At 35.6% G+C, this 1,153,433-nt stretch overlaps 18 protein-coding genes, 8 long non-coding RNA genes and 3 other non-coding genes across 54 annotated transcripts; 17 read left to right on the plus strand and 12 right to left on the minus strand.

Annotated features, from left to right (window-relative positions):
• The first annotated feature begins 2,260 nt into the window (after positions 1 to 2,260).
• On the plus strand, positions 2,261 to 12,097 carry LOC106051803 (uncharacterized). 2 transcript variants are annotated; one of them, XR_008776410.1, is made up of 4 exons: positions 2,261 to 2,278; positions 6,570 to 6,668; positions 7,642 to 7,796; positions 11,099 to 12,097. It is a non-coding gene; the product is annotated as an uncharacterized LOC106051803 (long non-coding RNA). The 2 variants fall into 2 exon arrangements; XR_001214925.2 differs by lacking the exon at positions 2,261 to 2,278 and having other exon boundaries at positions 6,551 to 6,668.
• A 2,211-nt stretch (positions 12,098 to 14,308) lies between these two features.
• On the plus strand, positions 14,309 to 27,443 carry LOC106069155 (uncharacterized). Its single transcript, XR_008776414.1, has 6 exons — positions 14,309 to 14,383; positions 17,156 to 17,203; positions 20,038 to 20,127; positions 21,070 to 21,159; positions 21,497 to 21,839; positions 23,730 to 27,443. It is a non-coding gene; the product is annotated as an uncharacterized LOC106069155 (long non-coding RNA).
• A 17,257-nt stretch (positions 27,444 to 44,700) lies between these two features.
• On the minus strand, positions 44,701 to 57,585 carry LOC106058357 (uncharacterized). The gene is made up of 2 exons (XM_056019082.1): positions 57,491 to 57,585; positions 44,701 to 48,234 (listed from the first exon to the last, which is right to left on the minus strand). The coding sequence occupies exon 2, from the start codon at positions 48,221 to 48,223 to the stop codon at positions 46,709 to 46,711; it is 1,515 nt and encodes a 504-aa protein (XP_055875057.1). The 5' UTR covers positions 48,224 to 48,234; positions 57,491 to 57,585; the 3' UTR covers positions 44,701 to 46,708.
• Positions 57,586 to 76,592: 19,007 nt separating this feature from the next.
• Positions 76,593 to 87,207, plus strand: LOC106060803 (uncharacterized). Its single transcript, XR_008776415.1, has 3 exons — positions 76,593 to 76,747; positions 80,409 to 80,695; positions 82,045 to 87,207. It is a non-coding gene; the product is annotated as an uncharacterized LOC106060803 (long non-coding RNA).
• A 3,465-nt stretch (positions 87,208 to 90,672) lies between these two features.
• On the plus strand, positions 90,673 to 96,661 carry LOC129924480 (uncharacterized). 2 transcript variants are annotated; one of them, XM_056019084.1, is made up of 4 exons: positions 90,673 to 90,862; positions 91,046 to 91,270; positions 93,578 to 93,742; positions 95,740 to 96,661. In XM_056019084.1, exons 2-4 carry the CDS (start codon positions 91,047 to 91,049, stop codon positions 95,915 to 95,917), a joined length of 567 nt encoding a protein of 188 aa, XP_055875059.1. In that variant the 5' UTR covers positions 90,673 to 90,862; position 91,046; the 3' UTR covers positions 95,918 to 96,661. The 2 variants fall into 2 exon arrangements, with proteins under 2 accessions (XP_055875059.1, XP_055875058.1); XM_056019083.1 differs by having other exon boundaries at positions 90,685 to 90,862; positions 93,578 to 93,787.
• A 4,595-nt stretch (positions 96,662 to 101,256) lies between these two features.
• LOC106051801 (uncharacterized) lies at positions 101,257 to 107,980 on the plus strand. Of its 2 annotated transcripts, none has more exons than XM_056019085.1 (5): positions 101,257 to 101,357; positions 102,648 to 102,860; positions 103,924 to 104,130; positions 105,913 to 106,128; positions 106,933 to 107,979. In XM_056019085.1, the coding sequence occupies exons 2-5, from the start codon at positions 102,649 to 102,651 to the stop codon at positions 107,051 to 107,053; spliced, it is 756 nt and encodes a 251-aa protein (XP_055875060.1). In that variant the 5' UTR covers positions 101,257 to 101,357; position 102,648; the 3' UTR covers positions 107,054 to 107,979. The 2 variants fall into 2 exon arrangements, with proteins under 2 accessions (XP_055875060.1, XP_055875061.1); XM_056019086.1 differs by lacking the exon at positions 101,257 to 101,357 and adding an exon at positions 101,449 to 101,548 and having other exon boundaries at positions 106,933 to 107,980.
• A 79,234-nt stretch (positions 107,981 to 187,214) lies between these two features.
• LOC106060204 (pro-neuregulin-2, membrane-bound isoform-like) lies at positions 187,215 to 240,110 on the plus strand. 5 transcript variants are annotated; one of them, XM_056019089.1, is made up of 8 exons: positions 187,215 to 188,632; positions 218,925 to 219,144; positions 221,061 to 221,182; positions 227,041 to 227,158; positions 228,059 to 228,123; positions 234,000 to 234,102; positions 235,010 to 235,115; positions 235,800 to 240,110. In XM_056019089.1, exons 1-8 carry the CDS (start codon positions 188,185 to 188,187, stop codon positions 236,895 to 236,897), a joined length of 2,280 nt encoding a protein of 759 aa, XP_055875064.1. In that variant the 5' UTR covers positions 187,215 to 188,184; the 3' UTR covers positions 236,898 to 240,110. The 5 variants fall into 5 exon arrangements, with proteins under 5 accessions (XP_055875064.1, XP_055875062.1, XP_055875065.1 ...); XM_056019087.1 differs by lacking the exon at positions 228,059 to 228,123 and adding an exon at positions 228,917 to 228,996; XM_056019090.1 differs by lacking the exon at positions 228,059 to 228,123 and adding an exon at positions 228,917 to 228,978.
• Positions 240,111 to 314,937: 74,827 nt separating this feature from the next.
• Positions 314,938 to 315,456, minus strand: LOC129924392 (uncharacterized). The gene has a single exon (XM_056018608.1). The coding sequence runs from the start codon at positions 315,454 to 315,456 to the stop codon at positions 314,938 to 314,940; it is 519 nt and encodes a 172-aa protein (XP_055874583.1).
• A 25,208-nt stretch (positions 315,457 to 340,664) lies between these two features.
• On the minus strand, positions 340,665 to 354,596 carry LOC106073288 (lipopolysaccharide-induced tumor necrosis factor-alpha factor homolog). Of its 14 annotated transcripts, none has more exons than XM_056019092.1 (7): positions 354,435 to 354,596; positions 351,132 to 351,265; positions 350,773 to 350,805; positions 350,437 to 350,466; positions 348,461 to 348,496; positions 347,041 to 347,278; positions 340,665 to 345,306 (listed from the first exon to the last, which is right to left on the minus strand). In XM_056019092.1, the coding sequence occupies exons 2-7, from the start codon at positions 351,259 to 351,261 to the stop codon at positions 345,198 to 345,200; spliced, it is 576 nt and encodes a 191-aa protein (XP_055875067.1). In that variant the 5' UTR covers positions 351,262 to 351,265; positions 354,435 to 354,596; the 3' UTR covers positions 340,665 to 345,197. The 14 variants fall into 14 exon arrangements, with proteins under 14 accessions (XP_055875067.1, XP_013089262.1, XP_013089261.1 ...); XM_013233808.2 differs by having other exon boundaries at positions 347,041 to 347,248; positions 350,773 to 350,817; XM_013233807.2 differs by having other exon boundaries at positions 350,773 to 350,817.
• A 322-nt stretch (positions 354,597 to 354,918) lies between these two features.
• On the plus strand, positions 354,919 to 364,816 carry LOC106073289 (cell death-inducing p53-target protein 1-like). The gene is made up of 5 exons (XM_056019098.1): positions 354,919 to 355,177; positions 357,398 to 357,458; positions 359,791 to 360,172; positions 361,430 to 361,547; positions 362,213 to 364,816. Exons 2-4 carry the CDS (start codon positions 357,407 to 357,409, stop codon positions 361,536 to 361,538), a joined length of 543 nt encoding a protein of 180 aa, XP_055875073.1. The 5' UTR covers positions 354,919 to 355,177; positions 357,398 to 357,406; the 3' UTR covers positions 361,539 to 361,547; positions 362,213 to 364,816.
• Positions 364,817 to 367,624: 2,808 nt separating this feature from the next.
• On the minus strand, positions 367,625 to 379,952 carry LOC106071168 (telomere length regulation protein TEL2 homolog). Its single transcript, XM_056019100.1, has 18 exons — positions 379,521 to 379,952; positions 378,214 to 378,414; positions 376,902 to 377,056; positions 376,460 to 376,607; positions 375,973 to 376,078; positions 375,342 to 375,410; positions 375,081 to 375,222; positions 374,021 to 374,240; positions 373,787 to 373,897; positions 372,395 to 372,483; positions 371,770 to 371,864; positions 371,074 to 371,190; positions 370,881 to 370,952; positions 370,069 to 370,121; positions 369,006 to 369,297; positions 368,715 to 368,779; positions 368,480 to 368,595; positions 367,625 to 367,874 (listed from the first exon to the last, which is right to left on the minus strand). The coding sequence occupies exons 1-18, from the start codon at positions 379,883 to 379,885 to the stop codon at positions 367,768 to 367,770; spliced, it is 2,523 nt and encodes an 840-aa protein (XP_055875075.1). The 5' UTR covers positions 379,886 to 379,952; the 3' UTR covers positions 367,625 to 367,767.
• A 2,522-nt stretch (positions 379,953 to 382,474) lies between these two features.
• Positions 382,475 to 440,874, plus strand: LOC106055634 (ras association domain-containing protein 2-like). Of its 3 annotated transcripts, none has more exons than XM_056019102.1 (12): positions 382,475 to 382,623; positions 403,375 to 403,580; positions 418,645 to 418,739; positions 419,899 to 420,194; positions 429,243 to 429,321; positions 429,532 to 429,711; positions 431,608 to 431,799; positions 432,085 to 432,186; positions 432,395 to 432,443; positions 435,889 to 436,067; positions 436,954 to 437,051; positions 437,767 to 440,874. In XM_056019102.1, exons 2-12 carry the CDS (start codon positions 403,538 to 403,540, stop codon positions 437,840 to 437,842), a joined length of 1,389 nt encoding a protein of 462 aa, XP_055875077.1. In that variant the 5' UTR covers positions 382,475 to 382,623; positions 403,375 to 403,537; the 3' UTR covers positions 437,843 to 440,874. The 3 variants fall into 3 exon arrangements, with proteins under 3 accessions (XP_055875077.1, XP_055875079.1, XP_055875078.1); XM_056019104.1 differs by lacking the exon at positions 382,475 to 382,623 and adding an exon at positions 396,166 to 396,571; XM_056019103.1 differs by lacking the exon at positions 382,475 to 382,623 and adding an exon at positions 400,417 to 400,553.
• Trnal-caa (transfer RNA leucine (anticodon CAA)) lies at positions 383,764 to 383,884 on the minus strand. The gene is made up of 2 exons: positions 383,847 to 383,884; positions 383,764 to 383,809 (listed from the first exon to the last, which is right to left on the minus strand). It is a non-coding gene; the product is annotated as a tRNA-Leu (tRNA).
• On the minus strand, positions 390,412 to 390,532 carry Trnal-caa (transfer RNA leucine (anticodon CAA)). The gene is made up of 2 exons: positions 390,495 to 390,532; positions 390,412 to 390,457 (listed from the first exon to the last, which is right to left on the minus strand). It is a non-coding gene; the product is annotated as a tRNA-Leu (tRNA).
• Positions 393,465 to 393,584, plus strand: Trnal-caa (transfer RNA leucine (anticodon CAA)). Its single transcript has 2 exons — positions 393,465 to 393,502; positions 393,539 to 393,584. It is a non-coding gene; the product is annotated as a tRNA-Leu (tRNA).
• LOC106055555 (tyrosine-protein phosphatase non-receptor type 13-like) lies at positions 439,687 to 475,394 on the minus strand. Its single transcript, XM_056019101.1, has 43 exons — positions 475,269 to 475,394; positions 471,916 to 472,074; positions 471,613 to 471,791; positions 471,397 to 471,462; positions 471,092 to 471,184; positions 469,022 to 469,117; positions 468,391 to 468,565; positions 467,772 to 467,926; positions 467,558 to 467,676; positions 466,979 to 467,097; positions 466,648 to 466,777; positions 465,366 to 465,570; positions 465,204 to 465,278; positions 464,050 to 464,218; positions 463,786 to 463,936; positions 463,379 to 463,670; positions 462,376 to 462,426; positions 461,730 to 461,950; positions 461,288 to 461,376; positions 460,617 to 460,738; positions 459,645 to 459,730; positions 459,224 to 459,369; positions 458,283 to 458,345; positions 456,693 to 457,580; positions 455,593 to 455,731; positions 455,253 to 455,334; positions 455,072 to 455,165; positions 453,721 to 453,884; positions 452,491 to 453,180; positions 451,469 to 451,621; positions 450,663 to 450,794; positions 450,123 to 450,404; positions 449,526 to 449,696; positions 448,946 to 449,037; positions 448,778 to 448,836; positions 448,549 to 448,674; positions 447,816 to 448,015; positions 446,454 to 446,544; positions 445,768 to 446,032; positions 445,485 to 445,650; positions 443,710 to 443,838; positions 442,517 to 442,579; positions 439,687 to 442,079 (listed from the first exon to the last, which is right to left on the minus strand). The coding sequence occupies exons 2-43, from the start codon at positions 472,046 to 472,048 to the stop codon at positions 441,990 to 441,992; spliced, it is 7,011 nt and encodes a 2,336-aa protein (XP_055875076.1). The 5' UTR covers positions 472,049 to 472,074; positions 475,269 to 475,394; the 3' UTR covers positions 439,687 to 441,989.
• A 4,802-nt stretch (positions 475,395 to 480,196) lies between these two features.
• LOC106061064 (uncharacterized) lies at positions 480,197 to 536,408 on the plus strand. Its single transcript, XM_056019105.1, has 53 exons — positions 480,197 to 480,362; positions 483,698 to 483,967; positions 490,886 to 490,913; positions 493,530 to 493,611; positions 494,898 to 494,992; positions 495,131 to 495,349; positions 495,577 to 495,672; positions 496,451 to 496,584; positions 496,694 to 496,898; positions 497,453 to 497,607; positions 497,818 to 498,022; positions 498,920 to 499,092; positions 500,401 to 500,566; positions 501,640 to 501,861; positions 502,303 to 502,476; positions 503,083 to 503,259; positions 503,886 to 504,071; positions 504,248 to 504,370; positions 504,856 to 505,047; positions 505,677 to 505,856; positions 506,081 to 506,284; positions 507,192 to 507,386; positions 508,344 to 508,529; positions 508,677 to 508,700; positions 508,871 to 508,978; positions 509,361 to 509,487; positions 510,322 to 510,464; positions 511,224 to 511,430; positions 512,331 to 512,573; positions 513,949 to 514,031; positions 514,385 to 514,559; positions 516,286 to 516,498; positions 517,024 to 517,157; positions 517,267 to 517,460; positions 518,372 to 518,493; positions 518,703 to 518,816; positions 518,917 to 519,057; positions 520,251 to 520,419; positions 520,553 to 520,786; positions 521,242 to 521,504; positions 521,796 to 521,918; positions 522,602 to 522,697; positions 524,009 to 524,212; positions 525,661 to 525,779; positions 526,281 to 526,399; positions 526,711 to 526,798; positions 527,793 to 527,889; positions 527,986 to 528,147; positions 531,368 to 531,538; positions 532,793 to 532,957; positions 533,059 to 533,208; positions 533,618 to 533,738; positions 534,510 to 536,408. The coding sequence occupies exons 2-53, from the start codon at positions 483,890 to 483,892 to the stop codon at positions 534,760 to 534,762; spliced, it is 8,037 nt and encodes a 2,678-aa protein (XP_055875080.1). The 5' UTR covers positions 480,197 to 480,362; positions 483,698 to 483,889; the 3' UTR covers positions 534,763 to 536,408.
• Positions 536,409 to 536,659: 251 nt separating this feature from the next.
• On the minus strand, positions 536,660 to 862,234 carry LOC106061065 (mucin-2-like). Of its 2 annotated transcripts, XM_056019106.1 has the most exons (3): positions 862,220 to 862,234; positions 541,690 to 541,716; positions 536,660 to 539,600 (listed from the first exon to the last, which is right to left on the minus strand). In XM_056019106.1, the coding sequence occupies exon 3, from the start codon at positions 539,576 to 539,578 to the stop codon at positions 537,284 to 537,286; it is 2,295 nt and encodes a 764-aa protein (XP_055875081.1). In that variant the 5' UTR covers positions 539,579 to 539,600; positions 541,690 to 541,716; positions 862,220 to 862,234; the 3' UTR covers positions 536,660 to 537,283. The 2 variants fall into 2 exon arrangements, with proteins under 2 accessions (XP_055875081.1, XP_013074581.2); XM_013219127.2 differs by lacking the exon at positions 862,220 to 862,234 and having other exon boundaries at positions 541,690 to 541,812.
• Positions 551,132 to 555,370, minus strand: LOC106071048 (putative adhesion G protein-coupled receptor E4P). The gene is made up of 4 exons (XM_056019107.1): positions 554,597 to 555,370; positions 552,182 to 552,474; positions 551,872 to 552,088; positions 551,132 to 551,301 (listed from the first exon to the last, which is right to left on the minus strand). Exons 1-4 carry the CDS (start codon positions 555,325 to 555,327, stop codon positions 551,193 to 551,195), a joined length of 1,350 nt encoding a protein of 449 aa, XP_055875082.1. The 5' UTR covers positions 555,328 to 555,370; the 3' UTR covers positions 551,132 to 551,192.
• LOC129924393 (uncharacterized) lies at positions 559,908 to 560,543 on the plus strand. The gene has a single exon (XM_056018609.1). The coding sequence runs from the start codon at positions 559,908 to 559,910 to the stop codon at positions 560,541 to 560,543; it is 636 nt and encodes a 211-aa protein (XP_055874584.1).
• On the minus strand, positions 630,749 to 636,458 carry LOC129924481 (adhesion G protein-coupled receptor L1-like). The gene is made up of 4 exons (XM_056019108.1): positions 636,041 to 636,458; positions 634,981 to 635,264; positions 631,980 to 632,199; positions 630,749 to 630,952 (listed from the first exon to the last, which is right to left on the minus strand). The coding sequence occupies exons 1-4, from the start codon at positions 636,430 to 636,432 to the stop codon at positions 630,808 to 630,810; spliced, it is 1,041 nt and encodes a 346-aa protein (XP_055875083.1). The 5' UTR covers positions 636,433 to 636,458; the 3' UTR covers positions 630,749 to 630,807.
• Positions 771,840 to 775,357, minus strand: LOC129924394 (uncharacterized). The gene is made up of 3 exons (XM_056018610.1): positions 775,099 to 775,357; positions 773,009 to 773,228; positions 771,840 to 772,129 (listed from the first exon to the last, which is right to left on the minus strand). The coding sequence occupies exons 1-3, from the start codon at positions 775,355 to 775,357 to the stop codon at positions 771,934 to 771,936; spliced, it is 675 nt and encodes a 224-aa protein (XP_055874585.1). The 3' UTR covers positions 771,840 to 771,933.
• A 7,354-nt stretch (positions 862,235 to 869,588) lies between the features above and the next one.
• On the plus strand, positions 869,589 to 872,802 carry LOC129924482 (uncharacterized). Its single transcript, XR_008776417.1, has 3 exons — positions 869,589 to 870,631; positions 871,109 to 871,218; positions 872,067 to 872,802. It is a non-coding gene; the product is annotated as an uncharacterized LOC129924482 (long non-coding RNA).
• Positions 872,502 to 874,849, minus strand: LOC129924483 (uncharacterized). 3 transcript variants are annotated; one of them, XR_008776418.1, is made up of 3 exons: positions 874,719 to 874,849; positions 873,313 to 873,380; positions 872,502 to 872,983 (listed from the first exon to the last, which is right to left on the minus strand). It is a non-coding gene; the product is annotated as an uncharacterized LOC129924483 (long non-coding RNA). The 3 variants fall into 3 exon arrangements; XR_008776419.1 differs by lacking the exon at positions 874,719 to 874,849 and adding an exon at positions 874,452 to 874,495; XR_008776420.1 differs by lacking the exon at positions 874,719 to 874,849 and adding an exon at positions 874,309 to 874,412.
• Positions 874,850 to 899,026: 24,177 nt separating this feature from the next.
• On the plus strand, positions 899,027 to 900,888 carry LOC129924484 (uncharacterized). Its single transcript, XR_008776421.1, has 3 exons — positions 899,027 to 899,165; positions 900,371 to 900,477; positions 900,826 to 900,888. It is a non-coding gene; the product is annotated as an uncharacterized LOC129924484 (long non-coding RNA).
• A 135,291-nt stretch (positions 900,889 to 1,036,179) lies between these two features.
• LOC129924485 (uncharacterized) lies at positions 1,036,180 to 1,039,051 on the plus strand. The gene is made up of 2 exons (XR_008776422.1): positions 1,036,180 to 1,038,579; positions 1,038,613 to 1,039,051. It is a non-coding gene; the product is annotated as an uncharacterized LOC129924485 (long non-coding RNA).
• A 3,357-nt stretch (positions 1,039,052 to 1,042,408) lies between these two features.
• On the plus strand, positions 1,042,409 to 1,045,372 carry LOC129924395 (uncharacterized). Its single transcript, XM_056018611.1, has one exon. The coding sequence runs from the start codon at positions 1,042,409 to 1,042,411 to the stop codon at positions 1,045,370 to 1,045,372; it is 2,964 nt and encodes a 987-aa protein (XP_055874586.1).
• A 6,591-nt stretch (positions 1,045,373 to 1,051,963) lies between these two features.
• On the plus strand, positions 1,051,964 to 1,079,608 carry LOC129924486 (uncharacterized). The gene is made up of 6 exons (XM_056019109.1): positions 1,051,964 to 1,052,096; positions 1,053,134 to 1,053,334; positions 1,068,166 to 1,068,956; positions 1,069,063 to 1,069,358; positions 1,078,790 to 1,079,006; positions 1,079,400 to 1,079,608. The coding sequence occupies exons 1-6, from the start codon at positions 1,051,971 to 1,051,973 to the stop codon at positions 1,079,506 to 1,079,508; spliced, it is 1,740 nt and encodes a 579-aa protein (XP_055875084.1). The 5' UTR covers positions 1,051,964 to 1,051,970; the 3' UTR covers positions 1,079,509 to 1,079,608.
• A 31,806-nt stretch (positions 1,079,609 to 1,111,414) lies between these two features.
• Positions 1,111,415 to 1,113,271, plus strand: LOC129924487 (uncharacterized). The gene is made up of 3 exons (XR_008776423.1): positions 1,111,415 to 1,111,645; positions 1,112,275 to 1,112,385; positions 1,112,500 to 1,113,271. It is a non-coding gene; the product is annotated as an uncharacterized LOC129924487 (long non-coding RNA).
• Positions 1,113,272 to 1,153,433: the final 40,162 nt, after the last annotated feature.

A 1,153,433-nucleotide genomic window follows, 5' to 3' on the forward strand; every position in this document is an offset into this window, starting at 1 on the left:
TGAGATTAATTTTTTGGGTCATATTATTACAGAAGCAGGAATAAAACCAGACCCGAACAAAGTATCTGCGATTTTGAGTTTGAATGCTCCAAAAGATATTTCATCAGTCCGAAGATTCTGTGGCATGGTTCAATATCTTGCAAGATTTGTTCCAGATTTGTCGACAGATTTACAGCCCATAACAGAGTTGATCAGAAAGAACACACCATTTGTTTGGTCTGATCAATGCACACGAGCTTTCAACAAGATAAAACAGAAAATATCGACTCATGGCACATTGATATATTTTGACCCTAACAAAGAGCTTACATTACAAGCAGATAGTAGCCAAAATGGGTTAGGAGCAGCGTTATTACAAGATGGCAGTCCAATAGCATATGCTTCTAGATCATTAACTGATACTCAGAAAAGATGGGCACAGATTGAAAAAGAATTGTTAGCAGTGGTTGTTGGTTTGGAACGTTTTGACCAGTATACGTATGGCAGGACAGTTATAGTTCAGAATGACCATAAACCACTGGAAAACATCCTTCAAAAACCACTCAGTTCTGCTCCGAGAAGGCTACAAAGTCTAATGATGCGTCTTTATCGTTACGATATCCAGTTTCAATATGTCAAAGGCAAAAATTTGTTCATAGCTGATACTTTGAGTAGAGACCCATCAGAGGAAAAGAGTGATATCCCTGATGTTTGTGTCAATACAGTCGGACTGGCAATACCAGATGCAGTGCTGGAGAAAGTCAGAATCGAGACAGAGAAAGATAGAACAATGCAAACACTTATTCAGTATATCCTAAATGGATGGCCAGACAAACATAATAGTTTACCTGAACTCAAACAATATTTTTCACTAAGAGACATGTTAACATACGAAGACGGACTCCTGTTGAAAGGAGAACAAATAATCATACCGATATCACTTCGCAAGGAAATAGAAGAAAAACTCCATGCAGCACATCTGGGAGTAGACTCAATGAAAAGAAGAGCAAAAGAAACAGTTTTCTGGCCTGGATTATCAGCTCGAATACAGGAAATAGCCAACTCATGCTACATTTGTCAGAAAAATAAACCAGCAAACCAGAGAGAAGAATTAATACATCACGAAATAGGTTCTAATCCGTGGGACAAGATTGGAATTGATTTATTTCAAATGTATGACCAACAAAATCTAGCCATAGTGGACTATTATTCAAATTTCATAGAGGTAGAAAACATGCAGTTGACAACAACACACGCAATTATAAAGAAACTGAAAGTTTTATTTGCAAGATATGGGGTGCCCAAAGTTTGTATATCTGATAGCGGACCTCAGTTCACATCGGAATATTTTTCCAAATTTATGATGGAATGGGGAGTGACTCATTTGAAATCTTCTCCAGGACACCATCAATCCAATGGAAAGGCTGAGTCAGCAGTTAAAATTTTGAAGAACATAATGAAGAAATCTAGAGAATCAAAGTCAGATGCTTATGAAGCTCTTCTGGAATTTAGAAATACTCCAAGGCAAGACACAAATCTAAGCCCAGTTCAGATGTTTTTTGGTCGGATGACTCGAACACTGATACCAAACAAAAGGAGTAACATTAAGATTTCTACATGTCAAGAGAACATTATGAGAAGGAAAGAAAAACGTCAGATGAGTGTAAAAACATCTTATGATAAGAGGTCAAGAAATTTAAGTCAGCTGAAAACTGGACAGATGGTCTATTTCCAATCTCCTAATGACCCTACATGGAGACGTGGAAGAATCCAGTCTCAAGTCAATCAGAGAGCTTACATTATTCGAGGTGACAATGGTGCAGTGTACCAAAGAAACAGAGTGTATATTAACCCGAACAGAGAAACAGAAGAAGATATATTTCCCGATACTGATAACAACATACAGGACAATAGAACTCAGGATCAACACGTTCGCCACTCATCAACTCATCATTCCCTGCGACCAAGGGATCAGTTGAAGAAACCGACAAGATTCAATGACTATGTGTCTTAATGAACTATTGAATGTTGATTTTTAAATGTGATATGTTTCATATTGATTGAAGCGTATACATGTATGTTACGTTTAGTTGTTTATGTTGTGTTTTTTTTAAATTTTTTTTTCTATGATACTCCCCGAAATGTTTTATTTTTTTTTATTTTTTTTTTAAAGAAAAGGGGATGTTGATATGGTGCGCAAAGGTGCACGCGTTCAATATAATAAAGTACCATTCTCCGCCATGACACTAATGGTTGTTGTTTGTTTATTGCTGACTGTGAACCTAGATCATAATTAACAGTATGTAGATTAAATAAGAGGTTATCTGTAGGTTAAATAAGAAGCTGTCTGTAGGTTAAATAAGAGGTTGTCTGTAGGTTAAATAAGAGGTTGTCTGTAGTTAAATAAGAGGTTGTCTGTAGGTTAATAAGAGGTTGTCTGTAGTTTAAATAAGAAGCTGTCTGTAGGTTAAATAAGAAGCTGTCTAGGTTATATAAATAGCTGTCTGTAGGTTAAATAAGAAGCTGTCTAGGTTATATAAATAGCTGTCTGTAGGTTAAATAAGAAGCTGTCTAGGTTATATAAATAGCTGTCTGTAGGTTAAATAAGAAGCTGTCTAGGTTATATAAATAGCTGTCTGTAGGTTAAATAAGAAGCTGTCTAGGTTATATAAATAGCTGTCTGTAGGTTAAATAAGAAGCTGTCTGTAGGTTAAATAAGAAGCTGTCTGTAGGTTAAATAAGAAGCTGTCTAGGTTATATAAATAGCTGTCTGTAGGTTATATAAGAGGTTGTCTGTAGGTTAAATAAGAGGTTGTCTGTAGTTTAAATAAGAGGTTGTCTGTAGTTAAATAAGAGGTTGTCTGTAGGTTAAATAAGAGGTTGTCTGTAGGTTAAATAAGAAGCTGTCTGTAGGTTAAATAAGAGGTTGTCTGTAGGTTAAATAAGAGGTTGTCTGTAGGTTAAATAAGAGGTTATCTGTAGGTTAAATAAGAAGCTGTCTGTAGGTTAAATAAGAGGTTGTCTGTAGGTTAAATAAGAGGTTGTCTGTAGTTAAATAAGAGGTTGTCTGTAGGTTAATAAGAGGTTGTCTGTGGGTTAAATAAGAGGTTGTCTGTAGGTTAAATAAGAGGTTGTCTGTAGGTTAAATAAGAAGATGTCTGTAGGTTAAATAAGAGGTTGTCAGTAGGTTAAATAAGAGGTTGTCTGTAGGTTAAATAAGAGGTTGTCTGTAGGTTAAATAAGAGGTTGTCTGTAGGTTAAATAAGATGTTGTCTGTAGGTTAAATAAGAGGTTGTCTGTAGGCTAAATAAGAAGCTGTCTGTAGGTTAAATAAGAAGTTGTCTGTAGGTTAAATAAGAAGTTGTCTGTAGTTTAAATAAGAGGTTGTCTGTAGGTTAAATAAGAGGTTGTCTGTAGGTTAAATAAGAAGCTGTCTGTAGGTTAAATAAGAGGTTGTCTGTAGATTAAATAAGAAGCTGTCTGTAGGTTAAATAAGAGGTTGTCTGTAGGTTAAATAAGAGGTTGTCTGTAGTTTAAATAAGAAGCTGTCTGTAGGTTAAATAAGAAGCTGTCTAGGTTATATAAATAGCTGTCTGTAGTTTAAATAAGAAGCTGTCTGTAGGTTAAATAAGAAGCTGTCTAGGTTATATAAATAGCTGTCTGTAGGTTAAATAAGAAGCTGTCTAGGTTATATAAATAGCTGTCTGTAGGTTAAATAAGAAGCTGTTTGTAGGTTAAATAAGAAGCTGTCTGTAGGTTAAATAAGAAGCTGTCTAGGTTATAAAATAGCTGTCTGTAGGTTATATAAGAGGTTGTCTGTAGGTTAAATAAGAGGTTGTCTGTAGTTTAAATAAGAGGTTGTCTGTAGTTTAAATAAGAAGCTGTCTGTAGGTTAAATAAGAAGCTGGCAGAAAGCCCTAATGTCAACAGATTCAGATATAAAATATCATATCAGATTTTCAATATCTCTTCTAGTTTTTGTGATCTAAAAGGGAAGGATGGACGGACAGACAGACAACAAAAAACTAATAACAGCCATTTTCTATTCGGGGGCCGCTAAAAAGGCACTCATAAGAATTTGTCCTAGCATATGGAACAAAACATTTTCCGCTAACTTTGTATTTATGAATATTTATCTTTTTTTTTTTTTGTTTTGTTTATTGTATGTTCTGACGAGTTTCTTAGTTCAATGTTTTTACCAAATGTCAGTGGCGTAGCTAGAGTGGGGGGGGGGGGGGATTTGAAAATTTTCCATGGGCCCCCACTTTTAAAATGCGAAAAGGTATCGACTTCATTTTATAACTATTTGCAAATGTTTCCGTAAACATCTCAGCTGTAGTTTCACATTTTTGATAGCGCATCACATTATATCGATATAGTGTTTGTGACAACTTACCCTTGTGACATTTCACCCCACCTTCCCCTAAGTGTTCGAAATCGTTATTTTTTACATTAAATATTAAATATTACGCAAAATGCAGGGCCCCCAAAGAGGTCAAGCCACCCCGGGCCCGCAAATGATGGAAAATTCTTGGTCAAACGTCAAATATATATATATATAATGTGGACATAAATGTGTTATAAACCTCCCACAGTGTATAAGATAATATCTTATTTTACTTCGTCTTCTGCTGCTCTGCAATACATTCTGGGTGCCCACCCTGTACTATAACGTACTGTTTCCTTTAACTCTTTCTCTCCTAATTGTCGATGTCAACGTTGATTGACTCCCATCAAACGAAATTGATTTATAAACTTATAAACTTTAATTTGTGTTGTGTAAAAAGAGCATGCATTCTCCCATAATTCAATACCAAATATAATATTTTCTGATGACAAACACAAAAGTTATTGAAGTTTAATTATAATAGGAAAGTGAAATATAAATGAGAAAAACGAATAATACTATCGGAAAAATAATCATGGAGAGAAAGAGTTAGTTAAACAAATCTTCATCCAGACAATGCCATAAAATAAATTTTAGTTCAATGTTAATAATGTTAATATTAATTATATTTTTTAGATTTTTTTTTACAATATAATACTTAACAAAACTTAACAAAACATAACAAAACATAACAATACATTACAACGATGCAAACGAAATGGGCCATCATCCACCAGGTTTACTCTAACAGTTCTAACTGATTGTTTATTCTGATCCGGCCCGCAACGTGGTCCAAACGGCCCGCTTACTTACTTGCTTACTTATTTACTTGCTTACTTGTTGGCCTCCTTCAGTCGTATAACGACTATGGTTCATCTCACATACTTTCTCATGTGGCTGTGGAGCCCTATTTTGGAGAGACACTCCCGTCCACAAATATAGCAGGTTAAGGAGGTTTTGCTTCGGTGGTAGAGGAGCTGGCCATTGTACGTTTTTCTTCCTGAGCTGAGACCCATGTTCTTTCACTGTCCATAGCTTTGTTGGTCACTGTCTCTCTCCATCTGGTGCGGTCTAGAGCTATGTCTTCCCAGTTGTCAGTATTGATGTTCACTGATTTGAGGTCCCGTTTTATTACATCTATGTAGTGGAGGTGGGGGCGACCAGTTTTTTACTTACTTGCTTACTTACTTACAGCCCGTCACTCCTAACGAAGTACGGGCCGCCAACAATAGATCTCCACAGTCCCCTGTACTGGGCCACTCTTTCCATCTTATTCCAGCTGTAATCAAACGTTAAAGTGTCTGCCTCTGGTTCCAGCCGCCCGGTGCTTCAAGGACTCCCTTTCTTTCTCCTGCCTTGTGATGCTAGTTGGTGCTTTGCGCAAAGTGTTCCCAATCCGGCTCCATCTTCTCTTTCTGCTTTCTTCTTGTTCTTCTGGAAATTAACTGGTTCTTTCTAGAATTATAATTAGGCATTGTTTTGTTTTTTTTGTGTAAATGATATTGGTGACATCAAAGTAGTTGTTTTGTGTTCTGATGCAATGTAGAATCAAATCTTTAAGTTCTTTCTGTTTGTAGCTTCTCTGAATTCTTATACGAAACAAAACCATCAGTTGATTTACATTTTGATTTTTATAGTTCGGTTGACATTTTTAAAGTAATAAAATACAGTCAAAGAGAAAAAGAAAAGAAGGAGATATGAAGAAATGTAGAAGTGATATAAAAAAACTATAAACAAAAAACTTGGAACAAGGAACGTAACGATAGATTTATACGTAAGCAAAGGTCAAGGTCGCTTCATTATGGAATCACTGTTGTCGATTAAATGATAACCATTGTGCTGTAAGCGAAGAGCTTGGACATTTCATTCCGTAATACTAAGTAGTACGCGAAAAAAGTAAATAATAATTATATGTCTGTGAGAGAAAGATTGTATGAGAGGGGGGGGGGAGAGGGAGAGAGAGTTATTGTTCAAGAGGGAGAGAGAGTATATGTGTGTGTGTAAGAGAGAGAGAGAGAGAGAGAGAGAGAGAGTAAGTGTTCGAAAGAGAGAGAGAGAGAAAGAGAGAGACACTCCACTCGACATTCATGAAACAATCTTCTGTTTGTAGATAAAGATCCTATAAGTGTGTGTAGTTTTTTAAACCTATAAATAGAAACTTGTACATTCGCACGTGATACCCGGAACGTCATATGATCCACAGTTGCCGTCACTGCTACATAATGAGACTCGGAGAATGTCATACCGTCACAACAATGACAACACACACCAAATTGACTTCCTAGTGAACGCGGTGATTACGGTAAGTCTTTGCAGTCATTACGTTTGTTGAAACCAGAAGTTATGAAAGGGTTAGATTCGATTGGTTGTTAAAGTAAACAGTAAAGTGAACCGCGGACATTTCCATGTTTTAAGCCAATGCCTGCTGGAGAGAGAACAAGTCTCTCTTTTGCCGAACGTCTGATAACCCTACATCAGGTAGCAGTTTAAATCTGCTATTTTCTATTCTTGTGTTTATTATCTAAATAGATGGACTTGTTTTCGTCCAAACTGACCGACCGACATTATTATGTAATAACGTTACGGGAACTTTCTTTTCTTGTAGGATGCTAAATGAGGATATTTTGTGCTATGTTACTAATGTTAGTGGAAATGCATATATTATGTTAGCCAACAATGTTCCGTCTGTCCGTCCAGTCACGATCGCTGAAACTAGAAAATATATTGAAAATTCAATAACATCCTTTTTTTAGTAGCATAAATCAAAAGGGATAAGAAATAATTCTGTTAACTGGATATTGCCAATATTCTTTAGTTTTTTATTTTTCCAAAGGTCTGTCTCTCTGTCTGTCTGGGTGGTTTCTTTTACAATTTTTTTTTCTCCCGCTTCCCATTCTCGAATCAAGTTGAAATTGTGCACAATTAATCACTGTCAAAGACATACGCGAATAATAGGCCTACAATTAAAAATTAACCAATTAGTTAATCAATTAGTGGTTATTAATTTTTTTTTAAAATATACAAGGGAGATAAATCTTGTAGTATTGCGGGAATATGGCAGTGATTGTGTTTTGGTTTTCCCATATTTAAGCTTTGTTGTTTGTTTAAAGTATTCTATGGTGTTTTTTTTTGTTTTATTAGATCCTAAGTTCCTAACCATCTTGGAATGTGTGCTGTCAATTTTTGGCTCAGTCCTGTAGATTCTATACTTTTAAACAAGTATATTAGAAGCATTCAAAACATTAAAAATATTGCAATTACATTTTGTTTTACAGTGATCAAACATCTATAGTAAACAAATGAGTAATCCACCTCCATATCAAGGTCCACCCGCTGGGGCTTACAACCCACAGGGATATGGTAGCGGTTATTCACAAGTGCCCAGCTACCAGGCAGCGGGCACATACTATCAGCAGCCGGTACAACAAGTGTAAGTATAATCAAGTGTAGCATACCGTTTTGTTTAGACATTGACGATTTCTTCATTGAAGACTTAGAAGTTGAAAAGATATTTATTGTGAAACATTCACATCAGTACATTAGATACATGTTTGCCTAAGGCAGTGTTTCCCAAGCTATTGCCTTAACGGAACACTTCGCAATTTTGAATATTTAGCGAAATGTTTTGCTTTATTTTTTATTAGAGAGGTTAATTCACATGGTGGCCTACTAGTTAATTATTCCAGTAGCTCGTGGAACAACTATTCACAGTTTGGGAAACACTGGCCCAGTGTAATCTAGTAGACCTATTAATCAAACACTGACCCAGTGTAATCTAGTAGACCTATTAATCAAACACTGACCAAGTGTAATCTAGTAGACCTATTAATCAAACACTGACCCAGAGTAATCTAGTAGACCTATTAATCAAACACTGACCCAGTGTAATCTAGTAGACCTATTAATCAAACACTGACCCAGTGTAATCTAGTAGACCTATTAATCAAACACTGACCCAGTGTAATCTAGTAGACCTATTAATCAAACACTGACCCAGAGTAATCTAGTAGACCTATTAATCAAACACTGACCCAGTGTAATCTAGTAGACCTATTAATCAAACACTGACCCAGTGTAATCTAGTAGACCTATTAATCAAACACTGACCCAGTGTAATCTAGTAGACCTATTAATCAAACACTGACCCAGAGTAATCTAGTAGACCTATTAATCAAACACTGACCCAGTGTAATCTAGTAGACCTATTAATCAAACACTGACCCAGTGTAATCTAGTAGACCTATTAATCAAACACTGACCCAGTGTAATCTAGTAGACCTATTAATCAAACACTGACCCAGTGTAATCTAGTAGACCTATTAATCAAACACTGACCCAGTGTAATCTAGTAGACCTATTAATCAAACACTGACCCAGAGTAATCTAGTAGACCTATTAATCAGACCCCGTGCATAAAACAGAGTAATAAATAGGATCACTTAGCCTTCACCTAGCCATCACTTAGCCATCCCAAGGAGGTAAGAGCCTCTAGTCTTTACGTTGCCTTTCTGTCGGTCACAATCATATTTCAAAAACTTAAGGCGTTATTGATGATCTGATTTCACCATCAAGACGTCTTAGGTTGAGAATCTCTGGAGAGTTGCAAAGCCTTAAAAGTGAGTGGCCGAAGGTCTGAAGGCGTTACCGATAAAAATACGCAATCTCAAACTTTTATCTCTTCAAAGTCACGTGATCAAATCTCTGGCCGTATGGTGTTCGTATCCAATTGTGTCACAAGTGTCCTTTCTCACAAAACCACTGTGCTCATGTAAGCATAGCTTCATTCGTTAGATTACGTACGTAAAAGTATAACAAAAGAAGATAGATTTTGTGATGAAATTAAAAGAACTTAACAGCCAAAACATTAAAAAATACTTTTTTTAAAAAAGCTTATTTATGGGGGAAAACAACACATTTATTGCTATATCTCTAAAAACTAAAGATTTATCTCCCATTTTCTATTTAAAACAAAACAATTTTATTCCCACTAATTATTTAACTAGCTGGCTAATTTTTGTTTATTAATTCATGTTCTGTCATCGACAATGAAATAATTGTGCGAAGATTCAACTTGATCCGGGAATGACAAGTGGGAGAAATAACGTGTAAAGGATTGGTAGCCTACTAGAAGACCGATGGAGTGAGTTGATAAAAGCTTTCTTAAGAAAAAAAAAAAAAGGGGGGGGGGGGTAGAAGTTGAAAGACAGAATCATAAGAGAGTGAAACCTGCAAAGCAAAATGTTTTTGACTGTTCGAAATGCAAATGACGTGATCACTACCACTGGCCGTTCTTACACACTGCAATGGAAGCCTGGGTCACGGTCAACTTTGGAAATACCAAACTTATCTTTTTTTTGAAGTTTTTTGTTTATCGCTTTGCTAATCATTGTAGAAACAATAACATGGTTATCAAACAGTAGGACTATCTTTCACGTGATTTACCCTTTTTTTTAAACTTATATATGAGTGAAACAAAAACAAAAAACAAAACAGCCAAAGTGTTTTTTTCTTCTGATTTAATTATAAGTTCTTATAAGAAATGATAGGATAAGATTATTTTATTAATCCAAACAGACGTTTCGTATCTTAAATGAAAACGTTTTTTTTTTTTTTTTGTTGTTGTTTTTTACCATGACGAAATAGTGAGTTAAGAGTAGGACTGAATGTTAATTCCTATCAATGTATTAGCCTAGGGCCCTAGCTGTTCATATCAATAATTAGACATTTGAACTCTAGAAAGTTACCGTCAACCCATTCCATTATTGGGGGTGTGGCGGTTGAGTGATAAAGAGCTTGGCGTTTAGTTCGAATCTCGGTGAAGACTGCATTTCGAAATTTTAGGGCGCGCTTCTCTGGGAAAAGTAAACGTCGTTAAATTGGTCGTATTTGTGGCTACATGACACTCTAGTTGACCGTGGACCACAAAAACATGATCATATCTGCCCCATAGATCGCAAGGTCCGAAAGGGGTACATTACTTTTTTTCCATAATGGGATGTTCTCCTGTATTGAAGTTTAGAGACTAGCATTTTAGCGTCTGCCGATTAGATTTTCTATTTACAAATAAAGCCAGTTCAATAATAGCCTATCTTATCTTATATAATACAGACGTTACTTCAAGAAAGAAGATGATTACGTCCTACGCGTCATGCATTCAGCCTATATAAAAAAATCGAATGGTCTTTAACAAAAATTGAACCAAAAAAAAAAAAAATACCCACCTATTTTGTATTTTTTTCCAGTTTCTTAATGTGGTCAGAGGTTGGGCATTTGTGCTACACCTTTTTTGTGAAGGCCTATAGGAGATTTTCATAAAATGGTGAAAAATACATAAATATCAATGTTGTTGTTGTTGTTATTTTTATGATATCCGGTGTATCGAAGACGGAAGTATGAAAAAACGGCCCAATAATTGAATGCACTTTGTTCTTTAATACCCATTCAGAATCCAATGAAAATTACTTCGCTTTGAATAACCTTTTGTGTGAAATTTTCCAAAATATCATAACGCGTTTATTCCAATCTAAAAATTCTAATGCTCCATATGGAAAATATCCTCACATATTCAACATTTTCATGACCTTTCTTGACCTGTTTACGAAATTTATGCATTTACCTTCCTTAAAGAAAACTAAGAATTGTACTAGTAACAATTTAAAAAACAAATTGCAGTCGATATCACTTTTTATCACGTGACATTATGCATTTCTTTTATTTTTATTCTTTCTACAGAGTATACGTAGAGGACAGAAGCAGACGAGATGAAGAAGACGCGGAATGTTTTTTGTTGGCTTGTTGCTGGGCAGTGCTCTGTTGTTGTTTCTTAAGCAATACATAAACAACTTTCATAATTGCAATAGTTCATTATCATCAAGAAACGCCATTCCATGTATAAAGACCGATAATAATTTATCATGACAACTGACCATTGTGTTACTGGCTAATGTGTATTTTATTTCAAATTTAGTATGTAAATAATACTAGTTGCAATACAAATATAAGAAGTTCGAAATTTTTTTGAAATTAGAGATTCGCACGATGAACTAAACAATGTCATGTACGCCAATTTAGACTTTACTGTTGCCAACTAAAACAAACAAAAAATGTTAACACGATTTCAATGCATGGCAATTGATCTAGGTATCAAATCTTTTATTACTACTAGTTTGGAGCTCATTTGATTTTTTAAAATAACTTTAAAAGTCATAGGGTGAAAGTCTAATATATTGAGATACTCTTGTGCTATAAACAAATAGCTTAGAAAATTTTATTTTGCAGTGAAGAAGTGTACAATAATGATCACAAGCTTTTTAAAAACATAAATTATCAACATTTACTTTCTTTTGAACACCGGATACACCAACAGTTTTTCAGTCACGTATGGAAATCTTTAATCTTGTCCTTCTAGATTTAGACAGTTAGAGTTAAAGAATTAAGTTATGCTTTTTGTCGTGGCTATTTTAGGAAACTCGGCTCTTTGCACTATAAAAAAAAATATGATGTATAACTACTTTGATTTTTACCCTTCTTTGTTATCTACTCTGTATGTGCGTTCGCGCGTGTGTGTATATGTGTACGTATATATGCATCTGTATTTTGCCAGAGACTGTGTTTTGTGACTGTGATTTGAAAGTATGAATTTTGGGATGTGACTAGAAATTCAAGGGACATAATTAAAAAAAAGAGAAGAGGAGTGAATTTGAAAAATAAAAATGGAAACATTGAATACGAGCATTGTGTTTCGTAACATTTTATTCTTTATGTTGAATTAAAAGACATAGATTTACATGTATGTAGTAAATTTTATCGTTAGTAAACTGTGTTATTAAAAATCGAACAGTAAAGTACTCCTTCTAGACCTCGCGATCTATGGGGCAGATGGTGTAAAGGTCATCTGTTTCTGTGGCCCACGATTTACGACAAACCGCCCTTACTACAGCTAATGTCAGCTAGGCTGGGTAGACTTAAAGGCGTCCTAAAGATCCTGAAATTAAAATTCCAATCTTCATGTGGATTTGAACAAATCTAACAAATCCCTAACCCTAACCCTTTTTTTTTTTTTTTAAAAAAAAAAAAGCTTATCTATGTGAAAGAACCGCACGAAAAACCACTGCCATACTACAGGTTAACTCCTTTTGTATTTATAAATCAAAGTTAATTAATTACCACCATTGATTAACTATGAGTTTATTTTTTATTGTACATTATTGTATCAATTCTGAATAATTGGGCAAAATTTCCACCCTATCAGAGAATGGGAAGTGGAAAAAAAAAGTGTACGTGATTTATACCAGACAGACAGGCAGATGTACGAGGTGACATTTATTATAAGACTTGTATCAATAGATATTTAAATGTTTGTCGTTTATTCTGGACATTAATGTAGAGAAATTGAATGGGAGGCGGAGGCCAGAATTAATCAATTATTCCAGAACTGTGATTAAGCTGAGACAATTCTACAAGACCTGCTGATATTAGTTAAAAGAGATTGATCTGTGGTCATTATGTCAATTAACAATCTCAATAAAAATATGGTGTTTAATTTTAGGTAAACGTAATATATATATCACCTGTCTGGCTTAAAAATGGGCTTCCTTTTTCGTTAACTATATTAATTAACATCCGTGTACTTCTTGATTTACATTAAGGCAATATGGAGATATGTTTACGTTTTTTAAAAATTTTAAGACAACTCAAGCTCCAGTGTGATTTTAAAAAATACAACAACAACATAAAACAAACTTTTGACTTCAATTCGAAAGAAATTTCTAAAGAAAGCTCAAAAATAGCAATGGGGAAGAAGAAGCATTAAATTTGTTCAAATTTGTCCTAGCATATGGAACGAGGAATGTGCCTTTATCTTTATGTCTTTCTGAATATTTTATTAGGTTTTGCTTTTGCATTTGAAGATTATGGTTCAGTGTTTTATGTATAATTGCTACTTTATTTTTAAGTCATCTAACCTGAAGGGTTTCTATCTAAGATATATAGATCTATAATCTATAATAAGGCTTGTCTTCGAGTCCGAAGATAAGTGAGGAATGCAGTATTTCCCATGGCTGCACAGCCCCAGCTATGAACTACATATTTAGCCATATCCATGGCAATCATAACCATTGTCCGCAGGTGGTCGATTTAGATTTTCTTTTCGCCGTCTGCGTTTGTCCTCGTCAGCGGATTTTCTTTTGGTCTCAAATGTGTTTCCCGCGGCCTTCGTGAATGACCTCCAGTTGTCTCGTTCTGAGGCCGCATGCAAACCAGGTGCTCTCTTTTTAATGTCAGCCTAGGAAAGTTAACGCCTAAGCTGGTCTTTGAAACGTTTCCGTCGGGCGCCTCTGTTATGTCGACCACCTTTAAGTTCACTAAAAAAAGACTGCCTTTGGCATAGGTTCGTCTTCCATACGAGATACGTGCCCTGCCCAGCGTTACTGTCGGACCATAAGAAGTACCTCTATACTGTCCATACCGGCGTTCGCAAGGACATCGCTGTTTGTAGTGCGATCTTGCCACCGTATGTCCATGATGGATCGCAAGCATCTTTGGTGGAAGTCTTAGTTGTTTTCTGTATAGAGTTCATGACTCAGAGCCATGTAGAAGGGTTGAGAGAACCACCGCCTGGTAGACATTGATTTTTGTAGGCAGGCGGAGCGATTAGTTCCACCAAACTCTCGCCTGAAGGCGTCCAAAAGCGCTACTGGCATTAGCCAGACGGTAATCAACTTCCTTTGAAAGTGAGGCGTCATTTGATCTATAATCTATAGTAGGCTAGAATCTACTCTAGGCACATATTTCACGGTGAAATTAGAACAAATGCTGCCAAAGTTTGGAAAAAATGATGTCACTAAAGCCTATATATTAAGATTTGGCCCGGTAGGTTATTATATAACCCGTTTATATGTGCCAAAAAAAAAAAATCCTTTAAAATAAAATACTCTAGGTTGACAACACCATGTTGATAGTAAATCGACAAAAAAAAATGGCGGCTCACTAAATACAGGCTTGCAGTAACTTCAGCAAGTGAATAACTCTTATCATACTCTATAATCTATATCTATACTAGAATAGATCTCTATAAGCTTTAATGATCTATCTGTAAATCTATAGTCTAAATCTAGACCTATATAATCTAGATAATCTAGATGTAGATCTATATATGACGTCCTTTTCGTAACACTGAGACACAGCACACATCACATTTCACACTCATCACACTGACACAGTGACAGTGTGACACAACACTCTTACACTACACTTACAGTCACTCACAGTGACACTGACAATCAAAGAAACATACGAAACATCAAATCAAAGGTTCTTTATAATCTTTATTATTTACTTGATCTAGATCTATTTATTATTTTATAGAATCTAGATCTAGTAATCTAGATCTAGAGTAGTTTATGCTATTCGGACACCTATAGTCTATAGGCCCAAATTTGAAAGTTTGACTTTGACAGCGCATTATTTTACAATGGTTTGACATAGAAAAGAAAATGACGTATCAAAATCTTCTTTAGTTAAAGGAGAATAAGGATGACTACTTATATTTGTTCCCCAAACCTATATTTGTTATTATATTTAAGGTCAAAGAGGCCGTATGTTTTCATTTAATTCGGACACATTTGACCCACATTATTTGATTCCGGAGACCATAATTTATTTCGGACAGTCTCTATATTTAGGCATCAATAAACTCAGATTTTAATTCTATATTAACATTAACTAAATTTTAAGATCCCCAGGCATAGCCCCTCAAATGAAATCATTACGATGTTTTCAAACTATGCATAAATACGAACACAAAAAATAAAATTATGAACACACTTATTCTACCAAAATTAGGTCACTGGAATAGTGATTTCTGCACCGACTTTTAGACTTATTTTATGTTTGTTTATTTTATGTGTGTTGAATGTTTGGGGTTTGCATGATTAGATGTGTGTTGAATGTTTGTGTTTTTTTTTTGTTTATTAATTTAATAAATTTCTAATACAGGATCTATGATCTTTTGTAGTATAGTAGGCCCCTACAGGTTACGATAGCCATTCTTGCCTAACTGAATCCTCTATATTCTCTCTATATAAATCTAGATCTATCTAGTAGGTCTAGATCTAAGCATTTAACTTCATTCAATGTACCAAGCTCACTCCAAACATTTGCCCATTTATTCTTTATTTAAAAAAAAACAACAACAAACGAACAAATATAATATAAGATCATTTTTATTGATGTCCAAAACTGGCTGTCCGAAATAAATTTTGGTAAGAAAATCGTAATTTAATTCGGACACAGTATTAATTTTTTTTTGGTATGGTATGGAAACTTGGCTTATGAATCAAATAAATTAGCTCCAAAAACAGAATAAATATTGCCGGGCTCATTAGTATAGACTTAGCCAATCAAAAAATATAGTCTTAACTCTAGGAAGAGGTAAAGTCGTCCGGGTAACATAGGAAAAAACAACAACCTGACTAACAAATTTGAAATTCGTTTTTCTTACATAAAAAGACAGCTAAATGGAAGGAAATTGGGTCACAATCATTGGAAAATGGACAAGCACATTATACAGCGTGCTAGTTTTATAATACATATTAAAATAATTATTTAATGACCAAAAAAAAACAGCGAATGTCCGAATTCATGTAATGTCCGAAATAAATAAACTACTATATGTATTATTTATGTAGAGTCTAGACTCTAGATCTAGACTACGACATAGGAGACATAGATCTAGTAGTCTATGTCAAGTATGTCACTATAGATCTACATACATTCTGCGTCTCTAGTAGAAGTCACGACTCACGTAATAGCGTAAACTAAAAAATACCTAGATTTACTATGACTATAAATTATAATATACTATAGACATAGACTAGTCATAGAGCTAGATTTTATAGATCTTATCTATGTCTATACGTCTATACCATATATATGACTATAGATCTAGATTCTAGTTTTAAAAAATAATCTCTGCATATCAACTAACTTAGTAACTAGACTTTCTTAATTAAAGCTAGGACCACTCGGTCCAGTGAGTACACCAAGTGACTATTTTAATTTAGAATAAATATATTTTTAAGTACCAGTAGATCTATATCACCCTTGCAATGCAAGCAGCAATGCAATACAGTTGGACCATGATAAACCCTACCTTATTATATAGTGTGTGTAACCTAAATTAATACATTCTCTATATTATATAATGTATATATATACAGAATCTAAATTACTGGTATTACCATTTTAACAAAGCAAATTATAAATATCTCTTTGAAAAGATGACTAAGGCCTTTATTTGCTTTTCCATATTTATAAACACCATACTATTTAACTAGATCTACAGGTTGTCTAGTTTCTCAGATAATGAAATGGAAATTAGTATAAAAAATAGTTTTAATACAAAAAATGTTGTTTTTTTCTTCTAGTCAACTTAAATTTGTTTCATCTCCATAAAAATTAAAGTAAAGATCTCTTTCAGACCTTGTGGTCTACAGGGCAGATGATGTAAAGGTCATCTGTTTCAGTGGTCTATGGTTAACAAGGGTGTCATGTGGCCAGCACAACGACAAACCGCCTTTACTTTCCCCAAACTTATGTCAGGTACCCATTAGAGCTAGTGGACTCAGAGACGCCCAAAGATTCCGAAATAAAAACCCAGTCTTCACCAGGATTTGAACCTGAGACCCTTGGATCGGAAGCCATAAACTTTACCGCTCAGCCACTGCACCTCCTTCATAAACAAAGTTTATTTCATTTAGTTGAAACGATTTCTGTTATCGTTTTCCTCAGGCATTGTGAAGATGTAGACCTTGTCCAAGCTGCAGTTTAACTTTGTTAGTAAGTTTCTTTCATTATTTACTAAAGAAATTAAGATAAAACTTTAAAAAAAAAATATTAATATATTTTCTAAATCCCAATCTTTTCTTAAGTAAGACTTTATTACTATCTAGACACATCACTAGATGAAAAGATATAGCTAGTTTAGTTTAGTTCCCTTAAATAATTGCTAACGCTATTTCTCCCTCACACATTCTCTGATCAATTGATTCTTTAAACAATTATTTATTGTACCTAGCAAAACATGAATCATAAACGAAAATACTCAATTAGTCAATTAATTATTGGTAATTAATTATTTTCATTAAAATCAAAAGGGAAATAACTTGTACATTATTTGTGGCAGTGGCGTAGCTAGCCATGTGCGGGTGGTGCGGGCCACACGGAGCATCAAGTGATGAGGGGGCATCAAACTAAGGACAATTTAAACTTTGTCAGTAAAAACTACACATATTACAAACACAGACTATTCTATCTGAAATGTAATTTAAACATTTATTTATTTATTAAGCTACTTTGTTAATATCCTCTATTCTTTCTAAACTTAAATATTAACTGAAGACTAGCCTGACTTGACTAGGTTTGTTTACATGTCTTAAGGAAACGCGTAAATTTAAATATTAACTTAAGACTAGCCTGACTTGACTAGGTTTGTTTACATTTCTTAAGGAAACGCGTAAACTTAAATATTAACTTAAGACTAGCCTGACTTGACTAGGTTTGTTTACATCTCTTAAGGAAACGCGTAAACTTAAATATTAACTTAAGACTAGCCTGACTTGACTAGGTTTGTTGACATCTCTTAAGGAAACGCGTAAATTTAAATATTAACTTAAGACTAGCCTGACTTGACTAGGTTTGTTGACATCTCTTAAGGAAACGCGTAAATTTAAATATTAACTTAAGACTAGCCTGACTTGACTAGGTTTGTTGACATCTCTTAAGGAAACACACTTTTACACGTCCACGTTACTTTCTTCTAAGGAAAATAGCAAACGGCAAAAAAGTTTTCAGAAAGTGTTACTAGCTCAATAAAACAAACAAAAATCCCTATTTTGCTTCCCTTGCATACTCTTTTGACAAAATGAAGTATTAGCTACATCAGCATTTAAAATCCAATAAAATTGATTAAACGATAGATGGAGGTTATCACCAATAACTGAAAAAAAAAGAGACCAGCAGAGCTAACAATTCAGCCGGCTGTGAGGAAATTTGTCTTCGTGTTAATATCGTTATTCACAGCGATGGTCGAGATTTATTGAAACAAGAACAAAAGTGGAAAGATTTCAAGAAGAGAGTCTTAAACATCATTTGTTTTCTCTCAGATCAGAATCTGGCATCGTGGGCATCATGAAAAAGTGAAAGAAGAATTTAAAGAACTAAAATGACGTCAGTTTTTTTAAATTATTGAAATTACTATTCTAGTGGAATCCAATCATGAAGGAATATTGGGTTTGAACCAAACTTACAAAAATACAAAAGAATTTATTGTAATTATGGGTGGTCATGAAGTAAAACAAGGCAACTATTTCTCGATTATTTTTGACTTTATACCTGGCATCTAAAAGTTGGATCTACCTTAAAGTATTTACAGTAATGGATACTGATGAGTACATGTTTGTGAGTCTTTCGTCGACTTCATTGACACTAAGGATAAGCATGCTTCTGGAATCACTGCAATTATTTTAGAGAAACTACGTATTGCTCACAAATAATGGACTGCGGAGGTCAAGGCTTTGATATTGCTGCTGTCATGAAAGTTCAACACTAGAGTGTCCAAAAGAGTATTGTATAAGAAAATCCTAAAGCAGAATTATTGCCTGCTCAAACCATTCTCTAAAACTGGCAGAGTTAGATGAAGTCGGATGTAGTTATATTTTCCGATATACTCTATCATTTCTGGAGGCATCACTGAAACCAGTATTACCTTTGTTGAAAGCATATGCTGAAACCTGGGGATTAGTGCGTAAGCTCTACGTATTTGACACAAGAAATAAATGAAGATTCTGTACTAACACACAAGAAGAAAGAACTACAGAGGGAAATTTATCTTTTGTTGTACCGGAGTGTTGAACAAATTATCACCAAATTTGAACACCTTAAGATGTGGCTGATAAATTTGAATTTATGTCACATCCCAATCTTTGGATCCTCAGATTGAAATAAATCTTTACATAGCTCCTAGCGAATAAGACAAAATCAAATATCGTCTGGAGCGAAAGAGGCTGCAACGATTTAACAAAAGTTTCTTCAGAAGTTCCAATTTAAAAAAAAAATAAAAACCAGGTGAGCATGAGTTTTAAAAAAAATATCGCCTTGCTAGCTCTGTCCCTAATAGCGTCATCTTGATTCGCATATATCTGATGTTTGTGTCTACATACACATAGAAGTTTTTTAAAAACTAAAGTTAATCAAGAATTATTTGCAACCATCGATGACTAAATTACGACTGACTAACTTGGAAATTTCATTTATTAAACAAGAATTGGTGGGGAAAAAATTTATTTCGCCAGCAAATAAAAAATGTAGAATTCATTGGAAGCTTTTTTTTTTTTTTTGTGTTAAATTGATGTTATTTTGAGAATTAGCAATACTTTAGCAATAACTGCACATTATCGGGGGGGGGGGGGGGAGACATCGTTTTGCTGTTATGTTTCATTTTTTTTTGGGGGGGGGGGGCATCACGAGGAACTCCCGCACAGGGCATCAAATACCCTAGCTATGCCACTGATTGGTGGATATAGTTTCAAGGACTTTAAAGGAGTCCTTCCCTTTTAGATAAGCTTTGTTTTTTTTTTTAAAGGATTTTTAATATTTTGCTTGTTCATCTCTAGAATTTTGTTTTCTACAATGAGTGGTCCCACAAAGTTGGTTTCAGATGCCAGTCCTAAGACGGTTACAGTCACCCAACCAGAACTAGTAGTGTAAGTAACTTTTATACCCAGGAAGCCTTTTTTGGCTTAAGAATCAATTACCATAATAATCTAAAACCATAGATTTTTTCTTTTCTATTTAATAAGTGTTAGTTACAGTGTTTTTATTTATTAGGATGCATATATTATAATAAAAAGTGACTTTAATCTTTAATTATTTTCTTTTTAGTTATACCAAAGCTATAAAATAAATCCTCAGCAATGGACTTTTGCCAAACTCAGGACAAACTTCTTCATTAGTATTAGTCAACACAGTTGTCTAATGGAAGTTTTTCAAGCTGTCAAAAAGAATAATAATAATTCTCTCTCTCTCTGTATAACCAAGCTAATGGAAACAGTATTTCTCAAATGTATTTTTCTCACCACTCTTTTGTAATGAAACAAACCAATCTCATAAACTTGTCTAGTTCCAATTCTAACTTATTACTGTATACTATCAACAGTGCTTAGTAGATAGTAATCTTGTGACCTAAGTGACATCATGCAGCACTTTCTTAACTTTTCATTAACAGGTCACATGACTTATCCTTCTTTACTTTATTTCTGACCAAGAGAATCTCACCTCAACCAAATTCATGCAAGGCTTTTACCACCCCTTTAGTTATTTGTTTTTCTATGCTTATTGAGAATTAATGCCCTATAGACTATCGACATGCATCTATGAACACAGACGCCTACAAGCATGAGTACCAGATAAAAAGATTACATTGCAAAACAAATTTCCTTAATTGAATATTTCATGGGTTATAATGTTATTCCTAAATTAATGATTGTTGGTAGTTGGTGTTTCAGAACGTAAAGTGTATTCAGGTTCTGCTGTGTAGGTCTGGTGACATTTATAAAAACTGTACCTTAAGTTGACCATCTGGCTGGAACTAAACATAAACATAAACCCAGGCAACGAGAATAATTTTCTCTTCTGTTTCTTTTTAGGATTAATTTGTCTGAAGACTGTATGGTAACAAAATCAGTGGACAATGTTGGTTCCAAGAAAGTTGTCTGCAAACAGCCTCATCTAAAAAAGTATTTTTATTTTTCTTTGTTTCCTTGTTTTGTTGGGGTTTTTTTTTTGCGTACGAAATTTTTTTAATTTTTTTTTTGTGAAGAATCTAATAAAGAACATTGTAATCTTTTATTCAATTTTTTCTCCAATTAGATTTTTTTTTTCATGAACAACTGACTTGATTGAATAACATTGGAACTACTCTTTTCATTTGACATTAATGATCATCTTCTTAGAGGCTCTTTGCCAAAATAAAATTAAAAAATTAAGTCACATGAGATCAAACTTCAATAACACTGACTTTCACATCACAAAGAAAGATTACCAGGAAGTTTTTATTTCAATTTGTTATTGCAGAAAGTCCTCTGGAACCAAATCCCAAGTTAGAACTGAATCTCCAGCTGGAGCCAAATCCCATGAAAAGTCAGAGATGAAAATGGCATGCTGTACCTGCCTTAATTGCTGTATTGATAGCACAGATGATTGTACCCTGCTGCTAGGGGTAGTTTGCTGCTGTTGTCTTTTGCATAACGAGTAGACTCAATCAACTGTTTGAACTTAGCCAGCAATATTATGTGATGGTTGTAACCTTTGATTGGGACAACAAATCTATTGAATGATCCCAAGACTGGCGTCTGCTAGAGTTGTGGTACTGCTGTTTGATAGAGAACATAAATGCTCAACTAGTGACTACAGTGTGGTAGGTCAAATCTCAAAATGCAAATGACTTTTAATTATCGCTTTTAAAAATGAATGGAAATTGGGGCTTGAAAATTCTGATAGTAAATATTCTCAGAGGTGAGGAGGCGGGGTTTCTTTTGAACACTCTATGAGTTGACATTCTTAGTATAGCTCAAGTGTATGTCCAGGATGCAGAGGTACTTTAGGGGAATAGAAGATCTATCTTTCTCTCTTTGCAAAAGGAGTAATACAGTAGAAAATAAATAATAGCATACTATTGATTAAACCTGGGAGTCTAATCTTATTTATTCAAAATTATTCTTTGTTGGTCTAATTTGTCTGTTAATAATTACTAAAACAATAGAAATTAATTGTTTAGCAGAAATATTTACTTTCATATGCATAGTGTTTGCAAACTATTTTAAATTAAGGATAAGTACTTTAAAGTCGACCCTATATTTAGAGTCTCTGAACCAGCATGTGTCTAGGCATATCATCTTCTAGGCTAACTTCCCTCATCTATCTGCTATGAACTGGACAGGTGTGAAGTTCATTTATATAGCCTGTTGGACAGCATCTGGTCAACAAAAAACACAAAAGTAAAACTGAACTAAACTAAAATCAGACCTGCCTACCGTTACGCAAAATGCGTATTCGTTACGCAAAATCTCCAAAAAATGACAGTCAGTACGCAAATACGCATTGAACCCGTCGCGTTACGCTTTTCGTATCCTTTTTTCCCCCCTCTCTTGACTAGCTTACGAGCGGTCACGGAGGTCACGCTAAGCCGTTTTGTTTTGTTGGCCGGGGGGGGGGGGAACAGAAAAGGTGGGGGAACACATTGTGTCCAGATCTATACGTTGATTGGTTCTTAAAAGCCATTAGATTTAGTCTAGAAATGAAGAACGCGAGAGTGAGGGAGTGGCGGGTTGGTACCGTCAGTTAGCTGATACACCAACGTGACTTTTTTTTTTTTGTAAGTTCATTAGTAGAAATTAATTATGTTGAATCCCTGATTCCCGTATTCATTTGTATAGAAAAAAATATCGAAGTGCTATCGATTCAAAACACATTGAGTGACATTGTAGATATCTAGTCTAGATCTAGATCTGGATTCTAGATCTAGAATCTAGATAACTTGTTATACAGGAATAGATCTAGCTAGACATTACGATTGATGATTACGTTATGTCATGAGTCTCTACATTACTCTACAATCTAGATCCAATTTAGTTGCAGTATGATTTAGATTGACTAGATCTAGATCGATAACATCTACTACTAGTACTACCATCTAGTCTAGATCTAGACTAGGTTAAATTCTTAGTCATAGTATAGAATAGATCAAGGATGAAGGTAGGCTTACGAAAGTTTGGAGTAGACTTACGTTTGTAGCGGATTCACGGCATCGGTAACACTCTTGAGCCCAGATCTAGAGTAGATTATATTCATTATATAGACATAGATCCAAATCTAGTCTAGATATCATCTCTATTGTCGTATTGATTTAGATTGTAGATCTAATCATGACATCTAGATCTAATATTATATATATATAATGAATATATATATATATATATATGACAAAATAGTGGTTCGCATAAGTGTTACACATTCTGGTGCCAAAATACGCATTTTGACCATCAGCGTTACGCATTTGGACTTTTTTTGGTAGGCAGGTCTGTAAAATGTAAATTTATTATTTGTCATTAATGTTGGTGAAAAAGGTTTTTTAGGCCTCCTTAATGGACTTGCAACATCTTGGGATGTCTAATCTTATGGGGAAATTAAATTTTTTAAAATTTAAAGCAGTTCCTATTGTAATCATTATGAAATAACAATTCGTTCATGTCATAAAAGAAAAAGAATCAGATAATTATTTTTTTTATATTTTTTTTTTTACTTACAGGATGAATGGCTTCACTAACATACTATTGATGAAACCTTCAAAAAAAGATTTTTATTCTGCACCAAATATAAAATGTTTTTTTGAAACTATAAAACATATAAGCAATAACTCCAGTGGCGGACAAATATATTAATCACTATTGAATTGTTTCCCTGGAAAGTGGGCTGCCTCCTTGTAAAAACAAATATTCTTGCCACTAGTAATATCATAGTCTATAGCTTTCTGAGTTTCGCAGATAGTGTAAAAATATTTTATCTGTGCTTTTTAGTTAAAGCATGATTCTCTTTGTCTATTGTGTATCTGACATTATATAAAAGGCGGTTAATTTTGATGCAACTCGTGATCTAGTTAAAATTTTTACATCTGTTGTTTTACACTTATTTATAAACTGTACCCTAAAGGCTATGTAATCAAGCTACTAGTTAATAAACTCCAAAGTTTGACCAGAAGAAAAGTGACAGCTTTTTGTTGAAACTGATTTTATTTTCTTTATGTTTTGAGTAAAAATGTATAAATATTTTACCGGTGTATAATTGATTTTCCCCCCTGTGTTTAATAAATAAAAAACAATGTGATAAAATAATTTATTAAAGAAGAAACTTTGCATGAACATGTTAGTTTTTCTGTTTTTGTTTTTTTAAAAATGATTCTCAAATATTGGTATATTGCACAATTTTAGCTAATTTTGACTTATTTTTTTGTTTACACTAGATGTCTACATTTAATAACATGTTTTTATTGACATGTATTTATTGACACTAGTTGCTTATATTTATGAGACATTTGTCATATAGTCAGCTCACTCTGCAAGCTTTGTACTTCTTTTACTACTTGTAGTCTCATTTTGCCATGTAATAAAGTTATTTGTAGAAACAAATGCATCTATTGATGTCCAATTCTACTTCCATCTCTTGTTAAAGTTATGCAACAAACATTTTTTTTTATGGCTTCCTTTATGCTGATAGACTGAGTTTTAAAAAATGTATAGTGAAAAAAAAAAAAGCTTTTATAATGAAATGTGTTATGAGGTACCGTACTAGATTGGTTTCAGAGGCTGTGAATTAAATGGCTTTAGAGGATACTGGTTGCAAACAGTTAAGTTTTCAAACAAAAATTGGAGGCAGGGAATAAAACAACAACTCAATATAGTGTTCCAGAACCACCCTTGGTAACCAATAATCTGTAATGTAGAAATAATATATTTATTTATGCATTTATACATTATATTAAGGCTTTATACCCGCTCCCCTCTTAGCTTTTATGCTGCATAAACCTAGGTAGGCTACTGTGCTGTACATACGTACAAAATATCATCACAGTGGTCTGGTCAGTAAATGTTAGCACAGCTAACAATTGTTCAGTAAATAAAAGAACAAACATATTGTAGATATTAACCATTTACTGTAATTCATATCTATTTTATTATTTATAACATTTCTTTATTGTTAGAATTAATATTAGTAATATATTTTTTTATACATGGGATTTTTTCATGTAAAAATACATAAAATATATTTATTTTCAACCATTTGAATTTTGCAGAAATCCGCCAAAAAAAAAAGCAAAGATCCCTGAATGATTTTTCCCTTTAATTAGTTTCTTATTAAAACTAAACAAAAAAAGTGAAACTGCAAAAGCTGAAGCAGGAAGTGACAAAGGATCACTGTGTCTTTTCCTGTATAACTTGATGTTGGCAGACCAGTGTTGCAATTGAGTTTCTAGTCATTGTTTTAAATACCCTGTCTAATGATGAGTTCCACATATCTATACTCTCATGATACTTGGGGTTATTTCTGTGTGAAAAAAAGATTTTTTTTTTTAAGCTCTGTACATCTTGAGTAACTATCATTCTAAGTATTTTACCCCTGATGATATAGAACTAGAATATTTTTTTTTATTAGTTCTTTTCATAATTGAAACCCTAAAAGATAAAGTTTTATGGTTGTTACCTTGACTAACTGATTTGATAACTATTTAGTCTTTATCTATATTTGAAATGTGCCTAGAGTTTTTTTCCAGGTGTCGTCACACTTTTCAACAAAGCTGAATTCACTGAAACCTTTTAAAACTGTGTCTTGGTTAAGGGCCGCCATTGAAAGTTTAAGCCTTTGACACGTTATACATATACCACACCTGGAACCATTCAATCTGTCCTTATAACTGTATAGCCCCATAACAGGAACCTGTTCAGTGATACCAGATAGTTTTGGTACTTATAGATTTGGTCTCAATGTATGTATGTATATATATATGCACATTATATACATGCACTGCATAAATTATCTCGTATAGAGTACAATCATAGTGTTTGAAACTTTTGTGTACACATCTACATACAAATACACATATATATATATATAAGTTTCAGACCTTTTTGTAGATTGGGTTTTGTTCACAGATCAACTTCTATTTTATGACTAGTTTGTATTAAGATTCATTGAATTTTTTGGTTGTATCTGTGGCTAGTCCATCCCAACCTTCATCCTCCCTCTGCCTTTCATTTTTCTGGGTTTTTTTCCATGTCAAGAATGTTGCTTACTTAATGCCTATCTACGCAAAGATTTTTGATCACTATAAGTAGTACTGAAAGATAACCTATGTTTGTGTGTTAACTTTCAGATGTATAAAATACCTTAAATCAGTATCTTTTGTAATTCGAGTATAAATGTCTTTATCTTTAAAAAAGTAGTGCCAGGTTATAGCAATAATATTGTAATATGGGGACTGCCCCAAATGTTAGCAAACACTAAACATGTTTTGGTTTTCATGCTTTATCTCATAATCAAAATGTTTAGTCTATGGCAGAAAAGACCACAAAAAAAAAAATCGATTTTCCAAAATACTTTGGAACAAATTTTATTAATTTTTTTTTCATTTTTTTTTTAAATACATAGATTCCATAATTTCAATGTGTATTTTGTCATTTCAATTGTTTAACATTTAGAGCTTGAATAATGTTACAAATGTATTTTTGTAATGTTCTGTTTTGAATTGATGTAGGTCTTACTTGTGATAAATATACAGATTGGCACGTTTTGTTGTACTGAATAATTCAATCTAAAGTTATAGATACTGTCCCATCTTTGTGTATTTTTTGGTGCTAGTGTCTATTTCACTGGTTCTGTTGAGAATATCTTTTTCATCGGTTTCTATCCTAATAACTTTCTATATCAAAAAACAATTTTTCTGTCTTGTGTTTGTACATTCTAGCAGACATTAACCTTTTCAATTTTTTAGACGTCAAAGAAAATGTGGTTATTGTAAACAGAATTACCAACAGAAAATACTAAATATTTTGTATAATAAGCCTGTCAACTCATATGTTTAATTTCCTTCTTTTATTGTCCCGTCCTTTTCCTTTTATCTACTTCTAGTAACCAAATGCCTTCATATAATCCCCATGGCTGCTTTAATATCTATTTATATAACTGACCTTTTTATATAGTTGTTTTTCATTTAATATATATATTTTTTAATTGGCATTTACTAATATACATGCCTTATTTGGGCACAATGAGAGTTATATGTTCTTTGACTCTACAAGTCTCTAGCAAAATTTGTATTGTTTTCTGAAAGGCTTGCATATTTTAATTTACAGAATTTGACAGATATTTTATTGATATATTTTATTGTGCACAATCTCAATAGTCATGTAGCTTAAAGTTATTTTCTGCACCTGTTGTATCATTCAAGGCAATAAAAGAGCCAACTGAACAGCACTTTCTTCCTCAGTGTTTATTACGTTTAGGCTATTGGGGGGCACAGTGATGTCAATGGATAGATTAAAGATGTAATCAAATATAGACTATGTCTGTACTGTGTCAAATTTATTGTGTTCCTTTATAAAATTGAATTTTTGTCCTGGACAGTATAAATGGAATTTGCCCCATTACTGTGCCTGGTCTACACAGTGGTTCTGAAGGTGAAGATTAATAACAGTAATATCCCATAATAGTAAGTCCCAGTGAACTGGGAGATTCAAATATTTAAAATTCTGTTTGTATAATATTTAAATGCTATAACCACTATTTAAACTAGTGAAGAAGCTTTGTTTCCTGGTCATCTTTTAGCCTTATCATAATTTAGCTTAGTTACAAAATAAGAGGTGGAGAAAGTCTACAATTAAGATGTATACACTGTTACAATAAAAATGTATTTCCTTATCCATAAATATTTTTTCAAGGATACTTCATCCTTTTATTAAATGATTATTAGAAAATACATTCATTCTTAGTACCCAACTGGCTAGTTTTGGAGTTGTCTGTCTACAGACATTTAGTACCCAACTGGCTAGTTTTGGAGTTGTCTGTCTACAGACATTTAGTACCCAACTGGCTAGTTTTGGAGTTGTCTGTCTACAGACATTTAGTACCCAACTGGCTAGTTTTGGAGTTGTCTGTCTACAGACATTTAGTACCCAACTGGCTAGTTTTGGAGTCTGTCTACAGACATTTAGTACCCAACTGGCTAGTTTTGGAGTTGTCTGTCTACAGACATTTAGTACCCAACTGGCTAGTTTTGGAGTCTGTCTACAGACATTTAGTACCCAACTGGCTAGTTTTGGAGTTGTCTGTCTACAGACATTTAGTACCCAACTGGCTAGTTTTGGAATTGTCTGTCTACAGACATTTAGTACCCAACTGGCTAGTTTTGGAGTTGTCTGTCTACAGACATTTAGTACCCAACTGGCTAGTTTTGGAGTTGTCTGTCTACAGACATTTATTTGTAAACAAAGAGCGGTCTTTTTCATTTGAAAAATCATTTGACCTTATTGTTACTTATTGATCATTTCTCACAACTCGCCTTCCACCTGGAAGTCGGAGGTAACTTGGGGTAACTTGTTGGGACGTCAATTCAGATGATCATGTCTTAGGGGAGAATCAGAAATCCCTCTAACATTGCATTAAGTTTGACAGACCATACGTCTAACGCAATCGTTACCTCTTGAGTAATATAAAAGCATTTCACTTGGGAAAATTCATTTCAGTATGAAATCCTTTAGTTAACTCCCCTGTTTCGTTAGGACATTTGCGACCAGACCTCTTTTTTTTTTCCCTGGAGGAAGAAGAAATATTCGAAATATATTGAAAAAAAATTCTACGTCAAAATATACTTCATTCAAAAATTATTGGAACAATTAAAATCCAAGACTGCTTTATTGATCCTTATTGAAAATGTTTTGTCATTACATAGGCTTTAAAAAAAAATTAAAAACTACATTCCACAAGAGAGAAAAGACACAACATAAATAAATGCCTTGAGAGACTACACACAGAAGCCTTGATCATTTTCACAGTCTTTAGTCAACTGATGATAGGCCTATACAACATAGTACTTTTAAATATATATTTTTCTCTTTTTGTACTAAAGTTTTAATAATGATATAGTACCTTCATTGTACTGCTCTATGGCTGACATCGTTCTAATCATAGCTAATGCACAGGCATTCATTTTTTATGAGGATCAATAGTCAATATATATATATATATATATATATATACAATTTGTAATGCAAATTTTATCAACCATGAAGCTTTTGCTGTGGCATTTTAGGATCTCCCAAAGACCAATCATAGATACACAGCAGTGTCCACAGGCACTGTAAATATCAGACGCTGTTACACTTTCACCATTCTCTTACTTCTGGTGTGTATGCCATCTGCAAATCAAAACCTTTCCTATATGCTTGCTCTCCACGTGGATCTATCCAGTGCCATGTTTTGCAAACCGTTCGTGTCGATTTCGAAAAGCTTCATGTCGCTTTCGCATACACCAGTGTACTTGAAAAGTCGTGCCATGTTGCCCATTGCCTTGGCTATCCAGTTGCTGATGTCTTTATCCAGTAGAACATCGTTGGAGATGAAGGAACCAAGATAATAAAAATGTTCAACAATTTCCAGTGATCGGCCATTAACGGTCTCTTGAGGTGCAGTGCTTGTGTTCTGAACTAGTATTTTGGTCTTGCTTTGACTAGTATTTAAGCCAAACTTCTGGCATGGAGCAGATTGTCAACCAATCTGGATACAATGAAGAGTTTTCCAGGGGCTCTTGTATGGAGAAATACGTTGATGTCGTTCTAAGCATATTGCAATAGGAAGGAAAAGAATAATCCAAACAGTGTAGGTCAGAGGTTCTCAACCGGTGGATCGCGACCCCCTTGGGTGTCGAATGACGATTTTCCAGGTGTCGCCTTAGACCATCGGAAAAAAAGATTTTTTGTCTTAAAAACTTGACATTGTACATTTTTTTTTTCAGTTTTTTTTTTGTTGTATAATTGTCATTTGAGAATAGATGTTGCAAACAACGGAATAAGAATCATTCCAAACTTTTATTTGTCGTAGCATAAGTATTTGTAACAGTTTAAATGACTTCATAAAACGGTGTGTCGAACACAACGTTACACCATTACTGAATCAGATTTTAGTTCCATGGGGAAATTTACTCATCCGATTATAATGAGTAGGCCTACTCGACCATAAAGTTCTAGACTATGATAGAAAAAGTAATAGTTTCGTTATGGAACTACCCGTGAAAGAAAATAAAATAGAATGACGATTTGGTTTTAGTTGTTAAGGCACGATTAGGGATTGGTTATTTGTTTCGGAACTAGGGGAAGTTTTGACTTAGAGACAATGACTTGACTGGTAAAAACAAGACTAGGTTTTAGGAGGAGATAGCGAAATATCAGCCAATGTAAACAGACTACTTTCGGGATGGCTTGGAGATAAGAAGCTTGTTATGAACGTAGAGAGTTAGCTGACATTCGACCGTTCCCTTCGTTACTATTAAATTTCTTGTTCGACATTCATTATCAGCGTCGACTACCTTCTATTGATTGTTCGGCCTTTCGCCGGTGTTATTTCGTTGAGTGTTACCTCTGTTAGGTTTATCCGATTTACATTAGACATCGCGGAAGTTTCTAACAACTTCAATGGTTATCAGAATCAATGAATCTGAACAATTTGAAAGTCATTTTGATATCAAACATCCGAGCATGGCCGACTACGACACACAGTATTGGAAACCAGACTTTACTGCTGGCAAATACAATTAAATAAACAAAGCAAACAGTCGTCAAGCGGTTGAAGCTTTTTATTTGGTGGCCTTCAGAATAGCTAGAACTATGGAACATCACATCAGAACTGAGGACTTTCTGTTGCCAGCAGCCACATACGTTGTTTGAGTAATGATTGGAGCCGAATTAGTTAGATCTACTCAATTTAGTTTAATCTAATGACAGAATAGCTGACATGTCTGGTGATTTATTGACCAGATACTCCTGGAAATGATATAACTCTGCCTTTGGTCCCGTCTGGGCGTCTCGGTTCTGGACACATCTCTCCAACTGTCCCACCATTTTTCCCTTTTGCTTAACATAGGCTTTCGAATAACGGCGCCATGTATATACTTTAAGTTCCAGGTGAAGGCTTGTCTTGTGATGTTGGACGCAGAAAAACTTATATATATATATATATATATATTTACAAAGCTAATATTCTGTCTGACTGGTAAAAAGTTTGTACACGTTATTTTTCCCATACCCAATCTCGGATCAAGCTGAAATATTTTGCACAATTATGTCTTTTACCTGTCAACACAAGAATCAATTTAAAGAAACCCAATTAGTTAATCAACTATTCGTAATTATGTTTTTTTTTTGGTATTGAACAAGGGAAAGAAATCTTACTTGACAAATGTGGGGGTATATCTTGCATTAGTCCCCATGAGATTGAGCTCTGAATGAACAAGTTTTTTTTTATTCATTTAAATGACATACCCCCTTCCCCATATTTCCCAACTGGTTGATACCAGTGCTAGGATCATAGCGCATTGAGACATCTAAAGAGCATTAAATAGCGCTAAAGAAAAAAAAATATTTCTAATCGCACAGATTTATTGTTGTTGGTCTAGATCTATTACAAATGTAATCCCATGACTGATCAAAACTAATTGATACGAGTAGACTTTTTAATTATTTTTTTTCTGCGTTATGGAATGTATGCGCGTGTTTAGGGTTTAACCACTAGGAAAGTTTTAGTTGTGTAGGCTATGATGAAATCACGACCAGGTCTGTCGTGGTTCAAGTGAAAGTTGATAGAAGACTAAACAAGAGACGAGAGGCAGAAAAGACGCGTATTTATAGTTTGTAGGCCTATTTCTAATTTCAGTTCTCATTTCAATTGTGTTGCTACATACAGCTACTTTCAAACTAAATCCGTTTATGTTTATAAATGATTGTTACATTCAGATATCAGTACATGAAATTTGTTTAAGTTCATGTTTAAGTTCATGTTTAAATTAATGTTTAAGTTCATGTTTAAGTTCATGTTTAAATTAATGTTTAAGTTCATGTTTAAAGTAATGTTTAAGTTCATGTTTAAGTTCATGTTTAAATTAATGTTTAAGTTCATGTTTAAGTTCATGTTTAAATTAATGTTTAAGTTCATGTTTAAAGTAATGTTTAAGTTCATGTTTAAGTTCATGTTTAAATTAATGTTTAAGTTCATGTTTAAGTTCATGTTTAAGTTCATGTTTAAGTTCATGTTTAAATTAATGTTTAAGTTCATGTTTAAGTTCATGTTTAAGTTCATGTTTAAGTTCATGTTTAAATTAATGTTTAAGTTCATGTTTAAGTTCATGTTTAAGTTCATGTTTAAGTTCATGTTTAAATTAATGTTTAAGTTCATGTTTAAGTTCATGTTTAAGTTCATGTTTAAGTTCATGTTTAAGTTCATGTTTAAGTTCATGTCAAGTTTATGTTTAAGTTCATGTCAAGTTTATGTTTAAGTTCATGTCAAGTTCATGTTTAAGTTCATGTCAAGTTTATGTTTAAGTTCATGTCAAGTTTATGTTTAAGTTCATGTTTAAGTTCATGTTTAAATTAATGTTTAAGTTCATGTTTAAGTTCATGTTTAAGTTCATGTTTAAGTTCATGTTTAAGTTCATGTCAAGTTTATGTTTATGTTCATGTCAAGTTTATGTTTAAGTTCATGTCAAGTTCATGTTTAAGTTCATGTCAAGTTTATGTTTAAGTTCATGTCAAGTTTATGTTTAAGATCATGTCATGTTCATGTTTAAGTTCATGTTTAAGTTCATGTCAAGTTTATGTTTATGTTCATGTCAAGTTCATGTTAAGGTTCATGTTTAAGTTCATGTCAAGTTCATGTTTAAGTTCATGTCAAGTTTATGTTTAAGTTCATGTTTAAGTTCATGTTTAAATTAATGTTTAAGTTCATGTTTAAGTTCATGTTTAAGTTCATGTCAAGTTCATGTTTACATTTATGTTTAAGTTTATGTTTAAGTTTATGTTTAAGTTCATGTCAAGTTTATGTTTAAGTTCATGTTTAAGTTCATGTCAAGTTCATGTTAAGGTTCATGTCAAGTTCATGTTAAGGTTCATGTCAAGTTCATGTTAAGGTTCATGTCAAGTTCATGTTTAAGTTCATGTTTAAGCTCATGTCTAGTTTATGTTTAATTTTATGTCAAGTTCATGTTTAAGTTCATGTTTAAGTTCATGTTTAAATTAATGTTTAAGTTCATGTTTAAGTTCATGTCAAGTTCATGTTTACATTTATGTTTAAGTTTATGTTTAAGTTTATGTTTAAGTTCATGTCAAGTTTATGTTTAAGTTCATGTTTAAGTTCATGTCAAGTTCATGTTAAGGTTCATGTCAAGTTCATGTTAAGGTTCATGTCAAGTTCATGTTAAGGTTCATGTCAAGTTCATGTTTAAGTTCATGTCAAGTTCATGTTAAAGTTCATGTCAAGTTTATGTTTAAGTTCATGTCAAGTTCATGTTTAAGTTCATGTCAAGTTCATGTTTAAGTTCATGTCAAGTTTATGTTTAAGTTCATGTCAAGTTCATGTTTAAGTTCATGTTTAAGTTCATGTTTAAGTTCATGTTTAAGTTCATGTTTAAGTTCATGTCAAGTTTATGTTTATGTTCATGTCAAGTTCATGTTAAGGTTCATGTTTAAGTTCATGTCAAGTTTATGTTTATGTTCATGTCAAGTTCATGTTAAGGTTCATGTCAAGTTCATGTTTAAGTTCATGTTTAAGTTCATGTCAAGTTCATGTTTAAATTCCACATTAAGAATTGAATACTACCTCATCGGTTTAATAGCATCTGTTAGGAGCTACATAGCAACATCTTAAAATTAACACACTGCTCAGCTGTATCATGTTTTAAATTTGTAGAACTATTTGAGGCTCCACTGCTGGCCTTTGCAGGCTATACAGTATCTGCCGGTGGCTCTTTGTCTTTTATGTTTCCTCCCATCGCTCGAGTACCAGCCAATAACCACTTATTTGTAACGTGACCACTAAAACAAATGAATATATTGCAGATCTATCTTTTCCATTCCAATATGCTTAAATTAGTCAATCTTCTTTACTGGTCTGTGTTTACTTGGGAATCATTTTACTTTCACGTTTTGTTGCGAACACCTATTCAGGCCCGGCTATTGTTTGGTAATTCTAGGATTGTGTTGTTTTTTTTTAAATACATTTCTTATATCGCAATTTTTAGAACACGTCATAAAAATTCATAACTTGTATATTAGTAAACGAAGGTCTATAAACCTATAATGAACTGCCTAAGTAGGCGGAGCCACCAGGCGTATTCAACAGACATCTACAAACTAGATCCTGTTTTATGACGATCTATTGTTTGCCTGTGGTGTGGAATTTAGGGGATTTTTATAGGTCCTTCTTATGAAGAAAAAAAAAGTGATTTTTTTTGTGAATGAACATTATTTCTTACTAGGCATCTAGTAAGCATTTCCTTGTTCCATAGTGTGCATTATATTATGTGAAATAAACCACTTTCCTATGTTCCTGCTTTGGTGTTCTCAACACAGGAATTCCCGATTTCCAACTCGCTGTATTCTTGGAAATGAATCCATGGGCTGACTTTTTTTTCTCTTCTAAATTAAGCCTAAAGAACTTTATCTTAGTTGAAGGTAAAAGGTTTTGGTACGCTTGGTACGGAAAGAGAACATTTTTAGACGCTGTCAAACAAATTGTCTTGCCCAGGGCAAAGAGTATAATCACGCATGCACAAGTATGCAATTCCTCTTTGTACTCACTGTCACTGACGAAGTAAAATTCATGTTTGTTTTTTTACCATAGATATGTTTTCCATAAAGTCTGGTTGTTACGGTGACGGCCGACTTCTTAAGTTCTTATCCTTCGAATCCTCTCGCAGTCATCGATCCCCGCCCTGCCGCAGTTGTGGGCTAGCATTATACTGAAATCTTCAATTCTGAAGGAACATTAAAACACACACACATAAACCTAATATACATATATATAGGCTACATAAAGAGATCGCTAATTTTGTTTTCAATATTATTTTTTATTCTAAGGTGCAGATTAAATAGAAATCCAACAAGTAATCTTCTGATAATAAGCCAGTTTCTTCTTTTAATGTGTTCCAACTTATCAATATCTAATATGGTTCATTCAAAATATTCTAAGCAGTGGCCTAACAGTCATGGCACGAAGATGTTCTGTGCGGTCCATGGCTAAAAGTGGCCCACAGAACTGAGTTCATTTACTTCTTGTAAGAAGTCTTGCTTGCTTGTCACAGAGGCTGTTGAACTGAATTCATTTACTTCTTGTAAGAAGTCTTGCTTGCTTGTCACAGAGGCTGTTGAACTGAGTTCATTTACTACTTGTAAGAAGTCTTGCTTGCTTGTCACAGAGGCTGTTGAACTGAATTCATTTACTTCTTGTAAGAAGTCTTGCTTGCTTGTCACAGAGGCTGTTGAACTGAATTCATTTACTTCTTGTAAGAAGTCTTGCTTGCTTGTCACAGAGGCTGTTGAACTGAGTTCATTTACTACTTGTAAGAAGTCTTGCTTGCTTGTCACAGAGGCTGTTGAACTGAGTTCATTTACTTCTTGTAAGAAGTCTTGCTTGCTTGTCACAGAGGCTGTTGAACTGAGTTCATTTACTACTTGTAAGAAGTCTTGCTTGCGTGTCACAGAGGCTGTTGAACTGAGTTCATTTACTACTTGTAAGAAGATTTGCTTGCGTGTCACAGAGGCTGTTGAACGGAGTTCATTTACTACTTGTAAGAAGACTTGCTTGCGTGTCATCATTCCAGACACAAAGAGAAGTATTTGTTACATGAAGCGTAAGGACACGGTTTCAAGCTCGTCTTCCTTGTGATTGCTCTGAGAGTAGAGTCGAAGACTCTTGAATCTGGGTCCATGGAATATCCCCTATATCGGTCTGTCTGAACAACTCTCTGTCTTGGAGTTGGAGGGATCCAAGTGTTATGGAGTGTGTGTGTGTGTGTGTGTGTTTCTATGGTGACGGTGGGAAGAAGTTAGCGATTGGTTCTGAATGACGCAAAATAAGCGGCATTGTGGTCTTAGATAGAACAGACGACTCCAGAACGTCAGACTGTAAAGAAGTGTTATTGTAGCGAGCTAGATTTTGTTAAAAAGACCATGTTACATTATTACCGAAGTCTATTACATTCATTTCATTTTATCTTAACTTGATTTTGTCTGTGTTATAATAGAAGTTAAATTTAGTATTCTTCACAAGCAAGTTATTTCAATTTTTATAAGTTAAGATATTACACGCCTACAGCGCTTTAGCTGTCTACCAGAAGTTTAGTACTACAGGTCAACGACCGTCCACAACACCAAGCAGATGCTAATGTGTTACATCCCTTTTACCGAAAATTCGTATCCCAGGACACAAAAGGCGAGGCCTGGAGGGCTCCATCTCTTCCCCCCCCCCCCATATTCCTTCTCTGTACCAGTAGTGCGGGTGTCTGCCCTATAACGGTTCCATGGGGAACACTGTGTGGATAGTGTTGGGGCTCCCATGCCCGCCATTGCAATAGGGTCGGTCCTCAAGCACCCCAACGGGGGTTCTATTTTTCAACACTGTTGGTTTGACCGTCTCTTCTAACGACCGTTTCCACCCGGGCGCCACGATGAGGCTGAGAGGCTTTGCCGGGGACACTAGTACTTGTGAAGGGCTGCTACATACATAGGAATGGCATTTTTGTTCATGTTCATAAAGGATGACCCCATTTGTTTCCTGAGGGTTGGTAACAACTAATCCGCTGTAGGCGTATACTATTTTAACTTATAAAATTGAAATAACTTCTTCTTTTTTTTTGTAAACAAAACTAAATAAAACTTTTATTATAATATAGACGAATTCGACTTGAAATGAAATAAACTGATATTTAAACAAATCTAGCTCACTATTAAAAACACGTCCTCGCACTCTGGCATCCTGGAGTCGTCTCTCTCGATCTCAACAGGGATTATGATAGAGACACTTATCTTACATCATTCTACAAACCTATGAATTAATGCTCCCTTTTTTTCATATCACCTCGTAAGCACACACACACACATGCTCCATAACAGAATGCATTATCATATTGTCCTATATTTCTTTGTTAATTCATATGACTAAGTCTAATTTTGATTATGTAGTTATGTGGTAACCTAACACTAGCTCTTAAGGTATAAATTCTATGAATCAAAAACACATATGTAGGTTATGAAAAGAAAAGCTGGGGAGTGGGGGGGGGGGGGGAAAGAGATGAAGTGAGATAGAAGAGATACAAAGACAACAATAATTACATTTCTAACTTTAACTAGATCGAGTTGCTTCGGAAGTAAAGAGACATAACTACTTCTCGTTCATTGCTTTGATTATCTCCCATGTATCAACACACTTTAAAACCATGTCACAAGATTAAGATTTAGATCTAGTTCTGAAAGAGGAAAAACTCTCAACATTTACATCTGGGAGGTGCACCTTTTTCAGAAGTAGCGCAGGACTAGAGACAATGAACACAAGAGAGAGAGAGAGAAAGAAAGAAAGAAAGAAAGAGAGAAGAGTGGAAAAGAGAGAGAGAGAGAGAGAGAAACAAATCAAAATTGAAAAGCAAGAAAGTAAAAAAAAAAGAAGATGAAAGGAAGGAGAAGAAGAAATCCCTAAGTTGACGGGCACGGTCTCATGAACTAAACTTGCATGCCAATGACGGATTTTAAAGCGAATGCCCAGATAAAACTAATAAAGAATCGAAAAGAAAATAAAACTGATGGGACATTTTAAAATTTATCTCTAAAACCATATCAGCGAGGTGTTCGGTGAATCCTAGTATCGATTTGTAGTTCACTTATAATTGTTGTTACTTCACCCGTCTAGTACTACCGCACCCCCAAAAGACTCCGACGAGTCGAGCTACTTATCACTGGGCTCTTCTATGTTCACCATAAGACCAAAACTTCGGCCCAGGGACGTGTCTAAACGTTGTCAACCGAACAGTTGAAATCATTTTTTAAAAGGTAGGTAAAAAAAAATATAAACAACGTACGAATCAATAAGCACACATCTCACTGTAAAGAACTTAATTATGTTATGTGATTATTGATTAGAATTATTCAATACCTTTGTTCAAACGTTCAATACAAAAGTTCAGCAGAGTTTATCACTACTTGTAATGTTACTTGTGTGTATTTAATTAAGTACATAATTGTCTTATTACAAAGGTTATATCAACTCACTCTGTCTGTCTGTCTGGTAAAAAGTTTCTGCGAGTTATTTCTCCCACACCCAATCTCGATTCAAGCTAAAATTTTGCACTATTATTTCATTTACCTGTCAAAGCGAGAACAATAGTAAAAATTAACCAATTTTCTAATTAACTATTGGTTTTTAAATATTTTGTTTGATCTAGAACAAGGGAAAGAAATTGTACTTGACAGATGTGGTGGTATACATTGTATTAGTCACCTTTATACTTTGTGTAAAGAATTATGTCACGGTAACATTCACAAGATACCCCTTTCTATTTCCAACTGGTCCAGACAAAGTGATCATAGCGCCTTGAAAAAGCTAAAAGCATGAAATTGCGCTAAACAAAAACAATTTGTAAAAATACTTCTAATCGCACAGATGTATTGTTGTTGGTCTAGATCTATTAAAATTTATTTATATGACTAATACAAACTAATTGATACAATTAAACCCAAAACAGTCTTTTCTTTTTTACAAAGTATTTTTTATAATTATTTTATTTGTGCTTAACTAATTTTAATGTATTTCAAATCTACGCACTGAACTATTTCTTGGCGCCCATGGACCCAAGCCGCAGTGATGGCATGGTGTCAGCTGAAGAAGATGGTAGAGATCGAGAATAAGTAAATGGTGAGCACTTGTGAAAAAAAAAAATGAATTCACTGATAACCAAGATAAAGAAATACACCCCAAAAAAAAAGGTAAAACATTCTAAGTTATAGACAGCTAGTTTTTTTTTAGCGGCCCCCGTAAGGGGAAAAAGCCGCTATTAGGTTTGTGCAAAATGTCCGTCTGTCCGTCTGTCCGTCTGTCCGTCTGTCACACTCAGATCTCGAAAACTAGAAGAGATATGAAAAATATTATTTCATCATTAAATCCGGCTTGAAAAGTTTAGGTGCAACGGCTACTTTTGGTTTTCTAAAAGCAAACCGTTTAATTTATAAAATTAATTATGCAAGCGATTTTTTCATAAAAATACACCAATTCTAAAACAATTACGTAAATGTAAGGGAGGCAATGTTACAATATGCTAACAAAGATGGACAATTTTTGTGTATTTTTAGTATCACTAAGTCAAATATATTTTAAAAATGTACAGGAAATGTTTACAACAAATATAAATAATAGTTAAAGACGTTTTTTCTGGTCAACTAGCTGCTAAAATTAAAAGAAAACATTTCTGTTTGTTTATAAAGGCTAATAATGCACTTTGTATGTAAATATCACGCACATTTTTTTAAATGGACTTTTTATGCAGCGATTTTCGTGCAGTAGCGTAACGTCGCAACATGATCAGGTGCTAAACCAATTCCTTAAACTTTTTTTAAAAATCAGATTTTATTTATTTTTTGTTTAGTGCCCCCATCCGAATAAAAGAAGCTTATTTTTGTGCGTTTTGTCTGTTGGTCGGTCTGTCCGTCACGATTAGATTTAAAAAACTAGAACTCTAAAAGCTATTGAAAATCTGATTTACCCTTTAATGTTCCTCCCATAACATCTCAATAGTTTTAAGTATCTAAAATTAATTGTTCCGGATTTTTTTGTGCAAAACTAATCAACGCCAACAAATGTTTGTTTGCTCTTCTAACTTATATTACATTCCATTTCCATGCTTAAACGTTGCAAAAACACATTATCAATAATATGTTGTTCCGTTTTTTATGTAAATAGCATATTAATGCTAAATCATAATCTCTATACTGACTTATATTTCATTAATTGTAAAAATGTTCCGGATATTGTTTTATAAAACATGAATTATGCCTAATGATTGTTTGAAATCGCATAAGGCTTTTAAAAAAAGTAATTTACTAGAATTGATTACTGAAAATTACTTTTTAGACATCTAATTTTCTTGTAAAACATAACATAGAAGTTTTGTAATCGATAAAGAAAGTTCCGGATTTTGTTTCTTACAAATCGTCGCCAGAAATTTCCGAATTTATTTAAAAATCTACTAACGCCAAATAATTGTTTGAACTCCCTCTTCTAATTAATAAACAAATAATCTTCTCATTTACGAAATAATGTTTTTACGGATTTTTATGAAAAATATTTTAACTCACTACTCTCTTACAGTACATTTAACTTTCTACCTAAAACATTAAAAAATCTAATTATCGTTAATATTATGTTCCGATTTTTAAGGAAAACAGAATCCAAACATCAAAGTTAGGTATGAAAATCTCTCCACGTGGCTGTAGTACATCTAATTTGTATACGAGACCATCCAAAAAATTTAATTAACGGTATTACATTTATCTGAAATTCTCTTTTTCTTTTACTATTTATACAAACATCCGGAACAATCTATTATATAAACTTTTCAATTGTGTTCATACCTAAAAATTATTGCGATGTTTTGAAACGTAAAATAAAGGTTAATCAATTTTTAATAACTTTTAGTTGTTTTTTTTATATAAAGATAACGGACAGACCGACTGACAGACAAAACGCAAAAACAATGTGGCTTTGATCCTTTTTAAATAATATCTATTAGAACTCAGTGCACCAATGTCTATGAACCCTCGTTAAATATCTCGTGTAAATAAAGACATTTTTTTTTATGGTACCGGTACTAGCCTATTGTGAGGTAATGGAATTTTTTTTCTTTGACGTCATATGAATGGACTCTTTAAATGTAATGTTAAAAGAACGCACTCGGTGCACCAATGTCTATTAACCCTCGAAAAAATTGCTTGTATTAATGAAAACATATTTTAGTCTAACTAAGCCGTGTGACGTAGTGTTTTTTTTTTCCTTTGACGTCACATGGAATGAATTCTTTAAATGAAATGCTAAAAGAACGCACTCGGTGCACCAATGTCTATGAACACTCGAGAAATGGCTCGTGTTGATAAAGGTGATTTTTAGTCTAGCTAGGCCTTGTGACGTAGTGTTTTTTTTTCCTTTGACGTCATATGGAATGAATTCTTTAAATGAAATGCTAAAAGAACGCACTCGGTGCACCAATGTCTATGAACACTCGATAAAAGGCTCGTAATGATGAAGGCGATTTTTATTCTAGCTAGGCCGTGTGACGTAGTGTTTTTTTTTCCTTTGACGTCATATGGAATGAATTCTTTAAATGAAATGCTTAAAGAACGCACTCGGTGCACCAAAGTCTATGAACACTCGATAAATGGGCCTAGTGATGGGAACTAAACTAAATGTTTTTAGTTAAACTAAAACTAAGTTTGAACTAAAAAAAAGTAATTAAACTTTTAGTTAAGCATAAATTGAAAAAATTAGTTAAACTAAACTAAGAAACTTTAGTTAAACTTTTACTAACTATTTTGACCTTTTTTAAGGACAAAACAGCCAAAAAATGAAAAATTTAAAGTACAACCAATCTCTTTAACAAAATGTAATAAACATTTATTTGTTCACATGAAAAAAAGATTTTTATTAAATGTCTTTATGGGATAGATGTAGAATTTAATAGAATCAATAGATAGATCACTATTATAGAAAGAAATTAGATGTCATTGTACAAGTTCTAATATAAGTTACCATTTTAGAAGTAATGATAAAACTGCATGTTGACTCTCTAACTAACTCTAGATTCTAGAATATTCTGGATCTAATATCTTCTACAAACGAAATGATCAGAACATTTTAAAATATACAGAGTACATCAACGAACTCCCTGAATGTTCAAATAATTATACGAATGTTTTCATAAAGGGCCAAGAACTGTTTAAGGATAGGTTTAAATTATCAATGATATTTCCTTTATAGTCATGACAAGCGTCAACACTTTGCTGATGATAGATCTACATTCACATACAGAACAAGATGTTTTTACAAACGTTCTTGTAAGATTAAAAAAAAAGCTTGGTATAAACTACACAAAACACACACACACACACACATATATATATATATATATATATATATATATATATTTATTTATTTATTTATAGGCCTATATATGGGATAATATGCATATTAGTTGAAACATTGTTATTTTCGTAAACTTCAGCTATTTTTAACGTTATGTATTTCATATTCCGCTAATTTGAAATACATTATGCACATCGATTACATTAAGAATTATTTTTTGTTTTGGATACATGATGTATTATTATGTTATTAAAAGTTCTATCATTTTTAAGAAATTCACAAAATGTTACATTAAAGTTTCAAAAATGCGTCGACGAAACAGATCTAGATCCATTTAATTACTTAGAAACCAAATTTAACAATGAAAGGGCGGGGTAAGACACATTTGACCTGTGTAACTGTAAGAGTAGATCTCGATTTATCCTTGACTATCAGATGTGTTATTTGTTCGCTAAACAACTAAAGCCTATTACGCACAAGGAAAACACATGGCAGTCTTTTTATCTTTTATAACAACTAGTCGACATATCGACTACACACTAGCCCTAGAGCTATCTGACCAATACACACTGGTCTGCTGTCCAACTTTTAGTGTTCTACTCAAGTTCAAGCTTGTTTACTTTTGGGCAGAGGAAAAGGGGGGGGGGGGGGATGAAAGTGTTTTTTTTTTTCTAGGATTGGTTACCCGAATGCTAAGAACTGTAAATGTAGTCATTCATTGTAGATCAAGAAATCTTGATCTCAGTATGGCAGATTATAGGCCAACGCTTCGGTATACCTTCTATCAAAGGTTTAACTATTTGATTTAGTTGAAACTATTAAAAAAAAATGTATCTCTAGATTCTCCTGTTATTAACAAATTATAGTTTAGCGCTAATGAGTAAATTGAAACCACTAAATATTGACTTAAAACGATTCAGATTCTCACTACAAACTAACTAAAACTAAGCACGGTGCGCGTTGTATACACACAACCACGTGACTCGGGGGGAATACGAAACTACCTCATTAATAGATCTAGATTCTAGATCTAGATTATTGACTTATAATTTTAAATTAACATCTAGATCTAAGACTAAGACTACTAAGAGTTAGACTCTACTTAAGACTAAAATAATTAAATATAGACTATTATGACTGTAGATCTAATAGTAGTACTAGACTAATACTAATTGACTAGACATCACTAGACTCTAACTCTACTAGACTCTAGATCTAGTAAAATGTTTTAAAATAAAAAGAGTCGACATTTCTTTTAGATCTATAGTAAAGCAAAATTCTTTGCCTGCAGCTATACAGGAACACACTGGTGTTTAATAAAAATGCAAATAAAAAGCAGCAAAATGTAGATCTATAGAAGCAAGGAATTATCAGGATTTATCAAGCAGCGAAACTTGCTAGAAATTTAATGAACACGTTTTTTTTTATTTTTCTCGCTTTTCAAATACCTTGAATTGGCGGGAATAGCGACCATTATAGGGTAAAGGTCAAAAGGCTTTCTAGTGACCTGTGCACCCTCTATTTTATTCTCCTCTCTATTATTCATTATATATATTCTCCTAATAACATAGATCTAAATATTTATTGGTATGTATGTTAAAAAAGTTTGTAAAATTTGTAATTAAACTTTTTAGTTTGTAACTAAAAAAAAATAATTAAACTAGGATTTTAACTAAACTTTTTTTTTTTAATTAAACTTTGGCCTTAACTAATTTTTTTTAGTTAAACTAAAAGTTAGCAACTTTTTAGTTAACTTTTGCCCATCACTATAAATGGCTCTTATAGATGAAGGCTATTTTTAGTCTAGCTAGGCCGTGTGACGTAGTGTTTTTTTTTCCCTCTGACGTTATATGGAATTAATTCTTCAAATGAAATGAAAAAAGAACTCGGTATAGTAATGTTTATTAAGCCTCGTTATGTGACTCGCGTTTAAAAAAGGAATGATATCTTGATTTAGATCTAATCTAGATTTTTTAAACTAGATCTAGATTTTTATTACAGTATATCTAGATCTGGATTTATATTCTAATTAAAATTATTTTAGAGTCTAGATCTAGAATTTCTAGATCTAGTTTAGACTAAAATAGACTAGATTAAGATGTAGAATTTCAATTTCTAAACTTAAAGTGTAAAAAAAAAGTGTAGATTTTCATTTCCAAACGTTTTGATCAATATTGTAATGTTTTAATATACTAAAACTAATCTACTATTTTTTTTATTAAATTTAAATTTAAATTTACGGCAAATGAATCTTTGAAACATTATTACTTTTGACCATCGGATGGCTGCCTGGTCGTGCGGTTTGCGCGCTGGACTGTCGTTCAGATTTATGGATGGCCCAGGGTTCAAACCCTGCCCGCTCCCATCCCCCGTCGTCCTGCGGGGGGTTTGGACTAGGAAGTAATTATCTTCAACTCTGAAGGAACATCTGAAACGTGTAAAACATTTTACATCAAAATTAAATCACCTCTTGAATATTATTTGCGAATATGCAGATCCGACAGGGATCCGACTTCGACGGGGGCCGCCTCTGAGTTTGTGTAACACAAACTCTCTTTGTAATCTTGTTTACTTTACATTTCTAAAATTTGAAGGGTTCTCACAGAAGTTTAAGTCACCAATTTTATGACAAAATGCATTGTAATTAGAATCATTTTAGAATCATAATACATTCTTTATTTTATGGTTGTAACATACAATGAATCAAACACATTCTAATGTACTAATAAGTTTTATTTAAAAACTTAAAACAACTACATAAACAATAAATATTTCTGAGACAAACGTAGACCTAAAAGCTTTATTAAAAAGTTACAAAAAGTCAATATACAGGTATATAGTGATTGGAGATACAGTGACTACATTGTTGGAATTGGGTTATAAAGCTGACACACTATACACACACACTTTTAAACTTTGGGATCAATCTATTTTGGGGTTGGGATATTAGTACTTCAGGCACCTAGTGCCTACAATCTTCGGAAGAGATATCTGACAACAGATTAGGAAAGTAAGGACCAATGACACACATTACCATGTCTTTTGATATCTCTATTTGATCATTTATTAGAAAGGTCTATTTTAAAAAATAAAAGTTTAAAAAATCTGAATCTAAGAGTTTTGATTTATTGACAATGGATTGGAAAATTAAAAAAACTGAATCCAAAATATTAAACTCTACAAATGAAGAGCATTCTATAAACACTTGATAAAGTAAACGTAACAAGTACTGTATATTCAATGTGTATCCAACTCTCTATGGGCGTATGTAATGTTACTTAAACATTCTTCTCAGTACTATGAAGAGACAAACGCTAGCGTGCTTGGACAAAAGATTATCTCAAGAGGGGTCTTTCAGAAAAGTTCTTGATACTAATACATTTTAGTGGTTATCTTGAGGCCCAAAAAAGGACCAAGAACATCTCGTTCAGCGCATGTTTACGGCACTCGCACAAAGCAAGTCAACAGTCTGATTAAAAATACTGAATTGATAGCCTTGCTGATCAAGCCGAGACCAATCGTCATAGAAGACCTAAACACTAACCTGCAACGTCGCAACTTGTGGGGCGGTGAAGACCAATACTTCGTTGCCGCGTCGCAAGTCTGTATGACGTGGCAACGTGCTATTGGTCTCACTGCCCACAGGTAGCGACGTCACAGGTCTTGTTGAAGCCTGCTATAACGATCAAGCCCAGTGATAGTTGTTTGTGAAGTCGAGATGTTATGTTTTTAGCATTATCTGGATTAAACAGTAGAGTATCATCACATTAGATAATGCTTTCATACTTTGAATTTTTAATGATATTTAATTTTTAGTGACTATTACGTCACTGTATCGTCATTTATTTATTTGAAATATGAGACAAGAGAACTACATTGAAACTTTAGGATGTATGCTTCTATAGTGGCCAGTTGTTGTTTTTTTTTGTGTCTGAAACAAATATATCTACAACTCATTTCATAAACAAAAATAATTTTTAAAACTTTTGCAACTCATTAAAACGATGCCTATTATAAGATATCTCGACATGACCAACGCATAATTTTTTCGCCTGAGATCAGGACACAACATAATGAGACAACATGAGTTCTGGAAGCTAAAATCGGGACTTGCCCCAGCGTCACCAGAGAACTATAACCATGTCCTACGAAGCTGCATGCTCTATCGAGAAGCCCGAACAGCACTCTGGCCTCGAAACCCTCCTATAGAAGAAAAACTATACTAAGAACTGCCTGATCAAGAAATCACTGCGCGGTTCATCTCAGATATAGGATTAATGATTCGAACCATTGAACATAATACAAAGAGAACAAAGAAGAAATTCAGACTTTTAAATTCTATGTTATTAATTATGTGTACAGCATAGAAATAGGTCTTACAAAAATTTAACAACTTTGCTGGAGAACTTTTTTTTAAAATACGGTCTCGAAGAGTTTCTTTTCGTTATAGACCCAAATACCTATCACTAAACTGTACACATAATAAATAATCTTTTTTAAAAAATACCCCACCCCCAATTCCAACCTCGATACAGCATTTAAAAATGTTTTGATTTATTTCAATTTGATACGTTACAAAGAGTTTGAGATCAGAGGTTTCGACGAATCTATTGACTTGACTTTAGCATTGCGAAAATTAACAGCCTGTTGGTGCTTGACCACAACATAGACGGGCACAACACGGAGGGGGCTTTCGTCGTTTTTCAGTATCTCGTATCCAAATGTTAAATAACAAAAGTCTTTGGGGACTGGTTGGCTTGGGTCATTCTGGTGGGCGATGAACTCGGAACGGAACTTTTCGTTGAAATCAAAGATTTTGATGCTGACGGCCGGGCGATTTTTTTTACTCCTGGGCAAGACAGTACTTTCAGACACTCCGTCCGAGACAAACACCCTGGTCAGGCACCTTCTCTCAGCGTAAATGTCCCCGTCGTGGTAGGTTAAGATGACCTCTCCTCCCTCAGTCTCAAACAGCGCCTTGTTAATCTTGTCCTTGATGTCATCGCCGATTCCATCCAGCTCTTGGAAATTGGGCATTTGTATCTCCGTCCGCTGTTCGATGTCCGCTTTGGCCCTGCTGTCCGGGGAGCCGAAAAACAGGCGACAGCGATTGGTTCTGACGGAGGAGCTGTTGACGACTCTGCCGGGGATGCCGTACAAGACCTGCACATGAAAGTAACACACGCCTTGTACGGCTTTGTCCAGTGACTTGAACAACTCGTCGTTAATGGAAGGAAGAATAGTTTCGTAATTGGTTGGAGTGCTATTGAAACTCAAAAGGTCACTTGAAGGTAAGGAGTTCAAATCCGAAGGTAATTGGTCTGGATCCTCTTTCTTCAAAGAACTGATCTGATTCGCAATGTCCATCTTTGTCTCAGATGGCTCACAGTTTACCGATAGATTAGATTTAATATATCCATCGTAAACAGCTAACTGCGCTATTCCATTCTGCGTGGCATCCACAGCGAAGGCAACGCTGTCTCTTTCAGAAGTATCCATCAAGTCAAAAGTCCGAGACTCAGGAGCTATCGCAGTGATGGGTATGCCTATGTAGCTCATGGGACTCATCGATTTCACCGCGCCCCCAGAGTAATGACATGGGATGCTGAAAGTCTTTGACTGCTCTGTCCCTTGTGGAAAGACAAAGAAATTCGTACTGTCGGCGACGACCGGAAGTGGAAGCAGTTCATCGTTCACGGTGGATGTCGGCGATGCACGTTCATGTTCTCTTCTGGGCCTCGCGGGCGAGGTGGGTTTGAAGCGGTACACTTTGTAAGGGTTGGCGGAGTCCCGTTGGTGAAGGCTGGGCACCTCCTCGATCTCCCGGTTCTTGTTAATGGCCGTCCTGATGCGGGTCTTCCAAGTGGGGAAGTCCATGGGGTCACCAGGCTTAAACCTGCCCGTGTGTTTGGCCCACTCGATGTAAATCTGGCAGTTTTCGGCTCGCCATTCCCGTGACTTCTGGTGTGGCCAGGGCAGACGAAACAGCTTCTCTTCTTTGTCCTCCCACTCCAGGCCTGGACACCGATGCTCCAGGACCATCGTCTCCAGCCAGCGTCTTAGATCTGGTCGTTTGTTCTCGCCCATGTCGAGATGACCTAAGAAGTAAAGAAAAAAAAAACAAGTTATAATGGACGTTGGTGCTAACTAACCCTTTCCAAAAGTGAACACTTTTTAAATGACACAGTGATAATACTGTCAATAAGCTTTTCTTGACAAGTGGTGGGGAAGAAGACGGGTCACTGTCTACCTAGCTGGTGTAAGCTCTGTCGACATTTCTCCTTCCTTCCCCCAACTACCATGTATTGATTTGAGTCTATAGGTAGCTGAAGTATCTTTTGAATCTCACACTCATTTATTGGCAAATATACGTGTTTTTATGAAGTTCAAATATGTTATCGGTTATTTCTAAAAGCTATTTCATTCACAGATGTAGTTCGTGAAGTAGACTTTAACAAAGTATAATCGTAACTGGTGTTACAAATAAATCAATTTATTTTTACCGGTATATGAAAAATTTCTTTAAAAGTGTTGTTTTTTTCGGAAAATCTATTCTTCCCCGTTCTCAAGTTCATCCATCGTGTTTTACAACTAATACATAGACATAGTTTTTGAATTATACATAGTTCCATACAATTTTAGACCTTCGAAAATGCGAGCAGGAGAAAAAGAAACAAGGGAAATTAGGACAAATTTTGATAAACGAAAACTTTCCTTTCCCGGCTGTAAAATATTTTTTTTTCCACCTCCGAAATTCAACTAGCCGTTTTCGTCCCTCTCTCAGTTTAAAAACAAAATAGAAGCTGACATGTGACTTTCTCTCTGTCATATACATGCATGTCTTTACTTAGAAACCTCTCCAGGACATATTCAGTAAGCTAAGTTTAGTTTCCGGTTCTACTTTTTTTTTTTATGTCTTCCTGGTCGCCGCGTGCCTCTGGGTACCTACAGTGGCGATGACTTACAAAGTAAAGAGAAGTGACTTTGAATTAATTACATGCTTAATAACTGACAGGCCAAGACATCAGAGAATTGTGAGAATCGATGGAGCAACGTTTTATGGGAACGATTCATCAGAAAGCGGGGAAACCATCAGCGACTCCAGATATCTGTTTCTTGTCCATTGACCTAGATGTATTTATTTTGTTTTAGATTTTATATATTAGATGTCGGTTGTAGGCTTTTCAGCCGATTATATTAACTTGTTGTTGACGTAGGCTGTAGGCGTATTGAATTTTAACTTGAATAACTTCATAGTGAACAATACTAAATATAGGTTTTTATTACAATATAGACAAATTTAACTTGAGATGACATGAAATGAATGTAGTAGATTTTGGTTATAATCTAAATCTGGCATTTTGAACAAAATCTAACTCACTACAAAAAAACACGTCTTTTCACTCTGGCATTCTGGAGTCGTCTGGCCAACCCAAGACAGCTTACAGCAATGCCGCTTATCTAGCACCATTCAGACTGCATAGCAACCAACCGATGTTTAGCTTCTTCTCACGTCACCATAGAAACATGCACTAACACTCTCTAACACATATAACGATTGGGCATAATTTAAGCAATTAAAAATGTGTCCTACATGGAGGCTGATCCATCAAATAGCAAGTTTATTAAGTGTATCCGGTGTTCAAACTACAGAAGTATTGATAAGGAAATAATTTAATAAACCATAAAATAATTGTTTTTTGTGCACGTATCAGCCCTATAGAAACAAATATCCGTCGTATGTAGCGAGTATGATTTGAGGATTAATTCACAAAAGTTCGAGACACTACAGGACAGAAAACTAAAAAAGTAAAATAAAATAAATAGATAGCTTTTCCTTTGGTGCATATAGCATGCTCAGAGCGCTATGGTTCAATCTCATTTGTGGACCGGTGTGTGTGTGTGTGGGGGGGGGGTATCTGGGAGAAGGTTTTCTGTGTTGCCTTTAGGCGCTCAGTAAACACAACTCTGCTTGAGTCGGGTGTCGAACCTCGAGCCCCCTTCAAAGGTAGTCAAGCCAAGCTCAAGCGTACTTATCCTCTCGACCACTTTTAGCAATAATAGCATTGAACCATAGCTTATTACAAGAAAACAACAACTTAATAAAATACTCAGAAAGACACAAAAGATAAAGTCACATTTCTAAATAGGTCGGTATGCTAAGACAAATTCCTATAAGTTCTTCTTCGTTCTTAGTGCTATTAGACCATAGAACCAGAATCAGCCAGGAAAACAAATAACTAAATATAGTTAAGTCTCTAATTAACATTCATGACTAGATTATTGAACACGTGGATACACCTAGGATGTAATTATGGTAATTATCTGAAAGAACGTGTATAATTTATAAAATAAGATATTTAGTGGACAAAAGTGACTCATACGGCATCCTAGACGTTTAGTTTCCTTGGATTCCATTATATCGCTGCCACATTGCTTCATATAACTTTGCATTTTTTTTTTCTTACCGAATTTTATTACTTGCAGAAAGCAAATCGGATCTTTAAAAAAAAAAACAGATTGTATTCAATGACAAGATTACTGTGATTAGTTTTGTGTGTGAAAATTAACTAATAAAAAAAATAATACTAAAATATTTCAGACAACACTGTCTTTCACCTTATTTTTGTTTATAGTTTGTTTTTCTCTCCTTACACTTTACAAAATAAGAAACTACTGAAAGTAACAAGGTTACAAAGACACAAGGGGGACAATACAATTTTAGTCTATTTGTCTTTGCTATCGGTGTCTTGTATCTCTTTAGTGATGGTAGAATCACAAAATCCTGAGCCGCAGACAAGAAGTTGTTAACCTACAATCTACTAACGACATAATGTTAAAATTGTTAATGATGTGTACTGATGAATGTAGACAATTTAAAAACAAAATCTTGGCTTGGCTTCCGAACCTCGGGTCCTGGGTTCGAATCTCGGCGAAGACTGAGATTTTGAATTTGGGTTTTTATTAGGGCGCTACTGAGTCTATCCAACTCTAATGAGTACATGACTTTGATAGTTAAGTAAAAGAGATTGGTCGTTGTGCTGGCCACATGACACCCTGCTCGTAAATCGTTGTTCATAGAAATAGATGACCTTAACATCATCTGCTCCATAGACTGCAAGGTCTGGAAGGTAAACTTTGCACTTTTGCACAAGTTAAAACTCCTTATATGAGTGGCTCAGCTAATGTACAAAAAGTTGCTCAAACTGGTGTCAGAAGTTTGTGACCTATCTCCGTGCCGCTTCAGCCCACGCTGTACATCAGGAAAAACAACATTCACGTGTTAGCGTATCAGCTTGGATTGCTCATTGGTTTTGTTTTCTTTTTATTGTGTTAAATGTACACGCCCGTTATGTGCTGTATGTTTGTTAGATGTACACGCCCGTTATGTGCTGTATGTTTGTTAGATGTACACGCCCGTTATGTGCTGTATGTTTGTTAGGGTTTTGAAACAACGTCTGAGCGGTAAGAAGAAGAAAAAAAAAGAAACATTTGTACAAAGCTTTTATTAGCTCAGTCTGTCTGTCTGTCTGGTCAAACGTTGGTACACGTGGTGTCTCCAACACCCAATCTTGGATCAGGCTGAAATTTCGCACACTTATACCTTTTAAACTGACAAAACAAGAATAAATTTTTAAAAATTATCAATCGTTTCATTATCTAATGGTAATTGATCATATTGTTTGGTATCGAACAAGGGAAAAAATTGTATTTGAGTTATGTGGTGGTATAAGTTAATTTAGTCCACTTTATAGTTTGCTTTAAAGTTTGAAACTAACAATACATAACTATAATACCTTCTATTTTCATAAGCAATTCTCTGGTACAGTGGTTAGTGTGTTAGCTTAAGGAGGCTAGAGCCCTGGAGTTCGAATCCAGGTCGTTCATTTTTTTTGTCTTATAAATGCATTTAAAAAGCTATCACGGTAACATTCACACAGATATCCCATGCTTCCCCAACTGGTCCAGCCAAGTGATAGGATCATAGCGTATTGAGAAAGTTAAAAGCATGAAAATGGGCTATACAAAAACAATTGCTTAAAAATATTTAGAATTGCAATGATTTGTTACAAATTTAATTACCATGACTGACCCAAACTTATCGATACAACTACGCTAAATATAAGCTTTTTTTTATACTTTACTTTGTTTAAGATCTATAATTTTTCAATGTATTTATTTCTTGTAATGCTTCACTACTGCAAGAAGTCTTTCCAGTGAGATTTGCACAATCTATTTCTTCTATTAACCTTTCTACATAACACGGTGTGTAAAAATGTACATATACTCGGTACGTCTAGTTTTTAATTGTATTTATTCAACGCTTTCCTAAATACAAACATTTGAGTCAAGTGCGGGGATTCCCGATGAAGCCGTGTTTAAAATGAAAAAATTAAAAGCGTAATTAAATTATATTTTGAAAAAATTATAACAGTCAAAACAAAATTCTCGCTGTGTCCAATAAGGTATTTATTTTTTTCCCCAAAAGACAAACATAAGCTGTCATATTTCTATCGTTAGAGCCGTTTTAGAAAAACACATCCAGTGTCCACTCACCTTGACCCCATATGGAGTTTGCAAGCTAAAACGAGATATTTTAAAAATAAATTTAAAAAATCAGTCTATAAGCTTAAAATAGGATTTAAAAAAAAAATATATAAACAAGGTTACAAAGACAGTTTGTGTGTAAACACTAACTCAAAATCGGTCCCCCGAGTTGGTCCACACAGGTAGATAAAAAGGCAGGTTTCAATATTTTCAGAAAGACTATCAGAAACTATGGACTACAACTACCACGCTTTCTCCATCGATACAAAAAAAAGAGACTTGCTGTTGTATTGTTAGTTCGACTAACGACTTGATACCACAGGATACGGAGATTTATTAATGTTATTATTATTACATTGGTTAATATTCATATGTATTGGATGAACTGATAGTTATAAAGATATTGTTAAATCCTAGGTGTCACAAAGACCGCATCACGAATGAAGAAATTAGAAACAAGATGAATACAGCTATTGGACCCCACGATGACCTGCAAACCATTGTCAAAAAAACGTAGACTCAAAGTCTATGGCCACATCACAAGGTCCTCAGGGCTCGCAAAGACCCTTCTACATGGAACAGTACCAGGAAAAAGATGAAGAGGAAGGCAGTGAAAGCGAATGGAAGACAGTGAATGAAATTTTATCAAAAGCAAAGGACAGAAAGAAAAGGAAAAAGAGGGTAGACAGATCTTGTGTGGTGCCCCAATGGGACATTGGACCAAGGGATAGGTGAAGGTGAAGCTAAATGTGAACCTGGCCTTACTGATGTTATTGAAGGATTATCTAATAAATCTAATTATTTTGTAAAGGGGGAAACTCTAAATTGAAACCTCATCAAATAAAATTTGAACCTGTTTCCCTTTCATTAAGTGTCAACAATGTCCATTTATGGTGGTCAAAGCATGTGTGTAATATAAATTGCTACTTATTAATTATTGTTTTAAATTACATTCCACTTGTATGCATATTAAATAGATTTTGCCTCATTAAAAATAAAAGTAAACATAGGTAGTTTGTAAGACTGAGATTTAATAATACATTTTTGAAAAAAAAAAATTGAAAAAATTTTTAAACCGTTGGCATAAATGTGTTAAAATATGGTATAATGTACTTTCCCTTTCTAAACAGTCTCCCGTGTTTGTTACTATTAATAGTGAATAGTTGGAAAAATGGTGTATGTTTTATGGAAAAAACTTTGCATAGTTGATTTTAAAAATCAAATTTTTCGATTTCAGAAAAGAAAAAGTAGCCGTTGCATCAGAACTCTAAATGGACTAAAATATCATGATGTCGGATTTTCAATATCTTTTCTAGTTTACGAGATCTGAACTGGACGGACGGATGGACGGACGAACAGACAGAGCAAACAAACTAATAACATCTATTCCCCTTTCGGCGACCGCTAAAATTCATTTAAAAAAAAACAACAGAACAAAGCTATCCTAAAAAGGGAAGAACTCCATCCTTACGACTATATCAATAATACAATGTTGTTTTCCTTAGTCGTCATTAATCCAAAATAATTAATTACCTTATTTATTGATTCATGTTTTCTTAGGTACAATAAATAATTGTTTAAAGTATCAACTTGATCGAAGAATGCGTGAGGAAGAAATAGCTTTACCACTTATTCAAGGGGACTAAACGCAACAAATTTAGCCAAATATGAGAAAACTGAATTATTAAACAAAATAATGAATTATCAGTAATGTTGATGAAACTATCAAAAAAATCAAACAAAGCTTTAGGGTTTATATTAAAAGAAATTTGTATAAATCAAATAAGAACATAAAAACTAAAATGTTATTTAATCTTGGTTAGGTCAATATTAGAAACCTCCATTTGGGACCCCTCAACTCAAGAAAACATTAAGAAACTGGAAAAGACACAAAATGGAGCAGTGAGATTTATAACAAACGAATATTCACATTTGACTTAGAGAACACCTTTAGTAAAATCCCTAAATTTAGAAAGCCTTCAGGATAGAAGACTCAAAAGTAAAGTAGTAATTATACATAAAACACTGAACCATAATCTTCAAATACAAAAACAAAATTTAATAAAATACTCTGAAAGACACAAAGATAAAGGCATAATTCTCGTTCCATATGCTAGGACAAATTTGTACAAATGCTCCTTCTTCTCTAGCTCTATTAAGAGTATGGAATGGGTTGCCTGTGCTAGCCTGGGAAACCAGTGACTTGGCAGAAATCAAGTCATTGATTAATATGTATGACTAAATGCATGACGCGTAGGAACGTAGGACGTAATCATCTTCTTTTTTTTGAAGTAACGTCTGTATTATATAAGATAATAGCTAGTTAATTTTATCAAATGTTTACTGTTCTCATGTTGTTGTTTTTTTTCAAAATAAAATGTGTCAAAGAAACTCACGTTCTCTAATGCTTCGTTTGGAAAGCTATACGAATGAATAAACAAAAAACTATTAGTGATAACTGCACTAGTTACTTTCATTGTTTCTGTTGAATTACGTTTTTAATATGAATGACTGCAGAGCAATGAAGTTGATGTCATCCCGGTACAGCACACTGGCTAGTGTTCTAAAAATAGACATGACGCTACATACACGTGAAATGAGGAAACTTAATGAATGCACATGACCTAAAATGGTTGTACGTGTGAGAAGTGGTGTAGCTTGGGATTAGGTCCCCCGGGGGTGGGGGGGGGGGCTTGACCTCTTTAGGAGCCCATGCATTTTGACCTTTGACATCATGACATGAGATAATGTCGTAATGTTTAATGTGAAACAATTTCGGAGTCATTTGGAGGCCCCCCTCAAGTGGGGGGGGGGGGCCGAGAGATTTTTCAAATTTGGACCACACCCCACACCCTAGCTACGCCACTGCGTGTGCGAAACAAGATGAGGATAGAATAAAAGATAATATAGAATCAGAGGCGGCGCTTTAAGAATTTTGAAAATTGAAAACATGATCACAGGCGGAAAGTTACAATGATAAAAGTGGACATTAGATCAGAGGTAGAACGTGACAAACAATGACAGTGTACACTTTGACCAGGCGGAGAGTTAGTAGCAAACTACACTATATTACTAATATTTAATTTGATATGAAATTGCTTACTTAATATACTCCTCTTGTCATGAAATTATAGGCCTCCATAAGGAATCAATGGGATTTAAAAAGTGCTCCCCCCCCCCACCCACTTAGTTGCGCTGTCATAGTTTTTACGTCGTGTTTCACCTTCTAAAACACAAGCCCACCATTCGTAAAGAAAAGCCCACAAACCAACCCATCTTCCAACCATTCCGGTGGCGCTACAGCACAAGGAGGCCCCATTCAGATCTTATCCTATGCTTCAGGTCTCCATGCCAAGGAAACAGACGCCATCTACCCTATAGATCTCAAGGTTCTGAAAGGGGAACTTTACTTCTGCTTCAGCTGTACCAAGGTCGTAGGTCATGGCCAGCGGATGCTATAACATACATGTCATGTTGTACCAATTTCGATGAAGACGACCCTATTTAGACCATGTCGTGCACTAAATATTATTTAAAAACGAACAACTCACTACTTAGAAACAAATAGTTGTACTTCTAAACAAAAAAAAAGTGCTTAACATTCGTAAAATCTCTAGACCAAAGCTTTGCCACATCTTTTCTTTCTTTTTACATTTGTTTTATTACTTCCATACATACGAATTTTTCTTTTTTTTTTTTCAAACTACATTGAAATTAGCATGGAATAAGTAACGAAAAAAAAAAGAACTTTGTTTTATATTATGAGTCCGTGTCACACATTGGGATAGCAGTCACAGCCAATGCATGGTTGAGGTTATTCTTCTTCTAATAAAAAGGAATGTGTAAGCTGTGTATGCCGCTATCTTAACGCTCGGGGGGAACGGTATATCTAAGATATCTTATATGCTGAACTTTCGGAGGGAGTCAGGCCCAAGGACCGCAAAAGACTAACCTTTAGAGATGTCTGCAAGCGGGACATGAGAGCAACAGGCATAAATGGAAGTATTTTGAAGGAAATAGCCCTATATAGGACAGCATTGGGACAGACTGTACGTGCTGGTACGAACTTCGAAGAGAGCAAAAGAAGCCGCCTTAGTCAAGAGAGAGAAAAAGAAAGCTGCCCTATCAGCTAGCCCTAAATCAGATGCATACACATGCATTAACTGTGGCTAACTCGGCCGGTCTAGAATTGGCTTAATTAGACACACCAGATAGATTCTGCCCTGTTTTAAGTCGAAACCAAAACCAGCGACCTATTTGGACGCATCCATTGTCTTCCGAGACAGAAGGGGCCAAATATATATTCAATTGTTATTTGCATAAAATAAGAATTTTATTTTCTTCCCTTTCGTCTGTTTTTTTTTTTAACATGGGATCTCCTAGACTTTAAATCTCCGTGACAAGAATAAGCATATTTGCCTAATAACATATATCTATCTCAAAAATACACAACATTAAATATTAAAAGGAAAGACATTGAAAAATTAAACTAAAACCTAAAGGGGCTACGGGATAAGACAACAATTATAAAATATCGGCACAATTGCAAATTGTTATAATATTAATGTTAATATAATTTGATAATATAGATCAAATTGATCAAATAGCCACATGAATTATTGTATAACAAATAATACTATGCATTGGTTTATCACCGAATATGCACTAGTTTATGAGACGTTAGTCCATTAAATCTAGAACCTATCCCATATATCTGCATACGAAACCTGCTTTTTTTCCAAGAATGCTGCCGGCTAACAAATATCTATGTCACTGAAAAATATGATATTATAATAGGTATTTTACTTGGTGTGTCCACAAAATTATGATAGCCTTGGGGAATTGATATAACCAGGTCTAAATTTGCAATGGACAGTACAAATTCTGTGAAATTCAGGAGGTCCTATTTTTGGACTTGGTATTAAAATAGAAAAGCCATATAAGCATAGGTTAGTTGATAATGTTGTGGGTATTCCACAACATAAGTAGCGTCCATATTTAGATCTAGATCTAGTCTGGGGTTAGATAGTTTTGTGATATTAAGGTTACATAAGCCCAAAGTGTTTTAAAATCTCTGCGTTTGACATGATAGCACATCAAGAAGTTTAGAGATATAAAACTAACAGGTCCTTACGAAGCGTAGATATCTATTTGACTTAATGACTTCAAACAAATCACAGTTGATTTAGATCTAGTATACTACTCCACATATTTATCTAACTTGAGCACAAAAATCTTAAAATTAAATTTTATTTAAAATATTTAGATCTAGATTTAGGTATAGACTACAGTATGGCACTATTGTGCTTATTAATCAACGCGTCACAAAATAACGAACTGGGTTATAATAAGGCCTACTGTTAGACTCGCTGCTCTATTATAGATTTCGATCTATCTACATCTTTAGATCTTGAGTCTGAGATCTAAGAAGTACATATTTAAAGAAAAAAAAAAGGGAAGAAAAAGTCAACATGTTAGACACAGTAGGCCTATTTATATCTAGAAAAGATCTAGATCTAGAATATAGAGTCTGTCGATATATATATATATATATATATATATATATATATATATATATATATATATATATATATATATATTTATTTATATATATATATATATATATGCTTTTTTGTGACGGTAGGCACCAGTACGGCGTACCTGCACGTTTTTGAATAAAATTATTACTTTTCTTGTATTTTAACGTATATTATTAATTTATTTTTAGTTGTTAAAAGTTAGGCAATCAACTACTGAGTACCGCACCTAATCACTGGCACCAAAGCACTATATATATATATATATATATAATCTAGATTATAATTCAATACACGTCTCCATGGGCGTCCACGCCAGTTTCTTGTAAAAGAAAATGAAAAAGATTTGCCATGCTATAATTTCGTATGGGGTATGTTTTAAATATCTATTATCTCAGACTCTAGATCAATAGGCCTACACTACAGATCTTTTTTTTTTAACTTACCGTTTAAAAAAAAAGTTTTTAATTTAAATAGATCTAGCGCTAAGATCTATAATCTAAGTCTTGGGTGAACACAATGCCGGCCTGAAAAAGAGACCATAACAAAAAATATTTAAATCCTTAGTTTCAAAATAAGCATGCGTTTTCTGGCCAGGCTTTTAAACTCGCATAGGACTCTTAACGATACCATAACCAAAGCCAAGCACGATACCATCGCATTGACTACACACAATGCAACTCTCTACAGCTCAAAACGAAACCGAAACCTTTGGCATTTGACCCAATTTCTGGTGTGTTCATTCGTTGCGTGGTTCTAAAATTAGATTTACTAGAAATATCCGTTTTGCGTGTCAACAATAATGATTGGTAATAAGGTTAACCAGTGATTTAAAATTTCTGCTTATTATTAGTGCAATTTGAGGAACATTGGAACAAATGTAGATTTATATTGACATAAATAGAGTCTAGATCTATATGTTTATAAATCTAGATCTAATGTATTATATGTGTTTGTTAATTTCCTACGCAATAGTGTAGTGTTATCCGACTGGACATATCTATCTATAAGGTTAAAGGTATATAAACACACATTCACCAGTCTAAGAGCAAGCTATTTAAAATAAACGGAAATATGTTTTCTAACTACGATTGTCGTATTCATACTAGACCTGGATCTGAGTCTATCCCGTTTGCATCAGCAACGAAATTACCAGATTTGAATTTAGAGTGCGCATTTCATTGGCACACCTTAAGTGACCTTTAACTTTTGAGTACAAACAAAATTATTCATGCTATTGCATTGTAACATTGCTATTCGAGAGAATGTTAGATATTTTCATCAAGAGAACATACTAAATAAATATATTTATAACAAGCTTTTATGAAGTGCATTCCAAAATGAAGATTTTTGTAACTTATTTGAACCAAGTTTAAAACTAAATTAAAAAACATTTAATAAGATGGGGTTAATTATCTATACACACGGTCGCATCCCGAAACATACTCATAAGTAAACACTCTTACGTCCTTTAACCTCCCCAATATTAATTTGGAACAATATTGGGGACTCCCTCCCATATGTGGCCGGAGGCCGATCCTACGGGGGCGGGAGCTCATCCGTTTTCCCATAATTCTTCGCCACCATCCGTTGGAGCACCTTCACCACCAGTAGGGCTTAGGCATGTCGGAATGGACAAGTTAGGGGGGCCTCCCTTACATCCTCCGCACATGCTATGCACCCTCGCTAGAGTGTACCTTGAGAGCCCACTGGAGGCAGTGATCCATCCCAGTTAGCGGAAGTTACCAAGGAGGCGCCATGATGATACTTAGAATATACCCCCCCCCCCCCCGCGATATTGTGAGCAGACGCTTCTAAACTTCTTTAAATATTTATGACATTTTTAAATGCGAGAACAAGACATAGGTATATTGTATTCTTTTTGTTTTTTTCTAAATAATTGTTTTAACATCTCAGCCTTTCAAATCCGTATCTCAAACAACTTTGGCCTAGATATTCTACTTATCAATCGATATATGAAATTAATCATTTCCTTCGTAGGCTTTCGTTTGTTCCGGAAAATTATTTTTTTTCAAGAAATCCTTCTTTTCGAAAAATGTTTAAATGCTATGAAAATAAAATCTAAAATCCAAAGTCCTGAGAAGATTTTAGCAAGATCAACAAAAAAACATAGCTCAAAATTAAACTCATCGGCAATGATTTAATTTAGATTTAACAAGAGATTTTAAACATGCATAAGGGGCCTACCAAGTGGAAATAAAGTCTTTGTAGTAGAATTAAGAGCCACTGGTTAATTTGTACTATGAGTCGCTTTTCGTGACGTAGATCCAGGACCGGAAATGCAGTTGTCAAGAGAGTTTATTGTTAGAATCCTCCCTCACACAAACAGCTGAATCCTGCCACTTTTGCTTGGACTACAGTGTTCCAGCGTTACTTGCTTTCTTTAACGCCAAATATTATTGTAAATAATTCATGCGGTATTTTCGCTTTTAGAAGAGCTCTACATGTAATGGTACACACTTCTGTGCATTCACCTCATCCTGAATTCCATAGTCACCACGTCGCCAGTACTGCACAGTCAGTGCACAGCCACTTTCTCTTTATTCCAGATGAAAGACGTTTCGTCAATGGGGACTTACTTACTTAGACTTAGATCCTCCCGCCCCCGTTCGCGCGTTGAGTGGCAAGCTGTCTCCACAAAGATCTGTCACTGGTAATGTCTGAAGCCTCTTCCCTTCTGCTTTGAGGTCCTATATGAAAGTGTGGCGCCAAAGTAAACCAGGACGTCCCTGTTTGCGCTTTCCTCGTATTAGCCTCCATGTCATCGCAACTCTTGGTGTGCGTAATTTATTTTGTCGGAGAAAATGTCCCGCAAACCTAATGCGACGCTCTGTCACAACCTCACTAAATCACGTATCTATATTTAAGTGATGAGCAAAAAAAACATTGACTTGGCAGAATTGAAGTTTTTGAAAGTTCTGTGATTATTTTTGTGCGCTTTTAGCGTCTAAGTAGCATTTTATATATATAAAAAAAAGAGTAAAGTACCCATTTCAGAGCTTGGGGCAGAACTGTTTCTGTAGCTCATATGAACAGCACATCGACCAATCGCATTTACGTTTCCACAACTAATGTCCGGTATCCATTAGAGTTGGGTGGACTCAGGGGCGCACTAAATGTCTCGAAATTCAAAAATCAAAGTGTTCACCGGTAAATCAATCTTCTTCATTCAAGAAACAAATAGGCATATACACTTTTTAAAAAATTGACAACTACGCCTCTGGATAAATTTTTCAATACAGCTTCAATAGACAACGATCTTTTCATTCTGAGAACCATATAAATATTTGTATATTTGTAGTTACGGAAACCAATGGCGTTGCTTTTTACATTTACTTGGGGAAAAAAAAAACAGTTGTACATTCATTTCCAATATACTATGCTGATCAATGTAAATGGATCTATCCTGAATCGTTCCTAACTCGTTTCATTAATCGATCTCAGGTTCAAAGCAGAAGACATGATTTCTTGGAAAACATGACATGTCAGTTTCAGTCAAGACACGTCATATGTTGTTATCTCATAAAGTGTTTCTCAACTCATGCTCCGTGGCCACCTCATAGCGTGATGGAATGGACACGTTTCGTATCCTACATTTGTACAAAGCTTCTATCAACTCACTCCGTCTGTCTGGTAACAAAAAGTGTGTACACATTATTTGTCCCACACCCAATCTCGGATCAGGTCGAAATTTTGTACTGTTATTTCTTTTGCCCGACAATACAAGAATCAATAACAAATAAATCAATGAGTTAATTAACTATTTGTAACTGATTCTTTTGTTATGTATCTCGAACAAGAGAAAGACACTGTATGTGATTGAAGTGGTGGTCAAAGCTGAGTTAGTCCCATTTATAGGTCGTCGTCTGAGGCTTAGTGAACACAAACATGAAATAGAAACAATAACTATACAATCTTCCATGTTCATAGACTCTTCGCTTGCAGAGTGGCTACCGCGTTGGACTGAGAAGCCAGAAAATTCTTCAGCCCACGAGTTCGAGTTCAGGTCGTTCCCTCCGTTTTTTTTTTAAATACATTTAAAAAGCGATCACCCAGATAACCCGTTCTTTCTCCTGCCCGTCCCTTTCCAACTGGTCCAGACCAGTGATAGGATCATAGCGTATTGAGAAAGCTGAAAGCATGAATTTGCGCTAAACAAAAACAATTGGTGAAAAAAAATATTTTTAATCGCACAGTGATTGATTAGGGTTAGGAGGTTAGGTTTTGGAGGTCATAGTTAGGAGGTTAGGTTTAGGAGGTCATAGTTAGGAGGTTAGGTTTATGAGGTTTGACATAATAGCTTTCTCCTTACTTTACCTGGATTTAGTTAGAAGAGGGAATGTGTTTATGGTAATTTTTGTTACTTAACTCTTTCATCTAGAGAAGGCCTGATCAGTACGCTGGGCACTGGGCTTGTGTCATATGAGGTGCGGTGCCCTGATCTTGTGTTATATGAGGTGCGGTGCCCTGATCTTGTGTGTTAGACACCTTATTTATAGTTTAGTTATTTAGCTACGCACCATAGAAGACGCATATTGAACGGGACTAGTGACGTTTGGGATATGTTGGGTTAGAGACCGGAAAATCAGTTAGCGATATAATATTCCAGGGTAACGACGTGTTTAGTGACAGAGACTTTTACTGTGGCCTTTTATTAGAATAAATATATGTGAAGTTGTTCATCAGCGTTGACTACATCTCTTCACTAGTTAAAACCGATGTGTTTGTTTTGTCTGGATTGTTGATCAACTACACGGAATACACCCGAACAATTACACCCAAACGCTTGCAGAGTAATTGGTTGAAATTCAACAGTCATCCATAGTTGACCTCAAGACAGCCTGAACAAGCAACATCACATGTGTCATATGAGGTGCGGTGCCCTGATCTTGTGTTATATGAGGTGCGGTGCCCTGATCTTGTGTTATATGAGGTGCGGTGCCCTGATCTTGTGTCATATGAGGTGCTGTGCCCTGATCTTGTGTCATATGAGGTGCGGTGCCCTGATCTTGTGTCATATGAGGTGCGGTGCCCTGATCTTGTGTTATATGCGTGTAACTGGGCTTGTATCATATGCTGGGCACTTAACTTGTGTCGATGCGTAAATATATATATATATATATGCGGGGCACTTAGCTAGTGTCATATGCAGGGCATAACGTCAGCTGTAATTCAAAAAATGCTTGCAGCTTTAATGGTATTTGATATAGATGCCTCAAAGTCCTCAGCCATATTGAGTACCGGCAGCAAGTCCTTGTTTAGGAAACGATGCACGAATAAACCCACCCCACTTCAGTCTAAAGTACATTTGTACACAGTACTTTCGAATGTGTGTCTCTTCTATATTTGTATGATGGGCTGATGGGGGCAAAGAATTGTCCATATCGTGGATCCCCTCTCTGGCGCGATGCCTTGAGAGGTCGCCCTCTGTTCGCCACCCCCCAAAATCGCCTGTTTCATCCCAGGTTACTGAATAGATAATTGATGTAAGTCTCTGTCGTTCTCTACCATTCCCTGTAAAGTGACCCAATAGTGGAAAATCGTCCTTAACACTGGAGAGCAACAAAAAAAAATATTTGATAACACAGTAGTTTCAATCATTGCGATGAGCCTTTTTATTGCAAAGCTTGTATTAACTCGGTCTGTTTAGAACAGTGATTCCCAAAGTGGTCCATATAGACCCCCAGGGGTCTACGAAGACCTCCAAGGGGTCTACGAAAGTAAAAAAATAAATTGGGGGTCTATGAGATGTCCACGGGGGTCTACGGTAATAGATTTCATTTAAGTAGGTCGTAACTTAATTTTCACATTCCATTAATGTAATTATTTCATACACTAATATATGATTTGTACCCGAGTTAATCCTTTCAATATTTATCCTGCTATTGAAACGAAACATTCTTGTATTAAATTTCAATACTTATTTAAATAGCTTAATTTTGTCTACATGTAACTAATATTAAAAAAAAAAAGAAATGTAGACTGTACAGCGTTAATTATTTAAAATTGGGATTCATTCCTTCCTTGTCAAACAACAGTTGCCTTAGTGACTTTTTTTATGACGATATGAAACCAGTTACGCTGACAAAAATTAAGATTTGAAAAACTTTCGAACACTCAAAGTTCAGAAGAGACCCACAAAATCTCTGTTCGACTTCATATAGAGAAGATGATGGTTTGTGAGCTTCTTACAAGATTTCTTTACTTATAGCAAAATACGGAAAAAAGCAAAGGTCAACAATTGTTATTACCTTTTTACACAAACCTACATCTGTTATTATTAAAAGAATTTCTTTAAGCGACAATACAGTTTAAGGTCGCTTCGGTGGCATGAGTTATAAAATTAAAACCTTCTTATGTAAATCTTTGCAAAAGATATAAATACAGTTTGGTCAGACAAAGTGTAGTGCTGTGTGCTACAAACTGTCTAATGGTCACCATCTTATCTCATCTCATCTCATCTATGTCTGTGGTCCTTTCTGGGCATAGACCACCAACCAGCTTTATCCAGGCATCTCGATTCTGGGCGAGACTCTCCAACTGTCTCCACGTCTTGCCCATCTGCTTGGCATCTGCTTCCAAATCGCGGTGCTATTGTAAAGCTCAAGCAGCCTTCCATTAAGTGAAGAACACCTGGGGGTCTAGGGAAATAAGCACCACCACCAAGATTAGGCTCTTTAACACCATTGTTAAGCCGATACTACTTTATGGAGAAGAGACCTGGAGAACCACCATCACCACCATGAAAAAAATCCAGGTATTCATCAATACCTGCCTGAGGAAGATTCTTATGATCCGCTGGCCTGACAAGATCTCAAATGAGGAACAGTGGCAAAGAACCAAGCAGCAGCCCGTTGAAGTAGATATCCTTCAGAGACGCTGGAGATGGATAGCCCTTCGCAAGCCTGCATCCAACATAACAAGGCAAGCCCTAGCCTGGAACCCCCAAGAAAAGAGGAAGAGGGGACGGCCCAGGGATACATGGCGGTAATGGTCACCGTCTCCTTATATTTCCTTAAGGTTGACCGACGAGACCTGGTTTAGGCTCCAGTTACTCGCCTTTGCCCCTCTCCTGTTAATAAAAACAGTTCCGCAGTTATATTAATATTTGAGCCACACGTGAAAGATCAAGAAATACACGAGAAACTGCTCTTTGCGAAACCTTTTACAATGATACTTAAAGCATATTAATTAATTAATTAATTAATATTTAATGTCAGAATGACTAATTAATAGAAAAACAGATTTGTGTATAAAACATTATATCCGTAGTTGTGTAGTTTTAAATTACTATTTCACTCTTCAACGCACTACAGTTAGAAATTTGTTTAAAAATAATGTTGATGAATTTGCAAAAATTTGCAAGTTGAGTAGGGGGTCTACCGAAAACAAGAAAACATGGCAGGGGGTCTACGAGACAAAAAAGTTTGGGAACCACTGGTTTAGAACAATTGGTACACGGTATTACAGTGCTTATATTAAGTTATATCAAATCACTCTGTCTGTATGGTAAAAATGTTGAAAACATTATTTATCCCACACCCATTCTCATATCAGAATGAAACTTTACAAAATTATTTCTTGTACCCTACAAAACACGAATCAATAAAAAAAAATAATCAATTAATTACTGGTAATTTTTTTTTTTTGGATATTGAACAACGGAAATAAATTATACATTATTGACATATATATTTGTAAATATAGATAAGCTCCCTTTTTTTAAAGCATATTTTATATTTTGTATGTTAAGGTCATAGAGATGTGTATGTCACAATGTTCCTGAGTTCTCTCCCATCCTGCTGACATCTCATGTCGTTCTGCGGGAGGGTTCTAAAACAAAACGTCCGAAATGTATTATGTGACACATTGAATCACTGCATCTCAATAAGAACTTACTTTTACATTTCCATCTCATAATATCATGGTAGAGGCACAACGTGACGCCAGAGTGTTAAATACCTTTTGATCTCAGCAAAAATCTTTGCAAATATCTCAGCAAATATCTCAGCAATTATCTCAGCAAATATCCCAGCAAATATCTCAGCGAATATCTTAGCGAATGTCTCAACAAATATCTAAGCAAATATCTCAGCAAATATCTCAGCAAATATCTCAACAAATATCCCAGCAAATATCTCAGCGAATATCTCAGCAAATATCTCAACAAATTTCTAAGCAAATATCTCAGCAAATATCTCAGCAAAAATATCTCAGCAAATATCTCAGCAAATATCCCAACAAATATCTCAGCAATTATCTCAGCAAATATCCCAGCAAATATCTCAACAAATATCCCAGCAAATATCTCAGCGAATATCTCAGCAAATATCTCAACAAATATCTAAGCAAATATCTCAGCAAATATCTCAGCAAAAATATCTCAGCTAATATCTCAGCTAATATCTCAGCTAATATGCCAGCAAATATCTCAGCAAATATCTCAGCAAATATCTCAGCAAATATCTCAGCAAATATCTCAGCAAATATCTCAGTCTATCGCAAATATCTCAGTCTATCTGCTTCTCAATGTCTCACATATGTTTTGTTTTACTCGCTTTCTATATTTAGGGATTTCCCCCAGCGGAAAACCACTTTGTCTGCATCCGTATGGCAAATTATGTAGGCCAAAGCCGGGTCTGCTTAAACACGTGAAATACTGAACTCATCCGTAATCTTTGGAATCGAATTCAATGCCTTAATGTTTTTCATTTAAGAGACATCAGCTTTAAGACATTATATGTCGCATGCCTATGTGTCATTAAATAAAAAGCTCAGTAGTTTACATAGAAACTAGACATTTTTACAGAAACTTCATCGAATTCATGAACCTTGAATTTATTTTAAAAAAAAATGAAGTTGTAACTTCACAACTTTTGGCTTTGTCAATGCTGAGCAACAATTTTAAGTCACCGAGAGCATAAGACACGAGGAGGGCTTAGTCAAGAGAAAGAAAAAAGAAAGCTGCCCCATCAGCTAGCCCTAAAGCAGACGTATACACATGCACACTGGCGGATCCAGGGGGGGGGGCGGTAGGGGCGATCGCCCCCCCCACTCGGCCGACCCCCCCCCCCCCCCCGAAGGGGGGGCGGACGAATTTTAGTATAGAATTCACACAATTGGTATACGAATTCATTACTTATGTTAATAATATATACTAATTATTTATATTTCAACCTATTTTTAGATTATTTCGCCCCCCCTCTAGTATGTTGGCCGATTTGGTGGGGTCGGGAGGGGGCGATGGTATCAATCCCGCCCCCCCCCCTAGTCTTTCGAGTGGGGGGGGGCGGTCCAATTTCTTTGTAGAAATCACAGCTTGCTAACAGAATCAATTAAATATCTATGTGATTAAAACTTGTTATTGATATTTTAACCGATCTTTGTATTATGTCGTTCCCTGTTTGCCAATTTATCTCTACTGCCCTTCCCATCTAAACCTTTTGAGGGGGGTGGCGGTCCTACTTTAATGGAGAAATCATAGTTTGTGAACAAAATTAGTTGAATTAATATATAGATTTATATTATGTCGCTCGCCTTCTTGTATCTTGGCCGTTTCGGTGATGTTGGGGGAAGGGGAAATTGCATGTACTGCCCTTCCCACTCTAGCCCTCTGAGTGGGGGGGGGCGGTCCTATTTTTATGGAGAAATCATAGTTTGTGAACAAAATTAGTTGAATTAATATATAGATTTATATTATGTCGCTCGCCTTCTTGTATCTTGGCCGTTTCGGTGATGTTGGGGGAAGGGGAAATTGCATGTACTGCCCTTCCCACTCTAGCCCTCTGAGTGGGGGGGGGGCGGTCCTATTTTTATGGAGAAATCATAGTTTGTGAACAAAATTAGTTGAATATCTATATAATATAAACTACTTATTGATATGTGGACTCATTGTATATTATGTCGTACCACACTCTAATCTCAAATTTTATCATTAGTAAAATTTAAATGAAAAAGGGTGGGAGGGGCGATTCATGCAATCGCCTTTCCCCCATCGGACAAACCAATACTTTTTCTTTTTGTATTACAGTTAGGAAATTACAAAACAAAAACATCTGTCACTAATTTAATTTATATATACTATAAATTAAATATTTATATCGAGTCGCCACACCCCTATTCTTTAATGCCAAATGCAATCTTTAGCAGAAATTATTAAAGGAGCGAGGATTAATCGTTTTCACTCTACCGCCCCTCCCATTTCCAGACAGAGTTTATGTAATTTCACATGAATTTATCATAACTATTTTAAGAAAGAATTTGCATTCAAAAAATTAGAATTCAAACGAAATTTTTCAGTATAAGAGTCACGATTGAGATGAGTTCTAAACCCAAATCATTTTTTCATAGTCGCCTTTTTCTAACCTTTACTCAATCTGATATTTTTCTAGTTAAATAAATTTGGGACTATAACTCACAATTTATACTTTAATTTTATTGAATATTATTTATCGAATAATTTTTTTTTCGGCGGAGATCCTCAAAGCCAAAATCTAAATATGTGGGGTATCTTATCTTTTCAAGGAACAAATCGGATTTTTTGCAATGTATTAAGGGCCTATAAATTCATATTAGAATATTTTTCAAGTACAACATTATTCAAAAGGTCCTTTTTTAATTGTATGAATAATGAGTTTTAGGTCAGGAGAATACGTTTCTTCTGTGAAGTATGCAAGAAAACTCTTTTGGCGGCGGGGCTTCGCAACGAACTCCATTGATGAATAATGAGCTGTACATGTCAGGTGAATGCGTTACTGCAATGAAGAATGCAAAAAAACGCTTTTGGCGAGAGGGGTTCGCCCCGAACTCCATTGATGAATGATGAGTTGTAGATGTCAGGAGAATGCGTTACTGCAATGAATAATGCAATAAAACACTTTTGGCGTCGGGGCTTCGCCCCGAACTCCATTGATAAATAATGAGTTGTAGATGTCAGGAGAATGCGTTTCTACAATGAAGAATGCAAGAAAACGCTTTTGGCGGGGGGGCTTCGCCCCGAACTCCATTGATGAATAATGAGCTGTAAATGTCAGGAGAATACTTTTCTGCAGTAAAAAGAGCAAGAAAACGCTTTTGTCGTCGGGGCTTCGCCCCGAACTCCATTGATGAATAATGAGCAGTAAATGTCAGGAGAATACTTTTCTGCAGTAAAAAGAGCAAGAAAACGCTTTTGTCGTCGGGGCTTCGCCCCGAACTCCATTGATGAATAATGAGCTGTAAATGTCAGGAGAATACTTTTCTGCAGTAAAAAGAGCAAGAAAACGCTTTTGTCGTCGGGGCTTCGCCCCGAACTCCATTGATGAATAATGAGCTGTAAATGTCAGGAGAATACTTTTCTGCAGTAAAAAGAGCAAGAAAACGCTTTTGTCGTCGGGGCTTCGCCCCGAACTCCATTGATGAATAATGAGCTGTAAATGTCAGGAGAATACTTTTCTGCAGTAAAAAGAGCAAGAAAACGCTTTTGTCGTCGGGGCTTCGCCCCGAACTCCATTGATGAATAATGAGCTGTAAATGTCAGGAGAATACTTTTCTGCAGTAAAAAAAGCAAGAAAACGCTTTTGTCGTCGGGGCTTCGCCTCGAACCCCACTTGAAAAGCTTATAGCGATGCCCCAGTTGTTTTGTTTTTCACCAAATGTTGAGAAATGCTGCTTTTTAAAAATTCCCATATATATATATATATATATATATATATATATATATATATATATATATATATATATATATATATATATATATATATATATATATATATATATATACGCACGTTTATGCATAGGGTTAGGGTTTACTGGGCATTAGGGTTAGGGTTTGGAAAAAAATCGCCCCCCCCACTCAAAAGTTCTGGATCCGCCAGTGCACATGCACGAACTGTGGCAAACTCTACCGCTCCAAATTTGGCTTGATTAGTCACACCAGATTCTGCCCCGTCTCAAGACTAAACCAAACCCAGTGACTCACCTAGGCGCTTCTATTGTCTTCTGAGACAGAAGGAGCCATAATATATATATTGTGTTTTTTTTTTTGTAAAGAAATAGGTGCGGTAGTCAGTGATAAATTGTCTAACCATTAACTACTAATAAATTAATAATAGACGTTAAAATACAAGAAAAGTCATATTTTTTCCGCACATTGAAAAAGGAGCCGGTACGCCGTACCGGTGCGTATGGTCACGAAAAAGCACTGTATATAAATCTATATATATATATATATATATATCATGAGCGTAGCCAAGGTCCCCCCCCCCGAGAAATGAACCCCCCCCCCCCGAGAAATGAAATCCCCCCCCCCCGGCCGCAGGGGGATGTCAGAATTTAGTGACTGATTTTTTGCTTTCATTTTGTTTATTTTAGGTGAGATTTTAATACTAAATCATCACTAGCCTCAGCACAGCCAAAGAAGTTTTAAGTTTAAAAACCCTTACCAGGGGTTTCGCCGTTAAATCCCCCTCTTCTATAAAACAAAAAAAAAATGCAAACAACAATGCCCAAATTCCAAGAACACAGCTAAGGAAGATTTTGACTTTAAAACCCCCTCTAAAATTTACGATAAACCAACTTTTCAATATAAAAAAAGCAAATTATAAATTCAAAATTCTATGAGCGTAGCCAAAGGGGTTTTGAGTTTAACCCCCCCCCCCTTTTCAGCGGGGTTTGAAGCTAAAAAATACCTCTTCAATAAAAAAAAACAAAACAAATTATACACTCAAAATTCTATGAGCGTAGCCAAGCAAATGGGGGGGGGGGGGGTAAGTTTAAAACCCCTCCTCCAGATGGCTTTTTTTTAAAGTTTAAAACCCATACAGATGGTTTTTGGTTAAAAATCCCCCTACAGGAGTTTTGATGTTGAAAACCTCTCTCTTCAATATTATTCTAAAGAAAACTACAGTAACCAAAGTCTATGACCGTAACTAAATGAGATTTTGAATTAAAAAAAGAACAACTCCACAGATTTTTTAGTTTAACCCCCCCCCCCCCCCCAACAGATGATTTTGACGATAAAACTTCCCCTTTCGATATAAAATCTAAAGCAAACTACAGTCACGTAATTCCAAGAGCGTAGTCAAGAGAGGTTACACATTTCTACCAGTGGCAGGGCTCCATAAATAAAGTGCAGTGAATAGTCATGTGCCGAAATTGAAAAACGCTAAGACAGATTTTAGGAGTCAGTTATAGAGATCGGGTCTAAATCAAGGAAATCATATGCCGAAATGGGAGTCGACCCCTTAGTAAGGTTGTGACAGAGCGTCGCATGAGGTTTGCGCGACATGTTCTCCGACAAAATGAATTGCGCATAATAAGAGTTGCGATGACATCCTAGTACAACTTGGCGCCACACTTTCGTGGTAAAAATTTTAATAGCAGGATAATGCACTGTAGATACCTCAGAATGTGCATTTTGTTGGCTTTCAATACAGGAAATAGTGCTTGGCTCCCCCAGGACCCTTGCTGGCAAGGGCTGGGAGTCTACATTTTTTCCACTAACTCCAGGAAAAACATATTCTAGGGGACAATAGACGTCTTCCGAAAGAATGAAGGGTCAGAATGTAATAAAGATTAATTATGTACACACACACACACACACACATACATTGTTTTTCGTCCATGATCTATATATATCTATATCTATATAAATATATATAGTTTACGAGAGTGTTATGTGGTCAGCGAAACGGCCAACCGCCTTTACTTTTTCCAACTAATGTCAGGTACCCATTAGAGGCTCAGACACCGCGCCTCCAAAGGCTCGTGTTTAAAAAACTCTTATTTCCAGGAACGAATCTTTACCACATCATTAGACAATCGGAGTATTACGGTTTCATAGCTATTCAAGTCATTTGACATGGACAATTTGTTTTAAAAGTGGCTTATTAATATTAAGACTTCTCTCTCTAAAGATGTAGTTCAAATAATTTAATTTCGATAATTAATATATGATGGTACAAACAAATCAAGAGCTGATCTAGATAATTTGTGGAAAATTTGAGGGTGGGAACAATTAGGAAATACAAAAACTATTTCTATAATATGCAATACAACATGTAAACAACAATTAAAAAAGCTGTGGTTGGTGGAGTACAAACGTCTAATTAGGAACCAACCCTAACCTTTCCATTAATGGATCTAAAAAAAAAAAGTCAATGAAATTTAACTAATAAATGGGGCTACAAAGCATAATTTCGAGTAAAGCTATCAACAGGTCGAATGCGTTTGTCATTACCTTTCAAAAAATACTCGCATGCCTATTATTGCTAGAGCATGTAAGGGACACAATAAATTTAAATATACTTATCATGATCTACGCTTAGCGAAAACTTATTAATGCCCTTGCCAAGGCAGTTTGTAAACTGCTGCTGACGTAAATATCTATATTAATTCTATATCAAGTAAAAAGCAGGCCTAATCTACAGCAGGGTCGGCCTTTGATAATTGGAGATGCTTGCGCTCCATCGTGGACATAAAAGTGGGCAAAACAACACTATAAAAAACAACAACATTGTTCTTGCGAATCACAATATGGTCAGTATTATAGAGAGACTGCTTATAGTTCGAAAGTTACACTGGGCAGGGCACGCATCCCTCATGCGGGACAAACGTAAGCTAGAAGCAGTCATTTTTTTTTTTTTTTTTGTAAGCTGAAAGGTGCAAGAAACACTTTAAAAACCAGCTGAGCCTAGGCACCAATTTGCTTTAACTGACATAGAGAAAAACATCTGGTTGCAGGCGGCGTCGGAACGAAACACCTGGAGATCACTTACAACGGCAGCGGGAAACACATTCGAAACCAAAAGAAAATCTACTGCCGAGGACAGACGCAGACGGCGAAGAGAGAATCTACATCGACCAGAGGCTGACAACGGTTTTGTCTGCGCTGAATGTGGCAAAATATGTAGGACGCAGCTGTAATCTTCAGACTCAAAAACAACCCATATTTAGTCTATATAACGTATTGAGCTTGGGTGTAGTTACTCATTATTCACTAATGAATCTTTAAAAACAACAGTTGGATTAGTCGAAAATGTTGATTTTTGTACACTTTTGTATTTACAAAGTTTTAATTATATTTTAACAATGATTTTTTGCACCGCTCTCACACCCCCCCCCCCTATCTTAAATCATGTTCCTCTTTTAGCTTTACACTCTTTTTTTTTAAATTATTATTATTCCAGTGAAACACCTTGCAGCTTTAATCGCACTATTAACACATATTCCACCTCTGCCGCTTATATAGAAAGAAAATCTATTTTACTAAGATAATGATATCATTGAACTTCAGTAGACTATAGATTTAGTCCAGATGTACTCCAAAATTATGCAGTGTAGTACTTTCATTTGATACTGAATTATTACACTATAAATCCAAACTTTAAAATAAATTTCACATTTAGATTTAGATTTTAATTCAACGACTTATATTTCTGAAAATGGATTTGGTGAAACCTTTATTTCGAACACAAAATTTTAAGCAATGATTTCCAAGTGGATCAGGGAAAAGTGTAACCTTTGGCTTTGTCACAAACACCATGCTTTAGTCTGTAACTTAGAGATTTAGCATCACTTGATATTACGTGAAGCTAAGAAGGTTTTCCAAAAAGTAATAATGAATAATGCTAAAACAAAATTGTGTTTCAATGTTCCTAGATTTCATGCTTTAATATATTACATGTCAGAACGTAACAATTTGAGACGTACTGCACAGACTTTCTTCCACGCAAATAATAGGCCAATCGTTTTACGCAAAAGATGCAATGGAAAACGACCCATCTTGAGCAAAGGTTTTTCTAGACTATAGGGGCACTTACATCTTTTAAATATTTAAATTACCTTGTACAATGACATTTAGAGCTAACAGAACATATAAGCCATTTATTTCGGTATTGAAGTGGTGTCCTCACACAAAGATAAAGGCCCATTTCTTGTTCCATATGCTAGGTCAAATTTGTACAAATACTCCTTCTTCCCTAGTGCTATTAGAGCATGAAATGGGTTGCCTGAGCCAGCCAGGAAAACCAATGACTTGGCAGAATTTAAGTCATTGGTATAACTTGCATGACTAGATGCATGACGCGTAGGACGTAATCATCTTCATTTTTGAACTAACGTGTGTGTTTTATAAGATTTCGTCATTACAAAATGTTTACAAAATGAGTACGGGTCTAGTCTATATTAACTTTCCTTGAAAAATCATTCAACCGAGCGAGGCTCGGTCACCATATAACAACACTATTTGCCTTCTAGAAATATGCAATCTATTTTTAGGATTATATTGATTTAGGATAGTGTGCTTTTTTTTTTTTTCTTCCTCGTCGTTTTCAGTGTCAATTCAAGTTAGTTCAGATGAGCAGACGTAGATCTGAGATGCGCATAAAAAAAAAGCAGTAAACGTTTGGAAACGTCTTCCGGTGCACTAATGTACATGTTGACTGGACACGTCTGCTGCTTGAAGAGGCGAGATTGCTGTGTGGCCGACATTGCCCCGACCATAGCTAATGCCCAGTTTTTTTTTTTTTTCATCTCATTATTTCTTCGTGGCTGAAGGAGTCCGTGAATTGGGGGGGGGGGGGGAGGTAATTCAAGCCATAAACAGTCAGAGAGAGAGAGAGAGAGAGACATGAATACTCTTCAACGTTTCCGCTCCAACTGTGTGATGTCTATATTTGCGCTACTCCTTCGATCAATGTTGACTTAACGTTAAGTCTCAGAATAACTTAAAGTATATTGGATATTTGTAAAGTAGCGATGCTAGGCCTAGGCAATCTTGTCCAGATCTAAAGATTCATGGGACAAATGATGTAAGGATTCATGTCTAAACTAGAGTCCTATTTTAATGGAAGTTCGTTCTTGATTCTATATAATATCTCCTTCCCCCTCCCCATCACAAACTGTGTACAAAATCTATTTAGCATGCTATGGTCATCTAGATTCCCCCAAGCTGCCACCTCCGATACCATAGCTTGACACTGAAATAGGTAGATTGACTTAAAGTAAGAAGACTTGACAACAAAGACAATTTCACTTGATGAGCCATATAAGCATTTGACAACTAGTAGGCCGAAGTGATGGGCTAACAAACGGAAATCTGGTTTCTACTAGTTTAAACCAGTTTAAGTTACGTTCCATTTCCAACACATTTGCACTTGTAATGAGACACATGGGATCCGAACGCTACGGACCGAACTGCCCATTCAGTAAATTGACCTTTAACCTTAATAGCACGTGGATTCAAAACGCCGAGGAAAAAAATAGGTGGGATGAGAGAGGAGGGAAAATGTAGATCGAGATTTGGTATTAAGTAGACTCTATAAGTAGTATTACAAAACAGGTGACATAATGTATTCTGGGCAGATTGACGTATTACTATTAGAAAGTTTTAGGATAAACTAAATAATGTCAAGGACGTTAATTTTAACGTAATTGCCAACTAAAAGAAAAAAAAAGAATTTGGCTATGATTTAGCAATATCTCAATGCGAGGCTGTGATCTTTGTTTCAGCTCTTTTCTTATTAAATTACAGCTCATTTGTTTTATAAGTAGGTCTATAAGTTTTAAGCTATAGAGTGCAAGCTTAATAGTTATAATACTTTGTAAATACTGAAACGAAAGAGCTTAAAAAAGTTGATTCTGCGCAGTGCTAAAAAGTACACAAAAATTATAATACCGAAGACACAGTACGGTATCTAAGTGCCCTTGCTGGTGTGCAGCGAAAGATCAACGATTATTCCTCTTAAATAAAGGTAGGCTACTACGTATGACGCTTTGTTCCTTTGTGTATTTTACTTGATCTTATGTTTACTTATTGCGCTAATTTAATTTCTTGATATTATTGGTGAAATAGACCGCTTATCATATTCCTCAATTAGTTATCCGAAACAGGCTCATATAATCTGGACTTTTTATAAGATATCTTAATTAGCATAAAGCCTTTTCATGCCTGAATACGGCACTGAATATATTGGAACACCGTAACATAATATGGCTTATCTTCCGAAGATTAATGAGGAATACAGCATTGCCCGTGGCAATACCGTAACATAGCCAACATAAAATAACCATTTTATTTATCGGAATGAACTTTCGCTGCCTCTATTTGTACGAAAAAAAATCTGAGCTAGCAGATGTGCCAGTTTGGATATTTAATTTTTTTTTTAAATTTATTTATTGCTGGTATTATTATTACTATTAGATCTAGGATCCTTATCCTGTTATAAAAAAAATTCTAGCATTACCCAAGCTATTGTTAATTTAAAAATATATATTTTAAAGCTTAATGTATGAACACAGATCTAGACAGTTTATGTATCCACTAGACAACCTTGGTGTCTTGTCAGCTGTTTATTTAACGTATCGTGCTATTTATAATTTTAACTTGACGTCAGCGGAAAAGTGGTCACATGACTAAGGGAATCCTTAGCAAAACAACACTGTTGGAAATACGGAGTTATCACTAGTGCGTGAACAAGATAAACACTACTAAACAACACACTAGAATTAGATCCAGAGTCAGACAGTAAGTCTACATATTACTTATATGTTATTATATAAGATAAGAAGATCTAGATAGTCCCAGACTACATTTCGATTAGATCTAGATTTAGAGTCTTGACGTGACTAGTCTAATACTAATTGAGTAAAATTAAAATTAAAGCTGTGTGAAGTGTGTGTCACTGCGTGGCTGCAGTTCAGTAGGTGTGACATTGAAGATTCATTATCATTCATTGATAATTGATTCATCATTTTTTCATGTCATTCATGATTGTCATACATGATCATCATGATGATACACTAGTAACACAGAAACAGTCTGATTTGGCAGAAGCAGACAGGGATGTAATAAATAGTAAATAGTTTTACAGAATCTGACATCATTGTCATCATTAAGCGCAAGCCAAAAAAAAAAAATCATTATTTTCGACCTGATAGACCCATTTACCTACTCATACTGTGCTATAGAGAATCTAGAATTAGATCTAAATCTATAATAATAATGACTATCTAGATCAGTGATTCCGAAAGTGGTCTATAGACTATAAGTAAGGCCCCCAGGCCAGGGGTCTACGTGAACTTCCAAGGCCAAGGGGTCTATGAAAGTGAAAAAAAAAGAATGACATGCAAATGTCAAATGGGGGTCCACGAGAGTGGATCTCATTAAAGAAGGTCTTGAGTTTAATATCAATCTTACATTAATGGAATTAACAATTATATCATACAAATATTCATTATTTATAGTCATATTGTAGGTAGGCCATTAAATTTTTATTCTATTATTGGAATGAAAAAAATATTTTAAATTTTAACACCTCATTTAAATAGCTTAATTTGGTCTTCAGATAACTAATATTTAACATGGCCGAATCTAAATATAAAAGTAGACAGTGGTGTTAATTTCTAAAATTTTTAACATTTTATATAATGACACTATGAAACCACCTAAGCTGGAGGATTGTTGGAGACAATATTGCCCTGATAAGATTTGAAAAACTAATGAACACTCCATGATGAAGAAGTTCAGAAAAGACCTACAATGAACAAAATATTTGCTTTCACATTTTAAGGAAAATATGATGGCTTGCAAGTGTCTTAAAATATCTTGCGAAATTATGAAAACATCAAACAATAGGTGAAAAGAGGAATGATTTAGCCAGCCACTGAAGTTTTTAAAAACTATTTTGTACACAAACCTACATCTGATATTATTAAACAATTCCTCTAAGCAACAAAAAGTTCAAAGGCCTATTGATGAACTGAGTTGTGACCACGAAAACGGACGAGTGCCTGTAATGAAGCATTTTTTATTGGCACATGTTCGTTTATTTATGGATAAAGAAATTCCAGAAAAATTTCTTTGTGTGAAAACCGATATAATTGACAATAAAGTCGAATGCACATATTTGATGTTTTGAAAGACTATTTCAAAGAAAAAGCAAACCCTGTAACTATTAAATCAGTAGCAACAATGGAGCACCTTTCATGGTTGAATCCTATTATGGATAGTGTATCAGGGTGTTACTAATACACTAAGTAACTAAAAAGTAGTAGATCTAGATTGCAGGAATATCTTCAATTTGTTATCAACGCAGTTATTAGAAGCTAAATACACAATTACTTGCTCAAATATGTAGAGAAAATGACAAGAACATTCATCAGTTGCTCCTTATCACACTGAAATACAATGGAAGTCAGAAGGTTTGACAAGATGTTTTTTTTTCTTTTTGACACTGTCTGAGTTATTGGATGTCGAAGATCTAAATTTGAAATGAAATTTAAGAAGAAAAAGAGACATTGCCTATTTTAAAGACTTTGTTTCATACATTCACTGCGGTTAACTTACATACAGCTTTTTGTTATTACTTTTTCAGTCTTCATTATGATTAGAAATAAAAAAAAAACATATAGAAGTTCATGAATCAGCAAAATTGCATTCGGGCAATATTAGCTAAGCAGGGGGTCTACCGAATACCGGAAAACATGTCAAGGGGTCTACGACCCAAAAAAGTTTGGGAACCACTGATCTAGATCTAGAACTATAATAACTATGTTAACTTTAATCTCATAATAAAAAGAACAACACAAATTCATGCATTTGTGTTGAAAATTTTATTCATATAAAATAAAGTTACAGCCTTTTCAAAAGAAAAAAAGTAATTTTTCTGTTGTTTTTTTTTTTTTTTTGGCATGTGGTTTTTGGTCATGAAGTGATGAACTGTAATAAAAAGTTTGTTTGGACTTCTAATTATGATTTATAAGTTAAATGAAATGCTAGGGGTGTTGGTTTGAATTTTGTGACTGATTTTTTGCTTTGATTTTGTTTATTTTAGGTGAGATTTAATGTTAAACCATCACTTGCCCCAGCGCAGCTTATGGGTTGTTTGACTTTAAAATCCCCCTTCAGGAGGTTTTGACGTTGAAACCCCCATCTATAAAACAAAAAATAATGCAAACGACAGTCACCAAATTCCATGAGCGTAGCCAAGGGGGTTTTGAGTTTAGAACCTCCTCTAAAAATTTTTATGATAAAACTCCCTTGTCAATATAAAGCTAAAACATACACCAGTCACCAGAATCTATGAGTGTAGCCAAGAGGGGTTTCGAGTTTAAAACCCCCCTTAAGCGGGGTTGGAACATATAAACCGCCTCTTCAATATAAAATTAAAGGAAACTACAGTCACCAAATTCTATTAGCATAGCAAAGGGGGTTTTGTGTTTACTTCCAGAGGGTTTTTAAGTTTAAAACAGAGAGTTTTGAGGTTTAAAAAACCTCTTTAACATTATTCTAAAGCAAACTACAATTCTATATTCTATTCCCAATTTTATAAGCGTAGCTAAGAGGGTTTTGAGTTTGTTTATAAAATGAACCTCCAGAGATTTTTTAGTTTAAAACCCTCCTACAGATGGTTTTGATGATAGAAAATCTAAAGCAAACTACAGTCATCTAATTCCATGAGCATAGCCAAGAGGGGTTAAAAATTTCTATCATTCGCTGAGCTCCATTATTAAAGCACAGTGAACTGCAGATTTGGTTTTTGAACTAAAATTTTGTAATAGAAGGATGATGCTCTGTAGATACCTCAGAATATGTATTTTTTTTTTTTTTTTTGCTTTAAATACCGGAAGTAGAGCTTGGCACCAGGGCTCCAGAGCCCACTGGGTGAGCTCACAGCGCCCACCCCCCACCCAAACAAAAATTCCTGATTACACCCATGACTAGATCTATAATCACATGTATTTTTTTAAATATTATATAGATCTGGAGTCTAGTTTAGATCTAGATAGATTATTCTAGATCTATTCTATTATATACATATATATATATATATATATATATATATATATATATATATATATATACATATATATATATATATATATATATATATATATATATATATATATATATAATTATAATTATATGGGTCTATATTCTTTGTTATTCTAGAAATGAATCTAGATCTAATCATGTCTAAGGTCTAGTGTCTACTTTCTTTTGTTAGAACTATTAACTTTTGAGTCTTTTGACTTATGAATCACTATAAGTTAGTATAAGAGACATCACTGCATACTGGCTTTTGGCCTGTTTGTCTACTAAGAATGTTAAATATATTGACTCATTATTATAAAACGCCTGCTTTTGAACTAAATATATTGACTCATTATTCAATGCCTCTGAACAGGAAATCATGAGCGCAGTACACCCAGCATCTGCCCCACCGCCATATGACAGTGCTTATCCACCACCTCAAGGGTATGGACAAAGTGCCCCTTACCCACCCCCAGGCTACGGTGCTCCTCCTCCAGCTGGGTATGGGCCGCCCCCACCAGCTGGATATGGACCGCCCCCACCGGCAGGGTTTGTACCACCTCCACAAGGCTATGGAGCTTACAACCAACAACCATTTGGATATGGACAGCCTGGTCAGTACCACCATCAGCATCCGCCAAACCATCCACCACAACAAGTGTAAGTCTAGCTGTTGTTTTTAATAATTTTTTTTTATTTTGTTAATTTAAAAAATTAATTAGTTGAATATTTTGTAAAATAGAGATATATTTCTGTGTGTGTATGCTTATCCCCTAAAAGCTGCGGTGAAACCTTCTCCCTGATATTCTATCTTCCCAAACTCCACAAAATCACAGAACACTGAGCATGCTTTTGATCATGAAAGATGAGTTGTATACAAAAGCAGTTATGATAATTTATATTCAATAATTGTTGACTTTATTTTTTCTCTGTACCTCTGTAGGCTCGTTATATCAGCATTTCTCAAACTGTGTGCTAGGGGTTTCAAAGACATTTCATTTATTTTTCAAGGGCCAAAAAAAAAAAGCATTTTATCATAGTTATAAATCTATTTTCGAATATTAATCAAATAAATGTTACTAATGTTTCAAAGATTAAAATATTATAAATATATCAACATCATTTGATCTTTTATTTTAAGTAGGACTGTCAAGTAATGTAAACATCAAGGCTATATGTTTAAAAATAAACTTGTTTTGTCTGTCACTGGTGTATTTTGAGAACATATATGGAACATAGAGTAATTGCATAGCTAGAAGATGTTAACTTGAGTTAAGTTAAAACTAAGATGACATTAGATTCTTCCATATGTGCCAAAAATAGCTTAAAGAGGTTAAGACGTAGATTGTAGAGACTATATATGGAGATGCTTTAATTATGACAGGGCCTCTGTGACAGTTTTAAATATGTTGAAATTCAATTGTAGTGTTTATTTATGTAGTACGTTCATCATTATAGTCATTCAAAGTTCTAGAATAAAAGTTTTGTATTCATTTCAAGAGTATTTCTGTTTGCGCTCATACTTTAAACTAGTATCTCCTGTATAGCAAAGACACAAACACTCTTTTGTTCCCCTGGCTGTCAAATCATTAAATAGAAACAATCTGATATAAACTTTTCACATGTAAGTTATGAGTGAGTCTTGTGTGAATGTACATTTTGGTTATACTGTTTTGTCTGGTGTAATGCACAAATTGCAAGACAAATTTTCTTACGGACAATAAAGAGTATTATTATTATTATTATTGCCATGGTGTTTGAATGACCAAACATTGTTCTGAAGGGTAAACATCACACAGAAACTCTTTATAACACAATCCCATGAAACATACATCTTGAGAGTTGACTTAAGAACATTTTTTAAAAATCTCACTGCATTTCCACCAACATGACTTTTTCAGCATAAGGAACAGGATTTTTTAAATTTATTAATCTATTTACCTTATTGCCATTATTTTATTTTTAAACCCACAGGGTCATTGTGCATTATTTTATTTTTAAATCCACAGGGTCTATGTGCATGAGGAAAGACGGAAGAGTCATGACAACTCTGCAGAGACTTGTTGCATTATAGCTTTATGCAGTGCCTTGTTGTGTTGCTGTTTCTTTGATTAGTTTGGACCTTCTTACAAACACAACGGAACATTCCACATTATTCTCAGTTAAACGAAATCAACATTGCTCATTTGCAGTATTTGTGTAACAAAATCTTTCTTTCTACGTGTTTGATTTAATGTAACTGTTTAATGGTATATTGATTTCAAATAATTTTGTACCTTGTATGTATTGATATTGAGTAATGAAAATTATGGACTGAGACTAGGAGAAATTTTAACAGAAACAAAATGGGCAAAATATGATAAAAAAATTTATTTTGTTAGTCTGTCATTTTAGTTTGTAATTGGAATTACTTGTAAATATTTGTTATCCAATTTTGTACATTTTTTTTGTTTCTATTCTATGTTTACAATTGATTGAATAGAGACTAGAAACAAATATTACTTTGGAATATTAATTAAAGAAAATGTGAGAAAATAAAAGTCTATGGTATTTCTACGTCTTAATTTATACAAATTTTGATTGAACTATAAATTTATGAAATATCAGTATCTACAGTAATTTTCTGTCCCGATGTTGGTTTATATTAAGTAAGAGAAAAATAAGAAATTGCAAGGCAATAAACATTTTTTTATGCATTTTAATTTATAAGATTATCAATTTGATAATTTAGTTTTGTTTTTAAATATTTTGGGGGTGCAGTGGCTGAGTGGTTAAGCGCTTGGGTTCCCAACCTTGGGTCCTGGGTTCAAATTTCTGTGAAGATTGGGATTTTGAATTTCGGGATTTTTAGGGCGCCCCTGAGTCCACCCAGCTCTAATGGGTACCTGACTTAAGTTGGGGAAAGTAAAGGCGGTTAACTGTTGGCCATAGAAACAGATGACCTTAACATCATCTGCCCCATAGATCGCAAGATCTGAAAGGGAAACTTTAATCTGAATCTAAAAACTCAGTAGTTTTGTTGATAACAACAGCACACTTATACCATTAATTAAAATAACAGACATTTTTTTATTTAATCAGAATAGTCAGAGCTATGGTTATACAGACACTCTCTCATTGGTCCATGGACTATTTTGTTTTCTTTCCTTTGGAAGCTTTCTTGGAATAATTTACTGTCATTTATTTGCTGTACATATGGAGGACTACAAAATCAGTGGTTCTAATGTTTTGTTGTTCCACTGTGAATTTATGCTATTAATATTGTTGTATGAAATGAATCCACCCTGCTTTAGTCAGGTAGCTAATAATAATAAGATGATGATTTTTCTATCCTGCAGAAAATTAGTTTTACAGCTCTGTTTTACGAAACAATACAGCACTACTTGTACAAAATGAATGTCTTCTTGTCAAAACAAATACTTGATAGACAGCTTACATTCATGTGTTAATCACTTTTAAGTGCAAACTTCAAAGGCCATTGAGCTGAGTTTAAGGATAACAAAATATACAAATAAATCTGAAAAAATATTTGTATATACCGGTACATGTACATTACTGATTACTCACAGCCCAGCGCTTGAGTGTCTCTGCACCAGTGCTTCGCAATCTTTATTCTAAGTACTGAAATAAATTTTTCATTTTAATGTAACTCTTAAGGTGCATTATATATATATATACATAGTGCTTTTTTTTGTTTTTTGTGACAGGTGCTTTTTTTGTGACAATGCAGTGTGTACCGGCACCTTTTTTCGTGTGGGGAAAATTACTTTTCTTAAATTTTAATGTTTATTATTAATGTATTAGAAGTTAAAAGTTGGGCAATTTATCACTGAGTACTGGCATCTATTTTTTTTTTTTTTTACAAAAAAGCACTGTATGTATATATATATGTGTGTGTGTGAGATATTTTACAGTATTAGTTTACATACTCAGATACCTGAACTGACTGACAAAGTTACACATAAAATAGTATCATCTCCCATGTCTATACTGCTGTCAGCCAATTTGTTTTCCTGTTTATTGAAATAAAAACTGAAGACTAGCCCTTAACCTAACTCCTACATTCTGCAAAAATTGTTAGCAAAGCAAATACTGGAAAAAGCCAATCAGTGGAGTTTCTCTAGTGCTGGTCCTTAAGTAGAAAGAAATGGTGTATTTCCAAGTGCAGTACATCGATTTATAAAATTTAATTTAAAAAAAAATCCAAAGCCATTTGTCTCTGGGTAAAACAAACTACATATTAGTAATCTACATATTTCAATATGAATTCTTACATTTATGTAGAAGTATGATTCTAGATATCTTTTCATGTAAACTGATACAGTATATACATAAAATTGTTATTGCTGCACTGACTTTAAAACAAGCCTACATGATGCAATGGAATATATCTATAGATCTGTATTGTTTATTGATTTGACCTATATTCAGCTGAATTAGGTCATATGTTACAACCATTTGTCTCACATTCTCATACATATATTAAGAATTCCTTAATGTAAATCTCATTATGTATATATATATATAGCAGCATTATCATTTTAATAATTGATATATATTTATTTCAACATTCCAATATTTAAAAGTCTTAAAAAAAAAAAGAATGTTATATTCAAGAAACATTTTACCTCTTGTTGCATGAATTACCTCCCTTTTACCATGTTCTCCTGTTTACATTTTTAATCTAAGTCATATTTCAGAACTAATTTTTTTTTTTAGAAGTGTAACTTAACCATTTTTTCCACAAGAGTTTGTAAATCCATATTGAATTTGTAATCAGTTTTTTTTTTCTTTTTGAATATCATCTGCTTTGGGTAAATTTAGACATAGTTTTTGTGTCTCTGTGGTATAAGAATTGCGTTAGTAAAGTCTCTGTATATTACAAGAAATCAATTTTTTAATATTTTTTTTTCCAAGGAAAAAAACTACATGTTTTTGTGTTTAGTTAACAGAAATGGCAAGTTTATAATAGCAGTCCCATATACCATGGGGTGGAAGGCTTGGCAGAGTTATTGACATACATGACGATTGACCTAGGGACACGCACGCATAGGAAATAAACATCATTTTTTTTTTATACAGGAAAGTCTATATCTTATAAGAAGAAGGCTGCTTGTGTTAGAATACTTTCAAGTGCATAAACAGGTTAGGTTAAATTGAATTTATTTTTATTTCTATCTAAGAGAAAATCTAGATTCACACATAAATCTTCATTATAAATATGTTTTACTTAAAAAAGACATTCCATAGAAAGAAAATAATACAACAAATATTACACCATTCCATTACAAAATAGCCACATAATTTCTGAATATCTATATCAAAGACAATTTGTGTTGTGCAATCTGTTTGTTGAATATCTTAGAATAGAAGTACTTCTAGTCCCAGTAAAAGCACTGTCCCAATGATCCCAGGTTCAAATCCTGACCGCATCCACTCTGGTGTTCTGAAGAAGGACTAGCTATCTTCATTTCAAAGGGAAACTTACACAAATATCAGTTCTGATTGTACAGAAAAATAAAAAAGTTTGTTGTCTATGTGGCTTCTTCTTCTTCTAGCCAGCTTTATTGCTGCTGAGCTGTGAGCTCTTTTGCAGACTGTGCCAAGGAAAAGAAGTGTGCTGTTTTCTTTAGTTGTTCAGCACTGCCGTACAGGGTGTTGGTTATGTTGGGCTGTAGTGGAAGTAGGGTCTGCCTAAGGTGGATTTGGGAGGGGCATTCAAAGAGGATATGGTTTACGGTTTCAAAGGGGTGGGTGCGGTGTCTGCAAATGGGGAGTTGTGTGGAGTTTATTTTGTTCAGATGGTAATTTGATAGTGGTGTGTGTCCTGTTCTTAGTTGGAAAATTGTAGATTGTTCTTTGCGGGGGAGGAAGCTAATACTGTCTTGTTTGTTAGGCGAAGTCATTTCTTTGTACATGGCTCTGCCTGTGTTTCCTGATGCCCATTGGTTGAACCACTCCTCTTTGTGATTGTTGACTAACATTGACCTTAGGGTGAGGTAGTTAACAGGTCTATCTGGTTGTTCCATAGATGAACCTGCCTTTGATAGCTTATCTGCCTTTTCATTTCCCATGATGCCAATGTGTCCAGGGATCCATTGTAGTGTGATATTGATATTTAATTTTGATATCATCTGTTGGATTATCACAATTAGTGTTGTCAACTCTCTTGGGCTGTTTGAGGTGCTGCTGTTAAGTGCTTGCAGAGTAGATTGGGAGTCTGTCTAAGTGGCTAAAAAACTAGGATGCCATAGTCATGTGGTATTTGGTCTGTTGTCCCAATGTTGTATCCTGCTCTCTGCCATCCCATGCAAGAGCTATGGGCAAGGATGTAATAATTTCATTACTAAATGGAATGTCTTGAAACATAAAATAAAACAAATGAAATAGTTTCTGTCCTGACAGCAACTGCAGCTAAATTGTAATGCAGAATAAAAGCTTTTCTTTTTTTCATTGCACCCAATGTTTTGTTTTCAGTGGGATGTCAAAAGGGCCTGTATTTATTATCATCTCTATAGCAATGCATATTTAAATCAAAATTTTACTAATTTCTTTAAATTATGATTGATATTCAGATATTTATATTAATTTATACTTTGATCTGGTAATTTAAAATATATTGATGTACACCACAGATTTGTTCTTTAAAATAATGGTTAAATGTCTTTCTTAAATATTTTTAGCACCACAGTAAGTCTGCACACATGTAAAAATATGATTATTGTTTTTTAATTGTTTTTGTTGGAACACATTTTTTTTCATAGGATTTGTTTATGTTGTTTGTAAACCACATTTATAACTTGAAATATAGATCTACTACAGTGTTAGAGGGGAACTAGAAAGACATTGCACTGTACTGTATTTCAAAAGAGGAGAAATCACAAGTACAACCTGGCAAGAGTTCCTATTGCTAGTGAACCTTGTTTACTCAATAAGCAGCTTATATTATTGTTACTTTTTTTTTTCACTGTACCAATGCCATATATTTTTTTTTATAACTAAAGGGGCCTTAAATTAATTTTTGTAAACATACTGGTTTTATTTGTATTGTTTCGAAACATTAACAAAATTTTTAAGCTAAATTCTTGAATTTGAGCCAGTTTAATTCCTTAAGTCATCAGCCTTGTAAAAGTATAGGACATTTCTGTAAATACAAGTTTTATTTTTTTCTACTCTTCAGTTATTATGTTGATTGTTTTTTAGCTTGTTGTAGTGTGTGTGTAGTTAAAAGTGTGTAATAAAGTGTGTTCAGTAGTGAGTTCAGTTGTGTGTTGTTAGAAGCATGCGCTCTTCACCTATCCCTTAATCTGTTGAACCGTTGGGGCTCCACACATGATCCGTGTCATGGAGTGTGTGTATGTTACCAAGATGATAAAGAAAGGGAGCATTCAATTTTTTGGTCTTTGAGAATGATGAAATCACAACAGGGTCTGTCATAATTGACTCATAATTGATGTTTAGAACGGCAGATGATCTGGAGACATAAAAAGAGTAAAGTTGTCTTTTTGTTGTTAGATTTGGACTGTCGTTAGGACTTCTCGATGGTCCAGGATTCATACCCTGCCCGCTGCCATCCCTCGTCGTCCTGCGTGAGGTTTGGACTAGGAAGGAAATAATCTTCATCTCTGAAGGAACATCCGAAACATGTCCAACATCTTACAAAAACATAACTACAACCTGTGCTTTATGTATAGACTACTGCCATTTTGGGGAAATACCTAAAAAATAAATATTAACGAGTGAGAGTTGCGTCGTGTTTTTACACGCATAAATAGTGAATCTTTCAAAAACATTTATTAATGAGTAATATAACACAGACTCACGTTTAGGTTTTACTGGAGTTTCTGCTTAGGCTAAAATTGCACCAACCTTTCTGTCAATAGTCTGGATCCGCCCTTGCAACAACGCGACCGACCTGGCTGCTCTTTCCTAGTGTCTGATCTCTCCATCACTCCAACCAATCTGACGCAGTTAACAACAGGACAGGTCTTTGAGGAGGGGCTTTACTTAATGTCTCTTTGGAGCATTGCGAAAACTAGGAGTATACAGTGTTGCGCTAAACAAGAAACAATTGCTACAAATATTAACAATCGCACAGATATATTATTGGTAGTTTAGATCTATTACTAATTAATTACATGATTGATTCAAAATAATTGATACTATTACACTTAATAGATTGTAAATATTTCACGTTACTGTATTTAGTATTATTATTATGGAAATGAATTAATTTTCATTCTCTGGCACTGCCAGGGTCGAGCTTCGTTAAATGGAAGCACAATTCATTGTAGCCCCTTTGCAGTGGCCCCCTGAGAAATTTTCTGATGATGTGGCAGGTCTGCAACAGTGCCGCCCTCTGACTGGCAACGAGAATCTTCTTAGGGATGTTAAGGGTCTTGAAGGTATCTGTGAGGTCAGTTTTGTAGGGCCTTGACTGTATATGTGATATAACAACAGGATATTATTATTGTTTTTTTAAATACTTTCTTAGTTTTAAAACTTTATTTAATTTGTTATTAAACAAGAACATATTTTTTTTGATGAATAATTACATTTGCGATATAAAAGTTTTCCAAAATGTGTTAGTGAAAGCCTAAGAGGGGGCGTAATTCTTACTGCAATTCTATAGCTCAATTTTAATTTTGCTACAATGATCGCCCAATTGGAAGAAAAGTCATCCACGGGTGTGCACTAATTAGTGGCTACATTGAACATGTAGAGGTAGTGAAGTACTTCCCACACGTATTTCTTTAACCTCACACAATCTGAATATTTAGCGGAACACTTTGCTTCCGTTTTTTCTTAGAGAGATTAATTCATCTTGTGGTGAACTTGTTGAATATTTAGCGGAACACTTTGCTTAGGTTTTTTTTTTTTTTTTTAGAGAGATTGATTCACCTTGTGAAAAACTTGTTGAATATTTAGCGGAACACTTTTCTTAGTTTTTTTTTAGAGAGATTAATTCACCTTGTGACGAACTTGTTGAATATTCCATTAGTTCGCGGACCACAGTTTGGGAAACAGTAAATCTAGTGAATTCTTTGATTGGTATCTTATAGTTTATTTCTTTTGTTTGTTTGACATGTTTCCGATGTTCCTACTGAATTGTAGATTGTTACATTTGTGCCCAAGCCCCCGCAGGGGGGCTAAGAATGGTGGCGGGCAGGGTTTGAACCAGGGATCATCAGAACCACACTATAAGGCATCCATTTTTTTTACAAAGCTCAACTCTGTCTGTCTGGCCAAAAGTTTGTACACGTTATTTCTCCCACACCCAATCTCTGATCAAGCTGAAATTTCTCACAATTATTTCTTTTACCTGACAACACAAGAATCAATTTAAAAAAAAAATCAATTATTTAATTAATTATCGGTAAAAAAAAATATTTTGTTTGCTATCTCAAACGAGGTAAAGAAATAGTACTTGATTGAAGTGGTGGTATAAGCTGAATTAGTTCCCTTTGCCTGAGAAGGCTTTAGCTCACAAGTTCGATTTCATGTCGTTCCTTTTATTTAAAAAACAAAATAACATTTAAAAAGCGATCACCCGGATACCCCGTTCTTTCTTCCCCTTTCGAAGAGGCCCAGACAAGTGATAGGATCATAGCGTATTAAGAACGTTAAAATCATAAAATTGCGCCAAACAAAAACAATTGGTAAAGAAAATATTTCTAATCAAACATATTTATTATTGTTAGTCTAGATTTATTACAAATTTAATTACAGGGCAGATCCAAACTAATTAATATTATACACATTAATATAAACTTTGTTGTTTGTTTTTAGCGGCCCCCGAAAGGGGAAAAGACTCTATTAGTTTTGTGCGAAATGTCTGTCCGTCCGTCCCGTTTAGATCTCGTAAACTAGAAAAGATATTGAAAATCCGACATCACAATATTTTAGACCATTCAAAGTTCTGATCTAACAGCTACTTTTTTTTTTTTTTCTGAAAGCGAAAAATCCAATTTTTAAAATCAGTTATGCAAGCAGTTTTTTAAAGAGAAAAAGATAAATTATAAGACCAGGAGAGGCGCAGTAGCTGAGCGGTGAAGCACTTGTTGGCTTCCGAACCGGGGTCCCCGGGCTCGAATCCTGGTGAAGACTGGGATTTTCAACTTCTGAATCCTTAGGCGACTCTGAGTCCACCCAGCTCCAATGGGTACCTGATATTAGTTGGGGAAAAAGTTGGTCGTTTTGCTGGCTACATGACACCCTCGTTAACCGTAGGCCACAAAAACAGATGAACTTTACATCATTACACCTTTGGGGCACTACACAAGATCTGTCAACCTTCTTTCTCCATTCTTATCTCTCATTTGTCTTTGATATAATTTCATTTGGATGTTCTTTCTGAAAATATTGAAGCCTGCCTGGGTGGACCACTTCGGGGGCCGATTTTGAGTTTGTGTTTCCACACAAACTGTCTTTGTAATCATGTTTTAAAATTATTTTTGTTTTTTTTTTTCTTTTTATCTTATGTAGTGTCCGTAAAGACTACACAAAAGCAACCCACGCTTGACCCAGTTGACATCACAACATCCGTGTACTGTTTCCGCGTAGACACTCAGCTAGCCAATCGCTAGTGTAGTTATGTCACGTGTGTGTGTCTATCTGGGGTGCGACCTCCGTGAACTACGTCACGGGTCGCTAGATATTTTTGTTGTCCGCTTCAGTATCAAGATCTTTCATTGGATAAAACAGATTGTGTCGGCGTGGAAATAACACCGCTCAAGTCTCAATCGGAACATAAAAAGGGTGTCATTGAGGATCTACGGATATCTGAACTCTGGGCTTCACTCATAACAACTATACAACCTTAAACAGGTTTAAGTTTTTTTTTTATTTGTACATTTTCTTTTCGTTATAATGTTTTCATTTATAAATAATTAGATTAGATCAATGAAATGTTCACGTGACATGTAATGCTAATGAAAAATAAAACAAGCAAAGTAAAAACATCTTCAAAACAAAAAGTTTACATTCTAGTTTTGTTTTGCTCACTTCTAGCATGAGCACCGCAAGTCTGACTGGCTCCCATTCTGAGACTAGACCAACTCAAGAGCAGGATGGGTCACTCTCTTTGGATCACAATTCTCATTCACAGTCGCGGTTCCAACATCCTCCAGAGACAAACTGTACGGGGCCTCCCCCCTCGTACAACGACAGCATCACCACTGAATCTTACTACAGTGTTCAAACGTACCAGCCACAACCACAGCCACAATCAAACGAGTAAGTCAACAAAATGTTTCGTCCGCACAGTCACCAGAAGTGGGCTTAAAGTTTCATCCCCTAATGACCAACTGTTTGGCTCCACTATGGACCAATTTCTAATTGGTTGCAAATCAGCACTTGTTTTTTTTTTTTCCTTACAGATATTGCTATGCTGTTACATTTCTAGGAAATTTATTACAGATGCTATTCATTGACTGTTATCCCTTGTAGGGTCTACTTATCTTATCTTTATTTAAAGTCTTCGTGTACTATTTAAAATTTGTGGTGAAACCTGACTTGAATAAACACGGATGTTATAGCCACACGAGTAGGTCAACTAAATGTAGACGCCTCTTTTCAGTCAGCAGTCACTACATCTCTCAACTTCATCAGGGAGTTCGGAAACAACAACACAAAACTGAATGTTTAAGACACTTGATGTATGGGTTGTCTCTCTTTTTCTCTATCTTTAGTATTTTTTATGGATACTATCGGTATCATACTTTTGCAACTGAAGAATAAATAGGCCAATCTCAGATACACATCTTCGGTTACAGATTAATAATAATAATAATAATCTTTATTGTCCGTATGGAAATTTGTCTTACAATTTGTGCATTACACCAAACAAAAAAAAACATTATAACTATAAGAAACCAAAGTGTACATTCACACCAGACTCACTCATAATTTACATGTGACAAAGTTTATACCAGATTGTTCTTATTTAATGATTTGATTGCTTGGGCGGCTGTAATCACCAGATTTCAGTCTTCTGTAATAGACACCATCTACGATCCATTACAGATGATTATTGATTACCGAAATTTCTTCCATTTATATGAATCGTTCCCTCTTTAACGTCTGCCCTTCACATTGATCGACCCATCCTTAACGTCTGCCCTTCACATTGATCGACCCATCCTTAACGTCTGACCTTCACATTGATCGACCCATCCTTAACGTCTGACCTTCACATTGATCGACCCATCCTTAACGTCTGACCTTCACATTGATCGACCCATCCTTAACGTCTGACCTTCACATTGATCGACCCATCCTTAACGTCTGACCTTCACATTGATCGACCCATCCTTAACGTCTAACCTTCACAATGATCGACCCATCCTTAACGCCTGACCTTCACATTGATCGACCCATCCTTAATGTCTGACCTTCACATGGAACGACCCATCCTTAATGCCTGACCTTCACATTAATCGAGCCATCCTTAATGCCTGACCTTCACATTGATCGACCCATCCTTAATGCCTGACCTTCACATGGGACGACCCATCCTTAATGCCTGACCTTCGCATGGGACGACCCATCCTTAATGCCTGACCTTCGCATGGATCGACCCATCCCTAATGCCTGACCTCCAATGTGGATCTATCCTGTGTTTTTTTCCAAAGGTTGTATTCTGGAAAGCTTCATGTTGCAGTCTACTTTGTCATGAAAGAAGTCAATAGAGTTGAGAGCTGATATCTTTATACAGTCGCTTATTCTACTTACCCTTGAAGGCCTATTACTTGTTGCAGAAACTTGGTTAAAGTTCGAAAATTGCATTTATTTTTTTAAACAAATTGAACATAACTTTTTTTAAAACAGATATATACAGCTTTTTAATTTCAGTGTAGAAGAAGTAAGAAAAATTGCATCGTTTTGTAGATAATGTAAAATAATTGAGACAATTGACTTCAACTCAATTTTAAAACTGCTGCTTTAACATACACTAATCAGACGTGGCTCTATCTTCTGTCTTCTCACCCTTTCACCGTTCACTTCTTTTTAATCCATTCATTCACTCGTCTGCATTTATTGTCCTAGAAGTTATACATCACACACTATACACACACTTATTTCATAAGCAAAAAATAGGAGATGTAGATAGAAAAAGAGATTTTTATTAAATCTATGTAAGAATTGCAACGTACATTTTGATAGGTTCTATGAATTAGCAGTTAGCAAACCTTTTTAGCCATTATTGTACTGCAAATACTCTCCCCCTCCCAATCCAGTCATAACCGTTTGTAATGCGAAACACACATACACACACGCGCGCACACACGCACTCACTCGTTTGTTATCTTTAAGGCCTTATTGAAATTATGACTTAAACAAATTTGCGTAAACACTGATTGTTACACGTTATTCTGGGACAAATTTGTACAAATGCTCCTTCTTCCCTGGCGCTATTAGAGCATGGAATGGGCTGCATGAGCCAGCCAGGAAAACCGATAACTTGGCAGAACTAAAGTCATTGATTAACATGTATTTATGTCTGTATTTTATAAGATAAAAAAAGGTTCTCTACACTTTCAGTACAAGATTTGATGGTTCTCACTCTGAAACTGAATACAGTCAAAATCGGGAAAAGTCAAACTATTTAGATAGCAATGTACACTCACAGTCAGGAGTCGAACTTTGTCCTGTGATAAGTTATAGCCAGGAACCACGGCAGGAACTTCATCTTGACTATGAGCCTAGGTACGACGGTGTGCACACGCAGCAACCACAACAACAACCACACGAGTAAGTCAATGAAATGCTGCCTCATCCTCACAGTCACCTGTGGTGGATTCAGATTGCCCCACCTTATGGCAGTGTCTCTCAAATTGCTACCACCTTTCCTACCCCATTAGATGAATCCATTTCCAGCCACTTCCCCTTTGAGCCAACTGAGGTCTGGAGAGAGATGTAGGCACCCACACTGGGTCCGGGGGGGAGGGGTGAAAAAAATGTTATGAAATACAATAGATTCCTAAAAAAAAACAACATACTGATGACTCTTAATATACTGACTGTTACGAGGATATTGATTACCGAAAAACGTCATATTTCTAAAGATTAGCTCATTAGATTTGGCTGGAGTCAAGGCGCACTAAAAATCCCGAAATTTAAAACCCCAGCCTTCACCAGGATTTGAACCCGGGAACAAGCGCTTTACCACTCAGCCACCGCGCCTCTGGATTTAGGCTACAACTATATTATGAAAATAATGTTTGTGTCCGTTATAAAAAAAAATAAGCTGACTACCCCCCCCCCCCCGCCCTTATTGTCACAACGCCCCCCCCCCCGGCCGTTATTGTCACAACGCCCCCCCCCCTTTGTCAAGACTACGCGCCTCTTCCCGCCCCCACAGTTTGAGAAATACCATCAAGCCACCGGCTTAGCCGCGCCCACTCTCATGGAAATTCTAGTTTCTCTATTTTCAAGAACAGGCCTAGATGACTATGAGACTTCAATTTATATAGGCAGGAAACTTGTTTTTTTTAATATTATTCAAGTAAGGCAATAGAAGTCGAACTTATTTCACCCATTGTTTTTTTTTTTAATTTGTCTTGTTATTTGTTTTATAACATATTTTCATTTTGATCACTAATCCTCATCTTGCTTTCAAGTTTACGTATTATACATACATCGATAAAATTTATAGAGGCTCCTCTGGGCCGGTTTTACGCACCTTAGGCTAAGTATTTTCCTGTGAATACAATCAATTTCAAGGTTGCGGTTCGAAATTTAAACATTCTTTACGAACAAAAGGATTAAAAGACTATGACAGAAGACTCTAAAGATGTCATAGCGCAAAGAAAACCCGCAAATTTGCGACAACCACAGAGAGGTATCGCTTCTCTTCATAGGCTATATGACTTACCACATCGCGCTAACGCTGTGGCTTTCAAACCTTTTTTTTTTTTAAAACAGTTGTAACTTATCTACTATGCATTTACGTACACTTAGGGGTCCGTGGGCATGTTCTGATTGTATAAACGGTCCCCGAGTAAAAAATATTTCTAAACCGCTGCGCTAACGGGCTCGTCCGCATAGGCATTCTATACAATGCCGGATTTCGCAGTTTGCCTGTATATGTATATATTGTTCCGCAAGGTTGTCATTGCCGGAAGTGGAAATGGATGTAAGCACTCCACTACCTATAAAATGCTTCCTAATGGCATGCGTCTCAAATAGCCTCTGACAACAAGTCCAACTCCTGGCCTTCACGTGTGGCTCAGATATTGAGTCTGGCGGAACTGTTCTCACTAATAGGAGAAGGGGTAAAGGCGTACCAGTAAGCTTCGGGCAGGAGGGGCTCGTTAGCCATGGCTGGCCACCCACTTAGAAGGAAAACTCTAAATTCAAACCTCTGTTGCCTTGCAGCTATACCCAATCATGGGAAAGGCTTAGGGAGTCAACCCTGAGGAATAATCAGGAGCTGGCGTCCGTAAAGCGACGCCGCTGACCCCAAACTGTATCGGCACTGCCGTTCCTTTGGAAAAACATCAGCTGCGTGAAGAGGTGGGAACTGATGTGAGGGCGGCATTGTTCCAACCACAGCTAATGCCCAGGCATTCATCTCATTGACTATGTATCATCTCATGGAAATGAATTGAATGCCTGGGCATTAGCTGTGGTTGGAATATACATTTATATATATGTAACTATGAAATAAAGATATGTTAGTAAAAGTGTTTACTGTCTTACAGACATCTCTCTAACAATGTTGACAAACCTCATGATCAGACATGCAAGGACCGTGCTGAAGATTGTCTTGATAGCTGTTCGGAATGCGACTGTGAGGATTGCTGTGAAAGCTTTTTGGCGTGCCTGGACATATGTGAGATCTGCGTTTCTTGTTTTCGCGTGTGTTCAGACGATGATTAGAACTCTTTGCTTTTAAAAGTTTAATAAACAACACATTTTGAAAAAAGTGCTAGAGATCTAATTGTGCCGCTGATCTGCTTACATGCCTACTTCACAAGGGAAGAAATCAGTGGGACAGCCTTTGAATTTATGATGATTTGTTTCAAGTTGATGCTTTAGTTTAGCAGGTGTCGTAGTTTTGTTCAATGACACATTCAAACAAACGACACATTGTGGTTGATCACTGTTACATTTGTACGGTATTAAACCATATTGTAAATATTCGGGTCCATATTTACGTAATTTTGCCCTTACGGAGGTCTCTGTTAGCGCGTAATGTTTTAGTTCATTGTCATTATTTCCATTACACTCTTGCTCTTCTTCGGGCGTAACCTTCCGCATTAAAATATTTATCCATAAACTAACGCTACGATGGGCGTTAGAAAAATTTAATAAATTCGTGTTACGACTGTTTAACTTTGTAATTAAGTCTAAGAAGTGCAATGTAACATTTATCATTATGTAAATACTAGATTCTAATTATTTGCAATGTATTTTACTTTTGTATTTATTACTGAGAAAAAAAAAGTGTTGTAGATAAATGTTAATGTAACTATTATTTAATAATTATTCAAGAAATTGGCAATATTGTGCAATGCAGATAATGTGGAGTATCTAATGAAATATAAAAGTTGATCTATTGTTTTCACCGACATATGTTTGAATAAAATCAAATAATAAAATTGAGTACTGAGAGAATAATGATTTATTTGTTGATTTTTTTTTTTCGAAATTCCACAATGGTTTTGTTTAGTTTGAGATGTTCACATAGTGAGTAATTGTAAGCTAGTTTGAGCTTCTTCAATAGTTGCATAATATTCTAAAATGTTATCAATTAACACCGAAAATATATGTGTCTTGTATTTCTTTGTATATATGTATATGTATATTTTGTGATATAATTAATAAAATGAATTCATCTCATCAGTTCCTTGACTTTCGTCGTCTGGGAGTTGTGTTTGCATAACTTATTCCCTCCACCTCTCTCGGTCACCAGCTGGTCTTCTTAGCAGGATATCAAGAGAGAGGCCGGTCCATTCCAATGTAATGCACAATTATTATTCTACGTATAATACATGTCAATGTCTAGATATGTACTATTAAGTTACACATTACTATTTACATTACACTGTTCAATCGTCTCTTTTCATTTATACTTTTACAAAATTTAACAAGAGAAAAGGGAGGATAAATGTTGTCAAGAAGTGTAAATTGAAATGAGTTATCTCTCTAGCGTAGAGGTGGGCAAGTTTTAAGTGTGGCCCGCGGACACCTACACATATTAGGTTTGCACACAGATTATATAAATTAAAATGCATATATATTAAAAATAAATATTTTTTAAAATAATTTGTAATATCTTTATAAATTAATGGTTCTTATGCTGAAGAGGTTCAAGAAACATTGTCTCTCTTTACCAAGAGGCCCAAATCACCCCGATAGAAAGAAAACTATATGGAGAGCTCCCTGATTTGGAAACCACTGCGCAGTTCATCTCATATATTGGTCAAGTCATCTGAACACTCCAACATAACAATGAGAACGAAGAAGAAGAAGAAGAAGAAACATTGTTTACACATGTGCAGAAGCTGATTCAGCTCCAGAGGACATACCTGCAAGCAAATTATGACCTGAAAGAAAAGTCAGTTCTTCCGTGGGATTTTATGGATCTTTGCCGCATGCTGCGTTTCCACACTTAAAATCATTGCTGCTAAACTTTCACATTATTTGGGTCCACATACATCTGTGAACAAACATTGTCTTGTTTGAAAATAAACAAGTGTAAATACAGACTGATTGTAATTTGAAAGTAATCTAGTTCCACATTTCCGGAGCACTATGCAGGAATGTAAAAGTTAAAAACTTTAAATACTTCAGATTAAGTACAAGTGTACATTTGTGGTGAAATGTGTTGACGTAACAGACAACAAAATTTAAAACACTTTAGTAAAATGAATACAGAAATAGCTAATTTCTCAATTAAAAGTGTAAAAAATATAATGTTAAATAAAATTAAATAAAAATATAATGTAGATAGTAAATATAATATAAATGTGAATTAAAGGACATTTTACAAAGTTAGAAATTGTATTTTTTTTAAAGTTTAAAGTACATACTAGTACATAGTACATCGTATATATGCAGCCCCTTCCCATCCACAAATTTAATGCGGCCTTCGACAAAAAAAGGTTGGCCACCCTAGTCTAACGAAAAATATAAATAATTAATGAGTATAGATATTCCTTGTCTTCACTCTGTAGCTTTCCTCTGAGCTTTCAAGTCAATTCTCTAATTCTAATTTACTGTTCATGCACTCTGTTCTGATATAGTTTTTTTGATATATTGTGTGAAAGTTTCTTTAATTTGGTAATAACCAACACATATTGATTTAGTTTGTTAGAATATTAAGCTAGTATTTAGATTCTAATTTTCCATATTGAGGGGTTTAAATGATATTGTTATTCTAGAGTTTATAAACTGGTTGGTCAATGTATCTTTCTATTACACATAATGTTCCAGTTGATCAGTCAGCCGATACGTCTAAACTGGTAGTAGACTCAAGCCTCCTCAACGGGACTAATTCTGTCCAGTACGAATTCTTTACATTGATATCAACAAAATAATTAATTACAAATAGTTAATTAACTAAGCTCTTTTTAATATTGATTCTTGTATTGTCAGGTACAAGAAGTAATAGAGCAAAATTTAATTTAACTTGATCCGAAATTGAGCGTGTGAGAAATAACTTGTACAAACCTATTACTAAGACAAACAGACAGAGTGGGTTGATATAAGCTTTGTAAAAATGTGGTAATAATTTCACTATGAAGAAAAGGCAGTATTTAACATTGGCATTAGTCTATACAACACTGTTCTGGCCAGGTATGTCTCACAGTGGCATTCAAATTGATGTCAGTAAAAAAACAAACATTTACTTCATAATGTAATTCGTAATTTAATTATTCATAATTTTAATCACAGTTGAATTTAAAATTTAATTCGTAATTTCACATTTTAGATTTTGAGAAATAAAGACATGCTAACCATTTATCTCTCTGCTATTAATTGCATAATATTTTCTTTTGAAACATTCTTTATACTTTTGATAATGAAAAAACAAATTCTATATTTCTGAAACCAAACTTCTTTCTCTTTCCCCTAGAGCTCAGTGTTTCAAAACATTTATTTAGGACACATTACATTCACTGTTTAAATCTACAAGTTTACATTAAAGAGTGATCTAGAGATCTGCATTTAATTATTTTACAACACAAAACGTAGTTTTCGGAATAACTACCTTGATCTAGGAAGTATAATTTTGAAATTTAAATTCAAATATTTCATTGAAAAGACAACAGCTCTGTCACTCATCATGACTCATTTGTATTTTTTTTTTTATATATCTTCATAAGAAAATGTTTTTCACTACTATCACATGATTTTCAGTTACTGAGATACTAGTGCTGTCTCTTGGTCTAATGTCAAGTCAAGTTTTGTAACAATCCTAGGTAGCTACAGAATTTTTCTCCAGGAGCATCATTTATGTATAAGTCATTAATTTTATACTGAACTTTGGATAATGACCTTTGGATAGTGTAACCAGGCGTCATGTACCTTTTTCGCGACCTCCATCCGGCAGCCATTGACCTAAAATGAGGAATTATCTGGTTTTCATTCCTTTTTTTTTTTTTGCTGCATTCCTTCGTGTCTTCTGAATCCTCGAACTTAGAGATAGAAGAAGAAATACAAGTTATTCTTACAACAGCCTAAACAAGGGAAATTTTAATCTTTAGTATTTGCAGTTATGGATAAATATGTTGGCTTTGTCCCCCAAGAAAATTGTGTCTTCCAAATCCATTCTCGGATCAAGCTGAAACTTTAAACTAGTGTTTCCCAAACTGTGTCCCACAGAACCCTAGTGTTTCGCGAGGCCTGACTAGCTGTTCCACGAACTACTGGGATAATTAATTAGTAGATCTACACGTGAATTAATTGTAAAGTAAATGCAGAAAATAAAAAGCAATTTGATTTTATTAGTTCTTCTCGGCAGACGACAAGTTTTATAGCAACATCTCTATGAACTTTGACCTGACCTAGATACAAAGATCAATCATTAAATGATCTCTGGTAGAGTTTGTCTGAAGGGTACCAGAATATTTTTTAACAAGCTCTCTTTATTGTAGTTCAGTTTCCTGACAGCCTAATTAAGCGCATCAAGATTTTCTTATAATAAATAATAAATAAATTAATTAATGTTGAAAATAAATAATAATGTAAAATAAATGTTAAATTTAGAATAAGTTTTAATTATAACTATTTTATTTAAACTAATAGGAAATAATCCAGCCTAAAGATTTCCAAGTGTTCGGCTAAATTCTCCAAAGGTAGAAAGTGTTCCGCTAAATTCTCCAAAGGTACAAAGTGTTCCACTAAATTCTCCAAAGGTACAAAGTGTTCCACTAAATTCTCCAAAGGTACAAAGTGTTCCACTAAATTCTCCAAAGGTACAAAGTGTTCCACTAAATTCTCCAAAGGTACAAAGTGTTCCACTAAATTCTCCAACGTTATGAAGGGTTTCGTTAAAGAAAACGTTTTGGAAACACTGGTTTAAACAAGTATTTATTGTACCCAACAAAACATGAATTAATTTTAAAAAAATAACCAATAGTCAATTAATTATTATTAATTATTGCTAATTAATCCTTTTGTTTGATTTCGAAAAAATGGAAATAACTACTACATTATTGAGAGATATAGTTGTAAGTGTGAAGTTCTTCCCCTTAGATAAGCCTTTTATAAATATTTGAATATTTTGCTTGTTTATCTTTCACTGGTTGTGTAGGTCACTTTTTCATTGGATGATGGTCAATCAACATAGACAGCAAGATGGGGTTCAAGAATCTTGACATAGAACATGAAGCTTAACATTGTATTCCTTGTATCCATACACCATTAACCAAAATAGTCACTTCAAAGTATATTTCAATAAATTTAATCCTACAATATTATATTGGTAAGATATGATACCAGGCAGCTGCTATTCAAACTCAACCAGTAATCTATTACAAGTTGAATTGTGTTTTGAGTGAGTCTGGCGTACATCGTGAACTCACATAGTTACAATGTTTTGTTTCGTGTAATGCACAAATTGTAAGACACATTTCCTTATGGACAATAAAGATTAGTATTATTGATATTCTTATTTTTGTGAGTTTATGCCTGAAGAAACTTTGGACTGAAAGATGTGAGTAGATCAATAAGGTGAAACGGAAGTGGGCAGGACCAGAATCACTTGAGAAGTTCAGACGACAGACCAGAAGTTTTCAAGTGAGATACATTTCTTAAGTCATTTGACTTCCTAAAAGTTTACTTGTGTTTTATATATTTCTTAACTGGGAGAGTAAGCCGAGTTTATTTATTAGTAAAATTAAAGTTCATTGCATTTGTTTATAGAAAAAAAAGGGTTTTCGAAATTCTTTCAACGTTTAAAATGTAAAGTATTAAAGGGTGTCTCAGGATCAAATATTGATCGGCATTCCTCTATAACGCTTTCTCTATTCTCTTTACAGTTGGAGCTACAATATTAATTAAGTAAACTGTGTTGTTTTTTTGTTCCATGTTGTAGAATTTTTAATGTAGCTTGAACATTTCTTTTTTTTTTTTTCTAATTTTCATTGTAACTCTTCCTCAAACAACAATACATATTAATTTAGAGATAGTCTCCCCTTCCAACTCACCAACTGAGTTTGTGCAACTTTATTTTAGCTAATGGTTAGGTCTTTACGTCATTATTATTCTCTTTATCTTATCTTATAAATTACCGACGTTCCTTAAAAAAAAAGATAATTACATCCTATATCCATGTGTTAATCAGGTCGTGTTTGTCAACCAGAGACTTAAATTCTACCAAGTCATTAGTTTTCTAAGCTGATTCAGGCAACCCGTGCTATACTCTGATGGCACTTGGAAGTAGTACTTATATGAATTTGTCTACTCTCCTTTGGGGGGGGGGGGCACTCGTAATACTAAAATTACTAGTTCTCATGCAAAATGTAGTATCTTTTGTTGTTTTTTCTGTTTTATATATTATGCAATCGTCTGCAATAACTTTTTGTTCCAGAACTGATGCAATCAGGTAGGTGACCTATATAAATTAGAAACCGTAGCAATACTAAGAGTGTTCTTTGAGATTATCTGTTATTGTTGGTTTGGAGCCATTAAAACATTCCTTTTTTTTTCCCTCTGCCTATTACTAATAGTATTAGGAAATTGTCCAAAGGTTAATCATCAACTACAATATTACATGATCACATTTTTATTTGCTTCACAGCTCACTAGGCCCACTATTACCCCCTGCCCCCTTTCTTCCTTCTGTGTAGCTCAGAGCTTATAATAGTAGGACTGGAGAAAAATATGGAACCGGCCTTTTTTTTAGCTAAGAGATGACACGTGACAGGACTCTGTCGAGACCGCTAGTTATAGCAGGCCTCAACACTGACCAGTGACGTCATAACTTGTGGGAAGTGTCACGTTTCACAGAACTGTGTCGATGTTCGGGGCCTTCTATGACGAAAGGTCTCGACCCTGGACAAAATTCGATGTCGGGTCCCTGTTGTGAAACAAAATAAATAAACACTTAATATTATGAGTTCAAATCGTACTTTAGTGTTGTTGTTTTTTCCCCATTCAGTATGAGCCTTGCGAGGTATGTAGATTCTCACCCTCGAGCGCCACGAAGAAAGAAAAAGAAAAGGTCTCGCCAGTCAGATGACAATGCACACCCAGAGTCAGGATTCGAACTTCGTCCTTCGACAAGATATGACCCGCATCCTTTGTACGATGTTCAACAAACCTATGAGTGTGGCTACAATGATGTGCACACACGACAACCACAACCACACGAGTAAGTCACCTAAATGTCTCATCTCAAGAGGTGGATTTAGACCAGTGATTCCCAAAGTGGCCTATATACACCCCCCCAGGGTGCACACCACTGCAAGACTGTTCACATTCACAACCTGGGAATATATATATACAAGGGGATATTACTCTGTCTCTACGAGACAAAAAACTGAGGCTTTTATCACCTAGTGACTAGTGGGTGTAACTCCGCCTACATGTCAGTCTTGTTAAGGATTTTCCTAAGCATTTTCGGATATAAATTTTGATGACCCAATCTCCCAGTTTATGTTGGACTTATGTTTAAGTATAGACATTATGTAGATGTACTTTGTGGCATAAACATTTAATTCCTCAAAAATAAATCATAACATTAGGAAACACACATTATTAACATACAATATGAAGGTTCGTCGTTTTGTTTCTGTCAAACCTACGTGAAACGCGCTTTACAAGTAGATGCTTGAAATCAAACATACACTTGTATTCTGTGGCGTAGCAAGCCACCCATGGGCCAGGGTTTAAGAATATCTCGGTGCCCCCCCCCCTCCCCACAATACGACAAATTGAGCGTGTGAAAAAAAATGAGTAATCTGAATGTATCGGTACATTTATCAAAAGATGTTCAACGCCAGTTCAAGGATCGTACCTTTTATTTTTGTAATTAATAATGTCATTTGGTTTGATTCAGTTATGACTCTCTACAAGTCTTAAAAGTCAATGTTTGTAGAGCTACTTAACAGAATCAAACGACTTTTAAAAAAATCAATTTTCACAAAAGTACATTTTTATTTTCACTTTATTGTCCCCTAATGCTCATGTGGGCCCCAACTGTTTATGAGTCGTAGGCTCAAGCGCAATGAAGCCTTTCACCCCATGGTGGACTTTTTTGGTGATTACGCCAAAAGCTGTGGGCCCCTAATGGTCATGTGCCCGGGATCATTGAACCCCTTCGCGCCATGGATGCTATGCCACTGCTTGTATTATATCTTTTAGGTCTTAGTGTAATATGATGAAAAGTGACTTCAGTAATCTACTTCTAGTGTTATTCTTTATTTTCCTTTCAGTGTGAGCACTACAAGCTTTGATAACTCTTACTGTGAATCTGAACCAACTGATGATCAGGAAAGGTCTTGCTATTTAGATTACAGCGCATACTCACATTCAGAGTTCGAACCCATGACAAGCTATGGCCCGCCTCCATCGTACGATCACCATCAAAACTATGAGTCTGACTACATTGATGTTTACACACACCAACCACAACCACACGAGTAAGTCAACAAGATGTCTCATCCTCACAGCCACAAGTGGTGTGTTAAAATTTCATCACCTAATAGCCACCTGGGCTGTTTAGCTCCAACGTCTTCCTTCATCATTATTTTTTGTTTAATTACAGTTTTTAAAAAACTCGATATAAACATATTTGTCTCTATATTTTAAAACTTGGTGGATTTACATTGTAACGAACATTGAATGTATATCACAGGATTACCAAAATATTGACTTTATATACTATTAGTGTTTCATTAATAGTTGACAAACGCTTAAAACAACTCACTCTGTCTGTCTGTCTGTCTAGTTTTGTTTGATATTTCCTCGATAAACTAAGCAATGTCGAGGACGCTAAATTGAACTTCAAACTTACCAACTACATCAAAATTACAAGCAGAAGAGCTTAAAAAATGTGATTCTGCTGAGCTAAAATGTTGAGAGCGGATGTTATGAAACCTAAAACAACAGCGTATCTACACTTCCTTTATTTGCACATCGGAAACACCGAAAAGCTTGCTATTTTTAGGTTTCCCACCAGGTATGAAAATCTCTGATACATACATATGTAAAATTTATAAACAAAAGAAAACAATTTCAGAAATACTTTGTGTAGCTGATGCATTTAAAGACACACGTTTAACATTTTGTTTAAAGTTTGGAAGTTTCTATTTAATATGATTTCAATATTTGACCTATTCCTGCGTATCACTGAGGAGCACAGGGCTGCAATCACCTCCCCATCGAACTCTGTTCTGAGCAGCTTTCTTCGACTGCTTCCATGTCCTTCCAGTATCTTCAGCTTCGCTGATGACTGAATTAGTCCATGTTTGTTTGGGTTTGACCAATTAAATCATTCCCTTTAGATCCCAATTGTTTTCGCTTGGTGTGTCCTATCCAGCGCCGTTTTTTTTTAAATTGGTGTTATGGACAATAGGTTTTTGCAAGGTTCTCTCAGTTAGCAGTAGATATTTTTTTTGGGCCGCGAAATTCCCAGGATACGGTATGTGAAACTGTTGGCGAAGATCTGGAGCTCTTTGATTTGCTCGTAAGCATATAGTAGGAGAAGGAGAGACTTAATCTTGTTCTATTAAAACAGTACTTCGGAACGCCAGATGGTTTGTAGAGTGGTCAAGTCAAACTTAGATTTAATAATGCGATTTTGTATAACGTCATTACTTCCGCCGTCTTAACTAACTCTACTTCCATAATAGATAAATGGTCCGTAACTAGGATGTTCTCGCCTGAGGTACAATACGCCTCTCTTGTTCATTATTGATCCACATAACTTCAGCTTTCTTTTGTTAATCAATAGTCCCGCTTTTTTTTTTTTTACTTCTTCTGAGAGTTTGATAAATTTGACCTGCGCGTTTTGCTGCGCAGAGGCAGATGTCATGGACGGAATGTAAGTCTTCCAGTTGTTCAGTTAAGGTGCAGATTTGTGTGTGTTTTCGAGGACTATTTTTCTTGACCCAATCAATAAGTTAACCCTAACCCTAAATTGCTAAAGCATGACTCTTTGTCTTAATCTTTTAAAAATATTTTTTACATTATATAAATATCTATATATCTATATCTATTTATCTATCTATCTATCTATCTATCTATCTATCTATCTATCTATCTATCTATCTATCTATCTATCTATCTATCTATCTAAAATAAAAGTTTATAACACGGCTACTGTTAGCATGGAAATTATAAATCTTGTTTAAAAATTGGTGTACATACATATAAAAAGTTAGCAGGCATTTATTTTCAGCACAATATTATATTGTTTTCAGTGTCAATATGGGCACTACAAGATTTGATGGTTCTCACTCTGAAACTGAACAAAGCCAAGAGCAGGAGAGGCCACGCTATTCAGATAATATTGCATACGCTCAGTCAGGGTTCGAATCTTATCCAGCGATTGCCAACGACCTGCATCTATTGTACAATGTTAGTCAAGCCTACGATTTTAACGATGATGTGCAAACACAGCAACCACAACCACACGAGTAAGTAGAAACAACAACCTGTCTCTTCCCCACAGTCACCAGTGGAGGATTTAGAATATCTTCACTTTATGACCACATACGTCAGCTTTCTCAGGGATTCTCAACAGAATTTACTTCGTTTATAGCAGTCGGTATACAGTTCAACATTTTGTAAAGCAGTTTTGATAGGGTTTCGCTACGTGATGGGTTGTAACTCTGTACTATTTAATGTGTTTTTAAATCAAGGTTTGTCTCCCATTAACCATTTTGACTTGACGACCCAAAGGACCGGACTAAACATTCACCTCACGGTGACATTGTGACTTGATGGATGCTTTGCCACTTATCAGTTTTCAGTCTTTGGGTGACCAGAAAGGAACAGAACACCTAGGTCTTAATTCATCTAGGATTTAAAACAGATGAAGTTTAGATGAAGTTTTGTATTTAGAACGCAGTCTTTCAGTCCTTTTTTGTTTGTTTGTTTGTTAATTTTGTGTAACAGATTCTTAGATGTAGCTAGACCTACTTGCCTTGTCAAAGAGGCTAAATGTAGATCTTAATAAACACTGTTGGGCCTTGGGATGTTTTTCTCTGCACAGAGCAGTGTTCAAATTTAAAATCGACACGAGTGGGTTCGAGTGAGATAGAAGGAGGGTGTAGAATATCATACTCTTGACAATCGACTTTCCTATAAATCGACCATCTTTTGCCTGATATATTGAAATAAAATAAGACATGTGTATTTACATTCTAACAGAAATCCTACAGACAATGTTGGCTTACTACCTATTTATTGATTTGATAAGTGTATGTATTGTCTTACAGAGGTTATACAGACACTGTTGGCTACTATCAAGATGAAGATTCCCAGTGTGAATGCTGTTGCGAGATCGATGAATGCTGCGACGATTGTGGTTTAGACTGCCCGGAGTGTACAATAGAGTAGACACATCTGTAGATACATCAGTAGATACTATATTAGAAACATCAGAAGTCATTTGTAGAGCACTAGGGTTGGATTGTTTAAACATCTTAAGCATTAAAATGGGTTTTGTATTATTTTATTTGCTGTTAAAATGTTCTTTTTCTCTTAAATAAATTAAAGCTTATTTTTTCAACAAAAAAAAAATGACTTCAGATGCGAATCGAAATGTTTATCTCGTCCTGGAAGGCTAGACGGCTGCCTTTCTATAATGCAAAATTTATTAAATAAGACTACTGATAACTAAACAGGTTAATTTATTTGTATTGATTCATGGGTTGTCTTCGACATTGAACAATTGTACAAATTTTCAACTTGATCCGAGAATAGGAAGTGAGAAAAATAACGTGTACAAGATTCCACCCAGACAGACAGAAGGAGTTGATAAAAGCTTAGTAAAAATGTGTAAACATATGATATGTAAATATTTGATTTTATAAATAAAACATTTTAATATATTTTTTGAATTTCTATTCCGTGTGCAAAAGGTCACAGATTTTTTTTAAATTTACAAACGACCATGTTCTTTTAATATTTTATTAATGACGACATTTCAGGGAAATAAAATAAAAGTTTTGCATTAATTTTGACTGACTATTGTAATCTTATGATATGTAATATCCGTTGTTGTTGGTGTTAATTGGCATCTATTTCAAATAAAGCAATAAATCGATTTCTAATTAAACATGAACACTAGAAGTAGTAGAACACCTTTACAGCGTTGTGCCCCTATTGGGAGACTTCATCGATGTGTACAGGTTTTATCACACTAATCACTTCATGCTACCTTGAATGTACCTTGGAGACATCCCTTCACACACTTTAACACAGAGCTTTTCTTTCGTTATGGTACATAGTCTCTATCAACGTTATTTACACCATTTATTTTCATTATCCTGAGCAATTTTAAAACAAAAATTAACACGAGAAAGGGGGATAAAACGATGTCGACGATGGTTCCATATGAATAGCGCAGTTATCTTTCTTAGACAACAAGATGAATCACAAAGTTGCACCAAGTTGATACTAACACAAGCTGTATCTTTTGGTCGTTATAATCTACTGCAATATCGTGCTATCTTAATTTCTTTTCAAAAATATCTTTTTACAAATGATTTGAGTTTTTGTTCGATTTATTCTACTTTAAATTTGCACTTAGAATACAGTATCAATATAAATCATTAAAATAAAAATATGCGAGGAACGAATCTATACTCTACCATCGCTTCTCATTTGACAAATATTCCAATATTTGAAAACTCTTGCTTTCAAAGAGTAGAAATATTAGTAATGAATGAAATAAACCTACATGTCGTCTGCTGACAAACCACTCGTACTACACATATGTCCTAGAAGACCAAACATGAGTGCCTCGGACTAAAAGCTTCTAAAGTTTAATTGATGCCAGTAGCTAGAGGTCCGGGTGGCTGGACCTTTTTTAGTGGCTCCTGCATTTTGACATTCGACATCATGATATGAGATAATAAACTTAATAAATATATGTCTAAATTCCAATTGGTACAGGATGTAAGTAAAATTTAAAAAAAAATAATTAAGACTCTTTTAAAGAATAATGTATTTGTTTATAGTCGAGGTAATGCACAAAGTGATACATCTCAATTCATATCGCTTCACGTCGTGCTTTCTGTGCAGCAAATTCACCTGTAACATCAGCTACATCAATGCTGTCTATAATTTTGTCTCCACGCGAATAGCAAGATTACATGGCAGTGGAGTAATATTCAATAGTTAATGTAAAAAAAATAAAATAGGACATTCATTTGGGGGACCCCTCATGTGGGGGCCCTGGGGGACTTTCGAATATGGAACCCACCTCAACCCAACATTATCTATCTATCTATTTATCTATGATATATATATATATATATATATATATATATATATATATATATATATATATATATATATCATAACTGCAAGAATAAACTCCCATTTTCTATATAAAAAAAATCTTATGTAATATGTAATTCTTGGATGTCCCTTCAGAGTTGAAAGCTATTGCATCCTATCCCAAACCTCCAGCAGGACGACATGGGATGGGGAAGGGCAGAGTTCGAACCGGGCACCATTGAGGAGACATTCCAGAGCACATACCAGACGACCAGGCATCATATGACTATTAAGTCATGTTACATGGCCTATATATAATATTTTCACCATATGTTTTCCCTTATTCATGTCACGTGATTCTCCCGCCATTCACTTCTCTAGACGTCTGCTTGGTTATTGCTTGCTCTCTTCTTATTCATCCGCGTGTTTACTCTGTTGATAATAGTAATAATAAAACTTAATATAAACCTGGCTCCCAGGGTCACGTTCTTGCCATATGTCTAACCAGGGAAACTAGAACAAATAAACAGGGGCGGCCTGGTGTCGTGGGTAGGGTTAGTGATGGGGTGTAGCAACCCGTCCCGAAACTAAAGATTAGGTTTCTGTCTGTGTTTGTTGTTTTGTTTAGTTTGTATCTTCTGTGTATATGTCTGTATTGTAGACGATCTGTTGGAACTAGGGGTCCGATTTAGAGTGAGTTCAGGTGCTTGACCCACAAATAGCTCTTTGAAATGTGTGATTGTTGTTGTTGACAGTCGTTGGCGTGTAGCACTAATCTGCTGGTAGACAGCTAAACCACTGTAGGAGTATTATATCGTAACTTATAAAACTTGAAATAAGTTGAATATCTTTTTTTTCTGAAGAGAACTAAATAATACTTTTATTATAATATAGACAAAAGCAAGTTGACACTAGAGGAAATCAATGTACTAGACTTTAGTTATATTTATTAACAAAATCTTAACTCACTAGAATAACACAACCTTTCAGTCTTACGTGCTGGAGTCGTCGGTCCTAACTAAGACCTATGACGACAATACCACATCTTGCATCATTCACAGCCAATCGTTAACTTCTTCTCACCGTCAGGATAGAACACACACACACACACACACGCCATAACAATACTACAACCGTTTGCTTAGGCTGTAGGACTTAGACATGGACGCTGTAAAGCAGGCATGTAAAATTGCACTAGCTTCTTTCCCCTCGTGCCCACTTTTGTAACACATTTATTGGCCAAAGTAGTGAGACTGTGTGGCGGTGTCATGAGCAGCCCCGAACGGAGAACCGGCACTAGACACTCCTTGGTGGTGTCTGGTGGAGAGCAGAAAAAGACTTGCAGATACAACTATTCTCCTGCAATCCATTTATATATCTTTATTTTAGCGTCGTTCCCATCAGGCCCGGTTCTTAAGTCGGTCGCCAGGCTCGAAACCTACCATTAGCATCACGAATCTTTAAAGAGAAAAATGGAGAGATAGAAAGAGATAGCGAGAGAGAGAGAGAGAGAGAGAGAGAGAGAGAGAGAGAACGGAGAATGAGTGTTCAAACTAATTCTGCGAGAGTCTCCAACAGATTCAGGTCAGGGTATATTTGCTTCTGCAAGTGCGAGTGACCTTATCTTGTAAGTGGTTTAAACCCTGTAGATGACGTCATGGTCTGTACGTCTCTACTCAAACAATTGAAGTTAATAACTTTCTGGCTCTGCACCTCACTTTTACTCCTACTATCTGTCTCTCTCTCTCTCTGTCTATCTCTTTGCCTCTACCTCACTCTATCTCTGTCTCTGAATCTGCCTGTTTCTTTCTTTGTCTCTCACTCACTCTTTCTCATTCTCACTGCCTCTCTCTCTCTCTTTCTCTATATCGCACTCTTTCTCTCTTTTTCTCTCCTTCTGTGTCTTGCTATTTATTTTTTTGTTTTCTCTTCAATTTCTCCCACAACCGATCCCTTCCCGCCCTCCAATGACCAAACGACCTTGACACGTTCATATTTCCGTTTAATTCAAAGCAGGATGCAAAGTTTTACGTCTGGGTTTTTTTTCCCCATTGTTTTATGTTTTCAAGTGCAAGTCAATGTGAAGCACCGGAGATAAACAAGGGAGCTAAGACACTTTTCGAAATGGCCATAAACAAAGATCTTAGTTTAAATTTAATCAAGCAAAATAATCAGAATTAGTAATAGCAATTAATATTTTACTGCATTAAATTGAGAACAAACAGATTTAACTGATAAGGGAGATGATTTTTGTTTTAACTAAGTACGTAATACAAAATTAAAATAAATTACCACCCTTTAAATTTGTAAACATCAATACCTAGATAAAATAATGTCTCGATTGACATTCCATTGGGATTCCACACCGTTATAACAGAGTATGTAGCTCTAGAAGCTCATTTGGACGCCATCAAAGGAAAGGCACACGATAAACACCCTTGTATGGACTGCCAGACACCCTCTCGGAGAGACGCTAGATGCACCCATCATATTGCCCAACCGCGTCCCAATCCACCCCTTACATCAAAAGATCATGGGCTGCTCATACATCTTATAAATTCTCGCGACATTGTACGCGTGGTAGAAAGCAATGCCGGGCATACATTTGACGCTAACATTCAGATACAGCAGCTATTGGGAATAAGTACATAATTGTTCGTACCATCGTTCTTGCTATTTCTGAAGAATCACTCCTACAGATCATCGGAGGGTTTGGACTAAAAAAATAACCATTCTCCAAGATCACCTCGTGGCCATGCTGGCAAGTTCCCCATGTATGAAGCCATCGGTTTTAGAGATATCAGCTGCCACCACCTGATCATTGCTGGACATAGAAGCTGAGCCACGCGTACACCCAGTTGTCATAGGCTACCTAGTACAATACTTCAAACTACCTAGTTTTTTTTAACTCGAAGACGATTTCAACTTAAGAATAAAACACTGCATTATCATCATCATCATCATCATCATTATCATCATCAGTCCTTTGTGCTCCTCGAGGAACGTAAGGCCTAAGTAAAAACACGCCACTCCACGGCCTCTTGCTAGTTTTTTAATGGCTTCCCAGCTCTTTCCTCCCAGATTGATCTAGTACTCTGCATCGCCACGTTATTTTTGGTCTTCTTCGGCGTCCTGTCTAGCTCTAGATTGTATCAACCAATTCATAATTCTATCAACCAGCTCTAGATTCTAACAACTAATTCCTAACTTTATCAACCAGCTCTAGATTGTATCAACCAATTCATAATTCTATCAACCAGCTCTAGATTCTAACAACTAATTCCTAACTTTATCAACCAGCTCTAGATTGTATCAACCAATTCATAATTCTATCAACCAGCTCTAGATTCTAACAACTAATTCCTAATTTTATCAACCAGCTCTAGATTGTATCAACCAATTCCTAATTCTATCAAAAAGCTCTAGATTCTATCAACCAATTCATAATTCTACCAACCAATTCATAATTCTATCAACCAATTCCTAATTCTACCAACCAATTCATAATTCTATCAACCAGCTCCAGATTCTATAAACTAATTCCTAATTCTATCAACAAACTCTCAATTCTATCAAGCAACTCTATCCTAATTCTATCAACAAACTCTCAATTCTATCAACCTACTCTATTCCAGAATGTACTTGTTAACCCAATACTTTAATTAGGTTAAATCCGTTAGGCATCTTGCCATGTACAACTCTGGGAATTCCCCGAACAGATCAACAAACACATCAATGAATGAAAAAAAAAAAAAGAAACCTCTTCATATTTTCTTAGAAACTAAATTTCGTTCTTTAAAGAGGAAAATATTAAATACATCTAATACAAGTTATAAATTGTTAAGTAATAGGGAAGTATAGGATGAATGTTAGCAGTTTAGAAAATGACACATTTAACGAGAAAAACATAAAAAAATATATTTTTTTTTAAAGACAATACCTCCATCATTAAACTTCAAATATTATAAAATATATTTTAAAAATAATTTAAAAAATATTTGATTCTATTTGGGTATCGAACCGTTAACAGATAGAACTTATGCATTTTATGATTCAGCCAGCGAGGATTATTTATTCTTATGTTTATTATATGGACACATGGGCGTAGCCAGGATTTTTTTTCGGGGGGGGGGGGGTTGGGGGGCTGAATTTTTTTCTCCCCCCCCCGCGAAAAAAAAATTATATGTATTTATGTGTGTGTGTGTGTACATAATCTTTATTACATTCTGACTCTTCATTCTTTCGGAAGACGTTTATTGTGCCCTAGAATAGATTCTTCCATGAGTTATTTCTGATATTGAAAACCAACAAAATGCATATTCTGAGGTATCTACAGTGCATTTTCCTGCTATTAAAAAGTTCTATTTCAAAAACCTAATGTGCTATTCTTACTGACTTAGACCCTCCCTCGTCGTTCGGCGCATTTGTCATCAAGCTGTTTCCATAAAATTGTGGACTCCCCGCCATTACTAGCAAGGGGGTCTGGGGGAGCGCCAGGAGCTCCCCAGTGCGGGGCGAAGCCCCGCCGTCAAGCACTATTTCTGATATTTTAAGCCAACAAAGTGCATATTCTGAGGTATCTACAGTCCATTTTCCTGCTATTAAAAAGTTTTATTTCAAAAACCTAATGTGCTATTCTTACTGACTTAGACCCTCCCATGCCGTTCGGAGCATTTGACGTCAAGCAGTTTCCATAAAAATCTGTCACTGGTAATGTCTGAAGCCTCTTCCCACCTACCATGTGGACCTCCATGAATGAGTGGCGTCAAGTTGTACTAGGATATCATTGCAACTCTTCTTATGCGTAATTCATTTTGTCGGAGAACATGTCCCTCAAACCTCCTGCGTCGTTCTCTCACAATCTTACTAAGGGGTCGACTCCCAGTTCGGCATAGGATTTCCTTGATTTAGATCCGATCTCTATAACTGACTCCTAAAATCTGTCTTAGCCATCTTTGTTGAGCTACATTTAGTGTTTTTCGATTTCGGTAGATGACTATTCACTGCAGTTTATTAATGGAGCCCTGCCACTGGTAAAAATGTGTAACCTCTCTTGAATACGCTCTTGGAATTAAGTGACTGTAGTTTTATCGTCAAAATCTTCTGTTGGGGGTTTTCCACCTCAAAATGCTCTGTAGGGGGATCTTAGACTCAAAACCATCTGGAGGGGTTTTAAACTTTAAAAAAAAAAGACATCTGTAGAAGAAACTCAAAACCCCCTATTGGCTTGGCTACGCTCAAATAATTTTAGTGTGTAATTTGCTTTTTTTTTTATATTGAAGATGTATTTTTAGCACCAAACCACTCTGAATGGGGGTTTAAACTCAAAACCCCTTTGACTACGCTCATAGATTTTAGAGTGAGTAATTTTCTTTTATTTATATTTATATTGAAGAGGTACTTTTTAGCTTCAAACTCCACTGGAGGGGAGTTTAAACTCAAAACCCCATAGACTACACTCATAACATTTTTAGTGTATAATTTGCTTTTTTTTTTATTATTAAAGAGGTATTTTTTACCTTCAAACCCCACTGAAGTGGGGTTTAAACTCAAAACTGAGTCAAAACCCATTTAGCTACGCTCATAACATTTTGAGTGCGTTATTTATTTTTTTTTTTTATATTAAAGAAGGGGTTTATCGTAAATTTTGGAGGGGGTTTTAAAATCAAAATCTTCCTTAACTGTGCTCTTGGAATTAGGGGATTTTCGTTTGCATTTTTTTTTGTTTTGTTTTACAGAAGAGGGGGAGTTAACTGCAAAAAACCCAGGTAGGGGGTTTAAAACTCAAAACCCCTGGTAGGGGGTTTTAAACTCAAAACCCCTAGTAGGGGTTTTTAAACTCGAACCGCTCTGGTAGGGGTTTTAAACTAGAACCCCCCTGGTAGGGGTTTCTAAATCGAACCCCCCTGGTAAGGGTTTTTAAACTCGAACCCCCCTGGTAGGGGTTTTTAAACTCGAACCCCCACTGGTAGGGTTTTTTAAAACTCGAACCGCTCTGGTAGGGGTTTTAAACTCGAACCCCCCTGGTAGGGTTTTTTAAACTCGAACCCCCCTGGTAGAGGTTTTTAAACTCGAACCCCCCTGGTAGGGGTTTTTAAACTCGAACCCCCACTGGTAGGGTTTTTTAAAACTCGAACCGCTCTGGTAGGGGTTTTAAACTCGAACCCCCCTGGTAGGGTTTTTTAAACTCGAACCCCCCTGGTAGAGGTTTTTAAACTCGAACCCCCCTGGTAGGGGTTTTTAAACTCGAATCCCCACTGGTAGGGTTTTTTAAAACTCGAACCGCTCTGGTAGGGGTTTTAAACTCGAACCCCCCTGGTAGGGGTTTTTAAACTCGAACCCCCCTGGTAGAGGTTTTTAAACTCGAACCGCCCTGGTAGGGGGTTTTAAACTCAAAAACCCTTTGGTTGTGCTGGGGCAAGTGATGGTTTAGTATTAAAATCTCACCTAAAATAAACAAAATCAAAACAAAAAATCAGTCATTAAATTCCGATTCCCGCCCCCCCAAGGGGGGGGGGGATTTCATTTCGGGGGGGGGGGGTTGAACCCCAAGAACCCCCCCCTGGCTACGCCCATGTATGGACATCTAGGTCTAACACTAGACCTAAAGTTTTGATTTAGAACTCTTAAGATCTAGTCTAGAACTACTCCTAGATCTAGAATCTAGATGAAATCTATTTTAGATTTTAAAAACTTTAAATTTTAAATTTACTCTATTATTGCATAATTACGAAACGACTACGCCATGGCTCTAGACCTAGATTTATTGTCTAGCCAAATTTACATTTATTTATTTTTACTTTGAAAAATTATAACGGTCTAACTAGAGTTTTCCCCGTGTGGCCAACGAGCTAGTAATTCTTTTCTCAGCGACATACATCAACTGTTAAATTTCTAGGAAAATTGTTGGAGACATTTTTTTTAGATCAGCTGCCCAGGTTCCTGTATCCAGGAACCCTAGATCCCCTCTCGCCTCCCATTTATTCTAACTCTGCCAAAAGAACGTTCGTGAGAGACTAGCCACAAGTAAGACACGGTCTGGTAGACTGAACTGAGTCAAAATGGCAGACTTTTCACTGGGCAGTGTGGGAAGACAAGGGAAACATTTCTCAGGTTGAATGAAAACCCAAGGTAGCCACTGTGGCCACAGGACAGGATTCGAACAGCTCGAGTGTTCTATACCTCAGCCATTCCAACTAAATAAACTGAGAATGGAGAGAGAGAGAGAGATAATACACGATATTATTTAATTTCAATCATAGATTCCCAAAAGTAGACTTAACATGAAGCTTGGGTGTTATTGACTTATTTTCTTCCCTTATATTTATACCCTCTTCTCCAATAAAAAGGAACGAACCAGAGTTTTTTTTTTTTTTTTTTTTTTGTAAAACTGCCTGATTATTTTAACCCCCTTGACTATTTTTTTAGCTCTATTTTACTGCTGTTTAGTGAAATGCAAACACATTTTTTTTTTGTTTAAAACAAACTTGACATTTTTTCTCTTGACATAAACGCATATTATTTTTTTTTTAAAGCAAATCTATTACACATACTAAGGAACGGTCAAAACATTGACCTGGTAACGTTGGGAGCAGGTGATTTCAATCCGTGATGAAGCTACCGAAATTCGTGTGTACAGTGTATCTTGTTATTAAATTATTTTGTGTTTAAATACATCTTATAGTAAATCAAAGAAACTTCTAATACTGATTTGAACGATACATCTTAATATACACCTAGATATGCTTCTTCATATACATGTTGGTATACATCTTGATATATACCTTAATATACATCCTGAGATATATATATATATACCTCAATATACATCTTGATATATACCTTAATATACATCTTGATATATACCTTAATATACATCTTGATATATACCTTAATATACATCTTAATATATACCTTAATATACATCTTGATATATACCTTAATATACACCTTGATATATACCTTAATATACATCTTGATATATAACTTAATATACATCTTGATATATACCTTAATATACATCTTGATATATACCTTAATATACATCTTGATATATACCTTAATATACATCTTGATATATACCTTAATATACATCTTGATATATACCTTAATATACATCTTGATATATACCTTAATATACATCTTGATATATAACTTAATATACATCTTGTTGTATTTCTTCCAGGGGCGGACTGGCTATATGGGCATTCGGGCGAATGCCCGGTGGGCCGGTACCCAAATGGGCCGGTAGTGTCACCTAAAGGTCCACATAAATGCCACTTTGGTACGTATTAAATTGTTAATGGCTTTATAACATTCTCTGAGCGTCGTGTTAAAAAAATCGTTTATAGACTACATTGTAGGTCCTAAATAGTTCTAATACTAATTTAATTTAAGACATTTTCCAAAATAATGTAATAGCCTACATCCGTAGAGAAGTGCAACTTGTAAGCTTCATCTTTAGGGCCTACACACTTAGCGATGAAAAAGCAACATTGGGCCTTTATGTCTTATAAAGATATAGAGTATGCGTACAGTTATAGATACATAATTAAACTTAACATAACGATTTTGAGAACAGGTAAGTCTAAAATTGGAGGCCCATTGTATGGTATACAATTTATGGGCCGGAGTGTAGAGACATGCCTGGGCCGATTTTGACACCCAGTCCACTCCTGACCTCTTCATACATCTTGATGTATTGCTATAAATATTACAAGCTTAAAAGTTATCTTCAAAGTTCTTAGTAGAGTTTTTAAAAGATTAGAGAGTTATGCCCTTTACTGCCTGTCTTATCTCTTAAGCTAGAAACGTTACTTCAAAAGAGATGATAATTAGGCCCTTGGCAGTGGCGTAGCATCCGTGGCGCGAAGGGGCTCAATGAACCCGGGCCAATGACCAATAGGGGCCCACAATGACACTAAAAGTCTATCAATTCTTATATCATTTTCTTATCTTTAATCTATAACTAACATAGAGATCTAGATATAGGGGATACAAGCAATAAAACAAAGGAATGTAAACGCGATAATTACCATTGAGAGTAATTGAGACCGATTTCTGCTTGACACTGACTTTTTCGCCAAACGGCGCGGGAGGACCTAAGTAAGCAAGGCTAAGAAGTGAATCGAATCTTAAAGGTGTTACCGACGAAAGAATGCCTTTTAAAACATAAAATGTACTGATGCATAGATATGTTTTTTTTTTGTTACTCCATGTACGGGAGGGGGGCCCACCACCATATTCTTGAACCCGGGCCCCCACATGTGCCCCGCTACGCCACTGGCCCTAGGTGTATGCATGTGCTAATAAAGTCATGCATGCTTAATAGTGACTTAAACTCTGCTAAGACAAGAATTGTCCTGGCTGATTCAAGCAACCCGTTCCATGCTCTATTGTCACTAAGGAAGAAGGAGCAACGCGAGCAAGTTTTGATAATTGCGCAAGAGTTAAAACAATCAATGTCCTACGTCAACAGATGAAAGAAATAAGACCTACATATAATCGCATCTATTTAGTTATCTATTAGTTGCTGGGTTTTTATTTAGGTGATTGCTAACGTCACAGGCTGTCAGTAAAAGTTGTAATCCTACATTTGTACTGAAGCTGCAAACATTTTACGCGTGAATATCTTTTGAAAACATTTTGTGCTCATCCGTCACGTAATTAAAAAAAAAATTGTGGAAGCTGTTTAATTTTTTATGTATCCACAATTAATGTGTAAATAATGTGTTCAATTTATCATTGGCGTTTTGAGCTTTCCCCACTGCCTCATGACAGAAGCGGCACAAGAATGTGGGTTTGAAATAGACTTGGATGGGAGAGGGAACATGGGTGAGAGGTCACGAAATTTTGATCAAGAGGAAGAGAAAAATAAATCATAGAGACATGGAAGCTAAAATAGGAGATTCTAGATCTAACCTGGTAAAGGGGCAACAGAGATTCAGAATAATACAGGAAACAACCAGGACCGGATTTAGAACTGATAAGGCCTTAAGCTATTTAGGAAATAGGGCCCTTTTGTGATATCAATTTTATTTTTGACATTTGTTAAAATGATTGAAAATATCCATTGAACAAGAATAGAAAGTTTAGCTTTGTAGTTTAAAGAGGAAAGGAATGCTTTGAATTAATAATTATATAATCAGTTTGGCGATCCACTGAATCTTTCTAAGACTCGTCTGACGTTCCTAGCAACATTGTTTATTAAGCTCTGGAGCGCGCCCACCTCTTCGCTCAAGCGATTCTAGAGAGTAGTCGTCTTTTTTTACACCAAAATCTTGAGCTTCATCCCATGAGATGTGACAATGTTCTGTTCATGTCTTAAGCGTCTGCCTAAAGGTCAATCACAAAACGTTATGCTTAGCACAATGATGATCTTGCGACGATCAAGCCCATTTCAAGGCAACAGATTCTATGCCTTTAAGGCAGGGGTTCTCAACCTGTGGGTCGCGACCCACTTGGGGGTCGATTGACGATTTGCCAGGGGTCGCCTAAGACGATCCAAAATATGGATTGTTATTGACTACTCATCTATTGCTGTATGTGTGTGTGCGGGGAGGGGGGGTCGCGGCAGAGTGGGGGATTGTAAAAGGGGTCGCCGAGCATAAAAGGTTGAGAACCGCTGCTTTAAGGTCTCTGAAACCTCAGCATAGGCACGTTCTCCCTTCATCAGTTTCCTCTCGCTACCTCCAACCTCTAATTTTATCTGTTAATAGGTTCTAGTGATTTAGTCTACTATTCTTCTACAATCTAATCCACTTATCAACACGCTAAGTTCTATATTGATTTCTAAAGTTGTTGATCGATCTTTATATTTCCGGAACAGCATGTAAGACTCCGTGATGGCACACGTCTGAAGTGAACATTCACCCGCAACAGGTGCTCGTCTTACTCAACTCACCCCGTCCTCGTCCCAGTTCACCTTACTTCACAGTGCTGTCCCCTCGCAAGTGACATCACTTCCTGTATAAAGAATGTATGCCAAATATTGGTGTCAGAAGTGTACATACAAGATTTCGTCTCGCGTGTTTTCTTTCTGGTGCTAATTATTGCATCTCAAAACTTCCCACTGAGGAACAAAAAAAAAAAGAATTTTGTATCTGCCCTAAAGTTGAGAACCAAATAAATTTAAATTCTTTTTTTTTAGTATACTTTTTTTTTTTTTTACCAAAGATCTAATGATAATATATATATATATATATATTTATAATTGTTAGATTATCAAGCCAGTCAGAAGATAAAGTTTTTTTTTGGTAGTATACACTGTTGCTATCAATTGCAACTGTTCATAGTGTTTACCCTAACAAATGTATAGCAGATTGTCACATATTATTCAATTAACACATTGTGTGTATTTATAGATCCAAATTATTAAAAATAATAAATAATATATAATGATAATTGAATAGAGCTATGGAGTGTCAAAACAATTTGTGAAAAACACGTTCGCATTTTTAAAAAATATTCAAATGTAATTTTAGAAAAAGCACACCTAGAAATTTGTAATTAGATTAGTGAAGGTTAGACAGGAAAGTTATCTCCCCTAGTTATTCTTCTCGAAGTTGATGTAAAATAGAGCAGAGGTGAAATTCTTTTGACATCAATTTACAAATGTAATACGAGAGAAAAAGCTGCAAAGGTTTGGGGAATGTTTTAAATAATATTTGGCATTGTAGGGGACCTCTAGACCAGAACGTCACGGATAGTTATAAACACTCACCCACTCAAACACACGCACACACACACACACACACATATGAACTCACTTTACTTTCACACGTGTCTGACCTCTGACCTGTGACCTCTGAACGAACTTTGCGTCTGAGAAAAAAATTCCACAATTCTAATAAGGCCAATTTACAACAAGATCTAGCCTACTGTCTGAATCAAGGCTTGGAATTTCCACGTACTTTAAAAATTAGCAAATTTAATATTTATAGACACTATAAACATTACCTCTGTGGGTTAGGAAGTTGTTTTTGCCCACAGGTTTTTTGTTTTAAATACAAGATTATTGAAATTTATTTTAACGGTAGAGATCTTTCAAAATGAAAAAAAAATTACTTTGAAACAATGAACTTTTCTTACAGTCGTAAAAATGTTTAGATAAAAAATTTTGTAACAAAAATTTTTTTATTTTTATAGCGTCTATATTAAGTCACTCTGTATGTTTCCTGGTCACAGCCACATTCTTATACGCTTGTGAATCTTGGACGCTGACAGCAGATCTCGAGAAGAGGATCCTAGCAATGAAACTAAGATGCTACAGAAAGATCCTAGCAATGGAACTAAGATGCTACAGAAAGATCCTAGCAATGGAACTAAGATGCTACAGAAAGATCCTAGCAATGGAACTAAGATGCTACAGAAAGATCCTAGCAATGGAACTAAGATGCTTCAGAAAGATCCTAGGTGTCACTTATAAAGACCGCATCACAAATGAAGAGATTAGAATTAATACAGCAATTGGATCTCCACGATGACCAGCTAACCACTGTCAAAAAGCGTAACCTCAAACTGTATGACCACATCGCAAGGTCTTCAGGTCTCGCAAAGACCTTCCTTCAGGGAACAGTATCAGGAAGAAGGAGAAGAGGAAGACAGAGAGAGCAATCGGAAAACAACATCAGAGAATGGCCAGGTCTGTCAGTGAATAAAATTCTATCCTAGGCAAAGGAGAGAGAAGAATGGAGAAATACAGTTGACAGATTTTGAGTGGTGCTATGTTTCTTGTACGCTTAGGTTTTTGCAATCCATTTTTCGACCATTTTTACTCCTTCAACCGTGATCAAATTTTGCATAATAATACTTGATGACAACACACGAATCAATCAAAAAAAGTTAACCAATGACTTAATCAATTAATTTATTAACTTTGTTTTCACATTAAAAATGTACTAAGCTAAAGGGAGATATACTACAGTTGGTATTGTAAGCAATAACACTACACACCATTGTTCATTGTTACTTTATTTGAGTAGCAATATTATTATTATTTATTTTCACCTTGTAAGTTTGACTAATTGCAATCGAATTTCCAACCTCTTCTGCTTTGAAAATGTTCATATGACATTTATACATTCATACATTATGTATATTAAATTTCTGAAAAATAAGGTTCGTTATTTCAGATGATTATAAGTAATAAAGAGCATACATTAATCCTTTTTTTAATTGCTTTATTGGAATAATATCAAAGCGTTAAGATATCTTACGAAGAGAAGACCCAAAATGTGTACATTTTCTGACCTGATCACTATGCAGTTGTATAATCAAATATTGAGATACTGCTTTAAGTAAAAAAAAAAAAAAATAATAAAATAACTAGGTCTCCAAAGAGACGCACTAAAAAGAATCAAATAATTTTTGACTGACATACTACACTACACATCAAGCCCAAAAATTTGGTAGTTTAAAAAAATCTAAGCGTTGGGTGTGTTTAATATGTGTGTAATATGTATTTAATATGTTTTTAATACGTGTTTAATATGTGTTTATTACATGTTTAATATGTGTTTAATATGTGTTTAATATGTGTTTAATATGTGTTTAATACGTGTTTAATATGTGTTTAATACGTGTTTAATATGTGTTTAATACGTGTTTAATATGTGTTCAATACGTGTTTAATATGTGTTTAATACATGTTTAATATGTGTTTAATATGTGTTTAATATGTGTTTAATATGTGTTTAATACGTGTTTAATACGTGTTTAATACGTGTTTAATACGTTTCTCTTCGTTAGTCATTGGTCAGTATCTCTAGGGCACCACAACCCATCTCTAATAAGTACCTGACATTAGCTGTGGAAAAGTAAAGGCAGTTGGTCTTTAGGCTGGCCACATGACACCCTTGATAACCGTTGGCCACAGAAACAATTTACCATTACATCATCAGCCCCACTCGGAAGTTCGGAAGTCAGTTGTCCATCATTCATCTTCGTTAGTTGTGGGTCAGTATTTACTGCTTTTAACTTTATATCTTATCTTATTTATATATTTGACAATAATTAAAAATTAACCTAATTATAAAATGTGTACAAGTGCTTTATGTTTTAAACAGTTGTACCCATCGCTGGATCACTTGTTTTATTGAATTGAGTTTGAAAGTATTAAATTTTCAACAAGTCTGTATATAAAATTACTCTCTAATAAGATTCTAAGGGAAATAACTGAGAAAATTTCAAAAATTGAGTTTCTTAGAAAACGGTTGTCGACCTTGACAACCTAACATATGGCAAGTAAAGAAAAAAAAAATAAGGAGAGAAAATAAGACTTTCTTCCACTGACTAGGTCGGGTTACCGATTTACAGCCAGGTAAGATAAACCCCAGGAACATTCTGGTTATGTCTGGTGTCCATTCGAGCGATACCTTTTGTTATTCACTCCTCACCCGCGGCGCGTGAGCAGCGACCCACGTGGGTTACAAGCAGATAGAGGCTTGAGTGTACTGTAACTAACTGGCACAATTAAGGCAGCCTAGACATAATCAAAACAAATGTTCTGGAAACTTCAGACTTTGGAACACTGAAGAGGTAGAGAAAAAGTAATATTGATAATTTTATGTAGAAAGTTGTGAATACTTTGAAGTGGCTAAGCCAGAAATGGAAAGACAAATCTTTGATGTGCTAGTCTTGTTCTATGTTGTGACCCTCAAAGAGGGTTTAGATTGAGGTACATAGAGAGAGTCAGGGCAAAGATAGAGAGGGAGAGAAAGAGAGAGAGAGCGAAAAGAGAGAGTGATAGCAAAGATAGAAGCAATCAAGAGAGAAAGAGAGCTAAGAGAGAGAGAGAAGAGAGAATGAGAGACCAAAAAGTGATTGAGAGACCAAAAAGTGATTGAGAGACTAAAAGAAAAAAGAGAGAAAAGAGGGACAGAGTAAGCTCAAAGAGAGAGAGAGAGAGAGAGAGAGAGAGAGAGAGAGAGAGAAGGAAGAGAAACAAAAAGAAAAAGTGAATGCAAAAAGAGAAAACGAGAACAGAGAGAGAGAGAGAGAGAGAAAGAAGAGAGAGAGAGAGAGAGAGAGAGAGAGAGAGAGAGAGCTGTGATTAAAGTTAGTCCATTTTTTCTTGGTTGCCAGAGATGTGTGCCGACTGCACACTAGGACTAGAGCTACTGAATATCTCGCAGAGAGAGGGGAAGGTAATTCAGTAATTGGGCATCACTCCCGTTTCACCATCTGTCCTCATCTACCACATTTAACTGGCTGGGTTCAATCCCCTGGTAATCACAACCCTTTCATTTCCCCCTGTTGTGCTTTGAAGGATTCTGTTGTTTTTTTTCAAGACACTTTATTATAACTTTTGAACATTCGAAGGTGTACAGAAATCTTCACTGCATCCTATTGAGTTCAACGTTAGTGAACTAAAGGTACTTAAGAAAGATTGGATGGTCGATTCTTTTAAGGGGCGTCTCTTTTCTTGAGACCTTCTTTCTATTCTCTTAAGGCATCCTTCTGCTAAGACTTGAAGTGCTAGAGGAGTGCATGACGTCATTTTGGTATGCGCTTGAGAATGTCGTCAAGATGGTCCCAAGTTCAAACTCTTGTTGATGTTGACGGCCGTTGACTTGTAGGACCAACCTGCTGGTGGACAACTAAACCGCTGTAGGCGTATTATATCTTTACTTAATAAAATTTGAAACAATTGGAATAACTTCTTTTCTGAACAAAAACTAAGTAGAACTTTTATCGCAATATAAACAAATTCAACTTGAGATAAAATGAAATCAAGTAGTAGACTTAAGTAAGGATATAAAATGGTATTCTAAACAAACTGACTACAATAACACGTCTGTCCCGTCTGACGTTCTGGAGTCGTCTGGCCTAACTAAGACCGCTGATGGCAATGATACTTATCTTGCATCATTCACAATTAATCGCTTACCCCTTACCACCGTCACCATAGAAACACATAAACCCCCACACACACACTCCTTAACACTCGTCCAGCTATCATTTCTTGTCCATTTGCAAGAGTACATACACACATACACATTTCACATTGAAACACGTTCTCCAGATTATTGCTACCGGTTTCGCAGCTACCGTTTAGAAATAGACGTAGGCTACCAGTCGAATGAAATGATTTACCTGGTCGTATGGTATGCGCTTCGGGCTGTCGTTTCGAGGGTTCCGAGTTCGAATCTGCTACCATTTCCCCGCCTTTTGGCAGGAAGATTGAACTTATGACGTAATCATCTTCATTTCTGAAGCCACGCATGAAACAAAACTCTCTAACAGTGATATTTTTGTATCTGTAAGTGCAGACCAATAGTTTGTATAATATTGTTTTCTTTATTTCTTTCACTTTAAGCTCTTTATAAAATAGAAAAAGAAATTTGATCAAGTTAATATAAATGTTAGAAATAAAAATTCTTTTAGTTTTAATCCAAGCCATAAATCTTCCCCAACAAAATATTTACACTTATTTCGAATCAATCAAAAGATGTGCCGCTGGCTTGAAAAAGGTTAACTAAAAGGACTCAACCTTTGCATTCTACACTTGAGTGCTTACAGTACAAATGTAATGCCACTGTACTCAGTGCGATGTACTTTTATCAAATGGATTGATAACAATTGATGTCGCTATGGAAACTTTGCATCAGGTAAATTTTGACATTCTCCTGAAATAAAACTCAAACCAACAATAAATCAAATTTATCACTGCCTTCAATGCCAGATTATTTTGAAACTCTATACTGAATGAGCCATATATACTGAGGTTCAGTGCTCTTTTTATTTCTATGGAGACCTTGGCGTGCCCCTTTCCATTCCCTAATAAAAAAAAGTCGTTTCTCCATTGTAAATGTTTCTTATTTTTTTTGTATGTCATAGACTATCTTATCACCGCGAACATATGGGCAATGTGGCAATTTTCAAGTATGGCTGTCCGAAAATATTCTGAAACCCATCACAGATATTGAAAACTTAATTTGCTAGACGTCTTTTAACAAAGGCATTCCAAAGTCTCCGGGTCTTAGTAATTCTAGGTAATAATAAAGCTTTTCTTCCTATCCGGAGATTATTGAGGAGTACAGATAAAAATGTAAAATTTTATATATCTTTATTTTGTGACTTATTATACTGAAAACTCATTCTTCCTATTGCATAGAATGATGATACATTGAGAACTGTCTTGGACCCAACACTTAGGACTATTACAAAAAAAAAAAACACTGAAAAATTTCCCTTCTGACAAAAAGGGCGTCATTCTCCTAACATGGTTTTTAGTTTTCTTCCAGCCCTCATCCAATACAATGTGTTTATTTATTACAATTCCTCTATTCAGCTTGCGAATTCATCTTTGTCAAAATCTGGAACCTGGATGGACACGGATCTCGAAAACGGCTCTAAAAATTTTAAATAGGAATTTTACAGTTTATATATATTACATATATTCGGTAAAAGAATGTCTTATTACCCACACTGGGAAAACTGTGGTTTGATATTTATAATTTTTCAAATTATAAACTTCTTTAAAATAAAAAAAAATGCATATTAAATAATTTTCAAAAAAATTTTCTTACTTACATTTAGGTCCTCCAGCGCCGTTCGGCGCATTTGGCGACAAGCTGTCTCTATAGAGATCTGTTATTGACAATGTCTGAAGCCTCCTCCCACCTGGTGTCCACAGTTCTGAGGTCCTCCATGAAGGTGTGGCGCCAATCTGCTGGTCCAAAACTCGGGTGAGAAAGGAGGAGGGTTTGGCGTGGGGCTAGCGACCCCACCCTGTAAAACCACAATAGCTACAGAAACTGCAAACTTCTAAATGGAAATTTAGATTAAATTCACAAGAACTCTATTTCTTTGTTATAAAATATAGCATGGTTTTAGATATAAGCATTTTCATTCATAAATGAATCTTTATTAAAGCTTTCCAAAGAGTGTAGGAGCTTCCACAAAAGTCCTGCCCGGGGCCTCCCCATGCTTCAATCCGGCCTTGCGTCTAATGTTATACCCTGCAAAAAGCAAATTAAGGCATTTGTGTCCACTTTCAGAAGGCTTGTACTTCAAGGGAAAGAATTGAATAAGATTGACTCGTTCTATTGAGTTTGAACGCTATAAGTGCGACACAGTTTGTCTTGCTCCAGTATACACGACAGTACGCTATATTTAAGTGTTCAGTATAATCTAAGATTTGAACTCTAGTCTCAAGATCTGTCAACAAGTCACTATCTAGTAGGCACTTTTTCGTTATGAATGACGCACTCAGGTGAAATTAATATTTCACATTTAATCATAAATAGCTTCCAAAATGAATAAAATAGCATGTTTTGGGGGGAGTACAGTGCATTTGAAAATGGTACCTAGCAGCCATTATGATAAATTTTTAGCATTTTTCAAGACATGTAATATTTCAGTTCTTTACAGCATTCATCATCATCATCATCGTCTCTGAGACTTGACTTGCTTTGTGAAGGGGCTGTAGTGGTGTACAAGCAAAGACATCTACACTTGTACCACTGGGCAACAAAATCAACAGGATTTCAAATGAAAACGCAATACTAGCTAATGTCCCGTCAAAAAAAAAGCAGAATGTATTCCCAGGACATAAATTTCGATAACGTCCGTCACAGGGTGCCAGATTGTGTCTCGATGTTTTGAAATATAAACTTGGTAGCTTAGAACTTTTCAACGAGTTTCTTGCTGTCGTGAATTTTTAAATGGAGTCCGTCTATCACAACGAGGCTGAAAGATGAAGAAACAGTTTTTCGAAAAGTAGGAGCACGGAACAAAACTTAGGGTTCTATTTTTTTAATGTCATGAACTTCACTTACTCACTACACCTTTTAATCCTAATAAATAAATAAAACAAATTAATAAAAATGGCAGGGGGTGGGGGAGGAAGTAATATTTTTCAGGTTTTCCTAGAGCGTGCTCTTCGTCGAAGTTATTTATGGATCCCAGATAAAAGAGAGGAAGTTTGGACTACTTCTTGTGATAAACAAAAAATACTAATCTAAGGCTACTAACACTTTTATCTACATTTGTTTTTAAATTATGAAGTACATAAAAACAACAGGGACGTATAATTTGTTGCAAATATTCATAAAATCCAGACCATTCATTGAAGTAGGCCTCAACACTGACCTGTGACGTCGTGACCTGTGGGCAGTGGAAACCAATATATCTGTTGCAGTGTTGTAGAGACATGTGACGTGGTCAGAACTGTTGGTCTCCACTGCCCAAAGGCTGCGACGTTGCAGGTCAGTGTTCGGGCCTTCTATAATACACTATCGTTACACAACATTACTAGCTATAGGTCTTTAATCCCTTCTACAAAGGTCTTGTGAAAAAATCGGTCAACTTTTCTTTTTGTTACATCTCACTCCTCCTCCCCTCTCTCTTGTATTGTTACAAACCAGCCTAAAACCTATGTTACTGTAACACTGTGCTCTATAGGTGCCAAAGTGAAACACTTGTAGCGACGTATAATTACTCTCAAAAGTATGTCACAGCATTCCCCAGCTGATTATATCATGTAACACATGAATGGGGACACAATTGTTGACAGACGACACCTGGGCAAGGGGAGAATGGGGGTCAGCGTGGCCAGGACACTATTTCAGACCTCACTATTAATACATCAACCTTCGTTCATTAGAAGGATGAAAAATGACTTTCGGTTCACCCACCAGGGGGAGACAAAAGCAAATATTTGTACTAACCTCTATGCGATACGCACATTACAATATGCGCTAGTTTGAATTGGGGGGGGGGGAGGGGCGGGAGAAAAAAAAACTATGAAAGTGTAACAGATTTAGCTGCGGGTCCACTTCCGCATTTCGATCTAGATCTGATTTTGGATCTTTTGCGGCACTAATTTGGGAGACCTAGACCTAACCGGAAGTCTCAATTTGCAGTTACAAAAAAAATTTAGACTCCATTAACTGTTAATAATTCAATAGACTACGTATGTTTGTCAGACCTTATCAAAGCTCCAACTAGATCTCTATCCAATTTGTTTTCCACTGGATGAGATAATGTATTCAAGATGTTTCCAGACTGCTGTAGATATGGGCTCTATGCATGGCTCACGTTTCTCATTATTGTAAGGGATAGCCATTATGCATCGCTCTCAGCAAGTGAGTATTTCTCTTCGATATCATATAAGATAAGATAAGATATCATGTTTTCTTTAGTTCTTAATACGTAGAAACAACGAATAACATTTCTATATAATTTCAAAAATTAATTTCCTTTTATGAATCTTATGGCATTCTATAAATTCTCATTGTAGGTCTATTTAATTTGCGTAATGCTTCAATATTGATGAAGCAGTCCTTCCACTCCGAGTTCGAACAAGTTCTGTTACTGTCCGGCTCATTTCTCCATAGATCTAAAACCCTGCGCAAAATATTCACGTGCGTCTTTTTATTGAATGCAAAGAAACATTGGAGTCGAATTCGGGAAAACCCACTGAAGCGTGTTCGAGTAAAAAGACTTAAACCAAATATCATTTTAAGATGATTATATTTACAGGCCTAGCCAGGTTTTTTTCACAGTGTGGCAAAATAGCAAGGCCAGTAAATGTTTCCCAAACAGGGGCGTACCGGTTATATTGGCATTGGGGCTAATGTCCTGTGGGCCGGCCAGCACAGAATGAGTCGGTGGTGGCGCCATCAAATGGGTCACTTTGAATGACAGCAAATCCGTAAATGAAGTTATTTTTTACCCTCTTCAAGTTGGTGATTCTTGATGACGACGATCTGTAAGAAATTAATTTGGACACAATCATGAACGATCTGTCGGCTACTAGTTGGTTGATGGATACGGTAGAGACTATGTTATGTCGCTTCTTTTTCAAATATAATGTTGTACTCTTTTAAGTAATTTCAAATAATTTCAAATCATGTCATCAAGTTTTCTATTCGGACTCATTAAGATTGCGATTGTGCTATACATTTCCTTTGAGACCTCGTGTAGCCTCTAAGTCTATCTTTATGTAGAAATACAATACGTTCCCTCAATCTAACTCTTGCAGATTTTGGTGTATTATCAAAACTTACATCTTATGGGGAGACGTATGATCAGATACCTATCCTATGACACGCAAGATATAGGCCGATAGTAAGTAATGCAAAGGCCGATTTTATGCTCCCCCCACTCCGCCCCTGTTCTTAAAGATAAATATCTACATAAACAAGAAAATCGATAGAGCCGTTATTGGAATCCTGTCCAGCGAATGTCATCAATGAAGAGTTCAGAAGGCCATCAGAGGAGTTGTAAAAAAGGGAAACATGTAGGCCTAACAATGTCTAGGAATAGAATACTAGAACACGAAGTGTCACGAGGCACCTAGACACTGGAGTCTACATCTAGAACTAAATTATATATACAACTAGATTTTGATTAGATTCAGCGAATGTCAGAAAGACACTAGCTCTGTGAATCACGTGATAGGGCATGACCCTATTTAATGTTATTGTCAATCACGTGATGGAGCACGACCTATTTGATGCTACTGTCAATCGCGTGATAGAGCACGACCTATTTAATGTTATTGTCAATCACGTGATGGAGCACGACCTATTTGATGCTACTGTCAATCACTTGATGGAGCACGACCTATTTGATGCTACTGTCAATCACGTGATGGAGCATGACCCTATTTAATGTTATTGTCAATCACGTGATGGAGCACGACCTATTTGATGCTACTGTCAATCACTTGATGGAGCACGACCTATTTGATGCTACTGTCAGTCACGTGATGGAGCATGACCCTATTTAATGTTATTGTCAATCACGTGATGGAGCACGACCTATTTGATGCTACTGTCAATCACTTGATGGAGCACGACCTATTTGATGCTACTGTCAATCACGTGATGGAGCATGACCCTATTTAATGTTATTGTCAATCACGTGATGGAGCACGACCTATTTGATGCTACTGTCAGTCACGTGATAGAGCACGACCTATTTAATGTTATTGTCAATCACTTGATGGAGCACGACCTATTTGATGCTACTGTCAATCACGTGATGGAGCATGACCCTATTTAATGTTATTGTCAATCACGTGATGGAGCACGACCTATTTGATGCTACTGTCAGTCACGTGATAGAGCACGACCTATTTAATGCTACTGTCAATCACGTGATGGAGCACGACCTATTTGATGCTACTGTCAATCACTTGATGGAGCACGACCTATTTGATGCTACTGTCAGTCACGTGATGGAGCATGACCCTATTTAATGTTATTGTCAATCACGTGATGGAGCACGACCTATTTGATGCTACTGTCAATCACGTGATGGAGCACGACCTATTTAATGTTATTGTCAATCACTTGATGGAGCACGACCTATTTGATGCTACTGTCAGTCACGTGATAGAGCTCGACCTATTTAATGCTATTGTCAATCACTTGATGGAGCACGACCTATTTGATGCTACTGTCAATCACGTGATAGAGCACGACCTATTTGATGCTACTGTCAGTCACGTGATGGAGCACGACCTATTTGATGCTACTGTCAATCACGTGATAGAGCACGACCTATTTGATGCTACTGTCAATCACGTGATAGAGCACGACCTATTTGATGCTACTGTCAGTCACGTGATGGAGCACGACCTATTTGATGCTACTGTCAGTCACGTGATGGAGCACGACCTATTTGATGCTATTGTCAATCACGTGATAGAGCACGACCTATTTGATGCTACTGTCAATCACGTGATGGAGCTCGACCTATTTGATGCTACTGTCAGTCACGTGATGGAGCACGACCTATTTTATGCCACTGTCAATCACGTGATAGAGCACGACCTATTTGATGCTATTGTCAATCACGTGATAGAGCACGACCTATTTGATGCTATTGTCAATCACGTGATAGAGCACGACCTATTTGATGCTACTGTCAATCACGTGATAGAGCACGACCTATTTGATGCTACTGTCAGTCACGCGATGGAGCACGACCTATTTTATGCCACTGTCAATCACTTGATGGAGCACGACCTATTTGATGCTACTGTCAATCACGTGATAGAGCACGACCTATTTGATGCTACTGTCAATCACGTGATGGAGCACGACCTATTTGATGCTACTGTCAGTCACGTGATGGAGCACGACCTATTTTATGCCACTGTCAATCACGTGATGGAGCACGACCTATTTGATGCTACTGTCAGTCACGTGATGGAGCACGACCTATTTGATGCTACTGTCAATCACTTGATGGAGCACGACCTATTTGATGCTACTGTCAATCACGTGATGGAGCACGACCTATTTGATGCTACTGTCAATCACGTGATGGAGCACGACCTATTTGATGCTACTGTCAATCACGTGATGGAGCACGACCTATTTGATGCTACTGTCAATCACGTGATGGAGCACGACCTATTTTATGCCACTGTCAATCACGTGATAGAGCACGACCTATTTGATGCTACTGTCAGTCACGTGATAAACTGCACCGAGATTCCTGTCCGTGACCCGGAGGCAAAAAGAAAAAAAATAAATCTCAAAGCTGCGCTCTTAAGTCAGAGATCTTGTAGATAGTCTAGATCTATCTGCTCTTTTTAAGGGCCATTCACTAAATTAGAGGCAACTTCGCTTGGTATGTTAAGTAAGGTAAAGAACCTTAATTACCTCCCTTCAATAGCTCGATCAAAGTGAGCTGGATTTATTTTTGTAACTGTTCTGATCTCGGGACACCGAGGATTGTACCTTACAATAAAATCTAGACCTAGAGCTGAATGTAAAGCTAATTTTTAAAGGAAGAGTATTTTTTACTCTCATTACGGAGAATGCAAATAACTTACAAATCTTGTAGTCTAGTCGAGTACGGAAATGTCAGAAATATTTGCGATAAATTCCCAGCATAAATATAGTTGTAGTCTTAGGTTTATAATCTGGCTGCTTCTTTTTGCATAAATCTAGAGAACATATATCTATTACTGCATGCACGCACACACACAAAATTGAAATAAAAATATTTCCAATGTTCACAATGTGTTTGTGGACAAGTAAAGATATGCAATAATTTAATTTTCGTTTACACAATGTAAAGAAGGTCTTTATGATAGATTACCATATTCCGACTTTAATATTATTGTTGAAGTCATATTCTAGAGCTGAAAGTTGTCCTATATTTATTTTCAATTCAGGCTCAGACTTTAAAGTGAAATTGGAAGTCTTCTTCTTACTATTACAGATAGATTTGGCCGCCGTTATGTCCCTCTCTTGTAACTGGGTGGGTCAGTTGGGGGGAGGGGCCTCAAGAGCTGTGTCCGAGCCATCAAGTGATTTCCTGCATTAAAATACATGATTGGAATCAAGCATAGGTAGCTTGTGTAGCGTAGAGGCATTGCAAGCTGATGTACATTTTTTTTTTGTGGTTAATCGAATTGACTTGATCTACTTGAATTAATATCTACCAACGAATCAAATATTTTGAATGAACCATGAACGAAAAGTCTACGGGATGATCCGGCTATTAAAACGCACTAGGTGTAATGTCATTGTATCTAAGTTGTAATCTCCTGCATCTGAACAATCAGTCTGGACAATGAGTCTGAACAATGAGTCTGGACAATGAGTCTGAACAATGAGTCTGGACAATGAGTCTGAACAATGAGTCTGAACAATGAGTCTGAACAATGAGTCTGAACAATCAGTCTGGACAATGAGTCTAAACAATGAGTCTGGACAATGTGTCTGAACAATGAGTCTGGACAATGTGTCTGAACAATGAGTCTGAACAATGAGTCTGGACAATGAGTCTGAACAATGAGTCTGAACAATGAGTCTGGACAATGAGTCTGAACAATGAGTCTGAACAATGAGTCTGAACAATGAGTCTGAACAATGAGTCTGAACAATGAGTCTGGACAATGAGTCTGAACAATGAGTCTGAACAATGAGTCTGGACAATGTGTCTGAACAATGTGTCTGAACAATGAGTCTGAACAATGAGTCTGGACAATGTGTCTGAACAATGAGTCTGAACAATGTGTCTGAACAATGAGTCTGAACAATGAGTCTGAACAATGAGTCTGAACAATGAGTCTGGACAATGTGTCTGAACAATGAGTCTGAACAATGAGTCTGGACAATGTGTCTGAACAATGTGTCTGAACAATGAGTCTGAACAATGAGTCTGGACAATGTGTCTGAACAATGAGTCTGAACAATGTGTCTGAACAATGAGTCTGAACAATGAGTCTGAACAATGAGTCTGAACAATGAGTCTGAACAATGAGTCTAAACAATGAGTCTGAACAATGAGTCTGAACAATGAGTCTAAACAATGAGTCTGAACAATGAGTCTGGACAATCAGTCTAGACAATGAGTCTAAACAATGAGTCTGAACAATGAGTCTGGACAATGAGTCTAAACAATGAGTCTGAACAATGAGTCTGGACAATGAGTCTAAACAATGAGTCTGAACAATCAGTCTGGACAATGAGTCTAAACAATGAGTCTGAACAATGAGTCTGAACAATGAGTCTGAACAATGAGTCTGGACAATGAGTCTGAACAATGAGTCTGGACAATGAGTCTGAACAATGAGTCTGAACAATCAGTCTGGACAATGAGTCTAAACAATGAGTCTGAACAATGAGTCTGGACAATGAGTCTAAACAATGAGTCTGAACAATGAGTCTGGACAATCAGTCTGGACAATGAGTCTAAACAATGAGTCTGAACAATGTGTCTGAACAATGAGTCTGAACAATGAGTCTGGACAATCAGTCTGAACAATCAGTCTGAACAATGTGTCTGAACAATGAGTCTGGACAATCAGTCTGGACAATCAGTCTGAACAATGAGTCTGGACAATGAGTCTAAACAATGAGTCTGAACAATGAGTCTGGACAATGAGTCTAAACAATGAGTCTGAACAATGAGTCTGGACAATCAGTCTGGACAATGAGTCTAAACAATGAGTCTGAACAATGAGTCTGGACAATGAGTCTAAACAATGAGTCTGAACAATGAGTCTGGACAATGAGTCTAAACAATGAGTCTAAACAATGAGTCTGAACAATGAGTCTGGACAATGTGTCTGAACAATGAGTCTGAACAATGAGTCTGGACAATGAGTCTGAACAATGAGTCTGGACAATGAGTCTGGACAATGAGTCTGAACAATGAGTCTGGACAATGTGTCTGAACAATGAGTCTGAACAATGAGTCTGAACAATGAGTCTGGACAATGAGTCTGAACAATGAGTCTGAACAATCAGTCTGGACAATGAGTCTGAACAATGAGTCTGAACAATGAGTCTGAACAATGAGTCTGGACAATGTGTCTGAACAATGAGTCTGAACAATGAGTCTGGACAATGTGTCTGAACAATGAGTCTGGACAATCAGTCTGAACAATGAGTCTGAACAATGAGTCTGGACAATGTGTCTGAACAATGAGTCTGGACAATGAGTCTGAACAATGAGTCTGAACAATGAGTCTGAACAATGAGTCTGAACAATGAGTCTGGACAATCAGTCTGAACAATGAGTCTGGACAATGAGTCTGAACAATGAGTCTGAACAATGAGTCTGGTCAATGTGTCTGAACAATCAGTCTGAACAATGAGTCTGAACAATGAGTCTGGACAATGAGTCTGGACAATCAGTCTGAACAATGAGTCTGAACAATGAGTCTGAAAAATGAGTCTGGACAATCAGTCTGAACAATGAGTCTGAACAATGTGTCTGAACAATGAGTCTGAACAATCAGTCTGAACAATGAGTCTGAACAATCAGTCTGAACAATGAGTAATGGTGTAACGATATACGTATGGTCCTGAGAAAGTAAAGTAAGAACTTGCGCTCTTTCAAGGCAACTGATATAAAGGTCATCTGTTTCTATGGCTGAAGGTTAACGAGGGTGTCATGTGGCCAGCACAAAGACCGACATTACTTCACCAAAGTATGTCAGGATTCTGGGTCAACCTAAAAAATCCTTATACACATGGGAACTCAAAATCCTGACCCTTCGGAAGCCAAGCATTTTATCACTCGGCCACCACGCCCTACGGTGTTTGGGGAGGGGGGGGGGGGCAATTAAAGTTGAATATTTAATTCGAGACGTGGCAAGAGTTGTCTTATCTTTCAAAAAAATTATACTTTTTGTTTGCACGTCTAGCGACCAAGTCACCTGCTGCTGACTCTCCGGAAGATCTCAACAGAACAGTTTCTGTCAATGGCAGCTACACTGAGGCTCAACATAACAACGGTGAGTTTAGGAACGTGACTGTCTAATTGTTGGTGTTTGTTTGTTTGTTTGTTTGTTTGTTAGTGTTACATGAATACATTTCGATAAGTTAATGTTTTTTTTTTGTTTTGTTTTTTTTAGATTCAACGGTTCAATAAATTCAATAAATGTATAGATATAAACATATATATGCTTTTTTTGTAAAAAAAAAAAGCACTGTGTACATGTATATATATATATCCTTAATCCTTAATCTACGTCATCAAAGACATAGACATATTCTGTCATATATACTTTTTTTTCATAATCTATCACGCTTTCTGTCTTCCATTCTCTATCTCTTTCACTCTTTAGTTCTTCTCTTGCCTTTTTCTCTTTCTCTCTCATTCTTTCTTTTTTTCTCTCTCTTTCTCGTTCTTTCGCTCACCCTCTCTTAGTCTTTCTCTTCTTTAACTCCTCCCCCCCCCCGCCTTCATTTTCAAACTCTCTTTCTTCCATTTTTTATTTCTCATTATCTTTTATTCTAGTTTCCATTCTTTGTCTCTCTTATTAGTTCTTTCTCCCAGTTCTCTGACTCTTTATCTCTCTTATTTGTTCTTTCTCTCAGTTATCTATCTTTCCTTTCTTTAATTATCATTCCCCCCCCCCTCTCTCTTCATCTTTTCAATATAAATTGTTTTGTTTTGTTTTTACTTCTGTTTTGTATCTGGGCTGACGCTAGGGGGGGGGGGGGGACTCCTCTTATGGCAATCCCTGAAGGAAAGGTTTAAAAGTCAAATTTATTTCCCGTTAGCAAAGCTTACAATTATTTATCACACATCCTAAAAAATCATTATTAGCGACTTTAATTAAACCTTGTATTCATGTCATAAAGAAATAGAAAAGCGTGACTTCCATTAAAGGCACGTGGGTGCCTCCATAATTGAACTTTGTCTTGTGCCACATGCTTTCGAATAGATTCTCATTTAGACTCATTAAGTGATCGAGTCAAACTGAGCTGGCTAGCCAAGGGAAGCAACAACGAGGACAACACATGTATAATTGATTGTCAATGTCGATAGTAGAACTAGCATTACTTGTCAACCTTGATGATAGTTTTATATTCACAATTTGTCCCACCTCTCATATATACTACAAATCTCAATGATCTAGGTCAACATGAACATATTTTTTTTGTTTTTGTCGGCCATAACATAATGACATAATATAGATATTATATACATTCACTAATACTGAATTTACTCGGGAGAATAATATAATTGTTATATCTGCTTAGATGGTTAGTTTTTATTAGCACTCCCAGTAGGGTAAGTCACTATTGCTTCGTGCAGTCTGTCTGTTCGCCCGACTGTTTAATGAGTTTCGATCTCGAAAAGTAAATGTGCACTTTGAAAAATCCTATTTTACTAAAGTCTTTTCGTACTCAAAAGAAGCGAAATGACGATTGATACGTCTTGTAAAAAAAAAAAAAACACCTTTTTTTAAAATTGAAAACGTGCCTACTGTTTCATATAGACAGGCACCCATTTTAAAACAAAAATATTAAATCTTATTTAGCAGTGCTATTGTGATACAATATATCACAGCGCACTACATATTATTGAATGCGTGTCAAGGCGACAATTAAGATTTTAAACGTCAGTAGTTACAAAACATACAATGGGAAAGCAAATGCGGTTGGTTATTGTGCTGGCCACATGACACTACCGATTACCGTCCGTCCTAGAAACAGATCTGCCCCCCCCCCCCCCCACCCCCTCAGATCGCCTAGTCTGATAGGGGCGATTCTAAAGTTTTTCACGTTTAATGTGTCCCAGATAAAATAGTAAAACCTTGATGTACTATGTGATATTTAATGTGAATTGGTTCATCTTAGAGCGTGACAACATGAAAATGGGAACAAAAGGTTAGGGAGGACCGGAAGTGTGATTGGAAGGGAGAACGAGATTTGAGCCAGAAATTAGAAGTTAGTGAAGCTAGAAGTCAGTCAGTCAAGTCAGTCAATTCAATCAGTCAAGTCAAATCAGTCAGTCAGTCAAATAAGTCATTCAGTCAAGTCAGTCAAATCAGTCAGTCAGTCCAGTCAAGTTAGTCAGTCAAGTCAGTCAGTCAGTTAAGTCAGTCAATCAAGTCATTAAGTCAAGTCAGTCAGTAGTCATTGATGAAGTCAAGATATAGTTGTAAAAATTAATGTGCAATATTAGATTGCGAAAAGTCATCATCTAATTAAACAAATCAGTACCAAATGATCTTATAACTGATATTTGAAATAAAATGTTGTTTTTTTTATTTTTTTGTGAAATGTTGTACGTGTTTCGGAAGCCGATTCGCAGGTGAAGATAATTTACATTCTAGTCCAAACACAGGACGACTGGGGATGGCATCGAACAGGGTATGGACCCGAGACCATTGGGACGACCGAACGGTAGTCCGGGGGTTATACTGCATAAAGAAATAGGTGAAGTTGTAATTCTATTTGACAGTGTGCCTAAATGAAGTGATTTCATTATGGAATTAATAGCAGGATACCTCTCTGTATATTTCATGTCATGAGTTGACCTCAGTGTTGACATGATATTTCTGCACTGAAAAGTAAGTGGATGATCTGATACACTCTACAATGTCAAGGACGATGACTTGTACTTTAATATTGCCAACTCAATACAAAAAAAAAAAGGTTATAAATAGAACATTATCCCAGAGCGTGGTGGTTGACCTTTGTAACAAGTTTCTTCCCCTTCTGCTAGTAAGCTGCCCATTTGTTTTCAAATAGGTTTAAAGTCGTAGTTGAAGTCTAATGCTACTTCCAGTTTGATATTATTTTGAGCTAAATAGTAAAAGATCCTAGACAATTCTATTTTGTAGAGCTAAAAAGTGCACAATAATTATCGTAAAAAGTGCACACTAATAATAATTATCTTAAAAAGTGCACAATAATTATCTTAAAAAGTGCACAATAATAATAATTATCTTAAAAAGTGCACAATAATAATAATTATCTTAAAAAGTGCACAATAATAATAATTATCTTAAAAAGTGCACAATAATTATCTTAAAAAGTGCACAATAATTATCTTAAAAAGTGCACAATAATTATATTATACCTTTAAAAAAAAATACCTAGCTTATCAACACGTGCTGTACTCTGTACACCGGATACACCCAAAAAAAATGTTCGCTATTTATACACGTAATTGTCCGCGCTGTCTTAATATTTCCGTATTGTACATAAACAACAGACAGCCATATATTAACACTACACAAAAATGTTTATACAATAACAGAGTTTATTGGGTTGTTTGCTTTTATTAGCATCTTCTTAATAAATAAATCGTAGCCCACTAGTTTCGTAGCCTTTCAACGACTTTCATAGTGTAGACCAGGGGTGGCAACCTTTTCCCATCGAGGGCCGCATTTAAACAATTTTAGGAATGGGGGGCCGCATATGTATATTTAGTATTGTTGTAACTCCGCTTTCAACACAAGCAGTAGAAGACACGTTGATACTAGGAACAAGGACTTGTAGATCCGGCTGGAGTGATCTGCAAGTTACTAGAGTCTGAGCTGTCTTGACTCAAGAGAACGTCGTTTGTGCTATCTGTGTTGAGGACCTGGGGGCGGCACTGGGAAGTGTGTCGGTGGTCTGTACTGGTATTCAGATAGAAAAGGACTGATGTCACTTAAGATACGACACTCTGGGACTTGATAGCTGAAGTCCATGTCTGTTTCAACAGTGTTTGTTTATACTAGCTGTAAATAAATACCTCGGCTATTATTACCTCCTGCCTTCCGTTAAGTGCTTGCCTTAGATTTACAACAATATATATTTACAACTTAGAAAAATACGCTAGATGTCTTTTAATTTACATGTATACTGTATTAAACATTAACATTTTTTTTACACTACCAATTGAGGAATTACAATAAGAGTTAGCAGTTTCAGAAAACTAATTTTACGAATATTTTACAATTTTGCTATTGTCTTTTTACATCACAAGAACTCAGTTGTACAGTTGTGCTTAATGTGAAGTATTGAACTGTTTACATTCGTTCATGTTCCGAAACTGTGGAACTAGCTTACTAGTTGGTATCTTTGTGACCGCTGTTAAATTGCAGTCAGGCAGCAATATAGTCAGCATCGACCTGTTCTTGTACTTATTTATTTTGAAACAAAAAAAATCCTGTTTACAGAGATAATTGGGTCAATAATAAGTTTGATATTAAATGCATCCTTGTACAATGTTGCCCGTATCGAGATTATGTTTGGGATATTGTTCTTTAATTTATTTTAAAAAAACAACAACAGTTTTTCTCAGTCAAATCACGGGCTCATTGAGTTGTTACATTTGCCATCTTGTTCCAATCCAACCCAACACTTTCAACGCAGTACTTCTTAGCATTCAATAAATACTGGCCTGAGTTGGTGTCTTTGAATGAAATATTGTCAATAAGAATAATCTTCGTTTACTGTAACCTTTTTAGAATGACATGTAGAGACAATGTTTCTTTAACCTCTTCATCATAAGTGATAAAAAGTTTCATTAATTTACATAGATATTTAAAATTATTTAATGTAATATATCTCTATTTTTATATGTTTAATCTGTGGGCAAAACTGATTTCTGTAGGTGTTTGCGGGCCGCATAAAACTCTCTGGCGGGCCGCATGTGGTCGTAATTTACCCACCCCTGGTGTAGACTATAAGTGTGTGTGTGTGTAACACTGAATTCTTTTGTTACTATTACTATCATTATTAATGTTTTTTTTAAATAATTTCTTCTATTTATTCAACGAGTGAATAAGTATGGTATAAACATAGACATAAATAAATATATAAGCAGTGAGCTACATATTTTGCCAAATGCAGGGCAAGCATAACCATTGTCTGCCGTTGGTCGATTAAGATATTCTTTTCGCCGTCTGCGTCTGTCCTCGGCAGCGGATTTTCTCTTAGTATCAAATGTGAATCCGCGGCCTTTGTGAGTGACCTTCAGCTGTCTCGCTCTGAGGCCGCATGCAACCAGGTGCACTCTGTCAACTATAAGGCAAGTTGGCGCCTAAGCTGGTCTTTAAAGCGTTTCCGTGGGGCACCTTTGTTACGTCGACCACCTTTTAGCTTACCAAAAAAAGCCCCTGCCCAGCGTAACTGTCGGATCATAAGAGGTCCCTCTATACTGTCAATTAACGCTATACTGAGACTAAGTGTCAATAGTTATTTCATTAATTGGTTTCTCTAGGATGCTAAACATGTCAAAACTATTTCAGCTAAAATCGAAAGTTAGTAATAAAAAAATAAAACAAGATTACAAAGACAGTTTGTGTGGAAACACAAACTCAAAATCGGCCCCCGAAGTGGTCCACCCAGGCAGGCTTCAATATTTTCAGAAAGAACTTCCAAATGAAATTATATCAAAGACAAATGAGAGATAAGAATGGAGAAAGAAGGTTGACAGATCTTGTGTAGTGCCCCAACGGTACAGCAGATCAAAGGATAGGTGCAAGTGAATGCAAAGTTAGATGTGAACCTTGCCTAACTAGTTCCCCTTTCAGACCTTGTGGTCTATAGGGCAGATGATGTAAAGTTCATCTGTTTTTGTGGCCTACGGTTAACGAGGGTGTCATGTAGCCAGCACAACGACCAACCGCCTTTACTTTTCCCCAACTAATATCAGGTACCCATTGGAGCTGGGTGGACTCAGAGGCACCTAAGGATTTCGAAGTTGAAAATCCCAGTCTTCACCAGAATTCGAACCCGGGGCCCCCTTTTCGGAAGCCAAGCGCTTTACCGCTCAGCTACCGCGCCTCTACTGGCCTAACTGAAGTCTTATAATATATGTAATTGTTTTGAAAAGGATCATCTCTTATTAGAATGCTCAAAAAAAAAAAAAGACGACATATTTCCGCACTAAAAAAAATTGTATACGAAAGTGACAATTACAAGATTACTATTCTTTTTAATTTAGGTCTAACTTATAATGCATACTAATTAGCTTTTTCTCTTTAAAAAACTGCTTGCATAACTGATTTTAAAAATTAGATTTTTTCGCTTTCAGAAAAAAAAAAAGTAGCCGTTACATCAGAACTTTGAATGGTCTAAAATATTGTGATGTCGGATTTTCAATATCTTTTCTAGTTTACGAGATCTAAACGGGACAGACAGACGGACAGACGGACAGACATTTCGCACAAAACTAATAGCGTCTTTTCCCCTTTCGGAGGCCGCTAAAAATATCTCAGAAATGTACACCAATGATCTTATTGTTTTTTTCTGCTGTTTATTTACATTTGAATCAAACGCGCTTTCGAATGCGATCTGAGATTAAATCCACTCAATCTGTTTTCATATAGAAATAACGATAAGCCAAGCTTTGTTATACATAATGAAACCTCCAACTCAGTTCTATTTGGTACACCTGTAATATCTGTCTTCAAACGTTTGGGCTTAACACGACTATAAGAAAAAACTCCCATCTGGTTTTGTATTAATTCAATTTCCACTTACTATAGACTATATTATACACTTAACCAAGCGTTGATTTTCATTCAATGTATGGGAAAAAAATGCATTCACTGTTCCTTGGGAGCCTTATAACAAATAGTTGAATATGTTCACAGCTGTTAGAAAAGTAAAATAAAAATATGTTCCTAGAAACTTTTGTGTTCTGTAATCACGTTCTCAAATTCTCAATAACATAATAAATTGCTGCACTTCTAATTGAAAACATAATTAGGCACACATGTTTTGGTTTAATTTAACGCTTTTTTTTCCCCCACAGAACTTCTGTAGAAAAATATAGCAAATACACTGAATGAGTATGAGGTAAAAGGGTGTTTTTGGATGTTTGTGCATATTTCTGATGTACCATGATGTTATTGGGTGTTTGTGGATATTTCTGATGTACCATGATGTTATTGGGTGTTTGTGGATATTTCTGATGTACCATGATGTTATTGGGTGTTTGTGGATATTTCTGATGTACCATGATGTTATTGGGTGTTTGTGGATATTTCTGATGTACCATGATGTTATTGGGTGTTTGTGGATATTTCTGATGTACCATGATGTTATTGGGTGTTTGTGGATATTTCTGATGTACCATGATGTTATTGGATGTTTGTGCATATTTCTGATGTGCCATGATGTTATTGGATGTTTGTGGATATTTCTGATGTACCATGATGTTATTGGGTGTTTGTGGATATTTCTGATGTACCATGATGTTATTGGCTGTTTGTGGATATTTCTGATGTACCATGATGTTATTGGGTGTCTGTGGATATTTCTGATGTACTATGATGTTATTGGATGTTTGTGCATATTTCTGATGTACCATGATGTTATTGGATGTTTGTGGATATTTCTGATGTACCATGATGTTATTGGGTGTTTGTGGATATTTCTGATGTACCATGATGTTATTGGATGTTTGTGGATATTTCTGATGTACCATGATGTTATTAGGTGTTTGTGGATATTTCTGATGTACCATGATGTTATTGGGTGTTTGTGGATATTTCTGATGTACCATGATGTTATTGGGTGTCTGTGGATATTTCTGATGTACTATGATGTTATTGGATGTTTGTGCATATTTCTGATGTACCATGATGTTATTGTGTGTCTGTGGATATTTTTGATGTACCATGATGTTATTGGGTGTTTGTGGATATTTCTGATGTACCATGATGTTATTGGGTGTTTGTGCATATTTCTGATGTACCATGATGTTATTGGGTGTTTGTGCATATTTCTGATGTACCATGATGTTATTGGGTGTCTGTGCATATTTCTGATGTACCATGATGTTATTGGGTGTTTGTGGATATTTCTGATGTACCATGATGTTATTGGGTGTTTGTGGATATTTTTGATGTACCATGATGTTATTGGGTGTCTGTGCATATTTCTGATGTACCATGATGTTATTGGGTGTTTGTGGATATTTCTGATGTACCATGATGTTATTGGATGTTTGTGCATATTTCTGATGTGCCATGATGTTATTGGGTGTTTGTGGATATGTATGATGTACCATGATGTAACTTCGAGGAGCTCTGTCGTAGTTCAAGTGAATAAACATGGATGTAGGATTACATTTCGAAGAGGTTGGAAGGGAGACAAGTAAGAGACTTGAGACAGACATGACCACAAGGTCTGAAAGGGGGAAAAACTATTTCTTCTGTTTACATCCAAATATCTAGTTGTAAAGGAATATGCAGTTTATCAAAGACACACGCAGACACATACACACCCGAGGCGTAGTGGGGTGGTAGGGGGGGGGCTTTAATTTTTTATCTTCGTGTTGAATTATTATTGACTAGGTAACCAGTCCAACTTAATTACAGCAGACGACACTCTTTAGTACCGAGAATAGAAATTGTTTACGTTCTCGGGGAAACCAATCTATGCATACCTGAGATTTGTTATTGGTGTTATTGTTTTTATTTTAAATAGCCTCCTTTATCTATCTGTATTGTAAACAGTTAGGGTGTAGGTCTTCTTGAATAAGTACGTAAAATAAATAATAGTTATGACAAACTATTGCACAAATGACAATGATATCTAGGGCATTAGACCTCTTTTTATCTTTTAGATTGCATTTTACTTCAAGGAATCTTGCATGATCATGGGTCTTCTATGCTGTATATTATGGATGTTCAATCAAAGATAATCACAAAGTATATAACAACATTATGTATGGAATGTGGTATTGCTAGTTACGATATTTCTTTAAAGCTATTTAACTATTTCTTAGAGTCAAAATTAAAATGAACAAATGTGCTGCTCCCCAGTACATACATTTAATGAAAATAATTTATGGAGTTACAAGGATATATGTATAAGTCTCGTCATCGTTGAAATGTGTTGCACATGAAGAGTCATACAATAACATCGAAATTATTCCCCTTTCTTTTAGTTATAAAATAGGTGAGTGTTTTTACTTGCTCCAGATCGGGAACTTCTTGATCTATGCAATGACCACGCCAGCTCCCAGAATCTGTGTCTGCTCGAGCCTGACAATTTCCATTGTAATATTTTCTGAATTGCATATGGCATGCTTATAATATGTTCGGTGAGCTACGGTCCAACTCTTTTGTGAATCTTTAGAGGGAGAAGAAACTGGGAGAAGTTTTCGTGATGCCTTTAAACGCAAACTCAACTCAGCTCCTGAAGGGTGTCAAACTCGAGCTAATGTGATGGGTGGCCAAGTGGTTTTACCTCTTAGCCAGTCATCCCTCCCCTCATCATTCACTATGATTCTAATGCACAAATCTTTTTTCCTCGATTCAAGTACTTTATGTAATTGTATCATTTGTTTCTCCTAAGAGTCTCAGCAGACGATAATTGGTGCAGACGTGAACCAAAAATGCTCTTTCGAAGCGCGGCAAGGCATTTGTTGTTTTTTTTTAAATTGAACAACTTTTTAGAGCAAGTTTCTCGAGATATTGTTAATTGCAGGTCGCTGCCCCAGGAAAGAAATTTGTCATGGCCTATGTATTTATAAATTTATTTTGTGGGGGTAAAAAGAATATTGTGGAAGACATTGATTGATAGCTCCTAGGTAGAGTACATTGGAAGCAATGTGAAACTTTTTTTTTATTTAACTTTCAATCAGTTTCAATTTCAAGCGAGTTTTATTTTATGTATGCATTTGTTTTGATGCACGGACCACAGGAAATATCAGACCCTGTTTTTGTTGTTTTTTTTTTTTTGTTTGTTTTTTGGTGCCTCGAAACTTCTGCCCACAGCCCAAAATGAAAAAGGATCGCTTTTATTGGATTGACAACTTTTTACGATGTGACGGCCCAAGACACTCAGACCTCTAGGCATAATACACCCAGGACGCAATAGGCCCAAGAAAGTCAGACCTCTAGGCCTAATACATTCAGGACTCAATAGGCCCAAGGAAGTCAGACCTCTAGGCCTAATACACTCAGGATTCAATAGGCCCAAGAAAGTCAGACCTCTAGGCCTAATACACTCAGGACTCAATAGGCCCAAGAAAGTCAGACCTCTAGGCCTAATACACTCAGGACTCAATAGGCCCAAGAAAGTCAAACCCTTAGGCATAATACACCCAGGATGCAATAGGCCCAAGAAAGTCAAACCCTTAGGCCTAATACACTCAGGACTCAATAGGCCCAAGAAAGTCAAACCTCTAGGCCTAATACACTCAGAACTCAATAGGCCCAAGAAAGTCAGAGCTCTAGGCCTAATTTACTCAGGACTCAATAGGCCCAAGAAAGTCAGACCCCTAGGCCCTATACACTCAGGACTCAATAGGCCCAAGAAAGTCAGACCCCTAGGCCCTATACACTCAGGATCCAAGACACTCTAACCCCAAGAAAAGTTAAGAACCACTAAATGGTTGATGAATAGGGCTGATGATGTAAAGGTCATCTGTTTCTAAGGCCGATGGCTAATGAGGATGCCATGTGACCTGCACAATGGGTGAACTAAAGTACCCATTTGTGTTGGGTGAACTAAAGTACCCATTAGTGTTTGGTGAACTAAAGTACCCATTAGTGTTTGGTGAACTAAAGTACCCATTAGTGTTGGGTGACCTAAAGTACCCATTAGTGTTGGGTGACCTAAAGTACCCATTTATGTTGGGTGAACTAAAGTACCGATTAGTGTTGGGTGGCCTAAAGTACCCATTAGTGTTGGGTGGACTAAAGTACCCATTAGTGTTGGGTGACCTAAAGTACCCATTAGTGTTGAGTGGACTAAAGTACCCATTAGTGTTGGGTGACCTAAAGTACCCATTAGTTTTGGGTGGACTAAAGTACCCATTAGTGTTGGGTGACCTAAAGTACCCATTAGTGTTGGGTGAACTAAAGTACCCATTAGTGTTGGGTGGACTAAAGTACCCATTAGTGTTGGTGACCTAAAGTACCCATTAGTGTTGGGTGGACTAAAGTACACATTAGTGTTGGGTGACCTAAAGTACCCATTAGTGTTGGGTGGACTAAAGTACCCATTAGTGTTGGGTGACCTAAAGTACATATTAGTGTTGGGTGACCTAAAGTACCCATTAGTGTTGGGTGGACTAAAGTACCCATTAGTGTTGGGTGACCTAAAGTACATATTAGTGTTGGGTGAACTAAAGTACCTATTAGTGTTGGGTGCACTAAAGTACCCATTAGTGTTGGGTGAACTAAAGTATCCATTAGTGTTGGGTGAACTAAAGTACCCATTAGTGTTGGGTGACCTAAAGTACCCATTAGTGTTGGGTGAACTAAAGTACCCATTAGTGTTTGGTGAACTAAAGTACCCATTAGTGTTGGGTGACCTAAAGTACCCATTAGTGTTGGGTGACCTAAAGTACCCATTTATGTTGGGTGAACTAAAGTACCCATTAGTGTTGGGTGACCTAAAGTACATATTAGTGTTGGGTGAACTAAAGTACCTATTAGTGTTGGGTGCACTAAAGTACCCATTAGTGTTGGGTGAACTAAAGTATCCATTAGTGTTGGGTGAACTAAAGTACCCATTAGTGTTGGGTGAACTAAAGTACCCATTAGTGTTTGGTGAACTAAAGTACCCATTAGTGTTTGGTGAACTAAAGTACCCATTAGTGTTGGGTGACCTAAAGTACCCATTAGTGTTGGGTGACCTAAAGTACCCATTTATGTTGGGTGAACTAAAGTACCGATTAGTGTTGGGTGGCCTAAAGTACCCATTAGTGTTGGGTGGACTAAAGTACCCATTAGTGTTGGGTGACCTAAAGTACCCATTAGTGTTGAGTGGACTAAAGTACCCATTAGTGTTGGGTGACCTAAAGTACCCATTAGTTTTGGGTGGACTAAAGTACCCATTAGTGTTGGGTGACCTAAAGTACCCATTAGTGTTGGGTGAACTAAAGTACCCATTAGTGTTGGGTGGACTAAAGTACCCATTAGTGTTGGTGACCTAAAGTACCCATTAGTGTTGGGTGGACTAAAGTACACATTAGTGTTGGGTGACCTAAAGTACCCATTAGTGTTGGGTGGACTAAAGTACCCATTAGTGTTGGGTGACCTAAAGTACATATTAGTGTTGGGTGACCTAAAGTACCCATTAGTGTTGGGTGGACTAAAGTACCCATTAGTGTTGGGTGACCTAAAGTACATATTAGTGTTGGGTGAACTAAAGTACCTATTAGTGTTGGGTGCACTAAAGTACCCATTAGTGTTGGGTGAACTAAAGTATCCATTAGTGTTGGGTGAACTAAAGTACCCATTAGTGTTGGGTGACCTAAAGTACCCATTAGTGTTGGGTGAACTAAAGTACCCATTAGTGTTGGGTGACCTAAAGTACCTATTAGTGTTGGGTGGACTAAAGTACCCATTAGTGTTGGGTGGACTAAGTGGCGCCCTAAACATCCGAAAACTCAAAATCCCAGTTTTCACCCAGATTCGAATTTAAAACCCTTCGATTCAGAAGCCAAGTGCTTTAGCACTCAGCCACCCTGAATAGTTGACTCCAATATCAAGTTGACTCCAAAATAAAGTTGACTTCAATATAAAGTTGACTCCAATATAAAGTTGACTCTAATATAAAGTTGACTCCAATATAAAGGTAAACAAAAATAAACGAAAAGTTTTCCAAAACTTTTTTCCCGCAGTCAAATTTTGTCTACTTGTAGTACTTGTAGCTTTTCAATTCATTGCACGAGTCTAATTTGACCACAAATATTAAACTCCATCAGTCCGACCAAATAGCAATTAAAAATTGGGGAGTCAATAAAAGTAGGCTAACGAACTTTTAGCGGTCACGCCTGGGTACACGCGTTTCAAATCGCTTTATCGTTGCGGTAATGATACTGAAGATGCTTCGCGTCTGCTCCCGACGAGTTTCAGCATTGAGACTTGGTGGGTGGTAGAGGAACGAGAAGAAACACCAGGCTGAAGAATTGCGTTGTTCCAGTGGTTGCACCGGGTTAGGGTTGAGCTTAACCAATTGAGAAAACACAATTTAAAGAAGGAAAAAAAAAAGAAATGCGCGACTTAAGTGCAATTTTGGATTTGTGTTTACAAAGTTCGGCGATCCTCCACATCTGTAGCCACAGCTCGGTGGAAGTAGTAAACATCCTAAAGTGAGGTCATTCACGAACGATATAATTAGAATTGAATTAGTTGGTGGTTTTTTAAACTACTATTATTTATTCTATTACCTAGAGACACATTTATTAATAATCAAAACAAAATTTTAGATGAGTGTATTATTTGTTTAATTTTAGGTATTCATATATACGTTACGATTATAATTAAGTCCTAGGCACAGCATGACAGAAGCATCGTAAGCACACAGTCGCACAATGTGCACATAACTCTGTGGATTATGGTTCGTGAAATATACAAATATATTTCATATTATATAAATATACAAGATAGTCATAAGTTAAATAATAATTATATGTACTTGTCATGTATATAAGTAATGAATATACAAGGAAGTCATGAATAAAATAATGAATATACAAGATGGTCTTGAGTTAAACAATGAATATGCAAGATTGTCATGAATACAAAACATGGATAAGATTCAAACAATCATTGCTATAATTGCTGCTATGAAGTCATATGACGGTGTAAGCTGCACATTTTTTTAAAGTTAAAATGATGTTACATTATGATGTTTATGTGAACATAAGTAAAAAAAATATGTATTTTACAAAAGCATTAAGTCTTTTAGTACAAAATAAGACGGTCTTGATTCTAGTAGTCGAAGTAAAGTCCAAAACTTGATAAGACAGAATTTCAGTTTGGGTCGATTCGTTCTTTTCTTTGTTCTTTCATCCGATGAAGAATTTGCAAGCTGAATAGAGGACTTGAAAAAAAAAAGAGAACAAAACTCTAACGTCTAAACTCTAAAGCTAAACTAGAAATATGAAGCAACTCAAAACACATTAAGAATTATTATTAATAATAATAAGGCCTGCCTTCGAGTTTGAAGATTAATGAGGAATACAGTTTTATAGAAATAGAAACTTTTTCCCTGTTTTGGTACCAGTCTTTTTATTTGATATGCATGAATGATCGGGAAGGTCATGTTTGTTTTTAACAGCTTCAACTTTTTGTATTAGAAACGATACAATTAAATCATATTTAATCTATTTATCCAGCTTCCATCTCAATCTCTCTCTCTCTCTCTCTAATTCACTACTAACTCTACTAGCTAAAATGCAAGACTCAAAATACATTAGCACATTTACTTGCAAGACCATGGCTTGAATATCCCTTGCCCATGAGGGCCACCTCTGAGTTTGTGGGATAACACGAACTCTTTTGTAATCTTGCTATATATTTAAAATATTTTTAAAATCCGTAAATACCCAATGAAGCCCAAACATGCTGTCCTCTGTCGTGAACGGATCAATCAACTATCTAGAACTTTGATTGAAAACATAACACACCATATCGCTTTTCTATCACGGTGTAGTCTTACAATTATTTAATACATACGTTTATTCATTTAAACATTGTTTTCGCATAATTAATTAGAATACATCTACACCTGGGTTCTATTTCGGTACAATTATAGTGGATATGCACTCGTAATAACTACGCGTCCAAATAGAAAATTGTAATTTCTTGTATAGACTTTGAAGTAAAGCGAATATTCGTATAGAAAATCTTTATAAAAAACAACAAAACATTTGAATGAGTATTCTATTCAAAGAGTTAGTTATAGATTGTATTTTTTAAAAAGTGAACACAAAGTTAACCATTAAAACAGTTCGATTCTAACCTAGATGCATTTTTTTAACCATTGCGCAAATCTGTCAATGAAGCCAGAGTTATCAATATCACGGGACTTACTTCTCCTGAGGCTTTTATTAAAAATTGTATTTTATCTTATCTTATAGATTAAAAACGTCAATTAAAAAAAATATTTACGTCCAACGCATTTCATGTGTCAATCGAATCAGTCATGCATTTTAATCAATGACTTAAACTCTGCTAAGTCGTTGGTTTTCCTGGCTGATCAGGGAACCTAAGATTAAGACTAAGACTAAGACTGCTTTATTGATCCTTACGGAAATTTGTTGTGATTACAAGGACTCGTTTCTCATATAAAGACAACACAACAGAAAAATACACATAAATACAACAGACAACATAAAGAGTTTATTCAGCGACTACATATAGGTATCTTGGTGCATTTCATGTTCCCTGATCAATGAGTGGCGGTGATAGAGTCTGACCGAGTGAGGTACGAACGAGTTTTTGTACCGCTCCGTTCTTGTTTTGATTGACAGCAGTCGCCCACTTCGCGACGACCTGGCGTAGTTCTGATGGAGCGGGTGGCCGTTGTCTTCCAAGTTTTTTTCGATTTTTCTTAGGTACGTTTGTTCAAAAAGTTCCTTTAAATGTGGTAATGTTGTGAGTGTAATTTTTGCTGCTTTTTTAATGATGTTTTCTAGACATCGCAACAGTTTAGATATTCCATTCTCTACTGGCATTAGGCAAGAAAGACCACTTGAACGATTTGTTTTTCTAGCGTATGGAATAAGAAATAAAATGAAATAACTTTTGATTAATTAATTTTCAAAACAAAAGTGTTAATTTTCAGAAGATGTACAGCAGGAGTTGCACCAGAACTTTGCTGGATCTAAAAAATTATTATTTTGGATATTGAATAACTTTTCTAGTTTTTTCGATCTAAACGTGACAGACAGACTACACAAAATTAATGGCGGCAGTTCCCCTATTGGGGACACCTAATAAAATTACCAATAAATAAGTAAAAAAAAATATGCTTCGATAAATATTTTTATTTATTTATTTTTTTTGTCTGCTATACAATTAAGTAATGACTGATTCAGTTAAAATGCAAAATTTATAGAAATGTACGTGTCAGGCTTTGCCTTTTGTGTACATGTATGCAGGGCCGACCTTAGGGCACTGCAACCTATGCGGCCGCAGTGGGCCCGGCACTTTCATAGGTCCCGCACTAACTCTAGTTGTAAATTATTAAATTAAACCATTTTAACTTTTAACAGTGTTTACGCGGTCTCCTGATTTTCCAGGAGCTCCTGGAAATCTTTGAAATTGCAAAGTGTACGAAAAAAAGTCATGAAAATCTCCTGGAATTATTAAAATATCCTAAAAACTAAAAAAAAATAGACAAAATTGTAATTCTGGGGTGTCATTCAATATGGAAAATGCCAATCCTACTCGCGATTAAAAAAACGGCATTGTCAGCTTTCATTTAATAAAAATAATAGGGCGAATTTTAAACAAAACAGTAAGTTCCAATACTTAATTTACTGTTATAGTCAATGGCGTTAAAATATGGATCTAAATCTATCTCGATCTCTTTAAAAAAATATCAAAAGCTATATTTTTCTAGTCGATAGAAAATCTAAAAGGCAGATCTGAAAGTTTATCGGGCTTATGTTGGAAATCATATCTTCTACTGTAGATGGCTCGTAAAGTTAATTAGATCGTGATTTTGCACTTAGTAAAGTACGAATTAAATGCAAAGATGAATTTATTTTCTAACCAAAAATCTTAATCTTCACTTATTATCCTTATCCCTACCAAGACTAGGCCCTGCGCAATCCGTTTCGCATAGTGCCCCGCAATCTGTCGGACCGGCCCTGCATGTGTGCGTAGTAGGATGTATGTGTGTGTGTGTGCTTTTGTGTATTTGGGAATACGTAGTGTATTTTTTGGGGAAAAAAAAGGTAAAATAATAATACTAGCTTATTGCTGACATTGGTAGCCTAAAGTTGTCGTCACAAGCCTATTGGAAGATTAGTTTGAACTATAAAAAATTTTCTTTTTCTTTGTGATGCTTCCTTGTATCCCCCCCCCCCCCCACTATATAGATCAAAGCATCAGCAAAAGATTTCGAAGCATGCAGATCAGTTAGAGCTGCTTTTAATGTAAACACGATTTTTGAAAAATAATGGCCGAAAAAAAAAGTTAAAACTGTTTATATAAAGCCCCCCCCCCACCCCACCTCACCCCACCTTCTGTTGTAGGCCGAGGCCAGGCGCCATTCTCCGGTTTCTGACCAAATTATGTATTCGATATTCCTTTCTGTTTTAAAATTCAAAATCCTATAAATGAATACATTTGTATATGTACATATATATATATAGTCGTGGTTATAATCGTATTTATAAGGTTAGGGTTACGGTTAGGATTAGGGTATTTATAAAAAAAAAAATATGGTTTTGAGTGGCCCCAATAGTGTTTTTTTTGTTGCTGTTTGTTTTTAAATTTCCTGTTGGCTTTGGTCGATCATCCATAGTCATTCATCGTCAGTCATAAGTCATTTCGCACATTGGCCGATCATTGTGAAGTGATACTGGCCAGTTCGCGAATGGGGCGTTTTAGGGCATGTGTATGTTATTTATTTATTGATCATTTTAATTTGAAACAAAAGGATTTCCCTTAAGAAGACTAGAAGCAGAAGTTGTGCCTGTTTTATTGTAGAACGCTACAGAATCTGCTAAAATCGAGTTTTCATTAGCGTTTTAATTTTGTAAATCCAAACATTCAAGCAGACGCACAGACAGACGGACGTTCAGACCGACTACATAAGACTAATAGCAGTTTTACCTTTTCAGAGGCCACCAGACAACACTTTTTATTTTCCTTAATAAAGTAATTAGGTAATTAACAGTGTGACTCATGCTCCTATATGAACCCTACTGGCTTGGTTCCAAAGGTAAGAACTCGGAAACACGCTTGGAATAAATATAAACCAATGATCCAGAAGGGGAGAGAAACACGCACGTTTTTTCAGCGATTTCAAGGGCAATAAATCTGTCAAAGAAAGACAACTAGATATAAGGATTTAGTCGGGATAGCCTAGGGATACATAAACATTTAAGCAGATAATTTGTTTATTTTCTTTTTTATTACGTAATTAAAATATTTTTTTTAAAGTCTACGTTAGTACGTTTTATTAAAAGAGTCATCCATTTGTTAGTCAAAGTAAGTTAATGGTTTAAATAGTCTTTATGCCATTACTCTCCATGTTCAAAATATGAAGATCTTCTGTTGTAAGCAACGGTCCCATATCTAAAACAGAGAATGACATCCTCTAAACCTCACTATAATCATACGTATTTGTAGATAAGGAGATAAGGTGCAATGGCTATCGATAATTATCATTGCTACTTTTAATATCTGTACAATGAACGGGCCTGCCACTGAGGGAGGTTCTATGTAAGTCTAAATAGAGAATAGAGAAAGACGGTGGACAAATCTTGCATGGTGCCCCAAAGCTCCAACAGACTAATGGATATGTAAAGGTAAAGGTGAAACAATTAATATCTTTATTTTTAAACGCTTGAACTTGTTCACTACTCAATTCACTAATACCTAGGTCAAGATGTGAGTCTTTGCCTCTTTCTTTTCTTTTTCTATATTTCTATACCGCTTTTTTTTTTTAATACTTTATTGTCTCTTTTTCATTTCTCTCTCCCCACCCACTCTCTCTTTTACTTCCATTTTTTTCTCCTTTTCGTTTCTTTTTTTTTTTTATCTGTCTTTTTTCTTTCTTTTTCATTCATTCTTTTTCTTTCTTACACTCTCGTTTAGTTTTGCATCTTTTTCTGTCTCTCCTTCGCTCTGTTCTCTTGTCTTTCACTCTCTTCTTCTCTTTCTCATAACGTTCTTCTTAACTTTTGTCACTCTTACACTCTCTTTGTCTCTCTCTTTGTCTCTTTGTCTCTCTCTCTCTCTCTCTTTTGCTGTCTATTGTTCAGTCTCTCCCCTATTCGCCTACAGACAATGATTTAGACTTTGATCCTCCCACTGACTCTTTAATACAGTGTTTCCCAAACTGTGTACCGCGGAGCCCCAGTGTTCGACGAAGCCTGAGTAGACGTTCCACAAATTACTGGGATAGTTATCTAGTAGGCCACCACGTGAATAAATCTCAAAAATAAAATAAGCGAAATGTTCCGCTAAATACACACAATACAAGATGTGTTCCGCTAAATACACAGACTACAAAAGTGTTCCGCTAAATACACAGAATACAAGAAGTGTTCCGCTAAATACACAGAATACAAGATGTGTTCCGCTAAACACACATAATACAAGAAATGTTCCGCTAAATACACAGAATACAAGAAGTGTTCCGTTAAATACACAGAATACAAAAAGTGTTCCGCTAAATAACACAGAATACAAGAAGTGTTCCCTTAAATACACAGAATACATGAAGTGTTTTGTTAAATACACAAAATACAAAAAGTGTTCCGTTAAATACACAGAATACATGAAGTGTTCCGTTAAATACACAGAATACATGAAGTGCTCCACTAAATAACACATAATACAAGATGTGTTCCGCTAAATACACAGAATACAAAAGTGTTCCGCTAAATACACAGAATACATGAAGTGTTCGGCTAAATACACAGAATACAAGAGGTGTTCCGCTAAATACACAGAATACAAGAGGTGTTCCGCTAAATACACAGAATACATGAAGTGTTCCGCTAAATACACAGAATACAAAAGTGTTCCGCTAAATACATAGAATACAAGATGTGTTCCGCTAAACACACATAATACAAGAAATGTTCCGCTAAATACACAGAATACAAGAAGTGTTCCGTTAAATACACAGAATACAAAAAGTGTTCCGCTAAATAACACAGAATACAAGAAGTGTTCCCTTAAATACACAGAATACATGAAGTGTTTTGTTAAATACACAAAATACAAAAAGTGTTCCGTTAAATACACAGAATACATGAAGTGTTCCGTTAAATACACAGAATACATGAAGTGCTCCACTAAATAACACATAATACAAGATGTGTTCCGCTAAATACACAGAATACAAAAGTGTTCCGCTAAATACACAGAATACATGAAGTGTTCGGCTAAATACACAGAATACAAGAGGTGTTCCGCTAAATACACAGAATACAAGAGGTGTTCCGCTAAATACACAGAATACATGAAGTGTTCCGCTAAATACACAGAATACAAAAGTGTTCCGCTAAATACATAGAATACAAGATGTGTTCCGCTAAACACACATAATACAAGAAATGTTCCGCTAAATACACAGAATACAAGAAGTGTTCCGCTAAATACACAGAATACAAAAAGTGTTCCGCTAAATAACACAGAATACATGAAGTGTTCCGTTAAATACACAGAATACATGAAGTGTTCCGTTAAATACACAAAATACAAAAAACGTTCCACTAAATACACAGAATACAAGAAGTGTTCCGTTAAATACACAAAATACAAAAAGTGTTCCGTTAAAAAAGTTTGCTAAACTGCTATATAACATAAAGTCCTATCATTACACATTATGTAGGAGGCGTGGCGGTTGAGTGACTTGGTCTCGAGTTCAATGCCCGGTGAAGAGTATGATTTCGAAACTTGGGGAAGTTAATGGCTACCTAACATACGTTGGGGAGTTAAATTCAGTGAACGTTGAACTAGCCACGTGACATCTTCTTTAAGCGTCGGTTCTAGACCAAATAAAAAAGCTTTACATCATGTGCTTCCCACCAGCCCCCATAAATCTCGAGGTCTGAAAGGGGTAACATTAACATATTAAGTAGTATCAAGAAGTAAATGAAAGATCACTTTTTATTTCTGCAAGTCGGGCTAGAGTTACCCCACGTAACTTTAGCGGCGAAAAACAAAGAGGTGAGGGGAGAACAAGTAATCTACTCTGTATTCCCCCGTCACTAAATAGCAGGGCCGGACTCAACCGTTGTGGGGATCTATGCGAAACGGATTTGGCGGGGCCAAGTCTGGGTATGGATACGGATAATAAGTGAAAATTTGTATTAGAAAATAAATTCGTCTTTGTATTTTATTCTTTACTACTTACAGAATTACTTTACGTGTAGCGAAATTATACAGTATATCATAAAAATTTCTTCACCAGCTTTTTTCACCAGATTCCACAATTACGAGTATTGCATAATGCCGGTTTTTTTTTTATCGCGCGTAGGATTGTCTTTTTCCATTTTGAAAGACACCCCAAAATAAATTTTTTTTGTCTATATATTTCAAGAGATTTTTTTGAGTTTTCAAAAGATTTTAATAATTTCCGGAGATTTCCATGACTTTTTCGTACATTTTGCAATATCAGGAGATTTCCAGGAGCTCCTGGTAAATCGAGAGGCTGCGAGAATTCTGCGGTCGCATAGGTTGCATTGGCCTAAGGCCGGCCCTGCAAAATAACGGCGTATGCTACGCCGTGGGTCGACTAGTCTTGAATAACAGAAAAAAAAAAAGCTAAGCCTCGAAAGGCAGAGGCGTAGGGAGAGAAAGGTGAGGTACTCTACTTGGCGTCCCCCCCCCACACCCATTTTCCATGAACATCACACAAAAAATATAGACTGCGCGTTGTACCCATCCCCCTCTAAGTGTGGCGCCGGGGGCATCGTGTCCCCCCTTGCCCTCCCTCTCTTTAATACGCCTCTGCTCGAAGGGTGAAACATAAATCAGTGCGTCAAAGTGGGTACAAGCTCTGCATTCTTTGGCTGCCGTGACTTCACTTTGAGATGCTCAGCATTTTAACGCACTAACAGACACGGCAACAACAGTTCGTCGCTTTCTTCCTATCTCATCAAACCATCGACAAGAGCGATAACCCAAAAATATCTTTTGGGTTTGTTTGTTTTTCGTCAATGAAAGAACAAAACAACTGTATGCCATATTTTTTGTTTTGTTTTGTTTTTTTGTTTTTTTTTGTATCTGTAAAATAAAAGAAAAACTATTTGAATAAAACATAAGGATTGCTATAAAGAGCTATGGAGCTGAATGGTAATTCACTTGATTTTCGAAGGAGGCGCGGTGGCTGAGCGATAAAGCGCTTGGCTTCCGAACCGGGGCCTCGGATTCGAATCCTGGTGAAGACTGTGATTTTTAAATATGGGATCTTTGAGCCCTCTGAGTCCACCCAACTTTAATGGGTACCTGACATTGGTTGGGAAAAAGTAAAGGTGGTTGGTCGTTGTGCTGGCCACATGACACCCTCGTTAACCGTACGTAACAGAAACAGATTTACTTTACATCATCTGCCCTAGAGATGGCAAGGTCTGCAAGGGGAACTTTACGTAGGCCTAATTTCGTGACCATTGAAAACCAGCGACAGTTCTAAAGTACTTCACTATTGTCATTGGGTTCGTTTTTGTTGGTTTGTTTACCAGGAGAACTACTTCCTGTACTAGCTGACCGTACTAGACTTAATTGACTAGACACGTTTTTCGTTCTATTCCACCCATCCTTACTATGGAGTTTCCTTTATCGCTCATTTTATCCTGTTTTCAGAACTTTCACCAGTCTGGATGTATCGCTTTAATTTATTATTTTTTTCTCCAATTTACAGTTTCTAAATCTTTTCTTCTGGGAACCCCTTGAAAAGTTATGCATTTTTCAAAAACCATTCAGAAGTTGTTTTTTTTATTTCTAAGAAACATGTGTTAGCTACTGTCGACAGATGGTCGCCACTGGATAATCCAGTTCAAAGCCAAGTGCACTATTGTGATATAACAATGGGCTTGCCTAGTGCGCCAATGGAGTCTTTCTTCTTTCTAATTTCAGAGTTCAGTCGAAGACTCATGAAACTATGGAACCTCCCTGCCATCGGTCTGTTTGAAGAACTCTTCTGTCTGGGAGGGATCCAAGCAGATTGAATTTGTTGCATTCCTATTAACAAGAAGGCGAGGCTGAAGGCCAAGCACACCGGTGAAACTCCTTCTCTCTCTCTCTCATCAGCTGTGCTGGTGTCTGACATAAAATTATAAAACAGACCCTTGTGTGGATAGTGACATGGTTGTTTGGGGCTCCCTTCCATCCCCGCCAGTGCTATGTATTCGGTTCTTAGGCACCCCAACGTGGGGTTGCTTTGATTCCCTATTGGCCTAATCGTCTGAAGACGCTTTTACACGAGGGCCACGTTAAGGGTGAGAAGCATTGCCCGGGCATCCTGGGATATGAGATTTTCACCACGAAAGACGCTTTTCTAGTTACGTACCTGCGTAATATTTCAAACTACCCCTGGCTCTAAAGTCGTCTATAGGTGTCAGTGCAATGAATGTTGTGTAGGGTGTGAGATGACACACATTCTTCAAACACATGCTGTATTATACAATCTTAAACATGCATTAGGACTTAACGCGAGGGGGGAGGGAATTCGGTCGGTATTAACGTCCAAAAGCCCTTCAGTGCGGGGTAGCATGGATTTACATTACTTGGCGTACAACACCAGATGATAACCCCCCCCTCCAACGCAGCAAGTAAGCGCCAAGCTTCACTATCAGCCGAGATCTGTGAACGTCCCTGGGACAAGCGTGTTACTTTTTGGATGTGTTGATTTAGTGTAGCCTTCGAGCTCACTCCGTAGCAATCACAATTAGGTTATGAGCAAGTACCTTATAAACAAGTACCTTATGAACAAGTACCTTCTGAACAAGTTTGTTATGAACAAGTACCTTCTGAACAAGTTTGTTATGAACAAGTACCTTCTGAACAAGTTTGTTATGAACAAGTACCTTCTGAACAAGTTTGTTATGAACAAGTACCTTATGAACAAGTACCTTATGAACAAGTACCTTATGAACATGTACGTTATAAACAAGTACGTTATAAACAAGTATCTTATGAACAAGTACCTTATGAACATGTACCTTATGAACAAGTACCTTATGAACATGTACGTTATAAACAAGTACGTTATAAACAAGTATCTTATGAACAAGTACCTTCTGAACAAGTTTGTTATGAACAAGTACCTTATGAACAAGTACCTTATGAACAAGTACCTTATGAACAAGTACCTTATGAACAAGTACCTTATGAACATGTACCTTATGAACAAGTACCTTATGAACAAGTACCTTATGAACAAGTACCTTATGAACATGTACGTTATAAACAAGTACCTTATAAAAAAGTACCTTATGAACAAGTACCTTATGAACAAGTTTGTTATGAACAAGTACGTTATGAACAAGTTCATCATGAACAAGTCGGACGTACTTCAAGTGAAAGTACATCACAAACAAGGTACTCATGAGTAAGCTCCTAATAAACAAGTTCTATATGAGCAAGGACCTAAGAAACAAGTAACCTAATGAACAGGTAGAACCTATCCAAACACGTGCCTCAAAAACAAGCTTCTCATGAACAAGTTCCTTATAGACAAGTACACTCCATGAACAAGTACTTTACAGGCAAGTAACCCACCAAGAACAAGTACCTTATAGACAAAAACCCGATGAACTAGTACCTTATATACAAGAACTCCATGAACAAGTACCTTATGGACAAGTACCCCCATGAACAAGTACCTTATGGACAAGTACCCCCATGAACAAGTACGTATCTAACGAGCAAGAGACTTCAATGAAAAAGTACTTTACAGACAAGTACCCCCATGAACAAGTACCTTATATACAAGAACCCCATGAACAAGTACCCCTATGAACAAGTACCTTATATACAAGAACCCCATGAACAAGTACCCCTATGAACAAGTACCTTATATACAAGAACCCCATGAACAAGTACCCCTATGAACAAGTACCTTATATACAAGAACCCCATGAACAAGTACCCCTATGAACAAGTACCTTATATACAAGAACCCCATGAACAAGTACCCCTATGAACAAGTACCTTATATACAAGAACCCCATGAACAAGTACGTGTCTAACGAGTAAGAGGTTTCTATGAACAAGAACATTTCTTTGTTGTTCATAATGATACTATGGATTTTAAAGTGGTCTCCAAGATATACCACTCTATGCACGACCTACTGCGGAAATATGTCACTTGTCATATTTTATTCAAACTTTGATTTATTTTTTTTATATGAAAGTTTAATGACTTAAGAAAAATGTATTTAAAAATTTTTGGTCAGGTTTAAAAGCTTCTTGTGAAATGCGTAGTTATTGCCCTTTCCATTTCATGTTCTCTTGACTTGACTCCCCTCTTCTACTAGATACTTAGAAAAAAAAAAACAAATTAGCTCCCTTCTTTTACTGTTACAAAAAGTGGTATGAGAAGTGAAAACATACAAAAATAAAAAACGTTTACACTTTTGTTGTATTTACAAAATACATTTATTAGCGGGCATTTCTTTGTCTAGCTTCATTCAAGATAGTTTAGCGAAAACAAAAAAATATGTCATTGAAACAGGGGAAGCAATTTCAGACATGTCTTTGAGTGTTATGGTCTGTGTAGGTTATCTTTATATTTCATCACTTAACTTGTCATGAGAGTCTTTAAAATACATTCTTAGAGTTTATTATTCATTTTGCTTTGATGAAATAATATCACAGTGACAACAGAAAAGATAGTTTAACCTTTTAAAGACATTTTCTTTGCTATCACTTTTGAGACTTCTGCTATTTATATATATAGTGTATAAACAATCCGTTTCTGGACGATGGAATAATACACACGGATACAAAACACTTGCATTCCACACTCTTTAGCATAGATCCCAATTATTATAGCATCTAAAACGTATTGTTATAGATCAAGGCTTATGCCATTTAGCAAAACAGATCTTAGTGGAGACATCCTGCAGCCCAATTCTAAGTAAGTAAGAAACCTCTGTCTTAAAACGATTACTGTATATATCACAATAATTTGAGACGCATAAAAGACTTTTTCTGTTGTTCAAATCTTCTCTCAAATCTGCATCACTCCGTCACTCATAAAAAGACCATTGACTTAGTCAGATCTGTTCAAACACCTTTACTATTCTAACACAACTGTGTACAGTGCCTTCTGGATGGTGAACTTTAAAAATATTTTTTTTATTATTAATATAGCTCGAGTTAGAATAGATCTTGTGATAAACGACTAACAGATTGATAGCATTCGTTCAGAAAAAAAAATCTGGGAAAGCGCTTTTGTGTGTGCGTGTATACATGTGTGTGCGTGTCTTTATCGCGAGAGATCCATTACAAATGCAGTGCTTGGCAGTATTATAAAGAAAACAGAGGAAACCGCGGAGTTAGGGAGTTATTAGCATTATTATTATTATTATCATTCGGAGTGTAGAATTTCTCTCCCGTAGTGTCATCGTCTTTGCATCAGCGCTGAAAAAAAAAAAACAAAAAAAAAACCTCCACATTTCGTTTACATAAATTTGGACATTATGAAGCTGGAATGTACAAAAACAAAAAAAGGGTTTTAGTGCTGCACCATTCCGTGAGTTCCCACGGTTGTTACCACATTAGTGGTGTGATTGGTTGCAGCATTTATTGGAGATACAAAAATGTTTTATTTTAACGTTTCTCCATAATCAAGAGATAATTCTACTGTAAGACTAACATTTTTTTTGAGTCATAACATTGGTTCATAGAAAAGAAGATATTCTTTATGAAATTTGGCTCCCCCTGGTTCCACTGAACTAAAGAAGACAAAACTTGTGTATATTGGTTTGTCTGCTGACTTGTGAGATGTGTGGCTGAGAGGGAAAAAAAAACGCTTGGTCACGTCTTGGCTACCTAACAAGGCGGCTCCAGTTCGAATCCCGAGTTGTGTTTGCTGAGTGCTGTAAAGGCAGCACGGGAGCCTTGTTCCAGACACCCCCCCCCCCCGAAAAAAAATGATGTAAAGGTCATCTGTTTCTGTGGCCTAAAGAAGGTCCACTAAAGAGATTTGTTATTAGCTATTCAAAAGCAATGGTACAAATTGAAAATATACTTTTACCTGACCTTGACAATCTATCGATCTCTAGCTTTTGATTTCTTTTACTTTTTGTTATCGTGCCCTACGTCACTGTCCCTACGTCATTGTGCTCTACGTCATCGGGGGGTCTACGTTATCGCGCTCTACGTCATTGTTTCAGAAAAAAAAAGACGGCCATAAACATCTTCTTCTACTAGCAGGTAGATGAGGCTTCAAAGTAGACTCTTTCACTACTTCAATGCGTTTAACTTCTGTTCTCGCGGAGACTGCGGAGAACAAGTCGGTCCAGGCTACTTATTTTTGACTTCCTCACTTCCTGTCTCCTGCCACTGTACCATGTAGGATTTTCATATTTTCAAGCGTTAATATTTAGTCTGAAATAAGTTGTTTTTTTAAATTATGCCAATTAAATTTCAAGTCTAAGTCAGATTTCAAAAAATTGTTGATTGAATGGCGTGTCGAAGGAAACTCAAAATTTTAAGTAAAAATTTACTTTCTAGACTTCATATATTTACAAATAATTTTTGTCTAGTTTCAGATGTAACTCCTAAGTTAAACATTATTATTTCAGTAGATTTTATTCTATGGTGGAAAAACAATAAATAACGAACACTTTGGTGTATCCGGTGTAAAGAAAAAAAAAAGGGGAGTGTTGATAAGTGGTCTCTTTTTTTTTTAGTTACATAATAATTTTTATGGCTGTTATTGGCACTGCTGAATTTAATATTCAGACTCTTCCGTTTAAATCTCTCTGTTGGTTTTAGTTGGAAACATTGAGGTTCAATTTTGCGTCCTTGACATTGATTAGCTTGTCGTGGAAATCCCCTATAGGGTGAGCCCCCCAGCCGTCTGTAGGGATTGTCTTATAATTAAAGAAATATTGGAAGCTGACTGTTCATTGAGTATCTCTCCGAGCCACTCTCATCCAGGTCACATGTGTTCATTCATACAAGCGTAACATTTCTCCTCGCTACACCCACATTAACCTGTCTTAATGTATCTATGAAGCTCAGTTAGTCTACGGAAGCTGTGGGGTGGGGGGGGGGGGATTACAGAGATATAAACATAGCCTACCCTGGGGATGAGTGTGTGAGCGAATGTCTTTGGAAAGATGAGAGCAGCAAAAAATGTTTTACTTGTGTTTTAGTGGTTTCTTAGTGTCGTAGGGTTCATCTTAGTAACTAGTGAAATGGTAGACGGTGCTATTTTTTTTTAAAGCACTAAAATTGTACACGTATGCACAGTAGGATGTTTCGCAGAGTGGCTTGGCTATACATCAAGAGGCTCGAACTCGAATCTCTAAAGGCAGCACGGAAACCTTGTCCCAGCTACCACCTACCCTTACAGAAGAGATAGGGCCTTAGTGAACTAAGCATTCAAATAACATGAACAAATGCGCTACACGTGTACAATAAATACAAGCAAAGTCAACAAAATAATTTTTTTTAAAGATTATATAAGGGAAAGAACCACACATTTACTGCAATATTTCTCTCCCTATTCTATGTAAAACAAAAAGTAATTAATTACCACTAATTTGTTGGTTAACTTTTTTTATTGATTCATGTATTGCCTTTGACACTGAATAATTGTGCAAAGTTTCAACTTGATCCGAGAATCGGAAGTGAGAAAGATAACGTGAACAAGATTTGTTCCAGACAGACTCACCCTGAGGGGATATAATCTTTGTAACAAAACAAAATTGGAAGCATTTATTTCATCACGGTCTTTAGGTGTAGCCGAGTGGCATCAACCGCTTGAAGCTGTTGATCAGGTTGTGCTGTAGTTGGAAGCCCGAGACGGCTATTCCATCTAGTCGATGTAGACCATGTGTGACTTTACTTTTAAGCCAAACCTGAATATATACTTTTAGACTTTTATTCACAAAAATGTAAAGCTTTAAATTTCAATGTACATCTATAGAGAACAACAGAATGAAATATCAAGATGTCCAATGATTCGGAAATATATTGAAATCGGCTTATCGCCAAGGCCGGTGCACCCTAGGGTCTAAAAATGTTTGAAATAGACGAGGTACAAAGCTAGGGATCTATTGAACTGTCATTCTCCCCACCTCTGAAACGTAGACGCATAAAAAAAACTGAACCTTGTCACAGAAAAATACTGAATGTTAAATGGCAAGAAAAAATGCCTGATACTGAAGTCCTGCGAAGAGAGGGCCTGCAAAGCATCCACAAAACCATGATGCAGTCCCAACTGCGATGGGCAGGCCACATCTGCAGAATGGAAGACTCACGCATCCCTAAACGACTTCTTTATGGCCAATTAAGGGGAAGGGAAGCGATCACAAGGTGCAGAAAAAGGAAACGCTTCAGAACACCCTCAAACCTTCTATGAAAGCCTTTACCATTGACCCCGGAAGCGCATGATAGAGCATCATCTGTGAAAACTGGCGCACAAATTGCTGAGGAAAATAGAACAGCGCTGTCAGAAGAAAAGCGCCAGAGAAGATAAGCAAGGCCAATGACACTAGCTCAAGCTGGAATAACCTGCCCACTGTGCAGCCAAACATTCCGGGCTCACATAGTCATTCCACCAGCCACATGAGGAAGCACAGAACCACAATGCAAAGCCCTGAGCCCCTGGATGACAAATTAGTTATTATTGAACAACGTTGGATATAGATCTATATACCATTTATTGTCATCAACAATGAAATATTGTGGAAAGTTTCACTTTGATTCTAGGTTGGGAAATGGGAGAAATAACGTGTAAAATATTTCTCCCAGACAGACAAACAAACATGTGTAAATGATGTGGTCATGTATGTTTTGTTATAACTCTAACATATTAAAACATAAAAATATATTCTTCCTTTTTTAAAATTGGTGTATTTTTATTAAAAAAAAACAAAAAAACTTTACTTATTTCATTTTAAAAACAAAACGATTCGCTTTCAGAAAGAAAAAAGTAGCCGTTGCACCAGAACTTTGCAAACTTCAAAATATAAAATCGGATTATCAAGATGTTTTCTAGTTTTTTTTTTTTTTTAGATCTAAGCGTAACCGACGAACGGACAGACAACACAAAACTAACAGTGGCTTTTATTTTTACCGTGGACGCTAATTAAATTAAATTAAATCTTGCGCTACAAAATATAGAGCGTAGTAAAAGAGCTTAGAATGGAAAGTTCTGAAAAGTTCACATAAATCCTTATATTGTTTCTTAAAATACTTTATCAAAAATTCCGTATTTCGTAGACCGGATATACGGAAATGCTTGCTTTTTTATGATTTTTTTGTCCACAAGTATAAACATCTCTTATAGAAATCTAGAGATTAATAATAATATAAAATAGATATCGAATTTATTTGTGCCTGGTCGGGTAGGGTAGGGTAGAAAGATATAGCTTTAAAAAATAAAATGATGTCACGGCAGAGGGCAGTCAGTACTTCGGACATCTTGACTTCTGTGGATTTATTTTTAACATTTTGTGTAACATTTATTTATTCCGAGATGTACTTGTAAGAAAAATTCTTGAACCGAAAATAGAACGTACACTAAAATAATAAATGAATATGAACTGTAAACTCTTATTTCGCACACGGAACTGCGGGGATAGTTTTATTGATGAAGAATCCTCAAGAGTACTACAAAGGGGAGACCGGAGACTTATCGCACCAGTTATGGTTGGCAACAGTGGTGGGGGGTATGCGATACTATTTGCCTCTAATGCGGTTGATAATGAAAGAGATCGATGCTGAATCATGGTATATCCTGTGTACGGAAGATGCGATGACATGTATGACGTGATATTTGCAGTGCGTATGATTAATTGCAGATGTAATGAAATATTCTTGAACTGCAATTATCAGATTTAAAACTGTTTTCGAACTAGTAATAAATATCTAAAATATTAATATTAAAACTCTCTCACATTTCACTCTTTCTCTCTCTCACGTTTCTTCCTTTTTTTCTCTTTCTTTTCTTTACTTTTCTCTCTATCTCTGTTTTGCCACTTTTACTATTTTTTATCTCTCTTTTCTTCACTTTTTCTCCTTTTTTTGTCTGTCTCTCTTCTTCACTTTATCTTTTTTTTTTGTCTATCTCTGTCTCTTCTCTTCACTTTTTCTTTTTTGCTCTCTCTGTCTCTTGTTTCCACTTTCTCTCTCTCTCTCTCATTTCTTCACTTTTTCTTTTTTCCTTTTTTTGTCTGTCTCTCTTCTTCACTTTATCTTTTTTTTTGTCTATCTCTGTCTCTTCTCTTCACTTTTTCTTTTTTGCTCTCTCTGTCTCTTGTTTCCACTTTCTCTCTCTCTCTCTCTCTCTCATTTCTTCACTTTTTCTTTTTTCTCTCTGTCTCACTTTTTACATATTGCACTCAATGACCTTCACTCTCTCCTTTTCTCCTTTTGTCTTTTTTTCTCTCTGACTCACTCTTTCTCTTGTTTTCTCTCTTCTCTTCTATTTTTCTCTGCTTCTCTCTCTTTCTCACCTTGTTTGTCTTCGAATCACTCAGTCTGTCAGAGTGGAATCTTGTCCACGTTCTGTTTGCCCAGTCTCGGATCAAGTTGAAACTCTCTACAATTAGTCAATGTTCCTAACAAATCATGAATTAACCAATTTATTATTCTATTATGGGGTAATTAAGGAGTTGTGTTTGATACAGTAAAAGGGAAGTAAATCTTACAGCATTGAGATATATGGTTATATATATATATATATATATATATATATATATATATATATATATATATATATATATATGGTTATAAATGTGAAGTTCTTCTCCTTATAAAAAAAATATTTTGCTAGTTATTTTAATATTCTTGTCTCGCATTAGCTATGAAGACCCCCCCCCACCCCCGAGCTTGATGTCCAGAGTTTGGTCATCACATAAACCGAAAAGGAAGAGAAGGAAAAAACAAAGAAAAAGGGCGCGAGGGAGGGAGGGGGGCGAGATGGGAATATGTACCCCGGACAATGGTATCCACCACCGAAGTGAATACCACTCTTACCAGGTTGGACCTAACAGTCTTGTTCTAAACTTGCTGTTGTTTTGGGTTCGTTTATGGTCGTGGGGGGGGGGGGGGAGGCATGGACGTTGGGCGTGAGGGGGCGGGGGGTTAAAACAGAAAATTGGCGATTGAAAAGCTTAAGATCAAAGTTATGTTTTTTTAATGAGTTATCTAGATAGAAGAGTGTCTAGTTGAGAATTAGGGAATCCAGGAATAGATCTGTGAGATCATAGCGTTTTGATGTAGCTAGGATCAAGACTTGAAACCTTGCGTTTGAAAAAACAAACTACCAACTTGTTCAATGAACAAACAAAAAATAAAAAAGTTATACTTTTTTTTTAATTAGAAAACAACAAAATGTTTACCTGCACACAGTTAAATAACCTTGAAATCAGTTGAGGGGATATCATGAGGGGGGGACATAGTGAGAAAAGGTCATTGTGAGGGGACATTGTGAGGGATGCTGTGAGGAGAGGACATGTGAAAACAAGGGCTTTGTGAGGGGGCATTGTGAGGAGAGGGCTTGTGAGCTGACTAATATAACTTTTTTATTTTTTGTTTGTTCATTGAACAAGTTGGTAGTTTGTTTTTTCAAACGCAAGGTTTCAAGTCTTGATCCTAGCTACATCAATGTTTTCATTTAATTTTAGCAGCTAGTTGACTAGAAAAACACAGTTAACTAATATACAACGGCAAATGAATCTTTGAAACATTATTACTTTTGACAATCAAGATAAAATCACGTCTTATATTCCTTGTGAATAGGCGGATCCGACAGACATCCGACGGGGACCGCCTCTTTGTAATCTTGTTTATTATTCAGTAGAAGATTACATTGCCAAAAACATTAGACAAAATCGTAAGCTCCATGTTTTCACAAAAATTAAGGTTAACATTGTTCAGAAATAGTTCTAACCTGACTATCATTAGGTTGTCTATTGTTCCCTGTTGTAGACACATCTACGTACACATGTGTCATACATGACAAACGAACGAAGTCTTTGAAATTGGAATTCTTTCTAAAGGAACTGTCTTTTGTTTCTAAGAAACCCAAAAATTCCAAGAAACATAATGCTAATTTTTTTGTTGGTGCGTTGACCAGCTGACAAGCATGAATTCCTATTGTAAATGTTCTTATGTCCAACAATATATACTTAAAACTGGGCTAATAAACGCAAAAATGTTCCTGTTAATCACTCATACAAAATTTTTTTCTAACAAAACAGATTATTGAGGTTTCAAAGCATTGCTGAGTAATCTTCTAAATGGTGATCAGATTTATGTAATAAACAAACTTTACTGTAAATTCGAATTCTATAATCTGTCTTTTTTTTTTTTATTTCTTTTTTTTTAAATGAATGAATGAAAAAATGTTATAACCTACCCATAACATCTATAGAAATTATGTTTATTTTATTGGTTAACACTGACATGCATACTATTAGTGTACAATCACTACCTAGACTTCGTATAGGTTAAATATAAGGAAGGCAAAATAAATGTTCTCATTATTCCTATGTACATAACTACATCGAGAGACAGCGACAATGTGATGATGTCATGGGCGTAGCCAGGATTTGTTTCGGCAGGGTTGTTTTTTTTATCCCTCCCCCCACCTGGCTACGCCCATGGATGATATAGTGCATGCAGGGCCGGTCCTACAGGTTGCGGGGCCCTATGCGAAAAGTATTGCGCGGGGCCTAATTTGGGTTGTGATAAGGATAATAAGTGAAAATTAAATTTTGTATTAGAAAATAAATTCGTCTTAGCATTTTTTTTCATACTTTACTAAGTACAAAATCACTGTCAAATTAACTTTACGAGCCATCTACAGTAGATAGTAGTTTTCCAACAGAAAGCCGATAAACATTGAGATCTGTCTTTTAGATTTGCTATCAACTAGCAAAATATTGCTTTTGTTTTTTTCTAAGAGGTCGAGATAGATTTAGATCTATATTTGTATGCCAGTGACTATTGAAGTAAATTAAGTATTTGAAGTTCTTGTTTTGGTTAAAATTCAGCTTATTGAATGAAAGCCATTTTTTTTAATCGCGAGTAGGATTAGCGTTTTCCATATTGAATGACACCCCGAAATGACAACTTTGTCTGTTGTAAGATTCGCATGAGTTTTCAGAAGATTTTAAATAATTTCAGGAGATTTTCATGACTTTTTCTTATATTTTATAATTTCAGGAGAATTCCAGGAGCCCTTTAATAATAAGTTAAAATAGTTAAATTTAATAATTTACACCTAGAATTCTTATCGCGCGGGGCCTATGAAAGTGCGGGGCCCACTGCGGTCGCCTAGGTTGCAGTGGCCTAAGACCGGCCCTGAGTGCATGTTTTCTAACTCTTTCTTTATCAAAGTACCAACTCACCAGCAAGTTGACGTCTGGTGACACTTTGCATTCATAGTTTCAGGCAATCCTTCAGAAATTAAGCTTATTACGTCATGATCCAAACGCGCGCGGATGAATACAATCAGGATAAGAGCTCGTGATCACATCCTTCATGAAACGTGCATGCTTCGCGGAGCCTTCTGTTTCCTGATAGTTGTAATGTATTCCATACTGCTGGAGGAAATTCGGTACTACTTGGGACCACTACTTAGGTTTTATGAATACAGAAGTCACGTGATGGTAACTACAACTAAGGCAGTTTAATGGGTACACTTTCTGCTCTGTGTTTTAATAACAAATAGGCCTAAATAGTCCATAGTTTAAAACGGTAAAGCCCAAACTACATTTGCGGGCTAAATACGGCTCGTCATTCGCTAATATCCAGCCCGAACGATACATTTGCCATAAAAAGACGATTCCATTGAATTCATAGACTTTTTGTAACCCATGACGAAACTGATAGGACCCCCAAACAGACGAAAAAAAGGTTGAGTACCACTGGGAATCTGGTGGCTAAGTGATAAAGCGCTGTTTCCGAATCGAGAGGTTCCGGGATCAAATCTCGTTGAAAACTGAGATTTCGAATTCCGGGATTTTTTAGGACGCCCCATGAGTCCACCCAACTCTAATAGGTCCCTGGCTTTAGGTAGTTAAAAATAAAGGCGGTTGATCGTTGTGCTGGTCACGTGACACCCTCATTCCAAGTTCGATTCATTGAACCACCATGTAAACATGGAAGCGACCACATCCATAAGTGTCTTATGTTTCCACCGCTTGAAGTCCTATGACCACTCTTATGTATTGACACAGTAACATCGCCCTGGCTTGACCGACTCCATCCCCCCGAGCAGACGTCTCTGCAGTTGCCCATTAATTTCTAGTGTTCCACAAGGTAAACACGCTAAAGACGTAGACTTTTTTTTTTTGGTTTTTTTTTTGTTTATCCCCAGAAAAAGAAAGGAAGAGAAGAAAAAAAAACCCAGATTGAACCATCTCCAACTCAGATTGAATGTTTATTTCATCACCGTGTTTCATAAAGCCCTCCCCCCCGGCCCCAGCCCCCCTTCTCCACCTCTCCACCTGGACTCGCCGCGCCGGTCTGTCGCCATCTCCCAAACTAAATCATCATTATGAGCAGGGTGGAAGGCGGGATAGTATTTTTTTTTCATCTTATTTTAGGTCAGGTAGTCTGGAAGAATTGTCGGCCTAATACCTCCTCCCCTTTTTCTAGGTTCTTCTTCCCCCCCCCCCCCCCCCCAATTTGTTAGTTGTTTTTTTTTACCCTTGAAAAAAAAATTGTAATTAACTTAATGAGTATTATCAGGTTCCTTCACATGTTAATCTGGATCTATCCAGCATATTAATATAGTTCTTCATCCATTAGCTAGATCCTAGTCACTTTTTTTTTATTAGTTTTCAATCTATATCAACTTAGCTCTGTTAAAAATTTGATCTCAGAATTGAAGTATGCAAAGCAATAACACATCACACAACTTGTGAATATAGTCAAACATTTAAAATTCAAATTTATAAGAAATAGATGGAAGTTGTAGGGGGGGGGAGGACCTGCTACCCGTTCACCTTATCCCGAGACGTTTTTTTTTTCTGTTAAAACGAACACTTGACGCTCACACCTGTTAAAGTAAAGTAGACACCGAGAAGCGAAGTTTCGTTTTCTAGCTCGTCTGCCCAGACTCTTTACTGCTTCTGTACCCACCAATAGGGAGAGAGCGCAGATAGATAGAAAGATAGATAGATAGATAGATAGATAGATAGATAGATAGATAGATAGATAGATAGATAGATAGGCAGACAGACAGATAGATAGATAGATAGATAGATAGATAGATAGATAGATAGATAGATAGATAGATAGATAGATAGATAGATAGTTAGATAGATAGATAGATAGATAGATAGGCAGACAGACAGATAGATAGATAGATAGATAGATAGATAGATAGATAGATAGATAGATAGATAGATAGATAGATAGATAGATAGATAGATAGATAGATAGATAGACAGACAGATAGATGCCCTTTGCTGTAGATCAAGTAGGCTAGAAAAACCTTGGACTGACAGAGATGACTTATGCTGTAGATCTAGTCAACTAGGAAAACCTTGGACCGATAGTGATGACGCATTACTTTCCGATTCTGAACTGGTTACCTTTTGAAAACTAGCCGAAACCAAACCACACGCGAACTACAAATTACCTTCGCCCTGCTCCATTAGATTTGGGGGTGAGCCGTTAGTCACGGCACCCTTAATACTCCCCCCCCCTCCTCATGACTCTCTCTCTCTCTTTCTTTTTACCTTCTTTGCAGAAGTCTATCTGCAATAGTGATCTAACACATCAGAGCGAGACATGGTTTGTTCACGGATCTATATATTCCTTCTCAGTAATTTCGCATTACATTGACTCACTATTTTAGCACATCGGCTACCACCTATCTTTAAATAAAACCAAATTATACACGCCTCTGACATCTTCTTGGCTCGTTTGATGTCAAAGTGTAAGCGAAGTCGGCGTTAGCGGTGGGCTTTATCTTTGGCCCAACCAGTGTTTCTGTTCACCGGGTTTAGATCACTTTGGTTTTTTTTTTTGGGAGACCCCTATCGCAATTGAAAGACGTTGCGATAAGACCCCCGGTAAAAAGGTCGGCCGGTGCAGGAGAAACCCTGCCCCTCGTGTTTATCGAGGCCTACGGTGTTAAGAGATGAATTTATACGCGATAAAAGCCACGGGTTTGTAATTACTTGCTTTTGGACTGGTTCGAATAATGGAATAGGAAACCAAATTACAGTTGCTGGGGTTTTTTTTGTTACCCCGTTGCTGAAAGTATCACATAGAAATAAACTTTGAGAAAATTCAGTTTAGCGTCGTGGTCAGTCAGCTTCGGTTCACAATAGACAACTTTTTGTCCTCTTGGAATAATACCCGTGTTCCAATAGTTTCTCTTCAGTTGTTAATTTGTTTTCATTTAGTAGTTAGGCTACTTATGTTCCAGAACTCATGACAGTTGTATTAAGACTCTGAGGCAATAGCGTTAATTTGTCAGAAGAATTAAAATATATTTCCCAGTCTTTATCTTTCTTTCTTCTTTCTTTCAAACTTATTCTCTTCTCTTTCCTTCCTTCTATCTCTTTAGCTCTTTTAATCTCTCTTTCTATCACCCTCTTTCTAACTCTAACTTTCTCTCTTTCTATTCTTTTCTCTCTTTCTCTTCTTTTCTCGCTCTCTCTCTTTTTCTATTTCTCTCTTTCTTTCTCGCTTTCTGTCTCTCTTTCTCTCTCTCTTATAATTGAAGTTATATTATAAAGTATGGCCCTAAAACTTACATTTCTATGTCTTCATTAGAATGTAGGCTATAGATATATATGTATGTGTATGTATGTATATTGTGTGTATGTGTGTGCGCGCGTGCATGCGCATCTTTTTTAGCTCTTAAATTTTAGCTAGGTGCTATTTTCTTGACTATGTTGTTATTGGTGTGCAATTTTCTTGGCCATGTTGTTATTGGTGTGCAATTTTCCTGACCATGTTGTTATTGGTGTGCAATTTTCCTGACCATGTTGTTATTGGTGTGCAATTTCCTTGGCTATGTTGTTATTGGTGTGCAATTTTCTTGGCCATGTTGTTATTGGTGTGCAATTTTCTCGGCTATGTTGTTATAGTTGTGCAATTTCCTTGGCCATGTTGTTATTGGTGTGCAATTTTCCTGACCATGTTGTTATTGGTGTGCAATTTTCCTGACCATGTTGTTATTGGTGTGCAATTTTCTTGGCCATGTTGTTATTGGTGTGCAATTTTCCTGACCATGTTGTTATTGGTGTGCAATTTTCCTGACCATGTTGTTATTGGTGTGCAATTTTCTTGGCTATGTTGTTATTGGTGTGCAATTTCCCTGACCATGTTGTTATTGGTGTGCAATTTTCCTGACCATGTTGTTATTGGTGTGCAATTTTCCTGACCATGTTGTTATTGGTGTGCAATTTTCCTGACCATGTTGTTATTGGTGTGCAATTTCCTTGGCTATGTTGTTATTGGTGTGCAATTTTCTTGGCCATGTTGTTATTGGTGTGCAATTTTCTCGGCTATGTTGTTATAGTTGTGCAATTTCCTTGGCCATGTTGTTATTGGTGTGCAATTTTCCTGACCATGTTGTTATTGGTGTGCAATTTTCCTGACCATGTTGTTATTGGTGTGCAATTTTCTTGGCCATGTTGTTATTGGTGTGCAATTTTCCTGACCATGTTGTTATTGGTGTGCAATTTTCCTGACCATGTTGTTATTGGTGTGCAATTTTCTTGACTATGTTGTTATTGGTGTGCAATTTTCTTGGCTATGTTGTTATTGGTGTGCAATTTCTCTTGGCTATGTTGTTATTGGTGTGCAATTTTCCTGACCATGTTGTTATTGGTGTGCAATTTCTCTTGGCTATGTTGTTATTGGTGTGCAATTTTCCTGACCATGTTGTTATTGGTGTGCAATTTTCCTGACCATGTTGTTATTGGTGTGCAATTTTCTTGGCTATGTTGTTATTGGTGTGCAATTTTCTTGGCTATGTTGTTATTGGTGTGCAATTTTCCTGACCATGTTGTTATTGGTGTGCAATTTTCCTGACCATGTTGTTATTGGTGTGCAATTTTCTTGGCTATGTTGTTATTGGTGTGCAATTTTCTTGGCTATGTTGTTATTGGTGTGCAATTTTCTTGGCTATGTTGTTATTGGTGTGCAATTTTCTTGACCATGTTGTTATTGGTGTGCAATTTCCTTGGCCATGTTGTTATTGGTGTGCAATTTTCTTGACCATGTTGTTATTGGTGTGCAATTTTCTTGACCATGTTGTTATTGGTGTGCAATTTTCTTGGCTATGTTGTTATTGGTGTGCAATTTTCTTGACCATGTTGTTATTGGTGTGCAATTTTCTTGACTAAGTTGTTATTGGTGTGCAATTTTCTTGACTATGTTGTTGTTGGTGAGCAATTTTCTTGGCCATGTTGTTATTGGTGTGCAATTTTCTTGACCATGTTGTTATTTGTGTGCAATTTTCTTGGCCATGTTGTTATTGGTGTGCAATTTTCTTGACCATGTTGTTATTGGTGTGCAATTTTCTTGGCTATGCTGTTATTGGTGTGCAATTTTCTTGGCCATGTTGTTATTGGTGTGCAATTTTCTTGGCCATGTTGTTGCTGCTGTTGTTAAAATGAAGACATTTTTTACCATCGTTACTCTCTTCCCCCGTCCCCTGCGTGGCGGGAATGCTCTCGGTCTGAAGCCATTCACATGTTACATCTACTGAAAGGCCAGTGCATCACTTGCAGTAAACCAACCCTTTTGTAATGGGGATCAGTAGAGCCAAGTGCGTACACCTTTCACACTACTGTGTACAGATTGTCCTGAAAGAATTATTTCTGTCAGTGATTGTACATTACATTATTGTATGTTATTGTGATGGTCGAGTGGTAAAGCGGTTGGCTTCCGTATCGAGTGGTCTTGAGTTTGAAACTCGGTAAAGACTGGGACTTTGAATGTTTGGACTCGCCTGAGTTCACCCAACTATAATGGGAGCCCTTAATATGCGTTGGGAAAGTAAATACTTGTGGTCGTTGTCCTCACCACATAACACTCTCATTCTCCTTAGGCCCTAGAAAGAAATGAGCTTTACATCATCTGCCCACATGGATTGACAGGTCTGAAAGGCGTACCTTTACCTTTGCTATAGAATGTGTGTGTGTGTTTCTTTGGTGACCATAGGAAGAGGTTGACGATTGGTTGTGAATGATTCAAGGTGAGCGGCATTGTCGTCAGAGTTCTTTGGTAGGACAGATGAACGCCAGTAGTGAGATTTTGTTCAGAATACCATTCAATATTATTACTTAAGTTTAATATATTTATTGCTTTTTTATTTCATAGTTTGTTTTAAAAATTACATTTTTCATTTTCAGAAAAGAAAAAGTAGCCGTTGCATCAGAATTTGTAATGGTCTAAAATATCATGATGTCGGATTTTCACTATCTTTTCTAGTTTACGAGAATTACGCGAATGTCTTTATAGTCAGCATCAAGGATAGAGCCCATAAGGGCCGTAGTTGTTTAGTTGGTACAGCGCTTGGCTTCGAACCGAGGGGTCTCGAATTCAAATCTCTGTAAAAACTGGGATTTGGGACCTCATTCACAAATCGTAAACAGACAACATTTAGCCACGTGGCTCTCTATCTCTTCTATACAACTTACGTAATACACACGGCCTGTCACGTGACAGTTTTTTTTCCATTGTTTTATCAATATTATCACGTGGCTAAATGTTGTTTGTTTACGATTGGTGAATGAGGTCCATTGGTAAATGACATACGCGCCCTGCTAACCACTTGACACCCTTTCCGTCGGCCATAAACAGGGCGTAGACACAGACGTTTTGCGTCATTTCCCCGTACAAATCGCATGGGTACTTTTACTAATATAGACACACATATAAGCATTAAATAATATGTGTACTCCAATAAACGTTATAGATTCAATATAAATAGAACGAACCTAAACAATAATTATCCTTTAGTATTTGAAGCGTTCGATTTGCGCCACGTGACAATGAACGCGAGTGCCTACTCTGGTGATTATTTTAAGATTGTGACTAGATCAAGCTACTCGAGACCAATGAAATCAAGGTTTAGATGTCAGCCATATTATTTCATTGTTTGATATTGTCATTAGAATTTGGTACAATATAGTTTCATAAGACTGAAGAGTTCACGGTTTCTTTTCACTATACATTCGTCCCCATTAGAATTTAGTACAATATAGTTTCTTAAGACTGAAGAGTTCACGTTTTCTTTTAGGTAAAAACAAAATTTACGTAATCCTTAACGGCCATTGGAGGGCGTGTTGGCTGAGGGCTAAAGCGCTTGGGATCTGGGTTCGAATCTCGGAAAAGACTGGGGGTTTTAATTTCCTGATTTTAAGGACGAGTCCACCAATTAGTAACGGGTACCTGACTTTAGTTGTGGAACTTAAAGTCGGTTGGTCTTCATGCTGGCCACATGAAACCTTGCTCGCTAACCGTTGGCCAAAGAAACAGATGACCTTTGCATCCTCTGCCCCATACATCGCAAGGACCTGAAAGGGGGAACTTTAACTTTTTTACTAACGAACATTGTGATCTTCATGACCATGATAGATAGCATATTAAAATAAACGAGTACAAAATAGTATCCTAGGCCAGTCTATATATGAGTGTCAGTGTTTTTCAAACTATGTTCCGCGGAACCCTAGTGTTCCGCGAGGCCTGAATAGATAATCCAGGAACTTCTGAAATAATTAACTAGTAGACTACCACGTGATATAATCTCTCTTTAAAAAAAAAAAGAAAACTGTTCCGCTAAATACTGTACGAAGTGTTCCCTTAATGAAAAAAGTTTGGAAAACACTGGTTTATGTTTTATGCAGTTAAAATAATTAAAAATTTGTTTTGAAATACTTTAAAAAAGGTGTAATTGTATCGATTATCGTAATTGAGTGTAATTGTATCGATTAGTTTGCACCAGTCATGTGATTTAAATTCATAATAGATCTAAACTAACAATAATAAAGTTGTGCGATTGGAAATATTTTTATTAATTGTTTTTGTTTAGCACAACTTGTATATTTACTGCTTGCTCACTGCGCTATGAAACAATCAATTTTGTAGGCCATTTTTTAAAAGAATGGGGAAGGGGGGGGGGAGTTACCTAAGAGAAGGTTTCCGTGCTGCCATATCAAAAACAATGTTTTAAGTTGTTGAGTCTGAATACAAAGTCGAGGTCTCGAGCATCCATGATAGACGCCGGCTAAGCTAAAATATACTGTTTTTTAGCGAACGACCTAATTCTCTACACAAGGATTATTTCCCCTAAGCTTAGTACATTTTCTATACACAAATACATTAATTTATTGCGACTAAATGATTAATTTGATAGCTCTTTTTTTTTTCATTGATTCATATATTGTTATCGACAAGGAATACCTGTACACAATTTCAATTTAGAAAGTGGAGAAAAAAAAGTTAAAGTTCCCCTTTCAGACCTTGTGGTCTATAGGGCAGATGGTGTAAAGGTCTTCTGTTTCTGTGGCCTACGGTTAACGAGGGTGTCATGTAGCCAGCACAACGACCAACCGCCTATACTTTTCCCCAATTAATGCCAGGTACCCATTAGAGCTGGGCGGACTCAGAGGCACTCGAAGATCCCAAGATCCCGGAATTAAAAATCCCAGTCTTCACCAGAATTCAAACCCCGGACCGCGGTAAAGTGGAGAAATGACGTGTAAAAGATTTCACCCCAGACTAGAAAGTGAGTTGATATAAGCTTTGTAGAAAAAAATAATTCCACGCTGTGTCTTCCTCCGAACCAGACATTTCTTGTCTATCTTAACATAATACATCTAATAGCCATGCATATGTCCCGTGGTCTAAGAACTCATGTCGGTTACTACAACAAAGTAAAACCTTGAGAGAGACAAAATATACAATGAGTCTAGTCCAAGTGAATACGTTTGCGATTCAACGTTCTTGACCTTGGCTAGCAGTAAGGAAACGCAGAGCGCGAGAGACCTTGGCTAAAGAAATATGAGTTCTATTATCGCATTACACACCAAATCATGAGAAGATAACAACGTACGTTTGTTTTTTTTTTTTTGGCTAAAGAATGGGGCAACCTTTTTTTTTTTTTGTTTTGTTCTTCTAAAGAATGGGGCAACTTTTAAAGAATGGTGCAACCTTAAAAAAAAAAAATGTAAAATATAAATATATATTACGGTGGGCAAAGACTAAAGTCAATCTAACTAGCATGCTTATATTTCGTGAATTCTTTAGCCTCGTTTTCATTCAAGCAGAAGGTTTCAGGTCTCAGCTGAATTTAATTAAGCCATAGGGATACTATCGTGGTTGCGAGAAGACAAAAAATGTGTATATCTACATTCCTAGCAGACATATATAATTTGGGGTATTCATTTAGACTCGACACGATACACGGTATATCTTTCAAATGTATTTTTGTCTTGGTAATAGGAATTACAGAAAATATATAATTTACTAGTCGACCGGCTGCGTACCATACGCCGCTATTTTGCAGGGCCGGCATAAAGTGACCGCAGTGGGCTCCGCATTTATGCGACCGCAGTGGGCCCCGCACTTTCATAGGACCCGCGCTATTTTAAGTGCATAAATTATTAAATTAAACCATTGTATAACTTATAACAGATTTACCAGGAGCTCCTGGAATTCTACTGAAATTGCAAAATATACGAAAAAGTCCTGGAAATATCTGGAAATTATTAAAATCTTTAAAAATTCATACGAATCTCCTTAAATATATAGATAAAATTGTCATTTTGGGAGTGTCATTTAATAAAAAAATGCCAATCCCACGCGCGACAAAAAAAAAAACCGCATTATCCCGTAATTTCGGAATCTGATGAAAGAAGCTTCTCGCGCCTCAAAATAATGAAGAATTACTTTAGTTCAACATTTCTCGTAGATAGATTGAAACATTTGTTAATTCTTGCTATTGAGCGTGATCTATGTAGGAAATAGAATTTTTATGATATAAAGTATGACTTCTTCACTACACGCAAGGCTCGTAAAGTAATTCTGTACGTAGTAAAGGATAAATACAATGCAAAGACGAATGTATTTTCTAATATAAACTCTTAAATTTCAGTTATAATCCGTATCCCTACCCAAACTGGGCCCCGCGAATTCCGTTTCGCATAGGGCCCCACAATGTTTTTGTCTGGCCCTGTTATTTAATGACGGGCGAATACAGAGCAGATTACTTGTTATATATACATAGTCAACCCACGGAGTAACATACGCCGCTATTTTGCAGGGCCGGCCAAAAGCCACAGCAACCTATTCAACTGCAAAGGACATCACATTTTCATAAGACCCGCGCTAATTCTATGTGTCAATTATTAAATTAAACCATTTTAAAACTTATAACAGATTTCTCGCGGCGCCTGATTTACCAGGAGTTTCTGGAAATCTCCTCAAATTGCAAAATATATTTTTTTAAAAGTCATGGAAATCTCCGGAAATTATTTAAAAATTTTTGAAAACTCATACAAATCTCATGAAATATATAGAAAAAAATTGACATGAAGGGGTGTCATTCAATATGGAAAACGCCAATCCTACGGGCGATAAATAAAAACGGCATTATGCATTAGCCGTAATTGTGTAATCTGGTGAAAGAAGCTTCTCGCGCCTCAAACTAATGAAGAATTACTTTAGTTCAACAATTCTCGTAGATAGATTGAAACATTAGGTAATTCTTGCTATTGAGGGTGATCTATGTAGAAAGAAAATTTTCATGATACTCTGTATGACTTCGCTACACGCAAGGCTCGTAAAGTAATTCTGTACGTAGTAAAGAATGAATAAAATGCATAGACGAATTTATTTTCTAATTCAAAGTCTTAAATTTCACTTATTGTCCGCTTCCCTACCAAAACTTGGCCCCGCGAAATCCTTTTCGAGTAGGGCCCCACAATGCTTAAGTCCGGCTCTGCTATTTAGTGTTTGTAAAATGTTTGTTTGTAAAATGTTTTACATGTTTCGGATGTTCCTTCAGAGTTGAAGATAGTTTACTTCTTAGTCCAAACCTCCCGCATGACGAAGGGGGATGGGAGCGGCCAGGGTTTGACAGTCCAGCGCGCAGCCATCCGTAGCGAGCTGTGAAAAAGTGTTCTCCCCCCCCCTTGTTTTTTTTTCGTGGGGAAATAGAAATAAGAGAGTGATCTTCCCATTTACTTCTCGTCTGACCTGATTAGGGAAAAAGAGAATTAAATATAAAGATACTGTATAACGTTATAACAGCTGAGGAGACCACTGCAATACATCCATTATCCAAGATGATATAAAGAAAAAAAAAAAGGGGGGGGGAAGGAATGTTAATGATTAATGTAGGGTTTGATCTCATATGCGTTTAAATGTATTCAATTTTAATGTCCATAATATGCATCTTTAGATATAGCCTTGGATTTCTAAAATTAGGGGCTAAATGTGTATTTTTAGTAATTGGTTCTTCGGCAAAATATTGCAAACACTAAGGTCGTTTGACTGTATGAATTATATTCCAATTTTTAAGTGCTTATCTGCTAGTTGTTCTAATTTTGGATCCTATTGATATTTTCTAAGGAACTTTATGACAAAGTTTTACAATTTCATATTGAGTCCCTATTTATATCTTTTACTATTCTTCCTTGTCGGTGAAATTACATTTATTGTATACTAGCCGGATGTGACCCGCGTCCTTCGGGCCTTAGCTTGGGTATTACTGTTATAGTGGAATGAATTTAGATCTATGTCAAACATTGAGAATGTTCCCTTCAAATTTTTTTAAAAAATTTTGCCACGAAAGTAAAAGTAGTGTGAAAATGGGGTTAACCCAATTTGTTAAAAAGTTTCGTTCTTTAATAGAGATAAATTTAGGTATTTTTTTTTAAAAAGCACCCCCCTCCAGGTTGTGGAAGGGACATTAAACATACCCCACGGTCTCCGCCATGATCTAAGGAACATTTATGCTAAGTTTTTTTAAACATTGATCAAAGGTTTTGATTTTTATTCGAGACATACTTAGATTCACCTTACTTTTTGCTTTATATTATAGATTACCAACATGAATATTTGACACATACAATTTGATACATTTGGAGATGTATAAAGCGAACCCAAAAAAGTGGCTATCTTCTCTCTCTTCTTCTAACCATATCTTTCACTTCTAGAGCTGTACATTCCGAAAATGACAAAAAGATTTAGAAAATGAAAGAATGTCAAATGTTCTTGATAGCTTAGAGATTTCCTATTCTCAATGATTTAAGTTAGATTATGTACAAGTCGTCCTGTGTGCTGTAAATTCAATCCCAGCTAATCATTCAATAAGAGAAATAACTCAAAATATAGTAAAGACATAGAGAATGTAAGTAGTGTGATAAATATAGACGACTTTTAAACTCATGATTATTGCCCTTTGTATAATTAATTTTCTATTTTGTTTATCTTAGTGCAACCGGAGCTAGACACGGCTTTAGAAATTTATAGAGATTACAATAATAGTGAAAATGATTGTGTGTAATTTCATATCATTTTCTGCATGGTTAACTTTTTTATTTATGAAAATTATATTTTCTTAAATAATAGTTAGAGTTTAGCATATATTAGATGGCATATGTGTGTGCGGTTCAAAAATTTGAAAAGGATCTCAAATGGTAGAACAACTTGTCTAGACGTCTAGATTATTAGTGCTGCTACAGGGATTGGACCTTGTCTATCATCGCGAGCCGTCGCGAACAAGTACGTCATAGCAGTTTTAAATACGCTGTCTGTAGGTACGTCAATCATTCATCCGGGCATCTTTTGATGTTCCATGGCGGGAAAGTAACAGCGCATAAGCCAGGAGGTGGAGCTTTTTTTTCTTGTTAGAACTAATTAGAAGAACGAACGTACCATCTTTTTTTTAAAATTTATACATTGTGTGTGTGTGTGTGTGTGTAAGTGTTGAGGAAGGGGGTAGGTGATGACGTACTGTTGAAGCTTTTAGTTGAACCCTAAGCTGGTAGTTGGACTCTTTACCAAAGAGCTGGGAGAAGGTTGGACTTCAACGGGATTACCCGAATCCCGAAGGAGTGACTTCTGCTTGTCGACATGCAGACGTCATGCTGGTTTTGGTGTTCAAATGGACTGAAGTGGAGAAATGAGATGATGTGTGTGTGTGTGGGGGGGGGGGGAATGAAACTCAAAAGTGGGCATTTTCGATGGCGGTGGTTGGGGCAACGATATTGGTGAGCACAAGAAAGTGGCTCTGAAAGGAGGACTTAGAGCACAGAGATATGAAAGTTGTATTTTTAAATCATGTGCCTCCAATCAGGTGTCGACACTTTGCGAGATGAGTCGTCTGCTAGAAACAATATATTCTCCTAAACAGCAGCAGAAGATTGTAAATCCTTTAAAGAAAAAAAAATCTAGTGAGTTGTTGAACTTGTAAAGACGCCAAGTAACAAGTCATAACTTTAAAAAGTTGTTTTTTTTTTAAAGTTAAAAACTCTTAGAATTGTATAGTGCTTAAGAAGAGTGCTTCACATTCAAGTGATAACTTTGTGCATCCTGGAACTTTGCTTCTCATATTGTAAGGCTGCGTAGACGTCATTTGTTGTACTTGTGTAATTTCATTCGCTTATAAATGTGGTAAACACATAAAAGAATAAAAGAGACAGAGTGATGTCACCAATGAGTCATCTAGGAGCAATACGGAGTCAAGGTTCAAGAATGAAATCTGGGTTTAAGCGTTTCCAACTACTAGGCCTTTACATCTGCTCTAGTATATTCATATATTCCCTAATTACATTCATATCTGTCCTTATTTAATCAAGTCTGCCCTACTTACATTCAAGTCTGCCCTACTTACAGCCAAGTCTGCCATATTAGATTCATGTCTCCCTTCTTATATCATTGTCTGACCAACGTACATTGTAGCCTGCCCTGGGGAATAATAGAGGGCGTGACGATGCCCCTCCCCCTTTTTACAAAGCGTATATCAACTCACTCTGTCAGGTAAAAAGTTGGAACATGCTTTTTCTTCTATTTCCCATATTCGGATCAAGTTAAAATTTTGCACAATTATTCATTAAACCTGACAAGATATGAATCGATTCGAAAAAATTAAACAATTAGTTAATTAATTGTTTGTGATTAATTATTTAAATGTTAAAATAAGGGTAATAAATGTTACTTAATGAGAGATGTATGTATATAAATATATATATATATATATGAATTTGTGTCCACTTACGCTTAGACACTCCCCCCCCCACCCCACTTCCCACTCTCGGATGAAATTGAAATTTTGTAAAATTATTCACAGGCGATAACAATACACGGATCAATCAAAAAATTAACCAATTGGTTAATCTTTTAGTACTAATTAATTAATTTTGTTTTATATAGCAGAAAGGGAGATAAACCGCGTAATGTTAAGATAAATGGCAGTACTTAGCGGTTCCTTCCCTTAGCTAAGCTTTGTTTTTTTAAAGTATTCTTTTTTTTTATCTATTGTTATTTTGTTTTTTCCTTTGGTTAAACTGCAAGAAAAACACTTTGTCTTGCTATTTGGACGTTCTGTGCAAGCAAGACTGAGACTCTACTTTTTTAATTAGGAACATTGTACTCTATATTTCAAGTTTCGGGGGGGAGGGGGAAGTGGAAGGATTTTAGATTTGGGGCCGAGGAACAAAATCATGTTGCACATTTTGTTAAGTAAGTCCTGCACTGAGACTCGACTCCTTTGTTACAACTATAAGAAAATAATTTTAAAAATGAAAAGTTTTGCTCTAATCGTTACAATGTTTATCATGTATATAATAAGTCAAGCCCCGAAATGCTCATTCTTTGCCATAAACACTGGCACACCGCTTATTCGCATTGTTTTGGTTAATAGAGCCTACACCACTGCTTTGCAATTAAACGGGTTCTCAATGACTATTACAGAACAGAATAGAAAGGGTGGAACAGATACAGCGGTAGGACATTCCTTTCGAAACGAAACTAATTAGTAACTTTCCTCGACAAAGGCAAATAAAGTACTTAATCATCTTTTTAAGTCTCTGCTGTAATTCAATCGAATCTAGTTATTAATTACACCAGCAGCTTATTCGGGTTGAATCCTTAATTACAGAATCTAATCTTATTTTACATTTGAAACCGGTTAATCGGACTGTCCGCTTATTAGAATTGTTCCGTATTTTCAACGTAAAACAATTTTTTCTTACATGATACAGACATTACTTCAAAAAAAAAAGATGATTTCGTCCTACGCGTCATGCATTTAGTCATGCATATTAACCAATGACTTAAATTCTGCCAAGTCACTGGTTTTCCTGGCTAACTCAGGCAACCCATTCCATGCTCTAATAGCGCAAGTGAAGAAAAAGCATTTGTACGAATTTGTCCTAGCATATGGAACGAAAAATGTATCATTATCTTTGTGTTTTTTTGAGTATTTTATTAAATTTTGTTTTTATATTTGATGATTTTGGTTCAGTGTTTTATGTATAATTGCTACATTACTTTAAAGTCTTCTGTCCTGAAGGCTTTCTAAATTTAGTGATTTTACTAAAGGTGTTACTGTAGTCAAATGTGAATATTCCTTTGTTATGAATCTCATTGCTCTATTTTGTGTATGTTCCAGTTTCTTAATGTTTTCTTAATGCTTATATATATATATATATATATATATATATATATATATATATATATATATATATATATATATATGATCCCTCGACAACTTGCTCGTTGGCCTAGTGATGAAGACATTTGTTAGTCTAACTAGGCCGTGTGACGTAGTGGATTTTTTCCCTTTGACGTCATATGGAATTATTCTTCAAATGAAATGCTAAAACAACTCGGTATAGTAATGTTTATTAAACCTCGTTATCTGACTCGTATTTTAAATAGACGTAATAGCTAGATTTAGATTTAATCTAGATTTTTTAAACTAGATTTAGATTTTGTTACAGTATATCTAGATTTTTAATACTGGATCTGGATTTATATTCTAATTAAAATAATTGTAGATTCTAAATCTAGAATTTCTAGGTCTAGTTTAGACTGATATAGACTAGATCAATATATACAATTTCAATTTCTAGACTTTAAATGTAGATTTTGATTTGTAAACGTCTAGATCAATATTGCAATGTTACAATATACTAAAACTAATTTACTTTTTTTTTAAATTTAATGTTGTATTTAGTGTATTGATAGGCTAGGCTTTTTTTTTTTCATAAATCTAATCTAAATTACATCTAAATTATTCCAAATATATATTTTAGATGTAGATCTAGTAGATATATATCTTTAGAGTGCGAAATCAGAAGTTTAGTTTAGGTAAATCTACATCTTTATTCTAGTTCCATTTGAATGAAAATGCCAATAGCTCTGTTGATAACTGTGCTGAGACATCGAAGTACAAGCACGATATCTGTTCTTTTCTTCTTTTTTTTTTTTTCAATTACACATCATGCTGAAAGATGATCTAAAATTGCTCGTCTGACATATTGTACATATCCGGTAGATGTCATGTCGTAATGTGTAATATATTTTTATTTCAATAATAGGCTATTAGTTTGTAATCAGTTTGTTATTAAGAGCAATGCCTAGTCGTCCGGTTAGCGTGCTGATGGGTTTATCTCAACGGTCTCGGGTTCATACCCTGCTCGCTGCCATCCTCCGTCGTCCAGGGAGAAGTTAATTATTTTTAACTTAGAAGGAACATCCGAAACATGTATAGCAGAAGGGAAAAAAAAACACTTTTTTTTTACAACGGCAAATGAAACTTTGAAACATTATTACTTATGACCATCAAAATTAAATCATGTCTTGAATATTCCTTGCAAATATGCGGATCCGATAGGGATCCGACACCGGTGGGGGCCGCCTCTGAGTTTGTGTGATAACATAAACTCTCTTTGTAATCTTGTTATTGTTACCTTAGGTGAATTTTTTATTTAAAATATTTTCTACACATTTTTAAAATTGTGACTTTTTTTATTTACGTTTTCTCTCTTCGGATTATTTCTATTTTATTTTTTTTTTATTTTTTTTAGATCTCATTTACATTTCCGTTATTGCTAACGAGGTCTTTCTTTACATCCGTTGACTGTCAACATCATTTTTATTTATGATACTGGTACCGCACGATTAGGAAGCCGCCTAAAAAAAATACTTAGCTAATTGATTCTCTATGCCTATGGTACATTCATTTTTTTTTTTAAATCAATTATCCATAGAGCATAAACGTCTCCTTCTCCCGTTGTGTTATCTTATCACTTCCTAAGTCAATGGGCTCTCCAAGTGTAACATCTCTAGCTCAATATATATATGCATAAAGTGTTATGCGTTAGGGACATTGTTACTCCCTAATGAGATAACACCGTCTCGGCGCCTCTAGTGTCATCAACAACCAGCATAGCTGATCCCAACAAAAAAAGTGAGAGCGTTCTTTCAAGTCACAGCAACCCCCGGTGACGATCTCCCGTGACTAGACGAAAGCAGAGGAAAAAAGTGTACTATTTGATTTGATCCCGAACGGGCAGGGCTGTGTGTGTGATCTGGTAAAGTAACTCTAGCGCCGCTAAGCGGCCTTACAGCACGCGTTACTGGCCCGCCACGTTACAACCTAACCGGTAGCTTCTTGGGTCGGCACTAGATCTTAAATAGTGTTCCGCATTGATCGAACCTTGACCAAGACTGCGGGTCTAGTAGTTTATTATGTTGTGTTGTTTTTTTATATTCATTTCTTCGTGACTACTTCGTCAGGAAGTTGGATTAACATTGAGTTGTCAATGAAATAGCGGGAACAAGGATAAAGTTGTTCCTAGTTGAGTCCGTTCGAAGTTTAACAAGTGTTAGGGGAAAAGCGTGCTTGACGACAATAGAAAAGAGTAGCGTATCCAAGTTGAAAGTTCAAGGACTTGTGTTATCCTAACTTGCCGTGGTTTACACTCTACAGACCTCACACCATATCTTAGGGTAGTATTCTAAAAGGTTAGAATCTACATAGGTCTTTACAAATAAAAAAAAATTAGCTAATACAATAGTTGTTCGAAGATCGCGATTCATTTGTTAGGATCAACAGGTGCATTTCTTCGTTCTGCGCTCTGGGGCCAATGTATGTTTCACTCTTATTTATTCACGTCTGCGAAGACGTTTCACTAATGACGTAAAGAAGGACGTGTTGTTCTAACAATGGGTCATCCACAGTTTGTAACTAGCAGAAGTCGTGTGTCAACAGTTTGTGGTTTCTGCAACCTTTTCTACAACCTCACTACTCCGGTAACTTAACCCGTTCAACACTCAGTTTTGTAACACCTCAAGCTGCGTTTGAAATTCTGTGGCTCGTGAATATCTACACACCCCCCGACTTCGCGGTGTTTCTGTTCACTTCAAGATTTTGGAGCTCGAGATTATCCCCCGCCAACAGTCCACGATGCGTTGGTTTCGGATTCGATTAGTGATTCTAGGCATCATTCTGTCCGTTGTCCATGTGGTAAACGGCAACTGCAAACAAAGTACAAAACAAGTGGCCCACCACACCAAAACATCGGACGTGGTCATTGAGGCCAAAGTGATGACCATGACCGAGGCCGGAGACGCCGGCCAGGATAAAGTAAATTACAACGTGTCTATTCAGTTAAAGAAAGATTTCTATAAAGGCGATGCCCTCTTCAAAAAGCACTGGAAAAAGAATAAGCTAAACTTAAGGATATTTTCCCCCAAATCCCAGACCAAGTGTTTGACCAGTGTCCAGATCAATAAAAGCTATATATTCTTCCTGTTGGATAACGGTGATAAAAGTGGATTACATTTTGAGCTAGGCGCCGCCCCTGTGAAAAAATCCAAGGGCGTTACCAAGGCGGTCACACAAAATTTATCAAGTAAGTTAATTTTGTTAGATTGTGTTACTATGTTGTGCGTGGTATTTATGTTTCAAGTTTTTTTTGTGTGTGGTTTTAAAGCCTTTTTAAAAATAGTTTTTAAACATGTGAACATATAGATCTGGTAGGCTTTGGATTTCATACTATGACCTACTTGTATGGCATTCAAACCTCTCGTGTGAGTTGATGAAACCTCCCATATATGAGTCGATCACCCCCCCCCCTCCCATTAAGGTGTTCAAACCCCCATGTGAGTTTGTAATCAAAGCTGAGCATAATTTCATTTTGTATCGAAATGCAGAAGAGCGCAGTTCCAATTTTGTTTTTATGTAGAAGAAAATGGCCCAAATCACATTCTCCATATACACGAAGATGATAATATTGTTCAGACCTTGCCTTGGTAAACGGATTACATTCGGGGCATGAGCTGGGGGTGGGCCCGGTTCGGCCACGTTTTACCAAGAGGTAACTTGTAAATATTGTAAATGTCAATATGAGACATCTTGGAATGTGTTCATTAAAGGCAGTTGAGGTGCTTTACAGTGAAGCGTTCCTTGTACATCTTTTTTACTCCAATGCAAATACGCTATGTACACATTTCACTAAGAAACATGCAGACATGTGTACATTTGTACAGAGACCCACACAGAACGTACAACGATAGTGGATGAGAAGTCACCCCCCGCGATGGTTTGAGCCCCACTGACTAGAACTAGATCGAGTCCTGGACATGGGAGACCAGATGGGGTTTATTTACATTCACGGCCGCACAACTTGTTTCCAAGCCAAACTTCACAACAATACCGTACGGTCCAAGTTGAGTGGTCTGCACTTGGTCCCCTCCCCCCCCCCCCACCCCGATACAGCTACCGAATCTGCTCTAAAGACCACTTAATAGTTAAAAACCAACCACTTTAAAAAGAGTTTCGCTTTTTGCACTCTCGTGACGTGCCACACATTTTTTTGTTGTTATCTGGAGTGAAATAGCAACACGTTACATAATCTTGTTCCATTGTGACCCGTACTTTTAACAACTGTACAGCTTAGCCATCAACCCCCTCCCTCCGCCCCCCCCCCTGTGGCTCCAAGCTATTGGGAGGGAAAGTGGACTTTGGAATACTGAATCTCTGTTAATTCCCCAAATGGAGGAAACAGATTTCTTTTATCGTTGTACTTATGTTTAGGTAAAGAACTTGCGAGACCCTTTTCAAACCCAGGGCCTGTGTTCAAGTACTGTTCACTAAGTTTTTCAGTACTGCCCACTAAGTATTCCACTAAGTATTTCAGTACTGCCCACTAAGCCGTTGAAACAAAACGTCACTGGACCACTTAGTCAATGCCTAGTAACTACAAGGTGAGCTTAGCTATAGCTGACTTTTAACTATTGTTCTTTTATCGTGGCATTGGGCACTTCGAGTACGTCTTTTATAGGATGGGTTTTAAAACCCAGTCTTTGGGCGTGTAAATGTTTCTCTGAATTCAAGCACGTTAGTTTGTAGACGATAAACCATAGACACCCATTTGTAGCAGGGCACTTGTATTGATTTCTAAAGCTGTTTACAATAGGAATCATCTGACCCTGACATTGGCTTTAATTTCTGATGTGTGCATATTACAGCTAGAGACTAGACTAGGAAGACTTTTGTTGTCAGAAGTAGGCCGTCATTAATAGCTACATAATGCACATTGTAGGTCGGTAACAATCTCTCAGCATATATAATAGAGATTTTAATCATAAAAAAAAAGAAAATCACTTGATAACGCACAAGTGAAAACACGAGGCTAAACCAGGCCCACATCAATACACGCATGTCTTTGAAATGGTTGGCTGCCTGGTCGTGTGGAATACGCTCTGGACTGTCGTTTCGACGACTCCGGGTTCGAACCCTGCCTGCAGCCATCCCCCGCCGTGATGCGGTGAGTTTGGGCTAGGGTGTAATAATATTTAATTCTGAAGAAACATCTGAAACATGTAAAACACAAAATGTTCTACTAAACATGCATGATACAAAGATAAACATGCATGATACAAAGATAAACATGCATCTTATAATTTTACTAACTGATAGCTACCGGCCTGTCAGAACTTGGTGGACCTTGCACCCAACTCGGAAAGGTAGAGGAAAAGGAAAGCTAGTTTCGGAATCTGAGGTCAAACATGTAAACATTAGTTGACCTCTCTTAAACAAAGGGCTGGAAGGATAAAACTTTGCTAGCCCCTTGAAACGATAAAGTCGACACCCACCTGGTTGTTTACCAGATACCTTTGACAAGTTCGCCTTCTCTGGTTGTGGCCACTGGAAACGGGGGTGGTGAGACAATTACGTCAGAGCGTTTGTCCTCAGACTGTAGTTATTTAACAGGATGGGGAGAGAGGAGGGTCTGACGATCGCGTATCCGCTGTCGTCACATTCTGGCCTGGCCGAGCCAATGACATGCCAAGTACACACTTCTCTACGGGATTGACACAACATGATATGTAGGAACACTGTCGAGTTTTATGACTTTGAGTTGACGTCTATTGACGTTTGATAGTAATGCGCCTCTCTTGGCGTTTAATCACTCCATTCTTCTGACCCACGATATGTAGGCTAATAAACTGTTAACTAATCATATTCAACATGTATATAAAGGTAACAATGAATTTTATATAATGTATAATATCCAGTCAGAGTGAAATAAAGATAAGCTGAGTATTTAGAAATATACTTGGTATTTATAAATATTTAGAGCGGGGTTGGGGGGGGGCATTCTCTCCGCCCCCTTAGAATCGACTCTGCACCTACCATAGAACGAACACAGAAGCCGGATAGACGTTCACAGCCCAAGTAACATGTAGGGACAATTGTTTGGAAATCAAAATGTTAAACTATACAACACATGTTGAATTTTGTTTGTTGTATATTTATGTTGTATATTGACAAATTCGAGGTGTATTTGTTTCAGAGTTGTATATTATAGGCTACTTTTGAGTTTAAATAGTTTTCCATTAAAGACATTTCTTCTTCCTCCACCCCCCCCCTATTTTTTTTATCCATTCTGTTATGGACATGCCCCCCCCACCACCTCGAGTCACCGACTCAATGGTATAACATTTCTTTTATTGTCTTGTTCTCCAATCACCCCATTATAATCTCTTTATATTGTAATAAGACTTGTGATATTTAGACACTATCTCCTCAAAAGATATTGTTACATTGTTACCCTGGAATGCTGTTTACCTTTTATTTACCGTAACTAGCTAATTAAATTTCCTCAAGTAATTCCACGTCTTCCCCTCCCCCCCTCCCCTACGACCTGACAGTGTGGCCGTTGGATCGTGTTCTTGTCAGACATGACGTACGCACCTTGCGTCTGTGTTGCAGTTATAAATCTTGGAAGTCACACGGGACGTAGGGGGGGGGGGACATAACACTGGGAAGAGGCGTAGCGTAACCCCATTCACAGGCAAGCCTTATCAATCAGATCACTAGGACAGAAAGTAGGCGGGGAGGGAGAGAGAGAGATGTGTACCTGGACTATCACACCACGACTTTCCATGGGTCATTCTCAAGTAGCTACCTAGGTAGTTGGAATCACAACGGGACCTATATATAAACTAATAACCACTTGCGTAGAAGGGGTTCAATGCTCCGGGGACTATGACTAACAGGGACATTTTGAAACGACAGTCATTTATGACTTTTAAGTACACCTACAAGTATTGAGTGTCATTACAATAGTACGATTGCTCCTTCTTTCCTAGTGTCTTTAGAGCATGGAACGGCTTGCCTGAATAAGCCAGGAAAACCAATGACTTAGCAGAGTTTTAAATCTCTAATTAACATGCTCTGATAGACTGAAACGTGAATACTCATATAGAAGGAACGTCTATAATCGATAAGATAAGATGTCAATGAAAAATTGTTTGTAAGAAGCCGTAACCAGAGTAGAATGACTTTATTAATTGTAAAAGGTGCACAGTTCTTTGAAATACTGATACAGATTTACCCAATATTTAAAAAAACAAATTACAGTAAAATGTATAGTTTCTTAAATGGGAGCACCTTATTCTTGAACCCTGACCTACTGGTGCATCGCCACTGCTAATAATTGTATGCCCTATGTGTTAAATCTGTTGGTTATCCCAGTGTATGTTCCCTCCCCCCTTTATGTACATTGAGTGTATGTTCCGCCCCTTGCATATTGAGCATGCTGTTGGTGCATTTAAGTGTGTGTGTGTGTATGTGTGTAAGTCGGTGTTGAGGGCTGCTACTAGCACGCTCTGGCACCCTTGGAGATTTATTTTTCTACTCGCCTGGACATGCATGTGGCGCCCTAACCCTGATTTCCACTTTGTTCCTTGCACTGTGTGGGCAGAGGTTGTGGTTAGTGCAGTCAGCAATGATATGTGTGTGTGTGGGGGGGAACTACACACCTGATTCTACACACCTACACCTCCTAAGTAGAGTCATTCTTTCTTCTACCGTTGCACCAGTGTCTAGCCCTGTGTAACGCCTGTATATAAGATCTAGTCTCTGTATGTGTTGACCTTCGTATGAAGCCCAGTACACTCTGCACATAAAAGGAAAAGAAATGGCACATTATTTTCTTTATGTGCTGTGTGACAGCACACTTCATTCTGAGTACACATATGCACTAGCTGTGTTCCGTGTAATGCGATCAAGGTCCATATCTCATAACTGTACAGAGAAGGTGGTGTAGTTATGATTTATTCATATTGTTGTCATCACAACTTATTCAATAGTATTCAATATTAAATATACTTATTTAAAAAAACGCACATAGTCCATTATAAGCTAGAGTTAACAGCATTTTTTTATTTTATGCCATAGTTGCCAGACTACAATACAGTGTTAACTTAATTTTTACTGCCAGTAAAAGTATGCCTATAATCCGAATAAAAAAAAATATGACGAAAGAGTAAAGTGTTAATCTTTTATTCCTTCTCTCTCTCTTTCTCTCTCTCTCTCTCTCTCGCTGCTGTGTGCTATTTCACTTGATCTCCCCCCCCCCCTATTAAAAAACAACAACAACAACTAAAAATAGTAGATAGCTGTTTGAATAAATCTATGCATTGAAATATGTTCTAATCTATTGTGGACACATTGTGTCTTGGCGACTAGCAAGGTGTGGGGTTACTTTGTCTTTATATATTATCATTTCTATTCCACGTGTCCCTAAGCTGCTTGTCACGTGATATATCTGTGTGGTGTACCGTTTCAAGTCAGTTTTGTTATTCACACGTGTAGACTCGATACTTCAAGTCTTAAGGTATATCTTCCACTGGTCTCCTCTTTCTATGAGCTTATACAAGTAAACAAGTCGACTCGAGGTCATTCGTTATAGATTGACTGAACACTTGACGTGCAAGGTTACAACCGAGGGCAGTTTAGACCAATAGCTCGTTGTTACGTCGTACAGACCTGTGAGGAGGCGACAAGCTATTGGTCTAAGCTGCCCACAGGTCGTGACGTTGCAGGTCAGTGTTCAGGCCATCTATAACTATTGGTCCACTCCCTATGTGTCTTAAACAAGACGAGTCTCACTTTACTCGATATGGGGGTCTTATGACGTGTCCCATTCTATTCTATTTATTAGCATGTACATGCCGTGCATTGACGCAGTGCTATCCTGCCATTGACGCAGTGCTATCCTGCCATTGACACAGTGCTATCCTGCCATTGACGCAGTGCTATCCTGCCATTGACGCACTGCTATACTGCTATTGACGCACTGCTATACTGCTATTGATGCAGTGCTAATACTGCTATTGACGCAGTGCTATCCTGCCATTGACGCAGTGCTGTCCTGTCATTGACGCTGTGCTATCCTGCCATTGGCCCTATGTTCCATGAGGAAGCCAAAGGAATGATGATGATGATGATCCTGCCATTGACACAGTGCTATCCTGCCATTGACCCAGTGCTACCTGCCATTGACACAGTGCTATACTGCAATTGGCGCAGTACTATCCTGCCATTGACACAGTGCTATCCTGCCATTGACACAGTGCTATACTGCAATTGGCGCAGTAATATCCTGCCATTGACGCAACGCTCTTCAAAACGTATGTTCAGAGTGTTAGATGAAGCTGGCGAAAGTTTCCATAGGCCTTTTTTTTCTTTCTCGGTAATGTGTCCTATCAAGGACCCCATTCCGAAAAAGACCTAATACCCCTGTGCAATAGCATTCCTACTTTGATCTTAAATGTTAGGACTATATTACCTCGTGATAAAAAGATATATAAACGGAATGTGCTTAAAGGTTTAAATACTTTTTTTGTTTACTAATCTTTTTTATGAGTTTTTAAACTCGTAACTACAAGCTTTTTTTTTTTAACTTAAACACTCCCAAATCTTTAAATCTAAAAATAACTGCAATCAAATCTCGACAGAACAAGGAAGAGAAGGGGGGGGGGGGTGAAGCTGTTTTTGCTGGATGTGGTTCCTGTCCGCCTAAAACTAGGATTTTCTCTTTCACCCCCACCCCCTATTTCTGCTTCTTTCCCCAGTACATCAAAAAGCGCAAGTCATTGATTTCTTCCTGAAGCAGACACCAGACGACAAAAGGTCGCTGACATTCTCCAACAGACTAAGCATCAAAAGATGGATTGTACTTCTAGATCTAGATCTAAATGAAACAAAAAAAAATTATCTCGGGTAATAGATTGTGCTGAAAATTCGATTTAAATATACACTCAATGCTTTTACACACACGCACATACACACTTTGATGCTTACTCGTAGACCTAGATATAATGAGACTTAATTCTGTTTGGTAGTGAATTGTGCAACTCTGGTGGATGTAGGCTATGTGTACGTATGCTTGATAATTGGTTAAATCTTGACTTCTTTTTGACGCCTCGTCTACACATTAACTTTAAGTTTTTGGATTTACTGATGGGATAATTACTTACTCTCTCTCTCTCTCTCTCTCTCTCTCTCTCTCTCTCTCACTCACACACACACACACACACACACACACGATTCATTTTATAATGTGTCTTGCGAAATAATATTTCCTATCCCATCAGTATTGAGGGAAGAAATGTAATGGCCAGCACCCATGCATATATTCTATCCTCCATGCTAAACCATCTTTTATTAAATTTTCTGTCTGTCTCTGTCTGTCTGCCTGTCTCTCTCTCTCTCCATTTCTTCGTTCTCCTCTGGATAAGGGATAGTGTAAACTAACTAACCCTAGATATCTGAGGTGAACTGTACAGTTTCCAAGATTGAGTTCTCTCTTATGTAATCTTAGCTTAAGTCCAGGGAACCAGTGTTCTGGGAACTTATGTCCAGGGAACCAGTGTTTCCATTATGCCTTCTTATAGAACAGACAGATCATAGAAGTCTGAAGATCTTTTCTCAAACATTTTAAATCTGAACACCATTTCTGCCTATTTATTGCGTTGCTTAGCTACCAAAGTATCACTTAGCCATGATCCACTCGTAAAAGTCTACCCATGCAACTTGTTTTGATGTCAGAAACACCAGAAATGAAAACAACTAGATCTCTAGTTCGACTATCTCTAGTTCGACTATCTCTAGTTCGACTATCTTTAGTTCGACTATCTTTAGTTCGACTATCTTTAGTTCGACTATCTTTAGTTCGACTATCTCTAGTTCGACTATCTCTAGTTCGACTATCTTTAGTTCGACTATCTCTAGTTCGACTATCTCTAGTTCGACTATCTTTAGTTCGACTATCTCTAGTTCGACTATCTTTAGTTCGACTATCTCTAGTTCGACTATCTCTAGTTCGACTATCTTTAGTTCGACTATCTTTAGTTCGACTATCTCTAGTTCGACTATCTTTAGTTCGACTATCTCTAGTTCGACTATCTTTAGTTCGACTATCTCTAGTTCGACTATCTTTAGTTCGACTATCTCTAGTTCGACTATCTTTAGTTCGACTATCTTTAGTTCGACTATCTCTAGTTCGACTATCTCTAGTTCGACTATCTCTAGTTCGACTATCTTTAGTTCGACTATCTTTAGTTCGACTATCTTTAGTTCGACTATCTTTAGTTCGACTATCTCTAGTTCGACTATCTTTAGTTCGACTATCTTTAGTTCGACTCTCTAGTTCGACTATCTTTAGTTCGACTATCTTTAGTTCGACTATCTTTAGTTCGACTATCTTTAGTTCGACTATCTTTAGTTCGACTATCTCTAGTTCGACTATCTCTAGTTCGACTATCTCTAGTTCGACTATCTCTAGTTCGACTATCTCTAGTTCGACTATCTCTAGTTCGACTATCTCTAGTTCGACTATCTCTCGTGTTTGTACTCACCATTCAACATGAATCGAAAGATTCTTCAGATACTCCGAGTGCACCGAGGCTTAGTAAGGCTTGATAGTTTGCTGAGTCCAAACTGTTCGCGAAGTCTTTTACTTGTCCTACATCGAGGCTGTAAATTTTTAGTCCTCCTTCAAGATTGTACTGTCTAGATCTGAGGAGTACATCTACTGAATATTTTGAAGTGATTTTTTTTTTAAAGCAATACAAATGCAAACTCTTCTTTAACATTTTAAGTATAGTCCATATATTTTAGTTAAACGTCTTAAACACATTTTTGTTTCGCTGTTTTTGCTGTTGTAAATATACCAATGAGTATCGACCTATTTTTAAAGTTGAGCATAACCCTAGGACATTCAAGTTATGAGATGCATAGGACTTAGGTCTAGCTCGTTTTTGAGTGACCTTCCATTAGTCGTAGAGTTTCTAAAATTACGCCAAGTACTGACAGTAAAAGTGCATCGAGCGCCTAATAGTCACAGTGCACTGAGTACTGAAGGGGACTATTCAAAGAGTTTTGATAGCGAAAGTGCACCGACTACTAGCGGTTAAAATACAAATAGTACTGACAGTGAAAGTTCACTGAGTACTGACAGTGAAAGTGCATCGAGTGCTTATAATCAAAGTGCACTGAGTACTGAAGGTGAATATTCAAAGAGTCCTGACAGTGAAAATTCAAAGTGTATTGATAATGAAATTGCACCGAGTACTGACGGTTAAAATACAATTAGTACTGGCAGTGAAAGTGCACTGAGTACTAACACTGAAAGCGCACTGAGTACTGGTGGTGAACATGCAAACAGTACAGACTATAAAAGTGCCGTGAGAGGGCCTAGTACTGACGGTGCAGGTGCAAAGAGTAATGACATTGAAAGTGCATCATTGAATTGCGAATACATTGTTTTTCGGTGAACCCACCAGAGAACAACATGCATTGATTTGGGGCCACACCGATTCTTTAACATTGTATTGGTAACTGTCCTCCTAGATTTGAAAAGTTGGCCAAGAATCATTATTTCTATTTCGGTTTGAAGGAACACAAAAATCTGGGTGAAGTTTACCGAGACTGGTATCGATTCTGCGTGACTGAAGTAGAGAACAGGAATTGACTGACGTGACTACAATTTTCTTGAAGACCTTGGGGGGTCTATAACACATATGGCACAGTAGAACTTGACCTACTCGTGTAATCAAACTTTGAGGTTGTCACGTGGTCCGGAGTCATGAGTACTTTGATTCGTTAGGAAATTCTCCAAGTGACTGGATCTTACCACACGATGATTAAGTGAATTCAAGAGAATCAACACATGGAAGGAACCATTCCAAACAGTTGTCATAAAATACGAATTAAAGACCTCCCCTCCCAAAGTTAACCTTCTTCCCCTATTTTGTTTTTTTTTTTAATATAAATGCGATTTTTCAAAAACAAAATAGTGACAATTTTGGTCTGAAATGTACTACAGATAGGAAATTCTGTAATGTATCTAAATATAGTTGGTAAATAAAAAAAAATTAATGTAGCTTTAAAAAAGAACATGTTAATCAAAAAAAGTATCATTATTAAACACATTTATCTTGAACATTTTAACATACAAACAGGGACATACAGTGTATACAATTTACAGTGAATAAAAAATTTAAAGTCTCCAGGACTTGTGACCGAAACATGTGATTGTTTTGAATTATTTGATACCAGCAAGTGAAAGTAATCCTTCATTATTCACAAATATTGCTAAATATGTTAGGTTTAGTCCCCCTTATATAATTGTACACGTTATTTCTCCCACATCCATTCTCGTATCAAGTTGAAACTAAAAACAGTTATCCAGTGTACCTAACAAAAACATTCCAAAAGATTAAACAATTAGTTAATTTATTCTTTTGTTCGATATCGAAGAGGGAAAATAACTTCTACATAATTGAGAAATATAGTTGTGTGTGCGGAGTTCATCCCCTTAGATAAGTTTTTTTTTTTTAACCCTTTAAACGCGTGTCGTAGATTAGCCTCTAAACATTAGAATTGTAATTCCATTTTGCATGCACTCATTGTAAAACAGCTCAGCACTTTAAGGGTTAAAGGATTATTTATATATATATATATATATATTTTTTTTTTTTTTTTTGACGTTTTAACATTTCTACTTGCCACTAAATATACCAAAAAAAAAAATGTAAAAAAAAATTAAACGAGCCACGGCCACCCGAGTCGGTTTCTTGATTTCACTGGCAGACCTGGCTGTAGGCTATGGCTTTTTGGTGTATATATATATTTTTCTTTTTATGAACCTTCGCCTTTTGCCAGCTCCCCGCTCTCTCCCCTCCGAGCTAGACGTGCGTAGCTGAACATAAAACCAGGTCGTCGGAACCAGAACTGGGTTATCCTCAATGAAATCCTGGTAATTAACGTAAGGTGTAATTACACCACCTTCCACAATTACACCACCTTCCACAAATGTGTCTGCTGAGATGTTGAGCACATCGGTGGGGGGGGGGGATGATGCCAGCACCGCACGTTCCACCTTCCTGTTGTGCAGTCTGTGATATTTTTGTTTGTTTGAAAGCTTATGATTAATGAATCCAATCCAGCACTAACAACGAATTGCAGAAAATAATATCAGTCTTAGAATTTCAAAGATTAACAGCGCTGTTCATTGATAATTGTATAAGATATTTGCTGTTCACTAATCATTGTATAAAAAAAAAAAACTTAAGGACACCAAAAATATATGAATGAAAATTAAATCTCATTATATATTTGGTAATGGAGGATGAGTGTTAAAGCTCTTGGTTTCTGAATCTGAGGGTCCCGGGTTTAAATCCCAGTGAAGACTTGGATTTTTAATTTTGGGATCTTAATGGCACCTCTGAGTCCCCCAAGTTTTAATGGGCACCTGACATTAGTTGAGGAAAAGTGCGCCGGACACATGACATCCTCGTTAACTGTGGGCCACAGAAACAGATGACCTTTACCCCTATAAACCGCAGAACTTATGGGGAACTTAACTTTATATATTTGATCTGATATTACAGCGCTTATATTTAGCCTACTTTCTGTGTCTTTCTTGTGTTTATCTTACATCATCGTCTAAACTTTTGCATACAAGCTCATGCTGAATGAGAACACACGAATCACTAATAAAAAATCAAACAAATACTTAGTCAATTCGTTGTAATTACTATTTCGTTTTTATATAGAAAATGTTCTATGCAAAAGGGGAGATGGGCGTTGTGTAGAAAATGATGCGATTGGAATTGATAGAAATCTAGATCAAACTAAGATAACTAAATGTTAAAGTAAAGCTTATATCCAAGACGGTCTGCACGAGATGCGGAAGAATATGCAACTGGGTTTGAGTAGTCACGCGAAACACCACACTCATCCATAATCTTCGGAATCGAAGACACGGCCATTATTATTAAATCAAAAAGCGTGTGTTTATTAACCAAAACCAATATTTATTATAAAGAATACTTAGTAATTGATTTGGTAATTAACAGAAATTACAAGTCCTGATTAATGTAGCCAGACACAATAAAAATACAAGTAAATCCCAAGTGTAACATCGCCTCATATTTAATGACAATGTCCACTTTACTCCCTTTCTGAAACTCACATCATCTCTACTGGTTATCTGGCTGTCTGGGAATGCCCACCACTGCTATACCCCTCACTTCGTCTGCTCTTTTCGTGTTACGCTCCTTAGAAAAGTGTTTCTCAAACTGTGGTCCCTAGGGGTCCACAAGACGACCGAATGGGGTCCGCAGAGCGATGTAAACTGTATACAATAAACAATACCTTAAAACTTTTTCCATTTACTGGTCCGTGAGCAAGCTTTGACTACCGGAGGGGTCCCCGGGTCAAAAAAAAGTTTGAGAACCTCTACATTAGAAGTTCATGGCACTTTAATTCGTGTTATTCTACTCTATATTCTTAGTATCTTAAACTCGGCATCTTTGGAATGCATTTTAAAAAGGCGTCAGAAATGGAAGAAAAGTTTGGTTTGGTTTTCTTAACAGCTATTGTGATAAAGTTTAGAATTTAAATTATAACATCATCAGATAGGCTTCTGTTTAATTCAACACTGTTTAATGTACAATGACTTTTTTTTTTTTTTTGTTTTTTTTTTTACCGGTTTTTGTTTTTCCATGTTTTTTGGTTTCTAAGTTGCTTTTTGTTGTTTTTTGTTTTGTTGTTATTTTTTTTTTTTTGTACTCTGCTCAACTCTTTGAGTTAAATTGTGACAACTGATATTAAAACTTGTCTTAAGCCTATTCAATAAAGTTAATTTCCACTGAAGTTTCCACTTCATTATTTCTTCGAGGCTGATGAACTGAATTGTCACCCCTCTCCCATAACCTGCTTAAATTCATTAAATGAACTCACAGCTGTATTGACCCAAACCCACAAATCTTGTTCTAAACAATACCAGAGGCTGAAGCGGTGTCAGCCAAAGGTGATCGCGGACTTCTACGACTGGCCATGAAATCTCCTTTCTCCACCCTGCCCTTAATGTTATTGTCTTATCACATTTCTCTTTCAGCGGCTAATCTATTTTCTGTTCCTTGGTTTATAAACAAGTAAGCAATGTTCCCCCTTCTTATCGAAGAATTAATTTAATTGTCTGCATCCAGCCTCGTGTCAATTACAGAGGCCAGTTCACTCTCTCAGGTCAGGTTCAGCTATTCTTTAAGAACTTTAGCCAAGAAACCAAAGTGCATACAACTGGAGCCGTTCTATTAATTGTACACAACCAGTGTAAGTACTCCGGCTCTCGTACAACGCTGCATACAACTGGAGCCGTTCTATTAGTTGTACCCAACCAGTGTAAGTTCCATGCTCAAATAGCTCTTGTTAATAAGAAGCATTTGTACAAATTTGTCCTAGCATATGGAACGACGAATGTGCTTTTATCTTTGTGTCTTTCTGAGTATTTTCATTAGGTTTTGTTTTTCTATTTGAAGCTTATGGTTCAGTGTTCTATGTATAATTGTTACGACTCCGAAGATTAATGTTCACAGAATTTCACGTGGCTACCCCTTCCCAGCTGCGACATACATATTTTGCCACACCCGGCGCAGATGTAACCGTTGCCTATCTGTGGTGGATTTAGGCTCTCTTTTTGACGTCTACGTCTGTCACAGAATTACTGTTCACACAACAAATATAAAAGTTACATATTGTTATCACGGTTGTACTATCACCATCTTTATATTAACTCATCTGATACTTTGAGATAAAAATATCCCCAAATCTGCCAAGTGAACCTATCGATTTCCCGTCTTATAATCCCGTCATAAGATTTCCGTCTCCCATCTGAATAGCCTCCCTTTAGTGTGAGTCCTTGTATTTATCATAAAAAAAAAAACTCTATATGAGCCTCTTTTTGAAAATGAAGTATTTTGATGTATGACGTATACGTCTATTATTAACTTTCCAACCTTGTCTCGTGTATCGAGTGACGATTTAATTACCTTACTTCGATTTTTATTGCTACTGAGTTTGTAAGGTAAAATACACATGTTTTTGAAGCTAGATTCATGTTTACACTACTCAGCAATATTTCGATAATCAAGTCTAGTTCTATCGTGGCTTTGTTTTGACTCGCTCTATCTGTTCTCTTTGTCAGACACAACAATGCTAGATCTAGTTTCACTTCTTGCTCTATAGTAAACTCTTGGTTTAGCGTCCTTGGGCTGGCAATCAATATCGCTGTATAAACACTCATTAGAGCCAACACAAATATCTCATTATATTAAAGCTAGTTCGAACTCTTATATTTTTTTTTTCATTTTTGAAGGTTGTTTAATGCACTCAGAGGCAGGTAGAGAAAGTAATATAGACTGGTCGTTGTGCTGACCGTATCGCACCCTCGTTAGTCCAGAAGTAGCATCAAGTTAGCCTAAAAAAGTTCCAGAGAAAGAATCGGACTGTACTTTATTTGAGTTGATATTTAGGATACGAGGAAAATTAAATTAAATTTTTGGCTTATTATCCATATCTCTTACACTATCTATCTATCTATCTATCTGTCTATCTATCTATCTATCTATCTATCTATCTATCTATCTATCTATCTATCTATCTATCTATCTATCTATCTGTCTGTCTGTCTGTCTGTCTGTCTGTCTGTCTGTCCGTCCGTCCGTCCGTCCGTCCATCCATCCATCCATCTGTCTGTCTGTATATCTATAGTGCACGTTTAAGACGTATCAGAGATGTTTATCTATGGCGGAAGAACTATAAATGGCAAGCTTTTTGGTGTATCCGGTGTACAGAATAAAATAAGAGTTAATTTTTAAAAAAATTATAGGATAATTTTTAAATTTCTTTTAGCACTGCAGAATCAGATTTTCTAAACTCTTTCGTTTGAAGCTTTTTTTTCAAGTTGGCAACAATGTAGCGTCCTTGACATTGTTGAGTTTCTCCAGAAAATGCCAGTTATGAATGATTTTAGAATTTATTAAAAAAAAGAAAACTTGAAATCCTAACTATTATGAAACGAAATAACAATGAAAACTGTAGTGAAGTGAACTCTGGCTGTGCCTACAAAAGGCGTAGCTAGATAGGGAGGAGGAGGGGGGGGGGTCAGATATCTTAATCTCTATTCAGCATCTCAACATGCTGATTTTTTTTTTCTCTTTAAGTTGCTTTAGCTCTAAGTACTCAAAAAAGGAGGCTTGGGCAGATGCATAGTCAAGTTTATATAGGCCCCTATATATAAAATAGTATTATTTTATATATATTTCTTATATTTCGGTATACTATTTCGGGTTACGAGATAACGAGAAAGTCATTAAAAAATGGACTCTTGATCTACCAAGTGCGAGCTTCCCCATGGCATTATTTTTTAGATGATTTTAGTTTCATTTTTTGTTGCTTCGCAGACGTTATTGCCCTTTACCACTGCCTACTAGGTTCTCTTATTTGTGTAATGTACGCTCTTTTTTTGATTCCGAACCGGAGACTGCGGAGAATCTCGGGTTCAAATCCTGGTGAAGATTTGGATTTTTAATTTTGGGATCTTCAACTTGAGCACCAATATACGAGCACTTTAAACGGCTGGGATTATATTGTCCTCGCATTTCGACAGAGTATTTGACTTTTCATCTTCGTTCTATTCTGTTTCGTCTGAGACCATTTATATGGTAATGAACTTCATGATTAATGTCTCATATCTCTCTACTGCTACTTTACTCTAAATCTATATTCACTAAAAAGTCGTCTACGGTAGAGGTTCAGTCTACTCTCAGAGGTCTAAACTGACCCATAACAATTTATTCCTATTTTTTCTTTCGTAAGTAACCCAGTAATTTATGAACCAGCACTAGACTTGATTATCTACGCATGCGTAATGTAACGCTTTCAGGATTCCCAGAAGAACCATTATATCGATTTTAAAGTGGAAGCTTGGCCTCTTTGTAAGAGGTAGAGCGATAGATCTAACTACCAGCCGTTAGGATATTTAGTCCAAAAAGATATATTACTGTCATCTTATAAGAGGTTAAACTCCCATCTTACCAAATGTATAACTCCCAGACAATAAGAGTTATAACTCACACACTATGGAACATATAACTCACACACTATGAAACATATAACTCACACACAATATGGCATAAAACTGTTATACAATAAAACATCTAACTCCCCCACACAATAAAGCATTATTGATATACACAAAAAGACCTATAACTCACACGCAATAATATAATTCACTCACAATATCTCACACAATATGACATATAACGCAAGCACGTGTAAGACATATAACTCTCACACAATAAAACATATAGCTCACACACAATTAGACATACAACTTCCTACTAATGAGACATATACCCCGCGCCTGTTAAGACACAGATCTACAACTCAACCATCTCTGTATTCCGCCGTTCCTTCAAAACTTCAGCTCAAAAAAAAAAAAAAAAGATTTCTTCGTACGTCTAACACTAGTGCCTGTAAAATCTACTTAGCGCGATTTCCAGATTTTTCGCTACGTGTAACGCCACAGGGTTACCTCACAGCGGGCGATCCTGGGAGGGCGAACCTGCGGATAGACAAAGGGGGCAGCCAGGAAGGTATACCCCCAGGTTGTGACCTGAAAATGAATCCAGAAACTAGGGCGACATAAGGCAGCGTTAAAAAAGATAAACTTAACTTGATGATGCCTGTGGGGTGCTCTCCCCGCTCCTTCCACCACCCATACCCCCCCCCCCCCTTGCGAAACTCCTCCCAGCCCGTCGCGTCTCAAATGTGTTCCTTAAGGCTTATTAGATTAGCTTAGCTATTTTTACGAGGTTACTACGTATGGTCGTAATATGAAATGAAATTAAACCTGCGTCTAATTTAGCACCAGATCGAGAAATGGGTTTCAATATAAACACGAGTCGACATTTAATTATAGTTGTTGTAATCATATTTAATATTTAAAACTTATCTGTCGTTGGGATAAATGCACAGAATTTACTTTTTTGATATATATTTTTTTTTGTTAATATATACATTCTAAAGTATGATTAAACCGTGTATACTCACCATCAAATCGACATGTTTTGTCTGGACGCCACAAAATTGAAACGTCATGCACAATTGCTTTAACCGCGAGCCTAGCAGACGTTTTAAAATGTAATGTATCAATCAGAAAGTAGTGTAGCGCTCTGGCTAAAGAAGTGGAAAAGAAACCAATAGCACTAATCATGGCCAGGGTTGGTCTTCGGCCACTGCAACCTATGCGGCCGCAGTGGGTCCCGCACTTTCATAGGCCCCGCGCGAATTCTAGGTGCAAATTATTAAATTAAACCATTTTAACTTATTATTAAAGGGTTCCTAGAATTCTCCTGAAATTACAAAATATACACACAAAAAAGTCATGAAAATCAGAAATTATTACAATCTCTTGAAAACTCATGCAAAACTCCTTAAAAACAGACAAAATTGTCATTTCTGGGTGTCATTCAATATGGAAAACGTCAATCCTACTTGCGATTAAGAAAAAAAAACAGCTTTGTCAGCTTCCATTTACTAAAAATTTTAACCAAAACAAGAAGTTCAAATACTTAATGTACTTTAATAGTCACTGGCATACAAATATAAATCTAAATATATCTCACATCTAAAAAAAAGCGATATTTTGCTAGTCGATGGTAAATCTAAAAGGCAGATCTGAATGTTTATCGGCTTTTTGTTGGAAAACTACTATCTACTGTAGATGGCTCGTAAAGTTAATGTGACAGTGATTTTCTACTTAGTAAAGTATGAATGAAATGCAAAGACGAATTTATTCTCTAATAGAAAATCTTAATTTTCACTAATTGTCCTTATCCCTACCTAGACAGGGCCCCGCGCAATCCGTTTCGCATGGGATTCCGCAATCTGTAGGACCGGCCCTGATCATGGTATATATTTGTTTATCTTTCTCACTGCCCGACTCCTGTTTTTTTTTTTTTTTTGTAGGAAATCTCAGCATTTGTGCTTTTCACTAACCTATTTCATCATGGGCATCCTTGGGCTCAATGCTTCTTTTCTTAGCCGCTTTTGTTGGCTTTCTGTCTCTCTCTGGCCTTTTTTTTTTAATTGAAAATTTTTCATATTTTACAAAAGTACATGTACTGCCCCCTTCCTCCGCTGTGTGCACATACTTTAGTGGCGTTATCTTCCCGGGATATAGATGTGTATTATAAAACTGGACTTGGTCTAATGGCTTATGAATGATTTACACACATCTGTGATTAATCACTACGTTAAATGGGAGACACAATAACATATGCTGGGGCGCCAACATCTCCAGCCCTTCTTTCCCGCCTTCTGTTCAGACGTGAATGATATTGTTTTCGCCGCTTGTTTCTGACTGTAAAATGTGTATCACACTATTTAAAAGTGGTTGGAGCGAGGTTGTCATGGCGACGTACTGGAACAAACCAACCCCTTATTGAAATAATGAAATCTGAAGTGGTCTCCCTTTCAATGTGCGTCTAATTATTGCATATCTTATCCTGATACTTTCCCTTCTTCTCGTTTGATCTACTCTTCTCGCGTTACACAGACTCTACAACATAGATGTAACACGACTCAAGAACAGCTTCTTTTAAATGAACATATAGTTCGTATGTGGGTTACATGTCCGATGAGATTCCCGCCAAAAAAATAAATAAATAAAAAATGGAATGCTTTTGAACTTTGTCGTTTTATTTATTTTTTTATATCTTCAAACCACTAAAATATAAGTAAACAATATTTATAGTCTCCTGACCTTTCGTCTTTAAGCATTTGTTATATATTCTTCAAAGTTGAAAAGAAACAGAAAAATGAGTTTCATTCGTTTTTCTTCGTATTTTACCCTTTTTTTGTGTACAATTAAAAAAAAACCGTAGACATGAAGATATGCCTAGAAAAATTATCTGTTATCCATTTATGTCTCCAGTAACCATAACCGTATCTCTTATAATGAATGCCTTTGTAAACCGGCCGTCTTATTCCCCTTCACTCTTATTTAATTACTTCTCAAAGATTTTGCGATAAGTTGAGATGACACAAATATGACTGCAGATATAGATTTAGAAATAAAAGTTCTCATCTCATGATGGATGCGTGCTGACTTGGGACCGGAGCTGAAATAATGCCAAATTATGTATTATTATTTTTGTAATGCTATTCCTAAAATAAATCATTGTTCTAAATGTTGTTTGACTCTAAAGTACATTCCAGTGGAGTGCTTTTTTTTTTTTTGGACTGGGTCAAAGCTCAGCAATACTTCTTTCTTTTTTTTAAATATATTTTAATTGTTCATTATAATATTGCGTGGCCAGCACAAAGACTTAAAAAATGTCAATCGAATGCCAAACTCTCATGAGATGTAGTTCTAGGATATATTTAAATAAAACAAAACAACAACATACATCTGCTGGGACTCGAAGTCTGCAGTTCATCAAACCGAGGGATTAGACACTCGTTGCGAGTCATTTCCATGTTGGTCTTGCGCAGACTTCAACGTATCTTTGTGATTGTTATTAATGATTGCGATTGGTATTAGTGATTGGGATCAGTGATTGGGATTTTGATCAGTGATTAGATCAGTGATTGTGATAAGTGATTGTGATCATTGATGGTGATCAGTGATTGCTGTTTGCATTGACGTGTTCAAGTACTAATTCAGCGGTAGGTGGTCCAGCTGGGGTCAGCATTTGTTGTTCCCTATGATAACATACCGTAGTTAAGGGAGTTTATGGTGACCTAAGTACACCCACTATGAACCAAGGATACCAGCTCTTCTGTAGAAAAGTTAAGTTTTTCAATCTCCTTTGGATCATCCAATATCATTACCTTGACCCCTACTGTTTTTCCAGTTCTGCTGCTTTTGTCACTGACAGAAGCGTACTAAATGCTCCTATCAACAATTTTATCAAACACAATGACAAATTATTGACCTAATTGATAATGAGCTGTTGGCTTGTACCTAGCGGTACCAGTACTGCAGTAGATCGATACTAGTGTAGTTATATTAGTAGATCTTAATAGTAAACACTTTTTTCTCCTTACATTGTACATAGTTTAGTCAAGCGCGTCTCTTTTGCTACTTTAGCATGCTCGGTGCGTTATGGTCCTAGGCCTAGATGTCTCTCTTTTTTTAAGGGTATTTGTGGAAGGCAGTAAAAGGGGGGGGTGCAGATCTATGCGCTACTTTTAGGCGGCTCTGCAAATTTAAAGCAGCTCTAGTTAATAATGACATTGATTTAAAAGTTTCCTAGTCTTGGGATTCGAACTGAACTCCTCCCCTTCGGTATTATCATTCTACCAGTGAACAAGCTGCTTAAAAATACTCAATGGCTTTTACCGTCTTTGTCCCCCTCCCCTTCTCGCTCTCTCTCTCTCTTTTTATCTTTCTTTCTCTCTCTCTCTTTTTCTCTCTCTCTGTTGCAAAAGGTTGTCTTTTTTGCGCACTCTTTATTTTTCTTCTACATCTTTTTCATCTCTTTTCTTTTTCTTTCTTCCTCTCTCTCTTCTTATTTCGTCTTTTTGCTTGTTTATTATTATTATTTATATATGGAAATGAATTAATTTGAATTCTCTGGCACTGCCAGGGTCGAGCTTCGTTAAAGGGAAACAAAGTTCATTGTAGTCGCCCTTTAACTGAGAAATGTCCTGATAATTTGGCAGCAGTGACAGATCTGTGACAGATAAAAGGGATCCTCTGAGGATCGCTTAGGGCTTTGAATGTGTTTGCGAGGTTAGTTGACATCGGTTGCTATAACATCATGGTGTATTGTTATGATAAATAGCTTCCATAGTTACGGAACCTCTACGCTTAGCTCTTCATATTCTATTCGTTTATTCAAGGCAACGAGCTATTGGTCTAAACTGCCCACAGGTAGTGACGTCGGGGCCTTCTATTACGATTGTTCCCGGTTAGATCAAGATATTGGTCAGTTGGATCAAAATATAGGTCAGTTAGATCAAGATATTGGTCAGTTAGATCAAGATAGAGGCGAGATCAAGATATTGGCCAGTTAGATCAAGATATCGATAAGTAAGATCAAGCTTTTTATGATCAATTTAACTTGTTGCCTGAACCCCATGTCACTGACCCTTCTATTACTGCACAATCACAGTACACGTGTCCTGACTGTTTCATTCCACAGTAGTATAATTTGAACCCCCCCCCCCTCTCCCCGATCCATTTCCCTTGACCATCTGTTCTGTTTTATTTCACACCAGGGGAACCCTGACCTATAAAACGGGTGGCCAGATTAGATACATCCATCTAACTTGTTCCTGCACCTACCTCCCCCCTTTTCCTCTTAAATCTATCACTTAGCTCTTTCTTTCTTTCTCTCCTCTCTCTCTCTCTCTCTCTTCTCTCTCTCTTCTCTCTTCCGCTTTCTTACTCTGTCTCTTCATCCTATCCCCCCCCCGACTCTTTTTTCCCTTTTCCCTTAAATATATATTTCACCTCTTTCTCTTATCTGTTTCTTCTCTTATTTGCCGTGTTCTCTTCTTTACCTCATTATCACTCATTCTTTCTCCTGTCGTTCTTTCTCTGTGTAACACCTTCTTTTATTCTCTCTATTACAGTCTTCCTATCTTTCTCTGAATCTATCACTTTCTCTCATTCATTTCTCCCTCTTTCTCTCTAACTCTTGCCTTTTTTTTCCCCTCTTTACCACTCTCTTTCTCTTTCACTCTTTTTCTAAGACTTGTTCATATTAAAGCAATCTCTCTTTTTTTGTTTCGAGCTTGTTCTCCTTTTCTCTTTTTTACTCTATGATAGCACGACTAGAATACTCTCTTTTCTCTTTTTTACTCTTTGACAGCACGACTAGGATAGTCTCTTTTCTCTTTTTTACTCTATGACAGCACGACTAGTATAGTCTCTTTTCTCTTTTTTACTCTTTGACAGCACGACTAGTATAGTCTCTTTTCTCTTTTTTACTCTTTGACAGCACCACTAGGATAGTCTCTCTTCTCTTTTTTACTCTTTGACAGCACGACTAGGATAGTCTCTTTTCTCTTTTTTACTCAATGACAGCACGACTAGTATAGTCTCTTTTCTCTTTTTTACTCTATGACAGCACCATTAGGATAGTCTCTCTTCTCTTTTTTACTCTTTGACAGCACGACTAGGATAGTCTCTTTTCTCTTTTTTACTCTATGACAGCACGACTAGTATAGTCTCTTTTCTCTTTTTTACTCTTTGACAGCACGACTAGTATAGTCTCTTTTCTCTTTTTTACTCTTTGACAGCACGACTAGTATAGTCTCTTTTCTCTTTTTTACTCTATGACAGCACGACTAGTATAGTCTCTTTTCTCTTTTTTACTCTTTGACAGCACGACTAGTATAGTCTCTTTTCTCTTTTTTACTCTTTGACAGCACGACTAGTATAGTCTCTTTTCTCTTTTTTACTCTTTGACAGCACGACTAGTATAGTCTCTTTTCTATTTTTTACTCTATGACAGCACCACTAGGATAGTCTCTCTTCTCTTTTTTCTCTCTTTCATTTTCGAATTTTCTTATTTTCACCAATATTTTTCCCTTGAATGTAACTCACTTTAATTAAAAGCGTTTCCCAAACATTCATTTCAATTTGATTTAAAAAAAAAACTGCCTTCACGAATCTGATATTGAAATGTACAAGCCAAAAAGTACGTAACTACATTTTTTTGTTGTTTCGTTTATTTTTTTATTTAGCCAGGAAGTCACAATTTTAAAAAAAATATAATGTGTGTTAAAATCGTTTGAAACCCCCAGTATACTACACTGGGAGAGGTAGCTTACACTATCGCAGGTAGCTCCATTAACGTAGATAGCTACGTTGGCACAGGTAGCTACTCTGGAAGATGCATGTATATAAACACATTTTTATTGAAGATTAAATGCTTAGTAAGCTATATTATACAGGTTTAAAAGAAAACCTCACATCTTTTATGAACTGTTTTAGAATAAGTTAATAAGAGACTATACTAAGCATTTTATTATTCAAATGCAATTTGGCAAATGTTTATTTCATTGTGTGGAACAGTCTATTGAACCGGAAATTCAAGTTTTAATAATTAGATACGATGGTTCGATTAACGCCATTCACAGTAAGATTCTTTATTTCTTGAATGGGAAGGGAGATAAGCCTATAGTTCTTGTCGGATCATGTCACCTAAAGGCAATACTATTTTCACCCACACACGTTGGCCCCACGCCTCCACGATTACTACCAAACAAAAAGTTAGGTCTAAATTCTACTGATGTCCTGATGGCGCTCCGTTCATTGATGAAGCATTTCACATTCCGTGATAAGACGGGACTAGAAGTCTAGTCTATATCTGGTGACGGGCTATTTTTATGTGTGTTGACATGGTGGGCTTTCCCGACAAGACGCCCCACAAGTCAAACACGTTAAAAAAAAGTAGGGGGGTGGTGGTAGAAATAGTTGGGAGGTGGGACATTTCATTCGGTAAGGTGTGCTTCAATACTAGGGCCCAATTACGGTTGGTGGCTGTGACCTGAAGGCTATGCATGTTTATTTAGGTCGTGCTTGAAGTGTTGTCACATTGCAAGGAATGTGTGTGTGTGTGTGTGCGTGCGAAGGGGTTCCTTCCAATGCGTGGGTTGGGATGTGTGGGGGAGTTTCGTGTCAACCGTTTCACGTCACAACATGTTTCTCTCAATTATCTTTTTTTTTTTTTAAAATTTATTCCTAAAGTGTTGGAGCATACAAACAATAACTTTGAACTCTGACCAGACACGTCAATGGGAGGTACACAAGAATCTTTGCTGTTTTCTAAAACAAGAATTCTGTCACGCCTCTACCATCAGTAAATTCCAATAGTAAATTTTTTTTAAAAAAAAGGTGACATTACACACCAGTGAACACCTACGCTCCAAAACTTCCAACACATTCCGCACAGTGTTCTTAATTTTACGTTGGGCTATATTGAAAATGTCAATCGAAAATTAAAGTTCGCTCGGCTGCAACTGCTATAGATTATATACATGTACAATTATTTTTAGAACCTGCAAATACCGGTGTCTGCCTCTGTCAGTTAGTGTCACTACCTATGTATACTCAACGTGCTAGCTGAAGAGATTTTTCCCCTATTAGTTATCCGGACCATTCAAGTAAAATGCTTCATGTGAATTCATGTAAAAAGATGTACATAATATTTACAAAGCTTATATCAACTCTCTCTCTCTCTCTCTCTCTCTCTCTGTCTTGTAAATTTTTTAAAATGTTATTTCTCCCACTTCCCGTTTTCGGATCAAGTTTAAACTTTGCACAATTATCCATTGTCGATGACAGCACAAGAATCGATTTAAAAAAAAAATTAGCCTATCAGTTGTGGGTATTAATAGTGGTAATTAATTAATTTTGTTTATACTGAAATTTTGCAATATTGAGATGATATATGGCAGTAATTGTGCGGTTATAAAATCTTGTTTTTTTTTAAAAAGTATTTTTAAATTTTTCTTGCTACAATTGTTTTGCCAATGATTTAGAACTGAAAACCTTGTCTGCACACTTGGACAGTTTTTTTTTGTTTAATTTACAGCCCAAATGACGTAAAAATCCAATTTAAAACACGTCACATTTGCCAGGCAGGCACAGCTGCTACCGATGGTTCTTTTTTTTTTTTTTTTTGTTGCTTTTTTTTTAAAACTTTGGTTTGAATTTGTCGACAAGCAGAAATGTAGACTCAATTAACAGCCTTCGTGCAGCAGTGTTAACACCGTATGGTCAGCCGCATTGTGTCGCTCGCACGAACTTTAAACTAGAGAATCAACCCCTAGGTTTCCAAATGTTGGTTGTTGTCTTTGGCAACATCTGGGATGGTGACTTCATCTTATGCCTCTATCTTATTGAGATACTAGGTCACTACTTATGCTTAATTTGACATTTATTGTTTGGAATGAAGAATTTTTTAATACAGCCTAATACTAAGATCACTCATGTTTATCGAGCTAGCCAAGAATTGAAAAGGCGGCTTGACCAAATTTTTATGTAAATGTTTCAAAAAACTGTGTAGATCTGCATACATTTTTTGGTGGGTATAAATATTTATTGCATAAATATGTTCTCCCTTTATCAGCGCTGACTTGAAGCACATCAGCTAATGGCGTCACGCGTGTCTGGCATAGTTTGATGTGACGTCAATTTACCAAACATTCTCCTCCCCTCCATGTCACAAAAATAGTTTTAATCCTCCCCCCCCCCCCCAACCATGTGCGTGACATACTTTGAGGAGGACCTCTTAAGAAACTCTTGTTACCAGACACTCCCAGTCAGAAGCTATCTAGTGGCATGCAATCTTCTAGGAGAAGGCCATTAGTGTATTATCAGGAGCAAACAAAAAATAAATATTTATGAAGAATTAAGTTCTTAGATGTTTCCATAAAAAAATCAATAGTATAATGCTTCTTTTTTTAAGGGGCGTTCAGACAATTTTTTCCCCACTTCATCAAAATGTTTCATTTTGTCATACATTATATTGGTTAAGTTCTTTGATCAAATTTTTGGCACCAGCAGTGGCGCTCGCTCGTTTTGCGCAAGTAGGACAAGTAAATTGTGCTTTGTGCTAACATTTCAAATGTGCTATTGGCACTTGATATATTATCTACTTGATATATTATCTACTTGATATATTATCTACTTGATATATTATCTACTTGATATATTATCTGATACACGAATGAGTAGCAAGACGAAAGATAAGATGCGAGACTTTTTTTGTTTGGGCCGGCTAATTATTGATGTGGATTGAAGTTATGAGAATCAGCAGTGGTGCCCCATTGTCGTTCTCTCCTCCTTTTCACACTCACACAGCCACCAGAAAAGCGAAACTTAATGATAAATAGATGAATGTGGCGCATTTCTCGTTAACAGATTTTCAAAAAGGAAATTTACGGTGCCAGGTTATGTATACTTTGTGGAAAGCACTTTGCTGGCATAGTGGTTAGTGTACCGGCTTAAGGAGGCATGAGTCCTCGAGTTCTAATTCACTTCGTACAACTGATAGGATCATAGCGCATCGAGAAACACGAAGCTTAAGAGCTTGAAAAATGAGCCACTACATACTGATGGTGGCTGAGTGGTAAAGCGCTTGGCTTCCGATCTGAGTGGTCCTTGGTTCGAATCCATCTGATGACCGGTATTTTAAATTTCGGGATCTTTAGACCACCCAACTCTAGTAGGTACCTAACAATAGTTGGTGAAAAGTAAAGACAGTTGGTCGTTGTGCTGACATGACAAACCTCTTTAACCGTGGGCCACAGAAACAGATGAACTTCACATCATCTGCCCCATAGATCGCAAGGTCTGAAAAGGGAACTTTACTTTTAGATTCTGTTGATCTACATAAGACACAGGCACACATGTAAACAGGGCCGGTCCTACAGGTTGCGGGGCCCTATGCGAAACGGATATCGCGGGGCCTAATTTGGGTTGTGATAAGGATAATAACTGAAAATTAAGATTTGGTATTAAGATATAAAGTCATCTTTGCATTGTATTAATACTTTTACTAAGTACAAAATCACTGTCAAAATAACTTTACATTTACTTTACAGTACAGTAGTTTTCCAACAAAAAGCCGATAAACATTCCGATCAGCTTTTTAAATTTACTATCGACTAGCAAAATTTCGCTTTTTTTTTTTCTCAGATGTCGAGATAGATTTAGACCTATATATATTAGTATGCCAGTGACTAGAAAAGTAAATTAAGTATTTGAACTTCTTGTTTTGGTTAAAATTCGACTTATTATTACATCATTTATTAAATGAAAGTTGACAATGCCGTTTTTTGGGGCTTAATCGCGAGTAGGATTAGCGTTGTTCATATTGAATGACACCCCGAAATGACAATTTTCTCAATTTTAAGGAGATTCGACAATCGCATCAGTTTTAAGAAAATTTTAATAATTTCAGGAGAATTCCAAGAACGCTTTAGTAATAAGTTAAAATGGTTTAATTTAATAATTTACACTTAGAGTACTCATCGCGCGGGGCCTATGAAAGAGCGGGGCCCACTGCGACCGCATAGGTTGCAGTGGCCTAAGACCGGCCCTGCATGTAAGACAAAACTGTTCTTACAATGTGTCATAAATCAAAGACTATAACTATATCAATAATAGTAACTGACGGTCTCGTCTATTTAAAGAAATAGTCTTATAAGCCGCCTCTGCAAGAGTGACTTTGCCGAGAGTTTGTACCTGTGCAATCTGATCTCTGGCTTGTACTTTTAGATCGTTGCATTTCCTACAGGGGCGTTAAGGGTTCCATAAATAATGATAGTCAACACTTGTCTGTGTGTGTGTGCGAGAAAGAGAGGGAGAAGAGAGAGAGGGAGGGAGAAGGATAGAGAGGGAGAGAGCGAGGGAGGGAGAGAGATGGAGATAGGGAGAGAGCGAGGGAGGGAGAGAGATGGAGATAGAGAGAGAGGGAGAGAGCGAGGGAGGGAGAGAGAGGGAGATAGAGAGAGAGGGAGAGAGCGAGGGAGGGAGAGAGATGGAGATAGAGAGAGAGGGAGAGAGCGAGGGAGGGAGAGAGAGGGAGATAGAGAGAGAGGGAGGGAGAGAGAGGGAGATAGAGAGAGAGGAGAGGGAGAGGGAGATAGAGAGAGAGGGAGAGAGAGAATCTTCAGTTGAATTTGAATGAGGGGAGCTAAAAAAACAAACCCTACGCTCCATTAAGGGTAGATAATGTAAAGCTCGTCTGTTTCATTGACCGACGGGTTAACGAACAGTTCATGTGGCCAGCACAACGACCAACTGCCCCTTTACTTTCACAACGTAAGCCAAGTACCCATAAAAGTTGGGTAGACTCAGGGGAGTTCCAAAATCCCTAATCAAATTCTAATCTTAACCGTGATTCGAACTCGAGACCTCTCTATACAAAAGTTAAGCGCTTCCCCACTCGGCCACCACACCCCTTGAATTAAAAAAATATGAAAGTATTTCACTCTGCGTTTTAAAATGGTTATAGACATCAGGATGTATACCGGTTAGACCACATATAAAGTACTCAGGTCACATGGGAGAGGGGAGATTAATACATAATGTAAACAAAATACATGTCTAGAATGTATATATGCAAATGTGTTTGTGCATGCCCATTGCTGTAAACATGACAACCCCCCCCCCCCTTCCTTGTCAGCCATTTTCACAATCCTCTCCCCCTTCTTTCCCAAAGAGTCGTACTTCGACCCCTCTCCCAAAAGAGGAAGAGAGAGAAAGAGACTGGACGAACAAAAGTGCCATGTTCTTAGTGTTTATAGTCAGGGCTTCTCAATCGGAGAAACGCGTTCCTCTGGAGCTAGCAGTATCGGTATGAAGAGATTAGGATACTTGGAAAGGAATGTAGATTTTTTTTATGACACTGAGCTGACAAAACGAATTGGAAAGGCTTCTGCGGTATAGGCATAACTCGCCAAGCGTGTCTGTGAAAATATCAATTTGAGCGCGACAACCAAAATCCTAGTTTATAAATGCTTGCATATTGAGCACACTTGTTTATGGTAGTCGGAGATGGTCAATATATATATATATATATATATATATATATATATATATATATATATATATATATATATATATATATATATATATATATATATATATATATATATATATATATCAAGGGCATAGATTAAATAATTTTCACTTACGCTGCCTGCGACGCATAATGTGCATCTCCACACGGGATCGAGTCTCCAATCAAGACGTTTTGAAACGGACCAATAAGCACAACATCTATGCTCCTCTGACTACGCTGGCTCGGACGTGTCATCCACATGCCAACTTCTATGCTGAACTTACAAAGCGAGTCTGACACAAGGGCCGCACAAGACTAACCTTTATAGATGTCTGCAAGTGAGACATGAGAACCACAAGCATCAATGAACTAGGGGGGGGGGGGGAAAGCCCAAGATAGGGCAGCACGATCCTCGCCCTAGAGCAAAAGCAAGGAATCGACCCCTAATTAATAGAAAGAAAAAAAGCTGACCTATCAGTTAGCCCTAAAACAGATGTGTATACATGCACGAACTGTGGCAAACTCTGCCGCTCCAGAATTGGCTTGATTAGTCACACCTGATTCTGCCTCGACTCATCACGAAACCAAAACCAGTGTCGCATTTGGGCGCATCCATTGTCTTCCGAGACAGCAGGACCCCAATTTACAATTATTATATTATATATATAAGTTTTGTATCATTTGCGCAAAGAGTGCAGGAGGCGCTCTATGAAAATAAAACTATTTCATCCCGAGTCCTCACAGCTCAACTTTTGAGAAACGCTGATTAAAAAGCAAGACAAAAAAAATATAATAATTATTTCAGTGAAGTTCCTAATTTGAATGTCCTTGTAAAGTGCATATACATCCACAACACATACAATTTTGTTTTCTGTAATGTTAAGATTAATTTGTTTTCAATTTTTTGTATGCTTAATTGGGATAACCACATTTATATCAATTTAAAAAATTGATTTAAATAAATTACCAGCCATGAACTGCTCATGTACCATACCGATAAAGAACTACAACAAAGTAATTGTCTGTCAGACTGAAAGTATAGAGATCCTGTGAGAAGTTGTAGGTTTTTATGACCGTGGAATGAACAGACGCGCCAATTGCTGAGGACTCAAAGGGAGGTCCGGTCATAGAGTCCGTCCACTCAGTTTCATCGCTTCTTTTCAAACGCCTGCGAAAATCAAACGTTACAGGGCAGCTGGAGTGAGTTGACCCTTTGAACAATCTAGGATTCTAGATAATGGGCCCAAACCCTTAAATAGCGCTATCGTAATATCAGTTCCTTGAGGTTGAGACCTCTAAGGAAGCCTGTATCTAGTCTGTCATGTCGACTTACCTTTTAATAAAAGGCAGAATGTACAGTCGAATTCACATCCGATAAATTCTCCTCCAATGAGAGGAAGACTTCCAATGAACTGACTTTACAGCAATAGTAATTTCAGAGTTTAATGAAGTGTGTTCAAATTCAACGATTGTAGTTATCAAATCAATACAGAAACACCCAACCTAATTAAATACTCAGAAAGACAGTTTTGATTCCATATGCTAGGACAATAAGTGATCCCCTCTCCCTAGTGCTGTAGGTTGCCTTAATCAACTTGGAAACCAGGGGAGTAGCTAGGAATTCGCCATCATTTGGGGGCCCGGGGGGAGGGCTTGACTTCTTTGGGGGCCCCTGCATTTTGAGTAATATTTAATATTCAATGTAAAAAAAACACTCATTTTGGGGGCTCCCCTCAAGTGGGGGATTTTCAAATTCTCCCCCTCTCCCCCCACCCTAGCTACGCCACTGTAGGAAACCCATTGACTTGGCAGAGTTTACGTCTCTTATTAACATGCTCCGTCTGTATTATGGTTGTAATTCAATTAACTTCTAAAACCAGACAATTTGTAAACATATGTTAAAGATATTATATGTAATTAAATTTTTTTTTCGCTCACTCAATTAATAATTTTCTGTTTTTATTCCTCCAGATTCGTCGATCAGCAATGAGACCCCGCCCACCACAAAGAAACCAGCCAAGAAAAAGAAGCCTCCTATCATAGATAGCCTGACGGGGCCCCAAGAGATCAAGCGTTACCGGATCATTACGTTAACATGCAAAGCTAACGGAACAGCGCCCAAGGTCAGGTGGCTCAAGGACGGTGTCCTTTTAGCCAAAAGCAACAGACAGAGAACAATCAGCACGAAAAGGTTAATAACTGATTTTCTGAACATTAAGAGTACATTTAATTTTGTAGAATGAAATATAAATGATAAACTTGTTTTATCCTGTGTTTGTTTAATTGCGAGATTTTCATACATGGCGGAAAAAACTATAATTAGCAACACTTTTGGTGTATCCGGTGTACAAAAAGGAATGATGCGTTGAGAAGCTGTTTTTATTTCTATAAATATAAATAAGCATTTTCACACACTTTTTAGCTCTGCAGAATCACATTTTTCTGAGATCTTCCTTTTGTAGCACAAAATAATTTGAAATATGGAGAAAGCGTTAGAGTTTAACTTTATGACTTCAAATCGATTTCAAAACAAAATGGATTACTGGTTAGCGGCAAATAAAGGCGATTTGATAGGAAGATCGTCTGCTACGCTTTGAGATTGGGTTAGAGGATTTGTTTTAACTTTAGAGGATTTTGTTTTGTCTTTAGTGGCTTTTGTTTTAACTTTAGAGGCTTTGGTTTTCACATTAAAAGTGTTCTATATCTTCACAAAAGTTTTTGAAATTCTTCCAGCTGATTTCCAATGTTGTCTCCCCCCCCCCCTCCCCCAGGGGTTCAGCCACGCGACAATCACGATTCCTATCTTGTCAGGCATATTGCTGATGTCAGTGCTACGCTAAACACATTTTATTTTTTTATCATTTCTAAGCGGGACAGACGTGTGAGTGTATTATGTTTGTACGGGGGCACTCATAGCTGAGCAATTGTTTCATCACCGGGCAGTATGCACCCCCCCCCCTCTCTGTCGGATCTAATGCATCCTGTTCTCATTTGCTTTCGTACCTTGTCTCTGACTGCATGCAGACAGGTAAATGAATCAGCTGGTTTCACTCACGTCTGCCGCTACCTCCAATAGCTCTAACCTGGTTACGGCCACCTGCAACAGCTATAGGTATAATTCTTTGCACGTCATCTCTAATGTCATCTCTAAAGTCATAGCCAATGAGCTCGTCTGCTTCCACAGACGATAACTAAAATTGTAGAACTTAAAACTCAATTAGGATTATTTATTGCATTGCCAATCTTAGACGTTTTGTGGTTTCTTTAATAGTAATAATATTGATCAAAATTGCACAATTTATTTATAGTATATAAAATGATATAAGAAACAAAAAGCATTTTAGCTTTGATGGATGACACTGACTTGGAACGGAATCTCCTTGATCTCGTCCGAACACTGTATTAAATAAAGTTATCAAAAGAGATTCATTAAGATTTTAAATAAGGCGAATTTTTTTTTAAATGAGGCGAATGTTTTTGGAGTCCAAAGATTGAGTGCAGTATTTCGCGTAGTCACGCAGACCAGGTTGTGACCTAAATATGTTGCCACAACAAACGAAGACAATGCCATTGCCTGCCTGGTGTTCTCTTCGGATTCTCTTTTCGTCGTCTTCAAGCTAGCCTTCCCTTGGGTCTCAAATGACCCCCACCCCCCATTTAAAAACTGTAAAGCATCGAAAGAAAATACGTAATAAAATGCTAAAGTCATTCAAATATTTACATATTTTAAACTCAGTATTACTGAGAATCTTTACATTATCTGCCGCCATGGTTCTCAAGTTCTGAAAGGGTTACTTTTACTTTTTACTAAAACTAATGTCCTGTAAAACCCCTCAAGTAGCATACATCAAATCAGTCCGTCTGTCTGGTTCACATTTTGTACACGTCATGTCTCCCACTTCCCATTCCCGTTCCAGTTGACACTTTGCACAAATATTCCTTGTCCCTAACAACATAAATAACTAATCTTGTTTGATATAGAAAAGGGAAATAATATTACAGTATTTAGATGTCTGGCTGTAAATTTGCAGTTCTTTCTCTTTAAAAGAATGTGTCGTAATTTGCTAGTTAAATACTATTATTGTATTTGCTTGTTTGCCTCCACAGTGATTCAAGTCAGACCAAGTCAACTGTAACCATTTCCAACCCTTCTCACTTGGACTCTGGTGTCTACACTTGTACAGCATCGAACAGTAAAGGTTCTGACAGTAAAAATTTTACTTTAACAGGTAAGTTTGGACCACACAGACTGGTGTTTAGTTTCGTACTAGATGTTCATCAAATGATATACTGAAGTTCTTTTGAAATGTGGAACTTATTTGAATGACCACTTGAAAATTAGATATACGGGGAATGAAAAAAAACAAACTTTAAAACTTTATACATGGTTGTGGTGTCTTAAGGGTATGTGTATTTATTATATTCTGATTAAAAAAACACAGTAGATAACCACACAAGATTACAAACTCCACGGTCTTCCTTGTTCTCTATCTTCTTGTTCTTAGAATCTTATCTTATAAAATACAGACGTTACTTCATGGGTGGGAAAAGATGAAAAAAGAATCCTTTTTAAAAGCAAAGCTTACTTAAGGTAAAATAACCGCTAATTAATGCCATTTATCTGAGAATTACGGGGTTTAGCTCCCTACTCGACTCCATTCGATATTGAAGTTGAATAATTAAATAGACCACTACATAACCATTTTGCGTATCATGTAAGTCTAAGGTCCCAGAATGATTTGAATTATACAATGTAAAATATTTGACTAGATCTAAGATGCTAAACGCCCCATTCAATATTAAGGTTGAATAATTAAATAGACAAGTAGGCTTATATAACCATTATGCGTATCATGTAAGTTTTAGGTCTAAGAATGATTTGAATTATACAATGTAAAATATAAGCAGGTGCTAGATTAATGATCGTGTGAAGCTTACTGTTTTAATTTCATGCAATCATGTCGCATTACAACTATCATCTCGACTCGATTTAAATATACATATATATATATAACTTGTTCCTCTTACATGCAATTTCATATCTGTTAGATTCTTCAAAGACTTTCTATAATAAAAAAGCTAAAAATAGCTTGACCCATTCCTGTTTGGCGCGTATAATTGAGTCAATAAGTTTGACATAATCCAGATAGCGACTTTCCACGGGGTTGTCTTCAAAATGTGAAACTCTTCAATGTGTTATCTCCCGCGCCATCTCTGGCCATCTCTATCATGGTCGATAACTCTCTTACGCGTCTCTATAAAGCGTCTACCTTCGCGGTCGGCAGTGCAGTGTTCCTGTCTGTTTTCTAGATTCCACATCACTTGGCGAAGTCTGGAATGAAAACAAGATATTTTATTACAAGCTAACAGGTCTGATTTTCTCATCTACAATTTCTTCACAGTATTGATTCAGATGTATTAGAAGTAGGGAACAGCTAACCCCCAGGTCTCTGTCTGTTTCTCTCTGTTACCCCCTTCCCCTCTATCCCCCTCTTTCTTCCCTCCCCTCTCCCTCCCTCCATGTTGTTGTTTTTTTTTAAATGATCTCAGCAGACGACTGTAGTTTCCAGATATGAAGATGGGTAGATTTGAGGCGCATTCTTTCTTTCTTTCATATTCAGAACATATTCGGAACTTGAAAACTGCAAATTAGAATGTACTTTATTACCAGAGGCGTAAAGAGAAAGGGGCAAGAGAGGGGGGGGCATCGTCAGGGGGGAGCTACACGCAACCCTTTATTTCTGTGATGTTCATGGAAATGAGGGGGGGGGGAGCGCAAATAAAGTACCTTGCCCCTGGTGCACGTTTTGCTCTGTATAATACCGAGTCACAAACGGAATGTAATGCGACCAGACTGTAATTCTAAAGTCAAGTATAGTTCCTCTTTCAGACCATACGGTCTAACAGGGCAGACGATGTTATGGTCATCAGTTTCTTTTACCAACGGTTTAAAGAGCAGGATGTCATGTGGCCAGCACAACGACCAACCACATTTACTTTCCATAATCAAAGTCAGGTACCGGTACCCATTAGAGTTGGGTGGACTCAGGGACGCCCCTAAAGAAATCCCGAAATTCAATATCACCTAGATTCGAGCCCAGGACCCCAGGTTTGGAAGCCAATTGCTTAACCACTCAGCCACCGCGTCTGTAGACTGTTATTTAATTTGTATTTAAGTTGAAGTTGTTGATGGAGTCAAGACTTTTGACGTTTCACATTCAGTACAACAAGTAACTTAGAACTATACGCTTAGGGTCTTACTACTTCTAATTCAGATGGATAATTATGCATTAACATTCAATGGCCTATTCAGAGATGTATTATGACAGTAACATACTTAACACACAATAACATGACTTAATATCTAATAACTTGACGTAATATCCAACAACTTGACTTTATATTCAAAAGCTTGACCTAATGTCCAGTACTTTAACTTGATATCCAGTTCTTTGACTTGATATATAGTACTTTGGCTTCATATCCACCACTGACTTGATATACGGTACTTTAACTTCATATCCACCACTGACTTGATTTACGGTACTTTGAGTTAATATCCATTACATCGACATGCTATACAGTAATCTTTGATATAAAGTACTTTGACTTGATATACAATACTTTTATTTGATATACAGTACTTTGACACATTGATATTGATATACAGCAACTTAACATTCAATAAATTGAAAATAAATTGAATGTATCGAAGGATCCACGGTACTTTCATTAAATTTGTAAAAACGTATCATTGTTACAGCCCAAAGGAGCTTACGGTTATTGTAAATTTCAAACTTTGACCTGTTCCGAAGACGCACATTTAATCACCACCAAAATAGTAGAGTTGATATGCAAACTTATTGAACTTTGGATATATCAAACACTGAGTCGGTCATGCAACGGACTTGGCATAGCGACTGAGCATATTTAAATCTTACGGCTCAGCGTGCGATGTAGCTGTATATATAAAGTCTTCCTTTGCCTCTAAATTTCAAACTCCCGAATTTTTAACTGCTGCTTAGCTAGAAGAAACACTCCACCAAGAGCGACTTCTTGTCCCTGCTAACTTAATGCCATACGTGGTCTAGCATTAGCCCATCTCCAGTAGCTCTGCGCTGTATCTCCAGATTATAACACCCCAGGTAGTATCGCAGGTAGCCTCCTAACCTTGGCTTGATTACATACAACTTGGAGTCTGAGGGGATTTATCAGGACACCGACCTCATTTGCTTTTACCTTTTTCATGTTTAAATCAAGTTTGGGGGGGGGGGTGGAAAAAAAAGCCACCAGTCTTGTTGGGTAAACTAGACGGTACAATATTCTAAGAAAAAACAAACTGGCTCACGTGTTGACTTTTTAAACAGGCAATTTTAAGGAAGTCTTAGAGTGCACTAGCCAGTGCCTCATTACGTTATTGTTTAATTAGGTTAGATAGCCACTGCTAAACATGTTGTAATTGGGTTTTGTGTCTGTTTTTGTGGAATATAATAAGGCTATCTGCAACAGATGTGAAAATAAACAAAAAGTAAATAATATTAACACCCTGTGTCGCTATTTTTTTTTCCGAATGAATTTTTTTCCTTGACGTCCTACAGTCGCGAGGCGACTATGAAGCATCTCATGGAAATGAGATTAATGCCTGGGCATATTAGCTGTGATCGGAACGATGTCACCCGCACAGCCTCCCCCCTCCACGTAGCCGATGAATCCAAAGCAACGGCGAGTGACGATACAGTTTTGGTTAATCGGCGTCGCAGGTTCTGCCAGGGTGTAGAACTATGTGCTGCAAACTGCCTAAGGGCCGCCGGCTCATGTTTTTTCCTCAGCGTAGACTCCCGAAGCCTTTCTCATGTTTGGATAGAGCTGCAAGACAGCAGAGGTTCGAATTCAGTTTCCTGTCTCCTAGGTGGGTAGCCCAGCCATAGCTAACGAGCCCCTCCTGCCCAAGACCTAGGCTCCATATACTCGCCTTCGCCCCGTCTCCTGTTAGTGAAAACAGTTAGGCATAACTCACTATCAGTGAAGGCCAGTAGCTGGACTGGTTGATGTTTGTCAAGAGGCTTTTTTCAGACGCATGCCACTGGAAGCATTTTAAATGTAGTGTAGTGCTTAAATCCATGACCACTTCCGGCAATGACAACCTATCGGAACTCATTAAATAAAATAAAAGTTTTAAAGATACAACCACAATCAATCATGTTTTGTAACTGTATTGTGAAAAGTTGGTTTTTATTTCATAATGTATGCATTAACAACATACTCTATTTCTTTATAACTAAATTAACTGCCCTTGTCTAAATTAACTGCTTTGTTCCAGATCTACAATCTTAAAAAAAAAAGTACTGGTGCAGGCAAATAAATAAAGTAAAAAAAAGTCGCTTGGGATTTTTTTTTATTTTATTAGCGGTCTGTCAGTCCATCCGTCTGTCCGTCCCGTTTAGATCTCGCAAACTAGAAAAGATGGAAAATCCGACATCATGATATTTTAGACCATTCAAAGTTCTGATGCAAGCGAAAGCGAAAAATTTAATTTTTTAAATCATCAGCAAGTAGTTTTCTCACAAAAATACACCATTTTTAATACTATTCAATATTAATAGTAACAAACATGGGAGGCTATGTAGTAAGAGAGATGACTATTTACCATATTTTTATACATTTATGCTAACGGTTTTGGATTTTTTTGTCAAAATTTTTTTTTACAAATTTATTGCTAAGTTAAGTAAGTTCTATCATACCAATTACTACATTTACAAAAAAAAAAATGTTTACTTTTGTTTTGAAATCTAAAAATTCTATTTAGTTTGCATATAAGTGGAACATAATTTAAAACAATAATTAATAAGTAGTTTCTCATATTATCGCGTGAACTGCAAGCATACAATGCTGTAATGAAAGTCTGAACCAAAAGATTTTTTTTACGGACATGTTGTTTTGTGGCTTTGAATAAGAGATTGACCCTTTAAAAAACTATTTACACAATTGCACACAATCTTGATGGCAGAGATCTTTATATTGATTATATATTATTTGATTTTGTTTTGTAAGCTATTTATGTGTGTGTATGTGTGTGTGTGTCTGGTAAGAGCGAAATACGCTAAGTTTGCTTTTTTTTTTTTTAAATAGGTAGCCTCAGCGGTAGGTAGGTCGTAGGTAGCAATAAGTGTGTTGACTTAAAAAAAAAGTAACGTAGTTGCGGTCTGGTAGGAGCGTAGTTTTTTGGAAATCCCCAGGGCTTGAGCGAAATACAAGTCTGGGAAATTTCGCTTGCGTACACTTCACAAAAACAATAATCTTGTTTCTCGAGTTCTTAATGACAGTGGATTAATGTTTCCGTTCGCTTAGAAGTCATCTCGAAGTCAACAGCTTTGTTTGTCAGTGGCACATCCTACGTCAATTAAACTTTGTCTCAACAAATTAGTTTAGTTAGCCACGCGACCTACTTCTGTGTTGGTACAATAGTAGAACAAGTCAGTGCACTAGACGGGCACCATTGCGAAAAAAAAAAGGGGAAATCACTAATGAATATGTAAGAACTCGATCAACAAGAGTTACGTTCCGCTACGAAAACTGAAACAAAATAACTCTTTTAGCTTGTACTGTTAGCACGGACGACGTTAACGGAATCATGTGATCACGAGAAATAAACGAACCTAAAAAAATAACGGAAATTGAAACTATATCTGCAGTAATAATATCACCATAATTAGAAATCCATTGTCATGGAAATAAACAGGTTTAAACAAAATACAATTAAAACTGAATTAATGTTAGAAAGGTTAATCAGTTTTAGTATTAGTTAAAAGACACTAAGGCTTATAAAGACACTAAGGCTAATAAAGTCTTTCTTTCAGACTTTGCTATCTATGGAGCAGATAATGTTTTTTTGCAGTATTGAGAGATATGGCAGTTATTTCACATCTTTTCCACTTATATAAGCTCTGTGTTGTTTTTAAAAAAGTATTTTTGTATGTTTTCCTTCTTTTTGCAGTTTACTTACATCCTAATATAATAATATCTAAATATAAATCGAATACAACCTTAAGTTTCCCCTTTTACGTATGTGTTCTTTCTTTGTCTACAGTGACCAATGACTGGAGAGAGCGCTGTCCACAAGGAGACGTCTACTACTGTTACCACGGTGGGACTTGTTTAATTATTCCACCCCCCAACGGCAACGGCTCCGTCACATATTTATGCCTGTAAGTTGTTCTGTTTCAATGTTGTTCATTGCTAGTTTTGATAGAGTTTTTTTTTTAAAATGGGCAAGGATCTATTTACTCGATGCCTTACAGAGGCGAAACGTAATCCTTGTTAGATAGGGGCTTAGGGCATGTTTGGGTTGGGATCATCCAGCATTGTCAGTGAATATTTAGATCTGATTCACATGAGAGTATGCTTATCATAGCGTGAACGTTCTAGGCGACCTAACTTGTTTTAATGTGGTCAAACCGTGGTTAACAACGAATATAAATGTAAAACCATTATAAGGTTTAAAGGTTTAGAATGTTCTCACATAAAATGTTGTTTTTACGAAATTAATTATAGAATTGATTTAAAGATTCAAGTGAAAACTGAAGCATTTGTACAAAGGCCCCATTCATACTTGGGCTAAAAGTTGAGTCCAAGACTCTTGGAACACTGAGCCTTTCTCTCTTTTTTAAAAAAATTATGTAACTTTGTCGCTGCCACAAAATTGTGTTGTCGCTACTACATTGTGGTGGTGCTTAATATCCTACTTAATTTGCCGATAGTAAATTTTGTTTATACATTGAAATGAGCTAGAAATGCGATGTTAACTATTTGTATTTGCAATTTATCATGTTCATAGTTTGATCACGTTTCAGCCTCTAATCACATGTTTGATGTAATCTATCCATTCCACTATTATATGGCATCCTCTCATTTCTGAAGTCTGGCGAATATAATAAGAGTTTCAAATGATCTCATCTGGTACTAGACTTACTAATTAGCAGTTCAGAGAAAACAAATGTTGTTGACCTGGATACTGTCAGTTCTCCCCCTTGATCTCTTGTCACATTTTGCATTGTCTCCCTTGTCCAGCCTGTCCACGTTTCATCTCGTACATTTCCTTATACTAGGTGTCCAAAGCAATATTCGGGCCAACGTTGCGACGTTATAGACGCAGATTTGTGGAGTCTCACTGGTAACATTGCATTTTTTTTTACAGCTTTCTCAAGCTTAATCAATTCAACTTTAAAACTGTCTTACACCAGATCTTGCATGTTTTGGCTGTCAACTACCCAGTCTCATCAAGGCACTAACACCATTTCATTCTTTCTCTCTGGCATTTGGCACAACTTTTTTTTTATTTATTTCTTATCAAGCCAGTCTAATGTAACTTGAAATAGATGCAGTCTGACATAATAAACCATCTCTGTTAAGTACAACTGTGATAACTGAAACTACTTGGTACCCTGTAACATAAATATCTGGAGAGTTTGGCTGAAAATCATCTAATTTGTACTTCGTATACTAGCATATTTTTTTTTTTTGGCATTGCTCTAACTGCTATTAAAAAAAAAAAACTCTTTTAATTGGGTTAAAATCTTGAAAGTAATAAATGGTAAGGAGTTGGTAGCTGAACATTCGAAGCACACTCATCAAGAACTAGACCTAATACCATTTGTGAACTATCTCTTGGCACTAGAAATCGTGTAGGCCCTACTTTAAAAGTCATTAACTATTGAAGTCATTGGTATTTTACCTTCTTGACTATCCAAGCGTTTTTTTTTTTTCTGTTTTTGATTTGTTTTTTTTTGTTTTTTTTGTTTGTTTTTTTCCATCTAGTCAAGAAGAGAATATGAGAAAATAGTTGTTATATTTTTATGCATTAGTTCTGTGTGATCATGATAAGTCCTCCCATTCATACCCATCCATGTCAATGACTATGCTCGAATATCTACTCATGTCTATTGGGCCTCTGGTTGATGCTGCAGGTGTTCCAGTCAGTACAGCGGTGATAGATGTGCCGAAAGAGTGGCCGATTCCATATTTTCAAGTACGGAAAAACCTGGAGGTTAGCAGGGGCCTGCTGGTGGCTAACTGATTGGATGCTTGCGTGTTGGAATGTTGAGCTTAGGGTCCACTCACTCCCCCTCCCCCCTTTATTTTTGTGGGTTGAACCTTTAGTGGAAACACAAAAGTGTTGTTTACGTGACCAATAACAATTGCTTGACATATTAACAGTTATTTAACTGCGTGTTGTGACCTACTTTTATGTGTGTTGTCAGCATGCCATACCGGAAACTAGAAAAAATAAACAAGCGACATCCTAACTCATTAAAACAAAAAATTCAGCTATCCTACTATATGTTGAACTAATATTGTAAATGGGTGGCCATACTCAATAGGGATAGTACGGGCATCCAGTAGTAAGTCAAACAGAATATAATTGTTAATTACCCTGAGTCCTAAAGATGGAAAGCAGAAGTCATATATTACATACAATAAATAATGAGTTCATCAATTAAGGAAGAGATATTTCTGAAACATAATTAAAGGTCTATTCATGCAGCACGAGTTGATGGGCGACATTCCAACTCTATGGGATAATGAAAAATTGTCTAAATATTTTCCAATTTTTATTTTATTATGATGTACATAAGAGTTTATTGTGGGATTTGAAAGTTGTCTCATGATATAAATAGAGTATAAATTTAGTAAATGAAAGAATTCCCCAATGAAAAGTGTGTTTTAGCCTTTGAACTCAATGCTGAGATCATGAGTATTAAGGTACCCTAGTGTGAGGTACCAGCCCTAAGTAAATAAACAATGCGATGGGGTTAGGTTTGTAGTTTGTTATAATCCTAACATTACCATAACATTCTGAAGGAATCCCTGACATATAAATATCTTTGAGCGGGTAACAGTGTGAAGTTGTCTCTTTCCCCCATCCCAATTAGGGAAAGACATAATAGTATACGGTTGTTCCCTTATCAGTGATTGATTTGATTGTTTAAAGTAATCCTTCCATCAGTAATTAGCTTGATTGTAACCAATCAATCACTAATTGACACATTAGTATCAAGTTATTCCTCCCAATCACTGATTAACACATTAGTATCAAGTTATCCCCCCCAAACACTGATTGATACGTTAGTATCCCCCCCCCACCCCAATCACTTATTGACAAGCTCAAAATACCACACGTAAACATTCTCAGACTCTGCCTAACTGCGGTTTTTGCTAGCTTACAGGTTCAATATTCCTGTCTGGCCTAACACATTTGCTTTTTTTTTGTTTTCTATCTAATTAAACCGCTAGAATTGGTCAAAGAGAGCACAACTAAAATACTCTCCCAGGTCTTCTCGCTAAGTTTAATGACGTAATTCTATTAATTAAAGAAACTTGTAAACTTTTTTTTATTTGAGCGTGCCAGTGACCTAACAGTGTACTCAGAGATAATAATACTAAATAACAGACTTGGCTCAGGTCATTCCTGCATCTTATAGCTTCTATTAACAGGCTATGCTTACTTGTTTTCACGCTCTAATCCACTAACCAATTTTATGTTGAATACCAGAGAACACATAAGTTTGAAATACAACCATTTTTGTGCTCCCTAAGTATAATTTCCCAGAAGTTAAAACTTTGTATTTCATTGCAAACTAAGAAAGAGCTATGAAATATTATTTGTTTGTCTTAATTAGATTTAATACTATGAATAATGACCTGTAAATGTGTTGACCTTTGGTATTCATGACCAAAACAAAAACGAAGGCTTTCAAGAGACACGTGAGGATAACTTTAACAAACAGGATTTTTCTGACACCATTTCAAGTTTAACCAAATCCTAAATGTGTATCTTGGGTAACTTTGACGTTTGATTTTAAAGCATGTTGTAGGTCACTTGATCGTCTAGACTCATTAACATTTACATTTCCCAAAAGTTCCTTGGGTGTCTCTTGTCTGCCACGCCTATATCTGCTACTAATGATTGTGCTAATAAAATAAATATAGAATGATTTACTGCTTTACGAGAACAATGAAACATGAAATTGGCATATAGTCATTTATGATTGTTTTATTGCAAACTTTCTGCACAATAACTCCCCCCACCCCCACTTTGCAGCTAAACCTACAGCCAAATCTCTCCCTTGCCCACTGCTTATAACCTTTCTTGCAAAGCAACCTTTCCATTTCCTCTTGCGGTTCAGGTGTCCTGATGGCAGGGCTGGTACAAGGTGTGATCTTCTAAATGGCATCTTGGTGGCGGATTACTACAATCGTATGTACTTAGTACTCCAAACATCACACACCACACACACACAACTTCTTTACACACACGCATATGCTTCTGGAGCTTTTACACACGATATTAGCTGTTTAGTACATACGCTGTTTATTGGTGTAATCTCTTTATGTATTCATACGCTAAAGACACAGGACACTTTGCAACCCTCTCACCACAGCTTTCATTCTTGTATTCTGTGTAATACAACGCATATACATATAGCACTTCTTAGAGAGCTAGAACGAGGTTTTTTGTTTTTATTTTGTTCATTAAATACTAACAAATGTTCAGTTGTTTTTTTTAAATAATATTTATATGTATAAAATAGGCTAAATTACAATATATTGTTTAATATAATAAATATAGAGGGGAAAAAAAAAGAAAACTCGTGTTACAGCAGTAGCTAAATGCCATTTAGATTTAGGTCTATTGGTTTCGAACTAAGCCGTACATCGTTCACCATCAAGTACTACTTGTGTGCCTCCTAATTTTTATATACATTGGTATGCATTGCAAGCATAGGGAGGTGTATCAGTATATATGTAACAATACATTTTATATTCATATTAAACCAAGCTATTTAATGAGTTTCGAGAAACAGAACACGACTACATATGAAGTATTTAACAACTTATAGGAGGCGAGATTTTAAACCAAAGTAATTTTAATTTTATTTTTAAAAAAAAGCAATGAAAAAATAAAATAAAAGATAAGACCCCAATATATCAGGATACTAGTTTTAGATTTAAAACGAGACAGATGAGAAGAGCGATAAGATTTTAGAAACAAAGTTACTGGAAAGAAGATCATCGTAGACAAAGTTACTGGAAAGAAGATCATCGTAGACAAAGTTACTGGAAAGAAGATCATCGTAGACAAAGTTATTGGAAAGAAGATCATCGTAGACAAAGTTATTGGAAAGAAGATCATCGTAGACAAAGTTACTGGAAAGAAGATCATCGTAGACAAAGTTACTGGAAAGAAGATCATCGTAGACAAAGTTATTGGAAAGAAGATCATCGTAGACAAAGTTATTGGAAAGAAGATCATCGTAGACAAAGTTATTGGAAAGAAGATCATCGTAGACAAAGTTATTGGAAAGAAGATCATCGTAGACAAAGTTATTGGAAAGAAGATCATCGTAGACAAAGTTATTGGAAAGAAGATCATCGTAGACAAAGTTATTGGAAAGAAGATCATCGTAGACAAAGTTATTGGAAAGAAGATCATCGTAGACAAAGTTATTGGAAAGAAGATCATCGTAGACAAAGTTATTGGAAAGAAGATCATCGTAGACAAAGTTATTGGAAAGAAGATCATCGTAGACAAAGTTATTGGAAAGAAGATCATCGTAGACAAAGTTATTGGAAAGAAGATCATCGTAGACAAAGTTATTGGAAAGAAGATCATCGTAGACAAAGTTATTGGAAAGAAGATCATCGTAGACAAAGTTATTGGAAAGAAGATCATCGTAGACAAAGTTATTGGAAAGAAGATCATCGTAGACAAAGTTATTGGAAAGAAGATCATCGTAGACAAAGTTATTGGAAAGAAGATCATCGTAGACAAAGTTATTGGAAAGAAGATCATCGTAGACAAAGTTATTGGAAAGAAGATCATCGTAGACAAAGTTATTGGAAAGAAGATCATCGTAGACAAAGTTATTGGAAAGAAGATCATCGTAGACAAAGTTATTGGAAAGAAGATCATCGTAGACAAAGTTATTGGAAAGAAGATCATCGTAGACAAAGTTATTGGAAAGAAGATCATCGTAGACAAAGTTATTGGAAAGAAGATCATCGTAGACAAAGTTATTGGAAAGAAGATCATCGTAGACAAAGTTATTGGAAAGAAGATCATCGTAGACAAAGTTATTGGAAAGAAGATCATCGTAGACAAAGTTATTGGAAAGAAGATCATCGTAGACAAAGTTATTGGAAAGAAGATCATCGTAGACAAAGTTATTGGAAAGAAGATCATCGTAGACAAAGTTATTGGAAAGAAGATCATCGTAGACAAAGTTATTGGAAAGAAGATCATCGTAGACAATTGAATACCATTGGGCGACCTTTTATCAACACGCGGTATGAAACAAAACTCGGGGTTTAAATAGTTTTGAGCTATTTTACTATTGGTGAAGCAACATCATACGAGTAGCCTACCTCTACAGAAGGCTTTTTGCTGCTGCTGTACATTAATATAAATAAAGCCAACTTACTATTAGATAGGATGAAAGTTCCTTGTATTAGAAATATCGACAATTTTTCTTTAGTCTGTTACACTTCCGATAAGTGCGGATGTGCTACTGTCGTAATAAATAGCTATTTAATATTTATAATTCACGTAATCAAAACGGTCTAGAATATTGATAATACAAACTGGTACAGAAAGGATAATCATAACTGAATAACGAGTTTTATGTAGTGTTAATCTGTGACTCAGTGGGATAAAATATTCAAAAATATTGCCAATGTCGAAAGCATGATGTTATGGAGATTTAAAAAATTGCTTAAATTTGGAAAATTTAAAATTATTTTTTTTTTGTGTGTCTAAATAAATTACTAAAAAATTATTATTAATCGCATTGTTAATTGTCAATTCCAAAGACATTTCGTGTCTTTTTTGCATTGATATTATTAACTCAAAAAGCACAATTTCGTTCGGCTGTATCACATTGGGTCGCAATAGCCTCTTTGATTTATTTTTTTTACTAGCATGAAGATAGATATCTATGTCTGTCTGTTGTTGTTTTTTTTACTGCATGTATAACACATTTTCAATTTCAGGACAAGCGTCCCTTTATCACCAGCGTAGTTTGATCATCATAGGCATTATCATCGCTGTCTTGGTTTTTATTGGCATTTGTATTGCCTCTTATATTCTTGCAAAGTGAGTCTTTGTTAAGACATTTTTTTTTTGTACAAAGGCACATCAGACGAATCTCTGTCTAGGTGTTTCATTTAGCTATCAATACTACAGGTATACCACATTCTAGAAGTTCATAAATGACGGTGAAGCAATATATATATATTAACTGATGATGAATAAGTTTATTGCTGGTTTTCTAATCGTGAAGAAGTAGGCCTAGAGAGCCAGTGATTTTTTACAAGCTTGTTTCCAAATTTATAATGCGAACATAAACTTCGAAAAGATGATATTACAAAAGCGCGAAGTTGATGTTTTTATTTTGGTCTGTATTATGCTGAATGTAAAAAAAAAATAAAATGCTCGTTTGCTAGCATGACGGGAATGTTCTATCTACTTATCGCATGCCCAAGTTACAGCAACAAATAATACATAAAAAAGAATGTTGACGCCTTTGTTTAATATCATAATTCTATTTGTGCATGATCTTTACAGCTGTAGGTAAAAATATGATGCTCTTGAATATAAAGATAGGCCATCTTCTCTTATTTAATACCGGAGCGGCCAGGCCGGCTTGCTAGACGTCGACTTGCCCGGTTCACCTGTCAGATAAGTTGGCCTAGACATGAAGTCAACAAACACTGGATAGTTGCTTGTGATACTGTAATGGACACACTTTAACAAGATAGTTCTCTTTTGATTGAAATCTAGACATGAAGAAGCGAGAGAAGATGGCGATCATAGTTTAACTGTTATGTGATATTAGTCAAATTTATATTAGCAGGCCTTTAAAGAGCATTGCTGAAGCACCAATAAAATATCCGATTAGATTATTAGATTAAATGAAATAATGATAATAATAAATCCACTTGTCACTGGCCTACATCTACACAATACTTACCGTTAGTTTGGTTTTGAATCCTCTTTTTAGACGGAAACGAAAGCAGCTCGAAGACAGACGGAAACGATACCAGACGACAAAAGCGCAGAAGTCGACCATAACGGAAAACGAGAAAGAGGCAGAGCGAGAAAAAATGGTTCGTATAATTATTGCTACTGTAGACATGTAGATTCGGCCCTAGATTTATTTTCACAGTGCATGTTAGTCAGAGACTCAAGTGGGGGACGTCAGTGGGGCCCAGTAATACTTTTGGGGTCTTTTATGGAATTAAATCAAATTATTCTTTCCAAGTCCATACTATCTAGAGAGTAGGAGCTACTTAGGACTAACTTTACCTGATACCCTTTTATGACGAGTAGCCTGTTGAGCCATAGAGCACATGAAAGACATAGGGCAGTGGGAGTTAAGGCCTTCTTGTCCCCCTACAAGGTAAAACCCGGAGCTGAACATGAACTAGTTCATTCTCTCCTAGCTAGGGGCACGACATGGCCTAATTTGTACCGATTTGCCAAAAACCCAAATGTTTAATATCTCTTAGCTATTGACTAGGCCGTCACTAAGAATACGCAGAATAGAAATATAACTCAAATTTGAAAACCATCGGAGTTTCCTTTTAATAGCCCCCAGTATGGTCTCTTCATCAGTTTCCATAACTCTGTACACTTTTATGACTTTTCCAAGCTATTTAACCACTACTGATAACCAGATCTAACTATTTATAAAAAATCTGTCAGGGTTTCCATGACATCTTTTAAAAATCGAACAATTTTTTTTTCTCTTTAAAAAGAAACGTTTAATTTTTTTTCTTTTTTTCTTTCAGGGACCATCTCCAAAAGCAAACAGCATTAAAGAGACACCGGAGAAAAATTTGCATAACAGTTTCCCTCAGTATGCCCAGCTTCGAAGAGATCCAAATGGTATACCTGGAGAATCTAGAGCTAAGGAAGCAAGACGCAGGCTGCAAGCTCACTCCAACTATGATAACTATGAACCGCCACTCTTGCAGACTGAGTCCGCTAACAGCAACTCTCAACCAGCTGAGGTTACCTTCTCACCTCAAAGTGAGTCTGTTGCCTTGATGCTTAATACTAATGATTTGAATTCATCTTCGTCACCTGTTTCTCCTGAGTCTCCTGTACAAAACACAAGCACTTTCTCATCAGATCAGAAGGCTGAAAGTGCTGCCGTCAGTACCAGCTTAGAAAATCCTACTCCAATGAGATCCTATGAAGCCAAAAGTGTTCAAGATTTAACTCGACCTCTCCAGTCTAGAACTGTAGGGAAAAGTTCTGATCCTTTCTCTAACCACCAAGAGTTGAAGCTAGCCAAAGTTTCCCATTCAAACACGTTCCCAAAGCCCACTGGTGAAAAATTAACTTTATCTTCTGACAGTGATGATGATGCAGATGATGTTCCGTATGAAAGGCAGTTTAGTGACGACTGTGACGATGACCTGCAAATCATAGAGGATGAGGACATAGAGTCATCCCTCTCCAAAGAAAATCTTTACACAAGTTTTAGCAGCAGTATACTTGCCCCTTCTGACGACAGACAGTTCAACAAGCATAACTCTATCTCCGCTCGTGGGGGGATGAGAAAGTATCCTAGCGAGGAAGCCCCTAGTGCCATTCCCTATAATTGTGTTCTGTTGTCGCAAGAGTCAGGCCGAAGCTTTTCACTGGATGAACCCAGCACTGGCTACGTAACCCTAGCTCCACACCATTTTAACAGCACTTTAGTAGGTAGCCCTGATGGAGAGGCGGACAGATCAATGCAGCCCAAAGTAAACCATAATGCCTTTGACCCAACAGAAGACCATGATTGGGATGTACACAAAACCTTGCTACCATCCAATGGTGAAGAAGAAAGATACAAGTTGTCTGATGTCCTACCAAACCAGCAAGCTATTCCAATCTAAGCAAGTTGTTCGTAGACATTGATCAAAGAAAGCAAATTATTTTTAGACATTTATCAAAGTAAGCAAGTTACTCGTAGTCATTGAACACAGCCAGCACTTAGAACATCATTTTTCAATCTTGTCAGGATGTTAGGATGTCATTGTTGTTCCATTTAAGACATCAAACAAAAAAATGGTTCTCAAGAATAAATTTCGTTTTGACAAACAAAGAAAATAAAAAATGAGTTGAGTTTGTTGACCACACTAAAACCAGAGAAAGCTGAAACTTGGGGCTAAAAGAGTTCTGCACCATGGGCACTATGAAGAAAAAAGTTCTGCTGATTGAGAGATTACCTGCAGTCAATGATGTAACCTATCTTGAACATGTAATAAGTCATGTATTATCATGTTTTGTTATGCTTTGTCCTAAATGAACACTTTGAAACTTCTGTATTCAATCTAACGACCAACAGAACTTTTGTTCCAAATATTCAAGCTATTATTTATTTGTACAGTTCAAGAGCTAACTACTTAGATTTTGATGTCAATCTGAAACTTCTAATTGGGGGCTCGAACATTGATTGTAAATACTTTGAAAACTGAAATCAAATAAAGCTGTTCATATCTTTTTAAGGTTAGGACAGCCAGTAAGTGGATATGTTCTGGACATAATGAGAACCTTAATGAGATGATCTGGCCTGTCAGCCTTTATTGAAACATTTTTTTTTATTTAGGGTCAGAGTGTTTATCTGGCAAGTAAACTGTTCCTGTTTGACAGGAACTTGTTTTGTTCAATGTTCCTCTTACCTAACATGTGATTAAACTCATTAATGGACTCATTCACTGTGATTCACTCACTACATTTTATATTTGTTTTCTAATTGTTATTGTAATATATTCACTATCACATGATTCAACCTCACCCAAATTTTTTGGGGTAAAAGAAAAGTGTATGAGGGGGCATTCGGAAAATGTAAAAAAAAAAGAAATTTTTGAAATGAATACTTTCAAGTAAAAGTCTGATCATTTCCTTGCTATACATATTGTTGTATAATAAGGCCACTCGCACAAAGCTCTGTAAAGTTGGGGTTCTGATTAGAAAATAGTTTCCTGGAAGTTTAGGATGAAAGAAAAAAAAATTCTTTTCTTCAATTGAACTAAATCTCTTTGTTTGAAGAAAGTCTCTCTTTGGTTGAACAAAGCCTCTCTTTGGTACTAAGTTGTTAAGCCTAAGATTTTTTTCAACCCATCAGAACAGTCTTGCGCTTTACCTTTTCACACTATATTTCTGTAGCTTTAAAATCCTTTCGTTTGGTCTTCAACTAATATATTGTAATTTTTTTTTAAAATAGTGATTTACTTCTTTCTTTTTGCTTCTTCATGTATCCTGTGTACTTAGTGCATTTCAAAGTAGATTGTATATTTATTGTACAGCTTGGAGGTTCTCTGTTTTCCCACCACCTGTTAATACAAGCATTTTTTTTTCTGCATGTCCCAATGAAGGAGATTTGGGTTATATGGGGATTAGCTTCAATCCATGTAGTCTGTCATTAGCTATTAACCACTGCCAGAATCATATGCTTCATTTTTTTAAAGTATCGTATTCACTCATCTGCACTGCATCTTAATTTTGTGTATTTCAAATTCTCTTTCTTATAGAAGTTAAAACCAGTTATTCATCTGAGTGCATACAATAGTCTTTCGAGACAGAATGAGTCATAAATTGTAGCACACTGGTAGCATTGTTGGGTAGCTGCTGGGTAGCATTAATGCTCTACCTGGTAGTTGTACTTTCAAAAGAACAGGTTCAGGTTGTTTCAGTGTGTTTAATCCAAGGGCATAGCTGGCCAATGTCTAAGTGGAAGGGAGGAGCTTCGACATCACTTCTTTATTTAGTGCCAAATTTTTTGTTTTTATTTTCAAATACAATTTTATAGAAGCACATAAATAAAATGTAGTTGAAAAAAAAAAAAGCTGTATTGTCTCAGTAGATTAAGATTTCACCCTCTTTTGCAGGAAACCTTTCTTGTTCAACATAGTAGATTTAAAGATCAAGGTATATATAAAATTGACTTTAGGAATTTGTTGCCACTGCTAGCCAATGTTTGCAGTTCTGTTTCCATACACCTCTGTTAATGAAAACATGTCCCCCCCTACCCTGAAAATTATAACTGCAATCCTTCACTGCTGTAGCCTTAACCATTCATGGCTGTAGCCTCAATCATTTGTGGCTGTAGTCTCAATCATTGGTGGCTGTAGTCTCAATCATTCACGGCTGTAGCCTCAAACATTCACGGCTGTAAATAACATTTGGTGACTTCATTTGTGTTTTATTTATTTCTCACATGTTAATTTATTTCTTCAAAGCCAAGGGCTTCATGATTGCATTCTGTACTATACAAACATGTCACATCTTATTTACTTTTAGATTACATTCCATCTTATATACCAGATTATGTTGTTTTTTTGGGGAGTCCCATGTCACATTGTTCCCTGGGCTGTAGGGCTCTACCTACCACTACTGCCAGCCTCTGGATGAGCCACTCATGTGTATTTCAGGTTTCAAATTACCTGTTGTTATTTGGTCATCCAGTAGTAGGTTGTATTTATTTATTGAACAGTGTGTGTGTGTGTGCTTGACCCACACATCATTATGCTATTACAAACTAATAACCTTTAACCTCTTTATTTAATGGCTTCTTGTTTGTTTTTTTTTGTTGTTTTTTTTTTTTTTAAATTAATGCATAATTGTGTATATACTATTGTGTCTAGTATATGTTTTTAGTTTATAAGATGTGCAACTAAGAGGGTTCCAGTGAAGGATTCCTCATCTAGGATCTGAGCCGTTACACAGATTTATATTTGTTATTGATTTCTTTGTCTTTTTAGTATTTATTTTGTTATTTAATTATTTTTTTTATAAACTTATTCAAAATTTGAAAACCAATTGGGCATCATTTGATATTTGTGAAGGTTTATAAGTAAGTCATCCTGGCTATTAGCAGAGAGTAACTAGTCTCTCACTCATCAGTTGTTTTTTTAGTTACATCTATAGCAATCTCAATCAACTGTTTGTTTTGTTTGTTTTTCTTTTTTTTTTTGGCTGGTAGGATTGATCCTATTGACAGTAGACTATGTCAAGTTTTGATATCATGTCGTCCACAGGAATGGCATGTGTCAGTTTATTTGTCATTACACTAATTAAATGATTGAAATAAATTTTTTAAAAAAGTTCTTGTTGCTTTTTTTTTTTTTATCCTGAATTTATTTGTGTTCTTGCTGACAATGTGTTTATTAGAAAGGGAGTAGTGTATTTAATTTAGAGTAGCATTTTAGATCTATCTTAAATCTTTACATATTAATTAAAGGATAATATTAATTTTACTTAAAAGACTAAGTATGCAAATGATGAATAAGTATAAAAGGTATGAGCTTAGTTTAATATTGATATAAATTTAAAAGATAAATTTCTTTTTATACCTCATTCCTTCTTTGTTTAAAATTTTCTGAAAAATATTTTGCGTCGATAATATCAAAACTATTTGCTGTGAATGAATGTTTAAACTGCTTGTCAAACCCATTTTTAAATACTTTACTGTGATAACTATGGGTTCAAATACCTTTGAAATAGGCCTACACATATTCACGTAGCTAGCTTGCAGCTAGGAAATGGAAATATTAATTATGCCTTTTTACAATACCTCTATTGAAGTCAGAACTTCACTGAAACTAGATGGTGGGCTGAGAGTCGAACCTGGACACGGATCTCAAAATGGCTTTAACATTTTCCTAGAAATTTAACAGTTGATGCTTATCGCTGAGAAAAGAGTTACTATACACGTTGGCCACACGTGGATAACTCTAGTTTAACCGTTATAACTTTTCAAATTTAAAATGAAATACATTTAAATTTGGCTATAAATTTGAGCATAAAAAAACATGGCTTTTGTAAAAACCGATAACTGGGTTGTTTAACAAATTTAAAGGCGGGCCTACTTTCAGTTTATCGATAGATTTGATTATTTAAGCTCTGCTTATATTTGTACCTAAATTTAAAATAGATTAGGCCTACATCCATATTCGAGACCTAGATCTTAGAGTTCTAAATCAGGCTAGATCTAGTTCTAGATGTCTATACAATGAAAGTATCCAGAAATAATGATACAATGGCACAAAATAGCTCTGGCTATATAAGTAGCGTCGTTGTTAGATAGGTATGTGTTCTATACCCGGCTTGAGCTAATCATACAGAGCCTCTGCCACGCATTCTAAATACTGTCTTAATAAGCTATTAACTCAAATATAGATCTAGTGTGAGGGATTGTAATACAGTGTGCTAAACTTTGTCTACTTAGTCCATATTGATCAACATGCTCTAGATTTATATATATATATATATATATATATATATATATATATATATATATATACATATACCAACTACTATGAAAGAAAGCTATTAACATAATATTTTGGATTAGAGTTGGTGGTTGGGCCCCACTAGCCCAGGATCTCGCGTTCAGTTCACGCCGCCTCTGCACCAAGACAGAATACAGTAACTGTCTAAATAGCTCTTTACTAAGACTTAATGTGACATTATCAGACTGTTGAGACAGTGCAGAGACATAAATTATGGTAAAGAGAAATTAGATAATTGAAAGGGAGAAAATTCAAAGCTGTTAACTGGTTTTATTTAATCTAACATTAGACATTTTCACAAAAAGGAAAAGTTCCTCTTTCAGATCTTACAATCTATAGGGCAAATGATGTGAAGGTCATCGCTGTTTCTATAGCCGACGGCAAAGGTGCCATGAACTACCGCCTTAGCTTTCCCAACTAAAGTTGAACTACAAGAATTTACACACATGATTATGGGTGGACTCACCGGTATCCTTAAAAAAATCTCGAATTTAAAAATCCCTGTATTCACCGAGATTCGAACCCGGCCATTCTCGGTTCGGAAGCCAATCGCTTTGCTTGGTTTGGATTAGAATGTAATTATCTTTAAGGAACATCTAAAACATGTCAAACAAACAAAACTAATTTTTAGCAATGGTATTTGTTTTAGTAGAAAACATTTATTCAAAAATCATTCGACTCCAAACCTAGAACTCAGGGATTTTGACTATGTGGTTTTGATGATTCCATTCTCTGTTCGTTATCAGATTGGGACGAAACATTAGCTCAAATCTCCAGCGGCACTATTTGTAAGAAAATCGACAAAGAGAAAATGAGATTGGTGGAATTATCTGTCTCATGATCTATGATCTAACACTAACAACATGTCTTTGTACTGTAGTGAAATGAATGCGTCACATGTCCTTAAAGAGTTCTGCACTCCATATTTTTAACACTTCTAGTTGTGATCTGATCATTACCTATGTTCCTCATAGAGCCCTGATTAACGCATCTAGTTAAGAAATGATCAATTATCATCTATGCCTCTCATATATATATATATATATATATATATATATACAGGGCCGCCGCGAGGGTTGTGGCCGCCTGCGTGTGAAATAAAAAATACCGCCCCCCCACCACACTTTTTTTTTCTAGAAAAGAAATTAGTTAAGACTGATCTGGACACAGTACCAAAAGCGTCCTTTGATTTAAATATAATTATGTAGACCATTCCTTTATTCCTTTCACAGTCGCACCGTTGTCGTTTTCCTCATGCTCTCTTAGATGTTTCCTTTTTCATTTTTACTTTTGTTTTACTTCTACAATGCAACAAAGTTTTTTGTTCAACGATCCGTAAACTTTGAAAACGATTATCAGGATTGTATTTTGAATGAAAAGATGAGCATTGTCTCCACAATCATCTGACATAGGCGGATTCGTAGGTGCCTACAACTTTATCCAACATACCAATAGGACAAAAATGAAGCAACTCAGTACAAAATGAAGCAACTAAGTAAAAGTCCCTTATACAATGACTTGAAATAAAACACAAAAAGGCACTGTTTCTCAAACATTTCCGTGTGGCGACCCTTTGAATGATTAAATTTACGTTCGAGCCCCCTTAAGAAGCCGAGGACCTAGGAGAGCTGTGGACCTAGGAGAGCTGTGGACCTAGGAGAGCTGAGGACCTAGGAGAGCTGAGGACCTAGGAGAGCTGTGGACCTAGGAGAGCTGAGGACCTAGGAGAGCTGTGGACCTAGGAGAGCTGTGGACCTAGGAGAGCTGAGGACCTAGGAGAGCTGAGGACCTAGGAGAGCTGAGGACCTAGGAGAGCTGTGGACCTAGGAGAGCTGAGGACCTAGGAGAGCTGTGGACCTAGGAGAGCTGAGGACCTAGGAGAGCTGTGGACCTAGGAGAGCTGTGGACCTAGGAGAGCTGAGGACCTAGGAGAGCTGTGGACCTAGGAGAGCTGTGGACCTAGGAGAGCTGAGGACCTAGGAGAGCTGAGGACCTAGGAGAGCTGTGGACCTAGGAGAGCTGTGGACCTAGGAGAGCTGTGGACCTAGGAGAGCTGAGGACCTAGGAGAGCTGTGGACCTAGGAGAGCTGAGGACCTAGGAGAGCTGAGGACCTAGGAGAGCTGTGGACCTAGGAGAGCTGAGGACCTAGGAGAGCTGAGGACCTAGGAGAGCTGAGGACCTAGGAGAGCTGTGGACCTAGGAGAGCTGAGGACCTAGGAGAGCTGAGGACCTAGGAGAGCTGAGGACCTAGGAGAGCTGAGGACCTAGGAGAGCTGTGGACCTAGGAGAGCTGAGGACCTAGGAGAGCTGAGGACCTAGGAGAGCTGTGGACCTAGGAGAGCTGAGGACCTAGGAGAGCTGTGGACCTAGGAGAGCTGAGGACCTAGGAGAGCTGTGGACCTAGGAGAGCTGTGGACCTAGGAGAGCTGTGGACCTAGGAGAGCTGTGGACCTAGGAGAGCTGAGGACCTAGGAGAGCTGAGGACCTAGGAGAGCTGAGGACCTAGGAGAGCTGTGGACCTAGGAGAGCGATCTAGGCTCCCACAGTTAGGCCCGTGGGCATTTTTCTTAAATAATAATAATAATTTTATTTATAAAGCAAAATGTAGGCTCAAGGCGCTGTAACAACATTACAAACACAAACACGAGAGCTAAAGTGACAGTTAATCTAAAAAAGTTTTAAACTTATATTATAATGGAATGAAAAAGAAAAGAAACTTAGTCGTAATTAAATACATTTTTAGGATTTGCTTTTCATTTATATTAATTTAATGCTATGTTTAGAATCAGAATTTACACATTGACATTTCACTAAAACAAATGCGTTTTTTTTTTTTTGTTTTTTTGGAAATAGTGTTACCTTGGCCTACATAGTTTTTAACTGCTGGAAAAAGTTTTTCCTGGAGGTAGAATTGAAGATGCGTTCAAGTCGGCAAGGGCTCTGATTTAGGGGCGGATCCAGGTACTGAGAGTATCCCGGCGATTTCAGCTTCAGAAATTATATCTCCAAGCGTCCATAACGCCTTTTTTCTCGTAGTAAGAAGAGAGAATATTAAAAAGGCGAATGCTGATGTGTTTTCTTTCAGAACGCGATAGTCATCCATCCTATAAAAAAAAAAGTCCAGGGTCATATTAAGTCTAATAATAAAGAGGTAGCCAGGTCATTATAGAAATATGCGAGGGACATTCTAGGTACCTATAGCGCACTGACCTCTAAAATGGGCGTGATCTTTTTTAAGATCTTCGTGTTAGAAAGACATCTCTGTCGCGGACCTTTTTTCTCACTATAATGAAGTGCAATAGTGGGAAGAAATTAAACCATCTAGAGACAAAAAAATCCAGAAGAATCACACTAGCGGTGACGTTTTAAAATGTTTTTCTCAAAAAGTGTTTACCCATGTTGTTGCATACGCTTCTCGCGAAAACAGTTTACATTTGACAAGGTCTTTTTAGAAGATGAAACGACGTCTCTTACTTAAGATATTTTAATGTTTAAAATATTGATAATAATGTAAATTTACTCATATTCCGACACGGATTAATAACTGCAATGAAAATAAAACATTTTTTTTCGCCGCCCCCACCCCCTATAGTTGTTGGTCAGTCTTTGGCATAACCACCAATCTATCACATAACCTCTTCTTGCCCATCCCTTAGGAAACACATGCACACTCCATAACATCCCTTTTTGACAGGAATCTACGCCCAAAGTTTGATAAACGCTGCAGTAAAGATATAGATGATCAATACTCTGAGACGAATAATAGTAATAAAAATCCAATACGGAAAACTTGTACAATTTTGAAAAGTAAAACACTAAAATGAGATACAATTACCGTCACACATGATTAAATGTTAAGTAATCTAATATTAAAACAGATTCAATTTTTAACTTATTTAACAAAGTTTTACTACGAAAAGAACAGAATTAAACTGTAGACTATTTTAAACTTCTAGAACACAAAAGAACCCAATGTAAATATACTTACAGGGCACGATGTTCAACTAAATAATATTTATATGTAGTAAGTAGATACTACGAAGAAAAAAATATGTTGACTGATTTGCTTCTGTAAGTGTCAATTAAAACAAATATATAAACCACCCGCGAAAATTCAAAGCCAGAAATGAGTTGGAGCCTATGGAAAAACCCGTGAGAATCCTTCACGCACAGCTCTATAGTTTTTAAACGTTTCCAAAAAATAACTTCTTATGTACGAGTATCTTTTTTTTTTCCAAAGGTAATGGAATAATTATAATTTATGTGGTGGGTTTGGCACAGAAGACAACTAAGTTCTAAATGACGAAGGCAACTCGTAGGACGATTCCAAACTTTATTGTACACTAAAGACCTGCAGCCATACATAAACACATGGTGTAGAACCAGGCACAAACAGGGAGTGGAGACGACGTAGGTCCAGTAACATACGGACACTACAGTGACAAGAGATGCCGGTCGAATGGACAGTGCCCACGTTGGTCTGCCTTGTCATGCGCGGACACAAGGTGCCATTTAGGGTGAAGGGTCACGTGGATATCGGGGTGGCCGGTGTTTCCTGAAAAGGTATCCACTCCACTACATTTATATAAAATATTAAAATATTTAAGAATTTTTTTTTTAAACTACAAATTTTAAAAAAGGTAACCTTGGAATAATGATATGGCCCCCACCCCTTAAGTTCGGCCGCCTGCGTGCAATGCACACATTACACAATAGGTAGCGGCGGCCCTGTATATATATTGTTGTTTTAGACAACTTCCATAATCACTTAATCTCGATTATATAGATCAAGGTCTATGTCATAGTTCCAATATATGCTTTGCTTTTCCATTTCAGTTTTCCTTATATTATGGGATAGTTTGTTGTTGTTTTTTTTTGTCAGTAAAACATGGAGATTAAAATTCACCAATTTGTTACGAAAAATATTATAATAATAAAAATTATTATTATTATGATTATGATTATTATAAAACAAAAGTCAAATAAATGTGGAAGTAAATTACCCGGCTATAGATCAAAGTCTTTATTTTATATCATATTTCTTAGTACATAGAACTCAATTTAAAAAAACAAAACAAGAATGTTTTATTATTGAAGTCAAACTTGGAAGAAAAAAGATCGCAACTGTAGCGTGTAACAGGCCTGAAAATGTTGATTTTGAACCGCAAAGTTCTTGATGCCAACTCTGAGAGAGGGGGACAGTTTGTGTAGATGTTGTTTATTTTGCTGATTTATCCATTATCTCGTCTCTGAAACTTCGCATACCGGAGAGTAGCTCCCATTTCTTTATTCATTTTCCAGACCAACATTCAACGCAAACAAACAATGCACATACTGTATCACACACATTGTAAGCAAATTACATCGAATCTTTCCAAGTAGAAATTTTTCAGAGAAATTTTCAAAGTTCTGGAACGTTCCAATATTTTCCCAGTTTTTTTTTTTAGCTCTGGAAAATGTCTGCTGTCTTCTCACTGGCTGACTCTGGGACCAGGATTGGCAGAGGAAGACTAAGGGACAACCCAAAACAAGGCGTACCAAAGATTCTCGAGTGTAAGAGACCTTTGTTGCACTCTTACACCTAACAGGAGGGTAGGTATAAGCTGAAAATGGTCGAATGAGCTCACTTGAATGAGGAATGTTACCTCCTTTCTGTTAAAATGTTTACCCTAGATAAGACATTTTTTCTTTCATAATTTTTTTTTGTTGTACTTGTTTGTTTTTTGTTTTGTTTTTTCAAGAGGTTCTTCATTCTCCTCCCCCCCCACCCCCCCCCCCCGGCCTAACTCAGGCATAAACTCCCAGAAGAATCTTTTCTTTTCGTACTCAAAGAAGTGCTGCATGATCTTCTAATATGATTGCGTGTGTGTTTTTATAGTGCTTTGCATTCCTCACAGTTAGATGTAAACAGCTCTAAGTCCCTTGGGAAAGTCTTAACCTGTTCGCCAGACTCATCACGTCTATATTCAAGTCCACTTTAGTGGTGTGTCATTTTCTTTCTTTAATTCTTATTTTAGATTACCCGAGAGAGAGGAATTAAAACGCTGGTCTAGATAACGGGACTTTTGTTCCCAGTAGTTACTAGTCAAGTTCGCCACTTGACAATGATGATCAAAGTAATTCATATCTGTAGCGAATAATTCAACTCCCAGACCACAAGCCGAGGGTAAATAGAAGGCAAAGATATTATTCTACTCTTCTTAATTTTACGATAGTCGATATTAGGCCGTGGTGTCACTGTGGGAATGCGGGTGGCGTGGACCGCACAGCATGACACCAACCCTGATGACGCCACTGTTATTGAGTTCAATTTTTCAGAAAGCTTCTATCAACTCAGTATCTCTGTCTGTTGAGCCACAGTCGGCAGATGACTATTCACTGCACTTCATTGATGGAGCCCAGCCACTGGTAGAAATTTGTAACCTCTCTTAACCACGCTCTTGGAATTAGGTGACTGTAGTTTGCATTAGAAAAGGGAAGTTTTATCGTCAAAATCATCTGTTGGGGGGGTTAAAACTAAAAATCTCTGGAATTTTGTAAAACAAATTCAAAACCCCCTTAGCTACGCTCATAGAATTTAGTGACTGTAGTTAGCTTTAGAATAATATTGAAGAGAGAGTTTTTCAACCTCAAAATTTTCTGTAGGAGGATTTAAAACTCAAAACCACCTGGAGGGGTTTTAGACTTTTAAAAATCCCTCTGGAGAAGGAAGGGGGGGGGGGGTTAAACTCATAACCCGGCTTGTCTAGGCTCATAGAATTTTTAGAGTGTAATTTGCTTTGCTTTTTAATGAAGAGGTATTTTTGGCTTCCAACCCCGCTGAAGTGGGGTTTAAACCCAAAACTTTCTTTGCTACGCTCATAGAATTTTGAGGGTCAATTTTATGGCCGACACCCGCAAGGCTGTTGTGGCACATAGAAAGAATGAGGGTGAAGTTGTCCAGGTGTTCCTTGCCTGGCCTCTAGCTCGAGCGAGACGGGAAACGAAATATCAGAAATATGGATGTAACAAATTTACATCTGCTTTGAGCTCTCCCAGAGAGAACAGTAGATCTGACAGGGCAACTAGCAGGGATGTTCCATGCTTCTAGAGTACCAAGAGTCCTCGTCTAAACTCTCACGACAATTACAAAGCTCATAATCCAGTTAGAAATGTTGACATAATGCATTATTTATTGATCAATGTGACATAGATTTGAGCATTTTTTTTTAAAGAGTACATCAAGAAAAGTTTTCAGTTTTTTGTTTGATTCTAGATCTTGTAATTGCTTTAAAATCTTGTTGTAAGTCTTTTTTTTTTCCTCTATTTCTTATCAGAATTTGTCTATGGTAACTTAGAGTATAGGATGTCCTTGGAGTTTCGCCTCCTTCTGAACTTGTGATGTATGCAATTCAGCAGTAGCTTCATAACTGGGAATCAAAACAGCTTATCGCGTGAGCTAAATATATATCCATGCTTCAACGCCACACAGCGCCCCCCCCCCACTGTTCACGCCCTAGAATTTTTATTTCTCCCTCCCTCCCTCCCCGACACCAAAATTTTCCAGGACCATCGACTCATCGCCCCTCAAGAACTAAATCTGACTTTTATTGGAGGTAGGATTTAGCTTAGGGGTGCCGGCAGCTGGGAGATTTGAGGGGCGAAAAAACATTAGCCCTTCCTTATCTCTCTCGCTGGGTGGGGGGTGGGGAGTGGGGGCGTCGACTACACTGTAAGGGGCGCAGGGTACTTTGATCTCCTGACTTAATACTTTTTGCTTATCAGCTTGGGGGTGAAGCTTTGCCCAAATTTTACTTTTTTATTAGACGCGGTGTCTAGCGTGAACTTACGCTGTACAAACTACATAGTCAACTTTTACTAATGGGATTTTCACTCGCCACCTCTCTGTAACTGTTTTTTTTTTTTCTTGTCGAATTTTTTTTGTCTAGCACGTTCTCTTCGCATCACTTTTTTTTCCCATAGTCTCTCTCTCTCTTTCTCTCTCTTCTTATCTCTCTCTCTCTCTCTTTCTCTCCCTTCCTATCTCTCTCTTCCTATCTCTCTCTAATTCTCTCTTCCTATCTCTCTCTCTTTTTCTCTCTTCTTATCTCTCTCTCTTTCTCTCCCTTCCTATCTCTCCCTCTTTCTCTCTCTTCCTGTCTCTCTCTCTTTATCTCTCTTCAAATATCTCTCTTCCTATCTCTCTTTCTTTCTCTCTCTTCCTATCTCTCTTTCTCTCTCTCTTCCTATCTCTCTCTTTCTCTCTCTTCCTATCTCTCTCTTTCTCTCTCTCTTCCTATCTCTCTTTTTCGCTCTCTTCCTATCTCTCTCTCTCTCTTCCTATCTCTCTCTCTTTCTATCTCTCTTCCTTTATCTCTCTCTTTCTCTCTCTTCCTATCTCTTTCTCTCTTTTACTATCTCTCTCTCTTTCTCTCTCTCTTCCTATCTCTCTCTTTCTCTCTCTCTTCCTATCTCTCTCTTTCTCTCTCTTGTTCTTCTCTCTTTCTGTCTCTCTCTTCCTATCTCTCTCTTGCTTTCTCTTCCTATCTCTCTCTCTCTCTTTTATCTCTTCCCATCTCTCTCTTTCTCTCTCTTCCTATCTCTCTCTTTCTCTCTCTTCCTATCTCTCCCTCTTTCTCTCTCTTCTTATCTATATCTCTTTCTCTTTCTCTTCCTATCTCTCCCTCTTTCTCTCTCTTCCTATCTCTCCCTCTTTCTCTCTCTTGTTCTTCTCTCTTTCTGTCTCTCTCTTCCTATCTCTCTTTCTCTCTCTCTCTCTGTCACACCCTCTATGTATTTTTCTCCGTTTCTAGATCTATTTCTCCTCCTTCTTTCCTGGTATTAGGGGCCTACCGTCTTCCACGTTATCCTTTTCTTTATTCTTTCCTTCTCTCTGTTTTGTTCCTTCCATTCGCTTGTCAAGTTACATTAACTACGATCTCTATGAACTTTGTAGTTCGTAAATAATAACAAGCAGTCTTAAACTGGTATAGCGACACACACAAACATATAAAGAATCATTCTATAGATATATTTTTAGAAAGTTCCTTCTTGTTCTATATTTCTATGTAATATCTCTATGTAATTGCTATAATTGTACTATGTAATTGTTCTATATCTCTATTTAATTGTTCTATATCTCTATGTAAGTGTTCTATATCTCTATGTTCTGGTTCTATATCTCTATGTAATTGTTCTATATCTCTATATAATTGTTCTATATCTCTATGTTCTGGTTCTATATCTCTATGTAATTGTTCTATATCTCTATGTAATTGTTCTATATCTCTATGTTCTGGTTCTATATCTCTATGTAATTGTTCTATATCACTATGTAATTGTTTTATATCTCTATGTTATTGTTCTATATCTCTATATAACTGTTCTAATTGTTCTATATCTCTATGTACTTGTTCTATATCTCTATTTAATTGTTTTATATCTCTAAGTTGTTCAAGATCTGTGTATATATTATTCTAGACGTACATGTTTTCTGAATCCCATTCTTCTAGATCGAGCTCGTATATACACATATATTCTAATCATGTTAGTAACTTGATATCAATTTGATTATACCACATGTGAATATAATTGAAATTGATTTGATACGCTTAAATAATTTTTCCTACTTTACATGACTAAATGTTAACCACGGTGTCACGTGGCCAGCACAACCACCTTTAGTTTCGCTAACCACTGTTAGGTATTCAGGGTGTCATGTGGCCAGCCCAACCGCATATAGTTTCAACAAATAATGTTAGGTATTCAGGGTGTCATGTGGCCAGCCCAACCGCATATAGTTTCAACAAATAATGTTAGGTAACTTAAGTTTTCTAAACCAAAAGTTCAAATTCCCAGTTTTCATCGCGACTCGAACTCGTGACCTGTCTAAATCTCTTGGCCAACAAGGTCTTTCAGCGCAGACAAAGGGTTACCAAGCTAAGGCGTTCGTGCCACATTAAGATCTTTACAACAATTAGAGACTAGTGATGGTGCTAACACCCACGGCACCCCACTGCCTCATTGCAACAGCGATCGTTATCAAAAAAATCTAAATTTAGATCATTCACGTCTAACACGTCATTTCCGCTACTAAATCTAACAGGCACGAATACAGTCACCTGGCTTATAAATAGTTATTGCGTGAGGAGTCGGGGGCGCTGGGGTGCAGTGTTCGGGAGAAAACGTCAACTTCCATCCCCACTGGTTCGTGTTGTACTTCCGCAGATTATGTAAGAACTTGCTGATAATGTCCCCTGACAGTCTCGGCGCATCATCCATTTCCGCTTTGCATGCACTACGGGACTAGAACTCTCTATGTATTTATAGCCACGTCAGAAGTCTAGAATGAGCCTGGAAGCATGAATAGAATAAAGTAAATAACAACAAAGACAGAAACACTAAGACAGTCAAGATCAAAGACAGAAACACTAAGACAGTCAAGATCAAAGACAGAAACACTAAGACAGTAGAGATCAAAGACAGAAACACTAAGACAGTAAACATCAAAGACAGAAACACTAAGACAGTCAAGATCAAAGACAGAAACACTAAGAAAGTAGAGATCAAAGACAGAAACACTAAGACAGTAAAGATCAAAGACAGAAACACTAAGACACTATAGATCAAAGACAGAAACACTAAGACAGTAAAGATCAAAGACAGAAACACTAAGACAGTAGAGATCAAAGACAGAAACACTAAGACAGTAAAGATCAAAGACAGAAACACTTAGACAGTAAAGATCAAAGACAGAAACACTTAGACAGTAAAGAACAAAGGCAGAAACACTAAGACAGTAGAGATCAAAGACAGAAACACTAAGACAGTAAAGATCAAAGACAGAAACACTAAGACAGTAAAGATCAAAGACAGAAACACTTAGACAGTCAAGATCAAAGACAGAAACACTAAGACAGTCAAGATCAAAGACAGAAACACTAAGACAGTCAAGATCAAAGACAGAAACACTAAGACAGTCAAGATCAAAGACAGAAACACTAAGACAGTCAAGATCAAAGACAGAAACACTAAGACAGTCAAGATCAAAGACAGAAACACTAAGACAGTCAAGATCAAAGACAGAAACACTAAGACAGTCAAGATCAAAGACAGAAACACTAAGACAGTCAAGATGTCTGTAGCGAGAATTACAAACGTTAAGACAAGGTTATGAAATACTCCAGGTCTAGTTTGTTGGCCTTTGTTATTTATGCCCAGCCTACGGCCCGAGGTCCCAATATGACTCGAGACGAAGTGCTATCCGGCTTGTCAACAATTTAGCTCATATTACATAATAAAGGCTGTTGGTCGTTGTGCTGGCCACATTAGACCCTAGTTAACCGTGGGCTGCAAAAACAGATGACCTTTACATCATCTGGCCTATAGATCGCAATTAGCAAGGTCTGAAAGGGGTTCTGGACGATTTCCATTTTGAAGGCTCGGTTCCAATGTACTCAAGTTGTTTTTGAGGAAGTAAAGTTGGCAATGTACATCTCCCCTTGTCCGAAACATCCTGGACATCCCTGACATACGTCGTTTATAGCAATACTAGACTAGTCGACCGGCGGCGTAGCATACGCCGCTATTTTGCAGGACCTGCCTTAGGCCACTGCAACCTATGCGTCCGCAGTGTGCCCCGAACTTTCATAGGGCACGCGCTAATTTTAGGTGTACAAATTATTAAATTAAACCATTTTATAACTTATAACAGATTTCCCGCGGCCTCCTGATTTACCAGGAACTCCTGGAAATCTTATGAAATTGCAAAATATACGAAAAAGTCCTGGAAATATCCGGAAATTATATAAATCTTTTGAAAACTCATACAAATCTCCTGAAATATATAGACAAAAATTGTCAATTGGGGTTTCATTCAAAATGGAAAACGCCAATCCTACGGGCAATAAGAAAAAAAACGGCATTATCGCGTAATTGTGGAATCTGGTGAAACAAGCAAACTAATGAAGAATTACTTGAAGTTAACAATTCTCGTAGATAGATTGAAACATTTGGTAATTCTTGCTATTGAGTGTGATCTATGTAGGAAACAGAATTTGTATGATATACTGTATGACTTCGCTATACGCAAGGCTCGTGTAGTAAATCCGTTTCGCAATGGATGAGTCTGGCCCTGCTATTTACTGACGGGTGAATACAGAGTAGATTTCTTGTTCTCCTTCCCCCCCCCCCTTCCCTTTTTTTTCGCCGCTAAAACTGCGTGAGGTAGAAATAAAAAAAGAGTGATCTTTCCAAGACTTCTTGATCACTACGGTTAAGTCCGGCCCTGCTATTTTGTGACGGGTGAATAGTACTTGTTCCCGCCTCCCTCTAGTCCAACTTGCAGAAATAAAAGAGTGATCTTTTCTTTACTTCTTGTCCAAACTCTTGAGCCATGAATATAATTATATATAGAGATGTTGACCAAAACTCAGGACGTTTGTTCCAACCCCAAACTTTGGTCAGGATGCGCGACCATGCTACTCTGCCTCATCGTGGCGCTCGTGTGGAAACGGCCATTGGAGGAAGTGGTTAGGCTAAATGGGTAGCAACACAAAACTCCCGTGAGGGTGACCACGGGTAGACGAGAGTCCACCCATTGCACTGCGCGGATTTCTAAAAGTCCCCATAAACCTATCACAAATCCATGCGCGTTTCTCAAGAGACCGTTGCATAAATGGCGATTCCCCCACGGTTAGCTTGGTATAACATGTTGAAACATATTCTCTCCAAGGCACAGTCCTTGTTAAAATGTAGAAACAGAGTACAGGGAAACGATACGAGACCAGGAATGGACGAATGGATGGCCCCCACAATAAGAGACGGCCCCAAGAACACTAGAAGAAAAGAGGAATAAAAGGGGCATGTCAACAAATCTCGTCTGGCTCTACAATGGCTGGACAGGCTATTGGTCACGTGATATTGACGTCCGAGTGTCCAAAGTCCAAATCCTCCAGCTGTTGTATATGTTGTTTTTTTTTAGTTTCTTGTTACCCGTTTCTACGTCGGCACTTTTGAGGGGGCGCTTTTGCACCCCAAACGCTTTTGTCAAAGTAGCCACCACTGCTGACGTCTTTCGACATTAACCTTCAGTCTATATGGCCAAAGTCCAAGGGACTAACAACGTTACAGCCATCAATGTTAGTCTGTCCTGACCAATGAAAAAAAAAAAAGACCTGATGTTACATCGAATTCCTTGGACCCACTTTTCCCGACGAAGTTTTCTTGTTTGTATAATCGATTTCTGTTATCAGAACATCGGTGTGCGGGGGAGAGAGGGTGAAGACAACTAAACAGGCAGAAGGGGGCAACAAAATGGTCATCGTGTAACAACGAAAATGGATAAGGGCCACCTTTATCGAGGAATTAATACTTGGTATCTCGCAGTGTGTGTCAATATGGCCATAATGGCTCGTTCGGAATGGTAAGGGCTGTAATCGTTAGCAATACAATTGTACTTGACAACAATTTCTCTTTAATGTACGAATATAGACAGTGTATGAAACAAAGAGAAATCATTTTGGAAACTCTTGACTTTCTAAAACTACACAATTAATGGAATTAGTTCCCCAAGCCTTATCTTTATTAGGATCTCCTGAAGAGTGGTGTTCCCAGCCCTCTTAATGCTGCGTATTGCTGTTCTATTCCTCTCTTGTCTTGTGTATTGATTTTTTTTATGCAATTCTAATATCAACTCAATCTGTCTGTCTGTCTTGTACAAATTTAGAACACGTTATTTCTCGGATCAAGTTGAAACTTTGCATTATTATTCATTGTTCCTACCAAAACATGGATCAATTTTTAATAATTAAGCAAATAGTTAATGAAATTAATTAATTAAATAATTATGTTTGATATAAAAAGGAGATAAATCTTATACTATTAAGACATATCGCCTTAAATATGGAGCTCTTTTTCCATTGCTTTTTTCCTTTTAAGTATTTTGTTTTCCATTTTGCTTATTTTGTTTTCCATTTTGCTTATTTTGTTTTCCATTTTGCTTATTTTGTTTTCCATTTTGCTTATTTTGTTTTCCATTCTTGTTTCTCTATCATGTTCTTCCTCCTTATCTATTACTTCTCTGTATGTTCTCTATGTGGTACCAGGTTTTAGGAAGTGGAGCCCATGAACTGGATTTTAGAGAAGCTCATTTTTTTCTCATTACCGTATACCGTATATAAAGTATCTTTTCAACTTAGTTTCTCATAAGTACTTACAATTCCTCCTATTAGCTTGCAATTCCTTTATGGGCTCAAAAAGTTGAACACTGGGCGGAATTAGGATCTCTCTCAAAATTTGATAGTTTCAGTAAATCTTTAGGGAATAAATACATAATTACTTTCTAATTGGACACACTGTGGAAGCATTTGACCGTTTTCATTTTGTATGAATATAATCATCTTAAAATTAAATTTGGCTGTTTGGAACACCTACATCGGGTTTTCCCGCACTCGACTCAAATGTTTCTCTGTATTTAGTAATGAGTTAAATGAATACATAGACATTCAATGACAATTTGCGCACCGATTTATGTAGAAATGAACTGGACTGTAAGAGAGGACATTGATTGTCCAAAGCTCGCTGGAAAAGACTCCTTGCAATAATGAAGAATTCTAAGAAATAAATATAATATGAAATTAAATATACTATTGTAAGTCATAAATGGAGGAATTAATTTCTTAACAACTATGTTTTTCATGTTATTAGTTCTTGTCTTTAGTTTCTATGGAAGCGCCTTTACTCTTTAACAATAAAATGTGACCCAATTTAAGTCATCTGTCTCGCTTTAAACACTAGTCTAGTACTCAAAAGTCAAGGTCGACAAGGTTGGGACTCGTATGGGGGGGGGGGGGTCAACATTTTTTTGATTATTGTTTTGTAACGTCTGCTGTGATCAGAGGCGGAGATAGCGGAGGATGAAGAAGGGAGAGGCCATAAATTGTCTTTATGTTTTATGTGCGATCTTCATGAAATGAGGTTATAATGAATCAAACATGTTTGGTGCAGTCTTTTTTTTTTCATGACTAAGTAAAAGAAGTAGTAGGAGACATAGAAACTGTAAGACAACGTTTCTCAAACGTTCTGTTCATCCAGGCTCTGGTTCCAAATTCTGTTCATTAAAATTAAAATTGTTTAAAAAAAGTAAATCTGATCAATTAAAACCCACCGTCTTGTCTATTGAAATAGGTCTGTCCCAGTAGAGTAGGTATTTGATTGACTGGTAGCAAGGGATGGGCGATTTTGTTTTACCAATTAGATCATGTATCAAGGCCAGGTGCTAATGGATTAAATCGTAGCCTAGTTATTATAATTATTACTATATAAACTTGCCGGATAGAACCCGTGGCCTGCGGGCCTTAGTTTGGGTATTGCTGATCTAGTGGAATGAATTTTGGAGAATGTTCCTTTCACATTTTCAAAATTTTGCCACGAAAATAAAAGTAGTGTGAAAATGGGTTTACCCGTTCAGTCGACATATTCATAGCAAAAATAAAATACTGTCAAAACGGGTTTACCCGATTTGTTGAAACGTTTCGTTTTTTCATAGAGATTCAATTAGGTATTTTTTGTCTATTTTTAGGGCACTCCAGTTGGTAGAGGGATATTAAACATACACTACGGTCTCCGACATGATCTACGGAACATTTATGCCAAGTTTTATCAAGATTGGTCAAACGGTTTTGATTTTTATTCCGGACATACATACATACATAGCCTACATACATACATACATATATACATACATATGTTCGCCTTACTTTCTGCTTGATATTATAAGAGTGTCATTATTATAAGAGTGTCAATATTATAAGAGTGTCATCATAATTGTAAGTTTATGAAACTTAATAATGTGGTGGCTGAGTAGGAAAGCGCAACGCATCCGAACTTAAGGGTCTCTAGTTTCTATCTCGATTTAGAGTAGCTTTTTAAAATTCTGAAGACTGAGCTTTTGAATTTCCGGATTTACCCCTGAATCTACCGAAATCTTATTGGTGCATCACATTTGGCTGTGATCGTTGTGCTGGCCACATGGCACCCTCGTTAACTGTCTACGATAGAAACAGATGAGCTTGATCGCAATAACAGAAAGAATATACTTTAATTCATTTAGAAGGGACGATTTTCAGAAGGAAATAGAACAATCTCTAAAACACAGGATCGCATTTTATAGTGAATACAAAATGTAGTCAATCCCCCCCCCCCCCAATCCCGGTTTGTCATATTGGAAAAAAATTGTAAATCACCTATAATATTATATATTATATGTTAAGATTAATGACAGAGGGGGCCTTAGCAGTGCGCGCGGCCCTGGGCGAGTGTCATTTCAGGGCCACGAGTATTAATTAGAAAGATGGGCTGACGATGACAAAAGATCCTCTTTATCGCGGGGCCCCCCCACTCGACAACCAGCTAAGGCAGCGTCTGTTAAGGATGAGTACAGTGATTCACGTGCGAGACATTATGCTTGTACAACGTGTCTAATTACAAAGTTGAACATTCAACCAATGTCTGCTCCACAGTAGGTGGGACTGGACTTACTTTCTGGGATGCACCTTGATTATAAACTAGATTTAATAGCTTTATAACGACAGGAACCATGCATTAACCTAAATAGGGGACTGTCCTTCATTAAACCGAAACAAGCCGGGGGGGGGGGTGGCGGAGCAGCTACGGTTCGGGATTAATGGGTGAGTTACGGAAACATTTAACAGACGAAAGTAAATGTTGGAGGAAATGGGTTAAAAATAGACAACGAAAGGAGGTAACTAAGTAGAATGGGTTATAAATAGAAAGTAATGAAGATATATTGTGAACTGTTTTAAATACACCAGTAATGAAACTAGGAGAATGAGTAATACAAATTTAAAGTAAAAACAGAAATAGGAAGAACACGTTTTTCAGGATGATCTAAGATCACAATGCCAAGTTATATATATATATATATATAAAAGAGGTGAATCTGGTTAACACTTATGTCGGAGCACCAGTGCGTTTGGGTTGAAAGCCCTCCCGTAATCACAAGGGATGGCCAAGAGTTCCGGGAAGTCTGTATCGTGATGGTAGAGTGCATTGTGTCTTTAGTGTTCAGCTATGCATTGACCGCAGTGTCATGATTCATAAATACACAGTTATCATGGAGTGTTTTTATGGAGTGCGTGTTAGTTTATGGTGTAACCATGAGAAAAAAAGGGGAGCGGATGTGTTTGGTTCTGTAGGCTGAGAGTTTCTGATGAAACCACGTGGTGGCCTGGCATAATTTAGTTAATCAATACTGGTACGAAAGTAGAAGAAAGGGGAGACTAGCAAGAGGCTTGAGACAGAATCTTTTTTTTTAGTGAGTTGTCTTATGTTTAAATTATAAATTATCATTTCATTTGTGTTTCTTTCTACATCTACTCTCAAGTTAAATATAGATTTAGACAAGAAAGTTGTATTCTGTTGTATTTTTTTAAAGAAATCTGTTCAAGTTTCATCTAAGTAATACATTGAGAACTTAATACGTTACATTGGCCTAACTCTACGAGCCATGTAGTATCGCAGTCCAAAGACTGGACACATATCACACAAGGTTGGGGCAATAATACACTTCAAAGAAATGTCCAGGTACGAAAACAGCAACACAGTCATTAAAAAAGTCGAGTTTGAATTATTTGACTGTTTGTTTCGTCTACAAATAAGTTGTTTGGAAGGGAAAACATTTTTATTTTTAATATGGTTAATCTAATTCTTAAAAACCTTTTTTAATCATTAAATTTCAACTATTTCTTTTCATTTAAGAAAGGAATCAAACGCACACTAGGCTATATCCAGACAGTAAAAATATGTTAGTACACTCTGTTAAGCAATACCGTAACACGAACGTACTATTCCTTCCTTAGTAACTCCTGCATACAGAGACAATAAAGCTGCAGGGATTCAATTCCATTGGACTCGCTGAAACTGATTGGATACCAATTGTCATTCTCCCTCGACTTAAGCCTGCCTCTCCTTCAAAAACCATAAATGAATGTCGGAAGTTAAAATTTGGCACAATTATTATTTCAAGTACCTGACATCGTACTTGACAGATATGGTGGTGTAAGTTGAATTACCCCCCCCCCCTTTTTTTTTCCTTTTGAGGTCAATGCCCTGAATTCAAATTCAGGTAGTACAGCCTTTTTATGCATTTTAAAAAGCGATCCCGGTAGCATTGATGACTTCCCCCCCCCTCCCCTTTTCCCAACTGGTCAAGTCAAGCGACAAGATCACAGCGCAATGAGGAAAGCTAAACGCATAAAATTGCGCTAAACAAAAACAATTGGAACAAATATTTCTAATCGCACCGATTTATTATTGTTAGCCTAGCGCCCTAGCTCTATATCAAATTGAATGACATGATTGATCCAAACTAATCGATGCAATTACACTTAACATACGAATTTTTAAAAAAGTATATCTATGTTTGTCTTGTTTTAAATTTAATCTTATGTTTATATCGTCTGTTGACCACTAAAACGTTTAAACCAAGTCAATACCGGGTGAAACATCTAACAAGCGAGTTGTTTATTTGACTCGTTGCCAGGTCTATTTATTTCCAAACTTTCTTATTTAGCTTTTTCTTTAGTACGTTCTGTATTCCACGGAAACACCTCCACACCTGTGAAATACATTAGAAATATTAGAAACATATTTCTTTAAGAACGATGGGCTGTGACAAGGCCCTCGAAACTCGTGAAAGAATGTTACCATGGGGCTAGGTCACCTAGTCTTCGTACAAAGAGCTACCCAGGACATCGGCCATAACCCAGGGCATCGGCCATAACCCAGGGCATCGGCCATAACCCAGGGCATCGGCCATAACCCAGGGCATCGGCCATAACCAGCTCTCTGTATTTTGTTTATCTCACTACACGTCGTTTGTTATAAACTCCAGTTTTATCTTCTAAACCGAGTACACCGTTACTGTAATGAGAGTTTCTCTCATCAAACTCGGGCTTTTGGGATCCTTGGGATCTTTGGGGGCCTTTCGCAATAGGCAATGAAAGATTCCTGTCACGTAACGTAAAGCTATTGCATTAAGTTTATTTTTATATCGTATTTCTGCAGCGCAAGGTTATGGTTGTATGTTGTTCACGAGTACTGACAAGCTGTTTTTGTAAACGATGACGGGTTTTACATAAGCTCTAAAAATAGATTGAACGTTACAAGAAAAAAAAGGGCAAAAGATAGTATTCAAAGGACGGGTCTATTCAGTTGGAGGGAGAGCGGCAACTAAGATAAAAGAATTTAAATTGTATTGTACTTTTATGTTGTGCCCAAAAGAAAATCCGCTGCCGAGGACAGACACAGACGGCGAGAAGTTAATCTTAATCGACCACCGGCGGACAATGATAATGCTTGCCCTGGATGTGGCAAAATATGTAGGTCACAGCTGGGGCTGCGTAGCCACGGGAAATACTGCTTTCCTCATTAATCTTCGAATTCGAAGACGAGACTTATTATTATATTATTAAAAAGATTCCTAGTTCCAGAAGAAAAGTTTTGTATTTATTTAAAAGAAAATTTCAGTTTTGAGTTTCTACTTGAAGTAGTATCTCCGGCATCACGACATTGTTTGAGAAGTCATCGATAGTACAATGGTAGATACTATACTGAAGTAAAACATCAGAAAGTCATTGTCTGATCAACACGATGTCATCGTAACATGGCGACCTCTGGTTCTCTAAATATATTTTCACATCTGGCTCAAACGTATCGTATATATTCCATTATTACTAATTACGAGGACCCCGTTTAGGTCCCATACTTTAAGCCAACAGGGTCTGAAGGCCAAGTCAGCCTCGGCCACGTCAGCTTCGAACCCATGTGCGGTCTTACACTTTGCATACCCCTACAACAGCATGCATCGTTTCTCGCAAGTAGCTAGGTCACAAGAAATTGTTTAATATCTATTTATCTCTGTGGCAGTCCGTCCAAGGCAATAACTTAATTCATGTGTTTAATATTTCGCATTATATATGAGTGTCAATTTACCTGAAAATACTTGAAGATCGTTTCCTTAAGCTTTGAAAACGTTCACATCTGGGCAGCCGAGTGGTCGACTGGTTTATCCCACGGCTGATTTTCTGACGATCGTTGTTCAAGTCCTTGTTTTTATTTGAGGTTCCAATGTCATGACCTTATCATGTTTTAATACCGCACCTAGCCTCGTTACGGTATACGTTCAAGTCATCGGTCGCTTTGATGGTTTCAAAGTTTCTAAACATGTGAACTAATGAATTGCTAGGGGCAGATTAAAAACGTTTGAGAACCAATGCTTAACTTTATTTCAAAAGTTGAGTGTCTGGAGAGTATAGGAGAGAGAGAGAGAGAGAGAGCACGAGAGAGAGAGAGAGAGAGAGATTGAATAATCTAGATTTTTGGTTATTCGCAAGACATTCAAAACTCTACACCAAGCTGCCTTTAACGGAAATTATTTTTATCACCATTTTCCATATCTGTAACAGGATAGACGTCTTTTGTCGCTCATGGGGGAGCCTCTCACACGATTCCGTTTGGATCGGGCATTTGGAAAGGAGACCTCTTCAAAATGATTTATGCAGATTGTGAGCACCACGTGACTTATTTTGTCGTCTGACATCTGAGTGGCGCGATAAACGATTGAAAGCATTGTATTCTAGTTGAAAAATTGACGTCTGCTAGGGATTCGTCTGCTAGGGATTCGTCTGCTATGGATTCGTCTCCTATGGATTTGTCTGCTATGGATTTATCTGCTATGGATTTGTCTGCTAGGGATTCCTATACTACGGATTCGTTTAGTCCGAACTTTAGGTCGGTAGTTTGTGTTCATTTGGTCCTGTGTGTGTGATGTGTGTGTGTTTTGTATATGGATGGCATAGTCTTCTTACAAATGTATGTAGTACCTCAATATACAGGCTGAGCTCTAAAAGCAGCATATCGTCTAGTGGTGACTAGAACAATATAACTCTTGCATTTTCCAGGTCTCATAGTGGCAAACCTCTTGGCTTCCGAACTACGCGGTCTTGAGTTCGTCCCAGTTCGAAACCCATTATAGACCCGGGGATATTGATATTCGGGGCTTTAAGGAGGCCCCTGAGTTCACCCAACTCTAATGGCTACCCAACATAAAGGCGGTTGGTCATTGTGCTGGTTACACGACACTCTTATTAAACTGTAAGCCATATAAAACATTGGCTTCACATCATCTTCCCCATTAATCTCAAGGTCTAAAAGCAACTATCTTAATTTCTCCACAAAATGAAGTTCAACACCCACCTCCCACCCCCGACCGCTCTGTTCTCACCCAGATTTTCTTTCCTTTCAGATTTTCTTTCCTTTCAGATGTTCTTTCCTTTTAGATTTTCTTTCCTTTCAGATTTTCTTTCCTTTTAGATTTTCTTTCCTTTCAGATTTTCTTTCCTTTTCTTTCAGTCAGTTCTCGCAGCCTATACCACGTTAATACAGTGTCTCAGCGTTGATATAATCTCATGTTAAAACACGCTCAAACACAATGATCCCAAGACTTATATATAACCTGCAATACGGACTTTTAGATGATTTGCGTCATTCCTGGCCGTTTCCTATCAGATAACAATGGAAGTTTGAGTTATCATTCAAACTCTTGGAAGGCACATTTGTGTCCGATGATTTGTGAGCAAAGCTTTTAGAACGGCAAAGGATGAACACAAGGATAAAGTTATACTACAATTATGAGTTTCGTTTTTAGACAGACGACTAGGTCAATATTAGGTTAGTAATTGTTACTATAAAGAGCTGAGCATACCTTTGGGATAATACAAACGGTGAACTATAACTATAAATAACCAAAAATAAAAATAAATAATAAATCGTCGAAAACATAATTGCCTTTAGATCACATCCAATGCTGGACCTGTGAAAGCAAGGCTTGTCCACTGCTGGAATACGACGAACCAGCCAGGAAAATCAATGACTTGGCAGAATTTAAACGTAATCATCTTCTTTTTAGATCCTTTACGTTACGTCTGTATTTTATAAGATAAGATACGACGAGCGTGAGCTCTGATGGATTTTGAACACGGATTAAGAAATGAACATATCCGCAGAAGAATAGAAATATTATTTACAAAAGTAAACATACAAATGTGTATATGTTTTAAAACAGTAGCTCGCTTTTCGGTATAGTTTTAGAATATATATTTTTATTACACAACTTGACAAACGCATACAACACAATTTAATAGATAAATTTATTCAATATTCACTACTTTTATATCACACTAATGCTGTTTTTTTGCTTTTAAAAACGTTTATTTCTAGTTTTACAAATAGTTTAGGCCTATTCAAATATAAAAAAAACCTACATATTTAATTAAAACACACACACACAAAGTTTTCGCTTTTAGAAGACCAGCAGTCTTTGTTCAACTTAGTTTTAGCACGCTATGGAATTCGGTGAAATCGGATTTTCATTAGTTTGGGAGATCCAAAAGTGACTGAAATAAGGACGGAGGAACAGATGGACTACATAAAGTCAACAACTGTTTTTTTTTATACTGCCCGTTAAGAAGTAGAATGACGTTATTGTCACTTACAAAAGTGAATGGTGTATTCAAAGCATTTGTCAGTTTCCTAAGTCTTCAAAAATGTATGGAGTAATATGTATAGATTGTTAGTTATGCTCTGCTGTTATGGTATATTTGTGTTTGTATATCAATAACCTATTGCCGGTATATCAAGATCTAGGTCTAGATATTACTTTGAGTTGCACTGGGATAGCATATCTTTATCTTATCTTATATATAACAGACGTTACTTAAAAAAAAAATGACGTCCACGCATTTTAAGTGTCAATCTAGTCATGCATGTCAATCAATGACTTAAGCTCTGCCGAATCGTTAGTTTTCCTGGCTGATTCAATCAATCCATTCCATTCTCTAATGACTAGAAAAGAAAGAGCACTTGTATGTATTTGTTCTATCGCATGGAATAAGAAATGTGATTTTAACTTTGTGTCTTTCCGATAATTCATTAAATTTTGTTTTTCTATTTGTAAATTGTGACTCAAAGCCCTAAATAAACACTAGGTTCAAGGCATCGCTGATGAATAAAGAAAACTCACGCTGACTCAAAGGGAGAGAGGCTCTAATAAAAAAAAAAGGGAAGGTCGCCAAAAGTATGGATAACCAAAACACACGCGCACTAATGAAAATTGGGAAATTGTGGCATGTGCCCTCCCTGCTGCGCTGCCTCTGAATACCACATTAACTAATGACTCTGCACGCCTTCTCTAGTCCCATGTGGTGAGAGCTGCTCCACTGGCCAGTCCCATGTGGTGAGAGCTGCTCCACTGGCCAGTCCCATGTGGTGAGAGCTGCTCCACTGGCCAGTCCCATGTGGTGAGAGCTGTTCTACTGGCCAGTCCCATGTGGTGAGAGCTGCTCTACTGGCCAGTCCCATGTGGTGAGAGCTGCTCTACTGACCAGCCCCATGTGGTGAGAGCTGCTCTACTGGCCAGTCCCATGTGGTGAGAGCTGCTCCACTGGCCAGTCCCATGTGGTGAGAGCTGCTTAACTGGCCAGTCCCATGTGGTGAGAGCTGCTCTACTGGCCAGTCCCATGTGGTGAGAGCTGCTCTACTGACCAGCCCCATGTGGTGAGAGCTGCTCTACTGACCAGCCCCATGTGGTGAGAACTGCTCTACTGGCCAGTCCCATGTGGTGAGAGCTGCTCTACTGGCCAGTCCCATGTGGTGAGAGCTACTCTACTGACCAGTCCCGTGTGGTGAGAGCTGCTCTACTGACCAGTCACATAATAGAAAGAAGTAAGTACCGAAAATGACCGGTCTGAAGTTAGTTGTCCGAGTTTGATGAAGAGGTGTGGATAATGTTAATCTGTTTTGTGTCAGGTTTTCACAGTCTGGTTTATGATCAGACCAAAGTCAAAATAATGAAAGGACAGCCAAAGCCACTTTATTATTTCTGGTAATTAGCTAGTCAAAAACAAAAACGTCATGAGTTGGGATTACCACTAATCACTGACTAATCAGTAGTTATATCATCATTAATAAGCACTGCTAGTTCCATACGGGCATTACCCGTAACTCTTGTCACATTTCCCTTCTCTCGGGTTCTCTCCCATCTTATGACTTCCTTTTTTCAACTTTTCTCCTAACACTCCCTTGATTACCACAGTCTTGACCTTACCCCTACCCTCTTTATCCCCTCCTCCTCAATCTGTTCCTTTTTTGTTGTTTTTGTTACCTGTTATTTATATGTACTTTTTATGTTTTTCTTTTTTCTGAAACTTGGTTCTTGGATGTTCGTGACTTTAATTTTTTTCTCTCTCATTTTAAAATCGCGTAGAGCGAAAGACAGAGCGTAATGAGGGCACAGCTTGATGCTTCGGTTCCAGAACTGCTCCTGGCAGTCCTTTATTGCAAGGTGAAGGACGCGAGACGTAATTACCTTGGTAATGAGCCGCCTGTTTTGTCCGGTCTGGGGGCAATATGTGCGCAACGGCACGTCACTGGGCGCCCCCCGCTTGTGGAAGAGTTGGCGGATGATCTTAGATTGGGTAACCCCTGACTCCACTGACAAATACTTTTGTTTTGTGGACAAAAATAATAGTAAGTATTAATAATTGTATTTATATTGCTTTGTTAACAAACATAATGTGGGATCAAGGCGCTATCAGAGCATTACAGTTTAAAACGAGGATTAGAACTGGTAGGTTCTTCTTGATTCCAATGTCATTTGTGGTTTGTCTGAGATCAATGGGAAGTCAGTTCTAAACAGGAATGGATTTAGTCTTGATAACGCCCTAAGCTTTTTGTGATCTGGGGGACCCTTTTTATCAACATAAGACACTTTTTCCTTTACTCTTTCTTAAAAGGATTAAACATACCTCTGTTATCATTTTTTTTTGGGGGGGGGCCCAAACAAGTGTTTGGGGGACCTTAGATTATGTTGCCTAAATCCAACACTGGTTCCAAACGTTTGGTTCATTTGATTGACAATCCCGCAAACCGTAAATATTGAGGGGAAAATGCGGCACGACTAATTGCGTAGATTCCATGGTGCTCAGGGCTCTCTGATGGACTTATTAAGTAATACATTCAATGAGGTGCTCAGGGCTCTCTGATAAACTTATTAAGTAATACATTCAATGAGGTGCTCAGGGCTCTCTGATGGACTTATTAAGTAATACATTCAATGAAGTGCTTAGGGCTCTCTGATGGACTTATTAAGTAATACATTCAATGAGGTGCTCAGGGCTCTCTGATGGACTTATTAAGTAAAACATTCAATGAGGTGCTCAGGGCTCTCTGATGGACTTATTAAGTAATACATTCAATGAGGAGCTCAGGGCTCTCTGATGGACTTATTAAGTAATACATTCAATGAGGTGCTCAGGGCTCTCTGATGGACTTATTAAGTAATACATTCAATGAGGTGCTCAGGGCTCTCTGGTGGACTTATTAAGTAATACGTTCAATAAGGTGCTCAGGGCTCTCTGGTGGACTTATTAAGTAATACATTCAATAAGGTGCTCAGGGCTCTCTGATGGACTTATTAAGTAAAACGTTCAATAAGGTGCTCAGGGCTCTCTGATGGACTTATTAAGTAAAACGTTCAATAATGTGCTCAGGGCTCTCTGATGGACTTATTAAGTAATACATTCAATGAGGTGCTCAGGGCTCTATGGTGGACTTATTAAGTAATACGTTCAATAAGGTGCTCAGGGCTCTCTGGTGGACTTATTAAGTAATACATTCAATAAGGTGCTCAGGGCTCTCTGATGGACTTATTAAGTAAAACGTTCAATAAGGTGCTCAGGGCTCTCTGATGGACTTATTAAGTAAAACGTTCAATAAGGTGCTCAGGGCTCTCTGATGGACTTATTAAGTAATACGTTCAATGAGGTGTTCAGGGCTCTCTGGTGGACTAATTAAGTAATACGTTCAATGAGGTGCTCAGGGCTCTCTGGTGGACTTATTAAGTAATACGTTCAATGAGGTGCTCAGGGCTCTCTGATGGACTTATTAAGTAATACGTTCAATCAGGAGCTCAGGGCTCTCTGATGGACTTATTAAGTAATACGTTCAATGAGGTGCTCAGGGCTCTCTGATGGACTTATTAAGTAATACGTTCAATCAGGTGTTCAGGGCTCTCTGATGGACTTATTAAGTAATACTTTCAATGAGGTGCTCAGGGCTCTCTGATGGACTTATTAAGTAATACGTTCAATGAGGTGCTCAGGGCTCTCTGGTGGACTTATTAAGTAATACGTTCAATGAGGTGTTCAGGGCTCTCTGGTGGACTTATTAAGTAATACGTTCAATGAGGTGCTCAGGGCTCTCTGGTGGACTTATTAAGTAATACGTTCAATAAGGTGCTCAGGGCTCTCTGGTGGACTTATTAAGTAATACATTCAATAAGGTGCTCAGGGCTCTCTGATGGACTTATTAAGTAAAACGTTCAATAAGGTGCTCAGGGCTCTCTGATGGACTTATTAAGTAATACGTTCAATGAGGTGCTCAGGGCTCTCTGATGGACTTATTAAGTAATACGTTCAATGAGGTGCTCAGGGCTCTCTGATGGACTTATTAAGTAATACATTCAATGAGGTGCTCAGGGCTCTCTGATGGACTTATTAAGTAATACATTCAATGAGGTGCTCAGGGCTCTCTGATGGACTTATTAAGTAATACATTCAATGAGGTGCTCAGGGCTCTCTGATGGACTTATTAAGTAATACATTCAATGAGGTGCTCAGGGCTCTCTGATGGACTTATTAAGTAATACGTTCAATGAGGCGCTCAGGGCTCTCTGATGGACTTATTAAGTAATACGTTCAATGAGGCGCTCAGGGCTCTCTGATGGACTTATTAAGTAATACGTTCAATGAAGAGCGAGACTATTTCTTTGTAATGAAGTCTTGCAGGACAACAGTCACAGAGTCACATCTTGTATTGCGTACGCTGTCCTGAATTCACTGAAGCTTATCATCAGGTATATTCGCCTGCACGGACAAGAAGAATGAATCAAGTCGAGAATGCCACAAGTTGCTTTTTTGTTAACTGCCTTGCCAACAGGGGCGGACTGGCTATGTGGGCATTCGAGCAAATGCCCGGTGGGCCGGTACCCAAATGGGCCGGTAGGGCCACTGAAAGGGCCACATAGATGCCACTATGTATTCATTTGTTTAAGGTTTTATAATATTCTGATATAAAAAGGGTCCCTTCTGTGCGCCGTGTTAAAAAAAATCTCTATACAGTGTAATCTAACACATTTTCAGAAATAATGTAATAGCATACATCCGTAGACAGTGCTACAAGTAGGCTTCATCATCTTATGGCCTACACACTTAGCGATTAAAAAGCAACATAAGGCCTATACTTGCTATCAAAAATATAGATCTCACTGCATGCATGTGTACAGTTATCTATGCTCAAACTTAAAATGATTTTGAGGACATGTATGCCTAGAATTGGATACCCATCATATATGCAATTTATGGGCCTGATTGTATAGAATTGCCCGGGCCGATTTGGACACCCAGTCCGCCCCTGCTTGCCAAAGATGGTCGAATCTGGTCGAATCTGGTCGAATCTACGCAGACAGAGACCTTGCAGTGCTGAGCTTATTTGTGAGTAAAAAGACGCAGTCAAGGCAATAAAAAAAAATATTTTGGAGCAATTCTTTCATTTGACCAAAAAATCAGTAGTTTAATTTACATTTCCTTATTAGCCCATGAGTTCCTCTCTGTTGACCCTGTTACCAGTAGAGTCCACAATTATACTGACCTAGTTTTACACGACGAGGGTCATTTTGAAGGCGTAGATCTAGATAGTTAATGTTAATGTTATTGTTAAATAAGAGAGAGAGAGGGGAGAGAGAGAGAGAGGGAAAGAGAAAGAGAGGGAGAGAGAGAGAGAGAACGTGGATGTAATCAATGACGCATTTTGTAGTTAAAAGTGTTCTTTTAATCCCGATATAATCTAGATCTAAATTTCTAAACTTTATAGGCTACCATTAGAATTCCCATAAGCGTATAATACTTGTCTCTAGTGCCAGTTTAAATAGTTCTATGCCGTTGGCTTTTTTTTCCAGATTTTTTTTTATAAAATCAACGTCATGTCTTTCAATTAAAAATTTTAAGAAATGTAAAAATGTTTTCGTTTAAAAAAAAAAAAGCAAATGTTCTTTTTTTACGATATTAGTAATAGATTTGGTTCGCGACTAGAAAATGTTTAACTACTGAAGTCTTTCTAATCTATTGCTTACTTTTAGGCACCATTCTGATAGACACTCACGCAAACATAAACTTACCCACACAGACACACACTCGCGCAGACACGCACACACACAGATGTTGCGTCCACATAAACAAAGTCCAAACTTATAAACCCAGACTGCAGACCACACAAACCTAGAAACCTAGACACTGGCGCAGACGTGAGCTCCCGATGTCCTGTAAACATGTTCCGTGTGATTAGAGATAAACATTGAACTGTTCCCTGATCTTGTAGTCAGTTGAATAGGTTGATCTTGTAGTCGGCTGACTAGGTTTACTTATAGTCGGCTGACTAGTTAGATCTTGTATCATGCTATTTAGGTTGATCTTGTAACAGTGTTTCCTGAACGGAACATTTCGCACATTCTGAGTTTTAGCTGAACACATTGCTTATTTTGAGAGAGGTTAATTCACTCTGTGGCCTACTCGTCAATTATTCCAGTAGTTCCTAGAACACCTATTCAAATCTCACTGATCACAAGGTTCCAGGGAACACATGAGTGAAACACAGTTGTAATAGACTATTTGATCTTATAACAGGCTGATTAGATTGATCTTGTAACAGGCTGATTAGATTGATCTTGTAACAGACTGATTAGATTGATCTTGTAACAGACTGATTATATTGATCTTGTAACAGACTGATTATATTGATCTTGTAACAGACTGATTATTTTAATCTTGTAACAGGCTGATTATATTGATCTTGTAACAGACTGATTATATTGATCTTGTAACAGACTGATTAGATTGATCTTGTAACAGTCTGATTAGATTGATCTTGTAACAGACTGATTATATTGATCTTGTAACAGACTGATTAGATTGATCTTGTAACAGACTGATTAGATTGATCTTGTAACAGACTGATTAGATTGATCTTGTAACAGACTGATTATATTGATCTTGTAACAGACTGATTATATTGATCTTGTAACAGACTGATTATTTTAATCTTGTAACAGGCTGATTATTTTAATCTTGTAACAGGCTGACTTGGTTGATCTTGTATCAGACTGAGAGAGGTTAATTCACTCTGTGGCCTACTCGTCAATTATTCCAGTAGTTCCTAGAACACCTATTCAAATCTCACTGATCACAAGGTTCCAGGGAACACATGAGTGAAACACAGTTGTAATAGACTATTTGATCTTATAACAGGCTGATTAGATTGATCTTGTAACAGGCTGATTAGATTGATCTTGTAACAGACTGATTAGATTGATCTTGTAACAGACTGATTATATTGATCTTGTAACAGACTGATTATATTGATCTTGTAACAGACTGATTATTTTAATCTTGTAACAGGCTGATTATATTGATCTTGTAACAGACTGATTATATTGATCTTGTAACAGACTGATTAGATTGATCTTGTAACAGTCTGATTAGATTGATCTTGTAACAGACTGATTATATTGATCTTGTAACAGACTGATTAGATTGATCTTGTAACAGACTGATTAGATTGATCTTGTAACAGACTGATTAGATTGATCTTGTAACAGACTGATTATATTGATCTTGTAACAGACTGATTATATTGATCTTGTAACAGACTGATTATTTTAATCTTGTAACAGGCTGATTATTTTAATCTTGTAACAGGCTGACTTGGTTGATCTTGTATCAGACTGAGAGAGGTTAATTCACGCGGTGGCCTACTCGTCAATTATTCCAGTAGTTCCTAGAACACCTATTCAAATCTCACTAATCACAAGGTTCCAGGGAACACAGTTAGTGAAACACAGTTGTAATAGACTATTTGATCTTATAACAGGCTGATTAGGTTGATCTTGTATCATACTGATTAGGTTGATCTTGTATCATACTGATTAGGTTGATCTTGTATCATACTGATTAGGTTGATCTTGTATCATACTGATTAGGTTGATCTTGTAACAGACTGATTAGTTTGATCTTGTATCAGACTGATTAGATTGATCTTGTAACAGACTGATTATATTGATCTTGTAACAGACTGATTATATTGATCTTGTAACAGACTGATTATTTTAATCTTGTAACAGGCTGATTATATTGATCTTGTAACAGACTGATTATATTGATCTTGTAACAGACTGATTAGATTGATCTTGTAACAGACTGATTAGATTGATCTTGTAACAGACTGATTATATTGATCTTGTAACAGACTGATTAGATTGATCTTGTAACAGACTGATTAGATTGATCTTGTAACAGACTGATTAGATTGATCTTGTAACAGACTGATTCTATTGATCTTGTAACAGACTGATTATATTGATCTTGTAACAGACTGATTATTTTAATCTTGTAACAGGCTGATTATTTTAATCTTGTAACAGGCTGACTTGGTTGATCTTGTATCAGACTGAGAGAGGTTAATTCACGCGGTGGCCTACTCGTCAATTATTCCAGTAGTTCCTAGAACACCTATTCAAATCTCACTAATCACAAGGTTCCAGGGAACACAGTTAGTGAAACACAGTTGTAATAGACTATTTGATCTTATAACAGGCTGATTAGGTTGATCTTGTATCATACTGATTAGGTTGATCTTGTATCATACTGATTAGGTTGATCTTGTATCATACTGATTAGGTTGATCTTGTATCATACTGATTAGGTTGATCTTGTAACAGACTGATTAGTTTGATCTTGTATCAGACTGATTAGGTTGATCTTGTATCATACTGATAAGGTTGATCTTGTAACAAACTGATTAGGTTGATCTTGTATCAGACTGACTAGGCTTATCTTTAAAGACACTGACTATGTCGATATTGTAACAGACTGACTTGGTTTAACTTTCGAAAGTATGTATTGTATAGAAGACCTGATAGACTCATACTTAATCAAACAAAAGAGAGACCATATGCTTATTGAGATTGCAATAAACGAAATTCTCAGTCCAGAGTCATGTGTTTGTTGTTATTTAACCGAACAAACTTTAAATCACGGGCCAAAATACATGCTACAAGAGAGTGGGGGTTTCCAGCCAAAATATTATGCGAAAAATGCAAAATTAATTTTAAAAAAGACTCATCCTGAAAAGAATCAGAGAGTCTTTAAAATATTTCGATAAATATCGGAAAGGTCACCTGAATATTTAGAGTTTGTAATGTAGGACTATTTCCAAAGGCGTTGGGTGGAGGGGGGGGGGTAAGTGTTACAATAATCGATTCATTGGTCAAACGTAAATGCGTTATAAATGTGGCCATGCCAATAAGATGTAACAGATTATAAAATGAAAGTTTTTAAAAGGAAAGGGGGGCGGATCAGTATGTAAAAAAATGAAAATGGACCAGCCCCAAAATATATTCTAGAGCCTATCAAATATTTCAAAATAACTGAAAAGCAGAAATACAGTGAGTTAGTATGAATAAGACTCTTTGTAAAGGCGGAGAGTTAGGGTCAGGGGAGTAGAGAAGTGTTACTCGAATTTACAGGCCGCCCCGAGTTATAAAAGGGCAAAATAAACAATATTATATCTTGGAACCAAATTAATGGGCTGGTAATGCTAATTTAAATGCTAGTATATATATGTATATATAGATATAGATCGATAGATATTGTAGCTGGCTGACTGCATTGATCTAATAATGGATTGACTAAATGGTAAATTAATCTGGTCATCAACGTAATCAATTTCTCTTTTGCTGGACTCTAAATGTTTTTCATTAAAATGAATCGTCTGATGACGCGAACACTTACACTATTTAAATAGAACTTCAGTTGGGGGGGTAGAGAGAGAACATTGTAGGAAAGCAGCGAATGAGACAAAGCAGCGAATGAGAGGGAGAGAAAGAGAGAGAGAGAAAGCGAGAGAGAGAGAGTGATGAAGAGAGAAAGAGATAGAGAGGGATAGAGAAGAGAGAGTGAGAGAGCGCGGTAGTATTTGTTTTTTATTAATACAACATATAATGGGTAATCCTGGCAAGTGAAGAGTCTAATCACTTTACTAACCGCGCAGGCATGATTTTTTTTTTCCACGTATTTAATACTAGCATTTGAGATTGCTGTGCATGTACCATTCCTCTACGCAATTGACTCTCTCTGCTGTTGGTACTTTACGAAGAGAGAAACAACACAAACCTACACGGGGGCTAACAAGTTGCTTGTGATGTCATTCTACATGTAGAGAGTCCAACAAACGGATTTTGGAAGCAGCTGATGCAAAATGAAAACAAAATTGACCTCATTTCCAGCAGCGTTCAACAACAAACAAGAAAACGGAGTTTCTTTGCTACAAAGCTTAGAAAACCAAGGGTGGCAACCTTTTTCCTCCATGGGCCAATTTTTTTTTTACTTCTCATTCAGATGCGCCACTTAAAATTATACAGGTTTTAGTCCTTTGAAGTATGGTCATTATTGGTCATTCGTACACATTTGGTTTGTTATACACATATGTATAGGGTAGAGGAGAGGGACTTATGAAGAAAGAACAACAAAATAAACTTTACTTATTAAGTCTGTCTTTGTTAATATTTTTAGTTTGCATTTTTAGATTTGTAATTTACTATTTCTGTATGACCTCAAGATTAATCATCATTTATGAACACTGTTACAGTTTTCAATTTTTAAATAATTCACATACAGGCAAAATAAGTAAGAAGTGTATATATGCATGTGTATGTTTATATATATATATAATATATGTATAATATATATATTATTATATATACATAGCAAGTATATTTTTTAATTTACTTAGCTTTCACCAAATCTGCAGTATTAAGTATTAATTTCGTGACCTCACATTTTCTTAGTACTGTAAAATGTTAACATGACAATGTCCTCCAAAATTAATCATTCATATGCTTCTGGTATTGAGGAAAGTTCACAAAATTCCATTTCAGTTCAGCTGTAAATTTGTTTTCAGATTCAGAAGGAATCTTTAGAAAATTTCGTTCAGTAACTGAAAATTTATTTATAAATGAGAACATTCAGTCTTCCTCTTCACCTAGAAACTACAAAAGACTCTTGAATGTATTTCGTAGAGCTGACTTGATCTTTAATACTTTGTTCTTTTAAATGTGGCTGAGCGGTAAAGAGCTTGGCTTCTGAATCGCGGTCCTGGGCTCGAATCCTGGAGAGGACTGGAATTTTTAATATCGGGATCCTTGGGCGCCTCTTAGTCCACCTAGATCTAACGGGTACCTGACATTAGATGGGAAAAAGTAAAGACAGTTCGTTGTTGGCACCCTCGCTAACCGTAGAACAAAATCTGCCCCATAGATCACAAAGGGAACTTTTTTTAAAATGTGGGAATCACTCAAATCTTTTTTTTTAAATGAAAGATAAACAGTTTTCACTTTAATCAGTGATATCATTTACAAAGCTAGAAATCAATGTTTCGTTGTTTCTTGCCATACACAGATAGATTTAGATTATCCAGATGTCAAGTATCATGAATTAAAAGTGCATAATGAAACATCCATTTTTCATCCCTCAGAAGATCTGTTCTCCTCGGAAAGCACATCTTTCTCTTCTAGAAAACCACGTGTGATATTTTTCAGTTTCCAGAAATCTTCTGAGACCTTTTCCTCTAGAAAGTTAGTGCACCTCATGAGCCTCGTACAAGACACCCCAATAAAAAAAAAACTATATGGAGAGCTCCCTGATTTATTGGTCTAGTCATCTGAACGCTCCAACATAAAAATAAGAACGAGGAAGAAGAAGGAGAAATGCACTTCCTCACAATAAAAGGATCCAACAAATCACAACTTTCTCTTGTCTTAGCTTTTCCTAATTTTATTTAAACATTTCACAACTGGTATCCCTAACATGCTGCAAGTTCAAAATTGTTCCACAAACAGAGCCTCTTGGTGTATATAGCAATGTTATCTCAGAAGAGGAGCCTCTTGGTGTATATAGCAATGTTATCTCAGACGAGGAGCCTCTTGGTGTATATAGCAATGTTATCTCAGACGAGGAGCCTCTTGGTGTATATAGCAATGTTATCTCAGACGAGGAGCCTCTTGGTGTATTTAGAAATGTTATCTCAGAAGAGGAGCCTCTTGGTGTATATAGCAATGTTATCTCAGACGAGGAGCCTCTTGGTGTATATAGCAATGTTATCTCAGACGAGGAGCCTCTTGGTGTATATAGCAATGTTATCTCAGACGAGGAGCCTCTTGGTGTATTTAGAAATGTTATCTCAGAAGAGGAGCCTCTTGGTGTATATAGCAATGTTATCTCAGACGAGGAGCCTCTTGGTGTATATAGCAATGTTATCTCAGACGAGGACTATCTAAAATTCTTATAAGCTAGATTACAGTTCCAGTAACTCTACCAGTCATTGAATGCTCAGTTCACTTGACTTCACTTTATTTACTTGATGATTTCCTAGACATGACTTTGCTTCCTTAAATATGTCTGACCATTTGATGTTTTTCCTTAGAGAGACTTAAGGCCAATAAATGAATTATCATTTTTTTCTAATGACTAAAAGCTTAAATAGGTAACATAAAAAATTTCAAAGCGCTATAACCACACCAATAACAATTTAATGCTGGCAACTACATTAAAGCAATGTGTTCTGTGTTTTTGGTCTGATTAATTTTAAAAACATTTCGGTCTATTTCGGCGTCGTAATAGCTAGTAAATTAAATTCCTGTGGAACTTTTTAATTCTAGAAATCGATTATTATCATTTTTCTGCGAACAGGCTTGCTTTTTTTAAATATTTTTTTGTCGGGTGGGGTGGGATTGGGTTAAATCGCCAATTATAATTGTGCAATGCGCCACTTTTAGCGAATGCCCCATGGGTTGGCCAACCCAGGCTTAGATCAACTCTGTCTGTCAGGTACAATTTTGGAACATCGTTATTTCTTTCACTTCCCAGTCTCGGATCTAGTTGAAACTTTGCGCAATCATTCATTGTGTTACCAACTAAACATGAAGCAATCTAACATTGAACCCATTAGTTGATAATATAGTGGCAATTAATTAAAAGAGAAATAACTCTTACAATATTAGGATACGAGGCTGAAAGTGTAGAGTTCTTTCACTTAGATGATCTTTGATTTTTGGAAGTATTTTTTTTTTATTTTATTTGTTCTTCGTACACATTAGTCACTGTCCACATACCATGAATTCAACGATTCTTCATTATTCATTGCTTGATGTCAAAAAAGTTAAATAAATCTTACAGTATTAGGATACATTGCTGTAAATGTGTTCTTCCACTTAGATAAGCTTTGTTTTTATTTATATTTTTTTATGCTGCTTGCTGTTCACCACAATTATATCAGTTGGGCATACGCATTTCCTATCCATTAGTCGCTGGACCCATCCAACACTCCCTACAATCTATCATTATACATCGAGGGGCCGAATATGACCCGCGGACCGTAGTTTGGGCGTCACTTTTCCTAATGAAAGAAAGGTTTAGTATATGGAGCCATCAATAACCGCCCAATGTCTGGTCATGAATGCTGCAGTAAGCATCAGTTACACTGATCTAGATATACTTTGAGAATGATGCCTCTAGGTTTATATATACTTTGAGAATGATGCCACTAGGTTTATATATACTTTGAGAATGATGCCACTAGGTTTATATATAATTTGAGAATGATGCCGCTAGGTTTATATATACTTTAAGAATGATGCTACTAGGTTTATATATACTTTGAGAATGATGCCACTAGGTTTATTTATACTTTGAGAATGATGCCGCTAGGTTTCTATATACTTTGAGAATGATGCCACTAGGTTTATTTATACTTTGAGAATGATGCCGCTAGGTTTATATATACTTTGAGAATGATGCCACTAGGTTTATATATAATTTGAGAATGATGCCACTAGGTTTATATATAATTTGAGAATGATGCCGCTAGGTTTATATATACTTTAAGAATGATGCTACTAGGTTTATATATACTTTGAGAATGATGCCGCTAGGTTTATATATACTTTAAGAATGATGCTACTAGGTTTATATATACTTTGAGAATGATGCTACTAGGTTTATATATACTTTGAGAATGATGCCGCTAGGTTTCTATATACTTTGAGAATGATCCCACTAGGTTTATATATACTTTGATGCCGCTAGGTTTATATATACTTTGAGAATGATGCCACTAGGTTTATATATACTTTGAGAATGATGCCACTAGGTTTATATATACTTTGAGAATGATGCCACTAGGTTTATATATACTTTGAGAATGATGCCTCTAGGTTTATATATACTTTGAGAATGATGCCACTAGGTTTATATATACTTTGAGAATGATGCCACTAGGTTTATATATACTTTGAGAATGATGCCACTAGGTTTCTATATACTTTCAGAATGATCCCACTAGAATTATATATACTTTGAGAATGATGCTACTAGGTTTATAGATATTTTGAGAAGGACAAACTCTGCATCTCACAGCTTGTGCCAGCATCTCCATTCAAACTTGGACACACGACCTATTAAATGGAGGATCTTGTAATATTTCTTTGAGTTTATAAACTTTTTTAAAAATGCTTATGCATTTTTTCATTACTCTTTTAACTTTACTTTTTTAAATAATATAAACGCAATCAACTCACAATCTCTAGTGATGCACTCTTCAGATATAGCAGTAGATTTAATTGTGACCATTGTTTGGATGGTTATGTTGGTGATGCTGTCAAAGAAAAGAACTGCACTTTAAGAAGAGAATTGATTACCTATCATCGCAAGGAGTATTCATCTCTCGCTGTTGGAATTGTTTTAGGTGTCTCTATTTTCTTGGGCCTTATTGTAGCTGTCATAATTTTAATAAGGCGATAAAACTTAAAAGGAAAGAGATTGTCCTTTTTCAGTGTTGAAATCAAGTGCAATGAAAGTGATTTTCATAATGCATCTGGCAGTTCTGATCGCGAGCCAGATGTTATATTTTATGGAACTAAATTAAAATGTTCTAATAAATATGTTACACGAAGAACACAAAATTAACCTAAAAAAAAAAGAAAAAAAAAACTTCAGGGAAGTCTTCATGAAAACAATATCGAATTAGTCATAGATTTAAACTTTTTCAATGTTTTTGTTTTGTTTTGTATTTTCGTAAGTTGTATGTGGTTTGCGTATCCGAAAAATTTTGGAAAGGGACTCACGCGTAGCCAAATTTCTAATATACTTTACTTGGTCGCTAATAGTCATCAAAGTTCGTAGCTCGCTTTGTAGCTAGGCACCTAGATACAGTTGGTAGATAACTCTCAAGACCTGCAGCTAGGCACCTAGGTACAGTTGGTAGATAACTCTCAAGACCTGCAGCTAGGCACCTAAGTACAGTTGGTAGATAACTCTCAAGACCTGCAGCTAGGCACCTAAGTACAGTTGGTAGATAACTCTCAAGACCTGCAGCTAGGCACCTAAGTACAGTTGGTAGATAACTCTCAAGACCTGCAGCTAGGCACCTAAGTACAGTTGGTAGATAACTCTCAAGACCTGCAGCTAGGCACCTAAGTACAGTTGGTAGATAACTCTCAAGACCTGCAGCTAGGCACCTAAGTACAGTTGGTAGATAACTCTCAGGACCTGCAGCTAGGCACCTAAGTACAGTTGGTAGATAACTCTCAAGACCTGCAGCTAGGCAACTAAGTACAGTTGGTAGATAACTCTCAAGACCTGCAGCTAGGCACCTAAGTACAGTTGGTAGATAACTCTCAAGACCTGTAGCTAGGCACCTAAGTACAGGTGGTAGATAACTCTCAGGACCTGCAGCTAGGCACCTAAGTACAGTTGGTAGATAACTCTCAAGACCTGCAGCTAGGCACCTAAGTACAGTTGGTAGATAACTCTCAAGACCTGCAGCTAGGCACCAAAGAACAGTTGGTAGATAATTCTCAAGACCTGCAGCTAGGCACCTAAGTATACTTGGTAGGTAACTCTCAAGACCTGCAGCTAGGCACCTAAGTACAGTTGGTAGATAACTCTCAAGACCTGCAGCTAGGCACCTAAGTACAGTTGGTAGATAACTCTCAAGACCTGCAGCTAGGCACCTAAGTACAGTTGGTAGATAACTCTAAAGACCTGTATCTAGGCACCTAAGTACGGGTGGTAGATAACTCTTAGGACCTGCAGCTAGGCACCTAAGTACAGTTGGTAGATAACTCTCAAGACCTGCAGCTAGGCACCTAAGTATATTTGGTAGATAACTCTCAAGACCTGCAGCTATGCACCTAAGTACAGTTGGTAGATAACTCTCAAGACCTGCAGGTAGGCACCTCAGTACAGTTGGTAGCTAACTCTCAAGACCTGCAGCCAGGCACCTAAGTACAGTTGGTAGCTAACTCTCAAGACCTGCAGCTAGGCACCTAAGTACAGTTGGTAGCTAACTCTCAAGACCTGCAGCTAGGCACCTAAGTACAGTTGGTAGATAACTATTAAGAGCTGTAGCTAGACACCTAAGTACAGTTGGTAGATAACCATTAAGAGCTGTAGTTAGACACAGAGTTATGAGATCGTGCACTTTGTAGCTTTTTATCAAGATTTACAGCTACAGACAGAAATACAGTTGGTAGCTAACTAACAAGATCTGCAGCTTAGCATCAAGCTATTTACCGTACAGTTAGCGACTATCAAGATCTGCAACTATCAAGATTTTCAGCTAGACACAGACGTACAGTTGGTAGCTATAATATTCACGTGTACAGGACAATGTCTTGCAGCCTTGTCTGATCTTGGTTTCTCTCCTCCGAACTTCAGGTCTAATTGACCCAACCTTGAGCATCTGTTGTATTATTTCTTTTATTCTGCAATCATAATTTTTTTTTTTTTTTGGGGGGAGGGGAGTGTGTGTGTTGGTGTTGGTGGAGTTCTCCTCAAATCTCTTTATTTAAACGTATTATTTCACCTTCAGCCTCACCTTTCCCTTAGTTGCCACTCTGTTGGACCATTGGGGCACCACACATGATCTGTCAACCTTTTACCATTCCTGTCTGTCTTTGACCAGAATCTTTTCCTTTGATGGTCCCGTCAATGGTACCAAGGTGTCAGGTGACATATGTTCGCACTTTAGGTAGGTGTTGATAGCTGTCTTCGACAGATTACTCTGGAGATGTCTGGGTTTCTTGTACGAATGTATTTGATGTAATTATCTAACAAGTAACAAGACCAACACATGTAGAAAAAGACACCGTTATACAAGTGCAGATGGCGTTTAATATTGAAATGGGCCACAGTCAAGTCTCTGTCTGTAGTATCACGTTATTCCTCTGAAGTCCTTACACCAGCTGACTATATTTACATAAATAATCTCTAACCCAACTAAGTCGTGACGTCACTGAATGTCGCGTTCAAAGTCCGTCAACTATGGTGCGTCTCTATACAAACTAATAATACTAAGTGACTCACATTAGATCATTTCTATTTTTCAACCTCTATACATACAACGTATGATAGTACATTTAGTAAATATCGTAACATAAGTAAACAAAAAACAACTTGTGGGAATGCGCATGCGACTGAGCCTTCCTTCAGTAAACCACCAGGCTAAGCAGCAGACTAGCAGTAACGTGTTCACGAAAATAAGACAAGAAAATGACGTTTTAAAAAAATGTTCCTATTCCATCGGCTGCGCCTTAACATTTTAACTGCCCTAAGGGTCTTTGAATGTAACGAGCCAGACCTTACAGTCTAAGGGTCTTTGAATGTAACGAGCCAGACCTTACAGTCTAAGGGTCTTTGAATGTAACGAGCCAGACCTTACAGTCTAAGGGTCTTTGAATGTAACGAGCCAGACCTTACAGTCTAAGGGTCTTTGAATGTAACGAGCCAGACCTTACAGTCTAAGGGTCTTTGAATGTAACGAGCTAGACCTTACAGTCTAAGGGTCTTTGAATGTAACGAGCCAGACCTTACAGTCTAAGGGTCTTTGAATGTAACGAGCCAGACCTTACAGTCTAAGGGTCTTTGAATGTAACGAGCCAGACCTTACAGTCTAAGGGTCTTTGAATGTAACGAGCCAGACCTTACAGTCTAAGGGTCTTTGAATGTAACGAGCCAGACCTTACAGTCTAAGGGTCTTTGAATGTAACGAGCCAGACCTTACAGTCTAAGGGTCTTTGAATGTAACGAGCCAGACCTTACAGTCTAAGGGTCTTTGAATGTAACGAGCCAGACCTTACAGTCTAAGGGTCTTTGAATGTAACGAGCCAGACCTTACAGTCTAAGGGTCTTTGAATGTAACGAGCCAGACCTTACAGTCTAAGGGTCTTTGAATGTAACGAGCCAGACCTTACAGTCTAAGGGTCTTTGAATGTAACGAGCCAGACCTTACAGTCTAAGGGTCTTTGAATGTAACGAGCCAGACCTTACAGTCTAAGGGTCTTTGAATGTAACGAGCCAGACCTTACAGTCTAAGGGTCTTTGAATGTAACGAGCCAGACCTTACAGTCTAAGGGTCTTTGAATGTAACGAGCCAGACCTTACAGTCTAAGGGTCTTTGAATGTAACGAGCCAGACCTTACAGTCTAAGGGTCTTTGAATGTAACGAGCCAGACCTTACAGTCTAAGGGTCTTTGAATGTAACGAGCCAGACCTTACAGTCTAAGGGTCTTTGAATGTAACGAGCCAGACCTTACAGTCTAAGGGTCTTTGAATGTAACGAGCCAGACCTTACAGTCTAAGGGTCTTTGAATGTAACGAGCCAGACCTTACAGTCTAAGGGTCTTTGAATGTAACGAGCCAGACCTTACAGTCTAAGGGTCTTTGAATGTAACGAGCCAGACCTTACAGTCTAAGGGTCTTTGAATGTAACGAGCCAGACCTTACAGTCTAAGGGTCTTTGAATGTAACGAGCCAGACCTTACAGTCTAAGGGTCTTTGAATGTAACGAGCCAGACCTTACAGTCTAAGGGTCTTTGAATGTAACGAGCCAGACCTTACAGTCTATTTACTTGGGCAGATAGACACATTAGGTAATTAACTTTACTCGTTTGTTTTTTTTTTTCAACCATTAAGTTTAAACAGAAGGGAGAGGGCGGAATCTATGTATCTAGACCAGGAAGCCAAAGGTAAGTCCATGCTGCAGAAATGCATTTAGTTACTGTGTAAGTTATAAGGTCAAACCAGCGATGTTAGTCAAAATCAGGGCCGGACTTAGACCACTGCAACCTAGGCGGTTGCAGTGGGCCCCGCACTTTTGATAGACCCAGCATTAATTCTAGGTGTAAATTATTAAATTAAACCATTAACTTATAGATAATAACAGAGTTTCCTCGGCCTCCTGATTTTCCAGGGCTTCCTTGAAATCTGTAATTGCAAATATATTTTTAAAAGTCCTGGAAATCTCCTGAAATTATAAAAATCTCATGAAAACTCCTGAAAAATAGACAAAATTGTCATTTTGGAGTGCCAATCCAACGCGCGATATAAAAAAAAAGGCGTTGTCAGCTTTCATTTAATAAAACCTTATTGCAAATTATAATGTATTTTCTAATACAAATTCTTTATTTTGACGTTATGCTTATCCCTACTCAGACTGTTCCCCGCGCAATCCGTTTCGCTTAAGGCACTGCAATTGTTAGGGCTGGCCCTGGTCAAAATATATGGCAAGTATATAAGTAACCGCACATAGAATCTTAGTAAATAATCTTAAGATATCCAAGCAATCCAGATTAAGTCAATAAGAAAGCACTAGTCAATAATAATAATGATATTTTCCTTTTCTAACTTACAAAAGGGTTGAATACCAACCATATTTGCACAGGAAACGGCCCCAGACTAATTCACCCTCAGCTTTCATCGAGCTGACGATATCTACCTTGCCTGAACTTATGAGGCCTCAAAGATGAATCTCACTTAAACAAATTACAAACTACAAGGTCCCAGATGAAGATTGTGTAAGTGGTCAACAAATGAACACATTCCTCTTAAGTTATTTATAACTTCTGCTTGTTTACTTCATTAGTAGAAACATCCCGCCTAAAGATATATTTAGAAGATTCACTTTTACCCACAGGCTCATGTCGTGTCGTTTGTAAAACTCATGTTACGACAACAGAAGAGTTCCTCTGGAAATCTATTTATAGCATTGCCAACTCTATTACAGGACACAAATATGTACATGTGCCTGTCTCCATTTAATTTGATCAGTGGCACCCTGAGTTGTGCCTGTAGACAGATCACGTTGTCTGTAACATAAGAAGTATGGCTTTGCCCCGCATTCCCCCTAGTCACCGGCCGATGCTCTCTTCGGTCTGGTACAATGTTATCAAATTGTTTAAGTCAATAAAGAGAGTGTCTAGAAATGACTTAAATAATGATTTACAGTCGTACTCGTCAAATTAATGAATCTGAAAGCGATCACCCAGATACCCTTCTCTTGCCCCTCTCCAAGTGATAGGATCATAGCGCATTGAGTAATCTAAAAGCATGAAATTGCGCCAAATAAAAAAAAATAGTAAAAATATTTGAAATCGCGCAGATTTATTATTGTTAATCTTGATCTACTATTATTTTGTTTGACATGACTGATCCAAACTAATGGATACAACTACACTTTAATGTAAGTTTTGTTTCTTTAAAAAAAAATGTGGATGTTGTTCTTGTTTTCAGCTTCTATTCTTTTTATTTCTCGAAGAGCTAAAAAAAAAAAAAGTCCATACGCGCAATGATCTTTATATAATAAGCCTTCTAGCCAATTCTAGCATACAAAGTAGTAGATATAAATGCAACGAAAAAAAAAAAAGGTTCATATCATTTCCATTTTTTTTTTGGTCTAGCCGTGGATTTGTTGACTTGAAGAAAAAAAAATATTAGGAAACGAACTAGAACATTGAGAAAAGTGTATGCGTGTGTGTGTGTGTGTGTGTGTGTGTGCGCGTGTGTGTGTGTGTGTGTGTGCGTGTATGCGTGTGTGTGTGTATGTGTGTGTGTGTGTGTGTGCGTGTGTGTGTGTGTGTCAGAGATAATTTTGAACGTTATTTACCTAATTTTTTCTCTTTCAGTTTTGGAAATTCCTTCATAAAAAAAGATGATTACATCCGAGTCAAAACATCTTGCAAAAAGCCAGAGGGTGACTGTGAGAAGCAATGCCAGCGGTACAGTCTCATGTATCCAATTTTGTTGAAGTCGAACTAACTCTCGAGTTGTTATTGACAAAAATGGTGGCCATAGAAAAAAATTCATTGAACAGTATCAGACCCTGCAATGATTAGTATATTCTATTCTGAACGACAACTGGCGGGATTTCGAGCTCGTGACCATCGCGACGAAACATTGAAGCGCAGACCCCACAAGCACAAAGGGATGGTAAATTACAAGTTTGAGATGCCCCGTTTAGTTTTGAGTTCTATTTCATTGTTGAACGTAATATTGGAATGATAGAGCAATGCATGAATTGGCCGATGTTTCAAATGGAACAGTTTAATTTACAAGCAATAATTAAGTCTTACGGCTCACATTCAACAGTCATCCTTCAAGGTACAAGGAGAGTGGCTACCACGAAAGGGTTGTCCAAAGGAAAGCTGGCTGTTCTCGTGAAAGATTGCACCGGGCGCCAGATAAGCTCTGGCTCCCCCTCCCTTGCGGACGTCTTTGTCTGCATTAGGTGTGGAAAAAAATATGCATATTTCATGTTCCATACGCCAAAACAATTCGTACAAGTTCTCCTTCTTCCCTAGTGTTATTAGAGAATGGAACGGGTTGCCTGAATCAGCCAGGAAAACCAACGACTTGACTTAGCAGAGTTTACATGACTGGATTGATATGAAATGCGTAGGACATAAATATCTTTCCTTTTTTTAAGTAAAGTCTGTAAAATGTAAGATTAGATGCGATATTCTAAAAGAACAGCTGCTGACATTTTCATTTCGCGAACTGTCACTGCCCCCCCCCCCTACGACGCAAGTCAAGGGTAGATAAGATGAGGTGATCCCCATTTGAAATAGAATTTCTTATCCTCATCCACACAACATGACTTGATATGAAACATAAAAATACAGAACAAATTACTTTCATTAATAAATACAAGAACTACGCACACGAAGACATAAAATGAAATACAGAATCGTAATTTTCAGTCCAGCTCAATCTACTCGAGTTTCTCAAAGAGCTCCTAAATGCATGACGTCATAAATAGTTTATTTCTCCATGAGGTCACATGGTGGAGAGTTGGGTAAGTCCATTGCTCCATCCGCTGTCTTGTAGAAGGATGTAATGATTGGTCTGTACTCTGGTTTCATGTTCACCTTGTGTCGATACTCGGTCATTGGGTTGTAGACCCAAACAACTAGTAACAACTAAACTGAGGTGAGAGTAGTATAGTCTTTATGTAGAGCGTGAAATAAAGTTTGTTTTTGTTTAGCGCTATTTCATGCTTTTAGCTTTCTCAATACGCTAATCGTTTACACTTATCTAGACCAGTTGAGGGGGGAGTTGACTTAATGCTTTATACCAGACAGAGTTGACTTAATGCTTTATACCAGACAGAGTGGACTTAATGCTTTATACCAGACAGAGTGGACTTAATGCTTTATACCAGACAGAGTGGACTTAATGCTTTATACCAGAAAGAGTGGACTTAATGCTTTATACCAGACAGAGTGGACTTAATGGTTTATACCAGACAGAGTGGACTTAATGCTTTATAATTTACAAATACACGTCCTTCTGTCACGTGACTCTCTCTTGTTCTCTTTAATGTATTCAGCTTACACAACCAAACCGTACGCCAACCTGTTCACATGGTTACATCATAAACACACACATACACACTATAACACCGAGGAGTTTTCAAATCACTCACGATACTTGTGTTTTGATGTGGTCATCTGAAGAAACGCATTAAAATTATGAAATCAGCTTGAGCATACACTTTCAGCAAACACACACATACACACACACACATAAAAAGACAGGCAAGTTCAGTGAGTTTATAGGTAAGGTATAATCTATTACGATCACAACTTGTGAAGGTCAAAGTTCAATTCCGGATATTGACTCACTGGTTGTTGTCGAGACGGCGCTTACATTTAAAACCAGTTTAAACCAATTAGCAGGCTGTCAATAGAGAACTTTCTTTGCTTTTTACAAGGTTTTTTTTTTCGTCTATGTTTGTTTACTCTGGCAGTGGGTGGGATAGACAGTCAGCCTTGACCCTTCCTCTTAAATTTAACAGGTTAACATTGGTGTCAAAACCGAGTCGTGGTAACCTTATGACATGTGTTAGATGAAAATGTATGCGCATAAAAATCATCTATTGAACAGCAGCTTTCAAGTGGTGTACAAAAGGGGTCTAGGCTTTATGTGACTGTCCTTGACCTACACACAACATATAATTGGCCTTGACCTAGACAACTCCCATGACTAACCATGACCTAGACACACTTATGATTGGCCGTGATCTAGAAAAATGCACATGAAAGGTCTTGACCTACACACACACACACACACACACACACATGACTGACCTTGACCTAGACACACCGAACGACCGGTCGTAGTCACGAACACACCACAAGTTGCAATAAAGACCCATCGGAGAGAAGAACTAAGACCTAGAGGCCTAGACACACCGCGGCATGATCTGGCAGTGAACTAGACACACGACACGAACTTGCCCTAACATAGTCACGTTACATAGTCTGGCCTTGACCTAAGCACATTAACATTATAGATCGGTCAAGCCGTGACCTAAACGCACGAAATTGACTGGTCTAAGCGTGACACCAGCAGGAAAAAGACTATTTCTCCTTTATGATGCTGGTGCCTTTTAACAAGAGCGATGATTTTGTTAGTAAGCAATAAACATTTTAGTATAAAAAGAAGAGCACGGGATATGAAGAAAAGTGGAGGTGATGTAATGGAACCTAGAGCCAAACGTCAGAGTACGAAAAGGGGAAGGGTGGGAGGAGTCTAGAAATCAATAAACATAATAACGGTGTCAAGGAAACCATATTGAAATACAATTGGTGCCAACTAAATTTATTAAAAAATTACTTTATGATATACAAACAGTAATGCTCGAAAATTGGATACTTCCGCCCTGAAAAGTGCCTAAAACTTTTGTATTGTTTATTCTTATAAGCTACTTATCAATACTCTCGTATTCTGTATACTGGATACACCAAATGACTTGCCATTTATGGATTTACCTCCCTGTTTGAAAATGTCTCATAGCTTGAAGACCTTGGCGCAATAACGTTAATGCGACTCGCACCTCTCTCTGGCCTCTAGTCTGGTGGCGCTGACTTGGATGATTGTGACTGAATCTACCATGACATTGATCTCCAGGTGGTGCGGATACAGCAGCAGACTGATCCAAGAATTCCGGTGAGTGGGCTTGACAAAACACTTACCGGGGTGTCAGAAGATCTCATCTACGTTTACCTGCGGGGATTATATGGGTTTAGGAGTAGGTTAGGATTAGGGTTAGAATGGGAATGTGTACGTTTAGGGGGGCTCAGCATAAAGACGTCATAATTATAGAGCTAGGGTTTGGCGCAGCAAGTGGAATGCAGGGCAGATGAAAGTTGCATGTTCCAGAATTCAGATGACTCAACTGTATTTGAGCTATATTGATATGCCCCATCCTATCTCTAGTTGTCTATCTATATTAATTTCTCAACTGTATTTGAGCTATATGTATATGCCCCATCCTATCTCTAGTTGTCTATCAATATTAATTTCTCAACTGGGAATCTCTGTCCCTCCTTCTGTGTTAGTACCTTTCCCTCAAGTTTTATAATGCAACGTCCCTTTTTGTCCATGTAAGTCTATCGATACACTTGTTGCCAAAGTGGCAGTGAGGGAAGTTTGTACCAAAGTATTAGTCCGCGTAGATTTCTTATCAGATTCTAATGTGCTAACTGATCAGGTTCAAATACAACGACTGAAATGCATGCGAATAGTAATAGTGATTGGAATTCGCTCTGTGGCGTGTACAATTGTCAGAGTCTGGAATAATGATTGCTTGTTTGATTTTGTCAAGAACAAAAAAAAAAGAATAATAATTGCTTGTTTGATTTTGTCGAGTACAAAAAAAAAATGTTTTGCTTGTTTGATTTTGTCGAGTACAAAAAGCAATAAGCACTATTAAGTTTAACGATGTCATTTCAAAGAATTGAAAGGAGTATACACTATTTCTGAAACTGATGACCTTTACATTATCTGACCTAGAGATCGCAAAGTCTGAAAGGGGAACTTTACTTTTGTAATATTATATACTATGTTTAAAGGTGTTGCTGGCTCATTTGGTAGAAGCAGTCTCGAGTTTGAATTCCAATTTGGGGATTTTCAAGACTCCCTCCTCCCCAACTATATATAATTTATACCTTATATTGGTTGGGTAAAGTAAAGCTGGTTTTTAGGTGTGCTGGCCACATGACACCCTCGTTAACCTTCGGCCAACGAAACAGATAAGCTCTATATAAGCTGTCCTTTAATTCACATGGTCCGAAAGGGATAGGAAATAGTTAAGGAGAAAAAAAAACTTTTAGTAATTGTTAATTAATTGTTATAAAAAAATTGTGAGCAAATGTTTTGAGGTGTGTCTAGATTGAAGTGGTTCTATTCGATGCTATATTATGAGAAATAATGTTTTTCATATAAATCTAGATTTTTTTTTTAAATACAAAGGGACCACTGATGAACTAAGAGACATGTATGCATACTAAATGGTAGAACAAGTAGATTGGAGCTAGTGAGTAGAACAATAATTAAAAATACCTTAACATCTTGTGCGTACATTTGTATTTGTTTATAAAGACCTGTAGATATTTTTGGAAAAAATTGGAACTCCATCACAAAACCTACCTAACAGTTCTTAATTATATATAGTCAACCTTTCGGACCTTTCTAAGTCATCTTGGAGTCACCATAACGACCAACATTTACTTGGTAATTCCTAAAAAAAAATCTCCAAGTTGTTGACGGTCGTTAACTTTTACATTTGGCAGCAAAGAAGCTACTAAACCGTTGTAGGCGTAATTTTATTTAAATTTATACAACTTGAAATAACTTGAGTAACGTCTTTGTGAATAAAAATTAATACAACTTTTATTACAATGGTATGAATATCACTTGATAAGAAATAAAATTAACTTATATTTGAAACAAAATCTAACTCAAATAAAAAACATGTCTACACACTCTGGCATCTTGGAGTGGCCAGGACGCCAGGATTAGGCTACTTAACACAGCTTACGACAATGCGCATTATTCTACAAGACTAACATTAAACTAATGCTCCCTCCTTAGAGCTAACAATAAATACTCCCTTTCTAAAAAAAAAATAGGAAATGCACAAAGGCAACGCACGCTTCGAAACAACTAGATCCCAGATTTGGCTTTGATTCTAAACCAACCAATGAACACACCTTTACACCTTTAGTGTATTTATAATAGAACATATACTCATTCCTAATTTATTTTTAATCTTAAGTTTAAAGAAAATATTCCTATTTTCTTTAAAAAAAATACAAATAGAGTTTTTGTTTCACACAAATTTAGAAGCGGCCTCTAAAGGTCCACCGACGGGTCATCTATTTATTTAGCATTGCAGGTAAAAAGTCTGGTTTCAATATTTTCATCACAAATATCAGAAGGACAGAAGAACAAAATATCAAGAACCACAATCCCTCCATACTACAGCAGACGTCGTGAGGTATAAGTGTGTTGCCAACGCAATGTTTATGTTATTATTAGTATTGTATTGTTCACATCCCTAATATTCAATGACCTGATTTCTTATGGAGATTTGGTTCACTTTGAGCCTGGCCTATTGAATGTGATTGAATTATCATCTATGGACAAAGGGGGGTTGGTGAATGGCCCATCTCTCTACCATGTATTATACTAATTTTGTAAAGATTCTACCTAGCCCCATACTTCATTTTATAATATTCTAATGACAAGCCTTTAGAGGTACACTTAGAAGAAGATGCGCAAAATGTTCCTGAACATTCATTTATCAAACTATTGGTTAATATAATGCCTACTCCCATGCGGAAATACCCGAAGACTTCTAGTCCGTTCATGGTCCGTTCAAGATCAATATTTTCTCGTTCTCTAGCCAAATTAAATTATTTTATTTTACTTTGAAACATATATAACAATCAAACTAGACTTTTCCCAGTGTGGCCAAGGAGCTAGTAATTTTTTTGTCAGCGATATACATCAACAGTTAAATTTCAAGAAAGATTCGTTAAAGCCGTTTTCGAGATCCGTGTCCAGGTTCCACCCACGAAGATACCAGTTGAATAGAGGTATCGTAACAAAATATCATGGAATTGGATTTTTAATATCTTTTATAGTTTGGTTGGACAAACGGACACACCACACAAAACTAATTGCGACTTATTTCCTTTCTGGGGCGCTCAAAACAAAACAAAATTTGTTTGAAGTGGGTGTGTACACTCGTCACAACGAGGCAAACCTGGATGACATAGATCCCCGCCCTCTGTGACTCCCTTCTCTGTTTGTTTGTATTTATTTAATATTGTCTCGTCTCGTCGCTTCATAGCCGACTGTGGCCAGATCGAGTGTGTGTGTGTGCCTTCATGTAATCTACATGTACATAAATAGACACCACACACACACACACACGCACACGCACCGGGTGAACCTATTCAACAGAGGTGATTGGGCCCGTGGAAATAAATAAACTCAGGGTCACTTGAATGTCAAGTGGCTGGGGAGTAAAATGTTAAATCTCGTGTACTCACCCTACCAGCAGACGTCGTTTTGTTGCCGCGGTGGCCATGTTGTTAGCGTTAGAAAGATGGAACACACACAAAGGACCAACCCAGACGAATAAGATGGATCTCTCCTGCGCCTTAGCAAAATGTAGCTTTTTTTTTTCCCCCTTACGTTTGGTCAAAGTTTTCAGAAAATATCTGGCCACTTAAAAAAATATGTGCAGTGGAATCAGACCACATTGGCTTACGATCCTTTTGGTGCGATATAGTATGTTGCATGGTTACCATGCTACAATTAGAGATGGGAATCGAATCTACCTTATAAATTTCGGTCCTAAACATTCAAATTACAAATTGCTGCAGTCAAAGTAGGCCTATACAAACATTCGAAGCAATATGTTATTACTAATGATCTGTCATTGAACACTGACAATGGTTGCTTAAGTAGACGGCTTTCAGTTTGACAACCAGAGCTGCATGTTGTATTTGAGAAATGTCAGCATTTCTAATGTTTCTGCTTAGCCTAGTCCAGCGATCACTCGTTGTCACTTCTCGCATTGAAAATAAGATCTCGAATGAAGAACTGTGGCAAAGAACAAAGCAACAGCCCATTGAAGTAGATATCCTTCACAGACGCTGGAGATGGATAGGTCAAACCCTTCCCAAAACATAACAAGGCATGCCCTAACCTGGAACCCCCAAGGAAAGAGGAAGAGGGGACGGCCCAGGAATACTTGGCGCCGCGATTTGGAAGCAGATGCCAAGCAGATGGGCAAGAGGTGGAGACAGTCGGAGAGACTCGCCCAGAACCAGTATGTCTGGAGGAAACTGGTTGGTGGCCTTTGGCCCAGAAGGAACACAGGCAGAGACGAGATGACACTGAAAATACCCGTTCTATGTTAGTATTTGTGGCAGGAGTACTTCAATAGCTAACAATAGTCGGAAAATAATGTCCAAATGCATCACAGTTAGTCAAGAGTAATGCCATGTTTTTTTCAACGTGATGTCTCGTGTCATTGCTACCAGCATAAGACAACGGCTGTCTTAAAGTATGGCAATAAAACATAGGATTAAGGGTCAACTTTATTCTTTTTGGGGAAAAGGCTGTTACGCCGAATGACTGCTTTCACCAAAACTGTCTCTATGGGCACTATATGAGTACTTTTATACAAAGAAAATGTGCAAGAAAGGTGTGATTCCTTACACATTAAAAAAAAACTGTCAATTTTACACACGCTTGTTTTTAATGCTATGATGCCATGGAACAACTTCAACTACATTCTATTCTTCTGATAACTAGGTATCACTCCATCAAAGTTAAAGAATTAATAATCATCTGATTATTTCAGATATATTTTCTTATTAAATACATACGTTACTTTAAAAAAGAACATGATTACATCCTACGCGTATCCCTAGGTCAGTCTAGTCATGCATGTTAACAACTGACTTGGAATTCTGACAAGTCAAAGGTTTTCATGGCTGGCTCACGCTACCCATTCCATGCTTTAGGGAAGAAGAAGCACTTGTACAAATTTGTCCTAGCATATGGAACGAGGTCAAAGGAACGAGGAATGTGCCTTTATCTGTGTGTCTTTCTGAGTATTTTATTAGATTTTGTATTTGAAGATTTTCGTTCAGTGTTTTATGTATAATTGCTACTTTACTTTTTAGTCTTCCATCCTAAAGGGTTTCTAAATTTAATGATCCACTGGTCCACAAATGCTTATGATTATAAGCATGAAAGTAGCGCTACATAAAAGCCATAATTTTATCCGACTCTCTCTTACACTTGTATACATATTGATCGCATTGGTAGATCAAAAGAACAAGAAAACTACTGCCCACTTAGTGAATAAAGTTTTCTCTGCCCACTTAGTGAATAAAATTTTCTCTGCCCACTTAGTGAATAAAGTTTTCTCTGCCCACTTAGTGAATAAAGTTTTCTCTGCCCACTTAGTGAATAAAGTTTTCTCTGCCCACTTAGTGAATAAAGTTTTCTCTGCCCACTTAGTGAATAAAGTTTTCTCTGCCCACTTAGTGAATAAAGTTTTCTCTGCCCACTTAGTGAATAAAATTTTCTCTGCCCACTTAGTGAATAAAGTTTTCTCTGCCCACTTAGTGAATAAAGTTTTCTCTGCCCACTTAGTGAATAAAGTTTTCTCTGCCCACTTAGTGAATAAAGTTTTCTCTGCCCACTTAGTGAATAAAATTTTCTCTGCCCACTTAGTGAATAAAGTATTCTCTGCCCACTTAGTGAATAAAGTTTTCGCTGCCAGCGACGTGTGTAGAAAATATAAATGTCCCCTTTTTTTTTCTCTGTCTCCCAGATTTCAAGATGCTTATATTACGTCTGTATCAGTGGCCCCCACGGAGGCTGTATCTGAACTCCCGTGGAGGCAGACGACAATTTATACACATACAGCAAGGTCTAGTTGCGTCTATTTCAACGGAACATTTCAAAACATTATAATGTGAACTACAAGATGAATAATATCAGAACCTCAGTATTGTGAACTGATAAAAGAATTAACAAGAAAAAAAAATGTTAATATGTATACCTAAAATATTTTATTAAATTTTTTTATTTTATTTCGTCATAAACTACTTAAAACGATTTAAGGGGTTAAACATTTAACGATTCCGTGGGTTAAACATTAACAACAATTTATTGGGTTAAACCTTAACAAGGATTTAATGGGTTAAACATTTAACGATTCCGTGGGTTAAACATTAACAACGATTTAATGGGTTAAACATTTAACGATTCCGTGGGTTAAACATTAACAACGATTTAATGGGTTAAACATTCAATCTTAGTAACTTCACTTGAAAGATTTGATCAACTACTGTCGTTTCAGAAAGAATATAGAAAATTATATAATTAAATGAACCCGATTATTTATATATATTTTTATTTATATATATATTTTTTTTTGGGAGTAGGGAATAGCTTTTGTAAAGCGCGTTTTTATGCTAGAGCATGTTCAGTGAATAAAAGGGTAACTGGAAGGTTTCCGAACAGAGAATTCCAATTGAAGCCCCCTTGATGCGTGGACAAGCGAGTCACGGCTCTCACCCAGCACCTTTCATCTCTAAGCGAACATAAAGAGAGATGTTAAATACCAATTTTCATATTAATAACTTTTGACCCCCCCTTTATAAATTAGTTCCTGGAAATTTGATTCATAAATAGCATGAGACATGAAAATTATGTTTGTTTCAACAACATTTAAAAAAAGCCCAAAAACAGAAAACAAGGAAGCAGAGTTGAAATCGATATGCCAAAGATCAAAGGTTTCGGCTCACTCAAAACGCCGTTAGATCCGGAACTAAGTGTAGGGGCAATCTCGGATTAAGCTGAAATTTTGCACAATTATTTCTTTTACCTGACAACAAAAGAATCAATAAAAAAATAACTAATTAGTTAACTAATTATTGGTAATTAATTATTTTGTTTGGTATCGAACAAGGGAAAGAAACGGTAGTTGACAGATGTGGTGGTATAAATTGAATCGAGGAGGCTTGAATCCTGAGTGAATTTTTTTATGCATTTGAAAAGTGATCACGGTAACATTAACAAGATACCCATAGTGATAGCGCATAGAGAAAGCTAAAAGCATGAAATCGCGTTTAAACAATAACAATTAGTAACAATATTTCTAACCGCACATATTTATTATTTCTAGTTTAAGTGTATCACAAATGTAATCACAGGACAGATCCAAACTAATTGCTACAACTACGCTGAATATAACCATTTTTTTTTAAAGTATGTTTTTCTTGTTTCAGATTTGACTCGAACTTCGAACTGAGTTCCACTGAAAATCTTCACACCCCCCCCCCCCCCTAACCTCCTTTTTCAAGTTCACAACAGAGATTGAGCCAGAAGACATCGATAATGCTATTTCAGCATGAAAACGTTGTTTTTTTTCCCTCCTTATATTATATGTTAGCACTAATAATAATACTAATGTCAACAAATATAAGCCTCTATTCATTGGATGCAAATTGCTTCTGTTCAGCGGGGGAAGAAAAAAAAAAAACCATCTTGGTCCCACTTGATATAGCGACCTCGTTTTGATTTGTCGGCAAGGCGCATTACTCTAACGATTTCGTGTCAGAAAAAAAGCATACGTTAACGAAATTATCCCCAACATGTTATTTTTAAAAGCTGTAGGGCGGTACTACTTTCAAAACACAAAAAAAAGGAGCTCTCCTGGTTAGAATATTTAAAAAGAAACACTGTTCGCTTGTACGAAGGGAAAAAAAACCACTTTGCATGGCTTCACTCATTGAAAATATTTATCAAAAGTGCCAGACGATGTATAAATAATCTGCAATTATTACTTGGGTTTATCTGGGTTTAAGCCAATCTGACCAGTATATTACCTAGACGTTATCGTGGTGGGACTAGTGATGGGGGGAGGAGGGGAGGAGAGACGGAACCGGTTGACGGCTTAGATTAATTTAGATTTATAAGAGTAATAATCCAAGAACATTTTTGTATCACCCTGTGTGGAATAATTTTGCGAAATGTTTTTGTTACTTACATTCAGATTGGAGCAGCGGTTCTCAATTCTTAAAATTGATGAAAGACCCTAAACACAAACACAATTTAAGGAAGGAAACGTCCACCCTGAGAAAAAATCTTGTCAACAGCCAGGAAGTAAACTTCTCCAAATGCTGTAAACTTCTCCAAATGCTGTAAACTTCTCCAAATACTGTAAACTTCTCCAAATGCTGTAAACTTCTCCAAATGCTGTATACTTCTCCAAACGCTGTAAACTTCTCCAAAGGCTGTAAACTTATCCAAATGCTGTATACTTCTCCAAATGCTGTAAACTTCTCCAAATGCTGTATACTTCTCCAAATGCTGTACATGTAGATACCAGAGACTGCTGCAAGTCTATCCAGAGCCCTGGACCCCGAGACATTGAGATTTAGTCCAGCACGTTGCGCTTGTGTGGTAGCCCTTGAATGTTCCCCCTTTCTTTTAAAACGTGTTTTTAATTACTCACCCCAAACCTCTTAGACACCCAAAACAAAGTGTAACATTTTCATCGTGTCCTCGAACCTTTCGGAAAGCGCAAACAGGGACGTCCTCGTATTACCTGGCGACACACCTTCATGGAGGACCTCAGAACAGTGGACACCAGATGGGAAGAGGCTTCAGACATTGCCAGTGACAGATCATTATGGAGACAGCTTGCCGCCCAATGCGCCGAACGGCGCGGGAGGACCTAAGTCTAAGTCTAAGCCTCGAACCTTTCATCAAAAACAAATATTTGTATTGTGCTTAGAAAAATTGCGTTTGGGTTTGAAACTTACTGAGACACTCCCTGAATCAATCACTGAGTCACTCCATGAATCAATCATTGAGTCACTCACTGAATCAATCACTGAGTCACTCCCTTAGCCAGTCCATTCCTAAGTCACTGATTCATTCCCTGAGTCGCTTAACTTATCACTTCCTGATTGCCTCTCTAATTCACTTAATAAATCACTCCCTGAGGCACTTACTGATTCACTTCCTTGACAATGGCCTTTCTCTTTGAGCTATTTATTGAGTTACGTCCTGATTCAATCCCTGAGTCACTTACTTAATCACTTTCTTAGTCATTTATTCACTCCTTGAGCCATTCTCTGAACCACTTACTACTGTCTCTTAGTGAGTCACACTCTAAATCACTTAATGAGTCATTTAAATAGTCACTTAGTCACTACCGTGTCACTGAATTGCTCTGACATGTGAAGCATACACACAAAAAGATATTCGTACAATTCTATAAATACCCTGGATCACAGTCCTGCTGTTCAGATCAGAAACGGTAACTTACTTCGCACCGTTTTTTTAAAGGTATAAATGGCCAACTTTTTTACTTACTAAGAACTCAATAAAACATGAACTCCCTTTTATTGTAAATCAGTTGCTCTGTTATTTATAAAAGTTTCCCCTTCAGACCTTGTGATCTATAGGGCAGATGATGTTAAGGTAATCTGTTTCTTTGACCAAAGGTTAACGAGCAGGGTTTTATGTGGCTAGCACAACGACCAACCGCCTTTACTTTTCCCAACTAAAGTCAGGTACCCATTTGAGCTGGGTTGGCTCAGGGACACCCAAAAAATTCCGAAATTCAAAATCTCAGTTATTCATTGAGATTCGAACCCAGGACCCCAGGTTCGGAAGATAAGCGCTTAACCACTCAGCCACCGCGCCCTCTTGTTATTTAAAAGCTTTGTATAAACAATCATAAACTCGAAAATTGAACATAAATTTCAATAAAAAGTTTTCCATAGTTGAAGCTCATTAACCATTAAGAGTTGAGCCAAGGCTCACGAAACTCTAGGCCTGCAAGCGTCCCCTCTTACCAGCCTGACTAAACAAGAACTTCTATCTGGCGAAAGTCAAAACGGGTGTCTTAATTGTTGAAATTGCTATTTCCAGTGGTTTGGACACTCACGACTCACGGGCTAGTAAGTGAACCGAAGGGCAAAGCACAACGGCGACGAACATTTTTCTATACTTTGCAAGGCTTACCGGGGGGGGGGGGGAATTGGACTCGCCATTTTTTAAACGGTCCCTTGAGGAGCGACGCATGGACTGTTGTCACGCTCACGGGCGCTCTCTAACAGCCCCGCGCAATGCAATGGGAACGCTCTTGCACCCGCTTAGGCACTCCCGAGCACTCCCGAGGGAGAATTGTTTTGCTACCCTTTGGCCTAGTCATTTCCTCTTACGACCATTTCCACCGGGGCGCCACTTTGACTTTGAAGCAGGGTAGCTTGCCCGGGTTCAAACCCATCAAACTACAGAGTAAGCATTCACTAGCGAAAGACCAATTGTTGGCTGGTAAATCTGGATGTATTCGTGGCTTTTATCTCTAAGATATGAGTAAATTGAAAAGTCGGACTTAAAAGAAATTCATGTCAGCATTTAAAGTGCAATGTGTTTACGTATGTAGCGTCACTAACGCATAAATATTAGAATGAGGTACGGGTATATTGAGGTGGAGAGATAAAAGGAGTTGTCAATAATTATAATAGTTGGAGCAGATCATTTTTTTTATGGTTTCTATTAAAGTTCCATTTGAGTCAAGAGTCAGGTCTCTGATAACCTCACGGATCACATTAGAAACAGCTTTTTTAAAAAAAAATTGCTGTCGTCACAGTTGTTATGGAATTTGTACTCACCACAAGGCTGAAATCTGCTCCACCGATGTCGATAGATAATATAATAATAATAATAATAATAAACTTTATTGTCTATATGGAAATTTGTTTTACAATTAGTGCATTACACCAAACAAAAAAACATTATAACTATAAGAAACCAAAGTGTACATTCACACCAGACTCACTCATAATTTACATGTGAGAAGATAGATAGATAGATAGATAGATAGATAGATAGATAGATAGATAGATAGATAGATAGATAGATAGATAGAAACCCTGTAAAATAAATAAAAGTAAATAAAACTATCATTCCCCTAAGTGATTTCAAGAAAGATCACCCTAACATTGTGAATGCGGCTTGAGAAGCTAATAATAGATACCAAAGAGGGATAAGTCTTTGTGCCTCACGTTAGGGTGACAAGATTGTGACGACAAGGGCATAGATTTCGTAAAAAAAAACAACAAAAAAACAAACGACTTACTGAGAAGCGGCTAAAAGAAACTCTAGACTCGACAAAAAGAAAAACGACTTACTGAGAAGTGGCTAAAAGAAACTCTAGACTCGACAAAAAGAAAAACGACTTACTGAGAAGCGGCTAAAAGAAACTCTAGACTCGACAAAAAGAAAAACGACTTACTGAGAAGCGGCTAAAAGAAACGCTAGACTCGACAAAAAGAAAAACGACTTACTGAGAAGCGGCTAAAAGAAACTCTAGACTCGACAAAAAGAAAAACGACTTACTGAGAAGCGGCTAAAAGAAACACTAGACTCGACAAAAAGAAAAACGACTTACTGAGAAGTGGCTAAAAGAAACGCTAGACTCGACAAAAAGAAAAACGACTTACTGAGAAGCGGCTAAAAGAAACGCTAGACTCGACAAAAAGAAAAACGACTTACTGAGAAGCGGCTAAAAGAAACGCTAGACTCGACAAAAAGAAAAACGACTTACTGAGAAGCGGCTAAAAGAAACTCTAGACTCGACAAAAAGAAAAACGACTTACTGAGAAGCGGCTAAAAGAAACTCTAGCCTCGACAAAAAGAAAAACGCTGTAGAACGTGAAAGAATGAAGTCTGCAAGTCGGAAGGGGGTGTGTGTGTGTGGGGAGGTAATTCCTGTTTGAAGTAGTACTGCACTCAAGCGTAGCGGACTACAAAGGAACAATAGTCACATTTAATCGAATGTTTTAGATCTATATTTTAATATTTTTGTATACCCCCCTCTTTTTTTTTCTGTTGGTCTTCCCTTTAAATACACGACCATTAGGCGTAAAGACGACAAAAAGTAGCTAATTAACTGAATCGCGCAAAACCAATTTTAAACGTTCTGAAACAATTCCTTCAGGGCGCCTACACCGCTTGATCAACAAAAAGAAGACAGAAGTTATGAGGATCAACAACAGACAAGAGAACCCAATTATGCTACAGGAAGAGAACATCCTTGATACGGACCACTTCACATATCTATGAAGTAGAGTTGGTAAAGACGGCGGAGCTAATGATGATATACTAATTCGGATCAATAAAGCTAGGTTTGCCTTTTCAACTCTTCAAACTATCTGGCGCTCTAAGGCATTATCTCTAGACAACAAGATACGAATCTATAATACAAACGTTAAGTATGTCCTTCTATACGGTTCAGAAACTAGGAGAGTCACTAAAACAAATATGGAAAAGCTCCAGACCTTTGTTAACAGATGCCTACGCCGGATATTAGGAATTAGGTGGCCAGAAAAGATAACTACTATCGATTTGTGGGAGAGAACTAGACAAAAGCCCATAGCCCAAGACATCACAAAACGAAAATGGAGCTGGATAGGACACACCCTGCGAAAACCAGCTACCAATGTTTCAAGGCAGGCACTTGACTGGAACCCACAAGGAAAGAGGAAAGTGGGCAGACCCAAGCAAACCTGGAAGAGGTCAGTCATCAGTGAATCTGAGGGTACTGGAATGACATGGGAGCAGATGAAGAAAGCTGCTCAGAACCGAGTTTGGTGGAGAGGTGTGGTTGCGGCCCTATGCTCCCCTGGGAGTGCACAGGATTAAGTAAGTAAGTAACACCGCTTGATCAACCATGTTCAAATCTCTGTGCTGCTGTCTCACGCATCCATTGAGTTAAACCTTAAAACAATAATTCCCAAACAGTCAAATCCTGCCCTCTATCCATTAAAATGTCCGCCCACAGTGAAGCCACAGAGGAACGGTTCCATCGGACTTTCAGGATTTTTTTATAAAGCTAATATCAACTCATTCTGTCTGTCTCTCTGTCTGTTAGGTAAAAAGCTTGTACATGTTATTTCTCCCACACCAAATCTCGGATCAAGTTAAAATTTTGCACAATTATTTCTTGTACCTGACAAACTAAAATAAAATAGTAAAAAAAAAAAGAAAGAACAAAAAATGTTAAAATAATAACTAGTTAGTTAATAACTGTTGGGAATAATTGTGTTTGGTATGGAACAAGGGAAAGAAATTGTATTTGAAAGTTAAATACCTTGTGTGGAGAATATGTGGTGTTGACGGTCGTTGACCTGTAGCACCAAACTGCTGGTAGACAGCTAAGCCGCTGTAGGCGTATAATAGTTTAACTTGTTAAACTTGAAATATCTTGAATAATATGCTATAATATTATATATAACTTTTATTACAATATAAACAAAAATCAACTTGAGATAAAATGAAATAAATTTAGTATACTTTATTAATAATATATAAAATAGTGTCTCTGAACAAAATCTAACTCAATACAAAAACACGTCTTTTTGGAATGGTGTTCTGGAGTCGTCTGTCGTGTCTAAGACCGCTGACGACAATGCCACTGCTCTTGCATTATTCACAACCAATCGCTAACCACCGTCACCGATAAAACACACACACACTATAACCGGTCGTAGCTTGAAAGTTTGAGACTAACAATAAATAACTATAACAACTTCTATTTTTAAGCATTTTGCTGGCGAAGTGGTTTGTAGATTGTGACATTTCAAATCCGATTCCTAGAGTGCGAATTCAACTTTTACTCAGCTTTTTAAAAAAATAAAATTGATGGATAGATTACGAATTTAATTACATGACTGATTTAAACCAATAGACTCGATTACATTTACTATAAGGTTAGTTTTAAAAAAATGTTTTAGAATTATTTTTTTTCTATTTTTTTGTGGGTTATGCGACCCGAGTCACGTGTTTTAAAAATGTTTTAGTCCCCTGATCGAATCAGGTTGTCCACCCCTGCCTTACAATATCTAAGAACGAGTTCTAGAAATTATTTTCCTTCTTTTTCTCCTCCAATTAGTTCATGAAGCAACCTCCACCCACGCAGTCTTCACTTCTCTCTGCTTCCGTCCAATCAAATTATGTCATAGTTTTCTCGGTAGGTTACCCGCCCCCTCGTCTCTTAAATAGTGAGTTTGTAAAAAAACGAACAACAGACAGGTCATAGCCAGATGGTGTACCAATACACCCACCGCCTGTCTAGCCTCTTAGCTTGTTGACTGTTTTGAATTTAAAAACAAATGCACGCTGGGATTGAAGGTACTTCGCTTTTTTTTTTAATTATGTTTCTTGAAGTCTTTGGTCTGAACTAATATTATATGTTCATTTTATTTTCTAGCTGTTGAACTTATTGTGACAGAAATTGTGTTTTGGTGTTGTTTTTAAATAAGATTTTTTACTCGTTTTTGGCCACGGGGGAAAAAAAAGAACACAAGACTGCGACTTTGAAAATACTTGCACGTAAAATTAGTTTGTAATGAGTCACTCCACACATACAAATACTCACACATAATCACACACATAGTCACCACATGCACGAAAAACACACCTAGACTCACACAGATTCACATACATTCACGTGTTTTCAAGCACTGCATTCTAAGCATTCTAACCTGCGAAACATTTTAATTTCACTTGGGAAATATGTTTGTTTCGTTTCTTAATTATTCCAAGCAAAATAAAACTAGTCCAGTGGCGGCATAGCATACGCCGCTATTTTGAAGAGCCGGCCTTAGGCCACTGCAACCTATGCGACTGTAGTGGGCCCCGCACTTTCATAGGACCCGCATTTCACTTTCATAGGACCCGCACATTCATAGGACCCGCTCTAATTCAAGGTCTATAAATTATTAAATTAAACCATTTTATAACTTAAAACAGGTTTCCCGCGCCCTCCTGTCACTTTACCAGGAGTTCCTGAAAATCTCCCGAAATTGCAAAATATACGAAAAAGTCCTTAAAATTTACGGAAATATATAGACAAAAATTGTCATTTTGGGGTGTCATTCAATATGGAAAACGCCAATCCTACTCGCGGTATTATGCATCAGCCGTAATTGTGTGATCTGGTGAAAGAAGCTTCTCGCGCCTCAAACTAATGAAGAATTACTCAAAGATAGATTGAAACATTTGGTAAATCTTGCTATTGAGCGTGATCTTTGTAGGAAACATAATTATTATGATATACTCTATGACTTTGCTACACGCAAGGTTGGTAAAGTAATTCTGTACGTAGTTAAGAATGGATAAAATGCATAGACGAATTTATTTTCTAATACAAACTCTTAGATTTCACTTATTATCCGCTTCCCTACCCAAACTTGGCCCCGCGAAATCCGTTTCGCATAGGACCCCACAATGGTTAAGTCCGGCCCTGCTATTTACATTTATATACATAGTAGATTACTTAATCTCTTTCCATGACTTCTTGGTCACAATGGTTAAGTCCGGCGCAGCTATTTTGTGTTTGTTAAATGTTTGTTTGTAAAATGTTTTACAATGTTTCGGATGTTCCTTCAGAGTTAAAGATAGTTTACTTTCTAGTCCAAACCTTCCGTAGGACAAAGGGGGATGGGAGCGGGCAGGGTTTGATAAATTTAAACGACAGTCTAGCGCGCAGCAGCCATCCGTAGTGTGAACACTACTCTTGTGTTTTCTCGTGGAATATCCGCAGAAATAAGTGATCTTTCCTTTACTTCTTGTTTAAACTGTTGAGGGAAGAATAGAATTATATATATAGAAGATACTTTTTAAAAAACTTTTATAGGGGAAGAACCTACTTACTACAATCGCTCTTAAACACCAGTAACATCCTACAATACATCTTTCTGAACATTAATAATGTACTACAATACATCTTACTGAACATCAATAATGTTTTACACACGTCCTTCTGAACATCAATAATGTCCTACAATACGTCTTTCTGAACATCAATAATGTCCTACATACGTCTTTCTGAACATCAATAATGTCCCACATACATCTTTCTGAACATCAATAATGTCCTACAATACGTCTTTCTGAACATGAATAATGTCCTACATACGTCTTTCTGAACATCAATAGTGTCCTACAATACGTCTTTCTGAACATGAATAATGTCCTACATACGTCTTTCTGAACATCAATAATGTCCTACATACGTCTTTCTGAACATGAATAATGTCCTACATACGTCTTTCTGAACATCAATAATGTCCCACATACATCTTTCTGAACATCAATAATGTCCTACATATGTCTTTCTGAACATTAATAATGTCCTACATACGTCTTTCTGAACATTAATAATGTCTTACATACGTCTTTCTGAACATCAATAATATCCTACATACGTCTTTCTGAACATCAATAATGTCCTACATACGTCTTTCTGAACATCAATAATGTCCTACATACGTCTTTCTGAACATCAATAATGTCCTACAATACGTCTGTCTGAACATCAATAATGTCCTGTATACGTCTTTCTGAACATCAATAATGTCCTACAATACGTCTGTCTGAACATCAATAATGTCCTGTATACGTCTTTCTGAACATCAATAATGTCCTACAATACGTCTGTCTGAACATCAATAATGCATCAAGAAGAGTGGCCAGGGGGAAAGAGCGCCGAACCAACAAAAGCTGAGAGAACAAGCAGGCCTATCTGCATCTGACCAAACATGCCCATGCCACGTAAGCGGCCTGCTTTTTAAAGCAAGGATTGGACTTTACGGTCATCATCGAGTCCATAGGAAATGAGAAATGTGCTCATCGACGACCACGAAGGAGAAGCCATGATACATCAAGGTATCATAAACTTGTGACCATTGTAAGTATTGTTTCATCTATCTGTAAGTCGAAATAAATCCTCTACAGTATTCACATTTTAAAACGAAACATCGCCAAGCCTTTCCAGCCGAGGTAGGGTACCAGAGATTTATGTTAAATTTTGTGTCAATAAATAATGACAATGTCGATCATTAGATTTATGTAAATTAAGATAGCCTAAATTTTTTAAAGAAACAAACATTATAATTCATGGGCGTAGCCAGGGGGGGGTTCTTGGGGTTCAAACCCCCCCCCGAAATGAAATCCCCCCCCCCAGGGGGGGGGGAACGGAATTAAGTGACTGATTTTTGCTTTCATTTTGTTTATTTTAGGTGAGATTTTAATACTAAATCATCACTTACCACAGCACAGCCGAGGCAGTTTTGAGTTAAAAACCCTCTACCAGGGGGTTTTGAGTTTAAATCCCCCTACCAGGGGGTTTTGAGATTTAAAAAACACCTATCAGGGGGTTTTGAGATACAAATCCCTCTACCAGGGGGCTTTGAGTTTAAAACCCCCTACAGGGGGTTTTGAATTTTAAACCCCCTACCAGAATTTTAACAGTTAAATCCACCTCTTCTATAAAACAAAACAAAAAAATGCAAACAACAATCCCCAAATTCCATCACCACAGTTGAGGAAGATTTTGATTTTAAAACCCCATCCAAAATTTACGATAAACCCCATCTTCAATATAAAAAAAGCGAATTACACACTCAAAATTCTATGAGCGTAGCCAAAGGGGTTTTGAGTTTAAACCCCCCTCCCCTCCAGTTGGGGTTTGAAGCTAAAAAGTACCTCGTCAATATAAAAAAAAAGCAAATTACACACTATAAAATCTATGAGCGTAGCCAAAGGGGTTTTGAGTTTAAATCCCCCTCCTCCAGATGGCTTTTTTCTTTAAAGTTTAAAACTCTCCAGATGGTTTTGAGTTTAAAATTCCCCTACAGAGCGTTTAGAGTTGAAAACCTCTCTCTTCAATATTATTTTAAAGCAAACTACAGTCACCAAATTCTATGATCGTAGCTAAATGGGGTTTTGAATTAAAAACAAAACAAAAAAACTCCAGAGATGTCTTAGTTTAAAACCCCTCAACAGATGATTTGACGAAAAAACTTTCCTTTTCGATATAAAATCTAAAGCGAAATACAGGCATGCAATTCCAAGAGCGTAGTCAAGAAAGGTTACAAATTTCTACCAGTGGCTTGGGCTCCATTAATAAAGTGTGAATAGTCTTCTGCCAAATTTGAAAATCATTAAATGTGTCTCAACAAAGATGACTAAGACAGATTTTAGGAGTCAGTCATATAGATCGGGTCTAAATCAAAGAAATCATATGCCGAACTGGGAGTCGAATCCTTTGTAAGGTTGTGACAGATCGTCGCATGAGGTTTTGCGGGACATGTTCTCACACAAAATGAATTACGCAAAAAAAGAGTTGCGGAAACAGCTTGCCGGAAAATGCGCCGAACGGCGCGAGAGGGTCTAAGTCAGTAAGAACAGCACATTAGGTTTTTGAAATAAACTTTTTAACAGCAAGATAATGCACTGTAGATACCTCAGAATATGCATTTTGTTGGCTTTCAATACCAGAAATAGTGCTCGGCGGCGGGGCTTCGCCCCGCGCTGGGGGAGCGCTGCGAACTCCCCCAGACCCCTTGCTAGCAAGGGCGGGGAGTCTACAATAAACAATAAACGTCTTCCGAAAGGGTCAGAATGTAATAAAGATTAATTATGTACACACACAAACACACACACACATATATATATATATATATAAATATATATATATAATTTTTTTCCGCGGGGGGTGGGGGGTCAGGGGGGAATCCCCCCCCCCCCAAAACCCTCCCCGAAAAAAAATCCTGGCTACGCCCAATCATTATATATATGTTACACTATTACACTATTTATCCAGCCGTTTTCTTTGTCCATAACAAAAAATAGAGAATATTCATTCTCGCAATTTTATATGGGTTTTTTTTTTTATTAATAAGTATACTCCTCAGTTTGATAGTTCTTCCATCAGCAGCGTCGAATGGTCCCATAAGTGAATTGAACAGAAGCCTAAACTGCCCATAAGTTGCGAAGTCGCTGGTTAGTGTTCAAGCCTTCTATGACGATAGGTGTCGCCTTCACACTGTTAATCCGGTGCATCACTGTAGCCGCAGAGCAAATGTTTTACAAGAACGATTTTTATAAAGAGATGTTGTCGTACTTTAACATAACAAAACACACGTTACATCTACAGCTTTATTACACTGAATGACAAACAACTACACACATAGTAAAAATCACAACACGAAATATGGCCAGTACACAGTCTAAGAAATGTTAACAAACACTAGGGGCGACAATCGAATAAACAAATTCACGACAGACATTATAATAAGAAAAGACTTGAGGGTGTGGACTTCCAAGCTAACACAGAGAAACCCATGGTTGTAATATAGTAGTCGCTTTTTTTAAAACTCAAGTTTGGGATAGTGTTTGAAATGTTTTATCGTAGCGTCAAATTTTTCCATTTTTTTTTAAACTCAAGTTTGGGATAGTATTTGAAATGTTTTATCGTAGCGTCAAATTTTTCAATTTTTTTAAACTCAAGTTTGGGATAGTATTTGAAATGTTTTATCGTAGCGTCAAATTTTTCCATTTTTTTAAACTCAAGTTTGGGATAGTGTTTGAAATGTTTTATCGTAGCGTCAAATTTTTCCATTTTTTTTTAAACTCAAGTTTGGGATAGTATTTGAAATGTTTTATCGTAGCGTCAAATTTTTCAATTTTTTTAAACTCAAGTTTGGGATAGTATTTGAAATGTTTTATCGTAGCGTCAAATTTTTCCATTTTTTTTTTAAACTTAAGTTTGGGATAGTGTTTGAAATGTTTTATCGTAGCGTCAAATTTTTCCATTTTTTTTTAAACTCAAGTTTGGGATAGTATTTGAAATGTTTTATCGTAGCGTCAAATTTTTCCATTTTTTTTTTTAACTCAAGTTTGGGATAGTATTTGAAATGTTTTATCGTAGCGTCAAATTTTTCCATTTTTTTTTTAACTCAAGTTTGGGATAGTATTTGAAATGTTTTATCGTAGCGTCAAATTTTTCCATTTTTTTAAACTCAAGTTTGGGATAGTGTTTGAAATGTTTTATCGTAGCGTCAAATTTTTCCATTTTTTTTAAACAATGTGAGCACGAGGTATTATTTTATTGCTAAACGGAGCGAAGCCATTCATTGTTATGTTCATAGATCATACAATAAAGGACACGGCGAGAGGGAAGTCGTGACAAGAAGACAATCCTTCTGCTATCTCTTATCTTATCTTATTTTATCTTATCTTATCTAATGCAGACATCATTTAAAAAAAAGAAGATGATTACGTCCTACGCTAGCTCAGGCAACCCATTCCATGCTCTAATAGCACTAGGGAAGAAGGAGTATTTGTACAAATTTGTCCTAGCATATGGGACGAGGAATGTGCCTTTATCTTTGTGTCTTTCAGAGTATTTTATTAAACTTTGTTTTTGTATTTGAAGATTATGGTTCAGTGTTTTATGTATGATTGCTACTTTACTTTTGAGCCTTCTGTCCTGAAGGCTTTCTAAATTTAGTGATTTTAATAAAGGTGTTACTCTAGTCAAATGTGAATATTCGTTTGTTATGAATCGCACTGCTCTATTTTGTGTCTGTTCTAGTTTCTTAATGTTTTCTTGAGTTGAGGGGTCCCAAACGGAGGATGCATATTCTATTATTGGCCTAACCAAGTTTAAATAACATTTTAGTTTTATGTTCTTATTTGATTTATAGAAATTTCTTTTAATAAATCCTAATGCTTTGTTTGATTTTTTTGTAGTTTCATCAATATGTGGATTCCATGACAGTTTTTCATTTATTATAACACCTAGGTATTTTGCGTTTTTAGTCTGTGTTACTAAACCTACCCAAAAAAGTTAAGAGCAGCATGTATGCAGATGACCTTGCCTTAATTAGCACAGAAGAATATGTAGGAACATCGAAATTTCGATTACAAGATGCTCTTGATAAACTCAATAATTGGTCCAAAGACTGGGGCATGTCCATTAACACAAAAAAGACAACATATACCATATTCTCACTGTCAACAAAACAACAAACAATAAAATTAACATTAGATAAGGAAGCTTTAGAAAAAAATGACAGCCCTACTTATCTTGGAGTCACCTATGACCCGAGACTAACCTGGAAAAACCAAATAGATAAAACACAGAGTAAAGGCATCCAGAGACTATCCCTCTTGAAAAAATTAGCTGGCACAGATTGGGGAGCAAATCACAACATCCTGAAAAAGACCTATACCAGTTATGTAAGACCTGTACTAGAATATGGTGCCACAGCATGGGGCTCAGCAGCCCAAACCAACCTTAGAAAAATAGACAAGGTTCAAAATATTGGTCTAAGGATAATGACAGGAGCAATCAAAACAACACCCATAAGAGCTATGGAGGAAACCGCTGCCCTGATCTCTCTGGATGAAAGAAGAGAAATAAAAATCCTTTCCCAATTCACAAAATTGGAAACCTTGGAGAGGCACCCACTCAGAACAAAAATCCACAAAACTGGCACAAAAAACCGTCTCAAAAGGACCAATTTCATACAGGAATCTCTAAACCTAAAAAAGAAACACCAACTTGAAAAAATTACTCTGGAATCCTCGATACACTATAATGAATCTCCACCCTGGGACGAAAGCCCTCTTCCTACTATAAGGGACCATATTGAAAACATAAAAAGAAAATCTGATTACAGACCAACAGAGCTCAAGGAAATAGTGAACTGTTTTCTACATACCAATTACCCTAGCAATCAGTGGATCAGAGTTTACACGGATGGCTCATCCCATAAAGCCACCACAAATGGAGGAGCTGGAATACTTATCGAATGGCCAGATGGAGGAAAACTAGAAAAATCCTTTGCAACTGGAGAGCTCTCTGACAGTCACAGAGCAGAAAGGGAAGCACTAGCACTAGCTGCTACCATGCTAGCAAATCATCCAAGTTCCCCTCACAGTCAGATTGTCTTTCTAACAGACGCAAAAACAACCCTCCAAAGCCTGCAAAACTCTGATTCCCCTTATATTAAAAACCTCAGAACAGCACTCACAAAGCTCAACCACAACAGCAAAAAAACTGTCATTCAATGGATACCAGCTCACATACAACTAGCAGGAAATGAGAAGGCTGACACACTCGCCAAGAGTGGGAGAACAAACTCACAAGTAAACTCTGCTCTCTATCCAGAAGAAATGAAGAAATTAATTGTAGATAAAATAAATGAGAAATGGACGAGCTCCCATCCAAATCACAAGAAAGATGATGCTTACTATAAGCTATCCCGACAAGACCAGCGTCTAATCTTTCGACTCAGGACCGGACACAACAGAATGCGACAACACATGTTCCGGAAGCTCAAAATTGGAACCAGTGAAATCTGCCCATGTGGAGTATCACCAGAAAATGCCGACCACGTCCTCCAAAACTGCTCTCTCTACCAAGAGGCCCGGATAAGACATTGGCCCCAAATCACCCCAATAGAAAGAAAACTATATGGAGAGCTCCCTGATTTGGAAACCACTGCGCAGTTCATCTCATGTATTGGTCTAGTCATATGAACACTCCAACATAACAATGAGAACGATGAAGAAGAAGAAGAAGACTGGTTTGCCATGAATAAGATAAGTGGAATTAATTTGTTTTAGTTTTTTTTGTTACTCTTAACAACTGACATTTTTCTGGGTGGAAAGACATGCTCCAATTGGATTCCCATTTCTGTAATTCATCTAATTCTCTTTGTAAAATATCTGTGTCTTGTGTTGTTTTTATTGTTCTATATATTATGCAATCGTCTGCAAATAATCTTACTTTTGTTCCTGAAGTAATGCAATTTGGTAAATCATTTATGTAAATTAAAAATAGTAGTGGACCCAAGACTGTTCCTTGAGGTACACCTGAGTTTACTGTTATCGGTAATGATTTAGAGCCATTTATTATTACAGTTTGTTCTCTCCCTATCAGAAAATCTTTAATCCACTGATGCAGTGGACCATTAATGCCGAAATATTTTAATTTTTTAAGCAAACTATGGTGGTGAACTTTGTCAAAAGCCTTAGAAAAATCTAGTAAGATAGCATCTATTTGTTCTTCTTCTGGTAATAGAATAGCTCCTGTATGCAGACGATATCGTGTTGTGGGAGCCGGGGAGAGAACGCCAGCAGCTCATTGGCACTCTTCAGCAAGCAATGACAACAGTAACTTGTTACGCCAGATTGTGGGGCCTCGTGGTAAACCACTCTAAGTCGGTTTACTCGTGGTTCACGTTAGGACGCGATATAGTGAAGGAACCAGTTGAGCTACGGATGGACGCAAGATTCTGGCATGGGCCAAAAAAACTTGTACCTCGGGGTCATCCTCGATCAAAAATTGACCTTGTGTGACCATATCCAGCATGTACGCGAAACAGCTTCCGAGAGGTTGAACATCGTAAAAAAGCTAGCTGGAACGAAGTGGGGAGCGAAGGCGGGTGTGCTGAGATCACTGTACATGGGTGCAGTTCGGCCTCATATGGACTACAGTCTACCTGTTCAGGTCTGGGCGTCGCTAATGTCTCTAGCGAAGCTAGACGCTGTTCAGAACCAAGCCATTAGACTCATATGTGGCACGTTTCGCACAACGTCAATTGCCGCCGGCGAGATTATGGCCAACGTTGAAGTTGCGCAGAGAGCGAGCCGTCCTGCTAGCTCACGAGAGATACAGGCAGCTGGAGGAAGGATGTCCGCTCAGAAGTCAGGTTGACAACTGGGAGGGCAAGAGACGTCTCAAAAACCGGCCCTGATACATGCATGTGGCGCGTGGGCTGGTTAGAGAGATGAATCTACCGATAGAGCGGGCTGCTCTTTCCCCGTCCGGTTCCTTACCCCCGGAGAAAGCTTTTGGCATGCCGACGGTACGGAAATGCCTTCTTGACCCAGAGGTAATAAAGCGGTGCGATCCTACACGGCTACTACATGCAGCCAGAAAGACTATCGCATCGTATCCGGCTGGAGTGTCCACCATCTACACGATCGGTTCTGTGCAGACGCTAGAAAGTAACTGTGAGAGTTGGGTATGGAGCGGAGGTTCGACTCTCTGGCAATCCTGAAAGTGTGAAGCTGAGTGGACCCTATCATGGGAAAGGCAGCACGGAAGCTGAGCTGGAAGCAATGCTCGTAGCATTGGAGTGGGTAGCGGAAAGAGCCGGAAATGGATCCACAGTACCAGCGGTCAGTTTTACCGATTCAACCTCTGCCCTCAATTCCCTTGAAGGGCAGCATGCAGGCGTCGGGAAGGTAGAAACGTTCCTCGCGGTGGTGAAGCACCTTCTGCAGTTCAATGTAAATAGTTTTATTCAGTGGGTTCCATCCCATTGTGGTCTGGTCAGTCATCAGAGGGCTGACTTTTTAGCAAAGTCCGCGGCGGTAGCTAGCACCATAGATGATGAAGCGTACACTCTCGCGAGTGTACGATCAATAGCCGACACCCGTTTGTCAGCACATTGGTTCGACAGTTGGGACGGTTCCGATAAGGGCCGAGAGCTACATAGGCAGTTGAGTAGACCTGACAAAAAAAGAAGCATGGTGGGAGCTCTGCCTTGCGGAACAGGCCGTCCTAGCCCAGTTCCGAGTCGGACACTGTTCAATAGGTGGAAAGAGAACTACGACACACGGTGCCGCCATTGCGTAGAGGACGATGAAACAGTAAACCACATTCTTTAATGAATGTCGCTTTTTGCATGAGGGACGTTTGGGACAAGGAAATGAGAGAGAGAATACTGGCCCATGTGCGGCATTAGATCTGTCCTTGTACGGGGACAAGGTGACCTTACAACTCACTGCCCGCTTCCTCTCACGTGCTCTAAGGGAGTAATTCTCAGCATGGTTCATTACTAATGGGGTTTCTGATTCGGTAACAGATTTCAGCTACATCTCCTTCTTTTACCTCAACTGCTAACAGATTTCAGCTACATCTCCTTCTTCTACCTCAACTGGTAACAGCTTTCAGCTACATCTCCTTCTTCTAACTCAACTGCTAACAGAGTTCAGCTACATCTCCTTCTTCTACCTCAACTGGTAACAAAGTTCAGCTACATCTCCTTCTTCTAACTCAACTGGTAACAGAGTTCAGCTACATCTCCTTCTTCTAACTCAACTGGTAACAGAGTTCAGCTACATCTCCTTCTTCTACCTCAACTGGTAACAGAGTTCAGCTACATCTCCTTCTTCTACCTCAACTGGTAACAGATTTCAGCTACATCTCCTTCTTCTACCTCAACTGGTAACAGATTTCAGCTACATCTCCTTCTTCTACCTCAACTGCTAACAGATTTCAGCTACATCTCCTTCTTCTAACTCAACTGGTAACATTTCAGCTACATCTCCTTCTTCTACCTCAACTGGTAACAGATTTCAGCTACATCTCCTTCTTCTACCTCAACTGGTAACAGATTTCAGCTACATCTCCTTCTTCTACCTCAACTGGTAACAGATTTCAGCTACATCTCCTTCTTCTACCTCAACTGGTAACAGATTTCAGCTACATCTCCTTCTTCTACCTCAACTGGTAACAGATTTCAGCTACATCTCCTTCTTCTACCTCAACTGGTAACAGAGTTTAGCTACATCTCCTTCTTCTACCTCAACTGGTAACAGATTTCAGCTACATCTCCTTCTTCTACCTCAACTGGTAACAGATTTCAGCTACATCTCCTTCTTCTACCTCAACTAGTAACAGATTTCAGCTACATCTCCTTCTTCTACCTCAACTGGTAACAGAGTTTAGCTACATATTTCCGCCACCTTGTCCTCCACTTAAAAAAAAAAGAAAAAAAAGCAATTAAATTTTACTTGTGATTTTTTCTTATCTTTGACTCGTCACTTCCCATCCTTTACACGTCTGCTAATCTTATTTGACATGACTTTTTTATTTCGTATTTTAAATGACTTCTTATTTCATATTTAGCTCGTTTTCTTTTCTTTTCTTTAACACTTTGCTTTATATTCATCTTTTAAGAACTTTTTTTTTTGCCTTAAATATCATTTTTTATTTTTTTTACACGGCTTCTTATCTTGTCCAATGTTCCTTATCTTACACGCTATCTTTGTGCTGTCTGGGCAGTAAGTGCTGAAATGTCTTCTAGAACAATGGCAACAAAAAGGTCACCATGGCAACAAAAAGGTCAACCCTGGAATGTCTTGTGGACGATTTTTAGGAGCGATCTCAATGACCACCCGCTAGAGAGCCGACTGTGTCTTGTGGAGTAATCGTTTTGCGGAATGCACTCGAAGATTTGATGTTATCTTATTGTTTGCTACATTAGACTTTATCCTTTGAAGTGTTAGCATGTCATATTGGCCTAGACCTAGAAACTTGAACATTTTGTTTTGCTGGCTGTGCGTTTTGTTTTTGATTTTCTGTTAACATAATTATTTTACTAATTCTATAAGTAAAGCTTCTCTTTCAGATCTTGAGATCTGCAGGACAGTTGGTGTAAAGTTATTTGTCTCTATGGCCGACGTTTAACGAGGGTGTCATGTGGCCATCACAACGTTCAAACGCTTTTACTTTCCCCAACTAATGTCAGATGCCCATTAGACCTGGAGGTGCTCACGGGTATTTCCGAAATTCAAAACCTCATTCTTCAATGTATTTCGATCCCGAGACCTCTCAACCACTCATCACCCACCTCCTACTTACTCTACAGGCTACTAATACATTGTATAATTGTTTAATGTATTAATATTATTTTATGTAGGCTTGCAAATCTAAAACCTATACAAATGTAGTGAGAGGAATCTATTAAAGCTAATAACTGTGAAACGTTTAAACTGCAGAAAGCATTATTATAATGTAGTGACATGCGAATGTGTCCATAAATTTGTTGGGGTTTATCAAGGGTGTAGCTCTGTGAGAGATAAGATTAAACAACTAAACATAAAAAAAAAACATAAAATGTAACAAAAGTACAAGTCGTTAAAGTCATGATTCCATTCAAAACGTCGCCACATAGGAGGCATGTTCTCTCGAACTGAAATAGTTACTCCTCTGGATCAGTTGTGTGTGAAGCGACCTGGACGTGAGCAGTTTGAGATAGCATTGTTTGATTTATGCATCACACCGTCTTGTTTGCATGGTGACACTTTGATATAGTGCACGTGAGCAGGGTCGGATCCTCCTGAAGGAAAAGCAACTAAGAGCAGTCGGTTGGCCACTCCTATGAGATTCTTTTTATTATTAGCTGGGGTGATTGAGGTGTGAAATATCAAATCACAAAAATGGCGTCGCAAGGGTTGGTAGCATTAGCTCAAGTATCACCTTCATCGAGCCCCCCCCCCCCCATTCCCAGATTATAATTACTTCATAAAATCCTTTTTTTTTTTTTTTTTTTTTTTAATTAATTCTTTTTGTTGAAGCATAATCACACATTCATCTTTATCTGTTCCGTATTCTTTTGGAACCGTTGGAGCACAAAGCATGATCTGCTGACCGTGTCGCTCTTTTCATGTCTTTGCCAGGATAAGTCTCTACCATTGGCAGGCCCGTCATGTCTTTGCCAGGATAAGTCTCTACCATTGGCAGGCCCGTCATGTCTTTGCCAGGATAAGTCTCTACCATTGGCAGGCCCGTCATTTCTTTGCCAGGATACGTCTCTACCATTGGCAGGCCCGTCATGTCTTTGCCAGGATAAGTCTCTACCATTGGCAGGCCCGTCATGTCTTTGCCAGGATAAGTCTCTACCATTGGCAGGCCCGTCATGTCTTTGCCAGGATAAGTCTCTACCATTGGCAGGCCCGTCATGTCTTTGCCAGGATAAGTCTCTACCATTGGCAGGCCCGTCATGTCTTTGCCAGGATAAGTCTCTACCATTGGCAGGCCCGTCATGTCTTTGCCAGGATAAGTCTCTACTATTGGCAGGCCCGTCATGTCTTTGCCAGGATAAGTCTCAACCATTGGCAGGCCCGTCCATTCTTTGCTGTTGTCCTTTCATCGCTTTTTATTTTGTCTCTCTTTTTCTACCCTGATATTGTTCCCTGAAGAGAACAAAGAAATTATAAAAAACTTTCCTTTAAAAAAAAAGCTAATCTAAGGGAAATAATTCAGCACCTACAACTATATCTCTCAAGAATGTAGAAGTTATTTTCCTTTTCGATATCAAACAAAATAATTAATTACCAATAATTAATTGATTAATCGGTTAGGTTTTGTTAGGTGCAATAAATAATTGTTTAAAGTTTCAGCTTGATCCTAGAATGGCTGTGGTAAAAAAAAAAAACGTGTACAATTATTTAATGGGACAAAACCCGACATATTTAACCATATCTGTGAATATTGAAGGATTAATTTTTCTTGTTGGTATCAAAGGAAAAAATTAATTACCGGTAATTAATTGGTTAGTTTTTTAATTGTTTCGTGTATTGTCTAGTGCGAAATTTTCACTTCATCCGAAAATGAGTGTGGAAGAAATAGCGTGTTCAAACTTTTTTTCCAGACAGAGTTGATATAGGCTTTGTAAAAAAAAGAGTACCTACGTTGATTCGATTGCTAAATGTGCAAGATCGAATTCGTTGTTTCAGATATATTATCACCTAAGTGTCACCCCTCGCACCCTCTAGAAACGACACAGTATATACATAATAACGTACATAAAGCAGAGGGAAAACCCATTGTCTCCCCAACTCCTAGAAAGTGTGTATGTGTGTCTGTACAGACTGCTTTTGAGACAGTTCTTTAAAAACCAATTCTAAAACTCAAATCAATGATTAAATAGAGTGTTTCGTTCCTACGTGAGAGGCGCGGTGGTTGAGCGGTGAAGCGCTTGGCTTCCGAACCGGGGACCGGGGTTCTAATCCTGGTGAAGACTGGGATTTTTAATTTCGGGATCTTCGGGCGCCGCTGTAATGGGTACCTGACATTAGTTAGGGAAAAGTAAAGGCGGTTGGTCGTTGTGCTGGCCACATGACACCCTAGTTAACCGTAGGCCACAGAAACAGATGACCTTTACATCTGAAAAGAAAACTTTTTTTTTTCGTTCCTACGTACTTTTCATATTAATATTTTAATTATCTATTAATGGTTTAGGGGACATGGTGGCCAAGTTGTTAACTTCCGAACTAGGTCTCGGGTTCGAATCTCTGTTAAATCCAGAAATTTGTTTTATTTTTAGCAAGCTACTGAGCCACCCTACTCTAATGGTTACCTGAAATTAGTTGCAGTTGGTTCGTTGTGCTGGCTACATTACATCATCATTAAGCGTCGATCATAGAAACTGATCGTGTATAATGTTGATCATTGTGCAATCTGGAAAATAATTGCTTAGACCTCCCTTTTAACAATGGCAACAAAAGTCCATCTTCCCTACAGATCGCAAGTTCTGAAAGAGGTACTTTAACAAGCAAAATCCTTTTTGTTTTGTAGATAGTTTTTTTTTTTCCTAAATTAATTCAAAGAGACACAAAAGGAAATGCTATGTTATTATTCGGACGTTTAATTCAGTCAAGAAGCACAACTCGTACTCTACGAAACAACAAAAACGAATGGGTAAGGGACAAACAGGGGGAAAAAATGAGTTGGGAAGGATTTCATCCCAAAAATAAACTCAACTCAGCTCAACTCTCCCCCCCCCCCCCCCACGAAGCAATGAAAAGTGTTATCATCCACTAGCGAAGGTTTTCGAAATGCAGAACTATAGGAATGTAAACAAACCATGAATTTTAACAGACCTCCAAAGTCTAGGATGCTAGGCGAGAACGAGAACAAGTGTTCATATGAAAGATGTGTGTTAGTACTTCACTGATCTGTCCAAAAAAAGAAAATTGTTAAATTACAAAAAGTAGTTTAATACACAAAAGGGCATTCTAAAAGATGGGTGGTCGTTTGGTATGCGCTTTGGAATGTAGTTACATGGGTCCCGAGCTTGAATCCTACCTACTGCCCTTCCCTGTCGTCCTGTGGGAGGTTTGGGTTAGGATTAATAAACTTAACAAAATAATTTGCGAAGGAAAGTCTGAAACATTTTAAAAAAGAAAAAGAAAACAAGGCTACAAAGACAGTTTGTGTGAAAACACAAACTCAAAATCGGCCCCCGAAGTAGTCCACCCAGGCAAGTAAAAAGGCAGGTTTCAATATTTTCAGAAAGAACATCAGAATGAAATTCTATCAAAGGCAAATGACAGAGAAGAATGGAGAAAGAAGGTTGGCAGATCTTGTATGGTGCCCCAACGGTCCAGAAGACCAAGGGGTAGGTGAAAGTGAAGGTGAAATTAGATGTGAACCTGGCCTAGCTGATGCCTTATAATGATTATCTAATTGATCTAAGTGTTTTGTAAAGAGTCACATTTCCGTAAAAAATAAAATTTCTTTAGTTATGTACTCCATTATTTGGTGGTGGCATGCAGTTAAACGTGATAATATGAAAAACTACTTATTAACTGTTGTTTTAAATTATGTTCCACTTATATGTATACAAAATAATTATTTTCTCTAAAAAAAAGTAAGCTTTTTTTTTTTGTAAATGTAGTAAATAGTATAACAGAACTTATGTAAGTAAACAATACAATTGTAAAAAAAAAATTTTTTGGGGGAAAAAAAATCTAAAATTGTTTGCATAAATGTGTTCAAATTATGGTAAATAGTCATATCCCTTGCTACATTTATAACTCCCTTGCTAAATAGCTTCCAGTGTTTGTTACTATTAATAGCGAATCGTTGTAAAAATGGTGTATTTTTATGAAAAAAACTGCATGCATAGTTAAATTAAAAAATTAAGTTTTTCGCTTTCCGAAAAGAAAATTGTAGCCGTTGCACCAGAACTTTAAATGGTCTAAAATATTGTGATGTCGGATTTTCAATATCTTTTCTAGTTTACGAGATCTAAACTGGACGGACGGACAGACAGACCACAAAAAACTAATAGTGTCTATTCCCCTTTCGAGGGCCGCTAAAAAAAAACTAAATCTAGACCGATGATTGATTTATTTTGTATTAGACAATTCCTGGTTAAACAGCAAACACTAAACCATTAAATGAATGAGTTTATGGTGTTTTTATCAGAAACAACGAGACCACTTCTCTCAAGAGCAGTGTTTAGAGTTCGAATCCTTTGTTTGTCTGGTCGAGTAGTTAAACACTAGGTCAGGAAATATGGCGGCTTGGTGGCGAAAGTTTAGGAACATAAAAAACAACAAATCTGATTTGCATTAAATTGTGGACACCTGTTCCTATTACCACTTAGATGCAGGTGCTCACTAGTAGAAATGTTTTTAAGGGTTTCTCAGAAGAACTCATATAAGGGATAAACTAGGAAATAAATCAACGGTCGTAGCCGGAATCAAAGCTAATATCGATATAATTGTAATCGTAACTTTTTTCCGCAACACATATAGTATTGAGTGTAAGGGTACAATACTAGCATTTTAGAATATATTTATTTAGATGGTTATAGTAGTTTAGAATACATTTATATAGACGATACTAGCATTTTAGAATATATTTATTTAGATGATTATAGTAGTTTAGAATACATTTATATAGACAATACTAGCATTTTAGAATATATTTATTTAGATGATTATAGTAGTTTAGAATACATTTATATAGAGGATACTAGCATTTTAGAAACTAATTTAACGCTGGGTAGAGAGCAAATCAATGTGGTTATATAAGCTGTCGTAGTAATATTGAGCAAAGAAATAGCTGTTAGAGTTGGCATTCAGAACAATCCCATCATGAGGGTAGGGTAAACAGACGTCCGGCTAAAGAAGGACATGTCCTTTTTTTGAGGGTCGTGTTCTCCATTCGACAGACATTGGCCTTGGATGTGGAAATGTCTGCTTTTGATCTGTTGTTTATTGTTACAGTTTTTTTTTATTTTTTATCCGAACAAATTTAATCTATATATATAATTCTCTTCTTCCCTCAAGACGAGGGACGAGAAGAAGTAAAGGAAAGATCATTCTCTTATTTCTGCGGAGTCGACCCACGAAAAAAACAAGAGAGGGGGGGGGGAGAACACGTGGGTATTCAAACGTCGCTGTGGATGGCTGCGCGCTGGACTGTCAAACCCTGCCATCCCCTTTCGTCATGCGGGAGGTTTGGACTAAAAAGTAAACTTCAACTCTGAAGGAACATCCGAAACATGTAAAACATTTTACAAACAAACACTTTACAAATACTGAATAGCAGGGCCGGACTTAAGCAGTGTGGGGCCCTATTCGAAACGGATTTCGCGGGGCCAAGTTTGGGCAGGGAAGTGGACAATAAGTGAAATTTAAGAGTTTGAGTTAGAAAATAAATTCTTCTTCTTCTTTTTATTTAGTTGGTAATAGGACCTCAAGGTGACAACATCGATTACTGACAGACAGAGGTCCATTTAGTACCAAACGTTGTTGAGGTGGTTGGACAGTCTGGACTTTGGGCTTCATCTGTTCTTGTGAAGCAGTTGTCTTTGCGTCGACCTTGAACTGTTTAAAACAGCAAAGCAACCATTCCACCAGATCTTATTATGTCTATACCTTTTAGTTACAAGTGCACACCATCGAATAAAGGATGACAATTGACTCTTTGTAGCTATTACAGAATGGTATCAAGTCATTTTATACGGGATACATAATGAACATTTATTTAGAGCTGGCAGGCCTACGGAATGACTATTTATTGAGACTATCGAGTGGAGAATACAAAACTTGAAGACTTCTAAGAAACGTAAACTATGTGTCAGGAAATGTCCTTAGTACAACTGGCCCAAAGAACGTCTTCACAGACACTGACTGCAAGATCAAAACTGACATGCAATTATGGCTCTAGGGGATTTTCATTCTAACCAGAAATCTCTCTCCCTCTAATCAAAGCTTTGAAGCAAAAACCGCCAGGTCACTTCTGCGCATTACCGACGTAACCAATCAAATTGTACGATCTTTTCTTTTTTTTTTTTCCCCAAAAATCCTTGAACTTCGGACGTGCAAGCAAGATAAATAGGAAATCACCATGGCAGCGCGCCAAGTTCAGCCTTTCTCTTTTCTGATTTAAAGATGTACTCCCCTCTGTGCTAGTTGAGTTCACTCTAGAACAAGTTTCGATCTATTTACATAATTAGTGCATTGGTTCTAGAATGAGCGTCTTGACACAAACCTTGACTAGTGCCGGGCAAATGTATTCGTATTTAAGCTCTGGAATAGCTCTAATACGTTTCAATGCATGAATTTAAAAGAGAAAGATAAAAAACTATTTCAGTGACTTTTCCAGCTTTCCAATGTGTTCGTTAAGCTTCGGAACATTGGATTCTGGGCAGTGGCATAGCTAGGGTGGGGAAAGGGGGTCCAATTTTGAGAATCCCCCGGGCCCCCACTTGACCGATTCACCCCAAATGAGTGTCCGACATATTTTTTACATTAAATATTTAGCCAGCGTCTCGCTATCTTGCTATTCATGTTATTATGTAAATTAGTGACCACGATGCTTGTATTTCACACATTAGACGTATATATTTTTTAGTACATAATTACATGTTATGACATCGAATGTCAAAATGCAGGGGCCCCTAAAGAGGGCAAGCCCCCCCCCCGTACCCCAAATCCCTTGCAACGCCATTGATTCTGGGAAAAGATTTGCAAAGCCAAAACAAATCCATATCGGATAAAAATGAAATGTAGTTCCGTAATATATACACAATGGTTGACGTCACAATTGGGGTCAAGGCAAAGCAATTTTCTGTTATCTATACACATCATCAAAATGTAAATACTAATTTATAATATAAACACACATCAAGCTACCTCTTTAGGACCCCTGCATTTTGACATTCGACATCACGACATGAGGTAATGGCGAGGCGTAATATTTAATTTAAAAACAAATTTCGGACACTCATTTGTGGTCCCCCTCAAATGGGGGCCTGGAGGGGATTTTCAAATTTGGACTTCCCACACCCTAGCTACGCCACTGTGCCGAAGTGTTGTTGACGGTCGTCGACTTGTGGCACTAAAGGTCTGGTAGGCAACTTAACCTCTGTAGCGCGTAATATATCTTAACTAATAAAGATTTTTAAAACTTTGATAACTTCCTTCTTACAATACCAGATATACCTTTTATTATAATATAGACAAAATCAAGTTGATATGAGATGAAATAAATGTAGTAGACTCGATTAATTTATTATTTTTTTTTTTTACAAAACTAACTCACTACAATAACACAACCTTTCAGTCTCACGTTCTGGAGTCATCTCTCCTGAGACCAAGCGACGACAATGCCACCTACGTTGCATCATTCACAACCAATCGCTAACCTCCTTCCATCGTCACCATAGACACACACACCCACACACACTCCATAACACGAGGACAGCCGAAAATGGTGAAAACAAAACTTAAGCTGGGGCCCCCCGGCTTTGTCTGCGTAAATGTGACAAAATATGTAGGTGACGAGTGGGTCTGTTTAATCGAGACCATTCGTTAGAGAAGTCCTGAACACTGACCTGCAACGTCACAACCTGTGGGCTGTTTCGACCAATAGCTCTTTGCCACGTCGGACAGACCTGTTGGTCTAAACTGCCCACAAGTTGTGACGTTGCAGGTCAGTGCTGAGGCCTTATATAACGAATGGTCTCGGTGTAATGCAACCACGTGACATGCCATCCTCGTTCTGAATCTACAGACTGGAAGCCAGGCTTTGTAAGTATGTGTTTATATCATCAGATAAGTACTTGTCCAAGTTATATTGGCCCACAGACAGAAACATTGTCTTCTAATGTCGCGCCTTAAATAATTGACATTACTTCTCGTCGTGATAGCGAATATTATAGTATCGTTAATTGAACCCAGATCTAGTTTGTTAAGGGTTTGGCAAATACTGCTCCCTGTCATTGATCGATAAATAACAATCACTTTGCAAGTAGTTTTTGTTTTTCTGTATGTTGTTAACCCATTAGAGACAGACTTATTAATGGTCACTAAACATTATGTAGGGTAAACAAAGAGAAGCTAATCGAAAAGTTGGCAGTGGCGTAGTTAGGGATGTGGGTGGCCGGGTGGCTTGACCTCTTTAGAAAGTCCCTGCATTTTGACATTTGACATCAAGGCATGTGACAATGGCGTAATATTCAACGTAAAAACAAAATTTCGGACACTCATTTGGGGACCCTCTCAAGCGGGGGCTCAGGGGATTTTTCAAATGTGGACCCCCCCCCTCCTCTGCCCTAGCTACGCCACTGAAAGTTTGTTTTAAAGATCGCACAACTCAGTTTGGTTTGCTAGGAGAAATCTCATTAGGGAACGTGCGGGTATCACGTGACACTAAAATAACTCACGTGTTCCCTCCCCCCTCTCACTTGTAACAAATCGTAACAAAATCCAATCCCCCCCCCCCATCTAGAGTAACATAACAAGAAAATTCGCATTTTACAAAAGACTTATTTATTAACTCTTTCTCTCCGTAATTATTTTTCCACGTTTTGGAAGGAATCCTTCATTTCGCTCATTACTATTTCACTACCCTGTTATCATTGGGCTTCAATAGCTTTGTTGTTTGTTATCAGAAAATGTTTGTATTTGGTATAGAATTAAAGGGAAATGTATGCTCTTTTTATATAATTCCAAAGTCGTGTTTTAAAAAGTAAACATTAATTTAATTTAAATGAGGTCAAAATCAACGATAGTATCGTCGATTCGGAGAGAAAGAGCAAAGTCGTTTTCCCAATTTTCATTTTTTCATCATGGTATCTATAAAAATGAAGGGGAAGTAAAGTATCAACTTCTATTTGCGCTTTGATGTTTGTTGTCCCAAATACTGTACTATGTACTGTACTATGTACATATTAATCCTTTTTTTTAACTGCTATAACTACCATTCATTTTAACTGTTCTGTCCTATGCTGACTGAATCACTACTACTGACATTCAAATAGTCACCAATTCGATTGTTATAGTCTTACGCTCGAGATTATCTTTTTAAGGAATTTAAGTATTTCGGATTTTTTTATTTGAATCAGTGTGGACGTTTTTATCGACAGAGTTAAGAGTACGGGAAAAGGGAAAAAATAAAAAGGGAGCGGGAGTCGGCTAACATTTCTAAAAATAGATTTTGACATTATTAGAGTTGCTTACCTTTTCATCTATATCATTAAAATTCGTTTAAATTGACATTCATGGAACTGGCTTAATTTGTTGGGCGTTTTGAACATCGGATATATTGAACTAATTGAATCGGTCTCGTGAACCTTGAGTGAACGATTTTTTAATTATCAAAAATTGAAGGTAAGCAGCTTTTAATAATTGCGAAATCTATTTATAGACCCAGTCGTGACTCTACATCCTAGTGACCGTGCCTTGAAAAAACACTACATGTATTAATATCATCAGGGGCGTCCTAAGATAATATCAGCTTTAAGTGAAAGCAGTGTCGGGCAAAGGTTGGTCTGGTGGTCGGGCGGGCAAGGGGCGAGCAACGCGGCAACCCGCGGAGATGAGCGAAAAATATAAAAAAAAAAAGATAAAAATGTCTAAATATAAATATGTTTGTGCTCACGTCAAGATGAGCGCACGCACACACTCACACACAGGTCACCCAGAAGAAGCGCGTACAGTGAGGAGGGGAAGATAGAGGACTGAGAGAGGGGTGGGGGGGGTCCGGAGTGGCGAAAGTTTACGCGGTAGTCTCCCGTTAGATAAACTTTCATATCAGACGCCGAGAGCGTGGGCAGGGAACGCGTTTGCATGTGTGTTTGAGAGAATCTAAGTATGTGTGTGTGTGTGTGTAGTGAGGGGGGATGAGTGCTAGAAAATTCAGACAGACAAGAGTGACGTTGCGCTAGGCAAGGACGTTAACTCCTTCCCCTCCCCCTTTTTTTAACACACACACACATACACACAAAGTCTTCCACTCAAGAGACTTAAAACACAACCTCGTCTGTGGAACACCAGAAGAAGAAGCTGCGCGTGAAAGAAAGGGAAACACCATGGGCTCCAGACACCTTAGAAACAAAAAAAAAAAAGAACCACCTCATCCTGTTTGTTTGTTTGTTTGTATCACGTCGATAGCGTTGTTGTTGCTTTAATTCGCAAACAAAGATAAGCAAACCACATTTTCACGACACCTTTGCGCTGGAATGTTTCAATGTAACTCCTAACCACTCACCCCCCCTTTCCCCTAGATATCTTCATTTGTTCCATAAGCTCTGTTCAGAACCTCTTGTTGTTTTGTTTGTGTGTGTGTGTGTGCCAAAAAACTCAAAACTCAAACTCAAACTCCCTTCATATCTATTATTCTTTCTTAGCAAAGTACATCTAACTTAATTATAATGATAGATAGTAGGGGTACCATCCTGTGTACTCCCTTATCAAACGCTACGGAAAGCTATCTCTTGGTAGAAACTGTAGCACGGGTGTGTCTGTGATCGTAAACAGGGTTACTGCCTCCCTTGCCTAAATGTAGACAATTTCTTAGTTGTCTTAGCGAGCATTTAGTTGGAAAACAAAACATTAGTTTAACAGAGAATAAAAAATAGTTTCGCACTTTTAACATAATTGTTAAAGTTATTGGCAAGCGTCTCTAAAAAGCTCTTAAAATAACTTTTTTTTTAGTTAAGTTTTTTTTTTTTTGGCTACAGAGACTTCGCTAAAAACTAGATTGCGTTAACTCAGAATTTGGTTATTGTTTACTTTCTTCTATCTATTTGAAATGACTTGGCGTCTATAAAGCTATATAAATATTCAACATTTAGATATACAACGGGAGGATGTTTTTTGTTTTGTTCCAAATGACGTAATTACATACAGATTCTATCGTTTAAAATGTCTAGGTAAACATGGTCTCTACCAAGAACCAATCAAAAGTGATGCAACTTTAACTAACTCAGCAGTATGGAGATCGGTGACTCACGTCTGCATGCTTTTATATCGAAAACGAGGCTCATATTATTTATAAATGTATCTATTTATTTATATTTATTTATCTGTATTTATTTGCAAATTTTATGCCGTTTTCAAAATTAGAGCTATGTATTTATAAAATATGAAGTGATAAGTTTTTTGCTTTTTTTTTTTTCGCAGTTGCGCATAAGATGGCGAATTTCAGTTTGCTTCGAGCGAGGCGCATCTCTGTGATAGTTGATAGATCTTGAATAAATAAATAAAAGTGGCGCTGCAAGAACAGAAGAAGACAGCCGCCACTAGCCACTTGTGAAATGAGATTGCTACGATGAGCAGCAGACTAGAAAATGGAGAAGACCACACTTGGAACGAGGACAGCACGAGGATTGACGTCATTCAAAGCAAAATGGAACAAGAACTATATTGCTTAGGACTCTTTTAACAGGAATACTGTTCAATCAACTAGCCAAATAACAGCAGACGTCAGGACAAGTGGACCACTAAAAAACTGGATAGAAAACGTAACCAGAAGTTCTAGCATTCATCGGGCCTCCCACATAGCTACAGACCGTCCGCAGCATCTCCCTCGTGAGACATTACCGGTATACAAGAGTTGGGTATAAAGTATACACCAGAGAGATAGAGAGAATGGTACTGGAAGGAAGTTAGTTAGGAAGATGGAAAGTCATGGCCAGAATAGCTGACCGAGAGACAGACATTGCAAACAAAAAAATAGAAACGTTCATAATGTAGTATATAAAGTTTCCATTTCAGACCTTGCGATCTATATAGCAGATGATGTAAAGGTCAGTTTCTGTGGCCCAGGGTGTCATGTGGCCAGCACAACGACTGACCGCCTTTACTTTTCCCAAACTAATGTCAAGTACCCATTAGAGCTGGGTGGACTCGGAGGCACCCAAATATCCCAAAATTAAAAATTCCAGTCTTCACCAGGATTCGAACCGCCGGGCAGAGGGTAGAGAAAAGGTTGAAAAAGCAAAAAGTAAGTGTGTGAGGAAGAAGAAAGAGTGAGAGAAGAGAGAGAGAGAAAGAGGTACAATCCTTGATTTATTGATCTTTAAATATATATAGATAGATATTAATCCTTTAAAGAAAACAGAGCTTATCTAAAGGAAACGACTCTACACTTAAAACTGTATCCCTTAGTAATGTAAAAGCTATTTCCCTTTTCGATATAAAAAAAAATTATTATCGATAATTGATTGACCAATTAAGCATTTTTTTTATTGATTATGTTTTGTTAGGTACAATGAATAATTGTTGAAGGTTTCAACTTGATCCGAGTATGGACGTGGGATAAATAACGGGTACACTTTTCTAAAGGGACAAATATACACATATTTAGCCATATCTCTGAATACTGAAGTATTAATTTCCCTTGTCGCTATCATGATTCATGTATTGTCTTCGTCAATGAATAACTGTGCAATATTTTAACTTAACAATGGAATGGATGTGGGAGAAATATTGTGTTAGGGTTAGGGTTAGATATAAACTTTGTAACAAGCAAAATAATAAAGTCCTATTTTTAAAAAAAAGCTTGTCCAAGGGGAAGAACTCCGTCCTTAAAGTTATATCTACCAATAATGTACAAGTTATTTCCCTTTTTCGATATCAAACAAACTATTAATTACCAATACTTATTGAGTATTTTTGTTTATTGATTCATGTCTTTTTTAGGTACAGTGAATATTTTTTAAAGTTGACCGGAGAATACGTGAGGAAGGAATTAGCGTGGACAACTATTTAAGGGGACTAAACCCAACAAATGTAACCATATTTGAGAATACTGAAGTATTAGTTTTCGCTTGTTGGTATCAAACATAATAATTAATTACCAGTGCTTAATTGTCTTATTGGTTATTTTTTTATTATTATTGGATCAATTCTTGTCTATGCTAATAAATAATTGTGCGAAGTTTCAACTTGATCTGAGAATGGGTGTGGGAGAAATAACGTGTTCAAAATTTTTACCAGACGGACAGAGTGAGTTGATATAAGCTTAGTAATAAGTAAATGCTAGGGCTCAGATCTACTGCTTCTAAGCAATGTTGTGCTGTCTTACTCGCGTCTCAAGGGGAACAACACTCACGCAGTTACACAATTATTCATTTCCCTCTTATTCGTTACAAGTGTGGAGTAATCAGAGGCGGCCTTAGCAGTGCGCGGGGCCTGAGCCGTAAAGGAAAACTGTATATACCGTACCACATCACGCTAACGGGCTCGACCGCCTTTACGCTTATTTTTGTTACAAGTCTTACAAGCATAGTACCTTATGTAAGTACTGTACATTTGGCCGTTTGACTACATCACATACTGTATTGTAATTGCTCTGAACGAACGATATTGCCTTTAATGGTAAGTGAACGTAACTAATGATTCAGAAACTATTGTATGATGAGAAATCAACAAATTAGATACAAATAATTTCTTCCAAACCTGCTGGAGTCGGAAAGTGACTATCAGTTACAAAGGAGAATCCTAAGACTTGCAATTAAACTTTGACCAAGTTGAAAAATCCTAGTTTATGAGAACTGTTCTGGTTTTCGAAGCAGACGGTAACAAGAAATCTCCAATCGCAGGGCCCCTCTCAGACTCCTGTGGCGGTAGCCCTAATCGCCACCCCCTAAAGCCACTACTAAAAGTAAGAAACACCAAAATAGAAAGAAAGAAAGTGCTACAAACCGCAGTGTACACAAACATGTTTGTATAGCAGAACAACGACAGTCAACTACAGTCCTGCTGAGGAATGTTGACCCCAACTGACCTTTCACCCATCATCCAGGTCTTAGTTATTTTAGAATGTTTTTATTTTTAATTGTTATAGCTGTTTTTTTTTTAATCTGATTTAATTATTACAGCTTGTAACATATTTTCTTCAATTAAATTAGATTTATTTTATTATTGTGAAGGGAAAAACTACCTGTACATTTTTCTCTTTAGTGTCACGTAACCATGTGACCTGGTCTTGAACGAGGCAGGATGACCTGGGTACTTTGGGGCGTGGGGGTTTTTTCGTTGGGTCACATTCCCCGCTTGTTTTTCCTTAAAAATATTTTACTTGATTCTACAGTTTAAGAAAACCCACTAAAGTCATTTGGATCTCATAGTTGTTCATTTTCATTGTAGTGTATTATTTTTGGAGGATTCTATAAGTTTGAATAAAGTTCTAAGTTTCGTACTTAGATCTCATTCTGATGTCCTGTGATCTATGTGTTAGTGCAAAAAAAACATAACCAGGCTAGAGATAAATCACAACAGGGCTAAATCACTAGAGATCAAGACACAGTTATAGCAGCCCCGACACAAAGTTAACCTAGACTACGACCAGTTGAAACAGGCGCCAGCACACTGCTCGCGCTGTGACAGAAGCACATATTGTTTTCCTGCTTCAACCCACAAGGTGGTTCCCTAATGACCCAAAGTTACAACTTGCTTGTCTTATAGAGAAAAAACAAACTGACTTGTTAAGTGCTGCTATAAAATCAGCGTAACCAATTTCGAATTAATACAATGGTACAATCAACTCGCATCTTGCCTACATTAAGTAGACCAAGACAAAAGCAAAACAGGCTAATTAATCAATGTTAAGAACATTAGTTTAACAATGGTACATTTATAGGCCTAGCATACGACAATATCATCAGCAAAAATATCATCTCGATTAGCTGCCAGCTGTATATAGTGTCTCAAGACACCCTTATTCCTGAAAGGCTGTAAAATCAGCATTTCTTCCGACAAACATGTATGGGAGTTCGATTCCAGGCATTCGAAGGATAAACCTCCGTCATGGTATCGTGAGTACGTCCTTTCCCATCTTCTGGCAGTGTTTCCAAATAATTCCAGCTTCTGTCTAACAGTGTTTCCAAATAATTCCAGCTTCTGTCTAACAGTGTTTCCAAATAATTCCAGCTTCTGTCTAACAGTGTTTCCAAATAATTCCAGCTTCTGTCTAACAGTGTTTCCAAATAATTCCAGCTTCTGTCTAACAGTGTTTCCAAATAATTCCAGCTTCTGTCTAACAGTGTTTCCAAATAATTCCAGCTTCTGTCTAACAGTGTTTCCAAATAATTCCAGCTTCTGTCTAACAGTGTTTCCAAATAATTCCAGCTTCTGTCAAACAGTGCTTCCAAATAATTCCAGCTTCTGTCTAACAGTGTTTCCAAATAATTCCAGCTTCTGTCTAACAGTGCTTCCAAATAATTCCAGCTTCTGTCTAACAGTGTTTCCAAATAATTCCAGCTTCTTTCTAACAGTGTTTCCAAATAATTCCAGCTTCTGTCTAACAGTGCTTCCAAATAATTCCAGCTTCTGTCTAACAGTGTTTCCAAATAATTCCAGCTTCTGTCTAACAGTGTTTCCAAATAATTCCAGCTTCTGTCTAACAGTGTTTCCAAATAATTCCAGCTTCTGTCTAACAGTGTTTCCAAATAATTCCAGCTTCTGTCTAACAGTGTTTCCAAATAATTCCAGCTTCTGTCTAACAGTGTTTCCAAATAATTCCAGCTTCTGTCTAACAGTGTTTCCTAATAATTCCAGCTTCTGTCTAACAGTGTTTCCAAATAATTCCAGCTTCTGTCTAACAGTGCTTCCAAATAATTCCAGCTTCTGTCTAACAGTGTTTCCAAATAATTCCAGCTTCTGTCTAACAGTGTTTCCAAATAATTCCAGCTTCTGTCTAACAGTGTTTCCAAATAATTCCAGCTTCTGTCTAACAGTGTTTCCTAATAATTCCAGCTTCTGTCTAACAGTGTTTCCAAATAATTCCAGCTTCTGTCTAACAGTGTTTCCAAATAATTCCAGCTTCTGTCTAACAGTGTTTCCAAATAATTCCAGCTTCTGTCTAACAGTGTTTCCTAATAATTCCAGCTTCTGTCTAACAGTGTTTCCAAATAATTCCAGCTTCTGTCTAACAGTGTTTCCAAATAATTCCAGCTTCTGTCTAACAGTTTTTCCAAATAATCTTCTCACAGTCTTAAGTTTTTTCTGAATCATAATTGTTTTTCTTCCTTCACGACATTAAAGACCTCCTGCGATATTTTAGGCTTGTAGCATCTAAAGAAAAAACTACGAGGAGTTTTGGACTGGTAGAGCTCATCCAATCTTAGATATGCTTATTCTAAAGTAAGCTTCAAAGTGAGGGACATCCGTTGCCAATTCCCTTTTACTTCAAGAGTCTATTCGAGCCTTTTTGGTTATTTGGATGACCACATATGTCCTTTCTCGGGCAGCTCTTACAAATGAGTTGGTACCAAATGTAATGCCCGGAATTCCACAACGTTTCGAAAACCCAGGATCCTTTTATCTTCAATTCGAAAATGCTCCCTGAAACATCAGAAATATGTGTTAAATATTTGTAAACGATGCTTGCCTACCTGTTGTCTGCATTTCAAAAATCTTTCTTTGATTGGCTCTTTGTGTCGTGTGATCTATAAGATCTACAATTTTGTAACGCTGGCTCAACAAAACTGTGTGTGATTATATCTGAGTGTTTGCATCACATCTGGCTTGCATCCTTGAAGCCCAGACACATACAGCCTGGAAGTCCTCAATAGGTTTCAGAAAATTTGAGTTGACAGTAAGTCGAGGTAGGGGGTGAGTGGGCCGGTGCATTTACAGATCTCCCTCATATGAGAAAATTCCTCATCGGACACTGTCAAGGGAGCGTATAATGAATTATTAGCGTATAATGAATTATTAGCATATAATGAATTATTAGCGTTTTAGCATCTTAGCTAATCTAGATCAGAGAAAGAGTATTAGCCTGGTCGAAGGGTAAGTCCGCTTGTACTTGGCTTACCTATGAAGGGGGCTCGAGGTTCGACACCTGCCTAATGGCAGCACGGAAAACCTTCTCCCAGATACCCACCCCCAACTGGTCTACAAATAATCATAGTGCTCTGAGCATGCTTTAAGCATGAAAGTAGCGCTATATAAAAGCTATAGTATAATACAATAATATTGGTAATTAGTGCAGAGAAATAAATAATAATAATAATAATAAAACTTAATAAAAATGTCTGTCCGTCTGTCTGAACACGTGACTTCCGTACATCTTGTCCTACTTTTTATTGCATTGTGTGGATTACATTAACACAAAGAAGAATTCTGAAAGCATGTCATTGTGGATTTTCTTAATGGAGGTAGGCTAAATCTATAAATAGCTAGCTTATTGATGCATTTGCTTTTAAGTACACCGGAAGTATTGATAAGCTCTGGATTGTAAAAGGTATTTATAATGCTTTAAAGCTTTTTTCCTTTTTATAGGTCACCGCTCTAAATTGAAACAAACAATATATAACTATACAATCTTCTCTGACGAGAATCTATAAAGGGGACTAATTCAGCTTATAACACCACTTCAGTCAAGTTCTATTTCTTTCCCTTTTTTGAGATATCAAACAAAGTAATGTATTACCAATTGTTAATTAACTAATTAGTTAATATTTTTTTTATTCTCGTGTTGTCAAATAAAATAAATAATAGTGCAAAATTTTCAGCTTCATCTGAGATGGGTGTCGGAGAAATGTGTACAAACTTTTGGCCAGACAGACAGACTGATTGAGTTGATATACGCTTTGTACAAATATTATAAATCGCACATTTTTATTGTTGTTGGTCTAGATCTATGACACATTTAATGACATGACTGATTCAAACTAATTGATACATGTACACTTCGTATAAGCTTTTTTTTTTGTTGTTGTTTGTTTGTTTGTTTTTAAAAGTATTTTTATGTTTTTGTTGCATTTTGCTTCAGAATTTCTCAGTCTTCTTCTTAACATTGTCTTGCGTTATTCTTTGATTCTATGAGATGCCCTCAACATTTCTTCATTTTGATTTCTGTATTTTTCTACATAACCTTACTTTGTTGCTGAATATCGTGTCTTGTAAACAGATTAGAATTGTACACAAATAGAATGTTATTAACTTAATTATATAAATCCCCAACGTGCTAAGATACGGAGACTAGCAGGATATCCCTACACTATAAGTCTGGCGCAATGGTTTCCTGTTTTGTATAAACATATATCCACATTCTTCTTTCATTTTTATTGATTTTTTTTTTTTTTTTTACTTTTCAACGCTCGCATGATGTCACTATCAATTTAAATCCGAAATGGTCTTAATTAGAGGAATAAAAGAATCTATATTTAGAAAAAAAAGGTGGATTGCCAAATCCTACCAGGGATTCTCATTTTTCGTTAGTTTTAGTGAAAAAAAAAAGACACGGGAGATGATAAGAGAGACATTTTCGATATATTATTTGGAATATATCTGCAAATAGTTTTTTCAATTATTTTTTTTTAAATGGTAAAAAAATCTTTGCATTACTGAATTAAATTTTTTCTAGTAAAAAGTTTCTTATATTTAGAATAAAGTATTTACTTTTGTTTTCAATGAAAAAGAATGTATTCAATATGTAAATAAATCGAATATAAATTAAAACAGCATTCAATAAGTAGGATTACATTTAATCAACGTAAATTCCAAACAATACAAATAGTCATATATACTTTTATAATCTAAGGCAGGGGCGGGCAACATTTTTTTGTATAGAGTGCCGCACATTAATAAAAATTTGTGAATGGGGGCCGCATATATAAATATATATATATATATATATATATATATATATATATATATATATATATATATATATATATATACAACTTTGAAAAATACGCTAGCTAACTGTGTATAATGTCTTTTAATTTATATTTATACTGTACGATACATTCACTTTTCATTTCTTTACACTCCCAGTCGAGTAATTACAAGAAGGGTTAGCATTTTCTAAAATCAATTTTACTATTTGAAAAAAAAAATATTGCTATTGTCTTTTTACATCACTTTTCACCACAAATGTACTGTTGTACTTAACTATGTGAAATATATAACTGTTTACTCTCGTGCTTAATGTTCCAGAACTGTGGAACTAGCTTACTAGTTGTTATCCTTGTGACTGCTGTCAAATTACAGTCAGTCATCATCGACTTGGATTACATTTCTTTAGTCTTCATAAAAACATACACTTTCATGGATGTCTGTGGACCCAAATAATGTGAAAGTTTAGTATAAAAGTATAGTTTAAATGTGGAAGTAAAGCTTCTGGCACCCATACCCCCCCCCCCCACCTCGGAAGTACTGACTGGAACTTCTTTTTCAGGTTATAATTTGGTTGGTGTAATGTCCTTTGAAGCTGAATCAGCTTCAATGCAAAATGAGGAATTGATGATATTAAAAACTGGTTCTTGACATCTTAAAATTTGCTTTTATAAATTCTACAATTAAGAAATCTAAATAAGTGTTGTACTTTTAACAATTTCACTAGAAATAGTTTCACCTTTCAGCAAAGGAAAATGACAAAACATGTTTTCACTTGCTTGCCTGGAGAAATGGGAAAGCTTTGTTTGAAAACATTTAATATGAAATCTGTCTTCCACTCTTCATTAGTAATATAAGTAACAAAGTCACAGTCAATGTCCTTCAAGGTACATAAAAATTTATTCCTTAAGATTTTATATTCTTCTCATTACTTTGTCCATAAGTCAGCGGATATATCGGAATATTTTCTTTCTAAATCTTCAAGTACTTTTCGGAACAGCCTTTCGTTAAGATCCTGTCTCTTATCAATTTTACTACTTTGATTTATACATTAATAATATGATGATAATTTGTGCAAACTTTCCCGTTTAGAGTTTATGGTTGGGATATTCTTTATTTAAAAAAAAAGAAACTGTTTTTCTCAGACAAAGATTGAGCCCCATCACTTTTGCCATCTTGTTCCAAGCATACCCAATTTTTATATTTTTATATCTATAAACTGTGGGCACACCTGATTTCTGTAGGTGTCCGCGGGCCGCGTAAAACACTCCGCGGGCCGCATGTGGCCCGAGCTCCGTAATTTGCCCACCCCTGATCTAAGGGAAAAGTTTCTTGAGACCTTGAATGAGAGCTTGGCCCATTAGAGAACCATCAGTAACATCAGTTAGCCAGGTTCACATTGAACCATATCTTCATAATATCTTCATAATAATCAGTCTATCTAATGCGTTTTAACAACGTAATAATAACTTTAATAAATCTCCGTCTCCTGTGGTATCATGTCGTTAATCGGCCTAACAATACTTAACAATACAACAGTATCGGCAATACTTTCGATACTTAGGCCTACACGTGTGATCTTTTTGTATTGGCAGAGATAGGATTTTATTTGTTGATAGTTTTGTAGTTTCTGATATTCTGGCTGGAAATATTTAAACCTTGTCTTTTTACCTGCCTTAGTGGAACACTTAGGGGATCGATTTTGAGTCAGTGGCGAAGCTAGGGTGGGGTGGGGGGAATGTGAAAATCCCCCCCTGGCCCCACAATTCAGTATTAAATTTTTTTTTTACATTAAATATTACGCAAAATGTAGGGGCCCCCTAAGAGATCAGGCCACCCCCGGGCCCCCAAATGATGGCAAATTCCTAGCTACGCCACTGTTTTGAGTTCGTTGTTTTTTTATTATTATTATTTTTATTTTTATTGAAAGAATTTTTTTGTAACTCTGAAAGCTTCCTGAACTAGTTTTAGCCCCATTTTAAGCGGCCCCCGTAAGGGGATAGCCGCTATATTAGGTTTGTGCAAAATGTCCGTCTGTCCGTCTGTCACACTCAGATCTCGAAAACTAGAAGAGAAATGAAAAATATTTTTTCAATATGCGATGCAGCTTGAAAAGTTTAGGTGCAACGGAAACCCTTTCATATATAAAATTAATTATGCAAGCGATTTTTTCATAGAAATATACCAATTCTAAAACAATTACATTTAATGTAAGGGAGGTACTGTTACAATATGCTAACGAAGAATGACAATTTTTGTGTATTTTTAGTATCACAAAGTCGAATATATTTATAAAATGTACAAGAAATGTTCACAACAAGTTTAAATATTAGTTAAAGTTGTTGTTTTTTTCTGGTCAACTAGCTGTTAAAATTAAAAGAAAACATTTATGTTTGTTTATAAAGGCTAAGAATGCACTTTGTTTGTAAATATCACGCACATTTTTTGAAACGGACTTTTTATGCAGCGACTTTCATAGCGTAAAAAGTTGCTGCAAAGCAATGTAGGCCTACTAATCAGTTTCTTCACATTTTCTTAAACAACACTGCCACTTTTATTTTTTGTTTAGTGCCCACATCAGGATAAAGACGCTTATTTTTGTGTATATGTTTGCCGGTCGGTCTGTCTGTCATGTTTAGATAAAAAAAAAAACTAACTCTAAAAGCTATTGAAAATCTGATTTAACCTTTAATGTTCCTTCCGAAACATCTCAAAAGTTGTAAGTATATATATAAGATTGTTCCGGATGTTTTTGTGAAAAAGAAATCAATGCCAACCAAAGTTTTTTTTGCTCCTCTAACTTATATAATATTAAATTTGCATGCTTAAACCTTGAAAAACAAAACACATAATCAATAATATGTTCCTTTTTTTTTAATGTAAATATCATATAAATGCAAAATGAAAATATCTATACTAACTTATATTTATTTAACTATAAAATTATTCCGGATATTGTTTTATAAAAAAAATGTATGTCAAATGATTGTTTGAAATCGCATAATTGACTAATATTACACTTATATTCTTTGACAATATGTCACTATATTTTATTTATCAATATCAAATTGTTCCCTATTTTCAACTTAAAACAAATTTATGACAAATGACTTTATTTTTTCAAAAATATCGACAATAGGTTGTTCAGAATTTTAAAATAAGAAAGTAATTTACTAGAAACGATTATTGAAAATCACTTTTTAGACTTATTTTACAGTTAATTTTATTGTTGAAACATAACAAAAGTTGTTTAGTCGGTAAAGAATGTTCCGGATTTATTTTTTTTTTTTGAAAAAGAAATCGAAATACATTACTTTAATTTTCTTACAAATTGTCGCCAAAAATGTTCCGAATTGTATATGAAAAATCTACTAACGCCAAATAATAACAGTTTGAGATTCCTCTTCTAATAAATAAAACAGATAATCGTCTTCTCATTTACGAAAATTGGTTGTATCGATTTTTATGTTTATTTATGTTTTAACTTTATATAAAATAGTACTTCTCTCTTCATTGGCCTCCTTCAGTCTTGAAACGACTATGGTTCATCTCGAACACTTTTTCATATGGCTGTGGAGCCCTATTTTGGAGAGACACTCCCGTCCACATATATTGCTTGTCAAGGTGGCGTCCGCTTTGGTGATAGAGGAGCTGGCCATTTTCCGTGTGACATGCTTTTCTTCAAGAATCAAGACCCATGTTTTCTCGCTGTCTATAGCTTTCTTGGTCACCGTCTCTCTCCAACTAGTGCGGTCTAAGGCTATGTCTCAATGGTCAGTATCAATGTTTACTGATTTTTAATCCCATTTTATCACATCAACGTAACGGAGGTGGAGCGACCAGTTTTTCTTGAGCCAGACGCAAGTTGCCCGTACAGAATGATTTTCTGGATGCGATTGTCCTCTATCCGTCGAACATGTCCGAGCCAGCGCAGGCCTGAGGACCGTAGAGATGCTGGGATGGCCCGTTCTCGCGAGGATCTCAGTATTACACACTTTTTCTTTCCATGTTTTTTTTTTCTTTACGCATGAGTGAAAGTGCATGATTACTGTAAAAGCGCTTGGTGCGTTCAGCGTAAGGAGAAGGAAGGGTGGAGCACATATTGACGTCTGGATGTTATTTGAATACAGCATAATTAAACTCACAATTTACTCAGACCTGAACTCTAATACCTTGCCATTTGCGAAAAGCATTAGGATGAAGAGTTCTCTTTCCTGAATCTGGACCAAAAACTATTTTTAGTCACCACCGAAAGTTTAAATTAGCAGTAGGAAGAAAGAAAACAAAAAAAGCGCCCATTGAGTGATATATAAGCTTATTGTAAAGAGGCAATAACAGACAGAGTTGGCAACAGTGCTAGGAAGTCACAGATGTGGAAAAGGAGGGGGGGGGGGGCGATGTGGTGAGCGATTTCTGAAAAAGAGGAAGTCACAGGATGTTTACACGTTTTGACAAGGGCTAGAAGTTAAGGGCAGATAACTCTGTTGATATGTTGGATGACGCAAGATCTTCTGCTGAACATTATCTAAAACGGGACTACCCGCGCAATAGAAAGAGATCAATAAAGCCAGCAATGAGAGACAAGAAAAAAACAACAACTCACCCAGCCTTGAGGAAGATAGATGTGGGGGAAAAAAACAACAGCCTTGGGGGAAAGTAGGGGCTAGAAAAATGATTTAAAGAAGAAAAAAAAACAAGCCTTAGGTCTTACAATAAACCCAGACTCCTAGACATGCAATAGTTTAAAGAAATTGAAGAAAAGAAAAAAAAAAGCCAGCCTTTGAGTTTCGTTGTGCTATCTTGAAATGAAAATAGAGTGGAGAGGTAAAGATTTGACAATGTAAACAATACAGGCTCGCTGGAGTTAGGTGCAAGAAGAACTTTATCAGAGATCCAAGACTGTAATACATGTTGATATCAACCGATTATCTGATTGGGTGCAATGGCATTCTGACCTTTAGAAGATAGAATATGCTCCTGTTAACGGCCTATACTCCTAGACCCAGTATTTATTTGTCTACATACTTATTATAATGATACAAAAAAAATGCGGCAGTGTCCAAAAAACATTGACTGTCGGCTGCCTGCATTTCTCAACATTTTTGTTTACTTCCAAGTACCCATTATTTAGACATTTTGTTTACAAATTACCCACACACACACACTTTATTCCATGCACTCACCCTCCCCCCCCCCATAATCCTTTTTTCCTTTGAACAAACACTCACGTATAGAATATTTGCGCGTACATATAGGCCCTACAATGAGAATGAGAGAGAGAATGAAGAGAGAGAGAGAGAGAGAGATAATGAAGAGAGAGAGAGAGAGAACGTTGTTTAGTAGAAATATACGTCCTTTCCCCCACACAGTCCCTCACACAAACGTCTGAGTTCCCAAGGGTTATGCATCCCCCCCCCCTTACCATGGATAAGAAACACTGGACTTTGGATGCATACTCGGTGGACACTGTTCGCTATTAGATACCCATCTAGATCTAGAGTTGATCTCAAGCTTGTTAGACTGGACTGGCTGAGATTAAAACGTGTGGGGGGGGGGGGGGGGAAGTGGCTGGGGGAGGGGGGAGCCTGGTGCACGTTCTCATATTTGACGTCATCAACACAAGTTGTGCACAGGTATTTGTGTGTGCCTGTGTTCTAGGAGTACTTACGTCTTGCGTAGAGTACAGTGACCCAAAGGATGTTTAACTAGAAGTCTTTTTGAGGTCCTTTTATTTAGTGTTTACTCATTACATAGAATGAGGTGACTGAGTTAAAGTGCATTGACTGAGTTAAAGTGTACAGTGAGTGACTGAGTTAAAGTATACAGTGACTGAGTGTGCAGTGACTGAATTAAAGTGTACAGTGACTGAATTAAGGTGCATTGACTGAGTTAAAGTGTACAGTGACTCAAAGGATGCTACAAAATCTGCGCAAGGTCCTTCTATAATTATTTACTTGTTTTAAGAGATGAGGTGGCTGAGTGGTCTCTGTGGTCCCTCTCGTGAAGTCATTTCATATGACGAGGTGGCTGGGTGATAGAGCGCTAGATTCTTTCTCGTCCCAATAAGGTTCCTCGTTGTGTGGGATTCAACGTATCCTGATAAACGATTGACCTAGAAAAAAGACCTCTTTGGAAGCATTTCATAGTTCATGAGCGTTGTCATTTTATTTTTTTAAACGAAGTCGAAGCATCGAAAGCTGGTAGGTGTGTCTTAGACTTTTGTCAAATAAGAAAGGGTTAGAAAGTTTTGGTAGGTGTGTCTTAGACTTTTGTCAAATAAGAAAGGGTTAGAAAGTTTTGGTAGGTGTGTCTTAGACTTGTGTCAAATAAGAAAGGGTTAGAAAGTTTTGGTAGGTGCGTCTTAGACTTGTGTCAAATAAGAAAGGGTTAGAAAGTTTTGGTAGGTGTGTCTTAGACTTTTGTCAAATAAGAAAGGGTTAGAAAGTTTTGGTAGGTGTGTCTTAGACTTTTGTCAAATAAGAAAGGGTTAGAAAGTTTTGGTAGGTGCGTCTTAGACTTGTGTCAAATAAGAAAGGGTTAGAAAGTTTTGGTAGGTGTGTCTTAGACTTGTGTCAAATAAGAAAGGGTTAGAAAGTTTTGGTAGGTGCGTCTTAGACTTGTGTCAAATAAGAAAGGGCTAGAAAGTTTTGGTAGGTGCGTCTTAGACTTGTGTCAAATAAGAAAGGGTTAGAAAGTTTTGGTAGGTGTGTCTTAGACTTGTGTCAAATAAGAAAGGGTTAGAAAGTTTTGGTAGGTGCGTCTTAGACTTGTGTCAAATAAGAAAGGGTTAGAAAGTTTTGGTAGGTGCGTCTTAGACTTGTGTCAAATAAGAAAGGGTTAGAAAGTTTTGGTAGGTGTGTCTTAGACTAGGACAATTTGTACAAATACTCCTTCTTCTATTAGATCATGAAGCTGGTTGCCTGAGTCAGCCAGGAAAACCAATGACTTGGCAGAATTATATCATTGTTTAACAAGCATGACTAGATTGACGTAGGACGTAATTATTTTTTTTTTTTCTTTTTGAAGTAACATCTGTATTTTATAGGACAAGATAAGATAGTTACCCAGTTGTTTTGTCATTGAGTGAACGTCAAATGCTTTCCCCATGTTGAAATTATTTGTCCAACTAACAGAAGAGTTTAGAAACTTTGATTTGGCAGGTGTTAAAAAACTAGCAGACGTCTGAGAAAAAAACCTAGCTTATCAACACTTTCTTTATTTTGTACACCGGATACACCAAAAAGCTATTTATAGTTTTTTTCTCGCCATAGATGAAAATCTCTAGTAACTATGATTGTAGGACAGCTCCATCTTTTAACACACCTCTCAAAATGCTTAGACATGAAATAGATCTAAGTCTTTAATTCTTTTCAAGATACAAAACCTCTACCCTAATTCCCTGATAAGTTTGTTGAAAAGTGCGTGACAATGTAATTGATTTGAAATTTGACAAAATATTGCATTAACCACTACTTTGGACGAGAGAAAAAGTCGGCCAGCCTAATTTTTGTTTGCCATGAGCATCAAGTACTAAACAAGTGGTTTCTTTACTGTAGAAGTACAATCTTTCTTATCTTGTGCTACAAGTGCCTATTATGATAAGAGATGGTGATATCCAATCTCTGTCTCTCTCTAATCTTTCTCTACCAAAGCAACCAAAACACAATATAGCATTTCACTCGGTTTATTTATTTCATAAAAAGTGAAATCAATTTTTATAAATAAAACAAAAATCTTACAAAATCAAATTTTTTGTTTAAAATTGATGCTTCTCTTTTCTTTTTTTTTTCTTTTTGCATATTTAAAATATCAAGAAAACATTTTTAGAAACTGAATCTTACACTTTAAGACTTTTGTAAAGCATAAAAAAAAAAATTTCACAAAACCATAATCCTTAAAAAAAATTACTAAAAGGAAAGTATTTAATGAGGTCTCTAATATATAGGTACTGTTCATTCATATTTCCTCTTAAACTGCTAAATGACAGAATAAAGAATGACTTTTCAAACAAAAAAATTATGAAATATCCAACCAGAAAAAAAAGGAAATAAAAAACTATCCCACACATTTTTTAATTTAAAATAAAAATTTAAGAATGCAATATGAAATTATACCACATACTAGAGACTCAAAACAAAATGATCAAATAAATGTATATTTTCAAATATATCACAACAAATAAAAGCAAAAAAAAATACTGGCCATTTTTTTTTTTTTAGAATTTATAGAAAATAACTGATGTGTAAGCTTAAAATACATCTTACTTTTATATTTTTAGCTTAGCTTGAAACTGATTAGAATAATTGTCCTATTTAATGATGTGAAATACTTTTTAAAACCAAAGTGTCTGCTATAGAACTTAGCAATCAATAAAACATAAACAGATGTTAAAACAACAACATGAGATGTGGTTTTTGCGGCTGAGATAGAAACTTTAAAATTATTGTAGATCTAAACCCAGATAAAACAAACTGTAGGTATGAGAAGGACTCCAAGGACTACGTAACAAACTAATGAATGAAATGCCATTTTACAAATCTAACTTTAAATGTTATGATCAAAACAGGAGAAAACTGTCAAATTCTTTTTTTTTTTTTTTTTTTTTTCATGAAGGAGTTTATTTGTTCTTACAATGTTTTACATGTTTCAGATGTTCCTTTAGAGTTGAAGATAATTTACTTCCTAGTCCTAACCTCCCGCAAGACAACGGGAAATTACAGCAGTCTGGGTATGAATCCTGAACCATCGAGATGTCTGAATGACAGTCCAGCGCAAATACCGCACGACCAGGCAGCCACCTATTTGTGATAATGGCCAACAGATCTGTTGGAGGTCAGCTATGAACATTTCTGGCAATATGCTAATAATGTGAGACCAAAGGGAGATATTTAACTACTAATTATTGATTAGTTATTTATTGTATATGTTTTTACTTCATTACAATAATAATTCTAAACAATGTATCTTTTTTAAACATTAATTTTAAATGTTTGTTTTGTTTGTAGTAAAATGTTTTATATGTTTCGGATGATCCCTCAGAGTTGAAGATAATTACTTCCTAGTCCAAATCTCCCGCAGGATGAAGGGAGATGGGAGTGGGCAGGGTTTGAGCCCTGGACCATCGATAATTCTGAACGACAGTCTAGCGAGCAAACGCACGACCAGCTAGCCATCCAATGTTTTTAAAGCTATGGCTATTAAGAGAAAATCCAACTTTGTCAACAATTTTCACATCAATTACTGCCAAATGATATCTTTATATTCACTTGGTGTTGGACCTGTTCCATCATACTGGTAACTGAAATTTCAAGTACATTATTTCATATTTGAAAAATAACTGGCACATCCTGTGGGCTCTTCTCACATTTGGGGAAAAAACATATGTAAGTTAAAACTAACATGAATATGTGAAAATCAAATGTTTCATAGAAGTTGTTGAGCTTATACATTACTTCCCATAAAATTGAGTAAAAATACCAAAATTTCAGTAAATATAAAATCATGCCTAAAACTTACCACATAGCAGGAATGAATTGAACAGATTGCTTAGACGTGTATGGGTTAAAGTCTCGTTTGTGATAAATAAACACAAAACATAGGTGTACAAGCAGTGACATAAGACATAATTGTTACAAACTATATTTATGAATAGCTATCCAACTATTAACTAACTACTAACAATGTAACAGGATGAGTTCATTGGTAACTTCATTTTGAGCAAATGATACAAACAGAGAACAATAAAAAGATAGGAAAAATGGAAAAGACATGATATAGGTCAAAACTTGAAACAAAGATCTTTCAATTTGGGTAAAACCATTGCAAAATAATAACAACCCTTTTTCAGAAAATGATTAAAAAAATGAGATTTAAGTGCTCTATACCCAATGTCTGGTTTCTATCAGACGAGAGATGGGGAAAAAATCAAACAAAAGTTTACCACAACAAATAATTATGACAAAAAAAAAACTATGACAGTGTAAAGCTTGGATGATAATGGCCATTGGAGCATTTATGTTGGTCACTGGTGTTCCCCTTTTCAACAAAATCAAATCTCAATGGAAATATGAAGGGACATTAAGAAGATGCAAAACAAACACTAAATGTAAATGATTTTTTTTTGGTCTGAAAATATGTGCAATTATGTAAATGTTAGGGTTAGGGTTAGTCAAAAGTTGTATTTCTTAATCCACCTTGTCTTGGAAACAATACAGAGGTTTGTCTTGATGGCAAACCATGATAAAATTCAACCTAATAAGTTTTCAACTTCCAATCAAGGGGAAGTAACTGTAACACAAAACTTCACAAAAGTGTTCAGCGCATGCTTTTTATAACATTTGATCATGTCACACCCAAATGTTAAGATCACAACAAGAAATAGAATGAAAGACTATAAGGATGTTAGACATACACACAACATCTAAGTGTTGAACATCTTCTAGGACCCTACAGAATACATGTTTCATAGAAGTTGTTGAACTAATGCTAACATTTCAGTAAGTATAAAATCATGCCTAGCCTACTTACCACATAGCCTTTAAACTTTCAACTTATCCTCCAAGTAAAAAGCTGCTTTCACTATGTACACATAGAACTTGTACTTGATTAGTGCAAAGTGGAGTATGACATACATTACTGTACTTCAACATTTCAGTCCCATTAGAAACAGAGGTTCAGATTTGGATGTTTTAAAATCTAGGCCCTTCAGATAGCAGTGAAACAAACACCAAAAATAAAAGCAGACAGACTTCAATAAATCAAAGTAAGGCTTCGACACATAACTGCTTGTCAACTTGATTCTAATAGCAATAGCTCAAAAGTTTAAAACTGTGTTTTGTAACCAGCACAAAGAACTATTGCATTGAACTGACCCTGGAAAAGCAAAGTTGGCCCATAAAGGAATAGCAGATTGGCCCATAAAGGAATAGCAGATTGGCCCATAAAGTTCAGGTCTGAAATCTCAATGTTATAATCTCTATACGTTTACCACAGAGGAATTAAATTGTTGACCATCAATTCAACAGCCAACATTCAGCCACTTGACAACTTCAAAACTAAATCGTCAAAAAAAATATGTTTTTTTATATAAAATTTAAAATGCAAAACAGGTGTAAATGAAAAAATAAACAGTATACAAGACTAGAGTAGAAACTATAAATACCCAAGATACAAAACGTAAAAGTGTCAATAAATACCCAGTATACAAAACTAAAAGAATCTAAATAAAAACCCATTTTAGAAATTATTAATTTAAACCAACATTTGTTAAGATTCCAGTCATAAAGAAGTGTAGTCAAGGTTAATTATAAAGTTAAATGCTTAATCAACACCATCATAACTTTAATTTTTAAAAATTCTTTACTCAAATAAAAAATGAGAAATGTTTAACTATATTTATATATCCTTTATAAAAAAAAAATAGTATTATATTATAACTATTTTCATTATTGCAAAGAATTTTTATACTGACATTAAATTTTAAACTTTAAAATATGTAGCTGTTTTTTTTTTGGTGCAAATATAAAAAGAAAAAAAAATATTTATCATTATTAGGTAATAGCAAATATGTCTTGAAATGCAGTCAAATTATTCCTAGTATATAATGTTTAGATGCCAATGGTAAATGTCTAAGAACTTAATGACTTTTGTGAATCCATTAATCAATTGTTAGTTTTCAGGCTTTTAAACAGTTTTTCTATAAGTTCATAAAAAAATTTTGATTAATTTTGGCAAAAAGAAAATGGTTGTGCCACTAGAAGCTTTGATGCTCAAAAACGAATGTAATACAGCTTTTTGATCTCAACTTTCCAAGTAATGTTTTAGTGAAACTGAGGCATTAATGAGCTTTTCATTTGTTATCGTTAACTGTATTTTTATGTCTAATGCACAACTGTAAGGCAAATGTTTTCAGGGATAATAAAGATATATTATTAGATTACATATTAATATGTAATACTCAACATAACATTCAAGTCTAGCCATTAACTCAATAGTGAGACTGAATGATAGTGAAAAGACGATAAGCCTTAAAAATAGATAAAAGACACAAACAAATAAACAAAAAATTACAATCCTACTCAATAATAATAACTTTCAAGAGCTCTATACTTGAATAACTGGTGGTAATATGTCATTTCACTTAGCAATCTCCAGCGCCTTGGAGTTTCATCCAAATAAGCTTCATTCCCATGACTGCACCCATTAGATCCTGCTATATCTGGCTAGCTGCTGGCGACAGTTGGGGCAGGTATGGATGACATCCTTACAACCATCCACACAGAATGGAAAAAAACAACAGCCAAGGGAACATCTGTGGAAAGAAGAGATAGGTTATTGAGACAAATTATTTAGAAACAACTTACTTTCAAACAAGTAACTTAGAAACAAGTAAAGAGACTTAAATTTTATCACAAAAAAAAAATATTTTTTTAAATTTCCATATCCACTGTGTAAGTAGTTCTTCCGTTATTCTCCATAAGTGTAAAAATACAACAAACTTTTCCATACATCAATCAAGGACTAGGAACTTAGTTCCTATAGAGCTAAGAAATCTACAAACTTCAAATTCAAAAAGAACAATAAGATCCACCTGTTCAAAACCTGCAATTTATTTTTCCTCTTTTAATTTTATGATTTTTGCTTTTGTCGCAAGCTTTTGTCACAAGTATGTGCATGTAAACAATGTTAAATCTTTCTTTTATGTCTTTTTTATGTCAATAAAATCTCTAGACAACAGTAGGTTGGACATCTCTTACTCTTACATTTTTGACTAAAGGACTAAAACATAATTTAAATTAACCAAGGTTTCGCTTGTATTGGATGAGTCAAAACATGTAGATCACAACAAGGACTGTGTAGCCACATGAGATTCCTTAATTCCTCTTTAATCTTTAGACTCAAATGCAAGCCTTACATAAAGTCATGTATTTTTTTTTAATTCTGTGTAAGGACTAGAGAAGGCTCAGAAGATATAACTTTGATCTCTTTATCTCACTACAAATGCTAAAACTTGAGATGCAAAATGTTGCTTTTTAAGTCAGCTGATCAACTAAATTTAAAAACAATGTATTGCTAACCAGTGTACTGGAGTTAAATTTTAACAATGTTTGGCCAAGTTGACAAGCAGAGTAACATAAGGTTTCCTTTTCAGACCTTAGCGTTCCATGTGGCTGATGATGTAAATCTCATCTGTGTGTCATGTTGCCAGCAAAATGATTAACTGCCTCTACTTCCCCAAAGTAATGTCAATATCCATTAGAGTTGCCAGCCTTCACCTGATTCAAACCAAGACACCTTGGTGCAGAAGCCAACCACTTATCCACCACACCCCAAGAGGAATGCATTCACATATTTTAAGAAAACTAAGTTTGCATTTCGTAAGGTTTGCCGCTTGATTTTTTAATGCATTTTATGTATAAATTTACTTTTGCTGATTAACAATACCAAAGCCCTAGTCTAACCGACCTGCACAATGAGCAATCTGCTATATGGTAGTGAAACAACAACCTACTCTTGGCAGAAAAAAGGCTGAATATCTTCCAACTCCAATGCTTTTGGCAAAGTTTTAAAACAAGGTGGCAAAATAAAAAAAAACAATGAGAAAGTGCTGCAAATAGCAGGGTCCCAGGACATCCATGCTGTTATCAGCAGCAGACACCTTGGCTGGTTTGGTCATGTTCACAGAAGGCCCCAAGGTCGACTCCCACAAGACATTCTGTATGGTCTAATAGGAGAGAGGGGGGCTGGTTGCCCACTTTTAAGGAACACTGATGTATACAAACGTGACCTGAAGCTCTTCAAAATTGACACTAATAGAGGCACTGGAAAGAGCCAATTGGAGAGCAAGCATAGAGGAAGGGTCCTGGATTGCCTACACATTAGAAGTAGAATGAAGGGTGAAAGTGGTTGTGGTTACAAATGCCCAACCTGTGACCCCAGCTGTGAAGTTGCCAGAGTAAAATGCCAGAGTATGAAAATGAGACTGGCTTACAGCTGACTAATAGCAATTAGCATGAAGAGTTTACTTTAACGAATGAAGTCTTACCCAACAAAGAACAGAACAAAACAAATAATCCAGGTAAATGTTCCTGTCTCATAGTGAGTCCCTGTAACAATCTCTGCACGGCAGTGTGGGCAGTTCATATGCACCGGCACATCTCGAAATGTTTGGACCACTGTTATTGGAGGCTGAGCCACGACCACGGTTGTCCCCTGGCGGTAGTTGGCTGGCATGCTGTAAGGCTGACCATATCCTATGCCAGGCTGGTTAGGCTGCCCATATCCTGATAGAAAAAAAAAACAACTGATAAGTTTCTAAAATTAATTAAGTTTACCTACGTTTTTTTAGCTTTAGTACAAGAAATAATATGAATGAATGAAGAAAGTACCTATATAATAATGCATCAATTCTGTGCAGTTTGATAGGATGTATCAATTATATTTGTGTCAAAGTATCAAACAATTTTCTCTATTAAAAAGTATCAAACTATCTTTCTGTCTTTAAGAATGTATTAAATTATATTTGTATCCATAATAAATAATCTAATTATATGCATTCCACAATAATGATACACAAATACAGTAATTTGGAAGAAGAATTTCTTGGAGATTTGATAGTCTGCAATAACATAAAAACTAGTAGTAAAGGAGTGGAATAAATAAACAACTAAACAAATATACTGTGACTAACCAAGTTCTTAGTACAATCAAGTGCTACAAATCCAATACTGGGGATGTTAGACTGTGTAACACATAAAAGTACCACTCACAGACACAATATAAAAAACATGAATTGGACTTCACCCACACCTTCTGAAGACAGTGTGGGTAGTATTGCTTAAACTATAAAAACACACATCCTATATGTAACTGTAACTCAATCCTGCCTAACCAGCTTATGTGTGATAAAAAAAAAAGTTATAATAAAAGACATTAATTGGATCAATACACTGTACATACGAGAGTAAAAGACTTGAAATGTTTTATCATATATATTAAGATGATGCGATTGGTCTAAAAACAATAATGTCACTTCATAAAGTACATTAGTTCTATAATATTTAAATAGATATGTGATTTGAGCTATTGGTCTAAAAAACAAAAGCCCCATAATCTTCAGAATTGAAGCCATTATAATTATTATTATTAGTAGTAGTAGTAGTATTACAGTTATAAAAAAAATAGTTACATTATTTATATATAGATAAGTGATCTAATAAAATGGTAAAAATATATTGCAATGTGTGGTATTAGTTCAAATTATATTTTTAAATTGTGACTAGGTTAGGATTAGGTCAATTTCCGGTTTTGTTAGTTTGTATACAATGTCAATGTAGGAATAGGTATGTAAATATCAGTATGCAAATGTATGTGAAAAACAACAACAATGAAATAACTAAACTTTTCTAGATTTTGGAAGGGAGGCATTAGGGGATGAACATACAGGTTTACAACACAACTGATACCTGGCCAAGCATAAAAGGATTGTGGTGGTGGTGGAGCTGTAGATGGTTTGTTAAAATGTTTGATGGCTTTTAGTTCATTATCATATCAAATAACAGAATAGACATTTGATATCGTAGTGCTTCAAACAAAATGTCTCTTCATATGATAATGATCCATGGTATGGTAAAGAGAAAAAGCTGATTTCTAGCCAAATACCATAATAAAATATTATGCAAAGCTCTTTGAGATTCTTTAGTATAGCATTGAAATCTTATGCAGAAAACCCCATACAAAACAAAATTAATTGTTAATAGAAGTTACTTTCAAGTTTTTATCTAGATATGGTCAAAACTTAATTATCTTAATTATCAATTCTATCACAGTTCTGGATATTACCAAAATAATTGAAGTCGCTGTAGAAATTTTTAGGTACTAATGATTGAACTTTTCATTCAGTTAAATCAATCACAGTTAATTTGAACATATTCTTATTGCAATTTCTGTTGAAGCTAATGGTGAATGCTAATGACTAAAACCACTTTGAATTTAAACAGAAGAGAGACTGCTTAATGATGCAACCTCAACATAAGTACTAAGCATAGTGCATCCTTTTTTTTTCACCATTGGAAGCATGAAATGTTACATAGAAAGATACTTAAATATGTATCTCAGCCTTAAAGTATTAACATCTCATTGTAAACTAAGGTTAAACATGAGTCAGACAATGAGACTTTGACCCATCTGAAAGTAACTTGATTCTATTCAAGAAAGCCAAACATGTTAAATCAAATATTTACAAAGATAAAATAATTCCATGGATCGTCATCACTATTGTGTGATATTTTAATTTTCTTACCATTCTTATAACACTAAAGACAGCAAAGAAACATAACTAATGTGACGTAGGATTTAAAAAAAAACAACAACTATTGAGCAATAAAAATAGTTCAATTATAAATTTAGATAACCAGCACACAACAGATTATGAAAGGACTAGTTCACATACAAAAGACTTAGTATTCACTTGCCAGTCAAACTAACCATAGTCTACACACACTTTCCTAACACTGACATTATTAGCCTTTGGAGTTTTTTAATTCTTTGCTTCTAATCAAATGATCATGCTCCCTCATTTATGATGCATTGGGCAGGACTTGGGGGTGAAGAGCTCCCTGTCCAGGCCTGTTCGTTGGATAAAAGCCTTTCCAACAATCAATGGGATAATGGAGCCTTTGGAGCCGATTCCCTATCGGACTTTATTGAAGGTGCACTGAGTGATCCTGTCTTTTTAAATTACACTACGGGTCATGATTTATTCACACTTTATGAATGCTTAGAGCCTTATAAGGTTGAGCTTTTAGCATTAGACAGTGTTTTATTTCCTTATCGAAGAGCACAAGAGAAAATATTAACAAAAAGAAAAAAAAATTCTAACAATGAAAATGTATTAATTAAAGCTACATCAGAAAGTTTGTTGAAGAAGGCCGAAATCTGAACTCCTTTAAGTTAGAGGATTACTAAAAATTTAGGAGGGTTATATATATATATATATATTGATCCGCACATCTACATTCTAAGTAAAGCCTGTAGTTATTTCAATTATTATGATAGTCAATTCATATGTCTACTTTTCTTTAAATTTCAGAAAAAAAAACAATAACACTTTTTTAAAAACAATGGTCATTACTTAAACTCAATGGCTCTATAAGTTAAAGACAATGACATATATTTTTACAGTCTGATTTAATAACTTTTTTTCCTACTAAACATCTGAATATATATTTTTTTCACCAACTGATTGAAAAGTACATTCGAAAAGTACCAGAAAACGGTGTTTTTACTCAAAGAATAAGATTAGTCTCACAAAGATATAATAATAATGTTTTCATTTTCGCCATTTTGTTTGCCAGACACACATAGTTATTTATTTATGTAAGCAATATTCAAGGACATGTGATAGGCTTTTAATTGTTGCATGAACTTATTAAAATTCTACCTTGAAGATATGCAGGAGGCATTGGGTATTCTGTGATCAATGTAAGAAAAACAGAGAATAACAAACTATATTACCATAAAAAAAAACAAAAAAACAAATATAGGTTAGATATATTTTAAAACACTATGGATTATTGAGATCTGTTTAAAAAAAAATGTTTTTCAACCAATCAGTAAATTTTAAGAAATTTTAACTGCCCCAAGTTTTACATGATTTTTAGGAAAGCTTTTATTATATTTAAAAGATTACAATGTACAAAAAGCTTTAGCTTATACTAAAGAAGTAGACAAGACTATACAAGGCAAATAAAATTACATCACACAAGGATCTAAATACCTGGATAACCTGGAGCTGGTGGATAACCTGGAGCTGGTGGATAACCTTTACATTTAGATAAATGACAACTATTATTATTTTACTTTTTTTTTAAATTTAGACATGTTTCTAATATGCAATGAATGTAAATTAAAGTTATTAAATTTGTGGCTGTAAACTCATTTTTTAGATCACAAGATCTGAAAGGGGGGCTACTGCAAACACATAATTGTTGGCCATCATAATTTACAAATAAAAAAAACTTGTTAAGATTCAATGCAAGACCTATTTTAGGTTAATGAGCTAGTCAAAGAAACATAGACAATATATCAAATGCACAGTTTTATTTCAAACAGTATGGAATGTTTTGAAGTACACACCTTGAGTAGTCTTTGAGGCATCAAACTGCGCAGGATATCCAAGGTTAGGAGGTGGATTTTGACTCTGCCCTGATTCGACTGGAGGCCCAGGGTAGGGTGGCGGCATATTTGTAGATGACATCTCAGACATTTAACTGGAGAGATTAAAGAAACATCGTTATAAAGATACTGTTTGTGAGCTATTGGTAGTAAGTATTTTTAATTTAATTAAAAAAGATTTCCAAAGTGTTGCTATCTTTGATAAATTTTAAGCCTACTATTCGTGGCCCGTTATTGTTTATTGTGCTTTTCACTTATTTTTTCTTCCTATAACAGAAATAAACTAGAATCATTCTGACTGTCACGTATCAATTTAAATAAACCTTAATCTAGAGTAAAATAAACTTAGGATTCAATTCACACGCTGGAAAAACCCACGAGCTGGAGAAACCCATGACGTCACACATCCGGTGATCATAATATCTGGCGGGGAATGATTGGATTGGTTAAAGCAAGCATCTGGGGAGGAGCAAGGGAAAACAATTGGGTCTAGAAGGATCTAGAGAATTTAGTTGGGGCGAAAATTTCATAGAGATTGGTCGTATTTTAGTTTGGAGATGTAACTGGAAGTGACAAGTCATATATTTTATTTGTTGTGACATTAGATCTAGTATTATTTTAAATCTATTTGTTATTGAGTTTTGAAAGAAGATATTCATCTGATACAGTTTTATTTCTGTACATACTGTATATTAAAGTGATTCTTAGTTTTTGAAATAAAGTTCTGTATTGAAAGGATCTTTGTTATTTGAATCTCTAAGACATAATTTACATCTAGAGATATATCTACAGAATCCCGGGCACGTCACAAGAACATCTTGCAACATCTGACATCTTAACAAAAAAAGCTGCAACACTGACTATCTAGGTGGTGTGATAAAGCTCTTGTTTCCAAACTGGTTTAAATTTTGGAGAAGGATGGATTTTGAACTTCTGGATTTTTAAGAGGCTCCAGAGTCTACCCAACTATAAAGAGTACCTCTGAAATTAGTTGGGAAAAGTAAAGGTGGTTGGTCATTATGCTGGTCACATGATACCTTTGTTAACCATGGACCATAGAAACAGATGACCTTTACTGGTTTTACATCATCTGCCCCATAGACAGCAAGGTCTAAAAAGGGTGCTATAGTTAAAATCTGCTAAATTATGGGATAAACTAATGGTCAGAATATAATATGACATTCTCAAGGTGGAATAAAGTAATAACCATTATCTCTTTAGGATGGTGGTCTCTGTTCTGGACATTTTTCTTAGATGATTACATTCTGGATCCAGTAATAGTTTTAAATACTAGTTCACCGATGAATCACTTAAACACCATTAAGTACGTTTCTGGTTGGCTATTGTTCAAAGGAACTCTGCTAAGTGTTACCTTCCTCTAACACTTCTAATTTGACAATCTCAATGGACTATTTGTCAGTGTAGTTACTGTGAAGTAATCTGGGTTAGTAGCACTTTTCCATGAAAAAAATTTAGGAGATTTTAGGAGTTTTTTTCAAGAAGGAAATATGTATGTATATATATATGTGTGTGTGTGTGCGCTCTCATGTGTATGATACAATGTAAAGCATACACAAAACTATGCAGAACAGAAACAATGTCAACAGCTGTAGTATGTCCACAGAAAGTGTAATGAAAAATATCTTAAAATCAACTAACAACTTGACTGTCATCCCAAAATATCAAACATCCTTTTTTTTTACCATTTTTATTCAAAAATTATTAAAGACTATTACAAATGGTTGCTATTCCATTTTTTTAAATAGGAAACATTCTTAGAGATGCCTACATAATGCATTTTCTCTGAGTGGAAATGTAAATTTTTAGTTTCTATATGTGTTTCTTATAGAGAGTCATGGTCTGTATTTGAAGTAATATGTTTTATTCTCACAGAAACTGCTTAAATCCTCCTCATAAACAGAGCCTGTAAATATAACACGCAAAAACAATTTTCACAATCAATATTTTATTAACAGATTCAATCTTAGATGGTGCCGAAGCATAGATTAAATTGTAGTCTATAGGCCTATTATTCAACACAAAAAATGAATAGACTGTGTGTCCATCTGACTTTAACAACCTGGTCAGATAGATGCAGTGCTTTATTTGTGGCGTATGCACCGGTATGGCGTACTGGCACCTTTTTCAATGTGGGGAAAACAATTATTACTTTTCTTGTATTTTAATGTTTATTACTAATTTATAAGTAGTTATAAGTTAGGCAATCCATCACTGAGTACCAGCACCTATTTTTTTTTTACAAAAAAAGCACTGGATAGACGTAGTGGGTCAACAGATGTAGTCTTAGTGTAGTGTGTATTTTAGTTACAGAGGTCAAGTGTTTCTTAACACTCTAGGCACTCTAGCATATTTTTTTCTTTAGTTTCTAGATCTAAACATTGTAATTTAGATCAATTTCTTTTATTTAAGTGATTTTAAACTTTACTGTAAGGTTTTCCGTTATATAATAAGTCAATAGAATTAAAGGTTATAATACAAGGTAAAAAAAATACACACACACACTAATGCACATCTTTGTTTTATCTTATTGTTCAAGAACATATGTAAGAAATATCTTTCTTAAAATTATTACTGATTTATTGTGGCTTCTGTAACAAAAGGGCACAGTAGTATGCTTATGGGTGTCAGATATGTCGCGTCCTGACCTGATACACATTGGCTAAGTACATCTAGATCTATTGTAAGTAAAAAAAATGAGTAATACGGAGTTACTTGACACTTTCATACTGACCATGTCCATGTTATTAGATACTCAAATCAAGACACTTTGTCTTAACACAGGCGTAATATTAAAGTTAACATGTTAGGAAAAGTAATTTAACAGTAATAGATCTATTAATTTACAGTGTCTTACTGTCTGCTGTATTAGACTCTATATTATCATTTATGACTTATGATGTTGCGTTAAACAATTCTGGCTTAAAAATGGCTTTTAACTAAATTATAAAATGATTAAAAATGGTCAATGTCTATCAACGAGGACTAAAATAAAATAAGGAGATGGGGCTACTCAGACTCATCATTACTTATTTACTGGTGATATTATTATTATAAAATTTACTGGGCCTGGGCTTTGAAATTAATGAAATCTTGTGGTTTGTGTTCTGCCGAAGGCTAAGGTTAAGGCTAAGCATTAAAAAAAAAAGCAATCTACTAATCTACTCTAGATCTAGGTCTGGCTTTATAAATTTCTGGATTCTATATACTTTAATAGATCTAGATTTTCTAGATTCTGTACTCTACCTGAATTCCGACAGATCTATATAATCTAGATTTAAATCTAGTCGACAAGATGGAATGAAATTTATGAAATCAGAAATTTAAATTAGGTAAACAAAATAATGGGAAGAGGTGGGGGAAGTGGACAATGTTTACTTCCGTGTCATGGTTCTGTGTTGTGGAAAAGACCTATATAAAGTTTGTTTGTTGTTTTGTTTTGTTTTAGGTTGGAGAGATTCCGCAAAATAAAAACGCCTTCTCTAAATAGTTCTAGACTTATAGATTTTAAAAAATGAAATATAAGTATTAAAATTCATCCAATAATTTATTTTTTAATACCCAATTAAGTTTTTACTATTAAAAATGATATATAAGATAAGATATAATATTTATAATAATAATATAAGATATATAAAAATCACATCCATTTCTTTGACGGCTATATAGTACACATTACGAGAGGTGTCTATATTTAGCTATGATCTACTGAACATCCTATTCATACTTCCTGTTGATTTTTTTTTCTTATTTGCACAACTTTAGAGATCGAGAATCTAGACTGACGACCATCCTAAGATCCTAGAATTCAGAATTCCATTTCCAGTCCTCACTACCATTATCTCATACCATCTAGATTTAGAACTAGGATCTACAACTAGAATATAACATTGATTGAATTTTGATCCAGAGCCGTATCTAGATTATACAAATTAGTTAATTAATTGGAATCTTTTTTTCAGTTTTTCATCCGTTCAAGTTCAAGGAAGGTAAGTATAAATATAAAGTAAGTTTAAAGTTAAACTTTAGAAGTAAGTAGAGTAGTAGAGTTAAGTCTACAATCTAGAATAATCTAGATCTAATTCTAATCTATAGACTAGATCTATACTAAGTCAGTATACTAAGTTCATTATAAGTTAACTTAAAAAGCTAAGTAGATCTAAAAGATTCTTTTCTAAATTAGATTATGCTAGCTGCTAGATTATTCTAGACCTACTCAGGCCTACTGTCACCTACTACTCAGTCTACTGTAACTAAACTACTACTAATAGTCCTAGTAACTAGTAGATCTACTATGTAACTATACTATAGGTACACTATAGTATATCTACTAATATTCTACTTTTACATATAGGTAACATAAAGTATGATAAAGTAACATTAGATTGTAGATCTAAGTTCTAGGCATTCTAATTCTACTCAAGGAGTAGACTATTTAGACTATTATACTAGAATACTATATCTAATTATAACTCTATTAGAGTTAGAGTAGCAGATTATCATTATTTAATACTTAATACGTCTTAATAATAGAAATAATAGAATAGATGTATCATCTCTATATATATTCTAGAATAGACTAGTCACCTGACTAGTGACTAGATCTAATAATAATTCTAGTAAGAGAGGTTCAATGTTACTCAATACTAACATGACTTACTGACTTAGTAATGTGTATACTATACACTAGATCTATAATTATTATATAATAGACTTCGTCCATCATGGTTCAATGATGACTTCTTTTTGGTAATCATGAAGGTTTGCGTCATGAAGTATTTTTCGCGACATTCATTGTTGTCATATCCTGACCAAAATCTAATTTTGGCAATAGAAATATATGCTGCCAACTAAATAATGAAGCTAACTTTGTCATTGTCAGATGTAGCTCTAGATCTAGCTATGGATAGGTTGTACAAAAATAAATACAGTTCTAGATCTATATCTAGATTTATTTGAAATGTAACTAATGTTCTATACTGCCACCCCATATGTTTCCATAACATGTTCTCTTTCTTGACTCTTTTACTGAATAATGAGGAAGATTGCTATTGCAACAAAAGAACATAGATAGACCTTTTTCAAAATCAAACAGTAACGAAAATGAGAATATTTAAACCATTTTTTTTTCTCTCTCCCCTCTCTGTGTAGCCTTTTTGTCTCCCTGTCTGTCTTTATCTCTCTCATTCTCTCTCTGTCTGTCTGCTTGTCATGACATGTCTAAGAAAAATACTGAATGTCAAATGGCAAGAAAAAATACCAGATACTGAAGTTCTTCAAAGTGCGGGTCTGCAAAGCATCCACACAAATCCTGATGCAGTCGCAACTGCGATAGGCAGAAAACGTCTGCAGAATGGAAGACCTCCGCATCCCTAAATGACTCCTGTATGGCCAATTAATTGAAGGAAAGATCTATAATTAGTATTTACAGTGATACATACACTGATACAGTATAGACTATTATATTAGTCTTTTATAGAATATATATTTAGATTCTAGATTTTGCACATGACATTATAAGAGCTAGATTTAGCAAGGATATCTCTCACCTGCTTATACTTATCATTTATGACTTAAATGTTATGACACTTAGATTTATGGGTTATCTATGGAATGAGGTTATGTATTTACAAGCCGCCAGTTGCTATCGTGGCAATAAGCGGACAATTTTTGCCAGATGGACTAGGTTGGTTACTGATACAAAAATGAAACAAAAAAAAATAAAATTAGTTATTTTTTGCTGCCAACTATAATAATAATTCTGATTGATGCTTTAGGGAATGTAGACCAATTTTATGTATGTAATCAAAACAAAGTCATAAATCTACATTTCAGTACTGTGAATCTAAATTATTTCTCTATATTTTTTTATGTGTCATTATAGATAGATTTTATAATGATACAATTTTTTTGTGTTGTCTTGGCTCTTGACAAATTTTAGTAAAATATTAAAAATCGTTACCAGTGTTGTTGTTTTTTTCTTAGTTTCTGTTATGTTCTCATCTTACTTGCTCTTTTTCTTTACTCTTTCAGTTCACAAATTTTTATCCCATCTATGACTTGGGCAACTTAGACATTTGAACGGATTGAGTTTTTTGTATTTTTGTGGTAGTCTGCTAGTTCACATTGTGAATGAACATTTTGTATTCACTTCTGGTTTGCTTGTTTTTTTAATATTAACTTATTTGTTTCATTTAAATGTTTAATAGAGTGAAGAGATGTCCCAGAATCCACCACCACCCCCATATCCTGGAGAACCTGAGCAAAAAGGTTTGTATTATTTTGCCATATTTTAAAATCAGTTAGCTACAGTGATACATTTACTCAGTGTTAATTTATTTTGACATTGACATTTCACTTTTCAACCTTTACCATTACTGTATTATATTAAACCAGAGGGGCCCTACCTTTTTCGTCCTGGTGTCCAGATTAACAGGTTTCTTCCCTGCAAAAAAGTCTAATGGAACTGATCATCTGCTTTAATATGTATTGTGGGTAGCTGTTTTGAATAGCACTGTATTATAGCTCCATGGATGCAAGATTGCAGGCATGCTAGCAAAATTACATCTAAAAAAATAACTTGCTGGTAAATGTTAGTGACTGATTGCCTTTATTGGATTTTTTTGTTCACTTGCCATAAATACAAGTTTTTGTCTATAAGATTTTGTTGGCTTTTGAACAACTAAAATGTAAAACAAAACAACTGTAATCCGTCTTAAGTTTGATCTGCCAGTGTTCTGTTCTCACAGAGAGATAAATTACTTAGACAATTAATTAACAGACTTCTTGCTGTTAAAAGTAGACACTAAAAATTTCATTTTATTACATCAAATCCTTTCAAGTACTTTTCACAACAAATAATGAGGTAATATTAACATTTCAGTACTGTTGGAATGCAATATTCTTTTAGTCTATGAACCTTTTTTTTCTTTAAAAAAAAAATCTAAACCAGGCATAGACATCTAGATTTTCAAAATTTATAGTAGTAGTAAAACATTGAAACTTAATATAGTGGTGAAACATTCAAACTTTATAATAGCAGTGAAAGATTCAAACCAATAAACAGCAATAAAAACATTTAAACTTTATAATAGCAGTAAAGCATTCAAACTTTATAATAGCAGTAAAGCATTCAAACTTTGTAATAGCATTGAAACATTGAAATCGACTATTAACAATAAAACATTGCAATTTCAATAGTAGTGGTGAAACATTCAAACTTTATATTAACAATAAAACATTGAAACTTTATAATAGTGGTGAAACAAACTTTATAATAACAGTTAAACATTTAAACTTAATAATAGCAGTGAATCATTCAAACTTTACAATAGCAGTAAATATTCAAACCTTAGAATAGTGTTGAAACATTCAAACTTTATAATAGCACTGAAATATTCAATAAATATTTTACATCAGACTGTTAATGTCAAATGCCATCAACACCAAAAGAAACTGTAACTTCATAGACATCAAAAAAGCACTTGACAGGTGTGATGATTTCTGTTTATTTATTACTTGGTATTTCTTCTTATATTAATTATTGTTATGATTCAAGCAGAATCATCTTGCCGGAGATTATACAAATGACCTGATAACACGCTGAAGAAATCTGTGTTCTCTTCTAACTTCTTTATAGAACCTCTTTAAATTACACATATAAGTGGATTCTCAATTCAATAACAACCCGAGAGACGATCTTTTCCTGTTGCAACTTCTTGTGTGACTAAAGAGGCCAATCCTTGATACACAGCTGCGATCACAGGTTGGGCATATATAACCACCAGGCGCCGTTGCATTTTCACCCTTCTTTCTGCTTCTGTTGTGTATGACATCTGCAATCTGTGACCCTTCCTTTATGCTCTCTCTCCATATGGATCTGTCCAGTGCCCCCTCTTCCCAGTTGCCAGTGTCGATTTTGAAGAGCTTCACAACGCGTTTTCATACATCCATATAATGTAAAAGTGTCTACTACAGTGATAAATATATATTTATATATATTTATATATATTGTTTTATTACTGCAGAAATAGTGGTAAATGTACTATTTATCTCGTGAAGGCGTATGTACCATCATTCTTGTAGGGTTATTTTGTGGGAGGGGAGGGGAGGGGTTGTCAACCACCCCTTGCAGGTGAAATGGGCTCCGTTGCTTGCATTGATGAGGTCAGATATAGCCCACTTAGTAGAGTCACAGGAAACTCTGTCCACAATATTAGACATTACAAAATATTTTTTTTTAACATTGTATTTCTTTAACTAAATGACTTCATTACTTTGAGATCTCTAAATCCCAAAGAGGCTGGTGAAGCAGAGTTGCAGGACCCGCCAGCATTTACCTACCTTTATTTTTACCCAAAAAATGTCCAATTTATATTAGAACTGAATGATTTCATAAAGTTTCAATTCTTGAATAAAGTTCTAATGACACAAAATCTGGACTTATGCCAAGTGCTGTAACCACACAGACACAATGTTTCATTGTAACTCATTTTTACAAAATATTTCAATTCATACCTATCAAAACTTTTTTTTTAAGACTTCAAAAAACATGTAACTGTTTCTTAATTATAGATATATCATATATTTTTTCTTTAATTAGGTGGCGCAAACTATGGTGCACCTCCATATCCAACAACTGAAGGATATCCACCCCCACAGGCTGGCTACTACCCTCCTCCTGCTGGAATGTACCCACCTCCTGGACAGCCAGGTGGCTATCCACCTCCAGGGCAGCCAGGAGGTTATCCACCTCCAGGGCAACCTTACCCTCCCCAGGCCGGCTATCCATCTCAGTCAACCCAGTCTCATATGAACACTGTCGTTGTCACCCAGCCTCAAGCTCCTGTTGTGGTTGTACAGACATTCAACGCTGTTCCAGTTCGAACCAATTGCCCCCACTGCCATGCTGACATTGTCACTGCTACTCACTTTGAAAGTGGCACATTTACCTGGGTTATCTGCATCATCCTTTGTGTAGTTGGGTATGTACATGTGTTTGATTAGGTATCATTTCTATATTTTTTTTTTTATCAGGGTACTAGACTTTCTGTATAAAGCTCATTAAAGTTATCAGGGAACATAATAAATTCTGCTATGAATAGAATATAACCCCTTATTAAAATAAGCATCCATGTAAATATACAGATGTATTACTAATTCTTCTTCTGTTTGAAAAAGAACAAAACCAGTTGATCATACTAATACGACCTCCCCCCAGGCACTAGTATCTCAAAAGCTAACAAAGATGATAAAATTCTGCTCAACTCTGTTTGGTGTCAAAATATAGTTATTTTTATAGAATTCTGGATAACACAATGGCCATACTTATGTTTCCTAACAGGGCTCTTTCAAACTGTAGACATTCATCTTTTTTAATTGAGTTGTTTAAAGAATACTTAAGAAACTGGAACAGACACAAAATAGAGCAGTGAGATTCATAACAAACGAATATTCACATTTGACTAGAGTAACACCTTTAGTAAAATCACTAAATTTAGAAAGCCTTCAGGACAGAAGGCTCAAAAGTAAAGTAGCAATCATACATAAAACACTGAACCATAATCTTCAAATACAAAAACAAAATTTAATAAAATACTCTGAAAGACACAAAGATAAAGGCACATTCCTCGTCCCATATGCTAGGACAAATTTGTACAAATACTCCTTCTTCCCTAGTGCTATTAGAGCATGGAATGGGTTGCCTGAGCTAGCCAGGAAAACCAGTGACTTGGCAGAATTTAAGTCATTGGTTAATATGCATGACTAAATGCATGACGCGTAGGACGTAATCATCTTCTTTTTTGAAGTAACGTCTGTATTATATAAGATAAGATAAGATACTTATTTGGCTTCACTTTAATTGCAATGTGTTTTTCATTCGTTTTTGAAATGCACCTTTTTTAAAATTAAAAGAAAAGTAAGTAATTATTTTAACAAAATCTTTTGCATCAAATGAATCTAATTTTTTTATTTTTAAAATAATCTTATTTTAATCTACTGCATTGTATTTCCTCATTTAAGTAAGACTGCAGTCAAACCCAGTTGATTGGACATTTTTTGGTCCTAATAACTGGCTGTTCCACTTATCTGTATAAAAGGATTTGTTCTGGTACTTTCAGATTTGGTTCATTTAAGCAGCTTGTGCTATTAACTAGATTCAACTGTAATACCTTTTTGGCCATTTGCTTGGGATGATATTTTTGCTTGTTAATTCTTGTGTGGCTTTATAATGTCTCCAGGTGTGATCTTGGCTGCTGTTTGATTCCTTTCTGTTTGGACGGATGCCAAGATGTCATCCATACTTGTCCCAACTGTCGACAACACATTGCCAGATGGAATAGGATGTAATGGCAACTGGTGAGGATTTAACTTGTTACTTTCGTTTTACATCATCAGCCCTTGTCTGTTATGGTCAATTCTGTCTTTCTCTCCTCTGGTCAATTCTGTCTTTCTCTCTAATGGTCAATTCTGTCATTATCTCTTATGGTCAATTTTTTGCTTTGCTATTGTATTGCGGCTCATGTATGCAATAGCATACTCATTGCACTGTGGTCCAATGTCTTTCATGAACCTGTGGGTGGGCTGAGGAGGTTGTAGTGGAGTATCTAGGAAATGATTTTTGTACTACCTTTAGGCGCTTAGCAAACACATTTCAGCTGGAGTCAGAATTTGAAGAGCCTGTTTAATATGTTGGTGACACTTAACTCTTACTGGGCACCCACTCTAAAGGGGATGTAACTGGAAAAAATATAATTTGCATTTCATTTTGCTCTACAAGATAAAGAGATTTGCCCACTAACTAGGAGATACAAAGAAATACAGTAATTTTATTTTGTAAATAAACACAATAAAAATCTTGTGAATAATCAAAATATTTCTCATCAATAGCAATGTCTTCAATTCCGAAGATTAAGGATGAGTGCAGTGTTTTACACATAACTAGTTTCAAATAAATAGAATTATTTTTTTAGTTTCTGACATGTTGTCCACTTCCTATTCAAGTTATTTTTATTCTGAACAAGGTCATGGTGGGCACATGAACAAGGTCATGGTGGGCGCATGATACTCGACCTTTATGGGAAACGTCTGTAGAGGAAGAGAAAAAACTCGACAAGAGCTTGCTAAAGATGCAGTTTGACAATTTCTTAATGTACATAACATTAATGACTGTACTCATTTCTGTTTAACCCATGCCATATATACAATTCATCTTATTTGTTTGTCACTGTTTTATTCAGCTTATACATTCACTGAGAAAAATGAGAGATTAAAAGAAATTTTCTTAAAATGCGAACATCAAATGTGGCAGACTTCATTTATTGCAATGTTTTGTTGGTTTTTCATTTGGAAAACAAAGTTGTTCAGTGTCATTGTATTAGTTAAGCAATTTTGAAATGTGAGACCTTATATTTTTCAATTCAAATACTCAACATGTATATTTTATGGCCTTTTTTTTTTTGGGGGGGGGGTGAATGGGAATTTATTTTTTTTGTTTCAATATTTTTGTTAGCTGTTCTTAAGTTTCAATTCTGTCTTTTTTTTTTTTTTGTTTTTTTTGTATGTATTTTAAATGATGTCACATCATGGCTCATGAAAATATATGGAGTTCTGTAAAGATACCTTTTTTTTAATCAAAGAATTCTTGATGGTTTTAATCTTTAACAGATTTGCAATGTAAAATATTTCTTATTTTATTGAGATTTTGTTTATATTAATTAAGATTACTTTCAAAGATGTAATTATGCAGTCATTGAACCTGATACAGTTTACTTCTGAGTTGTCTCAGGAACAAGACTCACAACTTTAGCTGTTGTAAAAGAAAAAAGAAGCTCAAACTCTTTATTCCATTTACATTTTGTTTGCACTATTTCAAAAGACTCAAATTTACTTTGTATGAGAAAGTCTCTTCAGATTTTCTTACAACAGAGCTCCTATTGATGTTAGTAGTTACTTCTTCCAACCCAAGAAAATGCATGAACCGCAGCTTAATAAAACTAGAACAAGTTACAATTTCTCTTTCAGAGAAGAACATTTCTTTGAATTGTAGTCACAAAGATACAAAATCTTGTTTGATTCCATTTTGTATGCACAGTTAAGGCAGCTAGGCACAAGTCTTAATTTTAGGTAATTTTGTGTTCTTTTATCTAATTATAAACATTTTATCTAATTATAAACATTTTATCTAATTATAAACATTTCCTTCCTTGTGTACTGCTTAATTATCTATGCACAAAAGGGAAATTACTTAGCAGGTTTAATATAAATACATTTTATCACCATTAATGAAAAGATTGGGTTTTTTTTTTGTTTCATTAATTAGGGAAAAATAAAATCTTATTCTTTTCAAAGAAATAGTGTAAGTGTTGCCAACTCAAAAAATGTCAATGATCCTACAACTAGTATTCAACCTTCTTCTAGCCCTCAGGTAACATAATTATAATTCCAATAAGATTTTATTATGAAATCCGTAATGATTTTTTAAAACAATTTTTATTTACTTAGACACCTCTATAAGTATTAGGTGTTTTTTTTTATAGAACTTAATAATTGTTTTAATTTGAACAAATATTTTTATTAGTTGATAATTCACCAATATACTTTTTCAGACCAAATATGCTAATCTATATTTCAACCATTTAGATATCTGTGTTATCTTGATATTGGCACCATTCTGTATACATTATATTCTAGTAGTAGATGCATATTGTAATATTATAAGATTATATATATATATATGGCAATTAGATATAAATTGAATGGAAAGTTCTCTTTACTTATTATGAGATCTGTTTAGCTCAAAACATGATAATTGAATCTCAGTGTAAAGTATCCTTTTTGGAGAATTAAAAGGAAAGTATTTTGTATGTACTAACTCAATACGTTTCATATTGCACCATAGGTCCATTTTTATCAGTTTAAGTTGTTCTAGGAATTTTTTTTAAAAGCACTCTTTAATAACCAAGCACGGCTTCAAAACATCTACCCCCATAGTCTGAAAGGGATACATTTACGTTACCTACCTTGAACTTACAACAAACCTAGGGTGGTGGCCGGGCCGTGGGGTTTGCGCTTTGGGACTGTTAGGCGTGAGTGTCAGCCCTGGCCACTGTTTAAACTAGGAGGCAATTATTTCAATTTCTAAAGGAACATCTGAAACTTAGGAAACAAAAAAAACTACTTCACTTAATAGAGATTTGTCTGGGGTATTTTCTAACCCAATGCTTGCACTGATATTGGTATTTGTAATGTCTCTATCTGCTTGGTGTTATATACAATTATTATTTGCTGGGTTTGAGGTATCAAAGTTCTTTTAGTTTTGACATGGTCACCTCATATTTTTTAAAACTATTATCTGCATGATGTAGTTACAACTGTTCAAAGGGTTTTATTGTGTACCTAGATCAGCTAGAGGACAGTATGTATGTGTGTGTACCAATTACCAATCATTAGTCCATTTTATAACACTTTGTGACCAATAGTTAAACATGTTCTAGTTCTGAATGCTGTTAGCCCCCTCCTTTGAACACTTGTAATTATTAACTAACTTTTGACATTTAATGTGTGTTTTAACTCTTCCTTCTATCTTCTGTTACAAACTTGCATTAAATCAATTTGTAATAACCTCATACTGTGGTGTTGACTTTAGCTGAAAAGAATACAGTTGTGGCCAACAATAAAACAATTTACTTCCTAATACAAAATTATCCAATGTTTTGATGCCCAAAAAAAGATCAACTATCAGAACTTTTGTAGGCCGATGTCAAGTTCAAATTAGTCATTATGATGTTTAGTTCTCCTGTTAAGTTATGCCTGTATGAACTTGCAAGCATCCTGGGTGAATTGGCCCAGCCTATATAGAAAGAATATGTAATCTAGCCTCTAAGTCAGGGGTTCTCAACCTTTGGGTCGTGACCCCTTTGGAGGTTGAATGACCATTTGCCAGGGGTTGCCTAAGACTACCGGAATTTTCTTTTTTTTTTTTTTTTTTTTTTTAATATTTTTCATAGGAAGTTCTTTTATAAGTTTTTAACATGTTGTAGTAAGCATATTTGTACCATGCTTGGTATGCATATACATTTCTAATAAGGAAGTAAATGGACATACATTATTAGTACACACAAATTATGAAACGATCGACAGGAATCAATAAAATAAATTAAAAAGGGGGGTTGACAAATGCGTCTTTTGTAATGAAGTTCTCTCTGCCATATGTATGAGGCCAGAAAAAACTCAGACCTTTGCCGATAAGGATGAATTTTAGTTTTGAAGGCTGATAAAGTCAAGAAATCATGACTTGACTCAGGTGGCAATTAGCATTATTAAAACATAGAAGCCCTTAAAGCTATTTATTTGGTGGCTTTCTGTTAATTTTGCAAGGGTCCAAGACATTGCTCGAGTTATGATTGGAGTCGAATTCTTTACTAAATTTAGTGTAATTTCATTAACTATGATACTACTCAGATGAAAAAAATGACATGTCCCCTGCTGATATTATCAATAAGGTAACTCAGGAAACATGGTATCTTATCCATTTCCAATATTTAGCATCTAGATTGATGAATCCAGACGTAAATTGTTCACAATTACTGGTTTTCTGGAGATATATACATAATAGCGATTATAAAGATTAGTTTCTATGCAAACTTCTTGAATTGACCTATGCAGCACTTTTAATGTAATTAATAAAGTTATTTTTTTGGAAAAGTAAAAGACCTCTTGGAAAAATATTTGTGGTGTCTGCACAGATGCTGCTGGATTTCAATATTTGGTACAGAATGAGTCACCATAAGAATGCATCGTAACTCACTGTATGATTCATCGATATAAATATTAGCAACAAAGATACTGCCACAAGAATTACATTAATAACAAGGCAACTAAATATTTCTCTTCAATGTCAGTTACAGAATTCTAGATCTATTGTTTGCAGTCATTCTGTTATATTTGAGATTTTTTAGTGACATCCTCTTCCATTTCCAACAATATATCTCTGTATATCATGGTTTTTCTGTCTGTTCGTTATCAAGCTTAAATAGAATTAAACTTGATGCATAAGTTTTATTAATTCTTAATGTAGTGAAATAAAAACTAGCTCAACCTTTGCAATAACTTTAGCGTGTTTCAAAATACTGTCGTAACAATATTATAGCTTAAGTTTACTGTGTCAAAGACTGTACGTTATCAAGCCTAAATACAGAAAATAAACTTGATGCATAAGTTGTGAATTCTTAATCTAGTGAAATAAAAAACTAGCTGAACCTTCGCAATAACTTTGGCATGTTTGAAAATACTGTCACAATAGTATAGCTTAAGTTTACTGTGTCAATGACTGTATGTTTTCCAAGCTTAGCAATACTTTTAAATTGTCATTTATGTATGCAACATGAATATTATGAACACACAATAAAGAAAGTAATTGCAGCGCACATTTATGTGACACAAACAAAAGCTCTTGCTAGGTTCAGACTCTAACAATGGAATTAACATCGTGGATATCAGCAATCTACAGTTTGACAACAATTACATAAGATTAGCTAAATCACATTTACTAAGACTAATGATCGAAAATTTAGGGATAGGGTCGCCGCCAAGTGAAAAATTTTATTAGGGGGTCGCGGAGCTAAAAAGGTTGAGAACCGCTGCTCTAAGTTGTGATGGACTTGATATATCAACCCAAACTTTCTGCTGCTTTTGACCCCTTAATGTCCAGAGTGTAACTTCTGTTGACATTCAATCTAGTTCAAAAATAAGTTAATTTTTTGTTTGTCCAGTTCTAAAACAAGAATGAACAATGTCTTCATCCTAGACACCTGGTGTCTTTCATCAGACACATTTAGCCGCTTTGCCAGGTTCATATGAAAGCAGTGTGGTACCAGTATCAAATACATTTAAAATATTAACATCCCAAACAAAAACCTTATTACGACAAGTTGATTAACTGTTTTGTTTTGTAATCATGTTTATTTATATTTATCATCAATGAATTATTGTGCAGTTTCAACTTAATCCAAGATTGGGAGAAATAATATGTACATGTAAAAAGATTTTAACATGTCAAGTACTTATATGTTAAAAGTAAATGAAATTATTTATAGCTCCTTTATGGTTAAAGATAAGCACAATCTCATTTTCTATGAACTTGAAGAAAGATGGCCATGTTGTTTAATCTTTACTTTGAAAAGCCGACCGCACACAAGGCTCACGTATGTTAAGTCAGGTAGAGTGATGTCTACTTTTGCCCTTATTTTGTTGCTGATGGCTGCACCCTTTTAACTTTGTAGCTTTTAACACTGACTCACCAGAATCCAGATCCACATCACAAGGATGTCACGAGTGTTGATCCCACATTCCTTCCTTGAAAGATCTAATGAGAGCATCTATATCTCTCACAATATTATTATAATATAATACACAAATAGAAACAAAGACAACAATCTGCAACAACAATTTATTTACAAGAAAGACTTAATAATAACCAAAGTGTCTTATCTACAATCTGTATTTGTCATTAGTAAATTTTTCAAGTAGATCCCAGGTCATGATGGTTATTTTGAAGCACAAGTTGGTGATGACTGCTTTAGTTGCTAGAATTTTCAAACTCTTTTCTTATTTGTTCTCGGAGAAGCAACAAAGCCTGGGTGGCCCATTTTTGACATTCAGTATCTGGGTCATGGTCTATCACTCCTGGGAGGGGAAAGAAACAAAAAAACTTTGAGATAAAAGTTAAAGATGAGACATTGGCTGAGTGACAGAACAAATGGATAACCTTAAAATAATGGGTTGAACTAACAGTAGGGATCTAAACTCTCATCTGAATCCACTCAGCTAAAAAGTAACTGTGGCACACACTTATGGCACTTGTACTTTAACTGCACCAAAGTCATAGCCACATAGAATATTCCATTCTTTTAGGTTCTTAGAAGACGTTAGGATATTTATGAAGACATATATCTGGAACCAAAGTAGTTGTGCATAGGACAAAACTGATGAGTTTTAGGCAAGTGACATTAGAGAACAATTTGTTAAATACTTAGAGATACAGATATGCCACCAGGGAGCTATGGCAATATTCTATCCCATAGAGAATAAAACTTAGCTGTATAAGAAAAAAACATTTTATATTCTTTTACATTTATTTAATAAACGGCTGCTCCAACAATCTGCCAAATACAATGCAACAGCAGGCAAGTGATCCTGTTGGAGGGATTTTTATGCCTTCAACATTCCCTGAAAATAATGTTAAGTGATGAGATAACCTCTGAAAACTCAGCTTATACAAAAGACATTACCTTCTAACCATGCTGTGGTCTCTGTCATATCAGCCTGTAGGTCTGTCATAAGAAAGTGAGCTGGTACAGCCAGCAGAACAGAGATTGTTGCTATCAACACAGCCTGGCGCACTGAGCTGTCAGAGAAGTGGAGAAATGTTACTTTGGGAAAGTCTGTATTTGCATGAGGAGATCATCTTTTGTAGGATATATAATGAACACAAGTTAAGTCACAAAATACACTGACAAATCTCACCTGTCTGAATGAAAGCGTAGTGGCCAAGTAAATTCTAACAATGCTTGTCCCATCTGCTTGGCGCACTGTCAAATAAAATCAGAAGAAGCTGTTTGTTAGTCAATGAAATCATTTTTATCACACAGGATTAAATGATGTTATGAAATGGTAAAAGAGATGAATTTAACAATGCAGGAAGCTAAAGAAGAAAAAAAGACTAATAAAAGAATGATATTGAATGTATTTAAATAATCTATATATCAAAAATATGAATACCTTTCAAAACTTAACATGTACAATACTTCAACTTACAGGCAGGTTTATGGCAGAATGAAGAATGATGGCAAGTGTATACAATAAACGAAACAACAAAATTGAGTCTGATCCCAACAGGTCTAAGTACGCTTGAGCTTTGTCAGCTTTGGCCATAAGAGGGTAGAAAAACTGGCCAGCCACCTGTGTAAATTTGTTAAGTGTAGCGACTGGCTCTGGTTTTGTCCGGCCGTGGGCAAACCTTCGAGTGTTGCTTTCAATTCTTTTCTGGACCACTTCCTTCCAGCCAGAAGGCCCAGAATTAGAAGCAATTACAGGTGATGGCTTCTTTCTGAAATATGTCAACAAAGTGGATAACATTTTTTTTTTACAAGTTTCATTTGTAGACTACTTGAGGGGATCAGTCATATTCACACTAAAATGCACATATTTCAACCAGGATGAAGATGAATTTAGATGGTGAAATGAGATTTTCAAAAGCACATTTGTTTAAGATCAGTCTGTGACAGACAGATGGGAAAAAAGCCAAAATTTTTGAAGTGACAAAGACCTATGCTTGAATGTCAAAACCTCATTCCTAATATTTACAGAAGGAATTTACCATAGAGAAATATATACTTAATTTTCCTTTGGTGGTGTCCATTGTTGCAAAGTAACAAAAAAAAAAATTAAACAATGTTTTACTGACCTAGTCATACTTTTAAATTTAAAAACATTTTAAAAAATTAGCTATAAGCAAATAGAATTAACATGCTTAGAAGGAATATAAATATTTGTCATACAAAATGCCTTCACAACAGATTAAAATTCCCTCTTGATTTTTCACTGTGGGATGTAGCCACCATAACAACCAACTGCCTTTGCTTACTCCAGCTGGATCTGGTTAAGCTCAGACCAGGCCACCAAAACCAATTAGAAAAAAAAAAAGAACAGCATCTCCAGCCTGACTGACAGTTGAGACCTTGAGATCAGCTGCCAAATATTTCACCAACTAATCTAAACATGAGCAAGGAAAGAACACTAATGGAAACATCTACCAAACTTTGAAACCAATTCAATTTAAGATTGTAAAATTACTGCAAGTGAAAAAAAAAAGTCTTACTCATGCGATTGTTTCTCAGGCTGAGACAGTTCTTGTGCAGCATTGGCTAATACCTTCAAGAAAACAAAGATTGACAAATATTTTATTCATCGCCTTTTAAAAAAATGTTTTGTAACATGTTAGAAAATTGAGGAAAGTAAACATTTGGCAAAACCAACCTTCGTGTATTGTTGAAAGTTTGTAAAAATAAACATGTATGAAGAGTTTTCAACAATAAATGGAGCACTTCATCCCATTTAATAAAACATAAGAATATTTTTCAAAAAAAAATTTAGTACATATTAAAAGTAATAGCATCAAAGAAGAAAACAAATGTCCAATTAGTTGTTACAGGCTCATCCAACCTTTGAAATAGAAACCAGCAGTGAAATAATTTATTCTCAATCTAAATTTAGTTTCTGGTGAGGAAAAAAGTGTTGAAATTCTAAACTTTTATTTATTTAAAAAATGTAGCTATTATCTGCCTATTCATGTCTAAGATAGACGTGGTGGCCGAGTGGTAAAGTGCCTAACCAAGGGGTTCCAGGTTCAAATCCAGGTGGACTAGGATTTTTCAATTTTGGGATCTTTAGGGCACCTCCCAGCTCTAATAGGTACTGACATTAGTAGGGGAAAAGTAAAGGCGGTTGGTTGCAGGCCACATGACACCATCGCTAACCATGGGCCACAGAAACAGATGACCTTTACATCATATGCCCCATAGATCGCAACTTTTTATGCATAGGACACAGGTTGGCAACCAATGGACACAGGCTAGCCGCTACTGTCTCAAACTAAAACATGCATAGTAAATAAATAAAAACACTAATCACCTCTAAAATATCCATTCGTTGTCGTGTATTGTAATTTCTTTCATAAAACTGAGAGGACAAATATTCTGAGACCTAGGGAAGTTAACAGAAAAAAAATTTTTAGCAGGTCATTCAAGAGGCATAGAACACACCAGAAGACTATTTTCCAAAGATAAACATGAAATGCACAGACTACTTTGCAGCTCTGACCTACTTTTTGTGGACAATGTACAGTCAATGCCACCAAGGCAGAGAATCTGTTTAACAGGAACTTATCAAAATTGTGAGTATTCTCTAAGTGAAGAAGAATTTTGGCAAACTCAACAGCTATCTGAGGAATTGTAAAAAATATACATTGAATGAATAGCTAACAACTTTTGGTTTCTTTTTACCCTCTCAATGTAGAATACTAGTCGTGTCCAGAAAATATTTTTTTTACTATGGTACATCATCTACATGAGCCTAAATAAAAGCAATTCTTATTTGGATATTTCATGATTGTCAAATGGTTTTATTGTGAAGCCTTTCATTAAAAATTAAAATTCATTAAAAAATTTAATCACTTTAAAAGATGACATAAACTATTATAAAGATATTTCAAATTGAGTAAATGTTGAAAGATTAACTTATTGAAAAACCTGTATGAAAGCGACAATGTAAGTAGAAAAATGATTTCAGAAAAAAAAAAGAGCTAACTGCCATGCTTATTTTAAAGCTGGCTGGATAACATAAAAGAATGGACCAGCCTCTTTCTTGACATGCTGTTAAAAACAGCTGCTGACGGGGAAAAGTGGAGGGATTAAGTTATGGGAACTGTCACAGCACCTCTATGATGAAAGTCAAGGGACGGATGATGATGAACTGAGTGGTGGTAGTAAAGGAAAAACTAGAATTACTACTTGAAATGTACCTCCTCCAAGTCTGTAGTCTTTTGTCGAATCAGACTCTCAGCATGCTGAAGACATAGCTCTGTCTTATCTGGATTATCTGAACTACAAATCAAACCTTTGCAGGAAGAAAACAAAAAAAAAAGATGATGCTCTAACATTTTTCTTTTGGTTTTTTATTTTATTTCCTATTTTTAAAGAAAAAGCAGAATTCACATGTACTTTAAATAACAACTGTCATTAACTTTCTTAGTGCTAATTAGTTTATTCACTTTTTGTTTCTTTAAAAAACAAAGAATTTATATTTGCCCAATGTTTTAAGCACAAACTTGCATGTTTTCTTTTTGTTTGTATGCAGCAGATCAAAAGAATACAGTTAACTTAAAGGGGTTACTCATTTAGGTTTAAACTCTGCCCTCTGCCATCCCGATCTAGCGGGAGTTTGGTCTAAGATGCAAAAACCCTTTAATCCAAAACATGTAAACCAATAAAGCATTAAAATCTTCAAGCCTTATGTCGAAGCTTTTAAGTCATGAGTCTAAAGATAATGAAAAAACAAAGTCTTCATTAATAAGTCAGACCTGAGATCTATCTATGATCTATCTCTAATTGTTCACAGCAAGCACCTCAGAGCACTATAGCACTCACCTTCCATGCATTCTCTAACATATTTAGGAGGTGCTGTTGACATTACTTTTTTATCATTGGACATGTCATAAGGCTCTAAATCATCATCACTGAGAAAAATGAAATACTTTGAATTAGTCAAAATATCTGCCAGTCCCAAGCCCAAGCTAGCGACCCCACCCTGTTAAACCACAATTGCTACAGAAACGGTAAACTTGACAAATTCTTCTTTTTCTTCTTCTAGCCAGCTTTATTGCTGCTGAGCTGTGAGCTCTTTTGCAGACTGTGCCAAGGAAAAAAAGTGTGCTGTTTTCTTCAGTTGTTCAGCACTGCCATACAGGGTGTTGGTTATGTTGGGCTGTAGTGGAAGTAGGGTCTGCCTAAGGTGGGTCAGGGAGGGGCATTCAAAGAGGATATGGTTTCAAAGGGGTGGGCGCAGTGTCTGCAAAGGGGTAGTTGTGTGGAGTTTATTTTGTTCAGGTGGTAATTTAATAGTGGTGTGTGTCCTGTTCTTAGTTGGAAGATTGTAGGTTGTTCTTTGCGGGGAAGGAAGTTAATACTGTCCAGTTTGTTAGGCGTAGTCATTTCTCTGTACATGGCTCTGAAACTTGACACATTAATTATTACAGGCACATTTCAATCTAAATTCTCCAGTAACAGACAATGACTATGAGGTCAGTGGTTGCATTTGAATTATTAATATATGATATGTCATAGCTCTTTACTCAATTAAAAAGTAAAAAAATATTTTCATTAAAGTTTCAACCTAAAATTTTAAAGGACATTTATAAAACAATTCTTTGGTTTATCAAATCATACACCCATGCACTAGGAGCATAATTTAATATAAGGATTACAAATACAGACATCTGACTAGCAGAGCTATGTGAGAGTCACTACTTTGCATTTTTCAAACAGCTTTTCACCCCAAAAATATGGAGGAGCTGAGGGAGTTGGTTTTAATTTAAATAAATATTATATTTACAGCTTTACACCATTGGCTCAATATAATTCATAAAGTTATAGGTCAAAACAAGTCTTGATGTTATAGGAGACTTTTTAATCAATTATCTTCCTTTGCTTTATTCATGGTCTTCTAAGCCAACCTTTTTCTTTTCACCACACCAATTTCAAAATGATTTCAAGTCACTTCTCCAGTTTAGGAAAACTATACATCAACTATAGGCAAAACTATTCCTGATACAATTAAAAAAAAATGATTTTAAAAAAATAGGTTCAAGATTTAGGGAATCAAATACTAGTACTGGTATATATAATTTGAAAAAACTGTTTTCAGAATTATACCAAAAATCTCAGCCCTGTTACAAAAGCTTATCAGTTATAAATGACTATTATTATTATAAAGGGAAAGTTGTTTTTTTTTTTTCTTAACAAATGTAAATGTCAACATACCTGTCTAACTCTGAGTCATCATTGATCTCTTCAGCTTTTTGTTTCTCATTACTTTCTGGAAGCAATTGTTCATTTTCCTTAGATATTTCACCAGTTTGGCTCATTAGACTTCTAGATATAATGAAATAATGAATAAAAACTATAAGAAATCATTTTTAAATTGTGTTTAAGTCTCTGAATAAAATTTCAAATTATAATTTTAAAATTAAGCTCTGGGCTCAAAAAGACTCTCACTCTTCATCAAGTGTGGGGCCTGGATCTTCAGGTAGCTCTCTGTAGCTAAGTAAATCTTTGACTGCTGGGTTGTTCAAATCAAGGTCATACTCTAACTGAGGTCCACTGGAGTCAACAGTTTGGGTCAACAGTTTGGCCACTGTCATACCCAATGTCCTGGTGTTAGGGTCAGAACTTTCTAGATGAGCTTGAACACCATGCATGAGATTTTGAAGCAAGTCTGGAGACGAGACAATAGAACAATGTCAGGGATATCACAATATAATGCTATGTGGTTCAAATTCATAATTAAAGAGGGAAGGCTGAGCGTAATAGGCTGATTAGAGTACAGCTAATCGGAGATACATTTGCCAAATTTCATGTCTAAGTATTTCTGATGTTGTTTCTAGGGAAAATGAAACAATGCTATAAGCTGTAAAGCTTGTGGCTATTGAAAAATATGTACACTAATGAAAAGATATCACTCATTTCCCCAAGGTCTAATGGACATCCTTAAGTTAGTCATTAAGCTGACCACAACAGACTTTTTAAAAATAATAGGCTACAATAAAAATTGAACTCAACATTTGAGAAGCAACTTTTACTAACATAATTAATAATCAGAGAGTAGTACATTGGTATTTCATTTGACTATAACATAAGTACCAGTTTCAGACCTTGAGGGCAGATGATGTAAATGTCATCTGTTTCTATGGCTGACAGTTGATGAGGGTGTCGTGTAGGCAGCACAACAACCAACTGCCTTTACTTTCCCTTACTAATGTAAGGTACCCATTAGAGTTGGATTGTCTCACAGGTGCCCTAAATATCCAAAATTAAATATCCCAGTCTTCATTGAGATTCAAACCTGAAAATCCTTGGTTCAGAAGCCAAGCACTTTACCACTCAGCCACCAATGGTAACATAAACCTTTTTCACATAACTCCTAATAGTTCCTCTTAAAGATGATGACCCCTAAGGTCTCCCATAGCACTAGTTGGTATTCACTCGCTTACTAAATGCTAAGGAGAGAGAGAGTTTTACAATGATGTAAGACAGGACTCTTAGAACTGATGCTCACCACTTCTCAATGTATTTTTCTCCTGCTCTTTCAATGCTCCGATGCAAACCACCAACGCTCTGGTTATGTACAGATGCTGTTCAGCAGAAATATGTTTCATTGAGCTCTTATCCCCCCATACCGTCAACAATCGAAACACCAACTTTGAGGAACAAAAGGGAAGTAACACAATTAACAGCGAAAAAATAGCATAACATTTATAAAAAAACAAGAAAAAAAAGTTTGTTTGTAATTTTTTAAAAATTAGAAGAGATTAATAACCTCCACAAAAAGGTGTCGCCTGGTGTGAAAAGTGGTCAGATACCCAATGATATTTTGTAACAATTGTTTCTGAAATATGAAATGTACAAATGAAGAGTATTATTTGTTAGAGCAAAAATATAATCACAATAAAATAAAAACAATAATTAAAATAACTCAATGCATGCTTCATTTTAAAATAAATAAATTCAAACTATAAATAAACCACCTACATGGATATCTAGAGTGTTTTAAATATACAATATATTGTTCTTCTTAAGTAATAATAATAATAATAATTTTATTTATAAAGCGCTGTTAACAGACAAAATATAGGTTCAAGGCGCTGTGATAACATTACAAACATACAAACACGAGAGCTGAAATGACAAAATAGTGTAAAAAACTTTTAAACAGGTAGGTCTTAATGTTCTTCTTAAATGTAGTGTAGCATGTTGTCTGTCTCAGGTCAATGGGGAGTGAGTTCCAAACCTTTTGTCTGTACACAGAAAAAGCCAGCAGACCGTACTTTTTGAAGAAGAAACGTGGCACCACTAGAAGAATTGAGTCCATTGAGCGCAGAGCTATCTGAGGAACATTTGAAGAGCCGTAAAAAGTTGGTTATTACATAATCCTATAAACCATCACTTACAGGCTTAGGAAAAGATCTGTACAGTAAAAGTTTTGTACAGATCAGCATTTGAACACCAGTGTTATGGACAACACAGTCACCCAAAAATTTATCAACTAGGCCAAACCTGTAAATTAAAAGATCATTATTATTATTTTAAAATAAGAAGTGATGATACATCAACTCTGAAACTAAATGTTGTTGGTTTTTTAACTAATATTGTATTACATAAAGGATTTTCTAGAAAATTATATTAAAATCTGTTTTAATGAAGAAAAAATTGAAACAAGTAAAAGCTATAATTTGTTTCCAATGTCATTATAATGTTCCTTATGACCTAGATTAAGATTATGGCAAGCAGAGCAAAATCTTCAGCAGCAATATGCCTAACAATTAATTTAGTTTCCAAAAAAACATTTTGAACTTTTATACAAATAATAATAAAATAATGTATTAAAGTCCTGAGGTAGAGACATAAAATAACCATTTAATCAACCAGTGTATTTACCAAGAGAGTTTTTTTAATAAAGGTACAACAACAGCTTCTAAGTTTCGATCTGGGACACCAGCAAAGACCCGCTCGCAGACCCGGCACCAGATATAATCAGCCCTTACTCTAATACTCAAGAGTGGTACAATGGTGTCAAGCAAAACATCTGAGGAGAAAAAAATGTTAACAATTTTTAGCCTTAAAGTTTTTATTCAGTGTCTATCTTTGGCATTTTACATCTCAAGAGATGATCTTTTCCCTTTGCAACTTCTTGTGTGACTAGAGGCCAATCCTTGATAAATAGCTGCGGTCATAGGTTGGGTCTAAGTAATGACCAGGTGCCGTTGTCTATGTTAAGTGTATATATGTTGTAGATAATGACAAATATTTTAATTGGATAATAGTTCTAAGCAAAACGAAAAATAATTAATAACCGAAAGATGTTATTTAAAAACTTCACCTGCAAATCCTGTCAAACACAATTTCCCAACAAGAGAACTAACAAACAAAAGAGAAACATCTTGGCCAGTTGCCACCAGATCATGAGCCCAATGTAATGTGTCTATGATGGCTAGACCTAGTGTTGGAATATAGTTCTGTGGTAGAAATTTGTCACTGTATGAAGAGAAAAAACACAATACAGCACACACAAAAACTATTTTTGTTATTTTAAAACAAAGAGTGGGAAAAGGTTCTATAAATTAAGCTCCATCTCACTCCTAGCTATTCTTCTATAATGCCCAAACCATCTTGTGTTATGATTTGCGAAGACTTAAAGATCCATCAAGTTGTACACAGCTGCTTGAGTATTCAGACACTCAAAAACTGAAGTCTCTCTTTCATAAACTTACAATGTTTATTTTTAACAAAAGAAAATATGTCATTTTCTGTCTTGCTTTATATTAATATCCTACTATCTCTAACCTAAACTTAAATCTACTGGCTGCAGGCCAAGATTTAAGGCAGGGCAGGCAGGTCTTCTGTCCAGGGGCCTAAATAAAAGAGATAAAAATATATCAGAATTTTGGCGAGCCAATTAATATCTTTTAACTTGTTGGGTTTTTTTAAACATTTTTTTCGCATTTTTACCACCAACATTTTAAATCTTACATTGGCTTTCAACACTGTCATGATTAAGAAGTGTCCACTTGTAGCAAGCTTGCAATATGCAAATGCATCTAAGGATTTACGGTAGTGCTTCTACCAAGGGCTTTAACATTTAAAAAAATATTCACTTTTTTAAAAATTAAAATATACATATTAAATATTTTTCTTTAACAGGGAAAATGAGATTAAATGTATAAATACACTATTACTTTCTTCTAAAATTTGAGATGTTTTTATTATTCATAAGTGGATCTCTCTTAAAGCTTACGAAAAAGTGCATGGGGCTCCACAAAAATCCTGCCCCATGGCCTCCAGATATATTTAAATTCTGCCCTGTCTACTAAGTTCCCCAACACTTGGCACCAGTATTGGAAAGACAATGAACAAACTAAACTTCATGAACAGAGTCATCAATGTCAGCATATTATAATTAAATTAGCACATTCAATGCTTGTATTTTCCAATTCCTTTATTTAATTAAAAAAAAATTGATTTCAGTAATAATGCCCCCAAAAAAATTTTTTTTTTTACAAAACTAGAATGCCAGAATTGGCCTGAAAATTATTTTTCCAAAGCTTAATTAGATCCACATGCTGGCTATAGTCTGTATTCTAGTATCCATATGTATATATATATATATATTTTATTTTTTTTTGCAGGTTTACCTGTTTTCATGTTGAAGTTTGTTTGCAACTTTTTCTGAAAAAGAAGAGAGATATCCAAGAAGAATTTCTGCATCAATGTCAACAATTTGAGAATATGTTTGCCCATAGCTTGTACTCTCATTTTTCAGTAGCTGGGCTAAAATATTTTGACTTATAAATTTCTCCAAAACAGATACACATTTATAAAAGCCAAAAGTTTTTCTGGGGAACAAAATAATAATTAAAATAAATGTAATTAGTATTATACTAAAGATGTTGAAAACATTTACAATATTATTTAATACAAAAATGTATAGTTAAAAGTCATTGATCAAAACAGCTCAAATTTTATTTCATTTATTTTTTTTTACTTGGTACCATAGTAAGTACATTCCAAAGACTCATACACCATTTCATTTTTATTCATAACATTAATTTTTATATTAAATACTTTGTTAACATGTTTCTTGACCTAGTATTTCTTGAATAGAAATTGGCCTTTTTTAATATATATTTAATTATATTTATTTCATAAATGAATCACACTTTAATTATTTGTATGGGTATGTAAGGAGAAATATAATTTTGTGTGAGGGGTTTCCTTATTAAAATAAAATGCATTGAGAATCATAAGAGGCCTCTAGAGGTTACTTAAAACAGCTGGGTAAATCTATGGGCACAATTGTATAAATTATATGTTTATGCTGAAGCTGTGTAGATTATAAAAATTATCTTCTTGTTTCTAAATATTATATCATAGTTTAAATAGTTCCTGAAAGAGAATATGTTTAAAACCAATAAATATAGCACAAAGCCTATATTTAACACCAACATTTTAAATGCAAGAGACACCCTAGACCTAGACCACAAACTAAATCTAGATCTAATTGAAATTGTAACTCTAATATAAGTAGAAATCCATAAAAACTATTTATATAAAACAATATATTAGATGGCTGTACATATGGTATGTGCTCTGGACTGTCATTTGGTGGTAAAGAAGGTCCCAGGTTTGAACTTTGCCAGCTGCTATCCACTGAGTGCAGGGACATCCTTCTGGTGAAAACAGCTTGGATGTAATTATCTTCAGAAACTAAAATAACTTCCGAAATACGTTTACAACCATTTAAAAAAAAAACATTGATATAGTTATAATATAGTAAAATCTAATATAAAAAAATAAGTAGGCCTATATAGTTCATGGCAAGATCTAGACTAATAGACATAGACTATCATAGAGAAGTAGAGTCTAACGTAGACTAAAGACCATGATTCTAAATTCTAGTGAGGCATTATTTAGTTAATTTAGACTTTTAAATTAGACCTACTTTTCTGAATCTGTTATTGTATTAAAAAGAACAATAAAAGAATCTCTGAGTGGGCCTTCCAAGAAGATGGGTATCATAAGTGAGTTGAAAACATCTGTTGTTACTTCAGTAATGAACTCTAAAGAAAACTTCGCGATTAACTGTTCATAGATTCTTTTTGCAAATTGTGAAGTCACCACTTGACTTATTGACGACAACATTGTACATTCATAACCATGTAATATCGGTGAATGATAACTTTTCAGATTGTCAGGAATAAATAAAGCTCTAATAATTGTAAGCCATTTTATGATTTCTTCCTTTGTCTCAGCAACTCGCAGGCCATTTGTTATTTCCTTAACAACTAACAAGGCCTGTGTTTCCATTTTCAAACATTTGTCTCTGCAATGAGTTGCGATGAAAACAACGCTATAAAAACAAGTTTTACTTTTTAGATGTTGCTTTTGTAGTTATAAAACTATGAACGATGAACTAAGAAACAATTTTTATGATTAAATATTTTATACCGCGAAAAAAAAAGGGGGGGGGGGGGCTAGCATTATAATAATGTACGTGGGTTCCAGAAAGAGAATAAGAGAGAAAGAGAGGGGGTCGTTTATTTGTTTCATTGTTACAGATACACTAATTCACTGCCATGGCTAACAAGTATGTTATGAGGATCATTAAAATGTGACCCGTTTACAGTAGCGTAGCTAGGGATTTTGGGGCTGGGGTGGAGGGCTTGTCCTTTTTAGTGGCCCCTGCATTTTGACATTCGACATCATGACATGTACTCAATAAATATTTTTTATCTAAATTCCAATTGGTTAAATACGTACAATGAACACCCCAAGGAGGATTCTGGCATTCCGAGTTGTTTCCCTATTTGGCCTATTTCGTACCGTCCCCCCGGAGCAACTTAAAGGTAGAAAAGTGTTGCCCGGACATCCGCCGTACATACAGTCTAGGTATGCACTAATAAGGCATTGTCTCCGATGCCGAAGTAGTCACGTGACCACGCAAACCCAAACGCCAATCCAGATGGAGACAATTAAAGCCATATTGTCCGTCGGGGGGAGGGGGGTCTATATTTATTAAGTTTTCTTTTCGTCATGCGCAGCTTTGTTTTCCGCAAGGACGTTTCTTTAGCTATCAAATGTGTATACGCTTTTAACAGACTCGTATGTAACATTTTTTTTGAAGGCCACTGTTAATGCGAATCATAAGTGTCAGTGTATGTATGTTTGTGTGTGTCTCGACAGTGACGTAAATGCACGAGCACAACTGGGCAGCAGGGGGGGAGTAGCCCATGCTTTCTTCGTTATTGTGTTTTGTTTTTAGTTACAATAGTTGTTTTTTTGTTGTTGTTTTTTACAAAGCTTATATTAACTCCCTCTGTCTGGTAAAAATCCTGTACACATTATTTCTCCCACTTCCCATTCGCGAATCAAGTTGAAACTTTGCACAATTATTCATTGTCATTGGCAACTCTGTATATGTATCAATAAAAAGAAAAAATAACCAATTTAGTCAATTAATTGGTGTTAATTAATGTATAATGTCTGGTGTGAATGTACATTTTGGTTTCTAATAGTTATAATGTTCTTTGTTTGGTGTAATGCACAAATTGTAAGACAAATTTTCATACGGACAATAAAGATTATTATTATGTTAGAAATGAGCGAGTAGTCATTATCTGGCGCTGCCAGGGTCGGGTTTTGCTAAAGAGAAACAAAATTCATCGTAGTCCCTTTAACAATTTCCACTGAGGAATTTTCTGGTGATGTGGCAGGTCTGCAGGAGTACCGCCCTCTGACAGGCAACGAGAATATTCTTAGGAATGTTAAGGGCATTAAAGGTATCTTTGAGGACAGTTGTTATTATCCCCTTGGTTATTATTATTATGTTAGAAATGAACGAGTAGTCATTCTCTGGCGCTGCTAGGGTCGAGTTTCGCTAAAGAGAAACAAAATTCATCGTAGTCCCTTAAACAGTTTCCACTGAGGAATTTTCTGGTGATGTGGCAGGTCTGCAGCAGTACCGCCCTCTGACAGGCAACGAAGATGTTCCTAGGAATGTTAAGGGCCTTGAAGGTGTCTGTGAGGTCAGTTGTTATTATCCCCTCGGTTGATATAACAATGGGGTATATTGTTATTTTGGACAATTTCCATAGACGCTTAATCTCCAAGCCTAGGTTCCCATATTTTCTTTGTTTTTCTATCTCAGTTTTTCTTAAATTATGAGACAGTGGTACGGCGATATCGATTATTATTATTATTATTACTATTATTATTATTATTATTTAGAAAAAGGGAGATAAATCTTGAAGTATTGATCTATATGGCAGTAATTGTGCGGCTCTGGATTTTTTAAAAGTTTTTTTTTTTCAAAGATACGATCCTCTGGTTTAATTTGAATTGCCATCTTGTTAGTATTTTCTTGTTTCGAATTAGACTGCCTTCGCCACATTTTCTCCACTTGTTACGACACTGATCTTTCGTTGTTCAATGGTTCAAGCATAGCGGAGAAATGTAAATACTAAATGGGTTGTAAAAATTGATGTCGTAAGTTTAAAAAAAAAAAACACTTTAAAAACATCTCATTTAGATCTAGTAAAAGGTTAACAAAAAAAAAAAAAAAACTTAAGAAACAAAGCTAATAAGACTACCCAGATCCACGTGTCTATCATAGCAGACTATTAGCAACGTAGTGTAGTGGCACTGTCATGAACCCATCACTTTCAGTTTTTAGCCTAATTACTAGCCTACAAAGTGCTCGATCTGCTGAGTCTTAACTATGCGCAAAAGCTCATCTTGATGTGTTCGACCCATCGATTTCGATTCTCAGTCACGTGATCAATGCTGACATTGAACGGTTTGCGATCAAACACTGTACCAGCGGTTACAAAATACCTCGGCCCTACTTTGACACGTATGGACTACTTACACACGACAGACCTGGGTTCACATTTTGTATTCAAACTCTCCAATATCTAGATCTAGTTGTAAGCTGTTGAAAATCTTACTTATGTCCCTTTGATTCAAACTGTTATCACGGTTGTGTTTCTTGTGGATCTTTTTTATTTATTTTACATATTTCGGAGGATATTTTAATGTGGTTGAAGGTAGGATTATACTTGCGTTAAGTCTCAAAATTGACATTGCTAATTTAAATAGTTATTTAACGTACATTTAGTTCATTATAGGGAAAATATTTTGTTTCGTTTGTTTTACTTTTGTCGTTGTTCGTTTGCTTCATTTTGAATATTTTAATAGACTTTTAAAAAATTAATTAATAAAAAAATTGATGTGTTTTTTTTGTATTAGTGCCTGTACATGGGGTTCATTTGCAGGGTGTCAGCCAGTGCTATAATATATGGGTTAGATTAGGAAAACGCTGAAGCTTAGTATTATGGAGACAGACGAGTGACACCTTTTTTTTTTTATTATGGTGCCCCACATGGATGAGTCTTGCGATCTGAGTTGGGCGGGACGACTTTAACATCTAGTTTCAGCCTTGTCTAAGAAAGACATTTTAAAAAATGTTTATAAATTTAAGGAACCAACACATTAGGCCTAATGATTGGTAATTTTTTATTTTTTTTTAAATTGCTAAACTGGAGGTGCGATGGCTGAGTGGTAATGTAAATCTTGGCTTCCAAACCGAGGGATCCAGGGTTCGAATCTTGAAGGCTGGGATTTTTTTTTATTTCGTGATCTAATGGGTAAGCTTACCTGATGTCAGTTGGGGAAAAGTAAAGGAAGTTGGTCGCTGAGCTGGCCATAGGACACCATCGTTAACCGTGGACCACAGAAACAGACTACCTTTTCATCATCAGCCCATAGATTGCCAGATCTGAAAGGGGTATTTTATTTTTAAAAAATTGTTCAACTAGAACAAGTGAACATTTCCTGCAATATTTTGCGATGTACGAGGCGAATAATGAAAAACTAGTCTGTTTTTTGGTTTGTTTTGTTTTTGTTTTCATGAATGACCTAAACCAGATAAGCCTACCTTTTATGTGCGTGGTAAATGGAAAAACAACCCCACACACACTCCCATATATTATGCCCCTATTCAGACAGACAGCACTGACCGCTTATAGAAAGAAATGATATAGGCCTATACATGTACATAATGTGTCATGGAAGAAAGTGATCTACCAGCGTATAACTAAGTGACAGCGCCGAGTACTTCCCATAAAACTATATTTAGTAAATTGATTTAAAATTTATTTTAAAATACAAAGGGAGAAAAAAATATGTGTCAGAAGTGGGATTTGAACCCACGCCCACTTTCGTGGACCAGAACACTCATCTCCCATGAATCATGGGAAGGTAGTTTCACCTTGAGTCTGGCGCCTTAGACCACTCGGCCATCCTGACATGTATGATAAAAGAGAATGAAACAAAAAATCATATGGTATATAGATCTATATAGATATATCGGTTATTGGGGAAAACATTTTGTATGAAACTATGATCATGATGTCATCATGTTATCTCAGACTAGTGATGATAGATATGGTCCGATACGGATTACTGATAAAAATAATGATCCATTGATTTATCAATCCGAAAGTCCCTTTATTTTCCAATCATCCAAACAGAACAAGTTTGATAGAGTCTACATTGATAGCTAGAATCTGGGCCGAATTTAGGGGAGGGCAGGCGGGGCTACAGCCGTGACCTCTTAAAGTGAAGGTGTGTCGCGCTATATATATATACAGCAACGGTGGTCTACACAAGAAATGGATCTCCACAAAAGAGAAAAATATATCGAAATTTCGACGGACAGATATTTTAAAGTTTTTGTGTGTATTTTTGTGTTGTTGTGTTTTCCCTTAACACTTTAAATCTTTATAAATACCGATACAGGTCCGGATTTACAGCTGTGTGTCTTATATATATACCAAGGGCTCTATACCCTCGACAACACAAACACTTTTTTTAAACAAACTAAAATATGCATATTGATTTTTTATTTTTTTTTAAAGGAAAATGAGGGGAATGCAAAGGTACTTTATTTTTCTTCTAAAATAGAACTTTTATAGATATAACTATTTTAAAGTGAATCTTTATTTAAGATTTCAAAAGAGTGCAGGGGCATCCGGCTCTAGGTAAAATAAACAAAATACACAGTGGACTCCCATATTAGGCTTGGCATAATTCCATTTAGTATGATTTAGATTAAATAGAACTTTAGGCCTAGGCTATTTTGACAGTAGGCCTACATATTTTGTGCTCTGTTTGGCCAGGGCTGGTCTTAGTCAAACTAGACTGCCGCCTATAATAAGACCTCCGATTATTTTTTAGAGAAAAAATTAAGAAACATGGATAAAATATCAAACATAGCGGAACCCTAATGTCTATTAGCCTATCTTTAACCTCTATTATGATTTAAGGTTTAGTCATGAATGTTTAGATCTACTTGTTAGACTACAGATGTTAGGCTACAAGACAAGTGTTTCTTCCTTTTGGTGAAATGTTGAAATGTTATTTCTAGTCAGGTGATCATAAATCGTTCGTGACGTGCATTCGTGTTATCGGCCCTTGGATTGAACTGAAAAATCGGTATAGGACATGTTGTATGAATATGTTTAAGAAGCTTATGGAACACTAATTAAACTTAAACGCAACAGAAACAGCGATATTAGGATTTAACTTATTTTGTCGATTTAGATAAAAGCTGTTTTTATTCATTACGTATTTTTTTGAAATAAGTTTTCTATTTCATTTGGGGTCACCTAATTCACATTGCCGAGGGCCTCCAATTACCCAAGGTATGGCACTTGGTTGACTTTCTTTACAAAAATTAACATGTGTATCATGCAAAGTATAGACTATATGTTTGTATTTATAGCCTTATACTTATCAAAGACTTATGTATCTTCCATGTATTGTTTTTTTTTTTCATTTGAAATGGCAATGTTATTTTAGATGCTAATAAAAAAAAAGAATCAAAAAAGAAAAAGTAAGATACAGCGTTAGCACAGTTAGAGGGCTAATGAAAACCAACAGCCAATACAAATTACATTGATATATGCTTTCAATTTATGTTTGTACACTTTGTTATTCACTAACAAAATTATTGAAAGAGTTGTTGCAACAGGGTTGCCCAAACTGGGCCAAACACCTGGTTACACTGAAGGCAAGAGTTCAAGAGAGTAACTGTTTGAGAATCAGATTTAGAATTAATTGATTTTAAAAACACCTCTGCAGAAAAAAAAGTGTCAGAAGTGGGATTTAAACCCATGCCCACTTAATTGCGTGAACCAGAACAACCGGATTTCCCATGTATCATGGGAAGGGAGATTTACCTTGAGTCTGGCATACATGAGTACACAAAATAAGCAAAATATAATATGAATCACACGTTTGCCATAATGATAAATATAGATCGAATAAGATGTCGTGAACAGAAATAAATAAATTTAAAAAATATAAATAAATTAATAAAACTTTTAAAACAATATTCGCCGCTCTTTAAGAAATTATCTACACCAAATTGTGTTTAATTTCGCGCTAATCATGTACCTGTCCCACCCGACGACCCTATTTGGCTGCCCAGGTGTAAACACTGATCTCGTAAATATATACACCTGTAACATCTATATGTCTCTTCCAGATCCAAGCTCCAAGGGGATCTGGTAGGAACTGAAAAGCACGATGCTATATTGAATGTAGGTCATTTTATTTATATCAGGGTTACAGACATTTTTGTTTTCATTGTAGGCCTAGTAGACTCGAATCTGCATTGGAGGTGTTTTACAGACGCTGGAGTAACCGAATTATTCTTTTTATATATCTAGGCTTCTAACAAAATATAACATTGTATAAGAACAAAGATATACAAGATCTATATTTTAGATACAAATATTGTATTGATGATATATATATATATATGGCCGAAAGTTTCAGCGATTAGGACCACGTAACTTTCCCCAGTCCCGAGCAAACCTTATTTCAAAACTATTTAAATAAAAAAAAATTTTTAACTGGAAATTATTTTTTATTTTATATTACAATGAAACATAGCAAACACCTTACTGTCTGATCCTGGGCCTTCACATTGCTTCCGCTCGCTTCAATTGACACTCGCACTGGTCTATCCAAATACAATCATCATGTCTGCCTCGTCTCTTTTTTTTTCTGTATGATGAGTAAAAATAATATTAATTGTCTGTCTCGTGACTCTACAAAGTTATATAGGCCTATTAAGCTAATTTTTAAACAAAATTTGGCTTTCTACAAATTTTGTTATTAAATTGATGTTTGTATTGAGCTTTCAATGTTCATGACAGCAGAAACTTCCCTATTGGGTCTCTGATGCCTGAATGGATAATTAAGGTATGCTTTCTGTGACAAGTAGCCTAGCTTATGGCTATAATCTAGATTCTAGTGATCTTCTATACTACTAGATTCTAAGTTAATGTCAGAAATGTGTATCAATTGTTTTTTTTTTTTTTTTTACAAAACTTATATCAACTCATTCTGTCTGTGTGTCTGTCTGGCAAAAAGTCTTTACACATTATTTCTCCGACACCCAATCTAGATCAAGCTGAAATTTTGCAGAATGATTTCTTTTACATGAAAACACAAGAATAAATATTAATAAAAAAAATCAAATAATTATTAACTATTGCTTTGTTTGGTATATCAAACAAGGAAATGAAATGGTACTTGCATGACTGAAGTGGTGGTATAAGATAAGCTGAATTAGTCCCCTTTAGTGAACACACACATGAAATAGAAACAATAGATAACTCTACAATCTTCCTTGTTAATCGACCAACTGGAATGGTCAACGCGTTGGCTTGAGAAGTCTGAGAAGGCATTAGCTCATTTCAGGTCGTTCCCCTTTTTAGTAAAATTATTTAGTAAAATATATCTATTACACATTTAATTACGTGACTAATAAAAACTAATTGATACAAGTACGCTCAGTATAAAGCTTTGTTTGTTTTTTTTTTTAAAGTATTTTTTAATGTTTTTCTTGTTTTAATTAACAAGGATGGTTAGCTGTAGGCCTAATGGTTGCTTAAAATGGCTAAATCAGACCTCAATAGATCAATTGCCTATTACAACTATTTTAATGTCTAGAACTCTATCTTTAATTGGCAATATATTTCTTTTCATTGATATGTTTTGTTTTTTGACTTGGTTTATGGAATGTAGACTTTCAAAATAGTAACGTGTTAGTCGCTATTCTTAACCATCATTGATTGACACGTGATGGTCAAGTGATTGTCACTTCTGCTTTCAAACCTACGTTGGAAGTAGGCCTACCGGTTGTTTATCATTGGCAAGGCAAAAAGGTCGACTAGATTCTACATTTTGTTTATAAGTTATAACAAAAGAAAGCGAATTAACTCTTTATCTCCGTAATTATTTTCCACGTTCTGACAGAATTGTTCTTTTTTCACATTTGTACAGTCTACCCTGTTAGGATTTAACATCTTTGTTATCAGAAAACGTTACTTTTGGTATAGAACTATAGGAGAATGCATGCTCTTTTTATAAAACACAAAATAAAAGTTTATAAAATCAAAATTTGTATTTAATGGGGTCAAATCAATGATGGTATCGTTTATTAGGAAAGAAAGAGTTAAAAAAAAAGACGTGAATAGCCCTGGGCGCTTTAAAAATAGACGTGTTGAGACAGTGTTGTAGGTCTACTGGGCCTCGGGTTGAAGAGATGATAAAAGTGTGATTGAAGAGAAGTTTGAAAGACAATTTTTAATTATATTCAAATTTGAATTAAGGCTGGGTGAAGGGCGAAGGGAAAGGAGAAAAAAAAGAATGGGGGGGGGGGGGGGGAATTGGTTTTGCAAAGAGTTAAACGAAACTTCAATCACAGGAGAGAATGAAATGTTTTGATTCGTAAATTTATGCCGTACAAAGAAAACTTTTTGTAACTTTAGTAAAAGTGCGATCAGCTCTATTGATTTGTTGTGGACTTGACAGTAAAGAATCATTAGACATTAAAGGGTGTGTCACAAACTGTCTCGATCGATGACCTACAAAAAAAAAATAGACTTTAAAAATGAAGTGTACCATGGCGGTATTTCATGGCCTGAGATAAGTTTACCCATTGAGAGTAGGCTACTTTGTCGACCAATCTATCGTAGAGAGTAGACATAATTTAGCGATTTCAGAAAAATGTTGTTTTCTTTTTTTTTCTCTTACAGAGAACGTGGCCCATTCATGCTACGATTAAATAGAGAGGCTGTTAATAGTTCTATTATAATGGCAGTTGAAAGCTTATCGCACGACATTTTTTGTTGCTTACAATTTTGACTTCTTGTCATCGAGGAATGCTGTTTGATCTGTGCACTCTGAGTGCAAAAAAAAAAATAAAAAAATCTTTCTTTCTAGTCTTCTGCTGGAGTCTTTTCTGTTGTTTTTTTTTTAATGGGATCTTGATATAGATCCGTCGTATTCTAAACAAAATCCATCTCACTACTAAAACACGTTTTTTCAGTCTGGTGTTCTGAGGTCGTCTCCCCTACCTAAGACAGCTGACGACAATGCCGGTTATCTTGCATCATTCACAACCAATCGTTAACCTCTTTCCTCAGTCACCATAGAAACACACGCACTCCATAACGAACGAAGTAGTATACTTTTGTAGAAAAAAAAATCAACTCCTACTTTAAAGACAAATACAGACTAGTAAACTAATTTGAAGGTCCTTTTATGGGCGAGGTGTATACAGTCCTGCACTGTCGTGAATCCGGCCCTGGAGGAAAGGGGGGGCGGACCACTACGTGTAGGTTGTAATAACAAGTTTAATTTGAAATATTTTATTTTATAACTCTTCATTTTACCATTGCCATGTCCACGAAAGCCAGATTTATGCTACAGTTTACAATCAGTGTTTATCAAAGCGAGGCTCATAGACAAACTGGAAAGACAGTGCTAGACTTAGTAAGTGGAGACCCTGAACAGGATTGTTGTGGAAACCCTTAATCTTCCCAATATAATTGCAGTTAATAATATTGATAACTTTAAATCCTAGTTGTGAAGAATGAAAGTCAGTGCTTGTACATTTCACTTCATTTCCCTTACTTTCCGATATGCAACAACACACACACACACACACACACATATGGTGTTAAGAATGCGTTGTTGTTTTTTGAAATGTGGATGCTCATTTTATGGGCGAGATTCTGGGCGGCTACACAATCTTACACTGTCTTAGATCCGGCCCTGGAGGAAGGTAATACACACACATACACTTTGGTAGCAGATTGAATCTAACTCAGCCATATACGCCTGGAATTTATTTTTTTTAAATATTAATGCTTAGGAGATGTGTTTGTGCGTGAGTGTCTGTATGTGAGTAAAGTGTTCAGAGCAGGATGTCACTGCCTTCTATAGGAGACTACACACAGACTTTAATGAGTGTTATCTTTTAAATATCTATTTTAAGCCTTTCTCTAATATGACGTTGGTTAGTTTTCAAATCAAGAATTCGTATTCACTAGCATTTAAAGCCTGTCTATTTTCTCCATTTCTATAACTATAACATATTTTCTAACAATTTATACCTCACATTGAGGCTTCGCTGTCAATAGGCATTGTTATCCATCTATCCATCTGTCCTTATGTGTGAGTGTGTGTCTTTAAAGACCAAAATTCAAGGATTATAAAGCCTACAATGCCTATCACTTAATTTTTTAAAAGCAATCGTTGGTTTTTTTTTTCCTATGTTGATTTTTTAACGTCGAATGTCAAGACGATTAAAACGCTTGCATGTTGGTGTAAGCTCTTCCGGGATTTAAACTCATGAGCCAATGAGGGGCTTGAATTGAATTTTTCAGACATAAAAATTAAGAGAACCGATAACATACATACAGCATTAAAAATTAACGATATTCACTAATAAATTATTAAAAAAAAAAAAGTTTTGTCAGAAGTGGGATTTGAACCCACGCCCACATTCGTGGACCAGAACACTCTTATCCCATGAACCACGGGAAGGTTGATTCACCTTGAGTCTGGCGCCTTAGACCACTCGGCCATCCTGACATGCTGAAATAGAAGTAAACAAAAAAAACAAAACAATATAAATCACTTACAGGTCAACACGCGGAGAGCGTGGACACTTCAAGTGTTCCGTAGACCTCGAGTTGGTTAGCAAAGTGACTGAACCCTAGACTTGTACCCTATCAAGGTCTGTGGTCAGAACCTCTTTTACATGTCGAAAAAAAATGCGCCTTTTTGTATGAAGCACGCATTAGAGTGTCGTTTTGAAATCAAAAGAAACAAACAAAATTGAGAGAATCTAATATATAAAGTAGAATGTGAGGCGTATGTATGTTTGTTCCCGTATAGAAATCAAAACCGCTTGACCAATCTTGATAAAACTTGGCAGAGATGTTCCTTGGTTACTAACTTAGACCGTAGTGTATGTATTGTATCCCATCTGACTACTCTGACTCTCTCTCTCTCTCCCTCCCTCTCTCTCCCCCTCCCCTCTCTCTCCCCCTCTCCCTCTCTCTCCCCCCTCTCTCCCTCCTCTCTCCCTCCCTCTCTCTCTCTCTCCCTCTGGCCCGCCACTCCCCTTCTCGTCCTTTTCTTTTTCATTCATTTCAAATTTTGTCCTCGAGGCCAGAAACAATTGTCACATGCAAGAACGCATCGCTGTTGCTAGGCAACTCACCTTGAACTTGACCTAGCCTTCCAGTTAAAAATGTGCTGGCCAGTGGGCAAACAAAAAATCAATCGTGTCACCGTTTAATAAAAAAAAATCAAGGAGACAACTGGACGTCCTTTATTGACCAGTGAGAATTCGTTCATTGACACATCATGACAACTGGACTGTAAGGCTCTATCTGTATGAATATGTACGTAGTATCAAGTTGTACAGTATGGTCAAGTATGACTCAAGTTGTACACTCAGGGCCGGATTTAGGCCACTGCAACCTATGCGGTCGCAGTGGGCCCCGCACTTTCATAGTCCCCGCGCTAATTCTAGGTATAAATTATTAATATTAGGGTTTCCGTGGCTTCCTGATTTTCCAGGGGCTTCTGGAAAATTCCTGTAATTGAACAATATATAAAAATAAAGTCCTGGAAATCTTCTGAAATAAAAAATAGACAAAATTGTCATTTCGGACGTGCCTAAGCGCGATAAAAAAAAAGGTCATTGTCAGCTTTATTGCAAAGACGAATGTCTTTTCTACTACAAAATCTTAATTTTGACATTAAATTGTGCTTATTCCTACCCAGACTGGACCCGTGCAATTCGTTTCACATAGGGCTCTGTGTACAGTATAATCAAGCTGTACAGTATGATTAAGTAGTACAGTATGATTAAGTAGTACAGTTTGATCAAGTAGTACAGTATGATTAAGTAGTACAGTTTGATCAAGTAGTACAGTATGATTAAGTAGTACAGTATGATTAAGTAGTACAGTTTGATCAAGTAGTACAGTATGATCAAGTAGTACAGTATGATTAAGTAGTACAGTTTGATCAAGTAGTACAGTATGATCAAGTAGTACAGTATGATCAAGTAGTACAGTATGATTAAGTAGTACAGTTTGATCAAGTAGTACAGTATGATCAAGTAGTACAGTATGATTAAGTAGTACAGTATGATTAAGTAGTACAGTATGATCAAGTAGTACAGTATGATCAAGTAGTACAGTTTGATCAAGTAGTACAGTATGATTAAGTAGTACAGTATGATTAAGTAGTACAGTTTGATCAAGTAGTACAGTATGATCAAGTAGTACAGTATGATTAAGTAGTACAGTTTGATCAAGTAGTACAGTATGATTAAGTAGTACAGTTTGATCAAGTAGTACAGTATGATCAAGAAGTAGGCCTACAGTATGATTAAGTAGTACAGTTTGATCAAGAAGTACAGTATGATTAAGTAGTACAGTTTGATCAAGAAGTACAGTATGATTAAGTAGTACAGTTTGATCAAGTAGTACAGTATGATTAAGTAGTACAGTTTGATCAAGTAGTACAGTATGATCAAGTAGTACAGTATGATCAAGTAGTACAGTATGATTAAGTAGTACAGTTTGATCAAGTAGTACAGTATGATCAAGTAGTACAGTATGATTAAGTAGTACAGTATGATTAAGTAGTACAGTATGATCAAGTAGTACAGTATGATCAAGTAGTACAGTTTGATCAAGTAGTACAGTATGATTAAGTAGTACAGTATGATTAAGTAGTACAGTTTGATCAAGTAGTACAGTATGATCAAGTAGTACAGTATGATTAAGTAGTACAGTTTGATCAAGTAGTACAGTATGATTAAGTAGTACAGTTTGATCAAGTAGTACAGTATGATCAAGAAGTAGGCCTACAGTATGATTAAGTAGTACAGTTTGATCAAGAAGTACAGTATGATTAAGTAGTACAGTTTGATCAAGAAGTACAGTATGATTAAGTAATACAGTATGATCAAATAGTACAGTAGGATCAAGTTCAGATATTTTAGTAATGCTGTCCCCCCCCCCCTTTTTTTTTTGTTTTGTTTTAATGAGTGTATGTAATTTATAAGTGGCCTAAATTTAAATAAGCGACACGTTCGATACGGAAGTCACGCCTTAGGTCTCTCAGACCACAGAGGCCAGCACCCCCTCCCCCTCTCTCCATCCCCTACACTGAAGGTCACCCAAACTGGATTGTTGCGTCAAAAGTAGATCTCAAACCTCAAATTAGATAACAAAACTACACAAGCACAACTAGCTTCGTGAACGAGTCGCACCTGACTGTACCCGCGATCAACATTCTCGTGACCTTTGAATCTTATAGGCCCACTTGCTTGTTAACCCAGTTTTGTTCCCAACCTATATATATTACCTGTGCAGGCATTCCAGGCTATATGTCAAGCTCTACGTGAGTCTACAACATAGCGACCTTGAAAAATAAATGTAGATGCGAATTTAAATGTTATACTACTGTTATGAAACAGTTTGGTATATATATCCAGCATGTCAGGATGGCCGAGTGGTCTAAGGCGCCAGACTCAAGGATATAAACCTTCCCATGGATCATGGGCGAAGAGCGTTCTGGTCCACGAATGTGGGCGTGGGTTCAAATCCCACTTCTGACAATTTTTTTTTTCAGTAAGAGTTCTTTGGAATAAGATAAATAAATTTAATTAAAATAAAAGTTAAATTTTTTTTTTTCAACTTTACTTTTTCCTCTTCGTTTATTGTTTCTCGTTTCAAGATTTTATAGTAGATGTTTTTCTTTTTTAATAAATAGACCCACGGGTAACGCGTTTTTATTCTTTCCTGTTTAGCTCAAGAAACAAAATGGCTCCGTTTCTCACGAAGAATTTATCTACGCTACTTCTACCTCTCTCTCTGTTTCTTATTGAAATACACTCCGATACCTTATAAACGTGACACTCGAACCCGTTGAATATTTTACTTTGGGAGGGGTGTGAGAGTTAGGGCAAAGCCGGTCTAAGGCATAGGCTAACTAGGCCTTCGATTGGTGGGGGCCTCGCACAGGACTCTGTAAGAAATTTTGTTAAAGACTGGCTAAATAAGCCCTGCGGATCAAATCTTAAACTCAAACATAACAGAACTCTACGGCTCTATGTCTTATAAACCACATATGTTAGAAGACCATAGTTTCTTCCCATTGGTAAAATATTGAAACCTTATTTCTATACTATACTATACTAGTGCTATACTAGTGCTATCGTCGCTATGCAAATTTAAATTTATTTTTTTTATTTAGATATAAATACAGGACGGTTTATAGTTCATTGAGTTTTATTTGTTTTTGTTTTATTTTTCTATTTCAAATGGGGGCTACCTTATTCTCTTCTCCCAGGGCCTCCCTATTCGCTTCGCCTACGACTTATTAATTACATGAGGCGGAGCTGGTATAGTGAAATAGGGAGAAATGTGCGGTAGGAGAAACAATATTTACATCTTAGATTATGTTTTCGATAAGAGTCATTGAAGATTGTTGCTACATCTGCAGAGTGTCTGGAATCGGGAAACAAATTCAGCGATCGCCAAAGCATACCAGCGACTAGGTTGTAAAAGTGGAAGTCTAAAATATCAACCTTATATTTCCCACCTTCCAATAACCTAAACGTTAGCCCTGACGCCTTGAAAATGTATGTCCGATAATTAATGTCATGCATTTATTACAATGGCTAGACATGTCAGGAATGTAGCACTTCGCACACACTCACAAGCATGATTAATTATTCAGTCATATTTGGTCTATTATACTGTTTTTCACATAACCTGATAATGGCTAGTAGATGTTTATCATGCAGTGGCTTATTAATCTCTCCTTGGAAAAAAAAAGTCTATTAGGGAATCTATTATCCCTTTGACTGAGAAGGATTTCCATCAGCAGACAGGCTTTGACCTGTATGATACTATTACTCGGTAGAACCGACTACTGGTTCAAGGCCCGCTATACGAGCGGCCGGAGGCCGTGCTCCAACGGCGGATATCTTCATATCCCTATTATGTGACCGCCTAGCACAGTGGAAGAACCGCCACTCCAGCTAACGGGACACAGATGGCTGCCCTCGTGTAACGGTGTGTCGATTTCTTAGGATTAGGCTACCGGATCTTTGTTTAATTTCCATCCCAGGACTCTGAGTACCGTTGAATCAAATGCGTTCGCTCCCGGAATTAACCGTTTTCTTGAATTGAGAAGTCCCAAACAGAGGATACATAATCTATTATTGGCCTATCCACTCTTTGGATCCTTTGATTAATCTCACAAGTATAGGCCTATACCGTTTACACCAATAGACAAGCTTTGTTAGCAGTACCAGGGATCTGCCCAGGACCGCCCTGTAATTCTGTGCAGTTGGTAGGTCCTAATATAAACGTTTCTTTCCTATCTGAAACTGAAACTGAGGGCTCACTAAAAAGTTAATCAGTTTTGTAGCTACTTTAAAGGAAGCACAGCTATTTTTAGAAAGATGTCGGTACATCAAATTTTGATTTAATGGTAGAGTTTAGTCTTTAGTGGAGCTTTACAGAAATACAAAGAAACATTCAATCTAAATAAGTTAAAGACAGTTTTAAAAATCAAATCGATGACTACAAATTTGGATCAAACTGCCAATTCCCCACCTCCCCCCATCCTCAATGATGCTTAAGCATTAGATAACTAGATCTAGGTCTATTTTGATCAAGAACTCGTTGACGTGAGGGAACCTCTCGAGGTCACCTGTTCTTCTCCGGCCTGGATTTAAAAAATGCATAAATACAACACAAAGACATTAGCTACAGTTATTATTTAGCTGACAAAAAGATTTTAAGATGCAGTCTCTCAGTAATGTCTTTCTCTTGTTCTATGAATTGGCTTTCACGGTTTCTTTCTAGGATGTGTAATGACTTTTTTTTATTAGGTTTGCAAGTGTGTGTGAGTGTGTGTTTCTGTGTGTGAATGTGTTAGTGTAAGAGTGAATGAGAGAGGGAGAGAAGGGCGATGTATTGATAGACAGGATAGTCCTTTTTTTTTTTTTTTAGGAAAGGGAAGATTAAGGGCGTAGCATAATTTTCCCACCCCCCTCTCCCCCATTTTTGTCCGCGTGCGTGTTAGTGTGTAATTTATCGTTTGTGTGCGTGATCTTGTCACGCTACGAAACCAATTTCTTGTGCGACCTCACGAGACGACATTATATCAAGAAGGAGAGAGAGAGAAAGAGAGAGAGAGGGTAGTTGAAGGTGTTGAATTAAATGGTCGTAGTCTGGAGGTTGCGGCAGTGGATGGTTGAATTGCTCCTGGTTGTTTAAAAAAAATTATCCTGTGTTGCGGATATCGTCAGTTCAACCAAAGGTGATTCCTTACTCTTGTTTCAACAAATGGACAACTGTGTATCGTCTGCTTTCATTTACATTTCTGCTTCTTTCCCTTTGAACGACTGTGATTATTCTTATTATAATGTTGGCATAGCGTATGGACTACAATGAACCTCGAAAGCATTGAATGGGCAGGAATCTACAATCCCATAAGTCACGTGTCACTGGATAGAAGCAGCAGAAGTTTAACTCGTTTCTGGCTTACTTGTGCTTCTTAAAGACAACAGGCTGGAATCTATTGTGCGAGGTAATTCAACCATGCAAACCAGTTTCCGGTCGTTGATAGTCATTTACTCGTCTGTGGATATATTTACGGATTTGTGATAGCTGTGTCATTGTAAATTAAAAGATATTCTGGAATTATAAACACAGACAAAAAGATCGTTATTTTTTTTTTGGTAAGTTCTTAATTATTATTTTTTCTTATCATGTCAGAGGCGGCCCTAGCAGTATGCGGGCCCATGTGCCGTATGAGTAGACTATATACTGTACCACATGACACTAACGGGCTGAAGCCTTATTATTGTCCCAAAACATAGTACCTCTTGGACGTAGTCAGGGGAGTTGGGGTTCAATACCCCCCCCCCCGAAATTAAATCCCCCCCCCCCCCGCAGGGGGAGGGATTGGAATTTATTATAGTGATTGATTTTTTATTTTGATTCTGTTTATTTTAGGTGAGATGTTAACACTAAACCATCACTTGTCCCAATGCAGACAATGGGGTTTTGAGTTTAAAAAAACCCTACCAGAGGGTTTTGCGGTCTAATTCCCCTCTTCTATAACTCAAAACCAAAGAATGCAAACGACAATTCCCCAATTCCAAAAACATAGCTAAGGAAGATTTTGATTTTAAAACATTCTCCGAAATTTTCAAATTACGATAAAACCCCCTCTTCAATATAAGATTATCCACACACCAGTCACCAGATTGTATGAGCGTAGCTAAGAGGGGTTTTGTGTTTAAAACCACCTCCAGCGGGGCTTAGAGCTAAGAACCACCTCTTCAATATAAAAAAAAGCAAATTACACTCTTTAGGATTTTAGGAGTCAGTTATAGAGATCGGGTCTCAATCAATGAAATCCTATGTCGACCACTTAGTATGGTTGTGACAGAGCGTCGTATGAGGTTTGCAGGACATGTTCTCCAACAAAATTAATTACGCATAATTAGAGTTGCGATGACATGGAGGCCATTACGAGGAAAGCGCGAACAGGGACATCCTAGTACATCTTCGCTCCACACCTTCATATCGGTCCTCAGAGCAGGTGGGAAGAGGCTTCAGACATTGCCAGTGACAGATTTTTGTGGAAGCAGCTTGCCGTCCAATGCGCCGAACGACGCGGGAGGATCTAAGTCAGTAAGAATAGCATATACGGTTTTTGAAATAAAACTTTTTAATAGCAGGATAATGCACAGTAGATATCTCAGAATATGCATTTTGTTGGCTTTCAATACCGAAAATAGTAATTGGCGGCGGGGGCTCCACCCCCTTACTGGCAATAGCGAGGAGTCTACAATTTTTCCACTAACGCCAGGAAGAACCTATTCTAGAGTATAATAAACGTCTTCCGAAAGAATGAAGGGTCTAAATGTAATAAAGATTAATTATGTGCACACACACACGCACACATATTTTTTTTTGCGAGGGGGGAGAAAAAAAATCCCCCCCCCCGAAAAAATCCTGGCTACGCCCATGTAGCACCTTACGTAGGTGCTATACTAGTGGTCGTTTGACTACAGTGCGTATTTAATTGCAATAGTTCTGCATGCAAGATTTTGCTAGTTAATTTTGGTCACCAGTCCTCTAATAGTGATTTAGTTTTGGTCACCAGTCCTCTAATAGTGATTTAGTTTTGGTCACCAGTCCTCTAATATTGATTTAGTTTTGGTCACCAGTCCTCTAATATTGATTTAGTTTTGGTCACCATTCCTCTAATATTGATTTAGTTTTGGTCACCAGTCCTCTAATATTGATTTAGTTTTGGTCACCAGTCCTCTAATTTTGATTTAGCGACCTTTAATCAACGTAACAATTTAGTAACAAACTATTGAGAAACGTTCGGTATGAAAAATAAACAAACTAGAAAACAATAACTTCTGCTATCGCGGGACCACTCATGCGAGAGGCCAGGGGCGGTTGCCTCACTCGCCACTCATATAGGCCACCTTTGGTCATGTTAACCTTCGAGTCTGTCTGCAAAGGAAATAGCACGTTTTTACCCAAGCCCAAATCTCCTGAAGGATAACGCCTATCATGTCTCAAGCCCCAGGGTAAACGTTGGTCAGCGATTAGCGAGGCCCCATTCATTGTTATAGATATTACGATATCTCTCCAGCATTTTCTGACCCCCCTCATCCACCCTCCCTACACAATAACGCCTTTTCTTGTCGGCCGGCCCAAATAGGAGAGCACACCAGTCACTTTCAAACAACATGTGATCAAATCCTTATGAAACCCTCATGTTACTAAGTCTGTGATGAGCGCCAACTAGAAAACACAATTTAATAAAATAAAAAGACACAAAGATAAAGGCACATTCCTCGTCCCATATGCTAGGACAAATTTGTACAAGTGCTCCTTCTTCCCTAGTGCTATTAGAGCATGGAATGGGTTGCCTGAGCCAGCCAGGAAAACCAGTGACTTGGCAGAATTTAAGTCATTGGTTAATATGCATGACTGAATGCATGACGCGTAAGACGTAATCATCTTCTTTTTTTAAAGTAACGTCTGTATTTTATAAGATAAGATAAATGTCGAGTGAAAATCTATGACAAAAAACCCATATATTTTCGAAGTATTTCTTGTTTTATATTTAAAAAGCTGTCATCGGTGTATGTATTAGGCTAATCAGTCATTCATACCTTTTTTTAGGGCTCCCTTTGGAGGGAAGGAAACGCCCCCATTGACTTCGGTTGGATCTAAAGTATAGTAAACTCGCTATAATACCTATCATTGTATCGTACCTTGATATTTGGGTCCCCGTTGTCTACCTGGCGTAAGAGAAACTCGAGCGTTTCGAAAGCTGTCATTAACAGGTAGTGACACTTACTCCAGGTGAATTGACACCTGACACTACTTCGACAGCAAAGACCAGTTATCGCCCCTTGCCAGTTTTACATGACAGGGTGGTTATTGTCACCCACCTCCTGCACAAGCACACGTTCCCATAAGCACACATTGTATCAATGAGTTAACAGGTCAATATTTCTATAACCTAAGGCTTACTTAACAGCTCACATACCATCTGTTCCCTAAATGATGCTGTCAAGTGTACTTATGCACTGGGTACACTATTGTTTTAATGAGAGAATATAGTGCATTAAATATAGGAAAGTCCTGAACAGGGGATGAAACACGCACCTCCGATATAACAGCGCCTTTCTGATTTCCCAGACCATTACAAGGCCAACATAGTTAGACCATAAGTCGCTATAGTTTAGAGCCACCACATGCTTGGGGGCCCCCTAAAATAGTTACAGGGATATTTTCAATTAATGGGAAGAAAGATCAAGGGAATCTAAATATTTATAATAACTTAGGGCTTTATCAATTCTATATCAGGCACTGATAGACACCATTAAACTTTCCAATGAAGATTAGATGTATTTCGGAATTGATTTTGTTTGTACGACAGAAGTAGGCCTAAATCTCTCCATCAAAATATATTTTCTGCTTTCGGGAAACGCTTCAGTGAATCATCTTTCTAAGCCTCAAATTTCCCCTGTATCCGTTTTATAAAGTATTACAAAATCGATTTTCAAGCTCTTCTCTTATAGCCAACACTTAAAAACTGCGTCTTAATTCTACTCAGCGATGTTAGATTCTAAGTCGTTAGGGCTGGGGAAATTACGAAATGTGTTGTAAATAATATTTGACTTTCACATATATAGGTCTGTGCTTCCACAAATATGAATTTAAAACAGTTTAGTTCTTGACCACTTTCAGTTGGTGCCCTTTGTTTTGACTGTCAATCACGTGACAGAGAGAAAGGTTCGATACGTTGGTAGTAATAACGTATTACTCTGTTCATGTAAAAAAAAAATACATTTTTTAAAATTAAAATAACTCTTCTTTCTGAAAACTTACGTATGCATTGTGTAAGCAAAGCCCTCAGCCGCATGGATGACAAAGTGGTCGTCATTGAACCACGATGGACGGGTGGAGGAACTATGTACATATACACATTTTAAATACTCAACTTATCTTGGATCTTCGTAGCGTAATATGTGAGTGGAACAGTGAAACATTTGTTGTTTTTAAATGTGTATCAACTTGAATGAACTTTAATGTTTCATATTTTTACACAATTTTTACTTGAATTTATCGTAGGTTATAAATATAAAATTATTCTTTAGTTATCTAGTATATCTATCAAAGAACGGAAAAAAGACCAACAAATGTTCCTTCAACACTAAGAGATTAAGTCTGTTTTCAGACGGCACTTCATTGGTTTTTGCAATATATAATGGCCACTGAAGCCCAAATATGTCCTCCTTCCACTGAAGTGGCAATTACACCATTTGTGTTATCAGCATGTGTCCCCCCCCCCCCCGATTTTTTTTACATATTAAAAACTGTCTAAAACGATCTGTCTTGTGTTGCTCTACTAACACAGGCGGAAGATTTATGGGGCTGTAGATATCTTCAGAGTTTAATATTTAGTTTTAAACAGAAAAAGTGGCTTTAAAAAAAAAAGGTAGATATTTGGAATGGAAATAGCATTCTTTTATCAGACGGAAGTGTTAATGCACACGCGTAGATCATGTCCCTTTGCGTCCTATAGTTTCACCAGTGTCATTGTGAAGTTATTTTTACACAAATTCGGATTCCAATTTGGGATTGGTATTATGTTAACGTTTTCCCTACTTCCCATTGTATTGGTGGAGTCCAGGTGAAGTACTTTAAGGTGATTGTTCTGTTTCACTCCTTTCACACCACAAAGTTCTCAAAATTCAAGCACTGATTAAAAAAAAAATGTTTTTTAAGTGCCAAACAAAAAGAATTTTGTCGATAGTTTCATGGCGTTGAACGCCAGGGAAGAGCTAATGGTGAATCGCGATTGTTGACACAGTAAGGTTTTCATCACACTTGGATATTTGGAGATTTTCATATATGGCTGAAGAACTATAAATAGATAGCTTTTTGGTGTATCCGGTATAGAAAATAAGGGATTTGTTGATAAGCTAGGTCTTTTAACATCCATAGGATAATTTCTGTTCACTTTTAGCCAATGCAGAGTCACATTTCTAAGTTTTCCTTTTGTAGACACAAACATAATTGAATATGTAGGAAGTATTAGACTCAGTCAACGAAAAAAAAAAGGGGGGGGGGTAACTAGTGGTAAAAAAAAGTGGCAGGAAGATCAACTGTCACGCATTGAGATATTGATAATTTTATAGCTCAATTCTTGTGTATTTATTACTTGGCAACAGTGACTTTGTTAAGTTTGCCGTGAACATCTCCAATCTGACACTAAGTTGCTGTCAGACGTGATGTAGACTCTATATTTGACACTAAGTTTCTATCAGGCTTGATGTAGACTCTATATAACTTTGTGACTTTTGACACATAAATTGTATGACACGTTGACCTTTAAGTAGAAGTCTGAAGTCAAAGTGACAGACAATAAGCCTGTAACAACGTGAGGTACTGTGAGAGTGTGACCACAATAAATTGGAGCAGTTCAACTAGCAACAACCTTGACCTTCTGTTTACATAATTTATTGCCCCTAGACGTAGGTCTACATCTGCCAAATCTTTTTCAGCTTCAGGTTTTATTCACTACGTTTGTAATATGTTGCAGACGACACTTATTTATTACACTTTTTTGTTCGAAACTAAAGAGGTCAATGATAGGCAATGCTTGTAGTGTGGCCAGTTCAAGGCTTTCCACAACATATGTCCAAGCCAGCTACTCACTAGAACTAGGTGTACCCAGGATGAAAGATCACTAAAGCTTCTTAAAATTTAGTGTTACCAGACGTCCAGTAAAACGAGGACATAACCTCTGTCAGGCAGCCATGGTGTGAAAATGTTCAGCTTTTACATTTGTTTATTTATAAAGGCGATTATGCAGCAATCGATTTCAATCCATCTCTTCCTATTTACTGTTTTAAACGCATGAACATACTCATAAATGATGTTCTGTCATGCATACGCTAAAGTAATGAAGTATTGAAAGCGCTCTGGGCCGTCGTCTCGATTGCCCGGTCCGCCGCCATCGCCCCACTGAAAGGTTTGGGCAAATTGGGCTAGGAAGTTTGTAATCTTCAGTTGTGAAGGAACTTCCGAAACATGTAAATTGTTAAATAGTTTGCACATGCGCAGCGCAGACAAGTGAAAATATTGGCGAGCATTAAGTGATAAAAGTAAGAAGTAAGTTTCCCTTTCAGACCTTCTGGTCTATAGGGCAGATGATGGAAAGGTCATCTGTTTTTGTGGCCTATGGCTAACGACCAACCGCCTTTATTTTTCCCCAACTAACGTCAGGTACTGTCAGGTATCCATTAGAGCTGGGTGGACTCAGAGGATTCGAACTCCGGTCCCCGGTTCGGAAGCCAAGCGCTTTACCGCTCAGCCACCGCGCCTCCCCATTAAGTGATAACAATATTTAAATTCATTTCTGATGTACTTCAGGACTCGAACTAAAAATCACCACTCACTGTTCCGATTTCTCTATCATATAGACCACAAACTCCAGGTTCTCATTTTAAACACACTTTGCACACTCCGCAAACGCGTAAGTGTGTGTATGTCTGCCAAGTCTATGTGTTGCAGACGTGACCTTTAAATACAATGTCGTCAACGCTGTCTTGTGTAACACGATAAAAAAAAAAAAAAGGCCACATGGTACGCATGTGTAGCTGTAACTGATGACCGTGCTATCTATGACGTAAAAAAACTGATGTGTGATTGTGTTTTGGTTCCGTGTGTTACACGCACGCTCAAGTCTGTGTGCGAGTATTTGTGACATATCAAGACATTAATGTGTTTATTTGTTTTTATAATAGCTCTACTTTTTTTTTTCTCATCTAAATTTCTCCATAGGAATAAAATTGAAGTCAAGACTTTAGAAGACTGCAGTTCAGGATATGACTAATATCACTTTAAATTCTTGGATTATCTCTGTGATGCCAATGCACTCAGAACATTCTAGTTGCTGAAATAGTATTTTGGATATTTAAACGAATGTTGTTAGCACGGATCCATCATGAACAAAAGTTGTGCGCGCTGCGGCAAACCTGTTTTCTTCGGTAAGTTTTTAGCCATCTACTGGAGTTTGTTTGTTCGGATAATCGGCATTTGCGAATCCAATGGACCTCATTCACCAATCGTAAACAAACAACATTTAGTCAAGTGATAATATTGATAAAACAACGAAAAAAAAACTGTCACGTGATAGCAATTGTGTATTAAAAATGAGATCATAATTTGTATAGAAGAAATAGAGAATCACGTGGCTAAATGTTGTTGTTTATGATTGGTGATTCCTAGAATCGGTAGAATGAAGGGCCCAAATATTTTTCCTTTAATTCAAGAGTAGCAACCAATATTTTATTTACAAAATGCTTAGTACCCAATTACACTTAATGCATATTTCCTGCCCCCCCCCCCCCCAGAGGCCGGCCTTACTAATTGCGGGGCCCAATTTCTACATTTTTTTAAACAATAACAACTATTATTATAAATTAGATGATCGTATCAACATTTATCATACAACATGCATAGGAAGGAGCTCGAATGTAATATGCGCAATTAGGTTAATTAAATGTCTCAAGTTAGGCTACGTCAATCGTATGATACAAGAAGGCTTGTCTTCGAGTCCGAAGATTAGTGAGGAATGGAGTATTTCCCTTGGCTGCGCAGCCCCAGCTGTGAAATCGTACGATACACTAAATGTGTTAACCCTTTAAGTCCTACATCTTTAAAAGCCTGTGACAAAAGCCATGACTGATAGAAATAAGCTAAATGTAAATTGCAGGCCCCCACTGACAGGCGCGGGGCCCAATTTGGCGCTATTGGTTAAATCGGCCTAAGGCCGGCTCTGCCCACAGTAATTTATCTAGAATCTAAAAGTCGGCATGCATTAACGTCTGTATATAGGGGCCTACTGTAATTCCTAATAATAATTATTTTTAGATTAAAGTAACATAGCTGTCCTTCATCTGATCCAACCCAGAGCCCCTGCAGCTTGCATGGCATCTACGAGAAAGTGTTTAACACAGTTTCTTGTCACGTTTGCATACATTTGCATATTAACTAATCTCAACAATGAAATTCTAGAAATCCTAGTTTTCTGCAATGGGTCGTAAATGTATGCTCTGCGAGAGTTAACTAGGATGTACGATGTTTCTCTTTCCGTGTGAAAAGTGTTAGAACTGAACTGATGAAAATGTGTACGTTGACAGTTTAAACATGTGACGCACTAGCTCACACCCAATCACCGAAGATTAAAGCTACAAAAATATAAAAATATTAAGATATATATTATATAGGCAAGTGTTGTTGTTTTTTTGTTTGGTCTGACTGCCAAAATGATTAAACAAAGACCATTCCGAAATGACAGCTACTAGACGAGCTGCTACTCATTAAAACATTCGCTAATCTTTTAGCAACTAACTGCCATTACTGTTGCGCTCACATAAGCTATTTCTAGACGTAGCTACCAAGCAGTAGGGTCATTGAATTAAACACACACACACACACTCACACACACGTTGACTGTGGGACACACGGCAGATTTAACAAAGTTTGTTGCTTGTAAACCAAAAAAAAAAAAAAGTACATGTCTACAAACTTGTAGACCTCACTCCATCGTACTGATCATTTCCGTCGAGTCAGACTCCTGTACCTGTTCAGCTAGTTACTTTAGTCACAGTACCCTATGTAAACAAAGAGAACGGACTCTACTTTGTAGGAAGACCACAGCGTACATGTCAAAGCTTTGTTTTAAAATAACAATGACAACAATATCAACGAAAACGGCTCTCTTAAAATAAAACACAAATATATTAGATTTATATTGTCAAAAGAATCATGCACAACAGGGTGCCATGCTTTAAAACGCAGTTGCTTATGGGACATTACGTGATTACTGGCACGGCGAACTTGATGGCATGCATGCATTTGTAAAAGTGAAAGTTGTCCTGTTAGTAGACCAACTGTTCTTGTGAGTATGTGTGTGTGTGTGAACTGGTAGGTTATTGATCGATAACTTAATTTACTTTATAGTGTAACAAGAGCAATCTATTTTTAACGATATCTAATACCCCTCCCCAAGATTTCAGGATTTACTTTTGTTTCAAATCATTAGAAAAATGGATTGTTTTACACTCTAAACATTGGATTGTTTTACTCTCTATACATTGGAGTGTTTTACTCTCTATACATTGGATTGTTTTACACTCTAAACATTGGATTGTATTACTCTCTAAACATTGGATTGTTTTACTCTCTAAACATTGGATTGTTTTACTCTCTAAACATTGGACTGTTTTAATCTCTAAACAATGGATTGTTTTACTCTCTAAACATTGGATTGTTTTACTCTCTAAACATTGGATTGTTTTACTCTCTAAACAATGGATTGTTTTACTCTAAACATTGGATTGTTTTACTCTCTAAACATTGGATTGTTTTACTCTCTAAACAATGGATTGTTTTACTCTCTAAACATTGGATTGTTTTACTCTCTAAACATTGGATTGTTTTACTCTCTAAACAATGGATTGTTTTACTCTAAACATTGGATTGTTTTACTCTCTAAACAGCAAATGTTTGCAGTCTAGAAGAGTGCACTGCTATGTTGCAAGACGATACATGTTTTTTTTTCTTCGATCAAAGCCGAAGTTTTATGTTTAAAGACGACACACATACACCACACCCACCCACGACAGCCACACCCACACATATTCGAGATACACACATACACACAACACGCGTACACGTACTTTATAAGTTTTTGTTCCTTTGGATCTTTTTTTTTATATTATTATTATCCCACGTAAAAGTGCCACAACCATGTTACTGCCACCAGGAGACACCTTCGATATAGGTCACGGAGGTCACACACCAGGTGACTCCTAGTTCCCCAGCTCATCCCAGTCCTCATACCATGTGCCTGGTGTGCCACTAGATTCGAAATCTTACTGTCTCCTGTTGCATCCCACATCTCCTGGTGTTACGCCTGCTAGTTGTTGCTCTTTCTTTGGCATACGACAGGAAATAATCTTTTTTTTTTCCCCTCTTAGACAGTAGAGTCAAAACTCAGATTTTTACAATAAATAACGGGTGACTTGGCTATTCTAAGAATGTCGCCAAGATTTTAGGGGGAAAAAATTAGCAAGGGAGAGGCTACTCTAAACATGTCTTAGCTTTTAAAAGTTCAGATACCTTCTGTTCACTGTATTCGCGCACCATTCCCCTTGCCAGTGGCGTCGCTAGGGGGTGGTAAGGGGTGCATACCACACCAGGTGAAATCCATGAGAGTATGATTAGAGGGTGACCCAAAACAAGAAAAGAAAAGCTTTTTTTTTTTAAAGTGGTATGAGTGACACCGTAAGCTAACAGCTCCTGGTGACACGTAGGCCTATCCTAAACGACGACACTGACCCTTGCTCTCCCCCCCCCCCTTTTTTTTTCTTTTCAAAGCTGATGTGTGTTGCATTTTAACTGCTATTAGATCTAGATCTACGTAAAAAAAAGAGAGAGAGAGCTGATGCAATAACACGAGGAACTCCGATAACACAGGTTGATTTATTGTTAAGCTGTTTGCTGCCTGTTTACAAGGCCTGTGTTGCACTTCCCTATATAACAACGAACTTGTTTATGGAATATAAGAGTTTTTTTGACGATAAAGTAAACAATTTCAAGGACTAAATCTCAATCTTGCCTACTAAAAAAAAAAAAAAGAAAACAAGCTAGAATTCTAAGTGTAATTTTGATATTGAATACAATAACCTATAATTTTAAAATTCACAATTAGATCTGTGTGTTACCTTCCTTTATTTTTATACACCGGATTATTATTATTATAGCTTTTATATAGCGCTACTTTCATGCTTATAGTATGCTCAGAGCGCTTTGGTCCAATCTCATTTTGGGATCAGTGGGGCGGGGGGAGGGGGGATCTAGGAGTTGGTTTTCCGTGCTGCCTTTAGGCGCTCAGTAAACAACTGCTGTGCCCGTTGTTCAAGCGCACTTAGCCTCTCGACCACGCTTCCCGGATACACCAAAAAGATATTTATTTATATTTTTTTCCGACATGTATGAAAATCTCCGATATATATAAGCTTCATTTCATGATTGACATTAATGCCAAGAAAATGTTTCTTTTGTTAAGGTATACTAATTAAAGGCTACTTTAAAATTGATATCCCTCTGACACTTTAGAGTTAATGTCATTAGTGGTGGCTCATGCCGAGATCTAGATAAGCTGGTAACAAAGAGAAGGAAAGAGTAACTTGTAGATCTACTTTCAGCTTGAAAAAAAAGAAAAGAGGATTGTATCCTTGCCCTTAGTAAACTTCAAGGGTTCTAAATAGGCTACTATTTAAAAATGCATGGCTTTCTGGTTTCAAACCCTGTTTCCAATAGAACATCCAATTACCTTCCAGCCACCACTTTCAATGGGAGCGCAGTGGCTGAGTGGTTCAGCGTATGGCTTCCGAATCTGCTTCGAATCTCGGTAAAGACTGGGATTTTGAATCTCTCGATTTTAGGGTGCCCCTGAGACTCTGGAGTCCACCCAATTCTAATGGGTACCTGGCTTTAGTTGAGGAAAGTAAAGGCGGTTGGTCGATGTACTGGCCACATGACACCCTGCTCGTTAACCATTGGTCATAGAAACAGAACACCATCTACCCCATAGATCGCAAGGTCTGAAAGGGGAACTTTACTTTAAATCACTTTCAATGGTCCAAGAAGGGAGGAGGATACGTCTAACTTGGTTTTGTGCTGAATGTAACGTGATCGATATTCATGATTGTTTTATTGTATGTCGTTAAACGTATTTGCTTGTTTTATAACCTGAGCTCCTCCTAACCGGTCTTTATTGCATATACCTAGTGCACGTCTAGTCACGTGTGTTAATGTGCACTGCCTATTTCTAGTTATAGTTGTGTATGTTTGTGTGTGTGTTTGTCACTATTAATGCATAGTTATAGCTGTGTATGAGCGTATAGTCATTGTATGTTTATATTTATAGATGTGTATGTGTGTATGCGTGTGTACAACATCTTAAGCTATAAACGCGTGAGTGTGCGTGATCGTGCGTTGATGATAAAAAGTGGGTTTGCCTGCGCGTCCAGAGGACGACAAAAAGGACTCAAATATACGACACGAAACTTAAAAACTTACAATGTATCTGATACAACATAGCATTAATTTTGATAGGCTTAAAAACTGATCTATCAAGGATCGTAATTCTCTCTGCGAGAAGAAAGTCTGAGAGTCTAGGCTATTTCTCTCTCGTGACAAGTGTTGATAGGTGAAAACGCTACATCAACGCTAGCATTATGCCTTGGAATGCAAACAGAAAAGTTAAAAATCTTACGGATCTCTGAGCAACAATTATTTTCCTCCAACATCCGTGCACATACCAACACTTGTCACATAGTAATGAAAAGAATAATCCAAAAACAAATCTATTTATGAGCAAGTTTGTGTGGAGGCGCGGTGGCTGAGCGGTAAAGTCCCGGGTTCGAATCCTGGTGAGGACTGTGATTTTTTATTTCTCGGTCTTTGGGTGCCTCTGAGTCCACCCAGCTCTAATGGGTACTTGACATTAGTTGGGGAAAATAAAGGCGGTTGGTCGTTGTGCTGGCCAAATGACACCCTCGTCAACCGTGGGTCACAGAAATAGATGAGCTTTACATCATCTGCCCTATAGATCGCAAGGTCTGAAAGGGGAAATTAACTTACTGTGTGTGTTGAAACCAGAAGATACAAACCAATGAATTCTATACATGGATAAAATGCAAATCGTAGTAAGCAACAGAGCTAAAGCCTTCAAACCTTAGGTCAATGCTTGTCGGACGGAGGACACTACCCCCGAAAGGGAGTACATGTCTTCCTTTTGCCGGACGTCTGGTAACTCTAACTAAAAACAAATTCGAACTGTGTGTATGTGTATTTTTGTGGTCCAGGTGTTTTGGTCAATATCCCAGTGTCCCTGCTGTCTTTGAGGAGATCGATTTGTTTCGACATCAATTAAACCCTCTTTCTTATTGAGGCCATCTTTGTTTTTTCTGTTCTCATCTGGAAGTTGTCACTTTCATCTGGGCCGATATGATTTGTCCTTGACCCCCAAGACACGAGCGAATATGGTGAGTTATTGATAGGATGAGCAACTCGAGTTTTGTGTCTTTTTAGTGGGAGAGCACACAGTGTCACTCACACACTCACCCCACACACTGATAGTGAAATTAAGAAAATGCTAGAATACAAATGAGAGAAAGGGAGAGAGAGAGAAAGAGAAAGAGACGGAGTTTTAAAAACAGAGTAGAAAAGAGCGTAAAAGAAATAGAGTAAGAAAGAAAGAGAGAGAGAGAAAGAGAAAGAAAGAGAAAAAAGAGTGAGAGGGAGAAAAAGGTTCAAAGCGGAAGAAAGCGACAATAATAGAGAAAGGAATAGAAAGTGGCAGAGAATAAAACAGAAAAGAGGGAGAGAAGGTGGGAGAGAAAGAGAAATCAAAAGAGAGATAAAAAGTATAAGAGAGCGAGAGCAATAAAGAGAGAGAGAGTGAGGAGTAAAAGAGAGATGGGGGGGGGGGGTAAAGGAGAGACAAAGAGAGAGATAGCGACAATGAAATGTTACTTCAGCGCATGTCTAGGCCCTTACTCTGTATTGATATACGCAGGTACTATCTCCAGAACATTTCTCTTCAATCTGTCAGTCTAATGTAAACGTACGAATGTCGTAATCGAGTGGATAGCTCATGACTATTGAATCTGTATGGCTTGCTTTTTATACAAAGAATCAATGAGTGTTTTATAAGTGGCAATTCCTCTTGGTTTTTGTGTGTGTGTTTTTTTTTTTTTTTGTTTTACTTAGTTTATGCTTAAAATTGTATCGAATTATAGAAATGTTACGCCAATAAAACATAACTGCCCTTTCTATTGTTATGCTCATATTTATGTATCAATTTTCAAACGAGTGACTATTGGACTGCGCTTGTTTGCACAAGGGACGTAACAGCGAAAACCTTGTAGCACCGAAAGCATCGCTGAGTTGCCTCCATTGTAGTGGAGGGTCGAGATCGTCAAACCTGCTCAGTTTTATAACAAAGAAAGTTGTTGTTGCGGTTTGCGTTGTACAAATAGCTAACTTGTTTTTACAGCATTTTTTTTTCAACAAAGATATCAAGTAGCAATGGCTGATCAAACTAAATCATTTAACCAATATTTGTTAATGTGTTTGTTAACAAAATAAAAAAAGGTCGGATGCTGGTTCCGGCTAAAAACAAACAATAGTTGTGAACTTCAGGGGACCGATGGCATACGAAGCACCTGGATGTTAAAACTTCAACACATGTATACAACGATTATAAACTTAAAGAGGGGAAAAATTTATATTCCATGTACATGATTGTTGTCCAAATGGCCATACCATATCAATGATCTCCATTTAACACACATTTATTTTCTTACTTTTTTTAAATTTTCTACCGTGGGAGGTGTAGCGGCACAATGTAACCGGCGGTCGGTTGCAAGGTGGGAGCAGAGCTAGATATGCACATGGTGTAAACTAGTAGAACACAAACACTTTTTCAAATCCTTTGATCAAACAATTATGACATTAGGCTATAGGCCTAATTTTAAGGGTGGCAGAAGTTATAGTAACGCTTAAAACAACAACAAAAGCAGCAACAACAGCAACAACAACAGGCGACCCCTGACAAATTATCGTTCGACCCCTAGAGGGGTCGCGACCCACAGGTTGAGAACCCCTGCTCTAAACGCTGGAAACCTACAACTGCCGATACTTCTTAGCTCTGCACTTAACTCACCACCGTGATATGTAGTTTCATTAAGGTCAAGGTCCTTTACTGACCTGTGATAGTGTGGTATAGTGATAGTGTGGTATTGCTTTATGACTAATGTGCTTGTTTAACAATCATAAATAGGAATTTATAATTAAAGTCATGTTTATTTTTTAATTTGAAACAGAAAATGTTTAGTACTGACACGTGTGTATGTAAAAAAGAGTGCGTGTCACAGATTACATTATAGAATTGTTTGTACATTTCACTTTTGAAAGAAATATAAGCCCTCGACATGAGTCTCGGGATTTAATCCTCAAATTTAGATACTTGACATTCAAGTCAGGATTTACCCAAGGGACGTAATTAGTATGTTTGAAATCTATTGGTTGATTTGAATTTAAACAAAGACATTTTTGAAAAGAGTTAGCGCCAGAGAATTGGCGGTAGTAAGAAGGTAAAGTCAGTCGAGAATATTAAGTCCTTGTAGCTAGTCACGTTTCTAAGAGCTCTGTTTGAAAGCCTTTGTAATATGTTCCATGCTCATTGATTTGTAATTTGTACATAAACTGTACTTACGTTGTATTTAATAAAGTTCCAGAGTTTTGTTTTATCAAAGAATTGTCAATTGTAATTCTAGATCTTCATTTTTTGTTAACTATTGAATTCAAATAAAATCCCCGGCATCACAACACATCGTAACATCGTGCATGTTGTTACATCTGGCACTAGTGTTGTGACATATTTGGCACTCTCCGACTAATAAAAGTTCATGGACAACTTTTAACGAAATTTATTCAAGATCTAGGACCAATTTCTAAACTCTTGAAAGGAACTTCATTCTAATTTAACGGAGGACAGAATTTCTGTGTTTAACAGGTCAGTTGGTTATCGATAATTCTTTTATAAAGATTTTCGTTAGAGTTACGTCTAACTCACGAAATCCATTATTATATGTAATTGGCAAAAGGAGTAAGACCAATATACATAATAACTGGCAATATAAAAGACCAGTAAAGCAAATAACTGGCAATATAAAAGACCAGTAAATCAAATAACTGGCAATATAAAAGACCAGTAAAGCAAATAACTGGCAATATAAAAGACCAGTAAATCAAATAACTGGCATTATAAAAAAGACCAGTAAATCAAATAACTGGCATTATAAAGAAGACCAGTAAATAATCATATGTGCAGCACAAAGTAAACAGAAGACCAGATTTAACCAACTGTTAAACCAGTAAAAAGTACATCGGCTCAATAGATCTATACATCAATCATATGACTCCAGTAACTACAAGTCTACTGTCAAGAATTTATTAGCAAATTGAGGCTTCAAGAACTTTGTCACTAGATCTATATTATTATTATATCTGAGATAAAGCCAAAATCCAGATATCGAACATTTTGCTCCAATACAAGAAACTAACAAAAAAATTAAATATGGCTTCCAGTTCTAGAACACAACGATTCTTCGAATTAATAGAATTTGCCAAAGAAAAGCAAATTTCAAAGCCAGACCAGTGGGCAGAGAAACAAGAAGAAAAAGAATATCAAGAGCAAGAATCTGAAAAACAAAGGCAAGAAGCTGAAAAACAAAGGCAAGAAGCTGAAAAACAAAGGCAAGATTCTGAAAAACAAAGGCAAGATTCTGAAAAACGCATGCAATTAGAAGAAAAAAAATTGCAAGACGCCGAAAAACAAAGGCAACATGAAAAAGAAAAAATGGAATTCGAAAGGCAAAATAAAGAAAATAAAGAAAGCATTCCAATTCAAGGTCACTCAAGTATGTTTGACAAATACAGATTAATGAACAAAATATCGGCTTTCAACGAAAACATTGACAATATGGACTCGTATCTCATAAGATTTGAAGAAATAGCTACAACATCCGGTCTACCTGAAGCACATTGGTCGAGCTCACTTCTTACCCTCTTGACTGGCAAAGCTGTCAACATTTGCTCACAACTGTCCATCAATGAACGCAGCACTTACTCTGATATCAAGGAAGCTCTACTGCGCCAATACGGAGCAACCTCAGCCAACTATAGAAAGAAATTCTATCATGAAAGGCCACAGCAAAATGATGATCCTCAAATTTTTGTAGCTAATATGTCAATGTGGTTTGATAGATGGGTATCCATGGCCAAAATAGAAGAAAGTTACCAAGCTCTTCGTCAACATATTATTATCGACAATATTACCCATGCTCACTCGGAAGATATTCAATCCTACATTATAGAGAGAAATCCTACTGATATACAGACATTAACCAAGATCATCAGACAATATAGAGCAGCCTATCCAAACAAGTCAGTCAAACCTTCTGTTGAAGAAAATTTTGTCTGCTTTGCTCAAGACAAAAATGCAAGATATAAGTCAGATGACAAAGTCAAATGCAACAAATGTCATAAACTAGGGCATTTCACGTCTCAATGCCGCAGCAGAACCACAGAATGTTCATATTGCCATAAAAAGGGTCACCAAACTCATGAATGTTGGAAAAAACAGGCAGTCTCCAAAAATCAAAATTTTGATAGACCCACATCACCAATTCAAAGATACAACAATAGAGAGCAATACAATCTCAACAAAACACCTGGAAATAATAAACCAGATAACAAACCTCGCTACAGAAGTCATTCACAGGACTCCAGACCACAATATATGCCAAACAGAAGCTCATATAACAGAAGCTATTACAATGAGCACTCAACTATGACAGTCATTGCAAAGTCCAATGGTCTCAAATTTTATCCAGGCTTTGTAGGAGACAAGAAGGTGGAAGTTCTTCGTGACACCGGAAGCACGTCCACATTAGTACATGAACGCTTCGTACACGCAAACCGTTTCACAGGCAACCACGTCCAAGTCACTGCATTCAACGGAACTGTCAGCAAGTTACCTGAGGCCATCATTTATGTTACTACACCATTCTTCAGTGGTCAAACAAAAGCATTAGTAACACCCAATCTACCAGTGGACCTAATCATTGGAAACATAGAAGGAGTTAAAGAATGCACTCCTCAAGAACTTGCTGAATGTACAAATGCCATAGAGCAAGGTCAAAAATGTTTGGCAGTAATGACAAGATCCATGTCCAGACAACAAGAACATTTGGCACCTGAACAAGTTAGCCAAAATAATCACATGGCTACCTCAGTTACTCAAGTTATGCAGAATGCAACAGAACCAGTTACTAGTCCAGTAGCCAGCAATAATCAAGAACATTCAACATGGACACCCCCAGTTACATCAAGCCCATCCCTACCGGTCATAAGTCCACCTCCAATTCCCGAATGTCCATTGTTGAACTTTGAAGAACAAGACGACATGCTCAGAGTCTCTAGCAATGATACAAGAACTCTAACTGGTCAAACTGAAGTCCATCAAGACAAGTCATATTTCACACATGATGACTTCAAAGAAGAACAGAAACGGGATCCAACATTGCGAATACTTTATCATGACTCAAGTAAATCTACAGGGACATCACTGCCTACTACATGTCCATCCCTACCTGTTATTATATGTCCATTCCTACCTGCTACTATATGCCCATCCCTACCTGACAATACAAGCCCGTCCCTACCAAGTACTTTCCCATCCCTAACCACTGATGATGACTTCATACATCAAGACTTGAATAAGACTGCATTTGCATCAAATACTATGATATGCATTGAACATTTTTGCTACAATCAAGACAAGTCTCAAGAACCAGAAGCAGAAACTAAAGAAACTTATACTCAATCAACTTTGGCTATACCAGACAAAAGAAAAACTTTTCAACTTAACTCTACCACTCATACAAGTATTCCTCATCTGAAAGAATGTGAGTCAACTCAAGAAGCCATTACAACCAAGAACATTGAAAGTCAAAGAATATTACATGAACACATGAAATCAAGATATTTTGCTCAAGGAGATAAAGTCAATTTACTGTTACCAGATTGGAGTAACAAGCTGTTCTACAAATGGCAAGGTCCATTTACCATCACCAGAAAGATTTCCAACCTGCTTTATGAAATCAATGTCAACAAGGTTACCAAAGTATTTCATGTTCATATGTTTGAACATTACCATGAAACAGATAATGAAGACATCAAAGCAGAAGTTGATAATTTTACAAGCTTAGCAACTATTCCTGAGGAAGAAGAAGAAACATCATCAACACCCATTCCTGAGATAGATGTTTCATTACCAACATCCAATAACATTGACATTCCCAAGGTCATCACTCTGAATGACATAACACTACAGAAAGTGAAGGACACTAAAGTGTTTACAGACCATGCAGATTTCTTTACCAGTGTTTCTGAGACATTTCCAGTACTGCAATTTGAAAGAAACTCAGAAAGCAATAACATTGACAACACCAAGTTTCATCCTCCTTCTACTCAAGGGGCAACTTTTCTTCAGAAAGGAACAAATGAACTTCTTCAACATTGCTGTATTGACCGATTGAACTCAGACATGTTCAGTCATTGCTCTATTGAACATTCTAATGCAAAGCATTCTGCTACCATTGTTCTACAGCGTCAAAGTTCATCAACCAGAAAATTGAGTTTTGGTTTCGGACAGTTCTTATTTTCACCAAACTCAAACGCGGTTCAATCAGACATTATCTGTGAGATCATTATGACATTCAGACAACAGCTTCATAAACTGAAAGACCTTTTCTTCAAGTTTAGAAAACGCACATGCACATCCATGTCGGCAATTCAGAAAGGTTCCGAACTTTACATTTCTACTCTACATATGTACTATAGCATATTTAGTGCCACTTGATCCATTATCATTCATACTCGTCAAGGAAGAACAGTATTCAGTTGTACTTAATCAATTAATTTGTCTACTCATTTTTTCCACAGGAGTTCTATATCAGATGTTGTATTTATTTCAGCACCAAGCAACCCACCGAGGAAAGTCACTCATTCAAGATACTTTGTTTATTATGTTTCAGCATCTTTGCATATGACATGCATCAGACATTTTAATTTTTAAATCATGAGCATTTTATTTCAGGTATTTTATTTCAGGTCAAATATTATTGCATATATCCATTATAATAGTACAGATACATGACAGACAATTGGAATTTTTCATTGCTTCACACATGTTGAGATTTATATCACATTGAGTATTATTATTCAGAAGATTGATCACATTGAGTATTATTTTCTCAGAAGATTGTCATGTACTATCACAATTATTTTTTCTATGTCAATTTTTCATATGCAATATATTTTTCCATGTACACATTTTCACATTAGTACTAACCAAATGAGTTATAATGTCATATTTTAATATTATCATGAAGCACCATGAAGAGAAGTAACCTATTCAATTCAAGATTTAATTTATCCAAGTATTATGCCTTGTACAATTTTTGATATTGTTCATAACAAGCATTGTCTCATTTTCATAACCATTTCAATAGTGAGACAGGTGTTCAAAGTCATCAATAATTTTATTCTCTGCATTTACATTTTTTTATTATTGTTGTTATCTCCAATTTGACTTTATTTTGTCATATGTTACCTCAACCATTTTTCTATAATTTCATGTATGGTATTTTGTGTATATTTAAATATTTTTAATACATATGAGCATTTCTATTACCATACAAATGCTAAATGGAGGGGGGGGGGGGTAATATGTCACAGATTACATTATAGAATTGTTTGTACATTTCACTTTTGAAAGAAATATAAGCCCTCGACATGAGTCTCGGGATTTAATCCTCAAATTTAGATACTTGACATTCAAGTCAGGATTTACCCAAGGGACGTAATTAGTATGTTTGAAATCTATTGGTTGATTTGAATTTAAACAAAGACATTTTTGAAAAGAGTTAGCGCCAGAGAATTGGCGGTAGTAAGAAGGTAAAGTCAGTCGAGAATATTAAGTCCTTGTAGCTAGTCACGTTTCTAAGAGCTCTGTTTGAAAGCCTTTGTAATATGTTCCATGCTCATTGATTTGTAATTTGTACATAAACTGTACTTACGTTGTATTTAATAAAGTTCCAGAGTTTTGTTTTATCAAAGAATTGTCAATTGTAATTCTAGATCTTCATTTTTTGTTAACTATTGAATTCAAATAAAATCCCCGGCATCACAACACATCGTAACATCGTGCATGTTGTTACATCTGGCACTAGTGTTGTGACAGTGCGTAAGGCGCAGCCGCGCAGTACGACGGTCTAATCAAACAAACACGTAGATTATGTACTGAAATTTAACCGGCTGGACGGAGGCTCGATCCTAACCTTATTGCCGGCCTCCCCCCCCCCCAGTCTCTGCATATTTATTTCAATCCACCCCTCCCCCCGCCTTTTTTTGTTGGTAGGGAGAAAACAATGGGATAAGGATACAAAGCTAAAGCCCCAATTACTGTCAGTGTACAGACTACGTCACTGTCAGTGTATAAACTGGTAGTGTACATAGGCTACTACATCACTGTCAGTGTACAAACTACGTAACTGTCAGTGTACAGACTACATCACTGTCAGTGTACAAACTGGTAATGTACATGGGCTACTACATCACTGTCAGTGTACAGACTACGTAACTGTCAGTGTACAGACTACGTCACTGTCAGTGTATAAACTGGTAGTGTACATAGGCTACTACATCACTGTCAGTGTACAGACTACGTAACTGTCAGTGTACAGACTACGTCACTGTCAGTGTATAAACTGGTAGTGTACATAGGCTACTACATCACTGTCAGTGTACAGACTACGTAACTGTCAGTGTACAGACTACGTCACTGTCAGTGTATAAACTGGTAGTGTACATAGGCTACTACATCACTGTCAGTGTACAGACTACGTAACTGTCAGTGTACAGACTACGTCACTGTCAGTGTATAAACTGGTAGTGTACATAGGCTACTACATCACTGTCAGTGTACAGACTACGTAACTGTCAGTGTACAGACTACATCACTGTCAGTGTACAAACTGGTAATGTACATGGGCTACCACATCACTGTCAGTGTACAGACTACATCACTGTCAGCGTACAAACTGGTAGTGTACATGGACTACTACATCACTGTCAGTGTACAGACTACGCCACTGTCAGTGTACAAACCAACATCACTGTCAGAGTTCAGACGTCACTGACAGAGTACAGACTACGTTGCTGTCATCCAACAGCAGATGGTGGCGGCATTGTATACCTTTTTTTTTCCCCTTACAACCCTCTCTTTATAGACGAATGTGTGTTTATCTGACAGTGCTAGTGTAAGATTTCCTGTTTGACTTATCTGGTTTCAGCATGTTGGTAGCTTTAGTAATATAACCTTTTTTATGCAATACTAATTTGCAGCTGAACGAAAAACGTCGTTGGGAAAAGAGTGGCATCCATCTTGTTTGAAATGTGTTCAGTGCGGCAAGGTGTTATCTCCAGGACAACATGCGGAGGTAACTATCATTACATGCATTTTAATATGAACTTTCCTCATCACCATTGTAAAAACTTGGTTTCCGATAACTGTTAGAAGAGCTCTTCATTGATACAATGAGTATTTGGTAAGTTTGTGCCTAATAGGCCTACATGTAATTTTCCATGAAAATCAAGGGCAAGTGGCTTACCATGACCAGTCAAAGCAAGATTTTGCAGGCCTAATGTAGTCAAGTGACACAGTCTCCTTGCCGAAGCGATGCACCGTAAATCAAAGTTAGCCAGAACGGCACATAATAGGAACGTAGCCTGAATATTTTCCAGAAAGTTGAAGTTTTATTTTGGCGCTTCCATATTCCGTAGCGGTTTTTTTTTTTTTTTTTTTGGGGGGGGGGGGGTTGCTCCTGCTTTTAAACATCTTTTCCTCTTCCAACTTTTGTCTGACCATTGAGGCTTGATGAAAGTCACTTGACAGCATCAACAGCGATGCCAGCCCTTCCTTGCAGGTCAGAGAATCTGCGATGCTGTTACTCCGAATGTTCTCTAGACATAGCAACATCTGTTTTAATTCGTTTTTTGACCCTGGGCTACACTTACCTTACAGTCTCTTCGTGGGTGGAAGGAAAATGTTGGTCAAACGTTGCAAGTCTGGGAATTATTGAATCTGGCAGCGAAGTTGATAGAAGATTGCGCTAATGACACGAATGTCATGATTTAGATCTCCAAACTGACCATTTTTGTATGACCCTCTGATCCGATCAATTTTTTGTAAAATCTCTAAACACGAAGGAGTGCTTCCGGTACGTTTGCAGAGGAGAAATAAAAACAGTGATGGATTATTTAACACGTTTTCCCAGAACCCAATGGACCTCATTCACCAATCGTAAACAAACAACATTTAGTCACGTGATCTTATTGATAAAACAATGGAAAAAACTGTCACGTGACAACCATCACGAATTAAACATGAGATCGTAAATTATAAAGAAGAGATAGAGCACCACGTGGCTAAATGTTGTTTGTTTACGATTGGTGAATGAGGTCCATTCTAAACTCAATGTCGATTAAACATTCACTGAAGTCTATACTTAATAGGGCCTTACTTTGTGAATAGGTTTGTATTGCTTTGAATACACTTGCTGAACGTTGTCTGTTTTTTTCACCCTCTTTATTTTCTAGCACAAAGGACTACCATACTGTCACAACCCGTGCTACAAGGCCCTCTTTGGGCCATCCATATTAGGCTACGGCTCCAACATCTCGTCTCCTGCCAACTTTGCACGTAAAGACCGGCCCGCGAGCTACGGGCACGACTACGGAGATGGAAACGGTTTCAACGAAATTTACAGTGTGCAGAACATCCAGTCGGCTAAAGGAGGACATAATAATGAGATCAACAGCCTGCATAGCAACCAGACACCCAAGGGCGGTTCTCGACAGTCCACAAACAACAAAACTAAACCTGATTCCAAAATGTGAGTAGGCTACATATATCTCCACCCTCCTTTTTTATTTCCTCCGTCTGTCTGTCTGGTACAAATTCTGTGCACGTTATTACTCCCACTTACATTTCTCGGATCGAATTGAACCTTTGCACAATTATTCATTGTCCCTAACAAAACAAGAATCTATAAGAAAAATTAACTTTTTTTTATATATATAGAACAATGGAAATAAATCTTATAGTATTGAGAGAACATGAATATAAATGTGCATGTCTTTCCCTTATATTAGCCCCTTTTTTAAAGTATATCTTTTCTATTCTGCTTGTTAGGGCAATGTGATTCGCCCAACACTACAAAAAGCAATATATAAAGCTGGACACCCTGCCTGCTACTCTCCTGCATGTCCCACCCCAACAGCAGTAATATGATGCTGTCCTCCAATGCCATGCAATTGCCAGAATTCCTTTTAAAGTTTCGGGTGTTTCTCTAGTAATGAAAATTAGTGTGACAATTATATGTTTGTGCCAATAATGTGACGTTGATTTGACTATAGGGTTAGGTTACAGCATAGCTATTTACTTTGTATCTTTTAATACATAATCGCAGGCCGCGGGGAAAGATCAATTGATTAAAATGCATAGACGAAACTTCTAAAAATCCATTTTTGTTTCATGAACTCCTTCCAACACACAGATTCGAGTAACTCGATATTTCATAATACATCATTAACTTGACATACATTCGAACAAATCCACTAAAATACTAAAACCACGAAACAATATCACTCAGGCTATAGCCTACTGATACAACTGATTCTTTAACTTACAAGATTTTTAGTACTTCTTAGACACAAGGACACGGACTCCGACTAGATCTTCTTCTTTTTTTTTCTTTGCTAGGGTGTTCAGATGACTAGACCAATATATGAGATGAACTGCGCAGTGGTTTCCAAATCAGGGAGCTCTCCGTATAGTTTTCTTTGTATTGGGGTGTTTTGGGGCCAGTGTCTTGTACGGGCCTACTGGTAAAGAGAGCAGTCCTGGAGGACATGGTCAGCATTCTCTGGTGACACTCCACACAGGCAGATTTCACTGGTTCCAATTTCGAGCTTCCGGTACATATGTTGTCTCATTCTGTTGTGTCTGGTCCTGAGTCGAAATGACTAGATCAATTTCCGACAATTTAGAATCCTAGAAACTTCTATTCCAAATATGTATCTTAACTACCACCTACTAGAAAAGGATGTTTGCGGCTTTTTTCTTGACCTCTTTCTTCGATTGGTTCATAGTTACCTGATCACTATGTGACCCTCTTTGGCCTGATTGTTTCTAGAATGAAGCCTAATGGGCTTAAAGTTAGCTCGCTGTAGCGATTCGTGACAATTATTACGTCCTAGCCGTTAACCTCACGCAGGACCGTCGTAGAGAAAGCCCTAAGTGCGTACACATAAGCCGATCAGATTATATTTCAATCAAAACACCAAAGTCTTGATCATATATGTTTATTTTAGCACCACGCCCTCGCCAAGAATCCAACCACGCCCCCATCCTTCCTCTCGCGCATGTTTAGGTCGTATGAACTACTATGAACCTTGGAGACTGTATTTTTATTTTATTAGTACAATGAAGAGTTCACCAGATATGTGAGATAAGAAAATGTCTTCTAAAATATATATTAACAGATCGGGGATTGAAAGTTATGGGACTTTTGAAGACATCTGACTTAAGCGTGTATATAAAGAAGACCTTTAAATATTATTCTAAAAAAAGTGCTTCAAACCTTATGCCTTTCTCTTTTCCTCAAAGTATGCTTCTGTTTGTAAAGCTCATTTACATGAGCATACACCCGTGTGGGAGGCGGGGTGGCTGAGCGGTAAAACGCTTGGCTTCCGAACCGGAGACCGGGGATCGAATCTTGGTGAAGACTGTGATTTTTAATTTCGGGATCTTCGGACGCCTCTGAGTCAACCCAGCTCTAATGGGTACCTGACATTAGTTTGGGAAAGTAAAGGCGGTTGGTCGTTGTGCTGGCCACATGACACCCTCGTTAACGTAGGCCACAGAAACAGATTATCTTTACATTATCTGCCCTATAGACCACAAGGTCTGAAAGGGGAACTTTTACACCCGTGTTAATTTTCTTAATGAATAGACAATTTGGCGAATCTTTGTGAGTCAGTATCCACTATACAGTTTCTTCAATAAGTAAAAAAACGAAATATTCATAGAACGTCATGTCATGTTAGACTTTACAACCTGAACCAACATTTTGAGAATGAGAGAGGATCCAGCTTGATCTAGATTTGTTATTGCATAGAGTTGCCTTAGAGCCTTAAATATTACTCAATTAGAAGTACACCTTTCATGTTATTATACTATAGCATGCTCTTTTCTAGACCTGTTGAGTAATAGGGTTTGTACAAATGTTTGTAAAATGTTTTACATGTTTCGGATGTTCCTTTAGAGTTGAAGATAATTTACTTCCTAGTCCAAGCCTCCCGCAAGACCAAGGGGGGGTGGGAGCGGGCAGGGTTTCAATTAAAATTCAATTTCAATTCAAAATTACAAAAATAAATAAGTATATAAACACCAGTTGTCGAGTTGTTAGCATTTGCTCATGTTTCCAAAAAGATAATTGACACTAGCGACGTTTAGCGTGCACAACTAACTGGTCCTTTCACATTGCTTATCTTATCTTATAAAATGCAGACGTTACTTCAAAAAAAAAAAAAAAAGAAGACTATTACGTCCAACGCGTCATACATCTAGTCATGCATGTTGACCAATGACTTTAATTCTCTCAAGTCATTGGTTTTCCTGGCTGGCTCAATCAACCCGTTCCATGCTCTACAGGGGTGAGCAAATTACGGCACGCGGACCACATGCGGCCCGCCGAAGTGTTTTATGCGGCCCGTCGACACCTTTAGAAATCAGGTGTGCCCACAGTATATACATATAAAAATGCAAATATTAAAAATAATATCAATATAAATTATTGAAACTGTCTCATTATAAAAATTTTAAGTAAACGAAGATTATGCTTATTGGCTAAACATCAATACACTCAATTCAAGACACAATCTCTGAGTGTTGGGTAGGCTTGGAACAAGATAGCAAGTGTAACAACTAATGGAGCTCGATCTTTGACTGAGAAAAAAATATTTTTTTAAATAAAAAATATCCCAACCATAAACTCTAAACAGGAAAGTTTGCACAAAGCTGCATACAAATTTCAACATTGTATCTATTGTATAATCACAGTAATCAAACTTAATAAAGCTATGGGGTGTTAACCACAGGTTTTTCCGATTTATGAACAAAATAATGCAATGTATCCGCTATCTCAACACGGGCAAGGCAAATGAGAAGAATATAAAATCTCAAGGAAGAAATTGTTATGTTACTTGAAGGACATTGACTGTGGCCTTGTTACTGTGGCTTTGTTACCAGTATTTCTAATGAAGAGTGGAAGACAGATTTCATGTTTCATATCAATACTATTGCAAATTTTAAGACGTCAAGAACCAGTCTTCAATACCATCAGCTCGCCATTTATCACAGAAGCTGATTCAGCTCTAGAGGAAATAACTCCAAACAAAGAGAAGTTCCAGTCAGTACTACCACGGGAGTCTTATGGGTGCCAGAAGCTGTATTTCCACACTTTAAAAAAAACTTTGTTGCTGTTCACACTATTTAGGTACACATACATCAGTTCTTCTTCTTCGTTCTCATTTTACATGTTGGAGGGTTCAGATCAGTAATTCTACATCTGAGATGAACCGCGCAGTGGCTTCCGGATCAGGCAGTTCTCCGAATAGTCTTTGGAGAGTCTTTTTCGGGTCTCATGATTTAGTATGCACCATTGAAGGACATGGTCAGCATTCTCTAGTATTCTCCAAAAGGGCAGGTTTCGCTCGTCCGGACATTCAACCTCCGGAACATATATTATTGTCTCATTCAGTGAGCAAACATTTATTTGTGGAAACTAAACAAGTATAATCACTGGTCAATGTTAACTGACTGTAATTTGACAGCATTCACAGGGGTAACCACTAGTAAGCTAGTTTCACAGTTCCTGAACATTATGCATGAGTGTAAAAAGTAAAATACTGCACAATAAGTACAACTGTATATTTGTGTAGATGTTGTGATATAAAAAGACAACAGCAATTTAAAAAAATCGTAAAATTGTTTTCAAAAATTGCAAACTCTTGTTGTAATTTTTCAACGTGAAGTGTGAAAAAAAAAGAAAGAAACGTGACTATATATATAATACAGTGTGAACAGCAATTAAAAGACATTCTATACACTCAGCGAGCGTATCTTTCTAAGATATATACATATATGCGGCCCGCCATTTCCAAACTTTTTAAAAATGAGGCCCTCGATACAAAAAGGTTGCCCACCCACCCCTGCTCTAATAGCACTAGGTAAGAAGGAGTATTTGTACAAATTTATCCTAATATATGGAACGAAGAATGTGCTTTTACCTATTTGTGTTTTTTTTTTCCGAGTCTTTTATTAGTTGTTGTTTTTTTTTTTTTTAAAGATTTATGATTCAGTGTTTTATGTATAATTACTACTTTACCTTTAAGTCTTCTCTCCTGAAGGCTTTCTAAATTTAGTGATTTTACCTTTAAAGGTGTAACTCTAGTCAAATGTGAATATTCGTTTGTTATGAATCTCACTGCTCTGTTTTGTGTGTGAATGTTTTCTTGAGTTGAGGGGTCTCAATTTTTTTAACAGCTCGGAAAAAAAAAAACACGACTATCTATGCTAGAAATAACGCATTTTCTTTTTACTATAATATATAATGGGTTCTCTTATGTTAGTAATAGGCATAGTTACCGTGTATCCAAGTTAAGCGAGTGATTTTAATCTAGGACTAGATCTATATGTCTGAGTAAAGTAAAATTCTTTTATTGCAACCTATTAGGCTATCGATTCCAACGCTTCTTCACATCCCCCCCCCCCTTCTCGATTTCAGCTTTTTTTTTTTTTTACGATTCGATCACACAGATCTAGAATCTCGATCTACCTGTGTTTCCATCAGCGTTTGGCTGTATACGAGTTGCTGCCCTTTACATGGGGACAGCACTCAGCGCTCTCATTGGCTGAAAGGTGTGTGGTTTCCGTTCATGTGTGCTGTTCGGCTGAATGTTCGTGCTATGATTTGCTGTGTTATCGCAGTGCTGGAGTTGAGTCCTACGTCTAGTTTAGTACTGGAATGTATTTTCCTTCCTTGCACCCTGTTTTATAAAACTAAGAAGGAAGAAAAAATATGATTGGGTAAGGAATAATGTAGAAAGTCATAAATGCACAAGAAGAAACTCAACAGTGTCAGTTTGAAACAATCTTAGACTTGACTTAGTGCTTAATTTTAGTTTAGGCTCTCAATTTCGAGTGAGTCAGGCACAGGTGGAGGGGGTTGAATAGGGTCAAATGTTTTCATCAAATTCATGTCAAGTTACTTGTCTAAGACTAATCATAACTGACTCGTTAATGATAGACTCAATTTATAGTCTGGTAGCGATTCGTTTAGATCAAATACAACATATCTAAATTCAATTCCATTGTTATAGATCTATTAGTATTAAGGTCTAGAGTCTAGATCTAGTATATAGTATATAATTAATATAATAGATAAATCAAATCTTGAGTGAGACTTTATACCAGGATCTTGAGATTGAGTCTACTACTACTTTTAGAATCTAGAATCTAGGCATCATCTCTAACTAGATGTAGAATGTAGGCCTACTACTAGATATCTAGATCTTTACTCTATATCTAGACTACTCCCAATCAAATGAGGATGCTTCTTATCCCAGTGTTAATGTAATGTATTTAATACAAATAATTAAGATTTGTTTCCTGTTAATGTAGAAATCTAGAATTTTTAGACTTAGATACAATATGCATAACTTGTACACAGTCTTTTATTGTAACTATATCTAGATCTATTTTTATTTAAATCAAGTTGTATATCATCTAGATATCTATTCTATAGTAAAATTTAATAGAAAGTAGATTATCTAGTTATCTAGATCTTTTGATAATATATATATATATATATATATATATATATATATAACGTTTGGGACATTATTCCTTCACCTATCCCATAGTCTGTTGAACCTTTGGGGTACCACACAAGATCTGTTCTCCATCTTTCTCCATTTCTCTTCCATGGGTCTTTTGCATTGGATAGAACTTCTTTCAGTGATAGGCCTGTCCATTCTTTTATGCTGTCTTCCCTTACTTTCTGTGTCTGCTCTTTTTCTTTTTCCTGGTACTGTTCCCTGAAGGAAGGTCTTTGCGAGGCCTGAGGACCTTGTGATATGGCCATAGAGTTTAAGCTTGCCTTTTTTTGACAATAGCAAGTCATCATGGGGTTCTATTGCTGTACATATTGATCCTCTTTCTAATCTCTTCATTTGTAAGTGATACCTAGGATCTAGCTTTAGCATGATCTGTATTTCATTGCTAGGATCTCCTCTTCATATCTGCAGTCAGCGTCCAAGATTCACAAATCAGCATCAGCCTGATTTAAATGTCGAGCCCTATGTCTTTATCTTTCTAGATTGTTTTGAGTAAGTGCTGCTGTGGACTGTTATTCTGGCCAGTTGTTCAGGTTTGGTTCCCTCGTCTTAGATGTTAGCTCTGGGTTAGACACTTTTCAGCTTTTTACCTCTAATACTTATGCTTATGCCACTTTTAAAGCCCTTTTGGTTATTGGCCATAATTTGTTTTTTTCGGACGCTAATTCTTCTCTCTCTGCTATTCCTTTAAAAAATTTTAAATCTCTTTTGGCTATTGGCCATAATTTGTTTTTTTCGGACGCTAACTCTTCTTCTGTCCCTGCTATTCCTTAATGATTATTGCATCCTAGCCCAAGCTTTCTGGATGATGGCAGGGGATAACAGCTGGCTATCTTTACAACAGTCTGTCCATCCTTCATGACCAGATCTAGATTGTTCTAGATTATATATATATAGCTTTTATAATACATATAGATCTGTTGTTGTCTGTTGTGAAACTCAGACTAGTGTGTAATAACTAATGTACTAGTCTTGACAGTGACATAGTTTTAGTTTACATTTGTATCTAATAAATACATTGACAATATATATAAATATTTTCTAGATCTAATATATATTTGTACCTAATATGCATAGTTATAAGAAGTCTTTAAGGCATATATTATATTTTTTACATTTAGTGTGTATATATGTATATATATAGCCTTCTGGAGACAATACAGTATTTTATATAACTACACTGGTAATGCTTGCCCTGGATGTAGCAAATTTAGGTCACAGCTGGGGCTGCATAGTCAAGGGAAATGCAGCATAGCATTCTTCATTAATCGAAGACAAGCATCATTATATTATATATATATATATTTATTTTTTTTTATAATTTTTTTTTTACTGTTTACAAAGGACACATTAAGCCTTTCGTTAAGCCTTTCGATGTCTCCTACCTTATTTCATCAATGTCCAAATTAATATCCCATGCAAATTTCCTAAATGAGTGCCTGTGAAGTATTAATTGGCAGGGAAAAGCAGTTGAATTAGAAAAATCTGAAGTAGTTTGTGTTTCAGACATAGCAGGAAATAAATGAGTGCGTTGGAGCACACTTAAGAAGGCACTTAGCGCTGGTGACTCATTCTCAGTTACTCGTGTTTTGGTTGAGTTGAAGTCAGTTTACCAAAGCACTTTGGCCAAGTTGTTGTGGACCTGGTTTAGATTTCTTATATCCAGGATTTCAATACCATTGTCTATACATATTAGTGCATTAGTTTCACTTAGTGGATAAAGCTAGCCTCCATAATTTTTTGACTTTGTTTCTTGATTAATTCATGCTGCTGCACATTTCTTTGTGTGAACAGTGTTTTCTTTTGTGGGAATAATTTTTCAAAGGCTTATAAACCAGAGAAAATGTGTAATTAAGTAACGAAGCCTCATATGCTTAAAGTCTTCAAAATAGACATTTCCATTTACAAATATTTCCTGTGATAACAATCAAGTAGTTGTGTTGTAGAGAAAAGAAAATGTCTAGTAGTCTGTGGTTAAAAGATGAGGAGTGGAAGCATGTTGTATTAAGAAATTACAGAGGCAAGAAAACTGTAATGAGCAGGTGTGTACATTAAATGTTATTCTATTTCTCTTCACATTTGATGGTTGATATCAGTTGTGCTTTTTCAACCTTACTATGGCTGATCTGCTGAATATTGAGCTCATTTCAATGTACATCTTTTAACAAATTTCTTAAAGATTTTGTTTTAAAAATGTTCTTAAGATCATAGTGTTGAAATGTGTATTCCATGTAAATAAATCTAATTTCGTATTTTACTGTTATCTCTTTTCTTGAATTTAATGTTTGAAATAATAGGTGTGTCTGTTGAAGGCTTTGAAAGAGTGGAACTCCTTTTCTCTCCCTTCTTACAACACTTGTCCAAACAGAACAAATCTGCTTGGCCATTATCTGATAAAAATGTTTATCTTCTGCTTGCCCAAACATTTGTGTGTGTGTGCTTTCACAGAGAAATCTTCAACAAAAAGAACATTTCTTACTATATATGCAATCAAATTTTAAAAGTTACTTTACAAATTTCTCCCATTATAATTTATTTAAATTGTGTAAACATACATCGAATGTCAACACTTTAACACAGAATGCATGTTCTGCTTCCATAAAGTATTAAGAAGAATTATAGAATTTAAAAAAAAAATTAAAACAATATTTATATATTGTTGTCACAAAATCACTAACTTGAAAAGCATGGGAAAAAAAGGAAAGTTGTTTGATCAAAAAACTATTTAGTGTTTTGGAATTTCCTTTAGACTTTTCTAAAGGTTATGTAACTTGTTATCACTAAGTCCAGTGCATGTGTTAGACACTGTAGTCTGTATTTGTTTTCTTCTGTTTACCAAACAAATTTACCTCAGGGCTAAACAAATCAGACAGGTTTTCTCTTCCTTTCAAGTGGAAGAAGGCATGCTAGTGGTTTGATAGAGCTGAATGGTTTGTGTGGCATGAAAAGCTTATTGAGTTATGCACACTTTATACTTGCAGACGTGAAATACTGCAGAAGATTGAAGAGTTCAACAAATATAATGAAGGGAAAGTACACCATCAAATGCAGACTTTAGAGGTTTGTACAATAGCTTTTTTTTTTTTGTAATTATTGCTTAGAAAATAATCAATTGCACTGATTCCTTAAAATAAAAAAAAAAACTTTTGTAAAAGTATATAATGATAACTGGCAACATGTTAGGAACTAGAATGGTTTTTGCTATTATACTAATAATTTATTTTTCACAAAATGTCACTATTGTGGGCTCATTTTTTTTCTCAACATCAGCGTGATGATGGAAGCATCCATGTGGAGGGGCCTCTTAGGATCTACTGGGGCCTCAGTCAGCCCATTCAACTCATTCACTGTGATAACATCCCCCCAGCCCCCATTGCTCAGTGGCGACATAGTCTCTATGAGGTACCAGGCTCGCCAGACACACCTGACAAGAGATTGTCAAACACACTGGTGAGTTTTTATTTTGAAAAATTGTATTCTTTATGCTAACTCCAGCTGACATTAAACAATTAAACATTAAAAAAAATGAAATGCACCTCCTTCCTTTTCCACTATGAACAAATGACCAAGAGAGCTACAAGGAAGTAAACTCAAGTTTATCCATATCTAGGGCAATAGACTTATGAGAGAACTGTGTTTAACAAAATGCCTGTCTTCCTTAATGAGTTTACCGAACTAAAGTCTGGCACCTTATATATTTTGTGCAAACTTAGCAAATATACTTATAATTCTGAACAGACTTTTTAGTTTTAATTTGGTAGCCAAGACATGAACTGTTCTGCGACTGTGCCACATTAATTGATATGCCAACACATGGCACAGATTAATTGTATCTAAAGAGGTCCCAACTAGATGAGCTGAAAGCCAGATAGTCAACTTCTAAACTAAATGACTTTATGTGGAGCTGTGCAATGGAAGATGTTCTTAAGAGTGGCAACACAAGAGATTTAAAGATATTCTACAGAGCTTAATATTGACACAAGTGACTGGGAAAAATTAACCTATTAGATGATTATTCCTAATCAGGCCAAGCCATCAGAGTCTGTGTTTCAGGCCATCCACACTGCAAAGAGAATGCCCTACAGCAAAGAAAATAGACAAGCCAAAAAAATTAGAACAATTCTGCAATAGGCTAAACTTATCCCTGACTTGATTGTTTCAAGAGAGACTTCACATCCGTTTTCAAGTTCCTATAAAATGAAATTGTGCTCTTAAAGGAGTAGCTTATATTATTACTGTTTGATGTTCTTTAAAGGAGTAGCTTATATTAATACTGTTTGATGTTTTTTAAAGGAGTAGCTTATATTAATACTGTTTGATGTTTTTTTTGAAGGAGTAGCTTATATTAATACTGTTTGATGTTTTTTTTGTAAATGTGTTACTACAAATGAACTAAGCATCTAGTCATTTGAAACTCAGAGCTAAAGTACTTGAAGCTTATCGGAACATGTTTGATTGTATAGTTAGCTGATTCATAGTCTTATTTTAAGATCAAAAGTGAAAACCAAAAATGAAGTATGTAAGAAAAAAAAAAAACAACAGAAAAATGTTTCACTGTAGGTTTGTTTAATAAATGTTTGTTATTGAAGCATATCTAATTTTTAGTTTATATTACTCTGCTATGCATTAAAAAGTAAACTCATTCCACTTGCACTGCCTTCGAAGGAGGATCTTAAAAAAAAACATGGAAAGAAAGAGTGTGTAATACTGAGATCCTCGTGAGAACAGGCCTTCCCAGCATCTTTACAGTCCTCAGGCAATGCCGCCTTCGCTGGCTTGGACATGTTCACCGGATGGAGGACAATCACATCCTGAAAATCATTCTGTGTGGGCAACTTGCGTCTGGTTCAAGAAAAACTGGTCGCCCCCACTTCCTTTGCGATGCGATAAAACAGGATTTAAAATAAGTGAACATTGATACTGACCATTGGGAAGACATGGCCTTAGACTGCACTAGTTGGAAAGAGACGGTGACCAAGAAAGCTATGGACAGCGAGAAAACATGGGCCTCAGCTCTTGAAGAAAAGCGTGCCACACACGAAAAATGATCAGCTCCTCTACCACCAAAGCGAAAATCACCTTGACCTGCAGTATATGTGGATGGGAGTGTCTCTCCAAAATAGGGCTCCACAGCCATATGAAAAAGTGTTCGAGATGAACCATAGTCGTTCTATGACTGAAATAGGCCAATATATGCATTGTATATGTAACAGATGTACTTTAAAATGTATTGATCAATCTGGTGATTATGTTTTCATTTTATTTTAGTCAGCTAACTAGCTGTATATCCTACCTGAACTATTGTGTTCTGTGGATGTTTAACTGATCTCTTTGATTGGTCTATAGAATCTGAAAGCCCCAAGTTCTCCACCAGGAAAAACCAGAGAACTAGACGACATGTTCTCACCTTCCTCACCTGACGATGTGGTGAGAAGAAAGAAAGTTGGTGTACGAAAATTTAAGACTGTAGCATACAGAGGGGACCAGCCAACAAAATGGAAGCGGGCTTCTATCAATGGTCATATTTTTAATTACGATGTAAGTATTAAGATATCCAGTACTTCTCTGAAGTTTTGAAAGTAAATAGACATTTGGTTCTAGGTTCTGAGCACAACAAAGTAATAGTTTCAAAATGATTTTTTAATAACAATATAATTGAAGTATACTATAATTCAAAACATCTCAGAGCACAATCACTCATTTTACCAATTCCAAAGTTTAAAAATATTTTCATTCAATTGAAATTTATTGTAAAATGTTTAGTTCCATATAATTACATTCCCATAGTCTATCCTGTATGTCATTTGTGTTTTCCCTGTGCAGACCAGTGTGTTCACCCCAGTACTTGGCAGTTGTACTACAGTTAGTGTGGACAGTTCATTGACCACTGCTGAAGTTATTGAAACTTTGTTAGATAAGTTTAAAGTAAGTCACAATGTTTTCATCTCAACAGTTTGTTTTTTTTGCTTTGTGTCATTTTTTTGTCAACTGCATCAGACAACAATTAAATTCATTAAAAACACATTTCTTAACTGTTTTTTTCGTTTGGAGAATAACACTATTAGATACACAGTATCAAATAACAACTAATGATATTGATGTTAGTCCTAAATCTACATTTGTATCATAACAGGTCCAGAACAATCCCAATGAATATGTTTTGTCAATAGTTAGTGAAGATGGTGAGTGTTTTATATTTAATTGCTTTAATTATTTAATTGTGTCATTTTGTGAGTGACAAGTTCTTAATAAAAAAAAAAGTCTGCCTGGTTGTGTGCAATGTGCAATGGACTGTCGTTAGGTCGTCTAAATTGTCCAGGCTCATACCCTGCCTTCTGCCATCCAGTTGTTCAGCGGGAGGTTTGGAATATGATGTAGATTATTTTCAAATCTGAAAATAATCTACATTTTACTAGAAAAAAACTGCAGTAAAATATTATGGTCCACAACTGTTCAGCAGGCTGCAGTCTTTTGTTGAGAACATAAACAAAATTGCTAGTTCTCTAGCTAACTACATTGCTGTTGTTAAATTGACACTGATGAGTGACATAGTTTGTTTCTCGTGTAAATGAAAAAAAAAATGAACACAGGCAATGAAATAGCTCCAAACTACTGTTTAAACCCAATACATGATATAAATAGCACAATAGTTTCAAGTACATTCATTCAATACAAAAAGAATTTAAAAGAACTGACCAACATTAACAATCTGAACTACTTTCTTTTTGTTTAACTTCTCCTAAGCTTTTTTTTTTTTTTAGTTCCAAGCAACATCTGAAAGCTATGAGAAAAAAAATCTTTTTTTCAAAACTGTTTCTTTTTGTTTGAAATGTCCCTTCATTGGCTATCTGTATCAACTGATTGACATAACACTGTAGTGTGCATTATGAACTTTGAACTCTATACATCAGGGCTGGCGAACCTTTTTCAGTCCGAGTGCCAATTAATTTCAATTTAAAAACAATGAAGATTGTTGCGTGCCCAGTAGGTCTACAAGTGACGCCGCTATATAAAAGAAGTGATACAGCCAGTAAGTCAACTGCATGTATAAAAACAGCTTAGTTACAATATTACTTGTTTATTCAATTTTATTATCCTGACCTCAGATTTGAAGTCTTAGGGCAGGTCAATCAGTGCGACTTCTGCTGTTGTGTGGTAGACGATAACAGTTTGATATCTGGTGTATACCGTGTATTCTTCAAAGTTACACACGCCGCACTTAGTTCATCGGTCAAGCAACTTCTGGCATCTGATTACATATAATTCATTGTAGAAAATAAAGATTCGCATGAGTAAGTAGACGAGAAAATTGACAGAATGGATGTTGCTACTTTTATCAGAGAATTGAAAGTTTCAGGCAGGTCATTCCAAACTTGAAGAATCACATTTTCTGCTAATATCTGAGGTTCTAATGATCCATTTAACCGTTCACGTTCAATTAATTCAAGTCGTATTCGTAAGTCAATAAATTTCTGTCTCCAAATTGCGCTGGACTGAAACTCAACAAGTTGCATTTCAAAGTCGTGTAATCCCATCCAAGAAAACATGGTCAAATCCAAAGTTTCAAAATCTACTGTATCTGGATATTTTATAAATTTGGAGGTGTACTCGAATTTTCGAAATTGTTCAAAACGCAGTGAAAATTGTTCAGCAGTTGTGTCAATTATCTCTAAAAACAATATTTTCTGATAATCTTTGCGGTAGTATCATGAACTTTTAAATCATCATAAAATTTCTTCAGTTTGTTAAAACATTTTAATTCTTCCTTCTCTGTCACGTTTGTAAATCTTCAACTTTTTCTCAAAAACCTTGCAACTTCGTATTATTATTTGCTATATTTGGCAATGATGGCCAGTCTAACGGACGATGTCACATCAGTACTTTCATCAAGGCAAATAGAATAGGCTTGACATGCATTAATATCCTTCTTAACTTGTTCTTGAATATTAACGTGCAATTTCATAACTCTCGCTTTAACCGTGTTTCGGCTTATTGGCAAATCCTTTATTCTCTGAATGACTTTATCCTTGTTTTGAAAGTCTTCAAACAAATAAGACGCACATTCTAACATTGCTTCCTTGATATAATCACCGTCACTTAAAGGTTTTCCATGCTTAGCTATAATTTTTGAAACTTCAAAACTTGCAGAAGAACTTTTAACAAAGTTTACAAAAGAACTGGATTGTGAAATCGCTTTTTTTTTAACTCACGCGATATATGTTCTTTTTGCTCATCCTCGCTTTGGCCTAAAAGCCAGCTGTGATTGGACTCATAATGACGTTTTACTGATGATGTCCGACAAACAAAACCTTCCAAACACATCAGGCCTCTTGTTTTCTCTGTGAATCATTCCATATCTTTCAGTCCACAACTCTTGAAAAGGTCTGCCACTTCCTTCTTCTTCTTCATTAAGTTTTCTTTTTTTTATTTTTGAGAATGACATGTTATGGTAATTATTCTGATAAAAATTTATTGATGGCAATGCTAGCAATCGATGTATGACCGACACGTTTTCAGTATCAACAAAATGTCGGAAGCTAAGGAGATCTGGTTCAAATACGAGATTTGTCTTGAAAAAAAATTATTATGCCATATGCTCCCCAAATGAAACACATTCATATGAAAATAATTATATGGAATATGATCCACTAGCGCTTCTTCCATATTATTTACAGTTCTAGGAAATAATTGAACGTTATTAATCGTGGTAATTTGAGATATCCGTGATTTTTCCAAAAAAAACTCATTTCTTAATATCATCGTCGTCGCGTGCCACACAAAATCGTTTCGCGTGCCACCTTGGGCACGCGTGCCATAGGTTCGCCAGCCCTGCTATACATGTTTGAACTTCTCCTTTTACATAGTCACACAGTCATAGCAAAGAAATTAAACAGTTATTCTAAGCAGAAAGTGAATAAATTTATTGCGATGAAAATTCAGTACATTTGGCACTTGTGAAGAGTAGAATAAGGCTAATCAGTTTAGAGTGGGAAAATTTAGCAGGAAATAAGAAAAGCAATGTAGATTACTATTTATACATATCTTGTATGTATTATTGGCAGGGTGGTGTGAAATCACAGCTACGTTTTGGAAGTAGGATTTTATAAACTATTCTTTTTTTTAGCTGTGTCACTATAAATAACAAAAATGTAAAGTTCCTTTTTCTTACCTTGTGATCTATAGGATAGATGATGTTAAGGTAATCTGTTTCTTTGACCATTGGTTAACAAGCAGTGTGTCATGTGGCCAACACAATGACCAACCCCCTTTACCCTCCCCAACTGAAGTGAGGTACGGATTAGAGTTGGTTGGACTCAAGGGCGCCCTAAAAATCCTGAAATTCAAAATCCCAGTCTTCACTGAGATTCAAATCCAGGACCCAAGGTTCAGAAGCCTAGTGCTAAACCACTCAGCCACTGTGCCCCATGTGACAGTATAATAATGAGCATTGTTGTTCTATATAAATGTATTTAGATCTACTATTTATGTATGTATGTATGTTGGCCAAAGAAACAGATGACCTTAACATCATCTGCCCTATAGATTGCAACGTCTGAATGGGGAATTTTAACTTTAACTTTTATTTATGTATGCGTTATCTATATTTAATTCTTTGATGTGTGGTAGGTGAGCGTCTCTTGACCAACACAGATAAGCCCCTTTTAGAAAGACTGAAGCTTGGACCTCATGAGACCATGGGGAAAATATTTATCAGAGAGAGAACTCTGGAGAATGGAGCAGGGAAAGTTAACTCTACCATCAAAAAGCCAATAGTGGAGACTGCTGAAGAAAACCTGCCTCATGAGGTTAGTAGTAGCTTGAGCATTCCAAAGCAGACCTATATGTCCTTTGGTTCATTTCCAGTCTGCGCAACTGGAACTTTTTTTACTTGGATTAAGGACATTCAGTCAGAGTACTAATTAATTCCTCAATTCACATCTATCTGTGATAATGTAGATATTTATGGGAATAGTGAGCTGGTATCCATTGAATATTCAATGGATACCAGCTCACATACAACTAGCAGGAAATGAGAAGGCTGACACACTCACCAAGAGTGGGAGAACAAACTCACAAGTAAACTCTGCACTCTATCCAGAAGAAATGAAGAAATTAATTGTAGATAATATAAATGAGAAATGGACGAGCTCCCATCCAAATCACAAGAAAGATGATGCTTACTATAAGCTATCCCGACAAGACCAACGTCTAATCTTTCGACTCAGGACCGGACACAACAGAATGCGACAACACATGTTCCGGAAGCTCAAAATTGGAACCAGTGAAATCTGCCCATGTGGAGTATCACCAGAAAATGCCGACCACGTCCTCCAAAACTGCTCTCTCTACAAAGAGGCCCGTATAAGACATTGGCCCCAAATCACCCCAATAGAAAGAAAACTATATGGAGAGCTCCCTGATTTGGAAACCACTGCGCAGTTCATCTCATGTATTGGTCTAGTCATATGAACACTCCAACATAACAATGAGAACGATGAAGAAGAAGAAGAAATGGGAATAGTTTGGAAAAGTAATCAAGTTATTTAGTCCAGTTGAATAATTAAAATAGAAATAAAAAAAGCCATGAATATTAGTTGGCTAGTTCCATGACATCTTTAGTTGACCCAAACTACTAGCTGTCATTATTTGAAGCTACAACATCTTTGACTGAATCAATTATTTGTTTCCTAGGTTGAACAACTTCTAGTGCTCCCTGAGGCTGTACTTACTGGGCTGCTGAGAAAATTTAAAAATGATGAAGAGAAAGAAGTTCAAGTCATTAAAACAAGGTCAGCTTTACGTTTAAATCAACTCACTATGTCTGTCTGTCTGGTAACAATTTTGTACACATTATTTCTCCCACACCCAATCTCAGATCAAGTTGATATTTTGCACAAATTATTTCTTGTACCTGACAAAACAAGAATCAATTAAAAAAAAAATATAACCAATTAGTTAATTAACTATTGGTAATTAATTATGTTTGGTATTGAACAAAGGAAAGAAATTGTGCTTGACAGATATGGTGGTATAAGTTGAATTAGTCCCCTTGAGGAGGCTTGAGCCCCTAGTGAAAATTTTTTTTTAAAGCATTTAAAAAACAATCACATAACATTCAGCCAGATACCTCTCTCCTCTTCCCCCTTTTCCTTCCCAACTGGTCCAGACAGTCATAGGATCATACTGCATTGAGAAAGCTAAAAGCATGAAATTGCGCTAAATAAAAACTATTGGTTAAAATATTTCTTATCACACAGATTTATTATTGTTAGTCTAAATCTATTTCAACGTTGATCACATGACTGACCCAAACTAATTGATACAGTTACACTTAATATAAAATTTGTTTTTTAAAAAAGTATTTATGTTGTTCTTATTATTAAACCTTTTTTTTTTTTTTTCTTAATAAACAGACAACATGCTATACCGGTATCCATTTGGTAAGGAGTCTAAACCAAATTATATTTGATTAATTACAAAGGTTGCTTTAATCTTCCTCCTCAGATATGACATTGCCAGAAGGAAGATACAACGTATTCTCAATGAAAAGCAAATGTTGCAGACATCCTCCAGTGCGTGAGATTTAGTTGGATCAACAGAAGAGGCAGATTTCACACAGACAGCAATTTTTTCCAGTGAATCTGAACTCGGGAGTATATCATTCAAAAGTAGAGCACAGTTGGTTGTGACGCAACATCTTTATTTCTAAGAGCACAATTCAACGCTTGAAATTGTTGTAGAATCCTTTCTACCAATTAGCTCTTCAAAGACTCATTGTAGAAATATGACTTCATTTAAAAACCTCTTGATTCATGGGACAGGTGATGCGAAATTCACTTGTGTCAGTGGCCATTTACAAGAAGTAACCAGCACAAGACCAACTGCTCTTTTCTTTGTCCCAAAAGCCTATCCATTCATCATATCCACTAAAAAAAAATCCAGTGTTTAGCAGGTGGAAACTAGATAACTTGTTTGACAGTCAAGTAAATGATCACTTTGTCAACTCATGGTTCTTTGTTACCATGCCAGACTTTGGTTCTTATCTCTGTTTCATTAAGTAGATAACTTTGGAACTACTGGTAGTTTCTCTCTTCATTGACACTATCAACATTAATGAAACATTGAAGAGAGACAGGGGGAATAATAGCTGCTACATCCATTGGTTCTGTTCACCCATGGACTGTGTCACATACTTTTGATTAATACTTCATTAAGTAATGAAATCTATCTGGCCTGCTTCAGTCAGTAATTGAATGTCAGCTGACAATACATTCAAATGTGGCTTTAGTTTTGCATTGACAGCTTTATTAATGTTTTTAAGTTGAGAAGATTGTGTATCTAACACTGAGCAAAGATATCCTTCATTTATGTTTTGTCTTATTTATTGTTAAGACTTCTATAGTTCAAACTGTATTTTTTGCATTTTATGCATTGGTTCACCAAAAGAACAGAACTCTTTTATTTAAAGCAATTTTTGTCTGTATGTTTACAAAGTCTTTGTTCAGCCAAAAAAAAAATTGCAAGAAAAATCTTTTTTTTTTATTTCTTACATTATATAAGCAATTGCAAATTACCTTTTTTGGTCAGACTTAAGAGCACTAGTGACTAAATCTTGTTTATTAGTTTAATAATGTCAATAGAATGGATGGGTTATGACCTTTTTAAGTGTTGACTTTCTCAGTTGTGTTTTTTTTTTAAAATATGTATTTGTAATTTCTATCAATTATACATATGCCAGTGCTGAATGATATTTGTTAAGTTCCATGTCAATGTGTTTACATTTGACTATTGTAGATGTTGAAGGATGTTTTCAGTATAACCTTTTCTGAAGTTTCATGTAGAAATAAATTTTATTCCATAATTTTATGATATTATTTTGTTAGTGTACTTGCTTGTACATTGAAATAGCAGCTGAGTGTTTCTATGTAGTCAAGCATTAGGGTTTATTAAAAGAAATTTCTATAAATCAAATAAGAACATAAAACTAAAATGTTATTTAACCATGGTTAGGCCAATAATAGAATATGCATCCTTCGTTTGGGACCCCTCAACTCAAGAAAACATTAAGAAACTGGCAGACACAAAATAGAGCAGTGAGATTCATAATAAACGAATATTCACATTTGACTCGAGTAACACCTTTAGTAAAATTACTAAATTTAGAAAGCCTTCAGGACAGAAGACTCAAAAGTAAAGTAGCAATTATACATAAAACACTGAACCATAATCTTCAAATACAAAATTAAATAAAATACTCTGAAAGACACAGATAAAAGCACATTCCTGGTACCATATGCTAGGACAAATTTGTACAAATACTCCTTCCCTAGTGCTATTAGAGTATGGAATAGGTTGCCTGAGCTAGCCAGGAAAACCAGTGACTTGGCAGAATTTAAGTCATTGGTTAATATGCATGACGCATAGGACGTAATCTTCTTTTTTTGAAGTAACGTCTGTATTATATAAGATAAGTGAGACAGAAATTTGATTTGTTCAAGGCTCCATGGATAACTCAGTTGTTGTTGATTTGTGTATAGATCCTGAAATTTCCAGATGGATTAACTCAAAGTATTCACCTTGTTATCTCCACTTTGTTGTATGTCTAGTATGTACTAAGAGCAGGTCTGAGTGTCAAATGGTTGTGATTAAATCTCACGGATGTCATTCATTTTGTAAGCTGAGAATGTCTGTTTTGTCATGAGTTTGTTTGTCACACATTTTTAGTGCAATTCATAAACATAATTAAAGGGCACCACATTGAACACTACATAGCATTGGTGTTTATTTTTTGTTCTTTCTCGAGTTAAAAGTTTGTTTTTTTTTAGTTTTATTGAAATTAGGTTTCAGTGAAGCAATCTTTTCCCCTAGTTGCAGTAGAAACTGTATTTGGAAGTATGTTATTAATAGATCAGTTTGATCAATCATTAGATGATATTATTTGGTGAAAGATAAGTCAATTCTAATTGAAGCTCTGAGAACACAACCTTTTTTTTTTTGATTCTTTTCTCTTGTGGCCAGGCAGCAGGTTCATGTCTTGTTTTAGCTGATGTGTACCATAAAATCCATATGTGCAAAATAAGCAATATTTATTGAAGCATATTTTTTTTTTAATCGGTAATAAAATTGTCATATTTGTCTGTGATGGGAAAATGTATAATTTTTTTTTTAAATGAATAAAGCAACACATTTTTTGAAAGATTTTGTTTCTTATTTTATTTGTCAATCACATATTTCTAATTCCTGATCCCAACAGGATCTGTTCATGTGACCTCTAGAGTGACATGCGAAAGTAATATAGTTTGGGAATGTGTATATATAGATGCTAAGGATTGACATAAACATACTTGACTATAATAGGTTAACACCTTAAGTGAACAAGAAGGAGAATAGTTACAGTGCTGAAGACATTATACATGTTGCATATCTTTGGGATAACATTGGACCCAGATAATAATGTAATCTAGTTCCATTTAGTTCTTAGGATATAAAAGTTAAAGCCATCTTTTTATAAAAAATTACTAATAATACATGCTAAGTTGCATAGTTTGTTATTTTGCATGAGATTCATTGCAATTTGTCCACACAGACTTGCATGTACTTTATCTGGTAAAAGGATTTGGTTCACCCACAAAGGGACAGTTAAAAAAAAATTAGCTTATCTTTTGGATGCATGACTAGTTGTTTTTTTAAATTGAACATTGAGAAAGCCCAGAGAAAAACCAAACTGGCTCATAAAGTTTAGATATCACATGCAGCCATTTGTCTTTCACTGCACAATTGACCAGGTAGTCAATCAACAATGCAGGTAAATTTACACTTTAAAAAAGTTTATAATGCAGGTTAACAGCTGCTTGACAACTTGAGCATTGTCTGGAGAAAGCAGCTTCTTCCTGACATTTAGAGATGTACAAAAGTCAAGTGCAGGGGGCCATAAAAAATTGAATAAACAGTGTTGTAGGAGTTAAAATATGAGTACAGGAAATATATATGAAGTAATATTGCACACAAAATATTTGCATACAAAGTTGTATATATTCTACATCGCCATTCAAGTTGTATAATTGGTTACATTATTCTGTTACAACAAAAGAAACAATTTACAGAGGCAAGTAGAGTGGAACTACTTTCAGCCAAGGGATTTGTGTGGCCTTTTTTTCATACTAAAGTAGCCACCTAGGATCTGAGGTGGTAACAACATCTGAAGTCAAAATCCCATCAGATTATTCTCCAATGCTTGACAAGTTTTGTAGTAGATGAGCTCACAAATGAATGAAATGACAAATGTTCAACTTTTTTTTTTCTTCTTTTAAACAAATATAATGCTAAATGGTGGACGGAGAGAGTAATTGCACAAACATCAATCTAGTGTCTCCCATACATCAAGAGGACGAGAAGAGTTGAGAGAAAAAAAAAAAAAAAAAAAGAAAGTATAAATAGGTCACAATTTATCACAACCAGATGCCATAAAAGGAAATCACTTTTTTTTTTTTTTTCAGATTATGTGAAAAAAACCCACATAAAATTAAAACAGCTAGACAAAGAACTATTTACACAAGTTTGTGAGTACTCAGTGTCTAGGACTGAACATCTCAATGGAACCTGCCATATTAAATTGTATTTATAATATAAACACTAGTTTGAAATTCAGTTACCGGTATGTTAAATGCATATGTTGTAAAACAAAAAAAATTGTCAACAAAAGTTGTCATGTATAGAAAAAAACAGATCTATTCTTTGAAATTAATTCCTTCCTTTTTCTCAAGGTCTAGACTCAACAGGGCCTCCATGCAAGCTCCATAGTAGAAGATATACTGTTCCTGTAAAAGACAAAACAAATTTGTAAATTCATTGTTGATACACTTTGGTAGGAAGAGACGAAATGCTTAGAACAATTGATTTATAGTGTGTAGTACATTAACAGCTGATTTTCTAGTTAAATATTTACTGGCACTGATTGAGCCTCACAATGGAGCATGCACCATGCACTGGTAAAAAGATATTTTAATGTTTTTGACTTTACAATTTGTCAAGTTAGACATGTCAGATGTGAGATGCTATTGGGATACAATTATAAAAGTTTATGTTACTTAGGATTGTATTGAATTAGCTACATTTTACGTGCATGATGTCTAATTTAATAGTACTTTTAATATTTGTTTAAGAACAGAGAAAGGCAATCAATTAACATGACCTAATTAGAGTCCATCCTAAAATCCAAGTGACTGTTAAGTTAATGAGTCTCAAGATTACATACTGTTGTTTGGATCATCCCATGTCTTTGTTTTCTCAATTGATGAACTATATCAAACATGTCCAACTGAAATTAAACAACACACATGTATTAATACACAAAAAAACCCACTTTTCTAAAAAGGCTCTTTTCTTCACTTCAGAGAATAAACAAAACACAATATCTAAATGCAGCACTGTGTTGTGCGAATAAGTCAAACAGGGGTAACTCTCAAATAGCGAAATCCATTAACACAGGCGAAAGGCCAACACTATAAGTTAGTCAATGCTGATAGTGAATGCCGAACTAGAAGTTTAATAATAATGAAGGGAACTGTCAAATGTCTTCAAGCTAAATCTCTACGTTCATAAAAGCTGCCTCTCTCTAAAGCCTTCCGAATTATTCTGTTTTTATTTCGCTATTCTTCCTAAAATCCTAGTCTAGTTTTTAATAGTTGCATCATTGTCTCTAAGTCAAAACTTCCCATATTTATAAAACAAATAACTAATTCCTAATCGTACCACAACAGGTTTCTTGTTTTAAAAGCATTTCTCAATTTTTAAAGCACTCAAGAGTACAGTTTTACAAATTATGTACTCTCCCCATTTCTCTAAAGCTCCTGAATTGCATATTTATTAAGTTTGTTATTACCAACTAAGGATTACGCTTAAGAATGCATGCTTGAGAAATGTGGTTACAAGTCAATTTTATCTTGAGCCAAATGCCTGCATTGTATTTCTACCTTTTCAATGACCAAGTGATGGCTCAGAAGAATGGAACTAATGAGTTAATTAACAGAATGAATACAATAAGCATTTGTTTGAAGAATTAAGTTGTGACAGAATGAATAAAATAAGCATTTGTTTGAAGAATTAAGTTGTGACAGAATGAATACAATAAGCATTTGTTTGAAGAATTAAGTTGTGACAGAATGAATACAATAAGCATTTGTTTGAAGAATTAAGTTGTGACAGAATGAATACAATAAGCATTTGTTTGAAGAATTAAGTTGTTATATTACAAAGACATTGTCTGTAGTCCATAAAAGAAGGAAAATGGCAGAATGGTTTCAGACTATTAAGAGCCAGGTGTAACCTACATATTTTGCTTTTATATGGCTATCTTAAAGTACTGAACACTATTTTAGTTTCAGTGCAATGACATTTACATGGCACGACATTCAAAGCATAGAATGTACACAAAAACAACAAATTTACCTTAAGAGCTTGTTCAATAGTGGCCAGTGCAACATCCATAGCTATGAGTGTACCTGTCCGACCAATCCCTGCACTGCAATGGATGACTGGGGGTGAGCCTTGTTCCAACAGGTGAATCAACTGAAGGAGCTGACCAATGAAAAAAAAAAACAACTATTATCCATATTGGAATTGGGAAACAATTTTGCCTATACATATTTGTGGTATGGGTCCTCAAATACTAGTTACCATGAGTGAATGTTATGAAATAAAAACTGACCAAGAATAGTCCTTTCACCTTAAAAAAAAAATCTGACAACCCATTGCTGAAGGAAAAGGAAAATTGAATCCAAGCCTCGGCTGCCTTGCGACTAAACCAAAAGGCTTAAAGAGTCCACCCTGAAGTAAAAGTAACGTGACCTTTTCACAGCTTGTGGCACACTGGCAGATCCTAAAACACTATTAATCCCTAAAAGTCTAGGTCTGAAATGTTCCAGCCCTAAGGTTCTTATAACGTCCAGGCTCTATTCTCATCCTGAGAGACAAGTCATAGTTGTTCAGAAGGAACCCCTACAGAGTTAGAAACAATCTATGCATTGTTTTTAAAAGTAACATAGCCCATTAATCTAGTTGTTTATTTTCTTAACTAAACAATAAATATTTCATTCCTGCATAATAAAATATAGAATTATGTTTTCTTGAAAGCAAGAAGCAATATTTAAAATAAATGTTTTTCAGAAATTGAGAAAATAGGCTGGAGTATCAACTAATCTGGTGTGCTAATGTCAGGGAGATAAGACATGACAGAGAGAGATAAAATATCTGAAGATTAAAAATAGAAGGCAAGACCCTTATTTATGAGCTGTAATCAAGGCCGGCCCCGCACTTTCATAGGCTCTGCACTAATTCTAGGTGTAAATTATTAAATTAAACCATTATAACTGTATATCCTGAAATTGCAAAATATATCAGTTATACAAAAAAGTTCTGGAAATCTGAAATTATTAAAATCTCCTGAAAACTCAACAATTTCCTGAAAACTAGACAATATTGTCATTCTGGGGTGTAATTCAATATGGAAAATGCCAATCCTACCTGCGATAAAAAAAAACCTGGCTTTGTCAGCTTTCATTTAATAGAAATGTAACAATAAGGTGAATTTTAACCAAAACCAGAAGTTCCAATATTTAGTTTACTTTAATTAGTCACTGGGAAATAAAATATAGATCTGTGACGCACTCGATAAATTAGCTAAAGAGACTAATGATGCGATAATTAAAAGTGAAGCAGAAACACTGTATGAAACATTGAAGCAGTACAAAGTCTTAGTGTTACTTGTGTTATGGTACGACGTGCTCTTCCAAGTCAATTTTGTGAGTATAGAACTGCAAGGTGAAACAGTAGATTTGAGCACTGCAATGGATTCGTACAACAACTTGATAACTTGGCGAAGGAAAAGAAATTGTACTTGAAAGATGTGGTGGTATAAGTTGATTTAGTCCCCTTGAGGATTCTTCAGCCCTGAGTGAACATTTTTTTATGCATTTAAAAAACGATCTTGTAAACATTCACCAAGATACCCCCTTCTTCCTTCACCCTTTCCCAACTGGTCCAGACAAGTGATAGGACCCTAGCACATTGAGAAAGCTAAAAAACCATTGGTAAAAATATTTCTAATCAAACAGATTAGGTCAATCATACATATAATTACATGACTGATCCAAACTAATTGGTATAATTACACTTAATATAAGCTTTGTTTTTTTTTAAGTACTTTTTATGTTTTTTCTACATACTTGCATAAGGGGAAGAGCTGTGTCAGGTACCCCATTGTCTGGCCAATCACAATACTGCAAAAGAGTGATCTCCCTTCCATAGTTGGCATCTGGTTCTTCTATAGTCATCTGCCTTACACAGAGTCCATCAACATTGTAGGACCGAGTTAGTTTCACTCTGAGGGCTCTATAGGAACAAATAAATCTTAAACATAGGTTTTCAGCATTAGGTCTTATCTACAGCATACAAATGTAAAACAAGACAGATTATGGACTAGGCCTAGTAAGGAAAGATAAGCCTCACCCTTCATCAACATCTAGGGTGTCATCTTTTGATTGCGGCCAGTAGCTGTGGCACTTCACTTTGCCATTTTCCACCAGCTGGGTGAGCATCACCACCACATTGATTTTCTCCTGCCACAGCATGCGCCAGAAGTCTGAGACTGAAGCCGGCACTGGGCCCTGGGAGACAATGTACCTCAGAGTGCTGTCACCTACTTCCATACTTATGTGGCTGGCATTGATGTAATTGTTTTCACGATTCAATAGTTTCACCCGATTCGAGTCATCTATAGAGGTAACAAAAAAGAAATTAAGATATTTTTACTCTTAAAATAAATTAAAAAAAAAAAAACAATGAAAAAACTTGCCAACTCAAATGCAACATTACTTATAGAAATTCCTTAAAAAAAATATTCCAGTGAAATAAGTGAAGACAATATTGAAAAGAATTGCGCTATTTCAGTTGATTTTCTTGCAATCTATATGCACTGATGCTAGTTGGAAATAGAAAGCTTTCCAATATATTTAAAACAGACTTGAAGAATGTCAATTTTTATTACATCATGTCTAACTTGCTTGAGAACTAAAAATTATTTAAAAAAATTTTTTTTTTACAGAGGAAACAATTTTGAAGAAAAAGCAAACAATAAATTCTGCAAAATAATTTCTTTCTTTGAAAAAAAAAAAAAAAAAGATATTTGAACTTGCATGGTAAAACATTTCTGTATCTGTTCTTGATTCTATTCTCTTCTAGCTTTGCCACTTCATAAGTGCCAGCATCTTTCATTTGATGAAGACTCTATCCAAACAAGTAACATAAAAAAAATGTTTTTTTAAAAAGAGAATTCCTCCTTTATGAAGCTAATGTCTGTTTTGTAAGAGCAATTAATTGACTTTGAATAAGTAATGAATGATAGATTAAAAAAAAAAGGAACATTTTTTTTACCCCACCCCAATTCTACCTCCCCTTGATACAATCTAGTTCAGCAAATGTATAAATCTATTTGGTATATACAATTGTAATGATAGGCCTAGAGATCTAAACTTAAAAGACTGTGTGCTAAATGTTCCCAGAGCATCTCTTTATAACTATTTAAGGAATAAGGCCTACTAGCGAAAATACCCACTGATATATAATATGCCTGTTCAAAAAGATAGTCTAAACCTCAAGCCAAATTAAATAATAATTTTTATTATACTTTGAAAAATTATAATGGAATGGTCAAAGTAGAGTTTCCCCAGTGTGGCCAATTAGCTAGTAATTCTTTTACCAAAGATATACATCAACTGTCAAATTTCTAGGAATATCATTAGAGCTGTTTCTTAGAACCATGTCCACCCACCATTGTAATAAAGTAGACATACAATTCATTAATTCATTACAACAATTAGAAACATAGCTTTCTCTCTGCACAAGAACAAATGGCCTGGAATGTAATCTTGTGAGACTCAAGGGGGAAAACAAGTTTTGAAATCTCTTACTTGAACTCCTCCTGACCTCTGTCAAGATTTGTCTGTAATTTCCAAAATTTTACTAAGCCACCTTACCCATTTTTTTTCTATTGCAAAAAAAAATAAATAAATGAGATTCTAAAAATAACCAACCAATCATAATTAAACCACAGATTTTAGCCTTTGCAAATGTCTGCCCCATGTGTTTACATTGAACTAATACGATTTTATTAGAAAAATTTCTGAAAATTTGCAATAAAAATGTTAGCAGGTTTATGCTTGTTATAAGCCTAAAGTTGATAGATGTTTTGATTGATCTTAACAATGAAGAAGAAGAAGGTTGATGAATTTATTAAGAACAATGTTTTTGCTCCGATTGAGAGCTTGATTGATAACAAAACTCAGAACTGGAGCTAGAAAGATAGAAAGAAAAGGAGGCATTTCCCTCAAGAATGTCAGGCATAGGGCATAGTTAATTTTAGAAACTAATGGGTTGGTAGGGTTAAGTTTGAAAGAGTCAACATCTTTTCGTCTACATCTGATTCAGCTGAGTTATTGTACTCAGTGACTAAAACCACATGCATCAACTTTTCCTGATTAAACTATACAGTGACTCACCTTAAACTCTTCCACTGGCTCACCACTCTCAACCATGTCAGATAAAGTTTCAAATAGCTCAGCCAGAGTTTCCTTGTTCCACTGGGGTGGGGCAGTCATTGGGGGGAGATCACTCAACCATTCAGCACTCAACAGCACGGGAAGGTAAACATTACTCAGCTTACGTGGACAGATATATCGATCTCTTTCAGAACTAATTGCTGAAACAAATAATGTTTAGCATAGCTATTTGGTTAAGAATGTTACACCTGTTCTTAAAAAAAACTTGTATAAAGAATCCATGAAAACTAAAATAATAGCCACTAATTGGTTATACATTCTAGATCAAGTGAATATTTTTTACTCATTATTTAAGGAACTCCTCTCAATACTGTGAAGAGCAAAAAGCTTAACTAGTATGGTCATATTGTAAGACATGAATCACTGTCAAAAGTCATCATTTAAGTACAGTGACGAGTGCGCAAAGAAAGGCTTGTCCCTAGAAAAAACTGTCTGGATAATGTAAAAGAATGGACTGGCGTAGACTCTTTGATATAGGACAGCCGCAAAATGAGAAGAGTGCAGGGATTTGGTTTGGCAAACTGACAAGCACTCACAGGATGCAAGTTGAAGGACTGATGGAAATGAGAAATAATATTTGTTTTTATTTACTTTGCATGACTTAACAAAAACTTGCTTACATAAAATTATCAAAAATAAATAAATTTAGTACTGGATAATGCTAGCTAAGTACCTTTGTCCTCTATTGTGACTATGGTTTGCTTTGCATTCTTCAACTGATTCAGGGCACTGTCTTTGTTTCTCTCTATTAAGCTAAGGGCATCCTCGGCAAGGAGGCTAATATCATCATCTTTGTCCTCTGTAGGAAACATCATGTTACAATCACAGAATCCCAGGTGAGTCATTGACAGCATTTAAAAAATTACTATATTTAAGATTGTGAATAGAACTGTATTTATTACCTTTATTGACAGTGGCTTCTTCATCACTCAGCTCAAATTCATGAAGGTCACTCTCTCGTCTGATTGATGTAAATAATGAATAATTAAAAAATCTATTTACAATTATGTTCCTTTAGGTTTTTAAAATAATTAATATTAAATTTATATTAAAGCATTTCAAATTGTTACCTTAATACAGATAGAACCACTTTGTCTTTTGCTTCTCTCAACACTGAGAGCGCTTGCTTCTGACTGGATTCATGAAATGAAATACCATTCACCTAAAAACAAAATCAGCACTAATTACACATATAATCAGAAACCCAAATTTCAAATGAATCAGAACTTAAAGAGCATGTTGTTTCCATTCCTAAATTAAGGCTAATATTTCATTTGGTGAAGTAAGTGTAATTACAAGCCAAAGTTTAGGACTAAGCATGTTTGTTGTTGTTTTTAATTTAGGGAAATTTGATTTTGGTACAGACTTTGAAGTCTCTAAATTGTTATTTTATTTTTGTTTTTCAAAATATTTTACATTTTTCATATGTTCCTTCAAAGTTGAAGATAATCTACATCCTAGCCCAAGCCAAACGACGGGATGATAGAGGACAGGGTATGAGCCCGGGATCATCAAGACAACTGAGTGACAGTCAAGTGTGCATACCATGAAACCATTTCTGAGATATTGTCATCCCCTGAGATAGCCTGTAGATTTTAGTTTAGACTCTGCAGTCTTGCTTAAAGTTTAGTTTGTTCCCATTTGTCTCACCTCAAGAATCTGATCTCCAGCTTTCAGTCTCCCATCTCTAGCAGCTGTTCCAGCATCCTTCACACTCTTCACAAATATGCCACACTGACCATCAATTGTTTTGTGAACAATACTGATGCCTAAACTGTTTGAAGGGTTTTCAATAGGCTTGATGAGATCTATCACCAGTACCTGATTTGAACAACATAAGGAAAAGAGCTGAAGGACTAGTTTCAAATGAACTGACTCAAAACTAAACAGTTTTCATGTAAGATTCATAGGCTGAAATAGTTATTAATTATGGCCACTAATTAAAAGCAAAGGAAACCTTAGTCTGAATTATAGCGTATATTACTAGTTAAATACTTTGCTACAATTTTAAAAGATCACATTTTACAGCGCTTAAAGCCAGGACTTTTTTTTGAAACACTGAACGTCATCAAAACATTTAATTAAAAAAAAAAAGGAATCTGATGTCCTCATTGTGTTCCACATTGAAAACTTATTTTTGAAATGATTATAAAATGGAATGCAAATGTTTCTGCTGTGATAGTCAGGGTTGAAATAGTTTAGGAAAAAAAACATTGATAAGAGCTTAGGTGTTGAGTACAACCATACCTGTCGCTGTGTGCCTCCAACAAAACTATCAGATTCTCTATCATTGTTAACAGCTTCTCTATCATTGCTCTCAGGTTCCTCATCAGAGTTCCTCTCCTCTGAAGCTACTGGTGAATCATGCTCTTGCATCTGAGACTTGTTCAGTTTATAGTCATATGGTCTGATAATGGCCTTGGGTGTGTCCATTGACTTAATTAACTCTTTGACAGACTTCTTCACTTCAGACAGAGGAAAAGACTGGACTTTGGCCACTGGATTGTCAAAGATCCTATGTGAGAGCCTCTAAAACATGAGTGTTAAAAAAATGTATACTTCAATGCAAATATGACTAATTAGGACTCATTAAAAATAAAAATCTCTTTATGGTCTTAATTTCTAGAAAGCAACAATGATTCTCTTTTCTGTATGAATATAGATAATCATCTTAAAACAACATGAAAATACAGTCTCCCAGATATATATATTAAATATAATGTTTTAAAAGGTTTAAAGACTTGCTACACACACTTATCAAATGAAGATGACCAATGAGAAACTTACCAGGTTTTTTCTTTCTAGAATCTCAAAAGACGATGGGAACCGCAATAACTGAAGCCTTGCTTCCAGAGGAACATTCCTCAGCAACGTTACAGCTTCTACATGACCCATGCTTATTGTATCCTGGCCATTGACCTGTCAACATTTATGACTTTTTACTATAATAATAATAATAATTATAGTAGACATATTATATTTGATCTCTATTATCACATCCATACTGTCAGGGGGAGGTATGGCGAGAATGAATGTTAGTTTGATATTTTTGGTATGATTGTTATATCCCCTTGTTATGAATGCAAAGTGTTGCACGTGTTGTGAACTGAATGATTTAGTCTTCTTTGAATGTGCAAGAGAGAGTGTTAAGTTAGTGAGGTCTTGCTGCCGGTCCAGGAAGGTTGGATAGTTGCTTCCTGGACTGGTGTTTATATATGTATATAACATGAAAGTCGATGGACTGGTGATTGTTGATTAATAATATTTGAGAATTGGTTTCATTATGTGCTTATTGAATATTAAAGTATTATACGTATTTCAATGGATATCTATAGTTGGAGTTTCAGTGTATCTAGTAGTAATTGTTCTTATGTGAGTAACTAAGCAAAGTATTAATAAGTGTAATTGAGTATTCATACCCCTAACGAGCCAAGTCAAGACAAGCTAAGAAAAGAACCTTCTGACACATACTAACACAGGTGTGGACAAAAACAACTATTTAAGTGTTTCAAACTATGTCACTAATATATAGGTCTAGCCTTTTTCTTTTTCAAAGCCTCTCATCAGGTTAACTCAGGACTAAGAAATCTTACTTTCAATATTTTATCTCCAGGCCTGAGTCGACCATCAGAAACAGCAGGTTCAGAGACTAGCTGTTTGATGTAACATCCACCAGTGTTGACCCCTCCTGCCACTGTGAAGCCGAACCCAACACCCTGCTTCTTTTGTAACACAACTTCTATGATCTATAAGTAAAAGGAATTTTATTAAAAAATACAAAAAAATTATTATCATACATATTTTTTACATGTTTTCCTAATAAAAAAAACCCTATTTGAGAAGGTCCCTTCACAGAAAATTATTTTAAATCTAGGTAATTTAAACAAGCAAAATAAAAAAAATAACTTCTTTTTAAAAAAAAAAACAAAGCTTATTTTAATTGTATCAATTAGTTTGAATCAGTCAGTAATTAAATTTGTAATAGATCTAGACTAACAATAATAAATCTGTGCAATTAGAAATATTTTTATTACCTATAGCTTTTCTTTAGTGCAATTTCATGCTTTTAACTTTCTCAAAACACCATGATCCTATCACTTGTCTGGACCAGTTGGAAATGGAAAAGGGGGGGGGGGGGGGGGAGAGCAGGGTATCTGGGTGATTGTTTTTTAAATGTTTCATAAAAAACAAAACAAAAGGTGAATCAGCTGAATTAGAACTCATGAGCTAAAGCCTCCTCAAGCAAACACTGTAATCATTCTACAAGTGAAGAGCATGGAAGATTGTACAGTTATCTATTGCTTTTGTTTCTATTTCATGTTTGTGTTCACTAAACCTCAGATGAGGACCTATAAAGGGGACTAATTCAGCTTATACCACCACTTCAGTCAAGTACAATATCTTTTCCTTGTTGGAGATACCAAACAAAATAATGAATTACCAATAGTTAATTAACCAATTGGTTAATTTTTAAATTGATTCTTGTGTTGTCAGGTAAAAGAAATAATGGTGCAAAATTTCAGCTTGATCTGAGATTGGGTGTGGAAGAAATAGCGTATACAAACTTTTTGCCAGACAGACACAGTGAGTTGATATAAGATTTTTAAAAACAAACCTCTGGGCCCAAATTTTCTTCTGCATTTAGATCAGAGAAATCCAACTGACTCTCATCACTGACTGGTGAGGATAAAGACTGCTGAAGGTCAACAGCATTGGGATCATCAAATTTGTTTTGTCTTAGGAGTGATTTTCTCCTTCCTTTTGGAGCTACTTTTTTCAAGACTGAGTCATCCAAGTCATCAGACATAGTTACAGTGCTCAATGAGCTGACCTCCGCAGCCAAACGTTCATCCAACGCTGAGGTCAAGGCCAGTAGCTGAGCATTGAAATCCTCCCTGTCATTGTATTGCACAGAGTCATCAGGGTTTCCGTCCAGGACATTTTCAGGTGTCTTGCGATGAACTGTATTGCTATCTGCCAATGCCGGCTGAGCTCTAGGTTTTTCCTGCTCATTCAGCTCTGCAGACTTGTAAATAAACTCCAGCTCTGACCTGGAGCTATCCAAGACATCCGAGTCCACATCACTCTGGGTATTGGATTCAGACTCTCCCAGAAATAAAGCAGGCACTGGAAGCGCTGTGCCTTTCTTCTTCTCCCTGGCAGCTTTAGGTACCTTGGGGATGACTTTGTCTGAGGCAGGAGCCCTGTCAATAGGCTCAAAAACCTGCTGCTGCTGCAAGTAATGCTGATGTTTCTGGAGTGAATCTGGGTTTTTAAAATAGGTGAACTTTTCATCAAGGTCAGTCTGGAAAAATACAAGTGATACAAATGTTGGCGCTTAAGATAATGTGCTACTATACTAGATTAAATCAAATACACATTTCCATTATTTACTTGTGATAAAATGGCCCATGTAATGTATCATTCTAGCTAATTTAAAATTATGATAACATTTTTTAAAAACTGAATTATAATATTTAAATTATTACCCATATTTGACACTTCTTAGAATTTCGTTTAACCTGTGTTAAAAAAAATGTATAACCTATTGTTTTTTTCCAGAAACTACTGATATAATCTAAAATCTGATGTGAAATTACATAATTGGCATTTCATTTGTAAGATACATTTCTGATAAAAAAGTATATAACATTATCACCATCCACAAAGGTATAACTTTCTGGGCAATAATCACACTTTCTTCGAGTACAAAACTATATATCATAATTTGTGTGTGTTATAACTTTTTATCCCATGTCATAAGGGCAGCAACAACAAAAAAATAGTACAAATGTGTCTGCTTCTTCTATGTCAGTTTATTTAATCAGATAGATTTAATCTCTACCTGCTTGTCCAGTCTTGAGCTGATGCCATTGTTGTCAGTAACTGTCTGTGTTGGATGCAGCACTTTTAGCACAAGCCTGCCTGGAGAGTTGTTCAACATGTTTTGTACTTGGTGAAATGAAAGACCTTCCACACGAGTACCAGCCACCACCAGTATTTTATCACCTGCAAGCAAACAAGAGACAATCAAAAGTTTGAACATGTGTGAGTTCAACAGTACAAAAAACATCTATCTACCACCAGCATTCTTTCAATATACCTTCTCCTTCGCTTGGTGAAAATAAGGGAGCTGTTTAAGTGTTTTAATATGTCTGTGAAATCTTACTTCAATTAGAGACTTTTTTTTGGATGATGTCCCACCTTCATATAAGAAATGAAAAAACATTTCCTCTATACCTGTCGTATTATTAGATCTTAGGCAACCAGCAAGCATTTTAATTGAAATGAAATCTATCTCCCAAATACTGTGCCCAAAGCAAACAATTTTGACTAATTAATAATTCTAATTGTCATTGCAAAAGTATAAATCCCTCATGAAACTAACAAGATATATTGGGTGGTGGTGTGTCAAGAAATAAAACTATCAAGCAACTATTTCACTCCGTATTTATTTTCCTCGTTCTGATAGAATTATTCATTTTGCTTATTTGTATTTCACTATCTTATCTTATCTTATATAATACAGACGTTACTTCAAAAAAGAAGATGATTACGTCCTACGCGTCATGCATTTAGTCATGCATATTAACCAATGACTTAAATTCTGCCAAGTCACTGGTTTTCCTGGCTAGCTCAGGCAACCCATTCCATGCTCTAATAGCACTAGGGAAGAAGGAGTATTTGTACAAATTTGTCCTAGCATATGGGACGAGGAATGTGCCTTTATCTTTGTGTCTTTCAGAGTATTTTATTAAATTTTGTTTTTGTATTTGAAGATTATGGTTCAGTGTTTTATGTATGATTGCTACTTTACTTTTGAGCCTTCTGTCCTGAAGGCTTTCTAAATTTAGTGATTTTACTAAAGGTGTTACTCTAGTCAAATGTGAATATTCGTTTGTTATGAATCGCACTGCTCTATTTTGTGTCTGTTCTAGTTTCTTAATGTTTTCTTGAGTTGAGGGGTCCCAAACAGAGGATGCATATTCTATTATTGGCCTAACCAAGGTTATCCTGTTATGATTAAACTTCAAAAACCTTTTTGTTTGTTATCAGAAAATGTTATATTTGGTATCGAATGATAGGGGAATGCCTGCTCTTTTTATACAACACAAATTAAAGTTTATAAATCCAAAAAGCAATGTAGTTTAATGGGGTCAAATAAAGGTCAATTCGGAGAGAGAGTTCAAGCTCACCAGCTGCCAAGACACCATTTTTGTCTGCACAACTGCCACTAAGAATCTTCAGAATGTAAATGCCAGCACTTCCATCTTCTGAATCTGGTTTAGACTTGAATGAAAACAAATGTTGCATTAAGTTGATGGGAATTTTAAACAAAAATGAACACACTTTTGAAAAAATAGCAATGTTACTTACATGAACAAGTATACCCAGGCTTCCATCTGATTTATCCAGAACTACTTCATGAATGACTCCCACATCATGATTTGATTTTGCACTAAACATGGAAAAAGTATGCTTACATGTGCAATATATTGTGCAACAATTATTTATGAACAAAAAAACAACAACAAAAACAACTAGCAGACAGGAAACAAGAGTGGTAAAGTACTTTGACTACCAACAAATCTTTTATACTTCATTAAAAAAATGATATAGAAGCTCTTTATTATATATAGATAGTATTAAAAGCATTTCTACAATATATATGATAAAAAACAACAACATATGATTCAAACAGTCTAACAGTACATACTTTGTTCTTCCTGGACTAGAAGTTTTGACAAAGTTTTTACTGACTAGAACTGTCTTCAAAGGTCCCTCAATTGTCTGTTGGACTGCTGTATCAAAATCACTGTCACTTGAAGAGTCATTAGCTTCAAGTGCAGCAAGATCTGTGCAGTAGAATAGTACTTCATGACATTACCTTACAAACTCTACATTCTTTGGTTTAAGATCTAACAACTAGCATCATAAACTCAATAGAAATGTGATGAGGTGCTAAAGTTATGTTTCCTTTTTAGACCTTGTAACCCATGAGGCAGATGATTTAAAGCTCCTCCCTTTCAATGGCCAATAGCGTGAACACAAGGGTGTCCAGCACAACAACCAAACTCTTACCTTCCACAACTAATCTAAGGCAGCCCTTTGGGTCTGGTGTACTCAGGGGCTGCCTGAAGTTCAAAGGCCCAGGATTCAAACACACACATCTTGATTCAACTTTATGATATAGTCTCACAATATTTACTAATCTGGCATTGTTTCATACAAAAATGTAAGAAACTAGGTAACAATTTCAAAGAAATTGATCACCTAAAAGGTTATGCAAGCTAAAAGGATGACTTCCTAAATATTGTGAAAAGAAGGAAATCAGGATGGTTTGGAGAGACATGATTCACTGGAAGATTTCTTTAGAATACTGTATAAAGAATGCATAAGATCAACAGACAATATAAGCTAGTTGGACACTACGAGGGGGATAGAATAGAAAGGAGTGGCTAGGTTTGTTTCTTAAACCCATTGGGTTCTAACACTAATGGTAATCAAAATGAAATTTACAGTGCTCTAGAAACTGGTACTCTACTTCAGCTGTTCTATTTGACAAATCCTAAGAGTTAGCTTTATGAACAAAACCAGTATGGCTATTTTACATAGTTTCTAGAGAACTGGTAACTGTTTTATGTCTGTAATGTTTTAAAAACATCTTGCAATAAAAGTATGAATGCACATAAATTAAATAAAATGTGTATAATTATTACTGATTGATTAATATTTCTTTAAGACTTTCTATGGATAAATTTATGGAAGACTATACTGTTAACTGAAACAATTTCATTCTATCCTTACTACTCTCACCTCTAAGTATCTGAAGGTCATCTTGGTCTTGTCTAGGGTAATGGCCACTGTAGACATCATAGCTGTTGAGTTTGTAGCTCAGCTCTTCATCCTCTCGTAGATTTAACACTAAATCTGTGCCAAACTTTTCACCCGCAGGTATGTTTTTCTCTGATATCCTAATGCTGTCAGAATTTCTTCCATTTTGCTGTGACAACAACCACTGTTCTGACACTTTGAACTGTTGCCCAGAAGCATTGCTAGAAATTCCATGGCCATTGTCAGAAAAATAATTATCTTCAAGAACATGTTTTAAGTTAAGTTGGCTTGTTTTTCCATTGAGATGTTCAGCATAGATGGAACCTAATTGTAATTTATCCTTATCGGAGTTGTATTCAGTATCACTTGTGTAGCTCTCCTGTTTAGTCAAGAAACTATCAAACAGCCAATTCTCATCTTCACAGCTGTCTAATGAAAGTTTACTGTCTAAGTTTCTCTTTGCATTCTTCATCTGCTCCCCATTCTCCTGCTCCTCACACTCGTAGGCATTCCGTTTCTTTATAGTTCCAGGGGGCCTTATTTGAGAGATTAGAAGGGTGACCTTGGGGCCACCTGTTCTAATCAATTCCACTGCCTCGTGGTGCTGCTTCCCTTCCAAGCTGGTGCCCCCAATGGCAATCAGACGATCCCCTGCCATGATTCTTCCATCCCGTGCAGCTGGGCCCCCTGGAACAATAGACTTGACAAAAATACCCAGGTCGAGGCTATTGGTAGTTTCTCCTCCTACAATTGTGAGACCTATACCATGCTGTTCCTCTTTCTCAAGGGTTACCTCAAAGATCTGACGGCCTGAAAGTGTTAGATCTTGTTTCCATTTGTCTGCAGGAGTGGGGTAAGGAGGAGCAGGATCTGCAAAGAAATACAATGATATCCAAGCAAAGGTTGTTTGTAGTCACCAATTCATTATAAAAATATAATAAAATATTTTATGGAACGTCATCCCTAAAAAATCTCAGCCTAAGCAAGTAAAAAGATCAAACTGTATTATTAAAACTATTCTACAATGCATATTTTCGAACAAGAAAGATATGACAAATTAAGATGAGAGAATAACAAGGAATGTATCATCCGGTGTTTTACCAAATCTCACAGCACAAAAATGATCTATCATGTTTTGTTTGGTGTAATGCACAAATTATTAGACAAATTTCCAAATGGATAATAAAGATTATATTATTATAGTTTGCTTATGTACTTAAAAAGAACTGACCCATGGGTTTTAAACTAATGCAGATTGTAAAATCAGTGCTGATTTGACTAACCTACTAATAAAGACTCATTAATTTAGCTGGAAAGAAAATTTATGTTATTGGATTTCAGACATAGAGCAACTTAAATATTCATTAAACTTTAAGTGAGACTATTAAAATTCAATGAAACTTGGTCTGAGCTCATTATAAGTGGATCTAATGGTCTGAGTTCATTATAATGAGATCTATTGGTCTCAGTTCATTATAAGGGGATCTAATGATCTGACTCATTATAAGTGGATCTGATTATATTAAGATCACAGCAAAAAAAAGTCTAATAGCAAAAAAATTCTCTACCAACCTTTATTTAATAGCTTGTCAATGACTGGCACAAAATCCAAGTCGGGTGACTTGGAAGTCATGTCTAAAACAAAATATACAAAGAATTCTAATCTGAACAGTTTAAAAACAACAAACAAAATGATCTGTATTATGCCTTCTTCTAAATAAGGAGCTGAACTAAACATTACAAAGCAACAATCTCAGTACAAAGTTACAATTCTTGCTAGAAATTTGTTTTTGTGGCAACATACTTTATTTGCTCTAATGATTACAGAACTAGTAGTAATATTTCTTGTTAGGAACATAATGCTCACATGTGTAGCTTATCTGTTTCTGTCATTAACAATCTACAATGGTCTAGCACAATAATAATGACTAATAATGTCTTATTTTCCAAATGAAATATACAGATTTCCGCCACTACAATGTTCAAATCAGGATTTTTTTTTTGTTTTCGACAACCTAGTTCTCTACTATTCTGCCTTCAATATTCCTTATAAATATTATTTTTTAGACCAGTATCTAAATGATGAGATTGGTATAAAGCATGAAATTATTCACTTTCTAGATATACTATACTATACACTAAAGAATCACTTCCCCTGCTGTGGACCTGAACAGAAACTTTTTAATCCTTCAAGGTGCATGTCAAGTTAAAACATAAACAACTAGGTTTAGTTTTGTACTGTTAATGTAAAAATAATATAAGATAATCTATCACAAGGATGCATTGCAGTCAGCACACAAGAAACTTTCCCTAACTTGTGTACTCAATGGAGTTGGGGAAACACAGTGCTGTCCTATAAAGTTTTAATTGAAACAAAATCCAGCATTTACCAAACTTTAAACTTAAGATCCACTAGTTAGAAACCAATTCCTTTAGCAATAAACCCCTCTCTAATCTATAACTATGAATAGCCAGAATAGTTTTAAAATATGGTATTAAATATTTTTTTATACCTAACAGCAGCTGTAACTGATGCTCATCAAATGACGGCAGTGATATGTCGTCTAAGGAACCATGCAAAGAATAAGCCTGGATGTCAGAGTAGAAAAACGGGCCACCAAGAACCTGAGCCATGCGGGGAGCTTGGTATGGAGGTGGGCTAAAGAGAAAATGTTGAAAAGATTTAACATGCAACATGCCATTCAAGCATCTGTGAGTTCTATGACACATGCAGACACATTTACAAAACAAGTATTCTGCAAGAAACAATAACAGAACCTAACCATGCTAGGAATTATGAAGATCTTCAAAACAACGCATTCTGAACGACATTTCAATTCTCATTACTCAGACATCACATATTTTTAAAAAATCAGGCTCAACACTGAAAACAATGCAGCAAGTGAAGTCATGTCAAATGTTCAGTGGACTCACCTCCTGTATTGTAGTGGGTGGCCAAGGTTAGCTAAAGTCCTGTCCATTACATCACCATCATCATCCCAATCATCTTCAGGCAAAGGCTAAGAGAGAAAAAAAACAATTTTCATGGTGATAATGTAACACATTCTTTCTTTACAGGGCAACATACCAGAAATAGGTTATATTTGTATATTTGAACAATTAGCAATTCAGTTTGATTTTGAAAAACAAATACTAAAGCAGCATGTCAATTTTTGTTTTACTTGAGAGAAAAATTGGAATAGAAGCTTTATATCTATGGTTGAGAAAGATTTGTTAATAGATGAACAAGCCTTATAGAGACCCCTATAGCATGGGTTGTAGCCTGAAAGTTTGTTACATTTCATAGGAGTCAAAGTCTGAGGTAAGTCAACTCCTTATATGTTATTCAGGAGATGGGAGAAGTTCCTATCAGGCTTTATAAATGTGTGCTCTCTCAGGGAAGAAATATTGGGCTTCTAAATTCTGCTATCTTCACTGATGTGAAAGGTTAAGAATTGATATATGACCTTCAAGCAATGGCCTATAACTTTACACTGTATTAATGTATATTTTGAAATAATTAACTATTATTTTGCATTTATCTACATTTTATATGGTTCTGAAAAATATTTTTTTATTGGAACAATTGACAAATCAATGTAGAGATTAAAATGCTATTAATGAGTCTTTGTAATAAAGCTGTCTTCTTCAAAAGGTCACTTTTTTTTTTTTTAAATGTACTTTTTTATCTGCGAGTCCTTGGACCAGCTGTAAAAAAAAATTATCTGTAGATGTCTATATGGGAAGGGAGCATGGTGGCTGAGAGATGGAGATCCTTATTAAACAAAAAAAAAAATAATAAAATGAATGAATTGCCCTCAGTGTAAGAGCTAGTACACCTATTTATGGTGAAATGGAGGCAACTATTTTTCTAATGTGTGATGTAAAAACACAAGTCCTCTTCACCTGCAGGCTGGGCTCTACATAGGCCGGAGGTGAAACAAAGTTGATGACCTCTTCCTGGACAACATCATCACCCACCCCAGTGTCTACAGTGTGAGGACCACTCAGCTCTACTGCCATATCTCCTGTATAAACAACAAAGAAAAGATAGAGGAATGCTTTAAATAGTAAGCAACCAAAAACACACATTTAGTCTTGCTAAATTGAAACTACAAGCAACCTTTTTTTCATAATATTTCTGGGTACATTCTGATGATGCAGTGACTTTGGATTGTGACTCCACAAGTACACATACTTACCAAATAAAACATATCATTTTCATGTATTTTATTACAGTTTTGTATAATTTTCTAAACATTTAAACCTATTATGATTATTATTAAGCAAAAACTTTTACATACAAAAAAAATTAATAATTTGAGAATAAAACTAGCTTAATCCAGTGTTTTTTTTGTGTGCTATTTAATCAGATATAGAGAGTATTCATTGAATAATAAAACTCAAGTCTTCAGGGACACATATTTTCAGTTTGCATTAGTATTAAAGGAAGCCTAATAATGGCATATATAATTCTATTGTCATGCTCTCCGATACCTTCAAACAGGAAAAGGATAATATTTAGAGACTTATATAGGACATACCTCATTGTGAAGAAAAGATAATCTTATACTGACCTGCCAGTGTCTCCATATTACTGGGCCTGGTTCTCATTCGAAGCTGAAACCTATGTTGTTCAGTTGAAAACTGAAGCAAGTAACGCCCCCTGAAATGTAAGTACATAATCCCCTGTAAGTACATGATCCCCTCAAAAATCTATTTGAAACTATTATTACGATTAAAATGTAATTCTTATTCCCTTTTAATCAAAAGTAAGTGAATTGATAGAACCCATTGTAAGTTGAATGTGAATTTTCTTTTTCAATCTATGATGATTTCTTATTTAAAGACAAATAAACATTGACACAACTGAATGAAATGTGTAATACCAAGAAGGAAGTGATATAATAATCAATAATAACAATTTACTTTGCATGTTACTGTTAACAAACTCAAAGTGCTCTGACAACATAACAAACTTATAAGAGTTGAAATGACTAACTAATGTATAAAACTCACTTTTTAAAGGAGTTGGTATAAAAATTGATCTTTGGTGGTTTCCCTTTCACAACTTCCACCTTTGGCTGAATGCTGAATCTTCTTTTATTAAAGGAAATTTTCAAAATGGTTCCCCAGGGATGATCTTGTATGATGCTACGCCCTGATGCTTCAGGCTCAGCTATGATAAGACTATGCTGTGACAGTCCAACCCATATGAAGCTGTCAGTATTTGATTTACTCTGGTGTGAAGAGAGGAAAATGCAAACATTCTAAGAACTGTAACAGTGTCTCAAATCAAAACCTCAAACTTTTGTGTTTTATTTTAGGTTTGGAAGATATCACAGTACATATGTTAAGTTTCCTTAAAGATGAAGATTCACATGTTCACCAACTCGTTTGGCCAAAGCTTATCAAGTTTTGTGGCCAGAAGAACAAACCCTACTTTCCCCAACTAATGCCTATCAGAAATGAAAGTAAAATGCCTTTTTTTTCAATCCTAACAAAATTCCAGCATCCACAGAGTGAGAACTAGAGAATTTTGATTCAACAGCTAGACACTTAGCTGATCAGAGCCTCGCATCCCTTTTTTTATATAACATATTATTAAATTTTGTTTTCTTTAAAATAGAAAATCTACAACACCCAGAAGCAATGTGTTACTCACCTTAAACAATCTGTAGAAATGGACACCATATTCTGGGAGGTGACGAACATGCTGTAAATATAAATATAATAAGTTAACTAATCAAATAATTAGAAGCTAAATTGTAATGATTTCACATGCATATAAGAACAAGCTTGGTTCCTAATGCTTGATATCAGTTATATGAATGGTTAATGAATAATGTAACAAGGTCCAATAAAGTTAAATGTAACAAGATGAAGTTAAATTTAAGTCATTGGTTAATATGCATGACTAAATGCATGACGCGTAGGACGTAATCATCTTCTTTTTTGAAGTAACGTCTGTATTATATAAGATAAGATAAGATAAGAGCTTGACAATGATCTTGCTGAAGTTACTAAATAATTTAATTTGAAAAAATTAACCAAAAAAAATCCTTTTTTAAAAAAGGTTAACTAGGCTTATCTAAGGGAAAAAAAAAAAGAAAAATTGCTGCCATATACCTCAATACTGCAGGACTTATCTTCTTATTTGTATATAAAACAAATTTAATTAATTAATACTAATTCATTAACTAATTGGTTAATTTTTTTTATTCATATAATGTCATAGACAATGAATAATTGTGCAAAATTTCAACTTGATCCAAGAATTGGAAGTGGGAATAAAACGTGATAAGGGAAATATATCCACATACACAGACACATCTCTCAATAAGTAGCCTTAAAAGTAATTAGTTACCAATAATTAATAATTTTTTTAAAATTAATAATTGGTTAATTGGTTTTTTTTCAAATTCATGTTTTGTTAGGCACAAAAAATGTTTAGTTTCAAATGGATCTGAGAATGGGTGTGAAAGAAATAACATGTACAAATATTGTAGCAGACAGACAGAGTGAGTTGATATTAGCTTTGCAAAAAAATGGGAGAAATTAAATTAATGGACTATAAGGGTTTTAAGAATAAATAACTATTTTGCTGCCTAGTACACGAAAGAAAATAAAGGCTAAGGCAAATAAGGTTGTTTTGCTACTCAAATTACCTTAATGTATTCAATCTCTGCTTGTGACTCTGCTATCCCTTTACAATTCTTGTGCTCAATTACTGCATTCCTGTACAGGAAATTTTCCCCAAAACGTTTGACAGCAATGAATGGGAAGTAGTGCTCCAGCATGAAGTAGCCCTGCCCCATCTCAGCCTCAATATAGTTACCAAACTCCACCTGGAGAGCCAGGCCAGCCAACTTAGCCAGGACATCAGAGCTGCAGGACACCCTATCCTCCACAACATCCCTCCGCAGCTGTAGGTACAGGAGATGGTAACTGCTAGTATGACTAGTGAAGAAAGAAATATAGAATCTAGATGTAATGACATAGAACAGCATTTAGCAGAGATGTAATGAAAATCAACCAAATACAACATTTTTTTTGTTTAAAGTTGTCTAGTTACCGAAAATCTGTCAAGGAATCTGGATAAAACTTGACTCTGACATATAAATTAAATGTTGATGGAAGGACCAGATTTTTAGGTCCTTCTTTCCATCCATCAGGAGCAACTTTATGTAGTTTGGTCTCAGCATCCAGAAAAATATGTTCACCTTCTAATAAAAAATACAAATAAAAAATCGTTTATTTATATAATTTGTAAGGCATTGAAAACAAAAGTTTAATCATTTATTAAATTGAAAAAAGATGGAACAAGCCAGGTACTCACCAGAAATGTAAGTGAATCCAAAAAAGTAAAAATCATCCAAGTCCAGATTTGGAATAATTGCATCAAAAAGTTGTCTCCCTGTGGTACTGGGGTCTAGTAGCACTTCAAACTTCTGGCCAGTCAGATGAACTAAAATAACTCTTCGAGCCACTGTTGCATGTCGACTGCCCTGTAAGAAAGTAGTTTTAAAATGTAAACGGATAATAAAGATTATTATTATTATTATTATTATTATACAATACTTAAAAGCATCAAGCCTTATTTGTTCCTTTTCTTAAGCACAAGTTTTGTTTTGAAAGGCCTAAAGTAAGTGAAAATTAAAAATATTTTAATAAACTGAACCTTGTGTTCAACAATAAATACAAATAGTACTAAATTAATTGCTATGTTGTTGTTTTTTTTTAATTTTCATAATTACTATTACAAATCAATGAATTAAATCGTCTTAACTAAATGGATGAATAAATAGCCAAACTAAATGGCACTGGATAAATAAATAGCCAAACTAAATGGCACTGGATAAATAAATAGCCAAACTAAATGGCACTGGATAAATAAATAGCCAAACTAAATGGCACTGGATGTATAAATAGAAAATCTATAATTTAAACAGTAAGTAAGGGGTATGTATGTATCTATGTCCCAAATAAAAATCAAAACCACTTAACCAATTTTTATAAAACTTGGCATTAATGTTCCTTAGATCATGGTGGAGAGAGTAGTGTATGTTTAATGTCCCTCCCACAACCGGTTGGCCCTAAAAATAGACAAAAAGTACCCTAACCCTTAATGTCAATAGAGAACAAAACGTTCAAACCCCCTTTTCACAGTATTTTATATCTGATATGAATACGTTGACTCATTTTCACACTCTCCCTTTATTTTCATGGCAAAAAAAATATTAAAAAATAAGAAGGAAACATTCTAAATGTTTGAAATAGATCTAAATTCAATCCAGTAGATCAGTAAATCCCAAACTAAGGCCGCAGGCCTCGGGTCATATCCAGTAAGTTCTTTATATGATATTCCCAATTAGACTGTTTTCAAAATAACTATCAAAATGAAAGTAGAACAAAGTTATGTCCCTTCAGCAGGTTTTATATTCCCTGCATAAGTTTATTAAAAAAAAATCAACTGATGAGTAGAAAGTTTACCTCTGCTTGGTGTGGTAAAATGATTTTTATAGCAGGCTTTTTCTCATTATGAAAGTATTCTGGTCCATTGTAATCCTGGAAAAAAAAAATGTTCAACCAATTTTAACAGCTAATTTAACTCAACAAATAGTTGCACCATCAAAAGTTACAAAAGATTCCTACTTTAGGTTTTTGAGCTGGGACAAACTCTGTAGGTGATTTGGTTGCTGCTGATGGCTGTTTATCCGACAGTGAGCTGTCCTCCTGTGGATGAGATGGAAGCTGAGGTATGGGAGGAGAAGCCTGACGGTCAGCAGTCTGTTGCTTTTGTTCAGCTTTCAGCCAACCAGGATCGATGCTTACAGATACTGCAGGAGTCTCATCAGCTCTAGATGATAACAAATGCAGAAAACTGAATTCTCAATAAAATATTATGACTTAAGAGATTTTCATAGAAAAGATTTTTAAGGATAATATGATTTTTTTAAAATCGATACTGTTTCTTTTTTTATTTAAATTTTATTTTTGATCAAATGAAGTTAAAAGTTTCCCCCAGATTATGAAAGATACACTCGAACATCATTCATACTTTAAAGGAAGCTTTGTGTTTTAACTCTCTCTCTCTCCTTAATTATTTTTCTCATTTCAATAGTATTATTCATTTTGCTCATTTGTATTTCACTATCCTGTTATGATTAAACTTCAAAAACTTTTTTGTTTGATATCAGAAAATGTTATATTTGGTATGGAATTATAGGAGAAAGCATGCTCTTTCTAAACAACACAAACTCTTTCTAAACAACACAAATTAAATTTTATAAATCCAAATACTAATTTAGTTTAATGGGAGTCAAATCAATGTTGGCATCGTCAATTAGGAGAGAAAGAGTTAAATGTGTAATGTATGTAAATAAGATTACTGTGCAAGCAGTATAACAACCAACTGATTGCACTTTGCTCAGTTGGGCTTGTACACATATGCAGCAGATTGAGCTTGAGGACTTATGTCCAGCCTCCAATCAGAAGCAAAGAAAACTAATTATCTCACCATAATTTAGCATGCAGCGGAATGATCAACCAAGACATTCCTTTTTTATTGTTGTGTTTAAATAAAAATGTATCCAGTTGGGCAAAGTGCTTACAGAGGAAAAAAGTAAATGGAGTTTGAAGCTTTTTAGTGCTGAAACAAATCAGTGGTTTGAATCCCCGTCTGGGCCTGCCTATGTTTCACCCCATTTTCTTCACCTCCTTCTCTTCATAACCTTGCTACCTTAGTGCAGCTAGTATTATAGGTTACATGTCATGTTTATTCATACGAGGAAAATGTAAAGAGTATATTAAAGATCCAGAGAAGACAGAAGATATAAATGGACAAAACATCACTTGGACACTTTTAAAGCCCCTAAAATTCTAACTTAAATAGATCTGAATGAGAATTAGAGAAGATATATAGACGAAGCATCACCTCATCATGTTTCCCAAATCCCCAGAGTTAAAGAGTGACATATGACTGCCTGTATCTGTTTCTGTGTCCTTACTTGTATTGAATGCAGTATGAGAGCCAAACTGAGAAAGTAGGCCAGGCTTGTAGCTACCTGAAGCAACAGGAACAAAGGATGAAAACATATCTTTGGGGGTAATATATAAATAGTATATATATATATATATATATATATATATATATATATATATATATATATATATATATATATATATATATATATATATATAACTTAAATAAAAGTATTAATTAAATAACAAACTTCAGTTTAAAAAAAAAAGTTCCAAAGCCTCACCAAGTGTATAAGACATCAAAGATGCCATGGACAAGGTTTCTGTCATATTTTCATGAGACATAAGAGGTGTCATCAGACGGCTGCGTACACCATCCAACACAGAAGGATTTTTACCACTTCTACATTTTGACATAAAAATACAAGAGAGCTCTAACTTTCTACCTGTACTGATCAAAAAAGAGTTCCAACCCACCAACTCACCAAACAAAAAAGAAAAGGAAAGACAGGGATCAGACCAAATAATAAAGAAAGAAATCAGAAATCAAGAAAATTGAAGTTAAAATAAACTAAATGGAATTAACCAGCAACTAGCTATAGAGATACAAAGATTATTTGATTGGTTAGATTTATGGTACATGATCATTAAATTGCTAAGTTTTGTGAAATTTAGGATAAATAGAAGGATAGTCACATAGAAAAACAAAGAGACAAAAAATTGTGATAAGGCAAGAGAAAAAGGGCCCACAAAGAGAATTAGTTTAAAATCTTATTCAGTGCAAATATGAAGTGGTACATTATAACAATCAACCAATTGAAGTTGAAAACTAAAACCTAGCTCATCCTTTTTCTCGTGCTTACCTTGCTTGCCGCAGTCTTATCTGGCGTTCTTTCAACTGAATGTATTTTTGGTAAGCGGGATTCCCTTGTCTCAATCCCAGCAAGCCTTGCACAGAGTGAGCTGCTGTGTATGAAGGTAACTACAAGGAAAGGTAGTCATAAGATGTATTTAACATTTGGGTTAAAAGATAAAAGTATTAATATAGTCAAACATTTTAAATTAAAACAGATCTACCTGCAGCAATCTGGCAGCGTATTCTGAATGATCACTAGTGGTTGATGTCATTGAGGTGTTCAGTAATGAGGTCAGACCATGCTCACTGTGTGGACTAACAGCTGCAGGGTGAACATCAGATTTCTGATAGCTGCCAGTTAAAATGCCGGAATCGTCTAAAAAAACAAATATATAAATAATTTAATCCTAAAGTCTGATTTTTTTTAAAACTTAACTTTTGAACCACAGTTAGGAAGGAATAGCAAAAGGAACATATAAATAATGTTTGTTGGAATGATATTAACAATGTATAAAACTTAAGTTAAAATTGAGATAATGTCCAAAAAAGTAGAATGAGACTAACAGTGACTGACTGACATACTGTATAACTATTTTCTCTAATGTCTTAAATTTATTGATTGTCTAAATCCTTCTCCAGATACTTCTCAAATTCACTAGTTAGTTTTCTGGGTCAGGTATTGATTTTTCCAATTAATCAGAATGAATACATATTTGCTCCTAAACCTATACACTAGTCTAATTAGAGACATTTGATTTGATTTTCAAAGGGCCTGGCCCTGTATCTTCTTGATCAAAATTGTGAGTGACAAAAGTTATATATTGGTTGTGGTTGCTTTACCTCTTTCTCTGCTAGGAGAGCGAGAACGAGATCTGGATCTCGACCTAGACCAGGATCTTTGATTCTCATGGCGGTGCCGGACATGAGGGCGAGGTCTACGCACTCTACCTGTCCGGGTCCCGAAAGTCTGTCCATAGCTAGTGTTGCTTTCAAAGCTTAGGTCATGGGAAGACAACTGGAGAAAGAGCATTTATTTTAAAAATAAATACATCTACTTATAGTTGGCTTTCAGTGAGGTTAAGAATTGGATATTGAATGCTACAATGTTCTAAGAGTGAGTGGACTGATAAGGCTGAATTTGAAAGTTTAAGATTGCTAAGGGCATTCAAACATGAGTTGTAAGGAGGTTTGGCTACTTCATATAAATATGATATACCCATGTGTTATTTCTGCACTAACATTTCCAAAAGCAAACACAAAACCAACATTTTAATCACTCTCACTTAATAACAGAGCAACTGAAACTTAATAATTCTTGTATCTTTCTTTGTTTTTTTATTTTATTACAGTCACTTAAATATTAGAAAAAAAAAAAGATTTTTATTTTTGAGGTAAAATGTTATAGTAAAAAAGATGGCTTTCCATTAAAACTGTCTTACTCCTTCATAACTGAGCACAAAGTCTACTTTACCCTATGATCACTTCCCAGCACTGATCTGTAGAGCCTGGACAATGTGTACATGTGAGGGGGCTTGTGTGGATGCTGGCTAGACTGTAGTGCACATGCCTAGATGAAAGGATAATGTAGCTACAAGATTTAATGTCACTGAAAATGTATTACTTTAAAAAAAAAGTAAATTGTAAAATAAAAATATCTTATGATTGACGAAAAGTCTTGACAATAAATAATTTATTTTTTTTCTAAAAATTTACATAGTATTTTGTATGAAATCGATAAAGCTTGCATTTACAGACCTGCCTACCAAAATAAAGTCCAAATGTGTAACGCTGATGGTCAAAATGCATATTTTGGCACCAGAATGCGTAACACTTACGCGATCTACTATTTTGTCATACATATATATATATATATAAATTATAATATATATATATATTTATATATATTTTTATATTAGATGTCTTGATTAGATCTACAATCTAAATCTAGATCAATAGAGATGATATCTAGACTAGCTCTGGATCTATGTCTATATAATGAATATAATCTACTCTAGATCTGGGCTCAAGAGTTTTTCAGATGCCGTGGATCCGCTACAAACGTAGGTCTACTCCAAAATTTCGTAGGCCTACCTTCATCCTTGATCTATTGAAAATCTATTCTATTTCTACTCTAAGATTAAGAATCTAGTCTAGATCTAGACTAGATGGTAGTAGATGTAATCGATCTAGATCTAGTCAATCTAAATTTTAAATCATACTATAACTAAATTGGATCTAGATTGTAGAGTAATGTAGAGAATCATGACATAACGTAATGACTAGCTAGACTCTAGCTAGATCTATTCCTGTATTATAAGTTATCTAGATTCTAGATCTAGAATCCAGATCTAGATCTAGACTAGATATCTACAATGTCACTCAATGTGTTTTGAATCGATAGCACTTCAATATTTTTTTTCTATACAAATGAATACGGGAATCAGGGATTCAACATAATTAATTTCTACTAATGAACTTACGAATACAAAAGTCACGTTGGTGTATCAGCTAACTGACGGTACCAACCCGCCACTCCCTCACTCTCGCGTTCTTCATTTCTAGACTAAATCTAATTGCTATTAAGAACCAATCAACGTATAGATCTGGACACAATGTGTTCCCCCACCTTTTCTGTTCCCCCCCCCCCCCAACAAGAAGGCTTAGCCTGAGCGTGACCTCCGTGACCGCTCGTAAGCTAGTCAAGAGGGGGGGGGAAAGGATACAAAATGTGTAACGCGACAGGTTAAATTCGTATTTGCGTAGTGACTGTCATTTTTGGGAGATTTTGCGTAATGATTACGCATTTTGCGTAACGGTAGACAGGTCTGCATTTAGCATATGGCAGTGTAGAATACAAGTGGAAAACATGCCTTGGGACAAAAGAATTTCTCCCAGGTGTCCTAAAATATTGCACAAGTAATCTATATGCCTAATAAATAAACACTGCCCTCATCTATTGTTTGTGTACAAAGTAATCAAGAATAATGATGACTGTATAAAAGTGTGTCAATAAAGGAGTTACAGACATTAACTTCAAACCATTGAGTTGGAAAACATTAGTCACTGTGAGGTGTCAAAACATTAGACACAGAGCAAACCATTTACAAAGGTCAACAATGCACTTTTAAGTCTAGAAAAACATATTCAAAATAAATAAAGTGATTAAATTGAGGCAAACTAAACAAAGAAAGCTACTAACAAATTATTCTAGATGGTTCTCATTATCAAGAGGTAATTTTAGGCATGTGTGTTCCCACATACTCTTATTCAATCACTATAGAACTTTGATTTCACAGGGGTGATAGGACGTGTTTTACAATTAATAAGCACCAGAAAACTAAAATATTTAGATGATCAGATAGGAAGAAGTGGCAAGAATAAAGATAAAATTGCAAGTACAAGATTGGAACACAAGGATGTGTGTTTTCTATACACTGAGCTAAAAACTAGTTTGGCATGATAAGTTACTGACATTTATTTAAAACTATCTAATTATTAACTAATTAATCTCTATACATAACAATGTAATGGTTGAGCCCACCTCCAGAATGTGCATCAAACTAAGTCTCACAGCTGCATTCCTAGCACTCATGGCTTGCAAAAGTGAATTGAGGTCATAGCTTATGCTCAGAACCTTATAAAAAAAAAGAGGTATCGAAAATTAACAAACAATTATGTCAAACTCAATACAAATATCATTTTGGATCTTAAAATAAAATAAACAAGTCTTGAAAGGTTCAATAAGATGCACAGAGGAAATGAAAAGAAAAAAAATAAATTTAAATACCAATTATAGCAAGTGTAAATAGTAATTCAGATGAAGAAGATGTATACTAGTACTAGTACCTCATTTTCCTTAAGGCCAAACTCAGAAGCAACTTGAAGAGTTCTGCCAACTGAGTAAACAAACATCTGAAAGTGAAGTTTGGAAATATTTTGTACAAAAGGAATCAATATAAATGTAAAGTTTAGAGCAACAGTGGACAGGATTGGATATAATACAAATCTAAAAACTTGTTAAAACTTTCTCAGGTTATAAGTTATTAAATGTGACCTAACTACCTTCTCGAAAGCTGTATCTGACAATTTATGGTATGTGTTTAAGTCAAACTCAGGTGCCATGTAGAGGGAGCCTTGAAGATTTTGAACCACTTCTGACAGTAAGATCGTTCCATTGTTGCGAATCAACAAACTGTTTGGAGTGACCATGTGACGAAAAGCTTCATCTTCAAAAACATCTCCTATTAGAAGATTTTTCAAACCTTTTTTATCAACTAATGACGCATTAATTTTGAAATTAAACTATGTGAATTTTAGACCGAATAGTGCTTTAAAAAAGTGAACAACTATGCAGAGGAGAAATACCTTTTATTATCAAGTCTTGTAGAGCTTCTGCACACTGACAAAGAAGAGCCCAGATTTCTAACTCCTGTAAAGGCCCCCCTCGAGCCTCCAAAATCTCTGACAGGCTCAGAGGCAGTGAAGTCAGGCAAGGCATATTTAGAGTGCTTTATAATTTTCAATCTGATAAAAAAAAGAAAAAAAAAAACATGCAACAGATTATTTTAATGGTTTCTTAGCTAAACTAAAAATGTGCTTTGAAAAAAAAAAATTACTTTGTTAAATTAGGGTAACAAACAAGGAAAATATAAAAGTACTTAAAAATAAAGGACCAATCCAATGGGAAGAACTCTATATTCACAACTATATTTCTCAATAATGTAGAATTAATTTCCCTTTTAGATATCAAACAAAATAATTAATTTCCAATAAATAAATTGAATAACTGGTTAATTTTAAATTAATGCGTATTTTGTTAGGTACAATAGATAATAATGGAAAGTTTCAAACTGGATCTGGGAATGGGAAGAAATAACATGAACAATTATCTAAGGGGACAAAACATCCACATATTTAGCAATATCTCTTAATATTGAGGGATTCATTTAACTTTTTGATATCAAACAAAATAATTAATTACCAGGAATTGATTGACTAATTGGTCAATTTTTACTATTGATTCATGTTTTGTTAGGTACAATTAATAATTGTGTAAAGTTTAAACTTGATCTGAGAATGAGTGTGGCAGAAATAACGTTGATATTTAAGCTTTGTAAAAAAAAAGAGCCTTTTCAAGATTTGAATATTAATTAACCTTCCATTGCCTAACAATTTGCTTTTGTACTCCCTATTAATCTAAATATGTGTTTAGACAGCAAAATATTACTAAGTCATTTTTTTAATCAGATAAATTCCTAGATCTGTGAGGGTAAGCTACCCTACCTGATGGCAAATGAAAAACATGAAACAGGTATGTATCCTAGGTTTGTAAAAAAATGGGAAACACTTTTTGCCGTAGATATATTATAGCCCAGCACCTTCTAGCATGAATTTCAGTGAAACTTTCCATCTAGGGCCCCAGGTTTTTTAGGTCACTAATTTTGCAGCTGCCTGTCCACATATATGCTGACATACTGAGGTAACGTCAGCTTCATGCCCATGGCAATCTATCTGTATCCTATTTTAGTATTCATAATTATTCACATTATATGTGTATAGAATTGGAAAGCATCAAATTTATTTTTCTTATTCAAAACCTAAGACTAAGATTTTCCTGATAGATCTAACCAATGACATATAAAGCTAATAGGGTGCGAATGTCTAGATCTAATCAAATCTAGATTAAAGTTTTAAAATCTATAGACTATAGATCTACTAGACTAGAATTGACTAGATCTAGATTCTAAGTTTATGCTATTCAAACACATATTGGTCAAAAAAATCAAAGTTTGACTTTGACAGCACATTATTTGATACCGTAATGGTTTGACAGAGAAAAGAAAATGAAGTATCAAAATCTTCTTTAGTTTAAGGAGAATAAGGATGACTACTTATATTTGTACCCCTAAACTATATATTTGTTATTATTTTAAGGTCAAAGAGGCACTGTGTTTTCATTTAGTTCAAACAATATTTTTTTACACTTTATTTGATTTCGAACACCAAATTTATTTCAAACAATCTCTATATTTTGGCATCAATAAACTCAGATTTTAATTCTATATTAATATTAACTAAATTTTAAGATCCCCAGGCATAGCCCTTCACATGAAATCAGAAAGATGTTTTCAAATTATGCATAATTGATAAATACGAACACAAAAAAATAAAAATTTCTACCAAATTTAGATCACTGGGATAGTGACTTCTTCACCGATTTTTAGATTTATTTTATGTTTGCATGATTAGATGTGTGTTAAATGTGTTTTTTTATGTTTATTCATTTAATAAATTTCTAATACAGATGATCACTTGTAGTATAGTACAGGCTAGAACAGAATGGCCTTTCTTGCCTAAATAGCTCAATCTATAGATATTCTCTTCTATATATTAAAAACCTAAATCTATCTAGTTTAAATATCTAGTAGTAGTAGTAGGTCTAGACATTTAACTTCATTCAATGTATCAAGCTCACTCCAACATTTGCTCATTTAATCTCTATAACTATATAATAAAACAACAACAAACAAATATAATATAAGATAATTAACATTCATTGATGTTCAATACTTGTTGTTTGGAATAAATTCTAAAGGTAAGAAAATCATAATTTAATACTGGTACTAATACAAACACCTTCTAATCTATTAATTTTTTTGTGAATGGAATCAAAACAACTTGGCTTATGAATCAAATAAATCAGCTCCAAAAACAATAAATATTGCCAGGCTAATAAATTAGCATAGACTTAGACAACCAAAAATTCAAAAAATATACTTTTATAGAGTCTAGTTTTAACCCTAGGAAGAGGTAAAGTCATCGGTACAACCGCAACAAGTCATTCTGGTATTGGTAACATAGGTCATAGCCTAGGAAAAAACAACCTCATTTAGTACTACAAATTAAGAAATTTGAAATTCTTTTTTCTTACATAAAAAAGCAGATAAATGGAATGAAATAGGGTCAGAATCAATTGAATCATTGTTGGAAAATGGATATGCACATTAAATTATTGTCATTATACAGCTTGCTACTAATTTCATATTAGATCTAGATCTAAATATCAAAAGTCTAAAAGATGTAATTGTAATGAGTCTGAGTGAAGTGTGTGATGAGTGAGTTGAAGTATGTTACTAGACTATGTAAATAAATGTACGGATTCATGTATATTGATTGTATTGTCTGGAATAAATAATTTATAAACTACTCTCTACTCATTTAGTACTACAAATTAAGAAATTTGAAATTCTTTTTTCTTACATAAAAAAGCAGATAAATGGAATGAAATAGGGTCAGAATCAATTGAATCATTGTTGGAAAATGGATATGCACATTAAATTATTGTCATTATACAGCTTGCTACTAATTTCATATTAGATCTAGATCTAAATATCAAAAGTCTAAAAGATGTAATTGTAATGAGTCTGAGTGAAGTGTGTGATGAGTGAGTTGAAGTATGTTACTAGACTATGTAAATAAATGTACGGATTCATGTATATTGATTGTATTGTCTGGAATAAATAATTTATAAACTACTCTCTACTCGTCCCCCCCCCCCCACCCCCCCCCCCCCACTAGACTCTAGTCTAGAGTCTAGACAGTCTAGAGTCTATATTTATATAATAATATAGATCTAGATCTAGTAGTATAATATAGTTTAGATTCTGTTGTTTTACATTCAACACTGTATTAGTGATAGCGAATTGGCTCAAACGTACAGAGTATTGAAAATGTAGGAACTCTAAGCAGCCCAAATTCTGAAAATATCGAAATAGCTCATTTTAGTGTGATGATATAAGTAAGCTAAGTTACTTCCGCCATATTAGTTGAAACCTGCCAGATTTTACTAAATTGAGTAATCTATATATATTCTAGTTCTAGATCTATTTTATAGATATAAATAAGCTCATTTATTTTAAATAATAATGTTATTTCGAAACATATTAAATAAAGTTATAGGTCTAATAGATCTAAATATCAATCGAACCATTTACAATAAGGTTTAGATCCTTTTTTTTTTAAATTATAATTCATTTGACCATTTTACCCACCCATATAACTTTTTTTTATAGTATTTTTAGTTGTATACTCACACATACAGCATATGGATTTGTACCGCCAGACCCGCATACACGCATATTAAGATCTAGTATGGAGCCTTATGCCTGCAATTTGTATTTATTCTAAATTTTTCTAGATATTTTTATGTAGCATTTAATAACATAGGACAAACAATAGGCATACAAGGTTCCCCCGTGTTTTTTTTTTTAAATAATTTATAAACTACTCTCTCTACTCGTCCCCCCCCACCCCCCCCCCCCCACTAGACTCTAGTCTAGAGTCTAGACAGTCTAGAGTCTATATTTATATAATAATATAGATCTAGATCTAGTAGTATAATATAGTTTAGATTCTGTTGTTTTACATTCAACACTGTATTAGTGATAGCGAATTGGCTCAAACGTACAGAGTATTGAAAATGTAGGAACTCTAAGCAGCCCAAATTCTGAAAATATCGAAATAGCTCATTTTAGTGTGATGATATAAGTAAGCTAAGTTACTTCCGCCATATTAGTTGAAACCTGCCAGATTTTACTAAATTGAGTAATCTATATATATTCTAGTTCTAGATCTATTTTATAGATATAAATAAGCTCATTTATTTTAAATAATAATGTTATTTCGAAACATATTAAATAAAGTTATAGGTCTAATAGATCTAAATATCAATCGAACCATTTACAATAAGGTTTAGATCCTTTTTTTTTTAAATTATAATTCATTTGACCATTTTACCCACCCATATAACTTTTTTTTATAGTATTTTTAGTTGTATACTCACACATACAGCATATGGATTTGTACCGCCAGACCCGCATACACGCATATTAAGATCTAGTATGGAGCCTTATGCCTGCAATTTGTATTTATTCTAAATTTTTCTAGATATTTTTATGTAGCATAACATAGGACAAACAATAGGCATACAAGGTTCCCCCGTGTTTTTTTTTTTAAATAATTTATAAACTACTCTCTCTACTCGTCCCCCCCCCACCCCCCACTAGACTCTAGTCTAGAGTCTAGACAGTCTAGAGTCTATATTTATATAATAATATAGATCTAGATCTAGTAGTATAATATAGTTTAGATTCTGTTGTTTTACATTCAACACTGTATTAGTGATAGCGAATTGGCTCAAACGTACAGAGTATTGAAAATGTAGGAACTCTAAGCAGCCCAAATTCTGAAAATATCGAAATAGCTCATTTTAGTGTGATGATATAAGTAAGCTAAGTTACTTCCGCCATATTAGTTGAAACCTGCCAGATTTTACTAAATTGAGTAATCTATATATATTCTAGTTCTAGATCTATTTTATAGATATAAATAAGCTCATTTATTTTAAATAATAATGTTATTTCGAAACATATTAAATAAAGTTATAGGTCTAATAGATCTAAATATCAATCGAACCATTTACAATAAGGTTTAGATCCTTTTTTTTTTAAATTATAATTCATTTGACCATTTTACCCACCCATATAACTTTTTTTTATAGTATTTTTAGTTGTATACTCACACATACAGCATATGGATTTGTACCGCCAGACCCGCATACACGCATATTAAGATCTAGTATGGAGCCTTATGCCTGCAATTTGTATTTATTCTAAATTTTTCTAGATATTTTTATGTAGCATAACATAGGACAAACAATAGGCATACAAGGTTCCCCCGTGTTTTTTGTTTTTTTTTTTACATTCAAGGAATTTATTGCAAGAATTTAAATTGCTCCCAAAAGTCTTTTCCCCCCCCTTTATTTAGTTAATTAATGTAGGCCTAAAACTAGACATATTGACAGCACATTAGCCAACTCTTAAATACTATTATGATACTAAATCTTGACGTTAATAGTGTGCTAATATGTTTATATTGCGTCAATAATTGTTTGTTGTGAATGTTTTTGTGAGAGACTTAAAAGATGTGACGTAATAAAATGAGAGTCTTCAATATCTACTTATATCAACACAAAGTCTCTGTTAATTATTTGTTATTAATAATGTCTACAGTATTTTTTTTCTATTTCTCGGTGACAACAGAACATGGTAGGCCTATTAGAATTGTTCTGTTGTCACATCCAAAACATTCACAACAAACAATGACGCAATTTAAACATATTAGCACAACCTTCCTTTTAAAGTTCTTAAGATTGATATACATTAGGAACTTTAACAGCTTGACCACTTCTGGTTGTTTTGACTAGCACATTTTAAGTTCTCCGGACGTTGGTCTATAACTGTCTGTTTCGCTTGTTCTAACAGTTCGTTGTCTTCATCAGTATCAAAGTACCCAGAGATGTCTTCTTCGAAACTCTTTTTAAAAAGCGTTGAATTCGTCTGCAGGTTTTTCCATCGTTTGTCTTTATACTGTAAGATCTGGGTGATGATTGTTTATTAACGACAACTGCTTTCTGCCATGTTTGTCCTATAGCCTACAAACTCTCACTTTCCAAAAGAGAAAATCTTTAGTTATCTTGCATGAGCATCATATTCACTTTGCTTCTCATCTGTGTTTCTTTGAATAATGCATTTTCAAGTACTGATGGTTTCAATAATTTGGGATAAGTTGGAATGATGTCCCTGAGTCTTCTACTCATTAGCAGTTGTGAGGAGGCATAACGCAGTCCGATTATCGGAGTATTACTATACTCGAGCATAGCGAGATATGGATCTTTCCCATTTTTGTATGCTTTGTTGAATATCTGCTTTACTTTGACCATTTGATTGATGGTACGCTGGGGCTTGATGTGGTTATCTTGAAACCCCATTCAGAAACAAACTCTTTATATTGATAGCTTTTGAATGGCATATTGTCGCCCACTATTTCTTCTGGTATGCCATGTCTAGCAAAAATACCTTTCTGTGCCATGATAACACATTATGCTGTTTTTTTTTTGTTGTTGTTTTTTATTTCAGGGTATTTTGAGAAATAGTCAACAACTAGCAAGTAGTCATTCTTCTTTGCTAGACACAATTGGATAAAAAGCAATCCATGCAAGATGTCCAAGAAAAATGTTTTCTTCTTCACGTGTATCACAGCAATGACTTCCATACCCAGCAATGACTTCCATACCAAGCAATGGCTTCCATACCCAGCAATGACTTCCATACCAAGCAATGGCTTCCATACCAAGCAATGATTTCCATACCAAGCAATGACTTCCATACCAAGCAATGGCTTCCATACCAAGCAATGACTTCCATACCAAGCAATTATTTCCATACCAAGCAATGGCTTCCATACCAAGCAATGACCTCCATACCAAGCAATGCCTTCCATACCAAGCAATGGCTTTCATACCAAGCAATGCCTTCCATACCAAGCAATGACCTTCATAGTAAGCAATAACTTCCATACCAAGCAATGACTTCCATACCAAGCAATGGCTTCCATACCAAACAATGACTTCCATACCAAACAATGCCTTCCATACCAAGCAATGACTTCCATACCCAGCAATGACTTCCATACCAAGCAATGGCTTCCATACCAAGCAATTACTTCCACATACCAAGCAATGACTTCCATACCAAGCAATGACTTCCATACTAAGCAATGACTTCCATACCAAGCAATGACTTCCATACCAAGCAATGACTTTCCATACCAATCAATGACTTCCATACCAGGCAATGACTTCCATAGTAAGCAATGACTTCCATACCAAGCAATGCCTTCCATACCAAGCAATGACTTCCATACCAAGCAATGGCTTCCATACCAAACAATGACTTCCATACCAAGCAATGGCTTCCATACCAAGCAATGACTTCCATACCAAGCAATGACGTCCATACCAAGCAATGGCTTCCATACCAAACAATGACTTCCATACCAAACAATCCCTTCCATACCAAGCAATGACTTCCATACGCAGCAATGACTTCCATACCCAGCAATGGCTTCCATACCAAGCAATGACTTCCATACCAAGCAATGACTTCCATACCAAGCAATGACTTCCATACCAAGCAATGACTTCCATAGTAAGCAATGACTTCCATACCAAGCAATGGCTTCCATACCAAGCAATGGCTTCCATACCAAGCAATGACTTTCATACCAAGCAATGGCTTTTATACCAAGCAATGACTTCCATACCTAGCACGGCTGCACACATTTTCCATTTGTTACAGTTTGATAAATCATCTCTGAATATTTCGTCAACACTATCACACAAATTATTCGGACTACACTGCGTTAGCTTGGAAGACTGCAGTCCTTTGTTTTAAAAGCAGTAATTGTAACATCTGCCGCTGGGAAAGTGCATGGCTTAAAGTTTTGCAGGTGATAATTTCTGTATATTTTCCTGAAATCTCACTTGTTAGTGTAGCTAGCTACAGTCGATTCTTAAAAAAAAAATAAGTTGATTGCTTTGAAAAAAAAATCCTTTGGGCATAGGATATTTCAGTTAAATCATTTCCTTTCCTCCCTTTTCGACGCCACTGCTTATTGTAATTTTGAAATATGTGTATTTATGACATTTGCGAAATCAAACACGAGACTGGTTTATTCAATGGAAAGAGAAATCACTCATGCGTGAGAAATCTTTTTAATAAAACTAGCAAGTGTGCCACTCTAGAAAAGAAGACACACCTAGCTTTTGGTTGGTATAATTCTTTAAGTCGTTGCCTACTTTGTGTATTACTAAAACTTATCAAACCAGTCGCACCTTCTCAGGTATATAGGAATAGAAAAAAAAAGGACTTACATTTTCAGGATTAGAAGACATTTTTTTGTAGCGCAGGAAGGTAATTGGTGAAATTTGTGCTAGAATTGTTTTTAAGAAATACATTACTAAAAATAGTGACAGATTAACGAAATTAAAGGAGTCGTATACTATCTTATAAATTAAAGACGCTACTTCAAAAAAAGAAGATGATTACATGTCGATAGGTCAATCTATTCAATTACTTAAAAACTCTGCCAAGTCGTTGACTTTACTGGCTGATTCAGGCAACCCATTCCATGCTCTAATAGCACTAAAGAATCAATATTTGTACACATTTGTCTTAGCATATGGAACAAGAGTTGTGCCTTTATCCTTGTGTTTTTCTGGGTATATTTGAAGATTATGTGTACGTTTTTTATTCCATTTACTTTTTTGAGTCTTCTCTCCTGAAGGCATTCTAAATTTAGTGATTTTACTAAAGGTGCTACTCTAATTAAATGTGAATATTCGTTTGTTATGAATATCACTGCTCTATCGTGTCTGTTCTAGTTTCTTAATAATTTTTTCTTGAGTTTAGGCCTGTAGGGGCTCCAAATATAGGATGTATACAAATATATCACTTTGAAATATGCGTAACTGTAAGGGAGATTGTATCAACAAAGATATTTTTGTATTTGTAATATTTATAAATACAATTTCTTCAATCGTCAAAATAATATATAACACTATTAATACATATTTGTGTTTGTCTGGTATGTTGTTTTTGTTAATCCTGTGCACTCCCAGGGGAGCATAGGGCCGCAACCACACCTCTCCACCGAACTCGGTTCTGAGCAGCTTTCATCTGCTCCCATGTCATTCCAATACCCTCAGCTTCACTGATGACTGACCTCTTCCAGGTTTGCTTGGGTCTGCCCACTTTCCTCTTTCCATGTGGGTTCCAGTCAAGTGCCTGCCTTGCAACATTGGTAGCTGGTTTTCGCAGGGTGTGTCCTATCCTCTCCATTTTCGTTTTGTGATGTCTTGGGCTATGGGATTTTGTCTAGTTCTCTCCCACAAATCAATAGTAGTAGTAGTAGTTGTTGTCTGGTATATTAGCTACCAATAGAAAACGTGACTATGTTTTATTATTAATATTAAGAAGCGAAGTATTGTGCAAATGAAAGAGACATAACCAGTAAAGCGATTTGTCGCTCTGTTCATCCTATCAGCTTCAGAAGCGGAGCCAGAGTTTAGTCCGCCATAACCTGGGATTTTTCTCCCACCTAGCCTTCATCACCCCTCTCCCGACAGTACTACGACACACAACGAGCGCTACTTATCTTGTCTTATCTTATAAAATACAGACGTGACTTTGTGGAGGAGTACGACTACGTCCTACGCGAGTCCCAGGGTCAATCTAGTCAAGCATGTTAATTATTGACTTAAAGTCTGCCAAGTCATTTGTTTTCCTTGCTGACTCAGGCAACCCATTCCAGGCTCTGATAGCACTAGGGAAGAAGGAGTATTTGTATATATTTGTCCTAGCATATGGAACAAAGAATGTGCCGTTATCTTTGTGTCTTTCTGAGTATTTTATTAGGTTTTGGTTTTGTATTTGAAGATTACTTTTGCCTGTTTACTTCCCTTTAGTAACTTCTGCCGGATTACTTCCCTTTCGTAACTTCTGCCGGAATACCCTTTTAGGTAACTTATAGTTTTTGAAAGTCCTAAAGATTTTGTCAGCAAACAAAATGTCAGCCAATTTGAAAAGTAATAGTTGATAACCAGTGTATAAAGGTTGATTGAGCAATACCTACTGTAGACATCTAGTTACGTTACACAAAACTGCTTGGTTCTGGAAAAAAGGGAGTGCCTTTTTATCATCGACTTTGGAAGAAACTATTCAATACAAAACCGAAGAAGAAATAAAACACACCATATAGACGATCACACCACTCAGGACGCTGCTTCATAGTTTGAAAGCTTTATGGTACATCGTCTTTGTCTAGTGTACACAGTAAGATGAAAACATTTATTCAGTTTCTCAGAATCATACGACCCATTCATCCGAGGCGATCGTACAAATAGAAACACGAAGCCTTCGAGTCTCAGTGTTCATTTTCCCTGTAGGACTTCTTGTTGGTAGTAAGAGGTGAATAGTCTTCGGCAAACAATATCTTAAAGCAATTTCAAACAGAAAACGCGGTTTGTGATTAACTCTCAATATTGTAATATTTAAAAGGCGGATATAGTGATGACAAATTGATGTTGAAATTTTTCTATGCTTTTAAAATCGGATTTAGAACTTTTTTTTTGCTTCAATTGGCAATTAAATCGTTGAACAAGAATTTTTTTTAAATAATTAAAAAAAAAAGCGTATACTGAGTGAAATTCCATTAATTATTTTGAATTAATCATGTAATTAATTTTTAATAGAACTAGATTAACAACAATAAATTTGTCCGATTGAAAATATTATTATTAATTGTTTTTGTTTTGAGAGGTATTTCATGTTTATGCATGACGCGTAGGACGTAATCATCTTCTTTTTTGAAGTAACGTCTGTATTATATGAAAAGAAGAAGAAGTTTATGGTATGCTCAGTACGCTTTAAGTAATCAATTTTGTGAACCATTTTGGGGTGTAGTGTGTATCTGAGAGAAAGTTTCCGTGATACCTTCAGAAAAAAAAAAGAAAAAAAAAGGGTTAAATAAAACTTAAATTGTTGTTGTCAAAGACAATTTAAAAAAATAAAAAGTTGCTCCACAATGGAAGGCCGACTTGTTTTTCACTGAGCTATTCAATTACTTATAAATAGAAGGTTTTATTAGTTTATTGTTAGTTTTAAAATGTTGATCTAATGAACTACACAAGGCTTGTTTCCCTTTATCTTAGTACATGTTCTATACACAACAAAGTTAATTAATTAAGATTATTTGATGAAGTAAATGGGTAATTTTTTTTAATCGATGCATGTGTTGTCATCGACAATGAAGAATGGGTGCAAACTTTCAACTTAATCCGAGAATAGGAAGTGGAAGAAATAAATGTAAAAGATTCTATCCAGACAGAGAGAGTTAATATTAGCTTTTACTATAATAAAATCGAACATTCTGATGTCAACATCATATGTAATGTTTAAGTAAAACAGAGTATGAACGTATATTCTGTGTGTTATCGTATATATTGCAATTTGTTATCATATTATCTGTAATGCACAATAGTGAAACTAATCTTCTCAAGGATAATAACAAAAATAATATTCAACCATATTTCAACCATATTACAACATTTTAAAATTCCTTGTGGTTTTATAACATTACAGGATCAATGTCTTCGTATAGTAGTAGTATTTTATTTAAGTACTTATTCTAGGTGTTAAGATTCACTTTAAAACATAATATTATCAGGATCATGCTTTTTTTACATCAGAAATTCGTTCCACTATGTCGTAAATTCACCACAGATATTAAGTACACAACAAGACAATGAATATTGAGAACAATGTTTAAATTTAAAAAAAACAACATGTGTGAGCAGTCATGAAATGCAAGACTAACTTGAGGCTGTCGCCTGGTCGCTAAAGTCGTTTGAAAGTGGCCAGTGGATATATCTGGTTCTAACATGTTTCTGAGACGGATTATTTTCCTGAGAGTGATTAGCCATTTGGTGCTGTTGTCCAGTTTGATAGCACCCTCAGCGGTAAGTTCTTATTAAGTTCAGTTAAATAATTAACCAGTACAATCCAACACACACTCAGACAAATAAACTAATTTTTCTAATAAAGTATGAAAGGCCAGATATACGGCATTTCTGTTAGTGCATCAACCCAGCCTTACCCAGGACCTAATTCTCAAAGGGGGGCCTCCATTAACTAAATAGACAATATTATTACAATAAATGTGAACATACGAAATATAAACAAAGAAAGAACATTTGATTAAAAGAAACAAGTGCTTTAAAGTATCACTACCCTGGGGTTAATTAACTTCATTTTCAGTCTTCAAAAGCTCCGCACATGGTCTCCACATAGGCCTACTTAACTCCTGATAGTGTGTATTGTTATTATTATTATTATTTTCTATTATTTAAGTAAATATAGGTCATAAACTACATAGGCTATATCTATTAGCCTATCCGTAATCCATATATATATATATATATATATATATATATATATATATATATATATATAGGCTTAATGCTAAGCTGAAAACTAGTCGGTGCCCTCTTTGTAAATTGTATAGATCTACGTTATAGGTAGATACTAGTATCAATTGCAAGTAATTACTTACTTTTTAACTGGCATTGACAGATTTTTTTTAGAACATGGTACTTATCTAAAAGCTGAACACTAGTTAATATATATTTATCTTATTCTCTCACGGCTACTCTTCATTTTTCTTTTCCATATAATCTCTTCATTGTCTCAATTTCTCTATTTGCCCCAGACCTGGTCAATGTAGTAACGACGAACTAGCATTAGTCAAGGCCTAAGGAAACGCTAAACTGCCTCTGAATTACAGAAATAGGCCTATATTCTTATTTCGTCGTATAAATTACAGACATTTTTTTTTCAAAAGAGAAGATAATTACGTCCTACGCATTTCATGTGTTAATCTAGTCATGCCTGTTAACCAGTGACTTAAACTCTGCTAGGTCGTTGGTTTTCCTGGCAAATTCATGCAATTCATCCCATGCTTTAACGGCATATGGAAGATGGAGCACTTGTACGAATTAGTGCTAGCATATAGAATAAGAAATGTGTCTTTATTCGGTCAGAAGAACAGCGCTATCTTTTGAATCATCACACATAGGCCCACTGTGGTCGAACCCTTTGCATATCCGTTGAATCTCAATCTGTTACATGTATTAGGGCCTACATCTACAATCTCTTCTACTCTTCTTTCTCTATTTATTGACTTATCTATAAACATATAGAAATACATTCGTATGCAGCTGATTTTCAGGTTTCGCTAAGCTGCCAAATAGTTATGGTGTACACACATTTACCACTTGCGGGGCAGACAGAAGAGTTGATGGGAATCGATCCTTGAACCATCAAAGTAGCAGCAGATACACACAGAGACACACATTGATCCGCCAATCACGCTTCTAAAATTTAAAAAGAAAATCTTGGCGACGAAACCGAACCCTAAAAAAAAAAAAAAACGAAATGGTTACATAAAATCATCCAAATTAAATAGATGGATGAGCCAAATAAACAAGAGAAACCTATTAAGGAAATATATCACCACTAGCTCTGTTACCTTATGCCTCATGCTATAAGGGGAATACTGTTAACTATCGATTTACCTAGTTGTTTTAAGCACTTGGTAGGTGTTTGTTTTTTTAGAATCTGACACTTATCCCACTTGGACGACATCATGCCAAAGGCGATCTTTTTTTTTTTTTGGCGAGCTTAAAGCTTAAAGGAGGACGGCGTAACATAGGTGCCCCACAGAAGAGCTATAAAGATGAACTCATGCACTATTTTGCCCTCACTGGCATAGAGGAAAGTATCTGGCGGCAGACGGTCTCTGAAAGAGGATGCGGGACACACATATGAAGCCCAAAGAAAAGCCCTTGCCAAAAAAAAAAAAAACAATGAGTAAAAGATGAAATGAAAAGGAAAACGGCTTTGTCAGCATAAGACGTGACAAAATATGTAGGTCGCCACTGGGTTTGCTTAGTCATTTGAAACACTGCACTCATCCTTAATCTTCGGAATAGAAGACATTCATTCATTCATAGACTATGTATATATAGTCTATGATTCATTCAGGTGGTGTTAGATCGGCGTAAGTACTCTGCATTGGACTAAGTGGTCTGCTTACAAGAGGTGATTCTTGGCTGTTAAGTTAACGTGCTTAAGAAAGGGAGCAACAATTTTACATCGCCGGAATCTCAAAATTGAAATCTGCCAATGTGGAGTGTCACCAGAGAATGCTGACCATTCCTTCAAAACTGCATTCTTTACCAAGAGGCCCGAACCAGACACTAGCCTCCAAAAATCACAATAGAAAGAAAACTATATGAATAGCTCTCTGATTTGGAAATCACTGCGCAGTTCGATCATATATTTGTCTAGTCATCTGAACACTCCAACATAAAAATGAGTCAGGGGGAGAAGAAGAAGAAATAATACACCCCGCACACTTTTTTTTTTGCCCCATTCAGTTTGACTAATTCGTATTGTTGTCTCTCTCTCTCTCACTCTCTCTTTCTCTCTGTGTAAACATATACGCCAGTATTATCAAAAATGTAAAAACCGTTTTTTTTTCCGTCATGTAAAGTAACTTGAAATCCTTCGAAATTCCTTGCTACGTCAGACTCTTGTTACAGCGTAAATGACACTTTTACGTTTTTTTTTTTAAATCGTGTTTCTTTTCATTCATTTAGAAATGTACAAATACAAAAGAGCATTGCGCATGTGTGTGTCGGTGTGTGTTTGTTTTGGGTGTGCCTGTGTGTAGTTTTCGGGCTTGCAAAGTACGCCAAGAACAACCGTCGGATATTTAAAAGATTGAAGCTTATTGTATGCGTGCGTGTTTATGTATATGTAGGCCCGCGTACTGCAGGGACAAGAAAGGAGACTTTTTTTTATGTATTCAACTACATTTATTTAGTAATGAGTGTTTTAAATATCTTTGTATAGTTGTCAATACCCTTTAAATATCGATTACACGAGCTATTTCAGTGGTGTAGCTAGGGCGGGGTGGGGGGGGGGAGAGGAAGGGGGTCCAAATTTGAAAATCTATCTGGGCACCACTTGAGGGTTCCCCAAATGAGCGTCCGAAATTTGTTTTTACATTTAATATTACGCCTTTATATCATGTCATGATTTCGAATGTCAAAATTCAGGGGCCCCTAATGAGGTCAAGCCTCATGGGCCCCCAAACCCTATCTACGCCACTGAGCTATTTAAGTAGTTCAAAAATTAATGCTTCCAGATGGGGTGGAGGGCGGAGGAGGTATGGAGTGATTATATGTGTAACCTGATTACCAGCTTAAATAATCCAAAAGTGGACGCTGTTGTTAACTGTTGTTTATGTTATTGATTAGCCTACAATATATTTTTTTATTCATAACTGAAAATTACATTTCTTGTTTATTTCTTTTCTAGAATCCTATTTCTTACTGGTAATAATTGTATTAAAGTTTATTAAACAGAAATTGATAAATATTTCATCCTTAGAAGTGAGACCGAAGTAAGTCGAAGCGCAACTTAACATTTTATTTAAATTAGCTAGAGGCCATAGCCTTGAGACCCAAACGAGAGCTTCCTTCTCAAAGAAGTGCAGACGACGGAAGATTACCTTCAAAAGCCAAATCCCTTCCTCTGACTAGCAGATTTGGCTTCCGTGCGGCAATTATGGATACCTCTTTTTTTTTCTCATAATTTTGTTTTCATTATAATGTAGGCCATAGATCTCACTAAAAGTGTCCAGTTTTTTCCTCGTCTTTTGGTCTCAAATAGAAGATCAAATTAAGAGAATTTCTTTTTTTTTTCTCTTTTATTTGTTGTCGAATATATTTTGTCATAAATATAGGCCTACCTGAAAACTCTGTCAGAATATTTATTAAATTAGCAGCTGTATATATGGCTAAAAAACTAAGAAAAGCTAGATTTTTGGTGTAACCGGTCTACAAAATACAAGAACTGTTGATAAACTCTTTTTTTTAAAAGTTTAATGATAATTTGTGTGCACTGTTTGGCCTTGCAGAATCAGATTGAGTAAGATCTTCTGTTTGTACTATGGTTTGACCCTCACTTTTTTTTTAATTTACTTGGCAACATTGAAGATCAATTTAGTCCTTGACAACGTATAATGTATAATTTATCGTCGAAATCCCATCTTCTTTGTCTAAAAATAATTCAAATTCAAAATTTTAAGTTCAATTCGTTTTCTACAGCCAACAGGACATTGAGTGATTCTGAACGTTAGGTCATCTGTGATTTAAATTTATTGCTGTCGTGCTTTGGAAATTCCAAAGTTGGAAAGGCAGTGGCGAGGCGCTTGGTGCGAATATATTAGGTCTATTTAGGCCTAGGGCCAGACTCCAGAAGGGCTATTAAAGATTTTCATTTAATTAATTTTGAGACGTGGAAGCATTGAGTTTCCTATTACATCATTACTTGTAGGCTAAGATGTGCTATATACATTGGAAAATGGAATGTGTTTTTTGTAAATGGACTGATACATAGGGGGGCCTACAGAATCACCAGATTGTTTTTTTTTTTGGGGGGGGGGGGGCGTCGAGGCTTATTATATCCTATGATCAATTATGGAGGAGAGCACCATTCTATTCTTGAACCCTAGTTAATTGTTACTTTGCTACGCCTCTGAATGGAATATCTTTTCTCACTGGAGGTTAAATTTAATAATTACTGGGGTTAAATTCAGCTAAGTGATCTCATTTTGGAGGAGTACCGTTAACATGCCTCTTTCCTGACCTAATCTTGTGTTCATTGAGGCACCGCGTCCTACAGTTGGGCCTTTTATGTAAGCAGCGAAAGTGAGGTTGGTATCCGACTTTTTTTTTCCTCTCAAGGAACATTAAAAAAAAAAAATCTTTTGTTCCCATTTGTTTCAGTCCGCGGCTTGATATATAGGCTTATTCACAAGGCCTTTTTACGACAGTGCAAGACTGTGCATCCGCAGAGCAGGGTTTCAACATTTAAAAATGAAATTTTTTAAACAAAATATGCATAAGAAAATAAAGGGGAAAAAATGAGGTTACATTCACAAGTACTCTTTCTTTTCTCACAAAAAATAGCATGCTTTTATATAGATTATGAATATTATTATTTGAAGCTTGAAGAGGGTGGGGGCGGTAGGGCGGTAATATATATATATATATATATATATATATATATATATATATATATGTGTGTGTGTGTGTCTTTGTGTTTGTATGTGTGTGCATATGTATATGTATATTTGTGTGTAGGTCTGTATATGTGCTGTGGCGTTGCTGGTGTGTTCTAGGGGTGACACATAAGGATAAAATGAAAAAAACAACGAAAATAATTGAAATAATAAAAAGGTCACATTTAAGATCTATCCTACAGTTTTGAACCAACCCAATTCTGAACGTAACTCGCTCTTTGTACCCTTCTTCAACAAAAAAGAACAAACCACCTTCAGATTTTATTGAGGAAATTAAAATATTTTGGGAAAGGATGAAGTAGTGATATCAACCCTATCGACGCCCGTGTTTGTACAGTTCTGTGTATTATGGGTAAGAGACGTTTGAATGCTCTCGTGGCTGGTTGATAAGATGCCTAACCAGTTTTTCTTTCTTTTATGTCCATAAACTGATGCAGATCGCTGATGATAACATGCATTACCGAATGCATTTCAAGTTCACTGTTTTAAAGAAATGTAGGTTAGACAACTGTTGGATTGAAGTGTTCTATTATTCGCCCACGTAGACATGCCATCTGGGCTAACGGGGTATCTTATCGGTCGTGGATCAGCGACCTATGTATTGTGCAGTCTTTGGTTCGGCGTTTGTGAAAATTATGCCCCATTTGTTATGTCTTGACATTTGAACAATGTAATTTCTTGGTTTTTAGGTCTTTGAATATTAAGGGCGAAACTAAAATTTCTGTTTTGTAAAAATTCTGTACACGTTTTTCTTACACGTCCCATTCATGCATCAAGACTCCAGGAGAATGATTTAATTACAAGCATACAATGAAAATTTAAAATAGCATCGAAACTCAACAGTTTTGTAACAATCAATGGATGTAGTTAATAAGCTTATCGTAGTATGCTTCAATAAGAAATCTAACGCTAGTTTATATTGTGACAAGAACTGTTTGGTTCTTGTCTTGATAAACAGAAGTTGCCCACTTTGCGACAACTTGACGTAGTTAAGATCGGGTGGCTGTCTTCACCATTTTTGTGAGACATATTTGTTCAAAAAGTTTAGATGAAACGTTACCTTGCCAACAAGTAATTGCTTATATTAGCAGATTTGACACTCTGAAATTCAATATAGATCTGGTGATACAGACGAATACCGAGACCCAATTTAATGCATGCTTGCGAGGCTCCATTTCTAATTAAAAAACAAACAATAACAGCTATTACTATTAATTTATTTTTTAAAGCTTTATATCAGCATTTATTATATAACATGCATAGGAAGCAACTCAAACGCAATAGGTGACAGTGGGTTAATTAAAGTTATTTCAATGGTACGATACATCAAATATCTTAACCCTTTAACGCCTACATTTTTAAAAACATGTGACAAAAGCCATGACTGACAGTGATATTCTAAAAGTAAATTGCGGGGCCCCTACCAGGAGCAAGACTCACCAGTTTGGAGCAATCGGTAAAATCGGCCTAAGGCCGGCCCTGATACACACGTAAAGACGTAATGTTAAATTTTGAAACCATTCCAACCAAGTGTAGGCCCTACTAGATCTATATATTAAATGAAACTTAAATGTTAACATATTCAATATTATATGATTGCTTATGCAGAAAGCTTCAACGAAATAGGTCTAAATCTATATTCATATTAGCAGAAATAGTAGGCCTATCTACGCTAATAATGCCAATGATGGATTATTCTACATATACTTTTGTCTGCTTGTTTCAGGCATCATTAACTTTATCGTGTCCGGAAGGTATGTACATTTAAGTTTAACTCATAAAAACTTTTGTTTCAGGGTGTAACAAATTAAGTTTATAATAAAGCTTATATATCAACATTTCACTCTGTCTGTCTGGTACAAATTTTGAACGCATTATTTCTCCTACTTCCCATTCTCGGATCAAGTTGTAACTTTGCACAATTATTATTTGTTCCTAAAAAAAAACATGAATCAATAATGAAAAAAAAAAAAGATATTGTTAATTTTTTTTTAAAGCTAAAAGAAATAAATCTTACAGTAGGCCTACTGAAATGTATAGTTGTAAATGTTGAGTTCTTCCCCTTGGAAACAGTATTTTTTGTGTGTGTGTGTGCTTTGTTTTCTTATTAAGCCTGGCATTATTTGTTACTGTTATTTTTAGCGTTTTCAGCTTATTTGCAGCTCAGAACATATTATGTTTATTATAGTCATATTGTTGGTTGGTTTATTGTTGGTTCACGAAACTATAGATAATACATGTATAGATAGATCTATTACTAATATAGACCTGATTAATCCTAAATCTAAATATATATATAATTATATTTATATACATATATATATATATATCGAGAGAGAGAGACATAGACAGTGGCGTCACTAAGGTCGGTGTCATCCGGTGCGGTAAGCTCATGGTGTTACCCCTCCACCCCCCCCCCCGAAGGAAAAAATAATCTTCCCCTAAAAAACTATACGTTTTTTTTTTCTTTATGTTGAACAATAAAACTCTAAGCTAATTAATTGATTGGTTACACCCAAAAATGGTTTTCGATTCCATTTTAAAATTTCGTTGTTTTTGACATTTTAATCAAAAGTGATTACATACATTTAAAATGTACAATTATTGATTTAAGAAAAATTGAGGTGAACATTTTTATTAGAGATAATTTAAGAGCTCCTTACGGAAAAGGTTTTTAAATTACACCAGTGTTTCTCAGCTGCTTCCTAAAAGACAAATCAAGCACTGAACAGGTTTACGTCCTACGAAACATCGTCGAGTAAAGCCTGGAATACCAAACAAAGGATGTGATCAGTTTTGTAGATTAAAAAAAAAGTTTGATTGCGTCCATCGGAATCTCTCAGAAAAATAGCAAGAGAATGAGGCATCTCGCAACAATTTGTCCAGATTCAGTGACATGTCTAAAGCTAAACAAACTGTTGTATCACAACAGATGGTGGAATTCTTCAACACCGAGACGGATATGAGATTACGGTTTATCTTATCCCCATTTCTCTTTCTTGCAGCCATCGACGATGTCATAGAAATACATAAAACAGGCTGCATTAGGGTCCCCATGGTGAATAACAAAACCGAGTTGAATTTTGCTGACGAGTTAGCATTACTTTGAAATACAATTATACATATGACGGATAAAGACGCCCTCAAAGTTATGCAAATTGGGTGCAGGTTACCCAGTACCCCCATCAACATTATAATTCATACAGATCTTGAACAAATAGAAATGTTAACCTATTTAGGCAGTGTTATCACAAGCAATGGAGCTGCATAACATGGTGTTGCATATCGGATTGGAAAGCAGGAACCGTTTTTCAAAAAGTACGGCCTATCTAAACAAAAAAATCAATTAGCCTGGAGATTAAAATCCACCTACTCAATATAATCAACTTCTCAAAGGCCACGCTTCGAGGCGTGGAAGATTGAAAAAAGGCTGAGCAGTGATGGCTGAGAAAGATCCTACGAATAACATACCGAGATAATGTTACAAATAGAGAAATCTTTTCCTGCACAGGCATTCACCGTCTAAGGGAAGAGGCGACTGAATTAAGGTCGATTGAAATTTGTGAGACATATCATTTGACAAGACGAAACACGTTTACCAAAGTCAGCCTTAACATGAAAGCCGAAAAAAGTAACGCAAAAACATGGCTATCCACGTTTTCTTTTTAATGTCTATGTGTTTCTCAACATTTTACAACAAAAAATGTTACGTTCGCCACTTCACTGATCAGATAATTTAAGATGTTTGGAGGAGCTCCTTAAGGGGAGGGGAAACACTTAGAAACCAAATTTTTCATTTGTGCTTCAAAACTAATGATATTTTATAGGAATGTTTTGTATGAGTACCCTATTAGAAATCTAGAAAAAAAGTTTGCATCTTATCTGATCAGTGAAGTAGCGAACGTAACATTTTTTTTTGTAAAATGTTGAGAAACACATAGACATAAAGCCATTAGACGCATATTGCTACAAGCTCTATCCACAGAAATCAGTATTAGTCGACTTTCATAGTCAATTTCCTTCTAAAAAGGTGTGATGATTAAGCTTACTCTTTTTTCTACATTTCTTAGACCCAGAAACTCTTTCTCCTGGCGTCTACAACGTTATATTATTTTCTTCGTAATAGGAAGATTAAAAGTCAAATAGAATAGAATTAAGAAAGTTTGGGACATGCTGAAACTAAACTGCGAGAGACATTCAATGTAGCTATTTTGTTTGTTTGTTGCATTTTGGAAAAGTCTATTTTTTGACTTGGGTGTCACCCCCTGGTGCGGGTGTCACCAGGTGCGGCCTGCACCCCCCTTATTTCCTTGTTTGTAAGCAAAAACGCGATATGTCATATGTCAAGTTACTTTTCTAATTTCTTTTAGGCTGGTCATTGATTGGTTCAACGTGCAATAAAGTTTACAGCAGAAGATTAACTTGGGATGGAGCATACAATGCATGCAAACTGTAAGTGTACGTTTTCAATCTATATTCTAGATCTCGAATAGTAGTCATGTTAAACACTGCACTCATCCTTAATTTTTTGGAATCGAAGGACGTTGCCATTATTAAAATTATTATTATCCTATACAGATAGTGTAGAATATTCGTGTTACACAAATCTAGGCCTAACTCAGTGAGTAACTGAGTAGGCTAACTCACTGAGACTAGATTAGTCAGTAACTCAATTACTCATCATTCATTATCATTGTCATTATCATTATGATCTGTCGACTGTCCCGCTTGTCACACTCACACTAGTCACTAGTCAAACGAGACAGTGTTGACACATTCTAGTCTTAGTAGAAGTAGCGGTGACGCCCCTTTTGTACTAGACTTAACTAGACTATTGATAAATTAAATCTATTTTACCTACACTACAGTACAGTCAGTACAGACATACCCCTCATGCCTCATGATAATGTTGATGCATATTGCCTGTGACAGTGTGAGTAGTGTGATTCCTAAGTGCTCACTGTTGGCCTTATTGAGTATCGTATTGTGACAGTTCGCATATCCTAGCCTAATCCCTCCAATCCTCCCGGTTAGCAGCTGTCCTTAGCCTTAGCAGAATATAACAAATTTCGGAGACAGGCCTGTCTATTCTTTCACAAGTTCAGCCAGTTTTTCATTGAACTACCCTTTCTTAGTTTTTACAAGTATCTTCATTATTCCCTCTAATGTAGACTCTACCCCAAAGAATGATTTTTAACTTGAGTGAGTGAGTTATGTCTTTCAAAATTTTTCTAAGTATAGTAGGCCCTATCTATAGCTAGATCTATAGATCTACATAGTTTCTCTCTCTCTCTTTTTCTCTCTCTCTCTATATATATACTATACATATATAAAACTGAACTCTATGAGGTATTCAGGTAGATAAGCTCCATGGATAAATGTATATTAGCTCCTGATAATGAAATTTTAGAATTTAACACTACAGCAACTAGATCTATATCTATATGCCTATTGAATATTGTATAATATAGACACTAGAAACTCATTGCTGTTCAAAGCAACACAATGCTATGACTATGAAGTGGAAATTTTAAGAGTAGATAGACTATTAAAATATTTGCCTCTTTATAATAACAGTCACAGATCTAATGACATAATATCCTTTCAATTGTAAATCCTCAATTTAAAAAAAATATTTTGAAAATAGCTAGTTTCAATAGGTCTAGCATTTATTTGCATATGTAAGAGTCTATAGAGATTTAGGTCTAATCTATCTTTTTCTAATATATTTTTTTTAGCCAAGGATCTGACTTAGTTCAAGTAAAAGATGCTCATATCAATAATGACATAGGATTACTAGCAAAATCTAATTTATTATCAAATTATTGGATTGGTAAGCTATACATTTTATTTAGGCCTACATAGATTCTAAAAAATAATTTTAAAGATAGATCAGCAACATAGATCGTTTCATTTAATTTTTTAAAGAAAAAAACAACAACAACCAATATATAATGATATACTCTTTCAGGTCTTAGAAGTAAAACAAAGTCTAATTTAACTGATGCTGCTGAATGGTCTGATGGCACCACATGGTCTTTGTATCAAGGGTTTTGGTCTAGCGACCAGCCTGACTCCAGTGATGGTAGTTGTGTGTCTGCTTCTGATAATGCTGGACATTATCGATGGTCTCTGGTTGGCTGTGAGAATAAGAACCCTTTTATCTGTCAATATAAAGCTTGTGATAGCGGTAAGACTGCTGTTTCTTCTATGTTTTGTTTTGAATTTAAGTCAATAAAGGAATTGTACAAAAGTAAAGTTTATTATTGAAGCAAGTCGAGTCAATCAAAAGTTCTTTTGTAGCTTTCTTACCACAAACTCATTTGTCATATACCTTATGCACCACAATGTGCCAGAAGCAAAGGGTCATTTTATAAAAATGATATATATATAATTACAACTCCTCTTCTTTTACAGAAAGCTTCAGGTGTTCAAATGACATCTGCCTTTCATCAAAATATAGATGTGATGGTAAAGAAGATTGTCAAGATGGATTAGATGAAATAAATTGCTGTAAGTAGATGAAATTAATTGCTGCAACTTTCATTATTTTTTGTGATACAAATACAGTCTTTTAGAAAGCATATCTTGTTTATAGATAAATGTTTGTTAGTAGTTAGCCCAATTTCAATTCTGATTAAGTTTTAGCAGGTCTAAACATAATCCTTGAAGTATTAGTCTTGATCCTCTGCTTGTTTTTAAGATGCTATCCAACCATATTTTCTTCCTTACATCCTTCAAACTGTTCTTGTGCCCTGTAGGAATGTTTTTCTTTCAAAAAGTAGTTGGGACCTATAACATGTTCATACTATCTTAGAAAATACAATAATCATGCATATAGGAAACCCTGCCGAACCAAGTAAAAACAAAGTACTTTTGGGCCTTCATCAGCTACAAAACAAACAAAAAAAGACAAACAATTAACGCAGAATAGGATTTAGTTAACTTATCTGTCTATAGTTGTTCTCTATTGAGGTAGAAAAGAAATGAGCTGCGCTTGTGTAAAAGCGTGGAAAATCTGAAGAAGCGGTGGTGTTTGACAAAGATAAGTGGGAAAATGGTGGAGTGTTATTTTAGTATTAGTCCCCATCTCTATACAGTTGTTTACCCCTACAGCAGTAAATCTGTTATTTTTAGTCTTCATACTATCTTAGCTAATGAAACATGTTAAGAACTACAGATGTTTAGGGGGGTGGGATCTTTGCTCCTTACATGTGCGAGATATTAATGTTAACACAGGTTTTTAAAAATAGCAGTGCTGCAACTTCTTATTATGCTTTTTATTTTTCAGCATCCTTTTGTAAATATATGTACCAAAATGAATCAGGGTCTTTCAGCTCTATTAGCTATCCAAAACCATACAGTCCTAACAGTTTTTGTCAATGGACTATAGAGACTTCTGTTGGCTCAGTCGTTGAGATGGTCGTAAGTCTAGATTTATTAAACTAATAGGATATGGATATTGAAACCAATATTGAAATAATTATAGGCAGCTTAAACAGCTACATTTTGATGCATGAATTCTAACATTTAGTTTACAGATATTGACACTGAATTAGGTATAGATGAAATAGTCATCTTTGGTGGAGGTAAATCCGAAGTCTCTTCGATGTCACTAAAACATCTTTCTGGTCAGATGACTAATTATACACTCAGAAGTTTTAACAACTTTTTGATTGTGAGATTTACATCTGATAGTTCCAAACAAGGCAAAGGTTTCAATGCTCTTTGGTCTAGAGGTAGTGTAACATATTTAATTCAATAACACTAATACAAAAAATTATCTTATAATTTTAATCATTGTAGAATGTCTAAGGCAATTAATTATTTTGGTAATACTAAATAAAGCATAGATGGTTTATATTTTTTATTCACATCCTCAATTCATAAGAGATGTGGGGGGGCTTTTGGATGAAATGAAAATAAAAAAATTCTGATAGTCCTCACCAAGGTTTAAATTGGAGGCTCCTGAGTCAGAGTCAGCACAACAAAACAGCCTAAAAAACTAATTGGCTGCCATATGCACAATGTATAGTTTTTTTTATTACATTTTCAACACTACATATTATGCTCTGATACTTTTTAGAGTAATTGAACATTAAAAAAATGTTTTTTTTCCAATGAGATACATATTTAAGTCTAATATTAATTTCATTTCTCAATATACAAAGATAATACAAAAAAAAAAAAGATTTAAAAAAGTAATTTAACTTTTAAAAACATGTTTTGTTATAATTTCTATCAATTTTCATGTCCATTAAATTTTTTTTTTTTCCACTTTTTTCCCCCTCAGTTTTTGCTCAGGAAGAAGACATTGGGGAGACATTAATAGGGGAAAAATTTATCCAGTTTCTCTCATCACCTCAATATCCTTCTCCCTATCTTCCAAATCAAGAGAGTGTCTACATCATTAGTTCTAGACAACAGAGGCAGATTCTACATTTAAAAGTTAGTTTGAATCATAATTTGTTTTGAAGAATAGGTGTCAAAAGTAGTCATAGTGTAATACTTTATTGAAAAAAGTAGGCTGCTATCTTGGTAAATATTTTTTTTGTTCTTTTACATTTTTATTCCTGTTAGAAATTATTCTACAGAAAGTTATCTAAATCATCTTTGGTATTGTAATTACTTACATTTACACAATTTTATTAATTTTAGATTCTAGATCTTGAACTGGCTGAAGGAGACTATATTTCTGTGTATGATGGGATTGATGCATCATCTCCAGTGCTGGCTCAGATGACGTCATTAACATCATCTGGCAGGGACATTCTGTCATCTGGCCCACATGTATACTTGCTCTTTAGAACCCAACAGTTGATCAATCAGGCCAAAAGGGGATTCAACTTGTCTTATGAAACAGGTTTGTAGTTTTTTTTTTTTTAATGAAATATGTTGACATAGATTAGAATATATGATTGGACCAACTATTTTGTTAAATAAATCTATTTTATTATAAGTGCTATAATTTTAAAGAACAGATAGTCATTCAACAGCATGATTTTATGAAAAAAACAACCCAGCTGGTCATTCAACAGCATGATTCTATGAAAAAACAACCCAGCTGGTCTTTCAACAGCATGATTCTATGAAAAAAACAAACCCAGCTGGAATTCTTATTAAATCCAAATGCAAGACCTAATAATAATAATACAAGCATGTTCCCTTCTTTTTTAATCTCTAGGCACTTTGTAGTATTTGAACAAATTAGGAACATGTAATTCACAAGTTCATTGCATACAAAGAAAAGAACCTTATACCCTACAACATGGTGTAGAGGTAAAGCCATGTTACCTTTAAATAGGAGTACACTCACATCCCTGGGTTAAGAACTACAGATAGATGCAACAGTAGTGTAGCTGTGTCAAAAAAAAACAAAAAAAACACCTCAATAACAAAGTTCTTTTTAGTAAAAACATCATTTGTTCTAAACCTATAAAAGAATAGCACTAAAAAAATACCAGTTAACATAAAAATTTTGGTGATCAATGCCTAATGTAAGTCACAGCATCTTTTAGAACTTCTTGTGTTTGCCTTTCTTCATTGAAACAGCAGAAATTAACAAGAAATCCATCAGTATCTCAAAGTTGCATTTAAACACATTTGCTCCTTAATCTGTGAAACTTACAACAATAACCATTAATTGCATTGAATAGGTACAAAACATTTAAATAAAGTTTTTAATTTTTGAAGCCATGGTCTTATTGTGTTTTCAGTAGTTAACTAATTAAAAGACAAGATTATTTACTTGCTTTTTTAGGCTGTTCTGTTGTGCTGGACTCAGACTTTGGAAAAATTTCTTCACCTGGATTTCCTTATTCTGCTTACAGTAACTCTCTGACTTGCACTTGGAAAATAAAAACCAAATCTAACAAAAGTTTCACTCTGCTGTGGGATAATACTTTTGACATTCATCCTTCTGATGAATTATTGGTATGAACATTTAAATATTAAGTGTTTTTTTTTTCTTTTTGTTGTGCAAATATCAGCTTTTGTCTAGAACTTCATAATTCACATGCTAGAAGGTATGTTACCAACCAGATAGAAGTCATATGAAATTTGTGTTAACCCAATAGCTCCAAATTTGGATTTGAAGAATCCTCCCCATACCCTAAGCAAAGAGGGATATTTCTGAATAAAAGAATTCTTTAAAAATAATATTTTGAAAAATAATAATGATAATAAATAATAAGAAAATGATGCACATCCTGTTTTCACTATAAAAAAACAACTCCTATTTGAAACAAGACATAATGAGCTCATTGTATAATTTCTATTCCAAAGAAGAAATTATGAGCTCTTTGTATAGGAAAGTTTACAAAACTGTTGCTAATGTCCCAACACATTGTTGAAAATATCTAGTTTTGTTATCTGACAAGTATTTTGCTGTGGTTTTCAGATCAGACAGTTGATCTTTAAGAGAGGTATTTTGATGCTAGTGTCCTGGCTTATCAGTACTTTGATTAAAATACATGCAGATGTGAATGAAATGATTAGCTTTCTCTGATGGCACTCCACATTATTTATGTACTCTCATATTTTCTCTTGTTTTTTACAAAGGTTAATGTTCAGTTATAAAGTAATCAATTTTGTGATTTAAATCTCTGATACAGTCTGTACTTAATTTGTTCAGTGTGAAATAGATTCTTTCACTAGATTTTAAGATGACCAATTTTTGGTATCAGAGATTTTTTACAGTTCAAATGACATTAAACTGTATTGGTACAGAGTAGTATAAAATAATTGATATACTAAAAACAATCTTTATCATCTTTGAGTAAATGTATGTTACAATTGTGCATTACACATAACAATACATTATTGTATGTTACAAAACAAAGTAATATGATAAAAAACTAATTTTTATATTCATAGTTTCACTTGATCATTACATGTGAGTTTAAATCATAAAGTTGTCTTCTATTCAGTGGTTTAATTGCAAGGAGAACAAAAGGGTTCTTGTGTCTGTTTGACGTAATGCTAAGTGTGTTGTATCTTTTCTGTGATAAAAAAAATAAAATATCTATACCCAAAGGTGTTTTTTTATGTTTAAATAGAATCTCTTTTAAGTTTTCTTATGAAGCGTTTCACCAATAGGTGTACAAGTATTTTAGATCTAAATATTAATATAAGTCTGGACTTGTTCAATCAAGTGTAAAATCTAAGAGTAGAAACAATTTATTTTGAACCAAATGATTTTGTTCCCTATGATGAAATCAATCAATTTTGTTTGTTCTCTAGTTGTTTCCTGGTTTAGATTTAGATGTATCTACTTTGGAGAATACCAATAATAGCATTACAGTAACTACACCAACAAATTTTTCTGAACCTAGTGGGAAACTTGTAATTATATTTAGAACAAGTGCTATACTTAATGCCAGAGGATTTAAAGCTACATTCTCAGCAGGTAATTATTTAGGCTAAAATCATCTTGAAGTACTTGTACAACTCTTTTTATTTTTCTGTTTATTTGTTTTTGGCAGAACTAGGGTGTCATGTAGCCAACACAATGACCAACTGCCTTTACTTTCCCTAACTAACTCGATTTAACTACTCTCAGGGGCATCCTAAAAGTCCAGAAGTTCCAAAAAATCCCAGCCTTTAAAGAGATTTGAACCTATGACCTCTCAGCTCGGAAGCTCAGCCCTTTACCAACAATGAGCTTGAAAAAACTATCAGATCATTTGTAACATAAAACATCCTTTGTTTTATAAAAGATATGTCAGGATCTTTATGAAATTCTTTTGTCATTTTCAAAGTTGCACAATGTTGTAATTGGAATAACAACAGTATGCAATGTATACAAGTTGAATGATGCCTAGCACCAACTGCCTTTTGCATTTAAATGTATTTGCATAAACTCATATTAATTTTTAAAACAAATAAAAATACTCATTCAGAAGACCAAAAGTAGCCATTGCAAGTATTTTGCATAATGAAGACTATAGTGAAGCTAAATTTTCAAAAGCACTTTTAGTCTTTGACATCTTAATGGGACAGATGGACAGATAAATAATACAAAATATTTAGTGGCTTTTCTTTCTAGGGACTGTCAAAAGGTTAACAAAAATCATAGATTATTTTTGTTATTTGTGTCTCAATTAAAAAACAAATCGAAAGCTGTAGAAACTAATATTTTGTAGAGGAAAATCGTTCTATATTTAATTAAGTAGTATGCGAATTACAATGGTTCGTACAATTGAAATAAAGAAGTTATGTTGACAGCTATTCTGTGGCATTGTTGGTCCAGAGAGAATTAGCTGTTTATCTCTTGATCTCTTTGCTTTACCTCTAGGTCTATTGGTCAAGAATTAAAACTTAGAAATTTGTGGCTTGATCAACCTATATACTTCATTAACTTTTATGAAAGAAACTTTTGTAATTTATATAATACTCCCAAAAATTTATAATGTGAATATGAAAATAAGTCACCCATTCTGATCATACCTAAGAGATACACTTATTTACAATATGTTTCAGATTGCGTGAGACCAACATTTAACAACAACACACTAATTCAACCATCAGCCAACAGCTACCCCTATGGGTCTGTGCTGAATGTAACTTGTAGAACTGGACATGTTTTTGATAGTGAGGAGTTTTATGAAGTCACCAAGTCCAGTAAAGAAATTAAATCCCAAGTATTGATGGTCTGTAACTATGGTGGCCAGTGGAATGTTCAGAGAATACCTAACTGCACACGTGAGTACATAGAAAGAAATGCTAAATTTTCAGACATCCCACTTTTATTTTAGATTTTTCCTTTAATGTTTACAGTTGTTCATTTTATACTAATGATTTGATATTCAAATTAAAAATTAATATTACACTTTTAGAACACTATAATCCTTACATGTGAACAAAATGATGCTTGAACCATTCCTAAAATATAATACGTTGTATGCTGTTTATGAATTTTTTTTTCACTTACAACCTGAACACCCATATGTATTTTTAACAATTCTGATTTTATTTTGTATGTTAAATCTTTTTTTTTTAACAATATTAAGCTTTGACAAATTTCTATATGGTAAAAAATATTGATTTAAGAAAAATTTAGCTTTAATTTTTCTCCATTAATTTTTGAATATTGTGTTAAATGAATGAATAAATTAAGATCTGCCAATGTTTTTGTTTCCACAGCCAGATACTGTGGTTTGCCACCTCCAATTTCAAATGGCTTCATTCTGTCTTCAAGTGGAGTAGTGTATGGCTCAGAAGTTAATTATGGCTGTTACTCTCAATACAAGCTCTCTAGTGAAGCCTCTGTGAAGTGTCTTATGAATGGAACATGGAGTGCCCCGCCTTCTTGTGTTGGTAGGATGCAACATTTATCAAATTTAACATAGTTGCTACTTTATATTATATTGTCGTGACTGTTATTGAACATTTTCAAATATCATTATATAGTTAAATTAGTTAGAAAGGGCAATAAAATGACTTAAAAAAACATTTGAACAAAAGTACTGCTTTCATTAAACATTTGTAAAAATATAAATGGAATTTGAATGGACGAATCTGTTATTGAAATAGATCATATCCATGGTAAAAGACAGAGAGGAATAGAGAAAGACAGATCATGTGTGCTGCCCCAATGGTTCATCAGACTAAGGAATAGGTAGAAGTGAACGTGGAATTAGAACAATTGTCACCAGTTATGCTCTATGGCCCCCTTCTGTTCATAGAAATGAACTGAAAGCCTTAGTCAGAAGGATGTTATGCCACCAGTTACAATTGTAAAATATCTATTACCAATGTTACTTATCTTTGGGACTTAATAAAGTTAGCTATATAATAAACTTGTTTAACTGTCATTGTCTTTACTTTCATTTTGGCATTTTAAACACTGGTCCCTTTTATATTATTAATATTTCTATGCTTAGTAAGCCTACATATTAGTTTTGTACTTTTGTGTGATTTCAGCATTTCAAAGTTGTCCATCACTGAATACAACAGCTATAACCAATTTGATCCAGGACAATGGTACAGAACTAGGAAGTGTTTATGGATTTCAGTGTTTAAACGGCTATGAACTGATTGGCTTCCCAAACGTAGCATGTAGGGATGGAAATTGGAGCAGCCAGATTCCTTCATGCAAAAGTTTGTATCTCCCTCACACTTTTGAAAAAAAAATTTACCTCGAAAAAAACTAACATAACATAATAATAATAATAATAATAATCTTTTATTATCCATAAAAAATATGTCTTACAATTAGTGCATTACACCAAACAAAATATATAGAAAACCAAAGTATACATTCACACCAGACTCGCACTAAATTTACATGTGATATGTTTATATCAGATAGTTGAATAGTATATAATGATTCTATTGCCAGGGGGAACAAATTGGTTTTGTGTCTGTTTGTCTTTGTTATTGGTGTCTTGTATCTCCTTTGTGATGGTAAAATCACAAAATCCTGAGCCAGAGGGGTATTTTTTGTTTTAAAAATATTTTTAGCTTTCTTATAAATATTTTTCTTTAACAGTTGAGCTGCCCAAATGGGTTTTGTTTTTTGCCAATGACCTTACCAGCCTCATTTATGATTTTATGAAGTTTTTAAAAATATTTAATGCTCAGGTTGCCATACCAGGCAGTGAAATTAAAACTTAAAATACTGCAGATTTTAGTGTGATAAAACATCACCAAGGTCTTTTTTTGTATAATATAAGATAAGATAAGAAGATTATATGCTCATATGTAAAATATGCTCTTCTTTACAGGTCTGGTTTGTGTCATTCCTTATATACCATATGCAACAGTAAAAACAAATGCATTGAGTGTAGCCTTTGGTGTTACGGTCATTGTAGAGTGCATCACAGGCTATGTCATTAAAGGCACATCAGGAAATGTAACAAATATTAAATGCCAGAGTAGTATGACATTTGGCACCTCACCAGTCTGTGAAGGTACCTTTTATTCTTATTAAAATGGAATTGTATTTATCAAATGCATAATCTTTTCTTATGAAATTTAGAAGACATCTACATTTCAATATTAATGAAATTAAAAAGAAATAGATACTTATCTGTTGTACTTGATTTAACATTTTTATAATGTGTTTAATTTTTTTATTCTATCTCAGTATCCACATTTAACTACTGTAGTCTATCACCTTGTAGTATTAATGAGACATGTGTTGGAAAAATAGGAGGATATGAGTGTCAATGTCAGAGTGGATTCTTCAAACAAGGCAGTTCCTGTCAAGGTTAGAACTGCTTTTTTTGTTCTAGTAAGATTCTTCTGTTAAATTGACATCCAAAACTTTATAGAGTTCCATGTTTTGAGGAGCTGGTTGATTTTAAAAACTTTTCTTTTAGTAAAGATTCCAATACCTGAGATTCAAACTTTGGCCTCAGAAAATGATCTATGGCTCACAAAAAAAAAAACTACATTAAACCATTTTGGGGGGGGGGGGGGGGGGGTAATCAGTGTAGAGATAAAATATAATGACTTAATTTTCAATATGGCTCATATTATTGACCAAAAATAAAAGGCTGCTCTTTTGTTGATGAAGTATGTTGGTTTTTCATCAAAAAAAATTTTTTTTGCTGTAAACATATTCCTAGCATATAGTGTACAACAGATAGTGATACATGTTTATCTTTATCTTGAGCCACAATAAAAAAAGTACTTTGTTGATACAAACATGCTTTTTTTCACTTAATTTTCATTTTATATTTGAAATTTAAGATATTGATGAGTGCCAACAGTCTATTAGCAATTGTAGTCAGCTTTGTACCAATACAGTGGGAGGCTACAACTGCAAATGTCAACCAGGCTATGAACTGTATATGTATAATGGCTCTAATGGTTATTTTATTCCCACTGGTGAAACCGGACTAAGAGCTGGAGATGTATATCATATCAACCACACATGTGTTTGTAAGTGTCTACATATTATCTAATTAATATAATTAAGTTGATTATTTTGAATCAAAACCAATGGGGATAATAGTAATGAAATTGTTTACATTAAATCTTCAATATACACACTTTTTTGTGTGTGAAAGAACTGTTTTTTTTTTCTTAATTAAAACTTGATATTTATTTGAATATCTCTTCATTAACAAGTGCAAATTTATGTACTATCAAAACTTGTTTATGTCAAGCCTCAAGTTAATTAATTGAATCCTTCTCGTTCGTTTGTTCGTACCTTACTCGGTCAGACTTCATCAACACCAAGATGCCTGTGTAGTCGCTGAATGAACTCTTTATGTTGTGTCTGTTTTATTTATGTGAATTTTTCTGTTGTGTTGTTTTTATATGAGAAAAGAGTTCTTGTAATCACAACAAATTTCCATAAGGATCAATAAAGTAGTCTTAGTCTTAGTGTTAGTCTTAAGTATGCTTAGGAATTATGTATAATTTAAATTCAAACCTTGGATCTGTTTGACCTGACAAAGCTAGTCCCGTGATCCTATTTCTCATTTTATTTGATTTTCATGCTGAAGTTACTACTTTACTGACTTAAATAAACTCTAATATTATGTCTTATTTTACTTATGTTGCAGTACATGTGTGTGAAGCTGTCAGTCTGTCCAACGGCTATATCTTAAATCCTCAAGCAACCTATCATGTCAATGACACAGTGGCATTCAGCTGTAACATTGGATTTGTCTTAGCCACTGACACAAATAAAGTCACTTGTACAGGTTCAGGAAGTTGGACTCCAAGCGCTCCTTATTGCAAAGGTGAACTTTGACCTATATTTACATATAGATTTTTATTGGTTTTAAAGTTAAAGGAAAAATCATTGACTAATAAAGACATTTATTTGAGATGAAATGATGCACCCTAAGTAGTAATATCTAGCAAAATAACAGCTATGTAGGTCTACAAGAAATAAGAAAATCACCTCATTCTAAGGTATTTTAAGATTTATTTTTACCTGGTTTAATTTTTTTTTCTTTAATAGTTGCTCAATGCGCACCTGATACACTGCCTCCTTTAGCATACCCACCTGCTCAGGTGATCCCCAGTGTTCCAGTGGATTACTTGACTAATGTGACCATAGTATGCATCAGGTCAGGGAAAGTTCAAGATAATAGGACCAGGACTTGTCTCTATGACCCAAGTACACTGAGTTACAAGCTTCAAGGAGACAGCTATGACTGTGGAGGTAGTAAACACTGTGTTATAAATGCAGGACCACTTTAGTACCTTTTCCCTCTCACTTGAGGCTTCTAGAAAATGTTAAGCACTTCATAAGGATAGTGGCCTTAATTTTGTGGCTATTTTTTTCTAAGCAATTATAGCATAGTCATTAATATTTTAATTTTTTATTCTAGTCCTAATTGAATACAAAAATAAAAGTTGATTTTATAATCATAAATAAGAAACAGGTAAGAACTATTACATTTAAACAGAATGCATGGCTGAGGGGCAAAACCCACTTGGCTACCTTTTGAAGGTGTTCAATTCCAAATCCTGACTCGGACAGAATTCTGATTGCTGTGCACCTAAAGTCAGAACGGAAAACATTCTCTACCTTATACCCCCCCTCCCCTGACTGGTTCACAAAAGATTGAGCCATAGAACACTGATGGTACAATAAACATGAAAGCTTTGGTATACCAAAGCAATGAAAAAAAAAAACTCTAATTCTACTTTTTTTTTCTGAATATTCATGACAATCAACTAACAAACTAGCCTAACTGAATTAATCAATTGAAAGGCAGTGTAAATGCATATAAGAAATAAACAGTACCAGCAAAATTGTAGAGGGAAGAATAGACAACTATGTAATGTTTAGGCTGAGATTCCTTTTTCAGGGCATTAGAAAAAACAAATTTCCCAAAATGTTTTGCCACACTGTTCAACTATAAGCTCTGATACAATTCACATATAAGATTACATAGTACATCATTAAATGCAAGTGTTTCTGTTTAAATTGATATTTGTACATAAATGTGAAAATAAAATCTCTGTAAAAAAAAAAACAACCAACAACTAAGTCTAAAAAGTATTTAATATATTTTTTTCTGGAATATCTAGAGATTATTGAAGACCAAAATTTCTATTCTCAGCCTGGCCTTCAGATTGTGGAACACCTGAAGCTTACCTTTCTGTTGGAGCTCTTGCATTGTTAATTACATCCACTAGAAATGGAACTTACTTCCGAATGGAATGTGAACTTCCTTATCTTCTGTCCAATCAAGAAATATTTGTCAATGTTTACTGTGTGAATGGACTGTGGGATTTTAACAATATTTATTGCATTTGTGAGTTTTTAATAATGTATGAAAAAAAATTGTTTCTATAATTTAAATCATTAAGATAGAAATTAATAATATAATATGATGTCTTAATTCTAATACTGTTTTGAAACCTTAGTAAAATAATAGACATAAGCCTCATATTTTGATCTTTGTCTTTTTTTCTGTCTGTTCTTTAAATAAAGTAAAAGTAAAGTTTCCCCTTTCAGACCTTGCGATCTATAGAGCAGATGATGTAAAGGTCATCTGTTGCTGTGCTCACTGTTGACGAGGGTGTCCTTTGGCCAGCACAACCACCAACAACCTTTACTTTTCCCCAACTAACGTCAGGTACCCATTAGAGCTGGGTGGACACAGAGGCGCCCAAAGATCAGCCACTGCATTGTGTTCTTTAGCTGGAAGCTCCTAAACTCTTTTGCTATTTGGTTTACAGAAAAGCCCCCCAAAAAGGCTATTGATTTTTTTCTTTTAAATATTAATTTACATACAACCTCTAAGTTGTTAACACTTTTCCTTCCAAAAAAGATGAATATTTTATTCAGAGAGGACTCATTGGTCATAAAAATTCACAAAAGAATGACTCTGTCTGAAGGGTCTCCCATGTTGTGGCCTACATCCTCTGTTTAAAAAATGACACATAAATTTCAATGAAGAGGTTATGAAACAATGATTCATGATTGAACTCACAAGATAATAACAGACTTATTTTCTAGTTCCAATCAACTCTGAGGAAGTAAGCACTTTGATAATCCATATGTAGGCTTATTAAATACAATTACCTGTCTTAAATTTAAAATGAAAACATGCAAACTTTTTTTTTATAACATTGGATGTGATGAAATAATTCAATGGCATCTATAAGAAGGTACTAATTTATTTTGAACAAGTAATGTATTTTAACGCAAAAAAAAAATTTTCATAGACTTTTCTTGATTCTAGTATTTTATTGTTGCTTGTTTTCAGATGGCTTTTGTCCTGACCCTGTAGCTCCTCAGTATGGAACAGTCAATGTTTCAAGCTACAACTATGGGGATGTTACCACATTTGGCTGCAGTGATGGGTATCATCCATCATCCAATGTATCAATCTGTGATTTTAATGAATATGGTGGAATACTGGAATGGAACGTTGTCGACCCAATTTGTATAGGCTAGTGATGAAATTTAATTTAAGCTGCATTATTAAAAACAATATTTTGATGTTCATTGAAACAAATGTTTCATTAAAATACTTTTAATGTTAAACTACACACATTAATATTTGAAAACTACAGCAACAATTTGATTCTTTTTTCAGATGACCAAAATAGTTGCCACACTGGTAAGCTAATTATTGTTTCATAACTTTAATATGGAAGAATTTTTTTTATTATCAAAAGTAAACTTGAACCATTATTATTTGATATTTTAGGTTTTTGGCACTTCGGCACAATTAGGCCATGTTGTGCCCACCTGAACCTTACTACTTTGCTATGTACTTTTGTCCTTTAGGTTTGCCCAGTACTTTCTGTAGAGCTGTTGAGAGTGGGTGTAATTCAACAGAGTGCCAGTTTAAAAATTATTGTTCTCTACAAACTGGGAATTGTCTGTGTGAAGGAGGTAAGACAGTTAGGAATAGCTTTTTATCATTTGTTTGTAGATTAACTTGAATGCTTTCAGATCATTAAGAAAGATGAAAATCTCTAAGAGTGTTTCTTCACTTATTACTGAGATATTACCTTATGTTCTGGCTTAAAGATTCCACAGCTTATTCAACACAGTGCCAGTTTAAAACTTAATGTTCTCTACAAACAGGATTCTACTTTTTTCTACAGCAGGACTGTAACATAATCTAATTATTTCATTTATAATTGTAATTACCAACAATTACTGATTTAACTCTCTAGAGCACCTAAAACTCACATTCTGTTTCGATCACTTTCATTTAGTGGGCATTTCTAACATACTGGAAGCATTGTTCTGAACTTTTTTTTTTTTTCAGATTCCTACAGTTACTGTCCAGTTATTACAAACAACTGTAAGCCAGACAGCTGTAGCAGTCATGGTACTTGCATTGACAATGGTACCCAGAGTCATTGTGTATGCACAAAAGGCTTTACTGGACAAAGGTCTTACTTTATAAATTATTCTTTTTCTTGTACTGAAATAAAAATTTACTGCCCCAACTGTAAAGATAACAAGCAAAGGAAAAAAAAAAAGATTTTTTTTAAAAAACAAAGCTTATCTATGGGAAAGAACTGCAAATTACTGCCATTTATCTGAAAAGGGGCAAGGTTTGTCTCCCTTTTTGCTATATATAACAAAATTAATTAATTAGTAAAAATTAATTAATTGGTTAATTTTTTGATTGATTAGTGTATTGTCATCGACTATGAATATTTTGGAAAATTTCAACTTGATCTGAGAATGAGAAGTGGGGAAAAACATGTCAAAACATAATAAGGGGATTAAATCCATATATATATATCCGCATCTCTCATTAAGTAGCATTTATTCCCCTTATTTCAATATCAAACAAAATAGTTAATCACCAATAATTAATTAACTAATTGATTCATGTCTTGTCAGATACAAGGAATACTTGTGCAAAAGTTTCAACTTGATCCAAGAATGAAAAAAAGAAACAGAGACAGACAACAGAGTGAGTTGATATAGCTTTGTAAAAACAACATAAATAGGATGTTGCTTAATTAAAGGACAAACAAATGATGTGAAGCCAGCCTTTAACTTTCATCACCTTCAAAGAAACACTCAAAATAGCTTTCAGTTCAAACTTACTTTTTATTTGCGATTGAGGCAGAAAGAAAGTGATGAAATTGTGATGAGTGGTCAAAATAATGTTTAGGAGGAATGCATGTAACAAGCTTTTAAGAAATACATGAAATCAAGTAATGTTTGGTGTTACTGAGAGATGTCATTCATTGTTGAACTTTTATTTGTAGATGTGAAACTCCTGAGGTATCAGCTTGTGACAGACTCAGGTGTGACAATAAAGGCACAAGACTTTGCCAACCCCTCGACCTGATCTATGCTGTGTGTCTTTGCAAGCCTGGCTACTCTGGACACTTTTGTACTGAACTTAATGGTCAGCAGACACAAGTACTTTAATACATACATAGTTATTAACATTATTTCTAATTGCCTTGCTTTAAAGCAGTCATTTTTTAGGAGGCTTTGAAATATAAACAATAACTTCTGTTGTTTTGCTATTGTATACTAATAACATGCAAAAGCTAGTGTTTAAGTCATCAGCAACTTAAAAAATTTCACTATTGAATCTTTCATATCTAAAATGAATGTTTTTTAAATGGTGACATGTAAATGCATTTAAAAAAAAAGTTTCTCTGAGAGAAACTTAGGGCTCTATGGGGCATATGATGTAAAGCTTACCTGTTTCCTTGGTCAATAGCTAATGAGGTTTTATGGCCAGCACAACTAACCACCTTCACTTTCCACAACCTATTTCTAGATTCCTGTAGAGCTGTCTGGACTAAGCATAATTAACAATAGCCCCTTTTTCCTAGAAAACAAACTCAAGGCCCATGAATTGGTAGCTAAGGAGATAATCACTCTGCCAACACTTAATAATAATTTAATTAAGAAGCACTCTCAATGAGTATCAGTTTTGGCTTAAGGTGCTTAGTGGACATAAGAAACATAAAAGACCAGGGTTAAAAGGACAAACTAATCTAAACAAGTTTAGAACAAGAAACTCTTAATGCTCTGCTTTAATGTAGTGAAGCATGTGGATTACCTGAGCTCAATGGAGAAGTTCTTAAACATATGGTCATGCACTTTCCTCTTAAAGTATAAATCATTAAGCTTACTCTCTATTGATCTACAGATGCTTGTGCCACTGAACCATGTAGGAATGGAGGAACATGTGAAAAGGTAAACAACTCCTACACTTGTTCCTGTGTGACTGGCTTTAAGGGCACTAACTGTGAGCTGCCTGAACTTACCTGTGGATCATGTAGGAATGCTTCAAGTTGTGATATTGATTACAATACTGGCCTACCTTTATGTACCTGTTCACCTGGCTATACTCAAGGTAAGTGAAGTATTAGGTGAACATTTGTGATAAATAATGAAATATATTTTTGGATAGAAATAGATAATTGCAACAAATAATGCAAGTATAAAAACATTGTGGTTGGGTCTTTAAAAATAAAAATGGTCTACTTGCATGTCATTTTCTTTTTTTTTTTTAAATTTAAAAATGGTCCAATAGATTTTGTAAATATTGTAAGTAAACTTCCCCTTTCAGACCTTGAGATCTATTGGGCAGATGATGTAAAGGTCATCTGTTTCTGTGGGCCACTGTTAAAGAGGGTGTCATGTGGTCCAATGACCAACCACCTGTTTACTTTTCCCCATTAGAGCTGAGTGTCCCCAGAAGCCCAGTCTTCACCAGGATTTGAACCTTGTCCCCCCACACCTCCCTGTAAATGTTGTAGAGTGATGATGTCAACTAATTGTAGGAGTTATTCATTTTACATACATTTTTTCAAGTATGTTTAAACACTGCCAAAGTAACTAGACTTATGAAACAATCTTTTTAATGGCTGTTTACCTTATTAGTGAAGTTAGGTTATAAAAGCACATATTTATTTACTTTTAGATATTATAAGGTTAGAATGCTCAGTCTTATATACCATTTAACTTGCTAAATAATGCTCTTTGACCTACACTATTTACTATACTCAAGGTACTTCAATGCTTCAAATATTTTTTAAGTTTAAAAATATTAAAAACCTTTACATTAGTAGTGAGAAAAAAGAAATAGTTGTCTTAATTTATTATAATTTATAATTGTATTTTTTATTTTATACAAAATATATATTTTTATCTAGACCATCATTTAATCAATGTAAATATCTATTCTTGAATAAAGAAAAACGATAATGCTTGTTTGATTTAATATTGATTACATTCTTTTCTTTATTTAAAGGCCCTATCTGTGACTTCCAGTACCTTGTGGATCAGACTCTGGCAGGAACTTTGTTATCTTCATCAACTGTTAATTACAAAGAATGCCATATTAGTTGCCTACAGAATGAACTATGTGATGGATTCACCTACACTTTCAATACAAGCTTGTGCAGTACATTTGCAAATGTCAGCAGCAGTGCCAGTGTGGCTTCTACTACCAATAAGACTGTAGCAGTCCTGAAGAAATGTCACGATACAACAGGTGACACAGAATCATTTTGTATATTATTAGAATGGTGCTTGAGTACTTTCACTCCCTATAAATGTTTTATTTAGTAGTTAAAGTCTTCATAAAATGAGCCCAAATTGTATTTAAGCCCCTAATTGTTTGTCACCTGAATGATGCATTGTACAAGTTCATTATTATTCTGTGCCACGTCGCTTATATAGATATGTTATATTACTTTTAGAAAGAACTCTGTAAAATGTTAACATCATACACAAAATTCTATTTTTCACTAGTAATTTTGGCCTGGAGACAGTTTTGAATGATTGAATGATTTGTGTGTTCATTGAGTCTTAATTATTAAATACCCTAACCCTAAGTCCAAAGCATTATAGTCTCTAATTTACTATTAAGATAGTCAGGTATTTAGGATAATTACAAATGATTGTTTTACCTAATGTAACAAACAAGACCCCAAATGCATGTATCAAAATATAGTTAAACTAGATACAAATAACAAAAAAATTATTAAAAAAAATATTTTTGTCACAAATATGTAAATAAAAGTGCTTGTTAGAATATAATTTTAGAAATCTAAGTTCAAGAGTGCAAATGTATTGACTCAAATTTGTGAGACATGTGTAAATTGTTGAGCTACATAACGAGGTGGCAATAGTTTGAATCCCATTGTAGATTAGAAATTTGTATTGGGCAATGTTTGTTAAGTGGAGTGCCCAAGACTCAGAAAGACACAAAGATAAAGGCACATTCCTCATTCCGTATGCAAATTTGTACAAATGCTCCTTCTTCCCTAGTGCTATTAGCCAGGAAAACCAGTGACTTGGAAGAATTTAAGTCATTGTTTAATAGGACGTAATCATCTTCTTTTTTGAAGTAACATCTGTATTATATAAGATAAGCATGAAAACCAGATACTCCCTCCCCCTGTCCATGAAAAAGATTGGACCAGAGTGCACTGAGCATGTTATAGCCTAAAATATAGATATATAAAGGTCATTAAAAACAAACAAACAATAAAATCATTATTTGTTATAAGTTTATTATCACTCATTTCTGAATAGAAACCCAAACTAAAATAATCAAAACAAACAAAATTTGTTCACAATTTTTCATTACATCAATTTTTCCAGGAAATTTGTTTCCTTTATGTGAATACACAGTTTGAATGGCTAAAACTTTTTTTTTAAAGCAAAAATTTTAAACTATTTATATAATGCGAAGTTGAAACACTTTATTTTAACATGAAAATTGGATTTAATTTCATATGTGTTTAGTGTTGTTGAGGCCATTGATTTATTATGTTGAGTTTATAGGAAATGAGATTGTTCAAAGGAGGGGTTTTATAAATATATATTATATATATATATTTATGTGCATTGTTCTATTTCAGAGACTACATTCTACACACCATGGATCACACCTAGAGGCTTTGAAAATGGTTTCAATGAGGGATTAGTTAATTTATCATCAGCTGTGAGTTTGTTTTGTTTCTTGTTAGTGCATTTTGATTTTCTTATATTTATTTATGTTAACAATTTTGGTGTATATTGAAACATGTATAACAGATATAATTTTGAGCACAGTCATATCTTATGCTAAATCAATCCAATATTTAAAAAAACAAAAATTTACATCTCTCTCTCTCTCTAGAAATAAGTGTTAACCACTTACATAACATTTAGTGCGCTATCACCATATATGGACTTTTTTTTTTACATGAAATAAATGTATACATTTTTTCATTTTCTATGCTAATACCAAAATATTCTAAATTTTAACTATATCCAAATGCCATATTTTGATCCTATTTTGTCCAATGCTTTCAGTTTGAGGAATCAATATGTACCTGGACACAGCCTCTAAGATCAGAATGTCGCTCAAAAAGTGGTGGACAATTATCATCTAATGTTTTATGTGATACCAACAGAGTTGTTTGTCCAGGAAATATAGGATTAAACTGCACCGATGTTGAAATGAGGTTCCTGTGTGCCAGGAGCAGAGGTTAGTCAAGAGAAACATTCAAACCATTACATGGCTTTTCAATTTCATAATATATGAGAAACATCTATACATTTTGCTATTAGTTCCTAGATCACTCTGGTGCATGTTCAGATAAGAATTTAGTAGGCCACACAATCGCCTCCCCAAACGACTTCTGTATGGGGGGTTGTGTGCAGGAAAGCACACCCAGGGGAGTCAATAGAAACGCTATAAAGACACCCTTAAGAGCCCCTTCAAGGAGTGTGATATTGACATTCATTGCTCCTTATGGCATGAAGCTGTGAGTGTCGGAGTCACGAGATATGAAGCAAGCAGAGTGACCAGCGTGAAAAAGTACCACACCAATAAAAAGCTGAGAGAAGCAAGCCTATCTGCAACTGACCATACCTACCCATGCCACATATGCAGCCTCCTTTTTAAAGCAAGGATTGGACTCAACAGTCATCTTCGAGTTAATAGGAAATGAGAAATGGGCTCACGAAGGAGGATATATATATATATATATATCATTGGCCTCCTTCAGTCATAGAATGACTATGGTTCATCCCAGAGCACACTTCCTCATGTGGCTGTGGAGCCCTATTTTGGAGAGACACTCCCGTCCAAATATAGCGCAGGTTAAGGTGGCTTTTGCTTCGGTGGTAGATGAGCTGGCTGTTTTTCGGATTGTACGTTTTTCTTCCTGAGCTGAGACCCATGTACTTTCACTGTCCATAGCTTTCTTTGTCACTGTCTCTCTCCATCTGTTGCAGTCTAGAGCTATATCTTCCCAATTGTCAGTATTAATGTTCACTGATTGAACCTACAGTTAACCCTTTCGCGCCGATAGGGTTATAACAATATATATATATACAGTCTAACCTTGTAGTAGTTGATTGTGTTACCAATTGTGTCATATTGGCTGTTTTATTTGACCCTTATTAAAGTACCAGATTATTTGGAGCTTTTGTTGTCAGGTTCTTGTGTTGATGTGTTGTGTGTTTAGCAGTGTTTACAGAAGGCTGGAGTAGGAGAGATCATAACAATATATATATGATTATATTCCTAACATTGTGACCCTACTTTCAAGCTGAAGCTTTTTTTAAGTTTTATAAAATCTAATCTTGTGTTCATCATTGAGTATTATTTTCAAGCCATTGAGTTTGAAGCATAGACATAAATAAATATAGACTGGAAAAAGGAAATAACTTCATGTAACTTGAAAACATGTATATCTATTGTATTCGGATTTCCGAATTCTGAAAAATTGCATGATCTTCAGTCTTAGAGATTAAACAAAACTCCTAGACATAAATAAAGTACACAGAAATGCAAGTCACAAATTTTCGTTTCATAAAACTCTATTATCGGCCAGTCTATATTTATTTATGTCTATGGTTTGAAGATATTGAACTTTAAAAAAAAATATTATTCAACACTGTGTTTCTTCAGTGCATTTACTAAAGAAGCTTCTTTAAACTTGCAAATGATACATTACCTTGAGAGACAAAAAGTCTAATTGATAGTGTGAACAACACACAATGCTTTTTCAAAAATATTTAAACTCAATAGCTTGGATTCAACATTTTAAAAAAGTATTCACCAATACCTCTTAAGTGTAAGTTAGTTGATATTTTTCTTACTTTTGTTGTTTTCTCCCATATGTTACAACTTGTCGTGATCTTTGTTCTCCTTGTACACACCCTACTTGACTGAAGCTTTACCTCATAGCACTGTGTCCTTGTAGTGTCAGCTGACAAGCCCTGTTTGTTGAGAGATGTCTGCCAAGAGCTGAAACCTTGTGTCAGAGGCATTTGTGAAGTGACAAACACCACAAGTTTCCACTATAAATGTATTTGCCCAGATGGATATGAAGGGGCCAACTGTCAGCATGAAATTAAGACTTGTCCAGGCACAAACTCAACAAGTACCACATGTTTCTGTCCTGTAGGATTCACTGGTTTGTTAACATTTTGTTTATTACAGATTGCTAAATAGAATGAATATTTTTTTTTATTACACAACTAGCATGCTATAGATGATAATATTGCGGTATTATTAATACATATTAGAAATAAAGTTTCCTTTTCAGAACTTGCAATCTATGGGGCCAATGAGGTAAAGGTAATGTGTAATGTGTTTCTGTGGCCCATGGTAAATGAGGGTGTCATGTAGCCAGCACAGTGACCAATCGCCTTTACTTTTCCCCAACTAATGTCTGGTAACCATTAGAGCTGGGTGGACTTGAGGTGCCCTAAAGATGCAGAAATAAAAAATCAAGGTCTCAAACCTGGGACCCTTCAGTTTGGAAGCCAAACGCTTTACCATTTGGCCACCACACCTCCAAACTCAATATGACTTGAAAGCTTTTTTTGTACACTTACATAGTTATTCCTCCAAACATTTTATTTGACAAATTGTATTGCAAGAAATATTTTTAAGACAGTGTTCTGCAGACATAATAATACAACTTGTCCAAAAATAGGTGACCTTTGCGACATTAATGTTGATGATTGTGTGACAGCAGCATGCAGCACAGCAGGGACTCTAAAGTGTATAGATGGAAATAACACATACACATGTGTGTGTAAAACTAACTACACTGGAGCTATGTGTCAGGTATCTTCTCTTTTGTTATTGTAGCTTGTATTTTAATGTTTGAAATGAATTTTTTTTTTGTTAGCAAAGATTCGCACTACTATTGATGCTCTGTTATTTCTACATTCAGCTCTATGAAGATGATTGTCTATCCCAACCTTGTCTGCACGGTGGAACTTGTATAGATCTCAACTCAAACTTCACATGTAGTTGTCCGCCTGGTTGGACTGGACGTCAGTGTGAGACATTAATTAACCTGTGTGATATCAACCCATGCAAAGGTGGGGCAAAGTGTACCGCTTTGTTGGATGACTTCTACTGCAGGTACATGTCTACACATATCCTGTAGCTTCAGTTCAAATTTTCTTAGGATTATTCTATTTTTTTAAAGTGACATTTTCAATGTCTGAGGTAAATTTGTTTACAAAAGATTGAATACTTTTTTGTTTCTAGTAGAGTAGAGAAAAAGAAAAAAAGTAAATAGGCATGACCAGAAACGTAGTGAGGGGCAAGGAGGGCACGATGTACTGGGCGCCACCCTCATGGGGGTGCCAAAAAAATAAAAATTATTGTAGATTTTTTAGTTCTAAGGTTATTTGTATTTTTATTCAATATATTTTATTTATATGCCTATATTTCTATATGATATTCATGGAAAATGGGGGGGTCGCGCAAATAAAGTTTATTGTTCACTATGCCTCTAGGGGTGACTTGACCCTATTAGTTTTTTTGTATTGTAAGCTATAAGTAAGATCTAGTTTAGCTAAAAGTTGACAGTGCTGTTCAATTATTATAAACATTGAATGTTTTAGTTTAATGTTATAGTGATGTTATAATGAGATTTAGGATGAAGGTCCTTTGAATGATAAAAAAAATGGGAAGAATAATTAACTGACAAATATTTTTTGTATAAGGGATATCTATTTCATTTGAATTAAGTGAAAACCCTTCTTAAATTCAGCTATATACATTGGTTTAGATCTTGGCAGTTGTTTTGCCAACTATGTTGGAATGTAAATAATTCTGACATTGGTTTCTTTTTTAATTATTTTAATTTGATAATTGTAATATATATAACTTATGATATTCATTAAACAAAAAAAAAGACATCAGATAGTGTCTTTGCATAGAGCTAAAAATAAGATTGGCCAATCTCTGTTTCAAAAGTCATTATTACAGAGAATGTAATTCTGATTATGTGACTCTATTGTGTTCCATTATAAACTTGCTTTCAGTTGCCCATCACAGACATACAGTAAAGTATGTGACACAACTCCTGATGTCTGTAATGTCAGCAACCCATGTCTCAACGGGGCTCAGTGTCTCAATAATGGGCTCAACTGTTCTTGTCTGACAGGTAAGTATACACTTTAAAAAAAAAATTGCTGTTTAGATTTGTTATAATCAAATGATATGCATATCAAATAGTTTACCCAGGGGCTCAGATTGCGTTTGCCCTCAGACAGTAGAAAGTTTAGTCTATTGGATCTAAAAATTCTTTCTAGGTAAAAAATGTTTAACTTTGTAAAGTAAAATCATCTACATAAGACAACTCTCTCCTTACAGGTACAACATTTGCTGGATGCCAGCTGTATTCCTCCTGTGAACAAGGATTCTGTCAGAACGGAGGTTCATGTTTAGCCAACATAAACACACCTGCACTCTGTACCTGTCTTCCAGGTTTCTATTACTTATTTTTTTCTATAATCTGTTATTATTTTTATTGGATCATCATTTGTTTGGGAAAAAAAGTAACCCCAACAAGGCTTTTAATCTATAGGTTATTCAGGCATTTATTGTGAAACACCCATCCACAAGTGTCCTCTGGTAAACTGCATCAGTCCAGCCACATGTGTTGAAGGCATTAATGAGCCTTTCTGTAGGTGTCCCATTGGGAAACAAGGAGCTACATGTATGGAAGGTAAGATGATCTCTTATAATATTCAAATGCAACAAAGTTGCTCAGTAAGGAGTTTCTTGTCATTAAATAGTGCCTATCCTGGATGGTGAGGGAATGTCTTGCACCTTATGATGTGGGATTACTTAAGTATTTGAAAAACAATGACTTGACCTACTACTTTTTTTTTTATTAGGAGTAAACCTTCATTAAGGATTTATAGATCATTGGATGGTTGAATAATTAAATAGATCTAACTCAAATTACACTTAATGGCAATGTCTTTGATATTGAATCATCTCTGAGCAAAATAAGTGTCTTTCTCTCAAAGTAATGTAGGTCGCTACTGAATTTGCTTGATCATGTGAAACACTGCACTCATCCTTAAATTACACTTAATAAATCAAGTACTTAACATTTTCTTTTCACACAGATATCAAAGATGATTTTGACTATTGTATCAGACCGTAACATTTTCTTTTCACATAGATATCAAAGATAATTTTGACTATTGTATCAGACCTTAACATTTTCTTTTCACATAGATATCAAAGATGATTTTGACTATTGTATCAGACCTTAACATTTTCTTTTCACACAGATATCAAAGATGATTTTGACTATTGTATCAGACCTTAACATTTTCTTTTCACACAGATATCAAAGATGATTTTGACTATTGTATCAGACCTTAACATTTTCTTTTCACACAGATATCAAAGATGATTTTGACTATTGTATCAGACCTTAACATTTTCTTTTCACACAGATATCAAAGATGATTTTGACTATTGTATCAGACCTTAACATTTTCTTTTCACACAGATATCAAAGATGATTTTGACTATTGTATCAGACCTTAACATTTTCTTTTCACACAGATATCAAAGATGATTTTGACTATTGTATCAGACCTTAACATTTTCTTTTCACACAGATATCAAAGATGATTTTGACTATTGTATCAGACCTTAACATTTTCTTTTCACACAGATATCAAAGATGATTTTGACTATTGTATCAGACCTTAACATTTTCTTTTCACACAGATATCAAAGATGATTTTGACTATTGTATCAGACCTTAACATTTTCTTTTCACACAGATATCAAAGATGGTTTTGACTATTGTATCAGACCTTAACATTTTCTTTTCACACAGATATCAAAGATGATTTTGACTATTGTATCAGACCTTAACATTTTCTTTTCACATAGATATCAAAGATGATTTTGACTATTGTATCAGACCTTCTTCTGACACCAGTGGTGCCACATTACCTTACCCTGTTCCATACAATGACACTGGAGGGTTCACAGTCAAGCTGTGGGTCAAGTTTACAAGGCCAGGATCTATGGGAAACTTTCTCACATTGTATTATACAAAGTAAGCATTGTGAACTACTGGACAATGTTTACATTCTTAAAGCTGATTTTATTAGTAGCCTTTTTTTTTTTTTTTTTTTTTTTACAGAATCTTTTTTAGTGTCCAAAAAAAAATTGTCTTTATAATTTCTCAGGGAAGGCTACAAGACACAGCCATCGGATGTTATCTTTGCTATAGATCATGTTGGTGTGAGACTTAGAAATTTGACTTACATCAGTTTCCTTGGCTTTGCAGTCAATGATGGCAACTGGCACAATGTTCTGGTGTCATGGAAAAAAGATACTGGTCAGGTTGAGCTGGTGATAGATTATTTGAAAAACGCTGTTGTCACTGGATATTTGCAAGGAATAACATTCAGTGCTGGAGGGTAAGTGAAAATAACAAAAAGTTATCATTATTTGCTGCCCTAATCTAAACTAAACCAGTTTTAGACATTTAAGGAAAAGATTGGATCGTGACCATTTAGTGTAATAATGAAAATGATGAAATATCAAACTATAGCAGTTCACTCATGTTGGGTATATTTAAATCTTGGGCTTCACTTGATGCAGTTGTTCTTTGCATCATTAAATATTCAAATCTTATTTTATCCAAAACTATCTTGATTACAGCTGTCACAAGCTACTATTTCAGGGAGCCATTATTTTTTTTAGAATTTTCTTGCCTCATATTAAGGGGCCATAGGGACAATTTTTTAAAGAAACCAGCTTCAGATATAGAATAGAATAAATACAAATGTTTCACTTGGTTAGCAGGTTGTAAATGATTATTGAATGTTTACATTTCTTCTCATACATGTCTTTGAATTTACTTTTCATTAAGGTTTATGGCTGTGGTTGGGTCATCACAATCAGAGCCTCAGAAATTTGTGGGCTGTATCTCTGACCTGGACATGCTGGACAGACCAGTGGACACTTCCACTGAATTGAATGGAATCAAAACTAACTCCAGTGCTTACTTAGGTAATGTTTTTAGATGGGGAGAGCTCCAGCCCATAGGCAATGTCTTGATAATCCAGCCTTCTAGTGCTGCATTGAGTAATTGTACTGGAGGAGGCCTGGGACCTTCTTGTTCTCAAGCATCAGGTATGTACATAAACAGTTGTTTTTTTTTGTGTCAGGCAATATCAATTGTATTTTCATACCTTTAAATGGAATGTACAGACGCCAACATTATTGGTACAGCAAATCTCTTTAAGGAATTTTATCATTAAATAGTTTTGTAAAATTATAACCCTGAGTTTGAACAGCATAGATTGAATGGTATTGGAATAAACAAGTTTGATATTCACTAATTTTTTTTTAGTTCTGTTTCAGCCTTTGTGATTATAAGATTTTTTTTTTAAAAGACATTTTTTTTCATATAATTTATGACAGATATAACACCACCAGTAATCAGCCAGTGTCCATCTAACCTTGCCATTTCAACCCTGCAAGCAAACACACCAGTCTCATGGTCACTTCCACCTAACTACAATTTCACTTGCACTCATCAGCCAGGTATCTTTCTTGAAATCATTTATATAGCTCTGTTTGAAACAACCAGAATGAGCCCTAGAACAATATAGTTTACACATCTTACCTCTATGTAATTTGTATTCTCCCAAATTATTTGAAACAAACACAGGATATTTGATTCACAATAATGCTGGTGTTCAATTTCTTAAATTTAATTCTAATTTTCTGAGTTTAATCTTCATAGCCTAGAGCTTGAATGTAACGTGTCAAGATCAATAAGACAATACTAAATTGTTTTGTTTTGGTAGCACCTGTAAACCTTGAGTAGACCTACATAGAGCATAGGGAAGTTAACAAACAATCATCAAGATCATTCTAGAATCTATTTGGAGATAAAGGACATAGATGGGGGGGGGGGGGGGAATGCAGAATTTGGGATCCTTTAGTTAAGCTTCTTGTTGATTCTATTTCTGTGGATGTTTAATTGAAATTTTATATTGCGATTCTATACTTGGAATAGTGTGTGTGCTTATTTATTTTGTGATTCCAATTTGTGAGCATTCAGTTTCATAAAGTGGGTTTCTGTTCATTGATTACAAATCTTTTGGATATTCTGTCCATAGAAAAATGTAATTGTATTCACCATGCAATACCAGTGTAACACTACCAATACTTCTGAAGGCTGTCTTGAAGTGTTTTATATATATATTTTTTTTTTCTAACAGGAGATATCTTTGCCTTAGGTAGTCACACAGTGGTTTGTGTAACTAAAGATTTAGCTGGTAACACTGCTATCTGTTCATTTTCTGTGTATGTTAATGGTAAGCATTTTGTTTTTTTTTAGTTACGGTTTATATTAAAGAGATAGGCTAGTTAGTTAACCGGTCATTTCATCCCCGGTCATTTCATCCCCGGTCACTTCATCCCTGGTCACTTCATCCCTGGTCATTTCATCCCCTGGTCACTTCATCCCCCGGTCACTTCATCCCCCGGTCACTTCATCCCCAATTAAATATTTTATATATAAATATGATTATGTAGAATGCTTTTTGACATTTTATGACTTATTACTAATACGTTTATAGAGTTTCCTCTTCCAGTTTCTTTTCTTAATGAGAAATCTTATTGTAAATCTGGGTGTGTACTTAGCTATAGCGCTTATATTGGATGTGGGGGTTGTAATATCATAATATTATCCGGATCAAAGGCCAAGTAAAAAATCATTTGAGAGATAGAAGTGCGATTAGAATAATTATGATCATGCCGCTGATAACTTATCATCAAAGACCAAGTTGTGGTGCAAGTAGTGGAAATCTTTTGAGAGATAGAAGTGCGATTACAATAATTATGACCGTGCCGCTGATAACTTATCATCAAAGGCAAAGGTGTGGTGAAAGTACGACCATGTTTCACTTTATTTTATTTTTCAATCGCTCTTTCTTGAAAATGGGCTTGTCATTTTTAGCCTTGAAATAAGGTTTTATTTTTTTCTAATAAAGGCGGAGTTCACCCATCCTCGGGATATCATGTCGCCTGTATGAGTTTTGCTTTAATTCCTTTTAAACATTAACATGTTACAATTTAGTCATTTAAATAAAAAATGAATATATTAAATATTCCTCATTTCATGATTTTTTAAATTACAATTTGTTAGATAAAAATGATCAGATGATGAAAATATCGGGATGAAATGACCGGGGATGAAGTGACCAGGGGATGAAATGACCGGGGATGAAGTGACCGGTGGATGAAGTGACCAGGGGATGAAGTGACCAGGGGATGAAATGACCGGGGATGAAGTGACTGGGGATGAAGTGAACAGGGGATGAAATGACCGGGGATGAAGTGACTGGGGATGAAGTGACTGGGGATGAAGTGACCGGGGATGAAGTGACCGGGGATGAAGTGACTGGGGATGAAATGACCGGGGATGAAATGACTGGGGATGAAGTGACCGGGGATGAAATGACCAGGGATGAAGTGACTGGGGATGAAATGACCGGGAACCTTTTATTAGATACCATTTATTTTGTTAGTTAGCAAATATTTGTTTTTAAAATTGTCTCAGTTCAGATCATTTAAAAAACATTTGAAATTTGTAGTGTCTATTTGTTGACAAAAATCTATTTCAGATGCTTTCTGTCCATCACTCCCTCAGCCTAGAGGGAATGGGACAGATGTATGCAATGCTGCCAATAATTTTACATACTGCTCAATGGATTGTCCAGCTAAAGTGTCAACCTTGACACAACCTGCTCCATACTATTATACTTGTGGACCTGAAGGAGCTTGGGAATCACTTGTAGCCACAGATGGTCTATTTCCATCGTGTGGATGTAAGTACTGACAATTTTTTAAAAAGCTTCTGTAATGTTGATAAAAGGTCTTCATTGTTTAGGGTTTAAGCATTCAACATAATGAATTTTGTATTACTACTTTATGTTCTATGCCACATTTTTCATAGCAGCCCCCAAAGTAAAAACTAATATTGTGTTTGTCATCTAGCACATTTAAATCTTAAGCACTTACAGAGCTGCTATAACTTCAGCATAAGGTTTAGTGTATTTGAAATAGTTGTATTGGTTAGTTTAAGTCCTTGAAAAGCATTGCTTAAAACTTTTAAAAATAAGTATGCATATTGAAGGTAAAGGGACTGTGTTGGTTGAGTGGTCTCTGGTTCAAATCTTGGAAGTTTGGGATTTTAAATTTAAATTTTGGGATTTTTAGGATGCCCTGAGTCGACCAAACTCTTATGGGTACCAAGCATTTGTTGGGAAAGCAAAGGCCATTAGCTGTTGTGCTGACCACATGACATCCTTATTAACTGTTTTTACTGCTTTACATCATCTGCCCAATAGCTTACAAGGTCTGGTAGGGTTACTTTACTTTACTATGCATATTGTAGCGACATAAATGTGATCCATTTTTGGAATGTGGACATGGCAGTATGTTTTTTTGGTAGCTAATCAGATTACCTTATTGTCTTCATTATGTTCAAGTCAGGTGCAATGGCTAAGTAAGGTCTACAGAAAGTGTTCCCTTTTTTTAAAAATCATTTAGTAGGCATGTAATTAAAGATAAGATGAAAATGGAAGTTAGTATTATTCATTACATGGAGTTGTTAGCATTATTGAGTTGTACAGCATCCCCTCAGGTTTATTTTCCATAGCTAAAAGTAAATGTGTTATTTCATCTGTATTTTCTTTTGTATGATCTATGCATTCATTATACATACTGCATACACTTTACCCAAAATATTATCCGCTGTCCTGGATGATTAAGAGGTAATGCAACTTCCAAAAAAAATATTACAAAAAAGTCAGCCAAGACTCCTTTTTTTGTCTTGCACAATCTTGTCACTGTTGTGAATACCATTTTGTGTAACACAGCTTGTGATCATGACTGACCCAGAATGGTTGCTTGAGAGTTTGTGTCAAGTAACACAAACTTACTTTGTCATCTTGTTTAATGTTGGCTTCAAATAAAATGAATGAAAGAAAATATCGTGGAAGATTTTTTCTCAAGTAAATAATTATTACTCTGGGACTAGAATATGACTTTGATTTAACTATACTGATGTCCTGAAAATGAACATTCAGGCTGGGTTGAAGACAAAAAAGCATAGATGCCATATTTTTAAATACAATGATTTCTTGTCCATCGAGCCTTCTTTGTTTGGATACTAATTAAATCACACTGTTCTTGTATTTCTGTTATTGTTTGTTGATATAATTGCTTGCATCCAATTTTTTTGTGTGCCCATATTTTTTTTATTTGATGTCAGTGGTCAGCAATGAGTCTCAAGTTAACATTGAGATGAGTCTGACTTACAACTTAAATGGGACCAATTGTACCAGCATCAGCGATGCCTTAAAGAACAAGACAAGAGAGAAACTTTTACAGGTGAGAGTCTTACTAGTGAACTTTTTTATCTGTTTAAGGAAAATATGAAATTTTCTTGATTCTGGCATATTGAATTCTAATTTTAACTTATGAAATCCTTCAATATTAGACATATCTTTTGTTTTAAACTAGATCCAAGTAAACAATCAATTCATATTGATAAATTAGAAGCACCAAAAAGACCATATCCATATTTTTGTGCTGTCATTCATTATGTTGCACCAATTTAATTCTTCCACTTTGGACAAAATATTTTAAAGTCATTATATTATTTTATTTTTTTTTAGAGGTGGTGGGAGAGTCAAGCTTACTATGACTCTATTATAGAATTATAGCAGAATCAGATTCATATACATTATTTATAATTTGTGCAGATCTTTAAGTACATATGAAAAAGAAATGTTTTGGTACAAAGTGAACAATGCTGTTTGCTATAGTGACTGCAAAAGTTGTTTTGTTATAAATTAGTTATTGATAATAATTTTTGATTTGTTTAACAAGCTTCAAAAGCCGTTAGGAAATGTGTTGTGTTCAATGGAGAGTTGCCAGGATGTAGCTGTGGTGATCAATTGCAGTCAGCCAGAGATTGTATCCGTGCAAATCTCACTTCAGAACATCAGGTAACATTGTCATAACACCCACAAGGTTTGGCTATATACTTTTTGAAGATTGTTTCTCCTGTGCTTAACTTTCTAGTTCTTGAATAGATAATTTGTTGTCATTAAACCAGTCTGTAACAATGGTATTTATAAAGAAATGATACAAATGGTGTGGGTGCGTGGTATTGAAATGCTGGTCACATTTTTCTGTTATTGGATATATTTGTTAATTATGAGGTTACTTATACAGTAAATGTAAAAGTATTAGAATAAAGTACAGTAATCTGAAAGTACCATTGTAAGTGTGCATTCTATTATTATATTTCTTCCAGTACACCTGTGTACAATGGTAGTGAGGTACTGAGACCTGAAGATCTTTTACTTATTGCTGTTCTTGATGATGATTTGTTCAATTGGAAAGTAAGTGCTGGAAATGTTTTATTTTTTACTTGGGGGCGAGGTTGCTGAGTGGTTAATTGTTTGGCTTCCAAACCTGGGGTCATGGGTTTGAATCTTGGTGAGGACTGGAATTTTGAATTTTGGGATTTTTTAGGGCTCCCCTGAGTCTAATGGGTACCTGACTTTAGTTGGGAAAGTAAAAGCTGTTGGTAATCAAGCTGGCCACATGACACCCTGCTCGTTAACTGTTGTCCAAAGAAACAGATGACTTCTTCTGAAAGGAGAACTTTACTATAGTTGTTACTTGCTGAAGAGTTGTGATATCTTATCTTCTTATCTTATATGATACAGTCGTTACTTCAAAAAAGAAGATGATTACATCCTACGTGTCATGCATTTAGACATGCATGTTTACCAATAACCTAAACTCCACCAAGTCACTGGTTTTCCTGGCTAGTTCAGGCAACCCATTCCATGCTCTAATAGCGCTAGGAAAGAAGGAGCTTTTGTAAAAATTTGTCCTAGCATATGGAACAAGGAATGTGCCTTTATCTTTTGTGTTTTTCTGAGTATTTTATTAAATTTTGTTTTTGTATTTGAAGATTATGGTTCAGTGTTTTATGTATTATTGCTACTTTACTTTTAAGTCTTCTATCCTGAAGGCTTTCTAAATTTATTGATTTTACTAAAAGTGTTACTCTAGTCAAATGTGAATATTTGTTTGTTATGAATCTCACTGCTCTATTTTGTGTCTGTTCCAGTTTCTTAATGTTTTCTTGAGTTGAGGGGTCCCAAACAGAGGATGCATATTCTATTATTGGCCTAACCAAGGTCTTGTAGCATTTAATCATCTTAAGAGTTAGGAGTTAAGTAAAAAGGGATTGAATTTATCAGACATTACAGTATTTAAAATGATAGTGATAAATGATAATAAAATAAACAAAAAGCCACTTTAAACTGATTCATGAACATGCCTGATTATTTTTTGTTTCATTGCATTTTACATTTATTACAGGATGTTTTCCCATCTTTAGACTTTGACACGGATGATTTCAATTTAGATGTCACATTTCAATGTCCATTGGGCCAAGTATTTAGGAATGGATTCTGTGGTGAGTTATTACAGATTTCTATTTGACAACTTGATAGTCTAAATTAAAATAACAATCAAAATATAATCAAATACACTATTGTTATTTTGTAACTAGTATCCTGTGGTCCTGGTACGTATTACAATACATCTTCTACCACATGTGAAAACTGCCCTGTGGGTCTGTATGCTGAAACATATGGACAGCTCAGTTGTTCACTTTGTCCGTCAGGGAAAACTACTAGAGGCAAGGGAAGTGACTCTGCAATGTATTGCACAAGTAGGTGTTGTTTAAGTACCATGCTTATGAAATGTGAAGCAGATATGTTTAAGTACCATGCTTATGAAATGTGAAGCAGATATGTTTAAGTACCATGCTTATGAAATGTGAAGCAGATATGTTTAAGTACCATGCTTATGAAATGTGAAGCAGATATGTTTAAGTACCATGCTTATGAAATGTGAAGCAGATATGTTTAAGTACCATGCTTATGAAATGTGAAGCAGATATGTTTAAGTACCATGCTTATGAAATGTGAAGCAGATATGTTTAAGTACCATGCTTATGAAATGTGAAGCAGATATGTTTAAGTACCATGCTTATGAAAGGCTACTGAAGCAGATATGTTTAAGTACCATGCTTATGAAATGTACTGAAGCAGATATGTTTAAGTACCATGCTTATGAAATGTGAAGCAGATATGTTTAAGTACCATGCTTATGAAATGTGAAGCAGATATGTTTAAGTACCATGCTTATGAAATGTGAAGCAGATATGTTTAAGTACCATGCTTATGAAATGTGAAGCAGATATGTTTAAGTACCATGCTTATGAAATGTGAAGCAGATATGTTTAAGTACCATGCTTATGAAATGTGAAGCAGATATGTTTAAGTACCATGCTTATGAAATGTGAAGCAGATATGTTTAAGTACCATGCTTATGAAATGTGAAGCAGATATGTTTAAGTACCATGCTTATGAAATGTGAAGCAGATATGTTTAAGTACCATGCTTATGAAAGGCTACTGAAGCAGATATGTTTAAGTACCATGCTTATGAAATGTACTGAAGCAGATATGTTTAAGTACCATGCTTATGAAATGTGAAGCAGATATGTTTAAGTACCATGCTTATGAAATGTGAAGCAGATATGTTTAAGTACCATGCTTATGAAAGGCTACTGAAGCAGATATGTTTAAGTACCATGCTTATGAAATGTGAAGCAGATATGTTTAAGTACCATGCTTATGAAATGTGAAGCAGATATGTTTAAGTACCATGCTTATGAAATGTGAAGCAGATATGTTTAAGTACCATGCTTATGAAATGTGAAGCAGATATGTTTAAGTACCATGCTTATGAAATGTGAAGCAGATATGTTTAAGTACCATGCTTATGAAATGTGAAGCAGATATGTTTAAGTACCATGCTTATGAAATGTGAAGCAGATATGTTTAAGTACCATGCTTATGAAATGTGAAGCAGATATGTTTAAGTACCATGCTTATGAAATGTGAAGCAGATATGTTTAAGTACCATGCTTATGAAATGTGAAGCAGATATGTTTAAGTACCATGCTTATGAAAGGCTACTGAAGCAGATATGTTTAAGTACCATGCTTATGAAATGTACTGAAGCAGATATGTTTAAGTACCATGCTTATGAAATGTGAAGCAGATATGTTTAAGTACCATGCTTATGAAATGTGAAGCAGATATGTTTAAGTACCATGCTTATGAAAGGCTACTGAAGCAGATATGTTTAAGTACCATGCTTATGAAATGTGAAGCAGATATGTTTAAGTACCATGCTTATGAAATGTGAAGCAGATATGTTTAAGTACCATGCTTATGAAATGTGAAGCAGATATGTTTAAGTACCATGCTTATGAAATGTGAAGCAGATATGTTTAAGTACCATGCTTATGAAATGTGAAGCAGATATGTTTAAGTACCATGCTTATGAAATGTGAAGCAGATATGTTTAAGTACCATGCTTATGAAATGTGAAGCAGATATGTTTAAGTACCATGCTTATGAAATGTGAAGCAGATATGTTTAAGTACCATGCTTATGAAATGCTGCTGAAGCAGATATGTTTAAGTACCATGCTTATGAAAGGCTACTGAAGCAGATATGTTTAAGTACCATGCTTATGAAATGTACTGAAGCAGATATGTTTAAGTACCATGCTTATGAAATGTGAAGCAGATATGTTTAAGTACCATGCTTATGAAATGTGAAGCAGATATGTTTAAGTACCATGCTTATGAAATGTGAAGCAGATATGTTTAAGTACCATGCTTATGAAATGTGAAGCAGATATGTTTAAGTACCATGCTTATGAAATGTGAAGCAGATATGTTTAAGTACCATGCTTATGAAATGTGAAGCAGATATGTTTAAGTACCATGCTTATGAAATGTGAAGCAGATATGTTTAAGTACCATGCTTATGAAATGTGAAGCAGATATGTTTAAGTACCATGCTTATGAAATGTGAAGCAGATATGTTTAAGTACCATGCTTATGAAATGTGAAGCAGATATGTTTAAGTACCATGCTTATGAAATGTGAAGCAGATATGTTTAAGTACCATGCTTATGAAATGCTGCTGAAGCAGATATGTTTAAGTACCATGCTTATGAAATGCTGCTGAAGCAGATATGTTTAAGTACCATGCTTATGAAATGTGAAGCAGATATGTTTAAGTACCATGCTTATGAAATGCTGCTGAAGCAGATATGTTTAAGTACCATGCTTATGAAATGTGAAGCAGATATGTTTAAGTACCATGCTTATGAAATGTGAAGCAGATATGTTTAAGTACCATGCTTATGAAATGCTGCTGAAGCAGATATGTTTAAGTACCATGCTTATGAAATGCTGCTGAAGCAGATATGTTTAAGTACCATGCTTATGAAATGTGAAGCAGATATGTTTAAGTACCATGCTTATGAAATGCTACTGAAGCAGATATGTTTAAGTACCATGCTTATGAAATGTGAAGCAGATATGTTTAAGTACCATGCTTATGAAATGCTACTGAAGCAGATATGTTTAAGTACCATGCTTATGAAATGTGAAGCAGATATGTTTAAGTACCATGCTTATGAAATGTGAAGCAGATATGTTTAAGTACCATGCTTATGAAATGCTGCTGAAGCAGATATGTTTAAGTACCATGCTTATGAAATGTACTGAAGCAGATATTTTTAAGTACCATGCTTATGAAATGCTACTGAAGCAGATATTTTTAAGTACCATGCTTATGAAATGTACTGAAGCAGATATTTTTAAGTACCATGCTTATGAAATGCTGCTGAAGCAGATATTTTTTCTAGTGGCTAGAATTCATAAATAAAAATGTTAGATAAATGTTAACTTAGAAAGTACTAAAAATGAAGGGATTAAATGCACAATTGAATTTGATTGTTACAAATTCTAGCATATTGAAGAAACAGTGCTTCATTCTGAATTCATTTTCATTTACTGTGCAGCCAACTGCAGTTCAGGAGAAGAATTTTTAATGTCAACCAAAAGTTGTGTCCCTTGTCATCGTGGGTACTTTAGAGATTCATCTAACTCAAGTCAGGAGAACTGCCTTATGTGCCCTGCAGATTTTATAACCCCTAGTGAGGCCAGTGTATCGTCAGCTCAGTGTTATATCAGTAAGTTTTCTTCTGTGCATTGCATTGATTGTTTTATTTAGTTTAGTAAAGTGTTTAGAAAAATATATAAAAACAACCTAACTTGCATGAATAACAACTATAAATGAATGTTTAGCAGGGATACTTACCTTATTTTTGGAGCATATACCCCTCACAAATAGCAAAATAAGTGTTAGCAAAATAAGTGTTAGGATGTGAGATCTTTTCGCTGTATGATGATGACTTAACAGCAAGACAAGTCTAAATCTTGAAGCAGTTTCAATATATTATTATACAAATACTTTTGACAAATACATCTCCAACTCTATTCACTCTGCAACTCTAACTTTCCAATTAACAATAACAAAATCAAGCCTTCAATACCCTTTTGGTTCACCCATACCTTTTCCAATGTACCTGGTAAAATGAACAACACACATCAATCCTAGACAATGCAGACACTTTTATTGCTCGTGTCTCACACTCATGTGTCTCACCCATGTTGTACTACAGTGCCAACAAACAGCTCATTTAGACCTTGACTATTGCGCTTTCTCATATTTCTAGTCCCACAATAAGTAAAAACACAATCGTACAACCCGCACCCTTGTATGTGCAAAGCTTGACTGGTAGTAAACTTGTCACAATTGATAACTGGTATATTAAAGATTCTCTGCCGCATCGGTACTATTTTGTTTTCTTGAGGTTTATAATGAGATGTTCTTAAAGCTTTCCAATGTACATTTCACAACCACACAGCAAACTATAGGAGGTGTAAAAGACCCACCAGTATATTCATAGTTTCCGTTATCTATGTTTATATATAAAAGAAATTTTGTTAACCCAGCACCTTTGTATACTCTGCAAAGCTGCTATTTATTTGTAAAAACCTGTATAACCTGTGGGCTATATGCGCCAAAATACGGTAGAATGGGTAGGTTATTTGCACCTTCTTGATTTCAGTTTAGATGTTGAAGCTAATTGAAGATATTGTAATGAAATTTAAGATGAAAACTGAATAGTATTATTACAATAGTATAATAGGAAGAACATCTGAATTAACCCTTATCAATTGAAAGTCTAAACCTCTAAGCAAATGATATTATTTGCCTATATTCTGCACACAATCTTGATGAATGTATGAAACTAAAGTTTTGTTAATTTGTAATTGTTGAAATATTGCTTAGGGTAATGGGTTTGTTATAGATAAGAGCTTAGAGATAAATTATTGAGAGCAAGAAAAGAAATGAATGAAACATTTATTTTTGTCTTTAGGAAACTGCACAATTCTTGGTACCTACAGGAATGCACAGTCTAACCAATGTGAGAACTGCCCTATTGGGACTTACAGTGATACAAAATGGCAAGAGGCTTGTAGATCTTGTCCTTCGGGACAGACCACAGAATCAGTTGGAACCAGTTCAGTCAATTTGTGTTACAGTGAGTTACTAGGTTTACTTTTTGCTATTTTAGTGTCGTTGCATAGTATTTTATACTTTTTCAGTGCATTTAGTCTAGTTACCAACTATATCTTTTTGTAGCCAGTTGTTCAGCTGGTCAGTATTTCAATATCAGCCAAAGAGTTTGTTTACCATGTGATAGTGGGCAGTATCAGGACATGCAGGGACAATTTAAGTGCTTAACATGTCCATTTGGTCAGCAATCAGTGGAGTCTAAGACATCTTGTTCAGGTAGAAGACTTAATTGTTTTCTTTTTCTTTATTTAGATCTATTGCAGACATAAATAACAAAGCTATGTCATCAAATAAAGTTTGCATATTGCATAAATCACAAAATTAACTTGACAATCAATATCTAGACTCTAGTATCTAGTCTACATGAATGTTATTTAACATAATCTACCTTTCTCTGTTTTCTTTTGAAAGCACATTGCATTGTTAGATTAGGAAAAATTGAATAGTTTTACATGTAACACACACCTTGAGTGTTTACTGTAAATCAAGGTTTAAAATTATTGGGACTTAGCTGAAGTCATTTCTTTACATTTGATCAAACTCTTCAAATAAGATATTTTAATACCTATTTTGCACAGAATGTGAACTCTCTCTAATAAAAGCTTATTATAATTGTGTACTCTAGTGGTAGCCTCTACTCCAACCACAAGCTCTTCAAGTGAGATTAATGTGATTGTTGGATGTGTGGTTGGTATTGTTAGCTTCCTGTTGCTGCTTATACCACTAGCTATCATCCTGTGGAGGAGGTCAGTGACATATTTTTATATAGTGTCTTTGGTACTGTAGGAAAACATCTATCATTAAATAAACATTTTAAAATATTAATTTCTTCTAAAGATTGATAAAAAAAAATGTACTTGAAATTGAAATATAATCAAGAAAATATTTGTTCTTCTGTTGGGACTTTTATCTGAGTGAAATAAATTTAAATTGTGTCAAGTTATATATTCCAATGGTAAGAAAGATTCTCTTCTGAGTTTTGTTTCTAGAGTTCCTAATGGCAGCATGAAATCTCATGAGATACTAATCCTCCAAGAAATTTCTCCAATTGGATTGCACCGAGCATACATGGAGATTTCCTAGTAAAATAAATCTATGATAATAATGATACTAATAATAATGTCTACAATATTCTTTACATTGTCATTACTCTCCTGCTTACTCATAAAGCTAAACAAATGTCTAGGATAAACCCTAACTCCCAAATGGAAAGATCATTATGTAAATTTTTTTTTTATTAATCATAACATAGGTTTTCTTTTTCTAAATGTTATGTTTAGTCCTTAATAAATTAACTGTTAAGGCTGATAAATATATTTACTTCTATTCCTGTGCTGACATCGACATAAGGCTTACCATATCCCTGCAAACAGCTAAAGATATATCTTTATTCAAATTATTCCTTTTTTTTTAAAAATAAAATTAAAGCTGTTCATGCCAACATAATAGATATAAATATTTATATGGATGGTGTTGAAGAACTTCATGCTTTCTTTTTTTTTATTTCACTGATACAGGCTAAGACCAACAACAGCGAAACCCAGCCCAACAGAAAGTGTTGATTCCATAAGCCATGGTGGTACTTCCATGAGTACCAACTATTCCAGACTTATTACCAGAGCTAACTTGAAACCCACACCAGACGACTTCAATTCAAATTTTGATCCTGCATTTTATCATTCCAAACCAGCAGCTGAGGCAGGGCTAGAGTCGCAATCAACACAGTCCTATCTGACATGGAGAAATAGTTATAGTAGCCACAAATTGTAAGGAAGGGGGAGTGATATGTGTGTGTAACTAGTGTAAATGTGATTTATACAAATATTTAGCATAGTATCCTGTTTGGTGTTCATAAATAATAAATAGATTTTATAGTACAACAGACCTATTATTCTATTGATGCTGCAAATAGTTTTGTATATTTATAGGTTGTTTTTGTGTTATTTTACTTGATATAAATATCTGCAAAGAAGCATGGAGAATTAAAGTATGTTTATTAAGCAAGTAAGATTGTCTGTTGATTGTTTCAAAGCAAATAAAAAAGTTTGTTTGTGGTTAGTTTATGTATCATGTATCTAGAGCTGCGATATTTAGACTTTAAACAATCAAAGCTACCTCATTTCATTTTCTTTCTTAAGCACAGTGTCTCCCTAGGTCAAACACAGTTACAGTTTAAATTATATATATATATATATATACTGTTTTTAGGGTAACAAAATATTTTGGGACTTCTGTTTCAGGCTTATTGGCTAGTGTCCCTGGCAGACAATTATCCTTTTTATACTGCATTCATGTTCTAGTTTTTTGTTTTTATTTATATGTTATGGCTTTTGTTAATGATATCTTCCATATTTAAAACAGACTGTTAACTAAAGCTATCAAATAGTGCCATGCTAATGCTAAAATTATTAAAATGATGTCATTAACCAAAAATGTTTAGTTGCTAGTCAAGAGGTCAATTGTTACCAATAGGTTCAGGGGAAAAAATTTTCCATTCTCTTAAAATCCAACATTAATAGTTATTTTTAGTTATTAAAAGCAAAATAATCATTCTATAATTTGTATTTAATAAAGGGGGTACTGTCTTTTTGAAAAAAATAAATTTTTTCTACTTTTCTTGTAACAAATTTAATATCTCCCATTGATTTTCTAAATTTTTCAAATTTAAATATATTCTTTTGGGTATCTAATTGACTAACTCTTAAAGGAAATTGCCAAACATTTACTAACTCTGACAACCTTACTGATCTTGTTACGGTGGCAGAAACATATGCAACTAGGATGGTGAGGCCCGGTGGCTGAGAGGTAAAAAAGTTGGCTTCTGAACAGTGAGGTCTTGGGTTCGAATCCTGGAATTTTTAGATTGCAAAGGAAATGTTACTTAACTTTTGATGGATGATCGCAACAGCTCTGTATTATTATTTTATGCATTACTTTGTGCCTTGGCTTTAACATGTATCAGACTTTTGTACTTATTATAAACCTACTTTGGTGCATCTGTTTGTATGCTGACTGATGAAATGTTACCACAGAACACATTTTTATTTTAATATTTCATTATTATTCCAAACATAATATTTCCATAGAAAGTTGTATCTGTAGTAAGTAGCTCTAGCTAATTTTAGTTTCACTATTTGGTATACATATATTTTTTTTTGTGCTGTACAAACTTCAAATGCGGGTTTGGTATTTTAACAAATATTGTTATGGAGAATCCTTTGAATGCGATCATTGTTTTGGTTGTAAGTTTTGAACTGTTTAATTGTGAAATGGACACTGGTGCAATTGCACAGACTTTGTAACAGGTATTGCTGGTATGGTAAGTGTCCTTGTGTAGGAGTCCTTGGGTTTTCTGTGTTTTTCTTGTAGTTGTACTAAATGTCTTTGAAATGACATTAAACACAAGTTATTTCTGATTTGTCTTTCAGTTCAATTATATTTTTTGTATTTCTTAGAATCTATGCTGTGTATGCTGCTATTTAACTTTATGTTGCACATGAACAAGAATGAAAAAAGAATTAATGCTCTAATATTGTCTTTTTTTCTTCTGTTTGTTGTAGTTTATTAAAATATTGTATGAATTTCATAATACTTTTACATTTAAATGACATTCTAAAAAATATTTTTTTTAGGACATAAAAGAAAGAAATTCTAATTATTTATAGAGAAATTTATTGTCTTGTATAATTAACAAAATAAATTAGTTTAACATTAAAATAATTTAGCTGCCCATAGGAATTCAACACTATTCTGTAAGCACTTAAAGAATGAAAAATCAATATTTTTAAACTTAAATATATATATATATATTTTACAGATTTCAAACATTTTAAAAAAATTATAAAAAAAAATATTAGCAACCAACCTGAAAGATCAGGATAACAATTTATAAAGCTTTGAAAACAATCCTTGAAAAATGTGAGGTAATATAGAGGTCAGAACCATCAATAATAACTCACACAAACATATATTTAAACTATACAAATTATGTACATCAATTTTATCTTTTTTTTTTTACAATTAGGCTAAATATATATATATATATATATACTGCAATTGGAAGAAGAACAAATATATTTACAAATAGATTCCAAGTAAACAGGGCTAGAAAGAAATGACAGCAATAATCACCTACTTGGTGAGGATCACCATGTTAATAACCGTTGGACTTTCTTGCTATATTCACTTAGTGAGTCTTGAAGCCTTGGACATGTGCTCAACCTTTTATATTTGTAATAAGTATTCGTTGTTTTGTGTGTGTGTGTGTGTGTTTGATTGAATGTAGTACTTGTTAAGCAAAACACAAACTTGGCAGAGTATTTAAGTAAAAAGAATCAGCACTGCTGAGCTCATCCTCTGCTTGTGGACTTGAAGCATCAGACACTTGATAAGATAACAGACTGGGATCTGGTGAACTTGTGATTGTGGACCTCTGTGGGAGTCTGTCAGAGGGGCTAGCAAGGTTAGGGGTAGGTGAATGTGTTGGCTTAGGCTGTGATGAATTCATTGCAACGGCTGGTGTGTAACTATCAGATGCAGGTGTAAAAGATGTTGAAATTAGATAATACTCCAGCTCTCGTTTCTTAGCGTCCAAGCGTTCTTTGTTGTTGATTGAGGCGGTTGGAAGGTGGTTCAAAGTTTGTGGCGGAGTGGGTGCTAGCTGTGTGAGGGCTGGCTGTGTGAGGGCTGGCTGAGTGAATTGTGGCTGTGTGAGGGCTGGCTGAGTGAATTGTGACTGTGTGAGAGATGGCTGGGTGTATTGTGGTAGAGTGGGTGCTGGTTGGCTGTATTGTGACTGTGTGAAGGCTGACTGTGTGTATTGTGGCTGTGTGAGGGATGGTTGGCTGTATTGTGACTGCGTGAGGGATGGTTGGCTGTACTGTGACTGTGTGAGAGATGGCTGGGTGTATTGTGGCTGCGTGAGGGATGGTTGGCTGTACTGTGACTGTGTGAGAGATGGCTGGGTGTATTGTGGCTGCGTGAGGGATGGTTGGCTGTACTGTGACTGTGTGAGGGATGGCTGTGTGAGGAATGGCTGTGTGAGCTGTGGCTGAGTGGGTGCAAGCTGGGTGTAATGTTGTTGTGCTTGGTGTCTGTAACTGTTCTGTGTAGGAGCAGATTGGCTGTATGCTGTCTGTAACGGCTGAGTACAAGATAATGTTAACGGTTGCTGTATTGGTGGAGATTGCCTTGAAGCTTGCTGGGCTCTTGCTTTCCGTGTTAGAACTTGTTGTATTAGTTCTTGCTTTGAGGGTGTAATGTATGCTTGGTGTGCCATCGGGTGACTTCGTTGTGGTGGTGACAGTCTTAGTGCTTCCTGTGCTAATGTGTTCTGTATTTTGGATGGATTTGTTGATGCTTGCTGTAAATAATCTGACTGTGTCAATGTGTTTGATTGCTGTTGTATCGCTGTCATTACTGCTGTCTGGGGCATTAGTGATGTCTGGGTTAATTCTTTCTGCTTTGCATAAGCTAGCTGTGTTTTCAATGTTTGGCTTTTCGATTTCTGACTAAAATTATGGTGTAGTTCTATATATGCTTGCTGTGTAGGTTGATTTGTACTTGCTGGCTGTGTGTATACAATTTGTGGCTGTACATTTATATTTTGATGAGATGGGTTGATGTAGTTAGATTCTGTTTTGTAAATTGTCTGTTCTGGAATCCTTTTAGAAATTGAGGAGGGATTGGCCTGTTGAAAAAACCTAGATATTGCTTCATCACTGTCAGTTAAAAAGTCTATGCCTCGGGTTGGGGTACTCCCCTTTGAGACAGTGGTGATGTTTGGATATACTACATTAGCTTTGGGAATACAGCTGGACGCCATGGGAATACCTGTTGATACACTTTGTTCATGTTTTGTTTGGGTCTGCACTGGATTGCCCTGTCGTTGTTGTCTAGCTACAAATGAATCTATGTTTGTATGAGCCGTTACTGGCACTGTCACTTGGGAAGATGTTATTGGAATGGGATATTCCTGAGAGGACTGGGAAGAGTTATTTGATTCAAACTGGTTGGAGGATTCTATAATGTCATTCAGGATTAGAGAGAACGAATCTAGATTAGCAGTTCCGTTTGTTACCTTAGCTGTCTGCATTACGTCATCTGGAGCATTGCTAGCCGTTGGATGGTTATTCCTGCCAAAAGAAACGCTCGTCTGCTCTTGTGGATTATTGTTTGCAATTTGAAAGGAATTAGTTTCAATATTTCCGGATTGATTGTTCACGTGGAGAGCAGTTTCCCAGGTGTTGGCATTGCTTGTAGACGTATGTACATTTAGTTCTGGTGTATTCGTTTTATAACTGGGATAAAGAGATTTCTCCTCGAAGCAATCTCTCAGATAATGAGACACAAAGTTATTTACAGAGCCGTTAGAGTCAGAGCTTGTTTTGTTCTCCAACTGTTGCGTTCTGCGCTTTTTACACTCCACTTCACCGAAAGAACCCAATACTTTGTAAGGCGTAGATTGTTTGGCATTACTTCCCGTCTTCCTGGATAGCTTTCTTTTCTTCTTTGGTTTGACGACACTTGTTTCCGTCAATGGCGAGCCACTAAATAAGGCAAATGCATCGGCGAAAGCCTGAGCCATACTGATGCAGTCCTTACTGTCTCTATGAAACAGAAAAGTATACATTAGTTGAACCTACAATTTGTCCTTATCTTTTCTTATAAAATACAGACGTTACTTAAAAAAAAAGATTACGTCCTACGCGTGTTCCTAGGCCAATATAGTCATGCATGTTAATCAATTAAATTCTGCAAAGTCATTGGTTTGTTTTCCTTGCTGGCTCAGGCAACACATTCCATGCTCAGCACTAATATTAACAAGCTCTACCTTATAAATTACAAGCGTTCCTTCATAGAAGACGATAATTACTTCCTATGATAATCCAATCAGAAGACCTAGCCTCTAATTGGAAACACGAGTATTGTAAAGATTAGGGTCTGGGCTACAATTAAAACTACTTAAGTGATATAACCAATGAAAAACTATCATAGACTACCCATAATTAAACCAAATTTATGAACAATAAATATTAAAGGAAAAGATATATATTTAAAAATTCTTTTTAACCCTAGAACACAGCTTAAATGTGCATCTGTCGTCTCAAGAAAGTATTTTTAAAATATGAAGACAAATTCAGAAGTTCATCACACAAGTATTCACATGCAACATAAGCACATCAATGATATAATCACATTTAATGGTTAACACGCAAAATATAGAAAATAGCCTACTTAAAAACAAACAAACAAGAAACAAAAACAAAAAAAAACAAAAAAGAAACACCGACGTTTACACCACGGAAAAAATTGCACATTTACAGCCATATTTCTAAATACTTTAAGATTTAAAGAAAAAATAATCCTATGTTATCTTATATGATACAGACGTTACTTCAAAAAAGAAGATGATTATATCCTACCCGTCATGCATTTAGTCATGCATATTAACCAATGGCCTAAACTCCGCCAAGTCACGCATCTAATTACTTATTAATTGGTTTAATTTTTTTTTAAATTGATTCGTGTGTTGTTTGGGAAAGTGACTAGTTTAATGTGCAAAGTTTCCACTTGATCCGAATATTGGATGTAGGAGAACTAGCGTGTACAAACAGACGGAGTGAGTTAAGGTCTAAAAAATATAAAATCTAGAAAAATCAAAACACATTTCTTGTTCTATTTGCTAGGACATAAAGATGTAAGAACCGATTCTCTCCCGGTGCCTATACCAGCGCGCTGTCTTGTTCTCCGCGAAGACCAAGCATTTAACTGTCAATATTTGTAACATTAAAAGCTAAGACTAACTAGATCCTAAGTCAGTTTAACAAAATTCGTTTTAAAGAAACGTATTTTTATTACAAGATTAAAAACACAATAAATGAATGCTATCACCATAAGTTAATTTAGATATTGCCGAATCTTCTTTTTTATTATTATTATATCAGTATTATTAAGTTTAGGCCTATATCGTAGCGAGACTTATTTAAACCTACACACAGGCTCAAGTATGACGTATGAATCAAGTATAGGCCTAGAATCAATATATCCAAAGTTAAAATTAGCTCCAGCCATTTTCTCAGAATAGACAGAGCACTAGATTGTGAGAAAATCTTTAGCAGATAACTATCCTCACGAGTTCTCATAAATATTAGGCTCATTAATAGTAGGCCTATATAAGTCACATGACCTTGATAATGGTATGATATAATATCACTTCTATCTGTATGGTCTAGATCTATGTTAATGGTTCACTGTTACGGGCTACTTCCTAGATCTATTTTTTTTTCTTTTTCTTTGGCTTCTACCTCATGGCTTCATTTTATACTATCTACCGAAGACTAGACCAATCTGGACCTAAATAACTATAATATAGTATGTGTTAGTAGGTTTCTAACTTTTTATGAAATAGCCTATATATATAATCAAAGGGATGATGTATTTTCCAATCTGTTATTATTGATCAGCAATTATGTAGCGAATAGACATAGATCTCGAATAGTTTAGAATGCCTAAGATTAATAAGCTCTCAAATCTCTTGTTTAAATTAATGAACAGGATAAAAACATTTAGATCTAGATCTATTAGAAAGTAATTAAAAGACTCAACATCTAAACAGATTAAAAGAAAACCAACACGGGCCCACTACAGTAATCACACTTTTAAAACAAACATGATTTAGATGTCCACATAATTTACCTTTGCTATCGCTATAGTTGCTTTAGATCTATATGTTCAATGCACTGGAATAGGACGTGAGACTGCAATAGGAAGAGTTTCGGTGATTTTAAATACATTTATAGGTCTGCTGTCATTAGCGGTATTACCGTTTTATAAATAGACAATAGAAATCCCGGTTGATAAATTTAGGTTTTTCTATTTCGGTGTATTAAAGACTAAAGCTATGTTGCCAAAGCTGTCTATATTTCTTTCTACAAGCTTGGAGACAAAATAGTTTTTAACATATTTGTTGTAGTCATAGGGATCTTTAAGCTATAGTATTTTGTCTCTTTTAGTTTAACTTTGACTTCGATTACAGTTAGGGCCTAGGACTTTTTGATTATTTAACAACGAAAAGGACAGTATTTTTAACAAAAGATCTTGACGACAATAATAAAAAAAAAACAAAAACAAGCAAAATATAACAATACTTTAAAAGACGAAAACAAAGCTTGCATAAAGCTTAGCTAAAGGGAATAACTTCACATTTACAACGGTATATCTCAATAATGTAGAAGTTATTTCTCTTATTCTATATAAAAAAATAGTGATAACCAATAATTGTTTTATTTTTTGAAATTGATATGATTTATTACGTTCAATAAATGTTTAAACATTCAGCTAAATCTGACAATCTGGGTGTGGGAGAAATAACGACTAAAAGTATCTAAGGGGACAAAATCCCAAAATATTTAGCCTTATCTATGAATACTGAAGGACTAATTTCCCTTGTTAGTATCAAACAAAATAATTAAATACTAGTAATTAATTGAATAATTGTTTTATTTTTTAAAAATTTATTCAAGTATTGTCTTTGCCAATTAATAATTGTGCAAAGTTTCAACTTGATCCGAGAATGGGTGTGGAAGAAATAACGTGTTCAAAAAGTTGTAACAAACAGTGACTTGATATTAAGTCTGTAACAAGCAAAATATAAACAAAATTACTTAAAAAGAAAAAAAAGCTTATCTACGTGGAAAAACTCAGTTACAGTTGCTGCCATATCTCATAAGAGTTGTTTTTTTTTTAATTTTTCTTTATAAAATGAGATATAAAACAAAATTAATTCCTCACCACTATTTAATGAAAGATTTGGTGTTTTTTTTTTTTTGGTCGATTTATGTGTTGTCTTCGATTACAAAAAAGTGATCAAGATTCAACTTGATCAGAGAATGGGAAAAGGGAGAAATAACGTGTACACAATTTGTACTGGACAGAAAGACGGGGTGAATTGATATAAGCTCTGTAAAAAGGCAATGAAAGGCTTAGGAAACCTTTCCACGTAGCTAAATAAATAGTAGTAGTACAATAACAACTGAAACATGATAGTAAAATCAATAAATGTAGAAAGCCTTCAGGATAGAAGACTTAAAATTAAAGTAGCAATTATACATAAAACACTGAACCATAATCTTCAAATACAAAAACAAAATTTAATAAAATACACAGAAAGACACAAAGATAAAGGCACATTCCTCGTCCCATATATAGGAACAATTTCTTCCCTAGTGCTATTAGAGCATGGAATGGGTTGCCTGAGCTAGCCAGAAAAATCAGATACTTGGCAGAATTCAGGTCATTGGTTAATATGCATGACTAAAAGCATGACGTGGAGGGCGTAATCATCTTCTTTTTTGAAGTAACGTCTAAATTATATAAGATAAGATATGAACTAAGAATTGCTTTTCGGCTGTTTTTGTCATTTAACAGACTGCTTCTGTGGTTGAAAACGTTTTCTTTAAATTTGCTTTCCTGCAATAGAATACTTAGTAGGCCAACGTCTTTTGTAGATCTTTGGGGGGGGGGGGTATCTGAGAATAAGTTTCCATGATGTCTTTAGGAGTTCAGCCAACCAGGTAAGAGTCGGGGTTAGAACTCTAGACTTCTTAGGTAGCTATACGGTTTATACCACTCAGCCAAACATTAAATATCAAAAATATTATATATGATCCACGAGAAAACTGTCTGCACTGTCTGAGACTGGTGAGTGTGGTACTCGGCAATCTATTGAGGGTGTTGTTCAATTGTGACTCTACCTCAAGCGTGCAGCTGAGACGTACAACAGCTCTGTGTTTTGTGCGCCACAATCGGCGAGAAAGTGCTTGCAATTGGAATTCTGTATTTATTTCTAGGATTGTTTTTAAATAACGTTTCATAATTGTAATTGATATTAGCTCAGGCACACACACACACACACACACACACACGCACACACCATTTTCTTACAGCCTAATCAAATTGTCAAATCTTATTGGACTTGTAGCTGTTAGTGTTTTCTCAGGCATTGTGATAAACTCACACGCAGACTCACACTAAACTTTTATTCCTGTGAATATTAATCGGAAATTAACATTCTCAGTTGGCAGCACTGATTCAACGTCACGTGGTCAGGGGCTTTAAACAGGAAAAAGACTTGACAGTTAACTCAGCGAATGATGAAGTGATCCGGGAGGAAAACATGTGTGCTAGACTGTGTGTATGTATCATATATGCATGTGTATATGTTTGTATTTAATGCTTGTATGTATGTATATTTGTAATGTGTGTATGTGTGTGTATTTGTATCTATGTATTATGTATGTATGTGCGAGACTGTTTGTATGTAGGCCTATGTGTGTATGTATGTGCGAGTGTGTTTGTGTGTGTGTTCCTTTCTAAAGAATTTACAAAGTAAAAGTACAAATGACCTGAATGAAATAAGCCCTTACTGAGTTACTCTGTCATTTCCGGGCTTTAAAAGCGTATATTAACTCACTCCATCTATCTGTCTGTCTGTCTGGTACAAAACTTGTACACGTTATCTCTCCCACTTCCCATTCTAGGATCAAGTTGAAACTTTGCACAATTATTCATAGTCGATGTAAGTAAGTTCTATCATACTAACTACCTACAATTACTGTTTTTTATTAAAGAGAATAAATCTATTTAGTACACATATAATATAAACAATTAAAATTGAAACAATTAATAAGTAGTGTTTCATAGTATTCGCGTGAAATGCGGTGCTGCATTATACAAACGGAACGCTTAACTAAAGGAAAAAGTTTTTTTTTTTTTTTTAGGTAAAAGTTATATTTCTTGAGGTTTTGAATTTTTGGTCCGTTACAAAAAAAAAAAAAAATTAGATCAATTAGATAATCATTCCATAACATCAGTTAGGCAAGGTTCGCATTTAACTTCACTCTCACATACTCCTTGGTCTGTTAGACCATTGGGGCAGGCACCACACAAGATCTGTCAACCGTCTTTCTCCATTCCTCTCATTTCTTTGCCTTCGATAGAATTTTGTGCATTCATTGATGTTGTCTTCCATCGCTTTCTCTGTCTTCCTCTTCATCTTCTTCCTGGTACTGTTCCCTGAAGGAAGGTCTTTGCGAGCCCCGAGGACCTTGTGATGTGGTTATAGAGTTTGAGTTTACGTTTTTGACAGTGGTTAGCAGGTCATCGTGTGGTCCAATAGCTGTATTCTGTTTCCAATCTCTTCATTCGTGATGCGTTCTTTGTAAGGGACACCCACGATTTAACTAGATCTTCATAACTATCAGTTCATTGAGTACATATGAATATTAACCAATGTTATAATAATAAAATTAATAAATCTCCGTATCCTGTGGTATCAAGTCGTTAGTCGAACTATCAATACAACAGTATCGGCAACACTTTCGACACGTGCATGTCTCTTCTTTTTGTATCGACGGTGACAGTGTTGTATTCATTGCATTGGATCGAAATCTAGTTGGTTATTAAGTGCATGTTTTGCAATAATCATTCCATTCAAAAGTTTTAAAAACTTGATGGCAATAGTTACATGGTGAATTCACTTGATGTCATATCGGAGAACTCCACACAAAAAAAAAGGCCATAAAAATTATGGTGAACTATTTTTAGATTAAATGAAAATCCATTAAACTGCTAACTATAGTATGCTTAATTGATGAATTTCCCATTTTAAAAAAATCTATATTGTTCCCACGTTCACAGTACATAACCTGGTAATCTTAAGCTAGACAGTAACTCCGGGCAAATTTGTGGGGGTAGAATGAATACTTTTTTACCGCCTTTCCCAAATAATTATAAAAAAAGGACATTCCAGTTTCAGGTTTGTAAAGACTGGGAGAAACAACTGGAAAGACGTAACAGATCATCTTGTGTCAGCTAACAATTAAATCTTTCTCTCCTGACGATACCAGCGTTGATTCCACCAGAATGTGGTAAATAATTACGGAGAGAAAGAGTTAAACTGAACGCAACCTTTAAGATTATCAAGGGGAAAAAAAAAGACTGAGAACAAAAATCAAAATATGAAAAAGTCATTTTGATATTCTTGTCCTTGTAGCGTGGAGACGTGGAGACCGGGGTGTGGGTGGGTGATGTAGTCAACAAGAGGATGTGTGATTAGCTGGCATAAGTTGAATGTTTACTTATCCAGAAGGGTCGAGTTCGAATCCAATTCGAGCAGATTTGTGTTTGCTGAGAGCCTAAAGGCAGCACGGGAACATACCTGGGCATACCCCCCCTCCCTCAAACACAACTACCTCCACAAAAGAGATTGGGTTATATCGCAATGAACATGCTAGCAGCTAGAACATGAAAGACGCGCTATTGATCTGGAGTGTTTAAATAATGGAACCACGAGAGAAAGGAAATTTTGGTTTGTGTAGGCGGAGTGAATTCTGATCAAATATTATTTTTTCAGAGGGTGATATGTGGTAATTGATGTCAATGGGGGCTGGTTGAAAACTGAAGAGAGATAAACAAGAGACGTACTGCAGATGTGTAGCTGTAATGAGTTAGATTTCTATTAACATTGTTTCATTTCTAACTCTACATATCTATCTACTCTCAAGATGAAGTCGTGTAGAGTCATAAATAAAAGTCATCTTCAGTTTATTTTCAAAGAAGTGTTTAAGTTTATTTCAATTCTATTTCATTCAAGAATTTAATATGCCTACATCGGTTAGTCATACTAGCTGTTTGAAGCTATTTAAAAAAAAAAGGTTGCTAAGTGTCACTGGTAATGCCTGAGCGAAGGCAAGGAATTTAATTTTGTTGAGGCTACATCAGTCTCACCGTTTCTTGGTTTTTCATTTCGCCTTATTACATGACAACTTGTATGCACCCAGAGCTGGTAATCATGTGATCAAAACAATGACGTTTACGTCTAAGACTAAATATACAATTAAAATCAACTCTGCATGGGATTTATGGGTCTCAAATAGTCTCTCACGACCAGTCCGACTCCTGCCCTTTACGTGTGGCTCGGACATTGGGTCCGGCAGAACTGTTTTTACTAACAGAAAGGGCAAAGGCGAGTAACTGGCACGTAAACCAGTAAGCTTAGAGCAGGAGGGTTTCGTTAGCCATGGTCGCCTACACACCTAGGAGGATTCAAACCTAGGCTGCCTTGCAGCTAGATTCAAACATGGGAAAGGTTTCGGGAGTCAGCCCTTTAAAGCGGCGACCTACAACTCAAAATGGGAGCTAATTGAACTTATATTCCAAATCATTCAAGTACAATTTCTTTCCTTTGTTCGATACCAAACAAAAGAATAAACCAACTTGCTCTGTCAGTCTCTCCGTGCCAAATTTTGAACACGTTACTTCTCACTTCTCGGATCAAGTTGAAACTTTGCACAATTTTTTATTGCTTCTAACAAAACATGAATTAGAAGACACTGACCAATTATTTTTTTCACTAAGTCGTAATTAATTAATCATTTATCAAACTTATGTATAATTGGTTATACATAAGAATATACAGCAAAAAATCACCAGGAGATATGATGTCACAGATAAGGGGAGATAGGTTTTGGGTATAGAATAAGTCGTTAAGAGCTGTAAGATAGCTAGAGTTAAGTAAAATAATTAAAATTAAACGTGCAGAGTGTAAGGGGCAAGTAGAGTGAATATGTTACTTGTCTGTTGATATTTTGGTACGAAACAGTTATATACCTTACATCCCCAGGAATGATAGTGAATAGTATACACGGGATGTTTATAAATGTGTTCGTTTTTTGCCTTATATTAACTCAGTGATTCTGGCAGTTACTTTTTGAGATGAGTAGAGAGAAGACTATATGAGATATTGTATTTTGAGTCTTAAAGTGTCTTAGTGATTATGTTCATACTTCGATACATTCAGTGGTAACTATTTGTATGGCCAGCGGCATATGGCTGGATATTATTATTATTCTTGATTGTTGATTCTTTACGATCATTAAACTACGTGTCTGCCCATATCAGACTTTGTTGTAAACAACTTATTATAGATGTAAGTTAAACACAGTCCAAGCAGGTGAATACTTATCTACACATAGACATACCCAGGCTAACGTCTACCAGCAAAGACACAGCACTAGTACACGCAAAAGGACTTTACATTATGGTATCTAGTAAGTATCTACAACTAGTGTCATCCAAGATATAGTTTTCCTAAGTAGCCATTGAGCCAAGTAAAAAAAAAATCTGACAAAGAGATTATATTTAACAATGTTGGTTAATGTAAAGATTATATCAAAGTAATCAAAGACTGTATGTTTACTAATCTATAATATAAAGCAGAAAGTAAGGCGTATGTATGTATGTATGTATGTATGTATGTATGTATGTATGTATGTATGTCACAAATAAAAATTAAGACCGTTTAACCAATCTTGATAAGAATTGGCATAAATGTTCATTAGATCACTGCGAAGACCGTAGTGTATATGTTATGTCACTCAAACAACTGGAGGGCCATAATAATAGACAAAAAGTACCTAACTTTATCATTTTTAAAGAATGAAACTTTATAAATTGGGTAAAACTGTTTTTTAAAGAATTTTATATTGGATACGAATATGTCTGCTGAACGGGTAATCCCATTTTCACACTCTACTTTTATTTTATAAAAAAAATGTGAAGGGAATATTCTCCAAGTTTGACATAGATCTAAATTCAATCCAGTAGATCAGTAATACCCAAACTAAGGCGGGTCATAACCGGCTAGTCAATTATAAAGAAAACTTTGAATCGGTTTTGTTAGTTTACGCTGTCTTAATCACCGTTTTCACAAATCACAAATGATTTCCTTTCTATCAAAATATATGAGTAGAGGCGTGGTGGTAACTCCACAAACACACCATATACAAATGACACCCTCGTTGCTCGTGGGACACAGAAAAAGATGCCCTTTGCATCATCTTCCCTATAGATCGCATAGTCTGTCACAGAGACAGATGCCATTTACATCATCTGCCATATAGATCGCAGTCTGCCACAGAAACAAATGCCCTTTACAAGATCTGCCCTATGGATCGCATAGTCTGCCACAGAAACAGATGCTCTTTACAAGATCTGCCCTATGGATCGCATAGTCTGCCACAGAAACAAATGCCTTTACAAGATCTGCCCTATGGATCGCATAGTCTGCCACAGAAACAGATGCTCTTTACAAGATCTGCCCTATGGATCGCATAGTCTGCCACAGAAACAAATGCCCTTTACAAGATCTGCCCTATGGATCGCATAGTCTGCCACAGAAACAGATGCTCTTTACAAGATCTGCCCTATGGATCGCATAGTCTGCCACAGAAACAGATGCTCTTTACAAGATCTGCCCTATGGATCGCATAGTCTGCCACAGAAACAGATGCTCTTTACATCATCTGCCCTATGGATCGCATAGTCTGCCACAGAAACAGATGCTCTTTACATCATCTGCCCTATGGATCGCATAGTCTGCCACAGAAACAGATGCTCTTTACAAGATCTGCCCTATGGATCGCATAGTCTGCCACAGAAACAGATGCTCTTTACAAGATCTGCCCTATGGATCGCATAGTCTGCCACAGAAACAGATGCTCTTTACATCATCTGCCCTATGGATCGCATAGTCTGCCACAGAAACAGATGCTCTTTACATCATCTGCCCTATAGATCACAAGGTCTGAAAGGGATACTTTTACCAATTGGTACAGGTACTAGTAAGTACTAAATCCATGCGTGAATGCAAATGTTACATAAGGCTTGTCATCGTGTGCAAAGATTAGTTGAGGAATGCAATATTTCCCGTGGCTACGCAGCCCCAGCTGTGACCTACATATTTTGCCACATCCAGGGTAAGCACAACCACTGTCCGCCTGTCGATTAAGATTTTCTTTTCGCCGTCTGCGCCTGTCCTCGGCAGCGTATTTTCTTATAGTCTCAAATGTGTATGCCGCCGCATTTGTGAGTGACCTCCAGCTGTCACGTTCTGAGGCCGCATGCAACCAGGTGCTTTCTTCTAGGTCAGCTAAGGCAAGAGGGCGCCTAAGCTGGTCTTTAAAGCGTTTCCGTGAATGTTTCTTTGTGAGCATTATTCTCAGTAGGCTCAACATCATACATGTGCCAAACTGGCAAGGAACTGATCAGTCTATTTAACCATTTCTTGGCAGAGGATACCTGCAATTAGTGCTATATTTATTTCTTGGCAGAGGATACCTGCAATTAGTGCTATATTTATTTCTTGGCAGAGGATACCTGCAATTAGTGCTATATTTATTTCTTGGCAGAGGATACCTGCAATTAGTGCTATATTTATTTCTTGGCAGAGGATACCTGCAATTAGTGCTATATTTATTTCTTGGCAGAGGATACCTGCAATTAGTGCTATATTTATTTCTTGGCAGAGGATACCTGCAATTAGTGCTATATTTATTTCTTGGCAGAGGATACCTGCCATTAGTGCTATATTTATTTCTTGGCAGAGGATACCTGCAATTAGTGCTATATTTATTTCTTGGCAGAGGATACCTGCAATTAGTGCTATATTTATTTCTTGGCAGAGGATACCTGCAATTAGTGCTATATTTATTTCTTGGCAGAGGATACCTGCAATTAGTGCTATATTTATTTCTTGGCAGAGGATACCTGCAATTAGTGCTATATTTATTTCTTGGCAGAGGATACCTGCAATTAGTGCTATATTTATTTCTTGGCAGAGGATACCTGCAATTAGTGCTATATTTATTTCTCAATTCATCTTTTCGTCTAGCGCTTCTTTTATTTTCGATCCATCTTTGGTTTCAGGTTTAAGAGAATAACTTTTATTTGTGAACGGCATCGTAGCTGGGAAACACTGGGACCTTGCCACGAATCGATCAACCAAATAATATGATGCACGTGTGACTGGAATGGAATGACATGGGAGCAGATGAAGAACGCTGCCCAGAGTCGACATCGGACCGGTGTTGTTGCTGTCCACAAGACTAAGTCAAGACTCTTATATTTCATAAAAACACTCACACAAATACACATCTATATATCCTTAATACATGTCTGTCTATCTATTCCTACATAGCCAAATATTTAGACCTATATTTTCATGGTTTAACATAGAAGACATGGGAAATCATTACATCAAGTGGAAAAATAGAAACAAGCCACATACTTTGTTCAAAATTATTTATTCGTTAAACTTTGGTCATGAAATCCATGCTCTCCATGAGTTGAGATTTTCTTGCTTAAATTTTCATCAGTTTTTTTTTGAAGTGTATAAAGACGCTCTTGTTACAAGTAAAAGACTTGAACATCAGCACTCCTTGGAGTCCATTCAGTAGAGAAGAGAGAAGTCTGTGGATCAGCAAGAGAATCATTAATATAATCGGAAATTTTCGCTAACTTATGTTCAAGTTCGTCTACATCTCCAGACCAAATTGAATTTTCAGATGATTATATTTTGACAAAGAGAAAAGGAGAAAGACGGTTGTCTGTTCTTGTGTGGTTCCCCAACGGTCCAACAGACTTAGGAATAACTGAGGTGAAGGTGATATTTAAAAAAAAGAATTTTCTCTGTGTGGTCAATAAGCTAGTATTCCCCCCCCCCCCCAAGATATACTGGCAAATTTTTACAACAATCGTTACAGTCTTTTTCGAGATCCATGTCCACGCACCCACCTTTTGTGTTTAACACATTTAGAGTTCGGAAGCTTATAGGAGGAATTGTAAACATTAAAATTTATGTTACAACCTCAGGAGCTTAGAAATTGACGTATGCAGTGTCGAAATGAACACAAAATACCTCGTTTATCTATGCTTCTGTATTTTGCACAACGAATACACCACAAAAATTTCTATTTATAGTGACTTGGACAAAATCGTTTTACTATTTACAATAAATGTTAGTGCAAGTCTAAATGTTACCTTAGAACACCGTTGTCAAAGGTAACAGCAAGGTAAGTGACTGTCCAGAAAGCAACTGACAGAGTGGACAGTTGAGCATAAGCAAATACAAAATTTTCATCATGGTTTGTAATTGAGGTGTCCAGGAGACGAACTTTCCAGATTTTATAAAATGAGATAGTGAAGAATATAATATCAATGACTGTTATGACAGACAGTGGACCTATCACTGTCACACCTGTGGATACAAAAAGAGTTGTTTTCATAAGAGAAATTTCTTTAAAAGGCATGCACTACTAATGTAAAAATAAATTAGCGCATATACACCTACCAAAAATGAAAACAGAGTTAAAGAAACAGACAGAGCGTCCATAGCCAATGTCTTGTCCATCAGACTTAAGCAAGTTGAACACCACAGTGGTGACAATGATCAATGTTGGGAAGAGAATCGAGCAGGTGATTGTCATCCAGAGTTTTCTGGGTTGGACTGTAGTGGATGACGGGACGTTGGAGGCAAACACTTTGTACATGTGGTAGCTACAGATGAAGCTCCAGGTGAAGTTCCACAGCCACAGAAAGTGAGTGAGTACACCAAGTGCCGTACACAGAGTACTCGCTCTTATACTAGAAATACATAAAATAGATAATGGTCAAAATGTAATAATAATAAGAACACCTCAATGGTCTTTACAATAAGGCGATTTTTTGTTTGTTTGAAAGACGCAACTGAAATAATATTTATTTTGGGACGCAGTACTAAGTCTGTACTGATTCTAAAACTAACATTAAGACATTTACTGTCTGGTCAGTGTAAGTAATGACTCCAATCGAGACCATTTGTTAGAGAAGGCCTGAACACTGACCTGCAAAGTCACACCTTGTGGGCAGTTTAGACCACTAGATCGTTGGCACGTCGTACGACGCTTGGTCTCGTTCCAACAGAGGACTGTGCAGTCAAACGTTTTTATTTCTTACATTTTCTAACAATACAACTTTAACGACATATTTACCCTAGAAATTGGAACAGAATACTTCGAGCGATGAGACGAAGAAATCCAGCAGTATTGACTAAGTAAACCAAGGGGATAGCTCTATGTGGTAAGGCGCTTGGCTTCCGTGTGCGAATCCCGGTGAAGGCTGCAAATTTGAATTTCAAGATTCTCTGGACGCCCTTGAATCCACCAAAGTCTAATGGGTATATGACATTAATTTGGGGAAAAATAAAGGCGGTTGGTCGTTATGCTGGCCACATGACAGCCTCGTTAACCGACGGCCATAGTAAGAGATGACCTTTACATCATCTGCCCTATAGATAGCAAGATCCGAAAGGGATACTCTACCACTTACTAGCTTAATGTCTCTATCATAGAGAGATCGGAGAATCTTTTGTTTAGCTTCTCTATGACACAGGAGAGCCCAGACGAGCAGAACCTGTTTCCCAGAAAGCAACAAGCTAAGGATGTTGAGAGTTTAGGGTTGTAGTGGGAAGCGGAACTCGACGTTTTGGCCCGGGACGTTTTGGCGCGGGACGTTTTGGCTCGAGACGTTTTGGCTCGAGAAGTTCTGACGAAATTTTGTAAAACATAAAACTTTTTTATAATAAGGATAATATAATAATAATTTTTTTTTCACTAAAGTATATGTAATATAGTATACATTCTCCACCCCCCTTCCTCAAGATAAAGTTTTTAATACTTTTGACTACCGGTATCTTATGACTGTATATTGCAAACTATGGATGGCTGCTTGGTCGTGTTGTCTGCGGGAATATGTCAAAAATCATGTTTGTGTAGTATCAAGGCAGGGCTTAATTTAGAGTCTTACTTTTGCCCCCACGTATAGAAGGGTTGACCATGGCTATCACGAGCGATTGAAATTCTGTTCAACAGGTGCACTTGAATAGAAAGAAGAGGGACAATTTTGCTCTTTACTTGGTTGGAGTTGAATTAGAGAGTTAGAGCTGGTGGAGGAGTCAGAATGTGTGACATGATTTTTGTGACAGATCAGTTTTTTTTTTTACAGCGGTAGTTTTTTTTTCCCTATCTGAGATCGGTAGTGTAGGACTATCTAACTAATATACATGAATTTAATGTACATATGTTTAGTAGTTTTAATAAATTAACTATCTAATCAAATTGAGTCTTCTTTAAGAGTGTGCTAGTGCTAGATAAATGTTGTCGGCAAGTCTAAGGTATGGGGTTGTACACAGCGATTCTGCCCCTAGACAACCACCCAAGGCAACAACTATATAGAGGCGGTGTATGGCAGTCTTGATGGTCCAGGGTTCAAATCCTGCCCATCCTTCATCCCCTTATCCTATGGCAGGTTTGGGCTAGGGTTAAGGTTAGAACGTTCCGCGCCATAAAATGCTGCACCACAACGCCCTGCTGCGATTGGAAGTACCACAGACTTGAATGACAGGCATTTCAAAGACAGACTCAAATATGACATTAATACGAAGGAGATATTTTTTTAAAAAATCCAATATGATGCCAAATGCAACATTAATGGACCTCATTCACCAATTGTAAACAAACAATATTTAGCCACGTGATTCTCTATCTCATCTATACAAATTACGTAATACACACAGGCTATCACGTGACGTTTTTTTTCATTGTTTTATTAATATTATCACGCGGCTAAATGTTGTTTGATTACGATCGGTGAATGAGGTCCATTGAAATATAATTTAAAAATCGTAGATATTAAAAAGAAAATGATAGTTCATATATTTTTAACTCACCTCTGAGAGCTGACCAGTAAAGAAACTTGTGCTAATAAAAGACTGCCGCTGAGAAACATGTTATTTATAGCAGCCTCTGTTTTCAACACAGGGAATATCCAGTAAGTAAAAAGAGATGTAAGGAGGCAGATTATAGAAGCCACGAAACAAACTAAAGAAACAATGTATTCAACTAGATTTGTCCCTTTCAACCATTTAGCCATCAGGCTCAGAAAACTCTGTTGTTGTTGTCCTATCAACTTATCCAGTAGTTCAACGCAGACATTAAGTCCACCATCTTCATCCACCTCCACCATTGTCAAATCTCTCTGGTCTACGACGTACAGTGTACTTCTATTTAAATCTATTTTTATACTTATATCTGGTGGAAGCACTTGATAATTGACTTTCACTTGATATGATTTAGAATCAAGGTGGACATATCGACATAGTAGAACCAGTGTTACATTGATATATTTCATGATATCTACAAACCGAACTCTTCTTTTGCTGTCATAAATTTGATGAGAATAAACGGAGTAGTTACTTTGAGATAATTGATCCGTTGCCAACATTCCAGTGACTTGAAACATTTCGAATTTCATAACTTGGGTCTTATTCTTCGTGTCTTCAAGAACGAATTCGTTTGTTGAAAATATCCCAAGAACTTGTTTTTCGAACTCATTTCTTGTTAGACTTTCAATAGCAACAATTTTAAAGTCTATGAAATAAATGTCTAGAATCGCATGCATTGTTCCAACATTTTTATTCCGAAAGGCTTGAATCTGAACCAAAATATCGTCGCTTAATTCAAGTAACAATGACTTTACCTGTAAGAATAAATAATAAAAATGATTATTTTTTACCAGTTGTATTTGTTTAGCTCTATTTCATGCTTTTAGCTTTCTCAATGCTTTATGACTATCACTTGTCTGGATCAGTTGGGGGAAAAAAAAGTGGGGAGAATGATGGTTTCTGGGGGAATTTTTCCGTGATTGTTTTATAAATGCATAAAAAAATATGTTGCCTCATACCTCAAGCCTCCTCGCGATGCAACGGAAACCACGACATCTGTCAAATACGATCTCTTTGACTTGTTCGATACCAAACAAGATAATTAATTCCTAAAAGTTAGTTAATTAATTGGTTGTTTTTATGTACAAACTTTTTACCAGACAGACAGAGTTGATATAAACTTTGTACAAAGGAGAGGCAGACAGAGTGAGTTGATATAAACTTTGTACAAAGGAGAGGCAGACAGAGTGAGTTGATATTAACTTTGTACAAAGGAGAGGCAGAAAGAGTAAACGATGGGAGGACAACATCAAGCATTGAACGAGCCTGTCAATGGAAGAGATTATAATTCTGGCAAAAGACAAAGAGGAATAAAGAGAGACAGTCGACAGATTTTCTGTGAGGCCCCAACGGTCTAACAGACTAAGGTACAGGTGAAAGTAAATGTGTCAATTAACTAGATTCTAGATGATTAGATGAGACAAATTATACAGGTTCGTGACAGGAGATTCTTGGTCACGTGCTTCATTCAATCTGAATCATGGGGATAGAGGATAATGTTAAAAATGTAAACTTTTGGAGTTTAAAAATAAATTTCAGTTAATAATGCAACATTTCAAACACGTCTTAGTTCTATTCTAATAACTTTTCAAAGTGACAGCACTTTAAATGTTTACCTTTAATATTATATCAGCTGTTCATACAATCATTGTTTACCTTAAACTTGATAGCATCAGTTAAATTTCCAGCCACAGAATGCAATAAATGTGTCCCTTTGAACGTTGTATTGTCTGCCTTCAGTGGAACCAAATAGAGAGCCATCTCGTAAGCGAGACCTTTAATGTCTTCGATAATCTCAACACAAGTTCCGTTACGAAATATTTTACCAGGAGTGCAATGAAGCTGAAAGCAAAGTTTCTGGAGAGGCAATAAAAAGAATTTACAGTTCAGCTTTAAATTGTAGAATTCAATACGAAGAGGATTAATTCCTTATAGCACTAGAAACTGATTTTCTTATCATCTATTAGGTCTAAGAATTACGCCTCAAAACATGTTGCTCTTGGCGATGCTAACAACTATTTTCTAGTCATTTCTTTGTTTCTTGATCTTGTCATCTCCTTCAGCCTTGTGTAAAAGACTTTTTTTTGCAAATGAAACGTTGTATCGCTGAGTTTGGATTATTCATGGAATTAAATTTGCAACAGATCTAGACTAAAACAAAGAAATATAGAAAAATACTTAAAGAAAACAAAGCTAAATTAAGCGTGCTTGTATCAATTAGTTTGGATCAGTCATGTAATTAAATTTGTAATAGAACTCGACCTCATGGCTGAAGCCTTCTCAAGCCAACACGGTAACCACTCTGCTAGTGGAGAGCTTATGAACTTGGAAGATTGTACAGTTATCTATTGTTTCTATAGTCTCGACCAATTGTTCATGTTTGTGTTCACTAAGACTAAGACCGCGACCTATAAAGGGGACTACTTCAGCTTATACTAATTTCTTTCCGTTCATAGAGATACCAAACAAAATAATTTATTACCAATAGTTAATTAACTAATTGGTTACATTTTCAAATTGATTCTTGTGTTGTCACGTAAAAAAAATAATTGCGCAAAATTTCAGCTTGATCAGAGATTGGGTGTGGGAGAAATAACGTGTGCAAACTTTTTACCAGACAGAGAAAGTTAGTATAAGCTTTGTATGAAAAGCTACGAGTTCAATAAAATTGTAGATTCATTGTGCAGTGTGGACAAAATGTTCGATGGATCGGACAGCACCGAGGCGTCTTGGGCCGGATTGGATTTACCCCACGGGCCATAGTTAGTGCATCGCTATATTCGACACCTTTGAATTATTATTTTTTTTTTAAATTGATGAACTTCTCTCTATTTTAGCTATAATAAAATGTACTCACATCTGGTGCTTCCCATTCGTCTTGAGAACACCGGGAAGATTGAGTCGTGGCTGTAGCGCCGGGTATAATTTTTACATTCTCTTCAGTATCTTTCAAATCTAATCGAAGTGTGAAAGGAACGAATGCAGTGGTACTTATGACAACAGAGATGCTGCAATCACATTTTGGCCACCTCTTTGGGTAAACTTGCTGCAAATGAAAGCAAAGATTGTCTACATAGATTTGATCAGTGTCATTTCAATACATACACAGGATAAAGAAATGGAACTAATACATGAGAAAAAAAATATCACAATATTATTGACCAAACGTACGTCTAGATCAGGGGTTCTCAACATGTGGGTCGCGACCCCCTAGGGGGGTCGATTGACCATTTGCCAGGGGTCGCCTAAGACCATCGAAAATATGGATTGTTATTGTCTACTCTTCTATTGCTGTATGTGTGTGTGTAAATGTAAGGGGTCGGGGCAAAGTGGGGGATTGTAAAAAGGGGTCGCCGAACTTAAAAGGTTGAGAACCGCTGGTCTAGATGTAAGTCTAGGTAAAGTGTTGTGGTGTGTGTATGTGTGTTTCTATGGTGACAGTGGGACGAGGTTATCGATTGGTTGTGAATGATGCAAGAGAAACAGCATTGTCGTCTTAAGTAGGACAGATGACTCAACATGGTCAGAGTGAAAAGACGTGTTTTTGTAGTGAGTAAGATTTGTTCAGAAAACCGTTCTTATATTATTACTAAAGCCTATTACATGTATTCATTCATTTCAAGCTGAATTTGTGTATATTGTAATAAAAATTTTATTCAGTCTTGGTCACAAACGATGTTATCTCAAGCTTTACAAGTTAAGATATAATACGCCTACAGCGGTTTAGTTGTCCACCAGCAATTTGGAGTTACAAGTCAACGACCGTCCACTAAAACAAGATATAATGTCTATAATTTGATTTGTCTAAAACCAAGGATGCTATTGTTTATTCTGAGACCAGAATTTTATTTTGAATAGTCTAAGGCAGAGATGACAAAAGTTTCTTAGAAGCGAGCCCAAAACTATTTTGTAGCTGGCCATAACATTAAATATAAACGTGCAAAAATGAATGAAATATTTAAATTTTCAAAATTATTATGGATCATGGGCGTAGTTGATTATTTAGTACTAATTAATTAATTTTGTTTTATATAGCAGAAAGGGAGATAAACCCCTAATTTTCATATAAATGGCAGTAATTAGCGGTTCATTCCCTTAGATACGCTTTGTTTTTAAAAAGTATTTTTTATATTGCTTGTTACAGTTTCAAAACCCTATTTTTTTTTAAAAAAAAGACACAACTTGGCGAGTAATATTTCATTTTATCGACTACCTAAGTAGTGTCTAATACCCAGTATTTTTGTCCAAAACTCAGTATATCATTGTCTAAAAAAATCCTGTATTTTATTCTCCAAAACCCAGCATTTCATTTAGGTCCCTAGGATGTATATACCCAGGTAGGCAAAGTTTATGAAGATGTTTGAGTATATCCGCCTTTTCCATTCTGTAACACAGTGCACAATATGGTTTTAAAACTGAATTTGGTTAATAAACATTCTAACGAAAGTATCAAAAATCATATAACATAAATGGTTCCCGGTCACTTCATCCCCGGTCACTTCATCCCCCGGTCACTTCATCCCCAGTCACTTCATCCCCCGGTCACTTCATCCCCTGGTCATTTCATCCCCAGTCACTTCATCCCCCGGTCACTTCATCCCATGGTCATTTCATCCCCAATTAAATATTTTATATATAAATAGGATTATGTAGAATGCTTTCTTTTTGACATTTTATGACATATTTATTTTGTTTATGGTGTTTCCTTTTCCACTTTGTATTCTTAATGAGAAATCTATTATATGGTAAATCTGGATGTGTACTTATCTATAGTGTAATGATCAAAGGCCAAGGTGTGGTGCAAGTAGTGGGAATCTTTTGAGAGATAGAAGTGCTATTACAATAATTATGACCGTGCCGCTGATAATTTATCATCAAAGGCCAAGGTGTGGTGAAAGTACGACCATGTTTCACTTTATTATATTTTTCAATCGCTCTTTCTTGAAAATGGGCGAGTCATTTTTAGCCTTGAAATATTTGTGACAGACTTTGAGAAAGCCGCCATGACAACTTTACATGAGAAGTTTCAGACCTGCAGAGTAACGGGATGTTATTTTCACCTCTGTCAAGCTGTATTACGTAAAGTAAATGAATTGGGCATGAAAAGTGACTTTGACGGTTGTAATGAGTTACGTGGCATGGTAAGATGTCTTTCGGCTTTGGCCTATGTACGTGAAGAACACATTAGTGATTCCTTTGAATTACTCGCCGAGTCCATGCCACAACACGATCGGATGCCGGAACTTCGAGCATACCTATGTACGTGGTCGCAGACAGTGTGGCAGAGGAGATAACTATGTACGTGGTCGCAGACAGCGTGGCAGAGGAGATAACTATGTACGTGGTCGCAGACAGCGTGGGAGAGGAGATAACTATGTACGTGGTCGCAGACAGCGTGGGAGAGGAGATACCTATGTACGTGGTCGCAGACAGCGTGGGAGAGGAGATAACTATGTACGTGGTCGCAGACAGCGTGGCAGAGGAGATAACTATGTACGTGGTCGCAGACAGCGTGGCAGAGGAGATAACTATGTACGTGGTCGCAGACAGCGTGGGAGAGGAGATAACTATGTACGTGGTCGCAGACAGCGTGGGAGAGGAGATAACTATGTACGTGGTCGCAGACAGCGTGGGAGAGGAGATAACTATGTACGTGGTCGCAGACAGCGTGGGAGAGGAGATACCTATGTACGTGGTCGCAGACAGCGTGGGAGAGGAGATAACTATGTACGTGGTCGCAGACAGCGTGGGAGAGGAGATAACTATGTACGTGGTCGCAGACAGCGTGGGAGAGGAGATAACTATGTACGTGGTCGCAGACAGCGTGGGAGAGGAGATAACTATGGTTCAGCTTTATTCCCTCCAAGTACATGGAATAAATACCTGGACGTAATCGGTGTTGTTGCGAGAACGAATAACGATGTGGAGGGTTGGCATCACGCCCTCCAATCTCTATTTTCATGCCACCATCCAACTATGTGGACATAGTGGACAAGGCATCAGTTTTACAGGCTAGCGCCGGCACTGAAGAACGCCCGAGGATGAAATATGCAACACTGGCTAAGAGAATAACAAACATTGTTCATCAATATGAATCGATGGATCGTCTTCTGTACTTACAATCGATAGCTTATCTATCTTACTGATGTAGATGAACACAAAAACACTTTTTTACATTACCTCTTTATTTATACATGCTAAGTTTTCTTTAGTTTTTAATGGCATTTAATTTTAATTTTATTCTTATCTAAAGTGTTACAATTTTGTACTTTAAATAAAAAAGGAATACATTAAATATTGCTCATTTAATGCTTTTTAAAATTACAATTTGTTAGATAAAATGATCAGATGATGAAAATATCAGGGGATGAAATGACCAGGGGATGAACTGACCGGGGGATGAAGTGACCGGGGGATGAAGTGACCAGGGGATGAAATGACCAGGGGATGAAATGACCGGGGGATGAAGTGACCGGGGATGAAGTGACCGGTCACCAACATAAATATACATAGTAACAATTTAAATACACATATTCAGTACATCTTCTATTTCAACATACCTCATTGCAGATGGCACAAAAGATGTTTGTATAAACGATACCAGAATTCGTTTCATAAACCCTGTCCTCCTGAAGTGACACGCTCTCATGACAAGCTCTCAGTAACTCCTCATTCTGTGATGGTGTGACATTTTCAGTTTCACAAGAAGATGGCGAGAGATCAAATGCGTTCCTTTATTCAAATACACAGAAATATTTGTCAGTGTTACGGAATGTACGCGTCAAGGTCTCATGGTTTGAATAAATAATTTATTGACAGAAAAGTACGTTTGAGAAGATACACATATTACAATAACTACGCATCTGGGTCTTATTGTTTGAATGAATTAAATGTAGACACTCATTTAGCTGCGATCAAGTACTAGAACTTACTCATACTGCTAATAATAGATTGATATTTCCAGATTACTAACAAGAAAAGTATATTAAATACTTTAAACAAAAAACTATATTAATCGTACTTGTATCAATAAGTTTGGATCAGTCATGTAATTAAACTTGTAATAGATCTAGATTAACAATAATGAATATGTGCGAATATAAATATTTTTACCGATTGTTTTCGTTTAGTGAAATATCATGCTTTTAGTTTTCTCATTATCCTTTCACTGGTCTGGACCAGTTGGGAAACAGGTTGATGGAGGGGGGGGGGAGAAAGAGAGGGGAGTAACTGTGTAAATATTATCGTGATCCCTCGCTTTGGAAGCCAAGCGCTATTTCACTCAGCCACCAAGCCCACTCGCATTGATAAGCACGAGTGCATAAAGCATGAATTGAATCATCAAACCGTGTGCTTTACAGAAACATCAATGAGAAATGGCCAGTACAAAGACTAACAAATGCGCTTCTCGGCTAACACATCCTACATTCCATATTCATATAAGATCAAACTATATTTTCTTGAATATGTTTTGCTTTTTAGTGAGTGAAAGGCATTTTTTTCGCATGCGTGTTGCATATATAAGCGTTACAAGTAAGTAAAAGTAAAGTTCACCTTTCATACCTTGTGGTCTAAAGGTTAGACGATGCAAAGGTCATCTGTTTCTCTTGCCTAAGGTTTACGTGGGTGTCACGTGGCCAGCATAATGTCCAACCGCCTTTACTTTCCCTCCCTAACTAATGTCAGGTACCCGTTAGAGCTGGGTGGACTCAGAGCACTGGCGGATCCAGGGGGGGGGGGGGGGGGCGGTAGGGGCGATCGCCCCCCCCCCCCCCACTCGGCCGACCCCCCCCCCAAAGGGGGGGGGGCGGACGAGTATTAGTATAGAAGTCACACAAATTGTATACGAATTTATTACTTATGTTAATAATATATACTAATTATTTATATTTCAAACTATTTTTAGATTATTTCGCCCCCCCCTCTAGTATGTTGGCCGATTAGGTGGGGTCGGGAGGGGGCGATAGCATCAATCCGCCCCCCCCCCCCCAACCATAACCTTTTGAGTGGGGGGGGGCGGCCCAATTTATTTGTAGAAATCACAGCTTGCCAAAAGAATCAATTAAATATCTATATGATTAAAACTTGTTATTGATATTTTAACCGATCTTTATATTATGTCGTTCCCCTGTTGTCCGATTGGTGTGTGTGTGTGGGGGGGGGGGCGAAACCTCTACTGCCCTTCCCACCTAAGCCCTTTGAGTGGGGGTGGGGGCGGTCCTACTTTTATGGAGAAATCATAGTTTGTGAGCAAGATTAGTTGCATTGATATATAAATTTGATATTATGTCGCTCTCCTTCAGGTATCTTGGCCGATTCGGTGGGGTAAGGGGGGGGGGGCGATTGCATGTACTGCCCTCCCCGCTCTAGCCCTCTGAGTGGGGGGGGCGGTCATATTTTTATGGAGGAATCATAGTTTGTGAACAAAAATAGTTGAATTTCTATATAATTATATATGTGAAACCATTTGTATATTATGTCGCACCACACTCTAATCTCAAATTTTATGATTAGTAAATACAAAAAAGAAAAAGGTGGGAGGGGCGATACTTGCCATCTTCTTTCCCTCATCGGACGAAGCAATAATTTTTCTTTTTGTATTATAGTTAAGAAATTACAAAATGTAAAAAAAAAATCAGCCACTAATATAATTTATATATGCTATAAATTAAATTCTCGTATCTAGTGGCCCCACCCTTATTGTTTAATGCCAAATGCAATCATTAGCAGAAATTATAAAAAGGAGCGAGGATAAATCGTTTTCATTCTACCGCCCCTCCCATTTCCAGACAGAGTTTATGTAATTTCACATGAATTTATCATAATTATTTTAAGAAAGACTTTGCTTTGGAAAAGTTAGAATTCAAACAAAAATTTTTAGTATAAGAGTCACGATTGAGATGAGTAGCCTATTTTCCAACCTTTACTCAATCTAATATTTTTCTAGTTAAATTTGGGACTATAACTCACAATTTATGCTTGAATTTTATTGAATATTATTTATCGAATTTTTTTTTTGGCGGCGATCCTCAAAGCCTTAATCTAAATATGTGGGGTATCTGATCTTTTCAAGGAACAAATCGGTTTTATTTGTAATGTATTAAGGGCCTATAAATTCATATTAGAATATTTTTCAAGTACAATATTATTCAAAAGCTCCTTTTTTAATAGGATGAATAATGAGCTTTAGGTAAGGAGAATGCGTTTCTTCAGCTAAGAATGCAAGAAAACGCTTTTAGCGTCGGGGCTTTGCCCCGAAAATCACTGATGAATAGTGAGCTGTAGTTGTCAGGAACAGGCGTTTCTGCAGTGAAGAATGCAAGTAAACGCTTTTGGCGTCCCGAACTCCACTGATTAATAATGAGCTGTAGATGTCAGGAGAATGCGTTTCTTCAGTGAAGAATGCATGAAAACGCTTTATGCGTTGGGGCTTCGCCCCGAAAATCACTGATGAATAGTGAGCTGTAGTTGTCAGGAACAGGCGTTTCTGCAGTGAAGAATGCAAGTAAACGCTTTTGGCGTCCCGAACTCCACTGATTAATAATGAGCTGTAGATGTCAGGAGAATGCGTTTCTTCAGTGAAGAATGCATGAAAACGCTTTATGCGTCGGGGCTATGCCCCGAAACTCACTGATGAATAGTGAGCTGTAGATGTCAGAAGCAGGCGTTTCTGCAGTGAAAAATTCAAGAAAACGCTTTTTGGGGTCGGGGCTTCGCCCCGAACTCCACTGATTAATAATGAGCTGTAGATGTCAGGAGAATGCGTTTCTTCAGTGAAGAATGCATGAAAACGCTTTATGCGTCGGGTCTACGCCCCGAAACTCACTGATGAATAGTGAGCTGTAGATGTCAGGAGAATGCGTTTCTGCAGTGAAGAATGCATGAAAATACTGAGAAATACTGCTTATTTATTCTTATATATATCTATATATATATATATATATATATATATATATATATATATATATATATATATATATATATATATATATATATATATATATATAATTATCTGTGTGTGTGTGCTGTACGCACGTTTATGTATAGGGTTAGGGTTTACTGGGCGTTAGGGTTAGGGTTTGGAAAAAAATCGCCCCCCCCCACTCCAAAGTTCTGGATCCGCTAGTGACTCAGAGGCGCCCTAAAAATCCCAAAAGTAAAAATCCCCGGATTCGAACCAGGTTTGGAAGCATTGCACCTTACCGATCAGCCACTGCGCCTCCATATTTAATGTTAGGTGGGTTTTACCTTTTAGAAACCTATATCACTATTGTAGTGGTGTTTTGACGAAACAGTAAGACAGATTAAAACAAAAAATACGAACTTCTAAATAACAGTTTAAAAAAAAACTTACTGTAAATTGGCAGGGCAATGAAACAATGTAATATTTTCTGGAAAAGAAAACATTCTTTGTCTACTATCCTTCAGGAGGTTTTGAAGCAGTTCATTTCTACTTGTCGCCTTGTAGTAGGCCCAGAACTGTGTAGACGTGAACGTCATCGGTACTGACGAGAACTAGAAGACGAGAAACAAAGAGTTAACGATGGAAGAAACAAAGAGTTTACAATGGAAGAAACAAAGAGTTAACAATGGAAGAAACAAAGAGTTAACAATGGAAGAAACAAAGAGTTAACAAAGGAAGAACCAAAGAGTTAACGATGGAAGAAACTAAGAGTTAACGATGGAAGAAACAAAGAGTTAACAATGGAAGAAACAAAGGAAAAAACAAACAGTTAACTATGTAAGAAACTAAGAGTTAACGATGGAAGAAACAAAGAGTTAACAATGGAAGAAACAAAGCGTTAACAATAAAAGAAACAAAGAGTTAACAACGGAAGAAACAAAGAGTTAACAATCGAAGAAACAAGACGCAAAAAGAAAAAAAAAGAATACTTTAAATAAAACAACCAAACGTATTGTTATAAACTTGGTGGTGGCACAGAGAGGGGTAGTGGTGTGTGTGTAGTCAGCCGACGCAAATCGCCTCAGGCCAGCGCTAGACGAGCGGTCAACCGTGACGAGCTACGACGGTCAGCCGAGTCGAGTGTCAACAGGACAGTTCGGGAAGGATCGCCGTCGTGAACAGAGCTCAGGAGCGTCACGAGAGTTGTAGTCATCTGACCACCTAGAAACGTCGAGCGGCGTTCTGTCCGGTTCGAGAAGGCCAGTAGGGACCCTATATAAGAGCGGAGGTGACGCAGTCAAGACGGTTCAGAGCCCGGTTCACTACAGTCCGGTCGACTACAGCACAGTTCAGCGGTGTGGTTCTGTACGGAGCATTACGACGGTTCAGTGCGGAGTACTGTCAAGTACAGTTGAGGCGACTGGCGTCTTGATCTTGGTCTGCGATCGAGTCCGACACAACGAGCCTAGTGTGTGAAGTCAGTCCTGAACTGTGGAACCCAGTGCAAGCCCGGAACGAGACGGAGAGGCCAGTGCAAGAGTTGATACGGCGGAACGGTGTTATCGGAGAGATATTTGTACAGTGTACGTGTTGCCAATTGTACAGTATTGGCTGTTATTTATTCAACTATTAAAGTGTTACGTTACTTTGAAGCCCTGAGTTGTCAAGTTCTTTAAGTCGGTGGTGTATGGTGCAGTTTGCAGAGAGCCTGGATAGTGAGATTCGTAACAGTATCTAAGAAAAAAAAAACACTAATTACTGCCATTTATCATAAGCTGGCACTGTTTAGCTCCATTTCTGCTTTCTAAAAGAACTTAATAAATTACTTCTAATTGATAACTGCTTGTTGAATTTTTCTATTGATTTATGCATCGTCATCGACTATGAATGATAATGCAATATTGCAACTTGATCCCGGACTGGGAAGTGGGAGAAAAAAGTGACAAGTAATAAGAGAAATAAATCCACTACGCATCCAAGTCTCTTATTTAATAGTATTTATTTTACTTATTTCGATATCAAACAAAGTAATAAACTATTGAATGTTGAAACATTGATTTTGTTTAGTCAAGTACAATGAAAGTTTTAACTTGATCCGAGAATGGGAAGTGGGAGAAAAAAACATGTTTAAACTTTTTACCAGACAGAAGGACAGAGTTCAAAAATATAACTTCCTACTCATTTATATAAATGTGATACATACATATATTAGGCATAACTGAATAGCAGCACCTGGGACCAAGTTTTTAAGAGAGAAAGTAGTGAATTAAAATGCTACGAAAATAAGGGAATGCGCCGACCGAGGCTCGAACCTGTGACGAACCTATGGGACGAGGAATGTGTCTTTATCTTTGTGTCTTTCTGAGTATTTTATTAAATTTTGTTTTTGTATTTGAAGATTATGGTTCAGTGTTTTATGTATACTTGCTACTTTACTTTTGAGTCTTCTGTCCTGAAGGCTTTCTAAATGTAGTGATTTTACTAAAGGTGTTCTCTAAGTCAAATGTGAATATTCGTTTGTTATGAATCTCACTGCTCTATTTGTGTCTGTTCCAGTTTCTTAATGTTTTCTTGAGTTGAGGGGTCCCAAACGGAGGATGCATATTCTAAAAATATACCACATTAATGCACTGTACGTCATCTGTTTCCGCCTAGCCAGGCTGTCATGCGCACTTAAAGTTTCTTTTCGTTTTCAATAGTTATGTTTTAATGTATAGGAGGTAGTTGTATTAGGCGCGTTTTAAATTCATGAATATTGTGTGTACCTCACGCTTAGTTTCTATATTGTCTTTGCAGTGGAGAGAGTCTTTTTAGCTGGTTACGTTACAGTTCTCTGTTTCCCTGTTTTAACGGGTGTTAGGCTTGGGGCAATGGGAAAGAGTGCGCCTTCTCGTTCTTGGAGTCGTGTCTTTATCTAGTCTTATGTATGAAGCTGCCGACCTGATAGGGCGTCGAGATGGAGCGCTCGTGTGGAAGGTGTGTATCAGTATTGGTGTGTTATTTGTACAATTATTATTGCAATGTTAAACCACCATGATTCATGGATTGGTATACCTTGAACTATCTTGTTAATTTGCAATTGTTCGTATTGAACTATTGATGCTTATTCACTAACTGTTCAGTTGAATGACTTTTATTCGATGCTCAATTATGTCGCAGTTTTATACGCTATTGCTCTTAGGGTTTTGGTTTATACTGTTGAGGTGCTGAACCCTGGAAATAAAAGCACGTATCTGCACCCCTAGATAAGCAAACTGTAAACCCACCTGACACAGGCCAGGTCGTCAGATTGGATCCTGGAAAACTTTTTTTTTTTAAATGTATCTCGCGCATCTTTCATGCTCAGTGCGCTATTGTCTAATCTTTTTTTGTAGATTTGTGTGTGTGTGTGTGTGTGTGGGGGGGTAGATTAGAGGCATCTTGAGGTTTGTAGGTTGGTGTGTGTGTGTGTGGGGGGTAGATTAGAGGCATCTTGAGGTTTGTAGGTTGGTAAGCAAACTCAACTCCGGGTTGAGAGGTCGAGCATGTGTCCGTTTTGGGCACATTTTAAAATCTTTATCAATTAAAAGTTAAACATAGAAAATGTGAAAAAGATAAATTACTTAAAACGTTAAACAAAAATTAAACTGAAACTTACATTGGTCACGTGATTACACAGTGCACAGAACATGTTTTTGTAAATCACGTGTGTCGTCATGTCAACAACTCTCAAGAACGTCTCGATTGTCTCCTCTTCTGGCGCCAAATTGATCTCACACATGCCCACCACTGTTTGGTTTTCTACATAGTCTGCCAGACAGGAAGTGACGTACATGTAGTTAAACAAACTATGGGGGAGTAAGCCACATGCTACTTTTGGTTTGAAATGTTTCTGGTTGTTGGAGATGGTTCGATTGGACGGAGAGATCGGGCTGGTCCAGTTATGGACAGTGTCATGATCCAAGCCTTCCCTCAAATAGGGCACTGAAATATCTGGACAACAGTTGTCGTAGATCTCACAGGCTGGTCTTTGGCAGTAACAAGGGAAACAATCCATGTTCCAGCAAGTAGACGAAGAAAACTCTACTCTTTCCTCCCCTTGACATCTCATTCGACAGTAGCCATGCAAGTAACTCTGCGCGGATACTCGGCCCTTGTCCCATTTAAATACTTCGAAATCCTTATCATGTTTGTTTACGCAGACATCTTGGTATCTCTGGCAACCAAAACGTAACAAAGACAAGACAACGATTGTCTGTAGGACAACATTGGGCGCTAACATTTCGTTTGGTTGTTACTGTCAAAGAGGAAAGTGAAAATGTGTTTAGATGTTATATGCACTATCTTAGTGGTTCTCAAACTTTTTTGTATAATGAAAACTTTCCCACAACCCTTAGTTCCTCAATCGGATAAAGTTGCTTTGAGCGAAGAAGTTATTTTAATTTTATACAATTTCCTCTTTCTGCAGACCCCTTACGGTAGTCTCGAGTATCTTTGTGGGTGCGCGGACCAAAGTTTGAGAACCACGTCTCTATCATATCATTAATGGAGCTTCCGAGCCGAGAGGGTATTCTTTAAAATCTCGGTGAAGACTAGGCTTTTGAACATCGGGAGTTTTAGGACGCCCATTTTGGCCAACCAACTCTAAAGGGCAATGGTGCATTCCAATGCAATGTAGCTTAAATAAATTATTAATAATGTAATTACATTTGATACAGTTAAAACTCCATCCATACTTCAGTGTTTTAAAAACACTTCTAGGTGTTAGACTATTAAACATCGATAAAAACTTTACCCCTTTTGTGTTCATTAAAATCTAACTATTTTTTTTAAATTTCTGGCCTTCTAATTTGCAGAAACAAGTTTATCTATTTCTACATTTTTGGCTGTTTAAATGGAAACAACACCAAGTGAAGACAACCCGTTGTAGCATACAAATTTCTGAAATAATTATTAATCATTCAGAAGTTTGAACATCCTGCTGCTCACTTTACGACACAACGTTTCAATTTAGAATTTTAGAACTCGACAGTAAGGAGAGTATTGGTAATGAAATGTTTGGTAATTTTACCTTTAAGTGCTTCGGCTTCCAGGCGCTTCCTTTTTGTTAGGGGAATATAAAGTATGTGCTAATATCTTTAATATATACATTTATCTGAATCTCATTGCTCTTACAGCATCGTTCCTTGATGACCACCTTGTGCGGCCACAATGTTTTGAGTGTCCTATAATATATGATCTTTATATTGGATTCAGGCAAGACCATTCCATTTAGAAGGCCTTAACACTGACCTGCAACGTCGCGACCTATGGGCTGTTGAGACCAATAGCTCGTTGCCACGTCGTAGAGACCTGTGACGTGGCGACGCGCTATCGGTTCAAACTGCCTACAGGTTGTGACGTTGCAGGTCAGTCTGCAGGCCTTCTTTGACGATTGGTCTCGATTCAAGGCGCGCTCATCTTGAGATGCTGTGATGACATAACACATACACATTTAATATCAGGTCATAGCAATCAGTTTGATCTGCAACTTCTTCAACAAAGCTGGCAGAAGACCAAGTTAAGCTGTGGTTGGCACAGTGAATAGGATTCGAACTATTGTCCTACAGCGCTTCACCTTTCCGCTACTACAGCCAATATAATTGACACAAAAAAAAGTTTAACAATATTATTACATTCTTATTAGAGTACAAAAATATAGAGTAGTGAAAATAGCAACTTGAAATAAAGAAACATTACGACACTTACCTACAAAACTACTTGAAACTCTTCATGTTAAAACTACTGAATAATTGCATCGTAATTGGTGGTAATATAGACTTACTAGCATGTGTGTGGCATTAACTTAAGAAAGACATCTCTCTCTCTCTCTCTATCTATCTCTATTTAAACTCTCTGTATCTCTCTGTATTTCCTTCAGTTCAAAATATGCGTCATTAAGAAAGATGCGTAATGACTAAAATGACTAAGGCATATTTTTTTTTAAAACTATGCTTATTTATGTGCATGTATTAAGTTTTAATTATTACTGGTAGTTGGCAATTTACAGTCTACTCTCCTAATGTCAAGTGTCTACGTTTTCTTGTATCTGATCCTTACAGCCAATGTTTTGCCAACATAGTTTTAATAACAAAACGCTAATCAATGGCTGTGGTGCTTAATTATTTAAGAAATCGGATACCAAAGAAAATCAGTTTATTCTCTATCTACTCAGTGCAGATTTCTACGGACGTCTCTTGTGATTTGATAACGTGGACAATGTACAGAAAGCTGAAACTGAACTGAACTGAACCACTTTCCAATGATCTGTCTGAGGAAATACTGAATGTTAAATGGCAAGAAAAATTTATGATACTGAAGTCCTTTGAAGAACAGGCCTGCGAAGCACCCACACAATCTTGATGCAGTCTCAGCTGCTATTGGCAGACCACGTATGCAGAATGCAATACTCCCCCATCCCTAAAAGACTCCTTTATGGTCAATTAAAGAAAAGGGAGCAATCATAAGGCTGAAAAAAACGGACATAGAAAAAACACTTCAGGGACACTCCCAAAGGTTCTCTGAAAGCTTTCGGCATCGACCCAGCCATCTGGCAGATGGAAGCACCTGATAAGGCATCATGGTGTCGAGGATGTAAAACTGGCGCACATATTGGAGAGGACAAGAGAAGAGCGCTGGCAGATGAAAAGCGTCAGAGAAACAACAATCAAGACCAATGACACTTTCTCCAGCTGGAATAACCTATCAAGACCAATGACACTATCTCCAGCTGGAATAACCTATCAAGACCAATGACACTATCTGCAGCTGGAATAACCTATCAAGACCAATGACACTATCTGCAGCTGGAATAGCCTATCAAGACCAATGACACTATCTGCAGCTGGAATAGCCTATCAAGACCAATGACACAATCTCCAGCTGGAATAACCTATCAAGACCAATGACACTATCTCCAGCTGGAATAACCTATCAAGACCAATGACACAATCTCCAGCTGGAATAACCTATCAAGACCAATGACACAATCTCCAGCTGGAATAACCTATCAAGACCAATGACACTATCTGCAGCTGGAATAACCTATCAAGACCAATGACACTATCTCCAGCTGGAATAACCTATCAAGACCAATGACACTATCTGCAGCTGGAATAACCTATCAAGACCAATGACACTATCTCCAGCTGGAATAACCTATCAAGACCAATGACACTATCTCCAGCTGGAATAACCTACCAAGACCAATGACACTATCTCCAGTTGGAATAACCTATCAAGACCAATGACACTATCTCCAGCTGGAATAACCTATCAAGACCAATGACACTATCTCCAGCTGGAATAACCTATCAAGACCAATGACACTATCTCCAGCTGGAATAACCTATCAAGACCAATGACACTATCTCCAGCTGGAATAACCTATCAAGACCAATGACACTATCTGCAGCTGGAATAACCTATCAAGACCAATGACACTATCTCCAGCTGGAATAAGCTATCAAGACCAATGACACAATCTCCAGCTGGAATAACCTATCAAGACCAATGACACAATCTCCAGCTGGAATAACCTATCAAGACCAATGACACTATCTGCAGCTGGAATAACCTATCAAGACCAATGACACTATCTGCAGCTGGAATAACCTATCAAGACCAATGACACTATCTCCAGCTGGAATAACCTGCCCAGTGTACAGCCAATTCCGGGTTCACATTCGTCTCACCTTCGATGAAGTCCAGTAGGGAGTCGGCGCCGGAGGCGCCATTATCCCGTTGATGGTTAGAAAGGCTTTTATCCAACCACCAGGCCTGGACATGGGGCTCTTCACCCCTTTCCTGTCTGAGGGCACCCAACGGTAGGCGGCCATATCGGTTGACTGGGCCAGACCGGGCCGTGCCGTGTACACAGCGCACCGTCCCCGAGTCTTAAGTCACCCGCTATAAGTGTCAGGAACAGCGCTAACTGCGGGGAGCTTGTCTCATATTTCTATACTGTAACCGCCACTGTTCCGTGCAAGGGCCGCCAATCCAGCAATCCGGAACTGATGACGACCCCCTTTGTGGAACGGCGTGGCGGACTTTTTGGACTGGGTTGCAGGTTACTTGTTCCATCCCCACCCCGAGTGAGATAAAAAAAAACAAAAGCTCACGCAGGGAGACCTGCTAGAAGGCCTGGTTCGCTACTCGTTCTTTGCCTGTCCAGTTCCACCTCTGGATGTTTCCACCGGAGGGCCACGCTGAGGCGACGGGTAGCTGGAATTTCCTCCGGCATTCGTCTCACCAGCCACACGAGGAGACACAAAACCCCAAATGCAAAGCCCTCAGCGCCCCCCCCCCTGGATGACAAAAGTGGTCATCATCGAACCACGATGGACCAACTACAATATACAAACTATATATAGATCAGACATCGACAACGACACCACATGATAATGAACTTTATGTTCATACTAAATTACTAGTAAATTACTTCGTAATACACAAACAAATAAAAATCTTAAAAAAAAAGTTCATTAAATTGTCTTTTACAAATGATTAAGAAAAACATTGAAAATACATTTTTAAAACGACAATACTTCTTTAATACAACTTATAGAGCGATTGTTGTTTTTTTTCTTAACAACTTATGAATACTAGATTAAAAAAACAAATGGAACATTTCTAGCCGCCCCTTCCCCCTGGGAATCCTGGTAAAGCGAATGTATAGATTGACTACACTTTATTATTCCAGTGGAAGGCCTTTAGATCTAGACTTGGAAGACGATGCGCACAATTTTCTTAAACATTAATTTATTACACACTTGTGACAGTCCTTTCAAGAACGTGACAGTCCTTTCAAGAACGTGACAGTCCTTTCAAGAACGTGACAGTCCTTTCAAGAACTCGATAGTCCTTTTAAAATCGATGTTGGATCTAGACCAACACCTATTTCTATAGCCAAATTTAAAAAAAAATGTTTTTTTTACCTTGAAAAATGAGAGCGGTCCAGCTAGCTGATAATTCTTTTCTCAGCGGTATACATCAACACTGAAATTTCTAGAAAAATTGTTAGAGCCGTTTTTGAATTCCATGTCTATGAAGTTCTCACTTGAATAGAGGCATTGTAAAAACAATTTAACAAAATTTCATGTCATAACTTCTGCATTAGATCCAGACAGGTGGCTTTGTGGATGCTGGAAGGCTTTCAGAGCAGATTTGGGAGTGTCACTGAAGTGTTTTGCTTTAGGCCTGTATCAGGATGTCAGATAACACTGCACACAATTCTTTGACAGCTTTAGACATTTTATTTGTTTGAAAGGCGAAATTAAATGTGTACACTCAAACATTTGATATCAACCAAACAATTTACTTCGTATACTAAAACTATGCATAGTATTGCATGGTCATCTTTAATTAAATTATCTTTTAAATTAATTGTTTTTTCTTTTATAGATATTTAATTAATTAGTCGCCTTCGTGTACAACAATTCAGGATGAATTGTAGATTTTTGATGCCAGCAGACAAATAATTCATGATTTTATTGTCATTAAATGTCACTAAAACAATATACACACACAGACACAGAGACATATATATATATATATATGTGTGTGTGTATATATGGTTTACCTATACCTATAGATTAGTATCCGACATAGATGAAATTGGCCAATAATAGATTCAAACAGTATTAATTTATAGTATAAAATTTAAATATATATACATACATACATATGTAGTTCTAACAAATTGTGAATACTTGACAACAGCGATCTTCCCATATGCCTTCTTTAACATTTTTGTTTTACAAATTTTATAGCAACTCACTCTGTCTTTCTGTCTGTCTGTCCGGTAAAAAAATGTGTATCCGTTATTTGGCCCACACCCATTCTCGGATCAAGTCGAATGATTTAGTTTACTTAACAAAACATGAATCAATTAAAAAAATTAACCAATTATTCAATTGATTATTGGTTGTTAATTATTTTGTTTGATATGGAATAGTGTGTATGACTACTTCGTCATAGAGAGATATAGTTTTAAGTGCGGAATTCTTCCCCTTAAATAAGCTTTTTTTAAAAATGTTTATTTTGCCTGTTTTTATTTCAATTTCTCTAGCAATCTTTCTCTTTTTATTTTCTGAAGTGTTTTGAGGTTTCCTCCAGTTTCCCATATTGCATTATCTTCTTTTTTGTGTTACTAATCTGTTTTATTGTTTAAAGATCGTAAACTAAATCTTAAAAAAATGAAATTCTATCTGAAAAAACTATAAATAGCTTGCTTTCTGGAGTATTCGGTGTACAGAGTAAAGGAAGTGATACGCTATTTTATTAAAAAGTATATCAATTCTTGTTTACTTTCTGTTTACACTGAAATATCAATTTTTTAGTTCTTCTGTTGTAGTTTTTTTTTATATTTGGTACTTGTGAGGTTCAATTTAGCATCTTTGACATTAAGTTTATCCGAAAAATTCCCAAATGTATAGAATAAACAAATAAAATAGACTTGTTCAATAATTTACGAAATGTGTTGGTTTAAAGTTGACATGACGCATGACACTGACGTTGGGTAGTTGGCCTGTAGTCTTTGAAATGTAACCCATTAGTATTTGATGTCTGTCACTTAAACCAAATACAAGGTTGAAGTGTATCGCATCGTGACCAACCCTGATGGGGTATGCCTGAACACTGACCTGCAACGTCGCAACCTGTGGGCTGCTTAACCCAATACCTTGTTGTGCCGCGTCACAGGTCTGTACGACGTGGCAACGAACTATTGGTCTCCACTGCCCACAGGTTGTGACGTTGCAGGTCAGTGTTGAGGCCTTCTCTAACGAGTGGCCTCGATGGCATGGACATTACCCCCCCCCCTTTTTTTTTTCGACTCAATAGTTCTGGATCCGCTAGTGCATTTGATATAATCATAACTCATAAAATCTAAAATAATTTTAAACATTTGTAATTTCGAATGAGTCTTTTTTTTTATTCAAAGTACTTCTACACATTTATTTAATTAATCTTATCTAATTAATTAAGACCACAGTATATAGTTCCGTGTGATTAGTAGTTGTCATCAGACTAATACGATAAAACCTTAATTTTATTATCTTTAAATGTCAGCCAGCGATTTATTTCTCACACTTGCAATGTTCATTTTTGTTTTTTAAGACTTTGTTATTGCAAAAAAAAACAACAACAAAAAAACAACAACAATATCGACAAAAAATTAATGAAGAATTAATGACTCATTTATTTCATAGAAAAGCTTAAAAAATAATTTTACGAAAATTCAATCACAAACACCTTAATTAACATTAAAAACTTTTGTTGTCCTAAAAAGTTGAATTATTTGTTGAACCTCAAGTTGGAAGTTGATTCTCTCCCATTCCTGGCCTCTGTTTTGATGTCACTTCTCTGTAAAGATGCAGGACTCTCCTGTTACAGGTAAAAGAAACGAAGATAGCCACGCCTTGAAGTCCATTCAATATGGTAGAGAGAAATCTGTCAAGTATACAGTTGTACAAATATTTTAGTGACATAATAAATTCGTCTGTTTTTATTTAAATGATTTAGACTAAGTAATATTAAACAACCAAATTTATAAAGGCCTGAGGGAAGAAGTTACAAGAGTTTTGAAATCTTCGAACTATGTTGTGTTCAAAATGATCAAAAAATCTTACATGATATTTAACTATAATAAAATTAAGTCTTCAAAGTACCTGAGTACCACGCTGTCAATAGACGCAGCAAGAATAGCCATTGTCCAGAAAGCACCTGTCACAGAGGACAGTCTTAAATAGACAAACCAATAATTGTTTTGATCGCTAAGTCCAAATGAAGATTGTAGATTGTGTGCTTTGCGTATTTTAGTAACCGTTACAGCAAAAAACAAAATATCAATCATTGTGATAGCAGACAATGGACTTATCATTGTCAATCCTGTAAAAAAATAATGAAATAAACATCTATCTATCTATCTATCTATCTATCTATCTATCTATCTATCTATCTATCTATCTATCTATCTATCTATCTATCTATCTATCTATCTATCTATCTATCTATCTATCTATCTATTTTGTCTGTCTTTCTGACTGTCAGTCTGATCTAGCTGTCTATTTATCCATCAATGCATCTATATATCCTACATACCGACTAAGAAAGCTGTGTTTAAGTAACAGACAGACAGTCCATAACCAATGTCTTGTCCATCAGACTTGAGATAATTTACCACGATTGTGATGACAATTATAAGTGTTGGAAACAAAACTGAACACAAAATTGTCATCCAGAGTTTTCTGGGTTGGTCTGTGGTAAAACGTCGTACGTTTGAGGTAAATACTTTGTACATGTGGTAGCTACAGATGAAGCTCCAGGTGAAGTTCCACAGCCACAGAAAGTGAGTGAGTACACCAAGCCACGTACACAATGGGCCGGCTCTTATACTAGTAAAGAAGAAAAAACATAATAACTATAGATGTTGTTATTAAATCTAACAAGAAAATAATGAGTTTGCGTTCACACAAACTCGTAGAGGCCTTCCCTTTGGCACGCTGTTTGGTAAGTATGTATGTATATAAAAGGTTGTGGCCCCCTGCGTGAGAAAAAAAGAAATGCCGCCCCATGTTTCTATTTAAAGATTAAGAATTAAAAACTTGTATTTGAAGTTTCATATCAATTCAAACAGATGTAGCTTGTAAACAATTAAACGCTTATCGCTAATCATTTAAATAGCTTAAATATACGTTTTCACAGTTTAAATGTGTTAGAAAACACATATCTACGTTATGTATTTGCCAAAAAAACAACAACAACAACAAACAAACAAAAATGTAAAAAAAAAAATTCTATTCTTAAAAAAGTATCTAAATAGATTGTCTATTTTTGCAACAGTAAATACGTTAAGGCGCGGTGGCTGATTGGAGTGACCCGTGTTCGAATCCTGGTGAAGTCTTACATTTTTAATTTCGGAATCTTAACGACGCCTCTGAGGCCAGTCAGCTCTAATGTGTACTTGACATTAGTTAGGGAAATGTAAAGGCGGTTGGTCTTTGTGCTAGCCACATGACACCATCGTTAACCGTGGGCCAAAGCAAAAGATGACCTTTACATCATCTGCCCACATGATCTGTTAGAGTGTCTATTTTCACACAAGTATCTAGATAATTAGTCTAGTTTCTACAACAGTATTTAGATATATAGTCTAGTTTCTACAACAGTATTTAGATATATAGTCTAGTTTCTACAACAGTATTTAGATAAACTGCCTATTTTTTTTTACAGCTATATCTATATAAAATGTCTATTTTTACAAAAAGTATCAGTTAATTCAATCAATGGTAAGTGAAATCTAAAATATTTGAAACAAAAAAAAAATATATCTATTTTGTTCTACATACCTATGCGAACTGGCCAGTAAAGAGATTTGTGCTAACAAAAGACTGCCACATAGAAACATGTTATTTATACCAGCCTCTGTTCTTAATACAGGAAATATGACATAAGTCAATAAAGTTAAAATTAGACAGATTATAGAAGCCACGAAACAAACTACAGACACAGTGTATTCAACTAGATCTGTTCCTTTCAACCATTTAGCCATTAGGCTCAGAAAACTATGTTGTTGCTGTCCTATCAACTTATCCAGTAGTTCAACGCAGACATTAAGTCCACCATCTTCATCCACATCCACCATTTTCAAATCTCTCTGGTCTGTTATATAGATCGTAGTTACAAATAAATCTATTTCAATCTTTACGTCAGGAGGTAGCACACTGTAGTCCACATTCATTTGATACGATCTAGACTTAAAGTGAACATACCGACATTGTAAAACCAGAGATAGGTTAATAAATTGACTCAAAGACCTAGAAAAATATTGTTCTTGGCTCCAGTACATTCCGGACTTAATCGTGGATGAAACATTATAAGTGCTTTGTGTAGCCTGTAACGTTTCTAACAGAATCGGTCCTGTCCTCAAAGACTCACTTTCCAGCAATGAATGATTTTTCAGAAAATTTTCAAAAATCTCATATTCAAATTCATTTCTTGATATATTCTCGTTGGCAAGCATTTTACAATCCAGCAGGTAAACGTTCTTTGACTCTGTCGCTGGATCAGAATGATAACTTTGAAAGGCGTGGACTTCAACAACAAAATCTAGACTTAATCCATCGAGTAATACTTTGACCTGAAACAACAAGAAGACAAAACCTTATTGATACAACGTGCACGGAAATTCGTTTGCTCTTAATAAATAATGAATATTAAATTTAACAAAAATATTGAGGTTTTTTTCCCCTTTCTATCCCCCCCCTCATGTATGGTAATTAGTCAGTAAGTAACTAAACTTTATAAAAATCTAATGATAGGCCTTCAGACGTAGACTTATTAGACGATGCACAAAATGTTCCCCAAACTGTTTTCTGCGGAACCTTAGTGTTCCGCAAGGAGCAAAAAGGTGTTCAGTGAACTACTGAAAAAAAAAAGCAAAGTGTTGTGTTCAATACTCAGAATGTACGAAGTGTTCCGTAAAGGAAAAAAAGTTTGGGAACCACTGTATTAACCAATTAAACTCTTGAATGAGTGCGGAAATACCCGAAGACGTCGAATCTGTTGAAAAGAAATATATTCTCGTTCTCTAGCCATATTTAAATGTACTTCCTTTTTTACTTTGAAAAATTATAGCGTTCAAACTAGAGTTTTCCCAGTGTGGCCAGCCAGCTAGTTATTTTCTCAACGATACTACACCAACTGTCATTTTGTAGGAGAATAGTTAGAACCGTTTTCGAGATTCGAGTCCAGGTTTTTCTCAGAAGTTTCCACGAAGATATTAGTTGAATAGAGGTATTGTACAAATAGAAACAATGAAACTTGTCAAATGAGAATGAGCACAATTAATTCTAGTAAATCAGGGTTTCAGGGTTTCAATGTTTAGTACATCAGCAAATACTCCACCTAAACGCAGGATTTGTTTGACTCAACTCTCATTTGAGAAATGTGTACCTTTGATAGGATTGCATCCATTATACTGTCCAACTTTGAAGAAAATGAATGTGTGTCATTGTTTGCTAATCTTTCTGTCTTCAAAGGCACCAACCAGAGTACGAGCTGATAGGGAAGACCTTTGACCTCTTCGATTATCTCAACACAGCTTCCGTCCTGAAACATCTTCCCAGGAGCACACAGAAGTGGAAGACAATGTTCCTTGAAAAAACAAAACAAAAAACAAAAACAAATACCAAACAAAGCAGTCATTTTGCATTGTATGTTTCAAAGAAGGAGTATAAATGTACTATTCTCTGAAATAAATGTATGATTTTTCTCTTCTGTACTTTTTTTCTTTCAAATAATTTGTACGGAACTCTAAGTCATTTCTTAACATTTTTTTTATAAAGATGTTTTCTTAGTCTTTGGAATACTTCTGTCTCGCTTCACATCTGCGTCGTTATTTGTATTTGTAGTTTAAAAGTATCATTATATAGGCTTTGTCTGTACGAGATGTGGGAAAATATGTAGGTCGCAGCTGGGTTTGTGTAGCCAAACACTTCACTCATACTTAATCTTGGAATCAGGGGCGTAGCTAGGTATTTGGGGGCCCGGGGGGATTGACCTCTTTGGGGGCCCCTTGCACATTCGACATCATGACATGAGATAATGTACTTAACAACTATGTAAGCCTACATTCAAATTGGTACAGTATATCAGTAAAATTAACAAGAAATAATCATTAAGAATCTTTTAATAATACCGTTGTTTATTGGCGAAATAATGCATAAGTGACACATCTCAATTCATATCGCTTCACGTCATGCTTTCTGTGCAGCAAAGACATCTATAACATCATCTACATCGATACAGACTAGTATTTTTGACTCCACTGACATTAAAGCCATGCTAGGCCTTTCTTGCGTCACTGTGCTCCTCAGATAGTGTTTGATTAACCTGAGCTTTGAGAATGATCTATCACAAGACGCAATGGAAGTGGCCTGAGTTAGCAGTATTCGGATGGAGTTCGCAAGGTATGAGCACACATCATTACCACATGAAGCCAGCTTACTCTATATGTCAATTGGTGATTGTGGTACTGGTTTGTTGATGAAAAGTGCTCGTGCATCAATGACATCATTGAACAAGCGACTTGCCTGTATTTCATCATACACATACAGGAAAAAGTAACACAGTTTTTCATCAGCGTGTCATCATCTATAGACTTCAAGAGAAGTCTTGGTTCAAGAAGAAACCCGAAAGTGTCCACATGGTTTTCCAGCCTTTGGAATCTGTCCTTCATCTCCATATGAAGTCTGTCCAGCACTTATGTCGCAATACGTTTGAATTGCAATTCTCTTGACAGTACTACATCAAGTCTTTTCATTCTTCTGGTTATATTGATTACAGGAAATCCATAGTATTCACTATCTTCTTTTGATGTTTCGATGAATTGGGTGATCAGTTTGGTCCGTTTCTCATCATTTTGCGGAAAGCTTTAAAGAGTTTTAATTTCTTCAGCAGCTTCCTGTACGTGCAGTTCAGGTTTTCTGTAGTTTCGTCTGAACTACATTAATTGGGCGCAGAAATTTGACCAGAAGTCCAGATAACCGAAAAATTCATAATTTTCCACTGCATGAAGAAGATTCTGTGCACGGCTTCTAGTGTCCATTCTATCAGTTCTCTTCAGCACTACTTCTCTCATCAAGAGACATTTCACTTCTTGGACTGCTGTATCTTTGCATGAATCATCTAACTAAATAGTGATACTTATCTTCCACACGTTCATGGTCTCCTTTGTTTTCAGTGCTCTTATCAGGTTTCTTCTTAAATGATAAGGATGATGAAATAAACTGCCTTATATACCAAGTTACTTCCTGAGAGTAACACGGCACTAGTCAGCGCTATGGAGGTTACTCCTTGGCACTGAGAGTAACTCCGGACGGAAAGTGTCAATAATCAGTGTGGAACACATATAACTTATATAACAACGTGAAAAGTAAGGTTACATGACTGTGACGTAATATTTAATTTATTTGAAAACAAATTTCGGACACTCATTTGGGGGCTCCCCTCAAGTGGGGGCCCGAGGGGATCTTCAAATTCTCCCCCCTCCTCCCGCCACCCTAGCTACGCCACTGTTCAGAATCAAAAACATTGCAAATTATTATTACTACATAGGATTGAGATTGAAAGGCGCTGCTGTTAGATGGTAAAGCGCTTGGCTTTTCAACCGAGGGGTCCAGGTTCGAATCCAGGTGAAGACTGGGATTTTTAATTTCGGAATCTATAGGGCGCCTCTGAGTCCACCCAGCTCTAATGGGTATCTGACTTGAGGCGGTTGATCATTGTGCTTGTCACATGACACATGACACCCTCGTTATCCGTGAGCTACAGAAACAGATAAACTTTACATCATCTGCCCCATACTCTAGGTCTGAAAAGGGTACTTTACTTTTACTTTTATATAGAGTTATGACGATAGGATATGCTTTCACAATAATAAAAAATATAAAGATTTACTTTTGGGTGAAATATGTACAGAAATACGAACAGAAATACATCTTGTAAACCCCTTCTGGACCTAATTGAAAACACGGGATGTTTTGGCCACGAGGCCTTCATTAGCCACAAACAAACGAAAAAGACAAACAATGAACTAAAAAGGCTTTTAGCTAACGTATCCGTATTATGTGGTTGTTGCCTATCGAGGAAGAAAAATAGAAACAAATAAATAAACTCCGATGGTGTAGAAGCGAGGGAAATCAGGAAGAGGTGGTGCTGTCAAACAAAGATAAATGGGTGTGCACCCTCCTATCCCCCCAAAAAAAAGATGAATCACACATTATCAGGAGCGACCCCCCTCCCCCCCCCCCCCAAGTAATCTGCACATGGACAGGGAATATTCAAGTCATGGTATCGTTTTGATTGTCTAACTCTTAAGTAATAGAATTTCAAAGACACATGCGGAACAACCCGCTGACTTATCTGTACAAGAAACAGATTTGAAATAAAAAATAGGTCTGCAAGACGTACAAAGCAGTTTAACTCTTTCTCTCCTAACTGACGATACCAGCGTTGATTCCACCAGAATGTGGTAAATAATTACGGAGAGAAAGAGTTAAAAAGTATAAAAATATGTACTTGAACAAAAACAAACAAATGAGATATACAAAAACACCAACAACAAACTCGCTTGATTATCGTAATAACAACGTACACTTCCAGTGAACGAAGCAGACTATAGGTACTAAATTAATGTGACCGTTTGACGTTCTGTCACCTATGGAATAAGAAATGTGCCTTTATCTTTGTGTCTGAGTATTTTACAAGTTTTTTCCTGTATTGTAAATTATGTTTCAGTGACCTTTGCATTATTGTTACTTTAATTTTTAGTCTTTTGTTATGAAGCGTGTCCTAATTTGATGTTTTTAAACGTATTTCTTGACTTTGTAGAAAATGATTGCATACTGACATCCTGTAATAACAAAGTTGGTCTTTCTTACTTCATAAAATAATAATTGTGCAACTGTTGTATGTGAGACATTTTATTGACCCTAATGTATTCCTCATATTTCACTTTACCTACCTCAGAAACTGGCCATTCATCTGACGAACATCCCGAGATTTGATTCGTAGGAACGGATCCTGGTATGAATTTTGAATTTTTCTTTAAACCTAGCAGAAGTGAGAATGGAAGAGGACTATAATATAAAGACAAATGGTTGCAATCACAGTCTGTCGTATTCCTCCATCGGCCAGGGTGGGAATTCTGCAAAGAAAAACAATGACATATAGAAAGTAAAGAATACCATTCAACATTGTGTCACGTGAACATGGGGTCAAGGTTGTTTTGAGCTTATTAACAATAATTAACGTGTCCACATTTTGAGAAATAGCAGGAAGCTTCCAGAAGAGTCGGTGTTTTTTAATGAGGTTAAAATGAGCAGCGGATCTTTTCAGTCGAACATTGATGTTTTATTCTGGCTTTTGAAGAAGATAATTAAAAATGTAAAAATGTAAAATAATTGATGCGTAAAAACTTACCATGTAACAAATAGCGCAGTAAACGTTTTTAAAAATGTCCACTAAATTGGTATCATAAACACGGTGCTGTCCTCCGGGCATTCTGTCACGGGCATCTCTGTACTCTTTGTCTACATCTGTGTCTAGATCAGTTTTGTTCTTTTTCTTCTGGCCACACTTGTCTATGAATTTACTTGGAACTTTCAATGCTAAACTTTAAACAAAAAAAAAAGAACTGTCTTTAAATAATAAGAATTAAAGAGTAACGTGAGAAAAATGAATGATAATAAATTTAACCATTACACGTAAATCTCATAGAATTATATCTATTGTTACTAAGGAGGTTAATAGTATATCTATTGACGCGCTGATACTAATAAATCCATACATGCGGGAAAATCAAGATAAAGATTGTTTAGACATCAGGTCAATTTTAAATTTTATTATATTTTGAACAATTTTAATAGCCAAACTAGAGTTTTCCCAGTTGGCCGGCCAATTAGCTAGTAATTCATTTCTCAAAGACATATTAACTTTCAAATGTCTAAAAAATCCGTTAGAACCGTTTTCGAGAACCATGTCCGCTGGGGTTGCACCCAAGTTCCACCTATAAATTAGCAAGCTGAATAGAGTAATTATAATAAATTTAATGTAATTGACATGAGCATGAATTGAACATTTTATGGACTGAATGGACGATTAGGGCCTTGATAGCAGCTTGTCTATTTCTAACTTTTCCAAAACTCAGAAATAGAAAGTCATCGAAATTTCTGGTGCCGGAAGAACAGGCCGTCTTAGCCCAGTTCAGAGTCGCCATTGCAAGTCTGTCGTTGTACTTCAATCAATTCTGGGCGAACAACGACAGACGATGCCTCTATTGTAGAGAGAACAACGACAGACGATGCCTCTATTGTAGAGAGAACAACGACAGACGATGCCTCTATTGTAGAGAGAACAACGACAGACGATGCCTCTATTGTAGAGAGAACAACGACAGACGATGCCTCTATTGTAGAGAGAACAACGACAGACGATGCCTCTATTGTAGAGAGAACAACGACAGACGATGCCTCTATTGTAGAGAGAACAACGACAGACGATGCCTCTATTGTAGAGAGAACAACGACAGACGATGCCTCTATTGTAGAGAGAACAACGACAGACGATGCCTCTATTGTAGAGAGAACAACGACAGACGATGCCTCTATTGTAGAGAGAACAACGACAGACGATGCCTCTATTGTAGAGAGAACAACGACAGACGATGCCTCTATTGTAGAGAGAACAACGACAGACGATGCCTCTATTGTAGAGAGAACAACGACAGACGATGCCTCTATTGTAGAGAGAACAACGACAGACGATGCCTCCAGGGGCGTAACTAGGGATTTGGGGGCCCGGGGGGATTGACCTCTTTGGGGGCCCCTTACATTTTGACATTCGACATATGACATGGGATAATGTACGCAAAAATATATACGCCCCAAATCCAATTGGTTCAGTATATCAGTAAACTTAACAAAAAGTAATCAAGACTCTTTTAATGAATAATACCTTTATTTATTAGTTAAATAATGCACAAGTGATAAATCTAAATTGATATCGCTTCACGTCGTGCATTCTGTGCAGCAAAGACATCTATAACATCAACTACATCGATACTTTCTAGTATTTGTGACTTCACTGACATTAAAGCCATGATAAGCCTTTCTTGTGTCATTGTGCTCCTGAGATAGCTTTTGATGAACTTGAGCTTTGAGAATGATCTCTCACATGACGTAATGGAAGTGGCCTGAGTTAGCAGTATTCGGAGGAGGTTGCAAAGTTTGAGCACACGTAATTACCATATGAAGCCTGTTTCCTCAATATGTCTATTGGTGATTGTAGTACTGGTGTGTTGATGAAAAGTGCTCGTGCATCAATGACATCATTGAAAAAGCGATTTGCCATTTATTTCATCATACAAACAGGAAAAGTAGCACAGTTTGTCATAAGCGGGTCTTCATCTAACAGGTGTCTTGGTTCAAGAAGAAACCCAAAGGTATCCATTTTCTTTCCAGCCTTTGTAATCTGCCCTTCATCTCCATATGAAATCTGTCCAGCATTTCTGTCGCAACACGTTTGAATTGCAGTTCTATTGATAGTCCTACATTAGAACTCAACTTCCCATCAATCTTTTCTTTCTTCTGGTTGTTTTGATTACAGGGAATCCATATTATTCACTACCTTCTTTTGCTTTTTCGATGGATTGGTTTTTTGTCAGTTTCTCATCATTTTGCAGAAAGCATGAAAGGGTACTAATTTCTTTAGCAGCTTCCCGTATATGCAGTCCAGACTTTTGTAGTTTCTTCTGAACTATATTAATTGGGCGCAAGAGCTTTGACCAGAATTCAAGATAGGCAAAAAATTCTTACTTTTCCACTGCATGAAGAAGATTCTGTGCTAATATTATATGGTATTACGTCATTGTTGGTTGTTTAAGTTTTGTGCGCAAGAAAAAGGATTCAAAGAATACAAAAGTGGGAAAGATCCATATCTCGTTATGCTCGAGTATAGAAATACTCCGATAAGCGGACTGCCGTATTCACCATCACAACTGCTGACGAGTAAAAGACTCAGGGAATCATTCCAACTGATCCCAAGCTATTGAAACCATCGGTAGCTGAAAATGCAGAGACATTACTCAACGAACGACAGATGAAAAGCAAAGTGAAATACAATGCAAAAGCAAGACTACCTAAAGATTATTCTGTCGGAGAGTTCGTCTAGGTCAAACATGGCAGAAAGCAGTTGTCATAAAAAAAAACATTCAGCACCCAGATCTTACATCATAAAGACAAACGATGGAAAAACATACAGAAGAAATCACCGCTTTTTGAATAAGAGTTTCGATGAAGACATCTCTGGGTACTAGGATACTGATGAAGACAATGAACTGCAAACTGTTGGAACAAACGAAACAGACAGTTATAGACCAACGTCTAGAGAACTTGTTGTGCCAGTCAAGACAACCAGAAGTGGACGAATTGTTAAAGTTCCTAGTAGACAGTGCCGGTCGCAGTGGGCGCCGCGCTTTCATAGGCCCCGCGCTAATTCCAAGTGTACATTATTAAATTAAACAATTATAACGTATATAAAATAACAGGGTTTTCGCGACCTCCTGATTTTTCAGGGCCTCCAGGAAATCTCATGAAAAGGCAAAATATACGATAAAGTCCTGAACTTTTTTTGAATTTATTCAAATCTCCTGAAGAATAGACGAAATTGAAATTTTGGGGTGCCTTTAAATAAAAAGTGGCATTGCGACGAAAGTAGGCCTATTTTCTAATTCAAAAAAAAAATTTTGACATTATGCTCATCCCTACGCGCGATCCGTTTCGCATAGGGCCCCGCAAATGATCAGGGCGGCCCTGGTAGTAGATATCACTTTTAAGAACTTTAAAAGGAAGGGTGTGATAATAACTTCAAAAGGAATGATGTGCTAATATTATATGACATTACGTTATTGTTTGTTGTTTATGTTTTGTGCGAAAGCAAAAGGTTTAGATGGAAATAAAAATAGAGTTTCCATTGGATTGAGGAACGATGAATAGAGGGGTAATAACTCGAGTGTGAAGTTTAATTCTGAAATTATAGACGCCAAACCCGAATAATGGACTATTCTAGTATTATTAAGAATACCTTTTGGATCTGTTATACTCGATTCTGTAAATTTTGATTCCAGGTTAATTAGTGTAGCCATAAAATAGGCTACTCGACATTTAGATCTATTATTAGTAAGATACCTGGAATTCGCTGTATATCATGCAGTTTTATTCGTGGCAACAAAGTTTAAAATGTAAAACTAACTTTGAAAAAAAACCTTGATCTCTGTGGGAAAAAATATTTTTAAAATGTCAACAAAGTCAACGTACTGATAGACCTAGATCTAGGTTTAGTCTTTGTGATACATTTAATCCATAAATGTTGAAAAAAAAAGACACCCGTTGACACTATTTGTCAATCAAATATATTAATTTAGGTATTTACAATACATTTCGGACACCCATTTGGGGGCCCCCCCTCCTAGGGGGCCCGGGGGGATTTTAAAATTCTCCCCCCCATCCCCCCCCCCTTAGTTACGCCACTGGATGCCTCTATTGTAGAGAGAACAACGACAGACGATGCCTCTATTGTAGAGAGAACAACGACAGACGATGCCTCTATTGTAGAGAGAACAACGACAGACGATGCCTCTATTGTAGAGAGAACAACGACAGACGATGCCTCTATTGTAGAGAGAACAACGACAGACGATGCCTCTATTGTAGAGAGAACAACGACAGACGATGCCTCTATTGTAGAGAGAACAACGACAGACGATGCCTCTATTGTAGAGAGAACAACGACAGACGATGCCTCTATTGTAGAGAGAACAACGACAGACGATGCCTCTATTGTAGAGAGAACAACGACAGACGATGCCTCTATTGTAGAGAGAACAACGACAGACGATGCCTCTATTGTAGAGAGAACAACGACAGACGATGCCTCTATTGTAGAGAGAACAACGACAGACGATGCCTCTATTGTAGAGAGGACAAAGAAACAATAGAGTACATTTAGTTAGAATAACTGGTCCATGTTTAGCTACGGGTTATTCCTTATTCAGGGACAGCAAGACGTTATGGACAAATGGTTATAGAAGCCTCAGCACAGACCGGCGACGTCGTGGGCAATGGAGACCATCAGCTCATTGCCAGGAAGTACAGACCTGTCTCATGAAAACACAAGGCCCGATTTGTTTTTTTCCACGGAATTTTTCCTTATTCTAAGGAATAAGCCTCAGCACGATACTCGTCACGAAAGAGGTGTCTGACACGGCATCGGAAAGGAAATTATGTCCCCTACATTATTTACTCGTCTGTGTGGAAACTCGAGGTAACCAATGGATGAAATAAAGAACATTTTTCTATGACATCATTGATGCGTACACCACGTGAGGAGAAAAACAACAACTCACAACATCTCTCTATATATCTAGATATATATAACAACAGAAAAAAGTAACTTACTAAGCCGATCTAGAGCTACAAGGAAACAGTGTGATGTTTTCAGGAAATGAGACGTAGAGTTTCACATCGCTCTTTAAAACAAAACGTAACATTTCGTTCAGGCTTGTCGCCTTGTAAAAGGACGAGTAATCACTGGATGATATAGTTGTTGACATGGTCATGAACTAGATGAGAAGAGAAACAAAACTGTCAAACTGTATGCAGTCAGAATACCAGAAATTGAGAACAAAAAACATTCGAAATATACATCTTATAACAAAAAGAGAATGCAGTATTTTTTATATTATTCGTTTTCATTAGGTCGTTTTCCTAAAACTTGATATTATATATATATATATATATATATATATATATATATATCTATATATATCTGTGGCATTTTACGTCTCGAGAGACGATCTTTTCCCTTTGCAACTTCTTGTGTGACTAAAGAGGCCAATCCTTGATACACAGCTGCAATCGCAGGTTGGGCATATATAATCACCAGGCGCCGTTGCATTTTCACCCTTCTTTCTGCTTCTGTTGTGTATGGCATCTGCAATCTGAGACCCTTCCTTTATGCTCTCTCTACATGTAGATTTATCCAGAGCTGCTAGTGTCGATTTTGAAGAGCTTCATGTTGCGTTTGCATACATCCGTATAACGTAAAAGTTATCATCTATTAAGCATTAACATTTACAATATGCATACAGAAAACAGGAAGAAAATCTTTTAGTTTAAATTCTATCTAATGTAAAACAACAACAACAACAATTGAACCGAGACCATTCGATAGAGAAGGCCTGAACCCTAACCTGCGTCGTCACAGCCTGTGGGCAATTTAAACCAATAGCTGGTTGCCACATCGTACAGACCTGTGAAGGTAATGGAATTGCAGGTCAGTGTTTAGGCCTTGTATAACGATTGGTCTGGATTCAACTGAGTACTTAGCATGTGACCTAAGTTCACAGTTTGTTTGTACTTACTTTGGTCACGTGATTACACAGTGCACAGAACATGTTTTTGTAAATCACGTGTGTCGACATGTCAACAACTCTCAAGAACGTTTCGACAGTCTCCTGTTCTGGCGCCAAAGCTCTTTCGCACAAGCCCACCACTGTTTGGTTTTCTACATAGTCTGCTAGACAGGAAGTGACGTACATGTAGTTCACTTTCGCTTTTACATTTTCTTCACATTCAACTCGTGGCATGATACGTTTGACCTCAATAGCGTTAGTACGAGCCCGAAAAGAAGAATAGGTCTGATCAGAAACACTGTCATTGTGGAGTCCTTCCCTCAGGTAGGGCACTGATATATCTGGACAACATCTGTCAGATCTCACAGGCTGGTCTCTGGCAGTAGCAAGGGAAACAATCAACGTTCCAGCACTGAGACGAGGCTAAATCTATTCTTATCTCCCCTTGACATCTCATACTACAGTAGCCATGCATATAATCTTCTGTTGATACAATAGTCTTGTCCCAGGGAAATGTTTCAAAATAAATACTCTTTTCCGAATTAATGCAGTTAGGTAGTTGGCTTCGGCACGTAAAGTTGGATAAACACAAAAACACAGCCGTTTGTAGAACATTTGCTTTCAACATTTCACCTGTTTACAATCTCCCTACCAAAAGGACACATTTAAAACAAAATTTTATTATGACATGTGTCTTTTAAAACCTTCTAATTTGGATTGGCTAGAAAACTAGTTATTAAAACGCTTAAGGATAATGAATGTTTTGCAATCATTTTTCGACCATTTCAACTCATCCAATTGTCATCAAATTTTGGATACGCACTTTAGTTAAAATGCCAACACCTGAATCAATAACAAAAATCATCCAATTTGTTAATCTAGTGCTCGCAAACTGGTGATTTCAAACAGCTCTTTGAGTCATTGATAACAGCTTTTTGAGTCCTTGATAACAGCTTTTTGAGTCCTTGATAACAGCTTTTTGAGTCCTTGATAACAGCTTTTTGAGTCCTTGATAACGGCTCTCCCAGAAACAAAGTTTTGTGTAGGCACGGAATATAATTGACTATTTCACTTTGCAAGAGACACGAGTACTCTTGTTCGAAACGCAAACCTACAGAAAACAGAAAAGAGACACACTTTTAGAAAGCACACGGTCACTCAAACATGTGTTTTCTTATATCCGTTACATAGCTACGCGCCTAAATGGTTAAGAATCCATTTGACAAACAAAGAAGCATAGGTACGTAGGTATAGTAACAATATAGTCTAGTACATATGCCAATAATAGATTATGCATCTCTTCAACTCAAAAAATAAACATTAAAGAAACTGGAACAGACACAAAATAGAGCAGTGAAAGTCATAAAAAACGAATATTCCCATTTGACTAGAGTAACACCTTTAAAAGTAAAATCACTCAATTTAGAAAGCCTTCAGGTGAGAAGACTCAAATGTTATACTCTTAGAGTCAACGTTTGCTTTTCGTTCCATACGGGCCACTTTCAATCATTCAGGGCTGTAGTTGCTTAGTTTCGTAGATCTCTCCTCGATGAAATACTACCCCTAGCTAACGAGCTTCATCTACCCGGGTTTGAAAAAAAAAAAGTGCCCTATTCTCGCTTTTTACAATCATTTCCTAATTTTTTTTTGTTTTTAAGTAAATATCTCAATCACTGGAATGCCCCTACCCATCCTCTATAACTGCAAGCCAGTTTTAAAAAAAATCCCAATATTAGTATAACCAACTAAACGTTGTTTTCTTACTTCCTACCAGAAGATGGTATCTCCCCCAAGAATGTTTTTAAAGCTATAGAAAAAATACGTAAGCCAGTTATTTCATATAGATTCAAAAATAAATAATCACAAGGTTACAAAGAATGTTTGTGTGGAAACACAAACTCAAAATCGGCCTCCAAGGTGGTGCACCCAGGCAGGTAAAAAGGCAGGATTCAATATTTTCAGAAAGAACATCCGAATGAAATTCTATCAAAGACAATGACAGAGAAGAATGGAGAAAGAAGGTTGACAGATACTGTGTGGTGCCCCAGCAGACCAAAAGATAGGTGAAAGTGAATGTGAAGTTAGATGTGAACCTGGCGTTATGTCTTATAATGAATATCTAATTGATCTAAAGGGTCAATCTCTTATTCAAATCCTCAAGAAAAAACATTTCCGGTAAAAAAAAGAAAAATAAAGCCTTTAATGAAGTATTCTATTCCTATGATGTAATTGTGCAGTTCACGCGATAATATGAAAATCTACGTATTAATTCCTGCTTTAAATTATATCTCACTTATATGCATACTAAATTGTTTTTTTCTCTGTAAAAAAAAAAAGTAAACATTTTTTGTATAAATATAGTAGTAAGTATATCAGAACTTACTTAACTTAGCAATACAAATGTAAAAAAAAAAAAAATCTAAAACCATTTGCAGCGTTTCTTAATTAACTAAATGCTAGGAATTATCTTGTGATTAATATGCATGACTAAATACATGACGCACAGGACGTAGTCCTCTTCTTTTTTGAAGTAACGTCCGTATTATATAAGATAAGATTAATTTGATCTTTATAAGTAGCCAGGTGTTCATTTCTTGCACTTGTCTGGCTTTTTGCTTTAACATTTGAATTCGATGTTATATTTTTCTAATAGAATTTGATTCTTATTGGAAGCTTTCAGTTACAAAATTTACGATATAGCTACTTCACGCGTTGTTCTTTGAGTGCCAATAATCCCCCAAAAGTCCCAAAGTTCCTCTTCAGAGCCTATGAGGATGTAACTCAAGCAAGAATTGCAGGCACCTCCCTTGCGCCGTCGTCCCCCCCGGTCGCCAAAGGGTTAAACAAGAAATAAAAATAAATACTATCTTGTGTTATCTTATATAATACAGACGTTACTTCAAAAAAGAAGATGGTTACGTCCCACACGTCATGCATCTAGTCATGCATGTTTACCAAAGACTTAAATTCTGTCACGTCGTTGGTTTTCCTGACTGGATCAGGCAACCCATTCCATGCTCTAATAGCAATGAAGAAGGAGCATTTGTTCACATTTTTCCGAGCATATGGAACAAGGAATGTGCCTTTATCTTTGTGTCTTTCAGAGTATTTCATTGGATTTTTTTTTGTATTTAAAGATTATGGGTCAGTGTTTTATGTGTGATTGCTACTTAAATGTAACAATTTATTTATGAATATATTCATAAAACTGTTTAAACATATTACGTGTGTCATTTATTACGATAATCGAGAAACAGCAAACTGATTAGGAAAAAAAATGCACTCAACGATGTCATATTTATTGATACAACATAACTCTAACTACTGCATATGAATACTGGCTGGGCATGGAATGATATTTTGTCTAGAAAATCAAAAGACCTCAAACATGTGACGGTTAACGAAATATACATTTGTGTCATGTGACGAATGGCGGAGTAGCATACACCCTAATCGACAAGAGGGCTCAATGTCGAATCCCGACTTGAGCTGAGTTGTGTTTGCTGAACACCTTAAGCCAGCACCGACACCTACTCCCTGATGCCCCCTATTCTCACGGTCCACAAAAGAGATTGGATCAGAGCGCACTGCGCAGACTATAGCAGGGACATTGCGCTATAAAAAAAAAAATAATAAAAAAAAACTACGGTTTCTTACAGCAAAAGTGTCATGACACTACATTTAATTATGATCAAATGATTAAAGTTTAAGTTAGTACAAATACAGTGACATGCACTTTATAGTGTAATAACAAAAGAAACTTACCTTTAAAGGAATATTTCAACATACAAAAAACGGTTCATATGTTTTTGTGTTTGTTTATATTTTATAGACAAGCTGCTGAAAGACTATTTCTCATTACTAAATTTAATATTATATTTTTAGGTCACTTGATATTAAGACTTCTACGCTTTCACTCCTTCTCTCTCTCTCTATCTCTCTCCCTCTCTCCCTCTCGATCATATTTTTTTTCGCAATTCAGAATCTTTATGAAATAATTAAAAAAATATTTTATGTATAAGCCTGCGCCAAGAAAAATTAAAGGTCAGAGGTTGCAGACTCATGAATCAAATGTCCGGATTTATTGATGTAATTAACTTTGGTAATTGCACTCATTAAGGATGTCTAGAAATCCTATATGCAGACAAAGAAAGCTGGTTTAAGTCGCATTATTTGCATACCCATTAAAAGAAGAAATTCCCTCCTTTATACAGCTTCAAATAAAATAAAATTTAAAAGAAAATAATTCAAAATAATAATTTAGCTCAGACCGGGTATTGAACTGGTGATTTTGAAATCGTCAGCTTCTTAATTAAATGACGATTCTTCCTAATGATTAAAAAAAAAATGAAATGAATAAGTTAAAAAAAAATTAGGGTTTCTACATAACATTTTAGATTTTAGAAGATATCCAAGGAATTGATTCCTAGGTCAATGCCAACCTAATTTCTTGCTAGTTTTATACAATACATCTATTCAAGTCTATTCAAGAGTCTTCTAGTCTGCTCATAAATACAGGAAGTCGCTTTGCACACGTTCTCTGAGAATGAGAAATTACATTTGGGAAACTGGATTTTCTTTGTAAAATGTTTTGGATGTTCTTTCAGAGTTCGCTTTTGCACTCTGGTATGTTCGCGGCTCTTCTGGTGGGTCTTTAGGAATGTCGCATTCTGCATGAAGGGCGATCGGGACAAGGATTTAAAAAAAGAGAGAGAGCTGGTTCGTGTGCGGGTCCTAGTACGGGGGCAAACTGAACACATTTTTTGTATGCATTTAAAAAGCTATCACGGTAACATTCCCTCTCCTCCCCCCCCCCCCCCAACCTTTCCCAACTGGTCCAGACAAGTGTTAGGATAACAGCGCGTTGAGAACGCTAAAAAGGATGAAATTGCGCTAAACCAAAAAGGAAGTGGTAATAAAAACATATTTCTGAAAGCTCATGTAGAAAAACCACTGACGACAGAAACAACAAACATATTTTTGTTTATTGTTAATCTAGAGTCTAGATCTAATGCAAATTTAATGACATGACTGATCCAAACTAATTGATATACTTACATTTTTCGTAAGCTTTATTTATTTAAAGTATTGTCATGTTTTTTGTTTGTTATTATTTAATTATTAATCACGTGATCATAATTTAACAGTTAATTGCATATATATATATACTCCAACTTTCAAGTTAAGATTCTCATCCTGCTGAGGTACAAGCGACATCTTAAAAGATCTTGTTTATTATAGGATGAATCTGTACATTTTTTAAAATTTCTAACCATATAGACGAAAGCTTAAAACCTTTGGCCACATTACAAGATCTACGGGGCTCGCAAAGACCTTCCTTCAGGGAACAGTGCCAGGTAAAAGAAGAAGAGGCAGACAGAAAAAGCGATGGGAGGACAACATTAAAGAATTGACGGGCCTGCCATGGAGAGAGGTTCTAAACAAGGCAAAAAAAAGGGAGGAATGGAGAAAGACGGTCGACAAATCTTGCCTGGTGCCCCAACGGTCCAACAGACTAAGGGATAGGTAAAGGTAAAAAGGGTAAAAAACCATATAGAGAATCTTGTATTTACAGTTACACTCAGGCTCACGCCACAAGAAGAAATGCTCTAAGACGGGTCATAGTCGACTGGAAAATGTCAATGGTATTTAATCTGTTGAAATGAGACAGACTTGTTTTGTTTACAGCCCAACATTCGTGATCAGGAGCTCGTTAAAACAATAATTAGTGTAATGAAAACATAAATTGAACTTTTTCAGTTAGTCTGATGAAATGAACATCCAAAGTTTTGAATTTCAGAGACGTTTACAAAGGTTCAGATTAATGAAATGTCACCCGACGATATAGGCCAGTCCACCATGGATTATATGTTTTTTTATGAATTTGATTTTGCAAAAGAAAAAAAAATGCATACATTTTTTTTAAATTCTTTAATTAAAAAAAAATATCTAGATTACAATTTGTATACTATGTCAGGCTTGTGGCCTTAAAGAAGCTGTTGGTGTAGAGTTGAGCTGTTTAAAAGGTAGACATTTTTGTTGAGCCTCGAGTTTGAATTTGATGCTCTTCCTGCGATGACATCTGTTTTGATGTTGTCACTTCTCTATAGAGACTCATGACTCTTCTGTTACAGATAAAAGAAATGAAGATAGCCAAGCCTTGAAGTCCATTCAGTATCGTAGAGAGAATTCTGGGAAGCGACAAAAGACCAAAGAATGTTTAGGATAAGAATTGCTGATAAATGACTGTGATAAATAATGGACATGCAAATAATAATAAGATTTAAATTTCAGAATTTAAAATAGACGTATGTCCATCATATTCATTGAATTCCATATAAATTAACAATCCTCTAAAACATACAAATAATGAGAATTTGAATAAATTATTAAAATGTTTTAATCTGACCAGCGCTTAAAGATAACCTTATTTACATATAGGATTTACATATAGTGTTATGACATGATTAGGAATTAGTTATTTGTTTCGGGAATAAGGGGAAAGTTTTAATTAGCGACAAGTGACTTGACAGATCTTTAAAAAATAAGAACGCTCTAAGCGAGGCTAAAAAGAGAGTAGTAGACTTGAGTACAATAGATATACGGTTTTACGGACATAGCTGACATCGGACGATTCCCTTCTTGAGTATTAAATATCTTTATAGAACAACATATCAGCGTCGACTATATATTTGATTGTTTCGGCCTTTCGCCGGTGTTACTGAAGTAGTTGAGTTCAGCGTTACTTCCAGTCAGATCTACACAAGACATATTGCCAAGAATCAACACCGCGCGGAAGCCTTAACAATAGAAAAGAATACGCACATGAAATAAAAAATTTAAATATTGAAATCAAGTGTCTACCTTTTTTCATGAAACAATTGACAACATAGACCGAATGAGCTTTAAGACTGACTAACACTTGCATGAATTAAGAAAGCTAAAAGAACATTTAAACTCTATAGACAGTTTAGCAAAAAGGTGGCACGTTTTGGAAATTATTTTGAAAAGTGTAACATGATGTATTTCTAGCTAAATTGATATAAATGTTACCATTTGTTATATGTTATTATATAGTTGTACCAAGAAAAACATGAAAAATACTTACTTAGAAAAAAACAACAAAGTTTATATTAATAGTAATTGTAGACCTATCAATGTGAGTTTGGGTCAGTCATGTAATTAAATAGACTAACAATAATAAATCTGTGCGATTAGAAATATTTTTATCTATTATTTTTGTTTAGCGCAATTTCATGCAGTTAGCCTTCTCACTACGCAATGATCCTATCACTTGTCTGGTCCAGTTGGAAAAGAAATGGGGGTGGGGAGAAAGAGAAAGTTATCTGGTTGATAGTCACCGCGATCGCTTTTTAAATGTATTTTTTTTAAAGTTCGAACTCGAGGGCTCAAGCCTCCTCAAGCCAACACACTAACCACTGTGCCAGCGAAGTGCTTATGCAGATTAGCGGTTTCATAGCTACTTATTGTTAGTAAAAATCTTTTAAGTGACACAAAGAATAAAGTGTACTAAATCAACATATGTCAAGTGCAATTTCTTTCTCTTGTTTAAAATAACGAACAAAATAATTAATTAACTAATTGGTTATATTCTTAAAATTCATTATAGTAATGTACACGAAATAATTGTGAAAAATTTCAACTTGAGCCAAGATTGGGTGTACACAAATTGTACCAGGCAGATAGACAGACAGAGTTGTTTTAAGCTTTTTATTTAAAAATCATCTAACCATAAAAAAGTTACAAGATTATTGAAAAAAAAAAACGTTGTGCTGACCTTGCTAACTGCACAAATACAAGGTTAAAGGTTACATTTTTTTTTTACCATGAATGACAAATACATATCTAGCAACGCACCTGAGTACCACGCTGTCAATGAAAGCAGCGAGAATAGCCACTGTCCAGAAAGCACCTGTCACAGAGGACAGTCTGATATAGACATACCAATAGTTGTTTTGATCATTGATTCCAATTAAAGATTGAAGATTTTGTGCTTTGTGAATTTTTTGAACCGTCACAGCGAAAAACAAAATATCAAGCACTGTAATAGCAGACAGTGGCCCTATCATTGATACACCTGGAAATACACAATAGTTCAATTTAGATTTTTAAAAAAATATCTTAAGAAAAAAATGTACTTAATTCAAACTCTATTAAAGTTTCCCTCTCAGACCTTGCAATCTATGGGGCTAATGATGATAAGGTCATGTGTTTCTATGACAAACGGTTAACGAACAGGGTGTCATGTGGCCAGAACAACGACAAACTGCCTTTACTTTCCCCAACTAAAGTCAGGTACTCATTAGAGTTGAGTGGACTCAAGGGCGCCCAAAAAATCCCGAAATTCAATATCCCACTCTTCACCGAGATTCGAACCCAGGACCCCAGATTCGGAAGCCGAGCGCTTAGCCCCTCAGCAACCAATTTAAACTCTATATCGTATCAATAGATTAGTCTACGTACCAACTAAAAAAGCTGTGTTTAAATAGCAGACAGAACGTCCATAGCCAATGTCTTGTCCACCAGACTTCAGACAGTTGAACACCACAGTGGTGACAATGATCAATGTTGGGAAGAGAATCGAGCAGGTGATTGTCATCCAGAGTTTTCTGGGTTCATTTGTAGTAGGACTTCTGATGTCGGATGCAAACACTCTAAACATGTGGTAGCTACAGATGAAGCTCCAGGTGAAGTTCCACAGCCACAGAAAGTGAGTCAGTACACCAAGTGCCGTACACAGAGTACTTGCTCTTATACTAGTAAAACAAAAAGTAGACTTAGCCTTTAAGATATCATTATTAGACAACTATCAAATATATGCCATGATGCCCTAAAATTTCAATTATGAATTAGATAATACTAGCAGTACACAGCAACTAAGCCCTTCGATTTTTTTCCCAGGCTTTATACTGAGAATTATGTCAAACACCTCTCCTTTTTTTTTATATAATTTTATTAAAACCGGCCAAATTTAACGATCAACCAAACATACTTTTTTAGGCCCGTGAATTAGTGTAACTGTTACAATGAAATGTAATGGCCGGCTCCCTATTTCTATCTTTGTCTGTCTGACTCACTCTCTTTCCACTCGCTATATACCCCATCTCCCCCCCCCTTCCCATTTTGTTTTCTTTTAACCTGCTCATTGTAATTTTTCCGAAATAGAGTTTTGACTTGATGTTGAAACACCCGCTCCAACATGCACCCCCCGACACAGACACGCTCTCATAGGACTTTTCTTCGGCTTCTCAATTCAATCTATATTATATTTCGGCCATGATCTCCCCCATCCATTCACTTTTAGGTTAGTTTGACTTTTTTTTTCAACCTTTAATCTTAATGCAAGAAATGCACGGTATTAGACCTAGAGTGTATTTGAAGTATTTTCCGAAGGCCCAAATTGAATGTCACATTTACGCTCCCCTTTCAACCTGTATTTTGGTATTTTGTTCTCTAAATAAAAAGAAATATCACTTTGATTTGATTAACTGTTATCGTTTGTCTCACTCCTTTTGAATGTAGTGAAATAACAATAGATCTAGGTTTATCTTCTTAATGCTATTAGGATTTTTTTTTTTTTGTTTGTTTTCTTTTAACAGTGTTACAAAAAAAAAAAAAGGAAAATACTCTAGATCTATCTTATTAATACAATTAGGATTAGTTTTGGTTTTTATTTAGACTTCGTCTGAAAGAAAGAGCTGGCTGGACTTAGAGGCGCCCAAAGATACTGGAATTAAAAATCCCAGTCTCCATCAGGATTCGAACCGGGGCGCCTGGCTTTATATTACCTTGACTTTACCGATCAGCCACCGTGCCTCGCATGCTATGTGTCTTATGGTCCAATCTTTTTATGTGGACACGGGGGAAGAGGAAAGAGAACAAGCTCCCTTGATGGGGAACAGGGCTGCTCATGCTCCCAATCACATATCCCGTAATAACGTATTAATAGCAGATTTAACTGTTTTCTAAATTAAAATAAGAAACTAGATCCTTAGTTTTCAAACAACAAAGCAATAATATACTAGAAATTAAATCGCCTTCTAACAAGACTAAACTGTTTGAAATTGATCAAAAATTGATCAAATTGATCGAAATTTAATTATTTTTATTGTGTTATGGTACATTAACTCTTTCTCTCCTAACACACGATACCATCGTTGATTTGACCCCATTAAATTAACTTTGCTTTTGGGTTCATAAACTTTGAAAGGGCATGCATTTATCTCTACCATTAAACACATTGTATGACTAAAAGAAAAAGTTTTTGAAGTTAAAGCCTATAAGGCTAATTAAATAAACAAATTAGAAAAATGAATGATTCCTTCTGAACGCGGAAAATAATACGGAGAGTTAAGAATAAACGGCACTTCTATAATTACAAATTTATCCAAACTTTTGATAATTTTATTTTTGGTAGGACTTAGTGGAAAATATTGATTTTTTTCTTATGCTGTATTAGTCTTGAGTGCTATATGATTTTCACCAACATTATCGATGACTAGATTTAACAGTGTGATAAGTGTCTAGAGTAAAAAATATTTGTACAATTTTTTCATAGATTCGGTTAGGGTTAGAGTCATCTACATACCTATGAGAGCTGGCTAGTAAAGAAACTTGTGCTAACAAAAGACTGCCACTTAGAAACATGTTATTTATACCAGCCTCTGTTCTTAATACAGGAAATATCACATAAGTCAATAAAGTTAAAATAAGACAGATTATAGAAGCCACGAAACAAACTAAAGAAACAATGTATTCAACTAGATCTGTCCCTTTCAACCATTTAGCCATCAGGCTCAGAAAACTCTGTTGTTGCTGTCCTATCAACTTATCCAGTAGTTCAACGCAGACATTAAGTCCACCATCTTCATCCACATCCACCATTTTTAAATCTCTCTGGTCTGTTATGTAGATCGTAGTTACAAATAAATCTATTTCAATCTTCACGTTTGGCGGTAGCACACGATAGTCCACATTCATTTTAAACAATCTTGATTCAAAGTGAACATATCGACAGTGTAATAACAGTGTTATATTGATATATTGTCCGAGAGATCCAGAAAACATCACATTTCGGCTCCTGTAGAGTGTCGAGTTGATCTTTGATGAAAGTTGATAACTTGCTGCAAATGGGCTTCGTGTGACGTGTAATGTTTCAAGTATCAACGTTTCCGTTTTGAGGGTATTGTTTACCATCATTAATGGAGCCTCAAGAAAATGTTCAAGAATCTGATGTTCGAATTCATTTCTCGATACATTTCTGTATGCAACTATTTTACAATCGAGCAAATAGATGTCTAAGTTCGCTTTTCCAGAGCTATTACTTTGAAAGGCTTCGACTTGAACTTGGAAATCTTCACTCAATCCATTGAGCAAATATTCTACCTGAAATGAACGTATTAGAATATAATCTTTTTTTCACTTGCCAATATGTCATTTAGTAAAGTATCGTAACATCCGGGTATATAGTAATAAATAAATATATGTATAAGTATATAGATTAGTACATATATAAATCAATAAATGGCTTAGATATTGAAACCCCTGGAATTGTTTTCACTGACAGGAAAAGCGTGGCGAAGGCGAGTTAGTGGAACATTAACCAGCAGACTTTAGGCAGAGGGGTTTGATAGCCTTGGTTAGGATCGCACACATAAAGGTAATGCCCCCTGATAGACAAAATGTTTATCCTTGTAGACAACAAATCTATATGGTATTGTAAATATAGGGTTGAATTTTGAGTCCTTAAAATTAATTGCATGATCGATTCCAAATAATTGATGCATGTTCTCTCAATAAAAGCTTTGTTCTTTTATTTTTTTTAAATACTCTACTTGTTAACAAATTTGTTTTACGAGCACTCTGTGTATTAGCATTTCTTTAGAGAACACAGTTGAAAAACTAGGAACCAATCAAAGAACTGTAAGTGTTTTACTACAGTGAGGCGGTCATATTGTAGTCAAACTGAAACACCACAGCATATTTATACACAGACATTATCTTTTATCTGTGTAATATAAGGATAATTAAATGTTTAAGTTACCAGGTAATAATGTGTACCTTTAATAAGATAGCATCAATGACACTGCTAGACTTGTGAATGAAAGTGCTCGTATCATTCGTTGCAAGGCTTTCTGTTTTGAAAGGTACAAGCCATAGAACCAGCTGATATGAAAGTCCTGTGATCTTTTCGATAATTTCCACACAGCTTCCGTTGTGAAACATCTTGCCAGGAGCACACTGAAGCCGAAGACAATGTTCCTTAGAATAATGATAAGAAAACAGACAGTAAAATTAAACTACTTAATTACCTTTTTTAAAAGTTAAAGATCGAATACAAATAGTAATTTTTTAAAGTGAAAAAATTTCAAAAGCATGTAAAAAGTCCGCAAATGTAATAATGTTTTTTTTTGTTAAGGCCGTTCAAAAATGTTTTTGTTCAGCATCTCGTTTGAAATGTCTTATAAAGTCTGTCCTCGTCACTTCACAACTTTACTCTTTCGCTGTCTTTTATCAGAAATTAATGGGAAAATATAAGTGGCAGATCTTCGCTTGTTTTCTTCAAAATTCGATTAGTGGAAAAATATATATTGTATGACTTTTCCATGAAAACCAAATTTAATAAAAGTAAATAAACATATATATTCATTTTTGTTTATACAACAAAGAAATGCTACAAATAATATAAATGTTATGAATCGCAGTGGAAGTACAGTATTATATTTTTGTTTTATTATTTATTTATTTATTTCAGTAATTTTATCAAGTTGAAACTTTGCACATTACTCATTAGCATAAAAAAAACATGAATAAATTAAAAAAAGAGTAATTGGTTAATTAATTACTGGTAACTGAATTAAAAAAAAACAACAATGTAAAATCCTCCAGTATTCACAGATACGGTTAAAGATGTAGGGTTTTGTCCCCTTAGAGATTTGAACACGTTATTTCTCCTACTCGCATTCTAGGATCAAGTTTAAATTTGAAGCAATTATTTGTTTCACCTAACAAAACATGAATCAATAAATAATTAACCAATTAGTCAGTTATTGGTAATTAATTATTTTAATTGATATCAAATAAGGGAAATAACTTCTACATTATCGAGAGACATAGTTATTATTTCCCTTAGATAAAATTTTTTTTTTAAATAAAAAAAAAAATAAAATTTTTTTCTTGTTAAAGAAAACCTTACACCTGACACTGCCCATTCATCGATCGAACATCCCGAGACATGCGTTGTAGGTATGGAACCTGGTATGACTTTTGCGTTCTTCTTCAAATCTAGCAGCAGGGCGAAAGGCAGGGGAACAAATAAAAAAGTTAATTGATTGCAGTCACATCTATTACTCGTTATCCATCTCTGAGGGTAAGCATGCTGCAGAGAAAAGAAAAGTATCTCCTGTAGAAACATGAATAAATGCACATTTTGAAAAGTTGAATTGTAACCTTGATAAATATTACAGATTTTGATACATAAAGGAAAAACACCACATATGAGATACCTATTGGTTTACAAAATGAAGTAAGTTGATAAGCTATGTTCTAAAAATAAGCTGAATAGTGTTTGGGGTATGCTTGTAAAAACCACAGTATTAATTTTGTCAAGCTGTCCCGTTCCTTTAACTTTTATGTTGAAGACTTTGAAGTAGAAGCTAACTTTACCGTCTTTATCTAAATTGACTTTATCGCGAACATTTCCCATAGAAAATATGCACCAAATATAAGTACATGAATGCTTAATTTAAAAAACAAAAATCATAATTAAGAACGTACGGATTAAATGAGTTAATCAGTCAACCAGTTGGGACGTTGGCAATCAGATTGGAGACTGATTGTCGCTCCTTGAACAGAATTGCGCAGGAGGATACAGAACGCAAGCTAAATACAGTTTGGGCCAGGACTATCTATCTGCTTTTATATTCGAAACAATAGATGAAGCCGACGCCTCTGCTTTCTAGAGATTCAATTTCTTGGAAACAATTCCGTTGAATTCTGAGTTCGTAGATCGAAAAAAACAACAACAAAAAAAACAAAAAACAACTACTACTTACTATAAACAGTGTTGTTTTTTTTACTTAAGTCAGTCAAATTTACGAAAAGTTTTAGCATAATGACGTCAATTTTATGTTTGGCATGAACCTAATAGACCTAAACGTAGAACCAGACCAAACCATACACCATTTTTTTATAAATTCACCAAGAAAATACTTACCATGTTACAAATGGCGCAGTAGATGTTTTTAAAAATATACCCATGATCTCGGTTATAAACCCCATACATTCTGCCTCCAGGCATTTCGTTACAAGCGTTGAAATAGTCTGGATCTAGATCGTTCTTAAACTCGTTCAAAGCATTGACACATGTGTTGAAGACTCGAGACATACGTGAACTGGAAGTAGAACAATCAAATGTTACGTTTTTATCTTAGAGCTAACAACATACACGAGGCGTGGGGGTTGAGCGGTAAAGAGCTTGGCTTCCGAACCGGGGGTCCAGGTTTTTTTTTCGAATTTTTGTACCATGTTCATAGAATAATAAGGCCCCTTTCGCGTTCGATGACGTCCTACAACTGAGACTTTAACATTTTAATGTGAACTTAAATTTTCATCATTATAAGCATTACAAAATATGGACATTAAAACTTTTTAGCTTGTCGTATCAAACACATATAAAGCCGTGTATTCCGGGGTCTAGTTGAGTTTTCTGTTGGACTTATGCACACTACTCTGAAGTTAGCTTTAATTAATTTAAATTGTAGAAGTGTGTTTAGCATTACTTTTTAAAAGTTCTCGATCTTCCGGGAAAAAAAAATTTGGACATTGTTTTTTTCCAGCCAACAAGGGAAAGCGACTCTTGAATTTGGAATTACTCGATTAATCGGGGCATTAAAATGGATATCAGTATTGGAGGTAAAAATCTGGCAAGTGTCAGGCGTTTAAATTACCTCGGAGTTATCGTTTCAGATGAAAGAACCAAACCTGATAAATTTGCCAGAATAGCGCAGTCCAATACAGCACTTGCGAAGCTCATAAAACTAGACTGATGCGCTCCTTGGTCATCGCCACATTCTTAAATGATTGCGGGTCTAGTTAAGTTTTCTATTGGGCTTATGGACACTACTTCGACGATAGCTTTAATTTATTTCTATTGTACAAGTGTGCCTGTCAATTGAAAGAGATTCTAGACATGGCAAAAAGTAAGAGAGGAATGGAGAAAGGCGGTCGACAAATCATGTGCGGTGCCCCAACAGTTCAACGGAGGAAAGGTAAAGGTTAACGGTCGTCCTACTCATGTGAATATCCGCCCTTCCCAGCGTATCTGTTGAACCATTAGAATCTTCTTATTTCTCCAGTCGTGTTCCATAAATGTCATATAGGAATCACTCTCTTATAATTGGATATATATATATATATATATATATATATATATATATATATGGTGTATTCAATATAGATCTATACAACATGCATAAAAGTAGAAAGCCAACATTTACATGCAAATCAAGACCCAATTATAAGCCAAATGAAGCCAAGACCACTTACAAGGAGACATAAGGAACACATTGGAACAGTGTGATGTTTTCGGGAAAGGAAATGTAGAGTTTCACTGTATCCTTCAGCACAAAACGTAACATTTCGCTCAAACTTGTTGCCTTGTAGTAGGTCGAGTAATGTTTGGCTGTTATCGTTGTTGGCAATGTTGTGAACTAGACGGGAATAGAAACAAAACTGTATACAATTAGGAATGGACAAAATACTTGGAACTTGATGGTGAGATGAAATAAATCCTCCTAACGATAAGGTTTGGAAAGATTGATATAGTTACTAGCTTCGCGCGTTGATTTGTTCACAGTCTATAAAGTGTGTAAATTGCCACGGACCCCCTCACACTATTTTTCTTATTTATAACAATATAATGACTATTACGTTAAACGCCCCCCCCCCCCTTATACATTCCTTTTTGTCAACTAGTTTTAGTATATTTTACATTGAGTTGGTCCAGCCCTTAAATTCGAGTATCACCTCTCTCCAACCCCACCCCACACAACTATCCTCCGTAACAAATAGGGTCCTGTGTTATTAACACTAGCTGACCATTCCTTTGCTTTTCAGTTCTTATTCGAAATATTTCATGGTTTTTATATTTTTGTGGCCTGGGCCCTTTTCTCTTAATACATCTTGCTCATATAATAATACTTTGGCCGTACCCGCTTTCCCTTTTTTTTTTTTCACTTTCAATAATACTTTCAATAATACGTTCAATAATACTTTCAATAATACTGTTCAGCAACCCGCTTTTGGCCAGTGTATTCTAGTATATGTTCATTTAATTGGAACGGCCCGCTTTCAATCGCCCTCCCAAACACACTCACTTCTGGTATGTGAACTCTATATCATTTTTCTCGCCCCTCTCCCTTTTTTTCCCCTCAAAGGACTTTAATGTTTGTATATGTGACGGCCCGCTTTGTAAGGCTACCCCTCGGAAATTCATATTGTTTTACTACCGAATTTTATTACCAATGTAATTTAGCCCCCCCCCCCTCCCCCTATCCTACGCCTTAAATTTAGCCCTACATAGATTATACGATTATTCTTCAATTTTGTTTTCAACCTTTTATCCAAATAGTTGAAAGACTCTTTGACGCTTTCAAACACTGTCAATGAATTTAATCAAGTGTTAAAAATCATCTTAGGATCGAGGTTATAAATTTCATTTCAACTTTTATGTAGAGTGAATGGTTAAAATAAATTATACTAGTCGACCGGCGGCGTAGCATACGCCGCTATTTTGCAGGCAAATTATGTGATCGCACTTTCATAGGACCCGCGCTAATTCTAGGTGTTTTAATTATTAAATTAAACCATATTATAACTTAAAACAGATTTCCCGCGCCCTCCTGTCGATTTACCAGGAGCTCCTGGAAATCTCCCGAAATTACAAAATATACGAAAAAGTCTTTAAAATATACGGAAATATATAGACAAAAATTGTCAATTCGGGGTGTCATTCAATATGGAAAACGCCAATCCTACGCGCGATAAATAAAAACGGCATTATGCAACAGCCGTAAATGTGGAATCTGGTGAAAGAAGCTTCTCGCGCCTCAAACTAATGAAGAATTACTTGAGGTCAACAATTCTCAAAGATAGATTGAAAATTTGTTAATTCTTGCTATTGAGCGTGATATATGTAGGAAACAGACTTATTATGATATACTGTATGACTTTGCTTCACGCAAGACTCGTAAAATAATTTTGTACGTAGTAAAGAATGAATAAAATGCATAGACGAATTTATTTTTTAATACAAACTCTTAAATTTCACTTATTATCCGCTGCCCTACCCAAACTTGGCCCCACGAAATCCGTTTCGCATAGGGCCCCACAATTGTTAAGTCCGGCCCTGCTATTTAGTGACCTGTAATTATACATAGTACATTACTTGTTCTCTTTCCATGACTTCTTGGTCACAGTGGTTAAGTCCGGCGCTACTATTTAGTGTTTGTAAAATGTTGTACATGTTTCGAATGTTCCTTCAGAGTTGACGATAGTTTACTTCCTAGTCCAAACCTTCCGCATGAAGAAGGGGGGGGGGGGACAGTCCAGCGTGCAAACCGCACGACCAGGCAACCATCCGTAGCGAAGGGTGAAAAATACTTGTTCCCCCCCCCCCCCTCTTTTTTTCCTGAGCCGCGCTCTCTGTCACCTCGATAGTTCCTACAGAGTAGATTCTCCCCCCCCCCCCTCTTTTTTTAGTGAGGTAGAAATAAAAAAAGAGTGATCTTTCTTGGCTACAACGGTCCGGCCCTGCTATTTTGTGAATACTTCTCCCTCCCCCTTTTTGTGTATTCCTGGGGTGACTATCTGGAGAAATAAGAGAGTGATCTTTCCTTTACTTCTTCTACTCGTCGAAACTGTTGACGGAAGAAGAGAATATATATATATATATATATATATGTGTGTGTGTGTGTGTGTGTGTGTGTGTGGGTGGGTGTGTTTTGTGTGTGTTTTGACTTTTTCAGTCGTAGAGCGACAATGGTTCCTCTCGAACACTATTTCATATGGCTGTGAAACCCTGTTTTGGAGAGACACTCACGTCCACAAATATCGAAAGTTAAGTGGCTTTCGCTTTGATGGTAGAGAAGTTGGTAATTTTTTCGCGCGATTAGAGACTTGAGCCCCTCATATCTAAAGTCTGATAGCTGCCAACTGAGCTATCTGAGAGTTATCAATATCAGTGGAAATTGCGCAACAAAATTAAACGGAGGTATAATCTTGTACTTTTCAAATGTCGGATTCTAAATAACACGTTGGGTCGAAATTGCGAAAAAAAATCGTTTTCGGTAAATTTAACCGCTGCGGTTTCGATCATGAAATGTGCTTAGTTGTCCTAACAATAATAATAATAATAATAATAATAATAACAGGATAAATTTTCCTATTTTTTCGTCCACGGCAAGTGGGGACATTTGTGATAGTTATGTCGGGGAATCTATCAATCAATTAGGGCTTTTATAAATATAATATAGATTATCTTCATTATATTTGATTGAAACTTTGTTGCAAGAGCCTGCTTACCATAATTTACTGTTTTCTAATCATCAGTTATATTGTTTGAAATAATTTATTAATGTCATTTGTCAACTATACTTTCCATAATTTACTGTTTTCTAATCACCAGTTATATTGTTTGAAATAATTTATTAATGTCATTTGTGTGATGTTGCTAGTTCAGGCTGTCTTGAAGTCAACCAATTACTCTGCAATCGTTTGGGTGTAATTGTTCGGGTGTATTACGTGTAGTTGACCAACAACACAAACAAGAACTGGCACATCAATTGTAACAGGTGAAGAGATGTAGTCAACGATGATGAACAAGTTAATATATATTTATTATGATAAAAGGCCACAGTAGAAGTCTCTGTCACTAAACACGTCGTTACCCTGGAGTGTTCTATCGCTAACTGATTTTCCGGTCTCTAACCCAACATATCCCAAACGTCACTAGTCCCGTTCAATATGCGTCTACTATGGTGCGTCGCTAAATAACTAAAATAACTAACCTATATAAATAAGGTGTCTAACAGATTCCTCCCCCCTTTGAAAAAAAAAATATGTCAATATTTTTCCACTACTGTCAAGTCTTACAAGGGCATTTTCAATTTAAGGGGAAGACCACAAACATAAAATCTTGACATCTTCTTCTTGACATCTTCATCTTGACTTGACAGTTCCTCATATACATGTCAATGTTCATAACAGTTCATAACATTCCAAAATCATCTTCATTGTTACACAGTTCATCATGGAGGAAAATGTGGCATCTTATGGGCATGTCCTACACATCTCAAATGTTCTTCACTGGCAGTAATCTGATAAAATACAATATTTCAAAAAAAACAATTATAAACTTTATTTACACATTCAATACATTTTTTCTTACCACCCTTTTATACGCTTTTGTCCATTTTTCTTTTATACTCACCCTTTTCCATAGAACTAACTTTCGTCAATGATATATGAAATGATTCACACAAAAAAAATATCCATACTTACTTTTAAATGCTTAACATCAAATTTACTTATCTCCCTTTTCCATAACATATAAATGGTGTCAATATATTAATATATATTACATACTCAATATAATCATAGTTTATTTACAAAATTGTTTCACTTCAATGTCATTCTAGACAATAGATCAGCTACAATATTCACAGATCCACTAATAGCTTTCACTTCAAATTTATATTCCTGTAGTGCTAAGAACCATCTATAAACACGACTGTTTTTCATGCTCTTTTGCTGTATATACTGAATAGGTTTATGATCAGTTAATAATATGAATTTCCTTCCTATTAAATAGCTCTCTAGCTTAGTAATTACCCATATTACAGCTAAGGCTTCTCTTTCAATGACACTATATTTTTTCTCTGCCTCTGATAATTTTCTGCTTACATATAATATAGGATGTAAGTTATCATAGTTCTGCATTAAACAACCACCAATAGCATTACCAGATGCATCAGTTGTGACATAAAATATTTTGTCTTTATCAGGTAGTCTTAATATTAGTTCATGACTAAAAACATCTTTAATTCTGTCAATAGCTTTCACACATTCCTCATTACAAACTACTTTTTGAGGTTTTCCTTTTTTAAGTAAGTCATTTAGTGGATTCACTATTTCTGCTAAGTTTTTTATAAACTTTCTGTAATAATTTACTATTCCCAATATGCTTTTAATTTGTCTTTTTGTTGTAGGTATTTCAATATTAAGTACTTTCTTTATGTTATCTTCAATAGGGCTAATCATGTTGTTATTTATTTTATGTCCTAAGAAAATTATTTCCTCCAATCCTATTTCTACTTTTTCTGCTTGAATTGTAAGTCCACTTTCTTTTATTATTTTGAATACTTCTTTTACATCTACCAAATGTTCCTCCCAACTATTATTAAAAATACATATGTCATCTAAATAGCAAATAACATTTTCTTTGTTTCCAATTATCATGTTCATCATTCTATTAAATGTGGCAGGTGCATTTACTAATCCAAAACTCATATAATTCCATTGAAAAATACCATATGGTGTTACAAATGCTGTGTAAGGTTTTGCATTTTCTGTTAAAGGTATTTGCCAATAACCTTTAGTTAAATCCAATTTAGTAAAAAATTTTGCTCCATTTAATTTATGTAAAATATCCTCTATATTTGGCATTGGATATGGGTCAAATTCTGTGATGTTGTTAAGTTTCCTATAATCAATACATAACCTTATATCTCCATTCTTCTTTTTGGCTATCACAATTGGTGAAGCATAAGGAGATGTTGATGGCTCAATTATACCTGATTCTAGTAAATTGTCTATTTCTTTCTTTACTTTGTCTTGTAAATGTATCGGTATTCTATATGGCTTAAGTTTGATAGGTTTTGGGTCTGTTACTTTAATGTCATGTTTAATAATATTAGTTTTTCCTGGTATGCTGGAAAAAATTTCTTTGTATTCCTGTATTATTTTAGTTATATCTTTTGACTTTTCCTTAGTTAGATTATTAAGATTAATCTTTTGCCAAGTTTGATTCTCTTTTGTTTCTATTACAGGTATTTCCTTAATATCATTTTCATTATGCTTTTCATTTGTTATTATCATCAAGCATTCTTCTCTTTCTGAAAATGTATTTTCTATTTCCTCCTGAATGTTTTGTATTAATTCATCTTCTCTATCATGATACAGTTTCAAATTATTTATGTGATATGTTTTAGTTTTCCCATTTATTTCAATTTGATAATTCACATCACTAATTTGTTTTATCACTTTAAATGGACCTTTCCATTGTTTACCAATTTTATTTTTCAGGTCATTTATCAATATTAATACATTGTTTCCTACTTCTAGTGTTTTCAATTGTCTTTTCTTATTTAGATTCTCATGAGCACTTTGTTTATACTTCTTATTGTTGTTATATGCTTGAGTCCATATTTCTTTCAATTCTGTTGTGATTGTTGTTTCACTGTCATTATTTAATTTATTCTCATTGTCTATTAGATTTTCTTTAAAAACATCTAATTCATCTCTGGGTTTTCTTCCATGTATTATTTCATATGGTGAAAATTGTGTTGCTTCATGGATGTTGTTTCTATGAGCAAATAGTACATAGTTAATGTAATGATCCCACTTGTTCTGATTATTCTGAATTATTTTTGTTAGTGATCTTTTTAATGAACCACCATATCGTTCACATAACCCGTTACTCGCCGGGTGGTAAACCGAAGAGTATATGTGTTGTATATTGTATTGTTTAGTCCATTTCTTAAATTGTTCTGACTTAAACTGAGATCCCTGATCACTCAATATAATTTTAGGTATACCATGTCTTGTAATTACTTTTTGAGTTATGGCATTAATGATATTCTCTGCACTTGTATTTGATAATGGAATTGCCTCTGGGTATCTACTAAACATGTCTATTACTGTTAGAATGTATTTGTTATTATTTTCAGTTTGAATTAAAGGACCTATTAAATCAATAGATACTTTCTGAAATGGTGCTGTAGGTTCATCCATTTCTTGAATAGGTGCTTTATTCACTATACTTTTGTTAGATCTCTTTTGACATATGTCACATGAGTTTATGTATTTGTTGATTGTTGCTTTCATTTTGGGCCAAAATACTTGTTTTGACAAATTCCTATAACATTTCTTTACTCCCCTATGTGCTGCTAAATTATTATCATGTGTCATGATTAAAACATCTTTCCAATATTTCTGTGGTAAGACAAGTTGTTTTATTTTCTTGTTATCATTACTTGTTTGTCTAAATAATATTTTATTCTCTATACAAAATTTCTCCATTGGATTATTATTGTTTTTATCTAATATTCTTGAATAAATTTTCCCAATAATATTGTCATTCATTTGTTCTAATGCAAATGTGGGTGTTGTTTCTTTTTCACTTTGAGATATTTGTGTTTCCAGACTATTTTGTGTTTCATTTTCTATCTCTCTTTCCTTAACATCTGTATTTTCTATTTGTATTACATTATTGGTTTCTTTTTCTTTATCATTACTTATTACATTTATTGTATTTTCCTGTTTCTTACTTTGTTTATCCATTGATCTTGTTATTATCATACTTGTTATATTTTGTGTTTCTATGTTTTCATGATTTTGTCTTATGTTTTTGTATTTGTTTTGCCAGTCTTCTAATTCTTTTCTTGAACATTCTTTAACTCCTTTTATGTTTCCTACTAACATATCATATCTCATTTCTGGTATTGCAATGCCATCACAATAACCAGTGAAAAATGGAGTTTCAATGTACACCCTTATAGCTTTAAATTCCCTTACAGTGCCATCTGCTAATTCTACTTTCTTAGTAAACCCTTTATACCAATGAGGTTTGACAAATTTAGTTTTTACTGCCAAAGTGTTACAACCTGAATCCCTGATTAATTCCACCGGAATTCTATCTACAAACCCTGGGTACACTGCAAAATTGTTCCTATTTCCTTCCATGAAATATACCCTATCTGTACCTTTATTTTTGTATTCCCTACTGTAACTCCTATTTCTGTAATTTTCCCTGTCATTTCTATCTCTACTCCTATATCTACTGTTATTTTGTTCATTGTATCTATTTCTACTTCCAGACCTACTATTCCCTCTTCTACAGTTAGCTGCTATATGACCTTTTCCTTGACATTTAAAACAGGTTATTTCACTATATTTTCTATTTCCACTATTTGATCTGTTTCTATTTCTACTTCTATCAACATTTTCTTTGGTGTATCCTATTAAATCTACTTTGCTCTTATCCCTATCAGAAAATGGTTTATTTGGATAGGCATTTTTATATATTCTCATTATTTCTGTTATTTCATCTATAGTTTTTGGATTTCTTTCTCTAATAAAAGATTGTAATTGAGGATCACATTTATTTACAAAGTTGTCCACTAGAATAAAATTTTTTAATCCTTCATAAGAGTTTGTCACTTTTTCTAATTTTACCCACTTATTGAAAAAATCCTTTTCCATATTAATGGTAGTTTGGGGTTCTATTTCTAATGATGGTATATTGTCAAAGTATTTTTTTCTAAAAGTTGTAGCATTATGACCATATGCATTCAATAACTCTCTTTTTAAAACCTGATAGCTATCATCAATATGATGGTCATGATTTTGACATATTGTTAGAGCTTGACCATGAACGAAGTCTATCAGTATTTCAGACCATTCTTCTTCAGGCATATTAAATGTAGACATTTTTGCCTCATATCTTTTCAGAAAATCACCAATGTCATCCTTCTGTTCATCAAAACTTTGTATTTTTCTCTTTAGCCATGTCTGCGAATTAGGGTTGTCTCTTTGAGTGGTATAATTATTTGAGTTATTTGTGTTATTTCCTTGTTCAGTTTGGGCTCTGGCTTGCGCTGCATCCAATCTCATCTTCTCCATTTTAGCTTCATGTTCTCGGTCCTCTTTTTGCTTCTCATATTCTTCCTTTCTGATCCTATCTTGTCTCTCTATCTCTTGTCTTTGACGTTCTGTTTCCTCCTTCACAACTTGCTGTACATAAGCTGCTAAGTCCTTTCCTTTTAACTCCATGGCCTTTCCATCCTGCATAGCTGTTTCCTTAACCTCCTTAAGGTCCACATATGATGATGTAGCCATTGTGTTTTATATTTTATATATATTTTTTCTTAGCCTATATTGGTTATGGCTATACTTTAAACTTATTTTATATTTAGGTTTTTCCACACTTTTATACAAATTTTTAAATGTTATGTCTCTATCTATAGATTTAGTAAATGTATAAATCTAGTCTGAGTTATTATGGTTATATTCAAATCTGTATATTAGGTCCAGTATTACACACAAATTTAAATCTAGTATATTATAGTATGTATAATAATACTATTTAGATCTATAGTTATCAAGAGCACTATGACTTTTAGATCTAGTATGAATAACTATGATCAATTTTAAAACCTGGTATGACTGAAGTCACAGTGAAGTGTTTAGAGTAAATTCAAAGACTGTCTAGAGTCTAGATCTAGAGTAGATTATGGTTCTATTTAACCATACGAAACAAATATGTGTATACAGTGTCAAATATATCTTCAACAAGATATATATATCTAGAATGTACTACCTTCATTCATCTTCCAATTAATAATATTTCAAATTAGAGTCTAGATAATCAAATTGTACCAAAGAGATGTACAACAATTTGCAGATCTAAATTTAGCCAGACGATAGTGTTTGACTACATAGCCAGTTTCGGCATTATTCTCATGGCAAAATCATATTTGATTTTAACCGCTCAAACTAAAATTATTTTAGTCTGATTCACAGTAAAAGAATCCTACCCGCACTTTCTATCATTAAGTGAAAAAAAAATACAGATCTAATTAAATTAATAAAAATAAATAATTTAAAATAATATACACAAATGAAATAATTAAATGAGACTATCGCTATGGGTTGGGATGTGACAATATGGCACACAATGATAACGTCACGAAGTAACCAGGCAACAACGGATATGACGTTTGCACAAACAAAACAAATTACAACCCTAAACGTATAATATAGCTTTTCATCTAAATTACGTCTTCTACCCCGACGGGTTTTAAGGCGCACCACCTGATTTTACTCAGGCTAACGTACCAAATTTAGACAAAATCTATTTCTAAGGGCAATCTAAACATATACTAATAAGAAAAATGGCACTTAGCTTTTGATAAGAAAGATCCCTTTGTTCGGACTCCCGAATATGCTAGATCACAACAAATTCCACTGCCTCTCTTCCAGTTCTGACTCTGTTCTCCGGTGCTACCCGTATCCCACGTAATGCCACAGATGTCCTGATATGCCACAGCAAAATGTTCTAGTTTCTTCGACGACTGTTGATGACTGTATGTGTAGTTCCGACGACCTTGTGTACACAGTTACTGACGAATAAGTTAACGGTTCTTCTGGCGATGACTTGACTTGTGTAGACGACTACTGACAAATAACAGTCTCTTGACGGCAACTTGATCTGGACGACTGACGAATAACGAATTTCTTGACGATGACTTGATCTGGGCTGACGAATAACGGCTTTCTTGACGATGACTTGATCTGGGCTGACGAATAACGACTTTCTTGACGATGACTTGATCTGGGCTGACGAATAACGGTTCTCTAAAATAGTTCACTGCTTCTGCTGCTACTCTGGTAGTACGACGAAGTTTGCTGTTGTACTCTGCTTCACTAGACCAAACTGTCCAATGTAGACTAGGTGAGACCAAGGTCACCTCCGACGACGTTCCGTTATACGACTAACGGTTTTCAACGAAATTAAGTGGATGTAGCTGTTTCCACAACTTCACTGCTAACAAGTCTAGGTATGGTCTAGACCGACGAATACTAGATATATCAATGTTCAGTACTGTTAAATATTACTTCACTAACCTTCCAAAGGTTAAACACAGTGACCGTTATAAACGTGGCAAGCAACCGGTTCAATGAGCAAACTGCTCCACAAGAATCTCTCCAAGGGTAAGACGACAGAGCGATTTCGATTTAGTTAGCTACCAAACTTGTAGTACTCACAATACTTCTGACAGCGGGCAAACTGTCCTTCTCGAACTGGCGAGGTAAAACTTGATACTCGACGTGGCTCCTACGACGAAGAAAAAATATGTCCAACAGGTTCACTAACGATCTCTCACCCGTTATGAACGAACGGTTTCTCTGGTTGTAGGTCGATTGAAGATCAGGCTTTGATCATATACTGGTTAAGTAGACCAGACGTTGCGATGATTACTGTCCTGACGAAGGTCACCCTGAGTTAACGGCTCGTTGAACGTACGATCAAGAAAATGTAGATCTAGAACAAAGTCACTCTGCGATACTGCTGTGTTCAGCCGTACTCCGATGAAATCTTATATCTTCGAGTGCACGACCCTCACCTGAGTAAACGTTCTGCTTCGAGGTCCGGTTCGATGTTCGGCTTCAACAGGGGTCCGGCATCTCGTCGGGGTCGCCACTGTGATGTTGCTAGTTCAGGCTGTCTTGAAGTCAACCAATTACTCTGCAATCGTTTGGGTGTAATTGTTCGGGTGTATTACGTGTAGTTGACCAACAACACAAACAAGAACTGGCACATCAATTGTAACAGGTGAAGAGATGTAGTCAACGATGATGAACAAGTTAATATATATTTATTATGATAAAAGGCCACAGTAGAAGTCTCTGTCACTAAACACGTCGTTACCCTGGAGTGTTCTATCGCTAACTGATTTTCCGGTCTCTAACCCAACATATCCCAAACGTCACTAGTCCCGTTCAATATGCGTCTACTATGGTGCGTCGCTAAATAACTAAAATAACTAACCTATATAAATAAGGTGTCTAACATTTGTCAACTATACTATGCGTAAACAATTAGAGTCATTTCATTGGTGCATTAGTTGAAGCGTAAAAAGAGTTTTTACAAAAAGCTTGTTGTATTTATACTTACATCGGTCACGTGATTACACCGTGCACAGAACATGTTTTTGTAAATCACGTGTGTCGTCATGTCAACAACTCTCAAGAACGTGTCGATTGTCTGCTCTTCTGGCGCCAAAGCTCTTTCGCACAGATCCACCACTGTTTGGTTTTCTACATAGTCTGCTGGACAGGAAGTGACGAACATGTAGTTTGTTTCTTGATCTATTATTCGTTCACATTGAACACGTGGTTTGAATTGTTTTTCTTTATTGGGAACAGCATGGGTCAACTTAGAGGTATTGACATCGGCTGCAGGAACGCCTTCCCTCAAATAGGGCACAGAAATGTCTGGACAGCAGTTGTCGTAAATCTCACAGGCTGGTCTTTGGCAGTAGCAAGGCAAGCACTCAATATTCCAGCAATGAGACGAGGTGGATAAGTCTATTCTTGTCTCCCCTTGGCATCTCACTTGGCAGTAGCCGTGTAAATAGTCTAGCATTGACACTTGAGTTTTGTTCCAAATGAATGTTTCAAATTCAGGCTCCTCCCCGTTAAGTGGGCAAATAGTCCAAACAAAGGGACACAATAATAAAGTTACTATTGTCTGTAGAATTGTAGACATTGTACTTGATGGATAACTTAATTGTTTCTGAAATAAGATAACCAAGATTTTATTGTTTATTTAAATCATTATTACCACATCATAGACTTATATATATATTGTATCTAGACTGGACATGGAGATCTTTTAAAACTAAAAGAGATACCCCGAATTTTTTTTTTTTTAATTTGAAACAAGGCGTTGTTTTGTTATGCCAATTAAAAGAAGTAGAGTTTTTTTTTCAACCCTAACCTATGTAACATGATTTAATATTTATATCTAGATCTAGTAATTAAACATCAAACTAAGCGTACCCTCGTCTCATAATTATTATTTTGCAATTTTTAGATCTAGAAAGATGTAGGTAATCAATCTATTTAAATGTACATAAGATGATTAAAAATTAACAGACATTAATAATTTCGATCTAGAATTTTTCAAACATTATCTCAATAGAAACTAACAGGGAATGGCTTTGTTTCATATGTTAGCGTGAATATATAGTTCTGTGATTAATAGCCCATTCTAAAGAAAATCCGAGAAATGATTTTGCATTATTTCTAAACTTTGAAAACTAAAGATTATTACTTTTCTAAGACAGAAAAGATTGATTGGGGCGACTCCCCTTAGAGCTTGAAAAAGACGGCCATAAAAATCTATATATATAAACAGCGAAGTCCTTGCGAACGCTGGTATAAACAGTATAGAGGGACTTCTCATGGTCAACAGTTACACCTGGGGGACGAAGGTATGCCAGAAGAAGTCTTTTTTTTTTTGTTTGGTGAGCTGGAAGTTAGTGTCGAGTTGCCCCAAGGAAACGCTTTAAAGACAAGCGTAGGCGCCAACTTGACTTAACTGACATAGAAGAGAGCACCTGTATGCAACCGACTTCCGAACGTGACAGGTGGAGGTCGCTTACAAAGGTTGCGGGATACACAATTGAGACCAAAGGAAAATCCTCTACGGAGGACAGACTTAGACGGCGAAAAGAAAATCTGAATCGACCACGGCGGACAAATATGTAGGTCGCAGCTGGGGCTGCGTAGTCACGGGAAACACTGCATTTCTCAATAATCTTTGGACTTAAGTGTTTTCAAGTCCATTTTGTGTGTGTGTGTGTTTGTTTTTTTCAACACGTCAATAAACATTGAGTGTGTTTAGTTTTATCCAATCAAAAAGTTCTCTGAGTCCATCAGGGCGCCTCTGAATCCACCCAGCTCAAATGCGCACCTGACATTAGTTGGGGAAAAAATAAAGGCGTTTGGTTGTTGTGCTGACCATAGGACACCCTCATTAACCTTGTGCCACAGCAACAGATTACCTTAACATTTTTGGCTCTTTTACTTGTAATCATAACGTTAAAGATTTGAAGCCAATTTAATGCTTTATTAATTAAATGTTTTGAGAGCTACAATCTGTTATCATGGAAACACCAGTTACCAGTTATCTAACACTTATTAAAAGTTTAAGATTTTTTCTATTTTATCGTTTGGTAGAAATACCATGAGCACTACTATATAATAATTTTTCTTCTGAAGAATAAAAAAGATGTTTATATTTTTATGTTTCAATGTTCTTTCTTAGCTTATAAAACTCTAATTAGAATAATTAATGTATCTTTATTTGTAAACTCTATTATTGTCAGAAATTTTTCTCTGAACATGCCTTTTAATACAGTATATCTATGGTTGGTATATTTTATCAAAAATACTTACACTATTTATTGCAGAAACTGCTAACCAGGTGTAGAATTTTGCCACATGTATCCACCAATTGATTAGCATATTTTAGGAATACATGTGTTTATAATATTTTTAATTTGATGGAAATTAATATATTTAATTTAATTTTGACCCTTCAAAGATTGACCTTTTTATCTGATAAATACATTTAACAAAAAAGGTGTTTCTGATGTAGGTCTCTAGAGATCTGAACACGATGCCCGAGAGCGCTTTAGTTAACATGGGGGGAGAAATGAAACTTTTTTACTATACCTCTATTCACGTCACTCCTTCATGGAACCTGCAACCTGGACGCTGTTCTCAAAAACGACTCCAACGATTTTCCTAGAAATTTAACAGTTGGTGTATATTGCTGAGAACAGAATAACTAGCTCGTTGGCCACACGGTGAAAACTCTAGTTTGACCGTTATAATTTTTCAAAGTAAAAAAAATAAATAAATATAAATTTTGCTTGATTACACTTGGAAAAAAAACAACACATGTCGTAGTCAGCCATAATGTTCCGAATTTATACGATAACAGTGTAAATTTAAAGTTGCTTCAATTTTATTGAAAGAATATCTAAGCTTTAAAATTTTTTTTTTACGTAAAACTAATAAGGATTACATTTAGATTCTAGATCTAGAAAGAGATATAGATCTAGACAAGATCTTAAGAATTCTAAATCAGAAGTCTAGGTCTAGTATTAGATTTAGAGGTCCATATAATTTTATAAAAGATGCATTCCCGCTGGCTGAATTGGTAAGTACGCATCAAAATAAGTTGACGGTGCTAAGATCACGGGTTCGATACCCGGTTTGATCAAAGTAATTTTTTTTTCTTCTATATTTTATTATATTTTAAGTTTTATAATGGGATATTGTCTTTTTAGAGGATGTATTTTAAAATGTATTTCTTGTTACAAAGCTTTTTATCAACTCACTCTTTTTGTCTGACTGGTCAAAAGTTTGTACACGTTATTTCTCCAACACCCAATCAATTAATTCTTCCTTCTGACAACAGAAGAATTAAAAAACCAAACCTAATTAACTATTGATAATTAATTATTTTGTTTGGTTTCCAACAAGGGGAAGAAATTGTACTTGATTGATGTGGTGGTCAACGCTGAATTAATCCCCTTTGTAGTTTATAGTTTTAAACTTTGAAGTTAGCAATAAATAACTATGAAAGCTTCTATTTTCACAACCGACTAGTGTGTTAGGAAGCTAGGGCCCTCTACTTTAAATTCATGTCGTTCTACTTTAAAAAAAATGCATTTGAATATCTATCACGGTAACATTAACTCTGATACTACCTACTCCCCCTCCCCCTTTTTTCCCCCAACTGGTTCAGACTAATGATAGATTCATAGCGTTTTGAGATAGCTAAAATGAAATTGGGCAAAACAAAAACAATAGGTAAAAATATTTCTAATCGCACAGACTTATTGTTGTTGGTTTAGATTCTATGACAAATTGAATGACATGACTCATCCAAACTTATTGATACAATACAACTGCACTTAATAGAAGCTTTTTTTTTAAAAGTATTTTTTGTTTCAATATTTCCTCGTTTTATAGTGTACTACAGTCTCGTGATCAGATGATGACAGAAACCAAAAAAAATGAAAATACAAAAAAGTTTTGAAAATTTGAATTGAAATTTGTTCATGAATAAAAATAGCTAAAAATAAAACATTTGGAAATCAGCTCAAAGCATTTGCTTTGGTACAACATATAAGTCACTACATGCATGACTAGATGCATAACGGGTAGGACGTATTCATCTTCTATTTCAAGTAACGTCTGCCTTTTATAAGATAAGATAAGATATAGTACAGCAGCTTACAGTTTTCATTTATTTTATTTACATTTAGTTGCTTTACTTTCAACATATAACGAAACTGATAACCAGCTTGAAAACTTCAGAACCAAAGTCATGAAATATATTATTACGATCAAGTCACTAGAGAAATATTTGAATATGTTAAGACACCTACCTCAACGGAGTTTGCATTCTGCACATTTCCAGGTTGTTAATATAGTCATTTGAATAATTGACCAAGTATCTTCTCAAGTACACTTGACATTTATGTCACAGCTATATCATTTTCTCTCTTCTCTCTCTCTCTCTATTTCTGTCTGACTTTCTCACTTTTCTCAGTCATTACAAAGGATGAATTATTTTCTTGAGATTACTTATGCACTTTTGTCAAAGTTAGTAATAATTACATGCTATTGCATCCTATCAGTGGCGCCACTAGGGTCGGTGTCACCTGGTGCGGTAAGCTCGGGGTGTCACCCCTCCCCAAGGAAAAAATAACCTCTTTCATAAAAAACAAACAACTATTGTTTATTTGATTACTTTATGTTGAACAATAAAACTATAAGCTAATTATAATTCCGATTAGTTGTCTTTACCCGTTCGTTCATTTTCGTAATTACAAAAATGTTCGCAAAATGACTTCGGGTTCATATCCTTTCTTAAGAAATTATTTAATCGAGCGAGGCTCGGTCACCTGGTACTAAAATAAAATGTTCTATTTAATTTTGTTCACAAAGAAGTTACTCAATTTATTTCAAGATTTATTAATTAAAATATATTACACCTAAAGTGGTTTAGTTTGTCTATCAACAGTTTGGTAGACAAGTCGGCGACATTCAGCAACAGTATCAAACAAAACAAGGTTACAAAGACAGTTTGTGTGGAATCACAAACTCGAAATCGGCCACCCGTATTGGCCCACCCAGGCAGGTAAAAAGGCAGGTTTCAATATATTCAGAAAGAACATCAGAATGAAATTCTATCAAAGACAAATGAAAGACAAGAATGGAGAAAGAAGGTTGACAGATTTTGTGTGGTGCCCCAACGGTCAAGCAGACCAAAGGATAAGTGAAAGTGAATTTGAAGTTAAATGTGAACCTGGACTAACTAATGTCTTATAATGAATATCTAATTGATCTAATTGTTTTGTAAAGGGCCAATCTCTTATTCCTCAAAAAAAAAAAAAAAATTCCGTAAAAACAAAGTTTTCCTTTCGTTAAGTGTTCTATGACCATAGCACAGCGCTGCAGTTCACACGATAATATGAAAAACTACTTATTAATTGTTGTTTTAAATTATGTTCCACTTACATGCATAATGAATAAATTTGTTTTGTAAATATAGTAGTTAGTATGACAGAACTTATTTAACTTAGCAATGCAATTGTAAAAAGATATTATTTGACAAAAAATCTAAAACCGTTTGCATATTTGTTAAAAATATGGTTAATAGTAATCTTCCTTTCTAAAAAGCCTCCCGTCTTTGTTACTGTTAATAGTGAATACTTGTAAAAGTGGTGTATTTTTATGATAAAACTGCTTGCATAAGTGATTTTTAAAAAATTAGATTTTTCGTCTTCAGAAAAGAAAAAAGTAGCCGTTGCATTAGAACTTTGAAATAGTCTAAATAATTATTATGTCGGATTTTCACTATCTTTTATAGTTTACAAGATCGAAACGGGACGGACGGACGGACGGACATTCCACACAAAACTAAATGCGTCTTTTCCCCCTTTCGGGGGCCGCTATAAAAGCTTTTAACCAGTTTTTTGTCTACTTGTACTATTTTAGCATTTACAATAATTTAGGGCAGTGATCCCACTCCTACGGCCTGAGGGCTACATCCAGTTCGTGAATCTCAATTATCTAACCCTTCTATAAATCTGACTATTCTACATATTATATAAACATGACATGTAACCAATGTAACATATTCTTTGGAAATAGCCTAACGCTCCATCATGTGTTGACTCTAAATATAAAAGTCTTGTGGGAACTATTATGGGATCGGATGGGGACGTAATCACGTGACACCGGCGGATGATGTGTGGACTAGATAACAATACTGACTCGAAAGCTCTTTTTATATGGAGAGCCGAATAGCCAAAGTGGGTGTTAGATTGGTACGTTGCTAGGCGATGGTGCAATGGTGGGATCAATCGTTCATGTCACCCTTGGGACTTCTTAGTGTTTCGTCACATTTTCTTCAACCTCTTCTCTCAATAAACTTGGTACCTTAGTGCTGCTATCATAGGCGTAGCCGGGGTGGGGTGGGAGGTTCTTGTGGGTTCACCCCCCCCCCCCCCCGAGATGCTTGATTTTTAGCTTTTATTTTGTTTATTTTCGGTGAGATTTTAATATTACACCATCACTTGCCCCAGCGTAGTCAAGAGGGGTTTTATGTTTAAAACCCCATTCAATATAAAAGAAAAAACGAATTACACTCTCAAAACTTTATGAGCATAGCCAAAAAAGGTTCTGAGTTTAAACCACTCCTCCTCTAGAGTACAAAACCCCTTCAGATGGTTTTGAGTTTAAAACCCCCTCCAGCGGGGTTTGAAGCTCCAACCCACCTTGAAGTTAAAAATCACCTCTTCAAAATAAAAAAAAAGCAAATTACACACTCAAAATTCTATGAGTGTAGCCAAGGGAGGTTTTGAGTTTAAACCCCCCACCTCCAGAAGGCTTTAAGTTTAAAACACGTCTTCAATATTATTCTAAAGCAAACTACAGTCACCAAATTCTAAAGGGGTTTTAAGTTTGTTTAAAAAAACTCAAGTGTTTTTTTAGTTGAAGCCCCAACAGATGGTTTCGAAGATAAAACTTTCTTTTCGATATAAAATCTAAAGAAAACTACAGTCACCAAATTCCAAGAGCGTAGCCAAGAGAAATTACTCATTTCTACCTGCCGCTGGACTCCAGTGCAGTCAATAGTATGAAAGGCATATGCTGAAATTGAAAAAAGACTAAATGTGGCTTAACAAAGACAGATTTTAGGAGTCAGTTATAGAGATTGGGTCTCAATCAAGGGAATCCTATGCCGAACTGGGAGTCGATCACTTAGTGAGGATGTGACAGAGCGTCGCAAGAGGTTTGCGGGACATGTTTTCCGACAAAATAAATTACGCATAGGAGAGTTGTGATGACATGGAGGCAATTGGGGGGGGGGGGGGGAGGCGCAAACAGGACATCCCCGTGAAACTTGACGCCACACTTTCATGGAGGAAACCAGTTGACACCAGGTGATAAGAGGCTTCAGATTTTTGTAGAAACAGCTAGCCGCCCATTCGCCGAACGGCACGGGCAGGATCTAAGTCCTAAGTAAGTAAGAATAGTAGATACGGTTTTTGAACTAACATTTTTTAATACTAATAATTTTATTTATAAAGCGCTATTAACAAACAAAATGTAGGCTCAAGGCGCTGTGATAACATTACAAACATAAACACGAGAGCTAAACTAATCTAAAAAAGTTTTAGACAGTTAGGTCTTAATGTTCTTCTTAAAGAAGTGTAGCATGTTTTCTGTCTGAGATCAATGGGGAATGAGTTCCAAACCTTTGGTCCGTGCACTGAAAAAGCCCGCAGACTGTAGCTTTTGAGGGAGAAACGTGGTACCTTTAAAAGCGTTGAGTCCATTGAGCGCAGGGCTCTCTGAGGGACATATGGAGTGATCAGTTTGCTAAGGTACAAGGGCATCTCATTGTTATATATACACTGATGACAAAGTGTGGCCACCTTGTATTATATTCTCGCTTTCACAGGAAGCCAATGGAGCGTGCGCAAGAGGGTAATAGCATAATCTCTTCTTGTTTTTCTTAGTTAATGCACTGTAGATACCTCAGAATATTCCTTCATTTTTTTAAATACCGAAATACTGGCAAGGAATGGGTGTCTACAGTTTTTACGCTAACTCCAGGGAAAATTTATGCTAGGGTACAAAAAACGTCTTTCGAAAGAATGAATGGTCAGAATGTAATAAAGAATGATTCTGCATACACAAACGAAAGTAGATGTATTTTACTTAATTTAAATAATCTGAAACAATCTATTAGAGATAATTAAAACTATTGCGATTTTTCGGAAGGGAAATTAAAAGTTAATCAGATTTCCAAAAGCTTTTAGTGTTGTTTTTTTTATCTAAACGTGACGGACAGACCGACTAACAGAAAAAAATGCACAAAAATAACCCGCTTTTATCCTGGTGGGGGCACAAAACAAAAATAAATAAAATCTGATTATTTAAAAAAAAATTACGGGAACTAGTTTAGTACCATGACTTGCCGCGGCCGTCACGCTACTGCACGAAATTCGCTGCATAAAAAGTCCATTTTAAAAAATGTGCGTGATATTTACATACAAAGTGCATTCTTAGCCTTTATGAACAGACATTAATCTTTTCATTTAATCCCTATCACCTATCATTTATGTATTGTTTTAGAATTGGTGTATTTTTTATGAAAAATTCGCTTGCATAATTAATTTTATAAACTAAACGGTTGGCTTTTAGAAAACCAAAAGTAGCTGTTGCATCTAAATCTTTTAAGCCGCATCGCATGGTGAAATACTATTTCTCATTTCTCTTTTAGTTTTTGAGAGCTGAGTGTGACAGACGAAGAGACTGATATTTTGCACAAATCTTATAGCGGCTATTGTCCTTTCGGAGGCCACTAAAAAGATTTGTACTTTAAATCTCAGGATTAAAACCACTGTCTCAGATCTTTATGTCATCATTATAACTTCTGTTTGCAATAAAAAATATCTACATACATCAAACATTTGATATAACTCAGAAAATTTAAAATGATTTAAAAACCATGTAATCGTTTTAGATAATAAATAAAAAAAAATAGCATAATAATATTTTTAATAGTCTTATTTAATTATATAGTTCGTCCATCGTGGTTCGATGATGACCACTTTGTCATCCAGGGGGCTGAGGGCTTTGCACTGGGGTTTTATGCCTTCTCATGTGGCTGGTGAGACCTATGTGAGCCCGGAATGTTCGGCTGCACACTGGGCAGGTTAATCCAGCTGGAGCTAGTGTCGTGGGCCTTGCTTTTCTTCTCTGGCGTTTTTCTTCTGCCAGCTTGGTTCTCTTTTCCTCAGCAACCTGTGCGCCAGTTTTCACATGCTCTGTCATGTGCCTCTGTCCACCAGGTGGCTGGGTCTATGCTGAGCGCCTTCCAAGAGAAGCTTTAAGGGTGTCCCCCATGACGTAGTGCAGGTGCAGACTTCTTTGGTGAAAACGTTCAAGTATTTCATATCGCCCTCTGTATAGTACCCATGTCTCAGATTCATATAGAAGTGTTAAGAGAACCATTACTTGGTCACATACATTGGTGTAGGCACGTCTAGCAATTTATAGGGCAAAGGAAAAGATCTTGTCTTATAAATTAGAGACGCTACTTCTAAAGAGAAGATAATTACGCCATTTAGTATCTCTGTGTCAATCTTGTCACGCATGTTAAGAAGAAGAAACACTTGTATAACTTTGTCCTAGCATATGGAATAAGAAACAAGAAAGACATAATACATTTTGAAACAAGAAAAACATAACAAGCAATATACAAAAACAAAAAACAAACACTTAAAAAAAAAAAAACAAGCTTATATTCATGTGTATAAATTAAGTTTGGATCAGTCGTGTAATTCAATTTGTTAAATGCATTTAAAATATAAGAGGGAACGACCTGAATTCGAACTTGTGTGCTAAAGCCTTGTCGGGCTTCTCATGCCAACGCAGTAACCACAGTGCTAGCGAAAGGTCTATGAACCTGGAAGATTGTTTAGTTATTGTTTTGTTTCTATTTCATGTTTGTGTTCACTAAGCCTCAAACGATATCCTAATATAAAGGGGACTAACTCAGCTTATACTACCACTTCACAAAGTAATTTATTACCAATAATTAATGAACTAATAGGTTAAATTTTTTAAAATTGATTCTTGTATTGTCAGGTAAAAGAAATAATTGGAATGGGGACTAATTCAGCTTATACCAACACTTCAGTTAATGACTATTTCTTTCCCTAGTTTGTGAAATATTTGTGCTAAATTTCAGCTTGATCAGAGATTGGGTGTCGGTGAAATAATGGTACAAAGTTTTGGCCAGACAGACAGACGCACAGACAGACAGAGATACTTAGTGAGTTGATATAAGCTTTGTAACAGATAGAATCTTCTATACCATAAATCTAGATTCAGCATTCCAGCCAGTATATCACCAAAGTAAAATCTTCTAATCCATATCTCTAACTAGATCTAGAACCAGTATTCATATTTTTTTAACCAAGCTTATATACCTGTCTGGTATAAATTATGATCACATTATTTCTCCCACCTCCCATTCTCGGATGAAGTTGAAACTTTGCACAATTATTCAATATTCAATGTTCCTAACTACTCATGAGTCAATACAAAAAAAAAAAGAATTTACAAATTAAGTGATTGTTTAGTCGTAATTAATTAATGAATCTTGCTTTTTAAATAAAATATATTGAAAAAAAAAAGATGTGAGCTAAAGGGTGATAAACCTTGTGTAGAAAATTAAGCGATAAGAATTACAAGATAGCTAGAGTGAAATGTCAATGTAAAGATTACATCTAAAGGTGTATGCTATTGTAGAGACTGTAAGTATATTAATCAGTTTTAAAGAAAACTGTGTACAGAATTAGCTAATTAACTATTTAATAGCCATTTTCACAAATGATTTCCTATCTACGAAACTACATTGACCTACAAATATGAGTTGGCTTATGACTATACATCCATATAACTATCCCACGCTTGGGTATCAATGCAAAATTAATAAACAAACTATGAGGCCTATATCCCCAAAAGCATGGTCGAGAGGCCAAGTGCGCTTGAATTTGGCTTGGCTACGTAGTAGGGGGCTCGAGGTTCGACATCCGACTCGGGCAGAGTTGTGATTACTGAGCGCCTAAAGGCAGCACGGAAAACCAACTCCTAGATACCCCTCCCCTTCCGCCCACTGGTCCACAAATGAGATTGGACCAAAAGCGCTCTGAGCATGCTATAAGCATGAAAGTAGCGCTATATAAAAGCTATAATAAAATAAAAAATAAATAAATAAAAGAAATTAAAAGAAAATGTAAAAAAAAAAAAGAATGAAAGACAATGTCTGTGTAAACTCAAACTCAGAACCTGCTCCACTCATAGAAGTAAAAGGTTAAGTTCCAATATTTTCAGCGTGACTATCACGATATAGATGCCTGTTAAGTTATCACAAAATATAGACCGAGCAAAGTCAGGTATACCCGACATAGTCTCTCCAAATAAAACAAAATACTTTAGGCTATTGTCATATTATTTTCTCATTCACTATATCTCTTTTGGTTCGTAAGCCAAAGCTCTTTACCGCTAGACCAACACATTTCAAATACTTCCTTTGTTTGAAAAACATTTCTTTTTTTACGTTTGTTATCAGTCATACACTTAAATATTAGTAAAGAACATATTTGTTGTCATGTTTAAAAATGTGTAAGTATCCTTTTTTTAAAAAAATTACTAAACAATACAAATATTTTCTAATATATCGGATCTAATTAGTAACAACATTTTAAATTTCATTGTGATCGTCTGCAGGCTAGGGAGATAACTCCGTCAACAGTATGGTCTCTTTGAATGTTAGCAATAGAATAGAATGTTATGAAAGACTTGAAATATGCAAAGTAGTTCTTACATTTATTTGAGTTTATTATTGCACAAGATATATACTGACTAGACAATGACAATTTAACATTACTGAATAAACAGAAGACGAATTAGAAACCTATTTGCTTGATTAATTAAACTTTTTAAAACGTATTTTATGACAAGCGATAGCAGTGGCGTCACTAGGAGGGTGCGGGGGATGCGGTCCGCATCGGGTGACACCCATTAGTGGGGGGTGACACCCGAATGGAAAAAAATGAAAAAACTAGAAAAATAAAGCCCAAATGGAAAAATTTAATATTGGGCAAAAATTACTAGCAGATTAAAAAATAAATAAATCTCAAGATATATACCCAAATATGTCTCGGATTATCTACTGTACTAATCTAGATCACTATACTACATTCAAAGCCTTATTGTATATATATTTTATTTGGTAAAAATGCCCAAAACGTTACGTGATAAAAAGACAGTTTTTTTTTTAAGAGCAAACATTGTTTGTATTTGCATTGTAGTTATTTTATATTTCAGTATTTATTAGGCGAAAGAGACTTTATTAGTACATTTTAAGACAAATTAAATTATTAATTATGTGACGTAGTTTTATCGTCCAAGTAGAAATTTTCTACGTTAGCAGCAAGATCGATTCAAAAGGCTCTTTTAAATTAATCCCATTTAAACAACGTGAGTCTACAGCAGTACAAACAATTTGCTATCGACAAACGTACCATCGTAAAATCGACGTAGTTTTTTGCGTGAACAGAACAGACTCGCTACAAAACGCCTTTCTAAAGATGAGGATGATCTAAGGACAACAAGCCCATTACAAACTCGCAATGAACTACTGCAGCTTTCCTCTGGCTGTGATGGGGATGCACCCCTTGGGGAAGGGGCAACCGTTCTCTTATGAGGGCGCGACGCCCTGACCAATGGGGAGGGGGTGAAACAATTCAAATTATTTTACACGGTTATAATTAAAAAGTTGTTTCTTCATCGTAGTTATCAATCAAATTTTGAAATGACATTATCAATGTTTAAAAAGTTAAAATATTGTTAGATAAAGATTTCTTATCTTCTACTAGTAAGAATATTTTTAAATTGTTACCGTTTTTGTGTGAGGCGTCTGTAAAAAGGACAATTAAAAACTTTTTGAAAAAGACCTTTCAAAACGTCTCTACGTGATTCTTTTTGAATGATGGTCAAAACGCTCTAGTCAGAAAGTTCAAAATTATGGCTCAAGTGTTTAACACAGTTATCTTGACTACCTTCGTGTGACAAAAACTAAAAAGTTCGCGGTTAGACTTCAGACTGAACATGAAAATGATCTTAAGACATACGTGCACTATATGTACCTTGAACATCCCTCGTACAACAGTATTGGCCGATGCTGCTTCAGTCTTTAATTGACTTAATGTTAGCAATATTTTTTAAACTAGTATAAATAGTGTGCTCAGATTCCAAGAAAATATTTCTCTATCAGAACTTCCCACTCCGTTATACTTTAACACTGACATGGGCTCTTCTTACTCCGGGAAGAAAAATACGTTGAAGACGACACACGCTGAGAAGGAAGGAAAACACTTGGAGGAGTTAACGCGCTTCAACAGACCATCTAGCTGGATGGATAGGGAGCCTGATGCCTCTCTAAGACTACCTCCAGAAAGAACGTTTTCGGTTATACAAAACAGTCTAAAATTATGTACATAGCACTATTTTTAAAAAAAAAGCTTAGTGGGCGGGGGTGCCAACGGTAAAAGTTTGAGAAACACTACATCGAATGTGTCTCACACTTCAGATACTGCCCATTCACCTATTCTCAATTGAATTTTTTTTGACCAGCAAACTTCTTTCTTGTAGAAATTGTACAAGATAGACTTGGGGAAAATGCTCAGAAATTCTGAAAAAATGCTTGGTGCCAGAGGCTCTGCCCCTTACATTGATTGGTGATCTTTAAACGCTCTCCGAGACCAATAGATGACTAAGGTAGCGGCAAACTTACATTTTCCCCTTTAGATGGTAGTAAAAGTTTGAAAAAGACACAGCAAAATGTTATACATTTTCCGTCTAAAAGTCGAACAATGGAAACATGTTTAGGTGATTTTTATAAATATACATAGTAAAATATGCAAAACTATTGAAAAAATGTCATAAACGCATCAATGGGATTAAAAAAAATTAAATTGACTAATTTTATATTTTGTAAAAATCGATTAAAAATAGGTTGTCATCTTACTGTATTGGTTCAACAAAAATGAATTTCTACTGGGAAAAGTGGATAAAGTTGATAGCGGGAGGGGGGGGGGGGCTAAGCCTACCGCAACGGTTGACACCGACCCTAGTGACACCACTGGGTAATGGTATTGGTATTGTAGCTTTGTAAATGTACATGATAATGTACTTTATTTTCGAAAGATTTTAACTATGTCCTAATCCTCAAGCTTGTATTTGATTCTCTTGTAGCCTTGATATCTGTTTCGACGTAATCTTTTCTCTGTAAAGACTCAAGACTCTCCTGTTACAGATAAAAGCAATGAAGATAGTTACACCTTGAAGTCCGTTCAGTATTGGAGAGAGAATTCTGTAGAGCGACAAAAGACCAAATAATAATTATTTGCAAAAAAAAAATGCTGATAAATGATTGAAATTTGAAAATAAATATAAGTCTAATGTTTCAATAGGTGGAATATTCCTAGTGATATATCTTTGAAATGAACACTGCTACAGAGACATACACTTATGTACATTTGATAGTATAGAAAAAGTTTTACTATAGCGAGATTTAAAAATTAATCTTATATTTATGCTTATCTTCATGCTTATTGTAATGATTTTCTAAAAGCTTATCTACACGCTTATCTATCATGTTTATCAAAATGCTTATCTAAATGCTTATCTACAATCTCACTGGCATGCTCATCATAATGATTATCTACATGCTTTTCTATATACATATGTATATGGTTACCTAATTGAGTACCTACATGCTTATCTTCATGGTTATCATAATGCTTATCTACTTGGTTATCATAATGCTTATCTACATCGTTATATACATTCTTATCTAAATGTTTATCAAAATGCTTACCTACATGCTTATCTGCTTGCTTATCTTCTTGCTTACCTACATATCTATCTACTTGTTACCTATATCCTTATCTTCTTGCTTACCTACATGCTTATCTACATCCTTTTCCACATACTTGTCTACACGCTTATCATAATGCTTACCAACATGCTTATCATAATTCTTATCGTATTACTTAACTATCAGCTTATCTACATGCTGGATTTATACCACAAGAGATGAGAGACAATATTGTATGTACATTAAATACAATGAATTTAGAATTTCCAACAACTAATTACATTTGGAAGACTTCAACGACATTCATTGTTATTTAGATGCGTACCAAATATTCTTATATATCAACGTAATGTAAACACTATGCTTAATTTTGTTAAAAATTCTAAATTAGTTTTGGTATACATTTCTTTTCTATCAAAATAGAAAATACGTTTTTCATTTTCATTTAATAATCAATTTAAAATAGTAGATAAAAATAAAGCGCTCTTCTGAGACCTTAAGTCTATGACTTGCGACTTACCCGAGTACGACGCTGTCAATGTATGCATCAAGAATAGCCACTGTCCAGAAAGAACCTATTGCAGAAAATATAATCAAATAGATACACCAAGAATTGTTTTCACCATTAGGTCCTAGCGAGGATTGAAGATTTTCTGCTTTGCGAAGTTTGTAAACTGTGACAGCGAAGAACAGAAAGTTAATCACCGTTAAAGCAGACAGTGAACTAATCATTGTCAGTCCTGGAAAATAAAATAGGCAATAGATTGATTAAAAACAAAATAAAAAAAAAAAAGAGATCAATCTAATAGCGCTTAAGAAACATGAATTGAAAGATCCCTTCAATTTGAGACTCCTTAAAATCGTGCTAGAATTAGAAAAGAAATGTATACCCACGATGGGGTGCCTGAAAGAGTCCATAGCATTCAAATTGCATTGAGCGGTTCTCAACTCTACTGAGTCTGTTCTACCTTACTTACACTCTCTACCTCTGGTTTATAATAGGTTCTTGAAAGCTTCCGAAATATTACAGAAGCCTCGCGTGTCCATTCTGGAAGAGCACGTGACCATATATCGAACGATTTACACAGAGTGATGGTGAACCCTGTTCGCAGGATCAAGAAGACCTGACAATCAAGACTGATACTTATGTTCATTGTGATCGTTTCACATCTAGTATCATCAGTAAAAAAAAGAATAAAGCTCCCCATTCAGACTTGTGATCTATAGGGCAGATGATGTAAAGGGCATCTGTTTCTGTTGCCTACAGTTAACGAGGGTGTCATATGATCAGCACAATGACCAACAGCCTCTACTTTTCATCAACTAATGACAGGTAACCATTAGAGCTGGGTGGCACTCGAGGTACATATTGGAGCTGGGTGGACTCAGAGGCACTCGAGGTACATATTAGAGCTGGGTGGACTCAGAGGCACTCGAGGTACATATTAGAGCTGGGTGGACTCAGAGGCACTCGAGGTACATATTGGAGCTGGGTGGACTCAGAGGCACTCGAGGTACATATTAGAGCTGGGTGGACTCAGAGGCACTCGAGGTACATATTAGAGCTGGGTGGACTCAGAGGCACTCGAGGTACATATTAGAGCTGGGTGGACTCAGAGGCACTCGAGGTACATATTGGAGCTGGGTGGACTCAGAGGCACTCGAGGTACATATTAGAGCTGGGTGGACTCAGAGGCACTCGAGGTACATATTGGAGCTGGGTGGACTCAGAGGCACTCGAGGTACATATTAGAGCTGGGTGGACTCAGAGGCACTCGAGGTACATATTAGAGCTGGGTGGACTCAGAGGCACTCGAGGTACATATTGGAGCTGGGTGGACTCAGAGGCACTCGAGGTACATATTAGAGCTGGGTGGACTCAGAGGCACTCGAGGTACATATTAGAGCTGGGTGGACTCAGAGGCACTCGAGGTACATATTAGAGCTGGGTGGACTCAGAGGCACTCGAGGTACATATTAGAGCTGGGTGGACTCAGAGGCACTCGAGGTACATATTAGAGCTGGGTGGACTCAGAGGCACTCGAGGTACATATTAGAGCTGGGTGGACTCAGAGGCACTCGAGGTACATATTAGAGCTGGGTGGACTCAGAGGCACTCGAGGTACATATTAGAGCTGGGTGGACTCAGAGGCACTCGAGGTACATATTAGAGCTGGGTGGACTCAGAGGCACTCGAGGTACATAATTAGAGCTGGGTGGACTCAGGGGCACTCGAGGTACATATTAGAGCTGGGTGGACTCAGAGGCACTCGAGGTACATATTGGAGCTGGGTGGAGTCAGAGGCACTCGAGGATCTCGAAATTAAAAATCCCAGTCTTCACTAGGATTCGAACCCGAACCCCCGATTCAGATTCCAGACGCTTTGCGCTCAACCACAGTGCTTCCATCATCTGTAAAAAAAACACCATTCATCTCCAACTTTGAGTTGTCTCCCTTAGATCCGTTCCATCGGTGTCTGGAGGGGAGAATATTGGCTTCTCAAATGGAGTGGAGGTAGGATCTACCAGGACATCTGTGAAACTGCTTGGAATTGAAAGAGATACAAGCTCCTATGGCTATAATAGAGATGCATTGAAAAGAAGCTGAAGATTGTAAAATCACGTTTTCCTGCGAACTCGCTGGAGGAAGACGATGATCTGGACACTTGCCAATTTCAAAGTAGAACCCGAAGCTGGAGAGCTCATTAACCCATTAGATCGTGTTTGTATTAAACTGTTGGAGATATTCCACTATTCAATAAACTTGCTTTAAAGTTTTTAAATAAAAGATTTCTTCTAGTCTCGTTGCAAGCTTGAGTACAAATCACTGTGAAGATTTACTGCATTAGTTTTAGTAAAAAAAAACTAAGATTTTTATTACTTAAATAATTTTTCAAACTAACAGGCCCATAGCTCAAGTGTTTAAGCCCCCCCCCCCCCCTTGGCAAATTAGTATTTTTGAAGCCTTTTTATAATGTAAAAATATTAAAAGCATTTTGTTAAAACTATTCCTATCGTTCTATTTTTTAAAAGTTGTTTGTTTATTTATTAGTATTATATCTTAAATTAGATTTTTTTTTCAAAATATTTAATTTTTAGAATTTTTAAAAAATTCGGGGTTATCCCTCTTTGCCTATTGGTTTGGAAAATAGGAGCTATTCCTAACCGGAAAAAGGAGCTATTGGGGTAAACAAGAAAAACGAACATGTGACAAGCTAGGACCGCTAACTAGAGCTGAAAGTGTACATATGCTCTATCGATTACTTTGTTTCTTTACATTGTGAAGACATATAAATTGTACAAATACTCCTGCTTCCCTAGTGCTACTAGAGCATGGAATGGGTTGCTGAGCTTGCCAGGAAAACCAGTGACTTGGCAGAATTTAAGTCATTGGTTAATATGCATGACTAAATGCATGACGCGTAGGAGGTAATCATATTTTTGAAGTAACGTCTGTATTATATGAGACAAGATAAGATATAAATTATTGATTACTTTGTTACTTTAGCAAAACTACATACCGAATAAGAAAGCCGTGTTCAAATAACACATAGAAAATCCATAGCGAATGATTTGTCCATTAGGTATCACAAAACTCAGCACGATAGTAGTGACTGTAATAAGCGTTGGAAACAGAACCGAACACAAGATTGTCATCCAGAGTTTTCTGGGTTGGACTGTAGTGGATGACGGGACCAACACTTTGTACATGTGGTAGCTACAGATGAAGCTCCAGGTGAAGTTCCACAGCCACAGAAAGTGAGTCAGTACACCAAGGGCCGTACACAGGGTACTCGCTCTTACACTAGTAAAAAAAAAACAACAAACAAACAAGTTCAACTAAGAGAAAACTTAATAATAATAAAAGTAACGAATTTTCGAAAAAACAAATCCACTTTATTTTACTAAATAAATATTAAAAAAACAAACAATGTAATCCAAATCCTGCATTTTTCATTCTAGTGTCTGAAAATGATGGCCCAAAAAATGTATTCGATGTATATTACCCTAATAGAAAAGGTGACAGAAATGGTAAACTGGAGATGGGTAGGGAGTTGTGGCCTAAAAGCGAGTGTAGCGTAGGCCTAATATCAAATATTTCGATATTGAATTGAAAAGCCAAAGAAAAAAACTCAGAGATCGTAGGTAGGACTAACTTTTTGGTTGTAGGCGGAAGTGCATGATGGATGACAATTTTTAAAAATCGTCTTACTTTCATTTTGATAGAAAACATTGATTGCACAAATAATTGTAAACAATTAAAATTAAAAAAATAATCTAAAACAAAATTTCGATTTCCCCTTTATGGAGCTGATAACTGTTCTGTAGGAGCGACTATTTTACTCTTACTAGCTAATGAGTCATAGATTTAAACAAAGATATAATTTTTCGAACCCTTCTCCATTGCCCACCCGTTCTCCGAAGAAAGTCCTGATTAAGCGAATGTATACATCTACTCAGAGTCAGGAGTATATGAAATTTTTATTCTTTCGATCTAGACCTAGACACGTTGCGCAAAATGGTTCCAAATGTCTATTAATAAACTCTTTAAAGAATGGTCAGATCGTCATCTGCACTTACCTTTGCGAACTGGCCCGTGAAGAAACTTGTGCTAACAAAAGACTCCCACTTAGAAACATGTTATTTATACCAGCCTCTGTTCTTAATACAGGAAATATCACATAAGTCAATAAAGTTAAAATAAGACAGATTATAGAAGCCACGAAACAAACTAAAGAAACTATGTATTCAACTAGATCTGTTCCTTTCGACGTTTTAGACATCAGGCTCAGAAAACTCTGTTGTTGCTGTCCTATCAACTTATCCAGTAGTTCAACGCAGACATTAAGTCCACCATCTTCATCCACATCCACCATTTTCAAATCTCTCTGGTCTGTTATGTAGATCGTAGTTTCAAATAAATCTATTTCAATCTTTACGTCTGGGGGTAGCACGACATAGTCGACATTCATTTGATAGGATCCAGAACTGAAGTGAACATGTCGACACAGTAATAGCAGAGTTACGTTGATATACCTGTTAACATATAGATCTAGTTCAGAGACCATTTCCTCTTCACTAGGCTGACAAGAAAAGACTGAATATTTGTTTTTGACTAATGTATTCTCTGCCATCAGCGACGAATGAAAAGCTGGGTAAGTATCAAACGTCATAACTTGTGACGTAATATTCCCAGTTTCAACAACGAACTGGCTTTTTAAAAAGATGTCAAGAATCATTTTTTCAAATGCACGTCTTGATAAAGTTTTATCAGATACAAATTTAGCGTCAATGGAAAAAATCTGTTGGGTTGTCTTCCCGTTACCAGAATTTTTGTGTTGAAAAGCTTGAATATGAAGTAAAAAGGAATTGCTTAATTCGTGCAATATAGACTTTACCTGTAATAATTCAAAAAATACAAAATAATTTATTTATCTATCTATCTATCTGTCTGTCTGTCTGTCTATCTGTCTGTCCGTCCGTCCGTCCGTCCGTCCGTCCGTCCATCTATCTATCTATCAATCTATCTATCTATCTATCTATCTATCTATCTATCTATCTATCTATCTATCTATCTATCTATCTATCTATCTGATCAAATAGACAACATGCTACACTACTTTCAAGAAGAACTTTAATACTTTTCGATTCAAAACCTTTTTAGATTAATTTGTCATTTCAGCTCTCGTGTTTATATTTGTAATGTTATCACTGAGCCTTGAGCCTACATCATGTTTGTTAACAGCGTTCTATAACATAAATTAAATTATTATTATTATTTTATTATTATTATTATTATATAGAAAGCAACTAAGACTTCTTGAACGCGTACATCAGAGATATCTCCGCCAGATTGTTTTAACTGTCAAAGAGGACATGGAAGCAGACATAGAAGCAGACGGATTCCAAACGAGAACGCGGGAGTTTCTTAGAATTGCCTGCGGAAACACGTCTGAAACCAAAACGAAAGTCACTGTTGAGAGAAGAAAACATATGTGGTCCAATGAAAACAATGGTTTACTTTGCGCTGAATGTGGCGAAATATGTATATCACAGCTACGACCTCAGAGCCAGGTGACATACTGCACTCCTCCTCAATCAGACTTTAAAACTAGCCTTAGTGTTAATATATTTATATATAATACTTATGCACATTTAAATAAAATATAAAATATTTTTTTGTTATTTCAATCAATCTCTTAATTAAGCCACTACAGGCTCATTTTTTTACCTTAGATCTGATGGCGTCAGTCAGGTTCTCAACATTTGCTTGTCTATTCGAGGCCATATCTGTCTTGAACAGAACCAACCAAAGAAGTAAACTGTAAGGGAGTACCCTAAGTTCTTTTAAGACTTCAACACAGGTTTCATTGTAGAGCATCTTTCCAGGAGTGCAACGAAGCTGCAGGCAATTTCTCTGCAGATTAAAAATTAGTAAAAAAGCACACATTTATTATTTCGCATATTTTTTCTCTTTCTATTAGAAGGGGATTAATTTAAGAACAAACATTTTAATATTTTTTTAATTATAGCCGTTTACGTCTTAAAAAGATTTCCACGCATAGTTTTAAACTTTTTACAAAGACTATATCAACTCATTCTGTCTGTCTGTCTGGAACAAAGTCTATATCAACTCATTCTGTCTGTCTGTCTGGTACAAAGTCTATATCAACTCATTCTGTCTGTCTGTCTGGAACAAAGTCTATATCAACTCATTCTGTCTGGTACAAAGTCTATATCAACTCATTCTGTCTGTCTGTCTGGTACAAAGTCTATATCAACTCACTCCGTCTCTCTGTCTGGAACAAAGTCTATATCAACTCATTCCGTCTGTCTGTCTGGAACAAAGTCTATATCAACTCATTCTGTCTGTCTGTCTGGAACAAAGTCTATATCAACTCATTCTGTCTGTCTGTCTGGAACAAAGTCTATATCAACTCACTCTGTCACTCTGTCTGGAACAAAGTCTATATCAACTCATTCTGTCACTCTGTCTGGAACAAAGTCTATATCAACTCATTCCGTCTGTCTGTCTGGTACAAAGTCTATATCAACTCATTCCGTCTGTCTGTCTGAGATTCTTGGCTGATAATTGTACTTTCATTAATTTTTATCGAGACATCATTAGCTTCTACATGCTGACACTAGATCTATACAATATTAATTTGTTTACAATTATTCAAACATTTTTTCCTACTATTAAATGACTTCAAGTATGCATTGTATACCATTTAAGTCTTGCATACATGCATTATTGACCCTTGTGAATGTTTAAAATATAGTTTGACAAGTTCGCATTTTCTAAAATAAAAAGTATCATATTACTTTTAAATATACTTACACCAGATGCTGTCCATTCATTATTGAAACAGAAAGTAGTTTCATTTTTTTTAGCTCCAGCAGTAGACAAAAATTCAAGATTTTCTTTAGAAGAATTTAAATCTAAAACAATTGAAAGTGGATTCCTATCCGTGTAATTAAAATGACAATCACATTTTCCCCACTCCTTTGGGTAAGTGTCCTGCAAGAGGAGATAATAGAATTAAAACATTTTATAAGTCTAGCGAATTTGATTATTTTAATTCGAAGATAATAACGACCTGCGCGCATCTATGTGCTACACTTGGATGTAAATGTCGATCTGAGACTCTAGAAAATGTTCATTTGGTTTTCCTGGCTGATTCAGACAACTCGTCTTAAGACTTTATGGTACGAGCGAAAATATGTATCCTGAACTAGGAAATAGAAATTTCACCTTTTGTGTCTATAAGAATTTTTATATCTAAGCTGGTAAAGATATGCATTTATTCTCGGATGAAGTTGAAACTTTGCACAATTATCCAGTGTTACTAAGAAACATGCAACAATAAAAAAAAAATTAATTAAATAATGACAATTAATTTATTATGTTGGATGTTGAAAAAGAGAAATATATCTTATATTACCTAGAGATAGGTCTTTATATGTGGTGTTCTCTCCCTTGGATAATCTTTTTATTTAAAAAAAAATAATTTAGTTTTAAAATTTGTCTTATACGTTTTGTAAAATATTAGTACCTCAAGGATCCGCCAGTGCCTTTCACAAGTACCCGTTCTTTTGGCCGGTAAGTTGTAGAATAACTTTCTTTTCTCCCAACACACGCGCGCGCACACACACACGCAAACACACACACACGCACACACACACACAATTGTTCTTAAATACTATTTCTGATTTGTCTCGACTTCCATTCAAAAATCGAAATATTTCAAAAGCATTATTTAGCTATAGTCCCACTTTCGTAATGCGGCGTTCTAACTACAATTTTATCAAAACCGTTTCTTATCGATCATCTATTATGTAATGTAAACCTGCGAACAAAATGGCATGCAAATCCGTTCGGAAGTTGCAGAGGTCTCTTGATAGGTCAATCAATAAATAGACCAGTGGTATGTTTTATGCTTATATTAAAGAGGGAATCGAACTCATCTTTTAATGTTCGGGTAAGGTTAAGTTCAGTTAGATTTAAGTTTGAATTCGTTTCGCTTCGATAACGGTTATGGCTCGGGTTAGTTCAATTCTGTCAGACCGAAAGTTCTGCTTGATTTGTTGTTTTGAAATTAGGTAATAACAGAACAAAGTACATTATCTTCTCTTGTATGAAAACGTCCATAATTTATAGCAGTGATGCCCAACCTATTTCAATCTGAGGGTCATTTTAATTTTCAACACTAGTGTCGCGGGCCACATGATGAAAAAAAAAAAAAACTTAATGAAATTGACCTGAAACTATTTTATTTCAAACCCGGTGATCTAGTACTTACATTGAATTATTGGGTTATTTGAATTTTCTCTTTACAGTTCTAAAATGGCGTAAGTTTTGTTTGTATTTTGTTATTCTTGTTTTTAAAAACAGCCACAGACTTTCTTTATACAAACAAACATGTTGGCTAGCAATGGTATCATGGTCTACAAAAGTGAAGATCCGTTCACTTTTCCTAGTAGATTCTATAGTCCTATTCATGAACCCACAAATGTTAAATGCCTGGGTAATAATCCATTAGAAAAAAGTGAGAGCCCTAACGTAGGCAAAGATACATTTTGAACTTTTTTTTTTGAAAGGGGGGGGGGTATGGAAGCACGTCGTGGGCCGGATCTGGCCCCCGGGCCGTATTTTGGGCATCACTGTTGATTTATAGCATAAGATATCTATCATGACATATAATGTACCTTAGAATTACAGTATATCTTACCAAATTACAAAGAGCGCAGAATATGTTTTTAAAAACATTGCCTCCAAAAGTAAACTCGTTAGCATAGACCCGGTACAGTTTTTCTGACTCAATTTCATTACATGCTTGGACGAGATCCACTTCTGTTGATGGTCCCCCTTCTATAGTACTTGAACAGGAGGAAATAATATCCAGGCTCCTATTTGTATTTTACAACTAAATATTAGTCAATGCTTTTAACATCTTTGAATAGGAAAAAACAAGCAATCAAATAATTATTTCGTAAAGTCTCAGACCATGACATTGAATTCCAATACGATTTCGACTTCTAGACTTTCTTTGGAAAAAAAACTGAACATAAAGGGAAGTGTTGTGTATTTTGTTATTGTTGTGTGTTGTGAACTAATCTGTTCTTGTGTGTCAAAATGTCTTGATGTTCAGGTCAGCGTGTGTGTGTGTGTGTGTACTGTGTTATCGTGAACTGTTTTGTCATTCTTGTTCAATAAAGCCTAGGATCAAGACATGTCTTTATGTAGTATTTTATTAGTTTACTACAGAAAGGAAATAAAAAAATCCTCCGTAAAATGAAGCATAACAAGCTATTACGTAGCTCTGAATACGACATGTATTACGATAAAATAAGCAAATATAAAAAATAATGTTAAAAAGTTATTAGGTGAAATAGCTCCCTATTTACAAACAAATATCTTGATACTCTAAGATGTATTTCCCTTTTTGATATCAAACAATACTAATTTATAACCACTCTTTAATTAGTTATTTAATTATTTAAAAAATGATTTATGTTTATTTTAGGAACAATGGATATTTGTGCGAAGTTTGAACTTCATCTGAAGATACCGGAATGAACTTAATTGAACACGGAGTCTCATATTGGCAAAGATAAGAGCGCCTGGTGGGATTTGTAAAGTGCAGATTTTAGACCCGTTTAAACGTGGCTTCTGCTGCCATGACCAAACTGTGAAAAATCTGTAAGAGTCAAATCCACTTCCCAGTAAAATTAAAGCTATAATCTTCGCTAGCAGTCTCTGTACACCTGTACTGTTGTGAAAGTTGGACACTGAACGCTGCAACTGAAAGAAGAATCCAAAATTTTGAGAGTAAATGCTACAGAAAAATGCTGGGTACTCTTACAAGTCAAATTTCTGGCTTCCAAGAAGGAAGAACTCCTCAATACTGTGAAGAGACGAAAACTAGACTGGTTCTATCATATTGTAAGACATGACCCACTGTCTAAAGCAATAATTCTCAAAACAGTCTATATAGACCCTCAGAAGTCTACGAAGACTTCCAAGGGGTCTACGAAAAGTGAACAGATAAATTGGGGGTCTATGAGACGTCCATAGGGGTCGACGATAATTGATATAATTTCATTTGTGACTTTAATATTCACATACCATTAATGTAATGATTACATACAATAATATATATATGGCTCATGCGGGGGGGGGGGGGTAACCCCAACCCCCCCCCCGAATTGAAATCCCCCCAAGGGGGGGGGAGACGGACTTTAGTGACTGATTTTTTGCTTTGATTTTCTTTATTTTAGGTAAGATTTTAATACTAAACCATCACTTGCCCCAGCGCAGCCAAAGGGGTTTTGAGTTTAAAACCCCCTAACAGGAGGTTTTGAGTTTGAAACCCCCTAGCACGGGGGGGGGGGGGAGACGGACTTTAGTGACATGTTTTTTTGCTTTGATTTTGTTAATTTTAGGTGAGATTTTAATACTAAACCATCACTTGCCCCAGCACAGCTAAAGGGGTTTTGAGTTTAAAACCACTACCAGGGGGCTTAGAGTTTAAAACCCCTACCAGGGGGTTTTGAGTTTAAAACCCCTAACAGGTGGTTTTGATTTTAAAACCCCCTACCAGGGGGTTTTGAGTTTGAAACCCCCCTACCAGGGGTTTTTGCAGTTAAATCCCCCTCTTCTATAAACCAAAACACACCAAAAATGCAAACGATAATCCTCAAATTCCAAGTGCACAGTTAAGGAAGATTTTGATTTTAAAACCCCTCTAAAATTTACGATAGAATATGGAAAAAAGCAAATTATGCACTCAAAATGTTATGAGCGTAAATCAATGGGTTTTGACACAGTTTTAAGTTTAAACTCCCCTCCAGTGGAGTTTGAAGCTAAAAGATACATCTTCAATAAAAAAAAAAAAGCAAATTACGCACTCTAAAATCTAAGAGAGTAGCCATATGGGTTTTGAGTTTAAACCCCCCGCCAGCGGGGTTTGAAGTTAAAAAATACATCATCAATATAAAAAAAAAAAAAGCAAATTACGCACTCAAAATGCTATGAGCGTTGCCAAAAGGGGTTTTGAGTTCATATCCCCCTTCACAACGGTTTGATGCTAAAAAATACCTCTTCAATATAAAACAAGATTACAAAGAGAGTTTGTGTTACACAAACTCAGAGGCGGCCCCCGTCGAAGTCGGATCCTTGTCGGATCTGCATATTCGCAAATAATATTCAAGAAGTGATTTAATTTTGATAGTCAAAAGTAATAATGTTTCAAAGATTCATTTGCCGTAAATTTAAATTTAAATTAAATAAAAAATAGTAGATTAGTTTTAGTATATTAAAACATTACAATATTGATCAAAACGTTTGGAAATGAAAATCTACACTTTTTTTTTACACTTTAGAAGTTTAGAAATTGAAATTCTACATCTTAATCTAGTCTATTTTAGTCTAAACTAGATCTAGAAATTCTAGATCTAGAATCTAGAATAATTTTAATTAGAATATAAATCCAGATCTAGATATACTGTAATAAAAATCTAGATCTAGTTTAAAAAATCTAGATTAGATCTAAATCAAGATATCATTCCTTTTTTAAACGCGAGTCACATAACGAGGCTTAATAAATATTACTATACCGAGTTCTTTTTTCATTTCATTTGAAGAATTAATTCCATATAACGTCAGAGGGAAAAAAAAAACACTACGTCACACGGCCTAGCTAGACTAAAAATCGCCTTCATCATTACGAGCCATTTATCGAGTGTTCATAGACTTTGGTGCACCGAGTGCGTTCTTTAAGCATTTCATTTAAAGAATTCATTCCATATGACGTCAAAGAAAAAAAAACACTACGTCACACGGCCTAGCTAGACTAAAAATCGCCTTTATAATTACGAGACATTTATCGAGTGTTCATAGACATTGGTGCACCGAGTGCGTTCTTTTAACATTACATTTAAAGAGTCCATTCATATGACGTCAAAGAAAAAAAGTTCCATTACCTCACAATAGGCTAGTACCGGTACCATAAAAAAAATGTCTTTATTTACACGAGATATTTAACGAGGGTTCATAGACATTGGTGCACTGAGTTCTAATAGAATTTATTTAAAAAGGATCAAAGCCGCATTGTTTTTGCGTTTTGTCTGTCAGTCGGTCTGTCCGTCATCTTAATATAAAAATAACAACAACTAAAAGTTATTAAAAATTGATTAACCTTTATTTTACGTTTCAAGACATCGCAATAATTTTTTAGGTATAAACACAATTAAAAAGTTTATATAATAGATTGTTCCGGATGTTTGTATAAATAGTAAAAGAAAAAGAGGAATTTCAGTTAAATGTAATACCGTTAATTAAATTTTTTGGATGGTTTCGTATAAAAATTAGATGTACTACAGCCATGTGGAGAGATTTTCATACCTTACTTTAGTGTTTGGATTCTGTTTTCCTTAAAAATCGGAACATAATATTAACGATAATTAGATTTTATAATGTTGTAGGTAGAAAGTTAAATGTACTGTAAGAGAGTAGTGAGTTAAATTTTTTTTCATAAAAATCCGTAAAAACATTATTTCGTAAATGATTATTTGTTAATTAATTAGAAGAGAGGGAGTTCAAACAATTATTTGGCGTTAGGAGATTTTTAAATAAATTCGGAAATTTCTGGCGACGATTTGTAAGAAACAAAATCCGGAACTTTCTTTATCGATTACAAAACTTCTATGTTATGTTTTAGCAAGAAAAATAAATGTCTAAAAAGTAATTTACAGTAATCAATTCTAGTAAATTACTTTTTTTTAAAGCCTTGAACAACCTATTGTCGATATTTTTAAAATTTGTTTAAAGATGAAAATACGGAACAATTTGATATTGATAAACAAATTATAGTGACGCATTGTCAAATAATATAAGTGTAATATTAGTAAATGATGCGATTTCAAACAATCATTAAGCATAATTCATGCTTTATAAAACAATATCCGGAACATTTTTACACTTAATGAAATATAAGTCAGTATAGAGATTTTGATTTAGCATTAATATGCTATTTACATAAAAAACGGAACAACATATTATTGATAATGTGTTTTTGCAACGTTTAAGCATGGGAATTGAATGTAATATAAATTAGAAGAGCAAACAAACATTTGTTGGGGTTGATTAGTTTTGCACAAAAAAATTCGGAACAATCAATTTTTAGATACTTAAAACTACTGAGATGTTACGGGAGGAACATTAAAGTGTAAACAGATTTTCAATAGCTTTTAGAGTTCTAGTTTTTTTAATCTAATCGTGACGGACAGACCGACCAACAGACAAAACGCACAAAAATAATCTTCTTTTATTTGGATGGGGGCACTAAACAAAAAATAAATAAAATCTGATTTTTTAAAAAAGTTTAAGGAATTGGTTTAGCACCCGAACATGTTGCGACGTTACGCTACTGCACGAAAATCGCTGCATAAAAAGTCCATTAAAAAAATGTGCGTGATATTTACATACAAAATGCATTATTAGCCTTTATAAACAAACAGAAATGTTTTCTTTTAATTTTAGCAGCTAGTTGACCAGAAAAAACATCTTTAACTATTATTTATATTTGTTGTAAACATTTCGTGTACATTTTAAAAATATATTTGACTTAGTGATACTGAAAATACACAAAAACTGTCTATCTTTGTTAGCATATTGTAACATTGCCTCCCTTACATTTACGTAATTGTTTTAGAATTGGTGTATTTTTATGAAAAAATCGCTTGCATAATTAATTTTATAAATTAAACGGTTTGCTTTTAGAAAACCAAAAGTAGCCGTTGCACCTAAACTTTTCAAGCCGCATTTAATGATGAGATAATATTTTTCATATCTCTTCTAGTTTTCGACATCTGAGTGTGACAGACGGACAGACGGACAGACGGACATTTTGCACAAACCTAATAGCGGCTTTTTCCCCTTACGGGGGCCGCTAAAAAGTAATTTAAAGCTACATTTGAAGTTAAGGTATTTCATTTTTATTGAAAAAAAATCAAATTTAAACCAATGAAAATAAAAAAATATATATTTCTGGAACCACCAAACACAATGGAAATGTTTAGTTTTTTGTAGTTTCATCATTCGTTGCTAAGGATTTTATGCTTTATATAGGAAATCGCTATTCAATGAAGTAGTCCTTCAAATATTAAATACTAATTAATTCATTAATTTGCTTTAAGTATTTCTTGATCTTTCATGTCTGGCTCAAATATTGGGTCCGCGTAACTGTTTTCACTAACAGGAGAAGGGGCGAAGGCCAGTAACTGGCGCCTAAGCCAGTAAGCTTTTGGAAGAAAAGACTCTATAGCCACCCAACTAGCTGAAGGAAAACTAAATTCAAACATCTGCTGCCTTGCAGGTATATCGAAACATGGGGGATGTTTAGTGAGTTAACCCTGAGGGAAAATAAGGAGCCAGTGATCCCTACCAGTTTGCAGCAAACAGTGCTACATCCTGTTAGCTCAGCTTGACTGCTGATCCCAAACTGTGTACATGTCATTTGCTAATAATTCCATAAGAAGTTTTTCATGTTATATAACTAATACCACAATGTGCCCTTGAACTTTATTGTTCTTAAATTGATTCGTTTAATAATAACAGATGTAGGTTTGTGTAAAACAAGTTTTTAAAACTACTTCAACGGCAGGTAAAATCAATGTTTTACCTAAAGTATTTTCCGTATTTGGCTATAAGTAAAGAGATATGGTAAGACGCTCACAAAACATCATCTTCTCTTTAGGATGTCGAAGAAAGATTTTGTGGATCTATTCTGAATTTACCTTTTCAATCATTTTTTATCAGGGAGACATCCTCTCAACTGATCCTCCAGCGTTATTACTTTCATATCGTCATAAAAAGTCACTTAGGCAACCGCTCGTTTGACAAGGAAGGAAGGAATCCCAATTTTAAATATTCACCACTGTACAATCTAAACATTTCTTTTTGTTAATAAACATTACTTACAGGTAGACAAACTTAAAATATTTAAAGAAGTATTGAAATTAAATACAACAATTTTTTGTTTGAACAGCAGGATAAATATTTATTATATTATATATATATATATATTATATATATATATATATATATAATATTATATATATATATATATATATATATATATATATATATATTGTAACAATTACAGAGGCATTTCACTGCTTAGCATAGTCGGAAAGGCTTTTGCTTGAGTATTACTAAAGCGATTACAGATCCTGGCAGATCGTGTTTATCCAGAGTCGCGGTGTGGCTTTAGGGCAGGTAGATCTACAACAGATATGATTTTCTCTCTGCGGCATCTACAGGAGAAGAGCAGAGAACAAAAGCAGCCCCTCTTCATAGCATTTATTGATTTGAACAAGGCCTTTGACCTTTTAGCAGAAGCGGTCTGTTTGCTGTAATAGAGAGAATCGGCTGCCCTAATAAGTTAAGAAAACTAGTGTCAGCTTTTCACGAAAATATGCAGGGCACCGTTCAGTTTGAAAGTTCTTCCTCCAGGCCATTCTCCATTAAGAGCGGTGTAAAACAAGGATGTGTACTGGCCCCTACACTATTTGGCATCTTCTTCTCAGTCGTACTTACCAGTGCTTTTAAATCCCTGGAAGACGGAATATATATCCATAGCAGATCGGATGGAAGGCTCTTTAACCTGGCACGTCTTAAAGCCAAAACGAAAAGGCGTGGTATCTTGATAAGGGAGCTGCTGTTTGCCGATGACGCGACACTCGTATCTCACTCACAAGGAGGTCTACAGAAGCTAGTGAACGCCTTAGCAGCCGCTTGTCAAGAGTTTATCCTTACTATAAGTCTCTCCAAGACCGAAATCCTGGAACAAGACGTCGCAGAAATGCCTATAATACTAATTGGGAACCACACCCTTTCAGTGGTGCAGGAATTTACCTACTTGGGTTCAACAATTGTCAGTAACCCAGACTTAGACATCGAGATGACAAAAAGGATAGGAAAAGCTACCACAGCATTGGCAAAACTCTCCAAGCGCGTCTGGGAAAATGGTAAATTGACCACAGCGACCAAAATCCTAGCCTACAACGCCTGTGTTGTGAGCACTCTCCTTTATGGCAGTGAAAGCTGGTCAACATACATGTAAGAAGAGCACAGATTGAATAGTTTCCACTTGCGCTGCCTGAGACGCATAATGGGCATCTCTTGGAGGGACCATGTCTCCAATCAGGAAGTTTTGAGATTGGCCAATATGAACAGCATGTATGCTCTCCTGACACAAAGAAGATTACGCTGGCTCGGACATGTCACCCACATGCCAGATGGTAGAATCCCGAAAGATATCTTATATGCTGAGCTTGTGGAAGGAGTCAGACCCAAGGGCCGCCCAAGACTAACATATAGAGATGTCTGCAAGCGAGACATGAGAGCCTCATGCATCAGCGAAAGTATGTGGGAAAACATAGCCAAAGACCGGAGTGCATGGAAACAGACTGTGACGTGCTGGGACAACCCTTGCTGAGAACAAAAGAATTGAAGCGGCTTTAATCAAGAGGGATAAAAAGAAAGCTGCCCTGTCTGCTAGCCCTAAATCAGAGGCATACACATGTACGAATTGTGGCAAAGTCTGCCGTTCTAGTATTGGCTTGATTAGCCACACCAGATTCTGCCCAGTCTCAAGATTAAGCCAAAACCAGTGACTCATTTGGGCGCATTGCCTTTCGAGACAAAAGGAGCCATATCATGGGCTTAGCCAGGATTTTTTTCGGGGGGGGGGTTAGTTGGGGGGATTTTTTCTCCCCCCCCCCCACCCCCCCCTCGCGAAAAAAAATATTTGTATATATGTATGTGTGTGTGTGTTCATAATCTTTGTTACATTCTGACCCTTCATTCTTTTGGAACACGTTTATTGTGCCCTAGAATAGGTTCTTCCTGGAGTTAGTGAAAAAATTGTTGACTCCCCTCCATTGCCAGCAAGGGGCTCTGGGGGAGCTCTAGGAGCTCACCCTAGAGTGGGGCAGAACCCAGCCGCCAAGCACTATTTCCGGCATAGAATGTCAACAAAATGCATATTCTGAGGTATCTACAGTGCATTTTCCTGCTATTAAAAAGTCTTATTTCAAAAATGTATGTGCTATTTTTACTGACTAAGACCCTGCCGCGCCGTTCGGTGCATTTGCCGTCATGCTGTTTCCACAAAATCTGTCACTGGTAATTTCTGAAGCCTCTTCTCACCTGCTCCGAGGACCTCCATGAATGTGTGGCGCCAAGTTGTACTAGGATGTCATCGCAACTCTTATTATACGTAATTTATTTTGTCGGAGAACATGTCCCGCAAACCTCATGCGACGCTCTGTCACAATTTTACTAAGGGGTCGACTCCCAGTTCGGCATAGGATTTCCTTGATTTAGACCCGATCTCAATAATTAACTCATAAAATCTGTCTTAGCCATCTTTGTTGAGCCACATTTAGTGTTTTTCAATTTCGGCAGATGACTATTCACTGCACTTTATTAATGGAGCCCCGCAACTGGTAAAAATGTAACCTCTCTTGGATACGCTCTTGGAATTGGGTGACTGTAGTATGCATTAGATTTTATATCGGAGTGTATTGTTTTATCGTCAAAATCATCTGTTAGAGGTTTTAAACTAAAAATCTCAGGACTTTGTTGTAGTTTTTTAAATTCAAAACCCCAATTTAGCTACGATCATAGAATTTGGTAACTGTAATTTGCTTTAGAGTAATATTGAAGATAGAGGTTTTCCACCTCAAAACGCTCTGTAGGGGTATTTTAAACTTAAAACCATCTGGAGGAAAGGAGTTTAAATTCAAAACCCCCAATTCGCTTGGCTATGCTCAAATAATGTTAGTGTGTAATTTGCTTTTTTAGCGGCCCCGTAAGGGGAAAAAGCCGCTATTAGGTTTGTGCAAAATATTCACTATTATAACGGACAGACCGACTGACAGACAAAACGCAAAAACAATGTGGCTTTGATCCTTTTTAAATAATATCTATTAGAACTCAGTGCACCAATGTCTATGAACCCTCGTTAAATATCTCGTGTAAATAAAGACATTTTTTTTATGGTACCGGTACTAGCCTATTGTGAGGTAATGGAATTTTTTTTCTTTGACGTCATATGAATAGACTCTTTAAATGTAATGTTAAAAGAACGCACTCGGTGCACCAATGTCTATTAACCCTCGAAAAAACTGCTTGTATTAATGAAAACATATTTTAGTCTAACTAAGCCGTGTGACGTAGTGTTTTTTTTTTCCTTTGACGTCACATGGAATGAATTCTTTAAATGAAATGCTAAAAGAACGCAATCGGTGCACCAATGTCTATGAACACTCGAGAAATGGCTCGTGTTGATAAAGGTGATTTTTAGTCTAGCTAGGCCTTGTGACGTAGTGTTTTTTTTTCCTTTGACGTCATATGGAATGAATTCTTTAAATGAAATGCTAAAAGAACGCACTCGGTGCACCAATGTCTATGAACACTCTATAAAAGGCTCGTAATGATGAAGGCGATTTTTATTCTAGCTAGGCCGTGTGACGTAGTGTTTTTTTTCCTTTGACGTCATATGGAATGAATTCTTTAAATGAAATGCTTAAAGAACGCACTCGGTGCACCAAAGTCTATGAACACTCGATAAATGGCTCTTATAGATGAAGGCGATTTTTAGTCTAGCTAGGCCGTGTGACGTAGTGTTTTTTTTTCCCTCTGACGTTATATGGAATTAATTCTTGAAATGAAATGAAAAAAGAACTCGGTATAGTAATGTTTATTAAGCCTCGTTATGTGACTCGCGTTTAAAAAAGGAATGATATCTTGATTTAGATCTAATCTAGATTTTTTAAACTAGATCTAGATTTTTATTACAGTATATCTAGATCTGGATTTATATTCTAATTAAAATTTTTTTAGAGTCTAGATCTAGAATTTCTAGATCTAGTTTAGACTAAAATAGACTAGATTAAGATGTAGAATTTCAATTTCTAAACTTAAAGTGTAAAAAAAAAGTGTAGATTTTCATTTCCAAACGTTTTGATCAATATTGTAATGTTTTAATATACTAAAACTAATCTACTATTTTTTTATTAAATTTAATTTTAAATTTACGGAAAAATGAATCTTTGAAACATTATTACTTTTGACCATCGGATGGCTGCCTGGTCGTGCGGTTTGCGCGCTGGACTGTCGTTCAGATTTATGGATGGCCCAGGGTTCAAACCCTGCCCGCTCCCATCCCCCGTCGTCCTGCGGGAGGTTTGGACTAGGAAGTAATTATCTTCAACTCTGAAGGAACATCCGAAACGTGTAAAACATTTTACATCAAAATTAAATCACCTCTTGAATATTATTTGCGAATATGCAGATCCGACAGGGATCCGACTTCGACGGGGGCCGCCTCTGAGTTTGTGTAACACAAACTCTCTTTGTAATCTTGTTAACTCTTAGACTGAGTACAGTTAGAAATTATTTTTTAAAAATCTGAATGAATTTGTAAAAATGCAATACAAGTTAAGCAGAAAATCAGAAAACACGGGATGGGGCCTACGAGACAAACAAGTTTGGGAACCACTGGTCTAAAGTCATTCTTCAATGCTCACTGGAGAAAGCACGAAGAAAGGGCCGTCCAAAGAAAAGCTGGCTGGATGTGACCTTATCTTATATAATACAGACGTTACTTCAAAAAAGAAGATGATTACGTCCTACGCGTCATGCATGTATTCATGCATATTAACCAATGACTTAAATTCTGCCAAGTCACTGGTTTTCCTGGCTAGCTCAGGCAACCTATTCCATGCTCTAATAGCACTAGGGAAGAAGGAGTATTTGTACAAATTTGTCCTAGCATATTGGACGAGGAATGTGCCTTTATCTTTGTGTCTTTCAGAGTATTTTATTAAATTTTGTTTTTGTATTTGAAGATTATGGTTCAGTGTTTTATGTATGATTGCTACTTTACTTTTGAGCCTTCTGTCCTGAAGGCTTTCTAAATTTAGTGATTTTACTAAAGATGTTACTCTAGTCAAATGTGAATATTGCTTTGTTATGAATCTCACTGCTCTATTTTGTGTCTGTTCCAGTTTCTTAATGTTTTCTTGAGTTGAGGGGTCCCAAACGGAGGATGCATATTCTATTATTGGCCTAACCAAGGTTAAATAACATTTTAGTTTTATGTTCTTATTTGATTTATAGAAATTTCTTTTAGTTTCATCAATATGTGGATTCATGATAGTTTTTCATTTATTATAACACCTAGGTATTTTGCGTTTTTAGTCTGTGTTACTGGTTTGCCATGAATAAGATAAGTGGAATTAATTTGTTTTAGTTTTTTTGTTACTCTTAACAACTGACATTTTTCTGGGTGGGAAGACATGCTCCAATTTGATTCCCATTTCTGTAATTCATCTAATTCTCTTTGTAAAATATATGTGTCTTATGTTGTTTTTATTGTTCTATATATTATGCAATCGTGTGCAAATAATCTGACTTTTGTTCCTGAAGTAATGCAATTTGGTAAATCATTTATGTAAATTAAAAATAGTAGTGGACCCAAGACTGTTCCTTGAAGTACACCTGAGTTTACTGTTATCGGTGTTGATTTAGAGCCATTTATTATTACAGTTTGTTCTCTCCCTATCAGAAAATCTTTAATCCACTGATGCAGTAGACCATTAATGCCGAAATATTTTAATTTTTTAAGCAAACTATGGTGGTGAACTTTGTCAAAAGCCTTAGAAAAATCTAGTAAGATAGCATCTATTTGTTCACTATTATCTAAACCTTTTGAAAAATCATCAATTAGTCCTATTAGTTGTGTTTCACATGATCTATATTTCCTAAAGCCATGTTGGTATGGTGTGAGTACATTATGTTTGTCTAAGTGGCTTATGATGTTACTACATATTATGTGTTCTAGGATTTTACATGTGATGCTGGTAAGTGATACTGGTCTGTAGTTTCCTTTGTCAGATTTTTCTCCTTTTTTAAATAGGGGGGTGACATTAGCTTCTTTCCAGTCCTTTGGTACTCTGTCCTGGTTAAGTGAAGCCTGGAAGAGTATTTTAAACACTGGGGCTACTCATTGCTTAGTTCTTTGAGTAACCTAGCTGGAATACCATCAGGTCCAGACGCTTTATTTGGTTTGGTGTTGGCAAATAGTTTTTGAATTCCATTTTCTTGTACTACTATATCTTCTATGTTGTCTACTTGGTTCAAATTCAGTAATATGTCTTTGTCTCCTGGGGCTGAGAATGCTGATGCAAAGTATTTGTTTAGGATGTTTGCTTTAGTTTCATTATCATTATGTATTATGTTATGTTCATCTTTTAATGGCGCTATGCCTGTTGTTTCCATTTTCTTGAACTTAATGTATGACCATAGGTTTTTGTTGTTATCTTTAGATATTACATTGTTTATGTATTTATGTACTCTGCAGCTGTCTGCTTACTTTTTGGGTTAAGTGTTTAATTTTTATATACTTTTTGTAAACTCTTTCTGCATTAGTTTCTTTAAATTTTCTATATAAGTTTTCCTTCTGTTTACAAAGCTTCTTTAGTCTATTACTAAACAAGCACTTGTTTATTTTGTTTGGCGTGTATTTAGTTGGTATATGATTTTCTAAAATGCTTTTAAGATGGTTTTTTAATGAAATTCCAGAGGTCATCGACTGGTTGGTTAATGTCTTTATCTAATAAGAATATTTGTTGAAAGTTTAATGCAGCTAGTATTAGGATAGGCCATAAGACCAGTGACCTGTACTGTACTGGCAAGTTAGTCCAGTGGTACTTTGTGGTCCCGATTATATTATCAAGGCTAATAACTATAGCCTCTAGATGTACAAAACTACTGAGACAGACAAGTAATAATTCTGAGATTTCAGTTGCAACAAAAAAAAGTTTATTTACAAACAAAAGAAAAAGATCATGGAAGATATAAATGGCAATAAAGGCTCACAAAAGAAAATGACATAATGAAACAATGCAAAGTAGCAAGACAGTTTCCGGTCAATATAATTAAAGAACCACCATCATAGAGGTACAATAATGTCTTATGCCGAAAAACCAAAAAGATGGTTTACAATAATACCATACATGCATTAACAATGAAATGACGTCATTCATGAGACACACTACTGTCTCGTATCTAAACAAAAGATGTCTTTAAAAAAACGTCCAGGAGAGGATAAGAGACTAAGTAGATCTATACCATTTACATAAACCAACTTAGTACTAACAAATAAATAAAGTCTACTTAGCTCATTATTGAAATACTCCTCCCACAACAGTGGCCCACTCCTCTTGAGCAGCACAGCAATAGTACAACAACACAAGTATTAGTTAAACATTATAGAGATTTAGTTAAACTACACTGCTCAGTTGAAAGACTCAAGAGAGAGTGGCCATTGTAAACAGTTAATAGGGACTTAAATATCAAGTAATAAAGGGAACTAACTCTAATAAAAAAAATAAAGGTAGCCACCCTTATTGTCCCTCTTGTCACACTGAATTACGTGAAAGAATAAACCGGCCTATCTCTTGATATCCTGCTTAGAACAGCGGCTGATCGGGAAAAGTGTTGGGATTTGTTAAGCCAAAGGTCAGATGAGATGTTTGTAAGTCCCTAACATGACAAACAGTTGGACTATCGAATGACAGTCACAAATAGGACAGACAGACTTCTCATTAATGTAATTACACCTTTCGGATGTTCCTTCAGATTCGAAGATAATCTACTTCCCAGTCCCTTCTCAGGACGATGGAGGATGGCTGCGGGCAAGGTATGAAACTATTCAACGAGAACAACCGGCATAGTAAGCCTGAATATAACCAGTGGAGACCAATAGCTTGCTGTCACGTCACATGTTTAGTCTCGAACTGAGAAGACCAAACGACAGAGCCATTAAGAGCCTCAAATGAACGAATTGACATTTACAATTTTTTTTTGAAACTGAAAATTATGTTTATTGTATTGATTGAATCTTCGGTAATTTTTTTAAATTTCAAGGTGGATAACAATAAACAAATGTTGACTATATATATATAGATATATAAAAGTACTTACTTTATATCACTGGGGCAATCAAAAATAGGGACGCTTTCAGGAAACAAATCTCCATAGCCGATAGTATACTTCCGACATAACTGTAATAATTCATTTGAAGATGAGGCATCGATTACTTTCGAATAATCGGCATACACGAACTTGTGAGGTATCGAAATAAACTGTAAGAAATAAAAAGACAATGATAGACAAGGAAGTGAGGGCGATACCACTATATAAAGCACTGTTATTCAAATCGAGGATATGTGATGACCAATACTTTTGAAATTATGCAAACCCATTTGCAGCCTGTATATTTTCAAAAACATCTAAAGGTTTTTTATTTAACTTCTGTATCTATCTTCAGCGATGGTTTCCTTTAATTCTTAAATGGGTGTCACGTGACTTCTGTTTCACTTAACCTTAAACTTCCTATTCGAAGGTACATTGCAGGAACTTATCGTGGCATCCTCGAGGAAATGTACGCTTGGAGCGACAAGCAAACTGTAATGGAAACAGGCTCTCCAGTTGGTCTCGCAGCACATTCTAGCGAGCACGCATAGCACATGGTGAGAATGTACGAAAGGTTCCGCTAAAACGTCACATCCGCCACGCCGTTCCTCCATGAAGGCCATACACTGTGGTGATTTTTCTTTCACGGTTAGTGACAGTACAATAGTACATTATAGAAGCAGGAAAAAATATCTAGTTTAACTTACGCTTAGTCACACAAAGGTTAATTAATAATACATCAATTCCATTCCTATTCAACTTGCTCGGAATAGTTGCAATTTGAGACATGGCATCTGTGTCACAGCTCTCCTATTATATTTATAATAATAACTCGATAGAATCTACCTAAGGTCTCGATACGTCTAGGTGTCCCTGGTTCAGTTCTAGTTAACGAAATAAAACAATGAAACCACTAGATCGAACACATTAACTTTAATCATCTTTACTGCATATCACACACGCTGGTCTCTGTCTAACAAACAACACACTTCCGGTCATTCGCGCAGATTGTAAAAATAGATTATACATACATACACACATTCATCCGTGACATCTCGCCCCTCCTAAAATTATAATCAATTTTTACAAAGATACATCGAAATCATGCTTACAAAACAAGTATAAAACATTAAAACACAATACAACAAAAAAGTTAATTCGATAGGCCACAAAGGCTCTGAATATGCCACACAGGCGTTTATGTATCCAAACAACTTGAACATAGTCACACAGACTTTAATATAGTCACACAGACTTTAACGTAGTCACACAGACTTTAATGTAGTCACACAGACTTTAATGTAATAGGCAAACAGTCTATAGTTAAGACACACAGTCTTAAAAGATGAAGACACACAGTCTTAAAAGCTGAAGACACACAGTCTGAAAAGATCGAACACATAAACTTTAATCATCTTTACTGCATATCACACACGCTGGTCTCTGTCTAACAACAACACACTTCCGGTCATTCGCGCAGATTGTAAAAATAGATTATACATACATACACACATTCATCCGTGACATCTCGCCCCTCCTAAAATTATAATCAATTTTTACAAAGATACATCGAAATCATGCTTACAAAACAAGTATAAAACATTAAAACACAATACAACAAAAAAGTTAATTCGATAGGCCACAAAGGCTCTGAATATGCCACACAGGCGTTTATGTATCCAAACAACTTGAACATAGTCACACAGACTTTAATATAGTCACACAGACTTTAACGTAGTCACACAGACTTTAATGTAGTCACACAGACTTTAATGTAATAGGCAAACAGTCTATAGTTAAGACACACAGTCTTAAAAGATGAAGACACACAGTCTTAAAAGCTGAAGACACACAGTCTGAAAAGATCGAACACATAAACTTTAATCATCTTTACTGCATATCACACACGCTGGTCTCTGTCTAACAACAACACACTTCCGGTCATTCGCGCAGATTGTAAAAATAGATTATACATACATACACACATTCATCCGTGACAATCTGACATGTCCTAGAATTTTGCTATTTAAGACAATGCATTTTCCATGTCCCAGAATTGTTGCCATTTGAGACATTTCATCTACCATATCCTAGATGTGTTGGTATTTAAGATACTGCATCTGCTATGATCGATAAAAAGGTCGCTTAGATACAGTGGCGTCACTAGGGTCGGTGTCACCCGGTGCGGTAAGCTCGGGACGTCACCCCCCCTCCCCGAAGGAAAAAATAATTCTCCCCCTAAAAACAAAAAGCTTATTTATTTTGTTTCTTAATATTAAACAATAAAACTGTTAGCTATCTCATTGATGGTTACACAAGAAAAAGGTGTTGGATAATATCTTACAATGTCTTTTTTTTTTTACATTTTATCAAAATTTATTTAAAATGTACAATTATTGATTTTATAAAAATTGAGTTGAACATATTTGTTCATTTAAGATTATTTAAGAGCTCCTTATGGAAAATGTTTTAAATTACACCAGTGTTCCCCAGGCTGCTTCCGAAAAGGCAACTCAAGCACTGAACAGGTTTACGTCCTGCGAAACATTGTCGAGCAAAGCCTGAAATACCAACAAAAGATGTTGATCAGTTTTTAACCCTAACCCAAGTTTAATAGCGTCCATCGGAATCACTCTGGAAAATTGCAAGAGAATACGGCATCTCGCAACAATTTGTACAGATTCAGCGACAATTTGAAAGAAAATCAAGCTGTCGTGTCACAACAGACTGTGGAATTGAAACGGATATGAGATTAGGTGTATCTTATCCCCATTTCTCTTTCTTTTAGTCTTCGACGATGTCAAAGAAATATATAAAACAGGCTGCATTGGGGTTCCCATGATAAAAACCAAACCAAGTTGGATTTTGCTGACGACATAACGTTACTTTGAAAATAACAATTAAACGCTAACTCGAGATGACGGATAGAGACGCCCTAAAAGTTACATGCATATTGAGTGCAGGTTTCCCAGTACCTCCATCAACATTGGTCATACAGATCTTGAACAAATAGAAAAGTTAACATATTCAGGCAGTGTTATCTCAAGTGATGGAGCTGCATATCATAGTGCTGCATGTCTGATTGGAAATCAGGAGCCGTCTTTCAAACAGTTCATTCTATCTGTAGAAACAAATTAATTAGCCAGAAGGTTACAATCCACCTACTCAAAATAATTCTCAATGGCCGGCTAACTTCCAGACATGGAATCTGAAAAGAGGCTTAGCAAGGCTGAGACGGATCCTACGAATAAAATACCCAATAGAGAAATCTTTTCCCGCACAGGCTCGTCGATTGACATTTGTGAGACATATCTTTAGACATGACAAAACACGTTTACCAAAGTCAGCCTTAATTTGAAAGCCGAAAAGAGGAACGAAAAAAAAAAAACATGTCGTCACACCTTTTTAGAAGTTCTGAATTTCGTGGGCACCAGCTGGGAAGTGGCTGTGAAAGTCACCTTAGATTGATTTCTGTGGTAAGAGCTTGCAGTCCTGAGTCGAATGGCGCGCGAGGGCCTAAGTCTATATGTTTCTCAACATTTTACAATAAAAAATGTTACGATAGCCACTCAACTAGTCAGATAAGATGTTTGGAAAGTTCCTTAAGCTCACCTAGAGTTGTCCGGTGCGAAGCCCGAGCGCCAAGCATTTTTCTACATTTCTGAGCTTCAGAATCTCTTTCTCCTGTCCTCTACTACGCATTTATTTTCTCATAATAGGATGGTTACAAGTCAAATCCTATACTCTTAAGCGAGCAATTCTTGTATATATATATATATTATTTCGAAAATGGCTCTAACGATTTTCTTTAAAATTTCACGGTATGTGCATAATAGTGAGAAAAAAATTCTCAACTCATTGGCGACATCGGGAAAACTCGAAGTCGACCGTTATATCGGTTTCAAAATGGCTCATTATCGAAAAATTAATTTTAGCTAGAATGTTTTATGAATGAAATTTTCTATATTACGTCAATGGGAAAAAAAACTTGACACCGCTTTCATCACTAGGCTCACAGCAGTACACTAAGACATTTATTCGCCTACAAGAAGTTTTAATAATTTAATTGGCGTAATGAAACATTTGCACACCATCTTATTGTACATTGATCCATTATGAAACTATGATAGAAAAATAATGAAATTAAATTTGTTGATGTATAATTAGTTATTGTGTTTTAAAGGCTTTATAAATTGTTTACTCTTTAGACCACTAGACCGATAGGTAGCTTTTACTTTGTTGTAATTTTGCTGGTGAATTATTGCAATGTGTTTAAGCTTCGAAGTCTACTGACTGTCCCATTATCTATGCCTTACTTGCACAACCAGGGCCGGCCCTAACATTTGCGGGGCCCTATGTAAAATGGATTGCGCGCGGACCTTTAAGGATAGGGATAAGTATAATAAGTGAAAATAAAAATTTTGTATTAGAAAATAAATTCGTATTTGCACTACATTTTTATTAAATGAAAGCTGACGATGTCGTTTTTTTTTATATCACGCATAGGACTGGCGTTTACCATATTGATTGACACCCCAAAATGACAATTTTGTCTTTTTAAGGACATTTTTATGAGTTTCAGGAGATTGCCAGGATCTCCTTGAAAACAAGGAGACCACAGGAACCCTATTATAAATTATAATGGTTTAATTTAATAATTTACACCTAGAATTAGCGCGGGGCTTTTGAACCTTCGGGGTCCACTGCGGGCGGCAGCATAGGCCTAAGACTGCCCCTGATGATATCCAGCTCGCGGTCAACGAATTTTCATCACGCTGCTGCTTTTTTTGGTTAACCTATAAACCTCGGTAAAACAAATGTCATATTCCAGAAGTCACCCAATAAAACCTATTCCGCCCAAAGATCACCGTACATAGACATCCCTTAAAGTGGTAGATAACTTCACATTATCTGGTAAGCATAGTATCAAATGACTCATTGCTTTAAAGAGAGGTTGATATGTGATCAGGGATAGTCGTGCTTTTGGACGCCTCCAGGCGAGAGTGTGGCGAAATAAATCGCTCCGCCTGTCTACAAAAATCAGTGTCAATTAGTGATTCTCTCAAACCCCCGTAATGTAGATCTGAGACGAGTACTTTATAGAAAGCAACTAAGACTTCTTGAACGACTTTACCAAAGACCGCAATACAAACAGCGATATTCTTGCAAAATGGTATGAGCTTCTTATAATCCGACAGTCACGCTTTTCAGGGCACTTATTCCGTATGGGGGACGAACATATTTTTGGCAATCTTTTTTTTTTTAGTAAACTGAAAGATTTTCGGAGTAACAGAGATGCCTCACAATAACGCTTCTTTAGAATACTAACGCGATGTTTTTAAGTCTCTTAGGAAAAAATGCGCGATTTTACTTTAATACTAGGTGCACGTTTTACACTATAACGTAGAGATTTTGCATCACTTGATGATTCTTACTAAAGCCATAATAATAAGGCTTGTCTTCGAGTCCGAAGATTAGTGAGGAATGCAGTATTTCCCGTGGATGCGCAGCCCCAGCTGTGACCTACATATTTTGCAACATCCAGGGCAAGCATAACCATTGTCCGCAGATGGTCGATTTAGATTTTCTTTTCGCCGTCTGCGTTTGTCCTCGGCAGCAGATTTTCTTTTGGTCTCAAATGTGTGTCCCGCGGCATTCGTGAGTGACCCCCAGCTGTCTCGTTCGGAGGCCGCATACAACCAGGTGCTCTCTTCTATGTCAGACGCCTAAGCTGGTCTTTGAAGCGTTTCCGTGGGGCGCCTCTGTTACGTCGACCACCTTTTAGCTCCCCAAAAAAAGATTACCTTGGCATATGTTCGTCTCCCATACGGGATACGTGCCCTACTCAGACCCTCTATACTGTCCATACCGGCGTTGGCAAAGACATAGCTGTTTGTAGTGCGGTCTTGCCACCGTATGTCCATGATGAAGCGCCAGCATCTTTGGTGATAGCACTCAAGAAGTCTTAGTTGTTTTCTGTAAAGTGTCCATGTCTTAGAGCCATAATGAATATATTAATTGCAATATTAAATGTCAGAAAGTAACCAGTTTAGAAGTTACACTGCAAAGACTTTCTTCCAAGCCTATAATAGCCTAATAGTTTTACGCGAAAGAAGCAATGTAAAACGTTAAGACGTGAGCTGTGGTTTTCTATAGGCCTACTGTTTCTATTCTAATCGCCATGTACAATTACATTGAGAACTGACAGAACGAAAATACAACTCTTCGCATTGATAGTCTTTACCCGATCGTTCATTTTCGTAATTACAACAATATTCCCAACATGACTTCGGGTATATATCCTTCCTTAACAAATAGTTCATCCGAGTGAGGCTCGGTCACCTGATATTAGAATTAAATAGAAAAGGTTTGGGACATGTTGATACTAAACTGTGAGAGACATTCGAGGTAGCAATTTTTATTTTTAAAAGTTGCATTTTGGAAAAGTGCATTTTTCCGACTTGGGTGTCACCACCTGGTGGGTGTCACCCTGTGCGGTCCGCATCCCCCGCACCCCCTTTGTGACGCCACTGCTTAGATGGAACTATATATTTCACAATGTATTTGATTAGAATGTGTATTTAGTAACCTAGGCTTTAAAAGGTCCTAAGCTATTTGAGATAAGGAGTCCTTTAGGGCCATTTATAATTTGTCAGTGCTAAATATTCCTTGGTGGCCCTAAGCTTGTATTGCCTATAAGTAAATCTGACCTTTTGTATATTTAACACCAAAAGTTAAGAATATTTAGAATAATTAAAAAGGTTAAAAATAGACTTAAACTTACATTCGTCACGTGATTACACAGTGCACAGAACGTGTTTCTGTAAGCCACGTGCGTTCTTATGTCAACCACTTTGAGAAAAGACTCGAGGATATCTTTGTCATCCTGGTAAAGTAAACACAGGTCTCTTACTGTCTGGTTCTTTTTATAGTCTGCTAGACAGGAAGTGATGTATAGGCTATTTTCTAATCTTGAAGTTGAACTTTGACACCTAGTGAGTGGTTCATCGCGTTTTTGTCTGTGGGAAAGATGGACTAAAGTCGAAGATTTTGTCTGATTATAAAAATTGAAATCTTTAAGGAAGCCTTCCCTCAGATAGGGCACTGATATATCTGGACAACAGTTGTCGTAGATCTCACAGGCTGGTCTTTGGCAATAACAAGGGAAACATTCAATGTTCCAGCATTTAGACGAGGACAGATCTACTCTTATCTCCCCTTGACATCTCATGGGGCAGTAGCCGCGTATATAATCCTGCGGGGATACTTGCGACCTGTTCCATGCAACTGTTTCATAATCAAATCGATTGTCATATATGCAATATGATATGGACCTTTCAGGAACACAGTAGAGAATAAACAATAGAATGTTTGTTTGTAAGATAAAAGTTGCTGATTGCATCTCATAAAGTCAACAGCTCCGGTGGTACTGAAAATGGATTTAAAAGTCAATTTGATTAGTGGCAGACCTAGACGATCATTACAATTTACAGAAACTCCTTTAAATAAAGCTTTTCATCCCAATTGAGCTTTTCCTTTATGACGGAAATAGATATACTAATGGTGTATCCGGTGTCGAGAGTATGGACATGTTGGTTACTCATGGTTTACGCTAGTGTAGCGTAAATATAGGAGTAAATTCATTGGAACAGTAGAATAAAATTTTTTTACTTAAATGCTTTATTTTAGCGGGAATGGCCGTTATTAGTTTTGTGTGATCTGTACGTCCGTTCATCTGTCCCGTTCAGATGGTGACGGCTAGAAAAAAATATTGAAAATCAAATATCTTGATATTTTACATCTATGGTGCAACGGTTACTTTTTCTTAAAAAAAAAAGGAAACATTTAACTTTTTAAATTAACTATGCTAACAATTTCTTAAAAACATACACCATATTTACTATAATTCACTATTTATTAGTAAAAAACATGAGGTAAAACATTAAAAAGGTGGCTGTTTTTTTAGCTGCCACCGAAAAGGGAAAATACGCTATTAGTTTTGTGTGAAATGTCCTCCGTCCGTTCATCCGTCCGTTTTTTTCCGTTTAGATCTCGTAAAGTAGAAAAGATTGTGAAAATCCAACATCATAATATTTTAGACCATTCAAAGTTCTGAAGCAACGGCTTTTTTTTTTCTGAAAGCGAAAAATGTAATGTTTTAAATCACTTATGCAGTCATTATTCATATTTTTAACACAGACTAACACATTTATGCAAACGGTTTTAGATTTTTGTTACCCACAAACTATTTTCACAATATTGTTTTTATTTACTTTTTTATTTATGTATTTTTTATTTGACAAGGTTGAAATTTGATATGGTGTCCATGACATGGTTTAGCTTGTCCCAATCATTTCCTTTTCTTTTCAACTTTCTTTTGGTTTCCTTGTGTTATCTGCCTATCACTAGATCCCATTCTATCCATTTTAATCTTTTCCCTTGTTCATGGATACGTGGAATACGCAGTTATCTCCTCTTGTATATGAACGTTTGTAATTTAGAGGATTAGAAACAAAAATAGTGTAAACAAAATGGAAATGCAAACAATGATAAGTTTTGAAGTATCATAAAAACATCTAACGTTTCTAAGTTAATTCTTATGATATGCAAATACTATTGATCTAGATAAAGTGAAGTACCTATTTCAGACCTATTGCTATATAGGGCAGATGATGTAAAGGTCATCTGTTTCTTTAGCCCTCTATCACCTAAGGTGTCATGTAGCAAGCCAAAGGAACAATCGCGTATTAGAGTTGGATAGTCTCAGGGATGACGCAAGAACATTTCAAAAAATTTCCCCAAGAAATTGACCGAGATACGAAACTGATACCTCTAGGTCAGGGGTCGGCAACCTTTTAAGTCGGAAGAGCCAAAAATTAGAATTTACAAAATTTTAAAGTTTTTAAAGAGCCACAACATTTACATTTTTTTCATATCAACAATAAATAATACTCACACAATATTTAATGAAAAAAAACACAAATATACTTATTTCTATATCATCAGTGTTTTCACAACAAATTATATAATATACATATGGCATTATTAGATAATTATTATTTTTTATTTCGGTAATAACTAAAGCAGTTAAGCATTTACTTACAAAACTAACTTGTACTTCACTAACAAACAATTGAGCAAACAAACTCATGGGGGAGGGGTGTGGTGACAGGCGAGTACAAGTGGCTCAGAGTTAGAATCGGCGCCTAATTTTCGTTAAATGATTCAGAAATATTTTTAAAAATGTTTGATAAAATAAATAATATTTGCGTATAGAACTTATGAGCCGCAGCTTCACCCCCAAAGAGCCGCATGTGGCTCGCGAGCCGCATGTTGCCGACCCCTGCTCTAGGTACGAAAGACAAGCCCTTTACCAGCCACCACGCTACACAACATACTTATCCTTGGCTGTAAAGCTTTATTTTCATAAAGTGATGTTTTTTTTATTTACAAAGCTTATATTAAATCACTCTGTCTGTCTGTCTGGTAAAAAGTTTGTACACGTTATTTCTCCGACACCCACTCTCGGATCAAGCTGAAATATTTTGAACAATTATTTCTTTTACCCGACAACACAAGAATCAATAAAAAAAAAGGATTAAGTAATTAACTATTGGGAATTTATTTTTTTAGTATCTCGAACAAGGGAAAGAAATTGTACTTGACTGAATTGGTGGTAAAAGCTGGATTAGCCCCTTTTATAGTTCGCAGCTCTAAATTGAAAGAAACAATATATAACTATACAATCTTCTCTAGTCATGAGTACCTCAATGGCACAGTGGTTTGCACGTCTGCTCGAGGATGCTACAGTCGTGAGTTCGAATTCAATTGTCCCCTCCCTATTTTTTTTGTAAATGCTTTAAAAAATAATTACAGTTAAATCCACCCAGATATCCATTTCTTCTATCCCCCCCCCCCCATTTTCCCAAATGGTCCAGATAAATAAGGTCATAGCGTATTGAAAAAGCTAAAAGCATGAAATTGCACTAAACGAAAACAATTGGTAGTTTGTCCAGATCTATTACAATGACTGATCCAAACTAATTGATTAAACGAGACTTAATATAAGCTTTTTTTCTGCTTGTTTGTTATTGCAGATTCCCATACACAATGTATCCTTTGTATTCCTTGAGATCTGAGCATTTTTAGCGGCCCCCGTAAGGGGAAAAAGCCGCTATTAGGTTTGTGCAAAATGTCCGTCTGTCCGTCTGTCACACTCAGATCTCGAAAACTAGAAGAGATATGAAAAATATTATTTCATCATTAAATCCGGCTTGAAAAGTTTAGGTGCAACGGCTACTTTTGGTTTTCTAAAAGCAAACCGTTTAATTTATAAAATTAATTATGCAAGCGATTTTTTCATAAAAATACACCAATTCTAAAACAATTACGTAAATGTAAGGGAGGCAATGTTACAATATGCTAACAAAGATGGACAATTTTTGTGTATTTTCAGTATCACTAAGTCAAATATATTTTTAAAATGTACAGGAAATGTTTACAACAAATACAAATAATAGTTAAAGACGTTTTTTCTGGTCAACTAGCTGCTAAAATTAAAAGAAAACATTTCTGTTTGTTTATAAAGGCTAATAATGCACTTTGTATGTAAATATCACGCACATTTTTTTAAATGGACTTTTTATGCAGCGATTTTCGTGCAGTAGCGTAACGTCGCAACATGATCAGGTGCTAAACCAATTCCTTAAACTTTTTTTAAAAATCAGATTTTATTTATTTTTTGTTTAGTGCCCCCATCCGAATAAAAGAAGCTTATTTTTGTGCGTTTTGTCTGTTGGTCGGTCTGTCCGTCACGATTAGATTTAAAAAACTAGAACTCTAAAAGCTATTGAAAATCTGATTTACCCTTTAATGTTCCTCCCATAACATCTCAATAGTTTTAAGTATCTAAAATTGAATGTTCTGGATTTTTTTGTGCAAAACTAATCAACGCCAACAAATGTTTGTTTGCTCTTCTAACTTATATTACATTCAATTTCCATGCTTAAACGTTGCAAAAACACATTATCAATAATATGTTGTTCCGTTTTTTATGTAAATAGCATACTAATGCTAAATCATAATCTCTATACTGACTTATATAAGGCTTTTAAAAAAAGTAATTTACTAGAATTGATTACTGAAAATTACTTTTTAGACATTTAATTTTCTTGTAAAACATAACATAGAAGTTTTGTAATCGATAAAGAAAGTTCCGGATTTTGTTTCTTACAAATCGTCTCCAGAAATTTCCGAATTTATTTAAAAATCTACTAACGCCAAATAATTGTTTGAACTCCCTCTTCTAATTAATAAACAAATAATCTTCTCATTTACGAAATAATGTTTTTACGGATTTTTATGAAAAATATTTTAACTCACTACTCTCTTACAGTACATTTAACTTTCTACCTAAAACATTAAAAAATCTAATTATCGTTAATATTATGTTCCGATTTTTAAGGAAAACAGAATCCAAACACCAAAGTAAGGTATGAAAATCTCTCCACGTGGCTGTAGTACATCTAATTTTTATACGAGACCATCCAAAAAATTTAATTAACGGTATTACATTTATCTGAAATTCTCTTTTTCTTTTACTATTTATACAAACATCCGGAACAATCTATTATATAAACTTTTCAATTGTGTTCATACCTAAAAATTATTGCGATGTCTTGAAACGTAAAATAAAGGTTAATCAATTTTTAATAACTTTTAGTTGTTTTTTTTTATATCAAGATAACGGACAGACCGACTGACAGACAAAACGCAAAAACAATGTGGCTTTGATCCTTTTTAAATAATATCTATTAGAACTCAGTGCACCAATGTCTATGAACCCTCGTTAAATATCTCGTGTAAATAAAGACATTTTTTTTTATGGTACCGGTACTATCCTATTGTGAGGTAATGGAATTTTTTTTCTTTGACGTCATATGAATGGACTCTTTAAATGTAATGTTAAAAGAACGCACTCGGTGCACCAATGTCTATTAACCCTCGAAAAAATTGCTTGTATTAATGAAAACATATTTTAGTCTAACTAAGCCGTGTGACGTAGTGTTTTTTTTTCCTTTGACGTCACATGGAATGAATTCTTTAAATGAAATACTAAAAGAACGCACTCGGTGCACCAATGTCTATGAACACTCGATAAAAGGCTCGTAATGATGAAGGCGATTTTTATTCTAGCTAGGCCGTGTGACGTAGTGTTTTTTTTCCTTTGACGTAATATGGAATGAATTCTTTAAATGAAATGCTTAAAGAACGCACTCGGTGCACCAAAGTCTATGAACACTCGATAAAAGGCTCTTATAGATGAAGGCGATTTTTAGTCTAGCTAGGCCGTGTGACGTAGTGTTTTTTTTTCCTTCTGACGTTATATGGAATTAATTCTTCAAATGAAATGAAAAAAGAACTCGGTATAGTAATGTTTATTAAGCCTCGTTATGTGACTCGCGTTTAAAAAAGGAATGATATCTTGATTTAGATCTAATCTAGATTTTTTAAACTAGATCTAGATTTTTATTACAGTATATCTAGATCTGGATTTATATTCTAATTAAAATTATTTTAGAGTCTAGATCTAGAATTTCTAGATCTAGTTTAGACTAAAATAGACTAGATTAAGATGTAGAATTTCAATTTCTAAACTTAAAGTGTAAAAAAAAAGTGTAGATTTTCATTTCCAAACGTTTTGATCAATATTGTAATGTTTTAATATACTAAAACTAATCTACTATTTTTTTATTAAATTTAAATTTAAATTTACGGCAAATGAATCTTTGAAACATTATTACTTTTGACCATCGGATGGCTGCCTGGTCGTGCGGTTTGCGCGCTGGACTGTCGTTCAGATTTATGGATGGCCCAGGGTTCAAACCCTGCCCGCTCCCATCCCCCGTCGTCCTGCGGGAGGTTTGGACTAGGAAGTAATTATCTTCAACTCTGAAGGAACATCCGAAACGTGTAAAACATTTTACATCAAAATTAAATCAACTCTTGAATATTATTTGCGAATATGCAGATCCGACAGGGATCCGACTTCGACGGGGGCCGCCTCTGAGTTTGTGTAACACAAACTCTCTTTGTAATCTTGTTTAGTCTTTAATTTCCTTTATATTCTTTAAGCCATGCATTTTAGTAAGAGAAAAAAAAAGAAGAGAAAGCGGTAAGATACCGGGGTACCATTATGTTTAGAATTTGCATTAGTTTAGAGCAGTGGTCAGCTAAACTTCGTCCCGCGGGCCAACTCTGCCTGCCTAAATTTTTCCTTTCATTATTTTGCCCACCCCTCAAAACGTTTGCACTGCGCTAGAGCAACGGATACTGTAGTGTTTATTTGATGAAATAGATCCAGACTGCTTAGACGGTGCGCAAAATGTCATGGGGCGTCTCTTTATTGACTAAACTCGCTGACGTTTGTCTGTTCAAGATAAAGATTGTCTAGTCAGACTTCTAGCTAAATTTAAATCTATTTCTTTTTACACTTTGAAAAATGTACAACGATCAAACAAGAGTTCCCCCATTGTGGCCAATCAGCGAGTCATTTTTTTTCCCAACGATATACATCAACTGTCAAATTTCTAGGAAAATCGTAAAATGAGAAAGATAACTTATGGAAACTTACCTCAACTAATTTTTGCTTATTGGCCTTTGGTTGATTTTAAATGGTAGCCAAGCCTCTCTCTCAGCATATTCATTTTACAGGACATAAAGTTTCAGCCTTTTTCTTTCACACTCTCAAAAAACACATACGTATATATGTCTAAGTCTGTTGTATTTGTGTATGTGTGTTTATTAATTAGTAATAAAGGATTATGTGTCATAATAATAAATGTCAACAAGTGGTTTTTAAATTATGCACTACGTCGTTGGAAATATAATGCTAATTACCAAATGATGAATGATGAATTAAAACAACATGAAATGCCAAGACATCTTATGAAAGACAGTGTATTGTTTCTTAGTTCCATTACTGGAACCCACAGAGAAAGGGAAAGGTTTAGAGATCAAAGCAAACTTTTAAGAGATGGGAAGACCAGGAAACATAGACAACACAATGGACATACAACTGAGGTAAATTGAAGGCACTAGATCAAAAAGGTGGCTATGTCACATTTGTATGAAAATTGAATTAGTTACAAATTTAGTCACCAGGATGTTCCGTGCACCTTCTGACAAGACTTACCATGTGTTGAAGTGTAGATATGTGTACATAGTTTCATTGGAAGATGTACACCTGGGCTATGTCCAATGTGCAGGGGGGGGGGGCTATGCCCATTCAAAGCCACTATATGTTTGTAATTGCATGGACATCACCATACTGTTGCACTAAATGGTCTTAACAAAAGGAACTACTGCATCTATTTAACATAGTATCATAACAAAGCATTTAAAACACATTAGCTCAGAATAGATTTATAAATAGAATGATCTTTCAATATAAGAAGGGTTTCCAAATGGACTTGACCACCTTCTTAGATTGACAGAAATGTAAATTATGAACATTTACCCCAGATCCATAAAATAGCATAATGGAAAGTTGTCATTTAAGACTGATAACATTAAATTTTAGTTCATAGCCTACAAGAACCAAATATCAAGGGGAACATTCAAAACATGTGTTTTGCGTTTCTCATGTTCACTAAGTTTTGACTTGACCACCTTCTTTATCTAGGCCTTTCGTTTATGCAGAACAAAGTCCTATGGCACAGAATTATTCCAAAACACGTCCGAAACAACGAAGAGACTTGATGATAAGAACATATATATTAAGTACCCATTAGATTTGGGTAAACTTAGGGGAGCCCTGAAAATCTCAAAATTCACAATCATAGTCTTCATCTAGATTACAGAACCCAAGACGCTATGTTCGGAAACCAATTGCTTAACCACTCAGTCACCAAGCCCCCACGGTGAATATATGGACCTATTAAGACTGTGAATGTGTTTGGTTCTTTATTGGGTGCATAATATGTTTTGTGGTAATGGGTTATCATCTCTATTCAAGTTGCGTCTCTAGAGCTTCGAATAGCAAAATAAAATAGGTCTTGTGTAAATAATTTATTAAATGACGATTAAGGAATTTACAAAAAAAAAATTTTAAAAAATGAGCGCCCCCAAAAGATTGTTGTTGGAGGATGCTAAAAAGTTAAGCAACGTTATTGTAATCAGGTCCGGTCCTACAGATTGCGGGTCCTATGCGAAGCGGATTGCACGGGGCCCAGATCTATATCTATATTTAGATTTATATGCCAGTGACTATTAAAGTAAATTAAGTATATGAACTTTTTTTTTTTTATAAAATTCGCCTTATTATGACATTTTTATTAAATAAAAGCTGACAATGCCGTTTTTTTTATCGCGAGTAGGATTGGGGTTTTTCATATTAAATGACACCCCGAAATGACAACTTTGTCTGATTTGCATGAGTTTTCAGATTATTTATATTTCAAATTTTCATGACTTTTTCGTACATTTTGCAATTTCAGGAAGAATTCCAGGAACCTTGTAATAATAATTTAAAATGGTTTAATTTAATAATTTATACCTAGAATTCACGAGGGGCCTATGATAGTGCGGGGCCCACTGCGGCCGCATAGGTTGCAGTGGCCTAAGTCCGGCCCTTGTTGTAATGTTGGCTGTTTACAATTTAAATAAACAAGATTTAGGTCAAACCAGAAATGTTTTATTGTTGTAAGCTTTTGGAGTTCAAGGGCAGTCATTCCACTGGAAATACAGGGGAAAAAATGAGTTGTCGAAGGATGGGCTTTTGATATAAACTTGTTGTGGAAGAGGATGAAGACAGATGGCAAGACCACAACTGATAGGCCTATGAAGTTTTTCTACAGACTTTATGATAAAGGGTTGTGAGCCGTTTGATATATTTAGGTCATAAGGTGGAAAAAAAATGGTGTTCTTAAATTTGAAGACCAGAAGATCAATGTGTTTCGGGTAATGCGGGTTGTTTTAATTCAAGAATAAAAAAAAGTGTTTCGGGCTAAATAAACATGTAACAACCATTTCAACCGTTGCACCGCACAAGTATCAGCTGGCTGAAATAATAACTAAACACAATAAAAGCACATTTAAATGAAGAAAAAGATTTATATTTGCCACCTTGCATTTTAAATATCAACACAAAATGTTTAAAAAAAAAAAAGAAAACTACACCTTTCAGATCTATGGCACTGTCAGGGGCAGGTATGGTGAGAGTGAATGTGTTATTTCTTTGATACTATTTTGGTGTGAAAGAGTTATATCCCTTAGTTTATTTTCCCAGGTATGAATGTGAACAGTCTACACGTGATGGTTTTGAATGTGAGTTTTCCTTGTAGGATAGAGAGAAATTGGTAGTCAGTTGTTTTTTCAGGACTGATGCTTATCTATCTATCTCTATATATAATTCTCTTCATGGCTCAAGAGTTTGGACGAGAAGAAGAAGAAGGAAAGGAAAGATCACTCTTTTATTTCTGCGGATAGAGTTACCCCCACGAAAAAACAAGAGGGGGAGGAGAACAAGTAGTATTCACCCGTCACTACGGATGGCTGCCTGGTATATATAATTCTCTTCATGCCTCAAGAGTTTGGATACGCAAGAAGAAGTAATGGAAAGAACACTCTTTTATTTCTGCGGATAAAGGATAAGAAAAAAAAAAGAGAGGGGGAGAATAAGTAGTATTCACCCGTCACACAATAGTAGGGCCGGACCGTTGTGTCCAAGAAAGATCACTCTTTTTTTTTAAATGTCTACCTCACGTATATTTAGTGGCGAAAAAAGAGGGGGGAGGGAGAGAACAAGTAATATACTCTGTATTCACCCGTCACTTAATAGCAGGGCGGACTTATCCATTGTGGGGCCCTATGCGAAACATAATTTGCATTTATATTTCAGGAGATTTGTATGAGTTTTTTAAAGATTTTAATAATTTCCGGATATTTCCATGAAATCTGATACAAGTTATAAAATGGTTTTAATTCAATAATTTATACACCTAGAATTAACGCGGGTCCTATGAAAGTGCGGGCCCACTGCGGTCGCATAGGTTGCAGTGGTCTAAGGCCGGCCCTGCAAAATAGCGGCTTATGTTACACCGCTGGTCGACTAGAGTACATATATCTCTTGAGAGTGGCTGACATTTTTGTGCTCTATCTGATATTAAAGTATTATTATATTTAAAAGGATTTCTGGAGTTCAAGTTGAATTTAATCTAGTATTACTTCATTGTTATTTAAGTAACCCCCTGACGAGCCAAGTAATAAACGACCCCGATAGGCATGTCTGTTTCCGTGGTCTACATCAGTGTTACTCACACTTTTTCCTTAACGGAACACTTAGCACATTCTGAGTATTTGACGGAACACTTTGCTTATTTTTTTTTAGAGTATTTGACGGAATACTTTGCTTATTTTTTTTTTTAGAGTATTTGACGGAACACTTTGCTTTTTTTTTTTAGAGTATTTGACGGAACACTTTGCTTATTTTTTTTTAGAGTATTTGACGGAACACTTTGCTTATTTTTTTTTAGAGTATTTGACGGAACACTTTGCTTATTTTTTTTTAGAGTATTTGACGGAACACTTTGCTTATTTTTTTTTTAGAGTATTTGACGGAACACTTTGCTTATTTTTTTTAGAGTATTTGACGGAACACTTTGCATATTTTGTAGAGAGATTAATTCACGAGGTGACCTACTTGTTAATACTTCTAGTAGTTGGTAAAATACCCATTCAGGCACCACAGAGACTAGGGTTCCGCGAAACACAGTTTCGGAAACACTGCCCACAGTTACTGTTTTACTTCTGAAATCCTTAACCTTACAATTCTAGGCTTCATCATGATTCAAAATATATTTTTCAGATAACAGTTGTTTTTTTTTTGCTTGGATGTTCCATTCTTTTGAAATACATTTTTACCAACGAATATTTGATATATCTCATAAATTTGGATATTATTAAAATAGAAAATCTCTCTAGCATTTTTTTCTATTGCCATAAGAAATAAATATAAAAAAAATTAATCTGATATATAATTAGTTTCACAGTTTTGAATTTCAGTGTAATCATTAAACGTCTGCATAAGTGGATTTTGTTGTGTTCATTTAAAATGTCAGCTCTACAATAGATAGTTATGAAAGACCTTGAATAGACCTTTTGGTTCTACATTTGTATGACTTTATTCTTGTTAAAATAATAATTTGTAAAGTATTTGACTAAATCTATAATGACAAACGATGCTATTGGTATTGTAGTTTTATCAGTGGCGTAGCTACCAATGTGCGGTCGGTGCGGGCCGCACAGGGCACCAAGTGGAGAGGGGCACCAAAATTCCCCCAGTGTGTATTATATTCCTATTTCCCTGATCGTTTCAGTAAAAACGACTAATTGTATGGACACGAGCAAACATAAACTACTGTATTTTAAACATGAACTAACTATTTATAAACTAGTCATGTCGCTATTTTGTTTCATCTCCTTTACTATTTCTTCCATACAATGTAAGCTATAGAACAGTTTGAATCTAATTTACTACATTTGTTTCGGACACACGGTACATGTTGTTACTACACTGATCGATGCTCTGTAATATAAAGAAGAAGAAGAAGATACGCCAACCTTTTTTTACTTCATTGTTTAGTCCATTGGTTTAATCTAGATATTGAGTTTACAAATATATTACTTAACACTAGCTCTAAACACAGGGGCGTAACTAGGGATTTGGGGGCCCGGGGGGATTGACCTCTTTGGGGGCCCCTTGCATTTTGACATTCGACATATGACCTGAGATAATGTACGCAAATATATATAAGCCCAAAATCAAATTGGTTCAGTATATCAGTAAACTTAACAAAAAAATAATCATGAAGACTCTTTTAATGAATATTGCCGTTGTTTATTAGTTAAATAATGCACAAGTGACAGCTCTCAATTGATATCGCTTCACGTCGTGCATTCTGTGCAGCAAAGACATCTATAACATCAACTTCATCGATACTTTCTAGTATTTGTGACTTCACTGACATTAAAGCCATGTAAGCCTTTCTTGCGTCATTGTGCTCCTGAGATACTTTTTGATGAACTTGAGCTTTGAGAATGATCTCTCACATGACGTAATGGAAGTGGCCTGAGTTAGCGGTATTCGGAGGAGGTTGCAAAGTTTGAGCACACGTAATTCCCATATGAAGCCTTTTTCCTAAATATGTCAATTGGTGATTGTATTACTGGTTTGTTGATGAAAAGTGCTCGTGCATCAATGACGTCATTGAAAAAGCGATTTTCCATTTATTTCATCATACAAACAGGAAAAGTAGCACAGTTTGTCATAAGGGTGTCTTCATCTAACAGGTGTCTTGGTTCAAGAAGAAACCCAAAGGTATCCATTTTCTTTCCAGCCTTTGGAATCTGCCCTTCATCTCCATATGAAATCTGTCCAGCACTTCTGTCGCAACACGTTTGAATTGCAGTTCTATTGACAGTACTACATTAGAACTCAATTTCCCATCAAGTCTTTTCTCTCTTCTGGTTGTTTTGATTACAAGGAATCCATAGTATTCACTACCTTCTTTTGCTTTTTCGATGGATTGGGTTTTTGTCAGTTTCTCATCATTTTGCAGAAAGCATGAAAGGGTACTAATTTCTTTAGCAGCTTCCCGTATATGCAGTCCAGACTTTTGTAGTTTCTTCCGAACTATATTAATTGGGCGCAGGAGCTTTGACCAGAATTCAAGATAGGCAAAAAATTCTTAATTTTCCACTGCATGAAGAATATTCTGTGCTAATATTATATGGTATTACGTCATTGTTGGTTGTTTATGTTTTGTGCGAAAGCAAAAGGATTCAGAGCATACAAAAGTGGGAATGATCCATATCTCGTTATGCTCGAGTATAGAAATACTCCGATAATCGGACTGCCGTATTCACCATCACAACTGCTGACGAGTAGAAGACTCAAGGAATCATTCCAACTGATCCCAAACTATTGAAACCATCGGTAGCTGAAAATGCAGAGACATTACTCAACGAACGACAGATGAAAAGCAAAGTGAAATACGATGCAAAAGCTAGACTACCTAAAGATTATTCTGTCGGAGAGTTCGTCTATGTCAAACATGGCAGAAAGATGTTGAAATAAAAAAAAACATCCAGCACCCAGATTTTACATCATAAAGACAAACGATGGAAAAACATACAGAAGAAATCAAAGCTTTTTGAATAAGAGTTTCGATGAAGACATCTCTGAGTACTATGATACCGATGAAGACAATGAACTACAAACTGTTGGAACAAACGAAACAGACAGTTATAGACCAATGTCTAGAGAACTTGTTGTGCCAGTCAAGACAACCAGAAGTGGACGAATTGTTAAAGTAGACAGGGCCGGCCTTAGGCCTCTGCAGCCTATGCCCCGCGCTAATTCTAAGTATTAAATTAAACCATTATAACGTAAATAAATTAACAGGGTTTTCGCGACCTCCTGATTTTCCAGGGCCTCCAGGAAATCTCACGAAAAGGCAAAATATGCGATAAAGTCCTGAACTTTTTTTGAATTTATTCAGATCTCTTGAAGAATAGACGAAATTGACATTTTGGGGTGCCAATAAATAAAAAGTGGCATTGCGAGCCTTCATTTAATAAAAATTTATTGCAAAGACGAAAGTAGGCCTATTTTCTAATTCAAAGAAAATAATTTTGACATTATGCTTATCCCTACCCAGAATAGGCCCCGCGCAATCCGTTTCGCATAGGGCCCCGCAAATGCTAATGCAGGCCTTCTTAGTAGATATCACTCTTAAGAACTTTAAAAGGAAGGGTGTGATAATATTATATGATATTACGTCATTGTTTGTTGTTTATGTTTTGTGCGAAAGCAAAAGGATTAGATGGATATAAAAAGGGAGTTTCCATTGAATGGAGGAAAGATAAATAGAGGGGTAATAACTCGAGTGTGAAGTTTAATTCTGAAATTATAGACGCCAAACCCGAATAATGGACTATTTTAGCGTTGTTAAGAATAACTTTTAGATCTGTTATACTCGATTCTGTAAATTTTGGTTCAAGGTTAATTAGTTTAGCCACAAATACTCGCCATTTAGATCTATTATTAGTAAAGGTAACAAGATAACTGGAATTCGCTGTATATCATGCAGTTTTATTCGTGGCAACAAAGTTTAAAATGTAAAACTAACTTTAAAAAACAACTTTGATCTCTGTGGTAAAAAATATTTTTAGAATGTCAACAAAGTCAACGTACTGATAGACCTAGATCTAGGTTTAGTCTTTGTGATAAATTTAATCCTGTTGACACTTTTGTCAATCAAATATATTAATTTATGTATTTGCAAATTTATTTCGGCACCCATTTGGGGGCCCCCCCTAGGTGGGGGCCCGGGGGGATTTTAAAATTCTCCCCCCCCCCATCCCCCCCCCTTAGTTACGCCACTGTCTAAACAATTGCCTTAGTTTATTCATTTCTTTATGATTCTTAATAGTTTAATTTTTGAAATAATTCTATTGTAATGTCAATTTTTTTTTAAATAAGCTAACCTTTGTTTTCTACGAGTTTTTTTTTTTAACTAACTAGTTAATTGTAATACTGTAACGTAAACAAAATGATGAACAGTGCTCAAGACTGACTAGTCTGGCCGGCGCCTCAAAACCCTTTTAAGCTCAGACGGAGAAATCGGCATCTCTGGTTCTGTCCAGTCTGTGTAGTCTATAAGGGCCTCTCCCTCCTTAAATGTAAAGGGGCCACGTTTGTTAAGATTTCCTCATCTTCATTTAAATCCAAAGATGGATTCAATGAGTGGTGGAGGTTATCCCCGAAAATAGAAAAACATGAGACCAGCAGAGCTCACATTCAGTCATCGCTTGCTTGGACGGAATTTGAAGTTCGCCTGAGAGTAGGAAACAATATGGACAACAAGGCCCAAGATTTGATAATACAAGAGACGAAAACCTGGAGAGTTAGTAAATTTACTATCAAAGTACGATCCACTCTTGAGGGAGCATGTGCTTCGAACTAACCTTTGTTCCAGACCGAATACATACATGTCTCCACAAATAAAAATGAATTTATTACAAAATTGGGTGATCACGCTAAAAAACAAATCATACAACAAGTAAAACAAGCCAAATATTTCTCTATTATTTTTGACAGTACACCTGACATCTTAATAAAGCTGGATCAAACTTCCAAAATTTTACGGTACGTAATGGAAAATGGATAATGACGGGGTGCAGGTTCGTGAGTCTTTTATTGATTTCATCGACACAAAGAACAAGCATGCTGCTGGAATCGCTGAGATGATTCTAGAGAAACTGCGTTCGGATGGCTTAGACATAATGGACTGCAGGGGTCAAGGCTATGATAATGCTGCGGTCATGAAAGGTCAAAACTACGTTGTCCAAAAACGTATTCTAGAAGTCACTATTTATTGCCTGCTCAAACTCTGGAGACATTAACTAGCAGAGATGAAAATTCATCGACTAGATCTGAAGCAGGTGGATTATTGGTTGCTGTTCAGTCTTTTAATTTTCTCACCTATCTTGGATTTTGGGCTCCTGTATTAACTAAAATTAATGATGCGCAATTCTACCTTCAAAAACAAGGATTGTCTATTCGAGACTGCTCACTCAAACTAAAAACATTAGAGACATTTTAAGTAGTAATCGAGAGGACATCGCTGAAGCCAGCATTACCTTTGCCGAAAGCGTGTGTTAAGATATGAGAATCAGTACAGAACCTCAAAAACGTATTGGCCATAAGAAAAAGATGCCTGGTGAGAAAAGTGACGACTCTGTACTTACACACAAAGAAGAGCTACGAAGGGAAATGTATTCTACCTTGGACAGGATTGTTCAAGAAATAATCACCCGATTCGAGCAACTTCATGATGTAGCAGATAGGTATGAATTTTTGTCGCCTTCCCAGCTATTAAATCCTCAGGTCGAAATCAATCTCGATAGTACTCCTAGCGACATTGATAAAAACAAATTTCTGCTGGAGTGAAAGAGGCTTAACGGTTTGTCACAGTTTCATCAGAAGCCTCCAAACTTCCAAAACAAGGACCTGTTGAGCTCTTGAATTTTATTAATAAATATCAGCTAGATGATTCAGTCCCGAATATCGTCTTCATGTTTCGCATATTTTTGACTATTGCAGTAAGCGTCGCTACATGCAAAGTTTTTGCAAACTTAAACTGATCAAGAATTATTTGCGATCAACGATGACTCACTAATTTGGCCATTTTGTCCATTGAACAAGAGCTGGTGGAAAAAAATGGATTTCGATAAAATTATTGATACTTTTGCCAGCAAGAAAGCGCGTAAAATTCATTTGTAGTATTTTTATGTAAAAGTGATTTTTTTGAATTAACAATATTTGATTTATTCTTCTTCTTCATCGTTCTCACTGTTATGTTGGAGTGTTCATATGACTAGACCAATACATGAGATGAACTGCGCAGTGGTTTCCAAATCAGGGAGCTCTCCATATAGTTTTCTTTCTATTGGGGTGATTTGGGGCCAATGTCTTATACGGGCCTCTTGGTAGAGAGAGCAGTTTTGGAGGACGTGGTCTGCTTTTTCTGGTGATACTCCACTTGGGCAGATTTCACTGGTTCCAATTTTGAGCTTCCGGAACATGTGTTGTTGCATTCCGTTGTGTCCGGTCCTGAGTCGAAAGATTAGACATTGGTCTTGTCGGTATAGCTTATAGTAAGCGTCATCTTTCTTGTGATTTGGATGGGAGCTCGTCCATTTCTCATTTATTTTATCTACAATTAATTTCTTCATTTCTTCTGGATAGAGTGCAGAGTTTACTTGTGAGTTTGTTCTCCCACTCTTGGCGAGTGTGTCAGCCTTCTCATTTCCTGCTAGTTGTATGTGAGCAGGTATCCATTGAATAACAGTTTTTTTGCTGTTGTTGTTGAGCTTTTTAAGTGCTGTTCTGAGGTTTTTAATATAAGGGGAATCTGAGTTTTGCAAGCTTTGGAGGGTTGTTTTCGCGTCTGTTAGAAAGACAATCTGACTGTGAGGGGAACTTGGATGATTTGCTAGCATGGTAGCAGCTAGTGCTAGTGCTTCCCTTTCTGCTCTGTGACTGATTTATGAATACATATTATTTTGAACAGGTTTTGCAATGTTATTAATTAGTTAGTTGTTGTTGTTTTTTTTTTTGGGGGGGGGGGGCATCAAGATGAGGTACCGCACCAGGCATCATATACTCTAGCTACGCCACTGAGTTTTATACATAAATTTTTTTTATATTTTTGTTTTTGTTTTTGGCGTTCATTTTTTAAAATCTTGTTTACTTTAATATATTTTATTTTTATCTTATTTTATTAATATACAGATGTTACTTCAAACAAAGATGGTGAGTACGTACTAAGCGTTGCCCTAGTACAATCTAGTCATGCATGGTAATCAATCTAAACTCTGCCAAGTCGTTGGTTTTCATGGCTGACTCAAGCAACCCATTCCATGGTCTAATAGCACCAGGATAGAAAAAGTATTTGTACCAATTTGCCCTAGCAAATGAAAAAAGGGGTTTGGTCGTTGTGCTGGCCACATGACACCCTTGTAAGCCGTTGGTCACAGAAAAAGATTACTTTTACACCATCTGCCCTATAGACCGCATGGTCTGAAAGGGGAACTTTACTTTAAATGGAAAAATGATTTTTTTTTTCTTTCTGTCTTTCTGAGTATTTGATTAAGTTTTGCTTTTGTATTGAAGATTATTCTTCCGTGTATTATGTGTAATTGTTACTTTACTTTTGAGTCTTCTATTCTTAATAATAATAATAATAATAATAATAATAATAATAATAATCTTTATTATCCGTAAGGAAATTTGTCTTACAATTTATGCATTACACCAAACAAAAAACATTATAACTATAAGAAACCAAAGTGTACATTCACACCAGACTCACTCATAATTTACATGTATACATTCAGCAAAGAAATAATAATCCAGGATTCGAACACGGGACTTCCGGTTCAAAGTGCTTTACCCCTCAGCCTCAGCATCTTCATATATTCATTTAGCGTACACTTATATATTTTTAAATAATATTTATTAACCTTATCCATATATTCAAAATTAAAAACATGCTATATGTAATAAATAGAAAAAAAAAGATTTATTCTTCTTACAAAATTAAATAAATTGGCAACACGAACAAAAATTCTTAACCTACTTTAGGTGGTGAGCTAGCTCGGATGGCTGCCTGGTCGTGAGGTTTGCGCGCTGGACTGTCGTTCGGATTGATCGACGGTCGAGGGTTCAAACCCTGCCCACTCCCATCCCCCATCGTCCTGCGGGAGGTTTGGACTAGGAAGTAAACTATCTTCAACTCTGAAGGAACATCCGAATTATGTAAAACATATTACAAACAAACATTTTACAAGCTAGAATTGACTTGACAGACGTGGACAAGACTTTCCGCTCTCTAATAAAAATTAATATCTCCATTGCCATTTGTCAAACTAACTAGATCTAGAATCTTGATATAAAATCTACATCTAGACTAGAATTCGTATGACTTTACACCTTGAATCTTAAAATCACTAGACCTAGTCCAATGTTATGATCAGGAATAGTAGGCCTATAAGCATTGTTGTTCTGGGTAATGGTGTAAGCCTACTAGGCTGTTCGTATCCGATGCAGTTCTTAATGTGACACTACTGTTTACATTGTAAATAAATCTGCTGTCCAAAGATAAGTTATAACCTTAATAATTAATATTTTTTAAAATTTTTAAATATATTTATAATATATATATATATATCATGGGCGTAGTCAGGATTTTTTTCGGGGGTGGTTTGGGGGGGGGGGAACGGAATTAAGTGACTGATTTTTGCTTTCATTTTGTTTATTTTAGGTGAGATTTTAATACTAAATCATCACTTACCACAGCACAGCCGAGGGGGTTTTGAGTTAAAAACGCTGTACCAGGGGGTTTTGAGTTTAATCCCCCGACCAGGGGGTTTTGAGATTTAAAAAACGCCTATCACGGGGTTTTGAGATACAAATCCCTCTACCAGGGGGTTTTGAGTTTAAAACCCCCTACCAGAGGTTTTTGCAGTTAAATCCCCCTCTTCTATAAAACAAAACAAAACAAAATGCAAACAACAATCCCCAAATTCCAACAGCACAGTTAAGGAAGATTTTGATTTGAAAACCCCCTCCAAAATTTACGATAAACCCCCTCTTCAATATAAAAAAAGCAAATTACACATTCAAAATTTTATGAGCGTAGCCAAAGGGGTTTTGAGTTTAACCCCTCCCCCCCCCACCCCTCCAGTTGGGGTTTGAAGCTAAAAAGTACCTCTTCAATATAAAAAAAATTACACACTATAAAATCTATGAGCGTAGTCAAAGGGGTTTTGAGTTTAAATCCCCTCCTCCAGATGGCTTTTTCTTTGAAGTTTAAAACCCCTCCAGATGGTTTTGAGTTTAAAATTCCCCTACAGAGCGTTTAGAGTTAAAAACCTCTCTCTTCAATATTATTTTAAAGCAAACTACAGTCACCAAATTCTATGATCGTAGCTAAATGGGGTTTTGAATTAAAAAAAAACAATAAACAAACTCCAGAGATTTTTTAGCTTAAAACCCCTCAACAGATGATTTGACGAAAAAACTTTCCTTTTCGATATAAAATCTAAAGCGAAATACAGGCATGTAATTCCAAGAGTGTAGTCAAAACAGGTTACAAATTCCTACCAGTGGCTTGGCCTCCATTAATAAAGTGTGAATAGTCTTTTGCCGAAATTGAAAAACACTAATGAAATGTGGCTCAACAAAGATGGCTAAGACAGATTTTAGGAGTCAGCCATAGAGATCGGGTCTAAATCAAAGAAATCATATGCCGAACTGGGAGTCGAATCCTTAGTAAGGTTGTGACAGAGCGTCGCATGAGGTTTTGCGGGACATGTTCTCCGACAAAATGAATTACGCAAAATAAGAGTTGCGGAAACAGCTTGCCGGAAAATGCGCCGAACGGCACGAGAGGGTCTAAGTCAGTAAGAATAGCACATTATGTTTTTGAAATAAAACTTTTTAATAGCAAGATAATGCACTGTAGATACCTCACAATATGCATTTTGTTGGCTTTCAATACCAGAAATAGTGCTCGGCGGGGGGGGGGGGGGGGCTTCGCCCCGCGCTGGGGGAGCGCTGCGAGCTCCCCCAGACCCCCTTGCTAGCAAGGGCGGGGAGTCTACAATAAACAATAAACGTCTTCCGAAAGTGTCAGAATGTAATAAAGATTAATTTTGTACACACACACACATATATAATTTTTTTTTCGCGTAGGGGGGCGGGGGAAATCCCCCCACAACCCCCCCCCCCCCGAAAATAATCCTGGCTACGCCCATGGTGTGTGTATACATAATCCTAATTACATTCTGACCCTCCTTTTTTCGGAAGACGTTTATTATGCCCTAGAATATTTCTTCCTGGAGTTAGTGGAAAAATTGTAGACACCCCGACATTCGCAACAAGGGTTTTGGGGAGCGCTTGGAGCTCCCCCAGCTCGGTGCGAAGCCCCGCCGCCAAGCACTATTTCTGGTATTGAAAGCCAACAAAATGAATATTCTGAGGTATCTACAGTAAATTTCCCGGCTATTAAAAAGTTTTATTTCAAAAACCTAAAATGCTTTCTTACTGCCTTACTGGCGCCAAGTTGTACTAGGATGTCATCGCAACCCTTAGTATGCGTAATTCATTTTGTCGGAAAACATGTTCCGCAAACCTCGTGGACGGTCTGTCACAACCTTACTAAGGTGTCGACTCCCAATATTTAAACTCAAAAACCCCAGGTAAATCTCACCTAAAATAAACAAAATCAAAGCAAAAATCAGTCAGTCTCCCCCCTGCGAGGAGGGGATTTCATTTGGGGGGGGGGGTTGAACCCCCAACCTCCCCAGTTTGGCTACGCCCATGATATATATATATATATATATATATATATATAAAATAAATATAGCTAGATCTGGGCTAGATTTTGTTGTATTTAGACTTTCACGTGTATATAGAGGTTACGTCAAAACTGCGCGCTTAAAAGTAGTTCGTTTTTTTATTGTAACTAAAGCGAAATTCGAATAAAACTCTTTTCTAAAAACAACATTTCAACCGTATTTTATGCCAGGAGTTAGTTATTAAATGGAAAATTAATAATGTGAACGTTTAACATCAAAGCTATGATACCCCTAAAATTTCCGTTGAAGAGATGACTGGAACTGCTCAGGACCGAAGTGTTTCACCCAGGCAGGTAAAAAGGCAGGTTTAGGTATTTTCAGAAGTAATATCAAAATGAAATTCTATTAAGGGCCAATGATAGAGAAGAAGGGAGAAATAAGGTTGACATATCTTGTGTGGTGCCAAAACGGTCCAGCAGACTAAGGGATAGGTGAAAGTGAAGTTAAAGTTAGATGTGAACCTGGCCCTAACTGATGTCATACAATGATTATGATCTAATCTCTCTCTCTCTCTCTCTCTCTCTCTCTCTCTCTATATATATATATATATATATATATATATATATTTATATAGTTCATGGCTGAGGGTTTTGCGCTGGGGTATTGTGCATCCTCATGTGGCTGGCGAGACATATGTTTGGCTGCACCTTCGGCAAGTTATTCCAGCTGGAGCTAGTGTCATTGTTCTTGCTTTATCTCTGACGCTTTTATTCTGCCAACGCATCAATTTCTGCGCCAGTTTTCACAGCGCGACCCCAAGGTGCTCTATCATGTGTTTCTTCCGCCTCGTGGCTTGGTCAATGCTGAAGGCTTTCAGAAAAGCTTTGAGGATATACCTGAAGCCTTTTCTTCGCCCATCCTGTGAGCATTTTACTTCACTTAATCGGCCATACAGGTGTCGTTTAGGGATGTGATGGTCTTCCATTTTGAAGATGTGGAAATGCATTATGATTGTGTGGCTCGCTCTTTGAAGGACTTCAGTATTTGGTACCAAACAGCCATTAAATAAAGCAGTTGTTTTATTTATAACTTCGGATTTTAGATTTAACAAAATTTGCACTTTGAACCTTACGTTTAATCAAGATAATCGCATTGAACAGCTATTACTTGTCAACAAAATCCGTGTTTATATACTTTATTTTTTTTATATGAGACATGTTTCATGGTCATAACTGTACATTCGATATCATGCTTTCATTAAAACAACAATTATAGTCACTATACATTTTCATTTAATAGACTTTTTAAATGGTATATCTAATAAATAGTAAAGTTTTGAATTTCATTGAGAAGTTTTAAAGTCAGCAGAAGTCAGATTCGTGAAATGTCAACCGCGGATGTAGACAAATTTACAAGAAGTTTAAGTGCACTATATATTATATGGTATTTATTTGATATTAGTCGACCGGCGGCGTACCATACGCCGATATTTTGTAGGGCCGGTCTTAGGCCACTGCAACCTATGTGACCGCAGTGGGCCCCGCACTTTCATATGACCCGTGCTAATTCTAGGTGTATAAATTATTAAATTAAACCATTTTATAACTTATAACAGATTTCCCGCGGCTTCCTGTCGATTTACCAGGAACTCCTGGAAATCTCCTGAAATTGCAAAATATACGAAAAAGTCCTGGAAATGTCCGGAAATTATTAAAATCTTTTGAAAACTCATACAAATCTCCTGAAATATATACACAAAAGTTTTCATTTTGGGGTGTCATTTAATATGGAGAACGCCAATCCTACACGCGATAAAAAAAAACGGCAATATATCCTATACTCTTAAGCAAGCATTTCTTGTATATACATGCATAAATATATATAATATCAGATGGTCTAGCCTCGCTCGGTTAAATAATTTCTTAAGGAAGGTCAATTTGGGAATATTTTTGTAATTACGAAAATGAACGATCGGATAAAGACTACTTATCTGAAGAGTTGCTTTAGTGTTCTGTTAGTTCTAAATGTAACTTTTCATGGCGATTAAATATAATGTCTCTTAAGTCCTCCTACAGTCTAGAGAAACCACAGCTCACGTCCGTCTTATAGTTTTACAATGCATCTTTTGCGTAAAACTATTTTAGGCCTACTATTATTGGCTTGGAAAAATGTCTTTGCAGTGTAACTTCTCCGATGGTTACGTTCAGACATTTAATTATGGAATTAGTATACATTCATTATGTCTTTAGTACGAAACTTCGAGTGACGCAAATCTCTACGTTATAGGGTAAAACAGGCACTTTGTGACAAAGTAAAATGGCGCATTTTTTCTTAATAGACTTAAATCATTGCATTAGTTTTCTAAAGAAACGTTTCCGTGGGGCACCTCTGTTACGCCGAACAATATGTTCGTCCCCCATACGGGATACATGCCCTGCCCAGCATGACTGTCGGACTATAAGAAGTTTATACCGGCTTTTGTCATCCATCCACCCATCCCAGAGGCACTACAGCCCGTGGAGGGATATGGCCTTCTTTTACAGATCCCTCCATTCAGATTTCTCCTGGGCCTTCCGTCAACACGCCCTAATTCCAAGCTTTTTACCGAGGTTTATAGTTAAATCAAAAGAAGCTGCAGCGTGCGCAAACTCGTTGACCGCTAGATGGATATCATGTTTAGTAGGAGCAAGTAAGGCGTAGAGAAGCTGTGTTATGACCATTTCCTTTGTTTTGGTACAGGACAGTAGACACCGAAGCATGAACACATGGTAATAATAATAATAATAAGGCTTTCGAGTCCGAAAATTAATGAGGATTGCAGTATTTCCCGTGGCTACGCAGCCCCAGCTGTGACCTACATATTTTGACATATTCATGGCAAGCATAACCATTGTCAACCGGTGGTCGATTAAGATTTTCTTTTCACGTCTGCCTCTGTTCTCGGCAGTAGATTTTCTTTGGTCTCAAATTTGTATCCGGGGCCTTTGAATAGAGGTAATTCTTTAAGTCCGTCAGTTACCTGGACAGAGCGGTATCCTGTATGGAAGACGAATCTCAGACGAAGGTCACCAGCAAAATAAACAACAAAGTAAAAGGTATCTACACCGCTCTTCGCAATTAAAGTGTCAACAATTTATTAAGCACTTAAAACACAATAACTAATCATACATTGGCACATTTAATTTCATTACTTTTCTTTCATAGTTCTATAATAAATCAATCTACAGTAAGATGGTGCGCAAATGTTTAATTAGGTCTAATGGTTCTTTAAAACTTGTTCTTGTTTGCAAAGAAATATTTTAATGTACTGCGGTAAGCCTAGTGACGTAAGCAGCGTTTTTCCCGTTCACGTCACGGAAAATTTTCATTCATAAACATTCTAGCCAAAATTAATTTTTCGAGAATGAGCCATTTTCAAACGGATATAACGGTTGACCTCGAGTTTTCCCGATGTGGCCAATGAGTTGAGAATTTTTTTCTGACTAATATACACATACCTTGAAATTTTAAAGAAAATCGTTAGAGCCGTTTTCGAAATAAAATTTATATATATATATATATATATATATATATATAAATGTATATACAAGAATTGCTCGCTTAAGAGTATAGGATGAAACTATGGAAGAAAAATAATGAAATTAAATGTTTCCAGGTATGATTAATTATTGGGTTTTGAAGGATTTATAAATTGTTTAAACTTTAATTGTGTAGACCCGTAGGTAGCTTTTACTTTGTTATTATTTTGCTGGTGAATTATTGCAATGTGTTTCGAAGTCTACTGTCCCATACCACATGGTACTATATATATATATATATATATATATATATATATATATATATATATATATATATATATATATATATATATATATATATACAATAATTGCTCGCTTAAAAGTATAGGTAGTTTTTTTTTTTAGGACATTTTTTACAAAATCTATGTACATTAATTTAGCAATAAAGACTACATGTGAACCAGTGAACGATCAACCAAGCTAATTCCTTTTCTAAATTGCTGCAAGATGTTTCTATGGTGACATATAATTCCCTTTCGCCCAACCATGCGGGACGCCACGATGAAAAAAACTACAACATGGACATATAACTCTCTTTTATCTCTGCAAGTCAGACTAGAGTTACCCCACGTAACTTTCGCGGTGACAGAGAGCGAGTTTAAAAAAAAAAAGGTTGGGGAAGGGGGTCGGGTCGGCTCGTACTAAAATAAAAGTTCTATTTAGTTTTGTTCACAAAAAAATTACTCAAGTTATTTAAAATTTTATTAGTTAAGATATGTTACGCCTACAGCGGTTTAGTTGTCTACCAGAAGTTTGGTGCTACAAGTCAACGACCGTCCACAACAGTATCAAACAAAATAAAAGCTTCAAACCAGTTTCTTGTCTACTGGTACTTTTTTAGCATTCGCAATAATTTAGGGCACTGATGCGAAACCTACGTCCCAAAGGCTTCATCCGGTACCTGAATCGTTATTATCTGACCCCTTGTTAAATCTGACCATTCGCATAATGTATAAACATGACATGTAACAGAATCTTTGGTGGAAATAGCCTAACGCTCCATCTGGTGTTGACCCTTAATATAAAAGTCTTGTGAAAGCTATTATGGGATCGGAGAGGGGCATAATCACGTCACACTTGCGGTCATTGTGTGGACCAGATAACAATACTGACTGGAAAGCTCTTTTTATATGGAGAGCCGAATAGCCAAAGTGGGAGTTAGATTGGTACGCTGCTAGGCGATGGTGCAAGGTCGGGGTCAGTTGTTTGTGTCCTCCTTGGGGCTTGTCTGTATTTCACTATATTCTCTTCCCATTCTTTCTCAATAACATTGGTATCTCAGCGCTGTTGTTACTATACGCTAAATGTCAGTTGTTTTCATCATTTGGTTTAACTCTTAAAGCTTCAAACTCCATCTAGGTGCGTAATGTACCCGCAGAGGGTTGGTCTCATTGGGACTAGGTGACTTTTTTTTTGCTTCCCATGATTCATGACACGCATGCTGGAAACAGGTGAAACGAATTCAGGTTGTAATGAGTTGGGAATCTTCAAAACTGATATATCCTGAACATTCTTTTAAACTCTGTACTTAACTTTAGTGATAATCTTTGTAGTGTAGCAGTGTGGGGAAGCTACAACCGCCCTCTTTTAACTCTGTTTACGAAAGAAGTGGCAACAGTAAGATGCAGTACTTTTACGAACGGATTTTCTGTACATTGAATTGTTCAAAGAAAACAAAGGTATTTTTTAGAATAAACAAATAAAATATATAAAAAATATATTTAAAATAACCAAGGGTTATATCAAGTGTAGTAGTATCAATAGTCTCGATCAGTCATGTAATTAAAACTTTTAATAGATCTAGTTTAACAAGAATAAATATCTACGATCGGAAATATTTTTACTAATTGTTTTTTTGGTTAGGACAATTTCATGCTTTTAGCTTTCTCAATATTCTACGATCCTATCACTTGTATGGACCAGTTGGAAAGGGGTAGGGGAGAAAGAACGGGGTATTTGGGTGATCGCTTTTTAAATGTATTTACATATTTATATAAATTGAGACACCTGGATTCGATCTCAAGGAACATTGTCTCCACAGCCTCCACAGCCTCCACAGCCTCCTCAGCCTCCACAGCCTCCTCAAGCCAATACGCTAAGGAGTTGGTTATGAAAAAAAAAAGGTTTTTTAGTTATTTACAAACTTTTTTCTACAAACAATAAAGGGAACTAATTCAACTTATACCACATAATCAGTTAAGTACAATGTTTTCCCTTGTTCGAGAGACAAAAAAAAATAAATTACCAATAGTTAATTAACTAAGTGTTTAATTTTTAAAAATTGATACTTGTGTTAAAAGAAATAATTGTGCAAAATTTCAACTCTATCAGAGATTGGGTGTGGGAGAAATAACGTGTACAAACTTTTTACCAAACAGAGTTGATATTAACTTTGTAAAAGTATCATGAAACTGAACTTATCATTATTTGTTAATATTAGAGAATTTTACTAATCACACTATGCGATTTTTTTTTACAATGTTTACATTAATCCTATCTGTATCTTTCTTGTATGTTGCTTAGAGTTTTTGCTATCGATTTTTAGACCACTTTTATTATTCCAATATTCTATATAAGCAATAACAAACAAAATCAACAAAAGTATCAATGAAGCAATAAACCAATTAGTGAATTTATTAGCCTTAAATAAAAAAAAAATTTATATAGTATACATATATATAAAAAAAAGCCCTAAGCTAAAGGGAGAGAAGGCTTGTGTATAGAATGAGAAGAGAGTAGGTCAAGGAAGATAAGCCTTGTGTATTGAAAATTATGCAACACAAATGTTAGATAGCTATAGTAAAATAAAATAATGAAATGTTAATTTATAGATTATATGAAAGTCTGTATGTTAATGCAACGATTATATTAAAGGATGTATGTATTTTAATCAATTATAAAGAAAACTTTGTAACTGATTTGATAATTAAATTTGTCTTTATTAAGATTTTTATAAATGATTTTCCTTCTACAAAATTAATTGGGATTTACACTGTAGCATAGCATCGACCCACATTATGTAGCACTCAACGTAACAGACATTTGTAGACTGACCCATTTTGTAATCCTTGTAGTTTCTTTCCCCTAAAAATCGTTATATTTACAAAGTAATTTAAAAATCTTATATTGGTACACTGGAGCTCAATAAAGTTTTTGTCTTTTAAATTTCATTTTATAAACTTAGATGAAGTATATAATTATATTTCAAACCATAAAAAAACCCAAATAATTTGATATAATGTACACGATTATGCTTAAAACATGAGATGAAATAGAAGATATATAGCTCTAATATAGAATTAAAACAAAAAGATTTATACTTTTAATCTCAGATTTAAAATGCAGCATTGAACACCTGTCTTACAATAATAAGTCATCACTATAACTTCTCTTTGAATTTAAACAAATGCACACAATGACACCATAAATTGTAGCTTAAAAAAAATTAAAATGATTTAAAACCATGTATTCGTTTTAGATTAGGTGGTGGAAAACTTTTCGTATCGGCGTATCGAGGGCCGCATTAAAAGAAAATTGGAAATGGGGGGCCCCATATATATATATATATATGTGTGTGTGTACTTACAACTTAGAAAGGCTAGCTAACTCTGTATAATATCTTTTATTTTATATTTATTCTGTATTATTATTATTCATTCACTTTACATTATTCTCACACTTCCAGTTGAGGAATTACAACAAGAGTTAACACCAATTTTACTATTTAAAAAAAATTGCAATTGTCTTTTTACAGCACAATATTTCACCACAAATGTACAGTTGTACTTAATTTGAAGTATTTAATTGTTTACACTCGAGCATAATGTTTTGGCACAGTGGGACTAGCTTACTAGTTGTTATCATTATGACTGCTGTCAAAATACATTCAGTCAACATCAACTTGTGATTACACTTGTTTAGTTATCACATACAAAAAACGTGTTCACACATGTATGTGTACCCAAATAATTTGAAAGTTTAGCAGGGAGTTTTTTTTTAATAAAAGTGTGTCAATACAGTTTCGGGCACCCATAAAACACCCGCGGAATAACTGACTGGAACTTCTCTTTCATGTCATAATTTGCTTGGAGTTATATCTTGAACTGAAAGTATTGAAAACTGGTTCTTGACCTCTTAAAATTTGCTCCTTATTCCACAATTAATAAATCCAAATAAGTTTTGTACTTTTAGCCATTTCAGCAAAGAAAATGACAAAAACTATTTCCTTTTGCTTTCCTGGAGAAATGGAAAGTTTTGTTTGAAAAGATTTAACATGCACTTACATTTCTTATGCACAAGCCAAAGCTATTGTAATTATGAAAAACATGAACTGTCTATTCCACTCTTTTTTTTTTTAGAAATATTAATAATAAAGTCATAGCCAATTTTCTGCAAGGAACATTAAAATCTCTTCCGCGAGATTTTATATTCTTCTCATTATCTAGCCCATGTTAATTTAGAGGATACATTGGACATTTTTGTTACTAATTCGTCAAATAGTTGTCAGAACTGCCTGTGATTAAAACCCCTCTGATAAGTTTGATTATTACAGCGTGTTTACCGATAATGTGTAAATATTTTATGCAGCTTTGTGTAAACTTTTCCTTTTAGAATTTATGGTTGGGATATTCTCTATTTAAAAAAAACTGTTTCTCTCAGTCAAAGATCGAGCTCCATCAGTTGTTGCACTTGCCGTCTTGTTCCAAGCATACCCGACACTCAACACAGTTTTTCTTAGAATTGAAAAAATACTGACCAGAGATTGTGTCTTAGACTGAGTGTATTGAAGTATAGCTAATAAGCATAATCTTCGATTACTTGAAACTTTTTATAATGAGACAGTTTCAATAATTTAAATATATATTATTTTAATATATTTGCATTTATGCTCCCGCGGACACACACACACACACATAAATATATATACACTCGGGTATATTATATATGTATATGTGTGTGAACGGGCCGCATAAAACACTCCGGTGGGCCGCATGTGTCCCGCGGTCGTAATTTGCCCACCTCTGTTTATGATAATAAATAAAAGACATTAGTATAATAATATTTTTAATAGTCTGTTCTAATTAATTAACACCAAAGTGTATAGGTCAGTGGGGTTATTTAATATCTGCAGAATAAAAAGATCTGAATTTTTTTTTATGTTCTCTTTATAATGTCAGCAAGTAATTTATTGGTTTTGTTATTGCAAAAAATAAAACTCACAAATTTGAATGAATAAATTCATTCACGGAAAAAACAACAACTAATAATTTGACTACAATTCATTTAAATGAAATATTACAGATAAATTAAAACACTCAATTTAAAAAATGATCATTGTACTAGTGGGAAGCATAGTCGAGAGGCCAAGTACGCTTGAACTTGTCTTGGCTTGACTATCTATGACGGGGACTCGAGGTTCGACACCCGACTCGAGCAGAGTTGTGTTTACTGAACGCCTAAAGGCAGCATGGAGAACCTTATCTCAGATCTAATCTCCCATCTGGTCCACAAAATGATATTGGAGCTATAAGCATGAAAGAAGCGGTATATAAAAGCTATAATTTATGTATTCATATGTTTTAGGTTAGGTTCTCTTTATAAGTGATATGCGAGCTTAATCATGATAAATCTATGTTGAACGATCTCTTCTTTGTTAGCGCTCAGCCGCGAGCCAGAATAAACTGTTCATAACGATATCAGTCACTTGAAACCCAGGACGTAATTATCTTATACAGAGGCGTAGTGTAAAGGGGGGGGGAGCGCAAGGTGACACTATGTATAAGAATTTAGCTAAAAAAAAAAACAGGAGTGCGCTATACGTTTGCAGTTTTGATGCGGAGACCAAGGCAGTCTGTGAAACCTTAAAGGTCATTGACTCTCAACTCAGTGAGGGACATTTGAGGGCAACACAGATTGTTGTGGTCACTGACTGTACGACAGGCTTTACAAAGCCCCGGACCATGGCCACCCAATATCGACAGTCATCATGGCCTCACACAACATAAAGCAGCGCTATGGTACCCCTGTAATAATGCAGTGGGTATCGAGTCACAAAGGTGTGACTGGCAACACTATTGCAGACTCCTTGGCCCACCAGGGAGGGCAAATTCCACCAACTGAACAGGCTGTAAGTTTTCATCATGCCCTGGCTTTAATTCAAAAAACAGAAATGGAAAAGTGTAATGAGTGCTTGGACAAGTCCCAAAAAGCCCGTGGAGTCTGGGAGCGCATGAGGCGCCCTGACCGCACTTCCCCGTGGTAGAGGATGTCCAGGCCTAAGCAAGCTATTATAGCACAGTGCAGGACAGGCCACTGTCCTGTTGGCTCATATTTCTCGCGTCTATGGCCAAATTTCCATTCACGGAGCCCCCGCTGCGGGGAAGAAGAGGAAGCCGTGCCTCATATTCTGTTTGCATCAGACTTGCTGATCTCCGCCTCGACAGGTCTGGGAAAGGAAAAAATTCTCGACCTGTATGGTGACGTGTACACACTACGCAAGACATCAGGGTTTCTGTCCAGGGCTTTTGCAAGAGAGGATTTATTATAAGCCTCTCAAGGCCTCACTCAAATGGAGTTTGATGATAAGGATGATGATTTATAAAAATAGTGAAAAATTAATACACACAACATAAAATAAACAGTTTAAATAAAAGTAAAAATCTCGATAAAACATGCAAAATAAACTACAAATTAATATATCACCATCATTTAACTTTACTTACTCATACAATATAAACTGATTTTAGTACGACAAAACTACTTTGAAATTAAAAATAAATCTATACTGTCTTATTGGAAATTCATGGGGTAGATTAAAATTTAGTTCATCTATATTATAAAGTAGAATGTGTGGTGTATGTATGTATGTATGTAACCTATAGACATCAAAACCACTTGACCAATCTTGATAAAACTTGGCAGGAATGTTTCTTGGGTACCAACTTAGACCTTAGTGTATGTATTGTAGCTCTAAAACAAACGTAAGACCCTAAAAAAAATAATGTTGTCCGACTCTATTACAGCTATAGTATTTTATGGATCTAGGCCATGTCTACAATGTTGACATGAGAAAGGATCGAAAGGATTTAGACCTAGATCTAATTTTAAGAAATACACTTTGCGCAGATAGTTTTTTACTTTGACACATGAAAATACAAAAGAAGATCCATTGATTTCATTATATAATAAAATTAACCTTCAAATTTGTGTTTCAAAAGCATTTTTTACATATATTAGTTCCTTATATCTGTGACTACAGATTTCCTAGCGAACATTCTTTTATTAGACAATACCGTAATGAATCGCGTACTAAATATTAATTTGTTTAATTGTTTACTTTATAATCCCATCCCTAGATCTAAAACTCTAATTCAACTCTAAGGTGATAAAACTTCTCTTCGCACAGATAGTTTTATACTTTAACACATTAACATATTAATTAAAGTCCATTCATTTCATATTTTGATCAAATAAACATTCAAATTTGGTTTTCTAAAGCTACATTCGTTTACGAAAGCTGCGAAGCCGAGTTGAGATAGGCCTAGATCTATCGGCCTAGATCTATATTCAATCATGAATCGCGTACTAAAAATTATTTCGTTTAATTGTTCACTTTATAATCCCATTCATTGAACAAAGCTATCTCTCTTTTCGTTTTTAATAGATATGAATGTATCGGCTTCGGGTAAACCCATTTTCGCAAAACTAATTTTATTTTCGTAGCGAAAGAGAAAAAAACTTGAAAGGATCATTAGCTACGTTTAACAAACATCTAAATCCAATCCACTAGATTAGTAAACACAAACTTAGACCCGCAGGCCGCTGGTAATGTCTGGCGAATATCCTTTCATTAGACATTACCAAATGGTTACACATTAACAGTGATTAACACATCTCTCGACTGAGTCTATTCCTAGGTCTAGGTCTAAAACTCTTATTGAACTCTAAGATGATAAAACTTCTTTTCGCAAAGATAGTTTTGTGCTTTAACACATAAACATACTAATAATTGTCCATTCATTTCATATTTTAATCAAATTAACATTCAAATTTGTTTTTCTAAAGCATTTTTAATACATTCGTTCGCTGTTCGCTAAATAAAGCTGCGAAGCCGTGTTGAGATAGGCCTATATTCATTCATGAAAAAAGGTCACGCATGAGCAACACAGAATGAACTCTATAAAAGCCAATTTTTAACTCTAGATTAGTGTAGATTTAGATCTATGTCTACCTCAAGATCTACTTTATACTTTAACACATGAAAATACAAAATTAAGTCTATTCATCTCAAATTTTAATCAAATATTATATGTAGGCCTACAAGCAAATGTTTTAATTTGAAAAAATTGATTTAAGCCTATTAGCTATTTTTATTTGATAGCTTCATTCACACTATTTTTACATCGACACATTCGCTTTACTTATTACATTATTATTTCGTTTAATTGTGACTATATCGACAGTAGTGATGGGCAAAAGTTAACTAAAAAGTTGCTAACTTTTAGTTTAACTAAAAAAAATTAGTTAAGGCCAAAGTTTAATTTAAAAAAAATAGTTTAGTTAAAATCCTAGTTTAATTAATTTTTTTTAGTTACAAACTAAAAAGTTTAATTACAAATTTTACAAACTTTTTTAACATACATACGGTAATACCAATAAATATTTAGATATATGTAATTCGGAGAATATATATAATGAATGATAGAGAGGAGAATAAACTAGAGGGTGCACAGGTCACTGGAAAGCCTTTTGACCATTACCCTATAATGGCCGCTATTCCCGCCTTTAAAAAAAAAATACACGTGTTCATTATATTTCTAGCAAGTTTCGCTGCTTGATAAATCCTGATAATTCCTTGCTTCTATAGATCTACATTATTCTACATTTTGCTGCTTTTTTTATTAAACACCAGTGTGTTCCTGTATAGCTGCAGGCAAAGAATTTTGCTTTACTATAGATCTAAAAGAAATGTCGACTCCTTTTATTTTAAAACTTTTTACTTGATAGATCTAAAGTCTAGTGACGTCCAGTCTGTTAGTATTAGTCTATTACTACTATTAGATCTATAGTCATAATAGTCTATATTTAATTATTTTAGTCTCTTAGTCTTAAGTAGAGTCTAACTCTTAGTAGTCTTAGTCTTAGATCTAAATGTAAATTTAAAATTATAAGTCAATAATATAGATCTATTAGTTTAGAGATTCTACTATTCTAGAATTAGAGTCTAGATTAGATCTAGATATATCTAGAAAATTCTAGATTACTTATTAGTTTTAGGCCTATACTAAGACCTAAGATGCGAAGATGATAGATCTATAATATTAATGACTATAATAGGCCTACTAATAATAGTTGTCACTACACTATACTAGATCTAATACTAAATTAACTAAATCTAGACTAGATCTACATCTACTTCTATTATAATTATACTTATAAGTCTTATATCTACTATCTAGATCTATTAGATCTAGATCTAGTATTATCTACTAGAGTATATTATATTATAGTATATTATAGATCTAAATACCCATATCTTTGTTATAATTATAATTATAATAATTTTAATAATAATCTAAAATCTCTAGATAGATCTAGAGTTACTAAGATAGGCCCTATCTACTAGACTCTATTTAGTAGTAGTAGTAACTAGTATTTCTTAAATTATTTTTAGATTAAAATATTTATTATTTGATCTTGGTCTAGTAGCTAGATGTAATTCTAGATCCAGATTATATTTCTGATCATTTCGTTTGTAGAAGATATTAGATCCAAAATATTCTAGAATCTAGAGTTAGTTAGCGAGTCAACATGCAGTTTTATCATTACTTCTAAAAAGGTAACTTATATTAGAACTTGGACAATTACTTCTAATTTCTTTCTATAATAATAGTAGGCCTATCATTCTAGTCTAATCTAGTGATTCTATTAAGATCTACATCTATCCCATAAAGACATTTAAATCTTTTTTCATGTGCACAAATAAATGTTTATTACATTTTGTTAAAGAGATTGGTTGTTGTTTATATTTTTCATTTTTGGCTGTTTCGTCCTTAAAAAAAAGGTCAAAATAGTTAGTAAAAGTTTAACTAAAGTTTCTTAGTTTAGTTTAACTAATTTTTTCAATTTGTGATTAACTAAAAGTTTAATTACTTTTTTTTAGTTCAAACTTAGTTTTAGTTTAACTAAAAAATTTTAGTTTAGTTCCCATCACTAATCGACAGTAATGCGCAAATAGAGACCCGAGGGTCGCGGGTAACATATATGTCTAGTATTAATATAGAATTAAATTCTGAGTTTATTGAAGCCAAAATATAATGATTGTCGAAATAAATTAAGATGCCCGAAATCAAATAAACTGTGACAAATCTGTCCGAATTAAATAATGATGCATGGTCTCTTTGACCTTAAATACAATTAAAAAAAAATAAGGTTAGGGTTACCAAACTAAGTAAACATCCTTCTCTACAGGAACTAAAGAGCATTTTGGTACTTCATTTTCGTTTTTATGTCAAACCATTATCAAATAATGCCCTGTCAAAGTCAAAGTTTGAAATTTTGGCCTATAGGTGTCCGAATTGCATAAACTACTCTATATATCGCAAGGTCTAAAAGGGAAATTATCCTTTTTCTTTGAGATAACTTCTATGACTTAAAAAAAACAACCTAAAACATTGCCTTTGCTCATGGACTGTTGCTTTGTTTTGGTTTTGAAAGAAGACATATAAAGAAACAAAAGAAATAATAACTTATACAATTTACATCATACAACTCACTAAAAGAAATCATAACTTATACAATTTACATCATACAACTCACTAAAAGAAAATAACAACTTATACAATTTACATCATACAACTCACTAAAAGAAATCATAACTTATACAATTTACATCATACAACTCACTAAAAGAAATAATAACTTATACAATTTACATCATACAACTCACTAAAAGAAATAATAACTTATACAATTTACATCATACAACTCACTAAAAGAAATAATAACTTATACAATTTACATCATACAACTCACTAAAAGAAATCATAACTTATACAATTTACATCATACAACTCACTAAAAGAAATCATAACTTATACAATTTACATCATGCAACTCACTAAAAGAAACATAACACCACTTATCTCACCAATAAAGACCTTCTTTGGCAAACATGTCGTCCCTCATTCGGGATACGGGCCCTGCCCATCGTAACTGTTATGCTTAAACAACCCCCTTATAATTTCCATACAGGCATTAGCAAGAGCATCGCAGTTTGTAGTGCAGTCTTGCCAACTCTATGTCCATAATGGAGTGCAGACATCTTTGGTGAAAGCGCTCAAGTAGTTCCATTTGCCTTCTGTATAGCACCCAGTTCTCAGATAATAATAATAGCACTACTGAAGAAGAAACACTTGTATAAGTTTGTCCTAGAAAATGGAAAAAGAAACAAGAATAACATAACAAGCAATATACAAACACAAATAAACAAACACTTAAAAAAAAAAAAACTTATTTTAATGTGTATCAATTTAGTTTGGATCAGTCATGTAATTATATAGCACCCATGTCTCAGATTCATATAGAAGTGTTAAGAGAACCATTACTTGGAGGACATACATTGGTGTAGGCACGTGGAGCAATTTATAGGACAAAGGAAAAGATCTTGTCTTATAAGTTAGAGACGCTACTTCTAAAGAGAATATAATTACGTCATTCACGCATCTCTGTGTCAATGTTGTCACGCATGTTAATCTGTGATTTAAAGTCTGACAAGTCGTAGATTTTCCAGGCTTATTCAAGCATTTGCATACGGGCGAAATGACTCTGGATCATAAGAATGTTTTTTGAACATTCCGATGGTCTAGAGGTTAATTTCGCTTGGTGCGTTATCACTTGGCGGTGGTGTCGAATCCGGAGTCACAGGTTCGAGCCTCGGTCGGCGCATGCATCTTAATTCACTACTATTTTAAAAACTTGGTCCCTGGTGCTGTTATTCATTTATGTTTAATATATGTGTGTATCTTCAAGTCTGAAGGAACATCCGAAACATGTAAAACATTTTACAAACACTAAATAGCAAGGCATTGTGAAGCCCTATTCTAAACAGATTTCGCGGGGACAAGTTTGGGTAGGGAAGCGGACATTACTGAAATTTAAGAGTTTGTATTAGAAAATGAATTCGTCTTTGGATTTTATTCATTCTGTACTATGTACAGAATTACTTTACGAGCCTTGCGTGTAGCAAAGTCATACAGTATATCATAATAATTCTGTTTCCTACATAGATCCCGCTCAATAGCAAGAATTACCAAATGTTTCAATCTATCTTTGAGAATTGTTGACCTCCTTGTAAATCGACATGAGGGCGCGGGAAATCTGTTTTAAGTTAAAAAATTGGTTAATTTAATAATTTATACACCTTCAATTAGCGCAGGTCCTATGAAAGTGCGGATCCTTTGAAAGTGGGGTCCCATTGCGGTCGCATAGGTTGCAGTGGCCTAAGACCGGCTATGCAAAATAGCGGCGTATGCTACGCCGCCGGTCGACTAGTTCACCGCATCTGTTTTGGTCCGTAAGCCAAGCTCTTCATATTTTGTTCATGTTGAAACTTATGTAAGTATGCTTGTTTTTTTTTTAAATAAAATTACTAAACAGTACAAATATTTTCTAATGTTTCGGATTTAATTAGTTTCAACATTTTAAATTTCATTCTGATCGTCTGCAGACTGGGGAGATAACACGGTGCTCAATATGGTCTCTTTGAATGTCAGTCAGCCATAGAATAGAATGTTATGAAAGAAATATGCAAAGTAGTTCTTACATTTATTTGAGTTTATTATTGCACAAGATACTGACTAGACAATGACAATTTAGCATTACTGAATAAACAAAAGACTAATTAGAAACCTATTTGCTTAATTAATTAAACTTTTGGGGAGGATTTTTTCCGCCCCCCCTCACCCCGTGAATTTTTTTTATAAATATGTATCTATGTGTGTGTGTACATAATCTTCATTACATTATGACCCTTCATTCTTTCGAAAGTCTTTTATTGTGCCCTAGAATAGATTCTTAATGGAGTAAGTGAAAATATTGGAGACTTCTCACCATTGCCAGCAAGGTGGTCTGGGGAGCTCCCCTACCTTGATTTAGACCCGATCTGTATAACTGACTCCTAAAATCTGTCTTAGCCATCTTTGTTGAGCCACATTTAGTGTTTTTCAATTTCGGCATATGACTATTCACTGCACTTTATTAATGGAGCCCCCGCCACAGGGAGAAATGTGCAACCTCTCTTTCATACGCTCTTGGAATTAGGTGACTGTAGTTTGCTTTAGATTTTATATCGAAAAGGGAAGTTTTATCGTCAAAATCATCTGATGGGGGTTTAAAAGTAAAAAATCTCTGGAGTTTTTTTTTTTTAAAATTCAAAACCCAATTTAGCTACTGCCATAGAATTTGGTTTTAAACACAAAATCCCTTTTTGGCAACTCTCATAGCATTTTGACTGTGTAATTTGCTTTTTTTTTTTTTTTTACATTGCTGATGTATTTTTTAGCTTCAAACTCCACTGCAGGGGAGTTTAAACTCAAAACCCTTTGACTACACTCATAGCTATTTGAGTGTGTATTTTGCTTTGTTTTTAATATTAAAGAGGTATTTTTTACCTTCAAACTCCCCTGAACTGAGTCAAAACCAATTTAGCTACGCTCATAACATTTTTGTGCATAATTTGCTTTTTTTATATTGAAGAGGTATTTTTAGCTTCAAACCCCACTAAAGGGGGTTTTAAACTGAAAACTGAGTCAAAACCAATTTAGCTACGCTCATAGCATTTTTGTGCATATTTTGCTTTTTTGTATATTGAAGAGGTAGGGGTTTTAAACTCAAAACCCCTTTGGCTTTGCTGGGCAAGTGATGGTTTAGTATTTAAATCTCACATAAAATAAACAAAATCAAAGCAAAAAATCCGTCACTAAATTCCGATCTCCCCCCCCCCTTGCGAAGGGGATTTCCTTTCGGGGGAGCGGGTGGTGACCCCCCTCCCTCCCCACCTGGCTACGCCCATGTGATGATGCATTTCATTTTTGAAAAATTTTAATTATGTCTTGATTTTCAAGCTTGTATTTGATTCTCTTCTAGCCTTGATATCTGTTTCGACGTAATCTTTTCTCTGTAAAGACTCAAGACTCTCCTGTTACAGAGAAAAGAAATGAAGATGGTCACACCTTGAAGTCCGTTCAGTATTGGAGAGAGAATTCTGTAGAGCGACGAATAACCAAATAATGATTATTTGCAAAAAAAAAAAAATGATGATAAATGATTAAGTATTGAAAATAAAAATAAGTGCTTACCTAATGCTTATCTACAAGTTCACTGACATGCTTATCATAAGGATGATCTACACGCTTTTCTATAGGCTTATGTATATGCTTACCTACTTAGGTACCTTCATGCTTATCGTCATAGGTATCATAATGCTTATCTACTTGGTTATCTATAAGCTTATCTACACCGTTATATACCTGCTTATCTAAATGTTTATCAAAATGCTTACCAACATGCGTATCATAATTTTTATCGTACTACTTAAGTATATGCTTATCTACATGCTTATCTTTATGCAGGATTGATACCACAAGAGATGAGAGACAATATTGTATGTACATTAAATATAATGAATTTAGACTTTCGAACAAGTAATTTTAATTTGAAGACTTAAACGACATTCATTGTTATTTGGATGCGTACCAAATATTCTTATATGTAAACGTAATATAAACACTGTTTTTTTTTTAATACGCAGAAAAATTCTAAATTAGTTTTGGCATACTTTTCTTTTCTATTAAAATAGAAAAGAAAGTTTGACATTAAATTTTGATAACCAGACCTAAAAGAGTTCATCCATAAATATAAGGATATAAATGAGAAATCAAACTTCTTAATTTCAAATATATTATACGTTTTTCATTTTCATTTAAACAATTTAAAATAGATAAAAATTAAGCGCTCCTCTGAGACCTTAAGTCTATAGCTTTCGACTTACCCGAGTACGACGCTGTCAATGTTTGCATCAATAATGGCCACTGTCCAGAAAGAACCTATTGCAGAAAATATAATCATATAGATAAACCAAGAATAGTTTTCACCATTAGGTCCTAGCGAGGATTGAAGATTTTCTGCTTTGCAAAGTTTGTAAACTGTGACAGCGAAGAATAGAATATTAATCACTGTTAAAGCGGACAGTGAACTAATCATTGTCACTCCTGGAAAATAAAATAGGCAATAGATTGGTTAAAAACAAAATAAATAAAATAAGAAGAGATAAATCTAATAGCGCTTAAGAAACATGAATTGAAAGATCCCATCATTTTGAGACTCCTTAAAATGGTGCTAGAATTAGAAAACAAATATATAACCCACGTTGGGGTGCCTGATAGAGTCCATAGCATTCAAATTGCATTGAGCGGTTCTCAACTCTACTGAGTCTGTTCTACCTTACTTACACTCTCTACCTCTGGTTTATAATAGGTCCTTGAAAGCTTCCGAAATATTACAGAAACCTCGTGTGTCCACTCTGGAAGAGCACGTGACCATATATCGAACAATGTACACAGAGTGATGGTGAACGCTGTACGCAGGATCAAGAAGACCTGACAATCTGCGTTATTTCACATCTTGTATCATCTGTCAAAAAAAAAGTAATTTTTCCCCTTTCAGACTTTGTTATAGGGCAGAAGATGTTATAGTCATCTGTTTCTGTGGCCTACGGTTAAGGAGGATGCCATGTGACCAGCAAAATGACCACCGATTTTACTTTTCCCCAACTAATGTCAAGTACCCATTATCGCTGGGTAGACTCATAGATCCCTAAAAAAAAAAAAAATTCATGTCTTCAACAGGATTCGAACGCGTGACCCCCGGTTCAGAAGCCAAGCGCTTTACCGCTCAGATAACCTTGCCTCCATCTGTAATAAACATCATTCATCTCCAACTTAATCTCTCATTGAATCCCTTTGATTCCTTTTTTCCGGTGTCTGCAGATAGGAATACTGGCTTTTCAGTGGAATAGAGGTAGGATCTACCAGGACATCTGTGAAACTGCTTGAAATTGAAAGAGATACACGCTCTTATGACGAGAATAGAGATGCATTGAAAAGAAGCTGAAGATTGTAATATCACGTTTCCCTGTGAACTCGCTGAAGGAAGACGATGATCTGGACACTCGTCAATTTAAAAGTAGAACTAGAAGCTCCAGAGCTCATCAACTCATTAGCTCCTTTTGCAGTCGGAAACCTTTTTTTCGTGTTTGTTCTCAGCCTTTATAGAACGCTTCTGAAATCCCCTATTCAACATACTTGCTTTAAACTTTTTAAATAAAAGATTTCTTCTAGTCTCGTTGCAAGCTTAAGTACAAATCAATGTCGAGATTACCGATTCTATTTTTAGTAAAATCTGGAAGATTTTTATTGCTTAAAAAAGTTTTCAAACGAACAGTTCGATAGCACCAGTAAATAAGCTCCCACCTTATCAAATGAGTATTTTTTTAGTTTTTTTTTTATGTTCTAATGGTATTAACTCTTGCTCTCCGTATTTATTTTTCCACGTTTTGGAAGGAATTCTTCATTTTACTCATTACTATTTAACTCCCCTGTTATGATTAGGCTTCAATAGCTTTGTTGTTTGTTAGCGTGATATTTTTGATTTGGTATAGAAATAAAGTGAAATGCATTCTCTAATTCGAAGTCAAGTTTTAAAAAAGTAAACATCAATTTAAATCAACGAAGGAATCGTCGATATGAATAGAAATAGTTAAAAGTATATATTTGTTTAAACTATACTTATTATTCTATTTTTTTAAGTTGTTTGTTTATTTATTAGTCTTATATCTTAAATTAGATTAATTTTTTAAAATTTAATTTTTAGGATTTTAAAAAATTTGGGGGTTATCCCTCTTTGCTCAGGGTCTGGAAGGGTTTTTCCTAACCGGAAAGAGGAGCTATTGGGGTTAACAAGATAAATGAACATTGCACAAAAAATGTGACAAGCTGGGACCGCTAAATAGAGCTGAAAGTGTACATATAAGTTGGTAATTACTTAGTTTCTTTACATTTCGAAGACTTAAACATATAAATTATTGATTACTTTGTTACTTTAGCAAAACTACATACCGAATAAGAAAGCCGTGTTCAAATAACACATAGAAAATCCATAGCAAATGATTTGTCCATTAGGTATCACAAAACTCAGCACGATAGTAGTGACTATAATAAGCGTAGGAAACAGAACAGAACAGAAGATTGTCATCCAGAGTTTTCTGGGTTGGACTGTAGTGGATGACGGGACCAACACTTTGTACATGTGGTAGCTACAGATGAAGCTCCAGGTGAAGTTCCACAGCCACAGAAAGTGAGTCAGTACACCAAGCCACGTACACAGAGTACTCGCTCTTACACTAGTAAAACAAAAAGTTCAACTAGTAGAAAATTTAATAATGATAAAAGTAGCGAAAAAAAATTACTTCTTATTTTATCTTAAATAATAGAGACGTTACTTAAAAAAAAAAAGATGATTACGTCCTACGCGTCATACATCTAGTCATGGATGTTAACCAATAACTCTAATTTTGCCAGGTCACTGGTTTTTCTGGCAGGCTCAGGCAACCCATTCCATGCTCTAGTAGCATATAAATATATTAAATATTAATATTTAAAAAACAACTTAATCCAAATCCTGCATTTTTTACTCTAGGCCTGAAAACGATGGTCTAAAAATGTATTCAATATATATTAATTAATAAAAAAAAAGGTGACAGAAAGTGTAAAAAAAAAAAATCAGTATAGCGTATATCAAATATTTCAATATTGAATTGAGAAGCCAAAGAAAAAAAAAAATAGAGATCGTAGTTAGGACTAACTTTTTTTGTTGTAGGTGGGAGTGCGTGAAGGAAGAACATTTAATTTGTTTTTAATCGTCTTACATTTATGTATTGTCTTAAAAGAGGTTCAGTTTTTAGAGAAAACACTGATTGCACAAATGATTTTGAACAACTAATTACATTTTTTTTAATTCGATTCTCTTTTTATGAAGCTGAAAACTATTTTGTAAGAGCGGATATTTTACTACTGATAAATAATGATGGATAGATTTAAACGGAAGTCAAATTTTTTAACCCTCCCTCCATTGCCCACCCGTCCTACAAAGAAAGTCCTGATTAAGCGAATGTATACATCTACTCAGAGTCAGGAGTATGTGAAATTCTAATTCTTTCGATCTAGACCTAGACACGTTGCGCAAAATGGTTCCAAATGTCTATTAATAAATAAACTCTTTAAAGAATGGCCAGACTGCCACCTACACTTACCTATGCAAACTGGCCAGTGAAGACACTTGTGCTAACAAAAGACTGCCACTTAGAAACATGTTATTTATACCAGCCTCTGTTCTTAATACAGGGAATATGACATAAGTCAACAAAGTTAAAATAAGACAGATTATAGAAGCCACGAAACAAACTACAGACACAGTGTATTCAACTAGATCTGTTCCTTTCGACGTTTTAGACATCAGGCTCAGAAAACTTTGTTGCTGTCCTATCAACTTATCCAGTAGTTCAACGCAGACATTCAGTCCACCATCTTCATCCACATCCACCATTTTTAAATCTCTCTGGTCTGTTATGTAGATCGTAGTTTCAAATAAATCTATTTCAATCTGAACTTCTGGAGGTAGCACACTATAGTCGACATTCATTTGATAGGATCCAGAACTGAAGTGAACATGTCGACACAGTAATAGCAGAGTTACGTTGATATACCTGTTAACATATAGATCTAGTTCAGAGACCATTTCCTCTTCACTGGGCTGACAAGAAAAGACAGAATACTTGTTTTTGACTAATGTATTCTTTGCCATCAATGACGTATGATAAGCTGGGTAAGTATCAAACGTCATAACTTGTGACGTAATATCCCCAGTTTTAACAACGAACTGGCTTTTTAAAAAGATGTCAAGAATCATTTTTTCAAATGTACGTCTTGATAAAGTTTTATCAGATACAAATTTAGCGTCAATGGAAAAAATCTGTGGAGTTGTCTTCCCGTTACCAGAATTTTTGTGTTGAAAAGCTTGAATATGAAGTAAAAAGGAATTGCTTAATTCGTACAATAGAGAATTTACCTGTAATAATACAAAAAATACAAAATAATCTATCTATCTATCTATCTATCTATCTATCTATCTATCTATCTATCTATCTATCTATCTATCTATCTATCTATCTGTCTGTCTGTCTATCTGTCTGTCCGTCCGTCCGTCCGTCCGTCCATCTATCTATCTATCTATCTATCTATCTATCTATCTATCTATCTATCTATCTATCTATATCTATCTATCTATCTATCTATCTATCTATCTATCTATCTATCTATCTATCTATCTATCTATCTATCTATCTATCTATCTATCTAAATATCTATCTATCTATCTATCTATCTATCTATCTATCTATCTATCTATCTATCTATCTATCTATCTACTATCTATCTATCTATCTATCTATCTATCTATCTATCTATCTATCTATCTATCTATCTATCTACTATCTATCTTTCTTTCTATCTATCTATCTATCTATCTATCTATCTATCTATCTATCTATCTATCTATCTATCTATCTATCTATCTATCTATCTATCGATCTACTATCTATCTATCTATCTATCTATCTATCTATCTATCTATCTACTATCTATCTATCTTATCAGATAGACAACATGCTACACTACTTTCAAGAAGAACATTTATACTTTTCTGTCATTTTTTTTGTAGATAAATTTGTCATGTCAGCGCTTGTGTTTATATTTGTAATGTTATCGAAGCGCCATGAGCCTACTTTAACAGAGTTCTTTAAAATAAATTAAATTATTGTTTTTATTTTATAGAAAGCAACGAAGACTTCTTGAACGCGTACATTATAGATGTCTGTGCCTGATTGTCAAAGAGGACACGGAAGCAGACGAGACCGCTGGAGTTTTCTTGCAAATATCGCGGGAAACACGTGTGAAACCAAAACGAAAGTCACTGTCAAGGACAGACGTAGGCAGAGAGAAGAAAGCATATATCGATCAATGAAAACAATGGTTAACTTTGCGCTGAATGTGGAGAAATAAGTAGATCAGTGCTACGACTTCAGAGCCAGGTGAAATACTGCACCCCTTCTCAATCTTCAGACTTCAAGACTAGCCTTAGTATTATTATATTTATAGATAATACACATTTAAATAAAATATTGTTCGTTATTTCAATCAATGTGTTAATTAAGCCACTGCAGGTTCATTTTTTACCTTAGATCTGATGGCATCAGTCATGTTTTCAACATTTGTTTGTCTATTCGAGGCGATATCTGTCTTGAACAGAACCAACCAAAGAAGTAAACTGTAAGGGAGTACCCTAAGTTCTTTTAAGACTTCAACACAGGTTTCATTGTAGAGCATCTTGCCCGGAGTGCAACGAAGCTGCAGGCAATTTCTCTGCAGATTAAAAATTAGTAAAAAAGCACACATTTTTTAATATCGCCTTTTTTTTTCTTTTTATTGTAAGGGGATTAATTGTTTTTTAAAAGTAACCTCTTAACTTTGAAATATTTTTTAATCATAGACGCATAGTTTTAATATTTTTAATCCATTAAAAAATACCAATTTATTAATTAACTATAGGTAAAATAAATTATTTTGTTTGTTATCTCGAACAAGAGAAAAAAAATGTAATTGACTGAAGTGGTGATATAGCCTGAAAAATAGGACGAGACTATAAAAACAATAGATAACTAGACAATCTTAAAATTTCATAAATTATCCACTAGCAGAGTGGTTATCGTGTTGATTTGAGAAGCCTGAGAAGGCTTGAGCCATGAGTTTGTATTAAGGACGTTCCACCCTTTTTTCTTTTCAGTTTTAGCGGCCTCCATAAGGGGAAAAACTGCTTTTAGGTTTGTGCAAAATGTCCGTCTGTCCGTCTGTCACAATCAGATCTCGAAAAACTAGAAGAGAAATGAAAAATATTATTTCAACATGCGATGCGGCTTTGAAAAGTTTAGGCGCAACGGCTACTTTTGGTTTTCTAAAAGCAAACCGCTTAGTTTATAAAATTAATTATGCAAAGATTTTTTCATAAAAATGCACCAATTCTAAAACAATTACGTAAATGTAAGGGAGGCAATGTTACAATATGCTAACAAAGAAGGACGATGTTAGGTGTATTTTCAGTATCACTAAATCAAATAAATTTATAAAATGTACAAGAAATGTTCACAACAAATATAAATATGAGTTAAAGGTGTGTTTCATGGTCAACTAGTTGCTAAAATTAAAAGAAAACTTTTCTGTTTGCTTATAAAGGCTAAGAATGCACTTTGTATGTAAATATCACGCACATTTATTTAAATGGACTTTTTATGCAGCGACTTTTGTGCAGTAGCGTGAGAAGTATCTGCAAGACATTGTGCCATCAGTTCCCTCAAAATCTTGAAAATAATCAGATTTTATTTATTTTTTGTTTAGTGCTCCAATCATAAAAAAAAAGATTATTTTTGTGCGTTTTGTCTGTCGGTCGGTCTGTCCGTCATGTTTAGATAAGTCAAAATAACTTTATAAGCTATTGAAAATCTTATTTACCCTTAAATGTTCTTACGAAACATTTCAATAGTTTTAAGTATCTATAATTGATTGTTCCGGATGTTTTTGTGCAAAACTAATCAACGCCAACGAATTTTTGTTTGCTCTTCTAACCTACATTACATTCAATTTTCATGCTAAAACGTTGCAAAAACACATTATCGATAATATGTTGTTGCGTTTTTTATGTAAATAGCATATAATTGCTAAATGAAAATCTCTATACTGACTTATATTTCATTAATTGTAAAAATTTTCCGGATATTATTTTATAAAAAAAGAATTATGTCAAATGATTGTTTGAAATCGCATAATTGACTAATATTACACTTATATTCTTTGACAATGCGTCACTATAATTTGATTTATGATATATATAATTGTTCCGTATTTTCATCTGTAAATAAATTTTAAAAATATCGATAATAGGTTGTTCGGGGATTTAAAAAAAGTAATTTACTAGAAACGATTATTGAAAATCACTTTTTATACTTATTTTACATTTACTAGGCCGTGTGACGTAGTGTTTTTTTTTATTTGACGTCATATAAAAATAATTCTTCAAATGAAATGCTAAAACAACTCGGTATAGTAATGATTATTAAGCCTCGTTATGTGACTTAGATTTTAAAAACTAGATCTAGATTATTTTTTTTACAGTATATCTAGATCTGGATTTATATTCTAATTGAAATCATTGTAGAGTCTAGATCTAAAATTTCTAGATCTAGTTTAGACTGATATAGACTAGATCAAGATGTAGAATCTCAATTTCTAAACTTAAAGTGTAGATTTTGATTTTCAAACGACTTGATCAAACTTGCAATGTTATAATATACTAAAACTAATCTACTATTTTTAGCGGCCCCCGAAAGGGGAAAAGACGCTCTTAGTTTTGTGTGAAATGTCTGTCCGTCCGTCCGCCCCGTTTAGATCTCGTAAACTAGAAAAGATAGTGAAAATCCGACATAACAATATTTTAGACCATTCAAAGTTCTGATTCAACGGCTTCTTTTTTGTTTCCGAAAGCGAAAAATCTAATTTTTTTAAATAACTTATGCAAGCAGTTTTTTTAAAGAGAAAAAGCTATTTAGTATGCATTATAAGTTAGACCTAATTTAAAACGAACAGTAATCTTCTAAATTGCATTTTCTTAAGTATTTATCTTTGGGAGTGTATATCATTGTAAATTTTTGAGTATTCTAATAAAAGATCGTGCCTTTTCAAAACAATTACATTAATTATAAGACCTCATTGAGGCCAAGCGAGGCACAGTAGCTGAGCGGTAAAGCGCTTGGGTTCCGAACTGGGGTTCCCGGGTTTGAATCCTGGTGAAGGCTGAGATTTTCAACTTCGGAATCCTTGGCCGGGCGCCCCTGACTCCACTTAGCTCTAATGGGTACCTGACATTTGTTGGGGAAAAGCAAAGGCGGTTGGTCGTTGTGCTGGCTACATGACACCCTCGTTAACCTTAGGCCACAAAAACAGATGAACTTAAATCATCTGCCCTATAGACCACAAGGTCTGCAAGGGGAACTAGTTAGGACAGGCTCACATCTAACTTTGCATTCACTTGCACTTATCCTTTGATCTGCTAGACCGTTGGGGCACTACACAAGATCTGTCAACCTTCTTTCTCCATTCTTATCTCTCCTTTGTCTTTGAGATAATTTCATTCGGATGTTATTTCTGAAAATATTGAAGCCTGCCTGGGTGGATCACTTCGGGGGCCGATTTTGAGTTTGTGTTTTCACACAAACTGTCTTTGTAACCTTGTTAAATTTAATGTTGCATTCAGTCTATTGACAGATTATCTAGATTTTTTTTTTTACATAAATCTTATCTAAATTACATCTACATTATTCCAAATTCATGTTTTAGATCTAGATCTAGTAGATAAAGATCTTAAGAGTGCTAAATCAGAAGTTTTATTTAGGTAGATCTACATCCTCATTTAAGCGCCAATTAAATGAAAATGCCAATATCTCTGTTGATAACTGTGCTGAGACATCGAAGTACAAGCACGATATATCTGTTCTATTTTTTTTTGTTTTTTTAATTACAAATCAATGGTGAAAGATTATCTAAAATCGCTCGTCTGACATATTGTACATATCCGATAGTTGTCATGCCGTAATGTGTAATATATCTCTGTATCAATAATAGGCTATTAGTTTGTAACCAGTTTAGTTATTAAGTTAAGAGCAATGCCTGGTCCTACGGTTAGCGTGCTGAACTAATTATCTGGACGGTCCCGGGTTGTTTGTTTGATTGTTTTACATGTTTCGATGTTCCTTCAGAGTTGAAGATAGTTTACTTCCTAGTCCAAACCTCCCGCAGGACGACGGGGGATGGGAGCGGGCAGGGTTTAAACCAGGGACCATCGATAAATCCGAATGACAGTCTAGCGCGCAAACTGCACGACCAGGCAGGGCTCATAGCCTGCTCGTTGCCATCCTCCATCGTCCAGCGAGAAGTTAATTATTTGTAACTTAGAAGGAACACCCGAAACATGGAAAACAGAAAAAAAAATATTTTTACAACGTCAAATGAATCTTTGAAACATTATTACTTTTGACAATCAAAATTAACTCACGTCTTGAATATTCCTAGCGAATAAACAGATACGACAGGGATCCGACTTTTATCTTGTTTTTTCTTTATTTTTGGCGTCAGTCAGTCCTGAATGTATTTCTCATTACTGTTGAAGCTATCCAGAAGTGTCATGTTTATAACGTGTACGTAGGAATAGACAATCAGCAGCCTTCTCTTGAAATGTAATACATACGAAAAGTCACGTGAAAGTCAGCATAGAGTCAATGGATCTAGAAGTCAGAGCCAGTCAAGATTCTAGCTGTTTATAGCAGTGTGAATGTGTCATAGAACTTAGATTTTCGGTGAAAGTTTTGACTACTCAGAACTTAGATGATAAGTCTCTTAGATCTACATGGTGTCTCTCGGTGACTTTCTTAGATCTATATGGTGACTCCCGTGACTCCCTTAGATCTACATAGTGACCCTTGGTAACTCTCTTAGATCTACATGGTAACTCTCTTACCAAGAGACCATCAAGGATGTACATGATGACTCTGCATAATAACTCTCGGTAACTCTCTTAGACCTTCATTATGACTCTCGGTGACTCTTTGATGTATATGATGACTCAATTAGATCTACCTTATCTTTACATCTAAATTCTAAGCTGATTATTGTGCTTTTATTTATTGATATCGAGACATCCTTAGCTTCTACACGCTGACACTAAAACTATAAAATATTCATTTTTCTACAATTATTCAAACATTTTTTCCTACTATAAAATGACTTTCAGTATAAATCACATACCATTGAAGTCTTTAAATATACTTACACCGGATGCTGTCCATTCAATATTGAAACAGAAAGTAGTTTCATTTTTTTTAGCTCCAGCAGTAGACAAAAATTCAAGATTTTCTTTAGAAGAGTTTAAATCTAAAACGATAGAAAGTGGATTTCTATCCGTGTAATTAAAATGACAGTTACATTTTTCCCACTCCATTGGATAAGTGTCCTGCAAGAGGAAATAATAGAATTCAAACGTAGATAACATTTTATAAGTCTAGCGAATTAGATCATTTTAATTCGAAGATAATCACGACCTGCGCGCATCTATGTGCTACACTTGGATGTAAATGTCGATCTGAGACTCTAGAAAACGTTCATTAGTTTTTCTGGCTGATTCAGGCAACTCGTCTCAAGAGCTCATGGTACTGGGGAAGATATTCACCCTAACCTAGGAAATAGAAATTTTACTTTTTGTGTCTATAAGAATTAGTTAATATCTTTATTTATTTTCGGATCAAGTTGAAACTATGCACAATCATTTAGTGTTCGTAAGAAACATGCAACAACAAAAAAATACAAATTAATTAATTAAATAATGATAATTAATTTATTATGTTGGATGTTGAAATACAGAAATAAATCTTACAGTATCGAGAGATAGGTCTTTAAAAGTGGTGTTTTCCCACTTAGATAAGCTTTTTCTTCTAAAGAATTAAAAAAATAATTTTAGTTCTAATATGTTTTGTAAAATATTAGTACCTCAAGGATTCGCCAGTGCCTTTCACACGTACCCTAATTTTGACCGGTAAATTGTAGAATAACTTTCTTTTCTCCCAACACACACACACAAATTGTCCTTAAATACAATTTCTGATTTGTTTCGGCTTCCATTCAAAAATGAAAATATTTCAAAAGCATCATTTTGCTATAGTCCCACTTTCATAATGCGGCGTTCTAACTACGAATTTATCAAAACCGAACAAAATTGCATGCGAATCCGTTCGGCAGTTGCAGAGATCTCTTGATAGGTCAATCAATTAATAGACCAGTGATATGTTTTATGCTTATATTATAGAGGGAATCGAACCCATCTTTTAAAGTTCGGGTAAGGCTCAGTTCAGCGAGATTCAAGTTTGAATTCGGTTTGCTTTGAAAACCAATATGGCTCGGGTTGGTTCAATTCTGTCAGACCGAAAGTTCTGCTCGATTCGTTGTTTTGAAATTAGGTAATAACAGAACAAAGTACATGTAATTAGGTTCAATTTAATTTATTTGATTGGCACACGATTACGTGTAGGACGTAATTATCTTCTCTTTTATGAATAACGTCCATAATTTATAACATAAGATACGATGACGTATAATATACCTTAGAATTACAGTATATCTTACCAAATTACAAAGAGCGCAGAATATGTTTTTAAAAACATTGCCTCCAAAAGTATACTCGTTAGCATAGACCCGGTACAGTTTTTCTGACTCAATTTCATTACATGCTTGGACGAGATCCACTTCTGTTGATGGTCCCCCTTGTATAGTTCTTGAACAGGAGGAAATAATATTCTTGTTCCTATTTGTATTTACAACTAAATGTTAGTCAATGCTTTTAACATCTTTGAATAGGAAAAACAATCAATCAAATAATTATTTCGTAAAGTCTCAGACCATTACATTGAATTCCAATACGATTTCAACTCATAGACTTTCTGTGGAAAAAAACTAAACTTAAAGGTAAGTGTGGTGTATTTATGTTCTTGTTGTGTGTTGTGAACTGATCTGTTGTTGTGTGTCAAAATGTGTTGGTGTCCATGTCAGCTTGTGTGTCTGCTGTGTTATTGTGAACTGTTAAGTCATTCTTGTTTAATAAAGCCGAGAATCAATACATGTAGTATTTTATTAGGTCACTACAATTTATTGAACAAGAATCTTGTGGATTAATTGTGCTTCAAACTTCAAGTATGGATCGTTTCCTTAGACCTGAACGATTGGTGGTGAACCCTAATGATCCGGACTCTCAAAGGATATGGAAGCACTGGCTTCACACATTTGAAAAATCTGCATTAAAACTAGCTGTATCAGAAGGTGAGAAGTTCGATCTACTATGTAACTTTATCTCACATGGTGTGTATGAATTAATATCTGACTGTACCGATTTTGAAACTGCTGTAACTACACTGAACGGACTCTATGTCACACTAACCAATGAGGTTTGTGCTCGCTATCTCCTATCCATTTGTAAGGGACATAGTGTTGAAATATATATTCAAAGATTGAGCTAAAGACTGCCATTTCAAAGCAGTGTTGTCTGCCCTCGAAAATCAGAACGAGGCCGTCAGAGACGCATTCATTAGTAGCCTGTCATCAGATTAGGCAGAGACTTTTAGAGTACTCATCTCTTTACCTCGCAAAGTCATTGGAAGTAGCTAGATCTCTAGAGATGGCACAGAAACATTTTGTGACATATAACTCTCAACAAGCCACTACTTTTCAAACACCACAAGCACAACAATCCACTACTTCGCAATAGCCGCTTTGCTCTGCTGCAGAAGACAAGATTGATTCGGCACCCGTTAGCATAGCTGCAGCTCAAAGCAAGTGCTACTTTTGTGGAGGTGATATCCACTCTCGTAGCAAATGCCTCGCTAAAGATGCATTCTGGAATAAAAAGGACACTACAAAAATGTATGCAAATCAAAACTTTTTTCAGTTTACAGACCTAACTCTGATTCAGCGGCGTGTACAATAACAGCCGCCTCTTCGTTTTCTCTATCTCGTGCTGTAATGCTGTAATGAAAATACAAGTTAAAAACATAACATTTGATGCACTCATCGATACAGGTAGTTCGGACAGTTACATTTCTGCATTGGCTGTCAAAAAGTATAGATTCAGAACTTTTCACTCATCAAAACTTATATTGATGGCCAGCACGAACCTAACTGGGTATACACTCTGCCATGTTAATGCTGACATTAAGAGTAAAGGCTCCACTTATAAAGACTTCAAGCTACACATACTTGACAACCTCTGTGAGGATGTTATTTTAGCCACCCTCCCAGAGGCGACTCATCTTCAGAGACAGTAGTACATGATTTCGCTCCGAGAGACTTTAAGACATCTTCTGAGGTCTCTCAACACCAATTGGCTCCTGGTAACACTGAGACTTCTCCGGGTGTCTCCCAACACTCAGTGGCTTCTAGGGGTGACATAGAGACATCTACAGAGAACATGGTTCCACCTAATGGACAAAAATCACTTACAGCACTCGTATAATCTCAGAAGTAGAGCGAAAAGAAACTAAACGGGGGGTGAATGTTGTGTATTTATGTTCTTGTTGTGTGTAGTAAACTGATCTGTTCTAGTGTGTCAAAATGTGTTGGTGTCCAGGTCAGCTTGTGTGTGTGTGTGTGTCTACTGTGTTATCGTAAACTGTTTTGTCGTTCTTGTTCAATAAATTCTAGAATCAAGACATGTCTTCCTGTAGTATTTTTTATTAGTTTACTACAGAAAGGAAATAAAAAAATCCTCCGTAAAATGAAGCCTAACAAGGGCTATTACTTAGCTCTGAATACTAGATGTATCGCGATAAAATAAGCAAATATAAAAAAATATTTTAAAAAATTATTTAGGTGGAATAGCTCCCTATTTACAAACAAATATCTTGATATTGTAAGAATTATTTCCCTTTTTATATCAAACAATACTAATTAATAACCACTCTTTAATTAGTTATTTGATTTTTTTTTATTGATTCAAGTTTATTTTAGGAACAATGGATATTTGTGCGAAGTTTGAACTTCATCTGAAGATACCGGAATGAACTTAATTGAACACGGAGTCTCATATTGGTAAAGATAAGAGCGCCTGGTGGAATTAGTAAAGTTCAGATTTTAGACCCGTTTAAACGTGGCTTCTGCTGCCATGACCAAACTGAAAAATCTATAAGAGTCAAATCCACTTCCCAGTAAAATTAAAGCTATAATCTTCGCTAGCAGTCTCTGTACACATGTACTGTTGTGAAAGTTGGACACTGAACGCTGTAACTGAAAGAAGAATCCAAAATTTTGAGAGTAAATGCTACAGAAAAATGCTGGGTACTCTTACAAGTCAAATTTCTGGTTTCCAAGAAGGAATAACTCCTCAATACTGTGAAGAGACGAAAGCTGGACTAGTTCTGCCATATTGTAAGACATGACTTACTGTCTAAAGTCATTATTCAAAGTACAGTGGAGGAAGCACGAAGAAAGGTCGTCCAGAGAAAAGCTGGCTGGATTACGTACAAGAATAAACTGGCCTATCTCTTGATATCCTGCTTAGAACAGCTGCTGATCGGGAAAAGTGGTGGGATTTGTTAAGTCTAAGGATAGATGAGATGTTTTTAAGTCCCAAACATGACAAACAGTAGGACTACCGAATGACAGTCACAAATAGGACAGACAGACTTCTCATTATTGTAATTACACATTTTGGATGTTCCTTCAGATTTGAAGATAATCTACTTCCCAGTCCATACCCTTCTCAGGACAATGGAGGATTGATGAGGGATAGGTGTGAAACTATTCAACGAGAACAACCGGCATAGTAAGCCTGAATACAACCAGTGGAGACCAATAGCTTGCTGTCACGTCACAGGTTTGTGTTTAGGTCTACTAAGACGATTGGTCTCGAACTGAGAAGACCAAACGACAGAGCCATTGAGAGCCTCAAATGAAAGAATTGGCATTTAAACGTTGTTGTTTTTTTTGGAACTGGAAATTATGTTTATTGTATTGATTGAGTCTTTCGGTAATTTGTTTTTAACAATTTCAAGCTGCATAACAATAAACAAATGTTGACTATATATATATATATATATATATATATATATATATATATATATATATATATATATATATATATATATATACATAAGTACTTACTCCATATCACTGGGGCAATCAAAAATAGGAACGCTTTCAGGAAACAAATCTCCATAGCCGAAAGTATACTTCCGACATAACTGTAATAATTCATTTGTAGATGAGGCATCGATTACATTCGAATAATCGGCATACACGAACTTGTGCGGTATCGAAATAAACTGTAAGAAATAAAAAGACAATGATAGACAAGGATGTGAGGGCGATACCACTATTTAAAGCACTGTTATTCAAATTTAGGATATGTGATGACTAATACTTTTGAAATTATGAAAACTCATTTGCAGCCTGTATATTTTCAAAAACATCTAACGCAGATGAAGCCGTTGAAAAAGAGGGGGGGGGAAGGAGGGCTATTAAAGTTTTTTTTTATCTTCTGTATCGATCTTAGGCAGGGTTTCCTTTAACTCTCCAACTTCTATTTTACTTAACCTTAAACTTCCTATTCGAAGGTACATTGCAGGAACTTATCGTGGCATCCTCGAGGAAATGTACGCTTGGAGCGACAATCAAACTGTGATGGAAACAGGCTCTCCAGTTGGTCTCGCAGCACATTCTAGCGAGCACGTTTAGGACATGGTGAGAATGTACGAAATGTTCCGCTAAAACGTCACATCCGCCACGCCGTTCCTCCATGAAGGCCATACACTGTGGTGATTTTGCTTTCATAGTTAGTGACAGTACATTATATAATCACGAAGAAATATCTAGTTTAGCTTACACTTATTCACTTACACTAAGGTTAATCAATAATACATCAATTCCATTCCTATGCAACCTGCTCTGCCATGTCCTAGAATTGTTGCTATTTAAGACATTGCATCTGCCATGTCCTAGAATTGTTGCTATTTAAGACATTGCATCTGCCATGTCCTAGAACTGTTGCTATTTAAGACATGTATTTGATTAATATAATGTGTAATTAGTAACCTAGACTTTAAAAAGGTCCTAAGCTATTTGAGATAAGGAGTCCTTTAGGGCCATTTATAATTCCAATTATCATATGTCAGCGCTAAATATTCCTTGGTGGCCCTTAGCTTGTATTGCGTAAAAGTAAATCCGACCTTTTTTTTATATAACACTAACAGTTAAGAATTATTAAAATACTTAAAGAGGTTAAAAGTAGACTTAAACTTACATTCGTCTCGAGATTACACAGTGCACAGAACGCGTTTCTGTAAGCCACGTGCGTTCCTACGTCAACCACTTTGAGAAAAGTCTCGAGGATATCTGTGTCATCCTGGTAAAGTAAACACAGGTCTCTTACTGTCTGGTTCTTTTTATAGTCTGCTAGACAGGAAGTGATGTATAGACAATTTTCTAATCTTGAAGTTGAACTTTGACACCTAGTGAGTGGTTCATCGCGTTTTTGTCTGTGGGAAACATGGACTAAAGTCGAAGATTTTGTCTGATTATAAAAATTGAAATCTTTAAGGAGTCCTTCCCTCAGATAGGGCACTGATATATCTGGACAACAGTTGTCGTAGATCTCACAGGCTGGTCTTTGGCAATAACAAGGGAAACATTCAATGTTCCAGCATTTAGACGAGGACAGATCTACTCTTATCTCCCCTTGACATCTCATGGGGCAGTAGCCGCGTATATAATCCTGCGGGGATACTTGCGACCTGTTCCATGCAACTGTTTCATAATCAAATCGATTGGCATATATGCAAAATGATATGGACCTTTCAGGAACACAGTAGAGAATAAACAATAGAATGTTTGTTTGTAAGATAAACATTACTGTCCATATTTCAAAAAGTCAACAGCTCCGGTGGCACTGAAAATGAATTAAAAAGTCAATCTGATTAGTAGCAGACCTAGACGTTCACTATAATTTACAGAAATTCCTTTAAATAAAGATTTTCAACCCATTTGGAGCCTTTTTTGTATGACGGAAAACTATAAATACATATAGTAATGGTGTTTCCGGTGTCGAGAGTATGGACATGCTGGTTATTCATGTATTACGCTAGTGTAGCGTAATTGTTGCTGTAATTTAATTGGTACAGTAGAATCAAATTTCTATTTTTTTTCACTCAAAGCTCTATTTTTAGAGTCCCCCGATAGGGGAATTGCCGCTATTAGTTTTGTGTGATCTGTACGTCCGACCATCCGTCCCGTTTAGATTGCGACAAAACAAAACATTAAACTTTTTAAATTAACAATGCGAAAAATTTCTCAAACACTACTATTTACTATTTTATTAGGAGGCGCGGTGGTTGAGTGGTAAAGCGCTTGGCTTACGGACCCCGGGTTCGAATCATGATGAAGACTAGGATTTTTATATTTCATAATTTTTGGCGCCTCTGAGTCCATCCAACTCTAACAGGTTCCCGACTTAAGTTGGGGCAAAGCAAAGGCGGTTGGTCGTTGTGCTGGCCTAATAACACCCTCGTTAACAGTGGGGCACACAAACAGATAACCTTTACCTCATCTGACCCATGGATCGCAAAGGTCTGAGTGGGGAAACTTTACTTTTTTTCCTTCTATTTAATAGTTAAAAACATGGGATAACTAATTAAAAAGGGGGTGTTTTTTTTTCTATACATTTTAAAACATGTTTGCACATTTTGTTTTCTAAAATAATAATCTATACTATAAAGTAAACAGTAAGGCGTATTTATTTATGTATGTATGTATGTATGTATGTATGTATGTATGTATGTATGTATGTATGTATGTATGTATGTATGTATGTATGTATGTATGTATGTATGTATGTATGTATGTTGAGAAGGAGCCTTCTCAACACAATCGTCATTCCAACTGCTACATATGCATGTGAGACGTGGAAGTCATCTGTCAAAATTGAGAAAAGACTAAATGTGGCTCAACAGAGATGGCTGAGACGGATTTTGGGAGTCAGTTACACAGACCGGATCTCAAACAAGAAAATCCTATGCCGAACTGGGAATCGAACACTTAGTGAGGTTGTGACTGAGCGTCGCATGAGGTTTGCGGGACATGTTCTACGTCAAAATGAATTACGCACACCAAGAGTTGCGATAACATGGAAGCGAAAACGAGGAAAGCGCAAACAGGGACGTCCTCGTATTACCTGGCGACACACCTTCATGGAGGACCTCAGAACAGTGGACACCAGATGGGAGGAGGCTTCAGACATTGCCAGTGACAGATCATTATGGAGACAGCTTGCCGCCCAATGCGCCGAACGGCGCGGGAGGACCTAAGTCTAATGTATGTATGTATGTATGTATGTATGTATGTATGTATGTATGTATGTATGTATGTATGTATGTTAGGAATAGAAATAAAAACCGCTTGACCAATCTTGATAAGACTGGGCAGAACTGTTCCTTGGGTACTAACTTAGACCGTAGTGTATGTATTGTAGCCCTAAAACAAACTTAAGACCCTCAAAAAAAAGTTGATCGACTCTATTAAAGCTATAAGTATTATATGGATCAAGGCTTTGTTTACAATGTTGAAATGAGAAAAGATCGAAAGGATTCAGATCTAGATCTAATTTTAAGAACTACACTTTGCACATATAGTTTTTTACTTTGACAAATGAAAATACAAATATAGTCTACTGATTTCATTATTTAATAAAATTAATCTTCAAATTTGTGTTTCAAAAACATTTTTACATAAATTCGTTCCATATATCTACGAATTCAGAACGTCCTGACTTACTTATAATACCGTTCATTTAACAAATCGGGTAAACCCGTTTTAATTGTACTTTATATCCTATTCATATATCGCTCCTTTCGTTTTTAAAAGATATGAATATATCGACTTCGGGTTAACTCTTTTTCGCAAAACTAATTTTATTTTCGTAGCGAAAGAGAAAAAAATTGAAAGGATCATTAGCTAAGTTTAACATACATCTAAAATCCAATCCACTAGATTAGTAAACACAAACTTAGACCCGCAGGCCGCGGGTAATGCCAGGCTAGTGTAAAAATATTTGTATTACTAAATTGATTGTTTTCTTTTATACAAAGCACTTGCATTTTCAAACTTAATTACATTTGTAAGAAAAAAGTTCAGTACAGAATTTAAAACACCAACTAATAAGCGCTATTTCCAGTTCAACACGTGGGAATACAAATTATACAGTAAATACAATTAAAGATTTAACCAGATGGAAAAGTTTCTTCATTGAAGTCTTGAGTGTGAGAGCTGTTATGGACAAAACATTTGGATAATGATTCAATAACGTCACGCTAAACCATATCTACACAGTAATCGTTTCATCCGATACATATGAATACTAACACATAAACTAATACAAACATTAAGAAGCCTGTGCTATGTCGTTAGTGGGCCTAGCAATACAATACATTTCATGTCTCTTCATTTTGTTACGGCGGAGTTAGGTTTGTGATTAGTCTCGTAGAGCGCATCTTGACAATAAAACATTGGGAAATCTGGTCGAACTGTAACAGATTGAGCATAAGTTGTTTTCCCTTATTGACCTTGTAGAGGAACACTTTCTAAAGGCGTTGGTCGTTTATTGTTCGAATAGTCTTTGGGGTTAGTCTTACTCCTTGTTAGGGTAAGGAGGAGTTTTTTTTTTTTTTTTTTTTTTTAATTTTTGTATTGTTAAGGCTCTTCCGCGGTGTCGAGTACAACCAATGAAATAAACAGGAGGTAACCCTCAAACTAATTCAGTAACACCGGCGAAAGGCCGAAACAATCAATATAGGAAGTCGACGCTAGTGTTAAATATCAAAAACGTTTAATAAACAAGAAGGGAACCATCGAATGGCATCTACTTCTAGCTGCCGTCTACACAATCCTTATTTCTACGTCGATAGGAAAAAGCGTCTTGTTTATATCGGCTCCTAGAGCGTTCTTACTTTTTGAAAGTCATATCACGTCATCGTCACTAAGTAAAAACTTCCACCTATTCCCGAAACAAATAACTAATTCCCAATCGTGCCCTAACAACTCACCGCGGAAGAGCCTTAACAGTATGTTAGTAGTTATGGTTTAGATAGTTGTCATTAATGTGAGAGATGATAGTACAAGAGCATGTATTCTTTTGGGGGAGTTAGCGTGGGGCTAGCCTTGTACCGTTAGTTGCTGCCTCTTCAACGAGCTGAGGAGTGTGGTGGTCATGTGATTTGTGATTGACAGTAAATACAGGAAAGTGAATTTGTTTGCACGGTGCATGGTTCAGGAAACCACATTACAGTTCATAACAGTTGTGTTTGATATCACCAGTATTTATCTATTAGTACGTGGTTTTGATATCACCAGTATACCAAATAATTAATTATAATTTATATCATCAATGTTTGAAATAATTGATTAGCACCACCACTATCCCCCACCCATATTCGGTAACCGGTCGTTTCATCCCCGGTCACTTCATCCCCTGTTCATTTCTTCCTCCGGTCACTCATCCCCCGGTCACTTCATCCCCGGTCACTTCATCCCCGGTCACTTCATCCCCGGTCACTTCATCCCCTGGTCATTTCTTCCTCCGGTCACTTTATCCCCCAGGCTACTTCATCCCCGGTCACTTCATCCCCGGTATTTTCATCCCCTTGTCATTTCTTCCTCCGATCACTTCATCACCGGGTCACTTCATCCCCGGTCACTTCATCCCTAATTAAATATTTCTCTTTTTTCATTGTTTAATTGTGCTGTTAAGGCTTTGACTTTAAGCCCTCATTTCATCTAATATATAAATTAATATGAATATGTTTCACTTTTATTTTATTTTTCAATCACTCTTTCTTTAAATTGGGCTCGTAATTTTTAGCCTTGAAATTATTTTTTTTTTTTGCAAATAAAGGCTTACTTTACCCATATCAGGATAACACTTTTTTTTACATTATCCCTATATTTATACATGTTAATTTTTTTATAGTTTATAATTGCTTTTAATTTTAATTTCGTTCTTTTCTAATGTGTTACACATTTTGTCATTTAAATAAAAAATGAATATGTTAAATATTGCTAATTTCATGATTTTTACAATTACTATTTGTTAGATAAAATAATCAGGGGATGAAATGACCGGGGGATGAAATTACCGGGGATGAAGTGACCGGGGATGAAGTGACCGGGGATGAAGTGACCGGGAACCCCCATATTTATATTCACCATATTAATGAAACTGCTATACTTATAACAATTAACTATTCATTTATTTCATATTCACTTGTTACTTGATTAGACTATCAGAGGATCAGGGCAAACGAGCCAAGCCTTACAAACCGTCCTCGATAACGTCGTCGATAATTTGCAGTTCATAGCTTCTGATATTTAAGCTGAGAATAATTGAAATCAGCCTTTATACCCGCCTGAGTGAACATCTTTAGGGGCTCATTCTTAGTTTGTGTTTCTACGACCCACTGTCAAATAGGATGTCATGTAGCAAGCCAAATGAACAATCGTCTAATAAAGTTGGATAGACTCAGGGACGAAGCAAGACATTTCAAGAGATTCCCCCCCTCCCCCCCCCCCCCCCCAAGTAATTGACCGCGATTTGAAACTGATACCTCTAGGTTAAAAAACCAAGAACTTTACCAATCAGCCACCAAGCTTCACGACATACTGGCTGAGAAGCTTTATTTTCAGAAAATGTTTTTTTTCCCCTACAAACTTATATTACATCACCCTGTCTGTCTGTCTGGTAAAACGTTTGTACACTTTATTTCTCCCACACCCAATCTCGGATCAAGCTGAAATTTCGAACAATTATTTCTATTACCCGACAACACAAGAATCTATAAAACTAATTAACCAATTAGTTAATTAACTAATGGTAATTGATTATTTGGTTTGGTGTATCGAACAAGGGAAAAAATTATACTTGACTAAATTGGTGGTATAAGCTGGATTAGTCCCCTTCATAGGTCGCAGCTCTAAATTGAAGGTAACAACAATCTTCTCTAGTCATAAGTACCTCACTAACAGATTAGTATGCACTTATGCCCGATGAGACGATAGCCACGAATTCGAATCGAGGTCGTTCCCCCCTACTTTAAAAAAAAGATGTTTTAAAAAAACAATTACGGTAAAATCCACACATATTCCTTACTTTCTTCCTGTCTCACTGATATGAACATAGTAATAACAGAGTCGAAAACCATGTCCGCTTAGAATGGCTTGAATACACTGAATGACTACACAACACACATTTCGTGAACACATTCTTAAGGACAGGCATGTCAGACTCACTAAGGTGTATGGGCCTCATAAAAACTTACTATGACCTGAAGGGCCGCAACCAAAAATCAGTTGGAAAACATAGCCTACTAGTTTTATGGAAATAATACAATAGAATACAATAATTAATGGTATACATGTCCCTTAGTTATTATTATTTTTGTTTTTACTAGAGATTATTATCATTAATGTTTATTAATGTCATGTTGAAGTTTCATAGGCCGCTGACACTTTCCTCACTGATGACAAATTTTGATCAGATAATCTCGAACGGTGTTCTTGTAGCTTTCATTATGGAAAAGAACCGCTCACAGAGAAAATAGCAAACATAGCAAGAATTCTGCAAATTTCCGAAATTAAACTTACCGTTTAGATAAATAACTTAAAAACTTTGGCACAGACACTTCTAAATACTTCACTTTCTAAGAATCTGACTGCAATTCTATCAGCTCTAGTTGGACATCATCAGCAGCATTTTAATGAGCAAATGAAAATGGAGATACAAACAATGATACTTCTTGCTCGTAAGAAACAATGTCATTGAAAGCATCATTTAGTACTAGTTCCCATTTAGCTATGTCCAGTTTCTTAGAATGTAAAGCCAAAGTGATGGCTTTCCCTAAAGTTTCTTTTAGTCTATTTGTCTGTTCCCTTGCGGCCTTAAAGGGGTAGTTCTACTGGTTGCAATTTTTCTCTCGTGGAGGAAATGCTGCACCTCTGTAGACATAAACGAAGTTCCCCTGTCAGTGTGGACGTACGCTGGAAATCCAAATAGGGCAAATAGTTCATTGAGACATTTAACAACCGTAGAGGAAGTCATATCGGGACATGCCAGTGCAAATGGGAATCTAGAGAATTCATCTATAATGGTAAGTAGATATCTATTTCTTGAAACAGAAGGGAGAGGTCCCTTGAAATCCATACTAATTCTCTCAGAAAGTTGAGTCGCTTTAATCAGCTCTCCGGTCGGCTGTCAAAAAAAAACGGGGCTTCAGCTCTGCACAAGTTTAACATTGTTCTATCACAGTTCTGACGTCATCACAGGAAAATGGAAGATTTTTAGTCCTTACGTAGTGCAATAGTCGAGTAACGCCCGGATGGCAAAGACTAGTGTGCAGCAATTTAAGGTCATTGCGAGTGATGGCAGATAGATAGTTTCTGGTAAATGTATCAGCTACAGTGTTTTGCTTTCCAGGACGATAGATGAAATCATAGTGGAAACACGAGAGGTCTAGTTTCCACCTCTGGATTTTTTCATTTTTAATTTTGTTCGACTTGTTATACATGAAAGAGACAGTTCGCTGATCCGTAACATGTGTGAACGCTTTAACAACTAAGAAATGTTTCCATTTCCTCAGGGACTCAACAATGGCATATGCTTCTTTCTCAACTGAAGAATGTTTTCTTTCACTTTTTGTTAATAAGCGAGAGAAGAAAGCAACGGGCCGGCCATCTTGGTTGAGGGTAGCTGCAATGGCTATATCAGAAGCATCCGTCTCAACGGTTAAAGGATCAATAGTATATACGGCGGCTTTTTCAAGCTCATTTTTCAAACTTTCAAATGTTCTTTTGACTTCTTCGGAGACAGGAAATTGTTGATTTCTTGTAAACAGGCTTATTTTTGTTGAGATGTTAGGTATCCACTGTGAGTAGTAAGCCAGAAGACCCACTACTCGTTCCTGTTCACGCATGTTCACTGGTACGGGTACCTGTCACACCTTTGTTTGTTAGATACTGTGACATAAACTTGTCGGGAAGCACGAAGTACACTTTTTATTGTGTTTATAGTGTTTCACGTGAAAGTGAAACCTAATTGGGAATTATGGGTAAAAAGTCTCGTTCTGAGAGTTGACCACATGGTCAGAAATCAGTAAACACCATGTTCTTAGAAGAGTATAGACGTGTATAGAAAGCATAGCCAGTTGTGTTCTTGCTATTTTTCATAGTATGCTATTATGGATTTTGTGAGATGAAACTTGTATTACTTTATGGCTGGACTTGCCAATATGTTGTGAATTGTTCTTTTATATGTAATAAATGTTGTGCCGGCTAAGATTGAGTTTATTCATGAATCTACATGTTTGTAGTGATAGTACTCAGAAGATCTAGTAGACATACGCAACAACAACTTTGGTGTGAAGAAGGATATTTAATTAATACACAACAGACATTCTAATAAAACCAGAAGATATTAAAATAATACAAAGAAAAGTAAATTTACAGTAACGACAAAATGGCCCAGATAAGGATCATAGCGTATTGAGAAAGCTAAAAGCATGAAATTGCACTAAACGAAAACATTTGGTAAAAATATTTCTAATCGAGTCTAGATCTATTACAGCGACTCAATCAAACTATTTCATTTAACGACACTTAAAAAAAGCTTTAATTTAAAAGTATTTTTTGTATTCTGCTTGTTTATTGTTTGCAGATTTCCACACACAATGTATCCTTTGTATTCCGTGTGATCTTTACATTGTTGAGTTTTTTTATTTCCTTTATCTTCTTTAAGCAATACATTTCAGTAAGAGAGAACAAGAAAGAAGAGAAAGCGGTTAGAAAGTGGATACCCTTATATTTACATTTTTCAATGGTCTAGACAAGGGGTGGGCAAATTACGACCCGCGGGCCACATGTGGCCAGCCGGACTGCCTTATGCCGCCCGCGAACACCTACAGAAATCAGATGTGCCCACAGTTTATATATATAAAAAATGAAAATCTATTAAAAATAAGTAATTTTAAATATCTCTATAAAGTATTGACATTTCTGATTCTTATCACTTATGATGAAGAGTCGAAAGAAACGATATATGTACATGTCATTCTAAAAAGCTTAAAGTAAACTTAGATTATTCCTATTTACAATACTTCGAAACATTCAGATAAATATTCAAACTCAGGCCACTATTTATTCAATGCTTTGAAGAACTGTGTTGAAATTCTTGGGTTAGCTTGGAACCAAATGGCAAGGGTTAACAACTGATGGAGCCTGAGTTTTGACAAAGAAAAGGAGTTTTTTTTTAAGTAAATTAAAGAACAATAAGAGCAAGCTGCATTGAATATCAAACTTAATAGTGTTTGGGCCATTTAACCACAGGCCGAGAAGTATTGAAGATTTGAAAACAGCAATATCCTCTGGCTTAGCATGGGCAAGGTATTTAGAAGAATATAGGAAAGAAGAAATTGTTATGTTCCTTGAAGGACATTGACCGTGACGTTGTTATTAATGTATCTAAGGAAAGGTGGAAGAGAGACTTAAACTTTTTCATCGTGAGTATTGCACATGAAATGTAAGTGCATGTTAAATCTTTTCAAACAAAGCTTTCCAGTTTCTCCAGGCCAGCAAGTGAAAACAGGTGTTCTCATTTTCCTTTACTGAAAGGTGAAACTATTTCTATTAAGATTGTTTAAAAGTACAAGACTTATTTCAATTCTATGATTGTGGAATTTAAAAGCAAATTTTAAGACGTCAAGAACTGAGGATTAGTTTTTAATACCCCTCAACTCTCCATTTAGTGCAGAAGCTGTATTTCCAAACTTTAAAAAGATTTGCTGCTAAACTTTCACAATATTTGAGTCCACATACATCTGTGAAAGTGTAAACAAGTATTTTCTTGTTTGAAATAAACAAGTGTAAGAACAAGTCGATGCTGACTGACTGTAATTTGAAAGCAGTCACAAGGATAAAAACTAGTAAGCTAGTTTCATAATTCTTTAACATTAGACACGCGTGTTCACAGTTAAACACTGTAAATTAAGTACAACTGTTTTTGGGTGGTGAAATGTTGTAATTTAAACAGACAATAACAAAAACATCGTAAAATAAGTTTCAGAAATGGCTGACTCTTGTTGTGATTCCTCAACTGGGAGTGTACAAAATGAAAGGTAAATGTTATAATACAGCACAAATTGGAATTAAGAGACAGTATACAGTCTTTTCCCAAAGAAAGAGGAAGAGGTGACGGCCCAGGAATACATGGCGCCGCGATTTGGAAGCAGATGGGCAAGATGTGGGAACAGTTGGAGAGACTCGCCTAGAACCTAGATGCCTGGAGGAAGCTGGTTGGTGGCCTATGCCCCAGAAGGGACCACAGGCAGAGATGAGATAATGATGATGAGATTCACAGTTAACTAGCGCATTTTACTAGGTTTTAAGTATATATATATGCGCTCCACCCCATTCCCAAAATTTTTGTAATGCGGCCCTCGATAGAAAATAGCCCGCTCCTCAAAATGTTTGCCCATCACTGGGCTAGGGCAACGGGTAAATTTTCTGATGAAATAGATCCAGACTTCTTAGACGGTGCGCAAAATGTCATTGGACGTCTCTTTATTGACTAAACTCGCTGACGTTTGTCTGTTCAAGATAAAGATTGTCTGGTTAGACTTCTAGCTAAATTTAAATCTATTTCTTTTTACACTTTGAAAAACGTATAACGATCAAACAAGAGTTCCCCCATTGTGGCCAATTAGCGAGTCATTTCTTTTCCCTACGATATACATCAACTGTCTAATTTCTAGGAAAATCGTAAAATGAGAAAGATAGCTTTTAGAAACTTACCTCAAGTAATGTTCTGCACTCGCCTTAGGGTGATTTTATGTAGTAGCCAAGCTACTCTCTCAGCATATTTATTTTACAAGACATAAAGTTCCAGCCTTTTTCTTTCACACTTTCAAAAACGCATACGTATATATGTCTGAGTCTGTTGTAGTTGTGTGTGTGTGTGTTTATTAATCAGTAATAAAGGATTATGTGTCATAATGTTAAAGGCAGCAAGTAGTGTTTAAATTATTCACTATTTTGTTTGAAATATAATGCTGATTACCAGATGATTAATAAAAACTAAATAAAATGCCAAGACATTTTATGAAAGATAGTGTAGTGTTTGATCGTCCATGTCTGGACCCCACAGAGAAAGGGAAAGGTTTGGAGATCAATTAGGAGAAGATGGGTAGACTAACAAAGTGAGCAGACTGGACATGGAACTGAGTTAAATGGAGAAGATAAGTAGACCAACAAAGTGAGCAGAATGGACATGGAACTGAGTTAAATGGAGAAGATAAGTAGACCAACAAAGTGAGCAGAATGGACATGGAACTGAGTTAAATAGAGGAGATGGGTAGACCAACAAAGTGAGCAGAATGGACATGAAACTGAGGTAAATGGAAGCCACTAGTGCAAAATGGTGGTTAAGTCACATTTTTTAAAATTAAATATTGAATTAGTTACAAAGCTAGCCATCAGGATGCCCTGTGCACTTTTTTACTTCACATCTTTTGATGTGTACACTTTTTTACTTCACATCTTTTGATGTGTACACTTTTTTACTTCACATCTTTTGATATGTACACTTTTTTTTACTTCACATCTGTTGAAGTGTACACTTTCTTACTTCACATCTGTTGAAGTGTACTAATGTGTACGCAGTCCCTTTGAAAACATGTACATTTGGGCTACATCCAATGAGCAGGTGGTGGCTATGTCTATTCAAAGTCACTTTTTGCTGCATTGACATTGCCACCATGTTGCACTGAATGGCGCTAACAAAAGAAACACAAGTCGCCTGTTAATTTACCTGTCAAACGTCTTTCTCCATTCTTCTCTGTTATTTGCCTTTGCTAGAATTTTCTTTCCAAAAATATTGAAGCCTGCCTTTTTACCTGCCTTTTTACATAACCATACAAAATAAAGTTCATTCATTTCATATATTAATCAAATTAACCCTCAAATTTTTTGTTTCTAAAGCATTTTTCATGCATTCGTTCGCTATAGCTTCCATGTTGACATGCATTTTAATAGTCCCATTCATGTGTCGTGCACACCGCTATGTAAACACACTAGGATGGGACAGGCTACATGAGGCTCTATATGGGGGATTTTAAATATACTAACATACAATAATTAATAAGCTTCTTGAGCCATTGAATTCACTCTTATAATAGTAGGTGTACATTTATTATAATAGTATCTAGACTCTAGATCTAGAGGCAAATGTTTATTAAAAATAAATTGAGGTCGATGAACTATTTTTATAGATCCATTAATTCTATATTTTAAATTTACACACTCGCTTTCTTATAGCATTAATATTTTGTTTAATTGTTTCCAAAACACTCTCCGTGACTATTTAAACAGTGATATGCAAATAAAGACCCGCGGGCCGCGGGGTAATATATGTCTAGTATATTTATACATACATACATATATATATATATATATATATATATATATATATATATATATATATTGTTATGACATGATTAGGAATTAGTTATTTGTTTCGGGAATAAGGGGAAAGTTTAACTTAGCGACAAGTGACGTGACAGATCTTTAAAAAAGGAGAACGCTCTAAGCGACGCTAAAAGGAAGACGCTTCTTGTAAAGTAGTAGACTTGAGTACAATAGAATAGATACAGATTTACGGACATAGCTGACATCAGACGATTCCCTTCTTGAGTATTAAATATCGTTATAGAACAACATATCAGCGTCGACTACATATTTGATTGTTTCGGTCTTTCGCCGGTGTTACTGAATTAGTTTAGTTCAGCGTTACTTCCAGTCAGATCTACACTAGACAGATTGACAAGAAGCAACACCGCGCGGAAGCCTTAACAATATATATATATATATATGTACATATATGAGAATTTAAAAAACCCAGTGTTTCTCGACCTTCGGCGAAAAACTAAACAAAAAAAAAACAACAGTCATGTTGAGGCCCTTCTCTAGACAGCTAGGGGGTCAGGGGGAGTGTAGTAAGCTCCTCCAGTGAGTTCGGGGTGAATCCCCGACGCAAAAGCGTTTTCTTGCATTCTTTACTGCTGACATCTACAGCTCATTATTCATCAGTGGGGTTTGGGTCGAAGCCCTGACGCAAAAGCGTTTTCTTGCATTCTTCACTGCTGAAACGGATTCTCCTGACATCTACAGCTCATTATTCATCAGTGGGGTTTGGGTCGAAGGCCCGACGCAAAAGCGTTTTCTTGCATTCTTCACTGCTGAAACGGATTCTCCTGACATCTACAGCTCATTATTCATCCTATTAAAATAGGACCTTTTTAATAATGTTTTACTTGAAAATATTTTAATATGAATTTATAGGCACTTACTAAATTGCCAATAAAACCGATTTGTACCTTGAAAAGATAAGATATATTTAGATAATACTTTGAGGATCGCCACCGAAGAAAAATTATTCGAAAAATAATATTTTTTTTAAAAAGCTCATTGTGAGTTATAGTCCAAAAATTATTTAACAAGAAAAATTGCAGATTAAGTAAAGGTTGTAAAAAGGCGGACAGAAAAAGAATATTTGGGTTCAGAAATCATCTTCATCGTTACTCTTATACAGAAAAATTTCCGTATGAATTCTAAATTTTCCAAAGCAAAGTCTTTCTTAAAATAATTATGATAAATTTATGTGTAATTACATAAACTCTATCACCATATTTGACTATTCTGTTTTAAAACGTCATGTTTTCGTCTGGTAAGGGCAGGGGGGGTAGGGTGAAAACGATTAATGCCCACTCCTTTGATAATTTCTGCTAATGATTGCTTTTGGCATTTAAGAATAGGGTTAGGGCGACTCGATATAAGAATTTAATTTAAAGCATATAAAAATTATATTAGTGACATATTTTTTTTTTAATTTTGTAATTTCTTAACTATAATACAAAAAGAAAAAAGTATCGATTTGTCCGATGGGGGGAAGGCGATTGCATGTATAGCCCCTCCCACTTGTTACAAATCTTTTTTTATTTTATATTTACTAATTTACTGAAATTCGAGATTAGAGTGTGGTGCGAGATAATCTATAAATGAGTTCACAAATCAATACGTAGCTTATATTATATAGATATTCAACTAATTTGTTCACAAACTATGATTTGCAACCGCCCTCCCCCCAACCCCACCGAATCAGCCAAGATACAAGAAGGGGAGTGACATAATATTAAAAATTATATATTAATTCAGCTAATTTTGTTCACAAATTATGATTTCTCCATAAAAGTAGAATCGCCCCGTCCCCTAAAAGGGTTTAGGTGGATTAGATTGGAGTGGATTAGAGTAGGGTATAGTATAGTAGAGTGGATTAGATTGTTGTTGATTATAGTAGGGTATAGTATAGTAGAGTTGATTAAATTGGAGTGGATTAGAGTAGGTTATAGTATAGTAGAGTGGATTAGATTGGAGTGGATTAGAGTAGGTTATAGTATAGTAGAGTGGATTAGATTGGAGTGGATTAGAGTAGGTTATAGTATAGTAGAGTGGATTAGAGTAGGGTAGAGTATAGTAGAGTGGATTAGAATGGGGTGGATTAGAGTAGGGTAGAGTATAGTAGAGTGGATTAGAATGGGGTGGATTAGAGTAGGGTAGAGTATAGTATAGTGGATTAGATTGGGGTGGATTAGAGTAGGGTAGAGTATAGTAGAGTGGATTAGAATGGGGTGGATTAGAGTAGGGTAGAGTATAGTAGAGTGGATTAGAATGGGGTGGATTAGAGTAGGGTAGAGTATAGTAGAGTGGATTAGAATGGGGTGGATTAGAGTAGGTTAGAGTATAGTAGAGTGGATTAGATTGGGGTGGATTAGAGTAGGGTATAGTATAGTAGAGTGGATTAGATTGGGGTGGATTAGAGTAGGGTAGAGTTGGATGGATTAGATTGGGGTGGATTAGAGTTGTGTAATTTAGAGTTTGTTTATACCGAGTACGTCTTAAACATGTTGAAGCTCAGAATCCCAGTCTTCAACGGGAATGGAAGTCTAGACACATCAATATTTATATGCTGGTTTACATCTCGGACATCACAATTTATCTTCAGTACTTAAAGACAAATCTTTGCCTGGATGTGTTCCATTGTTGGAAGAACACAATTGATTTTACAAACGAATATTTGATATAAAGACTCAAATTTGACATCACCTAAGATCATACTTTACCATCATATAAATATTTTATTTTTTTTTCAATTTAATTATACGTAGAAATGTTTTATCTATACTTGGTTTAATTAACTTTAACGTTTTGAAACTTAATGGTCAGCAGACGTAAGATAATAGGGTCTTAATTAGGATCTTTTAAATGTCTTCAGAAGAAGTTTTGAAAAATATATGCACCAGTGATTTATATATCTACATGTTAAATGAGCTTATAATTCCCCCCCCCCCCCCTCCAGAAAAAAATATTAAAAATACTGCTTAATACTTTTAATACGTAAGAAGATAATTTAGTCACCGCTAACATTGTGTGACATATATGGTATGGATATCGTAGCTTTAATTTGTTTTGTCATTTTGTTTAAAAAAACGTTTAATTATGTTGATCTTTGAGCTGGAAATTCTGCTAGGGTCCTGACGTCTGTTTTCATCTTGCCACTTCTCTGAAGAGATTACAGACTTTCCTATTGCAGATAAGAGAAATGAAGATAGTCTCGCCTGGAAGCCCAATCGTTATAGAAGAGAGAATTCTGTGGAACGAACAAAGACAGACATTTTTAGCAATAAATCTACTTCAAAGACCCGTAAAAGAAGATCACATTAAGAATGTCCTAAGAAATGAGTCTTAACTTCAGTAAACCTCTGTTCAAACAAAGTGTCTGTCTTCTAAGTTTTCACTTTTATCAAACAAAAAAATAAATAAAAGAGTAAAGCGAAAAAAAATGACAAAGAAAAGCCCCCTCCCCTCCTCAATGAAGTGCTACGTCAAGTCGTCGCGAAGTGGGCGATTTCTGTCAATTGTTAAGGCTTCCGCTCGGTGTTGATTCTTGGAAATATATCTAGTGTAGATCTGGAAGTAATGCGTAACTCAAACTACTTCAGTAACACCGGCGAAAGGCCGAAACAATCAAATATGTAGTCGACGCTGATGTTGTTCTACAAATATATTTAATAATCAAGAAGGTAATCGTCCGATGTCAGCTATGTCCGTAAATCCGTATCTATTCTACTGCTCTACAAGAAGCGTCTTCTTTTTAGCGTCGCTTAGAGCGTTCTTGTTTTTTAACCAACTTTACGTCATCGTCGCTAAGTAAAACTTTACCCTATTCCCGAAACAAATAACTAATTCCTAATCATGTCATAACACAATCAAGACAAAAACTGAGAGGTACAATTCACCCTACATCAACGACACTCCTTGATCAGGAAACATGAAAAGGACCAGGATGTCTGTGTAGTCGCTGAATGAACTCTTTATGTTGTGTCTGTTTTATTTATGTGAATGTTTCTGTTGTGTTGTTTTTCAAATGATAAAAGAGTCCTTGTAATCACAATAAATTTCCACAATGAACAATAAAAAGCAGTCTTAGTCTAAAGTCTTATGTGATGCTGCTGGAAAATTTGTTTTGGGGGGTGGGGGAGTGCCAATAAAGTACCTTGCACCGGGCGCACGTTTTATTCACTATACCTCTGCCTCCACGCATTACTTTGTCTGTTAAATCTTTTGGGCATGGCTCGTGATCTATTGTCCGTCTTTTTCTATTCCTGTCTTTTTGCATTTAATAAAATCCTTTTCAATTACAAACCCGACCGGTCTTTCATAATGTCTTCCTTTCTCTTTTTCTGTCTGCCTCTCCTTCATTTTGTGCTATTTATAGAAAATAGGAAATGCCCGATGCAGATGAGAGAACAGTGGATAGCAAAAATATCAGCCTTTTTTTTTGTTCTACTTTTTAGGGTGAGGGGAGCTATCTGGCAAGTTTCCGTGCTGCATAGAGGCGCTCAGAAAATAAAAAATTATCTCCAGTCTGGATTTTAACTCCAGCCTTCTTGATAGATTACTAGATGTTTTAATTCCGTCAAAAACAAGAAGTAAACAGTAGACTCTAAGCCTTAGTCTAAACGTTCATTCATGTAAACGTTATCTTCAAGTATCGAACAAAAAACGCTCGGCACACCATCAGAGCACTTTCCTAACGGCAGTTATATTTCATTACATCTCGTAAAGACCTCATCACAAATGAAGAGATTGTAGACAGGGTTACTACAGCAATTGGAACCAACAATGACCTGATAACTATTATAAAAAAAAGGCAAACTTACATTCAATATCCATATTATAAGGTCTCAGGGCTCGCAAAGACCTTCCTTCGGGGAACAGTACCAGGAAAAGAAGAGGATGCAGAGAAAGCGATGGGAAGACAACATAAAAGAATGGACGGGCCTGCCATTGACAGAGGTTCAATACAAGCCAAAAGACAGAGAAGAATGCAGTAAAACGGTTGACAAATCTCGTGTGGCGCCCCAACGGTTCAACAAACTAAAGCATAGGTATAAGAAAAATCTCATAATAGAATTAAAATATTCCGCAATAATCTCAATTTGGTGGTGACTACTCCCTCTGTATAGTGTTCACGATAGATAAGATGATAAAAGAGGTAAGATAATAAAAAAGGTAAGATAATAAATGAGGTAAGATAAAAAAAGAGGTGAGATAATAAAAGAGGTGAGATAATAAAAGAGGTGAGATAATAAAAGAGGTGAGATAGTAAAAGAGGTAAGATAATAAAAGATTTAAGATAATAAATGAGGTAAGATAGTAAAAGAGGTGAGATAATAAAAGAGGTGAGATAATAAAAGAGGTAAGATAATAAAAGAGGTAAGATAATAAAAGAGGTGAGATAATAAAAGAGGTAAGATAATAAAAGAGATAAGATTATAAAACAGGTAAGATAATAAAAGAGGTAAGATAATAAAAGAGGTAAGATAATAAAAGAGGTAAGATAATAAAACAGGGGAGATAATAAAAGAGGTAAGATAATAAAAGAGGTGAGATAATAAAAGAGGTAAGATAATAAAAGAGGTGAGATAATAAAAGAGGTAAGATAATAAAAGAGGTGAGATAATAAAAGAGGTGAGATAATAAAAGAGGTAAGATAATAAAAGAGATAAGATAATAAAAGAGGTAAGATAATAAAAGAGGTAAGATAATAAAAGAGGTAAGATAATAAAAGAGGGGAGATAATAAAAGAGGTGAGATAATAAAAGAGGTGAGATAATAAAAGAGGTAAGATAATAACAGAGGTGAGATAATAAAAGAGGTAAGATAATAAAAGAGGTGAGATAATAAAAGAGGTGAGATAATAAAAGAGGTGAGATAATAAAAGAGGTGAGATAATAACAGAGGTGAGATAATAAAAGAGGTAAGATAATAAAAGAGATAAGATTATAAAAGAGGTAAGATAATAAATGAGGTAAGATAGTAAAAGAGGTGAGATAATAAAAGAGGTAAGATAATAAAAGAGGTAAGATAATAAAAGAGGTAAGATAATAAAAGAGGTAAGATAATAAATGAGGTAAGATAGTAATAGAGGTGAGATAATAAAAGAGGTAAGATAATAAAAGAGGTAAGATAATAAAAGAGATAAGATAATAAAAGAGATGAGATAATAAAAGAGGTAAGATAATAAAAGAGGTAAGGTAATAAAAGAGGTAAGATAATAAAAGAGGTAAGGTAATAAAAGAGGTGAGATAATAAAAGAGGTAAGATAATAAAAGAGGTAAGATAATAAAAGAGGTAAGGTAATAAAAGAGGTAAGATAATAAAAGAGGTAAGATAATAAAAGAGGGGAGATAATAAAAAGTAAAGTACACTTTCAAACTTTGCGCTCTAAAGGGCAGATAATGTAAAGGTCATCTATTTATTTGGTGTCCAGTTAACGAGGGTGTCATGTGTCCAGAATAACGAAGAACCGCCGTTATTTTACCCATCGAACGTCAGGTACCCTTTAGTGTTTGATGAGCTCAGGGGCGTCCTAAAATGTTTAAGTTCAAATTTCCATCCTACATCGATATTCGACCCCCATGTCCCAAAACCCCTCGGTCTGGAAGCCAAGCGCTATACCACTGAGCCTTTCAGCCACAAGAGAAGGTAAATGATAATAAGAAAGTTACATTGAAATTTAAAATGAGACGAAAAATTTAAACAAGAAAAAATTAAAAGAAAAATTATTTTTTGAAAGAGACAAATAATAGAACGATAGTTTAGCTTTCAATAACTAATAAATGTTAGATTTTTAAAAAAAAAAAGATATCGAACCTTTTTACCCCACAAAAAACCTCCCCCCCCCCTCGCGAGAAAAAATCCTGGTAAAGCGAATGTATAAATCTACTAGTCTTAAAAAAGTCAAATATTATAAACTTAGAAGACGTTACGCGCCAATGTTCTAACCCTTAATGTATTCAATTCTTAAATAAATACACAACAGAAGACGTAAACTCTATTCAAGATAATCTATTTTCTTGTCCTCAGAAAAAACAAAATTAATGTCTTTCTCTACACTAACATTTAAAACTCTTGTTTTCCTAGTGAAACAATCGAGTCAGTCATTTAATTCCGAACGGGATAAATCAACCTTCAAATTTCTAAGAAAATCGTTAGAACCGTTTCTGAGAACTATGTCTAGCTAGGTTTTAGGGTTTACCCACGAATGAGCAACTTGAAGAGAGACAAATTTCCTTATGGGTAATAAAGGTTTGTATTATTATTATTATTGAACAACATTCTGACACTCACCTGACACCACGTATCTTTATGTTACAACTGTTTGCGTTGTATTTTCTACGCGTAGTTTTAGTCTCACCTGACTTTTATCCCGCCGGTTTCATTGTTTCTCTCTCACTCTGCACTCTTAGTCGTGACCTTGGACTGGGAAATGTTTTTTTTTTTAAAGATCTGTTTCAGCACTTCTCTCTTCCCAGTCGATAATAAATGGCGCAATTACTTACAACTTAAAGTACTATTAGTTTTGTTCTAGAGTACAACTTAAATAAATATTAGTTTTGTTCTAAAGTACAACTTAAAGCACCATTAGTTTTGGTCTAGAGTACAACTTAAAGCACTATTAGTTTTGTTCTAGAGTACAACTTAAATAAATATTAGTTTTGTTCTAAAATACAACTTAAAGCAACATTAGTTTTGGTGTAGAGTACAACTTAATGCACTATTAGTTTTGGTCTAGAGTACAACTTAAAGCACTATAGTTTTGGTCTAGAGTACAACTTAAAGCACTTTTAGTTTTGATGTAGAGTACAACTTAAAGTGCAATTAGTTTTGGTCTAGAGTACAACTTAAAGCACTATAGTTTTGGTGTAGAGTACAACTTAATGCACTATTAGTTTTGGTCTAGAGTACAACTTAAAGCACTATAGTTTTGGTCTAGAGTACAACTTAAAGCACTATTAGTTTTGATGTAGAGTACAACTTAGAGTGCAATTAGTTTTGGTCTAGATTACAAGTAAAAGCGTTATTACTTTTTTAATGTTTTTTTTTTTGGTTTACTTTTTATGTTTTGTTTATTTGAGGGTAGAGTTTAATGTTAAACTATTACTTGCCCCAGCCTTGCTAAACCTAGCGTAACACCTTGAGTAAAATCACTAAATTTAGAAAGCCTTTAGGATAGAAGACTCAAAAGTAAAGTAGCAATTATACATAAAACACTGAGCCATAATCATCAAATACAAAAACAAAATTTAATAAAATACTAAGAAAGACACAAAGATAAAGGCACATTCCTCGTCCCATATGCTAGGACAAGTGTGTACAAATGCTCCTTCTTCCCTAGTGCTATTAGAGCATGGAATGGGTTGCCTGAGCTAACTAGGAAAACCAGTGACTTGGCAGAATTTAAGTCATTGGTTAATATGCATGACTGAATGCATTACGCGTAGGACGTAATCAGCTTCTATTTTGAAGTAACGTCTGTATTATATAAGATAAGTCTTATTTTTAGTCCGAATTCCCTCTTTTTAAAAAGACAATCAGGTAAAATATAAGAAATGCTTTAAAAAAAAAAAACTTCTATGGAGTGTAATTGTATCAATTAGTATTGGATCAGTCGTGTCATTACATTTGTCACAGGTCTTCACCAATAATACATCTGTACTATTAGAAATATTTTTAGCAATTGTTTTTGTTTAGCGCTATTTCATACTTTTAGCTTTCTCACTACGCTATGATCCCATCACTTGCCTGGACCAGTTGGGCAAATGGAGGGGGGATGGAGAAAGAAAGGGATATCTGGCAGGATTTTTTTTTACCGTAATCAGTTTTTAAAAGCTTTTAGAAAACAAAAAAAAATGGGAACGACCAGGATTCGAACTCATGGCTCACGCTTTCTCAAGCCGACATACTAACCACTCTGCTAGTGAGATGGTTATGAAGCGTGGTCGAGAGACTAAGTGCGCTTGAACTTGGCTTGGCTTGGCTACCTAGAAGGGGGCTCGAGGTTCGACACCCGACTCGGGCAGAGTTGTGTTTACTGAGCGCCTAGATACCCCCTCCCCCCCCCCCCCACTGGTCCACAAATGAGATTGTACCAAAAGCGCTCTGAACATGTTATAAGCATGAAAATAGCGCTATATAAAAACTATAATAATGATAATAATAATAAAGAATATAAATATATTATGACTATATTTATATAGTATAGTTATGTATGGCTTGTTTCTAACTTATTTTAAAGCGGCGACTTATATAGGGGCTGATTCAGCTTATACCACCACCCCAGTCAAGTACAATTTCTTTCCCTTGTTTGAGATAATAAACAAAATAAATAATTAACAATATTTAATTAACTTCTTTGTTATTTTTTAAAATTAATTCTTGTGTAGTGATGTTCAAAATTTCAACTTGATCCGAGATTGGGTGTGGCAAAAATATAGTGTACAAACTTTTATCACAGAGACAGAAAAAAAAAAAGCTAATTACAGTCAACGAATTCCTTAAGCGCAGAGGATTTGAGTGTAAAACTACTCTCAGAGAATTTTGAGTATAAGCCCTCCTCCCCCTTCAGAGGGTTAGGAGGTTGAGAACCACTTCTAAATTAGAAAATGAAAGCATCAACAGTCACCAAATCTATTGAGCGTTGCGTTGGAGCTTAAAATTTCCCTTCAGAGAGTTCTAGAGAGACAGACAGAGAGAGATAGAGAGAGAGAGAGAAAGAAAAGAAAAAGTGAAAAGAGGAAAAGTGAAACAGAGCAGTCCATTATAAACCAGATTAATCCTGTGAACAAATATAAAGGTTTGCCTGTGTGTAATGCTACTATTATATAAACATTAAATGTAAGTCAACAATATGATATTAATGACAACAATAATCGCATGACTAAATTAAATCCCAAATCTAACTGACTAAATTAACTATTGTTCTTTTTATAAAATGAATTTGAACATAAACACCGATAAAAAAACATTAATGTATCCCACAACTTTGACTTTTAATTGATGACGTCATATATGACATCAATCCTATTTGATGACATCGAAAGTGACATTAGTTAAAATCGCCATTAAATTTTTTGGGATAATCATATTTCAACTAAAATATATGATTAAAGCAGCATGATAATTCTTTTTTTTTTTTCGATAATTATTTTCTTTAAATTTATTTTTTTGTTTATCTTTTTTTTAAAAAATTAGTGTTGATTTTTTTTAGAAAATAAATATCTAGTTTCATGCTGAATAGTAGATCTAAATGTCAGCAGACTTCCTAGACATATACATGATTATTTTCTTGAAAATGTCTGGAGCTGATCAAAATTTATACTCTGATTAACAAATGCAAATAGAACTTAAGTAGACGCCACATATTTTATCAAGTTTATTTGAGTAAATTCAAGTTCTGATTATATATGCACATGACTATTTCGTTTCACATTTTACAATCATTAACGACTCCATAGTAAACATAGGAGACAAATGATGTCATCTTTTTTCTCATTTTATCTGACACTTTTCACCTTCATCGTAGCAGCAATGTGACGGCATGCAAAAGCCAATCTGCCCACTTTTCCAGGTCATCAGCTGTTCTTCGCTTTTAATTCCACGATGACGTAATTTCCTGTTATTTAAAAGGTAGACATGTTTCTGGAGGTTTTAGTTCTAGTCGAAAGTTGGTGCTCTGCCAGCCCCGGCATCTGTTTGGAGTTTCTAATGTCTCTGAAGAGATTCAAGACTCTCCTATTGCAAAGAAACGAAATAAAGATGGCCACACCTTGAAGCCCGTTTAGTAGCGTTGAAAGAATTCTGTGGAGCCCCCCAAAGAAAGATGCAAAATAAATGTGTTCAGTATACGATTGATAATGACAAAAATGTTTTTAATAAATAAAGTTTTACAAAATTATAGCCAATTAGTGCGTGACTTGACAAATAAATGCATTTTAGTACTACAAAATATTAAAAAAAAAATTTTTTTGTCAATTAATACAGATAATTTAAAAAAATTGGCTGAAATAAAAAATAAATTCCTTGAAATTTTGTAAACACACAAATACTTTCCCAAAAAATCAGATTCTTCACCAGAAATGTGTCATGCAGAACTAACCACTATTATTATTGCTTCTGTTTCATAAAATACATAACAATTTTCTGGGATTTCGACAAATTATGATAAAACTTTGTGACTTCGTAGTTGAAAAAAAAAAATACTATATTAAAATTAGAAATAAATGATGAATACGACAATGAAGGAAAAATGAAAGAAATGTAATAATGGTTTCATTTGAGTGTTTTGGAAACACTTAATGGTTTGATTTGAGTGTTTTAAAAACAATTAATGGTTTGATTTGAGTGTTTTGGAAACAATTAATGGTTTGATTTAAGTGTTTTGGAAACAATTAAACAAAATAATAATGTTATAAAAAAAAGCGAATGCGTGAATGTAAAAATAGTAGTAACGGAGCTTTCAAAATAGCTAATCGACCTAAATTCATTTAGATCTAGATGTTGAGTGTAGATACTATTATAATAGATGTAGACCTTTTATTATAAGAGTAAATTTAAGGGCTTAAGAAACTTATTAATTATAATCCTTCCCTATCATAGTGTGTTTGGAACTTTGGATAACGGTGTGCACGACACATGAATGGGGCTATTAAAATGTATCTCAACACACAACACTGCAGCTATAGCAAACACATGTATGTAAAAATGCTTTAGAAACACAAAACATAAAGGTTAATTTGATTAAATATGAAATAAATGCTAATGTGTTAGAGTATATTGTAAATCTATATCTTTGAATTAGATCTAGAGTTAGAGTTAGATCTAGGATTAGATATCGCCTTTGATGGATGAATGGGATTATAAAGTACGCAAGGACATCTAAATTTGCAGATATAAGGAACGAATATGTAAAAATGCTTTTGAAAGACAAATTTTAAGATTAATTTGATTAAAAAATGAAATCAATAAACTATATTTGTATTTTCATGTGTCAAAGTAAAAAAAAAAACTATCTTTGCAAAGTGTAATTCTTAAAATTAGATCTAGATCATTTCGATCTTTTCTCATATAAACATGATATAGATCCATAAAATAGTAATACTTTCATAGAGTTGGGCAACTTTTTTTGAGGGTCTTAAGTTTGTTTTAGGGCTACTATTCATACGTGACTGTTCCAGTTAGTACACAAGGAACATTTATGCCAAGTTTTATCAAGGCCACGTTCCTAGTTCCATATGCTAGGACAAATTTGTACAAATACTCCTTCTTTCCTAGTGCTATTAGAGCATGGAATGGGTTGCCTGAGCTAGCCAGCAAAACCAGTGACTTGGCAGAATTTAAGCCATTGGTTAATATGCATGACTGAATGCATGACACGTAGGACGTAACCATCTTCTTTTTTGAAGTAACGTCTTTATTATATAAGATATCTAAATTGGTCAAACGGTTTTCATTTCTATTAAGGGCATACATACATACATACATACATACAGACATACGCCTTACTTTCTGCTTTATAGTATATATATATATATATATATATATATATATATATATATATATATATATATATATATATATATATATAAATATATATATATATATATATATATATATATATATATATATATATATATATGTCTGTGTGTATATAACTGAATGGTAGACAAATACTTTTGTATCTTAATTTGAGCTGCTATAGTTACCTGAGTAATACGCTATCAATATATGTAGCGAATATAGCCACTGTCCAAAATGCACCCGTGACAGAGGAAAGTCTTATGTAAGAAAACAAATAATTGTTCTGATCTGTTCTTCTCAGGGAAGATTGCATCTTTTGGACTTTGTGTATTTTATAGACTGTTATAGCAAAAAACAGAAGGTTAAGAAGTGTAACAACAGCCATTGGACCAATCATTGTCACTCCTGAAAAGAAGCAATACAAATATTGTTTTAGCATTTTTTTTTAACACTAGACATGTGCTTATTTTGAACTGCTTACTATTCTATTAACTCTTTAACTCCTAACTGACGATACCAATGTTAATTTGACCCCATTAAATTAAATTAATTTTTGGTTATTATTGTTATAGCTTTTATATAGCGCTACTTTCATGCTTATAGTATGCTCAGAGCGCTTTTGGTCCAATCTCATATGTGGACCAGTGGGGGGGGGGGTATCTAGAAGTTGGTTTTCCGTTCTGCCTTCAGGAAACACAACTCAGCTTGAGTCCTGTGTCGAACCTCAAGCCCTCTTCTAGGTAGCCAAGCCTAGCAAGCGCACTTGGCCTCTCGACCACGCTTCCTTATATAAAAAGAGCATGCATTCTTCTATAATTGTAAACCTAATATAACATTTTCTAATGACATACACAAAAGTTATTGAAGTTTAATCATAACAGGGAAGTGAAACACAAATGAGAAAAACGGATAATTATGGAGAGAAAGAGTTAAAACAGCCTACATACCAACTAAGAAAGCTGTGTTTAAATAACAAACAGAAAGTCCATAGCCAATGTCTCGTCCATCAAACTTTAGAAAGTTGAACACTACGGTGGTGACAATAATTATTATTGGGAAGAGAATAGAGCAGATAACTGTTATCCAGAGTTTTCTGGGTTGAACTGTGGTAGAACGTCTGAGGTTGGAGGCAAACACTTTGTACATGTGGTAGCTACAGATGAAGCTCCAGGTAAAGTTCCACAGCCACAGAAAGTGAGTCAGCACACCAAGTGCAGTACACAGGGTACTCGCTCTTACACTAGAAAAGAACGAAAAAAGGACAGTGAGAAGAACTTGATAAGGAAAAGGTTTTCTAAAGGTCTAGAATATTATTATTTTATTTTTCATTTCTTTTAATAGAAAACCTAAATCTATGCTTTGAGGCTAGTTCATTTCTTGAACCATAAAACTAAGCAAACAAGTCTAGTATGAAAGTATTAAATCATGTAGGTTTCTTGGACCGTAGAGTTCATTAACAAGACATTTTACTGTCAAGGCGTAACCTGAAGCTACCAAACTGATCATTACCTTACACTTCTTCCACATAATCTTCTTCGAATTGTTTTATTTTTGACGTACGTACAATAATAGAGGGATCATGGGAGGTAATATTTGACTTAATACTTACAGACACATTCCGTAAGATTGCCATTGCCGGAATTTGTAATGGAAAAAAGAACTCCACTACCTACAAAAGAGCATGTGTCTCAAAAAGCATCTAGCGATCAGTCCAACTCCTGACCTTCAAGTGTGACTCTGGAACTGTTATCACTAACAGAAGAAGGGGCGATAGTATTACGCTTCGGACAGAATGGGCTCGTTGGCCTTTAATGTCGACCCATTTAAGAGAAGGAAATCTCTGGATTCAAGCCTTTGAAGTCTTGCATGTACACCCAAACATGGAAAAGACTTCGGGAGTCAACCCTTAGGAACCGAAGAACCTTAGGAAGCTAGGAAAACACAGTGTTACACCATGTCCGAGCCTAACAATGCCGCTGACCCCAAACTGTATCGGCACTTGTCGTTCTATTGTATACATTAACTGTGTGGAGAGGGGGGGGGGGGATAAACTGCTAAGTGTGTGAGGTCGTGTCGACCCTAGCTTCTGCTCAGGCATTTCTATAATTTCTATGAGATTATCAATATTCGTTTAAGAAACTTTAAAATGTTATGATAATACATTTAATTTTACTCACCTGTGGGAACTGAATAGCAAGGAGACTTGTGCTAACAAAAGACTGCCACTTAGAAACATGTTATTTATACCAGCCTCTGTTCTTAATACAGGACATATGACATAAGTCAATAAAGTTAAAATAAGACAGATTATAGAAGCCACGAAACAAACTAAAGAAAGAATGTATTCAACTAGATTTGTTCCTTTCAACCATTTAGCCATCAGGCTCAGAAAACTCTGTTGTTGCTGTCCTATCAACTTATCCAGTAGTTCAACGCAGACATTAAGTCCACCATCTTCATCCACATCCACCATTTTCAAATCTCTCTGGTCTGTTATATATAGTATAACCTCACTTAAATCTATTTCAATGAACACATGTGGAGGTAACATGCGATAGTCGACATTCAGTTTATAAGATATGGAATCAAAGTGAACATACCGGCATTGTAAAAGTAAACTTATATTAATATACTCGTCAAAAAGCCTTGACTTTGTTTCATTGGTGCTTGTCAGGGGCAGATACGACGAGTGTGAAAGTGTTTTTCGATAAAGTGTGGTGCTATTTAAAGTCTTCGCCACAAGAAAATTGTGAGTAGCTTGGAAGGATTCAAATATCACACTCATTGTTTCGTTCTTCTCTCCTTTTACGCTTATCTTCGTATTCAAAAAGTTGTCAATAACGGCGTTTTCAAATTCATTTCTTGTTACATTTTCTCTCGCAATCATTGTACAGTTAAGTAGATATATTTCCACAACTTCTGGGGCTTCGACTGAATTATTACTTTCAAAAACATGAATTTGAAGTGAAAATTCATCACTCCATTCACTGATTGAAGATAACACCTGAAATAGTTAATGAGCATGCTATAAGTATGAAAGTAGCGATATATATAAAAGCTATAATAATAATAATAATAATAATGATAAAAATGAAGTTTACAAAACACAAATAAACTAGCTACGCTACGTCCATTGGCTAGCTATTGTTTCTTTAGCCATTCACCCCTCACTTATTTTTTCCTTACGTATAACAATAAAACTATGGATAAGGCCTACAAGAACTAATAAGGCCTACAAGAACTAATCTGCCAAACGTTTCTTTGACCAGTGAATTCTTGTATTTATTACATTTAAAAGGATCAACCATTAAATTTGAGTTTCCTAATGATAGAACAAATTTGTAAAAATGCACCTTCTTCCCTAGTGCTATTAGAGCTTGGAATGGGTTGCCTAAGCTAGCCAGGAAAACCAGTGACTTGGCAGAATTTAAGTCATTGGTTAATATGCATGACTGAGTGCATGACGCGTAGGACGAAATCATCTTCTTTTTTGAAGTAACGTCTGTATTACATAAGATAAGAAGAAAATATACATTTATGAAGAAAACCATTCTATTTATAATTATATTCTTTGCTCTATATCACAGTCTCTCTCTCTTCTCCTGTCTCTCTCTCTCTCTCTCTCTCTTCCTGTCTCTCTCTTCCTGTCTCTCTCTCTATTTTTTTTATCTCTCGTGTCTACTTTTTATCATTCTTTTTAATCTTACAATCTCTCGCCCTCCATTTTTATTCTCTTTTTCTCTTAGTGCACGTATTAAAAAGCGAAAAAAAACCACAACAACTTAAAATATTTTATAGCACAAAATGGCGATTGGTTTCCATGATGCACTTCTAACCAAAGTGGAAAACAAACGATGTTACAAAGACAGTTTGTGTGGAAACACAAACTCAAAATCGGCCCCCGAAGTGGTCCACCCAGGCAGGTATAAAGGAAGGTTTCAATATTTTCAAAAAGAACATCAGAATGAAATTCTATCAAAGACAAATGACAGAGAAGAGTGGAGAAAGATGGTGGACAGATCTTGTGTCGTGCCCCAGCGGTCCAGCAGACCAAAGGATAGGTGAAAGTGAATGTGAAGTTAGATGTGAACCTGGCCTAACTGATGTCTTATAATGAATATCTAATTGTTTGTAAAGGGCCTATCTCTTATTCCTCAAGAAAAAAAAACATTTCCGTAAAAAAAATAATTTTTTTTTTAGTTACGTGTTCTATGGCCACGCAGTTCACTCGATAATATGAAAAACTACTTATTTATTGTTGTTTTAAATTATGTTTAACTTATATGCACACTAAATAGATTTTTTCTCTTTAAAAAAAAGTAAACATTTTTTGTATGTACATATAGTAGTTAGTATAAAGGAATTTTTTTAACGTAGCAATACAAATGTTAAAAAAAAAAAAAAAAAAAAAATGAAAACAAATTTAAGGTAAATAGTTACCTCGCCTATTAAAGAACCTTTCGTGTTTGTAATAGTGGTGTATTTTTATGAAAAAAAAAACTGCTTGCATAAGTGATTAAAAATGAGATTGCTTTGCTTTCAGAAAAGAAAAAAGTAGCCGTTGCATCAGAACTTTGAAAGGTCTAAAGTTTAAAATATAATGAAGTCGGATTTTAACTATCTTTTCTAGTTTACGAGATGTAAACAAGATGGACGGAGTGACGGACAGACATTCCACTCAAAACTAATAGCGTCTTTTCCCCTTTCGAGGGCCGCCTTAAAATAAAGCGATTAGGACTATCTATCGTGAGATCCATAGATGTTTAGCACCAGTTGTTGCGTACCACCAGCATGTGATATAACGAGTCCTTTAACATCGTTTAGTTCCTTCAATGATTATCTTACACTTAATGATAAAACTAGGGTCAAGAAACCCAGAGTCAAGAAGTAACAGAGTAGTTGAGAAGAAACCCAGAGTCAAGAAGTAACAGAGTACTTGAGAAGAAACCCAGAGTCAAGAAGTAACAGAGTAGTTGAGAAGAAACCCAGAGCCAAGAAATAACAGAGTAGTTATCAAGAAACCCCGAGTCAAGAAGTAACAGAGTAGTTGAGAAGAAACCCAGAGTCAAGAAGTAACAGAGTAGTTGAGAAGAAACCAAGAGTCAAGAAGTAACAGAGTAGTTGAGAAGAAACCCAGAGTCAAGAAGTAACAGAGTAGTTGAGAAGAAACCCAGAGCCAAAAAATAACAGAGTAGTTATCAAGAAACCCAGAGTCAAGAAGTAACAGAGTAGTTATCAAGAAACCCAGAGTCAAGAAATAACAGAGTAACTGAGAAGAAACCCAGATTCAAGAAGTAACAGAGTAGTTGAGAAGAAATCCAGAGTCAAGAAGCAACAGAGTAGTTATCAAGAAACCCAGAGTCAAGAAATAACAGAGTAACTGAGAAGAAACCCAGATTCAAGAAGTAACAGAGTAGTTGAGAAGAAACCCAGAGTCAAGAAGTAACAGAGTAGTTGAGAAGAAACCCAGATTCAAGAAGTAACAGAGTAGTTGAGAAGAAACCCAGAGTCAAGAAGTAACAGAGTAGTTGAGAAGAAACCCAGATTCAAGAAGTAACAGAGTAACTGAGAAGAAACCCAGAGTCAAGAAGTAACAGAGTAGTTGAGAAGAAACCCAGAGTCAAGAAATAACAGAGTAGTTGAGAAGAAACCCAGAGTCAAGAAATAACAGAGTAACTGAGAAGAAACCCAGAGTCAAGAAGTAACAGAGTAGTTGAGAAGAAACCCAGAGTCAAGAAGTAACAGAGTAGTTGAGAAGAAATCCAGAGTCAAGAAAAGCCAGAGTATGGTAATCAAAGTAATTAATAACTAACTAAATTACTGTAAATATATTAGCATAAAGTAGGACATGACTTTTGAAAAAGAAGTCGCATGTTTTAAAAAAATAGGAGGCGCGGTAGCTGAGCTTTTAAGCGCTTGGCAACCGAGTCCCGGGTTAAAATCCTTAGATTTATAATTTTGGGATCTTTCGGCAACTATAAGTCCACTCAGCTCTATTGGGTATCTGACATTAGTTTGGGAAAGTAAAGTCTGTTAGGCATTGTGCTGGCCACATGTACCCCTCGTTAAACGTAGGCCACTAAAAAAGATGACCTTTACATCATCTGCCCTACGAATCGCGAGGTCTAAAAAGTGAACTACTTTGCTCTTTTAATTAATGACCAAAACTTACACAGAATATTTGAAACTAATTAAATGTTTTGTTTTGTTCTAAAGCATATTTGTTATACATAACCCTTAGTCATTTTTTTCTATCTATTAAGGACGAACGAGTCATCTATACCTTTTGTTTTACAGAGATAACGTTATTTCCAGCCACGGCAGGGGCTAGAGTGTTCCCTTTGATTGTGGCATTTTCTCTCTTCAATGGCACCATCCAGATTACAAGCTGGTAAGCGAGTCCGTTCATTTCTTTGAAGATTTCAACACAAGTGCCGTTCTGAAAAACTTTGCCAGGAGCACACAGAAGCTGAAGACAGTGTTTCTGGAATAGACAAATGATGAACATTTGAATAAAAATGTAAATCTATCTATCTATCTATCTATCTATCTATCTATCTATCTATCTATCTATCTATCTATCTATCTATCTATCAATCTATCTATCTATCTATCTATCAATCTATCTATCTATCTATCTATCTATCTATCTATCTATCTATCTATCTATCTATCTATCTATCTATCTATCTATCTATCTATCAACTTTCTAGAACTGAATGTCACACAATCTAAAGAACTTATATTAGATTTTAGAAAGAAAAAACAAACTATGCGTGAACTGCAAATAAACACTACATCTATAGAACGAGTAAACGCATATAAATATCTAGGCGTTATCATCAACAACAAGCTTTCATGGGAAGACCACCATGGAACTCTGACAAAGAAAACAGCCCAGCGACTTTTTTTTCTATACAAACTCAATAGCTTTAGACTAAACAAGAAGATCCTTGAGACTTTTTACGGCGCGACTATACAAAATCTGCTAACATACGAATAATTTGTTGGCAAGGCAACGCTTCATCTTAACTGTTGCGACGTCTAGAAAACATCATTAAAAAAGCATCAAAAATTACACTCCTCAACATTTACATATGCCTGGAGAATGTCGTCATTTGGTAAACAGTGACTATTGGTTGACGTCCTGAAATTACGATGCTAGCTATTTCAATAGATTCGATAAAAACCTTGTTAAAAATCAATGCAGTGTTTATATAAACGCAGACAGATAGAAAGTAAGGTTTCACATCTGCTTTTAACATAAAGTATGATGTAACATTTTGGACTATTTGTAAAATTTCATTTAACTAATTAAAATATGTTTAGCCAAAATATTTTGAAATATATATTTATCTATTTATCAAATTTGAATAACATGTTCCAATATTTAGCCGATAACACTTAATTTGTTTTAAATTGTCAGTTATTCAAAAATTGCAATTTTTTTTCACTTGGGTGTCACCCGGTGCGGACCGCACCCCCCCCGCACCCCGGATAGTGACGCCACTGGCCCACTCTAATCTACCCCCTTATTTGCAACGTTATTTGTGACGACCTTAGTGCACTGGAAAGGAATATGGTATTTTTACCTTAGTGCACTGGAAAGGAATATGGTATTTTTACCTTAGTGCACTGGAAAGGAATATGGTATTTTTACCTTAGTGCACTGGAAAGGAATATGGTATTTTTACCTTAGTGCACTGGAAAGGAATATGGTATTTTTACCTTAGTGCACTGGAAAGGAATATGGTATTTTTACCTTAGTGCAGTGGAAAGGAATATGGTATTTTTACCTTAGTGCACTGGAAAGGAATATGGTATTTTTACCTTAGTGCAGTGGAAAGGGATAGAGTAGTCTATGTTAGAGCCTCATCGTCGTCGTAAAGAAAAAAGCTTGACCACGACCAAAGTAGCATCCCTCTCTCTCTCTCTCTCACTCTCTCTCTCTCTCAACTGCTTATACCTCTAACCCTCCTCGTAATGTTTTCTGTATGTACCTACACCAGATGCTGTCCATTGGTCGCTTGTACATCCAGAAGATCTCGTTTCAGACGTTCGTGGATTTCGGTTTGAATTTTCCCTCCAATCTAACAGAAGTGAGAAGGGAAGAGGCCTAAAATGAAAGAGGACGTTCCTACACACGCACGTTTTCAACTTCTGTGGGTAAACATTCTGGAAGTTAAGAAAGGAATACAATTAATGTAAACAGCCTTTGATTTAATTCGTTCTCTTATAAAGGTAAGCATTTATTCGCAAACAGAGAACTGCTCGTTTTATATTTGAACACATACCCATAAACAATGTTAATTTATAACCACCTTGATCAAGAGGACAGGTCTTGCAACTGACATGAAGTCAGTTAAGGGTTTGAGCTAACTACAACCCCTGCAAAACCAAAAGGACACCAACCATATTTTTTTTTCAAGGTAAAAATGGAAGCAGCAACACTTCACCCCCAAATGTGTCGATGGTCATGACCATTCAGTGAGTTTTACCATCCGTCGAGGAGTCGTCCTTCATTTCCCCTACCTGGAGAGGCCGTCTACATAGGGAGGTCAGCCTCTAGTCTGTGATTGACAATTTTTTTAATTTTTTGTTTTTGTTGTACATTCAAGCAGAATCTTTTTTGGCAATATACCCCATTGTCATATCAACCGAGGGAATAATAACAACTGACCTCACAGATACCTTCAAGGCCCTTGTCATTCCTAGGAACACTCTCGTTGCCTGTCAGAGGGCGGTACTTCTGCAGACCTGCCACATCACCAGAAAATTCGTCAGTGGAAACTGATAAAGGGACTACGATGAATTTTGTTTCCCTTTAACGAAACTCGACCCTGGCTTCGCCAGAGAATGAATACTCGCAATTTTATAATAATAATAATAATAGTTAATACACCAACACCTGGCTTTGACGTACAAATTGATCGGTATATAAATACTCTCCGCAAGAGGTTCTCGAGTCTACTGAACATCTGCTGTACTGGGATAGGCCTATTCTGACCGACAAAACGGTAGATTTTAATCTCCCGGATCTGCTGTTCATCGATAAAAAAGAAAAAAACCGCTACCATTATCGATATCGCCGTACCACTGCCTCATAATTTAAGAAAAACTGAGATAGAAAAACAAAGAAAATATGGGAACCTAGACTTGGAGATTAAGCGTCTATGGAAATTGTCCGAAATAACAATATACCCCATTGTTATATCAACCGAGGGAATAATAACAACTGACCTCACAGACACCTTCAAGGCCCTTAACATTCCTAGGAACATCTTCGTTGCCTGTCAGAGGGCGGTACTGCTGCAGACCTGCCACATCACCAGAAAACTCCTCAGCGGAAACTGTTAAAGGGACTACGATGAATTTTGTTTCTCTTTAGCGAAACTCGACCCTGGCAGCGCCAGAGAATGACTACTCGTTCATTTCTAACATAATAATAGTAATAAAGCCAATGGAAAAAAAAACACTTCAAGGCAAATTCCCGGCTTTATTAGATGGAGACAACATTGACAAGGTTGCTTCCTTAGCATGGCTCAAAGCAGGTCATCTCTACCCTGAAACTGAAGGCTTTGTTACAGCAATGCAGGACAGAGTGATTAGGACAAACAAATAACGTGAAGCATATCCTGAAACTCAATGTTGTTGACAAATGCTGACAATGTGGAAATGTAGGTGAGTCGATTGAACACAAAAGCCCAGTCAGAACCTGCCTACCTAGGTTGCCAAAACCAAGTTGCAATGTTAATTCACCAACACCTGGCTATGACACATAATTTGATAGGTAAGGATACTCCTCCTTGTTGAAATACTCGCCACAAGAGGTTCTCGTTTCTCTACTGGGATAGGCCTATTTTGACCGACAAAACGGTAGATTTTAATCGTCCTCGTCTGCTGTCCATTGATTAAGAAAAACAAGGTTACAAAGACAGTTTGTGTGGAAACACAAACTTAAAATCGGCCCCCGAAGTGGTCCACCCAGGCAGGCTTCAATATTTTCAGAAAGAACATCCAAATGAAATTATATCAAAGACAAAAGAGAGATAAGAATGGAGAAAGAAGGTTGACAGATCTTGTGTAGTGCCCCAATGGTGCTGCAGATCAAGGGATAGGTTCAAGTGAATACAAAGTTAGATGTGAACCTGGCCTAATTAGTTCCCCCTTCAGACCTTGTGATCTATAGGGCAGATGATGTAAAGTTCATCTGTTTTTGTGGCCTACGGTTAACGAGGGTGTCATGTAGCCAGCACAACGACCAAGCGTCTTTACTTTTCCCCAACTAATGTCAGGTACCCATTAGAGCTGGATAGACTCAGAGGCGCCCAAGGATTCCGAAGTTGAAAATCCCAGTCTTCACCAGGATTTGAACCAGGGACCCTCGGTTAGGAAGCTAAGCGCTTTACCTAGTTCCCCCTTCAGACCTTGTGATCTATAGGGCAGATGATGTAAAGTTCATCTGTTTTTGTGGCCTACGGTTAACGAGGGTGTCATGTAGCCAGCACAACGACCAAGCGTCTTTACTTTTCCCCAACTAATGTCAGGTACCCATTAGAGCTGGATAGACTCAGAGGCGCCCAAGGATTCCGAAGTTGAAAATCCCAGTCTTCACCAGGATTTGAACCAGTGACCCTCGGTTAGGAAGCTAAGCGCTTTACCGAGTCTCTCCTGGTCTTTTAAAATCATCATACTTATAAAATGTTTTTTTTTTTTTTTTTTTTATAAGATTACTATTCGTTCTAAATTAGGTCTAACTTAAAATGCATACTAATTAGTTTTTTTTCTTTAAAAAACTGCTTGCATAACTGATTTAAAAAATTAGATTTTTCGCTTTCAGGAAAAAAAAAGTAGCCGTTGCATCAGAACTTTGAATGGTCTAAAAGATTGTGATGTCGGATTTTCAATATCTTTTCTAGTTTACGAAATCTAAACGGGACAGACGGACAGACGGATAGACATTTCGCACAAAACTAATAGCGTCTTTTCCCCTTTTGGGAGCCGCTAAAAAAACGCTACCATTATTGACATTGTCGTACAACTGTCTCATAATTTAAGAAAAACTGAATTGGAAAAACAACGAAAATATTGGAACCTAGGCTTGGAGATTAAATGTTTATGGAAAAATAAAAAAAATAACAATATATCCCATTGTTCTTTCAACCGAGGGGATAATAAAAACTGACCTCAAAAACACGTTAAGGCCCTTAACATTTATATGAAGATACTCGTTGCCACTCAGAGGGCGGTACTGCTGCAGACCTGCCACATCACCAGAAAATTTCTCAGTAAAAAATGATAAAGGGACTACAATAGATTTCTGTTTATCTTTTACGAAACTCGACACTGGCAGTGCCTGAGAACGAATACTCGTTCATTTCTAACATAATAATAATAATAATAATAATAATAATAATAATTGCAAATGGATTAAGTCGTTAAATACTAGACGACATCTACTGCAATTATACAACAAAACAAGCGGGTAGGGAGAAATCTTTCATTGTCATCCTATTTACATATTGTAGTTCAAATTTACCATGTTACAAATAGCGCAGAATATATTGTTATAAACGTTTCCTTCGAGTGTGTCATAGACTTGACCCTCGTCTCCTGTCTCACAATGCTCTTTATAATCTGTATCAGTGGCCAGCTTGTTGTCAGTGTGGCAGGTATCTACCAAATAGCCATCTCGGTATTTATTGCTACTGAGAAAAATATTTTAAAAGGAAATAGTTTAGGATTTAAAATGTACATGGTTTAAATTTTTAAATTTTCTCTCTGAAACATTTCTTTGTGCTTCTAAGGGCACTGGCCACATTAAGAATCCCCTTCACTACTCGTGAATTTAATGACTGGCATACCTTGGTTTTACTTATTTTTTGGAACAGCTTGATTAATTGGCAAACTATGTCCTGGTTTCAACATACCCAACTTTTACACATAAACAAACACAAAGCTACACATTCACACACTCACATCTACACACATACACCTACACACGCGTACTCACATCTATACCTACAAACATACAGACACACACTCACATACACACACTCACGTGCACATATAAACACTCACACACTCACATTCACACATCTTCGTTGGACCATCTGATGTTACAGGAGAAAAGACAACAACAAAATATATAAATCTTTGCTTTGCCTAATCTCTAACTCTTTCTATAGGCAGACTTGAACAACAGACCTCTTTGATACTTTAGTTGTAACTTATTAGAATACCATATGTCTATGTCACCTCTGTAATGGATACCCTAAGGCCTTATCAGTTTTCTCAAGCCAATGCGGTAACCACTCTGCTAGAGATAGGTCTATAAACATGTGAGATTGTATAGTTAACAATTGTTGATATTTTATGTGTGTGTTTACTAAGCCTTAGACGTCAACCTAAAATAAAGCACTAGCGGATCTGGGGGGGGGGGGCGGTAGGGGCGATACTTGTACCCAAGAAGAGTGACCAAGGTGAAAGAGCGCCGAACAAACAAAAACCTGAGAGAAGAAGCAGGCCTATCTGCAACTGACCAAACCCACCCATGCCACGTATGCGGCCGGCTTTTTAAAGCGAGGATTGAACGTTACAGTCATCTTCGGGTCCATAGGAAATGAGAAATGTGCTCATCTTCGACCACGAAGGAGCAGCTATAATAATATATACTAATTATTTATATTTCAACCTATTTTTAGATTACTTAGATTACCTTTAGTATGTTGGCCGATTCAAAGGGGTGGGGAGCGATTGAAACCTATTGCCCTCTCCACTCTAGCCCTCTGAGTTGGGGGGGGGGGCGGTCTTATTTGGATGGAGAAATCATAGTTTGTGAACTCAATTAGTTGAATACCTATATAATGTAAGCTACTTATTGATATTTTTACCCATTTGTATATTATGTCAAACACACACTCTAATCAAATTTTATCATTAGTAAATAAAAATTGGTTGTACCAGGTGGAAGGGCCATACATACAATCGACCTCCGCTCATTGGACAAACCAATATTTTTTCCTTCTGTATTTTAGTTAAGAAATTACAAAATTAAAAAAAAAAAATCTTTCACTAATATAATTTATATATGCTATAAATTAAATAGTTTTAACGAGACGCTCCACCACCTTTTCAACTATTCTTTAATGCCAAATGCAATCATGCAGAAATGCAGAAATTTAAAAAAGACGAGAGGATTAATCGTTTTCACTCTACCGCCCCCTCCAGTTTGCAGACGAGAACATGACATTTTAAAACAGAGTAGTCAAATATGGCGACACAGTTTATGTAAATACATATGAATTTATCATAATTATTTGTTTTGGAAATTTAGAATAATTCATTAGAAATGTTTCAGTTTGAGAGTAACAATTGAGATGAGTTCTGAGCCCAAATTGTTTTTTCCTAGTCGAATTTTCCAACCTCAACTCAATCTGATATTTTTCTATTGTATAAATAAATTTGGGACTTTAACTCACAAATTATGCTTGAATCCTAAAAAGGCCAAAAAAAAAAAAAAAAAATAAAAACTAAAAAAAAATTGAGTAGAATCTAATTGGTCCACTTTGAATTGTAGTCCTGTAACAAAAAAAATGTTACTAACAGGCCTATTGTGGTGAAATAGTCACTATTTGTTTATGTTTGTGTAAAGTCGTGAGAATTTATTCACAACATTGATTTAGTGTGCTACTGTCGAAGTCCCAATCGTCAGTTCCTGTGTCGTTCTAGTTGAATAAAGCCTTGGTTTAGGTCACTCGTCAGTGTTTCTTTATTTCTTATTACACCTATCGAACAAAATATATTACTTACAAATGATCTTTTTATTTAAATATTATTTTTTAAATATTTTTTTTCGGCTGCTATCCTCAAAGCCTTAATTAATCTAAATCTATTGGGTATTTTTATCTTTTCAAGGAACAAATCGGTTGTATTTGCAATGTAGTAAGGGCCTATAAATAGTTTTCAAGTAAAACATTATTCAAAAAGTTCTTGAAGTTAGATATATTTAAGCGTTTAACTATCGTTCTGTTGATGTCTTATGCTGACCAAAACAGGACAACTACAGGAGGTCTGGGTTAACATGGAAATAATATTACGATAAATACGCTTAAAAAAAGATATACTAGAGCTACTTGTGCCTCGATTGTAAGTCCCACTTCAGTATCGGCCATTGCCCCCACATTACTTTATTTTACTTAATTTGACATGTCATTTTAAATAGGATGAATAATGAGGTGTAGATGTCAGACAAATGCGTTTTGCATTGAAGAATTCAAGTAAGGCGCTTTGCGTCGGGGCTTCGCCCCTAACCTAGCTGTATAGAAAGCCACCAACATGACTGTTGTTTTTTTTTCCGAAGATTGAGAAACACTGCTTTTTATTATATATATATATATATATATATATATATATATATATATATATATATATATTCTGTGGGCGTTAATGCATAGGGATGGGGTTTATTAGGCGTTAGGCTTAGGGTTTGGAAAAAAATCGCCCCCTCCACTCCAAAGTTCTGGATCCGCTAGTGATAAAGTGGACTACTTCAGCTTATACCACCACCACCACCTCAGTCAAATACTATTTCTTTCCATTGTTTGAGATACCAAAGATTTTTTTATTACAAACACTTAATTAACTAATTGTTGTTTTTTTTTAAATTGACTCTTTAGTACTCAGGTAAAGGAAATACCTGTGCGAAATTTTAGCTAGATCTGAGATCGCTAGTCGGAAAAATAACGTGTACAAACGTTTGGCCAGACAGACAGAGTGAATTGATAAAAATAAGCTTTGTATTAAAACTATTCAGCTTTTTCCCTTTCTTCCATACACAAGCATACCATTTTGGTCTTTCTATTATATCTTTTAAAAGTAGAGAGTATAATACAACATACTAAATATGTAGACAAAGAGAAATAAATTAGATCTGGTATTAAATTGTACATTTTAATGACTTAATCTAGGTCTACTTACAATGCATTTAAATCACATTGAAAAACTGTAATGTTTTCAGGAAAAGAAAAGTATATGGGTGCAGTACTCCACAAGGCTATGCGTAATACTTCATTTCTACTGGTCGCCTTCAAGTAGTTCCGGTAATCCCCAGATTTTATTAGCACAGGTATTGTCGTGTACTGAGGGCAATGAAAAAAAGAAATGCATTCCAATCTACAAGTGAACTTAGGCAAATTATGATTCAATCGAAGTAATCGAGCCATAGGAGTTTATCTTTGAGCTTGAAGAATATGAAGCACTTTAAAATAGTAATGGTATTTGTACGGCACATGCAATTTTCGCATTTCAGTTACACAAATCATTATATAGAGAGACTATTGATACTTATTGATGGTTAGACTTCTTAACTTTCTGAAAAGTAAGTCAATTGTTACATAATAATTTAGAAGAGCGAATTTAATGAATCTTTGGCACTAATATGTTTTTAGCTTGAAAAAAAAATATTTGCTTGTTTATATTTAAAAACTGGATTGACCGATTATCGTTTATTAGAATTTCGCAAAGTTTTTAATTGAAAATTAAATGTAACATTACTCCTAAGATATATTTTATACAATACATGTTCTTTTGGTGGTAATTGTTTCCTTAATTTTGTAAAACCTATTATCGATATTGACTTTTGAATAAGATTTTTGAAAGATAATTAAATGTCAAAAAAGCGATGTTCAACAATCCTGGAGCGTTCATTTGTTTTCAAATATATTTTCGACAACCATTTTTTTTTGCTATATTTAAGCTAGAACTTAAGTATATAAGAGAATTTTAGAATAGTAATTTATTGTTATTTGCTTTTCATGACAACCTATATTATAATTGAGGTGTCAGCAGATGCTGGGTCTACATAGAATGTAATAGGCATGTCTTTTAATGTACGGTAATTAGAACATGACATTTTTGTTTTGTTTTCCTAATCTTAAAACTAAAGATCAGTTGCTGTTTTTTCTTGTGTTAGGTGTAGAGCGAATATGTTGGTATCTTAATATCCCTTGTGTTTTTAACTACGGCGCTAGATTGTATATTAGCATTAACATTAACCGCGTATGTCACATGATACAGAAGCTGTCTTCAAATACAAATAGGATAGAGATAAATAACATGTAAAAAAAATTTCCACCAGACAGACAGAGTTTGCCTAAGCTTTGTAATAAAAAAAACAACACCTGTCCAGTCTATGCATAAGTCTTCGTTTATGAGTTAAGGATTGACTTACATTGGTCACGTGGTTACACAGTGCGCAGAACATGTTTCTGTAGATGAGGTGTGTCGTCATGTCGACGACTCTTAAATAGGTTTCAAGTGTCTCTTCTTTCGGAGCTATAAATCTCTCACAGAGCTCCGCCAGTGTTTGATTCTCTACGTAGTCTGCTAGACAGGAGCCTATGTACATATAGTTGTCCTGCTCGGTGTTTAGGTAATCGCATTTCACGTTTGGTTGTCTCACCTTGTGGGCAACACCATAAGGCGAATAAAGTGAAGACTCGGTCCTATTGTAAACACCTTCTGTATGAGAGCCTTCCCTCCAGTACGGCACTGATATATCTGGGCAACAATTGTCGAAAATTTCACAGGCTGGTCTTTGGCAATAGCAAGGGAAACAATCCATGTTCCAGCAGTCGGAAGAGGAAAGATCTATTCTTATAGCCCCTTGACACCTCATTCGGCAGTAGCCTCGTATGTAATCCTGAGCTGATACTTGAGTTTTATCCCATTGATATGTCACATACTCATTTTCATGATACACACTTCTACAGTGTTTTGTGTAGGCTAGGCCAACTAGGCAAAACCAAGTCATGAGCATTAAGAATGACATTGTGTTGTGGATGGAGAGCTACCTTAGGCCTGTTCCTGGAAGAAGACAACAGTAAACATAAGAATTGGCTTTAACCACTTCTACATTTTTATATGTTATTCCAGTCACAATTGAGGTGACATTAACCCTTAAAGTGCTGATCGGTTTTACAATGAAGACATGGAAAATGAGATAACAATGTTCATGTTTTAGAGGCTTAACTACCACACGCATCTTAAGGGTTAAATACCCTCTTTTCCTTCTTTTTTTTAATATTTAGAAATATTGCATTAGGATAACTGGGCGTCAGGTATGCGTTTTTGACTGTCATCTCTATGGTCCCGGGATCAAACCCTTCCCAGCGTCTAGAATGTAAGTAAGAGTAAAGTTTCTTTTTCAGAGCTTGCGATGGCTGATGATGTAAAAGTCATCTGTTTCTGTGGCCCACGGTTAACCAGGGTGTCATGTGGCCAGCACAGCGACGAACCGCCTTTATTTTCCCCAACTAATGTTAGGTACCCATTAGAGCTGACTGGGCTCAGGGGTGTATGTAATACATTTCTGAGAAACAATCGAAACATGTCTAGCAAATTAGAGACAGCGTTAATACAGCCATCGGACCCCACGATGACCTGCTAACTATTGTAAAAAAAATAAAAATTAACGCAAACTAAAACTCTATGGCCGTATTACAAGGTCTTCCGGGTTCGCAAAGACCTTCCTTCAAGAATCAATACCAGAAATAAGAAGAAGAGGCAGACAGAAGAAGCGATGGGAAGACAACATAAAAGAATGGACGGCCTGCCTCTGAAAGAGGTTCTGTCTAAGGCAAAAGACATTGGAATGGAGAAAGATTGTCGAGAAATCTTGCATGGTGCCCAAACGGTCCAACAGAATAAGGGATAGGTAAGGTAAGGTAACGTATCTTCGTGTGTAGCTTTGACGATATATGAGAAATTTCCATGACGTGACAAGTTGATCCACTTTTGGTTTATTTTCGATTTTTAGCAGCCCCCGAAAGAAGAAAATAAGCTATTAAATTTGTGAGGAATGTCCGTCCGTCCCGTTTAGACCTCGTAAACTAGAAAAGACAGTGAAAATCCGACATCATAATATTTTAGACCATTCAAAGCTCTGATGCAACGGTAATTTGTTTCTTTTCTGATAAGCGGATAAACTAATTTTTCAAATCAATTTTGCCATATTTTTTCATAAAAATACACCATTTTTACAACTATTCATTATTAATAGTAACAAACACCGGAGGCTTTTTAGTAAGGGAGATGACCATTTACCATTGTTTTAACATAATTATGCAAATGGTTTTGTTCAAAATAATATTTTTTTTTACAGTTGTATTGCTAAGTTAAGTAAGTTCTACCATATTTAGCCTACTAAGACATTTACAAAAAAAAAAAAAAATATTTTTTTTTTCAAAGAGAAAAAATCTATTTACTATGCATATAAGTGGAACAAAATTTAAAAAATTTAATACGTAGTTTTTCATATTATCGCATGAACTGCAGTTCTAGCGCGCACACAGAATGAAACACTAGACTAAAGGCATTTTTTTTTAAGGAAATTTTTTTTTATTAATGCTTTGAATAAGAGATTGGCCCTTTACAAAACGATAAGATGAATTAGATACTCATTTTAAGACATCAGTTAGGCCAGGTTCACATCTAATTTCACATTCACTTTCACCTATCACTTGGTCTGCTGGACAGGGCACCACATTAAATCTGTCAACCTTCTTTCTCCATTCTTCTCTGTCATTTACCTTTGACAGATTTTCATTCTGATATTCTTTCTGAAAATATTGAAACCTGCCTTTTTTACCTGCCTGGGTGAATCCCTTCGGGGGCCGATTTTCAGTTTGTGTTTCTACACGAATTGTATTAGCAACCTTGTTTATTTTCATGTTTTGATTGGTTCATTTGATGTCTCTGTACGACCTTGGAAGAAAGCTCTTTCATTTTGTTTCTTATAGTAAAAAAGTTCAACATTAAGGTGTTTTCCTTTGTCACAGTTAGGATCATGGCAGTGGTTCTCAACCCATTAATTTGTGACGCCCTTTAGCTAGTACATCGCGAACCACGGTACGTGACGTTTTGGCGCCGCCGTTTTGGCGACGGGACATTTTGGGGCGAGCCGTTTTGGCGACGGGACGTTTTGGCGCGAGATATCATTTGACGATAATTTAATAAGCACGTAGCTTTTATAACAATGTTTATTTCACTCTACCATAATATTGTAGGTATAGTATGAATTCTAACACCGTTCAGCAAATTGTTTTTGTTTTTTTTTTAATATAAAGGTTTTGCTTATTTCATGAATATAGGCCTATAATAAGTCAGATTCCTGAATGGTAATGACATGCTATATATGAGTTCTTCTTATCGCACTGGATGACATTTTTGGATTTCTTTCCAAAAGATTTTGTTTTTTATTTGACGTTAGTGTAATATACGAACTAGCTAAGTGTCACACTTTAATATAACAAAAACCATGTTAACATCTAAAGCTCTATTACGCTGAATGACGACAATAACTCCACACATAGTAAAGATCAAGACACGGAATGTGGTCAGTACAAACTCTAACGTGAAAAGATATATTTTCAGAAATTGGGTAGGGGTGATTTGGGTGACAAATTGACGCAGGTATAGCTAAACAAACGAAGACAAGACCAGCACCGAGCACTGGTCGTTGGCGTCATGAGTCTGGCGATCATCTCCTTGGGAATGGTCATTACATGTGACACCTATCTCGCCCCCTCTGTTCTGCTCACATTTCACTCCTTGTATATACTCTTTCCTCCACCCCTCCCCTCTCTCACGCGATTTTTGTTTTTAATTTTAAAGTAATATCTTAAAAAACTTTTTTGAAAATAAAAGTGTGCCTCTTAATAAGCACACATACACAAGCCAAAATGTTTAAGAAAATGATGTGAAAAACAAACACACATTTAAATTTAGTACGTGAAAAATATGTCTTAACACAAACACTCATGCAAAACATAGATATGAATAATTGTTTTAAAAGAAATAATACAATAAACGTACATAATGTATTTCGCGCCAAAACGTCCCGTCGCCAAAACGGCTCGCGCCAAAACGACTTTCGCGCCAAAACGGCGGGGCCAAAAAACCTTATAGTGTGCAATCCGACTACAGTGTGCTTGAGTTTGAAAAAAAAAAAGCAAAATAAAATACGTCTTAATTTCTGTGGGGTCGGGATGGGGGAAGTTGTTTTGTAACTTGATATGAATGACGTCAGTATAGACATGAACAGCATTGATTTGTTCTGAGTGAATTACAAGCTGTCGCTATTATGCAGAAAATGTAAGCCTTGTCAGCTTAACTAGAGACTGCCGTTTGCAGTATTTTAATAAACTTCACCATATAACATTAAAGCGTCGCATAGAATAGTCAGATGCAAATTACTTTAACCAATTTTTAACAATTTTAATAGCTTACCAAAACAAGAACCAAAAAATATAAATTCGAATTACAAATGTAAAAACTATTTAAAAAATGGGGAAAGCCACAAAAGGACTGCACATATATAAATGTGTATGTTCAATACATATGAGAGAAATACTTATTATACAACCAAACAGATGAAAACTCTTTAAAAGTAATAATATACTTTACTTCCATCAACTAATAATAAAGCAAGGTTATCCCGATTAAAGATGAATTAGGTTTTCCACATCACGGCGCAGACCGTATTATCATCTCAATATATTGCTGCCTCTCACACCAACAAAGCCATTGACTGCCATGTTCTGTTTAAATTCTGTCTTTGACTAAGGCGCTTCTTTGGGTCTATTATGTATGCCCTGCGACTATCGTGAAAGTTCTATAGCTGTCTTCTTCAGCTGTTTGTTTTCACTTGATACTTTTTTAAGATATTCGTTTTCAAGAATAAATCTTATCATACTATAATTAGAATTCCATCCTTGGTTAATTACTATAAATAGCTTTTTTGGTGTATCAGGTGTACAGACTATCCTGCTATGTATTTTAAAACATGTGATATTTTTCGTTCACCTTTAGTAACGTAAACTTAATCTATTTCTTTCATCAAATATTTGGTTTGATTTTGAAATGTATCAATATTATAAGGTACATACATGTTGAAGCTTTAAGATTGTTGACTAAATAAACAAAAGATAAAGTTTATAATCTAAAGTACTAACCTTGTAAAAAACTATGGTCTCAGTATGGTATGATCCCTCGCAAATATATTTATTTACTAAGAATAAATAGATTTTGTATATGTATTTAGATGTTTTTTTCTGAATTTAGGAGATTTCGACTATGAAAAAAAAAAGCTCAGTTGTAATGTCTAGAAATCTGATTCAGTTCCATCCTACTCGATTCTAACTGAAATTTAAGAAAGAACCTTTCATGCCAACGTTCTTTTTAGTACAACAGAACATGAGATTGCTTTCTGCTTCCTATAAAATGAAGGAGGAGCTTTAAAAGTTATTTTACTCTGTCTCTCTGTCTCTCTCACCCACTCTCTCTCTCTCTCTCTCTCTTCTCTCTCTCTTTCTATCTATCCCTCTCGGTTATTAGTCGTTTCATTCTTCTACTTGCTATGAATGTTATTTTTCAAAAGAGTTATAAGCATTTGTGTATAGCAGTGGCGTCACTAGGGTCCGTATCACTTGGTGCGGTAAGCTCGGGGCGTTACCCCCATACAGGAAAAAAAATCTCCCCTTAAAAAAACAAACAACTTTTGTTTATTTTGTTTCTTTAAGTTAAACAATAAAACTGCAAGCTAATTCATTGATAATAACCCACGAAAATGTTTTTGATTCTATTTTACAATGTTATTGTTTTTGACATTTTATCAAAAGTTATTACATAAATTAGATATGTACAATTATTGAATTGAGAAAAATTGAGTTGAACTTATTTTTCTTTTTTTAGAGATTATTTAAGAGCTTCCTAAGGAAATGGTTTTAAAATTATACTCGTGTTTCTCAGCTGTTTCCGAAGAGACAAGTCAGTACTTAACAGGTTTACGTTCTGTGAAACATCAGTTTTGTAGATTTCTGAAAGAAAGCAAGAGAAAAAGGCATCTCGCAACGATTTGTCCAGATTCAGCGAAACGTCTAAAGCAAATTAAGCTGTTTGTGTCACAACTGACGGTGGTATTATTATTATAGCTTTTATATAGCGCTACTTTCATGCTTATAGAGCGCTTTGGTCCAATCTCATTTGTGGACCGGTGTGGGGGGGGGGGGGTATCTAGGAGTTGGTTTTCCGTGCTGCCTTAATGCGCTCAGTAAACACAACTCTGCCCGAGTCGGGTGTCGAACCTCGAGCCCCCTTCTAGGTAGCCAAGACAAGCCAAGTTCAAACGTACTTGGCCTCTCAACCACGCTTCCCACTGTATTCTTCAACATCTAGACGGATATGTATCTTATCCCCATTTCTCTATCTAGTACCTATCGACTATGTCAAAGAAATAAACAAGCTGCTCTCGGGTTCCGATGTCGTAACCCGAACCGACTTGGATTTAGCAGACGACACAGCATTACTTTGAAATACAATTAAATGTATACACGAGATGACGGATAATGACGTCTTCAATGGTATTGTAATGAAATGATAACGACTAGAATACCAATAACATGGCTTTATTCGACAAAATTAGACTACAGTAAACAGTGAATGAAACCAGCACGTCTAGCATACCACTGATGCAGTCTATATACACACACACACACTGGACATGAAACACAACAATGGCCATGACCTTCAGACACGCTGGACGCACGCAGAAGATCAACTGAGTTACACTACAGGTATGCATATTGGGTTCAGGCTACCCAGTACCCCCATCAACATAGGTCAAAAAGATCTTGAACTAATAGAAAAGTTCACCTATGTAGGCAGTGATGGAGCTGCATGTCATGGGGCTGCATATCGGATTGGAAAGCAGGAGACGTCTTTCAAAAGTTATGGCCTATCTGAAGAAACAAATCAATTAGCATGGAGATTAAAAACCACCAACTCAATACAAACTTCGAGGCGTGGAAGGCTAAAAAGAGGCTGAGCAGTAATTAACGCACTATGTTAACGTACCGAAATAATGTTACCAATAGAGAAATCTTTTCCCGCACAGGCAGCACTCGCCGGCTAAGGGAAATGGATACTGAACGTTGATTGACATTTGTGAGACATATCATAAGACAAGACGAAACACGTTAACCAAATTCAGCCTTAACATGGAAGCCGAAAAGAGGAACACAAAACAAGGCCATCCACGTCTAACATGGCATCACACCTTTTTCTGAATTTCGTGGGTACCAACTGAGAAGTAGCTGTGAAAGTCGCCTTAGACTGATTTCTGTGGAGAGAGTTGCAACCCTAAGCGCCAATTGCGTGCGAGGGGTTTAAGTCTATGTGCTTTTCAACATATTACATTAAAAAGGTTACGTTCGCCACTAAGAGTGTTAATTATAGAATCTTAATGACTATTTTAATGATTTACAATGCTAATATTCTTTACAAAAGGCTGAACATTAATTTGCACTTTTCTACTGTTGTTGCTCCCGAAAGAGGAAAATCGATTATTACTTTGGTACGGTTACTCAGTCTATATGTCATAAATGAATCTCAAAAACTCAACAAACGATACCAAAAATACGACTACGATTATAAAATGTGTATACTGTAGCTTGCTGAAAAAATAGTTTTACAGTTATTTTCTCTCCTGATAGCGATTCCTTTTTTTTCCTCATGTGAATGCACTTTCTCTTGAAAAAATTTTTACTTATTTTTTAAAACAAGGTTACAAAAATAGTTTATGAGGAAAAAGAAACTCAGAATCGGCCCCCTGAAGTGGTCCAATCAAGCAGGTAAAAAGACAGCTTTCAATATTTTAGCAAGAATATCAAAAGTTATGAATAAAAATCTATCAGCAACCACAACCCGATCTCCAATAATAAAATAAAGAAAGCACGTGTACGGATTGAAAGTGTAGCCGATATCATTTTAGTGTTAGGCCGGATGACAACATGGCTGCCTGGTCGTGCGCTGGACTGTCGTTCGGATTTATCGACGGTCGAGGGTTCAAACCCTTCCCGCTCCCATCCCCCGTCGTCCTGCTGGAGGTTTGGACTAGGAAGTAAACTATCTTCAACTCTGAAGGAACATCCGAAACATGTAAAACATTTTACAAACATTTTACCACGTATTACGGAGATACGGGCGTATATTAATATTATTATTATTACATTGTTAATATGCATATGTATTCAATTAATGAGGATTGAGAAGATATGCTTCACTGTGAACCTGGCTTATCTGATGTTATTGAATAATTATCGAATTGAAGGTTTTCTAAGGCGTCAATCTCTCAAACATCTGAAATTGTCATGTAGAGTTGTGGCCAGCAAAAGCAAACAAGGAGGCTCCCTTCTACCGGCCTGAATGAGAATTTGTTTCTCCTTCACACCACTCTGACAGGGGGATGAGACTCGGGGTTAAACTCGTAGTTTAGTTTTGTGTTCACTTCACGGACACTTCGGACTCGATGACTAGAGACGCGGCCGAAGGCCGCACCACTGGAACCCCCGTCATATTTCTATGATCTAACCTATGGCTAACCTTGCTGGACGGCGACTGGACGTTGACAGATCGCTGCGGCAGTTCTTTTAATCCCCGCAAAGTGAAATGAGGATGCTCTCGCTCCCACGATGAGGGTAGTGTGCCCGGGGAACTCTCTTTCAAGGACTTAAGAAAGAAACTTTTCCATTTGGTTAAATCTCTGTATTGTTCCTGTCTGTTTCATAATGAGTTGCACGTACATAATATGAAACACTGCTTAGTAAAAAGTGTTTTAATTTATATTGGAGTTATATGCATACGGAACGAATAATTTTTTCACTTTTAAAACAAAAGTAAAAATTGTATATTAAAATGTTAGTAGCTTTTACAATGTGGGACACAAAACTCTTCCACATCTTGAATAAATCTACTAAAATAACAATTCTATTTTTTTTTTAAATACAATATTCTTATGTTTCTGAAAAGTAAATAAAAAATGTTTTGTTTTAATGGATTAAAAATTGTTTTCTGGTCTAGTGCAGATGCATTTTAGACTGAGTGCAATGTGACGCTATTACATCTTGGTTGTTTTCATGACATGCTTCGACAAAGCTGTAATGTACAATGGTCCAATTCATAATGGGGAGTGAAAAAGAAGGAAAGCGTGGCGAAGAGGCCAAGTACGCTTGAACTTGACTTGGCTTGGCAATGAAGAGGGGTCGAGGTTCAATTCGGATAGAGTTGTGTTTAATGAGTGCCTAAAGGCAGCACTATAACGCTATATAAAAGCTACAATTTTAATTTTTCTAAAATTTAAATATTGTTATAATAATTAAAAATGGTAGAGCCTAGCCTACAGAAAGGAACATCTCCTCACTCTCTACTACAACTACAGCCCAAATGGTGCACACTCCAAATGTGAGACATCTTTATGCCCTACCCTATATATATATATATATTATAAAATACAGAAACATTTAATTTAGTAATGCCAAACATTCTTTTAACTATTCTTTTTAGAAAAAAGAAAGTTTACATAATACTTTAAACTAGCCATGTGTTACCCGCGGCCCGCGGGCGGGTCTCACTATGTGTGTTACTGATATAGTACATAAGAATAGTTTATGGGAAGCGTGGTCGAGAGGCAGCGTACGCTTGAACTTGGCTTAGCTTGGCTACCTATGAAGGGGGCTCGAGGCTCGACACCCGACTCGAGTTGAGCACCTAAAGGCAGCACGGAAACAAATGTAAATGGACCATAGCGCTCTGATCGAGCAATCTATACGCATTAAAGTAGCGCTTTATAAAAGCTATAATAATAATTACCAACAATGAAACAAAATAATAATGTTATAAGTAAAGCGAATGCCTGAATGTAAAAATAATATGAATAGTGCTATTAAAATAGCTAATCGATCTAAATCCATTTTTGTCACAAAAGGCTTTGCTTGCATATATATTGAGATCTAGATCTAGAGTCTAATATAATTTTTGACCTAGATTAAACTTAGATTCATTTGTTTAAATTAAGTAAAATACATCTACTTTCACTAAACATTTTTGATCTTTCAGTTTAAGGTTGAATTTAAGGTTCAATAAGCTTTTTCTTTTATGTTAATATATTTAATATCACCCATATAGAGCCTCATTTGCCTGTCCAATCACAGCGTGTTTTCACTGCGAATGTAAGGTTTGCGCGACACATGAATGAAAATATTAAAATGTCTGTCGACACGGCATTGCACCTATAACGAACGAATGTATTGAAAAATGCTTTAGAAAAAACAAATTTGAATGTTAATTTGATTAAAATATGAAATAAATGGACTATAATTAGTATGTTTATGTGTCAAAGTATAAAACTATCTTTGCGAAGAGAAGTTCTATCATCTTAGAGTTGAATTAGAGTTTTAGACCTAGGAATAGATAGAGAGATATGTAACAGTTCGGTCTTGTCTAATAAAAGAATGCTCATCAGGACTTCTAACTTGGCAGATATAAGGAACGAATGTATGTAAAAATACTTTTGAAAGACAAGTTTGAAACTTAATTTTATTAAATAATGAAATCAATAGACTATATTTTGTCAGTTCTGTGTGTAAAGTAAATAACTATCTGTGCAATGTGTAGTTTTAAAAATTAGATCTATATCCTTTCGATCTTCTCTCCTGTAACCATGATAAACATGGCCTAGATTTAATTAAATACTAATAGTTTAATAGAGTTAGGCAACTTTATTTTTTTGAGGGTCTTAAGTCTGTTTTAGGGCTACAATAAATAGACTACGGTCTAAGTTAGTACCCAAGGAACATATCTGCCAAGTTTTATCAAGATTGGTCAAATAGTTTTGATTTCTATTCATCACATACATACATACACACATACATACATACGCCTTACTTTCTACTTTATAGTATAGATTTATTTTTAATTTACATAAACGATTTACCAAATTGCATTAGTTCTGGAACAAAAGTCAGATTATTCGCAGATGATTGCATAATATATAGAAAAATAAAAACAACACAAGATACAGAAATTTTGCAAAGAGAATTAGATGAATTACAGAAATGGGAATCAAATTGGAGCATGTCTTTCCACCCAGAAGAATGTCAGTTATTAAGAGTAACAAAAAACTAAAATAAATTAATTCCAATTATCTTATTCATGGTAACCCAGTAACACAGACTAAAAACGCAAAATACCTAGGTGTTATAATAAATGAAAAACTGTAATGGAATCCCCATATTGATGAAACTATCAAAATATCAAACAAAGCATTAGGGTTTATTAAAAGAAATTTCTATAAATCAAATAAGAACATAAAACTAAAATGTTATTTAACCTTATAGTATATGCATCCTCTGTTTGGGACCCCTCAACTCAAGAAAACATTAAGAAACTGGAACAGACACAAAATAGAACAGTGAGATTCATAAAAAACGAATATTCACATTTGACTAGAGTAACACCTTTAATAAAATCACTAAATTTAGAAAGCCTTCAGGACAGAAGACTCAAAAGTAAAGTAGCAATTATACATAAAACACTGAACCATAATTTTCAAATACGAAAACAAAATTTAATAAAATATTCAGAAAGACACAAAGATGAAGGCTCATTCCTCTTCCCATATGCTAGGACAAATTTGTACAAATACTCCTTCTTCCCTAGTGCTATTAGAGCATGGAATGGGTTGCCTGAGCTAGCCAGGAAAACCTGTGACTTGGCAGAATTTAAGTCATTGGTTAATATGCATGACTGAATGCATGACGCATAGAACGTAATCATCTTCTTTTTTGAAGTAACGTCTGTATTATATAAGATAAGAAGCTAAGATAAATAGGAGACTCGGTGGTTGAACGACAAAGAGCTTGGCTTTCGAACCGGGGTTCCAAGTTCGAATTCTGGTGAAGACTAGGATTTTAATTTAGAAATCTTTACCTGCCTCTGAGTCCATCCAGCTCGAATGGGTATCTGACATTAGTGGGGAAAAGTAAAGGCCATTGGCCGTTGTGCATAAACATCTCCCTTAGTAATATAGTATACAGTGAACTTATCAATTAATAGTGAATAGTTTTAAAATGATGTATTTTTATTTAAAAAACAAAAAACAAAAACACAAAACAAACTGCTTGAATATTTAATTTAAAAAATGAAATAATTCGCTTTCAGAAAAGAAAACAGTATCCGTTGCTTCAGAACTTTGAAATGTCTAAAAACAATTATGTGGATTTCTCAATATCTTTTCTAGATTCTCTAATATAAACGGGACGGACTTGCGGACGGACAGACCACACAAACCACTAAAAATTACACAACAAATATTAAATTATATGTGACTTACAAACGTCGACTTGACGTGTGTGCTCGATCAGGACATTACGTAAACATTAGTAGTTATATTTAATTGTTAGGACTATTCTTTACACATCGAATGTCTCACATTTCCATCGTGCTGCAGAAACTCCATGTACGATTTAATGACAGATTTTCCTTACTAGCTAGGTTAGGAAGATGACACTGGCCATTGGAAAGACCGATCAAATGTCTCAATAATTGTACTGACCTTTAATACCAGCTTTACATGGACCTAGAGGTCGACAGAAATGTGAAATGTTGAAATGATCAAATCTCTAGTAATGAAACAATTCAAATTACTTACGTAAACCTAAGCGTTAAAAGGGAAATAATTTGTGGATTTGTTTTTCTTAAAATGTTCATCAACGTTGATAGATTCCATCAGCTAGCTAAATAATTGGTCAGTTTTGGATCGTCTAGTACAAGACCACGCCCATTAACTCGGAATAGGACCAATGAGACAATATAGAACGCATTTTCGCTTACTCAAGCCGTGGGGATTGGTTTAAGTTTAGTCATAAGAGTGTCACTCATACGCGTTATTAAAAATGAAGCAAAAAAAGTAAAAAGTAAAAAACTAAAGTAAAAGTTGAAGTACAAGAGTACCGAAGGACGTGTGCTCGCAATAGTTTAAAAGTCAATCGAACATTGTTTGAGTTTGGTCAACATATTATTATTATAATTATTACATTATGTGATTCTACATATATCTACATTGAAACTGTACAAAATAGTGTCAATAAAAGTTCAGCTTATTTTCATTTCAGCGGAAGTTATGTTTTATTCCTGATCAGTACTAATAAAGTAATACACCTACACACTTTTGGCTCGGCTAGCTATCTGGATCTACAAGCAAAGGACCGACATCAGCTGGTAGAAATTTTAGTTGGTCAGCACGATGGTCTCGAGTTAGTCTACTATGCATATAGCGGTAAAGAGAACAAACAGAACACATTTCCAATATTAACTTTTATATTTTATTAGTTGTATTGGTTTGCAAGCATTAACTACGATTTAAAAAAGTTCTATAATTTAAAAAAGTTCTATAATTTAAAAAAGTTCTATAATTTAAAAAAGTTCTATAATTTAAAAAAGTTCTATAATTTAAAAAAGTTCTATAATTTAAAAAAGTTCTATAATTTAAAAAAGTTCTATAATTTAAAAAAGTTCTATAATTTAAAAAAGTTCTATAATTTAAAAAAAAACCAACAAAGTGTTTTCATTTCCCTTCCTTTTTTCCATAGAATCATCTGCTGGTGACGAGGCTTTTTATCAAATTAGGTCGTCATAATCTGAGGCATTTTGGGTTTAGTTCATGATATCTGATTTAAAAAGGTATCCTGTGGATTTAGCTCATGAGATCTGATTGGATGAAGTATCCTGTTTCTGTTTGAAAGCTTCACGGTAGAGAGACCATACTCTTCTGTTACAAATGAATGAAATGAAGATAGCCACACCTTGAAGTCCATTCAGCACGATATGAATAAACCTGTCAAAAATGCTAATATTAGTTGTTCTTTTACTACAATTCCTCTTTTCAGTTTCCAAACTCTTGATAGGGTCAAAAAACATATAAAAACATTTTTTAAAAAGGTGGAACCTGGGTGGAAAGTTTTCGAAAACGGCTCTAATGATTTCCCTAGAAATTTGACAGTTGATGTATATCTTTAGGAAAACAACAACTATAGTTTGATCACTATAAAAAAATAATAATTAATTAACCTAGAGGTCTATCCAATCTTTATCTTAAACAGACCAGCGGGTGTTCCGGCATGTAGGCTTTATTTAGTAAATTTTTGAACCAATCAAAAGACGTCCAGGAACATTTTGCGCACCATCTTCCAAGTCTGGATCTACCAATAGGATCGTAACAACTCAAATTTGAACGTTTTATTTTTTTTCGAAATATTATTTGGGGGCAGGGGGGAACTGGTGCGGGGTAAAAATGTCATTCAGTTCTTATTACAAGCAAATTAATCGCTCGTATAAAAGCAGTGGCGTAACAAGGGTGGTTGATGGGAGTCCAAATTTGAAAATCATCCACTCCGCAACATGAGGGGGGGGGGCCCAAATGAATATTCGAAATGTGTTTCTACGTTAAATATTACGCCATTATCTCATGTCATGATGTCAAATGTCAAAATGCAGGGGCCCTTAAAGAGGTAACCTCCCCCCCTCCTTCCGTGGCCCCAACTCCTTAGCTTCGCCACCGATAAAAATAGTCATCAAATTCATATTGTAGAAATAGCCTTTTCTGACCAAAAAAAAAAAGATACTTATTTTGAAATTAAAATCGATTATCATTGTTCAGGCCACGTAACACCAACGTTAACCGAACATCACAAAGGCAGGTTAAACCCGATCCTTAAGTTACAAATATACAAGCAAGCTTACTTACAAAATCACAGAATTCTACCTGCGTACTTACTCAAGAACAGTGTTTTCCAAAGCAGAAGCAAGGATTGCCACAAGCCAGAAGCTTCCAGTCACAGAGGAGAGCCTGGCGTAGACTTGCCATTGGGTTTCTTGTCTATCGTGCAGGTAGGAAGATTGAAGTCTGCGGACTTGATGAATCTTGTGGACGGTAATTATGTAAAACACAACGTTACAGACACTAATGGCTGAAAGTGGACCAATGACAGTAACGCCTGAAAACAAATTAATGCGAGTTACAGTTTTCCACATTTTCAAATATTTGTAAAAAATATCTTATATATATATATATATAAAAACAAGGTTACAAAAAAAGTTTGTGTAGAAACACAAACTCAAAATCGGCCCCCGAAGTGGTCCGCTCGGGTAGATAAAAAGGCAAGCTCCTATATTTTCAGAAGGAATATACAAAAAACCACTACGAACTACAAACTATCGACAACTACAATCATATCCTCGTCGATACAAAAAGAAGAGACGTGCTGTTGTATTGTTAGTTTGACTAAAGACTTAATAGCAAAGGGTATAGAGATTTATTAATGTTATTATTGTTGCGTTGTAAATATCCATATGTATTCGATGAGCTGATAGTTATGAAGATGTAGTCAAATTCTAGGTGTCCCAAAGACAGCATCACAAAATGAAGAGATTAGTAGTTCGTAGGACTGAGATTTCTTAACTTAGTAATACAATTTTGAGAATTTTTTTTACACAAAATCTAAAACAATTCGTATAAGTATGCTAAAATATGGTAAATAGTCACCTCCCTTACCAAATAGTCTCCAGTGTTTGTTACTATTAATAGTTAATAGTTGGAAAAATGAGGTATTTTTATGAAAAAACTGCTTGCATAATTGATTTTAAAAATTAAATTTTTCGCTTTCAGAAAAGAAAAAAAGTAGCCGTTGCATCAGAACTTTGAATAGTCTAAAATATCATGATGCCGGATTTTCAATATCTTTTCTAGTTTACGAGATCTAAACGGGACGGACGGACGGAACATACAAAACTATTAGCGTCTTTTCCTATTTTGGGTGCCGCTAAGAAAAAGAAAGACAATTTTCACAGGACTTTCAACATTAAATAAATAAAAAAAAAAAAAAAAAAAGAAACATGTCTTTCTACGCTTGGGATCAGAAACCAGTTTGCAATTAGCATTACCCTCTTAATGTGAGGGGAGTCCTATATTTGTAACTGCACATAATTTGGGAACAAATAAAAAAGAATTTTGATCAAGATACAACACAGTCCTTGAGCTCTTTATTTTTCTGTAAAGATTAAAGTAGACAATGTTAATTTAATGCAGAATATATTCTTTTTTTAAATTAAGTCGTAATCAATCCAACTTTTGTCTGCCTTCCGTTAATGTACATTGCTAGAGACTCAATATCAATATTTATTAATCGATTCATCTATCCATCCACCCATCCTTCTGTCCATCCATTCAAAACAAAAACGGAGCGGTACAAAAACTTGTTCGTACCTCACTCTGTCAGACTCCGCCACTCATTGATCAGGGAACATGAAATGCACCAAGATGCCTGTGTGTAGTCGCTGAATGAACTCTTTATGTTGTCTGTTGTATTTATGAGTATTTTTCTGTTGTGTTGTCTTTATATGAGAAATGAGTCCTTGTAATCACAACAAATTTCCGTAAGGATCAATAAAGCAGTCTTAGTCTTAGTCTTAGGCATCTGTATATTTTCTCTCTTTCTATTTCTATATATTTATAATAGCCGGTATGGCCGGCGTCCTGGGGCCCTATTTTAGATATTACCGTCTAATAAAGATAAATTTAGGTATTTATTTTATTTTTAGAATCCTCTGGCTGTTAGAGTTAAATATACACTACGGTCTCCGCTAAGATCTAAGGAACATTTATGCAAAGTTTTATCTAGATTAGTTAAACGCTTTTGATTTCTATTCGGGACATACATACATACATACATACATACATACATACATACATACATACATACATACATACATACATACATACACACTCCTTAATTTTGTTCATTTATAAATATATATATATCTATATATTAGATATTTAACGTAAAATGTACATGGCCAGATACTCACCAACGAGATATGTTGTATTTAAGTAGCAGCTATTGAGGCCATACCCTATGTCCCGGCCATCAGACAGGAAGTAGGTAGAGAGTATTGTCGTGATGACAATCAGCATTGGCAGACACAATGAAAACATAGTTTTTCTTGTAATTCCTGGCAACGCCTGCTGAGTGGTTAGTTGTCTGGTCTCCGATGTGAACACTCTAAACATGTGGTAGCTACAGATGAAGCTCCAGGTGAAGTTCCACAGCCACAAAAAGTGAGTCATAACGCCGAGTGCTGTGCAAATGATGCCGGATTTAAAACTGTTAAAACACATTTGATATCTGTTTATCTTATTTTATGTATCTTAGAATGAAAAGCATAACTAAAGTATAAGCTTATTAGAGTTGGCATCAGCAGGAAAACACAGACAATCTAAAAAAAAAAAAGTCACACAAATTCAAAGGCGACACCCGATGCATTTACCCATGAACCAGGAATATTCAAGCCATGGTCTTGTTTTTATCATTTAAAGTAATTCAATTTTAAAAAAAACCATTTGGCGTTATTTTTTATTTAAATGTAAAGAAGACAACACATTATTTAAAAAATTAAATGGTTCAATTGTGGAAAAAAAAATAGCAGTTGAATCAGAACTTTCAATGATCTAAAATATCATGATATCCAATTTTCATTTTCTGTTCTAGTTTCTGAGATCTAAACGAGACAGACGGACGGACAGTCAGACCACACAAAAAACATAGTGGCTATTCCCCTTGCGGGGGCCGCTAAAAATGAGATGAACCGTTTTCTACTTACATGTGTGAAGATGCAAGTAGTGAAGTCTGAGCCAAGAGAAGACTGAAAGCAAGGAACATGTTATTGATACAGGCCCCAGTTCTCAACACCGGAAACATCCAGTAGGCCAACAGGGTCAGCAGAAGGCAAACAAGGGAGGCAACAAAGCATAGGATAGATAGGACATATTTCGCCAGGGTTGTCCCCTCTAGTATTTTATCCGCCTTCCTGAATTGCTTCAAGTGTTTCTCCAATAACTCTTGACAAATCAGAAGCCCACCGTCTTCATCCAAGTCAACCATGTTAAGATCCTCGTAGCCTGTAATAACTACGCGGGTGACATTAAAATCAACAGTTAGTGTAATGCTTGGTGGTAATTTCGAAATATCGGAAGTCATGTTGTATTGGAAACTCTTGAACTTGATGAGAGGACACAGTAGAACTTTGCTTAACCTCAAGAAAACCGTTACAGTATGAGCAAATGATAAGACATCACTTGTGAAGTAACTACTGGATGATAGCTTATAGTTCACCTTCATTACTTGTCTCTGGGTGTCATCTTCTAAAGCTCTTGGATCACGATGACTTGTAAGTGCCATCGAGTAGCTTCCGTTCATGTCTATGGATATATTGGTGTTAACGAACGAATTTAAGACTTTCTCCTCAAATGTATTTCTAGTCAGTCGGGGATCAGCAATAAATGTACATTCAAGCCTGTAGATGTGTTGCTGTACTTCGACATCCTGCGTCCCTGAATTCTGATCTTCAATGACTTGCACAAGAAACTTGAAGTCTCGGCTTACTTCTTCAAACATAGTTTGTACCTATATATATATATTAATTTAATATTAATTTAAATATGAATAACCTGTTTTATGATGCATAATGCGAAGACTAAAATTAAGATCATGATAAAATAGTCATACGCACGCACGTCGCTATAAACATAACTATATATTCTCTAGCTATAACAATATTGTAATGCTTGAATATAATAATGACATTGTTTTGTAAGAGAGAAAAAAATACTGGCATTACTTTTTGACCTAACGCTTCGACAATATCAGGGATATTAAAACTGGAAAGGTTGGAACTCTGCTCGCTGTGTCTCGAATTATGATAAGGTCTTAGCCACAGATCCAGTCGGTAGCTTAGTCCATTGATCTCTTCTATCATCTCAATACATCTGTTGTGTTGGTGAACCTTACCAGGAGAGCACAGGACTTGAAGGCATTCACCCTGGATTCATAGGAATTAAAATGTTGTGCCAGTTCAATTCACATAAATTGTTTATAAAACAAGATTATAAAGAAAGCTTGTGTACACAAGCTCAAAGGCGGCCCCCACAAGATCCGCCCATGAACAAAGAATAATTACATTTGTATTTTCTTTTCATTATCATTAGTAATACAATATGAAATAATCAATTGATGTTTTTTTTTTTACTTAAAAAGAAAATAAATAATTTATAGATAATGATATTTCTGACTCAAATGTGTGTTTATCTAAATTGTCTGTTCTTCTAAAATGTCTCTTTGTCTCAAATGTCTGTTTATCCCAAATGCCCGTTTTTCTCGAAAGTCTATTTATCTGAAATATTTATTTTTACGAATGTCTGTTAATTTAAAAGGTCTTTTTATTTAAAATGTCTATTTGTCTAAAATTCTATTTATCTAAAATATCTATTGATCTCGAATGTTTATTTATATCGAATGTCTATTTATCTTGAATGTGATTTTATCTTATATGTCTATTTATCACAAATGTCTTTTTTAATCAAAAATGTCTATTTTCTCAAATGTCAATTTATATCGAAAGTCTATTTATCTCAGATATCTGTTTATCTCGGATGTTTTTTTTTAAATCTAAAATGTCTAATTATCTCGAATGTCTGTTTATCTCAAATCACTATTATCACCAATATCTTTTTATCTAATATGTCTATTTATCTCGAATATCTATTTATCTCGAATATTTGTTTATCGCTAATGTCTATTTATCTGAAATGTCTACCTTGGTTTTAAAATGAGCATTGGACTTCCTGCATGTACTACTTACGCTCGGTGAGAGCCATTGGTTGCCTGCACAGGGTGAGTCTGTGTAGGCTGGTGCTGAGCTTATGTACAGCGAAGTGGTTCGTGTGCTTTCCTTAAGATCTATCAGCAAGGAGAACGGAAGTGGTGTGAATGTGAACACAGAGGGAAAACAGTGACATTTCCTTGACCTCCTGGGGTAGACATTCTAGAACAAGACCAGGAACGTACACAGCAATCAATGTGCATCAGATGTAACGGTATGCAATATCACATTCGACTATACAATGTACATTACGTTAACTAGTAACAGTATTGCTGTTACTATCACAAGAAAGTATGAAGACAAAGTGAAGGGAGACATAGCTAGTATGGGACAAAAATGTTAATTTTTTATTAAAATCTTTTTATATGTTGATTTCTTTATTTTATTAGTTAGTTTGGTTTCATGAACAATGTATCTTTATAAATCTCAATTGTCTGAGTAGAATTAATTGGCTTGCCTTTTATCCTTTATAATTTATTGACTCCTACCCAAGTGTGAACGTATGGGTCAAAGGATGTCTTATCAAACGAGCTAATGAGATCTCTCGTCACAGCCATATCCCATGTGTTTCTTTAAATTAGTGTATAAGTTTTTTTGTTTTTTTTAATGCATGCAATAAGAGCCTGTACCAAGAAAGATAACTCAGTGTTTATTTTATATAACTGAAAATCTCAAGGTAATTTCCCATTACTTTACAGCACTGAAAATCTCAATGCCCTTTAAAATGATAAAAAAAAAATCACATTTTGTTGCATGATAATCAATTTTCGTAAAAACTAAGAATAAAGATATACATTTATTTACAAAATTTTACTTACCATATTACAAATAGCGCAAAAAATATTTCTGTAAATTATACGAGATATTTTGTTGTAGACTTGAAGAAAATTTGCAGTGGAGTTCTGACAAGCACTGACCACCTCGTCATCAGAGTAGCTGGATTTATCACATGTGTCTATAATATCAATGTTTTTTTTACCAGCCCTTGGTCTGTAAAAAAACCCACAAAAGATTATATTGTTGTGTAATATGTGCTGCAATGTATAATGCAATATTATGTCAATGTTATGTCAATGTTATCTCAATATTATCTCAATCTTATCTCAATGGAATGTCAATGTTATGTCTATGTTATGTCAATGTTATCTCAATGTTATATAATAATAATAATAATCTTTATTGTTCGTATGAAAATTTGTCTTATAATTTTAGCATTACACCAAAGAAAAAACATTATAACTATAAGAAACCAAAGTGTACATTCACTCATAATTTACATGTGACAAAGTTTATACCAGATTGTTCTTATTTAATGATTTGATTGCCAGGGGAACAAAAGAGTGTTTGTGTCTGTTTGTCTTTGCTATCGGTGTCTTGTATCTCTTTTGTGATGGTAAAATCACAAAATCCTGACACAGAGGGTGATTCTTTATTTCGAGGATATTGTTAGCTTTTTTATAGATGTTTGTCTCAAACAACTGCCCAAATGGGGTTTGTTTTTTGCCAATGATTTTACCAGCAGCATTTAGGATTCTATAAAGTTTATTTTTATTTTTAATGCTCAGATTGCCTTACCAGGCAGTGAAATTGAAACTTAAATATTGCAGATGTGAGCGTGATAAAACATAGCCAAGGCCTTTTCGCTAACATTAAACGAGGACAGTTTTCTTAGTAATCGTAATCTTTGCTGCCCTTTTTTGCTGATATAATCAGTATTTGCTGTAAAATTTTAGTTTATTGTCTAGGATAGTACCAAGGTATTTAAAGGTTTGCACTATTTCAATAATCTCTCCAGCTACAGAAACAATATCATTTTCCTTCTTTTCTTTATTATTATTATTTTTATTATTATTATAGCTTTTATATAGCGCTACTTTCATGCCTATAGCATGCTCAGAGCGCTTTTGGTCCAATCTCTTTTGTGGACCAGTTGGGGGGGGGGGAAGTATCTAGGAGTTGGTTTTCCGTGCTGCTTAGTAAACACAACTCTGCCCGAGTCGGGTGTCTAACCTCGAGCCCCCTTCTAGGTAGCCAAGCCAAGCCAAGTACAAGCGCACTAGGCCTCTCGACCACGCGACTCTTTACGAAAATCGATTATCATTTCTTTGTTGTTTTTTTTTACATTTAATAATAAAAAATTATCTTTACAGTATTTTCAATGTGTTCTATTTCTCTGAAATACTCATTTACGTCTGAGCTCTCTGAGAGCAGGGCAAGATGAGCCGCATCATCAGCAAATATTGTGAAGGCGCAAAAGGACATTCGGATTGAACATCATTGGTGTACAAAACGAACCACAATAGCGATGTCACAGTCCCCTGGGGCGCCCCTGTGTTAACTCATTTGCCCATTGTATTATGTATGAACTAATCTTCAACGCTTTCATCTTTTCAATGAGTAAATGAAGTTGTATAGTGTTAAAAGCTGATGAGAAATCAATAAAGAACAATCTTACATAAGTGTTCGGTAAGTCCAGATGTTTGTCGACACAATTTAAAATATTTAGGATGGCATCGTCAACACTGTCACTCTTTGCCCTTTTGGTAAGCAAATTGTAAAGGGTCTAACTTACTACAAAGATCATTCAAAAGAAACATTTTAACCAATTTTTCTAAACACAATGGAAGTAAGTGAAACAGGTCTATCAATGTTATGTCAATATTATCTCAATGTTATGTTATGTGCCATTTATATATATTGATAGACCTGTTTCACTTACTTCCATTATATATATCTTTATATATTATATTATATTATTGAACCGGAGATTTATGAGCTTATTGGCAAGATAAATGAAGGTATTGATGCAATGTGTGAACAAATGAACAGTATGGGGAACAAGGTAGATAAAATGGTGTCTCAGCTGAAAGAAGGAGTAGACTCGTTGGTAAAGGAGCAGTTGCCTGTAGACTCGTTGGTAAAGAAGTTGCGTGGTCAAGACTGTGGCTGCACAAACAGTGGTGACGGAGACGCTGGGAATTGGAGCGCCGTCTGTGTTGTGGGCAAGTCTTGTGGTTGTGACTTTCAAGACAAGAAACGTGAAAACGATTGCTGTTATGATCTCAACGAGATGTACCGAATCGAACGGAAAGTGACAAATGAAGAAACTGAAGACTGTTACGTGCCTGAAGCGTTTGTTCCTGTTGTACCTGTTACCAGTACCTTAACTGAAGTCTATTATGTGCCTGAAGCGTTTGTTCGTGTTGTAGCTGTTACCAGTACCTCAATGAGCCGGACGGAGCAAAACAACGTTGGGTCTGCGATCAAGCCTGTTGCTATGGACCTTAAAGACCTCTGTCTATCTGTCGGTGCTCACGAGGGAAATTCGAAGCTTGACAACTGCATCCAGAAGTTTAGCATGAACTGTACGTGCGGCGCATCACACATAGAATTTAGATGCCAAGAAAACCACCAACAGGGCATATGTACTTCTACCATCATCATCGACATTGGCATAGATGAATGTCAATCAAACCACTCTAAATCTGAGCTGTCAAGAGGAAGACATTTTCCACTTGAACCTGAAGAGACCTATCTTCTGGACGTAAGACTGTTGTCTGAGGATGACTGCGGTGCATTGGACTTTGCTTGCAACGTGGCTGCAAGCGAACCTGCAGCTCCCTTGAGAGGCGTCTGTCGGGAAGGTCTGCTGAGACAGCGTGTCCGAACAACGGCTGTGCTGAAGAAAACAGTGCTCGACCCTATCTCTTTGTGTGGCAAACGGCCAAGTCATTATCGCAACAACAGCCTGGTCAACTGGAGAAAGTGAAAGCGGCACTGGAGGACAAAAAATGCGGATGGCTTCGTGGGGAACACGCTCCCTGCCGCCTGTGGCTCCGACTGATCGACCTCCACCTGAACTGTCAAACCTCAGCTGCAGTGTTTCTTTTCGGGACGAAAAGTGCTAATGTTATGACTTTGCAATGCGCACCGCCATCCAAGATAGTGCAGAAAGAAGGTGCGCACTATCTGTGACTAAAACAAGTCGGATGATGACATTAGGAGACAAACGATTTCCGCCCAAGGAGAGAGCCAATATGGAGATGCTGTACTCAAGGCAGATGCCCCTTTGTGTACAGTGTTTGTCATGTCTCCGTGTAAATAAACGTCTCGTTGAGTTGCCTCACTTAAGTTATTACAATAAGGTCATTTCGGGGGGGGGGGGAGGGTTAAACTTCAAACACCCCCTGGCTACGCCCATGGTCTGTAGTGCAACGTGTGGCAAAATTTGATTGTGCGATATGTGACAATGTTTTTTGTGCAACGTGTGACAAAGTTTGTTGTGCGATATGTGACAACGTTTTTTGTGCAACGTGTGAGAAAGTTTGTTGTGCGATATGTGACAACGTTTTTTTGTGCAACGTGTGACAAAGTTTGTTGTACGATATGTGACAATGATTTTTGTGCAACGTGTGACAAAGTTTGTTGTGCGATATGTGACAATGTTTGGTGTGCAATATGCGACAATGTTTGTTGTGCAATGTGTCACAATGTTTATTGTGCAATGTGTGACAATGTTTGTTGTGGAATGTGTGACAATGTTTGTTGTGGAATGTGTGACAATGTTTGTTGTGGAATGTGTGACAATGATTGTTGTGCAATGTGTGACAATGTTTATTATGGAATGTGTGACAATGTTTGTTGTGCAATGTGTGACAATGTTTGTTGTGCAATGTGTGACAATGTATGTTATGGAATGAGAGACAATGTTTGTTGTGCAATGTGTGACAATGTTTGTTGTGCGATGTGTGACAATGTTTGTTATGGAATGTGTGACAATGTATGTTATGGAATGTGTGACAATGTATGTTGTACAATGTGTGACAATGTTTGTTGTGCAATGTGTGACAATGTATGTTGTGCAATGTGTGACAATGTATGTTGTGCAATGTGTGACAATAATTGTTGTACAATGTGTGACAATGTTTGTTGTGCAATGTGTGACAATGTTTGTTGTGCAATGTGTGACAATGTATGTTGTGCAATGTGTGACAATAATTGTTGTACAATGTGTTACAATGTATATTGTGCAATGTGTGACAATGTATGTTGTGCAATGTGTGAAAATAATTGTTGTACAATGTGTGACAATGTTTGTTGTACAATGTGTGACAAAGTTTGTTGTGCAATGTGTGACAATGTTTGTTGTGGAATGTGTGACAATGTTTGGTGTGCGATATGTGACAATGTTTGGTGTGCAATATGTGACAATGTTTGTTGTGCAATGTGTGACAATGTTTGTTATGGAATGTGTGACAATGTATGTTATGGAATGTGTGACAATGTATGTTGTACAATGTGTGACAATGTTTGTTGTGCAATGTGTGACAATGTATGTTGTGCAATGTGTGACAATGTATGTTGTGCAATGTGTGACAATAATTGTTGTACAATGTGTGACAATGTTTGTTGTGCAATGTGTGACAATGTTTGTTGTGCAATGTGTGACAATGTATGTTGTGCAATGTGTGACAATAATTGTTGTACAATGTGTTACAATGTATATTGTGCAATGTGTGACAATGTATGTTGTGCAATGTGTGACAATAATTGTTGTACAATGTGTGACAATGTTTGTTGTACAATGTGTGACAAAGTTTGTTGTGCAATGTGTGACAATGTTTGTTGTGGAATGTGTGACAATGTTTGGTGTGCGATATGTGACAATGTTTGGTGTGCAATATGTGACAATGTTTGTTGTGCAATGTGTGACAATGTTTGTTGTACAATGTGTGACAATGTTTGTTGTGCAATGTGTGACAATGTTTGTTGTGCAATGTGTGACAATGTTTGTTGTGCAATGTGTGACAATGTATGTTATGGAATGTGAGACAATGTTTGTTGTGCAATGTGTGACAATGTTTGTTGTGCGATGTGTGACAATGTTTGTTATGGAATGTGTGACAATGTATGTTATGGAATGTGTGACAATGTATGTTGTACAATGTGTGACAATGTTTGTTGTGCAATGTGTGACAATGTATGTTGTGCAATGTGTGACAATGTATGTTGTGCAATGTGTGACAATAATTGTTGTACAATGTGTGACAATGTATGTTGTGCAATGTGTGACAATGTTTGTTGTGCAATGTGTGACAATGTATGTTGTGCAATGTGTGACAATAATTGTTGTACAATGTGTTACAATGTATATTGTGCAATGTGTGACAATGTATGTTGTGCAATGTGTGACAATAATTGTTGTACAATGTGTGACAATGTTTGTTGTAGAATGTGTGACAATGTTTGTTGTGCAATGTGTGACAATGTTTGTTGTGGAATGTTTGACAATGTTTGGTGTGCGATATGTGACAATGTTTGGTGTGCAATATGTGACAATGTTTGTTGTGCAATGTGTGACAATGTATGTTGTGCAATGTGTGACAATGTATGTTGTGCAATGTGTGACAATGTTTGTTGTACAATGTGTGACAATGTTTGTTGTGCAATGTGTGACAATGTTTGTTGTGCAATGTGTGACAATATATGTTGTGCAATGTGTGACAATAATTGTTGTACAATGTGTTACAATGTATATTGTGCAATGTGTGACAATGTATGTTGTGCAATGTGTGACAATAATTGTTGTACAATGTGTGACAATGTTTGTTGTAGAATGTGTGACAATGTTTGTTGTGCAATGTGTGACAATGTTTGTTGTGGAATGTTTGACAATGTTTTGTGTGCGATATGTGACAATGTTTGGTGTGCAATATGTGACAATGTTTGTTGTGCAATGTGTGACAATGTTTGTTGTGCAATGTGTGACAATGTTTGTTGTGCAATGTGTGACAATGTTTGTTGTGCAATGTGTGACAATGTTTGTTGTGCAATGTGTGACAATGTTTGTTATGGAATGTGAGACAATGTTTGTTGTGCAATGTGTGACAATGTTTGTTGTGCGATGTGTGACAATGTTTGTTATGGAATGTGTGACAATGTATGTTGTGGAATGTGTGTTTGTTGTGCAATGTGTGACAATGTTTGTTGTACAATGTGTGACAATGTTTGTTTTGCAATGTGTGACAATTTATGTTGTGCAATGTGTGACAATGTATGTTGTGCAATGTGTGACAATGTATGTTGTGCAATGTGTGACAATGTATGTTGTGCAATGTGTGACAATGTTTGGTGTGTGTTACGTGCGCATCTTAGTGTGAATGTGAAATGGTGCGATTGCGTGTTGAAAGGAAAGAAGAACCGAAATGGAGGACTATGAACAAGAAAGTGTTTTCAGTGTTAATAAAGATTAAAGTATTTATAAACTGTGATTTTGTCGTTTACATGTCTAAAGAGTCTCATCCAATATGAAAACGTAACAAGTGGCGCCCAACGTGGGGCAGAACTAAGAAAATACGTACAAGAAAGGTTAATGGAGAAGGAGAGATTAGCGATGGAAAGAGACAAAGAAAAGGAGAGATTAGATAAGGAGGACAAAAGAGAAAGAGAAAAGGATAAGGAGATAGTAGCAATTGAAAGGGAAAAGAAAAATGAATTGGTCGCCATTGAAAGAGAAAGATTAGCATTTGAAAAAGAGACAGCAGAGAAAAAGTTAAAAACAGACCAAGGAAAAGAGAATGATAAAAGAAAGAGTGAATCTACAGGGAATAAACTGGCAAAATATAAAGGTTTGATATTCAAGGAAGACAAAATGGATATAGACATTTTTTTGAAGAAGTTCGAAATAGAAATGAGAGAACTGGAGTACCCTGAAGACAAATGGACATTCTTATTGTCAAGATCATTTACAGCGGAGGTGCCTTCAAAAATATGTATGAACCAGAGTAACTACAGCATTATGAAAGAACAACTACTTCGAACTTTCGGGAAAACAGAAGCTTTCTATCGCCAACAGTTTGTTAATTGTGAGATAGAACCAGAGGATGACCCGCAGACCTTCTTGGACAAAATGAGCAGCCATTTCGATAACTGGATAGAAACCGCTGAGGTAGAAAAAACCTTTGACAGTCTTAAGACATTTCTCATGCTGGACAAAGTGATGTACGAGTGTCAGGAGGAATTAAAAATATTTCTGTTGGAGAGGAAACCGAAATCCATAGAAGACATAGTAAGACTGATAAGGGCTTATAAAGTGGCACATCCCGAGAAGAAATTATCTAGAGGCAGTGATATAGAAGAAATAGTTGCCTTTAACAGAACATGTGAGACACAGAATAACTCTCACAGAACAAGGGAGACACAGGAGAGACAGTATAGAAGTGGTACATATGAAAGACAAAATGATAGCCGCAACGGAAGATATCAAGGAAACAGACAGGAAAGAAAGGACTGGGAGAAAGGTAGAATAGAGCAAGGCTTATCATTGTCATCTGATACTGGAACATTGGAGATTTTTCAGACATTCGTAGGGAACAAGGCAGCCAAGACCATCAGGGATACTGGGAGCACTATTATTGGAGTGAATAAGAATTTAGTGGAAGACCATGAATATACAGGCGAATCTAGGAAGTGTGTTATGTTTAATGGGAATATTGTACAATTACCGATTGCTAAAGTTAGTATAGACACACCGCATGTTAAGGGGACAGTGGAAGCTTGTGTTGTAGATCAGAGTGAGATAGATTTAATTATTGGGAATATCCATGGGGTGAAAATATGTTCAGTAAGGGAGATTGAGAATTGGAAGAAATATTATGGGATAAAGTCTGCGCGAGGTAGAAATGGGGATGTGGAAGAAGACATAAGATCTCATACATCAGATGACATCGGTAGCAGAGAGCACGAGAAGAAAGAATTAACAGATAAGGTAGAAAGCAATGCAATAGGAATGGGTCCAAATCAAAGTAAAGTAAGGCAATCAGTGGTACAGGGAAAGCGATTTAAACCCACATATAGACGTACAAGTTCATACATCTTATGCTTTAATTGTGGGAGAAGGGGGCATATTAGAAGACAGTGTCAACAATTAATTAGAATTAAGGATTCAAGGTACAATAGTGAAGAGGCGTATACGAGAAAAGAGAGGGATATTAGCAGCCTAGAAAACAGTACAGCTAGATCATTAGGTAGTGGGATCACAATGGGACATCATTGCAAAGGAGGGAAGCGGAAAGGATGGCATGTCAATAATGTTAGAATTATATAGATAGGATTAGAAAAGGTGGGAATGATGGACATTAATTATTGTTCTATTCTACAATGAATAAATTTATGTGTAATGAATTGAATATTGTTGTTACAATATGCATGGAGCAAGATAGACTTTGTTTGTTAACTATTTGATTGCGACTGGAATGATGGTGTTTTGTACAGGCATACGATTATGAGTGGGGAGTTGTATTAATAGAAATATGATTACTTATAGATATATGTTAACAGAAGTGGTTTCAATTGCTCATAATAACAGTTATTATTGTGATGAATATAATTGTTATTCCATGTTGGAATTGTATTGGTATTAACATGACATTGTGTTTGATTTTGTGTAGTTATTACATTATGGTTTTATATGTTACCGATTTGTTTTAACTTGGAATAGTCTGATAATATATTCAGTGATTTGTATTTTGGACGTTTGATGTGCATCGAACTTGTTAAACAGGGGGGGGGGGGGGGGGTGTTACGTGCGCATCTTAGTGTGAATGTGAAATGGTGCGATTGCGTGTTGAAAGGAAAGAAGAACCGAAATGGAGGACTATGAACAAGAAAGTGTTTTCAGTGTTAATAAAGATTAAAGTATTTATAAACTGTGATTTTGTCGTTTACATGTCTAAAAAGTCTCATCCAATATGAAAACGTAACAGTGTGCAATGTGTGACAATGTATGTTGTGCAATGTGTGACAATGTTTGGTGTGTAATATGTGACAATGTATGTTGTACAATGTGTGACAATGTATGTTGTACAATGTGTGACAATGTATGTTGTGCAATGTGTGACAATGTTTGGTGTGCAATATGTGACAATGTATGTTGTGCAATGTGTGACAATGTATGTTGTACAATGTGTGACAATGTATGTTGTACAATGTGTGACAATGTATGTTGTACAATGTGTGACAATGTATGTTGTGCAATGTGTGACAATGTATGTTGTGCAATGTGTGACAATGTTTGGTGTGCAATATGTGACAATGTATGTTGTGCAATGTGTGACAATGTATGTTGTGCAACGTGTGACAATGTATGTTGTGCAATGTGTGACAATGTATGTTGTACAATGTGTGACAATGTATGTTGTACAATGTGTGACAATGTATGTTGTGCAATGTGTGACAATGTATGTTGTGCAATGTGTGACAATGTATGTTGTGCAATGTGTGGCAATGTATGTTGTACAATGTGTGACAATGTTTGGTGTGCAATGTGTGACAATGTATGTTGTGCAATGTGTGACAATGTATGTTGTGCAATGTGTGACAATGTATGTTGTGCAATGTGTGACAATGTATGTTGTGTAATGTGTGACAATGTATGTTGTGCAATGTGTGACAATGTTTGGTGTACAATGTGTGACAATGTATGTTGTACAATGTGTGACAATGTATGTTGTACAATGTGTGACAATGTATGTTGTACAATGTGTGACAATGTTTGGTGTACAATGTGTGACAATGTATGTTGTGCAATGTGTGACAATGTATGTTGTACAATGTGTGACAATGTTTGGTGTACAATGTGTGACAATGTATGTTGTGCAATGTGTGACAATGTTTGGTGTACAATGTGTGACAATGTATGTTGTGCAATGTGTGACAATGTATGTTGTGCAATGTGTGACAATGTATGTTGTGCAATGTGTGGCAATGTATGTTGTACAATGTGTGACAATGTATGTTGTGCAATGTTTGGTGTACAATGTGTGCCAATGTATGTTGTGCAATGTGTGACAATGTATGTTGTGCAATGTGTGACAATGTATGTTGTGCAATGTGTGACAATGTATGTTGTGCAATGTGTGACAATGTATGTTGTGCAATGTGTGACAATGTATGTTGTGCAATGTGTGACAATGTTTGGTTTGCAATGTGTGAAAAAGTGTGTAATTCAATCTGTGGTTCAGCGTGTCTGTGTTGAGCTGTGTTGTGCACTTTTTAGTGCAGTGCCTTATACAGTGTGTCATTCAATTTTTGGTGCAGTGTACCATTGTGTGTGGTGCAAAGTGCGGGGCAGAGTGTAACACATTGTCGGGTGCGATGTGTGGGCAGTGTGTGTTGTAATGTGCGGGACAGTGTGTAACATTATGTTAGGTATAATGTGCTACGCAGTATATAATGCATATCGACTAAATTGAATGGAATCGTTAAATACTATTAGAATAAGTCATTCTTGTTCCAAATCAGAAACTATTCTGTTGTAAATGCTACTAACATTTTCAACAAAAGTTAATTTAATGTTTATTTTGAAGATACTTATGTGACTTCTTCAAATTAGCGTGTTTCAAGTTCTTATTCTGTTACTATAGAGTTACTAAATTCATTAACTTACAGATAGCTCTATATGAATTAATATTTTTCTTTTTTGTAGATGACCTTTACAACATCTGCCATATAGACCACAAGGTCTGAAAAGGGAGCCTTACTTTTTTCTAGTCCTCCATTACAGTGATGTATAGTGTGGAATAGAACAGTTCTTTATGGTATGTCTGATGACAGAATTGACCGCTTGCAATAGACCATAGTTGACATACTGAGTAAATATACTAATTTTGTATAGGTTTGTAGAGCACATTTGTAAAGGGGGGTTTCACCCTGTACGGAGACAGACCCTTTAGAGCAGTGGTCTTCAACGGGGGCGATATCGCCCCCTAGGGGGCGTTTTCGAGATTTTGGGGGGCGCTGAGAGCCAAAGGGGCGGTAGGGGGGCGCTGGGCACAAAATGGGGCGGTAAGGGGGCGCTGAGCATAAAGGCGGAAAGAAGAAACTAAAGGTGCTCTGAAACAAAACAAATTTTAAAATTCTTCAACATTAAACTAAATATAGACAAATTATAGTTAACTTGCTTCTAATATAAGAATAGGAATATCGTTAGAAATTGAGTTCGGGAATACCATTTTCTATTTTTTAAATTCTTACAGTTTTGCTATGATTGAAGAGTATTTATTGTCCATGGATCTCGCGCAAATAAACGTTTAAGATTTGATAAACAAAGTAGGTAATACGCCTTTTAGGTTATAGTTTATTTTATCTACATATGTTAATATATTAATGTGTAAATGTTAATTGCAAAAAAACATTACAGGTAACATTTAATAGAATAATTTAACTTTTTAAAAACAAAAAACATTGATAAAATGTTATGAAAACTCACTGGTATGTCATGTAATATCTCCTTGAGATTTAGGGAATTGCCACTAGAAAAAAAGTAAGTTCTACTTTGATGGCATTTTCAGATGAGGTTATGAAACCAAGTCAGCTTCACGAACATATAGCGATATCCAAAAATTATTTAAGAATACTCATGAACAATTATAAAAATCTACAATTAAAACAATATTAAAAACAAAAAACAGCAAAGCAGGATATGTTTTAGTGGCTTCTTAGAAAAATGCATAGCTTTTTAAAAATTCTTATGATATTGTTGAAAAATTGATTAAAACTAAATTTATTTTAAAACATGTGTAACACAAAAAGACTTTTTTTTCTGTTAGAGATGAAATATTATTTCAAAATTGTCTCGTTATGTAGCTTATGAGGACATATAGGAAACCATCAGTGGTTGGACGCTACAATGACTTCATAGGTAATATAGAATAAAGAACAAATCTTTTCACTATTCACGTTGTGAGTTATGATACACAAGAAAAGTTTAGCCCGCAATTTCATTTCTATTTGAATCTAATTATAAAACTGTAAATAAAATACAAACTCATGCCGAAAATAAGCGCATCTTTCAACAGTTTTGTGAAACAAATGATGAAAAAGATGTTAGACTCTTGTTGTAAACTGAAGTTCGCTGGATTTCGAAAGGGGTTTGTTAATGGTTATGGCTCATTTTTTAAGCTCTTAAATTATTTTTTTTTTGAGAAACGGGAAGATTCAACGATTGGCGATGACTTAAAGCAGGCTAAAAAACATTGTTTTACATGGTAGGCATCTAACACAAATGAATGAAACGAACCTCCGACTGCTAGGAAAGAGATTGACTTTTATTGATAATATCATTTTCTCTTTTATCGAGATATTAAATCTATTTTAAAGAGTTTTACAATCTCACATAACTTGTTTGTTGACAAATGAATTACTGCCCAAGGACACCGATATCTATGCAATTCACATAACAATGCTCTATGAAGAAATTAAGATTCGCTTCTAAAATAAAAGAAAAATATATAAATGACAATTATTAAACATCTGTTACATTCGTTCAAATTGATTTGAAAGAAAAAATTAATTTACAAAATCATATCTTCAGTAAAAAAGAATGTAAACATAGGAGGCACACAGTGGCGTAGCTAGGGTGGGGGGAAATTTGAAAATCCCCCGGGCCCCCATTTAAAAAGGGGGGGGGGCAAATTATTGCTTTTTTAATTAATTAAATTAAATATTACGCAAAATATAGCGGCCCCCAAAGATGTCAAGCCCCCTGGCCCCCAAACGATGGAAATTCCTAGCTTCGCCCCTAGAGGCACAACAGAGATGTGTCTGCATTTAAATGTTTCAGTAAAATTCCAAACTTTGGTCGAAAATGGAATTATGTTTTAGCTATTCCATCAACATACATGGTTAACCTAGATTTAGTGCGTAACAAAGTTAATGAATAAGCAAAGAAATAGACTGGATGTAGCAAATAGAGGAGACCTTCGCCTTACCTTTGCTAATTTAAAGCTTGAAATTTCTAATATTGTCAGACTACGGAGGCACAAGGTTACCATTAGCTTAATTTCATTTTGTAGTGAATTCAGCAATAATAATATTTATATTAAAAATTAAAACTAAATTTACAATTAAACCTAAAAACAGTAGGCCCTAATATTCAAAACTTCAAACGGAGACTATTCATAGGATTTTAAAGAAAGTCTTTACAATTAATTTTTGTGTGTAATCACTGCAAATTATTTGACATAGTTTTTGCATAATGATAATATTGGCTGTTTTTGCATTTTTATTCTGAAGATTACGGCTGAGTCCAGTGTTTCACATAACTACGGAAACCCAACTGCGACCTACATATTTTCCCGAATTTTATGCAGACAAAGCCGTTGTATGCTGGCTTTTCTTTGACTATCAAATGTTTGTCCAGCAGTTTTTGTAAGAGCTCTCGAACTGTTTCTCTCAGAGGCTATCTGCTGCCAGAGAATGCTGCCAGGTACTTTCCTCTATGCCATTGAGAGCGAAATGACGCCTGAATAAATCTTTATAGCGCTCACGGGGGAGAGGGGCACCTCAAAGCTCGTCAGTCATAGGCCAAGGAGTTCACAACAATCGCCTTTGGCATGCGGTCGTCTCTCAAGCGGGATAAGTGTTATTGACAGCATAAAAATTAATAAATAGATAATATTTTGTTCAAATTTGCCTTCTCAAGCTTCTTTATAACTGTTTTTCTTAGAGGGGGGCGGTGGCGGATTTTTTTAAAGAAAAAATACGAAAAGGGGGCGGTAGGTCAAAAAAGGTTGAAGACCACTGCTCTAGAGCAATGCTAGGTTTCTTAACCGTGATGCAAAAGTCTTAGTACAGAGCGCTAGTGCATGAAGGCTTAAAAATTCGGCTGCAGTCTTTCTGGTTGTTATTAGGTTTGATTGAGGTGTCTGTTCAGATTATAAACACGAATGTATTTTTCTCTAAAAGTAATGATCACGTGGGTACCTGGGAGTTTTGTACCTGTATGTTACGTTTTCGTGTGTCAAGTAAGAGCGTAACAAAAAATAAAGTAACATGCAAAAAAGTTCTACCATAATTGAAACAGAAGAGCAAAAATGTAGCGTACGTCTTATACTTGCACTCGAATTCTGTTAAATTTTCTGGCAATGTGACAAAAACTGGAGCCCCGATTTGTAGAATTGAACGCAGGACATCATTTCTATTTGTGGCTGCGTAGTAAGACTTGAAATAGTTGGTCACTAGTTTAGTGACTAATGAAGTGAACTGTTAAAAGAAAACAAAAAGAGACAACATGTGTCACATTCAGTAAGCAATAAGATCCCAAGAGAAGTGCTAACAGGAAGTGTATAAGCCTATACATTTTGAATAAGTTTTAAGCGTCACGTTAAATACTTTTGTCCTTCTATTGTAAAACATAATTTTATATTGTGTGTTTATAATGTGTGCACATTTTGTAAAAATATTTCAACTTTTAAAAAAAAATGCATGTTCTATTTCTTAAAGAAAACTACTATTATTTCTCAACCCAGTGTGTCCGGCATGCTTTGGACGTTGGGTCATCAAATATAACTCTGAGAATAGCAAGACGTATTAACCACACATTATACCATCGTGACACCTACCTGACTAATTGCTCAACTAAGTGATAGAGCAATAAGCAAGGGCTAATCTGACGGCGAATAAAATTAAATACGAGAAACACAACAACATAGGTTTAAACTTACATTGGTCACGTGATGACACAGAGCGCAGAACATGTTTTTGTAGATGACTTGTGTCCTCATGTCAACGACTTGCACAAAGGTTTCGACTGTCTCCTCTTCGACCGGGATGTCCCTCTCACACAGCTCTACCACTGTTTGGTTTTCGACGTAGTCATGTAGGCAGGAGCGGATATACGTGTAGGTAGAATAGGTATTTGACAAATAGTTGCAGCCTAGAACAGGCGTACTGTTATAGCTAGGTGAAGATATGGTCACATTTGCACTGTATCTTTTCTGAAGTGAGGAATTCGGGTCATTGGCGATGCTACGAGCGTACGGCACAGAAATATCCGGACAACAAATGTTGTAGATCTCACAGGCTGGCCTCTGACAGTAGCAGGGGATGCACTCGACGTCCCAACATAAAGATGGCTTATAGTCAATCCTCGTCTCGCCTCGACATCTCATGGGACAGTACTTGAGCTGATACGATACAGACGACTCCTCCGTTTTGTTCCACTGATAGATTTCTACGATGTCGTTCTGACCCTGCTCGCATACTTTTAGGCGATCTTGAAACGAGACACAAAACAAACACAGTATTTGAAACGAGAAATGGCCCAGATGACTGCGTTTCATCTCCAGCGATCAAATTGAAAGTGAACTAATTGAAGGGTGTTATTGTCTATAAATATAACATTAATTTCAGAAGAAAAATATGATTATTTTGGTTATACTTCAGCTACTTATTTCGAAAAAAAAACATCAACAAAGAAGTCTTTCTGACAACATTAATGCATCAACTTTAATGTTTATCTATAGTATATATTCAGTAGGTTATCGTTGGCATTTTCACTAGAGTTCTGATCTATCATTTCAAACATCTCTATAAAAACACATCCTCGGTCTAATGTTCAACTTTACATGTTCATTCAAGGAATAAACGTTGGTCTGATCAAACTGTCAGCTTTTTCAAAGATATTTTTTTACTTTTGTATTAAAATCTTAATTTTATGTCCCAAAATTACTTAATAATAAACACAATTGAGTGAATATTTAAAAAATCAAATGAGCTGTGGATTTGTCACGAATCAAAATATGATAAAAAAAATTCTAGAAAAGTATGTATATATATATAGATTGGAACAATTATTACAGAATGCCATCCATCAGTTTCTTGAATGTTACTGGGGTTGCCTTGCAAGGTGTCAAATGAAATGTTTTCATGTCTGATTCATGATGAACCGAGATCTATTTCAAACATGTGTGTGACCTGTTTTTCAAATGGTCATTTTATTTTTTTTTCAGCTACTTCACAGGATGACGTCCATTCAACACTGAATTAAGACAATTCGAAACAAGACGTACCCAACCTTCGGCCTTTCTCTTGACAGCTATGGGGTCTGGGGGAGCGCTGTAAGCTCCCCCAGTGGGCTTCGGGGCGAAGCATTGACGTAAAAAGCGTTTTCTTGCAAATTATTCAAAAAAAATATTTTTTTAAAAAAGCTCATTTGTAAGTGATACATTTTGTTCAATTGGCATATTTATTACTTTGTCTTGCTACAGAACTATAATTCAAAGCTCTAAATAAAAAAAAAAATCGGAAATGGGAGGACAAATTAAGTGGACCAATTAGATTCTAGTATAATTTTTTTTCCATTTCTAGGAATAAAGAGAGAGTTATAGTCCAAAATTCATTTAACAAGAAAAATATCAGATTAAGTAAAGGTTGTAAAAAGGCGACTAGGAAAAGAATATTTTGGTTCAGAAATCATCTTCATCGTTACTCTTATACTGAAACATTTCGTATGAATTCTACATTTTCCAAAACAAAGTCTTTCATAAAATAATTTTGATAAATTCGTGTGCAATTACATAAACTCTGTCGCCATATTTGACTATTCTGTTTTAAAATGTCATGTTTTCGTTTGTGAATTCTATTCTGAAATTCGTCCGCCAGTGGATGTCAAACTGCAGTTACATTGCGCTGAGTTTTGTTGGCCTTCAGTGTTTTTATCATGATTTTGTTTTGTTGACCTTATGTGTCTACCATGACTTGTTTTGTTGACATAATGTGTCTACCATGACTTGTTTTGTTGACATAATGTGTTTACCGTAACTTATTAAGTTGACCTTATGTGTTTACCATGATTTATTTTGTTGACCTTATGTGTTTACCATGACTTAGTTTGTTGACCTAATGTGTTCACCATGACTTGTTTTGTTGACCTTATGTGTTCAGCTTGACTTGCTCTGTTGACCTTGTTTACCATGACTTAGTTTGTTGACCTTATGTGTTCACCATGACTTGTTTTGTTGACCTTATGTGTTTACCATGACTTAGTTTGTTGACATTATGTGTTCACCATGACTTGTTTTGTTGACCTTATGTGTTTACCATGACTTGCTTTGTTGACCTTATGTGTTCACCATGACTTGTTTTGTTGACCTTATGTGTTTACCATGACTTAGTTTGTTGACCTTATGTGTTCACCATGACTTGTTTTGTTGACCTTATGTGTTTACCATGACTTAGTTTGTTCACCTTATGTGTTCACCATGACTTGTTTTGTTGACCTTATGTGTTTACCATGACATAGTTTGTTGACCTTATGTGTTCACCATGATTTGTTTTGTTGACCTTATGTGTTTACCATGACTTGTTTTGTTGAGATAATGTGTCTACCATGACTTGTTTTGTTGACATAATGTGTTTACCGTGACTTGTTTTGTTGACCTTATGTGTTTACCATGACTTATTAAGTTGACCTTATGTGTTTACCATGACTTAGTTTGTTGAAATTATGTCTTCACCATGACTTGTTCTGTTGACCTTATGTGTTCACCATGACTTGTTTTGTTGAGATAATGTGTCTACCATGACTTGTTTTGTTGACATAATGTGTTTACCATGATTTATTTTGTTGACCTTATGTGTTTACCATGACTTGTTTTGTTGACCTTATGTGTTTACCATGACATAGTTTGTTGACCTTATGTGTTCACCATGATTTGTTTTGTTGACCTTATGTGTTTACCATGACTTGTTTTGTTGAGATAATGTGTCTACCATGACTTGTTTTGTTGACATAATGTGTTTACCGTGACTTGTTTTGTTGACCTTATGTGTTTACCATGACTTATTAAGTTGACCTTATGTGTTTACCATGACTTAGTTTGTTGACCTTATGTCTTCACCATGACTTGTTCTGTTGACCTTATGTGTTCACCATGACTTGTTTTGTTGAGATAATGTGTCTACCATGACTTGTTTTGTTGACATAATGTGTTTACCATGATTTATTTTGTTGACCTTATGTGTTTACCATGACTTATTAAGTTGACCTTATGTGTTCACCATGACTTATTAAGTTGACCTTATGTGTTCACCATGACTTAGTTTGTTGACCTAATGTGTTCACCATGACTTAGTTTGTTGACCTTATGTCTTCACTATGACTTGTTTTGTTGACCTTATGTGTTCACCATGACTTGTTTTGTTGACATAATGTGTTTACCGTGACTTGTTTTGTTGACCTTATGTGTTCACCATGAGGTAGTTTGTTGACCTTATGTCTTCACCATGACTTATTAAGTTGACCTTATGTGTTTACCATGACTTGTTCTGTTGACCTTATGTCTTCACCATGACTTGTTCTGTTGACCTTATGTCTTCACCATGACTTGTTCTGTTGACCTTATGTCTTCACCATGACTTAGTTTGTTGACCTTATGTGTCCATCATGACTTGTTTAGTTGACCTTTTGTGTTCACCATGACTTATTAAGTTGACCTTATGTGTTCACCATGACTTAGTTTGTTGACCTTATGTCTTCACTATGACTTGTTCTGTTGACCTTATGTGTTCACCATGACTTGTTTTGTTGACATAATGTGTTTACCGTGACTTGTTTTGTTGACCTTATGTGTTCACCATGAGGTAGTTTGTTGACCTTATGTCTTCACCATGACTTATTAAGTTGACCTTATGTGTTTACCATGACTTGTTCTGTTGACCTTATGTCTTCACCATGACTTGTTCTGTTGACCTTATGTCTTCACCATGACTTGTTCTGTTGACCTTATGTCTTCACCATGACTTAGTTTGTTGACCTTATGTGTCCATCATGACTTGTTTAGTTGACCTTTTGTGTTCACCATGACTTATTAAGTTGACCTTATGTGTTCACCATGACTTGTTTTGTTGAGATAATGTGTCTACCATGACTTGTTTTGTTGACATAATGTGTTTACCATGATTTTTTTTGTTGACCTTATGTGTTTACCATGACTTGTTTTGTTGACCTTATGTGTTTACCATGACATAGTTTGTTGACCTTATGTGTTCACCATGATTTGTTTTGTTGACCTTATGTGTTTACCATGACTTGTTTTGTTGAGATAATGTGTCTACCATGACTTGTTTTGTTGACATAATGTGTTTACCGTGACTTGTTTTGTTGACCTTATGTGTTTACCATGACTTATTAAGTTGACCTTATGTGTTTACCATGACTTAGTTTGTTGACCTTATGTCTTCACCATGACTTGTTCTGTTGACCTTATGTGTTCACCATGACTTGTTTTGTTGAGATAATGTGTCTACCATGACTTGTTTTGTTGACATAATGTGTTTACCATGATTTATTTTGTTGACCTTATGTGTTTACCATGACTTATTAAGTTGACCTTATGTGTTCACCATGACTTATTAAGTTGACCTTATGTGTTCACCATGACTTAGTTTGTTGACCTAATGTGTTCACCATGACTTAGTTTGTTGACCTTATGTCTTCACTATGACTTGTTCTGTTGACCTTATGTGTTCACCATGACTTGTTTTGTTGACATAATGTGTTTACCGTGACTTGTTTTGTTGACCTTATGTGTTCACCATGAGGTAGTTTGTTGACCTTATTTCTTCACCATGACTTAGTTTGTTGACCTTATGTGTTCATCATGACTTGTTCTGTTGACCTTATGTCTTCACCATGACTTAATTGTTGACCTTATGTCTTCACCATGACTTGTTCTGTTGACCTTATGTCTTCACCATGACTTAGTTTGTTGACCTTATGTGTCCATCATGACTTGTTTAGTTGACCTTATGTGTTCACCATGACTTATTAAGTTGACCTTATGTGTTCACCATGACTTAGTTTGTTGACCTTATGTCTTCACCATGACTTAGTTTGTTGACCTTATGTGTTTACCATGACTTAGTTTGTTGACCTTATGTCTTCACCATGACTTAGTTTGTTGACCTTATGTCTTCACCATGACTTAGTTTGTTGACCTTATGTGTTCATCATGACTTAGTTTGTTGACCTTATGTGTTCACCATGACTTAGTTTGTTGACCTTATGTGTTCATCATGACTTAGTTTGTTGACCTTATGTGTTTACCATGACTTATTCTGTTCAATAACACGGCATCTAATCTTCATTTTGAACAATTTAATGAATGGCAGTGGCGTAACTATGTTCTCGAGAGTTGTGGATCCACCGGATGGCATCAGTCAACTAGAACTAAATTAAAAAAAAGAATCTTCGCAAATGTAATGTTATGTAAATTAGAACACAAACTAAAAGATGAGTTCGTGCACGACCAACAAGTTACCTCACACTTGTACCTGGAAATACCGATGTATTCTCTCTTGTCCACCAAGGCGGGCGAACAGAACCCCCATCAGGCAGTCTTTGACCAACCAGCATGCTCTAGTAAGGACTGGCCAACGATTCAAACTATAGAAACGGAAAAATGTTTGCACTACTATGACTATGAGGCGCGGTGGCTAAGCGGTAAAGCGCTTGGATTCCGAACCGGGGACCGGGGTTCGAATCCTGGTGAAGACTGGGATTTGATTTTTTATTTCGGGATCTTCGGGCGCCTCTGAGTCCACCCAGCTCTAATGGGTACCTGACATTAGTTAGGGAAAAGTAAAAGCGGTCGGTCGTTGTGCTGGCCACATGACACCCTCGTCATCCGTAAGCGACAGAAACCGATGACTTTTACATCATTTGTCTGAAAGGGGAACTTTACTTTTTTTTTTTTTTTTACTATGACTATGACGATGCGCATGTGAGCATATAAAGCGAATTGACTTGACTTCACCGTTGCGGAGGTTACACAGGCCTTAATAAACTATATAAAGCACGGCCCAGGATTTGTCTTTGTGTGTATTGTACAGAGGCAGATGGCGAAAAGAGAATCTTAACTGACCACCGGCGGACAGTGGTTGTGCTTGCCTTCATCTTTAACGTTTCCCTAAGTAAAAAAGAAAAGAGAATATGTTGTTTCCTTTGCTTGTTTAGTATCTAATTTTAAGTCCAAATCTAGATTTCTGGTAATAGAAAAATGAAAAAAAAGCTTACTTTAAAAAAAAAAGCTGAAAAAAGGTAATACTATCACCCCTTTAATTAACATACAGGGAAGAAAAGACAGAATGGGAGTATGGGACCCAACCGTCACCATCAACTCACCTTCAACACATTACAATAAATCTGATAAAAGCAGTTCCTTACAATAACTCTAGCTGAAAACATGGGTAATGTTTTGATATTAATATAAAGTTTTAATATGACGTTTACGATATTTTAAGGAATTTTTTAAAACCATTTTTTTTACAAAGATACAGTGTAGGGTAGACCACTAGGCCACAATTGGTCATTAATCATGTCAACACAGCCAACATGAAACCCCAACGCGCCATACAGTGCCGCATTTAGACTTGAAAAAGGCCTTAAGCTATTTAAGATATGCGGCCCCATATAAGTCCAGATATTGTATGTACATACTACAATAGACCTTAAGCTATTTAAGATATGCGGCCCCATATAAGTCCAGATATTGTATGTAAATACTACAATAGACCTTAAGCTATTTAAGATATGCGGCCCCATATAAGTCCAGATATTGTATGTACATACTACAATAGACCTTAAGCTATTTAAGATATGCGGCCCCATATAAGTCCAGATATTGTATGTAAATACTACAATAGACCTTAAGCTATTTAAGATATGCGGCCCCATATAAGTCCAGATATTGTATGTAAATACTACAATAGACCTTAAGCTATTTAAGATATGCGGCCCCATATAAGTCCAGATATTGTATATGATGTAACTACTAAATATTTCTTCGAGGCCCTAGGTTAGAGCTTATGTTGCATAGAGATAAATCCGGCCCTAGCCCTCTAATTGTTACACCAAAGGGTGTGGGCCCCTAAATGGTCGTGGGCCCGGGTTCATTGAACACCCTTCGCGCCACGGATGCTACGCCACTGCGCTCCAGATCTGTATTGAAATATGCATACATCGCGTGCAAGCGTATGTCTTTTATCCAGGCCTTAGACACAACAGTCGTCCTTAAGTTTGCATGTTTTGTCATTGTTTGTTCTTTAATGACGTCATCCATAGCAGCAAAAAAAAGGGGGGGGTTGGAACCCGGGACTACCGATCGACAATGCATCGCGTATACCGCACGCCAGGCAGCTATTAGTGTGTGTGTGTGTGTGTGTTTGTGTCCAGTGCGAATGTGTGCCACTCCGCTGTGAGCGTTTTTGTTTTCTTTCATGACTCTCGTGACGCTGAGGTGACGCAGACAATAAGTTATGTCTGTCATTGCAATACCAGCGTGTAACTGATCTACACGATATTATGTGATTTATGATTCAAGAACAACTTCTCGGTGGCAGACAAATGACAACAAAATATTTACCACATCTAAAATATTTACGACATCTAAAGGTCGCTAACGAAAACAAAACTTAAAATCGTGCGCATGAACACAAACAATTTTGAAACAACATAAACAATATTTGACAAGGGAAGTTATTTTTAAAATGTGTAATTCATATGTTAATCATACCTGATTTAGCTACCCATCATAATTACTTCGTTTTAATTTAATTGTTGAACTTTCTGCCCAAACTCAAAAGATATAGGAATGGAGAAAGAAGGACGACAGATCCTGAATGGTGCCCAACGATCTAACAGACTTAGTCACTTAGGGATAGGTGAAGGTGACAATGTGAAATTATTTTAAAAAAAAAAAAGAGGGGGGGGGGGGAGAGAGACTGGAGCGGTAGGGTTGATTAACTACAGAGCATTTTTCTAAGGCTTTCCCGCCTCCTGCTTTCAGGGTCAGATTTAAGTAAAGGGAAACTGGGGCAGGATTTTTGTAGAGGCACTGACACAGTTTTCAAAAGCTTAAAACAATCTACTTATTAATAATAGAACTTCTATCTAAAAGCAAGGACCATATTTTGAAGAAAGGAATGGAGTACTTGTACATTCTATCTCAATTTCCTTCTTTCAAAAAAATAATAAGCAAATTTCATAAAATTTATGTTTTTGATTTTGTGAAGTGTAAGGTTCTGGGGGTGACGCACTGCCGTGAAGACGGAGCTGCTACACCTCTTCACCACGACAGTCTCGCTGCTACACCTCTTCACCACGACAGTCTTGCTGCTACACCTCTTCACCACGACAGTTTTACTGGTACACCTCTTCACCACGACAGTCTCGCTGCTACACCTCTTCACCACGACAGTCTTGCTGCTACACCTCTTCACCACGACAGTCTTGCTGCTACACCTCTTCACCACGACAGTCTTGCTGCTACACCTCTTCACCACGACAGTCTTGCTGCTACACCTCTTCACCACGACAGTCTTGCTGCTACACCTCTTCACCACGACAGTCTTGCTGCTACACCTCTTCACCACGACAGTCTTGCTGCTACACCTCTTCACCACGACAGTCTTGCTGCTACACCTCTTCACCACGACAGTTTTACTGGTACACCTCTTCACCACGACAGTTTTACTGGTACACCTCTTCACTACGACAGTCTTGCTGCTACACCTCTTCACCACGACAGTTTTACTGGTACACCTCTTCACCACGACAGTCTCGCTGCTACACCTCTTCACCACGACAGTCTTGCTGCTACACCTCTTCACCACGACAGTTTTACTGGTACACCTCTTCACCACGACAGTTTTACTGGTACACCTCTTCACTACGACAGTCTTGCTGCTACACCTCTTCACCACGACAGTTTTACTGGTACACCTCTTCACCACGACAGTCTCGCTGCTACACCTCTTCACCACGACAGTCTCGCTGCTACACCTCTTCACCACGACAGTCTTGCTGCTACACCTCTTCACCACGACAGTTTTACTGGTACACCTCTTCACTACGACAGTCTTGACAACAGTAAGATATGAAGTATTGTCGATAAAAAGGAATACAAAAATGTATAGAAATAATAATAATAATTTTATTTATAAAGCGCTGTTAACGAACAAAATGTAGGCTCAAGGCGCTGCAATAACATTACAAACACAAACACGAGAGCTAAAGTGACAAGCTAATCTAAAAAAAGGCTTAAACAGGTAGATCTTAATGTTCCTCTTGAAACTAGTGTAGCATGTTGTCTGTCTGGGATCAATGGGGAATGAGTTCCATGAACGTAATACTAACGTAAAAGTGTCTTGCTCCTTTGTTCTGACCGGTATTTCTCATTGGGTCTCTGACTTTCGCTTGTTATTTTCTATACGCTTCTTACTTGCCCCAACATAAGAAAACAAAAGATGACTTCATCCTTAGGGGCATTATTCAACCTTCGTCGGGCACCGCATCACGAATGGGTCTCGAACTTGCATCCAGGCACCGTTAGCTCGAAGCACCAACGACGTTACCCATTGAGCCAGAGCTACATTGTGTAATTGTATTTTTTTTTATTGGTACTTTCATTATATAGAAATCTAGAACTAGGCCTAGACTTCTGATTTAGAACTCTTAAGATGATACTTCTAGATATTGAATGTAAATGTAATCTATATTAGATTTACATAAAACTATAACCAAAGCTTAGATAATCTATTAATAAACTGAAAGCAGTATTAAATTGAATAAACAACTAAGTGATCGGTTCACCACGGCTGACTACGCCATGTTTCATTCATAGCCAAATTAAAATTTATTTCTATTTTTACATTGAAAAATTATAACGGTCAAACTAGAGTTTTCCTCGTGTGGCCAACGAGCGTGTAAGTCTTTTCTCAGCGATATACAGTAGAGCACTTGTGAATGTAGCTTTATTTCACATTTGTTCTTATATTTAATATCCATAATTTGTTAAATAGTTGTTGAAATAAGGAGGCAATAATTAAAAAGATTACAAAGAGAGTTTGTGTTGCCACACATACTCAGAGGCGGCCCCCGTGGGAGACGGATCCCTGTTGGATCCGCATATTCGCTGGTCGACTAAGGATGGCATCGAGCAGGGTTTGAAACCGAGACCGTAGAGATAATCAGTCCTGCGCGATAACCGCACGACCAGGCATTGCTCTTAATCTAATGACAAACTGGTTACAAACTAATAGCCTACTATTGATAATATATCTAAACTAGATTAAGAAATTCTAGATCTAGATTCTATAATGATTTTAATTAAAACTTAAATCTAAATCTAGTATTTAAAATCTAGCTCTAGTGTAAGAAAATAAAACTCTGCACTTTACATCACTTCTCTGCTGTTTACATCACTTCTCTGCACTTTACATCACTTCTCTGCACTTTACATCACTTCTCTGCACTTTACATCACTTCTCTGCACTTTACATCACTTCTTTGCACTTGACTTCTCTGCACTTCACATCACTTATTTGCAATTAACAGCATTATTCTGCACTTTACATCACTTCTCTGCACTTAACATCACTTCTCTGCACTTCACATCACTTTTCTACAATTCTCAACACTTTTCTGCACTTTACAGCACTTCTCCGCACTTCACAACACTTCTCCGCACTTCACATTACTTCTTTGCACTTTACAGCACCTCTGCACTTTTCAGCTTTTTTCTGCACTTCACATCACTTCTCTTCACTTCACAGCATTTCTCTGCACTTCAAAGTACTTATCCGCACTTAACATCACTTTTTTGAATTTTACATCACTTTTTTGCACTTTACATCACTTCTTTGAACTTGAGATCACTTCTCTGCACTTTTCATCACTTCTTTGAACTTTTCATCACTTCTTTAAACTTGACATAAATTTTCTGCAGTTCACATCACTTCTCTGCACTTCACATCACTTCTTTGCACTTCATATCACTTCTCTGCCCTTCACATTACGTATTTGCACTTTACAGCACCTCTCTGCACTTCACATCACTTCTCTGCACTTCACATCACTTCTTTACACTTCACATCACTTCTCTGCACTTCACATCACTTCTCTGCACTTCACATCACTTCTCTGCACTTCACATCACTTATCAGCACTTCACATCACTTCGTTGCACTTCACATCACCTCTCTGCACTTCACATCACTTCTCTGCACTCCACATCACTTCTTTGCACTTGACATCACTTCTCTGCACTTCACATCCCTTCTTTGCACTTGACATCACATCTCTGCACTTCACATCACTTCTCTGCACTTCACATCACTTCTTTGCACTTGACATTACTTTTCTGCACTTCACATCAACTCTTTGCACTTGACATTTTTTATGCACTTCACATCACTTCTTTGCACTTGACATCACTTCTCTGCACTCCACATCACTTCTCTACACTTCACATCCCTTCTTTGCACTTCACATCACTTCTCTGCACTTCACATCACTTCTCTGAACTTCACATCACTTCTCTGAACTTCACATCACTTCTTTGCACTTGACATCACTTCTCTGCACTTCACATCACTTCTCTGAACTTCACATCACTTCTTTGCACTTCACATCACTTCTCTGCACTTCACATCACTTCTCTGCACTTCACATCACTTCTCTGCACTTCACATAACTTCTCTGCACTTCACATCACTTCTCTGCTCTTCACATCACTTCTCTGCACTTGACATCACTTCTCTGCACTTCACATGACTTCTTTGCACTTTACATCACTTCTTTGCACTTTAAAGCACCTTTCTGCACTTTACATCACTTCTGTGAACTTCCTGCATTTCTCTGTGCATTGGATAAGACTCTAATTGTTCATACATGATGGCAGCGATTCCTTTCGGCACTGTTGTGGAGGATGCACAGCTAGTATATGATGTCAGTATTGCAGATCATCTTAACAAAAAGTTTTGTTTTTCCGAGTTCTCATAACCAGGTACTATGACTTATTTTAAGGGAGAAGAAAATACAGTAGATGATTCCATGTAAGAAAGTAACGTCGTTGTTCTGAATTCCAAACGGTCAGTGCAAGCATGAATATTAACGGACAAGGGAATCAATTCTAGCATAATTCATGCTAAAGAATTAATTCACGGATTGTCTCCCTTATAGCATCATAGACATAGAGACTATATAACAAAGTAGCCCTTTTAAGACTTATTTAAGATTAGGAGTTGCGTACGTGTAGTAGGGTAATTGTTTGTATCTGGCTTCAGACAGTTATTGCAAGTAATTAAATGAAGGCATGCTTTTTCTTATTGAAATAAACGCAAACAACCTTTGTATTAAACAAAAGTAAATATAAATTTGATTTATGAAGTTAAATTAATTAAGCAAGATCTAGTAGAGACAAAAAAAATAGTTTAAATTGTTGTTGTGAGTGAACTTATTCTCTACACTAGGTTAATGTGTCCTAACTTAGAAAATATGACAAATTTATTGACTGATTGGTAAATTTGTAAAATAATTTATGCGTTGTCATCGACAATAAATAATTGTGCAAAATTCCAACTTTGATCTTAGAATGGGAAGTGAAGGAAATAAATTGTACTAGATTCCATTCAGACAGACGTAGTCAGCTAATATAAGCTATGTAAAAAATATAAAGGCTCATGGAATAGTTTTTATTGAAGCCAGTTACTTATGATGCTCTCAGGCTAGTCTCTCCTGGTGTTCACGGCTTTTGAAATATCAATAATGCAGGCCAGGCACTAAATTTGGATGTCTGAGAATGACGGAAACCATTTGATTATAATCGAGTTTCTAAAGTATTGCATTAAAAGTGTAATCAGTTGTCAGTTGTAAACACTAAAAATTAGGTTTTAGACATTTATTAGCATCTTTTTCTATGAATTATATTCCATAGTCGTTCTGAAGGAGGCCAATGATGATGAAGATGATGATGATATTCCATGGATCATTGATGTTAAGATTTGGAAGAATCTTGTGTGTCACATATTTCTGAAATCTGAAACATATTTTCACAGCCTTACGATTAAAGTCTTGTCATCGCTATAACCTTGCATTACGCATTATTTCTAATCATATGCTATAGCTGGTTTCACATTTGTCCTCCTATGTAATGGTCTTAGGAAAGGACTGGCTATATGGGCATTTGGACCAATGGTCGATGGGCCGGTACCCAAATAGGCCGGTAGTGCCACCGAAAGGACCGCACGTCTGAGCGTAGTGTTAAAAAAACAACTTTAACAGACTCTCATTTTAATACAAATTTTAATCTAACACATTTTCCAAAATAATATAATTGCACTGCATCTGTACATCAGTAGACAGTGCTACTAGTAGGCTTCATCCTTTTATGTTATTGTTTTTTTTTTCGGGGGTGGGGGGGGGGAGGTTGACAGAGAAAAAGGGGGAGGGGGTATCTGAAAGATTTTTTAGAAAACCGGTCATCTGTAAAAGATGACCCAGCTACATTTATTTCAGTCGATGTCTACTCTGTGCTTCAAGTTGACCAGTTTGTTCTAAGATTTAATCTCAATGTGGATTTTGTGCCAGAGTGACATTAAGGGGGCCTGAGTTAGAATCCCAGCTTCAGCTGTGTTGTGTTTGCATATACTCCCACCGCCTTTCTCTCTCACTCTCTCTCTCTCTCTCAACCTCCCCCCCCCCTCCGAAAAAAAAAAAAGCAAAGCGCACTGAAATGCAATGTATCATGAATAGTGCTAGATAATTAATGTTTGTTTTAGAGTTCCATATATTTTAATAAGTCTAGGAGTCCTTCTTCTTATGCGTTCTCATTATTATGTTGGAGCGTTTAGATGACGACCAATAAATGATATGAACTGCGCAGTTGTTTCCAAATGAGGCAGACTCCATGTAGTTTTCTTTCTATAGGGGTGTTTTGGGGCCAGTGTCTTGCTTGTGCCTCTTGATAAAGAATGCCGTTTTTAAGGACATGGTCATCATTCTCTGGTGACATTCGTCAAGGCCATATTTCGCTACTTCCAACATTTAGCTACAGGAACCTATGTCTCATTCTGTTGTTTCCTGTTCTGAGGCGAAAGATTTGACGTTGATCCTGTCACTCAATATTCTGTTAATATTGATTTTTAAACAAAATGAAAGGCAATATATATATATTTTAAGTGTGTACGAAGTCCGATATACATTGATTTTGTTTTAAATTGGTTTAAGCTACATACGAATTAGGGTCACTTCGGATTAGTATTTAGGGGATGTGAATACTTGGACTCTTTAACAAGCATACTAATTTAGCAAACTAATTAAAACGCACACAGCTTACAGTACTACTAATGAAATGCAACGGAGAGAGGAAATCATTCGCATGAATAGATTGCAAAAACATTATCGAGGAAGGAGGAGACATCTATCCGTCAATCACGGTCTGTCAATCATTTGCAACTAGCCTTGAAGTTGGCCAAACCAGCCTTTACCTGCCTAGATCTTTCTATTTAATTCAAAATACGATTCCGACATATGAGATAGGCGAATGCCAATATTTTTGAATATGTCATCCTGAGTCAGTTGACATTTCACATTCGATATAAATCAAGATTCAGGATTTTGCTAGTTATTTTCTTGCATTGAGTCAATGAATATTCATGTATGTATTTTTTTATGTTAAAAGACACCCTATAAAAATTACACTCGGAATAAAGTTTGAAATACTTGCGCTCTCTAACGTGCTTTTACATCATTAACTAGAAGTTAACCTCTTGGAAAAAGAAAAAAAAAACACGTAGTATATATAATACCAGCATTTGGGTATCATAGTTACTGCGAGGAGCAGATGAAAGACATACAGTGTAACATTATTAGGACTCAAAACCACGGACCTTAATTTGGAAACATCGCATAAATAACAGAGACTTTTAGTCTGTAGACTTCTCGGATTCGTATAGTTACTCAGAGTCACGTGATAACACGTCCTATATAAAGCCTGAAACTATTCCTCAAAACTTCATGTTCAGAAACAAAAGAAAATTTTGTCGAACTTTTACAGTGTCCAGGGAACATAAGGAACATAGGGAACAATATTTGAGACCAAAAAGTAAAAAAAAAAAACAACAGAAAAAAAGCTATCTTTGAAAAATGTTGGTACGGTGCTAGGAGAACTTAAAACGATTGCCAGCTGTAGTACTTCTGTTAGAAATTTGATGAAATATATAGGTCAGCGTAATCATGTGACGTCTAAAATATCTCAAGCTGCTTTGAAACCCTACCTGTGACCTACATATTCTGCCACACTCTACTCAGACTCTATATCATTGTCTTCGTGAGGTCGGTCTGTAATTTTTTTTAAAGATTGGAATGACATGATCTTTCAATCTACAGAAGAGGTTTTAATTAGAATTATTTTCTCTGCCAAGGTTATGCATTACGCAGTGCTAGAAACAATATATATGTAAGATAGAAATCTGATTATTGGAACGCAATAAATGTGACACTGAAGGCATAAGGATCATACCATTGTGTCTAAGTTCGGAATGTTATGAAAATAACTTCATGACTCATGACTTAACCAAGCTATGACGTGTGACTACAGAAAGAGTTGTCGTCTCTAGATCAGTAATTCTCACATTGGTCTATATAGACCCCCAGTTACCTACAACGACTTCCAGGGAGTCACAAACTACTACTCTAGATCACTATTTCAAAATGGACTGAAGGTTAATATTTCAAACATTTGTAAATGAAAGATCGGTCTTTACAATCTAGTGTCTAGACTGTCATAAAAAAAAAATAGAAAGCTATTGTGAAAAATGAAAGAAACATTTTCCAATCTGATTATGATGCTCTGCCTCCACTCTGCATCACAGTTTAGCATCCCACATTGTTCTATGTTTCATAAAGAAACAGATCACGTGACTCACATCTGGAACAAAACGGACGTCTCCCCGATGGACTACCAGCGTGGCTACTGCTCGATGAGGTGTATTGGTGAGACACGAGTCAATCTCCGAAGAATGTCATGTTGGTACGTAGAGTGCGCTACATGCTATTGCCAAAGACCTGCTTGTGAGATATACAACATCTGTTGCCCGGATATCTCTGTGCCGTATATTCGTGAGACTTCGGCCAAAAGCCTTTTCTATCAACGTAAACCTTCCCTAAGGAATTCAAGCTACGCCGTGGAAAAGCCTGAAAGATTGATGCCGAAACTTGGCTGCGAACGCTATACGCTAAACACAGATACATTTCTGTCAATCATTTCTTGCCTCCCTGACTACAGAGAGAATCAGACGGTCATTAGGATGTGTGAAGGAAATTTCAGCAGAGAAGAGGAGACAATCCAGACGTTTGTAAGAGTCGTTGACATGGAGACGCATGTTGTTTACAAGAATATGTTCTGCGCGCAGTGTCATGGCGTCAGAAACGTAAGTTGAACAGTGTCTGCAAACTTTGCATGTGCTTAGTCTATCGCTTCGCAATGACATCCTATGCAAAATAAGGTCAATATAATTGAGGATTTGGACAGTAAATTGAACAATGTCAAGGACACTAAATTAAGATATAATTTTGCCAACTAAATCGATCAAATACGTATGCTATAAACAAAAGAGATTAGAATATTGTATCATGGACTAGTACCAAGTACTTAAAATGTATTTTAAAAAAAAGTTTAAATGTATAGCTCATTACCACTTTCTTTCTATCCACACCGAATACACAAAAAAAAAGGCTAGATCTAGCTATTCTAGTTTTCAGCAGTAGAGAAATATCTCAAATAGCCCAATAAGAATATTCCTGTCTTATCTTATCTTCTAAATTACAGCCGTTACTTCAAAAATGAAGATGATTACGTCCTACGTCCTATGAATCTAGTCATGCATGCTAACCAATGACTTAAATTCGGCCAAGGTGGCCAAGATAAAAAGACCTGAGTACTTACAGACAAATAAATAATAATATACTTTACATGTAGCATGACTCAGGGTTTCCTTTACCTGTCATCATACCAGGTCTCTTGTATCTTGGCAACTCTGTATAATGGCTCCAGGCTGTTTTTATTTTATATTTCCATTTCCTTATTTTATAATTGAAAATATTATATACAGACTCTGGTGTTTGGACACTTTACATCTATAATATTATATCTAAAGTATAAATAAGTTTTTGTTTTGTATAAGGTAATTGTAAAATGAATGAAAGATGTATGTCTACCACTATAGTGCTATGGAAGACGTTCCTTTGTGAAGTGAACAGAACAAGTTGTGATACAGGCTATTAGGAAGCATTGAATACATTTAATGCAAAGTCTACAAATCAAAATCAAAACAGAATTCAAGCAATTTGAACAAGTTATCTCCTCTTCATTTTTTTTGTAATAGAAAATGAAATATATTATTTAGCAAATTTAAGTTACAAAAAGAAAAAAAATTATATATAAATTAAAGCTCGGCAAACAAAATCCTTGACATAACGGGCAGGAGGAGTCTTAACTATGATTCAGATAGGGGTGTGGTCCATTGTAAACAAAAAATAGGAGTTAAGTCCCTTTCAGAATTTGCGATCTATAGATATGATCGACGAATATTAATATTTTTTAATGCGGTCCCTTGACAAATTCCAAGTTCAAAATTCGTATTCCACAACTCACAGAACGGAGGCGAGGTACAGCACTTGCCTTCCGAACCGAGTCCCTGGTTCGAATCCTGGTGAAGACTGGGATTTTTGTATTTTGGGATTTTTAGGGTGCTCTGAGCCCAACCAGCTCTAATGGGTACCTGACAATTGTTGGGGAAAGTAAAGGGCTTTTGTCCTGGCCACCTTACACCCTCGTTAACCGTAGACCACAGAAATAAGATACCTTTACATAAGATACCTTTACATTATACGCCCTTTTTAGAGCAAGGACTGAAAAGGTTACTTTTACTTTTTAACCCCAGAATGAAGAAGGGCTGGACGCACCGGGATGGGGTATTGACAATAAAGGGATGAAGACAAACAGTCAATAGATCTTCTTCTTATAGAATACAGACGTTACTTCAATAGATCTTCTTCTTATAGAATACAGACGTTACTTCAATAGATTTTCTTCTTATAGAATACAGACGTTACTTCAATAGATTTTCTTCTTATATAATACAGACGCTACTTCAATAGATCTTCTTCTTATAGAATACAGACGTTACTTCAATAGATCATCTTCTTATAGAATACAGACGCTACTTCAATAGATCTTCTTCTTATAGAATACAGACGCTACTTAAATAGATCTTCTTCTTATAGAATACAGACGTTACTTCAATAGATCTTCTTCTTATAGAATACAGACGCTACTTCAATAGATCTTCTTCTTATAGAATACAGACGCTACTTAAATAGATCTTCTTCTTATAGAATACAGACGTTATTTCAACACAGAAAATGATTTCGTCCTACGCGTCATACATTTATTCATGCATGCTAACGAATTCTGCCAAGTCACTGGTTTTCCTGGCTGACTCAGGCAACCCATTCCATGCTCTAATAGCACTAGGGGAGAATTTGGGGTGCCCTGAGTGATCTACCATACTTTGGTACAGGTGTAAGTTCGGTAGTATTTTATGTAGAGTCTCTATCAACTTTTGTGTTTGATGTGTCAATGATACATTCCATTTCAAAATACACATTCAATCAATTCAATGACTACCATTGCAGTTCTCTGCCCTGCCTACTGTTGTCAAGATGTCCAGCTACGATGCCTTCTTCAAAGCCAGAAACAAGGGGGACATTGTACGTCTGGTGTCCAAGAGTAAAATTGAACTTTTCATCTCGTTCCCGGACAACATCACAACCTTCGACTGTATTTTTGACAAGTATGTTCAAGTCTTTATTGACACAACCAGTTTTCGTTTCTAGTTTACTTTAAAAAAAAATTGTACTTTCCATATGATAATAATTATAGTGTATTGATTAATTCAAAGTCACTGTTATCTTAAGGTATTTTAAACAATGCAAGTGATGAAAACCTTGCTATTTTCAAGGCATTCTAACTAAAAGGAGTTCGAACCCCGTTAAAGATTTGTTCTTTTGAATTTCGGGATTTTTAAAAATCCAGCCAACTCGGGTACGGGAACCCCGTTGTGTAAAGTCAATTAACCTTGACCTGGCTACATAAAAAAACCTCATTAACCGTCAGCCACGGAAACAGACGAAATTTACAATTTACATTCCCTGCCCTCATTGATGGTAATGGACCTCATTCACCAATCGTAAACAAACAACATATTTTTTCGACCTCGGTTCAATGGAAAAAGAAATGTGTATAATAAAAAAAAAATATTAACAATATACCCCATCAACCGAGGGGATAATAACAACTGTCCTCAAAGATACCTTCAAGGCCCTTAACATTCCTAGGAATATTCTCGCTGCCTGTCAGAGGGTGGTACTGCTTCAGACCTGCCACATCACCAGAAAACTCCTCGGTGGAAACTGATAAAGGGGCTACAATGAATTTTGTTTCTCTTTAACGAAACTCTACCCTGGCAGCGCCAGCGAATGACTAGTCGTTCGTTTCTAGCATAATAATTATAATAACAATAATACATTGTTCCATGGTGCTACACATAATTTCGGGGTTGACCCCAAATGTACAAACAGTGCCTCACCTGTTGTAAAGTATGTTAATGGCTTAAATAACATTAAAACCCTTTTATTGGAAGTTAAAAAAAAAAGAAGAAGAAAACACTCAAAAAACAAAACAGAAAGGAATATTCCGGCCTAAATAAACACTATAAAGTCCCGAACACATCGACGGCGGTAGAAGGTGTGTAATGCTTGTCATTTTAAGCGTAATTCATTTGAACTAAGTTCTAATGTACAAAATTAGATGACAGTGAATGAAAGTGAATGAAAGTGAATGAAAGTGAATGAAAGTGAATGAAAGTGAATGAAAGTGAATGCTAACGCAGATTTTTTTTTTAATAGACAGGTCATCGACGACTGTAGCTCCTCAAACCATTCCATGGAACAGGATGTGGTTGACGCTTGTGAAGAATTGCCCCACACCAATCTCTACGTTTACGACGTGTACGAGGCCAAACTATATAAAAATATTTTTTGCGCCATCTGTAACATGGTTAGTACTACAATCAGATTTTACAGTCTGGCTTTAATAAAAAATAATTACTATGTAACTATTCGCTTGGTCAATTAAATTGCTGAGCTGAAGACTATGCATAAAAGAGTACATTCAAATGAAATTGTGATTGGTTTCCGATACCTCAGTAAATGTCCATTAAGAGTTGAGCTCACTGACGGATGGGGATCCCCACCCACTCGGCTGACTCCTACCCCCCGAAAGGGGAAAGGGACGAACACATTTTAGCATGGAAATCACACAATTTGTATATGAATGTATTACTTATGTTAATAATATGTACTAATAATTTACTACTCAACCTATTTTTAGTAGGCTATGTTTGACGATTATGTAGGGTGTGGAGGGGCGATGGCGACAATTACACCCCCCAATAAACTTTCGAGTGGGGGGGGGGGGTCCAATTTATTTAAAGAAATCAAAGCTTGTTAACAGAATCAATGAAATATCTATATGATTAAAACTTGCTATTGATATTTTAATAGATCTTTATATTATGTCGTTTCCCTGTTGGCCGATTGGGTGGGGTAGTGGGGGTGAATACATCTACTGCTCTTCCCATCTAAATACTACGTTTGAGAAGAAATCATAAATTGTGAACAAAACTAGTGGGCGATTCGGTGGGGTGGGGGGCGATACTGCCCTCCCGACTCTAGGCCACTGCAACGTATGCGACCGCAGTGTTAATCTAAAAATACTTTAATATCATGACAAATGACGTAAACATCATATTTTCCAACTCTCTTCCTAGCCATCCCTTCCGGCTTCCACCTTTTGAATCCCACTTCCATTCAATATCCAAATTCGCACCATTTTCATTCACACCATGCTGCGCTACGACCGTAACACAGAAATAAGAGATTGATCTTTCCTACACTCCTTATTAAACTTTTGAGGGAAGAAGAGAATTATATAGATAAACTAGACATATGTTATCCTCGACCTGCGGGTCTTTTTTTGCGCATTATTGTCGATATTAAACGAAATAATAATCTATATTATAAAGTAGAATGTGAGGGGTATGTATGTATGTATGGATGTATGTTACTTATAGACATCAAAACCGCTTGACCAATCTTGATAAAACTAGGCAGGAATGTTCCTTGGGTACCAACTTAGACCGTAGTGTATGTATTGTAGCCCTAAAACAAACTTAAGACCCTAAAAAAAAAATAAAGTTGTCCGACTCTATTACAGCTATAGTATTTTATGGATCTAGGCCATGTCTACAATGTTGACATGAGAAAAGATAGAAAGGATTTAGACCTAGATCTAATTTTAAGAAATACACTTTGCGCAGATAGTTTTTTACTTTGACACATGAAAATGCAAAAGAAGATCCATTGATTTCATTATATAATAAAATTAACCTTCAATTTTGTGTTTCAAAAGCATTTTTTACATAATTTAGTTCCTGATATCTGTGACTACAGATTTCCTGACGAACATTCTTTCATTAGACAATTCCGTAATGAATCGCGTACTAAAAATTAATTCGTTTAATTGTTTACTTTATAATCCCATCCCTAGATCTAAAACTCTAATTCAACTCTAAGATGATAAAACTTCTCTTCGCACAGATAGTTTTATACTTTAACACATAAACATATTAATTAAAGTCCATTCATTTCATATTTTGATCAAATAAACATTCAAATTTGGTTTTCTAAAGCTACATTCGTTCACGAAAGCTGCGAAGCCGAGTTGAGATAGGCCTAGATCTATATTCATTCATGAATCGCGTACTAAAAATTATTTCGTTTAAATGTTTACTTTATAATCCCATCCCTAGATCTAAAACTCTAATCCAACTCTAAGATGATAAAACTTCTCTTCGCACAGATAGTTTTATACTTTAACACATAAATATATTAATTAAAGTCCATTCATTTCATATTTTGATCAAATAAACATTCAAATTTGGTTTTCTAAAGCTACATTCGTTTACGAAAGCTGCGAAACCGAGTTGAGATAGGCCTAGATCTATATTCATTCATGAATCGCGTACTAAAAATTATTTCGTTTAATTGTTCACTTTATAATCCCATTTATTTAACAAAGCTATCGCTCTTTTCGTTTTTAATAGATAAGAATGTATCGACTTCGGGTAAACCATTTTCGCAAAACTAATTTTATTTTCGTAGCGAAAGATAAATAACGTGAAAGGATCATTAGCTACGTTTAACATACATCTAAATCCAATCCACTAGATTATTCAAAAGCAAATGTTTTAATTTAAAAAAAATGGATTTTCCCCTATTAGCTATTTTGATTTGATAGCTTCATTCACACTATTTTTACATTGACACATTCGCTTTACTTATTACATTATTATTTCGTTTAATTGTTTACAAAACACTCTCAGTGACTATATCGACAGTAATGCGCAAATAAAGACCCGCGGGTCGCGGGTAACATATGTCTAGTGTAAATATAAAGCGAATGTGTCAATGTAAAAATAGTGTGAATGAAGCTATGAAATCAAAAAAACTAATAGGCTTAAATCCATTTTTTTAAATTAAAACATTAGCTTGTAGGCCTACATATATTTGATTAAAATTTGAGATGAATAGACTTAATTTTTGTATGTTCATGTGTTAAAGTATAAAGTATATCTTGAGGTAGACATAGATCTAAATCTACACTAATCTAGAGTTATATATTGGCTATTAAAGAGTTTATTCTGTGTTGCGCATGCGTGACCTTTTTTCGTGAATGAATATAGGCCTATCTCAACACGGCTACGCAACTTTAGCGAACAGCGAACGAATGTAATAAAAATGCTTTAGAAAAACAAATTTGAATGTTAATTTGATTAAAATATCAAATGAATGGACAATAATTAGTATGTTTATGTGTTAAAGCACAAAACTATCTTTGCGAAAAGAAGTTTTATCATCTTAGAGTTCAATTGAGTTTTAGACCTAGACCTAGGAATAGACTCTGTAGAGAGATGTGTTAATCATAATGTGTAACCAATTGGTATTGTCTAATGAAAGAATGTTCGCCAGGAAATCTGTAGTCACACATATCAGGGACTAATTTATGTAAAAAATTCTTTTGAAACACAAAATTGAAGGTTAATTTTATTATATTGTTATAAACCTGGTGGTGGCACAGATGGGGGTAGTGGTGTGTGTGTAGTCAGCCGACGCAAATCGCCCCAGGCCAGCGCTAGATGAGCGGTCAACCGTGACGAGTTACGACGATCGGCCGAGACGAGTATCAACATGATGGTTCGGGAAGGATCGACATCGTGAACCGAGCTCAGGAGTGTCACGAGGGATGTAGTCATCTGACCACCCAGAATGGTCGAGCGACGTTCTGTCCGGTTCTAGAAGGCCAGCAGGGACCCTATATAAAGAGCGAAGGTATCAGAGACCAGTAGAGACAACATCCCGATCTACAGTTCGTTACAACGGCTCAGTACAAGTCCGAGACGAGACAGAGAGACCAGTGCAAGAGTTGATACAGCGGAGAGATATTTGTACAGTCTTGTGTTACGTGCTGCCAATTGTACAGTATTGGCTGTTATTTATTGACATTAAACTATTACGTTATTTTCAAGCCCTGAGTTGTCAAGTTCTTACAGTTGGTGGTGTCGTTTGGTGCCATTTGCAGCGAGCCTGGATAGGGAGATTCGTAACAATATAATGAAATCAATGGATCTTCTTTTGTATTTTCATGTGTCAAAGTAAAAAACTATCTGCGCAAAGTGTGTTTCTTAAAATTAGATCTAGGTCTAAATCCTTTCTATCTTTTCTCATGTCAACATTGTAGACATGGCCTAGATCCATAAAATACTATAGCTGTAATAGAGTCGGAACACTTTATTTTTTTTGAGGGTCTTAAGTTTGTTTTAGGGCTACAATACATATACTACGGTCTAAGTTAGTACTCAAGGAACATTCCTGCCTAGTTTGATCAGGATTGGTCAAGCGGTTTTGATGTCTATAAGTAACATACATACATACACCTCACATTCTACTTTATAATATAGATATTTATAATTGAGATACAACCACGTTTTCTATATTTAAGCTACGAAATAGTGCCACAATACGAAATCGATGTATTTATTTCTTTTTGTTTCAGAATTCCTACCCAGAGAAAGCCGAGTCTTGTATTTGTCATGTCCGACCATTGACACCAGAGCCCCTGCCTTACTCACTGCTCTTAGACTTGAGACAGCAGACACAAGAGAGACACATTCAGTCATTACATAGAGAACAGACAACTCCGCATTGCGCTGGGAAAGAATGGCTGTCACCAGATGTAAGTCAAGTCACAATGCAAAGCTTCGTTACTTGTACAGTAAACTACCCTTTCAGACCTTTAGCTATAAAGACTGTTATTATGGCAGACTGTTAACGGGTGTCAAGTGACCAGCACAACGAACCACCGTCTGTCCTTTCCCCAGTTAAAGTCAGGTACCTGGAGTTTGGTGGACTCATGATCACCAATAGAATAAAAAGTTAATGAATCCGTTTAGACCTTTTCATCTTTGTATAAAGTAGATGAAATAAAGGGCCTCTGTTTCTGTGGCTGACAGTTAATGAGGGTGTCAAGTGGCCAGTACAACGAGCACCTTCTTTATATTCCCAACTTATTTCATGTGTCATTTACAGTTGTGTGGACTCCCGAAATTCAAATTCTAGTATTCATCGAGATTTCAAACGAGTACCCCTCAGTTGGGAAGTTAAGCGCTTTATCGCTCAGCCACCTATCCCAAACCGCTCTTTCTTAACTCACCCCTTAAAATAATCCCCCATTCAAAGTGGAATTTGAAATCTTCATGATGCGTTGTCCAAGTTTAACATCTGAATTTAATGATTAAAATCATTGTTTTAGCGTCACTGCCTTCCACTGAACTGTGCTGTGGGCAAAGAATTCGACGAAGGTCAATGTCACGAAGCTATAGATGGAACAGAGGGACTAAGTTACCGGTCACGAGTGTGGCTGAAGCCTCCAGCTACTGACAGACTATCGAATGAAAGCAGGAATCATAAAAATGACCTCATGGCGACAAAAAAGTTAATTTCAAATGTAAGTAGAGCTGGTTTTAGATCCGAAAGGGAAACTTTACTTTACTAGAGCATGTAACCAGTTGCTTAAAAGTAATGAATATGGCTGAGTTTAAGTCTCTAATTAATATCTGCTACAAGGAACCTAATTTTAAACTGTCAACTGTTGTTTTTTTTTCAGATATCAAAATTGTTACAAGGACGTCTTAGTCATGACTTCATTATTGATCTACAAGGATTTCGAAATCGGTGTTCAGAAGTCACAGCCCTTGAGGATGATTGGTATTTAATTACAATTTATTTGATATCGCCGAGAAACCTCTCACGTAATAAATTTGAAACAGAAATACTCAGTAGATTCTTCGATCACAATTTCAAGGTGGAGACATCAGAAAACATTTCTTCAATTCTGCAATGGCAGCAAAGTTTAACTCTTGAAAACCAGATCATAGGCACACACAGCTGTGACCTGGAATGTGTCAAAGAACAATACGTTAGTGAGAAAGTAATGTTCGCCAGTACAGATAACGAGTTCCTATTCATCACTCGGGTTTTAATGTGTCCTCACGTTCGATTGGACAAATGGCAATACCACGTGACCATCAACGACTCAATTTTACCGCCAATCATAGAGATAGAAATTGATTTGAATGTGACCACAATTAATATCACAGACAAAAGGGATCTCACCATGATAGAAATTGATGGGGACGAGATGTTAAACGTATGTCAGGACTTTCTGGATTCCAAATTAAAAGAGTTCTCTATCAAAGAGCAAGAAGATCTCTCTGAAAACTGGAATACGTCGTCACGCTCTGAATACATCGTTTCCCTGGCGTGCTTTGCCGCCTCTTCGCTGTGTCTGCTTCTGACCTTAATGACGTATTCAATGTTCCAGGTACTAAGAACTGAGGCAGGAGTGAACAATATGTTTCTCAGTGCTAGCCTGCTCTTTGCTCAAGTGTTACTTCTGCTCAGTTCACATTGGTATGTATAAATTATCATAATCAATTTTTTAAAAAATTATTCACAATGAGCGTATATGTATCTGTCTACTATAGCACAGTGTTTCCCAAACTGTGTTCCGATGAAACCTAGTGTTCAACGAGGTCTGAATAGGTCTCCCATGCACAGCTGGAATGATTAACTAATTAGCCATACTGTGATTTAAAGGAAACTTGGAGATGTCAAGAATTTACTGTCTAATTTACACAATAGAAATGTTGTTAAGCATTGAAATACAAAATGTTAAAATTGTTACTATTACAACTGTTTATGCAGAATTTAAATATGTCAATATTTCACAATTGATAAACCGTCGGAGTCGACTCGGAGTTTCCCTTGAAACTCTTTCAAAAAAGAAGCCAAGTGCTCCGCTAACTACTCTGAATGTGCGAAGTGTTCCGTTTAGGAAAAAAATTTGGGAAACACTGCTGTAGCATATTTCATAGAGTATAGCGAGTGGGTCTGAACTTATTTTAGAAGGATGCTAAAAAAACATTTCAATATTTTGTATTAGTTTAGTTATTCATTTGATAGACAATTTTAATAAATTATAATATTATATAATAGTAATGATAGTAATAATATTTTTTTTATTATTACCAAAGCTTAAGTCTCGATCTATTTCTATTTCTCAACATCAAAATTTTACTTTGAAAGTCAAAATAATAGCTATCAATCTTAGTCCTTACATTTATTTCAATTACTTCAAAAGTATTAAGGTTTATATGAAGTCATATGAGCCCTTGTATTCTATGTCGAGGGAGAGGATTCTAGTGAGACAAAAGGGAAATAAACAATACTTAAGGGGAAAGTAGCGAAATTGCTAAAAACAAAATTACTTGATTACATTCTTCTCTGTTAGTTATATTAAAAAGTAACGACCTTATTCTATCACGTGATCAACTTGGGAAGTGCGCTGGCTGAGTGGTAAAGCGCTTGGCTTTCGAAACGGAAGTCCCGAGTTCGAATCCTCGTGAGGACTGGGATTTTTAATTTTGGGATCTTTGGTCACTTCTGAGTCTACCCAGCTCTAAAAGGGTACATAACATTAGCTGGGGAAAAGTAAAGGCGGTTTTTCGTTGTGCTGGCCACATGACACCCTCGTTAACCTTGGGGCTACAGAAACAGATGATCTTTACATCACATCTGCCCAAGTTCTGAAAGGATAACTTTACGTGACCAACTGAATAATTACCCTACTACATTCCTTCCACGTTACCATCTTAAAACAATTTGGCGTCAAGTTTTTCTATATATTTAACTAAATCGTGAATGAAAATTCATTATCTCCCCAAACTCTGAGCTGTTGGCAGTCCTCAGAACATTCAATGTACTGTTTAGTGGGAAGCGTGGTCGAGAGGCTAAGTGCGCTTGAACTTGGCTTGTCTTGGCTACCTAGAAGGGGGCTCGAGGTTCGACACCGGACTCGGGCAGAGTTGCGTTTACTGAGCGCCTAAAGGCAGCACGGAAAACCAACTCCTAGATACCCCCTCCCCCCCCACCGGTCCACAAATGAGATTGGACCAAAGCGCTCTGAGCATGCTATAAGCATGAAAGTAGCGCTATATAAAAAGCTATAATAATGATTTCTAATACCCTATTACCAAGGTACAGTTCAAGTTCCATGTGTACAGTACTTGGTATAGCCACACACTTCCTGTGGTTGTGGATGTTTTCCTGGAGCGCCATCTGCAGCTACCACATGCTGCGCGTGTTCACCGCCAGCACCAGGAGCTCCATACGACAGAAGAACATGGCCAGGCATCTGAAGAGACTCGCCATCTCATTGGTCTGCCCAACCATCATGGTCGCCTTCACACTTCTGTACAGCTACATGACGTCACACGGGGAAACTCTCGGCTACGGGCGTTACAGCTGTTATTTAAACACTACGCTACTTATAGGTCAGTGACATTTTTGTTTGGTAAAGAGAAAACAATTGCACGCCTGCATGTTTATAACTTGTTCATTTATATCTGAAACCCATTTGGTAACATAACATAGGAAAGGATTTGGGCCTGTTTCTCCATTGAACTCTAGAATCCCTACTGGTTTGGATGAATAATTACTAGAACTAGCTAATTAACATAGGTAAATCTATAGTTGGAACGTTATAATTTGCAAAGTATAATATAAGAAATAAGTTATATTTTCTAGATGTCTAGGCAATCTTTATCTCCTTCCCGCTTGTAGGCTTTTAATAGTTTAGTGAAGAAATAGGCGTTCAGGAACATTGCTACCCATAGTCTTTTTAGTCTGTAGATTTATAAGTCTATAAGCATTTACACACACACACACACACACACACATACACACATACATACATACATACATACATACATACATACATACATACATACATACATATATTTATATATATATTATATTATACATTTGCTAAAACAGGATTTTTTTCCTTCGTATAGGGATTGATTGTGGCATGGAAAACATTTTCCCATTCATTAGTTATTAGGAGTATATCGGTCGATATAAAAAAACAAACAAACAGTCATTAGCTTTATTAAAGGGAACATTTTTTTTTGTAAACCTTCATATTAACCGAATTTTGGTCTTATAAAAGAATATATACATATATTTTTAAATATCAGTCAGATTTGTAGATTTAAATTTGTAGGTTTTGATATAAACCTAACAAAGGGCATTGAGAAAAAGCAGGCCTATCTGCAGTAGACTCAGTTTACCCATGATTAGTGTGGCCGGCTTATTAAAGCGAGGATTGGACTTGGCAGTCATTTTCGAGTTCCTAGAAAGTTTAAAAAAATGTTTTGCCAATGGTTTAAATTTAATAAATATATACTTATCTTTCCATTTATTCGTCGACAAAATATATAAAAAGTATTATAGTTGTTTTTTTGGTCATCTCTTCCAATCCTCCAGGTGTGACGGTGGTGGGACCACTGTGTGCCATAACAATCTCAAACATTCTTTTCTTTATCATCACCGCCCATACGATCTACAAGGTACGCAACTTACAGTCCTCTTATCGCCATGACGACCAACAGAGCCATTGGAATGTCTACGTCAGGCTGTCTTCTATCACTGGCGCTTTCTGGACAGTGGCTGTCCTGGACGCTGTGCTGGAGTATAGATTTCTTAAGTAAGTCCTAACCGAATCTACCAGCGTGTGTCCATTTTATAGAGCTATTTTGTTGACATTAAAGATTTAGATCTACCAAGGTGTCCATTTTATAGAGCTATTTTGTTGACATTAAAGATTTAGATCTACCAACGTGTCTATTTTATAGAGCTATTTTGTTGACATTAAAGATTTAGATCTACCAAGGTGTCCATTTTATAGAGCTATTTTGTTGACATTAAAGATTTAGATCTACCAAGGTGTCCATTTTATAGAGCTATTTTGTTGACATTAAAGATTTAGATCTACCAACGTGTCTATTTTATAGAGCTATTTTGGGGCCATTATAGATTTAGATCTATCAAGGTGTCCATTTTATAGAGCTATTTTGGGGCCATTATAGATTTAGATCTACCAAGGTGTCCATTTTATAGAGCTATTTTGGGGCCATTGAAGATTTAGATGCAGTGAAATTACTCAACTAGTTTACCAAGGTGTCAATTGTTAGGGATATTTTGGGCCCATATAGGGTTTAAATCCAATGAAAATCACCTTATGTAATAAAAAATAAAAACTTTTTATCACACTGATGTCCCCTTTTTAATCAGCTATGACTGACTTTCTAAAAAAGTTTAATTAGCGTTTACATTTTTTTTATTGGGGAATTGCACAATTAGCTAGACAATGTCACAAACACTAAATTGGGCTTCGATGTTAAAAGTTAAAAAAATAATTGCTTACAAATTTTGATCCAGCGTAATAAAACAGGTTATACAAATATATGTAACATTACAACAACAACAGCTTATCAACACACGATCCTTATTAAACTGTACACCGGATGCACCAAAAGCTAACAACTTTTTAGTGTTTCCGCTATAGATGAACATCTAAACAAAAATGTACATTGAAAACAAAACAAAAAACAACTGATACTTAATGTCTCTCTTCTGACAGGTTTAGTTCTATACTACTGAATGGACTCCAAGGCGTGGCTATCTTTATTTCATTTATCTGCAACAAGAGAGTCTGGTATCTCTACACACAGAGGAGGCAGGTCCAACGTACTAGCAATTGAATGTATTAAAGTGACTTAACACATTACAATAAGAATCTAAATAGATACAGAAAACACGAGTTATGACCCAGTTGTCACCGACATATTTTAACGCTACTGATGCCGACAAGGTCGTTTTCCGAAGTGGGTCTCTGTAGGTTTCCTTTTGATCTTCTGCGACTGTCCTTGGCAAGGGCTTTCTTAAAAAAAAAAACCACACTCACACACACAATAAATACAAAAACAAAACAAAACGGAAAGAGTTTGAAAGAACAACGTAACACAAGATTTAATGTTTTTTTTTGTTTTGAATTAACTACCAAAGCAATATTTCCACAGATTTCAAATAACAGCTGGAATTTACTCAATGCATGATTTCAATAAAAGACTAGAAAAAAACGAGGCAAGTAAAAGGACAACCAAAAAACACGTATTCACACACACACATACATATAAGTATTGGAAATGAGAAACAGACAAATAAATCACGTGAAGTATCACATACAAGAGTAGCACTCACACCGCAATGTAGGGAAGGGGGGAATGTTTAAACAATATTACAAATGTCAGAGTTTTGGTAAAATGCATTTGTTGGTGTCCCTTCATAGAAAATCGGCTGTTAGTTTTCAACTGCCCGTCTCAGTAAAAGCGATATTGAAATGAAAGTTTCGCCATAGCTCGTATTTTGTCAAAATAGTTACAACTTTTTTTGTTGGCTGAAAGCAAACCTTTTTTTTTTCTTTCAAATTAAATAAAATAAATAGATATTTTCCTCATGCATATATAACATGTTTTAAAAAATTTAACATTAAACAGTACTAAGTATATATATATATATATATACTTATGCTATCGTACAGTGGTGCATCGTATTGCATGGTTTATATATCGAAAAAATAATTTGCATATACCTCTGGTAGACAACATCATTATCAGCATGAAACATGACAAAATATGTAGGCTGAGACTGGGTCTGCTTGTCATGTCAAATACTGAATTCATCCATAGCCGTTTTCATATCCAAAATTTCAATCTAATCTTTCAATAAAAGATCTCTTAATGCAAAGTTTGTGAGACAGAGAAAGAGATAGAGAGAGAGCTAGAGAGGGAGATAGAGAAGATAGAGAGATAGAGAGGGAGATAGAGAATATAGAGAGGGAGATAGAGAGATAGAGAGAGATAGAGAGGGAGATAGAGAGAGAGATAGAGAGAGAGAGATAGGGTGATAGAGAAGATAGAGATACAGAGAGAGAGAGGGAGATAGAGAGAGATAGAGAGAGAGATAGAGAGGGAGATAGAGAGAGAGATAGAGAGAGATAGAGAGGGAGATAGAGAGGGAGATAGAGAAGATAGAGAGAAAGATAGAGAGGGAGATAGAGAGAGATAGAGAGAGATAGGGAGATAGAGAAGATAGAGAGATAGAGAAAGATAGAGAGGGAGATAGAGAAGATAGAGAGATAGAGAGAGAGAGGGAGATAGAGAGATAGAGAGATAGAGAGGGAGATAGAGATACAGAGAGAGATAGAGAGGGAGAGAAGATAGAGATACAGAGAGAGATAGAGATGGAGATAGAGAAGATAGAGATAGAGAGGGAGAGAGAGATCGAGAGGGAGATAGAGAGGGAGATAAAGATAGAGAGAGAAAGATAGAGAGGGAGATAGAGAGAGAGATAAAGAGGGAGACATCGTTCCGAACATGCCCAGGCATTCGTTCCATTTCCATATGTAGATACATAGTCGCTTCGAGACCGAAGAAGGCCATTTTTATGAGACAGATAATGTGGATGTTGTTTAGTTTTTGTTTTTTTTTGCATATTTTCTATATCAGGTCCACGTTGCTAAGGAATAGAGAGTCTCGACAGACACCTAGTTTGTGCTTGTGGTGATACCTCGTCTTTTCCAAACATTTAAATACAGTCTGACAAATGATGCACTGTAGTCTCACACATCATAATCTTCAACCGTGAAGGGCATGTCTGTGGCGCATGTTAGTAACATTCACCAAGCAAATGTCTATCTACTGCTGCGTCAGGTTTCAACGTTTTTTTCTGAACGCCTCTGATCTGGGCAAATGTCTGTTGGGTCCAGACCTTTTTGGTGGGTCTCCTGTTACTTGCATTATTCGGTGCCATCAACACTGTTTTTTTCGCTAAACATATTAGATGTTGGTAGGAATCACGCTGACATCCTCAGGTCTGTGCATATCGTCAACATAGTTGCAGCAATTGCCACGTTTTTTGACGTGGAAGCCGCACTCGCCCGGCTTGCTCTCACGGTGACAGACAGCGCTATCATCACCAGGGTATCCGTTGTGATTACCTGTACAGCCGCGCCCTTTGTTGAGTAATGTTTTGTTTGTCTTGATCAGCGTAGTACCCGCTTGTTTCAGTATTGTACCGATCTGTTTGCTAATCCTGTTCAGGCATAGTACCCGTCTGTTCCTGCATGCTTGGCTGTACTTCAGGCAGGCAGGTCTCCTATTCGTTATCCATCAGGGCCTGCTGAAGGCGGGATTGAAGAGTTTCTTTGTTTCTTTTAAAGCATTTCAGTCCTCGAAATCTTTGTAGGCGTGGGTTCATATCCCACTTATGACACAATTGTTATGACACTCTCTATCATGTTCTCTGCAAACACTGCTCTACAACAAATAACTTAAGTACTTGACAACTCTGCCCCTAATAACGTGATACTTAAATGAGGAGAAAAAAATAACACCCAAACATCGTACATGTGTTATCACTAAATATGTCACTGTAACTGTTGTACTCAAATTATACTGAACTCTCTGTCTTGTCTTGAACTGTCCCGATTTAACTTCACTCTGAAATCAACATACCGGACTGACAGTGCAGTGAACTAACAGTTCGGGAATAATTCACCTTGACTTTGACACAGCCTCTGTTTAGGACCAATCACAGAAAACGCCAGTTCTGACCCAATGACCATCACACTCGTAATTGACACGTGGAGAGATCATACCAGCACCCTGTCCCTCATCCTTTGACACAGTTGACTGCTAAGCAGCAAGCTGGCCTGCAAGTTGATCACACGCACTGCGACTACTACCCACATCGCCATGACAGTTACAGCACTATTATTAGCGAACGCTAACACATACAAGCTACATCAAGGTCAACTTCCCCATTGTCGCTCTCTTTGGTTTGAAGTACGTTTTTCATAAGACTGCAACAAATGTGGAAATCTGGCCATCTGTTCTGTTATTCCATACATATAGAAATGTATCTAAAAGTCTGTAGTATTTCCCACAAAATCACAAAACAAACTAAAGAAATCATAATGACACCATGGATCAAATGTTTTCGTACTTGATAATAAAAGATGATAAATAATCTCATTTTACATATAAAAAGATGTCTTGAAATCACTCATTTAAACTGGTTTAATATGACTAAGCAGATCTCTTTTGTTTTTGTCTTTGAACAAATTTCAATAAAGCTTAATAATTATGTTCCTTGCACCACAATCTTTGTTCCATATTTCTAAAACAAGGTATATTTATTCTTAATATTATTATTATTATTATCATAATAATTATCTGAAAAACGAACATTCTCTGGCAACGCCAGGATCGAGCTTTGTTATAGAGAAACAAAATTCATTGTAGTCCCTTGTTATTATTATTGTTTATTATTATTATTATTACGGAATAAATAAATCTTTGCAAACTGAACACTTATAGGCTACAACTATCAGGATATAGTAGAACTTTAATTACATTATAGTAGCATACCGCATCCTATAATAATATAATATCACACGCTTGATGTTTTAATCTTGTATTATAATAATGTAGTTTCACTACTTCACTGTGATCTAAACACAAGCCGCACCTTAGCAGTCTGGTTTGATCTAGATTCTGTTGTGATATCTTTCAATAAAACAGTTTTTTTAACATTCAATGAAATATTTGGTTACTTTGTATTGCGTTCACTTAGCTCTAATCTGGAAGACTAACCCTGACAGTTTATGTTTTTACTGGCTTCGATTCTTTCTCAGAGAACTCGTCTAAGATTTTGTTTACTATACTATTGTGTTTTTTTTCTCCTTTGTGTGTGCGTGTGTGTGTGGTGGAAATAGTGGAGGATGGAGAAAAGGCTAAACAGAGATTTATGATGAGAGCTAATTACAGTTATAAAATTATACATTTTATAGGCATTCATAATGTCAAAACTCCATCTTGATGGATAAGCTGTGGATTATTTTCACCATTATAATTATAAAATAAGATGTACTGCCTAAAGCGTACATATTCATTAATTAAGTCCATAATTGACATTGCTGAGTAGCAGGTACATTAACATAATGGAGACCAACCAGCTTATAATTATAAGTAAGAAAAAAGAAGTGTCATTTTGTCTTTGAGAGTTTCAATAGAGCTAAAATGATGTAGAAGATCATGCTCATTTAATGTAGTTAGATCAGAGTCATTTTAAGACAGAGTTGATAACCTTATTAGCTTATAATGTGTATTTTATTCTCATAGTCAAATGACTAATTAATATTTGTATTTTCATTCGTCGTAATTAGAGTGTATGAAATTAGCAACTAAGGATTTGTATTTTTTCCTGTTATCGATTTTACGCTCAACATTTTAATTCGATGTATAGATCATTCTGTATGACAATGTTAATATGGCAATATTTTATTCAAAACATATAAACTTTTTGGACGATAGTTTAAAAGAATACAAGTCTACAATATATAGTGCATTAATGAAAAGATTTTCACTAATTAAGCTGAAGTAATAGAATAACTTTTAAACAAATATTTCAGAATAGTAAAATATTTCTGTAAAGAATTTCTCTTTAGATATTTTTTTGCATTGCATTTTTAAAAAATTAGAAGCATGGCAGAAGCTACACAATCCTATAATGTTAACCGCTTGATAATCTCTGAACAAGCGCCAAATATTTTCCTGTTAGATAACATTTTCAGTTCAGATATATTTGGACTTCTTATTAACTTACTTTGCATGTTCATCGGAGTGTTGGGAATATGGGCGAACATCCTCAACGTGATAGTGTTTCTAAAACAGGGACTAGATAATTCTATCAACATCAGCTTTTTCTGCAAGTCAGTGTCGGATCTGTTTAAGATACTATTTATTGAATGGGCCAACGTGTCTTTTAATACGTATGTTGACAGACTGCCCATGTCCATTGTGTTCTCTGAAGTCTATTTTGTGGCAGGAAGCTGGCCATCGGGACTGGTCTGTCGCCTGTCTCTATATATCGCTGTGTATATCACAGCCGAGAGATGCCTTTGCATTTTGTATCCGTTAAAAGTCAAGACTTTGATAACGCCGACAAGAACCAAAGTAAGCATTGCGGTTATAGGCATCTTCAACTTCGCCCCGCTGGTTCCCGAATATACATCCGTGTATTTGTCATGGACGTACCACGAGGAGAGAAATGCCACTGTGCTTGGGGTGGCCTTGAGAAGTAGCAGCTCGCAGACCCAAGGCGTCAGCTTCCTGTTCCACGTTGCCATGGTGATGTTCGGGCTCGCCTGCGTCATCGTCTTCACTTCCATCCTTGTCGTTCAGCTTCGCCGTCAATCAAGATGGCGCATGATGAACAGCGGCGGAAACTTGGATAAGACCTCGCCCCTTTCCAAGCGAGACCGTAGGTCAGTAGCCATGGTCATTGTGGTGGCCGTAGCGCTAGTCATCTTCTACACTCCCCTGGCGTCCATGTCTATAATCACCACCTTTGTTGCTGAGTTCTATATTAGCGGCAAATATACCAAACCATTTCTCGTGCTCTGGAACTTGGTCTATATATTTGGAATGGTGAATTGCAGTTTAAATATCATCATTTACTACAAAATGAATTCCCGATTCAAGTCAACTTTAGTGAGACTATTTCGCTGTTCACTCAAAGATACAAAAACAACATCTTCAAGTTCTTCTAAAGGAACGTCTGTTAGCATCGTAGGCTAAAGTTTTCAGATTTAGTGGACAACTTTTCAAAATGTATTCTGGTCATATAAAATTTGAGAAAAATATTTTATGTGTGTATTAAAATGAGATATCATATTTCTTAGTCGCCATGTTTACAAGTATAATTATGTGAACTGTAAGTCTTTGAAAAGAAGCCATTGCAAGTTAGGTTTTCAATTAATCAAATACTTGGTTGTAATGTGATAACCAAATTAATACAGAATGAAGTCAAAGATAAAGATAACTAAACTTAATGAAGTGAAAGATAAACAAATAATATAAGCCACAGAAAAAAAAAACCTTCGTAAAAAAAAAAAGTTGGAAAATAATAATTTTTTGGTAGCTGAGGAGATCATTGAAATAGTCCAAACTTCTAAATATTGTGATATTGTCTTCAATGGCTTGAAATTCGCTTCTTTGTGATAGCTAAAAGCCTTGTGTATGTTTTAACATAAGAAAGAATGATTGAAGATTAAGTTAGAAGGAGAGGTGTACAAACAATAAATGCTGCCAAATTAAGTGATCTCTAGGTTAGAGATGTCGACGTCCTGCCATTAAGGGAAAACGGTTGGCAAGATTTGAACACGGGACTATCATAAAAAAATCCGTAGAGTAAACTGCAGACCAGGCAGCCATTTTAACGTAGATGAACAAATGGTTCAATGATACAAGCATCATTATTAGAAGCAGTTCAGCACGATAGGTCTGTAAGGTTGTGATTCAAAGAATGGGCAATGTCCATGTTTGGGAGTGTACCCGAAATTGCTAAAATATTAAAGGTCAAAACCATTTTCAAAAGACAAAACAATGAAGATTTCTACATTAAAAAAATGTAGATTTATTTTAGAAATTAATAAAAATCTATGGGGCTAGCTTTATCAATCGACTTTTTTTTTACAAAGCTTTTATCAACTCACACTTTCTCTGTATACGTCTGGTACAAAGTTTGAACATTTTATTTCTCCCGAACCCATTTTCGAATCAAGTTGAAACTTTTGTAAAATTATTTCTTTTACCTGACAAAACAAGAATCAATAAGTAACCAATTAGTTAATTAATTGTTGGTAATGAATTATTTGGTTTGGTCTCGAACAAGAGAAAGAAATTGTACTTGATTGATATGGCAATATACGTTGAACTAGTTCCCTTTATACTGTGTCGCTTGGAAGTTTGAAACTATTAATAGGCAGATAGCTATTTCTTCTTCTTCTTTTTCTAGCCAGCTTTTTGCTGCTGAGCTGTCAGCCCTTTTGCAGACTGTGCCAAGGAAAAATAGTGTGCTGTTTTCTTCAGTTGTTGTAGATAGCTATTTAAACTTCTATTGTCATAAGCACTTCGCTGACACAGTGGTTAATGTATTATCTTGAGGATGCTCAAACCATTGAGTTTAACAGATGCCGTACATTTAGTTTTTCATAGAATACATTTAAAAAGCCATTATGGTAACTTTCACACAGAGTCCGCTTCTTTCTCCATACTAATTGATATAATTACACTTATTATAAGCTTCGTTAATAAACTTTAAAAAAAAATAATTCTTGTTAATTGTAGTGCTCGTTTAATTTTATGTCAAGGAAATCTATACAGACATCCAGACGTCCATTTGTATTTACATTAACCATGATGAGTTCCTTGTTGTCTGTGATCTCTAGTTCAGTCCCATTGAGATCTAGAGTTATTTTCACTTCTGGTGGTATCACTGTGTTATTGATGGTCATTTGATATTCCATTACATTAAAACTGACAAACTTGCAATCAAGAATCAGGGTTAAATCTATACTGCTGCTTACGTGTGGCTCTATATCAATGCCAAAGTCATACGTTTGTACGTTAATTAAAAATACATCAGCATTCTCCTGGTTGAGTGGATCGCCATATATTGATTTCCAGATCTTGCCTTGACCGTTGTATATATAATAGTACGATATTATCAAATCTGTTTCGACGTCAAATAGTTCATACAACAAAGATTTACTCTGTGTGGATTGTCTTAGAACGACGATCGGCTGAAGTTGAACAAAGTCTGTTGGCGAAAGATACAAACGAAAATTGGGTTTAATCAAAGTGCTGATTAGCTCTTGTTCCATTTGTGTTCTCGGCACATCGACAGGGGCCAGAATAGTTCCATGAGTGATAAAAATTACTTGTGAGTTGTTTCCCTTAACATTCTCCAATCTATTAGGATACATTTCTTCTTTCAGCACAAATTCGATTTTATATTTACAATCAAGTAATTGAAGTTGTACTTCTATCTGTGAGAAGAAAAAAAGTGAGAAACTTTATTGTGTAAAATTTAACCTGGATCTGCGTACACTAAAATCTGGGCCGGATTTAGGTATGTGGAGGACTCGGGGCAGCATTTTTGTAGCGTCCCCCTACACTTTTCAAAACATTTAATAAAAAACACCTTTTAACACTTATTAATACTTATAGTGATATCTAATAGCATGTCATATCCTAGAAGAAAGAAATGTTCTTTTAAGTTAAATGTAATTTTCCTACTTTAAAAAAAGTTACAATTATTTAATACACAATTTTAGTACAAAAAAAGGTGTCCATTTAGTATGTTTCCGAGTTTGCTGAGAGTAAGACGATGGGCGACCTACTGCCGTAAATACGAAACTGCATTTCTATATTACGAGCACCCTTACAGGTGGACACTACGACAAAATGTCTTCTGTCTCTAAAGACAATGCATGCTCATCACTTCTCATGCGCTTTGATAGGTCACGTCCCAGAAGTACCCGTGTTAAGTATCGGAAATTACATCCTTAAGGGGGTGCAGTAATGGTTGTCAATCATAAGATTTAAAGAATTGTTTGGTAAAAAAGAAAATAATGAAAAAAAAAAGCAAAAGTTGATAAACAATCAAAATGTTTAGACTTTTACAAAGTCGTTTGTGGAGGCCCCTTTTATGGAAACCCGGGGCTGTAGCCTCACCATCCCTGGCTTAACTTCGGCCCTGACATTAATTTTTTAAATCCAAGCACATACATATTGCATATATATATAAAGGCGTCGAGGTCCATAGTGCAACCTCTATGTATGTAGGGAATTTATGCATCATTCATTGACTCAGCATTTAGTTTCAGATTTGTATCTACGTTCAAAATCACAGTTTGCTGATTGGAAAGAAGGCTATTGAAATGTTACGTAAAAATTGCAAAATGCAAATTTCTGATCTCTAATAGAGATAAGATTGTAAAGTGTATGCGCCAAATAAATGCAAGTTTTGATTACAAATCTCGGTAGTAAAACTTCATAACTAAATGGATTATATTCTATGGCTATTATGCAAACACGTTTTGTTACCTGTAAAGTAAATAACTGTAGCAATGCCAGACGAGAGAAATGCTCTTTAAATTTTGACCAACTCACGTAATCGTCTTGACTTTGTAGCAGAAACATCATATTCAGAGTGTATTCGATACCGACAACATCCGTGACGTTGTCAACGCAGTCATCATCACTCAGTTGTTTACCATCAGTGCAGTGTATTTGTAAACAGCTGCCCTGTGGGAAAAAAGAAACACACTATTTAAGCAATACATATTTAAAACATTTTTAAAATAGATATTTTGATTAAACAAGCCTCTCTCTCTCTCTCTCTCTCTCTCTCACTCTCACTATATATATATATATATTTTAGTAAGGCTTATCTTCGAGTCCAAAGATTAATGTGGAATGCAGTATTTCCCGTGGATACGCAGCCCCAGCTGTGACCTACATATTTTGCCACATGCAAGGAAAGCATAACCAATGTCCGCCGGTGGTCGATTAAGATTATCTTTTCGATGTCTGTACTCGGCAGCGGATTTTCTTTTGGTCTCAAATGTGTATCCTGCAGACTTTGTGAGTGACCTCTAGCTGTCTAGCTCTGAGTTCGCGTGCAACCAGCTGCTCTTATGTCAGCTAAGGCTAATAAGACTGCTTTTGGAATACGTTCGTCCCCCATACGGGATACGTGCCCTGCTCAGCGTAACTGTCGGACCAAAAGAAGTCCCTCTATACTGTCCATACCGGCGTTCGCAAGGACATCGCTTTTTTAAGCGTCCTGCCACCGTATGTCCTAATGGAATGCAAGCATGTTTGGTGAAAGCGCTCATGCAGTCTTAGTTGCTTTCTGTATGATACCCATGTCTCAGATCCATATAGAAGGGTTGAGAAAACCACCGCTTGATAAAAATTGATTTTTGTAGGAAGGCGGATCAATTTATTCCGCCAAACTCTCGCCTGAAGGCGTCCTAAAGTACTGCACTACTGGCCCTGGCAAGACCATTATATAAATATATATATTGTAATAAATTGGCAGGGAGGCGACTCAACGTATACAAATGTTTATTGACAAGGGGACATCACCAACACGTAGAACAACGTCTGCCTTGAGCACCGCCTCTTCTTTATAAGTCCTAGATTAGGGCGTAATCTTGTCCAATCTCAAAATTCCCTTCTACCACCACCCCACTCCTCCAGAAACGTTAACACACACACACACAAATGTTGAAATAACGTCTCAGTATAATAAATACTATATGTACCACTTGTACCAGTACTTCAAAGCTGTTGGGTGAAACCTTATGACGCATTTGTAGATGAAAATATTTACAATTTACCTCTCGGTACAGTGAATTATTTGACAATGATCAAATTTTAAAACTTTATCCGCTCTGGTTTTTGACATAGAAATGTCAGAGTTAGAATCATCAACAAACTAAAGCTGTTGCTGCATTAGTCTAAATATTTTATCATAGAACCAATTGTAAAAGTAGCCCAGCCCTTGGGCATGTGAGCAAAATCACCAAAAGTCTCTTCATATTGATCTCTACCTAATTCACCGTCGCATAACCTATCCCTTAGTATGTCGAACCGTTAGGGGCACCACACAAGATCTGTTGACCGTCTTTCTCCATTCCTCTAGGTCTTTTGCCCTGGATAAAATTGCATTTACTAACAGGCCTGTCCGTTCTTTTATGTTGTTTTCCCATCGTTTTCTCTGTCTGGATCCTCTCCTTTTTCCTTCTACTGTTCCCTGATAGAGGGTCTCTGCGAGCTTTGAGGACCTTATGATGTGGCTATAGAGTTTAAGTTTCCATGTTTTGGCAGTGGTTAGCAGGTCATCGAGGCTTGCAATCACCGTACTAATCCTGTTTCTTATGTATTCATTTGTTATGCGGTCTTTGTAAGTGATACCTAGGATCTTGCTGAAGAATTTTAGTTCCATTGCTAGGATCCTCTTCTCAGATCTGCAGTCAGCGTCCAAGATTCGCAAGCATATAAGAATGCCCTAGTTTTTATCTACTATCAACGAGGGTTTCCCAGTTGATGAAATAGCTGTAGTTTCCTGTATAAAAAGAGATACAAACTCTTTAATGATGACTTTTGTATACTTACATCTGGGGCAGACCATTCAGTTTCTGAACACTTGGATTGACAGAGTCTGACTCTATGCTCCTCATTTTCCTTAGTCAAGTTTGAATCTGTCAAGAAGCTCATCCAGACTGATCTTTGTGGATTGTGAAATTTGAATAGATGCGTAGCGTGTTGACAGTCTCCTTGAGTCAGCGCTGGAAGTTCCTGTAACGTATTAACATGAGAACAATTTCAGGATACTCATGGCTTCTTTTTACTCATTCCTTCTTTCACGTTAATCACTCCTTCTTTGAGGTTAATCATTCCTTCTTTCACGTTAATTATTCCTTCTTTCACGTTAATCATTCCTTCTTTCACTTTAATCATTCCTTCTATCACGTTAATCACTCCTTCTTTCACGTTAATCATTCCTTCTTTCACGTTAATCATTCCTTCTTTCACGTTAATCATTCCTTCTTTCACGTTAATCATTCCTTCGTTCACGTTAATTATTTCTTATTTCAAGCTAATTATTCCTTATTTCAAGTTAATCATTCCTTCTTTCAAGTTAATCATTCCTTCTTTCACGTTAATCATTCCTTCTTTCAAGTTAATCATTCCCTCTTTCAAGTTCATCATTCCTTCTTTCACGTTTACCATACCTTTGTTTTTAAATTTTTCTTTTTATAATTAACCCATTTATATTTTATCCCCCCCCCCTCTTTTTCGTAATAAAAAAACATAGTTCTTTAGTTCTCCCAAACATTTTTTAAATCTCTTTTGGAGATGTGATACAACTAAGGTCATTAAACAAAGTGAAATATTATAGTAAGAAATAAAAGGTCATTATAGCCCATGCTATGGTTATTTGATTGAAAGCCTTCAAGGGAGACAAGAATGTGTTAATCAGTTCAGACAGCATAAGGGATAAGCCAACAGAGAAGTCCTCGAGAGAAGGAACACGAGTCCAGCATGAGATAATAATAATAAAAATAATAATCTTTATTGTCCGTAAGGAAATTATCTTAAAATGTGTGCATTACACCTAACAAAACATTATAACCATAAAAAGACTAAATGTACATTCACATCAGACTCACTTCTAATTTACATGTGAAAAGTTTATATTTGATTGTTTCTATTTAATGATTAGATTGACGGTAAATCAAAAAAATATTCACACACGCTGGTCTTTTAGTACGGCAGTACGCAATAGGCTGTAATACATTTGTAGTCGTCTTGCCAATTCGGTCGATGTAAAAATAAAGTAAAGTTTCCCCTTTCAGACCTAGCGATCTATAGGGCAGATAATGTTAAGGTCATTTGTTTCTGTGGCCAGCGGTTAACAAGCATGGTGTCATGCTGCCAGCTTAAGGGCCAACCGTCTTTACTTTCCAAGTCAGAGTTGGGTGGACTCAGGGGCGCCCTAAAAATCCCGAAATTTAAATTTCCAGTCTTCGCCCAGATTCGAACCCAGGACCCCGGGTTGGGAAAACTAGCGCTTAACCACTCATCCACCGCTCCCCCCAATTGTGTCGTATTGGTGGTAGATGTATTAAGTTATTAAAACTACCACAATATTATTTGGAACACTGATTGTCAAGTTATATGCTTTGTGTAGATCAGTGTTTACAGAAGGCCTGATTAGGAGAGAATCTTTACAATATATATATATATATATTTCACTAATAAACTAATAGAAAATGGCTCATGCTAAAAAGAATCAGCGAGACTCTAAAATATTTCGATAAAAAGCTCAACGAATATTCAGAGGTTGTATGTAGGACTATTTCCCTAGACTTAGCATTGCTTGGGGGGGGGGGGGGATAAGTGATAATGGCAATCAAATTCACGGGCAAAAAGAATTTATACGGTTATAAAGCCTGGGACTAATTGGTAATGCTAGTATAAAATTATATCTTTCTCTCTTTCTCTCTCTTTCCATATTTGTATAATATATATATATATATATATATATATATATACTAGACATATGTTACCCGCGACCCGCGGGTCTTTATTTGCGCATTACTTTCGATATATTTACTGAGAGTGTTTGTAAACAATTAAACGAAATAATAATGTAATAAGTAAAGCGAATGTGTCAATGTAAAAATAGTGTGAATAATGCTATCAAATCAAAATAGCTAATAGGCTTAAATCCATTTTTTTTAAAATTAAAACATTTGCTTTTGAATAATCTAGTGGATTGGATTTAGATTATGTTAAACGTAGCTAATGATCCTTTCACGTTATTTCAGTTTCGCTACGAAAATAAAATTAGTTTTGCGAAAATGGTTTACCCAAAGTCGATATGTAAACGAATGTAGCTTTAGAAAACCAAATTTGAATGTTTATTTGATCAAAATATGAAATGAATGGACTTTAATTAATATATTTATGTGTTAAAGTATAAAACTATCTGTGCGAAGAGAAGTTTTATCATCTTAGAGTTGGATTAGAGTTTTAGATCTAGGGATGGGATTATAAAGTAAACAATTAAACGAAATAATTTTTAGTACGCGATTCATGAATGAATATAGATCTAGGCCTATCTCAACTCGGCTTCGCAGCTTTCGTAAACGAATGTAACTTTAGAAAACCAATTTTGAATGTTTATTTGATCAAAATATGAAATGAATGGACTTTAATTAATATATTTATGCGTTAAAGTATAAAACTATCTGTGCGAAGAGAAGTTTTATCATCTTAGAGTTGGATTAGAGTTTTAGATCTAGGGATGGGATTATAAAGTAAACAATTAAACGAATTAATATTTAGTACGCGATTCATTACGGAATTGTCTAATGAAAGAATGTTCGTCAGGAAATCTGTAATCACAGATATAAGGAACTAATTAATGTAAAAAATGCTTTTGAAACACAAAATTGAAGGTTAATTTTATTATATAATGAAATCAATGGATCTTCTTTTGTATTTTCATGTGTCAAAGTAAAAAACTATCTGCGCAAAGTGTATTTCTTAAAATTAGATCTAGGTCTAAATCCTTTCTATCTTTTCTAATGTCAACATTGTAGACATGGCCTAGATCCATAAAATACTATAGCTGTAATAGAGTCGGACAACATTATTTTTTTTTTAGGGTCTTACGTTTGTTTTAGGGCTACAATACATACACTAAGGTCTAAGTTGGTACCCAAAAAACATTCCTGCCAAGTTTTATCAAGATTGGTCAAGCGGTTTTGATGTCTATAAGTAACATACATACATACATACCCCTCACATTCTACTTTATAATATAGATATATATAAGAAAAAGAAAAATACAAAAATAGAATGTGTAAATTTACCTGAGAGACTCGGTTACATAGGGCACAGAACTCGTTCTTGTAGACTAAATTGGTACAGTTATCTATTACTTTTATATAAGTTTCCAGAGTTTGTTCTTCTGTAAGCAGATCAGCCTCAAACAAGTACTCAACAGTAACATTGTCTTGGTAATCAGGAAGACAGGTACGTTCAATGGGAAACAGTTTTCTGTTTATAAAACAGCCCAACTCAAGTCTAACCTTTTCCGGGACTTGTTCTGGGTCCAGCTTACAAATACGTTTCTTTTGATTTTCGTTCGAGACATTGACTTTTATAACATCAAACTGAGACCGAGGCTGTGCTGCTGATATACTCGGGCAGCATGTTTTAGAGCTTTGACCGAAAGGTCCACTACAGATACAGTAACTACAATAATAGACAGAAAGAACTTGATTTTTGTCTTTTCCAAAGTCAACTATGTCGGAAGCATTATTTCTCAACGTACACACACTTAGCTGAAACTGAGAGAAAAGATTTGAATATTCAGACCAATCCACAGTGAAGTTGCAAATATCACTCATCCATATCCAGCTCTCAGAACAAACAATGAAAGCAAAATTCAGATGTAGTGCAAGTCCGAGTCTCATTTTTTAGGGTTTATTTCCTTTGACAATTAAAAGTCTTATACAAAATACTTCTTTTTATTTTCTTTATTTATTTCATACTTAATGACTGACGCTTGGTTTTCTGAAACTCAAGTGTTATTTCTTCTCTGGTTTAGATAATACACTTACATAGCATATATCTTCCTGGATATAGTTTATACTTCAATATACTGACCTGTTCCTGTTTTTTTTTAAGTAATCGACAATTAAGAGGAAATGTCAAAGTAATTATTAGTTTTAATGTTCTCATTTCTGTTGTCTCTAGAAATATACTCACGACTGCTTCAATTATTAAGACTATAAGAACGATGAATTAATATCATATTGTTTTTCCAATACAAGGTCATTAAAACTATTGCTATCATTAATATATCATCGACAGACGTCTGTTTGTTTTTACCCAGACAATTCATTTTGATGAAAACATCGAAGGCAGAGAAAGAAAAAGATATAACTTTTTTTTGTCGATTATTGTTTTTTTTTAATACTCTTATTAATAACTGAAAATTTAGATAGACAATAGAGTATCTAGTGGAAATCTAAATTATATATATTTTTAAATCAATATAAATGATTTCCGATATTTGAGCCCATTGAGTTCCCAACGTTCCAATAAATATGTGTATAGGTGATGAGATAGGGAGGTAGAGGCGGGGAAGTCAAAGAGTAGCTTTTCTAAATAGAGGTTGAACTAATGCCAAAGGAAGGACTATTTTTTTAGAAGACTCTAATAATGAAATTACTCTAGGACTAAGGAGAAAGCGCGGAAGCAACATGTTTTAAATAGAGATCACTAAATAATGTATTTAAAAAAAAAAGCGGCCAAAAGACGACAGGCGGCCCACATCCAACCCGCTTAGTGGTTCGAACTGTCTTGCCGTACAGAGTCTAAAAAATAAAAGGACTAAATAAAAAGGGTTGCGAAATCTATATACCCTTCCATAATCCGTGACATTTTTACAAATATTATATCAAATCTGTTTGCCTATCTGTCTGTCTGGTAAAAACTTTACACTTGTTATTTCTACCACACCCAATCTCGGATCAAGTTTAATTTTTGCAGATTTATTTATTGCATCTGACAAAAGACCAACCAATTAAAAATCAAGGAAAATTTGTCAATGAATGGAGAGAATTTTGACTATTTGATCCCTCAGTGCTTAAAAGTTTAAAAAAAATATCCTAGACATTTAAAAAACAACTAGCTTGTCAAAACTTTTCATTTATAAAAAATGGCCAATAAAGAAACGAATCGAATGAATTTGGAACCTTTTTAAACACTAGAAAGATTATTTACGAATCAATATTTATATTACTCGGTTTTGGATTCTGCCGTAACGTCCAACACATTAGGCTGTAAGCTGTCTCCACAAAAATCTGTCACTGGCAATGTCTGAAGTCTCTTGCAACCTGGTGTCCACTGCCCTTAGGTCCTCCATGAAAGTGTGGCACCAAGTTGTACTAGGAAGTCCCTGTTTGCGCTTTTCTCTAATGATCTCCATGTAATCGCAACTCTTATTATGTGTAATTCCTTTTGTCAGAGAACATGTCCCGCAAACCTCATGCATTGCTCGGTCGCAACCTTAGTACTGGTCGAATCCCAGTTCGGCATATGATTTATTTGTCTTTGACCCAATCACGGTAACTGAATCCAAAAAAATACGTCTCAACCGTTTCGGTTAAGTCATATTTGGTCTTTTTTAAAATCAATTTTGGTTAATGACACCCATGTCTGGCATGCATACGTTACAGTTGTAATGACGACTGTGTTAAGCAGATGGATTATTATCTCAAGTAAAATTTCTTGACTCGTTAAGTTTTTGGAAAATGCTTCCTGCCTTTCCTATTCAGCACGCTATACGCCATGCAGACCTTCCCACCCCCCCCCCCATAGTTAGCTAAGATACTGCCTAGGTATGTGAACTTAACCAAGTCTTCAAGCTCTGATTCGCCAAGTCTAACGGGGCACCCTTTGCCTTATATCCCTTATATCCAAGTTTAAGCGGAAGCCAATTTGGCTTTCATCTCTTTCTAGGCTCTCATTCATTTCTTGTATGCATTTATTTGTAGACCCGAGTAGTGCAACGTCGTCAGCGAAGCCCAAGTCCGTCATTCAACAAATACATCGGTTAAAAGAACAACAACACTGACCCAAAATCTTTTGTACCATTAGCAATGAAATTATTGCTTAATTGTTTACACACGTTTCTTCACAAAAGAAAATAATTACGTCCTGCCTGTCTCATGTGTCAATCTTGTCATGTATTTGAATATGCCAAGTCATTAGTTTTCCTGGTTCAATTCCATGCTCTAGTGCACTATGGAAGTAGGAGATTTTTTTTAATGAAATAATCTGAGCATATGAAATAAGAGGCGTTGTGGCTCAGTGGTAAGGTGCCGTGGGTCCCGGACTTGAATCTTGGTGAAGATTGGGATTCTCTATTTCGTGATTTTTAGGGCGTTGTAAGCCCACCCAGCTCTAAGAGATACCTGGCATTAATTGAGGAAAAGTAAAGGCAGTTGGTCATTGTGTTTGCCACATGGCATCCTCATTAAATGTTGGCCTCAGAAACAGATGACCTTATAACTATCTGCCCTAAATATCTAAAAAGTCTAAAAGAGGAACATATAAAATAAGATAATGCTTTTATCTTTGTGTCTCTCTGAATACTCTATTAGGTATTCTTTATGTATTAGTAAATCATGATTCATTGTTTAGTGTATTATTGCTCCTGAGCAATGCCGTGGCGCTAGGGTGGAAACTGTCTTTAGATGTGACGATAGGGATGAAAAACAACCTCGTTAGAATGCCGTAAGAGAGAAGAAAGCCCTAACAAAACTACAAAAATGTAGTTATCCGGACACTGTTCCTAAAGGGTCCTCTAGTTATGGCGGACACCTGCACGGCTTATGTGGTACGTCGGACTTTTCCCAGGTATTCTCGACCATTAGCATCGCTTCTAGTCCTAGCGTCTTGGGCTACGTGCCATCCGTAAAGGCAGACCAAACTAAGTCTTTTGAATGATTACAAAGCGTATATCAAGTCACTCTGTCTGGTACAAAGTTTGTTCACATTATTTCACCCACACCCATTCTCGGATCCAGTTGAAATTTCGCACAATGATTCATTGGTATAGACAAGACATGAACCAATTCCAATAAATTAACTAATTAGTCAATCAATAAGTGGTAAATAATTACTTTGTTTGATAACAACAAGGGAAATTTAATCCTTCAGCATTCACAAATATGTAAAAATGTAGGCTTTGGTCCCCTTATATAATTGTACACGTTACGTCTCCCACACTCATTCTCGGATCACAATTTGTTATGGTACCTAACAAAACCGGAAACAATTTAAAAGTTAACCAATCAGTCAATTAATTATTGGTTATTGATTATTTTGTTTAATATAGAATAATGTAATTAACTTCTACACTATTGAAAGATATAAGTGCGGAGTTCTTCCCCTTATATACACTCTTATTTAGGAATTTTAAAAAAATATTTTGATTGTTGTTATTTTCATTTTCTCTCTTTTTTATTTCATTTTTCTATTATTTTTGTCTTCTTTGTTCTTGCCAACATGTCAGGACAGTTCAAAGAATGGGGAATAGAATGACATTATCAGCCAGGTTGTCTTGCGACATATTAAAAAGTCAAGAGAGTAACCAGATATTTTAGCTGCTCAATAAGATAGCGTCTCACTAGAAATGATCATATGTCAGTCATTTTTATGTGATCTAGAAAGATGTATTACAGACGGTTTGGTATGAATAAAATTACTAAATCTAAACATCGACATGAAAGTGGAGCAATGTGAGACTGATTTCTTAAAGACAATAAATATTTATTATTACTTTTGTTATTATTATTAGTAGTAGTAGTAGTGTTTATATATGCTACAAAGCCTGTGTCGGAAGCCGTCTTTTGAATTTTTTATAATACCAAAAAACTGTTTATATAATGGTTTATTCTTATGTATAATACAAGTGTATTTTTCAAATTGCTTTTATGTAGATACGCTGAGTGTGTACTTATTTTGTAAATGAACACAATTTGTTTTACTTTGATACAGTTCCTAAAATGGTTTTACTAAAATGCATAATACTCGTATATCTAACTTTCACTCTGTTTTCTAAATGGAAATCAAATGAATTAATAAAGAAATGTGACTTTAAGCCGACACATTTCTTTTACTGGAATAAAACCAAACATTCTCCTCTTGAGTACTATCTGGGACTGTGTACAAAGCGATGCAACGGTTCTCTAGAAGTCACAACGCAACCACTCTCCAATTTTCAATGTGATTTCTGTTCCTGTCTGAGGCCTGCCTGTGAAATCTATGACAACTGTTGCCCTGATGTCTCTGTACCTATTTATGACATTGACGTCATTAAAGGAGACCCTAGTGTTGATATTGATCCTTTTGGTGCCGTTATCCAAAATACTAATCAAATCGTTACTACCAAGAAGAAGATTATGTGTACCCGTAAGAAGATGCACTTCTTATTTGTAGGCTTATGCTTACCGGACTACCAGGAGAACGAAACCATTAGTTCTCTGTGTGAGACAGAATTGAATGACTGGGAGCTAACTCTAGACACATTTACCAAAGTTATGGATAACTCTACTGGCGTGGTGTACAAAAATATATACTGTGCAATATGTAACCGAGTCTCCAAGGTAATAGTTTTATTTCTTGCATATTATTCTATGATTATCTTTCTCGCAAGTTTAATTTTTTTCAATGGCACATTGAATATGGGTGTACAATATAATAGAAGGTAACATATGTTCTAAAGCTAAAATGACATATTTTTACAAGTTAATTTTCGTTGCGTATAACCTTTATATGCATACAAAGTTATACATTTAAATATTTTTTTTATAACAACGATAGTTGCAAAAAAGTAAAGTTTCCCTTTCAGACCTTTGCGATCTATAGGACAGATTATGCTAAGGTCATCTGTTTCTATGACCTCCGGCCAACAAGCAGGGTCTCATGTAGTCAGCACAATGACCAACCACCTTAACTTTCCCCAACTAAAGTCAGGTACCCATTAGAGTTGGATGGACTCACAGGGGTGCCCTAAAAATCCCCAAATTTAAAAGTCCAGTCTTCGTCGAGATTTGAACTGACTACACCGGTTTCGTAAGCCAAGTGCTTAACCACTCAACCACCGCGCCCGCTATAATAGCTATAACGTCTTCAAATGTATTGTTTGCGAAAAAAAAAGTTTCATTTTAAAAATGAGCTAATTTTATATCGCCTACCACAATAATATGAATATTTTTTGTAATAACTGTTTCATTATAAGCATGGAAATTCCTTTTAGGTTCAAAAAGAGAATAAATTCAGACGATACCTGGTTGGAAATGTTGACATTTTGACAACAGGTTCAATAATTATCCTAAAAAAAACCTGCTATTTATGTATAACTTTGGTAGAAAAATACTAACTAATAAACCCTGAAAAAAAATCCTGTTAATTTTTCAAAATTACTAATCTTAAAATTTATTTTATTTGTCAATTTTGAACACGCTTTTAACTGATATGACCACACTCGACTAAATGGATTCTTTGTTTGTCAATTGAATAAATAAATAAATCGATAAACATTTTATGTTGAAAATATTCTAAAGTTCCTCTTTCAGAACTGACGATCTACAGGGCAGATGATGTAAAGGTCCTCTGTGTCATATGGCTGCACAACAATCAACTTTACTTTTCCCAGGTAGCCATTAGAGTTGGCTGGACTCAGGGGCGATTTAAAATTCCGAAATTGAAAATCACAGTCTTCACCAAGATTTGAGCCAATGTATCCTCGTTTCGGAAGCCAATCGCTTTACCAATTGGCCACCACACCTAGAAAATAGCTTCACTAAAATAGAAACACTTCATTGTTTAAACTCATTGCAGACACTCCCTGTAATTTTGAAGAATTTCTAGAATCAAATAGAATGAGACGGCACTGTTAGGAGACAAAAAAATGTTTTTAATGCTAGTTGTTTCAGAATGAGTGGAAAATTTATTTTTTACCTTTACATATCAGTTAGTCTGTTCGACCGTTGGGGCACCTTGCAAGATTTGTTCACGACTTTCTCCATTCCTCTCTGTATTTTGCCTTAGTTAGAACTTCTTTCAATAGCATGCCCGTCCATTCTTTTTATGTTGTCTTCCCATCGCTTTCTCTGTCTGCCTCTTCTTCTTTTTTCTGTTACTGTTCTCTGAAGGAAGGTCTTTGCAAGCCCCAAAGATCTTGTAATATGGCCATAGAAGACTGGATCCAATTATAAATATCATACATACGACCTAGATGTTTAGTGTTTTGTAACTATAAATCAACTTCTCCAGTTTATGCATACGGATGAAACGTGTAATTAATACACCATGTAAAACAATGAGACATAATTGCCCATTTATTTCCAAATATTCAATGTATAGATAATTCAGATGAAATTCAAACTTGAGTTCGACCACTACATGTACGCCTACACAGCTAGGTCTGCCTCGGAGTTACTGGAAATGCAGATACGACATCAGATAGATTTACTTAGCTTTGTCCAGAACTATACGTTCGAAAATCCTTTGCACAGGATGGAGTGCTATCCTTTTTTGTAAGTATCTAAAATAATAACAAATAAAAGAAAAATCACAATAGATTGTTTTCATATTACGATTTTAAAAAATTTCAACTCTTACTCTTAGAGAAAAAAAAAGTCTACCTACTATCGCTCACTCTTAACTCTTTTTTTCCGTAATTATTCTCTACGTTCCGACGGAATTATTCATTTTCATTATTTGTATTTCACTACCCTGTTATTATTAAACCTAAATAATGTTTTCGTTTGTTATCAGCAAATGTTGTTTTTTTGGTAAAGAATTAAAAGGAAATGCATGCTTTTTTTTATATAAGACAAATTATTAAATGAAACATTGATTAAAATTGAATGAGGTCGAATCAACAATGATATCGTCAATTAGAAGAGAAAGAGTTAATCATTTTCTACAACGCATATTCTTGGATCGAGTTGAAACTGTGCACAAATAGTTATTGTCGATGACAACACACGGGAGAAATAATGTGCACAAGATTTATAACCAGACAGACAGACAGAGTGGTGAATTAATATGTATCAAGTTTGCCGTTTTTGTAGCAATAGTGGTTTTACAGGGTGGGGTCGCTAATTAATATAAGCTTTGTAAAAAGTTTCGGCCATTCAGTATTTCATTTACAAAAGTACGTATATGCATATTCTACATTTATAACTATTTTTAAAGAGGAGATTATTTCACGCATTTTGTCCAAATTAGGGTTCCATCAAAAAGTAATGCAATGATAAAAGACCAAGACCTTTTAGAGGCGTGCCATCAGATGGGTCCCAGTCATGGCTTGATGGTGAAAGACATTTTAACTAACACATTTCATCAGAATATTTTCTGTGCAATAGCTAACCAGGTATGTTTGAATGTCTTCATCTGTTTTAAAGTGTATCATTTTTTTTTTGTTTAGAATTTAAGCAAAAGAAAGGTTGTACATTTTCTTGTTAAATTATTTTATAAACAATGAATTTCGAATTAAAGACCACAAAATATTTTTTTTTTATAGAGTATTTAAAAAATTATCTCCGTGATTTTTTTTTTAATGTTTTGTCCTATAAACCATCATTTTTGACAAAGCTTATATTAATTCACTCTGTCTGTCTGGTACACATGTTGTACACGTTTTTATTTCTCCCCATTTCCAGTGTCGGATCAAGCAGATACTGTACACAACTATTCAATGGCAATGACACATGAATCAATACAAAATGTAACCAAATAATTAAATAACTGGTATAGGGCGCGGTGGCTGAGTTTTAAGAAGCTTGGCTTCGGACCCAGGGTACTGAGTTTCAATCTCGATCAAAACTGGTATTTTGAATTTCAGAATTTTGAGGGCGTCTCTGAGTCTACCCAACTTTAATGGGTACCTGACTTTAGTTGGGGAAGGTAAAGGCGGTTGGTCGTTGTGCAGACTCTGTTTGCCAACGAAAAAATATGGCCTAAGAGTCACCTGCCCTATAGATCGCAACGTCTGAAAGGGAAACTTTAATTAACTAGTGGTCATTAATTAATTGTATGATATATAGACAGACGGAGATATATCCTGTGGCATTAAGAGATATTACAGTAATTTTACTCTTTATTCCCCTATATAATCTTTGATTTTAGACACGTTTTTTTTTGTGGCTAGTTTAATCTTCTTGACGCCCATGTGAACCGCAACAGTTCTTCGCTATTTGGAATCTGTTCTAAGAATTTCCTGTTAGTTGGGTCCACGTCCATCCTGCTGTCTCTGCTTCCTGGTCTACCTATCTTCTGCTTGTTAATTTTGGTCTCCCACTCTTCTCTAACCCGCTGGGTTCAAGTCAAGCACCTGTTTATTAATATTATTAATACATGTGTATTATCGTGTTTTTTAATTTCCTGACCTATTAGTGTTAGTCATTATGGTTACTAGAAAAGTATTTAGCTTTTTTATTGTTGTTTTTATAGTTCAACAGATGATGCTTAGTGGCAGAAGGTCAGTCACAAACACATATAAAGACAAACATTTTACTGGTTTATACAAAACTTGTCGACCCGCGGCGTAGCGTACGACGCTATTTAGTGACGGGTGAACACTTCCTGAAAGACACAGTTGTACAAGTAGGTAGGGTTTGGGCAAACGACTGTGTGCGCCTGCTTGGGATAGCGTGAAAGGCACGGGTGAGGGCGGGAGGGGGCCGGATGGAGTTTTCGAGAGTCCCCCATGGTTGGGCGACGTAAAGAATTATACATGCGGAGATTTAATGATTTAACAAATTAACATAAACATTGATGACTGTATTGTTTTATTTCTTTACCGACTTGTTCTTTTTCTTTTTTTCTTTTGTAGCGTTTATTTCCAGTCCCAGTTTCTTCACTTTGCTATAAGCCGTCTCTGCTTCGTGTCCCCTCTGCTCCAGCAATGTCTTTCTCCATGTTGTTAAACTTCAGAACAGGAGAGGAAACTGACGAGGTTTTTGCTAAGCAAGTGTGTCTAAATAAAGAATGGCGTGCACCTAATGTAAGTTTGATAGATCGTTCTTTTAGGGCAGAGGTTCTCAACCTTTTTTTTTGCTCGACGACCCCTAACACGATTCCCCACTAGGCGGCGACCGAAACTGTGATATTTATTTCGTTCACAGGCCTATGTAAATTTCATTTTTCTAATAATTTATAATCGTAATCGAAATGTAGGTGGACATACAAAATGTAGGTGGGCATACAAAATGTAGGTGGGCATACAAAATGTAGGTGGGCATACAAAATGTATTTCCACATAAACTGAACATGGCAAAAGTTTTAGATAAGTAATTGTATTTATTGTAAAATACTTTTGTGCTTAAATTAAAAAAAAAAAGACTTTTATTCATCTACTTTTCTGGTGCATGTTTATTATGCTAGGCATGGAAAACATACAATTTTTAATACAGTGAACTGCATTGCAATAAAAATATTGTTGCGACAGTATTTGCAAACACGCCAACGTCAGTACGAAGATTGAGCTCGGTTCTGTTTCCCCGGATGAGGAATACTCCGGATAATAAGATAATACGAATGTAGCCTTCAGTATCAAGTCTCTTTTTGAATTGAGTCTTAAAGGTATGCTGTTGAACAAAGAAGAAAGCGCATTGGCAGGGCCGGCCTTAGGGCACTGCAACCTATGCGGCCGCAGTGGGCCCCGCACATTCATAGGCCCCGCGCTAACAATAGCTGTAAACTATTAAATTAAACCATTTTAACTTATTAAAGGGTTTCAGCTGCCTCCTGATTTTCCAGGAGCTCCTGGATATCTTATGAAATTATTAAAATATCCTGAAAACTCATAAAAATGTCCTAAAAAATAGACAAAATTGTCATTTCAAGATGGAAAACGCCAATCCTACTGGAGATTAAGAAAAGGCAATGTCAGCTTTCATTGAATAAAAATAATAAGGCGAATTTTAACCAAAACAAGAAGTTCCAATACTTAATTTACTGTAATAGTCAGTGGCATGTAAATATAGATATAAATCTATCTCGATCTCTTAAAAAATCAAAAGCGATATTTTGCTAGTCAATAGTAACTCTAAAAGGCAGATCTGAATGTTTATCGACTTATTGTAGATAGCTTTAATTTGACCGTGATTTTGTACTGAGTAAAGTTTGAACAAAATGCAAAGACGTATTTATTTTCAAACAAAAACAAATCTTAACTTTCACTTGTTATCCTTATCCCTATCCAGGCTAGGCCCCGCGCAATCCGTTTCGCATAGGGCCCCGCAATCTGTAGGACCGACCCTGCGCATTGGAAAGACGTAGCCCTAGATCTTTGTTATAACTGTAACAAAATGTTACAACAGATTCCATTGTTTTCATTATTGATATTCTTTTCTTGTGTGGTCTGCAATCTCGCTATCTTAAAGTCATAATTCCCTCCCCCCCCCCCCAACTATTTATTGCAGGATCAATGTATAGAACTGAAGTGCACTCCAGGGAAACAACTGAAGGGAAATAACTGTGTTGAAATAATTCAAGAGATTACGCAACTTGCCTACAGCTTCCAGCTCTATTACGTCACTCAGAAAGTCGATGCTCCAAAGTTGTCTCCTTTTTTTACCGGAGAGGCATCTATTGAGAGAACTACACAACTTTTCTTTACGCAGGTGGTTTTAAGCAGCCCCTTAAGGGGAAAAGTCGAAATTAGTTTTATTTGAGTTTTTGGTCCGCCTCTCTATCCGTCAAGTATATATCTTTACACGATTGAAAATCTGATTACTGTATACGTTTTAGCAAGGCAAGTTTAAGTACAAATACTAGTTTTAGTCTTCTGAAAGTAAAAACATCTGTTTCTGAAATGGTATAAGCAGATCAAAATTTTTAATGGCCCGCAAATCTGCTATTAGTTTTGTGTTGCCTGTCTGTCGGTTCGTCATGCACACATTTCTAAAAACAAAAAAAAATTATTTAAAAAACCACATGAGATTTTGCAGATAGGAAAATTCTAGTTCATCAGAATTTTTTTTAAAGCGACTATTTTTGTTTTTAAAATTAATAATAAAGGCCGTTTTTTTTTAAAAGCAAAAACCAGACTTTCAAAACATTAGCTTAGTAGCTTAAGATGATTATAATAAAAAAAAAGGGTACGTTTTGTGCCAAATGTTGAAAGAAAGAAAAAAAAAACATTTAAATGCTATTTACTTTAAAAACAACAACAACATATTATTGATCATGTGTTTTAAGAACGGAAATAAAAAAAAAAAACATCCGGAACAATCTATTATAGATACCTAAAACTTATGTGATGTTTCGGAAGAGACATCAAAGGTTAAATCAGATTTTCAATTGTTTTTAGTGTTATTGTTTTTTTTTTTATCTAAACGTGACGGACAGTCCGACAACTAACATAATGCACACAAAAAAAGCGACTATAATCCTGATTTGGGCACTAAACAGAAAAAAAAATGCAATCTGAATATTTAATACTTTTTGAGGTAAGTAGTTTATTTGTGTAGTTCAGCGCGACCGTCAAACTGCTACCCGAAAGTCGCTATTTCATACGTCAATTTTTAAATTGTGCATGATATTTATATACAAAGTGCATTCGTAGCCTTAATAAACCCACATACATGCTTTCTTTTGATTTTAGCAGCTAGTTGACCAGAATAAAATAATTAACTAATATTTATATTTGTTGTCAACATTTCTTGTACATTATATTTTAAATATGTTTGACTTAGTGATAATAAAAATATATAAAAAAAATCTTAATATGTAGAAATATTGTAACGTTATCTCCCTTACATTTATGTATTGTGGTAGAATCGGTGTATTTTTTAATTTTATAATCTAAACAGTTTGCTTTGAGAAAACAAAAAGTAGTCGTTGCACCTAAACTTTTCAAGCAGCATCGCATGGTGAAATAATATTTTTCCTTTCTCTTCTAGTTTTTGAGATCTGACTGTTACAGACGGACAGATGCACAGTCGGACATTTTGCACAAACCTAATAGTTGCTTTTCCCCTTACGGAGGCCGCTAAAAACCAATTTAAAAAACGTTTACTTCATTAATTAGTGGTAATTGATTTATTGTGTTATTTAAGAAAAGGGGATATAAATCTTGCAGTATTTAAAGTTATGACAGTAATTATGGGTTTTTTTCTCTTATGCAAGCTTTTTAAATACTATTGTTTTTTTATAGTTTGCTTGTCTTTAAGTGAAAAACAAGTCCATACATATAATTTCTTATATACATTTTGTATTACTATTTCTTTACAGATTGAAATTTATTTACTTTTTCTTTCGGTTCCATTTAATTTGGAAGTAAGAATAGCAAAAAATCCTTTTCGCTGTACATCATGTCAAGACACAAATGAAAGATCAGTCGTATTTTCTGTCGAAGTGAGTCTAAATTCGCATACCAAAGATCCGAGAACACAGTTTGAGAATCGTTCACTGGAATACTTGCTTAAACAAGATTTGAAGTTGACATTATCTAAAACAGTGGAAGTAATGTTACAGCCTAGAGCGATGTTTGGGCAATCAGAAGTGTTGCCAAAAAATGATTCGCTTCAAAGGTCTTGTCGGCTAAGAGGACTACATCTCATTATTGAACGCATACAACTTTCATCATTATTGCTATGTAAATATGTAAGCTTCAAAACAAAAAATTACCAGCTAACGGTCAATGATACAGTAACACCACCAGACGTCTCAATATCAATTCATTTTAATGAGGTCAAGATAGTTATACAAGATAACACAGATCTTATCATGGTAGAAGTCAATGATAATAAGGAACTTGATGTTTGCGTTGATTTGCTAGACAGATTAGTAACAGAACATGATAAAAAATCAAAAAGACAAGGAAAGTGGTGTGCAGAAAAACTTTGTTGGATTGAATACATTCTGACCTTGACCTGTTTTAGTCTCTCTGCTGTATGTCTTCTGCTGACCATGATGATATACCTGATGGTTTCGGAGCTAAGAACAATAGCAGGTCTGAATAACTTCTTTTTAAGCTGCAGTCTTCTTTTGGCTCAACTGTCTTCATTGGCCAGTATAAGCATGTAAGTCGACATTTTGTTTTCTAACGCTAACAATATTTCGTTAAGAACTAACAAGGCTTTGAAAGTTCTATATTGATCTTGAGTAATAATGTATAAAGAAATATGTTTTTTTCCCCTATTGTTAATTAATAGATTTCAACGAGGCATTCATTGTCAAGTTCTCGGTGTAGTCACACATTTCCTGTGGTTGTGGAACTTCTCCTGGAGCTTCATCTGTAGCTACCACATGTTTCGTGTCTTCACTGACCATTCCAGAACTCGAGCTGTCAGAGCTACGATTGGTGGGATGTGGAAGTCTGTGTGTGGGTCATTCATGCTGCCAGTGTGTGTGGTTATGACATCCATCGGATACAATTACGTCATGACAGAACAGAGGAATATTGGTTACGGTAAAACCAGGTGTTACTTGGACTCGGCCTTGTCTGTGGGTGAGTTTACTTTGGACTTACTGAGAGGTTAAAGAAAACTTTGGTTTACGTAATTGTCGTTTACACAAAGACAACAGTGTAAAGACCCAAAAGACAACAGTGTAAAGGCCTAATGAAAGAGTTTCAAATGATTGGAATGAGGAATTGGTAGTGAAAAACTGAGTAGCATAAGAATGTGAAACACTGGATGATAAAAAAAAATGAACGGGGGCTTAGAGAGTTAATGAAAGAGTTGCTAGATAAGGAGAATGAACGGGGCTTAGAGAGTTAATGAAAGAGTTGCTAGATAAGGAGAATGAACGGGGCTTAGAGAGTTAATGAAAGAGATGCTAGATAGGAGAATGGACGGGGACTTAGAGAGTTAATAAAAGAGTTGCTAGATAAGGAGAATTGGAGAGAGAATGTAGGTGCTAGAGAGAATTGATGATTGGAGTGTAATGGTATTGGTTAGAGATGGAGAATTGGAGAGTAAATGCAGAGACTATAGAGGGAAAATCGGTGAGTGAATGTAGGGGCTAGAGAGTGAGAATCGGTGAGTGAATGTAGGGGCTTGAGAGTGAGAATCGGTGAGTGAATGTAGGGGCTAGAGAGTGAGAATCGGTGAGTGAATGTAGGGGCTAGAGAGTGAGAATAGAATCGGTGAGTGAATGTAGGCGCTAGAGAGTGAGAATCGGTGAGTGAATGTAGGGGCTAGAGAGTGAGAATAGAATCGGTGAGTGAATGTAGGCGCTAGAGAGTGAGAATCGGTGAGTGAATGTATGGGCTAGAGAGTGAAAATCGGTGAGTGAATGTAGGGGCTAGAGAGTGAGAATCGGTGAGTGAATGCAGGGGCTACAGAGTGAGAATCGGTGAGTGAATGTAGAGGCTAGAGAGTGAGAATCGGTGAGTGAATGTAGGGGCTAGAGAGTGAGAATCGGTGAGTGAATGTAGGGGCTAGAGAGGGAGAATTGGAGAGTGGTTTTAGTGGCTAGAGAAGGAGAATTGGAGAGTGGTTTCATTGGCTAGAGAAGGAGAATTGGAGAGTGGTTTTATTGGCTAGAGAAGGAGGATTGGAGAGTGGTTTTAGTGACTAGAGAAGGAAAATTGGAGAGTAAATGTAGGGGCAAGAGATGGAGGATTGAAGGATGATTTTAGTGACTAGAGAAGGAGAATTGGAGAGTTATATTAGTGGGTAGAGAAGAAGAATTGGAGAATGGATTCAAGACAGGGAGGATTGGAGGGTGATTTTAGTGGCTAGAGAAGGAAAATTGGAGAGTAAATGTAGGGGCAAGAGATGGAGGATTGAAGGATGATTTTAGTGACTAGAGAAGGAGAATTGGAGAGTTATATTAGTGGGTAGAGAAGAAGAATTGGAGAATGGATTCAAGAGAGGGAGGATTGAAGGATGATTTTAGTGACTAGAGAAGGAGAATTGGAGAGTTATATTAGTGGGTAGAGAAGAAGAATTGGAGAATGGATTCAAGACAGGGAGGATTGGAGGGTGATTTTAGTGGCTAGAGAAGGAAAATTGGAGAGTAAATGTAGGGGCAAGAGATGGAGGATTGAAGGATGATTTTAGTGACTAGAGAAGGAGAATTGGAGAGTTATATTAGTGGGTAGAGAAGAAGAATTGGAGAATGGATTCAAGAGAGGGAGGATTGGAGGGTGATTTTAGTGGCTAGAGAAGGAAAATTGGAGAGTAAATGTAGGGGCAAGAGATGGAGGATTGAAGGATGATTTTAGTGACTAGAGAAGGAGAATTGGAGAGTTATATTAGTGGGTAGAGAAGAAGAATTGGAGAATGGATTCAAGAGAGGGAGGATTGAAGGATGATTTTAGTGACTAGAGAAGGAGAATTGGAGAGTTATATTAGTGGGTAGAGAAGAAGAATTGGAGAATGGATTCAAGAGAGGGAGGATTGAAGGATGATTTTAGTGACTAGAGAAGGAGAATTGGAGAGTTATATTAGTGGGTAGAGAAGAAGAATTGGAGAATGGATTCAAGAGAGGGAGGATTGAAGGATGATTTTAGTGACTAGAGAAGGAGAATTGGAGAGTTATATTAGTGGGTAGAGAAGAAGAATTGGAGAATGGATTCAAGACAGGGAGGATTGGAGGGTGATCTTAGTGACTAGAGAAGAAGGAGTAGAGGGCGAATACAATGCCAGATTTCGCAGCTAGCCGCCAACATAGAGATTAAATTATGTTTGAGAGAATGAGTGAGATGAAACATCATATGAACAGAGATAATGATTATGACAAGAGAAAATGCGAGCTGAAGCAATAGAGCCAGAAATGAAATGGAAAAATAAAAACAATGACAGCGAAAGAAAACGGAACACCTTTATTCAGCATGAGATTTAGAGTCGGCTCTAGGTTCTTTTAATTTAAATTCATGTCTCACACCTTTCCTAGGTATCTCTGTAGCGGCCCCTGTATTAGTTATCTCTCTGGTCAACGTGACTTTCTTCCTGAAAGTTGTATACACCATCTACAAAGTCCGGACACTGCAGTCATTGCAATCAGCTGGCACCGAGTTTGATGTGACAATCTACGTCAAGCTGTCCACTGTTACTGGCATGTTTTGGATTGTGGCATTTTTGGCTGAGTCACTTGACAGTGAACTTTTGAAGTAAGTCATATCCTGTTCGAAAGCAGTTTTATTTATAAATTCTTGATTTGTTTCATAATAAAAAGATTTAATATAAAAAGAAATAGCCCATGATAATTTTATGTACCTAGCTATCAACGTAATATATAACTTCAAAAGAAGTTGTTTATTTAAATACAGTTGACCCTTGATAGTCCGACACATTTATATCACATGATACTTTCATGTACCTTAATTATATGTTAGTATAACATCAAAAGATGTTGTTTAATGATATACAGTTGACCCTTAATAGTCCGACACTTTTTATATTCGATAATCCGACGCGGCACCGATTCAAAGATAATGTATAGTTCAGCTGCTCATGCTTGATTTAACATGCAATACTCGCCAATTCTTGTTTGCTTATGCTGTGCTATGTGGTGCTACGTTCTACATTGACTTTCTGTCATTACTATTAGACTTTTTCTTTATCATCATCATCATCTTTTCTTCCTATGTGCGTTGTTCCCTGGGGGCTTCATTCTGAGGCCTTTCTAGCTCTGTTGTTCGTATCTTTTCTAAGGTTGTGACCAATCCATCTCCACTTCCTCTCTAAGATCTGCTCTATTTTGTTGTTAATGTTGAGAATTTTTTGTTATGTTTTGTATGGAGGTCAGTACTGTTATTACACGTAAACATTGAAACTTTATCTCTTCCTGAAAATTGATAAATTATTCAGAGGTTTGAACGTGATGAAACTCTCACTGTTATTTCTTTAGTTAATCGCCTCGACCACCTACCGTCTTTGACATTACGAAAGATAGGGAGAAATTAGAACATTTTGTGAAATCTGTTGAAGACTACACCAAGAGAAAAACACTTCAAATCGATCAAATAATCCCAAGTTGAGGATATTTTTGTTTGCATTGTCTAGAGTTAGGACCATGAGTATTTTTTTTGGTTTGTTGTTTAATTAATACCATTTAAAATCTAAGTTAATATCTAATTAGATAATATAAAGTTCCCTTTCAAGGGTGTCACGTGGCCAGCATCACGATCTTTTCTTTCCCCCAACTAATGTTAGGTACCGATTAGAATAGGCGCCCTAAAAATACCGAAATTCAAAATCCCAGTTCTCGCCACATCCAGCTTCCGTACCTCCATTCTTGCTAGTGTATAACATAGTAAGAATGAGTATGAAATGCACACACACACACACTATATATATATATATGTATTATCGATCATAATGAGTTGTCACCGTTATTCAAAATAGAAATTGATGTTTAGGCAAAAACGCACTGAACATCATTTTCTCGACCAACCTTTGACATTGAATTCTAAAGTTGTTATTTTAGAAGTGAAACTGTGGATTCATCCCACAACTTATAGACTAAACGTATAAAAAATAGTCATGTTTTTAGACCTTGTATAGACTTTATTATTATACTAGACTATGATTGAAATAAAAACAGATATTTATTCTCAATGATGAAGTTTTTATTGCAGGTTAATCTCTGTCATATTGAACGGACTTCAAGGAGTGGCTATATTTTATGCATTCTGCTTCAATAAAAAGGTTTTACTATTCTGGAGAAAAGTTTATGAACATCACTTTATGAACATCACTTTATGAACATCACTTTATGAAAACCATTTTATGAACATCATTTTATGAACATCATTTTATGAACATCACTTTATGAAAACCATTTTATGAACACCATTTTATGAACATCATTTTATGAACATCATTTTATGAACATCATTTTATGAACATCATTTTATGAACACCATTTTATGAACACCATTTTATGAACATCATTTTATGAACATCATTTTATGAACACCATTTTATGAACATCATTTTATGAACATCATTTTATGAACATCACATTTAGTCTGTTCTTGATTTTGGCGGCTGTCTTCAATGTCCCGAATGCTGTTGTGATGACGTTAAGTGTTAAGTACGTGGATTGTCCAAGTAGACCGCCGAAAAGATGATTACGACCAAGGTGCGTCCCTGAGTCAATCTATTCATGCATGCTAATAATTAACTTATACACTTCCGAGTCATTTGTATTCCTGGCTGATTCAGGAAACCCATCCAATGCTCTAAAAGCACTTTTAAGAACACCGGTGAAAATTCATGGTTGTAGTTCTACCTCAGTTTATTGATCCTCGCCAGGGTGCACTAATTCTAAACAAGTTTTTAAAAAAGCACTGTTGTAGCGGGACTGTTCAGTTCAATGTAAGTCTTTAGAGCCATAGTACTTTGCTCTGAAGACATTTATCGGTTCTGACGTGAAGTAAACTCTAGAAGTGAGTCATCTTTAAAACAACATTTAAATCTACTTGTTGCAAACATTTGTTAGACGCCTCCACACTGTGTGTTGTGTAGAAGTGCCAAAACGAAGATAACACTAAAATAACCAAATACCACAAGCGAAAGGCCAACAATATAAAGGTACTTGATGCTGATGATCGATGTTGAAAAATACTTTAATCCGTGATGAAGTCAACCGTTTAATATCTACTGCCGAAACTAAAACTGAACTCTCCCTAAAGCTTCCATGAGTTTATGGACTTGACTTTCTTTACACTTCTATTACTAGTCATGTGTTTTATTTGTCAGATCACCGTCGCTAAGCAAACAAAACAATGGACCTCATTCACCAAACGTAAACAAACAACATTTAGCCACGTGGTTCTCTATCTCCCCTATACAAATTACGCAATCCGTAAAGGCTGTCACGTAATACGTTTTTTTTTTTCATTGTTTTATCAATAATATCACGTGGCTAAATGTTGTTTATTTACGATTGGTAGATAAGGTCCAATAACCATCTGCTCAATTCTTTATCGTATCCTAACAATGAGCCTCGAAATTTTTTAATAAAAAAAGCTCCCCTCCCCCTTTTTTTTTTCATATGTAAACGCTTAAGTTTTAACAAATAAAAAAAAAGAATAATATAAATATATACATCCCTTTCTGTACAGGGCCGTTGTTACTTATTTACAATTAAGGTTTAATAAATAAATAAATCTTAAATAATATAAATATATATCCATTTCTGTACAGGGTCATGGATACCTATTGACAGTAAAAGATAAATCTAAGAGCTCCATATCTCTAACTGCTAAGGGCCTTTTTTTAAAAGTCTAAATAAGGCACAGGTTCTGTGTTTTGAAAATGAATACGAATATCTGGCTATCTAGCTCCTATCACTTATTTATTTGAAAAAAGTGGATTATTCTACTTGGGTGACATTCGGTGAGGCCCCTACCCCTATACCCAATTATGACGCTACTGTTATTTTGCAATACACTTTTAAAAATTATTACGATCAATCCAGAGTTTTCCTAGTGTGGCCAATTCGCTACTAATTATTTTCCTAAAGATTAAACATTAACCGTCAAATTTCCAGTAAAATTGTTAGAGCATTTTTGGAGAAAGAGGCGCGGTGGCTGAGCGGTAAGGCGCTTGGGTTCGAATCCTGGTGAAGACTGGGATTTTTATTTCGGGATCCTTGGGCGCCTCTGAGTCCACCCAGCTCTAATGGGTACCTGACATTAGTTGGAAAAAGTAAAGGCGGTTGGTCGTTGTGCTGGCCACATGCCACCCTCGTTAACCGTAGGCCACAGAATCAGATGACCTTTACATCATCTGCCCTAGAGACCACAATGAAAGGGGAACTTTTTAAAATTTTTACTTTTGGAGAACCCTGTCCTTCTAGATTGATGATTTTTGACCCAATGAAAAAATTGAAATCTGAATAGAATAATAATTTAAAAAAAAATAGCTCAAACCAAAACTTTAACAGCTTGTGAATAGAGAAAAAAAAACTTAGTTTGAAATGAACTTCAAAACAAATGAATTTTCTTGAAATAATGAAAGACGCAAGTGCTGTAGATTTCTGTGTATATTTATGCTGCTTTAGATATTTAAAATGCATAACAAATGTTAGACATTCTATTGGCTGAACATTTCATAGAGACATTACATCTTTGACTACAATTGCAAGCAACAAGTTATTCTACATACATGCCTCTTTGGATATAAGAGATTAAAAGGCTATACAAAAAAGTGTTTAATCTAAATATGTGGTCTTGGTAATTATGTCGACTAATACGTTGTTTTATCCATTATTTCGTCAAGTAATTATGTTGTCGTCAAGACAAATATGTCGCCTTCTCAACTAAGTCAACTAGTCCAATATGTGATCTTGGCAAATATACCATTGTTACGTCTTATATAATGAGACACTTTAGCAATTCACTAACACCAAAAACGACACGACCATAATTTATAAATACTTTAATCTTAATTTACACCGTAAACACTATATTGTTACTATTCCTCCATTTTGGTTCTCCTCTCCTTTCAACGCTCATTCGCACCATTCCACTTTTACACCACAATGCGCACGTAACAACCGTCTTGTCGATGATTTGTTTTACTATTGTATTTTGAAACACATTTGAATATAATTTACGCTTGTAATTATCACAACTAACAACATAATGTCATTACAAAACTGACGATAAAATATAAGTTATTGGTCCTATTTCATTTTGTTTCACTCCTAATTTCATATTTTATTTTCATTTTATTTTGCAGTCGTCACGCCGCTACAAATCTTCTCTCTCCATTTGTCAAACGTATGTACGTAAATCTCGGAGAACTAATTAGTTTATGCTTGCGCTACTAAAATTTACTTATTGATTAGTAACAGTAATTTACGACTTTTTATTCTTCATGGAATTGATTGTAGCTTTGCTTTCTATTTATCGGAAGATGGTTTTAATCTCAAAATCCCAATGATTACATTTATGAAATTATGAAATGTTGAAAAAATAAAGGCGCTTGATCATTGTGCTGATTACATTACACGCCCGTTAACAGTTTGTCACGGACATCAATAGAACATAATCGCAAGGTTGAGGATCTTTACAATTTGTAAACCAGCGAATTTTGTAAAGAAAATGGAGGGCCTTATGTCTAAACCAATCATCGGAGAAATTCAGCTTTTTTTTTTGGGGGGGGGGGGGGGCGGGGTCATCCTTCAATTAGTTATAACTTTAAAAATCTTGAAATAAAAAATAAAATAACAAGACTGGAAATCCTTTCTTTGAAACAATGTATGTAGGTGAGTGTCCATTAAGCTTTGGCTAATTCTCTAGCATGAGCCCCTTTCTGGAATCTGGTCAGATATGCGTCTACCTTGGTCCGAAGCAGGAGGTTTTGATTCAGAGAAATAATCTATAAAAATATGTTATAGTTTTTGTAGATAAGATTCATTGAATTGGATTTGTAATTTATAGTCACAATAAACTAGGTTTTTAGACATGGCAATCCAAAATAATTCTATAAGCTAAACAAAATTAAACGTCAAAAATAGAAAAAAACAATACATTAGTTTGACACCTTTTATTAACTAAAATAGGGTTTCCAAAACTTTGTTCCGCGAAACCCTGGTGTTTCTCGAGGCCTGAGTAGGTGTTCCAGAAAAAAACTGGAATACTTAATTAGTACGTGAAAAAAACAAACAAACAAGTGTTCTGCTAAATACTCAAATTTACGAACTGTTCCGCTAAATGCTCAAAATGTGCGAAGTTTTCCTCTAAATACTCAGATTGTGAGAGCGTTCCGCCAAATACTCAGAATGTGCGACGTTTTCCACTAAATACTCAGAATGTGCGACGTGTTCCGCTAAATACTCAGAATGTGCGACGTGTTCCACTAAATACTCAAAATATGCGAGGTGTTCCGCTAAATGCTCAAAATGTACGAAGTGTTCCGCCAAATGCTCAAAATGTACGAAATGTTTCGTTAAATGCTCAAAATGTACGAAATGTTCCGTTAAGGGAAACACTTAAACAAATCATTAACAACAAAAATATTTAAAATATTTTATAATAATAAATGACAGTTTCGAGAGATACGTTTACCACTTTAATATTTACAAGAAGAAGAGTTGCCGTATTGACGATAGACGAGAAAAACCTGAAAGCATTTTGAATCATTTTTAGCGGTTTGTGCATGTTAATTTTTTTTTCAAACAAAGCTTTCCCATTTCTCCAGGCAAACAAGGGAAAACAGGTTTTGTCATTTTCCTTTGCTGATAAAACTATTTGTAGTGAAATGGTTAAAATGTACATACTTTTTTGGATTCCTTGATTGTAGAATTTGAATGTGGAACCATCTGATTCAGCTCCAGGAGACATGTAAAGCAAATCATAACCTGTAAGATAAGTTAGGGGCAGTCAGTTCTTCTGTAGGAGCTTAATGGGGGACACATTTTAAAAAACTTTGCTGCTAAACTTTCACATTATTTGGGTCCGCATACATCTGTGAACATACATTTTTTTTCTTGCTTGAAAAAAAAAAAAAAAAACAAGTGTAAAAACAGGTCGATAGGGAGACATCTATTGCCGCAAAACTAAAGGAACTTTTTTTTACGGAAATGTTTTTTTTTTTTCTTGAGGCTTTAAATACGAGATTGACCCTTTGCAGTACAATTAGATCAAATAGATAATCATTAGATGACATCAGTTAGGCCAGGTTCAAATCTAAATTCTACTTCATTTTCACCTATATTTTAATCTGCTGCACTGTTGGGGCACCACATAGAACATGTCAACCTTCTTTCTCTATTCGTCTCTGTCATTTGACTTTGACTTAGAATTTCCTTCCGATGTTCTATCTGAAAATATTGAAACCTGCCTTTTTACCTGCCTAAGTGGACCACTTCGGGAACCGATTTTGAGTTTTTCTTTTCCACACAAACTGTCTTTATAACCATGTCTATTTAAAAAAGTTTATACAGATATTATGATATAAAAACAAATATTGAATATTGTTTTACTTCAAAAATATTCTAATATTATTGGTTTATATGTTATGGTATTTGTTTATATATTCTAATTTTTATTTATATGTTAAAATATTTTTTTATATGTTCTAATATATGTTCATATGTTCTAATATTAGTTTCTATATTTGTTTGCCAATTCACAATAAATTTTAACAAGGATCGAAACTAAATTTTTAAAACTATTATAACTAATTGAAATTGAGAAAAAATAAAATTAAATAACTTTTGTTTCTTTATTTTTTTTACTTGAAAAGAATTTTAAACTGAAAACTAATTACATGTTAACAATTATTTGTTAACCTTTGTATTTATTATACGGCTCCAAGTAGAGAACAAATGACATAATTTAAATTAATTTTATGACATACATTATTTTTAAACAACGTAAATTAACTTTTAAAGACTTAAAGAAAAAAAAACTCCACTTTTTAGTTTGACATTTTCTGTTTACAATATCGTAAATAAATTAAAAGTTGGACAACACAGTGAGAGTTATGTCTAGGATACTATACATCACTGTAATATCTTCTATAGGAATAGTCATTTTTAAATATTTCAAAGACATCTATTGTGTTTTATATAAATACAAACTCTGAAATTATTTGAGAAAGTTTCATTTTGTTGTGAAAGTAGAAAACTCTAAAATATGAGACTTGAATTTGTGTTTCAACTTTTCATGGTCTGTTTGTATAATTCTGAAAATTTAATTCGTGATTTGTGCAACTTTACTGTGGATACATCAACTTATTTTGCTTGGAATAAAGACCAACTGTCCCCCTTAGAGTTTCAGCTAAGTCTGTGTACATTAAGATGCAATGGTACAGACATCGTTGATGTTGGGAAAGAGAGAAATCAATCTCTATCGCGATATGAATGTAGCTATTGTCACTGCAGAAAACCTTCGTGTGAGAAGTCTGATACATGCTGTCCGGATATATCAGCAGCACGGCCTACTCCTCATTTGGCTGTTGGGGACATCAAGAAAGGAAACACAGAACAAAGAATGTATACATTTCAGGAAAATTTGGAAAAAAAAATTAGTCTTGATTTGGGCTGTTTTATAAACAAGAAACCTTTTCCCATTGAACGTACCTGTCTACCTGATTATCAAGACAATGTTACTGTTAAGTACTTGTGTGAGGCTGACCTGCTAACCGAGGAACAAACTCTTGAAACGTATATTAAAGTACTAGATGACTCTACACATGTAGTCTACAAGAACAAGTTCTGTGCTTTGTGTAACCGAGTCTTGCAGGTAAACTGCCTTGTTTGTTATTCATTATTTCATTTTCTTTGTATTTGATGGACTATTTTTGTCTGCACTCATATAATGAAAATATATTAAATTAGGATGCAGAATTGACAAATGTCTGTCTATATCTAAATGTTAATTTTATCTCTAAACGTCGAAAATTATAGAGAATTAAATCACACATACACACACACACATATATAAATATATATATATATATACAGAAGCTAGTGAACGCCTTAGCAACTGCTTGTCAAGAGTTTAGCCTTACTTTAAGTCTCTCCTCCAAGACCGAAATCCTGGCATAAGACGTCGCAGAAATATCTATCTATCTATCTATCTATCTATCTATCTATCTATCTATCTATCTATCTATCTATCTATCTATCTATCTATCTATCTATCTATCTATCTATCTATCTATCTATCTATATATATATATATATATATATATATATATACATTAGCGTAGCCAGGATTTTTGGGGGCGGGGGAAAAAGGGATTGATGTGAAGATTCTCCGTGTAGGTCAACGGTGGTTTTGGTTATCTGATATCAGAGAGGAACAAGAACGTAAAGGAAAGAAGGATATTCATTGTTTACAATTTGTGTATTGCTGTTATATTCAGACATTGACTTCTGTCCATTTGTAAAGTATTTGATTGTTTTTTCTTCATTATTGATTACACTCATAAAGGGTCTCGTTAGATAGATAGATAGATAGATAGATAGATAGATAGATAGATAGATAGATAGATAGATAGATAGATAGATAGATAGATAGATAGATAGATAGATAGTTAGATAGAAAGATAGATAGATAGATATGTGTGTGTGTGTATCTTTATTATATTCTGATCATTTATTCTTTCGGAACACGTTTATAGTACCCTAGAAAAGGTTCTTCCTGGTGTTACGAGAAAAATTGTAGACACACTGCCCTTTCAAGCAAGGGGGTCTGGGGAAACGCTGCTAGCTCCCCCACTCGCTGCCAAGCCCTTTTTCCGGTATTTAAAGCTAAATAAATGCATATTCTGAACAATTTCCTGCTATTAAAAATGTTTTAGTTAAAAAAACTAATCTGCTATTATTACTTACTTAGGACTTAGATTCTCCTGCGTCGTTCGGCGCTTTGAGCAGCAAGCCGCCTCCACAAAAATCTATCACTATAAATGTCTGATATCTCTTTTCACCTGGTGTCCACTGCTCTGAAGACCTCCATGAAAGTGTAGCGCCAAGTTATACTAGGATGTCCCTGTTTGCGCCTTCCTCGTAATGGCCTCGCAACTCTTACTATGCATAATACATTTTGTCGGAGAACATGTCCCGCAAACCTGACGCTCTGACACTACTTTACTAAGGGGTCTACTTCCAGCTTAGCATAGGATTTTATTGATTGAGACCAGATCTATATAAATGACTCCTAAAATCTGTCTTAGCCATCATTGCTGAGTCACATTTAGTCTTTTTTCCATTTCGGCAGATGACTATTAACCTAAAAACCTAAAAACCTTACTGACTTAGATCTTCCCGCGCCGTTCGGCGTATTGGGCGACAAGCTGTTTCAACACAAATCTGTGACTGGCAATGTCTATAGCCTCTTTCCACCTGCTCTGAGGACCTCAAATGAAAGTGTGGCGCCAAGTTGTACTAGGATGTCCCTGTTTGAGCTTTCCTTGCTATTCCCTCCATGCCATCGCAACTCTTATTATGCGTAATTCATTTAGTCGGAGAACATGTCCCGCAAACCTAATGCGATGCTCTGTCACAACATTACTAAGGGGTCGACTCCCAGTTCGGCATAGGCTTTCCTAGATTGAGACCCGATCTCTATAACTGACTCCTAAAATCAGTCTTAGCCATCTTTGTTGAGCCACATTTAGTGTTTTTCTATTTCGGCAGATGACTATTCAATGCAATTTATTAATGGAGTCTAGCACTTGTAGAAATGTGTAACATTGAAGAGAGGGTTTTTCAAACTCAAAACTCATTGTAGGGTTATTTTAAACTCAAAACAATGTGGAGGGGTTTTAAACTTTTAAAAAACTTCAAGAGGAGTTGGTTTAAACTGAAAAGCTCATTTAACTGCAAAACCCCTGGTAAGGGGTTTTAAACTCAAAACCCCCTTACCTAAAATAAACAAAATCAAAGAGAAAAATCAGTCACTAAATTCCGATCCGCTTCCCCCCCCCCCCCCCCGCATGGGGGGGATTTCATTTCGGGGGGGGGGGGGGGTGAACCCCAAGAAACCCCACCCCCCTTTGGCTACGCCCACGATATCTATTAGGTATAGATCTTATGAGTGCTAAATCAGAAGTTTAGTTTAGGTAAATCTACATCCGTGTTTTAGTCCCATTTCAATGAAAAGTCCAATAGCTCTGTAGGTAACTGTGTTGGAACATCTAGCAGACGTTGCCGAAGTAGAAGCTCGAAACCCGTTCTTTTCTCTTTTTTTTCCAATAAATAACAAATGCCAAAAGATTATCTAAAATCTCTCGTCTGTCATATTATAAGACGATCCCATATTTACACCCTACCCTACTCGCTGCTATCCCCCGCCGTCTAGAGGAAGGTTTTGATAAGGAAGTAAATTATCTTTAACTTTGAAGGAAAATTACTTTTGACAATCAAAACTAAATCACGTCTTGAATATTTCTTGCGAATTGGCGGATCCGAATTTTATACAGTATTTACCTTGCGTTCCATCATAAACAAACGGTGCCAAAAGTTGCAATATAATAAACAATGTTCCAGCTTAGGCGCCTACTTGCTTTAAATGACATAGAAGAGAGCATCTGGTTGCAGGCGGCTTCAGAACGAGACAGCTAAAGGTAACTTACAAAGGCCTCGGGATACACATCTGAGACAAAAGAAATCCGCTGACCATGACAGATGTAGACGTCGAAAGAATATCTAAATCGACCATCGGCGGACAATGGTTATGCCTACCCTAGATTTGGCAAAAATATGTAGGTTACAGTAGGTTACAGCTAGGAATGCGTATTCACACTTTTGTCATTCATCCTTATTATTATTTTATAGCATCGCATTGAACCGGTACTTCTTTATTTTAAGGTTACTGAGCTCAAAACGACGTTTAGAGTCAATGACCACAGGTCTTCATTCTCAGCAAAGTCTTTGGACGAATTCCTGAAGGTACAGCTCGAAAGTCAAACATTTCTTCAGGACGTGATTGTTGTCCCTACATTCGAGCATCCAATGGAGTGTTTTAATCAGCAGTTAAGTCATTCATTCTCTTTGATTGCTAACTTTTATTTTCTCTTATGAAATATTCTTGTTTTCTTAATAAGTAAAATGCATATTTCACTTAAAGCTACTGTTGCAGAAAAAAAAATTAGAAAAAGGCCTTTTTCGCGCAGTTTGAAGCATTATGTGGCTGATTCTCTCCGAAGAGGTAGGTCATATTCCAAGCTGATTCCATGTATTTTAAGTGTTCTTAAAAGGGTAGACGGCATGTTTATAGTGGATATCCCTTTTTTATGTTCTCTTTTTTGGCTTCCATTTTATTGTATACTGGTTAATGTGTGTCTCCTTGTCTAAGATCTTGTCCAGCAAATTACATAAGGAAATATGCCTGAGCTGGAAATGACTGCATAGACAAAACACGAATCAATAATAAAAAGTAGCCAGTCAAAGTTATTAGATAAATAATTACGGGTAATTTATTATTTTATGTAGCAACAATGGAAAATAATACTTGAGTATTGGCCTATAAGGCTAAATTTGTTGGGTTTAGCCCCCTTAAATAATTGTTAACGCTTTTTATCCCTTGCTCATTCTTCGATCATGTTGATACTTTCAACAATTGCTTTTTGTACCAAAATAATTATTTTGTTTGATATCGAATAAGGGAAATAACTTATTTTAATAGATTTAGATTTAGGGGCGGAGTTCTTTTTCTTCTTTTTTTTTTCAATAAAGTATTTTTAAAAATATATTTAGCTTGTTTACGTATTCATAAAAATTTTGTAAAACCAAATTTGACCATTTTTAGAATAATAAGAGTAACAGGTTTGGAATTCATTATAGTGATTGGGAATACAGGGTTCCCCCACCATTCTGAGATTAGGATTTCAGGAGATTTCCAGGGGTTTTCCAGGAGAAAATATATGATCCGGAGAGCATAAAAACGTGATGCGAACTATATATTTAGTAATAAATATAAGAACCAACATATGTATAAAATTAAAAGTTTTTTTTTTTTTTTTTTTCAAATTAGCTCATTCAAAAGTAACTGATTGGTTACTCTCTCTATATATATATTGCTTTCTTAGTCAGCATTAGGAATTAATAAAAATCTCTAAAAACAAATTGCAATGTATAACACACTGTCAATATCAATTCAACTCAATCTATAGAGTTGAGAGTATACTCAGAGGTAGAGTTTAGCTAGACATATAGATCTATATTATCTAACTAAAATCTAAATTAGGGTCGCGATGGCTTAGTGGTTAAGCGCTCTGCTTTGGAACCTGGGGTCCTGGGTTCGTATCTAGGTGAAGACTGGGATTTTGAATTTTGGGACATAACGCCCTTCATGTTAATCGTTGGCCATAGAAAAAGAGGACCATAACGTCATCTGCCCCATAGATCGTAAGGTCTGATAGGGAAATTTTAGTTTTTTTTTTTTTTTTTAATTTTATAAATTGATTTATTCTAAAATCATTATCAATATAATAAAATTTTATAGCTCACTAAGTAACTAAATTTAAGTCAAGGTCACTTAACTTACTATGTAACTAAGACGTATGTATTATAATATATTATATAGATAGAGTAATATAGATATTATAGCTGTATAGCTAGCCAGTCACTGCTAGTGACACTGTGAGTTGTGTGACCTCGTGTGTAACAGTTACAGTCTTAAATTTAAAGACTAACTTGACTAAGTCTAAGAATGTACACAGTACTTACTAGTTAACTAAATCTAGAGATCTAGATTAAAATCTAGATCTAGAGACACTAGATTAGTAGAGTACTGTCTTTGAAGTCTCTATAATGAGCCTATATACATCTAACAATCTAAGTCTGGACATTCCACGACCAAGTCTAAGTCTAACCATAGACTATATATTACATGGACTGCCAACACTAAGGAAACTAAGCATAAGTTCCTTTCACCGAGGCGTCCTTGGTTGCGTGGTAAATTGACTTCCGGTAGAATTTGTTACTATATAAAGAAACTATTCCCGAAGATTTTTACCATCACTTTTACAGCAAATCATAAATGGAAACTTAATTGTCATATACGATGTTACAGAGGTAAGTGTGCACAAATCAATTTGTGACTTAGATCTATGACTATAAAGCTTTGTAACTGATTTTCTTAGCCAATATAGACTAATTAGCCAAGCCTGTATTTCGTGTATTCTTGTTTACGACATTAATTGTCTGCTAATTGGTGCTGCCAGTTTGGATTATTTGTTTTTCTTTTTTTTTTCATCACATTTGATAATTATTATCATTATTTTTACAATGTATATTTTAAATGTGATAAGCGATTTACTGAAAGAGTCAATACATTTCTGAGAGTGTCATTTATTAATTTTGTATATAATGGGTGATACAGGCCTAAGTTAAGTCTGTGAATGAGTCAGTCTAAATAAATTAACAATATAGTGAGTCAATAATTTTAAGCCTACAATCTTACATCTTTACCAACTTTTGTTCAGATCTACAAATATTTTTTTTATTCAATTTGATTTTAATTTCAAGATAATGTGCATTTTTATCTATAGTAATGGAAAATCAACCATAAAAAAAAATCAACGATGTATGTATGACTAACTGAAAAATCTGCATAAAAATTTCGGCCTTCAAGTTTTTAGTGTTTTTTTTTTAACTAACTAGAATCCCAAATAACATCCAATTCTTCTAAAAGCTATAAAAAGATCTGATATTGTTTCGAATATATTCGCCCAATAAAATTTTAGAATCATTTAGGCTCTACTTCACTAGAAAGTGATTGTACACATAAACATGTAGACTTTCACCCAGATGTAGTGACCTATGGCTATAAACTTTATCTACAAATACGAACTTACACACAACACACTACTACACTACTATATATATATATATATATATATATATATATATATATACATACATATATATATATATATATATATATTTATATATATATATATATATATATATATATATATATATATATATATATATATATAATAGAACACTAAACACTATTTATGTAAATGCCCATTTTTAAGTTTGTAAAATAATAATTTGTTTTTATAAAAAATCTGGCTATGCCTATAGTACTTTTAACAAAATTATGACTAAAAATATTATGAACGTCGAGTCTCTAGATTCATCATCTTTGTGTGTCTGATAAACCCAGAGAATGAAGATATAGAATCTATATAGGCCCCCTATTATATAGAATCTAGCTTTAGTTGACTCTAGACTAGATCTAGGATAATTTCAAGTCTAGATGTTCAGCTTCATCTTACCTTGATCATGATGATTAATTTTAATCTGACTTCCTGACTTGTTAACTTAAACTTCGTCTTACTTATAGCCCTTAGGCGCCTTAGCCTTAGCTTCTTCATATGTGAATCATGAATGGAAGTGCTTGGCTCACAGTGTCACAGATCGTTCTTTAAACTATTTGAAGATCTACTTTATCTTTACTAACGACTCTAATCTATATCTAGTTTATGTCTATATTTTATATGATAATAATAGACATAGACTCTTATACTTATAATAAAGACAAAGTAATAAGATCTAGATCTAGAATCTGTATCTAGATCTATTCCCATTTGTGATTTATACACTACAGATTTAATGTTTCTGATGAGCAATACTACTATCTACAGCCATGCCCATTAACATAGGCCCTACTCATGTACTAGATCTAGCTCTTTTGATCACAACTCATATCTTGCCTAGATATAAACAACTGTACTAGATTGGACTAGACATTCTAATCGGTTCTATTTTCGTTTTTCATTATTCTCACATATTCTAGTAGGCAATAGGTACCAAATTGTGCTATTTATTCACTGTAGATCTAGATCTTAACTTTTCTCTTAACTACCAAAGAAGTACACAAAGGATGTTGAAAGGTACCCAAAGGGCTCTTATTGCTACCATTCAATGTGTGGAATCAAGTATTTACCCAGATACTGCCACAATATGCTCTTATTGTTTTCAAAGGAGTTTTCACACAGTGCCAGAAGCTGTATAAATACATTTAACAGTAAGTTTTTAAGTAATTAATCATTTATTTTTAAACGTTATGTAAGTCTATTTTAATTGTAAGAATCCATGTGCTATTTTATTTAAAGCTAACTTATAGGTGAATATTTACACAATATTGTTGTTATGTTGTAAATAAAACATATTATATTCCCTCCAGCCTGTGCAGGGTATTTCTAAAGTGATAATTTTCTCATGCAGGCCATTACCACTCTTTTGTTATCTAAGGTGTTTTCCTTCAAATTATACTTTCTTGCATAAGAATTAAATATATTATGCAACAATTCTCAATTAGAAATACAGATTAACCAGTTATCTTGGTGGAAAAGGATGTCAGATGAGTTGAGAAAATGCTTAAAGAAAGTCTTTACATAATTCTTTGAACTAAGTCACTATAAATATTTTGGAGATTTTTAAAATTTAATTAGAATTTTATTATTGCTCACAGTAAAAGCAATTGTTCTTTTCTTTTCCGCAGATGTATATTTCAAGAAGAAATGATGCTTTCTTATTTCTAAGAGTTTATCAATAGGATGAATGCCACAAAACTCACTTGTTATGCCAGAAACTCTTCCTACGAAACTACCAGTAAGTAAAAAAAAAAGTAAAGTTTCCCTTTCAGACCTTGTGATCGATAGGGCAGATGATGTAAAGATCATCTGTTTCTGACCATTCTGTTGCCTACGGTTAACGAGGGTGTCATGTGGCCAGCACAGTGACCAACCGCCATTACTTTCCCCAACTAATGTCAGGTACCCATTAGAGCTGAGTGGACTCAGACTCAAATTAAAAATTCCAGTCTACACCAGGATTTGAACCCCGGTCCCCGGTTCAGAAGCCAAGCGCTTTACCGCTAAGCCACCAGGCCTCCTTTCAGTAAGTAGGGCAGCTTAAAATTTAATACTTTTATCTTAGTGCAAAAAGAATAAAAGCTGTCTTCAAATTCTCCCTTTAAATTTGCAAAGATATGTTTATAATTTAATGTATGCAGTAAAAAATTATGTTTCAAACACTCAGTACAATATTCAATGACTCTCTTTATTTGGGTTACCTCAGCATGCTTGTGCAGAAAATTTCCTGAATTTTTTTAAAAATCTGTTCCCTTCACTTTCAAGTGCATTTAATCATTCATTAAATTTTCATAATATTACTGAATATAATGTCAAAGATTAAATATTGTTATTATTATACTATTCCTTTTTTTTGTAATATTTTAGTTTCATAATATGTTCCCATAGCATTTTTTGTGTAAAACCTCTAATATACTTTACTATACTCCTAATATACTTTTTAAGGAACTGTTTTGTTAGATGTTTTCAGAATTGATTTTATCCGTAAAGGACTTGAACATATGGAAGTTTGGTACTATATGAAACTAAGATTGAATTGGTGACTTGTTATGAATTTAATGTATGTTGTTTCTATTCCATCAACAGTACTAGAATTTGTCCAGTGCCTGTGATCCTCTGAGTTGAAGGAGAATGTGCTCCATAATACCTACTAGGAGCTTGCTGATAGCTGGAAGTTCATGAATACTATGTTGTCCTTGATTTGATGATTCTGAAAACTACCATTTCTGAAGACTTGAGCATTATTTCTATAATTTAAAAAAATCTTTTCAGGAAATATTGTGTTTATAATATTAAGAAAGGGAAGATAATATTGTTCTTACTAATATTATTGACTTATTAAAATAGAAAGCACATCATTACCAATATTCACTTGTCAATAAATGTTAGCATTATTCAATTTTTAGTTACATGTTCAAACTATTAAATTTTATTATTTAAATTATAGCAACTTTCTCTTTCAGTCCAGCTTAAGATACATTCCTGTAAAAAGTCTATAATAATAAGTTAATGTCGATGTAGTATTGTTCAGACACTTACAAGTTTAATCATCTATACTTCACAAAAAAAAAGTGTTTGAATGGTTTTCATTTGTTTGTACATCAAATATGTATTAATATATTTATCATTTTTAGATGAAACATTAAATACTGAAGATGACCATCTCAATTTCTGATGTAGGCCTATTCTCATTTCATGAAATAAACAAAATATTATCTGAAATTTCATCCCTTCATGGTAACTGTAACTGGCTTCATAAAAAAATGGAGTGATGACTGGGTTGACTATACATTTTTGTATAAATAATGCATCAATGAATGTAGCTTATACTGTTCTTTTCCTCATCTTGAAATGTGTGGACTGATAATTAGCTGTTGCATGATACTCTAAATGACAAATATCTTCTACTCATTACAATAGCATATTTCCATGCTGTTTGGCTAAGTGGAAGCAGATAAAATTTGTTCCTCTATTAGCTGTAAAATCTCGAAATTCATGAGCAGCTGAGAAAAAAAGAAAAGAAATTCAAACTAGTTTAGACATGTTATAAATATATATATTTGCTAATTAAAAAATGTAAGACTACTTTATGTTACAACAATGGACAGCATCTTTAAAGTTGATTTCAATGCAATCACAAGAAATAATTTTTTCTCTACAATTAGGCCTGCTTTAATGATTTTTTTTATGTAAATAAATTTTATGCATAGGATTAAATATAACATGTACTTAAGGAGATTTTTTACCTATTATTTCACAATTACAAGTAATTTAAAGTGATACATGTATTGATAACAGAATGTTATTGGAGAAAGTAAAAAAAAAATCTCACTTGTAGTAGATCCCTTTCAATTTGAAAGTTAGTGACAATCAAATCAGGTTTGTGGAAGTAGTATGCTCCTTAAGTAAAAAACAACGAAAAATGCATTATAAAAAGTTTTCGCTTTAAATAAAATTTCTCTTGGGTGACTTGAGTAGAAAGTAATAGAAATATGAACTTCATTTAGCAATATGCTTACACTAAGCAGAAGTGGTTTTTACTAGTGAAAATTGTCTGTCCAAATAAGCTATTGAAACTACTGTTAGCTTCACATGATATGAACTGTAAAGTTTGACAGTTCTTCATCTAAGACTTTTAGGTACTGGTATTATCTATCAAGAGCAGGGTAAAACAAGGATGGGTTTTGGCCATCAACACTATTCGGAATTGTTTCGTCTGTACTCTCATAGCGCCTTGGAAGATGGAGTAGGCCCTATATATCCACAGTAGATCGGATGGAAGGCTTCTTAAACTGGCTTGGCCAAAACGAGGAAACTACATAACCTGATTAGGGAACTGATGTTTGACGACGATGCTGCTCTCACTACCTTTCGCAGTAATTATTACAAAGGCTAGTCAATACTTCGACAGCTGCAGATCAATAGTTCAGTCTTACAATAACTCTCACCAAGACAGAAAAAGGGCATAAAAAGTCAACATCATCAAACTCCATTTGAGTGAGGGCTTGAGAGGCTCAAATCTTCTCTTGCAAAAGCCCTGGACAGAAACCCTGCTGTATTGCGTAGTGCATACATGTCACCATACAGATTGAGAATTTTTTGTTCTGACCTGTTGAGACGGAGATCAGCAAGTCTGGGGCAGTCAAACAGAAAATGAGGCACGGGGGCACCAGGATTCGAAATTTGGCCATAGCCGTGAGAAACATGAGGCAACAGGACAGTGGCCTGTCCTGCACCGTGTTATAATAACTTGCCATAAAACATCACAGAATGTACTTTTTCTATTTTATCAACGACAGCATCTAAATGCCAAACATACTTTTCTTACATTTTTCAACTCGGAGAAAACTTTACATCTAGACTTATTACTTTTACTTTAGGCCTACACATAATTTATAGGACTTTTTTACAACTTATAAACGAAAGGTCATTTTAGCCTATTATAGTAAGAGCATATAGATCTAAATTTACCGGGTTATCCTTCTGAATAAGTCTTACTATTTGGTTTATATATATATATATATATATATATATATATATATATATATATATATATATATATATATATATATATATATATAGGCTATGCTCTCACAAGAACCTCAATTCAATCAATGTCGTAAACAAGAAAATACACGAAATACAGGCTTGGCTAATTAGTCTATATTGGCTAAGAAAATCAGCTATAAAGCTTTACAGTTATAGATCTAAGTCAGAAATTGATTTGTGCACACTTACCTCTGTAACATCTTCTTTAACAATTCAGTTTCCATTCATGATTTGTTGTAAAAGTGGTGGTAAAAATCTTCGAGAATGGTTTCTTTATACGTAAAAAAAAAATCTACCGGAAGTCAATTTACCACGCAACCAAGGACGCCTCGGTGAATGGAACTTGTTTATTGAAAAATATAGGCTTAGTGCGTAGAGTTGGCAGTCCATGTAATATATAGTCTATGGTCTAACTAACTCTTAAGACTTAAGTATAGACTATAGATCTAGATTATTCTAGATATCAATGATTATCTAGGAATTTCATTCTAATTTTAATATCAAGTCTTTCTAGATTTAGATCTAGACTCTATATAAAATCGATCTAGCAATTTCATTTTAATTCTAGATCTAGATCTAGAACCAAGTTGACTCTAGATCTAGCTAGGTCTACATGTAGATTACTTTTTTTAAATCGAAATAGACTTATAATACATAGATCTATATAGGCCAGTGACTATTAAAGTAAACAAAGTAATAGAACTTCCGTTTTAGGTTTACATTCGCCATATTATTACATTTTTTATTAAATGAAAGCCGACAATGCCATTTCTTTTTCTTAATCGCCCGAAGGATCGGCGTTTTTCATATTGAATGACACCCAAAAAGAGAATTCTGTCTATTTTTCAGGAGATTCTTATGACTTTTCAGGAGATTTTTTATAATTTCAGGAGATTTCCAGGAGCTCCTGAAAAATCAGGAGGCCGCACGATCCCTATTATTAACAGACGGCCAATCGGACGGACACATTGACTATATACAACCTGCATGGTTCAAACCCCCCCCCCCACCCCGAAATGAAATCCCCCCCCCCCCCCGAAGGGGGGGAGTCGGAATTTAATGACTGATTTTTTGCTTTGATTTTGTTTATTTTAGGTGAGTTTTTAATATTAAACCATCACTTGCCCCAGCACAACCAAAGGGGTTTTTGAGTTTAAAACCCCCTACCAGGGGGTTTTGAGTTTAAAACCCCTACCAGAGGGGTTCGAGTTTAAAAACTCCTTTTAGAGGTTTTGAGTTTAAAACCCCCTACCAGAGGTTTAGAGTTTTAAACCCTCTATCTGGGGTTTTTGTAGTTAAGCCCCCCTCTTCTATAAAACAAAACAAAAAAAATGCAATCGAAAATCCCCTAATTCCAAGAGCACAGTTAAGTATTTTAAACCCCCCTCTAAAATTTAAGATAAACCCCCTCTTCAATAAAAAAAAAAGCTAATTACGCACTCAAAATGTTATGAGCGTAGCTAAATGGGTATTGACTCAGATTTGAGTTTAAACCCCACTTCAGCGGGGTTTGAAGGTAAAAAATACAAATTATAAACTCAAAATGTTATGAGTATAGTCTTATCTTATCTTCTTATATAATACAGACGTTACTTCAAAAAAGAAGATGACTACGTCCTACGCGTCATGCATTTAGTCATGCATATTAGTCAAAGGGGTTTTGAGTTTAAACTCCCCTCCAGTGGATTTTGAAGCTAAAATGTACCTCTTCAATATAAATAAAAGCGAAATACTCACTCTAAAATATATGAGCGTAGCCAAAGGGGTTTTGAGTTTAAACCCCCCGCCAGGGGGGTTTGAGGATAAAAAATACATCTTCAGTGTAAGAAAAAAAAGCAAATTACGCACTCAAAATGCTATGAGCTTTGCCAAAAGGGGTTTTGAGTTTAAGGGGGGTTTAATGCTAAAAATACTTCTTCAATATAAAAAAAAGCAAATTACACACTAAAATTATTTGAGCGTAGCCAATCCAATCGGGGGTTTTGAGTTTAAACCCCTCTTCTACAGATGGCTTTTTTTTAAAGTTTAAAACCCCTCCTGATGGTTTTGAGTTTAAGATCCCCCTACAGAGCATTTTGAGGTAAAAAAAAACAACAGATGATTTTGACGATAAAACTTCTCTTTTCGATATAAAATCTAAAGCAAACTACAGTCACTTAATTTCAAGAGCGTATTCAAGAGAGGTTACACATTTTACCAGTGGCAGGGCTCCATTAATAAACTGCAGTGAATAGTCATCTGCCGAAATTGAAAAACACTAAATGTGGCTCAAAAAAGATGGCTAAGACAGATTTTAGGAGTCAGTTATAGAGATCGGGTCTAAATCAAGGAAATCCTATGCCGAACTGGGAGTCGACCCCTTAGTAAGATTGTGAGAGAGCGACGCATGAGGTTTGCGGGACAGGTTCTCCGACAAAATGAATTACGCATAAGAATAGTTGCAATGATATCCTAGTACAACTTGACGCCACTCATTCATGGAGGTCCTCATGGCAGGTGGGAAGAGGCTTCTGACATTACCAGTGACAGATTTTTATGGAAACAGCTTGACGTCTGATGCTCCAAACGGCGCGGGAGGGTCTAAGTCCTAGCGCTCCCCCAGACCCCCTTGCTAGTAATGGCGGGAAATTTACAATTTATGGAAACAGCTTAACAGCAAATGCGCCGAACGGCGCGGGAGGGTTTAAGTCAGTAAAAATAACACATTAGGTTTTTGAAATAGAACTTTTTAATAGCAGGAAAATTCACTGTCGATACCTCAGAATATGCATTTTGTTGGTTTTCAATATTAGAAATTGTGCTTGGTGGAGGGGCTTCGCCCCGTGCTGGGGAAGCTCCTAGCGCTCCCCCAGACCCCCTTACTAGTAATGGCGGGGAATCTACTATTTTTCCACTAACCCATGGAAGAACCTATTCTAGGGCACAATAAACGTCTTCCGAAAGAATGAAGGGTCAGAATGTAATAAAAATTATGTACACACACACACATAAATACATATAATTTTTTTTTCGCTTGGTGGGGGGGGGGGGGGGGGGGGGCGAAAAAAAATCCTGGCTACGCCCATGACAACCTGTATCATATTTTTCTCTTTGTGGGTCACTAAATAGTTAAATTACTAAACATGTTCCAAACATTATTTTATGTTTTCGTTTAGAACTTTTACAAGCAATCGATGTGCACGTGAGAACGATTTCAATGATATGGATGTCACTGCGGCCTGTCTCCTTCTATCCAGTAAGGCTTTCATTGTTAGAGACCGAGAAACGAATATCTTTTTTAATAACATTTTCTGCGCCATATGGTGTTACGTAAGTAATCAATGTCACATTGTCGTTTTTTTATTAGTCTATTATTATTAGCTATTATTATTAAGTATAGATTATAATTTTATACTCTACTAGGCTTATTGATTTAATACATGAATAACTAAGTATCTAAAGTTTAATGTATAATATTGGCTCAGAGAAATAAAATAATGAAATCAGGGACAGATTCTATTCAAATAAGGCAGATGCAGGATTTTAATACAGACAACATGCAATTTTGTAGACGTTTAAAAATGTAACTTGTATTTTTATTTCAAATCATATATTAGTAAATAAAAACGCATCTAATGATAATGATTGTATTACAGATTGAGTTTAAAAAAAAAATTATAAAATTATAAGGACTATTTCGACAGATAACGTCGCAATCGGTAATTTACTCTATTATGACAACGGTGTAACATAAATCATAGCTATAGAGAGCACAACATTGTCTTGACTTGACCAAAGTGACCTCAGTGATTCCCCTAGCCACAATAAGCACGTGATAGCGCCACACACACAAACACCCCGCAAGCAGCTTCTAAAGAATGTAGGGAAGCAGTAGTTAAAAAAAATATTTCATGATGATGTATTGGAGTGGATATCTTTTTAGAAAAACACCGGCCACCCCGATATCCACGTGACCCTTCACCCTAGATGGCACCTTATGTCCGCGCATGACAAGGCAGACCAACGTGGGCACTGTCCATTCGACCGGCATCTCTTATCGCTGTAATGTCCGTATGTTACTGGACCTAAGTCGTCTCCACTCCCTTTTGTGCTTGGTTCTACACCATGTGTTCACGTCTAGATGGCACCTTGTGTCCGCGCATGACAAGGCAGACCAACGTGGGCACTGTCCATTCGACCGGCATCTCTTATCGCTGTAATGTCCGTATGTTACTGGACCTAAGTCGTCTCCACTCCCTTTTGAGCTTGGTTCTACACCATGTGTTCACGTACGGCTGCAGGTAATCACATTTTACTTATTCATATTGTAGATTGTACATTTAATTAGTAGTTGATATAGAATATCACTACCGCGGTTTTTGTTCATGTTGGACTATTCTTATTTTTAGAGGCCAGCATGTAGATGAATTCATTTATTGAAATGCGTACCTGTAGTATTCTATCTAGAATGTTAACTGTCGATCTTGTAAATGTATTTTTACAACAAGTGTTTACATACTAGCTTTTAAGAAACATTGTATTTGTGAGTGTATAGATTTGTTCTATTTAATTGTTGTAGTTTTTTGTAAGGAAAGGAAAGAGCGAAACTCTTCAAACAATGTATATTAGTTTTATGTAGAACAGCTAGTTGATTTATTTTTAGAGAACTACATTGTCTTTTATTTTTATAATGTTTCGGGTGTTCCATATCTCTCTTGTGTTTGTATAAGAGAGGTTGGTTTACACTATATGATTTTCTTTTCGTTTTTTGTTAAGATTTAGTATTTAGACTTTGATGTTGTGTGTACAACTTGGTCTAACCATTTAGGCTTATTAATTATGTTTAGTTTATGTTTATTTGTAATTATGTTTTATGTTTGCCTTTGGCAGGTCTTTAGTGTATAGTAAAGTTTGGAATCGTCCTACGAGTTGCCTTTCACCATTTAAAATTTAGTTGTCTTCTGTGCCAAACCCACCACAGAAACTTGGTAGCACGAGTGGGGTCAGGAAGAGAGACTACACTGTGGGATCAGAAGACGTCTCAGAATCTGCTTCCTGACAACCGAAACTAAGAAAGTGACAACCAGACGTAGATGTCTACAAGTAACAGTTAGTTTTTTTCCCGTTTCTGTACTTTCAAATATTTTCTATTTTTGTTTTCTTCTTTTTGTTTCAGGGTAGGTAGATTTAGTTTTAGTTAGTTTTTAAGGTAATTTGCTTATATTTCCTTAATTGTGATTTTACTTAGCTTGAAAATTGTTTCTGTTGAGATAGATTTAGTTATTAGGTTACTATTATTGTTAGAGTTTCTTAAGACCTGCAGCCAGATGGAGAGAAATATGGTGGAATCTAGTTCAGTGAAGGGGAGAGACGTGGGTCCCATGTGCAGTGGAGGAGAGCCGGAGGGAATGGAACGTGTCACTAAAGGGATGTTGACTCGACTACAAGCTGAACTTGAGGCATTGAAGCTGGCCTGTCAGCGCCCTCATTACATCATTGAACCTGCTAGAAAAATGAGACAGTTCAGTGGGGATGGCAGAAATGTTGAGGTTTCAATTGAAGATTTCGTCAGAGAAATAAGAGATTTATGGGAACTTCGGCCTTACCTCTCGCCTCAAGAGAAGACAGCAACCATTCTTGCGAACATAAGTGGTCCAGCTCGAGTAGAGGTAGATCTTCAGCCACCTCATATCAGAAATAATCCAGAAGCGCTGCTCGATGCACTTACCTCTGCGTTTGAAGTAATCATACCTGTGCGAGAGGCAGAGATTACATTTCTGATGTCGCAGCAGAGAAGACGCGAGTCACTTCTTGAATTTTCTCACCGACTATTTAAGGAGTTTACAACGGCCATCAGACAAGAACAAAGAGAAGGCTTAGATTGCTTCAAGGAGGAAAGATTGAGGGATCAATATGCCTATGAAATCAGTGATCCTGACCTACGTAGAGAGCTGTTTAAGTTCATGGCGCAACATCCCCAGACAAGCTTTCAAACGCTACGAAACTATGCGTTCAAGTTGGAGAACCAGAACAAAGATGTAGTTCGAGCCCAAGAACATTGGCCTGAAGTTCTCTTAGCACAGTTCGCCAAACTAGAGAAGCAACTTGAAGAGATAAAGGGGTCAGGCTATAACAGTCTGCCAAGTTCAACTAACCCACTCTCTAGTCAACCACATAGTCAACGCAGACCCACACAAAGACACACGAAACATAGCAACCAAAACAGAATTCGACAAACAGCACCGCCGGGTCTTGTATGGTCAAGGACGAAGAGAGGATTCTTCCCATACACTGATGATGGATCACCAGTCTGCACCCAGTGCTGGGAAGTTGGACATGTAAGGCATCACTGTCAGCAATCACCACAACTCACAGCTGAGGTTCAATCTGTGAGCAACAGTGAACCCATTGTTTCACAGCCAACCCACCAAGTAGAACAACGAACCAATGAGCCACAAGCTGATGCAATGTACAATACAGATGCAAGTCACTCAATTCAAGCATCGAGAAATAGAAACTTTAACACTGGGCAGCCAAACAAGAGCAGGCATAACAGAGTCCGGAGGCCAGATAGACAAAGAAGAAACTACAGGCATTTTAACCAGCCACAAAGACGATTTCGCTCACTGCTCCCTATCACACTTTCTACAGCTTCCCAATCATTATGTTTAGAGAAAGACAGACCACTCTGTATGACCGATGGAACCAGCACGTTACAAACTGGAAATATGCTTGTCGTTCCAGAAGACACTGACAAGAAACAGTTGTTTCAGTTTTCAGAAACCTACTAGGCTGAACGCCCCGGGACGGGTCGTTTCAAGCTAGGGGCTCTGTAGTGGAGTGGATATCTTTTTAGAAAAACACCGGCCACCCCGATATCCACGTGACCCTTCACCCTAGATGGCACCTTGTGTCCGCGCATGACAAGGCAGACCAACGTGGGCACTGTCCATTCGACCGGCATCTCTTATCGCTGTAATGTCCGTATGTTACTGGACCTAAGTCGTCTCCACTCCCTTTTGTGCTTGGTTCTACACCATGTGTTCACGTATGGCTGCAGGTAATCACATTTTACTTATTCATATTGTAGATTGTACATTTAATTAGTAGTTGATATAGAATATCACTACCGCGGTTTTTGTTCATGTTGGACTATTCTTATTTTTAGAGGCCAGCATGTAGATGAATTCATTTATTGAAATGCGTACCTGTAGTATTCTATCTAGAATGTTAACTGTCGATCTTGTAAATGTATTTTTACAACAAGTGTTTACATACTAGCTTTTAAGAAACATTGTATTTGTGAGTGTATAGATTCGTTCTATTTAATTGTTGTAGTTTTTTGTAAGGAAAGTAAAGAGCGAAACTCTTCAAACAATGTATATTAGTTTTATGTAGAACAGCTAGTTGATTTATTTTTAGAGAACTACATTGTCTTTTATTTTTATAATGTTTCGGGTGTTCCATATCTCTCTTGTGTTTGTATAAGAGAGGTTGGTTTACACTATATGATTTTCTTTTCGTTTTTTGTTAAGATTTAGTATTTAGACTTTGATGTTGTGTGTACAACTTGGTCTAACCATTTAGGCTTATTAATTATGTTTAGTTTATGTTTATTTGTAATTATGTTTTATGTTTGCCTTTGGCAGGTCTTTAGTGTATAGTAAAGTTTGGAATCGTCCTACGAGTTGCCTTTCACCATTTAAAATTTAGTTGTCTTCTGTGCCAAACCCACCACAATGATAAGAGATAACATATACCCAGTAACTCTATCAAGTGACTGTCTCAAACTAACTCAAGGTTGAAAGAGTTCACCTTGTTAAACCATGAGTTTTGAATAACACTCATAACATCAAAACAGGATATCTACACTATGGCACCAACTTTGAGGTGGTGACAATATGGCACATTAAACTATAATTTAAGAAACTTCGTTAATATATTTTCATTTTTTAATTCAAAGACTTATATTTCATTACAGGATCAATATCCGCAAGTTCTAATAGAACACAACTGTCAAAAACATCTATCATATCCATCCGGATTTCCAGACTTGCAAAGGTCAGTCCGTTTGAATTTCTTGACAGATTCAATCACGATTAAGGACAAAAAAGAGCACGAACATAAAATCAATCACTCGGAATGTTCGGAAACTGAGTGGTCTACCCCTGAAGTAAGTACTTTAGAATACAAATTCCAATGGAGTGATAAGTAAGTAGTAATATAATAAACTCAGGGTCCACCTCCTGCATGGGTGGACTGGCTACATGGATATTAGGGCAATAGCCCGGTGGGCTAGTGCCAAAATGGGCAGGCAGGGCCAACGAAAGGTCCGTATGGATATAAATATGACTTGGATGAAATTGTTAATAGTTTTATAATATTCTTTTTTTAAAGTGACTACCTGAGATTCGTGTTTAAAATATCTTTTACAGAATCTACTCTATTAACACATTTTCAGATATGATGTAGTAGCCTACATCCGAAGACAGCCCTGATAATAGGCTTTATCCAATACATTAAGCTATTCAACTAATAAACTAATATCTTTAAATTATAGATTTAACTAAATTCAGCATTATTTCAACTAATTAATTCAAATTAACAACTTTTAGTTTAGGACTATTTTGTCTCACTCGCCTTATTATTTTATACTCATCTAGTTATATTATATTATTTAGTCTATATTTATTATTATATCCTTAGATTTTATATCTAGTCAGTCTAGACTAGTAGAGTCTAGTGTCAGACTTAAACTTTAATTAAGGCTTAAGATCTACTAATCATCTAATAATACTACTAATAATAACTAATAGTAATATTGTAGATCTATATAGTTATACACATAAAAATATTGAATTTTATAGACATAGACAAATATTTAGACTATAATTAGATCTAGATCTAGTCTAGGTCTATATTTTGAATAAACCATTTGTTTTGATTTGATTGTCATTGTAAATTAGCTTTCACTTTAGATTTAGATTTAACTTAGGCATTGTAAACCTCAAACTAGATTTAGACTAGATCTTTAAAAACTAAAATCAACAACAGCCATCATGAAATTGCTCTGGCTATTTATCCTAATAATTACTAAATACACACTAGCTGAACACAGAACTAGATCTATCTGTGTCAACACTTAACTTTAAACAGTCATAATCAATCATCACACTTTAGATCAATGCAACTTCAAAATAACCTAACATACACATCCATAAAATTGAAGACGATTACCCATCACAAATGGAATTTCTCAATCAATGATGAAATAATATTTTTCATATCTCTTCTAGTTTTCGAGATCTGAGTGTGACAGACGGACAGACGAACAGACGGACATTTTGCACAAACCTAATAGCAGCTTTTTCCCCTTAGGGGGGCCGCTAAAAATGGAATCCAAAAACTATTAGCCAACACCAAACCAAACAGATTCTGGACCTGATGGTATTCCAGATAGATTATTCAAAGAATTAAGCAATGAACTAGCCCAAGTGTTCAAAATACTCTTTCGGGCATCAGTTAACTAGGACAGAGTACCAAAGGATTTTTCTAAGGCTTTTGACAAAGTTTACCACAATAGTTTACTTAAAAAATTAAAATTTTTCGGCATCAATGGACCATCGCATCAGTGGATAAAAGATTTTCTGATAGGGAGAAAACAAACTGTAATAATAAATGGCTCTAAATCAACACCGATAACAGTAAACTCAGGCGTACCTCAAGGAAAAGTCTTAGGTCCACTACTATTTTTTATTTACATAAATGATTTACCAAATTGCATTGATTCAGGAACAAAAGTCAGATTATTTGCCGACGATTGCATAATATACAGAACAATAAAAACAACACAAAATACAGAAATTTAAACAAAGAGAATTAGATAAATTATACAAATGGGAATCAAATTGGAGCATGTCTAACCACCCAGAAAAATATCAGTTATAAAGAGTAACAAAAAAACTAAAACAAATTAATTCCACTTATCTTATTCATGGTAAACCAGTAACACAGACTAAAAACGCAAAATACCTAGGTGTTATAATAAATGAAAAACTGTCATGGAATCCCCATATTGATGAGGCTATTAAAAAAAATCAAACAATGCATTAGGGTTTATTAAAAGAAATTTCTATAAATCAAATAAGAACATAAAACTAAAATGTTATTTAACCTTGGTTAGGCCAATAATAGAATATGCATCCTATGTTTGGGACCCCTCAACTCCAGAAAACATTAAGAAACTGGAACAGACACAAAATAGAGCATTGAGATTCATAACAAACGAATATTAACATTTGCTTAGAGTAACACCCTTAGTAAAATCACTAAATTTAGAAAGCCTTGAGGAAAGAAGACTCAAAAGTAAAGTAGCAATCATACATAAAACACTGAACCCTAATCTTCAAATACATAAAAATAAATAAAATACTCAGAAAGACACAAAGATTAAGGCACATTCATCATCCCATATGCTAGGACAAATTTGTACTAATACTCCTTCTTCCCTAGTGCTATTAGAGCATTGAATGGGTTGCCTGAACCAGCCAGGAAAACCAGTGACTTGGCAGAATTTAAGTCATTGGTTAATATGCATGACTGAATGCATGACGCGTAGGACGTAATCATCTTCTATTTTTGAAGTAACGTCTGTATTATATGTGGTGGGTTTGGCACAGAAGTACATACTAAATGGCATGACAAAGGCAACTTGTGGGCCGATTTCAATTTCTTTATTACACACTAAAGACCTGCCAAAGGCAAACATAAAACATAATTACACATGGGCATAAACCAAACATAATTAATAGGCCTAAATGGTTAGATCAAGTTGTACACACAACATCGAAGTCTAAATACTAGATCTAACAAAAAAAAAAAAAAAAAAGAAAATCTTATGGTGTAAACCAATCATCTCTTTAACAAACACAAGAGCGATATGGAACACCCAAAACATTATAAAAATAAATGACAACGTAGTTCTCTAAAAATAAATCAATTAGTTGTTCTACATAAAACTAACATACATTGTTTAAAGAGTTTCGCTCTTTCCTTTCCTTACAAAAACTATAACAATTAACTAGAACAAACCTATACACTGTTTCTTAAAAGCCAGTACCTACACACTGGTTGTAAAAATACATTTACAAAATGGACAGTTAACATTCTATGTCTAGTATACTACAGGTACGCATTTCAATAAATGAATTCATCTACATGCTGGCTTCTAAAAATAAGAATAGTCCAACATGAACAAAAACCGCGGTAGTGATATTCTATATAAACTACTAATTAAAATTTAAATTACAATCTAATATGAGTAAGTAAAATGTGATTACCTGCAGCCATACGTAAACACATGGTGTAGAACCAGGCACAAAAGGGTCTGTTGAGACGACGTAGGTCCAGTAACGTACGGACACTACAGTGACAAGAGATGCCGGTAGAATGGACAGTTCCCACGCTGTCCTGCCCTTTTACGCTCGGACACAAGACGCCACCTAGAGGAAAACGTCACGTGAATATTGAGGTGGCCGGTGTGGCCTCATCAAGTATCCGCCCCACTACATATATAAGATAAGATAAGAAGATTAGATAAGATAAAAAGATTCTAAAGCCACATAATGCCTATAATTTTTACAAAGATATAGAGCATGAGTACAGTTATCGATACATTATCAAACTTTACATAATTATTTTGAGGACAGTTAAACATAGAATTAAATGCCCTAAATGATAAAAAGCTTGAGGGCCGAATGGTATAAAAAAAAAAGTCTGGGCCGATTTTTACACCCAGTCAGCCCCTGGTATCTGGTACTAAGACAAACATGAAGTTCTTCATCCGTTGTAAGTGTTAATGTGACGAACGTGTTGTCCTACCCATAATGTAAGTTGTAATACAGTGATTATATGTAATAAAATATTCTTTGTTAACACCATTATTAAGACAATCACATCGGATATGATCATCTAGGAAACACAAGCAATGCAATGTTGGTCCTGTTGGTGTCGAGAAGGCCTTTGGGGAGCGTAAACGAAGAGCGAAGTTATAACTATCAAGATGGTTTACGATCAAGACACCTCACGGAAACGAGACGAAGTCACGATTCAAGTCCAGTACAATGATGGCAGGCAGGGTTGACCTATGCGGCCGCAGTGGGACCCTCACTTTAATAAGCCCCGCACACGTTCTAGGAGTACATTATTAATTTAAACCATTATAACTTAACAGGGTTCTCGCGGTCTTCTGATTTTCCAGGAGCTTCAGAAAATCTTATAAAATAGCAAACTATTCAAAAAAGCTATGGGAAACTCATAAAATAATAAAAATCTACTGAAAACTCATAAAATAGACAAAATTGTCTTTTAGCTAATCTGTCCAATAATGAAAGTTAAACTGTATTCGCAAACTACTTTGTTGCACTCAGAATATCTTTAACAATACCCCTAACAGTGACATTTGTTGCAATACCCCTAACTGTGACATTTGTTGAAAGAAGCTTCTCGCGCCTCAAGCTAATAAAAAATTACTTGAGGTCAACAATTCACGAAAAAAGGTAATTTGACAATTCTTGTGATTTATTTAAGAAACAGAATTTTGATGATATACTGTATGACTTCACTACATGCAAGACTCGTAAAATTTGATCGTGATTTTGTATTTAGTAAAGATGAAATATAATGAAAAGATGCATTTATTTTGTAAAACAAAATCTTAATTTTCACGTATTATAATTATCCCTGTCTAGATTGGGCCCCACCCAATCGTTCCGCACAGGGTCTCCAAAATGATGCAGTGTTAAGTCAGTCCAGAATATTTAAAACCATTACATGACGGAGAGGCCGTAGAGTTTGGCACAGCAGTACAGAGATTTTACAAAACTACAACTGCATCAGAGATCTTTAATTTGCAGATGACTGTGCCCTAAAGGTCTCAAACGATGAAGACCTTCAAAAGAGCCTGTCCCTCTGCCCTAATGCCTGCTAACATTTTGCCCTCACCATAAATGTAAAAAAGACATAAGTGCTTCACAGAACCAGACATTCTTATAGATGGCCAGAAATCAGCAAACGTCAAAAAGTTTGTCTATCTGGGAAGCACCATATCAGCAAACACCAACGTAGAAGATAAGTTTGACTTCCGTGTTGCTCGTGCCAGTGCTGCTTTTTGGAAGACTTCAAGGACAAGTGTGGCAACGGAGAGGACTCATTAGCATATCCACCAAATTGAAAGTCTAGAGTGCTGTAATTCTACGGTCACTCTTATATGCATCAGAGTGAAGGACCTTATATTCCCGCTACAAATAAAAAATAAACTCCTTCCACCTACGCTAAGGCAAGAGTTGGCAACCTTTTGAGTCGGAAGAGCTGAAAATTACAGTTTACACAATTGTAATGCTTTTAAAGAGCCATGAGATTTTTTTTCTTGCAAACAATAAACAATACTTGCATAAATAAAGTTTTTGATTAAAAAGAAACGAATCTCTTTATTCATAAGAAAAAATATCAATTAAAGTTTACATAAATAATGTATTACACAACAACTTAGATATTATATATATATTATGGTATTATTAGATATATACTTATTACGGATAAAATTTAAACATTACATACAATTATAACCTGTACTTCAATAACAAACATTTAAGCAAACAAGTTTAGTTGTAACAATGGTTTTGCATGGTTTTTGGAAACTTTGGATAAATTAGACTCATAGCTTGTTTTAAATTTCAAATTCAAATTTATATTTTCATTTGTTAGTTGGCTTCTTAGTTTACTTTTACTTAATTTCATGCAAGAGAACGCTTGCTCGCACGAATATGTCGATCCAACGATTGTCAGCATTCTAAATGCCAACTTTTTTACCTGACTGTAGCAATCTGGAAGACTATTCCATGCGTCGACTATAAGTGGCTTATCTCGCGGCATTTCACTTGTGTTACGTTACATACATTTTTGGACCTTCAACTCTAACAACCTGATTTTCAACTCTGTAAAATCTCCACCTTGTCAGGTTTAACTTCTTTGCTTTGGCTCTGGCCTGGCTCGTTAGGGGTTATAATTAAATATTTACCTTTTAATAACACTTTTTACTAAACACACTTCAACTCCAGCTATCTGTGAATATGATAATACTTAAATATTTAATAAAGCACATATAAATACATAAACGCCAGTCCAGTCAGATCATAATTGTGCAAGATTATTCACATTCATAACCTTGGAGTACATAAACCAGGGATATAACTATTATACTAAAATATTAAACTAACATATTCACTCTCGCCATACCTCCCACAGACACACGCCACACAACTTTACTATTTAAATCGTTTAATGGCATTTCCAGAGATCCAGTAAAAATTCCAAAATGGCTCGATTTGGATTTCGGCACTTTTAAGTTGAGATCTTTTTTTAAAAATGCTACAAACGTTTTGTTTGTTTTGAATTGCTCAAATATATTAATAAATCCATCTTTAATTTTTCTTTATAAATGTTGTAATAAGATTAGTGTCAACAGTTGCACTGATTTTATCGCAATATTCTTTTACAAATTGATAGTGAAGTAATTGAATAATATCTGAATAATTCCCCACTGGTCCATAAATGAGATTGGACTATAGCGCCCTGAGCATGCTATAAGCATGAGAGTAGCGCTATATAAAAGCAATAATTATTAAGCTATAATAATAATAGTTATTTTTTTAAAGAGAGATTTTAATCGATTATTTATCATTAGTAAATTTTTCATATACATTTTCATATAAATTTTGGAAAACTTTTGGCGACGATTAGTAAGAAAATTTATTCGTACATAATTCGTAACATTTTTTACTGATGGGACGCGGTCTGTCCTACCCTTCATAGATGTATGGGACTGCATCAGGATTGTGTGGAAGCTTTGCTGAACCGCTCTTTGAAGGACTTCAGTATCTGGTATTTTTTAATTGCCACGTGACATTCAGTATTTTTCTTAGACATGTTTTGCGGACGTGGTTCATTCTTTTTCTGTAGACTGACCCCTTTTCTGAGGCAATGAGCAATGCAGGAATGATGACAGCTCGATAGATCCCTAGCTTTGTATTTGTGGTGATACCTTGTCTGACAGTCTGCCTTAGGATGCACTGGCCATGGCGATTGTCACAGCCCAAAAACTTGCTGACAAAGTCATTCAATTAATCACAGAATTAATTATTATCTATTTATTTTACCTCAAGTATTTCTTTCTTTTATGCCTAATTTCAACACTAAGCCCACTTTTTCATCTTCTTTGCTAAACTGAGTTTACCACATTTGCGACAACGTGGCCAAAAAGCATTCGCTTTTGTCCCCTTGACTCGGGAAAAGATAAACAGACCTAACACGGGCGTTGGCCATTGGCGCCATCAAGTGTCAGACGTTTACGGTCAACACCACTTGGGAAAACCAAGCAATCCCGCACTTTCTGACATACTACCCACGTCTCTCTTTGATCAAGGAAATAATCCGTGTCGACACGCCTCTTGACATTTCTAGGTGCGACTCCATTCTCGAGTCTAATTCATTCAAGTGGGATATAATCCTTAGTCTATCGTCCCTCCATTTTCCGCCCATCTCTTCCTGACCTTTATAAGCTAGACTAAGTCGGAATGGACACACTTCGTCACTTTCTCCATCTCGATGACAGTCGAGTCCGGACTATATCCTTCATTCTTACTTTTAGAGGAATACCTGGTGGTAAGCCGAACTTTATCACAGTTCCATCTCAATTAGTTTGTGTGTAGTTCTTGCTGGATAATATTGTTTGTATTTAACCTATTTCAATTATGTTTAATGTGTACATTGTGTATTTCCAACTTGCGTGAGTAAAAAACATAATTATTTCATATGTACATATTTAATTGCATTAACTTATGTCCACCATGTGTTAATATTATTATCTCTACATTGGTCAATTGATCATTCTCGCAACCTTGTATACATTTGTACATCTTATTATATTTCCTTTATCTCGACTGATCGTCTTGATGCCTATTCCAACGCACGATTACTACGCTTAAAAAGGATATTTAAATTATCTCCCCTTATTCATTTTACTTAGTCGGGAGTTGTGCCCCTTGAAAGGGTACTCTCAACATTTATGTTCACTCCATTGTGCATGGTCGACGACCGCATGTACATAATGGCGTCCCAGTCGCTGAATATTATCTATTCCCCTCTTTCCACTTGAAATTAGAGATTATTGTCTTCTTTCCTCTATACGTTTTATATTGCTATTTTCAGCCATCTATTTAACCAATCCCATGATTTGCCGTCATCTCCCCATTGTAGTCAAATCAATTTTACCTATCTGACGAATGCACCTCAGTCGAGGACATTGATAAGATGCATGAGAGACAAGTCCTAACTTGTCTTTCTTTATCCGCAGGCTCCTTCGGGTGTCTGCCTATTTGGCCTACTTGTCAACCTATTTGACTACCTACTTGTCAACCTATTTGACTACCTACTTGTCAACCTATTTGACTACCTACTTGTCAACCTATTTGACTACCTACTTGTCAACCTATTTGACTACCTACTTGTCAACTTATTTGACTACCCTACTTGTCAACCTATTTGACTACCTACTTGTCAACCTATTTGACTACCTACTTGTCATTACTTGTCAGCCTACTTGGTGCTGTCTGCATGTTTGGCATTACGGGCCTTCTGGATACCGCACACCTATTAGACTCTACGCTCCCCGAGACTACGTGTCTATGCGTGAAATGTTAATCTCGCCAACTCATCGCAACTTACTGAACCTAACCTGTTAACAACGCTACCCGCAGCACACTTCGTGCCCATTGTAGTCGGCCACCCGCCCTGATGTGCCCACAACAGGCCACAGTGACTTTGGATTGAGACTCCACAAGTGCTGAGTCATCGGTAACTCTCTACCCGCTAGAGCGCCACCTCCAGCTGCAAGGTCTCTACCCAGGAGCACAGCCAGCTACTACCTCGATAGGACAACCAGATAAGTTCAGAGGACAAAAGTGACATGTACTCTCTCATAAAATGCCAAGTATGATGATACAATATCCCTAAGAGATAGGTGCAAATCCCCTCCCTCCATTTTATTCTTCCTTGTATATTTTATGTAAATAAATACCCATCAATTCTTTAAAGTTTTTGTATCTTTCTCCGTTGTTTGTTTTGTTGCGTGCCTGCTCCCGATATATCTCAAATGGCCCAGTTGGCTGCAAGCTCAAAAAAAATCTTCCCCTAGACACCAAACAAGCCACAAATACACGCATACACGAGGGCAGCCACAGCGATACGCATCACCCCACCAAATCGGCCAACAAACTAGAAAGGTGTGGAGGGAGGCGAAATAATCTAAAAATATGTTGAAATATAAATAATGTGTGATTTCTTTACTAAAATTTGTCCAGTCCTTCCTTCGCGGGAATTGACCCTTCCGCCCCCCGGCGGATCCAGTGTTTGCGGGCGGTGGTAGGGGCGATATGTAATGTTCCGCTTAAAAATGTAAGTGTTTTGATAACAAAATGTACATATACACACTATATCTTTTACTGCTTTTTCCCCAGGGTCGCTGCTTAAAAATGTACTGTACTGAAGGTAAACATCTGAGTGATGATGACTGTGTGGAAAACATCAAGGATGTTGCCGGTATCGAATACACTCTAAATATGCTCTTTGTCTTACACAGTTCAGACGACCACGTGACCTGGTCAAAGTTCAAGGCTATTTTTTCTCAATTTGAATTGCTTCAGTTATTCACATTACATGTAAGAAAATAGACACAGTCAAATCTGATTAGTCGAACTGCCACACTGATACATTCTTTTCCCCGTTTAAAGGCAACAGTATGGGAACTTGAGTCTTGTATCAGGTCGAGGAGTGCGGCTGTGTTTTTTAGTCTTCCTGTCACCGTTCAAAGAGAGCTCCCGTGGTGAACTTTCCCATTACTGACGTGTTCTCATGACTTCTCAGTGTACTAATGTGTAGTTCTATAGAACGTGGTCTATCCAACGTTACCGTATCCATTTAACAGTGTCGACATTGAGAGCCAATTTTTTTTTTCATTCTAGCAAAGTATGTCCAGACTCGACAATAACCTTTTCCTAAATAACACAATCGTTACGGGTAACGAGGGTATCGTGTCGCCAGCACAATGATCAACCTCCTTTATTTTTCCCCAACTAATATTAGGTACCCATTATAGCTGGGTGCTCTAGACCTTTACCTTTTAGCAACTACTCAGCTACTGTGCCTTAATTCAATAGACTTAATATATTAGAATACAGCTCCCTTGTAGTCACTAGGTAATTTAATGATTCATTTTTTTCTATAAAATACATTTTTTTAACAGATTGAATTTCAGCTGCAGTTACTTAGTAGCGAATATAAAATTCAAATTTTGATCAAAGAAGGAAATTATCCTTGCATTCCGTCGCAGCAAACGGACAATAGCTCTCAAGTGACTTTTATCACTCAAGGAACAATTTTTGCTCCTGAATCTTATTCAAGAACACAATTTGAACAAAAAGTGATTTCTAACTTAATGAAAAAAGACCTTTGTATGTATCTGTCCAGGACAGACTTTGTTCAGCTTCAACCAATTGTTATTCTAAGACAATCCGTGTTCAGTAAATATTCCTTCTTTGAACTATGTGGCATAGAACTAAAAAACGATCTTCAGTACTCTCATTTTTACGAAAATCGAGAAAGTAATATTATTAAAATAATCTCTAGTTCACCTGACCAGAAAGAAAACTTAATTTCACTGGAACTATATACTTATGAACTATTCATAGGACTCTTACAGCCTTTTTTTAGTAATAGTATATATTTAACTCAGATACTTGTGTGTACGTTTGTGAGTTTTAACCAAACAGATTACCAGATGACCATTAATGATTCAGTGATACCACAGCAAGTCAGTATAACAATAAGTCTTAATGTGACTGAAGTACACATCACAGACTACAAGGAACTTATTATGATCGATATCAATACAAACGGACGACTGGATGTATGCACAGACTTACTGGATTTGAAAATAAAGGGGAGTAACAATACAAAATCAACATTGTATTAAAAATAGTATGATATATTCGTATAGTGTGGCTAAGATATTTTTTAATATATATATATATATATATATATATATATATATATATATATATATATATATATATATATATATATATATATATATATGTAGTTTTTTTTGTAAAATCTTTAAATATTCTCAACCGAAAGAATGACTGTTCTACCTCTACGTAATAAGATACAATTGTTTCATAATAAAGAAGTACAGAAAAGCTTTCTCTTTGTTCTAGAAATGAATAATAATTTTTCTGTGTGGTACATTACTAAATGTTAACAATTATTAAAAAAAAAAAAAAAAAAAAAAAAAAGTTATAATAATCGAAAGAAAGCAACGTGTTCTTTGAAACTTAAATTAAAATTTATAAATTTTGTGTAATCATTTCTGTCCGTCTGTCTGTCTGTGTAGCTCCATTACATTTAGAAATTTTCAGCTAAAAGAGTGTTTTAAATTTTCCTTAGCCAAACATTTGGTAAAAAAAAAATAACAAAAGGGTATTAGTATTATCTCATGAAGTCAGAGGCAGCTTCAGACAGCTCCAACCATTGACTAATTATGTAAGTCATTTTTCATTTGAACGAAAAAAAAAGGTAATATCACAACGGAATAACAATGTACATAGTCTTATATCTTTGATAACGTAAACTACAATTGAATTTTAAAAATGTGCGGAATATGTACATACAACTTGCATTTCTAGCCTTTACAGAGGAAGCTCGAAAAACAGAATTCTAGAACTCATGGAAGTAGCCAGGGGGTCTGGTTTCAAAGACCTCCCCCCCCTAAAAAAAAAATCCACCCGCCCAGTGGCGGAATATTTTTTTCAGATTTTTTTGTTATATTTTTTTTAAGGTGAGATTTGAATGCTAAACTATCTCATATAAATGGAAGGGGTTGGGGGGATAAATCTTCCTGGCTAAGCCCGAACCAGACCTAGATGAATGTAATATAACAGAGAGAAATGATTCCACCCTGATCTACCGCACCAGGTGACACCAACGCTGTCTGGGAGGTTTCCGTGCTGTTATTAGGTGATCAGTTGACGCTTCTCTACTTATTCCAGAAAAGTCTTATCAAAGGCGACGTGTTGTCTTGTTTGCTTTTATATAAAAAATTACGCCAAGTGATGTTTACATTTTATTACTTTAAACCACGGGTTCGCAACCTGTGTATCGCGACCCCTCTGGGGGTCGATTGACCATTTGCCAAGGGTCGCTTATGTCTATTCTTCTATTGCTGTATGTGTGTGTCGGGGGGGGGGGGTCGCGGCAGAGTGGGGGATTGTAAAAAGGGGTCGCCGAGCTTAAAAGGTTGAGAACCGCTGCTTTAAACGATCAAAACAAGATCCTTATGTCCATGCAGTGCGGAATCTTGGAGTTTTCTTCGACTCAACACTATCTTTCGACCCACACACAAGTCAGGTCTGCAAAGGTCTTTATCTGCAGATGCGCAGATTAGGCCAGATCCGACCATATTTAACAACGGAGTCAACAAAAACGCTAGCAGTGGCATTCATACTCTCCCACCTTGACTACTGCAACGCCGTGCTAGCAGGTATACCTGATGACAAAATAGCCAAGGTGCAACGTATACAGAACAACGCCGCTCGAATAGTCTTTAAAAAAATAGACAAGATTCTGCTACTACGCTCTTGCGCACGCTCCATTGGCTTCCAGTGAAAGCTAAGATCGATTACAAGGTCGCCACACTTTGTCATCAGTGTATATATAACAATGAGATGCCCTTGTACCTTAGCGAACTGATTACTCCATATGTCCCCCAGAGAGACCTGCGCTCAATGGACTCAACGCTTTTAGTAGTGCCACGTTTCTCCCTCAAAAACTACGGTCTGCGGGCTTTTTCAGTTCACGGACCAAATGTTTGGAACTCATTCCCCATTGATCTCAGACAGACAACATGCTAGACTACTTTCAAGATTAAGACCTATCTGTTTAAAACTTTTTTAGATTAACTGTCATTTTAGCTCTCGTGTTTGTGTTTGTAATATTACTACAGCGCCTTGAGCCTACATTTTGTTTGTTAACAGCGCTTAATAAATGAAAATTATTATTAAACACGACAGAATTTAACATCAATCATGAGAACTGAAAACATATAGATCTACAAATTATAACATTAAACATAAACTTATGTTATATTAGATTTAATCTAAAAAAGGATCCTACTTTTATTCTTATCCATAGCACATATGTATTGTTTTAAAAGAGGTGTATTTTTATGAAAAATCTCCTAGCATAATTTAAAAAAAAAAGGATTGCTATCAAACGATAAAAAGTAGCCGGTGTACCAGAACTTTGCAAGACATACCTTTTTCAACATCTTTTCTAGTTATTACCATCTAAACGTTACTGGGCAAACAGACCACACAAAACAAATAGCGGCTTTCCCCCTCACGGAGGCCGCAAAAATGTGTAATAGTTTTTCTTTAATGAAAATATTCAATTTTCAAACAGTGCGTACATTTTTTTTTCGTGTACTAAAATGGTAAAAACAAGGTTCGAATGGAATAATAATAAAGCTTGTTTTCAGGTCTGAAGATTAATGAGGAATGCAAAATTTTCCGTGGATACTTAGTCCCAGCTGTGATCTACATATTTTGCCATATCCCCGCAAGCATAACCATTGTCCGCCTAAGGTCGATTAAGATTTAGGTTTCGCTTTCTATGTCTGTCATTTACAGAGGATTTTATTTTGGTCTTTGTAGTTGATCTCCAGCTGACTCGTTCCAAAGCCGCATGCAAAATGGTGCTCTCTTCTATGAATGCTAAGACAAGTTGTCTCCTAAGCTGCACCACAATTCCAGATACCACCTCATCGTGGTGGCCGCGTGAACACCCCTCGTGAAGTTGGCCAAGTGGAACTGGTTTTTGGTTACATGTTTTAATGGCTAGATGTCCAATGTAATAGTAGCCACACGCCTTCGCCCCCCCCCCCCAGTGTGTGGGGGAACATGGCTAGCTAAGTAGTCACTCTATCTGACTAACAAGGTTAGGTACGAGGGCAAAAAGAACGGAGTTTAAAGTGCTACGATACAGCGCGCCACTAAGGTTGAGAGGCCTCGAAGCCAGTGTTTCCGAAAACGCCGACCTTACTTTAAGCCGCCGCGCCGACGGCATTGGAAACGAACGTTGAAAGAAACGGTCTCTAAAATTTCTCCTCTCTCGAAGGGAAAGCAGGCAGTGCCGAAAATGGGCCCAGCAGTCTTGGGCACCAGCCCAAGACATTCAACTATTGTCTCAACGATGGGACAGTCCGATTGTCTAACATGCAACAAGTCCGCCCCACTTTTGGGACAATATCTCTCTATCATTTCAAATGTCAAGTTCAATAATCGAAAAAGCAGGTATGAGCAGTACCGATGCCATAGGTTTCGTCCACATAACGGCAACGATGGTTTTTTTTTTTTTTTTTTTGTCTCAAAGGTTGCTACTATTGGAAAAGAAATCAAATTGCGAGGGAAAGGTTCCCTCTACCGGACATACACCAGGATGTGAGACAGCTGGCCAGCGTTCCTCGGGCCCAGTCCACTGTACCAGAGCGCCATGATTCTAGATCTAACCTGAATTCTAGGTTTAGTTCTAAATCTTTATCTAGAGTCTAGATCTGACCTAGTCTAGATTCTAGATATAGTTTAACTCTAGATTCTAGATCCAAATCTAAACTAGATCTAGAACTAATCTAGAAATCTATCTACATTCTAGATTTCAATTCTAGACCTTTACATCATCTGCCCCATAGATCACTTGGTCTGAAGGGGAAACTTTATCTTTAGAGATGTTTTATTAAAAAAAGATAATGATTACGTCCTACGCGTCATGCATTTAGTCATCCATATTAACTAACGACTAAATTCTACTCATCACTGGTTTTCCTGGCTAGCCCAGATAACCCATTCCATGTTCGTATAGCACTAGGGAAGAAGGAGCATTTGTACTAATTCGTCCTAGCATATGAAACTAGGAATGTACATTTATCTTTGTGTCTTTCTGAGTATTTTATTAAGTTTTGTTTTTGTATTTGAAGATTATGTTTCAGTGTTTGATCATGGAACTATACTAATGGAACACCAGCTTCGAGATTTCATGATCAGAGTGCCGTCGCGCATCTTTTTTCGCGCACCATACCAATTTGAAAAATCGATGAGGATGCCAAAGAAGAAATTTACTCCGAGAGCCACTTGGATTGACCTTCATTGAGAGTAAAACTTCCCCACACTATATTTTATTAGATCTGTAAAAACTTTATCCATTTTCTGACTATCTGATAAAATAGATACAATTTCCCTGAATAATGGATCGTCACAAAAGATTTTTTTTTAAGGCCACTTCATTAAAATAGGTGTTTCCAGTACTTCCTCATTTGGGTATTTTACACAAAATCTGGATTTTTTTTTATGTACATGTCATTTTTATCATCTGTCCCGCGCAACCAAACCATCCACTTTTCCCGGTCACCAATGTTCTTAACAAGATATCAAGAGAGAGAGGCTGGTCCATTATTTGCGTAGTCCAGCCAGCTTATTTTTTTTGACAACCTTTTTTCGTTCTCTCTCATGAAGGATATGTTTTGAAAATTAGTCTTACAAAATACAATTCCAAACCAACTCATGCAGTTATCGTCTTTTCACAGTATTGAGGAGTCATCCTTTTTGCTAGCCAGAGTGTTAATTGGCAAAAGTGAAAAATTCATTTTCTTTAATTTTTTAAAGTAAATATTCATAACTATATCTTTTATATAATAATATATTTTTAAAATAATAATCTTTTATATAGACATGCTTTAATAGATCTAATAAATGATTAACTCGGACCTACCAATATGGGTATATAAATACTTTAATCTGGGTATTTAAAATTTCGTATGCGAATTTTTAAAAAAACCGAACTTATATTGATCTAGATCTCTTGTATAATATCTAGAATAATATAGATCTACAACACCTAGGCCTAGACTAAAGTTAAAGACTAAGGTCTAGATTTATTTAAAGTTTAAAAAAAAAATCAATAGATCTAATATAGACAGTCATGAGATCCACTCTATTTTATCTAGATCTAGACCATACATGAGATCAATAATTGTCAATATGAATATTTATAGATCTAGTCAAATCTTGTGACTCTAGTCTAGATTCTAGATCTATCGATCATCTATGATCTAGTCTGTCTATACCTATACTTACTATTATACACTTTTACAGTATATGAGTTTACTCATACGAGTCATACTGGCTATGCTAACACTATAGTTAGTATAGTTAATACTTTTTAATAGTAGATCTATAATCTATCAATTCTATCTAAATCTAGACTTCACTTTCACATCACATTCACACAATTATTGATACAGACAGTGAATGAAACGAATACAGTGGTTATACTGATTATACTTAATGTGACGATACTACTTATAGATCTACCAGTTGATAAACATCATCATCATAGATAATAATCTACATCTATAATCATAGTGCCCTTTATTTAGTCAATATAGTCAAGTCAAGATAGTGGAACGTAAACTCGAAGGTTTAATACAATACGGTATGAGTGTATGAGTTAGTATAAGATCTAATTTTGTCACTTTGTATGTGACAGTATGTCAATGTCTCAATTAAAATAATTACTATCATCAGCCATATCATTTTAAATATTTAAAAAGTAGACATAGATTTTTATTATATTATAAATAGATAGATTAGATCTACATATAATTTTACAAACTTTAGAAATGATTGATTTTATTTTTTATTGATAAGCCTTCTAGACTAGATCTCTAGCATCTCTAGCTAGACTCTAACATGTAGATTGTAGATCTTTGAATTGGATCGATATTCACCTTCCTAAATTGTCTCTAAAGACTATAGCTGATTTGAGAGGCCCAACGAGGCAAGACGAGTCTATTAGTACTCTGTCTCTTGATCTATTTAGTAGGCCTACTAAACTAGTGCATTAGCCATAGTGTAGTCAAATCTTGACAACTAGTCTTCTAGATCTAAGCTTCTAGAATAATTAGATCTAGATCCAGTTTAGATTTAGAGTATAAAAGTTTTTACTACCTAAAATACTAAATCTACTGATCTAAATTCTAGATATATAGATCCAGTTCAGATTAGGATATAAAAATATTCTACTAGCTAAAATTCTAAATCTACTGATCTATACTTAATATGTTAGATATTATATGACATCTATCTACAAAAATTATTATTAAGATATAATTATAGATTCTAGACTAGTTATATATGTACATAAAATATATAAATAAAAGATAAAATTTATGCAGGCCTAGGTCCCATAAATTTATAATTGATCCAGATCTATCAGTAAAAGTTACCTTCGATTGGCAGTTTTACCCAATCTAATCTATACAAGACAATTTATAATCCATGCCTTGCCTACACCCCATATATATTAGTTTCCATTCCATGCCATACCCAGACCCATGAGTTCATGAAATAATAAATGATGTGGTGTCAAGTTGGATCTATCCCCTGAAATTCAGTACTTTAATATAAAACTCACATATCTAGTTAATTATTTGCTGACACTCTGATAAACTTGGACTTGTGTGATACATATATGTTTCTTATCAGATTTAATTAATGAAGTTTTGGTGCATTTTAACCAGTAATAAGGCTACAAAAGTAGCATCAGGTGTATTCTAACCATTGGTATTTTTCCTGGCAACATTTCTATTCTAGTCTGTGATAAATTATGAATAAAAAAAAATGTTTGTAATGTTTCAGTTATTAACAAGTAGAACCATGGCAACCAGTTCTGATGATGTTCCAGAATGGCTCAAGGATCATACTTATACTATTTCTACTCTCTGGGCATCCATTCAATATTTAATGTAAGTACTACTATACAATTTTTATTTTAGTTATCTAATAGATGTTTTATGAATTGTGTGATTTTCATGGTCAAGCAACATCCAAATATCTGGGATGGAACTTAACATTTTTCTCTAAGTTTTTTTTTTTATTTATAACACTCTTAAGCACATTCATCTTTCATGAATGCCTAATATACCTTGGTTGTTGTGCAGGCCATTCCTTTACAATAAACTGTTAGATAAAATTAGGCAAAATTGTCTGATAATTTGTATGTTTGATACAACGTTTTCAATTTAATAATATTATTTTTTAATTGTAATGTTTTCAAAAGAAATTAACCAATATGCCTAATTGTATAATTACAGTTATGTTTGGAAATGCAAGAAAAAGGCATGCATTCCTGAAAAGTCAATGATTGGTTGCACCTCTGAAATGCCAGTGTCGTCTCTTTGAATCCTAAGCTTATTTTCTTGGTTACTGGAAGTCCAGATGTTTGGAGTTTCATTTTAAACACCTATATATTCCGAAATGGCCTTCCGATAGGCAAAACCTATTTGCCTAACATGTCATATGCACATAAAGAGGTACCACAGAAATGCTTTAAAGACAAGCTTAGGCGCCAACTTGCTTTAACTGACATAGAATAAGAGAGCACCTGGTTGCATACAGCTTCAGAGCGAGACAGCTGGAGGTCACTTACAAAGGTGTGGTATACACCAATGAAAATTAATTGCCGAGGGTAGACGGCAAAAAGAAAAAAAACAACTGATTCTACCACAGGTGGACAATGGTTATGCCTGTGCTCAGTGTGGCATAATATGTAGGTCACAGCTGGGGCTGAGTAGCCACTGGAAACATAGCATTCCTCATAAGTCTTCGGAATCAAAGACAAGCCTATCATTTTTGTAGAATAGTTTGTAGCTTCTGTAAATGCATGAAATGCCGTCACAAATGACACAAGTCCTCTGTGAGTTTGATCATAGTTTGATGGATTATAAACATCTTACTTCTTTGCCTTATATTAAATGGTCCTTCTGTCTGTTCCACTAGGTTTATCTAAATATCATTGATATATCCTAACATGTCATCAACATAAAAACTAGAATCTCTGCAACTGGTTTACAAGTCAGAAGTCATCAATAACACTTGCCATTTAAAAAACAACAATTTAGATTACTGATTAGTCAAATTAGTGACTGATTATTCGATTCATTTTAGGCCTATAATTTTTTTATGTGAATATATAATGATCCTTTACACTTTGTGACTTTACTAGTAGATCTATACTTTGGAGTAGACTTGTTTGTTGAGCTAAAGTCGGAAGTACACATTGAATTTTACTGTGATCTAGAATCTAGTAATCATCTAGTCAAATGTAGTGATCTACTAGTACTAGATCTAGAGTCTAGTAGTAGAGAGAGTAGGCCTATCTGTCATATCGTGGTCAGTAGGTGGTTGAAGTTTTATAAATCTATTCCATGACAAAAACCCTGGCTAGATTTAGATCTAGTGGTCTAGACATCTAGATCTAACTAGAATTAAACTAGAAAACTGAATTAGAGAAGTAGCTTTCTGGATCTAGAACAAGAATCTATATATTACTAATATTAGATCTAGTTGCGTCAAACGCTTAATTTTTGGTTGTTGTTTTTAATAAATGCACATAAAATACATTGTATTTTGGCAATAAAAATACCCAGTTGGTAGTCAAGTAATTCTAATAATTAATTAATGAATGACTCTATCAGTATTTGCTTTAGATCTATCAGATTCATATGACTTATTATTTATACTTATTTTATATCATTCGTCCAAGAAAATGTAGCTCTAGATCTATTTCATTTTAGATTAGGCTATAGTTGTTTTGTTGTTGTTTTTTTTGTCATTTTATTTAGGCTACAATATTATCAAGATTAACTTTTTCTTTGTTTCCCACGAGACGTGTATGCCTATAGCCTAGTCCTTTCGATAATAAAAAAAAACGATTAGAAATGCGTAGCTTGGAGTGTCAAAACTGTATTAGGCCTCCTATTTTTATTTCGTGCAATTTAGTATATCGTAACAAATACGCATTTGGCGGAACGGTAGACAGGTCTTCATCCAGATTTAGTGTAAATAAACCAAACACAGAAACACTGAAAGATTGTATTTTCGGAATTTAGATTCTATTTTTTGGAAAATAAGTGGCATTTTATAGGGTGATCGAAAAAAACAACTTTTGTGACGATCTCTTATTCAGGGAAATTGTATCTATTTTATCAGATAGTCAGAAAATGGATATAGTTTTTACAGATCTAATAAAATATAGTGTGGGGAAGTTTTACTCTCAATGAAGGTCAATCCAAGTGGCTCTCGGAGTAAATTTCTTCTTTGGCATCCTCATCGATTTTTCAAAATGGTATGGTGCGCGAAAAAGATGCGCGACGGCACTTCGACTCTCTTTGTCTTTGTAAAAAACTCGAAGCTGGTGTTCCATTAGTATAGTTCCATGGTTTGATGCATAAGTGCTTTGTTGCTGCACAAACAAATTATATATGTGTCAGACGCGAATAGCCCAATTCAGTAAAAGAAATTATAATAGTCAATTCTCTATTATATAATATAAAACCACTGACCTATATATATATACTACAATAAATATAGGTATTAGCTCTCTATTTACAATTTATTTAGCTAGGTGCGGTTTTACTATTACACACCAAGTATCATAGTTTAGAAAAACCCAGGTTCGTTTTTTTTTTGTGTAACGCTATTTGCTAACAACATATAGAGCTAAAATATAGAGCTAAATTACAACTCTTTATTAGTATAATTAGATCTATATATTAAATTCTGTATGAATGCATTGATAAAATAGTAGATCTAGAGCTACTTATTATAAATGACATTAGTAGATTTATGTTAATAAATTAAGTGGAATAGATCTATTTTTCTAGATCTTTAGAATCTACGTAGAACACTATGCAGAACTCTACCAGATTGAAAACGCCATCTCACCAAATGCTGTTTCCAACTTCCCATCACTTCCAGTTTTGACGGAATTAGACGAAACGCCCTCAGTAAAGGAGCTGAGCATTGCCATTGACATGCTTGCACATGGGAAAACACCCGGAGGAGATGGCATTCCTGCTGAAGTAATTCAGGCTGGAAAACATGCCCTAATCAAACCACTCCATGAACTGCTAAGCTTGTGCTGGGAACAAGGAATGGTCCCCCAGGAATTGAAAGACTCCAACATTGTTACAATTTATAAGAATAAAGGCGACCGCTCTGATTGTAACAATTACAGAGGCATCTCACTGCTTAGCATAGTCGGAAAGGCTTTTGCTAGAGTGTTACTAAAGCGATTACAGATCCTGGCAGATCGTGTTTATCCAGAGTCGCAGTGTGGCTTTAGGGCAGGAAGATCTACAACAGATATGATTTTCTCTCTGCGGCAGCTACAGGAGAAGAGCAGAGAACAAAAGCAGCCCCTCTTCATAGCTTTTATTGATTTGACCAAGGCCTTTGACCTTGTTAGCAGAAGCGGTCTGTTTGCTGTACTAGAGAGAATCGGCTGTCCAAATAAGTTAAGAAAACTAGTGTCAGCTTTTCACGAAAATATGCAGGGCACCGTTCAGTTTGAAAGTTCTTCCTCCAGGCCATTCTCCATTAAGAGCGGTGTAAAACAAGGATGTGTACTGGCCCCTACACTATTTGGCATCTTCTTCTCAGTCGTACTATCCAGTGCTTTTAAATCCCTGGAAGACGGAATATACATCCATAGCAGATCCGATGGAAGGCTCTTTAACCTGGCACGTCTTAAAGCCAAAACGAAAAGGCGTCGTATCTTGATAAGGGAGCTGCTGTTTGCCGATGACGCGGCACTCGTATCTCACTCACAAGGAGGTCTACAGAAGCTAGTGAACGCCTTAGCAGCTGCTTGTCAAGAGTTTAGCCTTACTATAAGTCTCTCCAAGACCGAAATCCTGGCACAAGACATTGCAGAAATACCTATAATACAAATTGGGAACCACACCCTTTCAGTGGTGCAGGAATTTACCTACTTGGGTTCAACAATTGTCAGTAACCTAGACTTAGACATCGAGCTGACAAAAAGGATAGGAAAAGCTACCACAGCATTGGCAAAACTCTCCAAGCGCGTCTGGGAAAATGGTAAATTGACCACAGCGACCAAAATCCTAGTCTACAACGCCTGTGTTGTGAGCACTCTCCTTTATGGCAGTGAAAGCTGGTCAACATACATGTACCAAGAGCACAGATTGAATAGTTTCCACTTGCGCTGCCTGAGACGCATAATGGGCATCTCTTGGAGGGAACATGTCTCCAATCAGGAAGTTTTGAGATTGGCCAATATGAACAGCATGTATGCTCTCCTGACACAAAGGAGATTACGCTGGCTCGGACATGTCACCCGCATGCCAGATGGTAGAATCCCGAAAGATATCTTATATGCTGAGCTTGTGGAAGGAGTCAGACCCAAGGGCCGCCCAAGACTAACATATAGAGATGTCTGCAAGCGAGACATGAGAGCCTCAGGCATCAGTGAAAGTATGTGGGAAAACATAGCCAAAGACCGGAGTGCATGGAGACAGACTGTGCGTGCTGGGACAACCCTTGCTGAGAACAAAAGAATTGAAGCGGCTTTAATCAAGAGGGAAAAAAAGAAAGCTGCCCTGTCTGCTAGCCCTAAATCAGAGGCATACAAATGTACGAATTGTGGCAAAGTCTGCCGTTCTAGAATTGGCTTGATTAGCCACACCAGATTCTGCCCCGTCTCAAGATTAAGCCAAAACCAGTGACTCACTTGGGCGCATCCATTGCCTTTCGAGACAAAAGGAGCCATATATAGAATCTACATATTTTTGTTATCTCTTACAACACAGCAGACAAATGTACAAAAAGCCGTCAAGTCGCAATAGATTCTGCGTATAATATAGGCGTAGTCATATCACCACATGGGCACATATTATTTGTAAAACATTAAAATACATAGTAAACACTACACATATAAATAATCTTCGGAATCGCTGACATTGTCATTAAGTAGGCTCTATATCTAGATCTACATTTCAGATCGAATCCAGTTTAGAAATCTAGATTCTATCTTGAGACTAGATTGTCACTAGTCTAGATATAGCCATGGGCACCCGCAGGTTTTTGTGAAGGGGGTGCAATGCGCCGACAATGGCCAAAGAGGTGGCATCAACTTTCATGTTACAGAGAATATTAAAGAAAAAAAACAGGTGTCCCTCCCCCTTAATCCTTAAGCCATATTAAATGCACTGTAAACATTATTCAAATATCTATATAGGCCTATATATTGTTTTGTGAAATAAAAAAAAAAAGATACATTTTTCACGTTTTTAAGTTTATCCGTGCTGCCCGTCCCTCCCTACGTTCAATCAAAAAACTGCAGCTGTAGCTGCCCAAACTGTCAATAACTTAACTAATGCTTCTCGTCGCGATGGACAAACTATCGATGAACTCTTATCATGCACAATGCTGACATTCTTCTTCACGTTCCAGCTCTTGCACCGTTTTAGGGTTAAAGACAAAACAAGTCGAACTAAGCATTATTATTGCTCGAAAAGTGAGACTTCAATAAAGAAACTAACGAATCAAGATACTGAATGTAAAGCCGTGTTTTGTAATAAGTCCCAAAATCCAAACATATGGTTTTGCTCGGTGTGTCTGTCGACTGTAAATTCTAGGCAGCTCCAACCCAAAACCAAGTTTGTCTGCCAGCTGTCTCGTTTAACTTGGCATGTCATTCCTGAAGTGTTTCTCAGCATGTTCAGGTTCCTTTTGTTATGTCAACGAGATTGCTGATCAGCGGCCTTTATGTTTTAAGTTGGACAGACTGCAACAACAGGGAAACTGGATAAAAAAAATCAGATGAATAATTGACTACAATGAAAAGACAAATCAAAACCACATGAGGAGCAGGCACTTATTACACATGTACAGTTTGTCTGGTTTTACGCAACCATTATTTAAAGATCCGCCAAACAGTCAAAGATCTTCTCAAAGTAGTGACTTAAAGCGTGAATGGATTCTTATTTATAAGGCCATAGTGTCTCACACAAAAAAGGTAAATTTAGCACTAAAGCTCTCTTTTGGAACTGTTACAGAAGAATAAGTCTTCTTAATGACACTAACAACAGCATTACGTATATCTGAAACGTCATTTTGGGTAGTTGATAAAAAGTTTAAGACTGTGAGACGCGCAACCGCAAAGGCTGCTTAAAGTATTTTCCACGAATCCTGAACACAATTCTGAATGCTAGCTTTTACGGTCGGCCATCGTAGCATTTGTCGATGTCTAGACTGACATAATGAATTCTTTTATCGTGCGTCTCTCTTAAAAAACATGAGCAAAACCACTGAAGTCTTTTCAAATACAATTGCCATCAACAAATTGAATGGCCAAAGACAGGGCCTGGTTATCTACAGTTTCATCAACAAATGCAAATGCAGATAATTTTTGATGATGATGCTCGTATTTTTTTCATATTTCTTGCTGCTGCAAGTGCTCCGTTTTGACTTAGGCGACGGTAAAGAACATTGTTATATCCACTATTCGTGACCTGGTTCACTTGTTTAAGCTGCTATTTATCAAGCACAAGCACAAGCGAAATCCACAAGACGTCAATACATGTAATAAGATGACTGCACTCTACACTCTTGTTAAAAAAAAATTAAAAATTTATTACATCGAAAGACAGCTGGCAATGATTTGTCCTCCAATGAAAAAAAAAAAACATTGATCATATTCTAGGCCTTAACTAACTATAATAACTATAATTATGTGCAACTACTAAAAACAACTCGTCACGACTAATGTGCCATAGAATATTTCACTCATTCTATATTGCAAATAATTGCAAACCAATAATAAAACGTACATGGCCATCAACTCTTGATAACTTTTCTATTTTATTACAATGGAAGGTTATCCTTACAACTGTACTTCATTGGAAGTACTACTTATTAAATTTTTACTTAGAAGTTAATAGATTTTAGGTTTTAAAAAATTGGCTAATATTTGACTACTCAAAATTTAGAGGGTTGCTGAACATTGTCAGTCATCACTTCATGATAAACCTAGGCTAGTCTACTACAACATTAACGTATCATTACAACTGTTGTTCTGTTAAATCACAACTTGTTCACTTGCTACCTAGAAGATAATTGATTTGATGGTGCAAAAAATTGGCTAGAATTTGGCTATTCAGAATCCTGGGGGGTGCAAGTGCATCCCCTTCCACCCCCCTGAGGGCGCCCATGGATATAGCTCTACCTGACTAAAGTCTATAAATTAGGATAGGCCTACATCTACTATCTAGATTATTTATATAAAATCTGTATCTAGAACTAGAATAATTCTATAGCTTGTCTAGATAAGACTCAGTAGATCTACTGTCTATACAATATTGAATATATTTCTACTTATAGATCTAGTTTTCAAAGCCAACATAATAATAATAAGGCGTGTCATCGAGTCCGAAGATTCATGAGGATCTCGAATGCAACATTTCCCATCGATACCAGCCCCAGCTGTAACTTACATATGTCCCCACAACCAGGGCAAGCATAACCATTGCCCGCACATGGTCAATTTTTTTTCGCCGTCTGCATCTGTCCTCGGCAGCGGATTTCCTTTTGGTCTCAAAGGTGCATTCCGCGGCTTTTGTGTGTGACCTCCAGCTGTATGTCTCGCTCAAAAAAAAAAAACTGCTTTTGGCATACGCTCGACCCCCGTACGGGGTACGTGCCCTGCCCAGCGTAACTGTCGGACTATAAGAAGTCCCTCTGAACTAGTCCATACGGCGTTTGCAAGGACATCGCTGTTTGTAGTACTGTTTGGCCACCGTATGTTCATGATGGAGCTAAAGCATCTTTGGTGAAAGCGTTCAAGTAGTGTTAGTTGTTTTCTGTATTATACCCATGTCTTAGATCCATATAGAAGGGTTGAGAGAACCACTGCTTGGTACATATTTTTTTTTTGTAGGCATGAATAGGAATAAATAGGAGCGTAGTTAGGCATCTGAGCCTGACCAAATCCTCAATTAATCATTGACCGTGTTGAAAGCCTTGGTGAGGTCCACGAAGGCAGCGTGTATGTATATATATATATATATATATATATATATATATATATATATATATATAGGTTTATATAGTTTACTAGACTTAAATCTAGTCTAAAATCAAGACTGTCTAGAGTAGGCTACCAGTAAATCCTGATTATCTTAGATTCTGTTTCTACTAAATTTATATCCTAGATACATATTCTAGAAGTAGATCTATACTGATTCTATAGTTACTATTGGAATTCAACGTGAATATTTATGATTATATAGATACAGATTATAACTAGATTTTATAGATCTATAACTATTATGACTAGGTCTATGACATGTGTGAGATCAATTTTTCAAAGCAACTTTAATTAATGGACTTCATCTAAAACAAGTTTATTCATAGATTCAATGCGAGTTTGTAATATTTATAAGCTTAGTATGATTTTGGCCCAATGTCTCACAAGAACTGTTAAGAGAAACTAGGTATAAACATCAGGAGAAAAGACGACCCCTTAACTCAAGTAAACATTAAGGAATTAAAACAGACACAAAATAGACAGTGAGATTCATAAGAAACGAATATTCACAATTGATTACAGTAACGTCTTTTTAGAAACACCTTTTAAAAAATCATTAAAAGTTTTAAAATTACAATTTTTATTTTTACAATTATTTTTGTTTGTGAAATTGTGTATCGGAAAATGCCGGGTACTTGAAGTAAGCTAGTCCTCAAAAATACACATATCTTGGGTAAAAGACTCATCAAATAAGGTACTGTGAATGCGTAGTTTCACGCACTAATTTCAGGTCTTTTATTTTTATAGCCTCTATCGGGTTTGATTCCAACTACCCGTACTCTTGTGCAATTTTTTTTTCTCTATATGTGCACTTAAAATTATAGCATAATAATGTTAGTTTAATTTAAAAAGAGAACTGAAAAATTGCAAAAATATATAAGGAAAAAAGGCACTTCCGCCCAATTTATGATTCTACTGTTTTAATCAAAGAAACGAAACGCATTAGTCCAACATTGCCTATTGCTACTTTACTTTTGAGTCTTCTATCTTGAAGGCTTTCCAAATCTAGTGATTTTAATAAAGATGTTACTCTGGTCAAATGTGAATATTCTTTTGTTATGAATCACTGCTATTTGTGTATGTTCCAGTTTCCTTGAGTTGAGGGGATGCATATTATATTATTGACCTAACCAAGGTTAAATAACATTTTAGTTTTATGTTCTTATTTGATTTATAGACATTTATTTAAATAAACCCAACTGCTTTGTTTATTTTTTGATAGTTTTATTGATATGGTTATTCCATGTCAGTTTTTCATTTATTATAACACCTAAAATTGTGCGTTATTAGTCTGAGTTACTAGTTTACCATGAATAATATAAGTGGAATTTTATTTGTTTTAGTGTTTTTTTACCCTTAATAACTCTCTTAATAACTTATTTACTTAGAAAAATATATGAAAAACAACAACTTGAAATTCAAAAAGTACTTATGTTTAATAAAAATTCATTTTTTAAGATTCAAACTTTAAAAGAGTAAAATTAATGATATTATATTATTATTGTTATTTTAGTGCATATTTATTTTAAAGTTTTGTAAAATTGTATCTTAAAACGATCAAAACAAGATTATGGTTTAAATATTTCTGGTTCATTAATGTATTCGATGGGGACCGCCTCTGTGTTTGTAAAAGAAGTTACGAAACCTAATTTGTACCTCATTTGTTGCAATCATGTTACAGACAAAGTATCTGAACTTAAAATAGCTCAGTTTTTTTTTTTTACCAAAAATCATTACACAATTAATATAGACAAAATGTCTTTAGAAAGCTACAAAGTGAAGAAACTTTATATAGATCTACTTTTGTGTTACGTTGACATTCCTTAATTAAAAAAATTAGATCTACATTTACATTTATATAGTACACTAGTTTTAAATCTAGCCTATGTGGCAACAGTGGCATGCGGTTCCATAAGATTATTATTGATGGAAGTGAAAATGGATATGAGCACTCTACTAGTTATAAAATGCTTCCCAATGGCATGCGTCTTAAATATCCTCTGACAACCAATCCAACTCCTGGCCTCCACGTGTGTCTTAGATATTGAGTCCGGCGAACTTTTTTCACTGGCAGGAGAAAGAGCAAAAGCGAGTAACTAGTGCTTATACCAGTAAGCTTTGGGCAATAGTTGCAATAGTTGTATGCTTCCTTTAAGTTTGTCTGAAGACAAAATCTCTCTTTTTTTCTTGGCAGTTATACTTTCAAACCAATCATAATTTTTTAGCTTTTGTTGTTCCTGTATAATTAATGTATTGTTATTACTAACATGTTCTGATACTGCTGAGTACTTACCTAGCCTCGCCTCACCTCGTCACACCCGATCTGACCACACATGTTTAACAGAGTCGACACAGACGGCTTTAAGACAAACAATAGCTTAATAATTTTGGTGTGTATCTCAATTACAAGTGAACAGCATAAATACTTTTACATATAGATGTTTCTGTGCCTAGGAGCAATCATGATGTAAAAGTAAATATAAATGTGAAGCTAAGTGTTGAAAAAGTGAAATGTGCCATTTTTGTTTGAAAAAAAGTTAATGAATTGAATATAACAAAAATAAAGTACTGTATCAACCTGGGCACTAACTAGTGAACCCCTACATGAAAGCTCCGCAAAGCCGTACTAAACGAGATAACCTCTTGTCCAAAAAAACATCTTTCTGAACCAAGGCATCTCGCAGGAACGACATAATATAAAGATCTGTTGAAATATTAATAACAAGTTTAAATTATATAGATATTTATATGAATCTGTTTACAAGCTATGATTTCTACAAATAAAATGGACCGCCCCTTACTCGAAAGTTTATGGTGGGTGGGTGGGATTGATGCCATATCCCCCTCCACACCCCACTTCATTGGCCAACATTTTAGAAGGGGGGCGAAATAATCTAAATAAAAAGGTTGAAATATAAATAATTAGTATATATTATAAACATTACATATAAATTCGTATACAAATGGGGGGGGGGGAAGGTTCCGGCCGAATAGAGATGATCGCCCCTACCACCCCCCACTTCCTGAATCCGCCAGTGGCTACACAAATGTGTACAAATGCTCCTTCTTCCCTAGTGCTATTAGAGCATGGAATGGGTTGCCTGAGATAGCCAGGAAAACCAGTGACTTGGCTGAATTTAAGTCATTGGTTAACATGCATGACTAAATGCATGACGCGTAGGACGTAATCATCTTCTATTTTGAAGTAACGTCTGCATTATATGAGATAAGATAAGAGACTTCTTTTAAATTAAGCAATACGCCCTTGTCTCCTCTAGCTGAAAATGCTGATGTAAACTATTTGGAATGTTAGCTTTCATTTTGTTTTCATTGTTTGGTCCAAGTTAGCTTTACCTATTAATGGAGCTACTCTTGCTGTTTCCATTTTCTTTGATTTAGTGTATGACCATAGATATTATTTAGATATTATTTGTATTCTCAGATTTTAATTTACTTATTCTATTTTGTCTGCTGCCGCCTTCTAACTTTTTGGATTGTCTGCCTTAGTTTCTTTTTTTTTTTTTCAAACTTTCTTTCATTTGCTTTTAAACCTGTATTTTTTCACATATAAAGAAAAGTTTCGGCAAAATGTGAGAATGATCAAATAGAACATAAGCGTGTAGACAATATCTTAACTAATGGTAAATGATTAATTTTCTTTATATAGCGATAGTGGGTCCTATTAAGCTAAAGGGAGATAATCATGGGCGGACTGGCTATATGTGCAAACGGGCAAATGCCTGGTGGGCCGGCACCAAATGGGCCGGTCTGGTCGCTACCAACATTTTTTTTTCAGTGCAGACAACTAAAAAAAAAGTGACAGCAGGAAGATACACATGCCCGAACACATTTTCTTGTTTTTTTTACAATTAATTTTGTTTGAAATTCAACAAGAGTATCACTATACACTGAAGGTAGTTAATTGATTAGAAGCTGTAAAAAACTGGCAAAAATTTGGCTACCCAGAATTCAGAGGGGTGCACGTGAATAGTCAGCCATCAATGCCTGCTAAGCCTAGGCTAGTCTACTACAACTGTACTTCAGTCACCAGTGGAAACACTACTTCTTCAGTTGTTACTTAAATATTAATTGATATGATGGCGCAAAAAAAAAAAAAAGTGGCTAGAATCTGTTTACTCAGAATCCTGGGTGGTGCAAGTGCTATCTAGGGTACAAAAAAAAAACTTTGAAAGAATGCAAGGTCAGAATGTAATGAAGATTAATTACATACACACACATACTCAAATAAATATATTGCGGAAAAAGTGGGTGGGGGGGTAAAAAAATATCCCCCACCCAACAAAAAAAAAATTTTCACTACGCCCATGATTAGACATATCATTTGTGGGACGGTTTATATGGTATGCCCGGGCCGATTTTATACCCAGTCCGCCACTGGAGATAATTCTCATCTTTATATTTATGTTTTTGTTAACAACTACTTTTGAAGATACATCGAGTTAAAACTTAAAACACTTAAATCAAATATTGTTTTGACATTTCAAATCAGGAACTAAGACTGTAAACAAAATATTCTATTACAGACAAAAAGTGCGAGCTATGGTAAGTCATTGGTTTAGAAGATGTCAGGGATGTGAAATAGTTAACAAATATGAGTAATTTTTTTTTTTGTTATGTGTCTGTTCTTAGACTTCATTGAAACCCGTAGTCTGCTTTTCAGTTTACTGTTGACTGTTTAATGAAAAGTAAAAGCATTCTATAAAATGGTTTTACACAAATCTTTGATAAAAGTTTATTTATGCTTTAATTTCTTTACCATCTGTTTATTAACCAACTGTTATTCTAATTGGGAACAATTTTATTACTGGAATAAAACCAAACATTCTCCTGAAGAGTATTATCTGGGACTGTGTACAAAGCGATGCAACGGTTCTCTTGAAGTCACAACGCAACCAATCTCCAATTTTCAATGTGATTTCTGTTCCTGTCTCAGGCCTGCCTGTGAAATCTATGACAACTGTTGCCCTGATGTCTCTGTACCTATTTATGACATTGACGTTGTAACTGGAAACCCCAATGTATTTATGCACATCCATGCTGTCGAACCTTTTACTCCTAACAACAGCGTTCACGTCCAGAAAGTCAAAGTTGATTGTCCACAAAATGAGAAACGATTCTTGTTCGTTGCGTCATGTTCAGTAGAATATAACAAGAACCTAACTCTTGTTGAACTCTGCGAGAAAGACCTCCAAGTAAGGGAATTAACTCTAGACACATACATCAAAGTTATAGATAACTCTACAGGTGTAGTGTATAAAAACAGATACTGTGCAATGTGTAACCACGTCTCCCAGGTAACATTTTTTTTTATTTCTTGCATAAATATTTACATTTACCTGTATCGCTTGATTTACTTCTTTTGAAATATATTAGGTGGCCTTCTTCCGTCGTAGAACGACTATGGCTCATTTCCCAGTAGAACACTTTTTCATATGAATGTGGAGTCCTATTCTGAAGGGACTTTCCCGTCCACAAGTATGTTAAGCTGGCATTCGCTTTTTTGGTGGAAGAGACAGACATTTTTTTTCGTACGTTTTTCTTCCCTAAATTAAGCAAATACTATTTCGCTGTCCATAGCTTTCTAGGTCACCATCTTCTAATATATACATTAAAGAAGTATATTATATTACACATATATGTGTATGTGTGTGTGTGTCCCTTCTTAGCTATACTCTTGGAATTTTGGAATTGTCGTTTACATTTTTTCCCTTACTTTTATAGAAGAGAGGAACTAACTGGAAAACCCCCTGGTAGGAGGTTTTAAACTGAAAACCTCCTTGGTTGCGCTTGGGGCAAGTGATGGTTTAGTATGAAAATCTCTACGAAAATAAACAAAATCAAAGCAAAAAAATCGGACCCCCCCCTCCTCTTTCTCTCTATATATATATGTGTGTCTGTGTGTGTGAAAGAGATAGAGAGAGAAATTGTGTGTGTGTACTTACAACTTAGAAATATACGCTAGCTAACTGTATAATGTCTTTTAATTCTAATTTTTACTGTATTATACATTCACTTTTCATTTTTTTCACACTCCCAATGAGGATCTACAACAGGATTTAACAATGTCTGAAATCAATTTTACTATTTTTCTTAAATGTTGCTATTATATTTTTAATTTACAATTCACCACAAATGTAAATTTGTATTTAATGTGCAGTATTTAACTGTTTACACTAGTGCGTAATGTTCCGGAACCGTGGAACTAGCTTACTAGTTGTTCTTCTTCAGACTGCTGTCAAAATACAGTCAGTTAACATCGATCCTAACTTAAACTTGTTTAGTTTCTACAGTAAAAAAAACTTGTTCGCATATGTTTGTGTATCCAAATTTTTTTGAAGTGTGGAAATACTGTTTCTGGCACCCATAAAACTCGAACGGAAGAACTGACAAGAACTCCTCTTTCAGGTCAGAATTTTTTAGAGTTCTCTGGAGCTGAATCAGCTTCTGCGCTAAATGGTGAGTTGATGGTATTGAAAACTAAACTGGGTCTTGGCGTCGTAAATTTGCTTTTATAAATTTCATAATTAAGTAATCAAAACAAATCTCGTTTCACTAGAAATATTCACCTTTCAGAGAACGAAAGTGACAAAGCTTGTTTTAACTTGATTACCTGGAGAAATTGAAAATCATTGTTTGAAAAGATTTAACATGCACTTATAATTCATATGCAAACAACAATTGCAATATCTGCACAGAAAAACATGAAATCTGTCTTCCACTCTTCATTTGAAATATTAGTAATTTAGTCCATTTAATATGCTTCAATGAACATAATTTTTTTTTCGAAAACTTCGAGTAATTTTCCAAACTGCCTGTAGTTTAGACCCATGGCTCTGATAACTTTGTTTACTAGGGTTATTGGGAAATTGATAAGATGAAATTGTGTGCAGCTTTGGGCAAACTTTCCTTTACAGTTTAGGGTTTGGATGTTCTTTAAAAAACTGTTCTTAGTCAAAGACCGAGCTCCATCAGTTGTTAAACTTGCCATCTTGTTCCAAGCATACCCAACACTCAACATAGTTCTTCATAGCATTGAATAAATACTGGCCTAAGGTTGTGGTTATTGAGTTTACTGAGTTTATTAAAGTATAGCCAATAAGAATAATTTTGTTTACTTGAAACGTTTTATAATGAAACAGGTGTTCAATAATGTATATAGATATTTAGAATTATTATTAATATATTTGAATTTTTATATGTATATACTGTGAGCACACCAGATTTCTGTAGGTGTCCGCGGGCCGCATAAAACACTTTGGCGGACCGCATGTTGCCCGCGGACGTAATTTGCCCACCCCTGACCTACATCAGCTCTCCAATTGACTAGACCAACCACAGGAAACCTTATTAACCCCGTGCTAAAACGTAAAACAGTTCACGACTCATAACCTATAAAATAAACAGACACACACACACTCACATCTTACATACCCTTGCTCTTGACTTACTTGACTTAATCCTGTGCACTCCCAGGGGAGCATAGGGCCGCAACCACACCTCTCTACCGAACTCGGTTCTGAGCAGCTTTCTTCATCTGCTCTCATGTCATTCCAGTACCCTCAGCTTCACTAATGACTGACCTCTTCCAGGCTTGCTTGGGTCTGCCCACTTTCCTTGTGGGTTCCAGACAAGTGCCTGCCTTGCAGCATTGGTAGCTGGTTTTCGCAGGGTGTGTCCTATCCAGCTCCATTTTCGTTTTGTGATGTCTTGGGCCATGGGATTTTGTCTAGTTCTCTCCCACAAATCGATAGGAGTTATCTTACCCCTGCTCTTATTACTACTTTTTTTACTTACGATGCGTACTTAGCCACTGTGCGTTAGGCCATAATGGCTATTTACACACCTGATACCCATAGGCTTAATTCCTTGCCCGTTTATTACAGAAACCACTATAAAATTAGTAGGCCTACACAATACAATAAAACAAAGACTGTGTGTGTGTGTATTTTTGCCTTGTATAAATAACATTAAGAAAGAAAGCTAATTTCATTGTTTAATTCTATTGACTTAAAAAACCTTATAAGAAACTTTAAAATCGCACAGCGAACAAAGAATTAATAGTCTAGAGTGTTAAGAAATACTTGACCTCTGTAAATAGTGTACTGGTATAATATATTTACATGCTTGAATACCAGATACTGAAGTCCTTCGAAGAGCGGGTCTGCAAAGCATCCACACAATCCTTATGCAGTCCCAGCTGCGATGGGCAGGTCACGTCTGCAGAATGGAATACCATCGCATCCCTAAACGACTCTTGTATGGACAACTATACGAAGGAAAGCGCTCGCAAGGTGGTCAAAGAAAGCGCTTCAGGGACACCCTCAAAGCGTCTCTAAAGGCGTTTAGACAGACCCAGCTACCTGGGAGATAGAGACACATGACAGAGCAAGAAAACTTGCGCACGGGTTGCTGGGGAAAAGAGAACCACGCTGGCAGAAGAAAAACGACAGAGAAGAAAAGCAAGGCCCACGACACTAGATCCAGCTGTAATAACCTGCCCAGTGTGCAGCCGAACATTCCAGGCTCACATAGGTCTCACCAGCCACATGAGGAGGCATAAAACCCCAGTGTAAAGCCCTCAGCCTCCTGGATGACAAAGTGGTCATCATTAAACCACGATGGACAAACTATATATATATATTTACATGCTTGACTGAGCATGACAACGTGGTATTTTTTTACCTGACAGCTCAACACTATTGCACATGCGTAAGGAAAAAGAAATAGGTTTGATGGTGTAACTTTAGATCGCAAACTAAAAATGTGTGAGCACATCCAGAAAGTTGCAAGAAAGGCCTCAGGGAAACTACTGTCTACCTGTGCAAATTTATGGCTCTATGACAGCTCTTGAACCACTTGATAAAATACAGTCCCAAGCACTAAGATTTGTCTGTGGAACCTTTAGGACAAGCCCAGTAAATGCGTCTGAAGTATCTGCTAATGTAGATCCACTAAACCTTAGGAGGGAAAGATGAGTATTGACCTGCTTTGAGCGGTATAAAAGGCTGGATGAAAACCTCCCAGCTAGAAAACTGGTGGATGGTTGGAAATGCAGAAGACGTATCCAGATGCAGTTTTTTATGCATCATGCCTCTAGACTATCTGAAAAAGCTGGACTCTCCACCAACCGACAAAACATTCAATATTTTCATCTGAAATTCATGAACAAATACATACAGCAACTATACAAGTCAGATTGCACTTTACCTTTGAGAGATTTAATTAGTAAATAGTTAAATATATTGTTACGAATCTCACTATCCAGGCTCTCTGCAAACTGCACCATACACCACCAACTTAAAGAACTTGACAAGTCAGGGCTCCAAAATAACGTAAAGGTTTAATGTACATAAATAACAGCCAATACTGTACAATTGGCAGAACGTAGAACAGTACTAATAGCTCTGCGATAACAAATATCTCTCCGATAACACCGTTCCGCCGTATCAAGTCTTGCACTGGCCTCTCCGTCTCGTTCCGGGCTTGCACTGGGTTCAACAGTTCGGGACTGACTTCACACACTTGGGCTCGTTGTGTCGGACTCGATCACAGACCAAGATCAAGACGCCGTTCGTCTCAACTGTACTTGACAGTACTCCGCACTGAACCGTCGTAATGCTCCGTACAGAACCACACCGTTGAACTGTGCTGTAGTCGACCGTGTTCTGAACTCCTGTCGTGAACCCGTTTTCTGAACCGTCTTGACTGCGACACCTCCGCTCTTTAAATAGGGTCCCTACTGGCCTTCTAGAACCGAACAGAACATCGCTCGACCATTCTGGGACGCTCCTGAGCTCTGTTCACGACGCCGATCCTACTCGAACCTTCATGTTGTTAACTCGTCTCGGCCGATCGTCGTAACTCGTCACGGTTGACCGCTCGTCTAGCGCTGGCCTGGGGCGATTTGCGTCGGCTGACTACACTCACACCACTACCCCCATCTGTGCCACCACCAGGTTTATAACACTGCCCCCTCCTTAGATCTGTCCGTCCCGGGCAGATTCAACCTCCTGACATTGGCTGTGAAATTTCATCGCTGTAGGTGGGGTCGATCAGTGGCAGTTGGCTTGCCTCTTGAGCTTGATGGAGCCATCCATGTTGCAGTCAGCAATGGTCGCTTCCTTCTTCTCCTCCAATTGGCCTTCACCTGGTTGCATGGACGTCTTGCGTGCATCGCCATCCACGTTGAATTCAGAAAACGTTTTCTTCTTCTCCTCCAGTTAGCCTTCATCTGGTTGCATCGATGTCGTTGTCGCATCGTCATCCATGTTGCACTCAACAAAAGTAGTCTTCTTCTTCTCCGCCTGTTGGTCTTCATGTGGTTATTTCTTGGTAGAATCACCATGCACGTTGGACTACGCAAACGCCGCCTTCTTCTTTTCCTCCAGTTGATCGTCCTCTTGTTGCAGTGACGTTGTGGTTGCATCGCTCTCTTGTCGGTCGGTACTGAGGACAGCCACTTGACACATGGAGAGGTATAGGATGTAAGGGCAGGGATTACCAAGATTGTTGACCAAAGAGGTGGCTTCATAGGGCTTTGCGAAGAAGGACTGGGATAGGCTTCAAATCCATAGGACAGGGAATTGTGGGACAGGTCATCATCTCCAGCCTTGTCTGGAGGGCATGCTTGTGGGGCAGGTTGGTAACACTCCTCGTGCAATGGTCCCTCGTCTTCGGCTTCAGGCTCCATTCGGCTTTCTTCACCACCATCAGGACCTCTCTCTCTCGTCTCTGTATCGGGACAATCGCCTGTTGGTTTCAGACCTGGTCGATGACTTTCATCGTGCGAATGTCCATCAACTTCAATGTCAAGCTTCCTTGGATTCTCACCACCATCAGGACTTTCATCTCCAGTCTTGGCAGCTGGACCAACGTCTGTTAGGTCCGGACCTGGCTGGTATCTCTCGACTTGCATATGTCTCTCAACGGCTTCGTCAGGTTTCAATGGGTTCTCATGATCACCACCAAGGCTCCTCTCACTGGTTTTATCATCTGGACAAACATCAGTATTGGTGATTCTCTCCTCCACAGCAGGTATGCGTTGGTTCAAAGCCACTAACTCGGTTTTGATTCCCGAGACAATGACATCTATCTTGGCATCTACCTTGGTGTCCATGGCATCTATCTTGGAATTGATGTTTCCTAGCATTGAGCTCAAGAGTTCCTCCATATCTGGTTCTACTTGAAAAAGATACGTGTCTGGATCTTCCTCTTCTTCCATTATGTCTTCCCTTAGGTGTGCTTGTAAGGTTTCTTTGTTTCCACTTGTCTTCAGCCCTCGATCACGTAGCTCTCGCTTCAGTTCTTTCAATTCGAGTTCGTACAGCAGTTTCAGACGAGCCATAGTAGATCCGTTCCTATCCGTTCCGATCCGATCCCACTTCTGACACCAGTGTTACGAATCTCACTATCCAGGCTCTCTGCAAACTGCACCATACACCACCAACTTAAAGAACTTGACAAGTCAGGGCTCCAAAATAACGTAAAGGTTTAATGTACATAAATAACAGCCAATACTGTACAATTGGCAGCACGTAGAACAGTACTAATAGCTCTGCGATAACAAATATCTCTCCGATAACACCGTTCCGCCGTATCAAGTCTTGCACTGGCCTCTCCGTCTCGTTCCGGGCTTGCACTGGGTTCAACAGTTCGGGACTGACTTCACACACTTGGGCTCGTTGTGTCGGACTCGATCACAGACCAAGATCAAGACGCCGTTCGTCTCAACTGTACTTGACAGTACTCCGCACTGAACCGTCGTAATGCTCCGTACAGAACCACACCGTTGAACTGTGCTGTAGTCGACCGTGTTCTGAACTCCTGTCGTGAACCCGCTTTCTGAACCGTCTTGACTGCGACACCTCCGCTCTTTAAATAGGGTCCCTACTGGCCTTCTAGAACCGGACAGAACATCGCTCGACCATTCTGGGACGCTCCTGAGCTCTGTTCACGACGCCGATCCTACTCGAACCTTCATGTTGTTAACTCGTCTCGGCCGATCGTCGTAACTCGTCACGGTTGACCGCTCGTCTAGCGCTGGCCTGGGGCGATTTGCGTCGGCTGACTACACTCACACCACTACCCCCATCTGTGCCACCACCAGGTTTATAACAATATATTTACATATTTTACATTGACCATCCCACTCACCCCCTTTACAGTTGTTTGTCTATTACATACACACACACTCATGTTACACACATTAGTTTTTGAAAAGCTTATCTGCTTTTAGATACTGTTAAGCTTTAATTCAACATCTTGGACTCCAATGACCAGGATATCAACACACATGTCAATATACTAAACACAGTTGCCACAGAGACAGCCCTGGAAATACCCTATACTCCGCCCACTTAAAAACCCTGTGTAACAGAGGATATACTCCAACTCTGTGACAAGCAAAAGGAAGTTGAAGGGAAAAAAATGTTCGACCCTAAATACGTCCACGAATACAACAGCGTCAACAAACGGATTAAAAAGAAAATGAAAGAAGCGAAGAAAAAAGGATAGAGAATAAGTGTCATTATCATCATCAAACTCCATTTGAGTGAGGGATTGAGAGGCTAAAATCATCATTTGCAAAAGCCCTGGACAGGAACCCTGCAGCTTTGCTTAGTGCTTATATGTCACCATACAGGTCGAGAATATTTGGTTTCCCAGAATAATTGACAAGAAATTGAACAGGGACTTAACAGAAACGACAGTAAAAAAAAGTATCAACTAATAAAGGACTTCACTAACTGAGAGCGTGGAAGAACTAACATAATACAAGATAAAAACAATAAATGCTTAACTGAGGGAAAAGATGTAATAAGAAGATGGACGGAATACTGTTCAGAGTTGTATAGCTTTGAAATCTCAGGAGATACAGAGATACTAAATGTCCCGACATTATCCAAAATAGACGACTATCCAATATTCGTTTGGAAGTAGCCTCAGCAGTGAAAAGGAAAATTTGGCCGGAGTTGACAACGTTTCTGTTAAACTACTACTGGCGTGAGGAGAAACCATAATAAACGCACTTTTTATGATTTGCAACAAGATCTGGCAGTCAGGAGAATGACCCAAATCCTGAAAACAATCATTAATTACCCTTCCAAAGAAAGGCAATTTACAAATCTGTCGAAACTACTGCACCGTCATTCCACCATTCCAGCAAAGTACTGTTACAATAAGATTAAATCGGCTAAAACAAATAGCAGACAAATACATATCAGAAGAACAAGCAAAATTTAGACAAGGTCGCAGCACAATAGAACAAATCTTAAGCCTTAAAATACTCTATGAAAAATACCTCCAACACCAAAAGAATTTTTTCTGTGTCTTATTGATTTCAAGAAAGCTTTTGATCGAGTAAGACATGGGGCACTCTGGGCGACACCGGAAAAGTAGAACATAAATTAAAAGCTAAGTTAAAGTTATCCAGAACCTCTACATGAATGTCACAAGTGCGGCGTGCTTTAACAATAATTTTGGGGACTGGTTCAAAATGACAGTTGGAGCAAGACAAGGCTAACTACTTTTATTAACATTTATCAATATCTTCATTGAAAGGATAATGAAAGATCTTCTAGAAGGCTATGAAGTTACTGTATGCATTTGACAAAGAAGAATTACTAATTTGCGCTTCGCAGATGAAATTGATGGCCTTGCAAAGTTAGAAGAATAACTAACTGACTTAATGCGCATTGACAGGACTTCCGCAGCATATGGTATGCAAATATATGCCGAAAAAATATAACTAATTATGACCAATAGCCAACAGGGCTTTAAAAAGGGGCATCAGTATTGGAGGTAAAAAGCTGATTAGTTTTGGTAGCTTCAATAACCTCAGAGCTATCATCTCAGATAAGGGAACAAACCTGAACTACTGGCCCGAATTGTACAGTCCACAGCGGTCCTTTTAAAACTTTAAATAATATAAAAATACAAAGGCTTAGCCCCTCTGCACCAAAATTAGACTGATGCGCTCCCTGGTCATGGCCACATTTTTATTTTGTGAGTCATAGACTCTGACTGCAGAGCTAGAAGGGAGGATCCTAGCAATGGAAATGAGATGCTAAAGAATGATCCTATGTATTACATTGTAAGACTGCATCACAAATCAAGAGATTCGAGACAGGGTTACTGCAGCGATTGGACCACATGATGACTTGCTAACTATCGTAAACGCGCAAGCTAAAAATTTATGATTATATTACAAGACTTTTGAGACTTACAAAGACCTTCCTTCAGGGAACAGTACCAGGAAAAGAAGAGACAGACAGTGAAAATGATGGGAGGACAAAACAAAAGATTTGACATACCTGTCAATGAAAGAGGTTCTAACTAAGGCAAAAGACAGAAAGAAGTGGAGAAGGACAGTCGACGAATCTTGCATGCTGTCTGAACGGCCCAACAGACTAAAGGATAGGTAAAGGTGAAGTAAAGGAGAAGTAACAGAGTTTAAAGCAATACGGTAAATAGAAATATTATTAGGAATATGGGTATGTTTTTTAACAGTTTTGCTCTTTGCAAAAGCAACATTTATAAGACATGTAGGTATCCTGGCTCGACTGGAAAATCATATTCTACTATCCGGTCATATCTGGTTCAGGCCAAATGTCAAGGTAAAATCCCCCCAAGGTCGGAATTTATTGACTGTATTTTTGCTGATTTTCTTTATTTTAGGAGAGATTTTAATACTAAAACCACACTTGCCCCAATGCAGCCAAGGGGGTTTTGAGTTTAAAACCCCCTACCAGGGGGTTTAGCAATTAAATCCTCATTTCTATAAAACAAAACAAAAAAAACCTAAAAGACGATTTCCGAATTCCAAGAGCATAGCTAAGGGGGTGGGGTTGATTTTAAAACCCCCTCCGAAATTTACGATAAATTCCTCTCTTCAATATAAAAATATCCATATATCAGTCATCAAATTCTATTAGCGTATCCAAAGGGGTTTTGAGTTTTATAAACCCCCTTTCAGCGGGGTTTAGAGCAAAAATAAAAAACAACAACAAATTACTCAAATTTCTATGAGCGTAGCCGAAGGGCTTTTGAGTTTAAGCCCCCCTTCAGCGGGGTTGCAAGACCAAAAATACCTCTTCAATATATATATATATATATATAAATTACACACTAAAAATGCTATAAGCGTAGCCAATTAGCCAAGAAGGTTTTAAGTTTAAACCTCCCTCCTCCAGAGGGATTTTTGCTTTAAGTTTTGAGTTTAAATCCCCCTATAGAGAGTTTTGATGTTGTTAAACATCTGTTCAATTTTATTTTAAAGCAAACTACAGTCACCAATTTCTATGAGCGTAGCTAAGGGGGTTTTGAATTTAAAAGAAAAAAAAAACTTAAAGATTTTTTTAGTTTAACACCACCCAACATATTATTTCGACAATAAAACTTCATTTTTCGATACAAAATCTGAAGTAAACTACAATCACCTAATTACAAGAGCATAGCCAAGAAAGATAACACATTTCTAACAGTGGTTGGGCTCCACTACTAACTAGTAATCTGCCGAAATTGAAAAAGACTAAATGTGGCTCAACAAAGATGGCTAAGACGAATTTTAGGAGTTAATTATAGAGATCGCGTCTCAATCAAGGGAATCCTATGTCGAACTGGGAGACAACCCCTTAATAAGGTTGTGACAGAAAGTCGCATGAGGTTTGCGGGACATGTTCTCCGACAAAATGAATTACACATAATAAGAGTTGCCATGAAGGCCATTACGAGGAAAGCGCCAACAATGACAATTTGGCGCACCACTTTCATGGAGTTCCTCAAAACAGGTGGGAAGAGGCTCACAGCGCTCTCCGAGACCCACTTGCTAGGCGGAGAGTCTATAATTTTTCCACTAACTCCACGAAGAACCTACAATAAACGACTTCCGAAAGAATGAACGGTCAGTATGTAGTAAAGATTATATATATATAACGGCATGGGGGGGGTAACCCCCATCCCCCCCCGAAAAAAATCCTGGCTTCGCCCATGACATAAATATATATATATATATATATATATATATATATATATATATATATATATATATATATATATATATATATATATATATATACATAATATATAATATATATATATATATATATATATATATATATATATATAATTATATACTATATATATATATATATATATATATATATATAATTATATACTATATATATGAGACTATTTGGTGTATGATTAAGAATCTCATCTGCTCGTAACAGTACTATAATCATGTTTTGCTTTTGAATGTCCGTTTCGGGCACCTAGTGATTATAGGCCTGGGCTCATAGAATTTGAGTCATAGTTGCTTTTTCCCTATATCAAGAGCTCATCACATTATATTAAACTCAAACACCCTCTTCTGCGCCAAAAAAATAAGTCAGGTGACATAAACAACAGACAGACCATTACTCAGTCATACATTTTCTTTCAGACCATGCGGTATATAGGGGGATGTTGTAAAGGTCATCTGTTTCTGTGGTCACAGGTTAACGATGGTGACATATGGCAGCATAACATCCAACTGCCTTTACTTTTCCTCAAATATTATTTCCCACTAGATATGGATAGACTCAGAGGTGCCCTAAAGGTCCCAAAATTAATAATATCTGGATTCGAACCCTACCCCCAAGTTTTTAAGAACAGTGCCTTACCACTCGGCCATCACGCCTTCTAATCAGTTAAAACAGCAAAGATAAAACAAAATTGCATTTTTTTTATGTGTTACTTATAATTATTTTCTTAATCAACAGATAATTGAAATGAAAGTCCAATTTGAGTTTGACCACTTCATGTTTGCCTATGCAGCGAAGTCTGCCTCAGAGTTAACGGAAATTCAAATAAGGAATCAAAAACCGCATTTGATATTTTATGAAAACTATACATTCGAAAATCCTTTGCATAGGATGCAGTGCTTGCATAAAAAGTAGGTACATATACAGAAAAATTCGTACGCATAAACTTTGATTGCTTTTATATTTTTAGCGCCCCCGTAAGAGGGAAATGCGCTATAAGGTTTGTAAAAAATGTCCGTCTGTCCGTCTGTCACACTCAGATCTCAAAAACTAGTAGAGAAATGAAAAATATTATTTCACCATGCGATGCGGCCTACAAAGTTTAGGTGCAACGGCTACTTTTGATTTTCTAAAAGCAAACCGTTTAGTTTATAAACTATATTATGCAAGCGATTTAAAAAAAAATACTAATTCTAAAACAATTACATAAATGTAAGAGAGATAATGGTACATTATGTAAACAAAGAAAGATACCATTTTGTGTATTTTTCAGTATCACTATGTCAAATATATTTATAAAATATACGAGAAATGTATGTTAACAACAAATATAAATAATAGTTAAATGTGTCTTTTTTTCTGGTCAACTAGCTTCTAAAATTAAAAGAAAACATTAATGTTTGTATATAAAGGCTAAGAATGCACTTTTTATATAAATATCAAGCACATTTTTTAAAATGGACTTTTTATGCAGCGAGTTTCGTGCAGTAGCATGACAAGAAGCGTCAAGAAATGTTACTAAACTAGTTCAATCAAAAAGTTTTAAAAAATCAGATTTTATTTATTTTTTGTTTAGTGCCCCAGGATAAAAAGTCGCTTATTTTTTGTGCGTTTTGTCTGTTGGTCGGTCTGCCCGTTACCTTTAGATTAAAAAAAAACAACTCTAAAAGCTATTGAGAATTGTACTTAACCTTTAATGTTCCTTCCAAAATATTTCAATAGTTATATGTTCCGGATGTTTTGTGAAAACTAAACAATGCCAACGAATGTTTGTTTGCTTCTTTAACTTATATACAATTTAATTTTCAGGCTTAAACGTTTATGTTTTTTTTAATGTAAATAGCATATAAATGCTAAATGAAAATCTCTAAACTGACTTATATTTCATGAACTATAAAGTTGTTCCCGATATTGTATAAAAATAAATTATGTCAAATTATTGTTTGAAATCGCACTAATGACAAATATTACTCTTATATTCTTTGACAATACGTCACTATAGTTTAATTGTCAGTATAAATTGTTCCGTATTTTCAACTTAAAACCAATTTATGTCAAAGGACTTTCTTTTTTTGAAAAATATCGACAATAGGTTGTTCAGGATTTTAAAATAAGAAAGTAATTTACTAGAAATGATTATTCAAAATCACTTTTTAGACTTGTTTTACATTTAATTTTCTTGCTGAAAAAAAAACTTTTTTAATCGGTAAAGAATTTTCCGATTTTTGTTATTGAAAAAGAAATAGACCATCATTTCTTTAAATTTTCTTACAAATTGTCGTCAAAATTGTTCCGAATTTTATATGAAAAATCTACTAACGCCAAAAAACTGTTGGAAATCCCTCTTCTAATAAATGAAACAAGTAATCTTCTTCTCATTTACAAAAATCGGTTGCCCCTTGAAAAATATTTTAACTCTATTTATGTAAAATCGCACTTCCGTCTTAAACTATATTTAATTTTTAAACTAAAAGTAACAACATCTTATTATCGTTAACATTATGTTCCGATTTGAAAGAAAACAACTTCCTAACACCAAAGAATGGTACGGAAATTTCTCCACAAGGCTTTGGTACATGTAATTTTCATACGAGATTATCACACAAATTTAATCAATGGTGTTACATGTATCTCAAATTCTATCTATCTATCTATCTATTATTATCTATCTATCTATCATCTATCTATCTATATATATATATATATATATATATATATATAGACATATAGTATATATAAACATCTAGTATATATAAACATCTAAAGCAATGTATTATACATACTTAAATCTATTGCGATGTTTCGGAAGGGAAATTAAAGTTTAATAAGATTTTCAGTAGCTTTTAGTCTTTTTTTGCCGATACTAACATGACAGACAGACATATTGATAGACAAAAAGAGAAAAAAATATTTAAAATTGCGGCCTTAATCATAATATATATATATATATATTCTCTTCTTCTCTCAACAGTTTAAACAAGTAGTAAGGAGTAAAGGAAAGATCACTCTGCGGATAATCCACGCGAAAATAAGAAAAAGGGGGGGGGGGGGGGAGAACACGTAGTCACAAAATAGCCAACAAGAAAGATCACTCTTTTTTTTTACTTCTATCTCACGTGAAAAAGGCCTGGGGGGGGGGCAATAATCTACTCTGTTGTAACTATCGAGACAACAGAGCACGCTCAAGAGTTTAGACACAATGAAAAGATCACTCTTTTATTTTTGCAACTAGGACGGGGGGGGGGGGGGGGGGGGGGGTTCCTAGGTAATTTGAGAGCGAAATAAAAGACAATTTTCGTCTGTATATTTCAGGAAATTTGTAAGAATTTTCAAAAGATTTTAATAATTTCCGGTTATTTCCAGGACTTTTTCGTATATTTTGTAATTTCAAGAGATTTTCAGAACCTCCTGTTAAATCGATAGGAGGCCGCGGGAAATCTGTTATAAGTTATAAAATGGTTTAATTTAATAATTTATACACCTAAAATTAGCGCGGGTCCTATGAAAGTGCTGGGCCCACTGCGGTCGCATAGGTTGCAGTCGCTTAAGGTTGGCCTTGCAAAATAGCGGCGTACGCTTCGCCGCCGGTCGACTAGTATATATATAAGTTTAAATAGAATCTTATCAGAACTCGGTGCACCAATGTTTATAAGCCATTGTAAACTCTCTCGTATTAATAAAGACATTTTTTAGTCTAACTAGTCCGTGTGATGTAGTGGATTTTTTCTCCTTTGACATCATATGTAGTTAATACTTTAAATGAAATGCTAAAATAAAAGAACTCGGTGCACCAATGTCTATGATCCCTCAACATTTTGCTCGTATTCATAAAGACATTTTTAGTCTAACTAGGCAGTGTGACGTATTGGAATTTTTTTTGACGTCATATGGAGTAAATTCTTAAATGAAATTCGTAAAGAATTTGGTGCATTAATGTTTAGTACCAGATGACCGAGCTTTGATCAGTTGAAGATTTTGTTTAGGAAGGATATATCCCCGAAGTCATTTTGGGAATATTTTTGTAATTACGAAAATGAACGATCGGGTAAAGACTATCAATCTGAAGAGTTGCTTTTTCATTCTGTTAGTTCTCAATATAATTGTACATTGCGATTGGATAGAGAGTTTCTTTAGTCTCTTTATTGGCTTTGAAGAATGTTTTTGCAGTGTAACTTCTCAAATGATAATGTTCAGACATTTTTAATATTGCAATAAGTAAATTCGATATGGCTTTAGTACGAAGCATCAAGTGATAAAAATCTCCACGTTGTAAGGTAAAACGTGCACTTTGTAACAAAGTAAAATAGCGCATTTTTTCCTAAGAGACTTAAAAACATCGCGTTATTTTTCTAAAGAAGCGTTATTGTAGCATCTCTGTACACCGATCACTTTTCCCTAAAAAAATTCTTTGACATAGGTTCGTCCCATGCGGGATAAGTGCCATGCCCATCGTGACTGTCGGACTATAAGAGTTCATACCATTTCGCAAGAACATCGCTGTTTGTAGTGTGGTCTTGCCAGCTACCGTATGTCCATGATGGTGTGCAAATATTTTTTGCGAAAGCGTTCAAGAAGTCTTAGTTGCTTTCTATAAATTACCCATGTCTCAGATCCACAAACAGTGGTTGAGAGAACCACTGCTTGGTAGACACTGACTTTTGAAGTCAGGTGTAGCGATTTATTTCGACACATTCTCGCCTTGAGGCGTCCAAGAGAACGACTATTCCGATCACATATTAACCTCCCTTTAAAGCAATGCGTCATTTGTTTCCCATATATGTAAAGTTGTCTTCCACGTTAAGGGATATCTATTCGCGGTGATCTTTGCGACTGAGTAGATTTTATTGGGTGACTTCTGGAACATGACTTCCGTTTTACCGAGGTCTATAGTTAAACCAAAAGAGGCGGCAGCGTAATGAAAATTCGTTTACCGCGAGCTGGATATCATCAGGGCCGGCCTTAGGCCACTGCAGTCTTTGCAGCCGCAGTGGGCTTCGAACTGTCCCCGAGGTTATTCTAGGTGTAAATAATTAAACTAAACCATTATAACGTATAATAGGGTTTCCGTGGTCTCCTTATTTTTAAGGAGCTCCTGGGAATCTCCTGAAATTGCAAAATATATGAACAAGTCATGACAATCTCCAGAAATTATTAAAATCTCCTGAAAACTCAAAAAAAATATGGTAAACGCCAATTCTACGCGCGATTAAAATAAACGATTAAAATAAACGGCATTGTCAATTTTCATTTAATAAAAATGTAATGCAAAGACGCATTTTTTTTCTAATAAAAAATCTTAATTTTCACTTGTATCTTTATACCTACCCTCACTGGGCCGTGCACAATCCATTTTACATAGGGCCCCGCAAATGTTAGGAATGGCCCTGAGTATTATATTCAGTGTGTGCAAGTAAGACGTAGAGAAACTGTGTTATGACCATTTAGGACAGCAGAATTGGACCATTAAACACATTGTAATTTTCACCAGCAAAATAACAACTAAGTAAAAGCTACCTACGGGTCTAAGCATTTAAAGTGTAAACAATTTATAATGCCTTTAAAACACAATAACTAAGAGCAGATTAAATCTTCTTACGACAATATTTCTTTGTATTCATTTATTGAATGTTTAGTTACTTTAGGATACTGGAAATAAAAGCGTTTAAATTTTTTTTAGTAGACGCAATGTAATTGTCCAAAGTGATTCTTTTCTGAATTATATATTTAGATATGTATTCATTCCATGCTTTACAATTATTAACCTAAACATTTATTTTTTTCATGCTAGTAATGCATTTACAAAGTATATCACAAATGACATTCAAATGGCATGCAACAATATGGGTGCCAGAAGAGGTTTGATCGTCAGAGACAATATTAAACAGCACTTTACCGTTAATATTTTCTGCGCCATTTACATTGCGGTAAGTTTTATAATCTTCATCTTGGTTCTATCTTAGTTGTTGAAAAAGGACAGCCCCTTAACGTGGTAGACCACTTCACATATCTAGGTAGTATAGTGTCAAATGACGTCTAACTTTCAAGGGAAGTTGATTACCGTCTGGCCAGGGCCAGTAGCTCTTTTGGACGCCTTCAGGCGAGAGTTTGGCGGAACAAATCGCTCCGCCTGCCTACAAAAATCAATGTCTACCAGGCGGTGATTCTCTCAATCCTTATATATGGCTCTGAGACATAGACACTATACAGAAAACAACTAAGACTTCTTAAACGCTTCCATCAAAGATGCTTGCGATCCATCGTAGACATACGTAGCAAGACCGCACTACAAACAGCTATGTCCTTGCGAACGCCGGTAAGGACAGTATAGAGGGACTTCTTATACTCTGACAGTTACGCTGGGTAGGGCACGAATCCTGTATGGGAGACGAACGTATGTTAAAGGCTTTTTTGGTGTGCTAAAAGGTGGTAGACGTAACATATAAACTACAAGCACAGCGCTATAATGCAGGCAACAAATACTATATTTAGATGTAAAAGTATGTACATTTTATTATACAAAAAGATAATTAAAAGGCAAAATGCTGTACAGGTGCTAGGATGGGATCTAGCATATTTACATATACAGGACTATCATCATTAGATTTGAGAACCAAGTGGTCTGAGTGTCATTAGGCTGGTTGCTTAGCTTTTGGTCCGGTGCTGCACTGATGAGACGGGTGTGGCTGGTACTGATGCTGTCTGCTGGTGGGCTGGCGTAGTCGATCCAGGCTCCTGTTGCAGTCCAACGTTGTATGGTTGCAGAGCTAAGCTGCGTCTACCAATCAGTTAATCCAGTGACGTGTCTGTGGCTAGCGTTGTTAATGGACTCTTGAAAGATGAGTAGGGCATTTGTCTGCAGATCTGGTGCCAGCAAATCCCGGAGGAATTCGCTACCCGTCGCCTCAGCGTGGCCCTCCGGTGGATACGTCTAGTGGGTGGATACTAGATAGGCTAAGTACGAGTAACCTCTCACTCGAGGTTGGGATGGAAAGAACGCCCGGAAACCAGTCCAAAAAGTCCGCGACGCCGTTCCACAAAGGGGCCGTCATCAGTGTCCCGTTGGCTGGAGTGGCGGTCCCTGCACGGAACAGTGGCGGTTACAGTATAGGAATATGAGACAAGCTCCCCGCAGTTAGCGCTGTTCTCGGCCACTTATAGCGAGTGGGCCAGGACCGGGGACGGTGCGCTTTGTACACGGCACGGCCCGGTTTTCCCATTCAGTAAACCGACATGGCCGCCTACCGTTGGGTGCCCTCAGACAGGACAGGGGTGAAGAGCCCCATGTCAAGGCCTGGTGGTTGGATAAAAGCCTTTCTAACCATCAACGGGATAATGGCGCCTTCGGCGCCGACGCCCTACTGGACTTCATTGAAGGTGCCAGCAAATCTGTTATCAGCTTTAGGTTGCTAAGAATTCAGACGGATGTAGCCTATAGATAAAAGCAGCAACGATATGATGTATACGTCGGTTTAGCCATAATGATAACACTACGAGGTAGATGCCTTTTCGTGAAGGACATCTTCAGACTGATGTAGAGAAACTATATGCTAGTTTCATAAATATTAAAGGGAGCTAACAAATGAATATAGTGTCCTATCAAGGGAGATAACAATAACAATGGGGACTCCCATAAAGGGAAATTACAAACAGTAATAAGTGATATATAATAAGTAATATAAGTGATGTTCACAAGTCACGGTGAATAGCAAGTACATACATCGCTTAGATAAATGAGATGAAAGGGGAAGTCTGATACTCGCCCATGCTCTCACATAAGTAAACATAGAGCATAAGTGAATTCATACTCAGTAATAAGACATGTTTACAGAAATGTTTTGATAATTCCCTGCCAAGAAATTAATCAATGATAATATATTGAAGGCTCGTGTTTGGCGATAAGATAATAATGATTAAAGAGCTAAATACATCCAGTAAGAATTGTTACTAAATTCTAGTCCAGATGGCTTCAACATGTAGACACAAAAGCCATTATTAAAATATAAGTATACAGTAATCTACTTACATTATCTATGATAAGAATGCACAAATATGTACACAAATAATGTAGTACTAAATGCACAAATGTATATATATACATTACTAGGTACAGGGCCGGTCCAAGCGATTGCAGGGCCCTATGTGAAACGGATTGCGCGGGGCCTATTCTGGGTAGGGATAAGGATATAAGTGAAAATTAAGATTTTGTTTTAAAAAAATTAATTCGTCTTGGCGTTTTATACATTCTTAACTAAGTACAAAATCACGATCAAATTAACTTTACTTTACGAGCCTTGTGTGTAGCAAAGTCATACAGTAGATCATCAAAATTCTGTTTCCTACATAGATCACACTTAATAGCAGGAATTGCCACATTGTTCAAACTATTCTTCGTGAATTGTTGACCTTAAGTAATTCTTGATTAGTTTAAAACTCGAGAAACTTCTTTCACAAGATGCCACAGTTACAGTTCAAATCTCAGCTGCAAGGAGTAAATTGCAGTGTTCACAATTCTGTTGAAGCATTTAATCCTGTAGCCATCTTCAGCTTTTTGATGCATAAAGTTTTCCACAGATTTATCATACTGGCTTTTTCTTTGACTTTTGGCTGGTAAGATTGCAACAACATCCATGTTTCCAGCCAACTTCTTTTCGCTGTCACAAGAAGAAACAACAGGAAGAAACTTAAAACGTTCATACACAACCACAAGCTCTTTCACATCAACCCTTTTTCTGAAAATAACCGATAACATCTGCTCGTTGTGACTTATGTCTGGAGTACAATCCAATATCACTGCATTCTTGATGTCTTGAAGGATAGAATTGACAACAGCATCAGCTACTACAGTACTAAGTTCGTTTTGAATCTTCTTTCCCAGGTAACGATCATGAATTTCTGCATTGGTAACATGTTGAAGTTGTTCCCCCATTACTGGATCAAACTTTGCGAGTAAGTCTACTAGACCGATAAATTCCTATTACTTGGCTCTTTGAGTCTTTCAATGGTCCCTCTGAAAGCTAAATTGCGCTTTGCTAGAAATCGTACAATTGCAACTAGTCCAACTTTTAGTTTCAGAATAAAGCATCTCCTGGTGAACTTTGTCAATGCCTGTTTTTTTTTTTTTACTTAGTCTTGCTCCAGCTTCACAGCAACTGGTCATGGCGTCTAAATGCCTTTTCGATTTTTCATGCTCTGCTAGCCTTGTCACTGGTCAAATCCTTCATTTAAAAAGAAACTTTTTTGTTTTCCAGTAGACGACAATAGAAACAATTGATCTTGTTTGCTGACATAGAATATATCAGCCAAGGACGCAAATCATTTTCACCATACTCAGGTTTGGTTTGCAATGCACTTAAGAAAAATGTCTACCATATTAATTTTTGGAAAATTCTCCAAAGTAATCTCAGGTGGACCTTTTTGTAATAAATAGTCAATACAAGATCTTTCCATTTAGCTCATTATCTATAATTACATGTTGATCAGTTATAACATTATTGCCTTCATTTCTTACGACATGTTGATCAGTTGTTAGTGTTACATCATTTTCTTCTTCTCTTACAAAATTCACCACCGTTGTTTTTGCAATCTTCATAGAATCTGTTTCTGCTGTCTCACTAGAAGTGATTATGTTCTCATTTTCGGGTTTTGATCGTTGTAAAAACGTATTCTTGCTCTATTGGAACGTACGTTTCGGTTTTTATTTAAATATGAAATGCTTTTTTTATTCGCGTAAGATTTGTGTTTTCCATATACCGGTAACAATTTTTGTCTAATTTTCAGGAGATTTTAAAAATAATTTTCACGACTTTTCGTATATTTTGCATCATTATGCAATTACAGATATACTTAGCGCGGGGCCTATGAAAGCGCGGGTCCCACTGCGGCCGCATAGGCTGCAGTGGCTTAAGACCGGCCCTGACTAGATAAAATAATTCTCAAGCACTTTACTAAGTTACATACCACAATCCAAAGTGAAATAAGGGAATGAAAATAGTCCAGAGCTTAAGCAAGAGATAGATGTGCTCCCTGTTAGCTCTCCAGTGAGAATGAGATCGGACGATGAAGTTTTGTCCATATACACGTGGAGAGAGGGGGGTGAGTGGCAGGAGATAAGTCTAGATCCCCGCTTGACCGTGACGAGAGTTTCCAGGAGAAAGACATGGCGCGAAGGCGTGAGTTGAAAGTTCAGGAAATCAGCCCAGGTGGTGAAGGGGAGATTATCAGAGCTCGGCCAGATCAAGGGGATATTATACCTTAATGATAGCTAGTGCTTGACGATCGGGGAGACATCGCCGCCCGAGGTGTAGAGTTGAATGGGCTCTTTGAAGTGACCAGCCGCTCCGCGCAAGGTGGGGGGGTCAATGGATGTTTACCAAGATAGGAAAAGGGGAGAGTACTCTTGTCAAGAGTCTAGAGTGGCACATGTCAAGGTGGAGTAGCAAAATGTGACATCGATGCCAAAAAGGGGTGGGGTGGATTGGAGGGGTGGTGGTTGTGTTTTAGCTCTTGATCGCTAAATTAGTAAAATTGATGATTAATAGCTTGCAGATAAATTAATTAAATGCTTAGACCTGAGTGATACCTTGAGTGAGCTAAAACGGTTTGTCACACATGTACATTAAGTTCAAAGTTGTGTGTGGTAAGATAGACCGGCAGATATTATCGAGGAAAAGAATTAGAGCCCTAAAGATAAATCCCCCCCTCTCGTTTTACGTTCAAGTACGTTTCTGTGCTTTAAGCCTGATCATGCAGAAGTGAGATTTTTGGATTAGATGGTGGCCTCCTAATTGTCAGGGGCAGGTATGGCAATAGTGAATATTTTACTTCTATGTTTCTATTTTGGTATGGAACCAAGCGCTTCCGCAGTGGGGTGTAAGGTGGTCCACTTGCATCCTTCTGGATTCTGGGTAGCGAAATTCTAGCACATTTTTTGCACAATCAAATCAATTTTTTCTAGGTAGCAACTGAACAAGTTGTGCTTTCACTGATGTAGGCCTAGTTCTTCCACAGATGTAGGCCTAGAGCTTCCACAGATGTAGGCCTAGAGCTTCCACAAATGTTGGCCTAGTGCTTCCACAGATGTAGACCTAGTGCTTCCACAGATGTAGGCCTAGTGCTTCCACTGATGTAGACCTAGTGCTTCCACAGATGTAGGCCTAGTTCTTCCACAGATGTAGGCCTAGAGCTTTCACAAATGTAGGCCTAGAGCTTTCACTGATGTAGACCTAGTGCTTCCACTGATGTAGACCTAGTGCTTCCACAGATGTAGGCCTAGTTCTTCCACAGATGTAGGCCTAGAGCTTTCACAAATGTAGGCCTAGAGCTTTCACTGATGTAGACCTAGTGCTTCCACTGATGTAGACCTAGAGCTTTCACAGATGTTGGCCTAGAGCTTTCACAGATCAGATGTAGGCCTAGAGCTTCCACAGATGTAGGCCTAGAGCTTCTACAGATGTTGGCCTAGAGCTTCCACAGATGTAGGCCTAGTGCTTCCACAGATGTAAGCCTAGTGCTTCCACAGATGTAGGCCTAGTGCTTCCACAGATGTAGGCCTAGTGCTTCCACAGATGTAGGCCTAGTGCTTCCACAGATGTAGGCCTAGTGCTTCCACAGATGTAGGCATAGTGCTTCCACAGATGTAAAGTTGTAAGGATACATTAATGTTGTAGTAGAATCCATGACTTATCAAGAATGGAAGGCCGCTAATGTACGTGCACCCCTATGAATTCTGAGTGGTCAAAATTTAGCCAATATTTTACACGTACAAATTCAAACCCATGTACGCTTTATTATAGGCGTGCAATTATTTGCACTACAAAAGGAGTGAAATATTCTATGACACGTTCCCATTGTTGCACATAATTATAGTTATTATTATATTTAGCTATAACCTAAAATATGATATTTTGTTTGGGGGGGGGGGTTGTTAGTTGTTTTTTTTTTCATTGAAGGACAAATTCTTTGCCAGCTGTTTTTCAATATGATAAAATTCAAAATGTATTTTAACAAGAGTGAAGAGTGCAGTCATCTTATTTACTGTCCTGCAGAATTGCTGTTGGTGTTACCACTTGATAAAATAGCAGGTTAATACCCCTTCGTATTGGAAGTCACAATTTTGTTACAAAAAATTATTTTGTGGGTGGGTTATGATGCAATTGACCTCAGGAGTAAGTCAAGCAAAAATTTTGTCCATCTGTCAACAATTAAGCGAATTACATTATGTGTACGTTTTGATACACAACCTGTATCAATGCAGCATAGTGGGACAGAATTGAACATATTTATATAAAGAAAAATTCAATAAAAAAATTAATTAAACAACCAATAAAAATTAATTATTTATTAGTTTAAATCAAATCAATTTATTTTACTAAGCAATGACATTCTAAAAATCACTTTTCTTTTTACTGATACTACATAAAGAAATAGCATTTTGAGTATTCAGCTTCGCCCATTTTATCCCATTCTACCATTTATACACCTTTGACATAATTCTGCAAAAACATTTCAGGTTCATGTTTCAAAAGAGGGCCCAAATCAAGCCCATACTCTCACACATGCACATTTTTACTCAAAAAGAAGCTGTGAGATAAGACAAATACATTATTTGAATAGCAACTCTCTTTCTAACAGCACACAATTATTTTTTCACATATAATCTAGATAACTTAAGAAATGTTGATAATTAAACTTAATAAGCTTCAATGAAATGTTTCAGTAAGGAGGGGGTGTAAAAGAGCAAGGTTCAAACAGATTACAACCATGAAGACAGTCCGAAGCTTATACCAAATGACCACGAATTGGCTAATTGCAATAAGTTCACAATAGTAAAATGTCTGTGGGTGTAGACTAAATCCTAGCTCAAACCTCATGCAGGATGTGCAGGGGTGGAAGTAGGCAAAATTTGAACAGGTGACCTCTAAGATGACAGTCCGTAGCCCATACCATGCGATTAGGCAGTGATCCTTGTAATTCCTCAACAGTAAATAGCCTCTTGGTATGGACATAGTATTATTAAGTAGTAATTTTACATCTTAGTACAAACCCCTGCAGGACAGCAGGAGGAGTGGAACTGGTCAGGATTCAAAAATGTGACCATCATGATGGAATTTCTAAACTGTACCATACCAAATGACCAGGCAGCGATCTGTTGTAATAAGACCTCACAGTTAGATGTCACTGTGAGTAGTCACAAAAATTATTTAGTAGAAATATTTCGTCCTAACCTAAACCAGCAGCAATGGAACCGAACAGGTTTCGAAAAGATGATCATCACACAACAAGGCAGTGATCTCTTGTAATAAATCCTCAACACTCCAGTAAGATATGACTTTGGGTGTCTTCTGAAACAAAAACAATAAAACAAAAAGAAACAGATGTAATGTTTAAACTTATAAGTTATATTTAATAATCTAACATTTTAAATTATAGGTAAAACATGATCAAAACGGCCCTACATCATTGATCAAATATACTCTCTCAACGTTGCCATCAAAACAGAAAGAATTTCAATGTATTAAGTCTAGAGACTACTTTTTGACTTAACGTTTTGTTAGCATACTAAATTAAACATTAATTAAATCTAGTTTGTTTTAGATCTAGTCTAAATATAAATTACAATATAAAACAAATAATTTGAAGAACCTAACAGAAACACACAAGAAAATTCAGTTAAAATGTTTTTCTTGTTTTAAATGCTCATTCAGAGTTGAAAATAGTTTATTTCCTAGTCCTAACCTCTTGTAGGACGCCGGAGGATGGGAGCGGGCAGGGTTGAACCCAGGACCATCGATAAATCCAAACGACAGACCAGCACGCAAACTGCACCATCCTAGTGATTTAGGTCTAACGTTTATATTCAAATAATACATTTATTAAATTAGATCTATTTGAAGATCTAGACTATTTTTAAAAATAAATCGAATAAATCTATATATGCTACAACATTTTTAAATAAACACTTGTAGAATTGTCATTAGTTTTAAAAATCTAGTAGACTTAGATAATGATCTGAAATCTATAGATCTAGAAGGACAAAGTTATACCACCAATTATCGATCATGGCTTTTTTTTTTCTCAAGTGAAGCAGGGTGTGTACTTTTGTACACATCACTTTTCAAAAAAATATTTAGCTCATTTATTTATCTTTTTCTATTTCAAATGGTAACTTATTAATTACGTACATCTTAGCTACAATATTAAATATGATTTATAAGAAAATTAGACCTGGGTTTTTATTTACCAAATCGTGATCATTAACATACTGGATTCATATTGAAATTAAAACATATTCGCTTCCTTTCTGTGTAAAATACGGTACCGATAAATCTATCAACGGTGTTTAAAAAAAAACTTTTCCACAACTTTTCATGTGAAAAAAAAATCATTTTAAAGTCATGTTTACATATGTAGACACCGTGTACAAAGAGGTTAAATTAAACAAGTGCACCAGATTACAATGGCAGAGAATATAGGAACGTTCTTCATCGTGATACCAATTTAGCAGAGCATTGTTGTTGTTTTTTTGTGCGGGGAGGGGGGTATTACATAACCCTGCTTTACATTTTGTATCTTGACTGGTTAGTTTTTTCATTAACGTCTCGCTTTTCGAGCAATAATAATGCTCAGTCAACCAGTTTTGTCTTGATCTTAGAACGATGGAAGAACTGGAACTTGAAAAAGAATATCAACACTGTAATCACGATAACGTTTCATCACCTGCTTGTTCAACGAGACGGCAAGCATAAGTTAAATTGTTGAGATTTTTGGCAGCTACAGTCGACTTTGTAGTTCTTTGTTTTAAGACCGTAGGGAGTGACGGGCAGCACGTATAAAGCTTGACGACGTGTAGAGCGAGTCGTTTTTTCAGACGTTTATTTTATTTCATGAAACAATATACAATCCATTCATCTATTATATAGATTTAGATCATTGGTACAGTGCATTTAATATCGCCTAGTTATGAAGGGGGGGGGGCACCTGTTCTGCGTAATAAGAAAGTTGAAGCTACGTCTTTGGTCACAGGTAGAAAGCTTCACCCCTGTGGGGCCCGTGTATGGGAGAAATATTTCCCTTTGTTTATATCCCCAGGTATGAATGTGAACAGTATACACGTGATGGTTTTAAATGTGCTAGTTTGTTTTTTTCATATATTAACTCAGTGATTCTGGCTGTTATTTTCGGAGTTACGAGAGAGAAGACAATATGAGATATTGTATTATGAGACTAAAAGTGTCTTAGCGACTATGTTCATATATGGATATATTCAGTGATAACTATTTGCATGGCCAGCGGCATATTGCTGAATATTATTATTATTCTTTATTCTATTCTTTATATTCATTAAATCACACGTCTGCTCATGTCGGACTTTTTTTGGTGTACCGTAACGAATTATTATAGATGTAAGTTAATCACAGATCAAGCTCCACTCCACGCAGCCGCAAATGAATAACCCACGCTAACGTCAACCAGAAAGACTCTGCATTATTACAAGCAAAAGGACGTGACATTATGGTAGCTACAAGTAAATTAATCCCAGTTATAGTTTATGGGCATGTGCATCAAGGGATGCGCGGTGGCAGAGCCATAAAGCACTTGGTTTCCGAACGGAAGGGGTCCCGGGTTCAAATCCTGGTAAAAACAAGTCGACCCAGCTGTAATGGGTACCTAGCATGAGTTTCGGAAACGTAAAGACGGTTGGTCACATGACACACTCGTTAACTGTAGTCCACAGAAAAATGAACTTTACATCATCTACACTATAGACCATAATGTCTAAAACGGGAAACCTTACTTTACAGAGGTTGTCAGTTGTATATTACTGTAAGCTGTAAGATCAAATGTAAATGATATATCAACATAAATATGCTATTTGTTTTAGGCATTATGTTTATGTATTTTTCTTTTTTGTCGACACGCTTGATTCTAGGGTCAATATCCATTGTCAAATTCAAATTGCTTTTCGCCCTCCGGGTCTCGGTATGATTATGTGCCATCAAAGTCATTCTCTATGCTTCTAAAGTTCAGAACAGATGAGGAAACAGATGAGGAATCTGACAAGTCTTTAATTACAAAGACAGCTTGTCTCGACAATGAATGGCTAGCACCAAATGTAAGTAAAGAATAATTACCTTACATTTGACTTTTAGCATAAGTCCAAGTTCCATCAAAACTAATTTTCAGACATAAAATGAAAAAAAAGAGTCTTGTAGCAAATTCAATGCAGGCAACGAAATTAAATGAACAATTACAAATTCTTAATCAATATATAAAAATAAATAGAGACAATCCAACCATAAGGATACTAAGTCTCTGTATATAACTTTGCCGGACTTAACTGTTTCTCAAAAGTTCATCACACCACTATGTTTAGAAACAGTGTTGAACATTGTACAAGGTGCATAAGCAGTGTTATTTCATTGTCAACGTTTTATATTTGTTCGCCACGAACGGCTGAACTACGGGATAGTGAAGGTTGGTCAGTGCAGATGGAGGTCAGTTATTGGTGGAAGCCACAAAAGTTAGGAAGTGTGTCTTCCATTAAGCAATGCTCGATGTTCTGTTCTCTGCAAGTGTCACTTTCTCATTCTCATTCTCCAGTTAGTCAGTTTGCTCTTGAGACGGTCGTGGTCGTTGTTTTGCTTTCTTAAGGATAGTTGCCATTGATGTATCCTGATATATAGAGATGTAATGATAACCTCTCTAGACAGGGTAGTTGTTTTAACAGTTCACTTTAACAGACGTATATAATGAACGTCTAGAAATAATCTTAGTCCCAAGGAAACGAGGCAGTCAAACAAATTGTTGTTCTCAGCAGTGTCAGAAGGATATGTTCATGGGGATTTTTGTATAAATAATTAAAATAATTAATTGGTATAAAATAATTAAATATTGCGGTCGCGCCAACCTCAAAGACAAGGGAGAGATACACGTTTCTATTGAGTCCAAAAGTTGTTAATGGTTTCCCTGTTTCCCTGTCATTTGCATTTTCTTCGCGAGCCGCCGCATGTACAGTCATCAGGCTGCAACGGTCAAGCCTCAAGTCTCGAAAAGAAGATTTGTGTGACTATTCATCAGGATCAACGACAGCGCTAACTCCACCAGCGCTAAATCCACCAGCCCCTTTGTTAAAACTGCTAGTACAGTAGTCATATTAATCAGTCTGCTCATTGTTCAAAGATGGTTAATTCACTTCTTTGTCAAATAAAGAAGATCTTCTTGTTTGTCCATTTTAATATCCATCCACTAACATTCTGTCCATAACCAGAGTTGAACAGTGCACTGCTTTCTGAAATACTTTAAGACGTACGATTTAAAATACTATATACTTTTATTTATAAAATATGTATGTCATAAAGTGTCAATCTAGCTTCCTTGGTAGGTCTACTTATTATCGATATTTTTTCTACTGTGTTGCTAATGATTTCTCAAATTCTACATTGTTTCAAAAATTTATTTCAGGATAAATGTATTGAGGTCCAGTGCACTCCAGGAAAACATCTCAAGGAAGGTAAATGTGTTGAAATATTTAAAAACATTTTCCAACTTGGCTACACCTTCCAGACCTATTACGTCACTCAAGGTGGCGATCCAAAAAAGTTATCCAGTCATTTCAAGGGAGAGGAATCCATTAAAAGAACAACGCAGTTTTTTCTAACACAGGTATTTACTCTATTTTTGGAAAAGCACTTTGAATTAATAAGTACTACTTTAGAGGTTATATTTAATCAAAATCTGCCTGACGTTAAATAGAACGAATTAAAATCTGACAAGGACACATGTGAGTTTTATAGGATGTCCACAAATATGGAGCGCGACCACAACTAAGTGCAACATGCTGCCAAGAGAAGTGCAAAGAATGAGTTTTTTTCTGTTTATGAAGACAAAATATTTTTAGTTCACACTAAATTCAGTTTTGTAAAACTAGATCTAGATTAATATTCCAATGGGCTATGTTGGACTAGTCCGTTTCGTTTCTTTGATTAAAAATTTGAATCACAAATTGGGACGGAAGTTGCTTTTTTCCTTTTATATCTTTGCATTTTTCAGTTCTCATTTTAAATTAAACTGACATTATTATGCTATAAATTTAAATGTGCCTGATAGAGTAAAAATTTATGTACAAAAATACGGGTACAGGCTATAAAAATAAAAGACCCGAAACTAGCGCGTGAAACTACACAGTACTTTATTTGATGAGTATTTTACCCAAGATCTGTGTTGTTTTTTTAGGACTAGCTTATTTCAAGTACCCGGCATTTTCCGATACACAATTTCATACACAAAATAATTGTTATGATTTTAAACTTTAAATGATTACTTTAAAAAGTGTTACTCTTATCAATTTTGAATATTAGTTTGTTATGAATGTCACTGTTTATTTTGTGTCTGTTCTAGTTTCTTAAATTTTTCTTGAGTAAAGGGGTCGTATTTTCTCCTAATGGGTATACCTGATTTCTTCAAGCAGCCTTTGTAGAATATTGGTCCTAAATAATGCTATGTTTATAAACGAAAAATCGAAAATAGCTGCATTATGATGAATGTACGTGTTAGTTCAATATATTTTATATTACTAGGTAACTATAAATAACTGCATAAATAGACGTATGTTTCTTTTTTTTTCTGTTAGACAAAGTCATATGGCAAATTTTTGTTTATATCCTTATTCTTAAAAGGAATAATAATAGAATTATACAGTAAAAATAATCACTAAGTTTTTATTTTTATTTTTAACTAGCCTGACATTACCCGCGGCATGCGCGTCTAAGTCTGTGTTTACTAATCTAGTAGATTGGATTTAAATGTATAATAAACTTAGCTAATGATCCTTTCAAGTTTTTTTCTCTTTCGCTACGAAAATAAAATTGGTTTTGCGAAAATGGGTTTACCCAAAGCCGATACATTCATATCTATTAAAAACAAAAAGAGCGATAGCTTTGTTAAATATATTGGATTATAAAGAAAACAATTAAATGAAACAATTTTTAGTACGCTATCTTCTTCTTATGTTATATAATACAGACGTTACGTCATGCATTTAGTCATGCATATGTACCAATGACTTAAATTCTGCCAAGTCACTGGTTTTCTTAACTAGCTCAAGCAACTTATTCCATGCTCTAATAGCACTAGGGAAGAAGGAGTATTTGTACAAATTTGTCCTAGAATATGGGACAATGAATGTGCCTTTATCTTTGTGTCTTTCAGAGTATTTTATTAAATTTTGTTTTTGTATTTGAAGATTATGGTTCAGTGTTTTATGTATGATTGCTACTTTACTTTTGAGCCTTCTGTCCTGAAGGCTTTCTTAATTAAGTGATTTTACTAAAGGTTTTACTCTAGTCAAATGTGAATATTCGTTTGTTATGAATCTCACTGCTCTATTTTGTGTCTGTTCCAGTTTCTTAATGTTTTCTTGAGTTAAGGGGTCCCAAACGGAGGATGCATATTCTATTATTGGCCTAACCAAGGTTAAATAACATTTTAGTTGTATGTTCTTATTTGATTTATAGAAATTTCTTTTAATAAATCCTAATGCTTTGTTTGATTTTTTGTAGTTTCATCAATATGTGGATTCCATGACAGTTTTTCATTTATTATAACACCTTGCGTTTTTAGTCTGTGTTACTGGTTTGCCATGAATAAGATAAGTGGAATTAATTTGTTTTATTTTTTTTGTTACTCTTAACAACTGACATTTTTCTGGGTGGAAAGACATGTTCTAATTTGATTCCCATTTCTGTAATTCATCTAATTCTCTTTGTAAAATATCTGTGTCTTGTGTTGTTTTTATTGTTCTATATATTATGCAATCGTCTGCAAATAATCTGACTTTTGTTCCTGAAGTAATGCAATTTGGTAATTCATTTTTGTAAATTAAAAATAGTAGTGGACCCAAGACTGTTCTTTGAGGTACACCTGAGTTTACTGCTATCGGTGTTGATTTAGAGCCATTTATTATTACAGTTTGTTCTCTCCCTTTCAGAAAATCTTTAGTCCACTGATGCAGTGGACCATTAATACCGAAATATTTTAATTTTTTAAGCAAAACTATGGTGGTGAACTTTGTCAAAAGCCTTAGAAAAATCTAGTAAGATAGCATCTATTTGTTCACTATTATCTAAACCTTTTAAAATATCATCAATTAGTCCTATTAGTTGTGTTTCACATGATCTATATTTCCTAAAGCCATGTTTGTATGGTGTGAGGACATTATGTAGTCTAAGTGATTTATGATGTTTCTACATTTTATGTGTTCTAGGATTTTACATGCGATGCAGGTAAGTGATACTGGTCTGTAGTTTCCTGGGTCAGATTTTTCTCCTTTTTTAAATAGGGGAGTGACATTAGCTTCTTTCCAGTCCTTTGGTACTCTGCCCTGGTTAAGTGAATCCTGAAAGAGTATTTTGAACACTGGGGCTAGCTCATTGCTTAGTTCTTTGAGTAATCTAGCTGGAATATCATCAGGTCCAGACGCTTTATTTGGTTTGGTGTTGGCTAATAGTTTTTGAATTCCATTTTCTTGTACTACTATAACTTCTATGTTGTCTACTTGGTTAAAATTCAGTAATATGTCTTTGTCTCCTGGGGCTGAGAATGCTGATGCAAAGTATTTGTTTAGGATGTTTGCTTTAGTTACATTATCATTATGTATTTTGTTATGTTCATCTTTTAATGACGCTATGCCTGTTGTTTCCATTTTCTTAGACTTAATGTATGACCATAGGTTTTTGTTGTTATCTTTAGATATTACATTGTTTATGTATTCACTCTGCAGCTGTCTGCTTATTTTTTGGGTTAGGTGTTTAATTTTTATATACTTTTTGTAAACTCTTTCTGCATTAGTTTCTTTAAATTTTTTATATAGGTTTTCCTTCTGTTTACACAGCTTCTTTAGTCTATTATTAAACCAGCATCTATTTTTTTTGTTTGATGTGTATTTAGTTGGTTTATGATTTTTTATAATGCTTTTAAGATGGTTTTTAATGAAATTCCAGAGGTCATCGACTGGTTGGTTAATGTCTTTTTCTAATAAGAATGTTTGTTGAAAGTTTAATGCAGCTTGGTGTAGTTGTGCTAGGTTACATTTATTCCAGAGTAAGATTTATTTGGGGGTTTTGTATTGGCTACTGCTTTTATCTGACTGTGTATTTTTATGATCTCATGTTCTGATAGACCTGGGATAATATCATAATCAACTAATAATCCAGGTCTCTTGGTTAAGAAGAGATCTAATGTGTTGTTTAATCTAGTTGGCTTTTTAATGATTTGATCTAAACTTAGGTTTTGTAAAGTTTCTATGAAAAGCTCATTTATGTCCTTAAGGTTTTGGTGTTTATCTATGGTTAGTGTTTTCCAATTTATATCAGGTAGGTTGAAATCACCCATAATCCAAAAAACTGCATTTTTATTTGCCTCTTTAAGTGTAGTAATCTGATTTCATAGTTCCTGCATGTATTCTGAACTAGAATTTGGTGGTCTGTAAATGCTGCCTATTATTAGGGATGTTGAGGTGGTATTAATTTTACAAAATGTTGATTCTATATTTTTTGAGTTAGGTAAGGTAATTTCTTCTGCTATAAGAGTGTTTTTCATTGCTAAAAGAACTCCTCCATGATTATTAGCCCTATTTTTTCTAAAAATTTCATAATTACTATTAAAAATTGGTGCATTATAAATTTCAGGATGTAGCCAAGTTTCTGTTCCTGCAATTATGTCTGGTTTCTCACATTCTAATAAAATTTCTAAGTCTGCTGTTTTTTTCCTAATGCTTTGAAAATTTATTACTAAGGTTTTAAGGTATTTTGGTGTTACTTCTTTAGTAGGTTTGTTTAGTGAGGCTGTTGTATTAATTTTAGTAGATTTAGGTTTAACAGGAGTGGATCTGGCTAGTGGTTTGTGAGTTTGGTTTGGGATGTTGTTTAGGATGTTGTATGGGTTAGAAGTGTCTGCATCAAAGGAATCAAACAGTCCTGATGTAAACTGAGGTAACCCACACAGTACACAGTGCCATGATGCATCTTTGTTGCCTAAGGCATAATACACAGGTGTATTCATATGGAGACATGATGCATGGTACCATTCATCGCAGGTGTCACATTGAATGGCTTTCTGTTTTATGGTGCATACTTTTCTGCAGATGTTGCATCTATCTTTAGATCTAGGCCCTGAATTTGACTCTACATCTCCTTCTATTTATGAATGAATATAGGCCTATCTCAACTCGGCTTCGCAGCTTTCGTAAACAAATGTCTATTAAAAATTCTTTAGAAAACCAAATTTGAATGTTACTTTGATCAAAATATGAAATGAATGGACTATAATTAGTATGTTCATGTGTTAAAGTGTAAAACTATCTGTGCGAAGAGAAGTTTTATCATCCTAGAGATGAATTTGTGTTTTTAGATCTCGGGATGGAAAGAAACATTACGGTATAGTCTAATGAAAGAATGTTTGTCAGCAAATCTGTAGTCACAAATATAAGGAACTAATTTATGTAAAAAAATGGTTTTGAAACACAAATTTGAAGGTTAATTTTATTATATAATGAAATCAATGGACCTTCTTTTGTATTTTCATGTGTCAAAGTAAAAAACTATCTGCGCAAAGAGTATTTCTTAAAATTAGATCTAGATCTAAACCCTTTCGATCTTTTCTCATGTCAACATTGTAAACATGGCCTAGATCCATAAATACTATAGCTTTAGCTTTAATAGAGTCTGTCAACTTTATTTTTTTTAGGGTCTCATGTTTGTTTTAGGGCTACAATACATACACTACGGTCTAAGTTAGTACCCAAGGAACATTTCTGCCAAGTTTTATCAAACATTCTACTTTATAGTATTAATAGTTTTGAAAGTCTAACTGATAAGATTACAAAGAGAGTTTGTGTTTTTGCAAATGTACACAAGGTACACTATGAATCAGTCAATCTTTTCTAATTGTTTAGCAATGAGTGTAAAAATGTAGGCTTCGATAATTTTAGCCTGAATTTAAGAAGCTACAAACTTCAAACAACTAATATATTGACTCTTCCATAAAACTTTGTATTTTAAAAAATAAATGTATCTAGTGCTCGAGATCCTGCTTGTATACTTAGTCCCTATTTAAATCGATCCTGTATCAATGTATTAAGTAGCAATAAACCCTTAAAAAAAATTAAATGAAAGAAGAATGAGATATACATATATTTTTATTTTTGCGACGATATTCACCGGTACGGGGTACCGGCACCTTTTTTCAATGTCGGGAAAAATTATTACTTTTCTTGTATTTCAACGTTAATTGTTAATTTATTAGTAGTTGAAAGTTAGGCAATCTATCCCTAAGTTCATCATCTATTTTTTTTACAAAAAAAAAACAAAAAAAACCTCACTTTATATATGTATACTTTATATACAGCTTACTTTCAGCCGACATTCCGTATTATTAACTACACCTATATGTGAAAGTCTCAATCATTTAGATTCTAAGACGGTCATTATTGTAGACTAGATTTAAGTAGAGTCTAGGCCTAAACATAGTAGGCCTATTACTATCTCCTTCTTCTTCTCTTTCTTCTAGCCAGCTGAGCTGTCAGCTCTTTTGCAGACTGTGCGAAGGAAAAGAAGTGTGCTGTTGTCTTAAGTTGTTCAGCACTGCCGTACAGGGTGTTGGTTATGTTGTTCTATAGTGGAAGTAGGGTCTGCCTAAGGTGGATTAGGGAGGGGCATTCAAAGAGGATATGGTTTACGGTTTCAAAGGGGGCCTATTACTATAAAAAAAAATAATCAGTCATTAGAGATATCATTATCAATTTTATTATGTCTAGGCATTGAAAAGTAAATCTATTTATAAACTAAAATAGATCTAAGTCTAAGTACTAACTTATTAAATAAATAGAAGTATTAAAATGAATATTGTAAAGATATAGATTGACTAGATTATAGATAGATCTATAGATAGGCCTAGATCTCTAGTTTAGTAGATTAAGTATAGAGTATAGTAAATGTATTACCATATTATTAGATCTATATCCTATGTCTATATCTAATAATCTAATAATTAATAATCTTTAGTCTTTAGTAATATTAGGACTATATTCTAATAAAAACTGACTATATGCATAGCATAGGCTAGACTTAGCAATCTAGTATTACTAAATCTATTCGATTTTTATATATAAATCTAGTCATCTAGACAAGAATTAGATTATAGATCTAAATATACTAATAGAGAGATGATAAGCGGTGTTAGCTAATAGCGTTGCACAAGAAACGAACCTGGGTTTTTCTAAACTCTAATACTTGGTATGTAATAGTAAAACAGCACCTACCTAAATAAATCGTAACTAGAAATAAAAAAAACCTATATTTATTGTAGTTTATATAGGTCTGTGGTTGTATATTATATAGCCTTTGTAACTTCTTCTATAGAGAAATGCCTTTTGTAATTTCTTTTACTGAAAAATTGGGCTATTCGCGTCTGACACATATATAATTTTTATGCTCAGCAACAAAGCCCATTAAAAACATTGTAGATTCTAGATCTAGATTGTCTAGGTCTAGAATGATACAGACTAGATCAAGATCTAAAATTTCAATTTTAGCTGTAGATTTTGATTTCCAAATGTCTAGATCAATATTGCAATGTGGGACATCGAGAACTGCCGAAGTACAAGCTCGATACCTGTTCTTTTCCTTTTTTTCAAATTACAAATCAATGCCAAAAGATGATCTAAAATCTCTCGTCTCAACTATTGTACATATCCGGTTATTGTCATGTCGCAATGTGAGATGTATCTCTTTATCAATAATAGACTGGTCGTGCAGTTAGCGCGCTGGACTGATTATCTCGACAGTCCAGAGTTCATACCCTGCTCGCTGCCATCCCCCGTCGTCCAGCGGGAGGTTTGGACAAGGAAATAAATTATCTTTAACTTTAACGGAATATCCGCAACATGTACAACATTTTACAGAAAAAATCAAAAACATTTTTACAACGCCAAATAAATGTTTAAGTCATTATTAATTTTTATAATCAAATAAATATCACGGCTTCAATATTTTTTGCGAATAGACCGATCCGACATGAATCCGACTCCGACTCTTTTGAATTTTTTTTATTTTTTCGAAATGTTTCTTTTTAATTTTTACCATGTTTCAATTCATTACCTTTCTAATGTTAAAATAAATAAATAAATAATTGAATTTAAACATATTCTTTCAGATTGAAACGCACTTGTTTTTAGTTTTCGTTCCTTTCCATTTGGAAGTGAAAATTGCAGAAAATCCTTTCCACTGTACATCATGTCAACACAATATGAACGCTTCTGTAGTATTTTCTGTCACAGTGAAATTTAATTCGCGTACTAGAGAATCAAGGTCACAGTTTGAGAATCTTTCATTGGAAAGCTTGTTTTTTCGAGATTTCAAGCTGACCTTGTCTGAAACATTCGAAGTAGTTTTAAAGCCTAGAGTGCAGTTTTTAAAATCTAATAATCGTCAAACAAAAGGCTCACTGGAAAAGAGTTATAGTTTAAGAGAGTTACATAGTTGTGATGAATTTATTAAACTTTCCTCCCTAATGCTATGTAAGTATGTCAGCTTCAACGAAACAGATTACCAGCTAACTGTCAATGACACAGTGATACCACCAGACGTGTCAATATCAATTGATTTCAATAAAACTAAGATAATCATCAAAGATAACAAAGATCTTATCATGGTTGAAGCCAATGACGATGGACGACTCAATGTGTGCGTTGATCTGTTAGACAGAATTGTGAACGAAATCAGTAGAAAATCAGAAAGGCAAGAAAAGTGGTGCGTAGAAATAGCCTGTTTGGTTGAATACATTCTGACCTTGACCTGTTTTAGTCTTTCTGCTGTATGTCTTCTGCTGACCATGTTGACATACCTGATGATTTCGGAGCTAAGAACAATGGCCGGTCTGAATAATTTCTTTCTTAGCTTCAGTCTTCTGTTGGCCCAACTGTCTTCATTGGCCAGTATACGCACGTAAGCTTGCCTTTCTTTTTTACGGTTTAGGTATTAAACATTAAATTAAAATAACATTTTAAAAAACATATATTTTTTAATACATCTTCTTTATAAACTGTTAGATTTGAACCAGGGATTCCTTGTAAAGTTCTCGGTGTGGTCACACATTTTCTGTGGCTGTGGAACTTCTCCTGGAGCTTCATCTGTAGCTACCGAATGTTGCGTGTGTTCACTGACCAAACCAGGTCACGTGCTGTCAGAACTACGATTGGTTTGATGTGGAAGTCTGTGTGTGGGTCGTTCACGTTGCCAGTGTGTGTAGTTATGACATGCATCGGATACAATTACTTCATGACAGAACAGAGGAACATTGGTTACGGTAAAACCAGGTGTTACTTGGACTCAAGCTTGTCAGTTGGTAAGTACGAAAGTGCTATTATTTATGGTGGACCTTCTTTTTGAAAGTTCGAATACAAATGAAAAATATTGTTTTTTGTATTCTTCTTATGATTAAAAAACATTAAAAAAAAACATTAAAAAAGGTAAATTGATAAAGCAGAAATAATTAGTTTAAAGCAAAGTTTTATTGAGTGTAGCGAGCTCAATGTTAATTTGGTGCTGCATCTCTCAAATTTTTAAGTATATCTTCCCTATTTTAATGCCAACTTGATCCGAGAATGGGAAGTGCTGTGACAGTTTGCATTACCGAATTACTGCACTTTTCCTAGTCAGCAGCTATTGTTAGAAGAATATCAAGAGAGAGGCCCTTTTATTGTTTTAGGTTATCCAGTCAGCTGTGCTTAGGACAACCTTCTTTATGCTCCTTCCACTTTACCTTGAAGCATGACTTTTGCTAGTGAATTATGTCATACATGTCATACAAAATGACTACACCAGCTAAGCTTTCGTCTCTTCACAACATAGGGGAGGTTTACATTGTAATATAATAGACTATATATACTATACTATACTTAACATTAATATACTATACTATAATGGGACCTTTTTACTGTCTCATTAATACTTTTCATGTTGGACAGCTTTAAGATTTATAGGTCTGGTATGTGGTTGGACTAACGCACCTTGTGGATACTCCCTTAGATAGCATAGGTGGAAGGAATTTAAATTTTTGATGTGGCGGGAATATAGGGTCCAGGAGTCTGATGAATATAAAAGTGACCGGAGAACTACAAGCACTGTGGACTTTCAGTTTTATGGATAGGCTGAGTCCTCTCAGTTGCCACACTTGTACTTGAAGTCTGCCAAAAGCAGCACTGGCACGAGCAACACGGAAGACTACCTCGTCATCTAGGTTGGCGTTTGCTGATATAGTATTCCAAGACAGACAAACTTGTTGGCGTTTGCTGATATAGTATTTCCAAGACAGACAAACTTGTTGGCGTTTGCTGATATAGTATTCCAAGACAGATAAACTTGTTGACGTTTGCTGATATAGTACTCCAAGACAGACAAACTTGTTTACGTTTGCTGATATAGTATTCCAAGACAGACAAACTTTTTAACGTTTGCTGATATAATATTTCCAAGACAGACAAACTTGTTGACGTTTGCTGATATAGTTTTCCAAGACAGACAAACTTGTTGATGTTTGCTGATATAGTATTTCCAAGACAGACAAACTTGTTGACGTTTGCTGATATAGTATTTCCAAGACAGACAAACTTGTTGACGTTTGCTGATATAGTATTCCAAGACAGACAAACTTGTTGACGTTTGCTGATATAGTATTTCCAAGACAGACAAACTTGTTGACGTTTGCTGATATAGTATTTCAAGACAGACAAACTTGTTGACGTTTGCTGATATAGTATTTCCAAGACAGACAAACTTGTTGACGTTTGCTGATATAGTATTTCCAAGACAGACAAACTTGTTGACGTTTGCTGATATAGTATTTCAAGACAGACAAACTTGTTGACGTTTGCTGATATAGTATTTCCAAGACAGACAAACTTGTTGACGTTTGCTGATATAGTATTTCCAAGACAGACAAACTTGTTGACGTTTGCTAATTTCTTGCCATCTATTAGAATGTCTGGTTCTGTGACATATTTATTTTGAGGAGGTTGGCGCATCACTTCTGTCTGTTTAACATTTATGGTGGGGCCAAAACTTATGCAAGCGTTTTTGAAAGTCCTCTTTGTTTAAGACATTTAGGGCACATTCATCTGAAAATAGCAGAACTCTGATGCAGTCTTAGTTTACTTTGGTCCTTGCTTTGAGTGTTTGAACGTTGAATAATCTTGTATCAGTGCGATATCGTATACCAACACTAATGCTTACCGTGCGAAAGGCATCTTTAAGCAGAGCGGTGAATATTCTGCTGAAAAGCGTTAAAGCCAGCACACAGCCCTGCTTCAAGCCATTAGAGACAGGAAAAGGCCTGGAGTAGTCTCCCTTATCTTGGACTCAATGCTTGCATCTCATCATGGAATTGATGCACCATTGTTATGAATTGATCCGGGCAGCCAAATGTGTACACGATTTGCAAAAGGCCTTCTCGATTGACGTTATCAAAAGATTTGGTCTTATCTTCTTATCTTATTTAATACAGACGTTACTTTAAAAAGAAGATTATTACGTTCTACGCATCATGCATTTAGTCATGCACATTAAACAATGACCTAAATTCTGCAAAGTCACTGGTTTTCCTGGCTAGCTCAGACAACCCATCCCATGCTCTATTAGCGCTTGGGAAAATTGTCCTAGCATATGGAACGAGGAATGCACCTTTATCTTTGTGACTTTTTAAGTATTTTATTAAATTTTATTTTTGTATTTGATTATGGTACTGTGCTAATGTATAACTAGTCAACTGGCGGCGTAGCGTACACCGATATTTTGCAGGGCCGGCCTTAGGCCATTGCAATCTATGCGACCGCAGTGGGCCCCGCACTTTCATAGGACCCGCACTTTCATAGGATCACTGGCGGATCCAGGGGGGGGGGCGGTAGGGGCGATCGCCCCCCCACTCTGCCGACCCCCCCCCCCCCGAAAGGGGGGGGGGCGGACGAATTATAGTATAGAATTCACACAATTTGTATGCGAATTTATTACTTATGTTAATAATATATACTAATTATTTATATTTCAACCTATTTTTAGATTATTTCGCCCCCCCCCTTCTAGTATTTTGGCCGATTTGGTAGGGTCGGGAGGGGGCGATGGCATCAATCCGCCCCCCCCTCCACCATAAACTTTCGAGGGTGGGGGCGGTCTTATTTATTTCTAGAATTCACAGCTTGCTAACAGAATCAATTAAATATCTATATGATTAAAACGTGTTGTTGGTATTTTAACCGGTCTTTATATAATTTCGTTCACCTGTTGGCCGATTGGGAGGGAAAGAGCGAATACCTTCACTGCCCTTCCCATCTAAACCCTTTGAGTGGGGGGGGGGCTGTCCTACTTTTATGGAGAAATCATAGTATGTGAACAAAATTAGTCGAATATCTATATAATATAAACAGGTGGAAGTGCGATACATGCAATCCCCTTCCCCCCATCGGACAAATCAATACTTTTTCTTTTTGTATTATAGTAAGAAATTACAAAATTTAAAAAATCTGTCACTAATAATTTATATATGCTTTAAAGTAAATTCTTATATCGAGTAGCCCAACCCCTATTCTTTAATGCAAAATGCAATCATTAGCAGAAATTACAAAAAAAAGAAGCGAGGATTAATCGTTTTCATTTTACCGCCATTCCCCTTTCCAGACAGAGTTTGTGTAATTTGACATGAATTTATCATAACTATTTTAAGAAAGACTTTGCTTTGGAAAATTTTTCAATATAACAGTCACGGTTGAGATGAGTTCAAAAGCCAGATAATCTTTTCCTAGTCGACTTTTTCCAACATTTACTCTATCTCATATTTTTCTAGTTAAATAAATTTAGGACTATAACTCAAAATTTATGCTAGAATTTTAATGAATATTATTAATCGAATTTTTTTTTTCGGCGGCGATCTTCAAAACCTTAATCTAAATATGTGGGGTATCTAATCTTTTCAAAGAACAAATCAGTTGTATTTGCAATGTATTAAAGGACTATAAATTCATATTAGAATATTTTTCTAATTATTCAAAAGGCACTTTATAATAGAATGAATAATGAGCTGTAGGTCAGTAGAATGCTTTACTGCAGTGAAGAATGCCAGAAAACGCTTTTAGCGTCGTGGCTTCGAACCGAACCTCACTGATGAATAATAAGCTGTAGATTTCAGGAGAATGCGTTTCAGCCGTGAATAATGCAAGAAAACGCTTTTGGCGTCGGGGCTGGGCCCCGAACCCCACTGATATATAATGAGCTGTAGATGTCAGTAGAATGCGTTTCAGCCGTGAAAAATGCAAGAAATTGCTTTAGGCGTCGGGGGCTTCGCCCCGAACCTCACTGATGAATAATAAGCTGTAGATTTCAGGAGAATGCGTTTCAGCCGTGAATAATGCAAGAAAACGCTTTTGGCGTCTGGGCTTCGCCCCGAATCCCACAGATAAATAATGAGCTGTAGATGTCAGGAGAATGCGTTTCTGCAGTGAAGAATGCAAGAAAACGCTTTTGGAGTCGGGGCTTCGCCCCGAACCCCACTAATAAATAATGAGCTGTAGATGTCAGAAGAATGCGTTTCAGCCGTGAAAAATACAAGACAACGCTTTTGGCGTCTGGGCTTCGCCCCGAACACCACTAATGAGTAATGAGCTGTAGATGTCAGGAGAATGCGTTTCAGCCGTGAAAAATGCAAGACAACGCTTTTGGCGTCTGGGCTTCGCCCCGAACACTACTAATAAGTAATGAGCTGTACATGTCAGGAGAATGCGTTTCAGCCGTGAATAATGCAAGAAAACGCTTTTGGCGTCTGGGCTTCGCCCCGAACCCCACTGATAAATAATGAGCTGTAGATGTCAGAAGAATGCTTTTCTGCAGAGAAAATTGCAAGAAAACGCTTTTGGGCGTCGGGGCTTCGCCCCGAACCCCACTGAAGAAGTTTAAAGCGCTCTCCCAGACCCCCAAGCTTGCAAGAGAAAGACTGTTTTTTTTTTTTTTTTTTTTTGCCGAAGATTGAGAAACAGTCTTATTTTATTCTCATATATCGAATATATATATATACATATATATGCTGTACGCACGTTTATGCATAGGGTTAGGGTTTACTGGGCGTTAGGGTTAGGGTTTGGAAAAAAATCGCCCCCCCACCCACTCCAAAGTTCTGGATCCGCCAGTGCATAGGATCCGTGCTAAGTTTAGGTGTATAAATTATTAAATGAAACCATTTTATAACTTAATTCTGTTTGTAGTTAAAAAAATATTTAGAATAAAAGTTTCTAGGATTCAGGAAGATACGTTTAGAAAAGTATAAATTGGAGGAAAGCAAATTAGTTGGGGGTCATATCATTGTAACTGGTTCTTGTGTTGTACTGAGTTCTTAAACAGTTGCGGGTCCACTAGTTGTATCATTAAGTTATTTAAGCGATAACCTATATCAGTTAAAGTTGTATTAGTAAAAAATTAATATTATCAAGATATAGCAAGTTATTGCATTTAAAATGTACGTATATGTTTAGTTTGAAGTAGTTTAGTAAAGATGTTTGAAAAGAACACAGAAGTTTCTTTAGTTTGTTGTCAAGTTATTGATATGCATCTCTGGCAATATCTTTCTGTTCGTGACATCGTTTAATAAGAATAAATATTAAGCTCTAAAGAACAAAAAATTACCACAAAAACAAACATGTGCAACATGTCGAAATGTAATTGAGATGTTTGTGTTTAAAATATAATAATGTACAATTCAATTCAGGAAAACATCTTCCGAACTCTTTGATCAATATACTCAAATAGAATCTCACTACAAAGTTAAATCGCAATAAAGTATTACAAATATTATCTGCTGCCGAGGACAAACGCAGACGGCGAAAAGAAAATCTAAATCGACTACCTGCGGACAATGCTTCTGCTTGCCCTAGATGTGGCAAAATATGTAGGTCACTATTGAGCCTGCGCAGCCACTGGAAATACTGCATTCCTCACTAATCTTCGGACTCGAAGACAAATATAATTATTAATATTATTACAATGATTATATTTCTTTATTCAAACCAATACACTTCTTCCACTTATTTGGAAGATTTATGAGAAGTAAAGTTTTTCGAATTGATACGCATTCCCAGCAGCGACCAACACATAACGCAGACAAAACGTTTGTCCGCCGGTGGTGATTTAGGTTCTCTTTTTGCGGTCTACGTTTGGCCTCGGCAGTGAAATTTTGTATGGCATTTTAAATTGACTGGTTTTCATGAGTGATTCTTAGAATTAATAAAATAATTGTTTGAATCGCTTGCTAAGTTAATCTCAAGTTCATAATGCCAAAACAATAGATGAAATGTATATACATATACAAGTACAATTGGCCTTTCACACCTTGCTATCTGTAGGGCAGATGATGGATTTGTCATCCATTTCTATGACCAACGTTAACGAGCAGGGTATCATGTGGTCAGTACAACAACAATTCACCTGTGTATCCACTTACTAAGTAATATTAAGTCATGTACCCATTACAGTTGTGTTGACTCAGGCGCTCCCAAAATATCACAAAATTTAAAATCTTAGTCTTTACTGAGATTCGAACACAGGACGCTAGGTTCAGAAGCTAAACTCTTAAACCACGCGGCCACAGCCTCGTGTGCATGTATAGGTATATTGTATATGTATTATGCTGAGATCGACAATTGCAGTCAAACTAAATTTTCATTTGTTAGAGAAATATAATCATCTTATCTTATCCTATCTAAGCTTATCTTACCTAAAACATTTGATTATTTTCACATTTTCTTGCCAGGTATCACGGTAGCAGCTCCGGTACTAATTATCACAGCTGTCAACGTGTCTTTCTTCCTGAAAGTTGTCTACACCATCTACAAGGTCAGGACATTACAGTCACTGGAAGCTGTTGGCAGCGACTTTGATTTTAAGATTTACGTGAAGTTGTCCACTGTTACTGGAATATTTTGGATTGTGGCTTTTTTAGCAGAATCAATGGCCAGTGATATTTTAAAGTATGTCAACCATTCATTTAGCACATGGGAAATATTTTTACTGTATTGTATTAAAGTAAACTTTTTTAGCTGCACCTGTAAGGGGAAAAAGCCGCTATTAGGTTTGTACAAAATGTCCGTCTGTCCGTCTGTAACACCCAGATCTCGAAAACTAGAAAAGATTGAAAAATAGTATTTCCCCATGCGATGCGGCTTAAAATGTTTAGGTGCAACGGTTACTTTTGGTTTTCTAAAGGCAAACCATTTAATTTATAAAATTAATTATGCAAGCGAATTTTTCATAAAATACACCAATTCTCAAACACACATACGTAAAAGTAAGGGAGGCAATGAAAATCTCCATACGGGTTATTAACTATAAAGTTGTTCTTGAAATTGTTATATAAAAAATAAATTTTGTGAAATGATTGTTTGAAATCGAATTATTTTTTTTTGTCTTACATTACACGTATACACGTATATTCTTTGACAATACATTTAATTATCGATATCAAATCGTTCCGTATTTTCAACTTAAAACAAATTTATGTCAAATGACTTTTTTTTTCAATAGTATCGACAATTTGTTATTCAGGATTTTAAAATAAGAAAGTAATTTACTAGAAACGATTATTAAAAATCACATTTAGTGGCCCCCGTAAGGAGAATAGCCGCTATTAGGATTGTTAGACTTTTTTAAAATCTAATTTTCTTGCTGAAACATAGAAAATGTTTTTTAATCGGTAAAGAATTTCAGGATTTAGTTTTGAAAAAGAAATTGTCCTTCATATCATTAATAATCTTACAAATCGTCGCCAAAATTCTTCCGAATTTTATTTGAAAAATCTACTAACGCTAAAGAACTGTTTGAAATCCCTCTTCTATCAAACAAAACAAATAATCTTCTTCTAATTTACACAAATTGTTTATTCCGGATTTTTATGAAAAACATTTCAACTATTATTATTTTAAATCGCACTTTTATCTTATAATACAATCAATTTTCTTGCTTAAACGTTACAAAATCTAATTTTATCTTAATATTATGTTCATGATTTTTAAGGAAAAAACTTCCTAACATATATATATATATGTTTATTTATATTTATTCTGACTGGTCGCTTTTTTTTTTCAGATTGATGTCTGTCGTTCTTAACGGACTTCAAGGTGTGGCCATCTTTTATTCCTTTGTCTGCAACAAAAGAGTCTTGAGTCTCTGGAAGACATTTTGTGAAAATCGTTGAACTTATTTAGCTTCCTAACAGAACAACGAGAACAACCAGAATTATTAGCCATGAAATTTATTTTTAAAAATATTTTGTTGGAAAACAATAAAAAAATATAATACAATTTTTTGAATACTTTATTGCATATTGAATTTTTAATTATTAATAATTGTGCATAAGAATTTAGTCTGTTTGTATTGATTGAAATGAGTTTTTTAGCGGCCCCCGAAATGGGAAAAGACTCTATTAGTTTTGTGTGGTCTGTCTGTCCATCCCTCCTTCCGTCAGTCTGTCCTGTTCTGATCTTTTAAACTAGATAATATATTGAACATCCGACATCATATTTTAGACCATTCAAAGTTCTGATGCAACGGCTACTTTTTTCTTTTCTGAAAGCGAAAAAAATAGTTTTTAAAATCAGCTATGCAAGCAGTTTTTTTTTTAGCAATAAACACTGGAACTATTCAGTAAGAGAGGCACCTTTTCACTATATAACAAACACATTTATGCAAACGCTTTAGATTTTTTGTCAATTGTTTTTCAAAATTTAAATTAGTAAGTTAAGTACCCTCAGTCTTACAAACTACATATATTTACAAAATATTGTTTACTTCTATTTTTAAAGAGACAAAAACTTTGAAATGCCTATACAAGTGAAATACAATTTAAAACACTACTTAATAAGTAGTGTTCTATATCACATATGTGAACTTCAATCTGGTAAATTGATATATGAACACTTAACTAAAGGGAATTTTTTTTTTTTAAGTGAAATGTTTGTATTTGTTAATTTTGATTTAGAGATTCCCCTTAACAAAACAATGAGATATATTAAATAATCATTCAGTAACATCATCAGTTAAGGTTGTCGTTATCATTTTAGAGCATAATGCCTTTACATTACTGAAGTTAAAATGCAATACATTTGTCCTATTTCAACATTTTCAAGCCACTTTTTCTTTCATTTTTAACGAAAAGGGAATAAACGCTATTAGTTTTGTGTGGTCTGTCTGTCCGTCCGTCCGTTCCGCTTAGAAACTAGAAGAGAAAATGAAAATCGGACATCATATTTTAGATCATTCAGAGTTCTGATGCCACGGCTACTTTTTTTCTTTTCCGAAATTAAACCATTTAATTTTTTTAAAATTACATAAGCAGCCAGATTTTTATAAAAAATACTCCACTTTTAAATGAAAAGCTTCAGGGAAGGTATGTTTTTTAAAAAACTCACAGACCTCATCATTAATAAATCAAGCCATATTAATAGATTCGCTCATTGGTACAAACAAAATTGCATCTAAGGTCACAATAAAAAAAAAAGTGTGAACAGATCATTATAAAATATATTTTCCATTTATTAACTAACTGAATACTGATTCAAATGTTGTTTTAAAAAAGAATTTCGATACGAACTTTAATATAATTGTAAGTTAAAAAAAACGAACTACTTTTACAGCGTGCAGTTTTGACATATCCTCATTATGCACTTAACAACAATCTAAATTACACTAAATTGAGGTCTAACGTAGATTTAGATTAAGATTTAATGGTATTTAAAAAATTTGAACAAAATTTACATGTATAATCTATTGAAAAAATAAGTAAAAAGTAAAATTCTTCTTTCAGACCTTGTGGTCTATAAAGCAAATGATCTAAAGGTCATCTGATTTTGTGGTCTACATGGTGTCATGTGGCCAGCACGACGACCAATCACCTTTACTTTTACCCAATTAATGTCAGGTACCCATTAGAGCTGGGTGGACTCAGAGGCGCCCAAAAATCCTGAAATAAAAAATCCCTTTCTTCACCAGGATTCAAACCCGAGACCGCCGGTTCAGAAGCCAAGCGCTTTACCGCTCAGCCGCTGCGCCTCCTATTTAAGACATAGCTTATGTTTTTATAGCTTTAGGGTGCAGTTGTATTTATTATATAAGCAGTAGTATCACACCAAGAAGTGAATCTCATACGAACAGCATAGGTGCACTATTACTCAGTAGCAAGCCTGTTAACCCTGATTATAATATTGACCTAGCTCTAGATCTAGTGAATTTAAGATTAAAGGGAAACTCCGATGGTTTTGACAATTTTTGATATAATATGTGTTTTGATTTATAGATAATGAATATATTATTCTTTTTTTTTATTTGCAAGAATAACTTAGTAATTGATGTTTTTGTGACATAATTTTTCTGCGCATACAAATCAGTCAGATATTCACTGAATTTCTGTGTGACGTCACGACGGTGCACTCAAATCCTATAGATAGGGATGCGAAAAAAAAATTATCTTTGATAAATAAAAATATCGTTAGTACATCATTAAAATACTTTTAAAGAAATTTCTAATGGTGTATAAATTATGACTATGTTTGACAGTAAGAAAATTATGATTTTTTTGTGCCGTTTTGACCTAACATTGGTTGACATGGAAAAAGTGATGAGAGAGCTTGACGCTGGCTCAGCCGGCGAGACACACCCCCAAGGTCAAAAGTTAAAAAGTTGGAATTGAGTTCCGTAGACGATAGATCTACTTATTAAATAAGAAATTTAATAGTAGATCTAGTATTCGTAGTAAATTTCTAGCTCACAAATCTGATTCATTTATATTTATGAACTTCAGTTGTTTAAAATGTCTCAGTAGTATCATTAATTGAATTCTTTGGCCTGGAAATCCAATGTATTGTTGGTACTGCACCTGGTATTAACTTCATTTTTTTTTCAAATCCCATTTCCACAGCAATGAAGTTGATGAAACAGCTTCTCTCAAAATGGTTTGAGCATAAACAGAAATTAGCTAATGCCCTTGTAAAATATTTGCTCTTCAGGCGAATAATTTTTTCCCATTTTCCCTTTAAAATTTCATCTCTTGGAAACAAATGAAAAGAGACATTAATTTCTGTATCAGCATACTTGCTGATTTTATCTACTGCAACAAGCTGAAGAACAATATTTAATTTTCTTCAAGCAGAAATAGAGGTTTAGATCTAGAATATTATTTATAAACAATGACCGATTATAAATCAACGTGGAGACTAGATCTAGCTGTGAAGCGTAACAATAAATGCGATCCGATAGGTCTAGATCTAGACTAGAGAGTTTATGGTTATATAGGTCTAGATCTAAATTTAGCCAGCACCCATGTGACGTCACGTTTTTAAAAACTAAAAACATCTCGCAGAACCCCGTTTTTTTTTTGGGGGGGCGTGAAGAATTTTCTGTCTAATTTATTAAATATAAAATTTTCCAAGCATTTAAATAAAAAATGATATAATGGTTACTATTACAACTTTTTACGCAGAATTTAAATTTGTCAATAACTAAAATTTGAAAAACTATCGGAGTTTCCCTTTAAACGTGTAATGTCATAGGAATTCTTGTCTATATCTACATTCTATTTCTAGATTCTAGATCTTTTCTGAATTCTAGATTTAATTGTAGGCCCTTGATCTGGAATCTATTTAGTCTAGCTCTAGTCCCAGTCTAGATTCTAGACCAGAGGCGTAGCTAGGGATTTGGGGTCCCGGAGGATTAAATTCTTTGGGGGCCCTTGCATTTTGACATCATGACACGAGACAATCTTATCTTATCTTATATAATACAGACGTTACTTCAAAAAAGAAGATGATTACGTCCTACGCGTCATGCATTTAGTCATGCATATTAACCAATGACCTAAATTCTGCCAAGTCACTGGTTTTCCTGGCTGGCTCAGGCAACCAATTCCATGCTCTAATAGCACTAGGGAAGAAGGAGTATTTGTACAAATTTGTCCTAGCATTTGGGACGAGGAATGTGCCTTTATCTTTGTGTCTATCAGAGTATTTTATTAAATTTTGTTTTTGTATTTGAAGATTATGGTTCAGTGTTTTATGTATGATTGCTACTTTACTTTTGAGCCTTCTGTCCTGAAGGCTTTCTAAATTTAGTGATTTTACTAAAGGTGTTACTCTAGTCAAATGTGAATATTCGTTTGTTATAAATCTCACTGCTCTATTTTGTGTCTGTTCCAGTTTCTTAATGTTTTCTTGAGTTGAGGGGTCCCAAACAGAGGATGCATATTCTATTATTGGCCTAACCAAGGTTAAATAACATTTTAGTTTTATGTTCTTATTTGATTTATATAAATTTCTTTTAATAAATCCTAATGCTTTGTTTGATTTTTTTGTAGTTTCATCAATATGTGGATTCCATGATAGTTTTTCATTTATTATAACACCTAGGTATTTTGCGTTTTTAGTCTGTGTTACTGGTTTGCCATGAATAAGATAAGTGGAATTAATTTGTTTTAGTTTTTTTGTTACTCTTAACAACTGACATTTTTCTCAACAATGTACTTTATAAATATATAAAAGCCTACATTATAATTGGTACAGTATAGCAGTTAAATTAGCAAGAAATAATCATGCACAAGTGACACACCTCAATTCATATCTCTTCTCGTCGTGCTTTACGTGCTTTATGTGAAGCAAGGTCAAACGTCATCTTTATCATCATCTATTTCATCAAACAGGATAAAGTAAAGATTTTTTATCAGCATGTCATCATCCATAGACTTAAAGGTGTCCACATGGTTTTCCAGCCTTTGGAACCTGTCCTTTATTTACATGTGAAGTCTGTCCAGCACATCTGTTGCAACACGTTTGAATTGCAGTTCTATTGACAGTCCTACATCAGAACAAACTCCTCATCAAGTCTTTTCTTTCTTCTGGTTGTTTTGATTACAGGAAAACCATAGCATTTACTATCTTCATTTGCTTTTTCGATGGATTGGCTGATCAGTTTCGTCCGTTTCTCAACATTTTGCAGAAAAAACATGAAAGGGTTTTAAATTTCTTCACGAGCTTGCCGTCTCTGCAGTCCAGACGTTTATAGTTTCTTCTGAATAATATTAATTGGGCGCAGGAGATTTGATAAGAATTCAAGATAAGCAAATAATTCATAATTTTCCACCGCACGAAGAAAATTCTGTGCACTGCTTCTAGTGTCCATTCTTTCAGTTGTTGATTCAGAAAATTTCTCCAACAGCTTGATGATTTTGTCGAGATGCAAGGAATCTGCCGACGTAGTTTCTTCTGTTAAGGACCACCTTGTATTACTCTCCAGGCTCTTTGCTTTACTTTTCCAACAATGGATTCCCTAACTTTATAGCCCATCAAGGTAATAAACTCATTTCGAATTTCTAGTTACAAATAATGACATTCCCCATTTCGATTCTATGTAACTGGTGTTTCGTAATTTCATAATATTTTGCAAGAAATTTCAAAGATGCTAGGAAGTTCCAAGGATTGGGGGAATTCAGTTTTTCGTTGTGACCACGTAAGCTTGATTTTGTTTTTGCTAAGTACTTAATAGCTGGTTACATGCTTCAGAATACCTCTCCAATACTGCTGATTTTTCGAAATTTGCGCATGAAACAAATATGACATTTCATCTGAATCTGCCTTAAGCTACTCTTCTTCTAGCTTTTACTTCAAAAATGCGTGTCTGTCTTGGACTCATTTTTCGTGTTCTTTCATTATCTCAGGTTTTGTCCATTTGGTGAAACCAACTCCAACTAGATGTCTTTTCTGATGCCTCAGAAAGCAGTACACATGCAAAACAAAACAGACATCCCAAGTGTGGAGAGAAGAGGAGCCAAGATCGGTTGTACATTTCTCCTGTAGGAAGCTTTCTAGTAAACCATGATGTCAAACTTCGTGATTTATTTTGGATAAACTCTACTGGAAACAAATACCGTTCATCTTTGTTTTGGAAACATTAGCCACCCTTTAACACTACCTTTGCTCGCTGTTCCTCAGATAAAATTCCAAGCTGGATATATCCGAAGTCTTTGTACTTAATTACAGCTTCTTCCACTTCTCTAGAAAGTAGGAGACCATCACTTGACTCATTATCACTTACCTCAGATGTTTTCTCTGACTGAAATTTTTTCAGCACTACTACCTTCATCAAGAGACATTTTCACTTCTTCGACTGCTGAATCTTTGTATGAATCATATGAATAGTGATCATCTTCTTCCACACATTCGTGTTTTCAGTGCTCTTATCAAAAGAAAAGGAAGATGAAATAAACTACCCTATATACCAAGTTACTTCTTGATAGTAACACGAGCCTAGTCAGCGCTATGGAAGTCACTCCTTGAAATTGAGATTAACCTCGCTCGGAAAGAGTTAATAATCTGTGTGAAATACTTGCAACAGAGTCACTAGCTTAAATAAAAGCAAGATTACATGGCAGTTGTTTGGCACTTAGTTTATATTTTAGTTAGGTAGAGACGCACCATAGTAGACGTATATTGAACGGGACTAGTGACGTTTTGACTTAGTTGGGTTGGAAGCTTCTTAGAGACAGAAAATCAGTTAGCGATAGGATTCTATAGGGTAAAGACGTGTTTTATTGACAGAGACTTAGACTGTGACGTTTTCATGGATTAAACACTTGTTAAACTGTTCAACGGAGTTCAGACTCATCTCACTACTTGTTAAATCGATGTTGTCCGTCTGTGTTATTACTTAACTACACCGGAATACACCCGAATAAGAAACTCATACATCTGCTGAGTAATTTGTAATAATCTGACAAACATCAACAGTTGACTACAATAGAGACTGGCATTCATCACACAGTGACGTAATATTTAATTTATAAAAAAAAAATAAATTCGGACACTCATTTGGGGCCCCCTTCAAGTGGGGGCCCGGGGTGATCTTCAAATTCTTCCCTCTCCTCCCCCTACCCTAGCTACGCCACTGTTCTAGATCTAGATCTAGACCTCAAGATCTTGATTAGATCTCAATATAGATCCAGATCCAGAAATCTAGTTCTAATCTCGATTGCAATCGATCTGGTGTAAATTCTACTTCTAGATTCCTGGCTCTAGAGTCTAGTTCTAGATTCTAGTTGTAGTTTTAGATCTAGATCAAGTACTAGAATGAGGAGAAAAGCGCCACTAGACGACGTATTGCACTGTATACTTGTATTTGAATAATAACGCGAAATGATTGTTTTAATTACTATAAACTATCAAAACAAGACTATGGCTTGAATATATTTCTGGTCCATTGGTGAATTCGATGAGGAGCCGCTTCTGTAATCTTGAATGTTTTAGTCGTCACGCGGCAACAAATCTTCTCTCTCCATTTGTTAAAAGTATGTACGTCAATTTCTCAGAACTAATTAGTTGTCTACGTGATCAAGTAAAATGTACTTATTGATTAAACACTTTTAATACCATTAATTAAACCTTGACATTTCAAACTTAGGTCTGGATTTTATTTTAGAAAAACGAAGTACAATATAACATAAAAGAAAAGAAAACGCCCCAGTAATTTAAGACTTTTTTTTTTTTTTATTTGCTAGTGCTTGGGGGTGCTATAATTATTTTTTTTAATTCCTTGTAACTTGTGTCTGTATAGTTCAAGAAAATATCTGAGCAAATCAGAAAGTATTTCAATCTTTTAAATGCCATAGTATTAATTTACGCTAATTAGCATCTACAAAGGGCCTTAGCCTCCACAATTTCAAATTTTTAACCTTTTTAAAACTAAAATATGTATATTAAATATTAAAAAAGTGAGATTTAATCTAGAATGCCAATTATATAAATATTTTATCATAAGTGGAGTTTATTAAAGCTTTATTAAACCTCCACCTATTTAAATAAAGACCTGTAAATAATGGGTATAGTCATATAAAATCGTTGTTTTTTTTTTAATGTACTTAGACGAAGCAAGTGCTTTTCACATTTATTAAAGTAAGTGCCTCTCTAACCGCTCTGCTTTTTCTATTATATCTGAATGGAATGGGTTGCCTGGATCAGAGTTTAAGTCACTGATCAACATGCATGACTAGATTGTTACATCAATGGCGTAGGACGTCATTATCTTCTTGTTTTCAAGTAAGGTCTGTCATCTGTAAAGTAATATCACAAAGTTTCCAAAACGTTTAATAATATTGTAACGCATTTAGGGTAAACACTTCACGAAGGATCAAGGCGGTGAAGAAATGAGAGATGTTTATCTACAAGTTATTTAGACGATAATAAAAAAAAACATAAATGTCTTATGTCTATGAATTCATTTAGCTGCTCTTTCTGGATGGCTTTCTGTCCCCGCTTCTATCTTACCCTAACATACAAGGTTCACTGCTGCCGCCTGTCTTAACATTAAAACAGGGTTCACTATATTGCCACTAGCACTTCACAGTACGTGTCTCAAGAACCATAGTCTACATAAAATAACAAGGAATGTCTTCTATCAAATTGCGTTATTACCATTTGCTTAGTTTTGGTAAGGGGCATTAAACTTCGAAGATTTCACACTTCTGTAATAATTCATAATAATTTAGTGACTGATTTTTTGCTTTGATTTTGTTAATTTTAGATGAGATTTTAGTACTAAACCATCAGTTGCCCCAGCGCAACCAAAGGGGTTTTGAGTTTAAAACCCCGTATCTGGGGGTTTCGTAGTTAAATTCCCCTCTTATATAAAACAAAAAAAAAATTAATTAATTCCGAAATATAAAAAAGCAAATAGAAATAAAACTTTTTAATAGCAGGATAATGATATGGCGTGTTTTCGAGTCCGAAGATTAGTGAGGAATGCAGTATTTCATTATGACTTTAGTACAAAACATAAAGTGATGCAAAAACTCTACGATATAGGGTGAACATGCACTTTGTAGCAGAGTAGTGGCGCCTTTTTTTCCCTAAGAAACTTAAAAATATCGCGTTAGTATTCTAAAGAAGCGTTTCCGTGGGACATCTCTATTACGCCGACCACCTTTCTGCTAATTTTAAAAAAGACTGCTTTTGGTATACGTTTGACCTTATACAGGATAAGTGCCCAGATCAGCGTGACTGTCAGACTATAAGAAGTTATAGCGGCACTCACAAGATCATCGCTGTTTGAAATGCAGTCATGCCACCGTATGTCCCTGATGGTGTGCAAACATCTTTGGTGAATGTGTTTAAGAAGTCTTAGTTACTTTCTGTAATGTAAAGTCTCCCATCTACATAGAAGGGTTGAGATAACCACTGGTTGGTAGACACTGATTTTGTAGGCAGCGGAGCGATTTTATTTGCCACATTCTCGCTTGGAGACGTCCAAAATCACTATTGACCCTGATCAGACGCTTATCAACCTCCCTTAAAAGCAATGCGTCATTTGATACTATGCTTCCAAGATAAGTTGTATGCCGTGTTAAGGGGGTGTCTTTTCAAGGTAATCTTTGTACCTGAGTATATATTATTGGGTGACTTTTCCCAAAGGCTTATAGTTAAACCAAATGAGGGGGCAGCTTACGCATATTCGCGAGCAGGAGATTTGGTAAGGGGTATTAAACTTCAAAGATTTCACACATTGTAATAATTCACAAGCAAAAATAAAATATTACCCTGCATAGTAAGACTATGTTAATTGTTCTAAGCTATCGAAACTGGGAATAGTTAGCCATTTTTAGCGGCCCCCGTAAGGGGAAAAAGCCGCTATTAGGTTTGTGCAAAATGTCCGTCTGTCCGTCTGTCCGTCTGTCCGTCTGTCCGTCTGTCCGTCTGTCACACTCAGATCTCGAAAACTAGAAGAGATATGAAAAATATTATTTCATCATTAAATCCGGCTTGAAAAGTTTAGGTGCAACGGCTACTTTTGGTTTTCTAAAAGCAAACCGTTTAATTTATAAAATTAATTATGCAAGCGATTTTTTCATAAAAATACACCAATTCTAAAACAATTACGTAAATGTAAGGGAGGCAATGTTACAATATGCTAACAAAGATGGACAATTTTTGTGTATTTTCAGTATCACTAAGTCAAATATATTTTTAAAATGTACAGAAAATGTTTACAACAAATACAAATAATAGTTAAAGACGTTTTTTCTGGTCAACTAGCTGCTAAAATTAAAAGAAAACATTTCTGTTTGTTTATAAAGGCTAATAATGCACTTTGTATCTAAAAATCACGCACATTTTTTTAAATGGACTTTTTATGCAGCGATTTTCGTGCAGTAGCGTAACGTCGCAACATGATCAGGTGCTAAACCAATTCCTTAAACTTTTTTAAAAATCAGATTTTATTTATTTTTTGTTTAGTGCCCCCATCCGAATAAAAGAAGCTTATTTTTGTGCGTTTTGTCTGTTGGTCGGTCTGTCCGTCACGATTAGATTTAAAAAACTAGAACTCTAAAAGCTATTGAAAATCTGATTTACCCTTTAATGTTCCTTCCATAACATCTCAATAGTTTTAAGTATCTAAAATTGATTGTTCCGGATTTTTTTGTGCAAAACTAATCAACGCCAACAAATGTTTGTTTGCTCTTCTAACTTATATTACATTCTATTTCCATGCTTAAACGTTGCAAAAACACATTATCAATAATATGTTGTTCCGTTTTTTATGTAAATAGCATATTAATGCTAAATCATAATCTCTATACTGACTTATATTTCATTAAGTGTAAAAATGTTCCGGATATTGTTTTATAAAACATGAATTATGCCTAATGATTGTTTGAAATCGCATAAGGCTTTTAAAAAAAGTAATTTACTAGAATTGATTACTGAAAATTACTTTTTAGACATTTAATTTTCTTGTAAAACATAACATAGAATTTTTGTAATGGATAAAGAAAGTTCCGGATTTTGTTTCTTACAAATCGTCGTCAGAAATTTCCGAATTTATTTAAAAATCTACTAACGCGAAATAATTGTTTGAACTCCCTCTTCTAATTAATAAACAAATAATCTTCTCATTTACGAAATAATGTTTTTACGGATTTTTATGAAAAATATTTTAACTCACTACTCTCTTACAGTACATTTAACTTTCTACCTAAAACATTAAAAAATCTAATTATCGTTAATATTATGTTCCGATTTTTAAGGAAAACAGAATCCAAACACCAAAGTAAGGTATGAAAATCTCTCCACGTGGCTGTAGTACATCTAATTTTTATACGAGACCATCCAAAAAATTTAATTAACGGTATTACATTTATCTGAAATTCTCTTTTTCTTTTACTATTTATACAAACATCCGGAACAATCTATTATATAAACTTTTCAATTGTGTTCATACCTAAAAATTATTGCGATGTTTTGAAACGTAAAATAAAGGTTAATCAATTTTTAATAACTTTTAGTTGTTTTTTTTTATATCAAGATAACGGACAGACCGACTGACAGACAAATCGCAAAAACAATGTGGCTTTGATCCTTTTTAAATAATATCTATTAGAACTCAGTGCACCAATGTCTATGAACCCTCGTTAAATATCTCGTGTAAATAAAGACATTTTTTTTTATGGTACCGGTACTAGCCTATTGTGAGGAAATGGAATTTTTTTTCTTTGACGTCATATGAATGGACTCTTTAAATGTAATGTTAAAAGAACGCACTCGGTGCACCAATGTCTATTAACCCTCGAAAAAATTGCTTGTATTAATGAAAACATATTTTAGTCTAACTAAGCCGTGTGACGTAGTGTTTTTTTTTCCTTTGACGTCACATGGAATGAATTCTTTAAATGAAATGCTAAAAGAACGCACTCGGTGCACCAATGTCTATGAACACTCGAGAAATGGCTCGTGTTGATAAAGGTGATTTTTAGTCTAGCTAGGCCTTGTGACGTAGTGTTTTTTTTTCCTTTGACGTCATATGGAATGAATTCTTTAAATGAAATGCTAAAAGAACGCACTCGGTGCACCAATGTCTATGAACACTCGATAAAAGGCTCGTAATGATGAAGGCGATTTTTATTCTAGCTAGGCCGTGTGACGTAGTGTTTTTTTTCATTTGACGTCATATGGAATGAATTCTTTAAATGAAATGCTTAAAGAACGCACTCGGTGCACCAAAGTCTATGAACACTCGATAAAAGGCTCTTATAGATGAAGGCGATTTTTAGTCTAGCTAGGCCGTGTGACGTAGTGTTTTTTTTTTCCCTCTGACGTTATATGGAATTAATTCTTCAAATGAAAAAAGAACTCGGTATAGTAATGTTTATTAAGCCTCGTTATGTGACTCGAGTTTAAAAAAGGAATGATATCTTGATTTAGATCTAATCTAGATTTTTTTTAAACTAGATCTAGATTTTTATTACAGTATATCTAGATCTGGATTTATATTCTAATTAAAATTATTTTGGAGTCTAGATCTAGAATTTATAGATCTAGTTTAGACTAAAATAGACTAGATTAAGATGTAGAATTTCAATTTCTAAACTTAAAGTGTAAAAAAAAAGTGTAGATTTTCATTTCCAAACGTTTTGATCAATATTGTAATGTTTTAATATACTAAAACTAATCTACTATTTTTTTTATTAAATTTAAATTTAAATTTACGGCAAATGAATCTTTGAAACATTATTACTTTTGACCATCTGATGGCTGCCTGGTCGTGCCGTTTGCGCGCTGGACTGTCGTTCAGATTTATGGACGGCCCAGGGTTCAAACCCTGCCCGCTCCCATCCCCCGTCGTCCTGCGGGAGGTTTGGACTAGGAAGTAATTATCTTCAACTCTGAAGGAACATCCGAAACGTGTAAAACATTTTACATCAAAATTAAATCACCTCTTGAATATTATTTGCGAATATGCAGATCCGACAGGGATCCGACTTCGACGGGGGCCGCCTCTGAGTTTGTGTAACACAAACTCTCTTTGTAATCTTGTTTTTTTTAATTTACAGATCAGATTTATAGATGGCATCTTCTTGTTTACCAAGTCACACTAAAATTTAACAAGGGGTCAAAGTAAAAAGATTTTTAAAAATTATTATTATTAATTAAAATAGATAAAAAAATTGTTTATTACTTTAAAAGAATTTTTAACTGAAACTAATTACACGCTAAACAGTTAAACGTCTACACGTAGAGAACAAATGACAGATTTTGAATTTATGATTTTGTCATAGATTTAAAAAATAGCGTGAATTTACTTCTAAGACTTAAAAAGACTCAAATATTTGTTTGACATTTTCTCTTCACTATAATCGTAAATAAATGTAAATGTTCGATAACAAAGTGAGTGTCGTATCATGGAAACATACATCACCTTATTATCTTCAATAGGGATAATCAGTTTTGATATATTGGAAATACTCACTGTTGGGTACTTGTGTAAGGCTGACCTGCTTACATCCTTTAAGCCGCCTCGGGTTGAATAGGCCACCATCATATCTTTATGATATATTTATCCCGTTGTTTGCTCTATTTGTGAATGCATCTGTCAGCAAAGCTGTCTAAAAATGTCTGGAACAGACGTGGTATCACCACAAATACAAAGCTAGGGGTCTATAGAGCCGTCATCCTCCCTACATTGCTCTATGCCTCAAAAACATGGACAGTGTACAGGAAACATGCAAAGAAACTGAACCACTTCCACATGACGTGACCGGGGATGAAATGACCGGGGATGAAGTGACCGGGGATGAAGTGACCTGTCACCGCAAAAAAGTGTTTAAGCTAAATATGTGGTCTTGGTAATTATGTCGACTAATACGTTGTTTTATCCATTATTTCGTCAAGTAATTATGTTGTCGTCAAGACAAATATGTCGCCTTCTCAACTAAGTCAACTAGTCCAATATTTGATCTTGGCAAATATACCATTGTTACGTCTTATATAATGAGACACTTTAGCAATTCACTAACACCAAAAACGACACGACCATTATTTATAAATACTTTAATCTTAATTTACACTGTTAACACTATATTGTTTCTAGTCCTCCATTTTGGTTCTCCTTTCAACGCTCATTCGCACCATTCCACATTTACACTACAAAGCGCACGTAACAGCCGTCTTGTCGATGATTTGTTTTACCATTGTATTTTGAAACACATTTGAATATAATTTACGCTTGTCGTTATCACAACTAACAACATAATGTCATTACAAAACTGACGATAAAATAAAAGTCATTGGTCCTATTTCATTTTGTTTCACTCCATATTTTATTTTCCTTTTATTTTGCAGTCGTCACGCCGCTACAAATCTTCTCTCTCCATTTGTCCAACGTATGTACGTAAATCTCGGAGAACTAATTAGTTTATGCTTGCGCTACCAAAATTTACTTATTGATTACAAACGTTTTAAAACTTAATTAAACCAAGACAATCTAAATGCAAAAAAAAAAAAAAAAACTTGAAAAAAAAAAGTAATTTAAGACTTTCTATTGCGACTGGACGTCGGTGGTATAATTAATTTTTTGAAGGCTTGTAATTTGTTGTGTTTGTATAGTTCAAGAGAATATCAAAGTAAATCAGAAAGTATTTGAAACTTTTAAATGTTTTAGTAGTAGTTGACTGTAATAAAGTTTTCATTTCGTTATTCTATTAGTGTTAACCTCTAAACCCTTTTTGGCTAAGTTCATGGAATTGATTGTAGCTTTGCTTTTTATTTATCGGAAGATGGTTTTAATCTTAAAATCCCAATGATTACATTTATGAAATTTAGAGACTGTAGTATACCTTTTGGTTTTCTATTAGCGGGAATTAGGTGACTGGAGAAGAGGGGTTTACACAGCTTCAATGGGTACTTTACATTAGTTGTGGAAACAATAAAGGCGGTTGATCATTGTGCTGATTACATTACACGCCCGTGAACAGTTTGCCACGGACATCAATAGAACATAATCGCAAGGTTGAGGATCTTTACAATTTTTGAAACCAGCGAATCTTTTGAACAAAATGGAGGGCCTTATGTCTACACCCAATCATTGGAGAAATTCAGCTTTTTTTTTTTTTTTTTTGGACATCCTTCATTTAGTTATAATTTTTAAAATCTTGCAATGAAAAATAAAATTACAAGCCTGCAAATCCTTTCTTTGAAACAATGTATATAGGTTCGTCTCCATTAAGTTTTGGCTATATCTCTAACATGAGCCCATTTCTGGAATCTGGTCAATTATGCGTCTACCTTGGTCCGAAGCAGGAAGTTTTGATTTTGACATGTACGCTAATCAGAGCACATTTTATATCGAATTGTTATACACAAGCAAATATATCAAAATATCTATATAACTTATAAGATTATTGGTCCTTATAAGATTAGTGGTCGTTTTAAGATTATTGGTTCCAAACAACTGAACATTTACTTTGACTGCGATTGTCCAACTCAGCATTGCTACTTTAGCTTTAATGATATAGATAAAATTATAATCAACATACTCAAGATAATGATATTATAAGCAGACTTTAATCAAAAGAAAATCAAAGCTACAATGGAATTTTGAGAAAACACCGTTCAGTCACTGTCATATCTTTAAATATTGCAAGTTTTGTATCCCCTAATTCTATATAAAACGAAATTGAATAATTACCACAAATTAATTGTTTCTTTTTCGTTTAATGATTCGGGTTTTATCATCGACATAAGACAACTGTGTAGGAATTTCAACTTGAACTGACAATAGGAAGTGGGCAAAAAAAGTTTAAAGAATAATACCAGACAGACTGAAGGAGTAAATGAATAAATGGTTTTCAAAACCATACAAAAGAAATAGTTCTAGTTGACTTGGGCTCCTATGTACTTTTCGACGTCTTGAAATGTTTGTACAATGTTTGACATCTTTCGGATGTTCCTTCAGAGTTGAAGATAATTTACTTCCTAGTTGAAACTCCGAGGACGGGGTTTGGCAGCGAGCAGGGTTTGAATCTTGGACCATTGAGACTACCGAATGACAGAGCAGCGCGCGTACAGCATGACCAGCAGTCACGACGAATGATTTTGAAACATCCTTAGTGAAAGTAGAAAAATCAGTTTTAGATTTGTTCTATTATCGGACTTAATGGATAGTGGCCAACCGATTTAACCATATCTGATGTAACTGTTGTTTTATACAATCATTCATCAAGATATGGTCCTCCGTAGTAGTATCAGATTACCGGGTCTCGCTCGGTTGAATAATTCATTAAAAAAGGTTATAAACTATATACCCAAAGTCTTTTTGGAAATAATTTTGTAATAAGAGTTCAAGTAAAGACTATCAATCTGAAGAGTTGCATTAGTGTTCTGTTAGTTCTGAATGTAATTGTGCATGGCTATTAGAATAGAAATTCTCTTAAGTCCCCAAAAAGTTTAGAAAAACCACAGCTCACGTCGTGTCGTTTTACCTTGTATCTTTTGTGTAAAACAATTGGGCTATTATTGGCTTGGAAGAAAGTCTTTGCAGTGTAACTTCTCAAATTGTTACGTTCAGATATTTGATATTGCAATTAGTATGTTCATTAAGGCTTTAGTAAAAAACATCAAGTAATGCAAAATCTCTATTTTATAGGGTAAACATGTATTTTATAACAAAGTAAAGTGGCGCATTATTTTCGTAAGAAACTTAAACATATTGCGATAATTTCGTTAATAAGCGTTTCCGTGGAGCATCTCTGTTACGCCGACCACCTTTTAGCTCACTAAAAAAAAGACTGCTTTTGGCATAAATCGACGTCCATACGGGATACGTGCCCTGCACATCGTGACTATCGAACTATGAGATTTTTAAAGTAGCACTCGCAAGAACATCGCTGTTTTGTTGTACAGTCTTGTCACTGTATGTCTATGAGGGTCTGAAATTAAACTAAGTGCAATCGTTGAAGAAAAAACAAAAGTAAAGTCTCACATCAACAAGCAGGGTTTGTGATAACTACTGCTTAGTAGACACTGATTTATTGGTAGCAAAGAGCGATTTATTTTGCCACACTATCACTTGGAGGCGTTCAATAGCAATAATGACCCTTCTCAGACACTTATCAATCTCCCTTAAAAGCGATACACCCTTTGATACTATATTTCCCTAAGTGGTTGTCTTTAACGTTAAAGGGATGTCTATTCACGATGATCTTAGGATATTTGTAGATTTTATTGGGTGTCTTCTTCTGGAACATGACTTTTTCCCAAGGTTTATAGTTAAACCAAATTAGCGGGCAGCTTTCGTGAATTCGTTGACCACGAGCTGAGTCATTTAAGTAAAGTTGTAGAAAAGTTGTGTTATTATCATTTTCTTTTTTGGTATGGGACAGTAGACTTTGAAAATTGAACACACTGTAATAACTCACAAGCAAAATAAAACATTATTTTGCATAGTATGACTATGTTAAGCTATCTAAACTGAGAAAAGATAGCTCTTTTGATTAAAGAAAAAAAAGAAAACAAAACACAGAAGATTTAAAGATTACATCTATTAGTTTGCCAAGTCACAGTAACTTTTAACAAAGTTGTCAAAGAAAATTTTAATTATTTTATTATTATTCTTAATTCAAAAAAGTAAAAAAAAAAGTAATATTATTTTTGCTTCTAATTTTTAGCGGCCCCCGAAAAGGGAAAAGAAGCCATTAGTTTTGTATGAAATGTCTGTCCGTCTGTCCGTGCTGTCCGTCTGTCCGTCCATCCCGTATAGATCTCGTAAACTAAAAAAGATAGTAAAAATCCGACATCACAATATTTTAAACCATTCAAAGTTCTGATGCAACGGCTACTTTTTTCTTTCCTGAAAGCGAAAAATCTAATTTTTTAAATCACTTATGCAAGCAGTTTTTTTTTTCATAAAATACACCACTTATACAACTATTAACTATTAAACACTTAAACACTTGAGGCTTTTTATTAGGGGAACAATTATGTTTTTATATTTTTATTGTTAAGTTATGTAAGTTATGTTATACTAAGTACTATATTTACAACAACAAAATGTTTACTATTTTTAATGAGAAAAATCTAATTAGTATAGATTAAAAGTTAGATATAGTTTAAGTTAAAAATAAAACTTGTAAACTGCATTTTCTTGGCGTTGTAATTGCCCTAAAATACGACATAATTTATCGCTTTCTTGAGGATTTAAATAAGAGAGTGAGCCTTTTCAAAAGAATTAGATCAATTATAAGACATCAGTTCATATCTAACTTTACATTTACTTTCACCTATCCTTTGATCTGCTGGGGCACTACACAGGATCTGTCAATCTTCTTTCTCCATTCTTATCTGTCATTTGTCTTTGATATAATTTCATTCAGATGTTCTTTTTGAAAATTTTGAAGCCTGCCTGGGTGGACTACTTCGGGGGACAATTTTGGGTTTGTTTTTCCACACAAACTGTCTTTGTAACCTTGTTATTACTTGAAAAAGATTTATAACTGAAAAGTAATTACACGTTAAACAATTATTTGATAATTTCGTAGATAACAAACGACAGAATTTTAATTGATAATTTTGTAATAAATTACTTAACAAAACAAAATACTTAAACTTTCTTCAAGACTTAAAAAACCTCAACTATTTAGTTTGACATTTTCACTTAATTATAATCGTAAATACATTAAAAGTTTAGACAACAGAATGAAAGCTATGTCAAGAATACATACATCACTATAATATTTTCTATAGCAGGGGTGGGCAAATAACGACCCGCGGGCAACATGTAACCCGCGAGAACTCTTTATGCGGCCCGCGGACATCTACCGAAATCAGGTGGTCTTACAGGTTACATATATAAAAAATGCAACTATACTTAAAAATAAATAATTCTAAATATCTATATAAATGTTAGAAATTTCTGATTCTTATCACTTTTGTGGAAGATGCTAAAGAAACATTGTCTGTACATGTCATTCTAAAAGATTTAAAATAAAGTAAGATTTTTCTTATTGGCAATATTTCTAAACATTTAGTCAAAGACTGAAGAACTCAGGTCAGTATTTATTCAATGCCATGAAGAACTGTGTTGAAAGTGTTTAGTTGGCTTGCAACAAGATGGCATGTGTAACAACTGATGGAGCCCGTGCTTTGACTGAGAAAATAGAACACTATCCCAATGATAAAATCTTAACGAGAAAGTTTGCGCAAAGCTGCATTGAATATCTAAAATATTATTGCTAAAGCTGTATCAGTAATCAAACTTATCAGGGCTAAGAGAATTAACCACAGGTAGTTCCTAGAAGTACTTAAAGATTTGGAAACAAAACATTCCGATGTTCGGTAGCAAAGTGGTATTCGCTGGCCTAGCATAGGCAAGATGGTATTAAGCAGAATATGGAATCTCAAGGAAGAAACTATGTCCCATGAAAGACATTGACTGTGAGACTGTGACTAATATTTCTAATGAAGAGTGGAAGACATACTTCACTTTTACATCGGGAATAGTGTAGTGGGCTGTTTCAACTTGAAATATAAGTGCATATTAAATCTTTTCAAACAAAACTTTCCCATTTCTCAAGGCAATCAACTGAATACAGTTTTTCGTCATGTTACTTTGTTGAAAGGTGAAACTTTTTCTAGTGAAGTGGCTGAAAAAGTACAAGACTTATTTGGATTCCTTGATTTTTAATTCGAAAGTTAATTTTAAGACGTCAAGAGTTTGGAACCAGTTTTCAATACCTCTGCTTACCATTTGGTGCCGAAGTTGATTCATACATCCAGAAAATTGCGACCTAAAAGAGAAGTTTTTGTCAGTTCTTCCACGGGAGTTTTATGGGTGCTGGAAGCAGTATTTCCACACTCTAATAAAAACTTTGCTGCTAATATTTCACATTATTTGTGTCCACATACATCTATGAAAAATATTTTTTTTTCTTGTCTGAAAATAAATATGTGTAATCACAGGTCGATGCTTACTGAATGTAATTTGACAGCAGTTACAATGATAACAACTAGGAAAACTAGTTCCGCATTTCCGGAACATTATGCACGAGTGTTAATGGTTAAACACTTCACATTAAGTACAACTGTACATTTGTGGTAAAATGTTGTGATATAAAAATAACTATAGAAAAAAAATTTTAATAATCGTAAAATTAGTTTCAGAAATGGCACTTGCTTGCTATAATTCCTTAATTGGAAGTGTTAAAACAAATGAACTGTAATGTATAAAACAGTATAAATGTGAATTAAAAGATATTATACACACTTAACTAGCGTATTTTTCTGATTTGTAATTACATATTTCATATAAATGTATGCGGCCCCCCATTCCCGAAATTTGTTTAATGCGACCCTCGATAGAAAAAGGTTGCCAACCCCTGTTCAATAGGAATAGCCATTGTTATATAATAGGAAGACGCGACGATTACGAACTCCTTGCTGGCCATTTTCTATTGAAATACATACTTTGAACTTTTTAAAGAAAGTTTGATTTTGTTGTGAAAGTAGACAGCTCTAAACATGAGACTTGAATTTCTATTCCAAATTTGTATGGTTTGCGTTTGTAGTTCTATTAGTTCTAAAAAAGTGTGCAACTTTACTGTAGATGAATCAATTTATTTTGTTTGGGATAAAGACCAGATGTCCCCCTTAGAGTTTCAGCTAAGTCTGTGTACATTAAGATGCAATGGTACAGACATCGTTGACGTTGGGAAAGAGAAAAATCAATCTCTATCGCAATTTGAATGTAGCTACTGTCACTGCAGAAAACCTTCCTGTGAGAGGTCTGATACATGCTGCCCGGATATATCAGCAGCACGACCTACTCCACTTTTAGGTGCCAGAAAAGAAAACGATGAATATACTACTAATAATTCTGAAGGAATACATCGGCAGAAAACAAAGATAAGACTTGAGTTTGGTTGTTTTATGAACAAAAAACCTTTTGCAATTAAAAGTACCTGTCTTTCTGATTGCAAGAAAAATGATACTGTTGAGTACTTATGTGAGGATGACCTGCTTACAGAAGAACAAACTCTGGAAACGTATATTAAAGTACTAGACAACTCTACCAATGTAGTCTACAAAAACAAGTTCTGTGCTCTGTGTAACCGAGTCTTGCAGGTAAATTGGCTTATTTTATTTTTTATTTATTTCTCTTTCAATTGTTTTTTTTTCTTAGTAATTAGAAAACGATTCTTTTTTTTCTACACTTATAAAATAAAAATATTTAACTAAACTACAGAATAGGCAATGTTTTTTAACATGATTTAAACATTTAGACATAAATTGCATTCATCAAAATCTTCTGAGTCGAAGACAAGCCTTCATATATATATTATATATATGGCTCCTCTTGTCTCGAAAGGCAATGTATGCGCCCAAAAGAGTCACTGGTTTGGGCTTTATCTTGAGACGGGCAGAATCTGGTGTGGCTAATCAAGCCAATTCTAGAACGGCAGACTTTGCCACAATTCATACATGTGTATGCCTCTGATTTAGGGTTAGCGGACAGGGCAGCTTTCTTTTTTTCCCTCTTGATTAAGGCCGCTTCAATTCTTTTGTTCTCAGCAAGGGTTTGTCAGGGTTCTACTATATATATATATATATATATATATATATATATATATATATATATATATATATATATATATATACTGCTGCTCTGCTCTGCTTGTCTCTTGTCTTGTGTTTCTTAACTTGGCTCACTAGGGGTTTCTTGAATACTAAATAATACTTGCTTGATACTTTCTTGGTTACTCAATTATGTCATCAATACTTGCTTAACTCAAATACGAACACTTAATATACATCAACTCTAACTCCTTATATTCATGAATATCAACAATACTTTAATACTTGATAACGCACACAATTATATCACTCTTATGAAATAGTAATACACAAAACACCAGTCCATCAACTTATAAATACATAAATACCAGTCCAGGAAGTAAACGTCCAACCTTCCTGGACCGGGAGCAAGACCTTACTGACTTGACACATTCTCTCGCACATTCAACGAAGACTTAATCACTCAGTTCACAACACGTGCAACACTTCGCATTCATAACAAGGGGATATAACAATCATACCAAAATATCAAACTAACATTCATTCTCGCCATACCTCTCCCTGACAGGGTTGTCCCAGCACGCACAGTCTGTCTCCATGCACTCCGGTCTTTGACTATGTTTTCCCACATATTTTCGCTGATGCCTGTGACTCTCATGTCTCGCTTGCAGACATCTCTATATGTTAGTCTTGGGCGGCCCTTGGGTCTGACTCCTTCCATAAGCTCAGCATATAAGATATCTTTCGGGAGTATACCATCTGGCATGCGGGTGACATGTCCGAGCCAGCGTAATCTTCTTTGTGTCAGGAGAGCATACATGCTGTTCATATTGGCCAATCTCAAAATTTCCTGATTGGAGACATGGTCCCTCCAAGAGATGCTCATTATGCGTCTCAGGAAGCGCAAGTGAAAACTATTCAATCTGTGCTCTTGGTACATGTATGTTGACCAGCTTTCACTGCCATAAAGGAGAGTGCTCACAACACAGGCGTTGTAGACTAGGATTTTGGTCGCTGTGGTCAATTTACCATTTTCCCAGACGCGCTTGGAGAGTTTTGCAAATGCTGTGGTAGCCTGTCCTATCATTTTTGTCAGCTCGATGTCTTAGTCTAGGCTACTGACAATTGTTATACCCAAGTAGTTAAATTCCTGCACCACTGATAGTTTGTGGTTCCTTATTTGTATTATAGGTATTTCTGCGACGTCTTGTCCCAGGATTTAAGTCTTGGAGAGACTTATAGTAAGGCTAAACTCTTGACATGCAGCTACTAAGGCGTTCACTAGCTTCTGTAGACCTCCTTGTGGGAGTGAGATACGAGTGCCGCATCATCGGGCAACAGCAGCTCCCTTATCAAGATACGACGCCTTTTTGTTTGGGCTTTAAGACGTGCCAGGTTAAAGAGCTTTCCATCGGATCTGCTATGGATATATATTCCGTCTTCCATGGATTTAAAAGCACTGTTTAATACGACTGAGAAGAAGATGCCAAATAGTGTAGGGGCTACTACACATCCTTGTTTTACACCGCTCTTCTTAGAGAATGGCCTGGAGGAAGAACTTTCAAACTGAACAATGCCCTGCATATGCGACTCTGGATAAACACGATCTGCCAAGATCTGAAATCGCTTTAGTAATACTCTAGCAAAAGCCTTTCCGACTATGCTAAGCAGTGAGATGCCTCTGTAATTGTTACAATCAGAGAGGTCGCCTTTATTCTTATAAACTGTAACTATGTTGGTGTCTTTCAATTCCTGGGGGACCATTCCTTGTTCCCAGCACAAGCTTAGCAGTTCATGGAGTGGTTTGATTAGGGTATGTTTTCCAGCCTGAATGACTTCAGCAGAAATGCCATCTCCTCCGGGTGTTTTCCCATGTGCAAGCATGTCAATGGCTATATTTAGCTCCTTTACTGAGGGCCTTTCGTCTAATTCCGTCAGAACTGAAAGTGATGGAAAGTTGGAAACAGCATTTGGTGAGATGGCGTTTTCAATCTGGTAGAGTTCTGCATAGCTTTTCATAAAATAGTACGTCAAATGATTGTTGAAATCGCATAATTGTAAAAAAAATTGGTAAATGTTTTACATGTTTTGGATGTTCATTCATAGCTGAAGATAATTACGTCCTAGTCGAAACCTCCCGCAGGACGACGGGAGATGAAAGCGGGCAGGGTTTGAGCCCGGGGCCATCTATACAACAGTCCTGCGAGCCCAACGCACGACCAGGCATCCATCCGACCATTGACTTATATCACACTTTTGTTCTAATACAATACGTCACTATAGTTTAATTATCGGTATTAAATTTTCAAATTAAAACAAATTTATGCCAAAATGACTTTTTTTTTTTTCAAAAATATCGACAATAAGTTGTTCATGATTTTAAAATAAAAAGAAATTTAATAGAAACGATTATTCAAAATCACTTTGAAGACTTGTTTTAAATTTAATTTTCTTGCTGAGACATAAAAAAAACTTATTATTTGTAAAGACTGTTCGGGATTTTGTTTTGAAAATAAATCGACCAACAAATCTTAGCTAAAATTATTTCGAATTTTTATGAAAACTCTACTAACGCCAATAAGCTAAGATTAAAACGTTGGTGTACTAATATCTAATAACCCTCGTCACATATTTTGTGTTAATAAAGACATTTCATTCTTACTAGTCCGTGTGACGTAAAGGAATCTATTTCATTTGACGTCATATGGAATTAATTTTTAAAGGAAATGAAAGATAAATCAGTGCACTAATGTCCATGAACCTTCGTCAGGTCTCTTGTTTTAATAAAGACATTTTAGTTAACTAGGCAGTGTGAGGTTATGCTTTATTTCATTTGATTTCATATAGAATTAATTATTAAAAAAAAAAATCTAAAATTCTCGGTGCATCAATGTTTATTAATACTCGTCAGTTGACTCGTATTTAAAAAAAGACATACTAGTTAGATTTAAAATACTCTAGTGTATTTTTTACACTAGATCTAGATTCATATTCTAATTAAAATCATTTTAGAACCTAATTTAGAATTTCTCGTCTAGTTTAGAATAATATAGACTATTATAAGTTATAGAATTTTCTATTTCTGGATCTAAATCTAGACTTAAAGTGTAGATTTTTATTTCCAAATGTCTAGATCTATATCGAAATGTTATAAAATATTGTCTATTTTATCTACTATATTCTAAATGTAATGTTCTATTAAATCTATAGATTAGCGGTTCTTAACCTTTTTTTTGTTCCGCAACCCCCTAATTTAATTTCCATCTAACTGTCGACCTCCATCCGTAAACTACTGTGTTTATAATGAAATTGCATTTTTTTCCTTTCTATTACGTATTAACTATATACATACTTAAGTGGCAATTTGATTAATATGGTAAAGTTTGGATAACGTTGTTACAAAAATAGTGTTTCGACAGTATTTACAAACACTCCAATGGTAGTACGAAGTTTCAGCTTGTTTCTGTTCCACCTGATCAGCAATCTAGTAGCTCAACGAATGTCACCTTCTGCATCAAGTTTGCTTCTGAATGCTAAAATAGTATCTGAAATCACTCTTCTAACAAATATTTGGTAGTTGTCATGCCGAAATGTGTAATACATCTCTTCATAAATAATTGGCTTTTAGTTTGTTATTAACTTATTCGGGAGGTTTGGACTAGGAAGTAGATTATCTTTAACTTTGAAGAAACATCCGAAACATGTAAAATGTTTTACAGAAAAAAAATTTACAAGGCAAAAAAGTCTTCAAAACATAAATTACTTTTACAAATCAAAACAACATTACGTCTTGAACATTCATCACGTCTTGAATATTCCTTTTGGATCCGCTAGGGATGCGACGGGAGCCGCCTCTGAGTTTGAGTGATATTACAATCTCTCTTTCTAATCTTGATTCTTCTGTATTTGGCTATAAGCTATAACAATATGTATACTTTTCTATGGCAAAGTGACAAATAGTCATAAAATATTAAATCAATATTTTAATGTTTAAACTAGATAGCATCGATACATTATTTATTTGACAAGGTTCCTTTGTACTAATATTATTTGTATTTCATCATTCGGCAACGTTTTGTTAGTGAATTGTTTTAGAAAAACTTTTGTCTAAACTACTATAAGTTAACCTCACATACAAGACATTGTTTTTTTATCCATCCTTGCACGAAAAATATGGCAAAAATACTGGATTAACATACTAAGCAGAACAATACATTTGAGCATTGGTCAATATTAGTAGTAAGACTAACTGACGTTAAGTAGGTTAAGTGTACAATACTATTTCTGGCAGAGTAGGACATTGAGAAGTTATTATTTGTCATGCTAGTTGTAGACCTTAGGTCCTGGGTTTGAATCTGGGTGAAGACAGGGATATTGAATTTGGTATTTTAAAGACGCCCATGTCTATCTAACTCTAATGCGTAGCTGACTTTATTAGGGAAATGTAAAGACTGTTGGTTTTTATATTGGTCACAAGACAACAATGCGAGAGAAACAGATGACCTTTACATCATCTGACCCCATAGATGGTTAGGACTGAAAGGGAGTACTTTAATCTTTTTTTTTTAGTTAAGTACATTTCATGTTGATTGTAAATATCTTAAACACTATGTAGTATCATCGAATTTATACTTATTTATTTTCAAGTTTACGGAGCTCAAAACGACGTTGAAATTCAATGACTACAAGTCTTCATTCTCAGCAAAGTCTTTGGACGAACTTCTGAGGCTACAAATCGAAAGTCAAACATTTCTTCAGGACGAGATAGCTCTCCCTACATTCGAGCATCCATTGGAGTGTTTTCAGAAGCAGTTAAGTCGTTTATTTTCTCGGAATGTGAACTTTTATCGTATTTGTCTCTTCTGAAACAATTTTGTTTTCTTAATAGGTAAAATACTTATTTCACTTAAAGCTACTCTTGCAGAAAACAAAAAGGCCTTTTCGCGACGTTTGAAGCACAGGGCGGTCATATCCCAAGCGTTTGCCAGGGTTTTTAAGTGTTATTAGAAGGGGAGACGGCATGTTTATCGTGAATTGCCTTTTTCCTCTTTTTGGTTTACTGGTTAACTTGTCTAAGATCTTATCCAGCACATCTCATAATGAAGTGTCCCCGTGCTGGAAGGGTATGGGACGTCCTTACTATCGGAGGGCGTCTCCTTCGATTCGGTGTGAGCAATTCCTTACAATGGGTGCCCGCTTATTGAGGAGGTGGTCATTCACGATTTGGCGGACCACCTCGCAAAAATCACGGTCGCAAAAGCACTCTTGCATGATTAACCGTGCACTTACAAAAGTGTACGATCCATGGCAAACAAACGTTTATTGGCGCTTTGGTACGATGGCTGGGATTCTTCGGATAATAGCAGTGAGCTCCATAGTGCAATGAGTAGCCCAGATAAAAGAGATGCGTTGTGGCAACTTAATAGTGGGGAACTAGCCCAGTTTCGAGTCGGGCACTGTCCATTTGGTGTTTACTTCGAACGGTGGATGGAAAATTACGACACACGGTGCCGCCACTGCATGGAGGACGATGAGACAATAGAACACATTCTTTATGAAGGCGGAGTTCTGCACAAAGAACGATTGAGACAAGGATTTGATAGAGAGATAACTGTTACATGTCTAACACAAAGGCTGTCCTTGTACGGGGACAAGGAAAAATTTAAACTCACTGCTCGTATCCTCTCACGTGCTCTAAGAGAGTAATTCCAAGCATGGTCAGTTACTAATGAGGTTTCTGATTCGGAAAGGACTTCTCTATTGTTGTCATAATCACGGTATAATGGTTCTATTGCATTCTCAGCCAACGCCGATGGATTAAGTTTAATCTCTTTTTACAAAGCGCAATTCACTCACTCTGGTAATAAAGGCGTATACGTTATTATCCCATTATCTGATTAATTTAAAACTTTGCACAATTATTCATTGACATAGACAAGTCATGATTCAATAACAAAAGGTAACCAATTACACATTTAATTTAAGTTTATTCATCATTTTGTTTAACAGTCACAATGGAAACTAATCTTTCAGTATTCACAGATATGGCGAACTTCTTACCTTATATGATACAGACGTTACTTCGAAAAAGATGATTACGTCCTACGCGTCATGCATTTAGCCATCCAGATTAACCAACGACCTAAATTCAGCCAAGTCACTGGTTTTCCTGACTACCTCAGGCAACTCATTCCATGCTGTAATAGAGTTAGGGAAGAAAGAGCATTTGTACACATTTGTAAGCGTTAGCTCCATTTAATATTTGTTAACGCTATTTATTCCACCCTCATTCTCCGATCAAGTTGATAATTGAAATAATTGTTTATTGGACCTAGCAAATCATGAAGTAATACAAAATCAACAAGGATGTCATAAATATTTTGATTGCTTATAAATTTATATGAAAATAAAAAACAACAACAAATCTGATCATTTTCAAAAGACTTAAAGTAACTGTTTGGGAGTTTACTTTAGTGTATGTAGATTTTAAATCGAACGGACACATTGACCACATACAACTTTTAATGCATTTTTTTTCCTTTTATGAACCACTAAATAATTATGCTACTTACCATTTTAGAAACATTAATTTATGTTTTCGTTTAGAACTTTTGCAGATACTTCGTGTTCAAGGGGAAAAAAAATAAGTGATATGGAAGTGGTTGCGGCGTGTCTCCTTCCATCAAGTAAAGCTTTCGTTGTCAGAGACCTACTAAGTAATACCTTTTTTCATAACATTTTCTGTGCCATGTTGTGTTACGTAAGTTATCGCATTATCTTTTTTTTTTGAGCATATTAATATTTAGTATACATTATATGTCATACTTTACTATGCTATAAAAGAATTAGTATCTAAAGTGGAATATGTAATAGTGCCCAGTGAAAATAAAATGATGAAATCAGGCCCTCAGGGACTGATTTAGGTCAAATGAAGTCAGGTATGGGAGATTAATACAGGCTTCATGCGATTTGCTGACTACCCACCTAGGAGAAGGAAAACTCTGAATTCAAACCTCTGTTGCCTTGCAGCTATACCAGATCATGGGAAGGCTTCGGAAGTCAACCCTTAGGAAAAATCAGTAGCTGGCGACCCTAAGGCAGTTTGCAGCACCCAGTGCTATACCCTGGCAGAACCTGCGACGCCGCTGATCTCAAACTGTATAGGCACTGCCGTTCCTTTGGATACATCAGCTTCGTGGAGTGGGGGGAACTGATGTGTGGGTGACATCATTTCGACCACAACTAATGCCATAAGGTGATCTTAGTCATTTCGCGACTGAAGGAGGCCATAGACAGGCGATTTGGTAATTGGTTAATAATAATATTGGAATTTTTTTTGAAATCATTTATTTAAAAACAAAACGTATTTAATGTTAATTTTAAATATTGAGCTTTTAAAAAATTCTTTAAAGAAACTCTTTAGTATTTTAGGTGACACAGAATATCACCGACACAATATAAACTTTAAGTGACGTTCATGGCGTCAGTTTCATTTATAAATAAGATATTTTATAAATAATTCAACGCTCCATTATACACATGGATGAGATTGTTAGCTGTTGTTAAATATTATTCAAAAAGCGCAATAGTCACGGATGAATGTCTGTATGTGTGTCTAATCTGTTTTTTTTTCTGTTATATGTCAGTTGGAATGTATGCGCGAATGACCGGATGTGTGCTACTTTCAGAAAAAAAAAAAGACCAGCGTATGATATGTGCCATGAAGTATGATAAAGTTTATGTGTTTTGATCGAGTTGTTTAGTGTTTGATGAATTACAACTGAACCCAGGGGCACCTAGACTTAGAGAGTAAACTATAGTAGTTTCTAGAGAGCTATAGACAACTATAATAGAAAGCTGTAACAGGATAGAGCCACATAGACAGCAAATTATCAAGAAGTGATCCTGGATCGAGGATGGTGTTTTCACCAGAAATCAGAAGAAGACTGAAATTCATGCCCTGTCTTGTCATCTCAAAAGCGTAACCCTTGCTGCACATGTGTCTGTGTTTTGCCTCTTTCATGGGCGTAGTAGTTTAACACTTATGTTGTCTTTTAAAGTTAACGTACCTTGTTCCATATCACCAAACTAGATTTTGAAAAGTTTTACACATGCGCTTTAACCAACTTTTTTTTTCGATGTCTGGGGAGGATCATAGTAGGTAAACATTTTTTTCTTTTTTTTTTTAATATACCATATGCGTCAGTTATTTAGAACGTAGTAATTGCTGTTATACAAGAATATTATATTCGCCTTTCCTTTACATTGTTTTTGTTACCTGTTTCATTTGTGGCCTACGTGGTGGGTCTGAACCTGCTAGATGGATTCCATTCTATGGATACAATTGGCTAAAAAAGTATTTAGCGTCTTTCTCCATGCGATATGTGTTTTAAAGAGAGTGACTCCCTTATAAAAAAAGGAAATCTCTTGAGAGTAACATCTAGTTTAGGATAGAGGCTACATTGATTTACGCTAAGGTTTTCTGTTACAATAACTTTAACAAGAATATAAAAGAGTAAAAAGCGTTAAAGAATCCTCAATCTACTGAAACTAAGAACGCAAATGAAAAATAATTTCAGTGTTTTGAATACCTTGTTGTCAATCAGTTGTAAACGTCATTGTAAATATATTCGAGAGAAAAAAAAGGAATAGCTCTTTCTTAAATCTTGAAATATTTTTCATGCTTTTCTTAATCGATTATATAAACACTTCACCGACACATTTAATCTACTACACTGTTCAAAGAAGATAATTTCCTCCTCATTAGAAAAAAAAAAGAATCAGTGAGAAAAAAAAGTTACTATGACTCAGTAAAAAAATATTTAATAACTAGCTAATTTAAATATACTAATTTTCGATTAAAAAATACTTATATTTCATTACAGGAACAGTATCCTCTAGCTCTAATACAACACGACTGTCAAACACATCCTTCATACCCATCCAATTTTCCAGACTTGCAAAGGTCAGTCCGTTTGAATTTCTTGACAGATTCAATCACGGTTGAGGACACAAAAGAAGACGAACCTAAAATCAACAAATCGGAATGTTCGGAAACTGAATGGTGTACACCTGAAGTAAGTTGTTAAGAAGACAAACTCGGTGGAGTGCGATGTAAGTAATAATATGACAAACTCCGGGTCCGCCTCTGGTGTATCTGGTACTAAGACAAACTCAGGGTCCGCCTCTGGTGTATTTGGTACTAAGACAAACTCCGGGTCCGCCTCTGGTATATCAGTTACTAAGACAAACTCAGGGTCCGCTTCTGGTATATCTGGTACTAAGAAAAACTCAGGGTCCGCCTCTGGTGTATCTGTTAAGAAGACAAACTCATGGTCCGCCACTTATGTATCTGGTACTAAGACAAACTTAGGGTCCACCTCTGGTGCATCTGGTACTAAGACAAACACAGAGACGCCTATGGTGTATCTTCTGGTGTATCCTGTGCTAAGACAAACACAGGGTCAGCCTCTTGTGTATCTGATACTAAGAAAAACTCAGGGTCTGCCTCTGGTGTATCTGTTAAGAAGACAAACTTAGGGTCCACCTCTGGTGCATCTGGTACTAAGACAAACACAGAGACGCCTCTGGTGTATCTTCTGGTGTATCCGGTGCTAAGACAAACACAGGGTCCGCCTCTTGTGTATCTGATACTAAGATAAACTCAGGGTCCGCCTATGGTGTATGTGTTACTAAGACAAACTCGGAGTCCGTTTCTGGTGAATGTATGCAAGAGGTAATGTATAACAGTCAAGATGGTTTCTAAGTCTAAGTTTCTAAGACTCTTTACAAGTACTAGACGAAGTCACGATTTAGGATTCAAGTCCAGTGCATTGATTCCACTGTAAAGTCAGTCCCGAAAATGTAAACCCAATGCACGAGCTGGACTAGACGAAGAGGCCAGCAGAGTTTGGTACAGCAGTGCAGAGTTTATATGGCAGTAAGGTTACCTACGGTGAAGCATTTGTACAGTCAGTGTTATTTATTCCCAAATGTATGGTATTAGCTATGATGTAATTCTTTATTTTTATCCCTGACTTATCAAGTAAAGAGTCGTTACAATAATAAGCTTCTAAAAAAACGTGCTAGAAAAATTGCATCTTAATAGATCAATAAATTTTTTACTTTAAATGTATGATACATATATTCTAACAAGAGCATGAAAATATATTTAAAGACGACAATTTTGAAATATAATTCTCTTCACGGCTTCACTCAAGAAAAGTAAAGGAAAGATCACTCTTTTATTTCTGGAAGTCGGACTAGAGAGGGGGGAACAAGTAGTATTCACCCGTCACAATATAGCTTTGCCGGACCATTGTGATCAAGAAAGATCACTCTTTTTAAAATTTCTACCTCAAGTAAATTTAGCGGAGAAAAAAGAGGGGTGAGGAAAACAAGTAATCTACTCTGTAGTAACTATCGAGGCGACAGAGAGCACGCTCAGGAAAAAAAAGGGGGGGGGGTGAGAACAAGTAATCTCTCTCTTTATACTTTCTATATACTTGACTGTATTTATGTGTGTATTTTTTTTTTTACATGCGCGATATCTGGTGTCATTAATAAAGTAGAAGTTTTTTTCTGTAGCTTTGTTTTGATTTTGCACCCTCATATTACCTTTCATTTTCTAACTATGGCCACCGCTTCGACTATTTTTCGTTTAGTCAAAAGGTCTTTCAATGTAGTCGAAATTTCCACTTCAGGTAAATATTTATTTTTATTACTCGCATTTTTCTGGAAAAATGTCATCGATGAAACCGTTGCTCTCGAACTTCGCAAGATGGCTGTAAGCTTTGTTTGCAAACATCCCCCCTCTCTATCTCTTTCTCTTATATATATATACCTTTGAGCCATGAAGAGAATTATATATATATATGACTCAAAGGTTTGGACAAGAAGTAAAGTAAAGATCACTCTTTTGATTTTGCAAGTCGTACGGACTAGAGTTACCCAAGAATAAAAAAGGGGGATGATAGAACAAGTTGTTTTCACCAGTCAGTAAATAGTAGAATATTTTTTTATGTAAAATGTTTTACATGTTTTGGATGTTTCTTCATATATGGCAGGACAACTACCGAATATGTACAATATGTCAGAAGAGTGATTTTAGATAATCTTTTGGTACTGAACATTTTCATTTAAATGGAATAAGAATGAGGATGTATATCTTACTAAATTACACTTTTTGATTTAGCACTCTCAATATCTATGTCTACTAGATCTAGATTAAAAATATAAATTTATGATAATGTAGATGTAATTTAGATAAGATTTATGTTAAAAAAATATCTATTAATCTATTAACAGACTGAATGCAATATTAAATTTAAAAATAGTAAATTAGTTTTAGTATTTTATAACCTTGCAAAATTGATCTAATATTTTGGAAATAAAAATCTACAATTTAAATCTAGAAATCTTGATCTAGTCCAAATCATGGCTGCCTGGTCGTGCGGTTTGCTCGCTCGACTGTTGTTTGGATATATCGATGGTCCCAGGTTCATACTCTGCACGCTCCCGTCGTCCTGCAAGAGGTTCGAACTTCAACTCTGAGGGTACATCCGAAACTTGTAAAACAACAAACATTCTAAACTGTCAGAGGGTCGACTTTATATATATATGCTGTTGCTATGCTGCTCTGCTCTGCTCTTCTCTTGTTCTTGTTGACTAGGCTCGCTAGGGGTTTCTTGAATACTAAATAATACTTGCTTGGTACTTTCTTGGTTACTCAATTATAATTCAATTATTGCTTAACTCAAATACGAACTTAATATACATCAACTAGACTTCCTTATATTCATGAATATCAACAATACTTTAATACTTGATAACGTACATAATTATATCACTCTTATGAAATACACAAAACACCAGTCCATCAACTTATAAATATATAAATGCATAAATACCAGTCCAGGAAGTAAACGTCCAACCTTCCTGGACCGGGAGCAAGACCTTACTGACTAACACATTCTCTCGCACATTCAACATAGACTTAATCACTCAGTTCACAACACGTGCAACACTTCGCATTCATAACAAGGGGATATAACAATCATATCAAACTAACATTCATTCTCGCCATACCTCTCCCTGACAAAAACTAGACCAGGAAAATCTAGATGTAGAATCTACAATGATTTAATTAGAATATTAATGTAAATTTAGTTCTAAAAATCTAGCTCTAGTGTAAAAAAAAGTCTAAGTATAGTGTAAAAATCTAGATTAGATCTAAATCTAGCTATTATGTCTTTATAAATTACGAGTCACATTACTAGGATAAATAAACATTACTATACCTGTGTGATGAGCACCTTGCTATACAGAAGTAAAACATGGTCAATTTATTCATGGAGGAAAAAAGCTGAATTTCTTCTACCTCCGATGTCTAAGGCGGATCTTTAAAATAAGATGGCAAGCTAAAATAACCAATGAAGAAGTGCTACAAAGAGCAGGGTGCCAGGACATCCGTTCTGTTATCAGCAGCAGACGCCTTGGCTAGCTTGGCCACGTTTGTAGAATGCCAGTAGGTCGACTTCCACAAGACATTCTGTAAGGCTATCTAATAGAAGGCAGGACAGCCTGTGACGATACGAAACTTGCATGCAAAAGTTCATTTGAGTTTTTCCCAGCAAATCGTGGGAAACTTTTATTTTTAACTTAAACAATTATTTTCTTGTCCACTCATAACTAATTTCTTTTAGGATTTATCCCCCCTCGCACTGTTTTTCACGGGACGAATCTCGACGTAAAACATTAACTAGCCTTTCTAGGGCTAACTTTTAATTTTGACCGCTGTACAGGTGACCAGCACACCGTAGTCGATGCACCAGCGCTACACGCAGCGGCTTAATAACTTTTCACACCTATTTTCCCCTCCCTCCCCCCCCCCCGCAGGATACGCACCGCCCTAAGAATAGCATTGCACTCTGGCTGGACAAATACATATTCGCCTTAGTCCCTACTCTCACGGTACAGGCCATAAATCGGACATGACTCCTGACATGTCCAGTACATAGATACATCACCTAGCTATCTTCCCAACCCGTTAAACGAAAAGCCCCATCTATCTATAGAGAGAGACCAAAGCATTCCAAGTTAGGCCCGCTAGGATTTATACAGTCTCCTCTGTTAGGAAGTTTAGTTGTGAGGATTCATTAGGGACAAACGGGTGAGTGTAAACATTTTACTATGCTTATTTTATCTTATAGGAATGTGTGAGCACACATTAGTACACAACCACGTTCCCCGTCATTACATTATAACTTTATTAGGTATGTACATTGTGCTATTTTATGTCGATGCTATATCTTCATATAGTATTATTAATGCCGCTATGTATGTCTACATTTGAAACCATAGTTATTGTATTTGATTTGTTATGTTTCATCCATTCCTGTATCCTAGTGATTGATGTAAACAATAACCTTTCGTGAATCTAAGTACTGTCTAAGACCTAAGATCACAGTGCTCTAAACATACAGGGCCCATGTGAAAATAATTATTTCACATTTCTATTATATCCCTCATACATATTATTAGGTCTCACACACTTGTGAACTTATAGTTCCTTGGATGAGTTTAATTTTGATTAATTTTATCAAACCCTTATCATCGTATCTCTATCCGTAGTATTTTATGTTCATCTTATCCTTCAGTAAATACAATGCTCATTCCCCATTTTACTATAACTGATTAGTTATCGACGTAATATCATTCAATGGATGAATCTTGACTAGTATCATCCTATATTGTATGATAACACATTTACTGTGGTTATCTCACTTGAATTTTATTTGTTATTGAGTTGTACGCATGCTTTAAGATTTATACCTAATTGTCTTAAATTCTTTATTGGAATTGATATCAATGCCTAGATCTGATTGATTGCAAAGCATATGGGAATCCCTGCTCAATGTCTTTAGGAGGTTCCTAATTGTCTGTCTTATCCCCAGCCTGGTTGCTACACCCGATTGCTACAACTACCAGATCTCCACCCAAAGCTGTAACCGGAGCAGAGCACACCAGATACCATCCCCCCAATTATATACCTGTTAGCAAGAAGGCATTGCTTACTGTCCTTGGCTTTAACATATTATCCAGTGTCCACAGTGCCCTATACTGCCCAGTATCATCTGCCCAGTACCCGGCCCAAACTGTCCACTGCCCAATAGCTATTGCCTTATGCCGACAGATTAGAGCAACCTTCGCTGCAGAAGATAAACTGGTGTTGAGTTAGCACGGCTCTTTACGAGCTAGAGTTCAATAGAGCCAGCTTGCCTACAGCATAGAGAATATCCCGAGCCGACGTCCTAAGACAGAGCCGGATTACTCATCCTTCTGAGTGCCAGTCCAGAAGACGACCACCGGGCTAACAGCTAAAAAAATAAGTAGCCAGACATAGGAACATTCTTCTCCTCCAATCACTCAATAATTAGCAATCCATGATGAGCAGTTACGTTAGATATTAGCACCTTCATTTCATTTTTTAATTATAATTTTATTTGATCTTTTATCTTTTGTAAATTAAATTTTGTATTAAATTATTTTATTTATAAACGTATAATATTAGTCTGTTCTTACTGTTAGTTGCGGTGTGGCTGTACAAAATTTTATATGTGAGCGGGATACATTAATAAAATTTCCCCTAGACCTAAACAAACAAGCCAAATATCAACTAATTAAACATCTTGTCACAGAGCCGATAGTCGCTACTTTTACATTATACGAATGTATGCAAACGCGACATGAATCTCCTCAAAATCGACACAAGCAGCTGGGATAGTACTGGATAGATCTACATGGAGAGAGAGCATAAAGGAAGGGTCTCAGATTGCAGATACCATACACAACAGCAGCAGAAAGAAGGGTTAAAATGCAACGGCGCCTGGTGATCACATATGTCTAACCTGCGATCGCAGCTGTGTATCAAGGATTGGCCTCTTTAGTCACAGAAGAAGTTGAAAATCCACTACGTCAAACGGCTTAGTTAGACTAAAAAATTTCATCTATAAGAGCAGCTTGTCAAGGGTTCATAGATATTGGTGCACCGAGTGAGTTCTTTTAGCCTTTCATTTAAACAATTAATTATATATTACGTCAAAGGAAAAAAATATATAACGTCATAATGGGCTAGATAGACTAAATATATATGTATGTATACGATTCAAGACGCAATTTTTATGCGTTTTGTCTGTCAGTCTGTCCCTCCGTCATGTTAATATAAAAAAACAAAAAATAAAAGCTATTAAAAATCTGAATAAAATTTGATTTCCCTTTCGAAACATCGCAACAGTTTTAAGTTTCTGTAATAGATTGTTCCCGGATGTTTATCATTTTTTAGTGAGAGAAAATAAAAATGCCAGATAAATCAAATACCGTTATTAAATTTTCGGGATGGTCACGTATAAAAATTAGTAGTACCATAGCCATGTGGAGAGATTTTCAAACCATACTTTGGTGTTAGGAAGCTGTTTTCGTTGAAAATTGGAACATTATCATTTAGTTTTATAACGTTTTGGATAGCAAATTAAATGTAGTATAAGAGAGAAGTGAGATTTTACATTACTATAGTTTAATAAATTTTCATTAAAAATCCGTAACAATCAATTTTCCTAAATGAGAATATTATTTGTTTTATTTTTTAGAAATGGGAGTTCAAACATTTATTTGGCGTTAGTAGATTTAAAAAAAAAATTCTAAACATTTTTGGCGCGATTTGTAAGAAAATGAAAGTAATGTAGGTCGATTTCTTTTTTAAAACAAAATCCAAAACATTATTTACCAATTAAACAACTTTTGTTATGTTTAGGCAAGAAAAGTAACTGTAAAATAAGTTTTAAAATGTTTTAAAATAATCGTTTCTTGTTAATTACTTTCTTATTTTAAAATCATGAACAGACTATTGTCAATATTTTTGAAAAAAATAAAGCCATTTTACATTAATTTGTTTTAAGTTAAAAATACGGAACAATTAGATATCGATGAATAAACTATAGTAGCCTAGTGTCAAAGAATATAAGTGTATTATTAGTCAATTATGCGATATCAAACAACCATTTAAATTTTTTTTTTATAAAACAATATCTAGAAAAACTTTATAGTTAATGAAATAGAAGTCAGTTTAGAGATTTTCATTTAGCCTTTATATGCTATTTACATTAAAAAACTGGAACAACATAGTAAAGATCATTAGTTTTTTGAAACGTTTAAGCATGGAAATAAATTTTAATATAAGTTAGAAGAACAAAGAAACATTCGTTGGCATTGATTGTATTTTTTTTACAAAACATCCGGTATAATTTATTGTAGATACTTAAAACTATTGCAATATTTCTGAAGGAACATTAAAGGTTAAATCACATTTCTAATAGCGGTTAGCGTTTTTTTTTATCTAAACGTAACGGGCAGACCGAACAACAAACAAAACTCACAAAAATAAGCTTCTTTTATTGTGTTGGGGGCACTAAACAAAATAAAAATAAAATCTGATTTTTAAAAAATGTTTAAGGAATTGGTTTAGTATTGTATCATGGCCTGTTGTTACTCTACTGCCCCAAAGGCGCTGCTTAAAAAGTCGTTTTTAAAAAATGTGTGTGATATTTACATACAAAAAGCATTCTTAGCCTTTATAAACAAACATAAATGTGTTCTTCTAATTTTAGCAGTTAAATAACTAGAAAAAATACTTTGAACTAGTATTCATTTTTGTTCTAAATATTTCTTGTAAATTTTATAAGTATATTTGAGTTAGTGATACTGAAAATACAAAAAAAAAAATGTATCATTGTTAGTATGTTTTAACATTGCCTCTCTTACAATTAATGTAATTGTTTTAGAATGAATGTATTTTTATGAAAAATCGCTTGCATAATTAATTTTATAAACTAAACGGTTTGATTTTAGAAAGCCAAAAGTAGCCGTTGCACCTAAACTTTTCAAGCCGCATTTAATGATCAAATAATATTTTTTATATCTCTTCTTGTTTTTGAGATCTGAGTGTGATAGACGGATAGACGGACATTTTGCAGAAACATAATAGCGGCTTTTCCCCTTACGGGGGCCGCTATAAATGGTGTTCACAACAGATATCTGTATAGATCTTGCAAAGTAATTTTTCTCTTTGGTTTAGCCGGTCCAATATATATCATGTTCCGTTTAAGAAGTACGTACTTTGATTACAAAATGTACATATACACAAACTATTTTTACTGTTTTTTTTCCCCAGGGCCGCTGTTTACAAATGTACTGTACTGAAGGTAAACATCTGAGTAATAATGACTGTGTGGAAAACATCAAGGATGTTACCGGTATCGAATACACTCTAAATATGCTCTTTGTCTTAAACAGTTCAGAAGACTTTGTGACCTGGTCAAAGTTCAAGGCTGTTTTTTCTCAAGTAGAGTTGCTTCAGCTATTCACATTACATGTAAGAAAATATCTTCCCACAATAGAAACAGCTAGATCTGATTAGTCGTATTGCCAGTCTTTCTTTTCCCGTTTAAGGGCAACGTGTTGAGAACGTGACTTTTGTAACAGGTCAAGGAGTGTGGATGTATTTTTCAGAGTCTCCGTGTCAACGTTGCCCGTGGTGTACCTTCCCGTTACTGACGTGTTCTCATGCGTTCTCAGTGTACTACTGTACATTTCTATAGAACGGGATCTATCCGTCGTTACCGTATCCAGTTGGCAGTGTCGACACTTTGAGCCAAATCTTTTCTTAATTCTATCAAAGTAGACCCCAACTGGACAATGAGCTGTCTTAAATAACACAATCGGTACATGTTTTTTTTTTCTGTTAAGCTGTCACCACTTGCCGAATTTGCGTTTTAGGATTTTCCACCTTTACCGATATCTGTAATTTGTTTCATGTCAGAAGATGACATTTTTTGTCATACCTTTTTTTTTCCATATTAAATATACAATTGTCACCTATTTGTATAATAATGTTTTCTAGTGCTGATATATAAAACACAATTTAGTCAATTAGTCATTCTGCAAATAAATACAATTTACTTCTAAATTAAATAATAAATTTAGAAAGTAAAGTTACCGATCAGACCTTGCGATCTATAAGGCGGATGAATACAAAAAGAGATACAGAACCAAGCCATTAGTGTAGATTAGTTTACCTGAGCAGAAAAAAAATATGTTAATTCACTGCAATTAAATATTTATGAAATAGACATTCATCTCTTAAAGCTATACCATAGTAATACTATACCAGATTTTGCTTGTAAGTTTAAAGGTTTTAATCAAACTCATGTCAGGTACCCATTAAAGATGGATTGGGAGGGGGCCTCAAAGGCGCCTAAAAAAAAATTATTTCCTAAATAAAATCCCAGTCTCCATTAAGATTCTTTCCCAGACTCCGGTTTCAGAGCTAAGCGCTGTATGTCTAAGCCAACGCTCAGGCACTTAATATATTAGAATACAGCTCACTAGATAATTTAATGATTCATTTTTTCTATAATATACTTTTTTAACAGATTGACTTTGAGCTGCAGTTACTTAGTAGCGAATATAAAATTGAAATTTTGATCAAAGAAGGAAAATATCCTTGCATTTCCGAGAAGCAAACGGACAATAGCTCTCAAGTGACTTTTATCACTCAAGGAACAATTATGGCACCTGAATTTTATTCCAGAACACAGTTTGAACAAAAATTTATTTCTAGCTTAATGAGAAAATATCTTTGTATGTATCTGTCCCCGACAGACTTTGTTCAGCTTCAACCAGTCGTTATTCTAAGACAATCCGTGTTGAGTAGATATTCTTTCTTTGAACTATGTGACATTAAAGGAAACCCAGCTTCACTGTACTATCATACATACAAAAATCGAGACAGAACCAAGACACATCTATATACTAGTTCACGTGACCAGAAAGAAAACTTAACTTTACTGACAGTTTATACTTATGAATTAGAAAAGCGACTCTCAAGTCCATATTTCAGTAACATTATGTATTTTAGTGAGATACTGGTTTGTAGGTTTGTGAGTTTTAACCAAACAGATTACCATATGACCATTAATGATTCTGTTATACCACCTGAAGTGAGGATAACAATAAACCTCAAAGAGACCAAAGTAAGCATCACAGATAACAAGGAGCTTGTCATGGTTGATATTAACAAAAACGAACGACTGGATGTCTGCACAGACTTACTGGATTTAAAATTGAAGGGGAGTAACTAAAAAAACAACAACATTCGATTAACAAAACATGAAACATAGATGTTATTTAAATATAAATATTAAGTACACGATTTTATATCATGTATTGAATCATATTTTTTTTTAAAAAGACGAATAATAAGTTTTGATATGTTTAACCTAATATATTAATGTTCTACCCATAGAATTATATATTATACTAGACTGGAAACTGGAAATACATTCTTATCCGCGATTGATCGATTCAAAAGCATATGTACACATCGGCGTAGCCAGGGGGGGGGGTTGGGGTTCAAAACCCTTACCATGGGGTCTTAAGTTTAAAACCCCCTACCAGGGGTTTTGAGTTTGAAAACACCTACCAGGGGGTTATAAGTTTAAAAAAATCCCCCTTTTAAATCCCCCTCTTGTATAAAACAAAAAAAAAATGCAAACGACAATCCCAAAATTCCAAGAGCACATCTAAGGAAGATTTTTATTTTAAATCCCTCTCCAAAACTTACGATATAAACTCCTCTCCAATATATAAAAAGCAAAGTACACACTCAAAATTGTATGAGCGTAGCCAAAGGGATTTTGAGTTCAAACCCCTCTTCAGCTGGGTTTGAAGCTAAAAATACCTCTTCAAAATAAATAAAAAGCAAATTACGCACAAGAATTCTTTGAGCGTAGCCAAGGCAATGGGGAGTTTTGAGTTTCAACCCTTCTCCTGCAGATAGCTTTTTAAAAAGTTTGTAACCCCCTCAAGATAGTTTTGAGTTTAAAATCCCCATACAGATTACAGAGCGTTTTAAGGTTGAAAGCCTCTCTCTTCAATATTATTTCTAAAGCAAACTACAATCACCAAATTATATGACCATAGCTGAATATGGTTTTCAATTAAAAATCTATCTATCTTTGTTAGCATATTGTAACATTGCCTCCCTTACATTTACGTAATTGTTTTAGAATTGGTGTATTTTTATGAAAAAATCGCTTGCATAATTAATTTTATAAATTAAACGGTTTGCTTATAGAAAACCAAAAGTAGCCGTTGCACCTAAACTTTTCAAGTCGCATTTAATGATAAAATAACATTTTTCATATCTCTTCTAGTTTTCGAGATCTGAGTGTGACAGACAGATAGATGGACAGACGGACAGACGGACAGACGGACATTTTGCACAAACCTTATAGCGGCTTTTTCCCCTTACGGGGGCCGCTAAAAAAGTATTGAACATTTCATAAATTTTTAAAAGGAACAGCATGTAAAAGTTATTAATAAAATTTTTAAAAAAATTATCTAGAGGTTTTTAAGTGTTTGGGGATGTTTTGTTATACTGTTTATATCCAAAAAAAGTGTACGCATATAAAACTAAATACCGCGAAAATCTGACCTTTGCGTGTGTGACGATACGTAAACGCTTGCATATAAAAGTTTTATTTGTGCTTAAACGTTCGAGAGAGAAGTTGGATCCAATTGACATAAGAAACTCAACACCAGTTAATAGTTACCACATGTAGTGTCTCGCTTTATTAATATATAATAGTATGGTGAAAACAGGAGGAGGCGGGATGGCCAGTCCGAAAATTCCCCAAAAACAAAAAAAGTCCAGATATATTTTAGTTTAAAACCCCCCAACAGATGATTTTGACGATAAAACTTCCTTTTTCGATATAACATCTAAAGCAAAATAGTCACCTAATTCTAAGATCGTAGTCAACAGAAGTTACACATGTCTACCAGTGGCTGGGCTCCATTAATAAAGTGCAATGAAATTGAAAAGAACTAAATGTGGCTCTACAAAGATGGCTAAGAAGGATTTTAGGAGTCAGTTATAGAGCTCGGGTCTAAATCAAGGAAATCCTATGCCGAAATGAGAGTCGACCCCTTAGTAAGGTTGTGACAGAGCTTCGCATGAGGTTTGCGCGACATGTTCTCCGACAAATTGAATTACGCATAATAAGAGTTGCGATGACATTCTGTACAACTTGGCGCCACACTTTCATTGAGGGCCTCAGAGTAGGTTGGAGGAGGCCTCAGAAATTACAAGTGACAGATGTTTGTGGAAACAGCTTGCCAGCAGATGCGCCGAACGGCGCGGGAGGGTCTAAGTCAATAAGAATAGCACATTAGGTTTTTGAAATAAAACTTTTTAATAGCAAAATAATGCACTGTAGGTACCTCAGAATATGCATTTTGTTGGCTTTCAATACCAGAAATACTGCTTGGCGGCGGGGCTCGGCACCGCGCTGCGGGAGCTATTAACGCTCCCCCAGACCCCTTGCTAGCAAGAGCGAGGAGTCTACAATTTTTTCACCAAGAAGAACCTATTCTAGGGCACAATAAACGTCTTCCAAAAGAATGAAGGGTGAGAATGTAATAGAGATTAATTATGTACACACACACTCACACATCCATCAATATAAAAAAAAAAATTTCAAAGGGGGGGGGGGGTGGGGAACGGGGGGCCCCCGAAAAACAATCCTGGCTACGCCCATGTATGTACATATGTATAGACTTTTATGTACGTAAACTCTTTTTCAAGCTTTAAGTGGAGTTGCCCTAATCAATCTTTTCTTTCTTAGAAAAGTAATGATCTTTAGTTTTCAAAGTTTAGAAATAATGCAAAATCATTTCTCGGATATTGAAGCAAATTTATAAAACAAAGCCTTTTCATGTTTGCTTCCATTGAGATAATGTTTTAAAAATACTAGATCAAAATAATTCATGTAGATTTTAATCATCTAATGTGCATTTCAATAGATTTATTACCTAGATGAGTGATGCCCAAACTACGGCCCGCGGGCCAAATCCGGCCCGCGACGCCCTTCTATCCGGCCCGCCAAAACATTGGAACAAAATGTAAAAAAAAATGTTAGAAAATTAGAATGTTGACAAATTATTCTCACTCTTTCCTTGAAGAATTTCTTCTTTTTGTTTGGTATTCTAATATTTTTAGTTAATACATTTTTTTTTAATTCTAAGAACACAAGTGTTGTTTTTTTTCAAAAACGATAAGACTTTACAGCTATTTTTAATTTTTGGAAAATTCGGCTTCTGTTTTGAGCTAGCTGTGTCATTGAAATCTTGTGTGTGAAACAGAGAGCATCATTGAGGCACCATTTTGGGTCGTTTTCTTTTGATATCAAAGCGATTGGTACCGCATTGTTTAATGTTTGTGATTTAATGAAATGGGAGAGCCTAAGAAACGAAAAGTGGACTCTGAATGTAGAAACTTTCATGAAAAGTGGACAGTATGCCAACATGTTTCATTTGCAAAGAAAGTGTGGCTGTTTTTTAAAGAACATAACATTAAAATGCATTATGAAACCAAACACATAAACACATATGGTGGCATTCTTGGTTTGAGCCGCGAAGACTAGATTTCTAAGTTACAACTAGAAATTGGGGGGGGGGGGATTAACGAGAATATATAACAAAAAGAGTCAAGAAAATGAGTCCGCGATAACAGCAAGCTACAGAGTTTCTCACATCTTAAGTAGACCAATAAAGCTTTCTTCCGATGGCGAATGTTTAAAAAAGTGCTTGTTAGCAGTGTTGGAAGAAATGTGTCCTGAAAAGAAGAATGCAGTAGAAGCAGTCAACGTTTCTCGCATGACAATTTAAGGCGAGATTAAAATGTGGATAAAAATCTCCATTCACAATTAAAAGACAGAACAGCAGAATTCGAAATGTTTTATTTTGCCGCTGACGAGTCCACTGACATAACTGATACCGCGCATTTCTCGTTATTTACTTGCACCACAAACTGCAATTTTTTGTATAACAGAGGAGTTAGCAGCTATGAGGAGTATGCATGGGACTACAACTGGAGAAGACCTGTTCAAAGAAGTGTCAACCATCTTAGACGATCTTGCTCGTCCTTGGAATAAATTAGTTGGAGTGACTACTGATGGCGCTAGAAATATGGTTGGATGTCACAGCGGACTGACAGTAAGAGTTCTTTGATGATGATTGTGTTTAACACTGTACATTTCATCAAATCATAGAACGTGGAATCACAGAACTTTCAAAGATTTTCTGACAGAAATAGTCTGAACATGAAGACGTTCTATATCACTGTGATGTGAGGGGCTGGTTAGGCCAAGGAAAGGTGATAAAACGTTGTTTTTTTTTTTTTTTACGTGAGACACGAAATTGAAATATTTATGACGGAAAAAAAAAAGTGTCAGAACTGAACGACCCCTCATGGTTCTGGGATTCGGCTATTTTATGCGACATCAAATCACACCTTAATGAACTCAACACCAAACTACAAGGGAAAGACAAATTGATTTCACATGAGTATGTAGACATAAGCGCTTTCCAAACAAAATTGCAACTCTTCATTCAACAGGCGAAAAAGGTGCATCTTGTCCACTCTCCAACCTGTACCACTCTACGAAATGATAAGCAGCTAAATATTTTTCCCCCAAAACAAAGAATGATCCAACTTCTGAGGCTCTTGATGAATAATTTCAGTGAAAGATGTGTAGATTTTCATAATTAAAAAATGAAATCCGTCTTTTTGAAAATCCGATTGCTGCCGATGTGTCAAGTGCCCCTACAGATCTGGAACTGGAACTGATTGACTTACAAAGCCAGACATCCCTGCTTGACAAATTTCAAGTGATGCAGACCATTGACGTCTACTCCATGTTACCTGCAGAAGCGTTTCCAAATGTTCGAAAACAAGCGCTAAGGATGATCACAATGTTCAAGCACTTATTTGTGTAAAAAAAACTTTTTCATTGATGAAACGGGCGAAAACCAAGTTACGTAATCGACTTACGGATGAACATGTAGATTCAGTGCTCCGATTTGGTGTTTCATCTATGCAGCCAGATATTCAGGAGATGGTTTTGGATAAACTTTATGCATCACATTAATTTATGTAAGTAGTTCCACAAATAAAACTATTTCAAGAAGCTTATTGTATTTTTTTTCTTTTTGGAGATATGACCCGCGACACAAATGCCAACAATTAAAATGGCTCGTAGACCAAATAAGGTTGGGCATCACTGACCTAGATCTTTCTAGATTATGTATAGTAAAATTGCAAAATAATAGTTATGAGACGAGAGTACTCTTATTTTTTATGTTTAATTACTACATCTAGATCTAAAAATTAAATTATGTGTTACATGGGGTAAAAAAAAATTAAACTTTAGTTCTTCTAACTACTTTACAAAACCACGCCTTGTTCCAACTTGCTTTAAAAATTTCACTTTTTTTACTGTTAAAAAATCTCCATGGCCAGTCTAGAGTATTATATATAGTTCGATGGTTCTACCTTTACCAAAAGTTTACAATTATTAAAAAACACACACATTAAAGTTTATAATAAACAAGATTACAAAGAAAGTCTGTGTTATCACATAAACTCAGAGGCGGCCACCGTCGGATTCCTGTCGGATCCGCCCATTCACAAGGAAAATTCAAGATATGATTTTATTTTGAATGTCAAAAGTAATAACATTTTAAAGATTTATTGGTCGTTGTATTTTTTTTTTTTGTCTTAGATGTTTCGGGGGTTCTTTCAAAATTTAAGATAATTTACTTCCTTGTCCAAATCTTCCGCTGGACGACGGGGATTGCAGCTAGCTGGGTATGAACCCGGGACCTCAAAATAATCAGTCCAGCACGCAAACCGCACGACTAGGCATCGCTGTTAACTTAAAAAAAAATGGTCAGTGGCGGTCCTAGCATTGCGCGGGGCCCTGGGCAAGCGGCATGTGCAGGGCCCTTAGCCTTAAGGGCAGAAAAAATATATATACTATAAACTCATCACGACAACGGGCTCATCCGTCTCTGTGAGCTTTTTTTTTGTTTCGCTACAAATATAGACTATTATGCACAAACATTACTTAAGTACTTTATATATTGTACTTTAATTGCACTCCATTAACAGAAACAAATAGAAAGGAAATCACTCGCGCAGTACTAAAATTATTTCTCCTCATTCACTCTAAAAATTGAAACTATTTGGTCGTTCTTTAAAAACATATTGTGCTTTAAGAGCTACAGTGTCCATACACTTTCGCAGACCCAACTTTTGCAGAAGATCTATTCTTTGGTTGTTGTTTTTTTTTTTATTTATAAATAAATTATTTATAAAAAAAAAAACTCCCGCGTTTTTTTTTAACACAATATATATGACACTTGTTTTCCAACGGCCGCACAATGTGAATGCACAGTAGTCTACTGGTAAAAAAACAACAATTATTAAGTCATCGCCAAACTTTCTAAAAGCTGATTGGCAGAATTAGCTGTACAAGCACATAAACTGGTTGATTACAGGCTAGGTTACAGTACCATATAAGGAAATGAACAGTATATTTAATGTATACGCACCAATTCTTTTTATACTGCAATGTGACATAACAGTGCTGTATGACACTTTAAACAAGATTACAAAGAGAGTTTGTGTTACACAAACTCAGAGGCGGCCCCCGTCGAAATCGGATCCCTGTCGGATCTGCATATTCGCAAATAATATTCAAGAGGTGATTTAATTTTGATGTTCAAAAGTAATAATGTTTCAAAGATTCATTAGCCGTAAATTTAAATTTAAATTAAATAAAAAAATAGTAGATTAGTTTTAGTATATTAAAACATTACAATATTGATCAAAACGTTTGAAATGAAAATCTACACTTTTTTTTTTTACACTTTAAGTTTAGAAATTGAAATTCTACATCTTAATCTAGTCTATTTTAGTCTAAACTAGATCTAGAAATTCTAGATCTAGAATCTAGAATAATTTTAATTAGAATATAAATCCAGATCTAGATATACTGTAATAAAAATCTAGATCTAGTTTAAAAAATCTAGATTAGATCTAAATCAAGATATCATTCCTTTTTTAAACGTGAGTCACATAACGAGGCTTAAAAAACCTTACTATACCGAGTTTTTTTTTATTTCATTTGAAGAATTAATTCCATATAACGTCAGAGGGAAAAAAAAACAATACGTCACACGGCCTTCATCATTACGAGCCATTTATCGAGAGTTCATAGACTTTGGTGCACCGAGTGCGTTCTTTAAGCATTTCATTCCATATGACGTCAAAAAAAAAAAACACTACGTCACACGGCCTAGCTAGAATAAAAATCGCCTTCATCTTTACGAGCCATTTATCGAGTGTTCATAGCCTTTGGTGCACCGAGTGCGTTCTTTTAGCATTTCATTTAAAGAATTCATTCCATATGACGTCAAAGGAAAAAAACACTACGTCACACGGCCTAGCTAGACTAAAAATCGCCTTCATCATTACGAGCCATTTATCGAGTGTCATAGACATTGGTGCACCGAGTGCGTTCTTTTAGCATTTCATCTAAAGAATTCATTCCATATGACGTCAAAGAAAAAAAAAAACACTACGTTACACGGCTTAGTTAGACTATAATATGTTTTCAGTAATACGAGCAATTTTCGAGGGTTAATAGACATTGGTGCACCCAGTGCGTTCTTTTAACATTACATTTAAAGAGTCCATTCATATGACGTCAAAGAAAAAAAATTCCATTACCTCACAATAGGCTAGTACCGGTACCATAAAAAAAATGTCTTTATTTACAAGAGATATTTAACGAGGGTTCATAGACATTGGTGCACTGAGTTCTAATAGAATTTATTTAAAGAGGATCAAAGCCGCATTGTTTGTGCGTTTTGTCTGTCAGTCGGTCTGTCCGTCATCTTGATATTAAAAAAAACAACAACTAAAAGTTATTAAAAATTGATTAACCTTTATTTTACGTTTCAAAACATCGCAATAATTTTTAGGTATGAACACAATTGAAAAGTTTATATAATAGATCGTTCCGGATGTTTGTATAAATAGTAAAAGAAAAAGAGAATTTCTGATAAATGTAATACCGTTAATTAAATTTTTTTGGATTGTCTCAAATAAAAATTAGATGTACTACAGCCATGTGGAGAGATTTTTTATAACTTACTTTGGTGTTTGGATTCTGTTTTCCTTAAAAATCGGAACATAATATTAACGATAATTAGATTTTATAATGTTTTAAGTAGAAAGTTAAATGTACTGTAAGAGAGTAGTGAGTTAAAATATTTTTCATAAAAATCCGTAAAAACATTATTTCGTAAATGAGAAGATTATTTGTTAATTAATTAGAAGTCAAACAATTATTTGGCGTTAGTAGATTTTTAAATAAATTTGGAAATTTCTGGCGACGATTTGTAAGAAACAAAATCCGGAACTTTCTTTATCGATTACAAAATTTCTATGTTATGTTTTAGCAAGAAAATTAAATGTCTAAAAAGTAATTTTCAGTAATCAATTCTAGTAAATTATATTTTTTTTAAGCCCTGAACAACCTATTGTCGATATTTTTAAAATTTGTTTAAAGATGAAAATACGGAACAATTTGATATTGATAACCAAATTATAGTGACGCATTGTCAAATAATATAAGTGTAATATTAGTAAATTATGCGATTTCAAACAAACATTAGGCATAATTATTGATTTATAAAAAAATATCCGGAACATTTTTACACTTAATGAAATATAAGTCAGTATAGAGATTTTGATTTAGCATTAATATGCTATTTACATAAAAAACGGATCAACATATTATTGATAATGTGTTTTTGCAACGTTGAAGCATGGAAATGGAATGAAATATAAATTAGAAGAGCAAACAAACATTTGTTGGTGTTGATTAGTTTTGCACAAAAAATTCGGAACAATTAATTTTTAGATACTTAAAACTATTGAGATGTTACGGGAGGAAAATTAAAGTGTAAACAGATTTTCAATAGCTTTTAGAGTTCTAGTTTTTTTAATCTAATCGTGACGGACAGACCGACCAACAGACAAAACGCACAAAAATAATCTTCTTTTATTTGGATGGGGGCACTAAACAAAAAATAGACTAAAATATGATTTTTTAAAAAAAGTTTAAGGAATTGGTTTAGCACCTGATCATGTAGCGACGTTACGCTACTGCACGAAAATCGCTGCATAAAAAGTCCATTAAAAAAAATGTGCGTGATATTTACATACAAAATGCATTATTAGCCTTTATAAACAAACAGAAATGTTTTCTTTTAAATTTAGCAGCTAGTTGACCAGAAAAAACATCTTTAACTATTATTTATATTTGTTGTAAACATTTCCTGTACATTTTAACAATATATTTGACTTAGTGATACTGAAAATACACAACTATTGTCCATCTTTGTTAGCATATTGTAACATTGCCTCCCTTACATTTACGTAATTGTTTTAGAATTGGTGTATTTTTATGAAAAAATCGCTTGCATAATTAATTTTATAAATTAAACGGTTTGTTTATAGAAAACCAAAAGTAGCCGTTGCACCTAAACTTTTCAAGTCGCATTTAATGATAAAATAACATTTTTCATATCTCTTCTAGTTTTCGAGATCTGAGTGTGACAGACGGACAGACGGACATATGGACAGACGGACAGACGGACAGACGGACATTTTGCACAAACCTTATAGCGGCTTTTTCCCCTTACGGGGGCCGCTAAAAAAGTATTGAACATTTCATAAATTTTTAAAAGGAACAGCATGTAAAATTTATTAATAAAATTTTTAAAAAAATTATCTAGAGGTTTTTAAGTGTTTGGGGATGTTTTGTTATACTGTTTATATCCAAAAAAAGTGTACGCATATAAAACTAAATACAGCGAAAATCTGACCTTTGCGTGTGTGACGATACGTAAACGCTTGCATATAAAAGTTTTATTTGTGCTTAAACGTTCGAGAGAGAAGTTGGATCCAATTGACATAAGAAACTCAACACCAGTTAATAGTTACCACATGTAGTGTCTCGCTTTATTAATATAGAATAGTATGGTGAAAACAGGAGGAGGCGGGAAGGCCAGTCCGAAAATTTCCCCAGGTCACCCCGACCTTTGGTGTGGTCTGAGTCACCTGGTCGCGAGATAATGTAAGGGATAAAAACTTTCCACTATGACTAATACCATGATGGTGGGTTAAGGGTCAGTAGGTCAACATTCCTCGGCCAGGCCCGTAGTGGACTGCGGTCGTTCTGCTACACAGACACAAAAACAGGTGTGGGCTCACAGCGGTTTCTGACGGCGGGTGATTGAGAAATTTAGTAACTTTAATCCCATCGGATCAAGCACGAATGTTAAATAAAATTCAAAATGCCACGAATCCGTTGGCCCGGCACTTCTGGCTATGCTTATGAGTTCTAGTCCCACTCTATATATGAGTGGACGCGAGCTTCAACCCACGCTCACGCTCGCCCGCCAGATTTCTATATTTAATAGGCAAGGCTGGAACTTAAGTTTCTCTCATAAAGCCGCCTATAATTTAAACTACCGTGGTAGGTTGCTCTTGTTTATACAAATCTTTATATGTGTATTATTTTGTACATTCATTAATACTATGTAAATATGAAACCTTTATTTTACCTTCAACACATTGTTTATTATCAATGGGCTATGTTTTCGCCTGTTTTAATTATTTTATTATTTTCCTCAACCTAGCGTTGTGATGATCTAATCAAGATCTACTGTAGCGATCGGATCTTGTACAAGATTCCGAATCGTGTACTCATATATGATTTATATAACTTTACCCACTAGAGATGTACGCAACTCTCTTCTTTTATGTTAGTTTATTACCATATATTCTTGTTTGCTTTTAAACATTGTGCTTAGGTTATCTCCCTTATTCTGTTATGCTTTATACAGTATTGAAATTCAAAGTTTAAACCTGTTGTTTACTTGTATGATCGTAACATCATGGCTTATGGCCTCACATATTGTTTAATGTAGTTATTTCCCCTGTTTTATGTTCACTGTATTCATTGAACGGAATGAGCTCTATGCCTCACATGCACAATCTGATTGATTGCATGGCATACGAGAGTTCCAACCCATTGCCATGAGAAGTTTCTAAGTTTCTTTTCAGCCTGGTTGTTATTGGTGCTGCAATATCACGCACACTAGACTTGCAGTCTTTTCACCACTAGATCTGCACTGTCTACACCTGTTAGATCATCAGCTTCGACTGGATCTGCAGCGTCACCAAACCTGAGCCTACAACGCCTGAAACCCCCCCCCCCCTCTGTCAGCGAGAAGGAATCTCAGTAGTGCCCACTACGAACGGCCCTAAAGACCAGTGCCCACTACCAATTATCTACGGTCCAGTGCCAGATACTTGCCCAGTGTTCAGCGCCTACTGCCCAGCTTACACTGCCCAGTCCAGGCTCCAGCTGTTCGCTGCCCAAAATCTACTGCCCACTACCTAAGGTCCTGAGAATACCCTTCCCACCTTTCGCTACAGTCGTACTCCTCATCGAACCAAGCATCATCCCTCTACTAGAAGATTCAGCTCCCGCATCTACTGGACAAGCCAAGCGGCCAACCGACTAGCAAAGAAAGATAAGAAGAAAAATAGAAACACTTATCCACTCCTTCATATGCAATCAATGATGAAATTAATCCACCAATAATCATTGTTGACATTGTTGTTGTTATTCAACATATAGTCAGTTCATTTGTTCTAATTGTTGCTCGTAGTGTGCCTGTTCAAAATCTACTTATGTGAGCGGGTAAACTCAAAATTACTTCCCCTAGAGTAACGAACCAAGAATCATTTTAAAATATTAGAAACCTCGTCACAGCGTGCGATCTTAGAACGTATCACCAGCGTAAGTCAAGAAAACACTGGGTAGATTTGTTTAGTAATTTTCATTTTAAAAAATCAATTTTTCAAACGTTGCATGTATGTTACTACAAATGTTATAAATGACTCATTCATATTCAGCTTTCATAGGTCAAAGAGTTGTTTAAACGTCATCACTACGCATTTTCTTAATAAAATCTGTTTCTACGTCGATGTTTAAATACGAAAAACACGATTCGGATTGGTTGCTTTTATTGTAAACTGTTAAACGATGAAAACCTCTTAGAAACTGAGGTGCTGTCTTTACCGAAACTGGGCGGTATTTCGAAACCAAAAAGGTATGTTAAAACCTTAAATGGCAATTGGTATCATAAAGATACCGGGGAAAATATCGAGTAACATGTCCTAGTTTCTAACAACTGATTTGGTTTTCGAAATTTGTGACAATAATATCTCCGATCGCGCCCCCCCCCTCGGGCGCGGGGCCTGTGGTGGTTGCCCCACTTGCCACCCCCTAAGGCCGCTACTAAAACTGGTTATAAACTAATAGCCTAATATTGATAAAGAGATATATTACACATTACGGCATTATATCTACCGGATATGTACAATATGTCAGACGAGCGATTTTAGATAATCTTTTAGTATTGATTTGTGAGCGAAAAAAAAAGAAGAAGAAAAGATTTGAAAAAAAAAAAGAAGAATAGAATTTAAACCGTTTGTGTACTTCGACGTCTCAGTATAGTTTCCAACAGATGTAGATCTACCTAAAGTAAACTTCTGATTTAGCACTCTTAAGATCTATAACTATTAGATCTAGATCTAAAATATAAATTTGGAATAATTTAGATGTAATAAGATTTATAAAAAATAACGTAGATTATCTATCAATAGACTGAATGCAACATTAAATTTAAAAATAGAAGATTAGCGTTAGAGTACTAGGCTATAGCCTTGCAATGTTGATCTAGAAATTTGGAAATCAAAATCTACACTTTAAGTCTATTAATTGAAATTCTATATCTTGATGTAGTCATTTAAAACTATACCTAAAATATCTAGATCTAGAGTTCATAATGATTTTAATTAAAATAGAAACATAAAGATCTAGTTAAAAAAATAGATATATTGTAAAAAAAAATGTAGTTATTCTGTAAAAAATATAGATCAGGTTTTAAAATTGTAGATAAGATCTTAATCTAGCTATTAGGGCCTAAGTCTTTTTAAAATATGAGTAAGATAACGAGGTTTAATAAACATTACTATACCAAGTTGATTTAGCATGTAATTTAAAGAATTCATTCTATATGAAGTCAAAGGAAAAAAATCCACTACTTCACACGGGCTTATTAGACTAAAATGCCTTCATCAATTGAGCCATTTATTTAGTGTTCATAGACAATGGTGCATCGAGTGAGTTCATTTAGCTTTACATTTAAAGAATTCATTCCAAATGACGTCAAAGGACAAATATCCACTACGACACATGGCCTAGTTAGACTAAAAATGCCTTCATCAATACTTGCAATTTTTAAAAGGTTTTTAGTCTTTGGTGCACCGAGATTTTCTAGGATTACATTTAAAGAATCCATTTATATGACTTCAAGGGAAAAAAATTCCATTACGTCACACTACCAACAAAATGTTTTTATTAACACAAGATATTTAACGAAATTATTACACTGAGTTCTAATAGATTTAAAAAAAAAGAGGATTAAAGCCGCTTTTTTGTGCGATTCGCCTTTCAGTCTGTCTGTCCGTCATGTTAATATAAAAAAAAAAAAAAGCTATTGAAAATTTTATTAACATTTAATTTTCGTTTCAAAACATCACAATGATTTAATTATGAACGCTATAGATTTTAGTATATATATATATATATATATATATATATATATATATATATATATATATATATTAGATGGTTTCAGATGTTTGTATAAAGAGTAAGAAAAAAAGAGTATTTCAGATAAATGTAATACCGTTAATTAAATTTTTGGGATGGTCTCGAATAACAATTAGATGTATCACATCCTTGTAAAGAGATTTTCATACTATACTTTGGTGTTTGGAAGTTGTTTTCCTTAAAAATCGGAACATAACATTAACGATCTTAAGATTTTTTTAACGTTTTAGCTAGAAAATAATATGTACTGTAAGAGAAAAAAGAGATTTAAAATATTTTTCATAAAAAATCCGGAAGAACATTTTTTCGTAAATGTGGAGATTATTTCTTTTATCAATTAATTGTATTAATTAGAAGAGGGATTTCAAACAGATATTAGATAATAGTAGATTTTTCATCTAAAATTCGGGAAATTTTTGGCGACGATTTATAAGAAAATGTTAGTAATGTAGGTCGATTTCTTTTCAATACAAAATCCAGAACATTCTTTATCGGTTGAAAACTTTTTTTTTATGTTTCAGCAATAAAATTAAATGTAAAATAATTTTTTTCTAGTAAATCACTTTCTTTTTTTTTAAATCTAGAACAACCTATTGTCGATATTTAAAAAAATTTGTTTAAAGATGAAAATAAGGAACAATTTTATATAGATAATTAAACTATATTGATGTATTGTCAAATAATATAAATGTAATATTAATTAATTATGCGATTTCAAACATTCATTTGAAATCATTCATTTTTTATGAAGCAATATCAGGAACATTTTTACAGTTAATGAAAAATAAGTCAGTATATAGATTTTGATTTAGCATTTAGCTATTTACATAAAAATCTGACAACATATTATTGATAATGGGTTTTTGCAACGTTTAAGCATGAGAATTAAATGATATATAGGTGTCACAGGTTACTAATGGTGTCAGATGTCACGATGTCTAAGATGATTCCAGATGTCACGATCATCATTGGTGTTGATGTCACACTCTAAGATGATGCTATTGTCACGATCAGACTTGAACTATATTGCACCATCAATGACTGTGATTGCCGAGGATTTTGAAATGATCTTTCGATAAGATGATCGTATAGAAGTAAACAGATCTATGTTGAAGATACGATCATATAGAATGTTGCCAATTGATAAGAGGATCAACTAGGTCTAGGCGTTACAACTTGACAAATATATTCTAAGTACGATCTAAATTCAATGAAGAAACTTCTCTTCGTTCAAAAACAATTACTTTAATTAATAACTTGAAAACACTATACACAAAGTAGTTACAGTGGTTAAAATGTACTTGAATAACTGATCTATTCAGTAATATATCTGATTCTTCATACGAATAAAATATATATTCTTAACTACATACAAGTTAGATTCTATCTCTACAAATATTTACAACCGACTGTTACATCTTTACACTAACACGTTCCGTACAAGACTGACTTGGAGCTACACGCTTCATCCGGGCTTTAGAGCGTCATCACGTGATCAACAACCTTCTCCTGCTAGATCAACCAATCATTGCAGTCTAATGTACAATAATTAACTTTCAGAACCAATGGAGTTCATTTAATTACATGCTTGATTTTTTTCCCAGCTATTTCAAGCTGTGTCGGCAAACAACTCAAAACTGTTACCATATATGGTCATAGTGTACGTGACAATAGGTAAGAAGAGCAAACAAACATTCGTTGGCAATGGCATTGATTAATTTTTCATAAAAACATTCGGAACAATCAATTATAGATACTTAAAACTATTGAGATGTTACAGGAGGAATATTAAATGGTAAATTTTCAATAGCTTATAGGGTTGTTATACACCTAAATGTGACCGAGAGACGAACAAAATAAGGATCTATTTTCAGATGGGGCTGTAAAGAAAAATAAATAAAATCAGATTATTTTTTTTTTAATTTTGAGTAAACTGATAGCACCATAACATGCAGATGCTTGTCACGCTACTGCACGAAAGTCGCTGCATAAAATGTCCATTTTAAAATATGTGCGTAATATTTACATACAAAATTCATTTTTAGACTTTTTAAACAAACATAAATGTTTTCTTTTAATATTAGCAGCTAGTTGACCAGAAAAATTACCTTTAACTAATATCTTTTTGTGTGTGAATATTTCCATAGGCTTAGCAAGGAGTGACCTTCGTGACCCCAGGCCGTCCAACTGGTTCGTGACGTAGTAGGTCAGTGACCATTGTTTCTGAGCCTGGCTGTGTGTTAGCATTAGCGCTTAGGCGAAGTGTTGTAAAATGTAACACAACCAACGTGTAGTTATTGTTCTCATGACTATAAACAGACGTATAATTTAAGTAGACTAATAACTAAATATAGACTATATGTATTTACTTAATATACACACTAAGTGAATGATGACTGCTTGCGTGTGTTGAATACTGAACTGTAGTGTGTTGTAAACTGAACTGTAGCACGTGTGGTTTAATGTTCGCATTAGTGCTTAGGCTAAGTGGTATAGTCTGTAACTCATTAACGTGTAGTCATGTATGTTATGACTTTCCTATAAACAGTATTACACCTACATATATGTTATTAGAATATAAAATTGATGAGCTGCTTTAGATCTTAATGTACACAATACAATAATGAAAACAAGCATCACAACAGAAATAACACAACATGAAAACAAACGTGTGGTGTTATATAGCAATTTTATTAGCAGACAAAAGATACCACTTTAATGAGTTAAGTTTTTATTGCAATTGCTTAATGAACATATGGAGAAAAAAATATATTCAAATAATTTACAATACACATTTTAGAAATACAATGATTTCATATAATGTTAATGTTTTCTAAATAATATATTGTACATATATGGATGGCTGCCTGGTCGTGTGGTTTGCGCGCTAGACTGTTGTTTGGATTTACCGATGGTCCCGGGTTCAAACCCTTCCCGCTCCTATCCCCCGTCAACCACATGAACACAATAACCAGCAACATATCTTATCTTATAGATTACACAAGTTACTTTTAAAAAAGAAGATAATTACCCATTACATAATATCTAACAGTTAGACTTACAAAAAAATAAAACCAATCATCAAAATATTTCAGAAAATAATAGGATACCGGTGTTCTAACTTATTACCCTGACCTCTAACCAACGAAAGGTTTGTTACATTAACAAATTTATACCATTTTAAATTGATTTCTAAAATACCGGTATGTTTCAAAATTGCAACAAACTCTAGTTTTGTCCAAGTATTTTTTTATTTCCTCTATATAAATTCTGAAAATATTGCAGCTTAGCCAGATATTTTGCTTTTCTATACTACTGGTCATACATTGACAAACCATGAGCATGTGTTTTAAAAGTTGATACTTTCAAGTTCATTTAATTTCAATGTGTTTGAACCTTTATGATGTTTTGATGAATAAAATTAGGAAAGAAATAATTTAATCTTTCTGATTTAATCCATTGTATTTCAATTTAAATACATGTACTGTACATGGTCAATAACGTATAAGCAGGAATCTGCAGGATGTGGGTAGACAATACTTAATTTAGAAAGACCCATACAAAGTGACATGGTCTTCTTATTAATGGCCTTATTACACACAAAACATTTAGTCCTGTTTCGTTTAAGTCAATTTAATACATTAACTTCATTGTCTTTTTTTTTATTTGTGTACTTAGTGTTTTCGTTAATAGCATTTAAACTGTTAATAATGTTTGTCAAATGTTATTTAGAATATTGTTCTATGATTTCTAATAAATTAGTTATTTCATAAATGTAGGATACATTTTTTTAGTAGTAGTATATCACCTTTACAAAATACTTGTTTGTTTAAAAAAAAACATCAAAGAGATGTACCAAGAACAATATAATATATATATACTACCTTAACTGGACCAGAACCTTTACAATGTACATAAATCATACACTCTTCTTGACAAAGAACTTCCAAAACGAAGACACATTTATATTTCTTACATAATCTTGAAATTCACTAAAACATCTGATGTGCTTTTTTTTATATTATATCTTTCTTGTTTGTTTTGTTTCACATGTTTAAGATGTTCCTTCAGAGTTGAAGACAGTCCACACGACCAGGAAGCCATCCTGAGACTTCCTGAGATCTTACACTTTTTTAAATGCACTCTTTTATGTGTAGTAGCTAGTCCACAATATTTCATCGTCTTCAAAATTTTAACGGCAGATCAGAAAGTTAAATATAATTTACTATTAATATTTTTGAAATGAAAAGCAAACTGTAAATAAATATATAATTTGATAAAATCAAAAATGTACTAGAACAAGTTGGTACATATATGACAGATGTAATAGTAACTGCCTAAAAGTTTATCTGTACTTCTATATAGATCTACTAATAACTGCCTGCTTATCTGTACTCATATATACGGACTATGCTATTTGTATAAAAACTATAATACTATAATTATTGATAGAGTCGTTATTAAATTTATAGATTTGCATAGTCCTAGCCTAAAGTAGTATTTACTTCCTAGCAATAGCCTATTTTTACAGTCTTGTTGATCATCGAAAACATAAAAAATTAAGAATTATTTACAACACTAATATTGTTTGTTTTACATGTTTCAGATGTTTCTTAAGAATTGAAAATTACTTTCTAGTCCAAACCACCCGCTGGACGACGAGGAATGTGAGCGGGCAGAGTTTGAACCCGGGACCATCGATAAGTCTGACCGAGCGAGCAAACCGCACGAACAGGCAGCCATCCAATATACTAGATGCTAGTAATAATTATTACTTACTTAAGAGTATTTCTTTCAAGTACGTAAACTTTCAACACTGTCCACGATACTTCGTTTTGAAAATGTTAATGGCAGATCTGAAAGTTCAAAAATTTTCAATTAATATTTCTAAAATGAAATGCAAACTGTATAAAATATATTATATATAACATCTAGCATTTCCTAGGACAGTTTGATACATACCGCCAAGGTATAATACATGACAGATCTAATAGTAACTGCCTAACAGCCAAATGAGTCTATATAACTGTGGTTTACAATAGATTATACATCTGAACTTATATATATATATATATATATATATATATATATATATATATATATATATATATATTATTAATCTCCCTGTCTATCTGTACTTCTATATACAGACTCTATGCTATTTGTATAAACTAGATCAACACTCTATAATTAGTGATAAAATCGTTATTAAATTTAAAAATTTAAAATATTTACAATTACATCCTTATAGCCTAAAGAAATAGATCTAGATCAGGGGGCGAACTGGGTATCAAAATCGGGCCGGGCAATACCATATAAACCGGCCCACAAATGGCATGTCATATATTTTCAGAGGGGGGGATTTTTACCCCACTCCACAATTTATATTATATATTTATATTTCAAAAGTTTTTTCTACCCTAGAATACTCTCTTCCTATAATTAGTGAAAAGACAGTACACACTGCCAGGGAGGCTGCGGAAACAAAAAAACAAGTTAGGACGTGTTTCTCATGACATCTTGTCGATGCCCTCGACTGAGGTGCATTCGTCAGATGGGTAAAACTGCTTTGATTGCAATGGGGAGATGATGGCAAACGGGATTGGGAAAATACATGGCCGATAATAGCAATATAAAATGTCAATAGTAAGGAATTAATAATCTTCATCAAACAACATAAGTTGGAAGAGACGGGGGGGGGGGGGAGTGGACGATAGTCACCGTCCATGACGCTATTGTTGACATATAGCCTTCGGCCATAAACAATGGAGCGAGCTTCAATAGAGAAAGCATCTTTTCAAGGAGCTCAACTCTCGTCAAAGTAAAATGGGAAAAGGAGAGATAATTCGTATCTCTTTTCTAAGCGCAGCCACTTGACACTACGCCTATTGGCCTGCCAGCCTCGGTCAGCCAAGAAAAAAAAAAAAGATATATATATTGTTGTAACCCTGCCTTGCACCAGTGCTTGAGGTGCGCACTAGCGCACTAGTGAACGTAAACAGGAAGACACTAGAATGGAGAGAGAACAACAGTGCATCAGGGATTGTGAAGAGTCTGAATGTTTGGGAAACTAAGAAGCCAGCTTTTGGTTCTGCCTGAAGGTTGCAGAAGGGACCTGGAGCAAAGCGGGGAAGGCTGTCGTTGGTCCACATTCGGGTTGCTGTCTAAAGGACTGGTATAGTTAGTAGAAAGACTCTGAGGAAGCTGAAGGATGTTATGTATTTGTCCTAGTGAATAAACACCTGTCTTTATTTCCTGTTAAACTGTGTTGAGTTGTCTGCCTTTACGTTGAGTGCCTAACCTAGAGAGTTACAGCAATATATATATATATATATATATATACATGGGTGTAGCCATTTTTTTCGAAAAAAATAATTTATATGTATTTATGTGTGTGTCTAACCTAGAGAGTTACAACAATATATATATATATATATATAAACTCAATATATATATATATATATATATATATATATAAACTCAAAACCCCCTGGTAGAGGGATTTGTATCTCAAAACCCCCTGATAGGGTTTTTTTAAATCTCAAAACCCCCTGGTAGGGGGTTTTAAACTCAAAGTCCCCTGGTAGAGGGTTTTTAACTCAAAACCCCCTCGGCTGTGCTGTGGTAAGTGATGATTTAGTATTAAAATCTCACCTAAAATAAACAAAATGAAAGCAAAAATCAGGACAGCTATAAAAATTCTTTCTTCTGGCGTGTATATAGACTTTTTTCTTGTAGCAAGAATGTCAAAAAGGCAAATATAGATGTGTTTTCTTTCAAAACGCACTATTCATCTTAGTAAAAAAAATCGAGGGCCATATTAGGTCTACTAATAAAGAGGTAGCGCAGGTCAGTAGTATTATACAACGGAAATAGAATAAGAAAATCCGATAGAATCACATTAGCGGAGTCGTTTTAAAATGTTTTCTTCAAAACGTTTTGACCCATATTGTTGTATACGCCTATCGCCAAAAAGGTCTACATTTGACGAGATCCTTTTAGAAGATGAAACGACGTCTCTTATTTAATATATTTTTGTTTAATTTTTTTATAATTACCAATTATGTTATTTTAATAATATTTAGACATGGAATAAGGACTACAATGAAAATATAACTTTGTTTTCGCAGCCCCCCACCTTCCCGTTGTTAGTAGTTGGTTTGTAGCTTGTAACAGCTAGTAGGCCTACAACTGAACCAATGTAGGAGTTCTATTTTGTTAATAAATAGGCCCTACACTTTAAATAAGTTGAACAAACGTCTCTCGTGAACTAAAGAACTGTTATTACAATATACTCAGATTTAACTTGCTTAATCCACAGCCATTTATAATAGAAGTGAAAATGTTTTTAAATATAACTTTTTAATTACCGTACTAGATCTATTTACAGGGCGAGCTTATCGACTAAATAATAATAGTTCTAAGTAGTAAGTAGATACTTATAAGAAAAATCATGTGTTGCTATTCAAAACAAATAGGCATACAAAAAAAGACAGTGAAAATTCAAGTCCAGAAATTAGTAGGCGGCTCCTATGAAAAATCCCATAGGAATCCCTCGGGCGCTTCTCTATTTTTTTGTATAATAAAAAAAATAAACTTCTTATGTACGAATGTCGTTTTTTAAAATACGTTTTTAAAGGATAATGGAATAATAAGAATTCATATAAAATATTAAATAATTTAAGTATTTTTTTATTAAACTAAATAAAAAAAGTTAACCTTGGAATAATGATTTGGCCGCCCCTTACATTCGGCCGCCTGCGTGCAATGCACACATTGCACTATAGTTAGCGGCGGCCCTGTATATGTGTATTTATGTTTATGTATGTTGTGTGTGTGTGTGAATTGGTTTGTTTTCTTGTAGTCTCCCTTGTTCTACTGTTCAGTATGTTCACGTGTTCACGGTTTTCTGTTAAGTGTGTCACTAGTGTGTATTAGAATCTCCTGGTTGTTTTCTTCTCTTCTTGTTCACGTAAAAAAAAATGGAGTGTAACTTTTATACAAATATTTTAATTTTTTTAAGCAAACTATGGTGGTGAATATTGTCAAAAGCTTTGGAAAAATCTAGTAAGATAGCATCTATTTGTTCACTATTATTCAAAAGGTTTAGATAATAGTGAACAAATAGATGCTATCTTACTAGAAAAATCCAAGTCTTAAACAGGATTCAAACTCGTGACCCGCGGTTCAGAAGCCAAGCACTTTACCGCTCAGCCAAAACGTCTCCTAATTTCTATCTGTAGAGAGTTGAAAAGTGAAAAAGTAATTTAAAGCTACATATTAGAGATTATAGAGATCTCTCTTTTTTATTGATAAAATTAAAAAATTCAAAACCAATTATAATAGCAATATGGTATTGCTGGTATCTCCAAACACAATGGCCTTAAGTATCATTGTAACAGTTTTCGCAAAGAGCAGTTTCTCGTGTATTTGTTGACCTTTCACGAGTTGCTCAAATATTGAGTTTGCGCGAAGATGTTATCACTATCGAGAGAAAGAGCAAACGCGAGTAAAGCAGTAAGTTTCGAGCATGGAGGGCTTATTAGTCTTGGCTGGCTACTCACCTAGCAGAAGTAAAACTGAATTCAAAACTCTTCTGTCATGCAACTCAAACATGGGAAAGGTATTGTGGGTTAACCTGAGGAGTCGGCGACCATAATGAAGTTTGCAACACACACCACTACATCCTGTCAGAACCTGTGACGCTGCTGAGCCCAAACATATATGTCGTTTGCAAAGAATTACATATGAAGCTTTTAAATTTATAACTCATGTCATGGTGTTTTCCGCATTTTGCCATAAATATGTAAATTTCCCCTTTCAGACATTGTGATGATGTTATGGTCATCTGTTTTTTTGGCCAACGGTTAACGAGCAGGGTGTCATGTGGGCAGAACAACGACCAACCGCCTTTAATTTTACTAACATAATTCAAATACATATTAGAGATGGGTGGATTCAGGGGAGCCCTGAAAATCCTGAAATTCAAAATTCACAGAGATTCGAACCCAGGACCCCAATTACGGAAGCCAAGCGCTTAACCACTACCACCACACCCTTATTTTGCTATAACTGAACAGATATTGTAAGACTCATAAACCACCATCTTCTCTACATGATGTTTAATAGAGATTTTGTGGGTCTATTCTGAACTTTATCTTTGAATGTTCAAAAGTTTTTCAAATCTATATCTTTTCATCAGGGTGATATTCTCGCAGATGATCCTCAAGCGTAATTAGTTTCATATCGTCATAAAAAAGGCAATCGGTAACCGCTTGGTTGACAAGGAAAGAAAAAAACAATTTTATATAATCAACGCTAGACAGTCTACATTTCTTTTTGTTAAACATTATTTACATGAAGACAAAATTAAGTTATTGGAATTAAATACAACAATTTTTCGTTTGAATAGCAGGATAAGTATTTAAATGATTAACTAAGTTACAAATTATATATAGTGTGAAGAAATACATTAATGGGATGTAAAAATTAAAGTCACGACTTATATGAAATCTATTATCATAGACCCCCTTGGACATCTCATGGACCCCCACTTTGTTTTTTCACTTTCGTAGACCCCTTGAAAGTCTTCGTAGACCCCTGGGGGTCTATACAGACCACTTTGGGAATTACTGCTTTAAATCAACCCCGATAACAGTAAACTCAGGTGTAACTCAAAGAACAGTCTTGGGTCCACTACTATTTTTAATTTACATAAATGATTTACCAAATTGCATTACTTCAGGAACAAAAGTCAGATTATTTGCAGACGATTGCATAATATATAGAACAATAAAAACAACACAACACAGATATTTTACAAAAAGAATTAGATGAATTACAGAAATGAGAATTAAATTGGAGCATGTCTTTCCGACAGGAAAATGTCAGTTGTTAAGAGTAACAAAAAAAAAAAAATTAATTCCACTTATCTTATTCATGGCAAACCAGTAACACAGACTAAAAACACAGAATACCTAGGTGTTATATTAAATGAAAAACTGTCATGGAATTCACATATTGATGAAACCATAAAAAAATCAAACAAAGCATTAGGGTTTATTAAAAGAAATTTCTTTAAATAAAAAAAAGAACATAAAACTAAAAGGTTAATTAACCTTGGTTAGGCCAATAATAGAATATGCATACTCCGTTTGGGAACCCTCAACTCAAGAACTCCGTTAAGAAAATGGAACCGACAAAAAATAGAGCATTGAGATTCATAACAAACGAATATTCACATTTGACTAGAGTAACACCTTTAGTAAAATCACTAATTTTAGAAAGCCTTCAGGACAGAAGACTCAAAAGTAAACTAGCAATTATATATAAAACACTGAACCATAATTTTCAAATACAAAAACAAATTTTAATAAAATACTCTGAAAGACACAAAGATAAAGGCACATTCCTCGTCCCATATGCTAGGACAAATTTGTACAAATACTCCTTCTTTCCCTAGTGCTATTAGAGCTTGGAATGGGTTGCCTGAGCTAGCCAGGAAAACCAGTGACTTGGCAGAATTTAAATCATTGGTTGATATGCATGACTAAATGCATGACGCGTAGGACGTAATCATCTTCTTTTTTTGAAGTAACGTCTATATTATATAAGATAAGATAAGAAGATAACATCAGTATTGTTATTGTTTTGTGATAATATAACAAAACCTAGGTGCAACGAGTTCTTATAGCATTTAGTTTAAAGAATTTATTCTCCTTATGACGTCAAAGGAATAAAATTCCTTCTTATTTTCACAATACATCGCGACTACATATGAGAAGGCCGTCATAACAGCAGACGACTACAAAAACTAACAGCTAGACAGATAGGACTGGGGCTAGCAAGCTTTTCGTTTTTTTAAATCTATTTTACATTCAACGCACTCAGTGCGTTTCCATTTAGGATATGTTTTAGTGGCGTCTTCAAACAAATGCTTTGCTTTTTTAAAAGTCTTATGATATTGTTGAAATTAAAAAAAAAAAAAAATTGAAAACATGTAACACAAAAGACTTTTTTTTGGTAGTGATGAAATATTATTTCAAAATTGTCTAGTTATGTAGCTTATGACAACATATAGGGAACCATCAGTGGTTGGACGGTACAATGACTTCATAAGTAATATTGAATAAAGAACAGATCTATTCAGTATTCACCTTGTGAGTTATGATACACAAGAAAATTTAGCCGCAATTTTATTTCTATTTTTATGTAAATTATAAACTTGTAAATAAAATACGAATCCTTGCAGAAAATAATCTCATCTTTCAACAGTTTTGTGAAACAAATGATGACAAAGAGGCTAGACTCTAGTTGTAAACTTGCTGTCTTAATAGGGATTTGTTATTGCTCGTTTTGTTAAGCTCTTAAATACAATTTTGATTTTTTTTTTTGAAAAACAGGAATATTCATTTGGAGATGACTTAAAGCAGGCTAAAAATTGTTTAAATCTCTGGAGTTTATTTTTTTTAAACCCCATTTAGCTACGGTCATAGAAATTTGATGAGTGTAGTTTGCTTTAGAATAATATAGAAGAGAGAGGTTTTCCACATCAAAAGGATAAGTAGAGAGTGTTTTCAACTTAATACCATCTGGAGGTGTTTTAAACTTTAGATAAAAGCAGTCACGAGGAGGAGGGTTTAAACCCAAAACCCCCCATTGGCGTGGCAACGCTCAAATAAATTTAGTGTGCAATTTGCTTTTTTTTTATTTTGACGACGTATTTTTTACTATTAAACCCCTCTGAAGAGGGTTTCAACTCAAAATCTCTTTTGGCTAAGCTCATAGCATTTTGAGTGTGTAATTTGCTTTGTTTTTAATATTAAAGAGGTATTATTTAGCTTGAAATCCCGCTGAAGGGGGGTTTAAACTCAAAACCCATTTATTTACGCTCATAACATTTTAAGTGCATAATTTGTTTTTTTTTTATATTTAAGAGGTATTTTTTTAGCTTTAAACCCCACTGAAAAGGGGGGCGGGTTAAACTCAAAACCCCTTTGGCTATGCTCATAGAATTCTGAGTGTGTAATCTGTTTTTTTTTTATTGAAGATTTTATCGTACATTTCGGAGGATGTTTAAAATCGAAATCTTTCTTACTCTGCTCTTGGAATTTGGGGATTAACGTTTGCATTTTGTGTTTTGTTTTATAGATGAGGGGGATATAACTGCAAAAACACCTGGTGGGGGGTTAAATCTCAAAAACCTCCTTGGCTGTGTTGGGCAAGGGATGGTTTAGTATTAAAATCTCACCTGAAATAAACAAACTCATAGCGAAAAATCAGTCACTAATTTCTGACCCCCCCCCCTTTCAAGGGGGGGGTTGAATCCCCCCACCCGGCTACGCTCATGCCATAAAAGATTTTAAAAAAAAAGCCTTGTCACAATTAAATGTTTATTTTGTAAATGTTCTACGCAAACTCATTTGTAAGCTTGTATAAAGTTCCCATATCCAGACCTTAAGATCTATAGGGCAGATGATGTATAGGTAATATATTTGTTTCTTTGGCCAACGGTAAGCGAGGATTGTATCATGTGGCCAGGACAATGAATGATCGCCTTTACTTTATCCAACTTAATCAGGTACCCAGTAGTGTTGTCTGAATTTATGGGTGCCCTTAAAATCGTGAAATTTAAAATCACAGTCTTCACCAAGATTCGAACCCAAGAACCATTCTCGGAAATCAAAATACCTAACCACTCTGCCACCACAAACCATAAAAGATCCATTGTCTCAATGTCTCACATCATTCTATTCTAGATGTCTCCACTATTCATCTTTATATCTTCTTTGTTTCGCCTTACTTTAAATTAAGCAATGTTTTTGTCTCCTGGGGCTGAAAATGCTGATGCGTAGTATTTAGAATGTTAGCTTTAACACCTAAATCAAATATTGTTTTGACGTTTTGTAAAAAAAAAATAAGTCTGTAACAAAATATTATTTTTACAGCCAATAAAACTTAACTGCGAACGATGGTTAGTCATTTCATTAGAAGATGTCATTTGTGGTTGTGAAATAGTTATAATAGTAATTTACGTCACAATGGATGTGAACCACCAGTGTATTTATAGATTATTTTGTTTTGTGTTTATCATTAAATTCCACAACAACGCGTCGTTTGCCATTTACTTTACAGTTGACTGACTAGAGAAAACAATTTATAAAATGGTTTTACTAAAATCTTTGATAAAAATGTATTTAATTACTATTTTTTTTACCAAGTGTTCACAAAACAACTGTTCTTATAATTGGAAACATTTTTATTACTGGAATAAAACTAAACATTCTCCTGAAGAGTACTATCTGGGACTGTGTACAAAGCGATGCAACGGTTCTCTAGAAGTCACAACGCAACCGATCTCCAATTTTCAATGTGATTTCTGTTCCTGTCTGAGGCCTGCATGTGAAATCTATGACAATTGTTGCCCTGATGTTTCTGTACCTATTTATGACATTGACGTTGTAGCTGGAGATCCTAGTATATATTATAACACCGAAATTATCTACCCTTTTACGCTACACAAAAGCGTTCAAATCCAGAAAGTATTAAGCGATAACATTTATTGTTCGAATGGAGGGAAAAGCTTCTTGTTCGTTGCGTCATGTTCAGTTGAGTATAAGGGGAACCGAACTCTTGTAGACTTATGCGAAAGAGAAATGCGAAAACAGGAATTTACTCGAGACACATTTATCAAAGTTATAGATAACTCTACAGGAGTAGTGTATAAAAACAAATACTGTGCAATATGTAACCACATCTCCCAGGTAACAATTTTTTTTATTTCTTGCAAATATTTTTACATTTAACTGTATCGCTTAATTTTTTAGCGACCCCGAAGGGGAAAAAGACGCTATGAGTTTTATGTGGCCTGTCTGTCAGTCCGTCCGTCCCATTTAAATCTCAGAAACTAGAAGAGAAAATTAAAAAAGGACATGATATTTTAGATCATTCAAAGTTCTGATGCAACGGCTACTTTTTTCCTTTCTGAAAGCGAAAAATCTAATTTTTTAATCAATTATGTAAGAAATTTTTTTTTCATAAAAAATACACCATTTTTACAACTATTCACTATTAGTAAGGAAAATAAGTATTTACTTTTTTTTTACATTTATGTAAATGGTTTTAGAGTTTGGTCAAAATTTATATGTTTTTTATAATTGTATTTCTTAGTTATGTAAGTTCTGTCATACTAAATACTATATTTACAAAAAAGTTAACTTTTTTTAAAGAGAACAAATCTATTTAGTATGCAAATAATTACTTTTGTTAGGCGTCTCCGCGCTAAGTTTTTTCCAGATAACTCAAACGGAGGTAACATTTAAATACCGAAACAACGCAGGCGAAAGGCTAATAATTTAAGGGTAGTCGACGCTGATAAACGATGTCGAACAAGAAGTTTAATACTTAATGAAGGTAACCGTCGAATGATGTCAAACTAAATCTCTACGTCAAAAAAAAACAAAACAAAAAAACTGCCAATATTCATAAAGTGAACATGATTCAATAATGTCAGTTATGAAATACATTAATGTTTATGTGCTTTCATAACTATGACTATGCGCCATCTTAGTAAAAGACAAAGCGTGTTAATTTAAATCAAAATTAAACGTTACATTTTAAATTCGCATTACATATACACCAGTGATGGCTGGCACATTTTACAATTTTGTCTTGACCTTTGAGTGGGCTGGTTAACAAGTAGTATGCCATAACTATGTCACGCTGACCAGCCACCTTCTTTTGTGTGTTTAGTCCATAACATTGAATTGTAGATAGACATGTGACCACATCAAGCCAGATGTAAACATGTTGACATTGTCTAGAAGTCACAACGTCAACATTATTCATCAATAAAAAGCTGCCATATTCCTAAAGTGGTCGTGATTCAATAATGTCAGTTTTGAAATACATGCACGTTTACTTTCAAATAAAAGAATGTGCTTTTTAAACTAGGACTATGCACCAAATGTATTTTGTACAAAGAAAAGGCGTGTTAATCTAAATAGAAATACAACTTTACATTATAAATTCGCATTACATACAGAGCAGCCATGGCTGACACATTTTAAAATATTTTCATGACCTTTGAGTGGGCTGGGTTAACATGTAATATTCCTTAACTCTGTCACGCTGAGCAGGTGCGGGGGCATGAACGGTAAAGCACTAGGCTTCCGAACCGGGCTCCGTGAAGACTGGGATTTTTTCATTTCGGGATCCATGGGCGCCTCTGAGTCCACCAAGCTCTAATGGGTACCTGACATTAGTTGGAGAAAAGTAAAGGCGGTTGGTCGTTGTGCTGGCCATAACCATGGAACACAAATTTAAAGTTTTTTTTTGTTTTTTTTACGGAAATATTTTTTCTTAAGGCTTTGAATAATAGACAGACCCTTTACAAAACAATTAGATCAATTAGATACTCATTATAAGACGTCCGTTAGGTTATGTTCACATCTCATCTATCTTCACTTTCACCTATCCCTTGGTCTGCTGGACCTTTTGGGAACCACACAGGATCTCTCAACCATCGTTAACCGTAGGCCACAGAAACAGATAAACTTTACATCATCTACCCTATAGACATGCCATCATGTCTTAAGTTTTATTTATAATATTGAATATTATTATGTATTAATGTGTCTAGGCATTACAGTAATTTTGAATTACAATTTTCGCCTGTGTTATAATTAATTTATAACTTGTAATATATTTTAGGCCCAAGTTTAGCCCGACAGTCACACCATACACACACAGTTGTGCATAAATCAATAAACGAGGTGTAAGATGATTTAAATTAAAATATGAATTTAATATAATGATATTTGTACAATGAACTGCTATGAATAATGATAATGATATGAATACCAATAAATATATATTGTTATATAGTATAATATAGCTCAATTCCAATACTTAATAGTATTTATATTAAATATAATATAATCACCTTAACTTAAAAGGTTCAGTAATATTGTCCACACAATCTTTCAAGACCACAACTTCACGACAAGTTCATATATCTCCTATCGAAGAGAATGTTCATCCACAATAAACAAGCAAATGTTCATAGTAACACCAAAGCTCACAACTTCGAACTGTACCACCAGGTCTAGACACAGCAACCCGCAGTCTAGAATCTGGAACCTCTGACTCGTAGAACAAACTTAAATCGTCAGACAGACTAAATGAGATGGAAAACTCAGTACTGCAATCTAAAGCTGAGATCTCAATACTTAGACCGAGACTGAGACTGAAATTGAGACTTGACACTGAGACTGACACTGAGACTGACACTGAGACTGACACTGAGACTTGACACTGAGACTGACACTGAGACTGACACTGAGACTGACACCGAGACTTGACACTGAGACTGACACTGAGACTGACACTGAGAATGACACTTAGACTGACACTTACACTGACACTTACACTGATACTGAGACTTGACACTTAGACTGACACTGAGACTGACACTGAGACTGACACTGAAACTGACACTGAGACTTCACACTGAGACCCTATAGAAAGATAAAGAATAGATTCTTCTAATCTTCTTATCAAATTATAAAAAATACAAATACGCTCGAATCCAATTACAAACAACTATATAATATGAAAATTAAACTCACCCTAAACAGGGGTCAAGATAATCCTTTAAGAATAGATCTCTATTAAAGTCAAATACTAAGGATGTCCGTTAACATCAGCACAAGGAGTCAATCAAGAGCTCCCAAAAACACAACTTGTCTCTACAGCTCAAGATGGAGAGAATGAAACAGACGATCTACGACGAAAGTCGTAGCACTCATTCACTTTACGTCATAAGAAATTATGACTAAGCAACAAGGGGAGATCATCTACTAGCCTACAAACTAAAATAACGCAAATGACGTCATCGCCTAGTGGTGATCGCGGCGCTTTAATACTAAAACATATTAACTATGCAAGTAATTCAATAGTTGCGACAGACCACGAGGTCAGAAAGGGGAACTTTACTTCCTTTTAACCGTCACGCTGACCAGACGTCTGTCTAGATGTGCGGGAATATCCCTTTTCTCCAGAGGTAGAGATGAACAGCTTCCATCTTATTTTGTTGGTTTATTCCATAACATTGATTTCATAGATAGACTGGAGACCATATTAAGCCAGATGTCAACATGTTGACACTGTCTAGACTTAGTCTAGAGGTAGCACTTTATAAGGGAACTGAGTTTATTTACTTGGAGCAGAATATTGATTGGGGGGGGGGGGAACCACACCTCAACACAGGTAACAAGGGTAGAAATGAACAACTCCCACTTCTTTTAATTGTTTAGTCCATCACATTAGACCGGTGATAGACAACAGAGATACAATAGACGTAGGCGCTCTCTAGAGGTCACAATAGGGAACTAGGTTTGTTTACTTGGTAGCTTGTAAAATGTTTTACATATTTCAGATGTCCCTTCAGAGTTGAAGAAAGTTTACTTTCTAGTCCGAACCTCCCGCAGGACGACGGTGGATGGGAGCGGGCAGGGTTTGAACCCGGGACCATCGATACATCCAAACGACAGTCCAGCGTGCAAACCTCACGACCATGCAGCCATCATAATTAGGAGCTGAACTTCAATCTACACCTCTACTGGGGTAACCGTGCAATAAGTTTGCTTATTTGATGAAAAATCTCAATCACGAGTGTTGACCACAGGCCACACCTCTTCACAAATGGCTAGTTTGCTTACTTGGATATAAATCTCTTTTCCTAACGTGTTAACTTGAATATTACTCCCGCCTTAAGTGTCTCGTATTGATAACGATATTTTAATAATTTGAGAGTGTCAAAGTAGCTCATTGTTAAAATTGATTTTATTAACTTATGATGCGTACTTAGCCACTTTGTATGAGGCCAAAACGACCTTTTACACACCTGAAACCCAAAGTCTTAATATATATATTCCAATCCAAAGATTAATGAGAATTAATCTCTCTCTCTCTCTCTCTCTCTCTCTGTATATATATATATATATATATATATATATATATATATATATATATATATATATATATATATATATATATATATATATATTTATATATATATATATATTGTTACGAATCTCACTATCCAGGCTCTCTGCAAACTGCACCATACACCACCAACTTAAAGAACTTGACAAGTCAGGGCTCCAAAATAACGTAAAGGTTTAATGTCCATAAATAACAGCCAATACTGTACCATTGGCAGCACGTAGAACAGTACAAATAGCTCTGCGATAACACCGTTCCGCCGTATCAAGTCTTGCACTGGCCTCTCCGTCTCGTTCCGGGCTTGCACTGGGTTCAACAGTTCGGGACTGACTTCACACACTTGGGCTCGTTGTGTCGGACTCGATCACAGACCAAGATCAAGACGCCGTTCGTCTCAACTGTACTTGACAGTACTCCGCACTGAACCGTCGTAATGCTCTGTACAGAACCACACCGTTGAACTGTGCTGTAGTCGACCGTGTTCTGAACTCCTGTCGTGAACCCGCTTTCTGAACCGACTTGACTGCGACACCGTCGCTCTTTATATAGGGTCCCTACTGGCCTTCTCAAACCGGACAGAACGCCGCTCGACGTTTCTAGGTGGTCAGATGACTACAACTCTCGTGACGCTCCTGAGCTCTTGTTCACGACGGCGATCTTTCGCGAACTGTCCTGTTGACACTCGACTCGGCTGACCGTCGTAGCTCGTCACGCTTGACCGCTCGTCTAGCGCTGGCCTGGGGCGATTTGCGTCGGCTGACTACACACACACCACTACCCCCATCTGTGCCACCACCAGGTTTATAACACTGCCCCCTCCTTAGATCTGTCCGTCCCGGGCAGATCCAGCTTCGCCATAGTACGGGTGGAGTCGATTGATGTGGACGACCTTCGGCTTGGACCGGTGGCTTCCTTGTATCCGGCAAACGTCATCTGTGATCATTTTAACTACATGGTAAGGGCCTTCCCAATCTCTTTGATGCTTATAGGACCTTCCGTTTCTTCTCCGGGGGTTGTATAGCCAGACCAAGTCGTTCTTACGGAACCTCGAGGCATTGACCCTGTCGTCGTTTTTTGTCTTCATTTGGTCACTGCTGCTGTTGATGTTTTTTGCGGGCTAAATTATGAGCTTCCTTCATTCGGAAAATGGGGGCTATATTTTCATCTTTTCGCTGAGCATCTTGGCTTTTCTCGTCTGACCGCGGCTCGGGAGCTTGCACCTCAAGACGACGACAATCGATGATCACCCCCGTTTCTTCAGCCTTCCTGCAGGGTCTGTATACTTTCTCAGATCTGTGTTGGTTCACTTCTTGTCGAAAAGACCTTTTTGCACAGTTTCGTTGTAGGTGGCCAAACCCTCCACAGTTGCAGCATCGTTTTCTCACTCCACGTTGACCTTGTGGTATCTGGGTAGTTTTACATTTCTCTAGGGCCTCGTTCGTTTTTCTCAGTTCCCTGCGACCTTTATCTTTAACCTCCAGCCTCTGGTCCTGGTAAATGTTCTCGAACTCGTCTTTAGAAGCTTGGTATAAGAGAGCGTACACAAGGGCTTCACTGGCTTTGTGCTTGCCACTAACTCTGATGGCCTTCTTCAGTTTGGGGTCTCGAAGTGCATCGGCAAACGCATCAGTAATGATTATTTCCAGGAGGTCTTGCGTGGCTGTTGGGTAAGCCAAATGGGCGAGGCGTGCAATGTCTGCCTCCAACTCCCGTAGGGTTTCATTTGATTGCTGTCGTCGGGTCTTCAATTTGACTCCATACAATTCTGGCAGATACTCGTCACCGTAACGGAGCTCCATCGTCTTGAAGAGAGCAGCGTAGTCTTGTGGGTTTGGAATGGACTGCAGCAGTTTAGAGGCCTTTCCTCTTAGGGACAATATAAGGGCTGTTGCTTTCTCCTCATCGATGTTCCATTGGTTGACTTTGGCCGCGGCGTCAAATTGTAGCTTGTAGACGGACCAGGACACGGATCCATCAAACACAGGAGGCTTTACCTTCATGAAAGCTTCGGGTACGATCGACATCACATTTGCTTTCTGCATCGTGGTAAAATCCCTGTAAACTTGCGTCTTTATTTCTTTGATCTTTTTCTCAACAGCGTAGACCCTCTGGTTCATCTGTTCTTCTATGGTGGTGATTCTCTCCTCCACAGCATGTATGCGTTGGTTCATTGCCAATAACTCCGTTTTGATTCCCGAGTCCATCGTGTCTATCTTGGTGTCCATGGCATCTATCTTGTAATTGGTGTTTTCTAGCCCCGAGTTCATCTGTTCTCGCATAGAACCGATCTCCTCACGAACAGCTGCCATCTGCTCCTGTTTGCTACTGGCGATCTGTCCCAGCAAGTCCGGTTAAACTTCAAAAAGATATGTGTCCGGATCTTCTTTTTCCTTCACCAGTTCTTCACGAAGGCGTGCTTGTAAGGTTTCTTTGTTTCCACTCGTCTTCAGATCTCGATTACGGAGCTCTTCCCTCAGTTCCTTCACAAGGAGTTGGTCTAGCGTTTTCGTAGTAGCCATTGCAGATCCCACTTCTGACACCAGATGTTACGAATCTAACTATCCAGGCTCTCTGCAAACTGCACCATACACCACCAACTTAAAGAACTTGACAAGTCAGGGCTCCAAAATAACGTAAAGGTTTAATGTCCATAAATGACAGCCAATACTGTACAATTGGCAGCACGTAGAACAGTACAAATATCTCTCCGATAACACCGTTCCGCCGTATCAAGTCTTGCACTGGCCTCTCCGTCTCGTTCCGGGCTTGCACTTTGTTCAACAGTTCGGGACTGACTTCACACACTTGGGCTCGTTGTGTCGGACTCGATCACAGACCAAAATCAAGACGCCGTTCGTCTCAACTGTACTTGACAGTACTCCGCACTGAACCGTCGTAATGCTCTGTACAGAACCACACCGTTGAACTGTGCTGTAGTCGACCGTGTTCTGAACTCCTGTCGTGAACCCGCTTTCTGAACCGACTTGACTGCGACACCGTCGCTCTTTATATAGGGTCCCTACTGGCCTTCTCGAACCGGACAGAACGCCGCTCGACGTTTCTAGGTGGTCAGATGACTACAACTCTCGTGACGCTCCTGAGCTCTTGTTCACGACGGCGATCTTTCGCGAACTGTCCTGTTGACACTCGACTCGGCTGACCGTCGTAGCTCGTCACGCTTGACCGCTCGTCTAGCGCTGGCCTGGGGCGATTTGCGTCGGCTGACTACACACACACCACTACCCCCATCTGTGCCACCACCAGGTTTATAACAATATATATATATATATATATATATATATATATATATATATATATATATATTGTTAAGGCTTTTCCGCGGTGTCGAATGCAAACAATGATATAAACAGGAGGTAACCTTCAACTAAAGCAGGAACACCGGCCAAAGGCCGAAACAATTAAGATATGTAGATGTTGGTCCACAAATATGTTTAATGATCAAGAAGGGAATCGCCTGATGTCAGCTAGGTCCGTCAACTACTTCTTAGTCTTGCTGTGACAGAAAAAGTGTCTTATCTCTATCCAATCCTAGAGCGTTCTTACTTTTTAACGAACTTTACGTCATCGTCGCTAAGTAAATATTTTCCCCTATTCCCGAAACAAATAACTAGATCCTACTCATGTCATAACAATATATATATATTGTAAAGTCTTTGTTTTTTGTTTTTTTTTACATTTTATCAATAGCTGTTACATACACTATAAATGTAAAATTATTGAATAGAGAAACATTGAGTTGAACATATTTTTATTATTAATTATTTAAGGACTCTTTTTTAATTATATTAGTGTTTCTTTCTTACCTGTTTTCGAAAAGGCATTTCAAGCACTAAACAGGTTTACGTCCTGCAATCAAACCGTACTTGCATAAAAAACTATGGCTGGCTAAACATTGAAGGCATGTCAATCAACTGAACAATTAATAACAACAATTATTCAACACGAACAATAATAATAATAATTAGGATAAGTTAACTAACATTATTCAACAACAACAACGTAAGTTCAACAATGTAATAACAAATGAAGTGTTATGATATGAATGATGAAGACTGAATGGTATTCACAAAAGCAAGTACACATAATTTAACTCTTTCTCTCCTAATCGACTATACCATCGTTGATTTTGACCTCAATAAATTTAATTAATGTTTTATTTTTTAAACTTGGCTTTGAATTATATAAGAAGAGCATGCATGTACCTTTAATTCTATACCAAATACAACATTTTCTGAAAACAAAGGACAAAGCTATTGAAGCCAAATCATAACAGGGGTAGTGAAATAATAATATGCAAATGAAGAATTCCTTCAAAACGTGCAAGAATAATTACGGAGAGAAAGAGTTAAGTATTTACAATAGATATTGCACAAATTAGCTTATTGACATAATTTAATCACGAAGCGAAGCGCACATCCAAAATGTTATGGTTGCACGGACCATACCAAAACAAACCACTGTTAATCACTAAATCAGGTATGACTACGACAGAGACCCAAGCCTTCGTCCCTAAACAAGAAAAATACGCATTCCTTGAGACCGCCATTCACAATATTATAGTAATAGCGATTTTAGATCTGCAGCATGAAGAAGGCAGTAAAAATGGGCTAAAAAAATAAGCTTACTTACCAAACGCTAGAGAAGAAAACCAAACAAAAAGAGCTCCATCTAAAGGCAAAAGAAGCAGAGCAATGACACCAAAATAGCGCGTCCTTAGAATGTAACTCACAAACCATAGTGCATAAAAGAGAAACATCAAGCAGAGGAGCAACTCCAGATGCGCACGACAGTCTTTAGGGCGGATGATGCAAAGGTCATCTGTTTCTGTTTTGTAGTCAAAGGTTATCGAGAGCGACATGTAGCAAGCATACCGAACAACTGACTTTACTTTTCCTAAATTAATTTTCTACATTAGAGCTCGTTAGAATCAGAGGGACCCTAGAATTCCCTAAATTTAAACATCTCATGATTCGAACCCCGTCCCCAGTTTTGTAATCGAACGCCTTACCCTCGTCCACCGTGCATTCTAGTCAGTTATTGCAGCAAATATGAAAAAAAATTGGCTTTTTGTGTGGCTTATAATTATTGGCTTATTAAACAGATAATGGAAGTGAAAGTTGAATTATTGTTTGACGACTACATGTTTGCCTATGCAGCTAAGTCTGTCTCAGAAATGATGGACATTAAAATAAGGAAAGGATCATATTATGAAAACTATTTATTCGAAAATCCTTTGCATAGGATGGAGTGCACGACTGAAAAGTAAGTACATCTATCTATCTATCTATCTATCTATCTATCTATCTATCTATCTATCTATCTATCTATCTATCTATCTATCTATCTATCTATCTACCTATCTATCTATCTATCTATCTATCTATCTATCTATCTATCTATCTACCTATCTATCTATCTATCTATCTATTGTTATGACATGATTAGGAAGTAGTTAGGAATTAGTTATTTGTTTCGGGAATAGGGTAAAGTTTTAATTAGCGACAAGTGACGTGACAGATCTTTTAAAAATAAGAACGCTCTAAACGACGCTAGAAGGAGGACGCTTATTGTAAAGTAGTAGACTTGAGTACGACATTATTGACATCGGACGATTCCCTTTTGAGTATTAAACGTATTGTTAGAACAACATATCAGCGTCGACTACATATTTGATTGTTTCGGCCTTTCGCCGGTGTTACTGAAGTGTTGAGTTCAGCGTTACCTACAGTTAGATCTACACTAGACAGATTGTCAAGCATCAACACCGCGCAGAGGTCTTAACAACGTGGCGACCCCAGACTCGGAGCTCACTGGCATCAACGTTCAGAAGGATAGAAGCCCTCTGTTAGGAGGAGGCAGAAGTTACGTCATCGGCCTAGTCTGCAGCTAGACCCTGATTATACAGCCACGTCGGCGAAGGAAAGCCAGTGAGATCCTGGACTCGTAGACCTAGGAGGTAACGAAATATTGATCTAGATCTACATTTGTAATTTGTAAACGCCCATACGTTGGGGCATCGTACTGAAGCCTGTAGTTCGGTATCGAGAAAGCTACAGTTGGTGAAGGGAAGAAAACCGTCCTGTCGAAGCCGTACTGAAGAGATATCGCCTGCCCGGCATCTTGAGAACGAACGTGAAGGTCACCTCTGCAAGGCCAAGATCGACCGTTGAGGTCACGCCAAAGAACTTGTGACGTAGGAACCATCTTACTGCCTACGGCACTTAAGTACAGTAGTGCTAATCTGATCTACGTCTCGGCTGAATCTGTGCTACACGTTAGATAGCCAGATAGCCGGTATTTTAGCACTGGACTTTGACTTTGTCGCTGGGTCAACTGTTGGACCGTTCCAGTTTCACTTTGGACAGACGACCACCTGGAACCACCGTACCTGCCTTGGAACCAGCAACCGGAACCAGACTCTACGTCACCGACGAACCGGAGCCAGACGACAGATCACCGTGAACCAGAACCAGACGCCGTACCACCGAAGAACCGGAGCCGTTGCAGACCAGTACCGAAGGACCTTGGAGAGCCGAAACGTTCGCTGTCCTTATCTCACCGCTAGAGAAGACATCGCCGTGAACCTTGCCGCCGGGACAGACATTAGCGTAGGAAGAGTGGACCCGAGACTGACTGTGGAGTTATCGCATCGCCGCTTCTTAGACAGATAAGTCAAGTGTTATTTAACTACTTTCTCCTTAGATTAATTAGAGTCTGTAGGGAAGTGACCACTCGCTAGATTATCACTACCAGGTTAAATCGTGGTGGATTGGGGATATCCTTAAAATTAGGTGTAACCTAGCAAGAGGTCCAGATATACGTTTAGCTGTTTATTCGTCCCGTATGTGAATGTGAATCATTTAGTTAAGCTTTTGTTGTAGTAACGTTGTGTATTAATTGTTTGCAATACTCCTGTCTTAAGTCTTACTGTCAGACGAAAGTCTCATTCATTAGAACTAGATCTATAGTTTGGTGTTTAACGTATTTAGGTTTAATTTCATAGTTTATTTGTATGAGTAAGTTATATACACTCCTGGCTGTGAAAGCAGGTAAGAAGTAACTAAGATCTAGCGTAATCTAGACTAGATCTGGGGAACAATCGAGGTGAAGCCTGATTGCCCATTTGTAATTGTAGTTTTTGTAAATAGACAGGTTGGTCTATTTACCGGCGACTCGTGTTGAGTAACACATAGTCGGTGGAGTGTGCGTGTGTCGCACATCGTATTCAGTCGGGTCAGGGTGTAGCCTACACGCCTACACACTGGTACCAAGGATACTAAGTGTATCTTGGAAAGTACAGAAGTTATTGTAAGTCGGAGTTGGTAGTCTAGACGCCAAGGGTAGAGTGGCGAATTTAATTTATTTGAATCAAGAGGTATTAGGTAGCCGCGGAGCGAGGTTACGCTCAAAAGGTAATTCGATTTATAGAACATAGGTAATAGAAGCTATTAGGCCTGTGTGTAAGATAATTTAAAAAAAAAGCGAGGTAAAGTAACAAAGGTAATATGGCAACTACTTCAGGTTACGACCTGGAAGGTTTTAGAAAAAAACTAATTCATGAAGCTAAGACAGAACTAGAACTGCGCGGCAAAGAACTAACTGCCTATGTACAGCAGATGGTGGCGGCAGAAGCAGAACGCTTGGAGAGAGAGAAAGCTAGAGGCAGAGAAAAAGAAAAAGAAGAAGCAGATCGCATAGAGCGTGAAAAGGTTAGAGAGACAGAAAAGTTGGAGAGGGAAAAGGTTAGAGAGGCAGAAAAGTTGGAGAGGGAAAAGGTTAGAGAGGCGGAACGTGTAGAGAGGGAGAAAAAAGAAGAAGCGGAACGCATCGAGAGGGAAAAAAAAGAAGAGGCGGACAGAAAAGTGTCAGGGGCAGGTATGGCGAGAGTGATTGTGTTATTTCTTTGTACTATTTAAGTATGAAAGAGTTATATCCCTTTGTTTATTTCTCCTCTTCTCTTCCCCCCCCCCCCCCAGGCATGAATGTGAACAGTATACACGTGATGTTTTTGAATGGTAGTTTTTCCGCTGGTTGATAGAGTCGATTGGTAGTTCGTTAGTTGTATTATGTTCCTGGACTGGTGTTTTGTGTATTTAATATTTACTGAGGTTGATATCATTTTTTTGTGCTCAATCAGATACTATCAGATACTATTAAAGTATTACTTGTGTTATTCATATATATTTGGAGTCGGAGTTTGTTTGTGATAATTATTCGTATTAAGTAACCCCCTAATGAGCCAAGTCGAGAAACACACCAACCAAGTCCAGCCAAGCAGAAGTGAACCCTGACATCTGGAGGCTTCGTCCGGGCAGGTACCTCGTCTTTTGTACCTGTTATTCGTCACTAAGCTAATAAAAGCTAATACATATTGCATCCAAAGCAAACAATATTTTTATGTCACCTAATAATCGTTGACATTTCTGGGCTTCGTCCGGTCCAGATAAACTACATTTAAGTGAAAATTGTAAATCTGACTTCACAGGACAAATTAAACGCAAGTTACGTCACGTGTTGACATTATTCTTCAAGTGTGGGTGTAGCAGTTCTACACGCTACACGAGTTATATCTCCTACGCAAGTTACATCCCGTGTTGACATTATTCTTCAAGTGTCCTGTCTCCTACGCAAGTTACGTCACGTGTTGACTTTATTCTTCAAGTGTGGGTGTAGCAGTTTTACACGCTACACGAGATATATCCCGTGTCCCGTGTTGACATTATTCTTCAAGTGTGGGTGTAGCAGTTCTACACGCTACACGAGTTATATCTCCTACGCAAGTTACGTCCCGTGTTGACATTATTCTTCAAGTGTCCTGTCTCCTACGCAAGTTACGTCACGTGTTGACATTATTCTTCAAGTGTGGGTGTAGCAGTTCTACACGCTACACGAGTTATATCTCCTACGCAAGTTACGTCACGTGTTGACATTATTCTTCAAGTGTGGGTGTAGCAGTCTCCTACGCAAGTTACGTCCCGTGTTGACATTATTCTTCAAGTGTGGGTGTAGCAGTTCTACACGCTACACGAGTTATATCCCGTGTCGACATTTTCTCAACTCAAGCTTAATAGACATTTGTTGATTTGTCGTTCAAGCTGACCTTACAGGATCGCCAACAAAAATATTATCTTTTTATGGAAAGGAAATAGTCACTAGACATTTATATTTACATTTGTTTTATTAGTTGTTGCTCCTTATTGTTAAATAGAACATTATTTTTCATATTGGTAACATTTTGTTGGTTGGTTGAATAACTTTGTTTTCTTTCTTTGTTTTTTTTTTGTATCTACTGGGCATACTGAGGTGCGTGCTAACACCAAGGGCGCAGTGACCGCTTCGACCTGACCGAGGATACAACGTGACGAGCTAGTCAGAATTTTGTATCACAATATTTTTTTTTACTTCTACCTTCTATTTAATAATCTTACGATACATTAGGTATTCACATTTTAAATTGTTTTTTTTTCTCTACCACAATGTACTACAAGTTTAATTAATTTTGTTTTACTACTATTTGTTGTGTTGCAAATAAAATAATTTTGAATTCTATATTTCTTTTCAACATCTGTGCGTGTAAAAGGTTCTACAGAGAGGCTGAACGTGAACGGGACACTCCAGAAGATTTTCAATGTAACTGGCGACACCATTGGGAAAGAGCTATCATCCCTGGCATCAGGCAGAGGACAGAGCTAAGTTTTCTTTAGTGTTGGTTGTATCGGGAACTCTAGGTAGAATCGTGCGGAACCCTATCAGTAAGAAAGCTATATACACCCTTACTTAATAATAGTTCTATAAATTAAAGTAATATAGGTAAGAAAGTTTTCCCTAGTTTAACCAGTCTAACAGTCTTATTATTTATCACATAAGTCAGTAATAGCCCGTATTATACTCTGTAACATGGATGTATTCAGGCCTCGTTCGATTGAGGAAATATCTGGGCAGGCCCAGAAGTTGGGCATTGAGGGCAAAGAATTAAAAAAATTTGTAGAAAGCCAACAAAGACTGGATCTAGACAGATGTGTGGAAAACGAAAAGATGGCTTTGGAAAAGGAAAAGATGGCTTTGGAAAAGGAAAAGATGGCTTTGGAAAAGGAAAAGATGGCATTCGCAGCAGAGGAAAGGAAACATATGCGGGAGATGGAAGAAAAAAGACTGGAACGAGAGCAGAGAGAAAAGTCAGAAACGTCAACCAACACTTCAGTAACACAAAGTAAAGTGCTGGACAAAAATCTAAAAACAATGACTGAGAATGAAGATTTAATGTACTACCTCGAACTTTTCGAAACAACTGCAGTTGCTAGTGGTATCCCCAAAACTAAGTGGCCTCTACTACTAACACATAAGCTAAACGACAAACTGAGAATGTTCATGATACAAATGAGACACATTCACAGCACAGACTACGACTACGTCAAGCATGAGTTATTGAAACAAGCTGAGATGACAGAAGAAGCTTGTCGCACAAGGTGGCACGAGTTACGTCCCAAGTCAGATGACATAAAGGAGTTTTATGTAAATCTTCAAAGAACTTTTGAAAATTGGATCAACGCAGCGCAAACTCCTATGACAGTTGAAGGTATTATCGACCTAATCATGAGGGATCGAATCTACAGCATTCTGTCAGAAGAAGCATTGAAGGACATCATCCTAAGAAAACCAACTACAGCCAAGGAGACACTTGATTGCATAGACCAATTTAAAGATGCAAACAAAGGGGCGTCTGAAATTGTAAAAAAAATCCAAAAGGTCACCATTAAAGATACCCCTTACGTAGTTGCCGCATCCTCCGGCCCCTTTGCTGGTCAGAGAACAAACCCCGAGGCTAATGTGTTCTGTTATAGGTGCAGAAAGACAGGCCATCTGTCTTATGATTGTAGATCGAGACAAATCAACGACCAGTACTACTACACATCCGGTAGAAATAGATGGGCCCAAAACCAGAACCAACAGACACGTCCAAGATATTATCAATCACAGGGAAGTAGGTCTCCATCGCCCCCCGCAGCTCAATACTCATCAGAATACAGAAGACAATACCAATCACAACAACATAGAAGAGGAAGGCATTCCCCAACTGAAACAACACAACAACCGTACATGCAAGATCATAGAGCACAACACCAGCCGCAAGAAAATAGGTCCCCATCACCACAAGCTCGTAGAAATTGACTATATGTAGTTCAGAGGTGCAACTCTGACCACGTAGACTGTGAACACTGTAGGGGTATGTTAGATGAAACTAATGTATATTTCGCTTGCCAAAGTGGTTTTATAAATTTGGCTGAAAATAAAAACACGCTAAGACAGAAATCTGTGGGCAAACTAAATATAGAGTCGGGGTTACTAGATGATAAGGTCGTTTCTATCCTCAGGGACACAGGTTGTAGTATTATTGGAGTTAGAAAGAGTCTAGTAAGAGAAGATCAAACTATTAAAGGTCATTATACATTAAAACTAGTAGACGGACAAACTTTTAAATATCCTCTAGCCTATATAAATTTAAATACTCCTTATATCAGAGGTACATACGTAGCAGCAATGTTTGAAGATCCCGTAGCAGATGTCATAATTGGTAATGTTGATGAAGCAAAGAAAGTGCATAGTATTAATGCAGTAACAAGAGCCATGACTAATACTAGCATGACTCATTCAGAATCCCCAAATAATAATACCCTGTTGGATTTAGAAAGGTACACTACCACATGTGAAGACTTCAAATTAGAACAGGAACAAGATCCTTCGTTGAGACAACCATGGAGTAAAGCTAATGATAATACATTGGATGTCAAGAGAAAAGGAACAGCATCCTTCCTAATTAAAAACGGACTCCTTTACAGGGAATTTCAATATCAGGGTCAGCCTGATTTGATACAACAACAACTCGTTGTCCCACTTTCTAAACGCAAAGTAGTACTAGAGATTGCACATTCATCTCCTCTAGCGGGGCATATGTCTATCAATAAGACAAAAACAAGAATATTTTCAAACTTCTTTTGGCCAGGGGCCGATAAAGATATAAAACAATTTGTGAGATCATGCCCCGTCTGTCAAAAGGCTCGCCCACCCGGAAAGTGCGGTAGAGCAGAACTAGGAGTTATGAATGTTGTTACAACTCCATTCGCAAAAATAGCCATTGACATCGTCGGACCATTAGAACTGACAGACAGAAAAAATATGTATATCTTAACACTGGTAGATATGGCTACCAGATGGCCAGAAGCGATTCCTTTACCTAACGTAAACACCTCTACTGTTATTGAAGCCCTCAGTAATATCTTTGCTAGAATCGGATTCCCAGAACACATCCTGAGTGACAATGGGCCGCAGTTTAAGTCTGAACTGTATGAACAGGTGTGCCGGTTCTTCCACATAAAAGTTGTAAAGTCTACACCATATCACCCGAGCTCTAACGGAAGGGTTGAAAGACTAAATGGGTCTCTAAAGAATATGCTGATTAAAGTGGCAGAGAAGGACCCTAGAAATTGGGACAGATTTATAAACGCTACCCTTTTTGCTTATAGAGAAATTCCAAACGCCACCACAGGTGTATCTCCTTATGAAATGGTCTACGGCAGAAAAGTAAGGGGACCTATGTCTATTATTAAGAACTTGTTCACAAATGAATTTATAGAACGGGAAACGAGAAATGTATACGAATATCTCCTTGACTTGAAAAATCGCCTTGGCACAACATTAAGAGTCGCTCTTTCCAATGACACCAAACATACGAAGGAGTACAAAAAATATTACGACAAGCACAGTACTAAGAAAATAATTTTAGAAGGAGACTTTGTTCTTGTACTAAAACCACACAGACAAAATAAACTGTCCATGTATTGGGACGGACCGTACAAAGTAGAGAGGAAAAATTCCAACCTGAATTACACCATTAGGAAAGGAAACAAACTAAAAGTGTACCACATAAACAGATTAGCAAAATACCACGATAGGTCAGACGAAGTTAGTGAAAACAAACAGGACCAATTAATAACAGCCTGCATCGCAGCTGTCATCAATGACGCAGAGGAAGATCAAGATGGACAAAAATTGGATAACGGGTTAGAAAATTTACCTACTTTTGAAGTCACCGAAAATATTGGTCTGCAGCATGTTAAAATTAACAAGGAACTTAACGATTCGCAACACAATAATATAGTTCAGGTTATAAAACAATTTCAAGAAATAATAACAGACATCCCCGGAAAGGCTAAAGTTAAAGAGTTCAGAATAGAAGTCACGTCAGACAAGCCTATCAACCTAAAGCCATATACGGTCCCTATCCATATGAGGGAAAATTTAGATAAGGAAATAGAAAATATGTTAAAATTTGACATAATAGAAGAATCAGAGTCACCATATGCGTCTCCCGTCGTGCTAATTAAGAAAAAGGATTCATCGCTAAGGTTATGCGTAGACTATAGGCGGTTAAACGCAATCACTAGGTTCGATGCCGAAGTAATTCCAGACCCAGAAGATTTGTTTGTTCAAGTACACAAGGCTAAATACTTCACAAAGGTTGATTTAACGAAAGGATTTTGGCAGCTGCCCATAGAGGAAAGTAGCCGTAAATATACTGCTTTTAAGGTCCCTAATGGACACTTTCAGTTTAAATACGTCCCCTTCGGTCTTGCTAACAGTCCAAGTTTTTTTAATAGAACGATTCGTAATGTCTTACAAGGATTATCAAATGTTATTTTCTATTTTGATGACATACTTATTTATAATGATGACTGGGAAAGCCATTTGATGTCCGTACAGCAAGTAATGACTAGACTTAGGGATTATGGACTTACAGTTAAACCAGAGAAATTGGAGCTGGGATTCTTTAAAATCACCTTTTTGGGTCATGTTGTTGGCGGGGGTAAAATGGAACCAGACCCCAAAAATCTGGAAAGGATTATGGGCCTTAGGCCCCCCACAAATAAGAAAGAAGTTAGATCCATTTTAGGCATAGCTAGTTATTACAGTAAGTTCATTCCATCTTTCGCTGATATTGTATTTCCCCTCACCCAATTGCTGAGAAAGGGAACGCCCACGAGGGTCACCTGGAGTCCCGAGTGCGACTTGGCATTGAAGAAGATTCAGTCTTGCCTGTCCTCTTCCCCTATTTTAATACTACCAAACCCTAACAAACCTTTTATTATTCAAACAGATGCATCCGACAAGGGAATAGCTTGTTGCTTGTTACAGCAGGTGGACGGCATCCTTCACCCTATAAAGTACCTGAGCAGAAAGCTCTTGCCTAGAGAGCGGCATTATGCCATCATTGAGCGGGAATGTTTGGCGATCGTCTGGAGTGTCCAACGTCTAGACAGGTATCTCTGTGGAACTAAGTTCACTATTCAGTGCGACCACAGACCATTGTCTTACTTGAAGTCTTGTAAATTTCAAAATAATCGAATCTGCCGTTGGTCTCTTATGCTTCAAAACTTCAATTTTGATATTGTACACATTGAAGGCCGCAATAATTTCCTAGCAGACACTCTGTCAAGACTAACCTAGCAATTTTATTTACATAGTGGTGTTAGTTATAACTGTTAGCATTTTTTTTTTTTTTGTGTTTTTTTTTTCTTTTGACTATAAGGAACCGTTGAAGCCACTTAAACTAGAAGAGATGTTTTCTTTTTCTTTCTTTTTCCTCTCCTTCCAGACATTCATTGTTATAGACGTGTAATGCGTCATTTATCTTCCTATTTCAAACTACTTGTAAGTCTCAAGACCAGTAAGCCTATGTCAAATTGTAATTTTGCTGCCATTGCCGCAAGTTCATTTATGTTCATTTATGTTCCTTTACTTAATGTACATTGTGTCATTCTTATCAATTATTGCTCTACCTAGGCATAATTTTTTTTCTCTGTCAGAGTAATATAGGCTACTTTGCATATATGTCAATGCACTTTGATGCATATATGTGTTTATATACACAATAGACATTACTATTCTACTGTAAGGGTTTTAGTCTATTTGAATACATTTATATATGTGTGTGTATTTTTGAACCTATATGCGTAATATCGGTATATGTGTATGTATATATAAATATATTTCAATGACTGTTATTTGACATAATAACAGTCATATCGTGAGAGGGGGGATGTCAGGGGCAGGTATGGCGAGAGTGATTGTGTTATTTCTTTGTACTATTTAAGTATGAAAGAGTTATATCCCTTTGTTTATTTCTCCTCTTCTCTTCCCCCCCCCCCCCAGGCATGAATGTGAACAGTATACACGTGATGTTTTTGAATGGTAGTTTTTCCGCTGGTTGATAGAGTCGATTGGTAGTTCGTTAGTTGTATTATGTTCCTGGACTGGTGTTTTGTGTATTTAATATTTACTGAGGTTGATATCATTTTTTTGTGCTCAATCAGATACTATCAGATACTATTAAAGTATTACTTGTGTTATTCATATATATTTGGAGTCGGAGTTTGTTTGTGATAATTATTCGTATTAAGTAACCCCCTAATGAGCCAAGTCGAGAAACACACCAACCAAGTCCAGCCAAGCAGAAGTGAACCCTGACAAAAAGTGAGAATTCAAGTAGAACAGATGAGGATAGAGGCTGGTATAAGCGTGCCCACCGAAGGAAACAGCAACAATAGCGCCAACATAGAAAGCCATAGTAGCGCCGCATGGATGAAGAAGAAAATCCAACCTTTTGCGGAAGACAAGGACGACATCGGCGACTATCTGAAACGCTTTGAAATTAAACTTGCAAAGTTTAATGTTCAGGAGAAGGAGTGGTCCGAAATCTTGTTGGACTTCGTACATGGGAAAGCCCTCACGATTTGCCAAAACCATGACCACTCCATGCAAAACAGCTATCAGGTGCTAAAGAAGGAACTGCTAAACGCATACGGGCACAACGCGGAAACATTCCGAAAGAAGTATTACGAAAACACTCCATCCAGCCAAGTTGATCCGCAGACAACCATCAACTCAGAGAAGGACTTCTTCACTAAATGGCTCGCATTCGAGAATGTAGAGAACACCTACGAGGGGTTGAAGAACTTTATTCTGATTGATAACTTTATCAATAAGTGCGACCCTCAGCTGCAGTCTTTTGTAAAAGAAAGAAACCCTAAGGTAATTGAAGACTTGGTAGAAATTATTAGGATCTTTAAGAATGCTTACCCAAACAACCCGCTTTCAGTTAGCGACCATAAAAAAGTCATTGACCTGGTAAATTATGTAAAGAGAAATGATGTTAGTGATAGGGATTATGGTAGGAGAAATGATAGGTCCAGGGAACGTGGGAACAATGGTCGGGATAGTTATGAAGGCTTAAATGATAGACCTTGGGAAAATGAAAACAATGGCAGGGAAAGTTATGATAGGAGAGTAGATAGACCTAAAGCGGGTGATAGAAACCTTAGGGATGTTACATGTTTTAACTGTCAGGAAAAGGGACACATGGCATACCAATGTAGGAAACATAGAGGGAATGGAGCTGGCAATGGGAATACACAGGATAATAGTGGCACTAGTGATAGGAGAGGTAATCAAGGAAACCGTAGACAAGAGAGGGATAATCGGCCACCGGATAGGGTTAATTTTGTAAGGAGTATCCAAGACAGGGATCGTGATAGCGGACATAGTGAACCAGATGAAGAAATTAATTACGTTGATTGTGGGGAAGATAGATTTAAACTATATCCAGGCATGATAAATAATAAACAGGTAAATGTGATCCGAGACACAGCTAGCAGTACACTCGCGGTTCGAGGGGGATTAGTGAAATCTAAGGATTATTTAGGCTATACCAAATCAGTCAGATTGGCAGACGGCGCAGTTAAGAGATTCGAAGCGTGCAAAGTGTTCCTTCGATCTCCATTATACACAGGGTATTGCGAAGGGGTAGCCATGCCGAGGTTATCTAGAGATGTTTTACTTGGAAATGTAGCAGGTGTCAGCGCCGCTTCTGACAAACAGGTTAGAAGTTGGAAAAGCAGGTATGGCAACATGAGGCGAAATAAACCTAGAAATGACAGAATTTGTTTTAACTGCCATAAACATGGGCACATCGCTAAAGACTGTTGGAGTAGGGCAGAACAGTCTGAGCAGAAGATTGCGAGTTCGGATAGGAGGCGCAGGTCTATATCCGATAGTGATGATAGAAGAGATGACTGTGGTAGCGGTAATCGCAAGTCATACAGAGGTAGAAGGCCACAAGCGGGCTATAGTGGTGTAAGAAGAGATGTTAACTCCAGTTGGAGAGAACAAATGCATGAGTCGTGTAGATAGCCTGTGAAACATAGCACTATGAGACCGTAGTGTGTAAATAAGTTGGATTTTATTTAAATTGTTTATTCTTAATTAATTGACCTAACTAGTAGTCATCACTAGACGGGTATTAGGTTGTGTTAAGGTATCTTTGAATAGGATATTTAGGTTATAATGTATATGCGATTGCGTTATTATTAGATTAGCTCATGTTGGTTATTGATTTCGGGTAGTATGTATGAATTGTATGTAAGTTTGTATGAATAGAAAGGGCATTTATAAGGCGACGATGAAGTGATATCAAGGAAAAGTAAGTTTTATAATTTATTCTTTGTATTTGATCATGATCATACATCAGTAAAGAGTTAGGTCGTGTGGGGACAAGTAAGTGGAGAGAGGAAATAAAATACACTTGTAAATGCCCGAAAGAACGTTAGGTGTATAGTGGGAGAACGAGCATTGATAAATGTCAATTTGTCATATTAGGTAAATTGTCTGTCCTGACGTGTGAGGGAAAGCGGTGTAACCTCTGGAACGTAATGTTATGATGTATAGATAGACACACCTATAGTGTCAGCGCAAACGAACTATGTCTGCGGTCACCTATGGCACATCACATTGGACAGTATCAGTTAGTGACACTTGAGGGAAATAGGTGTTCAGAGGAACTTGATTGTGGACACAGGAAGAGAAGTTGAAACCGCAATCAAGACTCAAGTTGTGTTGTCTTTTATGTTTCCCTACATGTTGGCCCTGGCACATTGTAAGACTAAGACAGTAGATTAAAAAATTGACAGGCAATTTTTTTTAGCGGGAGGGGGAGGAGTTGTTATGACATGATTAGGAAGTAGTTAGGAATTAGTTATTTGTTTCGGGAATAGGGTAAAGTTTTAATTAGCGACAAGTGACGTGACAGATCTTTTAAAAATAAGAACGCTCTAAACGACGCTAGAAGGAGGACGCTTATTGTAAAGTAGTAGACTTGAGTACGACATTATTGACATCGGACGATTCCCTTTTGAGTATTAAACGTATTGTTAGAACAACATATCAGCGTCGACTACATATTTGATTGTTTCGGCCTTTCGCCGGTGTTACTGAAGTGTTGAGTTCAGCGTTACCTACAGTCAGATCTACACTAGACAGATTGTCAAGAATCAACACCGCGCAGAGGTCTTAACACTATCTATCAATCTATCTATCTATCTATCTATCTATCTATCTATTTATCTATCTATCTATCTATCTATCTATCTATCTATCTATCTATCTATCTATCTATCTATCTATCAATCAATCAATCAATCAATCAATCAATCAATCAATCAATCAATCAATCAATCAATCTATCTATCTATCTATCTATCTATCTATCTATCTATCTATCTATCTATATTTCTATCTTTCTATGCATGGAACTTTATATCTATCTATCTAACACAAATTGTTTTCATTTGCAAGTAACTGTGTACATAAAGGGAAATAATGTTATATCTTGTTTTTGTAATGGCTTATGAAAAAACGTTTATTTCAAATGTCACCTCGAATGTTTTCTTGTTTATATTTAGATATGTCTACATTAAGTACTTAATATGAGTAGATTAAAACTTTCTACAAAAACATTACCTTTTTTCAAAAATTAAATTCATTAATTAAATATTGAGATGAGTTTGATTACAGAAATAATAGCTGCCAATTTATGTTAGTAGAGGTAATGTAATAGTCCAACATTACTCCTTCATACTAACTAACCTATATATTCTTTTCTGAATTACATGTTTAAACATGTATTCATTCCACGCTTTACCATTATTATTTATTAATCTAAATATTTTTTTTGTTATTTTAGTTACATACTTATCGAGTATTTTAAAAATGACTTTGAATTGGCCTGCAAATATATGGGTGCCAGAAGAGGGTTACTCGCCAGAGACAATTTTAAACATCGATTTAGTGTTAATATTTTCTGCGCCATGAGCACCGCGGTAAGTTTTATAGTCTTCTCCTTTTTCTCTATCGTATTTACAGTTGCTGTTTTGTTGGTAGTATGAAATATTACGTAACATGTACATTCATCTAAAATGTGTATGTTGTAAGAAAGACAGGCAAACATCAAGGAGGAATAGAATTAGATGTATCGTAACGAGTTGATATAGATGTAAGCTAATCACAGTTAAAGCTCCACTGCCCCGCAAATGAACAACCAAAAAACCCACGCTAACGTCAACCAGTAAGACTATTACAAGCAAATCAACAGGACATTATGGTAGCTACAACGTAAGTGATCCCAATTATAGCTTTCCTAAACACATTTTGAGCCAATTAAGAACCTGACACTAATATGCTTTTAAGACTGGCGATCCTGAGTTTGTGACCTGAAAAACTACCGTTTCAGAGGGCGTGATGAGGACACAGTGTAATAATCTCCGTTTAGGAAAAAAAGTATGAAAAACTAAAGTAACATAACTAAATCATCTCAGCGTATTCAACGCCACTTCAGAGAAAGGAACAAAAATCATGCACATATGAAGGCAGCGAGACGCGGTGGCTGAGTGGTAAAGCGCTTGGCTTCCAACCAGGGGTCCCGGGTTCAAAGACTGAAATTTTTTATTTCAGGATCATTGAGCGCTTCAGAGTCCATCAAACTCTAATTGGTTTCTAACATTAGATGTGGAAAAGTAATGACGGTTAGTCATTGTGATGTCCACATGGTACCTACGTTAACAGTAGGCCAATAAAACAATTGACATTTACATCATCCTCCCTATAGATCACAAGGTTCGAAAGGGGAAACTTTACTTTGTATATGTAGACATCCCAATGGTTAGTATTGATGTTCACTGATTTGATGTCTCGTTTTATTACATCATGGGGGTGGGTGCGACCAGTTTTTCTTGAGCCAGTCGCGAGTTGTCCGTAGAGGATGACTTTCGGAATGCGTTTGTCTTCCACCCGGCGAACATGTCCAAGCCAGCGCAGGCGGCGTTGTCTGAGGGCTGTAAAGATCTTGGGAATACCTTTTCGTGCAAGGATCTCAGTATTGCACACTTTTTCTTTCCATGTGATTTTCAAGATCCTACAAAGACATCGCAAATGGAATGAGTTTTCTCTCTTGCTTTGCGTAGGTGGTCCATGATTCACTGCCATACAGCAGTGTACTCATAACACATGCCTTGTAGACTTCCATTTTGGTCACTGTAGTGAGTTTTTTTGTTTTCCCAAACTTTTGACCTGATTCTAGCGAAGGTCGAGGCAGACTTCCCTATGCGTTTTTTTAATCTCCTCTTCTAGAGACAGGTGATCTTGAATTGTGGATCCCAGATAGCAGAATTCATTTACGACATCCAGCTTGTTACCGTCTATGAGGATGGAGGGTGGTGCTGTAGCAGGTGGTCTCAAAACATTTGTTTTCTTCATGCTAATAGTTAAGCCATAGCTCTAGACAGCACCAGATGGAGAGAGACAGTGACCAAGAAAGCTATAGACAGCAAAAGAACATGGGCCTCAGCTCTGGAAGAAAAACGGGCAATGCGAAAATTGGCTTGCTCCTCTACCACTGAAACGAAAACCACTTAACCTGCGATATTTGTGGACCGAAGTGTCTCTCCAAAATAGGGTATCAAAGCCACATGAGAAAGTGTACGAGATGAACCATAGTCGTTCTACGACTGAATGAGGCCAATATATATAGACATAGGCGTATATGTGTGAGCTGTAAGATCAAAACTAAATGATAGATCAGCATAAATATTCTATTTCTTTTAAGCATTATATGTTTATGCATTTTTGTCGACTCGCTTTATTCTAGGGGATGTATCCAATATCACTTTTACATTGCAATGAGTCCATCGTGTTACGGTACAAGGATGTGCCACGAATGTCATTCTCAATGCTTCTTAACTTTAGAACAGATGATGAATCAGATGATGAAGCAGATGAGGAAGAAGATAAGTCTTTAATTACAAAGACAGCTTGTCTAGACAAGGAATGGCTTGCACCAAATGTAAGTATAAAGTTCGAAATAATACTATACTAACATTTTTTAAAACAAAATTTCTAATTCCATCAAAACTATTTTTTGGACCTAGGAAAAAAAGGAGTTTTGTTGCAAATCCCAGACAGACACTCAACGAAGCAAATTAACAATTACATATGTTTAATCAATATGTAACTTAACAAACAAAGACACTCTAACCAAAAGGACATTTTGTCTGTCTATATTTATAACTTTCCTAAGTTAACTGTCTCTCAATGTCCACCACACCATTCTGTTTATAAACAGTGTTAAACAGTGCGGTGGTGCAGAAGTAGTGCTATTTCATTGCAAACTTATTAGATATGTTTGCTACGAAAATACTTCAGGATAGTAAAAGTTGGACAATACAGGTGGAGGCCCCTTTTGGTGGAAGCCACAAAAGTTAGGGAGTGTGTTCCCCTGCAAGTGCCGCTTTCTCATTCACCAGTCAGTGTGCTCTTGAGTCGGTCGTGTTCGTTGTTTTGCTTTTTTCAGGACGTTTGTCACTGATGATTTATGATATACAGAGATGTAATGGCGATCTCTCTAGACAGATTGTTCAACGTGCCACTTTAAGACCTTCATAATGGACGTCTAAAAATAATGGTGGTCCCACAGAAAACCAGGCAGTCGAACCAAATGTCATTCTCAGCAGTGTCAGGAAGATATGCTCCACCAACTCCACCTGCTCAAACTCCACCAGCGCAAACTCCACTATATCCTACGTTAAAACTACCAGTACAGTAGTCACGTGAATTAAGTTGTTGATTGTTCAGCAATGATTAATTAGCTTCTTGTTTGTCCATTTTAATATCCTTCCACTAACATTTTGTCCATAACCAGAGTTGAACAGTGCACTACTTTCTGAAATACGTTAACACGTACCAATTAAAAATACTACGTACTTTTAATTTATTAATATGTCTGTTACAATGTTTTAATCTTGCTTCTTTATTAGTCATTATCAATATTTCTTCTATTGTGTTGTTCTCAAGTTCTACATTGTTTCACTAACTTTATTTCAGGATCAATGTATTGAGGTCCAGTGCACTGTTGGAAAATATCTTAAGGGAGGTAAATGTGTGGAATACATAAAAGAGATTATCCAACTAGGCTATAGCTTTCAGCTCTATTTTGTCACTCAAGGTGGCTATACAAAAATGTTATCCAGTCATTTCATCGGAGAGAGATCCATTGAAAGAACAACGCGACTTTTCCTATCACAGGTAATTTCTCCATACTTTACATAGTACTTTTAAACTGATTAGTACTACTTTTCAATCCATTTCTAAGCCATTTTTTGTCTGTTGTAAAATAGAACAATTTATATTTTAAATCAGACAAGAACACATGTGGGATTAATACAAATTTAGAACCCGACCACTTACCTACTTCCATGCTGCCAGGAGCAGTGCAAAGAAAGTATTTAAATTTCTGTTTATAATGACAAATGTATTTTTATTGCACTTGTTGCTATAGCCTACATCTACAAAATATTTGGTGCTAGACAAATATTTTTCTTTTTATACATCATTAAAAATAATAGAAAAACAGGGTTAATAAAATACTTCTGAAATAAAAAAAAAACGAGAGTGTGTTGTCATACAAACTCAGAGGTGGACCCCGTCGGAGTTGGATCCCAGTCAGATACGCATATTTGCAAGGAATATTCAAGACATGATTTTGTTTTCATTGTCAAAAGTAATAATGTTTCAAAGATTCATTTGGCTTTGTTAAAATTTTTTTTTTTTTTTTTGTAAAATGTTTTCTTGTTGTGCATGTTCCTTCAAAGTTAAAAATAACTTACTTTCTTATCCAAATCTAACGCTAGACGACGGGGGATGGCATCAAGCAGGGTATGAAATCGGGACCGTCGAGATAATCAGTCCTGATAATCAACCGCACGACAACTACCGGATACGTACAATATGTCAGTCGAGCGATTTTAGATAATCTTTTTTTTTATTTAAATAAAAAAGATAAGAACAAGGCATCAAGCTTGTAGTTCGTCAAAGTCTGCTCGATGTCCCAGAACAGTTACCAACAGAGTTATTGGCATTTTCATATAAATGGAACTAGAAATAGCATGTAGATCTACCTAAATTAAACTTCTGATTTAGCACTCTTAAGATCTATATCTACTAGATCTAGATCTAAATTATAAATTTGGAATAATGTAGATGTAATTAAAATAGGATTTATGTAAAAAAAAAGCCTACATAATCTATTAATAGACTGAATGCAAAATTAAATTTTAAAATAGTAGATACGTTTTAGTATTTTATAGCATTGCAATATTGATCTAGAAATTCGGAAATAAAAATCTACACTATAAGTCTAGAAATTCAAATTATAAATCTTGATCTAGTCTAAATCATGGCTGTCTGGTCGTGTAGTTTGCGCACTGGACTGTCGTTTAAATGTATCGATGGTCCCTGGTTCAAACCCTGCCCGCTTCATTTCCCGTTGTCCTGCGGGAGTTATGGACTACAACTCTGAAGAAACATCCGAAACATGTAAAACAATAACAATTCTAAACTAGACGAAGAAATTTATTTTAGATCTATAAACTACAATGATATTAATTATAATATAAATCTAAATCTAGTTTAAAAAATCTAGCTCTAGTGTAAAAAATCTAGCTCTAGTGTAAAAAATCAAGATATTGTGTAAAAAATCCAGATTAGATCTAAAATTACCTATTATTTCTTTTAAAATACGAGTCATATTATGAGGTTTAATAAACATTACTATAACGAGTTCTTTTAAAATTTCATTTAAAAAATTTAATCCATATGACGTCAAAGGAAAAAAAAATCCACTACGTCACACGGCCTAGTTAGACTAGAAAATGTCGTCTATATGAGAAGCTTGTCGAGGGTTCATAGACATTGGTGCACCGAATGAGATCTTTTAGTATTTCATTTAAAGAATTAACTACATATTATGTCAAAAGAAACAAGATTACAAAGAGAGTTTGTGTTACACCAACTCAGAGGCGGCCCCCGTCGAAGTCGGATCCCTGTCAGATCTGCATATTCGCAAATAATATTCAAGAGGTGATTTAATTTTGATGGTCAAAAGTAATAATGTTTCAAAGATTCATTAGCCGTAAATTTAAATTTAAATTTAATTAAAAAAAAAGATTAGTTTTAGTATATTAAAACATTGCAATATTGATCAAAACGTTTGGAAATAAAAATCTACACTTTTTTTTTACACTTTAAGTTTAGAAATTGAAATTCAACATCTTAATCTAGTTTATTTTAGTCTAAACTAGATCTAGAAATTCTAGATCTAGACTCTAAAATAATTTAAATTAGAATATAAATCCAGATCTAGATGTACTGTAATAAAAATCTAGATCTAGTTTAAAAAATCTAGATTAGATCTAAATCACAATATCATTCCTTTTTTAAACGCGAGTCAAATAACGAGGTTTAATAAACATTACTATACCGAGTTCTTTTTTCATTTTATTTGAAGAATTAATTCCATATAACGTCAGATGAAAAAAAAACACTACGTCACACGGTCTAGCTAGACTAAAAATCGCCTTCATCATTACGAGCCATTTATCGAGTGTTCAAAGACTTTGTGCACCGAGTGCGTTCTTTAAGCATTTCATTTAAAGAATTCATTCCATATGACGTCAAAGGAAAAAAAAACCCACTACGTCACAGGCCTAGCTAGAATAAAAATCGCCTTCATCATTACGAGCCATTTATCGAGTGTTCATAGACTTTGGTGCACCGAGTGCGTTCTTTTAGCATTTTATTTAAAGAATTCATTCCATATGACGTCAAAAGAAAAAAAAAACAACACTACGTCACACGGCTTAGTTAGACTAAAATATGTTTTCATTAATACTCGCAATTTTTCGAGGGTTAATAGACATTGGTGCACCGACTGCGTTCTTTTAACATTGCATTAAAAGAGTCCATTCATATGACGTCAAAGAAAAAAAAATTCCATTACATCACAATAAGCTAGTACCGGTACCATAAAAAAATCTCTTTATTTACATGAGATATTTAACAAGGGTTCATAGATATTGGTGCACTGAGTTCTAATAGAATTTATTTAAAGAGGATCAAAGCTGCATTGTTTTTGCATTTTGTCTGTCAGTCAGTCTGTCCGTCATCTTGATATTAAAAAAAACAACTAAAAGTTATTAAAAATTGATTAACCTTTATTTTACGTTTCAAAACATCGCAATAATTTTTAGGTATGAACACAATTGAAAAGTTTATATAATAGATTGTTCCGGATGTTTGTATAAATAGTAAAAGAAAAAGAGAATTTCAGATAAATGTAATACCGTTAATTAAATTTTTTAGATGGTCTCGTATAAAAATTAGATGTACTACCATGTGGAGAGATTTTCATACCTTACTTTGGTGTTTGGATTCTGTTTTCCTTAAAAATCGGAACATAATATTAACGATAATTAATTTTTTTAATGTTTTAGGTAGAAAGTTAAATGTACTGTAAGAGAGTAGTGAGTTAAAATATTTTTCATAAAAATCCGTAAAAACATTATTTCGTAAATGAGAAGATTATTTGTTTATTAATTAGAAGATGGAGTTCAAACAATTATTTGGCTTTTCTAGATTTTTAAATAAATTCGGAAATTTCTAGCGACGATTTGTAAGAAACAAAATCCGGAACTTTCTTTATCGATTACAAAACTTCTATGTTATGTTTCAGCAAGAAAATTAAATGTCTAAAAAGTAATTTTCAGTAATCAATTCTAGTAAATTACTTTTTTTTTAAGCCCTGAACAACCTATTGTCGATATTTTTAAAATTTGTTTAAAGATGAAAATACGGAACAATTTGATATTGATAACCAAATTATAGTGACGCATTGTCAAATAATATAAGTGTAATATTAGTAAATTATGCGATTTCTAACAATAATTAGCATAATTCATGTTTTATAAAAGAATATCCGGAACATTTTTACACTTAATGAAATATAAGTCAGTATAGAGATTTTGATTTAGCATTAAGATGCTATTTACATAAAAAACGGAACAACATATTATTGATAATGTGTTTTTGCAACGTTTAAGCATGGAAATGGAATGTAATATAAATTAGAAGAGCAAACAAACATTTGTTTGGGTTGATTAATTTTGCACAAAAAAATCCGGAACATTCAATTTTTAGATACTTAAAACTATTGAGATGTTACGGGAGGAACATTAAAGGGTAAATCAGATTTTCAATAGCTTTTAGAGTTCTAGTTTTTTTAATCTAATCGTGACGGACAGACCGACCAACAGACAAAACGCACAAAAATAATCTTCTTTTATTCGGATGGGGGCACTAAACAAAAAATAAATAAAATCTGATTTTTTAAAAAAGTTTAAGGAATTGGTTTAGCAAATGATCATATTGCGACGTTACGCTACTGCACGAAAATCGCTGCATAAAAAGTCCATTTAAAAAAATGTGCGGGATATTTACATACAAAGTGCATTATTAGCCTTTATAAACAAACAGAAATGTTTTCTTTTAATTTTAGCAGATAGTTGACCAGAAAAAAAATCTTTAAGTATTATTTATATTTGTTGTAAACATTTTCTGTACATTATAAAAATATATTTGACTTAGTGATAGTGAAAATACACAAAAATTGTTCACCTTTGTTAGCATATTGTAACATTGCCTCCCTTACATTTACGTAATTGTTTTAGAATTGGTGTATTTTTATGAAAAAATCGCTTACATAATTAATTTTATAAATTAAACGGTTTGCTTTTAGAAAACCAAAAGTAGCCGTTGCACCTAAACTTTTCAAGCCGCATTTAATGATGAAATAATATTTTTCATATCTCTTCTAGTTTTCGAGATCTGAGTGTTGTCAGGGTTCTTAATTATATATATATAGACTGCTGCTGCTAGCTGCTCTGCTCTGCTTGTCTCTTGTTCTTGTAGTGTTTCTTAACTTGGTTCCTGTGGCTCACTAGGGGTTTCTTGAATATTAAATAATACTTGCTTGGTACTTTCTTGGTTACTCAGAATTCATCAATACTTGCTTAACTCAAATACTAACACTTAATATACATCAACTCTAACTCCTTATATTCACGAATATCGATAATACTTTAATACTTAATAAAGCACACAATTATATCACTCTTATGAAATACACAAAACACCAGTCCATCAACTTATGAATATATAAATGCATAAATACCAGTCCAGGAAGTAAACGTCCAACCTTCCTGGACCGGGAGCAAGACCTTACTGACTTAACACATTCTCTCGCACATTCAACATAGACTTAATCACTCAGTTCACAACACGTGCAACACTTCGCATTCATAACAAGGGGATATAACAATCATACCAAAATATCAAACTAACATTCATTCTCGCCATACCTCTCCCTGACATCCCCCCTCTCACGATATGACTGTTATTAGATAATAGTCATTTAAATATATACATAAATATACATACATACACACTGTGTCATACACACACTTATATACATATATATAAACATATATATCTACAAACAAATGTATATAATGTACATTAAAGTGAAATAGCCCCTATTAACCTAACAAAAGAAATATATCCAGCTAAAGCTATCACTTATATGACAATATTTACAACAAAGGGAAAGAGAGAAAAGAATAAATGAGAACAAAAAACAAATAGTAGCACGGAAAGTTAAATTACTATTGGAAGGTATGTAAAACAGCAAAAATATAAGAAAAGATCTACTCCTATGTATAGCAATAATATATGACAAGATAAAATCTCTAATAGTTATAACAGCGTTTCATATTGTATTGGAAAAAAAATGAATTCTAACAATTATAACTAATACAACTATGCTAAGTCTTGACAGTGTATCTGCTAGTAGACAATGGTCAGTGGTCAAACTGGATTGTGCAACCTCCTGGGTATCAGAGGTATCTGTCTAGGCGTTGGACACTCACGCTACTAATGAAGTAATGCTACTCTCTATGTGTCAGCTCTCTGCACTTTACCGGAAGGAAGCCATCTACTTGGTGCAACACACAGCAAGCTATTTCGGATGTACTGTTTAGATAAATACAATAACTATTAAGATTTGGTACAAAAAATAATTAAAATACATGAAGACAGACAATGCTGAATTTTCTCTATTGCCAAGTCGCACTCGGGAATTCAGGCGACCCTCGTGGACATTCCACTTCTCAGCAACTGGGAGAGGGGAAACTCTACGTCAAGATTTCTTTTTTCTTTTTCTTGGAAGTTTTAGGTACAAAAACATTTGTAGCCTATTGGGGTCTGGTTTGACTTTACCCCCAACAACAACTTGACAAACTTCTTTAAGACTTTTTTTTCGTCTTCTGGGGATTTTTAGGTACAAAAACATTTGTAGCCTATTGGGGTCTGGTTTAACTTTACCAGTACCAACAACTTGATAAATTCCTTTTGTTAGGTTTAATCTCTTTAATGGTTTGTGTACTTAATGAAATGGTCTCAGAACATGAATACTATTATTGTCAATAAACTGACAATCAATAAGTTCCTTATCAATAAGTTCCTCAGTAGTTAACACATTTTCTATTACTTCTCCAATTTCTATCTCATTAATATCAATAAGTTCCTCAGTAGTTAACACATTTTCTATTACTTCTCCAATTTCTATCTCATTAATATCATTAAGTTCCTCAATAGTTAAGACATTTTCTATTACTTCTCCAATTTCTATCTCATTAATATCATTAACAGTATAATTACAATCATTTAGTTCCTTACTTGATAAGACATTCTCAATTTCTTCATTATCTTCTATCCCACTTATATTATTATCAATATCCTGGCAGTTATTTTGTTCCTCATTAGTTAATATGTCATTTTCAATTTCTATTTTATAGTTCACATCTCCCTGTAATGACAGTTTTACTTCCAGTTCCATTTTCAACTTTACCACTTCTATTGCCTTTCTTTCTATTTCTAATTTTAATCTTTCTAGATCTAGTTTTTGTCGGTTTAAATCTTTTAATCTTTCTAGATCTAGTTTTTGTTGGTTTAAAACAAACTCTCGTAATTCATCACCCTCAATTCCAAACACGTGGGCCTGTTCTATTAATACCTCAATTGACCTAGGTTTAAACTCGTCCATTTTCAACTTTTCCACTTCTATTGCCTTTCTTTCTAATTCTAATTTTAATCTTTCTAGATCTAGTTTTTGTCGGTTTAAATCTTTTAATCTTTCTAGATCTAGTTTTTGTTGGTTTAAAACAAACTCTCGTAATTCATCACCCTCAATTCCAAACATGTGGGCCTGTTCTGTAATCACAAATAATAAGAAATATTACTGAATAAGCGTAAATTAATTTATAAAGGTTAAGTTAACAAGTAACATTGTTCAATTTACACAAGACAATAAATTATAAAAAGGATCAACACAAGCAAAGAAAAGGATACCGAATTTTTTGAGCTTCGTCCGGTCTGGGACAGTAACTATTGTACATGACATTGTCTACTCAAGTTAGATTCAAGTCAATCTGTAGTATTTGTAACCTACTACTCGTTGACATTTTTGGGCCTCGTTCGGCCAGTATTTGAGAGTCTCTTGACACACACTGAGGAACTTGACATTGTTTACAGACGGACAGACGGACATTTTGCACAAACCTAATAGCGGCTTTTTCCCCTTACGGGGCCGATTAAAAGATCCATTATTTCACAATGGGCTAGTTAGACTAAATAATTATATATGTATATGTATATATATATATATATATATATATATATATATATATATATATATATATATATATATATATATATATATATATATATATATATATATATATAAAGATTAAAGACGATTTTTTATAGTTTGTCTTGTCTGTCAGTCTGTCTGTCCGTCATGTTTATATCGTGAAAAAAAAAAGACTAAAAGCTATTGAAAATCTTATTAAAATTTCCCTTCCAAAACGTCGCAATAGTTTTAAATTTCTATAATAGATTGTTTCGGATGTTTATATATTTTTAGTGAGAGAAAAAAAATTCCAGATTAATTAAACAAAAACTGTAAGTAACATTTTTGGGATGGTCTCGTTTGAAAATAAGATATACCATAACCTTGTGTAAAGATTTTCAAACATTACTTTGGTGTTATGAAATTGTTTTCCTTAAAAATCGGAACATAATATTATCGGTAATTAGATTTTCTAAGGTTTTAGCTAGCAAATTAAATGTGGTGTAAGAGAGAAAAGCGATTTTACATAATTAGAGTTAAAATATTGTTCATAAAATATTTGGAACAACCAATTTTCTTAAATGAGAAGATTATTTGTTTTATTTATTAGAAGAAAGAGTTCAAACAGTTATTTGTTGTTAGTAGATTTTTCATATAAAATTCGGAACATTTTTGGTGATTTCTTTTTCAATAAAAAATCCAGAAAATTACTGATTTGTTATGTTTCGGCAAGAAAATTAACTGTAAAATAAGTCAAAAAAGTGTTTTTCAATAATCGTTTGTCGATATTAAAAAAAAAAAAAAGTCATTTGACATAAATTTGTTTTAAGTTAAAAATACGGAACAATTATATATCGATAATTAAACTATAGTGACCTATTTTCAAAGAATAAAAGTGTAATTTACGTCATTGATGCAATTTCAAACAATCATTTCATATAATTGAATTTTTTATAAAACAATATCCGGAACAACTTTTTAAATTAATGAAATAAAGGTCAGTATAGAGATTTTTATTTAGCATCTATATGCTATTTACATTAAAAACCGGAACAATATATTAAAGATCATGTTTTTTTTTAGCAACGTTTACGCATGGAAATAACATTTAATATAAGTTAAAACATTCGATGGTATTGTTTTTTTTTCCACAAAACATCCGGAACAATATATTATACATACTTAAAATATTACAATATTTCTAAATGATAAAGGTTAAATCAGATTTTCAATTGCCTCTAGTGGTTTTGTTTATCAATACGTCACGGACAGACCGACCAACAGACAAAACGCAAAAAAGCTTCTTTTATTCTAATGGGGCACTAAACAAAAAATAAATAAAATCTGATTTTTTAAAAAAGTTTAATGAATTAGTTTAGCACCATACCATGGCACTACGCTACGCTACTGCATTACGCTACTGCACGAAAGTCGCTGCATAAAAAGTCTATTTGAAAAAAAAACATTTGTGAAATTTACTTAGAAAGTGCATGTTTTCTTTTTAGCAGCTAGTTAACCAAAAAAAAAAAACAACAACACTTATATATATATATATATCATGGGGAGAGAAGGGGGGGGTTGGGGTGGGGGGGATCTTTTTTGTTAATATGTATTTATGTGTGTGTGTGTGTGTGTGTGTGTGTGTACATAATCTTTATTACATTCTGACCCTTCATTCTTTCAGAAGACGTTTATTGTGCCCTAGAATAGTTTCTTCCATGAGTTAGTGGAAAAATTGTAGATTCCCCGTCATTTCTAGTAATGGGTTTAGCTCCCCCAGAATCACCCGCCAAGCACTATTTCTGATATTGAAAACCATCAAAATGCATATTCTGAGGTATCTACAGTGCATTTTCCTGCTATTAAAAATTTCTATTTCAAAAACCTAATGTGCTATTCTTACTGACTTAGATCCTTTCGCGCCGTTCGGCGCATTTGCCATCAAGCTGTTTCCATAAAATTGTAGACTCCCCGACATTACTAGCAAGGTGGTCTGGGGGAGCGCTAGGAGCCGCCAAGCACTATTTCTGGTATTGAAAACCAACAAAATGCATACTCTGAGGTATCTACACTGCATTTTCCTGCTATTAAAATGTTTTATTTCAAAAAACCTAATGTGCTATTCTTACTGAATTAGACCCTCCCGCGCCGTTCGGCGCATTTGCCGTCAAGCTGTTTCCATAAAAATCTGTCACTGATAATGTCACCTGCCATGAGGACCTCCATGAATGAATGGCGTCAAGTGGTACTAGGATATCATTGCAACTCTTCTTATCCGTAATTCATTTTGTCAGATAACATGATTTAAACCCGATCTCTATAACTGACTCCTAAAATCTGTCTTAGCCATCTTTGTTGAGACACATTTAGTGTTTTTCAATTTCGACAGATGACTATTCCCTGCAGTTTATTAATGGAGACCTGTCACTGGTAAAAATGTCTAACCTCTCTTGAATACGCTCTTGGAATTAAGTGACTGTAGTTTGTTTTAGATTTTATATCGAAAAGAGAAGTTTTATCGTCAAAATCATCTGTTGGGGTTTTCCACCTCAAAATGCTCTGTAGGGGGGATCTTAAACTCAAATCCATCTGTGGAAGGGTTTTAAACTTTAAAAAAAAGCCATCTGTAGAAGAGGGGTTTAAACTCAAAACCCCCGATTGAATTGGCTACGCTCAAATAATGTTTGTGTGTCATTTGTTTTTTTTTATATTGAAGAGGTATTTTTAGCATCAAGCCCCTCTGAATGGGAGGTTAAACTCAAAACCCCTTTTGGCAATGTTCATAGCATTTTGAGTGCTTAATTTGCATTTCTTTTTACACTGAAGATGTATTTTTTAGTCTCAAACCCCCCTGGCGGGGGGTTAAACTCTAAATCCCTTTGGCTACGCTCATAACATTTTGAGTGCGTAATTAGCTTTTTTTATGTTGAAGAGGGGGTTTATCGTAAATTTTAGAGGGGGTTTTAATATCAAAATCTTCCTTAACTTTGCTCTTTGAATCAGGGGATTTTCGTTTGCATTTTTTTTTTGTTTTGTTTTATAGAAGAGGAGGAGTTAACTGCAAAAACCCAGTTAGGGTGTTTAAAACTCAAAACCCTTGGTAGAGGGTTTTAAACTCAAAACCCGTGGTAGGGTTTTTTAAACTCGAACCCCTCTGGTAGGTGTTTTAAACTCGAACCCCTGGTAGGGGATTTTAAACTCGAACCCCCTGGTAGGGGGTTTTAAACTCAAAACCCCCTGGTATGGGGTTTTAAACTTAAAACCCCTTTGGTTGTGCTGAGGCAAGTGATGGTTTAGTATTAAAGTCTCACCTAAAATAAACAAAATCAAAGCAAAAAATCACTCACTAAACGGTTCACTTCTAGAAAACCAAAGTAGCTGTTGAACGTAAACGTTGCAAGTCACAACGCATGGCGAAATAATATTTTTGTTTCTCTTCTACTTTTTGAGATCTGAGGGTGACAGACGGACATACGAAGAGACGGACATTTTGCACAAACCTAATTGCGGCTCTTCCATTTAAGGTGGCTGCTAAAAAGACGATAACATAATATTCATTTTTTCTTCTTCATGCGATATAGGCGCTACCTATAAACGTACAAAGCTTCATTTAAACTTAAAAGGCTACCTGTAAACTGACAAGGCTATCTTAAAACTTACAAAATTACATTTAGATGTACAAAGCTCCCTGTAAAATGAACAAGACCACCTACACATTTACAAGGCTGCCTGTAAACTTACTTGGCTACCTGTAAACCTACAAAGCCAACTGTAAACGTAAACATACAAGGCTACCTGTAAACTGACTACTGAAAGTAATTTTACACCCTAATGCCACTTAGTCGATTTGCTCGCCCTAAAATGACACTAATTTATATCTTTGACTTTCGTAATTAAGAAAAAAAAAAGAAATAAAATCAACCAAGTAAAAAAACAACTTTGACTGAAAGAGACAGATCGTTGTCCTTAAATACATTCGTATATAGTGGGAGCCAGAAACGCTGGTAGTGTCACGTTTTGCCAGTCGTGCAACAGTATGGCTAAATGATATTGTCCTTATCTAAAAGACTTAAAGACGAACTAATAACAAAATAATCGTATGATAGCTGCGACGACAGCCGCAAAAAAACAACAAAAAAACAACAAACAAACAAACAAGATTGCAAATTCACCAATTGACAAGAAATATATTTAAGCCAACCCTTCGGATACAGTGTCGGTGGTACCTAGTGCGGTAGTTCAGGGTGTCACCCCTTTCCATCAACTTTCTTAAAATATGTTCCAATGAACACTATTGCTAGTTATTTTTTTATTTTGTTTGTTGAACCAATACAGTCAGCTGATTACCTACTTTTATTGATTTTTACTCAAACCAATATTTATTACTTTTATTCAAATGTTTTTGCAAATTAAAAAAAATATTTAATTGAAATAATAAACAGACTTAAATCGTATGAACAGGTTTCTTTTGTTATACTTCAAATGGTATAAATTTGTGCATTATCATTTACACTCGAACTACCATCTAGATGTGTCAATAAAATTTTTGGACATATATCTAGAAATTTTAAAATCTTTTCGAATTGTCTATTTTTAGTTAAGATATAATTATTCTAACTTGGTCGCCACTCCGGAAATGGTGTCCAGCCCCCCCCCCCCCATGACGACACTGTGTAGTATATACCTACTTCTTTCCAACAAGACCGATTAATATATATTAATATATTGGAGTAGAGTAGTAATAAATTTAAACAAAAAGGAGCCTGCACAACTTAACATCATAGGCTAATACACTATTACCCTCTAGTAGACCTACTATCATTATCATAATCGCTCTATTTACTTAATAGGTCTAGACTAGATCCAGATTATATAATATATATTGTTATAACTCTGCCAAGCTAGAAGGTGCGCACTGTGATTAAGTACACTGAGAAGGATGTCAACATTAGGAAGAGAGAGAGAACGATTTCCGCCCAAGTGAGAGCTGATGTAAAGATGCTGTGCTCAAGACATGTTGTTCTGCATGTATTTGTGATGTCTTAAAAATAAACATCGATATGCCTCGTTGAGTTGCCTAACTTCAGTTATTACAATATATAATATAATACATATATAGAATCTAGATCTAAAAAAGATTTAGATTTCTTGACTAGTTCTAGATATGATAAATTCTATTTCAAGAATCTAGATCTACATCAAGACTATATCTCTAGACTTGATCTACATCTAGACTTGAACTAGAACTAAAATCTAAAACTAAACTGGAAATCGTACTAGAGCTAGAATTGGAATGTAGGCTTGAACTAGATTTGTAGACTAGTCTTAGATCTAGTTTAGATCTGGATCTAGACTCTTTATCTAAACTAGAATATGGACTAGGTCTAGAAGCTAGATCTGGACTAGTTATAGGTCTAGACTAGATAATAATAATAAGGCTTGTCTTCGAGTCCGAAAATTAGTGAGGAATGCAATATTTCCCATGGCTGCGCAGCCCCATCTGTAACCTACATATTTTGCCACATCCAGGGCAAGCATAACCATTGTCCACAGGTGGTCGATTTAGATTTTCTTTTCGCCCTCTGCGTTTGTCCTCGGCAGCATGTTTTCTTTTGGTCTCAAATGTGTATTTCGCGACCTTCGTGAGTGACCTCCAGCTGTCTCGTGCTAAGGCCGCATGCAACCAGGTGCTCTCTTCTATGTTAGCCACGGAAAGTTGACGCCTAAGCTGGTCTTTGAAGCGTTTCCGTGGTGCGCCTCTGTTACGTCGACCACCTTTGAGCTCACCAAAAAAAGACTGCTTTTGAAATACGTTTGTCTCCAGCCCAGCCCAGCGTAACTGTCGGACCATATGATGTCCCTCTATACTTTCAATACCGGCTTTGGCAAGGACAACTAGATAAAGATCCAGAACTAAATCTATAGCCTACTTTTGCTGATAAGCTACACTAGAACTAGAAATCTAGAAATAGAATCCAGATCTACTAGAGCTAGATCTAGGTCAATATTATAATCAGGATTAGTAGGCCTACTAATGGGTTATAGTGCACTTATGCTGTTCGCATCAGATTCACTTCTTGATGTGAAACAACTGCTTACATAATAAATAAATCTGCACCCTTAAGGTATTAGAATATAAACTATTTCCGTAATGGGTTATAGATGTAAATTTTGTTTAAATTGATTAATACAATTAAATCTAAATATAGATCTATGTCTGGCCTTTATTTATTCCTTTCCCGATTGTTGTCATGTGTATAACCTAATGAGGATAAGTGAAAATTGTGCGCTATAAAAGAAGTTTGTTAGAGAATACTTACAAATGAAACGAAATTTGTATTACAATTATTTTTTAAATAAAAATTAAAATTAGTATTCTATTCCATGAATTAGTTAATAAAAGGAAAATAATTTCAATAATGATCAATTTAGACCTTTTTCCATTTTGACCTTAGATGCATTTTTTTTGTACCCATGCGCGAATCTGTGAATAAAGCTTGATTTATTAATGAAGTGGTCCTACGGCAGCTTTTTAAAAAACTTACCTCCCCTGAAGTTTTTCATTTAAAAGTGGTGTAATTTTTGGAAAACAAATTTTGCATATATAATTTTTAAAATTAGAATTTTCGCTTTCGGAAAAAAAAGGCCGTTGTATCAGATCTTCGAATTATCTAAAATATTATGATGTCCGATTTTTATTTATTCTTCTAGTTTCTGAGATCTAAACAGGACGGACGGATGGACAGATGGACAGACAGACAGGTCAAAAAAATCTAATAGTGTCTTTCCCTTTCAGGGTTCCCTAAAGACGCATTGGTGAGACATGAGTGGAGTGACTGGACCTAAAAATTAAACAATCAATGAACTCTGCGGACGAATCAATCCCACTCTTTTAGGATTAATGTGTGTGTTTTCAAACGTCATCTGTTTATCAGCAATCACTTAACAAACAACACCTCAATTCTTTAATAAATACACTCGTTAATTATATTTTTCAGAAGCCCGTATATAAAAAAAAGGAAAAGCTGTTGCAAATTTACAGTAGTCCGTGCCTAAGAATATCCATCACTTTAGATAGCATAACTTTAAAAATCCTGTTGGACGATCTTTAGAAAACATTTTTTTTTTTGCATTTTACGATGTTAAAATTTTAAGGGTCTATGCCTAATTTGAACAAAACATTTTTTTAAATTTTGTTTTCCAATTTTATAATATTTGAAGTAGTATAATTGAGGTATTTACTTTTAAAAATATATTTTTGTTAACATGTTTTAATGTTTTAATTAATTCTGTATCTTAGATTTTAAAAAAATAACAATTACAAATGTTGTTCCAGATTGAAAAAAATTTTTTTTTTGCTTTCGTTCCTTTCCATTTGGAAGTGGAAATAGCAGAAAATCCTTTTCGTAGTACATCACGTCAACTCAACATCAACGCTTCTGTCGTTTTTTCTGTCAAAGTTAATTTTAATTCGCGTACTAGAGAATCAAGAACACAGTTTGAGAATAGTTCTTTGGAATACTTGCTGGCTCGAGATTTCAAGTTGACCTTGTCTGAAACATGTGAAGTACTTTTAAAGCCTAGAGTGCAGTTTATGAAATCTAATATGCGTCAAACAAAGAGCTCACTCAAAAGGAATTATAATTTAAGAGATCTACATGGCTGTTTTGATTGTATCACATTTTCCTCTCTAATGCTATGTAAGCATGTAAGCTTCAACGAAACCGAGTACCAGATAACTATCAATGATACAGTCACACCACCAGACATTTCAATATCAATTGATTTCAATGTGACTAAGATAATCATCAAAGACAACAAAGATCTTATCATGGTAGAAGTCAATGACGATGGTAGACTCAATGTGTGCGTTGATCTGTTAGACAGATTAAAGTCAAAAAGCAATACAGAATCAAAAAGACCTGGACTGTGGTGTAATGAAACAATTTGTTTGATTGAGTACATTCTGACCTTGACCTGTTTTAGTCTCTCTGCTGTATGTCTTCTACTGACAATGTTGACATACCTGATGGTACCGGAACTCAGGACAGTGACAGGTCTGAATAACTTCTTTTTAAGTTGCAGTCTTCTATTGGCTCAAGTTTGTTCCTTAGCTAGTATACTCACGTAAGCAGAACATTTTTTTCTACTTTACATTAGGGATAAGGATTATGTATTGATCTTTTATACAAGATATTTATTTTCATCTTTTTGATACATGTTTAACTGATAGATTTCAACAAGATGTTCATTGTCAAGTTCTCGGTGTAGTCACACATTTCCTGTGGTTGTGGAATTTCTCGTGGAGCTTCATCTGTAGCTACCACATGTTTCGTGTGTTCACTGACCATTCCAGAACTCGAGCTGTTAGAGCTACGATTGGTGGGATGTGGAAGTCTGTTTGTGGGTCATTCACGTTACCAGTGTGTGTGGTTATGACATCCATCGGATACAATTACGTCATGACAGAACAGAGGAATATTGGTTACGGTAAAACTAAGTGTTACTTGGACTCGGCCTTATCTGTGGGTGAGTAACTAAATGATATTGTTCACGGTGAACGTTCTTGTTAAGATTTTAAAGGCAAATGAATTTTTTTTTTAAATAAAGAGAGCATAGAAAACAGGAAAAAATACGCTTTATTGAAAACAAATTTTTTATTGACTGTAACGAGCCCACTGTTTAATATGTATCCTTTCTCTCATTATTTTAACTTTTATCTCACATATTTCTAGATAAACACATTTAAGTAAAGACCAAATATGAATAAACGAATTTGTTAATTCAAAGTAGTGATTAATGTCAACATTATTCCAAGATTTGTCAGTGTTAGAAAAAAAAAAGGGTAAAAGAAACCACCTAGACAGAGAGATAGACCAGTGTTTTTTAAAAAGACTTTAAAAAAACGTGTTGCGTATTTATTCACTTCATTTAGCCTAATTATTTTTTTTTGAAAGCCGATTTATTAAATGATAATATAACATTGAGTTAATAGAAAATATGAATCAGCGAACGCTTTCAGACAAAGAATTGGTTTTCAGTTTGGTGGGCTGGTGTGATGTATTTCTTACTAATTTTAATATTTCGATGTATTATGTTATACTCTTAAGAGAGCTGTTCTTGTATGTGTGCATGTATGTATGTATGTATTTATGTATCACATTTATGTTTCTTCTTGTTGTTAAAAATGCTTTTTCGTCAAAGGTGCTAATATGTTGTAACTTTGATACCGTTGATTCTGTAGATATATCTCTAGATATAAATATGTCTTAGAAATTCAATAAACGAAGATCCTTTGAAATGAAATACAGAACTTTAATTCAATAACTGGGAATCATACTAATGGACAGTATTTGCAAAGTAAAACTGTATAAATAAATATCCTCTTTCGAAGCTGCTAAAAAAAATAGATTCAAATTTATATTAGATCTAATTTCATAATCAATAAAATATATAGGACTTATCTCTATGAGATTTCTTCCATATGTAAATAAAATAAATCCTGCTCTATTCTGAATCATTTCGTTAACTCCTTCCAAACGTTTGCTTTAACCAATCCCATCTTTCCCCACATGATGTCGCGCTATCACCGGATGTACGACGTCATGGGTTTCTGCAGGTCGTGGGTTTTTTCAGCGCGTGAATTAAATCCTAAGTTTATTTTACCCTAGATTAGGTTAATTTAAATTGATACATGATAGCTCGTTTGGTTTTATCGGTTTTTCGACGTTTGTGCTGCCGACGTGCAGCCCTCAGCAGTCGGATTAGGCATGCCAGAGCGGGAAACCAAAAGGACCTAAACTTGCGCCCACCATAGGACCGACCTCGGGAAAGCCCTTCGAGCGGCACTCAAGATGACCTGGACAAGAAATCCGTAAACCCGGTTAATACAATCAGCTTGGATATTCAGTCCACTCAAAGAGGCATCTGATGCGCTCTTTAACAGACCCAAGTTAGCACGGCTGTACACCCATTTTGGATGTGTATGGGGACTTAATGTTGAGCTTTTTGAGTTAAATTGTAACCAAGACCGGCAGATGATCGCTACCGACATCTTCGAGCACGTCCACTCTCGACTGTGAACTTAAGTCTGTTGACAACAGAGCCAAGTCTGGTCGCGACACGCTCCCATTGTCGGTGTGCAAAAAGGTATGAGGGCAGTACTTGCCCTGCAAGACAACCAGTTTTTTTTCCTCACATAAAAAGTAGTCGACGCCTTCTGACATCTGTCTCCTGGCATCCAAGCGCTAGGGAATTAGCGTTAAAATTACCTGCAACGATCATCCTTATGCTAAATGACTCAAGCAAATTTAGTTGCAACTCAGACTTAGGTGGATTGTAGAGGTTTTCACATGTGAATCGCTGATTATGTTTGTACACCTCAAATGTCATAGTATTCATCGCACAAGGTAGCACAGGGGCGCTGGATTCCGCAACTCGGGCCGTAAGCGTTACTATTACCTAGCAGCTCGAGCAGGAACACTGGTAAGAGGTAAAGCCATAAAGAAGGGGTGGCTCTTCGTCTGAGCAATGAGTCTTTTGACTCAGTAGGGCATCTGCCTCGTATCCCTCTGCTATCGTATAGACCTCGATACGTTTCAGTGAGAACTGCCGATTTAAATTTATGTGGATAATCTGAAGCTGTTTGCTACTGTCGTATCTGGGTGGGATGGCACCAATTTCACCTGCCTTGTCTACTGGTGCGGTCACCTTTTGGGTTTTGATGTGTGGGGAAGCACAAGGTCCCCTTGCCTTGCCTCTTGGTGCTGTCATGTTTCTGGTTTTCGTGAGGGCTCAATTCCCCCTTTAGTGCGTTCGGCTATCGTGGTGGTGTGGTACAGTGATCAAGGTCCGAACGTCTAGCCCGGGTGATGCTGGCCACATGTCTCAAATCCTGTCCGGTATAGGGAACCGTTTAATCGAAAGTTTTTTTTATGGTAGCACTCTTTGTGACCATTAACCCATCGTTGCTGTTATATGGACGGAGTCTGTTAGACCGGTACTGCTCTAGCAATAGTTTGTGCTGTAAAAAAAAAATTCTTTATCTATTTGTGTGGGAGACTCTTCACCCTCATTACCGATCATAAGCCACTGAAACATATTTTCAATCCAACCAAAGGTAGTCCAGCTATGTAGGCTGCTAGACAGCAAAGGTACGCAGTATTCTTATCAGGATTTAACTACTCAATTAAATTTAGTAAGTCTAAGTCACATGCCAATGCTGATGGACTCTCCAGATTACCACTACCCATTACAATTCCAGTAAATGGAGACAATTTCTTTCAGATAATCTCTTCTCCAGTGAATGACCCGGAAGTAATGTTCTTTAAACTTGAATAAACATACATTTATACATTCGTACAATAATAATATACCACAAGGTCACTCACAAAAAAGGCCGAGGGATACACATTTGAAACCAAAAGAAAATCCGCTGCGAGGACTGACGCAGACTGCGAAAAGAAAATCTAAATCAACCACATGCGGACAAAATATGTAGGTCACTGGCCACAGAAGAAAAACGCGTTTTTTTTTTTATTATCGAAAAATTAAATTTTGCAACAATGTTTTATGAACGAACATTTTCAATTTCGTCGAAGGGAAAAAATACCGCTCACGCCACCACCCTTAGAGCAATAAATAAAAAAAGAATCTTTGCAAACATAAACAAGTTTCAATGAATCAATAGACATAATTAAACATTTGCGCACCATCTTATTGTAGGCTGTATTAGCTTAGTCAACAAAATAAACGTCAGCTATACGGCTCTCTGCAATTTAACTGTAAATACATAATACAACTCTCAAAACACAAGAACCAAAAATACCTCTAAAAATTCCCCCACACCTTTAGTTTCATAATAAATTAATCTACAAAGTGGTAGTAAGAGTCTGTGCAAAATAAAAAAAAAGCCATGAATATTAATGAATTGCATTGTAATAATTAATATTTTTGTAGTGCAACTTTCATGCTTATAGCATTAACAGAGCGCTACGGTCCAATCTCTATTGTGGCGAGAGAGGTTATTTGAACGTAGGTTTTCTTAATGCATTTATATAAGCCTTGTCTTTGAGTCCGATGATAAAGGAGAAGTGCTGTATTTTACATTGCTACGCAGCAGCGGCTGCAAAACCACATAACCATTATATGCCGGTGGTCAATTAGGATTCTCTTTTCGCGAATACGTCTACCGTTGGCAGCGGATATTATTTTGTATAATCCGCGACCTTTAAAAAATAGCTCCAGCTATCTCATTCAGAAGCCGCTTGCAGATAGATACCCTCTTCCATATCAGTTTAAGCAAGTTGGTACCTAAGCAGGACTTTAAAGCGTTTCACCTTTCAGCTTACCAAAAAAAAAAGACTTTTGTAAATGCTCGTCACACCATAGTACTTTCTCCAGGGTAACTGTGGGACCATAAGAAGTCTCTTTATACTGTCTATACAGGCGTGTTTTGTATGTGGATTTAAGAGACTTTATTTTCTAATCGACATGTACATTGACATTTATAACTAGAACAAGGCGAAAGAAACTTTTTCAATTGAGTCTTTACCCGATCCAAAATAATTAAATACATTTCCTTTTCAAATTATTTAAATAAGCGAGGCTTGGTCACCTGGTACTTATTCCTTATGCAAATAATCATACCTTGCATTTATTATATTGGTTTAAATGATTAATGTTTTCATAAGACTTAAGAAGCTTATAGTGTAAGGAAACACAAACTCAAAATCGCTCCCGGAAGTTGTCCTCCCAGACATGTAACAAGGCAGGTTTCAATATTTTCAAAGAGAATTTCAGAATGATATTGTAGCAAAGGTAAATGATAGAGAAGAATGGAGATAAATGGTTGACAGATTCTGTGAGATGCCCCAACTGTCCAGCAAACTAAGGGATTGATGAAAGTGAAGGTGAAGCTAAATGTGAACCTAGCCTAACTGAGGTCATAAAAAATTATCTAATTCATGTAATTGTTTTGTAAAGAGACAATATCTTATTTAAAGTGTTAATAAAATAGAAATACATATACGTAACAAATTCTTTAGTTAAGGGGATTAGATGATTTTATTTTTGTGTGGTCTATCAGTCCGTCAGTCCCATTTAGAACTCACAAACTAGAAGAAAACAAAAATCGAACATCATGATATTTTAGATAATTAAAAATTATGATGCAATGGCACTTTTTTTCTTTTTCGAAAGTGAACCATTTCAGTTTTAAAAATTATCTATGCAAACAGAAAAAAAAATATAAAAAAAAACAAAAAAAAAAAAAAAAAAACTTTTATATGAAAACCTTTAGGAGTAGTAATTTTTTATAAAAAGGTTAAAGACTCTTTATTAGCAACTTAAGCTTTATTCATAGATTTGCGCATTGATTCAAAAAGTGTACATCTACGACCACAATGGCAAAAGTGTCAATGTATTGTTATAACATATATTTTCCATTTATTAACTAACTCATGGAATGCAATACTGATTGAAATTTAAACAAAGAAATTTTGATACCAACTTTGCTTTAGGTGTATATTTAAAAAAAACACCATCTACCATACTATACTGACATGACCTAATTATACTCTTGACAGTCTTAATAAGACTGAATAGTGTTTTATAGACAATGGGAGCTTATCCCAATTGTCTCCCCCGGCCATAACAAATATCTAAATCTATATTTATTTAGATCTATAGGTCCACTGGCGTATCCAGGGAAAGCGGTAGAGGCTATCGCTGTGTCGAATACATCTACTGCCCTTCCCACCTAAACCCTTAGAGTGGGAGGGGCGGTACTACTTTATTTATAAAGCATTGGGGAGAGAGGGCAATGGCGTCTACTGCTCTCCCTACTTTAGCCCTCTGAGTTCTATTTTTATGTAGAAATCATAATATGTGAACAAAATTTTTTAAATATCTATATAATATAAGCTACATATTGATGTTTTAACCCATTAGTATATAATGTCGCAAACACACACACTGATCTCAAATTGTATCATTATTAAATATAAAACAAAACAGAGTTGTACCAGATAAGATACATGCAATTGCCTTGCGCCTATCGGATCAACCAATACTTTTTCTTTTTAGTTAAGAATTAAAATAAAAAAAAAATATTGTCACTAATATAATTTATATATGCTATAAATTATATTCTTATATCAAATAATTCGTTAATGCCAAATGCAATCATTAGTAGAAATTATAAAAAGGAGCGAGGATTAACGTTTTCACTCTAACACCCTCTCCCCTTTCCAGACGAAACATGACGTGTAAAAACAGAATAGTCAAATATGATGACATGTAATTGCACACGAATTTATCTTAGTTATTTTAAGAAAGTCTTTGTTTTGGAAAATATAACATTCATACGAAATTTTTATAAGAGTAAAATTGAGAAGAGTTCTGACCCTAAATATTCTTTTCCTAGTCGCCTTTTTTAAACCTTTACTCATACTGATATTTTTCTATTGTACAAAAATATTTTTTTAAATATATCATATTTTGGCGGCGATCCTCAAAGTCTTAATCTAAATATGTGGGGTATCTTATCTTTTCAAGGAACCAATCGGTTGTATTTGTATTGTAGTAAAGATGTGTAATTTGATATTCGAATATAACAGTAATTAAAATGTCCTTTTTTTAATAGGATGAATAATGAGCTGTAGATTTTAGGAGATTTCGTTTCTGCAGTAAAGAATGCAAGAACTGAGTTTCTTAGTATACAAGAAAACGCTTTTGGCGTCGGGGTTTTGCCACAGACCCCATTGGGGGAGCTTACAGTGCTCCCTCAGACCTTATAGCTGTCAAGAAAAAGGATTTAACATGGCTGTGTTTTTTTTTTCTATTTCGAATATTTTTTTCGGCGGCTATCCTCAAACCTTAATCTAAATATGTGGGGTATCTTATCTTAGCTCAAACTCCCATCTTCTATAAAACAAAACAGAAAATAATGCAAACAACAATCCCTTAATTCCAAAAGCATAGGCGTGAAGAGACATGACGTTAAACTGCGCTCCTCTTTCCTTAACATTGAAGCTCAAAAGTGCTCTACCTACGAGTTCCAATAAGGCCCTACATACCTAACCCCATGAGGTGCTTCAAGTGCCAGGGTTATGGAAACGGCGCTAAAGTTTGCATGAAAAAAAATGTGTGTGCTGGAGAGGGTCATGAGGACAAGGGCTGCACGGCCCAATTTAAATATCCAAACTGTCACGCAGGCCACTCAGCCTACTCCAAGGACTGCCCTGTGTGGAAACAGGAGGTTGCCATGCAGGAGTAAAAGGCAAGAAATGGATGCATCTTCTGCCAGGCGAAATCGGCTGTATTGATCCTACACAGTCAAACACATTGACCCACTCACCCCCTCCTTCCCCTCCAACGCAGAAGAAAACAACGCCACAAAATACACCTCCGAATAGAAAACAAAGCACTGTTGTCATGCTAAAGAACAGGTTCTCTGTGCTTGATGATGAGAGCATGGAGACTGAGCAACATGTCAAAGCCAACACTCCTGGAGAACCTGGAGACATTATGTCTGACAAAGGTTCTCCTCAGAGAACCCAGCCAGACACCCAAACCTATTCTGAGATAGAAGACCAACTCGCTAAGGGGAGAAATCAAATCAGAGAGGATGCCCGAGGTGAGAGAGGAGAAAACAGCCTCCGCTTTTACCATAGGGATCTCCCTTAACCAGAGAGAATGACTTCCCCCAAAAGGGGGGTGTCCTCCTCTCCTTTTAAGTCTAAAAATACCAAAGTGACTGGAATAAAGGGAAACAACTCCTGGGGTCTCCCAATGCCTAATAGCTCCAGGTAGGTTACTTAGAATAAGCCATGGATTCTAGGATTGTGCAGTGGAACTGTAGATACCTCTGTCAGGTGGGTTTTTTAGGTAGGGTATGATATTATGGTCCCGTATCCCCAGCCTGAACAGAGTAATACAAGAACCTAAAGGTAATAGCATGTAAAATACAAACATTAAATAACAGTTATTCAACTAAACATTTAGTGAATAACAACAGTTGTCAACAGGAACAATATTTAATTATACTTAATTGTAATTTTCAAACATATTTACATATACATCAATATCAATGAAGTTAGAATTTGATTAATTATTATTCTAGTATCACACCAACAAGTTTCCGTAACACACCTTCACGCTCACACTCCATCTCGGCGCCCAACAGAACCTCAACTCCCTACACCTCAACACCGATAGTTACTACACAACTCCAAGGGCGGAAAGACGACACACTTTCCCATAGCCCAAAGCCTAACACCCTGAAACGAAAAGAAAACCTAGATCTAGCGATGCCGCTACAATAAAGAACTTTTCAATAGCGACACCCGTACCGAAAGATCAGCCTACTTAATAAAACTATGTACTTACGTACCCTTACAAGGTGGAACCAACAAAACCAGCTACCTAGCTCACAAAAGAAGCTCTCTCTCTCTTGCGGGAACTAAGGATGACGTAAACACACACACACACAATATTCTAAACAACAAAACGCACTTAAAAGAAACTACTTTTTATATGCTAAAACACCAATATTAAATGCAAAGAAAACTTCACGCTCGCACGACAGCCTCAAGGCCAATTATGTGGAAACGCAGCTACTGATAGACTCAGAGACTCCTGTAGCTGTCTGCGAACAGGAAACATTTCTGAAAGATAGTATCAGTTTTCGAAGCTACAGTACTTACAGCAGGAATGTTGAGGATGCGGAGAGAGCATCAGATGGAGTCTGTATTCTTGTGAAGTACAGCATCCCCCATGAGAGGGTAGAACTTCAAATCACTTTACAGGCTGTTGCAGCTAGGATAACTCTACACAAGATTATAACTTGATGCAGCCTGTATCTACCACCAAGCGCTCCAGTAAACACAACAGACATGCAGGACCTATTGAAACAACTCCCTCGGCCTTATATAATCCTTGGGGATTTCAATGCCCATAACACCATGTGGAGATCCAACAACACTGACACAAGAGGTCGTCTTCCTCCAACATGATTTATACATACTTAATGAGTATCTCACCTAGGTTCTACGGGAGGAATAGCACTTCCAGCTTTGCTACCAATTTGATTTCATTTCAGGTGACTGATGTATGATTAAAAAATTCCTCCTTAGCTATGCTCTCTGAACTTCGGGATTGTTGATTGCATTTTTGTTCTTTTATAGAAAGGAAGAAGTGGCTTTTAAACTAAAATCGCCCTTTACTGCGCTGGTCGAATGATGGTTAAATATTAAAGCATCCCCTAAAATAAATAAATCAAAGCAAAAAATAGTCAAATATTCCCCCCCCCATGGGTAATTTCATTTTAAGTGTGTGTGAGTGAGTGTTAAAGCACATGGCTTCCGATCTAGGGGTCCAGGGTTAGATGATGACTTAGATTTTTATAATCATGATCTTCAGGGCACTTCTGAGTCCACCCAGCTTTAATGGATACCTGACATTATTTGGGGAAAAGTAAAGGTGGTTGGTCGTTATGATGGCCACATAACACCCTCGTTAGCGTGGACCATAGAAACAAATGACTTTTATATCTTCTGCCCCATAGATCACTAAGTCTGAAAGTTAACTTGACTTAATGCATATAAAAAAACAACAAGTTTTAATTGAAAAAGTACTTTTGTTTGATAAAAAATAATTTTTGAAAGAATTCAACTTTAGAAGAGAAAAATGAATTTTATTTTATTATAATTATTATTATTATGTTAGCGTCCAATGATTTTTAAATGTTATTTTTTCAACGATTAAAATAAGACTATTAGTTTGATTGATAACACAAACTCTCATTTTAATTGTGTGTGTTTGTGTGTTTCATTCATATTGTTATTAGTTCAGTAGTAATGCTGAGATTGAAAATTTTTTGACATTGTTTATCTGTTTGGAGAAATATACTTTTCTTATCTTACCTAAAACATTTGATTATTTTCACATTCTCTTTCCAGGTATCACAGTAGCGGCTCCGGTGCTAATTATTACAGCGATCAACGTGACTTTCTTCCTGAAAGTTGTCTACACCATCTACAAGGTCAGAACATTACAGTTAATGGAAGCTGTTGGCAGCGACTTTGATTTTAAGATTTACATGAAGTTGTCTACTGTTACTGGAATATTTTGGATTGTGGCTTTTTTAGCAGAATCAATGGCCAGTGATATTTTAAAGTATGTGAACCATTAATTTAGCAAATGTAAAATAGTTTCATTTTGTATTGTCGTAAAGTAATGGGATCACTTTTTTATTTTGTTCTATGGTTTTATATTTTCTACAAGGTTATCATGTCGCTATCTTTAATACATTTATAAAAAAATACAGATTTTAATAAATCGGAGATATCTCTACGTTTAAAATCATTACAAATCAAATGGTTATAGTTGTTTAGAAATTTAAATTGTAGAGTTTACTCTGGATAGCGGTAGACATTGTCATTCACACTTTCCAAAGACAAACTCGTAATATTAAACCAATTTACATTGTTAACGTTACTTTAAAATTTATACTGTAAAAGCATATGTAAGTCTTATATATTTATTCTGCAAGGAACATTTTTTTTTCAGATTGGTGTCTGTCGTTCTGAACGGACTCCAGGGAGTGGCCATCTTTTATTCCTTCGTCTGCAACAAAAGAGCTTTGATGCTGTGGAAGACAGTTTGTGAAAATCGATGAACGGATTTAGCTTTATAACACAACAGTGACAACGACCAGGATCATTTACCACGAAAAAAAATATGCTTCTGAATTATAAAATATTAGTAGAAAGCAAACAAAAATATAATAAAACATTTTGAATACTTTTTTTCATGTTAGATTTTTAATTATTAATAATTGTGCATACATATTTAGTGTGTTTTGTATTAGTTGGTGGAAATGTTTTATCGGATAGGTTTATTTTCTTCGTTAATTTCTTTAATATTGCGCTACTTTAATGCCTGTAACATGAAATTGCGCTTTTGTCCAAGCTCTTTTCTGGACCAGTGGTTGAAGGGGTAAAAAGTAAAGCTCCCCTTTCAGACATTGTGATTTACATATAGTTCGTCCATCGTGGTTCGATATGCCCACTTTTGTCATCCAGGGGGCTGAGGGCTTTGCACTGGGGTTTTGTAACATGGGGACTCGAAGCATTTCATCATGTGTCCTCTTTTTATGTTTGTATGTAACAAGAGGGCTCATATTTTTTAGATCAGTGTTTAACCCTTGAAGCCTACTAATGTTATGGTTTGAAGTAAACATATTTTACTGTTGATTATTATTTATTTACTGTAAGTTCTCAAGCTTTGCCTGTTGTGATGAGATTGATATTTAGTTGTAATACATAGTTATGTCTACATTTTGTTGTAGACAACTAAGCATTTCAGATAACAAGAAAGTACTAGACTACCAGAAGGAACTTCAGACTACTAGAGGCCGAGAAAGACTATCAGAGGCTGCAAGAGACTATCTGAGGCCGCAAGAGACTACCTGAGGCCGCAAGAGACTACCTGAGGCCGCAAGAGACTACTCTGAGGCCACAAGAGACTATCTGAAACCGCAAGAGACTATCTGTGGCCACAAAAGACTAACGGTGGCCACAAGAGACTGCCTGAGACCTCAAGAGACTATCTGAGACCGCAAGAGACTAATCGAGGCCACAAGAGACTACCTGAGACCGCAAAAGACTATCTGAGACCGCAAAAGACTAATTGAGGCCACAAGAGACTACCTGAGACCGTAATAGACTATCTGAGACCGCAAGAGACTTCCTAAGGCCACAAGAGACTAACGGAGACCACAAGAGACTACCGGAGACTACTAAAAGGTGCTACCCACTACCAGAAGTTCACACATCTGCTTGTCTGCCCATACTTAATGTATTTGGTTGAAAGACATTGTACTTAACAGAATTTTGTTGCACGTGTCACGGTTGCTATGTCAAGACACCAGATGACCACAAAGAGCACTAAAACAACCAGTCATCAGTCCTGTTGACAATCCTGTTGACTTCTGATGACGTTTAGTAGCTGCGAAGTTTAGCCTGTTTAGAGTTGAGATGCATTTTCTTTTCTGTATAAATTCACAATGCATTGAAGCATTTCTTCTCATATTTATAATGTACATGAGTACTTCAAGATCAGATTTTGATTAGATTAAGCTGATGATGTAAATCGTGATTTTTTCTCCAGTACTTGTTGATTATTAATGTTGTAGAGAGTTTTAATGATATTGTAAAAATTGGGAGTTAATTGGAAAATGTGGAAATGTTAACTAAGTAGCGATGTTAACTTATAAATTTGTGTTCTTTGATAGTGTCCTTTTTTTTCAATTTAGTTTAAGTTTAATGCCCTGTGCGTCATGTTTTCCTCACAAGGGCATTTTTAAGGTAGGGGGTGTGACATAATGGGGAAATAACTATTTGTGATTACTTGTAAAGACAGGAGTGATTTCTCTTACGTAGTTTATATAACGGCATGTAGACCACATTCAGTTGCCACTTGCTCCTGAGTTACCAGCTTAACCACTAGACCTTTGTTGTAAATTGTATATTTTCTGTTAGTGGTCGTGTGTCTTGGGGTACTCGGGAGAAGTGTGCCCTGCTATGGAGATATTTGTGCTATTATATTTTAAATCATTAATTGTATTGTATGATTAATCAGTAGATATAGCCTCAAATGATTTCCAGGCAGTATATTTTACCTTAGTGTTCTGCATCCGGACAACTCAGATCGACTTAAAGGTGCTCCTCCAGACATCTTATCTGACCAGTTGAGAGGCAAGCGTAATTTTGTAAATTGTAAAATGTTGAGAAACACTTAGAGTTAAGGCCCATTGCGTGCCATTTGACGTATAAGGCTGCACACTCTCTACACAAAAATCAGTCTAAGGTGACTATCACAGCCACTTCTCAGCAGGTGCCCACGAAATTCAGGACTTCTAAAAAGGTGTGAAGACACGTTTTTTTTTTCGTTCCTCTTTTCGTCTTTTATGTTAAAGCTGACTTTGGTAAACGTGTTTCGTCTTGTCTAAAGATGTGTTTTACAAATGTCAAACGCCATTCCCTTAGTCGACGAATACTTGTACTGGAAAAGATATCTTTATTGGTAATATTATCTTGGTATGTTATTCGTATGATCCTTCCCAGCCAACACTGCTTAGCCTCTTTTCAAAATTCCATGTCTCCAAGTGTAGGTGGCCTATAGAACAATGATTGTATTAAGTAGGTGTATTTTAATTTCCAGACCAATTGATTAGTTTGTTCAGGTAGACCGTTTTTTAAGACGGCTCCTGCTTTCAAATCAGACATGCTACATCTTGATGTGCATCTCCATCACTTGAGATAACACTGCCTAAATAGGTGAACTTTTTATTTGTTCAAAATCTGTATGACCAATGTCGATAAGGGTACTGGGTAACCTGCACCCGATGTGCATAAATTTGAGAGCGTCTTTATCCGTCATATCATGTATACATTTAATTGTATTTCAAAGTAATGCTATGTCGTCTGCAAAATCCAACTCGGTTTGGTTTACGCAATGGGAACCCTAATGCAGCCTGTTTTATGTATTTCTATGACATCGTCGATGGCTAAAAGAAAGTGAAATGGGTATAAGATACATTCTTATATAAGGTCCTTCTCGATGCTAAAGGCTTCCAGCGTCTGTTATGACAGACGCTGCTTGATTTGCTTTAAACATGTCGCTGAATGACAAATGGTTGCGAGTTGCTTTATTCTCTTGCTATTTTAGGGGAGATTATTTTTTCTTGAAAAGGGAAGGGGGGTGACACCCAAGCTTACCGCACCGGGTGACACCTTCCCTAGTGACGCCACTGGTCTTGTCAAGCCATTTGTACACAACTCACTAGCTAATGTTGGTCAAGATTACCTTTTTGTGTTGCCAATTATCAAATTTTATAAGAAGAATACTGTGACAAGTCAAAAACTCGCTGTCAGAGTCACTCCAATTTATCACAGCATTAATTATTATTTTTCATTATTTATTTATTTTATTTTAATTATTTCCCAATCCATCCCCTAAATTGTTCACCCGCCACACCTTTTCCGCTCCAGGCTAGACTTAGTTGACCACATTGGAGATATTTAAGGCGCGTCCTTTCATTTATCTTCCCTTGACCAGGGCAAAGATACGCACAGACTCTTTGATCTTATCGGCAGGATGTCTGACAGCCGCAGTGGACACCACCTTGTGTGGAATGCAAGTCACTCCTCCCCCCCCCTTTCTCCTACGTCTCTCTTTGATCTAGGAGATTACTCGAGTCAAAGCGCCTCTCGACGCTCCCATCTTAAGTCTAATTCACCCACGTGTAAGATAATTCTAAGCCTAGGACATTTCCTGCTTCCGCCCACATTCTCCAGGCCTATATAAAGTAAGTTAAATCAAGCCAGACTCTATTTCATTTCTCATTCGAGCTGAGCTATCGAGTCTGGACTATATCATTTATTCTACCTCCTAGATGAATACCTGGTGGTTAGCCGAACTTAATCACAAGTTCCATCTTAATTACTTTTGTGCTATTTCCACTGGATATTATCATGTGTATTTTGCTTATTTCATTTGTATTTAATTAGTGCATTGTGTATTTTTCACTGGCGTAAGTAGAGAACATAAACATGTCCTATGTATGTATTTATGAATTGCATTAATCTATTAATGCTACGTTGCTCAATTGATCGTTGATGCAACCATATATATATTTGTACATCTTAGTTTATTTCCTTTATCTCGGTTGACCGCCTTGATAATTTCACTAGCGCACTAATACTGCGTCTAGAAAAGAGATATGAGTTATCTCCCCTGTATTGAATTATCTCCCCTTTACTCATTTTACTCTAATGAGAGTTGCGCCGCTTGAACGGACACCCTCTCCATTCAAGCGCGCTCCATTGTTCTCGACCCACGGTCATATGTAAACAAATCGTCTGGGTCGCTGACCACCGTCCATTCCCCCCCTCTCTTTCTCTATCCACCTGTGTTGTTTATTTGAGATTATTATTTCCCCTTCTATGTACATTTTATATTATTACTTTCCCTTTTATGTACATTTTTATATTGCTACTATCAGCCATCTATTTTCCAAATCCCATTTGTCATCATCTCCCTATTGTGCTCTAAAGCAATTTTACCAATCTGACGAATGCACCTCAGTTGAGGGCATCGATAAGATGCATGAGAGACATGTCCTAACTTGTCTTTAATTATCCGCAGCCTCCCTCAGGTGTCTGCCTATTTATCGGATTACTTACCTGCCTATTTATTTGCTATCGAGAATCACCTATTGCCTATTTATGTGCCGAGTGCTATTCAGCACTGCATTTGCCTACTGAGATCTACTCAACTCTCCTACTTGGCGCTATCGGCATTGCCCGCCTATTCGACAGCCCACCTGTCAACTTATTAGGTGCGACGTCCCTATAGACCCAGATCTGTGTGAGACGTCTTAGCTACGCCAAACCCTCTGCAACTCACTGGACTTATCCTGTCATTACGCTGCCCACGGCAGATCAGCTCTGCCCACAGTAACCTTGTGCCCACGGTAGCCGGCCACCCGCCCTACTGTGCCCACTACAGATATTAGATTTTGGGGATTGAGACTCCACAAGAACTATATCACCGGCGTCCCTCTATCCGCTAGAGCGCCACCTCCAGCTGCAGAACCTCAAGCCAGGACACAGCCAGCTGCGACATCAACAGGAATACCAGCTAAGTCAGAGGACAAAGTGACATACTCTTATTAGGTGCAAGAGTGATGATTAAATCTAGTAATACTTAGAGATAGATGCAAACCCTCCCCCTTTTTATTCTTATATGTATATTTATGTAAATAAATATTCTTCATTTTTAACTTTTGTATCTATCTTTCATTGCTTTGTCTCGTTGCTTGCCTGCTCCCGATTCATATGCTGATAGGTTGGTGTGTGATAGCTTTTAAAAATAATCATCCCCTAGACAATAAACGCGCCAAACACACATCACGTTTCCCCACCTGTCACATATACATCTTTTTTAGTTTCTTTTGTTACATGTTACATGTTATTATTTTTGAATGTATGGATAAGGTTAATAATTATTATTGCTAAATGAATATATGGAGATGCTGTGGCTGAGGGGTAAAACACTTGAAACCAGAAGTCCCATGTTCGAATCTGGTGAATTCTCAAGTTGGATCTTTTCGGGATCCGATTATATTTTTTTTTAACACACAAACTGTCTTTGTAACATTGTTTTTTTATTTTGTAGTCTTATATCTCCATTTGTCAAACGTATGTACGTAAATCTCTGTACTAATTAGTTTTATATGTGCTTAGCTGAACTGTACTTATTGATTACACACTTTTTAAAACCTTAATTAAACCTTGACATTTCTAACTTAAGTCTGGATTTTAAATTAAAAAAAAAGAAAAGAAAACACAATAAAACAAAAGAAAAAAAAACGGCAATTTACGACTTTTTATTGCGACTGGACGTCGTTGTTATAATTAATTTTTTGAAGGCTTGTAATTTGTTGAGTCTGTTTAGTTCAAGAGAATATCTGAGTAAATCAGAAAGTATTTCAACCTTTCAAATGTTTTAGTAGTAGTTGACTGTAATAGAGGGTTAGGGTTCAAATGGTTAGTTATTCTGTTATTGATAACCACTAAACTCCTTTTGGCTATTCCATGGAATTGATTGTAGCTTTGCTTTCTATTTATGAGAAGATGGTTTTAAACTCAAAATTCCAATTATTACATTTATGGAATTTAGAGACTGCAGTTTTCTTTTAGGTCAGGGGCGGCCTTACAAGTGCGGGAGGCCCTGGACGAATGCCAAAGGCGGGGCCCTGAGGACTAAATATTTCTGACCGTGTCACCTTACGGCTGAAGTACTGTCTTATTGGCCTTGTAACTACATAAACTCGAAGTGTTCTCCACCCTTCTGGATCTGATACATTAACAAAACGCTATGTAAAAGACATCTGCTCTTTGTGGTTAACATCAAGCGTGCAGTCAAGGATAACGGAAAATATGCCATCAGGTCCATAAGCTCGTTTTGAATCCTACATCCGTGAGTCTCGGTGTTCTTAATTTGTACTTAATTCGTCGAAGATAGAAAACTTCTTTGGTCGAATTTGCCAAGCATCTCAACCAACCCCAAAGACTGGCCGTTGTTTGGCGCATTAACTCTTTCTCTATGTAATTATTTACCACATTCTGGTGGAATCAACGCTGGTATCGTCAGTTAGGAGAGAAAGAGTTAAGTCTCTCCAGCTACGTGTTTGTTTGTTTGTATGCCAAGTTCAACTGTTAAACAGTGATAGCCGCTTAGATTGTACAGGTCATAAGATGCTGTTTTAGTCGCAACTAAACGATGTTTGAAACCAAAAATGTCGATTGAAGAGTTGACATGGTAATTGGTATCCTATAGATGCCAGCAAATATTGAACACCAAGTCCTAGCTCATGACAACTGGTCTAGTTTTCGAAGCTGTCGGTGACAGGGGATTCTTCTATCGCGGTCCCCCCCCTCCCTTTTCAGGCGCGGGGCCTAGGGCGATTGTCCCACTTGCCAAACCTAAGGCAGCTACTACTTTAGGTTTTCTATTGGCGGTAATTTGGTGACTGAAGAAGGGGGGGGGTTCATATCTTTAAAGGGCAATTTACATTAGTTGTGGAAAAGTAAAGGCGGTTGATCATGGTGCTGAACACATGACAAGCCCGTTAACAGTTTGTCACATAAATCAATAGAACATCATCTTCTCTATAGATGGCAAGGTCATAAAGAGGAACTTTATTTTTTTTTAACCAACGAATCTTGTAAAAAAATGGAAGGCCTTATGCTTAAACCATTCATCGGAGAAATTCTGCTTTTTTTTTGGACATCCTTCAATTAATTATAATTTTAAAAAACTTGAAATTAATAAAAAATAACAAGCCTGCATTTCCTATCTTTTAAAAAATGTATGTAGGTGAGTGCACCTCTGAGATTTGCCTACTTCTCTAGCCTGAGCACGTATCTGGAATCTGGTCACACATTAGTCCACCTTGTTCCTAAGCAGGATTTTGGTGCAGAAAAAAATAGTCTTTACAAATATTTAATAGTTTTTGTAGATAACATTCATTGAATTAGTAATTTATAGTCACAACTAGGTTTTTACAATAGGCAATGCGAAATTAATTCTATAAACTAAAGGAAATTAAACGTTGAAAATATAAATAGCAATACATTAGTTTAACACCTTCTATCAACTAAAATAGGGTTTCCCAAACTTTGTTCCCCGGAACCACAGTGTTACACGAGGCCGGAATAGGTGTTCCACAAACTACTGGAATAATTAATTAGTACGTGAATTAATCTCTCAAGAAACAAACAAACAAAAAAGCCAAGTGTTCTACTAAATACACAGAATGTGGGTAGTGTTCTACTAAATACACAGAATGTGGGAAGTGTTCTACTAAATACACAGAATGTGGGTAGTGTTCTACTAAATACACAGAATGTGGGAAGTGTTCTACTAAATACACAGAATGTGGGAAGTGTTCTACTAAATACACAGAATGTGGGAAGTGTTCTACTAAATACACAGAATGTGGGAAGTGTTCTACTAAATACACAGAATTTGGAAAGTGTTCTACTAAATACACAGAATGTGGGAAGTGTTCTACTAAATACACAGAATGTGGGAAGTGTTCTACTAAATACACAGAAAGTGGGAAGTGTTCTACTAAATACACAGAATGTGGGAAGTGTTCTACTAAATACACAGAATGTGGGAAGTGTTCTACTAAATACACAGAATGTGGGAAGTGTTCTACTAAATACACAGAATGTGGGAAGTGTTCTACTAAATACACAGAATGTGGGAAGTGTTCTACTAAATGCACAGAATGTGGGAAGTGTTCTACTAAATACACAGAATGTGGGAAGTGTTCTACTAAATACACAGAATGTGGGAAGTGTTCTACTAAATACACAGAATGTGGGAAGTGTTCTACTAAATACACAGAATGTGGGAAGTGTTCTACTAAATACACAGAATGTGGGAAGTGTTCTACTAAATACACAGAATCTGGGAAGTGTTCTACTAAATACACAGAATGTGGGAAGTGTTCTACTAAATACACAGAATGTAGGAAGTGTTCTACTAAATACACAGAATGTGGAAAGTGTTCTACTAAATACACAGAAGGTGGGAAGAGTTCTACTAAATACACAGAATGTGGGAAGTGTTCTACTAAATACACAGAATGTGGGAAGTGTTCTACTAAATACACAGAATATGGGAAGTGTTCTACTAAATACACAGAATGTGGGAAGTGTTCTACTAAATACACAGAATGTGGGAAGTGTTCTACTTAATACACAGAATGTGGGAAGAGTTCTACTAAATACACAGAATGTGGGAAGTGTTCTACTAAATACACAGAATGTGGGAAGTGTTCTACTAAATACACAGAATGTGGGAAGTGTTCTACTAAATACACAGAATGTGGGAAGAGTTCTACTAAATACACAGAATGTGGGAAGTGTTCTACTAAATACACAGAATGTGGGAAGTGTTCTACTAAATACATAGAATTTGGGAAGTGTTGTACTAAATTCACAGAATGTGGGGAGTGTTCTACTAAATACACAGAATGTGGGAAGTGTTCTACTAAATACATAGAATGTGGGAAGTGTTGTACTAAATACACAGAATGTGGGAAGTGTTGTACTAAATACACAGAATGTGGGAAGTGTTCTACTAAATACATAGAATATGGGAAGTGTTGTACTAAATACACAAAATGTGGGAAGTGTTCCTTGAAGAAAAATTTTGGGAAACACAGAACTAATTCATTATTAACAAAACAATATTCAAAATATTTTTACATAAATGTAAGATCAATGTCATGACAGTTTCGAGAGATCTTCAAATACAAAAAAAAAACCCAATAAAATAATCAGAAAGACACAAAGATGAAGGCACATTCCTCGTCCTATATGCTAGGACAACTTTGTACAAATGCTTCTTCTTCCCTAGTACTATTAGACCATGGAATGGGTTGCCTGAGCTAGCCAGGAAAACCAGTGACTTGGCAGAATTTAAGTCATTGGTTAATATGCATGACTGAATGCATGAAGCATAGGACTTAATCATCTTCTTTTTTGAAGTAACGTCTGTGTCATATAAGATAAGATAAGATACGCCTATCACTAAAGTAGTTACAAGAAGAAGAGTGGCAGGAAGACGAGTAAAACGTTAAATCATTTTGAATCATTTTTAGCGGCCCCCGAAAGGGGAAAAGACGCTATTAGTTTTGTTCAGAATGTCTGTCCGTCCGTCCCGTTAAGATCTCGTCAACTAGAAAAGGAATTAAAAACGCAACATCATATTTTAGACTTTTTAAATTTCTGAAGCAACGGCTACGTTTTTTTTTTGTTCCTGAAAGCGAAATATTTAATTTTTAAAATCAACCATGCAAGCATTTTTTTTTAAATAGAAATACACCATTTATACAACTATTCAGTACTAATGGTAAAAACAACGGGAGGCTATTTAGTAAGGGAGGACTAAATACCATAATTCTAACACATTTATGCAAACGGTTTTAGATTTTTTATCTAATATTTGTTTTACGATTTTAATGCTAAGGTAAGTGAGTTCTGTGGTACTAACTAATACATTTACAAATACAAACTTTATTTTTTTTCAAAGAGAAAAATATATCTAATATGCATACAAGGGGAATATAATTTAAAACAACAATTAATAAGTAGTTTTTCATAGTAATCAATGTACTTTTGCTTGTTAAAAGACACACGGAATACTTTACTAAAAGAATTTTTTTAACGGATATATTTTCTTCTTTCCTTGTGGATTTGAATAAGAGATCGATCCTTTACAGAACAATTAAATTAGATATTCATTATAAGACATTAGTTAGGCCAAGTTCTCATTTAACTTCACATTCACTTTCACCTATCACTTGGTCTGCTGTACTGTTGGGGCACCACATAAGACCAGTCAACTTTTTTTCTCTATTCCTCTATTTCATTTGTCTTTGAAAGAATTTCATTCGGATATTCTATCTGAAAATTTTGAAACCTGCCCTTTTACCTGCCTGGGTGGACCATTTCAAAGGCCGAGTTTGAGTTTGAGTTTGAGTTTCCTAAAAGACACGGAAAACCTTCTCCCAGATACCCCCTTCCCCACTGTTCCACAAATACAACCCAAAATGACAACTTTATCTATATTTCAGGATATTTTAATAATTCCCAGGAGTTTTTCGTATATTTTTCAATTTCAGGAGATTTCCAGGACCTCCTGGTGAATCAGGAGGCCGCGGAAACTCTGTTTTAAGTTATAAATGAATTTATTTAATAATTTACACCTATGATTAGCGTGGTGCTTATGAAAGGCCTGAGCTCCTTTGCGGTCGCATAGGTCTATATCAAGCCCTGCAAAAAAGTGGCGTATGCTACGCCATAGGTCGACTAATATTTATATGATACATCGTTTGGGTTTGTAGTAGTGAAAGTTTAATTAATTAATTGTGCAACTTTACTGTGGATAAATCTACTTATTTTGTTTGGGATAAAGACCAATTTCAGCTAAGACTGTGTACATTAAGATGCAATGGTTCAGACATCGTTGACGTTGGGAAAGAGAAAGATCAAACTTTTAAATACGAGTGTAAATATTGTCAGTGCAGATTCGGATGACAGCTTTCTCATTTATTCTATTCACTACTAGTCTCTTCATTTCTTCTAGATAGAGTGCAATGTTTAATTATGTGTTTGTTCTCCCACACTTGGCTAGTGTGTCAGTCTTCTCATGTCCTATTCGTATGAATTGCACCATATCTATGTTATTTTCTTGTTGCTTTTTTTCCTTTTTTTTTTAGTAATTATATTAGGTGAAAGTAATATTTGTGCTAAATTTCAGCTTAATCGTGTAGAAACGTTTTACCAGACAAGTAATCAAAGTAAGATAATATAAGATTTGTAAAAGCAACAGTTAATGAATTACTGAAAATTAATTCCTTTGTTTGGTAAGGGAAAGCAATGGTACTGATTGATGTTGTGGTATGGGTCGATTCTGTTTCCTTTAAACTATGTAGAAAGAAAGAGATGGCCGCTTTAAAGTTTTAAATTAACAATAGATGACAATACAAAAAAAAACACAAAAAAATTTTTTTCAGAAGCATTTCCCATGTACAGTGGTTAGTGTCTCGTCATAAAGAAGCTTTTTTTAGGCTAGTGACGACTGATTTGAATTCAGGTCGTCTAAACATTTCTATTTTAAATGAATTTAAAAAGCGATTACAGCAACTTTCACAGTTATCCTCTTCTTTCTCCCCTGAACTGGTCCAGACAAGTAATAGGATCATAGCGGTCAAAGCATGAAATCGTACAAAAAAGATCAATCAATAAAATTATTGTAATAGCACACATTTATTATTGATAATCTAGATCTTTTACAAGTTTAATCACATGACTAATTCTACCTATCGTTGTTATATATATTCTCATTAACTTTTTAAAAATATATTTTAAAATATTTTTCTTGTTGCACTTTAAAGCTTCTAGCTTCCAAGATTTAGTTCTTTCAGCAGAGCGATATTGTCTTTTTATAAATGAAAATATATCTCCGTTGGCGAAAGAGCAAATAGCTAGGAAATAGATGAAATTGTTAGTTAATATTTTGTCTCATTATTGATCTTTTGGATCACTAACCATTTTATTGGTCACATAATATAGTCTCATTGGCCCTCGTGCTTTTAGAATAAATATATATGTTAAAAGTTGTTATTTTGAGACCTTACGATCTAGACGACAGATGATATAAAGGTAGTCTGTTTCTGTGCCCTAAATTTAACGTGGGGTGTCATGTGGCCAGCACAGCAACCAATCAAGCTTAGTTTTCGTGACCTAGTATTAGGATAGGTCATAAGACCAGTGACCTGTACTGTACTGGCAAGTTAGTCCAGAGGTACTTTGTGTTCCCAATTATATTATCTAGGCTAATAACTATAGCCTCTAGATGTACAAAACTACTGAGACAGACAAGTAATACTTCTGAGATTTCAGTTGCAACAAAAAAAAAATGAGTTTATTTACAAACAAAAGAAAAAGATCATGGAAAATATAAATGTCAATAAAGGCTCACAAAAGAAAATGACATAATGAAACAAAGCAAAGTAGCAAGATAGTTTCCGGTTAATATAATTTAAGAACCACCATCATAGAAGCACAATAATGTCTTATGCCGAAAAAACTGTGACAAGAGGGACAATATTATTGTAAACCATCGTTTTGGTTTTTGACATAAAATCTCTCATGAATGATGTCATATCATTGTTAATGCATGTTTGATTGTATTGTAAGCCATCTTTTTGTTTTACGACACCACAATATTTTAGACCATTCAAAGTTCTGATGAAGACTATCAATCTGAAGAGTTGCTTTTGTGTTCTGTTTGCTCTAAATGTAATTGCACATTGCGCTTAGAATTGAAAGTCTATTAAGTCCCCAAAAAGTGTAGAAAAACCACAGATCACGTCGTGTTGTTTTACAATGCATCCTCTAGGTAAAACTATCGGACTATTATTGGCTTGGAAGAAATTCTTTGCAGAGTAATTTCTCAAATTGTTACGTTCAGATGTTTAATATTATAATTAGTATATGTATTTAGGCCTTAGGCCTTAGTAAGAAACATCAAGTAATGCAAAATCTCTATTTTATAGGGTAAAGACGCATTTTGTAGCAAAGTAAAGTGGTGCATTATTTTCCTAAGAAATTTAAAATATTGCGTTAGTATTCTTAATAAGCGTTTCCGTTGGGTATCTCTGTTACGACGACCGTTTTTCAGCTAACTAAAAAAAAAGACTGCCTCTGGCGAAAATTCAACCTTCATACGTGATCCGTGCCCTGCCCAGCCTGAGTATCGAACTATTTGATGTTTAAAAAAGCACTCGCAAGAACATCGCTGTTTTTTAGTGCAGGCTTGTCACTGCATGTCCTTGATGGTGTGCAAACATCTTTAGTGAAAACGTTTAAGAAGTCTTAGTTGCTTTCAGAAAAAAAAAGTCTCAGATCAACAAAGAGGGTTTGAGATAGCCACTGCTTGGTAGACACTGGTTTGTAAGAAGCAGAGCGATTAATTTTGCCACACTCTCGCTTGGAGGCGTCCAAAAGCAATACTTACCCTTATCAGACGATTATCAGCCTCCCTTAAAAGCAATACGCCATTCGATACTATGATTTCCAAAAAAGTTGTCAACCTACTTAATGGGGTGCTTATTCATGGTGATCTTGTAGCTGAGTGTATTTTTTGGGGGTGACTTCTGGAACATGAATTTTTCCAATGTTTATAGTTAAACCAAATTTGGCGGCAGCGCACTCGAATTCGTTGACCGCGAGCTAGACCTCATGTAGTATAAGAGCGTAGAAAAGTTATGTCATGACCATTTTAATGGTTTTTCTATGGGACAGTAACTCGAAGATTGAACACATTGTGATAATTCACAAGCAAAATAAAATATCACTTGCATAGTAGGACTACGTTAATTATTCTAAGCTATCTAAGCTGGGAATAGTTAGCCCTTTGCTTTAAAAAAAAAAAAAACTTCACCTATCAGATTTTTCAAGATGGCATCTATTTGTTTATCAATTTATGATAAATTCTAACAAGAAGTGAAACATAATTTTTAAAACTATTACTAATAATTGAAATAAAGAAAAAAAAATAAAGTTTTATAATTTTGTTTCTCTATTTTTATTACTTGAAAAGAATTGTTTTACCTGAAAACTAATTACATGTTAAACAACTATTTGTTAACTTTTGTAGTTTGAATGTATTTTACGGCTCCAAGTAGAGAAGAAATGACTAAATTTGAATTGATCGTTTTGACATAAATTATTTAAAACAAACAAACGTGAATTAACTTTAAAGACTTTTTAAAAATCTAAACTATTTAGTTTGACATTGTCTGTTAATTAAAATCGTACATAAATTAAAAGTTGGACCAAAAAAAAAGAGTTATGTCAAGTATAATATACATCACTGTAATATCTTCTATAGGGATAGTCATTTTATCTATTACAAGAACTCACTTATTCCGATATCCTAACTATTCATTTTCTATTGTGTTGTAACTAAATACAAACTTTGAAATTATTTGAGAAATGTTCAATTTGTTTTGAAAGGAGAAAACTCTAAACATGAGACTTGAGTTTATGTTTCAACTGTTCATGATCTGTGTTTTTAGATCTGAAAATTTAATTCGTGATTTGTGCAAATTTACAGTGGATACATCAACCTATTTTGTTTGGAATAAAGACCAACTGTCCCCCTTAGAGTTTCAGCTAAGTCTGTGTGCATTAAGATGCAATGGTACAGACATCGTTGACGTTGGCAAAGAGAGAAATCAAACTCTTTCAAAATACGAGTGTAAATATTGTCACTGCAGAAGACCTTCCTGTGAGAAGTCTGATACATGCTGTCCGGATGTTTCAGCAACACGGCCTACTCCTCATTTGGCTGTTGGGGACATCAAGAAAGAAAACACAAAACAAAGTTTTAATATGTTTGATGAAGTTTCGATACAAAATATTAGACTTGATTTGGGCTGTTTTATGAACAAGAAACCTTTTCCCATTGAACGTACCTGTCTACCTGATTACCAAGACAATGTTACTGTTGAGTATTTGTGTGAGGATGATCTGCCTATAGAAGAACAAACTCTAGAAACTTATATAAAAGTACTAGACAACTCTACACATGTAGTCTACAAGAACAGGTTCTGTGCTCTGTGTAACAGAGTCTCTCAGGTAAACTGCCATATTTTGTTATTCATTATTTCATTTGCTTAGTAATTGAAGGGTCGATTTTTGTCTGCATTTATAAAATAAAAATATTAAATAAAATTAAGCTACAGATTTGACAAATTTCTGTCTATTATTTAAATGTTAATTATATCTCTAAACTTCGAAGATTATAGAGAATTAAATATAGCATCTATCTATCTCAATCTATCTATCTATCTATCTATCTATCTCTCTCTCTCTCTCTCTCTATATATATATATATATATATATATATATAAATGGATGGCCATTTCACGATTTTGTCATTTGTAACTTTATTGTATTTGTTTAAATACCTTAATGTTCATTATATTATATAATAACAACTTGGGAAAATTAGTTTACTATATACGGTGATGTTTATGTAGCACAAGTTGAATATTTAATAATATTAATGATTGTTATTTTATAATATGCAATAATTAGTTGACCATTTGGTAAATCAATTGCATCGGGTGTAGTATTGGCGCCGGTCAGTGATTGTAGAGATGAGAATACATAAGATTATGTATAGGAACTCTCTCATCGTTCATCTGTATTTCCCAGTAGGCTATTGTAACATTGTGTCCCTTCTTTTAGGGCAAAATGACAACTAGGCGTAAGAATTATATTAATAACTGGTACATAACTTTAGTTAGGGAAAGTAAAAGCGGTTGGTTGTTATATTGGCCACAAGACACCCTGCCAAAGAAACAGATGACCTTCACATCATCTGCCTCCAGAGATCGTAAGATGTAAAAGGGGGTAAATTCGGTTTTTATTTTTATTTTTTTTTAAGTTAAGTGCATTTCATGTTGACTGTAAATAGTATACATCATTTACCTTTGCGCTTCATCATGGACATACGGTGGCAAGACCACACTATAAAAAACGATGCCCTTGCTAACGCCGGTACGGACAGTATAGAGGGACTTCTGATGGTCCAACAGTTACACTGGGCAGGGCACGTATCCCGTATGGGGGACGAACGTATGTTAAATGCAGTCTCTTTTTGGTGAGCTGAAAAGTGGTCGACGTAACAGAGATACTTCACAAAAAAACTTTCAAGATCAACTTAGGCACCAACTTAGTTAAACTGACAAAGAAGAGAGTACCTGGTTGCGGACGGCTTTAGAACGAGACAGATAACTGAAGCTAACTTACAAAAGCCGTTGTCGAAGACAAACTTAGACGGCAAAAAGAACATCTAAATCAACCTCCAGAGAACAATGTCATGGATGCGCTGGATGTGGCAAAAATATATATGTCACTCCTGGGTCTGCGTATCCACGCATTTTTCATTAATCTTCTGGCCTTTTTATTATTATTTATCATCGCATTGAATTAGTACTTCTTTATTTTTAAGATTACTGAGCTCAAAACGACTTTGAGAGTCAATGACCACAGGTCTTCATTCTCAGCAAAGACTTTGGAAGAACTTCTGAGGCTACAACTCGAAAGTCAAACCTTTCTTCAGGACGTAATTGTTGTCCCTACATTCGAGCATCCATTGGGGTGTTTTCATGAGCAGTTAAGTCGTTCATTCTCTTTGATTTGATTGTTAACTTTTATCTTATTTTCCCATCTGAAAAACGTTCTTATTTTCTTAATAATTAAAAATACGTATATAACTTAAAGCTACTATTGCAGAAAACGAGATATAAATCTGCCTTTGACGGCTTATTCTCTGCAAAGAGGTAGGTCATATCCCAAGCTGTATCCCTGGATTTTAAGTGTTCATAGACGGGGAGATGGCATGTCTATCGTGGATATCCCTTTTTGAATTTCTCTTTTTGACTTTCAATGTATGGCTGACTTGTCCAGCATATCTCACAAGGAAGTGTGTTCCGTGCTGGAAAGGACTTCTCTATTGCTGACATGGTCATGGTATATTGATTCTATTGCATTCTCAGCCAATGCTTCTGAATCAAGTGTAATCACGTTTTACTAAGTTTAAATTAGCTCGCTCTGTCTGTCTTTCTGTCAGTCAGGTAAAAAGTGTGTACAAGCTATTTTCTCTACACCCATTCTCGATCAAGCTGAAACACAAATATTCATTGGTATAGACAAAAACATGAATCAATAACAAAAGTAACCAATCAGAGTTATTATATAATTAATTACTGGTAATTCATTATTTTGTTTAAAGGCAACAAGGGAAACTAATACTTGAGTATTGAACTATATGGCTACATTTGTAGGGGTTAGTCCCCTTCAATAATTGTTAACGTTTCTTAACCCTCACTCATTCTCCGATCATGTTAATACTTTAAATCAAGGGTGGACAACCTTTTTCCATCTAGGGCCGCATTTAAAGAATTTGGGAATGGGGGGCGCATATATGTATATGAAATATGTAATTACAAATTAAAAAAAAATACGCTAGCTAACTGTGTATAATATCTTTTAATTCGCGTTTATACTGTTTTAACATTTACATTTAATTTTTTTACGCTTCCTCCCAATTGAGGAATTACAACAAGAGCCATTTCCGAAACTGATTTCAAGAAAAAAAAATATAATTTTGCTATATACTTAACCGAAAATATTTCACCACAAATGTAAATTTGTACTTAATGTGAAGTATGTAACTGTTTAACTATCTTACTAGTTGTTCACTTTGTGACTGCTTTCAAATTACAGTCTGTCAGCATCGACCTGTGTTTACACTTCTTTATTCTCAAACAAAAAAGTGCTTGTTTACAGATGTTTTTGGTCCCAAATAATGTGAAAGTTTAGCAGCAAAGTTTTCTTAAAGTGTAGAAATACAGCTTCTGGCACCCATAAAACTTCAGTGGAAGAACTGACTGGAACTTCTCTTTTATGTCTAAATTTGCTTGGAAGTATTTTCCCCTACAACTGAGCTGAGGGTATTGAAAACTGGTTACATGCTCTTGACGTCTTAAAATTTGCTTTCGAATTCACAATCAAGGAATCCAAATAAGTTTTGTACTTTTCAACCATTTCAACTTTCAACAAAGGAAAATGACAAAACTAGTTTTCAATTGCTTGCCTAGTGAAATGAGAAAGTTTTGTTTGAAAATATTCAACATGCACATACATTTCATGTGGGAGGAACCCACTGCAATACTCCCGATGTAAAAAGTGAGGTCTGTCTTCCACTCTTCATTAGTAATATTAGTCACAGTCAATGTTTTTCAAGGAATATAATTTCTTCTTTGAGATACCATATTTATCTCAATACCGTGTTGCCCAGGCTGGACCAGAGAACGCTAAGGTGGTACCGAACATCGGAATGTTAAGCTCCCAAATCCTTATGTACGTCTAGAAACAACCTGTGGTTAAGTTACTTAGCTGAGGTAGGTTTGATCATTATCATGTACTTTACAATAACATATTCCATAGCCAATGCAGCTTTGTGAAAAATTTCACATTAAGAGTTTATGGTTGGGATATTGTTCTATTTTTCTCAGTAAAAGCATGAGGTCCATCAGTTGCTACATTTTCTATCTTGTTCCAAGCCAACTCAACACATAGGTCTTCAGAACATTGAATAAATACTGGCTTGAGTTTGTGTCTTTGACTGCATGTTTTGAAATAGCGTATTGCCAATAAGAACAATCTTCGTTTATTTTAAACTTTTTAGAATGACATGTAGAGACAATGTTTATTTTAGCATTTTTCTCATAAGTGATACGAATCAAAACTTTTTATAGTTTATATAGATATTTAGAATTATTTATTTTTAAATATAGTTCATTTTTTATATGTAAAACCTGTGGGCACACCTGATTTCTTAAGGGCCGCATTAAAGTTTCCGGCGGACCGCATGTGGCCCGCGGGCCGTAATTTGCCCACCCCTGCTTTAAACAATTGCTTACTGTACCTAACAAAATTGAAGCAATTAAAAAAAATAGCCAGTTAATTATTGATAATTAATTAATTTGTTTCATATCGAATAAGGGGATTAACGTTACATTTTAAAAGTTGCAGATTTCAGGGCGGAGTTCTTTTCCTTTTGCTTGTTTACCTAATTTTTTTAACCAAATTTGATTATTTTCAGAATAATAAAATTAACTAATTGGGAACTCATTACGTGAATTTATTATAGTTCCTATAGATCATTAAATCTATACTTGACAGACAGCTAATCGGACGGACACATTGACTACATAGAACTTATATTGTAGTTTTCTTTTTATGGACAACTTAAAAAAAAATACATTATAAACATGTTACAAACATTAATTTATGTTTTCGTTTAGAACTTTTACAAACAATCGGTGTGTAAGTAAGAAAGGTTTCAATGATATGGATGTCGCTGCGGCCTGTCTCCTTCTATCCAGTAAAGCTTTCATTGTCAGAGACCGACTAACGGATATATTTTTTAATAACATTTTCTGCGCAATTTTGTGTGACGTAAGTAATCAATATCGCTTTGTCGCTTTTTTGTCTATTATAATTAGTTATTGTAATTATTATTATGTATAGATTTTATGTAATGCTCTACTATGCTAATAAATTTAATTATATTTTGGTTTTACAAATTTTAATTTGTGTTATATAAAAACAGCATGCTTTCTTCTGTAATTATATACCTAACATGGGCGTAGCCGGGGGGGATCGGAATTTAGTGACTGATTTTTTGCTTTGATTTTGTTTATTTTAGGAAAGATTTTAATACTAAACCATCACTTGCCCAAGCACAACCAAAGGGGGTTTTGAGTTTAAAAACCCCTACCAGGGGTTTTGAGTTTAAAACCCCCTAACAGGGGTTTTGAGTTTTACACCCCCTACCTGGGTTTTTTGTAGTTTACTCCCCCTCTTCTACAAAACAAAACAAAAAAAAATGCAAACGAAAAGCCTCAAATACCAAGAGCACAATTAAGGAAGATTTTGATTTTAAAACCCCCTCTAAAATTTAACGATAAACCCCCTCTTCAATATAAAAAAAGCAAATTACTCTCTCAAAATGTTATGAGCGTAGCTAATGGGTTTTGACTCAGTTTTGAATTTAAACCCCACTTCAGAGGGGTTTTGAAGGTAAACAATACCTCTTTAATAACGAAAACAAAGCAAATTATACACTCAAAATGTTATGAGTGTAGTCAAAGGGGTTTTGAGTTTAAACTCCCCTCCAGTGGAGTTTGAAGCTAAAAAGTACCTCTTTAATATAAATAAAAGCAAATTACTCACTCTAAAATGTATGATTTTTTAGTTTAAACCCCCACTCAGAGGGGTTTGATGCTAAAAATACCTCTTCAATATAAAAAAAAAACAACAAATTACACACTAAAATTATTTGAGCATAGCCAATCCAATTGGGGGTTTTGAGTTTAAACCTCTCTTCTACAGATGGCTTTTTTTAAATTTTAAAACCCCTCCAGATGGTTTTGAGTTTAGAATCCCCCCTACAGAGCATTTTGAGGTGGAAAACCCCCAACAGATGATTTTGACGATAAAACTTCTCTTTTCGATATAAAATCTAAAGCAAACTACAGTCACTTAATTCCAAGAGCGTATTCAAGAGAGGTTACACATTTTTACCAGTGGCCATTAATAAACTGCAGTCAATAGTCATCTGCCGAAATTGAAAACCACTAAATGTGGCTCAACAAAGATGGCTAAGACAGATTTTAGGAGTCAGTTATAGAGAGCGGGTCTAAATCAAGGAAATCCTATGCCGAACTGGGAGTCGACCCATTAGTAAGATTGTGAGAAAGCGACACATGAGGTTTGCGTGACATGTTCTCCGACAAAATGAATTACGCATAAGAAGAGTTGTAATGATATCCTAGTACAACTTGACGCCACTCATTCATGGAGGACCTCACGGCAGGTGGGAAGAGGCTTCAGACATTACCAGTGACAGATTTTTATGGAAACAACATGACGTCAAATGCTCCAAACGGCGCGGGAGGGTCTAAGTCAGTAAGAATAGCACATTAGGTTTTTGAAATAAAACTTTTAAATAACAGGAAAATGCAGTGTAGATACCTCAGAATATGCATTTTGTTGGCTTTGAATACCAGAAAAAGTGCTTGGCGGCGGGGCTTAGCCCCGCGCTAGGGGAGCACTGCGAGCTCCCCCAGACCCCCTTGCTAGCAAGGGCGGGGAGTCTACACTAAACAATAAAGGTCTTTCGAAAGGGTCAGAATGTAATAAAGATTAATTATATACACACACACACATGATACCAGCTTGGTAGTAATGGCGGGGAATCTACAATTTTCCCACTAACTCATGGAAGAACCTATTCTAGGGCACAATAAACGTCTTCCGAAAGAATGAAAGGTCAGAATGTAATAAAGATTATGTACACACACACACACACACATAAATACATATAAATTATTGTTTTCGCGGGGGGGGGGGGGGGGGGGTCGGGGGGGAGAGAAAAATCCCCCCCCCCCCAAACCACCACCCCCCCGAAAAAAAATTTAGGCTACGCCCATGACACCTAGTAAAACATTTTCTTGAATGCAGACATAAAAAGTGATTAAAGTTTAATCATAACAGGATAGTGAAACACAAGTGAGCAAAATGAATCACTCTATCAAAACGTGGAAAATAATTACAGAGAGAAGAGAAAGAGTTAATATATGAATAACTATGTATCTTAGAATTAAATATATATTGGTAGCCCACTAATAATACAATAATGAAATCAGGGACAGATTCAATTCAAATGAGATCGGGTGAGGGGATTTTAAAACAGACTATATGCAATTTTGTAAACGTATAAATATGTAACTGTTATTTTATTTCAAATCATATATTAGTAAACAAAAAACAAATCTAATAATACTTCTAAATATTTACTTTTTTCAAAATAAATCTTTTAAGAGACACTTTAGTCTTTTGGGTGACATAACAGAAGCTTTGTTTGATGTCCATGGCGCCAATTTAATTTGCAGACAAGATATTTTATAAAAGTTTCAACGCACCTTATATACATGGATGAGATTGATCGCTGTTGTTACATTTTTTATAAAATTCCCCTCAATAATAGAAAAATTAAAATGTTACCATTTCTTTCACCACACCTTTAATCCATGGTTGATTATTGACAATGTCTTTGATCCCGAAGATTAAAGATGAGTGATGTATTATATATGACTACGCAAATCAAATCGCGACCAGCATATTTTTCCGAATCTCGTGCATACAAAGTATTTGTCTGCTGGCGGTTTAGTTAAGATTGTGTCTGTTTTCTACGCCTGTCTCTAATAAGGGCTTTCTTTTTGGGTCTAAAATGTTTGTCCCGCAGCTCTTGTTAGAGCTGTCCAACTGACTCTTTCATAAGTCATTTGATACACAGAACTAATTTAGTATACGAAATTATAAGATAGCTTTGGGCTTGTAAATTTGTTTACGTTGAGTGTAAGAATGTCGATATAGTTCACTCATAGCCAGAGAAAGTTAAATATAAAAATCATTTATCTATTACAAAACATTAAATGATGTGATAATATCCAGTTTTAGAGACACATTTTCTGTTTCATGCGTTCACCTGTCAATAATGTTATCTTTTTCTCCCTTTGAGAATACATTTGATAAAGTCGGGTTTCCTTCTAAACATGTGATTACGTCTTCAAAGGGAGCTATTTGTGACTTTAGAATGGATAATAATAACACATGATATTTCTTTTTAATTGGAGAGTAGATGTCAATGTTAAATTATGACTTGCCAAAGCATATCCAAGAAGAGTTGACTTTAAAAAAAACAATTCAATTTTTAAAAAATGGAATAAAAATTAAACAAAAAAAAAAAACTAAGCAAACTCACCTATTTACATCAGTGTAGCCCAAGGGGGGTAGAGCTAAAGCCCCCTCATCTTTCCAGAGAGTTTGGGGTTTAATACCCACTATTGTCTTTTAATGTAGCCGTGTCTTATTTTAGGTCCTCCCGCGCCGTTCGGTGCATTGGGCGGCAAGAAATCTCCACAAAGATCTATCACTGGCAATGTCTGAAGTCTCCTCCCACCCCACATGGTGTTCACTGCTCTGAGGTCCTCTATGGAGATGTGGGGCCAAGTTATACGAAGACGTTCATGTTTGCGGTTTCCTCGTGTTGGCCTCCATGTCATCGCAACTCATGGTATGCGTAGTTCATTTTGTCGGAGAACATGTCCCGCAAACCTCATGCGACGCTCTGTTACAAACTCACTAAGTTTTCGACTCCCAGTTCGGCATAGGGTTTCCTTGTTTGTGACCCGATCTGTGTAACTGACTCCCAAAATCCGTCTCAGCCATTTTTGTTGAGCCACAATTTGTCTTTTCTCAATTTTGGCTGATGACTTCTACGTTTCACTTGCATATGTTGCTGTTGGGATGATGATTGTGCTGAGAAGGTATATTTTTAAATCCAAATTCAAACAGGCTGCAGCCTTTGTAAAATGCTCCCTCCGTTTCCTATTCGGCACGCTACAAAATGGTAGGCATCCCCATCGTTTGTTATGATGCTGCCAAGGTACGTGAACTTTTCCAACTCTTCAAACTTTGACTGTCCAAGTCTGACGGGGGCACCATTTGCCTTATATCCCACTCGCAAAATTTTAGTCTTGTCCAAATTTATACGGAGGCCAATTTTTGCTCTAGGCTCTCGGTCATTTCTTGTATACATTTATTTATAGCCCCGAGTAGTGCAACGACACGGCAAAGTCCAAGTCCGTCATTCGTTTTTTTTCACGCCATGGAATACCAAAGGTAGTCTGATTCATTGCTCTCCTCATTATGTAGTCGATGGCTAAGAGAAAGAGAGATAAGATGCGCCTCTTTCTCACACCTGCGTCTTAATGTATAAGGTTTTATTCATGCGCTTAACCAGTTGTTTTTGTTTTTCGATGGCTGGAGAGGATAAAAATGTTTTATTTTTTTTAATACATAAATATACGCAAGATATTAAGAGCGAAGTATTTATTTTTTTTTATTTACACTGTGTAAACCATTATGGCACAATGCAAAATCGACATAATTGTAAGTAAAAATAAAATATACTTCGTCTCAGTAAACAATACTTTAAAAACTTCGCTATAACATATTTTCATTTTTCAAATTCTAAGACAAATTTCGTGACAGGGTCTCTATCCGCCAGCTCTGATAGAACATGACTGTCAAAAGCATCTGTCATACCCATCTGAATTTCCAAACTTGCAAAGGTCAGTCCGTTTGAATTTCTTGACAGATTCAATCAAGATTGAGGACACAAAAGAGCACGAACATAAAATCAATCACTCGGAATGTTCGGAAACTGAGTGGTCTACCCCTGAAGTAAGTAGTTTAGAAGACAAAGCGATATGTAAGTAGTAATATGATAAACTCAGGGTCCGCCTCTGGCAGGGGCGGACTGGCTATATGGGCATTAGGGCGATTGCCCGGTGGGCCGGTATCCAAAAAGGCCAGTTGGGCCAACGAAACGGCCGTATGGATATAAATATGACATGTATCAAATTGTTAAAGGTTTTATAATATTCTTTTATAAAAGTGACTCTCTGAGCGTCGTGTTAAAAATATTGTTTACAGAATCTACTCTGTTAACACATTTTCAGATATGATGTAATAGCCTACATTTGTAGACAACACTACTACTAGGCTTTATCCTACACAGCGTTTATAAGGTCACACAAAGCCTATATTTCTTGTAAAGATATAGAGCAGTGATTCCCAAAGTGGTCTATAAAGACCCCCAGGGGTCTACGAAGACTTCCAAGGGGTCTACGAAAGTTAAAATGGGAATTGGGGGTCTATGAGATGTGCTCGGGGGTCTACGATAAAGAATCTCAATTCAGCATGTCGTGACATTAATTTTGATAATTGAAATTTTTTCATCCAAACATTTATGATTTGTTCCTTAGGAAATCCTTAAAATTTTTATTCTGCTGATTAAATGAAACATTGTTTTATTTAATTTAATAACTATATTTAAATAGTGTAGTTTTGTCTTGTTATAACTTTAACAAAAAAAATGTAGACTGTACAGCCGCAGTACAGCGTTAAGTATTTGAAATTGAACTTCATTACTTCCTTGTCAAGCAAGCGAGTGTTAATGTGCCATTTTTTTATGATCCTATGAAACCAATTAAGCTGGTGGATCATTTGAGATGATGCCACCCTGATAAAAAGATAAAAGTTTGCAAATCTTTCAAACACTCAAAGATAAAGTTTAGAATACACTCACAAAATCTCTCATTGACCTGACATTGAGAAGTTGATGATTATCGTAAAATACACGATATTGATTTTTACCATCCGTTGAAGAAATTGTAAAATCTCTTACACAAACTTATATCATTAAAAGAATTTCATGTTTGGGTTTTGTGGCCGGTGTCTTGTTTTGGGACTCTTGATGAAGAATGCAATTTTGAAGACATGGTCCGCATTCTCTGGTGACACTCCAAAAGGGCAAAGTTCAATAGTCCCAATTTTTAGCTTCCGGAACATATGTTTTCTCATTATAATGTGTACGGTTCTGATGTGAACAATTATAGGTTGTTCTATTGGATAGTTTATAATAGGTTTCATCTTTCTTGTATATCGAATAAGAGCTTGTCCATTTCTAGTTTTTTCAATACACTATTAGTTTCTTCATTTCTTCCTGATAGAGTGTTATGTTCAAGTGTGTGTTTGTTTTCTTACATTTAGCAAGTGTCAGCCTTCTCTTTCCTTCTATTTCAACATTGGAGAACAGTGTTCTTGCTGTTGTTGAGCTTTACAAGGTCACACAATATGTTTTGTACAAAATCTTTTGGATGTTCCTTTACATTATGTGGATAATTACATCCAATCCCAAATCTTCCGACTGGAGATGCGAGCAGGCAAGGTGACCACCGAATGTCAGTCCAGGTATCATGAATTGTTTTATTTAGGAGGCATCAGAGTTTGTTAAGTGTCAAGGACTATATTTTATGTTGGTCACGAAATAAAATTAACTGTTTGGTGAACTTGGCTGATTCGCTAGCATGGTAGCTGTTAGATCCAGTGCTCCTATTTCTTCTCTGTGGTTGTCATAGAGCTCATTAGTTACAATGAACTTAATTTTTAAATTATTTTTTCTTCATTGGGCCATTCAATGAGTATTACATCTTCTCCTTTTGTGGTGTCTTTCTGAGAACCATCCATGCAAACTTTGACCCATTGGTTGTTTGGGCAATGGATATGTAGAAGAGTTCACTAAATTCTTGAGCTCTGTTGGAATATAGTCAAATATCTCATTCTTCTTAAGTAAGTCTTTGCAAACGACATATTTCTGCAAACAACATATTTCTCTATACAGCTGGCTGAATCAATCTTGTCTGGTAATGATGTATTTTTTTATTGAAATTATTATGGCTTAAGAAGTCCACGAAAAACTGCTTTGTTAAAAACTTTTACTCTGATACTTTAGGCACATTGATATTTAACTAGGGTTAAAACAACAAATCCCTATATGAAACATAATCTCCTTAGCAATGGATGGTTAGCTTGCAAACCTTTAAAAAAAAATGTTTCCAATGTGTTTAGTGATTGTATGCTGTACGTGTTAACCATTAAATAATGGGTTGAAATTTGAATTTTGTTAATAAATTTAAAAAAAAAAGATTCAACTTAAAATGTAGTTTTAAATTACATTTGCACACCTCGTGTCACTGGTTAGATATTATTTTAAACAAAATGATGAAATGGATGAATTTTCAAAAATTCAATTAAACTTAAGCAAGGGGTCTACGGAAAACCAGAAAACAAGGTAAGGGGTCTACGAGACAAAAAAGTTTGGGAACCACTGATATAGAGCATGCATACAGTTATCAATACATTATCAAACTTTACATAATGATTTGAAGGACGGGTAGACCTACAATTGGGTGTCCAACATGACAAACAACTTGTAGGCCGAATTTAATAAAAAAAAAGCCTGGGCAGATTTTTACACCCGTTCCGCTCCTTGCCTCTGGTGTATCTGGTACTAAGACAAACATGAAGTTCTTCATCTATTGTAAGTGTTAATGTGACAAACTTGTTGTCCAACCCATGATGTAAGTTGTCATACAGTATTTATATGTAATCATGCATATTCTTTATTAGCAGCATTAATATGACAATCACATCGGATATGATCATCTAAGAAACACAAGCAATTCATTGTTGGTCCTGTTGGTTTCGAAAAGACCTTCGGGGACCGTATACAAATAGCGAATGCATAATGATCAAGACAAGGTCAAGACAAATCTAGGGAACGAGACGAAGTCACGATTCAAGATGCAAGTTTGGTACATTGATGCCTGAGATGAACTCCTATTGAAAAAGAGCAGGAAAGACTCAATACTCCCATAGTGCTCTGGCAAGAAATTGGGCCGTTCGGCGTAATGCCTGGTAGCTACCATACATGTCGAGTGAAAAGTAACTTAGTTACAATAATAAAGTCCTCAAAATACTTTAATTAGCCTCATGTCTTAAAAGTTAATATATTACTAACTTTAAATGTATAATTGTCTGATTTATGACATGTTTCTCTCTCTTTCTCTCTCTCTCTCTCTCTCTCTCTCTCTATATATATATATATATATATATATATATATATATATATATATATATATATATATATATATATATATATATATACTTAAGGCTTGTTTTCGAGTTCTAAGGTTACTAAGGAATGCAGAATTTCCCGTTGCTGTGACCTACATTTTTTGCCACAACTACGCAAGCATAACCATTATCCGCAGGTGATCGATTTAGATTTTCTTTTCGTCGTCTGCGTCTGTCGTCGGCAGCGTTTTTCTTTTGGTCTCAAGTGTGTATTTCCGTCGACCACCTTTTAGCTCACCAAAAAAAGACTGCCTTTGGCATACGTTCATCTCCAATACGGGATACGTGCCCTGCCCAACGTAACTGTCGGACCATAAGAAGTTCCTCTAAACTGTCCATACTGGCGTTCACAAGGATATCGCTGTTTGTAGTGCGATCTTGCCACTTATATATATACTCCTCCTTTGTGGTCGAAGATGAGTACATATATCATTTCCTATGGACTCGAAGATGACTGTAATGTCCAATCATCGCTTTAAAACGCCGGCCTCAAACGTGGCATGGGTAGGCTAGGTCAGTTGAAGATAGGCCTGCTTCTTCCCTCAGCTTTTAGTTTGTTCGACGCTTTTTTACCCTGGCCACTCTTCTTGCTTTAAATCTCGAGACTCCGAGATTCACAGCTTCACGTCATGAGGAGCGATCGAGAGCTAGTGCTTCCCAGCCGTGAATGTCGATATCTCATTCCTTAAAGGATCTCTTGAGAGTGTCTTTATAGCGCTTGTATTGACAACCCTGTGAGCGCTTTCCTGTACACAGCTCCCCTTACAGAAGTCGTTTGGGAAGGCAATTTTTTGTCATGCTGACTACATGTCTCGCCCATTGAAGTTGGGATCTTTTTACTGCCGCATTGATACTGTTCATGTTGGCCAGCTTTAAGATTTCTGTGTCTGGTGTGTGGTTGGACCAACGCACTTTATGGATACTCCTTAGACAGCGTAGGTGGAAAGAGTTTAGCTTTTTGATGTGGTGGGAATATGGGGTTCAGGACTATGATGTATATAAGAGTGACGGGAGAACTACATCAGTGTAGTCTTTCAGTTTTGTGGATATGCTAAGTCCTCTCCGTTGCCACACTTGCCCTTGAAGTCTGCCAAAAGCAGCACTGGCACGAGCAATATGGAAGTCTACCTCATCATCTAGGTTGGCGTTTGATGACATAGTGCTTCCCAGATAGACAAACTTTTTGACGTTAGCTGATTTCTGGCCATCAATAATAATGTCTGAGTAGTATAGTATCAAATGAAGCCTCACTTTCAAGGGAAGTTGAGAACCGTCAGGGCCAGTATGTTCATGATCGAGCGCAAGAATCTTTGGTGAAAACGTTCAAGTAGTCTTAGTTACTTTCTGTATAGTATATAGAACCCATGTCTCAGATCCATATCAAAGGGTTGAGAGAACCACCGCCTGGTAGATATTGATTTTTGTAGGCAGACGGAGAGATTTATTCCGCCAAACTCTCACCTGAAGGCGTCCAAAAGCGTAACTGGCTCTGGCCAGACGGTTATCAGCTTCCCTGGGATAAAGTTGGAATAGATTTGTTTCAAATATTCGACCACCATGCCTTGCCTAGTTGACTACTATTCAAATTTTATTGAAGTGGAACATTTGCACACGACAACAAGTCAATTTTTTTATAAGAAAACTGAAAAATGTGTTTGCCTGATATGGTGTCACCAGCGTTTGTATCAGTTATTTTGGACCTCAGTTTTCATTTGCTGAATTTACCACATTTATGGAAGCATGGGTTGTCCATCATTTAAAATCCTTACTAGGAAATCATCAGTCAAATGGCAAGAGGCAGCAGTGAAAATATTAAAGAATTTGATGAGACACATACGACAGGACATCTCTAACAACATAGACTTTTCTCCAGACAGAGACAGTGAGTGTGACATTTTTCCAGATGTAGAGAATGAGTGTAGAAACAGTCCAAACGCCCAAAACACTCTTCAGTACTTTCTGCGACCAAGAGCTACACGTCAGAAACCTTCGAGATATGGAGACTATGCTTAAAAAGAACTGTATATATTTACGATGTTGTAAATAGTTTTGATTGTTGATTTGAGTGTAATTTTTTTTTGTTTCATTTTTTTTAGGGAGGAGAGGGGATCTTGATGGAATGTTATGCCCCTTTCAGTAACTCGCATAATATTATATATTACTCCCTTTTAGGGATACTGTTTATAGTAGGAAGAATTGTGCCCATGCATAGGAAACACTACTCGGAAAGCCAAGATAGCTGATTACAAATGTTATGATCTTAAATGTTCTTATGTCAAGTTTGTGTACATGCAACTATCAAAAGTTACATAGATCACTCTCAATAGCAAAAATTACCAAAAGTTTCAATTTATCTACGAGAATTGTTGACCTCAAGTAATTATTCATTAGTTTGAGGCGCGAGAAGAATCTTTCACTAAATTCCACCATTACGGGTATTGCATAATGCCGTTTTTTTTTAAACGAGCGTAGAATTAGCGTTTTCCATATTGAATGACACCCCAAAATGACAATTTTTGTCTATATATTTCAGTACATTTGTATGAATTTTCATAAGATTTTAATAATTTCAAAATATTTCCAGGACGTTTTCGTGTATTTCGAAATTTAAGGAAATTTCCAGGCGCTCCTGGTAAATCGACAGAAGGCCGAGGGAAATCTGTTAGAAGTTATAAAATGGTTTAATTTAATAATTTATACACCTATAATTAGCGTGGGTCTTATGAAAATGCGGGGCCCACTGCGATCGCATAGGTTGCAGTGGCCTAGGCTGGCCCTGCAATATAGCGGCGTATGCTACGCCGCGGTCGACTAGTATATATTTATATATCATGTTCGTTTAACAAGTAAGTGTTTTGATTTCAGAATGTACATATACACACAATATTTTTTTACTGCTTTTTCCCTAGGGCCGCTGTTTACAAATGTACTGTACTGAAGGTAAACATCTGAGTAATAATGACTGTGTGGAAAACATCAAAGATGTTGCCGGTATCGAATACACCCTAAATATGCTCTTTGTCTTACACAGTCCAGACGACTACGTGACCTGGTCAAAGTTCAAGGCTATTTTTTCTCAAGTGGAGTTGCTTCATTTATTCAAATTACATGTAAGAATATGTCTTCCCTTAATAGACACAGTGAGATCTGATTAGTTGTATTGCCACAGTCTTTCTTTTCCCGTTTAAGGGCAACGTGTTGAGAACGTGACTGTTGTCGAGGAGTGCGGCTGTGTTTTTTAGTCTTCCTGTCGCCGTTCTAAGAGAGCTCCCGTGATGCACTTTCCCATAACAGACGTGTTCTTATGCCTTCTCAATCTACTAATGTGCATTTCTATAGAACGTAATCTATCCGTCGTTACCGTATCCAGTTGGCAGTGTTGACATTATGAGCCAAATATTTTCTTGATTCTAGCAAAGTAAGTCCCAACTAGGCAATGGCCTGCCCTAAATCAAACACTTGTCACTTGTTACTTCCTGTTTAGCTGGCATCACTTGCCGAGTTGGCGTTTTAGGGATTTACACGTTTACCGATATGTGCATATGATTACCTGTCAGATAATGACTTTATTTTGCGATATTAAATATACAATTGTAACTTATTAATAATGTGGTATGCTAGTGCTGTCATGGAACATAGTTAAGTCAGCTAGTTATTTAGCAAATAAATACAAGCTACTTCTAAATTCAATAGTAACGTAAAAAAAAAGTTCCTCTTTACATGCCATCTGAGTAAAAAAGTTGATTTTTATTGAAGGAGCACTGGCAGCAGCATGAATTAACTGCGTTTTCATGATATTTCGGTATTGAAAATGCAGATATCTCTGCCACTAAATAGGTGTATATAAGCGTTGGATTTGTTGATGGCCATTGTATTCGAGAAGAATTCTTGGTTTTGTCCCTGTTCTTCAGGGGAGGATTACCTTTGAAAATAGTCATTTTGGACCCAAAAATGGATTTTTAGATTTAAATGTATTTAGATAGCTTATCCATTTATTTACTAGAATAGAATGTTCAATTTTCTGAAATATTGCTTTAAATTATACTTTGTTTTCATTTTTAGGGTGCTTATTAATCAAGATTTGATTGAAAAACGTAAAAATCCCCCATAGTTACGCCTATAATAACTCTTTTGCATAGCAAATACACTGGTCATATTTGGTATCAAATTGTTCGGCTTCAAAAGCACTTTTAAAATTTGGCAACACTTCCTAATGTATTATAAGAAGTTTTTAGCTAAATTTAGAAACTTGCGTACTCTATTTGGTAAGGTTTTCGTATAATTATAGCCCACTCATAAATACTGAACGCTGATTGGTTGCTTACCGGATACCCCTAGTGACTGTGTATACGTCAGCTTATCGAAAATAGAAAAACAAACATGCTGCCGTTTTCTCGTTGCAAACAAAACAGTTTCAGTATCATAAAATAAACGTTTTTGTATGTTTTATTCTTGCTATTCGGAAATATTCATCATGTGAGTATAATAAATAGGATTTCGTGATTCTAGATCTACGAGTCTGGTCTAGATTACTCTAGATCTACACTAACTAGTGGTCATATTGAATCCAGCCAGTTCTAGATCCACTACTAAATATAGTCTAGATCTAGATCATTATGATTATCTAGGACTAGATCTACTAGATGCATAGACTAATATTATTCTGTACCAAGATGAAGATAAAAGAAAGAAACAGCGTATTGAAGCTCATATAAAGACTAGATCTAATTCTAGATTAGTAGATCTAGACGTCTAGAAGATATGATTCAAATCATGTCAATGTAAATAGTAATAGACTCCTCCTAGTCCTACTCAGACACTTCAATTTTAAACAGCTTTCAATGTTAGATGTAGATGTATGTATTGAAGAGATAGTGTCTGAGTGTGCAACCTAGTTTTGACATGGACTTTATACTATTGTAAGATTCAAATCTATATTAATATTAATGATAATCCAACTGTAAGTAGACATGACATTTTGCTTTAATTTATTAACATGGAACCTAGATCTAGACATCAGAAGTTACTAATTAATGACAATATTTGTTACCTGTGCCTATATATTCTATACAATTGATTATCACCTAATATCAATCTTTTGTCAGGTTTGAAGTACTACTGGTAGCAGAATAAAATCCCTGCCTCCAACATAATACAAAGATTGGTTTGAATCTCACCAAGTTAATTGTGATATCAACTAGATCGATTCTATAAAGGTTAGTTTTTTTGTTTCTTGTTTTAAAACCTTATTTATTTAGAATAATTATGTTGTTGCCACTTGATGTTTACTTAATTATTTTTCTTATACATTTTTGTTCTCTATTTTTTAGGATTCAAGCAATGGTGGCGACGCATTCCGTTGAAATATTCTGGAAGATATTCATCAATGAGTCTAACTGCGATACACCACACTGTTATCCAAATCTTTTAACAGAGTGTGTGGGATTTAACCTTTTGGAGATATAAAAGTAACTTAAGAACAGTGCTACTCAATTTACCAAAGGCTATCAGAACAAGCAAATTATACAACAACGTAAACTTGGGGAAACTCAAAATACGATTACGTCGATTCACTCATGAACTAGAAACTTTTGGACCAAATCTTGATTTACTAATCCAGAAAAGAAAACTGTTCTATTTTAGCTGCTGTGGGACAACTTAATGTAAATTTTTCTTTTGTCAGTGTAATTAAAACTTTTTTTCAATTATTAGGCCAGCAAGAAAAACCATCCACTTAGATTATCAAGCTTTCAGAAAATCTTAAGAAATGCAATTTTAAAAAGTTGTAAAAAGATTACTGTTGTTGAGAAAAGATGCTAAAGCACACATAGAATTTCAGTTGATAGAAGCAAAAGGAATTTGTTAATATTCTAGAAAGTTTTAAATTCATTGTTTACATTTTGAATTTTCAGCTATTTTTCTCATATTGCTATCGACTTATATGATCATCTTAAAAGTACTATAACTTAAAAACTTATTGATGAAATGATGTCAAATTTTTTACATTATAAGACTATATTTAGTTATCAAAGTGTGCAGTGTTATTTATTCAAATATAGTGATTTTACATAGTTTGACAAATAAATTTTAGTTTTAAATCAATTTTTCTTAGATTCTTATTTTTCCAAAAATACCAAAACTAAAATTGCTATTACTTTGCAACCATTTAAGATATTTGCATAAAATTTGAAACACTTAAAGATATATGTTAGTACTTTAACGTGACATTCAGCGTTTTTTTGTAAATTCATGATGTTCATTTTATTGTCTTGGACATCTCTAAAAAAAAGTTTTTTTTTGTAAAAAACTATACCACTTATTTTACTTCTAAATCTTGTGAAAACAAATAGAATTGTAATAAAAAATTGAGATGTCACATTATAGAGTCATGTTTCCTTCTTCAAAATAAAAAAGTTTGAGTCTTTGTTATTGATTATTAAGAAAGGAATAGCATTTAAAAAATCATATACAAAAAACAAGATGGCGCCGTTACCATGGCAACCACAAAAGTGACACATAATTTTCTAAGTTTTTTTTTTTATCAGGGTGAGTTACTGTACCAACCAACCAGTTTTGATAAGTTTCTGATCAATATTAAAGAAAATATTTTTTTTAGGTGTACCTCTCCTTCAGAGAGACGCACTGCATGTGTCTAACATTATTGTTAGCGAATACATTATGTACAGTCTAGACATAAACAAAATACACGGCCAAGGCTACAATGTCTGCCACGTGATGTCTAGCATTCAGAGTTGTGTTCAAGCTAGGATTCATGAAAAATATCCAAAAGCAGACCTTGTATGTTGCGTGTCCCACAGACTTAAAGTTCTTATCATTGACCTGAACGACGTATTAGATATACGTAATGCTGTTGGTGTCATCAAGAAGATTATCTATTTCTTCCGTGACAGTCCCAAGCGAGAGCGTTGGTTCTAAGTTTACCTCTTTTGTGTGAGACACGATAGACTTAAAAATAATCATTTTGTTGGCGCTTTAAGTTACAACGTTGAGAAGATCTTTGACTGTTAGGCGTATTTTAAAAACAGTTGTAAATGAAACCAGACAAACTACATACGTGTAATCAATGCCTGCTTCTCATGCATTTTTTATTTGTCTTTTAATTGTAAATTATTCATCTGTTCTTTAACCAGTTTCAGATATGTTGCAGTCTTAGCATAAGCACATCAGCTGCCACATTCAATATATGGCAAGTAGTTAACTATACCATGCAGAGGAATACTTCAGGGATTGCATCCTGAATAAGGCGACACTGCTGGCAGAGAAACTTGGTATTGAGTTAGTGCTGCCGAAAATGTGCAGTCCAAAGCATACCGAGCGAAATCACATGTTTGAATTTTGGGATTATTACAGAACACGACTTTACATTCCGTATCTTGATTCGTTAATTTCTTCTGTAACGTCTCGCTTTTCAAGCAATAATAATGATCAGTTTAACCTGTTTTGTCTACATCCTAAAACGATGCAAGAATTGCAACGTACAAATTAATATCAGAAATGCCAGAAAAGCGATCATTGCGGCTTGTCCATCGCGACCAGAAGCAATTCAGTAGTATATTTATTGACAATTTTGGCAGCGTTTTCATTTTTTTGTTTGATGCACTGGCTACACGGATAAACTTACCAACGTGTACAGTAAATAGTTTGTTCACAAGTATGTTTAGTTCACTTAATTTCGCATAGGTATCGGAGTTCTTTCCTTTAATATTCTCAGTCAAAAATAAGTTGAATCTACGACTTTGAGCTTTAGGTGGCAACTTGCACCCCCCCCCCTGCAAAAAAAAAAACCTACTGACCCCCATGCAGATACTTGTTTGTAAGTTTTTGAATTAAAACCAAACTGGCTATTTTTTTAATTTCGTGATTATGATTTTCTATGACTCTTGATTAACGAGGGTGTCACGTGACCAGCACAACGATAAACCTCCTTTATTTTACCCAACTAATGTCAGATACCCAATAGAGATGGGTGCTCTAGACCTTTACCTCTCATCCAACGCTTAGCTACGGTGCCTTAATTCAATATATATATATATATAATAATAATAATAATAATAATCTTTATTATCCGTAAGGAAATTTGTCTTACAATTAGTGCATTACACCAAACAAAAAACATTATAACTATAAGAAACCAAAGTGTACATTCACACCAGACTCACTCATAATTTACATTTGACAAAGTTTATACCAAATTGTTCTTATTTAATGATTTGATTGTCAGGGGAACAAAAGAGTGTTTGTGTCTGTTTGTCTTTGCTATCGGTGTCTTGTATCTCTTTTGTGATGGTAAAATCACAAAATCCTGACACAAAGGGTGATTCTTTATTTCGAGGATCTTGTTAGCTTTTTTTATAGATGTTTGTCTCAAACAACTGCCCAAATGGGGGTTGTTTTTTGCCAATGATTTTGCCAGCAGCATTGAGGATTCTATAAAGTTTATTTTTATTTTTAATGCTCAGATTGCCATACCAGGCAGTGATATTGAAACTGAAAATACTGCAGATGTGAGCGTGATAAAACATAGCCAAGGCCTTTTCGCCAACATTAAACGAGGACAGTTTTCTTAGTAGTCGTAATCTTTGCTGCCATTTTTTGCTGATATAATCAGTATTTGCAGTAAAATTTAGTTTATTGTCTAGGATAGTACCAAGGTATTTAAAGGTTTGCACAATTTCAATAGTCTCTCCAGCTACAGAAACAATATCATTTTCCTTCTTGTCCCTGCGAAAATCGATTATCATTTCTTTGTTTGTTTTTTTACATTTAATACATATATATATATATATGTGTGTATATATTGTTGTCACTCTCTAAGGCATGCATTCAACGAAAGGTAGGTCGGCAACAGTAAAAGATGTATTTATTTAGTATAAGTTACTAGTATAGTTACTAGTTAGACTTGGACGTCTGCTATAAAGTCACAGGGAGTAATACGTCTTAAGTTCTAAGAGTCCTACTTTATACCAGAATACCGAATAGACCACCGACACACTTCCGAGTGTCGCTCCAGGTCTCCCAAACAGTTTCCTATTATCACACAGAACAGCACTTAGCACCAGACTGTTCTGACTCCCATGACTTTATCCGGCTCACAACAGTCCTTCTTCCTCTCTAAACATGTCATCCACTACTAGTGTTGATGCGCACCATCAGTGTGTCTCTGGAGCGGAGATTGGTGCTCTAGAACTTTACCTCTCATACGCCGCTTATCTACGGTGCCTTAATTCAATATATATATATATATATATATATTTGAATGCAGCTCACTTGTAATGACTAGGTAATTTAATGATTCATTTTTCTATAATATACATTTTTCAACAGATTGAATTTCAGCTGCAGTTACTTAGTAGCAAATATAAACTTGAAATTTTGGTCAAAGAAGGAAATTATCCTTGCATTTCGGCGAAGCAAACAGAAAAAAACTCTCAAGTGACTTTTATCACTCAAGGAACAATTTTGGCTCCCGAATCTTATTCAAGAACACAATTTGAACAAATATTGATTTCTAAATTAATGAGAAAAGACTTTTGTATGTATCTGTCCACGACAGACTTTGTTCATTTTCAACCAATCGTTATTCTAAGACAATCCGTGTTAAGTAAATATTCCTTCTTTCAACTATGTGGCATCGAAAAAAGCAATCATCTTGGTTACTCTCATTTTTACGAAAATCAAGTCAGAACCAGTACAAAAATATATTCTAGTTTACCTGACCAGAAAGACATTTTTTATGTACTGGAGGTATATACTTATGAAATACGCATTGCACACTCAAAGCTTTATGTTAGTAATAGTATACATTTTAGTCAGATACTATTTTGTAAGTTTGTGAGTTTTAACCAAACAGATTACCGGATGACCATTAATGATTCAGTTATACCACAGAAAGTGGCAATAACAATAAATTTCAATGTGACTGAAGTACACATCACAGACAACAAGGAACTTATCATGATTGATATCCATACAAACGGACAACTGGATGTCTGCACAGACTTACTGGATTTCAAATTAAAGGGGAGTAACAATGAAAAATCAACATTGGAATAAAAAAAGAATGAATTATAGATGTAGTTAAGCAAAGATAATTTAAATATATATATATATATATATATATATATATATATATATATATATATATATATCATGGTCGTAGCCGGGGGGGGGGAGGTTTGGGGTTGCTTTGATTTTGTTTATTTTGGGTGACATTTTAATACTATACCATCACTTGCCCCTACCGGGGGGGGGGGGGTTAAGTTTAAAACCATTACCTGGGAGTTTTGAGTTTAAAACCCCCTACCAGCGGGTTTTTATTTTAAAACCCCCTATCAGAGGTTTTTGCAGTTAAATCCCTTTCTTCTAAATAAAAAAAGCAAATGACAATTCCCAAATTCCAAGAGCACAGTTAAGGAAGATATTGATTTATAACCCCCTATTCAATATAAAAAAATCAAATTACACACTCAAAATTCTATGACCGTAGCCAAAGTGTTTTGAGTTTAACTCCCCCTTTTTCAGTAGGGTTGGAAGCTAAAAAATTCCTCTTCAATATAAAAAAAAGCAAATTTTGAGTTGAAACCCTTTTCAGATGGGTTTTAAGGTATAAAAATACCCCTTTAATATTAAAAACAAAGCAAATTATACACTCAAAATTCTATGAGTGTAGTCAAAGGGGTTTTGAATTTAAACTTCCCTCCAGTGGAGTTTGAAGCTAAAAAAATAACTCTTCAATATAAAAAAAGCAAATTACGCACTCTAAACCCTATGAGAGTTGCCAAAAGGGGTTTTAAGTTTAAACCCCTTTCAGCGGGGTTTGATGCTAAAAAAATACCTATTTAATATAAAAAAAAGCAAATTACACACTAAAATTAGCCAAGTCAATTGGGGATTTCGAGTTTAAATCCATCTCCTATAGATTGCTTTTTAAAACCCCTCCAGATGGTTTTGAGTTTAAAATCTCCCTACAGAACGTTTAGAGGTGGAAAACCTCTCTCTTCAATATTATTCTAAAGCAAACTACAGTTATCAAATGCTCAGAATGTAATAAAAATCATGTACACACACACACATACATACTATTAATATTTTTTCGCGGGAAAAAAATCCCCCCCCCCCCCAAAAAAAAAAATAATTCCTGGCTACGCCCATGATATATATATATAGGTTTTACTTTTTTACTTTTTTATATCTTGTATTAAATCATATTTTTAAAAATGTATTTAAAAAGACGAATAATCAATTTTGATATTTTCAACTTCTATGTTCTACTTCTTCTTATTTAGATACAATAGTCTCCAAATCACAAGACAGCTGTCTTTACATCTGATAAGTGAATTATAATTTTCTTCTAAACCATATACTACTACATGCTTACAATGATTAACAAATAACAAAAAGAAAGTAAAAGTTTCTAATTACCGAAATTAAACCACATGGTCTTTGAAAAATAAGTTAAAGTGTTATAAGTTTTGTGTAATCATTTCTGTCCGTCCGTCTGTCTAATTGTGTGGTTCTGTTACAATTAGAGCTTACCAACTGAAAGAGTGTTTTAGATTTTCTTAAGTTTGGTTTAAAACAAAATAACAAAGGAGAATTAGTGTTATCTCACAAACTCAGAGGCGGCTTCAGACAGATCCAACCATAGACAAAATATTTAAGCCATTTTCTTTGAACTCAAAAAGGTAATATCATAACGGAATAACAATGTACATAGTCCTATATCTTTGATAACGTACTACAATTAGATTTTTAAAAATGTACTTGATATATACTGTTATAGGTTTACTTTATTGGGAATTTGACGAGACTATAAATAGACTATTTTAGACGGACATAGGAATTATGGGATATTAACTGAATAGAAATTATGGGATAGATTTTAACGGTAGCAGACATTAGTAGTTCAAGAACGACTCACTCCTCTTAGTGAATAGCGAGACATCATCTATAGTAACTGTCGACATTTGGACTGTGCCCCATTATTTTCTGGATTAAACATTTGTCAAGTATCTATCGTTTTTCTTTAGTATATTATACAAGTAGGTATATGTTGTTGGTTGAAAACGAACTCCATCTAGACCTAAATCTATTCTACATCTGTTTACTAAACAACCCACAACAATACCTACAATTTGTATTTTTAGCTTTTATAAAGGAAACTCGAAAAGTGAATTCCAGAACCTATGGGGGGAACCAGGGGGGTTGGCTCTCAAACTTACCCGAAAGGAAATATTCACCGCAGAGAGTGGAATTTTGTGACTGATTGTTTGCTTTGATTTTGTTTATTAAATGATAATTTAATGTTATATATATATATGGGAGAAAAATCACCAAACCCCCCACCCCGACAAAAAAATCCTGGCTACGCCCATGACACACCTTAAATGAATGTAATATAATTCAGAAAAACTGTTCCACCCTGAACTACCACACCAGGTGACACCGACATGGTCTGGGAGGATCCCATGCTGTTATTACGTGTATTGTTATCTTATCAAAGACAACGTATTGTTCTGTTTTATGTGAAAAATAACGCCAAATGATTTTTAAATTTTATTACTTTAGTCGATCAAAACGAGACAATGGATTGAATATTCCTGGACCATTGATGAATGAATTCGATGGGGGCTGCCTCTGAGTTTGTAATCTTGTTATAAATGAAATCGTTCTTACTGACGTAAGATGAAAAAAGAAATGTGCTAACCCCACAAGACTTAGTTAGACTAATACATCTCTTTGTTAACACGACAGAGTTTAAATGAAACATAAGGGCTAAAAAAATATAAAAATTATAACATTAAACATAAACTTATCTTAAATTGAATTTATGCTAAAATTGATCTTTGTTTCCTAATATCCATCACACACATGTATTGTTTTAGAAGAGGTGTATTTGTATGAAAAATCTCCTTGCATAATTATTAAAAAGTAAAAAAAAAATGGTTTGGTTTCATACGCTAAAATGTAGCAGATGCACCAGAACTTTGAAAGACATAGGCCTACCTTTCTTTAAACATCTTTGTAAGACATAGGTCTACCTTTCTTTAAATATCTTTGTAAGACATAGGCCTGTCTCTGTTTAAATATCTTTGTAAGACATAGGCCTGTCTTTGTTTAAATATCTTTGTAAGACATAGGCCTACCTTTCTTTAAACATCTTTGTAAGACATAGGCCTGTCTTTGTTTAAATATCTTTGTAAGACATAGGCCTACCTTTCTTTAAACATCTTTGTAAGACATAGGCCTACCTTTCTTTAAATATCTTTGTAAGACATAGGCTTACCTTTCTTTAAACATCTTTGTAAGACATAGGCCTACCTTTCTTTAAACATCTTTGTAAGACATAGGCCTACCTTTCTTTAAATATCTTTGTAAGACATAGGCCTACCTTTCTTTAAATATCTTTGTAAGACATAGGCTTACCTTTCTTTAAACATCTTTGTAAGACATAGGCCTACCTTTCTTTAAGTTTCTATTAAAACGATTTGATTTGATCTAAGAGAGCTGCCTTCAGAAAAGTTTTTTTTTTAAATTAAGGCATCTAACTAGACTATAGCACACATGTGTAATACACCATTTTGCCAGAACAAATATTATTTTTTATCGACGCTATTTTGAAGATACTATTTTTTTTTCAGCTCCTTTTTGTCGTAGACGATATTCTGGCGATCAACCCAATTTTTGGGTATGTTCTTTAGCATTAGCAAGCCCAAGTTTATCAGACACAAGATAGTTCGATATGAAGACGCTTAATCAAAGGGAAAGACTTCAAGTCCATGCGTGAGAGGTTATATTCTCCTTTACCTTCGTGTGAAGATCCCCATTAACTATCAGGTTATAACCGTGTTTAGTGTCGACATTACTTCTCAATTCCTGGCATCTCCAGTGGCATCGAGAGAGATCCCTTCGTATTCCCGCAAAGTATCGGAATTAAACATGAGAAGGACGTCATTACAGCAGACGACTGCAAGAAAGTAACAGCTAGACAAATCGGACAAAGGGTAGCATGCTTTTCTTTTTTTTTGTCTATATGCAGTGCAATGCAATCAGTACAATTTAGCGATTACTAAAGAGCAAGTTTGTATCATTTTCAAAAACGTCAACCCAATGAAAGCTGGTGGGCCTGATGGAATAAAAGGTCGAATCTTAAAAGAATGTGCTGAACAACTAGCTGAACCTTTCCAAGATATTTTTTCTACTTCATTACTAAATCATGAGATACCACCTGTGTGGAACAATCTGGTATAAACTTTGTCACATGTAAATTATGAGTGAGTCTGGTGTGAATGTACACTTTGGTTTCTTATAGTTATAATGTTTTTTGTTTGGTGTAATGCACAAATTGTAAGACAAATTTCCTTACGGATAATAAAGATTATTATTATTATTATTATTATTATTATTATTATTATTATTACATTATGATTCATATTATTTGTTTCCTATTAAGGTGCCATGGTAATAACTTGATAACATTTTATAATCCAAATGTCCCCATCTCTTGTTTAAAATTATAAAAATCCTATAATAATTAATTAAGCCTAATTAAAAAGCAGGACGTTTTGCATAGGTTGTGAGTGATAGCAGGAGATCATTTTTTTAAATAAATACTTATTTTTACTAAGAGGGTAATATTATGATTGTTGAAAGTTAGTAACTTCTAAAATTCATGCTGAAATTATTGAAGCATTCACATTTTACATTCAATGCTTGAAAAATAAAGGAGCAGTGCATAATCACATTCCATTCCTCCTTTTAAGTTTGCGTGAAAACACAAACTTTCTTTTTTTTTCTTGACAGTTAGGCTTTCAAACCAATCATTAAAAAAATAGCTTATGTTTTTCCTGTATAATTAATGTCCTGCTGCTTATGGGTACTCACACGCCCCGCTTAGCTCCTTCTCCACCTCGTCACACCCTACTTCACCAACAATTTTTTACAGAGCCGACACAAGAGAGCCTTTAGGCATACATTAGACAAACAATGGCTTCATTCATTTAGGTGTATCTGAATAACAAGTGGACAACATAAATACATATATAAGTTTCTGTGTGTAGGAGCAATCGAGCCGTAAACGTAATTATAACTGTGCTGAAAAAGAGAACGATTCTTCATATTACAAGTACATACATAAAGGCAGCACGATAAGACCACATTTTTATGAGAAAAGATAATGAATTAAATATAACAAAAAAAAGGTACTGTATCGACTAGGGCACTAACTAGTCACCCACTATACGACAGCTCCGCATAGCAGTACTAAACGAGCTAACCTCTAGATCATAAATAGAAATGTCAAAAAAAACAACATCTTTCTATACCAAGGCATCTCTCATGCTTGCAATTACCACCCCAGTAGTCAATGGTCACATGCCCGTCTAGCTCTGCCCCACCTCGTCACACCCTACTTTAGCAACAATTTTATAACATTTCAATGGTTCAGCACGTAGATTTACATTTCAATTTATTGCCGACTATCTTGAATTATCATATGATGCATGTGTATAACTAGACTAAGGCTTTTAGATACAATTTAAGTTCAATACACTGCAAAACAGTATCACAAATGTGTAAAAAGATTGAAGGTAAAAAAAAGGCCACTACAGATAAACATTAGATATAGCTTCAATACAGATCAGGAACAGTCTAGTTTCTGTCACAATGAGATATTTACTGTGCTAAGTCTCTAACGCCATTACTTTGCTAGAAACTCAGTCTGTTATAAGTTGAAGTTGGGTGGACTAAGGAGCTTCTTATAAATCCTGAAAATCAAACCCAAAGTCTTCTCCAGGAATTGAACCCAAATCCCAAGTGCTTAACCACTCGGCCACCACACCCCATAAACTATCTATAGTTTCAAGGATAAAAAAATCAATAATCTATTCTATTCGAAATACTTTTTCAGGTATCTCTTAACCAGGATAGAGTACCGAGGGACTGGAAAGAAGCTTATGTCACCCCCCTCCCATTTTAAAAAGGAGAAAAATCTGACCTAGGAAATACACACCAGTATCACTTACCAGCATCACATGTAAAATCCTACAACACATAATATGTAGCAACATCATCAAGCACTTAGACAAACATAATGTCCTTACTCCGTACCAAAATGGCTTTAGGGTATATCATTTCAAACACAACTAATTGGACTATATGATGATTTTTCAAATGGTTTAGATAATAGTGAACAAATAGATGCTGTCTTACTAGATTTTTCCAAGACTTTTGAAAGAGTTCACGACCATAGTTTGCTTAAAAAAATTAAAATATTTTGTCATTGATGGTCCATTGCATCAGTGGATTTAGGATTTTCTGATAAAGAGAGAATAAACTGTAATAATATATGTGTTTAAATTATCATCATTAACAGTAAACTCAAGTGTACCTCAAGGAACAATCTTAGGTCCACTAGTATTTTTAATTTACATAAAATAATTTACCAAATAGCATTACTTCAGAAACAAAAGTCAGATTTTTTGCAGACGATTGCCTAATATATAGAACGAAAAAAAAAAAAAAACAAGATACAAATATTTTGCAAAGAGAAATTTAAAAAATTACAATCAAATTGGTGTATGTCTTTCCACCTAGGAAAATATCAGTTATTAAAATAACAAAAAAAAAGTAAAACATGAATTTCAGTTACCTTATTCATGGTAAGCTAATAACACAGACTAAAAACGCAAAATACTTACAGTAGCCTAGTAGAGGAGGGGTGTATTTAAAAATCTCCTCGGGTCCTCACTTGATTGGGGGGCCAAGTGGTGTTTTTTACATTAAATCTATATATAAAATACTCTTCATTGCTCAACAGTTTGGACCATAAGTAAAAGAAAGATCACTCTTTTATTTCTGCAAGTCGGACGGACTATTTAATTTTAGCGGCGAAAAAAAAAAGTGTTTGGGGGGGGGGAGAACAAGTAGTATTCATCCGTCACTAAAAAGCAGGACTTAACCATTGTGGGGGCCAGTTTGGGTAGGGATACGGATAATAAGTAAAACTTAAGAGTTTTATATTAGAAAATAAATTCGTCTATGCATTTTATTTCATCTTTACTATGTACAGCATTACTTTACGAGCCTTGCGTGTAGCGAAGTCAAACAGTATATCATATGAATTCTGTTCCCTACATAGATCACGAGTATTGCATAATGCCGTTTTTTTTTATCGCGCTTAGGATTGGCGTTTTCCATATTGAATTATGTAATTTCAAGAGATTTCCAGGAGCTCCTGGTAAATCAAGAGGCTGCGGAAATTCTGTTAAAAGTTATAAAATGGTTTAATTTAATAATTTACACCTAAGATTAGCTTGTGGCCTATGACAATGTAGGGCCCAATGCGGTCGAAAAATAGCGGCGTATGCTACGCCGCCGATCGACTAGTATTAAATATTACGCAAAATGCAGGGACCCTAAAGAGGTCGAGTCCCCCAGGCCACCAAATGATTGAGAATTCTTTGCTACGCCCCTGAATACTTAGGTGTTATGATAAATGAAAAGCTGTCATGGAATCCCCATATTTGTGATTCTATCCAAAAATGAATGAAAGCATTAGGGTTTATTAAAAAAATTTCTATAAATCAAATAAGAACATAAAACTAAAATGTTATTTAACCTTGGTTAAGCCAATAATAAAATATGTATTGTAATAACTTGAGTGAGGGAACTCAATGAGGACATAGACATTTATTTACATAGAGACATGACAAACACAAAGGGCATCTGCCTTGAGTACAGCAACTCCATATTGGCTCTCTCCTTGGGCGGAAATCGTTAGTCTCTTATGTCAACATCCGACTTGTCTGGTTACTGATAGTGCGCACCTTCTTTCTGCACTATCTTGGATAGCGGTGCGCATGGCAAAGTCTGTTACGGACCCATAAACTCAAAAAAATATTAAGAAACAGGAACAGACACAAAATAGAGCAGTGAGATTCATAACTAACAAATATTAACATTTGACAAGATTAACACCTATAGTAAAATCACTAAATTTAGAAAGCCATCAAGAGAGAAGACTCAAAAGTAAAGTAGCAATTATACACAAATCATTGAACCATAATCTTCAAATAAAAAAAAAATCTAATAAAATACTCAGAAAGACACAAAGATAAAGGCACATTCCTCGTTCCATATTATAGGACAAATTTGTACAAATGCTCCTTCCTGATGCTATTAGAACATGGAATGGGTTGCCAGAGCCAGTCTGGAAAACCAGAGACTTGTCAGAATTTAGGTCATTGGTGAACACGCATAGCTAAATTCATAACGCGAATGACGTAATCTTCTTTTTTGAAGTAACTTCTGTATTATAATAGATACAATAAGATAGATGCCTCCACTATTCATGTATATATACTTTGTTTCGACTTGGTTTTAATTATACAATATGACTTTGTCTCCTGGGGCTGAAAATGCCGATGTAAAGTATTTAGAATGTTAGTTTTCATTTTGGTATCATTGTGTATTCACCGTTATCTTCACCCTATAATGGAGCTACTCTTGCTGCTTCTATTTTCTTAGATCTAGTGTATGACCTTAGATATTCATCGGTATTCTCAGATTTTAATTTAGTTTTGTATTCATTCTGTTAAGGCAATTTTATGAATTGTCTGCCTTATTTTTTTTTTTTTTTTTTTATAAAGTTTTTTTTTCAAACTTTCTTTGACTTGTTTTTAAGCCAGTACACGAAACACTGTTTCAGAAAAATACACTTCTTTGATAGGAAATACGCGTGTAATAATATCGTAGTTAATTGTAAATGATTAATTTTCTCTATATACAGTCACTTGGGCCTAGTTAGCTAGGGGAGATAATCCTCATATTTATATTTAGGTTTATGTTATCAACCACAGATGAAGATACACAAATTAGAACTTAAAAAACCTAAATCAATTTTGTATTTGACACTACTAAACAATAGAAACTGACAAAATATTGTATTACAGACAATAAAACACAACTGCGAACTAGGGTTAGTCATTTCATTAGGAGATGTCACTTGTGGTTGTGAAATAGTTAACATTTTATAATAGTAATTTACGTCCCTGTGTACAGGTACCGTTTCTGTATTTAAAGATTTATGTTGTAATGTGTCTTTCCTTACACTTCATAACAACTATTTGTTAGTTTTTCATATTAATAAAGAGTAAAAGCTTTCTATATAATGGTTTTACACAAATCTTTGCTAAAAGTTTATTTTATTTTTAATTTCTTTACCAGGTGCTTATTAATCCATTGTTCTTCTAAATGGGAAAATTTCTATCCCTGGAATAAAACCAAACATTCTCCTGAAGAGTACTATCTGGGACTGTGTACAAAGCGATGCAACGGTTCTATAGAAGTCACAACTCAGCCAATCTCCAATTTTCAATGTGATTTCTGTTCCTGTCTGAGGCCTGCCTGTGAAATCTATGACAACTGTTGCCCTGATGTCTCTGTACCTATTTATGACATTGACGTTGTTACTGGAGACCCAAGTCTAATTAAAAACACAAAAAACAACTACCCTTTGACTCACAGCAAAAACGTTAACTTCCAGAAAGTAGCAAGAGTCAAAGTTGTGTGTCCACATAATAAGAAACAATTCTTGTTCGTTGCGTCATGTTCAGTAGAGTATAACAAGAACCTAACTGTTGTTAAACTCTGCGAAAAAAAAATTCCAGATAGGAAATTAACTCTAGACACTTACATTAAAGTTATGGATAACTCTACAGGAGTAGTGTATAAAAACAGATACTGTGCAATATGTAATCACGTCTCCCAGGTAACATTTTTTTATTTCTTGCATATAGTTTTACATTTACTTGTATCGTTTGATTTATATCTTTTGAAATATACTAGGGGCCTTCTTCTTTTATGGTTCATTTTGTAGACCACTTTTTCATGTGACTGTGGAGCCCTATTCTATAGAGACACTTCCGTCCATATGTATGTTGTGTTGGCATTCGATTTGATGCTGGAGGAGCCAGCCATTTGATGCTGGAGGAGCTAGCCATTTGATGCTGGAGGAGCCAGCCATTTGATGCTGGAGGAGTCAGCCATTTGATGCTGGAGGAGCTAGCCATTTGATGCTGGAGGAGCTAGCCATTTGATGCTGGAGGAGCTAGCCATTTGATGCTGGAGGAGCCAGCCATTTGATGCTGGAGGAGCCAGCCATTTGATGCTGGAGGAGCCAGCCATTTGATGCTGGAGGAGCCAGTCATTTGATGCTGGAGGAGCCAGCCATTTGATGCTGGAGGAGCCAGCCATTTGATGCTGGAGGAGCCAGCCATTTGATGCTGGAGGAGTCAGCCATTTGATGCTGGAGGAGTCAGCCATTTGATGCTGGAGGAGTCAGCCATTTGATGCTGGAGGAGCCAGCCATTTGATGCTGGAGGAGCTAGCCATTTGATGCTGGAGGAGTCAGCCATTTGATGCTGGAGGAGTCAGCCATTTGATGCTGGAGGAGTCAGCCATTTGATGCTGGAGGAGCTAGCCATTTGATGCTGGAGGAGCCAGCCATTTGATGCTGGAGGAGCCAGCCATTTGATGCTGGAGGAGCTAGCCATTTGATGCTGGAGGAGTCAGCCATTTGATGCTGGAGGAGCCAGCCATTTGATGCTGGAGGAGCCAGCCATTTGATGCTGGAGGAGCTAGCCATTTGATGCTGGAGGAGCCAGCCATTTGATGCTGGAGGAGCTAGCCATTTGATGCTGGAGGAGCCAGCCATTTGATGCTGGAGGAGCTAGCCATTTGATGCTGGAGGAGTCAGCCATTTGATGCTGGAGGAGCCAGCCATTTGATGCTGGAGGAGCCAGCCATTTGATGCTGGAGGAGCTAGCCATTTGATGCTGGAGGAGCCAGCCATTTGATGCTGGAGGAGCTAGCCATTTGATGCTGGAGGAGTCAGCCATTTGATGCTGGAGGAGCTAGCCATTTGATGCTGGAGGAGTCAGCCATTTGATGCTGGAGGAGTCAGCCATTTGATGCTGGAGGAGTCAGACATTTGATGCTGGAGGAGTCAGCCATTTGATGCTGGAGGAGTCAGCCATTTGATGCTGGAGGAGCCAGCCATTTGTTGTTTGCTACGTTCTTCTGTCATAAAAGAAAAAGGAAGCATGACTTGTTCGTTGTCCATAGCTTTCTAGGTTACCAACTACTGTGATAGTAGTATAAAATATTTTTTCCATTTATTTACTACCTAATCTTCTTATCTTCTTATCTTATATAATACAGACGTTACTTCAAAAATGAAGATGATTACGTCCTACGCGTCATGCATTTAGTCATGCATATTAACCAATGACTTAAATTTAGCCAAGTCACTGGTTGTCCTGGCTAGCTCAGGCAACCCATTCCATACTCTAATAATACTAGGGAAGAAGGAGTGTTTGTACAAATTTGTCCTAGCATATGGTACGAGGAATGTGCCTTTATCTTTGTGTCTTTCAGAGTATTTTATTAAATTTTGTTTTTGTATTTGAAGATTATGGTTCAGTGTTTTATGTATGATTGCTACTTTACTTTTGAGCCTTCTGTCCTGAAGGCTTTCTAAATTTAGTGATTTTACTAAAGGTGTTACTCTAGTCAAATGTGAATATTCGTTTGTTATGAATCCCTGCTCTATTTTGTGTCTGTTCCAGTTTATTTATGTTTTCTTGAGTTGAGGGGTACCAAACGGAGGATGCATATTCTATTATTGGCCTAACCAAGGTTAAATAACATTACCTAATGACATAAACTACTGATTGAAATGCTGTTTTTCAAAAGTAATCTTATACGAACTTCGCTTTAGTTGTAAGTAAAAAAAAAACGAACTAGTTTATTCTCGCAGTTTTACCGTATTATACACTTGACAGTCTAAATAGAGCCCAGATCTAGATATATTTTCAGCCTCACTAGCTGCTGCCTGTTTTAGCCCGAGCATCCCTCTGGGTGCTTGGTGCTAAGACAAAAGCATCCATTCTTGGCATGGGGTAGGCGTCTAACAGCGTAAAACTATAGTCAATAATCATACGTCTATTGTGCCTCTCATTGGCTGTTATTATAACCTGTGCCGCCAGGAGAGTTTTCAAGGTTCTATTTATCTTTTAGTAGTCTCTGAATCTCAGAATTAATAAAAGTAATGTCATGTAATTAGTGTCTTTGCAACTATAATGCCACTGGAGTGCAGTTTGAAGATAAGTTACCAAAAAGACTAGGCGCCTCTACTTTAGCTGGTCTAAGAGTAACTAAACACAGATGTGGTCTCTTTCCACTGTAGATTGAGAAACACAGATTTTTTACAAATTCTCACTTATCTATCTTAATGATGTGTGTGCGTTAATGTGTAGTGTTATAAGTTACTGGTTGTTAGTGTTAGGTTTTGGGAAAAAAATCACCCCCCACTCAAAAGTTCTGGATCCGTTAGTGGCACACAGGGGGCTCTCCATATATCCATATAATGTACCATTGGGTTCGTTAGAGGGTCATCACCCCCCTTTTGCCCTCTCTGGGGAACGTTACAATGGGTTGCAGACAGGGTAGTATGGCTTTCTAACATCCTCACCACGTGCATTTACACTTGCTATAGCAGAACTGTGGTAGCCTACTAGGAGCCCTGTTGGCTTTCGTTCTTAGCATTTCTGTTTTCCCAGGGAGGACGTTCCAACGGACAGAAGCTGATATCCTTCGGCAAGTGATATCAGCTCTCCTCATCTATCAATAGTTTTTTCTAAATACAATGTAAACATAAAAAGCTCAAGCATGTTCTGGTAACAAAAGCTAATTATCTCCCCTTATTTACTCGTGTTGAAACTAAGAGCATTATATATATATATATATATATATATATATATATATATATATATATATATATATATATATATATATATATAAGACATATCTTGTGCACTCTTCTTCTAGAGCCTCACTGCCTGTAATAACTGACATGTACTATAATTAATCTTTAACTTTTGATTTTTGAATGTACTAATGCGGGCACCTATTGATTGTGAGCCATTGACGTCAAAGTTCCCACTCCCCTACTCAAATACCCTCCTCTGCTCCAAAAAATACGCCAGGTGACATAAACAAATGACAGACCACTACTCGGTCATAAAACATCTTTGAGACCATGCGGTATATAAGGAGGATATTGTAAAGGTAATCTGTTTCTGTGGTCAAAGGTTAACGAGAGTGACATAACGTCCGACTGCCTTTACTTTTCATCAAATCATTTTTCCCATTAGATCTGGGTAGACTCAGAGGCGCACTAAAGGTCCCGAAATTAATTATCCCAGGATTCGAACCACACCTCCAGACGCCTTTTAGTCAGTTATAACAGCAAATATAAAACAAAATTGTATTTTTATGTGTCACTTTTAATTTTTTGCTTAATAAACAGATAATTGAAATGAAAGTCCAATTCGAGTTTGACCACTTCATGTATGCCTATGCAGCTAAGTCTGTCTTAGAATTGACGGAAATTCAAATAAGGCATCAAGCATCGTTTATTATATTTTATGAAAACTATACATTCGACAATCCTCTGCATGAGATGCAGTGCTGGCTTAAAAAGTAGGTACATCTATCTATCTATCTATCTATCTATCTATCTATCTATCTATCTATCTATCTATCTATCTATCTATCTATCTATCTATCTATCTATCTATCTATCTATCTATCTGTTTATCTATCTATCTATCTATCTATCTATCTATCTATCTATCTATCTATATTTCTATTTATCTAACTATCTATCTATCTATTTATCTATATATCTATCTAACCATCTATCTATCTATCCACACAGAGAGAGAGAAAGATTTTATAAAATACCACATTGTGTGAATTTCAGGCATTCTAAAGCGACGTTAAAGTACTCTTTAGAAATACGGTTAACTTGTCATGAAATTAGTATCTAGAAGATAAAATTTAAAATATCAGAAAGTATCGAAGAAAAAAAAGTTTGTAGTCAATAGTGTAACATTATCTGTTTTTTTTTTTTTGTAGTCACTTATTGAATGTTGGGTTACTTTAGAATATTGGAAATAAAAGCGGCCAGTGTCTTTTAATAGAGGCTATGTCATTCTCCAAAGGGATTCTTCCGCACTAACCTATATTATTTTCTAAATTACATATTTAGACATGTATTTTTTCCATGCTTTACAATTATTAACCTAAATATTTTTTTTTTTTATGTTAGCGTCTTATATACCGAGTTTTACGACAAAGACTTTCAAATGGCGTGCAACTATATGGGTGCCAGAAGAGGTTTACTTGTCAGGAACAATTTAGAACAGCGATTTTACGAAAATATTTTCTGCGCCATTTCCAGCGCCGTAAGTTTTATAATCTTCATCTTGGTTCTTTCGATTATACAGTTGTTTTTTTTTTTTTAGTATTATGAAATAAAGAAAAACCGGCAGACACCATGGAGGAAAAGAATTAGTGCCCCGAAGATGATTCCCCCCCCCCCTCCCTTCTCGTTGAACTTTTCAGTACGCTTTAGTCTTTATCAAGCAGAAGTGAGATTTTTGGATTAGAAGATTTATGGTGGCCTCCTAATTGTCAGGGGCAGGTAAGGCAATAGTGAATATTTTACTTCTTTGTTTCTATTTTGGTATGGAACAATGGACGCCCACAGAGGGGTGAAAGGTGGTGCGCTTGCATCTCCCTGGATTCCTAGTATCTAGCCAAGTTGTGCACCATCAAATCAAATATTTTCTAATTAGCAACTGAACAAGTTGTGCGTCCACAGATGTAGGATTAGAGCTTCCACAGATGTAGGCCTAGTGCTTCCACAGATGTAGGCCTAGTGCTTCCACAGATGTAGGCCTAGTGCTTCCACAGATGTAGGCCTGGTGCTTCCACATATGTAGGCCTAGTGCTTCCACAGATGTAGGCCTAGTGCTTCCACAGATGTAGGCCTGGTGCTTCCACAGATGTAGACCTAGTGCTTCCACAGATGTAGGCCTAGTGCTTCCACAGATGTAGACCTAGTGCTTCCACAGATGTACAGTATGTAAGGATACATTAATGTTGTAGTAGACACCTTGACTTGATGGCCGACAATGTATGTGCACCCCTATTGATTCTGAGTGACAAAATTTAGCCAATGTTTTACACCTTCAAACCAATGTTCCCTGTATTATAGGCGTGCAATTATTTCCACTATAAAGGGAGTGAAATAATCTATAGCACATTAGTCGTGACCATTGTTTTTAGTTGCACATAAGTATAGTTATTATTATAGTATGGTAGTAGTAGTATAGTACGGCCTTCTTCAGTCGCGAAACGACTTTAATCATCTCATGGAAATTGATGAATGCCTGGGTATTATCTGTGGTCGAAACAATGTCACCCACACATGAGTTTTACCCCTCTCCATGCAGCTGATGTATCCAAAGGAACCGAAGTGCCGATACAGTTATTATTATAATATATAATTAAGGCCTAGAATATGGTACATGTTGTTGTTGTTGTTGTTGTTTTGGTGTGGGGGGTTGTTTGTTTGTTTTTGCATTAAAGGAGAAATCCTTGCCAGCTGTCTTTCAATATAATAAATTTAAAAGAAAATTGAACATGAGTAAAGAGTGAAGCCATTTTATTAAATGCAATAATGTCTTTCGGGGTTGCTGTCGGTGCTGTTACCGCTTTATAAAATAGCAGGTTAAGCAAGTGACGTAGGTTATCATGGCAGAGGATATAAAAACGTTCTTTACGGTCGCCCAAAGTAATGCGGAGCACTGTGATGTAACATGAAAGCAAATAAAACAAAATGCAATCACATCATGATGAATCGACTGCATAAGCTGGTATTTCGTTGATGAAACTGCGTATATCTCAAGCCCAGTCTTTGAGCGTTCAGTTTGTTGATGAGGATTGTATTCGAGACAACTTCATTGGTTTTGTACCTGATGCTCAGAGAGACGCACTGTCAATGAATACATTATGGAGAAGCTACTTAGCCAAGGCTACAATATTGCACTTGAAGGCTCGCATTCATAATTGTGTTCAGGCAAGGATTCGTGTAAACAAGCATTTATCCTTTGCACGTCTTACAGACTTTACCATTTTATCAATGACCTGAATGACGTTTCAGGTATACATAATGTTGCTAGTGTCACCTAGAAGACTTCCACAACAGTCCCAAGTGAGAGCTTTGGTGCTAAATTTACAATTTGTGTAAGACACAATGAACTGAGAAATACAAATCCATTCGCGCCCTCAGTCACAAGTTTGTGAAGATTTTTGACTATTTCGAGGAACTTGAAATACTGCTAGCGTGAAACCAGACAAACTGCACATCAGAGCCTGCTTGGTTATTTATTTGTCATTTCATTGTCATCAATTCCCAGATATTGTAGTCAGTGAAACTTAACATAGTGGCCGCTCAACAGCAGATCAGCGGACTCATTGTTTCCCTCTCAGACCTTGCTATCTATGGGGTAAATGATGTAAAGGCCATCTGTTTCTGTGGCCCAGGATAAGGAGGTCTCTATGTTATAGCAATAATAAAGCTCAGTTCAACTTGTTTTGTCTTCATTGTTTTGTCTTCATGCTAAAACGATGCAAGAGCTTGAACTATCAATCATGTAAGCATGATAAGCTTTTATGGCCAACTTGTTCACCAGGATGGGAAGCATTAATTGAAGAACCTGACTCTAATGTGCGTTTAAGACTGGTGGTCCTGAGTTTGTACCCTGCCAACATTATCTTCTGCCGTTCTATCGGGGATGATGGGGGCCAGGATTTAATATTTTCCAATTCCGAAGAAAAACATGAAAAACCGAACTAACAGCAGTAAATCATCTCAGCGTATTCAATGCCATCTGAAAGAAAATAAAAAATCACATGCACATATGTTGGCTTCGGAACCGGGTGTCCCGGGTTCGAATACTGGTGAAGACAAGTCGACACAGCTGTAAAGGGTACCTGACGTTATCTGGGAAAAAGTAAAGGCGGTTGGTCGTTGTGCTAGCCACATGACAACCTCGTAAACCGTAGTCCAAAAAAAAAAGATAACCTTTACATTATCTACACTATAGACCACAAGGTCTGAAAGGGAAAACTTACTTTACATATGTTGTCAGTTGTGTATAACTGTGAACTGTATAGATCGAAACTAAATGATAGATCAACATAAATATTCTATTTCTTTTAAGCATTATATGTTTATTTATTACTCATTTGTGTCGACACGTTTGATTCTAGGGTAAATATCCATTATCAAATTCAAGTTGCTATGATCCCTCGGAGGGTCGGTATGAAAATGTGCCAGCATTGTCATTCTCCATGCTTCTTAAGTTCAGAACAGAGGAGGAATCAAATGAGGAATCAGATAAGTCTTTAATTACAAAGACAACTTGTCTAGACAAAGAATGGCTTGCACCAAATGTAAGTATACTCATAGAATAGTTATAATGTTTTTTGTTTGGTGTAATACACAAATTGTAAGACAAATTTCCATATGGACAATAAAGATTATTATTATTATTATATATTATATTTCTTTCTCATTCTCCAGTTAGTGAGTTTTCTCTTGAGAGGGTTTTGGTCGTTGCTTTGCTTTCTTCATGTCGGTTGTCACTGATGTATCCTGATATATAGAAAGTTAATTGAGATTTTTCTAAACAAGGTGTTCCAACACGCCACTTCAAAAGATCTTCGTAATGGACGTCTAGAAATATTTGTCCTACAATAAACCAAGCGGTTAAACAAAATCTCGTTCTAGCAGTGTCAGGAAGATATGTGTATGGGGATTTTTGCAACGTTCCATGTACAAATGTTCAACACTAACCTAATTAAGGCTCTGTATAAATTGATTGACTATTGCGGTCGTGCCAAACCCAAAAGCAAGGATAAAGGGTACACACATTTTTATTGAGTCCTAAAGTTTTTTCTTCTTTGCGAGCCGCCTCATGTTCAAATCCTGAGTCACAAGGCTGCAACTGTCAAGCCTCAAGTCTTGAAAAGAAGATTCGTGTGTCTAGTCATCAGGGTCAACGACAGCGCTAACTCCACCAGTGCTAAATCCACCAGCGCTAACTCCACCAGTGCTAAATCCACCAGCGCTAACTCCACCAGTGCTAAATCCACTAGTGCTAACTCCACCAGTGCTAACTCCACCAGTGCTAACTCTACCAGTGCTAACTTCACCAGTGCTAAATCCACCAGTGCTAAATCCACCAGCGTATTTTTTTTAAACTGCTAATACATTTGTCATAATAATTAGGTTGTTCATTGTTCAACGATGGTTAATTCACTTCTTTGTCTAGTACAGTGGATTCTTGTTTGTCAATTGTAATATCCTTACTAACATTCTGTCCATAACCAGTGTTGAATAGTGCGCCTCTTTTTAAAATACGATAAGAATAAAACCATTTAAAAGAGTTTCTTTTTTTTTATTTATTGATATGTATGTTATAAAGTGTCAATCTAGCTTCCATGGTAATCATTATCGATATTTCTTCTACTGTTTTGCTAATGATTTCTCAAATTGTACAAACATTCACTAAATGTATTTCAGGATCAATGTATTGAGATCCAGTGCACTCCAGGAAAACATCTCAAGGGAGGTGAATGTGTGGAAATATTAGAAGAGGTTATCCAACTTGGCTACACCTTCCAGCTCTATTTTGTCACTCATGGTGGCGATCCAAAAATGTTATCTAGTCATTTCATTGGAGAGGAATCAATTGAAAGAACAACGCAGCTTTTTCTAACACAGGTATAAACTCAATACTTTGAATAGCTCTTTGAATGTGATAAGTACCACTTTGGATGTTATATCTAAGCAATATTTGTCTGATGCAAAATGAAACGAATTCAAATTTGAATCTGACAAAAACACATGCGAGTTTGATAGGGGGCCTAAATCTTTGGGGTGCGACCACAAGTATGTGAAACATGCTGCCAAGAGGAGTGCTAAAAAACTTTTTTTTTTTATTTATTTATGAAGACAAATTATTGTTTTCTTAATGTTAATGTAGTTATGAATTGTATAAAACGTTTGGCACTAGACAGTAGGACAAATCATTTTTATTTTCTAAGTCTGATTTCTCTTTTTCTACATGACTCTAACTAAAAGAAACATTTGTTATATAAAATACTTCTAAAGCCTACTGATTAAAAAAAAACACATCGATGAAATACATGTAACTTTTTTACGATGTGCAACAGAGGCGCAACCTGTTAACGTACTAGGCTACTTTTAAACTTACAAGGCTACTTAAAATCTTACAAGGCTACATGTAAACTTACAAGGCTACTCTTATAATTACAAAGCTATCTGTAAACTTAAAGGGCTACATTAAAATTTAAAGGGCTACCTGTAAACGTACAATGCTACCTACAAACTTACAATGCAATTTTTAAACTTACAAGGCTATTTACAAACTAACAAATCTACATGTAAACTGACAATGCTATTACAATGATATCAGTAAACTTACAAGGCCAACTTTAAATTTACAGGGATACCTGTAATCTTATAATGCTATCTGTAAACGTACAAGGCTACATGCAAACTTACAAGGCTACTCTTAAACTTACAAGCGTATCTGTAAATTTACGAGGCTACTTTTAATTGTACAAGGCTACCTGTAAATATATAAATTTAAACATCAGTTAAAGTATTATCAGGAACAACTTTATAGTTAATGAAAAAAATGTAAGTATGAAGAATTCATTTTCCTTTTATATGAAATTTACTTACAAAAAACGGAACAACATATGATTGATCATGAGTTTTTGTAACGTTTAAGCACGGAAAAAAAACGTAGTAGAAGTTAGAAGAGCAAACAAACATTAGTTGGCATTGATTTGTTTTTCACAAAACATCCGGAACAATCCATCATAGATACTTAAAACTATTGCTAGGTTTCGAAAGAAAAATTAAAGGTTGAATCAGACTTCCAATAGCTTGTAGTGCTTTTTTCGTGTTTTTTTTTTTTATTTAGAGGTGACGGACAGGCCGATCAACAGACAAAACGCACAAAAAACAAGCGACTTTTATCCTGATGGAGGTTTCTCATCGATATAAAAGAAAAAGCCGCTACCATTATTGATATCGCCGTACCACTGTCTCATAATTTAAGAAAAAATGAGATAGAAAAACAAAGAAAATATGGGAACCTAGGCTTGGAGATTAAGCGTCTATGGAAATTGTCCAAAATAACAATAAACCCCATTGTTATATCAACCGAGGGGATAATAACAATTCACCTCACTGATACCTTCAAGGCCCTTGGCATTCCTAGGAACATTCTCGTTGCCTGTCAGAGGGCGGTACTACTGCAGACCTGCCACATCACCAGAAAATTCCTCGGTGGAAACTGATAAAGGGACTACGATGAATTTTGTTTCCCTTTAACAAAACTTGACCCTGGCAGCGCCAGAGAATGCATTCTCGTTCGTCTCTAACATAAAAATAATAATAATCTTAATTGTCCCTAAGGAAATTAGTCTTACAATTTGTTTATTACACCAAACAAAACATTCTTATTATAAAAAAATGTACATTCACACCACTCACTCACAATTGACATGTGAAAAGTTTACAGATTGTGGAACAGATTGTATCTATTTAATGATTTGATTGCCAGCAGAACAAAATAGTGTTTTTGTCTGTTTGCCTTTGCTATCGTATGAAATAACTGAATGGAGGAAACTCAACAAGACATAGATGCTTATTTACATGGATACATAACAAACACATAGGTAATCTGCCTTGGGCACAGCACCTTTATATCGGTTCTAGACTTGGGTCTTCTCCAGAACAGCCTGATCAACTGGAGAATGAGAAAACGTGACATCGTTGATTAAAGGGTCTTCTATAATGTTGTTATTTAATTTCCAATGGGATTCTTTTGTTTTTTCCTTTTTATTATTTTTATCCCTAGTTCCAGAAGTACAACTTTATGGTCAGAGTAATGTAGGGTTTCTCTTAAATGTGTCACGCTAGATATTTCGGTATCAGTGGGTGTATAAAAACGGTCAATTCTGGTTTCCACCTGTTAGGATCTGTGTTGATGTAGTTTCCTTTTCTCTCTCGGCTCTACCTTTCTATAGGCGTCTAACCATTTGAAAATAGTTTACTACTTCTCCCATGTAGTTGTGTGTTTCTGTTACCGGTTGAGGGGGTAGATATTGTGTGTGTGTGTATATTGTTTGTCTGGTTGTGTCTCTATATGATGAGAACCCCCTCCTATTATTTGTTGTTCTCCTATGTATGTGTTTTGTAGTGTGTCACTGAGGTTTTGGAAAAACGCATGTTTTTCCCTCCCTCTCTAAGTGGGTGCGTAAATGTTAACAAGTGTGTATTTCTGTTCTTGTGAAACTACGTTAACTTTTGCTACCCTTCCATTGTTGTCGTTGTAAGTGTGTTTGATTTTGTATTTATCCGATGTCTGTAAAATGGCTACCCTTTTATAGTTTCTCCCTATGCTAAAATGACCTCCCATGAATCCCTTGTGTTATAGTTTGTTTTGCTTGATAGGTGTTAGAAGTATTTGTGTCTTGAAGGAAATTGAAATCTGGTTTATATTTGTTTTAGTGAGGTGTACGTGTACTATATATTTTTGTTTATTATTTAACCTTACGGATGTTAAGGGTAAAGATTTTAATATCTGCCATGATTGTGAGATGATTGGTTTTGTGCGTATGAGTGTGTGTGTGTGTGTATTAATATTTGTGATCTGTTTATGAACTTTTTATTAACCTGTTTTGTTGTGTATGTACTGATGTGTGAATTAGGGACTTCCTCCTTATCTATAACTAATTTAGTCGGGGAGTCGGAAAAATTCTCCCCGGTCTACCTTTTCTCCTCTTCCTTATTCTCTTCCTCTGACCCAGGATCCTCATTAGGCTCTTCGGGCTGGGTTTGCTTTTTTGGGTCATCTGAAAAGGAAGAGATTTTTTTTTCTTTTCATTTTAGTTGGGGTAGTTGGAACTGAACTGTTTCCCATTGTTCTCAATTTTATGTTGTTTTTTTCCCTGTCAATAGAGCTTGTAGGGGAAGGATCCCCACCTCTTATCTCTGTGTTGACCACGGCCCCATCCCTTTTGTGGTTTACTACTAATATAAAACCTTTTCCAACCATGTGACATTTTGTGTGTCATTTTTTTTTGGTATTTTCCCCCTGTTTCATCCCCTTCAAGACCGAGGCATAAGTGCCTTTGGCATTCTATTCCTTCTTTTTTCCTGGGGTTTGTCCCTTCTTTTTCAGGGTGGTCCTACTGGGACACTGGTTTGACCAGTTGATCCTGCTCACAGTGCCAGCACATATGTTTGTGACCCTGAATGGCCACAAGGACCTTGTAGGTCCTCGGATCATCCTCGTATTTTAGCTGAATAGAGTGAGGGAGGTCGGTTTGTTTGCGGATTTTTAACCAGACAAAGGGGTTCTCGAAACGTTAGAGAGAACCCACTTCATCCGGTGTTTTAAAGACTCTATCAATTTCACCAAAGTGGCCTTAACGGCCCCATGGCCTACCAGATTTAGAAGCAAGGTACCCTGGGGGATGAACAAGTCCACCATCCAGGTCCTTTTTTTTAATAAAAAAAAAGTCTTAACGGACATTTTAAGTAAGGCTTATTACAATTAAAGAAACAGAAAAGAAAAAGAACGATAACTACACTACGAGGAAATAGAGACTACACAGTACCTCACTATACAACACTTGCGCCGTCCACTCTTAACAGTAACACAAAATAATAATACACAGAATCACAAGTAATCCACAGCATGAATACACTTAACACACGAAAATTAAAAATCGTTCAAATAATCTTAGTGTACGAGACAAAACTTATTTTATTAGTATTATTATTATCAATCACATATGATTGTTATATCAAGTGTGTATTTATGTGTGATATATAGTATTAAATAAACCATTTCATTTGATTTAATTGTCATTGTAAATTAGCTTTCAATTTAGATTTAGACATAAATTAGGCATTGTAAACCTTAAACTAGATTTAGACTAGACCCCTTTAAAAACTAAAATCAACAACAGTCATCATGAAATTGCTCTGACTATTTATCCTAATAATTACTAAATACATACTAGCTGAACACAGAACCAGATCTACATTAGTCAACACTAAACTTAAAAAAGAAACAACAGTCATAATAAATCATCACACTTTAGATCAAAGCAACTTAAAAAATAACCTAACATACACATCCATAACACTAAAGAAGATTACCCATCACAAATGGAAGTTCTCAATCAGACACAGCAGAAATAAATACCTATCACTGTTAATATTAATAGCAGGAGATGTAGAGTCAAATCCAGGGCCTAGATCTAAAGATAGATGCAACATCTGCAAAAAAGTATGCACTATGAAATAGAAAGCCATTCAATGTGACACCTGCGATGAATGGTACCATGCATCATGTCTCCATATGAATACACCTGTGTATTATGCCTTAGGCAACAAAGATGCATCATGGCACTGTGTACCGTGTGGGTTACCTCAGTTTACATCAGGACTGTTTGATTCCTTTGATGCAGACACTTCTAACCCATACAACATCCTAAACACCATCCCAAACCAAACTCACCAACCACTAGCCAGATCCACTCCTGTTAAACCTAAATCTACTAAAATTAATACAACAGCCTCACTAAACAAACCTACTAAAGAAGTAACACCAAAATACCTTAAAACCTTAGTAATAAATTTTCAAAGCATTAGGAACAAAACAGCAGACTTAGAAATTTTATTAGAATGTGAGAAACCAGACATAATTGCAGGCACAGAAACTTGGCTACATCCTGAAATTTATAATGAAGAAATTTTCAATAGTAATTATGAAATTTTTAGAAAAGATAGGGCTGATAATCATGGAGGAGTTCTTTTAGCAATAAAAAACACTCATATAGCAGAAGAAATTACCTTACCTAACTCAAAAAATATAGAATCAACATTTTGTAAAATTAATACCACCTCAACATCCCTAATAATAGGCAGCATTTACAGACCACCAAATTCTAGTTTAGAATACATGCAGGAACTATGTAATCAGATTACGACACTTAAAGAGACAAATAAAAATGCAGTTTTTTGGATTATGGGTGATTTCAACCTACCTGATATAAATTGGAAAACACTAACCATAGATAAACACCAAAACCTTAAGGACATAAATGAGCTTTTCATAGAAACTTTACACAACCTAAGTTTAGATCAAATCATTAAAAAGCCAACTAGATTAAACAACACATTAGATCTCTTCTTAACCAACAGACCTGGATTAGTAGTTGATTATGATATTATCCCTGGTCTATCAGACCATGAGATCATAAAAATACACAGTCAGATAAAAGCAGTAGCCAATACAAAACCCAAAAGAAAAATCTTACTCTGGAATAAATGTAACCTAACACAACTACACCAAGCTGCATTAAACTTTCAACAAACATTCTTATTAGAAAAAGACATTAACCAACCAGTCGATGACCTCTGGAATTTCATTAAAAACCATCTTAAAAGCATTATAGAAAATCAAATACCAACTAAATACACATCAAACAAAATAAATAAATGCTGGTTTAATAATAGACTAAAGAAGCTTTGTAAACAGAAGGAAAACCTATATAGAAAATTTAAAGAAACTAATGCAGAAAGAGTTTACAAAAAGTATATAAAAATTAAACACTTAACCCAAAAAGTAAGCCGACAGCTGCAGAGTGAATACATAAACAATGTAATATCTAAAGACAACAACAAAAACCTATGGTCATACATTAAGTCTAAGAAAATGGAAACAACAGGCGTAGCGCCATTAAAAGATGAACATAACATAATACATAATGATAATGAAACTAAAGCAAACATTCTAAACAAATACTTTGCATCAGCATTCTCAGCCCCAGGAGACAAAGACATATTACTGAATTTGAACCAAGTAGACAACATAGAAGATATAGTAGTACAAGAAAATGGAATTCAAAAACTATTAGCCAACACCAAACCAAATAAAGCTTCTGGACCTGATGGTATTCCAGCTAGATTACTCAAAGAGCTAAGTAATGAGCTAGCCCCAGTGTTCAAAATACTCTTTCAGGCTTCACTTAACCAGGGCAGAGTACCAAAGGACTGGAAAGAAGCTAATGTCACCCCCCTATTTAAAAAAGGAGAAAAATCTGACCCAGGAAACTACAGACCAGTATCACTTACCAGCATCACATGTAAAATCCTAGAACACATAATATGTAGCAACATCATAAACCACTTAGACAAACATAATGTCCTCACACCATACCAACATGGCTTTAGGAAATATAGATCATGTGAAACACAACTAATAGGACTAATTGATGATTTTTCAAAAGGTTTAGATAATAGTGAACAAATAGATGCTATCTTACTAGATTTTTCTAAGGCTTTTGACAAAGTTCAACACTATAGTTTGCTTAAAAAATTAAAATATTTCGGCATTAATGACGAACTGCATCAGTGGATTAAAGACTTTCTGATAGGGAGAGAACAAACTGTAATAATAAATGGCTCTAAATCAACACCGATAACAGTAAACTCAGGTGTACCTCAAGGAACAGTCTTGGGTCCCCTACTATTTTTAATTTACATAAATGATTTACCAAATTGCATTACTTCAGGAACAAAAGTCAGATTATTTGCAGACGATTGCATAATATATAGAACAATAAAAACAACACAAGACACAGATATTTTACAAAGAGAATTAGATGAATTACAGAAATGGGAATCAAATTGGAGCATGTCTTTCCACCCAGAAAAATGTCAGTTGTTAAGAGTAACAAAAAAACTAAAACAAATTAATTTCACTTATCTTATTCATGGCAAACCAGTAACACAGACTAAAAACGCAAAATACCTAGGTGTTATAATAAATGAAAAACTGTCACGGAATCCACATATTGATGAAACTACAAAAAAATCAAACAAAGCATTAGGATTTATTAAAAGAAATTTCTATAAATCAAATAAGAACATAAAACTAAAATGTTATTTAACCTTGGTTAGGCCAATAATAGAATATGCATCCTCTGTTTGGGACCCCTCAACTCAAGAAAACATTAATAAACTAGAACAGACACAAAATAGAGCATTAGGATTTATTAAAAGAAATTTCTATAAATCAAATAAGAACATAAAACTAAAATGTTATTTAACCTTGGTTAGGCCAATAATAGAATATGCATCCTCTGTTTGGGACCCCTCAACTCAAGAAAACATTAATAAACTAGAACAGACACAAAATAGAGCAGTGCGATTCATAACAAACGAATATTCACATTTGACTAGAGTAACACCTTTAGTAAAATCACTAAATTTAGAAAGCCTTCAGGACAGAAGGCTCAAAAGTAAAGTAGCAATAATACATAAAACACTGAACCATAATCTTCAAATACAAAAACAAAATTTAATAAAATACTCTGAAAGACACAAAGATAAAGGCACATTCCTCGTCCCATATGCTAGGACAAATTTGTACAAATACTCCTTCTTCCCTAGTGCTATTAGAGCATGGAATGGGTTGCCTGAGCTAGCCAGGAAAACCAGTGACTTGGCAGAATTTAAGTCATTGGTTAATATGCATGACTAAATGCATGACGCGTAGGACGTAATCATCTTCTTTTTTGAAGTAACGTCTGTATTATATAAGATAAGATAAGAAGGCGAGACTACTCTTAGGAATGATTTTTAAAAGTATGATCTTAAGTTAGCAGTTTGACACCACGGGTACGGTCATGCAGTATGCGCGATAATATGAAAAATTACTTATTAATTGTTGTTTTAAAAAATGTATCACTTCTATGCATACTAAAAAGATTTTTCTCTTTAAAAAAAAGAAAACATTATTTTTTGTACAGTGCTAGTTAGTATGACAGAACTTATATAACTTAGCAATACAATTGTAAAAATAATATTTTCTTTAGAAACAAACTAAAACCATTTGCATAAATGTTTAAAAAATGTGGTCAATAATTGTCTCCCTTTCTTAAAAGATTCCTGTGTTTGTTACTATTAATAGTGAAAAGTTGTAAATGTGTAGTTTTATGAAAAAACTCCTTGCATAGTTGATTTTAAAAATTAGAATTTTCGCTTTCAGAAAAAATAAAAAAGAAGCCGTTGAATCAGAACTTTGAATGGTCTAAAATATTACGACGTCGGATTTTCACTATCTTTTTTACTTTACGAGATCTGAACGGGACGGATAGAGGGACAGGCAGTTCACTCAAAACTAATAGTGCCTTTTTTTCTCCTTTCGGGGGCAGCTAAAAATGTGTAAGAAATGTACATACAAAGTGCATTCTTAGCATTTATAAACAAACATTTTTTTTTTCAATTTTAGCAGCTAGTTGACCAAAAAAATAATATCTAAATAATATTTATTTTTGCTGTAAACATTTCTTGTACACTTTATAACTACATACACAATAATTATCTTTTATTGTTATCATATTTTTATATTAGCTCCCTTACAGATTTGTAATGTAGAATTGGTGTATTTTATTAATAATTAGCTTGCTTAATTAATTTTAAAAATTAATCGGTTTGCTTTTAGAAAACCAAAAGTAGTTGTTGCACCTAAACTTTTGAAGCCATATCACATGGTGAAATAATATTTTTCATTTCTCTTCTAGTTTCGCACAAACCTAATAGCGGGTAACCCGTAAAGGGGCCGCTAAAAAACCACGAAGTGTACCGATGAGTTGTTAAATTTAAAGTCACTTTAAGTGTAATGAAAGATTATCTAAGCTTTGTTTATGTTTTTATGTAAATCTAGTACAGATAATCTCTAGACTCTACATCTAGAAGTATAACGTAAATCTAGATCTTATGGGATTTAACTCTTTCTCTCCGTAATTATTTACCACATTCTATTGGAATCAACGTTTGTATCGTCGGTTAGGAGAGAAAGAGTTAAAATAGAAGTCTAGATCTAGATCTTGATGTCCATATAATTAAAGTACGAATACATAGCAGTACAAACTAGCTTGTCCGCTGGCTGAATGAGTAAACGATTCATTCATACATTTGACTGTGTTCCAGTTATACGGTCTATACCAAATTGGAACGAAACATTTTGCACCTTTTTTTTTTAATGCATTTTGTTTCGTGTTTCACTTCATTATCTTACTAAAAATAAAAAATAAAAATAATAATAAATAAATAATACTATTTAAAAATATTCTTTCAGATTGAAACGTACTTGTTTTTTGCTTCTGTTCCTTTCGATTTGCAAGTGAAAATAGCAGAAAACCCTTTTCTTTGTGAGTTATGTCAACACAATACCAAGGCTTCAGTCGTATTTTCTGTCACAGTGAAGTTTAATTCGCGTACTAAAGAATCCAGGACACAATTTGAGAATTTTTCATTGGAATACTTGCTGGCTCGAGATTTCAAGCTGACCTTGTCTGAAACATTCGAGGTACTTTTAAAGCCTAGAGTGCAGTTTATAAAATCTAAAATGCATCAAACAAACGGCTCACTGAAAAGAGAATATTTTACAAGTACCTTACACTTTTTGAAAAATTTTATTAAACTTTCCTCTCTTATGCTATGTAAGTATGTAAGCTTCAACGAAACAGATTACCAGCTAACTGGCAATGATACAGTAACACCACCAGAAGTGTCAATATCAATTGATTTCAATGTGACTAAGATAATCATCAAAGACAACAAAGATCTTATCATGGCAGAAGTCAGTGATGATGGTAGACTTAATGTGTGCGTTGATTTGTTAGACAGAATTGTGAAAGAAAGCAAGGAAAAATCAAAAAGACGTGAAAAGTGGTGCGTAGAAATAGCCTGTTTGGTTGAATACATTCTGACCTTGACCTGTTTTAGTCTCTCTGCTGTATGTCTTCTGCTGACCATATTGACATATCTGATGCTTCCGGAGCTAAGAACAATGGCAGGTCTGAATAACTTCTTTCTTAGCTGCAGTCTTCTGTTGGCTCAACTGTCTTCATTGGCCAGTATAAGCATGTAAGCATGACTTTCTTTATCACGATCTATATCTTAAACATTAAATTTAAATAACATTTTTAAAAACATATATTTTTAATACATCTTTTTTTTATAAACTGTTAGATTTCAACATGGGATTCATTGTAAAGTTCTCGGTGTGGTCACACATTTTCTGTGGCTGTGGAACTTCTCCTGGAGCTTCATCTGTAGCTACCACATGCTGCGGGTCTTCACTGACCAAACCAGGTCACGTGCTGGCAGAACTACGATTGGTTTGATGTGGAAGTATATGTGTGGGTCATTCACGATGCCAGTGTTTGTAGTTATGACATGCATCGGATACAATTACTTCATGACAGAACAGAGAAATATTGGTTACGGTAAAACCAGGTGTTACTTGGACTCAAGCTTGTTAGTTGGTAAGTAAGAAAGTGCTACAATTTATGGTGTACTTTCGCTTTAAGAGTACAAAGACAAACAGAAGTATTGTTTACATATTCTTTCCACAACAAAGAGAACATTAAGCAAGGTTACAAATACAGTTCGGCCCCCGAAGTGGTCTACGTCGTGTCTTTACCAGGATTTGAACACGAGGCTTCCGGTTCCAAGTACTTTACCCATAAGCCACATCATCTCAATATATTTATTTACCGTACAATTTTATTTGTTAAATAAATAATTATTGACCTTATCAATACATTCATAATTAAGAACATGTTGCATGTAATTAAGAGTAACAAAGTAAAAATGTATTCTCCTTACAAAATTCAGCAAACTTGGCAACACGAAAAAAAAATTCTTGACCTATTTCAGGTAGCGAGCTAATTAGAAATAACATGACAGACTTAATGAAGCTTGTGAACATTTTATAACACTTACTTCCCCTACAGTATTTCGTTTTAAAGTTGTGTAATTTTTTGAAAAAACTGCTTGCATATAAAAATTTTAAAAATTAGAAGGTTCACTTTTAGGAAAGAAAAAAATAAGCGTTGCATCAGAACTTTGAATGATCTAAAATATCATGATGTCCGATTTTCATTTTTTCTTCTAGTTTCTGAGATCTAAATGGGACGGACAGTCAGACGGACAGACAGGCCATACAAAACTAATAGCGTCTTTTCCTATTTCGGGGACCGCTAATAAATGAATTGTTTGAATCGCTTGCTGAGTTAATCTTAAGTTAACAAATGCCAAAACAATAGATGAAATAGATGAACAATAGAATATATATGTATATTAAAGTAAAATTGGCCTTTCACACCTTGCGATCTATATGGTGGATATGTGATCTATTTCTTTCGCAAACGGTTAACGAGCAGGGTGTCATGTGGCCAGTACAACATCAAATCGTCTTTGTTTCCCCATATTAAGTCATGTACCCATTACAGTTGTTCTAACTCAGGGGCGCCTTAAAAATCACGAAAATGAAAATCTTAGTCTTCACTGAAATTCGAACCCTGGACGACAGGTTCAGAAGCCAGACGCTAAACATGTATATGTGTATTGTATATGTATAATTCTGAGATCGACAATTGCAGTCAAATTGATTTTTCATCTGTTTAGAGAAATAGAATCATCTTATCTTATCCTATATAATCTTATCCTACTTAAAACATATGATTATTTTCACATTCTCTGTCCAGGTATTACGGTAGCTGCTCCGGTGCTAATTATCACAGCGGCCAACGTGACTTTCTTCCTGAAAGTTGTCTACACCATCTACAAGGTCAGGACATTACAGTCAATGGAAGCTGTTGGCAGTGACTTTGATTTTAAGATTTACATGAAGTTGTCCACTGTTACTGGAATATTTTGGATTGTGGCTTTTTTAGCAGAATCAATAGCCAGTGATATTTTAAAGTATGTCAACCATTAATTTAGCACATTTAAATTACTTTCATTTGTATTGTCATAAAGTAATGGGATGACTTTTTTTATTCTCTATGATAGTAAAATATTTTCTCTAAGGTTATCATGTCACTAGCTATCAGACTCTTATAAAAACCCCAGAAAATTTGAATAAATCATAATCGGAAATATCTCTAGGTTTATAATCTCTACAAATGAATGGTTACAGTTTTTAAGATTTAAATTGCAGAGTTTACGATCGATAGCACTACACACAAGAATACATTATTTCAATTTACTAACTGTTTCCTAAACTGTGATCCGCGGAACCCTAGTGTAATAGGTGTTCCAAAAACTACTGGAATAAATAACTAGTAGGCCACCAAGAGAATTAATCTCTCTAATTCTCTCTAGTGTTCCTCTAAATGCTCAGAATGTGCAAAATGTTCCGTTATGAAATATTTTTCGGAAACACTGAACTGACTCATAAAAAATGACATTGTTAAATTTTCTCTAATATTTACTGTAAAAACATTTGTAAGTCATTTATTCTAACTGGTCACTTTTTTTTTTTCAGATTGGTGTCTGTCGTTCTGAACGGACTTCAAGGAGTGGCCATCTTTTATTCCTTCGTCTGCAACAGAAGAGTCTTGATGTTATGGAAGACAGTTTATGAACATCGATGAACTGATTTAGTTTCCTAACAGAACTATGAAAACGACCAGAATCATTTGCCATGAAAAAAATGTTTTTAAATTATGGAAACAAAAAATATAATGCAACTTTAATGAATACTTTATTACATATTGAATTTTTAATTATTAATAATTGGGCATAAGTATTTAGTGTGTTTGTATTAGTTGGTTGAAATGTTTTTATTAGTGGCCCCCTAAAGATGAATAGACGCTATTAGTTTTGTGTGGTCTGTCTGTCCGTTCGTTCTTCCTTCTGACTGTCCGTCCGTCCCGTTCAGATCTCGTAAACTAGAAAAGATATTGAAAATCTGACATCATGATATTTTAGACCTTTCAAAGTTCTGATGCAACGACTACATTTGTGAAAGCGAAAAAAAATAATTTTAAAAATAAAAATACATCATTTTTAAAAACGATTCACCATTAACAAACACGTGAGACTATTTAGTAAGAAAAGCGACTATTTAGTAAGAGAAGTGACTATTTACCATATTTTTAACACATTGATGCAAACGGTTTTAGATTTTTTAATCATTTTTTTCCTCCCCAAATTGTATTACTAAGTTAAGTACTCTCAGTCTTACAAACTACCTTCATTTTATTTTATTATATTTTTTATTTTATTACTGTATTATTCTACCACAAATGAGATTGGACCAAAGCGCTCTGAGCATGCTATAAGCATGAAAGTAGCGCTATATAAAAGCTATAATAATAATATTATCAAAATATTATATACTTTTATTTTTAAAAGACGATATCTATTTAATATGTATACAAGTGGAATATAACTTTTAAAAAAATTAATAAATAGTGTTTTTCTTATATTATACACGTAAGTTGTAATTTGGCATTGTGCTATATAAACACAGCTAAGGGGATTTAGAGATTTATCTTAATAAAACAATGATATTTTTAGATAATCATTCATAACATCAGTTGAGCCAGGCTCACATTTACCTAAGCCTATTCCTAACGTGGACCAATGGGGCACCACACAAGATCTGTCTACACTCCTTCTCCTTTTCTCTCTGTCCTTTGCCTTTGATAAATTGCATTCACTGTCATTCCACCGCTATATCTGTGTTCCTCTCCATCTTCTTCCAGGTACTGTTCGCTGAATAAAGGTCTTTGCAAGCCCTGAGGACCTTGTAATGTGGCCATATAGAGATTGAGTTTACGTTTTTTGGCAATAGTTAGCAGGATATCGAGAACTAAGAACACGATGCCATTACATTACTGATGTTAAAATGTAATACATTAGTTCTATTTCAACATTTTCATGCCAATTTTCCATTCATTTTAGCGAACCAGAAAAGGAAATAGACTCTATTAGTTTTGTGTGGTCGAATCTCAGAAACTAGAAGAGAAAATGAAAATCGGACATTATATTTTATATCATTCAGAGTTCTGATGCCACGGCTACTTTTTTTATTTTCCGAAAGTAAACCATTAAATTTTTTAAATTGCATATGCAGCCAGATTAAAAAAAAAAAGAATACACTACTTTTAAATGAAAAACTTCAGGGGAAGTATGTTTTTAAAAAAGTCACATACTTCATTAAAAAATCAAGCTTCATTCATAGATGACGACGCGCATTTATGCCAAAAATTTGCATCTAAGCTCACAATGGAAAACATATCAATGGATCATTATAAAATAGATTTTCCATTTATTAACTTACTCAATGAATGGAATATCAATTCAAATGTTGTTTTAAAAAAATAATATCGATACGAACTTCGTTAGAATTGCAAGTTAAAAAAAACTAACAACTTTTTTAGCACGCAGTTTTGACATATCCTATTTATGCACTTAACAACAATCTAAATTAGACTAAATTAAGGCCTGAGGTAGATCTAAATTAAGATTTAATTGAATTAAACAATTAGAGCAAAAATTTACATGTATAATCTATTAAAGAAATAAGTAAAAATGTAAAATTCCTTTTTCAGACCTTGTGGTCTATAGAGTATAGTCTATAGAGCAAATGATGTAAAGGTCATCTGATTTTATGGCCCACGCTTAACGAGGGTGTCATGTGGCCAGCATGACGACCAACCGACTTTACTTTTCTCCAACTAATGTCAGGTACCCATGAACTCAGAAGGAACCCAAAGATCCCGAAAATAAAAATCCCTGTCTTCACCAGAATTCGAACCCGGACCCGCCGGTTCGGAAGCCAAGCGCTATACCTCTTAGCCGCTGCCCCTCCTTTTAAAGAAATAGCATATCTTTTTTATAGCTTAGGGGTGCAGATTTATTTATTATGTAAGCAGTAGTATCATACCAAGAAGTGAATCTGATATGAACAGCAAAAGTGCACTATTACCCAGTAGTAGGCCTGATAATCCTGATTATAATATTGACCTAGGTCTAGATCTAGTGATTTTAAGATTAAACGTGTAAAGTCATACGAATTCTAGTCTAGATTTACATTCTATTTCTAGATTCTAGATCTAGTCTAGATTGTAGTCTAGATTGTAGTCTAGATTCTAGATTTTTTTCTAAATTCTAGATTTTTTCTAAATTCTAAATTTAGTTGTAGTTCTTGATCTGGAGTCTATTTAGTCTAGATCTAGACCTAGTCTAGATTCTAAATCGAGATATAGACCTCAAGATCTAGTTTAGATCTCGAGTCTAGATCCGGATCCAGATATCTAGTTTTTGTCTGAATTGCATTTCTAGATCTAGTGTAAATTCTACTTCTAGATTCTAGATTCTAGCTCTAGATTTAGATATAGATCAAGTCTAGATTCTAGTTCTTTTAACGCCTTTTTCCTCATATCATAAGAGCTAGAAGTCTTATCAAAGACGACGTATTGCACTGGTTGCTTGTATTGAATAATAACGCGAAATGATTGTTAAAATTGCTTTAAACTATGAAAACAAGATTATGGCTTGAATAGTTCATTGGTGAATTCGATGAGGAGCCGCTTCTGTAATCTTGAATGTTTTAGTCGTCACGCGGCAACAAATCTTCTCTCTCCATTTGTTAAAAGTATGTACGTCAATCTTTGTATTAATTAGTTTTATACGCGCAGAAGTAAAATGTACTTATTGATTACACACTTTTAATACCATTAATTAAACTTTGACATTTCAAACTTTTGTATGAAAAAATTAATAACGAAAAAATAATAGAAAACGCCCCAGTAATTTATGACTTTTTTTATTGCTAGTGGTCGGCGGAGGTTTAATTTTTTTTTTTTTTAATTGCTTGTAACTTGTTGTGTCTGTATAGTTCAAATATCAGAGTAAATCAGAAAGTGTTAAATCTTTTAAATGCCATAGTATTAGTTTACGTCAGTGATGTCCAACCTAATTCGCCCTGCGGGCCATTTTCATTAACGACACTCGTGTCGCGGGCCACATGACCGAAAAGGTACAAAAACGAAATGAAATTACCTGAAACAATTGGCCCTAGTACTTATTAATAATTAATGGGATATTTGAAGTTTATTTTTCTTTTTACGTATCGGAAAACGACTTCACGTCTCTACTTAAAATATAAATATCATTGTAGCTCCCTTTACCACCGACTCATTTTCTGGTCTCTTTTTGGTAAATATTCCCTTCATCCTCTATCTCTAGGCAAAGTTTAGCAATCTTTATTCACAGCTCAAAGCAAGAATGGCGTCATATGTGTTTTATAATGCCGTTTATATATTGTTTTATCTTTAAAAAAAGAACAAAAAAATAAAAACGGCCACACTTTCTTTACACATCAAATATGTTGGCTTATTCCCATGTTCCACAAAAAAGTAAAGATACGTTCACTTTTCCTGGTAGCTTCTACATTCAGAGTCTACTTGTGGTTTGTTCGGCTTTCCAATTTCATAAATGTTGAAATATTAAAGGTCATGGTACCAATTAATCAATCAAAGAAAAAGTGAGGGCCTAACTTAGGTAAAGATACATTTTTCAACCTTTTATTCATTTGAAGGGATGGGATTTTCTACATTTTGTGCCGACGGTGTGGCGGGCCGGATGGAACCACGTCGGGCCGTATTTTGGGCATCACTGGTTTACGCTAATTAGCGTCTACAAAAGGCCTTACCCTCCACAATCTCACATTTTTACCCTATCTTAAACTAAAATATGTATATTAAATATTAAAAAGTTAGATTTAATCTAGAACGAATCTTCTGTAAATATTTTATTCATAAGTGGAATTTTATTAAAGCTTTTGAAAAAGTGTAGGGGCCTCCAGATACTTCAATCCAGCCCTTCAAATAATGGGTATAGTCAGATAAAAATGTGTTGTTTTTTTTGTGAATGTACTTAGACGAAGCAAGTGCTTTTCACATTTATTAAAGTAAGTGCCTCTCTAACCGCTCTGTTTTTTCTAATCTTTGAATTGAAAGTGTTGCGTGGATCAGCCAGGAAAACGAACGACTTATCAGAGTTTAAGTCACTCATCAACATGCATGACTAGATTGTTACATCAATGGCGTAGGATATTATTATCTTTTTTTTTTTTCAAGTATGGTCTGTAATTTGTAAGTAACATCAAAACGTTTCCAAATCTTTTAATAATGAAAATTTTAATTTTTGCTTTCAGAAAGAAAAAAGTAGCCGTAGCGTCAGAACTTTTACTGGTCTAAAAAAATTATCATGTCGGATTTGCCCTATGTTTTATAGTTTACGATATCTAAACGGGACGGACGGACGGACTGACAGAAGGACCACACAAAACTAATAGCTTACATGCCCCATTTCTGGGGCCGCTAATAAAAAATAGTTAATTCA

Source organism: Biomphalaria glabrata, chromosome 2, assembly GCF_947242115.1.
Source record: "Biomphalaria glabrata chromosome 2, xgBioGlab47.1, whole genome shotgun sequence".
NCBI classification, from domain to species: domain Eukaryota; kingdom Metazoa; phylum Mollusca; class Gastropoda; family Planorbidae; genus Biomphalaria; species Biomphalaria glabrata.

Excerpts from the sequence above, each read along its gene's own strand:
- LOC106058357 (XM_056019082.1), bottom strand. The coding sequence starts at position 48,223 with ATGGGCGAGAACAAACGACCAGATCTAAGACGCTGGCTGGAGACGATG.
- LOC129924480 (XM_056019083.1), top strand. The coding sequence starts at position 91,047 with ATGAGCACCGCAAGTCTGACTGGCTCCCATTCTGAGACTAGACCAACT. Across the intron at positions 91,271-93,577 it reads CCACAGCCACAATCAAACGA|TACAAGATTTGATGGTTCTC; the intron begins GTAAGTCAACAA and ends CTACACTTTCAG. Across the intron at positions 93,788-95,739 it reads CCACAACAACAACCACACGA|ACATCTCTCTAACAATGTTG; the intron begins GTAAGTCAATGA and ends ACTGTCTTACAG.
- LOC106051801 (XM_056019085.1), top strand. The coding sequence starts at position 102,649 with ATGAGCCTTGCGAGGTATGTAGATTCTCACCCTCGAGCGCCACGAAGA. Across the intron at positions 102,861-103,923 it reads CGACAACCACAACCACACGA|TGTGAGCACTACAAGCTTTG; the intron begins GTAAGTCACCTA and ends TTTTCCTTTCAG. Across the intron at positions 104,131-105,912 it reads CACCAACCACAACCACACGA|TGTCAATATGGGCACTACAA; the intron begins GTAAGTCAACAA and ends TATTGTTTTCAG.
- LOC106060204 (XM_056019087.1), top strand. The coding sequence starts at position 188,185 with ATGCGTTGGTTTCGGATTCGATTAGTGATTCTAGGCATCATTCTGTCC. Across the intron at positions 188,633-218,924 it reads GGTCACACAAAATTTATCAA|ATTCGTCGATCAGCAATGAG; the intron begins GTAAGTTAATTT and ends TTATTCCTCCAG. Across the intron at positions 221,183-227,040 it reads TAAAAATTTTACTTTAACAG|TGACCAATGACTGGAGAGAG; the intron begins GTAAGTTTGGAC and ends CTTTGTCTACAG.
- LOC129924392 (XM_056018608.1), bottom strand. The coding sequence starts at position 315,456 with ATGGTTGAGACTTATCCTGGCAAAGACATGACGGGCCTGCCAATAGTA.
- LOC106073288 (XM_013233807.2), bottom strand. The coding sequence starts at position 351,261 with ATGTCTGAGATGTCATCTACAAATATGCCGCCACCCTACCCTGGGCCT. Across the intron at positions 350,818-351,131 it reads TGCCTCAAAGACTACTCAAG|GTTATCCACCAGCTCCAGGT; the intron begins GTGTGTACTTCA and ends CTAAATGTAAAG. Across the intron at positions 350,467-350,772 it reads ACCAGCTCCAGGTTATCCAG|AATACCCAATGCCTCCTGCA; the intron begins GTATTTAGATCC and ends CATTGATCACAG.
- LOC106073289 (XM_056019098.1), top strand. The coding sequence starts at position 357,407 with ATGTCCCAGAATCCACCACCACCCCCATATCCTGGAGAACCTGAGCAA. Across the intron at positions 357,459-359,790 it reads TGGAGAACCTGAGCAAAAAG|GTGGCGCAAACTATGGTGCA; the intron begins GTTTGTATTATT and ends TTCTTTAATTAG. Across the intron at positions 360,173-361,429 it reads ATCATCCTTTGTGTAGTTGG|GTGTGATCTTGGCTGCTGTT; the intron begins GTATGTACATGT and ends TAATGTCTCCAG.
- LOC106071168 (XM_056019100.1), bottom strand. The coding sequence starts at position 379,885 with ATGGAAACACAGGCCTTGTTAGTTGTTAAGGAAATAACAAATGGCCTG. Across the intron at positions 375,223-375,341 it reads GGCGACACCTTTTTGTGGAG|TTGGTGTTTCGATTGTTGAC; the intron begins GTTATTAATCTC and ends TGTTCCTCAAAG. Across the intron at positions 371,191-371,769 it reads AGACTACAGACTTGGAGGAG|ATAGCTGTTGAGTTTGCCAA; the intron begins GTACATTTCAAG and ends ACAATTCCTCAG.
- LOC106055634 (XM_056019102.1), top strand. The coding sequence starts at position 403,538 with ATGAACAAAAGTTGTGCGCGCTGCGGCAAACCTGTTTTCTTCG. Across the intron at positions 432,444-435,888 it reads GTCAATAGTTAGTGAAGATG|GTGAGCGTCTCTTGACCAAC; the intron begins GTGAGTGTTTTA and ends GATGTGTGGTAG. Across the intron at positions 437,052-437,766 it reads GTTCAAGTCATTAAAACAAG|ATATGACATTGCCAGAAGGA; the intron begins GTCAGCTTTACG and ends CTTCCTCCTCAG.
- LOC106055555 (XM_056019101.1), bottom strand. The coding sequence starts at position 472,048 with ATGCCTTGCCTGACTTCACTGCCTCTGAGCCTGTCAGAGATTTTGGAG. Across the intron at positions 465,279-465,365 it reads TCCCAGCTCAAAAACCTAAA|GATTACAATGGACCAGAATA; the intron begins GTAGGAATCTTT and ends TTTTTTTTCCAG. Across the intron at positions 448,016-448,548 it reads AGTCACAATAGAGGACAAAG|CAATTAGTTCTGAAAGAGAT; the intron begins GTACTTAGCTAG and ends TATTTGTTTCAG.
- LOC106061064 (XM_056019105.1), top strand. The coding sequence starts at position 483,890 with ATGTTTCTGAGACGGATTATTTTCCTGAGAGTGATTAGCCATTTGGTG. Across the intron at positions 505,048-505,676 it reads TATCAACCACACATGTGTTT|TACATGTGTGTGAAGCTGTC; the intron begins GTAAGTGTCTAC and ends CTTATGTTGCAG. Across the intron at positions 512,574-513,948 it reads GAAATGTCACGATACAACAG|AGACTACATTCTACACACCA; the intron begins GTGACACAGAAT and ends GTTCTATTTCAG.
- LOC106061065 (XM_056019106.1), bottom strand. The coding sequence starts at position 539,578 with ATGGCTCAGGCTTTCGCCGATGCATTTGCCTTATTTAGTGGCTCGCCA.
- LOC106071048 (XM_056019107.1), bottom strand. The coding sequence starts at position 555,327 with ATGCATGCGATTCTAGACATTTATTTCATAGACTTTAAAATTGTTGCT. Across the intron at positions 552,475-554,596 it reads TTACTGGTCAGCTCTCAGAG|TATAAGAGCGAGTACTCTGT; the intron begins GTGAGTTAAAAA and ends ATGTATTTCTAG. Across the intron at positions 552,089-552,181 it reads TAACTCTGTTTTCATTTTTG|GTGTGACAGTGATAGGTCCA; the intron begins GTAGGTGTATAT and ends TTGTATCCACAG.
- LOC129924393 (XM_056018609.1), top strand. The coding sequence starts at position 559,908 with ATGTACGTGGTCGCAGACAGTGTGGCAGAGGAGATAACTATGTACGTG.
- LOC129924481 (XM_056019108.1), bottom strand. The coding sequence starts at position 636,432 with ATGAATGTCGACTATGTCGTGCTACCCCCAGACGTAAAGATTGAAATA. Across the intron at positions 635,265-636,040 it reads TCACGGGCCAGTTCGCAAAG|TGTAAGAGCGAGTACCCTGT; the intron begins GTAAGTGCAGAT and ends TTTTTTTACTAG. Across the intron at positions 632,200-634,980 it reads GAACACGGCTTTCTTATTCG|GACTGACAATGATTAGTTCA; the intron begins GTATGTAGTTTT and ends TTTATTTTCCAG.
- LOC129924394 (XM_056018610.1), bottom strand. The coding sequence starts at position 775,357 with ATGACTCACTTTTTGTGGCTGTGGAACTTCACCTGGAGCTTCATCTGT. Across the intron at positions 773,229-775,098 it reads AAATACAACATATCTCGTTG|GCGTTACTGTCATTGGTCCA; the intron begins GTGAGTATCTGG and ends ATTTGTTTTCAG. Across the intron at positions 772,130-773,008 it reads TTGGAAAACACTGTTCTTGA|TTTGGAAACTGAAAAGAGGA; the intron begins GTAAGTACGCAG and ends CCCTATCAAGAG.
- LOC129924395 (XM_056018611.1), top strand. The coding sequence starts at position 1,042,409 with ATGTTTGAAGATCCCGTAGCAGATGTCATAATTGGTAATGTTGATGAA.
- LOC129924486 (XM_056019109.1), top strand. The coding sequence starts at position 1,051,971 with ATGTCATTCTCAATGCTTCTTAACTTTAGAACAGATGATGAATCAGAT. Across the intron at positions 1,068,957-1,069,062 it reads TCCTTAGCTAGTATACTCAC|ATTTCAACAAGATGTTCATT; the intron begins GTAAGCAGAACA and ends TTTAACTGATAG. Across the intron at positions 1,079,007-1,079,399 it reads ATGGCCAGTGATATTTTAAA|ATTGGTGTCTGTCGTTCTGA; the intron begins GTATGTGAACCA and ends TTTTTTTTTCAG.